Raw genomic sequence first — 1,145,545 nt, forward strand, 5'->3', positions numbered from 1 at the left:
ATACGGAGTGGATAAATTGTGAACACAATACTGACATACTATCACCTTTTCAATTAATAGAGCTAATTTGTTATCAAACAGCTGCTTATTTATACTAACTGGAACCAACATTCATAATAATGTTTGTTAATACTATAATTTGCCCTTGCACAATGTCATTTGATTCCTTTCTATTTCAGGCAAGGTTTCATTATTTTCCCGGCATCACTTGGGCGTTCTGTCCATTGTGGCCACTGAAAATCCCTCTGCCTCTACTTGAAAAGGGCAGAGTCGAGGTGGGGGTTGGGTGTGTTTCCATATCCTTGAGCCACCCAGTTGTGCATCTGCCCAGGAGGGCCTCTCGTCTTCAGGACACAGTGGTAGAGACTTAAGGAAAGCCTGATTCTCTGGCACCAGTTTATAGGCTTTGTGGACGTGGATGGCTGTAACACAGGAGAAAATTCTTCAAGTGTTTGCCCTTCACAGAAAATATCACAGACATTTTCCCTAGAATGAAATTTATTACTGCAGACACATCTGATCATCTGGATCATGTCTCAGTTGTGACATTATTTACACTTTCTCTTAGCAACATCTACCAAATGAACATCAGCAGAAGCCTTATTATGGAAACAGAGATATGACATTTAAGACCCACATTAATGACGTGATTTGTCAAAGTGCAGAAACACTGACAGACGTTCCCATTCTTAAAGTGATACTCCACCCAAAATCTACTTTGAGAATTGAAGTCTCACCACCTGTAGGCTTAAAATGCGACTCTGTGCTTCTGCAACTTATTTTACCATTTGGAAATGAAGTTAATCCAGCATACAGAAGATTGTCTCCTTTCATGCCTCTTCACAGCTGACCTGTGACAACGAGAAGTGTGTGTGAGTGTCTGATGGTAAAGAGGTACAGAAATGATTAGACATTTCCGCCTTAACCTGACATCAGGGAGAGAAGAAAAAAATTGCAGATAACCACAAGAAAATTTAAAAAAAGACCCCTTTTGTTGCCCTCGTCATCAAATCAGTGAAAAAACACATCATGTGAGCATTGGTGGTTCAGTGGTAGAATTCTCGCCTGCCACGCGGGAGGCCCGGGTTCGATTCCCGGCCAATGCAACATGCTTTTTATTTTACAGTTTTCGGAGTAACGTGTTGCCAGTGTGACTTGCCATGTAAGAATTACACAATCTATTATGTGGTGCTTAGCTGCCGTAGCCCTGCCATGTAGTTAAATTTCTGAGGAGGTGATACACACATCAATGGTTGGTAATTATAGTGGAGTTATGCTAAAGCAGAACTTGTCTGTTCATTGTAGTGGCCAACTGCATTGGAAACCAAAAGTGTTCATACTTAACAGCCATACAGACGGTCCAACTAACTCTTAATTTTCTAGGATTATTGCACAGCAAAACCTGTCCTGTATGTATGGTTTATTACATAAGAACTGCACAATTTTAATATCCTTGCAAGACAATAACAACTACATCTGTTTTTGAATGGACTCACACTGTCTCATCTATACCAGCACCTCTGTGAGCCTCGTTGGCGCAGTAGGCAGCGCGTCAGTCTCATAATCTGAAGGTCGTGAGTTCGAGCCTCACACGGGGCAAATATTTAGTTACATGTACAGGTTCATTTGTGGTCAAAGACACTACGCATCATATAGACACCAGTGAGACACCTGCACGGTTCATGTGGCTTATTTATGTGCGTGTGTTTTGTTACTCTACAGATTTGGCTGAAATTACTGTGCAGTAGACCTCTTCACTGGTCCACCTGTTCCCTTAGACTGGGGGCTCATGCAGGCTCTGACCCATGTTTTCTACTGTCAAACAGGTCCAGGTCTCTTTATCATTAGGACATCCAAGAACATATGGCCATGGTCAAACAGACAGACTGATAATGATGGAACTGTGTGCCCCTTACTGAGGGCCCCCATTCAAGAGGTGAGCCATCAGAGATCAAACTCATCCCCTGCCTTGGTAAAGCAGCTCGGGTAGGCAGAGTATCCTGCCCTTTAGTGGGCGTCGTCAGAGCAGTGGTTAAAAAACCTTGATGTGAGCATTGGTGCCTCATGTGGTATAGTGACACAGATCAGATATGCCCATATGTGTATCTCGACGTCCATAAAGAGTGTTGCATTGGCCGGGAATCGAACCCGGGCCTCCCGCGTGGCAGGCGAGAATTCTACCACTGAACCACCAATGCGCACATAGCAACCTTTTTCCATGTCTGCACCACCACGGACCACTGCAGGGGCCAGTATACGGAATGAAAAAGTGTGAACACATTTTAAGATGAATTTGTTTTGAATAGGTGTTTACCATAGATATCACATCATGGTACATCCCTTTTTTCACTTCATGTTGTTGCATCTGTAGCAGCATCACTGTGAGCCTCGTTGGCGCAGTAGGCAGCGCGTCAGTCTCATAATCTGAAGGTCGTGAGTTCGAGCCTCACACGGGGCAAATATTTAGTTACAGGTGCTGTAGACAGAGAAATGGTCGGATGCCCAGTGTTTCTGTTCTGATTGTTGCAAGCCCTGTCGTGCAGTAGTAACGTCACAGCAGGTTGCCCCACCAAGGCAGAGGTTAAGTTTGATCCCTGCTCTTTTCATTCTTTACCTCCTGAACAGGGGAACTTGATTAGGGCAACACAGTTCCATCCATCATGATCAGTCTGTCTGTCTGTGTGATCATGGCCACGTCTCATCAGATTCACTCAGGTATTACACATAATGTGTCAGAGACCAGGACACATGTGACAGAGCCTATATGGGTCCTGTGTCCTAGGATTCGGCTAGACCAGTGAAGATATCTAATTCACACTGTGTCCAAACAGTTAAACAACTTTTCAACTAACCTACCATCTAACATATCCCAGATCCTGACATGCATCGTCGAACTGTTAAGACAACGAGGATGCTCGCTTGTTGAATACTTGTTGAACGACTGAATAGATTTGGCAACCCCCTATTCTCACACCTTTTTAACACTGGACTGGGGGAACTATTTGTGCCACTTTTCACAAGCAAACGACCTTCATTGACACCTACACAATGCTGTGATAGGCCTGCTATGATAATTACATGGCTGGTTTTGGGCTTCACTTCTGTCACTGTCTAAGCTGCATCTCATTTAAGATCATTTTACCATGCTCCTGCAAAAGGTAGTTTACAACACTGCATAGATAGAGGAAACAGCCTTGAATAAAATGGAAATATATGTCACTGTTTTGCATAGAGACAACATTAAAAAAGTCAAGATAATGTCATTGTGTACCTGAAATAGATTTATTTCAATTATTGGATCAGTTTTAATTTGGAATGAATAAGAAAACAGGCTTTATTAACACTGCAAAGGTTGCTGTAGAAGTCAAAGATTGCTCAGGGTAAGTGTGTCAGAAGGTAAAGCCTCAGTGAATATTTTGTTTTTAAGTGAACACAGCATCATTCAAAGTTGTCTCAAAGTCTTTGTATAAAAATAAGACAACTCTGTTTAAAACATTTTTTCCTCCACAGCGCTTCATCTACACAGTGTACAGTGTATTTGTCTTCACTTGTGAATTTCCCGTGCAGATTAATAAGGTATCTATCTATCTAAATTCCAGATTAATGTGTAACAAAAAAACATGCCCCGTGTGAGGCTTGAACTCACGACCTTCAGATTATGAGACTGACGCGCTGCCTACTGCGCCAACGAGGCCTGAAAGTGTTGTTCATTTGATGAATAAAATTCCATCTTTCTGTGTAAAATAAACACAAAGTACTAGTTCGCACAAAAAAGGGTTCCAACACCTGAAAAAAATGCAGATATGTGTGTCCAAATGGTTTGCAACTGTACTGACTATGAGCACTAAGCTGCAGACAACATATGATTTGCTGCCAAACTGCACAATAATCCAGAAAAATTAAAAGCTACAGTGAATTTTTCAACAATCCTAAAATGTAAAAGGCAGGATGCATTGGCCGGGAATCGAACCCGGGCCTCCCGCGTGGCAGGCGAGAATTCTACCACTGAACCACCAATGCTCACATATGGATGCTTTTTTTTCCACTGCACCAACGAGGCCAGCTAAAAGGACCAGTATCCTTGTGGTATGTCTGAAAATCCTCTTTGCAAATATGGCATAAAAAGTTTCTGAATGCTAGTAGAGATTGTTAAGACTGAAGACAACACGAAGCAAGTAAAAAACGCTGTAGCTCTAACACTGACTCAGGGGGAACTGTTTTCACAAATCAACAATCCAACATTTACACCCACTTAATGCTGTGATAGGCCTGCATAGGAGTCTGATTATTCATGCAACTTCCTACAATAAGAAATTCACACCCATTCCTCCTCGTTAATGTCCAGGTGTGCAGAGCTCAGAAACAAAGCAGCATTTGAACTTCCCTTTCAAGCCTCACACATCTAATTCTGTCATGTTTCAACAATCCAACATTTACACCCACTTAATGCTGTGATAGGCCATCTTGTGGTAATTAGATGCCTTTAAATAAAATGCAAATTGTTTTTTGGTCACAGCTCTCAAAGGGGTGCTGATAAGGTGTTTTACAGGAGGAGGAGTGTGTATTATAATCAGGCAAGAGAAAGGAACTAGAGTACTCTGTCAGGACTGCATTTCAGCTGGTCAAAGAGCCTAAAATACAAGTGTATACACATGTTACATTGAGTCACGTTGTTTGTTTCTCTGGTGTGAGGGGGAAAGGAAAAAAAAAACCAAAAAAACATGTGTACTCCCCGTCGGGGAATCGAACCCCGGTCTCCCGCGTGACAGGCGGGGATACTTACCACTATACTAACGAGGAGATGTTATGCCCAACCAGATTACTCACATTAGGTCTCTCTTTTTTGGAAAGCAGTACATCAGTACATCACCAGTACAACATGTACAATACCTCAAAAACAACACCATCATTCACACCCACTTCTCACGTTGACTGGCTAGCTGTGCAAGGGAAAAGCCATGGTTAATGCCTCTCTCTCAAGCTCTCTCTTTCATTGTTAACACAACTATGTCTGTCAGTTCAGGAGACTGTCTGAAAACACTACACCACACTTTGGATTTCTGAACCTAAGTTCCTAATAATAATAGCATATAATTTTTTAATTTCTTCAACCTATGTTTCATGCAATCAATAGGCATTTTGTTACAGAACAGTACAACAATATAAAACAGAAAAGGTTGTTGCATTGGCCGGGAATCGAACCCGGGCCTCCCGCGTGGCAGGCGAGAATTCTACCACTGAACCACCAATGCTCACATGCTAAACCTGCCTTGCAATGCAGCTACGAAGCCCACTGTGGGGACTACAAAGAAGAGCTGAAATATATATGAATATGCATACGTATATCTATGTGTACACCTGAAAGTATGTGCAGCAATATACACATAGCAACATTACGATCTGAGATTTGTGTACATATGTGAGAACTTGTGTGTTTCGTTGTTTAGAGACTGTGCAGAAGCTTTCACATTGTCAGATGCACTTTGTGTTCACATTATGTGCAAAAAAATCATTTACCAAGAAAAAAAGGGGCAAGAAAAAGCAGTGTTTTTACTGTTATGTTAGGTGGTGTGAGAGAGAGGAAAAAAACATGTGTACTCCCCGTCGGGGAATCGAACCCCGGTCTCCCGCGTGACAGGCGGGGATACTTACCACTATACTAACGAGGAGATGTGAAGAAATGCGACCTGATACTTTTTCAATGTTTAAGTACACGGCGATTGCCTTTGGTGTATTCAAGCACACGGCAAGACAGCACAAGATATTACAGTATTATTACAGCAATGCTGTACTGAATTAACTATAAGAACTAAATAATCTGAAGATGTTACAAATGGACAGAAAAGGGTAAATTTACAAAACATACAACAATCCAGAAAAATGAAAAGGAAGTTGCATTGGCCGGGAATCGAACCCGGGCCTCCCGCGTGGCAGGCGAGAATTCTACCACTGAACCACCAATGCTCACATGACTCTACTTCATGCCTGGATGATTAAGTGCATGCAGCTCAACAAACACAAGATGGCAGAGCATGTTTGTGACAAAGAACAAGATGGTAGCTTTGTCACAATCACATCAAATCTGTCACAAAACAAAGATATCTTTGCTTGAGCAGAGCCTGATGTTAACTTAATGCATACAGATCAACTTGGAGCTACATTACACTAAAACATTAATCATACACTGCTCACAAATGAATCTACGCATGCCTAAACTACTGCTATCTATCCTCACAAATATAAACCATGCAAATCAGTGACTGCACAAAATCAGCAGTGTACAAAACAGGAAGGAGAAAGAGGAGGGATAAATAAATTAAAAAAAAAAAAAAAAAAAAAAGCTATGCGCCCAACGTGGGGCTCGAACCCACGACCCTGAGATTAAGAGTCTCATGCTCTACCGACTGAGCTAGCCGGGCTTGTTGCATCATGAAAAACCTTGCTTTTTTAAGTCACATATCTGAAACAGAACTATTATCTGCACTCACTTTAGCATATTTCTGCTACATTACAAACAGTCTTATGTTATGTGTTATCATTGGAGTTGGCAATCACTACAAAAACAATCTACCATTGGGATTTGTGAGAGCTTCATCTACATTACCTACACTAGATTTGTGAAAAATTATGCAAACTATAACAAGGAAAGTGTTGGTTGAGGGTGCACTGAATTATATGTATACATTTGTGCACTTTTTAACTAAAACATGCATTTGCAATGTGGCACGCTAATAAACAGACAATTGAGCAAACAGACCACATTAAAATAATAGGCAAACGTGTATACGCCATACTCACCCAAAACATACTGCGGAAAATCAAAACACATGCCCCGTGTGAGGCTCGAACTCACGACCTTCAGATTATGAGACTGACGCGCTGCCTACTGCGCCAACGAGGCCTGAAAACCACGTTCACAGGTTGTCCTTATAGAGGCACTACAGGAATAACAACACAAAAACATTAATCAGCAAAGATACAGATCATAAACTTCATATACATAATAATTTCTAAAAACTGTATTTGTTTTTATCTTTGTCTTATTTAAGTGTGAGGTATCTCTATGAGCCATTTTCCAACCTCCTGCCAAATTATCTAACAATCTTTAGCGTCTTTATACCCATATGTACAAACAAGTTATCAAAATATAAAGAAGAAAATCTTAACTCCTCAAACAAACATGGACGTGAACACAACATAAACCAATGACCTCATACAGCACAAAACAACAACGCAAACAAAAACCCTAAGAGAAACATATGGGTTGTAATTCCTCTCATTGTCCACCAGAGGGGGGCGCTGCACAGCACAAATGCCCGGCCTGTTCTGACCTAAAGTTACCTCTCATTCCTCCTACTGGTTTTAATTTCTATTAAGATAGATTTTTTTTTAAATTATATATATGGGAGAAGTTGCATAAAATAGGTTATAACTGTTTCATTACATTCCTCAACGGTACAACAACACCACCTCCCATCTCTACAGTGCCCACTGAAAAAACCGCTGCCAAGTGAATTTACCATAGACAGCAACTAACACCAAATCGACTTGATTTTCTGAATCTCTTATTAATGTATTGCTCCGAAACTCATGGGAACCACTGTAAAGTTTAACTTTGCGTCCATTTGGCCGTGAAAAAAGTCGCGTCTCCGTCGTATAAAACAAAAACCCACCATTTCAGTAGCAAGCTAGCTCCAAAGCCAATGACGTCGGTTAGCTTAAATTAGCTTTTCACGGAGAACAGAAGAAAAACCACAAAAGCAACACGTTTAATTCACATTGTGGTGTTATTTTTGATTATAACTCACCGACTGGTCGCTGATTTGAAGACATATTTGCTTATTTTTTTCTCCAACGGTCCACTGCTAGGTAAGTCGCAACACGCCCGGAGCAGGTAAATTTCTTCCCTGGGTCGCGTTTCTTCACCAAAAGATCCTGATAAACAGGAGACTTTCTATTTCTTGACACAAACTTAAACACACACAAACTGTTTTAGCATTAAAAACAAGAAAACGGGGTGTTCTGCATTGTAACTGTTAACTCCTCCACAATCTGCCTGTAAACTGACCTCTAGACACAGAAGCGCCTTCAATTAAGGAGCAGCCAATGGAAGAAGCTCAAACATGAACGAGATCACGTGACGTTTACAAGCGACAGGTGCCCGTATCATGCCATACTTAAATTTACAGTATTTACTGATTTTTCATAAAATATATTATACATTATTGCACCTCCCCAAAACAATGATGTGATTTGCTAATCTTCCTACTTTTCTGTGACAGTAAACTGAACATTTTGGGGGTTTTGATGGGTAGTCAGACATGAATATGTTAATTTGGGCGTCAGGGAGTCATGATGTGCATTTTCACTGTTCAGGGTGGTTTTTGCCTTTTTAGGCCTCTGAAAAGGATTCAAATGAAACAGTCTGCCAAGGGGAAGTCACTCTGTGGTTGAACTGCTGACATATACAACATGTGATGAGTGGTCACAAGTTAATGTTGCTTAATTTTAAGGGGTTGAAAGGCATAAAAGTAGAGTACCTCTAATGCATCAATAAAAGGAGTAAATTAAGTGAAGAGTTGAAATATTTCAAGAATGAATTGAGTCAGACATTTGCAAACTGAGAGCCATATTTAATAATTTAATTTCACCATGCATAAACCATATAGAAAATACTTTACAGCAATGACAGTAATAAAAAATGACATTTCATGATGCCAAAAAAACAAAACAAGTGTCACAGATCACTGAAGGCTCACAAGTTGTAATCGGATTAGTCTGATGACAGCAAGTACATGGTTAAATCAGCAGGGTTACATCTCACCCTGGGAGGAATGAACAGAAAGTCAACAAAACAGTAAAAATAAAGAACACACGGGGGGGAAAAAAAGCAAGATTTGTTAGAAAAATGCTGATGTTACACAATATTACACCCAACCCAGCATGGGTGCGCTTGATTGTTTCAACTGTGTAACTGTCTTTACTTTGCGAAATGGGTCTTGAAACCTGGTGGGTTGTCACTGCTTTCAAATGAGAACGCATTAGGAATAGTTTAATCAGTGACCCCCGACAGAAATGGGGGTAGAAATGAATGAGGAGGGTGTGTTAATCAAGGTGGAGGTCCATGCAGAAGAAATCCATTCTACACCTCCATCCTCTCAAATGGCACTAGTTTTAATAAAAGAAAAAAAACATGGAAAATACGCTCCTTCATATTACAGATGACTTCCAGCATTGTCCCACAGTTTATCCTGTTTTCATCACATCAGTGTTTAGCCAGTACCTGAACCTCACACATCTATAGAAACTCATGTGTATGGCATTTGATGGCAATGACTTATATTTAGGTAAAATCTGCTGTCTGTAGAAGGCAGAGAGTAAAACTAAAACAACTCCAACTGGCCTTTACTTATGTGTAAGCATTATTATGTCTCACAAGTTCACAGTTATATTGAATGGTTGCACCTGGATATGGGCAGCACATCGCAGAACGGAAGCACCAATACCACTTTAATTGCAAACACTAATGCTGAGTAATTAACATTATGAGTTTTTGTTTTATTTAACTTCTTTGCTTCAATTTTCAGTATGGGACATGACATTAACTTTTCAAATAATCAGATTGCACTGGTGCATCCTCACTTTGAGTCTTTGAATTATCTCCGTTCGAGCCAATAAAGAAGACAAGCCTTGAATTTATTATGAGTGTGTTTCAATCTGTTGAAACTGCATCGGGGCAAGTGATCAAGAACGTCAATTAGTAATTTTGAGCGCAAAATCTGCTTAATAACACTGCTTAACTACAATACTGCTTTATAAAAAAGACAAACCAAAGCAAAAACAACACTGTTTCACATATTCACATATCAAGTCACTTATGATGCGTCCCTCTCTTCACCATCTGCCACTGAGAAGAAATGAAAACAAGCTGCCAGACAAATACTAGTAAATACTGTGTGTGTGTGTTATGTCTAGGCATGTTGTCTATGTTGGATTTATCTTGTTGATTAGAAACATTTGGAAAAAATCTGGTGCAATTTTGTACTGTATTTTTATGTGTTCAGGCTGTAGGCAATGAGTGTTGTACAATGTAGTAGCAATATTTTAGTGTGTAGATACTTTGCAAATTTGGAGAAAACATGAGAATTTAAAACCCCCACATTGTACTGGAACAGGCTACATTTTCAGAAAATGTACATGTGCTCACTGCTGAAATTCTCCCAACTCTTCCTTTTAAATTGACTGCATGACACTGAATTTTAATTTTACAAGAGGTTTTCACTCTCAGAGGCAAAGCAGGCAGAGAAGTGAGAGAACACAGGATTGAAAAAAAGAAGCAAAAAACGTTATCATCAGTTAATTTACAGCTCCATCACTGGGTGTAATTACACAGCAACAAGACTGGAAAACATTTCTTAAACAAAAGCTCAAAGTACAACATGAAAAAGGGTAAGTGGGCATTGATTTTTTATGTTAGCAACTAAAAAAACTACAATGTTGTTAGTGTAGGATTACTGTATAATTACACATCAGTTAATGGAGCAAAAGTAAAGAAAAATGTAAAGAAAGGAATGAAAACACAATAGGTCCAAGTCACTTAAGTTCCACTGCAGGGAGTGAGTGTGCATTATGGGTGAGTGATTCACTTTTTCCATTCATTCTTTCATTCATTCATCCAGCTGTCTACTGTTATGACGTCAGTGCTTCTTCTTCTTCTTCTCTTGAGGAGGATTAAATGGACACCTTGACACCATGGACGATGAAGTAAACACAATTTCTTCCCACCAGAATTTGAGGAAAACATTGCTCACTCTTGCACTTTTCACTGAAACCACTGGTGACCACTAGGTGACACCTTCTCATTAGCTTTTGGCTACGAGTTTCATCTGGTTTCTATGGTAAATGCTAACAATGCTATCCCAAGGTTTTCAATGTAGTGGACTTTCTTTCTCCAACACAGTGTGGTGAAGAAACTAAAAATAAAAGATGTCAAGGCATCCATTTAAGAAAGAGAAGATAGAAATATAAAGATGGATCACACAGTGTTTCCCCTACATAAATCAAGTAGTGTTGGTGTAATGCCACTTGTCTCTTTTCTCCCAGCTCATAAGGACAGATAATTGTTTATTTCTACAGAGTAAGGCTGGAAAAGTATTCTTGTATTCTTGTTTCTGTACAGTTATAACATCACAAATCTGGCTTCAAGTTTGTTGAGGGAGTTTGACAAAAGTTTTTCTGATGTTTTACATTAAAAATGTAGGGAAACACTGCATCCTTCCATCCACCTCTTTTTTCAAAGCCACTGTGTGTTTTAAGAGTCTCCACTCAGCTTTTTTAAATTCCTTCTTTGCAAACAGCCACTTCCTTCATTGTTCCACACAGAAACAGGCAGTGCCCTTTATGTCTACCAAGACACAAGTCTCATGTATCTTGCTTGTTTCTCCTTCATTTTCATGTCAAAAGTCCATCAACAGAATGATACATACTGTATGAGCATCGTCCCAATCGCTCTGTCCTTCCTCTCCTCTTCAGAAGGATCGTTTCCCTCCCTTCCTCTCAGAACAACACGTCTTCGTTGGTAATGAGTGTTTCCACCACCAGTCTCTGGTATCGGATGTCATTGAGCGCCGTCATGGCGTCCAGCTCGGGGGCCCTCATCAGTGTCGGGCCGAAGACGATGCCCAGGTTCTCGCTGGACATGAGGTTCTCCTTCTCGTACTGGGTCACCCTGGATGGAAAGTACGTGTAATGGAAAGCATGACTACAACAGCAAAAAAGCATTAAGATCAAGGACTCAAACCCTTGTAATTACGCCAAAGAACACATCTACACAACTGAATGTATGCCTGACAGTGTATTCAGACCTCTTGAGGTGAGCCATGAGGTATCGCAGCGTCTCGCAGTGAGCTGGCGGCAGCAGCTTCAAGGCCTCATGGAGAGACTCCAGACGTTTTTCTGGGTCTGTAATCTCTGTAACACACAAACACACGCACACACAAAATAAAACACTGAAAATGTGATTAGTTTCAGTAGCTCTAAACATAGGCTAGTCTATGCCTAAGAAACACTTAGATCTTGCACCAATTATCTTATAATAAAATGTAAATATAAACACCTGAGAAAATACATTTCACCCACATCTTTTACAGTTTTATAACATATGCAGGATACACAGTGTCGTTATTGCCAAGTGCCTTCAAAGCTTAGCTTGGCTCTTCTATTCATCCTTCCATCTTATATAACAAGGTACAGAAAGCGTGAAGACCTACTTGCAGTTTCTATGAAGCGTGGGTAGGCATCATATGTGATGAGGGGGATAGGCAGCTCTCTGAAGTAGAGTTTGAGGGCTCCAGTGATGATGTTGATGTCCTCGTAAGCATTTGAGGAAATGTCAGCCTTTTCTCCATCTGCAGAGGAAAACAAAAAAAACAGTTACTTTCCATGAAAAGGAAAACCCAGGATTATGGTGAAAGATGAAATATCTGTCTTCAAAGAATCTCTCTGGAGGATTGTACTGATATTTTATTGATACCAAACAATAACTTCTCCTTTTTCTTGTAGGGATTCATGTCAAGGATTCAGAAGATGAAGGCTCATCAAAATGGTAACCAGCTGTTTAGGTAACTACCACTGCTGCTGTGTTCCACATATCAAAAGAGGATCACAAAAAGCAACAGGAAGCGATACTCACCTCTGTCAAAGGCCAGCTTGACATCTTCAATCAGCTCACTGAAGCCTGATATTCTGTACAAGCCCTCTGACTGAAGACCTGGAGGTGGACAAGGAGAGTTGACGGGACACCATTAATACAATGTATTAACTGAACTTGAATTTACTTTGAATTTATTTATTTTTAAATATACTGTGATTAAACATGAAAGTGTTTTATTTGTTGGCCACAATTCTGGGTAACTGATTAATCATTAAGACAGTTAAAGAATTTAACTAAATAAAGAAAGACATTTTAAGACATTACTTTGCATTTTTTTACTATTTTATTGCATGTTTACATCAAACAATTATTAATAGATTAACCTGCGATGAAAATAAAGAGTTAGCTGCAGCTCTGGAGACGTGTGTAGGTAGATCTATTGACCAGTGTGTTTCTTCTCTGTTGTGCCAATGAAACGGCTTAAGTAAATTAAACTGAAGATACAGGTGAAGACAGTGAAGATTGATTGGAAGAAAAAACAATAACAGAGACAGAGTGAGGGGAGATTAGGAGAATATCCAGCTGCCTCTCCAGTTCCAGTCAAGTGCAATCACTTCAAGTCAGGTGTCTTTATTGATTTCACATATTAGTTTCACTCAAGTCCTGAATCGTAGTCAATAAAATCCTGTCTGCAGGCAGCTCCCCTGTGACCACTCAGGTCCCACAGAGGAGTAAAGTAACTCTCTCAGTCTTTATATATATATCTACACACACACACACACACACACACACACACACTTGCATTTATTCTGCTTGTGTACATCACACCATTGGGAGGGTGGGCTGTCACACACACATCCTCCTGTGGGTGTTCTCTTAAGGCTGCAGCGAAACAATACTTAAAGCTTTTTTTGTCAACATTATATAATCACTGACTCACTCACGCACACAATCACTGTCTCTCTCTCTCTCTCACCTCTGGCCTCGATTTCCTGTATGCACATATCAACCACCATGGGTCTCTTGGTGTTGTGGGCTTTGACCAGCGTGGTCAGGTCACAGCTGTACACCTTCTTGACGTGCCGCAGGTCTGGCTGGCAGTCGTTTGGCACGACTTTGGAGCACTGCTTATGGACATTCAACCCACAGTCTGACAGAGAGAAAAACAGAGGTCATCACTTCATGTCCACTCATAACCTAAAAATGACTCCTTTAGGCATTTCCTGTGGTTGTATTCACATAAACGTATGCCCGTTGTCCTTCGTGCTGCTTTGAACAGATCAGCACAACACAACTTTGTCCATAAAAGTCTGATACTTGAAGCATAGTAACTAGATTGGATGGTAAAAGTTGCATTTCAAACGTAGGCGTTGCAGAGGCACAGTTCATCACCCACACACACACTGACTGTCTGTTCTTTGGCACCAAATTGAATCTTTTAACATTTAAAATTCGTGATACACTGCGGATGAGTCAACAGCAAAAGTGACTAACTTTAGCCTGCTGTCCCACTTTTGAGTCACAGTTTAAGAGAGAGAGAGGAGGTAGGAACACAGCGGAGGAGGCAAAAAAGGAGCAGAAATTGAATCTTTAGCAGCGTATTTGTATGTGACAAGTCAGAGATTATAGACAGAGCTTGTGTGAAAAAGAGGATGTTACCTGCACACTTAACTCCCTGAGCGATGAGACCCCACATGAAGTTGGCACAGTACTCACACCAGTGGGGGCCCCTGAATGTATGAACCTGGTACATGAGACAGAGACAAAGACAAAGAGCAATTTGATGTTAAAAATGCATTCACAACAAATGTTAAAATAAGCACATATGGCCAGACAAAGTTAAAGAGAAACACATTTGTGCCAAAATAGCACATTTGACCAGGTATGCACTAAGAACAAGGTGATAAAAATATTCATATAACTCAGACTGTGTCAAGTAAGACGTGAATACCAGCAATGACAGGCACTGACAAAAGAATGATGGAGACACAATGGGAGTGCTGAAAGAGCAATTATAAAAAATACAGAGAGAGCAGAGTTTAATCTGCCCATTTATTCCATAAATTGGTTCTATATAATGAAATGCTAATGACCTCCATCACATCAGTGTCTCTTTGTGAGTGTGTGTGTCTATCAGTGTGTGTTCATCCACGTCCCTTGAGCGCAGTTCGCTGTGGCACTGACCTTTGCGCTCTTTACTAAGAGCTGCGTGTAATATGGAAATTTGAGGTGCTAAACAAAGGCTGAACACTTCAAATATAAATGCAGAAATGTGTGTTTTTTGTGTGTGTGTGTGTGTTTGCGAAGACTCTGTGTACTCTGAGGTAAATTTGAATAAGAGCCCATGAGCTGAATCAGCAACTCTGGCATCTTTCAACACACACACAGGAGAAGATTGTGGAAGTGAAGGAGCGCCTCACCTTGAAGTTGTGGACCTTCTCGTACTTGGGCGCCAAGTCGCTCTCCCTCAGGGTGGCCCGCCGCACCAGTGATGTGAGCTGCGAAAGGGCAAAAGATCTGATTGGTTGCCAGAAGGTGGAAGCAGGGGAGGTGGGTTTAGAGGGTGCTGGCGCCCGGTTGAGGTGGGTTCCCGAGCCCGCGCTGGGGTCTGACACGCTGCCGGAGGCTGGCAGGGAGGGAATCGAACCAGCGCTGACATTTAAACCGAGAGCGGCGGTAAACAAAGACCCCGTCTGACTGCTCTCCTTCTCGGCTCGCCTGCGTGATTGCTTTTTACCTCTTTTAATGATGTACGACTCTCTGCTCGGCATTGTGGAACCTGTAGTTTTGGTGTGGACGTTTAAATAAAATGCTGGCTCTGAGACCAAAATCTGAATCCCATTAATAAATACAGTAAACCAATCAGCATGCCAAGAAATGTGAAACTGAAAAAACAAGAAATATTCTTATATTATGACAAAAAATCCCAGAATAATTAATAAAAACAGGTACAAGTAAATACAGCACAACGACTGGACTCTCAAATCATGTCAAAGCTCCATCTGACAACAACATCCCAAACCGAGGAGCTGACACAGGACCAATCCTGCCGTCTTAGTACCACAAAGATCAGCCAATCAGATTAGCTCTGCATACTGATGGGGCTGCATGGTGCAATTCCAGTTCATAACAAAAAAACAAAAGCCAGCCAGCCTGATAATAAATCTGTCTGGAGATTTTAAAAAACCCTCCACAAAAAGTTCAATGAATATAATTCAATAAATCTTCACTTCTTGGAAGGTGTTTGCAAAATCCCTCAAACCAGACTGCTGCGGCAGAATGAGCATTCCCGTCTCTCTGTCTTGTGTAGGTGAGCGCTTCAGCCCACATGGCTCAGTGTGTGCGTTAATCCGCTTTCCCTCCACACACTCACCAGGCAGAACCAGCGGAGAGAGGGAGGGAGGGAGGCGGGGAGAGAGAAAGAAGGGGGGGGGGGGGCTGAGCTACGGAGCAGTAATGGATGATTTTAACAGGTCACATTGAGAGGAGAGGGAGCCAATCAGAGCGCAGAGATTCTTGTTGTTCGCCACCAATTCTGCCACCTCAATTGTCCCAGGAGAGAAAGAGAGAGAGAGGGAGAGAAAGAATGAGCTGGGAAACAAGCTGTTATTTTATTCATTCGTTCACACTTTTTGTTCCTCTTTGTTTCCCTCTATTCTTTTGTCATCCTACCTGCAACATCTATTTGTTTTTCCTCCAATGTTTCCCAGTTCCTCCAATACTCATCTACTGTAAACAAGCATCTGCTGTAGTCTGCTTTGTGTGTGTGTTTCTTGCTTGAAATAGACTTCACCGCCACAGAATAAACACAATCCCACATCCTTTCTAGGCTCTTAAATCAAAAGCCCTGCACATCCATTATTTTAGATAATACAAGTAACATTATATAAGAACAGTTTAAGGCTAAATTTTCACTTAAGAAGTGCACTTTAGAGGTCTGTGGTTAAGTGCTGCCTCTGGTGGGAGGATGTCTGGACTTGCCTTTTTTGACGTTTTTGGGTTGTCAACAAACAAGCAGTGGGAACACATTAAATCCTGTTACTGTGAGAGAGATTTCCAAGCTTTAATCTATGCGTTCTGGTCTTTTACACTAAGATACTATAATGCAAATATTCTCTTGTGACATATTAGGAAGATATCATGAAAAAAGGTGAATGTTCACTATTCCTCATATACACAGCACAGTGAATATGTATGACTGGTCATGGTTTTTTAATGACTGTTTTCATTGCATGGGAGGGTGCTAACAAAAGAGCCCCTTGATTACAGACAGTCCAAGAAATAAAGACAAAAAACAACAGATCAAACGTGAATTAAAACCCAATTCCTCCAATCTCCTGTAATTTCCGTCTTTCCTGTCACAGTCCAGTGAATTCAATCTCATAACAAGGCCTTAAAATTTCATTTTTAAAAAGTCATCACCAGAACAGTGTCTTCATCACCCCCTCGGGGGCCATAAAACTGCATTTAACCCATAATAAACTGCAGTTAGCTGTATGAACGTATGAAATATGTATTTTCTTGGATGTTTGACTTCCCTGCAGAGAGCCACCTCTGGTCTCAATGTCACAGCCGTACTGCTTTGTCTGCAAATCCACCCAATTATGAAAGCACACACGTACACAGGACCACCCCCATTACACACATATACACACACACACACACACACACACACACACACACACACACACACACACACACACATACATGGACAGTGATGTATGAGGTGCAGTGTAGGTGGCCATGCACTGCAGGTCATACAAGGCCTCAGGAGGCTCAGCACTGGTGTAGTAGATAGACGCATTGCACACACTACTTTGTTATGAGCCTAGTATGTTGGTGTGTGTTTTGTGTGGAAACTGTCCATTGCAACTGGACTGTATTACACTTGTGTGTGTGTGTGTGTGTGTTTGTGTTTGTATACACAAGTCTGAGGGTTCTGCAGCAGTTGCCTGAATGGGTCTGTATCTCCTGCCTCATTTTCATGCACCAAACCGCACACACACCCAGCTGCAGGACGGAAATTTACGTTAAATGTTGCCCAGTGATTAGCATCTGAGTTAGCGTCTGCGTCACACAGAAACCTCACATCTCCAAATATTGTCACTTTCGTTTCCATCCCCTGAAAAGCTCCATGTATAGAAAAAGTCAGGGCATAAAAACTTAACACACAGAACAGACTCTAATTACCTCACAGCTGAATGGAAACTAATGAGCCGACAACAAACTCTGCTCTTGAATACTTAGTAGACGGCTTTTGGGAGATAGCAGGTTTCTGCAGGCAAACTGCTGTTATGTAATTTTACTGCAGAGCCCTTGGCTGGAGGCCATCTCTCCACTGCATCCATCTTCCTTCTCCTCCTTCTCTCACCCGGTATCTCAACTCTCATCCTTCCATCCTAGTACTGTACATTCAGAAACTTTCCTTACCTTTGCCCTTATTTTAAGTCTCTGCAGGGTTTCTTAACATTTCAGCTTCAAGATCAGTGCTTTGTAAGCCCTATTTTTTATATGTGCTACTTTTATATATTATTGTTTTATACTTTCTGCCACATTCTAGAAATATTATTATGGTATATATGCTAACATTTGCTGCATTATGATTTATGTAACCTTAATTTATGCAGGTAAGGTCCAGTGATTTTAATAGATTGATTATTCAGAGTTTGCACACTGCCCACAGCACAAATCCACTGAGTCTTTTTCCTGCTGAAGTGAAACAAAAATTCACATCCTTATGTCTTCTAGATTCATATGCATCTCCAGCTCAGTCCTCCTCCTCACTCCTCAGTCATCAATTCATCCTGAAAATGATCTCAGTGTTCCTACACATTTCCAGCTGTCAGTTTCTCTACTTATACTGCTCTCAATTTGGATAAATGAACGATTACTCACTGATTTACAATCTTACACTAAAGGCAAATAAATTAGTAGTAAACCCAGTGTAATGAGAGACTTGATGAATGATTTAATTTGTCCCAGAATGGTGCAGGTTTCCTAACAGGAATATTCTTTGGTCTTTAGCCAATTCTCTGTGTCAACACTGCTCCATTTTTTATTCAAACCAACCTCCTCAGAACCCCTAAGCATTCAGCTCAGTTTGCCAAAAACGTATGTTAATTGGTGGATGCTTCTGGACAGAGTTCCTGTGCAGATTCATTTTTAAAAAATCCCTATTTCTTGCATAGAATGATGAGTTTTGAAGATACTGATTGATTGAAATTCTGTACAATTTCAGCCCAATGTTAATCAAGCTGTCTTTAAAAGTTACATCATATTACTCTATGGCTGAAGATTCTTCTTAAGGTTGCTGTATAATGAAATATATGAAATGTCTGGGAATCAATGAGAAAGAAATGTGTCAGCTTTTGCATACTGGGCCTGAAAAAACTTTTCCAATGTGTTTTGTTAAATTTCAAAACTTTGACTGTAAACTACTTGGAAGGTGAGGAGACTCCATAAAGTCTACTGTCATTTCCCTCATCGTGTTAACATTCAGTAAAGACATAAGCAAATGTCCTTACCCTCTCCTCTGCATTGCAGTCATCTTTGGCTGGAGCGGGTCCATCAGGGGCCTCGGGGCTGTGTGGCAGGTGTTTCTTCAGGGTTGGCTCCTGGTTCAGGGTGGTGTAGCCCACATGTTCATAGATGGGGTTTATGGTCATCTTAGCAATGTACTCTGCCGCCTGAAAGAAGAAAGGGCAACTTTTAAATAATAATATTAGTTTTTATAGTTGTTTTATAGTAGTTGACAACTGCAACATTTGTGTGTCCCCTGACAGTATACATAGTTTTTTCTTTTTCTGTCTCTGAACTTGCAATAATATTCTTTATTTTCCAGCACTGTTCCATCCTTCTTGGTGCTGTCCTATTGTCTCAGTAAACAAACACTTAATGAGGAGCATGCAATGTGAAGTTTCCATCTTTCTTCAGGGGTTTTTAAGGAATCTGGGGACTCTTATGATTAAGTAAACAAGTGGTGATCAAGAGATATTATGTGAGTCAAGCTGTCTGATTTTTTACCTGGCAAACATGAGCTGAAAGCTGAAAGCTTTAAATGCTGCCATCATGACAAGCAATCATCCATAATGAGACCTCAGACATTCAGAGATTACAACTATTCAGCCCTGATCAGTGGATCCATCGCTGCTATACTGTTCTTAGACCCTACCTACTGCCTTTATGAGGAGAATGATAAAAAAGTACTGCTTTAAATGTGGAACATGAGGCATGTTTGTCACTAAGGAAAGGGAGGAAGGGACACGTCGATGCAAACACAAACACACACCTTTGTCTCAATGTAGAGCGTGATGAGGCCGTCTGTGACCAGGTCATGGATGGACTCAAACCTCTTCTCTCCAACAAAATGCTTCCCATCATGGTAGAGACGGAAGTTTCTCGTCTGGTTCCCAAACCTGGGATGGAGATGGAGAAAGAAGGGTGAAAAAGGGCAAAATGCACACAAGTACACACTCATCCAAAAGTGGCTGCCACATTTTCTAGGAGAGTCAATAAATCTATCTGTTGTGAACAAAATTGTACCAGTTTTAATGCTTAAAATCTTAACTAAATATGTTTTCTACATATAAAACATGATCAACACGACCAGACTGAGTGGTTTGAGGCCCTATTTTATTGTTTCTTGCACAATATATAGGGTGTAGAAAAGGGAAATGGAGCTAGAGCCATTACCGTAAACAAACTTGACTTTTATTTTTTGCATTATAGCTCCTGTTTTACTACAGCCTTTTTACTACGATAATACAGAATCAAACAAATGGCACAGACTCTGTGATAGACGGACCCTGAACTGGGCCAACACATTATCTGCTCCTCAGTGGATCACAACGAAACCACCATGAGATAGAAAAGCATTGTTCAGATCATTAACCCAAAATCCAACCTTTCCTTTTCTGCCAACCCAGTCTGGGACCCTAGTTTATGAGGGAGTATTTATGGAATGTAATTATAACCACAGGGACGGAGGAGACAATGAAAGAGAGAGAAACGTGTGCAGGTGGAAGAATTGCAGGACTATGAATAGAACAAACTGACCCAAAACTAATTTCAAATTAAGCCATGCACCCATTTAAAAGTGTGACACCTACTCCTGACAAAACGATCACTCATATTGAAGTAAAACTAAATAATTTGCCTACAAGGTAACTAGGCCAAGGGAGCAGAGTGGCATTAAGAATACAGAAACAACAACCCACAACACAACTGAGGTGCCTCTGAGCAAGACACAGACTCACAACCTGTGAGAATGAAGACAGATGGCTAAGGAAACCTCACGCTCACAAACTATCTTTCACACTTTCCTGTCTCCTCATGAGGACAGGCACTCTGGAGGGTGGCATGTAGAGCCATGTGAGTTCAGAGACAAGCGCCTCTGAGCAGCTTAAAACCTGACTTCTGCCTTTCCTGGAGGGATAAACCCTCACACCTCACAACACCTGGGACCTGCACACACGATCAGACATGCTCAACATTCATGCAGCACAGCAGCTTCTCTATTTCTTGCCTTGACCCACGAATACCTGCAGGTATAGAGAAGGTTCCTGCAAGGTCTTGGGGGGATTTAGATGAAGTGGAGAAGCAGATTTACTGGACTTGATAATCCAGATTCTACATGGCGGTACCTGTTGTTGTGACTTGTAATGGTTCATTCTCTAATCAATGCAATGAAATCCCTGGTCCACAACTTAAGCCCATACATATCCAGTGGCACCACTGAGCTCACGTTTGTTCTTGATTGTCTGAGTCTCTCTAAATTAGCCCAACACACAAACATAAACACACCTTAGAGCCAGTGTGTACGTGCCGGGCTGTCTCTGACTCTCTCTGATGAGGTAGCTGCCTTCGGCCTGACTCAGTAACTGGTCGGCCTCTTCTCTGGAGATCATCCCATGGTACCTGGACATAAAGAGGGTTTTTGAGTATGTGAGGAAGCACAATGCTGAACTAAAGGAAGAACTGAATGTACTGGCAACTGGCAACACGCCCAATGCAAATGACTCACACAGAAAAAGCCAACTTACTCTCTCCCGTAGTATTTAGGTCTGTTGTCCACCTGCAGGGGAAAGAAAAATATATAGTGTGAAAAACTTTGTAAGACTCAAGAGCTCAGTAGAAGCAGATCATTCACAACACACGCACGCACAAAAAAACAATAATGTAGTGTGTGAAATGCCACTGGCTCTTGCTGAATATTTTCCCAGACTTTGGCTCATTTGACTTGAATGTAAACCTTGCCTGGCACCCAGCGTGCATCTGAGCTCGTGAGTGTGTGGGCGCAGTGAATATTGCACGAGTCAGATAAAAAAGCTGAACATTGTGTTGTTCTCAACAAAACTGCTGTCAAGCCAATAAATCAACAAAGAGCCAACAAACAGCAGTGAATATTAATTTGGGACGATGTGTGTGTGTGTGTCAGGAGCAGTATGTTTTTCACAGATGTGACATAATATACACATTATTCAGCAGGTAATAAACATCATTAAAAAAAACAGTCAAGATGGTAAAAGTTGGAGAGAAAGTTGAGCTGGTAGAGGAGGTATACTACCCCTGTGTTATCAGCCATGCATGTGCACCTCTGGACACCTACCAAAACTGCTCTGAGACCTACTACCCATTACTAATGCTCAACAGACATCCTTGACTGCACATTACAGAGTGCTGAGCTGGAGGGAAAGAGCTGTTTGAAAGAAGAAAACATTTTCAGTCTCCCGCTGCATATACAGTGAGTTTTAAAAGGAATGATGAAATAAATTGGTACACAGTGAAATGGTGTGCATGGCAGAGCCTGGAAGCAAACACGTGAACTTTTGTTTAAGGAGTTCATCTTCAATTTCAGTATATCGATTTAGGCAAATACAATGTCTGTTTAATTCTTGAACATCCCATGTTACACACCTGTAGCAGACGACTAATGCGAGTACACTGGTGCACGGTCAAAACAAAAAGATCAGAGAATCTTTCCTATGTGCTTATTATGTCTCTGATGGATCACTCAAAGACACTAAACAGTTGTTATGGAAGGAAAATGTCAGCTCACAACACAGAACAAGCAAACTATGATTACTCAGGATGAAGTACCAATTGACAAATAACCTAAAGTATCTGTTATATGATCAACAGTTGTCTAAAAACTGGAGGGAATATATTCCAAATCCTGAATGTTTTTATGCCTTCAATTTAACACTAAGTGCACTGTTTTAATTTTAAGCACTGTGATTCAAGGTCTTCCAGCTAAGGGACAGCTGGTGCGCTCATTTGTGCCACCATGCCACCCTGACATATCACAAATTAAAAAGTACCAGCCACAGATAAGTGCTTATTAGTGCATCGTTAAAATCACATATGGCTGAACTCCCAGCAGACAACATGGGGCTGGTGCTAGAGGGCGAGGAGGGGGGCCCTGCTCCACCCGTCTGTCTGCCAGTCTGCTGCTTTAAACTGGGTCAGCACCGGCTACCTGACCAGACCAGGGCATCAAAACCAACAGATGTTCATTTCGTATCCACACACACACCATCCGCCTGAACCCATCAGGCACTTCAGATTAGCACACAAACACCAGACGGACAATTCCCCCACATTTAATCCCCGTTGGTTTGCCCCAAAACTTGCAACCCTTCCCCCCCACACACACATCTGGTGGTTGCCTCTCCTATGGGCAGACATGCTGGTGCGTGGCATTTAGTGGACACCAGCAACATCCCATACCACCTGGGTGCCCCAGGCTAGGATGCAGCCTCTGCTCAGATTCATTCCATCGTTTACAAAGACATAAAGATGTTTAGATTTTTATACACATGTTGCTTTAACTGACAGTAAATTGCCTTTAATAATACTAAACCCACTTTTACCAACCAAACATCATGTGCTGTTTTGAACATTTTTAGATCACGGCCATAGACGGCGTAATAGATGCTTTCCCTGAAGACAATGGATTGGTGAACTACAGCAAAAACAATCAACCCTGCTGCAAGCTGAGTCAGCGAATACAGCCTCTGAGGAGGCACATTAACACACACAAACCACACACACACAAACCACACACTATGAAATTTTGAGCTTCCTTCAGCATTGATCCATCTCAATATTGTTTCAGTTGGTTTTTATCATGTTTACCTGCCATGATCAGCAAATGCATGTGTTGTTGTGAAATATACAATGTGTTTAGGTGAAGGTTTGGGCTTTGGGTTTAATTTAAACCCAAACAACAACTGTTATGACGTACCAAATCTTTGCTCAAATCAAAGTGACAGCGCATCCAAGAAGGACATTTTTTTAGTCTTCACACAAAATCATGCTGCAAATATCTAAGAAAAGTGAGTGAGGTTTGGGTAAATTTAGTTTTTAACATAATATAGCGAGCTCCCACTTCAACAGTTGAATACTTGACTGAAAAAGGATAATTGTTCCAGAGCTTGGGCAATGTCTCATGTCTATACAGTTGATTTATTTATGCTACACTTCAACATCATTTGGATCAAAGCTGGATTTCTCATAAATAACACCAGACGTGACAGACTGATTAAACGTTGGCTGGCTGACAACGAGGAAATGTGTTCTCACCTCACAGGTGCAGGTGAGTCTGCGTGGGTGAGGTGCCTCCTGCTGGAGCTGGTACACTGAGGCAAGAAAACACACAGCAATTCATCAGCAAAAACGCATCATAGAGAAATACCAAGGGAAAGGAATGAGAGTATAAAAAGCTTAAAAACATAATGTTCCATTTATGCTTACAGTAAGACTTCCACACTGGTGGCCTGTATTCATCATGATCTGAGAAGAGAAAACGCACAACAATGGATTAAACAGCTGCAACCCTACTCAAACTTAATTTTCTTTGCTGCAGTGCCCCCAAGTGGAGAAAGCTCAATAGTGATCAGTGCTGATTTTATCAAACTCTTTCTCAATTTTGATGAAACATCAGCCAGATAAGACAGGTTCAGGATTCACTCATTTCATCTTCCTTTTGATTCATTTAATAATGCATGGTATTGATTTGAGAGTTCAGGGGGAGCTTAATACACAAACAAAAAACAGACATTTTACATTCAATCAAACATGCTCAAATGCTGCATTAATGGATGAACAGTTGGTGAGGAAAAACAAGAATTTGGAGCAATCACATGGTTTTCAAGGCCAAACACAGAAACCGCTGAAGGCAATTTTGCAGTCACTGCCAAATAATCGAACTAAATAAAAATCTGAATGTGTAAAAACTGGGTGTTTATACTGACAGCAAGAGATAAAATATTAAGGCTTTCAGCTATTTTATTTCCTTTAGTTTGTGTGCATTTACCTTGGGATATCACACTGATGGATGATGTGTTTGAGCATAAATGGTCATTAAGTGGCTTAATAAATAAATCTACTCTGTGAAGCATAAAAAGCTGTGAAAGATTCATTTATATTGTGTTGCACAGAGAGGCTTATAAATGATCTCTCTGTGCAATGTTTATGTTTCGCTGTTGCACCCTCAGGCCTACTCCTTTTAAATTAATTGTAGATGGATATCAGCACTAGTGCAGTTTTTCCCTGTTACTTGTTCGGCTGTAGCAGACCATAAACAACACTGACATTAATATTAGACAAAATTTCTCTCAAACTGAACCATTTTAGCCCCAGGCACTCATTTGGAGTTTGGCTGAACTCTGCAGTAGCAACTGAACATTTCCAAATTTCCACTCAAAATCCTCCACAGTAATTACTGTGAAATTCTTTCAGGTTGACATTAACATTCTGTGCTGTATGCATTTATTAAGTGACTCATAGTGGCTAACCAATGTGATGCTTATTTATATTACTGCTGCATTTACAACATTAAGTACTGATTTTAAAAGAACAGATAAGATTTAATACTGCATATTAACATTATGGCACATAAAAATGTCCTGCTGTGTAAGCATGACGTAGACAGTATTTTTCTACATAAAAGTACAATAACAATAACTAAAGTTTATTTATAAAGGTCTGCAAAATAATAAAAATTATTTACTGCTACCTCTTAAAATAATAAGAAATAGAGTTTCTTACACTGAACAAGACTCTTGCTTCCTTGGGCCTGCATCTGTAAATTCGGGAATATGTTTTCCACCTTCTCTGCATGCATAAATCTAACAGCCCGTTTCCTGTCTTGGTGTTCTCTGTGTTCACTGTACACGCCTTATCTATTCAACACTCGTCGTCCCGGTATCCTGTCTTCAAAATAACTCCCCGGGTTGGTGTCTCACCCTCCTTCTTGAGGCCACACAGCCTCACAGATAGACACACTAATAAGACGCCAGACACAACATATCTACTGCTGACCTGTGCTTTTTACTGAAGCAGTGAATGCACAGTTGCAATGCACTGGAGCATTACTTGAGCATTTCTATTTTCATGAGGTGTAATACTTTTACCTCATAACATTTTTGAGAGAAATTTTTACTCCTCCACATCTTACATGAATGAACATGTGTTACACCTGGTGTCAACAAGGCTACAAACAACATTAAAATACTGTGTGCCTGGTAAGGCATCAATCATTTAACTGTGTGAAAGGAGCCATTCTTCTCATGTAAAGTTGTCCTTCTGTACATATTTACATTTTACTGCTAATACTTAAGTAAATATTTAAAGCCAGGACTGATATATTGTTCTATTGATGGGTTTTGTCAAAGTATTTAAATTCACTTCTGAGGTACATTAACCAACCACTAAGTATCAAGGATGGAAGAAGTATTCAGATCCTTTACTTAAGTGAAAGCAGTAATACCACAATAGACTAATTCTCTATTACAAGTAGAAGTACTGTATTTAAAATGTCACTAAGTAAAAGTACAGAACTGTTGCAAAATGTACTTAAAGCATTAAAAGCACTCATTATAAAGCAGAGGGAGGCCTGTTAGAGTTCATATTGTTATATATCATGTAATCAAAAATCATTGATGAAGCATTACTGTGTAAGCAGCACTTTAATGCTTATAAGTCGTAACTACTTTATATACAGTTGGACAGTTTAATCTAAAGAAATGCATCATATTTTATGAACCGATAGTATGATTTTTATGTGAATTATCAATCTGGAAAGTTTCCAGTAACTACAATTGTTTAAAAAATGTAATGGAGTAGGGAGTACAGCATTTGCCTCTGACATAAAGGTGAAGCAGCTGTACTTGTTCAACTGTAACTGATCAACAGGATTTCTGGTAGCCTCTCCCAGTTTATATGACATCTATAAGACACACATGATTATAATAATTTATGGTTGTTTCCCACAATATTGGTCAGTGGTCAAACGAACCCAACACACACAAACACATAATTAATACAATCGTATTAGGGCACAATGGCCATTATCTGAGGTGTGATGCTGCTTACCAAAGACATTTAGGGCCATCTTGATTCTCTGATATGATGATGAACAATTAACCAGCAGATCCAAATTTCCACCAAGACGGACCCGCTTAGTTTAAGTCCTTAAAGAGAGCACACAAAAAACGGAATAAGGATAAACTACTCAACCACTGGTAATGGTGAGGTAACCCAGCAGAAGTGAAAACAGCTGAGTAACGATAAACAATAAATGCTTCTGCTCTGATAATAGGAGAGCTAACGTTAGCGGACTCACTCTGCGTTACTTTAGTTGCCAGGCTAAACCGAGGATAAAACCGAGCCAATTTGATATTTTAAAATACAAAATTTGTGCTGTAATACAATAAAAGTGTGCCGACGACGGCTTTAGGTAACAACGTGAAATTGCGCACTGGTTTATTAATCTAACGGTAAGCTAATAATACGTAGTACTCACATTCACATCCATTCTGCATTGTGGTCGCCATCTTGCTGGGTCACGTGAGCAGTCTCGCCCTCTCTCCTGGGTAGCTATGGCAACGGACCTTGCTGGTGCCACTTAAAACGAAAAACATCGTCGGCTAATCCCGATTTAAAGTTTGTTTTTGTGTAATATAGGCTAGTTATCTTAGGTTGTGTTATCACAGGGTGTTCTGGCTGAGGTATTTGACTTTAACCGACTGAAACACTTAAGTAAGGTAACTGGACAAAGTTGAAGTATCTAGCCTCTGGAAAAAGCAGCTAATAATAGCAGAAATACCGAAAGTGCGTTTGTGTATAAAATTGGATATATTTAGCGGGAGTAACATGGCCGGTTAGCTCAGTTGGTTAGAGCGTGGTGCTAATAACGCCAAGGTCGCGGGTTCGATCCCCGTACGGGCCATCGTTCCTTTTCCGTTTTTGTCCAACAGCTCCGAGGCCCTGTTCGGCCTACCGGGGCCAAGGCAAAAGGCAACACAGTGTAAATACCCTTTCTCTACTGTTATAATTTAACTACATACACTAGCACTATGTTTAAGTACATTATCATTTCAAGCCGGTTGATTGTCCAGTTATCCGTTTGGTAAAGTGGGGCTAATTTCAGCTACTTTATACACCGCTGGCTAGCTTAACTTAAAATATAATTTATGAGTAGGCTTATATTTTGTTTTAACTCAGAATCCGAAAAGTAAACTAACTGTCACATAAATGTAGTTGATTAAAAAGTCCAAGTTTTGCCTGAAATACTTGATTTGTTTTACTCCCGCTAAACCACCGTGGAGTGGCGCTGTCGGACCACCCTGTTGCACTTTCTCTCTCTCTCTCTCTCTCCCTCCGCCTGATAGTGTAGTGCCGGGGTGCCCGTGCTGGAGGCGGTGTGTCGCTCTTCATTGTCTGAGTAGAAAGCTCAGCGCACGGGTTTCCCCCACATTGGTCTCAATGGCTACCACACACAAACCACGTCCCACCTGAGAGGGAGCGGTTTTAGCTGCGAAGAGAAGAGAGGAGGAATACCAGTTCAAAACTCAGCCACAGGACCAGGACCAGGACCAGGACTAGGACTGTGTGGGATTTACCGCCTGCGCTGGAAATAAAAGCTCCCACTGACGGACAATCTGTGGATCCTGAAGAAAGAGAGGGGGGTAAGGAAATCATGCTATCCGGATTATGAAGCGAGGTTACACGTAGCCTTTCTGCTGTTCCCTCCATAGTGCACACTTCTGCTTAGATATACCCAACATTTAGTGCAACATACGACTAAACGCCATGGCTTTTTCAGGCAACAGTGCGTGATGTTTGATGAGCCCAATGTCTTAAGTATAAGCTCGCTTCCATTGCAGCCAGCCTGTTCATTTTCCCTAATCGGCTGAGCTCTAGGAGGTCCAGCAGAGCTTCTGTTACTGTAAGCCTAATGATAGACGAGAATAGCCCTCTCCAGTAACTGCTTTAAATATTTTACACGCACTGCAACACACAACTTAGACTTTTGTAGATTTAACAGCCAAAGACTTAAGTTCATCTTAAATATAATTAATGGATTTTCCAGCTCAGTTATTCCCTTGTGTGTTAATGCTTTTCCATTCACCAAACCCTACAATGGCCTCAGCTTGTCATTGTCAAAACGTCGCCCCATGCACATTAATTATGAGCAGTGCACACACACACACACACACACACACACACACACACACACACACACACACACACACACACACACACACATATATATACATTGTACACACACACTAGCCTGCTCTCTTGAGTGTGAACACTTTGCCTTAGCCTACTGACACCTTTGCTCTGGCCCCTAAAGGATTACTCTGCTAACCTACATTCAGGGGCTTGCACTTTGCCAACTGTCCTCTGTATGTGTGTGTCTTTAACTGCGCCTGCTTTATTTCACTTGACAAAGCTGCCAAGTGTGTGCATGCATGTCATACAGTATACCCACCACCCACTCAGTGCTTGGTATTGGCACCACCAATCCCCCAGAGATTGTATGTATGGCACCTATTAGGTGTCAGCATCAGCTGTGACAGACAAATCCCTTTCTTTATTGATCTCTGGGGGACACACACACTTTTTTTTCACCCCCATCCTTTGCCATGAGGTCAGAGCATAGGGTCAGTAGGGAAGCAGCACCCATGATCTGCTATTGTTTTGCTCATAGGCACTTCATTTTACTAATGGCCTGTTGGAGCATGGGTGTGCAGGTGTAAGCACACCCTGCTGCCCTGTTGCCCTGTTGCCCATTCACTTTTGCAATCAATATCACACCCACATCACCAGCAGAATTGGTTTTACTCTCTCCTTTCTTGCACACACACACGCAGCCTCACAATAGAAACTCCCCTGAGGCCAGCAGAGAGGCTTAATGGTCCTGCGAGTGGAGAGTGTCACCTTGATAAAACCTGGTATCAAGCGCAGCCATTGATCAGCCAAGGACTAAGCATGTAAGTGTAGTGTGTTGTAGCCATGATCTCACCCTGTCCTTGTCAGGTTGTTGACATTCTTGGAAGTCATTTGTCAGGTGAATCATATAGTATACAGTCAGTCAGTGAGTGGCTGTTTCTTATAGGCCCACGTGGTAACACAATCTGGTAATGCATGTTCTTTTGTTCCTTGCTGTGCATATTACTCAATGACACTGGTGTCATTGTACAACAAGGCATCGGGCATCAAACTCATACCTGCAATTTCAGCCTCATGTTATTTGTATTGTATGTCTTTGAGCAGTGAGATTTATTCTTGACCTTGGGGTTTAATATATTGGTAAATGCTCTAAATGCAATCTCCATTTGCTATGCTATTCCCAGAGCTTTTGATTGTATCTCACAGCAGCATTCCTCAGCGAATGCAACATGCAGGTGTTGAGCTGCAACAATTAGTCTACTGAAAGGAAATGAATCATTATTTATCTCATGTAGGTTTGAAAATTCACTTATCAAAGGGTTGGTTGTCAGACCTGTTTTATGCAAATGTTGCCTGTTATGCAACCTCCATGGTGAATATTTTTACCCTTTTTATGTAGTGTCAGATTTATGTGGCTTATGTCTTGGAACTTCCTGATTCTTACTATCAGTGTATAAAAAACCAGTAACCCTTTAAGGCTTGTATAACATAAAGCTTCCTCTGTAGATGCACTTGTGTAGGCATGTGCTCACATCCGATTCCCAGGGCTTGGCTTCCCACTCACAAACTCTTGGGAAATTTCAACTAACACCAGTTCAAAGGCTGGTTGAGAGGCCTTAGTCCCGCTGCTGGAAGCTCCCACAGTAGCGTCCTTTGTGCCTGTGTGACCAGCTCGCTCTGTATTCCTCTCTTGCTCAACTAACTCCTCGTATAATCCCTCCAGCCCTGATGGAGGCGATGATGAAACTTCTGCTTCCAAACTTCCACTCTTTTGATTTATGCATTGGTGAAATTGATCCAAAACAGGGGAGAACACAGCCAGCATGTTATTCTCAAGGTCTTAAATCAGTCTAGTCAGTATTTATGATTTTGTTTATGGGAGAAACCTCATTAAAAAACTGTGGAAGTGGCTGTGTCACGTCTCTGGACCTTGTATGCTTGTTGTTGATGAGTTTGTGTTGAAAAAATGAGGATGTGCAGACAACAAAACATCCCTGCTGTCTGCAGTATATGATCTACTGATGTTTGTCAGGGTAATTGGCACCTGCATGTTAGTGGAGGAATAGGTAAAGCTATAAACCTGGCTCTGAGCTGACACTTGTTTTGCTTTGAAGGGTGACACAGGGAGAAACAAGGAGGTGACCCTTAGTGAGTGAGTACAGGGTTTCAAAAACAGATGATTCAAGCACTAAAATGGCTAAACTTATTGGAGCTCTTTGTCTCTGTCCTTGTTATTCAAATACTCTCCTCATACTGATCAACAATTTAACAGAGTTTTCTTTTCAGTGCAGTAGGGAAGTAGCTCACTAGAGCAAATGAATGTTCCCACAGGTGTAATGAGTAACCTGAATGTCAGGTCCCTTTATTGTCAGGTCACTTCCTTGGCCGGGCTCCAGTTTCCAGCTGCAGCTTTTGTCACCGAGGTGAAGAGAGGTGCTTGTTTGTGTGTGTGTGCAGGTGGAGGGATTAGTAAAAGATAATGTCTTCTCTATTTCTCTGTCTTTAATATAACCTTGCTCTTAAGTTCCCCTGGTGAATTCTGGAGACAAAGGATTTGTTTAGTTCTCACCTCATTATCAGGAGGTGTGATTAGGAGTGAGAGAACAAAGGGACACCAATATAAAGTTGTCTTCTGTGCAAATACAGAACATTGCATTTTCTTTGTGTCAGTTTTGTTGATTGATTTACAAAGATGAAGTGTGTCCATGTTCACTCTCACCCTGAGGTCAGAGGTCAGCTGACGGGCCTCATGTAGGTGTTCACTGGCTGTGTGCCATGGTTATGAGTGAAAACTGCCCTATCAATTTAATGATATAAAACAGAGAAAAGTAGGAAACCATTACATTGGCAAAGCTGGAACCAGTTGGTGATTTTGCTTTAAAGGATAAATCACAATAGTTGCAGATCAGTTTTCTTTCTTTGATTAACTGTTTCAGCTCTACTCTGCAGACTGCACCTTCTTCCTAGAGTAGTTGGTGCACAGAGACTTCACCATAACCTCCTGTATTTGCCTTGCAAAGAAAAGTGACCAGCATAGTAGGACTGCAAATTATACACCAGGTTTACCCTCCAGATTTGGGCAAAATAAAGCTGTGTTTCTCAGGCCGTTTTGGAGGAGACTTTGGAATCAAACAGGCCAATCAACCTGATAACATAATACTACTAGGTCTTGAAATATTAGGCCTACTTTGGACATAATGAATGCTTTGTTGCAAACACTTATACAAGACGGATGTTTGCAGTCCTGTAGGTTATCCCAATTCACTGCACCACCCATCAACTTGCACAGCATTTCTGTACTGACAGACACTGTGTTACTAGTTAACATATACACTGAAACTGAAGCATCTGCAATAAGTTAATATCAGCTCTGGCTTTGTTCTTCACTATCAAGAATGCACAGTGTGTGAGGACAAAGAATTATAACCTGAAGTACAAAGAAAGACCCAGTCACCTGTTAATCAGTATGAAGTCCAGTAGGTCCCTAATGACAAATTGATTTAATGATTTATTGACGAGATGATGTAATGGCTGCACATGACCACATGTGGCTAAGCAGAGGACAAAACAGCAACAGCATTTTCCATTGTCTCGTACACTACCAGTGCACTGTGTTTGTGTGTCAGGGCAGTTCGGCAGTGTGTAACCCTCGTCCTGGCTTACCCCCCGACTGTCTTCTAAAACATTCCTCAGCCCTGATGTCACCAACAAGCGTCTGAGAGGATATTTATTGTCTGAGGTTGAGGTTTATCAAGTGTGGGATGGAGGTGGAAAGGGGGGGCTGGCGCTGAAAACTTTGTGTGTTTGAGTCTGAAAGAAGTGGAGGGGGGAAGGGGGGAGTGTCTTTGTGTGCTCTCAGACCATATCTCATCTGCCCTACTTGTGAGGCTTTGATTCAAGTCTGAACTGGTCTTAAACAGAGCTCTGTGTTTGGTTTGTAGGAAACGCTGTAAATCCCACCTGCGCTGTAGCTGGAATAAGTGCGTGCATGCTAGTGTCTCGCAAGGTGTGACACATGTCCGTCTGTTTCTTTGTGCTCGCAGACAACCACAAGCCTTGTGGTTTCCACATTGTGCAAGGCCAATTTAACCCAGACTGAATAAATGTGGCAAGATTTCTCGCACATCTCTTGAACTAATTCACCACAAAGTTCCCCTCATTGCCACAAAAGAGACTCTTACTTTCTTTTAAATTTGAGGCAAATGTTGTATTTGTTGTAATTAATTCCACACATTTTTATCTCAGAAAAGCCCACAAAAGGTATTTGACATTTCCTATAAAAGTAATACAGGAATACTTTACAGGGAAACACAGTTACAATCACACAGGATGTGATGCAACTGAGCTATTTGGGATGAGCTTGGATGTGAGAGGAAATGCCTGACTCTTCTAGCTTTAAACTGTCTACTATGTATTTAAGAAGCCAAAAATCAAAAATACCCCAAATCACAGACTGAAGAGAGTGTTGGCTTCGCCGCCCTGAACGCTCATAAAAAGACACAGACTGCAACCCTAAATTTTGAGAGTAACTATCGCTTTTTTCATTTCTTTCTCCACACGTGAACAGAGGTCCCTGCAGCTTGAGAGCGCCTCACTGTAGCGTCTGTCACCATGGTAGAGCCAGCCGACAGGCCGTCTACAGCCGGACAGAGGCTGGGCGCCCCTGAAAGTTTCGGGGTGTCCACCCTGGAGCCGGGCCTGCGTCCTCCTGTTCAGCCTCCGGGGAGGCAGGTCTCCATACGGGTGCAGATGCTCGATGACACACAGGAAGTCTTCCAGATATCGGTGAGTGATACGCGTGTGTGTGAGTGTCTGGTTCTGCTTACATGTGTCGTTGGACAATTACAGGCACAATTTAGGGATTTTGTTGATGAGTGTGTCTTGGTGCCTTTAATTTGGAGCTGTTGATCTTCAGGAAACCTTCCCAGTGTATATGTGAATGTCACGGATGAACAAATTGGTCTATCTTGCTGTCAATCAAAATACTAATCGCTATGATCCTTATGAGCAAAATGAGCCATCACACTTGTCTGTAACTTCTTCTTGCATGTTGTTATTGCTCTACATATGTACATTTAGGGTTGATGGTTTACCACTCTTTTTAATGGCAGAAGAGGCTGAAAGGAAAATCAGCTATGTTTTTAATTGATTATGATGCTTTTGTAAATAAGTCACGCTGTGTTGACTCTTGACGGGCAGACAGATATAATCTGCTGAAACCAGTTTGATAAGTCCATATCATTAACGCAGCACTAAAATTTGGCAGCATAAAAAAGACGCAGCTGTAGGGTGACAGCGATGCCTGGAGGGTTTGGCTAAGTTACCTCAAGCTACCTCCTGCTGCGCCCCCACATTACACAACTTAAAAAAGTGTAATAAAACCCAAGAGTTGCGGCTTCTCAGTGGGGGATATTCAAATACATTTTCCTCTCTCCTTATGCAATCCATCAGCTTTTTGTTGTTGCAAGAAGACAGCTCAATATGTTCCATTCACCTTTAGTCTTATCTCATATCTCCACTTCCTGGAGATACACAGGAAGTGGGATAGAAGCCAGCTTCCTGTCTAAGCACACTGCACCTACAGGCTCCTGATCCTGCCTCACAGACAGAAACATACACTGCAGCCTTAACTCCCTTTCTGTCTTTATCTCTCCCCATGTCTTGTCACTATCTGTCTTTTTCTTGCTTCCTCAATCCTCCGCTACAATTCTCTCATTTACTCATACATACATACCTATCTGTATATTGTTTGTAGATTCCAGTCAGTACTCAGCCTGCTCAGGCATTTAAAGTGTTTGCATGTGTTTTCAAATCTCAGAGAATTGTCTGTGGGCTCGAGCATGTCAGGAGCGTGTGCTTGCATATTAAGTGTGTCTGAGGCATGTGTTTGTCCACAGCAGCTCTCTAACTTCCTAATGCTGTTAGAGAAAGGGGTCCTCTGAGGGGCTGCACTGCCAGCAGCTTTAATGACATCGGTGCTGTGGTGCTTCGGTATGTCATCTCTGGCTGGGTGTAGTCTTGAGTTTCTGAATGAAAGTCTATTGCGAGCCCGACGGAGAGTTTGGTTTCATGCCCTCCTCAGTGATTTGCATGCCTTCAGAAAACCCCAGCCGCTGTATTATCAGCTTAAAATTTGGGGAGTTTTTTGTGATGATAATTAAGAAGGAATCCAAAAAGAGTCACTGTCTCAGCTGGCGTGTTGAACATCCAGAGCTGCCAGTTCAGGGAGCCGTAATTGGCTCTTGCGAAAATGCCAAGAATGTATGTGGTCGTTAGTGTGTCAGTGCCTGAGGATGTGTCTGTGGCTGAGTGGACAGTTTGACAGAGGGCTGAGCTCCGGTGTCTTTGTGAGGGATGTCGTCTCTTTTTTAGTATTTTTCAAAATCCTAAATTGATGTCTTCTCAAACTGACGTGAGAACACAGAGCTTGTGGTTCTCCACAATGCAGCAGCGATCCGCCTCATGACAGGGATCTCTCTCTTCCCCTTTCTTTTTCTACCCTCACTCTTTCACACACATGAGGAAAATGGTCTATCTCTGTGGAACATCTTTAGACGTCACTGCTCAGGCCGCAGCAGGGCAGAACGCATCAGCTGACAACGGCAGCGTGACCACAAAATACTAATACTGCACTCACACACACTCTCACACACACATGCACACCAGGTTGGGATTGTTTGTTTGCTGCCACAAGAGCCAAATGTGAACCAAGGAGAGGACTGGACTGGGAATAATAATGAAGGCAGAAGTGGAGATGGGAGTGAGGACCAGGGGATTGAGGGAGTAGACAGGAGAGTGGGAGGATGTAGAAAAAGAAAGGAGTAATGCTGCTCAAAAGAAAAGTGAGTAGAAAGCATGAAAAGTGAACCAACCAAATTAATAACAGTTGGCTTCACTGCTTATCACAGATTCAGTGGAATAAGGGAAGCATTGTCTTTTCAGCTTGACTCACCTAATCTGTCTTTTTCCTGTTACAATGCCTCCCAGTCTATTTGTGCAGGAGGTGTAGTCTAACGTGTGAATCGAAAGATAAGCCTGCAGCTTACACTAATGTTGGCACTTTTGGGTATTTTCTCACCGCAGGGAGGCAAAGCGTCTTAAAATCTGCCAGGGATCTGCAGAATAGGAGCAATAAATTTTAAAAATGCAAAACACAGGTCACAAGATTTTACGAGTAACAGTGTTGAGATATTGTTGTACTGTTGTAATGTTGACTTGAGGTTCCCATGCCTGATTGTTGAGCATGTGCAGCATATGAGCAGGGCAGAGCAGAAAATATTAGGAGTATTTAAAGGGTATCAGGCACATTAGGCTGATACCAGATCCACTTAAGGTCAGAGAGAACAGAAAATAAAACTTTGCCTTCAGACCTTCAAACTGTATACTCAGAATAGGTCAATAAATTCCATAATGCATTAATGAAAAACATTCAAAACGTACATGCATCTTCAATTAAGTTACATTTCTTGGATCCAGGTGGTTGGCACTGGGAGCTCAAGTTTTCATCCTCAAAGTCCTTATGATATATCTGGTGTTTATAAAATCAGCTGTATCCTCAGGCTTTCAGCTGGGAATGTGCCCTCCCGACCCCACCCCCACCCCCCTCAGCAACATGAACAGACTCTATTATCCAGATTTCCATGTGGAGTAACATGGAATACATTAGATCAAATATAGATCCCTACAGAGTTTTAGCTGGAATCTTCTGTTTTTAGAGGCACAAGCCTAAATACCATTTAAATCTAATGCAGCTTTTCCCTCTCATGGATTTACAGAAGAAATACACTGCTCAGCTTCTGTTTATAGCACACAGTAAATGTTCATTTTGTTAATATTTTTTATTATTTATTCTCATTTTTCTTCTCTCTCTGACCTCATCTTGAGAAAATGCACATTGTTTGAGTGTACATTTCATTAATAAAACATCATGACAAGACACTGGCACACACTGCATTAGTGACCATGATGGCTACACACCCACACACACACACAAACACATTGTGAAGCTTCATTATTAATTTGGAGTGGAAGCAGCATGGTAGAGGAGTGTGTGAGTGCAGAATGGCGTCACTCACTCCCACCTGGTAAATAATTGAAGGTAGAGCGGATGTGCTGTGCACGTGGCTTTATCTGTATGTGTGTATTTGCATGCCTGCTGTATAATGGAGGATGTATGTTACCCATTTGCTTTGAGTTGGTTTCACCTATTCAAACATAATTCAGGTATCAGTGAAAACATTCCCTGAGCCTATTTGTGCATTTTTCTGCAAAAAGTCCGATAACTGAAAACAAATACCTACATTTATTTTCACTGTGCACAGGGTAAAAACAAGCAGGATAGGCCAGAACATGATATTCCTCTTCTTTCTTCCAACACAGACATTCAAGCATCCACAAATGTGCTTATCATACACCACTTTTCACTAATTCTTTGATATTTAGTCTCTTTAGTATGTTGTTTAGTATGTTTGTATAAGACAGTGGAATTTTGGAGCAGGATTTGCCCCCACAAGTAAAGCCCCAGATTCTCTAGGTTTATATTGAGGTCACACCGTCAGTGATTGAGGGGAATTTTCCGAAGGAAACCATTTTGGTTTGTGTGGTGGAGATTAATAAAGTTCAGAGAAAAGGAACAAGTGACTGCACTTTGCTGTAACTCACACCTGTTTCTAAATTGAAGCAGCATTCAGACACTTGTTTTAATTGCAGGTCTTTTTTGACCTGTTTGGAAAGATTTACTTCCTCAATAGAAATGAATGGATGGTACATTTTAGAAAGCACTGAGAGATAGATTTACCCTTTAACTGGATCTGAACTTAAACCAGAGGCCAGAAAGGTGTACCAAAACAATGAGACAGTGAATTTAAAATTACATGTTTTGTTCTACAACAAGCGAAAAACAAGGCTTGTTTTGACCCTTCCGGCACTGGAAACATTGGAAGCAACATCCAGCCCTGTGTTTTCCACATTTAGCCACGATTTGCACATATTGTATTCTCCAGTGAGCCTCCATGATGGCACCTGCAGCTGTAGTTCACCGCAGATTTGTTAGACATCTGCATTATCTTCATTTTCCAGCTTCGACTTGGACTACATTATGATGACAAAGATGAAGTCCCACTGATTCTCTGGAGAGCAGCTGAGCTCAGTTACATCTGTCCCCCATGGACCTGCCCTCACTTGAAATATCAGTTCAGATGATGCATATGTAATACTTGTACTTTGTCTCTTTCTTCTGTCTCAAAGACTATATAATACAGAGGGAGTACACTGTCTTTTTTTCTCTCCTATCTTTCAATCAGTGGAGTCTGATTGGTCAATATTTTCCCTGTACTGTCTTGTCTGGCATGCTGACCTTAATCCCTGCAAGACCATCCAGCATATCCACATCAAGATTGACTTTCTCAGTGGACGTCAGAGGCTTTAAAAACCATCCGTCTGATCACAGGGGAGAGTGGACGGGGGTAGTGTGTGTTTGCATGTGTGTGGGAGGCATGTGCTTGTTCGGTGTGCAGTAAGATCACTGTGAGGGTTTTTGCTGCATGATTTGACTGTGGCTTTATGATCTGCATGGCTCCTGACCTTTGTGTATGTGTTTTTGTCTAAAATAGAGCCGAGGAAAGATGCAGAACTACAAGGGGGAGGGTTATGAGGATTAAGATGATAGGACCGCTTTATAGACAACAGCATTTGATGGACTAGCAGTCCCCTTAGGCCTGTGATAGATGAGCTACAAGTCCCCTGCCACATTATGCACGAACACACACACACACACACACACACACACGCTCACTCCTTAGTTCTGACATTTTGAATGGATGGCCCTTTGTGCTGTCGGCAGCCTCAGGAGCAAACGATACATGTGGAAAGAGCAGATATGAAAGGATTGAGAGAGGAAGATTGTGAATCTGTCACACCTCTGAGAAGTATCTTAAAATATAAAAGGAGCATCAACCAAAAAAAATTTAATTTTCTTTTTATCTCTTTGAAATTACCATTTAATTTTGCTTTCTGTTGGTCCGAATGCACATAGCTAGCATTTTAATGGCAGAGTCCTCTCATCATGTGGTCTGAATGCTCACAGCCAGACCCCTCTACTCTAAAAACACATACTTTGGTTAACTGTGCCTCATCCCTCCTCCACAGCAGAGGTATAACTGCCTCTTTGTTGTGCTTCCACCACTGAGACCTCGACTATTTGGCCCTAACAAGAGCAGAAGAAATTAGTTTTAATGCAGCCTCCCATTAGTGGACTAGCATGCACAAGACCAGACAGCTACAGTTTTGTGCAGACCAGCTCACAAAGTTGTTTTTAAACTCCTTTTCTTTTCTTTTTACAAGAGTTGGCTATCCTCAAATTAAAGTTGGAGATGTTTGTGTGTGCTCTGCTGAAGTATTTTACCCCAAAGCATGTTAAAATTCAGCTGAGATTCAATTATCTCCCCTCTCCTTTGTAGAGTTGCTCTTTTTCTGACATTTACTCAAGAGAGAGAGACAATTTAAGAGTGATAAGAGATAAGAAAATGTATGTTTTGAAGCTTGGAGCCAAACTATGATCATGTTTCTGTGTCTTCTCATGTTGGCAGCAGTGCTTACACTTAATTTGCAGTGGTTTGGGTGTGTGGGCAGAGCCAAGGTGATGTTTAAAGACAGTTTAATGTACTGTGGTTATTTCAGGGTGAGGCTGAAATCCTGGCTTTGTGATCACCACAAGTTTATGACCTGTCGTCTCTTTTTTCTGTTCTCTCCTCTCCTCTTTATCCCTCCATCCCATCTCCCAGCCCTCTACTCTGATCTTCCAATTAATCTTTTTCTTTCTCTCTGCCTTTTTGGAGTGCTGACAGAACTAACAGTAGCTTTGGCAGGCCTCATTCCTCATCATCCACAGAGACCTGCTCTGTGTGTGTGTTAAAACCCCCCAGTCTCTGCTCAATCCAGTGCTGTACACTAAACCTATATTGATGCTGTTTATATGGGCTCACATGGGCCACATTAAACCATGTTACATGGATATGTGGGTTTATAGCTCCATGTGCATGCACAAATATACAGTGAGTGCATGTGTGCATGCTAAGACCTGACCAGCAGTTCTCCAGACTAGTTAATTACACTCCTATTAAAATAAATATTTGATCAGATTTGCAGATGTAATATCTTCCCCCCTTTATGACTCTCTCATAGATGGCAACATGACTAAATAATATATTGTTTTTTTAATCATTTAAATATTTGGATGATGCATCATCATCCGGTTAGCACTGAGTCATCCCACAGACCACGGTACAGCCCTACATCAGGGTTCTTTGCCTTTTCTGGCCCGGCGTTTTCAACTTTCCCATACCGTTAGCATTGGTTAGCCAGCTAGCCACAGGTGATAAAGTCTGCCAGTGGCTGTCATTTCTTTTTGTTTACCTCTGTATGAAGTTGAAGACCCATTGTTGCTAATGTTAAATCAGCCAGTACAGTATGAGTGTAAACTACATCTGTGCAGTGCAAGAATGGAAAGTTTGACAGGTGTAGCCATAGTAACTGAGGGTAATGGTGCTTAGCAAAGAGTCAGTTGCAACCCCAGCAATTAGACTGTCCCAGCCCCAAGTTTCAGAAACATGTGGATGCAGCGTGGTTGCACACAGAGGAGCTGTTCTGTATTATGTAATGGTTGGCATTCACTGTCTCATTCCTGTGGTCCAAGACCTCAAAGAGGGACTTCTGACTGTGGACTGACTTTCCTCTCAGCTACTTCTTCTCCTTATTTTTTCCCTCTGTTGCTGACCCTGAAGTTTGACCTGTCTGTGGAGCAAAGGAAGAGAGGATTTTCCCATGGGGATCAATGAAGTATCATAGAGTCACAGTAAAAGAAAGGGAGAAAGAAGTCAGTTCACCACTCTATGTAACACACTGGTGTAGGACAAGAACATGTGCAGTACTATTGTGGCACTGTTTCAACAGAAATGTGCATTTTGTTACTTTGCTCTCAGGGTGGGTGTGTGCACATGGAGCCACGTGGAAGCATTTAGATCGTGCTGGGTTCAAAGACAGGGCCACAGACAGAGCTGCCTCCGAGCTAGGAAGAAGGGAATGAGGGAACAAGACAGAGAGATTATTACTCAGTGAGTGAGAGACTATTGCTGATGGAGACACAATTACTGAGAGATTGTTGCTGAAAGGGAGCAGGGTGGGGGTAGGAAAGAAATGAGGAGGGCCCCACTGAGGGACGAAAAAGAGACGCTGCGTTACATTGAGTGTGATAGAGGAAAAGGGAGATCACAGCACTGGGAGGGAAAGAAAGACGCATACAGACACACATCCGCCTCCCACAGAAGCCTTTTGCATTACGCCGGCAGCCAGTGAATGAGCAAACACTGTCCTCTCTCCTTGGCTGCAGATGGGATCCTTTTTTTCTTTTTTTTCCCGTAATTGCAGTGAATGAGGTCCCCAGTGAGGAGGCTAGTCAAGCCAACATTGGAAGAGCTGGGCCCCATTTAGGGTAATCACTGTACCTCCGCTTCACTGTGCTACACAAAACCACCATACCAATTTAGTAGTTTTTGCGGATTACAAGTATTGGTTTGGAACAGCCTGCAGTTGCTGTGGAGGTGGGCCTGTGGTGAAATTTTCACCCTTGTTTTTACAAGTTTGTCTTGTCATTCCATTCTTACAAGTGGGATATTAATTATTTCCTGTATTTGATAGGAGTTGTGGTGCTTTGATGCTTAACATGCTATAATAATATCTCAGCCTCCTTTTCATCACAACCACTATTCCAGTTTGGCATGGCAATACCTCAGTATTGTTGTTTTAAACACAATGGAAAATTAACATCATCTGCTAGCTGGTAGCTTTATCATCACCACCAGACACACTGGCCAGTTGCCAAAACTAATTTGGAGCTCCTGTTTTATTTGACAAATGAATCAGGCTGAGGTTAAAAAATAGAAGCTGCATGGTGTATTTTGTGGTACATGTTGCTGTTGGACTCAGTAGTTGGCCTCAGGCTGCGGTCCTGTTTTTCCTAATGAGATCAATTTTGCTACATAATGAGGCTTGACTTTCTCTTCTACCTGGAAACTAAAACCTAATTTGTTCAGAGCGAAGCGTTAAGGCGGAGCCAAGTGTGTAAAATATCACTCAAAAAGTAACTAAAATGAACCTTATACTCTTCCTCCTCTGGTGTGAGCTGGACAGATCTGTGTGTGTAAAGTTATTAGGTTGTGTGGCTCCTTTTTGCAGCGGTCTCTGCTGCCGTAAATCTTCACTCGATGATGGAGGAGAATAGTTAGCTTGTGTCAGGGTTTCCCCCCCGGCATAGATGATAAAGTCACAGCTAAGGTAGATTGTGTTAGGTGAGAAGGTGCTTGACTTCTCCCCAGGAACAGACCACCTATACAGAATCAAATACGAGTAATGCAGGTAAATCTGGTGGCCGCTTTTCATATCAGAACCTCTTTAACAGCTCTTTACTTACCAAGAGCTTCCACCATTGTTGCATTTACAAGACAAGAGGTTAGAATACAGCTACAAACAAACAGCCAATGCTAAACCACAGCAAAAGCAAAAGCGTACATATAGAGCTTTTCAGGTTGCATGTTAAATTGGAGGACTAAAGTCGATGGAAATGTGGACTGGAATTAAGCATCTCCTCAAAGTGAGAGTCCAGTGTCTGTAGTATGGGAACCAGTGCTTTAAATTAGACAAGAAATGCACAAGTGGGTTTGCTAAGAGTTTAGCAACCAGCTTAAACTCCAAGTGTCAGCTCCAATATCCTAAATGAGATTTCTCCCCCTGGCTAAGTGTTAACCATGGCTCCTTGTTAAACCTTTCTAAGGCCACAGAGCTGCCTCACTCAATCTCTGTCGCAGCTCTGGACCAGGCTCTGTAACTTCACCCCTGAGTCTTTGGATGTTGTTGAGTGTGTGTGTGTGGGAGCATGCAGCGCTAAGTTTTCTTTCAAAAGGTGAAGTGTTTCTTAATCTCCTTCCTCGCCCCCCTCCTCATCTCCATTTGGATGTTTTCCAGAAGTCTCAGAGGAATTCAGTGGCGTCTCCCCTGCTGTGTCACCGAGTCTTCAGCCGTTGGTTTCTCCGTGAAACTAGCAGAGGAATGTCGGCTGAAATGTGATGTTTGGGAGAAAAAGTAGTTTTAGTTTTCACCTCTCTTCACCTTCCTGTTCTATTTCTCTGACTCTTATTATCATTCTTTTTCCTCCTTTCTCTCAGACTTTAAGCCATTTCATGGTTAAGTCTCATCATTCTTGCAGCATTTAAAGACAACCATATCGTAATTCACTTTTTGAGGGGACTGTTGCTTCAAATCCCTCATTGGGAAATTCCAGTATTGCATCCCATGATGAATCATCGTCACCACTGTGCTAGCTTTGGCTGTGATTGATTTATTTGATTGAAGTGATTGATTTATTTGGTACTTTCCAGCTTATCATTTCCATTTGGGAGCATTTCATTTGAAGTCAGATGGCTGCAGAGATTGTAAGAGATTCATTTTCAGCTGTAAATTGATGTTTATGGTAAAATGTGTGTTGATTGACATGCTTAAATGTCACTGTGATATCAAATTTTAATTACACTGAAGATTTTTTGGGTGCTGGCATAATGAAAGTGCTGTTCCTTACTTGTAAATCATCCATGTGTCCTCATAACCACACACTCAAATGTGTTTACTGCAGGCATAGCTTAATTATTCATTTGTGTTTCCACGCCCTTTTTCTCCACCGTAAATCATCTTGTTCCAGCAACACATGCATAGACACATACACAAACACAAATAAGTGCCAAGCTCAGGCATCTGTGACTTGGTTTTAATGGCTGCTTCTTTACTGTGAGGTTAAATAGGTTGAGAAGAGAAATTCTTCAGACTTCAGACTCTACATTTAGAAAAGTTAAGTTAGTCCCTGGACTTCTATTGGTGATGGTCATTGGAGATAATGATATCACAAAGTGTTAGTCACACTGAATCTAAAAATTCATCTTTCATGTCTGTGTGTTCAGTTTTGACTGAGTAATGATGCAGAGAGGCAGCGCTATTTACTGTAATATGCTGTAAGACACTTCAGATAAAAGCTCGTAACATTCGGTCAATCATTTTCGTTTTATCATCCTGTTTCTTAATGGAGCTCCGGAGGCCTTTAGGAAACAAAGTGGAACTGCTGCCAGATTTACAGACCTCATTATTGCACGAGGCGGAGTACAAACGTACCCACCGCCATCCAGCACAAGACACTAATTGCTTTTTTTTAATGGTACAACATTGTGCATGTATTTCCCTCTGCTGTTCAATTTAATTGTCTGCCTCAAGTGTGCTCTGAGCCGTAACACACACACATATATATATACACTGCACATTGCACACTGAGACACACCGTTGTCTTCATAGCAGCCTGTAGGCATTTTCATCATCCCCCATCAGGGGTGTTGCCAGCTTGATTTCCCACTGTGCCTTGCCGTCACTGCTGACAGCACTAGCAAGTATTTCGCCAACATGCTGTTTATTCAACAGTCCAGTTAGACATATGTGTGTCTGTCTGTCCATTTGTGTGTAAACCCTGAGTCCTTTCCCTTCTGGCAGCATGGAGGAACCGGCCGTGACGTCTTGCCTGTAGGTTAAGCCGTTTAACCTAATCTTAAAGAAAGACTGTGATTGGTGGACAGTGGAGGAGGGAGGGAGTCTAACCCAGCTGTCCTGCTGTTCAGTGGTATTTTTTATTTCTCCCTTTTTCCTTGAGGGGAAACACTGTCCAGGCCAGTGGCATTCTTCAGCCTCATACCAGGATAATACTGAATGAATAATATTTACTAAAAAAGACAGTACCTGAGTTCAAATAGTTTTCACTTAAGTTGTACATTATATTTTTCTAGCCAGAATTGCATAGTAAATACACTGTGATTTGATTTGATCCAAGCTGTAGACACATTAGAAGGAGTTTTCATCAAGCAGTGGATGTAGCCATTAGCATGTAATGTGTCGTTTTAAAGGCTGAAACTCTTTAAATGTTCATCATTCAAGACAGTGCATTAGCCAGTGCTAACAAGCTGTAGGGAAAACTCATCTGCATTTCCTTTATCTGAACTTAGCCAAGCAGTTGCATGGTTTACCAGTGTACAGTGCACAGTGGGGAATAAGAACAACAACAGCGGGGGATCTGTCATTTGTCCTCTCATTTAAGAAGCAATGCAGTTTCTTTGGGCAGCATTAAAGAAAGCAGTACCCTTAATTCTAAAGCTGAAGAACCAGCACAGTGACAATTACTTTAACATGACACTACTAAAGCAGATTTTATGGACCATTGTGCTTGGCCCTTTCAGAAAACAATCCATGTTTATTATTTGTAATCACCCTCATAGCTGGAGATAGGACATGCATACAAACACAGAGATAGAAAAACAGAAAATATATCTTTGGATATAAACTTGAAGCGTCCCTGGAGTGTCAGTTTTACAGTCATCTCTGTAACTGTAACTCAACCTGTGTCTTCTCTGTTGATTTTTGGCCCACTGACCTGAAGTTTAGACACAGGACACAGCATGCTCTCTGGTATGACGCCTCCATAGCTTCATGATAAGTTTGACCCTGAGAAGAAAAAAAACATTTATAGATTTACAGCTCAAATTACTACACTAACAGCCAGACAAAGTTCAAGTGATTCCCTGATACTCTCAGTGCAGTAGTGTCTGTAGCTATCTCTGTCTTTTTCTTTTTCTTGTCTTCATCAGTCCATGTATCTCACTTTCTCTTACATCTCTTTCTTTTATCACATACCTCTGAAGTTCATTTTCCGGTGCACAGTTGGACTAATTGATGGATTTTCTTCCAGGAAGGGCACAGTTTTAAGTCATATCTCAAAGCAGGAACATCACACTCCTCTCCCATCTGCTTGACAAAGAGCTGTGCTGAAAGGATCCCCGCTGGTATTCATAGCAGGAGAATGGGGGAAGAAACTGAACAGCTTTGAGGTGTTTTTTTTTCCTGTCTTTTCCCCCTGTGGAGAGTTCTTATCATCAGTCTCACCCATCTGGTTTCTATCTCTGTTGACATTAGTCAGAGTGCAGCAGACCAGACCAGGCCTAGAGAGGAGAGGCACCTTTCAAACATCCCCTCAATTCATGCCAATTTGCTTTAAGACGTTTTCTTTGGTTTCATACACATGTGGAATAATGCCAGTACAATAAGATATCTTGATTTTAATTTCGGGAAAGCTAGATAAGTCCTGATACTTAATAAATTTCCTTGCCGATTCTGTAGTTTTTGAAGCTGACCAGATCAAACCAGACCAGTCATAAGATTTAATAAGACACCCTAATATAATCCATCACAACCCCAGGTATGCACACTTTAAATGCCATGTCCTTTCATTTTTTGGATTTCATAGGTCATTTGCATCAGTGACGCTGTGGGACTCTGTGTAAACCCTCAACACACCACCACAGATGGTGAGAATATTTTACTTGGCTGTGGATTGCAGGGGAAGACAGGATCCAAAGTGAAGGAAAATACTGGAAGAAAAATAAAATAATTAAGAGGTAAAATATATCTATGAAGACTTTAACAAGGTAAATGGAAAACTGACATGGACTTTGAGAGAGTAGAAGAGTTGAGATGTGCTCACAAAAAGACTACTGGTGTAACTTTTATGACTACTTTGTCACTATAATTTATGTGGTTTCATTAACTGGTCATCTCTAACATAAAGGGAGCTTTGTCCACAGAGAAATAGGAGCAAGAAGAGAGAGGTAAAGTGAAATATATGTAGGTTTTCTTAGCTATAGGCCTCAAGGGTCAGAGAGAGACTGGAGAGTAGAAAAGGGAGAGCAGTTACTTTGATATACCACATCCCAGTTTAGCTGGGCACTGACCCTGCAGCAAAAGAGAGGTCTTGGATTAAAATGAGCAAGGGAATAGGATAAGAAGTGTGTTTGCTGGATGATTTTTTTGGTGTGTTTTTTGCTGGCTGATGATTTTGCTGGATAACAACGAGGGTGGGTTTGGCAGAGAGACAGTCTGATGAGTAAACAGACATGTTGACAGCTTACTGGCAAGTGTCCTTGATAGGCAGAGAGCCTAACTGCAGTCTGGATACCAGACAAGGGATGGAGTGAGTCCAGAGGAGGTCCAAAGAATAAGGAAGCAAGGCCACATCTTCCCTGATTTCTAAGCAAATCACGTGTTGAAACCAACAAAATGTCAGCACCTATCTTTTTGAGCAGTCTTTTCTTTTCGCTGACACAGGCTACTCCAGCTTTGTTTGTTGTCAGTAACAAAAAAAAAAAAAAACAGAAACGCTCGCTGCGTGGGATCCACCACAATCAACCTGCCAGCTGACCATAATGGATATTTTTATACTTAGTTGTGACACACAACCCCCCTAACATACATTACCACTATAATTTGAGTCTAGTTTGCTGCAAAAAAAGGTCATGAGTCATTTTATGAAAGGTAAACAGAAAGAGGAAGGAGTCACCACAGCTGCAGACAGCTCTCTGGTTTATTAGCTTTTTTTTCTTGTGACTCTCGCTAGCTGGAAAAATAACCAGTAATTTTGCTGCCCTGTGCTGCCACATTAATAAAAATGTGTCATGTTTTCCTCATTAGCTTTGTCACAAACAAGAACGTTGGATCTTAACAGCTGAATTGTTGCAGGGACACACTGAAAAGATGCAGTGCAAACAGAAGTGCTGCTTTTTGTTCTTCCTCCCACGTCTGGAGCTATTTTCATGACTTCTTAAGTCTCCACTTGTCGTCTTAGAAGTTTTTTTGGCTTGGATGTTTTGGATGATGGTTGCCAGGCTCGAAGCCAGATTCCAGCACAGTTCACTGATGGACAGTTGGTTGTTAAGGCTCACTGCTAGACCCTACGAGCCTTCTAATTATCTTAAAAAAGAAGAGCCATGTTGGTGTAAGGCCTGAAAGGACAGCTGTGTGAAACTGGACCCTGCCTTTAAGGATGCGACCTTGGCCTTTGCAGGTTGCTTTTACAGTCTGGAGTTGGAGCAGGAAATTCTGACTTCAGCAGCTTTTTTGTGCTTCTGCATGCGAGTACACATGCCAGTGAATGTTTCAGTGTATACATATGCAACAGAGAGAGTACTCAATATGTCAGGGTTTGTAAAGCATCATTCCACATCTAGATAAGGCAAAAACTGCGCTCCAAGATATCTGTCTCTGTGTGTGTGAGTGAGTGTGCAAGTGTGTGTGTCTGGCAGACTAAGAAAGGCTCATTGATGGAAGCTGCTGAATGAAGTGATTGTGATTTGAACTGAAGGACCCCAGTCTGGGATCCACAGGGCCTAGTCTGCTCTGTTCAGCTGAAAGTTTTCAACACTGACATTCATTCAGTTATTTTTAGACTGTCAAACTTTCAGAATGTAAAACGTGAAGAGATGTATCTTTAACATCCTCACTTTCCCTATCCCTTCCCCCAGTAAGTGTGACACTCAGCCTATTTTTATTCTCCTTTTTCATTATAAACAAAACCTATATATATCATGCTTGACCTCGACCGGGTGTCCATTTCCTCTGCTGAAACTGTTGCCAAGATCAGAGCAGATCCTGAGAACGGGCTGGACTGTACCATTTTGAATGCAACTTTGATTTAGGAAGCAGCATTTGCTTCACATGATAAATGTATTTGAAAAGTTTACATCCTGAAAACCTTTTAAAGATGGAGTCTGTGCAGTGCAGGCTGTAGGTGTAGTTTTATAAATATCAAGGGCCACTAATCCTCTGCAGAAAGAGACATAAAGGTGGTTTCACCCTATTAATCTGCAGTGACGTTCTGACTTTTAAGACATGGTTTCTGGAATTCAGAGTCCTTGACCTTTGACCGTGACCATTTAAAGGAGCTGTTTGTATATCCTCTCTGCCGGCAAACATGGTTTCTCTGCAGGAGCAGCAAGATGGTGATTGTCACTTCAGCCACTGTTGCATTTACAATACAGAAGGTTATAATTCTCACTCTGAGCAGCGCTGCTTCTTCAGGGCAGTTTAGACATCACAGTGACTCGCTATTGGAAAGTGATGAGACAGGCTGGGACCAGCTGGTTGGCATGCTAATTTCAGTAGAAGAAAAGAAGTTACAGAAATGAAGAAACAAGAAAAAAACAGGAAACCTCTTACTGAAAGGTATTCCTCATCCACCAAGTGATCAGTTCTGGATGTGTTGTTTCACATCATCTCACTTCTCCTTCTCATTTCCTTCCTCTCCACTGAAACTACCCAGTGAAAGTGAATCACTGCTAATTTAAAATAAAACCTCAAAACACTGCATAAGCTAAATTATAGTGTGGATTTTACAAACCTCCATGTGTCACCTCTGTACTATCTTTGAAATTTGAAGCCTGTTTCTTTCAGATTGCGTTGATCTGTCCAGATACCGTACGTTATTTTGACAGGTTTGCTTCAGTGCCCAAAAAGAGCTGACTCTGCTCACACCCATCGGGTTTCAGTCAGGCTAGGATCCTTCTTCCCTCACTTTCCAGTGCTTCTGCTCTCACCTCTTCATTACGACTTGTTTTTGCAAAAGTTTCACACAGTTTTGGTTGAATTTAGATTTCCACATTCTCTCGCCGCTGCCTCAGACTCTCAGCTGCTGTCAGGTTCATGACAGGCACGAGTGTCTTTTATTAAACAAAGAACATCTGACTGAAAGGTGTTTAATCCTCGCTGTAACCAGATACAGCAAACCTGTACAGTGACACATCATGCATTCGTGAAGCCTGTGTTATTATAACTGGTATTAATATTGAAAGATTTGCATTCCAGTGTCTTAAATTACTTGAATGTGATATGGGATATCTCCCTCATGCATGCACACAGGCTTACTTCAGTTATTGGACAGGGGTTTGCTGATATTAAAGGAAATTGCTTTTGCCTACTTGGAATTCAGCCTATGTCCTATTAAGTTATTTTGTACAAGATGACCCTCTGTGACCTGCTTCTGAACATTACATTTCTTTTTTTTTGCTTAAATCTCATTCTTATCCCTGAGTCCGCAGCCTCCTACCCCATTTGTCTCCTCTTTCCCTGTTCAAAAATGTGTTTGCTGCATAAACATGTTGACAAAAATACAGAGAAATGGGTGATACAGACAAGAATCCTAAATTTTTTTCTTATTCTGTCCCACTTTTCTTCTTCTCCTCAGTGTGTGAAGATTAGATCTCTATCACCATACTTCCACTGTCTTGCTCCTCTTTCAGTCTCAGCATGTGCTGTGTGTTTTTTTGGGTCACACTATGAAGCTGTTGTGTCTCCTCCAAGTCCAACATTGTTTGGCGCAGCAGGAAATAGGACCCTGTGTTGCAGAAGTTGGACATTTTGTACAGGAGGTTCCATGAAGCACCTTTAATGATGATTTCTTCTTTGTCTCTTTTCCTGTCTCTTAAGCTGTGTTGCTCTCTTTGAGCCTGTTCTCCCACTTCCTCTTCTCCTCTCCCCTCTTAACCTCCTTTAAACCGAGATTACCGCAGCCCCAGAACTGGATCTCGTCCAAACTCCAGAAATCCTCGAGCTTTGTTTATGACAGTGGCATCTGTCAGTCAAGCTCCCAGTCTCTCCGTCATAACACACACACAGACACACACAGGACGTCACTCACATTGTCAGCCAGTCTGCACAATCACTGTCATGCTATGGTCGGTTACCAGTGTTGTTTCTAGAGGCCTGGGTAGCGTGAGAGTCTGTGTGTGTATATGTGTGTGAGTACAGTATGTGGGTGTGTCCGTGCAGACAGTCTGACCACACAGAAACAGATGGACACACACACTCACACACACATACGGTAGCCAGATGGTGACAGACTTGGCTCACACCTTGGCCTTCACTGCTCTGATTCCTCTCCTCCTCGTTTTTCTTCTCAGCACTCTCTTCCACACTTGCTGCTGCCTATTGTTTTAGTTTTACCCTCCATCCTGTTTGTGTCCTGCACTAACAGACACCTCGGGACACAATAAAAACAAAAGTCACAATATTTAGCATCACACAGTGCACAGACGTACATGAACAACATCAACAGTAAAACATGAATTTATTTGACATTTGTGGCAAAGCTCTCAATCTCTGATCTGTCGATAAAGTCGTAATCTGCTTGTATGTGCCTGTCAACAGAAGGAATGCATGTCCTCATAACTACATATTAACTTGACTAGAGCCTCATCAGACTTGGTGGATGTATAATAGTACAGTGTATCTCTTCAGAAGCTCTGCAGACTGTCAGGGTGGTACCATTTAGCTTGAACCGCCTCAGAGAAAACTGTTCCGTGCTAATTTTGGGTTTGCTTCCACAATGTCTGTGTCTAATTCGTCCCCGCTTTTGATTGTCGTGGCTCTTGGTGGAATCAAGAAAATCCCAAATTCTAGAGAAGAGACTGCTTGATGTTTATAAATTCTGAGAAAACAATGAGCAGACATACCTGCGTTAGGTAAAGCTACATCATTAAACAGAGCACAGATGATACTAGTGTATCGAAGTGAGCACACACACTTTTCCTGGGGCATTGTGGTTGTTTCTGAACACTCCCAGCTGAGCTTCGGCCTCCAGCTATTCATTAGAGCCAAACCTGAATCCTGGACCTCACATCAGGGTCAAAGGTCAGCAGCTTGTTAAATGAGGGGAGGCTTGTTAGAAAAAATGGCATCAGGATTTTCCACCTCCACTGACTTGATTCTACCAGCTTCTTTTTAAAATTAGTTTCCAAGGAAAAGTAGACGACAAATGTCTAAACTTATGAGGTTAAATCATTTCAACATAACGTTAGAAAGAGACTCCAAATGTTCCATTATCAACACTCCCTCTGATGAGATGCTGGGTGACACTGTGGCCTCTGCATTTACTTTTCTATTTTCCAGTTTCATCTTTATTTTAATCTAATCAGTTTCTTCCACCTCTTTTCTTCTCCTCTAGCAACGTTCCCCTGGCAAAGTTTTGTTTGACCTGGTCTGTGTCCATCTCAACCTGACCGAGGGAGACTATTTTGGATTGGAGTACCAGGACCAGCGCAAGATGACGGTAAGACACATTTTGACACAGTGGTATATATTACCATAGATTATGTCGCTCTGCTTGTTATTTTTGCAGGTTGACAGATGGTGAAGCCTCATAGATACTGTCACCATGAGTATAACTACTTTATTACCTTTGCCTGCAGGTGAAACCTAACAGAATATTCACTTGTTTGTTGTCTGGTTTAAAACCACATGAGCAGGTCTACATTTAGCATCTGCAATGTTTTTACAGTCCATTCAGAGGATTTTCCTCTCTGTGGTTGATCTCCTCCAGTTTGCAAGGTTTCCTTCTCTCTATGCCAGAAGTTAAGTTTAGCCTCAATCACATGGGTGCACACTCTGCACTAAAACAGTTGTGATTAGTCACGTGTAATGGAAGTAATGGAACCACATGGGGACTCTTTTCGCTTATCTTCCTTTCATCTACATCTCTGTTGATTTAAGACATCACAGCTTTCACCTGGATTCAGTTTTTCTACCTATTTCATGAAAGAGCAGCTGGCTGTAATAATTTGCACACTTGATGTAAATGCCTTAGGGTGTGCGCGTGTAGTTTGCAGATGCTATTGTCTCTACTGCTGTTCTGGCTGCTGGTAGAGTCTCCATCAGTGTGTGAAAAAAGCTGGTAATAAAGTAAAAGCTTTGCTGGAGGACAACAGTCAGTGTGTAGCTCACAGATGGATCCTTTCATCTGTCAATATGCACACGAATACTTCAACAAACCCAAACACAGACACTCACTGTGCATTTCGGTGCCTCAGGCTTAGGAGCAGTTTTGAAGTGGACCAGTGGAACAAATGATGTGATACTGAAGAAATAATGACAACATTGTCAGTACACATACAGAGGAAAGACACACACACACACACACACACACACATAAGTACATGACGCTCTGCACCAAGTAGATGTTGAGTTACTGATGCGTGTCATATTACATTTCCAAGTGTAACAGTGAGCTCAGTGGTAATTTCATTGAATATCCAGGCTGTTTTGCTCTAACTGAGATCACAGTGTCAGAGTTTGTATCAGTGTCAGTCTTGATACAAAGCTGAAGAAAGCAGAGCTGAAATGGTCCATTCATTCTGAATATTGTATTAATACTTTCCTAAAGGTTTTCTAGGAAGAACTATGTTATTTGCCATTTATTATAAGCGTTTAAAGACTGGTGGTAGACTTCCAATTTATTCATCCTAACTAATTCCTAGCATAATCTAGGGAGTCTTTCAATCAGTGCACAGCAGGTCAGCTTTGCATGCAAATGTGTGTAATTTCTCTCCAGGCAAACATGTAGTTCAGGAAATGTGAAGACTCTGTTTTCAATAGTAAATAACTGCTGAACTGAAAGATCTTTTCTTTCAAGGAAATTAGTTTTCTCCATAATTGGTACCAAATTACATAGCTCCTCCTTATTTGTAAATTATTAGGAAAATGATGGATCTGTTGGAAGGATTTGATGTGTCTGTATTATCTAAAGATGTTTACACCCAGCAAAATAAACCAAACCAGATGATTTCGCATTTGATGTGTGAATTAACTAGTCTTACACAGTCGCAGCTAAAAGGATCATTCCTCTACATGTTGTGGTTGTAGCAGTCCTCCTGATATGTCAGGATTCCACTTTTAGTATTATTAGAAGTGGCCATTGAACCACTGCAGAGTTGTGAGAAGACACTGTAATGATTGTAAAGTTATTCTCTGTCCTCCACAGGTGTGGCTGGATCTGCTGAAGCCGACACTGAAACAGATCAGACGTAAGTAGCTCACAGATGCTGCCTCATCTTTTAACCTTCAAACGCGCACAGAAAAATTATTTTTGTCGCTCTCTTTTCTGTATCTTTACTCCTCTCTTCCCTCCCTTTCCTTTTTAACCATATCCCATCATTTCCCTCCTTCAGGGCCTAAAAACACCATCCTTCGTTTTGTGGTGAAGTTTTTCCCTCCTGACCACACACAGCTCATGGAGGAGCTGACTCGGTAGGTCTTCTCGACACACAAACCACACCTTGCTGAACAGGAACCCTTCAAATTAAAAGACATGGTGTTTTGCTATTGGTTTTCTGTCTGGCCAGAGGGTTTTCTGTCCTTCAGAGGGATTTTTTAGCACCATTTACAGCTTACAGCTGTATCTGAACATAAAGCAGACGCCTCGTTACAGTATGTCTGCATTTTGTTTTGTATTTTTTCTTGTTCTCGGTCAGCCACTTACCATTTATAACACATTTATATACACATGCCGCACCATCTAACAAGGCTTTTTTTCTCATTTTGTGGGCCCAAACAAGAAATTTTAGTCTGTCATCTGGGAACCAGGCTCATGAAAACATTTGTAGTTCCAAACCCGTTGAAAGGAGTTGAATTCTCTGACCACTTTAGGAAAGAAGCAGTTTTACTGTAAAAAAGACGTTTGTTTCTCTGGTAGACATTTTTTAATCTTAAAATAATCACAGACAGCCGGGTTTATCTGGAGCTGGATTTTTTTGGCCTGTTAGCATTCAAAAAAGTGTAAATTATCAGCGACCATCTTGTCTGCCTTTTTGTTTTGTTTAGTCTGACGAGGCTCATCAGAGTCGTCTGCACTGCTTGTGTTTGTGTAGATAATTCAGGACTTACACAGTACAATGCTATTCTCCATCACATGAGCAAAACATAAATAAGAAAGCAATCTGACCTTCCACATTTTCCCATGATGCTGTGGTTCCCTTAAGCTGCCCAGCTGGATTCACTTGAGACAAGAGCAAAGCAGGAAGTGTTCTCTCTGCCTCTCATCTGTGAAGAAAATCTCTTGCAAAGGAACATAATTCTTTAGATTTTCACGAAATCACATCTCCACTATTACTATCTCATACTTAATTTAAATTGTCTTCACCTGCACAGAGGAAATATTGCAGGATTTAATCCAGTGTTACTGAGTTACTCATTTTTATCTCGTCAATATCAGCCTCACTGTTTACTGTTCTCTCATCTAACGCTGTATCAGAGTCACATTTAATGGGTGGTCCATGGATTTAGCATTTCACTCTAATAACATTATTAGACTCATGGTGTATGGCTAAAAAAGCATAGGAATTTATGCAAGAGAACTGGAGATATCAGGGAGCAGCCACTGTCGTGTGCAGGATGAGATGAGATTGCTGTTGAGATAGTTTGACCGACTTCTTCACGAAAACAGTGTGAGTTTGTTTGGCTGCACCGTAAACACATGAATCAGGCTCCTCCTGTGTTGTATTTCTGCCAGTGTTAACTGTGTGGTAACAATCCACACATGTTGTTACCACGATTATCACCAAATCAGCCACCAGTTAATGTAACAGCGGAGAATCATCACCAGTTCAGAATGTTGTACATATTTTCCATTGACGTTGTTCGCCCTCTCAGCTGGCCAGTTTATTCCACTGATCTCATATCATCTTGTAGTGTGCCAGCTGAGTCCAGCATTAAACAGGAAGTGGGCACACAGCCTCTTTTTTTCCTCCTTTGTTTGGCTCTCACAGTGTTTTAGTGTTGTCAGTGTTTCCTTTGATGGGTAATGTGGGCAAATACAGACCAAATATGTAGATGGGCAGATGGAGGAAAGATTTGTGTGAAGATCAGGCTGTCGTTAGCCTTTTATTAAAATGGGACACTTGCCAATCACTGTTGTTGCACTGCGATGGAAGTTAGGTGTAATGTAGTTAAACAGAGAACAAATCAATGTATTTTGCTGCTCTGTTATTTGTCTTTCTCATGTGGCTAATACATTATAGTAGTACTCTTATCTGTGGACATAGTGAGGCTGCATTCTCCAGAACATAAGAGTTTTAAACTGGCATTTCACACTAAATTGGCATGTCGTTCTCAAATAGTAAAATTGCCTGCCGTTCTTTTTCTCTCGAGGCTAAAGTAAAACAATATAGCAACTCACCAAAGCCTCATTAACTTTATTAGCGAGGTAATCACACAGCTATAAAAAGGTTGAATTGGATTTCACATAAAAAGCTGCTGTGGACCATTAATCACACACTTATACGCACACACCCTGAATGTGTACCTCGGGCAGCCAAGTCCACTATTGTCCTTATACAGTAAGTACAGAGTCGGTGAATCAGCCAGGCTCAGTGTCTGAGAGCGCTCATGTGGGAGAAATTTAAATTAGTTCTGGTGAATTTTGTCCTTTTTGCTGACAGATTGTGTTTGTTCTCACATTTTTTTCTTCACTCTGCCCCTAAAATATGCAACAAATCCTAAAATTAATGTGCATCAGTCCAAATTATTAGCAGACAGAGAATTTATGCATGAGTGTGTTGAATCAGTGTATTATTCGCTTTGAGCTTTGAGCGGGTTTTGAGGTCAGCTATCTTAATTCTTAGTCTCCACACTAACACACACACCACCTCTCTACGTTATGGTGCTGTCTCTGCTGTTTCTTGATTTAAAATGCAGTGTCATGAGCTGGCAACATGCCACATGGGTGTGTGTGTGTCAGTGTGTGTGTGACTCTGCTTATGAGGTCCAGATCATGTTTATAAGTAGCAAACTGGATAATGATTAACAGAAAAAGGCTTTTTCTCAATTAGGGATCAGTTTGAAGTCAGTAGATGCAGCGTATCAGTGGTGCGTGTGTGTTTGAGTGTGTATAAATGCCACGAGTTTGATGGTAATGGAATCGCTTTAACATTATAGGCTGTTTAGTTTATAGAGCACATATTAACCTAATAACCTCTCCCTTTTTACCTCCTTTCCTCCCTCTCACACTCTCCTCTGTGTATCTCTGTCTTTCTATCTCTCTGTTTCTTTCTCCAGGTATCTGTTTGCCTTGCAGATAAAACGCGACCTCGCCTGCGGTCGTCTCATCTGTAACGACACCAGCGCTGCTCTCATGGTCTCCCACATCATTCAGTGTAAGTGCAGCACACACAGACACACACATGTGAGTGCTAGGCGGCAGGAGTTGTAAACTAAATAAGAAGTTTAGCCTCTTGGTGGGACAAAAATTCCCTCTCAGACAAGCACCACATTATGTAAATATGATGACACACATCTGTATTGAATGTCATCAGATTACATGAAATTAATAAATGAATATCCAGCAAAATGCTTCACATAAAACAGTCACTTTCTCTGTTTTGAAATCCATCACTGATGCAGCACGTGGGAGAACAGAAAACTCCCTTCCTCCTTTCTGTCATTACTTCCTTTCATGCACCAGGTGCCAAATATCATGAGGGAATTGCAGCTCTTTATATAAATGTCCTGTCATGTCTGCCATAAATCCACAATGAACACTTACAGTACATTTAAATAACAAAAGAATCCGAGAGCAGCAGTGTTGCATTCTCTACCTTGAAAATCTAGTGTCTAGTCTCAATCTAATCTAAAAAAGCCTGAATGCTTGATTTAAGTGGAGGTCTGACCATAAATCAGCACGTACACAAATGTAATGACAGATATTTCAAGCAGCTCTTACCATGGTCCAGAATGCACTGAATAAATGACAGAAAGAGCATCATTTCAACACAAAGCTGCCTCTCTTTGTGTATTACAGTCATAATGAAAGGCTCTAACAGTTGGGCTCTTTTGTTGGGATTCAGCTCACTCCTGCAGGACAGATGCTCGCCAGCATGAGGCTGCCACTCTGTCTTTATTCCACAGTCTTATCAGTTACATGAATCATCTGTATTCCCAAAACCAGGAACATTATGCCTGTAATATTTAAATGAAATGAACGCTGTATGGGAGCACACCTGCTCGTTACTCTCCTCCCGTGTTCGCCTCGGCGACCGTTGTTATTCAATACCACGTGTAGAATTTATGGATTTGATTCAGCCTCGCGGAGGACAGCGGCAGGCTACAGCGCAGCATGCTGAGGAATATCGCTCGGTTGCCGTGGTAACCCTCCCTGCTGGTGTGTGAATGTGCACCTGCATTTGGTACAGTATAAGGGGTTATTAAGGCTGGTATTGAACAGACGGAGACACACGCATCAGCAGACTTCATCTGATCCACAGAAGGGATTGAGACAGAGTACATATAAGATTAAAATGAACATTACAGAGGAATAAAACTCTGTAAAACTCCTTGGCCTCCTTTTCCCTCAAAAATCGGCATCTTTTATTTAATCTTCCCTTAAACCATGTCTGTCACTCGTTTCCCCATCTCGTCCCATTTCTCACTTCATTTTCACTCCAAATAAATATTGAATTCTCACCTTCCTGCCATCAGCGGAGATAGGAGACTTTGACGAGACCCAGAGCTGGCAGCACCTCCTCCACAATAAGTACCTGCCCGACCAGGACGCCATCAGAGACAAGATCACAGACTGCCACCGCAAGCATGTGTGAGTTACTGCACGCATGTACACACACGTACTCACTGTATGTAGAAGATAAGATAGAAGACAGAGTGTGTTCTCTCCAGAGGGTGGTAAAGACTGTTTTAGTCTAAAGAATGTCAGAAAATAGGGAAAATGCTACCCACAGTTTCAAAGAGCCCAAGGTCACATCCTCAAATCAGCACTCCAAAATCCAAAGCTATTAATTTCTTAATGATACAAAACAGAAAACTACAAATCCTCATATTTAGGAAGTTGCAATTAGCAAATATTTGGCTTTTTTAATGAAAAATGACTATTTTGATTGTAGAAATAGTGGAATTGATTATTTGTCTTGCCATTTTAGCTCTAATAGTAATAATATACCATTAAACTTCCTATAGAATTGCTCAGTACGCTCATTGTTCTCATATTTTATTCCTGCTATGAGGGTTACATGTACTGCTAAATGTAAGGAAATGTGTTCAGTAATGATAAACATGTACTGCACTGATTTCCACAGCATCTTTGCCTTAATATCAAGAATGAAATAGCAATATAGGTCAATATAACAGTTACAGGAGCAGCATTGTTTACCTGGAAACAGCTGGTCCAGATTATCCCTGCCTGGAAAACAATACTGAGCCGTGCTTTAGTCTGACTGGGGATCAGTTTCTAGCTGGCATTAAGATTGAAGGTGTCAGGAGACATTGTTTTTTCTGACCTACAGAGATATTTATCTGTTTATTCAAAGTGCACTCACACACACACACCCATTACACAATTACACCCAGCCCATAAGTCTCTCTCCTGCAGAGATGTTTATCGCTTAAACCACAACTGCTCACACACACCCACGCTCATGTGCACACACACACTTTTAATCTCTCTCCCGCAGAGGTGGCTATCTGCAAACATATTACTTGGTTCTCCCAAAATGCTCATGGGATCACACACACACACACACACACACACACACACACACACACACACACACACACCCACCCCTACACCTACCTCTCCTCATTTACACTATAACTGTGCTTTCCTCATCACTGTTTGCAATTCAATGACAAATGCATTTCCTTGTTTTCTGCAACTGTAAATTCCCCTAAAACCACAGATAAGAGCTGAAAACCAAACCTCCAACCTGCTGATTATTTGTCAAGGCCACACACCCTCTCTCTCTCTCTCCGTGGGCTCCCACTCTCTCATTCCCGTCTCTCCTCAAGTCCCTCGACCTCCCCTTGCCGACGCAGGAAGGAAGTGGCTAATTCAGCAGCTTATACAGGAAACAGGAAGCTATTTTCAGATTTTGTGAGGAAACAAACTTCTTTTGTGGCAGATTTCTTTCCGCCCACAGCAGGCACCGCAGGGCATCTGATCCTGTGGTGTTATTTTAAGACCGTTTGTTGTTTCTACATCCACAATAAATCTGGGAATTGAAACCTGGAACGAGTCATGTCTAGCAGCTGGTACAAACAATTACACATGACCACTTGGGGAAGGATATTGATTAACCCTAAATGTTGACAAATCATTCTGGAAAGTGTGCAAAAAAATCCCTGTGACTGTTGCCATGGTAACAGTCCCCTCGTGCCCACCTATGGTGGCTACAAGAGAGTTAAGCATTTAGAGAAGAAACTAGAGATGAGTGTTTTATTGCTTCAGCTTGAGCTGCTGATCGATTTAATATGTTGATTGATGGATAATTAATGGATCGATTGATCACTCTCCTCCACAGCGGGCAGACTCCGGCAGAGTCGGACTACCAGCTGCTGGAAATCGCTCGGCGGCTGGAGATGTACGGTGTTCGTCTGCACCCAGCCAAGGACAGAGAGGGAACTAAGCTCAGCCTGTCCGTGGCGCACACCGGGGTCCTGGTCTTCCAGGTAAAACCTTACACACAAAAGATTTGTATCTTTTAGTTTGGAGTGGGAGTAAAATATCTGTATGCCATCAAATCCTGGTTTAACAACCTACCTGAAACTCTAAAATAGTTTTGATGAAATATAGGTTGTTGCAGAGACAAGTACAAGGCTTGAAATTCCTGAAATACTTTTTAAAAAGTAGCAATATCTTGATCTGCTTAAGTCACCGTAGGAGGTTTTCTTGAGTGAAAACAGACGCATAAACTGAAACAAGGTCACTTTAGGCTTTTTAACTACATGTTCCAGCATAAACATAGTTACTGCAGCCGAACTTCAGTCAGCATTTCATGGTTTAATGAAGGCCGTGCCTTGTTTCAAACACTTTTCTGGCACCTTCCTCCGTATTTGGAACCAAAGAGAAGATGCACCCTCTTTTGACCATACTGACCCCAATTACGTTCAGTCTGCACTATTTCAGATTTTTCTCACAAGGTTTCAAAGAGTGCTGGGATCTTGAAAATTCAGCTGATGTTACAGCTTGGTTAATTGGTCCGAGAGGTTTTGTGGGAAGCCTCCACCCAGCACAGCAGGGAGGAAGAATGCACTGAATGCTATTTTCTTGGGCATGGAGAATATATTATTGTATGCTTAGAAGCTGTCAAATTGAATGAAGCAGCCCATTCTTTTATCCTTTTCCCTTATAAGATAATGAATTTCTCATGAGTACAAAACAGCTTCTCATAATATCATCTCCTTTTATTTAGGGGTACACAAAGATTAACGCCTTCAACTGGTCCAAAATTCGCAAGCTCAGCTTCAAACGCAAAAGGTTCCTGATCAAGCTGAGAGCAGATCCCGCAGTAAGTCTCTATGACAGTGTTCCTTTCATACTTTCCCTTCTTTTCTTCCCTCTGTGCTGTGTCCCTTCATCCATACTCATATCACTCTTATCTGCCTGTGTGTCTTGCAGCAGAACGCCCACCACGACACGCTGGAGTTCGCCATGGCCAGCAGGGATTGCTGTAAGGTCTTTTGGAAGATCTGCGTTGAGTATCACGCCTTCTTCAGGCTCTTTGAGGAGCCCAAGCCCAAACCCAAGCCCATCCTCTTCACCAGAGGATCCTCATTCCGATTCAGGTCTGGAGAAGAAAGCTACTATTATACATTTGCATTTGTCTTTAATTTGTTTTTCATCATCTTCTTCTCTCTCTTTGTACCTGCAGTGGCCGAACTCAGAAGCAGATCATTGATTATGTGAAAGACTCAGAGATGAAGAAAGTTCCATTTGAAAGGTGAAGCTCATCACAACAAATCCACATCAATTACTGTTGTAGCAGGGACACTAACCACTAACTTATCTGTTTGCACATGGTTTGACCTCATCTGTTGCCTCTACTCTTTTCAGGAAGCACAGTAAGATTCTGTCCAACAGCAGCATGACCCCTCAGTCGTCTTCCTTCAGATCACAAGTGCCAAAAGAGGTAACACCAACAGACACTGACCTTTATTCACTTATCACTGCATTTTATTTTATCTCCTTTATTTTCCTTGGAAAGGTCGTACACATTTACGAGCTCTTTGTGTCTGTTTTTATTACTTCTCTCCGTGTCCCTGTTTAAATCTGGAGCTGCTCTGTGGCCAAAAGTACAAAGCTGTTTTTGTCCCAAACAGCTCCAGGGAGTCAGAGTGAATGTGCGCTTTCTCTTAGGCTGTTCCTGTAAAAAACAAATTATTCAAAGTCAGTAATTCAGTTTAAAGAGCTTTTCCATTTCTCCCCTTAACCCATTGCACCCCTTTCTCCCTGTGTTCTGTCTTTTTCTTCTCTTTCACAGAGTGCCATGTCGGTCCCGTTAGCAGACCAGCCTGACTCTGCCAGATTGGGCCATCAAGCTGAATCTAATGGTTCAGAGGAGCCACTGCCGGTCACAGCCTCTGCCAACGGTTTCCAAGATACCCCCGTGGCGCCCGGCTCAGACCCGATTCAGTCCAGGCAGAACCACCACGGCACCAGATCAGCGCCGGACCAGCAGCTCCTCAACCCAGGTCCATCCTGCAGGGCAAACAAAGGCAGCAGCTCTTCTATTCCTTACATAGACTGCAGTGACATAGACAGTGAATGTGATGTGACAAAGAACAGCAGGGCTACCAGGGGCCACAGCAATGCAAATGACAGCAATGAGGATGAGCCTGCTGCATATAATAATAATAAGCATGGGGGTAGCAGTCGCAATGGGGGGCAAGCAGGGAGTCTGTTTGGGGCTGTAAATGGGTTTTACCACACCAATCACCAGGGGGTGATGCAGCAGATTCAGCAGCAGGGTATGATGGGTAACAGAAACAATGTAGATCAGTCCCCAGTGTCTAATAAGTTTAATATGAGTCATGAGCTGACAGATGATGAGATTTTGTCAAATGGAGGTTCGTTTCACGGCCGTCTTCCCCTCCACAGCACGCTCTTGGACGAGATCTTTCAGGGTCGAGACAAGCGAGGTGCAGCGATAGGTCGACCGTTAGGTACCGGGACTCGGAGTCAGTGCTCCAGCCCGGTGATCAGCAGCTTCCACCACCGCACAAACTCGCTCAGCCATGCCGAGACGACCAACGGTCACGGTCAGCCGCGCTCGGGCTCACGCTGGGACGACGGCGGGCATTATTTCAGTAAACGTCCCGGAGCAGTGCCAGTGGAAACTCCCACTGTCCCGCCGCCGTCCCACCCACCAAACCATTACGGCAGCTACTCCCCCATCACCTCAAACCGCACACCACCACATTTGGCCAAACCGTACAGCAACAACAACATGAGGAACCGCTCTGATACCGATCCGTTCATTCTTAGCCAGCTGACATCTACTCCCATCCACCACCGCAACCCTAATCACCCCGGGCTGCACGCCCAAGCCCCTTGTTCCGCCCCGATGGAGCGAAGAATGATAATAACTAACGGCAATCACAAGGGGAACCTCATGGCTCCAGGTCAGCCGCGATCCAATACGGTGCAGCGACTGTTCGGGCGTCAGGGAAAACCCAACAACCACAACAACCTAAACCAGCCGGTCCAGATGATCGACGGGTCCACCAGCAGCGGCACTGACACCAGCGACACAGAGTCAGACACCGGCAGCAGCGCGTACAGCCAGCCGTTAATGTACGGCAACCCCGCCGCAGTCAGTTCCCTGAACTCAGTTAACTCGAACGGCGTGAACTCGTCCCCGCTGCCTCGAAACAAGTTCTCCTTTGGGAGTCTGCAGCTGGAGGAGGGGGATGATGGTGAGGGGGAGGAGGAAGGATGCTACCGCTTTAATGAGGAAGATATAGGTGACCGGGTGTTTAGCTGTTGAGAGGGATTTGTATAAGAAGTAGCTGAGCCTCAGATTTATCCATTATTATGCAAAATAAATCCTGTTACGTAGGAAATGTAACATCTTAATTCAGTTCATTACCCATCCATCAATATTTGAGTAGTTGTAGTCCACCTTTTTAGACTGAGTTAGCTGTGATGAGCAGATACTCTAACATATTTTTGGAATGTGGACATTTGTAATATATTTTATGGGATTTTTAACTGTGAATAGAAACATCTACCTTAGCTGAAGCGATAATATATCCGCTGCTTCTAAACCCCACAATCCCTGAAATTATTGTATTGAATTTTGTGTGCAAAACCTCTTAGCAAACTGCCGAGCTTAGTCTAACTTTACACATAGTAAAAACTTTTCGCTGGCTATTTGTCAAAAGGAGAATCAGTTAAAAGCCTTGAGGCAATTTTGCCAGCTTTCTGTAAAAAGGTAAAGAATGAGCATAGTCATGTCAGAGGGAAAACCTTCTTTACAATGTGCCATAACTGAAAAACTATATAGGGGTATGTGCAGATGAATAATACAGATTTCCTAGGGAAGTTTGTCATAGAAATCTAAAGGAAAACCTTCATGTGTAGAGCTGTAGTTTTTGTGAGGAAGTAACCATTTGATATGATCTATGTCTGTCTATTCCATTTAGGAGAAACTGTGATTGTAGCTCACTTTTACAGGAGGAAAACAATGTTTGTTGTTGAGATATTAAGGTGTTGAAGCATGAGATAAATTGGTTTCTTGGTGGCATTGATTTTAGGTGACACATGAGGCTTAATAGCTTGAGTTGACCAGGATCTGCTGCCTTGCTGTAGGACTCTGTTTGTAGCAATGATGTTTCCCCAATTTGTAGTGTAGCATTTTCTCTAAAATCAAACCTTTATAATTATTTGACTGTTGTTTTGTGCAATAGAAGGGCTTTAAGATAATAGCTGGAGTTCATAAAGGGATTTTAAAGGGTAACACAGATGTTATATACAGTTTGTGAAGCACTGTATGATTGTTTGGATAAGGATAACGTGAACTGAGAGATATTCCCCTTTGGTTGTAAAGTATATTTGAATGTTTTTGGTAGAGAACAGATTAATACACTTGACTTGGTAGAATAATGTGTTTAATGTGTAAGCTATTGGGATCTGTTGGAGGAGGAGAGCTGTAGCTAATGGTCAGTCTGCCTTCTTATTCAGTTTTGGCCGAGCTCAAGTCCTTTTCTTCTGAGCACTTTTTCATACTTTCATTCAATTTCTGTCCGTCTGATTGTTGTGGGCAACTTGCACTGTAATTTAGATATTTGTGGTAGAAACTTTTGTAGTAATTCTCTTTTGTATTTACCGTTAGTGGAAGATTACTGCGGCAAGAATTTGAATAGATTTGTAAGTTAAAATGTTAGGGAAATAATGAACATGACCCTAACCTTTATATCTGTATTTTTGATACATTTCTACTTCAGATGCATTATCTGCGCTACTTCTGTTGGTTGGACATGGGTTTTTCCAGTCTTTCTGTCCTTCTTTTTTCTTTCTTTCACAGTGTTACACATTTACACACACATGATAAGCTATAATCAAACCCACCAACTATTCTCCCTTAAACCTGTGACCATCCATAGCTGTCTGCTTTGCTTGGCTTGGCCCTTGGCATGCACTACAACCACACAAAACAAAAGGTAACTCACTGTTATCTTTAATTTTCTTTCCTCCTCTGCTGTTTATTGAAGGTGTGCTGGCCTCCCATCCCCATCACTGTCATTTGCTGGCTGTCTGCTCACTACAACACACGCTTTTTTGTTTTCACTGCAACACTGAGGTGAATCAAGTTGATAAAAGGAAACTGGTGCACGTCTCTTGCACTGAACTTGGGTTCAGTTGGGTATTTAGTGCTAATTAGCAAGCATGATTGTGAAGATGGCAGACATTGTATCACCCTGTTAGCATTGTCATTGTGGGCATGTTAGCAAGCTGACATTAGCATTAAGCTTGAAGAACTGCTGTCACTTTTTTCCTGACTTTGTTTTGGGGAAATACTGACATCATAGAGTATTTATTAAGTAATTAGCTACTAGCATTACCATACATACTTCTCTGCTTTCCAAATTCTGAATTTGGATCTGGTTTGAAACTAAAGATGTTTATGAATGACAGACTCATAAGGCATAAAAATATAATTCCAAATTATGCATATTCAGAATTAGCACCAGTTTTTCTCTCTAAAACAGGGATTCAAGCTACGAGGGGAAATAACTTGGACAAAATAATCAAAATTTATTACATCATTACAGCAACCTTCTCTTTCCTAAGAGCTACTGCTTCTTCCTGCAACAAATGTTCATGCTTTGTAAATTAAATGCACTGTTTTTAAGCATGTTTCTTGGGGAAAAATGCTCCTCAACACTGTTTTCTCACCATTACCTTTTCTTTACTCTGAATGCATGTTAACCAGGCGAGCAAAGCCCCTGCTTTTCTGTCATTCTGCTCTGCTTTTGCTCACTTCTGTCATTCTGTGTTTCTGTCATGGGGCTCAAAATGGTTTCAAATGTTTGAGAGGCTTTCGGTGCAGTACAACAAAAAAAATATGTGGGTTTACATTTTCATGCCTTTCTCTTTACTACACCTTCATGAGTAATTATCTGCACCCCATCCTTTTTAAATATTTAGAAACCATTTGTGTTTTGCCCCAGGTTTCTTCACTGTGCACAAGTATGAAACATGGCTGACTCAACTCCAGTGCTGTTTTAACAGTGAGAGGGTGATCATAGACAGACAAAAGTAAAGTTCAGCTTAATGCAAATGTAAGTGCAAAAAAAAAAAGATGTTCGAGAGACATGAAAGACATGAAAGTCTGAGTATCGTCAGAGGATGGACACACACACACACACACACACACACACATACACATACACACACATGAATACATGGAGTTGAGTCCACCTTGTTTTCCTTTTCACTGCCTGTCACCAAATAGCACTTGCAGTAAGTCACTTCCATTGAGACTCTTTTTTTTGTAATTTTAATGTACTGTACATACAGTAACAGACTGATAGTCATTTTGTATTGTCATTTGTATGTTAATGGAGTTAATCAGAGCCAAATTTGCTAGAGATACTTTAAAAGTTAAAGTAAGCTGATTGTAGTTTCCTCTGCGATGTACACACTGTGATGATGTGATCGTGTTTGGATGATATTGGGCTGCTTAAAGCAATAGTTGGACATTTTGGGGAAATGTGCATATTTGATTTCTTACCAGATGAGAAGACTGATACCATTCTCATGTCCCAGCCCCAGCCTGGTTAGCGTAGCTTAGCATGCAGACTGGAAACAGCTAGACTAGTTCTATCCAGGCAACAAAATCCACCTTTTAGTGCTCACTTATTAACATGTATGTAGTTTGTATAATCTGCACAGAAGTGTAAAAATGACACGTTGTGATTGCACAGGGATTTTCTTACCTTTTGGATAGAGCCAGGTTAGCAGTTTCTGCCATTTCTCATCTTTATGCTAAGCTAAGCCAATCAGCTATCCCCCCACCAACTGGTATCAGTCTTCCCCTTTAACTCTCAACAGGAGCTTATAAATAAACAGGCATATTTCCCAAAACATCAAACTATTTTCTTTAAATTAGATTGTTAAAATGGTACACGTTGGCATTCTAGCACCACATCTGTGCTTCTCTTTCTGTTTACATAACACACTTTTTAATGACTGGCCGACTTCTTTTTAAAGGATATGGCTTTATGGCTGTTCTTTGAATTTTCTGATTTGCAGATTGATGGCAGTTTTTGGCCGTATTTACTTGATTTCCCATGGTGCATGGCAAGGCTGTAGCACGCAGCGTTTGTTGAGTGACATCTCTGAAGCATAAAATCATAACAAATACCAGAGATGCAGAGGTCGTGCTGCTGCCAGTTTAGCTGAAGAACTGCCAAAAAGTCTTCATATTCCTTTACAAAAGAAAGGCATTGAAGCGATCCACTTTTTCCCTTAACACACACTGACTATATGGCCTGAAGATGCACTGACTCACTGGTTTTCTGTCACTCTTGTAACACTTTGTATTCCTGCCCCTGTCCTTTTTGATTTTCATCATAAAAACACCTACTGTTTTTTTTTCTTCTGGCTTCTCTGAGCTTTTTTTTCTTTACCCTTCATCTCTCTTTTTAACACTGTAACTGATTGTGTGCACTAGTGTCAATAAAAAACGACGTTGTATGTTCGAAGAAAAGGGGCTCCAGAATTTTCTGTGGAGGGAACCAGTGTCCAACTTACCCCTGCCCCACCCCTCACAAACCCACCCACATACCCTCAACCTGCTTGAACTGTGAACCCCTCCCATGTCATGTGTTGTGGTAGTTAGACTGTAGAGTAGTACTTTTTTTAGTTTTGTTTGGTGTTCACTGTGCACACATGATTCGTCTGTGTTTCCTGTTTTCTAGCCTCTGTTAGCTCGTTATCATTTCACCTGTGTTTTTTGTCGTAGTAGTTTTTAGTTGTTTTCTGTATGGTGTGGTAAGTTCTTTTATAGCACCGGTCACAGATCTGCACTCAGTGGTTGCCATGGTTTTACCCATGATCCAGTTTGGTGTTTAACAGTGGACTCTTTGGAAACTTTGCACCTGGGCAAGTATACAGTCACAACTTAGTACCACGTAGTAAACCTCTGTAGTGGCTCTAGCTATAGTGAAAAGTAGGTTTAGCTTGTTATTCCTCTGTCCAGATGATAATATTTTCCCAAACAGTTGCAGCCAGACCAGACTGCTATTAAAAAACAGATGATTTTAGGCATCACAACTAGCCTATCTTGTAGCTATAGAGGATCATATCTATGGTGCGTTGTAAGGGAAATGGAAAGGCAGTTGTAGTGTTCACAATCCAGTCCTAATACTCCCTTAAACAAGGGCTTGAAGCAATTAATAGATTTAAAAACATCACCTTGGACATTTTTCTGACACATCCAAGAACAAACAATTAATCAGTTAAATTGAAAATTAATTGGGAGATTAACCGATGATGAGAGTAATCATTAGCTGACAGCTTTTTAATACGCACAACTACATTATTTGTCTTTTCACTCACCCTTATAATGCACAGATATGGCCTTTTTAAAAAAGTCCTGCAAATAAACTGACTTGTATAATACATAGCTCTTTACTAACCATCTACTTGACATTTATCTTTATTTTTTCTGTCTTTTCAGTCTTTTTACAATGTGTTTAACCTTTTTTTAGATGGGAAACAGAGTAGATGTAGTCTTGTTCATAGTCAAGGGATCGTAGCATTTTTGTCATGTGGAAACCTGCTGGAACATTGCAGCTGCTCATTTTGGGTCCTGACTCATAGTTTAAGATTGATTGTGTAGGATTGTCTAGCCATGAAATTCATTGCCATACTCAGTGGTTCACATCTTGAGCTTTTAAATGCTGCAAAATAGAAAAACAGTAGGCTGCATTTAGAAACCGTTTCTCCACTCAGAACTGTCTGAGAAAACAATGAAAATGGCGCCATAAGAATTAAATGATAAGAAAGATGAATACACAGTGGCAGTGAATTTCATGAAAGTAGTTGAGTAGTTTTCATATTTTTTGTATAGAATCTACCTTTAACACCATCCTTTATCCTCCTCTACCATCTTCTCTCTTATCTCACTCTTTGTTCTATTCCTGTCCCCGTCTCCCTCCCCTTTTCCATTTTCCTATTTTCCTCTCCTACCCCAGGAAGTCCCGCTTCAGAAGACTCCCCGCTGGGAAGTCCCCATGTGGTAGTTAACGGGAACGGCTCGGTAAATGGACAGGAGATGGGCGGCACCGCCGTCCTGGGTCTAGGCCAGAGTCCCGAGGGACGGCAGCTATCGCCGCTCACCAGCCCGCTGCTCACTGAAGCAGGATACGTCCGCAACGAGGATGAGGACGAGGCGAGGAGGAAGGTGGGCACTGAGATAGGGAGGGGGTGAAACATTTGACCATGAAGGGTATTATATAGCAAGTCTTATATTTTGTTAACTAAATTCAAAGCCAGAAATTGCCTTGAGAAATCCTAAACAGTCCTACACTACAATGGATAAACAGATTCAGGCTGTTCAGGAATTCATTGATGGATAGATTGATGGACAGCTGGATCGATCTCATCTTTCATTTTCTGTCCAGAAGTTTCCCACAGACAAGGCCTACTTCATAGCCAAGGAGCTGTTGACCACAGAGCGGACCTACCTCAAAGACCTGCAGGTCATCACAGAGGTAAGGGTTTCTAAACGTCTCTGCAGTGTCTATAGTGTCTGGGGATTTGATAACAGCAGCAGAGGTAGTTTTCATGAGGCTGAGAGAGAGATGTACGTAAAGCCAGCTGTGTCAAGAGCAGGAGTTTGTCTGGCCAAGTGTAAACACATTCCCTGAAGTACACAGCCGTGCATAGCACGCAGAGAGACAGCGAGCCAAATCTGGTCTCTTTAAAGCCTTCTTTCTGGAATAGTGAGTCAGAGCTGGTTATTTCAAAGCCTGAAGTAAAGTTTTTAAAAGCTGGTGTATTGGGTCAGTGAGTCAAGACTTGGTTTGTGCAGTGAAAGGACTGGAATCAGGATGTGAATTTTGTGTTTTTACTGCCTAAAAATTGGAAATCATGAGAGCCAAAATACTAATACAAGGAGCTAAAGTCTGTCTTGTTTTTTTACTGTGACCCAAAATCATAAGCTGACGGCCTTTTCTGTCATGTGACATTAATATCACATTGTGTTATTAGACCCGTTTGAGAACACTGATCCAGCACTTTCATTTCCCATCCTGAAAGTTGGCTCTTATTTGCATTTAGTTTGGAGCACGACTTAAGACTGAGGCTCAACGTCTGAAGCTTTATGAGCATTTTTCTAGAGCAGGACAGATGACAAATGGAAATACAGCTTTGCAGTGAGCATATTTAATGACATTCACCCTTTTGTTTTTGCACAGGAAAGCTTGACATGTTATATTTCACTTCCTTTTAAGCCAGCAAACTTGCATCTTGTTTGTTCTGTAAGACTAAATAGACTATTAGCTCCCAGCTCTTTAGTTTACAAGGAAAACCACTAAAATCAGCACACTCTGCATTCATAAACACGACGTCTGGATGCTGAGTCCTGGGATGAAAGTGCAGCGTAATGTGGGTCAGACTTTGTCTTTGCCTTTTATGTGATTCCACTTTACTTTCTGTCTGTTTTTACTGCCTGTTACTAACAAACGAGGGGAGAATTAGCAGCAGGGGTGTTAATGAGTAAAGACCACCAATGAGGAAAACACAGGTTCAAGCACCTGCCTTGCTGGAGACCCATTCACCTCTAAATCATGAAGCTGACCACGAACTCTGACCTCACTGTGGAGAGGAAAATAATATCACATTTCCCCTCTCATGTGTCTTTTTCTCCCTCTCAGCTGTTTTTCTTCTCAACAGTAGTTTCCAGCCTCTTTGATGTGGGAGGAAGGCGTGCGCTGGCGCTTTTTTAAAACCTCTTAAATATTTTCTTTGGCTGGCACCACTGAGGCCCAAGATCCCACACCCTTCCCTCCCTCCCTCTTTCCCCCTTTTTTTTCTCCCTCTCCTCTCTGTCACCCTTCCTCTCTCCCAGCGAGTCCCTGTGTGAAACAGCTGGACGGCCTCCTGTCTGCACTAGCTGTCATAACCGTGTGTGACTGACTCTGAAGGAGCAATATAACACCTCTGTGTCAGGGGTTGTGGCGATCGCTCAGGGCCATGAGGAGCTGTGTGTGTGTGTGTGTGTGTGTGTGTGTGGTAGCTGATGGATTTCCTTGGTGCAAACAAATGTCGTTGTGCTTTCAGGTCAGATCACTCATTGTGACCCTCCAACCTCAGGGGTCTGTTGGGATCGTATCAGTACAGTCTTCAAATAGTTTTCTTTTGTGCAATCAACAGTCTGAAACCCCAAAAATATACAATTTATCATCACATTGTCACAATTAAGAAGCTGCAACCACAGAATGTTTTGGCATTTTTGCTAAAAAATCACTTCTCAAAATAGTTGCTTCACATATTACATCCCTCAGTATGGCTCTCAGATATAGCTGTAACTCAAATTATTCAGACTCAGTCTCTCTGAGATCGTCAGAGCCACATCCAGGTTCCAGACGAGGAAGACCAGGAGCTGTGTAGTGAAGCAACTGATAAGATGTTTTGTCAGAAGTGGAAAATATGGTCCAGCTCAAAAATAGCCTGAGATAAATCTTGAGCTGAACAGTCAGGCACATCATATATCTGATTATCTGTGTGTGTGTGTCCATCACAGTCCTTCCAGAGTTTTGTGGGGAAAGACGAAGCGTTTCCTGACTCTGTTAAGAAACTGATCTCCACCAACTACGATCCAGTCCACAAGTTTCACCAGGGATTCCTGAAAGAGGTGGAGCAGCGGCTGGCACAGTGGTCAGTAGCTTTAGTTTATTTCCCATTCAGGAAACTGAGAAGTCTGTTACATTTCCATGGAGATAGAAATTCATTGCATCATTTTATAGACACTTTCATGTCATATATATTCACTCTAGGCAAAAAGCTGCAGCTCAAGTTGGCATTTTATCTTTTTTTACAAGGGTAAAACATAAAAAACATAAAAACAGGAAAAAAAAGATAAAATAGTTTAGTCTGTTTTGTTACAGAAAACATCTGATGTGGCTTTTTTTTACCAGCATTCATGGCTCATGCAGAATGTCTCAGTTCTAATGCCTGGAAAATACTGCAGATATTTTACAAATGTTGGGGGAAAACAACAGAAAAACGAGAAGCATTTAAAGATCAGATTAGTGTTAGGCAATTTGCTGCTGTTCTTTAGCAAACACAGGCTGAGATAAAAACAACGAAACTCGCTCTACTGTTGTTTCTCTGTATCAGCTGCATTGTTTTCAATCAGCTGTTCTAATTTGAAGCATTGTGTTTCACAATGACATGCAATCAAACTTAAACCAAGACACAAAAATACTGAAGGAAGAAGAACAATCTAGGGGCTTGGATTCTACATGCTTATTCATTTCCTTTAACCCGAGACAAAGGAGATAACTGCTAAAGACAAGTTCGCTACAGAATGCGTTTACTGTAGCACTTTAACATCATCATCTAAAATCAAACCTAAGAAACAAAGTGACATGGAAAGACTTGCAGTCACCTCAAGTCTAATGCAACATCATTGCATGGGAACTAATACTAACTACTGCAAGTCCTCATGTTCTCCTATGGGAATCTTGTCTGTGTTATTTTATGTAACAACAGACGAGAGGCCAACACACACACACACACACACACACACACACACACACAAACCCATGAGTTTGGAGAAGGCCCAAGGACTTGCTGGTAAGATGAATGAGATGGTGGGAACTGAATCAAGATTTTCCAGTCATGTGTAAGAAACCTGGCTCTGGCCTGACATCTACTGGTGAATACACGTCACTGCACATGATTAAATCTGTATTTTCTCTCGTCTCTCTCAGGGAGGGTCGGTCCAACGCCCACATTAAAGGAGACTATCAGCGAATTGGTGATGTTTTACTGAAGAACATTCAGGGTCTGAGGGTAACTACGCTTCCCTTGTAGTTGTTTTTGAAATTACATCTTATGTGAAGGTGAGAAGAAGTGTTTTTAATCTTTATCCTGTATCCTCTGTCTCTCTTCTTTCTCTTGCATCTGCAGCAGTTGACGATTCATCTCCAGAAACATTCAGAGTGCCTGGTTGAACTGGAACGGGCCTGCAGGTAGGTTCATGATGCAGAACAAAAGTGTAAGCAAGCTAACGTCAAACATGTCCTCTCTCATTTATCCAAACAAAACTCTGCCTCCCTCCTCCGCCTCTGATCCTCAGGTCCAGTCGGAAGGTGGAGACTCTGTGTCGAGACTTTGAGCAGCAGAGGGTTTGCTACCTGCCCTTCAACGTCTTCCTGCTGCGACCTCTCCACCGCCTGCTGCACTACAAACTCATCCTGGAGAGGCTCTGCAAACATTACCCACCCACCCACGACGACTTCAGGGACTGTAGAGGTAAAAGAGTGTGTGAGAGTGTGTTTGTGGGTTAGGAGGATGCTTTTTTCCCCTTCATATATTTCCATGTTTTTATAACCCATATGTTCATCTTCCTCCACTCCCACCTTCAGCGGCCCTGGCGGACATCTCAGAGATGGTGCTGCAGCTTCAAGGCACCATGATGAAGATGGAGAACTTCCAGAAGCTTCTAGAGCTGAAGAAAGACCTGACCGGCCTCGACAACCTCGCTATCCCCGGGAGGGTGAGACCATTTACACTTTTTGGAGAGTGGACAGTTCGATGCTTTTAGTAGAAGTGGCTGGGATGTTTTCATGGTTTTCAGAGAATTAGTTTCCATGTTTGAGTTGTAAATTTCCTTGGGAATCATTGAACCAGCAGCAAGAGTGGAACATCTGCTCTTGTGCCAACTTCTAAGTTCCTGAAAAAAGCGATGACCCTGCTAATGTGTGTATCTTGGCTGTCTCTTTGTTGCTGTAATATTTTTTATAGTATGTTTGTGTTTGACTTACAGGAGTTTATCAGGCTCGGCTGCCTCAGCAAGCTCTCAGGGAAGGGCCTCCAGCAGAGAATGTTCTTCCTGGTACGACCTTACAGCTACTTCTCAAGTACATATAATATTAGAGATGGCAAAAAAATAGTATAATCCACTCTTTATTTCCCTCCGTCTCTTTGTCTTCACCTCAGTTCAGTGATTCCTTGGTGTACACCAGTCGAGGGATGACCCCGTCCAACCAGTTTAAAGTTCATGGACAGCTGCCTCTCTATGGCATGACGGTAAGACTTCAAAAAACTCTTTTTTCTTTTTCCCTAAAAGTAATTTTTCCTTACAGAAAGTTTTAGATTGTTTTCTTTTGAGATCATAGTTTGTCTTCATCTTATGTTGCAGTTATAGATTTTGTTTACATACATGTACTGTAAATGTTCCGACCAAATTTGGGGTTACTGAGGTCTACCGCTGAGGAGTTGGCACATACCGTATAAACACGATTATTAAATTACTGCTGGATTCAGCAGTCTGTGCTAAGATCTGCCTCCACAGTAGAATTCAAAATGTTATGTGGTCCAAGGTTATTTTTGTGCAATATTCACAGTTTCTCCCCAAAAAATTATCATGAAAAATGCATCAAATATAGTGTATAAGTAAGTTTGATGATGTGTGTTTGTGTGTGTTTTTGCAGATCAGAGAAAGTGAGGAGGAGTGGGGAGTCCCTTATTCCTTCACCTTGTTTGGACAGCGTCATTCTGTGGTGGTGGCAGCCAGGTACACATAAACACATATACAGCTGAACTGAATCACGACCTGCATATTGTTGTATAATAATAATACGATTTTAAAACAGAAGAAGAACAAACAAAAGGACAAGTCATCCATTATGAATAGAGGCTAATGTGCTTCTAAGAATAACAGTTTTAAAGAATAATACAGGTCAGCCTCATTAAAAATGGATCTGTTCTCCACAGGACCTCTGCCACAGTTTGTTTGTCCTCTAATTAAATTGAACTGCGTGACCTACTTTCCATTCAGCTACACATTCACTGATTAAGATGTTTTCCTCTCTCTGTTTTGTGTGCTGAATTTGAAAAGTTTAGAATAGTAAACACTGTGTTCAGATACAAAAACCCCCAGTGTTACTTAGAATCTCAATGTCTGTGTGCAGCTGTGCGTCAGAGATGGAGCGGTGGGTGGAGGACATCAGGATGGCGATTGACCTGGCAGAACAGAGCAGCGGCCTGAACACTGACCTGCTCTCCACCGGCCTCTCTGACAACAGTAAGTCCAGCCTCCACTGGCATGCACAATACGTGTGTGTGTGTGTGTGTGGATTTGAAAACCAAACTAAGACCTTGAATGGTTTTTATAAAAGCACAGAAACCCAAACGCCTGCTTCTCTAACCTGCTACCTACCTCCTGGTCAAACATCGCTTCATCATTAAAAGCATGTGCAGATCTGTCTGGGTCCCTGTGAGAACCAGAGAGTCGAACTAGTTGAGTCATAAACAAAGTTATTTCTGGATATGTTTCCACATGTGATTTGTCACCCACGAGCTTAATGTGACACAGGGACGTCAGCTGGGACCTGTTAGCTTTACTGACTAGTAATATTTACTCCCATCAGGGGAATGGGCCAACCCATGCCTACAGACAATTCCCACAATCCCTTCTCCTCTTCCTCTTCTCCTAACACACAGCAGCTCTCAGCACCACATGAATAATCTCACTGAACTGTCCCAGGTGGTCTTTCATCATATTTTTAATGTCACCTGATATATGTAGGTCCAGTCGCCCCCTATTTCTCTCTCCTTTTTTCTCATCCTTTATCTTAAATGCCTGTCACACTGTTCAATGAGGCCTCCATCTGGTGACCTTTGGCTTGACGTCTCTATTGTCGCTCTGCCAAATCACCTGCTATGAGCATTTTTAACTCAAACAGTTAAAGAGTATTGGCTTACAAGCAGCAACAAAAGGGTAATTTTTCTCCTTTTTTTTGGTCCAGACAGTATTGAAATTGCTTTGATCAGTATTTTGCCTCGGCTCTTTGTTCTGCTTCTTCTTCATCTGCAGTCATGATAAACCTAAGAATATCTCAGCAGGTGTTCCTCTATTTATGTTATATTTTTTTCACATCTTTAGACTGTTGTGAGGTAAATTTTGTCGTTTAGTGTGTCTGTCTGGAGGAGTTTTAATGCTGAAAACTGTCCTCAGTAATAGCTAGAGTGTTTCTAATAAAAGCAGATTGTTGCTTCAGTTAAAGTCTTATAAAAGTGTCAGTGATTTTGTGTCTAACTATGAATATGGCAGTCTGACTAAATAAAAGAAAAGCCAAAGCAGGAAACATAAACCAGGCCTGGTTTGCTGCTCTGGAGAGAAGTTGTTCATCTAAGAAGACTGGACCAGTCACCTCCAGCTGCAGCCAGTTAAAATACAGAACATACATAACAAAACAGCTTTCAAGATGTTGCAGAGCTTGTTCCTCAGCCTGATGAAATCCATCAGTCAGCAACCAGTTTTTCAACAATACCAGTTGTGGCTGTAATGGTTTGTCAGCCGCCTTTAATGCGGCGCTGTACATCAGCACTTTGGCATTAGCAGTTCTCGGAGGAGTTTGATCAGACGACATGAGAAGACGTCAATAAGAAGCCATGGTGTTTTTAAAATGGAACAACATGTTTTTAATTCTACCCAATAAGATCACAGCTCTCTCTGATAACCTGCCCGTCACTCCGCAGAGCTGCTGGAGGACAGCGGAGCCGAGCAGGAGTCTGAGGAGGAGCTCTGCGGCTCGCGCTCGTCTCTGGAGCGCCAGGGTCACCGCGGCAACACCACCGTGCACGTCTGCTGGCATCGCAACACCAGCGTGTCCATGGTGGACTTCAGTGTCGCTGTGGAGGTACCCACACTGTGTGTTTGTGTCTCAACTGTCTTCTCCCTCCAACATCACACAAGTGTTTCCTCTCGAGTGTTGTAGCGGTGGAGTCCAGTCGTCTCAGTGTGTGTTCTCTGTCCTGGTCTTCTTCTTCTCCATGGGCAAAGAATCATTGACCCAATGTCCTTTTGTCTTACTTCCTGTCTGTGTCAACATCCTTTCTTTCTTCTACCCCTCCATCTTTATCCATCTCTTCCACCCTGTGTCTTTTTCTCTGTCCATCCTCCATCTCTCTGTCTGTCAATCCACACTGGCATTGCTAGAGGACAGTAGTGTGGCCTGTGCGTTGGCGAGGCCCCTCAGCAGACACCAGGGGCCCATGTCTCTCTCTCTGTGGGCTGCTGGTACAGAATGCACAGCCTGTCCTTTAGTGACACCTGCTGGAGTAGAGAGGTACTGCAGCAGCCACATCTGCTGAGGATGAAATGATTGAAAATTCTCCTAACTGAACTATTGGCTGTTGAATCCCTACTGCACCCATCCTGCTAAAAAATTAAATCCAAAAAGCTAGAAGCTAGACTTCACTTCTTCATCTTTTTGTTTCTTTTATTTCACTCATTTTCTTTCTCCGCTCTCTCGTGTTTCCAGAACCAGCTGTCGGGGAACCTGCTGAGGAAGTTTAAGAACAGTAACGGCTGGCAGAAACTCTGGGTGGTCTTCACCAACTTCAGCCTCTTCTTCTACAAGTCACATCAGGTTAGATACATAGGAGAAAAATAGACAGTAATTATCAGTGGTTGGACTGTTGTTAAATTAAAGCAAGTTAAGATAAGCTGCAGTTCAGTCACTGCTTAACAAAAATGAACAAAGATGAAAAAGGTTTTTCTGCCCTCTGCAGGATGACTACCCTCTGGCCAGCCTTCCTCTGCTGGGCTACTCCGTCACCGTCCCGTCTGAGTCGGAGAACATACACAAAGATTATGTCTTCAAACTTCACTTTAAGTCCCATGTCTACTACTTCAGATCAGAGAGCGAGTACACCTTTGAAAGGTACAGTATGTGGAGGATTCAGAGATGGGAAAAACACAGCACATGTTGTCCTTTCTTTCCTCTTTGAAGCTGTTGACACAGCATTTATCCTCAGTACAAAGAGTAAGGTAGGGCAATAATAAAGTTTCATATCAACAACTTAGTTTGTCTTTTGTGTTCTTGTGTAATTTCCCTCATCTCCAGGTGGATGGAGGTGATCCGCAGCGCCACCTGCTCCTCCAGCCACTCCCTGCCGAGCACCAGGAAAGACCTTTATTGATGAATCTCTTCCTCCTCCTCCTCTTCCTCTTCGCTCTGACACTCAAGTAGGTGAAGACCTGGACTTCAGACTGCACAAACCACCCAGAAAAGACTCTTATTATAGACACAGAATCATGTTGCACACAGATCGACACTTAATACCTCTGAATAGTTGATTCACACACTTGTTACACACACACATCACTCAGAGGTCCTCCCACTTCACCTCCTCTATCCACCCTCTTATTACACTCTTCTCTGCACCACTAGTGTCTGATTAGAGGCTGTGGTGGAAGTTGTCCACGGTGTAATTCATTATGTCATTTTACTTTTTCTCTGTGCCAAACTGACAGCACACAGTCTTGCTGGCAGTGTTTTCCTTACCAACTGTTTCTTTTTCACTTTATGCTTGTGCCATTGAGTGATGTTCACATGCACACACACACATGGATTTAATATTCACAACAACAACATCCCTGTTTACAATAAGGAGGATTTTATCTTGATCATAAATCTGATTCAAGTGTATGTGAAGCATGAGTGTGTGTGCACCATTTAGTATTACTTTTTCAGTTTATAATATTTCCATGGTGTTTTTTAATATTCTAAATATTCCTGTAAAATCACACATTTGTGGTAGGGTTTTAAAAATGTACATAAATAAGCTTGAAATAAGCCCTAAACCAGGATTTAAGAAACTGTATCTGTGTGCATGTGAACACACTCATGAGTATTTTTCAATCTCTATATAATTTGATGAATTAAATGTGACATCAGTTTGAACACGATAAGAAAACATCCATCATTTCTTTTTTGTAAGGTGACTTTTTGTACAGTACTTTGATACACTGTGAAATGTTCTTCTCTCATTATTGATTTATTTCTTCTTGTTTTCTTGCAAGTTTTGTTTTGTTTAAAAGGACAAAATGGCTTCAAAACTGCTTCCAAACGCCAACAGAGATTTCACTGGTTCATTGCCAAGAAAACCTTCTCTTCTGTATTCCTCCACTTTACTGGATTTTACTATTTTAAATAAAGATGAGAAAAGATTGTGTTCATAAGAAAAAAAATGAGACAACCCAGATACTGATGTCTTTTGTTTTTTATCTGGATTTCATGGTTACACAGCCTGATGGGATTACAGTAACACAACATAAAGGAAAACCTTGAAAAACTACACAGAATAAAGGATTTCATGGGGGAAAAAAATCACATATAAAAGCAAAGCAGAACGTAAACATGGAAACAAAAGTGGAAGTTTAGGGACCAGGGACTTGTTCAAGTAACTGGTGTGTTATAATGCCTCCTTTGAAAGTTTATGTCACTGTAATCTAGAGAAGCACAGACAAGATGTTGACTCCTTTAAGCTGATTTACTTCACATTTACACAGAAAAGTTTGCTTAGACCTTTCACAGCGAGTGTAAGTTGTGTCTGGAAGATCTGTGTGGCAGGTGTTTATGGAACAAGCTGTCTCCAAAGCTTAAATCATAGATACAGCAAGTGTTTTTTCTTGGTATTATAATAAACAGGTCATGCTGCCAGAAACCTCTAAGAATATAGTTTCATAAAACCTCACACCACATCTTAATTTCTCCCAGAAAACTTGACCACGCTTTTATTTTGTTTTACACCAACAACCTGCCTCAGTGTTATACACACTCAGCTGCAGTTGGTTGTAGAGATAATTTTGTCAATAATATCTGTCACAGTATTTAACATTACTGGAATGTACTTGGGTGCTCAGCTAAATGTTATGAATTCACACAACTAATATGAGAAACTAGACTGTAAAACACAGTGTGATGAATGACATTTGAAACAGTATTTATAGTGCAGCATTTCACGACATCTTTTCAAGTACTTCAAGTAAGACAAATCAATAAAAGACCTGCAATGAATTATATATTGAGACCATAGTGATTAACATAATAACAAACATGTCTATTTATGGCCGGGTTTCCTTAAAAAAAAGATAAATGTCATACCTCTGATCAACTGATATCATATAATAACTCATTTCCTCTTAAAGATACAGTACATGTTGTAGGAACTGCACAACAGTAGAAGCTTTTCAGTTTGATTCTCATACTTAATACTTATCTGAAGTTATGAAAATAAAAGAGTTTTGCTTAGCTAATGCTCTGAGGTAAATAGGAGGCAAAACTGAGCGTGAATGCGCCGGTGAGCTCCATCAATCTCGTCCTTCTCTGGTCACATACTCGAGCCCATGATCTCCGTATGCGTCATAGCTCTCATAGCTGGGCAGCGAGGGCCAGTCAGGCTGGTACGTGGTCGTGCTGTACACAAACGCCTCTGTGATGCTCCCCGGTGACGGTGTCTCCCCTCCTTCCGCCTGCCCCACCCACTCCTTCACCTCCAGATTGACCAGAGTCCGTTGATACATGGTGGGGACGCCCTCAAAGTCGTCCAGGAACCTCAGCATCCTGTCATCCACTTTGTAGATCTCTCCGTGGACTCTGTGGCCCTGGCCAGGGATTTTGAGGAGGAAAGGGATGTTATACTTGCCGGCGATCACCAGTGGGTATTTGTCAGTGGTGAAAGCCGAGGCGAGGAACTCAGCCTTTCCATTGGTGCCGTCGAACATACGGAAGTAGTTTGGCTGCCCTTTCTTCAGGGTGCCATAGACAAAGACACGAGCCATGTGGATGCAGGAGAGCAGACACACCTGTAAAATAATGCCAGGAAGAAGTGTTTCAGTGATTCAATGCAGTGCAGATGAACATTTTTACTTACTTTACTAATTTGTAGGAATGCAACAAAGGAAACAGACCTGCAAAATAAAGGAAAACAAAAAGTGCTGCTGAGAAAAAAACCACCAAGTGTGATGAAACCAGTCTGAAAATGCAAGAAAATAGTTTGGTGTTTAAGATGCAGAAGTGTCTCTGCTCTGACTGAAGCTGTTTGGACTTTGTTACTGCAAAAGTAAAGCAGCTCAATAATTAATTCACTGTCAGAGATAATCTCTGAAAGATAGTGCTGCGGTGGTGAGATCATTAAAGCTGGAGAGGTCATTCAACAACACAAATACACACAGAGGCAGAAAAAATAGAAGTATTACTTAAGTAAACGCTGAAATACCACACTGTAGAAATACTCTGTTACGAGAAAATGTCCTGCATTCATAATTTTACTTTAGTGAAAGCACAAAATATACTTTACGTACCAAAAGTAGAAGTACTCCTTATACAGAATGTCCCATTTCAGATTAATATAAATTATTGGATCGTAACTAATGCATTACGATGTATGTCACTTTAACGTTGCAGGGGGTAAAGGAGGTTATTTGCATACTGCTGTGTAAGTACACGGCCATTGGTGTTGATGTAGTAGATCTGGATCCAGTGACTAAAGCTTTCTGATAAATGTAATGGAGTAAAAAGTACAAGTAAGTACCTCAACACAGTACTTCAGTACAGCACGAATAAATGTACTTAGTTACATTCAACAGCTGGTATTGTTTACATTTTACGTTCAGAGATGGACAAGAAACACTTAACAACCATATATACTCATTCTTTAACCGCGCATTAACTTTGTCGAGTATAAAACGGACAATAACAGTCCTAGCAGTTTTAAAGCTTGAACCGTAAGAAATGAAACCAGGTCACCTTCTGTGAACGCCACGTGACCTTCACCTTAGAACCACACGAGTACAGGACACCGGTCTGAACAGGGCTGTGATGAAGACGGTGGTCGGTGGTTTCATCCGGTCGAGGATGACTGTGCCGGTTTGACAAGGGACACCAGACGACGAAATAGCAACGGCAGCAGTGATTCAACGCATGCGCAATAAATTCAAACGAATCTTTATTCAGATAAACTGGTGCAGAACAACAGAGGGCGCTAAGGTCACGAGGAAAAGCCGGTGGTGAATGTAACTGAGTATATTTACTCAAGTACTGTGCTTCAGAACAATTTTGAAGGGCTTGAACTTTAATGAGAATATGCATTTTATCGCATTTGATATTTCCAAACCAACTGCAGCATTGCTGATACCTCTCTGTGAGATATTCTGTAAGGCAGCACCATTCACACAGAAAAAAGTGTATTAGTGCGTTTTGTATTTGAGATTAGTTGAGGGCTGTAAACTAAAGGCAAGAAAATAAACTAATTTTCAATAATTAATCTTCTATAATAACAGGGAGATTTGAGTGCTTGCTCCATTAAAACCTACTTAACAGAACAGAAATATTACAAGGCCAGGCAACTATAATAATGTTGTAACAGAAGAAACCATTAAAAAGAATAACACTAAAGGCTTTAAACTTCATTTTTGAGTTCAGCACCTCTTTAATACTCTGGTAAAATTGGAGCCAAAAGGACAACAGCCTCATTACTGTGCATCCAGTCACTTTCAGTACACGCACAGGATCCCAGTAAACAAATAAAGGTTATTACTGTAGCATTATGAGAGCAGCCAACAGATCTCATAAAAATTAAGTAGAAGTCGTCTCGGAGGGCGAAAATGTTTCCTCAGACAGACTCTGTTAAAGATAAGCATTCCTCATCCCGCCTCGCTCCTCTGACTGCAGACTCGCCTGTGAGTGCTTGTTGAGATGAACTGGGGCAATAACTCAGCCCAGGAATTAAAGTGCATCCATCTTTGCCTTAACAGACATTTGACATTGAGTCTAACAACAAAAACAGCCTGCAGACTCAGTCCAGGTAAGCTAGACACGTCTAATATACCTTTCACTTTGGTTAGAAAGAGGGAGAATCACTGATTCTGGTAAAGCAATAAGAAAAGATTTGTCTTTAAAAAATAAACACAGCCTCTGAGGCCATGGTGCCTCTCACTCTCTGTTTTGTCTCTGACAAACAACTGGTACAGAAACCCAGACCCAATGTAGGAAGATGGTTAAAAAAAGTTTAAAATATAATGAAAGGAGTATAGTGATACTATGACTGTATGAAAATCTGGCATTTTATTTTATCTTGTGAACGACGTTGATTTGTTGATTACGCACGATGACGTAAGTACGTCCGCAGCCTAGCAGCAGAGAAGACGGCGTAAACAAAGCAGAGAGCAACAAATCAGCTAACGCTAAGTAGCTAATGTTTCGTGAGTAAAACACCTAATGTAACTGCATTTTGGCTATTTAAGAAAAACTGCTTTATTGTATCGGTGAGCACAGCTTTTTTTCATGTGGTAACAGACTCATCCATGTGCTGGGACTCAAACTAAACGAGTTTACAAGATACCGTTATTGCTAGCTGCATTAGCTTTAGCTAGCCTGAGATAACGGGACGCTGATTTTGTAATTCTGGAAATCGATGTTTTCTAAAATAACGTTTATCGGTAACACATGGTAACGGATACTTGAAAAATCAGCGCTGTTCGAGGCAATCATTGTAAAAACTGACAACAATGGTGCCGTCACGATTTAGCTCGCTATGTAGCTAATTTAGGTTAAGAGTCGATCAGCTGGGTGAACGAGGCTGGATCGTGGTGTGACGCTCCTGGCTGGATGACCACTTGTCTGCAGTCATCTGGACTCGAACTGCGATGTTTAGCCTGATGGCGAATTGCTGCAACTGGCTAAAACGTTGGCGAGAGCCCGCCAGGTGAGTTATGTGATAGTAAGACGCGTAAACTTTTACTTCTTCTGGGCAAAATCAAATATAACTGCAAGCAGTTTGTCTCAGCAGTTTGCAGCAATGAAACAAATTGGGTCGATGTTTCCAGTCTCCTTTCACTAGTTTAAATCGGTTCATTATAATCTATACTGACATTTTTACACAGCATATTAAAGAACCTACACAACCTGACATATGACACAGCTCTAAGTCAGTCAGTCAGTTTCTTTCTGTTATTTAGCAGATATGAGGCAGATATTTGTGCTTCCTTTACTTGTTTTGATGGTTTATTAAGCAATAGAAGTGACATGATGAATTTCCACTCTGCTTTTATTTTAGCTTTTTGACACTCATCCAAATAAAAGCTATGAAGCCACTTAGTTTATGACTCTTTTTAAAAGGGCATCAGACGCACACCACACTCTTGCAATGATGAAGAGCCTTTTGTTTTGATAATGTGTGTGTTAAATAATAATCATGAGCGAATGATGTGTTAGATAGTAGATGATAGGGGCCCACTTCACCCATCAACAGATGTTATTGGAGCTGCATTAGAAACTTGGGGACAGCAACTATTTGATAACAGATGAATGGTTTAAGTATTTTTTTCATGCAAATAATCCAAATATTTTCTGCATCTCTAATGTGAGGATGTGCTGATTTTCTGTTGAAATTGCAGTGTTTTTTAACCATTGTATGACATTTTTGCACTAAAGTTGCAGGCTCAGATGTTTTTATTTTACTCCAGTTTCTCATCTTGTATTAGAAATGACGTAGTGTGTCTCTTTTAGTTCTGTACTTTTGATAAGCATACTGTAAACCTGCAAGGATTATTCTCAGTATTATTATTTTTTTTTTACCTGAGAGATCTTTGGCTACTGGTTACAGAGCACGTAAAACATTAAGTATGAAGCAGAAGGGCCAGCAAAATGTAATTGATAGTACTTATCCCACGTGGCACCTGTGAGGCATCTGATCCTTTGGACTTAGTCAGAAATCCTTCCCTAATCCTGCAGCAAGGTCTGTTCAGTGGGTCTCTTCCTTTTGGTGTGTTGCAGTTAGGGCACAGGGTTATGGGTTAACGGACGAGGGGGCAGACAGTGTCTCACCTTTTTGGGTGTTTGCATCAAGAACCTGCCCTGATGAAGGCCAGTTGGCTCCAGAGGACGGTTAGATGGATTGTGCGTTTGATGTCTTTTCGGCGGAAATGTCAAAGTTAAGTATACTGCCAGGAGACAAAGATGGGTGTGTTTATGTGTACGGTTTAGCTTCTCCTTAGGTCTCAGTGGATTTAATTCTATTGTTGTTTGTTTTATATGTTGTGTTTGGTCCTTTTTCTTTAAGACAACATTTAATGTGAAGATTGCTGCTATTACACAGCCTAAGCATCGGAATTTTTCTTTGAGGTGCTAAATTTCTCTCTCTTTCTTCATCTGTGGTTTCAGATTTTCTGGTATTACTGTGGGAGCAATTATTTGTGAAACATTAAATTATGTTTATTTTGGACAGTTTAGTTTGAGCTAAATGGAGGCAAACGTGTTGCAAATCATGGTGCAAATCTTACATTGCTTTCAGAAAAGTTTGTCACACTGCACATTAAAATTGAGAAACTTGGAGGTGCCTGTTGATACCTCCCATCTTGCTGGCCAGGTGTGTGTGTGCTGCATACCTGCAGGGATGACTGAGTGTGCATCTGTTCCTGTTCCTTGTTTGCCTGTGTTTCTTCCAGGAATGTTTTTGAACATTCATAATGTCTAATACCCAGTACCAGTGTGCAGTTTTTGAGTGTCAGTAGGAATGCAGCTGTCTAATGGCAGTCAGGAGGATTTGAAAACAAGATGTTGTTTATTGAAATATGTATACAGTGATACACGTATACATATACATATACATGACTCACTCAGTCAGCTGTGTAGATCTCTGATTGCGCTGGTCATTCAGATTATTAACTGGCTTATCTCTGCCCACAAATGCGTCATGAGAGCTAATGCCCGGTCTCAGCTCAGCTCAGATACTGCACATTTGGATGATGGGTACCGTAGACAACATCATATGCCGCACTTCAAACCTGGACTGTTGGGTCAGACCTATGCAGCAGTGATGTTTGTGTACATATATTTATTTTTTTCCCTTCTCATCTTACAGGAAAGTGACTCTGGTGATGGTGGGACTGGATAATGCGGGGAAAACAGCCACCGTACGAGGAATCCAAGGAGGTAGGGGCCTTTTGTTATGTTAATAATGTATGAGGGGTGTTCGGTGTTTTGCACATTTTTCTTGTTTAGAAAAATCTTTGTAAATAATAGAAAAGTTGAATTTGTACAATGTGTTCTACATCTTGTATACTCTGAATAAAGTGGCTCACTTGTTCATCTGTTTACTATTTGTTATCATGTATATTTTACATCAAATACTTGCAGTTATGCCTCTCTGCTTTTATATTTTATCACTATGAAGTTAAAGTTGTGTGAAAGGGTTTTACTGACCTTATTACGTACAGTCACTCTACTAATTTTATCTCTCTGCTGCCTGTTGTTATCTTCCCCCTCAGACAATCCCCTGGATGTGGCTCCAACAGTAGGTTTTTCCAAGGTTGACCTGAAGCAGGGCAAGTTTGAGGTGACCATCTTTGACCTCGGCGGCGGGAAGAGAATCCGGGGCATCTGGAAGAACTACTACTCTGAGTCACACGGTGTGGTGTTTGTGGTGGACTCGAGCGATGTCCAGCGGATCCAGGAAACGCGGGAGACCATGGCCGAGGTCCTCCAGCACCCACGCATCGCTGGCAAACCTGTGCTAGTGTGAGTGTGCTGTCACCTGAGGAAATGATGCTTTGACTCAGACTTAAAAAATGATAAAATTACATATTCAAAATGTGGGGGAAAGTGTGAGAGAATTAAAAAAAAACACAGAGGACAAGGTGTAAAAGATGAGGAGATAATAGAGAAATTGCCAGGCTAAAAAAGTTAAAATTTGTAGCTCAGGGCAGGTGGTTTGATAACTGTCCTTGCATCCATTCTCTTTAGTTGGTTAAACCTTGAGCTAGTCTAGCCTAGTCACAGGAGAGCTTTTTCTGTTTATTTTTAAATCTTTTTTCCCCACAACAGCACTCACCAGTATCTCCTTATTCCTCTCCACCTTCAGGCTTGCCAACAAACAGGACCAGGAGGGAGCGCTGGCTGAAGCAGACATCATTGAGAACCTGTCGTTAGAGAAGCTTGTCAACGAGAACAAGTGTCTTTGTCAGATTGTGAGTGTTTGTGCACCTGTTGACTGACATTAAGGGCATTTGGTTTAACTGCAGTTTTACCCATATATAGACAAAGAGCAGGGCTTTTTTGGAGCAGTTTTCCTCTTTACTGTAGGAAGGTAGAGGCTGCTTTCATCCAAAGGCTCTTACAAAACCACAAGTGCTTATATTTTTATTCATGCTGACAGCGTCTAATCTCTCAATATATGTTCCCGCCCCAGGAGCCATGCTCTGCAGTCTTAGGTTATGGCAAGAAGGTTGACAAGTCCATCAAGAAGGGCCTGAGCTGGCTCCTCAACAACATTGCCAAAGACTACGAGGCCATCACTGAGCGCGTGCAGAAGGACACGGCTGAGCAGCGTGCCCAGGAGGAACAGGACAAGAAGGAGCGGGCGGAGAGAGTACGGCGGATACGGGAGGAGAGGTGAGGACATGAGTGATGGATGGAGGAAAACACAAGCACCATAAAAAATAATCAACATCTTTAGATTGGAGAACACTGACATAAGGAAAGAAATGTATGTCCGGACAGATAAAGGAGGGACAAGATGGTCAGAGTGGAATGATAAATGAAGCAAGGGAGGAGTGGAAATGTCAAAATGCCATGGATCGCAAAGTGTGCAGGCTCCCCTGTCTGCAAAAATAGATTTGCCCTGGCTTTCTTGTACTAAAGTAACAATAAAAGAAATGTTAAATATTGTATTTATTCCAACAGAGCAAACCCTCTCTCAATTGTAAAATATTGTACAAATGCTCACTTTAATTAAATCTGGCCTAAGATCAATCTTTGTAAATGTAACACTATCACCCAGGTGTATCATAACCCTGAAAGGTTAACATCTTGTTCTGTCCACAGAGAACGACAGGAGCGCGAAGAGGCAGAACGAGAAGGCAGGCTGATTCAAGAAGAGGAGCCCGATGATGAAAACATGCCCAGTCCCTTCCAGCCAATCAGCAACGTCATCTCAGAGGTGTGTAACTACTGTGCACACACAGTGGGATGGTGTATTGATGTGTCTGAGATTGTATAAGATTTCTAGTTGCAGCTGGAGTTGTAGTATATTTTAAAGAGCTCAGGAATGAAAGCTTTGGCCTTTGTGTTTCTTTCAGAACGAGGACAAAGAAAAGGAGAGGAAGAGGCAAAGAGAGCTGCAGGAAGGACGTACCAACAGCCCCAAGGCAGATGTTGATCAAGAGGAAGAGGACTATGAGGACAATGATGAAGAGCCAGACGACTCGAGACAAACGCCAGAAAATGCCAGTTCAAGTGAGTGATAAATATTTAAAACCACGTCAAAATTTCTAGTTTAGCAGAAAAACTGTACAATTGTACAATTATATGGCTGGGAACAGCTGTCATACTTCCCTGGCTGATTGGATCACACCCCATGATTTCAATCACTTGGCAAATAGTTCAGCAATTTCATAAAATGTGCATTAAAAGTTATATAGAGGTGAAAAATGAAGATTATTATCTGTCTAGATGTGAGAACAGCGGGTATCTCTGAAGAGGCTTTGCTCGCAGCATGTGGTTCGGCTTTGCACCATATGGGAAGAAAGTCTGAGCTTGTTGATAAACAGAAAGCAAGATATTAAATCTGTTTTCACTTTGAAAAGCAAATGATTAAACAAACATCCAGAGACTGCAACAAGTGTCACAGAGATATTTCAAAAATAAGAAGAGATATCCTATCTTTTTCTTCTCTTTCTACTGAATATCTGATACAGATAATTACACATTAAGAAGATAATTACCTAATAAAGTAAGGGATAAAAGATAAAACTCGCTCCAGTCCACTGATGGAAGATGAAGGGACTCAAGCCTCAAACATTTTTGTTTGTCTTATGCTCAAATGTCTCTGTACATCCAGCTACAATAGGCGAGCAAAGCAAGAAGAAGATGATGAAGCTGCACCTGAAGAGGAAACACCGGGTGGACCCGCTGAGGGTAGAGGATGGACCAGCAGAGAGCCCCACCCCTCCACCTCCTCCAGGTCAGTCATCATCAAAGTACTTCTGTAGCCTCTGACTGAATCAGAGTCCAGTTTCACTCCCACATTGCTGCTTTTGCTTCTACAAATGAGCTAAATTTAACTGTATTAATCGCTTTCAGTCATATCAGAGTCATGTTAAGTCACTACTGATGGAACTAAATGTTTCTTGGTGCTGCTGTTTCACACTGAATGTTTTCCACCTACAAACCAGCCAGCAGTTTTTATTGTGAAACAGCTACAATGGTCGTGGTTGCTTAGGGCTCAGCTATCGTCATCCCTGTGGAAAACATACTGACAACTGATTATGAAATTTTAGCCAAGGGATTAAGTGATGAAAGGACAGAAGGATGATGACCAGGAATGTGTTTTTGTTGCTGAACACATGAACTTCTGATGCTTCTTTGATAACATTAAGCAAGGTTTCTATCTGACAAGTATCCAGTGTCACTGTCTAGATATACACTGTTGTTGCTCACCCCTCTGAGTAACCTCAAAATCTTGCAAGAAGTCAAATAAAGTTCAGTTAAAGCCTTGTGAAAAAAAAGAAGCAAAGTTGTTTTCTCATTTCTACCACTTGCACAAAACATGCACAGACCCATAAACCAGATTCTGATATGAAGAGGGAGCCTGAGCATCATTTCTAACTTTCTTTTCCATCCTAATGAGTTGTCTTTATTTTGTTTTTTTTTAGTGGGATGGGCTACACCCAAAGTTTCTAGGCTGCCAAAACTAGAACCACTGGGGGACTCGAAACATTCTGGTAAAGCTGCCTGTGAAGTCTGGTTTTGCTTCATCGCTCACTGCCAGCCACTGTTTAATTTCATGCATTACTTCCTTTTGTTTTATAGCCAAATCAGCCATTAATTCTCTCACTAACCCGGTCTTTGTGTGGACTAACTAACTGTCGTGATACTGAACCTGTGTTTCCTCTGTGTCATGCACACAGGATATAATTTGGATCTGTGTTTTGGATCCAGTTCCAGTACAGGTGTCTGTTTTTTCTTTTGTAGCTTTACCATAAGAAATGAAATATACATTTAAATAGTAGCGCTACATTAGTCTCTGAGAGTCTGGTGGATTTGTTTGTTTCACAGCAGTGGTGGTAAATTTCCCAGCGTGGTGCTGCAGAGGAAACACTGAGCTCTATCTGCCTTAAGATGTGTGTTGACTGTTAATTAGTATCACAGACCCACATCACTGTCTTTTTTTCTTCTCTTGCATCTCACCAGGCATGTGTTTGTGTGTGTGTGGATCCTTCATGGTGGCAGACATCTTAATCAACTCAAAGGCTTGTCTGTGTATTCATCCACATTTTTCCTCCAGTCTCCACCTCCCATCTGCCTCTGTGCACCAACCACCATGGCTAATGTCGTTCTCCTTTTGCTTATATTGTTCTAGACAGAGCTTTAATTGACAGTGCTTTTATTTCAGGACCCGCTGGATGTTTACTAACATAGACCAACCTTTTTTTTTCCATCCCCTCCACAGACTTTTACAAGAAGCCTCTCCCGCCTGTTGCAAACAGGCCTCGGCCTAACGGCGACGCTCATGACATCATTTTTTAAACCCCTTTACCGACCAATCACAGCTTCTCCCCTTTTTGCTTTCTGTCTCAAGCGAGCGGTGTGTAGACGGCTGAAACACACAGATGACTCAGGAAGTGTGGGAGCCAGCGAGCAGTAAGAAGTGCGACGGATGTGAAAACACAGGAGCATCATAGGAAATGAGGTCCTGCTCAGAAGCTGTAATTTGTTTTCACAAACTGACACAATTCAGTGTGAAACATTGAACCTGACAGATGATTTTAATCAGGTTCTGTCCTCACTCAACAAAAGCACGTTTGTTGCTGACAACTTTCCACTACTGTAGACTGAAACTTTATTTTTTATTGTTAAAATCAGTGTTAGACAGTTTGGGCTCCATTTTGTCCAACTGAACTGCTTTTAATTGACAAGGAATGTAAATATGTTAATTATAACCATATATACATATATATGTTTATGTCTGTTACTGAATAATGGATTCGTATACACGCCGCCATTAAAATGTTCCATATTTTATTCATTTATTTTTTCATCTGCAGTTTTGTAGTAGACTGAGGTGCATATGATATTGTGGATGCATCTGAATAAGGGTCAAAAGGGAGAGTGGCTTTTTAAGTGGCATTTTACAGCTGCGTGCTTTAAATGTGATCTTTTTAAAATCAGAAATATTTCCCTCTTTACAATGGTGGTGTGAAATGAGGATGAATCACAGCGGTTGAAACAGGTGAGTTGTAGATGTAATTAGCTGTGCGACACTGTACTGTACATGGAAAAGTGTTACACTACATGAGGATTGTTAACTGGTCAATTTCACTTAATTACTGCACAGTTTTTATGGCCATGAAAAGAAAAAGGCAGATTTTTTTGTCTCTTGCCAGCAGCATCGTAAAAAATCTTTTTTAAAATGGAAAACTCTGAAAATATGTTTATCTTTATTTGTCTACAGGGCTACAGACTTTTTACGCATTCTGCTGTTCACACTGTGTACCTGTTTTTAAAGTGATATTTCTCTCGAGGCAGGAATCAGCCTCAGACATGCTGCCTCTCAGGTGGCCCTGAGGTGTGAGCCAGCACCGTTGTTGTTCCAGCTTTTCTGACTCTTGTCTTCTGCACCCATTTTCCACTTTGAAAATAGCTGAAAATAGCTAAAATTGCATCTCAAAAAGCACAAACGCAAATCTGGAAGGGGAAAAAAATCATAGTTGGAACACTACATTGCCCCAGTTAAGTTTTATGTTGGAAGAGTTTGCAGTGGGACGATGAGGGAGGAGAACGTATCATTACACCGACACCTGGAACAGCTAGTATTGGGTCAGAACACATGAGAATATTTGTAGCAACACTAAAAACATGAAATATCACTTTAAAACCACAATATTGTATTTCAAAGCTAAAGTACAACACTCACTCTCCTGTTAATGAGCTAGATGTTTGAAAAATATTTTTTCTACCCTGTTTGAATTTTATAACAGCACAATTAAAGATGTTTTAAATATACTCTCGACTGATTGGAATTGACGTGTTTGTTTTTCTGCAATTATGAGCAGCTGCCACCAGATTTAGAAATGTTTGCTGCTGTGGAGTGTTTGTTACAGTTTATTTTTGACTTTTGAGTTGGTTCATCACCTAGCCGCTGCTCAGCATACACCTGTGTCTGTCACAGCTGTTTATTCAGTATTTCTGGTACAAGCCCTTAAACAGTTACTGTAAGTTTGTAATCAGGTTTTTTTATTGTTACAACCTATCACTGACTGGATTACCAAGTAAACAAACCATCCTCAACAAGGTCATACTATTCCATCATAGAATGTGATTATTTCCATTATTAATACATCTGATGCTTATTTTCTTTAAGTTTATAATCACTTTTCTTTGATTAAGTTGATCATATTTACTTTTTAAAGCAACTACTCAGATAAAATGTTCAAAATATGTGACAATTTTTGCTGCTGTTTGGTGGGTCAAACAACTACGTGGTACTGTAGTGGTTCGTAGTAGTTTTTAAAAGCTTCTATTGAGAATAGGCTGTTGTTTCTGCTCTTTCTGCAGAATCTGTGAGACAATCAAGCTGTACAACCTGGACTTTCATCATCGACCGTGACAGATGAACTGAACCAAAACAAGGTTTTAAATGAGCAGGTTCATTACCCAGCTCTTCAGAGAGAACAAAAGACAAAAAAAATTAATCAAAGCAAGAGATCAAAACACACGAGAAAACAATATGAAACTTTGTGTGTTTGACAAATCACTGTAAGGCTGTGGTAACTGCTTCTGCATTTAAATGAGCCTTGTACCAAATAACAGCTATAAAGTGCGTTCACAGGCTGAGAAAATATAGGTAATGTCACGTCCTCTGACTCACTGTTTCTGAGAACAACACAGTGAATGAACTCATTACAATTATAAAACTCACAGAGCCTGGATACAGCGTTTCTTTTGTTTCTGATTACACAGTACAGTAGTGATATGTCACTAATACAAATTAAACTGCCCAAGGGCAAAACATTTTTCAATGTGGAATTAGGCTGTGTAATAAAACAACTGAAGCTTCATGCTAAAATGGGCAGAAAAAAGTGACACCTGCTCCAAAATGATGGATAGCACAAAATGTTAATCTATAGCAGTTCTTTAAAGGATGCTAGCCATTATAAATCCCCTGTTGACAAAGCAGTTTATACATTTACAGTGCTTGTGAAAGTGGACTGGCCTTATTTTCTGTAGTGCTTCTTTATCCAGAGACAGCAGGGAGAGAAATATCTTCCAGGATTTTATTAGTTCACTAATGTAGCTCTAGAGAAAGATGATGGTTTAAAAACAAAATGATACAGTATGTGACAATTTGGAAATGAGCTTCAGCAATCTGCTTTCCTCTAAAAATAGTTGTTTTTGGCTGTTGTGTGTCCTCATTTAGATGTTGTCAAACATCTGTTAGCAGCATCCACAGCCCATGTCACTTGCAACCAGAACATTGCAATAATGTGCTGTCTCATTACTGCTCTCCCTGTTGTCGTTACACAGACAGGCTTCATTTAAGTGAGTGATGCTGTGACGCTGGAGCTGAAATTTGGTGCAATGATGCTGTGTCCTGCAGGAGGAGCACGGCAAATGCACTGGTGCCCCTAAGCAGGTGCTTTCAACAGCCACCCCCACCACCACCACCTCATTATACTTACACCCTTTGATATCATCAATCTGTGACGTCTAGCTCATTCCAGGAGCAATTTTGTGATGAAGTGTTCTAATTTACCCCCCCCCCCCCCCCCACACTCCCAAAATCTGCTTGTCTGCATCTGTTTTAGTCACTGATTTCCAAAGATAACACAGAATGCATTTCAGCAAGCCCTAGAAAAATTAGAGGGAGCAAGTTTTTAAGTAAGGAGAGAGGAAGTTTTTTGATGTCAAGGAAAAGAAAGTGTCACCATTATGTGGTTTTTACCATTGTTAAAATCACAAAAATGCCCCAAGTTGCAAAAGCTGCAGGATTATAAAATGGGGCTGCACTGTGTTTTGGTATATAGAGGATTTTGTCAGTGGAGAAATGTCTCTTCCTCTTCAACAATGGATGTCTTTCTGTATTGTTGTGCAAATGTAGGTGCAGAGTTTGATATGTGTAAAAATCCTCTTCTATCTACTGTAGTAATACTGTATTTCAGTGCAATATCAGGTTTAGTCTATAAACCATAAGAAAACACTGAAATGTGCAATGTGCTTTATACTTTTAAAGTAACATTTTCCAGAATACATATAGTGAAAAATTAAAGGAAGTGAATGCAAAAACATGAATGCAGATATACACAGGATACAAAGGCTCACTGAATGTTTTGATGAGTATAAAACTGGTTCATATGCTATGGCCTTCACAGTCACATATGTGCAGCCTGAACTGTCGAGGTGATTCTTTAAATATTACCCACAACCACATTTCGTCAAAGGGCTTTACAATCTTTAAAATATACAACATTCTCATGTCCTTATACTCTGAATTTGATATGAAAAAACTTCACAAACAAACCCAGAAAAAATGAGGAAACTTCAGGGAGAACAGAGGAGCAATCCCTCTTTCAGGGTGATAAGACATGCAGGAGATAGGCATGGAATAGATAGAAATAACAACAGCAGAATTACAATATGGAGATACAGAATTACAATATTAAGCAAATGAAATGCAAAGTGTTTAAGGATAGAGAGAAACGCTGACAGCATTTTGTCACATATTGACCTCTGCATTTACTCTACATTTTTATGAGTGGGTTGGACATTTAGAGCATGAAGCATCAGATTAAAAAATAAATAAACAAATCTGGCAATCTTTAAAAAACCCAGATAAGATTATACACAACTTACTGCTGTTCTGAAGGTTTCTCCAGAATCTTCAAAGACTCTTCTAACCCTCTAGATGAAAAATTTATCAGAACGCTGCACAATATGAAAGATTTTTAACCCCTTTCCTATGTTGCAAGTCTTTTGGCCAAATCCAAACAAAGATTTTTCCATCCAGATGGTTAAAGGAGTCTTATGAAATGCCTTCAAAACAGCTGGGAGTGTTGTTGTGTAACATTTTGGGGAGAAATCTGATGCTAAGCTCTGTGACTTTATATAATAATAATAATAATAATAATAATAATAATAATAATAATAATAATAGTACATGAGAAGCAGAAACAGGGGCTAGGTGTTCTGTACTGTATGGTACATGCTGTAAACAGGCAGTTTCTCCTTGGATGATAAACATAAACCATTTAATTCAACTAAATCTCACCCCAGTACATACTGTTTAATCACAACCTTTTATTTAATGCAATATCTCAGAGAGGTGACATAACGGTGTCAGTAGTTTGTGTTTGAAATGAGAGGTCAGGTGCACTGGAAAATTTTAAAGTGCTTACCTTTGTGGATGAAACAAGAGGAGCCATTTTACAGTTGTGGTTGAAAGAGGTATTTTACAGATGCTATATAGTTCTTTTTAGTGTTTATTTTAAATCATTGAGACATGTTTGGTGCCTGTGCTGCATTTCCTACAGATCTCCTCTCAATCAAAATGTGTCCCGCACCATTGTTTATTCTTCTGTTTATTCCAAATGAAACTGCTGCTGCTAGAAACATAAAATGCATCACTTCCTATGTGCCAGAGCATTTTTCCCCCCCGGGAATGACCTACAGCACTGGGCAGTGAGCGTTTAAAACAGCAAACATAAAAGCTTTCATGGGCAGGGAATAGGTTGAATCACTATTGTGTTCAATCACTTGGCAACAGCGAACAGCAAAAGGGCCATGAACTGCAGATGAAATCTTTTTTTCGGGCAGTTGTGCCGTTGCCAGTGAGGGTACCATTCATCTGAAAATGTTGACTGGAAATGTTGCACACAGCATGTTGGATTTGGCCACACATAACCCTCTGGTGCTGCCCTCTCTCTCTCATGTGGCAGTGTTAATAACGTCAGGTAATATTGCTGCTAGCAGTGAGGGAATTGTTCACTTCACTGCTCATTGACTCTTGACTTGTGTTGGGAAATGCAGCATATACAGTACACCAGGTCAGAGGAGACATTTACTCTGGTACTGGGTGTGAAAATAATGACAAGAAGGTGAAATGATCTTGAACTTGTATGATTTAATATTTTACACAAGTGATATAATGATGAGATTATACATATATTATTTTGTGTTGTTTAAAAAATGTAATCATTTTGAGCAGCTTTATTAATCTGGTGAGTTGGTTCTGACCAACTAGCCACCTATACAAGTAAGTTTATGTATTGATTTTTTATTTAGCTAGCGAAAACTACACCAGTGTATAGGCAATCATAGAAGAGAGACAATGGCAGCCATGATAAAAATAGTAATGTAAAGCACTTACTATGAATGCTGACTTCTCTTTATGCTGAAAAGGTTGAGACAGTTTGATGACTTCAAGTGTTCTTTCAGATACAGTCTTGAGAGCGTGGTCTGTATTTTCATCTCTGTACCCTTCCCTCTGCCAGTTGATATAAAACCAAACAGCTTATCTTCTTCCTGAAAGTCCCTGTATCACATATTTCAAAAATAATTGTACTTAAAGTGGTCGTTTGATGGTTGACGCCATATTTTAATTTAAGTACGTGACAATGAATTTCCCGTCTAAAGATTTGAAAGTTAATGACAATTAGGGAACAACCATTTTAGGGGGTGTGTGGGACACGTGAATTTGATATGCTGTGATACATTCAACTTCTTTCGATTTAGATGACAAAGAAACCTAAATAATGTAAAATATTTTTTTTATCTAATGAGGAAAACATCTAAAAGTCGCTTTTGGATGAAACCACAAATAGGAGGGAGAATAGTATCGTCCCTTGAAAAAAATCCTTTATTCAGCTGTTCCAAGGGCTCTGATTGACACAGGCATGTGAAGAGTAAGGTAAACTTCTGTTTGTTTGACCACAGAAAATGTCCGGTTACCTCCTAGCCACAAATTGCTGACCAGAGTTTCAAGTTTTTTTTGCAGTTAACCAGTGGATAGCTAATGTTAGTTCAGCAATACTTAGGCAAATATTTTTTCTTTAATATGAGCCGTTATCTTGCTGACGTTTTATATTACATAGGCTACTGTGGTGCCGTCTATTTGCTGCTAAAAAGTACTATTTAGCATTAGACTAATTTTAGCCGTTAGCACTCGTTTTTTAATGGCGGCTGACCTACCTATGTCGCACCTAAACCACAGCCAAGTGATAGAGGGTTTAACATAGCCTCTTTAATTTGGTGTGAACATAATTTTGCATGGTTAGCAGCGGCGAACATTGAAACAACAACAACAACAACAACAAAAACAAACAAACAAAAAAAAAAACTTAGCTTTTCTAAAAAATGTTATCTTTACTGGTTGAGCTTGATTTAGTAAAATTACATACGTCTTAACCCTAACTCTAACCCTTATAGGACGTATGTAATTTAAGCACAGTCCTTCCAAAATATTTATATACTACCATGCTTCCAGTTAAAGGGAATATTTCTATATTTTTCCAGGATTCATATTAACACTATCTGTTTGAGCTGTGTGTGAGCACCTCCTTTGAAACTGATCACAACTTCCACCTTTCTAAGTCAATAATGGTAAGTGTGTAGAATTAAGTAAAGATAAATGTCTCCCAGTGTTGTGTTATGAGGAGTTGCTTAAAATGTGGTGGTTTGACCTGCAATGGAAAGTTATTTTATTTAGTTAAATTATAACATTGTGTTTTCATAGGAAAGCCAGAATCCATACTTAAATAATTTTCAGGCACTGGCTGCACTCAGACTACTTTGGGGAAAGCACTATTCTGTCAAAAGTTAGTGTGTCAAAGTTTGGCTTTATGGTAATTGTAAGTCCATGTTTTAAGTCCTTGTCCGTTTTATGCCTCTGTGCCAGTGACAGTTGTGGCCAGAGGCATTCTGTTTTTCGGGTTGTCCGGACACACACGTCTTATCCTCATGAACATGATATCTCAGGAAGGCCTTAAGGGTATTTCTTCAAATTTGATAGTTCACTTGGACTCAAGGATGAACTGATAAGAATTTAGTGGTCAGAGGCCAAAGGTTAAGGTCACTGTGGCCTCACAAAACATGTTTTTTTACCCCCATAACTCAAAAATTCATATGCAATGACACAGTTTAAAAACAGAAACAAACAGAGTGTCTAATTGTCACACTGAGCAGGCACTATCATGAGCTTGGCATAACTTTTTGTTTATATTTCCTCTTTTTTCTACATAGTTTTAACTGCCCATTTGTGCTCCACTCTGTACCCCCAGCTGCTGCTTCAGGCAATTCTTGGTTCAGCCCCTCAGGTAAGATGTTATGCGTGAGACAGATGATCTCAGTACAATCTGATATACTTAGGATTCATCTCATTATTTGAACGACAGGGATGGGAGTGAAAATATCAGCAGTGCTCAAGACCCTAAGCAGCACAAAGCTGCTGTCTACTGTGTATGTTACCTATCACAACTTGAATGAGTAGTGCAGCTCCTATATATGAATCAGCTTACAATAAATAAGAAAGGTGTGCAGTGTCTCACTCAAGGACATGTGGGCTGATGGACACAATGACTGCAAGCAAAGTTCAGTCAATTTTTTTTGCTTTGCCACATCCTGGAAATTCCCTCACACATTTTAATATTGATGAGATGATGACACCGGAATTGACTATCTGTTTGAAACTCTGCCAAAACGATACCTGCAAACATCCATAACTGTCAAATCTGGACCCAAATGTCTTTCTGTTATCTTCTCAGAAATGGTGCCTGGAACAGCTTTGATGCTAGTTTCATATTGCCATCTCATTATTTATCATACTGTATCTCTTTAAATGCAGCAACAATGTTTGCTGCAGGCAATTGTTCACTGCAGGAAGCTCCTACTCCCTGCCTGTGCCATTAAAGAAGACAGTGAAGAAGACAGATAATCCACTTGTGAAGGAAAGGGTAGTGTTAGGACACATCATGATGATAAGCCATCGCTTTACAATCCTGTGTCATACACCACACTCTAAACATAGTGGCGAATGGGTAGCCAGACCAGTACTGTACACTCTCTGAGTATTTATGTGTGTGTTATCTGGAATAATCAGTGGTAGATCCCTATTATGCAGTGTAATGAGTTTAAAAACAGCCTGCAGTGCGCGGTAAGTCGACAGTTCTCAACCTGTCATGACACCCTGAGGGTTAAATAAGGAGCAAATAATGAACAAGTTGCGTTCTGGCTTGTGGTTTGCACATCTGTCTTTAAAATGGGATAGAAAAGGTAATAGGTAATTGAGTGTGCTTTTGTGCTGGAGGGGTTTACGCAGCAGTAGGCTGAGCCTATAGGGAATGTGCAGAGAATCTCTGCTGCTCTATGTTGTCACTGTGCAGTTGTTTCTCATTGCCTGCAGAGGGCAATGCAGCTCCAGTAATTTGCTTGACATAGACAGCACAGGGAATTGGGAAATATTTGGACACTAATAACAACTGTGAGTCTTGCTATTCATCTCGGCTGAATGGTGTCTTTTAGGATGTTTCTAGGGCCGACTAAGTGTCTCACCTAAGCCTGTTGACAATAAAGGAACAAAATGTAGCTCAGGAGAGGCTAAATCTACTGTATTCAGCCAAGCGCTGGAGGCTGTTTTTAACTAAAGAGCACCGAGCACCTTTCATCCTTTAATGGAAGCCATGCAATGGCTCATTATGTAACTAAAGAGGGTAGAAAAGGGGAAAGTTGAAGCATCCGATGAGCAGATTCCGACTGAGCTTCTGGAGGAGTACACATTTACGGAGCAGCTGCTAAATGTACACATTGACTGGTTAAATGTACATTTAATGCTGTTCCATACAGTGATGCTGCCAGCAGGGCAGCATGAGGAAGAGGTATTACTGAAGTATTTGTACTGTAGTGATGTGCTGAGGAGGATCAACTAATCAATTCATCTACTAATTGCTTTAGCTCTTATGTTATACATCAGATTGCTTTGGTAAATATTGGTCAAACTCAAACAGAGATTTTTCTGTTTGTGGTTGTTTATTTAAATTATTTCATAAAAGATTGGGGATAAGAGAAGTATGAAAACATAGCAGGATTGTTTTTCCTCCTCTGTACTCTCTGATTTTTTGGAGCTTTTAGCCACATCTTCAGCAATCATTTGAGGTTGTTCAGTTGAGTTTGGCATAGCTTGTCATGAGTTTCTACACTATTTCCTTTGACATTTTTTAGTTCTGCAGTTTTAGGCACAGATGGGCTCAATTAGTTGTCTAATTTCTCTTTACAAACTCACATTTTGGAGTTGTGGTTCCTAGATCTCCTTTATAGCTGACAAATGCTGCTAATAGCAATCCAATATGAACCGACTTTGTGAAGTGTTTGCAATGGCGATTTAGTAACTTCAAAGTTAATCCTTTTTATTTGGTGTTGTACTTACTCTGTATCCCCTGTAGAGAACTTATCACCTGTTTGATTGCATGTTGGTCTGGTGCTCAGCCCACTCAGCAGAGTCTGTAAACCTCTCTGTCATTAAGAAAAAACTGTGCAGTCTAGTGCTGGAACAATTTGTCAATTAATCAATTCACTGACTGACAGAAAATCAGTTAATCCTTTAAGTCATTACTGAACAAAAATGCCAAACATTCTCTGGTTCCAGCTTCCCAAATTTAAACATTGGCTGCATTTCTCTGTTTTGGATTGTTGTAAACTTAATATCTTTTTGGCTTGGACTGCTGATCAAACATAGAAAGCAGTTTAAAGATGTCACACTGGGCTTTACAAACAAATTTCAGACATTTTATCCCCTGAAAGATTAATTTTTAATCAGAATAATTGCTAGATTCATCTTCTGTGACAGAAAAATACGTACAGTAGTGTTTAGCCAATTAAAAGATACTTTAACTTAACAACACACAAGTATTAATGATATTCCGTTCTTTTTACAAGCGAACAGTGATTTTGATGGAGAATTGGCACTGGCTGGTGTGTCCCACATTGTAACTACTAGAAAGCTTATAAGTGCTTGCTCATCAGATTCAGGCTTGAGTCCACAAAAGCAATTTGCACCTATTGGTGAAGATGAATACATTTAATGTAAATGAAGAAACTGCCCTGCAAAGCACTTGAGCTGAAGCCCTCGCTATCTAGTACCCTTATCTACAAATGCACTTGGCTGTGCTAATGGTGGACCTATTTCAATGTCACATTATAATATCATTTCTGATCCAATAGCCTCATCGCCTGTTGTAAGTGCTCATCTAAAACAATGGACTAGTGCACCAGATGCACTCCGCTGTTAGTCAATTCATTTCCCACAACATCTTCTTAGCGTTTTGGTATTAACACACCTGATAGGAACACAATGCAAGGCTTGATTGAGGTCAGTGAAATAATAAAAAAATGGAGGTTAGCAAATGGCAGAGGGAGATGCAGAGCGGCAGTAAAGAGGGAGATTAGGGGGGAAAAGGCAATGAGAGATGGGAGAGAGAATAAGAAAAGCAGATAAGGGATAATGAGGTGTTCGTGGGAGGAGTGATAGAGAAAAGAAAGGAAAAAACGCAAATAATGGCCAAGTGGAATTTGGGGAAGAGACAACGGAGATAAAGGTGAAAAAGGAGCAGAGGAAGGTTGTGGTTTATCTGGCCAGGCTCAGCAAAACAGGGGCTGAAAGTGTGAGCAGGGATAGACAGGAGCCACACTGAGAGCGTAACAGGATTGTGAGAAAGCTCGACATGGATGAAACCATCGGCCTTTGAGTGACAGGATGGTGTGAGGGCGCGCTGAGGGCGGCTCGAGGGAGCGTCAGGGCCAACGATGAGGCAATCTGGGAACAAGAAAGGTTGCACAGGGAATACAGCAATTCTGTATGTTTTGAGCAGTAACAAGTGTTTTGGTGATTTTGAACAGCAGTATTGTACTGATAGTGTTGGAGAGTTCACCCACAAATACAGCCTTGCTTATCGTGCTCTGGCAGTTTCTCTGGTTAGGGGCAGTGTCGATGAGTGCAGACCAACATGAGCCTAAATCTGACTGACAGGTGATTGACAAGTGCTCTTCTGTGCTGAAATGCCAACAGGAAGCCTCTCTACACCTGATTGCATGAACATGTCACGCAGTGAACTGGCACAGAGTTTTGCTTCAGGGCCTATATTTATTAAACAACTAAAAGTGAAAATCCTCCACTTTCACTCCCACTTGCAGACTTAATAAAATCTATTTAGTGTAATTCTTTTGACTTGAGAGCTCTTAAGTTGGTGAAGAGCAGCTTTTAGGGGTTTTTGATGGCTGCAGAGCAGAGACAGGGACAAGCACACCATCATTGGTCATGATGAAAAATAGGTAATTGCTTTCTGTACATCTTCATTGTAGTGCTTAATTCCCCTTATTATGAGTTTTATGTGATGTACCCCATAATTTTTGCTCCTCAGTCGCTCCTAAGAGCATCCTCAAGTGTAATTTTTAGTTTAATATGATAAAAAGTTGAATAAATACATGCCAGGCTTTTCAACTGGAAAAAACATTCAAACTACCCACTGACATCAGATTCGGAGTCTTAAAGATACCATGCAAGTGCCACATCATGCTTTATTTATCTCAACATAAACTAATTAAAGAGTTCAAAACCATCGAGAAGTTGTAAGTCACCTGGTCTGGTTAACTTCCAACTGATCGTCTGGAGATTTTTCCCAGAAGTGAGGCTGTTGTCAGGACAAGTATGAGTGGATGCAAGACAAAAAATGGGGGCAAAATGTGAGGAAACTAAAGGCTGAGGGGCTCTGGCAAGGTTATAAAGCTGTCTGTAGTTGAGATGTGACCTTGACCCTTAGACCTAGTCATCTGACTCTTGATAACAAAATATCACATGCATAGAAACCCCATCATTTGAGTGATGCTTGTGAGTGGAAGGACAGTGTGTGTGATTAATTTCTGTAGCTCTCAAGATATTATTGAGGCACTGTATGCCTTAGGAAGACTGACAGGGAATAAAAGGTTGAGAGAGATGTATAACAACACACAACAAAGCTTCTCGGTTGGACTCCAACCAAGGGCACTGTGGTTCATAGTTGGTGCATTAACCCTTAGACCTCCTAGGCGCCATTTTAATATATTTTTCTACATTAGACTATACAGTATTTTCATCTTGCAGTATAAAACATCTCCTGCTGTGTCCACTTGTTTGAGGGAGCACAGATGAGAGATTTGAACCATTACATAGTTGGAAATGAAACAGTGAGCTACAATCTCATAGTGGTGATCCTGACGAGATAAACCACCACCAACAATAAGAACAACAAAACCATCAAAACATGCATTAAAGCCCCTTTTCCCCCACGTAGTCTAATACCAATATTTTTAGTGTAAAAGTGACTGGGCAGGTTTACTCTCCACTGCATCTCTGCATTTAATATCAAGGCTCAACAGGCTGTTAGTGCCACACAGGTTTAATTAAAGCACTGCTGTGGGTGCATCAATATGCACTGGACTCACCCCGAGTGGAAATAAAGTATTGGTTTATACGCCCAACAGAGCTGCTGATTAGAGAGTGCGGTTTGACGTAGCTCACTGGTCAAGGTTCAAGGACATTCGATAGAAGTGAGTAAACACTGTCACAGGAAGGTAAAATTATGTATGTATGTGATGGTCAAACAGTGGCTTTTGTGTATTTCATGTGTGGATGTGTCAGCACTATAGCACAACTGAGGTGCAAATCATATGACGGGGAGAAATGCTGAGCAATGAAAAGGAAGTAAATTCAGGTCTGAAAAAGGCTGAGTAGAGCTTCTAGGTGATATCATTAGGCTTAAATTGACAGTACAATACTCAAGAGATTTTTTTGGTTTTTATTTATATTTTATTGAGTATCTTTCTGTCAGAAAAAATAACAAAAATCACAAATATGCATCTGTGACTAAAATTCAGACACAGATATTATCAGTGTTTTCCTCCTTGGCCTTCTCCCACTGTGGCTGGTGTGTATTTTCATCACTGTCCAACTTTCTATTTAATGTGCAAGCAGGCACACAACTGAGATTAATCTGAAGTGTGATTTTGACACACACCTACACATGGACACGCACAAACAGACGATTTTGTTCCCACTGAAAGACTGATCCGTGTTGAGTTGGGCCATAATTACTTACTAGCAGACATTGGAGGATGGGAAAGCCAAAAGAAATCATTAGGGAGCTGTCAGGTACCTAAAACACTCTAACATCAGTCCTCTGTGGGCTTGGCGAGGCAATGGCATTTCTGCTTTTCCAAAGAGCACACAGGAGAGACTGACAGTAAGGATGAGAGAGAGGACTTGAAAACCAACAAAGACCATGATAGACGTGAACAGTTGATGCAAGTATGAGAGCAGATGGAGTAGAAGTAGAACACATGAAGTAGTCATGAATTAGATAAGTAGATAAAGATGTTGACAACCCTGAAGCTGCGTTTAAAGCATTTTGGGCAGTAAAAGCCTCTAGCTGGGTTACTCTGAGTCTTGTTCAGTTTATTTTTTCTATTTTGGTTTCATTTATTACTTTTAGGGCCTTATGTGGTTTGGCTCCTCTGGTCAAAAAGTGTCCTTTTTGGTATTGGGTCAGCTGAGTCAAACAGTTTTTAGAAAAGCTTAAACCAGTATTTATTTTGTTCTAATTCTCCATGTTTGTCCATGTAATTTCTTGAATTTCACTTCACAGCTCCTAAAATACCCTTTATTATTTCCGCCTGTTGCAGTTATGCTACCTTCTAATGGGGTTGTACTCACCATGTTCATGAGAAGAGCCTTGAGACCTTCAGAGATGGCGGAAACCATAGGCATTCATTTTTCCTTGGATGGTATGTTAATATATTGTAATTTTGGTTGTATAGAGTTTTTCATCTGAGGAAAATGTTGATGATCCCAATGGCCTCATCTCTCTGTCATTATACCTGCTAACATGCTAAATTGTTAGCCTCAGTGGCTACATTGACAGTAACAATATTAGCATCTGTGTCACCCTTTGCCGAGCAGTGGTGTTCTCATGATTTAGCCACTCCTAAACCAAGCACATCACAAGTTCCATTTGAAGGAAGTATTAGTGAATGTTTTTTTACCAAATTGTGCAATTATACTGCAACTATATGATCCACATTAGCATTCATTTGAAAGACATTTTCAGTGAACAGCAATAAATAAATAAATAAATAAAAAATAACGTGAAATTGAAAATAATAACACTGCTACTACTATGACTACTAATATGTATCTTTGGGGCTGCAGAATAAGCTAAAAGCACAACACTTAAGTATTATCACCTTTAAAAATTAAAACACTAACCCTCATGGAGTTGTGTTTCTGACCACTCAGTGATTATAAGTCTCATTTTTCATTCTCTTTGGGAAATATCTGGCTCTTTAGCAGATAAATGCTCTGTTGCGTTCACTAGCTGGTGGCTAACTTTGTCTGTCTGCTGTTTGGTACTGGTAGCTAGCTTACAGTGGGTATATCAGTGTTTTTTTCCAAGAAAAATCTGGTAAATTGCTCCTGAAAATGTGGGCTGATAAGAGTAGTGAGACTAAATCAAAACAGAAAAGCTAAGGGGCGTAAAACCAATAATAATGAGCTAACAGATGCGAAAATGCTCTGTAGAGCTGAGGGTAACTGTAGAATCAGGTGATTTTTTGTGGGTTCCTCACTATGAACACCACTTTACACATTATACATCTGTAATTAATATAATGGTACAGTATTGATTAGAGCAGTTTAAATCACAGTGACATGGCCTCCATCTCGCTGCCAAGAATCCAAATCTGCCAAGAAAGAAGCAAAAAAAGAAACAAAGAAATTTATTCAGTACAGAGTCACACTTTTTCAGCATACTCCACTTGGACAGTACATTCAAGCGGAAACAGGAAGTCATTATTTTGTATGATGAATGCATGTGGGGGGTGGCTAACTCTGTGGCTGAGAGCAGATGAATGCAGAGAATTACTGTCAAATCAAACCAACAAGGTAAATCAGAAATAAGTGAAACCAAGAAAAGTGCACCTCTGATGTTGATAGGCAGGGGAAAACAACTGTCCAGAGAGGTATTGAAGGTACCAAGGAGTGATTGCTCCCCGAGGGATAAATCAGACACAAAGAAGAGATGTTTTATTTTGCTGGTCTGTGCATGTAGAGTGACCCTGTCTGTGGCTTCCTCCTGCCTCTCAACAGTACTAATAGAGATCAAGTTCAGGTGGTGTGGTAGTAATCATCTCATTGTTGTTTCATGTATGACCTGCCTCGTTTAATCCTGCACTGCAAAAGGTTATTTAAGCTGCAAGTGTAGCAATTACAGCACCTAAATATGGGGTATTGTAAAGGGAAGGACATGAATCAAAGACACGCTTTTCATCTTTGGCTTCCCAAGTTCTGAGACACACTGAGTCACTTCAAGGTCTCGAAAATTGGATTTATTTACAGCAGCAGAAACAAGGTCGTAAAAAAGGGAAGAAACGGTGGGGAAGCAGGAAGAAAAAAATGTTGCAAAAATAAAATGTTCTGCTTTGTCCATCCTGCCATCTTTGTCTGATTAATAATCAGTAAAGCATATTACCTGTGTTTTTAACATTTTTTCACCTCTGTTATGTTTTAATAAAGAAGTGCCTTATGATTCTTATTATTATATGTTGGTGCACTAACTTTCAAATGCCAAATTCTGTCAAAAAATATGATATTACATTATTTATTATTAATACTTAAGCAAACATAAGTTAATCAAAATTAGAAAACTACATTCAGAGATGCATTTGGTCTAACTTACTTTTCACTTATAGTTTAATATTATGACCACTGAATTTCCCTCAAATTTCTTTTATTTCCACCCACTCTGTTCATAATATCAGACTGAGGAAACATCATAATGTGATGATGAACCTAACTGAAGTGATAGAGCAGTGAGTTGTAATGTTACTGTACAACAACAACAACTTTATACTACTTTACTTTATACCTTCTGAAACTCAGTTAACACAACCCACAGTCTCTCAAGTTTTTTCACATAAACGATACATCTTGACACATTTACACCTACGTAAACCCATGTACACATTAATTAAAGTAAACACAAGCTTGTGCAGGAGAGGTAGGAACCTAAAAGCTATGAAGACCTCTCCTAAAACCTCCAGAAAGATATCATTTTTATAATAGCTTGCAGCATGAATAGTGCACAGCTGGCTGCTAACGCATTAGCTCGCTAATATAATGCTAGTTTGATGTCACCCTTGTCTTGAGGTCCCCCAATATTCTCTCCTTTATTTGACCTTCTGTCGTCACTGCAGGTAAGGGAGCCTTTTCCCTGAGGTAGACTTGTAATTTTTGGAAACCGACATCTTCCCTGTCTTTCCCTTGGTACTAAGCATCAGCAACTTCACCACCAACTTCAGACCGTTCCCCGGAGCACAGTGTGTAATTCAGATCTTGTTTGTAGCCACCTGGTTGGATAATCCCTGCGGAGAGGCTAGGAAGATTAATGAACACAGAGAACACAGCAAAATTCAACATAGAAAGATCAATGCCCACAACTCCATGTAAACAACAAACTTCATTAAAATCAATGGGAGTCCATAAAGGTACACAAATGAAAAGATCATAAATGTTTCTGAAGTACAAGAGTCTCTGCTTCAATATCTTGAATTGTTACTTTTGTGCTTACAGTGAGAGAGAGCTTCCAACTAGAGGGCTGTGCTCATCTCAATCAATATGTACCTGTGTTCCTCTTTGTGATGTTTTGGGACCTGTTCTAGTGGACAATCCACTAAGCCATTTTGGTTGAACAGTCCAATTGTAAATTATACTGCAGGGCCAGATGTGGAATAAGTAAATCAAAATTAATTTGCAAGTGGACAGTGTGGGCTGACTAAAACCTCTGGCAGGAAAACAATTCTTGGAGAGTTGCGCTAAGTGCAATTTTGCCATTTGTGTTACAGAAACGAGTGGGTGAGGAGAGAGGTCACACCAGGTTGAATTCATCGCCTGAGAACAACTGGCGAGTCTGTGTGGTAAGGCTGAGGTAGTGTGTTGTTGTGTTTGTTGTCCTCGGGAAGTGTAGGAACCTGGAGCTGTGTGGGTAGAGAGCTCAACCCATCAAAGGCCCTGCAGATCCAGGGTCCTGACAGTCCATTGTTCCATGCACTTTACATGACCAGTAATCATATTAACTCAATGCATGAGGAGATACTGCAGGTAGAAACAAGGATATTTTGACAGGAAAATGTTTCATGGATATCATTTGGCACTTGTTAGGATCATATCATAACAATTTGGTTACAGAAGAGTCTTCATCACTTTGCTAACAACCCTTTCCAGCTCAGTGAATCCATCAGTTTGGATTTGCTTCACACTGTGCCAGAAAGCTGTAAGTCATCTAAAAGGGTTTGAGCCCAAAAATACTGGCAACAACTTGTGTGTCTCCTTATTAATATCCTAAATATTATCCAGGAAATGTTTTCTAATTAGTTGTTCGCTAAGCCCAAGCCTAACATTACATGTCAGATGGAAGTCTTTACAAGCTGATAATCCTGGGTGTTACTGTATTGTAATTTAGAGCTAGTATAAGTGTGATAAGGAAAAATGTAAAATCAGACTGTTGCCTCTTTTAAACATAGCCCTGTTAACTCTGTTTGGCTAGTAAGTAAGATTTAGGCTTTACTGTCACTATTACAAGAGAAAAAGCTTTTAAAATATGATGATAAAACTGTGTTTAGTCCAGTATCAGCTTACACACAGTTGGGAAGTAGTACACAGTGGATAGTGCTAACCATGAATTATTATTATTTTTTTCTCTTTAATGCACTATAGTGTCAAAAGCTGTTAGCCTTTAAATCGCCATTCTCTATTGGTAAACATAATGGCACATGCAGTCAGTCAGTGTATCAAAGTGCAATATGTCTGTGCAGATTAGATCATAATGTTGATGAGCGCTGCAAACAGGGATGACAGGGATATGTGAGGACCTTTTGCTCCTTTGCATCACTTCGTTTCATGTGTGATGTAGATTTTCTGCTTTTTCGGAGCAGGGAGTGAATTGCTGACAATAGAAACTCCTCTCCTCTTTTTATGCAAGCCAATCTGTGCGCTTGGGTGGTTGTTTGTATCTGTGTGCTCTTCTGTTGTGTATGTCATAGAGTGTATCTAGGTCTGTGTGTGTGTGAGAGAGAGTGTGTGTGTGTGCGTGTGCATGTATGCACCAGAAGTGTGGAAAAAATATCACCTTAAATCAGACCCAGAAATCAGAGAGCCGCACATCAAACCTATCATCAGCCGCTGGACCTCAGGGACGACATTTGCTGTTATTTTGTTTGAGCGGAGACAAACTCTTTTTATCTGGCAATGTCATTTTTAGAAGGTCATCTTTTCTCCACAAAAACTAAACTCATTAAATTCATCATGCAGACACAAACTGTTACAGGCGTCATGCAGACGTGTGCAGCAGGCCCCACTTCCAATTCTCTGCCTGAAATTAGCAATCAAGATGTTAAGACAAAGTAAATTTATTCAGACCAACATAAAGGAGAAAAATTACACATTCAGATCTTTGGTATCCAGGTGCCTAGCTCTGAATGTTGGAAGCGTGTATTAGTTATATTTATTAAATCTTCCTCCAGTCTTTGTCCCCTGAGTTGCCAGTTTTATTATCGAAGAAGTTTGGAGGTGATGGATTTTTCAGTATCTCCCATGCATCATGTCATGTTTTATGAAAGCACTTTAGACTAATTGTAAGAAATTGGACAGTTTAAAAGTTTGTTTTGCTTTTGTTGCTTGAACATAGACATATGACATATTTCATCTTTGAAAATAATAGATTAAGATGGAAACTAATGGAAATCATTAGTACAGAACATGCGGCAGAACAAACAGCCATTATACTGTAGGAGATATTAAATCTATGCCCATACCAGACGTGGCTGCTAACAGAGACAAATGAAAGAGGAAGGCTTTTTATTTATTCAGTAACTGACTTTAAAGGGAATAGTTTGACATTTTGAAAGTGGTAGTGATCTTTTCATCTATGTCTCGACAAAAAGGCGAACGAGCGTCCATGCATTTCACCAAAATGTGCTAAATCTGGAGAGGTAAAAGACTGTGTACAAGGCATATTCCTGCTTTGGAAACATCTCCAAATGTTTAATCTCATTTTCTGTTCAAAAGGAAATGATTATTTTTTTTGACCACTGAAAAATACCACTCTACTTTTTACTCAACTCCTTAGAAATATCCAGCATACTCAAAAGTCACAAGCCAAAGTGCTGGAAGAACACAAACAAGCTCTCCTCTTTGCTGGCTTCTGTAAATGTGTGTATTGATCTGAAACTCCTATTTCCTACTTACAAAGCATCATGGGGCCTTGTGCCTTAGTATACTGTTGCTCTGATTTATTTACTACCTAGCTGCCCACCCATACTTTCCACTAGCAAGATGCCTTGTCATCCCCCTCATTTGAAATTAAACAGCTAGGAGCAGAGCCTTGGCTCTTTTGCTATCTCCCTTTAACGTCCCTGCAGTCCATCATCTGCTCACTTCTGGCCGCGCGGCTTTGAAGTTCATAAACTGTGAAGCAAAGGATGGCTGATCTGATGGTCATTGCAGCTGAGGCAGAAAGGACCCGGTCAATAAACCTAGAGAGTGAGATGCCTTTTGCAGAATCGCAGACAGACATTAAAGCAGGGCCCGTAAAATCATGCATCCAAGCACATTTTACCTTTTGCTCTCTTTCTGTCACTTTGTCTGTGAGTGTGTTTGGGTGTGGTGTGAGGGCTCTTCAGGGCACTTCAAAGATAGCTGAGCACTTCTGAAAATTAGCCCCCACAGTTCAGAATATGAGCAATTATTGGGTTTTTGATTTCTTTTTGAAAGCTGGAGGGTGGTTTTCCTCTGTGACTTTATCAAGGTCTCTACTGCGTTTTAAACAAAATAAATTAAAATGTGTTTTGATTTTCAACCCCTAGGATTGTCTGCTTTATCACAATTATATGTCACTTTGCTGATTTTGACACTTTAGCTCAAAATCATGGAACAAAAGGGCGGGCAGGCAATGTTCCAGTCAAAGATATATGTACATGGCTTTTTAGACCAAAAAAAAAAAAGAAAAAAGGAACAAGGGCTTTAACTTTGACATCTCCCCCAACTGAGACCTCCCCACCGCTGTCACATGTAATGTAAGTACTGCATGAATACATCACGCTCAGAGCTCAGGAAATCAGTATTCAGGACTGTGCCATGAGCTGTTATGGGGCCGCTGTTCAGACATAATGAATGTGTTAGAGACCAGACTTCATGTAAAGTGAATGTGGGGAAAAAATGAAGTTCACTTGACCTCAATATATTCCCCTCAGCTCCTGAAAATTGCTTTTGCTTTGGTCCTTCCACATGATATCTTTTTGCCAATCACAAAGAGTCACAAAGATCCACAGAGTGTCCTCTGTGTCTGTGCATCGTCAGCGCTGCTGTCGTAGCTAAGATTGTGCTTAAGAGCATGATGCACATGTGCCAACTCAGCAGCTGTCACCTAAAAGTGAGTAAGGCCAGAGTATGAAAAGAAATCTGTTCTTTGCTTGACACTTTTCAAGTTGCAAGAATGGCAAAACACTGGAGTGGCAGTGTGCCCCAGTGGGTAAACAGACTCTTGTCTCTGAAAACAGAAAATCAGAGTCAAGTCGCTGTTTTGGAAAGTGTCCATGCTGCTGAAGTGTCCTTGAGCAAGACACTGAATCCCCAGCTGCTGCAGGGATCACCGCATCTAAATACAAACGGCTGCTAGATGGTGCTTAAAACTTCCTTATCAAATATGAAGTCAGCAGTATTATTGCATCAGAATTTTGCATCTGAATAGTTCATTCCCCTTATTTTTAAAGTTCATCATCCATCATCAAAATTTTGTAGTTACTGAGTGAAATTTGTCTGTATAGTAGTGAATAGTAGTAGTAGAGAATAGCTAAATTGAATTCTAAATTAAGTTAATTTAGCTCGATCAGCTTTGTCAAAACTGTATTTCAATAAATTACACAGGAAAAAGAGTGCTGTTTCATTCGCTGCCCTGTGTGGAAACATATTCACCTGGTGCATTAAGAAATCAATCTTGTAATGAGTCAAAGCAGCAATAAAATAGATTTTATGGTGAAGAGCTGCAGTCAGAGTGAGGCTCAATGATAAGAGCTTATTGAAATGTCACATATTTGATCCAGATAACAGCGACTATGTCTCTTTATTATACATTATCCCCCCTTGAATACATTAGTAGTTTAAGCTGAAGACATAAAATGTAAAATGGATATAATTTAACCACAAAGAATAAAACAAAAACCCTCAAGTGCCCGATTACATTTGCCAGCAGGTACCCTCCAAACAATCTGTGATCGTCGACAATCTCATAAAACACCAAGGTACCTGGACTTTGAAGCTCAACGCTCTGTTGTTTACAAGACAAGTGGTTTTTACCTGCCAAGCCACAGCATCTGCTCCTGCTCCTTTTTCAAGTGCTGACTGAGGCAGCAAGTTCTTTGAAGGACAACTCTTTCATTTTTTCCTACATATAAGTTCCAGTGCTTTGGTTTTGGACTTCATTCTATTTATAGAACCATTTTAAACCAATCTAAGATTTGATCACAGTGCTTTACAGAAAAACATAAAATCCAAAGAGCAGATTCACACCCAGAATCAGATCTTATGTAATTTTATGCTATTTTGTGTCATTTTATTCATGTATTACATCATTCATCATCATTCCTGCCATGCTCATAATTACCATCATCACCCATATTCTCCTCCTTCTCCTCCTCTTTATCATTTTAGTTAATCATAGAGTGACATCATTGTGCAATGACACTGTATTTCCTCTATAATTGGGATGCTCATGCCACATGATAATCCAGAGGAGTTATGACAGCATTTCAAACAAGATGCTCAGAGGTTGTGGGAGGCTGTGACACCTGATGAGCAGTTCGTCCTTCTCAAGGGGCATATAACAGAGGGGAGTAAGGGCTGTAAATGATGCAACTTTATATTTTAATGAATATTGGCGTTTCCCACACTAGATTATGACAATAGTATATCGCAATCAGTAGTTATGACCTTGAGGGGAGCATCTTATTTTCTACTGCTTGCTCAGTAGGCACAAGAAGAGCAGAAATGGAGGAGGTGGAGACTGTACTGACATATTGGATCAAACAGAGACTGACTTATTTCATATGAAAAGAAGTGATAGCCTGTATGCAGATAGAGGGGTCTGCAGACATGAAACTGACCCTCAAACCCAGAGATACTTAAGCAGGTCTCTTGTCGCTACAATTTCCGTCTGCATCTTGTCCAGAAGTATGAAATTATGGTTGACACTGGAAAAAAACTGAAACATATACTTCTGTACTTTGTGTGTAACTTCCCAACAGTGCTTTCACCCATGGCAAGATCAGAGGACTTGATCCACAATCATTTAGGAGACTAATGAGTATTTAATTTGCTGGAACAGTGTGATAAAATAATACATCTTGATCTTCCATGCATATATTCTCCAAAAATGAGCTAGAACATGCTCATACAGAATGAAAGTGAAAATGGGATGTTGAGGAGGTATGATTCGACATGTGCTGCCAAATTTGAGACCTGAACCTGCCTCTACCAGACATTTTATTTATTCCTCCCTCCCTTTAAGTAGTTGTGATTCTTATCACACAGTTGTTTTTTATGTTTGCATGTTTATGTCTGCTATAACGCTGCCTCCTTTCATGGTTATGTCTCATCTTAAAAATTAGACTTTTTATGCCATAATGTATTTAGATAAATAAGAAAACACACATTGCCCTTGCTTGATAGAAAAGCAAACATTCACATCCAGATACACATATCTACTTTTTAAAGATGAATGTGACATATCCCTTTTCTCTTGTCTGAGTACGGGTGCGAGACACTGATGTGGGAGTCGCAGCAAGGGCGGCTTTTGTGCTCCTACAATCCAACGGCACTTGCTGTCTGGCTTCTTCAAGTGGAGTGAGGGGCGACAAAGGTGGTTAGCTATTGTTGCATAGACAGGTATAGTAATTACATTCTCCTCCATTCAGTCCCTATCTCTGTACAGCACCAGCATACCCCTCTCAAACTCCATTATACGCTTGCCAAATGGAACAAAAGCCAACATTCAATGGTTTTGGCACTCAAAAAGAGACACTGACCCCTTCTGGGGTTAGACATCAAATCGTGTCATGGTCTCATAGGCTGCAGACTATGACTTTTAATTTATGGTCTCAGAGTGTGGTGTCGTATCACCCGCTGGATTATCCTCATGTTGGCACGAGTGCACTTGAAAGCCCTCACCCCAGCTCTCACTGGTCACTTTAAATTTAACTGTTTGTATTTTTATGATTGTGTAGCACTATAGGGTAGATATTCTCTCTGTTTTTTTCTGGAAACATCAATATTTTACAAAGATCCTATAAGAAAGCATAATTAAGTGTACTTGTACACACTTGTTGTCTGTTTTATAAAATTCTAGTATTTTTGACACGTAGCTTTGCTCATGATCTGTTCTGAGATAAAAAATCCACTCATATCTTGAAGTAGCCAGAGGAAACACATTGCACTGTATATCATGTTCTCCATTAAAATGTAATTAGAATTTGCATGTTTCTCGGGACAATGAAAAGAAAGATTTTTGTATTTTGGTTGAAATTTTTGTGAGAAACACCCAACGTTTCAGAGGAGGAATATTTTGTTCTTGATTGTTTGTCACAGTCTGCTTTTCAGATCTGTTCCACCTTTCGCTAAATTGATCTGTTAGGGCTCAGTAGACAATTCCTAATGAATACAAGGGTGACTCACATCACATGCACAGTAGCTTGAGAGTGCACAGATGTTATAGTGGAGCCTGAAGTAGCACACAAAGCAAGGCACTTGTCTTGTCTGATGAGAGGGCTCATTTGGAATTGCCATTAGTAGACATATGATTTATGGCTCTGTCTGCTGCTCCTACAGTAACCACTGCTTTCACTTCAGCACCACCAGCCCAGAATAGAGAGTCCCTCTCTCACTATCTCTCTCTCTGCTGCTTCTTCTTTGTTGCTCAAATTCAGCACAGTGAGCTTTAGTGATATGGGTAAATAGAAGAGAAAAGGTGTCACATACAACAAAATGCAACTTGTTTTAGAAATAGGTGATGATTAATTGAAATAATGACACAGCTGCTAATGTTCTATATTGGTTCATGTCTGTCAGGAAGTTCTCCGCAGGGGGTTTTCACAATATTTCTATTTTTCAAGACTGTTAATGTGAAAATGTGTATCTGCTGTGAAACGTAAAAAAGGACAGATGCTTAGATGCTTTCTTGAAGAAGCTATTTAGAGAATTGGTGTGGATTGCATTTTTAATGGCACAGTGGAGGTGGGATTTAGCTTGTAGTTGATATTGACTTTTATTTAACCAGGAGAGCCTCATGGAGATTAAAAAATCTATTTTTCAGCAGTCTCCTGGCCTCGATAGGCAGCAGCAGCAGCAGCAGTGAATTACAGACAAAGATGCTGAAACAGAAAATATAAAATGGTAAACAAAATTAAATAAAAAAATTAAATTATTAAAATTAAATAAAAATGTGGTTATAAAATTATGAATAATATTTCCACTTAGTATCAAATGGCACCACCATCTACAAACAGCATCCTGAAAAGCTGCTTAGTTTATCATTATGTAGAAATATGGGACGAGTACCCTCTCTGGTCCACTAGTGGGTCTCAGCCTGTTCGTTAGACTTAAAACCTGCTCACCCACTTGTTCTTCATCTTCATTAGCTTTCATCAGTATCTGGGTTAGTTTGTCCAGATTGTACTCATAGCTTTACTCCTGTTCCGTACCGTTCTCTAGTCTTTATTCTTACCTCAGTTTTGACCTCAGCTTCTACATCAGAGCATGGCTGGCTGCGTACTCTTTGTTAGAGTTTGTTGCATAGTTTCCGAAGGTTTAGTTGATTTTCAAGTTCATATTCATCATCATATTTCATATGCTTCCTGGATGTGTTTTGAGTCCGAGCCCAGTTAAGAAATGTTACAAACCAAGGATGTTGCACTTGTGAAGCATGTACTGTATCCAACTGAGCCACTAGGAAGCCCAGAGGCAATGCTTTTTCTATCAAAAAGCTTCATAGTAACAACATGCCCTCAGAGGGCACATAAACCTGGTCACCTGTCACTTTCGTTTCATGTGTTCTCAGTGATATTTTCCCAAAATGTCAACCAGTTGCTTTTTTGACCAGCTTATAACAGAGGAAAACAAAATCTGAGCCATTTGCATTTTGAAAATGGCAAATTCATTTTCTTTTTTCCTCTCTCTCTCTCTCTGTCTCTCTCTGTCTCTCTCTCTCTCTGTCCTCACCGTGTAGAGAGATGCAGGACCGAGGTGTTGCTCCCTGCCTGGGTGCTCTGCCATGCCACATCTGTCCATCTGTCAAGCATACAGTCCCATCAATCAAACAGCTGAATGCAGGTGAGTGTGAGGCACAATGAGCAACCATTAATCACTCTGAGACATGGACACAGATGAAGTGTGCTGGCTGGGTGGGGGGCGTTTAAGTACTGTGATTACATGTGTGCTTGTGTGTGTGAGAGATAGTGAGGTAGGGACATGATACAGATATCACTGATGATGCTTGAACATTTTCTGTGTTTAGCTAAACTTGTTTTACATTTACTCGTCTTCCAACTCAGTCTAAATTTAACTTGGGTTTAAGTTGTAGTCATGAAGAACCTGATTTCAAGGTGCTCAGTGTGAGAACAAGCAAATGCATGCTTTATTGCTATGTTCAGGGTGCAACAGGAATCATCGTCTGCTGTGATCACTGCTGGATGCTTTTTGCTGGATACAAAGTTGTAACTAGTGTTTAAAGTCTGAAAAAATCCTAAAATGAGTTTGAATAACATTTCACCATTCAGGCCAAGTGATTATATTTCTGGTTATGATGACCTTTGCGTTATATAGTGGAGCCTATTATCAAGAACAGAGGCTAGGAAAGTCTCCGCTTCCTCTGTAAAAATATTTAGGCTGAAACAAATCCCGCAGTGAGTGACATTATGTGTTAACGTAGTGGCTGAAAAGTGCGGAAGATACAAGCTAAGTCTAAGCCTCAAAAGATTATTCAAATTAATCTGAGAAGAGAAAGTCACTCATGCAAGATAGAAGTGAAGCCCAGGCTCAGGCTGTATGCTCTTTCCTGTATTAATTTTCTTTGTTGTTTGGTTTGACAAGTATTAACAGACAGAAACACAAATAGACACCTGGTCATTGTGAACAAGCCACAAGCAGTGTTTTTGACACACACTCACCTTTAGTTCTGTCGGAAACACTCGTGTCTCAAAGCCAGTGCAGTTACAGTTTGGTCTGTTGGTGAGATGTAGCTCTTGGGGTTGCTCCCTGTTGTTGGAAATCACCATAACAGCACGAAATCCATAGCAACATGTTAACTAACACTCGAGGAGCATTATAATAATCCACCAGTGGGAATTAATATGCCCTCCAGGGTGCATTCAAACAGAGCACAGCGGATGCAGGTAGAGGGTGGAGAGGGATTCTGTTGGTAGATACAGCTGTAAGCAGATGTCAGCAGGAATGTGAGCATGAAGGCCTTTACAGGAAGATGTGATTAAATGAGCTAGAGTGTCCTGTCACTAACCACCTGACCATGAGCAGTTTCTTGATTTAGCTCTCATGTGAGGAGTTTGATCTGTTTAGAAATTTCAAACCTTATTTTATTTGTCCCATGAACATTTTCACAATATCCCCAGATATACAGTATACATATATACCCTGTGGTCTGGCTCTGGGTCCAGGGTGACTGCAATCTCCTTTCTTGAGGCATGTAGATAAAATCTTTTGCAGCCAATAGGAAAAGTTTTCTGCCTGAAAAACAAAGCGAAAGCTGAGCTTTGCTGCTGATACTCAGTCTCATAGAAAGAGAAGCCTGAGGAGTAAATAAAGATGGATAGCCTATTTTTGCCTTTGTTGTTTTGTGGTATTGTAGCATTTGTAGCAGTATCTTAAGGGAGGCATCAGTTACCACACACATTTTGTGTGGACTCTGTTTTAAAATTCTAAAAACAAGCATTTCTAATATCATGTGAAAGGTGTAAAAAAGCTTTTCATTTGATATCCTGAAGCCTGCCAAATCTCTGTATGATCCCTAAATTGGGAATTATAAAAGCACATCCAAAATCCATTTATTTTAGCAATTATGCCTGTACTTTAACAATCACATCTTGTTTGTATATTTATTTTTGAACACCGATCAGTTGTTTTTTCCACCTAAGCCATCTGACAGAAATAATGTTCACAAGCCAATTAGAGTAAAAATATGCCTAGGTCATGGTGTAAATTGTATCATCTTACTATTATGTATTGCTGAAGCAACAGCAAGAATGCAAAGTGTGATTGTGCATTAATTTGGTATGAGGAGGAGACAGTAGCGCTAGAGAAATGTTTAATTAAAGATAGACATCCTCCAACTTGATACAGCTGGTTGGGGAATAAAGACAAGCTCTGTGGCCTCAAATAAGTTTAGAAAAATAAATATCCTATTTTTTACTCCTGCTGATCCCATTTAAAATTTCAGAATTACGTGTGCTCATACAGTTAAGTGTAGGAGTCAGTGCGTGTTTCAGCTTGACCATTGGGGTGACTCTTTAAAACACACTTGTGGTAAAAGTGGTAATATAACACATCTCCTGTTGTGGTATGCAAGGATGTACAGTAATAGCTGTGCTGATTCAAACAGTAAATAGTTTAATAGTGGTGTTGTGTGAGGGCATGAAATGGTTTATTCATGACAGAAAATTTCTACTGTTGCTCACCTTGGACCTTTGCATTCGACTGGCAAGGAAAATCAAGAGAGCTTGAGAGCAAAATATGACAGCAGGGGAGAGAGAAAGAGAGAGAGAACGTAAAGAATAATAATTTTCTATATGAATAAATAAATATTTTAAAAACAAACACTGAGCTAAGCTGTAGCATGAAACACCCAAAGGCAATTAACTCTGGGAAAGAGAGAGGGCAATTAATTTTGTTTATCAGTGATGTATAACTTTTATATGGGCCCATGAGGTTTAGAAAAGTCCCTGTTATCTGATTTTATGATGCATGTTTTATTCAGATACACATTTGTGGCTTTGTGGCCTCTGTGAATGTCCAGCTGCTAAGTATATGAATTACGTGCTTTTAAAGAAAGCTCGACTACCTCGGGATCCCAGCTGGCACTGCATGAATTTTCCTCCTCGCCAACCGCCATGTCCTCTATTCAGATAGTCACAGTGCATATTTTTTAGCTCAGCCAGCAGCGAGTGGATTGGATGAAGCAAATCTTGAACCAGCAAAAATCCAGAGAATAGGGTTTGAATATTTCAAAAAGTGTGTATAGTCACACAAAAACTTAAAATGAATGGAGAAACATGTCAAAAACATGTAGGCATACTAGCTTAGGACCTAAAATAGTAACACATATCATTAATAACAACATTAAGCATGTCCACTGTGTAGGCTTAATGTTACAGATCTCTCCTGCTCTTGGATTTAAAATCCATTAAATACAACCAACTTTACCCAAGATAGCATTGTTGCATTGTTTCTACATTTTTCCTTATCATTTGTCATTGAATGTCTTAAATGTTCCTCAAACCAGACTTTTCATGTAAGATTTTTAATATTTTTAGCCTCATGACCTTAAGCAAGCAAATATATGTGTAGTGTGACCATAGCATTTGAATCTAGACTTTGCAGCTTTGAGCCACGTTACGATAGACAGTAGAGGAGAGGTCAGATTAGTTGAAAGGGCACAGGAAGCTGAGTTTGTTTGATCATTACTGCCTTGTCTTCTTGCACATCCTCACCCTGCTCTGTAATTGAGAAATGTAATAAAAAAAAGTGGCGGTCTGCTCTGTAAAATCCCCGATTTACAGCCAGTTTCAGCAGATAGTGGATTTATGTGGAAAGGTCATATGAGGCTACAGCATGTAAATACAGCACCAGGCTGAGAGGCGCTGATATCAATAGCCTTTCATTACTCACATGTGCTGCAGAGACAAGCTATAACCAAAATAAATGTCTCAATTTAAAGTCTCCCCACAATCAAAGTTTTCTTGTGCAGCTAAATTAGTAGCCTATGAAGTGTATTTTTCACATGGACTATCCATGAAGTGCCACTAATTAAATCTGAATGATCAACTTTATATCACGGTGCATTCACCAGTATAGCTCTGGCTCAGGAACATGGTTATTTCTTCACCAGTTGAGGACATTAAAGAGAAACAGTTTGAGACATGCAGCAATTTGAGATTTAGGAAAGTGAGAGCATGGAGATAAGAGTAGCTTATGGGCAATTAGACTGAAAAGTTTAATTCAAAAATTAGAATCACTTTCAAGTTTGGCCTCAAAATGTATTTTTATAATTAAATCAACATCCATTTTTTGCATTACATTCACATTTGCTGGATTACAATGAATTTCTCTTTGTACAGCTACAGTTTCTATTGCATTAGCATGAAAGTGAGAAAATGTAAAGGTATTTTGCTGTGTAACTGAGTCAGGAAAGGCAGTGTTAACTTCTCCCTTTCTTCTGTCTCTGGTCGAGATTTTGATCAGTGACTTATTTCTTGGCATAAAAATGTAACAAAAATGAAGTCCCATCTAAAGAAAATCTGTCTCCATGTTATGAAAAATGAAAATAATTCTGAAGAAGACACTGAACATTTAATTTTAAGTGGAAAGTTAAATTTGTAACAGTTCAGAAGTGATATTTTGTATATTTGGTACATTGCCATTTTAAAGCATGGCTGTGATTTCAATTTAAAATTTGTCACAAAGATGTTGCATCTTCGAATTTTGTGATGAAAAGTAATTTATTCTTTACTTTTTAAGCAATTTACTCAAAATCCTCAAGCAGCAACCTTCAACTGTCCTTTTTATTGAGTTCAGTTTTATTTTTTTATGAGGAATGACAGCTCCTTGACATGTTTCCATGAAACGAGAGGCTACAAAGAGAGACATACTTTGTCCCCAGACTACTGAAAAAAAAAAAAGAAATCTAGAGTTTTTTTTTTTTTTATCTTAACCACTGGTTTAAAGACCTTCGGTCATTTCGATTTTTTAGTAACATCAAAAGACCATCTCAGACTTCAAAAATTGTTTTGATCTCGAGAACAGGATTTTGACCTGATGAAACCGGATTAATAGACATTGCCAAAGGACTTGGACAGACAGCAGTCTTGGTCTGCAGCACTCTTGATCTACTCAGAAGTTCTTTACCTGTGAGACCAAGGATGCTGTTAGCAACACAAGAATTCAAAGTGCCCCAGTGTCTCATTCAGCGCCTTTCTCATGGAAGTGTGTCCTATTAAGTAAGCTACGCACTGGAGCAAGTGTGTGAGTCCTTAAATGATTTTGGGTGAGTGGTATTAATCAGAAAATTGGATCAATCAGTCAGTGGTCTGAGGATAAGGACATCCTCAAGGGGATTTTAAAAAGAAAACGTGAGATCTTAAGAACTGTAAATGCTGTTGTAATTCACCAAGGCAACAAAGGATGTCCCTTTCTTCATAATACGTTCAATGAATGTGCACAGACCTTTCTCAAGGATGTGTCTTTTGTAACTTCAAAAAAAGAAAAAATCACAAAGTAAAAGCCTTCATTAAAGGTAGTTTCACTGGTTTCAAAATCAAGGACTATTCACATAATAAGCAGTTTTGTGCAGGGTGAACAAATGGTGGTGATCTCAGAGAGCAGACAGGTATTTGCAGTATTTTTTGAGTGCAGTGATGTTCATTACATTTCTAAAACAGGACACATGATTTTAATCATTTTAAACCTGTCTCTGTGACATTCTGGGACACTGTGACATTGGGTTCAACACAGCTTCAAAATTGTCTAAAAAAACACATGTTGCTATGTGCAGTTTAGTTTAGCAGTTTATTACTGCTGTGGTCAAATACAGCCTCACAAACCCACTAGCATGGCTTGTTCTCAGATGTTCTCCCTTACTCTTGGCCCTTATGTTGTCACCAATATCGATTAAATGATCCATTCAGGTAGTTACCTGTCACACAGAAAAATACATTTGCACGTCTCTAATGTTCCAATTTGTAGAAAACACATCTGCCGTTTCTGCTGTTTTGTTTTTATACACCTTTTTTTATTTTACTGTAGTCACTTTTTGTGACTAAAAATATATAGCTGTGGTTGTCTGTACTTAAAGGTTAAGGATGCTGTTTTCAATTTCTTTTTCTTATTGTCAACAAATTCCATGAAACTCACCATGTCTGTGGGATTCAGGCCCAATCTCATTCACTCCTGAAGGCGCACATCTTAAAATATGGGTCACAAATACGTAGTTTTCAAGTAAAAAAGCTGAGCATTTTAGTTTTTTGAAAATGTTAGTCAAAAAGAAGCAATTAGTGCATTTATTAGAGACTATTTTTGGCTGTGAATGAATATACATTTGGTAGTTTGACTAGTAAGTATTTACAGCATCCTGATGGTGTATGTGGAACTGATTTAAAATAAACTATAGTGCCCATGTTCATTGTAATGAGGAAAGTGTTACCCAGTGTACAGTGTGGCTCATGGATGTGTTTGTACTCGCTTTAGAAAAACAATGCAGCTCCATGGCACAAAGGAATAAAATATATCAGTTTTTTGATAACAAACAATAGCCTACTTGTTAGCAGAATCTCTACATTCTTGCTTTTGGTCTTCTCAGTGCATTCCTTGATAAAAAGTCATATGTGAAATTTTGCCAGGATTATCTTTAAAAATGCTTGCTTGCTAACTCTGCATGCAGCTTTAACTTTTTTGTTTTGAACTGAGCTGAACTGAAAGCAGTGTGAGAGAGGTCTTTAAACATGCAAGTCTTAACTGTCATTATCACAATGGTTCTCTTCTTCTGTGGTAATTCAAATTGGTTTGAACAAAAACATGACATATTTTCTCCCCATTTGGACCGACGAGACTAAGATGATAGATATAATAGAGATTGATGCTTGTTTCAATCGTACATTGAGTTATGTGCAGACTGTTGGAACATTTCTGTCTTCCACCTCTCTTGTTGTATAATCATCTGTTTTTCATCACCATAGTCACAGTCAGAAGAAGCAAGGAAAAAAAAAATCCTCTGAATATCAGAAAGGCTGGAACACATTTAGTAAGCCTCTCCACTCCCAACCTACCTGCCCTCATTGATGTAGCAATTTCACACAAAAATACAATAATAGCACATGACCCAGGCCATCCACTCTACTGTCACTTCACAAAAGTCCCCTCTGGCAACTGATGCAGAAGGTTCGGCTGCAAAAGAACCTATTTCTGCAGAGGCTTTGCCCTGCCTGAGCCATAGAAATTCTTAAGAGTTCCTTTATAATTGAAGATTTAATGTACAGTTTTCACATTTTAGCAGCACCACGGTGGATAGAGTTAAAGTCCTTAACACACTTTTAGATATTCCCATTTGAACTGGTGTACACAAAGGCTTGTAAAATGATTCAACAGCAAAATTGATTCCAGTGAAAATGCAGAAATTTCTTTTTTCATGGCCTTAGAAAAACCCAACCAAATACTGAATGAACATTAACAACTGGTTCAAGGCCATAGGGCATTTTTGATTACCATGAATGAGATTCAGCCAGAGCTGCAACCAATGACTACTTTCATTACTAGTGCTTAGTCTATAAAATGTTGAAAATAACAGTATTGCAGTAATATAAAAGATAATAAATATTCTTTCATTCAAGAAGCTACAAACAAACAGCAAATATTTAGCATTTTTGCAAATAATAACTATAAAAACTATACTACTATAAAAAATCAAAATTGTCAATTTTCTGTTGATCGACTAATCTATTCATCCACTAATTGTTTAAAGCAATAGTACAACATTACTTAGGAAATATGTTTATATAAGTACTAAATATTACCTCTTGTCTCTACCTGTTTCCCCCCTTTCCATCTTACTAATTGTTCTGTTAACCTGGTCAGAATGACAACAGCCTGACTCTCTGGCCCGTGCTTGTGGACATGCACAAATGAGCTTTTCGGTGTCCGAAATGCCCTTCGCTGCTCTGACAGCTGAATGGACTGTAGTCTGCTCCCGCTAGGCTCCCCAGGGGCCAAACAAACTTATCTCAACCAAACTCACCCTCCACAGCACATACAGTATTTTGATGTTTGTGGGGGGTGGAAGTAAACTACCCAATCACAGCTGTATACAGTGATACAGAGAGCCCAGAGAAAGATTAGGGAAGCTGAGGACATACTGTACAGTGTGCCACTCTTATTATGAATACAAAATTTAAAAAAAAGAATGGTCTGAGTGATTGTTGTGAACTCTTATAGCGGGGGAACTATTACTGAGTGCAAACATATTGTCAAAGCGAAAATGTTTGAAACAATGTTTTGTTTATGCACTGAGTGACAGAATGACTAACATGCATTATAGCTCTGTTTTGTTTTGAAACGCAGTTGATTTTATTTTGTCACTCCTGTGTGACCATGTTTTTGAGTGACTTTGAATTCAGCAGTGTTGGCTTGGCCTCCTCTCTTATTTCCCTGGGGTCTGTAGTGACTTGAGTTGCCAAAATCAGTAAAGAGCCTCAGCAGGAGAGCATGTCGTAGGTGTAGTTTTAGATGAAGGAGAGCATAGCTTACCATTTTATCGTAATCACTCAATCAGAAAAAGGAAATTCTGACTGTGATAACCCAGCACCATGTGGTGTCAAGTTCTACAAAAAATATACACCACAGTCCACACATACTGATTATATATTGAGTATGAATCATGTACTTAAAAGATCGAGCCTTGTGGTGCGTCTTACAACACGTATAGCACAGTATTTATTTGAAATGCATGGCAGCATTGCAGGTACAGTGCAGAGAAAAAGCACAGTGTATCCTGTGGTTCAAACAGAAGCAAATGTGGCCACCCACAATTAAAAACAAACACAGATACATACTGTACTCCCAAACTGACTGAGAGGTCCGTCTTCATACTATACTATTGCAGAACATATAAATCTAAACAGCTGAATTATTAATAAAGTGTAGTGCTGTTACAGGTTTGTTTACCTGTTATGGTGTTATGTGTGCGCAGACGTAGAACAGTCCTCTGGTTTCAGCTAAAATCAGCCAGAAAACCATAAATCAGACAATATACTCTCATCTTATTGCCAGATATCACGTCTTAAAAAAAATATAAATGCAGACAACACCAAGTATATCCTATCCTGTCACAGCACTCCCGCTAAGTCATATGAATAGTTATTTTGTAGACCATCACTCAAGATTGATGTACAACATTTTACCCCAAAATTTAAAGTCACTCTAGGTTTTCTGTGCAGAATTAAAGGCTTCTGTATTTTCATGTTCTTCTGCCCTCACTATGTGTGTAGGTGCATAGCTATGCGGTGAGCTTCTCCTGAACACCTCTCCAATAAAGGCTGAACACAGCAGTTGGCCGTTAGAGGTTTTACTGGAAGAAATGTTGAAACTGTGAATGAGTATTGGACAACAAATTCAACTATAGTGACTGCATATCAGAAAGAGATAAGATTACGTAAACTAGAGGTAAACTAAGAAAACTAAACTCACACAATATATATTAACTGTCAAATAACTTTGTTTTCTTTTTTCTGGTATCTTTTGCAACAAAGGTCCCTGGCAAGGAATCAAACTGTGGACATTGTGGTTATGTGGTATGTGTCTTATCCAGCAGGCTACTGGGCACTCCCTAAATTATTTACATTGTCCCTCATGCCAGGAAGAAATAAAGTATCACCAGCAAAAGATCAATATTCAGTCCCCTCAGGAAGTAAAGCACAATAACTAATCAAGCAAACATGCACATAGAGACCACAAAAGTAAAATTACCGTTGGGTATAGTACAATAGCTTGGTTGTATTCTACATTTTTAATGAATTTAGATCGCTTTGCAGAGATGTATGGAATACAGGGGTAAAGTTATACTAGATCATGCAATGTAGTTACAAGATATAAGCAAGGAACTGCACTAAGTTTAAGATATGCAGAAATGATGTGTACAAAATTTGTCATAAGTGATGAAGCATAATTATCTTTTACACTGTTTTAGGTACTACTATACATGCAGCTTTTAAATGGAATGCACTGCAAACTTCCCTCGATGTAGATTTTTATATTCCTCTGAAAGATTATTGAGATTTTTGATTAAGATTTGTCACTTGTTAGTTGTCTAGCTTTATATGTGTAGTTTCTTGTATGCTTGTCGTGTGGTGGTTGTTGAACAGGGCAGTTACTTGGGCCTTTAAATGTGGAAAGATATACCAAAGGCCAAGACAATAATGAAAATGCTTTCATCTGTATTATGCTGTTTTCAACTTCATTCAGGACTGTAGTTTTAGTTAGAGCTGGAATTGCGAGAACAAACAAAGCTGTCCTGAGGTTGAACTTTCAAGGTCTGCTCCAAATCAGTTTTGTCTAATTTCACACTGTCATTCTAAGTTGGAAGAAGGAGCCATCAAACACAGCAAGGCTAATATGTTGTTTCTTCTCTAATGGCTGACTGCTTGGCTCAGATCTGAGCGCCTTTTGAAGTTGTGCTTCCCTTGAGTTGATAAGTGTGACTAACAACCAACAGCGGGTTGCCACTGAGGAACAGCAATATTGTTAAAAGTAATAGAGGTGTTATCTCACTAATGCACTTCATACTTTACAACCATTGGAAGGAAGTGGGAGGTGGTGAGGACAACAGCTGATGCCTGTTAGCTGCATTTTTCACAGCCGCTACTCAAGAAGATGCTTGTGGTATTTTATGAAGCTGCAGCTTGTCTCGCTCTCACTGTTTATTGAGGAGAAATGAATTGCACAACAGCAGCGCCGTGCCTAATGAACATAAATCATAAGTGATGACTTGGGAGCCAAACTGAATTATATGGAGCAGCATCAATGCCAAGCTTTTGTGGGGTCGCAGGTTCTTGAACCCATATCCTCTAGATTTAAAGCAGCTAATAAGTTTCTGGTTTCAATACTGCAGAGAAATATGATGTAAATCAGAAATGACTGAGAAGGAAATGGGGCCTGTGAAGAACTGGAGCAAAGATGGAAAGTTGTTATAAATGTGGCGTGGAATAGTTTGGATGACATTATGTAAATCCTCATCTGGAGACAATTGTTTCACAAAATGTAGTTTCTCTTTCCCTTAATATTGCAAACACTGTCTTTGTGAGCCTCCGAATACCAGCTGATAATCCACAGCTGAACATCCTAAATATACATACAGTGATTCCAGAAACACCAGCCAGGTATCTCACCAGTGATTTAAATCAAACCTTGTATTGTTGTTTTGGATGTGTCGTATGTGGTTGAAATTTGTGTCGTCCTTTTTATGGCACCACTTAACAAGTCATTTCTTGGTGAATATTCAATAGCTGCATTGGTATGATTTGTCACATAAACATCTCTTCTTTGAAAATGTCAGATAATAGCGACCTTACCTAGCATGTTTGTATGATGTTTTTCAAAAACAAATTAAATCTTGAGCAACCTGTAGATAATGTACCAATTGTTATTCTAAACCTCATCATGCCAATGCTTAAGATCCACATCCTTGAGTCTAAGATTAACTTGAATTTAATGCACTCTGCATTGACATGCTACTTAACCCCCCTCCGAAAAACTCAGGTGTGTGTCATGTGGTGGTCTTGGGCTGTGCTCACTGCAGATTTTAAACGACAGGTGTAAGTCCAACCTCCAGTAAGGCTTGGTGCTTCAAATACATTTAAATTAATACTGACTTTTTAAATCACTACTTATTTAAATAAATACTCTTAATCCAGGTCTGCAGCTTTTTCACCGTAGGCTTCCTGATTAGCTGCCTGTCTCAGACTTCCCGGTCGTCAGCTCCCATGTATGGGTGAGGCTGTGCGGGGTGGACAAGGCTGGGGGATCACATCCCTGCCTGAGTATGTTGACTATGATTAATGACCGAGAGGGAGGTTAAAACAGTGATTACACACCAGCTGGCATGCCTCCACTTTTAACATCAGCCCCTCTTCACCTGTGTCTGGGGGGAAATCTATCTCTCATACTGCTGTAATCTGTAAGGAGAGGAAATGAGAGAAGATGAGATGGTAGGATTGAAAAAGAAAAAAAAAAAAAAAAATCTCTTTTGCCTTTTGTACCCTGCAAAGACAGGATTACAACCTTCCCTCAAACGGCATTTGTCCAATCATAGCTTAGCAACTGTTAATAGGCACAGCAGGTCTGTCAGGCTTGTTTTAGGCGTTTACAAAACCACAAACACGAGCAAAGGTCTAAGGAATGGATTAAACACTCTGTTAATCTGCTTTAACATAAACTGCAATTGTCTGCATGTCTTGCGAACTCAATTACCTCCTTGTTGCTGCCCTCAGTTGTTTGTGGGGTTACACATCCTTGAGTGGGACATCTACTGTTTAATAGTTCTCTATTGTGTGTAAGTTTGTCCAATGCTATTAGAGTTTAGGCAGACATTAGCAGCTCTGTCCTGCTCTTTATCGGGGAAGCTGGGGAAGTTTACACTCAAGCAACTGCAGCCAATGTCACCTGAGCTAAGTTACAATTTGGTATTGGTTTTTATTGGTTTGGAGACTGTTTTGAATCAACTCATGGAGCTAACATTCGCTTAAGTAGCTAGCACAGTTAAATGTGCCAGCAGAATTGATGTTTGCCAGATAGAAATGAGACGCTTGCATCTGTCTGACACATTGTTTCAACACACACCATGAATTTTAAGATTTAAATCTGCAGCCATCATCTGTGTAAACTGCACATGTGCCAAGCGAGAAACTAGGAACAGTGACTAGCTTAGTGGACCTCAGCAAATGGTAAATTCAAGGGTAAGAATTGGAGACAAAGAGAGGTACTGCAAATGTTGAGGGGTTTTTGACTTTAGTGAATGTATATGAAGAATTAAAATTACTCAGTTCACTGTATTATTTGTGATATAAAGCTCATGTGATATAAAGCTCAGTAGTTTTGTGAGTACTGAGATGAGGACACTTGACAGAGCTTTTCCATAATTAGTCTTGTTCACTTGTTCAGCTAAACTTGATCAATGTGATTGATAATTCCCACATCAGAGCAGTCTTCTGGCTGCTGTTCCCATGGCAACCATATTTCTAGCCAGCCATTTATGTCTGCGCTTATTCAAGTCTTTGAAATTATTTGGCCATTTACAGAACATGTGTGCGCCCCCCGTGTTAGAGATTGTTGGAGGAGGATTTTTTGAGTTACCTGTTGCAGATAGATTGAAAGGGGGTTTTTTGTGTGTTCAATGTTGCGTTGACAATAGGTCTTCCTGCTGGCTCAGTGATCCATGTCGGATGTGGTCATTTTGGTTTTGTCATGTCATCCTCCCTTGCAGTTCTTTCTGTGTCTCTTTTTGACAAACTTTCTACAATAATAGAGCCAAAAATGCCACACACGAAAAAATAAACTACTGTATGTAGGTAGAACTGTGCACTAAGGACAAAATATCAAATCATAATAGTTTTCCTCTAACAATTTCCATTCTGTAGTATATTTTTATCTGGTTATCAACACAGTGTCTTGACTGTGAGTACTGAGTGTGAAAGGTCATTCCTGACATTGGAAACAATAGTTTTACAGTAGTAAAATCTAAGTAATCTTGGCTCAAGGTCCACACCTCGTGTGGTTTAAAGCTCTAGAAAAAGCTAAGAAGTGGACCTTGAGTTAGAATTATTTTGTCAAACACCTTTATTTTCATTGGCCCTCTAGATATTGAAAAAAGCCCAGTTATCCTAACCACAACAATAGCTATTGGAAAGCAAATGTAATTTGCTTAGGACAATGATTTGGCAAATATTCACTCTGATATGCTTAAGAAAGAGACTGTCCTCCCAAGAAAAACAGGAGCATTGATCATTTGTCTAAATGGCTGCAATGACCTATATTTACATTTTCCTACCCAGAACATCTTGTTGTGGCCGTGCAGGTAATGACTTCTGTCTGCAAGGAGTAAAGGCGGAAGTAGAGTGACATTGTAAATGTCTTAAGAGGTTAGGGTGGATGGATACTACTGTTGATCTACTGTTTCCTATCTAACGGTAAGTGTTGGATGTTTTAGCCATATTAGTGTCATTGTTTTAGGAATGGCAGTGTCAGTCGGTCCAGGGAAATCTCTCAACAACCATTGGATACATTTTTTATTTTGTCTGGTGTCTTGATTTATGACCAATTTCTTGGAGCCTCACATAGCTGCTAGTATTACTGTAGGCCCTAAGTGATTTTTTAAAGCCTAACTATGATTTTCCCTGCTTGTAGTTTTTGAGCCGTAACCTCACCATACATTCGTCACAGTGGTAACAGAGGTCAGATTAATAAATTCTGTCACCATCAAATGTATTTTGGAAGGCAGTGTCCTGCCAACAAGGGTGCCAAGTCAGGAAATGATTATTAGGGTCATTTTTGAAGGCTAACATCCTATTCTGTTGTTTAGTTTGGAGGACTTGTTGTAGAGAACCTCATACATATGATAATGAAAGCACAGTGTTTTTCACACCGTCATAAACTCCTCTTTAAGTGGCCTTAAAGTAAGGCTGTGTTACTTTTGTTGAACAGCAGCCAGTCCTCAGAAGTGGAAGTTACATTAGAAAAATTGGCATGATGTGTTTTATGTCTTGTTTTACTTTTGTGATTGAACCAATGAGATTTTTATCTGTGATCTGCTAAAACATTGTCAGTAAAGGTCAAGTGAGGCTGTAGCATCAAAACCCCTGCATGTATTGAGGTGAGCAAGGGTATGTTTTATTGCTTATAAATTTAAGTTTTTATGTTTAAGAATTTAAGAAGAATAAATATACTTTCACTTTAAGTAAGGCATTTGAGCTAAGGGAGGTCTCTCTTTTTTGACTCACCTGGACTCGAAGGATAAGGAAGTAAAGAATGAATTACTAAAATATGTGTAGTCTATAATCAAATTGAAATCAATAAGAAATGTTGATATGGAGAGGTAACAGAGAGCAGAGCCTGCCATTAGAAATGAATTCACATCATGTCTCTTCACTGTCGGATGCTCTTTCTCTGTCAGTGATTTACACAAGCGCGACATGTAAAAGCTGAGGAGGAGCAGGAGCAGGGAACAACAGCGTAACAGGAGTTTGACAGTCACTCCCACACTCCTCCTCTGCACCCATCCCGCCTCCCCTCCACCCTCCCCCTCCACTCTGGTCATTCTCTGAAGAGTTGTCCCCTGCCCAGTGGCATGTGGATGTGTATAATGGAGATGGATGGTGGCTGGCTCTGCCACACCGTGGAACAGACGGACTCCTCCCTAAACGCCTGTCTGCCAGCCTCCATCAGTCTCCCTTCGACAGCCCCCCGGAATAGAGCCCAGGCTCGATATTGGCCTGCTCAGGTGTGTGTGATTGTGTGTGCACTCTTTTAAAAGACTGACTCAGTTCAAAAACATGTTATTAACATATTTTACTTTTAGACCCCGACTTGAAACATGGTTGAAAATGACAGCTCCATTTTGAAAGTGGTGTCAAGAGTGTGTTCAACTGGACAAAATCCAGCTTTTAGTGCTTTAGGAAATCAAGCAACAAAATCAACATGCACAACAAGAAGTAATGCCAGAGCAACTTGAGGGTGAAAAAGTGCAGCAAGCTCTCTCCAAGCAGATATCCCACAATCCTTTGGGAGCTTGTACAGCTATTGTTGTCGCTCTCCTCCTACACCTTGCCTCTCCCTCTTCAGCTTCTTTCCTGAGCCCATAGCTCTGTACAGACTTGAACCATGCATGGAGGTGTGTGTGTGTATATATACAATAATGTGTGAATGTGTGTTTATATGGGTATCTAGAAAGACTGTATTATCTTGTGGATCCTTGCACATTTGTGCCTTTGTGTTCTCTCTGTATGCTAGGGTTCATACCAGATGCTGTGAAGTTCAGTCACTATGCGGTCCAAGCACTGACACTTAGTCTTGTTTAATTAAGCTGCTGGATCAATAAACTCTTTGATTTCTTCCCCCCTTTTTTCCTGCCTGGATTGCCATCTGTTCACTGTGACTCAAGTAAGACCAATACAACCTTTCTAGGATCCTCTGAAATACCCATTAAAAATCCATTAAGACGGCACCGGAACATGGGAGGGAGTCGGTTTTTAGCTTAGTGGGTAAAATTGCATTTCTGCAAATGTGGTGGTTTTTCTTGCTTTTATTATCATCTCTCAGTTAACACTAAAAGCTGCAGCAATGATGAATCAACAGTGATGAAAACAAGACAGAATGGTCCATGTTTTAACCATGGACACCACATCCTAAAAAAATGTCTATGTCACTTTGTCACACATACTAAAACACTTAGGCACTGCTGAAAAAGGCTAATTTGATGTTACTTATTCCTTCATCTCTCCTTAAAAAGGGGTCACATACTGCATGTATCATTTTTTAGTAACTTCCCCAAACAGCTGGCCCCTGTAGTTTTTAGCAAATGATATTCATACAGCAGTAAAAAAAATTAGCTCAGGACTATTTTCAAATGTGTATGCGGTGAATATTTACAACAGTATGGGTGTATGTGGGATGTGTGTTTTCATGGTAATAAAGGGTAATAAAGCTCACTGATGTGTTTTTAGTAGTTCTTGGACACAGTTCCAGAAAAGATCTTGCAGACGATGAAGTCTTAGTGAGAGACAAACTATAGATTTCTTTCTTCTTCTTTGTTTTTTTTTTTTTTTTTTTTAAATCTCAGGCACTTTCCTGCCACTTGCTAACGGGTTCTGTGTTCTGTAGTGAGCTTTAGAGGTGGGTGGTGGAGATCCCTGGTACTCCAGGTAATATGCTGCATGTGCTTTAGCTGCTAACTGACTAACTCATTAGTCAACATTAGATGTGAATGAAAGTACCAGCTGTTAAACATTCAGAAGTCCAATTTCTATTTGTGTAGCTCATTTGGGAACAGGCATGTTTGTGCATTGCGCTGTAAATATTTTTAGATCATTGTAAAGTACAAGAGCTTATTTAGCTGGACCACAGATAGTGAGTGAATGCTGTCACATAATTACACAAGTTAAACAGCTACTGAAAGCTGTCTTTTCCTATAAATTGATTAATGAAAGTCCGCGGCCAGTGCTTTTGTGAATCCAGATCATCATCAACAACAACTTTACAGGCTAATTGATACAGCTAGATGGGTGGTTTTATTTGGTGTGATCAGAAGTTGGGTTAGCCGCTACGATATGGAACAGTATGTGCATCCATAATACAGTGTGATAGAAGCTTAATGCCTGAGTATATGTCAGATTACTGTGAACAAATATTAGCTTTCATTTAGTAATTTTGTTCTTGGTAGCTTTGTTTTTGCTCTAGTTTTTGCTGAGTTTTTAATGCTGTCTTTTCAATATTGCTGCTATGCAAATACAGGCGGTCTGAAAGTTTTGTTGATCTGAATTAATTAAAATGTATAAGCTCATAATATATTATGCATGTCTTAACTTTTTTTCTTTTTTTTTTGTGAATGGGCTTCTTTAGTTCTGGTGACGTGCTCCCAGGCTATAAGCATTGCAGTTTAGCATAATTTATCTTGCAGCAGTAAGCTATTAGTCTTGTTTTTAGTGTCATTTTTTGCTTAGTCATACAATTGGAAGCTTCCTTGCCTTTAAATGACCCCAACTGATACAAATGCCCCTCCTACCACTCTCTGTGGGACATCAGTTTTAATTGGAGTCTTCTATCTTGTTAGTGAAGCCTTTACTATCTTTGATACTATCACTGACAATGCACCCACAGAAATAAACAAGCAAACTAAGGTGAATAAGCTGTACGATAAGGCTAGTAATTCATTTCCAACGAGAAAGCACTGCATGAAAGAACACAGGCCCCGCTGCTGTGTTGATGTAGCAGGGGAGCCAAAGCGGTGGGCTTTGGCACATTCCTGGTACACTACTTTGTAATGTGAATGCCACATTTCTTCTCTTCACAGAGCGATTGTTGCAACACAAGTTAAAAGGACTACTGCTGTGATAACTGTCCAGGGTTGTAAAATCCTTCCTTGTAAAATTATAAACCACTCCGTAGTGTCTTGGTATGTGAAAAGCCTTCAAATTCCTGTGATTGTAGTACCTGAAATCACATGCCTCCTTGCACACAGTGAGACAGTGGTTGAGTAGTATCTCTAGTACCATAGCATATAGAGGGATATATCTTTTTACTTTGAGAATGTATGCAGTTCTACCTGTAGTAAGCTACAGAGGAGAACAGAGATCACAGAGGGGTGATGTTCCTGACTTGTTTTGGTTATGGTGACACCTGAACATAAACTCGACATTCCAGCCAGAACTAATTTTAAACAGCCTTATTTTATGACATTGAAGCATGTCAGCAGTGCTTAAGGTTACAAGGCCCCTTCAAGTTATACAGCAGATGACTCAGTAAAATACAGCAATTTATAAAAGTTCTCAACTGAAGCTGTCTTTCTTTTTGCTATTGGTCCTATATTTGATAAGTGAGCACAGCTGTGTTTTCTGAGAGGAGGGGTGAGAGATGTCAGTGAAGGGCATTCTGGGAAACATACTTAAAAATAAAAGTAGTTGAAGGCAAGTTTAAATTTAATTATAACCCCTGGAATGCATCTGATAGCACAGGTTGAGGACATTTTTTTACTCATAATTGATTGAAAAACCGGATCTGTAAACATTCACTACTTCCCTCCCTGTGAGGATGTCTGATTTAAAGTGAGAGCAATGGGGCACCAGGGGACTAATATGTTTTCTGTCTATGTTTTCTGTCTCTCATCTGTCTGAACAGAGACCTCTGTTCATAAAAAAAATTTCTTCTGTCTACCTGAGGTCAGAAAAGATTAGAAAAAGAAAAAAACAGAGAGCTGTGAGTTAAAGAAGGCCTCAAATAGAGAGAAAGTGAGAAGAGAGAGACGCATCACTGACTTATTAGTCTGGTGGTCTTGGCGCTGGAGCGAGACACAGGCCAATAAAAATGCCGTCTCTTCTCTGGGATTATCCTGGTGTTGATGGAACTGACAGGCTGCCTCTCGCTCCGGGATTCCCATTTGGGATTGAAGACAACTGGTTTCTGTGGCTTTATTCAACCGTCCTGGCTCATCACTCTCAGATACTCTGTACCCAAATAGGCCCTGCAGGTTTGGTGGCGGACGAGCAGGAGCCCCTTAAACACAGAGCTGGTGGAGAGCAACTGAAGGAACTGTGACAGTAATACAAACGTTACAGCCAAATCCTGTCAGCAAGTTTAGTCAAGAGAATAGACTAAATTACTTTGTTTGTGCCTGTGTCTGTGTTTCTGGTGAGATGTCGGCTTTTATACAACTCAACAACTTTCTGATTATGGAGCTGCTTTGTTGAGAAACTCATGGTGATTTTGTTAATTATATGAAATGGGCAGTGTTGTAAATGTAATCAATATCTCATTACATATTACTTTTAAACCCGCATTAATGACTTTTTTGGCCGCATGAGAGAGGCAGAACAAGCTGTAGACATGACAATGATCTATTATCATCTTATTTGCCTGTTTACAGGCAAACAATGTGTTTGCAGTCACATTTTTTTTTTAAATGCTTTATTTCTGTTAGTTGTATGTATGTAGTTGTATAAATATATGACCCTTGGGCTGCCTTAAAGTAATTTTTGTGTCACATATCTGTGGTTGTTACCGAGGAAAAGATTCATTTTTTTATTACTGCCTTTGTGTGACTTTTTCTGTTTGCAGAATAATAGAGGATCATCCTCTCAGTCGAAGAATGAATACATTTTCCAGTCTGTGAATGCATTTTAACCTATTCTGGGGCTAATGCAGTGAAGTCTGTTAATGCAAACATTGCTCAGCAATTTTGTCTCATGAATTCAACTGAGTTGCACAAGTGGAGTGCATCAGCTGTAAGAGGCCATGCAGAGACTTCACCCAGCTTGGTATTCTAAGTTGTACCTCTCTATAACAGGGCCTCTGGATTGTACTGGAGTTCACACAGTGATCTCAATGTCAGAGCTCTTGTGGAAAATTGGCTTTACACAGCAACAGTCCTTAACTGGTGTTTTCTGTATCATCCATCAAGACCATAGAACCTGTCCCCAAAATGCATCATCATCTCTGTAGGACAATGCTTTTCACTGGTAGTATATATGTAACTTCCACATTTTCCTTAGCTCACAAAATTTATGTAGAATGAAACAGCTTTACACTGGGCCTTACTGATATGCTTTTTCATACTTGTCAGAAACTCAAATCACCGCTTGATCAATCTCAATCTGAACTAGTAATGCTGCTGAACCAGGTACAGAGCCTGGGAGTCAGTATCCTGTAAGATATATATATTATGTGATACAAACATTTCTTACAGTCTGATAAAGCTGCCTAATCTTTTCATTGACACTGGCAAGGGGGAACAGCTGCCAAATCTGTCCCAAACCAAGTTCCAACCATTTAAAAAAATACTGTAGCTTCCCTGGTTTGCAAAAACTTGCTTTTTAGAGTCAAACCTGCTGATTCAGAATGATCTCTGGGATCAGGCTGCTTTTTTTTTACGTGCCACTTCCCAGTCTGTAGGGATTAGTCTGCACAGAAACACCATCCCTCAGGGCGTTATAATCTTGCCTGTCCATTAATTTAACTAGATTTGATTGTGACTTGTGTTATGTACAAAGTCTTATGGAAATGTTACTTAGGCTGTACTAGTAAGACTGTTGTCAATGTTTACATAAAAGTGACTTATTGAGACTTTATTGTCACTTATTCAGACCTGACATGTCTAGCCACCCTACCATAACGGGCTGATTGATGGAGGGCTGTTGAGATGGTTGTCCTTCAAGCAGATTTTGACATTTCTGCAGAGGACTTCTGATGCTCTGTTAGGTTCTTAGTCAGTTAAGTGTGCAAAAGGTGAAGATGTCTGAATACTTCCTGAGGCCACTGTAGCTGTATGTGTGATGTGTCACAGTGCTAATTTGTCTGGTGCTCATTTGGGCTAAGACTGCTCTCTCTTTATGTACAAGTGTGAGAAATCATATCATTACTGCAGGAGTAACAAAGAAGTTTAAATTGGCTAAAAACACTCAACATTTAGGACAGTATGCAGAGCTGAGACTTAAAACAGGAACAGCTATGACAAAAATAGGCACAGGTGTAGTCTTGTTTTTATCCTGTCATGAAACAATATATACGTAATACGATACTTTAGAGAATATACACGGTGAGGTGACATATTTGACAGAATAGGGTTATGTACACAGTATACAAAATACAAAATGGAAAAATGGCATGGAATTACATAAACTTAACATGACAGAGACACTAAAAGTTACTAAAATGTGTGTTTATATATTCATAGATAGCTACAACAGAAAATGTTAATTATTATACATGTTTTTGGTAAGTAATTTTATTGAAGCGGGATAGCGACCAAAAGGTTACACAGGTGTCCTTGGATAAAAAATGTGATTTGCTCTGAAACCTGTGACTGTACAGCTTCCAGGTATTACCAGGTTTAGCTGTGTGAATGTGAGTGCACAAAAAGTGTTTTTGTTGCAACAACACTGCAATGAAAACATCCAGCTGGAGGGAGAGAGACAGAGAGACTGGGCATGACAAACGGGACTTGTAAGTAAGTAGGGGAGATTACACTGGTTGCTAAACTCTCCATGGGGAAAATGTTAAGCAGATCCAATGGATGAAGTAATTCAATTTGAGCCCCTGAATAATAGCATCATTTGCCATGGAATTAGCATCCGCCACTATCAATCAGCACGGTGAAAGACTAACACAAGCTGCGCCCACCAAGGACATGGGCTTTCTGTGAAATTCAGCTCATTTATCAGGTTAACTTGACTGTAGTCACCAGTCACAGCAGGAATGTGAGGCAAGTATTTATGCTTATTTTTAATAATGAACATATTTTCTAGGTCATGTGCATTAGTACAGCTGTGAAATGTGGAGCATGTTTTCCTTTCCTGTTTATTTATTTATTTAAAGAAATTGTTATTGGTCATTGTTTTTGCTGTGTACAGTGGTGGCTATGCAACACTTTGAACTGAAAATTAGAAGTGTACTTGTAAATCTATCTTTTGGTCTCAAAAAAGCACCCCACTAATGCGTAGCTGTTCACAACCCCTCCAAGGTAAATTGTAGAGGATTAACAGAACAAGAAAGGAGGAGAAAACACAGGTCAACAACATTTTTATTTAAAATAATAATTTTTTTTTTTTTTGTAAAATATTCAGTGTTTTTACCTCTGCAGGCATCTAAAAGTTACACAAATTAAGTGTGCACAGCTAACTGACTTATGTAACATATTATATGATAAGAGGTTGCAAACAGGCATTGCTTTTTTAAAGAGGTTATATGGTAAAAAGATTACAAACCCCACCTAAGTGCTTTATTTAGTGGTGCTTTTAAACGTGAGTTTTTATGCTTTATTATTGTCAACTCACTCCACCACCTTTGAGTTATAATGAGATTTATTATTCACAAGCCAGTGTTGAAAGAGTTCAACAAAACATCCCAAGAAAATGTAACTGTATTTTTTCTTGTACAATGCACATATTCCATAAATCAAGTTAAGTCAATAATTACTGTCCACAAGGTCAACATCTGTTAAAATAACATAACTTTTATTACAAACATGCCTCAGTGAACATTATAGAGAGAGCAGAAATAAAAAGAGGAAAAAGAAAGCAGAGAAAAATTTACTAAAATTTTGAGTAATAATAAAGCAGCATTCAATATCACTTAGGCCAGTTAAATGATAATCAAGCAGCAGCAGTAGTAAGTGGACCCTGAGTTAAGTTTTTTTTGGTCTTACTGTTGTTCCCAAGGTCAAGAATAAACCCTCACATCAATACAGCAGATAGGTTACAAAACAAAACTATATACATAAGAGCCAAACTAACAAATGTATATCTCTCTGTTTCTTTAATTTCTCCAGTGCTTCCATGAGCTGTATCAAATACTCCCATGGGGTCGCTATCCTGTGTTCAGGGACTTCACAGGGCTGGGTCTGATGTTGCTGAGGCGGACTCATGATGTGATTTCTGCTAAATTGAAAATTCCTCTCCCGGCTCAACAAATTGGCACCCTTTCAGTGGTGAAAATTGAGCAAATTAGATGTTGCTGGCTGCATTCAAAAAAGCAGGAGACATGTTCCTTTGTAAAGAATTTATTTCATTGCAGAGAATGCAGAGTTGACAGACGTCTCAACACAAACCCCATTATTAGTGTCACTTTCTCAGAGAACGTACTGCTGTGCATTGAAAGGCTCTGTTTTCTCTGCTCTTTTTTAAATTAAATAAAATCTAAAAGCATAAAGGAGCACGCTCTCTCTGATTTTTGAGAGCAGATCAGATTTTTGTGTGCCCCATTTTGCTATGCATACTAATTCTCAGAACAAATGACTTTGTAAACTGGACCAATTTGCTGGCCAATTGGTTACAAAATCTTGCACAGCTCAACATTTGAGCAAGGCTGGCAATTTGTTACCTTTGTGATACCTCACAGCAATATACAGCTTGCAGAACTTTCTAAATTAATAAATGCAGATAAAAGTGGAAGGGAAGGAAAAAAGAAAAAACTGTCAAGTTATACTGCAGCTCACCTTGGCTTTCTCAGCTCAAATACTGTTTGTTTTGAAGTGTTGCACTATGCTTTTCTCCGGCTTAACTTCTTCTTTCATCTGTTATCAGTAGCTTTTATAGCTGCGACACAGAAGAGCTACACAGCTCAAAATTTACTCCACTTTTCAACAGTGGAATGAAAATCACTAATCACACAACTAAAAAATGGTTTCATTTTCCTCCTCTTTAGTGCTGTTTCTGTTGTTTTTTCATGTGAGGGCATCCACTATAAGAACAGAGTGTGTTGTCTTATTCTCTAAAGAAAAGACAGTGTTGTGTAGAAGCTTGCTGTGAGATGACCGGGTCATCCTTATCACTGACCGAGGCTGGCAAAACGTCAAAACATCCCCCCCAATCCGCTTAGGAGGAGGAGGATCAGCACTTGTAAAATGACTGGCACTGCCCTAAGCAATGTTTTTCAGGACTCAGCAAAAGGCCGCTTACCAAAAACAACTGATGTTCAGAGGAGTTAATCATCTCCAATATAGGTTTGACAATTTCTGGATTCATTAATGTTTAATCATCTTCTGTAGCGTACACCAAGAAAAAGTCTACTTTCAGTATTTTTCTGCTACAAGTTGACATTTGGAGCTAATTCAAGGATGGCTGGATGCTGTTGAGCCCAGCAGGGAGTCCACAGGCTGGCTGAGGGATCTATCTAAAGGTGACCCCTACTTGACTGGCAGTTTGTGTCAAAAGAAAAACGCTTACAAAGGCCAGGCAGAACTTCTCTGACGATGAGTGTCACTTAGCTGGAGGTAAAATAGTGAAATAATTCTTCTTTTGAGCCTCAGTCGCTCATCATTTTTTTCCACCTGCCAATCAGAAAGCATCCTGGCTGACACTTTTATCAGCTTTTGTCATGGCAAGAATCAGATCATCCACAAACAGAGGCACGGCTAAATGAAAAAGTGTAGCCTTTGGGGGAATCTGTTGCCAAGCTGCTCTTGGAGAGCGATCTGACAATGAGCCTTCCACATCCAGAGAGCTGCTATTTTTGCAGCGGACAAGTGGAAACTATGTAAACAGCAGAAGCTCTTTGCTTTGTATCTGTATTTGTAGTCTCACAGATTGGGCAATTTGTTGTCACAAGTCAACAAGTTTAGTTTTCTGGCTAAAACAGTTCTGATGATTTAGAGGGGAGACCAAAAAAATGTCTTTGGGAGATAAAAAAACATGCCCTCTTGCTCATAAAGGAAGAGATCAAAGAAATTTTCCTCTCCATCATTTCACATGAAAGACAAAAGATTCAGAAGTCACATTCAGAGCATCAATAACAGTGATGTAGCACATCTACATGCAGCTTGTCGATCACATTCGATACCTCATGCCTGCACAGCGAGACACAAAGAAACACTGTGGGGGTGCAGAACTTTATTGCAACATTTATTGACACAGAGGCAACAAACTCCTACATCATTCACATAGAGCAGGGTGAAAAAAACAAACAAGAAAGACGCTCGACAGGCTGATTCAACGCTGGTTGTCAGCAGAGCTCTGCAGACTGGTTCTGAAATTTCCAAAGTCTCCTGCGAATAAGAGGCTGTCACAGCAGGTCTGATGTGACCAATAGCTTGGAGTGGCTAATGTTAGTTAAAGTTACTTAACTAAAAAAAAAAAAAAAAAAAAAAGGACAAGAAATGCTGGATAACTGTCATCAATGTGCAATGAGTTCTTGCCTCGTGTGCAGTTGTTCTATTACATTTATGTTTGTTACAGAGTCACTGCCACGTGACTCTGAAAAGCCTGAATTGATTTTAGGCAGGTAAAACTTTAGGTTAAAATCGCATTTAAGGTACCTGAATGATTCATTTAGGGTGAAGTTAGAGTCACATTTTGATCATGACTAAATAAAAACAGAGAAGAAAACTTATTTAGGGGAGCAGGCACTAAAACCTAGGTCACTAAAACTGAAGACAAACTTTTATTTTTGCTGTCTGTGGTGCAGTCGATGGTTCCTCGCAGTGGGAATAATTTCAACTGGTTCATGGGGATCAGGTGAGATCTTACGGTTTTCTTGCAAGTACTTTGTAGAAAAGGACAAAAATAATGGTAAAACTGTAGACAACTTTAAATGACTGATATAACTTGTAATTATTTTAAGTAAACTTAAAGCTCTTAGTGAAACGCTGCCTCAGTCTGAACATCTCAGTGCTCTGAATAGTTACTCACTCTCCCACAGTGTGAACTACTCTGGAGAGATGATAGGACTGAAGCTAATTCTTTGAATACAGAAACTTGTGTTATTTCATTAATATTTTAGCTGAGTTTCAGTGGCCTAGGTCTTTGAATTATTTAAATGGTGTTAGTTGGTGTGTGAGACCACACTGCTCGCATTCCTGCAAAAAAAACCTCTCTATTCTGGCGTCTATCCATTGATTCCATATTATCAAAGTAAATGAGTGTTTCATTTCTGCTGTGTGATACAAGAAGAGCACACTGTTTTCTCACTCTCACATTAAAAACTGTCTACAGGCATTAACATTTAGCCTTGTTGTTTGCACCCTGAAGGGGGTTAATTTGATTTTTTGGAAAGGTTTTACTGAAATTGAATTATTTTCATGCAGCCATAATTAAACCTTTTATAGAGCTTGGGTGTTTTGCTCCATGTCAGCCTCCTTGAGTTATTTCAAAACTGAAGGAGGGATGACAATGTTGGTGGTCAGTCGGCCCACCACTTCTACTGAAATGTCATTTATTAGATGGATTGCCATGACATTTGGCATACCCATTTGTGTGTCTATTAGGATAGCACTGTAGCATGCCTCTATAGATTTTTTTTTTCCATCTGTAAAACTCTAATCTGAGATTATTACTGTAACACATAATTAGTAGGCTAATAGGTTTAATTTCATTTTGATCAGGCTGCAAATTTGGTATTTGTGGTGACAGCTGTTCTTGTTTTCATTAGCTTCGGTATAAACAGGTTTTCCCAGTGTGAATAGAATCTTCAAACAGACGAGAAGTGAATGAAGGGGACATCTGAAAGACCAAACAATGCTGAAATCGTATCTTTCTGCCTCTAAACAAAAGCTTTAAAGCCTTGGTCTCAGACACAGTCTAGAGATACTTGGATGATGCTTTCTTGTAAAATGAGGTTTGTAATTACCAGTGTTGCCGTGACCTGGGGCACAAATGACATGCTAATTATAAATAATTGGAGCTATGCAGATTGAATAACTCGGCACAAACAAGTGACGTTGTTTATACTAACAATTTGAGAGTCAACAGTCCATCTCATTACGTTGCCAGTTAGCTTGGGGGAATTGCCAGATATTTTGGAAACCGTGATCATACACAGATACATTTTGATTACACAGTTTTGACCTGTGTGGGCAGGTACAAAAAGGGGTTTTCCAAGATCATACAAAGAAGCAACTGTGGTGTTAGGATTTGTTGTCTTGCTCAAGGACATTTAAGCAACATAGTTGCTGAATGGGAGAAGGAACTTCTTTTTTATACTTCTTAAATCTGTCCGCAGTTTTACAGGCTGCCATCTCTACATTTTTTGAAGTATTAGATAGCTTGAGTTTGTGTTTTTTAAATTAAATAGTGTGACTTTAGCTTTAAGATAAACCTTCAGTTAGCCAAAAAAAAACACAAACAAACAAAAGAAAAACTATATGATAAGAGTTGACAAAAGCCAACTAATGTTTGGAATTGCTGTCTGAAAATAAATTAGCACATTTCACATTTGAATCAAAATAAATGCCCTTATGCATATATTTCAGAACCTATGGGAGTGAAAGGAAATCCATCTATAGCAGAATTAATGTGTTATTTTTGTAATCTTAGCCTAGATTTGCAAACATGAGCACCAGAGCCAAGAAATCATCAAAAGGAAAAAACTAGAGCTGCTCTTCTGTGCTGTCAGAGGAAGGCAGACCAACTTTTGTGGGTACAGTGATTTTTCCTGAGGAGATTTTACAGGGACTTGTGAACATCTCCTGGTAAAAATAAAAACTGGTGGCAGTATAATTAAAGAAAGCTCATTTTGGATGGAAGAGCTCAAAGAATGAGAGAGTTCACAAAGTCGATGTGTGACTCATCAGCTCTCATGGATTAAATGTGTACTTGAACATTTTTTCAGCTGTAAGAATGTGGATTCAGTTTTGCATGCTATGATGAAAGATTATCATCTTCACAGGTAAATAATAGATAAATATAGCAGCTTTTCATGCTGTGTTTGTCTGCCCATACTGATATTTTTCTTAAGGATGTTGTTTGATGTCGTAGATTTTTAGTCAGCGTCCCTCCAGTGTGAAAAGTTTTAAAATTCACGTGTGTCTGCAAACATTTTTTTTTAATAAAAACGAAAAGTCCACTTTCACAAATTCCCCCTATTTGGTTTCATATGCAAAAAATGAACTTATATTATCTTGACCTGATCATATAATTCACTTGAATGCTGTTTTTTTCTGGTTAGAAATAATTGGCACAGTGTCCAGTTTGTGCTGTCTAACTGTCACATTTATCAGGATAAGTGTTTACTGGTCATACACATTATGCTGATGACCAGGTCACCTTGACACATCTTGGTTTTTGCTGTATGGACCCCTCTGCCGTCTCTTCCCACCCACCATGCTCTTTTCTTGCTCAGCTTTCACTGTGCTTATATTAAAAACAGGCCAAACTAAACAAGGCAGTAACCATATGTAACAAAGTGAAATTGAAACATTGAAATAGGTATTTGACCCCGTGTGTTGCTCCTCATATCCTACTACGAGGAATACTCCTTTACATACAAGAAAGCCCTGTGGATAATAGTTATCGCTCATTAATAATTTGCCCAGATACACCCAATCCTAGCCCTCACTGTAGTGTCTACACGTAGTATCGACATCTAAGAATAGCACTGCTCTGCCTGGCAATCCTGCTGTCCGTTTTTTTGGTGGCATTTATAAAAGTTTCATTGCAGCAATATAAAACATTACATGTCATGCTCTCATGAATCATTTGTGTCATGGATCATTGCTTCAGAGCTAGACCAGAGCGCTAACAGGGGATGTTAATGGGAAGCAACTCTGTCGTCTTCAGGGACTTGCAGTTTCCATATGTGATAGACTCACCAACTGGTAAAGCTGATAAAATGTGACAATTACAATATGTCATATAGAATTATTTTTTTTCTAAATTAATATAATTATTATTATAAAATTATAATTTGCTTGTGTGTGCTTCTGTGAGTATGACATTTCTTTTACAACCAAATTACAGGACCGAAATGACAAAACAGAAATGTGCTCTCCTGTGAGGACTTTTTGATTGATTTATTATTTTTCACAGAAAGAGGAAAGATTAAACATCTCCAGCAGTGGTGGTTAAAATTCAGAAAATGACTGGATGTCCTCCTTAAGCATTATAAGAACGTGTCAGCCTTGCATTAAGTGTTTTTCCACATTAGGAATGAGTTTAGAAACTTTATAATAGGGTGCTAGACAGTGGCACAGTTTAAGCAGTACATTCATAAAAGGTGTAAAGATGTGTCAAAACGTTTTAAGTGCTGGTTCTTAGCAAAAATGTGCTATGTTAATAGTTACGTGATTCGGTATCGTATTCAACTACTGCATTGATTTATGTCTCTTTGTTGTCTTTGGTTGTTTGATCCAGTTTCTGATAAGAAATGTTAAAAGTCACCTCATACAGAGGCTCAGTTCCAGGAGCCCCTGGGCCTGTACAGCCATCCATGAGTGATATTAATAAGCCAGCCACCTCCCTCCTGGTCCTGCCATTGTTGAAATGCCTTTAGCCTTGAGGTTTCTTACATTTGCTTCTGTCTCTTTGTCATTCAAAAGTACATTTTATATTTGATCAAATGTGACAGTGCAACACTGTCAGTCAAAGTGAACGATAAATGAAATTATGCCATTGTCTCCAGCTCTACCTGCAGCTGCAGTTTTTCTTATGGAGGCATGTCTGTGTGCTTTAGCAGATGAATGAAAGGAAATTACCTCAACCTGATTTTAGACATCAAAGGAAATATTATTTAGAAGTCTCTCGTTTCATGCCAAAGATATAACTTCATGGAGTATTTCTTTCTAACTATATTCACCATCAGTGAAATGGAGACACATTAGTGGCAATATGGCCTTGTAAATGGCAGCGAGGCATGTATGAGAAAATCACCATCAACTTGGAATGAGAGAGGAAAAAAATCTCCCTCATTGCTAAACTTTATCCTCTCCAATTCTGTCTGATCTGTATCAAATGCTCCGTTGAGAGTGAGGCCTGCGAGGAAAACGTTTAAGGGGAAACTACGAGATTCGATTTAGATTGTCGGCCTCCAAACTGCATCCCCAATGCCTTTATTACATGAATGGAGTGGAGCGCACTTTACACACAATTACTTTTCCATTTGAGTGTTTGGTGACCTAAAATGCATTGATGCAGGATTAACTTGGGCTACAGGAAAGCATATTATTAGAAGAAAAGCTACTCGCTCTCATTTATTTCTTCCAGTCCCACGTGAAACCAGCAGGGATTCATTTTTGCTCTCTGCTATATGGTACGTTCAAGCTTTTTTGAAACACTGCAGTCACTAGTATTTGGTTTTTGTCAGGTGCACAGTATGAAAGTTAAAAGGGAATGAAAGTAAGGGAGACAGTGTGATATTAAATCCTAATCAGGTGAATTGGACCTACTGAGGAAAAATAAAGATCTGATTTTGAAAAGTTCACATAGTTGAATGTGATGGGGCAGGGAATCAGACAACGGATTCCTTCACTTTTAATTAACTCGCAGTATCAAAGTAAAATTGCTAAATGCAGAATGGTCCCTGTTATAGTCATATTATTTGCTTAATTTTTCTGTTCTACTTGGTCAGTATTGAGTTAATTGTAACAGTTTATTTCCGTCCGGCAAGTTTAATCAGAGTACACCATATTTTGTAAGATCATCATATATTTAATAATATAAAACCTCAGAGGGTCAAATAAATATAGAGTAATACAATGTACAAGATTTACCTCTGACTTGTAGTTGAGTAGAAATATAAAGTGGCATGAAATGGAAAGTAAAAGTAGCTCAAATCTGTACGTAAGGATAACACTTAGATAAATGAACTTAGTTACATCTTATCACTGCTCTACAATAATAAGTACCATCACACTGCCCTCTGCACATTAGTCTTTTACAGTAATATGGAATATGATTTTAACAGAGCAATTTCAAGAGAGCACTGTTGAGTTTCAGCAACTTCCATGTGTGGTAACTATTTTAAAAATGACTAATTTCTCAAGTACAAAGCTGGGTAGATGTTTGAAATAACTTCAGCAAACCTGTAATGACATGAAAGCTTTGGTTATCACTGTAATTCTCTCAGTGAGCCCATGAGTTCTTTCAAGTAATTGTGGTCATTATGATTTAGTATGGTGATTACATGACATCTAGCAGAATGGAATAAAAGGAAACCTTTAATCACAGCTTCAGGCCTCTGTATGAGCTAACATCTGCTCTGCTGCAGCGTCCTTGAGCAAGACGTTACATGCCTACAAGCCGACCGTGACCTCTGACCTCCTTGTTGAGGCAGGCAGGCATGAAGATATTTCTTTATGGGTGTCAGGAGAGAAGAAATGCAGTATTGCAATACTATTATTATTATTATTTCTCAGTGCAGTGAATGGAACGTCTGCAGGGGCTGAGAGTTCAGTTGAGTGATTACTTTATGTGGTGCTCAGATCTGTGGCTCTGATCCCTGTCTCCCTGAAATTACATTTATACTACAGATTTGCAACAGCATATATTTTTAGAGATGTGTCAACATAATAAGGATTAAAGGTGGTGATCAAGCAGTATGCAAATAAAATGTTAGACAATATAACTGGCAGACAGTTTACAGTAACCAAGAGAATGACATAATCAGAGATAGAACAGGAGGGGGTATGAAGCTGCTCCTAGACGATACTTAATTACCCCCAGATGAAGAATTGTTGCAGGACTTTTTATCAGTCACAGCAGGATATAACAAGGAACAAATAACAATGTGCTTTCAAGTCTACACTGAATAAACTTGAATCTGTCTGCAACATGGTCACTGACAATGTATTGGTTTTGTGTATTCTTGCAACAACAATCTCTGTAGCAGCTCAAGATTAACAATTTTATGTTTGTTAAATGTTTGGTTGTGTTACAGCACTTGGTCAAGGTTAAGGGATAATTGTGGTCTTGGTCAATTATTGCAGCAGTGATTGAAGCATGATACAGGATGTGTTAACAAAGACATAAGCAGGATCTTATTGATTGTTGCGGTAAAAAAATGCTTACTAGTCCTTCATCTGTCTATGAAGTGTAGCGACTGATTAATGAGGACAGGGAGAGGAAGCTCTGCCTTGGAGGCTCAGTTCAGAGCAACAAAGCAGCATGTGCTCAATCCAACCTGGGCCATTTCTTGATTGCAATTTGACAGTGATTATAGTCCTAGATCTCTTACATGCTTGTTCCTGTGGATCTGGATCATAACCTGACAGAAAATTAAAGTTCTGGTCTCTTGTTTGTCTGTTTTTTTTTTTTTTAATTATTGTTTAAAACTGAACCTGAGCTCTGGCAAATTATTAAAAACCTTTTAAAATTAGATAGAGGAATACAAACATGCTGCCAAAAAACCTGACATGAATATTTACAGTTTGAGAAAAGTTCAGGAACAAAAAAAATGTTGATTTTAAATTAATTTTGTTGAGGCAATTTCATTTGAATTTTTCATTCCATTTTAAAAGTGTGCATAGTGAACAAGTGTGTGTGTGTGTGTGTGTGTGTGTGTGTGTACTGAGTGATAGCCAAATAAGATGGTCATAAGTCACAAGTCTCATTAAAAATGAATGAGAATTTGACAGGCCTTGGGGAAAAGACTGGGGAAGAAATGGACTCCTGGATTTGAAGTAATGAAGCACCAGATACCTGGTAGAAACCGACTACTTCCCTGTCAGACTCGTGTTGCCAAACAACCCAAGTGATTACACAGTCTTGTTGTGAATCACATTCACACTTCACCCACAGTGTTGAAAAAGTCCCAGCATGTTCTGGAGTGTAAAGCAGATTCTTCACAACTCCTGCAGTTTTGACTTGGATTTTATGCTCTTACTTTTGAGCCAAATGAGGCTTTGGTTGCATAAAATTTGGATTCTTTATGTCACCCTGAGATTACTGAGATTATTTCACAGCGGGTACAACAACGAATTAATTAATTTTCCATAAAACGAGCTTATGAAAAGCTTCTACTGCTCAGAAAAAGTCATAATACCAGTAATATTTCAAAAGAGCAACAAAGGCTGGACAAACAGACAGAAAATCTGTCAAAAATCACATTAATCTAACCAGATTGCATTTCATGATAATATGGAGTTTAGTTTTTCCTTTCTTTGTTTTTTGCTGTGTTGGCTGTAGTCATCAGATGTGTGTTTTGGCTCCCGTGTGCAGCAGTGGCAAAGAAAGCCGGTTGGCTGAGAAAGTTTTGGGCAACTCTTAAGCACCAGCTGGCTGCTTACAAGACTTGGCCGGTATAGCTGATAAGCAGAGTCGACTTTGCAGATCACAACACAGGAGAGATGTCAGAGTTTGGATCTTACATGTCAGATATTTGTTTGTGGCCCAACAAATTTCCCAAATAACATCCAGCATATCTCATCTGCGGCGATTAACCTCAGTAAATATTGAATATGAGATGTTTGCTGAATATATCTCTCTTTTAGGACCAAATAAAGGGAAGCAAAAAAGGGGAAGGACGTGCAAATATTTAATTTTCCCTCAGGGAGGGGGATATTAGCAGTGTGGGGACATCTGGGAGGGCACAAGGCTGTTTTTGGCTGGTTTATGTTTGGTTTACATCATCATCTTTTCCAACTGTTCCTGTACACACTCATCACATCCATCATACCCAAACCAACTTCAAATATAGCTCCTATGTCTTAGAATGCAACATTAAAGAAATATTTCTAATGTTTGCTGGACATAACATATTTATTGAAGATGCGTTATTTTTGGCCGAGTAACTATCCATCCTTCCATTATCCCAGGCAAATAATTTTCTTTTACTCCTGCAAGATTACATTGCACAACACCCAGATGTTTTCCTTAATGTTGTTTACACTTTTTTTATTCTCCACTTCAGAATAACCCCGCCATATAATCATTTCTACAGTAAATGCTGTTGTCTTTGCATTGCTTCTCTAAAATCACAGTTCTCTCATTTTCTCTACCAGTTAAGCTTATTGTTGTGATTTTTTCCACTTGTCCTCAGTTTTTTTCTTTAGACCAGGCAACCTCTCAGCACCATTTATATCAAACTGCGCTTTTAAAAAGATGTGGTGGCCATTCTTTCAGCTGAATGTTTAAAAATAACACATCAGAAGAAAATGTACCTTTCAGAAATGTCTCACAGACAGTGTACCAAGGGGTTTAAATTGGGTAAATTTTCAACAAGGCTGCCTTGTTGAAAATAAAAGAAATAGGTCAAAAATAATAACAGCAGTTTTTTTATATTTAAGCAGCGTTAACGTCCGTTTATGACTTTCATGGAGAAAATGTTTAAAAAGCTGATTTTGTACCTGTGAATGAAGTTAAAGGGTCTAAAACCACTGTTGAACAAAGGTTTTTATCTCCTGATAGCAAATGCTTCTTTCTGCACTAATACGTCCCAACGTTTACTTTGATAGTTGATTGTCCTCCACTTGTCTTGGATGTTAGACTTTTCTTTTACTCCTCAAAACAGCAGCACCTGTGTCCTCTTTCCACTCACAGCAGCACTCAGTGTGTATAAAGCCTTTGGCAATAAGGCCATTCACCTCAAGTCAGATAAGTCTCCTAAATCCATATTCATGTACTTTCCTGTAAAATTATTTTTGATTTAAGCATCAAAATCATGTTTATTTAGGTACGTTTATGACAGGAATTCTCATTGCTGATAATGTTGTTGGATGTTATGAGGTTAGGTCACTTTCATTATTATGCTAATGCTAATAGGTTGGAAGATAAATGTCATTATTTCTTATCCTTGTTAAACAGTTAAGTAATCCCCATCCATTTCCTTTATGATATATTTATGACAATTTAGGTGAAACACATAGATTTTAATGCTGTTACCTGCCGTTTTACCAGACTTAGTTTGAAGTGAGCTAGATCCCTGTAGTGATCCACTTTAACTTTACTGCTGTAACAACAAACCTACCATGCTCCTTAAAGGGATTATATCTAACTATTTTTGCAGACAACACATCCTTTGACCACAAAAACATGCTTGTCTGGTTGTATTGTTGTTGTTTGTTGTACCGTATGTTGGAAGACCACAATGGAAATAAGCATCAGGCTCTATTGTTTTGACAGCTGTGGGTCAGCTGAGGTAGAGCAGTTTGTCTATTAATTGCACGGTTCATGGTTCTATCCTTGGCTCCTTCTGCATGGTAACAATAGTTACAGTATCCTTGAGCAAGACACTGAACCCTAAAATTGGCCATCATTTTACATGGCAGCTCCACCACCATTGGTGTTTGTGAATAGGTGAATGAAAGGTATTGTCAACAGGCTCTGGAAAGTGCTTCACAAGTATAGTCCATTTACCATGTAGACACACAGATAATTATTCTCTATTGTCTCTGGGGAAATTTGGTTTCGAAAGCCTGCACGTTTGTGTCTCACATGAAAAACATACAGTTCATTGTCACATAATGCGTACTCTACATTACACAATTACATTTTTAGGAGGCATCAACCATGTCTGTATGTAAATTAACAATATATTACTCATTATGTTAAGAGGAAAATTACAAAAATATATTTTCTTGGCGACAGCTATGCAAAAATTACATTAATATACAACTAATTTGCAACAGCAGATATGTTGTGGAGGGCATTGATATAATGAGGAAATACTGATGAATATATCTGGCAACTAGCAAAATGCTACTATTGAGCCTATCAGTACAAGAATATCTGCTTATAGCAACCAAAGCATAATTAATTTAAATTTTTTTGTTGTATTCAGGTACTCATAAAACCCCTGGGTGAGGCTGTGGAAAGATCATGGTCTTGGTTTAATACAGAAAAGGTCCACAATGACTGTAAACACGAGACACCAAGTGTTTACTTACTACATTTATACGTTCAGTGGCCACTTAAGTTTCCCCCTTGTACAGTATAATGCAATTCAACACAACATTTCTACCACTAAGTCTTCTCTTATGGTACCTATATGTCCATTTTTTCCCCTTTCTACAAGTTTTAGCATTGAGGTCGTAGTTAGAGCTGCTCTTGTACTCGGCTGTATTATGTTCAGAGGTGTTAAATGAGAAAGACAAAAAATAGAAAACACCTCTCAGTAAACATAATGTAATTACTGGGAGACAGGGTTGGTGTATAAATGGCTTAATGACATAGTGAAGTGCTTTGTTCTGTTGAGGTAGAAAAGTGCAGCTCATCTACCACTTACCATGTATGCAAAGGCAGAACACTGCTAGACCTGCTACCTGTAGAGACAAAACCCTGGATTATGAGGACAAATCATCACCAACAGCAGAATATTTTGTAAACTTAGTTATAAGAGGTGAGATATAACACCAGGGTTTGATAAGTTACAGGTGGAGGTGGATCATTTCCTCCGGAGAGCCCTTGTCTGCACCAGTGACAGCATTGTGCGGTAACAGCAGGATCAAGGTTCAGTTCTGGTGAACATTTTATATCTTTCCTTGTTGTGTTTTTTCACTTATTTCCCTCATTCAGACAAACTGTGAAGTACATATTTGCTTTTATATGCTCAGGGTGGGTTATATAATCTACAGGGAGAACTGTTGCGTCTTTGTGTGGATTTGAATAGAAGCCATTTATTATTCAGACCACTTTTATAATCATAGACAGGATCCTGAGATGTGATATTAGTTTAAGTTGCTTCCCCAGCTGTCCAGCTCAGTCTCACTGTGAATCAAAATATTTAAAAAAATCAACACATTTTTGTTTCATAATAACTGACGTCAAACCTTGTTAAAAATGTCCAATTAAAGTTGAGCAACAGCAATCCGATATCAGTTGGTTCAGTTAAATCAACTCAATCAATGCTTCATGACCGCCACAGTTTAAAAAAAGGAGAAAATGAATTGTACAGTATAACAAATGCAAACAATGTATTTATACATTTTGGGAAATACATTTATTAGCTTTCTTGCTAAAACTTGGATGAGAAGATTGATACCACTCTCATATCTGTTGGTTAAATACAAAGCTACATTCAGCAGTTGTTAGCTTAGCATAAAGAGTGGAAACGGGGGGAAACAGCTAGCCTGGCTCTGTCTAAAGAAATAATGTCCAGATATAATGTGTTAATTTGTAACTTTTAAAGGTACTGGTAGGCAATGTTTGTTATTTTTGGACAGAGGCAGGGTGGCTGTGTCCCCTCATTCTTACTCTTTATGCTATGCTAGGCTAAGTGGCTGCTGAAAGACCAAAAATGTAAACAAATAAAATATGATAAATATCAATAACAAAGCAAACGAGAAATAGTACAATTAACTGATTAATCATTGCGATTCTAGTTCAGGGCTGCTCCTGAGGTCAAAAACTTTTTCAGTCAGGTAAACTACGTGTATGAGCAAGATTTATGGATTTTTAAAACATAAATTTCAAAGATACAACCTCATATATAATGCTTAGCACTCAAATTGAGCATTTTATCATATGTCACATGTTTTGTTTTGATCAAGTATGTATTCATGCAGTGCCTTTATTTACATAACATCGAGCTGAGTTTTCCCCCCAAATCTGGCATATCCACAATTTTGCAAGTAGCTCTTGTTTTATGGTAATACAGCTCATTACTTTGCATTGATTGGTAGAATAGTTCCACAACTGCAGAACGCAAATGTGTCTTTCTTCTCAAGTGGTTTATTAGGAGCATTTTATCCGGATTATACAATATGCCACGTGATGGTTTCACACACTAATCTGGAGCATTAGTTGCAAACAGTGTGCCGCGTTTTCACTAAAACATGCATGGCATTATTCATGAATGAAAAATGTACAGTAAATGGAATGAACAGATGGGAATTAAGGTGAAGTAATCCAGTCAATTAAAGCAAAGAGGATATGAAGCAGCCTCTCATGTACATTTAAAACATCAATTGTGATGTTCTGCTTCATGAGTTTTAAAGAAAGACAGCAGGCTACATTTATACCTTATGTCAGTTGTAAATGAAGCACATACCAGCCTAGGAAACATGGCGCAGCTTAAACTGATAGAATGCATAGAAATTCATAGAAATGAGCTGGAAAATACCACACCCATAAATCATTACCCTGCTTGCTTTCTGGCTGCAAGTCCATACTTAATGCACAGATATTAGAGTGGCATCAATTTTCTCATCTAACTCTTGGAAAAAAATCAATTGTCATCCAAAATGTCAAACTAATTTCTTTAAAATAAGGAAAAGTGCCTTTGAGATGGCTGTTATAGATAAATTGTTCAAATGGTTGCTTCTGGCCTGTCCACAAATCATTGACACTTTGTTTTGAAAAATAGAATAACAAATATATAGAATAGAATAAAATAAAATTGATAATAAAAAATGTATAAAACTAAAATATAAAATGTACAAAATATAATATAATATACAAAATATGTCACACAAACCAGCCGAGGCAGTAGTGCAATCATAGTAGCAGCAGACAGTTGTAATAAGTCTAAAACAGCTGAGGCAGAGTCCTTGAAATGATCCATGTCCTGTGCTTGTTTGATTTAATTTTGGTTTAGTTGATGACCACACTTTCCCTGAGCTTGACTGTAGGTGGTAGCCTGAATTTCACTAAACCTTAACAAGAAGATCAGAAAGCAAATGAGCTGTCATTTTATTTTTGGGAGGCATTCACAAATGGCCTGCTGTATTTTGCTGTTTGAACATGAGGGCATATTCTGCAGAGGTATTTAATTAAATGTACTAGAATCACTAGAATCACACTGAAAAGTGTGAAAAGTATTTGTTTTTTTTACACCCACATCACTAGATATACATAAAACCTGATAATTTCTTTTCATGGTTTTTCAGGTAGAAAGGAAAATGGAACAGGGTGAAAACATGACCCTCATCCAGCTTCACTGGTGGATAAAAATATTGTAATGTTTTACTAAAACCTATTTCTGAGTGAAGTTTGAATAAATTCTTGACTAGTCATAAACTTTTAACAGGAAAAGGAATTTAAAATATATGAGTCCCTACAGAATTCTCTTGAACACAATTACTGAACACCTTGCAAACTGGTGTAACTGATATAAATAGTCTGTGAGTTTAACAAGCTGATGTGATAAGTTTTTTTTTCCTTTTTTAAGTAGAGGCCTGGCCTTAGGCGAGCCCATATCATGTCCAGAATGGTGATGATATGGGTGAGTACTGACATACACATCTCTCTTCAAAAATTTAGAATTTTTAGATTTGATTATAGAGCATTTATCCCACCCTGTTTCTTAATATCTTGAGAAACAGGATGGCAACAAAAATAAGATTTAGAAGGACTGTCAGGGAACAATGCAGCGCTCTGGATGAACTTAAATGTTTACCTGTTAGAAAAACTGCCTATTATTATGAACTGCTTAGTACATATCTCCACAGGGAAGAGGATGCAGCACAGAAATGTGTGTGTTTTTTCCCTCTGAAAAACAGTGTAATCTACTGAGAAGTTGAATATAAATCATACAACAGAAAACAGACAACAAACCATGTATATGAATGTGTGTTGGCATATGTGGGCTACACACATTCTTTTTGTGTGACTTAGGTTTTGTGCATGCTGTTTTTTGTGCTACAGAAGTTGCTCTGTGTTCTTCACACAGCTCTCTTGTTGATTTATTGATCAATCTTCACACCAAAGTTGCCAATCAAACATATGTCAGTTTGATGGGGTTTTTTTATTTTATTTTTTTGAATGCATGTTTTGGTCTTTTCCGCCAAAGCAAAGTAAAAAAAAAAACATGAAAAGAAGTGGATCAAACTCTGAGCAAATCCTCTGTGAAGGTGCCCTCACAAGTACAGGCAAAGGTCACCACACTGGTGTGACCGCTGCACACCGGACAGATTAGTCATGACATTTGCTGGACGGCAACATATTAAGCTCAACAGATGAAAATAGAAAACAAGAATGATGGATGCCAATAGAATATACCAATCACTATGCGATAGATCATTTCCTCCCAAAGAGAAACAGGGGATTTGGCACCCTCACTGAGGTTACCATAGCAACATGGCTATTCGGTCAAAGTGAAGCTCATAATGTTTTTTTTTTTTTTCTTCTTTTTTGCTCAAAGCTGAGAAATATCAGTGTAATCAAGTGTTTGAGTTGTGTCTGCAGTTTGCCTCAGATGTTCTCTAGATATGGAGAGCAGTGCCTGGAACAAACACTTCAAACAGTTTGTTGTCCTGTTTAGATGCATTTTATAAGAATAATCTGTGATGTAGTTGCATTTTGAAGCCTAATAGGTTTGGCTTAATTACAGTTGGTGTACTTCACTCCAAAACACAGCAGCAGCAGAAAACATACATCAGAATACCTTATTTTCTACCTAAATCCAGACACTGACTTGCTCGTTTGATTGGCTCATGCTGGCTACTGTACCTCTTTTCCACTGAGAACAAAGAAGACAAGTTAGTTGTCCTTTCTTCCAGTGAGGACAAGCAAAGGACCACAGAAGTGGCCTCATCTATTTTTTTTGTTTGGTTTTGCAGTGCTTATAAAGTGCAAGAATGTATTATCAGACCTGACTTTGTAAAGATAACATAAAAAGAGACATTTCCCAGAGGAATAGGCTTTTTATGTGAGGAACAAAATGAAATAACACACAAAAGACCAGAAACCAAAGCAGCATCCACATAGAGATATGTGTTGCACTGTCTTATTGGATGTGTATTAATAGACATAGTCATATAGCAGGTAATTTATCCCAGTGGTACCATACTAGGGTTCTGGCCCTTCCAAACAGTCACAAGATAATCCATAGTGGTCATGAAATGATTTTAAACTATTTAAAAAGTGCTTTCAAGTCAAGTCAATTTTATTCATATAGCGCTAAATCACTACAGAAGTTATCTCAAGACACTTTCAATATATAGCAGGTCTAGACTGTACTCTTTACAATATTTACAGAGACCAACAATTCACAGAAGAAGAAGAGCCACTCTTTAAATATAAAACAATGTGTTGTATTTGGTAAGTTTATCCTACGTTTTCTCAATCTGCAAAGTAAATACAGCTGTCAAATAAATGTTGTGGAGTAAAAAGTGCAATATTTCCCTCTCATCTGTAATACAGTAAAAATAAAAACAGAAGAAACTGGAAATACTCAAATAAAATATAGGTACTCACAGTACCTGATTACTGAATGTATTTATGTACTTGCTGTTTCTTATCTAGAAATATGGCTAGGACTCATAGAAGAGACAGATTTGAAAAAGAATAGTTGCACTAGGGCACCAGACGTCAAGACATCCTGATTTATAGCACGAGTTAAGTTAAGTGAATCTTAAATTTCCCATAATGCCTGTTGGTAATGTATTCCCTTTACTCCCGTAACTCTCTTAACTCCTTTAACACTGTCACTTTAACCTTTTTCATTCTGAGATTTTCTTCACTCCAAATTACATGCTGAGATTCAGTCTCCCCTGCAGACCGCAGCGTCCCTCTCCCATGATTTGTGCTGTGTGTAATGACTCACAATATATAATGGTACCTCATTTAACCAGTACCATTATTCAGTCTCCAGTCTGTGGACCGGATGGCTTTCACATCTGGTGCACATGACAGGGGACTGCACCAGTTTGCTTGAAGAGAAGACAGAGTTTAAATTTCTGGACCACACCGAGACTCAACAACAGCTTCTGTCATACTGAACGCTCGGGGCAAATGGCCTCCAGCAAGGAAATGAACAATGGCTCATCACAGGATTTTGATGTTAAAAGGAGCTGTTAAAGTCACTGTAGTAGAATAAAATAATTGTAGTGTAATTTCCTGAGTTGAAATTACAATGTTTGGTTGTTAATTTTACAGTTAATGCTGCAACTTAAATAGTTATCCACTAGAAAAATGTTGTCCTCTGCCCTTTTTTGCTGTAATGAGTGGAGAGCAGAGGTGACACGGCAGAGAGATGGAAAATAAGAAAGTGGAAAGCAAATTTGTGTTTAACTTTCACAACCTTTTATTGGATTTTTACCACTTTGCTCTACTTTCAGAGATAATTGATTTTTTTCCCCCTGCTGTTTTTAGCTGTTAGTATGAAGACAGACAATTTCATCTCTCATTTGTTTCCCTCTGTACACTTAGCCATTAAAGAGATCTGTGACATTTTGAATTTTTAGCAGGCTATTTGTCTTTCTGAGACACTTATAGCAGTTTGGCAGATATTTGCTGTGACTTCTAGTTCAAGTTCAAACATTAACACAACCATTTTTAAAACATTTAAACTCAGAGGGATAAAGCAAAATGTTCTTTTAACACATTGCTCTTTAATCCATTATAATGATTTCAGTGAGTGAGGTTTGTAATGGTCCATTTGTTCACTCATGAAAGCCATAAAGACACCCAAAAATCTCCACAACAACTATTTTCCTTATTGGAGAAAGACGTATGAAAATAAAGGTTAGATTTGAAAATATTCTGCTATTTTTTATTCCTATCACAATTCGAGCTGGTATGCAGATAAGTCTTTATCCACAACAAGGTTTTATCTAATAAAAGGCACACCGCCAACTGAAAGAAAGGCTCTCTCTGTTTGTGTGATTGTGTGATGACTAGTTGAGAGGCAAACATTACACTCTGATTGGTTTAATTAAATGTGCCAGAGTGACAGCACATGCGGGAGATGGTCATTTTGAAAATGATCAGTGTAATCACACACTTGTTGTAATTGGCAATCTGACGCGACAGAAATTTCAATCAAATCACTGGATAGGCACATGGACGATTTGTTTATCGAATGCATGTGAACTGGAAGTATTTGTGTTGATTTTTGTTTAAGAGTGGACCTGATTGTAACTGGTGTTTAAATGCAATTTCAGTTGCACTTTGCTTCACATTTGCATAATTGGGAAATTGACCACTGCCCAGTATATATTTTTGTCTCTGGCTCTCAGTAACGAGAAGGAGGGTGGGGTGTTTTTTTTTATTTTTTTAATTTTTTTATTTTTAGCATTTTTAATAGCAGTGTCAGCTGAGATTTGTTAGAGAGGAAACTTAAAAACACAGTAAAACTTAGATTATAGGTTCACATTTTTCTCAAGTATGTCTTAAAACAATGCTAAAATGGCTGTATGTACATTGGAAGAGTTGCTGTAATTGCTCCTCATCCTGGCTCTAAAGAGATACCTTACTTACGCAGCACTGTAAGTGATAGGGTCCTTGTTCTCTATTAAAAGCCGTTGTAAAGTTCAGATGAAGTTATTTTTGTTTTACTATCTCTCTGCCGAAACTCAGCAAGGAAACACTTCAGCTAAGCTATAGAAAATGCTCATGCACACAAAGAGGACTCTGCATTTTGTCCCACGTCTTTTCCATTAGAGTAACATTAGGAGATGATCACTTCACGGCCAATATGCACAGAATCGGTGGAGTGCCCCTTCTCAGCTGCAATCCCAGATAACAATTATCTAGATGTACAAAACTATACTAAACTATTACAGCAACATAAATAAGCAACTGAATTTTCTATTCACCATTCACTGTGCCTGGAGCAGTAATAGGACATCTGCAGCTGCTAAATGAGTCATGTGTCAGTTTGATGCCTTTAGAGCAAACAGAGACTTTAAATGTAAATGCATGGCTTCATAAATTCATAGTGGTGTACTAATTCTTTGCCATTAGTTGCTGAAATTTCCTCCACTTGTGCTGTGTCATTCAAAAACACTGATTTTTGTGAAGTATCTACCTGTAAAGGAACTGTTATATTGAGATCTACAGATATGAAAATGGGCGGAAAATATTTATGACTGTTGGTCTTTCTGTATTTGGCTCTCTGATATGGTTATGTTGCTTCCTGCTTTTCCTCCAGGGCAGTGCGTGGAGTGTTGGCATGTGGAGGCTGCATTTCTGTGAGTGAGAACATTGCTATTGATTTCTGTTCACCTCAGCTGAATGAAACACTTTTTAACGAGGGCTCGGTTGATGGGTTGATTTGACAGTCAAGTCAGCCACCGCTCATGTGACAGCAGCTCCCCCCAGAAATAAAGAAATATGTTCCCTTTTACAACTTTATTTTGTAATTTAGCCATCTAATGATGTTATAGTAAATTAGTTCTGCTTTTAAAACAGTTTTCCTGCCACTGAATAGCTGGGACGTGGGTCACTCTGCCTTCAAGAGTTTCTAACTCATCAATCACAATTTAATTAGTTTGGGTTTCAGTGAACTTCCTGCCAAGAACAGAAAATTTGAGAGAAACAGTGAAACTTTTGGTGTGGAGCTGGAGGAAAAATATTGAACATTGGCACATAATATAGGCTACTGGCAGCTGAATACATATTTCTGACATACAGTTCTTTTCTGAAGGGACTAGGGTTACAAGCAATGATTGGCTGTGACTGCAGAAAAGACACAAAGAGAGAGAATGAATAAATTCAGACTCCCTTTGCTGCTTTTCAGGATTAGAATTTGGAGAAAGACCCAAAGGCCACAGTGAAACCTCTGTGCAACTTCAAAATGGCTTGAACTTCATCTGTGAAGCTCATACAGGACTTGAATGAATTAGATTACATCAAGTATTAATTGAACTTATTTGGATTAAATTGAATTTGCTCAGCCATTCCCAAAGTGGATAGGAAGTGCTGTGCCTATCAGATAGTTGTTTGGGATTGATATGCGTTTTCCTTCTGGGTGTAGTTTTGATTGACGGTTACTCGACTGCTGGGTTGGCCAGTGAATGTCCATTAAGAGCAGAGACAATCTCAAGTACAGTGCTTTACCAAAAACAAACCAAAAGCTTTTTCTGGTTTTTGGTTTCACTATTTCTTGATACAACTTCACTTTAAAACCAAGGATAGCGTTTCTGTTTGGAAAGATTTCATTCATTTGGCTCTGAATTCATGCAAAAATGATCAAAAACTTAGAGTTGAAAATAACCTAAAATAAACTTAAAAAGCAGAGATGGTGCTTAAGGATGTGTAGCACATGGATAATACACTAAGTAAGATGTTAGTGGAGTCCTCAAATGCAGTGCAAAGTTAGTCAAATTTGATTAATTTATGCCATTTACATTACATTTATGCACTTAATTGATACTTTAAATCAAGAATGGCTTACCACCTGGGCAGAGCTGGCAACTGGCCCACGTTCACAGTGTGATTTTTTGAATTTGATTGATGGCAAACTTGTGAATATGAACATAGGTCCCACGTTATTACCTAACTGTTATTTTAGAATTTTAAGTATTTCCAGTATTTAAGTTTATATTGTGTATATTTGATCCATATCCCTATATAAATCACTTTAATTTGTTTACATTGAGGTGACAGGATATATACATAATGCACGTTGAGAGATGTGGTGGTGAGCTTCGTGCAGAGACTGAGTATGACCGATCTTGTTGTCTGGATGCAGCGTCCTGCTAAAGGACACCTTGTGAAGAGTTTTAAACCCTCAGATAATGGGATGGTCCCCTTAACCACTCTACCACCTTGGCACACCACATTATTATGATTAATAATGTCTCCTTCCCTGGAGATAATTACAGCTATTTGTATATTTCCGTATGTATGTAGTTGTTGATTTACTAATTTGTGATGTGGAAGTCACTGTCAGAAGGCCAATTTGAAGCTCCTTTATGATAAATGATGGTATCTATCGGAGCCAGCGATGTGAGACTGGGTTATGACTAAGGTCACTCCAAATGGAGTTTGCGGGACTGTAGGTGCTTGCAAGTCAGTGTCATCAACATAGATCACGGAGCCCCCCGAATGACCGAGCCGCTCTGCCGCTCTTTAACTGCTGTTACAAAGACAGGGAGGAAGATGGAGGGAAGACGGTTGTGTTTTTCTACGTTTGCAGGTAAATGAGACCAAAAGGGAAGAAGATGGAGAGACAAAGACATCCCTGACGGACTGTGTTTGGTGTTTAAGAGCACAAGTAGTGGACTAGCTTGGCCTCCCTTCAGTGGCTCCTTGATTTATCATACTGTAAGTGGAACCTGTTTAATGCTGCGTTTAGTGTAGCCAGATAGAATACCCATTTTCCCCTCCACTCCTACACCACCTCGTGATCGTTATGTCATTTGTTTATGATCCACGGCTCTCTCATAATGGCCCGTTTGGCGTAATGCTATCCATCAGTCTTCCCAATGGCCTACTTCCATATAGACACCTTTCCCCCTCCTCTGTGATGCATTAACACAAAAATGTGTTAAACCAACGATTGACTTTGAAATAGTGATATGAGGACGTAGGTGTGTTTTCAGAAAGGCAGAATGATTGCCACTGAAGAGGACCATAATGCGTTCTACGACTATTTGGCAAGTGCATCCGGCTTTATGTTTTTCCAAGATCTTAACATGAGTGAGAGAGGAAGTTGAATGTGTCTGGAGAAAGCTTGAGGTAATCGACAGTGAGCTGAAAGTGGCAGGGAATCTATTTCAGATTCAGCATGCGTACCAGCAGCATACCACCTAGTTGAGGCTTGTAAATGCTCCTCATTGCAGCACAAAATTCATACTTAGATAGTATTATCAGCCAAATGAAAAATTAACTTTAATCCCTTATCTGCTGCACTCTCCCCTTGGCATTTTGAATTTTAGTTGTTTATTTGTTTTTGGACTCACTCAAGAAAGTTCTCTTATCCTTCATTTTCACAAAAGTAGTTTTGTAACCTTGTTAAATTTCCTCATTTTATCCAAGGGCCATGGCTTGGAAATGTCAAGGTATCACATAAATCACACTGCTATCTCACAAAGCGGCTTAAATACTGAACATTGTCCATGGCCAGAAATAACTCCACATGAACACAATATCTACTGACATTTGGTGTCTGTAGCACAGAGATCAGTGTCTGTTTTCTAATAATGACCCACAGATTATTTGAGCTTTAGAGAAAGTCATTGTATGTGGCAGAGTGTGTAATATCAGGGACTGGCTGTTTCATTTGCGGCGACATGACCTGACCCCCCTTTATAGGCCCACAGCCACTCTGGTTAGTGGAAATGTCATAACACTCATGTGCTGATCACCCGTGTTCAGGTCGCAGCACACGGTAGCGACAGAGGGAGGCCTGACATAATAAAGCCAACCTTTACATGCCGATCCAGATGAGTGGCGGCAGATACAGATGTGGGTGGAAGGACTTGTGATGTTGTCATGATGGGTTAAAATGGAAGAAGATACACCTTTAGTTGAATACCTGCACGTACAGCAGCCCATGTGATATATAGCCCATGAAGTGGATAATTCATTTTAAAATGACATAAATGTTATAGAGAAGGTAATACATTACTGTAGGCACTAGATAATAAAACATTTTTCTTTCTCAGTAAGGCTGCTGAACTGCTATTCATAATGTGTTTGCTGAAGTGACTCAAATACTGAGAAATGTTCTCAGAATTAGCCAACAAGCTGGTGACACCTTGCATATCACACATGGGAAGCATTCATATTTGGAGTCTGACAGAGCTGTATCACCCTGTCTTGTAACCAGCACCCCACTGAGATTGTGCCTGACTACACAGTAGGGGTGATAAGTCTTTTGGGTTTTTTATATTTCAGATAGCATGCAAGGTTTTTCCAATCCAACGACAACATTCAGTGCCAGTGCAGAGAGTTGTGTGCCCTCTACAGTACTCAACAATGCGGAAAGTAACAGTGTGGTGCTGGTGGATGGGCCTGTAATGTGTCTGACTTTCATCAGTTTAATAATTAATGCTGCTTATTTTAAAAATCTTATTATGACCCTTCCCTAACCTTGGCCAAGTGTTTTTGTTTGTATTCTTAAAGCCACTATAATCAATATTTTCAAATTAACTATGGGTCACATTATGTTGTTTGTGAAAAGGACAAAAGGTTTGCAGTGAGAATTATAACCAACTCTGTGGTTCCACTTTTCTCTACAGAGTTCATTTCAACTTACTGCATTTGTTTTCTTATCCACAACTCATTAACTCTCATTAGCATAATTTTTGGACACAACAGGCAGCTCAGGTTTTTTTTTTTTTTTTTCAACAAAGGCTCTTGGTGCCCAGCTAAACAGAGTTAGTGACTAGCTGGTAAATATAGCCAAGCATCTACCAGCTAAAGAGCCAAAAATGACCCTCACGAGATAGTGGAGACCAAAAACAGAGCTAAGAGATAGTGACTACTAGATTCAGGTTGATCAGGTGGCCAAAAACATGAGGCCAAATAAATAGTTATGTTGCTTTGGATCTGCTGAATATAATTTTAGCAACTTCTTTATAATAACATGTGTTCAGTACTTCCACTGCCACCCTGTTGCCAAAAATAGTTCCTACAGGTTTAACCATACACAAACCATCCTTTAACTGCCATGCTCAGATAGTGTGACAAGACTATTGGTACTACAATGAAAAAACAAAGGTGTTGTCTTGCATATTTTGCATTTGTTCGTGCAGTATTGACCGCTCAGGAAGTCTTTGTGATCCTGCACACAATGGTGCCACATATACACCACCTACACAATAATGGAGGAAATATGACAAAATATATGTTTATGACACAGTCATTTGTACTGAAAGGGACTAAAACACCCACACAAATCTTTAATTTATAACATGTCTTTGCAAAACAATATCAGTTCTTCAATTCAGCACAATGTCTGTGAATAAATGTCCACCTGCTTTTGTGAACTCATGATAACCTCCTCCTTCAAACTGCCTAACAAGTCCATTGTCAGATCTGATGCATCATCTGCTACAGTTTTTGTCATTTAGATAGGACAGAAATGAATTACAAGGCACAGAAACACATATGAGCTTGCTTTTTTCTTGATTTTTGTTATTGTTGTAGTCATTTGTCTGATGATCACTTCTAAATGTCAGCACCTACGCCTTTGACTGCTGAAAAGTCCACTTCATAATCCACATGTTTTATTACAGGTGTGGAGTCTTAACTTCTGCAGGCTGACATTGATGTTTGTCTCTTCTGGCATTTTTCTTTCCTCTCTCTCCTTTCCAACTCTTCCAGCATTTGCAATCTGGCAGAGCTGCCACAAGGTTTTGGAGTGACATCTCTTGGAGTATGTTTTCATCTGGCACTCTGAGTGCTTTTTGGTTCAGTTTTTGGCCAAGATGTAGTGGACCATACAAGACTTTCATGGGCTCACATTAGGCACGCTTAAAAACTGCCTTAGCCAGCACAGATGGCCATTCATAGAGGCAGACACTGGTGGAAATGTGTTAAGATGTATTCAAATGTTAGAGTAGAATTACATATTGTATGTATGCCCAATACTTCCCATTTGGGGAGTACACTCACTGGCAGTCTGTGTTGCAAAATAAGAGTCCAGTTGAGGATGTGCTCTCCTCAGAAGGATTTCCTCAGGGTTGATTTATGTGCCGAAAAAGGACCCAGAAGGACTTAATGTGGCTGCCAGATCACCAGTCCATCACAGCCTGTCTAAAACATCCTGCCAGCAAAATATGTTTGGTGGTGCACCGTCTGCATTTGACTTCTTTGACTTACCCATATAACAGCAGGGCAGTGATTGGTTGATGCCAAGGTGTATATATCTACACGTGGTGGGCTTGCACATCAAGTGCAACTCTAAAATCCCTCAACTTAGCCCAGGCCATGTGGGCTGTAGAGAAACGTGGCAGGAGTGATGGTGATGGTGAGGCTGTTTACTGGCAGAGGAAGACTTAAACGTGAGAGCTCGCCAGCAGCAGAGGGAGGGTGGGGGGCTGTCAGCAGATGGGCCGCAGGCACGCACCTTCGTTCTAACTGCTGCACACTATATCATGACACCCTGTAGGCTTTGTCTCTCTCTCACACACACACACAGTGAAATAATGATGACATCTCAACACCAAAGTGTTAACAGCTGGATATGTAATGTATGGCAGTGCTAACAGTTGTCAGGTTGTCACAAACGGAGTGACATATCGACTCCTTTGACACAAGAAAAAAGCAATCTTCTGCAACTGTCGCTAATGTAAAATATCCTGTTTTGGAGACAGTTTTCTCTTAAGTGCTTTACAACACCACTGATGACACTGAGGTCATTTCCTCAGACGTTTATTTTTTATCTCCATTGATAATTTTCACATCAAGATGTGACTCATTTAAGAGGACTGATACAGTCAGTTTTCAGAGCAATGTGACATTTACTTTATGTAACACAAGGTTGAAATGGGCCGACATTTAACCATACACCATATTCACACACTGTTGACCTGAATTTGTTTAAATGGTCAGTTCACCCACATTACAACAATGCATATTTTTCCATTCACCCTTGGTGCTATTAAGCCAAACAGATACAGTAACTGTAGTTCAGCGTCTGAATTTAGTTTTTTACCAGCATACTGAAGAAAAAAATGTTTTTAAGGAATATTTCTGTGAAGTTATAAAATGACTGTTCCTGTATTTGTGTCCACCTAAAATATCCACTCTTGCAACACAACATTACACTTGCAGTAGCCAAAGCTTGATAATTGATTGTGATTAAGCACTCAAAGCACTTGGTTGAGGTTAGGGAAAGATTAAGGTCTTGGTTAAATATTTAGTCAAAAGTTTTGAGATATTTGTCTGAGATTTCTGTTGCTACGCTGACACATTCAGAATTACAACTTGCAACTTGTCCTTCCAGAGACAGTGTCTCTATTACTCTGGATGGTCCATAGACATCTCTGAGGAGACGTACACGTTGGCCTGAATACACAATATATTTTTTTTGTTAGTCAGCCCTCAGAGTGTTTTGTTAGCCCAGTTTAACCTGCAGGTCTAGTGGTGGTTTTAAAAGGGGTGAGCAACATGTATTTGGGCCAATGTGATACTTTACAACGAAGAAATAGTCCCAATCCAGTGAGAAAATAAGGTTTTCTGTCATTTGGGTGAACTGACCCTTTAAATCCTGGGTGACCCTTATGGAAAATGAAGTCCTAATCCCTTTGCTCATCAATCTTTATGCAACATTATGTTGAAGCTGTACCATAGTATTTTGATGTGCACATCATATCAGACTGTTGAAGTGTAATTTGCTTGTGCTGCTGACGTACAGTCACTACAGTCAGCTGAGGCGTCTGCCGTGACAGACAGGTGCTGCTGCGTGATTTAGGCCGGCCTGACGAGTGCTTAGCAGAGGCCCAGGCAGCTTTAGCATGTGTTCATTAGCGAATGCTGGGGAAGCTTATCATTCTGAATGGCCTCATTAGTGATAGGGATTAATATGCGGCAGGTTCATTAGAGAGACAGGCGGAGGAGTGTGTTGCCAGAATTGCAACAAGGCTGCTGGTCTGGACTGGCCCTCGCCTCTCGTGTTGTTTCAGCCATTAACAACAAATCCTCTGAAGAGTTTTGATTGTGTTATCGTAGCAGATGACACAGTTGTGTATTAAGGTTGAAGATGAATAATAATAATAACACTTGTTGAAGTTTGACATCACTGAAGGAAAAAACAGCACTGTTTACCACTGTAGCCTATTAATGCTGCTGCACTGTTCAACAAATGATTCTGGCTATTATTTCAGCATTAAGGTGAAGTCAAATGTCTGTGGTGTTTTAAATGTAATTGCTGTCCTGACAGTGGTGGGTAATTGTTATAAATCACAACACAGACTTTAAAGAGCGGGACATGGCGTAATAATTAATTAGTAGCACATTATAAAGCTATTGTACTACTAATAAACCACTATGATATATGTAGTAATGCTGAAAAACAAACTTAAAAAAAAGAAAAGAAAAATGTTATAGTATAAACTCAACTGGACAATTTTGTGAGAATCCAAATAAATCTCCTTTCTGATTTCAGCCTTTCAAATTTCACTATTCATCATCTTTCATTGAAGGAAACTGTCATGCTAGTGAAGGTAAAGTTAGCAGAATTACACGCCTCAGAAAATGTCGTACATCTTGGCGTTTTCCTGCTACAACTATCATTTTGCGGTGAAGAAATATTTGAAGATACGGTTCATTTTCAAGTTCCAGATCAAAACCTTATTGTACCCAGTGGAAACCCTACAGCAAGGCCATAAATATTCAGATTTTTAGACTGAGCCATCCATACAGCAAACTCTCTCCTCTTTGCATTTGAATGACTCAGAGCTGCTGGTGGGCCACTGCATATTTTTTCTGTGCCAATAGCATGCTGAGAGAGGGACTTGTGCTGCACATGTCTGTGCGGCACATCAAATATTAATTGCAGCGCTATCGTGTGTTCTTTTATTTATTTAAATATCTCAGCAACTGAGATTCAATGCCTGGTTTGAGTGAAAAAGTTCAGTAGACCACATTATTTCTTCATACAGGTCTTTAAAATACCCATGGGTCAGGAAAACCTCTGCAGATACACTTCTGTCTTCACAGTAAAAGCAGAGGAAAAAATGGTTTTGTACTGATGCGCTGAGCCAGTGTGTTGACTTATGTTGTGCTTTTGACTTTGTTCGACTCTTTTATTCTAATATTATCATATTATAATCACCCTGCCTGGCATAGAGAAATACTGTAAGTCCTGCTCCACTGGGCCTAAGAGTGTTACATTGAACTTAACATTGGAAAACATAATAATGAGAATTTTTTTCCATAATTTGACAGGTTTATATACAGAGTATCAATAAAACACATAATATTTAGTACAAGATAAGGAGGTTAGGGAATAAGGGGATGACAACTTGTAATTTTTACTATTTAAAAAAAAAAAAAAAGTCTTGATCCATGTGACGATCAAATCTGATGTTAAAGAATAACCAAGAGCAGGATGCTTTCTTGCATGCACGTTATATCAGTAGGAAGCATATGCTTTGACTCACAAAAAAAACTTCAATGTGTTTTATTGGATGACATACTGAATGCGGAATAGCATGACAAGCTGTTCATTATTTCAGGTGTTTGCACAGTTAGAGTTGATTTATTGCATTATATATTTATACGATGTAGTTTGACACCTTTTCATTACACATTTATTATAAAATTACACATAGGCAGCTGCACCTTGCAAGTATATAATATCTCTTAGAGTAATTAAAAAAGAACTCACAGTTTTTCACAGATTTCTTCCTGAAGACAAATGTATTACCACTCTGTGCTTCTTCCTTTGTGCCTTTTAGATACCTTGCAAATGTCTCAGTGGTGTTCCATGGGCAGAATATATTTAGACTTTAATTTGTGGGCTGTGCTTTAAAGCACTGCCATTAAGTATTATCTTAAAAAAAAAAAACAACAGTTTTTTAAGTGCTGTTTTTTAAAATGTTCTTTTATATCAAGTGTTGACAGATTAATTGTTTTTCCACTTGTTCACTTGGTGATATTAGCAATAGATTAACTAGTTTAGTCATGTTGGGACTATAGAGGCATCAGTAAAAAGCCAATTCTTAACCTTCCCTTCTTTTCTGTGCTAAATCAAAAATACTAACTCAGATTTGTTAGCTTTGTGGCACTCTCAAAAAGTACAGAAAACATGGCAACCGCCCACCACTGGCAGACCATTAGTATGCAACAGATGTTGTGTGGCTTCAGTGTTTCTCTTTCACAAAGACTGCAACAGAGCATCAAAAACAAACTCAAACACAGATGTACTTGACAGCAGAAAGAGGTTGATAACAGACTCTGCTTGTCTGATAGCTGTCTCCTCCCCAAGCTTACAGTAAATTCAGCTGCCAGAGGTGAGACACCTGTTGTGGAGAAGACAAAGCACTTAAAAGGGAGTAAATTTACATATGAGCCTTTCATAAATAATCATCAAATTCAGCAGGCTCACAACACAGAGTGCCTGGGCCTGGAGCTGGAGGGATTTTTCTACAATGTGTTAACATTTGCAAGCAGTTTGGCCTCTTTTTGCTTCATCTATTATCTCTGCATGATCACGTTCATCCCCTGATACATTTCTTTTGGTAAGGCACAAGTCATTTTGGACGACATATGATGTTCGAAATATGCCACGGCCTTCTGGATAATCTGACTTGATCCAAATTTAATGTGCATTGAGCATCTTTAGGAGATTGGAGGAGCAGTATTTGATGCATAATTCCCTGCCATCATCATGAAGATGGAAAGTCAGAATGACCGCTCAAAATCATTATGTTGGCTGTGATTAGCGCTGACCTTTTCTTTTTAGAGATGCCAAAATAGAAGCCAGAGACGGTGATTCACACCAGTAAAGAGCTGCCGAGATGTCTTTATTCTGGTGATGAGGTTATTTTGGTCACGGCCTGTATTTTGATAGCATTTCAGCAGCAAACAATTCAAAAATCATATGTGATTGGCTGCTTTTTTTCACAAATAAGACCCTAAATCTGAGTCTTACTTACACTGTGTACATGTCTCATGATCTACAACTACAGTTATGTTTCAACCTGTTATTGTTTCAACACTTTGGTTTACCAGCATCTACGTGGAAAAATGTGCAAAACATGAATTAAATATAACAAAAATAATGAGCAGGCAGTAGTTGCAATGGCCATATTTTTCTTTTTTTCACAAGTAATGGGGGGATATTGCAGATAAACCTTGCTCTAGATTAAATTCACACCCCAATTTAAATGGATGTGCTTTATTTATATGGAAATAAACAGCATGATCGTGAATGTTATAAGTTGGCAAATGAGCGAGTGATGAAAGTGCAGCAGTGCCTTGCTTTTCCAGTGTGTTGTGGCTCAGCAGACATAATAGCACCACCAAAAACTTTGACCTGAATAACAACACCGTGCATCTCTACCATTGTAAGATGAGCATAATGGATTTTCTCCTTCATAACTGTTTTCATAACTGTTTTAATGGACTCATTTGCATAAGGAAATGAGTAAATACAGTATATGTGCTATCTAAAAATAGCAGTGAATGAGGAATTTCATTGGCTGTGTAAAATTGAATTTTGAAGAAGATGAGTGAAGCTGACACCTGTGTCAGTTTTATTTTCCCTCTAGCCAACATGGAGCTCAGCATGTCTGACTCACAAGGATGACAGATAACTTTTTTATTATTATTATTATATATTTTTTCCATCGAAATGTTAAACTTGCTGAGACATTTAACTGGCTTCCCCCCCAGTTGCTCATGAAGCTGTGGCCTGATGAAGTCTGTTACGAGACTCAGGGCAGAGTTTTACAGGAGTTTGGGGGGGGTGAGCTTCACGACAGTTTGGTAAGACTATTTATTCCACGATGTTATTCCTTTTAAATTACACCTTCTACTTTCTTACCCAAACATATTTATTATGGGGGAAATAAAACATATATTAATGTTGTGGCATTTGGGGTGATAAATGACGCTCTAAATCTTGCATCCATGTGGTGCAAATTAAGGTTTCATTTCATTATAGGTTCTGCAGACTCTTAATAATGTAATATCTCAAGGTCAGGCTTCCTTATTGACTACACCCTAAACACCACCCCAGTGAAATGTGATTGTCCAATCAGAGCTTAGCTAGTTCATTATCTACACTTGTGAACTAATGGTAACGTATTATTTGGAGTCACAGGTCATTTTAGTAAAATACTTGTTCTGGACTGTAAAATCTAATGTGTTTAGATTGATGATCAATGAATCTCGAGTGGTAAATCTGCCACTATTGTCAAAGTGTGTATGAAGATGGAAATTTTGACACATGTAGCAGCAGTAAGGACAGTGGCGCTTGGAGAGGAAAAAGCAAAGATTTGATATGTTAAGTCTGGTGACCCCTTATGCATGATTGGCACTAAACAGGAAGCACAAAACACAGAGTCTTTGTTTTAATCTAACAACAGCACTTTAATTTTCAGTCACCACTGGTGAAAGATGAACTGCTTAATCTCAGTCAGAGGAAAGCTCTGTTTGCTTATCAGTGTGTACACGTTTCTTATAGTAAACACAACATGAATTATAGAAACAAACACTTTGCATGTTTAACTTTGGAGAGGGGCAAATGGATTTCCAGCTGTTCAAGTGAAGTCAGAAAGACTGCTGCCAAGCCAAAAAACACAGTCAAGACAAACACACAAACTCTCTGCAGCAGCAGAATTGCTTGTCTTTTACTTTGTGGAGTGTAATTTATTTCAAGAACGTGGAAGATAAAGAACAGATCCATCCCTTTGGCATGACAAAGGAGGGCAGAGGCACAGATACGCACTTCATTACTAGCAGGCAAACATAAGTTTTGAGGGATAAGGAAGGCCCAGTTTGTCCAGAACTTTACAAACACATGAACCACAAAACATAGTGACAGTATGAGTTGTATCATACCTCAGACTGCCTCAAAAAATGTAAGAAACCCTTGTGATAAACTGTGGAGATGTTTGTTTTAAGTGTTCACATGAAGGGTGTTGAAACTCACTCTTTACAGTATATTTAAACATATATTTTTTGAATAAGACTGATACAGAGGAGTACCAGACTGCACAGGAACCCTTGCTCCTAAAAGTTATGTTTATGCACTACTAATTTGCAACAGCAAATATGCTTTAGAGGAAACCTAATGCCTGCAGATTACATCATATTTATATCTACCAAATGAAGAAACATTTGGTTGCAGCACAGATATATATTCAGCATATATTCAGTATACAGCCAAACTGTGATCTTTCCCCTGACCACATGCTGAAATCACTCTGTTCTCTTTCCACATCATTGATAACAACACTCAACAACAGTTATCCCTGACCCACTTTAGCCCATTACCTCCACAGTAAAGTGCAGTATACTGTCACCTGAATGTAATGAATACTGACTGAACAATGACAGGAATGTAGGAAGCCAACACAGAAGATAGTGTGTGAGATATGTTCTTTCCTACACTATATATTCACAAGAAAAATCTATGTAATATATCCAATAAACATTATTTTGCAAGCAAATTAGCAAACACATATGCAGTAGATTATGTACATTGTGTGTGTGCATCTACACAGATTACATTACAGTTATTAATAGTAATTAAAATATGGTAGAGTAGGTTGATATGTATGTCCATTAAATATATGCCTTAATTCATCCTTCTGTTTGTGCATTAAAGGTAATTTGTGCAGCATTATAATGTGCGACCTAGAATCCAATGCAATACAAGAAGAATATAATTCCTTTAAGTAAACATGGTGCATGTTACATATATCATGTCATTACAGGTGGATAATGTTGTAACTGTGTGTTTTTGCACACATTCTATGATGAATACAGCTATAATCCCCCTCCTCAGTAATCCCTCAGAAATGATGGAATTACACTTAATGGCGGTGGCAGTATCACAGCAAACACTTTGCATGTGCAGAACAGCTACTTTTGTTCATGTTTTTCTTCCTTTACAAATGCAAAACACCATGGTCCATGGAACAGGAATGGTTCTGTTTACCTCAGTTTGTAATTACACAGAAATGATTTCAGTGCCTCAGTCAAACATGTCTGAAACATAGGCACGAAAATAAAACATAATCTGTGTTTTGAAATTCTTGAATGTGTAGAAACATTAAACATGGAACAATATATACTAAACTTTTCCAAATCCTTAGTTTTGATGTATTGAAAATGTAATGTACTACATTTTCTGTTTTTTAACTGTGGCTGACAGCAAACATACAGAACCATTAAATATGCAATACATATAGCTCATCAACTCTCTACTGGGGAATCAAACTGTTTTCAGGTCTGTGTTTGGCAATTAAAAGCCATTAGATGACAATGAAAAAGCAATTTTCAAGTATTTGTACCTAATTCAATTGTAAATTATGTTGCAAGTGCAGTTAATTTACACCAGTTTCCCCTCAAGGCACCTAGTCTTCTCTCTGCATATTTTGCCATTTTGAAAAGTTCAGTACAATGGGCATGTAGAAGCAGAGATGAGAGGGCTTTTGGGTTGAATTAATTGGTGTAAAGAGGAATGTGGTGGATTGTTTCAAATATGCAGAAGTTGTACTTGTTTAGCTCATCTAAAGTTGTATCTTGGGCAAAATGTTCTTGGACATTGCTGCATCTCCAATTGAAAACAGGCTGCTTGTTTCAACCACTAGAAGAATGCTTCAATACATATGGCACTGGCACATTTGTGCTCAACTTCTGACTGTAGAGTTGTCTTGTTGTATATCACATGGTGGTAAACAGCATTTAAATCTAGAAAAAGTGTTTTTGTGTGCAACAGTCTACAGCCATGTTTTTACCCACACTAGCTAAATACATTAGCATGCTTTTATGCTTAAAGTGGCAATGCTTACATTATGATGCTTAGGAGATATAAGTATTACCATGTTAACCATCTTATAGCCTGTATAGCCTGTTAGCATGCTAATGTTTTGTCTAAGTAGTACCTAACACAAAGTACATCTGAGGCTGATGGAATGTCATCAATTTTGCAGATTTTTGGTCATAAACCAAAAAGTACTAGATTTACTTAAAAACTTATCTTGATTTGTTTGAGAGGCAGTAATTGTCAATGTCAGTTCAGTTTGAAACAATTAGATATTTTATTTCCCATGAAGTATGGCAGCCTTTTCGACCTCCATCGTTTCTTACCTGCCTGTTTGCTGACTGCCCCCCTTTGCTCAGTCGTAAACTCTGATATCCCAGTGATATACCATTCCTTTCTTGTCCAAGTGAACATGACAGTCCACTGTACCTTCAAGTAAATCTCGAATCTCTGCCACTCCCTAACAGAGGTCACCCTTCAGCAGCACCACATAAAACACTGAGAGCCTGGATGATACAAATGATAGGTCAGACAGAAATGAATGATGACAGATATTATCACACTTTCATACAAGCAAGGAGAGATGCTCCTTGGCTGCAATATGTGCTAGAAAACAGGGTGATGATCATGGCTAAAGTCGTATCGATGACAGTCAATCTAATACAGCCTTTGAGTTTATGACTGACTTTCCTACAGGGTCGCAATTGATTTAGAATAAATAAGGAATGATGTTGCTACAATTCTGATAAAACCTTTTTTCTTTTTCAAAACAAAATACACATATTATTCATGATTACCACTCATTCAGTGCCTATTATTTTTTATTTTATTTTGTTTTTAGCTTTCTATTTCAGTATCATATTTTTATGGAAAATAATAGAGATTAAAACAATTAGTTCTTGAAAATGGTTGAATCCAGTCCTACTAAAAGAGACACAATAAAGACTCTGATGTCTTATTTAATGGAGGATTTTACTGAAAAGTATGATAACTGCAGATTAATTCATAAAACACAGTTTTGAAGGATTATAAAGGAATGCATTTTGCCAGTGCATGATATGAGCAGAGAGTTTCATTTAAATGTAAATTGTAGACTAGCCTCATACACTTGTGAATCCAAACTCGCCCAAATGGTACAGTATTTTTGCATGTAAAGGAACAATGGAAGCAAAGAGGAAACACAGCATTTGGATTAAGCAGATGAAGAATATGCTCAGAAGAAGCCACGCAGTGCATGATGTTCAGTCTTTCTTCAGCCTTATACTGGATGTTTTTAAGATTCACACTCCTTGCTGCTAGTTAATAATAATGTGTCACTGAGGGGCACATCTATGATATTAATGATAATGAAGGCAAGACCTCCCTATGTGCAAGTATTTTTCCTTTTTCTCCTCATAAAAAAGCAGTTTAATCTCATTCATAGGTGATGTGCCTTGTAGCAGACATTTGTGATGAGACATGCTGTAGCTCTGTGATCTATGTCACCTCAGACCGTCAGGGGGTGGCTGTCAGTGCGGAGATTGTGAGGAGACTTATTAGTTTTAAAATCTGTGGCAGGCTTACTTAACGTTTCCTTAGCCAAATCACAGTGCAGCACATTTACATGAAAAATATCAGATATTTGGTGAGAAAACAGAGAAGATCAAGCAATTAAAAAGAAATTAACAAACAGAAATCCCTCTTCCATGTCACAGAAAAGAAATGTGTGATAAGTTAAGTCTGATAAAAGAAGCTTTTATTGTTATAATTAATTTCAAGCAACATTAACTACAGTCCAGAAACTGTAGCAGATGTTGTCTCAGATCTGACAGTTAACTTGTTAAGCTGTTTGTTTTATTTGTTGCCAAGAAGCAGAAGGTTACCATGAGATTACAAATTGTGGCCACAACAGTTGGTGGATGAGACACTGCTTAATTTGAATGCTGTTATTTCTGCGCAAAGACATTTCATAAATTAGATTCATGTTGACATTTTTGGATATTTTAGTCCATTTACTGCAAATTACTTTGCTGACCATTTCCCAAGGCATTCAACCCAGTCTTATTTTGTTTTTTGTGTTTATTTTCAACCTGCACAGTTACTTCATAGTGGAGCAATTATAAAGATGGTAAAATTGACTTTTAAATACGATAGCTAGACTTCCCATGGTCATACAGATGAATCCACTGGCTCATCAGTGAGGTGAGGTGCCTGTGCAGAGCCCAAAGGATACTAAAGGATAATACCCTGCCCAGCCACAGCCTGTCCACCCTGCTGCCATCTGGTAAGCAATACAGTATCTGCTCTACCACCAGACTTTGGAGCAGTTTCTTTCCTCAGGCTGTGGGACTACTGAATTCATCCACCACACTCCACCACAAAAATACTTTTATTTTTATGACTTGACTATTTATTCATTCATTCACATAACTTTTGTTTTTTTGTGAGTAGCATAAGGGGCCTACATCTGTAAGTTTGTTATACAATCAATCATATTGCTAATTAAATCAAGCCTTGACTCTTGAACCTAATGACTCTGCCATCACTGCAATGGCACCTGAAGGTCTGAATATGTGTACTCATCATGGTTGTGAATCATGCCCTCCAACAGATGAAATTAGTCCATGTAAATGTGGAGGTTTTTGGTTGTGATGGATTTGCCTGTCCTCCACAGGCAAGATGGGAAAGTGCTGTGAAGTAATGAAACCAGCCGGAATTACTTGCTACAGTAGTTTATAATTGTAAATATGTGTTCAGAATGCAAACATGAGTATTAAATGGAGATGAAGTAGCGTGAAATTAATTTGATGGAGAAGAGGCTTGTGGATTGTGCGTTAGTTGATAGTCAGTTTGGTTTTGGTGATTTGCAAGAGAAAAGTCTTTTAGTCATCCAGAGCGTTTTGGATTACATCCTTTATTTCAATGACATTTGGTGACTGTAATTTCAACGTGTTACAGGTTTTTCTTCCAGATGAAATCTAATCTTAGTCTGCAGTTAGAGATCCAGCAGCGTTTTGAGTATACTGTGACCTTCAGACTTTGGGTTCGACAAGCAACGAGTAGCAGGAAACACTGGTTTTGCTCAAGGTCACATCATGATTTCTTAATTGTATTACTGCCTATATATGGTTTTAACTGAAGGCAGACTGTAGCTGCAAACGACTCATTCATCAAGTGCACCCACTCGACTGAGCTACATCCCCGTCGGTGCCTGTCATGTCTTAGGATATAATTATGTAGGAGGAAGATCTCGCACAGTGAATTTGTAAAGTTGATTGCACTCTTCATTATTCACACAATGCAGCAGTGATGTTTGGGTCTTTGTCACTCCCCCACATGAACACTTGTAAACTAAAACATACACAATTACCAGGTATATTTATCATAGAGGTTTAATTACAAAATTGGTGCACAGAGTGGGCATTGTACCAAATCGCATACCGTACCACAAACTGTGGCAGAAACTCCATTGGTAGAAACAGGTATTTAAAGGTTGAAAACAGTGACAAGCTGTTTAAATACTGGTAATTCCCTTGTTTGTTGCTTTGACAGGTAACACTGTTGATGCCATAAATGCAAGCATGCTTGCTGCCGGGAACCACAGGACTACAGGCATGACAGACTCACTGTACCTGTTCACACACAGACCTTTACTATGCATCATTTTTTTTTAACTTGGCTCAGTGGCTTCCAAAAAACAGAAAAATAGGATCCCCTCAAGAATTACAGAATAAACTGCAAGTGTAGATGTATTATGAGAAAGAATATTTTTATCAGCAGTCTTTAAAAATGAACAACCTTAGAGAAGATATATTATAAAGTCAGTATTCATGTACATTGTAGTAGATACAAAGCCAACATATTACTTTATATATTTCCTTGAATGAAATCAGTTGTCTTTACACACCTGGTTCATTGTGGTAACAATTTAGAATCTAATACTAAAGAAAACAAGGACTCTTGGAGGGGTTTGTCTGTTTTTTTTTTTTTATTATTATTTTATTTACTTGCACTATTGTTGCAAGAATCTTCTCTCCTTTCGGGGATAAGACCATCAATCTCTCTCTGTCTCTCTCACACTTTCCGCCTGCCTCTCTCTTTTCTTTTTTCTTTCTCTGTCGATGCAAAGATGGGCATTCTTGTTTCTCAGTCCATACTCCTCTCTACCACCATCTACTAGAACAGCACCTGCAAAATTTAAAAGGTAGTGAAAATAATTTTATGGGCCTAAAGGGTTAATCTTCTCTTGCTTGTCAGTGAGTCAACCCCATGCTTATAGATCCTCATGTCGCATTATTAAATTCACTGCTGCTGTACTTACATTATAGTCAAAGAAAGGTTACAAGAATGTGAGTAAACGCAGAATATTGAGCTGTATTCATTTCTTTTTTTCCCTTTCAGATTGTCAAGGTGAGATAAGTTGTGGCAAAAATACTCAACCTAAAGAAATTATTTTCAACCTACAAATTATGTGTTTGCAACTTGTTTGGCCTTTGCTGCAATCATAGTAATTGTTGGCTGAGAGTACTGTAGTTGTGTATTACAAGGGCAAAAGTCATTGAAGATTTCTCACGGAGATAAATACTGCCAGCACGCCTGCTAAAGCTAATTAACTCCACTACCTATGGCATTGTGTCGCCGTGGCTTTTTATATATGAGATAGTGACTGGAACAAATGAATGCCTGCGTTCTGGCAGGGTGGCACCACCATTTCATTTATTTCATGAATATATTAGAAAAAAAGAAAAGAATAAACAGGCAGTGTGGTCTGATTAGATAATCTACAAAACATGAAAAAAGGTGAAACCTGTTTGGCAAACAAACAGGTTTTTATGTACATAGTCACATAGCTGCGGGAAAGAATAATTGCTTGTTAGACCAAAAACATAACATTTTCAGACAGACGCATTCATTTCTCCTGCTAAGGAGGATGCTTTGTCATTTTGTTACTTTGTCTGTCTGTCAAAATATCTCAAAAGAATAGTTTAAAACATGAATGAATTTTCATAAAATTGGACAGATACATAACCTTGGTACAATGAAGAATTCATTACATTTTGCAAGAACAATGTACAGAGATGGCATAACAGTAAATAAGATATTGACTCCAGGTCACAGCAGTGCTAATGCATTGTCTATCTGTTCTGTAGATGAATGTACAGAATATATTCTGAAACCATCTGTATTGGTACTTGGTTTCAGTTGAATCATGTTGCTATAGCAACCACAGATACTACTGGCACAGTTCCACAGCAGTTTAACTGTCATGGTCACATCCACCATTTTGTCAAACTTGTTACCAAACAAATATTGGCAAGCGTCTTTCATCTGCTCCACTCTACTCTTAACTGAGCTGAACCTGGTGGACACAGCGAACATCGAATCTGCTTAGCATTAGCATGTTAGCATTCTGATGTTAGCATTTTGTTGAAAAAATAGCTGTGTCCTTACAGACTTACAGAACTGCTAACTTGGCTGCGGACTCTTATGATGTTTAGAGATTGTTGATTTGTGATTTAGCAGAATTTTGTTCTTCTGCACTCTGTCTTCAATCTTGATTGGAAGTGTGTTAAGCTCTGGTTATTGTTTGTTTACATGTTTGGAATGGTTAAATATTATATCTGTGCAGTATATGCAACTTTTTGTAAATATTTGTTGCACACTGGTGTATACATCAGGTATTGTAACCTCATCAAACAATTAACCAAATCATATCCCTTATACAGTGGTTGTACGTGACAAATCAACGTAGTCATGATGAAGTGGGAGAACTGGCTTTCAAAGGAGTTCAGTCTTTCCAAAAATGATGTGTAAAGAGGAGGTGGGCCTTAATAGCCTTTTACTTTGCTCTTCAGAGACGATATTTATGAAACAGTCAAACTCATTCACTCAGCACGTTTACATGGGAATCCAGAATTCTGTTAAAAGCAAAAGAAAATTCATAATTCATGAATATTCTACTGAATTTTAACTAATATCAGGACAAACCAATGCACAGTAATTCAAAGCACAGTAAAAGTAAAACACCCCAATATGTCTCAGTTCTTGTCTGAAAAGTGCTCATCTGTTTCGAAGTATTATTTCGCTGTAGGTACTGAAACAGACATCCTGATTTGCCTTGTGTTCTCTCAGTAAGAAAGTCTAACAAGTGCAAGAATTATGGAGTTTAGCTGAACAAATGTAAGAAACCGAGGCAAGGCCGTTACAATTTAATGTCTGCTGTCCTCATGAATCAGGCACTCTGTGCTGGGAATCATGGGAAGGTGGGGGTGCTTATGACTTTTCCCAGGGGGCTTTTTCTCAGTTTGGCGTCCTCAAGGTGAACATCCTATTAACCCCTGATGTTTGTGCAGAGACAGATTGGTTCATTTGAGTGCCAATGGACCAGAGAACTTTTGGAAAGTTACACCAGCACATGCATGCATCTCTCTCTCTCTTACACACAGACACACTGAGCATTATGGTGGCTTCTGTTGGTAGTCTGTGTAGTCCAAAGAGCCCTAAAAAGGTTTAGTATAGTTAGTATAGCTTAACTCAACATATACTCACATGTAATCGCATTGAAAACACACACACAAAAAAGAAAGCTTACAAAGATTATCAGGGCAAGATAACAGCATTATATTAATATTCATTAGAAATAATGAGGGATGACTGTTGGTTTTTGTCTTTTCATGGATATTTTTGACAGTAAAAGATATCAAGAATAATGGCACCCTTATCCTTAAGCAAAAACAAACCGTTCTTTGTAACGTAATCAACACCAGATAACTGTATTTGCTTTTAAACTGGAGCCTTAACTCACCAGCTTAAAATGAATACGTACGTAAGTAACCACAAGTTATGGTCCCCCTTAAAAGTTAGAAAACTAATTTTTGGAATGGAGAAGGAAGAAATTTGCTGCCCAAATGTGCCTCTCTCTTGGTCTTCGCCCACACAGTAACAATATGTCCACAGTACTGAGCAAAATATTTCAGTCAACTAAAAAATATGACTTATTGACAGAAATGGTGCAGAATATAAATCAAATGTTCAATGCTTTCTACATCACGGCGTGTATGATATAGTAGCAGTAAATTCAGCAAACCAACCACATTACGTATGTCCATAGCATTTGATCCGAGAAAGTTCTGCTGTCAGCTCGATTTAGTCCAAGTCTGTCATCAAAATGGCAAAACAAGCTCCTGGTATCCCCAGCTCATTGTTGAGGAGATGTCATAGCTTGCACACCAGCATATTCTCGACATCGAGCAAACACAGTTAGCTTTAAAATCGGAGGGTGAGAAACTGGTAATGAGAGGGGAGCGCCAAGTTCCCAGCTGCTTTCTTACCTTAGCTGTCTGTCAGGAGGCTCGTTATCTCAGCTGGTCAGCCTTGTTATCCTTAAGTCCTGTCTATTGCCTTATTACTTCTAAGGAGAAAGAACTAGTGTCATATTAAAAGAATGGACAGTATCTATTCATAGACCATATTTCATCACAATATTTTGCCTGTAGGGATTAGCTGGTATCCATGCACAACTAAAATCACCTGTTGTATTACAGTGAGTGAACATCAATAAGATCACTGATAACAGTGTCAGAATCTAACAATGCCCAGACGTCAGATCTTCCAATCCAGTGATCATCAGTCCGGTGTAGCAAGAAATTTCCCCTCTGACACTGGATTAAATGCACTGCTGTGTTGTCTGACAAGATCATAACCTCCAGGTCGTGTGTGGCTCAACATTTTGTGATTGGCAAAGTCTAGCATCAGTGCTGAGAGGACCCACCCTGCAGGTTAGAGGATTTTTACTTTAACATAATTATGCTGTTGTGTTTAAATCAGCATTACTCCTAAGGCCAGAAGTATATAATTTGCTAACAACATTATTTTGCGGGGTCCAGCTCAGGAATAGAACATCCACTGTGTGAGAGCCAAGGTGCTACTTTTGAGAGTTAGTGTAACATTAGCAGCTTTCTCCTTTCTCCTGTTGTTAATTTGGCTTGAGGAGGTTTGAATCCAGCACCCTCAGCCAACATTAACTGAGTTAGTGTTACATCACTTACTAATTCATCAGTTAGTCCTTGTTGTTAAAGCATTTTGTCTTATGAAGGAAACACAATGTTGGCAAATATGGACAAAAGTGCTTTTATGTTGTCTGTCCATGGATGTTTTTCTACAGAAAGCATTCAGACAGGGATGTGCTACAACATTTTAATTACATTTTTATCCATTGTACTCGTAACAAGCACTGCCGTGCTATATAAGGGGTGAAAATCGTGAAATCAAGTATGTATCCATCAAGTGTATATTGAAGTCCACTTTACAGAGGTCCTTTTTTAAAATTAGTCACTAGAAACACAATGAGGTCAACTGAGAATGACATTTTAATCACACTCACAGTGTTGATGTTAATTAGCTTGCTTGCTACAGATGATAAAATATTGTAGCATCAGTTGTTATTTCAGCCAACAAAATGAGCAATCATCAAATAGAAATTAAAACTCACTTTTGTTTATTTTTGTGTGAAAATCAGAAACCTGTTGTTTCAGAAATTACTACAAATTTTAATCTGTCTCCCTTTTCTCTGTAAACTGTATATGTTCAGTGCTAGAATATCACATTTTTTTGGCAGCATATCTATATGCTCAGGGTCCTGTGTTGCCAAGGGCCTGGGGAGTGCTGGGGAACAAAAAACCCCTTTCACGACTTCCCACAACAGCCCATGTCATATTGAGTGAATACAAAGCTTGGGAACATAGGACCCTGGGAACACGGGAATGACTCCTTTTTCTGATGGGTTTTTGATGGATGGAAAACATTGGACCATTTTGCATTTAGCAGGTGAGAACATCTTTCAGCAACAAGGTCTAAAATACCAGGAATGGTGCAGTCCGTTTGACTGTCCCTAGACAGAAGAAGGGGTGAGAGCTCTTTCCCCTCCTCAAAATGCACTGTGTCTTCTGGCTACATCTTCCTCTTCGAGTACATGATGGATTTTTCCCTGTTTGATTAGAAAATAATGGATCTAGATACAAGCCATTTATTCTCCATTCTGAAGGAATTACAGCAAAATCTGACATTAAATGTAGATGTTTTATGATATATCTGATGATAACTTATGTGCAGTCAAACTAGTAGTTTGTAGCTCCACTGGAAATATCTCAGTGGGATGTCATGCTGTGTGAGGTATTAAATTCAACTTCACCAAACAACATTTTAGGATGAAAGTTTTTCTAACTGTAGAAATCACTGCACTATGTAATTATATACACAACTTAACTCTGTGGTCTCAGCTACTTAGTCTGTCAACCTGGTTGTGAACTAATTATATTCTGGCTCGACATTAGTGGTCTTGGTGGTTTTGGTTGCTAGATTTTTCACTTTTGTTCCTTCTAAAATGTCCAAATCAAATGGTTGTAAATAGTTTTAAAATTGCATATAGATTTAGACTTTGGCTTTTTAGAATATAAGCACTTAAGTGTCTTTCTCATACCTTCTCATCAGAATATTCAAAATAATGTAATGGAAACAAATTATAGCCAAAACATTATTTCTGTCCATCAGTTTTGGAAGAATAGCAGGTGAATCTTGTGTTTTGAATTGTTTTGTTGACTGTACCTTTAATACAAGCCCCTCACACAAAAGTATCGTCACTCTCCTTAATGAATACACCAGGTATTGTCTCATCCTGTGAATGATGCATCTAAAGTGTGCCCCCTCGACAATATAACAAATTAGACTGTAGCCTTCACACAGCTTTTGGTGGCATTTATTCTTTATCTCAAATGTTGACAAAAAGATCAAAAAATCCTCCTGACTGAATGCTTATGTGTTCATCCTTTATGAGGTGGACTTTCTCTTTAAGACCTAAGTGTCAGTGCTCAGAGCAGTGTTTGCTCTGAGAAGCAGAGAACATGCCAGACAGTTTAAATTAGAATCACTTTCTCCTGACTAAACACCAAGCCAATCATTTGAATAGCTCTCAGACAGACTACATATTTGATGAATGCCTTCCCTCAGTTTTCATAATAAAATGGATTTAGTTCTTAGAGAAGTATTTTGAATTGATTTTGGTTCCTCTTTTTTAAATAGTCTCATTCATTGAGGACAAATGTTGTATTTAATATTTAAGTTTTTCAAAGCCTTCTTGATGTGAAAAGGGACTTTAATTAGACAAAAGGCATATCTCTTAAATGCTCACAGTCCTCATGGGTTATCACAAACAAGCCAGTTGCAGGAGCTCAGTGGACTGCTTTAATGCATATAGCACATCACAGATGTTCAGGTGAGATAGCTGGCCACATTTAAAAAAACAAAACAAACCCAAAACAAGTCTTACAACCAAAATGTAACCTGTCTGCAGGAGGTCGTTGAAAAAAACAAGTTTTTTTTTTCTATTAAGTGACAACACAAAGAAGTTTCCCCAGCCATTCAATCAAGGATGACTCTGTTGAATTTAAGTGAACACTGCTGATCCACATATAACCCAACAGCTTCCAGTCCAATTAAGAAACACATTAATTACTCATCGCCATATCATTTACCCCGTCACCCTCCCAGTCCATGTTTTTGCGAACGTCTTGTCACAAACAATTAAGCCAATAAAGATGGAAGTTAATTAAATTAAGGGCAGTGACGTGTCGTTTGTTGCAAAGTCATTCCAATCATGCAGCCTGGAGGGTGGGGGTTATTGATGGCTGTCTTTTTTGGGGGGGTAAGTCAACCCCAATGGCTCACATTAAGTTACACGTTGGAGATACCAACTTGATTTAGCTTTTAGGGGATGAGGCTGGGCGGCAGATTTTTATGCCGCAGCTTGTTCCAGTTCACGCTGTGAACCATCTGTCTGTCCTGACCTCATGCCCTTGCGGCATATACGTTATTTGCATATTTTTAGTCTCTTTATTTCATCAAATAGTTTATATAGAACATCATCTAAATGTACAAAGTATTAGTAACCTATTCACCAAAATTACCAGATATGTTTTCTGTGTGTTGCAATGATTTGCAATGAATGATTTATCATTTAAATTAGTAAATCACTTCTGTATCAAAGAGCAGAAAACTACTTGTGAGCAGAAACTTGGCTAGGCCCCAATTTATGATGTAATAATCAGTGTTTTGCATTAAAATGTTAAAGGCAGAGTCCTGTGGAAAAAAACAAAAATCCCCAAATCTGCTTTGAAAATACTGATATCAGGTTTACTTTTTTATAATGTATTTTAGATAAAATGATCCAATCATTAATTTCAGTGTAAATTTTATGGTCTAATACTTTTGTTCTGCTGTGTTTGTTTTATTGAATATGGTTTTCACATTTAAAGGAATACTCATACCTAATACATACTCAGTCATACTTTGGCATATATAAGCTGTGAGTGAACTTGGAACATTATGTAGTGGGTAGGATGCATAAGTGGTGTGATACCACTTTTAATAGTGATAGCACTTAGACATTTCTCATCATGAGCCACAATTTGACCTTCTTTTTGAAAGGATGGTGGTTAGTTATTATTTTAATGTGCCAATCCTAACTTAATCATAGAAGCAAAAGAACAGATACCCATGTTGCTATTACATAACAGCTGTGGTGAGTTCTTTCAACCTTTTGAAGGTTGTTCTTGAGATAGTCTGAGCTTCTTTTGTTCCAACTACTGCATGTATCACACTGAGCTGAGAGTCGTGTGGCTCCAGTCTTCAAAGGTGTCTTTCCCAGACCTTTAAACCATCCTTACTTGTCTTCTCTTGTTATTTTTTCTATATACTGTGTAAGTTATAGTTGTACCTTACACCTTTATTGTTTAACACAATGATACGATAAATGCAGGAAAATATATTTTGGTCTATAAAGTTAAAAAAACCCTGCAAAGTCCATTACATCATTAAATTTTTTGACTTGCTTAAAGTCTAGTTATGCAAGTACAAAGGGCCAGGCCATTTTCATAAAATCAGTGATACACACATATTTAACCCACATATCAGTTGTACGCACATATTCTTAATTGGAGGCGAGAAGGATTAATGAATGAATTACATGCTTTAGTGATCCCTGCTGGGAAATTCTGTTTTTGCTCGCCCCTCTCTGCAGGAAGGTCAGAGCACAGGGTCAGCCACAGAAAAAACACCCAGGGAGCTAATAGGGCTTCTTTCTAAAGGACAGTAAAGCAGACTGGATCCCTGCCAACATGGTGGGCTCAACCCTGGGTTCATGTGTTGAAGGATTGTCTTTCTAACCACGAGGAACTCCAGGCAGCGAAGAAATCAAGAAACTGAGGCAAATATTGTCAAAACTAAGATTAATAATTTAGGAAATATGGTCTATCTTTGCTTTGAGGGCACTGACTTTAATCTGATGGCAGAAAATGAATCTTCCTACAATAAACCATCATTCAGGCACGTTAAAATAAGGCTTCCACCTCATTAAGGGAGCAAGTGAACTCCAGGAGGTAGCAGTCTCTCAGGGGTTTTGGTTACCAGGGTTATCCACAGGTTGTTCAGCAGCATCATGTTTCTGCGTCTCTGTCTGTGTTACCAGGCAAGGGAGCCCCAGCTGCTGCCACACGGAGGGATAAGAGGAAGAAGAAGAAGGAGAAGAAATGGCACAGCTAGCACAACTCATCCCATTTGGGTCTGACGCAGAAAAGCTGGTTTTGACACTTTGACACGCCGTGCTGGTAAGAATGCATAATCAGCATCATGTATCACACATCCAAGTCACTGCTTTTGCTCCCTATCTCCTACAAAACTGACTTAACATCCTCCCCATGATTTTGTAATTCATCAACACAGATAACCTTACATTGTTAGTCTTTAAATCTTTACTCTGTGAACCTGTCCTGCATGTAAAAATCATCTAAACCTTAATCCGCCTTAATTCACAGCATTTTCCATGATGTTCCTTGTCTTCTTGTTCATTTTATGTTTTGTTTACTTGCCCTGTTTTGTCCTGTCCTGTTCCTGTTGCTCTGTTCTGTCATAAACACCTAGCTTCTCAATGACTCGGTATGGCAGGTCATTATGATTTATTTTTAGTAGTAGCAGGAGTAATATTGGTATTATATTGTGCGGCTGGTAAACTGCGTCTCTGACTCTGGTAGATTATGAGGCTATCCTCTGTGGCCCGTCTTCCTCTCAGCAGGCGTATAGTTCCTGGCAAAACCCCACCCCAGGCCACAGAAGACTTTTCTGTGGTTGTAGCTCTCTTCTCACAGTTCCATTTCTCCAAAAGACCAAGAATGCAGGCCAATGGCAGAAACTGGGTTTTTTTAAATAAAAAGCCGTACTTACAGTGCATACTGTATGCTGCTGCATGTACTCTCCAAAGGAAGGATTATTCTTAACACATGCTGCTTCTTTATAAGAAACATTGCCACCGTGCATCTTTTTTCCAGCTAGGGAGCAGGTGTGCTGCTTTCATCTCTGCAGAGAGCAGCGGCGCATCACTTTACTCTATCTTTGGTCCTAACAAACTACAGAATAATAGTCCAGTATACCAAGAATTAACGTTCATATTTGATGATTCTGCCGGTCATGATTTATGTAAATGGTTTAGCGCCAGTGAAGAAAGTAACATACTCTTTGTGTCTCATCATAGACATGCAACATGTGTAAGATCTTATCGTTCAGTAGTTCCATACAGTAGTTGCATAGGGTTGATACAGTATGCAGCACATTTTGTTATGTGAGATACAGTTAGTGGCAACACAGAAAGTCAGCCTTGATTTTTTCCATTCTAATCACAGCTCTTTTCCTAAATTAAGTTGTCTTGGCTACTGGACCTAATCATAGCTTTGACTGTAGCTGCCATGACCCTGATTTTTGTCTAACCTTAACTAAGTAGGTTAATTTGCATAGACATAATCATTAATACTTTACTTGTGCTTCAGTTGCTACAAGTTCAGTTCAGTGAGAGATATCTGTAACTGTGTGAATAGACAGGACACATTTATATATTGATTATAATTGTATTCCGGGTTTTGTAAATGCAATATAGCTGTATTAAAGAAATTATATTTGAGCAGAAAAGTTGGGACAAAGACAGCTTGCAGGTCGCTCCTGACTTTTCATGAAAGACAAGTCCTCACTGAGGGTGTTGTGGCTTATATTTGCAGCAAAGAAACTCAAGTCTGTTCTGGACAGAAGTGACATGTGGTGCTGTGGGAGGAAGGTTAAGGCTTCTGAAGCTGCCATTTCTTAGTGCTGCTATTTCCCTTAAGATTTTTTGGGATATTTTCTGAATTTATTTGATGTAGAGAGGGAAGACTGCAAGAGTGAGTGAGGGGTATAACATGCAATAAATGTCCAAGGCCAGACAGACTAAGATCCACCTGGACACAGGGGTTGAAATATTGGCATTTTTTTTAAAAGTACAGCACAAACATAGCTAGCTCTGGCTTTCACAGAGACTAAGTACATACCTCATGGGGCTTAGTTTGGCCGTCAATGTTGAGCGATGTGTTTTTGACCAGGCTTTCAGCCTACAGCATATCCACAGCATCCAGCGTATTCCCAAGTACAGGTTGTTCCACAGGTTTAGGCTGCTGTTTGTTTGGTTAATAGTGACCATGAGTAAGACTTTATCCAAACAGTGTGAGGATGCTGCAAACTTTGTTATGTCCTTGATTAAACTTTTAGGTAAAATTGACTTTCCTAGCAGCTCTCAGTACCTCCAAAATGCGTCCACAACACTTTGTGAGGTAAAAATGCTCTGTCTGTCTTTATAATTCATATATTGTTGCAAAAGAAAGATCCCTTTCAGTTTCAGGAGACTGAACTCAAAAATGCCCCCAAATTGCTCTCATAAGTGCTGGTAATTGCACTAAAATCATTTTAATCGCGGAATAATATACACATACAAATAGGAGACTATTGAAGGCTTAGATATGGTTGGATTAGAAGTGTCCTGAAAGTGAATGAGCTGGGAGCTTTTGCTCCAAAATAAATGGCAAAAAGTTTAGCGTGACAACTTTGCAACTTGATCAGTAGCTCCAGATCAGCTACTAAATAGACAGTGTAGTGGGAAAATAAACATCTAATCTTAACTTTTAAGCCAATGTGGACAAGAAGTCCTAGAAGTACTCAGAAATAAAGAAATTTGGACATTGACAACTCCACGACAACTCTGCAATTTGATTGAAAGAGCTACTAAATGACCCTTATGGTGTGATTGTGAAGTTTTCCATACAAAGGCTGTACATAACACCTCTAAACATAACATGATCCTTGCAGCAGATGTTCAAAAATTTGTAGTTTTCATATTTATCTTGTTTATTTTATATGTTATTCAGATTTTTTTTTCCTTAAGACCCATATACAGAAGAAATCAACTGTAAAATTTTTATACTGTTTTTAACAACTTTCTTTTATTCTGGTGCTTGCCACCTAATAAAATTCCTGAAGCACTTACATAGAAAACTAATAACCTTCTTTATCATTAAATTGACTAGGCTGCAAGCTTTTGTTAGTCTTTTGATAGTCCACAGCCTTTGCCACAGCTTTTATCCCTATTCATGTTTTTTTCTATTATTAGTTATGTGTTAATTGGCCTGTATTGTGTCTTGATGTTCGGTCACATCAAGTTGGTAACCTTGTGGGATTTGGATATCCAGCTAGTTGGTTCCATGTAAAAGACAGATTTTATTAACTGTGTGCAGAGAGAAATTTAAAACACCTGTCCCTCGGAGGTCAGGTCTCTCGTGTCTTCTGTGGCTGCCGATCAGACTTGGAACAGTTGCCTGACAGATTCACAGCATGATGGAGATACACTGAACAACAACTGCCATCCCATATCAAACATAGTGCCTTACCATTAACTCATCATATCCTCTCCACGGATTCCGCCTCCCGAGTCGCCATGCATGTAATAAAGATTGTGTCACTCTGTGGCTTGATACGGTTGTCTGAATCTATCAAGGTCCAGGTTCCTTGGGGAGAAATGAAAAAGGATTGCAAGAAGCAGATCTATAGAAGCTGGGTAAAATGAGATTGAGAGCTCTTTTCCTTTTTATGTCTAGATATTTTGAACTGATGTTCCACTTTATAGCAGCATAATGACATAAGCGCTACAAATTCACAGGCATTTGGAGATAAGTGGAGGGAGTCATTGAGGAGATTTTAGGCATGATTATTATAAATTAGGATTCTGGAGAAACGTGTAGGCACATTTTTATAAGGTTGACTCTCTTCATTTGAAATCCCATAAATATATTCAAATTAATAGCTGCTGTTGAAGTGAAAAATGAGGGGATGAATACTGATAACACTTTGAAAAACCCACACTGCTGATAGATCTACATACAAGCAGATAGTTTTTATGTGCTTGACCTCGTCTTCTTGCCACACGCCCACAAAATCCACTCTGAGACAAAGTTGTTTGCCCTGAGGTTACTTGCCTCATTGGCTACAGGCTAATAGCACTGACCTCAGCCACAATGAAAACCTTTAAGTGCTTTGTACTTTCCCTAACTCAAATGCTTCACAGACCTCCTCCTTGACACCAGTTTGCCTTGATTGAGCATAAAACAGTGGGCACTGGCCTAAACTTTGGTGAACTTTATTCACTTTCCCTCAACCTTTTCCAGCCCCTTAAGGAGGCATAATGTGTTGTACAGGTGCAGAGAATGACAGTGATAACACAGATTTTAAAGTCAACAAAAAGAATAAGGCAGTGATGCTGTGTTGAGCTGCATCAGGTTGCTCAAATTAGCAGAAAAGCTGTCAGAAAAGACTTGTATTTGTCTCACAACAGATGACAAATCAGTAAAAATATGCTGCTATGCTGTGTTGCACTATTGTCTGCCAAGGCAGCTGTCAGTAGAAATGGGTGCTGCTAAGATGGATTTCTCTCTGCATGAATATCTGTGCAAAGTGACAAATCTGGAAAGATGCCCCTGCTCTTTATTCTGATGGGCTGATGTCAAAACTGCTATTTATCTTTGATGTTTGAGATAGGTGAGTGTTTTTTTCCCCGTCCTAAATTTCAGTTAAAAGCCTGAAACGGTTTGATGCGATGTCACGTTGCCCAGGGCTAAAAGAAAAAAAAACAAAACAGGAGAAACTCACCACCAATCAACAAATGACACTGTTACATTCACAGAGGTGCTTCATGCTCCTGGTCCTCCTCCTGGACAGCAGAAGTGTGGACTCAAGTCATGATTCTGACTTTAGGTTTGACTTGACAAAACCAGAAAAGACTTGATACTCCACTTTTGCTGCAACACCAATCACCTGTGACTTCACTTGAACTTTACTCTTTTGACCTGGTATCAACTTGTAATTTTCCTGACAAATTATACACTTTGAGTCAGTCCAATTACACTGCACAAACAGGGTAGAGAGGTGCATTTGGCAGCTCAGCAGACAGACAGCAGAATCACCTTGAGCCATCACAGATAAAAACTCTCTCTGCTCTCTCTGATCTTCAGAAAACACGGCATTGTGCATTTGTGTTACATGAACATACTGTGACAAGACTTTATAGCCAAGACTTGCAAAATAATGGTCCTCGTATTCAAGTTCTTATCCTAAACCTATCTTAATTTTGTTGTTAGGTTTGCTAGTGGACCAAATCAGATTCACCAAATTCTTACTGCACAAACTTATCGTACAGCAAGTTGCTCATTTAAACTCGATTAATGTTCACGAGGAGGTGCCTTGTGCATAGTCAACGCCCCGAAATTGCCATATCACAAAAATGTCATCCAACAGGAAAATGAAGAACCTTCTGTCAGAAATCAGCAGACGAGAACAAAACAAATTTAGCAGAGTCACTAAAGGGATTAGAGGAATAGAAACAATTAGCTAGAAAATATTAACTCAGTTTCCTACAACATGTCATCAGAGCAGTGCTGTACTGTGACAGAAATAAAGAAGCAATGGTTTCATAACAAGATTAGACACTAAAATAAACATCTTGCGAAAACAAAAGTGTCCATGACTAGAATGTAAGGTGGTCAGTGAATGAGAGTTGGACAAGCAAATATTACACAGTAGGTGATGTTACTCTGTTGCATGTAATGGATGTAATGTAATGGCAGCATTTGGCAGGAGAGAGTTTTGACAGCAACGGCTGAAATGTTTGAGTTGGTTTGTCCAAACAGTCAGTAAAATGAATCGAGTGTGAGCTTATTTATCATTTGAGTTAATTTTGGTAGCATTTAAATTGCATATTTATCCACATAAAGGCATAATTCTTAATTAAACCAAGTATTTTCATTTGAAAGACTATCTATTCATAACTTGCACAGCAGATCTGGACCTCTTGTGAATTTTTTCCTTATTTAAAAGAAAAGTATTTCTCTGGAGTTACTTGTATGTGCCACTTAAGAATAAATTAGTTTTGTTTGAAAGGTTATTGCATGAGGTCCTCTGACTTTATCCCACCTCTGAAAAACTGTCAACGTGTCTTGTCATGAGACACTTTGCAGATCAGACACTTATTGCATCCGAGAGCACACTTCTTTGATGTGTAGCTGTGACCACTGGCGTGTCACAAGAAAATATTTCTCACACAGTCCAAAGGGTCACCTGCATTATGAAAAACCTGATCTATTTTAGATCCTGTGTTGTTGTGTACTCACTGAAAGCCAAAGAGAGCCTTTCCCAGAGCTGCTCAAAATCACACATAACTCTGTCAGTGTCAAAATCCTATTAAACACGTTGTTTCTTTGAAGCATGACAGTAACAATAACAATGTTCATCAGGGATTGTGAACCGTAACACTATAGAATAGATTGCACCTATGTGGACTGTCAACATTTTGCAGATTGTGACAGTAAAAATATTCTTATCCATCACAACAGTATCCATTTTCATTTTTCATGAGAGGCTTGCTGTTGCTTTGTTAGTACAAGAGGCAGCAGAGGAGATAGACAGCACTCTTAAGAAAGACTTTAGACAGCTGGAGACAGGCATTTTGGAGAGAAATTGCAAATCTGTCTCCTCACTCTTTTCATTATCTAACATCATGACGAAGTGAGAGCACCCAGGGGAAGTGGCAACAGATATAGCAGCGTGTATCAATAATTCATGTGCTCATATATTGGACAAATACGAGCTCACTATTGTCAGGCAGTTAGATATAATGTTGCTGAAATGGAGAGGAAAGAGCCAGAAGCAATCTCAAATGGCCCAGTGATCGTTATTCAGCGGTGGTTAATTGCGCTAATTCTGGAAAGGCTATGATATGCCTCTGCAGACCAATGAAATTAATGTGTGGAGGAAGAAGTCCTCTGTTGTTTAAGAAATTAATTACAAACGTTTAATGAAAAGGAAATATTCCCTTTTGCATTTTCATGGCTTGAATATGCAATGAACCTCACGTTGATGTAGATTGACAGGACCTTTCCTCCTACTTTTACCACATGCTGATTGCCTTTTAACTGACGTATTTAGTCATGTCAAGATAATGTCTGTAGAAATCTTTTTCATTGATTTCAGAGGGCGCTTTTGAACAGTACTTATGTATAATTTACATCATTTTACCTCCCATATTCTCAACCATACACCTCCAGCATCGTCAAGTGTTTGTGCCATTGTTCAGACATTCAGAAATGCTCCTTCCTGCAGCGACTGGACACGTCCACTTCTTTTTGAACCCAGAGGGCTGCACGCCTGGAGATGAAAAAAACATTTTCAAGTATCCAGGACGTTCCAATGATGCCACAAATTTATGAAGATGTTGTTTTGAGAGCTGTTTTGACCCTAACATGATGGCAAAATACCCTGAGGATACTTGGTAATGGATTGCATGATATGTCCGCAGACCCACGCAACATCAGTCACCACCCGTGAGGGAAACAAGATGAGGGTGCGCGGACTCTCATTTTGATTAGGATTGTTTTGTTCAAGGCCTGAGGTCTGAGTTGTGAAAGCATGGGGACCTTCAATGATCTTCAACAGTTTGTTTTTAACAAGCAATGACAAACAACATCATCTCCTTTCCCCCGCCTCTGCTCTCCCACTCTCCAGACTTTTATCTTTGCTCAGCCTTTGAACCAGGCCTTAAGGCAGCTGCATTGAAATAGACATGGCCCAGAGGAAGTCTCACTCCAGATACAATACCCTCTAATTCTGGTATCTCTTTCTTACAAAACAGCCAAGTGGCCATAGGGAGGGAAAATACTGCTAATACATCTCTGCCTATTAATGACTTTCCAGTTTTGAAATCTAGACTTTGAAGCAAGGTTTCTATTTTGAGTTTACATTCAGCCAAAAATGTGTGAGATGTGTCCAGTGAGTTTAGATAGTTTTTACTTTCCAGATTAAGATTTCACATTAAAAAAACATGATGACCTTATAAGATATAGTGCGTTGTTCAACATTAAACCATAGAGTCCAAATCTTTTTCACTTGTGATCACTTACAAGAAAGCCCAGAAGGTCCAGATTATGAATACATGTGACCTCAGCCTTCCCCTCTGTCCTCTTTTACCTCTGTTAGTAATTTCTCCAGTGAACCAACAGGAATCAGTGAAAGATTAATGTGACTGGGTAGCAGGGAATCTAAAACTGAAGTGTTTCCATTGGAACCAAAATTAATGTTAATTGGTAATGTTTTTCCATCTCTCTCATACTTTTTCACTCACATTTAGTGTCACTTGCCAAACAAGACACGAATAAATTTGCCTGCAAATTGCATGAAGATCCTTTAGCTCGAGTGCTTGGCATTTATCAAGGTTTATGGAAAACAAATTTGTGTAAGTTGAGAGAAATGAATCATTCGACAAATTTTTTGAGAAAGTGTAAACATGAAAAATATATTTGGATATAAAACTTATTTAGAAGCACAACATTCTTGTAGTTTATATTAATTTGCATTGTTTATGATGCAAACTAACTGGAAAACAGTAGCAGTCTCATCAAAAATCAGATTCTTTCAGCATTTTTCCAGCCCAAAACAGTTACATTTAAATTTACATAAATCACTCTAAAAGCCTATTTTGCTTCCTACATTCACCTCCTGAGCTGAGTAGTATAAGACAAATCACTGAAGACCTTATGTACCTTAATGGATGCAGAGGCAAACAAACCTTATTGTCTTTACTAACATTAATCAAACACACAGCACAAAGAGGACAGTTCATTAGCAGGAAGTTGGCAATGACAAGGTAACTGCCAGCATCCTCACCTGTGTGGGTCTGTTCCTCACAGACATAACTGCACTTCTTCAAGGACACCTCATATTTATGCATTGGTTATTTAAAGGAATAATTCAAAATTTTAGGAAAATACACTCAGTTACTTTTGGCAAGAAAGTGATGCCACATTAAATATGACACTACAACCGGAAGCTAGTTAGCTTAGATTAGCATAGAGACTGGAAACAGGGGGAAACAGATGGCCTGGCTCTGCCTAGCAGCACTGTGAGATGTGGTTGAAAGCTCTGAAAAGGTCAATGGGACCTTGAGTTGGGTATATATTGACACAAAAAAATTGATGTATATATGACAGTGCTACTTGAATTTGGCCTGATTTATTTGTTAATAATCTGATCTATTCACTTGATCTGAGTAAGGCTTTGTGTTTTGAAATACAGAAATACTGCTATATTAATTCCAGGGGAATACATTTCAACCCAATTTTCTTGCCTGGCACATGACATGCAGAAAAAATGAATAAATGCAAGGCTAATACTGGTGACATTATCATCTGAAATAGTAAGATAAGAACAGCTTGACCTGTGAGATCTGAGCGCTCTGTGCACTTCCCTTGTACTGCTGTCTGACGTAGTTTTATCTATTGATTGAAGACTGTTATTCCTTCCTGCATGCAGCTACTCAGCTCTGCCAACCAAATATTTGGATCATCTTTTCCATGAATAAGACGTCAAAACAAGAGCAGCTCTCTCTTGACTTTGCGAAAGGAAGCATCGCTGTGTTCTCCTGTGGTACCTGGCCCACTTATTATAGCGAGGCCTGTCAGCTTCCCAAGCACGTTCATCCATCACGTTCATGTTCTGATTTTGTTTATCTGTGTGTTTGTGGTAGAAAGTAACTAAGTACATTCACTTAACTACTACACTAAGTACAATTTCATAGTACTTAACTTAGGTATTTATATTTTATACTACTTTATACTTCTATGTAATTACATTTCAGAGGGAAATAATACACTTTGACAGCTTTAGTTACTTGTTGCATATGAAGATTTTACTAAGAAAACCTATGACCAGCCTTTTAGATATTTTCATTTTGTTAGTTTGTTAGTTTTTTATTTGCATTTGTACATTGTTGTTTTGCTGCTTGTACTCAAGGATCTAAATACTTCTACCACCACTGTAGCCTTTGCAGGTTTTGAATGTAGCACATTTTGTAATCCAAAAATCCTGTACAAAACTCAGTTTCTGAATGAAAATTCACCCTTCAGGACACTTATCCTACACATATGCAGGCAGCAATTCAAATCAAAAATACCTGTGAATAGGGTCGAAGCAGAGACCTGAAATTCATTTAAATGTTTTGGAATTATATCTTACTTATTTTTAGTCCCTTTTATTTGACAAGTAGAGTGCTAATTGATGCACAGAGAAGTACTGTAACTGAGCCAAAGCAGTCTGAAATGCTCATTTTCATCAGTTGTCCCTGGTTAGACATTAATAATACACACTAAACAGTAGAGTTAAATAAATACATATACACATCATAATAAATATGCACAAAATAGTATGGTACACATTCACCAATAAATACTGCCACATCATAGAGTGAGTGTATTTCACTCACAAATGACAACTGATCTGCAAAGATATGCAGTTGCTGCATTGCATCCTGGTCTATTGAGGCTACTGTCAGTGAGAAAATTGCTATCTGTGCCTCCTCTGTGATGGATTTCTCCCTGTGTGATCATTGAATGTCGGTGTGAAATGGCGATTTTGGAAAGAAGCTCTTTGCTCTTTGATGTGAAGGGGCTTGCACCAAAAAAGACCTGTTGCTTTTTTTTCATAGTGTTTTAATGTTTTAGAATCATTTCCTACCATCAAATGCTGCTTTGGATGTAATGTTGTGTCGTCTGTTTGGCAAGTTATCTGCACCACCAACCACAAAATAGTCTCAGAAATGCAAGCATCACCAATTTAGTGTTTTAGGGAGCATTTTCAAGACATATTTTCATGGTTGATCTGTTACTCCACTGAACATATTTGTAAATATATGTAAAATATGTGAGGAAATCCAAACCCTACTCTTGCTTTTTTACCTCCAAAACATGCAGAGCACTCAGGTAACTTCAGTTTGTGTTTGTAGGGCAGTAATGAAGAGCCTCCTATGAGCTCTGTTTGTGTGTTCATGCTGATAGATGAGACAGGCTGCACCTTATGTAAAGCAGTTTAACATTTCTTTTATTGTAGAAGTGTACCATGCAGATGCTCACCAGAGTGTGGTGAACTTAGAGAGGGTCAGCTATTGTATATGTCTGTATTTCCAAGCTGAAAAAAAACTTTGCAGAAAATCATGGTTATAATAAACCAGTTTTCCCCCCTTAGGTCTAATAAAGATGTATGTGCTATTCTCTTATGTATTCTAGTAGCTGAAGAAAAAGCAGAATAGGGTTTTTTGTGCTCTGCTGTTCTTAGTGTGAGAATATGTTAACTGATGCAAAGTCGGCTTACTTCTCCATCTTACTTTTCTCTGTCTGTGATATTTACACACTGAACACACACTCTGAAATTAATTAGAAAACAACTTAATGGACTGGCAGAGGGCTTCATAAGCAGACCTAACGACGCTCGCCTACACCAGGCTATTTGGAGATTGAAATCTAATTCACACAGTACCTTAATCTAATTCAAACACCACTACAAAGATTCTCATCATTATAACTGGCACCTAATTATAGATGGTGTACGCGGTGATCGACTTAAAGAGAAAACCCTCTGTGAATTAAAAAGTTGTGTGGCATGTAAATCATGCTCCATCTAAGGTTTTCTCCCGTCAGAAAAGGATTGTCTAAATAATTTCGGCTAAATTGCGATAAAAGGCCTCATGTCTAATTTGTCTGTATTAAAGGGAAAATAGATCAAGGCTGATTATAGGGGCTGTCACATTAGCCACAGGCCCCAGTAGATATGTTGTTGTTCACGGCTCCAGCTGAGTCAGAGGAAACGGAATAAAAGGTGAGGGGTGTGTGCAGGCTTTCTAACTGGTTGTCAGTGGTGAATGATGCCGACTTTTCCCGAGCAGGAGCTCACCGCAACAGCAACCGACAGTATCATCCACTTTACTCGGTACTGGGTTTTCTTATCTGCTTAAGATTCTGCATCATCTGAAGCCTTTTCCAGTCCGTGATTTTCAATGATTCTGTGGCTCTTCCAGAAATAATATACTAGTCATATAACATGCGGTGCATGAGCAATTTCCACAGTTTTATCCTGCATTTACATAAATTTAAAAGTTTTATACTGCAACATCATCTCATGCTTTATATTGCATGTTTCTGTGACTATTTAGATTTTTAAATCTTGCTGCAGTTATTATTGGCTTTGTTTATGTCCACAAGTACGGTACAGATAACAACATTAAAGCACGTACTGCAATGTGCAGTTGTTTTCAAAAATAAAAACTTTGATTAAAATCACTTCACAAAACCTGCCCAGTATTAAAGATCAGGCAGTAAGTGACTAGCTGCTGAAGGAAGTGGAACGTTCAACAAGCCCATTTCTGCTAACGTGATGGGGAGAAAAACTTAATCTCATTATTATGAGATAAAAACAGGTTAGACTTATAGGTCACCAGGTGCCCAGAAACATTACTACAGATGGATGAAAATGTTGTTCAGCATCAGCTTAATGTGTAAAAAGGCAACTGTCTTCCTCTTGTGCTGCCCCCAAGTGGCCAAAATAATGTATGAATGTAGCTTTAAGTAACAAAGAAACTAACTTTAAATCCTTAAAGTCTAAATCTTTATTCTGATGTTCAATCAGAGAGAGATATGGTTATATACAATGATAATTTTAAGTATATATTTGTAGCAGATCTAGAGGTCTTTTCCACAGCAGATGTTTTGCCCTGTCATTGCAGAAAAAGTCCTGGTATAACTAATAACATAAACAATGGCTCAGTTCTATTAAGTGCCCCAGTATGGCAGTGGGTGAGAATAAACAGGGCCCTTTAGTGCAATGGTTATTGAGGATATAAATTACATGTACTTTTCCAGCACTGACACATCTCAATATATGATGTGAAAAGGGCTTATTAAAGGAGGACTGTGCACACAAGTGGTGGCAAATTAGGAATGCTGTCTTGACAAGAAAGACATGACACATGAAAATGGAATCTTATTGTAAGGGTACATACGGATACAGACATATTTCCACTGTGAGCCATCATAAGCGTAAAAACCACTGTAGCACCTGTCATAGCCTGATTTTATAGATGCCCTTGCAGACATGGATTTTTTTTTTACCTCCAGTTGCCAAATGCACTGAAACTCATGACAACAAAAGAAACTCTACTGGAAATATGTCCATTTAGCGACAGCTAAAGGCCTTGTGGTGACGCCCACAGACCAACTGGGGCAAAGTCAAGGACTCTTTTTTCAAAGACACTGCAGAGCTGATATTTTTTGAAATTTTGTTCCAAGGCCCTTTTTTTTAAAAATGACAAACCCATTAAAAACATTTGTCCTTACTGATGTGACTCTGCCACTGTGTGCTACTTTGTGAGGTAATTGTGGGCAAACACTTTAAAAATGAGCTTGTAGATGGCGTGTGGCACTGACCTGCATGATTCTTCTTGTGTCAGCAGTGGCCACAATGAAGAGAGATGAATGGAGAGACCTTCATCTAAAATAGTCTCTGGCCTTCTCTCCTGAGCATCTTGTCTTACATGATTTCTCCCCCTTTTTGTCTCCACTGCCTTTCTCTCCTCTCTCTCTCTCATACTGTATCTTGTAAAAGCAGGTCTCAGTTTTTATATCCCCTCATGCCTGTGCCTTTTCATTTAATTACCGTTGTTTTTTTTTTTTGCCTGACCTTGCAGGATTAAGGTCACTGTTGCGTAAAATGCGAGTAATTGATGAGAACATCCCTTCTGACTCTGGCCTCTTCAACAGGTTTTCTTGGATCAGATCAAAGTATTGCACTATATTACAGGAAAAGGAATATTTGGACATTTCTTATTAAGTGTGAAAGATAAATGGGTAAAAATGATTCAACTATGACTCATCAAAGTTTCTGCTCAAACATCATTTAAAGGACAGGAATGGGATGATTTTGCTTTTGGCTCATTACCAGCTTCAGTAACAGACCTCTCTATTCTCTCAGTAGAACAGATTCCACTACTTGTTTTAGAGGTGTAATTTGCCATTGCAAATATGAAGAGGATATGAATGTACTATTAAATACTAATGTATAATACTAATGTTAACATTTTGAATTGTTAATATTTAAATTGTCACAGATTTTTTAATGCTGGCAGTGAGAACTAGAAATAAAACTATAGGAGTAAAGTAGTCGGGTGCTATCTGTTTCTCTTTTATGTCACAAAAATATCAAATTATTTTTGCATGTCTCCTCTTACGAATATGTAAGTTTAGCTGCTCACAGAATGTAAAAAATAACATCATATTTAAACCATGAACCCAAATTAATCACTGAATAAAGCATGATTCGGTCGCTAATTTTAAAAAAAGAGAAAAAAGTAAGTCTAAACTGAAACAAAATAAAAGCTTAAGGTTCAAAAACTCAGTGAAATAATAATAATATTAAATAAATAAATAAATAAATAATTCAGGGACATGTACAAAAACGATTTGAGTCAACAAACCAACCATCCATCTCATAGTACCACACTCTCTCGCTCAAGGTAATAGTAGCAGCAGTATCATAGTGGCAGTTGTGTGTTTGGATAACAGTGGATGAAAGCCATGAAATGTGGTTAAGGTCTAATTCATTCTTTTCTTGCCAAACCTAGCCCACATGTTCAGTCTCACTGGGAAATACAGTATGTCAAAGTACAGAAGATAAAGACAGTCTAACTGCTGTTTCACTCTTCCTCTAAAAATTGTGCGTATATAATGGCCCACATTCTCTCATCTACTCTCAAGTCATGCAAGGTGCCAGGCTTCAATAGCAGATCATGAGCTAAAAATAACACCTGTGGAACACCATTAAAGCTTTATCCTGCACTGCTGAACAAATCTGTTGAAGGCTGGTGAAAAGTTATTGAGGATAAACCTCACTGATATCAAACTATCTACACCTCTGTGTTTTACCTACTGTACAGCCTGGTAACATTTTAGCAAGTGGAAAATGATTCTGCAAAATTTCTAAACTGCTGTTTGTTTCTGTTCATATACATATATAAATGTAAATGTATTGGTTTACTCCCCTGTGAAGTAAAGTCAGTGGTTACAGTTCAGTCAACACTTGCAGAATATGTCTTCAAGTGGCAGTAATGACCACAATGTCAGGCTTTCTGAGTGTCAGCCTCACTGCTGTGTATTTTAAGGTGTTTTATCAGACTGAAAAGCTTTTTGCCTGTGTTGTTTTAGAGCACAGGCCAGTAGGTGGGTGGATGTTTTCCCTCTTCTCAATCTTTGTGCTCTAAATAATGAAACCCATTTCCTTATTCATAATCAAAAACTCTGCTGAATGATTAAAAAAAATAGTAATAATAAAAAAACACCTCACCATAGTAACCAGCTGTTTCTTTTATTATGACCCAGTGTACTATTAATTTTCAAATTGGCTGGACAAAATCTCATGCTGAAAAGCATTTGTCTGTGAGCACCTTATGAATGAAAATGAATGTCTTATGTTTTTCTGAGGTGTTCTGTTAAATTAAATTTCCTCTAAAAATCCTGTCCTCCTCATTAGTTGCCTAGCAACTGTAGAATTGTTCCCCAAAAAGAGTGAAGATTTATTTATTTATATTTTTGTTTATTTATTTTCTTTACCTGGCATCAGTGTCTGGAACACCTTGTTCCACATACACACACTGTTAAGTAATCGACTTGGTGTTTGATGTACTTTATCCAATAAGCCTTGTGAATTACCGTTTGAACGACTTTGTGTTTGAACTTGTGGCACAGAGGAAACTAATTACAGTGTTATTGGTGAATTGGCTGAACACTACAGTAGATCCAAGCTCCAATTTACCATTAGTGACAAACATCTAGTGTTTGAACAGATTACACTCTCTTCTTGAACCATTTTCCAGCAAGGTATAGACTGTGTGATTTGAGCTGAGGAAACCAGGCCAAAATAATAAATCAGAATCCATTAAAACGTCACCAAATTCTTTGGAAAAGATCTGAGATCAGCCCCAAACTTCTAAATGAGTAATTAAACTCTGTAGTAAGCAGTAGATACTTTGTATTCACAGTTGGCAACACACACAGAGCACAAAATTTAACGTTTAAAGATAACTGCAGTGATAAGAAATAACGTTTCATGATGTGCAGGGATTAACATGAGCAGTGTCGTTGAAGCTCGTACAAAGAACGACTTATATGAGCAATTAATATTTAATGAGTAAATGAGGCATGCAAGGAAAATCATGAAGAAAAAAAGGGAAGAAAATGAGATGCATATCACAGCCACCTCTGATATTTGACTTTGTTTAAGTGACGTCTTTGTGTCAAACAATAAATTTTTACTAACCCCTTTAAATTAAGTGCACAAGTTAAGAAAATTAGTATGTCTCATCTTGGTATTTTGGATGTCATGTGAAAGTTCACTTTCCCTTTTTGTGTTTAGCTCTTTATTGGAACATTCAGGGGCTCTCTGACTGTAATTAAAATTGCTTAAAACCATGTTAAGGCTGCTTTGCTGCTGTAATGACTGTTGTCTTGTCATTGCGTTGGAGAGTTGTGGAAATGTAGGAGATTATGGGGTAAATACAGATCTTGTTTTTCTTACAACAAAGCTGCACAATCTAATTTGCTATGGTATCAGACAACTTTGTTAAATGAGTTAATAAGGATGATATTCGATAATTAGGCAAATTTTTCTATTTGTTTCACTTCATTATTTAGTCAGGAAGGCCCTGAAATCACAATGTGCACCAATTACAAGTTAGCAACATTTGGATCAAACTCTGCCAGGATATTGACAGCTACACAGCCCAGATGAAGCACATTAGCTGAGTTCTTTTGGTTCTTCTTTAACTTTAACTTTGTTAATCATTGATCATGAATATTCATGACTATCATGATCAGCCTGACAAGAAGACTGGAAACGCTGAACCATAAAACCTTGGTCTGTCCAAAGGTATCAGAATTGTCCTACCAGCAGAGGAAGTTACTGCTCCTGGCCAGAAAATAGCACAACATATAACACTGAGTAAAACCACAGCTCCTTTTTACACTGCACTGTTTTGTACAGATTAAGCAAATGAGATGTAAATTTGTGAGCTTTAGAGGTGCTTGGATTTTGTTACCCTTGGACAAAGCCAGGTTAGTTTCCCCCTGAAACTGACTCAAATACATCGAAAACTGAATATTTTTCCTGCTATTCAGAGATCTGAGACCAGGCTAGATATATTAGGCTATCAGGTATTTACAGCATGAGCTGACAACGCATGGCAGTTTGAACTATTTAGTTTGACATGAATGGTCTTTTTGTTGTAATTAGCTTCATTAAAGACAGTGGAGCATATACACACATGAATAAAGGTGATAATTTGAGTCTCTGAAAGACTGAAGTCTTTGACGCCTTTGTCTTGCATTTTACATGGCACTATCTCTCTGAAGCTCTCTCTCTGTATTTTTGTTAATTACTGTGTGTTGTTGGTCTGGGACAGGGCTGCAGAGAAGAAGGAAAAAAAGAGAGTGGAAGTATAATCACCATCTGTTGTCAAGGTCATTTGCCACACTATAAACACATCCATCATGACCAGAAAATGTTCACAGTTAACTGGAAATGGAGTCGTTAGTCTTGGTGACATTTCACATTCAATATTTTGGATCATTGTGCAGTATAACAGTGCAGTAAAGACCAGATATAATCACCAGACCAGATATAATCACGTATTTGATCTTTAATTCATTATAGCTACAGCACTGAAGTTTCTTTTCAACTAATAAAAATAGCATTTTGATAAGTCGACAGCACAAATCGGTCTTTATTCTCAGGCAGTGTCAGGGTCTTGTACAGCCTGCCCTGCTTGACATTCTCTATATAACCTCTCTGAGAATCATCTATCCAATCAGGAAAGCTCTCACAAAGGCCAAATCCCCAACATCCTGTCAGTCGTGCATACAGTATTTCAGCTTTGTTTCATTTCAAATGCCAAAAGCAAGACTATGTCTCAGTCTTGGCAGTTAAATGCAGGTTATTTGGCGGTGGTAAAATGTACCACGAGACTTTGAACTTGGTCATGTGTGATCACACTTTTGTTCTTTGTGCTGGAAGAAACATATTTTTTTGGATTTGATTCACTTACTTTCATGCCACATAATTAAAGGCAAAACAGTGTTTGTGAACCAGAGGCACATGGACTCACTCTTGTGTCATTAAAAAGAATTTAGTAATGCAATTCTGCAATCCTGCCTAAATTAGAAATTTCCTTGGCATGAGGAGTCAAAACAAATTCACTTCCAGCCTGTGTAACTTTAATTAAGCATGATGGACCTGCCCGCTCTTTATCATAATTTTTCTTCTTTGGTGTCCATGTCATGTTCATTCCTCTGCCCACACAGTAAAAAAGCATTTCACCTCACTGCTGTTGTATTCTGAGGTTGGGTTCATTTTATTGTAAAAGAATTTCCAATTAGCAGCTTCTCGCTATTGATGTTAAGACCAGTCTCCATGTACCTGCACTATTCTCACATCTAAATGCCTGTACCTGTGTATGAATGACATTGGCTTGACCTGCACAAACTTACTCAAGCTGAGGGAGAAAAATCATTTCATATGTGCTTTTTGTTGATGAGCTATTATGTGGGCACTTATCTCAGTCTGTATGTTCGCAGAGGTTGCACAGGTCATTGTGTGCTGCCTGCTAACTTAATAATGGAGAAAAATCATATTTGACGACTTCTCATGTTTCTGATCTCTCTTATTCGAGGACTCATTCAACTCATTAAGGCTAATATCAATAAGCAAACTTATATTTGTGATTAAAGGGGCATTTTGCTGATATTACACTTGAAGCTCATTTTTTAGTACTGCACAGCCAGTTATAAACCAGAGATGTTGGGATCTAGTGCTGTTCACATCACATTGGATGGGTGGTAGACGTGGGAAATGATGATTTGCGAGTGTTCACATCATGAGACACCTGAAGAGGGCACAGAGTCACATTAGTGTGGGTTGAAAATGATAAAGTTTGCCACGCCATAATAAGAAATGCTTTTGAGTTACATTACTCACTGTCGTTACTCCCTCAACTTCACTGTTCTGTTAGTGACTAGAGTAGTGCTACACAACCTCTACCAATCAAAACTATAAACAGTATTAGAATAGAATAGTCTTTATTGTCACTGTTTCAAAACAATGGAATACTAGCAGCAACAATATTGTCTGAAGAAAGAGCTGCACTGAAAATAGTCCATAGCAATATGATTGAATAACCTAATCCAGACTTTTAAGAATAATTGGTAATCATTGCACATTGCACGCTGGTCTTAAAGCTATATTATGTTCTTTTTTAAAGTAAAATATGCTTGTCTTTAGGGGCTGCTGCATAAAAGAGGGCACATCCTCTCTAACTGATGCCCTGCAGATTCACGATTCAAAATTCTGCTTTTTGGTGTGAACACTTTCCTAAGAACAGAAAAAAATTGAAATTAATTGGTCAGGATGTACCTTCTTTTCCATTTATTGTGTTCATTTTACTCAATTTATTCCTCATTTAAGCATTTACTTTCCACCCAATATTCAATGTCCTTAAAAAACCCAACAGTAAAATCCTCAGACAGCAGAGAAAATTCATTTGATTGCTTTTAGCACTCTGCTTATTTTTCTTTAGAATTAAGACTGCTGTATGACAGCGCTCATACAGCAATCAAAATAAACTAAAATGTCACGTCCTGTTACCTGCACATTTTTATGCAAAGAACTTCTGATCTGGTGTTAATGTGTGCTGATGACCAAAGTCCTCAAATGTCACCTGATTGACACACTTAGACATTCTGCCAGAAAGTGGGTTGGCTCCCTCTCTCTCTCTCTCTCTTTCTCACACACACACACACACACACACACTCATACTCTCTCACATAACCTGCCTTTAAATTTGTAAACATCACCACAGTGCCCTGCTTACATTTAGCAACAATGATAAATTGTCCGGAAACTTGCCAGAGGCTCTCTCTTATTGGTTTTTAAAGCAACATGAAGTCCCATCGGAGAGTAAGTCTGACCCAATAACAACAGAAATGGATTTATGATAAAAAGGCGAAAGAAATGCTGCTATGGGAAAGCAAAAGACTGAGGGAGAAGCTCTTTGGGGAGAGGGAACAAACTAAAAACATGGATTTTTATAGCTCTTCAAGTTTTTGTTCATGATATCTGAAGGTTTGGATAGATGAAAATTGAACAGACAGTTTCAATAAAACACTGCTGGCCATCATTATTAGCTGCCAGGATAGCTTTTATGGTACCCAGAGAGCTAGTTAACATTTGTTGTGTTCTCCTGCTTTTTGTTGTTGTGTACAGTATGCCTGCCTAGAGAGAAAAATGTCTATTCAGCACACATGCATTGATGGTTCCCGTATAAAAACTACAATACCCAGGAGGATGCTCTTTACTTTGAATGCAGACGTGATGTCTCACTTGAAAAAAGCACCTTACTGTACCTTCTAAGTATATTTGCTGACTACAAACTGAAAGTAAGATGAGTAAATGCTCTTCAAAGACAGACATGGCACTGATCATTTGGGGGCTGTGCAAAAAGATGTGAACACAACTGTAATGCATTATGCACCTTATAAAGTTGATATGGCTAACGTGTTGGGTTTAGGATTTCCACACGCAACAGACATGGAGAAATATTAGCATTAATTCAGATCCAATCCAATATTTACTCTCTGTTTAGCTCTGTTTTTGTCTCCACCATCTCATGTGTCTCTTTAGCTGCTAAATGCTCCACAATGTTCACCAGCTAGTTGCTAACTTGGTCTGTTAGCTGTTTGGCGCTGGGCAGGTAACACACAGTGAGTTCATGAGAGCCTTTTCAGTTTAACAGCTGGTAACAGCTTGATGAGAGCTAAGAGACTGAACCATAACAGTAAAATTGTGGGCAGTAAAACGATGTTAAAAGATGTTAAAACAACAACAACAAGAACTGAGGTGAACTGCAGAGCTGGATGATAATTACTTGTGGGTACGTGACTACTTTCATATTATGTGTACATGTTTGATGACATCTAGATATAAAAATATTAATTAGAGCAGCTTTAAAGATAACCTTATTGTATACGAATGAAGCTTATGATGATTTTTTTAATGATTGCTGGCACCCTCCAGGAAGTGCATAAATATATATATTAAGATAGTAATTTGAAGAAGAGACCACATGGTACAGTACAGTATGTGTGAACAGATTTGATATCTGCACAGCAGATGGTGTTCTTTTGATTGTGTAATCTTTCACCCTCCAAACTGGTTTGCATGTTGTATAGTCAACTTTTAGTTTTAAACTTTCAAAACACTGAGTTTGAAACAAAACTGTTGTTTTAGATAAAATAAATGCTGTTCAGTACCTAATCTTATATCATGTCGCTCTTGAATTGTTCGGTTTGGATGCTGCTGCTACAAGAAGATGTTTAGAGGCGATGATCAGTAAAAATAAGAGGCTTTCACAGTTAGAAATAGGAAGTCGTTGAGTATATGCGTGTCATTAAGACTATCCGCCCTTAGCGCTCTTAGTAAATCCAAAGGAGCACAGCTTGGTGTTTGATTCAGGGCAGCATTATCAAGCTGTCACCACACACTGAGGCTTAAATCCCAGAATGACAAACCCTGGCTGCCCCTTAATATGAGACTCTGGTCAGTCAGGAAATAGAGCTGCCTTCCACCACTGTCCTCTCACTCACCCTGTGTGTCTGCATTGTTAATGTTAAGTTGATGTGTGCACATTAAAGAACGCTCCGCTCTGCTGCTTTCACAGCAGTGACACGGTGCAGCGAGGTGGTCTAGAGCTCCGGTTACCGCAGAAGACAGGTCAAACTATTCACTGACAAATTATATATATATGCTGCGGCCGTCAAACCACACCGCTTTTATGTGATAACTCGCTTGCTTGTTTTCTAATGGGTTTGACTGACACCCTCAAACACACAGACATAAATACCTAGAGACACACTAGCATTCTCTAACACACATTATGTGGACACCCACATACTGTACTTTCTCAAAAAGAGTGATATACTTTAATTCAAAAAACACCATGAAATGCTGACTTACATACACTGATTCACACACTGATGCTCACACACACTCCTTAACCCCAAGTCATGCCATTCTTCAACACACAGTCATGCTTCATCCCCTACCGTGGATGAGTGTGTTGGCATGAAAGTTTGATTTATCCTCGTAATATCCATCAGGTCAGTGGGACCTTGGGAGGGCTCGGCCATAAAATCAGGGCTCTGGCTGGGCCTTTTTAATACAGTCTCAGTAAAATGGCTGAAGGTCAACGGCACTCTCACTCAATCAGATAGAAACAGCTCCTGCAGCTGGAGCAACTGTTGTTGCATTAAAGTTGGACTGATGCTCTGCAGTAACTCTGCTCTGAATAAAAGATGTTTGTTCACCCAGTAGAAACAATGACTGTAAGAAGTTCTGCAGCAGAAACACAGCTCTTAGAGAAAGATGTCTCCCCCATGGTGAAGCCATTACTTTGAGGTAAAAGATATCAGTTCTACAGTGGGAACAGGGTAAAAGATGTATGTTCTGCTTGAGAAACACAACTCTGAGTAAAATGTCTGTTCCCCAGTTAAGACACTGAATAAGAGATCTGCTTTCCCAGTAGAAACACTACAATGGAAGTTTACCTTACTTATTTGATCTCAGAGTTTTTTGCCTCATTTACTCTGAAATATGTGTGTCAAGTCCACAAAAAGAGCTCAGCATAAGGAAATGGATCCTTCGTCATCACTCAGAAATAGCAAATCGTTAATTCCATAGAGACTCCACTATTGCCGAGCTTTATGTAAGCTAAAATTAGCCTAAAATCAGTTGTATCTGTTGAAGATGCATTACAGCATTTTGAAGGATCAGACCTTGCAAAGAGTTAATGAATTAGGCACAGTCTCTATGGGCATAGTTCTCTCATAGATGCATATTATGTGAGGAAAATGCAAATTTTTAAAGAGCATAATGAGATTTACATATAATTTACATGTGTGATGATCACATTGCTGCGTTTTAGTGATGTGATTCAGTGTCATGTTGGAGGTGTCTCACCAGCCACAATCTGGCAACACACAACTATGTTTCCATTTGTAAATGATTAATTAACCTTTGATAATTCCCTTAGTTACAGCTAAATTACAACTTTACAGAGGGTGACTGCTCAGAAATTGCTACCAATAATTGTCAACCTGTAGAAACACCAGATAAAATGAAGCTTTGCATTAGTACAGGCAGTGTGCTCAAGTCATGCCCACATCAGCTGTACAGTGCTAGTGATATACTGTAGACTCAGTGTCACTGGCTTATTGATGCAGCATATGTTCAGCTGACTAGTAATCTGATCATATTCATACAAGTGCATTTGTTGGAGTGTCAGTGCTTTTTCCTGATTCTTTATTCTGCAACTCCCCTAGAGATTGAAACCGTGTGTGTTTATGTGTGATCACAGCTAACTGTGATTTTGTACCTTTATGTGTTATATCCTTGCTGCTGCTCAGGTTCTTTTAGGGCTACCTCTAAAAGCAAAGCCATATCTAACTATACAGCCATTTCTTATAAATGGTCAGTTCCTTGTCATAAGTGCCTGACTAAGAAAGGTTTGCTCCCAAGTATAAATCTGAAGTAGAAACACCAAGAATGATTTAGGCAAAATATTTTTTCTGCTGTAAAAACAAGCATTGAAAAGCTTTAATGTCTCGCAGAGACGCTTGGTAAATGATGCCAGAGAACAGTAGGCCCTCATTATTAGAAATATTGAACAAAAGAGGCGTGTTCCCAGGCAAAAGCAATCTAATCTTTCTGCAGAACACCAAATAAAACACACTTGTAGAGATTGGTTTGTTTCTCACTATGAAATTAGTGAATTCATATTTGTTTCCCAGTAAAATAAGTTTAGTTAAACACAACTTGTAATTCAGTAACATTTGTAGGGAAATAACAACACATTTTTGTTTGTTTTAACAATATTTTGATTACTATGATCAAGTGTTTCTCAAGGACACCACTGTGACGACTAATAATATTTCTGAAATGCATCTTGATGCAAAAAAGCCCAGCAGCTGCACTGTTTTTATGGTCGTACTCAATCACTATCTGATGACATATTGTGGATTTGCTGTTGGTGGCTTTGTGTTTTGTTTTGGTAAAGAAATTAAAACCTAATTCAGAAAGCAGCGATTTCAGCTGAAAGCACATACTGAAAGTGCTGGAGAAAAACAAACAGCGAGAGCTGCAGAGAAAGGCGATAGTTGTGAGTAATTGTGCGTAAATTTCCTTCCGTCAATTTTGGGGAGCGCCTCTGACAGATGAATTATGTCGTATGTTCACAGCTTAATTATATATAGAGCATTAAGATCTGGCTGCCAGCATGATCCAGAGGGAATGAAATATATCCTTAACCACAGCTGTCCTGCGCCCATTCAATCTGATATCTGTCATAGAATATTCTATATTTAACATGTTAAAGTATTTTGAAACAAGATGTTTTAGAAACTTCAGATGTTCTCTAATGCCTAGTGCAGTGCCACATTTATAGGCTTTAAAAAGGGCATAAGGTGCAGCCCCTCTTGTTTTGCTTCTGTTTTTATCACTTCTTTACTTCTGCTGAAGTTAGCATGCTAACCAGGTAGCCTTGGCCTGTCTTGTCTTGTAATACCACTTTGTGATAGCGATAGTTGGCATAGTTGAAAATTGGTTATGCATGTCGTAATTGTGATTTGCACAGGTGGAAAGTGATAAAAAAGTGTTTTTTTCCAACCAATTTGGAGACACACAAATGATCTGGCACGATGGACTAATGGTTGGAGAAACTGTCCTGGTTTTAAAGGTTCAGTCCCAGCGGCAGCCATTACCAGTAATGTTTCCTTTTGACATTAAACACCTGCTGCTGATGAGAGGCCGCTGAAACTCTAGAATCTGAAAAAAATCAGATCAAACTATGAATGGCACAGCTAATGTACTCAGACAAACCGTATATTAATGAGACAACTGTAGCTTGTTACTAGTTAATAACAGAGCATCAGTCTTGCTTCTGCGTGGTCATCATGCTACTTTGAGTGATCTAAAAAGAAAAGTGCACATTTCTTCTTGTGTGGGACTGTCAGGCCTGCTTACCATCATTTGGAATGACCTTGTCACTCGTACTCGGCAGATCTTTGAATTACATCCCACAGCGCCCCCCCTAATGCTATCATTACCATTATTAATGGGACATGACACAAGTCATTGCCACACATAACAGTCTCCCACAACCGAGGAGTAATGGCTTTCCTCTGATGTAAGGCTGGCGGTTTCTTAGTTAGTGTGTCAGGAAGTCAAATATTGAGAGTGTAATACTTGGGCTGCAGACTTAACAATGCAAGTGTGGTGCAGGGGACCTCTCACACAAGCAATAAAATCCAATTTCATCTGTGGATGTGTGGCTGTGAATTAAATGCCCCCCATCTGTACTTTGTTTCTAACACACCAGCTTTACCAATATTATCTGGACACTGATTGAGAAGGTGCTGCTGTCCGAGGTGCTGAAATTCATTTTGTGGGTGTACGGTTGGCAGCACCGTGGTCAATATCTCTGTGGGGCGTGTTTTGTCTGACTGTAAATCATTCCTGATTACATGTAAATTATGCAAAAGATCCAATATTAAATTGCTCTTTATACACTAGTTGGAATTTATCATAAAAAAATAGCCTAAGCTGTATTTTGAACACTGTGCTGTGACTGGTTATGTGCAGTTTTGCCCTGTGTGTGACTCACTCACTTTCAATGACTTTAGTAAGTAACAATTTTTTTTGTCTTTCTACATGTTATGTAAAATGTTCAATTGCAAAAAAAGTCTGTATGGTTACAGTTCACAATGTTACCTATTAATATATCTAAGTTTAACATGTCTACCTTGGGAGCATAAAAAAGTCTAGCATTTCAAAAGAAAAGTCCTTTATTAACTCACTGTTTTGAGTCTTCATTTCATTCTGTTACCTGGCTACTGCAAAGTAAAACTGTGCACTCTCTTGACCTTCCTTAAAGGATATGAATCTATACATATATAGATATGTATAGATATTAATCTATACATATATATTAAATATAATACTATTTAAACAGATGACCTGAAATGATATGAATATGCTATGATTTATTCTTTAATTTAAAGTGCAACTTAAAGGATCTCTTTAGAATTTTTGACCACTGGAGGCAGAAACAACTGCATTTACGAGGTCCTTTGGGCTTTGTGTTCATCTGTGGTTTCACCTTATTCCACTGACTGACAGTTGCCGGTGGTAACCTGGCAAAAAAAGCCAGTGAAGGAGAAAACTGACAGCTAGCAAACAGGGATGTAAGCAACTCATGTTTTAATGCCTATCACAGCTGGTGGCTTGAGGTAGATGCAGGCATAAGCACGTTTTTGTTGTTGTATCCATGTTGAAGTCTTTTTTTTTTTTATCACAGCATACACTAGTTATAGTTTCCATGTATGTGACAACATTTGGAGAAATTGCTGTCTGATATTCTGACCCTGTGATGACGAAATGTTACAGATTTGAACAATACGGCTGAATTTCAGGACTTGAAGCTTGTGCCTTAGGCCCTCATTATGTAGTAGTGAGCTCTGTGTGCATGCATGCAACTGTGTGTAGGTGGGTGAAGGATGAGGGTTAGGGATCTTTTGCTGCTAGCGAAGACCACTGCGTTAGTAGTCTCATTATAGGCTACATCCTAATGTTTCTACAGCTGCTATCTATTCTATGGAAAGCTAAAGGTCACATCAGCATCTTAATCTGCTATTCTCCTGCCTTCTGACCCAGATGCAAACTTTGGTCACTTGGATCTGACCCACATAGCATGTTCAGTAGTCTGCATAATATATAAATCAATTTTAGTTGAATCGCAGTTCATTTAATTAAATCTTGACATTTGTTCGAGCACCCCTTTGCAAGGATCACCAACAGCAGATGAGTCTACGGCTGCAGACTTTAGCATAACTTTATCATAACAGCTTCGGTTGAGCAATTTTTAGAAGAGATGTTTGATGTGAAAGAGACTGCAGAGATACTGAAAAGATGCCGCTAAGAGCCAAAAGTATGTGGACAGTTGGATGAGCATGGGCAGAAAGATCATTGTTGAGATATTTTAATGTTCGAGTTTGTGAGTATAAAGGACTTTCGCAACATATAAAGTGAAGTTTTTTTTCTTTTGCACAAGAAGAAACCTTAAGAACAGAACAACAGCAAGAAAAAAAATCACTTTTATGAAACCCAGGAGAGCATACATTTGACCACCACTGATTAAAACTGCAGCAGGCAAGATTTTTAAATAAAAATTCATCAATCTGAATCATAGAATTGCTGCATAAAAAAGAGTGTCGGTGAAGACTTTTCTGCTGTTTCCACTTTTGGTCTTGACTTCCAATTTGTCTTTTCCCATGGGCAAAGAAATGTCCACATAACTGACCACAGAATGAAATCAACATAATTTTGAATAAAAAATGCTGGAAACTGAAACTTTGAATTAGAGATATATTCAAGAGGTGATCATGAGAACCTGAGCCATCCAACCTTTAAATTTTTAAAGAAGGTTTGGGCTAGAACCTGGTGACACAGGTGGAAGTGAATACCCATTATTATACTTCCTCTGCCTCTGGGTCAGATCATCATGCCCCAAAGAGTCATTTTTTTTCTGGCTATTGTTGCTGTCACTGTCGACTCTAGTCAGATAAGTACATGAAGACTGAACAATTCCTGGGTTGTCAAATTGTCCTGATTTAGGTGTAATTAGTGTCATGGAAAGCTTCTGCATTTTTTCAGCACCTTTATAAGCAACAGGTGAAAGGGCTACACAAGCTATAACACTGGTGTGTGTACTAGTAGCTGTAAGCGTAAGAGTAACCGTAAGAGTTTTGACTTGATCGCTGCTTGTTTCCTTTTATCTTTACTACATAGGGTACATTTTTGTAGACAACCCCCCTCAGGCTTCCAAATCCATGTCTTTGTGTCTCTGTATAAATAATTGGTTGAGTTGAATTTCTGGGGTGTTTACATAAAGGAGCTATTGTATTATTTATCATCTTAGACGAAATAACATATGCATGTATACACAGTGTACAGTTTAGCAGTTAGATTACTCTCTGTCGGCTTGTCGCCTCGGCTGCGGTTCCAGCCTCAGTAAAATACACATCTCATCATCTGGAGCTTCCTTCCTTTACCTCAGAGCCTAGCTGCCACTCCAACACAGTAATTACCTCGTCCTCCTTTACTGCTAATGAGAAGGTAAAATATGAGCGTCTGGCAACTGCAGTCATTTGCGACCCCAGCTCGCTCCCGGCAGGAGAGGAGAGGCAGAGAGGGAGAGACTAATTTCTACCCACAAGCCACCGCTGAATGATGCCATCGATCCTCAACCCACCTGTACAAGTTATCCTACATGACCCTGGGTCTGTTCAACATGAATAATCCACATTGTTTCTCATGGAGCTGTTCATATTCAAATGTGCCCCCACCAACGTCTTGTCAGCTGGTGTCTTTTTAAGCGGAAGTTGGTATTTGCAGCTTACAGTTCCTCACGCTCTTGCTCTACAGAGCATCATACTACAGCCCCGTTCACGTTGTTTAAAAATAAAGAGAATGGCCAGATTATATTATTGCCACCAGAAGGTTGTTAAGATATTGTTTCATTTTCACATCCCTCCAACACCTTCTCATGTTTCATGAACCCTGTACAGTAATATCCTGCATGATTTAAGAGTTACAATAGATGACCTTAACAAGTGAATGTGACTTAAATTTGATCTCTCAAAGGCACCTTTCACCTCCTATCAGCAACAAAACACGAGCATTCAAATATCATCAAAATGAAATGTATGCTTTATGGGCCCATAAGACTCTTCACTCACAAGCCAATGCATATTTCCATGTCATCAGCATGCTCTTCTATTCCATTATCATTTTTTATCTGATAGGAAACAAATCAGGGTTTTTCCAGTGTCAGGAACAAAAGCCATTTTCATGTTGAAGGTTATAGAAAAGCACAGTGATGTAAGGGAAAAGATTATATTGGTGCCCTTCGGATAGACTCCAATGTCACACATGAGGAGACAAAGAATTTCATCACAGCGGCAGTGGTTTTTTGAAGGCAATCAGAAACATTTTATGCTCTTTGCCGAGCTTCATATTTGCCATAAAATCTTAGAGATTGACTCCCAACCCTTACCACAGGGGTGAAAAAATCCTATTAGATTGAAAAACAGCAAGGGACATTGAAAACGTATTAGCAATGATAACAGAGATTGCTGAATGCAGTGCATTCAGTATAACTATTTTAGTGGAAAAATACAGCCAGGGCATGAGAAAATTAAATTCATTTCAGAGGATCATGTAAATGCTAATGTTTACTGGTTATACAGACACTTCCATTAGAAAACCATTAGCAGGACGATTACAATGATTAACTTAAAATTGACTTACCATATCAATTCACTGATACTACTGACCATATTGCGATGTTGTTACCAGATTAGGAAAAGACTTTCTTCAGTATCTATTCAATAAACTTCAGTCTAAATCTATAGTAGAGTTGTCAGGGAGGTTTCTAACTGGATTTAGAAACCACAGGTTGGTAGATGCAACATGTCAATATGATGTTATTACAGTAAACCTAATGGCCTGACCCCTAGTCTCAACAAGAAAGAGTCCAGCTCAGCTGATTACAGATGGATAACACAGTGATTTTATTGCAATGGTAAACATGTTGCTGCAGCTTAGTTCATGTGCACTTGAACACAAAATCATGCTTCATTTCCCAGAGGTCATATGATGGTTAATTCTAAAGTGTTCATGGCACATCAAAGTGGATCTTGCAGCCTTTTGTACAAACAAGAACACGTGGAGACATGGCTTCAGGCCTGTCTTATGCAAGCAGTGCATGAAAAGACCTGTAAAAAATGAAAGTATTTCTTCAATCTATATGTTTGAGCCCTTTGGCTTGTATGGAAATGTTGCCAAATATCCATGTTTCTAGCTGAGTTTGGGATGTTGTGGGTCAGCAGATTTGGCTGTGTTATGGCACAGAGCAACCATATGTTTCCACATTCCTGGTCTGTAAATGGCTAGATATTGAGCAGGTTTATTAGCACCCCACCAGCTTTGGGCACTCAGAACCAGACTATGGTACTTGGCCTGATTTTGGCGTGTCATTCACAAGGGTCTATAAAGAAACAGTGGAAAATGAGACTGAGTAAAAACATGACTGGGAGCTGTTCAGTGACAAAAAGTAGCAAAATCTAATCTGCTCAATTTGTGCACAAATGCTGGCACTAAAAGGCAAGGAGAACACAAAAAAGACTTGAATAGGCAGCTACTCTGCTTGTGTTTCAAGCTCTCTGCTCTTCCCCAGGCAGAATACCATATTTATGTTTTTTTGGCTTTAATTATCAGGTCACTTCCTCTAATTCCCTTATTCTTAGAGACATGTCACTGAGCACTATAGAAGTGCTTGTTGGACACCTTTCCAACATCAGAACTGGGGGGTGTGGCTGTGTCCTTAAAAATATGCAACTTTCCATGACACTTTCATGTCCACTTCACGCAGCGACTGGCCTGGTATGTCGGTGTGTGAAAGGAAGTAGGATCTGAACTTATCTGTCAAGCTCTCCTTTTTTATTTGTCCGTCACTTTTCATGTCTACAAACAGAGTGGGACATTTTGAGTGGCTTCCAGGAAAAACGTAAGTGACTACTGCGTCTCCAACATCTCCAGGCTTTTCACCCCAACTTCATCATTCTTCATCGTCATTTCTCTTCCTCTGTAGTCAGTTGACATGTCATGCAAGCTTCTTCTTTTTGAGCATAAACCTCTTGATGCTAAAAATGAAGAGGAGGTCTACATGCTGAAAGCCTTTTTTGAAACTGCTATAATTTGCCTTCACGTGCTTGAGATTTGCTTTTGAAAACCTATATGCACTTAGTGTTCCCCACCTACCTAACTATGGTTTTTCCAATACAATGTTAGGGAAGCACCCTTGAGATAAAATAACTGGTCATCTGTGGTAATGATTTCTGATCGCCTCGGCTCGGAGTGGGAGAGTGTGAAAGGGTCTGATAAAGGCTGGTAGCACACTGAGTAGAAGAAGTGACAAACGACCACCTTCAATACGTTTTAAAAACACAATATTTACAGCTATCCTAGTGAAATGTAAACTTGCTGTATACAATCAGCTGCTACTGATGTGCTCATTCTTGTCCCTTTAATTATTCATCTGCAGGTTTATGCACATTTGTTCTTCTCTTGAGGCAAATTAAAAGTTAACAAGCATTTGTTATGGAAAAAAAGGCATTTTCTCAGACCTCTGAGGTGTTGCGTACTTAGAAAATAAAATGTTTTTCACTGAACCTCCTGAAGCAACCCCACCCCCACAATGCTTGTAATTAAATGGGAGCATGTACATCAGTGTGCGTTTGCATTGTTCAGCTACCAATCAATTAACTGCAAGTAGCCCTGTATGTCTCAGCCTTTTATCATGAAGTGTTTCTCTAATTGACTGAAAGTCCTAACTCTGCTCTTAAAGTTCTGAATATAAGCAATACTGAGGGAGACTATTTAGAATTAAATGGATGGATTCAATATAAGTAAACAGTCTGGCTGCTTGCCTCTGCCAAAACAGTAAAATACTGCAAACGGAAATGCTTTTGCACCATAAATGCTAGCTCAGATTAGCCTTTACCACTCTAAACCAGTGGAATAATATTATTTAAATTTTATTTATATTTTTCTCCACTTGTCCATTACATATAAATGATGATATTTCCCATTTACTAGTTTATTTTGATATGTTTATGTTGTTAGATGGTTTGAAGTTGGACACCTATATTATAATTGTGTACGAACTGCGTAGTGGGTGGAGCAGCTGGTTCTGGAAGTACTTTTCCCAAAGTCTGAATTTCTCTTTTTAGCTTCCTGTCTTTTTCATCATTTTGGCACGATGTATGCATCTCTAAATACTACAACACCCATGAGCGTCCCATGGAGAAGAAGCCAGGCAGTTGTCCAAATTCATGATGTGATGTTGTTTTAGATGGAAACAAAACATCACACCAGAGTTGACAAATTCATCCCAAATTGACTCAGAATCCAAAAATGAATTCTGTACACTTTAATATCAGTTTTAATACAAAGTGTGATCTTTAGCTTTTGCCTGTAATCAGCAGTATACATAACATAATTTTAGCTTTGTGATTAATGTCTTACCAAACAAGAGTCACAGTCAGACTAGATGGTTCTCATATTTAATGTTTACTATGTTCACCATCTTAGCTTTGAATGTTAGCATGCTAACATTTGCTAATCAGCACTAGACAGTTGAGGGGAATGTTTTTGGCTTTGCAGATAGACTGATGGTGGCAAAGTTATTACAATTCATCTTAATGAATGTTTGTACCACGTCATAGTAATCCATCCAATAACTGTAGAGACATTCATTAAAAATATTATTGTCAACCTCATGGTAACACATAGGATTCATCATCTGAGGACCATTAATGTTTGTGCAAAATGTCATGGCAATCCATCCAGTAGTTTACTCACTGACAGACTGACATTACCAACCAGAGAGCTAAGCTGCAAGCGTAGCTAAAAATCCTTGGCAGCTGTATTAAATTTGCCTCTTACGTTTTTGTGTGAACAGGCTTGCACTTCTGACTTTCTGTCAAAGAGCCAGATATTTTGTGTCTTGGTTACTCATCAAATGTGCTGATGATTCAACAGGGAGAGGTTAATGTCCTTACAAGCCCTGCAAGTGCTCCAGCTAACAGTGTTTATGGAGAAAATGAATGGGAACCAGAACCAGGGACACCTGATACAAAAACCTCCCACACAAAAAACACTACGGAGACTGGCAGGTTGGGAATTGAGGCAATGATTGGCTGTCACAGACATGGTCTGGATCTTCTCAAACTGCACAGTTAAAAACTGTTTTTGTGCACATAAAGTATTTCTGTTTTCATATAGGTCTGGTATTGAAAATATTTTTGTTTCAGAGTTCATTGTGCTACTTGAATTATAATAGTTGTCATTACAGTTGTTATCTGAATTGAAACTGGAAAAAGAAAGTAAAAAAGAAAGAGGGGGAAATTGTCTAGGCCAGTGCAAGGCCTCTAACAACCACAGCCTGATGAAACTGCAAAGCTATAAAGCAAACTAGATCAGAAAATGACATCTCCCTATTCAGATTGACTGATTCCTGTCAAGGCTTCCGTGTGAAAAGCGCATTCTCCGAGCGGCTGGTACAGAAGGCTAACCACACGTAGATAAGGCCAAGCTTGGCTGGTGACACGCCTGGCTTGGAAGGAAAAGCAAATCATTCAGGACAATCTATTCCCACCGCTGCCAGTCACTTCACTGCTGTCAATTCAATACCGGCTGCTCCGGAGCAACACAGTGGCCTGTGAATACCATTTCCATATAATTATTCCTACATAAATGGCAGACTGCTCGCTGTTTCATCAACCTTTTGGACCACACGCTGGCAAATAGATAAATAAATAACTAAAGTTCTCAACTAAATTTAGTGAAGGGGTGAGGAAAAGCTAATGGAATTGAGTGTCCTGCAAATGGGCAACAGGAAGTGTTTTGTAGCTGTGCTCATGTTCATTGTTAGATGGGATGACCCCTACTTGGAGAAACATTTGTCACAAACATTTTTTCCTTTGCGGAGACAGGGGTGAAGGGCTGTGCAATCAACAACTGACACAAGTAAGAAAATGGGCTGTAGGTATGAGATTATTTGGCTAAAACAATACATATTATAAAATCCTTAGAGGCTACCAGGATAATGCAGCTTTTTGTTTTTCGCCTAGAGCTGTATAAACCTGCTCTTAGACAAAGTACTAACAATGTACATTCTGTATCTCCATCAGGAGTTTGTGTGATCAAATAGTTTCTGAGCTTTTAAGACAAAGTTTGCTTCTCAAACTCTTGTCCCCTCATCAAGACCAGTGACTTTTTCCTGCAGACTCTCCCCTGCTGTGAAGTTAAAAGCATTTGCATTTCACAGCCACAGTGGTGTGACTGAAGCTTTTATCGACCTAAGTGCCCTTTAGAATTTCTTAACATATAATTTGAGCATAAAGCATCCTTCTCATCTGTCATTCATGGCCAACATTTGTAACAACATGGTCCTAAAACTCAGTACCTTAATTAAACTTGTGTTATGCCAGGAATATTTTTTTCTTAAACACTTCACATAGAAGACTGTTTTTTTCGGTGTTGGTGCAAAAAGAAATAATAAAATAAATCACCTGAGATGACCAGCAGCCAACTCCACACAATTCAGTTTCCAAGAGACAAAGTGCAAATGAGCTTACATTTACAGAAGAACAGTAACAAATGAATCATTCCAGCATTAATCAGATACACTAGAACCATTTCAATAAATTCTATTAATACTTATGCATTCATGCAGCACTAAAGTAAATGTCAGACTGACATTTGTACTCATTTGAACTCATTTGTACTAAAGAAGGGATAAAAAAAAAGGAGGAGCAGCTTTTTACATTGTGAGACAGTTTGATCAAATCACATATAGATTCAGTATTTTACACAAAGATTCACTGATTTTTCCAGAAACTTAACCTATCACAGCATGTCAGATGGGAGATTAAACATGATTGATTACTAAGATTGCCCCTCTTGTGATAAAACTATTACGACATCATATTTTTATGCATCACTCTGTCTTATTTTCAGAAATTGACAGTTGAGGTTGACCATTTATTCATACAGCTATTCATATTATTGCTTAGTTGGCTCAATTGCATCTACTGCAGTATGTCATCGTCCTCGGCAGCTCCGAAGTCTTAAATAGAGAAATCATGTACTTTCCCCTGCTTTAGTTTTACCTTTCATGCTCTTACATCATTTTTCATGAGATAATAGAACAAGCTGGTTACAAGCACTAATTATTCAGTATTAACCGAAATAAGCAGAAGAGCATCAATATAATAACTTCAGAAATGATCATTGATTCTAACAGAAGATCCAGCAGCTCTTAAAGCATAATTGGTGTACATTTAACAGGAATACAGAGCATTGGTGAAAAATACATTTACTCAGTATATTTTAGAGGGAGATATTTGACAACTATCATTAGTAGTTAATTTGCATACATAGGTATTTCACATATTATTTAAGCATTTTCTTGTGAACAACTGGAGACATTCACTCCCACAGGCCTCTAAAAATAATTTGAATTAAGACAATCAGAGGCGGAAAGTCCATCTTTTTTCTTAACCACTCGCTGATGTATCCAACATGTGATAAAGGAGCTGATATTTTTCCATTTAAAGGGTAAAGATTTTGGGGATCACTTCTATGATCCATAAGACTTTTATGAAATCAAATCCCTTTGATAATGAGTATAGACAGATATTACCTCTATATATAGTAGTTTTCATAGTTAGTGCATAGTTAGTTTGCATGAAATCCTTCAAAACTTTATCTTATTATCAGCTTCACAGTTTTGTGTTCATTTTTTCTTTTACACCTCATCAGAGGTCAGTCACTGTTAATGTAACTGGAAGCTACAGGAAGTGCAACCACCACTGTTTATATTAACAAATGTATCACTACAACACATCACGTGACTGTGTTGTAAACAAAGGGACGGTGTTTCCTGCTACAGAAGCAGCATCATACAGAGATGTTTCTGGCACCTGCAGACCATGGAAAGTTCAGCTGTGGACGATTTTTCTTTAGCCGACAAGCTTGTTGATTGATGTTGGTATTTTCAGGAACCCTAACCCCAGTTGTAAACAGCTTTTTCACCAACATGATGTGATGCATGTGGAACACTTCAAGCCCATTTAAAGAGCACATCCTCATTTACTATAACACACATGATCTGATGGAAATTAATTGGAGGCAGTGAACCAGATAAGTAAACCACTGGACCACAGGTCTCTGTTAAGGTCAGATCCATCATGCGACAATACTGCAACACCGCAATGTGCTTAGTCAGTGTTACACGCAGACGATAGATTGCATTTGGATTGAATATTGGAGTGACCTCCCTCTCCATCACCCTCTTCACATTCCCTGTAAACACATACACATACACAATTATGTACTCAGCTCACAAACATCATTCACAAATACTCTTTGCTGGCAGTCATTAGAGTCCCATGAGCTCCTTTGCTTGTACCTCCTCAGTCCCGTAGATCTCTATTGCCAATAATCGTTATAATTGATGTTTCCCTTCCAAGCCTCTAATGATGTTTTTAGTATTTATGGTTACAGACAGCCAGGCAGGCTGATTCATAATAGTTTCTCCCTGCCATTTTATTGGCATGGCGTTTCTCACATTCACATCAGTAAATTAATTTTGACCCGGTGACGCGATATATCATGGCAAACCACTGCACGCTGTCTCTCTGTGACCAGGTTTTCTTAAGCTGTTGTCGTAAAGAATAGTTTATCGATCCTCCCCGCTGACGCTTTAATAAGTGCTTTGCATAACAAGTGTTTTACTGCAGGGTAAATCACGTGGGCTGGCGGCAGCTGTCAAATGCACAAGCACACACACATATGTATACACAAAGCAGTGAGAGGGCGCAGAAGTGAGTGACCAGGTTGAATGAGGGAGCATAAAAGTGTTTGCTTCTTTGAAACAAATTAAATTAGTCAAATGTCGGTAAACAAAAAAGTTTAAGCTTGTTTTAGCCCTTCCACAGTGAGTTACGTATCCATACAAAGAGAAATATGTCAGGATGATACAAATCAGCTTTCACCCACTTAAATAATGTCTTGCCTGTTGCTAGCAGGTTAGCCAGTGCCAGCGGATCTGTTAGGAACAGGAAGGATTCAATCAGGGAGATCCACGGGCCAGTGCGGAAGCCCCTGAGTGAGATCGATGGCTTGAGAAGCAGGTCGCGAAGGGGGCAGCTCCCCTGGTACAGTGTTTCATCCCCGTCCTGTTGCCCCTCCTGTTTAGGGAGTGTGACTCCGGGTGGAAAAGCACGGCTGCATCCAAGTCCCAAAGGCTCAATCCAGCCCAGGCCCACCACAATAATATCATTTTATGTCAGCCATGAGTGAAAGTTTTTCCAACTTGGGGAGGGCTGATTGATGGCTGCTGTAAATCAATGTTGAGAGTGCTGCATAGGATTTTATAGCAGGGGAGAATGGTGCCGGTTGTATACAACCCACAACTATCCCTAGCTAGCCATGCTTTTACCTCCAGTTTAACTATTCTAGGAATTTGTGCTTTTCAAAATATAATTGTGAAAGAAACAAAACTAAAAATGTGTAGAACATGCAGAAAATCCCTGTGGAGAAATATAATGAATTTGTTATGACAAGATATATAAAAGAGTGAAACCAAGTCATCTTAATTGTGCCTGTAGGAACATTACTGGGCAATTTTGGTTAGTGGTCACATGAAAAAGACTTTTCCCCCATACAAATTTATAACAAAAGCTGGCATCTGCCCCAGGGCCTCAGAGGCCCCCAGAGGCTCCATGTGTACTGCATGTGAATTGGTTTTGGTAATATGATCAATTGTGCCACTGAAGTGCAACATCACCTCAGGCGGTTCTGGCTAAATTTGTGGCTGTTTTTTTTTCAAGGGGTCCTGTGCCAAAGTCTATTGTAAAATACCTTACTTGTTGATTAGTAGTTTATGATGTGAAATATGTTGCATATTCCATCCTTATCCCATTCTGGGAAATGGCATTTATCTCAATACATCCCTGATCATAGTCCCAGACTGATCCAGGCCCAGTAAAATGAAAGGAAAAACTGAAATGATCTGGAATCTCTGAGCTGAAACCTATATTTAATGAGACCCAGGAAAGAAGCAGTTCAGTATCCTGAGGTATTACATCCATGTTAGACAATTACTGAAGATTTACGTCCTGTGCCAACACAGGAAGTAGGATGTTCCACATGTAGCAAGATAGAAAGTATGGGTGTGGAGGTTTGGGGTGGTAGATGTGCATCTCTAACTTTGATGCAGGAGCCTGGCGTTCACCTCCCATCAGAGAATATTTACCTTTTTATTAACCATAACCATGACCTTGTAACCATACTTTAGCTGCCATATTGCAGAGCATTTTAACACTGGCATTGAACAGAATCTTGGATTTTGCAGAGATACCCAGCATCAGTGTCCTTGTCTGGTGATAGAGTTGAAAAGAAGAGTCTGGATCGATCGGGCAAATATGGATGCATACGACTCTGTAGATAAAGATGTTTACGCACCATGACTAGACTGCTACTATATGATATAAATGAGCATGTGCATCAGATGACGAATGACCACTTGCGATGAACTTGCTCTCGTCATTGCCTTTGGATTATCAATACAAGATGATTGATTACACATGGTAACTTGTGGGGGGAGTGAGGGGTTACAAATGACCACTCTGTAAACTATTCCTTTAAAAAAGATCTCCTACTGATCTCCTATCTCTAACTATGTTGCATGTAAAACTATGGAGTTAAATGATAAATATGCAATGTTAAGAGAAGTTGTTTCATTCCACATTTAATTTGGCTGGCATTGCTAATAAATGTTAACAGGAGACTGTGTGCTCCAAGTGCTCAGAAATAAAAACATTACTGTGAAAAGCTTTTGAAAGTCCAAAAAGAGAACTTGATTGAGTGATCAATACCAATGTCTTGTAAAGATGCACAGCCTTCCCTTGAAGTGATCACTAACCACTGGAGAAAAAGCATAAAAAAATCAAAGATTTTGATTAGTCTGTTGATACAATCATCTGTGAAACAGAGACTAAAAAAAGGAGAGCTTATAAAAATGCTTGAAGAGAAAGAGGAAAAATAACCGACAAGATGTAAGAATAGGAAAGAAAAATAACAAAATGCAAAAATAACATGAGAGTGAAATACTAAGAAAGTGTGACTATGTGCACATGTGTTTTTGTGTGTGTTTTCAAAGAAACAGCAGAGGCAAAAGTCATGTCAGTCAAGTGGTTGTGAGTCTTCAAAGAGATAAAGGAAACAGAGGAACCGTAGACAGAAAAAACAACTTTTGATCACTGGTTTTAAAGCTGGAGCTAGTCATCAGATTAGAAGAATACTATATTATTATTATTATAAAATATAAAATATGTATTTTTACACACAACAGACCCCCCAGCACCAAACAAAGAAATAAGATAGTAATTTATGTGAGATTTGCCCAATGTAAGTGAGGTGTCGGATGACTCCAGGGGTGTTCTCTATTATTGAAATTGTTAAGAAAAGCAGAACTTGTCAATGCTGTTTATTATACCTCCAAAACAGCAGCCAATAGGATGCATTTACACGTTATTCTACAAAACCATGGTTGATCTTTTTGCTGAAAATGTGCACGTATGGATAATTTTGCCAGTACAATAACAGGGATCAGAGTTCAGACCAGTCATTTTGTTTTCTTTTGCTGTGTATTAATATCATTTGTGGCAAATATGAAAGCTCAAATGTTATCTTGCCTTATCAAGGCAGAGCGGTAGCCTCGCTACAGAGGCAGTGAAGCTGGAGAAGAAGGATTTTCTAGGCTGACTCTGTAACATGCACAAAGGTTGTAATGACTTCATTTTACACCTTATTAGTCTGATTATTTTACTCCCAAAAATAATTGCTCTGTGACCTAAATAATACCTGGAAACTGCAGATACAGCACTCTGTCTATGGAAAATATTTGCAGAGTGTTACAAACAAAATGTGTTCTTTCAGCTTAATAATAATTTATTTAAAAATATATTTTCATTATTTACATTCCAGCTTGTCTTGGTTTTGCTAGGTCTCTCCTTGTCCAACTTACTGAATTCGATACAGTAAATGCAGTAAATTGTAAATTATAATATGCTGTTATACATGTAGGGGTGAGATTTAGCTTAACCACACAGTACCACATAAATTCCTCAAGATTCACTGAAATCTTTATATGGTCTAATATTTATATAAACACATGTTATTAAGTCAAATTGGCATCTTGACTTGATTTTGACTAAATTACTGTATTCTGCCTTTGCAGGGCAGTGTTGCTGTTTGTGAGCTGGTTGCAAACATTTTGTCCATCATTGCTCTCCATCATGACACCGTTGAATGTTTATTGAACTAATTTCTCATTCAACTAGCATGTGTGTTGAAGTAATGCTTTGTGATTGATTGATATTTAAACTGGATCAATCAAGATTTTCTCTTAACCTTTAATTCAGCTCCCAGTGAGCACTGGCAGGGTCACTGTGCTGTTATCCCTCTGCCATGTTATTGGTATCATAACTTAAGTGTAAAGCAGAAAGAATCCTGATCTCCTGTCGGCCTCGTTTCGGGTCATTTATTTGTATATATCACCGTTGTTCATCTTAGAGCAATGTTGACTGAGTGACTGAACGTGTGGGGCATATAGGGAACATACTGAACTTATCAGAAAATGTGAGGCCATACAAAAGTATAATGGTACTGTAGCTGTATGTAGGTGGCTGTTGGTGTGGAAGAAGGGTGCCTGTAACCTTCCAACTTAATATCTATAAGCTGTATTAAATCAATCATTACATTGCTGGCTGTGTTATAATTTTAGTATTAAAGTTAATTAAAGTTATCAGATTGTAACTGTACTTCATCACATACTGACAAGTAGTTATCAAGGGGGAATTAAGTAGTAATTTAACTTATAGCCTGAGGATGATTTATACTCAAAAGGAAGTTCTTACATCTAGTCCATAAAAATTATTGTACTGTATACTTTACAGAGCCACTTTATTTTGTGCTACCGAAGCTTCAGACTAATTGTTGTCTTAATGTAGTGGTTGATTCACAGTCTTTTTGCCTTGTGACCCCTTAATATGATGCATGTTTGCTGCTGTTATAGGTTGTATTTCCATCAGTTTAATTTGTGTAATTATTTGAAGCCAGAAGAGGTGAAACAATTCTTAAGTATTACTCATGAAAAAAGCAACAATTAGAGAAAAGCCTAACAAATAATGAGAATTTTAATTGTCTTGGATTCACCCCCTGGGGTTTGACACCACTGGTCTAATACATACTTATTAGACAGGTGCGCAGCAAAATGAAGTCATGCATTTAAAAGTGTTTAAAGTGTGAGTTTACCCTAATTTCAGAAGAAGGTTGTCATAATATTGAACATCTCCATATTAGTTAATAACAGAATGACATGCTGCAACAACTAATTAAAAAGTCAAATCAACACCTTAGAAAATTATAGCCTCAATAACAAAAAAACAACACATGTTACAACAACAATATATGGTTGACTTGTTTTGTCTTGGTTGTTGCAGCCTGTCTGTGTTGCATTCAAGTGCTGACAATGAGCAGGACTTTTTGAAGTTTGGTAGTTGTGCTATTTACAACCTGTACACTTGAGGTAGCAGCTTTAAAGTTAGACTAGTTTTGAAGAAATAATTGAACTCACTGCTAGTCACATTTCCCCTTTTGAATTTATTGATCTTTGTTTCATTTTAAAGATGTATTATGTTCATGATTTCACTCCTGTTTTGATTGATTTTTGCAGCCAGTGGCTATATAGATGCTGTTGTTTCATACTGTAAATTTAATGCTTGGTGAAGGTCTGCAGTATGACTGAAAAGTTACATTTTTAATGAAAGTGTGCAGGAATTCAATACATTGTGCTAAAGAAGCCACAAAAGAAAATGAATTTGATCTCATTAAGCTACATATATAGAAGCTTCTTGCTACTTTACTTGAAATGGTAGTTTGTCTGCAGCTCACCTGCTTTAAATCAGAATTATTACACAACTACAGTGTGACAAGCTACACAAACGTTGATGTAAATGTGTTGTTGACTTGTTTGATGCATATTTTGCATTTTGATCTTTTTTCTTGTTTGTTTGTTTTTTGAGAAATTGCCTCCAGAGTAAGATAATGTAGGTCATTATTGCACTTTGATTCAAATATAAAAGCTTAGAAAAAAAAATAGTCACCATTATTCCACTCTTGCAGTTTAACCAATTTCATGTTCTTTTCTTGCTGTCTTTAAGAGTCACACAGGTTACTGCTCTAACACACGTACACCCACACAGACACACACACCCACCAAGTCATAATCTTTCTTACTGCATCTAGCGATATGAGGAAAGCTGACTTTTCCACATCAAGGTGAGTGGAGGGAGGGAAGGCATTATCAGCCACAGAGAAAGATAAGAGTTACGTTGGTGGACCAGGAGTCCTGTGTAAAAATCCAAAGGTCACCCAAGCTTGACTTCACACCAGTAGACATGGAGACACTGAAGGTCAGAGAGATTGAAGGGGTAATCCATTCACAAGGATGACAAGCACACCTTCAGTTTCACCCAGGTCCATTTCCTCATGGCATGTTCTTTTTTTCTCTGGAGCTACGCTTTTGCAAGATTTTATCCTTTTGTGTTTTTGTTAATGCCAGATAATACACAGCGATTCTTTGTCTCAGTAGAGGGGACAAAATTACAACTATTACCCAGCCAGAAAGGTGACCAAAAGAATGAGAGAGGCAGCGACAGGGAGTAAAAGTACACCTGAAGCAGAGCAGTGAACCCTGCTAGTATCAAGTAGCATATTAATTCTAGTGGAGCACCCTGGATAAGTGGGGCCCCTGGGCACTGCACACTCTGGATATAATCATGAAGTCACTGCAGTCGATAACATAATATAATATACAGTATAATGCTAAACTGTAAAATGGATGTAAACAATTCAGCAGCAAACACAATCATCAGGATGGAATTTGCAAAGGTCTTATAAGGTAAGGTGTTTTTTCAGCTTGTAGATGAGACATGAGTAAATACACAGGGTGTCTATTTCAGTGAAAACTGGAATGTGACCAAATTGAACCATGCAGACTCTGGCAAAATTTAATTCTTGCAAAAATCTGAAAATAGCAGTCAGTTCAGAAACAGCTTACATATTTGACTTAAGAGGATGTGAATTTAAATCCAGGCATTAGAACAGCACAGCAATCCCTTGTGTTTCCTGATAATTTTTCTGTCTCATCTTTCTGTTGTGGGTCTTCCTTATTTTATGGTAAAACAACCAATTTCTGTATTAGGAGCAACTATACTGGTACATTAAAACCTCAATAATGGGTCATTATAGTGTACGTCTGTTCCTCACACTGGAAAAATCCTTTGTGTATCTTCACGTCAAGCATGTTTGAACTAGTTTTTGGACAAACACTGTGGACCATTTACTCCTTTAGTGCAGTTTGTTTGTGCAGCATAGGTCATTCAAAACAAATAAATAACCATGCTGAAAGGTCTGACAGTGCAGGTCTCAGTCCTCTTCCAAGTATACTGTGCTGTGGTGCAGTTTGTCAGGAGCAGGAATGCAATACAGACTACTACAGTTTGCAATAGACAAACTGTACATCTAGAAAAAGCCCACAAAACACCACGTTTTCATGGGTAAAAGATGGATGGTGACACGTGATAGCCAGCAGTTCCTCATATTTGAAAAGCCTGGCACAAGAAAATTAATTGAGGGAAAATTGAAGTCTGGATCACGGATCACATTCAGCTTTTTCTTCCCTGTACTCTTAACTGCTCTGAACAACAGAGCAAGTGAAATATAGGCAAGGCCATAGTGCTTGCCAAAAACCAGTTCTCAGTGTGGCTGGAGTCCGCCAAGGCTGTCCCCCGGTCACCAAATCTGTCTGTGATTTTCATGGGCGAATTCTCAAAGTGCTGCCAAGGAGTTGTGAGCGTCCAGCCTGGTGACCTTATGGTTGGTTTTGCTGGCATCATGATCTCAAACTGGGGCAATTTTATGCCAGATGTAAAGTGGCTGGGATGTCAGTCAGCACCGTAACATTTGAAGTCCTGGTCCTGATGGAGTATCTCAACTTATGAGCAACCTACCAGTAAATTATCTTTAAAATGCTTGTAATCAGACACTGTGTACTCAGATAAAGCAAAAACAAAACACAACAGATTGTGTTTTCCTCGGTTTAAACCAAACAAAAACTAACTGCAGGTACAATCAAACCTTTAAGTGCTTCTTCAGTCTGGCTCGCCACATTCTTTTGAGGTCTTTAGTTCTCGGCCATTACCTACAACACCACTCCCAGCTTGAAGACAGTTGCGACGCAGTGTGGAACCATTAGGAGTGAAAAGTTCTAGGCTAAACCCCTCTTGGATTTTCTCAGCCTCTGGCCCTATGACCGTGCATCATGTTGGCTGAGCCTAATCTGACAGGATGCTAATAGATCGTCTAATTAACATAATGTCCACCCATTAGGAGTGGTTAACCTTTGACCCATCACACTGACAGGGATAATAGGAGAAGTGGAAAGAAGCACACTCATGCTCATGCACTATGAACTTATGTTATTTACATACACATTTCACAGGGTCTGTGCTCATGTGCATATATGGATGGGAGCAGTGATATTTTGGACTTAAATCTTTTTACGCACACACAGATGTACTGTTACTGTCCATATCACTGTGCCTAATTATTCAGCCCTTAAGCTATGCTATAATCTTGAGCCACCATAGACGACAGGAGCACAGAGCGGTCAGGCTGTCTTCATTTCACCTCACTGAACTACTGTTGCTGTTTCACCCATAGCGAAAAAACCAAGCCTGACCACTCTCCGCAGCCTTGAACTTTGGTTCGCTCTTCTGCACGCAGACACACACACACACCCCACAAACATATGTGCGTCCTCGCCACTGATCCGTCATGACGTCTCATTCCACCTCATTTCCTCAGACCCTTGCTTCTTTCTAATTGAGGCGGCAGCGAATACAATTATGGTGAGAATCATCCCGGACTGATGTGAGGACGGATTAACGGGATTAAGAAGATAATCTGTTGACCCTCTGGCCCTGGCGCAGTATGAGGCTGGGAAGGCAATTTGAGGCTGAGAGAAGAAGAGATAGGGGGGCTTTAATGAGCGAGCTGACGAAAGCCTCTGACCACCGAGAGGCTCGCTTGGCGTGCCGCTGGGGGATTACTTTCTGCAACACTCCCCTCCACAATCTCACCTTACCCCTCCTATCCACCCAGTTGCCCACACATTCTGTCCTGCTTCAAGGATGTTCAGGATCAGCCCCATACATGTGCCAATAGACCATTGCTTTCAAATTGTTATTATTGAATCCTGTCTTTCAGTTTTAATGCCTGTTTGAGTCAGACCTAAGGTATATAATGGATAAATATTTTATTGTTTTTTTTTTTTAGACTGGCTTAGGTTGGAATCAGTACAGACCTTGTGAAATGGAAACTTTTCAGGAAAGCTGTTTGTTCCTGGAAATCAACTTTAAAGGTGACTCTAAACAAATTTCCAGCTTTCCCTTAGATGAATTTTAACTGCCACAGTTAACAACAACAGTTGGCTGTTTACCTAGCTGACAAGTAACATCATTAGCTCTCATGTGGAGTCATGTTTATGTTCACTTGGTGACTCTTCCTTTAGCTCTACTTTGGTCCTCATCAGTTTCTGTAAGAAATTTTCAGCTTGTTAGCTTGTTGAAAGGCTCCACTATGTTCACCACATAGTCGCTAAATTTGACTGTGTGCCTTTCTACAGTGGGGATTATCAGAGATATTTGCTGAAAATATTGATTAGTGCAGCTTTAAATAACATCCCATAATGTCCAGCCCAACATCCTGTTTCAACAGGGGAAACACATGGGGTCTTTAAACTCTCTGAACAAACCACAGTAAGTCAGTGAGTCAAACTGATTTCCACTCTGTGGATGTGGAATGAATATTTTTCAAAACATATATTTGTCGGTTGTATGTGTATGGTTAGATGTTATAACAAAAACTTTTATCCAGTGCTGCATAATGTATGAGAGGATCCAGACAGCTTAAAGTCCTAATTGTGGTGTTAAATTAATGACAAAATTACCCCATAAACTGTGTAAACAAATAAGTTTTACAGCCCCTATGTGACTGAGGCAACTGACAGACTGTAAAAGTTACTTATGGATGCAGTCAGAGCAAAGTTTGTGGTGCCACATACCTATACATAAAATAATATGGCAGTGTGTCATATGCCCATGGTTTTCCTGCACATATAAAAAATTCTGCACATTTCTGTGATAGTGTGGAGAGACAGGTGCATTAGAATGGCCAGCATCAGAACAAAAGAGAAGAAATCCTGTTTGAAACTGGCTAACAGAACATTTTATTAACAAACAGACAAAATATTTCAGTCTGACAAGGATCCTCAAGTCGGTTCGAGTTTTGATCTTCAGATGGTAAGCAGGATTACCTTTTATCTTTTGTCCTGGAATAAAAGTGTATTTCAGACTTCTTTTCACCACATGACCTGTCAGGTATCATCCAGTAGAAACCCTTTTAATTTAATAGCTGTGATACAGTTGTTGATCTGCAGCACTCTGGATCAATGGACTGAGATTAAAAATGATGTTTAATGGACGTTTAATGGATTTAAGTGATGCTTTTGACTTAAACTGCAAATCACCTTCCCTTTGCTGTCAGATAGAACTGTCTAATAACGTGAGAATGAAAGGCTTTCCTTCAAAATGAAATTTTCATCCTTTCACACCTGTCTTGTACTTTTCAAAGAATAATAAGTACTTAAAGTCATTGCTGAATAAAATTAATTATGAATGATTGGATTCTCTAAATTAAAAAGTGTCTTATGCGGAGTCCTATCTTTCAGTGATATTCTTTATTCAGTATATATTCAATATTCTATTGTCAGTATTCATTTTAATAATATAACAAAAATGCTGTAAATATTGTATAAAAGTGGTAAAGTAGAGATATGAGTTATCAATAAATCACTCCAACATGCTTTAGTAAATGATGGACAGTAGACACAATGTTATTATTATGATGTATTTTATAATACAAAAACAGCCAAAACAAAACAGTGAAGACCAAAAATATGGAAACAGGAGAGTAACAAAAGTAAAATTTGATATTTTTCATGTTGGTTCTCATCTTGCTAACTGTATTGTGCCAATTTTGAAACTCTGGCAAGACAAAGCTTAAAGCATAAAACTTTCCAATTAAACTTCAGTTTTTTTTTTTTTTTTTACACAAATCACTTACAATACTTCAACTAAAAGTAAATGCAGAGAGTTGTTTCTTGATTTCGTAGCTAACTTCATGGGAATCTAATTCTGGCTCTATTTGTCAGCTCATCAAGCTAGCTGCTATGCATCTGTCAGTTTGTTTACATGAGAGAAGTGGTTGACAAAATGTGTTCACATGCTAGAAAAAATAGCAGCAATTAAGAGTGTGTTTATGCTGCCACCGTCTTTTTAGAAAGTCCAAGAAGACTAAGTGCAATAGCTGGTGATGCAGTGAACTACTATGAAGAGGAATGTGAATCATTTCACTTTGCTGGTTGACCAAACCACAGAGTACATAGACGACAAGATAAATCTAATTGAAGATGAAAAACAAAGAATGAAGGCAGAGTCAGAAAGGCAGCAAGAGGATTGTTTCACAATATAACAGAACTCAAGAAACTGGTTGTGTTGCTGCAGTGACTACTCTGCAAAGATAACTGAGGGAAAAAAGAAACTTGGAAGAGACTTGGAAAATCCAGATGGATGAGTTATCCCAGCGGTGTAACTACTACAAATGAACTCTCAAACCTGAGGCCTGCTAGACCAAACTGTTTGCTCTTCATTTGTTAAGCAACAACGATTACAACTCCTACAAAGCAGTCAAAAGCTTTCTGGACATTTTTGTAATATCTATGTTTACCTCTCTTGAAACAGAATCAGATCCAGATTGAAAGTCATCAGAGGTGTTTTACATAAGCAAAAGTTTGATATGTGTATTGATAGTTAGTATCTAACATGTTATAACACAGAAAAGAGAAACCTAGGGACAGAAAAGTAAAGCTTAGGAGGCCTAAATGTAATTGATAGGAAAATGGGAATCCGTCTTCTACACTGACTCATTTAAAAAATCAGCTGCAAGTGCTCTCTTGTGTTTAACATCATCTTAAAGAAAACCATTTAAACTTTAACCAAAAAGCACTTTGCTTCCAACAGATTTGTAGTAGTCGCATAGCAACACAGAAAGCCACCACCAGCACTTCCCACAAGCATCCGTTTGTAGCATACAGCGCTTACAAACTGTCCAAATACAATTAGGCAAGGGATTTGTAATTGATTTATGTGTGCAAGATACCACTGTGGATAGAAACGCTCAGGAAACCAAGCTGACTCCGAGATATCAACAGGCGCTTAGCACAATTTGCAGTATAACCCAGCAGTCAGATCCAGCAGGTGTGAATGTGTGTTTCACAAAGACAGAGCGACAGTGTGTGTGTATGCTTTCTGTGATTTTTACCATCACGGGGTTCAGTGATTCCTGATGTCCACATTTTGTGCTGAGTCAGGGTTTTTTCAATTACAGCCTGGATGCAGCAACTGGTCTCCCCTCTCGGTCGAAGACAGGACTGACTCACAATCTTCTGAGCCAACCCCCCCACGCCCCACGCCAACACAAACACACTTTTACTTTCTCTTTCTTCTGCTCTTTGCGTCGCTCATAAACATACAAACAATCAAAAGCTGATTTAATGCTTCTACTTGTGCAACAACACATGAAATTGCTCACATGCTGTGAATTTACATGATTAGTTAATGTGCATGTGTTTGTTGTCAGTTTGCTCTCTTGATCTCCTGAGATCACATAAACATGGCTTTCTTTACTCACATAACATTCATATTTGATGTATGATTCTTGTTCGTCAGCCATTGTAATGGTACAATGAATATAGATTAGTACAGTAAATATAGTGCTGCCAGTGGGTTATGTTTTGAAATTTAATTTATGAAGGTTTGAATTTTTTTTTCTGATGAGTGCTATAACTTTCAACTGTCAGTAGATAGTAGAAACATTTCTCCTCAACTCAAAATGGGCTACCAAAATAATGATTAACTTTTTAATTGCTTAATTCTTCCATCAGTTTTTTTGCTGCTTATTGGAGCCCAAGTGTAGACAGATTAACAGATGATGGGCCTCTGGGACAGACAATTAAAAAGCCCTTTACCCCTCCTATGAAGGAGGAACGACCCCAATTTGAAAGAGACACAAATCAACAACAGACTCTGGGTCTCTTTGGTGTTGCCTTGCACTTCTTTGTGGTTGTTTTACATCTTTTTTTGGTCGAGCTGTATGTCTTTGTGATTGTTTTCTGTTTCCTTGTGGGGGTTTTGTGTGTCTCTTCACTTTACACAGAGGACAAAAATGTGATATATACTGTATATGTCAACAAATTCATGTGGTTAAATAATTGCAGACCTTATTGTCCCTAATGCTTTTCTGTTATTCTTTGATCAGTATGACTGGGAGAAAGGTATTAAACTGCTTCAGCTGAATTTGGTAAACAGTACTCTGCTACCTCTGCAAAACATTTGCACTGAATGTATCTGCAAAATGTTTCCTGTTGACATATTTTCATATTTTGATTTTCCTATATCTGCTCTTGGCAACTAAAGCACAGTTGACAAATCAAAGTAGCTGGTTAATGTCAGAGACAGACAAAATGTCAGCAGTGATACAAAACATGGTACAAGAATTATTTGCTAGTATAAAACCTACTGTAATGTGTGGGGCACAGTATCTGAGCCTAGGTCAAACTCCTGTGCAGTATGAGGATGCCACACTTTTCAATCTTCCATGGAGCAAATTTGTAGTACAACAATGTATTATGAGGAGTCACTGTTGCACTTTTTGTTTGTTTCAGTAAATTCAGCATGAATCACTAATTCGCACAAGGAGGGTTATTTGTTTTGCAGATGAATCCAAACCCTGGTTCTGTTTTGTAAGTAGGTGAAATAACAAAAAGGTCACAGAGCACATTTCCAAAGGGCAGCAGTGCAACAGAACTTGTAAACATAGCAGCCATGTGCAAATTCAGATACTTACTTTGCTAATATTTCAGTTCAGGCTCCGTAAAACAGCATGCTGAGGTTGACAGTCTGAGCATGTGCTCTGAAGGGGATGACCATCTGGAACTTGCTTCCAGGCTGACAGACATTCAATTTATCTAAGTCTACATCACTTTGGTCCATTTACTGTATACACACAACTGTAAGCATGTGTAATTTTTCTGAATCAACAATGATTCAGTAGCTCTGCTCTGTGTCATTTGCTTAAAAACATCCATGCACCACATTAATCATAATAATCCCACTTTATTTGTGTTGAATATAAAGTGTGTTTTGTGTTCAAGGAGTTGCTGAGGCAAGCATTTTTTAAACTTGTTTTCCACCACCTCAATTTCACCAAATACACACTGTTTTTCTTCACTTGAGAGAAACACTTGAGGCGATGATGTGCATATCTCTATTTGTTTCATGAAAGTCAAGTGTGTTGCTCATTTCCATACAGTGCCACACAATGCACAGTGTGACATATTATCGAGGGAGCTGCTGTTTTGACATGCAACATTCACCCACTCACTCCTGACTTTAAGAGGAATTTATAAAAATGTGCCTTTTTCTTTGGGGAGATCTTCTCAGATGGGAAAAATGGTAATATATTTTGAAAGACAGGAATAAAGCATGGTGGGCTTCCATGTCCCTCTGTCATATTACATATGTGTCAAATCCCAGAGGGAATAATATGATATGAGATTTTGATTTTTGCTTGGACCTGTACTGTCTGTACGCATCATTTTTCAGTTTATATTGGGTGAAGAACAGATTAGACAATGCAGTTCATTTACACTCTGTTTGAAATCGACTCACTCCCTCAAATTACTTATGTGAATTTTCAATGTGATTGCACAGGGATAGTAGTGTAAATATATCTTTGGATTTCATAACAATTTCTAACCGTGACCATTTAGCTCTCTCTGATATGTAGTGGGATAGAAGTTAGAAATTTGTAGTAGTAGTACATGTAATCAGTTACAGTATTTTTTTAAATGCATGTAGTTTCTTTCCACCACTGACTTTATATCTTGAAATAAAAAGTAAAATACACACTCAAACGTCAGTAATAACTCATCAGAACATGTATCAGGTATCAAAACTAAAGGTTTGTTTAAATGGAAATACTCTAGTTCCATTTAGCTGCCTCAAAATTGTACTTAAGTACATTCCTGGAGTAAATGTACATGTCTGGCTGTGGAAAATATTAACTCTAACTTACAATATGTGTTGTCACTTCTGATATTTACAGAGGTCACGATAAGCAAAGAGATGCTGCATTGTTGAGAAAACTTATGAGTAAACAGGGCAATGCACATTTGTTCTGAGATAATGTGATGAAAGCTATTTGTCCCCCACGCAGTGAAATCAAAGGACGACTATGGATTGCACTGTGTTGACATCGAGCACAACATTTTGTCTCAGTGTTTTCACTTGATCTTGATGGAGGTGTTATAAGTGTAGGTCAGATTTACATGTGTTGAAATATACAGTATATGCGCGGCTCTGCTAGTGTGTTAAACACGAAGTGATAATGTGTTTCCAACACTCAACTGGGGAGGGGACTGTGACATGTTAACTCGTTTATGCTTTACAAAGACCCTAACAATGAATTATCTGTGTAGTGCGAGGCCCACTCTTCAATACAGCCATTTAACTTGGTTGCTACGGCAGCAGGGCTCGCTCGGGTGCCAGCGGTGATGACGGAGCGATCACTGACAGTCTGACTTCAAGACAGGCCACAACTTCTTCCACTTGGTGCAAAACACTTAGTCTTTTTCCCAGTACAAAGGAAGCTGCATTATGCAATACATTGCAACAGTGAAGTGGCGGGTCCATACCAGTGACTTGTTTGTGAAAATGGACTGTGCCTTTTAAATGCAGTTGGACATAGCCTGACAGCAGTTATTATGTTATTATTTATTTAAAGCAAGTGGAAAATGTACCTTTTTAGAGCAACGTAATGATGCAAATTATAGTTTTTTGCTGATATATGTACACTTACCATTCTGAAAGGGTGACGAGTGGACACACACTGTTTGACAAACTAATATTAACGTCACTGGAGCATCACTATGATGGCATGAATGTTGTGGTGCATAAACAAAGTCCCATCCCATCCATCAATTTTCTATATCTAAAAGAACACAAATATTTTAAAGCAAACACTTAAACTCAAATGTAGAATTTTCACTTAATTTCACTCTCATGACCTTCTTGCTGCAAACGTTCTTTTCTCTTTAAACAGTTTTGTTTTATCCTGAATCGTTAATGTCAAGTGTGCTTCACACTCAGATTGGATTTATTCTGCATTACAAGGTCTTTTTGCATCTTTACCATCCTGTTAAAGGGCAGGCAGACATTTTACATTACTGATCAGAAAAAAAGAAAGAAACTTGACCTTGAACTTTGCTATTTCAACAACTAAAGGGGCCTTGATCTTAAAACAACTAAAACCATAAATTCTTGCTCATGTGGGAACCACTCGTCATGAAGAGAAGTCGTGGAATTCACATTGTACTTGTTCTAAAGCTTGATTCATTTTCTTTAATAATGATCACACCTTTCAGAAAAGGAGAAACTGCAATAATGTTAAGTGGCTCTTAAAGCTCTTATGCAGCTGTATAAGAAAAAAGCCACAGTCTGAACGTAGCAGGGTCATTTGACTACTAATAATTGCACCAATTAGAGATAAATTCACATATATTCATGTTCACTTAAATTCAGTCTACAAGTGCAACATTGTTAGGCTGAAATAAAAATATAAATCTGTTCCCCAGCCAGGCCTCACTGGGAAATGACTGTTGCTCTCCATTTTCACACCTTCCCAGTTGCCACTTAGAAAGTTTGACACAAATTGCACCGTAACAAAATCCTAAGAGCCAACAACTCACCGCTGGATGGCTGTTAGGCAGGTTGAGACTTTTCCCTTATCTGCCACAGTTACCTTCATTGCATCAGTCTGTCAGGCGACTACGGGGAATTACAGCCATGGAGCCCTTTTGACATGTGTCCGTTAGGAGCACAGCAATATGGGTCACGTCACAGACCAAAAAATGACTTGTTGTGGTCCTGAAATCCAGAGAGGGCACTATGGATTAAAGTCCTTCCAACAATCAAAAGTGGCGTTACCTCAGACATCACTGAATGATTTTGACAAAATCTGCAGGAATGATGCATGTTTTTCTGACTCAAAAAGAGCTTCTCAGCATAAATCAACATAACAATCCCAACTGAGGTCTCCAAAGATTTCAATATCCAGTTTCATCTCTGTTTTCTTGGCTAAGTGGATCAGCATTTTGTCAGTTTTAATTCACCACTTCATTTGCTCCCAACAGGGATGCTTGCAAATCTGAGATCTCTTACTCTGACTCCATGAGAGGTGATAATTACTGCCTTCACAAATCGAGATGTGCCTTATCGCAGGACTGCTGTAATGTGTGTGTGTTATTTGTATTTGTGAATTCTTTTAGATGGAATCAGACGTCAGGAATCTGTGATAGATCAAATTACAAAGTACTGCTTCCAATCTGTTTAGCTGCTACTTTTCTTCACTAATCATTAATCTTCACCTGCCAATCTCCAACTTTGTCTGTGTGCTTCTGGGCAGGTTCAGCTGAGAAGAAGACGGTCTGTTTATGAGAGCATATAAGTTGTTCATTCCAACCAAAATGATTAGCTGAAAGATGCTAAAATGTTTCGTCTGGTTATGCAGAGCTCCACTGGGTGTCACTTTGTGCGACATCTTTCACATCACATACCATTTCATCAGTTGGTAATATAAAAATTTTGCATGTTAAAAGGTACACTGGTGTGATGGTGTTCTGGCCTGATGGAGACAGTAAAATGAGGTCATGTTAAATTGAAAAATAACACTTATGACAGATGCTCACATTTTATCAAAACATGGAGGGATGCTGCTCTCAGGCACTGTTTTTTGATTAGAAAATTGTCCTGATGGGTGCTATAATTTAAGGTCAAAATTTTAAAATTTAATTGCACTCCTCCAACATGACCACTCTAATTTAGCTATTATTGTGCATAACAGTCACTGTCTGAATGAAGGTGCTGTGACTTAAGGCCAGGACTTCATCTGAGGCGTGATATGTCAAAAACACCTGTCAGGTCTTGATAAGGATGCTCAAGTATGAACGAAATCCACGACCAGGTACTGCTTTGATTCACAGAGATGTTTTGGGTTTTTTTTTTAGCAACCAGCATCATGTAACCAAAACCATTCCTTTGTCATGCCAGTTACAGGCTAAAAATGTTATGGTTTTTAGGATGTAAATAGTTACATTTCATGGCTAAATCACTTAATTCTAATGGAAATGATCAGAGGATCTGCTTGGGGGGGTTCATTTGTGCAAAATGCTGCCAAGTGGGATTGTATGTGGAGGGTTCAGGGGCTCACTGGTATTAGAAAAGCTTTCCTAGCTACGCTCCTGCCCATAGGCAACTAGGATCATGGGATCAAAGATGTTTTCTTTTTCCTAAAATCTCCCCCTTCTCACTTTACAATATGTTTTAAAATATCCACTAAAGTCATGCAAAAATATAAACATGTTTTTCTTGATTTCCTTCTTGTTTGTCTCCCATCAACAGCTTCCCGCGGTGAGGTTGGAGAGAAGTGATGCTTGGGGGGGTCCTCAGCGCAGAGCACGCACGGTGGACGAGCGGCGAGCGGGAGCGCGCGTATAGGAAGGAAGGGAAGGAAGGAGCTGAGGCAGATCAGTCGCCAGCGGAGCCCAAGACGGCGGATGAACGGAGTCGAGCGTGTGTGTCGCCCTTGTCGATTTTTACAGCAGCTGAAAGCAGCGTCCGGCAGCGCGAAACCTGCCCGAAAATGATGCTCAAACTCGTCCATTTCCTCGGGGTCCTCGTCTGCGGCAGCCAAGGTAGGGATGTGTGTGTTGAGTGTGTCGAACCCACGAGCTTTGGTGACTTTGTGGACAAGTTGAGTGTATTTGCCATCGTGATCTGCAGCAGGCAGAGAGAGCTGCTGGAGAGAGCTGAGGGAGAGAGAGATAGAGTAAGAGGGGGAGTGAGAAAGAGAGAGAGAGAGGGCTGGATTGTTTAACTGGACGTTGTTTTGTAATTGAAGCACGTCTTGCAGGGGCCAGAATGCTTTCTTACTGAAAAGGGGGATTATGATGGGGTCCCTTTTTTAGAGTGGGTGAGCTGTTGAGATATACACTCTGTACTCTTCGGACATAAACTGTTACCTTCCTCATATAGCATTGCTTACTCTTTAGTTTTTAATCTTTAGGAGCAGGCTTTAGGGCGCTGAGATGTTTTGGTGTGTGGATCTTATTAACAAAGAGCTCCGTCCTACCTGGTTTAATCAGAAATATCGATAATGTCTCCTAACTTAAACTGGCATTATATGTGGAGAGGTTGATTTCATTTGCATATCCTGGATCATATTTGTTAATTCCGCCGCCTGTCTTGTTTTCACCCACTCTCCAGTCCACTCCGTTTTGCTGTATACTGTAGGAAAACACTGTAGATTGAAGATTGCACGGTGAAACATCTTCCTCCACCGTCTGCATCTTCTGCGCAGGCTGTGCATGATAATATCGGGGCCCGTGGTGCCGTGGCACGGTCTGAAATGCTAAGGAAAGTTTGGGAATATGAGCCGCATTTATGACAGCAGAGTGACACTTCACCGTTAATTGGGTTTCACGTGCGTGGCGCACCTGATCCCGAGGCGCGGTGATTGTCTGTGCGCACGCACCCGTGTGTGTGAGGGTTTCCCGCACGGAGGAAAATAAAGATATTAACTGAGTGACTGCTGCTCAAAAACACCGATAGAAAGCGTTTACACAGTCGCCTTGGCATTTGTGTGTGTATGTGTGTGTTTCTTTACTGTGTCCTGGGCAGTGACGCGCGTCGGCGTGTCACCGCGGGCTGAGCCCAGCGTGCACTGCGAAAAATTCTCAACTCCTGTAGCTTCGTATTCAGGGTTCATCTATTTCTTGAAGCGAAAAGGAATTGCTTGCAGGATGAGATTATTTTATTTATTTCGGTAACAATGTAAATGCATTTCACACAGGCTTCCTCATAAAAAAAAAAACAAATACAAAAAAATCTTGCAACAAGTTAATTTGCATCCAGGATAAAACGGGTTATCACATCCCCTAAGCGAGATTTTCCCACTTGTTAAAAGCAAACAAAAGGTCTCAAGACTAAAATCCAAAAAGAGGGAGTCGTCAGATAGATGGACATTTTTTGCAGTGTTGCCACACTGGTTTCCTGGCGCACAACGGCAGGTGGGGGTAGAGCGCTGCAAAGTGCTGCCAAGAGTAAAGCAGTAAGCCACTGGTCGTTAAAGCATGTTGCATCTCATTCATTCAGACTGCTTTGCTGGAGTCCTTCAGGGTTGTGGGTCTCCAAGGGGGGCCCCTTGGGGAGGTTTGAAACTGTCCCCCATGCAAAAATGGAGAATCATAGATAAAGTTTTACTATACATCAGTATGCTACACATAACCCCGGTTTGAGGAGATGTAAAAATAACTATGAATTTTAATAACGTGTCCCCCTGATGCTGCTAATGTATGATTTTAATGCTGTGCTTAGGAAGGTTGCATATAATTTAGATTTGAAACCAGTAGCTGCCTTGTCATGTGGACATTTCTGGTACACAACTGCGTCAAATGGGGAGTCCACATGGTTTAATGTGTGTTTGTTTTGGTGGGTTGTAGCGTGAAAACAGTAGCAGACCCTCGAGAGGCACAGAGTTTGATGAGAAACTGCTGTTATGATAGAGAGGAAGAGGAAGAGGGTGATGCATTCAGAGCATCAGTGGATTGTGTTTTCATTTATTATTACATTCAGTCCCACTGAGGTAAAACAAAAGAGACATAGGCTTCTGTCGTAAGCCTTAACTGGAATATTCATTGCTTTGTTACTTTCTTTTGTTACAGTAATATTACATCATCCAAGCAACCAATTTCCATTCTTATCATGTTCTTCATGATAGCAGAGTCCACACAAATTGACCTATTAGACAATGCAGAGAACCCTGCTGTAATGTGAATAATAAGGATAGATGTCCTGGAGCCTGAGGACGATGCTTAATTCTCAGTGTTCCTTATCACTGTGGGGCTTTGGAGTAGTAGTAGCTAAATCATCAGTGAAAGGACTAGAACCAGAAAGAGGTTTTACTTGCTCTCTCCAATTCATGACAACAGCTTGATTTTCTGACAGGAGTCAGTGAGGTGCTCTGGCTCCCACCACACTAACTCTGCAGATATCTCCTCCTCTACCCCCTCTGGCTTCTGAAGGAAAACATTTGCTTTTGAAGTCCCAGCTCACCGTCTACCCTGCACTTGAGTATGCATCCTTGAAGGTTTATGTATTTGGCTTTACTGATGCACAGTACATACAATGAATCATACGCTTGCTTGGGCTCACCCGGGACTCTCCGATGTGATGTTAAGTGGCGTAATTAAGATATTTCACTGTATCTCTTGGGGGGAATGTCAGTGGCTCAGGGTTTAAAAGATTTATGCCCCTGCGCTTAAGTGTCTCTCATTGCACCCTGAGCCTAGGCTTAAGCATGTGTTTGAGGTTTGCTTATATCCTGTAGTTCTGGTTTATGTACATGCTCACATGAGTGAGCATAAATGCAGTGGCACATCCACACTTACCCACACACGTACACTGTACTCAGCCTCAAACTATTCAAATGAATCATCGGTTAAATATTTATGAGGGTAGTGCAGATTTTTTTTTCTTTTTTCAGATGTTCACTCCACTAGTCTTGCAGGAAGCATTTTTTTCCCCCAAAATCCATACCTCAAAAGTTTCTGTTTTCCTGTATTTGCTGCCATGCTGATAACTTGTTACTGGAACAGTGCTGCACACAGTTCTTAACACCATGCAACACCAGTCACAAACTCCTATTAAAGACATGCAAAGCTGTTCACAAAAGAAATGGCCTGTGTCTTGGTCCTGCAAGGTGAAATTGATTGCATTATTTGATTAATAGACTAGGACGGAGAGCACACATATAAGAGAGCCAGTGTATATATGAAAATGGAATCGCCCCCTCGAGGCAGCCGCATATGAGAAATCAATTTAAGGAACGACTAGAGTCAGCAGGCCTCTGAATTGTACAAAGGGCAATCTCAGTGTTATGGATACGCTATTTATTTGCTTGCAAGCTTTTGATTTCTCATGTGTGCCCTTTAGCACTCGATTGGCCGAAATCAGGCTTTAGCATTGAATTTGTGCTCTGCGTTTGAGACAGGGGGACAGTGTTATATTCTGAGCACCTGGATACATGAGAAAAGCGCTGCCAAGCATCTGTGCTGCAGGGCTTGTTGTCAGCTTGCTGAGAATGAAATGGCAGGAATAAGACCGAAAGGAAATGAGCAGTCATTTTGAGATATGACATAGCCCTATTTTTCTCCTTTTTTCTCCTACCTGCATATGTTGCAGCCTATTTCCAAACTCAAAGACTGTAGTACTATTAAATTATTAAAGAGTAGACTGAGTGACTAAAACTTTGTTTAGATGCCTGGTTTCTGCAGCAGAAATCTCATCTACTTTCTTCTTAAAAAACCTTATCAACATGGCTATCATGGATGGATTCCTGAACTGGGCTACCTTGCACCAGCCAAGAGGTCTGTCGGGGTCAGGCCACCCACAGATCATAGCTTGAAGTAACTGTGAAAAGATGACAATGAAATATAAATTACCACAAAGAGACAAAACAAAAAAGGAAGAAAACAACCATAGAAACGAAGCCGAACACAAAGATACCTGAGATAACCACGGAGGGACTTTAAACAACCATCATGAGACATAAAACAACCACAAACAGACACAAACTGACCACAAAGAGACTTGAAATGACCACAGAGGGACACAAAACAACAACAGAGACACAAAAGGACCACAAGTAGACTTAAAATGACCACAAAGACTCACAAAACAGCTACAAAGAGACTTGAAATGACCACAGAGAGACACAAAATGACAACACTTTTAGATGTTTATGCCCAGGGTTCATTTGTCTCCTAATCCTTACGTGTATATAAGTACTTAATTGGGAAGTTTAGAGGTCAGCCTTATTGTGGTACCTTAAAAGAAATGAACTGCCTTGCTCAAGGGTAGTTTGGAAAGCTCTGTGCACAAGCTTAGTTAACAGGATTAGTATCAGGGATTAAGAGACCTGTGCGGCAAACATACTCATATTAACTTGAAGACTTATTGTTTTATGATGTATTTTTGGCAGAAGCAGAAGCAGAAGTACTGAGAGTTGAGGTGTTACTCAAACAAAAAGCTCCGGTAGATGAACACTTATTGTATTTTTGAAAAACCTTATTTGTGGTGCATGCAGCAAAAACAGCGCCATGTTCAATAATGCCCTCTGCCAACCTCAGTCTATTTTCACTCAAATTACCCATTATTATCATGGAAGTGACTAATGTTCTCCTCAGGGAGTCTCTCCCAACCAGAAGCCAAGAAAATGTAGATACACTAAGCAGTCGGGGTCCTCTTGTAGGAAGAGTTTGGCGTAGCTCATTATATTCTATATTCTGAATCCCAGAAAGAGAAAATTGGGAAGGATAGAGTGAGCAACAAGAAGATTTATACAGATGGAGGAAGCGCAGAAGAGATTATATTTAAAAATTCATTCAATTCAAGTGAATCTGATTGCATCTAGTTAAATTGCATTGCCAGAGATTGAATCAAACTCTATGGAGTCGCACTGTGCCAAAATTAATAAAATGTAATTGAATCCTGTCGAGATGGAATCAAATTAGGCCAGAGTGACGTGATTGGAGGAGGCAGCTGCTGCATGTTGCCATGACTCCTGTGGGTTTGTCTACTGTTTTACATCAGTTTGGTGCTAGCCAAGCAGGAGACCCTTTGGCTCCTGCTTATGTGTGTCCTGCCAGTCTAAATGCCAGTCTAACTAGCAGGCTAATAGGCAGAGCCAGGATGCCAGGGTGACAGCAGAATCAGTGGGCACACTGGCTAACTGACAGATGGATGGGGGAAAGTGGTTGCATAGTCCTCCTCTCTCTCTCTCTCTCTCTCCTGTTGCTCACTTTATTTCTGTAGCTTATGCATTCACGTGCACACACACACATTCACACCCTTCACAGTCTGCTCCTCCAAAGCACATCCTCTCATGGGACGCAGCACTGTTGGTCTGGGGCTTACTTTTGGGTTTGGGCACCGGCAGGCATGATTAAATGAAGAATGGAGGGATCAGAGAAATGGCAGAAGAGCTTCAGAACCACTCGAGTTTGGGCTGTGCGTTTTGACCGACCCACTTAGACCGTATTAATAACTACACAGAAGCTTTGGGGTTTGCTTTAGAGTGAGCTGGTGTAAATCATATGTGAAATATAAATTGGAGAAGTTGCTTTCTATGACATAATACATACATAAACAAAATTAAATAGTAGCAGGAGCAGACTGCCCGCTTGTCCTTTCCCTTTACTTAAATTGGTCTGGTTGACATAGTGTCGGTGACGTCATCCATTAGACTATTGGAGTCTGATAAGATTTTTTTCAGGCCAATATTTTAAAGCCAAAAACTCTAATTTCTGGAAGAGTTTATATGGTTTATATGTATGTGTTAGGGATGGCAGGGTGGAGGAGTGCAAAGGTATTATGTGTTAAATTAACTGTGGTGTGAATGGACTTGCTTGAACATAGGCATAATATTGATTTTTATACTACACTATCATAGTTTGATTCACACTAACAACATTAATGTGTGAGCTTGTTGGAAAAGGGAGACAGTTATGTCACATGGTAAGAAAAAAAATGAAGCTGTACAGTATCTTCAAATGTACATTTATCTTCCTTTGATTTGAAATGTTACTTGATGAGGTTATTTTATCTGTTTCAAGAAGAGCTCTTTGCACTTACTGTGTCTTCCTGATACACTACTCACATTTGTTTGCTTATTTAAATGTATTTATTCTTAGGTAAAAGCAGCAGTTTGTGCTCATGTGGTAAAATAGGCAAGTCTCCTGGAAAAAACTAACTCATGAAAAGCAGTATACATACCCTCATATTATTACCTGTCACAGACAATGTAATTTAATACTGTTTATGAAATTCAACTTTCTTTTGGCACAACATATTCTTGTGCATTTCCTCTCTCCTCCAGAGCAGTGATTATTCTGCTGAAGTGCTGTAACTACAAATTAAGGCCATCAAGGTCACGTCTTAATTTTTTCCATGTCAGCTTTGGGTTTTCACACAATCTATTTAGAGGGGGGAATGTGTTCTTTAATATTATCTTGAGTACAAGTCCAATTCTGAAGCAAACACACATTTTTTACGCTTCAAAAAGCACTGTTAAGGTTAGTAAATTAAATGAAAAAAAGTCACATACTGAAATAAACTTTCACAGCTTCCTCTGCCTCGTCTCCTCACTTCTGTGTAACATTGTACTTAAAATAAGTTGCTTAGAACCATCAGTCACTAATTTTATTTGCTCCAGGTGCACCTTTGGAGTGTTGACAAACTGAGGTGTTAATGATGATGCACATTGATATATCAAATGTCTCTTGCGTATAGACTTGAGACTACCTGTGTTTTTGCATTTTTTATTTTATTTACTACAAGTCTTATGCTACTTTCAGTCATTTTCCAAAGCATGCTGTGTTGGAGAGTTTTAAATCATTTACTTTAAAAGCAGTAAACAGGAATGTGTATGATTTGTGGTAGATGGGCTGTAATGTTCAGAGAACATCAGTATGGCCCTTTAAGAATGTAATAGAAGTTCTCTGAAAGTGATGGAGGGACAAGGGCTTCTCTGAAATTGGATGGATAAATTGAGATGGATACTGAATTGGTACAGACATGGGTAAGAGGCTGCACAGCAGATGCACCCATGGAAATAATAAGACTTCTTTTTGAGTCATCATTAAAAGGAGGTTTTTCATGGAAGAGCACTAATGCATTGCAGTAGGTGATGTATTGGAGAGATACCAACACACTGACAGATAAAATTTTGGGCTCAGAAGGCACTAAGATGGACACAGACGGATGACAGGAAGGGGTAGCTGGATGACAGATTAACGGACAGCTGAATGTGCTAACACAGATAGAACCATAATGAAGAGGAGCCATCCATTGACAGCCAAAGAACAATATTTTTCAACTTCCTCCTGGTGGATGTGTGCATTGCTTCGATTGAGCAGTAGTTAGTGTGAGCACACAGAGGCTGCCGCATGTCTATATGGTCCATCACTGTGATTGAGGAAGGGACTAATGCTAATTGTAGCTGTGCTGGCTAGTAGACACGAATGAGAGAGTGGTGCAGGCTTTTGGACACACCTATCAATGAGATGAGGCGTGCCAAGGAGTGGCTTTTATTACTGCAAGCAATCTTAAATTTGTGTGTGATTGTGAACTTGTGTAAAGACCTTAAATGCTGAAAGAGGCAGCTTTGAGTAAAGAGGAAACCTTGGATTCCTAAATTTGGTAGGGCAGGGTTTTGGACCTTAATAGCTTTTTAGTAGTGAAATATGTCTGTAGCTCTGAGTTTCAAGAACTGTCTGGCATTGAATGTCTGCAGTTTTATTATCTTGTCCCATTAGAAATCAGAAATATAGTCAAGTGGAGTCTAGTTTATTCAAACAAAGTTTTAATGCAGCCGCTTGTGCTTGCATACCATCCAAAGTTTGGATGCTTTTTTGAATTAAAAAGAAAGAAAAACGAACTCTGCTGAAAAAGATATTCATATTTCTCAGAAAAATGTCATTTTTGTCATGGTACTGGAATTTAGGTAACTATTAATATTAAAAAAATAAATATACCCAGCCCTAAAATATTGGTTTTAAAAAGACTGACAATATAACTGCACCACAAGGTCCATTTTGTAGCTGTTCTGGAAGTTTTGAGCAGATTGAGACTTGGATCTGAAGTTGTTCTAATTTCCATTTTGTGAGCACTTGAAAGACTTCTTGTTGCCTTGTAAGTTGAGTTTTAAGAAGTTTCATGAAGCGTGTTGCAAGTTTTCTCAAGCCTTTAAGGATTATGTGATCCATATTCTTTGTCATATCTCCTTGTGGGATTTTTTTGCCTTTATCTTTTATAACAGACAATATGGAGGTGACTGAAAAATTAGTTAAGAGAGAATGGGGAATGACAGAGGTCTCAGGCTACGCTCAAAGTGGGGACATTGAGATTACATGGTCAGCATCTTATGCCCCAAAGCCACCTGGATAAACTTGTTTAAAGCTTAGATAATAATGTTACAGCAATCAATAGATTCAGTCAGTTTATATATAGATAACACTGAAAACCATACTGTAGTAGTAAACTGAATATTGTGAACCAGTCTCTTTGTTGGCTGGCATCAGCGGCTACTGTTTTCTCTGCTGGCTTTGCAGTCTGAGTTTTCCTTTGGGCTTACAGTATTAAATTATCTTCTGCTGTATTGTGTTGTGTTGTATCCATCATATTTCCTTGTATCCATTCATCCATCCATCCATTCAGACAGTGGGCCCTTGGCTTGTCATTCCTGCTGGTTAATTAAGCCAAATTGTGATTGATGGACTCTCAAGTGAATAGCGTGTGGTCCCGCTACTGACCCGCCCAAGGAGATCAGCCCATCTGCCAATCACACCTCACAATAGTCTTGTAAAGAGCGGCTGGGATAGAGTGTGTAACACCGAGGGCGTATCCGAGTTTATCCCAGCTTTCACTGATACTTCCCAGCATTAAGATGACTTCAGGTTGTCCAGTGTCCTTGCAGGATGGGTCCTGCTGGGAAATGATGCATAGACCATCTCGAAAAGGGATCAGTCTTCTCAGATTTCTTGCCTGGTGGCCAATATGCTTGTTTATGGGAGGCAGTACTTGATGAGGAATAGATGAGAGAGCGAGAGTGAGCGATAGAGGAGGAGGAGGAGGGACACTTGAGATGTGGTCGCGGTGCAGCAGAATAGCTCGCAGTGAGGCCAAACAGTCTCTGCTCTCTTGATTGCCTCCCCATGCCAGACAATCTTCAAACGGAATCTCCTAATGCGATGTGGGCCAGCTTATTTTTGTTTCTATCTCTTCTCGTTTGACTCCTCTCTCTTCCACTTTTTTCTCCCCCTTTCATTCCTTCCTCTTTTCATGTGCTCGCTCTGTTTCGTGGTCCTCCCACACGAGTCTCATCACCAGCGTCTGTGGGGGGAAGATATCCTGTTCTCCCCTACGTGGGAAGCTTTTCAAGCAGCACTCATGCTTAATGTTATTTGCTCGGGAAGCTAATGATGTTTGTTGTTCTGCTGCTCAATGTAGTTATTAACACCTATGGATTTTATGTTACTTGGATCTCTTCTGCACATCAGCAGTCAGGAATTTTCAAGTATAGCTGTTTCAGGGTTGTTCCTTCAAGCGTGTTATTATCTCTCAAAGTCATAATGATCATCTTGTAAGCACTCATAAGCTGCATCAGGCAAACTGTAGGCGTGTTTTTAATTACTTTGTATATTTGCACAACTTCCCATCATTCCTAGTTGGCCTACTCCCAATGTGGGCACTCTGGGAGTGTTGTCTTCCCGCCCACCATCCGAAGAGTTCCCAAGGACGTGTGCTTCCATGGGAATACACAAAGAGTTTCTCTGTAATTAAAGAACCTGTCTTATCTTTGCTTAGATCGGCTGGTGTGTTTACTGACATGCAGACTCTCCTGGTAAGATAAGTTTCCTCACGTGTCAGACCCAGTCCTTCGCCTTTGAAATCAGTGGATTCCACGAGACACTCGGCTTAGGGTATTTTTGGATAGTCATCACTGTCCTACCTTCTTAACCTCATATTTCATTTTCTGTTTTTCTCAAGTGGTTGCACAGGATGTCTGAACAAAGGGATCTTCACGCTCCCTTCCTGCTTCCGTCACAAAACAAGGTGGTGTCTGTCACTAACTGGGCTGCATTGATTTGGTTTTTGCATATTTAAAGATAGAGCAAGATGAAGAGTGAGGTTGGAAGAAGAAAAGGAGGAAGGTTTGCATGAAGAGTGCCTGTGTTGGCCATCCTTTCATGTCAATGTATATGCTTCAGGGCTTGAGTCTTAAGAGAGCCTTGTGATCTCACACATGCCTATATAGCCAGCGGGTTCTAGTTGAAAAACCTGATTGTAACAAACGCCCTAGAAACCAAAACACAGAGCATCGAGAGAAACAAAAATTGTAAATGGTATCGGTTTTATAACAGATTCTTCAGCATATTGAATTTTAATTCTAATTCTAATACACAATTTGGAAGATATATTTGGAGAATGTGTATTTGTCCAATTTTTGCGACTATTTGCAGCAGGTTGCTGCTCTTAAAACTCCACCAGCGCTATCCTGTTAGCTTGAAATTCCTCTTGTGGTTATACTTCAACGAACGTAACAGAACCAGATTAGATTTCTCAGAGCATGCCATGTTGCAGGAACAGTGTGTATTCCAGCTAGCTAAAGCCTGTATATTGCTCCAAGAACCAAGATTACTTTTATTTCACGCTGCTCTTCATCCATCCTGTAGAGTCTGGAGTAGGCGACCAAAGAAATGATAGATCGTCTCAGCACTTTAGGCTAAAGCCACAGCCGCGGACGTGGAGAAACATTGCAGTGCGGCTCCTCAGTCAATAAGCAACAAGAATCTTTGCTGGAAGCTGCAAAAGGGATGCAGTACTGGCTGTGGCAGCTCTCTCCCCAAGGAGGCGGCCTGAGCCACAAATTAATAGAGCGCTCCCACATGATCGGGGAGTTTCATTTGGAACCGTCACGCTACATAAAGCCCCACAGAAATGAGAAGTTCACTGAGGTCCCCCTCTGCTTCCCCAAGAGTCCCCAAATAACCTGTGTGATTGTAACACTCTGCCCGCTCCCCCACCTTCTTTGCACCTCCCTCCGTGAAACTCCTGGGCATTGCTTTGCCCATGCTCATCCTGGTTACTACAACTTGTTGTTCTCTTTTGGTATGTCTCTTTTGTTTGTTTTACAAGCTGGATTCTTAACGTCCCAATACACATCTGAGCTTTCGTGAAATACTAATACAGCAGGAGGCTTGTTATGTAATATTTCCAGTATTAAAAGTTCTACAGAAGAATCCAGAGAAAGGTAAAAATGATCATGATTAAAAACGAAAAACATGAGAAAAGGGTTTCATCTCGCTGCCCTGATTTATTGGCCTATAAATTTCAAGCGCATGTAAACATTTATGCTTTTTTCCACCTTCTTCCTCAAAAAAACTCACAAACACTCATTTGACAACAGCGTGAAATTCTTGGTGACAAACGTGGAGAAGTGGTGCATCCCCGAGGCCTGCTTTGCTCTTATCATTATCTATGCAACGCCCGAGATTAGACACAGCAACCAACTCTCTCACAACAGCGTGCCTCAGAGCGAGGATTAACACAATGACTAATCACTCAACTCGCTGGACACAAAACATACAGCACTGATTCATATTTTCTCACAAAGTGTACTTAATAAAAAATTGGCGTAGAATATTTGCTTGTGGCATAACATAGTATACCAATGTATGTAGAGAGAATAACCCGATCATCTTTTTGTCTCAATTAAACAATTTGCACAATAGTGGTTTTAGAGAATATTTAAATTAAAGTTTTTCAGTGCTTGACAAGACGTATAATCATGATGAGAATCTGATCCAGAATTGGAAGCTCAGTTACACAAACAGTGTTCATTATCAGTTCACGTATATATTCAGTACATGTGTATACTGGATACTGGATAATGGCATGAAGCTAATAACAGTCTTATTTATGATTCCCTAATGATTCCCTAAAGTCAGCACACCAACACACCAAACTGTGATTATGAATATGGTAACATCAGCTGTTAGCATTGCTTTTGTGAGCATATTCACTTCTACCTTTAGTCCTTCCAGGAATGCCTGTCAGCAAGCCTGAAGTTGGAGAGAGTAATAGTGACAATAAAAAGAATAAGAATTCCCTCATTTTAAACACATTTTTTCTAGTCTATTGAGTCTTCTCTCGGAGGAGAGGTTGCCTCCTCTATAATGAATTCTTCCCAGAATGAGCGATGGAGAATAGTAAATCAACAGTGGAGAACTTTTGTCTTTGATTCTGAGCGCCAGACACCAAAAACTGATATTTACTGTTGGTGTTTTAGTTTGCTGAAAAAAAGTTTAAGTCCAAAGTAGCTGTGCCAGAAGTCTCAGTCTGCATCTGGCCAATTATCTGTGGGAATAGACAAATAGGTAACCAAAATAAAAACAGTCCTTGAACTGAAAGGAACATCTGCAGAAGCACTTTTTAACGTTGCTGCTGTAAGGTGGACTGTTTCATCACTTCTACTATTTTTGTAAGTGTGAACAATAATGACATGGCTGCAGGGAATCTAAAGACAGGCAGCCCACAAGTCCTTCATCAAGGTCATGGACTTTATTTATTTCTCAAGGCTCCACTTAAAAGCATGATATTGGGTTTTACAGAACATACATACAGTATATAAGCAATTTATTTCTGTGACATATAAAGAAAATGAAACATTTCAGAGCTACCTCTTTGACTCTTTGTGTTGTTTGCAAGAGATTCAGTACAGTGTAACAATTTTTCACCACACACTGCAGGCTGGCCCTATTGATCTATTGTCTCAGAGAAGAGCAAACAATTTTGCTATTCTCTTTCACTTTGGTCCTCCCCCTTCCAAGAATGAGTATCTGTTAGCTTTATGAATACTGATCACTGCTGCCTGCTCCTTCCACCTGAGTGGTTGTCAGGAAAAAAAAAAAACAACAACCCAGGAATAGAAAAAGAATCATCTTTTCAAAACAGCAATTATTGCTCAAGTCAGAATGGAGTTGGTGATACGAAAGGGAATACGGGATTTTGTTTGCATTTTTATAGTGTCATCAGTGTTTTTGATTGACGTGTTTTTTGCTATATGTCACCTACAGTACAGACAGATAAAAGGCCTAGAAATATAATGGAAGTTAGTTTATACAAACAGGAGGAGGTATCACTCTGCTCTAAGTCCAAGCTCTCAAACACAGGACACTTGTTACAAGGTGTCTCCTAGCCACGTACTGGGGATTCATTTCCCCAAACACTGGTCCCCTGAGTGTGACTTCCCCCCTTATCATTTTTAGGTAGGTGTGTGGCACTTCTGCTTCGTCCTGCTTTTAGCTCAGTGCTTACATAACCGTTCACTTGTGTAACCTGAGAAAACAGGAAACAGTAAGACAAACTCGCTACAGTAACCTAGGGTGCGTTGTGCCTCCAAAACAAAACCATTTGTTATGTGGTGCTGTAGCACACACCGGGTCTGTGAGGAGCTGAGAGTATTTTCTGTGATGGAGCACGTGGAGCTTGGCGTGACACATGGCCCAGACTTTTGCAGATGCTGTGCCACTCCAGGCTTGTTTAATGGGAGTCTTTTCCCCGTTATAGATTTGGATGACGTGACTCGGAGGCTTCGGCACCTGAGTGCTGCATCTTAGAGACAGGAGCTTCTTTTTGTGTGTGTGTGTTTGTGTGCAAAGGATATGAGCTGATCTGAAACTCATGGGTCGTCCCACTGAGAAGTCTGACACTATATGTGTGTAAGTCAAATATGATTCTTGCATGGAGCTGCTAAAGTGGAAAATGACTTTTAAGGGGGATAGATTGTTGCTGTGTGTATCTTTGTATGTGTGTTTGTTTGTGTACGCATTTATTTCAGGATTTTGCTTACTCTTTGATTTTTGCTGTTTTGGGTTCTGCCCCTTTCTAGCTCAAGGCGCCGAGCGTTGAGTGAAGATGCACTGCCCGTATCTGCCTGCATCAGCAAAACTATATGCAAAACAACATACACACAGGCATGCAGGCAGAGTCACACACACACATTTAACATTTCCTGGAATCTCATATGACTCATATTTCGGCCGGATTGAAATTCTGAGATAATTGCAAAAGTTTTAATTCAATGTTCAGCCATGTGATGTGTGTCCCTGCGATGACAAGAAAATCAGATAAGTGGAGGAGAAAGTTCAAGCACTGAATCAAAATCAGGACCTCCCAGCTAGCCGGCGATTATAGTCCAATCATAATCTCTTGGCGGGATTCCTACTTCAGTAAGTGATCATGAGAAGGCCCGATAGTCCATCAGCAGCACAGAGGGAGGGAGATACACTCAGTGTGCCTGCGCTCAACATGCTCAGCCATCTGCGGTGTCTTCCTGGCTACAATGAGTTGCAGAACTCCTGCAGTTTTTGGGAGAAGTTGTAGAAAACTGTGAGGAATAAAAATTGAAAATGAGTGCCAAGTGAGGTCAGCAGTGCAATGCTTACTACTCCGCTCTATGTGAGATGTAAAGTGTGAATATATGTCAGAGTATAATTAGCACTTGTCTTTTTGCTTCTCTCTGCAGCACAAATTAAGATTCAATTTGATTATTTCACAAGTAACCGTGCACGTTACAAAGCAGTCAGCATGTGATTTGATGTGCTGATTATCTGACAGCATATGCTGGTTGAACATTTGTGGTAGTGGTGTGAGTCGTGGCTCAGCGTGAACCTTCACAAAGCAGCTTGACATCTGAGCAGCAGGAGAAATCAGCTGCTCCCACCTGTAAGTCGCTATAAATTTTGCTCTTGCCCCGTTCTTGATGCCTATCTTGTAATGCTATATCACCTGCTGATATTTGTCAAAGAAACAGTCTGTATGCCACGATATCGAACTTTCACTTCCTCATGTTCAAATCACTTTACTCTGTTCAGCTCATAATGAAATCCATCACATTGAAAGCTGGTGTATGACAGGACTGCAGAAGGTGCAAAGAATCAGGTGATCCATGGAAAAATCTGTTTTCTGCCTGCATTTAACAGTAATTCATGTGCTTTGACCACTGGAATCGACTCAACACTGTGTTATTGTTTGTATTTGTGTGTAAACAAACACATATTTGCCCATTTTACACAACTGAGAGTCATGCGAAATGGCCCTGCGTCAGTGTAGGAGACAGAGAGAGTGGTCATTGTTTGCTGTGCAGGGCCAGCGATGCTATCGCTGCTAATCTACTGACTGGGTTATTGTGCCAGGAGCTGCCAGAAGAGACAGCACCGCTCCATATGAGCCTCAGTGAGGGCCAGTTAGAGGGATCAGCATGTGTGACAGTGTGCATATGTGCATTCTGGGTGTGCTATGTGTGTGTGTGTGTTTCATGTCATGAGAAAGGATAAAGCTTAGGATGATGACCTTCCAGTTGTTGTCGGCCAGACTCTGCACGTGAACGCTAGGTCTGTGGGAGACCTCAAATTATGTCTGCAGTTGTTCTGTATTGTGTTTATATTATATTGAGATATTTTGAGTTTCCAATATAAAGCAGACAAATGCAGCATTTTTTTGAGAAGCTGAAATTGGTAGCAGATGTTGTCAATTAAAAAAAAAAAGAAGGTTCATGAGTTAAATATGAGTCTTCACCAATCTCAGCGCTGACAATGTAGGAAACCACCTTTTCTTTCACACGATTTCATTAGCTTTTTACAGCTGCCAGCTGTCAATTAGAAATGGCATGAAAACATTGCTTCAAGCCTCCACATGATACCTATAACTGTTATTTCTTTAAATCTAATTACCCAGTATACAGGTATAAATGCTGTTTCAAAGCTTTCCTCATACTGCAAAGAATAAAAATCTTGACTGTGAATTAAACTTTAAATTTTCTAGCAAAATGCAGAACATTAAGTAGTTTCAGATTTTATGTTTTAAGGGATTTGCTGCTTTTCTTTGCCTTATATGACAGTATATTGAATATCTTTGGGCTTTGGGCTCTTCATCAGACAAAATGAGCACTTTGAAGTCGTCTTCTATTTCCTTTTATGAAATTGTAATCCGCAGTTTCTACTATTTTCTGCCATTTAAGAGGCCAAAAGATTTATCGATTACTGGAGAAAATAATCTACAGTATTATCAATAATGAAAAGAGTCATTATTGCAGCCCTAGGCATGACCTCAAGGTGGTAGCTCCCATCTTAGCGCAAAATTATAGCGTAAGAAAAAGACAGGTGCAGATTTATTCATGCATCCTCTGGCCACCCATCACCCACTGTTTAGTCCATGTTCCATGTTCATTTCCTGGTTCAGTCATGTAAGGAAGATGTAAACAATAAATGGGGCTGGTGAGGAAAATCAATGGCGAGGGCGTGAGAGTGAAATACATTAATGAGCTCTCTGCTCATCACTCAAAATCACTCTGGAGTTGCTGCATCATCTTGACATCCGTTCATTCTCATTGTTTAAATTCCTGGTGGAGGTCATTATCATCCTCTTTGCATTTTTATAGCCTCATCACACAAATTAAAATGGAAAAATAAACTGTGGGCGTTCTTTGCATACATGTAAACTGTATAAAATCTATGACCATACTATAACATTATATGAAAGTATAAACAACCTAATTTGCTGTGGCTTTATGAGACAGTGAGAAAGGGTGTGAGAGTGTATGTGTCCTTCAAGCCCTCAAATTGGTTGTACAGTATTTTAGTGTGTATTAAAGGCATGTGGCTGATGGCTCTATTTGAGACTGTGTGTGAGTGTGTGTGTATATGTGCGCGGGCATGTGCATAGACCCCTGTGAACAAGTGATTTATGGGCTGTTTTTAATCAGGCAGTAGAAAATGTTATTAGACAGCCTTCTCGCGCTCCCTCCGCCTGCAAATGAGCCGGCCCCCGCTGCACCCTGGGATAGCCTCCTGTAATTAGTTCTGGGAACTCACCTGTTACTGAGCGAGATTGAGGGAGAGGGAGGGAGGGACATGAAGAGAGGATGGAGTGAGAGGGTAACAAGCAGGCGGATAAACAAACAGGAAAGGAGAGAGACTGTGGAGGAGGGAAGGGGAGAAGGTGCAGGAGGTGAGGGAGATCAGGGGTGAAACGGATGACTAGAGAGGAAGAAGAAGGGGTGCAAGTATGAGGAAAGACAGAGGGAGAAAGAAACTGACCTCCACACCCTCACAGCTCTTGGTTTGCTAGTCTTATAACAAGCTCACCAGCCTCTACCTGACTTTACCAGAATATATTAGGATGCTGGTACAGATGCTCTGTACCATCTCATTCTGAGCAGTATGAAAATTTGCTGTGTAAAGACTCCCAGTTATATATCCACAGCAGCAGAACCTCCTTTATTTTCTGTCACTAATAAGATATTACCAGATAAACAACAGACATCAATTGTCTTCTTGGCACTTTCAGACTAATTGTCCAGCTCCAAAACAGTGACTAAACAAGAGGTAAAACTGGCTAAAATGAAACTAACCCAGCTCAAGTGTTGTTTACTGTATGGCCTTTAGGCGGTATCAGTTTTGCTGATATTACGTTTGAATCTTAATCAATAGCACTGGAGAAAAAGCAGCTTCTGCTGTATGGCTGGACAATAATTTAATACCGTAATTTATCAGATTTTATTAGAATATAATATTAGTATTGATTATGGTTTTGTGGAGATATGGAAATGCCACTTATGTGCTCACAATTTTGCTGTTAAAATTAATGATTCCAAGCAAATTTTATTTTTGAATATAAAGAAAATAAGTGATTTAGAGCTCTCTAGTCAATATTTTTATATTGGCTATAATATAATGGATTGATAATATGAAAAGGGAAAAACACACAAACAAAACCCTTTCAGTTCTGTGGAGCATTTTCACATGTTTGAGCTCATTATTTTGGTTTCATGGCTCTCAACTTTACTATTTTGGTTCCATCTCAGTGCTCTTATCAACATGGTTTCTGGCTGCAGTTGGCAGCTGCTTTCAGTGGAAAACCTCTGATAAATCAAATTTGTGCTACTTAACCAGCGCCAAACAGCAGACAGACAAAGTTAGCCGCTGGCTGGTGAACACAGCAGAAAATTTTGCTGCTAAAAGAACCAGATATTTCCCTTAGGAGTGAGCGGAGACCTAAACAGAGCTAAAAGGAGCGTGACTGTTTACATTTGTCAGGTGGCCATAAACACAACAAATGCTAATATTGCTTTGTGTAAATAGGGAGCTGTTTCAACTTTATAGTGTTATGAAGAAAGTGCTGTGCAGTGCTTGTTCAGCTTTCCCAAAAAATAAATTCTGTTTTAATTTTTTTAAAATGATGTAACACACAGAACACAGTTGATTTCTGTAAACATTAATATGCATATTTCATGCATTTTTTGCCTGCATTTGCTAGACTGTGGCAAATATAAAGACATCAGAGAGTACTTTAATACACACTATCATAGCACTGGTTTTACCTATACCATCCAGCCTGACCTGTGGAGAGAGAGAGAGCTGTATTGCAACATGATGTTGATATTGTTGGAGCAAACTTGTGATATATTCATGTGATAAAGTCAAAAACACAAACTCACCTGTCCTCTAAAATCTCCCTCTCCACAAAATAACTCTTGAAAGTAAGAAAAGATTGTCTTACAAAGTAGATATTTTTTGGTGTGGACTGCAGCTTTTCCACTTTTCAAAAATATATTTTTCCAGTCGAACAAACTCGCCACCCTGACAGAATCATCATGTGACCTGCCTGCTCCCTGGCGCATCACTGAGCCCTGATGAACTGACTGTAGCTGCTGGCCACAGACTCTCCAGTGAGCACTGCCTTGACAGCCAATCACAACAGCAGCCTGTCACTTGTAGCCACACACACACACACACTAACAGAGACACACAGAAGAACTCATGCCGTCAGCACACATGTATACAATTTAAATCTGCACACACATATGCATACACAGATACAGCACAAACACACATACACACACGCTGCACTTCTCCAATGCTCCTGACAGGCCAGTAAAAACATTATGAAATATTCAGTGAGTCTCACTGTGGTTTGGGTTCTACCTGTCTCAGCTTTTCTCGTTGCTTTGTGTGTGTTTGTTTGTATGAGGGAGGAAGAGATACTGTCTGTGTGCATGTTGGCATTAGCTCTTTTCTCCTCATGGGTATTCCCAGAGTAAATATGTGTATGTTCGTGCACGTATACGGCGAGAGCGTCTGTGTTTGTACATGTTTGCAGTATCTCTCAGTTCTTGCCGTCACGGTTGTGTGTAATTGGGTTTGAGCCAGCCGAACCTTTTGTCTGCGTGTTGCCTTGTGCTTACATCAACTATGTTGCTCTTCTAAATAACATCGCCAAGTAGACAAACTCTGAGCCAGACTTTCCATCCTCTCTATTTTCAGCCCTTGAGCTCTATACAGGCACATTTTTTTGTCTTGCTCTAACATCAAAAGGCAGATACAGATGCCAGTGCCCTTTTTATGACCCGACATATTTGAATTATAATGCTTTTGTTCAATGTCACTTAAACTGTTGAGTAGTGACACACGTTTTTTTAACGTCATAAAGTTTGAAGCGTTTGTGAATAAGATTTCAGACCTTTTCCTCAACTGAGGCAGGTGACTGTAGTTTTTGTGTTTTTGATTTATCAGTAGAGATCTACCTGACCTTGTGAAGCACACTCAGCATTTTAGATACAGCAGAAGAAGCACAATTCACCTTGTAAGCCTTTGGTGTCCCACAGGACTCTATTCTTGGACCTCTTGTGTTCTTTTCATTTTATACCTTCAGCCCTGTTATCCCTCTCCAGTCCACCGACCTCTGCTGACTCTCTATTGGTGTTTGAGAATGTAGTTTCAGCTGCAGTTGAGAACTGAAGATTATTCTTTGATTGCAGTTTAACTTTTGATGGGTTAAAGGTGTTATCTTGCTGCCCTTCCTGTGTTTGGAAAATTGCCCCCTTTTACCCTCAGCTGCCTTTTGTAGAAGGTCTTTTGCACAGTAATATCCTCATGATTACTCATTCACTTTTCTGTTTCCTCCCACTTGACTCAAAACTCTCTCTCTCTATCTGACTCAGACAGCTGGCATTGGGGACGCTCTCTGCTGATTAACAGACCATATCACCATTGTAGCACCTCTGCTACAGATGAGGGAGCCACTTCATTGGTGTTTAGAAGAACAAATAGAAAAGACTGTGGTAATAATCCCTAAAATAATAGCAAAATTGACAAGAGTTGGAAATTCTAAGGCATTGTAAGGCAATTATAAGGAATCACTGTTATTCTTACCAAGTATATGAGCAAGCAACTAAACACTTAAAACATTCTTTATGTGATTTATTTATTATGTTAGATTATATATAAAAAGTAAAAGGAAAACAAAGAAAGTCCAAAAGTGAGAGACAGATGCAAAACATTGGATGCAGGGGTTGCTGTTTGTTTCCCATTTTTAACCGACACTCAGTTCTTTTTTACCACAAGCAGGTGTTTGTCAGTGTCACCATGACGACAAAGGTCCTAAGTTTAATCAAGTATTTATTTTAACACCAAACTATAATGACTTTCCCTAAACCTAAACAAGTTGTTTTTTGTGCTAAATCATTGCATCGCACTGCATCATAAAAGGCTTAGTTTTTTTTTTAACATCAAGACTGAAAACAGGGAAACAAGTCCGCTCACTATTTAAAATATCATAACTTGTTTATTAAATCAGAGCAAAGTGTGTGTTTCTGTTTCTTGGCGAGGACCAGTAACCTCTTGGAGTCTCTGCTTGCTGCCTGGCAACTGGTCCTTGGCCTTGGATTTAATGAAAACAACAAAACACAAAATTAAACAAAACAGAAAAAAACTAGTAGTGATGCAATAAACCTGTATCAAAACAGTTTAAAAGGTAATTCTTGAACCTGAATTTCTTTTCCTTGGGCATTTGGTGTAGTGTTTACAACTCCACCACTATAACGGCGTTGAAATGATTGGCATCGCTTGAAACCTGTGGGGGCTGAAGAGATTTTCACTCAGTCAAACAGGAATATTGACACTGTACGTGTTCACAGCTTCATTAAATATATTCCAGGCCAGACTAAGAGGCAGTAACTAGGAAGTTGGACATGTGTAAAAGTCCTGCCCACTTACAAATCTAAATATATAACATACAAATGTACAGTTGTAGTTTGTGCCTGTGACTTTGAAAGGATCAACATCCTGGAGGAGTTGATTGAGAGCGCGTGTACTGTTAAAAAAGCCATCTGTGGCAGCCTCCCAGCCCCTGCTGTGCTTTGAAAACCTGTTCCCATTCACAAGACACATCAGCCAGTGAAGGGCTGAGAAGAAAACCTGTCAAAGGATATACTTTGCACAGTGCTCAGCACCAAATAAATCACAGAGAATGGCTGATATCTGCAAACACTTCTGTTGACCAGTCTGTGGTTTTCTTCTGGTGTAAATGTGCAGTAGGTTTTTAAAGATATAATACCATGTTTGTACTTGAGGTCTGGTGATAGTATTTATTCCTCACTGACATTGACATTGACTTTGCTAGAATCTTTACAGACAGGTCTGTCTGGGGGTTTGTGCCAAAGCACTCAAAAAAGTAAAGAGTGGCCTTTTTAAAATTTCAGAGGCTGGAGCTTGATTACTTATCAGCAGGCAGGGTGAAAAGGGTACAGACATATTTATCTTCCTCAAGTGAGGCAAAAATATAAATTATAGCTAGTGAAGTTTGTTTAAATCGTTAAAACGTTGCAATTTTAAAGGAAGAGTTTAACGTTTTGGGAAATACGCTTATTTGCGTTCCCGCCAAGAGTTAGATGAGAAGATTGATACCACTCATGGCAACACACTAAATATGAAGCTATGCACAGCAGGCATTTAGCCTAGCTTGGGCTAATGAAACTGCAAGCATGGTATTGGAGGGTGACCATGATGTGCAGTATTACAGTTAGAGAAGACGTTTTTCTCTGTGTCTTAATGATAAATAAGAATCAAATACAAGGACAGGGTTCAAGGTAGATTCAGTGTCTGTCTTTTTCACTGCAGACAGTTTGAAAACTGACACAATCTGTAAATCTGTGATAGACTGATTTAAATATAGGGAAATAAACCATGCCAGAAAAAATCTACATAAAGTTAGATAAAGTTACTGACTTTAAAAATACAGATATAGATTTTTGTTTTAACAATTACATAGGGTAGTAAAAAGTAGTGAAACTTAATCTTATCATGTTGTTTGTCAGACCTTATGACTTTTCTTTTAATTTCTCATCATTTCAGCAGCAGCCATTTAATTGCTCAGTATCTAATGAGAGAGATTGAACATAAACAGCTTAGTTCTCTGCTCTGGACTGATGACATTTAGCTGCAAGAACACAGCGGGGGTCCCAGCCTTGCGCTGTTGTCAGGTGAAAATCACGACAGCTTTTGTGACGTACATGTTTTGCTTCAGCTCGGGGGATTACGTGGGCCTGCGTAGAAAGAGAAAACACTTGAATCAATTTCAAAACCCGGTGCACTGTCTTAAAAAACAACAACAACAAACACCATCTTTCTATAAACAGGGCTGATTTTCTTAATACCTTAAAAGTTGCCATTTTTGAATACACCATGCATTATCAATTTTACCTTTTGCTAATGCTTACCTGGAGCATACTAGTGGGTAATGCGGTGCCAGGGTGGAGGAGCAACACATCCATGTAATGGGATTACACTGATCTACTATAAAAATGGTAACTGTAATCACTGTAAAAATAGCTCAGTAATCACATAAGAAGTTGATAAAAATAATAACTGCTGGATTAAATATTGTCAGATCATAGAGGAGGATATTTGGCAGAACATAAAACAACAGGTAAGACTGTTTGTAGCTTATACAGAAAGGCCAATATTATGCAGTTAACATGAACATAAATATGCCCCTGTGCTCAACAATGGCTACCTGGAGATTTTAGTCCCATTCTGGCCTAATGTATCAATCTTATCAAGTAATTAATTACACAAAGTGGATTAATTTGTAGTGGTTATTTTAACAAACTGTTCATGTTAGGGCTGTAAGACTGTTTGAACAATGTGAAAGTCTTGTTTTCATCTGTTTGCATCTAACACAGCAGACGGATTACAAGACTGCACCTACAGTGCTTTCACCGTCCATTACTACTTATGATGCAATGTCCGAGACCCCCTCCTCAAAGACAGAGTGATGGCCAAACACGGTCCCTCCATCCCAAACACATGTCGAGTAGTGTTCATTAGTCCCACCATTCTGAGAGGTTCATAAATCACAGCCATCTGGAATGCTCTCAATGCTGCAAAGCTGCACACTCCGCGCGCATCCCCCCTGCACATCCCCCCCGCTTCCCCTCCCCTCCCACCCCGTGGTGCTGGCAAACAGCCAATCAGATAGCGAATCCCATAGTGGCACGTCATGGCTGAGCCAGGCTGGGAGCAACACAGCAGACAACCTTTATTAAAACTTTCATTCTGCTAAAGATAGACAGAGTTACACTTGGGTTTTATATTGTTTTACTGCATCCGATAGAAAATCTAATTTAGAGAGAAAACAGCATAAAACTTGAGTACAGATGCTGATTTTTAATCACAGATAAACCAAGGCTGATGTCATTTGTAAAGGCTAATAAGGTTTTACTCCAGAGCCCAGCACAGAATTGGGGTTAAACTCCACTTTTAGTGCCTCATTTAACCCACATTGTTTGTCACTGAATTGAATCATGCCACTGCAGTTTTTAATAACTGTCACTCATTTTTTCTCAATCTTGATACTCTTTAAAAGATAGGTTCACATGTTTTCAGGTCTGTCTCAATGCAACATCCACACTTATGTACATTGAGAGGGCCCTTGAGAATTCATCAAGTGATTCCTTGGGGGACAAATGGTCATGATCTTCTGCAAAAATGCACTGAAACTAACAAGGCTTCAGAAGTCTGAACTTTTGATATTCTATGTTAGATATCGCTTTGTTTTACAGGTCCAGTATTTTCCATCTAATTTCCTCATCATTTCCTAAATATGCGGTGATATCGAGCAGTAAATTAGTAGGACTCTAGATCTTTTGCTCCCATCCTGCAATGTCCAATGTATGTGGACTGGCTCAATTTTTCCTTCTGAATGCACCTCTCTCAAGAGTCAGCACAGCAGCTGCTAAAGCAGAGAAGCATCTTTAAAGCATGTTTGCACAAATGTATTCCAGAGTGAGCCAAGATCTAAATTGATAACAGCACATGAGCAGCTCTACCCCTACCCTTAGTGGAGGTGAGAGTGCTTGCTTGCACTTTTGTGTGCAGTTGAACTTCATGTCAGCAGCAGCACATATTGTATGGGGTGAAACACATGCACTTATCTGCATAAAATCACAGAACACGCTCTACAAATTGTGATTAATCCATTATCTTAACTGTATTGGGATTAGCAACATGCAACACTAGCTGTCTGTTATTAATAGTTCAAGGAAAGGGAATAAATTATGGTAATTTTGTTTTAGATGTCACTTTAAAGGCTAGAATTAGAAAGTCTGTGTTTGTGAGCCTTCTGATTTATGTTTGTGGCACTAAAAATGTGTGTGTGTGTGTGGGTGGGTGGGTGCACATGTATATTCAACTCTACACCTGTAGCTCACGCTGAGCATGAAATGGCTTATTTGCTTGCAGCAATGCAGTTTCTGGTGTTTGTTATGTGCTTTGCATGTTTTGGGAGCTGAGCTTATCATTTGGCAAACAGAGCAGATATTGAACAGTTAGCCTACGCATACACACGCATGCACACACACACAGACAGACAGTTTAACACAAACGGATTGTGTCTGCTGGATGTAATTCATCCTTGATACAAATTGCTTTGTTGACATTTGTTTGTCCTCACATTATCTGCTGATCCACGAGCAAAAAAACAAAGAGGAAATCAAGTGAAGACAAAATGTGATAGACTCTGGTATTAAGATTAAGATTTAAGTTCTTATTTGATCTGACATATTTATATTGTCCCAGTCCATCTGGATGCTATTAAACTGAGTGAAACTTCCAAAGGAGGAAGATACAGCAGCAACAAGACAGAAAGAGACATTTTCAGCCACAAGCAAATCCTCTCTCCCTGCCCCTGCTCCCCTCCACCTCTCTGGGGAAATCACCAACAGGGGAGAGGGGAGAGATGTTGTTTTCTTTTTACTCAAGTGCTGTGTTTCCCCCGCTCTCTCTCCCTCCTCTGTCCACCTGTGCCCTCCTCAGCCTTTCCTGCAGCACAATAATAATCTGCCCATCTGCTGTAATCAAGCTTTTCCCTCTTCCCCCTCTTGTTCATCACTCTTCAGTGTCTTCCTTCTTATCCACCCTTCCTCTGACTTTGCACCATCTTCTCCTCTCCTCTTTCCCAACACTATTTCTTTGTTCTCCTTTACCCCCCCCCGATCGTCAATCACAGTCTCATCGTCACCTCCATCTTCTTCATTATCCCCCCACCTTCCTGTCTCTTCTCCGCTTTCCCCCAGTGTTGCCGGCAGAACTCCAACAGGCCATTATTGATCAGTTTAATCGGAGGCGTTAGAATGCAATTCCACCTGTCTTCTCCGCTTCATAGCTCCGTGGGCCATTCGATAACGTTTAGATGCTCGGATGCAGATGTGGCTGTTGTGTTGGTTGTCAATGGCAAAGAGGGAGGGAGAGGGGAGGGACGGTGCTAATGATGAGCCACTGCGTTCATGCTCCCATAGTCTTTTTCTTTGCTGCCTGTCAAAACCAAATCTCTCTTTTGCTCCCCCCCATTCTGTTTTTTCTCTCCCCCGCCTTTGTCTTATTTACCCATCTGAGTCAGTGTATCTGTCCCTGATCCCCCTTTTTTTCCTTTTCATCTCTGTCGTTCTCTCGCCTCATTTCTGTTACCTACAAATATTCCATGTCTCATTGTGGCTGAGGCAGGATCCTTTATTGATATTCAAATATTTCTCCTCCGGGAGATAAGGGAGGCCATTGTCTCTCATCCTTGATGTGTAAACTGTAATTCCCATTTTCTCTACATCTTACATGCATGGAAGAAATCCCAGACTGCTGGGAAAATCTAGTCGTCCGTCAGCAACTTTTGTGCAGGTAGCCTTAAGCAACAAATTTAATCTCCGGATTTAAACCCCGGTTTTTCACAACACCCAACAGTACAAGATTAGCTTGTTTTGGGCTGCTCTCACGTATGAAAGCATGTTATTTTCCAGTATCACCTTGTGATACATTTATACCAACCAGTATCTGGGAGCTGACCCGTGCAGCCACAATCTGCTGCACTGTGAGTCGGTCAGGAGCTAAAAACAAAACAAAACAGACGTCATGGTTGCTTTGGCATAAAAAGACAAATCCTGCCTACATATGTTCTCAAACTGTGATGTTCATGATGTTAAAGATCCTCACGCTCTCCCTCGCTGTGCTTTGTCTTTTCCCACTTTACATATTTTACATATTTTGACAACTCCCAGGCAGCAGATGTGCACTTGTTGCATTTGCAGATGAGTTACATGTATAGCCCAAGTGACAGCATAAAAAGAGGAAGCGTGGGAGTTTAGTCTTCAGAACTGCATTGTATTCTATTCTGCTGGAGAAATTCTTATCTTCTTTTGACACAAGTGAATGTGTAGATTTAAAGATGAAAATGAGTTGTTGTTGAGGCACAACTGACACATGAATACACAGTGGTTAATAATTTATTTATCGAGTGTCTGCTCATATTGTGGATCACCAGTGTTGTGACAAGGAAGCTTTACCATCCAGGCAGCTAAGGGCCAAATTTACCAAGAAAATGAACGAAAACAGTGCATGTACATGCATTATGGTTTTTCATCTGCAGCTTTTTAGTTTTTGATGACATTGTCAGAAATTGCAATTGAATTAACACCTTTGTAGCTGCATCATTAAAAACCGAACATTATAGGCATCATGAAAATAAACTTTATGGCAGAGCAGTTGTATTTGATTACTTCTAACTTTACAGGTGTACCTAATAAAGTGTCCATTGGCTGTTACAAAATAATGACAAATGTTTCTCTGTCTAACAACAGAGTTTAGTTATGGCTCTGTATTTTAATTTCCTCCTCAACCACTTGTAAATTTCATCTGCGCTGTATCTCTACTCCTGTTTCTTTTCAGAGGAGACAAATTTTTCTCACAAAACTGATAAAGGTCACAAATCACGTGACCTCATGAAATCCAGCAAATTGCATAATCAATCTATGTTAATGTGTCCTATTTTTTTTGCACAACACTCCCTTAAAGCACATGCAAACACAAATACACTGTGTGTGCCTTCGTAGAATGTGTCACATCTGCGCCTAAGAAAATGATACAAACGCTTTAATAAATCTGCCCCAAAATATTGTTCTGTAGTGTCTCAAACACTGAGTTCATTTGCAAATGATTGTTTTAATAATTCTGAGGCACTGACACCAAAGCTGTTGCTGTTTTACAAAGATGAGAAAAGAAGTCGGTTGCAGTCAGGTTTATCTTACTGAAATCAGACACAACAAGAGCAGTTAGATAGCATTAATGGGCTTAAGGCCCTGCGATATATACACTAAACCTCAGCAATTGAATGATGAAATGCACCCTGTGTATTCTAGTTAGAGTCACAGCGGTGAGCTTTTAAGCCCGCAACTTTGATTTCAAAGAGATTGCTGGCAACCCTCTGCGGCACTACTGTACTCGACTCAGTAGGAGGGCCGGGCGGTGGGCTGAGTCCTTGCGGTGCGGAAAAAACAGGTGTGTCAGCTGATGACGAGCCTCACTTTGAGTCTAATTCATGTGAATGCCTCTGAGAAGGGCCTGTCTGCTTGCATCAAAGCACACACGGACTCTTGTTGTCTCACTGCCTCTGGTGATTAGTCCGGCTCGCACAGTTTCACTGACGCTTAACAACTGGTTGGATCCTGTCGTTGGGACTGTATGTTTTACTAGACTGTGTGGTGTTAGTGCAGATCATGAAGGGGGGACGTCCAGTCATATATGTTGATATGTTGAGTTGACCTTTTTTAAGGCCTTTAAATAAACTAATCATCCCATGCACATCAAAAAAATAAGAGACAAGCAAACAATACTGTTGTGAGATAGCTCCTTTAAATTTGCATTTTGGCTTCAGTCTGTCAGTTTTCTTTATCTGTGTTACTTTTAGTTCAGATTAAGATGATTAACATTATAGGAAAGCTAGTGATGTTAAATTTATAAAGATACTGTAATGTATAGAGCCATGTTTCATGATGTAATTAAGGAGTAGAGAACAGAAACTAAAGGGCTGTAATGGTTTTTATGTTGGGTTTATCTAGATGTCCTTTAATGACACTTGTGTAAATGTTATATTACTTACCCTTATGGAGCCATTTGTTTGCGTTATTAACTTGATTATTATTTAGTTTATAGGGATTTCTATGTTTTGGGTTGATTTTTTTGGTGTGTCAGACAGGAAAAAAACTTCCATTGTGATGAATAGAGATCCCAATAAATGAAAGGAAATGAAATCTTCACTTTTATGAAGCTCACCTCAATCAACTGATGATTTCAGCACTTTCTCTGATGATTAACTACTGATCTTTCAAAGCACAGATCTGAATACTTCCAACATACTTTCCCTCACGTATCAGTGCCAAAATTTGACACAAATTAGCCAACTTTGAATTCCAGTCCTTTGTTATTTCCAAAAGATTCCTTTTCATTGTTTCCTTATTATTTTAGCTTAAGCTCTTCTTTCTGCCTCTGTACTTTGGCTCTTTGATTTCACACCCTGACTTTTCTACCTTACATTTCTGCTTGGCAGGCAGGAAGGCATGCAGGAAAGCGGCAGTGGTGCAGCAGATTGTCCTTGAACCTGGCGTTCTCTTCAAATCATCTGAACTCCTTTCACATTTCGTTACTCCTAAAGAAAAGCACTTCCACTCACAAGTTCTCATTTCAGTGACTTAAAAAAAAAAAACCATTGTCGTGGGAATTTTGACCGAGCTCTCATCCTCTGTTACAGCTGTGCCCTCCTTCACACTCACACTGTAACACATAGTGACACTGTTGCTGCTCTGTATAACTGCCTTCTACCACTGTCGGCCACTTGGCTATTCCCCTCAGAGCCAAGTGGGGTGCAGTATCTTGCTCAAGGGCACCTCTACGGAAGATGTTAAGGGAGCGGAAAGCCTTTCTCACTCAATTTCCCCACACACATTTTCCCCAGCTGGTCTGGGACTGAAAAAGCCGACCTTGGCGTAACAAGCTCACTTGCTGAACCTTCAGGCCACTGTCCCACTGTACCACTGTCCCCAGACTGAGACTGCAAGGTTCACAGGAAGGTCGGCACTTGATTTGTGTGTATAAATGTGTGTGTGCAGACTCTGTAAGTGTCTTTCCATTTGCCATTACAGCTCCATTGGCTTTCTTTGAGTTCATATTTCAGATTAAGTTGTTTGCGGTGAAAGTCTTTTATATCCTCCTTGCTGTTGTAGTGTAGTGGAGTGTAGTGGGTAATACTGACCTTTGAGTAAATAAATGTTTTGTTGACACTGGATCCAAGGAGGAATAGGTGTTCCAAGTCCAGTTACCCTGAAAATATTTGTTGATGATTTGCTTAGTCAATTATCAGACAATTAAGTGCCAACAATTTTGCTAATGAGTTAAAATTTTCAGTTATTCTCATCCTCATTTCAATCTCTTATATATGAGGATTTGCTGCTTTTCTCTGTTTTTGTATTGTTGTAAATTCAAGATCTTTTAGTTTTGGACCATTGGACAAACAAAACAAATGATTTCAAGACATAATGACTGTAGAAGTGATTAAAGAAACAATCCCACTGGGGTCCACATTGCACCATTCAGTGACACCTGTAGCACACTTCAGCTGCACCATTCATACAGAAGTAGTAGTCATGGTACAGTCCGGGTTCGCTCATTTTGGATAAGGTAACGCTAGTCAAGTTGTGGTTTGCCAAGGTGAAATGCAACCCCAACTTTCAAACTCGTAGGATCTGCATAAATTGTGCAGGTGCCATATTTTATAGTTAAGTTTAAACTTCTTGAAAAGACAACACTTTGATAGTCTGTAAACACATATAGACATATACCCAGTGATGAGTGAAGAACATTCTTTTAGTTCAAGTTGAGCAGATACAGGAGAAGTGGAGGAACTGCAGCAGTGGGCAGAGGGAAGGATATAAAATATTTCTTAAAGAAGATTTTTTTTTTTCAAATTCTCCCCTTTCTTCTTCTCACCTTCCCTGCCACATGTCAGTTTGTCTTCCCTGTTTGTTTTGTCTTTATCTTTGATCCGTTTCCCTGTCGTTTCAACTCTCGGCTCCCCCGCGGGGCCCCCCGGCAGGTCGAAGATCACATATCTTTGGCCCAGCTGGCCTTTTCTCCGCCCTGGGCCAGCCAGGAGGCAGGCTGGAGGGGGAGCTGTCCAGCTGCCAGTGCTGAATCGCCCCAGCACACGGCATCTAACAGCAGTGGCGCTGTCTGTGGTTCTGAAACGCAGCTTCCTTACCCCCTTGGAGACGGAGAGGGGAGTAGCTCAGCTTCCTGCGCCCGGCTGCCTGGCCCTGTCAGTAATGACGGCAGATGGGAAACGGGGGCGGATGTTCTGTGATGCTATTTTCATGTAACTGTGTGGATGACATGAGCAACACAAGCGCAATCTCTCTTTTTTTTTTTCATGTGGTGTATCTTCCTCCGTCAAATGATGGAGGCGAGGAGCATAGGAGGGGGGAAAAAACGCGACAGCAATGTGTGACTCTGACAGGAATACAGCATTTCAAGGCAGGCAGGTGAAACGGGTAAGAAAATGTTTCCTGCCGGTTGTCTGTGCCAGAACACAGCGACTCAGGACTCTGTGACACATGCAGCACCAGAACACCTCTCTCATAGCCAGAGCACACCCATTTGTGTCCTGAGCCAAGAATACGAGTGTGTGTTTGTGTGGAGAGAAACAAAGAGAAAAGGTGTTTATCTACAGTAGAGTAGTGTGTGTAGTTCCCAGGCTGAAAAGAGAAAGGCTTTAAGGAGGTGAGTCGCAGTGTGGCGCTGTGTCCTCAGTTTGACACGACAGCCTTCTGCCATCATATCTGATCTCTGGAGTGAAAGGTTTTAACCTCGTGACATGCTGTCAGAAAAACAGTGGGAACACTTCAGTGCTCTCCACCTTTACGAGTTTGTCTCCTCAGAAGTGTGACTCTGAAAGGTATCGTTTTAAGAAGCAAACTGAACTGTTTTTTTTTTTTTTCCCTGGTTCCAGAGATACTGGAAGCAGAAATTGTCAGTGCTAGTGGAAATCAGTAGGCATGAAACAGCTTTAGAGCAAGTTTCCCACTGTTTCACAACTTAGATAACTACATAGAGGAACATAATTTGCCCTAATTTGTCCAGGATATGGGTTGTAGCCACACCGACTCTCTGTAGCACTGCGACCAAAGTTGCTTGAGTGGACTGAAACAGTCTAGTTTCTAATGAGTCAAACTGACTCCTTGAAGCCCATACTGTCATTTTTCACAAAACGTGTAATCCTTCGTGTCATTTACATAGCTGGAAAGAAGAAAAGGGTGCCATAAGGAAGAGAGAATGACAGATTAACCCCCTGCTGGTAATCAAACCCCTTCTAACACACAGGATGCCATTAGCATCGACTTTGATTTACTTTGAACCACCATCCGCTCGCACCAGAAACCAGTTATTTTTAACCACACGCACTCAAATTTGTACAAATCACAACCACAACCACTTGTGTTGTGTCATCGTGTTGCCACGGCGTCAGCAAAACATCATTTTCAGATGTATTTCCGTCTTCAAGGAAAACGTCAAAGCTGTGTAATCGGCTCAGCTGCTTTGATTTGACTCATCTTTTTTTTCCCCTCCCTCTGCCAAAATCAAAAGTCGCTATGATTACCATAATCGTACAAATCTGACAAGATGTTTAATCAAGATCAAACAGGGGAGAGATTAGTGTTTTCATTCAGATGTTAGTCTTTTGCACTTCATCTGTGGATGCGTTTGGCGGCAGAGGTAATCCATGAAAAATTGGTGTTGCCGAGCCGTTTAGCGCCTAAGTCCTCCAAAAGCCACGCACACATATGTTACGCTTGCACACGCATGCGCCTGATACACATGCTCTGCATGCTAACACACACTTGCAGAAACCCACAAACTCACGCACGCAAAATGTTTCTTCAAACTGTGAAAGGAGAGGACACAAAAAAAGGAAAATTTGTTTAAGTGTAGATTACCAGAGAGAAGACTATGGGAGAGCTGAGGAGGACTTCATTAATATTAAAGTTCTTGTTTGAATGTTTAATTATAAGGCTCAGTGGTTTCTAAGCTCGTAACTTTCAAATGGAATCTGGCAGTTGAGTCCGGCAGAGCACACACAAAGCACGTTTTATGTTGTTCAATACAGCTTTATACGGACGCAATAAATGTCACAGACAAGCACGACTCTCACTTTAGCAATGAAACGCAACCCTTTAATCATTTTTATTTTATGAGGATTATTTCATTGCGTCTTATCATAAAGCAGCAGAGTGATCTGCGGCATTTATTTAAAAAGTGACAGCCCCCTGCCGGTGTTGATAAACATGAAAGCAGCTAGTAAAAAGTTGGGGGAAACATGCAACAAGCAGCAACAAGCGGCTGTAAAAAAAGACTCATCAATCAGTGTCATCACGTCGGATGAAAGGACTCCAGTTGCGATGAGATGCCCTCTGTCTCAAAATGTCTATTTCCCAAAAGTTCAAGCAAAAAAAAAAATAATTCTACCCAATTATTCTTCATTCTTTCATGTTTAGCCTGACAAAACTGATGTGAGCGAAACTTCTTGACACCACCATTGAGTTTCAGCAAACAGAAATCTTTTATTGACTTCTTACTGTGGCAGATATTAAACTATTCAGCCATTCATTCTTCTCTTTCACTGCATCTTCATCTCGGTATTTTCTGTTTTATTGAAGTTGTGGAAAAACCAATTCGCATTGAGCAAATAACCGAGTCCCTGGTGGCAGCACTTAATCAACACCCGTCCTCACTGACTCCGTGGTGAAAGAGAAAAAAACAAAAGCTTTTTAAGAGGGCAGCGTGTTAATAAAGATCACATTTCATAAAACAATAGCACATTGAAAAGTCGTGAGAGGACAAACAACAAGTAGATTCCATTTGAGAGATAAACAAGTACATCAGGTGTGTTGTTTACTGACAGGTAACAAAAAAAGGCAGATGCTCTTCTTTATATTTGCATTAACCCATTAAATCTTTACACCAGAACAAGCTTTTTGGCTGCCTTCTTTTACTCGTTTTGAGTCATGCACTTTAAAAAGCTTACGAAGGAATCCTCTTTTATACTGGCACACAAACACAAGCACAAATTCTTGGCATGCAGCATTCTTCTTTTCTCACCCCCTTCCCCACTTGAGGCCTCTCTTCCCCCCCGCCCACCTCCCCCACTCCGCCTGCTGGAGAGCATGGAGAGCCGCTAACAGGGAGGTGAAGTGTCGGAGTCAAACACGGCACTAACCTTGGCCGGCTCAAGGGCAAGCGCCCACACTCAGCCAAGCTTAAACACCTGCATACGATCGCCAGGGATAACCTCCCCTCTCCTCAGCACACACATACACACACTCTCCACCACCCTCCGAGCCCTCACCCGTCCCTCCTCTCCCTCTCCAGCCTGTCATTAGCATATGCGGAGACAGGCGTAGTTCAAGGATGCAAATGAGCCTGAGTGCAGGCATGGCATGCATATTTATTTGGCTGCTGATGGGGGGAGAGTTTGAGCACTGACCTGGAGTGGTGTTCAATTTTTACATTAACCCAGAGACACCCACACGTAAACATGACTGTGTAGAGGAGGAATGGGCCTCTCAGTGCTGCATGTGATTTGCGACCCCAATTACAGATTCACGTTTGTGCTGCATTTGCGCCTCATGAGAGGTTACTCATGTTTGTGTGGTTGGTGGCGTCGTCAAAAGATGTTGTGGGCGAAATTGCATGTCACCCGTTTGACACCGCTCCCCTTTTGTTTGGTGAATAACAGAGTGTGTGCGCTTGTGATCCTGAAAACAGGACTTTGTTGATGTGTAGCAGCAGGCTTCAGCCAGTTGGTGAAATTATGTTCAGCACCAAATGTGATGGATTATTTCTGATCTTTTTTGTATGGTAAAATTTGTGAAGATGCTTCCTTCATTTGGTTGCATTTTCCTTTCTTGCAGTCATTTCAGCTCTCAGGGCTGCCATACTTCTATTCATGCTCTTCAGTTTGAGATTAAATAAAAGTTCATAAAAGAGTCACCGGCAGCACGCAAAGAGCCAGCAGACACTTTTCATGTAGCATGAGATGTAGAGGGTAGTTGACATTTGAAAATGGAGGGAGGACAAAAAAAAATCATAGCTAGATGGCTATGCAGACTCTGCCAGCCTCAACACTCAGGCCTGTTATACCATTCATCTGTTTCTCCATATAGTGCTTCATTCAGCTGCCGTCAAGTGAGTGAGCTAGTTCTGCTTTTCTCAAGCGAATTTTTAGACAGCAAGGCATTGTCTGCCGCTAGCCTTAGGTGACAAAGCATGGGGCGACACCCACCACATCGGCACACTGTAAAGAGGTAAAAAGAAGGGGTATGAATAGGCTGAATTGATTGAAAGGTTTTAGAGCAGGCACAGCGCTATCTCCTGTGGTTTCTGTGATTTGAAAAAAAATAAAAAATAAAGACAGACATCAGATTTAGATGTGCAGGACTGAATTTTTCCTTTTTTACTTAATGAGTGAACACTCTCATCCAACGCACCTTTACATAAGGGCTGGATAATGGAGGAGTAGAAGTTTGCACCATCAGAATCACCATAAGCTCTGTAGTAATGGATAAAAGCAGCAGATCAAGAAGCAGCAGGATACCGCTGTGAGTTATGAGCAAGTTGTCAGTAGTAAAACTCAAAGGAGCAGGAAGCAGACTGAAGGCAGAGACACTGTCCATCTCTTGTATAATGGAACATACTATATACTGTAGTATATACTGTACTGTGTTTTTAATTTGCTGCTTCTTCATTTACTTTTTTTAAGTGGCAATTTCCACAGAGCACATCCTGACATAGTTACACTTGGGAGGAGTAAAGCTCTTGAATGTTTTATGGAAAGACAGATGCATTTCCCTTTTTAACATCTGCCTAGAATGCATCTTAAAATACAAACCCTACTGTGTTTTCGTTGCTTTTACACCTCAGCTTTTTTGATACTGGACAGCTACCTGGTCCATCTGACACTCATGAGGTGGGGTGTGTGTCTTTTTTTGGTCACTTTTCATGTCTTGTTGCTCTTTATGGTTGTTTTGTCTCTCCTTAGGATTGTTGTGCATGTCTTTATGGTCAATTTGTTGCTTTTAATTCAACTCTATGACTTTCAAACAAGAAGTATTACTTAATACAGGGCCACCTGACCTCTTGGGTCCCTGTGCCTGTGCCCAGAATCCCCATCCAGTAATCCATCCATGCACATGTGCGACTAATTGTTCAGTATAATCGATTACCTCTTGTAGCTCAGACATGCTTGCCAATGCATGCAAGTTGGGTTTCACAGTGATGATACTGAAATGAACGGATTAGTGACAGCCTGGAAAGATTCAACTCGATGTATGCTTTGAAAAATGATTAGCAGTAAGTTAAAGTATACATGATTCATAGTTGAAGGTCTAGTACTTCTTTAAAACAATAAAAAAATGCAACATTATAGACGTCTTTATTGTATCTCATGTCTACGTTTATAGTATGGTTTCCTGCAAAGTGTTCTAGTTGCAAGCTGCAGGGCTCTGCTCCATTTTTGTGGTGCACTGCTGCTGCATGTGGGCTGCTGCGGCCGTTTGATTGAAGGCTTGGGGAAAGAGTTTGGTGAGAGGACAGATACATCAGTGCCTCGGTGGAGCTCTGACAGGCCTGTGGCTGCTATAAACGTACAGCAGAAAATCCTTGTTAGTCATGCAGTAGCGCACAGGACGGTAAACAGTTGGACGTGCAAATCATCAAAGCGTGAGGGATACATGCTTACCGTACTGTAGGTGAATGTGGTGGACTGACACTGCAGATAAATAACACTGCACACACACAGAGACACACACACACATACAGTGGCATCTTTACTCAACAAAGAGAAATTCCATCTCAGCCCAGCAGCCTCCATTAGCCATCCATCAGAAAGAAATCAGTGGCACTGTAATAAATCAAGACAACAAGGTTCATGTAGCCATATGGCCCTGGTGCCCTCATGATATGATGTGTAGGATATTATTACCCCTAAGCCCCAGCGTTTGTCTGTAAGGCCCTTTGGTCACATGGCGTGGTGAGGAGGTGAAGCGTGCACGCTCCGAGGTCAAGGTGACGCTGGCGAGGAGCCGGGTGTCACGCGTCTGCATGGCCAAGGTGACTTTAAAGACCACGAGCAGAAGCAGAGGAAGACAACACAGCTGATTTTCTTCACTGATGACCCACCCAGCAGTTATACTCTCCTGCTCATTAAGTTCAGTTAGACTGGACTGCCTCGGGCCAGAGACAGGGAGAGTGTGTGTAGTGGGAATGGACTGAGTGGGCGTTTCTCTTAAAGATATTGGATATTAAACCCTCAGATAAGGGTCTTTGTGCTTGTTTGTTGATTATATGAGCTTATGACTTTGACCTTTGACTTGCCTGCTGGTGGCTAATCTTTATTTTCTTCCAAATGACTTAGAGAACATTCTGTATTCACTCGAAAAACTTAAAAAGTGATCCATAAAATAGTGGATCAGTTATGAAGCAGCCTGAGGCAGTTTGAAAGTAAATGTGACATTAACATGAGCATGCTTACAGCTAACATAACACTAGCCAACATTACCAATATGAAGTATACTTTCTGCTGTACTTTCATTCAGACTTAAAATGCATCTTAGTGTGTGTTTGATTTTTGCTCAATGTATTTTAGATGTATAGATATATAATATTTGGCATTTTTACATCAGGCTGTCAGGTTGGTTATTTCCATTTCCATTTTAAGGACTTCAAGGAGTTTCAAAGCTCATTCTTGAAAAGACTCAAGTCCCAATATTCATTCTTCTGTAGCTGTTCCTGGTCTCCTCCTGAGGGAAATATCTATATTCACCAGTGAGTTGCAAACACTAACCATGTCTGTGTGCAGTCTGGTGCTGGTAGGTAGAGCTATTTCACTGAAAACATCTGTTTTTCACATTGTCATCTGACACATAGTCATTATATAAACCTAAGTTATACTGTACTTGCTTTAACAGAGGGCCCTTTAGTTGCTTTAAATGTCTGGACATAACCAACATGAAATGTTTTTAGAGAAGGACATCAGAGGTTGCCTCTGTCTCCTTGAGTAAAAATGCCACAGAGCCACATTGTAGCCTGCAATACTATAAGAATTTGGAGGACGTATTTTATTAACTGTAACCTTAGTCTCTTTCCAAAGTTGAGGAACTGATAACAAGTGCAAAAAGTGAAGCAGAGTATTTTTAGACAGAGCTTGTTGTTGCTGCTGCTCTGCTGTTGTGTGTCAGGTGAGATGAATGTTACATAAAGTTTGACTCCTGCAGAGGAGGAACATTATTGTTACCTGGCGGGAAAGCTGCACAGTAGTTTGGTGTTATACTTGTATTACCACCACGTGAATTAAACAGAACTTCCTGTCCTCAGCATGATCCCTACCTAACTCTGAAGCCTTTCAACAAGCTGGTACTTCTTGCAAATGTAAATTAGAGACATCAAATAGCTACAGCTTTATTATCACTGTTAGAAATACTCACATACAGCACAGTACAAAAGGTTAGAGCAGTTATAGCTGAAGAAGTTACGAAATCTGTTCTGTTTAACACGCGTTCAACAAATGTACTGATAAATCATTTACAGTTTGTGACTTTGAGAGTACAATTTAACTTTCATGACTAATTTAAGAAGCATTTAGGCATTACTACTTAATGTTTGATAAATTATTTAGAAATCACAAGTGAAAAAAACTACAGCTTGTATGAAGATCGGATTGTGAGATTATGTAAATTCCATCAAAGATAATGCAGAAACAGCATATTAACTGTCAGGAATTAAAACATGAAAGGCAGCCATTGGTGTTTAATTATTAACTCTTTAAAGGTTGTTATATTTGATACATTTTTTTCCAGCTTCTCTGAGATTTGAACCAAATGCTAATTTTCACAAAACTTAAAAGTGTCAGTGTCTGAAGAAGGCAGAAAATATGAGGCAGGACCTGACTGAGACAATTTTTATACACTCCCAGATGGAGTTTATGGTCACCTTGTACCATGCATATAGTAAAGAAACAAAACATAAAATTGACAGCTGGTAGATAAATTTGACAACCAGTGAAATAAAAAGCAGATGAAATAAACGCCAACAACCAGCTGTCCCGCAGCATACCCTCCCCTATTTTGACTTTCTCGCCCCCCTCGACTTGTTTCTCCAGCCCTTGCCCCGCAGATGAGACAGGACAAGTGTGACTGATTCAGATACATTGAGTTGGGGTCTCTTCGCAAACCAGGCAGAACCTGCTGTCAAGTGTGTGCAGGATGGATAGGACAGGGGAGAGCGAGGAGGAGAGACATTTGCCATGAACTCCCAGTGAACCTTGCACTCCCCTGGCTGACATTTTACACAAACCTCTCTGCCAATACGCGCGCACACACACACACTCATTTTTGCACTCCCTCACCCCTCCAAATGAACCACATCATCACACATCGTCGCCTCACACACACACGTTTTGCCTGTTTTTCAGCGGTTCCCGATGTGAGAGCTCTGAGACCACTAATAGGTTCCAGTGGTTGACTGTGTGCGCTGCATTTGACTGTCACTTAGCGCGATCAGGAGTGACAATCTGCCCTAGTGGTACCCTTGCCCCACTGATGGACTAGGTCGGGACGGGACAGATGTCTCTCAGCCACGGTCAGTTACAGGTGGAAGAGCGAAATATGATTCTGAAGGCATTAAAGCAAAGATATGATAAACCAGCGACCTCTACTTTCAAGCATTTCAGATACACAGCATGTGCGTAAGAAAATCTGTCTCTGTAAGCAGAAGTCGGTGTTGAAACTGAGAGTTTGTGCATGGAGACAAAGAGACTCTGCAGCCCACAATAAGTGTCAGAACCACTTTCATCAGTTCATCTCAAATGACTTGGATGAAGGCTCCGCAATGGCCTTGATTGTTGATGATCATTGCCAGCGATTCAATTATTCAGCTGCAGTTTACGCTCTGACTGTGCAATTTAAAGCACATCAGCAGCAATGCTCAGAAGAGACAACAGCAGCTGATGCCATAATGGATTTGAGAACATTTCAAGGAACTTTGGGGAATTTTTCAGAAAGTATGCTCCGTACAGATTTCAATATGGAAATCACCTGACATTATTTTATCTGTTATCATTACATGTTGATGTGAGTGGATTCCTGAAAGCACAAAATAAAGACCTGCCTAATTAACTAGTAGGTATTTACACCATAAGCACTTAAAAGAGCAGCACTATATCTTCATTTTTATCAACAGAACCAGAGCCCAAGGCTGTTTTTCCTTGGTTTTCATTTCCATTATTTACAGGCTTATAACAAGGTCTACATATATTGATGAGGCAGATTCAGGAAGCAGATGTTCTTTGCAGTTTACCTCATAATTATTCACACATTTACACTAAAACAAAATTAGGAAACAAGGACAAAAATATGTAGTAGATCTTGTTAAAAAAATGTTGATAGGGCATTCATAGCTGTAGGTAGGGTATAGTAATTAATGGCTATTTTCATGATTGTTTCATTTTTTGATTAATTGTTTACAAAATGTCAGAAATTGAAAAAGGTAATTAAGATTGCCAGTGGCTAACAGTGGCTAGTGGCTATCAGGTTGTGGCAGACTGTACTTGGTAGTATAATAAATTCAGTGTTGGTGTTTAAAAGTACATAAAGTAGTGCTTGTTTTATCCTTTAAGTGAAAACATGCTCCATGGAGATCTGATGTGCTTTAACATCCCTGCTTGATTTAAAGCAGGTGTTAGTCAAATAATCTCCAGAACAAGCACAGACACGGCTGCCTTTAGTGTCACTGCACAACCATATGGTGCTGGGGGAGCATTTTGACCCCTCTTTGCATTTGAGATGAATCGGCACATTTGGTGGCACGCAGCGCAGAGTATCCCAGAGCCGCTCGGTCGCTCTCTTCTCTCACCCATCCATGGGGATCGCTTTAATACTGCTCAGCGTTAATGAAGACGAATCATCCAATGAAATCGATCGATGATGGAGTCACTGTACCCAAAGTCCCAGAGGGGACGCGAGAAGCGGCACACACGAAGATAACTTAGAGCATCGCATGCTCGGATGCACACGCCGAGAACACAGCTGGAGGCCACACACACACACACAGACAAACACACAGACAGAGGTTGTGTGGAGCTGAGCAGCTCCACACAACCTCCCTGGTTTCATTAAATGTAGTGGCACAAGCACATCACAGCTGTGTTCTTGACTGTAATTCAAATTCACGCTCAGACTTCAACCTGTGTTTTCAGAACTCCAAAACTCCTTTTCTTCTCTGAGAGTTGTGGCTGGTAGTCAGGAGGAATAAAGCATCAATGGCAGATCAAAGTGAGCTCAAACTGCAGCAAGGGAAAGAAGGAATCTGAGCTTCACCCCACTGCCATTGTGAACGTATGTCTTACTCGAAATGTAGTCTGTGTGTGTATGTATGGGCATATCTTTGAGAAAGGTGCTGAAAAACTTCAATATTTTTATGTCTTAAGTTTTCTAACATCTCTATTATGCAACATGTTCATACCATAGTATATAGTATGCAGTCACTCAAGTTTCAAAAGAGGATATATGCATTTTATAAAAACCTTCATGTAGTTATGTACCACAGATGATGGGAAAAGGCTGACTAGCTGCCAGCACTACAGTAAGCCAAATGCAGAAGGTGAAGTCTATGAATGTTTTCTCTTTAAAAGCATTATTTTTGTCAAAATCCAATTCCGTCTTACACAGGAAAGTAAAAGATTGATTTCTTTCTCCGGCTTTTCTTTGTCATTTTCTGCCTTTTCAGCCAAGATAGAGGATGTGTTTTCTCCCTGCACACCAAGGGAATCAGATATTGTATATTTGTTTTTGTTATAACATATTCTCCTGCTCACATAGAGGCAATCAGACACAGGGGCTCCAAAAGTGGGTTCTGGGGCCACTTGAGCGTCCTTGTGTGACCTCAAACAATGTAGGATGGTTTCACTTCAATATTGTCTTATTTACTTGAGGTTAACAGTACGATGGCAGAAAGCTAATGTGGGAAGATATTTCTTTCTTTATATTGTTATCTTCCCACCAACAAAATGCCCACAGATACCTAGTTCTGCTTCAACAACAAATATTTTCTCTGTGAGGTGTTTGGGTTTCTGGCTGTAATATTTGTCTCATTGGACTTCTCTGATATTAAAAAAGGCTGAAAATCTTGGCTTAAACACTTTGTCATCCTGTTCTGGTGTCCAAGCACAACTTTTTTGGCTCCCTTAAACTTTTTGGCTCACTAGACGGAAAAGATTTAGACTGTGGTCACACAGCATTATATTGTTTGAGGAAAAATATTGCCTAGAGCTCTTTTCCTGAGGAGGAAAGTGGGAAATAAGCCCAGTAGAGCACCAGACACATCATTCTGTGTTATTAGAAAGGCCAAGCTATAATTTTCATAACAGTTTAATTTGCTGATCATTCTCTTGATCAACTGGCTAATTATTTAGTTCAGACAATGTCAGTATTTGAAGGCTTTTATTTTGAAAGCTAACATTATAGCATATACAGGGCAGCTGTCTTTCTCCACTGATTTATTCTTTGTACACAAATGATTGCACTACTTGTGGTGACTCAGTTAAAGTATAAGTAGTAGTAAATTTGCTGATGATACCACAGTGGTTAGGCAGCTAACAAAATCAAATGAATCAGCATATACAGTAGGGCGGGAGGTGTCCAACCTTGTGAGTCGGTTCAGTGATGATAACCTTCAGCTTAAAATGTGTAAGAGTTTAATTTCTTGGCACTATAATCTCTGCAGACCTTAAATGGGAGAGCAGCATTTACAAAACTGTAAAGAGAGATTAGAATTTTTGCAGATGCTGAGGAAATTTGGCACTTAAAGGTCAGTTATGGTCAAGTTTCCCTCTCTCACAGTTTGGTAGTCTGACCACCGCTGAAACAAAAGCATCAGAGAGAATCGTTAAGACAGCGTTTGAAAGTACCAGCAGCTCTCTCCTGTTACTCTCCTCAATCAAAGTTTGGTTTCACCAAACAGTCTTGAATATTGTGAGAGATGATTCTCACCCAGTAGCTCCCCTCTTTGAGGAAATGCCCTCTGCGAGGAGGTTCAGACAACTTGGTTTTAAATCTGAGCAGTTCAAAAGAAGTACATTCTCTGAGGCTATTTCACTCATGAATGGTAAACCTGTACCATTTTATGGCACATTATGGGTCGAATATTTTTAATATATTTAGGTTATTACAGACCTCCCTTACTGAGGGTTTATCATTTGTTGCTTATTTTTTACATTTGTGCCTTCATTTGAACTCTTCCTCTGTATATGGTTTTTTATTAGTATATTGTATTGAATGTTGTTGTTAGGCAAATTCCTACCCAGGTTTCTTGTAATGGCAGCAAAGTTAACTCAGCTCAACTTGTATTGAACTGTTGATGATATGTCTTAAGTAGACAATGTTGTATTTTAAAGGGTCACAAGCCAAAAAAAGTGTGGTAACCACTGACTTAAATTGTTAATCAATCATCATCAATGGTGGAAACCCTCTCAGCATTCATCAGACTTTCTGCTCTGCAAGGAAATTTTCAACCAACATCCAGCCAGCGGAGAAACATTTATGCAATAATTTATGCAGACGGGTAATGCAGTCACTACATCACTCTGATATGACTGGCTTACTCACAGTACAGTGAGTTATGGTGGTCAGATTTAAAAGAAGCAAAACTTCAGACTTGATATAAACAAGGTGTTGAAATGTTTCTGTACAGTAAGTCACTACTGCCCTTATTGATTTATTCACTAAGAGGAATGTTCTGGGCATTTGGTGCTTGGCAGGTGTTTAATTCAGACACTGGTTGTACATAAATGAGATTAAATTAGACTTTAATGATTCCCATGGGGAAACTAGTTAAAGTTTTTTTCTTTACATCACTGACCTCTGGGTTATGAGCATGTTTCCACTAAGCCCTCTGCTGTCAGTCAGCTTCTGCACCCAGCTGGTGTTAAGGGAAGGATTTTCACACCTCCAGCATCCAGGCTTCACAAGCCCTGGTCTAGAAATGGAGTGTTGGATTCACACCCAACTCATTGTTGCCTGTTTTTCTTTCCATCCACAAAATATTATCCAAAATGGCAGCATTTGATTTCATGGCACACTCATCAAAATCTCAAAGCACCCAAAGTTATTTCTGCCTTTAACTTGACACAGTGTTTACAGAGTCACGCAAAAATAACTCTGAAGCAATTAAGTCAGAACTGCTACAAGGAAAATTAGAAACTCAGAGAATGTAAGGGCTAGAGCATTAATGTAATTGAATCATACAGTAAATATAATAATTAAATGCGTGTGAGAGATTGGCGGTGTCTCACCATTTCACTGGTGATGAAATTAGGTTATTAAAGGCAATTAGTCAGATCTGAAACAGTGCTTTTGCTCAGAAGAAAGACAATTGGAGCAAATGTTTCAAGCAGGCTTCGCAGATTTTCTGTCAGTGTGAAAGTTTCCCCTCATGGCGCAATCTGTTCTGCACGAGGAAACTCAGAATGAATGAGGGGAAAATAAGTCTGACTGCAGATTGAAGGCAGAAAGGATATGAGAGTAGCAGGAGGGAGTGAAGACTTCACACAGTCAAAACATCCCCTTTATGGTACATAAAATGGCATATAAGGAGTTTCCAAATGAAAGCTGTGGTGCCTTAACACCTGTTATATTAATGTTGAATGTGAGGGGTCAGTCAAAATGATGGAGCACAAAGATGGTGGCATGCTAGACACCTATTTCTTTCCTTAGAAATAGGAACTCAAACTTAAAAATCATTTCGGGTCAGGAAAGAAAAAAACTATGATGACAACGTGCCAGGAACAGTGCTGAGGCACAACCTTCAAATACACCTGAAAATATGAATTTCTGACAGTGTTCTAGCTGCTACCTTGAAGCATTACAGTTTTCTCCAAGATAAATAGCCCTGCAGCACCTCTGAGTATAGAAAGGAAAAACCTCAAGGGAAACAAACTTTCAGTTAAGTGATATTGTAGGTTAATCCGTCTCACACTAATGTGTAATTCCTTGCTATACTATATGGTTCACTGTTAAGCTTCAGCATTCTGGAAAAATAGTGAGTGGGAAGGAGGATATTTATGGCACAATTAAAGCTCCTTTTCAGTGTTTCACATGAAAATTTTTCAACGGGAACAGATAGGTTTAAACAGATTTCCACCTACATTGTATGCCCTGATGACTCTAAAAGCTGTTACTTGCTCCTGCAAGAAGACACAGTTTGATACAATTTATAGTAAACAGGCAGCTGTTTAGCAATACATAGAAGAACAGTGTAAAATAGCCAGTTTCTCGCCTTGATTCTAGCATAGTTACTATTCTTCCATCAAACTTTGTAGGCATACATCCTTACCTTATTGCTTGGCATGCTATTATAATCAATACATCTTAATTCCAGAGACAAAAGACTGTGCAATTAAAGAGCCAATATCAGGGAACATGATTGTCCTTACTAACATCAGTATAAAATAATAATGGCAAAAATAATAAGTGTTTATAACAAGAGAGGTCCAAAAAGCCCATTAAAACTCAGTGCTGTTATGTATATTCAAGAGATTTTTAGCAAAGGAATGAATCTTTTCAAAAATGTCTCCACAAAATCCAGATAAATGGGGACACTACTGATGCTTGGTGCAGATCCTAAGCCTGGAGAGAGAAAAAGTCACTGTAGAACTGGCTTACCCCTCCTGCAATGCCAGGGCCTGAAAATCTCAAAATCTTACCTTTGATCATATCCCCATACACCCACGGGTGGAAGCTGTCTCAGTCCAACATCAAACACAACACAGTGCTGCACTGAGCAAAAAATAACTTTATAGGAGAGCAGTGAGTGATTTTTGAACATTAGGGGGGGCAGAAAGCCCCCCCCCCAAAAAAAAAAATAAAAAAAAAATAAATAAATAAATAAATACACATCCCTCATTATACAATTTTCTTAACAAGTTTGTGGGTAATGTGTTCCACATCTATTTTTATCCACATCTTTACCTTTCAAAGGTCAAAATGAACACAAACAAGGACACCACTGAAAGATGTTGTAAAGCTGACAAACAAGAATATTACCAATATAGTATTTGGATTATATAATATAATATATTGAGGACATAGTGGGTGGAGACCTTGGTGGCCACTTGCCTGCAGCACTATATTTATAGACCAGACCTGCCTTGAAAACAGCTTTGTCCCACTGGGGCCTCCTTCTGTAGCTCTGCTGGACCACACAGTGGCCCTCAGTCAGTGGAGGAAGAAAAATTTGCAGTAAAGTGTTTTCAGACCTTGGCCTACCACTGACACTAGAGGCTACCAAGCTATTAATATTTCTGAGCAGTTAATAGGAAATAGATACAAGAAAAAACACAGTGATAGTAGATACAGCTACAAATATCCCAATGTTCATTTGTACTTGAGTGAAACTCCAGGGATGAGTGGCAGTCATACAGTAGTGGTGAGGGTGTGTGTGTGTGTGGGAGCACCAAAGATGCCAGGGCCATCTCTCATTTCTGCAGATATTTTTAGACATGGTAGTACCAGAGGAATATATCTTGAAAGCTCTGTTATTGTCCTTGGTGAAATGTGAATATGTGATGGATATTTGTTTTTGAAGTAATGATTAGTAGTATTAGGCAACTTGTGATATGTTGGTTGATATAATCAACAAGTCCTCCAACCTGAACAGCTATTTAGTTCTTTATTTCAGGAGCGTCTCCTGAAATACTGTCCCTACTTTGGCAGGCATACGGGACCTTTGTCATCATGGTTACAGTAATAAACACAGAACGGTCAAGGTCCAAGTATTTTGTCAACTTATCCACTCAGGTGGACCTTGTATAAATTGAAAAAGCTGTGTTTGATGCAAGTCTTTTGTTTTTTTTCAGTACTTCAGATGCTGCAAAGACAATGTTTATGGATGAAATCACTTTTCCCTCATTCAAAACATAGACAAACAATGTGTCACAGTCAAAGCCAATCTAGCTGATTGGCAGGCAATCAGCATATGGGAATATAAACAAAATGCGTTTACACACATTGGAAAGCAAAATATGACTCCTCAGAAATCTCTCAACTTTCAGTAAAAATTAGTCACATTTTTATTTATTTACTAAAAAAAAAAACCCTAATTTTATACCTTTTTGAAATCACTTCTGATCTGTTTGGACATTTTTGTGGTGTTTCTTCTCCTCAAAGTTATTATGAACATTTCTATGCTGATGATTGCTGTTGTATAAGCTCAATGCAAAATCAAAATGTTACTAGAGAACTACCTACTATCAGTGCTGTCCATCTATCTTCCACTGAAACTTGACTTAAACCATAAAGCAATATCTGTGCTCATTACCGGCATTGCCGCTACTAACACAAACAGATTAATCACAGAAATGGAGGTAACAAAGATAATTTTCTTTTCTAAACGTTCTAGACTTTGTGGTTATAATGTAGCTTTCACAATACAAATGGAAATGAATCCAGTAGAAATGATCTATGAGCTTTGTGCTGTGCCAGCTGTCTCCACTTTTTGTTCAAATAGAGTATTAATGGTCACACAGTAGTGGTTAGGTTGGAGCTGCACGCACCAATCTCATAGGCGCAAGTGTTTACTCATTACCAATCGCTGATGTTTTAAAACTTAATTTCTTCTGTTCCCTCTCTAAAGAAATCTGATTCCTGGTGGATTTACCTGGAAAAAAGGAAAATCTAAACAAGGAACTACTTCAAATCAAGCACTGTCTTTACATGAATGGTCTGATTTCTTTCAATTAAAAAACAAAGAAAGATATGAAACAAATGGATTTTGTAAAGTCAGCTTCACTCCCTTGGGACTTTTCCTCACAGGTTTATAACAAAATTATAAGGACTACAAGGCGTCTTAACACTTTTACACACAATGCAGAACAGAAGGGCAGATTCCTGTTTATTAAATATAGCCGTCACAGCTGGGAGTGAAGTCAGTCAAATCCCACTTGACTTATATTGGAAAATTGGCAGTAAGTAAGAGGGAGAGTAAGTGAGAGAGAGTTTGCCTATGAGGGACTTATTCAGAGTGGGTGAACGAGTGACTAAGAATGGCTGAATGATGGATGAATAACCCTCAGATATTTTCATACAATTTGGTGTCATCAATTTCTCTTGCCTTTTATGAGTGTTTACATTTGTGAGACTCATTTGTTGTCAAGTTGCCTCCTGCTGTTTCATTTCACTCTGTGAGAACATTAGATTTTTATTTTAGTGAAGCACTGCAATACCGCCCTAAAATGAAGGTTAATCAGCAGGTTTACATTTTTTCATCTTACATATATCAGGGGGTTCATATTGATATGAAACTGAATTCATCAGAAAATGCATTTAATGTGTTTCATCAGAGTTTTCTGACCAGTGCTATCTATTACTGTGTTGTTGTATTGTTGGTACAACAGCACCAGTTCCAGTGGTAGAAGCAGGATAAACAAGTTTATTAACAAGGCTGGTTCTGTCATTGGTTTAACTCCTGATTTATTAAAGAACATTACAACACACATTAGAACAACACGAAAGAAAACAAGAGTTCAAACCATACTTGAGATTCTTTTGAGGTTCATCACTTATGGTTGGCTTTTAATTGTTTTTATATTCTCCCAAGCGACATTAATTAGTGTTACCATTGTTGTGGCAGTATTTTTTATACGTTGTCTGCTGTGACCCCTCTGACTTCTGCATCTTTTGATATTTGTCGTTGTGCATAATTGGCCAAACTATTTTCCCATCTGAGGATTTATAGTTATGTAATCTTATCCAAGTGCTAATTGTTGTGGGCGATTGACTTAACAGTCTGAGCTTCTGTCAGTGCGAAGTTTTACACTAATTTAGATTTCAGGGTTTCATTCTAAATGCTCCATTTGTACATTTTTGGAAAGAGATGTCTTATCCATGTCATCTCCAAAGTGTTATGACAGCTTATTCTTTCAGTTATGTACCATGGTGCCCTGTATTTATTTATTTTTGTTGCCAAAAAACTTCCCAGAACTTCTCCCCAAAAACTGTGTAAAGTAATAGATATCTCATTTTCTTAGCAAAACAGTACATGTTATAGTAGTATTAAAATCCTGAGTGTTCCCATGGAGTTTCACAGGATATGCAAGTAGGATTCAACTCAGAAGGGCTTTACACATTTGAATGAGTGTTACAGAACAAACACCCCACATCCATAATCACACACTTGGCAGGCACGAGCTGTAATTTACTTATACAGAGCTCCCTCATTTGCATACAAAGATGTCTCTCTTGCATACCAGCTCTAATGAAATTAGCATGTAGTGTAGAGGCCCTTGGAGAAGTCTCATTGCGCCAAAGCAACATGTTAATACTTAATGCATTCTGTCAACGAACTCCTTGATGGGTGTCTGTGGCACGTCACAGTGAACGTGGAAGGACTGAGTAATCACTGCTGCCTCTTATTTTCTATCAATCTCTCTCTTTTCTTGTCATTTTCAAATGGCAGTGCAGAGTCTTCTCTTCCCAGATGTTACTTTCTCCAAAAAATATTTGTCTTCTGCTCTCCTTCAGATTTTCTCATTCACCACCACATCTCCATCCATCACTGCTAAATCCATTTTTTCTCTCAAATTCAACCTCCCCTCCCATTGAGCTTTTCATCTTCTTCTTTCTGTTTTCTTCTGTTGTCTTGCTCTATATCAGCTGCTACTTTGCCCTCAGGGATACTGAATCATACTTAGCTGAGTCCTACTGTAGTTATCAAGGACACAGGGCCCCTATTATAAAAAGAGCTGAATTGCTTCTCTGTAAAGCACAAATTTGACTCTGAAAGGCCATGACTTGCCCTTGGCTGATGTTAACATTATCCTGAAATGTAAACCTGATCTCCTCTAGTGTCAAGAGAGTCTTAATAGGTGACGCCTCTTGTGTGTATGTGTGTGTGTCTTGAGTAGAAAGTTGCCAGAGATCTTGCGGATGTGTAACTTGAAGCGACTCTGTCCTGTGGTTCGATTTTTAAATCTTTTAGCTGAGCCTGAGCAATCAATCACAGATAACTTATGTTGTAATTTTATGTTTCCACAATTAAAAGTGTGCTTTGGCAGTAGAGAAGTGTTCTGTTTATCAAGTGCTTCCATTTCACAGAACTGAACAACCTCTAAATGTGCAACATGCACCGGTATGACTTGAGAATTACAAAGCAGACACTGTAGCAATCTGCAGAGGAGTTAAAGAGAAATATTTGTAGAAGAGCAACAACGAGAAGAGAAGAGCTCTAAAGTAAAATCCCAATTCGTGAGCATGAAACATTAAGTGGCTCAACATCTGTCATTTAGACATTTCAAAGATGTAGTTTTGTTCAAATGAGATAATGATAGTAATAAGATTACTTTTCCCTGAGGTAATAAAGAAGTAATTGTTGGATTTTTAAAGCCAAGACCACAAACAGAACAAGACAGGAGAAGTAAAAACAACATTTTGTAGTCACTGCTTGAGAGGAACTAAAGAAACAAAGCTCATAAACTGAGTATATGAAATAATGTAAATATGTCTGATAGAAATGTGCATTGATTTGCTTTTTGTTTTTGCAGACTGTCTGGAGATTTCGTTAAAATTTGCACTATGATGGAAACTTGACTTATGACAACAGGGATGTTGATGTCAACTTGTGGACTTGTGTGCTTTTTTTTATTGTTGTATTCATTGCGGGACTCTGCTGCCCATAAGCCAAATTGCCTCTCAAGGCCATTTAAGTTATACTGTACTCTACTCTTAACCTTATGCACTCAGACTGAAAATGGCAGCGAGGCTGCACTGATGTGGGCGTGTTGCTTGAGGTACAGAGATGATGAAATGCAAAATCCATGTCAGTGCCAGTTTGACTAATAAGTAGTTCAATGGGTTTAAATTCTTTTGGGGCAGGAATTTACAACTCTGGAAAGTTGTTAAAGCAACTTGACTATAACAAGGTAAAGAGCAGAAATAAGTTGTTTGTCTTACAAAGTAATCTACCAGGAATGTGCTTGTACGTGTATTTGATTAACCAAAGAAATACATTGGCGGATAAAGTTGGATTACACTAACCTTTGAAAGGCAAATATACAAATCAACAGTGCATACATTAGCTGTAGAATCAGGGGACTGCAGTGCCTACAAATGTATCACCTCCTGGATTTATTAGTAGTCAACAACAACAGGTTCCAGCTTCAAACAATGGTGTTTAATATTATGGTATAGCAGATATAAAATAATGAAATAACTGTGTCCTTGAGACTGAGAAAAATGATTTTGATTAATAGCTGGGATCATGATATTTAGAGGATTAATCAAGATGAGCATTTCTGACATAATCATGCAGTCTTACATCCATTGTTTGTCTGATTATTGTTAGATCCTTCAACTGATTATAACCCTCGTTCATTATTTTGATAATATTGAGGTAATGATAAGTAGGTTTCATTAGATTTTGACATAATGAGATGCCAGCAAACACATGCTGTATTCTGAGACAGGGAGGTGGATGGGGGAGACAGGGGAGGGAGGAGTGAAGATGGAGGGGGAGAAAATGCGAAATGACACATTGACAGCTCCTCAACAAGGCACAATCAGCACTGCACTTCATCATATTTGAATCTCCCTGCAAGGTCTCTGTGGAGCTTTACCTGCAGCATTGTTTCCATTACGGACCCAATTATCTGCCTCGATCAATAGCAGCTCACAGCACCTAAATACTCAGATTGCTGGTTTGTGATGGAATGAGCTTTTGTGTCAGGTTGCCTTTAATATGCCCCTTAGGAAGACGTCAGTGTCCTCAAAAGTTTGGTTAGCACTTGCTCTCTCTTAATACCCCCTCAATGCACTTGGGAAGGTAAGCAAATACGCCAGATGGGTGAAGGATAATGTGTTCTGTGGCCCATTAGCAGAGGAAAGAGGTTTGAATACCAGAACCTCCTCTTATTATTGCTCTTCATCTGACCTCCACACTCACAGCTCAAATGAATCGAGATACCCTGTGGTGTTTCTAAAGTGATTAGTGATGGCTGGCACCCTATAACCTGCAGTTATCGCAGGCCAGCATTTCACTGCAGGCAATTTTATTGGTCCTCTAAACCTTTCTAGCAAAATTAAACTGCACTCAAGAACACTTCTGAATGCACAATTAAGTGCAAAATTTATTTATTTGTTTGTAATTGGTTCATTTATAGCAACTGAAACCTTGTTTGTTAAAAGTAAGGCCTACACCAGCTACTGTCTACATCAGAGTTGACTACACTGAATATTCAGCAGGCCCAGGACTTGAATCAGGCTGGGTCAAAATTATATTCAGTCAGTATATGATCCGCCACTTTGTTAATACTGTTTACTTATGTTGTGCATTGTGGAATGCCCTCCAGAAATGACACATCTTTGATTGTAACTGAAACCTGGTGGAAACATGTGCTTGTTTGTTAGATAGTACCAAGGTTTCAAGAATCCTGAACAGGAAAAAGACTCATTAGTGTCTCGGGTCTATGTGTGAATTTGGATTTGGATCCAAATGGATTCAGGGCCAGCTCTGATCACATGTTTCATTCTAGTTATCAGATGAGAAATATGTGGCTTTTTATAGGAAAGACAGAGAGCGTGAAAAAACATTAGTTGCTCTTTTTGCCAGTCACTGGTGCTAGTTTTGGATTGACACACTGTGAGTTTCTTTCCCATTTCGATGGATCGTCCTTTTCCTGGAATAGTTTCCCTCAAACTTTGGGTCGCATTTAGTAATTAAACTCAGACTGAACTTGATTCTGTGTGCATGTATAAATAATCATCCACTGTTCCCTGCATATATCCAAAACCAGCATGATCTCTACACACTGAGAATCAATGTGTTGATGGAGTGCAGTTGTGTTTTTTGGAGCTGACTTCTTTTGAGTGTCCATTTGCTTTCCCAGATGGTATTTGAGAGCTGCAAGCATGCACCGTAAATTGCTCTAGTGAACCCATTGACAAGATACTGGTCAGAAATGATTGCCATGATGGAAAATAAATGGGAAAATTGCACCCAGTGGCAAATTGACAGAGTAGTGCCGTAAATATCTGAATCCAACGACCTGTAGCCATGGTGGAGGTAATAGTCCTGCAGGCATTTTAGTACTGCAGTTTAGCTTTAGCACTATTCTACCACTGCAGTAAGATTTTAGCCTCTGTCCTGCCACAACACTTAGTTTCCTAGTCCCTGTGTTACCTCAGGCCAAGGCCCATCAAATCACCAAACATGACTGACAGGTGAAAGACAAATGACAGCCATCATAGTGGAAGTAGCAGGGATGACTGGAGGGAGTAGGTGGCTGTGTCATGGCCAAGAAAACAGACACATGGACACACAGGTGGCAGCTGAAGGTATCGGGTTTGATCCATTGGAGACTGTCCAGGAAACCGTTGACTCAAGGACTCATTCCCTTACATCTATTATTCTCTTTCTAACATGCTCATTTTCCCATTGTCACACACAAATGTCATCAGTGTTGTCTTCTGCACTCTCTGTGCTTGTCTCTTGAAATGCTTTTCTCCGGTGTCACTTGCTTTAATATATTTGCACCGCTGCTTTCAGGTTTCAATGTCAGCAAATGTGTGAATGTGAACCGAAGGTGTTGCAGAATACTGTGCATGCTCACCTCACTTCACTTCTAAACCAAAGGAAAAGTGATATTGGTTTTCACTTCTTGGAACAACACCTTTAGCTTGTATTTCCACACAGGTGACTGGAAAACAGCAAAGGAAGACACACTGATGGGATGAGGCTAAACTAACTGGCAACTTTGTGTCCTTTAATGAAGTAGTAAAAGAAAGCAAGGGGAAAAGTGATATTGTTTCTAACATGATTGCTCTTTTTAAATCTCACTCATTTGTTGTGTTGCTTTCTCTTGGAGCCACAAATTTAAGCAACAACAGACTGACTTTTATTTCTGCATTTAAAAATTGAGGTTTTTATATAATATTCTAATGTTGTTTTATGTTGTAGAGCTGAAGCAGTGTTGCTCACCACACACTTAAATATTACCTTATTAACTGGTGATTTATACCCGAGGTATCACCACATTTGTGCCTTAAAATATGTTTGGCTTGTCCCTGACAGCCCCCCTCTTAGCTCAGATCCTTTCAGCTCTTTTTCTTTACTTCATCTGTAGTTTCCCTCAGCATCTGCCAAACAACACAACAAGGACATCAGAAGTGTATCGGCAATCATTATGACGCCTGCCTTGCTGTATTTTACAAGTTTGCTAATTACCACTTGCGCCATAGCCGTTTCCCCCTGGAGCCCTCTCTCTCTCTCTCTCTCTCTCTGTGCTGCCTCTCCTCATCTCCTCTCCCTCCATTGATCACGACTCTGGGAAAAGTAAACTTTCCAAGTACTTTTTTTTACCCCCCCACCCCACCCTGATGATTCCCAGTTGAGCGGCCTGATTGTGGGAGCGCTAGCAAAGATGCTAATTTGTTCTTGACTAGTGGAGTAAAAATCATTAAGGAGTACCTCAAAACCCAAGAGGGGGAGGAGAGGACAGGTATGGGAGGGGCAGGATGCGTGTACACAAAGCTGATTCCACTGTGTGAAAGCTGAAGCTGTGGGACTTCCAACAACAATTTTAGTTCAAAGATAGCCTAATATTCACAAAGTATATCACACTGTTTCCTAATAACACTTTGTAGAACGTATTGCTTGATATTGTGTTGAAAATCTGATCACTAAACTAGTGGTCTGTTTCTTTTTCTTCTCTGTTTCATGCTCTCTTCCCCATGTGAATTCTCTACATAGGTAAGTCAGTCATTCTGCTCGTCATCTACACACACGTTGTCTTGCCATTGTCTTTGTCTTTGCACCAACCAAATGGCTGTCAGCACTTTACCGCACCCACACCATCTGCATCGGAGAATCTGGCTGTCTCTAATGCACCGTAATTGATACCTGTGCAGCCGATTGTAAACCACATATGGGCTCTGCTGTAGAGAATAGAGGTTGCTGTTCACTTTCAAGTATGACAGATGTGTGTATCCTGTTATGAAGGTGCAGGGACATTGCAAACACACACACAAAGCAATTCATCACTGACAGCTGTGACGCTGCAGAGGCTGTGACTGGGAGAGCGTTTGATTGAAGCGCATGACATTTCTGGTGTATGCATGTGTTGTGGCAGCGATCTCACATGTAATGAATTTTTATCACCTTTGAAAAAAATCAGGAGGCTGCTTTAAAAATCTCAGGGTGCAAAGGAAATGAAATGTAGAATGATTTTTTGGGGGTTTTTGGTAGAAATAAGCTCATGCATTTTCTATAAAGCGACCAGCTTGTGATGGCATTTGAAGCAACAGCTTTATATCATGGATCACTTTTGTTAACATTATTGATTCTTTTTCTTGTAGCATAAATGTGAACAAATCATACTGAGGATTGATTAGTACCCTGTTTGTCAGTGTTTCCTTTCAGGAAGAGTTTCAGCTACTGTTTGTTAATCAGCCGTTTCAGGAAAAATTCTGGATCCGTAGCAATTAGCAGGCTACTTTAGTTGGTGACAGTATGGTAATATCTCAGTGTAGACAGAGACAGTAAGGAAACGAGAAAGAAAAACTGCAAAAAATTGACTTGAAATTTAATACATTTTATGATGTGATGATGTAAATTACCAAACATTAAGCCATTAACATTTACACACATAATACACATTTTATTGTGACATTCCTAATGTAATATAAATTTAAAGAAATTATAGAGTCTTTCCACTTATCAAAGCTTCCTCTGTTAACAGCTTAGCAGTTACAGTCACTAGGAAAGTTGCACATTGGCTCCTCAACACCGCAATAAAATCATTTTTAAGAGAAACAACAAAAGACTGTACTAAAAGAAGCATTATCTGTTACCAGACTTTCATCTATTAAAACAACAAACAAAATCTGCAGGGTCATAGTTAAAGCAAATGTGATAGTTGTCTCCACTGCAGCTTCTCTTACACGCTCTCATTTAATGGTGCATTTTGTCCATTTTCTTCCAGTGATCTAATTAGTTTTTCCTAAACTCTCTGTCAGTGATTTGTTGTCAACTAAATGTGTGGGCCTGAGAACGATCAGATGCCGTTTGCTGCACTGATGCAGCACACCCCCAGTTAATAGCAACAGTAATCATTTAGCCCGCCACCAGCGCTCATTTGGCAATATGGTTGGATGGGCTGCAAGCTGTTCTGGAGGTATTTGTTGGGCTCCTGACATAAGTATTTTGGGGACACACAAGGAAACGACTTGTGAAAAAGGAGAAGAAAAAGATGATAGATCATTAAACCCCCCCAGAAAATATGATAATTCCATAGATTTCAATGGACTCCTTGAGTGTGGATGCTGTACTTCAAAATATCAAAAGAACATCTAAAAGAAAAACACATCAATAACATGACCTCAATCAGTCATACCTTGAACCAGCTGAGAAAAAAAATTCTCACTGCCACTGAGGACAAAGCTTGTTTTGAAGTAGCATTTGTAAATTTACAGTTGACACTCACATTTCTATTGTGCCATTCCTCACTCAAACACAGCCAGTCTAATAGCAGATCGTACCAGCCCAGAATTTATTGTCCACACTGTAATTTCCTTCCCCAGGAGTTAGAGAGGTTACCTTTTATCCTCAAAGATCACACATTACTGCACTAAGTGCTTTTTTTACTGCCACAAGCTATCATCCAAGCTTAAACTGGCTGCAGATATATTAAAAGCCTTTTTTAAAGTATGGGGGGGTCATTTGAGGAAACGCCGTAACTACAGCACTATCCTTCCTCGCGCTTCTGTCAGCGTTTTTTAATCCTTGTTTTCTTCAGAGCTTATATCACGTCACCGAGGATTTTGTCATGTCTTTATCGTGTGTTAGCAGATGCATAAAACCTAAGTGTTCTCTCATAAAGGGATCTGATGGCTGATACGATACTAAGGGGGAGCGGTGGATGAGAGCTAGCTTGGCAGTCACTCGTCTTCCTTAGATGGAAATGTCTGTCGGACAAATAACTTCTGGACTCTCCTTGTCCTTGTGATTTTGTCATCACTTCTTGTTGTTTGAAAACTATTTCTAGGCCAGTGTAATATCCCCAGTATCATTTCTAAATCATGAGGCAGCAGAGTGGCCTAGAGGTTTAAGAAACAGTCCTGTAATTAATGAACAGTTATAAACTGTGAGTTGGCGATTTTGAGTTTAAAAAGCATGGTGTGTCTGTTGGACTACTCTTAAACAAGACGACCATTGTTAAATCTCATAATCAGCTGACAGTCTCACTGAGCCTCAGCTGAATTGATCATTGAGAGTAAACAAGTGAACACGTTGTACCTTAGAGAGGATGCAAAGATGACCTTGGGAAAGTCAGTAATAAGCTCTTCAATTCATCATATGTACACAGCAAAGACCTGGTGTGACTGCCCAAAGGTGGGTACAATGGCTAAAAAGTAAACTCAAGTAAAGGTACCATTACTTCATAAAAACAGGAACTCAAGTGGAAGAAATAGTGGCCATCAAAATAATTACCTTAGTTCAGTCAGAGGTTGTATAATCATTGCCATTAGCTTGGCTGTGAGGAGTTGTGAGGCAACAAATGGTTGAAGTTGTGCAGAATGAACAAACAAGAGGGATTAAATAGTAAGCTTCAGATGTTCTGGTTGGCACATTTGTATTAAACTAAGCTAAGCAGCTGCTAAAAGGTAGATATGAGAATGGTATCAGCCCTTTCATCTTATTTTAGGCAAGAAAGCGAATGAGCATATTTCCCAGCACAGTGAACTTTTGATCTAACTTTTAAAGCATTATACACTGTATGCAAAGACAGATTGTTTGAAAGCTATACTCAGACTGTGGAAATGAAAAAGAGTGAGATCAGGGATTGGTTTCATCTGATTCTCCTGCTGTAGCTTCATAACATCCATCATTTTACTGCTGGCTACCTGATCCATATCAGACAGTTAATCAGCCTCTTGATTTTCTAAAATATATTCAAGTAAGAGCATCATAACTACTCCAACAAGTACAACAAAAAAGGTTTACATATGATATATTATACATGTGATAGAGTAAATGTACCACCCAGGTTTGCTCCTGCCCAACTTTTGTCAAAGGTTTCTCGATGCTCTGCTTGTAAAATAAACACTCCTGAAGAGGCAGTCAAGGTTTCAAGATCACCTCTGCTATAGGGGAGGAAGCCACTCACCATTTTCTGATCCTCAGGTATTGTATTGATTGAGCTCTCAGCTGGAGTGTCGTCCTCTCGCCCAGCTTTCTGCTTTTCTCTTCTTAGAGACGTGGAAGGTCAATTGCGATGGGCCCTGACTTTGTGAGTCTGACACATTTAAAGGAAGAATGATTTGAGGAATGTTTCTGCGGCAAACAAGGGAGATGGATCGAACGTAGCAATTTCTGACAGCTCCTCTCCCCGAAAAGAAAATCAACCCGGTGAAATACACAGAATGGCGGTGTAAAGATGGACGGATATGTGAGGTTTGGAAGGATATAATGAAGGGCAGATTTCACTGGAGAGGTTCCTGGAAATTGGCTGGCCCTTTGGGGTCTGTGACATTTTTCTGAAAGTGCTTTAGGCAGCAAATTCAAGCTCTGACTCACTTTGTTGGCATGCTGTTCAGACGGTAGAGTATGTCTGAAAAGAAAAACTAAATGACTGAAAGGAGCCACCTTTACTTGGACTTAATTAAAATGTAGACACGCATATGACTCCGCATTCAGTAGTTTTGAGAACTGAATGAGTGATTTATTCAAACAAATGTTCTTCTTTTTGGCATGATAATTTAACTTAGTTAAATTATTTAGTTTTAGGAATATTCCTTTCATGGGTGTAGGTATTTTGTTGCTTGAAATAAGAAAAAACATTTTTGAGGGACAAACTGATTTATTTACCTCTTCTTTTCCATATCATGGCTGTCTCAAAAGGGAAGTAGCAAAAAATTTTGGCTGTAGCCATAGGCTGTCTTTCAGGTTGTGTCCATCCACCTCAATTCTCCGTGCCCTGCAGCATTTCCCACATTGTCACATTAGATCATGTGCAGCTTGACCTGCATGCACATCTGCCTCCCCTGAGGAGGCTGAAACTGCACTTTTTTGTCACAGTTCAGCCTTGGGTCTGGTGGCTGTGAGCGAGAGCTGCAAGTGCTAGTTTGAATTGGTCATTTGTTATATTGATGGTGCACTGAAGGCTTCCCATTGATTTCCCATCGATGTGTAGGTGAGCAGTAGATAAGCCAGCAGACGGGAGGAGATAAGCGCCTGTCGTTTTCTCTGACAGCTACGGACGCTGCAAAGGACAGTGCAAAGTCACATGTCTCCCAAAGTCACCCATTGAGTTACCCCCTTACTAACACACACAAGATCTCAAACAAAAACACTCAGCATCTTCATACCTCGTCCAAACCTCTCACCATTGAGCTCTGCAAGGCTGCTATATTGAATTAGCTAACATCTCTGTCACATTAGAAGTCCTCTTCCTGACAGCACCGTATCAATCAACTGATTCATTCTTATTAGATTAAACTATGGGGGTGTCACATCGTTAATGTGAAAAATGGGATGTTGAAGCGAGAGGATGGAAAATCTATTTCAACAAAGGTCCAAGAGTCAGACGAAGAACGTCAAACATTACTAATGGTAATGTTTGGAGTTTGAACTAAGGACATTAATATTGATTGAATGATACCTTAATCTGTCTTCATACATTGAAATTCAGGTGCTGGGATTTTTGATAGGCACAATAAAGATTAACTCTTCAAACCTGGACATTTTGCCCATGTTTTTTCCAGTATAAATCAATTACAGTGTGGCCAAATGCAAAAGTAAATTCAGTTAAATTAAAGCCTCTAATATAAAGATCTTGAACACTAGAATACTGATCTTTTATTGTTGTCTTTGTTGTGGAAAGTGATGTAGTTGAGATAATAAGGACCACAGTTAAGTTAGGAAACATGAGCAGCAAATACCACTGATTACAGTACATGAAAGGCATGAATGCCTACATCCTTGTACTGTGTGAATAATGGGTATATGACATATACCTTCACAGACACACCACCACACCGCATGCTAACTCTTGGGTGAGATAGAAACAGAGCTAATTATATTTGTATCCTAATTTTTTGTTCTGTAGGACATAAGCAGTAGGCAGACTTTGCCTATAAATAGTTGTCCCTAATATTTCTTCTTTCAGACACAGCACCAAAATCTGCTTAGTCTTAAATCACTGAAAAGGCTATTTATGCTTGATGCATTATTTAAAGATTACTCAGTCCAGCATGTTTCATTCTCAGCAACACTAATTTTAGAAGAGAAATAAAAAGAGTCGACTTGAGTGTGTAATTAGGTATCCTCCAGTTCGGTTCAGAGATTGAGATCGTCAGACCTGTTCTCATGTGTACATGGCAACCTCTTTAAAAGTCGGACAAAGACATCTTCCCAAACTTAACACAATTGCCTGTCAAAGCAATGAAGCCGACATGCACAAAACTTCAGTCTGGAGTGTTTTTTGGCAGCCTGAATCATAGCTGAAATATGGCCACAGGCTTCTGGAACAAAGACTGGCTCTGTACTATGTTTTTGTGCCAAATTTCACAACCCTGTAAATGGCCATTAAAACAGAAAATGCATAAGGAAGCTAGCCAGTTAGTTGTTTTCTCTGTTGCTGCCTTTTCCGGGGCTAACTAATGGCGAAACAGAATCATATGGTCAAACAAGCGCGGTCAGAGGCACTTTGTTTCTTCGTCTCCCAGCTGGGTTTGCCAATCTAAGAGATTCCTCCGATAGTGATTATGTTTAGTGTCTCTTACTTTCTCTGGGGTTTATTGGAAAAGGAATGGAAGTTGATAAGCCGGCATCTGAGGCTTCTGTCACACTCTCATGTGGCTTCTGCACCGCCTGCAGTGAGTGTCCACGTGTCTCATTTCCCTGCCGGGAGAAGTGAGCAATGCTCGCCCACCTGGGCCTGTGAGAGAGCAAAGGAAGAGGGAGTCAGAGGGTGGTGATTAAAGGAATGGTTGAATGGGAGCGAGAAAATGGGGTGAGGATTGGTGAAACAGGAAGAAGAGAAGTGAGGTGACTAGAGGGAGCTGCAGTGGGAAGTGTGTTGTGGCAGCAAAGAGGCTTTGGTAGCTCCTCAGTGGCCTCTTTTTTTTTTTTTTTTATTTTAACTGTATCATCCAAGTCACCAGTCCCTGAGGGAGACTTTGAAAGAAGTGATTTGCCTCTTTTCTCCGGCTTTGTTCCAGCCGCACACGCGCTGTTGTAACCTCAGGGGAGCTTTACAGTCGGGAGAGTCAGGCTTTGTCGCCATATTTATGCCATGTTCTAGAAACATTTGCATTTCTGAAACATATATTGGTCACAGTTTTATATAGATCTGAAAATCCTGTATATTTCAAGACCTTCGCCTATGATGACGCTATCATGGATGTTCATTTGTTCTAATGAGTACTGTTCAGCACTGGCCCGTGTTATCTGTTCTTTCTCTAATGTTTTGAATATCAACTGAAGAGGCTAATTATGGTTAAAAGACTGTTCTGTCAGATAAGAAGTTACCTAATTATTTTTGGAATCAGCTGAAAGCTGAGAAATGAAGCTGATCTTAGTGTTGCAAATAGTTGAGAAGTTTTGTTCCAAAAGGAGACAATTTGATGAAAGTAACATTTGCACCTTGTCTTCATATTTGCAGCAAAAGCAGCACCTCAGAGGCACAACATCAACAGCTGCAAGTCCCTTTTTAGTCTCCTCACTGAACCCCTTTCAGCCATAGTGTGTTTTCAGAGGCACTTTACTGAGCTCACAGCGAAATAAACAATTGTGTGCTTGGATGCAAAACTGAAATAGTTGCTTTGCACAAAAAACTCAAGTGAAGCTTGTGCTGTCACATGGCCAATTTAGCCAGCCGCTAAAATTGAAGCATGTCTGTGGTGTTGGACAGGTGACTGGAACATCTGACTGAACCACATCAGGTATAAATGGGGTGTAAAATAGTGGTGTGAGATTTGAGTCTTATCTTTCCTCAGTATATACTGGGTGTGGACATCTTAATGTATTGAGTATTTCCAGTATGAGTGACCAGGGTGGTTAACATAACTGTGCCGTTCATTGCTGTAATATTATACATCTTCAGGGTATTCAAGTGGAAATAGCTCACACGGTTGCCTCTCACTACAAGCTGCCAACATGGAAAGTTGCCTAGCGCAGCTTTAAATCCTTGTTTGATAGATAATAATTACAGACAGAATTCTCTATATCACAGGGATACAGCACAGCAGTCGCTCAATGTCGCTCGCAGCAAAATCAAGGACTCCAACAGAGGGTACAAATGTACAAATTGTATATCCGGATCTCACACACAAACACACCTCCTCCTGTTGGTTGCTAGGGAATGAAGGGCAGGTGTCCATGTGGTGGAAACACAGTCGCACTCTTGGCAGCCTCTGGCAGGGTTATTGATGACTCTTGGTGGCAGCAGTGATAGGATCGGCTTGAGCTTCATCGCTGAGCAGGAGGGACCTGCTGCCTCTGCGAGGGCTGAATCCCCTTATTGCATCACAAAGATATAAAGCTCATACTCTTCAAACTAGAGACAATACATCCACGTATATGCACACACAGAAAAAGATAGCATCATTTGCATTCAAGCTTTGTTTTGTGCAGTTTTGTGTGTGGCATTCATAGAATATCTCTCTCTCTGCCTCCAGCTTTTCAGTTTTCCATGCACACACACTCCTCATGCCACTTGAATAACAAATGAAATCATGCGCACACTCTCAGATAAGCAGCATAAATTAGATGGTACAACACATGGGTTTTTAGGCTCTATCTGTTTTTAAACTGATGCCACTGTGCATGCAGGAAGCTGGATTCTTCTCAGTGAGGGGTGTAATCAGGACATTGGTCCCTCCATATGCTCCACCTTATACACTGTCTTTATGATTTCTTCAGCCCAGCTACATCACACCAACTCCCCCACGGCGAGGGTCATTACTGTTGCTGCACTACAGTGATTTGTAGCACAGTCTCTGCCACCAGCTTTACTGCTGTAATTGTGCAGCTTTAGACTCCAATTAGCATAGGTTTCCATATGTATGGAGGAGATCTCCATATATTATGAGTATCACCAGAAGAGGCCAGGACACCAAAGAGCTAATGTGTGTTATTAGCAAGACTGGTGGAGAGTGCAGGATGGGGAGGGGTCCTGCCAGGGATGGAAGCTGGTGAAAGATGCAGTTTTGATTCTGCTTCCTGTCAAATGAATCTTGGCCTCAGGTGACCTAATTAGGCTGGTAATAAATCAAAGCACCCCACAGGCTCTCGCATTCTGTTGGTGTGAGATATGTCAGTGACCCTCGGGGGAGGCCAGGGCAACCTTCATCACTTCCCTGAATCAAGGTTAGCACTGAAAATCAAGGACTGAGTGCAAAGTCTATCAGCTTTTTGGCGGACACTTGCATATTTAACTTAGTCATAAGATGGCAGTGCAAAACTTGTTTTAGTTATGCTGAAAGAACAAATGCTGACCCATATAATACTAGATTTGTCTTTTAATTCATATCATAAAGAATGTTTTGAGTTTAATCACTGGGGGAGGGGTGGCAGACCGTACTCTTTCTTTTTCATTAAGGAAGATTTTAAGCATGACACATTGTGACAAGAACTGTCATAACCAATTTAAAGCTGCACTATTAATTTTTTAATATTACCTGTGGATCAGATGACTATGTGTAATGTGACAAGTGCTTCTCATAGTGACAAACCCACAGTCAATTATCACCAGATTCTGCAGTTCCCTTCAACTCTATGGAGCATTTTAACACCTTTCAAATGATTTTTTTTTTTGATGGTTTTACTACCCACACCTTTTGGTTCAGCTCACATCATTTTCAGCACCTGTTTTTAATCAGTTCAGTTTTTAATCAGAATAGTTCTAAAAATCTTAATGCTCAACCAAACAATAGACAACTTTAGTGAGTGACTTAGAGGTGAAATGATAAGTCAACAGAAAAATAATGGGCAACTCTTTTGATATTAATCATAATTTTTTCAAGAAAGAATTCTATAAAAATGTCTAACATCCAGCTTCTCAAATTAGCTTTGCAGCTTTTCTCTGTTTTCTATCATTATAAACTGAATATCCAGGTATTTCCCTCAGAAGTTGGTGGAGACCAAAACAGAGCTTAAAAAACAAAATGTAGCCAGAAACATGTTGATCATCTCTTGTCTTTTCTGTATCAACTACAAAATAGCTGTCAGTGTTGTGTTGTGTACAGCCTCTGGTACCATTTCTTTGTCATTTCCAAAAGAGATTTGTGTTATTATGCATTCCCAAAATTGCTTGGCTCACAGGAGATTCTTCATGCTCAGGGTGCTTAAGTTAAGAATGTCAACTTTTTTTGTAAAAGAGTACATTTCCAATTTGCTTACCAGTGGGCTCACAGTACACAGCGGTGAATTCAATATCTGTGTTATGCTTCTAGCTAAAGATGGAAGCCCTGTGGGCATTGGGGCTTATGTATGCGATACACTTGAGGTGCCTGTTAGCCAACAGTTTTTAATGGCTTCCTAGACTGCTCTTTCCTCGCTTGTTAAGTTGCCAAACCAGTGATGCACTCCATTGGTATATTAAAAACAGAGCAGTTCTTGCACTTTTGCAGACTTCATACCGGTTCTCTGCTGTATCACCATTTAAGCAGTTTATAGAGATTGAATAAACAAAGTTAGAAGTAGTAAGGATTTAAAAAAAGGGCAATGGTCTTATTCACTGCAAGAACCATTCTTGCACAAACTAACAAATGAAACCAGCAGAGCAGCACTACCTAAGACCAAGTTACTTATTGACTGCAGCCTCACCTGTCCACACACAAACACGCAGACACACACACAGCAACATGTATACAGTGTGGCTCTGGATGTTGTATGGAAACAATATTGCTGGGAGGTTTTTAGCATAGACGGCAGGGCAGACGACTGACAGGTGTGACGGCCCACGCACACTGAGGGAAGGCGGCTAACAACCCTGATAGGCCAATACCTCAGCCCAGAGCCCTCTGGGAAATGTCCAGCTGTTGGTCTTATTGGTGGAAAGATGAAGCTGACAGGCCTTAGAGGATGGCGCTCGGTGGAATTCCTTGTCTTCCTCACTTACGCTCTATCTCCCTCAATCTCCCCTCTGTTTTCGTCCTCTTTTTACTCGCCTGAAAGTCTCCTGGTGGGTTTTTGAGCTGGTAAAGCAGCATTATCTGTCATGGAGATAATGGAATCAGAAGCTTAAGTCATTGTCACGTACTGTATATCTCATACAACACCCCTGAAATTCATAGTGCAGGCTAGTTTGATATGCAACCTCTACCAGGCTTGTAGATCGAATTGTTTGGGTCATTTGTCTTTCAGGCTTTTGAAATCAACACCAGGGTTTACTTATCCCAGACCTGAAAATTATGCTTAACAGTGCTATCAATAACTGATTTAAGGGGCACTCCACCAATTTTACAAATAACAAGGCGTACTAATCAGCCTGTAAAAATAGTTGTATATAACTTCTGTGACTCTGGAGAGAGGTTTCCAAAGTTTGAAAACAATTAACCTGGTGAAACTGAAATTTGAAGTAAGTGGTCATTTATCAGTGGCGGTGGGTGATGTTGAACAAGGATGTTGAGTTACAGACACAAGCAACTAAAACTATAAATGTTGAATGGTTTTAGTCCTGAATTTGAAAAATACAAGCAGAGGCCTGTATACTAAATCGTAGTGGGATTCTGTGCCAGTGTGGCAAGGCTAATATAACGTGTGGCTAATGTGCTAACCTTCCACATTTTCTTTCCATTGAAACTCTCCCTGAGGTCATGCTTAGGTTAAAATTCTATTTGTCGCATAAATTTCAGGCTTCCACTGGAAATGGATTGTTCTGTAATGGCTGTAAATGCTACTCCCACTTTACAGACTCAGACGCACAAACACACACAGACAGCAGCCTGACACACACTTGCTTTGCTCATACCGACCCGTTTAACCTCTGGCTACAAGCTCAAGCATCTGACTCTGAATGAAGCAGAAGAATAGTAGTAACAATGAATTATCATAGAGTGTCACTGAATATGTGTTTGTTAATACACCCACCTCTAAAACACCTTTTATGACAATAAACTTATGTACACAAGTGATGGAAAAAGAATCATAAACGTCTGAATAATTCATATTGAAGGTAAGAGATGCCTCACCAAGGAGAGGAAATGTATTCCAAAGTTGCAAAATCTGTTATCTAGACTCAGGGGTATGTAAATGTACAAGTGCAGTCTCAATAGGAGTAGACGTCAGATGACACTGCAGGCGAATCATGTCTTCCTCACCATCAGCTGAAGTGGGTTTGTTTTCCCACAAACAATCTTGTTTTCGTTAGACAAACGGCCAAGGTCACAAGCTGGAAGTGGGGCGTCGTGCCCTTCACTATCCTTCACCAGGCTGGAACACACTATGCGATTCGCTGCTTAGCTTACCATGCAGCAGAAAGGATGAGAGGCAGGCGAGAAGGAAAGTAAATAGAAACAGTATGAGGAAAAGAGAGGATGGGAAGCATGTGCAGAGAAACACCAGAAAAATATTATGTCCTCAAGTTTTGTGAGCAGAATCAAAATATTTTTACACTGCAGGATTTTTTTCTTTCTTTCTTTTTCTTTTTCTACATCAATATTTGACTTCGAAAAGATTTTTTAAAGACATGAAACAGCAATGAAACATTGATGGGGACCTGACGATTCCTTCACTGCATGTTTTAGCAGCTCCTTTTGCAGCCAAAGTGTCTCTTTTGGGGCCTTAAGGGAGAGAAAAGTGACATTGAAAACTGAGGCAAAGAAGAGTGGCTGTGCACTTTTTTAGTGTAGCTCTTAATGTTCACCCCAAGTAAAGTTTAATGCAACTGGTAAATATTAAACTTGATATAAAATGTGGAGTCCTCAAGATACATTTGTCAAGATGTTACCTCCAGTCTTAAGATGCAGCTCCCCTATAGGGAGTGTAAACAAGTGACATCATCTCCCTCCTGTTGCTTAGCCCCTCCCCTGTGGCTTTGAGTGACAGCTCCTGGCGGCAGGGCCCCCGGGCAGTGAGTCTTAAACACAGCACTCGGAGCCACACAGTCCCAGAGCCCAGGGCTATGCCAGCTGCCACGCTGATACCCCCCTGTGGGGTGCCAGCGCCGTCACTGAATGGGTGTGCATGCACGGCTGGAGACTTAAATGTGTGTGTGTGTGTGTTTATGCTTGCATTTGTTGTCTGTCTGTGTGTATTTGAGCAAAGGATCAGAGACAGCGCGACCAAGACAGTTCAGGGTGTTTACTTTTAATTATGTTGTTTTTTTTACCCCCTTTCTCAGCAATGAATGAGGGTTTCTATTAATTATGCACAGGAAATATGCTGTGGGTTTTCACAGGCACTGAGATATGCCTTTTGTCCGTCCCCACATTTTCCCTCTATTGACTTTGAGCAGATAAACGAGGTATGTTTGGTTCATATTCAGCGGCTGTCAATGGATCGTGTTTAATGTCTGCTATTACGAATGATTAGCTTTGGATTAGCTGCAGCTTTTGTCTCGTCTGCCCGCTTTGTTTTCCCTGTCCCTTTCAAATCCAAGTCATTTGGAGAAGTGGCTCTTTAGAATTGTATCTAAACTCAATCAAAAACAGAGACAAGAAAACCCTGCGGGGTTCGACTATTGTCACAGCGCTGTTTTTGATGGTGAGTCTTGACTTTGATGGTTAGACATGTTGGCAAACACTGCGGCTACTCACAGCTGAATGTTTGCTGAATATAAATCAGGCTGTCGATATGGTCATTGTTTGTCTGTTTTGTCAAAATTTGGATGATAGTTATATCGACTCATGGCACAGTGGGTGGTGTAGTATCATTAATTTCTTAATTAGAGACTAAATCAATATGAAAGCACACAGGAGAAAATTGCAGCTCTCCATATCCCTATGTAAAAAATACACAATGACTGACATCAAAGCAACACACACAGGACATTAATTGTAACACTGTCCACAGATTCCACAATAAACACATGCACAAAACTCCTGGTGTATAAAACCATGTATATGTTCCTCTACATGCAGTTAATAATCACAGTTAATTTGATAGTTTGTGCACGTACACAAGCCTCATACCCTGCACCATTAACTTCCACAATTAGCAATAAATAGTTAATGAAATGTCTATTGTGAGTATTGCTATGCATATAAATCAGCTTGTTATTGATGGAGGAAATGGAGAAATTTAGACCAAAAATTGTAATTACTGATGAGCATCTGGCTCACATAACTTCCATGAGTGAACCTGAAATGCTACATCCACATTAAGAGCTTTCCAAATTCAGCCAACTATCACCCTAAGAATTTATCAGGATTTAAAGGACTGATGTCTCAGCAGGATTTAGAAAAACTTGTCCATGCTTTCATCTTCAGTTGGCTCGGCTGCTATAATGGTGCCTTTATAGGTCTCTCTCTCAAAAAAAAAAAAAAAAGTCTGACAGAGATCAGATGGCTCCAGTTGAATCAGAACACTGCTACAGTCCTCGCTTAGACCAAGAAACTGGAGCGCATCAGTCCACTTCTCAGATCTTTGCACTGACTCCCTGTGTGTCAAAGAATTGATTTAGAAACACTACAGTTGGTTTATAAAGCACTAAATGGTTTGGAGCCAAAACTGCTTACTGCTGCCAGGGTCAAAATTAAACATGGAGAAGCAGCTGCCTTAGCATTTAGCGTTGCACTCTTATAACACTGCTGGTCATCATAATGAATGCCTGTATTTTTATATCTCCTTGTTTCTCTTAAAATTTGTCTTAAATCCCTTTATGTCTTGAGCACAGCACTTTAAATTGCCTCATTGTTGAAAGATGTTACACACATACACAAAAGAAGGCTGCCTTAGTATAGAAACTTTCGATCCTGGTGAACCAAGTAAACAGGTTCTCTGTTTGTTGTGTGCAAATAACCCACTGAGGTACACACATTTCCTGTGCTGTTTGTGCAAACACAAACAAACGTTTCTGCCCTTGTGTGCCTGTAATTATAAGAAAGTGGGTAATAATATGTAATTTCACATGCAGTTTGATTTTATCACTATTTCCAGCACAAATTCCAATCTGTCTCATATAGATTTTCTGTGGTTTCCTGACAGGCTTGCTTTTTGTAAATCCAAACTTTTTGAGGGAACCAGTCAACCATCCGGCATGTTTCAAGACTCTTTATGTATTTGTATGTAGTGTGCAAAAACAGCAGATAGGCCCCTGCTGAGATATCACTGAGTGGGGTGTCAGATGTATAGGAGAGCAGCTATGGTGTATCTTTTCTATGTTTTACTGAAAATTTACACAGTATAGATACCAGTGAGTGGAAATTCAGTTGGTAAATTGGTGAATATATATCCACGATTTGTGATCTTTCAAAAGTGTATTTATTACGAGTTGCTGTGAGTTACTGTGTCAGTGACAGTGACGAGCATTTTTGATAAACAGGAAGACAAGATTCACACCTGTTCCCTCAAAATACATTCAGCCTGAATGTACTGCATGTTTTCTGCCAGGACTGCTGTTTGTTGGCATCTGTGACGAACCCTCTTGTGATGATTTCTCACCTGTGTGTGTGTGTGTGTGTGTGTCTCAACAATCATACAGGTGAATCACACAGAGCGCGAGTTAACAAGATAACAGCCAATGAGGAATTAGTGTGTTTTTGTTTATTTTTTCCTCATGCTTTGCATCTGTTAATTTTTCTGAGGTTTATTAGATACACAATAGCTAAAGGCATAAATCCATAGATCTGTGTAGCTTACATGCCATTTAGAAGAACAGATACCCTTAGGTGTGGTTTGATAAGTTGTTCCCTATTGTGGAGAAGATTAGAAGCTATTATTGTGAGAAAGTGTGGTAATTGATATAGCAGGGCTTGTTAGATAAACAATAAGTTGACTTGCTCTTGGCTTGTAGCAAGAGATGGCCAATTTAACTTGTGATACAAATCAAAGTAAAGTAATTGTGAATTTCATCACCTGTAATGAATTGGAAGATGATGTGGTAAACTGCATCCAGAAGAGACTCTTTTATATTAAGATTTCTCCAACTAAATTATAGTTGATTTTGAGAGAAATCTGATATCCTCTTTTAAGATGATAACTTACACAGAGGTCATCTGTATGCTTTTTTCTCACCACTTTTCCCCGAAACAAGATATATATTTAAGTGTGATCAGAAATCTGTTTACCTTCATCCAGGAAGGTGCCTTAAAAATATAGACTTCGATTGTGATTTTTATTTAGAGCAAGCTGAGCCGTGGCCTGTCAAGTGTTGGCTGCGGTGCTTGCTTTCGTTCAGCTGTGGCTTCATCCCCTGTTGTGCAGAGTCAACAGCCGAGCCACTATCATCGCAGGTAATCATCTCCACGCTCTGTCGCATTCTGAGAGACGAGCCAAACACCTTCTCCGATTCCCTGTTAAGGCCACCCGACTGACCGACATGTGGCGATGTAAACACACGCTCCTCTGTGTCGCGGAAGGACGCCGTCCGCTCAACGGGGGGATCCAATTACCCGAGCTGCGATTGGAAGTGAGGGGAAACGCCGGCAGTGGTTAGCACACACACATCAGTACCCAGGAGACAGACAGATGCCCACTTTTCCCAGTTGACTCTACTTCCCATACACACACTTACATGCAGAGCTCAAGCTTATTTATGCTCCTGCTCAGTGAACCTTAAAGTCCTCGCTGCTGGTCTTCGGTGCGTGGATCTGTGTGCGTGCATGCCTGTATATGTGTGTGTGTGTGACTGGGAGTTATTTAATTATATGTGAATGTTACAAACCCATGTATGTGTAGCCCTGAAGAGCGAAAGACAAAATTGTCAAAAAAATAAGCTTTCTAACTGGAACACATTTTCCTCACACTCTCTTATCAGGCTGACATATGTTGGTTCACAAGGCAGGAAACATTCAAAAATATTTCTCTGACGATGATGAATGGCATGGGCCAATTAGCATGTTTCCTCTCATCTGGTCTGACAAGCTCTTGGTGCTCGGAAGGCTTCGTACTGTAACTCTCCTCCTTCAGAATTGGATGGTCGACTGTAAAGCGGAGGCCAAATCTCTGCTCGACTGCTTGTTTGTGGTTTGTCAGTGGAAATGATGTGCTTGAGCAATGAAAAGGACGCTTAATGTGATGGTTCAAAAAAGAAAAAATTTCAGCGTGGCCACTACCTCATTTGTTCATTGAGCAAAGAACTCCCTTGTACAATGTTTAATTATTGTACAGAAAACCGTTCTTATACATTATATAAGTACCACCCATTACCAGCTAAAAACCAGTATTCAACTAAAGGCAGGTGACTGTAATGACTCGCATCTAAAGTTCAACATAAATGCATTTTATTAGCAGTAATGCTTTCAGCACAGCACATACTCAGCCTGCTGCTGAAAATACTTTTTTCATTCACCATTTTGGAGCAGTGTTACATTACCCCCAATGAAATTTAAAACATGTACTGAAACAATCGAGTTTCATCTCATAATCAATGATATAAAATAACCTCCTCTTTGTATCATTAACACAGTGTACTGTAATTAGATCAGTTTGTCAGTTTCAAGTCAGGTCAGCTTTAGTGGAGCTGCACAGTGGAATGGTGCACTGTTTCAGGCATCCCTGATTTTTCAAAGTAAAAGTCCCATTCATTTTTTCCCCATAGACAGTGTTACTGTATATGACTCACAGTTGTCTACTGCTCGGATGAGCATGAAACTCAGTTAAATCATCACTCCAAAAGATTAACTGCTGTGTAACCACAAAATATGTGGTTCAAGCTTGTGAATATAAAAACAAAAAATTTCAAGGCAGACTTCTGAGCTCCATTTAGGCAAGATAGGTCTGTTACATGCATCGCTAACTTTAGGTGGTTGTGAACTGCAGCTTATATCAATCCACCTTTAAATTCTGGGTCCATTTTGGATGAATTCAGCAACTATGACAAGTGTTTTAACATAAACCACAGCTGAAAAACAGCTCAAAAATCATGAGCTTAGTCTCGTTTGTTAAATTGATGAGTTAACTTAATGTCCAGGTGATGGTTCACTTATCAAATTAAGCTGTTTAGAAACATTGTTAGTCTATTAGTATAGACTTTCCAGCATGCATTGTATTTTGGGTGAAAATCTTCCAAAGTCACATGAAGGAGACAGTAACACGTGTCACAGATGATTCAAATGGTCTCACTTCAGCCACTGCCTGCACTCTTTCTGTAGTAATAGCTGCACTGACCCTAATCTGTATGTGGAGCAATGTAGCAAAAACTGTAATGACTGACTGCTGTAGCTCGTGATGGACGAAGCTGTACAGTCATAGTGACGTGGGTAATGTAATTGGAAAGCACAGCCAATCGAAAAATCTTGGGCGGTAATAATGTTAAATGTACCGAAAAATGTACCAATTTGAGTTACTCAAACTCAATTCACAATTCTGACAATGTAAAATTAGAAATTACATTTAAGTAAATCTAACTTGGAGTGACATGACAGAAGGGAAATTTATAAGTTGAACAAACTCAGAGACAAAGCTTTTGTTGTTCTCTCACCATTTCCATTGTGTAGTGTAAGAGTTGTTACAGTATATATCACACACAGGCTTGGTTGTCTCTCCAGTTGAGGTAAATAAAAGCCTGGTGGGAAAAAAGTCAACCTATTGTTAATTCTTGAAAGTAAGTGCCTTATATTTATATATCTGGACGTTGTGTACTAATTATAATACAACAGTTTTGTAAACACATTAAGTACTCTTTTATTCTTTTCTGTTCTCTACACCGTGTCCAAAGTGTTTTAAAGTCTGCTTTAACCAAATGTGGCATGTTTGCCCGTGAGGGTGAAGGAGGGTGCACCAGGGTTATGTATCCTCTCCTCCCTCTGGGACAGTCATCGGTGGCCCCCTGTCCCCACCAGCCCAATTAGGACAGTGATTCAAGAGTGCTTGTGCAGGCTGTCATACTGTCATTTACCAAGCTGCCTGGTCTATGGTCACGCGGGTTAAATCATTCACACATACACACAGACACACACAGAGTTGCACATGCAATCAGCTAAAGACAGAGGAACTCACACACAACCTCTTTGACCCCCTGGTGATTATGTAGATTATGTGTCTATATATATGTGTGTGTGTGTGTGTGTGTGTGGGCTCGTGTTCCCCTCCATTTCACTAATTGCTCAGAATAGTAGATAAGACTGTAATTACAACTCTTGTCTAAGAAAAGAGCTTGTGGTGTCAGTCTTCTTCTCTGCTGCTATATTTTGCTGCTGATGGCTCTCAATGTGCCGCCATGATATAGAAGCCAAAACATCCGCCCTATTTCTCACTAATACATGAGAATTACATTCTCTTTGTTTGAGGAAATGTGTTTTCTTCTCCTCTCTCAGTTTGGCTGATTGAGACATTGTATGCAGCCTGTGTTGCAATCAAGTGAGACATTAAATCAGACAGGAGCATGGTGAGAACGTTGACAACATCCTCAAAATACAGATTTTGTTGTCTGTGGGAAATTTTACAATACATTAGGATGAAATTAAATCAGTGTATCAATTTATATGTGAAATAACTGCTCTTTCCATAAGGTCCATGTAGTAGCTGTTCTGACACTTTTAATCATATAACGTGATTCTGATCAACAGACTATATATAGATAATGACAGGTTGTCATAGAATTATAGATTTTGTCTGAGCACTTCAAGGCTCGAGCTTAAAGATCCAGTGTTTGTTTTCAACTTTAGAATAAACTTTGAACCCTTGAGTTTCTTAGTTGTTTCTTGTTGTTGTTAGTTGTTATTCAAGTATTCTTTCTGTAGGCTTATTTCAGTCCACTGTGTGAATGCAACCCAATGTTTGGCTCTGGCTCAAGGATGTTTCACAGGGGAAAAGAGAGCTCTACATTTGTTCCAAACCTGGTGAATGGTCTACTCTGATTGGCTTCCTTTCCCACTACTGTCACATCTTATTTGGTCTGCATCCCATAGTAGGTGTAACAGGGCAACCAGCAAACATGACTGACAATACATAAGAAGCTTGGTCGATTTCAAGCTTGATCAGCTAAAGAGAGACCATATTGATGATTCTAATTCCCATTTCACAGCAGTTTTTGTCTTTCAGTGGCACAGGATTAAAACAAAGTGAAACTAAGTGTGACGGAAGGTGCATGTGTGTGCCCGCTTAAAAGATGGTGACAGATAAAAGGAGCTTAAGAGGCAGTTTGTGGGAGAAAGCAGCAGGTGACAGGGGCTAGAAGGTACCCGCCTGCTGAGAGGAACCATTTGCAGTGGGCAAGAGCAGCGTGAGACCACATTTCTACACTTGTTTTTGTGGAGTTGTTTTTAAAAAACACCACTTGTCTCAATGAAGAATACAATTGTAGAAGAAGCTGCATGTCCGCTCATGTTGACAAATGCACATTTATGCGCTGCAGAGGCTCTCATGCACCCACACACACAACGAGGGTAACATTTTTGAAGATGACCACACGGCGCACACAGACATACTCATAGACAGGAGGGGGGCTCAGAATGATCCATCAGTGGGAGTGGTTGGAGTGCACATCAGACAAGCGAAATGACAAAGGCAACTCAGACAGATGAATCAGCCCAGTCGCTGTGAAAGGAGCGTGAAAGAGATGTTCACATTCATCCATCCATCCTCGTCAGCAGCCAGCAGGCCACCCGGCTGTCTCCCCAACCTGACGCCTGACACGTTCGCCCACACACACACACACACTCGTATTCAGACCAGAGAGACGTGCTGATATCAGACACTCACTCAGTCACACATGCATGCACTTTGTGTGGTTGTAACATCCACACGGTCGCACCCACACAGATTTTGTCGCCACACACACCATCATGGGAGGAGGGGAGTTAGCCACATCTTGTTGACATTTTCATAGGCACTAGGAGTAATTTATGTAAGGTTAGCTTGCTCCCAGTGCACTGGGCCAGAACACAGTAAAAGCAAACAGAGGGAGAAAGAGAACAAATTGCTTTTTTAAATTGCTCAGACAAGGGGTGCTCTTTTTGCTCTATTAGGACAAAGTGCAAACACTGCTACAAAGCAGGGGGGCAAACCACAGGAGTGTGACTAAATCTAATAGAAATACCATTTGCCCACATGGATACCAATGGACTGTTGGCATCTGCATAGAACCAGTTTGATCTGGATGGAAAATGTTATGATCTTGCACAGTGCTAAACTAACTAAGTATCCAGAGCTAGCATTTATTTACAGAATAGACTATTTTCAGACCGCAAGGTGAGGATTACAGTCTCATGAGGGACAACGCAGGGAATAGTCTAAAAATATCAGTAGAAGATAAAAAATTATGTTGTTCCAGTTGCTCAAGAATGCATGTTACTTTGCCCAAACATCCTCTGACATTAGACTGTAAACAATAATAATATTTATGGTCTATGAAGAGGAGCCATGTTATATTCTTAAATTCACTAAGCTCACTGTTTGGCATTTACATGTGTTAGTTTTTCACTTAAATCCTCCAAGCAGCCTACCTGCACTGCACTTGAATGTAAAATTGATTATTTCAGAGGCTTCATCTTTGCCTGCCGCTTAGCACCCCCACCTGAAAATGTTCTTGTGTGTCTGCCACATTTTCATTTGACCCCATGCTGTAAACATGTTGTGTTTCACATTTAATTACCGGTTGCCGACGTATACTTCTCTCTCATTAGAGAGAGGTATAATTGCAAATAATTACAGAATGCTATGATGCTTACATGGTGCAGTGAGAGCTGTGTTGCCCTTTATGCATGCGATACTTAGTTCACTGTTGTAACAGGGTTTAAATCTAAACATTACATGTTAATGTTTGGTGTTTTTTCCCATGAAAAATATGCAGCAAATTTTATGGAGTCTGTCATATACAATATCTTTGTGAACAACTAGTTTTCTGGGCCACAGGAGGGGACATCAAAAATCAGTGGGTTTTATCCTCCAGAGACTGTGAGTATCCTCAAATTTAATGGCATTCTGCCTCTTACCTACAGTGATATTTTAGCCTTAGAAGTGTGCAAAAGTAGAGGTCATAATTACCAAAATAGGAGATCCACTGGAGCAGTGTAGACTGAGAGCACAACTGACACCAGAACTGAAATATTAATGGGGACATTTCTCATGTTCATGTCTCTGAACAAGGATCTCTTGCTTGCTCTGCTGTATCTCAAGTTCTGATTTCATTGGATAAGGCATACTGTAGGCAGGAACTCAATCAGATTTTATTTTGAAACCATGCATCAAAGTACAATATTGTACACAGTTTGATATTGAGATTATTGGTCTTAATGGTGATCACTACTGACCTGAGCACACCTTTAATCAGTTTACAGACTTTTATTTTCATCCAACTCCATGGTATGAATAAGATAGATAGTTATTCTTTAGCTGGTAGACGATCAAAATAAGACCAGTCGGCATATGTACTGAGTGACACTTGATAATTTATTACTTTTGCAGTTGGCAAAGTAACAAAGAAATGCAGCAAAAGAAAAACAAAGCCTCAAGGAATAGTGAAACAAAATCATCAGTCCTCCACTTATGTTTTTTCCTCTGTGGAAATGAAATGTGGCAAATAGATAAAGCCATAAAGGAAACTATTTTTATATTTTATGAAAAGAGCTGATAGCCGTGGCAATGTCCACGCTCCCTGTGCGGTTCCTGGCTGGTCGATAAACTTCAAAGTGTCCTGTTTCCTCTCCCTGGGTGTCACAGCGCACGATATCCCTGTGGAGAGGAGGGAGATACTGGCTATCTACAGGAGACACCCCCTGGTGCTACCATGTCCTGTCCATGGCCCTGTTTGGGCTGAACCTCAATGGATGCATGTAATCCTGCTTTGCCTCATGTGCTTGTTTGGCCTCAGCATGCCCCCACCTCCCCTCCTTTAGAGGGACATTGACGTTGTAGGGTGGCAACAAGGACTCTGGCTCTCCCCTTGTATTGGACCATGCTCAGAAATCAAGGTCAGCACACTCACTGAGCACGCAGTGCAGAATCAGTGTTCATGAAGTGAAAAATCCCCTTCCTCAAATCGAATTAGACAGAACAGAGGACTTAGGGTTGATTTTCATTAAAACTTTCTTATTTCTCCTTCGTGGAAGATTTTCTAGGAGTTGTTACGTAAGGTTTGAGTACATGTAGATCAAATTAAATCCAACAACGAAGGAGGTTTATCAAGAATCTTCCTAACCTATTTGTCCCTAATGGGTCCTTACCCAAAATGATTCAAATTACTGGAGTAAGATATTCTTAAAAGCTGTTTCACTGCAATGTTAAAGGCAAATGTGCTTTTTTAACGTATTTGCACCAGGTTGAATTCACTCACTACCCCCTCACAGATCTCTTGTGTGCACTTTAAGGCATCCATACATGCATGCTTCAGACTCACACACTCGTCCATGCACACACTCCTATGCAGACCCACTCTTAGAGTCATTCGACTCACTGATTTTGATGAACTGTTTGTAAAGCTTTGCCACGCACGGACAAGCAGAAGATTAGCAGTGACAGATACTTCTCTTGCTGTCTCTTACTGGGCCAAAGACGGGCTTTCATCTCCAAAAGCATGCTAACGCTTCCCACTTACGTTGCTGTTAATATGCCCCTATGATGTTCCTCACTGAACACTCATGCAATGTGTCAAGAGTCCATCAACGCGTGCAGCATTTTCACTGCAAGGTTGTGCAGTGCATTCTGGGTAGACATGAGCTCCTACCAGCTCAGTGATTTATCTTTGCAGGTGATGAAATATACATTTATCAGAGAAGGACATACAGCTGGTCCCAGCGAATGAAGCATTTGTAACGATAAGACTATGATATACTCTGGGTGAAGTTCAAGAGGGCGAGTCCGCAACACATTAACTATGATATACTATCTACTCTCTGCTAAAATGGAACTCTGCCGCAGCCAAAGGAAGGAAAAAGTAGATTTCTTTTCTGTTTCTTTCTTGGGATTATTCATTGTTATCAGATCAGCAGACACAGTAGCAACTTCCAAATGTTTTCTGATCACCATTTTGTATTCTGAAGTCAGGAAATTCAGCTTTGAACTGTTTGGTGCCAGCTTTTTTGATGCCAGTGCCATTTTTATATAGGGATTGTGCTAGTGCTTTTGCTGTTACTGGAGTTTATACCTGTAACACTGTAAAGCACTTTTTTCTTTAATCTATTGATCACTGACATGCACTTGCAGTAATTCTATAAGAAAACTGGAAAAGCCTATTCAAAAAGCTTACTTGTAAAAGCATGTACTACTTTGAGCTGTCAATCTATTGTATGTGCTCTTTTGTGTCAGATAAGTACAGCAGTAATCTGTGTTGTCGTACGCAATGTACTTGGAATATTTCCTCTAATGGAATTCATGCAAATAGCAAATTTTCTGTAATGCTGTTTTTGTTGAGGTATGAGCTTTATCCTACATCTATAAAACAGTCAGAAAAGCCTTTTCCCTTTCAAAGGTGATAATGGTCCTGCTGCATAACCATGTTCAGGCAATCCTTCTCCTGTGGTCCCCTCCTCGCTCTTCCCCTCCTGCTTCTCTCTTTTCCTCTATCTTCCTGTCATCTTGTCGATTCTCCTCCTGTCCTGGAACAGCATGTTCCTCTCCAGCATCTGTGGAAATATGAGGAATGCTGCTGCGCTGACAGCCACCCTGCATCACAGAGAAGTGCTGCTATCTTTTGTCTAAGGTAGACTGTAAAACTCTCTTGGTAGTTTAGTTTTTCTTGAGTTGGTAGCAGCTTTGCTGCTGAAAGATATGTCAGGTTTTCATGAATGGTCCTGGAGCCAGAAAGAGGTGATGTCCACCTTTTTCATTCATAGTTAAATGTTACAATGATAAAATTGGTCAAATTATACCTGTGAATCACTATTACATCTGCAGTAGCCATTAAAGGAAAAGTTGCATTAGCGGTGAATTTAAATAGTGGCTTTTATAAAGTAGGTGGGAAAATGTCAGTCAGACGTGTAGATTGGTTCTGATAAATGCATATTAGTAATAATTGCTGTCTTTCATTTCTCCCTGTAAATGTGTGAAACTACGTAGACACTTGTCATTCACAGCTGTAATTCTACCGTTGCCTCAAGTAGTGAATAATTGTGAGCCATGATATCTTTTATGTGGATTTGCCCCCAGACCTCTGTTGCTGATAATGTGATAATGTGGGGTTTCTGCACACTTGGTGTGGGTATCCCACAGCAGCCAAGGTGCCCTATTGTTTTATGGCCATCCACAAAACAAAGACAGCACATCCCTAACTTTAATGGCAGAAACGCTCTCTCCGCTACTTAAATCTGCACCTTGATTTACGTGTGACTCAATCACACTAGCTCTCAGACTAATGGCATCTCCATGCACTTTATTTCATTCCGTTTAATGGCTCTCTAATTGTGTGCATTTAATAAGAATCAGAGGAACAAAAAGTACAAAGACAGACCTGCAGAGATGGACAACCAGGTGCACACACACACACACAACATTCTTTCAAAGCATTTAAGTTTCTATTACATGGTGATTTAGGAGCTGCTCGCTGCCAGGGTAAATGACAATGAACGTGTGCCTTTAAGAACACCATAATGAAAAAACAGTCACACACTATATGTTAAGTGAGAAAAAAGCAGGAGTTTATTTCATAAGACAGGACGTGAAAGAGAGCAACGCATCCAAGTGACATTCACAGAAGAGTGAAAGGTGAATGATGAGCTTACACCTCTGTCTTAGTGAGGAAGATGCAGCATTGTCTCCTGTTAGTTTAAAACTGACAGCAGCCTGAATACTGACACATTTGTGCACATCCTCTCAGAGCATAATCAGCCGTGTATAGCAGCGCATCAACAATCACAGTTAAATTGATTGTCTCAGAACAAGTTAGGTTTCTCATGCGAGCTTTCACTCGTTGCGCCACTTCAATGTAAAAAGTCCATACATGATGCACAAAGCAAATGATAGACCTGCTGGAAATGTCAGATAAGAACACAGGTGCCTATCAGGCAGTAATTCATGACTCCGATAATGGAAGGTTCCTTTTGAAGCTGTATTGAACGCCCTGTCTTGTGCTAAATGGAGGCAAATGTCCAGATTTTTGCCCAACATAATAGCTCCTTGCTGCTTAATCTTCTCTGCTTTTCATAGACTTATTTTAGGTGAGGTGATTCCAGGTGAGTGACATCTTTGCTGGTCCTTAAGAATTAATTTTAATGCTTTTAAATGGTAATAAAAGGCTGAAGAACTAGCTATCCATCAGTCATGTGGTTTTGTGATTTTAATAGTTAGTTACCTCTTATTACCTGGCCATTACAGCTCACTCAGATTGATCGTCTCCCAGAGAAACACAGGCTATGTTATCCGATTGCCACCATCAGTGACTGTGAATCTTTGTGTAAAACACCAAGCCTAAATAACTGCGTTCCTACCACACAATCAGTGCAGTAACTCAGTTCCACTGTCTAAAAACCATGCATTCAAGCAGTCTGATTCACAATTTTATGGGAAATCTATAAGTGCTTTACAATTGGTCCCAATTTGGTAAAAATAAACACTTTTATCACAGCTTGTTGGCCAATCAGAAAGTTGTGGTTTACAACACTTTTGGAGCTGTAGACCTTTAACAAGTCTTGTATACATTTTCTTTTTTCCCCCACAATCTTCAAAAGTTGTTTTTGGTTACTTCGGGCAGTCAAACAAACTGTAAACACGGTCCTAACATATTGTATCCTTATAGAGCTGGTACTGTTAACAGTTACCTATTTACACACCTAGAAACATTAGCCTTAATTTGGAGTTGTGTTTCTGGCCACCTGATGGTCTAAGTCTAGTCTTTTAGTTTCTGATAAATCCTAAGGGAAATATCTGCCTCTTTAGCTGCTGAAAGCTCCACTGTGTTCACTAGCTAGTAACTGCTAGTAGTGGGCAGCAAAACCAAAACAATAAGGTGAAAGATGCAATAGAGGTGCATAGAGCTGTAGTGTTGGTTTGTCAATACAAGTAATCCCTTTACACAATACACATACTTATTTGATCCATTGTTGATATGAAAATATTAATTAGAACAGATTTAAAATTAAAATTTAATCAGTAGTTGTTTCCCTTACTGTTTTTGTTGTGATATTTTGGAATCTGAAATATAAAAACAAACAGCAGTGTTTCTGGTAAGCTTGCTGGAATACACACAGAAATTGTGCCATTTGTAATCACGGCACAATTAGCTAGTTTGCGTTTTCATATTTTGATTTGCATGGATACTCAACAGTCTGATTTTTTGGGGGCCAATGAGAGCAAAAGTGTGGTGTCCCAATACAACTCACAGTTATAAACCCACAATGTGATTTATGCTGCTAAGACAGTAATATTCATATTTTTACGTAACAGAACTTGCCTGGAGAGGCTTTAATAGAATAACACCACCATTGTTTGTGGCTAGCCGCCAACTCACTCACAGAAAAGTGCTGGTCAATTTCACAAACACTTTTTTTCCTATTTATGTTCCATGCATCACTCTCTCCCACTCTGCTCCCACCAACATCAAAGACAACTAGCACAGCTGCGCAGCGAGCGGGAGAGCTGTAATCCATTGTTGTATATAGCAAGCTGAAGATGAATGTGGGGAACATACATGACATTATTACACTAATATTCACACATCTGTTTGGGACTATTTTCAGCGTCATACTGTTATTTATTCTCAGTGCTTAAAAGTGGGCAAAATAAACTTAATGCAGCAAATACCAGTGAACAAGTCATATTTCATGTGTTGCCTCTGTGTCTTTTATTGCAATGATGGATTACAGCTTTTAAAGGAAACAGTGTCTCTCTTAGGTGGTTTTGATGTTAGAACAGAATAGGAGATACTAGTCTAAAATACAGTCTAAAATAACACAGAGTACAGTAAAATATAAGTGCGTGGGAAAATCAGTATCATTTTTTTGTTTGTACCCTACCATAGTGATGTATCAGTGAGTGGAAAAATGAAATCCCATTTATAATAGAGTGGGGATAGTTTAATTTTAAAGTAAAAACAGTAGCAGTAGTGTTTCAAACACCATGTGCAGAGTAGTGGGAGAATGTGGAGGCATTATTTATACATCAGACTTATGACTCTCAGTGACAGAAAGTTGCTATGAATACATGTTGCTACATGGTACAGGTATAAATAATTTAGGTCCAGGTTTAGGTTTTAGGTTTAGGTCCTCCACGGTCCAGTCGTAGCTTAACAGCAGCAACTAGCAAGTAGTGTATGTGTAGCTGTAGAGAGGGCAATAATCAGCATTTAAAGAGATTTTAGGGTAGCATCTGTTAGTCTTTCCAAAATCAAAAACACAAGATGAAAAATGCAAGTGATGGATTAAACTGTGTTTACCTGCTCTAATGAAAGATGCAAATGTTAGCATGCCTAACTAGCTTAGCACCTTCAGTAGCAACAGTGAAAGTGAAAACATAATGTTTGAAAATAAGAACAAGTATGTACGCTAAGCAACAATCTCATCTTACAGTTGTTCGTTGCAGAACAACACAGTTTATTTAGCATATCCTTAGCCTTATAGCACAGTATCTGTGTAGAATATTTAAACTCATTAACAACATTCTGGTATTAGAATTAGTCAGCTTGAAACACAAAAAAGTTAGCTGAACTCAACTTTTTTAACCAATCTACAGAGATAACATTAGCTTATTTGGCTAGCTAGCTTTTTCAATTTTTTTACTGACTAGTTGTGTTTGAAATTAAGGACCAATTTTTGCAAAAAACTGTGAACTGTATTAAGAGTAACTGTAACAAGGGGGGTGGGGCTTAAGAAAGAGTCAATTAGTGCACGTAATCCACCCACATTCTGTGCACATATATCTTATTAAATAGTAATTATGTGTCATTTGTGTTGAAGTGCCCTTGAATCGGTTTGGATATGGTGCCTTGTTCAAGAGCACTTCAGTGATGTGGATGATGCATTACTGGCCACCCACCAGTCTTGTCCTCACTGCACTGCAGATGGAACCAGCAGCCTTTTGGTTACTGGTTAGGACGTGAATGTGACTAGGTAGAGAAGCCGCCCACATGTTCACCTACTGAGTAAGTCCTCCTCATGCTGTGGCATTTGTTTGCACAGGCAAATTCAAAATAAGTCAGGAGAGAAAGAGACAGAGAAAAGGACTGAGTGGGTAGAGACTGTAGAGGGAGGAGGCATATTGAGGAAGAGAAAACAGAGACCAGAGAGGTGCACCAAGCGAGAGAGAGCATTGGAGAGGAATGCATAAAGAGATAAGTGAACCTTGGTTTCTAATCCTTCTCCTTAGTCTGTTTTCCCATCTACAGCAAAACAGAGGAGGGCAATCTCATTTACATCCCAGCACACGTTTGCTTCCCGACAGCCTCTGGAGGATCCCTAATCAGCCGCAATTGGAGAGATGGATTTTTCAAAATGAGTCTTTGATGTGAGGGTTTAACATTTGTTTTTTTGGATCTAATTATATAATAGGCAGGCCAGCCATGTCAGGGGCAAAGCAGGCACATGTCTCTTCAATGAAACAACAAATCAGAACAATGCAGTTTTTGTCCGCTGGGAAACAACTGTGAACTTTTGTTAGGTAACAGGATGACTTGCTGTCTTTGAAGTTTTTGTTACGTTTGATTTTAAAATGTTTTTTATAGGTCTGTATAATATTCCTGGTTATTTAAATCCAAAATTATTAATAAATAGCAATACAGAGGTCTTCCCATGGGGACATCTCATATCTTTAGGATTCCATCTTTCATTATTTTGTAATTACTTCTCAAACTTGGGTTTGGTTTGCTCTCGAGGTGAAGACTAGTTATATATGCTTATACAACATACATACATTTTTGTAAATTATGAGCATTTTTCCAATGTGATAAATATTATTTAGTTTCTCTCTAACAAGTACATTTACTGCTCCAAATTTATTTAAGGCTCAGTATAATTGTTTTAGAATTAAGCCACCAAATAGTTAGTTGTTAAATTGTAGTATATAATAATAATTAAGATAGTAACTGCTTGTTTTAATAGTTGGAGAGTGTTAAGCATGGTGTCTAAATAGTTGATTGATAGCTACAACCTTAGGGGATTATGTTTATGGATTACATTTAGTAAGGATTTATTTGGATTTATTTGAATTCTAGGTCCAGTGAATGCAACACACATTGAGGTTACATTTGCTTCCTCTGTAATGGTCTACCTAGCTCTCTCTTTGTTAAAATGACTTGTGACTTAAAATACACAGTCTTTTAACAACTGGCAATGATTTACCTAAGCAACCGCTCTCAGTATCAAAGCAGTCGATCCAGTAGTGTGCTCATTAAAGCCAGAGTATAATGTGTTACTGTGCTTGACAACATATCTAACTGTAGACTTTAAGTACCACAAAAGTGAGCAATTCTGGAACATTTTCACTTTAAATTTGTGATTTTAGGGGGTAAGATTATAATGAGGGCTATGGTTAAGTGAGCTTCCAAGCAGGTAATACATGTGCACTCACTGTCAGGCATATTAATTTAGTTTTCGGTTGAAATAGGATGTTCAGGCAGAGCACAATAGACTGGAGGATCTGTTCAGTGGTGGACAGGTTGTGTTAACACATACTAAGTATAAATGCAGCAATCAAGGAGTAAAATTAATGTTGTGAGGTATCCCACTGTGAACTGTTTTGCACATAATATTCAGCAGTCGCAGATTATAAGTTTCACTTTTAAAGCAATGAATAAATTCCAGGCAGTCAAAATAATTACCTCAAGAAAATATAGTATGCGGTACAAAAAGAACAAAAAAGGCTTTATAAAATGTTTTAGTTGTAGTTAACCTTTTCTAAATCCTGCCTGCTATCTCAACACTGGTTCTGTCTTGGCTTACTCAGCCTTACAATCAATACATTTGTAAACAAGTTGGCCCAGACGACTGATACTTTTGTAATCATTACAATCCCCAAGATCACCTCTCTTCATATACATTGGTAAAATTAGACCAGTATCTAATCTTCAGGGATTACACCAGGGGATTTAAACTAAATCTTAATAAACAGTGAAATACAGAAAACCAACGAATAATGCTTTTGATGTAGTCGTTCAAACTTAATATATTCCACTAGCTTTTCCTTCAATTTTGAAATAACATACTGCACATGATTAAAGCACCAAAATCAAACAAAGCCCTATAAAATGCTATCACAATACCCATTACTGTTAGTCCCTACACATTCTGCTTGGATAAATCTGCATTTCGGTTTGTGTTACACATCCATCTAACAGTGCTGGTGTGTAAGGCAAAGTAAACAGAGAAAAATCTGTTTTATAGTATAATGTCATTATTAGTTATTTGGAGTAACCTAATGTTATCGACGTTCAGGTAAGACAAAATACATATTTTGAGGATAACAACTGACCTTGAAAATGTATCGTAAATGTTAATAAGTCAGAGGCCCTGAAAACCTTACTATCAGTGACTTTTTCCTACATAAAAATGTGCATTCTTAAACAAAATTAGAAATGTGTTGGTCATTTCTTATGACAAATTTCTGTTTGCGCTGTTGTCTCTTTGCTGTTCTGACTGGTTTAAAGTGGGTGGAGCTTTGTTGGAGAAACTTGGTGTCAGGTTTTTCCAGACACAAATCAGAATTTAGCAACACTTGAATCAAAATCAGAGGACTGTCCTTGGATTGTTACCATATGTTGTCAGTCAAATCTGGCCAAACCCCACCCACACAGTCCTGTAGAAGCAGATTGTCTGTTTTCTGGTGTTAAACTCTTGATAAATGTGTTTTCCCCTCAAACCTTTGACTGTGTTGCTCATGAATATTTACTGTTACAGAGAGGTACTGAGGACTTGAAAGTTTTCAGGGGCTTTAAGATTAAATGGGTAGAAAGGTGCATCTGTAGAAAGGTGGTGTTGCAAGAGAGAGCTGTAGCAGTGTTGTTTCTCTCATGAATGAAAAATTATTTTAAAAAAGAATGATGCAGCAGAGTGTAAGATGACAGGTTATATGAAAGATAGCTTGAGGTTACAAGTCCCCACCATTCCACAGAAACTCCTAAGCAGTTCTCTGCCAAAAAAAAAAAATCCCTCTCAACAAATCAATTTCAAGTGCAAAAAATCCACACTCCCTATCAGAACTCCCAAAGGAAACCAACTTGAAGCAATGCAATCTGTTTGGTTAAGTTCATTAGAGACAAAAAGCAGCAAAGTTTTTCTGCCACTTTTTCTTTTGTTTTTTCTTGGGGGAGCCTGGGAAAAACCCATTGTTATTGTTTATTAGCGCCATTGTCTTTTATCTCATCAGTGGTCATCTTCCTCATGTGCACTTTAATCTGGCAGTTTGAGTCAAGGCAATTATCCAAATAACTTAACTAATTACTCGGTGGTTGCTCGGCAGGAACATAAAAGTTTCAAGGATGATTAACGGTAGATAGAGATCTGTGGAATATTAGGGAAAGTTTCACCCCTGTGACAGCTTGTAATTGGAACATTCACGGTGTGAGAGTGGCCGTGCTTTGTTGAATTTAGCCTCTCCTTCACCTTTATGTATTTCCCTGTGCTGATACAGTGGCTAACCATCATTATATTGAAGTTTGAGAATCCTTTATTCAGCTGTAACTTATTTTGTTGACGTTCTCTTCTGTGCATCACTTCCTCCGTGTCCCTCTCAGTGCAAGGATCCATGGTGACAAGTGTTGATGAAGCAGTGACATAATCCTACTTTCTTTGTTAGCACTTAGTTCTGCAGTAGTGGGTGGACAAGTACCTGATGACGCACATCTTTGTGACAAATGGTAAAACAACTGATACTGTACATCAGCAGTTTCCAGAACTTTTCCAACCATTATTTATTTAATTTTGTTTTTATCACAGCATCTTTGTGAATAAAAAGACAGCATAGATATGTATTGAATATTAGTATTATGTATGCAGCCATTCATGTAATTCTTATACAGCGTCTCTGTTGGATGTAGAGCTGTGTATCAATAAAAGCAAAATGCAACAAAGATTTAGGCGATGAATCATGACCTACATGAAGCACATGATTTAAACATCCACTGAGGAACTTTACTAACTGAAAATTATGGGGATTTGCATAACAGTAGTGGATGAAACACAACAATTTGCATTGTCTTTTGCCTTTTTTCTCAAAACATTTGGATGGAGATCTAACTATTTCTGCATTTGATAATTTTAAACTTGATGTCAGACTGATAAATTCCCTTCTGCATTAACCAAGTAGGTTTCACTCTACTGTCCCACAGCATTTGTTTCCAGTTTTAGGTCCTTCATCTCAGACTATACGGGGGGCTGAGCTTTAATTTCTTTGAGCTAAAAATTCAAACACTTGTGTGTTTTGTTAAGGCAAACATGGACTGCCAGGCCACTAATCTTAATTGCAGCATAACTCCAATATATTTAGTTTTTCATATTGTGATTTTTATCTTTATACAGTTTTAATACATTTGAAAAGATAATCACTGTTCATGCTCACACTCATGTTTCTGTTCTGGATTAAACATTTTACAAATTCCTACTCCCCTCCATAGTTCTTACTCATTTAGCCCTGGTTTCCTGGTGCCTCAGTAAGTGCCTGTCTACAGCTAATGTACAATAAGGATCAGTACATTTTAGAAATGTATACACATACAGTAGGATACACATGTAACTCCTGACATCAGCTTAGTCTTTGGACAAAAGGCCCCAGGCATCTCTCTCCCTTGAAGTTGTGGAGCTTCTCCATAATGCATGAGCAGTGTGAAAGGCTTCTGGATGGTGTGGGTGGAATGAGGAGCTGCTCCTGAGCCAACACCGTGATGACTAACCCAGGTGCTGACAGGCCTGCTCCTGTCCCTAATCAGCCAGAGGATGTCTTCCTTGTGTGACTTGTATTTGTGTGTATATATTTCTTTACACGTCTTTTCTGTAAACATGTTTAGGTCTGTGCATCCAACACAGGGCAAGGTTAAAGTCTTTGGTGCAAGGATACAGAATGACCACCGTTGTCATAGTGACAACCTCTTAGAATGGATTTGTGATTTTGGTCGAGGTGAGGTAGTCTGTCTATTTTTACCACCTTTCTCTGCAACCATAATGATGCAGTAACACACTGAACACTGTGTGATAGTTGTGGTTTTAACACATTTCTTGTAGGGATTGTCTGTCTTGCTCAAGGGCACCTAAGCAGGGCTGGTGCCCTCCGAGGGGCTTGTAACCACTTTTATCCTGTTGAGGGATGGTCTCCGTAGCCCACACTGCTCGGTTCAATTCAGCTCCATTGATCTCTCTGTCTGCCAGCTCCCTGCAGGCTAACATTTATCAGTTAATTGGGCTTAAAGCCGCTCTTCTTGGCGGGAGCGCATTCTGGCGACAACTCAATACAGCCCAAGCGACTGCCTACGATGTTGTGGGGTTCGAAACAAAGGCCACTCTCCTTCATCGACTCTTGCCTCATGTGCCTGGAGTGGAGTCTCGAACAAACTTTTGATCTTATGCTGCGACCATAAGGAACGCTGAGATGTGACAGGAAAGCATGATTCTTTGCAAAGCCTTATAAATCCACAGAAACTCTCGATAGGCTTGCTTTGCAACTGAGCGTGGACCAAATTTTAAAGTGATCTTCCTTTGTCTCTTAAGATGGATGCTTGAATGAACTTAAAAGGCCGCTAACCATCCTCTACAGTAAAATGCTTGTTTAGTGTGAGTGAAGCTGATTAGGATTCAATACCTTTTCCCTGTTCCTTTTGAGAATACCAATCAGATACCATGACAAAAATAGACTCATTTTCACTGTTATTATCCTGCTAGTGAAACAGTCACTGTGTCTTGTTATTCATAACAAGCAGGCGAGTGTATATTGTGTGTGGCTCAGTCACAGTAGCATGGTGACCGCACTTAACATTTCAACCACGCACACACTCTAATCGCACCAACATAAACGCAGGAGAAGCATGGCTAATGCTAATCTACAATAGGACACAGCTATCATTCCTAATATTGTTTGCTGCTGGTACAAAGCAACCCACGTGAGATTTCATATCTTATACTCCTCACATTTGTCACGGCCACAACATTGTGTTACTTTTTAGCTGCTGTTTAAAAAGGATTATTAACATCAGTGAGGGTTGTCTTATCCCTTTGTTGCAGCGCTGACCCTGGCCACCATATAAATATTCTGTCAGTGTTCCTTTCCCTGAGAGATCATCAACAATTTCATAGCATCTGAAATTGTCACTGGGTAGGGTGGAGAGAGAACTCATTTGTTGAATGGATTCATCAGTGATTGATTTGTGGGTGGTATAGACCATGCGGGGCCCCTCTGGAGCTCAGACTGTGTCTGCAGTTGGCAGAGTCTCTATGGCTACTACTCTGTAGCCATAGAGACAGCTTGTGCTTTCGGGGGGTGGGGGGTGCAAGGGGCATCAGAGATGACAAGAGAAACAAATACAAATTAAATCACTGAGCATCAGCCTTGTACCAATTGAGCCCTTGAGACAAGAAGTCAGCCTGAAATGCTGGGAAATGTTTTCAACAGCCATCATATTTGTACTTGAGCAGTCAGTTACACGATGTCTGTGTGAATTCTGCGGAGCACCAGAGAGATATATTTACAGGACATGAACAATTACTTGCTGACAGTGAGCTGTCTACATCATTTACTGTACCTGAAAAACTTTGAATTGATTCTTTTTGCTGGCAAATAAGTGATGTGATTGTCTTGTGCTTTGTTGCATCTGTGCTCAGTGCTAAACTTGTGCTGTAAACTTGAAACTAAATCCACTTTTTTTAGTAAAATTGGTGCACAGACACTCATTACACCATTAATTGATCCTGGTCCTGTTCTCTAGCTGTAATTACAGCAGAAGTGATTTTCCTTTCCCAACAGAAAATGATCTCCCCTGGACCACCATGCCCTCCAGCCACAACTTATCGTCATATTCAGTCTCCCATCGCCCCCTCCAGACCCTCCACAGACATAAAGACATCAGTGTAGACTGTATGGGGTCAGTGGTGGGGGTATAAGCATTGGAGGGGGTGTGTGAGTCTTTGTTTGAATGCATTATTTCAGTTTGTGAAGGGGCTGTGCTCAAGCAGAACTGCGGTGTTTCATTTCAGAGCATACTTGTTCTCATGGCTGTTAAAACCTCTATCCATTGTAAAGTGATTTTTCTGATAAAGACATCTTGTTCTCATGGCATGGGAAATACTGAATTACCATAAAATATCTTTAGACCCTGTTGGACTTCTTCTTACAGCATGTTGGGTAACTGGAGCAAATACGCCTTGGATGGCTGTATCACAGCTCTACTTTCTGTAAATCACAATGCCCTAAATATCATAAAAAAAGATATGAGCAGCTTTTGCTTTATGGCAACATAAAATCTGACGATTCTGTCTGAGGCTGAAACAGCCGTGCAGAGGGCTTTTGGTTTTTAAATCCATCAGGCGAGGCTAATTCTGTGTGAACCTCTCATCACCACGCACTGATGAATAGCCAGAGCTGACCGAACTAACAGCATTATAGTTTGAGAATACATGTGCAGTGTGCGTGAGTGATGTTTTAATTTAGTTTGCAGAGGGTACATCTTCATATTAACAGTGTTATTTTCTAAGAACAATGGATTTTAATATAGGCATTGTATTCATAAAATTTTTACTTTGTACACATACTGTACTCATGTGAGCACAATGAAGAACACTTATGTATGATAGCCTTTGGTTTGGACGGATTAAATGGAAATGGGATGAATTAATCAGGAAGTAGGCTTAAGTATCAGGGTCACTCTTAAGTGTTACTTTCCTTTTGTCCTCAGCAAATAGCTAAGAAAGTACTGACTGGACCAAGGAGAGTGAGGAAGTGGATACAGTGGAACATTGGGTTTCTCATTGCACTTCTTTCATTTGGCTTAGTTTCCATTTTCTTTGGTGGTCTGACCTTGTCACTGCTGATGCTCTTTCCTTTTTAAATTCAAGGGTTTACTGCTATATTGGGTTTTTCTTTCTTTTTTTCAAAAATCATTACAAAGGGATCAATATGAGAGGGAGAACTGAAATATTCCTTTATGACCTTCTGTGACGGATAGACAGGTATATATATATATATATATATATATATACTTTTTATGCTACTGCAGTTATTTGACATTTCACAAATTAATCATCTACACAGAAAACATTTGAAAAGTTATAAAATATGATACTTTCTTGTAGGATTAACTACCAAACTATATAAGCAATTAGAGCTGAAATAATTACTTGATTGACAGAAAGTTAATAGTTAATCTAAGGTATTTTTCTTGCAAAAACACCAAACATTTAATGATTCTAGCTTCTCAATATGAGGATTTGCTTATTTTCCATGTAATTTCTCACATAATTGTAGTTCTTTTTATTTATTTATTTATCCATTCATCAACTTTTTGTGTGGTTGAACAGATAGCACTATTTTCTGAAGTTTTTGCAAACCAGTGAGTCAATAAATGGAACAATAATTAGCATTACTTCATAAATTAGGTTAAAAAAAAATGGTTCCACCTCAACTAGCTACAACAGTAAAATGATGCTTACACATTAAAGCATCAGTTGTAATCTAATAATATAAATTATACAATAAATAATGATTTAACACTTACGTTTTGTACTATATACAAAATGTTTTACTTATGTTTACTTACTATCGCTTAAGTGACATTTTTATTGTAGGATTTTAGTTGTAGTGAAGTATTTTGACAGTGTAGTATTAGTGCATTTACTTAATTAAAGGATTAGAATACTTCCTCCACCAGGGTTTATTTCTAGGACTTCAACTAATGATCATATTCATTATCGGATTAGGCTATAAATTATTTTCTTGATTAATGTATAAAAAATCAATCAAATATATAAAAATTATCCAGAGCCAAAAGTGATGATGCTCAAAAGACAAACTTGCTTTAGCAAATATCAAAAATGTACATTCAAAGATACAGTGGGAATTGTGCCATAAGTACTGTTTGTGTAGAAAAGACATGGGACCCACCATGAATCACTTGGCATTTGCAGTAATCGTTATTGTGCCTCAGCATGACCGTTTCCCTGGAATGACTTTGATTTCCCTGCCTCAGCTGCACAGATGTGTCACTTACTGGAATTGTAATCGTTTTAATAAGTTGCATGTGCGCTGGGAAAGAATGAGCTGATTAAGCTACCATCAAGTTCAGACTGCTGCATAGAAGACCATCTCTCTCCGTTCATCACAAGACCCCAGTTGTTCCTCTCCCAGGAAACACAGCCAGACACACAGAGATTCATTCTGAGCACTTGTACTTGGTCAACAACAAAAAAGGCATTTCTAATTTTATCATATTCACCAGAAAATCTCCCCTGTAGAACCAAGGGGAAACATTATGATTAGGCCCAGTGCTGCCACATCACCAGTGACTGTGTATGGCTCTGTCTGCTCAGATTTTGCCCTGAAAAAACACCACACACTAACTGGTTAACACCCCTACCCACCCATCTACACACACAGCTGCTCTTACACACATATACAAACTGACACAAACACCCTGATCCCCACACAGTCTACCAGAATTTTCACACTTCCACTTTCTTAGGGATTGCTGGCATGAAGGAAAAACATAAATCAATAACACATCTCGGCTGATCTGGGAGAGAGGGGTGTTGCCAGCTGAGACCATTTTTAACCACAGAGCCAGGACGGCATTGGTCTCTTTGCCTTCCACTGATGAGGGGCCGCAGTGTTTGTCCTCCTCTGTGCACTTGCACAAGATTTTTTTGATCAGTCAAGCAAAAGAACTTTCTTTGATCAGTGTGCTCTCATTATACAGCTTTTAAGTGTGTGTGCATACATGCTTGAGTGTGTGTATTTGTGTGAGCGAGATAATGTTGCCAGGCTACGAGTGTTAAACTTGAGGAGTGGCGCAAACATGACCTGCAGTGTTACCCAGCAACAACTCTTTCTGTGTCTGTTTCTCTGTCTCTCCACTGTACAGAATTTTAATTAGGAAACATCCAATTAGTCTAATGAATTCAATACTCATGTATATTAACTATTTCTGACAAATACGCCATTAGTTCTAACCCAGTGAAGGAGCAGTAATGTAATATGTATGCTGTAGTCCTCTATTAAGATGACCATCATAAAGTCACAGTCATCTTTTATAGACAGAGCCAAATGTATGTTTGGTGTCTCAGGAGACACACATGGCAGCAGAGAGCCACCAAGCTGGGATATATCCACCACAGGTGTATAGCACCTGTTTCCATGTCTGCTGGGTGGGTGGTCTGAGGCTAACACCAATTACAGTTTCACTTACAATGAAAGTGAAGTTCTGTTTACTTCAGTTTGAGAAGAGAAAAATCAGTGATTGGAATTGATTTAATTCAACATTTAAAATATAGAGAATCAGATATATTAAGATCATATTATAATGTTGTTAGTACTTGAATATGGAGGTTGGAAATATCTTAACTCAAGTCCATTAATCAGCTGACGAAGGCTATGAGATATGGGTGACCTTGAGTCAGGACGTTTTTGCAGATGTATCATTTACAGATTATATATCAGCTGACTTTGTCACTCCTGAACAGGAAACACACAGCAGGGATTGGGGAGTGATGATAATAACTTCCTCCCTTTGTCAACAAAGACTCAATAGGTGCTATACTAGTACCATTTTAAAACCAGTACTGTTTTGTTATATAAGTACTTGACTTTTATAGTCGTGTCCTAGTCAAGATAGCAGCAGCACACAGAGTATAAAATCCCTAAATATGAAGATGGTAATTGAATATCAGCAGAACAGATGTGATCCAAAGTATGAAAACAGACATGAAATGTGAAGCCATTTAAAAGACACTGCCACATGCTATTGAGATCTATGAATGAACAATACAGTTGAAAACTCTTGTATCTCCTGTGTATTCTGGGTCACACATGACACTGATAAGACAACTCACAGGTATTAATAACTCATTCTGAATGTAGTGTAGATACAAAATACCATGGTTTTAGGAGATTTTTACAGCAGCAGAGCTCTGCTGTCTGCCGGGAGTAGATACTACAAGTCAGGGAGGATTGTCGGGGCATTAGCGAGGTATCAGTCGCCAAACACACTCCAGCGAAGTCTCCTCCTCTTCCCCTCCTCTCTTTATTTTACTGCTTGCTAGCCGGTGGCAGTGCTTGGCCCCTCCTCTCTAATCTTAGCTCACACTTCTCTTTTCATTCTTTCACTCTCTCTGTCACTTTGCTAGGATTAGATATAATATCTACCAGGGAGACCGGGCCAATGGAATCCCAACCACACCACATGGGCTTACAGTTGGGAAAACAAGCTTTAAAAGATGGGGGATTACGGATGAAACCCTGCTAAAGAGCAATGTGTGCTCATGAGTGTGTGTGCATGTTTGTGTATACAACTGTTTTGGACAGAATGAGACAAAATTCAAGGGAGCTTGAATTTTAGGAACTGTGCAGCTTGGTAGCGAGTAAAGGGAGGGTAAGGTTAAGTGGACTTAGAGTACCTAAAGAGGGTTAGGGTTAACCAACCTCTGGTACACCCTCTGATTTCCCACTGCACACACTCAGCAACTAGGGTTTGGGGCAGAGACACCTGTAGGACTGAACCAGAAACAAATCAAAGAAAAAAACTGCCTCCTCTCCTGAATGCACACACTTCTGTCTTTTGTTGTTCCCTCTTTGCCACAGACTTTTCACCCAAGCTCTCTCCTCGCCCTTACATTTCCTCTCATTCTCTGTTACTCTCACTACTCTCCTCCTCTCCCTTTCTTTGTCATAATAGCCTGCAGATGCTATTCATTTCACAAGCAGGGTGTAGGTGGAAGCATTCTACCCAGAGCGATGCGTCTGCGAAATCGCTGCCAATGCTCGTACGCACACATACACTACAGCTCAGTCTGATTTAAGCCAACAGCCTTCTGTTTCCCTTTTTTGTTGTTTTTTACTAGCCGAGGGTTTTTGTAGACTTCTCAAATATCTGTTGCACTGATGGCATCCCAAGTAGCAACACAGTAAGATAAAGAAAAAGAAGAAGTAGGAGAAGGAGTTCTTTGAGGGGAAAAAAGGCACCGTATTGATTCAGAATCAGGATTTTCAAATTGAGGCATCATTCAGTTGAGAACAGGCACAGCTGAAAATCTCTTTTGCCTTTCAGATGATTTTGTTTGTGTGACACTATCATAAATTACCCGGTAGACGGAACAATACGGCGCACATTGCAGTGCCCAAATCAAATAAACGAGTCAGTCCACTGAAAACAACCACAATGACTTTGTCTAGAGATACTGCAGAGCTATCCTCATCAGTGTACAGTGTAATTACATCTTACGCTCTGTCTACAAATAAATGATTAGCTCTCAGTTGTGAAACACCGTTGGTCCTTTCAGTGCTCAACCTTGGAAGAGAGTGGAGGTTAGGTTGAATAGCTTCTTTGTCTCCCAGTCAAGAAAATATAGAGATGTACTAATTATGGTCATCTAACAAGTCACTCTGAATAACCTTGAGGTGACAAGTGTCTGTAATCAATGGTTACCTCAGAATGGCTGCCTCATTTACTTTTTGTTCAAATTTTCCTTTACATAAAATGCACAAAGAGAATATAAATCAGCAGAATGACCTGAGATATTATTTTTCATTTTGTTACAGTTGTAATTATTCAAGCAAAATACCTGTGCAGCAAAGAGCATTTTCAGTAAAACAAACACTTACTTAAAGTTTTGATACTTATGGTTGACATTTGTCCTGCAGTAGCCAAACAATGTATTTACATCCAGTAGTTATCTCTCTGTATATTACTTTGTATTGGTAGTGGCAGGGTCTGCCCTTTGATGCAGAGACTTAGTGATGTAAATCTGTAAAAACAGATTACAAGTATATGCTTTCATTGCATATATGTAAAACAATGGACGGCTATGGCACTGAGGAATAAGATTTACCAGCCTTTGGCTATATAGACAATACTTGTTAGAGGGATAAATTCACTGCTGGTTTTATTTCTGTTTATTTTTTCATGGGATTTGTTGACAATAAGAAAAATACAGAATATCACTGGATTATCCTTTAAAAGATTGATGCATCATTCCTAATTTCAGTTATTGCCAGAGCGTCTTGTTTCCATCTGTACAGAATTAGGATCAGCTGGACTCACTGTAAAAGAGTCCCCCTCTCTGTAATATTCAGATCAGGCAAAAGAGAAAAGATTATTGTGAATGTATCTTTTCAAGAATTTAACCACAATTGAAAATTATTTTTGAATGGGATTAGTTTAGATATTAATTTACCCTCAGGGACAAAATGGTATTAATGACAATAATTTATTTGCAGATACAAAAGGCTTTCAAATCTAAGAAACAATGTAATTCCAGAGCACAACATACTATTATATTAGCAAAAAAAAGCAGTAAACGTGTAACCTTAAATTAGGGCAATGTGAGAGTGTGTGAGTATAAAAGGAAAGTGATTACAGCTCATTAACATGCATCTACTTAATATATGAACATATGAAAGAGGAGCAAGTGATGTTATTATTCACTGAAAGTTGAATAAAGATGCATACAGTTTCAAATAAGATGGTGGCGAACAGAACGTACTTTGTTACATCCAATCAGACTCAAGGTTAGAATGCTATAGTATCGCGTTGCACACACAGTAAGTAAATTATCCAAATCTTGAAATGTTCTCTTTAGCTAATGGAGGTCATATTGTCTGATCTGCTTTAAGAAGATAATCTGAAAGTGCTACATTTTACTTCACTAATGATGTCTGGGCCAAAGTGTTGAATGCTCTGTGGCAGTGGCTGCAGCACACAGAATAAAGAAAGAAAGAGTAAAAGAGTAAGGAAGAAGAGGGAATCAGGCAGATTGTGCTCTCGCAATTGGCAGCACAACCACAAAACAATCAAAAGACAAAAACAGAGAAAGTAAGATATGTAACCTCCAAATGCCACAGCGAGAGGACGCCCACCTGGAGCCAGAGAAGCAGAGGGCAATTTTCACTTATTCTCTAAGGGTCCATTTCTCTTCCCCAAGCTGCGCTCAGCCGACACAATGGATGAGAGGAAGGACACCTGGAGCAGCAGGCGGTCCGATCGATACCCACCAGGCTTTGGCAATACAAGGGGTCAGCGTGTTGAGCAGTTGATTGGTGGAAAGCCCAAAATAACTTGCAGCTTGTCACGGCATCTGTGACCCCGTCATTGACACAGCACTTGGCTAGATTGGAGCAACATCAACAAATACAGACACCAGAATGGAGCTATATTGGATTTTCAGCTCCTCAGTCTTTTCAGTTTTATCCATTTTACTTTCTGATTTCAAGTTGGCGTGCTCTCCTCTGGTTGGTATATTGTGCCTGTTTCAATTGCTGTGAAATTGTTATCTGTTTTTGTGTCTCCTGCAGAGAGGAAAATACATACCTCTGTTACATTCCTTTGTAAAGCTGCTTCGATGTACATCATAAAAGTTGATGCACTTCTCAGGATGGAAAGATCACAGGATCTTTGCATGGACTTGTAACATGAAAATAGTACACCACTGTCCATTATGTTCACCTCAGCCTCCAATGACAGCAGATATTTTTTCCCCATTGTTAAAGGAAAAACAAACATCAAAACCAAGCAGACTGAAAGAACGAGTAAAGGAGTAAAGGGAGAAAACACTTTTTCACAAATAATAGTATTTTTCTCTGGTATATAAATATATATAAAAGTAGTAGTATAAAAGTAGGATTTGATTATTTAAATGCAGTACTTAAAGCTGCCCTAATCAGTATTTTCAGTGGATGAGATTACTATGTGTAATGTGAAAGATATTGCCGGAATCAGAGAATCATTGCCATACTAGAGTAACCCTCAACTTTATTGAGCTTTTTAGCTCTTTCAGCTCCTTGTTTTGGTTTTACTGATCACAGCAATAACCAATGATGGTTCACTCCATCCATATTTCAGCAGCAGGCAGCACAAACATCAGATAAAGTTTGTAACCAACTGATGAAGATAGAACATTTAGCAGCTGATGGGAGTTGGTGGAGACCAATGCAGAGCAAAAAAAAAGAGTGACTAATATTCATCAGGTGTCCAGATACAGAGCTCCAAATGAATGCTTGAAATTATCAAAGCTAAAATTTAAGGAAACACCAACTGAAAAGTCAACAAAAGTGGTTCTGAATTATTTTCTTATGACCCTTCAACGCAAAGTAAAATCCTGAGACCTTGTGGTATATTATGCCTATCAAGGAAAAGCAGTTCAATCAAAGAATAATGTTCCTTTCACAAAGTTTTTTTTTCAATACTTTTTAGAGAACTGAAGTGGTAAAACTATCTAGGGTTTTACAGTAATAAAGAAAAGAGTAGAGGAAAGTCAAAAAAAGGGAACAGAAATTGTGTGACAGAATTTTCTTTTTCTCTTGTTAGTCATAATAACATTATGGCAGGAACACAGCAAACAAAAAGACAGTTATCACCAGACTCCAATTTTCCTGAAATGTTACCAAAGAAATCCTTTCACGTCAAGTCCTCATTCAACTCTTTCATTCAGCAAATTAGCAAATGGTGAAATGCAGCTGCCCCATGCATGACTAGTAGTTTTTATCCTGAGCCAGTGAGACATAAAATTGCTAAACAGCCCTTTCACGCTGAGGACATCCCACCTAGGTGTTTATGAAGCGGTCATGAGACAATCATCCTTAACAACGCCCTCCATCCATCCTGCCGTCCTTAACACCTTAAATAAATCCCCTGTCCATCTTTGATGACAAGATAAATACCATCTACCTCCCTGTCTGACAGAGAAACCTGTCCACCCCAGGGGAGTAAGCATTCACTTCCCTAAAGGGGGCAATAAGGATAAGTGATGGTTTGTGAACCAACACAATCTTTTAAAGATAGGGGGAAGCTTTTGAGAAATAAGCTTTGGACTTCATAAGGGAATTTTTTTGTCCTCTGATGAAGGGCAGTTATCATTACAAGTGTTTATGATAGCTGCTGATAAAGCTCTGCTTAGCTGAGAGTTTGTTGGGGGATTATTTAACATTTATCTGCAGTAATTATTTTTTAATTTATCAGGACAAACATAGCCTTCCTCTGCTGGTACTGAGCCAAAGTAGTTGGGGATAAAGAAAAAAAAAAATCAACTTTAAAACATGTTTTTTAAAAAAATTTACTGACAGTTGCTGGGGTGCATTTTATCTTTATACCCCGCCAGACAGAGATGATTTCAAATACCTCCCGCAGAGCTAGTATGGAGTTTGATAGTAGAAAAATGTTCAGATAGCTTAAATAACAGTTACATTTTCTCCACCCAGAATAGCCTCCATAGACCAGAATGCTGTGCCACAGGCATGCAGATAATCACTGACTGAAGTTGAGGCATATAATCACAAAACCACTTTTGGGGAAAATCGATCATTGCAAATTGGTGATTTATTACAGCTGAAGAATATATTAGGGTCCAGTTCTGTGCTAGGAAGAACTATAGTAGAATATTTACAAGGACATTGAAGATTTCTTACTCAGTCTCCTTGCAGGCATTTTTGCAGATTTTTTTTCTTCAAACCTTCAAACCTCAAACCTCAAGCTTGTTTTTAAAACCTATCTCCCTTTACATTCATCCCTCTAAAACTTCAAAATGAATATATTTTCATCTTCATCTTCGGCATTCATCTTTGTGCTTCTTAAGTGCTCAAATTTTGCCAGATTTACCTTCTCTCCAAGACACCAGGTAGTCATTTGAGCTTGCAGAGAGATCAATATTGCTTCTTTTTATGAATATTAAGCTTCTTACTGGCAGTTAAAAATCCAACTGATAACCCCTGGTGATCAGTGAAAGTGTCATTTTCAATTGGGATGGGATAGTTGCACAACACCTGTTCAAAATATCCCTGAACTGTAATGAAGTGCAATTAAGTGTGCCAAATATGAGAGGAGTAATGCAACACACTACCGGCAGATGTACAAAGGATGTTAGGATGACTCATGTGGGTACTCTCTGTGTCAGCTTCGGAGAAGATTGGGTGAAGGGCTGGTCAACTGTAAACGTTTCATGGTCGTGGCGTGGTTTTCATTAGCTACTAAAGCAGATGTGACGGTCACCAGCAGCGGTCATCACAGACGAAGGAGGCAGAGGGATGGGGCAAGATTTGTAATTGGATGTGAAGCCATCGTGACGGTGGTGCATGTTCCCCTTGCACAAACACTGGCCTCATTAGTTATGTTGGAAAATTGACCTCTATCTAGCACACACATGGATCATTCAACATAATGTCTTACTCTCGTCAATGAAATAACAAATACAACATATTTTCTCATTTGCTGTTAGTGGTTTCTAGCCATGCAGACAGTTTTGGGCTTTATTTGGCAGTGGTGTAGGATATCCATCTAGAGTGTAGAAATACTTTGTGAGTTTACACACCAGGTGTAAGTTGCAGAGGAGGTGATGTACACTTGAAATCTGTTCCCTCAGAGTGCAAATCATCTTGGTGCAAATCATTCCAATACTTTTTCTGTGATCCTGCTGACAAATAAACGAACAAGACACAGGTGCAAACATAACCTTCTTGTTAAAGATAATAAAAGAAACAGCCAGCCTTTACAGAGACATTGTTTTGTTAAAAAAAAAAAAAAAAAAAAAAAAAAAAAAGACACATTGCTGTTGCATTTTTATTGTGTGTTTTTGCACTACAATTGGAATCCAGATCACTTTCATTGTATTGGATTGGAGGCAGAAATCTTTGGTATGTATATTTAGACCTGCCCGAGACCACTAGTGGTTTATTAATGACAAAAAAACCAAAACACACTTAATGAACTTTTGTACTTTTCTGCAATTTGGCTGCAGCAACCCTTTAAATTTTGTGAACCACAATAACATACAGTTGTCTCGTTGTCATATTAGAACCATGTATCTCCAAAACATCTAATTTCCATGAGCTTAGGGAGCCAGCTCTGCCTTGTGCTTTGTGACAATGCATTTTTCGCTAATCCAGTGGATTTAGTTTAAGACAGAGGAGAATTTTCTCACACCATAAGAGAGCACTTAATCCTTGACTTTTTCCCAAAAAAGTTTTTTGGAGAAGCAGCAACAGTATGTTTGTGACACTGTGACATCTTTGTGTAGTGGAAGGGAATAGAGCAGGATGTCAGCAAACCACACATATTGATGTATGCGTTCAATATTTTGCAGACAGAATGTTAATTTCAGCAGGGAGCAGACGGCAGTTGTTCTCAGTTTTTAATGGATTTATTTGAAAGACTTAACTCAATCATATATTAACTGATTACATTTTCTAAAATGTGAGGATTTTCTGCTTCCTGTGGCTTGAAACCATTGTCAAGTGAATATATTTGGATTGTTGAGATTTTGTATCTGGGAAATTTGTGGTGAGCACACTATAACATTTTCTGTCATTGCATAGTTTTAAATGATTCAACTATTCTTTTAGATTCATCACAGAGACTTGAGCTTTTCAGTATTTGTCATTCGAAAAGATTTCTGTGTCTCTGGGGATTCAGCTTGACCTTGGTGTGGGGCATGTTGGAGCAGCATGGCCGCTCAGGCAGCGTGAAGTTGGCCACAGAGGAAGCAGCTTGGTAGGCAGGTGCAGGCAGGGTGCCAGGGCAGAGCTTCTTTGATATTCACAGCTCATGAGGGAGAGGGTGATGTTGGGAGAACGATGGGGGTTTGGTGGTGGAGGGCAGGGAATAGAAGAGAAATGAGAAGAAAGTGAGGAGGAAGATGGGCAAGGAAATGAAGACAGGGGGACAGGCAGAGTGGAGGAAGGGGAAGACAGAGATGTGCTGTAGTTTGGTTTGACAGCATCACTGCCTTTGGTGGAAAAGGGGGGAAGGGAAGATGGGGTAAAGAGGGAGGGGAATGGTGTTCACTGACCTGTTTCTAATATTATCTCTACCTTCCCTCTTGCCCACAACCTTTCCCCTGCACACTCTCTCTTGTTTGTCCCTTATGCCTTTTGTTTAATTTCCCCTATTTGCTCCTGTTTGCTTTCTGTCATTGTCCGTCTTTAATTTTCCTCCTTTTTATTTGTGCACCGTTCCTGGGTTTGTTGTCTTGTCATTCTCTTGACATTTTACTAGCTCTCTCTTTCTTTCTCCATCCTGTCATTTCCTCCATCTCTTGCCCCAGCCCCACTTTATTACTGCAGAACAATCCCTTTCCACACTCCAGGGGCTAGTTATCCTTTACATACAGAGGGGCTGTGGAGGTGCATCGCCTCCAGTCTCCTTTAACCTTCAAATACCTGTTAGCATTGCAAAGTTACCACTTCCTGTAACTGTAACATGAAACATGACCTAAAATGTAAAACCATGAGAGATGACTCCATGTTAAGCTATTAAAAATCTACATTTGCCAAAAGCTAGGAATGGGTTCAACCATGTTCAACCACACTCTGCCTCTCAGTGCCAGTGTGTCCTGCCTTACTCCACATAGAGGTCTGATATGAATATAATTATGTAAACATTTCAGAGATAAGACTAGGAGTGGGCTATTTTAGATTCGGGAAAAAAAAAGAAGGATGAGAGGTGAAAGGGTTCTCATTAGCCATGATTCAGTGACATCTCTGACATTTTAAAAACCTATTTTTCCTCACTTGGCTCTTGTCGTGATGGTGGGATAAAAGTATGCATTTGATGTCAAATGGAAAATGGCACGTTAGCGTTTTCAGTTTTTATCTAGTGAGTGCTACTGGACCCCTGCAAAGCAAAGGGTAGCTTTTGTTTTTTGAATGAGCCAGCAGTGTTTTTTAGAGTCACCTAAGGTCCAATGTAGAAACTTCCACCCCCATAACTTGGCAGCGACCTGATGGAAGAAATACAACATAGTAAAATATAGTAGTAAATGCTGTAAAACGGCCAGGTGTTACTTTAATTTTGCTAGGAAGCTAGAAGTGAAAGCAAGCAGGAGTGTGTGATGGGAAGTTTTACACAGGGACCGATTCTAGGGGCCAGTGCCAAATAAACATAGACAGAAGGCAGCGAGGAGCAAAATGAGGTGAGACAGCAGCGCTGATAGAGGATGTTTTGCATGTTTTTGTGTTTCTGCCTACAGCTCTCTCATTAAGGACACCTCTCTTTCCAAACCCAACCCCTACCATGGTCAGATAATGTACACACACACACACACACACACACACACACACACACGCACAAACTCACTAACCAAACCTGATAGATGCTGGTTGGCTAATTCTGCCACATCAGCTATCGATGCCTCAGATCTCCCCCTCATGTCCCTTTATTTCAAGTTACCAAGCGAGGAAACTAATTAATGGACTCAATGTCTCCTCTTCAGAGGCCATTAGATTCACAACTTATTACTATTCAGGCTGGCCTGTTCTCTGAAATACAACTTCCATTATGACTTTATGCTTTCATGATTATCAAAATATGCTGTAATTATGACTCTGTGGTTTTGAAATATCTAAAACCCTACACAGCAGCAGCAGCAACATCTCAGTATGCATTCAGTGGCACGAGCAAAGTCTTTTCTGCATGCTGATGCGCAAGCTTGTGGGCTTACCCACCTCACAGTTGAACAACGTGGCTGTTTATCACAACACACATGCACACAAAATCAGACTGAAGGGACATGGAGTACATTGCGGTGGAGGATTTGAATTGGGGTCAGACCTATAGACGGTTTCTTAAAGAGCCACAGCAAGCTGGTAGTATAAAAATAAATAAAACAGCAAATGTCAATAAATCCATCAAACTAAATGCCAGGCCTATGCTAAGGAAATGTCATTGGCTGTTTATAATGGGGCCGCTATCCAGGGGAGTGAAGCTGCAGCACGTGCTGCCTGCTTAGAAAGGCACCGAGCGTGCAGGGACATGGGTGAGGTGGAAACAGGCTAAGACATGGCAGTTCAGGAGGGGGCGGCAGCTGGTGGTGACACGTGGAGTGACAGATTAAAGGAAAAAGCTGAATAAAATACACATAACACATGCAAATGCTTTCATTAAGGTGTCCCATTAACATTCAGACACACATTGTGATGAGAACCACCTGCCTGAGTTGCTGTTGCCATGCATGACATTCTGTATATTCAGTTTACTATAACAGCAGCTTTATCATTTAGTTTAAGAAAGAACATATAGACACCATCCTCCAAACTCTTCCAAGTTGACAATGCCCCCATCTACAGGGCACAAGTGATCACTGACTGGCCCCTCAGTGTGGCCCAATGCCTCACTGAGACACTTAGTGTTGTTTTCTTGCTTTCATTTGTCACCCATCTGCAGTAAACTGCTGCATCCTCACCACACAGTCCACAGTTGGATGCGGTTCATGTATCGAGTTGTCGCTTTCACACTTCACACCCTTTGTTTGCATCTAACACCTTCCTGTCCTCTGCAATTTCATCGGGTGTCACACTCCCCAGGTCCCTGAACAACAGAACAGCTAACTTCTATCTCATTAGCTGGTATTAGCTATCCTGTCTATAAACAAAAATGGATCACACCACCCACTCACACACACTTTCTATTTTTCTCTCTATCGTGCTTTAGTCAGCAGTGAGCAGTTTCACTCAGCTTCTCCTGGACTTCTATAACAGTGACAGAGAGGCTATAAGAAGGAAAGTGTCTGTTTGTGTGCAACCTTCAGTGTAAGTCATTGCACTAAATAAGTGTGTGCACCTCCCTCCGCCTGCATCAGTGGCCTTTTTCATGTGCTGCAAACTGACATCTAGCAGGTAGCAACATTAATATTCAAGGTGTGGGTGTGTACATAGGCGTGTGCACTTGTGGATTTTTAGTGTGTGTGTGTGTATGGCTATTACCAGGAATGAATGCTTTGCGAGATGCTCAAGTCCTGCTCCGTCACTGTCTTTGATGCGTATGTAGGTTGTCACAGCACGTGAACGTTCACTATGAATGTGGATAAATGTTTATAGCAAATGCCAGGCCATATCAGCACTGTGTGTGTGTGTGTGGACAAGGAAGTGAGATAGGATAATAATTACCATGACTGTAGGCATGTACAGTGCATTAAAACACCCAAACCCTTCAGGAATTGAGGTTATTTAGAGTGCTGAAAACGATACAGTGGAATATTAGGCCTTAAAGCTGCTGTGAAATTATAAAACATTCATGTGTAAGCATTGAGCCAGCAGCAATACAAGCGAGTTGGTGAGCAGAGCTTACATGTATCATCTATGACACTTAAGGGATTATGCACAAATAGACTGCTGAAGCGTGTCAACATCACTGCATGGAGTTTTTCATGTACTCCAGTGGACTGGCTGGTTTGTAATGTGGATAAATGCTGTTCTGAAAGAGCCAGCTTTCGAGTTATTTCAAGAAAAGATGAATTCTGACATATTTGAACTAACCAACATGAATTACAAGACAGTTCTTGATCCTCAGAGGATTTTGCAAACCCTTATGAAACAGCTAACCTTGCTCTGTTATATATGTATTTTTTCATTTCTGAGCTTTGGAAGTGCTGGTAGATTTTGTTACATCCACACAGCACCAGTTTCCAGTCTTTAAGCTAAGCTAACCGTATGAAGACCTTAGAGTGCTATCAATCCTCTAATCGAACTATCAGCAAGATAGCTCTCTGTTTGGGTAAAGCCAACAAATAAACAAGTTAAAGCTGTCAAGAGGGCAAGAAACCTATTAGAAATCAATTCTTGATGTGAAGAAAGCAGAGGCTGACGAGGTCAGCCCAGCCAGACATTCTCCATCTGGCTTTCCACGGCTGCTTTCTAACACTCAATGATTAGCAAGTGTCAGAGTGGTTGTTGTGACAAAGTGCAAGCGGCTGACACCCCATCGTGCATGTGGCACGCCTGTAGTTCTTCCTAAACCTACACATCTCCCGGGCAATCTGTCATTGAAAAAAAAGGCTCTTTGGTGAATTCTTACCCTGATTACATCTTGAGACAAGCGGGTCTGTGTTTGACTTTGTTTTGAAACAACAACAACAAATAAAAAAGCTTAAAATGTCTCAGGGGTTCAGCATCCCTTTGACACCAGGATCTGTGGACTGTGTAGTGCAGAGCTGGAGCCGGATAGAGGAGCAGCACAGTCAAAGGATTAACATTAGAGCTAGTGGCTAAAGCGTTGCCCACAGGTCAGATTAACCGAATGTAAAGCTTGCACCCTTTACACTGCACTTTGAAGTGGGGCTTACATCCTTGGCTTTATCCTGTCAAGAAGTGGAGTCAATGGTGAAAGGAAGCATCATTTCAGATTTTTTTATATATATATTTGACATGTGGCTTTGCTTGGGGTGAAGAGCAATGAAGGATCACAGCAGTAAGTAGGAGCTGGCGGTGTCTCAGACGGGACTCCAGTTGTCACAGAGAGTAGGCAAGTGTTAGCTGAGGGTAGGAAAGTTATCCCTGCGTTAAATATTATCTTCCTGCTCCTTTCTGCCAAGCGTTCAAGCGATAATTCATCACACCACTCCTTTTAAATTCAATATAAACACTCACACTGTACCTTTGTAGGTCCTGAGCCTTTAGTCCCTTAGAATATACTGTATGCAGTGTAATTGTTAAATGCTAAATTACTATTAAATTGTCTTCTTCATGTTGGATTATTTAGGCATTTGCTCATTTAGCTGCTCTGGAGCTTTTGACTCAGCCTCCTCTGCAGGTGGAATTTGCACAACTGTCCTGGAATTGACAACTTTTCATATTGTAGACAAGACAGCTGAGATTTAAACATCCACTATTACATGATCGAGATCAGATTTGCTGGTTGTTATAGTAACGCACCTGTAGCTCAACCGATATCAAGTCAAGTAGTCAGGTCAAGTAGAACTCTATTTGTTCTCAGACTAATAAAACATCAAAAACATGCAAGGCAATTAAATACCATAATGCAATGTGATAAAAGGTAAAAAGCAGGTATATAAAAGAATAGAGGAATACAGTACATTATGTTTACCAAGCGTGGTTGGGTTTTCAAGCTTTACCTTTGTCTGTCAGAGTGTAGCAGTGAAATAGTCAAGGTTATGAAGGAGTGTTTGTGTCTGCTGGTTTTGTCTGGTTGGTATTTGAAGCAGGATCCTGAAGATAAGGTCTGAATGTGTAAGTGCAGTGTGGTGGGTGCTGTCAGACAGAATGAATTCTGCTCTCTTTAACAGCTGTTTGTTACACAACTTTTCTGTTGAGTACCTCTGATGCCACTACAGACCTTGATCGCCTTTGTCTGTGTATGGTTCTGTTTTAGATTGAAGTATACCAACAGATAAAAGAAAAAATAAAAATAATCTCACAGATGATCTATAAAGCAGAGTCGACATTGAACCTCCTCAGACAAAATAAGGCCCTGATGACTTCTCTTACACAACATTCAACAATCAAAACATATTATCAGTTGTAGCTCGAGCAGGTGTGGAACTCTACAATTTCTATAACCACTCATTTTAGTTTTGACAGGGTTGGAGTCATGATGTTTAAAATCAATGCACATATCCTTGGCCTTTGTCACATTTAATGCCAAAAAGGCTTCTTGACACCATCTTGAAAAATAACCTGTGACAGGACCATGGGACGTTTCCTCCTCCCTCAGTTGGCCCCCTATTATTGAATCATCAGCAAACTTTACAATGTGGTGGTTTGGTTGGCTCAGTGCTGCAGTCATTAGTGTACATGATATATAGGAATGGAGAGAAGACATAGCCCTGAGGACACTGGATTATTGAGGTTGATAACGATATTTAATCAAATTTTCAAATTTTAAAGGGCTGAAAATCATTTCGTCAATTGACAGAAAATAATTTGTTAATAATTTTTTTATTCTAGTTTCTCACTGGTGATGGTTTTGCTGCTCTTCTTTGCCTTGTGTCAAAATAAACAGAATATTTGGGGGCAAAAAAAAAAATTCAAAAAATAATTTGAAGATATCACCTCAAGCTGTGATGGGCATTTTGCACCACTTTGGGACATTTTATTGGCCAAACAATTAATCAAGAAAATAATTGTTAGTTGAAGGACTGCCCTAGTTTAAAATAAAAAAGTTTGGGAACCACTGATTTAGCTGATTTTACTCCACTAAACAAATATGCAAGTCTAATGTGCTTGAAAGACTCGATTTTAATGTTAATCTAGGTATAAAGCAAATTCCCCATTTAGACGTTTAAATCTCTAAATTGGAATCATTTTGACATATTGCAGGGATTTAAACAGAGACATTCAGGGGATGCACAGAAGCGGCGGAGTAAAGCTAAGTGAGTCGAGACGTGGAGACAGGAGAGCAGGAGGATCTGCTCTTAATTAGGCTGATTTATTATGTGCATAATTTTAAACCATATTGAGCTCAAATGCAGACAATTGTATAATGTACATGTGGAGTGATATGTGTGTGGTCCATAGTTCATTATGCTGCACGTCCTACTATAGTCGTGCTTCATCGGTTTCACCAAACCTTATAGTTTTATCCTGAAATTTTAACAATTACCAGAAAGTAATATAGTTGACAGATTAGTGATTTTTTCCTCCTGTCTTGCATGATAATTTTTCCCAGTCCCATGCTAATATATCTGTTTTGATCCTACATAATTTCCATGTTAACACAGAAACAGCTGACACATTGAAATGCTAACCTAAATATAGTGCAGAATTGTGACAACAGGCCTTTGTTCTACTGATCACCTGGATTTACTCTATGTTGAGGAGATAATCAGACATCATCGCTCTGCACCGAGACAGCCGTGGCAAATAAAATGACCATGATGGAGCAGATATAAATTCCTCCTTACTCTCATATGACCCCAAGGCTTGATTTTCCCCATCCTGATCCAGATCCAGATGACACGGTGTAATAACGCTCTGTCCCTCAAGAATCTGTGTTCGATACCAGCCTCAACTTTTAGGTTATTGGAAAGTAATGTGTGTTGAATTTGTTCCCATGATTGATGCCATTTTGAGGATGCTTAAGAACAGCTCGGTGAAGTAATGGTGATGAAAATGAAAAAGAGCTGTGACATGAGGCCTCAGTGGAATAATTCTGAGGAAATGTTATTTTGAAACTGGCAAATTCTTTTTGAATAGTTTCTGCAGTGAAGCTTCTAGGGAATTCACATTTTATCAAAAGACTTACAGGCAAATATGCTATGGGGATAGTACAGTGGTGAAGGACACAATATGTGTTGTATGATCTTTTTTTCATGATGTTATGGACGTCTTTAGGTTCTTGGAGTGAAAATGCAGTCAGACAGAATCACATGAATCACAGTATGTGGAACTTTTCCATCAATATTTGAAAAAAGTAAAGGCTGTACTACAGCAGTAGAACAGGAGAAGCCAGGCTTTAATTTGTAAGAAGAGACAAAAGTTGGACATGCTCCAGTGACAGTGAATTTGAAATGGACTCTGCAGACTGCTAATGTAATGTTTGTCTGAACTGTTTGAACATTCAAGTGAACTTTGTTTTACTGTAGTGCTGTGGCACCGGAAAGTGAAGCCAGATCTTTATGAAATTATCCGGCTTACTGTTTCCACTATTTCCATTCATTGAGCAGCATTAATGATGCATTTACAGTGCATCATTATATCAGTAGACAGCAAACTGAATGTTCTATGCTCTCAATGGAGAGAAATGTGGCTCCTGTCAGTAACAGTGGCAAAAACGGTCAAAAGAAAGTCGGTAACCACAGCATTTTTCCCAAATTCTGCCATCCTGCTTTGGTAGAGGGAGAAATGGTGTGATTATTTATAGAAAGAACACAAATGCATCTGATCTTGTTCATTTCACCACATAGGCAGAGACATGACAGGGATATTACTTTGAATTTCAGCATTAGTTCTGTTACCAAACAGTAATGTGAATTGTAAATATTCCACCTCTTGTTGTGTGAACCACCAGCATCATGTATGCCGCACATCCTCTCATTTCTACATCAAGAATTCATGAAATGTACAGAATGTAGTTTTTCCTCACTAATGAGCTTTTGTTTTTCTCCTCCATGCCTCCCATGCTCTCTGCGTGACCAATGGGATCTCTTCACATCTTCTCACATGTTCTTCTGATGGTGATGTGCCATTTCTGCTGACATCATTAGGTAAGATCAACAAATCTCAAATGCTAGTAAACACTGCTTAACTATGCTGCTGCTGTTGGTTGGATTATAACAGTAGGTCATATATTTACGTTTCCACCTTAACAACAAATGGAGATGTGGCTTATTCCTGGAGCTTCTGTGTGACAGTTAATTTCTCTCAGCAGATATGCTTGGTAATTTTGGGTGTTTTAGTCAAACAACAACAGATGAGGAGGTTAAAAAAAGAGATTCACAAGAGCCTAAATAAAAAAATCTGACACAAAAGATGACAAGCCAAAAATTGAGGATGACTGCACTGGCCTGAATTCAAGTCAGTGCCTCAGTGCAATAATTAGCAATGCAAAATTAGGGCTACATTCAGGCTAAATAGCCTTTTAATAATTTATAGTTTGTTCAGCTCTTGGCTGCATTGATAAGCTGCCCGCTTAACATATTGATATCATGAATAAGTGAAAATCTGATTCAGACAAGCACTTCACTTGGAGTTATAACATGAGCAAGCATGATCTAACCATCTTTGCAAAATGGGAAATCTTTGGACTGGCCAAACTGAATCCAAAATGGCTGATGGCTGTGGTTCAAGTGGAAGATTCAGAGACACTGCCTGTGGCAATGTAACAAGCCACATAACTATACACTCCTCTTGGCAAAACAGTACCCCAGCCCTTCAAAAGGTTCATATTTTTGCTGCCTTAGGCACCTTGAGCTCCATTCTGCACTGCACAAGTTTGATCATCAGCACCACCGGAGAGCAGTGTTAAGATTAGGGAATTGATTCCACCTTGTTTTCACTCATAGTGTCCTGGACATTGTTCTAGTTAGTCTGATAACTCAAGGAGCTGGAAGCTCTCTTGTTGTTGTGTGTGTTTGTTTGACTAGCGAGCCTCCCATAATTTCTAATTTTGTGGTTGTGCTTTAATCTTATCTTTATTATCTGTTTGCTGATTTTGGTGCAATATCCTGTCACAAATCCAATTAAACCTCTCGAAAAAGTCTGAGATCATCCACAAGTCAAGAACATAGCCTGAGGGCTCAAGCTGTGTGTGAATCACTGCATTTTCTGATGTCGTTGTATGTTTTTTGGTAGTTTTATCCCTTTAGAGATGAGTCATGTCCAAGATGAGAAAGGCCGTTCAAAAGAGTGTTTTCTTGGTCAACACTTTGAAATCGGCTGGTTTGTGCTCAGGTTGGGAATTAAGGTCGATCTAAGGTTACGGGAGTTTAGGGTTGTTTGTGTAATAGTATTAAGCCTGAATGTAGGGGTTAATGAACAAGTGTAAGTCAGAGGGATGCTCCCAAACAAAATGTGTATGCCTTTTGTGTGTGCATGTGCATGTGTGTGTGCTTGAGTCCTTAATCCTTTAACGGGATTACAAGCTGCATTGTCCTTTGTTCACTTGTTCCTTTCCACCCACGTATGCTGGTAGCGGAGATGTCAGAGCCCACATCCAGGATTACAATGTAATGGGCTCTCAATAGGGCGGGTGAGAGGGATGCCTGCTGGTTAGATTTTCACTTTACTATCTTCCCTTAAGCCATTATACTTCTATAATGCAACCCGAGATGCGGATAAATATTGTTTTTGCTTGTTTGACATGGAGGAAATGTGTTTTAAAATAGTTGTGTGACTGTGATCTTTTTATGAATTTAACTTCTTAATTCAGCTGACTTCTAAGATGACCTCTAAAGCAAGTTAAAGAGTCAAAAATGCATGTTCCCCTGTGTGAACATTAATGTTAATTACTGAAATGAGGCAAAGTGTTAAGAGCCCCTGGGCCCCCTGATCCCCTGAGGTGACTGTAAAGTAATACAAAATCACCAAAAACTGATACAAAACGACAAAACGACAAAACGAAAAGAAACCAAACAACAACCAAGACCCAAAATGACCAAAGTCAAAAACGACTACAAACACACAAAAATATCACAGGGAAACACAGGACTAAAAACAATGTCTTGTTTATGTCTTTTTTCAATCTATGGGTTCTTGCTCTTAGGAGAGGTGGGGGGCCTTGTACATGTTTGTGCTCTGGGGCCCATTGTTTCATAATCTGCCCATGGGTGAGATTCAAGGCTGTCAGCTTTACCCACGTGTGTTTAGCAGTTATAAAGCTTTAAGGATCAATGAGCTCCTGTAAGGCTTTTTCTAGAGAGGAAAAAACACACAGCTGTTTCCCAGCTGGTAGGGGCTAAAGCTCTGTGTGGAGATACATGGGCTCCATTTAAGTATTCTCTGATTTCTTTGTTTGCCGGCCTTCACCAACATACTCAACCGCTCCAGTGGCCTTGATGCTGTTATTAAAATAACAGGACCACGGTGCATTGTGCTTGCTTCACCAAGCCACTGATAATTATAAGTTAAGTTATGGTAAAAGACAAAGTGAGAGGATACCTGTCTGTGTTTGTTTGTAGTTGTGCTGCAGCTTTTTCTCTCAGTGAAAAGAACCAGAATCACATGCAGCACACACAAATAAATGCAGGTATTTCTGTGTGTGTGTGTGTCTGTGCTCGTGTTATTTAAAAGAACATGCCAGCAGTTTTACATGTTTTAGACCATTAACTACAAATTGCATATAGCTTGCTTTATGTTCTCCCATTTCCTAAAGCATAGAATAAGCAAATTTTTAGATGGATTTCCATCTTTCCTGCCATTTTTACAACTTTCATTTCACTACTTCATGAAAATCAACTTGCAAACTTCAGATGCACCTTTTTCCTCCTTTCTGTTAAACTTTTCTCAGTGTAGAGTGATTCAGTTACAGGCAGTGACTGTGCATTGAAAGATGCTTGGATATTTCACCTTGCTGCAAAACATTCCAAAATGCAAACAATCGCAGTGACAAAATCAGTCCATGTTTGCTTATTGGTCATCTCCTTTGATAGCTCAGGAATAACAGTGACATAAAAGGGAAGATAAGAAAAAATGTTTAGAGAGGCAATATAGGAACGCAAACAATTTTCAAGTCTCTTACAGTCTCTTAGAGATTTTCATTGCATACTGAGATGAATAAAAAAAACAGTGGCTGTTGGCAAGGTCGAAAAACAATCTCAAAAACATATGGCATGCTTTAAAAACAGGTCAGTGTTCATGTAATATATGCACAATGGGTTTATAATAGGCTAAAGCATGCAAACCACCATCATGTTTCTTTAAGTAAATGCGTAGGTGTGCAAAGAGCTAGGTATCTATATATCTGTTTTCTTGCATGCACCTTGAAGTAATTTTGGTATATTGCCACTCTTGGCCCATAGACTAGATAGCTGTATTTCACCAGCACAGAAAATAATGGATATGCCCATAAACACAACATTGTCAGAGGAATAAGTGTCAAGTGGCCACTTAGCTGGGCTCTAGATGCAGGTAGATGGAGGGAGAGAGGCAGGTAAGAGCTGCACTGGTGAGGTAATGACAACCTGGTGTTGGATCCAAAAGTCAACAACTGGAATAGTGACGGAAGAGCTTGAATTATTCCCAGGGGAATGGCCTCATGTGGATCCATCAGTGTGTTTGTGCATATGTGATTGACGCATGAGCTTGAGGGTTGTGTTTTTGTTAGCATATCGACTGAGGAGCTAAAAGTGGATGAAGGCAGTCTGAGCTCAGCCAATAATGCACTGTGGCTTATAGAGACATAGATTTTTCAGTAGATCAAAAGACATAAAAGGCGAGGTCAGTAGCATTAAAGACACAATCTGCGATCCATGTCTAAACATGAGACAGCATCTAAATCTAGTTATTGTTCTCAGATGTTGTCAGTAATGTTCTAGAAACTGGAGTAAACATGGAGACTGATAATTATACAATTGACATACAGCCACAATATTAAAACCACCTGCCTAATACTGTGTAGGTCTCCCTTCTTCCACCAAAATAGCTTTGACCTGTTGGGACATGGACACAGAACCTCTTGGGAGTATCCTGTGGTGTCTGGCACTAGGACATTGGCAGTGGATCCTTTGAGTCCTGTGGGTTGCAGGGTGGCGCCCCTGTGGATCTGGCTTGTTTGAGTGCATCCCACAGATGCTAAATCAGATTGGGATCTGGGGAGATTGGAGGCCAGGACTTCCTCAAGCCATATCTAAGCAGTTTTTGTGGTGTGGCGGGGCTGCTGCCTGAACACACTGACATGATATACATAGGTTTAGATTCAGTCTGACTTACACTTGTTGAGATTATAAAGATGTCCGGTGTCCATTGTGGACAAATGTCCATAAAGCTGTTTAAAAATCCTAAATAAATAACACACCTAACTCCAGAATTTGCCTGACAGTCATCGCTTTTTAAAGTTTTCTTCAGTGTCAAAGTAATTGTTTGCGCATCTGTGGATACAGTATGAAGAGGAAGTGCTAATAGGTAATTCAGGGTATTTTTATTTATTTTTTGAATTAAACAAAAGTGCCAACATCCTATTTTCTATCAAATGCAACGCAAAGATAAGAATTAGGACACTCAACAAAGCGATGACGGGTAGTAGATAGCACTTATTCTTACCTCTCTGTACAACTGAATCATGTAATTGGTTTGTTTGTCTATTTTTCCTTCCTCTGCTCATCATGCCTGCTGCGTCCTACTTTTAGCCTACTTCATACTGCAGTGAAAACAATCTCCTTGAAAATCTCTGCAGTGTCAGGGAAAAAAAAAAGTAGACTGCATCTTCTGTCAATTAGTGTGTTTCCACCATATGTGATACTCAGTTATTCTGTTTGTGAGTTGCAGCATGGAAATGTCATATCCTGTCTGCAGTAGGCACCATGGTGGCCCTGCGGTGGAGGCTCAAGCCTTTGTGAACACTAATCAATAATGTATTACATTACAAGAAACCCACATGCCCATTGTAAACATAACTTCAATATGCTAATATGTATACACTCAGGCATTTGTGCACTTAATCATATTTACTGCTGGATTTTCTTGCCTGTACACGCTCTCTTGTCAACTATAATATCAATTCATTACCAGTTTATTCGTGCATAGATGGATATTTGTGTGATGTTCTTTGGAGATGCACATCAACAGCTCATTATGAATCCAGTGTGTTTCTGTATCACATGTGTGATATGAACTATTAGCCAGAATACTGTGTACATGAAAACTCAATGCAGCACGAGCGCTGTGATGTTTCCAAATACTGGCAAAAGAAAGTGAGTCAGGACAAAACTGAAGAGAGGCGTTGACTTAATCAGATCAAGTAAAATTATAGCCATAATAGCTAGTTATTTTATGAATGTGTTTGAGTTTAACTTAACACCTAGCTGAAAACTAATGGCTTCTTCTAGTTATGCTTCAGCCTTTTAATTATCATTGTCCTGCCCAGATGCTACCACTGACATTACCTCTACTGTATGTAGTACTATTACAGATTGCTGTTATTATGAAACATTATATGAACATGAATATATAGTATATGAATTGACTGATTAACCTCATCTCTTCAGTCATTGTGGTAATATTAAAAATGATAATTTCCTGAAAATAATTTCGTTACAAGGCATGGCAGGGTATGGAGCTAAAACCATGAAGCTGCAATTTTATGTATTTTGTCTGTTTACACATTTATTCAACATTTATTTGAAGTTCTGATTCATTTGAAGTCAAGTATTTTCTTTTTATTTATTTTATGGTCTCCACTAATTCCCAAAAGAAATATCTGGGTCATTAGCTGCTAAACCTTCCACTGTGTTCACCAGCTGTCTGCTAACTTTGTCTGTTTGCCATTTGATGTTGGACAGGTAGCATATGGTGAGGTTATCAAACCAGCTGCTGTGGCTGAAAGTAAAGTTGTTGAGAGCAGTGAGAGTGAATGTGATACCAAATTTGTGCAGCCATAAAACCAAAACAATGAGATAAAAGATGCTAAAATGAACTGTAGAGCTGAAGATGATAATTCTCAGTGGATTTGTCTACAAACCACTTTTTCTCCTCTCTCACTCGTCCACATGTACAAGGAGGTCAGAGGTCAGGGTCATTCAGAAAACTAGCTCACAGATTCAGTGTTTTGCAGAGAAAATTACTCCCAGAATCTCCCTGTGATGAAATGAAGAAATAAGAAAAATGACACAGCGATCAGTGACCAAGAGAGAAACCAAACACACAGATTGAGGAGTTATTTGGTCAACACAGCGACAGGCAAGGAGGTGTGAAGTAAGAGGTGTGTGAATGTGTGCATGCAGTGGAAAAGGGGGTGGGGGGTGGCTGTTGTTCTTAACTGAGACAAACTGGAGCTATTAGGGGGGCTATTGTTGCCCGGCTGGCCCCTGAAAGAACAGCTTGTCCTAGCACTTATTCAGTGAATAGATGTGGCCGGCACTCCCGGCTATCTCGGCTGATCGCACAGATCAATCTGGCTTGGGAACCTGCAGCTGTAAAGGAAGGTGTGTGTGTGCGCTTTGTGTGGATCTGAACACATACACAGGTTGACTGATCATTTTTGTCTTTATCCATGCATATAGGTAACTTTAAACTCTTTAAAATTAGGTATGTTAGGTAGATTGTTTAACACAGAGACATGTTAGTTTTCAGATTGAGCTTCATCATTTTGCATCTTTATGCCTATTTCCTCAGACAAGAGACTGGAACTTAAATAGTTTTTCAGTCAGTTTTGGTTTGTGGTTTGACAAAAGTAAAAACAGTTTCACAACAGAGGTTCCTGTCTGTGCCTCTCTTACTTTGATTTGGAAAAACATAATGTCATGTAGAATCAAAATGTGTTGACATTTGTGGGGTCGTTTGATTATGATGCCAGGCTACTGTCAATCATGATCAAACCACACCCACACAATCCTTACAGAAAAAACAGATTAGTTGAGTTTTTGAGTGCTGGAAAAATATACCAAAGGAGATTTTTTCAAAACTTAAACTGTTTTTTTTTTTGGTTGTTAGTTGTTTTTTTTTTGCCAGAAAAAAATGGAAAAGTTATACAAACATTATTTTACTTTCATAGTGTGTGGCCATCATTACTATTGCCTATGATAACCCTGCACTTTCCAAGGTAATTGTGCAGATCTCAGAAATAACAGATAACTTGTTTTTGACTGCTCATAGTTCTTGAAGAATTTCTTTTCAAGTGTGTCTTAACAACACTGGAATGTTCCCAGATCTCAGTAATTAGTTGTTATCATTACTGACAGAAACATAACTGCCAAAATTTTTAGAAATATGACCCAGTTACGTGGAAGGTTAAACATAGCTTAGTTTAAAGTTAGAGCGTGAGCTATAACTAATTCCCTGACAACATTTTTCCTTGATATTTGAATCAGAGGCGCGTTTCCTGACAGTGTCCATCCATTGACATTCATGATGTCACCTACCCATGATTTAATTTACAATCGTGTGTTGTCTCCTTTGTTGTCTTGTTCACATGTGATATCATACTGTACATTACCTTCTTTTTGATACAGCAGTCTGTTAATGTGACACCATTACACCACAGTGTATCAGTTAACATTGAAAGTGCTCTGTGTTCAGTTGGTGCAACAGGCTGCAGGTTGTAATAAGCCAGAATTATCCTTTAACCAACTGTTCGCCTTATTCTTCCTCACATATACAGTGTGCTAATGCTCTTTTTCCTTGGTCTTACACACACAGGGATGCATATACTTTTGCCTGTCCACCTGCACTCATTGCACAACTTCAAAGATGGCTGATTTAACTAGTGCTATCTCCCACTCCAATAAACAGCCTCCAACGTGGCTTTGAAGTAGCATCAATCTTCCTTTTGCATCTGTCAAACTTCTCTAACATCCACTTTCCAACCAACCAGCCCATCAAGGGGGAATCAAAGTGCCTTCAGGCGTTTGACACGCTGTAAATAGACTGGTGCAGATAAGCTGCAGTGTGAATTAGCTCTGAATGGGATGAGTCTATTTGCTGGCTCATAACCGTGTGGTTTCATATCCCCCACAGACCATATAACACAGACTTTCTAATGGTCCTCTCATCATTTCAAATTCAACTCACAGGGTTTTTTATCACCCCTGCCTTAATTTGTGTGTGCATAATTGAAAGAAAATTAGATTTATGGGAACCCCCACGTACAGTAGAGAAAGCCTGCAGTCCCTTTCTATCTCTGTCTCTTCCTCACACACGCTCCCAAACACACACACACACATACATTGACCTTGTTGCCTCTTTTATTTACTGCACAATGACTGCAATTTCCAGAGTGTAATTAGAGCTGTTATAGCCTGGCCTTTGGTCTCAGTCATTTAGAGGTGAGTACACTATCAGTCCTTTCCCCCTTCTCCCCACAAGTCAGAGAGTTTTTCCTCCTCACTTCTCCTCTTTTCTTGACTGAGGCCTAGCAGCTCACTCTTCCCCTTTTTGAAGTCAAAAGAGGGCCATTTTCTCCTCTCATTTTCATTTGGGCTACTTAATTAATCATTTCCCCGCATTTTCAGCTGAACACCCACAAATTGCCCTGGTCAGAGCCCGAAGACAAAGGGATTTTGTGTTAATTAAGCATACAGCAATTCATTTACACACCATTCCCTTCCTCCCACATACACACATCTACTAACAGCGACTCCGCAGCTGTCACAGCTTTAATTTGTGTGTTCATTTTTCTTTCTTTGTCTTTGTGCTGCCTCTGCCTTGTGCTCGAGGAAGCACTGTACCTTGGCTGTAATCACATTCAAGCAAGGAGAGAAAGGATTTTGGTTTCAATTTTGACCGGGCATCTGCTTGATGAAAAGGTTTTTGTACAAAGAAGTCTGAATTTCAACAACAGCGGAGCCTTCTGTTGTTTTTCTCCAGCAGTGAAAACATTTTTTTAGGATTGTACTGGGCCAATGGTGGCGCTTTTATTTCCAAGCTTGACGAGAAAAAACGTAACAAAAGTGCAACAGCAATAATAAAACTTGGACTTACTGCATTTACTTGTTCCCTCATTAATTATGAATATATTTTAGTGCACTATATGAAAAATCGGAGTCCATCTAGTCCAGACAGCTTGTCCACAGCAACTTTTGCGCTTGAAAAATGAACTAAAAACATCTTAAAAATTCATCGAGGAAGTGCTGTTGGCTCTATTTGCTTTCAACATAATATATTAGGACCTATGGGCCTTTGATACAGGCCTGTATTGATTTTTTTCTCTTCCCACTCTGATACCATAAAGCCTATACATAACTCCTGAAACCAGCCCGTCAACCAATTCAGGTCAATAGATCTTCTCTTTCTCACTGTTGGCAGGAAGATCTGGCCAAGCCGTGTTTTTTAATGCATTGATGTATCGGCTGGGTGTCTCAGACTGGAGCTGATGGACGATAGTGACCTTTCTCTCCTGATAGGCAGAGATGACCACTGTATATCAGCTGGCCACAATCAATCCATCCACAAACAGGCTTTGAAGCACACACACAGCGAGTACAGCATGGTATTGGTGCACTCACCTGGTTCATATATGTGAGTAAATCAGGCAGGAAAACAACACTACCAGTAGGAACTTTTAAACAGCACATGCAGTGCACATTTACAGTGCCATTACCAGTCATGCATGGTTAACTGCAGCTGTAATAAGAATCAGTTTAGGCAGTAAAATGTCCCTTTTATGATGGTATGTTGTGTAAGGAGAGCAAAATGTACACATCAGCAAGCCATGGAGAAGTGCTCTCATAATTCAATTCTAATCAGTTGTCCTGTGTGTGTCATTAAAATCAGTGAAGGCTCTTATCTAATGTTGCCTGGCAACAAAAATATTTATTAAACAGATATATTAGTGTTTCAGTGTCACAGTCTATTACATGGTATGGCACTGAGAGAAACAAGCTGTTTTCCCAGACCCAAGGAGGCAACCACAAACTGAGTTATGCTTTGAAACAAAAGCTGATTTGTGGTGGTCTCGCCATCACCATGGCAACACACATAACCGATTTCAATAGGCATGAGACTTCATTAGTTCTGGGCAAAATGCTGCACTGATGGACTGTGTAACTGCACTACTTTTTTTTCCTTGAAATTAGATAAAACAAGTGAATGCACTCATCTGCTAATTGCAAGGGAGGAACGGGGGGGGGGGTTCAGCGATGGATGAGGGGGAGCAAAAGAAGGTGAAAATTACAGTGGTCTTTTTTTTTTTTTCTTTTTTCCTGCACTGCTCCATCGTGTATCTGTCAGCAAGAAGTGCGGTGTGTGCACCGGTGCAGTGAGGGAGCCTCCAGTAGCCTGACAAGCTTATCTTTATCACCTGTCACTCTGACATTAGGTGTCTCTGCTCAGCCCCAAATCCTCCCCGTTTCCCTCCCCGTGACTAAAACACCCTCAATCTCTCCACCTCTGTCTGATATATGCATAGTGACTGTGCTGTGCTTTGTCATACTGCCCTGCATGCTGCAGCGTGTTGTTACCACCTGGCTCAAGGCTGACAACAAACAGGGAGACCATGATTTATTTGATAAAAATGACAAACTAGAACATAATCATGAGGATTGTAGGTAGAGTGTGGGTGCATGTACAGTGCAGCAAACCAGGCAGATAGGTATCCTTACTAGAAACCTCATTATAAAATAAAAACAAGTTACTGTTTTACAAGTGGAGAAGGAAGGAAGAGACACCAATGCTTAAGCCACTGATTTGAATACTGGGAGGTTTAGAGAGAGTAGAGCACAGTCACTAAAGGGCATGCTCCCACTCCCACAAATCATGGCAGCACTTACTTTTCTACAATAGAATAATTGATGTGAGTTTAACTGTTTAGACAAGAAGATAGAAGGTTTTAAAGGTGGTCGGTGCATTGTTTTCTTAAGACATTTGAGCACATTACCAAGAGCTAAAGCTTTCCCAGTGCATTGGTAAACTAGATGAATGCAATGGAAGAAAAGAAAAGGTAGTTCTGTTTGATTCTTCAGCTTCATATTTACCCCCTTTCTCATTTATTTTAACCCACATATGCACTTAAAATCCAATAGTCACCAGTCGCTGAGGGTGCAAACAAACAGGTCTCACACTGTAGGAGTAAGCAAACCCACTCTGAACACAATACAGGCTAAATTGAATATTGATTGTTGGTAATCCATTCACACCAGCTCTATATGAAACAGTGGTAAAGAGACAAAGCATGCCGTACTCGCTGATCTCCTTCAGCTAATTCACAAAGCTCCCCCAGAGCAGCATTACCACTCCACCCTGTCTATAGGAAAGCCAATCATTACCATCGGGGTATGATGGCGCAATTGAGGTCTTTTTTTCTTTTTCTTTTTTCTTTTTGAGAATCTTATCATCTTTACTGCCACATCAAAGAGAAGATATTCTATAGCACATGATGGTGGTTTGGGAAATATAGCAGGGGGTAGTTAATGAAGCACATTATAGTAGAGAGATGACATGGATTTTGAGGGCTTGAAATTGGCACCACAGATGCTCATCAAGCAATCAGCACTATTTGGATGTAATTTTATGGTAATCCTTTCATTTTCTGAGCCATTTTGTTCATTTCATGGATTGTAGATGTGACTCTGAAGAGACTCTGGGAGAAAATGGCACATGGCACACAATAAACTGAGCCTCCAAATTCAAATAAGAGGAATGCATCACGGTTGAAAATGCTACCGAGTCTCTTAGTGAATAATTGTGTGAAGCATATGAATGGATAGACAAGTTTCAATTACTACAAACAGCAGTGATTGTATTTGTGAAGCACATGGACAATGAAATGGGGAGTGGACAGACACGCGTTTACCACTGTCCAGGGCAGCACTGAGAAACGCAGTTGATCCAAATATGATACATGTTCACAAACCATCGTTCAGTCCCTCTTCCCCATGAAAGTTTAATTCTAAAACACTTTATGTCTGTTGAAGCTAAAGAATCGAGAATGCACAGAGGGATGGCTCTTGTTCTTTAACAAGTACAATTATTTTCTTTCTATTAATTATATCAACCTACGTGGTGAAGTTGTGTTACCTGAGTGTTAACAGGAGCCTACGCTGTCACTGGTAACACTTGTGTTAATTCTGAAGCTGTGCCAAGAGCAATATTAGCTCTATAAGTGGACAACACTCCAATCAACACTTGTTCAGTATAATTATCACAGAACAAATCTAAATCTATTAATACCAGAAATGACTGTGTGCTGTTGTCATCTTGATGGAGTACTTGTGAAGTAAAATTTTGAGACAATACTTCTTAAAGCCAAAGTATCTCTGAAATTAGTTGTTAGTAGCTATTACTGCTGTGTTTACGTGAGCTACTACCTACAGGTAGAGACTAATTATTTCCACTCCCTGCTGATATTAACATGTAACTAATATGTTGTGGCAGGTTAGATTGAGTTGTTAAATAATATAATGCCTGTGACCAAAAAACAAGTTGCTGGTTTTGTTTTTTTTAATTGGATTTGTTGACAGACAAAAAATACAGAGCAACAATAGCCTCAAAGTGTAATTATTATTCATTGTTTATTTATATTTTGAGGCATTGCATTTTTTAGATAGACATTAGCTAAACAGTACCTTACTACGATGACAAAAATTGTTTCATACAGCAGACATTACATTAGAGTTCATATCATTGGCACTTATAATTCTATGAGAAATACAGCATATTTCATGCAAAATGCAAAGAATAAATATGAATAGAGGGAAAAAGTTAATTTCTTCATCCATAAGATCATTTGTTTAATCTCTCATGTAATCCTATCAACATGAATCTAAGACTTACACAGTGTACTACAGTGGAATGTCTATGTTTAGCAGCCTTAAGCATGTTTTAATCAAAGTAATAGTTGTTTTTTTTCCCCTTCTTGACAGACATACTTTTGAACTCTTTGACCTTATGCTGTTTTGTGCTACTCTGCACTAAAATTATAAGTACATATGCAGTACATACAAGCAGAACCACTCTCTTGGGCACTGCTCCACATTTATATCATCCACAGTTTGATTGCAGCACAAGAAGAGTAAATATTTATATGGTAAATCCATTTGATTTGACTTTACACAGATGCTGAGTTGTTTGTTGGGATTTCTATAAACATTGTAGCTTGCACTGTGAATCAGTAAAGAGTGCTTTTGTAAGGCTGAGAAATAAGCATCAGTGTACATAGAAGAAGTGACTGCCTGCATTTCTTACTGACTCAAGAAAATGTTCTATGTCATGTTCTGAAATTGGTATGTTGTATTAACATCCATCTGTAACACCACTCTCTTTAAAATAGAGGAAATATCAGCATGGTCGTGCTATTCTCAGGTCTTCATTTAAGAAATCAATCTCATAAATAAACATTGGCATTTGAACGCTTTAATTAAACGAGTAAGTGGTTCGGGCCTGTTATTCCCTAAGGTTAGCATATCCCAAGACAGCAGAATCATTTACAGCGATGCGACATATTGAGGCACTTTCCCCTCAAGTTTGTTTTCCAACAATGACAACAAACTGCAGCATGATTCCAAAAATAGTTGGTTTTTCAAAGCCAATGTCCATGGGCAATTTGCAGCTTGCTTTCGGAACATATTGCTGATCTTAAAAAATAGTTCACATACAAGGACTTTGAAGTACAAAATGGCTCTTATCAACTTTTGCCAGCTGTTTTAAAGACGCCCGTCGCTGTGTGCATGTGTGTGTTACATTTAAGGTTTCTCAAAATTGCTTTTCATTCATGCAAATCCCCATCATTGAGATTCAATGTGCATCAAAAGTGTATTTACCCGAGAGACAAGTAGATCTATCGTCTAAACAAAGTCAGGGAGGAAACTTGTGAAAGTTTTGCTCCTGTTTCTGAAGATTTCACGTTAGCCTCACCAAGAACCATTTAATAAGACGGATGTCATTTCCAAGTTGAGGACTAATGGTTTCCTCGCTGATGAACCCTCCACTTTTCATCTTAAAAGCTTAAGGTAACCAACTCACAGTAAGACAAATTATGACATGTTCCTCTGGATTGCAAAACCAGCATATGTGAGAAATCCATTTCAACTAGTAAAAGATAAGTGTAAGTGAGTGTGCTGAGCAAAGAGTCTCCTCCTGGTAATAAATGTAAAATGGGTGTTTAAGACAGGACGGCGGAGATATTTTCAGGTTGTTAGATTATTGGCTGCAGTTGGAACAATTCAATTAACACTTCCATGAGCGAGATTAATCAGAGACTCGGCCCTGCTCCCCCACACCTTGCTGGTGTAATGTAAACTCAGGCTGCAGCCAGAAGGATTCATTATGGTCACTCTTAATCCATTTTCAACATCATGGAACATGAAAGTGGTCTGAGTCAGAAGTTGGCAAGATTTAATTAAGCGGGTTCACTAGATCACTATCTGAGAGCTTTATCAGACAGACAAGCATTGAAATCTGTTAGTGTGGAACATTTTCAGATGCTGGTGATTACACTCTCTCCCTGTGGGAACTCTCGCCACTTGAAGGAATAAGTTAACATTATTTGACATTTTCATGCCTGACAAGCAAAAGTAGATTTTTAATGCAAAGTTATAGATTCAGGATTAGATACAGATTAGACACAGTGAGGTTGGTGCTATGCGTGTTGAGGCAAATGTTGATTACTGTATGTGTCCAGTTACATAAACCAGGACCACTTAATAATGAATACTCCATATTAACTTTTATTGTTTCCTCTGTGTTTTGTTTTTATCCACATTTCTTTGCATGTACAGGTCCCATATTGGCTTGAGTTTATTTTGTTTTTCTTCTTCTCTCCTCTTTTTTTTGTGGATATTTGGAAAAAAGTGCTATGGCTAGATTGTTTATGACTGACTTAATGAACATTGCATGAGCATTGAGTAAGCATTGCAGAACTGCAGAGGCTGTAATGGTGCAGCATATAAAATGAGAACATTATTTAGACTTGGAAAAGCAATGCAATGTGCATATCTTGAAGGTCATCTCTATCTATTAGGTCATATTTTGTTATGATGCCAAGTGAGCCATATTTCATAGACACCACTTTAAAAACGATCACAAAAAATAAATCTCTATTATCTGTAGACGTGATGGAGGATTAATATCCCTTGCCTGGACATATATACCCTTCACACTTCTGTCAAAATTCCATTTGGTTTGTGAGTATGAATAAATGTTTAAATACTGAGTTAAGGACTCAGCAGAGGAAGAAACAACACAGCCTACAACCACGCTAGAGGCACTATGAGGCTGCACTATAGGCTCTGTGATGCTCTGGGCTAAATGCTAACACTAGCATGGCAATGCCAACATGCTGATGTGTGAGTTTACTATGTAACATGCTAACATTTGCTAATTAGTGCACATTAATTCAAAATAGTGGACACATTTAAAGTCTTATCCCATGATGGCGCTAGATGAAAAGTATAAGTGCCACAGAAAAAGTCCTGGGGACCATGAATTTATTGTGTGTACTAAATTTCATAGGAAAAGTGGTTGATATTTTTCTGTTTGGGATCAAAATGGTGGTTCAGCCAACAGACTGACTGGCATCATCCCTGGAGCTGTGTTGCCACTTGGATACATGTTTACTTTATTTTTGAAGAACAGCAGTGTTTCAGTATGTTTAAACTCTTTTAACACTACACTCAGAATGTAATTTACGGTAAACCTCCACTCACTCACTCCTCCAGACAGTGAGTCACATGTAACTGCTTAAAAAAAAAAGTATAGAGATGATAATTGGAAAGGACATTTTTTAATTTGATATATCGTCAAATGTCTTAAAATTTTCACCAGATGTGAAACAAAATATTTTTAAAGTATCAGAGCCTCTCTTCAGAGATTTTTTTTTTTAATTTCTGCACAGTTTGGCTCACGATACAATGCCTCTTGATGTTTATGTGAATGGCGTAGGCTGTAGGAGTATTCTTTCATGATCTTTCATCAGTCTGACTGCTCGCTGAACAGCACAACATGCTCATTTGGCTTCACTTTCATCGGGTGTGATCCGACAAGAATACACTAAAGATTACCAATATATTAAGGGATTAATGAAAGAGGAATCAGTGAGGGAGCATCTGTCAGTGTTTAGGCTTGGAGCTGTGATTTATCTGCCCTTGCCAAAGTATCCGATTGGCAGATGAACTGTTGTGCTTGACTGACCAGGTGATCAAGATAGTTGAGAATAGAGAAATAGGTGGACAAAGGGAGGAGGAGGCCTGTGACAGCACACTAACCGGGTCCATTGAGTGTTCGAGAGCTTCAGCACTCATGGTTGGCTGAGTTGTGAGATGGATATCACACGAATCTGCTTGGCAGTTCCACTGAGCAGCTGAGGCAGTTAACACAAGAAAGGCTGGGACACTGACAGTTGACTGCTATTAATGTCTTCTCCAAGATGTAATTTGTAGCCCAACATGCAAGGATATTGTACAGTATCTATGACCATACATACTCCCTGACATTGATGCGCTTCACCTGCTTGCTGTTATAATTCTCTCTCACTCATCTGTGATCAGTGTCATAGACACTGCAAATTAGTAGTTGTGATGAGTTTTCTGCACACATTTCATCATAACTTATCAGAAGCCACAAATTAAAAACTATTGTGATCACCCTGCCTTCCTCCATGTTATCATGTGACCTATAAGTACAGAACATGTTACCACAGTATATAATCACCTCTTACAATGTGACCAAACGCCTTGTAGATCTTGTAGGAATACCTGAGTAGGTTCTACCTGCTGAAAAAGGCCATAGGATATACTCAAAAGCTTTGAGTATAGCTAAGTAAGTCAGCCTTGATTTTTGCATATTTACCACAGTATATGTGTTCCCGAGGTCAAAAATGAACCTCCACGCTCAAGTGTTTTAAACTTTCCATGATCCTAAGCAACTCAAGGACTTCCATCCATGTTGACTTAGGAAATTTTAATGAATATATTTTACTATATACTGACAAACAAGTCGGATGAAGGAATGATTGAGAACCAACAGATTAATCTGTAATGAAAATAATCATTTGTTGCAGCCCTGCTTGACAAATCATTCTTGACCTTGGAAACTGCAGCAGACAAAATAAGCACTCCAAAGGTCAGAACAAGTGAGTAAATGGACCATGAGCTGTTGACATTGCTTTGTTAACAGCTGTTTCCAAGGTCAAGAAACAGATGTCAGCCTAATCAGGTTTTCTCATTTGTCTTTTGTCATGTCATCTTGTTCAATTCAATGAAAATCAACACAGGAGAAAATAAGTAAAAAATTCCATCCTGTTAAACCACTTATGCAGCATAAAAGCTTGAATTTCAAACACACCCAGCAATACTTCTGGCAGAGTTGCTGGAAAAACCATACCAGGCGTCCTGATGTAGCCCAAATCTCTCAGGTTGGAGAAAAATACCCCTCTATCTCTAGTCATTCACAGCAGCCATGGCATCATCACAAAGCTTCCGCTTTCAGTCAAAAAGGGATCTACCTTAATCCTAAGCCATCAAAAATGCAATCGATTGCCTGTAATGCTCTATTTTGATTTTTTTTGCTTCCCTTTTGCTCTCCTCTTACATCCTAACTGTGATGGCTGAAGGCTGTCAGGAGCCAAGGGGGAGCTGATTTGTTGCCAGCAAACATGCACATCAAAGGCACATCATCAAAGTGAGCCATCTGTCCTGCACGGCCTGGTCTCTTGTGCCACCCAATTGATGATGTACACATACAGTAATAAGATTACACAATAGAGCTGCACTAATAATAGCTAACAACACAAGGGAAAAAAATGATCCATGGAGGGTGGAATTGTTAAATTGACAAGAAAGTCAATAGAACAGTTTTCCAGGGATGCAGTTTGTGCTTTAACAAGTTTGCTTCCAGTGTTAATTGTCATGGTCTAAAACATCCTGTTACCTGCTTCTGTAATGTTCTGACATGATCACAGGCTGCTTCTTCATTCATTTCTGTAGACTTAACTGTGGAATACCTTCACATATACTTTCATACACTCTTTACAAATTATCTTGTCAATACCCTGCTAGGCAAAATCTGGGACCTTGAGAAATGTTTTGAATGTAAGTCAGTATCGCATATTGTATATCAAAGCGACAGAACTTACTTTGTTCAACCATTTTTCAGCTCTGATAAGGCAGAAAGTTCAGGCCATCCACAGGAGGTCTGTAGAGAATTGCTGAAGAAGGTCTGTCTCTGAATAAATATTCAATTAAGCTCCATATGTGGTTTTATCGTGTTGCCAGAAAGATAATAAAAGAAGCTTTAAGAGGACACCGACAGTTAAAGTAAAAAAGTAAAAATTACATCCTGTACAACAGAAAACACACCCACATACGTCTGTACTGTATGAGCAAGATGAGACAGAAGGTTGAAACACTGATGGGTATAATGAAGTGCAATAGTACATCAGCATACTACGGAAAAAAATGAAGCCCTCTCTAAAACCTGAATGAAATTAATGAAAATTTCATATTTCATAAGTTTGGATTTAAAGCCTAATACCATATCAGCCTGACTCGGGAGCCCATGCTGCGTGCTCAGGGGAGGAAATTGTTAGGGATGCACTGATGCGACCCTGATACTGACCTTATTAAACAAACTGGGCGACAGCCAGATGTGACCAGTACCCATTTGTTCACTTGCCGCAGTGCGCTCATTTTGATTCATAAAAACACTTCTGATACTCTTCTCTTTGTGTGTGTGTGTACTTCACAATAAAAGCATGTTAATGTGAGGACAGTGGTAGGGCTTTAATGCGAAACCAGCAGTGTTGACAGTGCTATTTATGGCTAGTTAATGTTACCAAAAGAGAAAATGCTTCAAAGTTAGCTTAGCAACAAGTTAGTAAGCAGGCAGAGTGCAAATAAATGAGTTTCAGAGTTCTTGCTATCAGAAACATGAGGAGTGCCCTGCTTGAGTAACTCACACAAGAAGCTCATAAGAATCAACAGTTCAGAGAGATAATTAAGGTTAGGTCATGCAGAGCTTTTAGATCAATCAGCACAGTGTTATAATAAATTCTACAAACATACTGGCAACCAGTCAACAGACACTGAAATAGGGCTGCTATGGTCTTAGGTTTCCTGCAGAATTTCAAACATATTATTCTACCTTTTGTGCCTTTTACCGTTCAGCCTCCTTCACTGAGATTTTAGAAATGAGGAGTAATTTTCAGATGGTCCTAAGATAATGGAAGGATCCGCACAGCTGCTCACACTTGGAAACATGATGGGTCTTAAAGTATCAGAGGTTTCTAAAAGGATTTTGGATAACATGCTGTCAGAAAGACTAGAAAATGGTATGTAATGTGGCATGGTATCCACTGTCATTCATGAGAGTTCACCCAAAACGGACTCAGAGATTTAGGAGAGGGACAGGATGCTTTGCTGATACATGTACTGGTAGTGAGGACATTTTGCTTTTAAGGATATGTGCTGAAGCCTTCATGCGGTAAATATAATATAAATAGAAGGTCATTAAATGCACACAGTCAGCATTAAAAGAAGAGCCACCCAGGGATCACAGTTCACAAAGCAATCAAAGAGATCCCAGTGATTGAAATATTATGCTCTTGTTCTCTCATACTGAATGGTAATAATTCCTTCATGTCTTGCAATGAACAAGCAGCTTCCCACGTACATTTGCCTCTTCTGCACTCCTTTAGGCAAAGGATGCTTTCATTTATCCAAAGTGATGTACAGACAGATGAGTTGGATGTACAGTAGCTTTTACTGGTGCCAAAGCATCTAAAGAAAAAAAAGAAGATCACAGAAGCAATTAATCAGATCACTAGTGTGGGTAAGCTGTGCCAGAGGACGAGCACTTTAACTTGATAATACAAAAGCAAACAGTGCAGTGATCTGTGGCAGCTTGAAAAGCAGATTTTAACACAATTCACTAGGGATCATAAACATAATTATTTTATAGCCAGGAAGCTTATACTCTTGCTAAATGAAAATATTGTGTCTCAAATTCTTAGTGATTTTTTTTATGTCTCCCTCGCTAAATCATAACAAGGCATGACAACTCTTGGTAAAGTGTTGAGCATGGGACTGTAGTAAAAGTGATATTTGGTATTTAAAAAGATTGATCTCTAACCTTTCCAAAACCAAAAGCACAAGAGCAGAAGTGTAAAGGCTGGATTTGTTAGAATCAGTCAGTGGGAAACAATAACATTGAGCTGCCTTGAGACAGTGTTTTCAACCAACTTGTGGCGCTAATGTGAGCTTAATTTGCTAGCCAGCTACAGTTGATAGATCTGCCAGCAGTAGTTGTCTGTAATTCAGCTGATAAAATTATCTGGAAATAAGAATGCTGCATGACCATTCAATCTACAACATTTTGTGATGTAACATTTTTAAGTGTAAAAACTAAAATACAGTCAAGGTCAGCCCTACTTCTCTAAATGCACTCCAGCAAACTGAAGACTTTAGTCCCCATGCTGTGCTTATCATTTTCACTTTAACAGGAGGAGATGGCCAGAAGATGGTGAGTCATTCATCAGTTTGATTTCCTTGAGCAATAGTACTCTCATGTATTTTTGCAGAGGCGTTCTCTACAATATCCTGCCCCTTTATTTTATTGAGGAGGTGGAAGATCTAAATGGAGAGACGATGTGTTTTTTAATATATTGTCTTGTGTTTGTTTACATCACAAGAACACTTTTCAAGATCAGAACACATGATATACATGACTGAGTTTGTGGTTTGTCTCTAGAGGGTATTAAGACACTTTACTGCCTGCTGAGTGCAGAACCTACTTTGAAGCCTTTCATTAGCTTAGTATCTATAATCTTTACATTTCCTTTTTCCCTTGGGGAACTGGTAGAGAGCATTTGGCCTCTCATCAATATTTTATGGTCACTGTTGGGGGTCAGTGCTGGAGTCCCCATTCAGTCCATTAGCAACTAGCATGCTTGACTTGGTGCTTTCCTGGGCTTCACGTCTTTTGCCATTTTCTTAGTCACGCAGAGAAAACCACTGAGGGTTAAAATGGTACAGAGTGATGTTTCAGAGCAGGCCTGGCAGACTTTGTTCAAGTCAAGTACAAAACTGACACTGCAAGGTCCACCCTAAAAGTAAAGTACAGTGCAGAGAGCCTTAGTTCAGGAGATAGATCACAATCAGCACAGACAATGATGGTTCTTTTTTAGGGAATCAGAATAAGTTAATATGTATGAAGATTGCCTCAACATAAAACACCTTAACATAAAATATCTCATACCAAAAACATGGGCATTAATATGCTGTTGTAAGCCTACAGAACTCTTAAAGTCATGAAGTTTTTGAGATAAGTGTGTTGCTGTAAGTGTAAGTTCATACACTTACAGCAGCAGAGCACATCAGGAGTATTCTTCCCTCACTGTCTCACTGACCCAGAGGCCAGTACGTTATTCCTCTGTACATAATCACCATTAAACACAATTACTTGCATATTCTGTAGCTCCTCTGGCAGATACTGAGGCATCCCAGGTTGTGAGTTAATACAAGCGTTGAGACACCTGACAATGTAGCATGTATCTTTTTTCACTTGAGGTCATTACCTTAGTACAATCATTTTACACTGGTAAATCATATTAAAACTGTCCTGGAGTGAGTTAACAAAATCCAAGGCTGTAGAGCAGTGAAATCAAGTGAAGAAAAATCACCTTATTTTACCACTGAACTTTTCCTCCATCCAGAGGCTGGTTGTACACAACATCCTGCACTTTAATCCTTTTAGTTTTAACTTTTGCTTCTACTTTTTCTTGTTTTTTATTAATGTTTGACAAGCCTTGCTCTCTTTCTTTCATCTCTGCAGCAAACCCTCCCTTTACCATCCTCGCCTTTGTCTCTAGGCTCATTTCTAGCTGCCCTTCCATCTCTTTCTCTCCTGGCTCTTGCAGGCTCTTGTGTCTTTAACGAGCCAATAAGGGACAACTCGACAAACATTCCATCACATTAGCATGGGAGACTGGGGCTAGGGATTGTGTTAAGCTCAGCATTAGCCAGCCTGCCACTGCTTTAATTACGTTTGCTCAGCACTAGCAACGCTAATGGCTACCTCCATGCCATGTTTCCTCCTCAGAAGAAGGGCAAGTGGGCCAGGATTTCAGCTGGAAGATGCCACAGACAATTGTAAAACTGAGAAACAGGGCAAAAAGTTAAATTCTAATACAAAGTGTTTACCATTTAGGTAAAGACTCCTAGTTGTACAGTATGAGGAATAGCACAAAATAATTGCACTGAGGACAGAACTGAGGATGTGGGATAACAAAATGATTACGGTTCTGAAAAAATACACAATGCAATTAAAAATGAAGGCACTAATTGTGTTTTCCAACAGTGAAAATCAGACTATAAACTGTAATATCTTTTATTGCTGTTTTCACTTGAGACAGTATCAGCAGTGAGTTATATCTCCAGTATTGTTTTCTAGTTATGCCAGTTTCAGGGACATTGATTATGCAGGCATTGTTTGGGTAAAGAAAACGTGCTAAATGTGGTGCATCAACCCAGCAATCAGGCATTGTTATCACTATAGCTCTTTTACATCACTACCCTTTATTTCCACAGTTTTTGTCTCTTTGATTCTGGCTGTTTTTGTCTGTTTCTCAAATCTCTCTCTGTCTGTGCTTCTTGCTGCTGCAGATAGTCATCCCTGTGGGTAGGGAAATCGCTGAGATATCATCTCTCTCACTGTTAGATTTGCTGTTTTCTCACTGGACAATAAATACCTGTAGCTACCTACAGATTTGGATTCATAAATCCATAATGCAGACAATCTTTGTTTTTTACTTCTTGCAAAGAAATCCTTTCCTCATAGTTTTCTGACCAGATTTATCTGAATTTCAGGGTGACCCAGATTGATGTGTGGCCGCAGAACATTTGCCATAGGGCCATGAGGAAATTTACTCAGTTTATTGTGCAGTCAGAGCTTTTTCTTAGTGAAAATGGCTTTCTGCAGTGGCTTAAAATAGTGCTTTGAGAGGTGAAGGTGAACCAAAATATTAAAGCTGCAGGCTGGAAAACCAAAACAATGAGCTGAAAGGGACTAAAACAGCTTCACAGAGCTCAGGGGAACAATGATAATTCTCTTTGGAACATGCTACAAGCGAACCCCTTTCACCCACAATCATGAGATCCGTTGTTAGCATAAAAATATTGAAAACAGCATCTTTTTTTTTTAAGTTTTTCAAATTATATAAAATATATTGAAGTAAATATAGTCATGGTACAAAAAAAAGTTGAGACCTCCTGCCCTAGACTAACAATTACTCTAAACATGATTAAAAAATTCCCTCAGAGGGAATGAAGTATTTTCTCTTTTGTACTGTTTTGTAGTCGAAGCAATTGAAGGTGAAACATGGTGAAGTAAGGCACTCGAGCTGAGACAGAACAGAGCATTTTTTGTTCATTTTGCTCTGCCATCAGTCTTCCCATCTGGTCTGAGGACTCAAACCAGTGCCCAGATTCTCAACCCTTAGGCTACTGCCACCACTGATATTAAAACTGGGCTGCAGCAAATGCCACATGCTCATGACATTAGAGTTTGTGTCTGGCTCGTCACCTTTGTACCAAAACCCTTTCCATCATCTACCATTTCCATCTCCTTCAGTAATTACTTAAAACTCTGTTTTTATTTGGAAACTGTATCTGGTTCAGATATATCAAGGAAGTGATGGTGGAAGAAAAACATTTCCTAAAACAGATGAATAAAACATGAGCAGTTGCTGCACCTTTAAAAAAAAAGGTGCAGCAACTTCTCACTGTATATGCAATGCCTATTTTGATATGAGTGGTCTCTGTGCTGCAGCAGCTTGCATCACATGAAAGACAGCTAGCAATTTACAAGAGTTGTTTTAACACCATTGTAGATTAATGCAGGTTAATTAAAGGTTGACTCACTAAACTCTGCTGTAGTTCTGCATATTTTGTCTGGGATGATTTTCGACAGTAAAGTATATGTACTTAGCAGAAGGCAGTAAGGAAGGAGAAGCGAAACGGAAATTCCAGTGTGTCCCAGGTTAATTAAAAGATGATCTTGTCTTCAACATCTGGCTGTGAAGTTGTCAAATTCAATGAGGAAAGAGAAGTCAAAGAATTGCCCAAGGGAATATTCCAGCAGAGCAAGCAAGATGAAAAATAACATCTCACTGGTGCGTTTGCGTGTGTGCAAGCACGAGGAAGAGATGTTGTGTGATAGAGACAGAGAGAGAGATTTTGTCAAAATGTTCAGCTGTGCTGTAGTTACACTCACTGTGTGGGAGGCTGGAAGTAAAAGAGCCGATTGATAAATTCAGTTTTGTTGCAGCCTTATCGAACACACTTGTGCAGACTTTTTCCTCAGCTGTAAGCAGCATGATCATTAGGGCTCTGATTTTCCTGTGGGGTTTTCTAGTTAAGGGCGTAGCACAACGAAACATGACCTCATATTTGGAATAATCTCTGAGAAATCTTGTGTTTGCCCAAGTAAGCAAGAACAAAAAAAAGAGAATGTAAAGCTCCTGAAAACTTAATTTCAAATCTTCTTTTCTCTTTAACATTAAATATTCATGAGTTAAATAAGCAACAATCAAATTTCGAGTTTGGAAAACAACTCAACTCAACTTCATCAGGACTGTGTGGGCGCTGGCAACATAAGCAAACAAGCATTGTCATCGTGTTTTGACTCATATATTGCTAAACTGTGACTGGGATGTGGACATATGTGACATTATTGGTTCTCAAACTGAGCCCCGCCCACTTTAAGTCATTTAAAAAAGCATAGTTATATACGCCAAGCTCTCTAACTCTGGCAGAATATGTTTTTCTACTTGCACCTGATTGAATGAATTCAGTGGGTTTTTGCTTTGCATGTTCAAGCTGCAGCTGGTTTGGAAACGTTGCCAAATTTCACCCTAACTATCCACTGAAATGGCTTATGAATAAATATGAGATGAGAGATTGTGAAGTTGCTGAGTCATGTGTCACGCTGCTTAATTGTAATCTTGTGCAGCTAAACCAAGGTGTTGAGAAAATATCATGCAGACTACAGTGTCTGGTGTATTGTACTGTACAGACCTCTGTAAACTGGAGGAGACAGATCTGGTTGTGCTATTTAAGCTTGTAATTGTACATTAGGTTTTGTACAGTTTTTGAGCAGAGGCGGTGCCAAAAGGGTGCCGCCCCCACCAGAGTAAGAAGGTGATACATAACGAGAGAGATACCTAACGATCACAAAAAGGCAAAAAATGACAGAACTGTGTCAGTTTGTTGCTCCTATGTATGAAGGGGTTGTTTTACATGTCTGCCTCCAGGGGCCTGTCGTCTCATTATCTGTCCATGGCTGTAGGCTATTTAGACCTAGAAATAGCAGCCGCCTAACACATTTTTACTAATTTCCCAAATGTTGCTCCCCTCATGTGAACATGTTTAAATCTCCAGTCACTGCTCAGCTGCCTACAACTGGCACCGTCATCCACCTCCTTTTCTTCTTCCTCTCCATCTCACCACCTCCGGATCCCCTCCCTCTTGTTTTTCCCCTCCTCCTGCTTTTTGTTTCTCGCTCAGTGTCGCCTTCTTCTCTCTCACGCAGCAGTCGCTCACTCAGCCAACAGGTAGACCCAGAGCAGCTGACAGGTTTGATACAGATGTGATGACATGCCGTGGCCCGAGGCACAAAGCTGAGAATTGATTCTCCTCCTACTTTTTTTCCCTTTTCCTCCTGTGTACCCATTTCCTCCACCACCACCACAATTCTTCTCTTCTCCTCCTCGTCTTTTTCTCTGTCTCTTTGTTTATGTCATTTTCCACTGGGAGGTACCAGCCACTGCTTATTATACTCCTCTTACACTAATTGGGGGCAGAGGATGTGCAGATTGAGCCTTGATTGCTGCCTTCCCCTTTGCATTTGTACCATCCTCCCTGCCGTCCCCTGACACCCACCACAAATACACACACTCACTCCAAACACAGCCAGGCGTTCATGCTCTGTCTCCCTTTCTGTCAACATCAAACACACCGCAAGAGTGGGCACTGACACAGTTACGTGGGTTTTGGCGTCAACGCACCCGAGATTACGGCTCTATTAGCGAGCAATTTCATTATCTCACCTCGACAATGGCTTAATCTGCTGCTTTTCCCTCTCACCACCCTAATCCTCTTTGTTTTCTGTGGCCTTTCTGAGGTCACATGGTCTTGTATCTGATAAGTTTATAATGACTCCTAATGAGCCATTATTTATTCCTGGCTAATCAGCTGCATATCAAGTGTGAAGGGATTGCTGACGAGGCCTGTTTCTGAAACAAAGTCTCATTTTTCATGCTGGGGGAAAAAAAAGAAGAGATGGCTCTTTCACTTGAAGTGTTTGTTGAAAATGAGAAATGAGTGTTTGCACCTGGTAAAGAAGAAATGGATTGTCTGCGCCCTGCTTAGATCGTGATGTCACAGCAACAAAAGAAAATCTTGAGTTTAGCTTGAACAGTTAAATACAGGAAAAGATAATGGAGCTTTGCAGTGTGCGCTCAGTGATAGTCTCTGTCAGGTTTGCTCAGATTTGTTACAGATAGGGGTGAGTATCTCTTCTTCTCAGATGATCAATCGTATCTAGATACACAGTCTGCACTCTGTTATAAATACGATACAGTCAAGGCCAAGTCTATACAATTTGATTTAGCAGTGATTAGAATTTGGTATTTTTGCTTTTTTCAGTAATAAAATTTCCTAAGATACGATAAAATATAATTTCCTCGATTTTTACTTCAAATACTGAATCAGAAATGCCCCATAAAAATAAGTCCTCTGCCACACAAAAAACAGGCACTTTTTTAGCTTCTTAACTTTCCAGCTCAGCCATATAGATTTTTTTGTTCAATGCAGAATTTTGGTCCAATCTGTGGTTATATATTGATGTAACAAAATCTATTCCTCAACAGTTCCAGAGTATTGCATGAGCAGAACCACACAGCTAAACTCAAATAGGTGCTGTTGCAATAAATGGTTAAAAACCTGTCCTGACCGAACTGATAAAGAAATACAGACGAATCAATAGTCGTGCTCATGTTATCTTCTCTATTCACACATGTGCACCTCCCTGTCCCCACACAGCTCTTTTTATGATCTGTAGGACAGTGTTTTGACACATTGACTGACATGCACAGGCTGCGCTGTCACAACTTTTATTTATTTATTTCTTGCCTATCCCCTTCCCAGCAGCTCTATTCCCAAAGTAACACCATGGTGACAGAAAAAGCAGTAGCTCCACTGCTTCAGAGGGAGGCTGAGAAAAGTGCACCCGGAGGAATTGGGCACACAGTCCTTGTGCTCTCACCTCATCAGCTCATACTGTGTAATCTCCACAGGCGTGCACAAGCATACACACACACATACAGAACCTGTGCCCTGTTCTACTTGACTCTTTTAATGGTTTGCAGGGGAAACATAACCAATCCCCACCCTGAATATCAACACCTCCATTATGCCGCCATCGAGGTGAGGAAAATGGGGAATTTATGCAAAGTTAATGCAACACCTAAACAGAAGCATTTGGGGTGGAAGAAAATACAACAACACAATGGGTGAAGTAGAAATCTGTTCCTCCTTCAGCACTTCCTGTCCCATTTCACGCCCGGGGCACAGGGATTAGCTTTACATTAATAAAACCAAACAATACAGGTCCAAGTGAGACACACAGGAATTTCAGGGCACGGTGACACTCAGTAAACAGAGCTGCTATTCAGGATCTCACTTGACAGATGAGTTTTGCTAATTAACCAACTGTAGGGACTCAATAACATATCCAGGTGTTATGAATAATTATGAGAATGTACATGGGGAAGGAGTACTGTATGTAGACATATTGTCATAGAGCAAATTCTCCTCTTTTTCAATATAGCTGTTGCAGTTTATCTTCTCAGTGGCTCATTCGCACTTCCCTGGATTTTCAACCTGAATGACATGTGGTTGAATGGGCAAATAATGAGAAATACAAATTCATTTATATCCTGTTCAGGCTGAATTGTCATTTTGGTGGCTTTTCCCATTTAAACTCAACCAAGTGTAACTCGGGCATTAAATATCTTTATCCATACATACATATTTCATTTTCAACACTGAGAGATTCTTGATTACAGCCTGTCTAGTGTTCATGTCAAAGTTAGCTTTTCTCATGAAGAAGCTTTCATTTGCTATGCATCAATTGAAATGACTCATTATACACATCTGCCCCACATGAGAGAGATAAGCCAGGATTCAGCTGCTTTCTTTACCATATGTGCTTGTGCAACACAAAGATCCTTCTAGGATTTTCTCTGTTTGTTCGCACAAGATCTGACTTTGCGATCAGCCGCCCCACCCTTTAGTTTGGACCACCAAAGGTAAAGTCAGCCTTTTGTTTATGGGCTTAATTTTTTAAAAAGGATGATGTAATTAATGCACATCACTCGTCTGAAGTTTTCAACAAGATTCACTTTGTGTTTTGGGATGCGGCCAAAATTGAAATCTGAGAATGCACTTAACTCAAATCTGAAATTAACCAAACACAAGGGCAACAATGACCACTTTAAAGTTCCCCAGCTAAGTGGCCATTTGATGAACAGAGTGGTTGTTGCACCCACATCCGCAAAATTCACTCTGCTCTTAACGTGTGTGCTTGTGAATAAAGCTGTGCTTGGGAGTTTAGTGTCAACTCTGCTACTGTAATTATCTCGTAGCCTGAGGATGGAAACATCATTGGTCTGTGGGGATGACACAGTGGCTGATGACTGCATTAATACACCTTAATTTCATATCAGGAGAATTAGAGCAAATTGAAACAAAATAGGCACAGTGTAGTTGGGTTTTCTGTTCAATTGTTGACTCTTTATTGAAGTGTAAAAGCAGGATTCTTGGCATGTTTACGACACCATTTTCCTCAAGATTATTACTTAAAACAGGCAGCTAGGGAAAAATGCTTAAAAACTGCAAATTCTTTGCTTTATCATTTATTTCATCCAAGGAGCGCCCATGTTGAGAGGCTAAGTTGTCTTTGGTGATTTGCTATGTTTTAATGGATGAATCACAGTTTCAATATTGGACGCTGGGGGATCAGATTAACTTTTAAGCTTTAATAATGTCTGATTCATGCATGCACTTTCCACGTTGTATTGAATGCTGACAAATATCTGTAAAACCAAAATATGCATGTTGGTTGGTCGATCCAACTCTTTGGTCCACAAAGTATGCCAGAGCTATCCATGGTACCCAGAGGTTTTGCCTTGGTATATACAGGGTATAGTCCTATAAGTATTTTAAGGTTTTGAATATTGAGTGTCAGGCCACAAGAGTACAGGATGCACTAACATGATATGCAGCTGTTTAGTGGAAATTAAACAAACAAACATGATTACCACCCCCAAAATATGAAGCTACATAGAGCTGATGTGTTGTTATGTAACTTTGTTGTACTGAACAGTCTCATCAGCAAGCAAATACAGCTACGGAAGCCCTGAGGGGAAAACTTGATTCAGTCAGTCACCACCTGCACTGCTTAAAGCTAAACTTTGTCACACAGTAATTAAGTGTGTTTTTGACACTATTTAAGCTTGTAATGCTTTCATTTATATGACTGGCAGTTAATTTGGTAACATAGATTTTATAGTGTGAGCATATGGCTATTTCCTGCAGGTGATATGTACCAGTGTCAGCTTGATTTGTATTGAACTCAAGATGCCAGTAGAAAGTTTTGGGTTGTTCATTTTGGGCCAGCACCAGCTGAATCCTGATTATTTTGGTGATCAGATGACTTTTTGCCACCAGCATGACAAAGTTTTCATTTAGCCAATGAAATATCTGTATTATACAGATGAGTACAAAATTTAGTACAAGCTGTTCCCCAACGTATGTATCATATCCTTGGATGATTTTCTCGTCTATAGTGCCACTAACAACTTTGACCAACTTTTTCCAAATACTTATTACCAAAAACCAGCAAAGCTAGAGATACTCTCGTCAGAGTTAGCTCTACTTTGTGTTTTGGAAAAATTAGCATTTCAATTACCATGCTAAACTAAGACAGTGAACATGGCAAACATAGCATGCATGGTTCAACACCCTCAGTCTTGTTGAAGAGTTATCTTTTTATTCACATCCTAAGAAGTTTTTTTAAAATCAGTCCATACTCTAAGGAACACACCATTTCACTATGAAATTTATTTTGAGAATGAACCTTGATCTGAGCTACATTACTAACTCCCAGTTACCAAAATTCAGGCCCAGAAGTCAGAGTGGAAAGTGTTGGCAGCCCTCTGACCAGTGAAACTTTCATTCTCCCCTCCTCAGCCTGTATTGATCTCTGCATTGAGAACCTCTCTTATGAAGAGCGAATTAGAAAAGCGACCAGGGCTTCGATCCTTGCCTCCCTTTCCACACACTTGCAGACGTGCAACACATGCACGAGAAATGTCCCTCAGCACATAAAGAGGAACCTTGCAGAGTGGAGATAGTGGCGCAGACAGCCATGGAGTGCCAGTGATAATGGCCATCTCCTGGCAGCCCAAAGAGCCGTGACGGGCCGGCCATTTCCTGCCACCGGCTCCCTGCCACCGATAAGGACGGGGGAGGTGGAGAGAGACACTGCAGCGGGCGATCTCTTTCTCCCACAGCATATTCACTCGTTCCCCAGGCTGGCCAGACAGCACTGCACTGTACAAGCTGCGAGCTCACTCACTGTACGCTGTTGATTCATGGAATATGTGTGTGCACCTGCTGAGTGCTGAGATTTGTACGGGAGGAAACATAATGGAAGGGAAACGGAGAAAAGGTGTGTGTGTGGTTACAGTTCTGTGCTTGTCTGTGTGGGTACTGCAGTGGCAGGGTGATGAGTGAATTTGCTTACTTATACTATTTTAATCATATTTTTAGATAAATGCTGATGTGAGATGCAAAAATGACCCAAAAACTTATTCTGTAAAGCAATCAGACTTTTAACAACCTGACACAATAAAATAGCTGAACCCAAAGTTCAGCATCAGCTAAAATCAATTAAACTGCATTTAATTTGTAATTAAACAGTCATTTATCAGTCGCCCGCTCTGACGCTGTACCCTATCCTTCAGTATTATTTCTTTTTTTTGCTCCCAACCAATTTTCCTACCGAGTTCAATTAGTAAATTAGCCTGGAAAATGAGCATGGATAAATTACCCATTATCGTTTTGAATTGTAGTGGCAGTGTGATGACAGTTTTGGTCTCCCTTTGCTGCTGCCTGTGTCAGATCCCTGCTCGGTAGCAGAGCTAAAAGATGTCATACACACCACAGCTTAGATTCAAGCACTGAAAACAGACTGGGGACCTTTTTAGTATGATTATCAGGCAGCCAGACTCAGCCAACAGAAATCTCTAAGAGAAGATGTCTGTTTCAGAGGCTGCTCACTTATCCTGACTGTGGTTAAATCACTTATTTCTCCAAATACAGTGTTCAGAAGAGTTTTGTACATTACCAGCTGATGTTCGTCACCATGGTATTATATAAGCTGTGGTTATGAGTATTTCTTTTTGTAAAGAAACATTTTGTATTGCAGAGATATGTTTTTTCTCTCCTATCCCATTAAGTCTTACTGGCACAAGAAAGCATACTTAAATGATAAGTCTATATTCTATATTTCTGTTATTGTCAACAAATCCCATGAAAACACCAAAACCAACGATACTTCAATTTCCCTACACTGTCTTTGTCTCTTAGCTCAAAGCCCATGCCAAAATTGGTTCCTACTAAAGACACAAATCTTTAAAAAGAGGGGGACAAATAGAAAGTTTCACTTTTAAACAAGACTGAATAATTTCCTTTAAGAGTAGGGCACTGTACTATTTAGAAAACATAGGTCAAACAGAAGTGAATAGACCAGACAGTGTGAGTGGAATTAACTCCAAATAAACTACCATAATAAAGTAGTACCTTTCCTAACACTAATAATAGACATGACCGCATCAGAGTAAGTAGATAATATCAGATTATTAAATGTCAAACTCGCCAGTTAACATACAGTGCAGATATCTCAGAGATGTATTTCTGTATGCATGTCTGCATATGGCCATTATGCATGTGTGTAGGCGTGTGGAGAAAGTGCCCATATGTGTGGGTTTCAGTGTTTGCTGCAAAGACAAATCAGCCTCAAGACAGAGATGGAAAGGATGAATTTTGCGTCCAAACCAGGAAAGGTTTCATGATGGATAGTACTTCAGCTAATAGTTTGTTGGCATCAGGACAGACAGCAACAGCAGGCCCTGGTCGAGAAGTGTCGTTTCCTGAGAAGAGAGTGTGGCTACCACATGAGCCATGGCTCTGTCTGGCACTGTTGGATCTCTCCCCCTACTCTAAATGGTAATGCCTCCCTAGGGCAACACAGCATGGTCCTACATATGGAGCTACAACACACTCACCAGTGGGTGTGTGCGTGCGTGTGGTAGCTCCAGTCATGTCTGTGTGTGTGTGCATGTGTGCATGTGGTCTTAGGATGGGGAGTAGCGAACCTAGAGAGCAGCTGTGTCCCGCACTTTCAGCTGGTGGTCACTTCACCCAGTCAAACTGGATCTCACGCACTGTTGATCCAATCACCTCGGTCGTCACGCGCCATTGAGCCAATCAGCTTGGACATTGCACTCTGTCGAGCTTTGGCCCACCTATGAAGCTGGACTCCGTTCAGGTTTAGGCACTGGGGCACTTTTTGGCACCAAAAATACAAACCCTAACATGTAAGCAGAGTAAGGAGCTCACAATGCTTTTTTCTGAAGTAAATGTATTACCTCACTGTTTTTACACCATGTTTTACCAGGCTTACAGCTGTTCATCTCAGTTATAAGTGAATCTGTGCAAACACACACACACACACACTGAGCTCCCATATTCAACCGTGTCAGTTGACATGCACCATGATCTATGTTAATGAGAAATTAACGAGAGCCTGTCAGATACGAATGAGTCATTAACATGTTCATGTTAGTAGCATCTGTGGGGCCTAGATGATGCACTCGTACAGAAAATTAATGGAGAATCTGTCGATTTAATTAATCCCTTTACCACTATCTGTCTGTCTATCTGCCTGTTTGCCATACATACAGTATCTATCTATCTTTCTATCTCAAATCAGATAGTGTTAATTTATACCCCCTAGGCATATTGGTAAATGTATGTGCATAGTATGGCAAGTAATATGGTAACATGGTTTGGGCTTGGTCCTTAAGTTCCAGTTAAGAGATGTTAATGCCAGAGCTTGTGTTTCAGTAGTTTGGGGAAAGGCCTGTCTTGTTTCAACATGACTGTGCACAACACCAGGCCCATTAAGAAATGGTTTTCGTAGTTTGGTGTGGAAGAGTCCTGACCCCAACCACATCCGCTGCCTTTGTGGTGAACTGGAACTCCAACTGTTGCTCCGTTATCCCCAGATGTACAGTATACTCATAATGGATGAATCTACAACACACCATCTATGTCTAGTGCTAACATTCAATGTCACATCCAACTTTTTTGTGCATGGAAGGATTAGTGAAGGGGCTTACCAGGCGCAGGTCCAGGGGCCCAGGGCAGCCCACGTTTCAAGTGACTGTTAACATTTCTTGTTGGAAATTCAAGCGACAGCCTACAAAGAAACTCAGACCAAACACAAAGACACAAAGAGGCAACTCAAATCAACCACAAAGACGCTCAAACTATGAAGACACACAGTCAAACCACAAAGAGACAAAAGGACATCTACAGAGGCACAGACATGTCATTTGGAGTTGTTTTGTGTCTCTCTCAGTCTGGGTGCCTCTGGAGGCTCATTGTCTTTGTCCTTTGTCTGTCCATATTAAATGGATCAGGTGTCAGTCATAAAGTGACTGGCCAACGTTAAATACAGTTTCTATGTCTTTGTTGCATTTATTCAGCTGTGACATGCTACAGACCCAAGCATCTTAGATAAAAATGTACAAAATCAGAATTGGTATTTGAAGTAAAAGTTGAATGGGGTCAGCCCTACAAGAGACTCCTCTTTTAAACCATGACCACAATTATTGACTATCCTTAACTGATTTTGTAGCACAAAACTGGTTTAAAAACATTGGCAATGGAAGTTAAAAACAAACACTGGCTTTGAATATAGTATGTGGTTTTGTAGAATTGTCCAATATCAACATTTTCTTTTCTGGTGATAGGGTTGGAGCCAGGCTTTATCATCCAACATCAGAGCCCAATCTCACTAATGCTCTTGAGGCTATATGGGAGCAAATCCCTGCAGCCAGGTTCTAAAATCTTGTGGAAATCCTCCCTAGAAGAGTGGTGGCTTTTATAGCAACATATGAATACCTATGGTTTTAGAATTACATGTTCAACAATCAGGTATGAGTATGATATTCTGCTATCCACACACTTTTGGCCATGTAATGTAAATTTCCCTTTGGAAATATCATATAATAATCAGGAGAAAACAAATATCTTAGATCTACGGTATAATCCAATAGACATATTCAGTCTAATAGAAAACCAGGGGAGATTAACTGGAATTATGTAATAAGAAGTGGTCTCATAGGTTTTCCTTTCACTTGTGATATCCAGATGCAAATTTGGCAGTAAGTAGAGCTGTCTCAGTGATATCTTCCAAAAATTTTACTTTCCATTTGTGTGAACAAGGATTTCTAGGCATATGAAGACATGATAATAAGATGATATCTCTTTTGATATAGTACATAGCGGTCTCTCTATCTCTGTCTCCCAACAGATCAGTTGCGAACTGAAATGCCACAGTTTCACATTGAGAGTGACTGGTGTTATTTCCCATGGATATTGAGATAATATATGTGTGTATATCTATATCCCCGACTCATTATGCCTGCAACTCATTAAGTGGACATTAAATTAACCACACACATTTCAGCACAGCGCTCTCTGAATTCAAGGACTTAAAAATTACTTTATTTCTGCCTCTGTGACCGCCACCATCCATATTAGTTTCATGCATTCACTGAGCTTCCTGAACTGTGAAGCCAGAGAAGTGCAAAGAGAGGCCCACTCACGTTAATGATTCACCGAATCCAAAGGCACGACTCGGGAGTTAATGGCTAGTGGGGTGCGTTAGCATTTCAAAACAAGGTCACAGTCTGCTTCTGAGGCGAACCCCCGATCAGGAGCATGTGATTTATGAGTCAGCATTGCGCTACAGGGGTCTGGTGGATGTGCCTTTTTCCCCCGTCTGGGCTGTAATGAATGGGATCTAGAAGGCGTTAATTTGGTGGCGCAGAGGAGTAAGTGTCTCATCTCCTGTTCTCATGGTGACAAGAAAAAATACTCATTTAACAAGTCAATTAGTCCTGTGTTGACCCTTAAAAATTCAGAAAAACTTGAAAAAAGCTAATGAGGTTCCAACAAATACTTAGATTTTAAAATACCACTGTTCAGCAGAAGTTTGTATTTCTCATAACGCATAAAGCAACAGACATTTGTCAAATAAAAATACAGCTTTGGTTTTTGCTGTTATGAAAAAGTGTACACCAGGGTGTGTCAGTACACTGTGACATCACTGCCATGTGTGGTTGCAGGTGCAGCCATCTGTGATCCGTGGGTGTGGTCGGTGGTGAAACAGACAGTGAAGCTTCTCCTCCTCTGCGCAGTTGCGTCACTCTTTAAGTCACTTCTTGCAGTGCACACCCTGCAACTGCTGTGAGAAAAAAATCAAGCCAGTCATCTGTCTCTGTCTCCTTTTTATCCTTCGTTTTTTATAGTTCTAGGAAGACGTAGCTCTATCTTTCTCTCCTTATGCCAAATGTGTGTGTACGCATGCATGTCTGTGTGTGGCCATTATACAGCTTATTATGCCAGCAGGCCATCTGTTGCCTGCTTAGTACTGGCCGACTGGGAAGGACAGCGAGCATGAGGTTGTCCCTCTTTACATTTCATAGACAGCTAATGTCCCCAGCTCGCTCGTTTGACTGCTCTCTGTCTGACACACGTGCGCACCTGACACCTAAGCATCACATTAACTTACATTAGAAACACATTCACACACGCACAATTGCACACACACTGAGATACAAACAAGACGCACACAGAGGACCTAACTGAGCCAGGTTCGTGCCAGGCGGGGATTTTCTAAGCAGACGGGCGCTCTGTTAGGTCACTGCAGGTGGATGGGGTCCTGGAAGAGCCACAGGCAGACAGGCATGTCTGCAGCCAGCTCTAGCCCCCACAGCATTCTGCAGGCAGATGGTCATACATGGCCACGGGAGTTATTAGAAAAGAAGTAAAGAAGTGACAGTGGAAAAATTTGGAGTCAGACTTCACTCCACTTTCCCCATATTTCTTTGTGTCCCCCTCCCTTCTTTTTCTTTAATCTTTCCCTTTCTTTCTTCTTTCTCCATTTCTGATGATTCATTCATCTTGCTTTCTTTACCACCTACATCTCTATTATCACTGTTTTTAAGTTAACCTTTTTGGGAGTGAGTTCTGACTATTCCAGTCTGCTCCCCAGTGAGCCATTGACACACGTGGTAGACTTTTTATACAGCAGCATCAATCACAGCCTCTGCTTACAACGGCCCCACCGCTTCAAAAAGATCGGTCCGTGTCAGTGTTACTTTTCATCTCGGACAGAAATAAACTCACATTATTTTCAGTTTCAAATTAAGACTTTCAGAAAGAAAGTCGTCGTACTAACAAGTTCTCTTTAATTCTCTTCATGCGTATACCCCTTCCACAAAGAAAATGAGAAAATGCATCATTTCAATTTGCTTTAAGGGATGGATCATTTATTCTGAAATATTTGAAATACTCAAAGTATTAGCCTAGTTTGTTTGCAGGCATACATGACACAGTTTCATGTCTTCTTTCTCTGATGTCAACATATTTGAAATGTCTGTTTTGCCAGTCATATGAAAAGATTTACTCACACTATTGGCGCTAATGTGTTTGTTATATCATCCAAGAGATAAGAAACAGATTCCTTTTGCTATGAATGTTGTCTTTTAGCATGATGGATAAAAGCAAAGCTGTGAGGCACTGTCCATCATAATCATACTTAAAATGTCTTTGCAAGATTACTAATAGGTTTACCTATGATATTTTAAATAAAACATGAATGAGGAATTTGTCCAGAGGAATACCTTTCAGGAGGATGACTGTCTTTTACTTTTTTCCTTTTTTTAAGAGCTGAGAGGCTGTTGGTAATACTTGATGTATTAAACATGTTAGCATATCCATATGGTGTCTGCCCAGTTCAAAACACACTGATGATTTCAGTGTCTACTGTAGAAATAGCACAGTAGTTATATATCATATAGTTATATGTTACTAATAGCCATTTTCAATTTTCACTACCAGACCTTTTTTGGTATGAGCTGCCGTGAATGGGAGGCCTACATTACAATTTTCATCCATTTTATTATCATCCTTCCATCCAAGTACTTGAAGATTTGAAACATGAGCTGTATCAACTATATTGTTTCCTCTAACCAGCGCATAGTAATTTCACCTCGAGACGTAGTAGTTAAGGATTTTGGGTACTTTTCACATTGTACATAGCAGCAAACTATAAAGTGTGTCACAGGAAAAGTAATTTGCTCACATTGTTATTGGTTTTCTTTGAAACAGCAGCCACTGTCAGTGGAAAGACACCCTGGCTCACTGTGGTATTTGCAGTTTCAAAACGAGTGCAAAATGCTAATTTGTCTGAGAACATTGTAGTAATCATGCCATTTTGCTATCCACAATGAATCCAAGACCCATAAGCAAGACAGAAAAGAGGAAATTATGCAGCTTCTTTTATGTTTTCAGAGCTCCCTTCAACACTCTGGCCGTTTAAACACTCGCCAGTGAACCCAGCCCAAGCGCTGTCGAGGCACAGCTGAAACCACCGCAACTCTGCCGCCAGCCTGTATGAGATACATTCCAACTGATGCAGCCATAGGACATAGCTCCCTCTGCTCCTCTGCAGTGTCCATTCTTCTGCTGCTGCTGCTGCTGGCTGCCGAGCTGCAGGGTGGTGGCTGGCGGGGGGGCTGTAGTTTTCTAGCCCAGAAAGGGATAAATAAAGCACTAGACAATAAAGTCACTCTCCATGGACTTCAGCCTCTGGGCGATGTTCCAGCCATACCGGCCAATCGCTCAAATGGAAATTAGAAGCAAGGAGACAGATTGTGAATAGTACATTTACTCAAGTCGGCCTGGACAGATCGATGGACCAGATTCTGGAGGACAAGGTGGCCCAACAACAGAAATAGGGGTGAGGGGGCCAAGCAGAGTGTTTGTATGTGTATGTGCATAGAGTTCGTATGTGCTTGGACTCCCCATAACCTCATATGGGCCAGGAAGCCCCTCTCCAGTCACACACCCAGTGCTGTCTCCCTCATTCCCCAGCGATAGCGCTTAATGGTCCTCCATCGTCTCTTCCTTACAGTTGCTTTCATCCTGAGGACACGCAGTTGAGGCCAGCTGCTAGAGAAGCTGACTCTGCTTGCCAGAGGGCTGTCACCGAGCAGAACAGCCTTAAAACAGGGACATTGTTTCCTTTGTCCTCAGGCCAGAGCACTGCTTCAGTCTCCGTAGCGGTAAACACATCCGAGTGCTGCGCGGAAGGTTTAAGGAGCGGCAGGGTGGGAAAGGATGCAAACATGGACCCAATTAAAGACATGATAATGAAGGAGCTAGTTGGTGGAGAGCCTGTAATCAGTATTCAGTGGCCTGTTGTTAAGGGCCACTTGGAGTGTTCATAAGGGTTGTGTATGCCAGAGAGACGTGTGTGTGTGTGTGTGTGTGTGCAGATTGTGGCCACTCAGTATGTTTTAGAAGAGGGCCACTCTGAGGTTGCAGGTAATGATGATGAAACGAGGCAGGCGATTGCTGTGTGTCAAATTCACCTGAGACGACCACAGCCACACACCTTTCAGAGTTTACCACAGATCTTTATTTCAGCAGCAGATCAGATCAGTGAAGATGAAGGCTGGAGAGAGAGAGAGAGAGAGAGAGAGAGAGAGAGAGAGAGAAGAGAGAGGGGAGCAGACGCAATAGTGCGCCACTCTCCCGTGTTTGCTGTGCATACATCACTCCCATTGCGACACAGATAACCTTCTGCCACCGTTATCTTCACGCACTGCAAGGAGAGCCCAGTGTTTACAGCCCCTCTCATCCCCACATCACAGGAGAGGGGAAAAAGACTCCCCTCCAATAAATTGTTCCTATCACACCACGGCATAAGTTGCAGTTGCTGCATCAGATTTAGTGGTGCCACTAGGCTCTAATGAATTCTCCCTGCTCGCCCCCGCACGTCCACTGAGCCTCAGCAGCAAGCCTTTCCAATCGGCTGGGCTGCTCAGTGCAGTGCTATCGATAACGAGCCCTGGGGGGCTTGCCAGTGAGCACAGCGAGGCCCCGTAATGAAGGAGTCCAGGGCACTGCCGAGAAAACAGCTGGCATAATGAGAGGAGTGTGGTGGAAGCAGGGGTTGCTTGGGTCAGTGTTCAAGGAGGTGCGCCTTGAGTTATTGCAAAGACAAGTTCGGGGAGTTACTAAGGACGGGTTTGGCGTGGGAGATGCGTGTCGATATGTGTGCTCATACATGGGCATGTATGATGTAGGCCTTGTTTCCTGTCTGTAGCTTGCTGCATTAGGGCGGGCTACCTTTAGGCGATGATGACTGTCAGAAAGGGTCCTCCTCCATCTGTTCAAACATTCCAGACATAACCAAACATTTGTTGTTTTCTCACAGAGGGCATCAGTGGAATAGATTCAGCTTTGGCTCATTCTCTGTTGAGTCATCCCACTAGCAGCCTATGCTACTCCTGTCTTTTCAAGTCACTGCTGCTGTATTGTTTAGACTTAATGGTCTGATTAGTGATGTGCAACTCTTGAATGATTTGTTTCATCTTTTTAGTGGATTGGGATCTGTTGATTCACCCTAGTGAGTCGTAAAATGACTGATTGAACGAGCTATTAAGAGAATTGTGAACTATGTCGTGTCAATTGAACACTGCTAGAGGCTTGGCTACAGTTAATCATTAGTTGAAATTGGACAAGGAGTTCTTTCACAGTTTAATGGAGGTCTGCCCTGCCCTAGTGCCCTGACCTGGTGGGGAATTAGCTCACCATGTTTCTTTTATTTGCACAGTGATTAGACGAACACAGTGGTTAAAGGTGAGAAAACAAATAAGGATACAAATGATCAATTTTTGCACCTGAGACAAAACTAAACTCATAAAAAAAGTCTGGTCACAATGCAATTAAAAAAACAATAACCACATCATATTCACAGCCAGGCCATCTTGTGTATCTCCCCCTAAGCAGATTAAAGCCTCCATTAAAACATCATCGACCTGCAGTTTGTTGGGCTTTTTTTATAATTGCCTCTTCAATCTCCACACAGCACAGCTCTTATCACTGCTGCTGTCACACATAAAGGTCTGAGAGGTCTGCATGTTAATTAAGAACAAGTTTGGCTTTACTCCTTCCTGTTTTGGAACATGAAATGTCTTGGTAAATGCAACCAAACAGGACACAGCAACACTGATTTAAGTACACAGTGCCTATTTGGAGTTGTAGCAGTGAAAGGACTCCCTTCAATACCTGTACAGTATCCACCTGTTAGTGTCAGATCATTCAGAATAACAGCTTACAAGTACGCAGGCAGTAATTAATTTTGTAATCACTATCAATTATGTGGATGTGTCTCCCTATTGCGCTCCATTTTGCAGCATATATTTTGCGCTTTCTGACTGAAAAGCAGCCTCCCATTTCTTTCAGCACTCAGAGCATGAGATGAAATTATACTAACAGATGATGAAAGAGAAATGTTTGATGCCGATGGAGGTTCTGAAATGAGAACCATCAGGGAAATAGAGTACGTAGGCATGATCCTGTGAATTAGGATAAAATGGAAATCCATCTCCGTGGTTGTTATCCATTTAGCACAAGCTGAATTGAAATGGGTTAAAGCTTTAATAACCTGTTTAAATCCCCACTGTGCTCTGCCAACAGGCATGCATGTTCTATTTTGACAAGTGTCAGCTTAGCAAATAATCCACAACAATCAGCCTGTAAACTTAATTATAGTAGGTTTATCAAATGGTCTCTGATACCGGGAGCAAGGCTACCTCATATGCTTGCTCTGCAGGCCTTTGCTTTGGGTTCTCTTTCACAGGGGAAAACACTTTGGCCATTTGCAAATCTGGAGAAAGAAATAGCTGAATTTATTTTTGAACATTTTGTCTAAAGCACACAGTGAACCAGGCTTACTAGAACATTAAGAATGGTATTTACTTCTCATGCTGCTGAAGTGCATCCACGACTCAAATTGAGGCATAATGGTCCTGTTTGCAGTGCATGAGCGAACATTATTTTGTCTGTCTGGAAAGACGTGGGCTGCCCATTTAAAGGCCCCTCGCAGCCATGGATCAGCAGGCTGTCAGGCCACGCTGCAGTAACTCTGCTGTAAGTATCATTCACCTATATTCACCTTAATTGACCCGCTCACAGGGCCAGTTCACGGAGGTTGTAGTCCAAAAATATTCATGATCTGCCATGGGAGCCCACAAATTCAGAAACCTGGAGGCCCTTCAGACTCTTGACCCAGTAATGCGTCCAGGTCATTTCAGGCCCTTCAGTATTAGCAGGGTCAAGAGAACTAAAAGAGGGACAGTTTGATCTGGCCTGAGTGGTGAACTTTATGCACTGATTGTGGATTTGCTCACCATCTGAGCTCAGAATGTCAGTGCATTTGTGGTCCCGTGAGCACTCGGTTGATTCGGTTGAGTCATTGATTATTCTAACCTCATAGAAAATTATCATCGAAGCACCAATCTGTAACTTGTTTCAAACACACAAACGAGATTCTTGAATCAATTTCAGCGTGAAAACACATCTTCCGTGCCATCAATTAACTTCCTTTGGCAGCATTGCCCTTTTTGGATAAAGGGCGCTGGATTGTCATTGTAAATAAGAATTTGTTAATTAATCTGAGCTTTCCCATCCATGGACTTTAGATGATCCTCTTGGAGCTAAGATGCTTTTCAGAAATGGAGGCCTGTACTGTGTGAAATAAAAGTCAAATACAATCAAAGGATTGTGTGTCTGGGATAAATGTATACTTTCTTAAAATTGCCTTGTTCTAAGAATTAACATTGACTTGCTGCATACAAACTAGCATAAAGATTCATTTTCATTTCAGCTTCATTAGCAACAGCTTATCCATGTGTCAGATTTCATTGATTTTCAGCTTCAGCATGATGAGTATCATACAGTATTTCATTTCCTGCATGGTTTGGTTTTAAGCAGTGGTTTTGATTTGCAGTAATCTTGACACTTTCTGTGTAGAACAGAATCCAGAATAAAGCTACAGTATCTTGCGGTCACCATTGATCTACGACACTGAAACCAGCGATAACACCACTACCGCATTACTGCCTCAACAATCATACACAAGCTCTTTCTTATTGATTTGCATAATATATAAACACGAGCTCTTGTAACGCCTCTTCGCCGTTGTACACATACAATACAGCAGTACACAGCTACAACATGTTATTGCCCACGTTTGACTGATGGATCTCTGTGGTGAGAAAATTCCCATTAGGTATCGTAAGCTGCGGGCGAGACTGCTGCTGCTTGTTTGGAAGGAGTGATACTCTTCCAGAAGCCTATCCAGCAGGGAAGGGAGCTGCCATGAGAGAAGAATGCATGGGACAAGACCCAGTTTCTATGGAAACAAAAGAAATCTAAAACAGGAGTTGGGGGTGGAAAAGGGGGATGAGAGAGAAAGAAGAGGAGGAGGATGTATTGGAATGTTTTTTGGAGATAGATGATCTTGAAAGGAGGTAGTGTATGTGAAATGCTGCAAATCTGGGCCTCCCCTGTGGTAGCCAGTGTTATTTATTCATCAGTCGTATGCATGGCACAACAGCCCTTATAGCTGCAGTTCGTGGCTCCTTTCAAATCCAAACAACATATCAAAGCATGTGCAGAGCTGATATGGACCTAACCCACTCCTACTGATGTTTTGAACCATATGCTTTGCGCTACAATTCATCATTACGCTCAACAGAAGTAAAGCTTTTGCTCTGTTAAAATGCAGGGACTCAAATTCCTCCTCCGTTCCCTACGATCAAGGAGCTTATGTACAGCAAGCACAAACATACGACCAAGCCCAGCCAAACTATCAATTCAAGCTGTCATTCACCACACCTCCAGGCTGCATGTAAACAGAATTTCTTAAAAGCAAAAAAAGAAAACTTAGAGAAGAAGGATTCCAGGCAACAATGGCAGAAAGAACAGGCTCAGTATGAATAATTAAATAGGCTGTGCCGTTGATAACGATGGTGAAACCGCAGCTCATTAACACTGAGAAGTTAGACGAGGGATGACTGGAAAACTGAAATTGGACTCTCTTTCTCATTGATAATGGAAGTTATTTTTGCCCCTACAGTGTAAACAATAGCCGATACAATGCAGTGTTGACAGCCAGGAACTGTTGAAGTCATAAATTTCACAAATGGTAGTGCTCTTAAAAGAATACACAAGACACCTATTACCCATACTGTTTCATTGATATATACGTTATCAACAAAGCCTCCAGATTACCGCTTTCTTAGAAACCCTCCACAGGCCCTGATGGTGCAGCTCATTTCCAATGCTAATCAGAAGTGAAGAGATTGTGTTCTCTTGACTCGTTTCTGCTCTTTTCCTCAAACAATTGTTGCATTGCGTCAGAGTCGCCCAGGATGCCCATTGTCTCTAGGCCACTGTGGCGCAGCTGTGGGAGCCCACTTTGTCCCCCCCCACGTGGTCCGACAACAAACACCATTATCAACAACAACAACGCCAACAGTGGGGGGAGAAAAAAAGCAAGTAAACCCATTGGAGAGACTGGGGACACATTTGCATCTTCTGCAAACCCAGCGGGGACTCCATCTCTAAATGTTAGCACGAGCCTTTGCCAGCGATTGTGTGGAAACAGCCTCCACTCAGTCGTCAACACAAAGGGTCGTCACAGTCAGCTAACTCAACGCTCACCCACCAGCCACCGTATACAATTAAATGCAAAGTGGGAAATGAAAAAATAAACAACAGAATAGCAGAGCACTTTCATATGAGTGTCTTCTAAGAAGTGCTTTTCATTAAAGGGGGCTCTGAAAATATAGTTCACCATGGTACTTGAATGGAGTGGTTCCACACATTTGTTGTTAAGTGTTGTGATATAAGTGTCAGATGTTTTGTTTTGCTTTGTCCTTTTATTGTAGCATTTTTCCAATGTAATATATTGTTGATTGACTTGATAGAAATGCTTACTGTCTCCACCAAGAACAGGTGATGTTGGCACAGAATGCATAAGAGAAGATGACTCATGGTTCATCTGCACCTTTGGGTCAACATATTCTTTCCCTTCTGATACTCAGTTGAATATGTATTTTCACTGGCAGCAGAAGAGTGAATTGAATGAATGCTGTCATGGCATTTAAGTATATTTAGCAGGTGTGAAAAAATGTCTGTGGATGCTGATTGTAATTTCTCAGATTCCTCTTTTGTATGACCCATGCCTTCAAGATTATAGATATAAACAGAAATAAAGTACTGCTTGGCAGTGCTGATGCTATTTGCTACACTTAAGAACACACCCACATCAACAGTCAAGAAGTTGTAAAGAGGATTTGCTTGCTTCGAGTTTATCATAACACCATATAGACAGTATGGCAGAATAGGTATCAACTGAGTCACCCGAACACTGTAAACATTCTCTCTGGTAGCAGGTTGTAATACACCCCAGCAGCAGACCAACTTTTTTAAAAATGTGTCCCTGCAGCAAGCCAGCAGTCGCTATGGCACAGCAGCCACCAGTGACTTGCTGTCCTCGGTACAACAGCTACAGTATATATGTATCTTAGTGGGAAACACTTAGCAGGCTGCCAGTTGATGTGAGGTGACGGCCACCGCTAGCTTCTACTGCTGTGACCCAACACTACATACACCCAGTCTTTCCACCCCCCTCCTCTGCTAAACCGCTGCCCCGCTGCTCTGCTCCCATTCCTCTGGTACTCTTTTGACACTAGCCTGCTGACACACATGTCACCTTTTGCTGTTGATCACGAGTAGCAAAAATTGTCAAAATGGATGTGAAGCATTTTTGGATGAAGCTGTATCATCTTTGTGCCAAGTCATTTCCTGTTGGCTATCAGATCGGTGCACGTATTGAATGAACCCTGCACTGTCCTCTGCAAAGGAAGACTGGCAACTAGTGAATGCGGGAACCCATCAAAGTTTAATATCCTTGACCAGGATCAAACAGACCCTGATATATGGCCTGAAAGTGTGTGTCATTAACTCGAATGAGTGGAGACGAGAATCGGGGGGGCATTTTTATGAGCACATCCAACCCCCTCCTCCTTCCTTTCTGATTTAGAAAGCTGACATGAGTCAGTTGGCTCTGGCAGTCCATTAAAACTGGAGTACCTGCGCCAGAGCTGAGCTGTGATATCCTTCTTCTGTCTTTGGAGAGTTTACAGTTAGCAATGGTGGAAATTGTTATAATTGTCACCACTTTTTGATACATGTCTGTTGACTGTGAAACACTTTATTTGCACACAAACACAGCAAAGTTGGTACATCTGTGCAGTGACAGTGCTTATGACATAGGCTGTCACTGTCCCAAAAGTTATCATTTTTTTCCGCATGCTCATTTATATTCATTTCCTTTTAGGTATTTTCCCCAGATTCAGTTTAATCAAATTCTGTTTCTCGTGTGAACATTATTGAAAGCATTTCATTTGCCAATTAGCCAGCTGCTCCCCAGTTAAATAATGAATATGCTAATTCTAAAGCTGGGGGATATGTTGTCTTTTGAGTTACAGCAGCGACAATTATCCAAGTCAGGGATACTCTCAGTGGTGTGCTATATGTATACTTATAGTGTATTTGTGTGTACAGTCATGTTCATGACATACTGTAGTCACATACTGTGTCTAGGTGTTTATGTAGGACAGTATGTGATGTATCACTGCATGGATAAGTCGTGAGTTTTTGCCTTGTGCCTGTGGTTGTCAGTGCAGCATATGTATGTGTTTAAATGTCTATGTGACATACATGTGGCATGAGGTGTGCGTACTGTTTGTTCAGGGGAATATTAGTTTTAGAGGAATGCCTCCCTCCATGCATATTGATTTGTTTGCCTACTTTTATCTCAGTGGGGAGCTGAGTGCATGTTCCTGACAGTTCTAATTGAAAGCCATGCGGAGCTGAGCCTATGTATGCAGATACACACCCTGCTATCATCCATCAGTTGGGGGGGTGTGGAGAGGAGAGCTAGTGTACTCACCCATGAGCTCAGTGACAGATTCTTCTTTAATGTGCATACTGCAATACTCAGTGCCACAGCTCTGTCTGGAGCGATCATTCAACACACATGTACTGTACCTTCACACACAGTGATCTGTCAGCCTATTAATTATAACTGTCACCTACTTAAGGTATGTGACAGCTAAAACGCCCAAGAGAGCCTGTTTATCTGTCTCTCCATGCATCCATCCATTCATCCATGATTTATGAACACAGAGTTTATACTAATCAATAGGTTTCCTTCATCTGTAACATTTCCCTTTTAATTTGCGCCAAAGTGTGGCCATCTTTGTTTATTTTCAAAGATACAGAATCAGATTGAATAATGACTTGACCTTCAGCCACACCACTGGAGAAGCCTGTCGCCCATGGCAACTGATTGAAGTTTCTAACAAATAATGATCTGACCAACACCCAATCTACATGAAAGTGGGATGATTAGCGTTTGGTTTAATAAAATCATACAAGCCTTTGTGGAGCTTCAGGCAAATCAAGAGATGCTCACTATTGGCTTTTTAAAAATGTACAGCAGTGTTCAAGAGTGTGTTCAATATGCCAGTTTACATTGATCTGATTTATGGTGCTCTTCAAAGTCACCACAGTCACATGAACACTTTTCATGGTGGTTGTAAATTATCTATTAACATAATGGATTACCAGCACTAGGAGCAGAAATGTTGGTCTGTCACTGTCTATCCAGTACTCTGGCCTGGGCTTAAATATCTCAGCTTTTGGAACAACAGTTTTTTATTGCCATGAAAATGTGTTAGGGTTAGGGTCATGCTCCTCTGTGCAGACATTGAAAGTCAAAGATAATGGATTGACACACATTTGATTAATCCCACTGATTTTTGTGATCCACTAACCTTTTATCTAGCGCCATCATCAGGTCAAAATTTCAATTTGTCCTGTTTGATTTATGACTAAATACCTGCAAAACTACTGGCATTCCCTATGGCCACAGGTGCACATTGTGTAGTGTGCTAATTGGTAAATGATAGCATTGTAACAGGCTAAACTGAGGTGGTGAACTTCATAAATATTACCTGCTAAAGTCGCGAGCTGCGAATTGTCACAGCAAGTATTTTACCATGCTGATGTTAGCATTTAGCACAATGCATTGCTCTGCCTGAGTACAACCTCACAGAGCTGTTACCATGTCTTGTTTTATGTCCTCCTGCACCTTCTGAGGATGACTGCAGTGATTTTGTCTTAATGTTTAAAATAAAACCAAGAAAAATGAACAGGTCATAGATGAGCTAGGTAAAGTATGATAAATACAGTCCTTTGGTGTAGTTCATATTTAAATACAATTTTTTTGTGTTGTTCACAAAAAAAATTAATGGCAGGCTGATTTAGCCCGTTTATCCTGATGTAGACATAATGTGTAGCAGTGGTGGAGGGGTCAGGATGACAGAGGGAGAGAAAGTTTTGAGTAATATTTATACTGGCGTGATTTGACTTGATGGTAGCTGGTCCTGGCATTCTAAATTCCTGGTTGGCCAGGCCACGGTGACAGTTGGTGGCAGCTTCTGTCAGGAGCACCGCATGGACAGCCACGAAACTGTCAGAGAGAGCAAGAGAGAGAAAGAGAGAGCGAGAGAGAGGGAGAGTGAACAACAGACAGACATGATATCCGAAAGGAATCAGAAAAGGTGAACAGGCAATTCATTGCACAATGAAGCAAGAAAGGGGAAAGATGAAAGGCTCTGACTTGAGTGAAATTAAGGGTGATAGGTAGAAAGGGAAATAGAAATACAAAAGTGTGCTGGAGTGGGAGGACTTGGACAAGCTGAAAAGTGAATAATACAGGTTGAGCCTTTGAAGCACTGATCTTGAGATCAGAGAAAAGAATGACACTAGCTCAGACTATGACTTTTTTTTCCTCTCTTTTGCTCTGTCACACCTAATGAAAAAATTCTCCACATTATTAGCCTTATTCTGTATAGAAAAATTAACATTTTACTCATTATTGGTAGATTTTTGAATATAGGATAAAATTAATTCATATTAATATTCTGTACATGTCAGGCTATACATTGTATTTTGTAGCTGTAATGTGAATGTAATTCAATTCAAGTGCGTACAGCTGCACGACAACATATCAAATCCTACCTTATTCTCGCTGTGTATTCATCGCCAGTTCAATGTAATTGGGATTTAGAATCCAATCCAATTCATACTTAAATTGAGAGCATAGCGTTATCCCCTTCAGTAGCAAAATTCAGAAAATGAATGTAATTCAGTTTACAATGCAGATCATTTAGCAGGGAATTCCAGCTTTAATGGTCTGCACCACTATTGTCATGGGATGTAACCTCCCAATTAGGGAGAACGTTGACCTTAAACCCTTGGATTTCATTGCAGAAAGGCCGAAAGAAGACATTTCTGCCTTGTCCCACTCCCGCTCACAAAATCCCCAGAGTCTCCTCTCTCAGGCCTGGCAGGAGCCAGTGACCTCTCCTTTGTGACTGAATTAATCCGCAGGCCTGAGATAATGGCCATGTCACAGCCACCAGCAGTATGTGGCAGGAGAATAACCAGCCCACCACCGTGCCATTTCAATCCCCGCGGCAATGATCGCTTCGCCACAGAAAAAAAACATGTTGCTTCGCTCATTCTCTAGCATGCATGAAATGAGAATTAAGATTACAGACCTTACAGGCGTAGCAGACAGGCGCACCTCGTGATCAGTTTCGATGGTTCTCTGTGGTTTTTGGTACAGGAGGGCTCTCTGAACATGGATTCTACATTAAGATGGAAATGTTTTGAGATATTTTACAAGGTGGTGATTCTATAGTGTTAGAAAATTGCTTGGATATGCATCACCAATATTGAAAAATCTTGTATCTTGGCACATTAAAATTGTCACAAATGTAGTAGAAAATGTAGCTATTATATGTTACCAAGTCTCTTTTGTAGTTGAATGCGGCAACAGTCAGATACAGTCTTTGAGAATGTACAATTGCACTTTTAAGGCAGTCGGACTGGCAGAATTGCATATTTTCAAAGTGGGCCTGACAGGCCAGCCAAAACCAAATAACAGTCTCTGTCCACAGAGCACAGAGTAGCTCCCAGTTGGGGATGAAAGCACACTTGTGTATATCTTTCACTAGGAGACAGCGGAATTGTAAATCTTTACTTTGTGTTGAGGACTTATGTTTGAGCTGTTGTTTGAGTACTGTGAGCATTTGATTCTCAACTGCAGAAACAAAACGTTTCATACCAGTGCAAGAGAAGGAGTGCAGTGACGGGAGCTCTTATGAAAAATCATCTGCTCCCAAACCCTTGTTCCATAAAAGTAAAAATGAGTCTGAATTCAGTGCTCCTCAGCTCTCAGTGGAGATCAGCGCAGATGAACTTGAGATCTCTGGGGAGGAAAGGAAGCTGTACAGCAAATCAGAAGCTGAGGCTACTTTGTGACAAAAGAGGACCAAAGTGTAACCAAGTCCCTTAATTAAACCACAAACTGTGTGTTCATTACAGCTGGGAAATTTAGCAAGTTTGCTCTTAATTGAGAATATGTGTGAAAATGTGGTGTGGCTGATCATAAGGTCAACACTCATTCTGCTTGTGTCCACTTGTGCACCCACAAAACTCCTAATCATTTCCTGTGTGAATACTCAAATATTGCACAAAAACATACTGTAGGTGCAATAATGAGCTGTTATTAAAGTTTCTGCCCCAAGTGTGACAACCAGCACAAGTCTACTAGCAAATGGTCTGCCACCTGCAGTAAACACTGTATTATTTTCTACCCTGTCACTTCATATGTGCCTGTCCTTTCTGCACCACACACTGCTCTCTCTGCAATGACAAGCTAATGCGAGTGAACCAGAATGATAATTATTGTGATTTGTTCACTCTAAAGATGTTTATAAATGGAATTATTCCCACACAAACAGCTGGCGGAAAAGAATAGCTGAACAAAGAAACAGATTACTTCTATTTTTGGTTGCCCCTGCTTCTTTTTTGGAGTCGGGAGAGGGAAGAGAAGGAGTTGGGTGGAGAATGGTGGAGAGCATCAGCAACAGCAAACCTCTTTCTTGCTTCATGTTTTAGTCAGTCTTGACGGGCAAAACGCCTACATACCCTCACTGGAAGGCTCTTTTTGCTGCTGACAGTAGCCTAACATAATTCTTGGTGTTTGAGGCTGTAACGCCTAGTCATGACACTCATCCTCTATTTGTTTGATTGCGTGTCCTGAAACTGTCATTTACCTTAAAAGATGGCAAAACAAGACACATCAATGTGCAAGATTTGATACAATAACCTCTTTTTCATGTAGAAATGATGATTATTTGTGTTGGTGAGTTCTGTGTACACACACTGCATTGCTCATCTGTCTGCCTTTTTTTTTTTTTTTTTTTTTACAAATGTTGGACCTTCAGCCTCCCACAACCTATGAGACTTCCCTCAGCAGTGCCTGGAAATCAGATACTGCCTCCAAGGCCTTTAGGTTTTATTACTGAATCACTCTTCACCGAACTCAATCGAGTCACCTCCTCTCACAGTGGCAGAAAGCCTCCCATCACTCGTGGGTTCGCCCGTCTCAGCGTGCTCAAAGAAGTGCCGGTGAAATAATCAGCTGAGCTCAGCCGGACCATTCACAAGATCAATATATAATGTTTGTTTGAATGGCAGGATATTTTGAATTTCACAGGGATCATCATAAACAAACCTCTCGCCCACCTCTGCTTAAGTCCATTCACTTGACCAAGAAAAAACACTCCGCCCCCATCAGCTCCAGACTATTATTGGAGAAAATGTGAGGGGGGAGAAAAAAACACAGCTGCAGCAGTCATAAAAATCTGTGGCAGCTTATTAAACCAACTCTTAGCTCCTGCTCAGAACCATGTGTTCCTTCTTACAACGTAAATGACATTTCTGTCCAAGCTGCCTAGCCTCTGATGCCATGTATGCCGATGACATTAACCTACGATTTTAAAATGTTTTTTTTCTGTTGACCTCCGGGACACTGTTTTGAAACTGAAGTTCACAGTGAAGCATTGCAGAGTGACACCAAAGTGGCAGGAATGGCCTCTCATCATTAATATATATTTAATTAGCTTGTCTATATTCAGAAAAATGGCCGGTCATTTTAATTGGCTTTATTACTCTAATCATTTGACGGGAACCTTTTCGTCTTGATGGATGACCTTATTAATACGTAAAAGAAACTGCCACAATCCTTGGAAACGGAGCAGCTCAAGTGACTCATTAAGACTGTCATTGCTGCTCCACTTATTCTGCGCTGTTTATGTTAAAAGCTTACCCCTGATCAACACATCATTTGCATTTGGGACTGACGAATGATGGAGCATAGTTTTAATCAAGATCTTTAAGCTCTACTTTGATTTAATAGATTTTGTTTACACTTTACACACTTTGGTATGGTATAAATATTACACCTAGCCCTGTGGGGGAAAAAAAAAATTGCAGCATGGTGTGAGGAAAATCACAGTGTGTGAGTGACATACCTGGATTTATTGTAGCCCCAGACTTTTCTCTCAGCTGCTTGCTGATGTTGGCGCATCTTGAAGAAACCACACTCGCTGATGTTGCCATATGCAGAAACAGGCTGCAGCCTGAGGACAGAGGGAGAGAGAGGATAAAAGGGAAGAAATCGAAAAACACAAATGGTAGGGTGACAGAGATAAGAAAAAAATAAGACTAATAGATTAGACACAGGACTCAGAAGTGCAGAGAGGACAAGAAAGAATAGAAAAATATCTTAGAAATGGTTGAAGCTTCTGTATAATTTTCATTGGAGCATGATATTTTGGAAAAGGGAATTGGGATAAGGGCATTATCTTGCACCTATGTTTGCCGGCCCTATTTTTCTTATGTTTCCATAAATATGAACACAATATCTGGGCAAATGGGATTTACTCTATCACAGTGTGATGCTCCAGTTTCTGCTCAATCTGGGATAGAAATCATCTTTGTGATGGAGGATAAAGAAGACAAGGGTTATGAGACAATACCTAGGTCATACCAGAGTCTGTTTGCCTGGGTGGTACTGTGAAATGTCTATGAATATTTTTGTGTTTGCTGTTTTACAGACTATACTCTAAACATGTGGATTTGCATGTCTGTCTGGTTGTGTGTGTGTGTGTTCCTGCTAAGAAATCATTTTGTGAATCGCTTCCCCACACTTTCCAGCACCTTCGACATATACAGGCTCTGATTGCAAGGTAGCAATTGAAAGTGTGAATTGAAGCCGTGGCCCGTTAACCCCTCTTATTTCTATCACGGCTGATGATTGCATTGCCACTTGGAGCTCAGCTTTTTCCCTTCTGGCAACTTGTCTGCCCTCTGACACAGCCTCAATTGTCTGACTGGCTTTCAACAGGTTTAGCGTTCGATTTGTGGACAAAACGATCCTTTGGGAATATTACTGTCATTGTCTTGCAGTTTTTCAGACTGACATGACTTCATACCTTCTAATATTTTACGTTTTCCTCGTGATGCTTTTTTTTTTTTTATCTCATTGGTTCTGCAAATGAAAAGATATTCTAACACATACTTTGACAATCTGTGTGTTAAAATCTTCATGAATGGACAACACAGTTAATCTCCAAAAACTATTGTATGTGAAGTCCTACATGCTTCAATGCATAAAGAGCCTCATACAGAGGTTGAGGGACAGTTCAAGAAGATGCTTTTTCTACCAGGGCTCATAGCCCTTTATGAAAGGGCTATTTAAGTATTTTTCACATATTAGAAAAACCCATAAAGGTTTCCTCAAGCACCTTTCCTTTTGCAATGTAGGTTGCTAAATGGTTTTCTTTGGATCTGAGAACCCCCAAGGATCACTGACATTTGATCTGCTTGAACTATTCAAACATCTCCAGTCTACCACTGAACTAAGGTCATACTTGAGCCTTTTAAATGTTTTATTAGAATGATATTTAGCAAAACATAGTTCATGTCATAACCTAATCTTAAAGTAATTCAAACTATTTCTGAATTAGATCAACCAAATGTGTCTTCAGTGTCATTTTGAAACTCCTTTATTTCCAGCTTTTGATCATAGAAGTAGAAGCTGATTATTCCCAGTTGTGAGTAGGAAGAACTGAACAATGGGAACTCTGTGACCTTTAATGGACCTTGCTTTAGGCTTTATCATTATCATCAGTCTAAAATATTTATTGGCCCAATAAATGCAAAGATTCACAAAGTAATGCAAAATTCATTCAACATTAGCGTAACTAATAACTTTCATTAGGAAGTAAAAGGTAAAGCCATTCAGTATTTTTAAGCAAAGTCACACACATTTCGGGCACTTCTGAGCATATTTTTGTATTTTAACTTTATGAAAAAAAGATAATTTAGTTAATTTACTGAGTGGCCCAGGGGCTGACTGCATAATTCTCCAGTCTACTAATATGATGAGCCACAATGCCAAAATGGAGGGGGGGTCAAATTTATCAAACATACAAATGCAATGAAGCCTGCAAGCTGAGTTTGTATTGTCATATAAGTACAGTAGTGCTTCAGATGTCCTCGAGCAGTATGCATATTTTGTTTACTGTTTTGCAATGACTTTGTTAATAAGGAACTGAACTGTAACCGTAGCAACTCAAGTGTTGTTGTTTTTTCTATTTCCAAAGGAAATGTGTATTTGCATGGTGCTGCACGTGTGTGTGCATGACTGGAGGGTTATAGTTTTGGGATATACATAGAGAGAGGTCCATCATGGCCACCACAGCCTGAGGCGTAAGAGGCTTAAGGAAGGAGACATAAATCACAAAGCAGTTGGTGAGCGAAAAGCAGAGATACAGAGAAGGTGTGCGGGAGAGAGGGAAGATAATAGGTAGCTGTGGGTTGTGCCTGAGACTGTACACGTGGCCTGATACTGTATGTCGGCACGATTGGATATGGTTGGATGAGTAGAACCAGCGCTCTGCTCGCCTCTTCTCCCCCTCTCCTCTTCTCTCCAGCATGAAAGCAGGCTTGTTATGCAGCCAGACAGATACAGTATATAGGAGTGGGCACACGAGGAGCCAGATTGGCAAACAAACAGGCATGCTTTGACAGACTACTAAACAACTTCAGGTGAATCCAAAGGCAAAGTTGGCAACAACTAATTTGCAAAAGTTTACTATATGATGTTAAATCAAACCTCCTAATGTTGTTATATGAAGTAACACCACTGTCCTTCTACTCACAGCTTTCTGCCTTCACCCGAGGAGATGAATGTGAAGGAATTTTGAAATATTGTGTGTTGCTATGAATAATAATATTTCTCTCATCTACTGCGTGTCGCCTCATAGAGTCAGTTTATCATTGGAAATGGCTCATCACACATCTCTCGTCCTCTCTATGCATCAAAATGTAATTGAACTACATTTCCCAGCATTCTGTGCTCCATATAAAAGCCTGAAGGGTTATTCTGTGATACAAACTAGAAACTGAACAGAAGAAGAAACATAAAGATCTTAAAATCTTGGGTCTTATTTCCATAATTTTAGCCAATAGGCAAAAAACATGAGCAGTCAAATCATCAGATAAGTCAGCCAAACTTATCTGGAAAAGAAAACAAAGGCAGTGGTGAAATTATTACCTAAAGACTCCACCGTAACAAAATTTAAAGACCAAATTTCATATTTTTTTGGTCTAATGTGCTTGCCGTACATTGCATCATACAATGTGTTGTACAAATTGTCTCTAAAGCCCTTTGCGACAAATTGTGATTTTACAGTGTTATCATAACCAATTGAAATGAGAACCAAAAGTAATATATGTGTATGTACATATATATATATATATACATATATATGAAATAAACTGGAATTCCTGACATCTGCACCATCCCTCTGTACCTTGTCCCACTGCTCACCTTGGAGACTGCAGCTTTAAAGAATGCTGACTGTTTCTGAAGCTAATTTCTTACAGGATATCATTTTTTCAGCCTTCGCTAACACCTTTGAAGAAATGCATAAGACACACAGGTTCAGTTGAATACAAAACATAGTAATTAGTATTTTATCTTCCACCGTCTTTTGCTCCTGTTCTACCCACTCTTTTACTTCTTGTCTTCATCTCTCGCTCTGTCTCTGTGGTTCAAGGGAAGAATTCCCTTCAACTCCTCCACAAAATCACAGACAATTAAAGCAGAGCATTTTTTGCCCCTGGGCCTATCTGCGCTGTGTGCTTAATACATTTACACACGGACAAACACACTCATAGCCTCCCACAAACCCGCACACACACACACAGAAATAAAGATATACAGTACACATACACCCCCACACACTCTTATGTACAAACAAACACACAAATACATGTTCTCTGTGGTGCATTTTATTTGGCTATGGCTTTAATGGGGCTTTTAATGGAGTACAGGATTACAGAATCACATTCTTCACTCCCTGCCAGCTGATTGGACACTCCACTCTCCACTCTGTCAATCAAACATTGGATTTAGCCTGCTGCTAAGTGCAACGGTGCGTTTAGCCCACTTTAGTCTGCTCTAGATTTAGTCACACTGACTTAGCTGCTGGTAAGTTTTGCACACTGTTGCACTGGGTCCAGATGTCACTGAATCATGTCACCAGGCCAACTCGCTCAGCATCTCCTCCACCATGACCTTAACGACCTCCATTTGAGGAATGTAATGATTTGGCATTGTTACAGGAAATTTCAAAACTTCAAATCCAAAACAAGTGTTGTGAACTGATGTCAGCAAATTGCACACTGTATGCTCTTTTTTTGCCAAACTGGACAGTTGGAGGTATCAAAGGGAAGATCTAACAGTGATTAGTCCAGCTTGGACAGAGTGCTGACTACTACTTAAATCTGCATTAATAGATTTTATGGGCCTGTTAAAGAGTAGTGGAAACAAGCTGTAAACACAACGCTGACACATTATCACCCTGTAAAGTTGGGTGAGTGGTGATATGGTGAAAGTGTTGGCAAACGGTTGCCTTTTTACGCATCCAGCAGGCACAGAGCAACATTAGCATTCCTTTGGATTCATGTTTCTGGCAAATTAATGACTGTAAATCTAAAATTCACTAAACCTGTAGCTCTACTTGTGGGAAATGTTTGGCTCTTCAGCTGCTAAGTCATGAATTAATTGCTAACTTTGTCTGACTGCTGTTTGGTGCTAGGCAGGTGGCAGGAGTTTTTTGTAATGTGAGTCACCCAGAAATATCAATCTAAAGGGGATTTGAACTAGCAGTCTTATGACCAAAATCCTGCTTCTGTAACTTTTTTTATTCTTTGAGTTTTGGATTCTATAATTGATTTTTATTCAAGCCTCAGTGTTGTTAGGGTGAGCTAGCAGGTCATGTATGGTATCGACCATCTCTGACACATTACAAATGGCAATCAATGGTTTTGTTTGTTGTCTTATTTTCTTGTCTCCAATGCCTCTCAGAGGAGCTAATAATTGGAGCTGATAATTGCTACCAGGCTCATAACATATTGACCTGAGCTCTGTAATAAGCAGGTGAACAAGACCGAAAACATTCCATTTCTGAAAATTGATATAATTAGCATGTCTCTTTGTGTCCCCAGCAGGCGAGGCAGTGTTGAATAAACAAATTCTCCCATGTCATATTTCAAATCCAGTCAGCATTCTCATTAAAATGTCAATGTATACTCACTGTGGGGACTGTTGTGTATTTCAGCTTAAAAAATACCAGCTGAATGGTTTATATTTTCCAGGCTGAACTTGATTATATGATTAACACCGATGATGCTGGCAGCAGAGAAAAAGCCTATTTTTCTTTTTCCTGCTGGGTTTTGTGAGCAACTTATTATGCAATCAATCACATGCAGCATGAACAGACCAGGATCAATTAATAATTGAAAACCGTTAAACTACTTGAAGCACTGATTGGAATCTGCCTTAAGTCAGAGGCAGGCATTGTGGAAGGGCACCAGGTTAAATAGACATGATTAATCAACCCGTGAACAGTATCTGCATTCATTTGAAACAATGCATGCTTTTTTTGTATGTGTGTAGACAGTAACTGTGTCTCAGTGCCATTATACATCCTAAATATAAGCAGGTTTTGAATATACAGTGTGTTTATATTTGAAAAATAGAGACAAAAATCCTTCTACACAAAGATGTTGCTTGATTCTTGAGTGTGCCATTGATGGGGAGCAGCACACAGCTGCAGCAAGTGATTTTATTGTGCTTTTTAATGTGTGTGGATATATTTGTTTTCATGTATGCCAACATAAATATATCCTGCAGTGTACATGATATGTACAGCATGTGTGTGTGTGTGTTCCCTGGAGCCTCTGCTGGTAACTGTTTAGCGCTGTAATGGTCGAGTTACACAGCAGAAGTGATCAAATACATTGATAAAGCAGCTCTTCAGCCTCATCATGTAGCCTCCTTAGGCGAAGGTGGCAGTGCCCCTCTACTGCCATCTATAGACAGCCTCAGTTCATGACAGATCCCAGTGATAACTGCTAGAGAGCAGCCTCACTGTGATGCTGCTGCTGGCTGCGGCCATCTTCCCCTGAGAAGCAGCAGATAATCATTTCATCATTTCCTCAATTATTGACAGGCGCCCTGAGCTCCACTGTTAAGTTTCCAGTGTTGTAGAGAGAATTAACATCCATTAGAGTATTATACAATATATGTGTGTGTCAGTGTCTGTGTGTGTGTGGTTGGAGTTTGATCCTAACTAGACTTGCAGCTCTAAGGGCTACGAATGAGGAGCTCAGATATGACAGGCTCATCAAATATCTCGCTTCCCTCAGTGCTGTGGTGAGGCTGCCGCTGTGTCGAGAGTCTCTAGCCTAAAAATGACCCTCTCCCTGCTGAGTTGCCAGTCATTACTCATCACATTAGACATCTAGACACATGCTCAGCTCCACCTTGCTTTTCTGCCATTCAAACACTCCCTTTTCTTTGTCTGTATCCAACTCTTCTACAGCATTTTATTGTCTTCCTCCCATTTGACAAATCCATGTCAGCCAAGATCAAGTCACAGTCTTATTCAGCTAACTACCTTTCACTTCAGCCTTACAAAACTTCCATCGGAGCCCCCATTGTGTGGCATTATAGTGGCACTTACAATAGACCAGTGCAGACAAATGGCCTTTGATTGTAGCTTGACTCTGCAGATTTTGTGGCACTGGCACCACCTGCAAGATTTTGGTCCATTTTTAGGGTGTCATTAAGGTGAATGGATGTGACATTTCCAGTTAGCTGTTTTTCTGCAGTACAGTCAGGGAGGCTCTCAGTTTGTTAGAGCCTTATACGACAAGCTTTTGTCACCAAAGGGAAATACCAGTGCTACTGAGTTATTTCTTTCTTCTTCCTGCTATTTCCTAGCTCCTTAAAACCCCATCCCACAGTTCGCATACCATTGTCAAGAGTAAGGCTGAAAAGGATCCCATTCATTATCAAACTGATTGACAAGCTTGTCACAAACACCCATGTGCATATTAGTAGGTATCAAGCCAATCTGTCTCAGAGCTGTGCAAGGGAGTTAAAGTTTGAAGAAAAATGTTAAAAATGTTCTTTTCAGCAGGGACAATATGTCTTATAATAGCAATAGTTTCCAAACATGGGTTATTTCTCAGAAGCTTCTTATTTATATAGAAGGATATTTGCATGTAAGCTGCACACTGACTTTCATTTAAATGCAGTAAATGGTGACGTACAACAGAAAATAGTCCTCAGATAATAAAAAAAATCTTGTATAAAGAAGGAAATGAGCCACAATGCTAAGGATGCTGATGGTTTTTGAAAGCAATTTTGTATTATTATGTCTCTAGTCAGCAAATGGTGAAAATCCTTTACATTCTGTTCTATTGTAATAACTATTCCATTTTCCTCTTTTCTGTCTGTTTTCTCTGTCTGTCTTTCCCCCTCCCTCTTCCGTTCTCTATTTCAGCCGCCCTGCAGGTGTCCATATCTTTGAACAAAGTGGAGTTAAGTGTTGGAGAGTCCAAATTCTTCATCTGCACAGGTACAAATGCCACACATTATCATTTTTATGTGGATGTGCTGTATGTGTGTGTGTGTGTGTTCGGAGGCAGGTCAGAGATGCAGCAGGGGGTTTTACATCAGCGCTTTTGAAGTCTGTTTGTTGTTGATTGTACATGCTGTCCATATGGTGAGTGACTCTTTGACCCTACGGTGACTGGATCCACGCAGGGGACGGCCCCATCCCTCTCGTCCCTCCTCCTCATTGTCCTCTCTGAACAGTATATCAACACTCAGCCACAACAGAGAACCTGACGCCAGTGCCAATGGCTCGGTAGGGTGGCAACACACTCTGGCAGGCCAGGCCCGCCTCCTGCTGGCTGCCTCTTCTCTCCTGCCAACCTCACTCAGCGTGGTTCTAACAGCCAAGGGAGTAGAGATGCGCTGGGAGGAGCGCTGAGGTCTTACGTGAGCTGAAGAGGACAGAATGGGAGGTAGCAAAATAGAGGTGAATGGAACCAAACTGGCAGAAATTGAAAGGCAAAGGTAGAAGCTTTCACTGTGAAAAAGCTTAGAAGTGAGAAGAATAGGAAAAGGCTTTGAGGAAACAGAGTGCTAGAGGTGGGAGCTAAGTAGCCACCATCCACCGTCAAAAGTATGTGGGAGGAGGTGTTTGTGTCACTCGTTGGTTTCTCTTGCCCTTCTCCACCACGGGTAATCGCACCAAGCCTGATATTTTATTTATTTATTTATATATTTTAACCACATTCACACACAGTCCTGCCAACTGGAGTGGGCTGAAAAGCAGGGGCAGAACAGTCAGAGGCAAAAAGCAGAAGCCAGGTAAAACTGAAGTGAGCCTGCAAACAAACAAATGAAGAGTGGGTCTATTAAAGTGATGTTGGCTTTACATTGCTGCGTCCCTTTTGTGTGAGTCACGTCCGCATAAATATGGAGGAGAGAGAAGAAAGGAACTGAAGGCACAGACAGGCACTTATGCTGTATGTTGATTCATGGGTTCAAGCTGTTTGTAAGGAAAGGCAGAGTACAGAGGTGAGTGTGTGCTTTTCAAAAGAAAGAAACCTGGGTGAAATCAATTTCACTTGTTTGATACAAATCTTTCTTGTTCCAAAAGTTTGCCAAGAAGAATTGGCAGCAGGGTAAAATGATAGAGTGCCTTGTTTTTTACCTCTCTCTCATTTTTTCCCACTTTTCTAAAACAATGTTTAAACAAGCTTTTTTGGGTCAAAATGAGGTGAAACACCGGTCAACATTGTAGCCTGGAGGAAGAAGACATGTATTACATCCGTTTTGAATCCAGCTGAATTCCTTTTTATGCATCATCAACTTGTCTGTTCCCAACTCTTTCTTGTGTTTCTTTCTACAGTCCTGCTTAAAATGCTTGAAAGTTGCTCAATATATGGTTTGAATGAATAAATAAGCAATAATCAATATAATCCTCTAAAGGCCCTGGTAGTGGTCCCATGTGACAACAAAATCTTCCTCCAAAGTTACAACAACAAAGTTTTTGGTATTTCACATCATTTCTTATGTTTTTTTCCACACATCTTACTTTTAATAAATGATGCCTAATTTTTATTATTTTTTAATTTCCAATCTTTAGCTTTGAGAGTTTCTTATTTGGACATGGTATTTAATGTTCAGGGGAAATATGACTAAACAGGAATGACAGTCCTTCCTCACAGTCCTTTTAGTATCATACCACAATATTTCTCTTACTAAGTACAAAGGACAAAGCAGTAACCAGTGCATTTAGGATGGCTGGGCATTTTCTCAATACTCTGCTGAAACATGAAATGCGCATTGTTGAGTTTTTGCTACAGATTAAATTTCCCATAAAGACTGACTATGTGCAAACATTCTGATCTAATATATGTCAGTCACATAACCTCTAAACGTTCTGAGTTTTAATTTCAAAATCCCTTTTATCTGCCCTCTCAGAATGAATGATGTGCCTTCTATTAATCGATTCTTGCTTTTACAAGAAAATGTGAGAGACGTCCCTACAGCAGACTTTGCTTTCATTCATCACCTCTCACTACAAAATATCTCCTTTTTTTTGTTGGTTTTATGCCTTCACAGCGAAGGCATAAAACGTATACAGTATTTTGCAGTGAATATTTGAATTGAGGCCATGGCCTGGCAGACAACAGAGAGAAGGCTGAAGGTACAAGGGGCCAGGAAGAGAAAAGATAAACAGTAAGAGAGAGAGAGGTGGAGAGAAAAAACTGGTGAACTGAGCTGCAGAGCAGGAAGGATGGAGGGTCAGCTGCAGAGACTGTCTTTAGAAAATAGTTGGGCCTGAATAGTGAATATTTTACCCATTTGTTTGTTTCCATCATATGGAATGCTCAGGGACATCTTTATTATAACTGCATACAATGAGAGTTATGAGAAACTCCTGCAACAATGTGCCTGTCCACAACATCATTATGGTGTATGCTGAGTAATGGGTGACAAATACAAAATGCAACGTGTCCTGTTAGATGCGAGCCTGCCACAACCCTCCAAAGCAGCTTCAGTGCTCCTTGGCATAGATCCTACAAGTCTTCAAAAACCCCATGCCAAAACATTTTGTTTACAGCACAGATGCCATGACACAAAAATCCAACAAAGGCAGGAGGCATAAAGCTGACCAACATAAGCACTGCATGAAAATATGCAGCCCCCTCATTCACCAGTTAAGTTTTTAAAGCTATAAAATCCTTCCTCAGAGTGATATAAACCAACCACTGCACAGTTCTTCCATCAGATGAACCTTCACACCCACTGATTTATTACACACACTCACTAGATGGTATGTCATTATCTCACTGATATCTGATACAGTGCTCGCACCAACACAGCCCTCTCCATTTTATTAACACGGGGAAGTTTTTCCATCTGAATATCAGTCACTTATCAGTCAAAAATATCCCATCAGTGTTCAGCTGGGTTGAGATGTGTTGATGACTTGATTCAACTCAATTTGTTGGGTTCTCCACTCATACTTAAATGTCTTACTATCTTTATATTACCGAATAGAACAACAGGCAGTAAGTAGAAATTCTAATGTCATTACTGTTATTCATGAAATTTTGTTTTCTTCAGCACTTCCTGAAATACTCTTTAGTGCATATTTTTGAAATCACAAGGACAACAGTGTCAGCAAAAAATGTCACCAATCATAGAAAACAAGCACATAATTATAAAAGCAGTTTTCTTCTACTCATCTTTGCATTCAGTTTAAGAATGGCCAATCAGACCTTGTGCTAGAAACCAAACTGACAAACAATTAAAGAAAACACTTAAAGCTTTTTCTGATGTAAAATTGATCTCGTGTTGCCGTTAGCTGAGCCTGCGTTTGTGGTGTGACAAATAAGGAGGTGGATAAACTGCTGCTTAGGTGTGTGTTTAACCTCCCCTATGACTGAAGTGGCAGAGAGCCAGACAAGTGTTGGCTGCAAAAGAAAACAAAGGTGGCTGCAAAGGCAGGCTCAGTAGTCAACCCAGATCCAACAGCTATTGTGTTTCCATGTGGTTTTCTTCAGATATGTATTACTAGAGCAGGGTAGGTCACATTGCTTGTCCCAGTGGACGTTCACCCACTGGCCAGATATTACAGAAAAGACAGAGCTGGAAAGAGAGCCCTAACTGGTAATTTTGACATCATGTCAAGCTAGATGCATACACATGCTGACCAGTGTTATTCTCTCCCTACGCAGTTCTTGTTTCTCCCTCACTGTCTACTTCCCCAGGGACGTAAATCAGTTACTACCATGGCTCCAGTGCCAGCCACCACAGGGACATGAGAGTGTTTTGGCTTGTGCTCGGCTAATTTTGGAACCAAGGGGCATGTCTATAGTCAATAATCTGCTTTGTGCAGGAGGCTGAGATCTCTTCAGTATTTCAGGCACCTTATTTTGCTCCCTCACTGCTAAGGATCATCAGAAGCATTGTCTGTGACACGTTACAGATACTTAGTTCCTTGCCTTGGTCTTATTTCCATGTGCATTTAAAAACGAAGGTGAAACACAGCAGGACCGTCGGTTTTTTGGCAGTTAGAAAAAGCTGACAATCAGTTGTTGCTGTGCAGACATTTTGCTAGCACCTAAAGTGATCATCATTGTGTTACCACTCTACCTTCAGAGTCAGTCATTGAGTGTTCTCTCTTGCCAAGAATCAGAAATAATGGCAGAGCTTATGCAGATTTCAAGAGCGGTTTGACAGAAATTTCCACCAGCTATTCATCCAGTTGTAAAGACACACAGAGGGAGGCAGGGCTGAGCGCTGAAAACAGGGCAGCACGTTACACACTCCTGTCTTCTCAGATCATCTGTGAAGCAAATAACCTGTCACCATGCTAGCTGCATCAACTTCAACATATTTAGCTGTCTCTGCTGTCAACAGACTGTAAAATGGTAGGAGGTGATAACGTTGTAATGCTAACAGGTATAAAGGGACGCCTGTAGCGATGTTAGACACTTATCTGTTCCCCACAAGTACCCACATGAACCACGAGGCTTCGGTGGGAAGCCACGTGTGAAAGAAAGCAGAGCGAGGAGGAGAATCGTTTGTACTGTAACATCATTTCAGCAACACTCATGTTTGATTGCCTCATCAGATTTGTTCTCCAAGAAACGTAACAAGCAGCACATGCCAAGAATATGATGCTGATGGTTGTTTGAAACATGGTGATGATGATCAGTGTTAGCATGCTGGGGTGTGAGCTGGAGCCTGAATGTTTTTAGAAAGATGCAAACAGGCGAATTTGACATCATTTACATTTATGTACCAGTGTACTATCAAACTGAGAGATTATTATATTGATGCCATAATCTATTTACATGACTGCATGTCCTGGACAAAGATGCCAATTATCAGCAAAATGCACCAGCTCCTCACAGTCACACCTGGGAGCTGTTGAGATGAACCATCGCAAACCTCTGCTGCTGACTGCTGAGCAGCTGGAGGTTAAAAGCTTTGCTCAAGGGCATAGTTACTGAGGGAAAGGAGAGCAGTCAAACTGCCTCCTCTCTCTGGGATTAAACATGTGTCTCGCAAACTTGTATTACCTCAGCTTTCTCTTTCTCCTCCTGTTTCTTTTGTCTCCTTAATTAAATTCAGAGACCTGTTTCTAAGGGACTGGTCAAGCCTCTGTCTATCTCTCTTGTTCAAGGCCTGCTTTGACTGATAGATAAGTGATGGCCTTCCTCACTGACTCTTTTATTTGTAGAATTTACAGGCCAAGGGCACCTGCTGCTTGCAGATGGCCCTATCATGTCCTTCAGTAGCCAGTAATCACAGTTCAAGTTAGCATGTAATCAGGACTACCATTTGTGTTTGTGTTTAGTGTGCTCACATGTGTGCATGATCTTGGAAATGAGAGTGGAATTCACAGCCTACATATGTCCTTGTTCCTTTACAGACTTATTAGCTATGTAAATCCAAGATTATGACATAATCATATAATTTCAGGCCGTCTGTTCCCTTGACTAGTTCCAACAATGCTGGATAGTCCTCAGCTGTTGAGCGGAGTAAAGCGAACATACCAAGAAATAACTCCAACTCTGCTTACTTCAGAAGCTGGAGGTGATTGGCTGCCTATAAATCAGTCAGTGTGTAGCAACCTGTTGGCTTCCCCTCTCTGCTTTAGGCGTCTCTGTAGACTTTGATCTGTTTAATGAGAATGAAAAACAGTCAGTTTCCTAGGGAGTTGTGGGTAGGGGACAAAAATATTTAGCCTCTACAACAGACCTACACAAGTAGAAAACCAACCAGCAGTTATGAAGTGGATTTGTGCGCTGCAGGGTGACCATCTTTCAGGCAGGTAGACATGATCCTGACTTGCCTGGTAAAAAGGACTCAAATTTACTCATCATAATCAGTTTATTCTCACTCTCTCTCTCTCTCCCATTGACCTTCTTCCTAGCTATTGGCGAGCCGGTGAGGCTGGAGTGGTACAACCCACAGGGCGAGCGCATCGTGCCCTCCAAGCGGATGGCACTCCACACGGAATCATCACGATCCAGGCTCATCATTTACAATGCAATCATCGAGGACGCGGGTATCTACCGCTGCCAGGCCACAGACGGCAGCGGTCATACCGAGGAGGCCTCGGTCGTGCTGGAGATCTACCGTAAGCTTGACAGATAACGTGCACAAACATACACTTTTACACATTTACCTGCAGATGCTCTGTGTTTGCCTCCTGAGGAGATTTAGACATGAGGACATGAAGAGAATAAACCTCTCACATTAGTCTTTGATCACAGGGATAGCCAGCTGATTCATATTCCCACCCTCACCACAGCCACAAGCTGTTAGAAATGTTAGCTCTATCTTATGTGCATGTGCATTTTAGGTCCATGTGTACCTTTGACTTTGTGTGTGCGTTTGTGTGAGAGTGTGTGTTACACTCATTCGTGTGATTAAAGTATAATGGCAGCTAGTAATGCCATGGGACTTGGATCCTGCCAGGCATAATGAGGGATGTGGCACTGAAGCTAACCTGCCTCGCTGACCCATCACTATTTCCTGGGAAAAAAACAAATGTTACAAGGTGGGGGCTGCCTCAGTGGTCGCAGAGACTGTCCCATCTCAGGTTCAGTCCTCATGGCCAGCAGTGAATTAACCGCCGTTTGCCCCATTAAAGTGTCCTTGAGCAAGACATCCAACTGAACTCCTTCCAACTCATCCCTGCGATTTGCTGTGGACAAGAATTAGAAAAACAATGTAGGACCAGTTGTAGTGACTACAGAGGTCATGTCCTCTCAGAACTCTGAAATGATTTATGTGTTGTGCTCTTTGCATGGTCGAACTCAAACTCAAAGGATTACTCACAGTCAGCAATTGCCCCCTCTGAAAGATGAAGACAGCTTAAGTCAAGTTTAAGTCTCAAAACAACAGTGTGAAACTGGTCATGATGCAAGCTTCAGGAAAAAAAATACATCAAAGTTTTTTTCCCCTGCCATTGCAGTGGCCCTAACAGGGATAAATAATAAAAGTTGGACTGAACTGATTTACACAGGCTGCAACAATATGGATGTTAAAGATTTATACTGTAAGACTAACACATGATTATAAGATGACAAGCTCATAATCTACAATTTCTTGTAGTGTTATCATTTAGTAAAAATCCAGTACACACTAATACATGAAAAAAGCTTTAGATTGTGGTGATTTGCAGGTGAAAAGACATCTAGCTTATGATTTTTATAACCAGGATCATAAGCTTTATTTCACAGTATGTGACTGATTCTACAGGATCTCTAGGACATAATTTTAGCAAAAGCTATCAAAAGTCTCTACAGGCATCACACTGTCATTACACCTTTTTAAAAGTGAGATGCCATCAAAGTAATGACAGCTTGTTTACTTTCACATACAACTCAGATTAGTCTGTTTCTAAAATCCTTGCCAGTGCCCTGTTTAGGTATAAAAGGCAGCTCTCCCAGTACTTTCAGCACCTTCTGTTCACAGGTAGCACTGTGACAGAAAATGGATTATCATTATAATGCATGGAAAAGGCACACAAAAGATTACATAAGAACCAAGCGAATTTAGTGTGATGTGAGTAACCCAAATACCCAGATACACCAGGAGTCTTCCCTAAGTTTAATTGGAGAAAACATCTTGGTACAGGGGTTTGATTCCAGGAGACACACACTCACGATTATATGTGCACACACTCTGGAAATCATCACCTGCTGTATGGTTGCCTTTTTCATCCTCTCCCAGCAAATCATTAGGGGAGACATCACAGCCTCAATCACACCTGCCACCACTCAGCCCTCGCCTCATTCACCACATAACCAGCTCCCTAAAACCATTGTTTCCATGGCAACCGGGCGTCACTCACTTGGGCCCTCGGTGTAGATTGCATGAGCAGCATGCGGATGAAAACCTGCCTAAAGCTCCAGACAGCCATTCTGCCAGCGCACAGCCGGAGCAGGCGAGGACTCCTCAGGCAGTGCATGGGCCTGCGCTCTACAACATGTTGTACATGAAATTCATGACCTGTGGGAGAGGAAGTGTTGACATCCTCTCAGTAGTTGCTGATGTCTCTATGATGACCTGTAATAATCATGGTACTAGAGTGGCAGATCAGGTCTGATTCAGAAACAAGGGGGTGGGACTCAAACATAAAAAAGCTGCTGCCATGGTGCTTGTTTAGCCATGCTAATGGCATGGTGCCATCAGTGGCAATGTCAGTCAGTCCAAACTTTGGTCCTTCCTAAAATATTATAACAACCTTTGAATGTACTGCCATGAAGCTGTGTGCAGACATTCATGGTCCCCAGAGGATTAATCCCACCCACTTTAATGACCCCCTGACTTTTCCTCTACTGCCACCAGGAGATTGATATTTTTGTCAACCCTTAAGTGAAATATTTTGACAACTATTGGATGGACTAACATAAAATTTTGTACTGGCATGGTAAATGATGGTAAAGAGAAGATGAATCTTATAATGACTTTGACCAACAGCAGGTTCATATTTGTGTAAACTTGGTTTACTTGGTTTATAACTTTTGCTGTTCCACAGAGAAGATGAAAATCTAAATTATTTTCCCTGAGTGAAAACTTTAGTTCCCCGATGGCAAAAGCCAGAAATTGCTTTAAATTAACTGCTGTAGTTTGGCATCTGAGCAGCCATACAAGGTGACAGGAAATTCATAATAAAGTAATCCAGTACAATGTCTGAGCCAGCCCCTTTCATTTCCTCTCAGTTTATTAATGGACAAAGCAATAATGCTGCATAAGCCAGTTTTCCAAAACCAGCAAAGTTGGACAGTAAAGACAGGAACAAATCTGCGTCCCAGTTGAGAGAGGTCCAGGGAAATTGGCTTGTCATCGAATCAGACAGTTATCCTTGCTGTGATGTGTAGGCAAATGGTGGAAGAGAAGCTCTGGAGTAGTGAGTATATTCTCAATTCGCCAGTGTCAAGTGTGCAGTAGAGTGTTACTCTGGAGAGGTTGTTTCCCTTACTGATTCTCTTGTAGAGCAGTGTGACTACAAAAGAGACAGGAAATGGATACAAACAGGAGGAACAAGTGACACCAGAAGTGTTCGAACCAGAGAGAGAGAGAAAGGGGGAGCAAAAGAGCAAAAGATTTTGGAAATAAAAAGAACACAAGGGGTGGAACTGATAAGAAACCAACAGAGTGAATGACAAAACATGCAAAGGCATCCTTGAAGTTAATGAAGACACTGAGATGCCAGACACGTTCAAAGGCGGAGGGTGCAGTCGGGGAGAGAAAGCTCATTTTAGGGAGCAGCCTGGCATAAATCACGCAGTAAAATGCTAATGCTGAAGGCTTGCTAACGGAAGGGACTGATAGGGGAGCTGTCGTTGATTTATTCATACCTTCACAATACAGCACGCAGATGATAGCAGGTGGTTGCAGCGCTAGCAGTGCCAGACTCGGCGCACATCAAAGCCGACTATCCGAAGGAGAGCAGGGTTCGAAGAAGTATCACGTGCTGTGTGTGGAGAAGTGCTGGTCCGAGAACAGTGTCCTCATAAAAGCAATTTGTCAAAACACCAATTGTTTGTCAAGAGGGAGGACACAGTTTCAAACCAGCACAGAGTGGATTCTGTTATTGAAGAGCTTCTGAAACCAAGATGGAGTGAATCAAAGGCCGCCTGTGTTCTTGTTTAATTCTGCAAACAGAGAGGCTGCAGAATATCTCTGCTCACTGATTTTTTTGTCATGGGTATGATTGGCAGCATGTAAAATGGCCATCCTTCTGTATCCCATGTTATTTCATGAGAATCACTTTATCTGCATCCCAGAAAATTGTCAAAGTGGGATTTAGCTTTTGTTTTATTTGATTTTGTACCCATCCATTTCCAAAACACACACTGTTTTTCACATGCCTGTTTCAAAATACTAAAAGTCTGAACTGCTGAGCATTATATTACATGACAGTTGTTGAAACTGTTGGCTGGGTTGGCCCAGGATCAAGTGTTGTAACTTTGGTGATCCCCTATAAGAACAAAATTTTCATTTGTGTACTTAGTGTTTTGCACATGTTAACGTGTTAACACGCTAAACTAAGATAGTAAACATGGTAAACATTTTACCATGTTAGCATTATCAGCTTGTTAGCACCTGATTTTAGCATGTAACTCTGCAGTGCCTTGGTACAACCTCTTCTTATACTGACATAATCACCCAAGCTGCATAAATTATGAAGTATAGTTATTACTTTTAGTGAAATTAAACATAACCTAATAATTTCTTAATCAAGTGTTTATTTAAGACAGGTAAAAACTTAAAATTCACTTTTGCTCCCTTGCACACTTAACTGAAGGGATGTAAGCCGGACAGAATATTGGAAGGAAATGCATTTTAAAACAATTTCTCCAAATCCCTTTCCCTAAATTATACCTTCACAATACAGCAGCAGCTGTGACAGTCATTGTTAACAGGACAGTAAGAGTGCAGCAGATTTTTCTTATTTTCCTTTTGATGTTCAGACATGCAATAAATTGTCTCCACTGAATACTCAGATGAAAAAAAAAAGGTGTTCATTCTCCATCTTGTTTGATCTTGCAGAGAGGCTGACTTTTCAGGATGTTGAGTCACCACAGGAGTTCCGCTATGGCGAGACAGCAGAGGTGGTGTGTGATGTCATTAGTTCACCTGTGCCCGTGGTGGTGTGGTACTACCAGGATAAGGAAATCACTGAGGAGCACCATAGTAAGTTTTCATGACCTTCTTTCACAATGAAATTATTTCCTTTACTTAAAGTGCTGCTACTGTTATTTTCTTTCATTTTTACTTTTTTTTTGGGAAGTGAATGGTGGAGAGATACATTTGAGGATAATTTGAATAGTATTACAAATACCAGTAATACCAAAAAAAAGAGTTACTGAATACATTTTCTTAAAAGTTAATGTGACCTTGGAGATGATTAGTGCACTGATGGAGTTACAGGGTGGTAAAATTTAATCCTCAGGTTAGAAAATAAGTGTAAAACTTGAATTGAATAATCAGTTTTGTGGCAATATGAAGCTGCTATAATTAATTTTTTCCCTTTTTATTTCTGTTACTGTAGAAATTAGTTTACTAGTGTTTACTTGTTTATTAGTAAACAATGTTAAATCCTTCCACTAATCATCTCATAAGCATAGAGTGCAGTTAACATGAGAGCAAAACTTTGGTTTAGACCAAAAAATTAAAAGAACCCTTAAAAGGGCACCTTAAAAACAAAAGGTCTGATTGGGAAGAACACTCGCAAAAATGGATGGACAGATGGAGATTTCTCAGAGTATGTCTAAGACTTTGATTAAAGCCCCTGAAAAGTGTAGTATTTATCTGTAACATTAAATTTTAATGACCAATGTGATGCTACATGCTTCCGCGCACCAATGGGGATTTAGCAACATGTGAATCCAGATCTGAAGAAAGTTGCTGCTAGACAACTGTGATTAAACCACACCCATACAGTCCAGATGAAGCAGATTAGCTTTTGTAATATAATTGGTATTGTAAGAATTAAGTATAGGATAAAATAGCAGCTTTGTACAGCTCAGCATTACACAACTGTGTAACTGATCTGGGTTGTTCCAGGAGTAGATTATGATTTTTAATAAAGGTCTCAAGTAAGCAGCAATCTCATAAGAATTACATTTTGAGTGTAAACCTGCCAAATACACTTGATTATTGCAAGGAAAAATTCTCATGAGTCCCAGTGCGCCCAATTCTCTCTCTCATTGAATAGATGCGCTAATGTGCCAAAAAATACCGTTCTCTAGGAAAATGCTATTTCCTTCTTTTGTGGGGATTCACAATAAGACAAGGATATCAAATTCTATGAATAGAAACCCCATCAGCCCTGGAGAAGGCATATAACTTGGACAGAAACCACGTTAACAAGTGAATGAGAGGATGGATTATAGAGCAGTTAGATGGTGACATTCAAAGATGCTTCACACAAGATGAAGTGCAAAAAAGCACCCTGCATCAAAAGGCTCAAAATTGGTGCATTTATGTGCTACTGCTAACTCAACCTGTACCATCATGTTGTCAAACATCCCCTGTGTCCTTTGATCTGAAGCTGATGTATATCATTTCTACAGCGCTCCTCTGTAATCCCACCCTTTCCACTTGCTTTAATAGAGTTAAATATCAGGAGGGTGGTCTATTTAATTTGGAAAAAAATTAAAAACCAGAGATAGAAAGGCACTCAGAGGACAGATTCGCTTTTAGTAATACTCTTTCTTGATAAAAAGCAGGTGCAATAGCAAGAATCAGCAGAGTAGGATTCATTATTTCCTCCTCTCCTCCTCCTTGATTTACAACTCTCTCCACCGCTCCCCCATCCTCCTTCCAGACAAACTGCATGCCTGAACACTGATTAGAAAGAGTGACCCCTAGAATCTGTCACATTTTTTAATTGAAATTCAAATCTTCAGTTGAACGTTAATGATGAAACATGGAGAAGACATTTTTTTTTTCTTTTAATAATTTCACTCTAATTACAATGCATGGTTATAAATATCTTTGCTTGAGAGAAATGAGATAGAGGCCTCATCACTCCTGGCCAATCTCACAGTGGCCACAATGGGAGAGAGTGGAGACTATTTGGAACTGTAATTGCGTGAGTGTTTATCTGTGTGGACTTTATCAGGTAAATGTGCTGAAGTGAAGATTGACAGTCTAACTACTGAAGAGTGGAGATGGCAATTTTCTCCTGCTGTTTTCCTAACTTTCTTATCTCTCTTCTCTCTCTATCATACTCTGTTGTCCTTCTGTCTTTTCCTCTTCTCGCTCTCTCTTTCTGTCTCTGGCTGGCTTTCTTTCTGTCTGTCCTCCTCTTTGCCTGTGTTATGAAGGCAAGTTCCAGGTGCTGGCAAACAACAACCTGCAGATCCATCAGGTGACCAAGGCTGACGAGGGCGTGTACCGCTGCGAGGCGAGCGTAGAGGCCCGCGGTGAGATCGATTTTGTGGACATCGCTGTGGTGGTCAATGGTGAGTTGCATTTTGAGTCATTACATGAACATTTGTGATGATGATCATGATGATGATTAATTAAATTAAACCAGGGTCAGGGACCAAAATATCCAGAAATAATGTGTCTTGTCAGACTCAGCAGTCCTAGTTTGTAGCATACTCTGAGCCCTTGATAAGGCCTGATTTACCCTGAAAATGGCAGAACTTCAGACAGCATTGTATGCTAAACTAGCAGACTGATCTGGACAATAAAATATTTTGAATTCCCCTTCAAGAGGCCCAAAACAAACTGCTCCCTAATGCAATAAAATGGGAGTCTCAGTGGCTTAAATGGGAGCCTTTCCCTAACATAGAGGAGTAAATATAGAAGAAACAACCTGAATAAATGAAATGACAGACAGAAATATAAAAGTGAGTGTTTAACCCAAGCTTAATCTTCAAAAACATAATGTACCTTCAGAAATCCTGGGTGATGTTACTGATGCTACATCTGTGGTCTATACTTTGAACCAAACTTTCATGAGGTCTTGTCTGAAAATGAAATAAAGTGAGGTTGCAAAAAGTCTTGAATGGCTTAAAACTGCAAAGAACCTTTGTTGCTGTTGAGTAACCAATGTTGTTTCCAAATCACCATCAGCATACAAACCCAGCTGAGTGCTGAAGGTTTTCACATAAGCGCTTTGATGCACAGATCACATAAACTTAGTGTCCATTGAGATTCCAAGCAGACACATGCTCTTCTTCACACAGTGTTAACAGATTAGCATGCATTAGGTTTCCTCTGCATACACAACTTTTCTTGTTGTTTTCACTGAACACTGCTCATTCCTTTTATTCCGAAGCCTACAAAGCATTCAAGTCTGGTGCCCAAGGTTATAATAGTATTAACCAGCAAGGTTGGTTCATCTCAATGGACACAGGAGCAGCTTTGCTTGCCCTAAATGATTGCAAAAGAAAATGGAAACAATCAAGGTAACATTCTTAAGCTTTGACTGAATATAGAGAGACCTTTATTCTGTTGTTGCTAAATATGAAGCCAGAGTATGGAGTATAATAGCCTTATAATGTACTTAAGTGTTGTTGAGCCTGTTGCTGGACGAGTATAACATGCAGTGGACACATTTCAGAGCTTGTTTACAAGTGTTTCGATCATCTGCGCTGTCAATTCTGCAACAGTGCGCCCAGTGATGTGCAGCAACTGAGCTGGAAATTCAGGTTGAATGCATGGACCTTTAGTTGTAGTATCACAACACAGTTGTCAACTTTGACAGATTCAGCTCCACTGACTCAGATGAGTTCATCATTGGCACACTTAGAGTTCTGCTCTTCTGCTATCATTGGCATGATTTTTTTTTTTACAGTTCTCTTTATTCTTTACTGTGATTGAAATTTTCAATTAGCGATGGCTTTGGGCTCTGTGGCCCAAAAATCGAAGGATGTCATTTTAATTTTCTCATTTGTCCTCATTTAGAGCGAGTCACCTGAGACTGCTGAAGTGATTGAAATGTGATTTCACTAAGGCCACGAGCGTCTTGTAACGGTTGAACAGCTGCAATATTGTCTCTGCCTATGTAATTCTCTCCCTCCTAATGTAATAGCAGAGTGGCCCTCCGCCCAAAAACTATGAATTGCATTCAATTTAGCACACCACTTACCTCAGTTCTGAGGAAGATCCAATAAGCCTGCTCAATGAGGCACAACCTATTATTGCAGCGACACGACACTTGCCACGCGGTGCTGAGACGGGACAGTCTGCAGAGCGCTTTGCAGAGTGTCCTGAGGAGATCACACTCTCTGAGGAAGACACACCCAGAGGGAGACAATTTAAAGTGAACTTCACTTTACCTCAAGGAGACTCATTCAGTTTATCCCTAAAAACTCTCATACTAAGATTTCCTCTAAGTTGAGCCTAAAGGGGACAAAATCTGATATATAGCAACACCATTTGGTCCTCATGAAATATATAAAGTTCATAGAGGAAACTAAAACTGCCCAAAGTTTTACCACAAGGATAAGGTTTGTTTGTTACAATGATATGTGCACTTTTGTCTGTATTCAACTAATTGAGCCTAAAGCTGCAAAATCAATATTTTCATAAACAATGGATCAAAAGATTGTGTGTCATATGAAAGGAGTCACTCAGTGGTTAAACGACAGACAATTACCACTCAAATCTACAGTTTTCCTCAGCTCAGTGTCGTGTTCAAGTGTCTTGTAGCTCATTGTTTTGATTTTCTGGCCCACAACTTGTTTTGGTTCATTCTCACTGCTCATCAGGATTGTTTCCAAATTTTTTATTTCAGAAAGAAGTCTGGTAATCCTACTGTAAACCACCCTCCCAGTACCAAGCAGCAGACAAAGTTAGCAAATACCAAGCAAACAAAGTGAAGCATTAAGCACCTAATGAGCCAGATAATTCCTTCAGAAGTTGGTAGAAGCCAAAATAGAGCTAAAATGAAAGTGAATATATGACTCAAATAGGTAGTGGATGTAAATGCACATAATGCACATTACTTTTCCTTTTGCAGATAGTCTGGAAATTCAACTAAAATTTGCATTAAATTTGGTTGGAAACTTGACTTTTGTCTAATGACAGTGTAAACAGGTGTGTGTGTTTACAGCTTGTTACTCTGCCCCCAAGTGGTTAAAAATCAATAATTGCAAGCTTAATTTTTCCCTTCTGCAAAATTTAAATGTTCTATATTATCAAGGAGGCATTTTTGTCTGAGGTCAACCCCATTACTCCATGGTCCAGAGGAACTTTTAGTTAAGCCTGTGTTCTAAAATAGACTACAGAGAGTTGGTCTGAAGGTGACTGAGATGGAAAGGACAATTTCCTAAATGCCACCTGCTGTCATGGGGCAGGCAAATATGAGCTGCCCACCTCTGTCAGTGGAAAGTGAGACTGTGTTTAGTCATCCACTCAGCTCCTTGTGGTAATGCTCAGAGACAACCACAGCTGCCTCCTTTCTTTTCTGCACATTTTTGTCAACGTGTGAAGTGGAGGATGTGGGTGTGTACAGTATCTGTCTTCTCACTGGTGATCAGATCACAACCTGATAAATCTTGGATCCAGGTATTTGCTTGTTGTACAGCAGAAGCCCCTTTGGTCTCAGGAGTCTCCCTGAGGAGTTGTTTTCAATGCACTGAGGCCTGTGATGTTGAGGAAAGCCATGTATGCCCTAGCCTATAGGCTAAGTCATTTGCATAAGCAACCCCATGTGAATCTGGTGAACATTTCTGTTTCCTGCCCTCAAGCTAGAGGTAGAAATCTCTCCTCACTCTGAAGAACCACTTTTTCTAGGCCTGGGAACAGGGGAGAATTTTAATCTTGTTTGCTCTCTACATCACCAACTTTATATTTAAAGGGTATGTCACTCCCAGAATTCACTCAGATTATTCCCCCTCTGTGGTTTGCAATCATGATGGCAAGGTGGAGGAAGAGAGCCATCTTAGCAAAGGAAAGGAAGCCACAGGGGCTTTCAGTGAATATACTGTATTGACACCTGAGCTGGTCAAACAACACAGAGGCCCTGAACACAAGCAGATAGAGATAGTGTAGATTGCTAGTGGGCTCAAACATGTCAATGAGGGCAACAGACTGTCCGTTACATGTTTTATCAATCAGCTGCGGACACTGAACTGTTTTCTGTTGCCTTGGGATATGGCAGTGAGCTAAGGTAAACACACTAATGAAGAAAAACAGAGTCTCTGTCTTTCTCTGTCTGAAGATCCCTGGAGGAGGAATAAAGAGGAAAGGATGAGGGCTAAACTGATGCAGCCACAGAGCATCTTCAGGCTCCACCTCATCTCCTGTGGTCAGTGTAGCACCTAAAGCACTCTTTTGTGCCAAAGTCAGACTGGACATTGATTCTTGTCCATACAGCAGCGGTGACAGCCTTCAGGGAGTTTCACCTTAGAAGAAAGCACAGTATATTTGTGAAGTTTCAGTGCATCAAATTGCCCTATTAGGAGCACTGTCCAACACTTCCTCCCTATATTTTTATCTTTCTTCCATTTTAATTGTATGGGTAAAAATATGAATACCCAGCAAAAAGCTTTACATACAGCACACAAGCAAATAGGAGTTGATTAAGTTGATAATTTATGTAACAGACTCCTGAGTGGCAAAAAGCCTTTACTTAAACAGATACACGAAGCCAGCAATTTTAAGTATTCCATGTCTGAAAGGGGTTTAAGAGGCCCTCAGGCAAACCTCAGAGCACTAAGCCAACTTTATTTTAAGGACACAATTAGCAGAAGAGTCTTGTTCAGTGACTCTGTCAAGGAAAAGGAAGACAATCAGAAAAGTTTTCAGCTCGGTGTGAAACCTGCATCAGAGAGGTCTCATACTTTTCAGTGACTGAGTATTTTCTATTAACATTTTTAAAAACGTGTCTGACAATAGCTTTGATTATTTCTGTCAATATGTATTTATGTCTACAACGATGCACAGCAGTAAAATTAAACTGAATTCCTTAATTGGTCACTGCACCACTAACTACCAGCTGAGTTGATTGAAGACTGCAGTGTCTTTGTGGGTAATTTTTATTGTCAACTGAACGTGATCACCTTCCCTGAGCTGAGTGTTCCACTGAGTTATATTGAGCTTGTAGCACCGATATGTCATGCTGTTCTTTTGACACGGCTTGTCAGAGGAAGTGTCAGTTCTGACTACTTCAGCAACGTGTTAACAGACATTGCATTAACTAGTCATGCAGAACAACATTTTGTCTGAAAGCAGGACTGAAATAGCTTACTGTATACTTTTTTCTCCCTGTGAAGTCATAAATATTCATGGGTAAGTTGATAAAAGAGTGGTTTCTTGCCCATAAGCATGCAGCGAACGAGGCTCCGCTGACCTACTGTGGCTCCCGGTCTCCAGTGTAGCATCAAAGTGGACCATAGATGAGGACGATGGCACATCAAGGAAGATGCCCACCCACTGAATGGCTAGTCAACCCGAGGCCAAAACAGCTCAGTGTCAATAAGATTTCAGAACATTCCACGAATTGATCTCAAAAATTACCACAGATGAGTCATGTAAGCCTCTCATCAACTGTATGTAAACACAGTGTAGAGAAACAAACTAAAAAAACAAGGATTTGATAGGAAAATGTATCAAGTGGTTTCCAATTATTGTGACTGTTAATGGAAATCTGACACAATTGGGTGATTTACAAATGTAATTTTGCTCTCTTCATGTCAATAAGCTTTCAAAATTACAAGTGCTATTGAAGAGTGGTGTGAGTTCCCCTCTCTGTGGCACTTCATAACACACACCTCCACTGTTAGTTCAGTTCATCATGGGCATGTTTGTTCTTCTTGTCATGCCATGCAGTCATTTTTCATCCCTGAACATTAAGGGGAATCCCATTCATTTCACACCTTGATTAGTCACTTTCTTAGTCTGTATGCTAAGCTAAGCTAACTGGCTAACAGATCCACCTACACATATACATATATACATAAGAGTTCTATCAGTCTTCTTAACTAACTCTCAGCAAGAAAACAAACACATTTATTTCCCAAACTATTGAACCATTGCTTCAATGCAGAGCAGTTTGGATAGGCTAAGATTATAACTCACATATCAACCTTTCCATTTTGCTACCTTCAATAAAGCTTAATATTTTCCTTTCATCAGTATCAAAGATCTCTCTCCTTTTTATTTTGATGACCTGCTAGCAACAGTAGTCACAGTTTGTTTCTATGGTAACTCATGGTGATACAAAATGGAAATAACTTCCTGATTTCGCCTGTATTCTTCCTCGCCACATCCACTTAATTGTTGGTTCACTCACTCACACATTAGACCCACAATTTCCCCCTTTTCAGCTGTCAGCAGAAACTACCAGCTGTGTCCTTCAAGATTTCTTAAATTATTTTGCAGTGACATCAATCATAACCGCTGGGTGTTCAACATGAGAATATAAATACTGTGTTCTCTCCTACATTACGTTCCCAATTATAAAACAGGCCTGGTTTGATTCCAGCTTGTGTGCTACTCTGTAAGGCAAAACAAATCCTTGATAAGCACTCCAGAAAAGGTCTTGTCTCAAAACATTCACCAGCTGAATTTCTAGTAGGTGTTATGACATTTACCAAGAACAGTTTCATGACTTCTAAACACTGGTCATCCTGCGCCCATTAGCGCTTAAGAGAAAACATGTCCTCTAGCTCTTCATAGATGCATTTAAATCAGGTCCAAGTGAGTTTGTATCTTGAAATATGTTTGCAGTGTATGCTCACGCTCGTGAAGACTTCTGTAAACCTCACATTATCTTCACCGAGCCTCTGAAGTTTCAAGGATATGACTAATACATGAAGAATTCATAAAGCTTGCCAGATTCTTTTTGGACGCTTAAACCCTGTTGCTGATTTGCTCTTTTGAAGTCTTTCTGCTTGGCAGTGTGTCTCATTAACAGGGCTGTTTTCAACAAGGCTCACTGATGTGGGAGTGTATTGCATAGAAAGAGAGGGACACCGGAGAATGGAGATCTATTGGCGTGGAAATCAATGGTTATCATGTTAGGCAGATGCTTGCTCCTCTCATTCGCAGAGTCAGTACTATTGGAAAGGACTCAGTGTTTGATTATTGCTCAGGCCATTTTTATCCTAGAAAAGCTTTTTGTGCCTTCATGTGTCTCGTTCAGGCCTATGTTTCCTGTTGTGTGTTGATTTTGTGACAAAAACGGAAGAATTCATTTACTTTTTTTAGTCCATGAGAATAAGTAAATGATAAATGTACGCCATGAGACAGCGGATAGATCACACACTGTGGAATTTAGATGTACCATGAACCACCCACACAGAAATACACACTGGTGTTGTTAGTGTAATTGATCTTTTAAGAAAGCCTACAGTACACTGCAGAGTTGCGGTTCATTAGGTATCTGCGATGATACTTTGTTTTGATTAGAATTCACTGTTCATTATCCCAAATACATAAAATGTCTTTTTTTTCTTACCAGCTTCACAACTGTGTTTCATCAAAACCAGCATTTTAATGAGACTTTAAGCCACATGTAACATTTAATTTTCATCTTTCGCATGAGTGTTTTCAGATCTATGTGGAATAAATGTCCCCCAGGTGACATCACTTACAAATTCATTCATTAACTCTCAATAACTCCCACACATAAAGAATAAGGTTTGTTTACAGTTTTAGAATATAAAACAATTTAGCTTTGTCTTGCCACAAAGTGACACCTTTAACCCTTGTTTTTTTAATCAGGGAAAACAAATGGTGCTGAAATAATATTATAGTGCAACTGCCAGTAAAAATAAGTGTCAGTGTAAACATCTGTAAAGTATTAGTTTTAGTAGTAGTTTTCATTTGCAGGACAAGAATAGTCAGGTATTCACACTCAAAATCCAATGTCTTTAGAAATGATTTCCCTTAATTTATATACTCACAGCTCTTTGTGTGGGTTGAGTTGATGATATGTTGATATTCAGCTTAAAGAGATTAAATAGCTGAATTGTAAATGAAGATAAAGCTGCTGCCAGAATTTGCATGTAGTACATTTGTTTAAACATATGTTGCCTTATTACAAGCAAACCAGGGCTTTTAAACAGAAATTACAGTACATGCCTCATATGTACTGGTAACCAGAGGTGGGACATCATTTACACCTTAACGTATGATCTGTGTCTAGATTTGTTATCTGTATAATAACATGTGATCACAGGCCTTTACTATGACACCAGGTATTAATAAGCATTCTCATTATCTAGATTCTACCCACTTTATAATCAGATGCTATTATGCAAAGGAAGTAGCACATTGTAATGCTGGTCTATAGGCCTTACTTATATTCCTTGTTGAGGAAGGGGTCCGCTGTTGCTTTTTGCTGTTGTACACAAAAATATTAAGTTTTGCATCACTGTGATGAAATATTTTCATTTCTAATGTATTTAATTTGCTGGTTTAGCTCTCCCTGAGCCACATTACTATATGCCCAACCTGTCTTTGTAGGAGCCCCACTGCCTGATATGTATTTGGATGCATATGATTAGTTGATGATTTTTTTTTTTGCTTTATACCTACCCTATATAAATGTTGTTATGATGATGTGCTGCTGGACAGACAGACATGCATATATGATTATTTTATCCACTCATAATATCACAAAAATATAAAATTATATGTCACCCACCCCTCCATTATGAGCACTGGACCAAACTGAACTGTCTAAACATGAGTCACTGTCTGCTCACATGTTCAGACTCAGCCTGAGGTGTTCGGGTGATACACTCACTTGATTCTCACCCGTCTTTGAGTGTCATTGTTCTCACCTGCTGGAAGCAAACTGAGAGAGTAAATACTCCAGAGCTCACAATAAGCTGCTCCAAACATGCTTAACCATGCCATGAGATTGGACACAGTTATAGTGGGAGTAGGAGTACAGCGTAAGTACCGGCTCGATAAATGGACTGAGACGCCTGATAAACATGCTTGTGCCATAAAGCTGTCATTCCCTTGTCACTGCAAAGGCAAACCAAGAAAGGACTGAGCCTGCACTGCCTCTGCTCCCTTTTTTACCGAATGACAAGATGACAGTCCTCAGCTGATTGGATGGCAGGGACAGGCTGCGTGTTCCTGACAGCTCTCAGCATACACTGTTGATAAAGTCATCAAAACCTCTGCTGTTCATCAATACTGCTGTTTGTAGAAAATTAGCAAGACATATTGTATTTATACGTACACTGTGTGTACATTTTTATAAATTTACCAGCACATGTAAGCACTTGCAAGATGGCAACATTTATTGATTGAAATACTTTGCCATTTTTGTTTCTTTGACACTGATGTTGAGCATTTTAAATCAACAGTTTGGGTTCATAGTGTATATCTGACAAACCTCAGAGAGCACAAGCTTTCTCAGTTTGTATTTTCAAGTCGCAAACCACTAACCTTAAAATCACAGCTATGAAGCGCCTCTAATTTTGACACTGCAGAAATTGGCCAGTATGACAGTAAGACAGTATGAACAATGGCTGGAGCTCAAACATTTGACAGGGACTGAATAGTTAATTCACAAAAGAAAAGTGCTTGTTTTCACTGACAGTACAGTTGTGTTTGATGTTGTAACACATTTTCTGTCTTGCCATTGTTTATGTGGATTTAGTCAGGCATTTCTGAATCAGACAATGTAGTATTATGGTTTCACATCACTGTGTTCAGCTCCTTTGTGTGTTTTTTCCCAAAGCTGGGTCAAAATGTTACTTGAAATCCCCACTGGATTACCAACAGAAGTAGCATTTTCAGTGAGTGCTCACAGGCCACTTACGAGGCCAATTTATTCTATCTGAAAATGCTAGCCCTCACCATCTGACTTCATAAAGAGTAGCATGTCTTTCTGAATATAGTAACATTGTAGCTTCATTGTATTAACTCTCAGACTCCACTGACAGCATTCCTGTCTGATTGTGTTGTTTTCTGCTCTGTTTTTGTCTCTGCAGTGCCTCCGGTGTTGTCAGTGTCCCAGCAGTCCTTCAATGCCACAGCTGACTACCAGGAATCAGTCACCTTTACTTGCATCACCTCTGGATCTCCTGACCCTGTGGTCACATGGCACAGGTAGCTACTCCTGCCTTAATACCTTGCAGTGGTCTCTGACAGCTCAGAAAGATATTGGATAGAAAAAGATAGGTCATCAAAGATGGAGGGATAGCTATATACACACCACATAAGTGGACACCCAAATATTACACCCATACACAATTCCACAACAAGTATTAACCTGCTGCTATAACAGCCTCCACTCTTCTGGGGAAGCTTTCCATAAGATTTCAGAACCTGGCTGCAGGGATTTGCTCCCATTCAGCCACACAAGCATTAGTGGGGTTTGGTGCTGATGTTGGAGGATAAAGCCTGCCTTGAATTGACTTTCCAATTCACCCAAAAAGTGTTTAGGACTGAGTTGCACCATCTATTCATAAAATCATTGGTAAATTTGAACCTAAAGTACTAGTGATTTACAAAATCAGGTTGTGCCCTAAAAACTTAACAAATGTCTTAGCCAGTTAAGACTCTAGCGATGTGTAAATAGGTTGCTAGGAAACATCCATATCCCTCTGGCACCATTGAAAAGCGCCAGTGAGCAGCTGTGCACTCCCTTATACACTTTAATGGCATTTCATCAACGACTTTATTCAGGTTTACCTATGCAGATTTAACTGCCACAAATGGGCATCTTCTCTGCCCATGTATTCCTTCAGAAAAATGCCTTCATACTTTATGTACAATTGTAATTTTTTGGTCACAGATCAAGCAGATATTGTTCCACAGTTCTAACTGACAAATTTATAGTCCACCCTCGCACATTGCCCTCAGCAACCACACAATAATATCACATGCCACATAGCAACAGTGTGAAAATTTGCACCTGGAGAGCATTTGACACCTCAGTATCCACTCTACAGCTCGACATCAAGTAATTAGCTTGCGCCCACTCAGCAGGCAATCGTGACAGGATGTTTGCACCTGGGCGTCTATTGATAACACTTTATTGGCATTCCTGAAGTGAAGTTCATACTTTTTTCCTACAACACACTCCTGTTTTTTTCTTCTAGTTGATTCATCTTAATGGACCATTGCAGTGTTTTCACTGATGACTGAAGTAATCCATTACAATAAACAGCATTAACTTGTTTGTTTATTGTTTAAGTTGCATTATTGTTGCATTAATTGTTGGTAGCTGATCAGACGAGTTCACACTTACAATGCATTACCATGCAGCAGTGAAGTAACTTTGACATGATACATGGTTGACAAGAGACATAAGACACATACACTGATGTATTTCATACCTCAGGCTTTTCTCAGATTTCTGTAAGTTGTTTTTCATGCTGTGCTGAAATGAATGGAAATCAATGTCTGCCTGGAAGGAACTATAGGAAAACACATTCAAAAATCTAAGTATGCTTTGAAAAATGGTTGTAGTTAAATTTGATTTGTAGGGAAGAGGCTAAAATATGCAAAAAGTAGCAGCATTGTCCTTCAAATATCAATATTCTTAACTTCATTTTATAGAAGAAGTCTGTTTTTCTATAACTACAGCTCCAACAATGGCAGAGGCAGGAAAGAATAAAATGGTGGCTGGTAAAATAATACTCAGATATAGCCCTGAATTGAACATAATAACTCATAGCAACATTTAAGTGTGAAGTCTTTAACACCCACGCTTCGCTTTCTTATATTGTGTCTTTAACTGTCATGTTTTGTGGTCTTTACTGCAGAGTAGAGGAGTATGATTGTGCTGTAGTTGCTTTTCCTTTTCTCTTTTGTTTACCAAAATGTGCAGCTTCAGTTTCCAAGAGGTACAATTGTACAGATTGTGACCAGCAGGTGTAAACTAGTAACACAGTCAGGACTGCTTGAGTAAATTTATTAGGTAAATATGCAGAAAATTGCATTTTCCCTGCTGACATGGTGACATTAATACACAACTGCACACAAGAACATTCACAACAGGATCCTGACAAAAGTGAAGGACAGTGTATTGCTCAAAAAATGGCAGAAGTCACCTGTTCTTGCACATTTCTTCTCGCTCAGTAATTGTTAATTGTTCTCATTTGATATATCAAAAGCATGAAGATTTATTTTCCATTATTGCAGTGTCTTGTCGGAGGTTATTTTGGGCACACAAGGTAAAGAGTACACAAACGAAGTGATGCTAAATGAATCATAATATGTGCATTAAAATGTAAACAAGCAGATATCTGTACCACCTTAACTGAGAAGTCACATCTTCCTGCATTTAACTCGATGACAGGAACATTGTAAAGCTTCTGTACAATATACTATGCAGTTAGACTGGTGAGGTGAATGCATCACTCCTGTACTTAATGTGACATTGTCTCCAAAAGTAATACAGGCATAATGAGAACTGACATGTGTGTGTAGTAGTTTGAAAGAGAAGTCGATCATGGCAGAAAAAAACACAAGGCACATGCATCACTTTGTAGAATACAAACAAAATTTAAAGACACAGCACAGCTGGAAACAACCTCAACTTTGTAAGTCTCATTCATCTTGCTCTCTATTTTCCAGCCCAAACAAAAGAAATTATATTTACTCCAGGGTGTGTTACCTTGTCTTTTCAGCAGCAAAGCAGGAAAATGTGATTTTAATCATTTAACAGCATGCATAATATAAGGCAGCAAATTTCACTGTGGTGATGGGTTAGAGCTGATGTATTGATTCATATTGAAACTATCCATGTGACAGCTCTGTTCTTACATAATTATTTCACTCACTGTCTCTATTTTGTATCATAATAGGAAATTGAGTTATGTTTGGCGTGGTATTTACAGAAGGCAATTGAAATGAGAAGCCTGTTCATCCTTAGAAAATTACATTTTGATTTTATGTGCTCATTTTATACACCTTGTCAGATTTAGGATGAAGGAGACTTAGTGAAGTTGTGTGTTGACATTGTGATCAATCTGGTGTTATAAGAACTGGAGCGAAAACTGACCCACACTAAAGCGATTGTGACCAAATGAGGAAGTTCTCATTGCAGAATTACATTTCTCTTAAGTGGTGCAGTTTATACTAAGACAGAGCAGGTGGTGCAAAACAGCACCTATTAGCTATGATAGCTTCCTCCATTATCAACTCCTTCATTCCCCTTTCCCTCAATGACTGGGAGGATGTGTTTCGCCTAAGTTGAACATCACATGAAAAAATTTCTGAAAGCCTTTAGTTTCCACTGACTGTCAGACCTTACAGTGTGTTTGCCTTAATTTCAGAATTAAAATGCGCACATCACAACAAAAGAATCGGCTTAGGCCTAAACAACAATCACAACCCAATTTAGTTCTTCTTTTGATGTCACCTCTTCCAGCGATCTCCAGCCTCCCAGTTGCATTTCCTGTCAGTGCAAGGTTTCGCCTCGTCCTCTGTGCATCTTGGGTAATGGACTACCTGTCAGCAATCAGTCAGTATAATGACATTCAGTGCTGCAGCCCGTCCTGCACTGTCCGTTCTAAAGATGAAGCCTCTCTTCATTTCCTCTCTGGCTCGCTAGAGTTATTATTACTTGGCTTTGGTGTTTCTTCCATCGACTTTCAATTATCCTCCCTCTCGCTTTTCCTACAGTGCAGTGAGGCTGGGGCGCCGGCCTCGCTACACAGCACCACTGCCTTTGTATATGAGTCCAGAAATCTCCACATTTGAAATCCCTAAAATAATAAGATTGTTTTCTTTTTCATTCACGTAGACTATACGGTTGGAGACCATAGAGAGAGAGGTCTAAATATAGTTAGAGGTGTGCATTATTCTCAGATCAGCATTCTCATTGCTTTTGAATTTACTTTGCACAGTAGCTTATGAGGTTAAAAAACAGGGTGCCTGTTTCAGATTGAGGGCATTATCATCCATATTGAAAGAACAGGTTAAAATAAAGATGTTTTCATACTTACTCTTTATATTTCAGGGTTAAAATAGTATTTTGGTAGTTTAATAATAAGTAGAAACTGATGATATTGCTATCAACTGAGCTGTAACTCTTTTATTTCATATCCTCATATCCAAGCTTTCATATGTATAAGTTGTTATTCCTCCATGGAAACTCAGTTGAGAATGCATGTTCTTATGCAGCAATGCCCTGCTTTGGATGTGTACATAGATTGTAGTTGTTAAGGAAGAGGAGAACATGACTTATTCATTTTGGCTATCTGGATTTTCTCAGCTGATCCAGGGGTCAAACCACTTATCTCACAGCCACAACAGAGGCCTGCGTCTCTGACCTCTAGACCAACTTTGCTCCTGGATCAATTTGAGAATTCTTCTCCTCAGCTTCTATCATAAAAGGATAGTTCACTTTTTAAACAAATGTTTGTTTATGTTTTCTTATATTACAGATGTGTCTAATTCCTGGATGCCTTTTTATCTATCTTTGTGCACTTTAATGTTAGGTTCAACGATGCTGCAGCATTTGTATTATGTTTGGATGTCTATGGAATTGAGTAGCAGCTTTGCTTAATGGTCAGGAAGAGACACCTTTCCAAAGGTGAGGTTTTAAAAACAGCAGTAAACATAGATTTTGCCTGCCACTTGAAGGCAACAGAAGATTGCCTGTTTATTTACCCAGTGGACCCAGATCAACATTCATTTTGCTTATGTCCACTGGGTCAATATAAGTTTCATATTCACTCTTCTTGGTCTCGGTCAATTCCTGAAACTGCTCTCACTGTGTTCGCTAGCTAGTCACTAGCTAAAGAGCTGCTTGCTCTGGCTGAAAATGTGGTTGATGAAAGCAGTGAGACTGCTAAATGCTAAAACACTTAGCTAAGAGGAACTGTAGAGCTGGGTGATAATTCTCTGTGGCACTGCAAGTGACCGCTTTTACATTGCACATAATTATTTTACCTATTGTTAAAATAATGAAGTAAACACTCATATTTGTACTAGGTGAAGGTGGGTGCAGGTAAACAAAAGAAATCTCAGTTCTTTAGTGAAAATAGTGACTCATAGATCTTTTGAGGTGTTTAATGATGTATTTGTTTTGAGTACCATTGCTGCTTGATCCCATTATCACACAGTAATTGAGCTAATCTTTTACTTTGAGCCTGCATGCAAATGGCATTAAAAAGCACCCATGAGTTTACCTAAATATGTGCAAGTATGGGAAAAAGTCATATTTCCCCAAAAACTTAAACGATCCTTTTAACCTTATAGATTACACGGCTGGTTAAGCAGCTGCAAATAAACAAACTGGGAAGGCAGCAAACCTGCTTCACACCATTATGCTTCTGTTATGAAGCTTAAATGTAGACATGGATCAATTTAGCGGTTGCTTTTTTCTGACTAATTTCCCAGCAGAGTCCAATAAGAAAAAGACATTAAGTCAGCACCGTATTCCACACCACACCGGAGTCATTTTGTGAGTGCTGCAGTCCATAACAGAATGTACATAACAACACAAGTGAGCTCCAACAAGACTCAAACATTGACTGAGAATATGAAGAAGATATTTTTCTGCATGGCAAAGTTGGTGCACTACAAATGATTCATTGAACTATACTTATTTCAGTTATAGCATGATATGTCTATCTAAAACTAAAACAATACTTTTATCATGCTTGAAAGGATTTCTATAAAAAGTGTTGACATGTTTTCACCTGTTTATGTGCTATAGATAGAAATAGCTTCAAAGTCAAACTGTCTGCATTTAGCCTCTCTTTTATGGGATCAGTTGACATCCAAAGTGCTCAGATTATACGTCTGTAACATCAAGTGTGTGCTGCAGTGTGAATTCTGTGGAGGTCACTATCAAGTGTGAGTCGTTTGCCATATTTTCTTCTCCTCACTCATCTGCTGCGTGCACCTCTGCTTTTTTATTTGTGCAGGAAAGGGCAGCAGCTGGAGCCATCAGAGCAGTACATTTTCAACAGGCTGGAAGGTGGGCGCAGCATGTTAACCATCCGCAACATCCGACAGGGCGATGGAGGGACCTACTCCTGCAAGGCCTCAAACAAGGCAGGATCTCAGGAAGGAGAGCTCTTCCTCAAAGTGTTTGGTGAGTTTATTTGACTGAAAAGGCAGAGACTGAAAAAGACTAATAGGAAATGAAGGATCATAACATTCTAGTGATAAGCAACTTACTACACTGAGTGGAATTTATTTTGAGGGAAACATTTAACCATGTGAACAAGTCACGTCAAGGACACTATCAGCTATCTGATACTGTTTTGGTATATCAGCTTGGTGCATCCCTAACCATAACACAAGGGGAAGGTTTGCCATGTTCTTATTGTGGCAGGAGATATGCCGCAGATATAAATAATTAACTATTTTAGGATGTGACAGTATTATGGTAAAGGTTTGGTCACATTTTAACACAAAAACAGTTTGGTCAGGTTTAGTGAAAGGATGGTGGTTTAGGTTAAATTAAGTACTCCTAAGTAATAAGTATTGGATGATCTTTGTCGTCATGGTTAAGGTTATAGAGGAACTGTGGACATGGTTAAAAGAAAAAAAAACTGAAATAACATCAAATGCATTTTACATCATCCATAATAGCATTGCCCATGACTGTGGACAGTGTTTTAAGCTTAACCATAAAGCTTCATTATGAATATCTCCACACATTACATTTCATTAAAAAAATGTTTTTCAGAAACACAAATGTCCAAATATGGTCCTCAGCCCAGCACAATAACATCTGCATCAATGTGATATATTTCTCCTGAAAGGAAATATTTCATTTATTGCTTCATATTTCAATTACTGCACTCGTAAAAAAAAATTTCAATTTATATTTTCATAAACCTGCTGGCTATTTCCTCACAGATCACTCTGATGAAAATGAAAATGTATGGAAATTTGTGCTCTAGTCATCAACATCCTTTCAAGATGTGAGAAGCGCTTGTTCTTCAAAATGCACATTTAAATGAAGAAGTTAAGGGGGAGGGAGGAGATCTGCTTTTCGCTGTGCAGTGGGGAAACGCAGTTGTAAGTTAGTTTTATTACCCTTGACAGTGCTGGCGAGTGGAGAAGAGACCATTTAAGTCAGACAAGGTGCGTGTGCAGGTGTGTATGTGTTCTTCATTCATGCTTAGGCGTTGAAACACGCAGTCACACTCAGTGCTTCATACTTAATGTCAGTCATGTCTCCACCAGGTCTTTTGTTTGTTTTTGTTTTTCTATACTCCCTAAACAGAAAATGCCAGCCTTGACCTCCTTCCCTGACAGATACATTTTAGCTCACATTTCAAAAGGGCCAACTGAGATACTCACATTTCCTGAAAGCTATTAAAATATTTTAGACATGACATTTACATTTTGTGCTGTAGGCACTGTAGCTTATCATCATATCCAGTGATTTTAGCACTAATATACTGTTGACAGTTCACAAACATTACTGGCAAGCTTAGACAGGGGATCCATAGATGTATGGTTACATGATTATAGGTGATAAAATGAGCTAAGGCAATAGGATTTTTAGCACAAAATGAGATGAAAAGATGTGACAAAAGAAAAGGGAGAATTTATTCCTTGAAGAGATGAGTTTTCATTTGACATCAGAGGAAAGGGAATGAGCTACATAGCTGCAGCAGCTGCTGGGTATTCGCTTTCACAGATGGGTTTCGAAATGTAGACCCATGACCATGTGTTGCCACGAGCAGGTTATTGTGGCAATTAATTGCTTGAAGCCTGTTTCATTCTTGTTTCACACTCATACGCTGCAACGCTTTCACATCTGGGGGTCCAGTGTCACTACAGTGTGCCGTCTGGCGGCTCTTTAAAGTTGCCTCAGTAGCCCTTGAGCTATAAACGCCAGAAGTGTTAGTCAGTCCAGCTACTACCAGTCTTCAGGGATTATGTCAGGCTGTCTTGCCTTTTAGGCTCTGGGTCATTCAGTGCCTTGAGGGAAAAATCCACCATTAAGACTGTTAAGAAATGGCTAACATTAAGCATTTCTTGGTTAGTTCTTAGACATGCTGGCAGCACGACTTGAGGGATGTTGGTTAGTCCAGCGTGAAATATCTGAACAACTACTGGATGGATTGCCATGAAATTTTATGTTGACATTTATGGTCTTTTGAGGATGAAGCATTCTGACTTTGCTAGCATCCATGACCTACAGTTACACATAACACCCTGCTCTGCATAGGTCTGAACTTCTGAGAAGGATAATTCCACCATAAGTTGTTGAACATGCTGCCATACCTAAGTAAAGCCACACAGAGATGCTAATATGGTTGTACACCATTTGTCTTGGAGGTAAATCCATCATGAACACTTTAGAAAAATAGCTGCATTCTATTTCTCGGCCCTTTTTTTATTTTGGTGGTGGATTTTTCATCTCTACGTAGAGCTTCCTACAGTTCAGAAAGTATTCAGACCCCATCACTTTTTTCACAATTCAATGTGTGTGTTGTAGATTTCATTCTAAATGTATACAACTGACATTTTGCCCATCAGCCTATACTCAGTGATCCATGAGAGAAAATTTAAGCCACTGTAAATGTAGACAACAGTCAGCAATGCGGTTTGATAGCAGAGACTTTTTCATCTATCTGAAGCATCAACAGTAAATGTCAGGTTTTGGTAAAAGAGCATGGTGTTTCTTTCTAAACTCTCCATTTTGCAGCAACATTTAGCGGCTGATACAGGAAGAAATCTATCAGAAGAAACACAGATATACATCTCTCTGCAGACAGAAGTCTCACAGTCCTCTGAAACCAGCCGCAGTTTGCACCTTTCAGCTCTCGTGTCAGTAGCCTGTGAAATACAGCATCCTCTTTAATGGGTTTTTTATAATTTGAACAAGTTGGCTGAACACACGATGGGATTACTCTTTTTTTGTTGACTACAAACACATAATAGACTATTCACTGTTCTTTATGGAAAATAGAAGCAGAACAAGACACGACAGCCAAATATACCAAATTACATCACTTTTCAGCACAAAATAACTGAAGATATATATAACAGAGGAGGGTCTGGGGGTGGGTTTTAACCTTCTAAACTTTGCAGAGTTACAAGAGACATCAGGGATTACTGGAGAGAATCCATGCTGACATTTGCCTTGTTGAGCTAAAACAACAAATACACATTAACAGGTATAGTCTGTCCCATATTTTTTCTTATATCTGTCAGTGGGAGGGATAAGAGCTTTATGTAGTTTCAAATATTACCATAGAGGAAATGCAAATACTGTTTAGCTGCATAAGAAGGCATTTACCTGCATTAAGCGTAAACAACTAAGAAATGTCAAACTAAACATTGGTTCTTTTATATGCCAACAATGAGTCAAACTGTACCAAAACTGTAGTTATGTATATTACTTATGTCATTATGTCACTTTCTGCTCTGACACTGACACAGTTAATGGCTTTTTCACAGGTTGAAGGCAAAACTGACCCTGTTTTTTAATGCATAGAGTGTCAGGGCTGACACCATGAGGTGGCTAAATGAAACATTTACAATTATAATCATTATAATATCTATAATTAATATAATAAAGTGTAATTATAGTTATTAACAAATGCCAGCATTAAAAGAAACACTTGTTTTTAATTACACTGGGTTAGAGAGAGTTATGGAAGCTAATTTAAATGTACATATCAAACTGAAAAGAACAAACTCCAATCTGTAAAAATACCCCCAAACCTGGAAGGTCAAATTAATTCTGGATTTTTATCTTTTAGCACACAAATGCTTCTCAGTTCTTTCCCATTTAGAGTTGAAATGTTTTAGATAATGCGTTATTAATAATGTTCCCTGCAGAGAGGTTTTTGCACCATGCTTGATAAATGAGACATTTTCCATTTAATATTTGCATGATGAAGGGCATCTGGGGCACAACGGCTGCAGATAAGGTGGTGATGAAGAACTGGTTCAGACCAGTCTCTGTACTATTAACAGTTTTATCTGTGCGTGTGTACGGGAGTGGGGTGGTTCTGAATGTGTATTTGTGTTGTATTATTGAGTGAAAGTGTCTATATACATGTGTACTTCTGATACCAAAAGCCATTACAAGGTTTAATAGATGTGGATGATCATCTAAAGTGCTCCTCACGTCTTCCTCTCTGTAGAAATCATCTTAACAAGTCATTTAGTCTCATTAGGAGGTTTTAAAGCTTACTTTTCTTAGAAGAAAAAACTCTTAATGGGTTGAGATAATTTCTCTTCCAGTTGCAGCTTCCTTTTGTCTCAACACAAAACAGAATCAGGCAGATCACTGCACTATTATCAAGAAAATGCCACTTGATTCTGGATGGATTTTTGAAGTCAGATGATTTATTTTAGAAACAACTGAAATCATATTTGCTTATAGGCAAATCTGTTTGACTTGTTTTTGGAAAACAAGATTGTAAGACCCGACTGTAGTCTAGAATACTCGTTAGGCTGGTTGTTTTTGAATTGTAGGAGGCTTGTGTTTATTGCTAAACGATCAATCTTGTTTATTTAAATTTGGGGCTTTTGTGGTTTTAGAAATCATTCCCATTGAATGTGTTGACATTGTTCTCACAAGGTGAATTGCTGAGTTCTCAGAACACATACACATCGCTAAAACAGTGTCTGATGCAACATTTGTTGTCAGACATTCAGACGGTTTTAACCAAACCCCTAAATTATCCAAACATACTTGGAAGAGAAAATGACAGGGATGGAAAAATCATAACTATAACTGTCCACTGTAATCCTTCAACACAGTTTATAGATTGACATCCCAGTTCAGCTTTAAGCTGTTGGGCTTTAGCATGAAGCTCTTGTGTGCAATGACAGACTAACAGAGCATTGTATGAGTTCACTCCAGTAAGCTAGTATTGGCCAATACATTTGCCTGTGGATTATTGTCATAGGTCTACTATACATACAGGTGTACACAGGGCTTTACAACCTGACAGTCATCACAGTGTGCTGCAGCTCCCTCCACTACCTCAGTCTCTGCCTTTAGATATTGTTTGCTTTACCAATCTAATGTTCAACTACGGCTTAAAAGGGGATCAAGAGATCAGTCTTGCTAAACTGTGAGACTGTTTACAACCTGTCTGATTGTCAGACTGCTCTTTTTTCTTGCCCTGTTGGTGTGATATAGATCTTAGTGATTCCAACGGTATCATAACAGAAATGACCTTAGGTTTGGCCTTGGGTTTATTTAACACAGCTTTGTACACAGTGGTTAGGTGAGGATCTATTCTTAGAAAATAGATCTCTTCACTGAAGGTCCTTGCAAGTATAGTAATATGTGTGTGTGCACCTTTGTGTATGTGTGACCCCTTGTTTTGACAAGCTCCCAAAATCCCTCGAGATGGCTCCTCCACCCCAAGGTTGAAGCCATGTGAAATTGCCAAACGCTCCTTAGAGCCCGACCCCCCTGGGCAGTGTTGAAAACCTTCAGTACAGTAGTCACTATTTTCCATTCACTTCCCTTTTCCTTTTGGATTTTATGCCATGCTATTTTGCAAGCTGTTAAGGATTTAAGTGCAGTATGTGTGGGGAGAAAAGAAGCAATCCATGATTCATGTGACATGCTGTATGCCCTTGACATGCATGGTGTTTCAGGGCTTGCTTAGAGCATCTTATCAGGAGGCGGGGAGCAGGGAGCAGCCACCAGCAAAAGGCTTTTCAGCACTTAACGTGGTGCTTGCTCTGCGTCAAAAGTGAATCACACGGAGGCAGAGAAGCATCCTTCCTGACAAAAATCTATATTTATTTAAAACAAAAAAAAGGTGAAACACACACAGAGGTATAGGCTGTTTTGATGTTTCATGCTTTAAAACTTTAGTGACGTCAGTTTTTGTGTTGCCATCTAGGCCAGGAAATCTGCACAAAATAGGCCAGAGGGCATGCATTCCTGCTATGGCAGACCTGGAGAGTATGACTGCAGTGTATAAATGATCTTGGCCTAGACTGTCAGTACCAAAGTCATGCATCAGCTCTGTGTTTAAACCCCGTGGTATAGCCTTCATCTCCTCTCCCTTATGAGTTAGATCTTTGACAGTTTCTCTCCCGCTCACCCTTTTACTCACTCAGGTCTCCCCCACACCTCTCTCGTCCCCTTGCCTTTCAGTCTATTCTTCTTTACTCACTTATCTAATTTTTCCTCTCTTATTCACTTCCCCCCTTGTCCTCTGTGGCCTCCAGTCCAGCCCCATATCACCCTGCTGAAAAACGTGACAGCCGTGGAGGGCAGCGCCGCCATGATCTCCTGCGTGGCTGAGGGCGAGCCTCTGCCCGACATTTCCTGGAGGAGAGCCAAAGACGGCCAGCCCTTCGTGGACGGAGACAAGGTAAAAACTGCAACAAAGTCCATCTGGCTCTGTGTGTGTGCATCAATATAAAGCATGGACTGTGAACTAGAACTGTGAGTTTAGGCACATAGGCTGTAACTTATCAAAAATATACAAATACTGTAGGGGAAAGAACATTCACCAGTTTTGCATACCATATATATATACAGTACCATAAAGCATGTGTAGATGGCATTTACTTCATCCAGGGGTGTGAAAAATAGTCAGGACATCCCTGAAACGCTGTATAACCCTAACATCAAAACTACTGCAGAGTTAAGATGACACCTGGTTTTCTGTGAAGTGTTGATGCTTGTGGTCATGTGTCGGCATCAGCTTCAGAACTATACACTTTATGTGACTGGTAGCTTCAGGTGCCAGTACACTCCATCAGTGCCTGTCCAGTGGTGGAATAGCTTCTGAAACCATCCCTACCGGGGCAGGCTGTGTCCAACACGCTGACATTCACTCCCACTTTATGCAGTTATTTGCCAAGTGTCCACCCTTTGTATACTAGAAAATATAGAAACTGTATTTTGTCATCTAAATGTGTAAATCTATATTTGTGGCATTGTTTTTACAGAGCTTGAAATACAGTGTCTCCCTCAATGTGACATTACTGCAATTACTCTCTAGTGAGATGAGTGATTCACCAAATGTCAACTCAAAATGGAGCTTTGAAATCCAACCCGCTTTCAGACTGGTTGTCATTGAGTTATACTAATGAGGTTTTGAATGGTTTTAATAAAACAAAGGTGTCCTAAAATTACCTCAACTAACAGAAGAGTCATTTAACTGGAGATAAAGCTTAGAAATAGATGTTTGCAAGGTTTTTATGCAGTATCCCACAGTATACATGTATAAAGTTTTTCCTCTGTTTTTGTCCTTATGGTAACCATTAAAATGTCAGAGTTTATATTTATGGAGAGAAAAAGGACTATTTGTGCTTGGCCTGGTTGAGTACTAAAAGAAATAGCCTAGATGAACAGGTAATTACTTGTATATGTCCTCATAAAAATAAAAGCAGACATAATCATTCCCTTCTGCCATACATGAAATGTTGCAATTAGAGCCATTTATTGCTAGCAGTGCTACTCAGGTCCTGTTTAAAGGCAGATGCTAATAATATTCACATTCAAGAGCTGATGATTGATCCTCGTCTGCATGTGCATTTACTTTTCCATTCTATAACTGACATATGAAGCCTCAAAGACTTTTATAGTTTCAAAGATGCACTCAAACATTATATATGTACACTCACCTTGGTCCATGTTAAATCTCCTTACTTTGCTGAGATTATTATCTCAGGGGAAATCATCACAGACATTCATTTTGATTAGTTTTCAGCACAAAGAGGAAGCAAGAACCTTGGAAGTTTTTAGGGCAAACGTGAATACTTTCAATTTACACTTTGATTTGTGCCTCCCTTTGACTCTCTGACCTTTTATGTAATCCAACATAAGAAAAGATACGAAGCTTTCATTGTGTATTTTTCCCTCAGCATCCATTAGTCACTTTGTCCATAAGACGAGCCTCACAGATCACAAATTGAATGAGCTGCAGCCGCATTTTCTTGGAGAAGTAATTACTCTCGAATGAGCTGCCACCAATGTCAAAACCATATGCACTTCCATCATCGGTTCACAGCTGAAGCTTTCACAAAAGCAGTTAAAAAAAAACAACCAAAAAAAAAAAAAAAACAAAGATGGCAGCCATTCTTTTGCTCTGGGAAAAGGTCACCGCAGAGATAAATGAATGTGTGCATTGGCTCGAATCGCTCGGGTTGATAAATCACAGCCAAAAATGAGAGTAAGTGCTTCTCTTCCCACAGCAAATGCAATTATGGAAATGCGTAGTGCAAACCAACACACCTAAACATACGCAAAGACAAACACGGCTTGTGCAGCACGAGGCGTGATGGATGGTCGTAGTCATTTAGGTTTAAGGCAGGATGTTCCTCTCTCAATTTGCTCTCCAATCTGCATATCCAGCCTGCACACACTCCTCTCTTGTTGAGAGACATTAAGCTTCAAAGGGCTTTACTTTTACTCACTGCATAATGTTGCTTCCATTCTTCTCATTCTTTGTCAACTAACACTGTGACCCTTGGTAAGAGAACATAATGGGATGCAGCTCCTGGAATTTAATTATGAACTGAGGTAGGATTTGAGTGGGGGTATTGTTTCACTCCTCTGGTATTGTTTCGTTTATGAGCAAGGTTAGCAAACTGCACTGTAGCTGTTCTATTCATGCAAAACATCCTAGGCTGAATAGCTAGTGACATAAAAAGTGTTTACTTTTGCTAAGATGACTGCTGCAAAGATTGGTGCACTGTAAGTGGTTCAATAGCCTTTTTAACCTTTTCCTCAGCTATTCAGAAGTCAAGCCCGGAAGTATATTTGTGCTGAATTGAGGTCTTATCAGGAGACATTTCACAGTTAAGCCTTCAAAAAGCAGTCTCCCACACCCACTGAGATTATTGTTTTCTTTTCTGTTTTATACCTGGCCACAAAGGCAGCTACAGTGGGAAATTGATAATAGTAATGTTAAGCCAGATTTGCTGTTGCGTCTTGTGTGAAACCCCTAGCTGGCCTCCATTTCCTTGAACCAGAAAGTCATTATTAAATGTCATTTTGTTGTTGTCAAGAGAATGAGGTGATACAGTAATCATTAGATCGGTGCAAAAATGAGGACCCCATGTTCAGCCCCCATACTAAACTGTTGGAATAAGCTCCGCTCGCCAGAATTAGACTACAGTGTGTTTCCCAGCCTCACTGACATTTACAGCTGACATTTTTAATATCTGAAAACTCTCCAGCATTTGGACTGAAATAACACGGGACCGGTCTTCAGAATCCCATTTGAGAGATTGCATTTAAGATTCAGCATCACATGTTCATTGTAAACCCACACATATTCTCATTTTTGAGGTCTTATGGATCAGATAGGGACAGGATTTCATATATCTTCCCTTTTCTACCCTCCTTTGCCTCTACTACCTTCTTCTCCTTTCATCTCCCCTGGTTCCTCTATTTCCTCAGCTTCTGCATTTCTTTGTCTTTTTATCTCTGCGCTCTCGTGTTGGTCGCTGTTCACGTGTGCACAGTATGTGTGTAAGCGGTGCTGCTGCAGCAACATGCGTGTGCCTGTGCGTGTCCGCGAGCGTGTGAGACGCTGTTGTGTTCACGTCTGCCCGCTTGCCTTGTCGTTCCACTGAGCTGCATATCAAACAGGCTGTGCTTTAGGGGCTGAGTTTGTCTCTAGACACAGACCCTGTCAGTTGGCGGGGGGGTTGTGGCAAGGGGATGGGGGGTTAGCGAGTAATTTCCTGACTCAGAAGTTCCCTCCTGGAAGATTTCCTCCCTTTCTCCTCCTCCTCCTCCTCCTCTCTCATCCCCCCATCCTTAGCATTCCTATTCAACACACACACTCCCAATCCCATTGACCTCAGCCGGCGAGTGTGCAGTGGCAGCACAAAGAGACCAGAACCGAGCCTTTAAAAGCCGCTTCACCTCATTGGTTGATAGTATAGCGACGATAAGAGCAAAGATAAGCCATTCTAAACAGGATAATGCTGAAGCAGTCTACGGCGACAACATAAAGAGAGTGTGATACAGAAGAGGGGGCTTCACGGCCTAGGCTTATGAGGCTTAGACACATAATGAGTATTAGCAGAGGCAGGTGGAGGGGGTCTGTTTTCATAGTGTCTATTGCTAGTTATCACAAATAACGATGACAGAAACAGTGACAGAAATTCTCAAACAAGATATACAAACAACAAATGTGATAATTAAAGGGTGTTAGTCAAGTCAATTCCAAGTCAATTTTATCTATATAGCATCAATTCATTAGAGAAGTTATCTCGAGGTACTGTACATATAGAGCAGGTCTAGACCATACTCTTCTAAAATTTACAGAGAGAGACGCAGGCAGATTCCTCTGAACAGAGTCAGGTTACCCCTGTTTCCAGCCCTTATGTGAAGCTGGAGCTCCAGCAACATTTTTAGTAAACAGACGTGAGAGTCATATTGATCTTTCTAATTCTCAGACAGAGGGTGATTAAGAGTATTTCCTATGAGGTCAAAATAATCCTTTAAAGGTGCTATATCTTTTTGATATCATTACATAGCTAACCTTAGCATTACCTGTTGTTTACCTACCAGTCTAGAGGAAACTAATTCAGGATGAAACTTTATTCCTTCACTTTCAAAGAGCTATCATTGGTGGTGGAAAGCAACGCCAATGTTAATTTTTGTTTTGCTTTTATTTCTATCACTTCTTTCTTTGCCGCCAAATGTGGTGGGAGTGGTTGTGATGTAAATAAGACTTGGATAGCTGGCATTAGCAGTGATAGCCACAGTGGCTGAATACTTGCAGAATCACAACAGAAATCAGTGTTTATCATCAAAGATGACACCAAAACACACAAACAAGAATTTTGCTTGTTATGGCTATAACTACAAAAAAGCACTGTGGGGTATCCCTTTGCTAAATAGGCTTCCTGGGAGCCTGATTTGACTATCAGCCTCAGCTTTTTTTTTATTTTTTTATTTAATTTAGTTCTAATTCCTTTATTAGGAACAAACTAATTTGAGTGTAATCCTACATTAACTCCCAGGCCTTGAGCTAAATAACTTCTATTCTATTTTTAGTCTGTTAAAACTGTTTATCTAAGTTGGCTTAATTGACTAATTAGAGGGCAAAAATGTGGGAAAAGCAAACTTGTAATTCAGACGTTTCAGTCATCAAAAAGTCACAATCATGAAAAATAATTGCATGTATGCCCTTGGACGTATGTTTTTTTATAACCACCCCTCAAATAATTTCCTCATCGTGTTCTTGAAACATGTCCATGTCAGCAGCCCTCCTCATAATAAGATCTCATTTTCCTGCAGCGAGTGCACAAATGTCTCAGATTACACAAGCCAGTGCATTTCAGAGTTACTTAGCAGTGATAGTGGAATCATGACATGCCGTTCCTATCTTTGATAGCCATGTGTTTTTGTTCACCGAGGCTTCAAGAGCCAAGGATAGATTGCCACCATACTATACACCATGTGCCTCTCGGTGGGTACTTATATTGAAAATACCCCATGATGCTCTCAGACTGTATGAATATTAAGAAGACTCAACTAGTCTCAAGTAGGATAGGTATAAAAAATTTGAATTTCTCTGCATAAAGGTAGGTAGAAAAGTATTACCTGGGGAAAAAAAGATAAAAATAGAAAAAGGAGTTTTTCGTGATAAAAGACATCAAGTGACATTGTTTAAAATAATTTTTCCTCAGCCTATCTGACCTTCAAATCTTCCAATCACAAAAACAACCCCCGCTGCAGTCACGCTGCTCTCAAATGCATCAACCCTGAGTCCATGGGCAGTACAGCTGAAAAGTAGTTTCTTGGGGGTGACAGAGGTTATCAGTTAGGTAACAGTCTGGAGGCTACAGCTGTATCGTGTCTGCAACAAGGATGCTCCTGGGGTGTTTTTTCTCATTACGAGTGAATGTCGATTACTGGAATGATAGCCTCGTCTGCTGTAATTGACCCGTTGCTTCAAATTGATACCATCTGTCTTCATACAGATGTAATGACCTTGTAATAAATCGACAGTTTATTGCATTAACCCTGACTCTATGTGACAAGTGACGGTTGCCTGCAAGCAGGGTCAAAATGGATCAAGGGGCTGTCACTCAGTCGCAAGAACAAAGTTGGACGAAGAACTTTCTGTAAATTACTTGGCGGAAAGTGCCTGGACATGATTCACATGTCCATCACAAGCATGGATGTGACTTTTCCTTTAAATATAATATCACAAATAAAAAACTGCTAACCATATTATAACTAAGTACTATAATCTCCTGTCCCAGCACCATAAGTCTTATACCACTTATTAAGGGCAATAACTGTGTGAGAATTACAGGGATGTAAATTCCAATTCTTTATCACCCAAAACCCTGTAAATATACCTCACAGCTGGAATTTCTGACCTTCTCTGGTCGTTAATAGACGTCAATGTGTGGGCTGTAACAGCAACAGTTATTATGCCTGCAAAACTAAGGATCGTGTGTGGGTGTGTTTGTGTCTTCAGAGCCAGGACGGACGTTTTGAAGTCCGCGGTCGTCACGGCAAGTCGGTGCTGACAATCAGCGGCGTGAGGCTCACCGACTTGGGTCGCTTTGACTGTGAGGCGCTCAGCAGGATCGGAGGTCATCAGAAGAGCATGTTTCTGGACATTGAGTGTAAGTATGTGTATTGTGTGATTAGCTGCACATTCATAAAGGTGTTTTCCTGCTCATTAGGCTGCATGAGTTTTGTTTTTTTGTTCTTTTTTTTTTTGGTCTACAGTGCAACATTTCATGATTTTCTCTGGAAAAGGGTAAACAACTAGAAACCAAACTCATTTACTAGTTATCAAATGATTGTACATATAGTTTAACACTAAAAGACACACTAAAAGAAATTTAGTGTTGGCTAACTCACTAATAAATTATTTAAGTATAATCCAACAAGTTCTACAAAATATTGTCGTTACTTACAACACAGGAAAGATTTTTAGGCTCAGTGAGAAGGTGTTTTGTCAGCCACAGTGCTTTGTCATCTACATCCAGTCCTGGTCTAAATTAATGTGCAATTGTTTTTCCTTTAACTTTTTTGTCAATCAAGTTATTTTTATTCAAGTAAGTTATTTTTTTTATTTTCCATGTAGTTGCTTATTATTTCTACCAAAAGTTGGAAATACTCCAGCAACTAATTGTTTAACATTGTCTAGTTGCTAAATGAATTAGACTGGTGACCATGGTCACCTGACATAACCTCACCCACTCCTCCTCTCTCTACATGTATCTAGTGGTATTAGTGGTATCATATAAACAAAACACATGCACACATTTAAGGAGCTAAATTAACAACTTTGCAAGAGACGTGAACTCATTGCAGACATGTATACAGTTCAAAAGTTCAGCCATTCTTAGTTCTAATATTTCTTTTCTCACTGTGGCTGTTTTTCTTACTGAAGATTGTTATTTTATTATAAACAACTCAACCCCACCCGCACACCCCCATTCACACACACACGCAAACCATGCACCCACACCACACACACAGCCTCTACAAGGGTTAATTAGTGAGAGGATATCATGCATTGCCTTTCGTTTCCCCCCGCTGACAGCTCCCCTACTTCCCAATGAGTGCAACCATTCCTCAGTGCTGGTTGTTTGGCGTTATTTGGGGCGGGCTATCCCCTGCCTAATGAGCTCTGAAGCAAAGATCTCCATTTTGGCCTCGGAATGATTAGGTTCATTATGAGAGCGGCTCTGTGTGTCTGAACGAGACCAATGGAAAATGCATTTTTTTTCAGCGTTACCACCTTGAAGCTTAGAGGAACAACAAAGAGAGCGGGCAGACAAACAAATATATTCAGAGAGACAGCGAGGGAGAAAAAATAAATACTGTATCTCTGTTGTCATGTGGAAACCAATTTTCTCCTCTTCCGGCTGAGGTGACTTTTGGGTTCATGGATTCCCTTCAAAACCTGTTTTGCATAGTTCCTGAAAAGTTGACATTTTGGAAAAAGTTTGATGGCATCCTCATGTAGAAAAAAAAAACAAATCTCACATGCATGCACCCACTCTCCAACCATGAAGCTGTCATTATACTGTAAACTTGTTATGCTGGAGCCACAGCTGACAACTTGCACTCCCACTCTGCAGAAAGACACAGCCTGTGTGTTTGAGTGAGGCAGGGCTGAGCCAGTCATTGCCACCGAACTAATGAACTCATTTACTAAGTCACTGCAGGCTGCAGGGGGATAACACGTCCTCGGCTGTGACAGAGAGCCAGGCATCAATCTCTTTAATGGAATCCTGCAAGCGAGCATAAAACAACCATAATGCCTCTCCGACTGAGCTGGGCTGACTGGGCCGAGAGAAACCCGCACGACAACTCGCCGTTTCGATCGCCCATTACTGCCCTTCCTATTTTCTGGGGCAAATGAACTTCTGTTTGCATCCTTTATTTTTATTCTTGGGGAAATGATCATAATAGAGACCCCCCCCTCCTCCTAGCATGGGGTGGCTTCTTAAGTTTAAGTTTTTCTTTTTAACATTGCAAAGGGAGTTTGGGAAGCATTAATGAAATGTTTTTTCTTCTCCCTTTGAGGAATTTGCGGGTTAAGCCTCAGCAAGTCATTTTTATGTCTTTGATCATCGAACACAGCTCCACCTTTGATTTGAGTGTTTAATTGGCTGCCACAAATTCCAGACGCACCACCAGTTACTCTTTTAGCAATTCAGGTCTTGTTTTAGTGCTAAAAGCTGCTTTACCATATAAATGAGGCAGCTGTGAGAGATAATATCTCTATCTCTATATTTGTGACAGACATACCAAAGTTCCTGACCAATCACACCATCTATTATTCATGGGAGGGGAACCCAGTGAACATAAGCTGTGATGTGATGTCCAACCCTCCCGCCACAATGCTGTGGAGGAGAGAGCGCTTCACCATCTCTGCAGAGGGAACTGCCAACACGAGGGTACACAGCACAGAGGGCAAGTCTGTGCTGGAGGTGGGTACAAGGCAGATATCCTCAAACATGGATAAATAAAACCATATCTATTTCTTATATCAATAGAGATATGTAAGATGGTAATTTTTCAAATTAATTTAAGATTTTGAACTTGTTTTTCTTGGTTCTAGGTGACTCCTATGTCTGACAGGGACTTCGGCCGTTACAACTGCACAGCCAGGAACAACATTGGCGTTCGATACCAGGAGTTCATTCTGGCCCAGGCAGGTGAGTCTGCAGAACTGCCACTATTGTGTGGCCCCTCTACCTGAGCTAACAAGATTTGGTGACTTAATTTCAAGTCCAGATTGTGTGCAGTCAGGGACCCCACACCTTTTGAATCACTGCTCTCACAGTAACTCCAACCACTCGACTACTTTGTAACCCTCTACCTCTCTACTAACGGTAATGGCCTTATTTGCAATTCTCAGGAAGATAAATTCTGCTACAACTCCCAACCCCTATTCAGGCTAGCTTAATCCCAAATAGCACCATCTGATTTACCATACCCCTCCCTATTTACTGAAGTACCCCCTAATTTACGGTAGCACAGGCTAATACACAATAGTGCAGTCCAATTATCTTTAGTGCAGATTGAATTGCTCTGGCTAAGGAGAAAAGTAGTGAGCAAAAAGCTGACCTAATATGTAGTCTTGCAGAAAACAATGTGTTTTGGAAGTTGTTCTGACACTTAACAATTCTGCAGAAATGCACACAGACACAAACGCAGGGAAACGCACATACACACACTTATGCTGTAGGAAAAGTTTGAGTCAGTAATGGAGACTGAGAAGGGGGAGGATCTCCAGTGGAAGCTGAATAGACTCATCGCTTATTCCCACACTTACTTCAAAGCTAAACCTAGAGTCAAAACCAGTAGACATTTTCTCTGCACTTTTCTTGAAAATAAGTCAAACTGTTTTGATTTAAGGCCACAAGTAAATATGTGAATAATGCCCTGATGCTTTCAAAGTGAGAAACAATAAAAAAAAAAAGAGCAAATATATTGGTTTATGGCTAAAACAAGTCCAAGGACAAATGAAAGATGCAGCTGAGTGAAGCACCACCTTCGCTCAAAATGAAGTAACTTACTGTGTGTTAACTTGCTTTCAAGGCCTGGAGTTATTACAGCAATAATGTCTATCTTTAGTTTGATTATGGAGATGACAGTGATGTAATAGGTAGGAGGCACAGTAAGTACCATCTGCAGCATTAAAAGTACCTTCAGCTTAGGTTAAAAAATGCATTTAGTGGTATTATAGTTATTATCGTGCAAATGCCAATGCATATATTTGGCTTTAAAAGTAAGTTTTTCTTCCACAGTAGCAAACTAGTTTAAATTGATATTAGAATAGCTCTACAGACGGGATTTTTGGTCTTTCTGTCAGTCCAGAATAAAATATATATGAAATATATCAACAACTATTGGATGGATTTTGTTAATAATTCTGCATGAGCCTTGATTTTTTTGTTTCCATCAATGATTCATTGTAAATGTTTTGTGTGTCTGACTGATGTTATTGCTTTTGTCTTTTCAGATGTACCATCGAATCCATACTCAGTGCGTCTGTCAGCTGTCTCCCAGCGCTTGGCGACCGTCACCTTCATGAAACCGGACTCACATGGCGGCGTGCCCATCAGCTACTACCTGGTCCAGTACAAGGAGGTGGGCTCACAGGACTGGAGGGACGTCAAGTCACACAGTGTCCAGAGTGAGTGGTGTTTTTTTCATTCAATAGCCTTAAAACGGTGAAAGTTATTTTTTTCACTTCATTTTCCTTAACATAAAATTACTGTACTTATATTTGTGAAAAATATAAGGAACATTAGTCTGATGTGAAGGTCGACTCCATTATGTACAGAGTTCTTACTGTGACAATAGTTACAGTGGGTCCACTTGAACATATGTCTGTTTCTAGCTCCGTTTCATTACTGAAGCAGGTTGAATCTTTCAGATCAATAGGAAAGCTTTCACCTGTTCACATGAGCAGCTCATTACATGGCTTGAGTCAATTGCTTAAAGGTCATTTTGCCCATTTTCACAGTTTTTACTGGAATTCAAGTCGTTCAAGTCTAGTGAATAACCATAAATGGTGCAAAGCTACAGCTTTCCTGCAGCAATGGAAGTAAATGAGGCTTTGAAAGGTAATGCAAACATTTCCTACAGGTGCCCCAACTTTGGTTGAATTCTTACAAACCCTCTGTCTGTACAGGCAGCGTTGGAACAAACTGTGTCACTGCACCCTCTGATGCATTATTAGGACAATACTATACTGCAGGAAGTAGTACTGTATATTGCTATATTTGATGAGAAAAAGGCAAGTAATAATAACAGACTGACCAGTTAGTCAGGGGTTCATCCTACAGTGAGATAATGACCCAAAACATTAGAAGAAAAATAGAAGACGTTGGCTTCAAATGATGGAAGAACGGCACAGTCGCCAGACTTACACCCCATGGAGCTGGTTTGGGATGAATTGGACAGAAGGTGAAAGTGAAACAACCTAAGTGCAACACATTTGTGGGAACCTCTGCAACAGTGTTGGGACAAACTTTCCAAACAATGTTCCATTTACATCATAGAAAGAACGCCACCAGTGTGTTCAGCTGCTGGATGAGTCAAAAAATTTGATTAAATTTAGTTTAATGTCATGGTTCTTTGTTTTTAAAATCTCTAATTGTTTATTTGTTGTATGCTTGAATTTCAGAAACCTTGAGACAATGGATTATGTAAGTGTAATAACACTTTTGACCAGTAGTGTAGTTATCCAAAGGTTAATTACATAGCTTCTGGTCCATGGGACAGAAACTCACGTCATTATATCACATATAGGCTGCTGTCAGCCATGTCAGAGACCTGAGGTCGCTGAAATCAACTGATCTCTACACTGAGTTTGATAAAAGTACTTATTCAAACATAAACTGATGGTAAAGGAGCATACCAAAGATTGTGCATGTTTTAGACCATTTAATAAATATCAGGAAAGAAATAAAGTAACAAAATAAATACTTATCAGATCAATATCCTTATTAATTTACATTATCATATAACAATTTTGGATCTGTACTTAACATTAATGATCTGAAACACTAGCATATTTCTTTAAGAGTACTCAATTTCATTCAGGTTTTATTGTTAAACATGGTTTAAGAAAAACACAATTCATGGTATGTAATTTTTGCAATGGCAGCAATAAATGAAGAACATGAAAAAAACCTTCTTTTAAATATAGATAAGCTTAATTTGTGTTCAGAACTTGCCATAAACCAATTATACAGTGATTAATCTACGTGCACATAGATACCAATGGAAATCAGGCTACTTCACTTATGAGAAGTAAGAATATTTTGAACTTTGTCATGCAGTTCAAAACTTACAGCTTCTACTTATTAGACCAGGGAGATCATACCTGTACGTGCCAGATTATCCTATCTGTCTGTAACCGGAATTTCTGCCTGTTAACCCCTCCACACATCACCTGACACCAATCCAGTTCGAGTAGGAGCGGTATCACATCATCTTTCATGCGATCCTTCAAAACCTCGGTCCTGAGATGTTGTTGGTCCATGACAAACCTCAAACACCTCGTGGGGAGAGTGCCACAACCCATCAGAGCTGAAAGAGCCCGCTCCTCCTCTTCTTATGCTTTACGGCTCCAAATTGATTTCTGAGCCTGTTGGTGGAGAAGTACACCATGAGGTGAAGGATGGATGGATGGAAAATAGAAGCCAGAGGACGAATGGTTGGGTGATAAGCAGGTTCCGACAAACCTGAAGGGCTTATCACTAATATCCTTCATTTCGAGTCAATTACAATATGGAGACGCAGTGAGGTGAATGCTGAACACCAGCTAGCACTTTAGCAGCATATGTAAAATTATACTACACATGTAGAGGAAGAGCACGAGGGACAACTAAACTAAATAAATAAAGCTTAATTATACATTTGATTTAGTGATGGTTTCTACTCAAGATTTAGACTAAAATATTGGACTAATTGCAAACCAGTTAAGTGGCATCATACAGTCATAGAAGCCACTTCAGATATCCTCAGCAGGAAGTGCTTACACAATAAACTCTTCAATATAATGAGATGCCTGGACTCGTTTCATTTGAATGGTTTTGCCCAAATTGAAATGTCTGCTTATAGCCTGGAAAGTAACCTAGTGCAGCTGCAAATTGCAGAATTTGTTTTCAGTTCTGGGACTAAAGAACTGCAAAAGCACCTATTACCATTCAAGTATTTAATTTGTGCAGACTGACAAAAACAACAACTTTCACTCAAGCTCATTACACTGCCGACTCTCTGCTGGCTTTTCTGAATAGTGAAGGTTATGTAAATAGACTCTGGTGACTGTGGAATTTAAATAGGAATCTGTAATGTGATCTGATAATGAGATTTCCTGTTTTCTCCAGTAATGTAATTTACAGTAATAATATGCAACATATTACACAGTTTTCACTGATGCTATAGATCTGTTCTTCTGAATAATGTACAGAGTTCACTTGAGATTCACACTCCCATCAAATCTTTGAATACATTGTTTATTGTAACGTATTGTTTATTATTACTGTAGGTGTGCGTCTTTTCTCTAAACCCTAGTCATTTCTTTTTCGTAATTCAGTATATTAAAAGGAATATTTATTCTGTTAGTTTTTTCTTGCATTCATGTAATAATGAGAGACAATGACTCTATAATAACAGGTCTGGTTAGATATTGGTTTAGCATAGATTTGAAATACAGAACATAACAGTTGTGTGAACCTCTCATTCCAACTATAAGAGTTAAAGTGCTTCACCCAATGTACGATCAAACAGGTTCTGAAAACCCCTCCCCAGCACCTTACAAAACCATATTTTCTGCAACCATTTGAAACCAACACGCCCACTGTTTGCAACATTGGCCAAGTGTGCAGAGATGAGAAAGCATGCAGGGTTTGAACTGCTTTTTATGTGTACACCACAGTGCAACACCTTGCCTTTGAGGAGGAAGTGTTTGAAAGTGCACACTGTCATCCCCATATAACCAATTTTGGTGCCTTTAAAACGGCAGACTTCTCATCTCTCCTTCTAGACTGGCCGTTGGGAACCGCTATAAACACTTTTTCCTCCTGAGGTGGTTGGACAACACATTGTACACACCATCATCTCCTCCCAAGACCAGGCTGGAAGACACATCTTCAAATGTAAAAGATTAAATATGAAAAATGCAGCAGATCTGACGTCAAAGTTAGGGTTGGGGCTCGTACAGTCAGGTTTTGTGAGGCACCCATAGCACATGATTTTCTGGATGCCATTGCAAAAGGCTTTGTTCACACCGATGACACTCATCAACTCTTCCTCCCTGCTGTATTTCAAACTAATTTGCTGGAAAAAGCACATGTTGCATGGCACAAAACATGAAAAACCCTCTCTTTTAACAATTTGCTCTGCTGTCTACATGATTGATGGTGGCCATGTATTTCCAATTGACATGAACTCTGGTTGTGTCTCTCTCCAGCGACAGTGGTGCTGACAGGACTGGAGCCCAACACGACGTATGAGGTTCGAGTGGCAGCTGTCAATGGAAAAGGTCAGGGGGAGTTCAGCCACACGGAGACCTTCCAGACTTTACCCATCCGTAAGTCTCAATTCTCTCTTCTTCCCCTCATGCAGCTCGTTTCATTAGACATTCTTCAGAATAGGAGCTTGTTAGGATCTAACCCGAATGGAATCTGTTCTAAGAGCTACTTACATATGTATCTATGAACTGAAATCCAGTCATAATCACTTTAATTCATTACTGCAGTGGGTTCATAGCAGTTAGACCGGGTTTATTGATAATTATTGGCACATCCCAGCAGTTAACAAATGATGATGTGCTGTAGATAATTACATAAAACTCCAGAGTACAAAAATGTTATATTTATTATAAAGTGGGACAGTAAACACTGATAAAACAGCCATGGAAATGTATCAGAATTGATTTCCAAGAGATATTTGTGTCCTGATTTCATAATATTTAAATAGAAATACGCTGCGAAATCTATGCAAAGTATCAGCACCTTGGCGAAATGAGACCTATCTGCCACCTTATGAAACTCTGGCGTGTTTATATTTGAGATGGTTACAACCTCCTCATATTTCAGCGATATGAATCCAGATTATTGGAATAGATCCTGTCAAATTTGTGTCTTGATGTAAAACTGCTGCATTAAAAATTATATACTACAGGGGTTTTACGATAAGCATTTTATTTATTCTGGCAATCTGGCACAGCAGGATTGCAGTAAATCCAGGCAAGGCCATAGAAAAAAGTGTTTCCACCGTTAATGTTATACAGCAGTGCATCTACTGAGGATGAATGTTAGAAAGAAGACCCAATTAGCAAAATACAGTGAATAATAAGAGCCTCCAGTCAACATTAGTTATAGCCAGGCAGTGGGAGTTGCCTTGTAATATGAATTTAATTCAGCTTAAAACCTTCTCTCTCCTTGTACTGCATCCTTATCTCATATCTCACATTGCCACCTGCTCCCCTCCTTGAGAATGCACACACGGGCACGCACACATCCTCTCAGAGAAAAAAGAACACACACACACAAAGACATTTTGTTTCGCCTCTCCTCTGAAGCCTCCTCCTCCTCTTGTCTCTCTCGCAGGAGAGCCGAGTCCGCCGGCGGTCCACGGGCAGAGAGGAATGGGCAAGGCCTACAGGCTGGGGCTGGTCAAGCAGGATGATGGAGGGATGCCCATTGTGGAGTATATAGTCAAGTACAAGACTGTGAGTAATTTACAGTTAAACATGGCTGCTGCAATTGTTTTGTCAGAAAGCTTAATCAAGTCTAAATAACAAGTATAATAATAAGTTTGAGCTTGAGTTTATTTCTTTCCCACATATGCAGTCCTGTTGCTAACAACTGCAGAGCCTGGCTGTTTAAGTCTTTTTAAAAAGACAAGACTATATGTGTGACCCATTTTTCCAAAGTTATGTTTTAAGGAGGAACCAGTGTGCTTAGACAGGGAAGGGTGTCAGAAAGTAGTGCTGAGAGACACACTAATACATTGTTGGCTTTGGTAGTTTCGTGGAATATGTTGCAAATAAGAAAAATCATCCTTTTAAACTGGATTAAGATAAAAGCAATCATCAAAACATCATTAATCATCATTAATGGCAAAATGATGATTAAAAAGTTTCTGAAGGAGGCAGAGAGATTAGTTAAGCCCTTAACACAAATTAGGAGTTTGGAAACGACAGATCAAATGAATTCATTAAAGTTTCAGGACCAATACATAGAGATCAGATTAAATGAACTAATATAACTAAACAGAAAATCAGAGGTTAACACATTAACAACAACATTTTTGGACTCAATTACCTGTTAACTGCAGTTTTAAGCAGGATCCACTTACAGTAATAATGTATAATTCTTGGCAGTGTGTTCATGGACATAGCAGTACCTGAGAGCTGATATTCACACAGGCATAACATATCCCTCTGTATTTAAATCAAATCCAAAAACACTGATGTCAGGAAAAGGACAATTTATTTATTTAGACTACATCCAATTTCTAGACTTTTGAAAACAGGATCTGTAGTTTGCTATTTTTTGACACTGCTTTCACAGTTTGAACTTAACAAAAGTACTAAACCCATCATAGTAGCGATTTTTTGGAAACTGAATAAAGCAAGCAACGACTGAAATGACAAAATTGTTTTCTATAATTTTCACATATAAAAGACACCAAAATACCTCAAAATCATAGCTTTTTCATTGTTGAACACAGGATGTGATGCTGGAAATGCTTTTTTTCCTCCAGGTAGTGTGTCTGACTCACTAGTTTGATAGGTTCCAGTTGATTGAGTTGAGTGGGTGCGTTGGTGGCAAAATGAATAATGTTCTGCCTGAGAATCTCTCTTTGTCAATCCACGTGACACTCACAATTCGTGTTTTAAATGAGAGCGCACACGCGCACTCTCTGAATTCACTCATCCATTTAAGTAGTTGATTTTTTTGTGTGTAAAATAGCAAAAAGCAGCTTAAACTCACGAGATAAGGCAAGCTGCTGAGATGAGGCCAGGAAGCAGAATAGATGGCACTCATACAAAAACCCTCCACAGGACTAAGTGGATTTGAGCTGGTCCAAATCTCCTATCTCCCCAATGCTAATGTGTCCAAGCAGGCATTTCTCTGTCTCATTGAGAAAGTGACAGTGATTTAAAATAATACTGCTGCAGATGAAAACATAGTGTGGAAAAGAGGGTCAGGAAGTCTCAGCGAGGCTTTTGAAGGCTGTGGCGGAGGGAAAAAGGCAGATGCTTCACACCCCAGTAATCTTATGGCCTTGTCTGGAATCAGGAACACACAAGTGCTTCATCATGGAGGGGCACGCAAAATGGATGAACCTGAAAACCGACCACAGATGCATCTCAGTTACCTGACAATCCAGACAAATGTTACACACATTTACACGCCAGACTTTGAATTTACAAAAGCCCATTTTGCACTTTTCTCTGTCCTTTAACATTGGGAGGACAAGGTGCCAAGAGGCAAGAATGTTAAGCACACAGTACATTTGGCATGCTTTCAATGTACAGCTCTCTGCCTGACTCTTCAGTTTCCAATCCTTTGTTTGCAACTGGCCTCAAGACGAAAGGGGAGGAAGGAGGGGAAGGAAGGATGATGTAAGGAAAGGGTGAAAAGAAGAAAAGGCTGAGGCCACAAAGAAATGGAAACGTATCAGAGAACTTCAGGAACTCCATGAAAAACAGGGGATTACCTTTTTTCTTCTTTACCTATGCAAGTGCATCTGTGTGGGAGCTTCACAACTCAATTTCTGACTGTCGTAACTCTCACAATCCCCAGATTAAAAACACAAAGCTGTTGTTTATCACGTAAAAACAACACTTCATCTACTCTCTTTTGATGCCTGCTGACAAAAATGAGAGAGTGTTGATTAAATTTGTAATTCATTTTCAGGGTAAGCAGACTCTTTTATATTCTCCTTTTCCTTACTCAGTGCTCCTCTTTTCTCTCTTGTCAGGACAAAGAGGAACAGTGGATGACCAAGCTGGTTCCAGGAGTGAATGATTTTGCAATGCTTCAGCCGCTGCAGTGGAACACAAGATATGAAGTGGAAATCACAGCGCGCAATGTTAAGGGCCTGTCGGAGCCGACCTTCTATCAGTTCTTCATGCCACAGAAACCTGACATTACAGGTAAAAGCATGATAGAGGAAAACTTTGTGCTGTAATTTGCCTTTTTAATATATCAACTTTTCCTTTACTTGCCTGCTTCTAGTCAGTATTCAATACCTTTTGAAAGCCCCCAGAGAATTTTTCTGAACTTGTGTTAAGCAGTGTGTTCATGCCACTGGGAAGAGCGATAGTATTGGTGATAACAAAAGCAAGGGAGCAAGATGTTCCAGTCAAGATAAAGCAAGCCTCAGAACGCAGCAGGCCTTGTTGCTGCATTGCTTTCTGGACAAATGAGGCTGCTGTCAGTGGAGAAATTGGTGCCTGTGCCTCTCCTGCAATGGATTTCTGTATGATTGCTGAATGGCGTTTAAATCGGAGAGACCAGACTTTGCTTGAAAGTTGTTTTCTAGCGTTACATTGAAAAGCTGAACATCTTTGGTGTAAAATTTAATTGAAGCTGCAATAAAAAACTTACTTTGACATATCCTCTGCAGATCACCTGTCTGCAGGTATAAGAAAAAATGAGCAGACAGAGCAACAAGATGAGCCCATAGCTTTAATGCTGAAAGTGAAAGGGGCAGGTCTTGCTGGTGTTCTACAAACAACTGGCAGAGTTAATTATTGTAGTTTAGCCCTGATTTAGCCCACTCAACAACAGGGTCAGCTGTTACAGTGGCTGGGACACAGCTCATGGAGTTTAAGTAGCTTAATCAAAAATTATGCCAGCTCCCGTACTTGTAACTCAGTCAAATCTGGACACACAGATATGATACACTTGTTTTTCTATTCAGTTTGACTTACATTTTCAGTGTGCCAAAATGTAAACAAATATATGCAAAAGCCCACAACTAACTCACTAAATACATGGCGACTTTATACTTCTGTTTATGTCCCAAAAATTGGGCTATGATTACCTCAGGTTCACTTTTCCTTCTTCCAATACAACCACTTCACTTGAAAGGTTAATAATTATCTCTGTGGCAAGAAAGATCCACTATTTCACTGACTGACAGTGAAGTTGTGCAGCACATCACAAAGAGCCAATTAATAAATAGTTTGAAATGAGCATTAGACAAGACCATGATTGGAATTCAAGATAACTGACCAAGAAGAACTCCCAGAAATGGAGAAAAGACAGTGTACAAAATAAAGTAAAATTGTCAGTTTCTAATTTCTACTTGTCACATACATGTATCATATAGAGCTGAGACAATCAATTGATTGATTTGCTGATTGACAGGAAATCGTTTTAATATCAAGTTAAACATTAGTCATTTATCAAGTAAAATGTCTGACTCCAGCTTTTCAAGTGGATTTGCTTTTGGATTTAAGTTTTATATCGTTGTACACTGGATATTTTGGGGTTTTGGACTGTCAGTCAAACAAATCAAGGAGCTAAAAATGTGAGTTTATGTTTTTAGAACTTGTGAGGTCCACGCTTCATTTCTACCACAAAGACTGCAGTGGGAAGTGGACCAAGGCTTTCCTGCGCGGGCATTCTCAGTGTTGACGTCCACACTAGGGATTCATTCACACCTGTTCAAATAAACAGCACAAATGGTGCAATCACACCAGGGTTCGCTTCAAAGGAACCCAACAGACCACATGTGAAAATACCCTCAGGCTGTAGTTTTCTTTAAAATATAACTCCTTTCTTCTCCTTCCTTCTTATTTCTATTTATCCTGTGGTTCTCCTGTGGTGCTACTTTGCAATTCTGTTCCAGAAACGCAGCTCAGACAGAGTGTTTGTGCATGGTTAGCCGAGCTCATTTCTCATTTGAAAGACCGACACGCAGACGGTCATATAAGCCAGAACACAAACATGAACATCTTTTTCAGCTCTTAAGTCTCTGTGTTGAGGTTATGTGTCTCTGCCCCATGAAAAGCGTGTGTGTTTGTTCGTCCTGTGCTGTTGCTTGTGCTGGTCATGGAGTCTTGTACTTTATGTGCCAGAAAAAAAGCCTCGTTGTGCAGGAAGCTTCTCATTTCCAAGTCCTCCAGGCCATTTGGGCTAACATGCATACACGTTAATGCACACACGTGTGAAGAAATGCAAGCAGAGGCTTTGAAGTGTGCCGCACCGTTCCACTTTGAAGCTAGAACACACACAGTTGAAGACACATGTATTGTTGAAATAAAATTGTTTTGTGCACCTCCCCCTGCAGACCTCGCATTCACATGTGAAAAACAACACAAAGTAGGACTGTTTGAGTGTTGTTTTGCTCTCCTCCTCCAGCCTGCTACCACAACCATTTGTGCTGTTTTGGATTGAGCAAGTGTTTGCCTCTGTCATTACTGCACTGGTTAAATGGCCTGTGAGAGTGTGCGCTGCTTTTCAAATAGAAAACAAGACCAGGGAACAGCAAGCTTAAGGCGGGTCACTTCGATTGGCTGTCCTCTCTTGTTAGCGAACAGCAGTGCATCGTGGGAAAGTGCCTGAGAGAGAGAAGAAGGGGAGACGGGGAGAAAACGCTTTTCTCTTAATGTGTTTGTTTGAAGAGTAACACCGCTGAGCTTTTTGGCTAAGAAGGCAATAAAGGCACATACAGTAGACAGAGTGGAAATCTGTCGTACTGCACCGCAGAAACAGAGGAGGATTTTCTGAATCTCTCCTATATGAACCCAACTCACCTGAGAATCACTCGCTCATTTGCTCAAACTTTGTCCCTCAACTTTTCTGCCTGCCACTCAGTCAGGACTCTGCAGTTACCTCTTTTTAAAACCTATGCCCGAATTCAGCCCATACCAATCCTATACCAATTTACAGCTCAATAATAGCAGTTTATGTTTACTGCATTTTCATTAAGCAAAGCTGTCAATCTCAATATATTTCAGCCAAAACGATGTTCATTTATATTGTATAATCTGGGAAAGTTGCACAGGTTAAACAGAGAAATTACTCTGTGTTCACATTTTCTGCTACACTGCATCAAATTGGATATTGAAGAAGTCTGGTCAGTTTTAACTCAATCAACAATATTAGATATGAAATATCTGTCAATCTCAATTGTGGACAATCTTTTCAATTTACTGCTTAATTTTTTTCTTCTCCAATATCCAATCACACACGTATGCACACTTGATGAAAGAAACATTCCTTTGGATTTTTTTTTCTTCCCAGCACAGAAAATACAGTATGTTCACACTATATAGGTGTCTTCTACAGAATCTCTCACTGACCAATTTCTCACCTCAATTCTCTCTATGTATTATGCATCTGCAGGGGCATTGAATTGGCACTTTCCTGTTTTTTTCCCCCTCCTCTTTCTTACTCTGTCCTATTTTAGTTTGGAACAGACTACATAACCTTCTTACCCTCTCGCTTATAGAGAATCCTCTAAGAAAAATACCACTGATTGCAACACTGCCCTTGGTTCCTTTTCTATTTACTCCTCTTCTTTTTAGCTTTTTTTTCTTTCTTTTCACCTCCTAAACCACAGCACTGTCCCTCTGCCCTCCCCAGTTACAACATTGTACTGCTAACGCCAGTTTTTTGGGCTTGTCAATTCTTTTGCATCGTTCTATCACACTGCTCCGTTGAAGAAAATATTTTTTATCTTGTGATTACCCTTCAATTTGTTACCTTGACATCATTACAACCTGACAGGGTTGGAGTTGCCTGGATAGAAAAAGATTGAATATGTTGTTTAGATATAAAACTTGCTGAATCTAATTTAATGTACAGTACACATGCTAATTACAAATCAAAAATCAATACTATAAGAGGGCATCAATATCTATCTGAAATGAGTGGGCATGGTGTTTCGTTGCCATGGTAACACCAATTATGACACATACTGTTGAATCCAGGGCAGCTGCTGCGCAAAACTGAGGGAAATCTAAAAATGATTCCCATTAAATAATTAATAATAATAATCATATGTTTTGTATGTAGAATCTTAATCTTAAGATGTGGTGGAGCAAAAACATAAAGTCACAGAAATGGAAAATTTTGTGCCTTAAGTACAGTATTAAGGTGTTAAGTACCATGTGTTACTAGTTGCTTTGCAGATTCCAGAAAACATATGATCAGCATGAAAAATATGATTCATTATTGTCGACTAAGTTAAATTGATGAAATTATCCAGCAGTATTTAAAGCAGTTAAAATCAGTTCAATTAGGTATATTTTACTCCTAATAACTCTTTTCGTTTACATAAGTAAAATTTTGAACACCTTTACTTATAAGTACGAACATTTTTACATTGTGGTCACGGAGAAAAGATAGAAGAAAAATAAGGCACAGTGGAGGCCTGATGCAGTGTGGTATTTCTTAGTTATGACTGCTGTATTTTTCTTGGCTCTCTTCTCCTCTTCTCCTTCCAGTCATGTGCCATAAAAAGCCGTGATTGAAACAGGCCTCATAGATTTTGTTTGCAATAATCTCATCAAAGCACTTGAAGAAATAATCTGGACGGGCCTCTCTCCTCTCCTGAGAGCTCAACTGAAACTTTTCCTGGAAGTGTTGCCAGCAAATCAAAATGGGAAATGAGTACTTTTATAGCTGTCCATTACATTAATCAATCCTCTCATCAATTTCCAAAATGAAAGTCATTATTTTTAAAGCAGTGTAATGAAAAAGATGCGTGACAATCATGTCTGTTGTTCAAGGATTTGCTTTATAAAGAGGCTACTCATCCATTATCCAGGCTACCTGAGGTAAAACCTTTTGGTTTTGTTATTGTGGTGCAGAATAAATTTGCTGAATTTTCACAGCTGCTAAGAGTGAGGTGCAGTTAAATATAACTAATACTAGCATTCACAGGTTATTAAGCCAGGCAAATAAAGACACTGTGAGGGTGAAAAAAGCCTTACAACAGCACATCAGTTAAATTGTGTTTACTGAGTCCAGTAAACAGGCTCTGATGTATTTGCTCTTTAAGAGTCAGTTTTACTCCAGATGAAAAAAAATTGCTGTGTTGAATGTAATCAAGTTGAAGTAACACCAGTGCTCTAAAAATTGCACACCCGAGACAAAAAAATGCAATAAACAGTTTGAATACCCTGATTTATTTAGCCTATATCAGTCCACATTTTGGGAAACATTAAAAGTATGCAGAATTAGCTATTAGGAGTTCTTGTTTGCAATGTGCCCATAACTATCACTAGATTACTTTGATACAAAAGAAAACTTTAAAATATGATGATTCTCAGTTCTGGACTTGGATTGTGGATGTCTTTTTCTATTATTTCTAATCAGATTTATGGTCATTTATTTGCGATAGACATCAGAGATATCAACTTATAACTTTCGACTTTATTTGTCCCCAGAGGGACAATTGGTTTTGTGGCAAGACAGAAATACAAGATAGAGACATAATAGTTTAAAAATAAAATCTACAGAAATTCTAAGTCACACTGAATCTAAAAGTATGTCAGCCCCCTCCGCACCTCCTCCTCAACTCTGTCACAGTTTGAAATCCTTTGCTGTAAAGTGATGAGTTTAATCGATGCTCACAGTTGTACAGAAAGTAGCTTAGAAAAAGGCTCTGTAGCATGACGACTGACTTTTATGAAGAGTCTTAACAGTGACACCTTGTTGAACATCTACGTCTTGTCAGGGCATAGTTAAGAATCAACAGTGTACTGCTGAGCTGTCATGTTGCCGAAAGCCCTGCTTGAAGTACAAAGTGAAGAGAGGGGAAACAATGAAAAATAAATTAAAATAACACTAAATAAAATAATAAAAGCCTCTCAAATTCCTACTCTGTGCTGCAGGCTGAACCAAGATAGGTGATAACAGGAGGAACAGGAAGTTTCCATTGTGGTAAAACATAACAGGTGTTTCTTTCTAACATTCTGTTTTGGCTCAAGTCAGTTTTGGGGGCTTTTAGCAGCCCTAAGGTAAGGTCCTATAAGGTAAGGTGTCTCTTTTCCTAAAAATAATCCATCAGTCTGTTAATTATCTGAGCCATTTCTACCATTTTAACAGTTAAAATTAGGGTCATGTTTTATTGTGACAAACTTTTTAGATTTAAATTGCAGTTCATGTTTTTAAATCTGTGTCTTGCTGCAATTTAAACCTGAATTTCAACTACAAAGATAAAGGTAGAGACATTTGGATTACCCTTGAAATAAGTTGTAACTCCAGACAGCAGCAATTACTGAAAAGTGGACCAGATTTTTTAGAAGTCTTGTGAGGTTGATTGTTAAGGATGTCATATTCCTCTAAGTTAAGAGTAATTTCTCATAGTTTTTCATTTCCTCTACGCTGGCTCTTGAGTGCACTCAAGTCGCATCAGGGCTCGCCAGCTTCCTCCTTGGAAATGGACAAAAAGGAAGGTCTCATCCCTCTCCTTCAAACTAGGTGGGATTTAATGATTATCTTTAATTCTCCAAAGGCCTCCTCAGACAAACTTCCCTTTCTGCACTCCTCATCACATCCCAAAGTGAGCACTTAGGAAGAATCCCCACTCACATCCACAAATGATCATGTTTATCCCCCCAGCAGATAAGCGTCCGCTACCTTTTCCAATCAATGAACGCCTGTTTGGTCATCATTAATTGAGTAACTTCCTCTCAGATCCAATCGAGGGACAGTCAATCACCCCCCAGGTCTTAATGAGTTTGTATTGTCAAAGTGAGATGTGTATGAATGGCTTCAGGTACCACACAAGCAGTTGGGTGTCTAGCAATTGAATAATACTACTAATGGACCTATATATCAACAAGTAATCAGAAGAAGTCAGTAGAAGGGTTAATAGAGCAGGGAAATAAAAATTAATGACTGCTGTGTTTCAGCGATTTGAGAGTTTGTGAAAACTCAAGTCACACCAAACAAATTAGTTATTTCCAAGAGGCGGTGAGGAGAACACATTGGTGATAAGCGAGAGGAGATACCTTAAAATTCATTTTGTAAGCTTGCAATGCAGTCTTTCTATGTAAAGCCTTCTACACCTGATCCCAGAGCTGTTCCACTAGGTTGAGATACAGTGACTGTGCTCTACACTGAAGCAACAAATCCTAAAAATACTTAAAGAATTATATAAAGTAACTATTATACTACCAGGATCTCAGTCTGTAATGTGAGGAAGTACTTTATGTAGCCTCTAATAACCTTAGCCAAGCAACATAAGGTATATATCAATGCACAACATATTGCAAATAGCATCAACAATGCAATAAGGAAGTACAGGGGCAGTAATTCAAATGATAATCTGTAGAAAGATTAAGGTTGATAGAAATTAAATGATAGAAAGATTCAACATGAAAAGTGTTGAAGATCTGAAATGCTCAGGCATGAATTCATATGTAAATCAGGGGAATTAGAAAATATATACTGTTCATAATTTGACAATGTTAGCTTTGTGATGTGAACAAACCTTAAAATAACATAGTCTGTAGTATCAGCCCATGCCCATCACCAGATCATAATTTTCAACACAAAGTCAGTTTTATTATCGCCCCAAGTCCAAAACACAGAGGCAAAGATTGTGCCAGGCACAGTAGTGTTTGCTCTGTCTGGATGTTTCTACTAGATTGACCTCCAGCAGGAGAGCATGAAATGGGGAATGATGCTGGAGCGCAGACAGTTTTATAGATACAAGGGGACAGCAGAGTCAAAATATCACCACAGAGGACAGAGACCCCATTGTGCTTTTCTACTGGAACAGTGACAATACATTCACTGCTTCTCTGGATGTATTTGATACTGAACTGGACCTATTTGGGCAAGTTGGGGCAAATTTTTTTGACAGGACAATTAATGAACTAAAAGAGAGCACAAAACATGGGACTCTGGGAGCTTTTGATTGGTTCGTTGTGTCTAAAAAAGCCAGGCAGCACATGCTGGTAAAAGAGCATTTTTCTCCTAGAGTCTGTATCGTGGGAAAGATTCCACCTGAGTGTTTGCTCGCTACAATAGATTCCAGGATCACAAAGGACAAGCAGTTCTTCTCACAAAAAGGCCTCTTTACACATTCTTTTGAACAGTTCAGACTAGAGCACTGACGACCAGACAATGTCGTGTTGGTGACGATTTTGTCTATGTGTAATCAGTCTGACTTTCCATGTTGACAAGTTGGTAAATAACTTGATAAATAAACAAATGAAACTATGGTCACACCAATTATACACGTATTTAATATTTATTTGTACAGGGACATGTACATGAACCAATGCCACATTTATAGCCTTTAAAACACATAAAGCTAATTAAATAATAAATACCTGAATTCCTATACACATGGAATTACAGCAGTTTACAAGGGTGCAGATTTAAATTTAGATTAAAAATGCCTTTAAATATATAAATAATTTGTTTTTATTCTTGGGGGAAAAAAATCCTTTTCTTGCCCAGGACGATGAGATTTACATGCACAAGGTGCGGCTTTGGCCTTTAAACCCCTGCAGGCAGTTTATCACTGTGACCCGTGGGTTATTACAGAGGACGGTTTTCACAGCCACTGTTGCCTCTTGCATCAGCCTCAGTGCAGGTGATCATCTGCTTTGGCCTCTATTGAAAGACCCTCCCATAGAAATGACCTCATTACCTCTCCTTACTCTGACATTATAAATCAACTGTAGCAACCGTGGCCATAGCTGACCACATGAATATCTGCTGCAAAGCAGTAAATACTGAAAATTACATGATATGAAGCATATTTATTGCATCTCAGCTTTTACATCACTATGTTATGCATATTCTTTGCTCTTGTTTTCCTCACATCATCAAGTATTAGTTGTTGGAAGGCATCTTGGCTGCTAACTTGAAAACAGTTTGACTCGTGGCCACACACTTGTTTGGCCGTGTTTCATCTTTGTTTATTAAATTTAAAGTTAGGGTGCTTTTCATGCCTTAATTCCTTATGCAGAGATCTGAGCTGCTTCATGACAGAAGGCATCCTGTTTCTGGCTCACAGAATAATGCAGTTTAAAAAAAAGAACTCAGACTGCAATACCAAAGGCAGGAAGGACGATACGATAGTTGAGCATTTCCGTTAAATATTTTAAATACCTTTCTATTTACAATCTCCACATCTATAGTTCTCCATTCTTAAAGTCATTAAAGGACTGTACTTCAGAAAGAGAAGCACATTTTTAGTTTAAGAAATGCTGTGAATTCTTCACAAAGGATTGAATGTACTTCCTGCTTGCAACATATTCAGTCTGACACTCATAGAGCAACTACTGAATCCTTTATGACCCCAGTCCGCAGCTGGGGGACTTCAGTATAACTGAGTAAGTGGAAAAATTTGTCTTTATTAAGAACCCATGCAGGTAAATTTCCATGAGAGCAGTAGTTTTTATGTATGCACCTAAAGTAATCGTAGTTTAATTTAGCTTAAGGTTTCTAATAGCAGATGCTGTAGTCAATGCATTTTCTTCATAAAGAGTAATAAACTCTCTATTGTATGCCCACATAGTGAATGTTAAAACTAAATAGAAATTTTAACCCTAGATTACTTTTACATTGGCCCTGTGGTGTAAAATACTGGATAAAACCACACATACACACACGCACACACACACACACACACACACAACAATATTATGTGATAATTAACACATTATCAGGGTGTCTGGTGGCTTAATGGTTAAGGCACATACCACATAACCACAGCATCCACTGATATATATCAAATCAGAAAAGGCAGCAACATTTCAGAAAAAACAAATTTTAGAAAACACAGTGACATTTAAGAAAATACAACAAAACATTTCACTAAACACATTAACTTTGTGAGATGTCCTTGTTTTTCTGTCATGTTTTGTTTTGTGAAATGTTCTCTTTTATAAATGTGTTTCATCCAGCGTTGTTGTATTTTTCACTCCAGGGCCACCATATAAATGTCATGTTTGTAATGCATTGTTTGATACAATTCCACTTTATATGTTGATATTGATTTGTTCCTTTTAGGTGCTCCTTCAGTCAGTAACATAGCCTGTGTATATCAGTGTATTTCAATCTCACTCAGGCTCTTCTCTGTTGAAAATTATTCCCAAACTTGAGAATAAATCTAATAAAATGGCTGGCAAAATGGCTACAAGTAAACAAGCATGTAACGTATCAGTCCAACCTCAAACTGTCAAGCTGCTGTTAAGCACTTTAGAGTAATGCTCCTTATCGGATGAAAGTCTGATGTTTATAGATTTCAGCCTTTCAGGCTAAGAGTTTTTGCTGGCATCCCAGAAAATGGCACTTTAATAAAATCTATCCATGCAAGTGTTGTGAATGAAAGAAACATGGGACTCTTAAATACTTTGGACATTCCTTCAAATGAAAACGATTTCTGTTAGTTTTCAATTTAAGAGCAAATGCCTGCACTTTAACTTTTTGATTTGTGATTTAAAGTTGAAAACATCAGCATCGTCCAATCAAAACCTGAACCATTTTCGTGGTTCACTCTGTTTGAATTGTTGTTATTCTGCCTGAAAATATTATAAATATAATATTCTAGTGTCATAAATGCAAAAAGAGACAAGGGCTTTATGTGGTATAAAAATGTAAACACAGATATGAAAGCTCAAGGCCACAGCAGTCTGGTGATGAAAAAGAAGTGAAGTATGGCTTAATGAAAGGATTAGTATCTTTTTCTCTTCCAGAGTATGTGAATGCTTCAGGGGAGCTGGAGAGGTGTTGTTTACCGCCCCTGAATCTGTGGCTTCAGCAGCCAAATTAACTCAGATAAACTTTCAAAAGGTGAGATACAAAACAGTAGCCTGGGGCAGTGAGAAAATATTGATCCAGTCCACAAGTTTCAAATCCCATATGCCAGGATTCACAAAAACGCAAAGTGTTTTAATTAGAGTTCCCTTTGCCACAAGGTTCTCTCTCTGTCTGACTTTGTGTTCAGCTCTCAGTGCTTTGACTCGCTGCCAGTTTCCATTGTCTGCAGTCTCAGCTCTAAGTCAAGAACAAAGTCGCCAGCATGAGAGTCATTTGGGTTGTGACACACAGTGACAGCTTCCAATGTGGTGCAGGAGTATTTGGAAGTTCACACATTTTTGTTGTGTTGGCTCAGAACTCCTCCTGCACACTGGATTTGAAAAGAAACTCTGACTCCGAGGTTAAAGTGTTGACTCTCAGCTCTAATTTGAGGGTGTTCTCAGCCATAATGGGGAGACTGTAGCATTGTCTTCCTGTACTGTGCAAAAACTGTGGGACAAATATTGTAATTCCAACACATTCAACCGCCTCTAAACCCTTCCAGCCCTAAAACTCATTATAATTGTTTAATTTCGAGTCCAATGTGCTGGATTAGAATGTCAAAACAATAGAAAATATCTATCTGGTCTTCTTAAAGGGGCGCTCCACTGATTTTACACATGAAGATCAGCCTTTAAAAACACTTGTATAATGTATAAAGCCTCCTAATAAACTGGTGGCACAGAGTTTGAAAGACATGGATATTTACTAACTTTATTCGACGTTTCTGGTTGGTATGCACTTCTGTTGCAAAATAATCGGTTATCGCAGTTGTACTGGGGTCGTAAAGTTTGATAACCTGAAGCTTTGTGCTTTCAAACAATGTATAGCTTTTCAAAGTTTTGTTTGGATTCAACTGGATGCCTTAGAAAACTGACCTTTTAAAATACACCGTCGTGGCTACATCTACTGCATTCAGCTCACATTTACTTCATATTTTGCCTCGCAGGTGGGAGGAAACAGTCCAGAGAAAGCTCTGGCAGCATTCTCTCCTTGCTCATTAGGGTTTTTTAAAGTTCGAGGTGCCATACTTTAGTGTGCATGCGCACGCCTTCATATTAATGTTTGATTCACCTTCTTAACTCGCAGGCTATTGAACACCCATATGAGAGTATTCTTAAGTAGGAACGTTCATTCATTCTCACTCTTCCATCACTGATTACTCCTGGCAAGGTCTGACCTCCAGCTGTCAACACTGATCCTACAGTGGATGTTCAGTTTGCTTAACCCCAGGATCACTTAAGGGCACAACTCTAATCAGCTGTGCCCACTGGGAGCCTCTCTTTACTGCACTGCCTTCATTTTCTCATTACTTTCAATTGAAAGCAGGCCCTGCTGCTTGTTCCTGACTGAGCTGAGAGCTTGATTTGTTCTAGAGCGCGGTGTGAGACAAAGTATTTCGACTTTTAGCTGAAAATACTTACTTTGCCTCCCACATGAGTGTAGTGCTACAAGCTACGGAATAAGAGGCACCCAGTGAACACAGAGGCTGAAGTATCAGCATGGTAATGCTGACGCTTGCTACCTCAAGCTGTAATATCACTGAAAAGTGTACACTAACTTCTGCACCTGTGGAACCAGAGATGTTGACAGTTGGCACATGATGAAGACTGAAGGTGTAGGGCCTCAGGGCAAATACAGAGGGTGTAGTTTTAGGGCTATAAAATGTTCATGGTGCTGTATTCATTGAGTCCTTAAACAGAAACTGCAAATCTTCTGATATTACAAATAAATACAAGTAAAGCCTTTTCCTAACACTGCAGATCTCCTTTTCCTCATCTGTTCACTGTACGTCTTCACTAAACTAAACTTATATTCTATGTAGTGTATATAGAAAAACTTTGTAAAGCTTAAATTGATTTGTTTTGGAGGAGATTTGTTGGATTCACACTAATAATCGAGATCCTCTGCTGAGGATTGCATGGAGTTGAGGCATTGTGGATTAGGACTTATCTACGTGTTTGAAACTATCCAGCTGGCTCCAAAGGAATTCACTGACCTTCCAGTGTTTCTGAAAGTAACCACGGTAAAAGTTTTTTGGAGTGAGTGTGGTCTTGGTTTTCTGGCCTGAAACTTACAGTACTGTTGCACCCTCCATGTATGGATGAATGAGAGGGGCGTAGTCAGGAGGCTGACCCTCATTCCTGAGGTCAGGCTTCATCTGAGCAGGCAACTGACCTGCAGACATGTCCTTGAGCGAGCTGACGAACCCCTACCAACTCTAGCGATGCTGTTCTTCACCTGACCTCGACCTTTTTTTTTCTGTGTGACTTAGAGAGCAAGTGTATGAATCAAAATTGCTAACAGTGTTTTCTCCTTATTGTGTGTTGTGTGTCCGTGTGTGTGTGTTTCACTGCCTTAGCAGAATCCCTGTTCAGCGGCCTGGGGCTGGGGGCGGTGGTGGGCCTCGGCCTGGGAGCGCTGCTGCTGCTCCTCGTGCTGGTGGACGTCAGCTGCTTCTTCCTGCGTCATTGCGGCCTGCTGATGTGCATCACACGCACGCTGTGCAGCAAGAAAACGGCCACCAGCGGCAAGGGCAAAGAAATAGAGGAGGGCAAAGCCGCCTACCTGTGAGTTCGTCTGTTTTTATATTGTCTTTTTTTTTTTTTAATAGAAACTTTTACTCTTTCTTTAAATCTTTAATTACCAGTATCAACGTTTGTCAGTCACCAGGTCATTCATGCTTGCAGAGGGAGCATCTGCTGTGGGTGTATCTTGATGCTTGTGGGTTACACTGGGTCAGAACTAAAACTACTTGTTATTTTCTGTATGATTTTAATAACAATGAACTAAAAGACCTGAATGGATGAATACAAATTTATACACAGATATCAGAAAGTTAGCTCCAAATGTTAAATAACTAGCTTTAGACAGCAAAAAATACATTTATTAAGAAATTAAGAATTAAGTCTGTGAAAACATCCCCATTTGTCAAGGATTTTGACCTATTTCTCTTTTAAAAAGTGTCACAAATTGTTAAGTTTTTCTGTAATTGTCCTCGAGTCTCACCTTTCAGATATTTATGAATAGCACAGTGCAACTCTTCATCTCATGTACAGCCTAGAATTCTCTTTATCATATTTACTGTGAATGAGAAAAGGAGATTTCTTTTTACCATTTACTGTAGGTACACCTACAACAGCCGCCCAACCACCTTTTCAACCACAGTATGTCTTTGATTATGTCTTTTTCACTAACAACAACGTGCAGTGAGTTCACCTTCTTTTGCATGCGTCATGTGTATGTGTACATTTGTGAGGTGCATGTATAAGTGTGTTTGTGATTCACATCACGTATTCTCAGGCTTCATGTGTCCATCTCTGTGATCATATAATGTATGCATGCAATTAGTCTTTGGGTGACCCCAACAGAAGTCCCATACAGTATCACCACATGGATGTCCTAAATGAGCAAACACATACTTTACCTTTACCCTGTAAAATAAAAGCCTCACCCCATGAAAGAGTTTAGTGAGATGGCACCCACAGAGACCGATTCATTCAACTCAACAGTGCCATTTTTGCTCTAAGACTGTCAGAGTGCCAGCCCAGTGTCTGGGCTGCAGAGAGAGGGCACAGAGAAAGAGAGGAATCACAGGGTTGTGTGGGGGGGGGGGGTTGACTTTTGCTGAGTCACTAAGCTCACAGTGCTGGAGGGCTGAGTGACTGCCTGACCAGACAGCATGCAGAATCTGCCTCAGCTTGATGTTAGAGCCGGCATTGTAGCAGCAACTCACTCAGGCATTTACTGTCTGTATGTTACTACTACAACTTCTTTATAGCTGTATTAGGCATAATAATTTAATGCAGTGTCATCACAAACACAAAACACTGTCATGGTAGTGGACTTAACATAAAGTGCAGCAGAATGGTGCAAAATGGTCCTGAAAGGTGGTAGCTGTATGTTTCTTTTACAACCCAAGTCTTATTATCAGAGATTTGTACGTCGTTCATATTGTTTATGATTTTTCTTCTGCGGCTTTGTTGCTGAGGTGCAGAGGTACAGATACAAATAACTTTATAATGGAATTTTGGGACATTTTCATGCCTTTATTTGACAGCTACAATAGAAAGATAACAAATAACAAAGGTCCCCAGGGATGTTGCAGGTCATGGTCGGCACTTTAAGCCCCAGGCCAGCCCCACAGCAAGGATTTAAGCAGGTTTACCACATTTTAAGGGACAGTTCTGTTTTATTTATTATGTTGTTTGTAACAACATTGTATATACCAAATAAAATTTAGGGACATACAAGAGACAATTTTTTTTAAAAAAGTTTTTAAAAAATAAAGGCAGATGAGGCCATGATATCCAAACTTATATACAAATCTCTACATTTCCCATGCTGCCTGTATCTTTCAAATTTCGTACCACTAGTTTGAGTTTGAGACTCAGGCTTTCAGTTATGCATTTGTTGTCGTAGCATATGTGGATATCACTCTAATGACATCATTAGGGTTAGCAAGTAAACTGAGAAGTTTCATGTGTAAAACTGGTGGTGTGTCCTTTTAATTGTTGAGGCCACATTAAAAAACAACAAGTAGTCAACACCAGCAGTCAGACCAACACAGACATGTTGAGTAGTGTGTGTCTCCTGTAGGTTTCACCTCAGAATATGTGAGTTTGAACTCGGGGACTCTTCTGCAGATGCCAGAGTGTGAAAATATTAAATTGATATTCAAATATATGTGGAAATCCTTATTAGATCACACTGGAAAAGCCACCCACCAGCAGGAGTCATCTCTAACATGCAAATGCCATATGCTGTAGTTCATAAAAATGGAGTTAACACGACACATTGGTGTTGATGAATGGGGTGGCTGCAGTGGGAACACTTGTTTGTTTCCCTATTGCACCAGTGTTGTAACTGATGTTTCTGCATCTCCAGTAACTGGTTTCATAACTGACAGGGATGATGACCATGATAGCAAAAAATAAGATCCTGGTGGTGTAGGAATAGTTTTTTTTTCTCACTGCTAGTGTGGAGAGACTGAAGTAATGTAGTGGTCTGCTGTACAATGAGTCATAGCACTGAGCTGAGGTGAGTCTAATGAGATAACGCTTGAGATAATACAAAGCTCAGATACTCCCACTGAGTTTGCAAGATGTCGATAGTGTGAGTCTGCTGAGGAGTAATAAGACCAGCAAACCCTGCACAACAATATCAATAGTGATATCAATAAGAGTGTGCAGTGATAAATAATGCGAGGTGACAGATCCGAGGCTGTTTGTGTTGGTTGTGTTTAGGGGATGTGAGCTGAGGAGTGTGTGTGAGCTGGTTTAAGATCAAGAGAGAAATCTGGAGGTGGCAGGTGGTGTAGCTCTGACACACTGGAAGTTTTTCAGCAGTGTCACACAGTCTTCACTGGCCAGTTTCTCACCTTGATGTGAGGCTGAAGCTTAACAGCAAGAGGCAGAGTTCCCTCTCATCACTGCGGTTTTAACTTGAAGTCAGAGCTGGACCAGTGGACCTATGGACAGTGAAGGATGTGAAGGCGTCTTTCTATTCTGAATCTGTCAAATTGTGCCAGGATCAGTCGCTGGGCTTCATAGTTGCTCCAGGAAAAGTTGAAAGACTCGGCCGTGTTTGCAGTGGCCCCATTGACTGCAGAGGTCAATCCTCACTTCCAGTTTTTGAGTGTAAAAGTTTAGACTGCGTGCTGTGATGTTGGGGGCCAAATGGACAGATGAAAAAGACTGCACACCTTGATTGTAGACAGGTTAACAGGGCTGTGGTCTGTGAAGTCTTCTCTGACTCCATCTCTGATGTTTAACCCTTTAGGTGGCCACTGTGATTGGTATAGTGTGCAACATTAAAAAGAGAGATAACAGATAACTTTTCACATTTTTACTTAAGGATTATTTAAAACACATATCCAAGCAATTAAAACTCAGTAAAATCCAACAAATAAATGTTAAGAAGACTCTGGGAGTCTTACTGTGTATAATTTTGGTTCTGCGCCCACTTTTTTCTGCATTGTCTGGAGGCATTTCTCTTTATATTCACTGCTGGTGATAGTCACAGTGGCAAATCCAGTTCCAGCCTGTCACTCAGTGATCCAGGAATAGATGTGTGCACCTGTCTGGCCCTAAGGGACAGCAGCATACAGACATTCATTCTTCACTTAAATACAGAACTAAATTTGCTTTTTTTGATCACAATACCATTAGGTGACAAAAAGTTCATATTGACTTCTTTTTTTGCTACAAATCCCACTTTTAATCCAGTCTCTAGCAGAGTTACCTTATCCTCACCCAAAGATATACCTGAAACTATTTTTTAAACTTCAGAAAAAGCCCGACCAAAACTCGCCACAGTATGAAATTGTGGTACGGTGCCAATGTGCCGTAAGGATCAGATGACGTAGGAGAGGTCGGCGCTGACGTCAGTGAACAGTTTGCGACTTTCTCAGACTTCAGGGGCTAAAGGAGAGGCTCAGTGACAGATTTGAGTTGGAAGAGACCAGACTTTTGTATGTCTTCATACTCTGATGGCTCTTGGCAGGAAATATAAAACAGAATGTTGGATTATTTTTAAGGCTCTGGCATCCTGCGGTCGTAGGAAGAAAACATTTCAACAACAATGTCAAACACTGAGGCAAAACCCATTCTTTGAGTTGCCAACTAATCATTTTATTTTGACTTTTTTCAGTGTATAAGCGCTGCTGGATCCCTTCCTCTGCACTAACAATGTGTGGAGAGAAACCAATATTTTAAAGGGAGGAAATAAACTCTTTCACTTTATAAGCTGTAACTGCTGAAGTTAAAGTCAAACTGAAACTCACTTTGCTTTGATTTGTGCACTTTTAAGTTGTAAATACCACAAAGGCAAAATCCTTTATTTTTCTGCCATGATAGTGCCACTGTAATTTTATTGGTGCAATATCTGTGTGGGTGGACACTAAAAGTAGTTATAGTTAAATGTTATATCACTTCAGTTCCAGCAGCTGTACAGAAAGTCAACCAGCAACGTTAGCTGCTGTTTAGTCTCATTTATTACCCTACAGTATTGGTAGTAACTTGTAGCTAGTGACTTGCAATCACTGGACAACTCAAGATGGTAAGAGTTGTTATAAGAGAGCTGCTATACAGGAGTATAATTTGAACAGTGTAATAACATTGAGTGATGGTTGTTTTATTTTGGACATATGAGGGTTAAAAATATCATGCTTGTTCAATATAGCACTATCTATATACCTGCTATCCATTACATGTAAGAGCTTATTTACTTTTACTTTGACATTCATGTATGTTTTCTTTTTCAGGGATATACATAATCATTTCCACCAAGTCAAATCTAGTTCTTCCAGAGAAATTTTACTCTCCTAGTCATAACACATGCTGATGCTATTTACAGGTGGGAAATGGGTAAATGCAGTAACAGCAACATGAACACAGCTGTGACTAAGCCTGAAGTTTAGACACTGTTTTCACTCCTTTGAAAAAACAGAGAATATGATAATAATATATATAACATGATATATACATTAAATTGGGATGTTGTGTGGCAGAAAATGCCATTAACAGCACAGCAAATTAATGAGAATTGATGGATTGCTATGACTGTGGTCAGTCATCCATGATTAGATGCCCTACGTTAATTACTGCTTTTGCGTTTTGTGCTACATTGCATTTTATTATGCAAGCATGAGCATTTTTCCCCCCCTTTGTCTTTGTCATGCTAGTAAAAAAAGTAAAAAAATACTTATCATTATGGGGCTACAGAGACCCTTGGTGGTACAGACTTTCTTAGAAGACAAGACAGTTTGTGATATTGACACGTAGCATGCACTTAAATTTGAAATCCTAGAGCAGCAGGCTCAGACGTCTGACATTTAATTAAGTGTGATTTTGCGGTAGTCCCTGTTAACACCAGCGCAAACAAGAAGTTGGTTGTCTCCAGAAGCTAAAAGGCTTTGAAGTGAGCACACCTGATTTTGTAAATGGGGGAAAAAAACTCACACGTTTTTGGCTTCGGAGAAGACAATCATGCAAACAAGCTGATTTCTGTGACAAGTGAGGTAACAAGGTCCTCGAGAGAGCAGCGCAAAGTGTCCATCAGCAGCTCTGTCCTCATGTCCTTGAACACTCGCTGCAAGATCCTGGATGTCAGCTGTGATAAAATATTCTTGAGGAAAATATAAATGTAAATGTAAAGATTTAGATAAGAGTGTAAACAAACACCCCTGGGATGTGGTTTAGACCCTGGGCCGCCTAATTTATCTCAGTGAAAAGCAGGGAGTGTAGTCAGCCTTTATGGCCTGCCGTCAATGGCCTTGTGCTTAATTAATGTCAGCGGAGGAAAGAACAAGTCGCTCCTGCTGTGCTTTGGTGTCACTTAGAAGCTTACAGATTACAAATAAACATCTGCATACACACACTAATATCTCCCCAGCCCACCATGAGGTGCAACACAGCTGCTGGCTCTCTCAGCATAATCAAAGAGCCTTGTCAGGAGCCAGTAGCATTTCTATTTGCTTTGTTTCCCAGACATTGTTTTAAATGTAACTTCTGAGGGAGTGTGTGTACATACATATTGCATATACACAAGGGGCGGTGTGTGTGCAGGGGCAATGAGTCTTGGAGAGGTGAAAAGACATAAAGACACAGTAACTGCAGAAAAATTAGAGAGCACCACTGCAGTTCCCTCCACCACCTCAACCTGAATTAGTTATTGCATGTCTGCTGACTACAAAAAATATTCAAAGAAAGCAAGAAGCAAGATTTTTGTGTAAAAACAAACCTGTCTCGTCTCCCAAAGTCACAGTTTGTAGCTGCAACAGAGAGAAGTCATCCATCCATCAAGCAAACTCAAGCAGAGTCATTTTCAGGAAATGTTTTGACTGTTTTGCCTCTTTTTTTCATTTTGTCTCTTTTGTTGTCACTGGGAATTCACATCAGACATCAGCCCTCAGTATCTGAGAGCACTGCTATCTGTTCAAGCCACAGCACTGCAACCTGCGCTATGGCGTTTTAAGTCCTCACAACCAGCTGTCCTGTCAGCAGCAAGGGCAGCAGGTGGACAAAGTACCTGAGCAACACTGGATGCTGGATAAAAATTGTTTTTGTGTGGGCTGTGTGGGAAAAGACATTGTATTGTTTTTATTCATCGATTTATTTCAAAGGCAGTGTCCCTCCTGTTTCTCCTGGCAGTGCTGTTAGTGCTGTTAACTGGCCAGCAGCAAGGGTAGGGACCACTAACTTTTTGTATGCTTTTCTTGCTTGTTTTGTTGTGATGTGGTTATTCTGCATTCGGTCTTTCAAGCAGCTCTCAGAGATTTCTACACTATGCTGAAGTTAATAACTTCTAGTTCCCATTTGCCTCTGCCAGTCCCCAGTGTATCAACTTTTTAATGACAAACTGTATTGAAATACTGGCTCAGAAAATGCATTCCTGATTACCTTGTGTTGGTGTCCCCAGTCAAGAAAGTAGAAAGAGCGAGCAGCAGGATGTTTCCATATGTTGAGAAAACCTCCCCATCTGAACATAAGTCCAATCTGGGTTTGCATGAAGCTAATGACACATGAAATTGGCTCCACTGTGCAGGAACTTTAACATCCACCAATCAACCAAAGGGGAACCCCCTCTGGCCAGTTGCAATATTTGGGCTTATTAGGTACAGTATCACGCAGGGCTACTGTTTTACATTCATGATCTAACTCGCTGAGAAACTCTCTTAGAGTTGGTAAACATCTAGTGTGACTGTTTAGAGGTGATTTTATGCTGATGTAGAGTACATTTTAAAATCAAAAAATCCAATATCGTGAAACAGCATTGAGACCATCAATGGACAAAACGTATTTGATTTTTAAATAAAGAAATAACAAGGATATAATTACTGAATTAAATTGATAAACTTCTTCGGGGCAGAACTTTTTCAGGCAAGATGACAGATGAATCTTGAACGATTTACGGGAGCCGAAATAGAAATACAACACAATAAGAAGCAGCGTAATCCTGTGAACTCAGGAAATGAGTAGCCCTCAGCTAAAGTGTATTGATACTGGCTTTATGATAGACTGATACTGATCATCTAAAAGCAGCCTGAGCAGGATCAGGTCTACATCTGCTTTTCCTTTTTTCTAAATCTCTTGATAGAGTCAGAAACAGACACACTGATTGAACAAAATACCGGGGACAGGGGTTCACTGATGAGGTGAACCCAGGTAAAATCTCCTGCTCCTTATTGAGTTCTCTTATTAAATCTGTACCGATCCCAAAAGATGCACTGTAGAAGAAAGGATTGTTGCAGCTTTGATGTGCAAAAAGGGCTGCAACTCAATATTTGCCTCATATTTTGCACTGTGGTGTTTATTGTTCTCTGTGTATTTCTGTTGTTTAGGCGTAGGAGCAAAGCTTCTGCTGAAGGACAAATTGCCTTGAGACGTCCCTTGCTGAAATTTCAGCACAAGGCTTCACTTCCAAAATGAAACAACAAAAGATAGTCAGCTGCTCATTTCACAAGAGTCTGTGCACAGTAGATATTTTTAAAATGAATGTGTCTGTTTGTTTGTCAGTAAGTGGTTTTTGGTTAGGATTTTGTATTTTAGAGGCCATAGCCAATAAAACAAACATGGCTGATAAATTCTTATAAATGTGTCCTACAGACGTACAAATGCATAAAAAAATTCAACTCTGCCACCTATAATAGCTTAGAAAGATGATTTATATAGTTTTTAGATTAGCTATTGCCTGATTATTGGCTATTAGAAATGTATTATCATACTCTGACTTTTACTCGTGTATTGACTGCATCAGGATATTTTTTTTTTTTAGATGAAAGCTCTCATACATCATATTACTTCAAACACAGGCTGGTTAGATTTTCATCATGTGGCCATATTAACATAAAGATGAAGCTGTGATGTCCTTTTGCAGAATTTCTCATTTAAGATGAGATGGACAAGATGCAGTCAGCCAATCAAATGGCTCCTGCTTAATAACACTTGCATGTATATTTTATTTCTTTTTTTTTCACCCCTCGAAATGAATCAAATCAAAAGCAAATAGGAGATGTGCCAGATCCGAGGTGATGTTATTCAGGTCGACACAGGCAGAAAAATGAGAGCACGGCTCTGGAAACGCAGCAACAACCAGCCAAGCTAAGAGAACAGTGTGCAACCAGGACTGACAGGACAAAGGAAGGCAACTAATTATGTTTTGATTGTGACATTTATGGTAATATTTTGATAAAAGGTTGAATTTTTCTGTTATTATCCATACTTAGGCAAGACCTGTTAAATCCAAGTCCAGTTCACTTCCAATGAGACATGGCTGGATTAACCTGTTGGAGGGCCCCTCGCCAAAAATTTGCTAATGGGCCCTGATTAACCCCCCCACCCTCACCATCTGTGCATGCTGTATGTACCCTGTGGCCTCAGAGTTCCCATCTGTTGATTTAATATTGCACTTACATTAAATTGAAAAAGACTCATCAAAATTGAAGAAGCAGATGCCGAGATATCCGGATTTTTAATCCTTTGCATTGGTCAAGCTCCAAACATGCTGGATCCTACATTTCCCATAATGCAACTTAATAGCATCTTTACATTAGACTCTTCCTGCCTATCTTTCATATACCATGCCCCTGGTTTAAAATGCAGGTTTGCTGTTATAAATGCGTGATCTCCAAAATGAAGTCCTCACCTCCGTCCTCAGCCGACAGATTTCTACAGCACGTGTTGGAAAGCAGACTGATCACCTTTTTAGGTTAGGTCTCCAACCATCCAGGCCAAAGAGAGCCAAGAATATGAATAATATGCCTTTCTATAATCCTTTATGTAGCCCTGTAGAGGCTGTTATATTTAATATCCCTGCTGCCTTTTCACTTCAATTAAATTCAGCTTTATTAATCCCAATGGGGGCAACTCCTTCACCCACCAAAAGGTCTAAAAGGTGATTACTGGTGGGCTCTAAAGCAGTAAAGTACTCATTTTGTGAAAGGAAAAAAACACATTAAGCCCACACTCCCTCATGGCAGTAATTCAGGTCTAATTTAGCTAGCATTTGCTATACAGTATGTGCCTGCTTCATATAAAAACATCCTCTTGGTGGTCACTCAAGTGTGTGCCTGATCACGTAAATGTGTTTTTTAAATTCCTATAATTACCAACCTTTGTATAAGCTGCCAATCTTACATCCATTTCTGTGGATTTTGTTTGCCTTGTTTTGTTTCTTTCTTTTTTTTTTAATCACAGGAAACTACCGCTGAAGGAAGAAAATGGAAAAGAGTCTCTCAAGCCGGATACGATTGAAATCAAAGTGCACAGTGACAACAGCATCCACACAAAGCCTGACGACAGCAAAGCGTAAAAAAAAGAAAAAAAAGGGTCGGTCCTCTTCGCCACCAAAAGAACATTCGGATCACGAGACCAAAACCCAGAGAAACTACAACACTGGAAAATAGTGGAGTTAAATACCATATCTGTTTATAACAATGCCCCAGTGAAAGGCATGTGTAAATACAAATAATAGAGAGAAAATACAAAGGAAGAAAGGGTCAACCTTTTAGACACCCTGAGTGATAAATGTATCATGTTCTTATAAACATGGCATCAGTGGAAGGCTCTTGTTGATCAATGATTGTAGATTATTTTTTTGCTCTTATTTGTCTCACTTTTTGTTATGTGTTTTTCTGACTATGCTCTTTATTTTTACAATCCACGAGACTTTCCTGCAGTTAAATGATGATAAATCGCCTCCTTCTATGACTTCTCATACAAAAGACACAATCACAAACACAGGCGTAAGCTAGTATGCTAGTGTGCCCCTAAGCTCACACCGCTAACGCTCTTGCTCCCCCCCCAACCCCCCCGTCAGAGCGAATGCATGGGCCGACCCCTGGCTGCTGCGGTGCCCCAGTGATTTAAACCCAATCGCCTGTTTCCATGCCTGAGTGTTAGACTACAGCGACCCTTTTTATGCCTTTGATAGCCAAGTTAGGTGGTTATGGCTAATGAGAGCCAAACGCTGTGGCATTGTGTTTCAATAACAAAAGATGAACCACTCCTAATGAGATTTGAGGCTTCAGGTAAACGTAACTACAGGTTCTTGCGAGAGGTATTTAACATTTAAAGTGTGGAAATTTTATATCAAACAGGACCTAATTAGAACTTGTTATTTGATGATTAATGTCGTCTGAAGGGCTGTTGTGGATTATAGTTTGTGTTACAGGAAAACAAGCTTAAAAAAATCTTGACAAAAAGAAAGAATGTGTTGCAGTCTATGGAGTATACAGTATAATACCACACATGTGCATTGATGTCACTGTTGGCAAAGCCTTTTATATTGACACTGAATATTGTTGACATTCTTCAACTGTCTCCTCTGACAATGTATGCATAAGTATGTTTTATTCATCTGTGTTCGAACTGCATACAGTATACTGTTGCCAGGGGGTTAACTGTACTGCCAGCCAATTTTGCGCTTGAAAAAATTATGTTTTTGTTCTCAAAGGTGCCCTCACAAGCGTCCTGAATGGTGTCATGCTATCTGTAAAAGCAAGAAAAGCCCTGCATCACAGGACTCAAGGCATGGGAACAAAGTATGCTGACAATAAATCAACATATGTGTGTCATGTATGTTTTTGATGATAAACATTGATTCCTTTATTCATTCCTGTATCAGATCTGCCTCAGATGCATTTTTTTCTTAACTTTTTTGGTTTCTCAGTCTGATCGCTACTCTCTCTGATGTTGTCATGTGTTGTACATAGGTGAAAAAAAAGAATATTTTACAAAGCTTTTATGTAAATATACCCTAAAGGATGTGTCTTTTTTCAAAATGCAACAGGCTTTTTTTGTGAACGCTCCTCAGATGAAAAGCTGTTTTCTTTTTTTCCCCTCTTATGTTGTGTTTTGGTCCAAAGTTCAGTGATGGTGTAATATTGCTTTTTCTAGCCATTTGCTTTCCCTTAAGAAAATCCATGCCCTAAGGCTATTTCACAGCATTTCAATGGAGGCAGTAATTACGGCATTAGTGTGCCTTCTCTTTTTTTTCCCCTCCTCCTTCCCCCCTCGTAGCCCAATGCCGCTGCAGCAGTGTAGACCATCAAATGAATGTTTGATTGTGACGTTGCTGCTTTTTTTTGCCACAGAACATGTCAGGAGTTTGAGTTTTATCAGTGCGCTGTGAATTCTGGGAAATGTAGTCGTAAGACTGTGGGTTGTAGTCGACGACACTGGACAAAAACAAACAGCAGTGTATAACTACCTAGTACAGCTAGATGTCAGGTTGATGCTGTAAGTCTTGAGTACAAATTACGGTGATGGGCTGCAGAAATTAGGTTTAATGCCATATAGTGCATCATCACAGAGGTGTGTGTGTGTTGTCAGTGTGTATGTGTGTGCGCATACATGCATGAGCGGGTGAATACACTTGTCTACATGAATCAGGTTGCATGTGTCTGCTGAATGTATCTGCACGTACTGTCAGTCAGTCTGTGTGTATGATGTATGTGTGCCCATTTTGATTTTTCACAATAAGTCTCCCAATTAAGATAATATTCTAAATTAAAGAGTCAATATCTTGCTTTTATTTTGTCATAATTTACTTGTTCATTTTGTTAACTATTTATATTAGATTAACGTGTGTTATAGAGTACACTTTCTGGCTCCATGATGCATTATGCGGCTCTGCAAATAATATAGGTTACAGAGACTACATGCCAAGTATGAATATAGGAGTGTTTCTCTTTGAGTGTGGAGTGAGTTGGCGAGAGCTCTCACGCTGAGTTTCGGAGTGCGTTCCGATAGGCAAAACCTGATTATGTAGTTCTCGACAGTGATTAATTCCCCAGGCTGCAGCACTCCACGCATGTGTCTGCAGGCCCCACTGCCGCTGCCGCCGCCGCCCCCTCGCCGCTGTTCCCTGCCTCTCAGACTCCACTGGTTTTTATCTCAGACCTCGTAGCGCTGGCTTTGTTTTCTCACAGCGAGCCCTTGTACCTGCATATCTCAAATGGATGGTCCTGCCATGGAGTGGTTCCGCTGCCTGTTACGATGACTGTAAATATGGGAGCACAGTGCCTGGAGGCTATACGATTTGTACATGTTCTTTTGTATTTGAATATGAGTCTAAATCCCCGAACCACCCCCCCACCTACCGCTCTCCTTTCCTCCCCCTTTCCTTTCTGTCTCCTCCGCCATGCCTTTTTTTCTGTAGGGGATAAAACAGGTGTGTTTGAGCTCAGTGTACAGTATGTGTCCTCTTTGTCCCCATGCCCCCTGTGTCCCCTGGACTGTCCCCGCTGAGTGTGCTTTGTGCAGGAGGTGGGAACTATTGATGTCTCTCTGTACGTACCTGTGGAACACTTGTGACTCCTGTCATTTGCCGCTGTAAATAAACATGTCCTGGTAGAAGAGAGTGAGACGCTGTCTTTCCTGTGGTTTGATTTTGGCCTCACTGGCTCTCCAGCTTCTATGTGGGTGTCGAGGGTTTTTTGAGCTGTTGCTACTATCTGATTTACCATTTTTGTGAAACCTTGTGGCTAACTATCTCAATTATTCATAAAGGACGATCATTTATCTGCTCACACACACAGTCAGAAAGGTATGAACTCATGACCCCATGTAAAACACTGCCATTGCCCTTTTGCTATGAAGCATTGTTCAAAATGTGAAATGAAGGCTTGGTTTGAATTTCTCTTTTTTTTTGACTTCCTGGGCTTCACTATGAGGTAATGTAACACTGACCATGACGGGAGGGTGAGATACTGATACTGGGTGAACATTTCATTATAATCCTCTGCATTGTAATGGGCTGTGCTTCAGTCTGGTGCAGCCCTGTGATAAAAGCAGACTACTCCACAAAGACACAACTTTAATAGCTTTTAATTTTTTCGCCGTTGAAGTCGGCAGAGCTCATTTTTCCGGAGGACAGAGTGCTATTTTCATCAAGGTCATCCCTAAACCTAGATTACTCCCGTTTTAAATGGTAACTGTGTTGCATCTAAATCTGGCCTCCGTTCCTTGAAACAGTAGCAGAGCCTTAATGATAAAAACCAGAGAGACTGAGAAGCTCCACTCAAAGGAGGAATTAAAACAATTCTGAATAGCACGGAGGCACCACGGTGTTCCTTAACAAAGCTGCCCCCTCTTCAGCGCTCATTTGAAGTCAGCAAATAACGTTTCTCAGACGTCTCCCTCCCACGTGGGGGAGGGAGGGAAGCAGCGGGCTGCCTGTTGGATCCTGGCTGCAAGGGCCTCTGTTAACAAGGGGAACAAACTTCAACTTCATCTCCCACAGGGGCTCAAAGGAAGTCTGCACATCAAACACTGAGTCTCATTTGGATTGAAGAGATGCAGAGAGGAGTGATATTGGCCGCTCTGGGGGGTGTGGGCGGGGTTGGGGGGGGGGGGGGGGGGGGGGGTTGATGATTTAAACAATCACAGAAAGAGAAGAAAAGACAGCAGTTATCCTTTCCTCTCCTTCACATGGTAGCTTTAAAGTCTGCTACAGGTGATTCCTTTTTTCCCAACGCAGGAAGTTAGACAAACAACAAAAGTGTTGGGCCACGCACAAACACACACACACACACCACGTGAAAAACATAGCACAGTAAGCCTTCAGGTAATATTTCTCCCCTAATCTTTCCGTTTGCAGAGACTCCCATGATACTGTGCGCTGACAGCACCTTAATCCAAGACTGAGAGAGAAGTTTGGGAAGTCTGGGAAGAAATCTCCTAGTCATTGTTGAAGTTGTCTCTCTCAAGCATGCATGCACTTAAATGCCTCCCCTCACAACGCCTGCACGCAGAATTCCACGGTGAGACACACACACACACACACACACACACAAACATTTCTGAAACTTTGCCAACATGCGAGGAAGTGGAGCTTCCACAAACTCTCATCCACATGGGCAAATCCAGCAGCAGAGAGCTTTTTTGGCAGGTACAACCCCCCGCTTTCTTAATCTGCTTGATTTCAGACTCTCCCAGCAGAGGTCTCCTCTGGTTTGACAGGAGAGGGGATGGGAAGCAGTGTGTGTGTGTGTGTGTGTGTGTGTGTGTGTGTGTGTGTGTTAACCAGAGTGTACTGACTAATTCTCACTCAAGAATGATGATATAATAATCTGTCATGGAGGAAAAGTATTGTTGCACTTTCCTCTTATTTCAAAGTTTGACTTCTTTACCACTGTGCAGTATTACATCACACACAAAGCGTGTAGCCAAACACATTTTATTTGACAGCATCCTACCAGAACTCATTGTATTTCTCCTTGGTTGTAATGAATTTCCTTCCAGGTAAAACTTTGTAAAGTCACCTTTTTTTTAAGTCTTTAGAAACTTGAATCGTTTACAAGTGTAATTGATCTGCTTGCACTGAGACAGTGACAAAGTTAGCAGACGAGTTCCTGAGGGAATTGAAACATCACCAAGGAGAAGAAAATTTTCAATAGAAATTTTATCTGTTTTCAAGGAGGAAATATTTACTTGGAAACTGACTGGATAGTAATATCTTGCTAGCATCTTTGACAAAAGCATGTCAAGTTGACTCAGTGACAACTGAGTAAACTCCAAGGTCAAGAAATAGCTTTAAAGCACATGCAAGAATCTTGGATTTATTGACTTTAGCAGCAGCTATGGTGATGAGCAGCCCTCTCTTTGCTCCTTTGATCTGAGTAAAGAAACATACTCATAATACTGGAATAGTAAAAGCATGGTGGCCTCTTTCTTTCCCTCCATCTTTTTCTATTTATTTCAAAGAAACCACTTGCCTCCTTAACACACGACCCTTTATAAACTTTCCATAATAACTGATGGTAGGCAGCTGCATTTGTCATAAATGTTGCAGGTCATTACTTGAAGATGGACATTGTTTTGACAAGTCATTATTAAAATACTAGCTACAGCCATGTGGTCACATCCCATACAAAGCAGTGCAGTGCAGTGAAGGATGGGTGCAAATATTTAAAGTAGATGCTGAGAGCAGAACAGCTTCCTCAGGGCTTGCAAGAAAAGGTGAAAAGGTGAACACACTTGGAAGCGTGCCACATTTTGGTGCATAGAAGATGTGTTTGACTTTTCAGCAGATTCCTGTAGCTGAGATTGAGGGACATTTCCCCCCAGTATTTCTATCATAAGCGTTTCTATCAGCAAGTTCAGCAAAGACGCATCACTTAGCATTTCTATGAAAGCCATTACATGCCCACGTCCTCATTCATTTGGGGCTACGGCTGAATGTGCCATAACATGTCTTCTCCTGCATTCAAATCTGTCAAACTCAATATAACCCTATTAACTGGCGCAAAGAGGAGCTACTGGGCAGAGAGTTCTTAACATCTTCAGGAACTTGCTGACTTGTGTTTTATAAATTCAAGATGAGGTCACGTCACCCACTGAAGCTTCTTAAATTAGCTTTCGGAGCAGCACACACAGGAAACACTATTCTCTAACAACAGGGAGCAGAAGTGGAAAACATAAATTGCTGAGGAATAAAACAAAACCGCACAACCTCTATTTTCTTATTAAAAGCAACTAAACATCAAGCAGTAAAACAGTCCTCACAGTGTGTCTTCCTTTGTCCCAACAAGCGAGCTCTGGAGGGAACAGAGACACAATCCAGATGACAAATGAGAGCTTTATGGCTGCTCGCACCGCGGGCTCAGGCGTTCAAGGACACACCGGGAGGATTTTCCAAGGGAAAAGGCCTAAATTACTTCAGGTTGTAACTCTTTCAAAGTGATACAGTGCCTTAAAAGAGAAACACATGACGTGTGTTGAGCTTATGTGAGAAAGGCCTTTTGATATCCAGCTAGACACAGATAGATACATTAAGATGGAAATTTTGAAGAAGGCACGTATGCTGGTCACTTTATCTCTCTGTGCTGTGATTGAGGACTCTTCCGTTATAAAGCTCTGAGCTACAGGAGACATAATTGAGTCTGCGTGTACAGCTGAGCTGTGAAATACCCTTTTCTGCTGGATGAAAGAACACTTCCTTGTACAATAGAGAACTTTCAGTGCACCACTTGGCATGAATTTCTTTACTCGGTGGAATCAAATCACAATGAATGGATTTCATGCCAGCAACTGACTAATAAGCAGTCATATACCTAAATAATTCAAGGTTGCGCTATCATTTTTGCAGTTAAAAGCAGCCTGTGATGAAGCAAATTTCACTTACAGCTCTGTGGGTTCTTTTGCAGATATTTCATGTGACTGCTGCATGCATGGTTGAATAGAAATCCTGCCTTTCAGAGTAAAATAGAACATTAGAGAATGTTTTACCAGCAGTTTTAATAGTGCTACTAATCTATGGCACTGTTTCTTTTCTAAAGTTAAATCTTAGTGTGTGTTGTAGAAAACAGGCCTGCTGCTGGCTGAGTTTAAAGTAAAAATTCACCCTAGGATAATCTTAGACAATTAGACATCATCAATTAGTGATGCTTAGTGCATTATATTACAATCAAATGTTGTAATTACTTGGCTTTTGCAGAAACAGCTGTGCTGGAAATATAGTGATATGGCTTTTTATCTACACTTGGCCATGGTATTAATGTGAATAATATAACAACAGCACCAAGTATTAAATTGATCCAGAAATCCAGAGCACAATAGCAGCACAAAGAGCAGAGCTAGTGTAGCTCTTTAGACCATGATGGCTGCAAATATATCAACTATATTTGTGTGACAGTATTAACTAAATCATCTATGAAAGATTTAGTGTTCATTGTTCTCCAAACCTGCACAGTAAAGTGAGCAATTATATGTCTATTAGGATCTATTTTCTGTGTAGGATCTACTTGTTCCGTTACCTAAATAGGCCCTACCCCAACATCCTGTTTCAACAGGCAGTACATCATTTTCCAGGAAGTGAGCTTCTTTTAAAAGGGTTGTCCGGTGTGACTTCAGAACCATCTTCAAGAGGTGAGTAACTGATTCGGTTCTTTGTTCTACCTGCTGAATTTCTCTCCTTGTACCTGGGTATTTGTTTTGCTGTCGGCCTTGGAGCTCACTTGGTATCGGAGAACTAATAATTGACAAAGCTGAACATACCTGATGGCACTGCTGCTGTCAGTTCACTTTAATACAAAAACAGACACTTAGTTTTCTTAAATTTCAAAGTCACTATGGTTTGCTGTGCTCTAAATTCCCAAAGTCCTCTCTGAGTTGTTGTGTGGAAGTGAATTAACCATAAAGCTTGATTAAAGACAGCTAATGTCAGCTAATCACTGTGATTCATTACTTTTAGGATTAATGAGCTTGCGTACGTCGCTCTCCAGTCAAAACTTAAGATTTCTTCTTTTTTTTTTTTTTAGGGACTAAAAACAACAGCTTTGATTTAAGCCTGCTGACAGTGTTTTTGAGATGTTCCTGTGTGCTCAGATTTGATAAAAAGAAATATGTGCCTAATATATTACAGATTTCTTCCAGGAAAATCCAGAGCTTCAACCTTGACAGCAGAATAACTGAGACTCCCTCTCATCATTGTTAACCACAACATGCAGCACTCAAGGACCTCAAGGTATGACCACCACACACACATTTTACAGCATGACTTATATTATGTAACACCTGGCATCATTTGTGGGAGCTGGAGAGGTCTTGATGACATTTTCCCAGATATTTCACAGTTAATTAGTAGCTTTTAACATCAGTAATCTTGGGAAAAAACAAAGCAATCAAAAGTAATTTGCCCTCTATTTATGTAATTGTATGTGTTATATTTAGTTCACTTTAAGCTCTCTGCAGTCAGCTTTTCTTTGTTTGTTTTCTTTAATCATGGCTCCTCAAATGCCAGTGTCAGTCAGGTTTGCTCTAGGGTAAAATATCTCAACAATTATTTGATATAAAGGCACAGAAGTTGCTGCAGATATCCACAGGGCCCAGAGGATAAATCCTAATGACTTTAATGATTTTCTCTAGCGCCACCACTGGCTTGACAGCTGTGATTTTGAGTGAAATGATGATTGTGTGGACAGTTACAGACATTCAGGATGTTCAGGTCCCCCTTCTAATAACTTTAGTGATACTGTAACTTCATATTTGTCAGATATTTTGGTTTATGACTAAATAGCTGTAAAATTAAAGACCATGAGCTTCAGGTGCACCTTGTGTTTGGTGCTAATTAATATATGTTAGCATGTTGACACTCTAAACTCATCATTTAGCTCAGAGCACCTGTGTGTGATAAAAGTATAAGCCTCCTGTATTGTTCTGACCAGGAAATAGCATGTGTGGAAAAAAAGATGATATATCTGGTTGTGCTAAATTGATTTTTATCCTATTTTTAAATCAAACTGTCCGCAGTGAGTCCAACAATGCTGAACCTGAGTTGCTTATTCTGCTATGAAAATGCTTAAAATTATACCAGAAGTTCTGTTTAACCACGGCTCTTTGGGCATGCAGATGTAATGATAAAATATAAGCCATAGTTTCAAAAAATGTGTCCCACAGCCTGCCTGTGTCTCATATCAGCAGCCAAGCTCTCCCATCACATTTAAACATTATACCCAACCAGCAAACCAGTAAACTCTACGGCTTACACAAACTGCTGGGGGATTGTAGTTTAATTTAACAGACCCAACTGTTAGCGATTTAAATCAGAGGCCTTGGGCACACAAAAGAAGCCCTCTGCCCAAGTCGTTCAATTTACATTTATGTTTTATACATTTCGCTGATGTTCCTATCAGAAGCGACAGTATGCGAGAAGGAGGTTTAATGTTTTTACTTTGCACCCGGCCAGTGTCGGGGGATTTGACATGTGAGCTTCCAATTATGATGCTATCTCTCTTAGTGCTAAGCCATCCTGCTAAGCACACACTTTGGCCACATATCAGCAGAGCATGTGTTACAGTGTCCCTTAAAGCCTATATAGATTATTACCATTTGCAGAAAGCACCACGCATAACTGAGCAGAGCCTAAGGATAAATTTCTCACCCAATGATTGAGTGCATGGCAGGGTAAATGTCAAACTATTTGCAAGCCATTGGTGAGCTGTGGTATTCTTCTCTATTAGCCTAATGTGCCAGAGTTACTCCTCTCGGCTTTGTGCAAATTCATATTGGATTTTTATTAAAACTCAAACCAACAGTAATAGATGTGCCTCTGGGGTAGCTTTAAAAATCAATTTGCTAAACAGCACAAAATTACCCCCATAATTGTCTCCTTGGACTGCATTACCCATCGAAGGTGATTTTCATTCGAATGTGAGTAAACTTTGCCTCACCGACCAAGGCACTCACTCACTTCTGACTCCAGAGCCGTGTGTTCCCCCATTACTGTAACAACCCAAACAGACAAACGGGATCCTGTGCACGCCGCTGACAGGAAACTCAGTACGCAGATCCTGCCTGTCAAATGGCCCTCCGGCGATTCCTGCTGCTAATGAAGTGAAATATTCTGGCATCTGAATCCGAAATAGAGCTGTATATTTGGACACATGAATATGAATACAATCAGCTAGACTTGGCTCATTAATGAGGCAGGGAGAGCAACCAGCAGACAGGATTAATTAATTACAGAGTGACATTTATGGATAATAACCTTCTGGTGGATATCACGGCTAATGAATATGCATAAGACTATCAAAGGGGAAGCATCCAGCCAAGATGAAATATCTATATTCAGATCCACGATAGGGTTACTGCCGCATCGTGAATCAGCAACACGTCGTGATTTCAGTCCATCTGATGTTTTGAATGATTTTTCACTACTTGCCATGTGATGAGACATCGTAATTGACTTTGCTTAGGATCCAGTGTTTTACCTCTGCAGCACTGACTTCGGGGTTGAAAAAATGCTTCAGAAATGATTAATGCTGAAATCCTGTAACACAGCTACAGATTCAGATACTGAAGCAGTGTGTGTGTGTGTGTGAGAGAGAGAGAGTTTCAGGTTTTGGATCATACATGAGATGATGTCCAGGCTGATCAGAGGAGTGCAGTGACATTAAAGGACTAGTGCAGTTATTTTCTTCCCTGTCTCTGAAGCTCGTCAGAGATGTTTATACCATGGTTTGGTGATACAGTCACATGTTTGCTGTACAGTTTCTACAGATATCTGTTTAATATCTGTGGTTGTATTAGTCCCTTGTGAGCAATCAATGAGCAATACTGCTTAACTGGCAATTTTGAATTTACTAAGCTCTGGTAAAACAGGTCTGTTCGCTGTCATACTCCTACACCTGGTTTTACTTTGGTGGTTACTGGTTTGACTTTATCAGTTACTAAAGCCAGAACAAAGCAATGTCTTCAATCAAATACTGAAATGAAATTCAGTGGAGCTGGTGTTGGATAAAGATAAAACTATACTTTCTGTGTGAAGTACATTTTCTCACTTGTCTGTGTTCACAAAGGTCCAAAGCCCAAAATGTATGTGGACTGTTATACAGACAGCCCTGATGTCCATGTCCCCAGCTAAGCAAAGAGACTGATTTTTTTTCCTCAAAAGTGGTGCCCAAAACAGAGCTAAAAGGAGAATGAAAATTTGACTAACATTTGTCATGTAGCCAGAAATTAATGCTAATGTTTCTCTGCTGGATACCTGAATAGGCAACTGTTTACTTATAAGTTTGCCACTGTTAACTTAAAAGGTGATTAATATGCCAGTCTTGTGTTTACAGCTTGTTTCTGCTGCTCCCTAGTGGCTAGTTATTGCAGGTTTAATCAAGTGGCAAATTCAAAACAGGATTGTGATACTTCTTCTTAATCTCTGCAAGATTTAATACACAGCATATGAAACACTCAGTACATGTTTTAGCCATTTTAGAGGATTTGCATCTTAAGACACTTTCCTGCTATCACTTTGGAAGAAAGAATCACAAGAGTTTTTCTCTACTACCAGTGTCTGTTCTTGCTTCTGGGCAACAATAAGGTGAAAATCTTTACTCATGGATGAAGTTAGAGCTATGCTCAACACTTGGTAACTTTTGAGCCAAGGTTTAATCAGTTTAACAGCATTAAAGGTTGAGTTCACTGCCTGAACTAGAGAGGAGCACTTCCACTAATGCATTACAGCTGGGGTACAGCACATAATTAACCATCACAGAGAGGCAACACCTTGTCAGAGCAGCAGATGGTAGATAAGAGCATGAAAATATTTGTTAAGAGCAAGAGGCTACTGTTGTTTTCATTACTTGTAGGAAACTTTTTTTAGTATTGGTCTTAATTCCCTGGCTGTACATTAATGTGATATCCCAGCAGGTCAAACTAATTAAATAGTCATAATCAATAGGCTTATGCAATATAACTGTGCTAAAGAACATATACCGCATCCATACAAGATCCTTAGAAGAAATAGAAGAATAATCATCATTCTGAAGGTCAGGTTTATTAATGTACCTGCCTCATCACTGTGGGATCTTTTCCCATAAAGTCCAGACTCTTAAAGTCGACTGGACGTTAAATTTAAAAGTGAAGAGAAGGGACAGAGCGGTTTCACTGTCCACACCAATGACCTTCTGCAAATGATGATTGATACTGTGCCCCTTATCTCATTGTCTCCTTCCTCTGCTGTATCAATCACTTACACGAAATAATATGAAAAGATGAACATTGTTCTTTGAGTCGAATAGAGGTTAAACAGCAGAATATGCATCAAACTGTCCAAAAGCCAAAACATAGTTCTTGTGAGTTATTTGTTAAGGTAGGGTTAGTGGTCAGCTGCAGAAAAATGAAAATCCATGTGACGTAACTGATATAACCTCACAATGGCTGAGCTGACAGTGTGAATTAATTTCACAATAAAAGGCCTGACTGTGGGCGGGTATTAATCACAGTGCAGGTTCGCGAAAAAGCAAATCCACTAAAGCCTCATAAAACCTGACAGTTGGAATACTTTCCTACGTGTCCTCAAAGTTTTTCAACCCTGGCTGAGAATGTACAGGAGCAGAAGACAATATAATTCCTAACTACTGTACCTATGAATATAGCTGTAAAAAAACAGGGTCAGCTTCTGCCTTTAGAACAGCTTCAGTCCTCCACAGCCGCATGCAGTGGGAGATTGGATCACATCTTCAAAGGGAAAAGCCTCCAGTTTCTTGAGAGATGAAGGAATTGGAAATCTGCTCTACACCCAGCGCTCCACAACACCCTGTGAAGGTTCAGTGATATTTTGATGTGAGGATCAGGAAGGTTGGTGTGACGGCTTTTCACTTTATCCTGCTGTTCGTGAAACCTCCTTTCTTTCAGCTTGTACAGATGTCGAAAGGAGGATGAAAAATGACTCAGGTAGCAGGTTGAGTGTCTTAAGGTGATGGTCTTAGATGCATGGGGCTTGATGGCACTTCTGTCCAGTTGTGTAAAGATCATAGCATATAACATTTGCTCTGACTGCACAGTAATATACAGATTTAAGCAGCATTAGCTTGCAAATGTTGTGAAAGGTGCAAGTGTGGACTATTACAGTCAGTAATGATGGAATGGAAAGCAGAGAAGGGTTGCATACTGCACTGTACATATACTTCCTAGTACTGTTTGCACTAGCAGTACTTTGCTTCTAAATACTCAAAATATATTACATGCACTGACAGTACAGACACAGTTTGAGGCACTGAGGCACTGCTTGGCGTTCAGTTTGTGGGCTATTTTGAGGCAGAAGATTGTGTGCATTGCGTTCTGGTCATGGTTCCTGTTAGTTATGGTATAATAACATTTGTGACATCTCTGGAATGAAGTCCAGTAAGGCAGCAGCCCAAGCAGTCCAGTGATTACACTCTGCAGGTTATAAACAAACATTTGATATATAGGATAGTTGTGCCTATTGTGAAGATAAAATATCAAACTTAATACTTAAACTTTGACTTTTACAATATTTTTTCAGTAGTTTAACAGTTGAGCTCACTTTCAGTTTAATTTTTGTGTGTGTGTTTGTGTGTTTGTGTGTTTGTGATGCATCCATAACATAGTCCTGTTAGCAAGTTAGCTGTGTAACTAAAATGCGATCATACCCAGGAGGAATGATATTTAAACTAAGATTAAAATTGTGGGGTAAAAAAGAAGAATGTTTTCCCTTTAAGTCATAGTGAATCCATGTTGTTGAGATTGTATTAATCAGTGTTGTTTGGGATATGTTCATATCACGACTGTCTTCTCATGAAATGTGTTTTGTTGTTGATGCACCTGCAATTACAGCACTAACTATTTGCCTTTGTGATAACTTTGTCAGTTTCCTTCCTCTGTTCTGCACGCTTATAAGAGCTTGTTCTATAGCTGTTAATTGGCAATTTAGCTTAATATGACAGTCTTCTGTGGCAGCTCTCTAACTGTGATGTGGTTACTTCAAAGAGAAAATCCTGTTTCATGTGGTGGTGCACATTGTTATTGTAGTTTAATGCTCATACGTAGCAGAGCTGCTCGTGTTTCCACCCTCACATTTTGAAACACACATTTTATTTGGATCTGTCTGAAACCGTGCGAACATCCTAAATGACAGACTAACAGGTGTCAATATTTCAGATGATACTTGACCTGCTATTGGACGTGTTATTGCTATTGATTCAGCTGCATTATCCCATCAACATAGCAATTTGCCTTCAAATATTATCTAATTATACACAGCACATGTGAATTTCAGGCTTACCCTAGTGACATTCATTATGTATCATTAACATATCTGTTCATTTTGGGGTCTGTCAATCAGGGCACTGACTCTGAGTCATTTCATTTTGCAATACTTTTGGTGTACATCCCCAGAGTCGTCGCCTACGGCCAACCTGTCCGCGCAGCAAGAAGGATGAAGCCTGTCACCTTTTAGTGTGCGGCGAAGGTGAAATGACATTTGAGCGCTGTGCCAAATGTGAGTGCACTCTCCACTCATGCACTGCTGTCAGGAGTGATCACTGTTATTTCAGCTGCCTGTCCAAAGAGGGGTTCGGATGGCTCGCCCCCTTTCCTGCGTTAAGGTAGTCAAGATAGGCGCCCTGCATTTGGCCTTGCTTGGCAAATCTGATTAGAGGGGCTGTAATAGCAGGTTGTGTGAGAGAAAGCACTATAGTGTATGAGGAGAGGACAGAGCAAACACACCAGCCATCTCTTTGCCCCCCTTCCCTGCCTTTACCCTTTCTTTCCTGCTCTCTCTTCAAAACAACATGAAAGTGTATTATAGAGTATCATGCTGTCACCTTGGGATGTGATAGGAAATAGAATGGACTACTCAATAGACCGCTAAATTAACTTACTTTAATTTTAGAGACCATGCAACCCACAAAGGCAGCAAGACACACATACACACCCACATCCATTACTTAATATGTTGTATGGATCCTGCTTGAAAATGAGACGTCCACCCTCTGAAAAGGTGACAGATGCTATTTGAGAATGATCGCTGATGCACTACATAAATAGAAATGGCTGTATGTCTCTAAATACACATGAATCATCCATGTGCAGCTAACTCAGTGGAGATGGAGCCAGCCTCCCTTTATGTCTTAAAGACTCTTAAAGTTATTTATCTTAACCATTTCAGTATTTAAATAGTGAATAATCCTCTCTCTGCCTACATAGATATAAATATGGTAAATAAATATGGTGTCCAGTCAACAAGAAAAATAGTTTCTGAGATGGAACATTTAGTTTTATGAACAATAATTACATACTATATTATGATTATTGGTGAGTTCATTAAACAGTTTATTTTTTTCCATTTGCAAGTGAGTTTTAAATTGCTAAATAATTGAAAAATGATTGCAAAGTAACATTAAACAGCTACAAATTATAAATCTAATCATTTTTGACTATTATCCAGTGTTTATATTGGGCTACAGTCACAAAGAAACAAAGCTGGGACTGACTGGACTATTTTTGTTTTAATCATAAACATAGTTTTAATCATAGCTGCTCCTATCAGGTCAGTCATTGTAGTTGTTTTGAACAACACAATGTCGCCATAAAAAGCCCAAACTTCTGGACCGAAATGATGCACATATGGTGAGAAACATAACAGCATTAGTGCTGAGAGTGCTCTCCAGAGCTGCTGTATGTGTGTGAAACATCTGTTTCCCACTTTACCTCAAGACTCTCCTTGAAATAATGGCAACAATGGTATTTCTAATACATTTTTAGCACCATATATGACAGAGAATTCAGCAGAAATAATTGCTGATGAGTCACTGTGATAATGTACTTTAAAACCTAGTAGGGATATTTGAGACAGCGGTAGCTCCTTTTAAAATGTAGATGATTAAATCCTCCTTTTTATAGTTTTGTCTCTGTATTCACCTTACTGAATCAGTATAAGTCAGCCTTTAAGTGATACTATATTCACCCTGCAGGTGTTTCTGCTCATATCTTCTTTTTTTTTTTACATCTGCACACATCTGCTATAGGCTACACTTTATAGCTGTTTGATATCCATCATGAGCGAACAGTGGTGTAAAGAATCCAGTGACAAAGGGGTCACTTCATTCAACATTGTTTTGAACACATTTCCATGGAAGCGTGTTGTAGTTTTGTCACTTCTCACAGCGCTTTCTTTCTGTCTTGCGGCCCTCTGTAGTAACTCTGTCTCATCAAAGTGAGCAGGGTTGACTTAAAATGGACTGGAGAGTAAACGTACCCTCTAGGATAGAAAAGGGAGACTGACTAATAAGAAGCACAAGGCTTTGCTTAGCTCCTGCATAATGTCGCTGTCATGTGGAGTTTTGTTTTACATTACTGTTGTTTTTTCATCTAACGGATAGATCCTTGGTGTTTTCCGGTCTGTTCCCCATTGTCTTGCTTTGTCAGAACTTTAATCTAAGTCCACTTTGAAATGTTAAATTAATGTTAATGCAAACTCGATGCCTGCAGCTTCCTCACAGTTGAAGCCTCAAAGCAGTCCCTCTCTGCTTTTAACTATGCACAGAGAACACACCCGTCAGTATGAGACATGAGCATTTTGGTTGCAGCTAAAGGAATATTTCAACATTTTTGCAGGCAGCCAGTTAGCTTAGCATAGAGTCTGGAAACAGGGGACCAGGGACCAATGAGATGTGGAAATAATTGGGGACCACTGGCCTGTCTGCTGCTCCTATCGCTGTCACTCCCCTCTGTCCACTTCCTGTCCTTTCACATCTTCTGCCTTTCCCTCTTTCCTCTCAGCAGGGGGAGTCACGCCTGGGGCTCTTACTTCAATTTGATCTTCACTTTCATCACAAGTACATTTTTCAGGCTTCAGTTCATCGTCCTGTAAAATATTCCACACCAGTTTAGCTGACATGTTTAAATCATGTTCTCAAATATTGCTCTTTTTTAGCACTAAAAAGTATCCTGTCAGTTAAGCATGAGATTTCAGTATGCTTTAGGATAATTACCTTCCATTTGTGGTCACTGGACCAAATGAAAGGATTCTTTTTGCCTGGTTTAACCTCTGTTCACAGGTTATATCTCCCGTTGACATTTGGGTATTACCATCCTGACATTATGGCTTTGTCTGGCAGGACTCCCATTAGAATTACCTTTAATGTCCTGCTTGTTAGCTTTGTCCTGTCCTTTTAAAAATATATTTCAGGTTGTTTCATTTCAACCTTAGATTAGGAAAGCAAAGTACTGATTTGGAAGACTTTTTACTACTTATTCTACATCCCAGCGTGCCTTGTGTAAGCCATACGTCACACAAGCTCTATCAACCCCAACACTGCCGCAAGGAAAGCAAAGGTGTGCATCTCAAGCCAGGATTTTAGCTTCTGTAAACAAACACTTCTTCTACCTGCCTACCACATTGCAAAAATCACATTTGACCATGAGACCGTTTTTATAAATAACCCTCCTGGAGCACCCGAGTCACCAAATCAGCATATAACATCTGCTTCGGTTGGCTGGCAGCCAGTTTGAGCTGAGGAGAAAAGCATGCTTGAGTGTCCCTCCTCTTCTCATAGTCCACTGGCGTCCTGTTGCAGACAGCGCCCTCTCCGGCTCATTTCCCTCCCCCGATCCCCATGCCGAGCTAACTCTCGAGCCTCTCGGTAAGCCAACAGCCTGCCAAGCCACCCGAGGGGTCACACACGGTCACGGCTAATGTGACAAAGCCAGCTGCTCATCATTGCCCAACCAGCCTCTCGCCAGCTGTGATTGGATGTTAGGGGTCGCCCAGCTTTGCCCGCAGGGGCCCCGGGGCGGATCAGCCGTGTCCTCTACACAGATAAGTGAGCTGAACTGTGTTCCCAACTTTGAAGCTGCCTCGTGTACAGAAACAGCTGATCAGACGTTGATTTTATTAGCCAGGTACAGAAAAAGTTTATCTGAGTGATCTGTCTTTGCCACATGAAAGCAGATCAGAGGCGACACAAGATATGATAAGGAGTGGCGACTAAAGGAAAGGTCAGCTCTCTGCAAGCAGCAGAAAAACAGCTTGAAAGCGAAAGGATAAAATCTTTACAGTGGAACAAATGATCTTTCAAAGCAGTTTTCAAGTATTTTATTTATATTTCCTTTTGCCTTCTAGGCCTGTTCATCTTTATTTGGTGTTATGCACTCCTAGATTTGTATGACAGTTATGGTATTTGCAGTTGAAGCATGCTAACTGAAGAGTTTGTAGTCCTGCTACATCACTCTAGTTAATCTGTAATTTAATTTATCTGTAATTTGGCTACCTTCTTTAAGTGGTAAATTAACTCTGATTGGTGTGCAATTAAACAGCAGAGCAGAGTTAAATGTGGCACAGGAGGGTGCATGGTGATAGTTGGTCATCTTTATTGGCAGAAAATGTCATTGTATGACCAGATTTTGGGGCTATAATGTCACCTGTTATTACAGTTAATTGCTATTACAGTTCATTCTTCAAACTAGACAAGTGTTTTAAACTCTTAAGTGACAATCCTGCAGACATTTTTCACAGTGGGTGACTGTAAAATACACTGTGCTTTATGTGGCGAAAACTTTCAAATAGCCTCTAAAATGCCAACATTTATGAAATGTTACATTTAAGATTTCCTCAAGTACAAGTGTGGTGACATTTACTGTAATTAACAGCTTTCAGAGAATACACACACATCTTCTTTAAAGGTCTCTGTTCTGCACATCACTTAACTATAATAAGTGAACTAAATTTGAGTAAACAGTTGAGTCACATGTTCAAAACCTCATGAAAAACCCTACTGGCCATCATTTATGAGTTAACCCATCGCTCGTAATGTCGCAGTCTTGTGACCCCCATAGTTTGAGTTTGTCTCCTGTAAAACTTGGAGACGTAGAAATTATATTCCCCCCTTTGGGCGGAGACAATCAGTACTGAAGACAATAGTCAGACAAACAACCCCAGCTGCCCAGGATGCCACTCTCAAAACAATCAGCCACAACAAAGGCCAGAGAAAGCCCCCTCACCAGAACTAATTGTTAATAAGGGGTTTTGGCATAATTGATTTTTCTTTCATTCAGTTCCCAATTTGCTCCTGTTGCGATGGTGTTTGTGTCCCTCGGGCTTAATCTAACGTTTCTGTTTGAACCTGCAAATGCTTTCGCAACAAACAGCCTTGAGGAGGAGGCAGAGGGAGGGGAGGGAGGGAGGAGGGGAGGGAGGTGTGTGGTGATGATGTTGAGCTCGAAGTTGCTCTGGAACCACAGCAAACCAGATGTATTTCATATGGAAATGTCAGAGTGCCTCGGAGACTCTGCTCATACTTGCGGTGGGGATGAAAATGTCGACTGCGGCGTGATCTCATGATGCCTACGTGTGCGCCTGCATGGATGCAGCTGTCATTCTATTTCAAATTAAACAGTTCTGCAGGTACTTCATTTAAATCAGGTTGGGGTTAGTTAGCGACAGCATTCGATATCAGCCGCCTGGGGCTGCTGCAAATTTTAAAAGCCCATGATACGCATAATATGTGTTTATCAGCTGCTTGTTCTAATATTTTATCTTAATGGTGTTCAGCAGGAAATTGCAGTTTTGCATTAATGAGCTTAACAAACACAGGCGTTGAATGGTGTGACATAATTGAATACAAAAGAGTCTGTTAAGAAAGTGTCAGCCATGATGAGAGTGACGTCTCTGTGAGCGTACAGAACACATTACATGGTGGCTTCATCAGCTTCAGATGAAAGAGTTCACATCCTTTGAGCTTCATTCATGTCAAATTTAAAACCACTGGGAAAGAAATGAGATATACCTGTTAATGTTAATTCACTAGCTGATGACTTCTGTAGTAGTGGTTTGGATGAAAGAACAGATGTCTTCTTGTTTTATACTATTCCCCCTGTTTTTGGAATAGTCTGAAGTAGGCAGCAGCGATGGTTTTCCTCAGGGCCCGGGTGTAACAGGGAGCCAGATGCTGCTTTAAATCTGTTGAATTGTGCTTGAGTTCTTTGATAGCGCAACGGGAGATAAGACGGTGCGAGTTATCTTGGAGCTGCCACACATAAACAAGCACAGCTGTACATATGCATCGATAAGCAGGCCAAGCTTTCACTACTATCTACCCTTGCTTTGGTTTATCTCAGCATCACATGACTGGGTTGCTTTAAAAATATCGCTCAAACCAGTTATTGTTCCCATGATTTGAGCCATATTTATCCCTCTTAGACAGTTTTCCCACATCTGCTAATTGAGATTCACATTGCAGGGATATGCTGAGTGTAGAAGCACAGGATGTTTTTAAATATATGATCAGCCTACAGATAGATCTGAGTTGAATAGCCTGAATCGTCTGGTGAGCAATCCATCTGAATCGTGCCCTGTAATTACAATAAACGCTAATTACTGTTGCAATTATTACACTATCAGATAATTTAATTGGGTCCTGAAGTAAATAGCAGTGTTCATGGAGTCATAAATTAAGTGCATTTTGTGTTGAAGTAACACTTTTGATCCATGCAGTAATAATTATGTCATGGGGTGTTTGAGAGTTTAGAATAGGACGAGAGGTGATGCTGTTAAAGAGAGACAAAGAGTTGGACTGGCTCGCTGTTCTTTTCCTGTTTCTTACTGACAGTCAGTGTTTTGTTATGGATTTTCTGTCTAAAAACAGCTGGTAGTTTGGTGTTAAACCCCAGGCTTCAAAACGACTGACTAAAGATTTGATTGATAGGATTTTGCTTGGGTGGAGGTCGTACAAAAAAAACGAAAGAAAACTGAAATCTCAGAATGTCATATAACCACACTGAGATAAAAGACACTGTTAAATTGACCACAGTAAACAATAAATAGCAGCTTAAATAGTAGAGTAGTAAAACAAGGACTCCCATAGGGATGCTATCAACACCACAAACCTAATACGATGTGTACCACCGTGTACATCCATAATAACACAGAAGAATACAACACCAATGCCATTTAACTGTATCATGTAGCTTAACACCAGTTATTTTGCAGGATTTTTTTGTAGCGGCTGGTCATTATGTTCAGTAGTTATAGTGGTTTATGTCCACAGGTTTCAGGTTTTTCACATCTTCGTTTCATTCAACATTGTCACAGTCAATAGTTGTGTGCTTGGAAACCAGGCATTGTGGTTTCCTCCCAGGATGTCTGAATGTGTCTGCCTGCAGCAGTTGTTACATTCACTACCACTTCCTTTTACTGCCCTCTCATTTTACTGCTGTCTAATTCCAGAAAACATCTTTACAACTATCTGTTTTAGTGACAGAACTGGATAAAGTGCATCCTACATGCACAGTCGGAGCTGGAGTGGTGCTTCAGTGAACACAGGGGAGCACAAAATGTTGGCAATAATGAATGTATTTTGGGGAAATCAAAGACAGGTCAAAGTTCAACTGATTTCTCTTTTGAGGCAAGCGCTGCTGCAAATTAATGAATAACCAAAACAAAAGGTACAGAATCCACCTACCTCTGAAGATAAAAGACTAATATTAAACAGGCATATTTTCAGGTGCTGTTCTCCTGGGAGCTTGTTATACACTCACACCCTGTAAGATGGAGGTCAACAACCAGTTTTGGGAAATGGAGCACCCTGTGGTGAGCTCATTTTGCCAAAGCTTTCCTCTCTCCTTGCTCGCCTTTCTTTACCAGCCTGTTCCAATAAACAAAAGTCTCACTGGGTAAAAACACATCCCTGTTACCAGTCAGCTCAACACATTTTTCTCGTCATTTGCATTTAATCAAATGATTAATTCATAGGATTCAACCAAAAAGCACATAATTAAATGAAGCAAACTGACACACCATCTGATTCATTTATCATAGGGGCACTGAAGCAGCCTACAACAGTGAGTGCTATATGCAGATGAGGGAGCAGGCTTTCTGTGAGTCAATAACAACCCCTGGGAGATCCCTTTTTTCTTTCCACAAGACACCTCATTGATACATGTGCACACTTTCTCAAAAACAGTGTGTCTGTCAGTTTTATAGTAATTATCAAATTAAGAGCCTGTTGCACTAAATCAGTCTTTTTCAAATCAAGCAATGTACAGTACATATACTAACTGCTATTAAGTGCTGCACTCTGTAGCCCAGTACAGCAGAGGGCATGCAGATTTTATCACTTCATAAAGTTATAATCACTAAGATTTTCATTACAGCGAACCCCAGTTTTAATGCTATTTATGACCAACATTTTTCAGCAACAGCCGTTCAGTGTATTTGCATTCAGTAACTGTAACCTCTTTATGTAGTGGTCTTCACTGCTACTTTCCTGCTGGGGATTCAAAAGCAGTTCATACTTTCTTACTTTCTTGATCCATATGTGACTGTCTGTTAATGTCTGACCAAAAATGTCATATTAAGGGCATGTGATAGCACTAATTAACCATCTCCATGACAACTGAGCAAACTCCAGCTGCTGATAAATGTCATTATATCTGGCTATAAGCTGATTGTCTCCTGTAAAAGGGTTTAAATTGCATATTGATTTACAGGAAATAATTTGCGTAACCTGTCGAGTGGACACCGTTGCTGTTCAATGATGTCAAAGCAAAGTGTACAAACTGCAGAACTGTGTGAGAGTAAGTCGCTAAACTATTAAACAGGTAAATCCTGGCAGCTTCTCATTAAAAAGTGAGTGTAACATGGCAAACAAACAAAACTGTTACATTTAGAGTAACATGGAAGGCAGTATTCAATCCTGGGCTCAGTATTTGATGCAGACAGAGAAAAAACTACATTTGCCATAAAATATGGAAGCAAATTATTGCCATAATAAGATGAATTATGTCAGCAACTAATGAGTACTTAGTGCTGATATTGAAATACCACTGAAAAAAACAAAACAGTGATTCGCAGATGATTTGCAATTCAACAATGTTACTTCTTCAACAACCTTGTTTAAATGTTCATCTGATATAACCCTCACAGAATTTACAGTGTGACAATCACAGGCAGCATTTCCTTTTTGTAATTACAGAGGCCAATTGCCTTGGTGCAAAGGCCAGAGAGAGCGTGGCCTGAGTGGGCGAGGGGAGGGTGGTTGGGGTCAACCAGCTGGACACTGAAGAGTTGTTGTCTGACTGAGATTCGATTTTCTGATGCATTATGCATCACTGTGGACTCTGAAGCACTGGAACATGTCTGTACTTTATTCAGAATGACTCACTCCTTCTGTCCCAGGCTGCTTGAAACTACAGGAACCATATTATTTTAAATGCATCTATGTAACAGTGTGCTGTGGAGTGCACTTGATGTTACAATAAAACTAATTAATCTTTAAGAAGGACATGAACATATTGTAACAGCCTCAAGATGTAGCTATTTTAAAAAAAAGCTTGGTTGTGGTTGCCAGGTGACAGTGGCTGACTGTGCGAACTAATCAAGACTTCTTGAAGGATCTGGCCTTGCTTGCTGATAAACACACATTAAGGCTTGGCTTTGCTTTCAAAGAGCCTCCATCCTCTTTTAAAGAGCATCTCTTTCGTCACTACCAGTGTGTAGTCTGTATTTGTTACCTTCTCCTCTGGCATCCCCCACAGTCTGTCTTTCCACAACTTTGGCATCAAATAGCTTTAGCTGCAGGAGACATTTGCAGGATGAGGATACATTGTTTATGCCTCCTGTTGTTTAAAATAATGTGAACTGAATGGATTAGATGTGGCTAATGTAGCTGTCAACTTTATATTTCTCTTCCTGCACCCTCCTCATGTTTCATTAACATCCCCAGACCATATCTCCACAGTGGCAGACTATACTCGCAGTGTCTGAGCATTCATTAAGGAGAAATGCAAATGTTCTCTGTGAAATTGTCAGAACAGATGGTTACTACTCCAGGCCTTGGGACAGGGAACAGAGAATGGTGTTGATCAGTTTTGATAACTGACTTGCTGGATTGAAATCACGTGAAACCTCGTATTGATATTATTACTTTTTTTTTCCAACCACGTTCATTTTGAATGTTTTTGTCTACCAGTGGTGCCTCGGGAGGCTGTGAGAATTGTTGTTTGAAGAATGAAATGCAGTTGCCACGGCAACCCGGCAGATGGGTGACAGTTGACCGAAGGTGGTTTAACCTGGAGTAGCCTCTCTGAAGAGCAAGGAGAGGAGTAGGAGGACTATCAGATTCTCATGAACAGTGGATTCTCTTCGCTTCTGAGGGCCACCCTTTAACAGGATGATTCAATCGATAAATCTTTTCAGATGGAATTGCCTCTGAAAAACATTCCCCTGCTGAAACAAAACATCTATTGACAATACAAATTCAGAACCTTTGAAGGTTTTTCTGAGATATACTCAAGGGAGCAACTCTGAGAAAAAAATGTACCTGCTGAGGATGGAAGTGGAGCCACCAGAGACCAAATTAAGGGTTTTGCATCTCAACATCTCTGCAGACCTACAGCTGTGGCATTATCAGTATAATGAACGTCCTTTAATCTTTTAATGTGAAATAACATGAGAATACACTGATATTTATTCTCAATATGTCAAGCGGACCGTGCTGAGTGTTTCCTGCGTTGGGAGTGTGATGTTTGAGTTGTCAATAAAAGGAGACATCATTTGTACCATATCCCAGCACTTTTACTAAGTGCACTTGTGTCATGCATTTCAATACAGACACTCCATTATCTCTGAATGTGTATCATCAGTTTGCAAATGAGCCAATTAAACAACACGAAATACATGATGCTGTTGTACAAACAAATCCAGCCAAAGCCTTCCCTATCGCAGTCTATTCACTTCTCATTACGGCTCTGCAGGGATTTTTGTGGCTCCGAAGCGTTGGCCCATTTTGCGGTGCAAAGCAACCACTGTGTATCTTTGCTCACGTCTAAAGGCAACTAAGCTTCCTTTTCCTCCCAGTGAGAGAGACGGATATATATATATATATATATATATATATATATATATATATATATATATATATATATATTTGTTGTTGCCTTGGTGGTGATCTGGAGCGCGAGTAAGGCCCAAGCCAGGGCTTAGCCTTTCTGTGTTCCATTACAGAAAATGGACGATCCTATTACATTGCTGGTAATCTCACCGGGGCCAGACAGGACCCGGAGGGGAGGAGGGGTATCCCATCCACCCCTTCGTCTCCACTGGCCGAGGGCACGAGCGTCGCCCACTGACCTTCTGGAGTCCATTTCCCACCAGCAGATCCACTCCCAATAATGATTTCCCTGAGCCGCCATGGTGCTCTGTGCAGAGCACATGGTAGATATGATGGGAAATGTTGGACACTTGGAATATGACCAGTTAGCTGCTGTGATATGACACACAAACAGAACCAGTGGTTGAAAGTAACTAAGTACATTTACTCACTTTGTGTTGCTACTTCTACTTTACTACATTTCAAAGGGAAATATGTTTTTGACAGATGTACTGTGGTACTTTTCAGATTAAGATTTTACATTAAGACATACAACAAGCTTTCTTAGATTTTAGAGGTGAATATCTACACATTAATACCTTTAATCTAGTTTGTGTGTGTGACAGTTTGGGTAATTTAACCTCTGTGGGCCTTGAACAGTTGATAAATAAACACAGTGGAGTAAAAAGTACAATGTTTTCCTCTGAGATGTGGAGTAAAAGTATAAAGTATCATTAGTACAGGACTTCAGTAAATGTACTGAGCTCTGTTGTCAGAGACAGGTCTGCTCCAATAGTTGTTATTTGTGACTGATGTGTGTCAATAGAAAACCAACCAACAACCATGAGCTGTCATCACCAGTCTTTATGAAGAGTAACTGCATATTTAAGTGTGTTTAACTTTCCTCTTTCCTGCTCCATCAACCATCTCACAACTGGTTACATGTATCTTGTGACCCTTTGGAGGGGTCCTGGCCCCTGGATTGAAACTATCACTCGCACATTATCAGTCACTGGAGCCATTATAAAGGAGTATTTTTACATTATTGTACTGGTATTTTTGAGAAAGTGAAGCATATGAGTGCTGATGAACAGAACACACTGTAGCACTGTGGGGAGTGATCGTTATCAATATTGCCTGTTCTAAGTGTTAAGCATCTTAATTCTCTTCAAAGCCAGTAATAGTAGATTTGAAACACAACAGAGTGCCAAGTGATTCCCTGGATCGCCGTCCTTACAGTACCAGATGGCATGCTAAATTACATGTGAAACAGAAAATGAAATGTGGAGTTAATGATATCAATTTTGGCAGCTTCAGAACATGAGTCGGGCCATGAGATTTGATAAGGATTGAATTAATTTTGCTTGGAGTTCTAATTAATATATTGGTTTTTTACAAAAAAGGCTGTGATTATGCTCCAATACAAGGGGGTAAAAGCATTTCTAATCAGGCACTGTAGTGTGTTTTGCACTTTTGATTTGATCCCATTTGAGAGTGCTTAGTGTTTTTGAGGAACCATCCTCATAGGCTGGAAAGAAAAGGCTTAGAGAATCTTTAATCAAAGATAATAGCTCCGAATGTTTCTCATGGGGGAGCTGAGTCTTGTTTATTCAGTTTCGAACTCCTCGGGCACCTATAAATTGCAGATAGAAAGTGCTTTAGCTTTGTGATTTAATTATTAGTATTTTCATAATCAAGCTAACGTGCTGTAATCCTGAAGCAAACTAAGAAATAGAGGTGGTGTTTGTTTCAGAGAGCTCCTCATCTTGCATTTTCTTATTACTTGTGCATCAGTAATTCCTTATCACCCTATCAGGCTGGCAGGTTCTTCTGTAATTATTATCGCCTCTCATCCAACAACCTGGGTGTGTTGCATGTGGGGCTGGATTGCTGTGATAGCAGTCGGCCTTGTCTGTCACCTCCCTTCCTTTGTGACTATCAGGTGCGTTTGCATCTTCAGCTGCAATATCAAATGACCTAGTATCAAAGTTCTAAATCAGCAGGCAGGATGCAGCACTGTAGATTTGAGTCTTGCATTATGGGAGAGAAAACTCATCTTTCTGTGATTACCTTTTTTGTTTTCTTGTGGTTGACACAAGTGAATGTTTGTTGTTCAAACCACCGGAACAGAAAGTGTAGCTCGTCCCGCCTCATAATCTCAGATATCATGCCAACGTGCAGCACAGCTCCACAGGGAATCAATTAGAAAAACTGGGAGAGAAGACTTTGATACTAAGTAGGATGACGTTTGTAAGGGTTGTGAGAGCATTTCCTGGCTCAGCCTCTGTGGCGTTAATGTAGAATCAAAAGCTGCAGCTATAAGCCTGCAAATTCCTCAGACATGTTAAAGGAGCAGCACAGAAAGAAGTTCTGTTTTTGTTTGTTTTTGGCAAAGCTTTGCTGTGTCTGAAAATGCTGATCAGAAAATCAAAGAACATAACTATAATTTGGATTCACATTGTATATGCTAATTTTACATTTAGCCGCCTGTCAATCTAAACCAACATGTTGCCTTTCTGGAAACTAACATCCCCATCTCCTATTTGAATCAAATCCGCTGAGTTTTCTTTTGGGGGGAAAAAAATAATTTGTGCTGCAAGTATTACCTATATCCCAGGTCTGCATTCAGGAGAAATGACAGCGGCTGACAACACGCACTGTGAAATTGATAGCAACGGAAAACCTAACTGGCATCCAATGGTTTGGCCTCCCTCATGTAAGTCATATTATTAGCCAGTTCAATGGACTGGTTAATGACATAGTGGTCTATTACACTCATGTCTGTAAACAGAGGCACGTGTTGCTGGTGCCAGAAATCTGCCCATCACAAGTTTGCCTTTATGACGGGAGTCTCCTTAAATAACTGCGAGGACGTTTCCAGAATGACAAAAATCTTTTCCTACGTGAAGGTCAGAGGACCTCAGGAATCCAAAGCTAGTATGTAAACCTATTTGTTAAACAGGATGTCACTATACATTCATGTTTAGGCACAGGGATAACATACACTGTAACTATACATGCTAATGTTGGACTGACTTATTAGGATTTTCTGGTCACTTAGAATATTTTCATGACTTTTGTTATTCGCTCTCAGTCACTTGATTCCTTCTGTCATCCAATCGATTAATCAGTCTGTAGGTTACTGCAGTTCAAAATGCTTTACTGACTGGTCAGTATAAGACAACTAAAGACTAATGCACACAGAAAATAAAACAGTGAAGAAGTAATAATAAAACCAGTGAAAAAAGATTTAAAGAATCATATATACATTTAAAAAATGTAACTAATTATATATTAAATAAAACAAGGTGAAATAGATAATGACAAATTAAACAGAGGACTGGGAATAGAACATTTTCCAACTAAATACAATTAAATACATGAAAATGATGAATTAATTAACCAGCTGTCACATGTTTTAAAGAACAGAGCCAGGGGCCACTCTTTGCTATAACGCCCCCCAAAAAACAAACAAAAGCTTATGACTTAAAGTAATCTAGAAAATAGCATTTTAAACCATCATTAGATTCCTAAATGCCACATTCACCATATTGTGATATTGTGATATGCACGCAGCATTTATTCCCTTGGAAGAACAAGTCCACCTTCCTCTGCCAAAAAAAAATCACCAGAGAGGAGTTTTTAAAAGCTGATTTCCAACAAGTTCTCCCAAAGGGAACATCATGCCCTGGAGCATCCCAGTGTAAATGTCTTTGTAAAGACTATTTTCATGGCACTTTTGCTTTATTAGACAGTTCTCAGTTTAAAAAAAAGAAGAAGAAGAAGCTCCAAAGTGGGAAAATAACAAGCAATAAAGGTCCAGGCTGGTTTTAAAAGTAGAAAGCTGCATTCAAGAGCTGAACGGCAGGACTGTCCAGAAGTGAACCTTTTAGAGAAATGTGTTTTCTATGTCTATGTGTGTGTGTTTCAATGAAATCACACAGATTAATAGCCGTGTTTAACAGCCCATAAGTCAAATGAATAAGTTCTTAAACAGTGGAACAGTTTTAAAAGCTGACTTTACATTAAATATCCTTAGCCACTCTCAATTTACAGTATGTTTTACTGTGGTTTGCTTGCCATTTACAATATGTACAGCCATTTTAAAAACTGTATCCTTCACAATGGAGGTGATCTATCACCTCTGCCTCATTTTTAATCCCAGGTGACTGAAACATCTGTCAGGATGACTGAATGTCGATAGAGCAGTACAGCAGGGGAGAGAGGAAGTGGAGGGAGAGGAGAGGAGGGGGGATGCAGATCCAGCCAGGAGTGATGACTTTAAAACAGCCAGAATCTCATCTAGATATGATGAGTATCGCTCAACAGCAAGCTTATGTGTGTGAGAGATAGTAGAACACAGAAACTTCATATAACACATAAACAGAGGCTCATTTTTCCACTTGATAGATGCTTTTATCCATAACAATATCATGGCTGCATGTATTAAGGTAGCACCACCAAACCTCAGAGAGATAGTGACATTCTTTATCTGCTGATAGTATACACATGGTCTATATGGGACCAACAGATGGTCTACTGGAAGGTGTGTAATGCATGACAACAGCCCCCCATAGCGCGTTTTAGGGCAGCTGCACAAGAGACGATCACGAAAGTCTCCATCTTTAACAGACAAGGTTATCAGAAATTCATGGAGCCTAATTAAACAAGTACAGCCTGGATTCAGTCCCACAGCACATTTCTTAGTAATGACATATAGACCTAATTAATTTTTGGTTTATTGGAATATGATTTCAGCTCTGAGGCTCTCTAGATCTGCCCTCCCCTCTCCTTTGGAGAATGCAGCGATAGGTGCACGGCTTGATGGCTATTGTTAAAGAACTTTGTGTAACTTTTTCCCTTATTATCAAAGTGATCTCTTACATTTTCTAAAACGCAGTTTGATAAACTTAAGCCATGTGTTATCACTGCTGTTATTCCCAAGTAAATCCATAGGCATGTACAGCCTAGCATTTCTTAGACTTGTATTTATAATGGATGATTCCACACCTTACTATACACTCAACTGTATTTACAGTGACAAAGCAAAAAGGTGGGTGACCTTTATGTTGTACACTAAGGCAGGTGTGTGGAGATCCCAGTGGTGCATGTGTGTATAGCACATTCAGCGTTCATGCTGTATAGTGGATACTGCAACTAAGATCTTTCCCTAACCTTAAAGCTGCCCTGCAGCAAACAAACCAAAGTGAGGCTTGTGCATAGTGTTAGCATTACTTTAACCATGTCATAGTTGAAGCCATAGTTAGCATTAACAGCTCTTTACTTACTGAGAGCTTCAGCCATTGTTGCATTTACAAGACAAGAGTTTAGAATACGTCCTCTGGACGGTGTCACTTCTTCATGCTCTCATGTTGGACTAAGGGCAGACCCATAAAATATAGACGGCCATGACAGGAAAAGAAGGCCGGCCCTGGTTACTGCTGGCACTTGAGCCACAACACATACTGTAGCTCTGTATCATTTAAGGTAACAATTAACTGGTTAATAGTTTGTTTGTTTTTTGTCAATGTAGTATTTTACGAGGTGACATATTTCAGTAAAATATAACTTTACAACATTACTGTAAAACTAAAACTAAAAAGCTCATAAACCAAGTAACAAATGACCATGAGTCCATTAGCATCATTGCACTGATAAATCATATTTGTAACTGTGCTGTAAAAGCATGTAAACTGAGGTACGGTCCTCCCATCTGCTCTAATACAAACTGTGCTGCAGGCTTTTAGATTTGTCACCAATTAACACCTGCACACCTGTGGTGTGTCTGGATAGTACGTCTTTATACTGTAAATTCCTCTGGTCAAACTGCCCAGTGTAAATGTCATGAAACCAATTTGCTTGTCCATTTGAAGAAACACCCAGAGAGCGGATGTTGAAATTCAAATTACACTCCCCAGCGTTGCCACAACCTGCTATATTTCCAACTGCTTGCATAATTGATTAATAACAGTAATTGCTAATACATAATGGATAATAATGGTAAAATCATAATTAGCAGCGAGGAGGCCTTCAGCAGTTTTCAGTGCAAGGGATTTATCCGACTGTAGATACAAAGAATTCAGAGCTCCTGTCAAGTCACATTTAACAAGGAAAAATATCATTGGTAGTTTAGGTTAGTGCTTTTTCATTTTACCTTTGCACAAATGGAAATGATACTCTAATGTATAAAAGATGAGAGCACAGGGTCTTTGTACAGGTATCTCTAAACTGATGGAGAGATTAAAGAAAATAACTTGAAGGCATTTTTTAAACTTTGTCCAAAGACAAAAACGAAGAAAATCAATAACTTAAACATTTACAGAAACTGCATGACCCCTGTGTATTTTACATTCCCTGCACGAGCAAGCCCTTCCATCAGTAATTGGTGTAAAATAAAATAATTTATATGGAAGTGATTTGTACATGCAGTCTGCATTAGCATTGGGTCAGATCTTCGTGTTTACAAGGCAGATTCCACTGGGGAAAAGGGGTCAGGATGATGTAGTTTAGGTCAAGGATTTAAAAGACTGTGGGGTGTTGAGGGTTAAAGCCTCGAACAAAACTGAAGACTCTGTTGTTTTCTGCTTTCAAGTCACCTTCCCATAAAAGCCCTGGCAAACCGGAGCAGCGGTATCATCCAAGCCTTATTAGCAATCAAAACAGATTGCTGCTCACTGCCCCGTGTACCTTATAAAAGTTGTTAAAATCCCAATAAAGGTGAGAGGAAATGCTGCCTGGATGCTTAAGTGGCTGGTCTGGACGACCACCTGCATCTATTCCTGTCTTCTTTTGCTTAATTAAGATACAGATGTTGGTTAATGAGAGCGGACGCCGCTAATGAGTGATGCTAAATCCAATGGGTCACAGTTGGCAGTGCCACATGTGCTGCTTTTGATCATGCTGACTAGTGTCTCCCTGCCTCTGGAATTATACAGAAATTATACCGAGCCCAAGCTATTTACTTAATAATTTATTTATTCATTGTTTGTCTTGTTTCATTTTCCCGCCGTGCTGTTTTTTGTTAATATTTAGTCACATTTCTGGCAGTTTGTGGCTTTAAATCACAGCTAATTTTTTGCTATTTTCAGAGTTTACCATTTAAAATCATTATTTTTTTCACCAAAACTCCTCCCCCGAACAAGAGCAGTGGAGCAGCTTCATATGACAGGATAGAAAAACTCATTTCACCTCTCACACGCATCAGAATTAAATGACTTTTCCCTTTTAAAGCACAGCACAGCACTTTTTCTGCTTCTCCTCTTTCCACTGTGTATTACTTTTTTTATGGAAAACAGTAAAGTTGATGTAAGTATTACATTAAATTGCCTGTAAATATCCGTGTGAATGCATGCAACCAAGAACCCTGCAGAGTCTAAGGTGGATAAACAGGGAATTCATTTATGGGATGGTAGAGAACAGGCCGTTAAAGCCCATGTTTGCACACTTTTCTGCATTCCAGCCACTTCTACACTGAACTCGAGTGTGAGATGGCATCATGATTCACACACCGTGCTCTGAATCACGCACACAACTCCCACTATGCTGGAGAGTTCTGGCTAATCCAAGACCTTCATAAAGCATGTGTTGGGCCTTAGCGACACATCTGTCATTCTGACGTCCGCTAGCATGGTCTGGACTGTCGGTTTCTAATCCATCTGTGCTCTGCAGAGACAGTCTGCTGCCAACTGGATCTTTGCTAAGCCTTTGGAGAAGCCGACTGAACGGCTGCTCTTGCCAACTTACTGAAAGTTTTTATTTATATCTTACTGTTTATTTGACGTTTCCTGATTTTTCTTTCCCTGTTTCCTGTTTTTTAACACTTGCCTGGTTAAGTGAGTATGTTGACAAATGTTTTCTCAAATGAATCAGATGCTTATGCTATTTGCTTTGATGTTGCCAGGCGATCAGGAGTGCATGGAAAGGGGGTAACTTTAATCCCAAGCACCAAAGGCAGAATAAGGCCAATGACTTTGATCTCCCTCATGCAAAAAACCCAGTAATTTTCCACTGCAATGCCACAGTGCTGGTAATATTGGATTAAAAACTCCTTCTTTTATTCTGCTGTCCACTCATGTATGGCCTTAGGTGTGGATGACGTCTGTCAGGGATGCTTCAGCAAACTGCACAATAGCGATAGAGAGTGAGAGAGAAAGAGAAAAAGAGGCAAGCAATCCTGACATATTTTCCTCAGTGTCACGGTGAGGCAATTGAGCTCAGCAGAACGACATTTTCACGAGCGTATGAGAACTCAAATGGGCACGGTTTGTTGATGGACAACGTGTTGGTGATATTGCACCTCTTACATGCATCAAACCAAGTGGTATGTTTATGGACGTATAACGTAATAGCTAGATGTACAGATTTGTGTGAGTATGTGCCTCAGGGGTAAGCATGCAGCGTTCGAGAGCGATTCTAAAGGGCAGTGCCGGCGCTTTTCCCAAGCAATCAGAGGTCAGTGAGCTCATTCGCAGCCGCTCAGATTCCTATGAAAGAGCGGCGTCAATTATACAGCAGGGAAGTCATAGAGCCATAGCAGTGTGAAGTTCACATAATGAGTCATTACCAAAAATTAACAGCCGTGGTGATGGGCCATCTAATAGCAGATGATGGATCCGGTAATAGGTTTTCAACAAGTGTTCATATTGTCATAACCAGTTTCATTACCAAAAGTATCTCCTGCACATCTCAACCTCGAAACTGGTCTTGTACTAATTTTCAAAAGACAAACGACTCAATTTTGCAGTTCTTTTCTCGTTGTGAAGATAATGATCAGTGAGTTGGAGGCTAAACTGCTAATGCAGAGCAGAGTCCTTGTCCTTTTTGACAACTTAAAGCTGCACTAATCAATATGTCGATATTCCCATTTGAAATGATGAAATGACCATGGGTAATATAAAAGATGTTGCTCATAGAGATGAACCCACAGAGAAGTTTCCGTATCTTTACAGTTATGGTTCACTCTCTGCTCTCATCAGCCTGTTTCCAGACAGCATAGTTAGCATTTAGCCATTTAGCAGCTAAAAGGTGATGGTAAGTCATTGTCTTTACAGCTGCCTCCCCTGCTTTTTTATCGCATGTGTGTCCACTGTTGCTTGTTGAATCAAATTTCACTTTCCCAGCATGTAATTTGCCTCTGCATGTTTCTGAACATTCGTTCTCTGTCACCCTTAGTGAAGGTTGCACATATGACTTTAATCATCCTTTCATGTAAGAACAAGTGACAGGTCTGGATGCCAAAATCAGATAGTGCTATCAGACCTTCAGAAAAAAGATATGTACGATGTCACAGGCGCTTAGTGATTACAGATCTGCATATGTATGTGTGGGCTCCAAAGTAGTCTGAACAGATGGAGACCCAGCAGGAGAAAGTAAGAGTAAATGTACTTTATGTTTAAGTAAACAAGTAGATATTTTCAGGCTATATGTGGACATCTTGTGTGATCCAGTGAAACAATGAAATTTCCATATCATGTTGGAATGCCAAGCAAATGAAAGTCTACTGGGGGTTGTGGTGCTGCATTAGTTGCTTTTCAGAGATCCACACACACAAAAAAATGATAGAGATTGCATTTCAGAGGAGAGGAGACTGAGAGGCTTAACCTCTGACACAGCAGAGGTACAGAGACTGAGCAGTCTTTCTTCAGGGTGAGCTGCTTTCCTTGTTTGGGACTGAATAAGAGATTCTGGTCAGCCGAGGCAGAAAAAAAATGTCAGAAAAGACGCAGAGGTAAGAGACAGAGAGGAAATTGGAGTGGCAGAGTTTGAGACAGTGAGGTGAGAGAGGTGTGACGGAGTGTGTGGCAGAGGCAGAGATCAGGTCATATTTCATCACTGTATGGACAGTGAAGAGGAGAGGGAGTGTTGAGAGGCCAGCACAAAGACCACGAAGGGGCCTCATTCCAAAGCTTAAAGTAGGTTGTCAACACTTGGTTTGTGAGGCCAGAACACAGTGTTGACCTGTTCACAAAAAAACACAAGAGGGATGACTCGTCAAACAAACAGATGAATTTTCCTCATACCTGCAAGTGATGCCAAAGTTTGCTGAAAAATCCCCAGATACCTTCAGACCAAACTGTGGTTGTGTGTGAGCAGCACTAATGTGACATTAAATGTGTTTACTGCTTTCAAATCTCAATGCAAGAGAGGGATTAAATATAAAAAGGAGAAGGGGAGTTAATGAATGTGGAAATGCTTTGGGAAGTAGTTCTCCTGTTGTGATGAGATTACGACCAGATCTATAAATCTTAACACTGCTGCAAATAATTAACACAATGGGTATTTTATTCATAAATTCATACATTAACCAGAAACCATTCCTTCATTAAGCAAAGTGTATTTTCATCTGAATTCAAAGTACAGCAAAAATACAGCAACTACATTACCCATTATGCATCCTGACCACCAACAGTGTGGTCGTAGGGTTTGTGTGTAAGTATGCTAGTAGCAGCTAATGTAGCCTTGAGCTGCTGGCCTCAAAAAAAGATGAGGAGTGGGCTACAGATGTCATGAAGGCTCACTTCATTCTAACTCTACACCCCCAGATTTATTTTTCTTTCATTCTTTCTTTATTTTCTTATAATTCAGAGTTATTAGACCCCAACTGAAGCTGACTCTAGTGACATTATAAGGAAATAAACTCTGGATGTCTCACAGATTTCAAGACTGATATGTCAGAAGTGAACAAAATTCAACATCTTTCCAATTAATATGCAAGCAACACACAGCTAATGCTATAAGGTGTGTTATCTTTCTCTGTGGACAATTTGATATAAAGACAGAGAGCACAGGCTTTAAATCTATTGCTGTCTGATTCTATAGCAACCAATCTCTCAGCATTGCCCTGCAATCTTGAATGTTTCTGATCCCCCTGCAAGACCATATCTGCCCCCATCGATCACAGCGGATGGTTTGGTCCAGATCCTGCCTTTAAGATGGATGAATTCACTTTCCTTGGATGCTTTGAGATATGGTATGTTCCATACCACATGTAATAAAACAATCGATGAGGCACACACATTAAATTTTTCAACTCTTTAGAATGAATCCATGAACCAATGCAATCCTGTGCATTCTGGGTAGGAAAAAAAAGTGTTGTGAGCGTTTCGAGCAGTGTCTTGGTGTTTTGACTCAGCTGCCTTTCTTCTTCAGTGGAGCCGGATTGGCAATGACGAGAGGCAATTTGTTGGCGAGCAGCAGGTGGTTGGGTTAATTGCCCACGGTGCTGGTTGGAGAGAAAGTGTCTTGCTGAGTGTGGAGTGCCTTCTGTACTGGCAGAGCTCGAGTCCGGATAAAGAACAGCAGTAAGCATATTGTCATCTCCCACCTCGCCACCCTAATCAGCACTGCTATGCACTCCCATTGTTCAACTGAACTGGCTCGCTTCCCGGAGGAATTTTCCCTTTCTCACTCCCTCTCTATCCTTTTTCTTCTTTCCCACTGCCACCCACCGCCCACATCCTCTTCTTTTCAGTCCCTTTCATCTCCAAATTCACTTCCTTTCTCTATCTCTCTGCTCCTAATGCCGCTCGATCTCCCTCCCTCCCCCGTCCTTAGCATTGAACTTTCTCCAAATCAATCCTCCCATCTCCCTCTGTGTTTATTACCTTTCCTCCTCCATCCTTTCTGCCTATGCACCTTTCCCTTATTTCCTCTTATGTCTACCCCACTTTGCTCCTGCCCTTTCTGCCTCTATCTCTTCCCCTTTCCCTTCTCTCTCTCCTTTCTTTTCTTTTTCTTCCCGGAGGAGCGGGATATTGATGTAAACACACACAGAGCTCTGAGTGGTTCTTAAGCTGCTCTGACCGATCTGCAGGCCTCCCTCCATTGTCGCGGCAACTGTAGGAAGAGACTTGATTTCCAATAGGCTTATCCCACCAGTCCTCCCAGTGCTGCGTCCATAAAAAGATGGCGAGAGGTTTGATTAGATGGCTGTGGGGCTTGGCTGGACTGAGCATGCCTGGCTGTCAGTGTCATGGCTCCAGCGTGGTAATGGATCAAAGAGATGTGGGCGGCGGGTGAGAGGCAGCACTGTAATTAAGTATTTGAGACCATACTGGCGAAAATAGAAGTGGAACTAAAAGGATGGTTATGGCATTGATGGCTAAGGAAAGCAACACAGCCTCACAGAATTAGATGAAATCAAGTTAAACTTTGAATACTGATTATACTGTGCTGGACATGGATAATGTGGAGATTGTGTTCCACCGACATGAAAACAACGAATTGACAACAACGTGGACACAGCATCCTCACGTGTTTGAATCTGGAAAACAATGTCCTTTTTGTAAACAGCTACAGCAATATCGACTGTTCAAACACTTAAAATCATTTGAGTTTACTGTTTTCTGGAGGTGGATGTAGCATGACGTTGTTAGACCTTTACAAAAAGACATTAGAGAGGAGCTCAGGTTCAGCAAAGTGGAGTATTCTGAAACAGGGGCCTGTAGTTTCTCATCGTGTCTGGTATGAATCTTCCTCTGCGTCATTTCTTACACATTTGGTCTGACCACACAGGCTCAGTAAAAATTCCTTCTCCCTTTGCCCACTGTTGACCCTTCATCATGCATTTGGACAAACAGCTGTTTACGCTTTGTATAGTAATAAGAAGTAATACACAACATTGAAATAAGTTTTAAACAAGTTTTAGGACTTTCTTTTCATACACCTATACCAGTGTATGAATCACAGCTTTGGCTGCTCTGTAATTTACATTTATTTTTACAGACTCCCTCTGCAGGTGCCAACCCATTTGCTGCCAACCTGGTGGCAAGCATTTGGAGATATTGCATAAAAACAGCCCGTTCTCCTGCTTATTTGAATGTCGCTATTTGTTGCAGTGGTAATATAGAAAAGGAGGCATCATCAAACTAAAGACTAAAAACATCCTTGAAGTTGTTTCAAGGGTGGAATGATTGAAAGGTGGAGGCAGGTGATGATTAGACCCTTGTTTTCTCCATCTCCATAGTCTTTGTAACCTTAAAACTCTTGATTCAGTATTATCTACTCTGCACTTTCTTACAAGCAAGAAGACTCCTCATTCTGATCATTCTTACATGAACCTTTAAGGTCAGGCAGTGAAAAGATCTAGTTAACCTTTTGTGCTCTTATTCCTGCTAAGATTCCCTCTCACGTATTAAAAAAGGTTCCAGGTGTGAATTCACACCTGTGTCCCCTCAGTTTAACATTTCATTAATGCTATGTCGTGCTTGCTTTGTCTTGAATATTTAAACCCGACTCATCGTGTTTTTATAGCTGCGGCATTACATCACTTTAAAAAAAGAAAAAGATGTTTTGTGTGTCAGATACAGTCCTCTGTAATTCAGCCAGATGTGTTTGGTGTCTGTGGAAACTTTGTGATCTTGAACTGAATTTAAAATGAAGTTCTGTGAGTATCAAAGAATCCTGGGCATGTGGCATGCATCTGTAATGCTGCTCTTACCGGACGGGGTGGAGGAGGTGAAAGTTGGGGTAAGGAGAGGTAGGCTAAGCTACCTTGGCAGTTTGATACGAGATACATAGTATAGACTGGAAATGTATTTCAAGGCATGTCTGCGCAATGACATTTCCTCTCACAGCACATAGTGTCTGCTGCTGGTTGTATTGATGTTATTCATGTGTGTATTTTTTCTTTTCTTTTTCTTTTTTTACTTACACTTTGTCACTGTATTTTTCTCCCCAACCTTTCTCTTCAAAGTGTCATAAAAGCCACCCATCATGCCTGACGATCAAAGAGCAACAACCAAAGCGCTGGCTCCCTCTGTTGTGCCACTGTCATTTTTGCTCTTTTAAACAACAAAACAACAGAGACCTTCAAAACTCACGGCCATTCTTGATGAACACGCCATGACTTCACACAGCTGACTCTGGAGATCCAGCCTTGTCTCAGGTTTTTGCTTTTAGTCCTGTGTTTTGATACGTACGCCACAAAGTTGGAGTTGACATAATTGATCCTGAAACAAGGATCACAGTCACTTAAGAAGCTGCGAGCATTTTGAAGAGAGGGATAAAAACAAACAGCACTACACCTGGGTCACCCATGTCCTGGCAGTCAGAAATATTATATTAACAATTCATTAAGGTTTTGGTTAATTATTTATCATTAACATGGTTTTATGTAGCAGAAATGCACATTTAACAGTTTTGACAGTCACTCACTTGAATTACAGGTATGTACTGCTAATTTTGAGTAACTGCCAAAACTGTTAAATGTTATAATCATTCATTTATCTTCAGTATATTCACTTCTGAAAGACTGGATTTTGTTTTAGTCCTTCTTGTTTTGATGAAAACATTTTCTTGATTCTCTATTTTGAGATGTTTTCTTGGAACCATTAGAGGAACTGCAGGTTTCCAACTAGCATCTTGGAACTTTTGTGGATGGAAACACCTTGTCACAGGATTAGGTCACCCTCTCTGAACTGTTTGTATTTATTGGTATTTACTGAAGATTCAACACTCTGTAAGCTGTGGAGGCTTTGCAGTCACGCAATCGTGGATCTTTGAGCATACCATTCAGGAGGTCCTTTCCTTGTAGCACATCTTGTCTTCAGAGTTGAGGATAATAATAAGCCTGTATAGACATACTGAGCAAAATTTAGTCATATTTATTTACATTTAATCATCAGCTAGGTGCACAGGTAAGTATAATACATCTAGGTCATCTGGCCTGTTGTGGATCTGTGATAATGCATCTCATTACTTGTAGGTTTCATGTCATCAGTGGTGACAGTCAGTGTCAGAGAGGCTGTGGATTTTTGCAGCGGTGAACATGAATCGTCCATACGGCGAGAAGCTGGACTGTCGGAGACATATCAGAGGGGGGATTGTGTAGCTCTGACGGGGACACAGAGGATAGAGACATGCTTGAAAGGTTGAGGTATTGAATTTTACTTCCTGACAGCTGAGTGACCTTTCGGCTCTCGAGGGGGACGAGGCAGAGATGGATTTCGCAGTCGTCCGCCTTGCTCTCCACTGCTCCTCCCACAGGGTTAAGAATTAATGCTCCTTTCTACCTCGCTGCTGAGCAAGGAGACTCGAGCTGAACTGCATCACCAAGCACCAGAGTGCAATGCGGCGATACACAAGGAAGGAAAAAAAAAAACACCTTACAGATACAAGTGGTTGTTCTCATGTGAACTTAAGTAATTAAAGGAGAATCATATGAATTAGCTTGACACACGAGCCAGTCGTCATGTTCATTTGCATTGCAACAGCTGCGGAGACGAGCTTGGCTCGGTGTTGAACCTGGCAGCGTCAGGACAGTTCAAGAATTGGGGCAGCGCACCCACACAGTAAATTGCACCCTGTTCTCACGGATACCCTGTTCACACCTCAGAAGAACTGCTATTCATAAATATATGCAGCATGACTGGGCCAGGTCCCATGATAATGCACTGAATACCAATGAGACTCGTCTTGACTCTCAGACTGCGAGGCTGCTCTCTTCTTCTTTGGTGCCTCTGGGCAGAATTTACAATCTCACATCCCCTTTCTGTGGCTGTGAGGTGAGAGTTACAAATCGCAGTTTCATCTGACGGCCTGGCTAACTCTCCACAGGATCACCTGGTGTCTTTAGGAGATACAAGATAAGAATACACCTCAGCGAGCTGACTTGTTTTATCTCGCCTGTAATGCAGCTCATCCTTAAACCAACAAAATGAGCTCCATGCCGTTCTTTCCTCCCCTTAAAGTTCACTGACTCTTGGCTTTTCCAGCACTGTCCTGCTTTGGTCCTGCAGAGCGAGAGAAGGCGATTTAGAGCTGCTTAGGCGGTGTAGTCACGTCCCACCGGTCTTCCTGGCAAAGTGACCAAGTGCTGAGAATGATAGAGTTGAAATGACAGCCAGTGATTTCATTCTCCATCTATCTTTCAAGGCATCACACACAGCGGCCAGTGGCGTGGCGCCTGTCTATGCTCCATTACTCCAACTGGCCAATGAGCCATCTACATGAAGGGCCTCATTGATTCCTCTTTACTCATTCTTTGGGAAAATATACAGAGTCAGGGGGGAGTTAAATACTGATACATCAACAGGCGGTTCGCTGGATAAAGACAAAAACCAGCCAGCAGAACGCCAGCATACAGACACCCTCAGCTCATCATGTGTTTGTACTTTTTCATGGGGGATTTAATTGGCAGATCAGTGAGGTCAGTGATAAAGATTCAGTGTCTTGCTCAGGGACACTTTAGCAGGAGGGACTGCTTGCCAACACATGGGACTGATCCCAGATCATCCAGCTAAAAGGACAGACTCCTCTCTGTCTGAGCTGCCACATTGCTGCAGTATTTACTGTTCACAGTATTCAGAGCATTCCTATAAATTCCTCATGAGCATGTCAAAATATTGTTCTTCTATATTTCATACCTTGTATTTATTTGAAGATCTTGTCTGCTACAATATCTATAATGTATGAAAAAGATTTTCGCACTCAAAATAGGAAAAAAAAATAGGAAGAGCTGCATAAATTCTTCTTACACTACTTCACATAAATATCATATTATGAACAGTGCGACATCTTGTTGTCACAGCACTGAAACAATGTTTAGCTCATTGAAATGGCAACAATATTTTGAGTTTAAAATCAACCACAAATGAACAGCAGCAGACATTGTTTAGTTTTCATGAGCGCAGCAGAGTTTCTGCCAACAAGATAGATTTAGTAGCCTGCATGTAAAAAAAAAAAGTACTGTGATACAACAGGAGGACATAGTTACTTACTTTTTAACAAAGAAAGTGTGAAACACAACATATTTTCTGCAGCTACACCCTAAATCTCTTCTCTGTGTCAGTGTCAGTCCGACCATGAAATAATGAGAATGCACAGCTGCTGACGTCAAGTAAAATACCACCTCAGAGTGCCATCATGCCCTCAAAACAACCTGCCAGCACCTCTGCGACCTGTTCCTCCCCGCAGCTCTGACGGCTACTTTACTCGCACCATGAAACATGTCCGATGAAAGGTTAAAAAGAGAGGGCAGCAAGATTGACGGACCGTCCTGGTGAGGGGAGGGGAAAAAAGGAGGAGGAAGTGTAAATGTTTCGGTTTTATGGTTGTGTGGGTTTTGCGGTGGGTCATTTGTCCAGAGGGAGCTCGCAGAGAGACTTGATTCTCGCAGGTTGAGGGAGTCGATGTCACGACCCTGTCTTTCTTCTCTCCTTCGGTGTCGGCCTCTGCTCTGTCCATCTGCGGCTCAGGCTCAGTCATGTTAGGTCATTTCATATTATCCACTGCTTTCCTACTACCTGCTTTTCCATGTCTGACACATGAACCAGGAGTTTGATTTATTACATATCAGTCATCTGAATCATAGCAAGCTGTGGGCTTCAACGTGCTGTGCTGTTATATCAACTACAAGACTGCTGCTTAAGCAGCAGCTTTCTGTATAGACGAGTCATGTAATAAATAAGGCATGTACTCTCTATTATTTAATATGTTGATCAACCTCTCTATGCTTTGGTGCAAGAAGCTACACGTATAGCTTACACATTTTAAAAATTGAACTCCCCGTGGAGACAGTTTGTGAGACTGTATCTCCTGTGCATTCTGGTATAACCTTGTTTTGTCTGAGTCACCGACTGTATTTATTTCTACAAAATACATGAATCTAGATCAACACACTGTCTTTGAAAAGTGTATCATAAAGAGGCATATATCAATATTGACTACACAAGAGTAATAGCTACCAGTGAGGAAAACCAAAGTTATATTTGAAGTATTTTTTCTGGAAATGTTTGGATTTTACATATTACACTCAAAACATTAAGTTTTTAGGCAGATTCATATATTTTTTAAACATAACATCTGAGAACTGTTACTGTTTTCAGGTTAACTATAGATAAACGAGGCGAAGCTCGTGGAAAATAAATGAAAGGGAGACTATGTAACTTTCCATAAACAGCAGCCACTCTGGACACTATGACTACAAGATATTGGTAAATGGTTTTGTGAAAAGTTAAAACAATCTGTTAGTTGACTTGGTTAGCTTAATTGACATTAACTACCATGATCCACTGGTCATACCAGACCAAGTGAGGGTGCAGCAGTAAAACTTCTGAGTGTGATGAATTGTGCAAGAGTGCATTTTATAGCATTCAACTTGATTTGTAAGAGAAATAATGTGGTCTTTATTGTTTTTTAAGTTGCACAGTCTCACTTTCCATAATTTGTACGGTCTCTTTAGGTGCTCCTGGGGAGAGGCATTTTGGACCAGTGATCCTTAATATTTCTAAAATCTTGGCTATATTCCTGGTAGAGATGAAATTATCTGGTTGTATGGTAGTTTGACTGTAGCACCGCCTGAGCCTGAATTTCTTTCAGTAATGCAGCAATCAAAGCAGTATATAAATCTCTTCCAAAACATCTCTGAGCTTCTGTTTGTCACACCCAGATGTGAAGGCCCTAAAACATCCCAACATATTAACTTACTTTACCTGCTTTTTCTTTTCACTTTCAAGAATCTGAACCCCTGATGTTTAATGAAGTTCACATTCCCTCATCGAAACAATACAGTATAATAATCGTTTTTAGGCACCTTTAATGGTTTGTTCATTATTTTCTAAAAAGTATACAAGAATGTAAAATCAAACCAAGCATAACAACAACAGAGACTTCTTATTATGTAACTCCCTTCAAGATAATGACAAAATACTCCTCAGTTTAGCTGGGGGTGAAACACAATTTTAAGAGAAAGCGGTTTATGTAAAAATCCCTTGATTTAATTTTTTCTGACTTGTCTCACATGACGAATGGTGCTGTCTTTGTTTCTTGAACTCTCCTTTGTGACAAGTTTTTTTTTTCCTCCCCTAAGCCCTGAAACATCCATAATTACATTTCCCCATCTGTCTCCTCACACTATCCCCCATACATCACCATCACAACAATTCCATTAACTCCCAGTGTGTTAAGTAAAGAGAGAAAAAAAAAGAAAAGAAAAGTGGGGCGCATTCATAAACAAATAAGAGATGATGCCATTCAATCGTTTGGAGGAAATGTTTGATGAGGTTAATCCCTCAAAGCCATTTGTTTGGAGATGTTTTGAAAGAGATGCTATCGTAGGAAGGAAAGAATCAGCAGCCTCTTCCTCCTCCTCCTCCTCCTCCTGCTCCCTCTTCTGTCTTTGTTTCTATGCCCTTGGCACCAGCGAAATTCCCCCACAAGATGGTGAAGTGTAAAGCAGCAACCACATGGGAAGTAATTATGACCGGCTTAAAGCGCGGAAGTGTTCAAATGAGAAAGAAAAAATAAGTTGATTGAACGACAGAACCAGTAATGACCAAATTGTTTCAGACACTAATGGGAATCTTTTTGACAAATTACCGTCAGGGTTTGTAAGCAGGCACAGACAGGCAGAGACTCACACACAAATATACACACATATACATGCATACCATGCGCGTGCACACAGTGACAGTTCCCAGGTGTGTTACACTTGAGAGGATGCGTTCATGTTGACTTGTTCTCTGTGCTGATACTCCACGTTAAACACACACCTGTTATATCAACTTAAACCCCAAAGGGTGGCCTCAGTAGAGAAGAGTAACCTTCCTTTGTAGATATAACTGATATTAAAAGATAGCATTATTCATATATGCCAATTAATGATCCTATTCTCTTATTCTACCTTTAACATATGGATAAAACATTTAATTTCATCTTGGAATTGTATCATTATTATTATAGAAAGGCTGTAAAATCTACTTTTTGTCATACCTAATGTGTCAGCCAGTCCTTCTTTAAAGAAATATTTCTACTTCTTGCAAGAGTTAGAAGAGAGTACTAATACCATGCTCATGTCTGTACATTAAGTATTTTCCCTTTCAAGAGGTATTTGTAAGTTTTGCTATTGCTGCCTTGCCAGTGTCAACATTAACAGCTCTTTACTTGCCAGTCTAGAGGAAAAATTCCAAGTTCAGCATCAAACTTTCTTACTCGCCAAGAGTGGACGGCAACAACAACGTTTTGCTTCTAGTTCCATCACTTTTTTTTTTTCTTCCATTGAGGTTACTACTAGGTTGCTAACCAGCTAGCCCTGGCTTGTCTTGTCTTGACTTTCCAATAGCGACTCACTGTAGAGTCCAGACTGCCCTCAGGATTTAGCACAGGTGTATTATAACCTCTTGTGATGTAAATGCAACAATGGCTGAAGGTCTTGACAAGCAACCATCACCACCACCCTCTCCTAGCATGAAACCATGTTTGGAGAAAATTTACAAATAGCCCATTTAAATGCAGTGTATGCATGTGTAGGTGTCATTATTCATGCTTATTTGACATCTGTTCAGGTGTAGGTGGGCAAAGCTTTGATAAAGCATTAATATTCTATTCATGTATCCCTGTAACAGTGACAGTAAGCCAGTATGAACAATGGCAGTACCCTGAAACTGACACAGCTAAATGGAATTCAACCATCATTCACTTTATTATTTACACCTGTGTCTGTACTGTGACAAGTCAAAATGTCTTCTGTGGAAAAGGTCTATTTTTCCCATCTCAGCAGGTGCAACAAAGCTGACAGGCATGTGAGCGAGATGTAAATCTAAGTCTGCACTCACCCACACACTTCTGAGAAGAGGTCTAATTAGCTAAAATAAGTAGTAATTGTAGGCGGCTTTTAATTAACAGTCAAGCAAGTGACAAAATTATTATTTACAATGGCAGGACAAACATTTAATGTGACTGTCTTTAGAAGTAGCTCGAATGTGATTTAAAGTGATAAAAAGACAAGTAAAGCTGTCAATTATACAGACCCCAAACCTTAAACTGTGCAGTTGGTTACAGGTAATCATAAATCTGTAGTGTCGTGGAAGAGTTGGTGGTAAACTGCCTTAAGGTCACTTCAGCAATAGATAGTGATAGTTAGTGATACTCTGTGCCTTAACTGGCTCGTGCTGAATATTATATTTTAATATCTACAAAGTCTTTAGTTGAATAAGGAGGTTGGAACTGAAACATTTTCATCTTTCAGGCCTTTAGTGGTGATGCTACTTAGGGAATAAAGCATTAACTCTAGACCCAGATTTTCCATGTTAGTCCATGAATTACAACTGACATCCATTCAGTTACAGAGGTAAGGAAGTATCCTGGCAAAGCCTTACCCACTGACAAGATGTAATGGACAGATAAAAAGAAAGTTTTTGCAGCAAACAACAAAATTCTACAAGTAAAAAGAAAAAAAATTAGGGTGTCTATGTGTGTTTTCTCAGTTAGTATTTTTGCATCTGTTCTAAATCTCACAATTACAGCCGCCCCTGAAACCTAAACATAACTCTAACCCCAGGTCATGAACCATTTCTAAATTATATCTGGGAAAAAATGTTTTTATCAGTGTTCTTCACCCATGGGAGCATTAAGACTTAAAAACACAGGTTAAAATAAAACATATATATCACACCCACTCAGCCCCCCACACACACACATACACACACAACTTATAAATTCACTCACTTGCACAGACGATGAGCAAGGCCTGGAGATGGATAGTTGGCTTAATATAGTGTGCTTTAGACAAGGAGGGATGGGGTACAAATTGGAGACGGATGTATAGTCAGAGCCAAAATCAATAATAAAGACTTTCATTTCCAAACAAGATGAGGCGCCGGGAGTTGATGTATAGATGTGGAGCTGATGTACGGATGTGGCCCCCGCACGTCCATCAGAAAGACAGGAAATCTGACCTGCCACCAAGGTATGACAAATGACTGACACAGCCAATGCTACATTAGTTCCATATTGGTAATCAGATCAGAGTCGAGGGAGAGGAGGGAGTAAACAAAAGATCTCTTGGAGACTAGTTCAGCTTGTTTGGATTGTCTCTGTACCTGGGAGGCCAAATGACATGTATTTAACGTCTCCTGTGCTGGGATATAATCACTTCCTTTTGTGAATGCTGAATGAAATGCAAATGTTGGTACAACAGAAGCTCAGACATTCTTGTGATATACACCGTCTGCAATGACTAATCATGTATTCATGCTGCCGGCGATGTGATCATGTTAGCAGAAGTCCGTTCTTTTCTTAACCGGTTATACTCACCCAGGGCTACAATAAGGGACATGCTCCTGTGTGTAGGGAATATACACAAATATGTTTAAATATTCACGTTCAAGGAGCTTTTTTTGTTAAGAAATTGACTCTGAATGATACATTTATTAGTTGCTTATTAATTTCTGATTAATTTCAATCAACTAATTGGCTGACTAATTGTTGCAACTCTAGAGCTTTTAAATATCTAGGAGAAGTTTTTGTGAGTATTTAAAAGCTTAAAGATTAGACTACTATCTTTTTTTTGATCTATAAACAGGATTTAGATTTTTGAAGTTTGAAGTTTGCGCTGAAAACCGGCACAGAGCAGCTCTACAGCTCATGCAGCTGCTCAAACAGGAAAGAGTGGAAACTGGAAATAATGACCACACTCTCCAAAATGTTGAACTTGTGCCTTTGGTGTGAGGAAAAAACCCCGCTTGCCAAATTGAACTGAACATTTCCAAACAATTCTTTACATTCTTTCTGCTGTGTTGGTGGCAGCTCATCCACTCATTGTCTCATTGCTTCTGTCTAATTGTGTGTGTTTCTCTCTGTGACTGAGCAGATGAGTTGTTGTTCCAGCCTTTCACAGCTTTCCAGTCATGTTACAGTTTTTATTTCATTATTTACTTTAATGACTGCTGCAATATGCTTCTGGACAATTACTGCATCCATTATTGGAGTTAACAAAAAGCTTTTAGGTCTTTTTATTTACTTTTTCAGTTCAGTTTTGAGTGGATTAATGCAGTAAATCCTTGCAGTAGCTACTGTAGCTGTATTATCTCAGTGCTACGATAAAAAGACATCAAGTTAAACATTTGACTTTTTCATACACATTCATTGTAAGTCACTTAAACATAAACCAAAGGACTATAATATAATATGATCACTACATACAAGTAGGAAAAAGTTCCTCAAAAATATTCACACAAAAGCAGGAATAATCATAATTATAGAGAGAAAAGAAACTGGGATGTCATGTTACCTTTGCCTTCATTTAACAGTGAGCTCTATATATATTTCTTTAATCCTCTCCTCTCATTTACGTCTTTGTGAAATGGCCATGTATTCTGTCATTTTGAGGGTGTGGTGGAGTAATTACAGGACCATCGCCTGTTTTGTCCATGGTTAATAGAGATTAATAAGATAATTTCTGCATGCGGGCGGAAAATTAATTAATGTACAATGTTCTGACCTCAATGTCTGCAACCTCTAACACCCCTAAACACACCAGGCCCTTGAACTATATTTTTAGACACTATTCTCATTTTGTGTGTTTAATGATAGGAAATTATATCCAGTCTGTGCACATAAATGCAGTTGCACACTGTCAGTTTTTTCTGCCTATACAGCCTGTAATTTTTAGGAGTTTTAATTTTAGTTAGTAATATTAGTTTGTGCACTGACTCCTGCTGCTACTGTATCAAAACAATATGTGATTCATGTTTATAGATTTAGAGGCTGAACGAAAATGGCAGAGGTGAGGACTGAAACTTATGTTTTATGTTTGAAAAAACTGATTTAATTCTGTTGACTTGAAGAAAACTGCAACATCATCCCCCCAGAATCTCATAATGATATACTGCATTTCTTCAAACAGTGAGCAAGTCCTTTATTTAGTGCAGCTTTATATTAGAGGCAGGCTTTTATTTCTGATTGCCTTTGTTTGATTAGTATATTTGGTCATATTTTAGTACGAAGCCTTGTTTCGATCCAAGTTACTGCAGTACTCAACACTTCCTTTAATCATTTCAAATTAAAAGACCTTCAGCGTTTCAGTGGGAGGAAACCCTTCATTTCTTAAAATAGATATTGTTGAATTTATTAAAGTGGTAGATGTACATTATGCTTAATTGACATGCACATTATATGACCAGGAGTTTATCCACCCTTGTTTTTACCTGTTCTGTGTTTGGGGGCCGGCCTTTATTTGTTCGTGCCTTTGACCATCATTAGAGATCCAGCTTTTAATTGACTCCTGGTTTTTATTTGAGGAAATAGTAGTAATACAGCGCAGTACAACCTACCTCGCGACCATTTTCACATTTTGCAGCCACATGATTCTTAAAGTCAGCCCTGGTTATATCCCTGCATATTGCAAGGGAAGAAAAAACACATCTAAACGGCGTTCTTCTGTAATTATAGGTGCTGTTTGGCAGTGGTTAGCCAAGTGCTGTCAGCAGCACTTAAGTACCTGTAATCATGGTAAAGAACATCTTGGAGGTTGTTGTTACTTTTACATAGCGAACAATGCAGCATGTGGGCCAGATAGACGTTTTTCTGAAAAGCAGAGAGAGAAAAGAAAATTCAACAAGAAAAAAGTGAGGCAGTAACTGTTGCAATATTGCAAAATGATTAATATCACAAAGTCAAAACAAATCTTGACACTTTTTTATCTATATTATTGCTTAATGAACCAACTAGGAACTTAACAATTTAGAGATACTGAGTCATAATCTTTTCCCAATTATATTGTTTCCATTTGAGAAATGAACTTATCATATGTTAATTCTGGTTCAGGGTGGGTTTGTCTTTATGAGGAAAAAAAACTAATTTCTTCGACAAGGATCGTTTGATAAAAATCCAGAGTTAGAAATTAAAGGTACCTGGGGGAAAATGACGGCAAAGTGATTAAAGTATGGCGATTGAGTGGTTTCTCTTTATTATCTGCAGCACTTAGAGTGAAATGTGGGCCCTGTTCGCCCTCCACAGATTGAATGAGGTGTTTCACTGTTTGAAGTAAATTGAATGATCTTCTTATTTGCAGGCTGTTTGCATTTGGTAATCTGCTCTTGACAAAAACACCCTGAACAGAACAAAGGCGTGAATACTACAAGTGTGTGTTTATGTGTGTTTGTGTTGCCCACCCCACCTCCCCCTTTCAACCCCCGCCCCCACTCCTCTCATCCCAGCCACTTCATACACTCATATAGACACCATATCACTTCCATAATGCTCCCTATCACGTTAAGCCTCTCATCCCCATTCAAACCCAGGGCCTCCTTGCACCTTTCCCATTTCAATCTGCACTCACTGTAATAGAGTTCACTATCACCCTCTCCCAACGGGGTAACTTTGCCTCCCAGCCAATCTCTTTAGCTGTATGTTTTTACACTGTCCCTGGGTGTGAGCTATGGGTCAACAATGAAACTGTGACTACCCCCCCACCCCCCTCCAGTGGTGCTCTGAGACCCTGCAGCCTCACAGAACACGGGCTGCCCCCATGTTGGATCGTTGGAGCGCTGCAGTGTCAACAACCTCTTCATGCTTCGTGCAGGGGTGAATAACTCGGGGCATCCCAACTGAGATGTGTATTAGTGTGGTACTTCGCCCCAGTGTAATCTGCAGTGATGGAGCTGTTGTGCTGTAAACAACAACACCTCTAGTGCAGGAACCTTTGTAACAGAAAACAGATGCATGTAACACTGTGGTGGTAGAGAATCAATCAAAACATAAATGACATATAAAACTAAAACATAAATAACCATAAATACAAAACTTGTCCATTCTAAACAGACTTTTCAGAATATTTTTTAACATTTTAGCTCAATACAGAATGAAACAAGGTTGAATATTTACAAAACAACAACGTCTGTGCTTCTTTAACCTCATATTTCAAAACACAGAATACTAAAACCTTTCCATCTCAAATTCAATCTGTGACTGACCCTGAACACATCTCTCCCATTTACTCTTGTCTGCATTTTCCAGTGTTAGGATTTGCTGTTTTTACATCATTACGTTTTAGACTGTTGGTGAGACAAAACAAGACTTTTGAAGATGTAACCACAGCTTCTCACAAGAGGTGATGGGAAATTTTCACAATTTGCTCAAAGTATATACACCAAGCAATTATAGGAGGAAATAACAGGCTGATTAATCTATAATAATCTTTTGGTTGCAGCTCTAAAGATCACCTTTTCTAAGGCAGGCATAGTGTCTCAATTCTTACATATGTAAGATTGACTGGTAGATTTATCTCCACTTTTTTACACTGAAGCTGCCACTGGTCTGCATGTCACCATGTATGTGTGTTTCCAAAGTTTGTAGAGAGAATCAAACAGATATTTGTTGAAAATGTAAAGGTTGTTATATGTCTCTTTCATGGTGACAGTGATTTGCTCTGTGTGTCTCCTGATTGCAAAACTTGTCACGAGAAAGTCATGGGAAATCTCTGGTTTATAGGTGAATCTGTTATTGTCATCTCACAAAACAATCCCCAATTTCAAAATCATGCAAAACTGATTGGAATCTTTCCAGAGGGTGTGTCAGTGTGAAAGCGGTGAAGCGGGCTGATTGAAAAAGATTTATTGTTGTTTGAAAAGGCGTGCTGATCAAAACCAAAGGCCATGCTGTGATGCGTTAATCAGACCCTGTGTGCTGAAAGGCCTGTTGCTGATGAAAAGGAGACTGATATGTGTGTTCAGAGTGTAAAAACCTATAAAAAAAAGAATCCACGGGAATTAATGTAGCCCTTGTTTGACAGAGTCTTCATTAGCACTTTGATCTAAAATCTCCATCATCGCAGCAACATCTGTGGCGCTTGTTAATGGACGCTTTAAAGAGTGATATTTCAGTATGAAATTCAAATTTAATCCCATTACACTGCGTATAACGAACAAACTGTGTCCCATCAACCAACCATCCACAGATTCCCACTGCAATTTTCAGAATTACATTATAATACAGCAGTCATATACACGTATACTGTGCAGCCTATGCACCACTATGGCTCATTGTCTCTTTATTGACTGTTTTGCTGACTAGTGTGGATGATTTCTTCAAGGTCATGCACTCCACACCAGGGCTGCATTACATTAATCTGACTGTATTTAGGCAAACAAAGGGTAAATTGATAAGAACTGCATGTTCATACTTTACACAGGGGAATATAAACATTTTGACCCCATTTTCCCATAAATAGATTATATGAATTGTATGGATCAGTCTCAGTTTACATTATCGTCTTAAATTAAAAAAGCACCTCCTTACCGTGCGATACTCAGCCCTATAAAGGACTTAGTTTTCCTCCAAGAAGATTTCCTGTGAGTGGACTGTAAAATCTGTATACAGATAATATCCAACAAACGCAGGTGTGTTTTATTCAATCTGAACAGATGAATAATTCAAATCTCCCACCATCATAAAAAAAACTGTACACACAGACGGAAACTTTCTAATTTCCTGTAGTTATTCTAAGGATAGCTTTACTACAGACAAGAGACGAGGCATATAATCATTTCACACAGAATAATGGGACAATTGTTATAGGAAAGGAATTCTTAATCAAGATGAAAATGCTTGTATAGAAATTAAGCTTGCTGTAATATGGGAGAAGCTATTAGCTGTAACAGTAATACCTTTAAAGGAATAGCTACACACTTACTGTACGGATATGAGAGCAGTATAAATCTATTCATTTAACTCTCAGCAGAAAAATGAATGATTTTATTTCCAGAAAATGTCAAACTGATCCTTTACATAGTGAGGCTATGAGGGGGAAATTTCTGTCCAGAAAAGGAGGTACTGTGTTTGGAACAAAACCCCTCAAATACCCCCTGTCTTTCTTCACTTCGGTGCTCATGGCGAATAAGCCCTATTCTTCTCTGTCTCAGGAAGCCTCTTCTCATATAAAGCACAGTGCCGTCTCTTGGCAATTGGTACATTATTCTATTCTATTTGAGTCTTCAGGATTAATAATTATGGTGTTTAATCTGAAGCATGGCTAGTGTCCAGTCTGGCTCCCTCTGCGCTTTTGTGCTGCAGTGCATTTAGGTCTCAAGGAGGCGAAGGAGTCTCACAGGTCTCCAATGCAGTGTCCTTTTATAGAACGTCAACAGCTGGAGAAAAAAAAAAACACAATGAGGAAAGAGCAGGTTCTTGCTGAGACTCCAAATAAAACAATTTACACACAACTGGGGACCTTGACTCAAATCCTCCCGAGCTGGGAGCTAATTAAAAATGTGACCTCACTCAGAGGGGATCATAAACAGTTTTTATCCCCTTTGCTCTGCCCTGGCGTCATTTCTTTCTCTGTGTTCCTCTCTCTCTGCACACGTACACACCCTTCACTGTATGAGTCACAGGGGAGTCCAGCTAAGAAAAATGAATTACTGATTTCACTCTGACATCTTGGCTAAGTAGCTCACAGTAGCAGCGACTGCACTCTTTATGCTCCGACTGCAGGGTTTCACATTCAGGGCTCTGACTGATCATTGACGTGTCATAATTAATACCACAAGTTACAGCTTCTGAATGTGACTTTTTTATACCACATGCACAAAATGCGGCACTTGAAAGCTCTAAAGGTTGTGTGGACTTCCAAAGTTATTTTCCGCTGTAGTTTTCCCACTTTGAAGTAAATTAATCACTATGGCAGAGGCATAGAAGTGGGTCAGTTGATACAACATTGACCAATAGCTTTGGGAGAAATATTGGAATTTGTCTTCCTACATAATTCACACAGAGACTGATTATACTTTGTAAAAAGAGGCTGACATTTGATGAATACCTCAACCAAACAAGTCGATCAAACTGGATTCCTGTACATGCAAGAGTGCTTTGATGCATCTTACAGAGACCGCAGGCTTTGCTGTTGCATAACCAAGTGTATGTTGGGGATTTGCTGATGCTATAAGGTCCTTGTGAATGAATTGAAGTATAATCACTGCATAACCTGCCACAGATGTCAACACTGAGGAATGTTATTTAGATGTAGTCAAATAATGGGAATCTGAGTATCCTGCTACTTCACAGTCCAGTGTTTAAATGTTTTTGCCTTTAAGATATGTAGCTGACAGTTGGAGTGGCAGTGGGTGAGCAGGAACAGGTTCAGTGTCTTGCTGAAGGACATTTGGAGAGGATAAATGGCTTTTGATGGATACACACTGGCTTTCGGCTGGGATAGAACCTGTGACCTTTCCGATAAAGGAAGGTCTCTGTACCCACTAGGCCACCCGGCCACCTCATTTCTTTTTTATAGACAAGAACCAAGGTCAAGAATATGTGTGTGTTACATTTGCAGTCTGTGAGCATGTCGTATGGAGGCAGTGCTGGATTTTAACACAGATTCTGCCCATGATCTCTGCACAGATAGACAGACACCTCCAGTGTTTTTCTGCAAAATGACCACATCTGAGGTTTGATTGGACAGTTGATCATTACCAGCAGTGGGAAATAATGAATTCAATAACTCTTTGCTTTAATTCAGTGCTTGTTTCATGCACTACTTCCACAAAACTAGATCTCTGTTGTGCAGCGTTTTGCCATCTGAAGTTAGCATGCTAATTAGCTCGCCCCAGCTCTGATAGTGACTCACTGTAGCCTTCACACTGCTCTTAAGAAGCAGCACTGCTCAGAGGCTGTATTATAACCTCTTGTAAAATAAACGAATCAATGGCTGAGGCTCTTGGCAAGCGACAATCACCACCACCCACTCCCAAAGAGAAACCAAGTTCAGTGGCAGAGAAAACTCGCAACTAGTCCCCTTAAACAACACACCCCCACAAAAAAAGACCCAGGGCTGATGCATTTTTTATAGTACCTACCTGTACCTGTCTGTGTTAGTGATTATTAGCCCTTACTAGCTCTAAGATCCAATATCTAGATCTAAATAGAAGCCATAAATGAGATTTTAATTTGAATGACTTTCACGTCCAGTGTAATGACAGAACTAAAGTAGAGAGAGCTGTGAAATGTCTGTAGGTAGATTTTCTAGCAGACTCATGCCCTCACCTGGTCCTGCACCGCCGTAATGAGACACCCCGAGAGTAGAAAGGGAGGCAGCTGGGAGACTGAAAGCGGCGAGCAATCTTCCACTGAGCCAAAAATCTCAGCAGCACCCTGAGAGGCTTCACTCTTCTGATGCTTATTAATCCTGAGAATGAAATGAGGTTAACAGCACTGAGTGGTTCAGAAACAGCCATCAGCGATATGGTGTGATTTTGATCCAGGGATAGAGGAGACTCTTGAGTTTTTTGAGATTCTGACAGGCAGAATGAGTCAAGACTTGTGAAGTGAGCTGTCCTTGATTTTTTTTAAAGTGACATGTATTCTTATAACAGACAGCAGCAGCTTAAAAGATGAAGTTTTTAAAAAATCTTTGGCTATCTAAATGCAACAGTTTTAATGAATGGAGATACTGAGTGGTCCAGAAGAGATTTTCTTTTTCTTGACTTCAAGGTCCAGTCAGTGGCTGGTCTGCAGCTTTCAATCATGTCATGTGATCTTCATCAGCAGATGGAGGTGTCACAGAGATGTAGAGTTTCTTCTTTTTCCGAGCACTTTGAGGACTTCTCATCCATACGAGTGGAGTTTCAGTGTTCATTTTTGACCTTGAAAACAGCAATCAACAAAATAATCTCACCTCAAGGGCCATTTAGTGGCCGTCCTGGAGTTTTTAATCATTTCGCATGATCTTCACCTGCTGTTTCCAAAGTCAAGGATGAATTCTGGAGTTCAAATTGTGAGTGGAGATGGTTAAAAAAAAAAAGAAAAAGAAGAAGAAGAACTCCAGTTTCTAATTTATGACAGTGTGGTAATTCACCACTTAATCAAACCAAATGTTTAAAGTGCATGACAATTTGGCATTTGCTATGTCTGTATAAAAATAATATATTAAAAAATATCAAAGTATTTTAAACACTTATTCTACATTAAATGTAGTTTTCAAAATGCGTCACCCTGTATTTGACTTTTTAATGTGCCTCTCATCCTCCTCTCTATAATTGTCTCTGTTAATCCAATCTACTTTTCATGGACCAGTCAGGGTTTTTGTGTAAAATCCACATTCAGAGTGTCAGAGTGTGTTTCATGCTTTATTTTTATGCTCTAATGCTTCTTGGTTATTTGTTTTATGTTTCTTATTGCATGACATTAAATGGAATTTTGCTCATCTGGACGTGCCGCTAACGCTGCACAAATTATTGCTTCAATAATTTGCATTTTATCCTGCTTTGATTTTTATCTGCAGGACGGAAATGAAGGCCTATAATTTATGACTAACACATATCACTCTGGGGCTAGATGTTTTTGTACAGTACGGATTATATATTGAGGAGGGAATCTGATTTTTGATGTTTAAGCTGTTTACTTACTGAGAGCTTGAGCCATGGCTGCATTTACAGAAGGTTAGAGCACTTTAGTGTCTTTCAGCGTTTTGGTTTTATTGCCTGCAATATAAGCCTGAATAAACTTCATTGTGTTAAAACAATAAGCATTAGAGGGAAGTAAAACAGACATTTGTTAAAATATTGATGTAGTGGATTATTACTCAAAAACTGGCCCTCTTTAGGGAGAGCTGTTTCAAGAATGGTGATAAAAACACTGGAGCTGGGGATGAAGTTATTAAACATTAATTATGGATCCTGTCATCTTCTCAAACGTAGAGGTGGTTCAGCAGCCCGGGACAGAATATGTTTCATTCTGGAAAATGTTCAAGGGCCACTCAGAAGTCTTTCATAGGCTGGAAGTGGCCCCTGAGCGGGACTTTGAGTACCACTGATCTACAGTACCATGTGTCAGCGAGACCATCTGAGCACGTAATTAACTGGAGGAGTTGGCACCTCTCACTCACCGCGATGGCAAGAGTACAAAACTTTTCTTCAGTGCATGTTTGCATAGTGATAAGGAATATTTTATTGAAGGTGTGATATGGCCTTCCCCACAGAGGATGGAGGTAGTCTTTGCTGAAATCAGAATCACACATAAAGAATGCAGAGCAGCGTATTGCCAGTGCTGCAGGCGAGATTGCTTACGCTCCTTTCAGTGTCTGAACTCATCCAGGAACACATAAGTGAAATAGGGGTCATCACACTCCTCTGTAGTCACACAAAGTTCCCAGTGTGTGTGTGTGTGTGTGTGTTTGTGTGAGTGGGCATGTGTGTGTATGTGTGAAGGACAGCGAGTGAATGAAAATGCGAGGCAGCAAATCTCTGAGTAAATCCTTTGCCTTCTATTTATATATTCTTTTGAAAATCCTGGAGCTCCTTTCTCTTCCACTTTCATGGTTGATACGGCCTAGAAATGTAGCGCCGTTGCAATTCTGCTCACTCAACTGCTCTATACTATTTTTACGGACAACAACAATAGCTAACCATCATGGCCAACAACCATTAACAGCAATGGCACACATGGTTTTGTGCTACGTCCCCTGTAGCGTGTGATGAAAGGTGCTGCTGTTGAGAAACACAGCTACAAGCAGACGGTGATATTTGTTACCTGAATGATGCTTCAGGGCTTCGATGTTGTGGCCGAGAAATACGAGCACCCATGTTTCTGCCCCATTGGCTAAGAGGAACATTTCCCCACAGCCTCACGATTAGTTTGCCAGACTCTTCCCCCCTCGAGGTGTGATTCTCCCCTACAGCTGTTTGTCACGGCCCTGTAAAGTATTGCCCTCCAGTCGCACGCCGCTGCACTAAAATGCGTAACGCAGCCAGTTTGTCAGTCCAGGAAATATGAGCATCTGCTGTGCTTTATGTGTTGACCTGCTCAGCTGCAGAGTGTTACGACACCTTAAGCCAACCCTGCCTGCCCACGCCGAACAATGGCAGCTTCTTCCAAATCAGGTCGTAGCATTTGCATAGAAATTGGTTCTAGATCGGGGGAGATGGGCCCTCAAAAACTCTCTCTCCTTCATCCCCTCTCTTTCTGTGTCAAACACACACACACACACACACACAAATAAACAGTCATATAGAGAGTGTGCTCCTTTAAGGCCCAATCACTTCGGAACAATGAGCACTCCTCAAGGAAGTCAGAGCAGAGGACATGATGAGAAATAGATCTAAGGCGACGCTTCATGTTTACCAAACGGGTGAGTGGCAACGAGAGAGGATTTAACATGCAGAAATTCTCTGTACGGCATTCTCTTTTAAGATATCTGTAATTTACATGCCTTTGGTCCTCCAAACTCCATTCCCAGTTGTTTCATATTCATATGTTGATTATATAAGGAGGTCCTCAGAGTTTACAGCAAATATGTTTGTCATTACTGCTTTGGTGGAGAGCAAATAAAGGAGACTGACTGGGCAGAATGGGGAGAGAGAGGGAAACAGCTCCTCTAAAAGTCATTGTCTTTAAACCAAGGCACATGAGCATTTCTGGATCAACCCTCAGATCTGTTACAGTATGCAGTATGCTTAAGTATCAGGCACAGAAACTACTTGTTTAATGTTATGACAGGTTGCAAGTGGCTGTTCAGTTGGTGATGTGCTGTATCTCTAGGTGGGTTTAATTGGGATTCTCTGGGTCAAAACTCCAGGGCTGTTTTCTCCAAGTCCACCCTCCTCCACTGGCCTCATTGCCAAGCCCTCACAGCTGAGACAGATAAAACAGGAGGCTGGTGCAACATCCTCCATAAACCTTTTTGACACCACCTTAAACTTTTACCACTTCTTCCTGGATGGTGAAAAGGTGTTTTGGATGAGCCGGGGTTCGGAGGAAAGCTGATAAATGTCAGAGGTTGATAGCTAAACTGCAGACCGAGCAGCAGGGGTCTGGAGAAACGAAGCAGAGAAAATGGCATTCTGTTGTGGAGACACTCAGCAATAGTGACAGCTACCACAGCGGGCATCATGAGCTAATGCCAGGCTGCCTGATGCAGGTGTCTGAACCTAAAGAGCACCTTTCAGTCACATCTGCCATACCAGTGTGGGAGGGCTCCACCGCCTCGGCAGCTTGGCCATGTCAAGAGTTGAAGCAGGGCTGCAAGTTAACAGAAGTTTTCTGCTCGCTTTGTGAATGTCACACGTGTGATTTGGAGTGTCAGTACGACTATTTTAGGGCGACATCTTCAGAAAAGAACTCATCACCTTTTATGCTGTGATATATGAGCAAGGAGCAGAAATTGTCCTGGTGTCATAGAAACCTGACAAATGTCTCGCACAGAAGAAAATCAGCCTGCTCAAGCAACTTTATGGAACATTATCTGCCAAGGACAGTTTGTTTTTGCGGTTAGGTGATGATGCATAGTGTCGCACAGCTAGCTTAGGACGTGTTTTGCTTCAGTCGTCAGGTGAGGTGGGAGCTGAATCAGATCCTGGTTAGACGTGATAATGGGCAATAAACCATTTTTTCAACATTACACACAAACACTCACACAACAGCTTCATATCAGACACTTGTGAGTAATGACTTCACTCTGCTTTTACTCATGTACAGTACGTGATACATGATGTAGTATCTTACAGTAATAAAACATGTCACACCTTCCTTGGCGGCTTGTTCCCTACGAGCATTTCTTGAAGATGTAACTGAACGTGGCATGTGATTTGATTTGTATTCATGAACGAGCCGTGCAGCTGTTCCAGAGCTCTTGTCAAGCTGTTACAGAACAAAAGTGTTTGAGTGGACAACAGGAGCTTTCAGTGACTGTGTTTGGATTTTTCTGTATCCCCATTGTGTACATATAATGACATCATTACGTATGTAAAGATCACCCAAAAACCTGGAAATAGACAATATTTTCTCCATCTAGGGGGAAATATTTTAACGGCACTAAACGCCTGAAGAGATTATTTAACTTTAGTGATTAATTTTCACTTTAAATTCGCCTGAAAAGATGCCGACACACAGCATGCTGACTCCAGATGCTCCATCTGATTGAACACAGTATAATGGCTTCCTAAATAAAAGAACAGTAAGAGGAAGGAAACCTTTTATTTGTCATTGAAGGAACAACTTGTTCTATGCAATATTCACTCGAGAGAACAGACCATTGATGGGGTTTTGAATAAACCATAAAAAATCTGAGTTTTTTGACAGCTGAGCCTGCCAGGTTATGGGATTGTGTCTCAGGTTCCAGCCATGTTTCCCTCTATAATTTTAATTACCAGTAGGTTATGATTAAACTCTTATGTGACTAGGACTGAACAGAGCCCCATAGAGCTGCCACTTCAGTGTTTCATGGAGTCCAAAAATTCCCATTATGCATTTGACAAAGGATATGAGCACTGCCCTCCCAGAGACTAAATGTTCAGTCTGATTATTTATGCACTTACCTTTTGAAATTCAAAGATCTTTTCCAGCAGGAGCTGATGGTACATGCTGGACAGGTTGGCGCTCTCTTGCTGTAATGGCCCATATAAAGGAAAGTTAACAGCAAGAAATGTTTTACAGCCAGTTGAAGAGAAGAATATAAAGTACAAATCCCATAGACCTCACGGCTTTGTATGGACCCTTAAATTTTACAGCATATATGCAAAAAAAAGTGCCATGGATGTAGCACATAAAGTGAAGCAGGGGTTCAGGTGAATTCTGTCTAGAATGGATAGCTTCCAGCGCCTCTAAAGAAATTCATCCCCTGCTCTTCTGCAAACGAGCTAGGATGTTAACACTGTTGACATTAGCTGTGTAGGTGTACCGGGCAGTGGAGGGGACAGCCGAGTGTGTGCTGAAGTCCCTCCGGCTGTATTTAACGTTTGTCTCTGTGACCCAGGACTACCTACTGACAAAAGTGCTACCTCATTTCAATGCTAATGTGCTGTTATGGGTATTTTCAAAGCGTTGCTGCTATATATTATGATTCAGCTTACCTGAGAGGCATCGGTTAATCCTGTAGATCCCAGCAGAGCTGCCCTGCACCAAGAGGTCATGAAGATAGTGTTTAAATAGACTCAGCCTCCCATATTATTCCAAGGGGATGACCACGGGCCTGTACACAGCTGACACATTTTCTCCCACTCATCTGGTATGTGGCTGCAACATGAAGATCACAGGATTAACTAAGGCATTGGATTCTTGTTACAACACCTCCTCTGATTGTTCAACCGCTCCTCTTCGTGTTCATGTCTTAACATATGTACCATAACCTGGAGGCTCGCGAGGAGCCATCACCAGCAATGACACTTCCTGAGCAGGTTTTGAATAGAAGACAAAATAAAATGTATGTGGAATATGGATACTATGTAATGAAAGAAAACCAATCTCAAAAGGCCTCCAGCTGTTCACTTTAATAGACATTAAGATATTGGAAAATACATATCTGTATATAATAGTTGATGCAGCTAGAGAATAGTGTAATACTGTGTGTTGTGTTGTCATTTGTGCAGCAAAATATCAGCGTAAACTTGTCATTATGTTAAATATGACTCATAGATGGTGCTAAGGATGTTGGTGTCATTTATCCACCAGGAGATGTCTCCATAGGATGAATCCCACCCATCCACTGAAAGCAGCTGTTTCAGTCCAAACGTCCACTGGATATATTTCAGAATTCATCTCTGTGTCTTGTTGAAAACACATTAGCAGCTCATTATTGATTCATGTGGTAACAGATACACTGCGGCTGCACTTAACTTGTTTTAATTACTGTACTGAGCACATCATCTTATCTTTGTTTTGTATCTGTCCTAGTTTAATAGGGAAGGAAAACTGTAACATTCCCTCTCCTGCTTCATGGGTTTGCTGTGTGCTCATGAGGACAAAGTCAATAACCACTGAAATGCACCATTAAATGTTAATGTCATATCAGTTGTCAATAGTTGTGTACTATACTGTACATTCAAAAAATGGATTTCATGCTTCAGAGACATGGAAGAAATTGACCTGGTGAAAAAGAGCCAGTGGCAGCAATACCCCATCTTCCACCATATTATGTTTTCTTTTATTTGTGCACATCACATCTTTGCCCCAACACATACTCGATCTCATCTAGCCCCAAGTTTTCATTGTCATCTTAGTGAGAGTTGTTGTCAGTGTCTGAAAGCGTTCCTCTGTTTAACCGGCAGGTGGCGGAGGGGATGTGAGATGTTCTCCATGACAGTTTGCGCAGTGTCCTCCTCCCCAGGCGCTCCACAGAAGTCCCTCCTGATGAGCTTGTACAACATGTTGGTGTCACTGGCTCTGATGCTGCTGCCCCAGCAGACTGCAGCAAAGGATACTGCACTGACTGGAACATCTTGCTGCACACATTAAAGGACCCAGACAGGCTCTGTGGTGCATTTCCAGTCTAGTCTGTCCAAGGTATCTGCTTCCCTCTACAAACAGTATTCACAGTATTCATATACCTTTCAGGAAAAAAATTCTTAAAGGGTAATATACAGCGAATTTATGTTTTTTGTGGTGAAGTATGATGAGCCGAGTCCTCGTAGTAAAAACCCTATTACGGTGTTTTCTTTTCAGTTTCTCCACATCTACAAATGGTGAAAGGTGATGTTGAGGTGAAGGCTGCCGGTGAGAAACTCTCTGTTTCTGTCTTTCATCTCAGACACATGAAGACTTTTCCCCTCCCACCTCATCTCTTCTTTGACATGCTTGATATAGGCTGCTGGATCACGTTCGGAGAGCCCAGTCAGTTTTAATCACAGTCTGCTTGTAGTGCTTCCAGCGGCCGTCGCTGCAACTGTACAAAACCAAGAAAAAGTGGTGGTGAGATGAATACCAACCAGGATTGATGTTCACTGTTACAACCACTGACAACTAGTCCTAGATCAGTATGGATAAAGTTACTGTAGGGAAGATCAAAGCAAGGGGCGTAAAAATAGGATTTTCTTAATAAACCAAAACTCTAAATCTTTACTTCTTAGTTTTTATGGAGTTAATTTGGCATCTTGTTTCTGATATCTCTTTTCCACCACCAGGTGGCAGTGTGTAACTATTACTAATAAATATTTGGTCCCTATGTATTGCTCATGCTCTTTGAGGAAGAGTCACTGTTAATTGTTTACACTACTTTTACACTACACTAATTTACACTACTGAGCACTTAATTAAGGACACTGTATTAATACTGGACAGGATCTCCCTTTGCTCTCGAAACAGCCTCAGTTCTTCGTGGCATGGATTCCACAAGATGGTGGAAACATCATCAACATTTTTGTTTTTGGCACCATTCAGACTCGACATTAAAGACTTGTGTGTGTGTGTTTTTTATCCATTTGATGTTTGACGTGAACATCAAGTGAAGCTCCTGACCTGTATCTGCATGATTTAATGCATTGCACTGCTGTGTCAAAATCTACCACAAAGACTTATAAGACATCTGTTTTAAACATCTGACCCTATAAATGGAAACTAAAACTGGTGCCAAAGAACCCTGTTTGGACCTTTCCTGAGGACCATGTATGCCTCAGGATAACCACAGAGGTTCAGGTTCCCTGCTCTCTGTGAGTTCCCCCCCAGTGCCCCCTCCTCATGTGATAACTGTGCACAACACAAAGAAGGAGGCGGCCGTCAGCGACATGCAGCACGCCTCAGGCTGTTTCACCAAGCATCACCCATAGTGACACCACATATCTGCTGTATTACCACATATGCTGCTCTCCTCCCAGCTGCCTTCAAATGTAGCAACACTGACATCTCTTGGCTTGATGGGAAACTGCTACATGGGATGTTCTGTGTCTCTGGAGTCTTATCAGCGAAGCACTGTCAGAACACCACAGCATTTCCATTTTTTTGGGTCAAGTTGAGGCTACGGGTACGTCTATACACTTTCTTCACTTTCTGCAGAATTCCAATTACTGAAATGAATATCTGCTATATCCATAAATGAATCGCTGAATATATATTTTTGAGATGCAACTTTTCACCTAACATTCTAGGTATTTCTTTAAAGATACAATTTTTCATTTATTTGACCATCTAAATGTTTTTGTGCAGTTCAAGTTTGTAGATTTTTTTGTGAAATACCATTGTAGAATTACACATAATATTTCTACAACATGTTTTTCTATATTTACTAAAGACAGTTAGTAAATCTTTTAGGGAAATGTCTCCAGTTAGAGTTTCTGTCATCGGGTTCCTGTGGGCTGGTTTTTGAAGTCAGTCTGTGTTATATACACACTAGTTTGTTAAGCTGTGTATCAGCTGGGGAATGTCAGAGTACTTTCCTTGAGCTTTGTATGTCTGATGTTTCTATTATAACTCTGGCACTGGATGACTGGTTGGACTTTAGCCCTTTAAAATACACTGTCTCACCCGTGGGATGCTTTGGTCTTAGTAGTGCTACTTTAGATGCATTTTGGTCTGTACCTGATTCAGTCTTCACACAACCATGACAAATTATACATCGTTTGAAAACATCGTTTCTTGATTCTGTCTGTGCAAAGCATTTTAGGATCTATATCACTGTAACAGCTGTTTACACAGAATTGGTTCAGACTTTTGGCTCTGGCTCCAAGCGTGCTCCACACACAACATACGACTACAGGTCTTATGTTCTTATTCAGACTTTTTGGTTGTAAAACTGAAAGAGTTACCTTTCTAAAGAGAGCAGTGTTATGACTGTAATCTAAAGGGCTGAAGAACAGGAAGCTTTTTATTTTGGGTACATTATTATCAGCACATTTAATTTTCTGTTGGTAATGTAAAGGATATACAGTATATTGCAACTGGCCTAGCTATATACTTGAATTCACTGTGTTGTGGCTGGTTCTCGTCTCTCTTCTGTCATGGCTGGACGTGGCCAGCAGGGGCGCTAGTTGTCACTTTGCCTTCTTGTCTGACTTGTAAAGAAAGCGCCAGATAGAATCACGTGTGCAATGCGCATGCGCAATGCTTATTATTGTTGCCGGCCGGCTTCCTGTGTAAGTTTGGAACATGGAGAGAAAACATTGAGACATAAATGAATATAACTCTGTATTTACAGTCATGAACGTGAATTTTAGCGCTTATTCACTATGAAAGTAGCATAGTTTTCACTGAGCAGGATTATCAGTGTAATTTGAAACTAACTAATGATTCAACAGAGGTACAGTACATCTTTGTATCAACATACTGAATTATTTTTGAACCATATAAGCAGGTAAGTTTGATTCATATTGAATTATTTCAGCACATAAATGTAATGCAACACAGGATTATAGCTGCATTTCACCTGCGCAGGTATGTCTTGATGTTTGTCAAGAGTCTTAATCTAATCTAAAACCCTGTCTTTCCAGGTGAGGCTCTCAGATGGAGGCAGTGTGTGAGCAGATCCATGGAGCTGATGATGATGGTGGTGATGATGAGGAGGATGAGGAGGAGGCAGGAGCTGGTGAAGCCATGCTGTGGTCCATCCAGGAGGCTCTGGAGAGGCAGACCCTGCAGATCGGAGCATCGGCCTGCGGGGCCACGGCAGTGGTGGACGTGCTGAAAGCCCTCGGCATGGACGTGGCCCCCGAGGAGGCCGATCGCTGCGTCCAAACTCGCCTGAGGAGGAATGAGTCTCCTCTGCCTGACTATCTGCTGTCCCGGAGCGAAGCCGGTAAATGTCCTGATGCACAGGTGTAAAAGCTACACCTGAGGGTGTTATTCAGTGCTGTGCTATGAAACTTGTGGCATCATGTATAGATTTGACCCCTGGTGTTCACCCTGTAACACAGGCCCACCTTTTTGGAATGATCCACCTGAATTAAACTAGGCTCATTACACTTTTGGACTGCTAGACTGTTTTGTTTTCTGCCATGCACCTGTACTCAGATTTTCTTTTTTAAAATTTATGTCACTAAATTGGCAGATATTACACCATAAACACTTGGCTTGAGCTCCGGGAAACTGTTCCGTGACATTTCAGGTAATGAAATATTAATCCATAAAGGATGACTTTGTATAGGTGCATATCTTAAGTCGGCTCCACAGGCAGTAATATTTCAGGTGTCGCAGATGCAAGCAGGGACTATAACTTCCCCTGCTGAATGAGGCTGCGTAGCGTCTTGAACCCATAAGCGCCGCTTCCTGCCAGCGTGACAGCTGGTTGCACTGCCAACCAGGCAAATTCAAAAGTGCCCTCTTGAATTAGACAAAGAGTTTTATGTCTCTCAGAGGAGAGACTGTAATTGTCTTTCAGCTCTGTTACACAGTTTTTACACTGACATATCAGGGGTTAGCTCAAGCTGTCGTTCAACACATGAGGGGAAAAGAAACACTTTCATATTCACTGATAAAAAGTGTGATTTGATAAACAGATAATTTCTTTCTGTAATGATCATACTGGTGATGAAAAATGTAAAAGAAAGACTGTGTCTTCTTCTAGGTGCGACTCACGCTCAGCTCATCGCAGGAGCGGAGGAGGCCAGCAAAGGGAAGGTGATGGGTCGCTTCTTCCACCTTCATCCCCGCCGGCGGGTGAAGCTGGTCTCCTGGCTCGCGCGCTGGATTCGAAAAGGCTCTGTTCCCGTCGCCACCATGAACATGCAACTGGCCGTGCCTGAGGGAGAGGAAGTGCCCGACGCCTGGCACCACCAGCTTATATTCGGGGTGGCACCTAATGCTGTTTTCATGACCAACCCTTTAGATGTAGGTGAGTAACAGGGGGGAACAGCTCTCTCTCACTCGTCTGCTGATGATGATGTGTTATTATTTTGGGTTAAATTCTCTCTAGTGAGTGAGGGAGAGGTGCACCAGCGACTCTGCAGCGAGTCAGTGCTGCTGATTCGTCGAGAGGACGTCCTGCAGCGTTTAACGCCAGATTCCTGTCTGTCAAGCCTCTCAGAGAACCAATCTGACCCCCGATGGAAAGCCCTGGATGTCGAGGGTAAATCTTTTATATGTGGCTTTATTCTACGTGCATCTGGTAGCCAATACTGTACATATATTTCTCCCTGTTTTCCTCCCATTAGGCCAGGTGAAACAGATGGCCCTAGAAGCGGAAGAGGAACAAGAGCAACCCCGGTTAACGCACATCACGATCCCTGCAGCGTACAAATCAGGCATCACGCTCTTCGCCCTACGAGAATCAGGGGTAGGACAAGAACTCAGCAGCACACCTGAACTCCTTTTGCTGTGACTGGACCGACACAAACAGACTCAAGACTTAAAGCTTCAAGACTTTTTTATTGTGATGTGAGAAATAAAATATGACATTTTATTGAGCAGTAATTTCACCCACACGCTGTCATCCATGTACATTTCTATCACTGATGCCTGTTGTTAAAGCACAAGTACAAACTAACAAAAGACTACCCGCCTTGATTACTGACTCCATCCTTTCTGCTATATCTTTGCCATCAAGTACTCCTGCATTGACCGTTCCCTCATCTGCTCCCCACTGCAACCAGACTCTTATCTAGAGCTAAAAAATAAAGATCCCATCAGTCCCTATTTGGCCACTTTACACTATCTTCCACTTAACTTCAGGATTGACTTTCAGAATTTATTGATTTCTTTCAAAAGCAATAAATGTCACAGCTCTAGCTTATATTTCAGAGCAGTTATGTGCTTATGTGCAGAAGCTTATATCAGCAGACTCAACTCCACTGATTGCTCCAAAGTCCATATTAAAGGTGATGGACTTACTGCTGCCAGGGTGCTTCAGTGTTTAATGAAAAACAAAATCATGTCTTTTTCAAGGCCAGCTCACTTTTCCATACTTGCATGAAGGCTCAGACAGCTCTGGGGGTGTTTTAAGGTGATATTTAGGTTGGTTATCTGATTGTTTAGAAACTGCATCCATCATTTTTTATAAAAGCAGTTCCTCGAGGTACTTGTTTACTGAGTGTTTTCAAACTATACTTAACTGTACAGTTAAGTATAGTTTCAACAAAGAGGCATGACAAATAAATTACTCTTACGTTCCCTTAAAAGGAAAAAAGAAAGCTGTGGCGCTGTGTGAGGCGTCTTTGCTAATTAACTACAAATCCCATGATGCACTCGATAGTTACACCCCGAGGAAGTTGGAAGATTCCAAAAAAAATGTCCAAATAGTTTGAGCTGCAGATAAAAGGTAAGAAACAGAGACATAACTATATAAACGAAACGGGAAAGTTGTCGGTGTTAATTAGCACTTCTCGCTAACTTTACGTCGCCTTTGTCGATGTGTAGCTTTACATCACTGTGATATATTGAATCCACGTGGTGTGTGTAGTGTGTGAGTAATTGTGTGTGTGAGTGAGAGATAATATAGTTTGCATCCACGGTCAGTCAGCAGGCTGAGAGCTGAGGAGACACTTCTCACTGCTGACCTGAACCGGGCTCCGGCTATTTCCTGCTTCACACGTACACTAACGCGCACAGGTGAGTGTCTCCACACCAAGCTGCATGTTTATTTCACCACAGCCTCGTGTGCTACAGAAGTTGGCTGTCACGTTAAAGTCATAACTGGTGTTATTTTCATGAAAGAGCAGAATTAACTTAAGCTTCAGTAACTCGTACTAAAAAACTACAGAAGTTGGAATGAATGAACTGGAAGAGACCGCATCAGAGATTAGACAGCACCATCTATCATGTTAAACTGCAGAATAAATGCATGTATTTTTATGCACGTGCAGCCATATTGGTGATGCATATTGTGGGTTAAATGCTTGACTTACACAAGTTAACCAGAGCAAAGTTTGATTATCGTCTTTTATTTATCCCATATTCTAAGTTTATTTTCCAGACACTACAATGGAGCACAGAGATATACTGTTTTAAGTATGTAAAATACAACAAAGTCACTTTAAAAGCTTTGATAATGATGCATGCAACACCTTATATAAAGTGCAGTTTTCTTTAAACGGTATTTAAAAACATTCATTGTCAGACTCATGCGTTTGATTTGCTCTCTGACATGTGAGTCACATGAGCCGAGTGATTTCAATCAAAACCAGTGATTTGGCTAATTGTGGAACATGCGCGCCCACTGTGCAACACTCACCCTTTTGTGCTGTATCTTATCCCAGTGAGCGCTGAAGGGAGCTTTTAGACTTTACTATAGTAAACCATGCGATTGCGCAATCCTCTGAGCTCCTGTTATAGGGTTCAGGTCAGTGAAGATTGGGATGTTTTGAACTCTGACCCTGTTTTGTTTGAGTTTTAGGGGGTTAAAGGGTTCACAGAAGTCTTTTCAGTTTATTATTGACTGTAAAATTTTGCACATTTGTTGTGCTAAAAGATGGATTTGCTTATTATTTCATTAGAGTTTGTAGTTAAATTGATTATAATAAGTCTTTTTTTTCTAGTCTAGGAAATTGTGAACAACAAATGAGTCCCAAAGCTCAAGTCAAAACATTCAGGTTTTATCGCAGTGATGAGATCACATTGATCCGGGTGTGTGTCATGAGGAGCACTGTTTCCTGATGAGTGAATTTACACTGTGTCACTCAATCTGATAGTACATATCATGCTTTACTGTAGATAAGATCAGTTTCCTTTCATTTAGAGTGAGAAATACAGTTTATTATTAAATTACAAACATTACAGATGGTTGTAAATATCATGAATAAATGAGAAAAGGTCTTAACATGCCTCTGAATAGCTTTAAAATCAGCAAATTCTAACCCATTAGTGTTCAAATAAAAATGAAATATTTGCTTCAGAGAAAATTAGTTTGGGGACAAATGTGATGCAGTCACTGCCTTCAGTAAATGAAACACTCAAAGAAAGAGAGTGCAGAATAGCTGCACTGCCAAACTGAGGCTACGGCGAGTGGTTTACTGTATATCAGCCTGATAATGGCTTTGTTTTTCTATGCAAATGAGCCTCTGTTTTCAGTTACTGGTGATTTGACTTTGCCTGGTGACCATGCCATTTAATTGCTGACTTGTGTTTTTGTTCTAGTTGATTGGATCCTTGTTAGTGTGGCATTACAAGATAATATAAGACCCCAGGCCTCAGAAAAGGTCAGCGCTTCCTCACAACTGAGCAAACTCCTTTCCTTATAGGTCAGTCCTCGCATGCAATTAAATGGTTGCTTTATGAACAATTAAAGGCGAACACGAGCCGCTGGCTTTTCTGTAGGATAACCATGAAGGCGTGAATGGTTTCAGTCTAATTCTACATGCTTATTTTCCCGTCACTCAGGTGCCATGGCAGAGCGGGTGTTGGTGGTTGGCAGTGGTGGACGGGAGCATGCACTGGCCTGGAAGTTGGCCCAGTCGCCGCAGATTCAGCAAGTCCTGGTGGCTCCGGGTAACGCAGGCACAGCCAGCTGTGGGAAGATCAGCAACTCTGGTAAATCCAAACACTAAGAAAAGACTCCTCAGGTCATATTTACTCCTGTAACATTCTTTTTGTCTGAATTTGGCCAACGATTATTTTCATTACTGATTAATCTGTATATTATGTTCCTGATTAATTGTTTTTTATTATTGTGAAATATATATCTTAGTTTATTATTACAGAGGGCTGTTTTTGTGTAGCTGCAAAGAATTACTTAACACTCTGAAAGAAAGTGAATAAGCCCATTTCTAAAATGTGAAATCATTAGTCTATTTAAAAATAGCTTTTAAAGCTTTTTTGTGACCAACTCATTATTGCAGCCATAAAATCATTATTTAAATAATTTCTCATATTAACGTAACATAACTGATTTAACATTTTTAGGAGTTTCCAACATTGTATGTGAGACATTAAGTTTTTCTGTCATCTTGTGAACACAAAAAAGCACACAATCTAAACTTCCTCCTTCCACCACACATTCCCCCTGTACAGTGGTTTGCACTTTGTCATTAACGACCACTACGTCTCCTCAGTGTTTTACTAAATGTGTATGGTGAAGAGCAGTGTGTTGTTGTAGAGATATGTGTTAATTAATGCACTGACTGCATCAATTACATTATTAGCTTGATAGAATGTGGTGATTATAGCATTAGACAGCTTAGGAATGTGAGAGAACTCTACATCATTACTTCCTGTGATTTTCCTCCACGCAGAGGTGTCAGTGAATAATCACTCCATCCTGGCTCAGTTCTGTAAGGATCATCATGTGGGGCTAGTTGTAGTGGGGCCTGAGGTTCCGCTGGCAGCAGGTAAGTGAACGTTGGCGTTAGGGTGCGTTTTCATTGGATTTTATTTTGCGTCCTGTTCATTGCGTCCCTCCCCTCAACTTTAACGTCTCTCTCAGGTATCGTGGACGACCTGATGGCGGCAGGAGTGCCGTGTTTCGGCCCCTCGGCCAAAGCAGCTCAGTTAGAGGCCAGCAAGAGCTTCTCCAAGGCTTTCATGGAGCGTCATGGCATTCCCACGGCTCGCTACGGCTCCTTCACTGACCCCCAGGAGGCCTGCAACTACATCCGCACGTCAGTACAGTAGACACACACAAAGTCTGTATCTTTGGAGGTATATTTATGCACAGGAGACACTGTTCTATCCTCCCTGCCTGGTATTGTCTGTCTAATGAATAAAATGGAGTAATTAGCAGAGGGGGGAAAATGCTAAATACATACTGTTTATGGTAATTTTAGCAGTTTTGATTTTCAGCAGGAAGCTTGTGGAGTTTTGTTTTTCTGAGCCATTAAACATAAAAAAATGTGTATTGTAATAGAGAAATGAAATTTGTTCCTCAGATGGTTACATGAGTTAATGATCTAAGATGTGATGATTGTTTTTCATATGAGAGCACTCTTGAAGAAGTTACAGAGTTGTGACTTTTACAAAGAAAAAAAAAAGTCCTTTATAGTCAGTGAAAGTAATTTCTGTGGTCATAGACACCATCTTGGGCAGAACAACAGCTGCCATATTTTGACAGCCTTCATCCATACGGATCCCAAACCCATTCCCAAACAACTGTGTGCTCTGCATTTGTTAAATGGTCCACAAAAAAACAGGTTGTGCTTTGTGTCGGTGCTGCAGCATCTGTTCCAGATGTGTTTTCTGTGAAAAGATGTAGATTTTTTTTGGAATGTTACTGTTTCATTGTTTGTGGTTTTCAGTGCTGACTTTCCCGCACTGGTGGTGAAGGCCAGCGGTCTGGCAGCGGGAAAGGGAGTCATTGTGGCAAAAGACCAGGACGAAGCCTGTCAGGCTGTGATGGACATCATGAAGGTACCAGACATTTTTCTGTGTGATCATTGATCCTGAGCAATGGGGAGGAACAGTGAAAAGAAAAGCACATGCCCTATGCTAGAAGAATAATTTGTGGTCAGTGATAATTTGCCAGCATTCGCCCCGGGGTGAGACTTTTTATTCTTATATAGAAATGGATCAGATCAGAATGTATATGTGAAAGCTGTCGTGTCTCTCACAGGACAGAGCATTTGGAGCTGCAGGGGAGACAGTGGTGGTTGAGGAGCTTCTAGAGGGAGAGGAAGTGTCTGTGAGTAGTGACATTCACAACATATTCGCACCCTATTCGCTAATCTTGAGGTGTGAATGAAGGGAGAGCTGACAGGATGTCCTCCTGTAGTGTCTGTGCTTCAGTGACGGCTCCTCAGTGTCCCCGATGCCTCCAGCGCAGGATCACAAGCGGCTGCAGGACGGCGACCTGGGGCCAAACACCGGCGGCATGGGCGCCTACTGCCCCACCCCTCAGGTACCGTGATGACATTTAAGAGCAATTAAGGTTGTGCTGTGTTTTCTAGTTGTATTCTGACCACTTGTGACTCACCTCCTTTCTCTCGCTCCTGTGCAGGTGAGTCAGGAGCTGCTGCAGCAGATCAGAGAGACGGTCCTTCAGAAGACAGTGGATGGGATGAAGGAGGAGGGAACTCCTTATGTAGGCAAGTGCTCTTCGTCTTTTGTCCTACTCCCTTTGAGTGAGTTTAAAGTGTCTGATGAATGAAACACATTCTACATCTCATTTATCTTTCTGTGCTTTTCCAGGTGTGCTGTACGCAGGGCTGATGTTGACCAAGCAGGGGCCAAAGGTGCTCGAGTTCAACTGTCGCTTCGGAGACCCTGAGTGTCAGGTGTGTTCATCAGCTGCTGTCTGTCACATATAATATGTATATATGTTATATATATATGTCATATAAAAGTGACATTATATTTTGCTCAGTACTGTCACTCTTTTGCAGGTGCTGCTGCCCCTGCTGAAGAGCGACCTGTATGAAGTCATCTTGAACACCATGAATGGCAAACTGGCCTCCAGCGCCCCCATGTGGCACCAGGACAGCTCTGCAGTCACAGTGGTCATGGCCAGCGCTGGTTACCCTGGCTCCTACAAGAAAGGAGTAGAGATCACAGGTATGCATGGCACAAGGCTGTGGAACTGACAGATTGTGTTGGCAGTGAAAGCTGGTCGACAAATAGTCATAACAATCTCTGTAACCCTGCTGTTCTTCCTTAGGTTTGTCCCAGGTTCAGGACAAAGGTCTGCAGGTTTTCCACGCCGGCACAGCCCTGAAGGAAGGAGGTGGGGGTGTGGTGTCCAGCGGCGGGCGGGTCCTGACTGTCACCGCCATCAGTTCGTCCCTAGAGGCGGCCTTGCAGGCGGCCAATCAGGGCGTGGCTGCCATCGGCTTCCCGGGTGCCGAGTATCGCCGCGATATCGGCCACCGGGCCATCGCCCACCTGAACCAGCGCAGGTGTGTGTGAGTGTGGCACAGGCTAAAAACCCTGAACACAGAAGCTAAAACACTAGAACATTCCCCTGTTTGTTTTTGTACTTCTTTTCATACACGTGTTTGTAGGTTTTTTTGTTGCATACTGTAAGAACTGAATAATAAAATTCATTGTGAATTTTCCTGTGTTGTAATTGTTTTTAATTACCAAATGAATAATGATTATATATTATTATTATTTTTGATGAAACCTGCTCTAATCTACAACCAGAAATTCCCCTCTAATTTTAAGACTTTTAATCCTCTTCCACAAAACTTATTGAACTTTAAGCTGTAGACAGACATGATGTTACACTGGGAATAAACATGTGTGTCTCTGACAGAGGTCTGACCTATAAGGACAGCGGAGTGGACATAGCTGCTGGTAACAAGCTGGTGGAGATGATCAAGCCTCTGGCCAAGGCAACTTCTCGCACTGGTAATTCCAATTTCATGTACAAAAACTAAAGACAGAAAATGGCAGAAAATACCTTTTTGTGCACCTATATAAAGATTTGATGCTTTTATCTTCCAGCACTCATGTTTCAAACACAAGTAGCACTTAGAGAAAATTGTGTTTTAATACTGTTTTCCTGGCTTTAACAGCTCTGTGACTCAATTGCTATATTTTTAGTAATTGCAGTCGTAATTGCAGTGATTTTGATTACGTCTGTCTGTTGAGAAAGATTTAGGAGCCCTAACACAGCACAGTTAAAACAGAAAGAATGGTTGAAGCAGTAACCATGTCTGTAATTGTTTTTTTTTTCTTCCATCAGGGTGTAATGCAGAACTGGGGGGCTTTGCTGGTCTCTTTGACCTGAAGGCAGCAGGATTTGTCGACCCGATCCTGGTATCTGGGACAGATGGCGTGGGAACCAAGCTCAAGGTGCGACTTGAATTCCTACATCCTTTTTTTTTTTTTTTTTTAAAGAAAAAATAAGAAACATTTGTCCATGACCACTGTCCACTGGCAGCCACGAGTCTTATTCTTCATAGAAACCTCACTGTCATTTGTCGTGACTGTTCAATATATGGCTCCCATTGTAGCTGTAAAGGCCTGGAACAAATGAGAATCTAATGAAAGTACTAAAACCTTCGCTCAGTCCAAATTGGCTTTGGTAATTTCCAGATGGGCTAAGAAATAACTATTCAAAATTGGATCCAAATGTGGCTCAGAAGTAATGGAGCAGCAGGGGAGATAGGCTTATCTGGAGATGGATTCAAAGGCTTAGACTTTGGCTTCTTAAAACCCCTCAACAGGACAGAAATACAAATTCATTTAAAGTGAGAAAGATGCAGCATTATTTCATGGACACTTGGAAGCAGATACAGCTTATTGTTGTTTTTTTTTGCACTTGAGTTTTAATTTGTCATGGTGTCAAAACAATACCTGAGATACAAAATCTTTCTGTAATTGAAAACTATTAATGTAGTTTACAGTTTAATGTTTAGCAGTTTAAACTGTCTTATTTACTTTTTTTTTTCCTCCACCCCCCATCTTCAGATCGCCCAGGAGTGCAGGCAGCATGGCAGCCTGGGCCAGGACCTGGTGGCCATGTGTGTGAACGATGTGCTGGCTCAGGGCGCTGAGCCGCTCTTCTTTCTCGACTACTTCTCCTGTGGCAGCCTGGATGTGGACGTGGCTGCCTCGGTGGTTGGTGGCGTTGCTAAGGCCTGTGAGATGGCTGGCTGCGCTCTGCTGGGTGAGAGAAAAAACGCAGTCCCTATTGAAATGATGCATTTCAAAAAAGCTGGAGCTGACTGCGCTGTGCTGTACTGACTGGTTTCAAGCCGCCATCTGTTTCTGTGTCCATGTCCAGGAGGCGAGACAGCAGAGATGCCGGGCGTTTATGCTCCAGGTGAGTACGACCTGGCTGGGTTCTGTGTTGGAGCGGTGGAGCGCGGGGCCCTGCTGCCCAGGCTGGGGGACATCGCTGAGGGGGACCTGCTGATTGGACTGGCTTCCTCTGGAGTCCACAGCAACGGCTTCAGCTTGGTCCGCAAAGTCCTGGAGAAGGCCCATCTCAACTACAGTTCCCCTGCTCCTTTTGGCAAGCCAGAACAGACTGTCGGTGAGTCACGTCCAAGTCAAAAAATGTTGACCACAGTGCGCTTTTTTTTTTTATAAATCCTGGTTTAGTAGCCATAAAGTATTTAACCATAACCTCAAGTTCAACCCTCAACTCTCAGCATTTGACTGGAATTCTGCTTCCAGGGGAGGCTTTGCTCACACCAACTAAGATCTACAGCCGTCTCCTCCTGCCAATCCTGCGCAGTGGCGCCGTCAAAGCCTACGCTCACATCACAGGTGGCGGACTTCTGGAGAACATCCCTCGGGTGCTGCCCCAGGAGCTGGCAGTCGATTTAGGTGAGATGAAAGAGCACGTACGCGTCATCTTCATTTGCAGCATGAGCAAATAAAAATGTTGACGTCTGGAAAGGTGGTTTGCCTCCAGACGAAGCTGCATTTGCTAATCAGTTCTTTATTTATGATTTTATAGTGTGAGGAGGAAAACATGAATGAAAACTATTTCCTGTATAAACATATTTATAGTTGCATGAACTTTGAGCACACAGCTCCCCCTCCACTTATTATTATTTTTTGCATATTCTAATAGACCTGGGATCACCTTCTCTTTCTTGAACATTTAGAGGTCACTTTGTGGTTGTTATGTTTAAGGCCACAGCTCCGTCATTAGCATCTGCACTTGGTTTTTGTGCATATCTCAGACGCATCACGATGGAGCATCCCTCCGGTGTTTTCCTGGCTGCACAAGGAGGGGGGTCTGAGCGAGGAGGAGATGGCCCGCACCTTCAACTGTGGCCTGGGTGCAGTACTGGTGGTGGCTCCCCTGGATGCTCAAAGGGTTCTGCGCCAGCTCCAGGCCCACGAAGAGGCCTGGATCGTGGGTTCACTTGCCCACAAGCAGCCTGGTGAGTCACTGAAACACTGAGTAGAGTGCAGTTTCAGATACAGAGCAGAAATAATGTTTTATTGTGGTTCTTTAAACAGGGGCAGAGCCTGTGGTGGTCCGTAACCTGAAACACAGCCTGCTGAATGCAGGACCAGCCTTCGGTGGAGAGTTGGTGGTTGAGCAAAAAAATGGTTGCCATGGCGACATCAGCACGCCACGCAAGAGGACAAGAGTAGCTGTTCTCATCTCTGGCACAGGTGTGTTTTTATTAGTCTTGAATCTCTCGACACTGTGAAATACGCTGACTGGCTCTCTTGCCAAGAGTTAGATGAAGGTAATCATGGAAGGATAATTTAATCTTTGTATAGATTAAACAAGGGAGATTTAACTTGTTAATTAAGAAGCTTTAGTGCTCCTCATAGGTTGATTTTCTTAGCACTTTTCTTGCCACCTTTTTCCAGTCTTTGGCTGCACATACAGTATTTACTCAACATTAAGTACAAGTGTTTCCCCAAACAGTTCCTTTTAAATTGATCACAAGATTCCTTATGTTTTCCTTAACATGTGTCTTTTTCTTGTGCATCTCAGGCACCAACCTTCAGGCGCTGATAGAGCAGGCGAAGCGTCCGTCCAGCTCAGCAGAGATTGTGGTGGTCATCTCCAACAGGCCTGGAGTTCAGGGCCTGAAGAGAGCGTCTTTGGCTGGCATCCAGACACGGGTAATTACAATGATTTTAATGATGCAAAGTTAAAAGACCATTACAGTTTTCAGCTTTTTTCAGCATTTAATTTCATTCTGTTACTACAGTTGTTTGCGTGTCTGATCCCAACTAGGTGGTGGACCACAAACTGTATGGGAGCCGTGCAGAGTTTGATGGGACCATTGATCGAGTGCTGGAAGAGCTTGGAGTGGAGCTGGTGTGTCTGGCTGGATTCATGAGGATCCTCACGGGAGCTTTTGTCAAGAAATGGAACGGTGAGAAGATACTGTTTGGATCACCAGTTAATTTACATTTGCTCTGTTAAGTCTGATCAGAAGGACCACAGAAAACACTGCTCAACTGTTACAGGAAAGCTACTGAACATCCATCCATCCCTGCTGCCATCATTCAAGGGTGTGAATGCCCAGAAGCAGGCCCTGCAGGCCGGCGTGCGGGTCACAGGCTGCTCGGTTCACTTTGTAGCAGTAAGTTTGACGTCAGACTAAGAGGCAAATACCTGAGAATGCTTCAGTTGAACCAGGCAAACAGCTGTTTTTTTGTGTGCAGGAAGAGGTGGATGCAGGAGCCATCATTGTGCAGGAGGCAGTGCCCGTGCTGAGCAGTGACACAGAGGAGAGTCTGTCTGACAGAATCAGAGAGGCCGAGCACCGAGCCTTCCCCACGGCTTTGGAGCTGGTTGCCAGCGGTGCCGTCAGGCTCGGAGAAGACGGGCACATCATGTGGAAGTCAAATTCTCAGAGTTAAAGAAATTAAATCCAGCTTAGTGTAACTCAACAGTTTACTTTTGGTACATAAAACTGGTTTTCTAATAAAAAAACAAGTTCATTGTTTTTTACACCATCAGCTAAGGTCATAGTATTAACTTTTTAGTCCTCCACTATCCCAAACTGATCCAGTAGAGTTAATTTCTTCATAGATTGCTGATAAGTAGATGGAATAGTAGCATTTCAACTTCTAAACAAGCTTTCATTCCAATTGTACCATTTGAGAGATGTTATAATTTTATCTGCACTGGAATTAACCTGGAAACTGGAAAAAAGGCATGGGGTCATGTAACATATAGTGCCGTCTAGATGGAGTATTTCATGAGTGTAGTGAATTCTTGAATGCCTGCATAGCGGGAGCTGTTATGTCATCATTAAACATGTCTGGGTGAGTGTGATATTTCTGCTTCATTGTTTCATTTAGATGTTGGCATGTGGACATGGGATGATGATGTGATGCTGGTAAATAATAATAATAACAATAAGTAGATATTATGTATTTCCTGCTGAAAATGCGTATGAATGCCTCAAGCATCCACACTATTGTTCTTTCAAACTTTATGAGTGTGAATGCAACTGATCTAATGATTGTATGATTTTATACAACTTTTTGAATGAATTAAAAAAATGAATGGGACCCTATGGGAGCTTCCGGTTCAATCCCCGCTTCAGACGCTGAAATTTATGCTGTGGAAACCACTGTGCTATGAATTTTTTTCACTTTTGAAGCTTTATACTGTTTTGCTTATTCAACTTGTTATGGCTTTATGCTATTTTGCTATGTATAACAATTTTGCAATTGTACTATCACTACAACTGCTTTTACTGCCAGGCTGTACCCTGTGGACTTCAGTGGCGAGATCGGTAACGCGGATGCCTACCAAGCCATGGTCTCGTGTTCAAATCCCTCTCCTGATAAAGCAGATGTTGTTATGAGTTTTTTTGCAGCAGTTAGATGGTGGAGCTCTTTTATTTTATTAACAGCTTCCTAACACTTTGGTTTGCTTTCATCCACTTCAGGTCTTCAGCTGCTGTCGTCTTCTCCTCCTGCACAGACAACAACACGGATTGATCACACAAACTCATCTGTAAATCCAAATAGTTTTTTACATATTAGACGTCTGACTGTAATTTGTATTTCTATTTTGGATTACTATTACTTCTGCATTGCTTTTATATTACAAAGTAGTTCTAAAGTTACATTTAACTTTTACTGTTGCAAACTACATCTAGTAACAGATTAGTTTGACTTGCATCTCATTTCAAACAGTGCAATATCAGTATTCAATTCCAACTATCACTGTGTACACAGTCCTGTTCATGTTGTTACAGCTTGTCTTGTAGATATAATGCTTTTTTCTATTTTTGTTGTTGAGACTGATAAAGGATTATCTTACTCAAATAAGTAGTTCTTAAGAATATTGTGACACTGTGTTTAATATTGTATCCAAGTGAATATTATTTGCAAGAGGTTATGGTTTAACACCTCAATTTTACATTTTATTTGGCATTTCAAGATCATTTTTATGATATAAATTTGAAAAAAACTCAAAAGTATTTCACGGCTTATTCTAGCGTGACATTTTTAGCCAGAGGTTTGGGCTTTTAGCATCAATTCACAGCTCAGCTAACAAATCCTTTCCCTCCTGTTGGCTCTCCAGTCATCTTCGACAAACTCCTGCACAGCGGCAATCAAGACCACAATCCCCAAACTGGTATTTTCATCTGTACCATGCCAGGGATCTACTACTTTGTTTACCATGTCCACTGCAAAGGAGGTAATGTGTGGGTGGCACTGATGAAGAACAATGAGCCAGTGATGTACACTTAAGATGAGTACAAAAAGGGCTTGCTGGATCAGGCTTCAGGGAGCGCTGTACTCCCATTACGACAAGGAGACACTGTACACATACAGCTGCCGTCAGACCAGGCTGCAGGACTTTATGCTGGTCCACTTGATGTTTTCTGGATACTTACTGTACCTGATGTAAGAACATATAAAGGTGATAGCAGCAACGTAGTTCATAGAATTATTTTTTGCATTATATGCATCACATCTGTTTTTACACACACGGTTGGAGTATCAGAAAGCAGTTATAAAACAATGAGCGCAGTTTGCATTGAAATATTGTGATAACCCATCTGGTTGCTGGCTGTGATGTTGCTGTGGAGAGCAAAGGTCAAAAATACTACCAAATATCTCAGGTGTCATAATCTTTGTATGTTTACAGTGTGCATTTACTCTTATATCCATACATACATAATATATCAGTGTTCATGACTTTACTGGAATAATTCCTGGAACAATGAGGCTTTATGTCGCAGAATCGTATTCACTTTTCACTCATCTTTTGCTTTACAGTTATAAACTGTACACTGGGCACATATGAGGATATTGGTTTAATTGTACAATGCAGTTAGTCAGTTATCGTAACATGCATTTGGGTTACGTGTTAGGGGTCATCATACAGTTATTAAGTTATTGTTGATGTTCTATGTTATTTGGAAAATGCAGCTTTCAACAACAGCATCTTATGTCTGAAAACCTTTTTGGATATTTTATCCAATTTCATACTGTGTCCAGAACAGAAAAAAATACTTGGCCGACAATTTGGCAAGAGAACCATTGTTTGATACTTTTGTTTTGACCATTTGCTGTCACAGATTTGTTTTGTTTGTACTAAATATTAATTCTTTGAGCGGTTTTCGTCAGCTTGTCAGTACTCTCTGTAATTTATTTGTTTGACTACTGATTACTTGGGATTGCTCTGTTTTTTGTTAGAGTACATGAGAGAATTCATTCCAAAATGTAGAACACATGTATGTTCTGTGGCCAAAAATAAGACAAATATTCAAGAAAGCTCATACCCATATCAAAGTCTAATAATCATTGTGTCATTTTTTTTTTAGTTTTTATTGTCAGTTAAGGTGTTCAAAATATATATTGGCTATATCACACAGTATTTATGCATAATGACCATAATGACTTAAGAAAATGCTGAGCTTGGCATTCCAAGTCTCCCTACCTGTCCACAATATATGAGTCTCACGGGTACATGTGATGGATTTTTAATCTCTCTTTATGTATATATGGGTTCTAACCACGAGATATATTGCACAGTTTATCATTAACCCTTGGGGGTCTGATGGTATTTTCTCGATTTTTACGTCCTTTTTAAATTAACCTTCCAAAGTACTTGCATATAAGACCCAAGTGTTTTATAATTTAAAGAAATGGAGTTCGATATGTAAGATTTTGTCAAAACGCACCTTTACTCGTGTCCTAAACTGTTTTGATGCTTAAAATGGGTTTACTGAAGTCTCAGACTCGCAATAGTAGTAGAGCGTGTTCTTGTTAGCTGACGTATGTCGTCGTTGGTCACGAGCTTCTGGGAGGAGCTGTTCCGAGAGGCGAATCAGATATGAAACACGTTCGAATCATTGCTTCCGTTTGCCAGTAGTGCGGGGGAACGTCGCCACCGAGGTCCGGATGATTAAACTTTGTGTCGAACACGAGTGACATGCTAAAACAAACTCTGGAGCTGTTTTTTGTCGAACATGGGTGAGATTGGACGCTGAGCACACCTGCGGCGGCGAAGCTAATGCTAGGAGCCTCGCCGCCGCGCTCAGCGTGCAATCTCATTAATGGCAAGTGTTAGCATTAGCCTTAGCGTTTAAGGATGTTTGTTGGCGGTGTTCCCTTTTTGGCGTCTTTTTTGTTTGGGTTGAAGTGTAATTTTGTTTCTGTGGCTCAGGCAACTGTTTGCATGTCTGTACTGTTACTAGCATACCGTAGCAATTTACAGATTCTTTGTAGTTTGTAGCTCCAGCTTGGTCATTTTAAGTCAGTTTATGGTGGATTATCGTCGTCACGTTTCTTCTAGTTGCGGGTCTAGCGGTTTTCAGTGTGGCACTATTCTATCGATAGTTATTCATTGATCCCTTCACCATTTGTTTGTGGTGAAGATGTCAGTGTCGACTTAATTCTTAGATGAAGAGCGCACGTTAATTCTGTCGGCTTACGAGGAATTTAACGACACAATGTAAAACCGCAGCTGTCAACAAAGCCAGGAAGACTTATCACATGTTCTCTGGATTCTTAATCTGTAATATGAGGTGCGAGGACACGGAAAATATGTGATGATTTTTCAGATACTTTGATTACAGTCAACACGTGGGTCACATGTTTGAGAATGAGCTGTTACTCTCTGTGAATGATGATCTGCCTGGAACACTGTGGCTGTATATGTATGAATGTAATGCTGTTATGTTGAGTATGAACTTCATGTTAACAGTATTTCAGCTTCAGTGGAAACTGAATCTGGATGAAATATAAAGATTCTATAAAGTGGTACACATTAATATTTCCCATCATTAATACTGTATGTTTTGGTCTGATATAGTAGTAGTGTCATTTAATATAGTACTGTCATCCAGCAGTCTATTCAGTTCTGCTGCTGTCTAATAGTGTCATGTCCTGTACTGTCTTGCCCCTCTCTGCCAGTGTGTTCCACAAAGCTTACTGTGCTTCATTATCAATGTTTGTGCACTGTAGTACATTTACAACAGCCTGTTGCATTATATTGTCTGTGAGGACAGTAATGCCCCTACCCCCATTTTAAGGATTTTTGAAATTGATAGTATGTAATAGTAATGATGCTAAATTCTGCTGCTTGACTGTGTGAAAGAGAAATTACAAATTTGAGAAATTAAAAGTGGAAAATGCAGAGCATGAAAAACACCATTTATTGGTCCACATACTTCACCATCCGCTACATACGTTCTTTTTTTGGTGGGGGTTGGGGCTGATAGTATTTAGAGAACCCCTGTCCTTCAGAGTTAGCCTCTCTCTGCCGTTGTGCTGGTATCTACCTATGGGGCCAGTACTTAGGTAGAAGTAGCAGTTCAGAGATGCAGCATTAATTACCCTGGGTAAAAGCTATCCACCGTTCATAGTACAGGTTAACTGGGATGGTACACCTGATGTCACCAAGTTACTCTGATAACCCAGTACTTTTGCTTAGTGGTACAGGTGTCTGCTCTGTATTTATAATAGTAATAATGGCTGATTAATCATGTCAGAGAGTAGTAGCAGTTATAGTAATACATAAGAATTGTTAATAGTTGTGAGGTAATTTTCTGTCTGAGGAGTGAAGTATAATTAAAAATACCATAAGTTAAAACCGTGCTTTCAAAAACGTACATGATTCCATGTGATTGATTTTCTAAGATGTGATTCTTGTTCTTGTCATATGTGACACTGTGTTTTCTTGGTTAAACTGTTGATGAACAGGTCACAGTGTATTGATCATTGTGCTTTGTATGTTTCTCTCTGTATTTCCTGCAGGTGTCTCCACTTCGTCCACGATCAGAGAATCTTTGAACAATGAAGGAATTGTTTAGACCAGGACAGAGGCCTCCAGGTAATTCACAAACAGCTTCATCACCTGTCCAACACAGAGCACAGACATTAAATTATATATCATCTAGGTTATCTGTCTCTCATTTTGTCTGCATCTCTTGACCAAATGTAGTTAAAATTTATCTTACGATGGAGAAACAAACATTTCCATCCACTGCTGCTGTGTGAATACGAGCAGCTGGTGGAGTCACTTCTCCAGTCAGAGCAGCTTCTTCTGTTTTTGTGTAGAAAACAAATGTAACTGATGAATCCAGAACAAGGAGAATTTAGTGTGTTTTACTTCTGTCTCTATCTGTACAGTTTGAGCGTTCAACACCCAGCAACGCTTTTACGTTGATGTGTTAAAAGTTACATCTTTATATGAATGTTTGTTGTGTTTTCTCCACAGAATTCAAAGTTCAACCATTAAATCACAGAGACATGAAGATGTTTCCAGAAGGTCAGTGTTTATTGTTTTTAGTGTGATGCTGTCATTATCTCAGTTGCAGTTTGACAGAAATATAAAACTTTAGAATAGAATAGAAAGCCTAAATTGAAAGTCTTTAAATTTCAAGTGTAAAACTAATGCAGAAGAGATTGTGTCAAAATACATTTACTCAATAGGATGCTAGTTGTCACTGTGTGTAACTACAAAATTCATTAGTGTAAGAGAATATAGTTGTGTCTATCTTTTTTTTAATTTCAGTTGTTGATTTGTCTGTGTTTCATAATGCTCTATGTATAGGTCTGTGAAACGCCACCAGTTTTGCAAGAACAGCTGCGTGTGGAAGGCTATCATGTAATGCCAGGGAGTCAAGAGTGCTTGGAGAGGTGTTCATAGAAGTCGTAAATGAAAGCTGGGGTTCTTGCACTTTGTTTTCTTTTAGTGTTTGCATAGCCTCAAAATTTACTGCCAAAGGTGATCTTTAAGTGTCTGGGGTCATCAGTAGTAGTATTGTCATTTAATAGCTGTGGTATGTACATCTTTATATACAAGACAAATGATACACAATTGTTTCTTTTGCATTTATTTACTTGCGTTGTTGACTACCTGCAGCATTTATGTCAGTGTAAAAGTCTTTCAAGACAATGTGAAGCTTTGCCTGGAAGTGGAAAGTTTAAACATGGCACAATGTCTTTTGTCCAGGACAGAGGTGCAGATGTACGTCTTGTTGTTTTGTAGTGACAACAGATAATCATTTAGTGTAACTTTCCAATTAATCAACCATTCTTGTGCAAAGATAGGTGTTTTTTTGTTATGTGATGTGCTGGTGAAACAGGACAAGAGCAGGAGTCAGTTTATGTAATCCGTGTTGTTTTCTTTCATCCACTCCAGGTGCAGTAAAAGAACAGAAAGAATCCCTTTTGTAAATGAGACCCACTGAAATCAACAGTGCTGCGTTTGGGGGAATTCATTTATATGGTAAGAGTGGTAATTAGGTGATGTCCAAGGCCAATCCTTTGACATGTTTCACTTTACAGTATTTGAGAAAAATATGCAGTTAAAAGTTTAGTTTCAGCTGTGATGTAGAATTGCCAGTTGTGGACTGATCATTGTTTTTTGTATGTTTCCTCCAGGTGTGTCCATGATCACAGAGAGTGTTTGTGCAATGGAGAAGTTCTTTGAGAGTGGGACAGAGGCCTCCACGTAATTCAGCAGCTGCTTTACATCAAGTGTCCCAAGATAGAGTACTGACATTGTTTATGTTCAGTATTCATTGTATTAAAAGTAATAGTATAAGTTTTGAGTGTGTTTTCAAATTAATATAACAATTGTGATGTTGTGTAGTAAATAATATTTAAGACAGTGTCAAAATATTGTCACAATGTTGCTGTACATTTTTGGTGTAGTGTTTTGTTTTATCAATGTTATTTAGTATTATTTTTGTTTCATGTTTATTTGTTTGTTTTGTTCAAAGTATGTGAGTTTTTGTATATGTATGGTTTACATGTTTGATTTGTTCTATTTATGCATGTTCTGTTGTTATTGTATTTGTTTTAATTTGTTGTTCCTCTCAACTGTCTTAATGTGTTTTATGTTCATGTGATCTTCCCAACTGTTTTAATGCGTTGTTCCTCTCAACTGTCTTAATTGTGTTCTCTGTACTGTTTTAATGTGTTGTTGCAAGTGTTTTATGTTCATGTGTTCTTCCCAACTGTTTTCATGCGTTGTTCCTGTCTTAATAAAACAATTTTTTCATGGTTCGAGTTGCAACATGTTCCGAGTTTCACTAGCTCAACGAGCTGGGTGGTGTCGGGTGGGTTCAGGGTGAAAAATTTTTGATATGCAAATTAATGAATGAGTGCAGAGATGGACTGTGAGGAAGGGCTTGGCAACATCGCCCAGAAACAGAAGATCTCATTCCTGGAGAATAACTTGGAGCAGCTCACAAAAGTCCACAAGCAGGTAAAGTACCTAACATATACTATATACAGCATATGTAACATTAATACAAAATAAGCTGACGTTCTGTGAAGGAGACTAGTATTTTTCTTTTTTCTCAGCCAGTGATGGAAGAAGTCAAAATAGCAATACAGTAAAATAAAAATACACCTACTTCAATGAAAGCATTCTCTGCATAATTTACTATAAGCATCAAAAGTTTCAATGGAAATACTCAGGTAGGTACCTCAAAATTGTTCTTAAGTACAATTTGTTAAATTGTTCTTATTTTTACCCTCTCAAAGTCACCTTATCTGAGAAGCCATGTCTGGGCATTAACATCCTGACAAGTTTTATTCCTAGCTTCACCAAACTTTGTAAGATCGCTGTGTTGTCTCTCTGCCCTGTGTGCCTGTCACTTGCAGTGTGGCTGCTTTCTTTGCAGGTACTGGAGGTGAGCATGGTCATGAGCACCTGAGCTCATCAGCGCCCTCTGGTGGACACAGGCCCTGTATGTCAGTGCTCCTTCTGAAACCCTCTCAGAGCTGAGTTCAGACTCTCCCTCTTCTCCCTGAGACACACCCACTGGCTTTGGTTTGTGTTTCTCCTTCAGCAGTAGCTTGACTCAGTGGCTTGAAGAGTTTCTGTGATTTCAAACCCCGCCCCCTGAACTCTGCACTGCCCAACTTGGTACAACCCAAGTCCCCTCTCCCTCCTCTCCCTCCTCCACCCCTCTGAAGTTCTTGGGTTTGAGTTGTGGCGGATTTTGATGAAGTCCAGGACCCTCTGTAAACTCCCAAAGGCTCCAGGAAATAAGTGTGAAGGGTCTGATGAGATAGCTGAACCTTTAGGTTCTGAGGATGTGGATTTGACTCAGTTGTGGGTCGTACAAGCAGAGATTTTTGAATCAAAGTCTGACAAAAGCCTCTGATCAACACGTCGCCTTATAGCTCACACCGACACTGAAGTTCAGAGTTATCGGTTCCTCTGGTTTTGAGGTCTTGGGTCAGAGGCTGCAGAGTTTTGATGCCCAGCACTCAAAGTAAACACTGAAAGGCTCAAAGAAATGTGTCTCAGCTGTCTGACAAGATGGCGCAGACTGGTAGAACACTGACTCATGTTCAAGAGTCGTGAGTTCAATTCTTGGTTGAGGCAGTGAGTTTTTGAAGGCTGGTGTGCAGATCACAGAGTGAAATGCTTGAAAAAAGAAGCTCAAGTGTCTCACCCGGTAGGTCAGTGGTTAAGGAGATGGACTGGGAATCAAGAATTCGTGAGTTCAATTCTTGCTTGCGTCAAAGAGTTTTTGAAGACTGGTGTGCAAAAGAAAGGCTGAAATGCTTAAAGAAAGAGTCCTCCACTGTCTGACAAGATGGCGCAGACTGGTAGAACACTGACTCATGTTCAAGAGTCGTGAGTTCAGTTCTTGGTTGAGGCAGTGAGTTTTTGAAGGCTGGTGTGCAGATCACAGAGTGAAATGCTTGAAAAAAGGAGTTCAGGTGTCTCACCACATAGGTCAGTGGTTAAGGAGATGGACTGGGAATCAAGAGTTCGTGAGTTCAATTCTTGGTTGAGACAAAGAGTTTTTCACTTTCAACTGCCAAAATGAAGAAGCCAAATGCGCCACGAGCATTAGTCACATCAGATCCTCAGTGGTGCAGTGGATTTGTCTGCAGGCAAGAGGTTGTGATTGGGAACCAAGAGGTTGCAGGTTCAAGTCTTGGTTGAGACAAAGAGTTTTTCACTTTCAACTGCCAAAATGAAGAAGCCAAATGCGCCACGAGCATTAGTCACATCAGATCCTCAGTGGTGCAGTGGATTTGTCTGCAGGCAAGAGGTTGTGATTGGGAACCAAGAGGTTGCAGGTTCAAGTCTTGGTTGAGACAAAGAGTTTTTCACTTTCAACAGCCAAAATGAAGATGTCAAATACGCCCGGAGCTCTGTTCATATCAGATGCACGGTGGTGCAGTGGGTTCGTCAGCGGCCGGATGGTCGACTGGTCTGGGAGAGGCCGGTTCGAATCCCCTTCACTGCCAGCGTCTGGGTTAGGTAGCAGGAGAGGATAATTTAGTTCGGGGGAGGGAGGTAGCTGGGGGGGAGGGGCTAGATCAGGTGGGGGGGGCTAGGTAGGAGGAGCTAGAGGGGGGTGGGGCTAGGTAGGAGGAGCTAGAGGGGGGTGGGGCAGGTAGGAGGAGTCAGGGGAGGGGCAGGTAGGAGGAGCTAGAGTAGGTAGGAGGAGTCAGGGGGAGGGGCAGGTAGGAGGAGCTAGAGGGGGGCGGGGCAGGTAGGAGGAGTCAGGGGAGGGGCAGGTAGGAGGAGCCAGCGGGGGGGTGGGGCAGGAAGAAGGGAGGGAGTGACTTATTGATTTCATAAGACATGCTTGTGCGTACAAGGTGCTTTTGAAACTTTTTAGCCAGCAAGAACTGGAGCACATGGAACAAACATTTGGTAACTCTTACTTAAAATATCCACACATTTATCACATTTTCTGCATTTTTATTGTTGTTAGTGCAGTTTTACACTGTTAACTATTAACTTTAACATTAGCTTTAACTTTAACATTAGCTTTAACTTTAACATTAACATTAACATTAGCTTTAACTTTAGCATTAGCTTTAACTTTAACATTAACATTAACATTAGCATTAGCTTTAACATTAGCTTTAACTTTAACATTAACATTAGCTTTAACTTTAGCATTAGCTTTAACTTGAACATTAGCATTAGCTTTAACGTTAGCATTAACATTAGCATTACAATGCTACAGCAGAACTAGCAGCAACAAAAGGTGCAGAGATACACATGTGAATGGATGCAACAAAGGTTAAATAACAAGGTCCAAACAAACAGCAGCGCAGACACGAGTGTATCTCCTCACCTCCCGTTTCTGGAAAACACAGAGAAGAAACAGATGTAGTTAGGTTAGGCTATGATTCTAGCAGGAGTTGAAATCTGCAAGGATTCTAGCATTAGTCAAAATCTGCAAAGTAAGCCAACAAAAGACTCACGTTTACACTTAAATTGAAAGATAACCATTTAATAACTGCACCGACAACAGTAAAAACGCAGAAAATGTGATAAATGCGTGGATATTTTAAGCGAGAGTTACCAAATGTTTGTACCACGTGCAGCAGTTCTCGCTGGCTCCGTCTGCGCGCGCCGGGTGTCAAAGAGGAAGTCGCTGTTTCCGGCGCGCCTTATATAGACGAGAGCGTGGGGGGGAGGGGGGCAGTGCACTGGGGAGAGGAGGGGGGCGGCTGGACCTCACTCTGTGCAGGTCTCACGGGAATCGAATCCCGTTTCTGACACGTGTGTGATTCCCCCAAACAAAATGTCCCGTGAATAAATCACTATAAGATCGATGTTTTATTGTGTGAACTGCTGCGGACAACATATAAATCCACAGACGTTTGCAGAACAGTCAGTTTGTTTTATATTTGTGTTGCATTTAACACTTTGTCACGTATTTCTCTTGATTCAAACGACACTCGGAGGTTGTCGCTCAAATCTGACAAAGTGTCTGACTGGACTGTACCAAGTCAAATAGAGAACAGAGGGGGGTTTCAGGTGATCTCCACCTTAGTTTGTGTTGAGCTGCCGAAGGCTCTGTGTTTCTTGTAATACTCTGACTGACTTCATCCCCACTTTAAAGTCTTTGACCGTTTCATGAACACACCACGCTTGCTCATGGTTTGAATTGTTGGGTCTCCTTATAAATATTATAATATAAAGAGCACGGTGTAAACCTGCTCTGTGTGTACAGCGCCTCGACATGACGTCTGTTATGATTTGACGCTGTATAAATAAATATTGACTTGACATCATCAGAGAAATCAGAAGAAAGCTGCAGCTGTTTTCAATTAAAAATGATTGCTATGAGTTTATGGGCCAACTTTTCTTTGAGCGTCTCCTGCTCCACAGCCTGAAAGTTAAAAAATAAAATAAAATAACCCCCCACCCCTCTTCCCTCTTCCCCCTCCCGTGCAACCCCCACCCCGCACCCCCGCACCCCTAACCCTAACCCTAACCACAATCTCAGTTTATATAACGCCAGATCACAACAAAAGTTATGTGAGGGTTGGAATGATTAAATCAGATTCAGTTGTGATGGTCAGAATGTTTTATTTGAATGAAAACGTGCTGAGAAACGATCTTTATGATGAAATATTCCTGTTCCCTCTCTGTTGCTTCAACCCGCTCCATACAACACTCTGGTGTCACGGCGCTGACAGGTGTTTGTTCAACTTAGTCAAACTCTGCTTTTCGTTTGCGCCCCCTAGTGTTTCATCTTTACATTGCTATCAGTAAGGTTAGGTAGGATATGGGTTTAATTCATTTTATTGACCCTGAAAGCGAATATCTTTAGTAAAAATCCTTGAACAATAATGTGGCGCTATGATGGCTCTAACGGTGATCCTGCCGGAGTTTCCTGTGGTTTCAGGTGGATTAAGAATGATTTTACGCTCCCCGGCCGCTCTGACAAATGTTACACGTGTTTATTAGGGTATTTACGGTCAGAAATCCTGTTGTGTGTGTGGGAGGGTACTCGAGGAAATCCGAGCATGCGCTGTATTGGCTGTCATTTGGAACGGATCGATAGTCAATCTGACACGTTGTTGTTTTCATGATGAATTCATGATGAGTAAAGTTTAAAAATGGGGGGGGGGGGGGGTCCGCTGTCATCCGCCATGTTGGTTTAGTCTAAAGTCACCTCCACACAATAAGATGTTTTTGCAGACTCAAATACACAATGTCCAATTAATCAATGTGATTTTATGGCAAATTTAGGGAGGCACGCAGAATCATATTCTTTATTTTCACTGTTTTACAGCAGGGAGTATTATGGACTTAATAAAAACAGATGTATGTACAAAAATAAAGTGACAGATCCCGTCTAAACCCGACTTCAGCTCCATTTGGACTGGATCTTTTTTAGAGGTGGGCTAGTTTAACAATACCTGGCCCACCCACCCATACCTGCAGTAATCACAGCATATACATTTATTCACATATTTTTATTCTAAGTATGCAGAATTAGCTGCGATCATCTCCTGTCTGCAGTGAACCCATGGGCGTACAGACAGCTGTCACTGGATCACTGTGATACTGAAGAAAAGTTAAAAACAAGTTCCAAAAGCAAGTTCTGCACAAACACAAGTGTCTTTTTTCTGACTTCTTAGCAGAGTTATGGAGGTTACATTACAGAAGACCACAGTGAAGATTTAATTCTCCACCTCCTCCCGTACAGTTAATCCCGTCCAAATGGGGCTTTAGTCTCTGCATTAAACAAAGACATGAAGAGTACACTGGTAACAAGAGGATGAGGAGCTCATCTTTACTTCTGGTCAGGAAAGTCTGCGCTCATCTGAGAAGAAGAGAAAAGGACAGGTTGTTAGGTACAAAGACACAAAGTAAAGTGACTCCAGCTCTAATGTAAATCCAGAGTATTGTTCTAAGAATGAAGGGGATCTTTCTGCATGAATTTTATGTTAACAAGTGAATTTCATGCAACAGACACGTAAAGAAATACAATACATGACTGAGGCGCTTTAGATTTGTCCTAAATTCATTCTGCATGCATGTCAAATATTTTCTCTACTGCTGTTTGTATTTCAAGCTTTAATAAGTGTCAAAAATAAAACAAACACTTGTGTTGGAGGAGGGAGAGCCACAGCTGTTAGTGTAGTAAAGTATAGTTGAGTTAAACTGCAGCGGTTTGGCAGGGGAACAGATTGAAGCGGCGTCTACCTGAACGTCAAACTCTCCAAATCCAATCAGATTGCTGGTCTGGAGGCCAAACAGGAAGAGAAATACAAAAAAACAAAACAAAAGACAGACGGCGAGATTTACAGCTGAGAAGACAGAGATCAGACTGAGCAGGAAAAACTAAGGATTGATATTGTGCAGGTACAAAGAGATGGTCAGGCAGTACAAACCTTTAACGGTTATTATATCTGCAAAATGACTGAATATCAGCTGCTGGTAATTAAAGAATGGCTGTGGATCTAATTCTTTTGTTGAGGCAACTAGTCCAGATTTATAAAACAGAATTTCATTGCTGATTTGAACCAAAATACAGTACATGAATCTGGTTTGAAGCCTAAACCCCACCAGTAAGACTGGAGTCTGAGAAATGATGCTCCAAAATACAGACTGAGAACCTCTTGACCTTTGTGACCCAGGGGCTTGATGAGGAGCAGCCCTTTAAACAGGCTGTTGGTTCAGATCCAAACATCTGACGTCCACAGATGTTTCAGTCCAAGAGAGTGGTTGCTGCACTGTCTCAGATTTAGTTTGTTCTTTGTCTATACGGTGTTTGATTCCCTGAAATAAGGCTTTTAAAAGCTTTGCAGGTACTGCAGGTGAGCATGGCAGAGGGCCATCAGCACCTGAGCTCATCAGCGCCCTCTGGTGGACACAGACCCTGTATGTCAGTGCTCCTTCTGAAACCCTCTCAGAGCTGAGTTCAGACTCTCCCTCTTCTCCCTGAGACACACCCACTGGCTTTGGTTTGTGTTTCTCCCTCAGCAGTAGCTTGACTCAGTGGCTTGAAGAGTTTCTGTGATTTCAAACCCCGCCCCCTGAACTCTGCACTGCCCAACTTGGTACAACCCAAGTCCCCTCTCCCTCCTCTCCCTCCTCCACCTCATCCAGCAATCCAGTTGGAAAAACTAAGGATTGATATTGTGCAGGTACAAAGAGATGGTCAGGCAGTACAAACCTTTAACGGTTATTATATCTGCAAAATGACTGAATATCAGCTGCTGGTAATTAAAGAATGGCTGTGGATCTAATTCTTTTGTTGAGGCAACTAGTCCAGATTTATAAAACAGAATTTAATTGCTGATTTGAACCAAAATACAGTACATGAATCTGGCTTGAAGCCTAAACCCCACCAGTAAGACTGGAGTCTGAGAAATGACGCTCCAAAATACAGACTGAGAACCTCTTGACCTTTGTGACCCAGGGGCTTGATGAGGAGCAGCCCTTTAAACAGGCTGTTGGTTCAGATCCAAACATCTGACGTCCACAGATGTTTCAATCCAAGAGAGTGGTTGCTGCACTGTCTCAGATTTAGTTTGTTCTTTGTCTATACGGTGTTTGATTCCCTGAAATAAGGCTTTTAAAAGCTTTGCAGGTACTGCAGGTGAGCATGGCAGAGGGCCATCAGCACCTGAGCTCATCAGCGCCCTCTGGTGGACACAGACCCTGTATGTCAGTGCTCCTTCTGAAACCCTCTCAGAGCTGAGTTCAGACTCTCCCTCTTCTCCCTGAGACACACCCACTGGCTTTGGTTTGTGTTTCTCCCTCAGCAGTAGCTTGACTCAGTGGCTTGAAGAGTTTCTGTGATTTCAAACCCCGCCCCCTGAACTCTGCACTGCCCAACTTGGTACAACCCAAGTCCCCTCTCCCTCCTCTCCCTCCTCTCCCTCCTCCACCTCACCAAGCAATCCAGTTGGAAAAACTAAGGATTGATATTGTGCAGGTACAAAGAGATGGTCAGGCAGTACAAACCTTTAATGGTTCAGTCATGTTGAGAACGTGTTTGTCTTCCATCTTATCAGTTTTGGTGAAACTTTAGTTCAAATCTAATGCTGTGATATGTTTTTAGCTCTTGATATTTTTTATTTTTACCCTCTCAAAGTCACCTTATCTGAGAAGCCATGTCTGGGCATTAACATCCTGACAAGTTTTATTCCTAGCTTCACCAAACTTTGTAAGATCGCTGTGTTGTCTCTCTGCCCTGTGTGCCTGTCACTTGCAGTGTGGCTGCTTTCTTTGCAGGTACTGGAGGTGAGCATGGTCATGAGCACCTGAGCTCATCAGCGCCCTCTGGTGGACACAGGCCCTGTATGTCAGTGCTCCTTCTGAAACCCTCTCAGAGCTGAGTTCAGACTCTCCCTCTTCTCCCTGAGACACACCCACTGGCTTTGGATTGTGTTTCTCCCTCAGCAGTAGCTTGACTCAGTGGCTTGAAGAGTTTCTGTGATTTCAAACCCCGCCCCCTGAACTCTGCACTGCCCAACTTGGTACAACCCAAGTCCCCTCTCCCTCCTCTCCCTCCTCCACCTCATCCAGCAATCCAGTTGGAAAAACTAAGGATTGATATTGTGCAGGTACAAAGAGATGGTCAGGCAGTACAAACCTTTAACGGTTATTATATCTGCAAAATGACTGAATATCAGCTGCTGGTAATTAAAGAATGGCTGTGGATCTAATTCTTTTGTTGAGACAACTAGTCCAGATTTATAAAACAGAATTTCATTGCTGATTTGAACCAAAATACAGTACATGAATCTGGCTTGAAGCCTAAACCCCACCAGTAAGACTGGAGTCTGAGAAATGATGCTCCAAAATACAGACTGAGAACCTCTTGACCTTTGTGACCCAGGGGCTTGATGAGGAGCAGCCCTTTAAACAGGCTGTTGGTTCAGACCTAAACATCTGACGTCCACAGATGTTTCAATCCAAGAGAGTGGTTGCTGCACTGTCTCAGATTTAGTTTGTTCTTTGTCTATACGGTGTTTGATTCCCTGAAATAAGGCTTTTAAAAGCTTTGCAGATACTGCAGGTGAGCATGGCAGAGGGCCATCAGCACCTGAGCTCATCAGCGCCCTCTGGTGGACACAGACCCTGTATGTCAGTGCTCCTTCTGAAACCCTCTCAGAGCTGAGTTCAGACTCTCCCTCTTCTCCCTGAGACACACCCACTGGCTTTGGTTTGTGTTTCTCCCTCAGCAGTAGCTTGACTCAGTGGCTTGAAGAGTTTCTGTGACTTCAAACCCCGCCCCCTGAACTCTGCACTGCCCAACTTGGTACAACCCAAGTCCCCTCTCCCTCCTCTCCCTCCTCTCCCTCCTCCACCTCACCAAGCAATTGAGTTGGAAAAACTAAGGATTGATATCGTGCAGGTACAAAGAGATGGTCAGGCAGAATAAACCTTTAATGGTTCAGTCATGTTGAGAACATGTTTGTCTTTCATCTTATCAGTTTTGGTGAAACTTTAGTTCAAATCTAATGCTGTGATATGTTTTTAGCTCTTGATATTTTTTATTTTTACCCTCTCAAAGTCACCTTATCTGAGAAGCCATGTCTGGGCATTAACATCCTGACAAGTTTTATTCCTAGCTTCACCAAACTTTGTAAGATCGCTGTGTTGTCTCTCTGCCCTGTGTGCCTGTCACTTGCAGTGTGGCTGCTTTCTTTGCAGGTACTGGAGGTGAGCATGGTCATGAGCACCTGAGCTCATCAGCGCCCTCTGGTGGACACAGACCCTGTATGTCAGTGCTCCTTCTGAAACCCTCTCAGAGCTGAGTTCAGACTCTCCCTCTTCTCCCTGAGACACACCCACTGGCTTTGGTTTGTGTTTCTCCCTCAGCAGTAGCTTGACTCAGTGGCTTGAAGAGTTTCTGTGACTTCAAACCCCGCCCCCTGAACTCTGCACTGCCCAACTTGGTACAACCCAAGTCCCCTCTCCCTCCTCTCCCTCCTCTCCCTCCTCCACCTCATCCAGCAATTGAGTTGGAAAAACTAAGGATTGATATTGTGCAGGTACAAAGAGATGGTCAGGCAGTACAAACTTTTAACGGTTATTATATCTGCAAAATGACTGAATATCAGCTGCTGGTAATTAAAGAATGGCTGTGGATCTAATTCTTTTGTTGAGACAACTAGTCCAGATTTATAAAACAGAATTTCATTGCTGATTTGAACCAAAATACAGTACATGAATCTGGCTTGAAGCCTAAACCCCACCAGTAAGACTGGAGTCTGAGAAATGACGCTCCAAAATACAGACTGAGAACCTCTTGACCTTTGTGACCCAGGGGCTTGATGAGGAGCAGCCCTTTAAACAGGCTGTTGGTTCAGATCCAAACATCTGACGTCCACAGATGTTTCAGTCCAAGAGAGTGGTTGCTGCACTGTCTCAGATTTAGTTTGTTCTTTGTCTATACGGTGTTTGATTCCCTGAAATAAGGCTTTTAAAAGCTTTGCAGATACTGGAGGTGAGCATGGCAGAGGGCCATCAGCACCTGAGCTCATCAGCGCCCTCTGGTGGACACAGACCCTGTATGTCAGTGCTCCTTCTGAAACCCTCTCAGAGCTGAGTTCAGACTCTCCCTCTTCTCCCTGAGACACACCCACTGGCTTTGGTTTGTGTTTCTGGATCAAACAACACCACACAAACACTTCTTCCCTCATGGCCTCAGCTACACTGCTGATTTTACTGATTACACGTCACTGTTAGTTTAAGTTTTCCTCATTGTTTTAAATAGAATCATTTGTTAATTGGTTTTGTTGTGTGCAACTGTGCAGCCTTGTTGTGAAGAGTAGAATTAGCGCCCTCTGGTGGACACAGGCCCTGTAAGTCAGTGCTCCTTCTGAAACCCTCTCAGAGCTGAGTTCAGACTCTCCCTCTTCTCCCTGAGACAGTGATAATAGTACTAGGTCTTAATGTCCAAACATGACTTCTCAGATAAGGTGTTTGTCAGGTTATAAAAACAGAATAATATCAAAGGCTGAAAACATGAAAATGTGGGCCGTGTACAGGCCTTGTTTTCTGGACCTGTTCATGTCAATGTCTGAACAAAATCAGAGATGGTGCTGCAGCAACCTTTTCTGATCTGATATGGAATGACCCCTCTGAAGTTCTTGGGTTTGAGTTGTGGCGGATTTTGATGAAGTCCAGGACCCTCTGTAAACTCCCAAAGGCTCCAGGAAATAAGTGTGAAGGGTCTGATGAGATAGCTGAACCTTTAGGTTCTGAGGATGTGGATTTGACTCAGTTGTGGGTCGTACAAGCAGAGATTTTTGAATCAAAGTCTGACAAAAGCCTCTGATCAACACGTCGCCTTATAGCTCACACCGACACTGAAGTTCAGAGTTATCGGTTCCTCTGGTTTTGAGGTCTTGGGTCAGAGGCTGCAGAGTTTTGATGCCCAGCACTCAAAGTAAACACTGAAAGGCTCAAAGAAATGTGTCTCAGCTGTCTGACAAGATGGCGCAGACTGGTAGAACACTGACTCGTGTTCAAGAGTCGTGAGTTCAATTCTTGGTTGAGGCAGTGATTTTTTGAAGGCTGGTGTGCAGATCACAGAGTGAAATGCTTGAAAAAAGGAGTTCAGGTGTCTCACCACATAGGTCAGTGGTTAAGGAGATGGACTGGGTCTCAAGAGTTGGTGAGTTCAATTCTTGCTTGCGTCAAAGAGTTTTTAAAGACTGGTGTGCAAAAGAAAGGCTGAAATGCTTAAAGAAAGAGTCCTCCACTGTCTGACAAGATGGCGCATACTGGTAGAACACTGACTCATGTTCAAGAGTCGTGAGTTCAATTCTTGGTTGAGGCAGTGAGTTTTTGAAGGCTGGTGTGCAGATCACAGAGTGAAATGCTTGAAAAAAGAAGCTCAAGTGTCTCACCCGGTAGGTCAGTGGTTAAGGAGATGGACTGGCAATCAAGAATTCGTGAGTTCAATTCTTGCTTGCGTCAAAGAGTTTTTGAAGACTGGTGTGCAAAAGAAAGGCTGAAATGCTTAAAGAAAGAGTCCTCCACTGTCTGACAAGATGGCGCAGACTGGTAGAACACTGACTCATGTTCAAGAGTCGTGAGTTCAGTTCTTGGTTGAGGCAGTGAGTTTTTGAAGGCTGGTGTGCAGATCACAGAGTGAAATGCTTGAAAAAAGGAGTTCAGGTGTCTCACCACATAGGTCAGTGGTTAAGGAGATGGACTGGGAATCAAGAGTTCGTGAGTTCAATTCTTGGTTGAGACAAAGAGTTTTTCACTTTCAACTGCCAAAATGAAGAAGCCAAATGCGCCACGAGCATTAGTCACATCAGATCCTCAGTGGTGCAGTGGATTTGTCTGCAGGCAAGAGGTTGTGATTGGGAACCAAGAGGTTGCAGGTTCAAGTCTTGGTTGAGACAAAGAGTTTTTCACTTTCAACTGCCAAAATGAAGAAGCCAAATGCGCCACGAGCATTAGTCACATCAGATCCTCAGTGGTGCAGTGGATTTGTCTGCAGGCAAGAGGTTGTGATTGGGAACCAAGAGGTTGCAGGTTCAAGTCTTGGTTGAGACAAAGAGTTTTTCGCTTTCAACAGCCAAAATGAAGATGTCAAATACGCCCGGAGCTCTGTTCATATCAGATGCACGGTGGTGCAGTGGGTTCGTCAGCGGCCGGATGGTCGACTGGTCTGGGAGAGGCCGGTTCGAATCCCCTTCACTGCCAGCGTCTGGGTTAGGGGGTAGCAGGAGAGGATAATTTAGTTCGGGGGGGGGAGGTAGCTGGGGGGGAGGGGCTAGATCAGGTGGGGGGGGCTAGGTAGGAGGAGCTAGAGGGGGGTGGGGCTAGGTAGGAGGAGTCAGAGGGGGTGGGACAGGTAGGAGGAGTCAGGGGGAGGGGCAGGTAGGAGGAGCTAGAGTAGGTAGGAGGAGTCAGGGGGAGGGGCAGGTAGGAGGAGCTAGAGGGGGCGGGGCAGGTAGGAGGAGTCAGGGGAGGGGCAGGTAGGAGGAGCCAGAGGGGGGGTGGGGCAGGAAGAAGGGAGGGAGTGACTTATTGGTTTTATAGGACATGCTTGTGCGTACAAGGTGCTTTTGAAACTTTTTAGCCAGCAAGAACTGGAGCACATGGAACAAACATTTGGTAACTCTTACTTAAAATATCCACACATTTATCACATTTTCTGCATTTTTATTGTTGTTAGTGCAGTTTTACACTGTTAACTATTAACTTTAGCATTAGCTTTAACTTTAACATTAGCTTTAACATTAGCTTTAACTTTAACATTAACATTAACATTAGCTTTAACTTTAGCATTAGCTTTAACTTTAACATTAACATTAGCATTAGCTTTAACATTAGCTTTAACTTTAACATTAACATTAGCTTTAACTTTAGCATTAGCTTTAACTTGAACATTAGCATTAGCTTTAACGTTAGCATTAACATTAGCATTACAATGCTACAGCAGAACTAGCAGCAACAAAAGGTGCAGAGATACACATGTGAATGGATGCAACAAAGGTTAAATAACAAGGTCCAAACAAACAGCAGCGCAGACACGAGTGTATCTCCTCACCTCCCGTTTCTGGAAAACACAGAGAAGAAACAGATGTAGTTAGGTTAGGCTATGATTCTAGCAGGAGTTGAAATCTGCAAGGATTCTAGCATTAGTCAAAATCTGCAAAGTAAGCCAACAAAAGACTCACGTTTACACTTAAATTGAAAGATAACCATTTAATAACTGCACCGACAACAGTAAAAACGCAGAAAATGTGATAAATGCGTGGATATTTTAAGCGAGAGTTACCAAATGTTTGTACCACGTGCAGTAGTTCTCGCTGGCTCCGTCTGCGCGCGCCGGGTGTCAAAGAGGAAGTCGCTGTTTCCGGCGCGCCTTATATAGACGAGAGCGTGGGGGGAGGGGGGCAGTGCACTGGGGAGAGGAGGGGGGCGGCTGGACCTCACTCTGTGCAGGTCTCACGGGAATCGAATCCCGTTTCTGACACGTGTGTGATTCCCCCAAACAAAATGTCCCGTGAATAAATCACTATAAGATCGATGTTTTATTGTGTGAACTGCTGCGGACAACATATAAATCCACAGACGTTTGCAGAACAGTCAGTTTGTTTTATATTTGTGTTGCATTTAACACTTTGTCACGTATTTCTCTTGATTCAAACGACACTCGGAGGTTGTCGCTCAAATCTGACAAAGTGTCTGACTGGACTGTACCAAGTCAAGTAGAGAACAGAGGGGGGTTTCAGGTGATCTCCACCTTAGTTTGTGTTGAGCTGCCGAAGGCTCTGTGTTTCTTGTAATACTCTGAGTGACTTCATCCCCACTTTAAAGTCTTTGACCGTTTCATGAACACACCACGCTTGCTCATGGTTTGAATTGTTGGGTCTCCTTATAAATATTATAATATAAAGAGCACGGTGTAAACCTGCTCTGTGTGTACAGCGCCTCGACATGACGTCTGTTATGATTTGACGCTGTATAAATAAATATTGACTTGACATCATCAGAGAAATCAGAAGAAAGCTGCAGCTGTTTTCAATTAAAAATGATTGCTATGAGTTTATGGGCCAACTTTTCTTTGAGCGTCTCCTGCTCCACAGCCTGAAAGTTAAAAAATAAAATAAAATAACCCCCCACCCCTCTTCCCTCTTCCCCCTCCCGTGCAACCCCCACCCCGCACCCCCGCACCCCTAACCCTAACCCTAACCACAATCTCAGTTTATATAACGCCAGATCACAACAAAAGTTATGTGAGGGTTGGAATGATTAAATCAGATTCAGTTGTGATGGTCAGAATGTTTTATTTGAATGAAAACGTGCTGAGAAACGATCTTTATGATGAAATATTCCTGTTCCCTCTCTGTTGCTTCAACCCGCTCCATACAACACTCTGGTGTCACGGCGCTGACAGGTGTTTGTTCAACTTAGTCAAACTCTGCTTTTCGTTTGCGCCCCCTAGTGTTTCATCTTTACATTGCTATCAGTAAGGTTAGGTAGGATATGGGTTTAATTCATTTTATTGACCCTGAAAGCGAATATCTTTAGTAAAAATCCTTGAACAATAATGTGGCGCTATGATGGCTCTAACGGTGATCCTGCCGGAGTTTCCTGTGGTTTCAGGTGGATTAAGAATGATTTTACGCTCCCCGGCCGCTCTGACAAATGTTACACGTGTTTATTAGGGTATTTACGGTCAGAAATCCTGTTGTGTGTGTGGAGGGTACTCGAGGAAATCCGAGCATGCGCTGTATTGGCTGTCATTTGGAACGGATCGATAGTCAATCTGACACGTTGTTGTTTTCATGATGAATTCATGATGAGTAAAGTTTAAAAATGGGGGGGGGGTCCGCTGTCATCCGCCATGTTTGTTTAGTCTAAAGTCACCTCCACACAATAAGATGTTTTTGCAGACTCAAATACACAATGTCCAATTAATCAATGTGATTTTATGGCAAATTTAAGGAGGCACGCAGAATCACATTCTTTATTTTCACTGTTTTACAGCAGGGAGTATTATGGACTTAATAAAAACAGATGTATGTACAAAAATAAAGTGACAGATCCCGTCTAAACCCGACTTCAGCTCCATTTGGACTGGATCTTTTTTAGAGGAGGTGGGCTAGTTTAACAATACCTGGCCCACCCACCCATACCTGCAGTAATCACAGCATATACATTTATTCACATATTTTTATTCTAAGTATGCAGAATTAGCTGCGATCATCTCCTGTCTGCAGTGAACCCATGGGCGTACAGACAGCTGTCACTGGATCACTGTGATACTGAAGAAAAGTTAAAAACAAGTTCCAAAAGCAAGTTCTGCACAAACACAAGTGTCTTTTTTCTGACTTCTTAGCAGAGTTATGGAGGTTACATTACAGAAGACCACAGTGAAGATTTAATTCTCCACCTCCTCCCGTACAGTTAATCCCGTCCAAATGGGGCTTTAGTCTCTGCATTAAACAAAGACATGAAGAGTACACTGGTAACAAGAGGATGAGGAGCTCATCTTTAGTTCTGGTCAGGAAAGTCTGCGCTCATCTGAGAAGAAGAGAAAAGGACAGGTTGTTAGGTACAAAGACACAAAGTAAAGTGACTCCAGCTCTAATGTAAATCCAGAGTATTGTTCTAAGAATGAAGGGGATCTTTCTGCATGAATTTTATGTTAACAAGTGAATTTCATGCAACAGACACGTAAAGAAATACAATACATGACCGAGGCGCTTTAGATTTGTCCTAAATTCATTCTGCATGCATGTCAACTATTTTCTCTACTGCTGTTTGTATTTCAAGCTTTAATAAGTGTCAAAAATAAAACAAACACTTGTGTTGGAGGAGGGAGAGCCACAGCTGTTAGTGTAGTAAAGTATAGTTGAGTTAAACTGCAGCAGTTTAGCAGGGGAACAGATTGAAGCGGCGTCTACCTGAACGTCAAACTCTCCAAATCCAATCAGATTGCTGGTCTGGAGGCCGAGCAGGAAGAGAAATACAAAAAAACAAAAGACAGACGGCGAGATTTACAGCTGAGAAGACAGAGATCAGACTGAGCAGGAAAAACAAATGACTGCTGCTTCAGGAACTCTGAACACAGTCAACTCTACAGTTTGAGTATGAAGAGGCAGAGAGGATGCGGTTTCCAGTTTTCTGTGCGTTCCTCAAGATGTTGCTCACTCAAAGTTAAATAATGAAAACATGAGCGGTTCTGTTAACAACCACCAAGTAACAGAAAAGTATCAATCGTAGTATCGATACGCCTCCACCGACCAGTCCTGCTGCAGTTAATAAGACTGTGAATTCTTGAATTGTGGCCGTAAATGTGTTTGGTGCTGTCACGGTGACCTTTGGCCTTTTGACCACCTGCATGTAATCAGTTCATCTTTGAGTCCAACTGAATATTTGTATTAAAATTCCCTCGAGGCCTTACTGAGATATCGTGCTCAAAGTAAAGGGACGGCTGCCCGTTAATTGAATTTTGCCGGCACGAGTGAGAAACAGCTTCCCATAAACACAGCTCAGTCTCAGAAGATTTACAATGACCCAACAAATGGAGGATTTGGGAGAAATCCGAGTGTGAAAACTGTGGATGGTTCTGTCAGCGAGCCGTGCAGAGTTTAAAGCAGCAGTGTTGGATCCAGGTGAAGGTGATGGCTCCCTCTCTGCTGCTCTCACTGAACCTGAGCAGGAAGCACAGCCTTCTCCCTCTCCTCTCCTACTGATGAAGCCCATGATGGAGCTGCGACACAGGGCAGAGGTTTATGGTCAAATCTCACACTCACCACTGTGTCTGCTGCAGGAGAACCAGAGTGGCACTCACCCGTTGTTCCAGATGGAGAGGAGGTGTCGTTTAATCCTTCAATCCTCAGCCTGTCTTCCACACTTACTAACCATCATTATCACTTTCTTCTTGTTCTTTCAGGCCAAAGAGCTGCAGACTCTTCACAACCTCCGCAAACTCTTCGTTCTGGACCTCACCACACGGGTTAAGAAGGTACATCACCTTCCTCTGCTTGCTTGGTTCTGTTAAGCATCATCTCTCTGAAAATGCCAGTTTAACACTGAACCTGTGCTCTGACTATTGTTGTTAGAGTGCAGAGATGGACTGTGAGGAAGGGCTTGGCAACATCGCCCAGAAACAGAAGATCTCATTCCTGGAGAATAACTTGGAGCAGCTCACAAAAGTCCACAAGCAGGTAAAGTACCTAACATATACTATATACAGCATATGTAACATTAATACAAAATAAGCTGACGTTCTGTGAAGGAGACTAGTATTTTTCTTTTTTCTCAGCCAGTGATGGAAGAAGTCAAAATAGCAATACAGTAAAATAAAAATACACCTACTTCAATGAAAGCATTCTCTGCATAATTTACTATAAGCATCAAAAGTTTCAATGGAAATACTCAGGTAGGTACCTCAAAATTGTTCTTAAGTACAATTTGTTAAATTGTTCTTATTTTTACCCTCTCAAAGTCACCTTATCTGAGAAGCCATGTCTGGGCATTAACATCCTGACAAGTTTTATTCCTAGCTTCACCAAACTTTGTAAGATCGCTGTGTTGTCTCTCTGCCCTGTGTGCCTGTCACTTGCAGTGTGGCTGCTTTCTTTGCAGGTACTGGAGGTGAGCATGGTCATGAGCACCTGAGCTCATCAGCGCCCTCTGGTGGACACAGGCCCTGTATGTCAGTGCTCCTTCTGAAACCCTCTCAGAGCTGAGTTCAGACTCTCCCTCTTCTCCCTGAGACACACCCACTGGCTTTGGATTGTGTTTCTCCCTCAGCAGTAGCTTGACTCAGTGGCTTGAAGAGTTTCTGTGATTTCAAACCCCGCCCCCTGAACTCTGCACTGCCCAACTTGGTACAACCCAAGTCCCCTCTCCCTCCTCTCCCTCCTCTCCCTCCTCTCCCTCCTCCACCTCATCCAGCAATCCAGTTGGAAAAACTAAGGATTGATATTGTGCAGGTACAAAGAGATGGTCAGGCAGTACAAACCTTTAACGGTTATTATATCTGCAAAATGACTGAATATCAGCTGCTGGTAATTAAAGAATGGCTGTGGATCTAATTCTTTTGTTGAGACAACTAGTCCAGATTTATAAAACAGAATTTCATTGCTGATTTGAACCAAAATACAGTACATGAATCTGGCTTGAAGCCTAAACCCCACCAGTAAGACTGGAGTCTGAGAAATGATGCTCCAAAATACAGACTGAGAACCTCTTGACCTTTGTGACCCAGGGGCTTGATGAGGAGCAGCCCTTTAAACAGGCTGTTGGTTCAGATCCAAACATCTGACGTCCACAGATGTTTCAGTCCAAGAGAGTGGTTGCTGCACTGTCTCAGATTTAGTTTGTTCTTTGTCTATACGGTGTTTGATTCCCTGAAATAAGGCTTTTAAAAGCTTTGCAGATACTGGAGGTGAGCATGGCAGAGGGCCATCAGCACCTGAGCTCATCAGCGCCCTCTGGTGGACACAGACCCTGTATGTCAGTGCTCCTTCTGAAACCCTCTCAGAGCTGAGTTCAGACTCTCCCTCTTCTCCCTGAGACACACCCACTGGCTTTGGTAACTCCCTCAGCAGTAGCCTGACTCAGTGGCTTGAAGAGTTTCTGTGACTTCCAACCCCGCCCCCTGAACTCTGCACTGCCCAACTTGGTACAACCCAAGTCCCCTCTCCCTCCTCTCCCTCCTCTCCCTCCTCCACCTCACCAAGCAATTGAGTTGGAAAAACTAAGGATTGATATCGTGCAGGTACAAAGAGATGGTCAGGCAGTACAAACCTTTAATGGTTCAGTCATGTTGAGAACATGTTTGTCTTCCATCTTATCAGTTTTGGTGAAACTTGAGTTCAAATCTAATGCTGTGATATGTTTTTAGCTCTTGATATTTTTTATTTTTACCCTCTCAAAGTCACCTTATCTGAGAAGCCATGTCTGGGCATTAACATCCTGACAAGTTTTATTCCTAGCTTCACCAAACTTTGTAAGATCGCTGTGTTGTCTCTCTGCCCTGTGTGCCTGTCACTTGCAGTGTGGCTGCTTTCTTTGCAGATACTGCAGGTGAGCATGGCAGAGGGCCATCAGCACCTGAGCTCATCAGCGCCCTCTGGTGGACACAGACCCTGTATGTCAGTGCTCCTTCTGAAACCCTCTCAGAGCTGAGTTCAGACTCTCCCTCTTCTCCCTGAGACACACCCACTGGCTTTGGTTTGTGTTTCTCCCTCAGCAGTAGCTTGACTCAGTGGCTTGAAGAGTTTCTGTGATTTCAAACCCCGCCCCCTGAACTCTGCACTGCCCAACTTGGTACAACCCAAGTCCCCTCTCCCTCCTCTCCCTCCTCTCCCTCCTCTCCCTCCTCCACCTCATCCAGCAATCCAGTTGGAAAAACTAAGGATTGATATTGTGCAGGTACAAAGAGATGGTCAGGCAGTACAAACCTTTAACGGTTATTATATCTGCAAAATGACTGAATATCAGCTGCTGGTAATTAAAGAATGGCTGTGGATCTAATTCTTTTGTTGAGGCAACTAGTCCAGATTTATAAAACAGAATTTCATTGCTGATTTGAACCAAAATACAGTACATGAATCTGGCTTGAAGCCTAAACCCCACCAGTAAGACTGGAGTCTGAGAAATGACGCTCCAAAATACAGACTGAGAACCTCTTGACCTTTGTGACCCAGGGGCTTGATGAGGAGCAGCCCTTTAAACAGGCTGTTGGTTCAGATCCAAACATCTGACGTCCACAGATGTTTCAATCCAAGAGAGTGGTTGCTGCACTGTCTCAGATTTAGTTTGTTCTTTGTCTATACGGTGTTTGATTCCCTGAAATAAGGCTTTTAAAAGCTTTGCAGATACTGGAGGTGAGCATGGCAGAGGGCCATCAGCACCTGAGCTCATCAGCGCCCTCTGGTGGACACAGACCCTGTATGTCAGTGCTCCTTCTGAAACCCTCTCAGAGCTGAGTTCAGACTCTCCCTCTTCTCCCTGAGACACACCCACTGGCTTTGGTTTGTGTTTCTCCCTCAGCAGTAGCTTGACTCAGTGGCTTGAAGAGTTTCTGTGATTTCAAACCCCGCCCCCTGAACTCTGCACTGCCCAACTTGGTACAACCCAAGTCCCCTCTCCCTCCTCTCCCTCCTCTCCCTCCTCCACCTCACCAATCAATTGAGTTGGAAAAACTAAGGATTGATATTGTGCAGGTACAAATAGATGGTCAGGCAGTACAAACCTTTAATGGTTCAGTCATGTTGAGAACGTGTTTGTCTTCCATCTTATCAGTTTTGGTGAAACTTGAGTTCAAATCTAATGCTGTGATATGTTTTTAGCTCTTGATATTTTTTATTTTTACCCTCTCAAAGTCACCTTATCTGAGAAGCCATGTCTGGGCATTAACATCCTGACAAGTTTTATTCCTAGCTTCACCAAACTTTGTAAGATCGCTGTGTTGTCTCTCTGCCCTGTGTGCCTGTCACTTGCAGTGTGGCTGCTTTCTTTGCAGGTACTGGAGGTGAGCATGGTCATGAGCACCTGAGCTCATCAGCGCCCTCTGGTGGACACAGACCCTGTATGTCAGTGCTCCTTCTGAAACCCTCTCAGAGCTGAGTTCAGACTCTCCCTCTTCTCCCTGAGACAGTGATAATAGTACTAGGTCTTAATGTCCAAACATGACTTCTCAGATAAGGTGTTTGTCAGGTTATAAAAACAGAATAATATCAAAGGCTGAAAACATGAAAACGTGGGCCGTGTACAGGCCTTGTTTTCTGGACCTGTTCATGTCAATGTCTGAACAAAATCAGAGATGGTGCTGCAGCAACCTTTTCTGATCTGATATGGAATGACCCCTCTGAAGTTCTTGGGTTTGAGTTGTGGTGGATTTTGATGAAGTCCAGGACCCTCTGTAAACTCCCAAAGGCTTCAGGAAATAAGTGTGAAGGGTCTGATGAGATAGCTGAACCTTTAGGTTCTGAGGATGTGGATTTGACTCAGTTGTGGGTCGTACAAGCAGAGATTTTTGAATCAAAGTCTGACAAAAGCTTCTGATCAACACGTCGCCTTATAGCTCACACCGACACTGAAGTTCAGAGTTATCGGTTCCTCTGGTTTTGAGGTTTTGGGTCAGAGGCTGCAGAGTTTTGATGCCCAGCACTCAAAGTAAACACTGAAAGGCTCAAAGAAATGTGTCTCAGCTGTCTGACAAGATGGCGCAGACTGGTAGAACACTGACTCGTATTCAAGAGTCATGAGTTCAATTCTTGGTTAAGGCAGTGAGTTTTTGAAGGCTGGTGTGCAGATCACAGAGTGAAATGCTTGAAAAAAGGAGTTCAGGTGTCTCACCACATAGGTCAGTGGTTAAGGAGATGGACTGGGTCTCAAGAGTTGGTGAGTTCACTTCTTGCTTGCGTCAAAGAGTTTTTGAAGACTGGTGTGCAAAAGAAAGGCTGAAATGCTTAAAGAAAGAGTCCTCCACTGTCTGACAAGATGGCGCAGACTGGTAGAACACTGACTCATGTTCAAGAGTCGTGAGTTCAGTTCTTGGTTGAGGCAGTGAGTTTTTGAAGGCTGGTGTGCAGATCACAGAGTGAAATGCTTGAAAAAAGGAGTTCAGGTGTCTCACCACATAGGTCAGTGGTTAAGGAGATGGACTGGGAATCAAGAGTTCGTGAGTTCAATTCTTGGTTGAGACAAAGAGTTTTTCACTTTCAACTGCCAAAATGAAGAAGCCAAATGCGCCACGAGCATTAGTCACATCAGATCCTCAGTGGTGCACTGAGGATTTGTCTGCAGGCAAGAGGTTGTGATTGGGAACCAAGAGGTTGCAGGTTCAAGTCTTGGTTGAGACAAAGAGTTTTTCACTTTCAACTGCCAAAATGAAGAAGCCAAATGCGCCACGAGCATTAGTCACATCAGATCCTCAGTGGTGCAGTGGATTTGTCTGCAGGCAAGAGGTTGTGATTGGGAACCAAGAGGTTGCAGGTTCAAGTCTTGGTTGAGACAAAGAGTTTTTCGCTTTCAACAGCCAAAATGAAGATGTCAAATACGCCCGGAGCTCTGTTCATATCAGATGCACGGTGGTGCAGTGGGTTCGTCAGCGGCCGGATGGTCGACTGGTCTGGGAGAGGCCGGTTCGAATCCCCTTCACTGCCAGCGTCTGGGTTAGGGGGTAGCAGGAGAGGATAATTTAGTTCGGGGGGGGGAGGTAGCTGGGGGGGAGGGGCTAGATCAGGTGGGGGGGGCTAGGTAGGAGGAGCTAGAGGGGGGTGGGGCTAGGTAGGAGGAGCTAGAGGGGGGTGGGACTAGGTAGGAGGAGTCAGAGGGGGTGGGACAGGTAGGAGGAGTCAGGGGGAGGGGCAGGTAGGAGGAGCTAGAGTAGGTAGGAGGAGTCAGGGGGAGGGGCAGGTAGGAGGAGCTAGAGGGGGCGGGGCAGGTAGGAGGAGTCAGGGGAGGGGCAGGTAGGAGGAGCCAGAGGGGGGGTGGGGCAGGAAGAAGGGAGGGAGTGACTTATTGGTTTTATAGGACATGCTTGTGCGTACAAGGTGCTTTTGAAACTTTTTAGCCAGCAAGAACTGGAGCACATGGAACAAACATTTGGTAACTCTTACTTAAAATATCCACACATTTATCACATTTTCTGCATTTTTATTGTTGTTAGTGCAGTTTTACACTGTTAACTATTAACTTTAGCATTAGCTTTAACTTTAACATTAGCTTTAACATTAGCTTTAACTTTAACATTAGCTTTAACTTTAGCATTAGCTTTAACTTTAACATTAACATTAGCATTAGCTTTAACATTAGCTTTAACTTTAACATTAACATTAGCTTTAACTTTAGCATTAGCTTTAACTTTAACATTAGCATTAGCTTTAACGTTAGCATTAACATTAGCATTACAATGCTACAGCAGAACTAGCAGCAACAAAAGGTGCAGAGATACACATGTGAATGGATGCAACAAAGGTTAAATAACAAGGTCCAAACAAACAGCAGCGCAGACACGAGTGTATCTCCTCACCTCCCGTTTCTGGAAAACACAGAGAAGAAACAGATGTAGTTAGGTTAGGCTATGATTCTAGCAGGAGTTGAAATCTGCAAGGATTCTAGCATTAGTCAAAATCTGCAAAGTAAGCCAACAAAAGACTCACGTTTACACTTAAATTGAAAGATAACCATTTAATAACTGCACCGACAACAGTAAAAACGCAGAAAATGTGATAAATGCGTGGATATTTTAAGCGAGAGTTACCAAATGTTTGTACCACGTGCAGTAGTTCTCGCTGGCTCCGTCTGCGCGCGCCGGGTGTCAAAGAGGAAGTCGCTGTTTCCGGCGCGCCTTATATAGACGAGAGCGTGGGGGGAGGGGGGCAGTGCACTGGGGAGAGGAGGGGGGCGGCTGGACCTCACTCTGTGCAGGTCTCACGGGAATCGAATCCCGTTTCTGACACGTGTGTGATTCCCCCAAACAAAATGTCCCGTGAATAAATCACTATAAGATCGATGTTTTATTGTGTGAACTGCTGCGGACAACATATAAATCCACAGACGTTTGCAGAACAGTCAGTTTGTTTTATATTTGTGTTGCATTTAACACTTTGTCACGTATTTCTCTTGATTCAAACGACACTCGGAGGTTGTCGCTCAAATCTGACAAAGTGTCTGACTGGACTGTACCAAGTCAAGTAGAGAACAGAGGGGGGTTTCAGGTGATCTCCACCTTAGTTTGTGTTGAGCTGCCGAAGGCTCTGTGTTTCTTGTAATACTCTGAGTGACTTCATCCCCACTTTAAAGTCTTTGACCGTTTCATGAACACACCACGCTTGCTCATGGTTTGAATTGTTGGGTCTCCTTATAAATATTATAATATAAAGAGCACGGTGTAAACCTGCTCTGTGTGTACAGCGCCTCGACATGACGTCTGTTATGATTTGACGCTGTATAAATAAATATTGACTTGACATCATCAGAGAAATCAGAAGAAAGCTGCAGCTGTTTTCAATTAAAAATGATTGCTATGAGTTTATGGGCCAACTTTTCTTTGAGCGTCTCCTGCTCCACAGCCTGAAAGTTAAAAAATAAAATAAAATAACCCCCACCCCTCTTCCCTCTTCCCCCTCCCGTGCAACCCCCACCCCGCACCCCCGCACCCCTAACCCTAACCCTAACCACAATCTCAGTTTATATAACGCCAGATCACAACAAAAGTTATGTGAGGGTTGGAATGATTAAATCAGATTCAGTTGTGATGGTCAGAATGTTTTATTTGAATGAAAACGTGCTGAGAAACGATCTTTATGATGAAATATTCCTGTTCCCTCTCTGTTGCTTCAACCCGCTCCATACAACACTCTGGTGTCACGGCGCTGACAGGTGTTTGTTCAACTTAGTCAAACTCTGCTTTTCGTTTGCGCCCCCTAGTGTTTCATCTTTACATTGCTATCAGTAAGGTTAGGTAGGATATGGGTTTAATTCATTTTATTGACCCTGAAAGCGAATATCTTTAGTAAAAATCCTTGAACAATAATGTGGCGCTATGATGGCTCTAACGGTGATCCTGCCGGAGTTTCCTGTGGTTTCAGGTGGATTAAGAATGATTTTACGCTCCCCGGGCCGCTCTGACAAATGTTACACGTGTTTATTAGGGTATTTACGGTCAGAAATCCTGTTGTGTGTGTGGAGGGTACTCGAGGAAATCCGAGCATGCGCTGTATTGGCTGTCATTTGGAACGGATCGATAGTCAATCTGACACGTTGTTGTTTTCATGATGAATTCATGATGAGTAAAGTTTAAAAATGGGGGGGGGGTCCGCTGTCATCCGCCATGTTTGTTTAGTCTAAAGTCACCTCCACACAATAAGATGTTTTTGCAGACTCAAATACACAATGTCCAATTAATCAATGTGATTTTATGGCAAATTTAAGGAGGCACGCAGAATCACATTCTTTATTTTCACTGTTTTACAGCAGGGAGTATTATGGACTTAATAAAAACAGATGTATGTACAAAAATAAAGTGACAGATCCCGTCTAAACCCGACTTCAGCTCCATTTGGACTGGATCTTTTTTAGAGGAGGTGGGCTAGTTTAACAATACCTGGCCCACCCACCCATACCTGCAGTAATCACAGCATATACATTTATTCACATATTTTTATTCTAAGTATGCAGAATTAGCTGCGATCATCTCCTGTCTGCAGTGAACCCATGGGCGTACAGACAGCTGTCACTGGATCACTGTGATACTGAAGAAAAGTTAAAAACAAGTTCCAAAAGCAAGTTCTGCACAAACACAAGTGTCTTTTTTCTGACTTCTTAGCAGAGTTATGGAGGTTACATTACAGAAGACCACAGTGAAGATTTAATTCTCCACCTCCTCCCGTACAGTTAATCCCGTCCAAATGGGGCTTTAGTCTCTGCATTAAACAAAGACATGAAGAGTACACTGGTAACAAGAGGATGAGGAGCTCATCTTTACTTCTGGTCAGGAAAGTCTGCGCTCATCTGAGAAGAAGAGAAAAGGACAGGTTGTTAGGTACAAAGACACAAAGTAAAGTGACTCCAGCTCTAATGTAAATCCAGAGTATTGTTCTAAGAATGAAGGGGATCTTTCTGCATGAATTTTATGTTAACAAGTGAATTTCATGCAACAGACACGTAAAGAAATACAATACATGACCGGAGGCGCTTTAGATTTGTCCTAAATTCATTTCTGCATGCATGTCAAACTATTTTTCTCTACTGCTGTTTGTATTTCAAGCTTTAATAAGTGTCAAAAATAAAACAAACACTTGTGTTGGAGGAGGGAGAGCCACAGCTGTTAGTGTAGTAAAGTATAGTTGAGTTAAACTGCAGCAGTTTAGCAGGGGAACAGATTGAAGCGGCGTCTACCTGAACGTCAAACTCTCCAAATCCAATCAGATTGCTGGTCTGGAGGCCGAGCAGGAAGAGAAATACAAAAAAAAAAAAACAAAAGACAGACGGCGAGATTTACAGCTGAGAAGACAGAGATCAGACTGAGCAGGAAAAACAAATGACTGCTGCTTCAGGAACTCTGAACACAGTCAACTCTACAGTTTGAGTATGAAGAGGCAGAGAGGATGCGGTTTCCAGTTTTCTGTGCGTTCCTCAAGATGTTGCTCACTCAAAGTTAAATAATGAAAACATGAGCGGTTCTGTTAACAACCACCAAGTAACAGAAAAGTATCAATCGTAGTATCGATACGCCTCCACCGACCAGTCCTGCTGCAGTTAATAAGACTGTGAATTCTTGAATTGTGGCCGTAAATGTGTTTGGTGCTGTCACGGTGACCTTTGGCCTTTTGACCACCTGCATGTAATCAGTTCATCTTTGAGTCCAACTGAATATTTGTATTAAAATTCCCTCGAGGCCTTACTGAGATATCGTGCTCAAAGTAAAGGGACGGCTGCCCGTTAATTGAATTTTGCCGGCACGAGTGAGAAACAGCTTCCCATAAACACAGCTCAGTCTCAGAAGATTTACAATGACCCAACAAATGGAGGATTTGGGAGAAATCCGAGTGTGAAAACTGTGGATGGTTCTGTCAGCGAGCCGTGCAGAGTTTAAAGCAGCAGTTGGATCCAGGTGAAGGTGATGGCTCCCTCTCTGCTGCTCTCACTGAACCTGAGCAGGAAGCACAGCCTTCTCCCTCTCCTCTCCTACTGATGAAGCCCATGATGGAGCTGCGACACAGGGCAGAGGTTTATGGTCAAATCTCACACTCACCACTGTGTCTGCTGCAGGAGAACCAGAGTGGCACTCACCGTTGTTCCAGATGGAGAGGAGGTGTCGTTTAATCCTTCAATCCTCAGCCTGTCTTCCACACTTACTAACCATCATTATCACTTTCTTCTTGTTCTTTCAGGCCAAAGAGCTGCAGACTCTTCACAACCTCCGCAAACTCTTCGTTCTGGACCTCACCACACGGGTTAAGAAGGTACATCACCTTCCTCTGCTTGCTTGGTTCTGTTAAGCATCATCTCTCTGAAAATGCCAGTTTAACACTGAACCTGTGCTCTGACTATTGTTAGAGTGCAGAGATGGACTGTGAGGAAGGGCTTGGCAACATCGCCCAGAAACAGAAGATCTCATTCCTGGAGAATAACTTGGAGCAGCTCACAAAAGTCCACAAGCAGGTAAAGTACCTAACATATACTATATACAGCATATGTAACATTAATACAAAATAAGCTGACGTTCTGTGAAGGAGACTAGTATTTTTCTTTTTCTCAGCCAGTGATGGAAGAAGTCAAAATAGCAATACAGTAAAATAAAAATACACCTACTTCAATGAAAGCATTCTCTGCATAATTTACTATAAGCATCAAAAGTTTCAATGGAAATACTCAGGTAGGTACCTCAAAATTGTTCTTAAGTACAATTTGTTAAATTGTTCTTATTTTTACCCTCTCAAAGTCACCTTATCTGAGAAGCCATGTCTGGGCATTAACATCCTGACAAGTTTTATTCCTAGCTTCACCAAACTTTGTAAGATCGCTGTGTTGTCTCTCTGCCCTGTGTGCCTGTCACTTGCAGTGTGCTGCTTTCTTTGCAGGTACTGGAGGTGAGCATGGTCATGAGCACCTGAGCTCATCAGCGCCCTCTGGTGGACACAGACCCTGTATGTCAGTGCTCCTTCTGAAACCCTCTCAGAGCTGAGTTCAGACTCTCCCTCTTCTCCCTGAGACACACCCACTGGCTTTGGTTTGTGTTTCTCCTCAGCAGTAGCTTGACTCAGTGGCTTGAAGAGTTTCTGTGATTTCAAACCCCGCCCCTGAACTCTGCACTGCCCAACTTGGTACAACCCAAGTCCCTCTCCCTCCTCCCCTCCTCCACCTCATCCAGCAATCCAGTTGGAAAAACTAAGGATTGATATGTGCAGGTACAAAGAGATGGTCAGGCAGTACAAACCTTTAACGGTTATTATATCTGCAAAATGACTGAATATCAGCTGCTGGTAATTAAAGAATGGCTGTGGATCTAATTCTTTTGTTGAGGCAACTAGTCCAGATTTATAAAACAGAATTTCATTGCTGATTTGAACCAAAATACAGTACATGAATCTGGCTTGAAGCCTAAACCCCACCAGTAAGACTGGAGTCTGAGAAATGACGCTCCAAAATACAGACTGAGAACCTCTTGACCTTTGTGACCCAGGGGCTTGATGAGGAGCAGCCCTTTAAACAGGCTGTTGGTTCAGATCCAAACATCTGACGTCCACAGATGTTTCATCCAAGAGAGTGGTTGCTGCACTGTCTCAGATTTAGTTTGTTCTTTGTCTATACGGTGTTTGATTCCCTGAAATAAGGCTTTTAAAAGCTTTGCAGGTACTGCAGGTGAGCATGGCAGAGGGCCATCAGCACCTGAGCTCATCAGCGCCCTCTGTGGACACAGACCCTGTATGTCAGTGCTCCTTCTGAAACCCTCTCAGAGCTGAGTTCAGACTCTCCCTCTTCTCCCTGAGACACACCCACTGGCTTTGGTTTGTGTTTCTCCTTCAGCAGTAGCTTGACTCAGTGGCTTGAAGAGTTTCTGTGATTTCAAACCCCGCCCCTGAACTCTGCACTGCCCAACTTGGTACAACCCAAGTCCCCTCTCCCTCCTCTCCCTCCTCTCCCTCCTCTCCCTTTCCACCTCACCAAGCAATTGAGTTGGAAAAACTAAGGATTGATATTGTGCAGGTACAAAGAGATGGTCAGGCAGTACAAACCTTTAATGGTTCAGTCATGTTGAGAACATGTTTGTCTTCCATCTTATCAGTTTTGGTTGAAAACTTTAGTTCAAATCTAATGCTGTGATATGTTTTTAGCTCTTGATATTTTTTATTTTTACCCTCTCAAAGTCACCTGATCTGAGAAGCCATGTCTGGGCATTAACATCCTGACAAGTTTTATTCCTAGCTTCACCAAACTTTGTAAGATCGCTGTGTTGTCTCTCTGCCCTGTGTGCCTGTCACTTGCAGTGTGGCTGCTTTCTTTGCAGATACTGGAGGTGAGCATGGTCATGAGCACCTGAGCTCATCAGCACCCTCTGGTGGACACAGACCCTGTATGTCAGTGCTCCTTCTGAAACCCTCTCAGAGCTGAGTTCAGACTCTCCTCTTCTCCCTGAGACACACCCACTGGCTTTGGTTTGTGTTTCTCCCTCAGCAGTAGCTTGACTCAGTGGCTTGAAGAGTTTCTGTGACTTCAAACCCCGCCCCCTGAACTCTGCACTGCCCAACTTGGTACAACCCAAGTCCCCCTCTCCCCTCCTCTCCCTCCTCCACCTCATCCAGCAATCCAGTTGGAAAAACTAAGGATTGATATTGTGCAGGTACAAAGAGATGGTCAGGCAGTACAAACCTTTAACGGTTATTATATCTGCAAAATGACTGAATATCAGCTGCTGGTAATTAAAGAATGGCTGTGGATCTAATTCTTTTGTTGAGGCAACTAGTCCAGATTTATAAAACAGAATTTCATTGCTGATTTGAACCAAAATACAGTACATGAATCTGGCTTGAAGCCTAAACCCCACCAGTAAGACTGGAGTCTGAGAAATGATGCTCCAAAATACAGACTGAGAACCTCTTGACCTTTGTGACCCAGGGGCTTGATGAGGAGCAGCCCTTTAAACAGGCTGTTGGTTCAGATCCAAACATCTGACGTCCACAGATGTTTCAGTCCAAGAGAGTGGTTGCTGCACTGTCTCAGATTTAGTTTGTTCTTTGTCTATACGGTGTTTGATTCCCTGAAATAAGGCTTTTAAAAGCTTTGCAGGTACTGCAGGTGAGCATGGCAGAGGGCCATCAGCACCTGAGCTCATCAGCGCCCTCTGGTGGACACAGACCCTGTATGTCAGTGCTCCTTCTGAAACCCTCTCAGAGCTGAGTTCAGACTCTCCCTCTTCTCCCTGAGACACACCCACTGGCTTTGGTTTGTGTTTCTCCCTCAGCAGTAGCTTGACTCAGTGGCTTGAAGAGTTTCTGTGACTTCAAACCCCGCCCCCTGAACTCTGCACTGCCCAACTTGGTACAACCCAAGTCCCCTCTCCCTCCTCTCCCTCCTCTCCCTCCTCCACCTCATCCAGCAATCGAGTTGGAAAAACTAAGGATTGATATTGTGCAGGTACAAAGAGATGGTCAGGCAGTACAAACCTTTAATGGTTCAGTCATGTTGAGAACATGTTTGTCTTTCCATCTTATCAGTTTTGGTGAAACTTTAGTTCAAATCTAATGCTGTGATATGTTTTTAGCTCTTGATATTTTTTATTTTTACCCTCTCCAAAGTCACCTTATCTGAGAAGCCATGTCTGGGCATTAACATCCTGACAAGTTTTATTCCTAGCTTCACCAACTTTGTAAGATCGCTGTGTTGTCTCTCTGCCCTGTGTGCCTGTCACTTGCAGTGTGGCTGCTTTCTTTGCAGATACTGGAGGTGAGCATGGTCATGAGCACCTGAGCTCATCAGCACCCTCTGGTGGACACAGACCCTGTATGTCAGTGCTCCTTCTGAAACCCTCTCAGAGCTGAAGTTCAGACTCTCCCTCTTCTCCCTGAGACACACCCACTGGCTTTGGTTTGTGTTTCTCCTTCAGCAGTAGCTTGACTCAGTGGCTTGAAGAGTTTCTGTGACTTCAAACCCCGCCCCCTGAACTCTGCACTGCCCAACTTGGTACAACCCAAGTCCCCTCTCCCTCCTCTCCCTCCTCTCCCTCCTCCACCTCATCCAGCAATCCAGTTGGAAAAACTAAGGATTGATATTGTGCAGGTACAAAGAGATGGTCAGGCAGTACAAACCTTTAACGGTTATTATATCTGCAAAATGACTGAATATCAGCTGCTGGTAATTAAAGAATGGCTGTGGATCTAATTCTTTTGTTGAGGCAACTAGTCCAGATTTATAAAACAGAATTTAATTGCTGATTTGAACCAAAATACAGTACATGAATCTGGCTTGAAGCCTAAACCCCACCAGTAAGACTGGAGTCTGAGAAATGACGCTCCAAAATACAGACTGAGAACCTCTTGACCTTTGTGACCCAGGGGCTTGATGAGGAGCAGCCCTTTAAACAGGCTGTTGGTTCAGATCCAAACATCTGACGTCCACAGATGTTTCAATCCAAGAGAGTGGTTGCTGCACTGTCTCAGATTTAGTTTGTTCTTTGTCTATACGGTGTTTGATTCCCTGAAATAAGGCTTTTAAAAGCTTTGCAGATACTGGCAGGTGAGCATGGCAGAGGGCCATCAGCACCTGAGCTCATCAGCGCCCTCTGGTGGACACAGACCCTGTATGTCAGTGCTCCTTCTGAAACCCTCTCAGAGCTGAGTTCAGACTCTCCCTCTTCTCCCTGAGACACACCCACTGGCTTTGGTTTGTGTTTCTCCCTCAGCAGTAGCTTGACTCAGTGGCTTGAAGAGTTTCTGTGATTTCAAACCCCGCCCCCTGAACTCTGCACTGCCCAACTTGGTACAACCCAAGTCCCCTCTCCCTCCTCTCCCTCCTCTCCCTTCTCCACCTCACCAAGCAATTGAGTTGGAAAAACTAAGGATTGATATCGTGCAGGTACAAAGAGATGGTCAGGCAGTACAAACCTTTAATGGTTCAGTCATGTTGAGTCTTGTTTGTCTTCCATCTTATCAGTTTTGGTGAAACTTTAGTTCAAATCTAATGCTGTGATATGTTTTTAGCTCTTGATATTTTTTATTTTTACCCTCTCAAAGTCACCTTATCTGAGAAGCCATGTCTGGGCATTAACATCCTGATAAGTTTTATTCCTAGCTTCACCAAACTTTGTAAGATCGCTGTGTTGTCTCTCTGCCCTGTGTGCCTGTCACTTGCAGTGTGGCTGCTTTCTTTGCAGGTACTGGAGGTGAGCATGGTCATGAGCACCTGAGCTCATCAGCACCCTCTGGTGGACACAGACCCTGTATGTCAGTGCTCCTTCTGAAACCCTCTCAGAGCTGAGTTCAGACTCTCCCTCTTCTCCCTGAGACACACCCACTGGCTTTGGTTTGTGTTTCTGGATCAAACAACACCACACAAACACTTCTTCCCTCATGGCCTCAGCTACACTGCTGATTTTACTGATTACACGTCACTGTTAGTTTAAGTTTTCCTCATTGTTTTAAATAGAATCATTTGTTAATTGGTTTTGTTGTGTGCAACTGTGCAGCCTTGTTGTGAAGAGTAGAATTAGCGCCCTCTGGTGGACACAGGCCCTGTAGTCAGTGCTCCTTCTGAAACCCTCTCAGAGCTGAGTTCAGACTCTCCCTCTTTTCCCTGAGACAGTGATAATAGTACTAGGTCTTAATGTCCAAACATGACTTCTCAGATAAGGTGTTTGTCAGGTTATAAAAACAGAATAATATCAAAGGCTGAAAACATGAAAACGTGGGCTGTGTACAGGCCTTGTTTTCTGGACCTGTTCATGTCAATGTCTGAACAAAATCAGAGATGGTGCTGCAGCAACCTTTTCTGATCTGATATGGAATGACCCCTCTGAAGTTCTTGGGTTTGAGTTGTGGCGGATTTTGATGAAGTCCAGGACCCTCTGTAAACTCCCAAAGGCTCCAGGAAATAAGTGTGAAGGGTCTGATGAGATAGCTGAACCTTTAGGTTCTGAGGATGTGGATTTGACTCAGTTGTGGGTCGTACAAGCAGAGATTTTTGAATCAAAGTCTGACAAAAGCCTCTGATCAACACGTCGCCTTATAGCTCACACCGACACTGAAGTTCAGAGTTATCGGTTCCTCTGGTTTTGAGGTCTTGGGTCAGAGGCTGCAGAGTTTTGATGCCCAGCACTCAAAGTAAACACTGAAAGGCTCAAAGAAATGTGTCTCAGCTGTCTGACAAGATGGCGCAGACTGGTAGAACACTGACTCGTGTTCAAGAGTCGTGAGTTCAATTCTTGCTTGAGGCAGTGAGTTTTTGAAGGCTGGTGTGCAGATCACAGAGTGAAATGCTTGAAAAAAGAAGTTCAGGTGTCTCACCACATAGGTCAGTGGTTAAGGAGATGGACTGGTTCTCAAGAGTTGGTGAGTTCAATTCTTGCTTGCGTCAAAGAGTTTTTGAAGACTGGTGTGCAAAAGAAAGGCTGAAATGCTTAAAGAAAGAGTCCTCCACTGTCTGACAAGATGGCGCAGACTGGTAGAACACTGACTCATGTTCAAGAGTCGTGAGTTCAATTCTTGGTTGAGGCAGTGAGTTTTTGAAGGCTGGTGTGCAGATCACAGAGTGAAATGCTTGAAAAAAGGAGTTCAGGTGTCTCACCACATAGGTCAGTGGTTAAGGAGATGGACTGGGTCTCAAGAGTCATGAGTTCAATTCTTGGTTGAGGCAGTGAGTTTTTGAAGCAGATCACAGAGTGAAATGCTTGAAAAAAGAAGCTCAGTAGGTCAGTGGTTAAGGAGATGGACTGGGAATCAAGAGTTGGTGAGTTCAATTTTGATTGAGACAAAGAGTTTTTCACTTTCAACTGCCAAAATGAAGAAGCCAAATGCGCCACGAGCATTAGTCACATCAGATCCTCAGTGGTGCAGTGGATTTGTCTGCAGGCAAGAGGTTGTGATTGGGAACCAAGAGGTTGCAGGTTCAAGTCTTGGTTGAGACAAAGAGTTTTTTCTTTCAACAGCCAAAATGAAGATGTCAAATACGCCCGGAGCTCTTCATATCAGATGCACGGTGGTGCAGTGGGTTCGTCAGCGGCCGGATGGTCGACTGGTCTGGGAGAGGCCGGTTCGAATCCCCTTCACTGCCAGCGTCTGGGTTAGGGGGTAGCAGGAGAGGATAATTTAGTTCGGGGGGGGGAGGTAGCTGGGGGGAGGGGCTAGATCAGGTGGGGGGGGCTAGGTAGGAGGAGCTAGAGGGGGGTGGGGCTAGGTAGGAGGAGCTAGAGGGGGGTGGGGACTAGGTAGGAGGAGTCAGAGGGGAGGTAGGAGGAGCTAGAGTAGGAGGAGTCAGGGGGAGGGGCAGGTAGGAGGAGCTAGAGTAGGTAGGAGGAGTCAGGGGGAGGGGCAGGTAGGAGGAGCCAGAGTAGGAGGAGTCAGGGGAGGGGCAGGTAGGAGGAGCCAGAGGAGGTAGGAGGAGTCAGGGGGAGGGGCAGGTAGGAGGAGCCAGAGGGGGGGTGGGGCAGGAGGAAGGGAGGGAGTGACTTATTGGTTTTATAGGACATGCTTGTGCATACGAGGTGCTTTTGAAACTTTTTAGCCAGCAAGAACTGGAGCACATGGAACAAACATTTGGTAACTCTTACTTAAAATATCCACACATTTATCACATTTTCTGCATTTTTATTGTTGTTAGTGCAGTTTTACACTGTTAACTATTAACTTTAGCATTAGCTTTAACTTTAACATTAGCTTTAACTTTAACATTAGCTTTAACTTTAACATTAGCTTTAACTTTAGCATTAGCTTTAACTTTAACATTAACATTAGCATTAGCTTTAACATTAGCTTTAACTTTAACATTAACATTAGCTTTAACTTTAGCATTAGCTTTAACTTTAACATTAGCATTAGCTTTAACGTTAGCATTAACATTAGCATTACAATGCTACAGCAGAACTAGCAGCAACAAAAGGTGCAGAGATACACTTGTGAATGGATGCAACAAAGGTTAAATAACAAGGTCCAAACAAACAGCAGCGCAGACACGAGTGTATCTCCTCACCTCCCGTTTCTGGAAAACACAGAGAAGAAACAGATGTAGTTAGGTTAGGCTATGATTCTAGCAGGAGTTGAAATCTGCAAGGATTCTAGCATTAGTCAAAATCTGCAAAGTAAGCCAACAAAAGACTCACGTTTACACTTAAATTGAAAGATAACCATTTAATAACTGCACCGACAACAGTAAAAACGCAGAAAATGTGATAAATGCGTGGATATTTTAAGCGAGAGTTACCAAATGTTTGTACCACGTGCAGTAGTTCTCGGCTGGCTCCGTCTGCGCGCGCCGGGTGTCAAAGAGGAAGTCGCTGTTTCCGGCGCGCCTTATATAGACGAGAGCGTGGGGGGAGGGGGGCAGTGCACTGGGGAGAGGAGGGGGGCGGCTGGACCTCACTCTGTGCAGGTCTCACGGGAATCGAATCCCGTTTCTGACACGTGTGTGATTCCCCCAAACAAAATGTCCCGTGAATAAATCACTATAAGATCGATGTTTTATTGTGTGAACTGCTGCGGACAACATATAAATCCACAGACGTTTGCAGAACAGTCAGTTTGTTTTATATTTGTGTTGCATTTAACACTTTGTCACGTATTTCTCTTGATTCAAACGACACTCGGAGGTTGTCGCTCAAATCTGACAAAGTGTCTGACTGGACTGTACCAAGTCAAGTAGAGAACAGAGGGGGGTTTCAGGTGATCTCCACCTTAGTTTGTGTTGAGCTGCCGAAGGCTCTGTGTTTCTTGTAATACTCTGACTGACTTCATCCCCACTTTAAAGTCTTTGACCGTTTCATGAACACACCACGCTTGCTCATGGTTTGAATTGTTGGGTCTCCTTATAAATATTATAATATAAAGAGCACGGTGTAAACCTGCTCTGTGTGTACAGCGCCTCGACATGACGTCTGTTATGATTTGACGCTGTATAAATAAATATTGACTTGACATCATCAGAGAAATCAGAAGAAAGCTGCAGCTGTTTTCAATTAAAAATGATTGCTATGAGTTTATGGGCCAACTTTTCTTTGAGCGTCTCCTGCTCCACAGCCTGAAAGTTAAAAAATAAAATAAAATAACCCCCCACCCCTCTTCCCTCTTCCCCCTCCCGTGCAACCCCCACCCCGCACCCCCGCACCCCTAACCCTAACCCTAACCACAATCTCAGTTTATATAACGCCAGATCACAACAAAAGTTATGTGAGGGTTGGAATGATTAAATCAGATTCAGTTGTGATGGTCAGAATGTTTTATTTGAATGAAAACGTGCTGAGAAACGATCTTTATGATGAAATATTCCTGTTCCCTCTCTGTTGCTTCAACCCGCTCCATACAACACTCTGGTGTCACGGCGCTGACAGGTGTTTGTTCAACTTAGTCAAACTCTGCTTTTCGTTTGCGCCCCCTAGTGTTTCATCTTTACATTGCTATCAGTAAGGTTAGGTAGGATATGGGTTTAATTCATTTTATTGACCCTGAAAGCGAATATCTTTAGTAAAAATCCTTGAACAATAATGTGGCGCTATGATGGCTCTAACGGTGATCCTGCCGGAGTTTCCTGTGGTTTCAGGTGGATTAAGAATGATTTTACGCTCCCCGGCCGCTCTGACAAATGTTACACGTGTTTATTAGGGTATTTACGGTCAGAAATCCTGTTGTGTGTGTGGAGGGTACTCGAGGAAATCCGAGCATGCGCTGTATTGGCTGTCATTTGGAACGGATCGATAGTCAATCTGACACGTTGTTGTTTTCATGATGAATTCATGATGAGTAAAGTTTAAAAATGGGGGGGGGTCCGCTGTCATCCGCCATGTTTGTTTAGTCTAAAGTCACCTCCACACAATAAGATGTTTTTGCAGACTCAAATACACAATGTCCAATTAATCAATGTGATTTTATGGCAAATTTAAGGAGGCACGCAGAATCACATTCTTTATTTTCACTGTTTTACAGCAGGGAGTATTATGGACTTAATAAAAACAGATGTATGTACAAAAATAAAGTGACAGATCCCGTCTAAACCCGACTTCAGCTCCATTTGGACTGGATCTTTTTTAGAGGAGGTGGGCTAGTTTAACAATACCTGGCCCACCCACCCATACCTGCAGTAATCACAGCATATACATTTATTCACATATTTTTATTCTAAGTATGCAGAATTAGCTGCGATCATCTCCTGTCTGCAGTGAACCCATGGGCGTACAGACAGCTGTCACTGGATCACTGTGATACTGAAGAAAAGTTAAAAACAAGTTCCAAAAGCAAGTTCTGCACAAACACAAGTGTCTTTTTTCTGACTTCTTAGCAGAGTTATGGAGGTTACATTACAGAAGACCACAGTGAAGATTTAATTCTCCACCTCCTCCCGTACAGTTAATCCCGTCCAAATGGGGCTTTAGTCTCTGCATTAAACAAAGACATGAAGAGTACACTGGTAACAAGAGGATGAGGAGCTCATCTTTACTTCTGGTCAGGAAAGTCTGCGCTCATCTGAGAAGAAGAGAAAAGGACAGGTTGTTAGGTACAAAGACACAAAGTAAAGTGACTCCAGCTCTAATGTAAATCCAGAGTATTGTTCTAAGAATGAAGGGGATCTTTCTGCATGAATTTTATGTTAACAAGTGAATTTCATGCAACAGACACGTAAAGAAATACAATACATGACCGAGGCGCTTTAGATTTGTCCTAAATTCATTCTGCATGCATGTCAACTATTTTCTCTACTGCTGTTTGTATTTCAAGCTTTAATAAGTGTCAAAAATAAAACAAACACTTGTGTTGGAGGAGGGAGAGCCACAGCTGTTAGTGTAGTAAAGTATAGTTGAGTTAAACTGCAGCAGTTTAGCAGGGGAACAGATTGAAGCGGCGTCTACCTGAACGTCAAACTCTCCAAATCCAATCAGATTGCTGGTCTGGAGGCCGAGCAGGAAGAGAAATACAAAAAAACAAAACAAAAGACAGACGGCGAGATTTACAGCTGAGAAGACAGAGATCAGACTGAGCAGGAAAAACAAATGACTGCTGCTTCAGGAACTCTGAACACAGTCAACTCTACAGTTTGAGTATGAAGAGGCAGAGAGGATGCGGTTTCCAGTTTTCTGTGCGTTCCTCAAGATGTTGCTCACTCAAAGTTAAATAATGAAAACATGAGCGGTTCTGTTAACAACCACCAAGTAACAGAAAAGTATCAATCGTAGTATCGATACGCCTCCACCGACCAGTCCTGCTGCAGTTAATAAGACTGTGAATTCTTGAATTGTGGCCGTAAATGTGTTTGGTGCTGTCACGGTGACCTTTGGCCTTTTGACCACCTGCATGTAATCAGTTCATCTTTGAGTCCAACTGAATATTTGTATTAAAATTCCCTCGAGGCCTTACTGAGATATCGTGCTCAAAGTAAAGGGACGGCTGCCCGTTAATTGAATTTTGCCGGCACGAGTGAGAAACAGCTTCCCATAAACACAGCTCAGTCTCAGAAGATTTACAATGACCCAACAAATGGAGGATTTGGGAGAAATCCGAGTGTGAAAACTGTGGATGGTTCTGTCAGCGAGCCGTGCAGAGTTTAAAGCAGCAGTGTTGGATCCAGGTGAAGGTGATGGCTCCCTCTCTGCTGCTCTCACTGAACCTGAGCAGGAAGCACAGCCTTCTCCCTCTCCTCTCCTACTGATGAAGCCCATGATGGAGCTGCGACACAGGGCAGAGGTTTATGGTCAAATCTCACACTCACCACTGTGTCTGCTGCAGGAGAACCAGAGTGGCACTCACCCGTTGTTCCAGATGGAGAGGAGGTGTCGTTTAATCCTTCAATCCTCAGCCTGTCTTCCACACTTACTAACCATCATTATCACTTTCTTCTTGTTCTTTCAGGCCAAAGAGCTGCAGACTCTTCACAACCTCCGCAAACTCTTCGTTCTGGACCTCACCACACGGGTTAAGAAGGTACATCACCTTCCTCTGCTTGCTTGGTTCTGTTAAGCATCATCTCTCTGAAAATGCCAGTTTAACACTGAACCTGTGCTCTGACTATTGTTGTTAGAGTGCAGAGATGGACTGTGAGGAAGGGCTTGGCAACATCGCCCAGAAACAGAAGATCTCATTCCTGGAGAATAACTTGGAGCAGCTCACAAAAGTCCACAAGCAGGTAAAGTACCTAACATATACTATATACAGCATATGTAACATTAATACAAAATAAGCTGACGTTCTGTGAAGGAGACTAGTATTTTTCTTTTTTCTCAGCCAGTGATGGAAGAAGTCAAAATAGCAATACAGTAAAATAAAAATACACCTACTTCAATGAAAGCATTCTCTGCATAATTTACTATAAGCATCAAAAGTTTCAATGGAAATACTCAGGTAGGTACCTCAAAATTGTTCTTAAGTACAATTTGTTAAATTGTTCTTATTTTTACCCTCTCAAAGTCACCTTATCTGAGAAGCCATGTCTGGGCATTAACATCCTGACAAGTTTTATTCCTAGCTTCACCAAACTTTGTAAGATTGCTGTGTTGTCTCTCTGCCCTGTGTGCCTGTCACTTGCAGTGTGGCTGCTTTCTTTGCAGGTACTGGAGGTGAGCATGGTCATGAGCACCTGAGCTCATCAGCGCCCTCTGGTGGACACAGGCCCTGTATGTCAGTGCTCCTTCTGAAACCCTCTCAGAGCTGAGTTCAGACTCTCCCTCTTCTCCCTGAGACACACCCACTGGCTTTGGATTGTGTTTCTCCCTCAGCAGTAGCTTGACTCAGTGGCTTGAAGAGTTTCTGTGATTTCAAACCCCGCCCCCTGAACTCTGCACTGCCCAACTTGGTACAACCCAAGTCCCCTCTCCCTCCTCTCCCTCCTCTCCCTCCTCTCCCTCCTCCACCTCATCCAGCAATCCAGTTGGAAAAACTAAGGATTGATATTGTGCAGGTACAAAGAGATGGTCAGGCAGTACAAACCTTTAACGGTTATTATATCTGCAAAATGACTGAATATCAGCTGCTGGTAATTAAAGAATGGCTGTGGATCTAATTCTTTTGTTGAGACAACTAGTCCAGATTTATAAAACAGAATTTCATTGCTGATTTGAACCAAAATACAGTACATGAATCTGGCTTGAAGCCTAAACCCCACCAGTAAGACTGGAGTCTGAGAAATGACGCTCCAAAATACAGACTGAGAACCTCTTGACCTTTGTGACCCAGGGGCTTGATGAGGAGCAGCCCTTTAAACAGGCTGTTGGTTCAGATCCAAACATCTGACGTCCACAGATGTTTCAGTCCAAGAGAGTGGTTGCTGCACTGTCTCAGATTTAGTTTGTTCTTTGTCTATACGGTGTTTGATTCCCTGAAATAAGGCTTTTAAAAGCTTTGCAGATACTGGAGGTGAGCATGGCAGAGGGCCATCAGCACCTGAGCTCATCAGCGCCCTCTGGTGGACACAGACCCTGTATGTCAGTGCTCCTTCTGAAACCCTCTCAGAGCTGAGTTCAGACTCTCCCTCTTCTCCCTGAGACACACCCACTGGCTTTGGTTTGTGTTTCTCCCTCAGCAGTAGCTTGACTCAGTGGCTTGAAGAGTTTCTGTGACTTCAAACCCCGCCCCCTGAACTCTGCACTGCCCAACTTGGTACAACCCAAGTCCCCTCTCCCTCCTCTCCCTCCTCTCCCTCCTCCACCTCACCAAGCAATTGAGTTGGAAAAACTAAGGATTGATATCGTGCAGGTACAAAGAGATGGTCAGGCAGTACAAACCTTTAATGGTTCAGTCATGTTGAGAACATGTTTGTCTTCCATCTTATCAGTTTTGGTGAAACTTGAGTTCAAATCTAATGCTGTGATATGTTTTTAGCTCTTGATATTTTTTATTTTTACCCTCTCAAAGTCACCTTATCTGAGAAGCCATGTCTGGGCATTAACATCCTGACAAGTTTTATTCCTAGCTTCACCAAACTTTGTAAGATCGCTGTGTTGTCTCTCTGCCCTGTGTGCCTGTCACTTGCAGTGTGGCTGCTTTCTTTGCAGATACTGCAGGTGAGCATGGCAGAGGGCCATCAGCACCTGAGCTCATCAGCGCCCTCTGGTGGACACAGACCCTGTATGTCAGTGCTCCTTCTGAAACCCTCTCAGAGCTGAGTTCAGACTCTCCCTCTTCTCCCTGAGACACACCCACTGGCTTTGGTTTGTGTTTCTCCCTCAGCAGTAGCTTGACTCAGTGGCTTGAAGAGTTTCTGTGATTTCAAACCCCGCCCCCTGAACTCTGCACTGCCCAACTTGGTACAACCCAAGTCCCCTCTCCCTCCTCTCCCTCCTCTCCCTCCTCCACCTCATCCAGCAATCCAGTTGGAAAAACTAAGGATTGATATTGTGCAGGTACAAAGAGATGGTCAGGCAGTACAAACCTTTAACGGTTATTATATCTGCAAAATGACTGAATATCAGCTGCTGGTAATTAAAGAATGGCTGTGGATCTAATTCTTTTGTTGAGGCAACTAGTCCAGATTTATAAAACAGAATTTCATTGCTGATTTGAACCAAAATACAGTACATGAATCTGGCTTGAAGCCTAAACCCCACCAGTAAGACTGGAGTCTGAGAAATGACGCTCCAAAATACAGACTGAGAACCTCTTGACCTTTGTGACCCAGGGGCTTGATGAGGAGCAGCCCTTTAAACAGGCTGTTGGTTCAGATCCAAACATCTGACGTCCACAGATGTTTCAATCCAAGAGAGTGGTTGCTGCACTGTCTCAGATTTAGTTTGTTCTTTGTCTATACGGTGTTTGATTCCCTGAAATAAGGCTTTTAAAAGCTTTGCAGATACTGGAGGTGAGCATGGCAGAGGGCCATCAGCACCTGAGCTCATCAGCGCCCTCTGGTGGACACAGACCCTGTATGTCAGTGCTCCTTCTGAAACCCTCTCAGAGCTGAGTTCAGACTCTCCCTCTTCTCCCTGAGACACACCCACTGGCTTTGGTTTGTGTTTCTCCCTCAGCAGTAGCTTGACTCAGTGGCTTGAAGAGTTTCTGTGATTTCAAACCCCGCCCCCTGAACTCTGCACTGCCCAACTTGGTACAACCCAAGTCCCCTCTCCCTCCTCTCCCTCCTCTCCCTCCTCCACCTCACCAATCAATTGAGTTGGAAAAACTAAGGATTGATATTGTGCAGGTACAAAGAGATGGTCAGGCAGTACAAACCTTTAATGGTTCAGTCATGTTGAGAACGTGTTTGTCTTCCATCTTATCAGTTTTGGTGAAACTTGAGTTCAAATCTAATGCTGTGATATGTTTTTAGCTCTTGATATTTTTTATTTTTACCCTCTCAAAGTCACCTTATCTGAGAAGCCATGTCTGGGCATTAACATCCTGACAAGTTTTATTCCTAGCTTCACCAAACTTTGTAAGATCGCTGTGTTGTCTCTCTGCCCTGTGTGCCTGTCACTTGCAGTGTGGCTGCTTTCTTTGCAGGTACTGGAGGTGAGCATGGTCATGAGCACCTGAGCTCATCAGCGCCCTCTGGTGGACACAGACCCTGTATGTCAGTGCTCCTTCTGAAACCCTCTCAGAGCTGAGTTCAGACTCTCCCTCTTCTCCCTGAGACAGTGATAATAGTACTAGGTCTTAATGTCCAAACATGACTTCTCAGATAAGGTGTTTGTCAGGTTATAAAAACAGAATAATATCAAAGGCTGAAAACATGAAAACGTGGGCCGTGTACAGGCCTTGTTTTCTGGACCTGTTCATGTCAATGTCTGAACAAAATCAGAGATGGTGCTGCAGCAACCTTTTCTGATCTGATATGGAATGACCCCTCTGAAGTTCTTGGGTTTGAGTTGTGGTGGATTTTGATGAAGTCCAGGACCCTCTGTAAACTCCCAAAGGCTTCAGGAAATAAGTGTGAAGGGTCTGATGAGATAGCTGAACCTTTAGGTTCTGAGGATGTGGATTTGACTCAGTTGTGGGTCGTACAAGCAGAGATTTTTGAATCAAAGTCTGACAAAAGCTTCTGATCAACACGTCGCCTTATAGCTCACACCGACACTGAAGTTCAGAGTTATCGGTTCCTCTGGTTTTGAGGTTTTGGGTCAGAGGCTGCAGAGTTTTGATGCCCAGCACTCAAAGTAAACACTGAAAGGCTCAAAGAAATGTGTCTCAGCTGTCTGACAAGATGGCGCAGACTGGTAGAACACTGACTCGTATTCAAGAGTCATGAGTTCAATTCTTGGTTAAGGCAGTGAGTTTTTGAAGGCTGGTGTGCAGATCACAGAGTGAAATGCTTGAAAAAAGGAGTTCAGGTGTCTCACCACATAGGTCAGTGGTTAAGGAGATGGACTGGGTCTCAAGAGTTAGTGAGTTCACTTCTTGCTTGCGTCAAAGAGTTTTTGAAGACTGGTGTGCAAAAGAAAGGCTGAAATGCTTAAAGAAAGAGTCCTCCACTGTCTGACAAGATGGCACAGACTGGTAGAACACTGACTCATGTTCAAGAGTCGTGAGTTCAATTCTTGGTTGAGGCAGTGAGTTTTTGAAGGCTGGTGTGCAGATCACAGAGTGAAATGCTTGAAAAAAGGAGTTCAGGTGTCTCACCACATAGGTCAGTGGTTAAGGAGATGGACTGGGTCTCAAGAGTTGGTGAGTTCAATTCTTGCTTGCGTCAAAGAGTTTTTGAAGACTGGTGTGCAAAAGAAAGGCTGAAATGCTTAAAGAAAGAGTCCTCCACTGTCTGACAAGATGGCGCAGACTGGTAGAACACTGACTCATGTTCAAGAGTCGTGAGTTCAGTTTTTGGTTGAGGCAGTGAGTTTTTGAAGGTTGGTGTGCAGATCACAGAGTGAAATGCTTGAAAAAAGGAGTTCAGGTGTCTCACCACATAGGTCAGTGGTTAAGGAGATGGACTGGGAATCAAGAGTTCGTGAGTTCAATTCTTGGTTGAGACAAAGAGTTTTTCACTTTCAACTGCCAAAATGAAGAAGCCAAATGCGCCACGAGCATTAGTCACATCAGATCCTCAGTGGTGCAGTGGATTTGTCTGCAGGCAAGAGGTTGTGATTGGGAACCAAGAGGTTGCAGGTTCAAGTCTTGGTTGAGACAAAGAGTTTTTCGCTTTCAACAGCCAAAATGAAGATGTCAAATACGCCCGGAGCTCTGTTCATATCAGATGCACGGTGGTGCAGTGGGTTCGTCAGCGGCCGGATGGTCGACTGGTCTGGGAGAGGCCAGTTCGAATCCCCTTCACTGCCAGCGTCTGGGTTAGGGGGTAGCAGGAGAGGATAATTTAGTTCGGGGGGGGGAGGTAGCTGGGGGGGAGGGGCTAGATCAGGTGGGGGGGGCTAGGTAGGAGGAGCTAGAGGGGGGTGGGGCTAGGTAGGAGGAGCTAGAGGGGGGTGGGACTAGGTAGGAGGAGTCAGGGGGAGGGGCAGGTAGGAGGAGCTAGAGGGGGCGGGGCAGGTAGGAGGAGTCAGGGGAGGGGCAGGTAGGAGGAGCCAGAGGGGGGGTGGGGCAGGAAGAAGGGAGGGAGTGACTTATTGGTTTTATAGGACATGCTTGTGCGTACAAGGTGCTTTTGAAACTTTTTAGCCAGCAAGAACTGGAGCACATGGAACAAACATTTGGTAACTCTTACTTAAAATATCCACACATTTATCACATTTTCTGCATTTTTATTGTTGTTAGTGCAGTTTTACACTGTTAACTATTAACTTTAGCATTAGCTTTAACTTTAACATTAGCTTTAACATTAGCTTTAACTTTAACATTAACATTAACATTAGCTTTAACTTTAACATTAGCTTTAACATTAGCTTTAACTTTAACATTAACATTAACATTAGCTTTAACTTTAGCATTAGCTTTAACTTTAACATTAACATTAGCATTAGCTTTAACATTAGCTTTAACTTTAACATTAACATTAGCTTTAACTTTAGCATTAGCTTTAACTTGAACATTAGCATTAGCTTTAACGTTAGCATTAACATTAGCATTACAATGCTACAGCAGAACTAGCAGCAACAAAAGGTGCAGAGATACACATGTGAATGGATGCAACAAAGGTTAAATAACAAGGTCCAAACAAACAGCAGCGCAGACACGAGTGTATCTCCTCACCTCCCGTTTCTGGAAAACACAGAGAAGAAACAGATGTAGTTAGGTTAGGCTATGATTCTAGCAGGAGTTGAAATCTGCAAGGATTCTAGCATTAGTCAAAATCTGCAAAGTAAGCCAACAAAAGACTCACGTTTACACTTAAATTGAAAGATAACCATTTAATAACTGCACCGACAACAGTAAAAATGCAGAAAATGTGATAAATGCGTGGATATTTTAAGCGAGAGTTACCAAATGTTTGTACCACGTGCAGTAGTTCTCGCTGGCTCCGTCTGCGCGCGCCGGGTGTCAAAGAGGAAGTCGCTGTTTCCGGCGCGCCTTATATAGACGAGAGCGTGGGGGGAGGGGGGCAGTGCACTGGGGAGAGGAGGGGGGCGGCTGGACCTCACTCTGTGCAGGTCTCACGGGAATCGAATCCCGTTTCTGACACGTGTGTGATTCCCCCAAACAAAATGTCCCGTGAATAAATCACTATAAGATCGATGTTTTATTGTGTGAACTGCTGCGGACAACATATAAATCCACAGACGTTTGCAGAACAGTCAGTTTGTTTTATATTTGTGTTGCATTTAACACTTTGTCACGTATTTCTCTTGATTCAAACGACACTCGGAGGTTGTCGCTCAAATCTGACAAAGTGTCTGACTGGACTGTACCAAGTCAAGTAGAGAACAGAGGGGGGTTTCAGGTGATCTCCACCTTAGTTTGTGTTGAGCTGCCGAAGGCTCTGTGTTTCTTGTAATACTCTGAGTGACTTCATCCCCACTTTAAAGTCTTTGACCGTTTCATGAACACACCACGCTTGCTCATGGTTTGAATTGTTGGGTCTCCTTATAAATATTATAATATAAAGAGCACGGTGTAAACCTGCTCTGTGTGTACAGCGCCTCGACATGACGTCTGTTATGATTTGACGCTGTATAAATAAATATTGACTTGACATCATCAGAGAAATCAGAAGAAAGCTGCAGCTGTTTTCAATTAAAAATGATTGCTATGAGTTTATGGGCCAACTTTTCTTTGAGCGTCTCCACAGCCTGAAAGTTAAAAAATAAAATAAAAGAACCCCCCACCCCTCTTCCCTCTTCCCCCTCCCGTGCAACCCCCACCCCGCACCCCCGCACCCCTAACCCTAACCCTAACCACAATCTCAGTTTATATAACGCCAGATCACAACAAAAGTTATGTGAGGGTTGGAATGATTAAATCAGATTCAGTTGTGATGGTCAGAATGTTTTATTTGAATGAAAACGTGCTGAGAAACGATCTTTATGATGAAATATTCCTGTTCCCTCTCTGTTGCTTCAACCCGCTCCATACAACACTCTGGTGTCACGGCGCTGACAGGTGTTTGTTCAACTTAGTCAAACTCTGCTTTTCGTTTGCGCCCCCTAGTGTTTCATCTTTACACTGCTATCAGTAAGGTTAGGTAGGATATGGGTTTAATTCATTTTATTGACCCTGAAAGCGAATATCTTTAGTAAAAATCCTTGAACAATAATGTGGCGCTATGATGGCTCTAACGGTGATCCTGCCGGAGTTTCCTGTGGTTTCAGGTGGATTAAGAATGATTTTACGCTCCCCGGCCGCTCTGACAAATGTTACACGTGTTTATTAGGGTATTTACGGTCAGAAATCCTGTTGTGTGTGTGGGAGGGTACTCGAGGAAATCCGAGCATGCGCTGTATTGGCATGCTGTATTTGGAACGGATCGATAGTCAATCTGACACGTTGTTGTTTTCATGATGAATTCATGATGAGTAAAGTTTAAAAATGGGGGGGGTCCGCTGTCATCCGCCATGTTTGTTTAGTCTAAAGTCACCTCCACACTATAAGATGTTTTTGCAGACTCAAATACACAATGTCCAATTAATCAATGTGATTTTATGGCAAATTTAAGGAGGCACGCAGAATCACATTCTTTATTTTCACTGTTTTACAGCAGGGAGTATTATGGACTTAATAAAAACAGATGTATGTACAAAAATAAAGTGACAGATCCCGTCTAAACCCGACTTCAGCTCCATTTGGACTGGATCTTTTTTAGAGGAGGTGGGCTAGTTTAACAATACCTGGCCCACCCACCCATACCTGCAGTAATCACAGCATATACATTTATTCACATATTTTTATTCTAAGTATGCAGAATTAGCTGCGATCATCTCCTGTCTGCAGTGAACCCATGGGCGTACAGACAGCTGTCACTGGATCACTTTTTTTAATGTTCATGTGTTCTTCCCAACTGTTTAATCCTGTCAACTGTTATAAAAAAAAAAATTTTTTTCAGGGTCCGAGTTGCAACATGGCCCGAGTTTCATACCTACCCCACAATCAACCTTCCCTGGGCAGTACCGGGTGGGTGCTGGGTCCAGTCGCAAATTTTTTGATATGTGTTTTATTAATTAATAAAATTTGAAAAAAAAAAAAGAAAAGGGGTGTGGTTTAGTGTGTGTAATTACATGCAATTTTTGTATAGAAAACAATAGAAATTTTGGAGGAAAAATTTTATTCTTAAGTGTTACATTGAAAAAATGAAAATCTCAAAAATTTGAATGGAAAAATAAAAAAAATGTCAATGGAAAAAAAACAGAAAAATTTTTTAAAAAAAAATGGGGCACCCATATAGGCTCATGTGCCCCAGTTCAGCTAAGTGTTTATTGCATGTTATTCCCATGCTCATCTACACTGTCCTATCTGAGTAAAGGGCTGGGCCAAAGCGTGTCCCATCCCTTTACTCTCATTCCTCTGCTATCTCTTCCTAACAGGAAACACAATACACACACAATTTATTGTCACACAATAAAAACACATACAAAACAGTGAACAACAGTCAAAAATGTCAGTACAACAAGGCAAACAGTAAAACATGGAAAACTGTCAAAAACACTCAAGGCATGAACAACATTCAAAAATGTCATAATACAGTAAAGCATAACAAACAATCATAAACACTTAAATACTGTCATAAACTAGTAAAGCATGGAAAACAGTTAAAAATACTCAATGTCACAGTAGAGTTGAGTCGGGTTGATTTCAGTGGGAGGAGGGTCAGTCGGAGACAGAAGTGATTCTGGATGAAAGAAAACAACAGTATTTAGATGGACAGACTGACAACATGATACTAAGACTACTACTGATGAGCTTGGACACTTAAAGATCACCTTTGGCAGTAAATTTTGAGGCTATACAAACAAATGCAAACACTAAAAGAAAAGGAAAAGGGACTGCGACTTGTAATCTTACCTGAAGCAGACAAAGTGTGAACGCCTGTCCAAGCGCTCTTGACTCCCTGGCGTTATGGGATATGCGACAGCACTGGTGGCGTTTCAGAGACCTGTATGTAGGGTGTTATGAAACAGAGAAAACTTAATTAATAAGAGACAAGAAGAACACTAAACTACACTATATGACACCAGATTATATTCTCTTACACTAATAAATTTTGAAGTTTCTATTCTGTTCTAAATGACAGGGTCAGACTACAAAGAATAAACACTGACCTTCTGGAAACATCTTCATGTCTGTCTCTTCTCTCTGTGATTTAATGGTTGCAGTTTGAATTCTGTGGAGAAAAACACAACAAACATTCATATAAACATGTAACTTTGAACACATCAACATAAACTGTGCAGATAGAGACAGAAGTAAAACACACTAAATTCTTCTTGTTCTGGATTCATCAGTTAAATTTGTTTTCTTCACAAAAACAGAAGAAGCTGCTCTGACTGGAGAAGTGACTCCACCAGCTGCTCGTATTCACACAACAGCAGTGGATGGAAATGTTTGTTTCTCCATCGTAAGATAAATTTTAACTAAATTTGGTCAAGAGATGCAGACAAAATGAGAGACAGATAACCTAGATGATATATAATTTAATGCCTGTGCTCTGTGTTGGACAGGTGATGAAGCTGTTTGTGAATTACCTGGAGGCCTCTGTCCTGGTCTAAACAATTCCTTCATTGTTCAAAGATTCTCTGATCGTGGACGAAGTGGAGACACCTGCAGGAAATACAGAGAGAAACATACAAAGCACAATGATCAATACACTGTGACCTGTTCATCAACAGTTTAACCAAGAAAACACAGAAAAGTATTCAACATTACAGCTGAACCAGAACATTTTCAAAACATAAGAGAACTGTCTCAGAAAATGAGCTGCCACATATGACAAGAAAAAGCATTAAATATTTGAGAACCAATCACAATAACTATTTGGGAAATCATGTGGAATCATGTACATTACTGTGAACTTTTTTTTTCCATGCTCTGCATTCCACTGCATCCACTTTTAATTTTTCAAATTTGTAATTTTTCTTACTCATTTTTCTTACTGCAACAGGCTGTTGTAATTGTAGTACAAAGGTGAGTCAGAGGTTTACAGTTCATAATGAAGCACAGTAAGCTTTGTGGAACGCACTGGCAGAGAGATGCGAGACAGTAGAGGACATGACACTATTAGACAACACTATGATTAGATTAGGCAGCAGCAGCAGAACTGACTAGACTACTGAATGACTACTATATTAAATGACACTACAACAACAGATTAGATGACACTACTATATTAGACTACTACTACAACATTAGACAAGACTACTGGATGACAGTACTATATTAGACTACTATTATATTAGACTACTACAGCAACAACAACAGCACAACAGACTAGACAAGACTACTGGATGGACAGTACTATATTAAATGACACTACTACTGTATCATACCAAAACATGCAGTATTAATGATGGGAAATATGAATGTGTACCACTTTATAGAATCATGTTAAATACTGTTAACATGAAGTTCACATAAACATAACAGCATTACATTCAAACATATACAGCCACAGTGTTCCAGGCAGATCATCATTCACAGAGAGTAACAGCTCATTTTCAAACATGTGACCCACGTGTTGACTGTAATCCAAGTATCTGAAAAACCATCACATATTTTCCGTGTCCTTCTTCCATATTACAGATTAAGAATCCAGAGAACGTGTGACCAGTCTCCCTGGCTTTGTTGACAGCTACGGTTTTACATTGTGTCGTTAGAGTCTCTTTAAATTCCTCATAAACCGACAGAATTAACGTGCGCTCTTCATCTGAGAATTAAGTCAACACTGACTCAACTTACTGACATCTTCACCGTCGCCGTAGTTAACGCAGATCGAGGCAGCCGACGTCTGTCAACCCTGACGTTCCTTGATAACCCGAGTTAAATCACAGTGGGTTAAACTCCCTTCGTAGTCCAGGCCTCTGTTTGGTTTTTAAGGTGGGAGCTGGTGTTTGTGTCCAGGCTGCAGCAGCTGAACCAGTAAACCTGGAAAACACAAGTCCAACAAATAACCTCATTAATAAAGAATAGTTCATCTCCAACACCTGAACAATGTAGAAGAATACAACACTGAAAACTAAACACTGCAACCAACAATCACACTTTGACTTTTGAGGTGAATAAATTCATCATGTTACTATGACTTCATTGATCTCAGAGAGGAAAGCCATTTTTAAAATCATTTTATAATAATTTCAGTCACAGTCACCACAAACAAATGGTGAGATCAATGAATGGCCGTGGATAGATTACTACCACAAAGCTATAAAGACACACAAACGCCAAAGAGGCAAAAAACAAAACTGCAAAATGATCACAATGCCACACTGAAAACCGCTAGACCCGCAACTAGAAGAAACGTGACGACGATAATCCACCATAAACTGACTTAAAATGACCAAGCTGGAGCTACAAACTACAAGGAAGCAGTAAAATGCTACGGTATGCTAATGGCGTGCTACTGATGGTACAGAGATGCAAACAGTTGTAGACAAACAGACTAATAAACAGTTGGCAACAACGTGGCAGGAACGCCTTAGCCACAGAAACACAAACACTTTAACACAAACAAACAACAACATGCCAAAAAGGGAGCATCGCCAAAAACATCCTCAAACGATAAGGCTAATGCTAACGCTCTATGTTTATGCTAACGTTAATGTTAACGCTTGCTACTAATGCTAATGCTAACATCCATGCCATGTGTTAGCATGGTAATGCCAACACCATGGTAATGCAAAATGTTAAATATCGAACCATTTTTTTTTTTTAATTATAGGAGGTTAATTTAAAGAAGATGTAAAAATCGAGAATATAGCATCAGACCCCCAAGGGTTAATGATAAACTGTGCAATATATCTCGAGGTTAGAACCCATATATACATTATAAAGAGAGATTAAAAATCTATCACATGTACCCCAAGGGACTCATATATTGTGGAGAGGTAGGGAGTCTTGGAATGCCAAGCTCAGCATTTTCTTAAGTCATTATGCATAAATAGTGTGTGGTATAGCCAATATATATTTTCCCTACCTGAGATGAAGGGGAGGTGTTCACGCTTCTAAAGGGATTCAGAATCAGTGCTAAATACATCTGATGGAGTATTTCGTCAAACCACTGCTACATTTTTCCCCCAAAACTGACATTTTGTTTACGGGTGGCTCATCCACATTAAATTACTGAGTAATTTAGCTGTTATACTGTGACAGGCTTTTCTTCCATAACTTGAGAAATGAGCTTGAGTTTGTGCATTTTTAAATTGTCCCTCCAGATATTGACTTTTTCCATAAAGTTTACAGACTTGTAAACGACAGATTAGAGATAATGAGTTTTAGCCTCTTGATTTCCAGAAACCCTGCTCCTACACTTCCCATAATGCTACTGGATGGTGTCTTTCATGATGCCATGCTCACATCAGATCGTTCAAACAGTTCCCGTTCCCGACCTGTTAAAAATGAACCTAACATTATGATTTGTCAAAGCAGTGAAATCACAGTGGCTGACTTCTGTTGAGTGCCTCAGTCAGCCATGTGCACTGAGAAAAAAGTCTGCAGCTTGTTGTCAGTGAGACTTTTCCTGACGATGCCAGCACTGCAGCTGTTTGAATGGCTGCCTCTTCTTTGAGCTCCCTGCTCAGTAGGTGCTGAATTTGTTTAGAAAACATGTCTTACTGTTTTGCTGCTGTCACCTACATGTAAGGCAAATCCCACCACAGTTGTTCCCATCTGTATCTTTTTACAAGTGGTTCCTTAGAGACTGCACTACAGGAGATACTCATCCTTAATGAACTGCATTACTCAGATTACCTACTGTATGTACACCCAGCTGGTGCTTAAAGGTAATGAAATGCAATGTATTATTTACAGTTACTAGTTAACCCTGGTTTGGTTTCGGTGTACCAGCAGGATTGGCAGCATTATTAGAATAATCGTGTTGAGATTTAGGTGTCTGAGCTGTGATGGAGTTGGTTTAGAAGGGGGGTCTACTCAGTAATAATATTTAGGTGTGGTCTATGTAATCTTTCTGTTGAATTCTGGCACTGCAATAGGCTGAAGAACTAACACCCAAAATGACATTAGAACATCTTTTTTTTCCTACGCTCTATGTAAATGTGCTGTTGTGTATTGATGCTATCAAAATAGCTCTGTGTGGGTCCCTTTGGTGGCTCTGACCTCCTTCTAATGCCCTAATTATAATCATTAGCCCTCTCTCTTTAAACTTTCTTTGTAAATACACATTACACTCTATAGTTGTGGGGCTCTGGTATAGCTTCCTCTCGCTGATCTGCTGTTTGAAATAGTGATCTTTAGTGATCTTTGCAGGATTCTTCCAGTAGGGATGGCCAGAAGTTTGCATTGCAGATTCAGGACTGTACAGGTTTTCCTTCTCAGCAGTCACACTGATTTGAACAGTTAAGCTGAGAGAGAATCGTTCAGTAAAATCACATCTTGCAGTGATTAGTGGGAAGACACCTGACATATAAATATAAATAAAAAGCAGTACAGTATAGTCAGTGATGATCAATGTTAATAAGTCCCAAAGTAGGGAAATACAGTGTAACAAAAAATTAAAAAAAAAAAAAAAAGCATTTTAAACAGGACACAGAAGAAGACAAGATATAAAAGAAGAAAATATTTATACATATTTATAGTTTTTTCTCAGTTTCCAGGAACAGTTCCTTTATGTGTGTAGTTCTTCTTGGTGGCAAATCTGGTTCCTATGGAAGCGCAGGACGGACAGTCTCTCATTTCTAGCTCTTGTGGACAAGGATGACTCTCCCTTTAAGCCATAGTTTCCCAGTAAATGGATGATCTCCTCTAGTGGGAAAGGGATATAGATAGAAAAGGTATATGAACCCTTCGGTTTTCTGCATTAATTTGTCATAAAATGTATTGACAAATATAATGTGCCTAAAATAATAACAAAAAAAATTCTGGCCTTTCATGTTTTTATTGAGAGTAACCATAAAAACCTCATAGTGCTAGTGGAAAAAGAACCCTTGATGTGAGCCATGCCTTGCCAAAAAGTTTTCAGAGTATCTACGCTCAAGAATTATTGATTTACACAAGACTTTAGAAATTCACCAGTCTACAGTTGGGCAAACAGTCTACAAATGGAGACACTTTGGGACTGTGGCTACTCTACTGAGAAGTGGGCCCAGTCAAAATGATCCCAAGAACACAAGAAGACTGGCCTGGCCAGCTTGCAATCATTGAGGGGAAGATGAATTCCCAAGTGTATCAAAAAAATTCTTCAGTACATCAGCTGAAACTCTGTATAAGTTGGGTGATGCAACAGGACAATGATCCAAAACACCGGAGCAAGTTCACAACAGAACAGCTTCAGAACAACAAAATCCACCTTTTGGAGTGGCCCAGTCAGAGCCCAGACCCCAATCCAATAGAGAAGGGGGGGGTCAACCAGCTACTAATTCACTTACTCACTCACTCACTTACTTTTTCCACTACCATTTAGAATGTTGAATGAGTGTGTTCAATAAAGACATGAAAGATCCAAAAAAAATTGACTTAGGTGAAGATCAGATCACATTATGACAAATTAATGTAGAAGACCATAAAATTCCAAAGGGTTCACGTACTGTATATACATGTCATTTCATGCAATTAAAAGCATGTTAAGAGACAAGACATCAAAGCACCTGGATCATTCTCAGCAATGGTGATGAGGTAAAACAGCCCTTCACTAGACAGCAATTGTGCTACCAGGGGCAGAAATCTGTCGGTCACCTCTCGTCCTCGCCTCCCACCAGCCCAGGCAGCCTCTATACCTCTGCTGCTGACCTGAAAGAAAAGAACTCACTGTTAATGTGCCTCACAAATTTGGCCTTCAGATAACCTGCTAAACGGAGCTCAACTACCTCTTCTGATGGTGTCACCACATAGGGAGGGTTGAACAGGAGGACATCCACTTTTCCACTCAGCTGAGGCAGAAGACACTCCACCTAGACGAAGGAAAGGAAATAAGCATTTCAATGGGCCTGTTTTTTCTGCATATTTCAATTCCAAGTCCAAGTGTTACCAGGTCTGTGATGACAGGCTGCAGTGACACATTGTTACAGGAGGCTGTCATTTCTGTGCACTGTGCTGCTGCAGGATTCACATCAGTGCAACTGAGAGAGACAAACACATGCATACATTCATGATTTCTCCCATACAAGTAAATCTGTTTTTATAAGCTGGATACAGGTCACTCACACAAAGCTACTCACATGTATAAAGCTGAAGGTCCGACCACTGATGCCAGAAATGCAGACACCACTCCAGAGCCACTGCCAACCTCCACACACACACTCGGGCTAGAAATAGTGAAGAGACGCAGTTTCAACTTTATTTTTTTAACTGTTCAAACTTCGTACATCTGCAGGTCTACCCAGGTTCCAACACTTTCAGCTATTAGGTTTGTGAATAGCTTTTTGCATCTTGCATCTAGTTAGTTTATATTTTATGCTTTTTCTGAGTTCATCTTAGTTTGTGTGCTTTAGCTCCCTCCCACATCTTTCACTTCTCACACAATACATGTGTAAAAAATGTTGACAAATGTGTGTTCTTTCACTCAGGAGCTGACATTAAATCTATCAGCTGTGACTGTGGTTCACGGGTCAGAGCAGCTCATCCACTATTAGGAAGGTCAGTGGTTAAGCCACTGATCAAACAAGCATTATGCCCACTGACAGGTGATGTGAATAACACTGATCATCTTTACAATAAGATGTTCTGCTGGGGTTCTACCTTGGGGTCTGATGGATGTTGGTTTGGTGGAGTATTTTTACATTTTATAGAATGGATGCCATGCACGTATCACATGGCATCATATCCTGTCAGAAACCATAGTACAGACTCTGAAAAAGCAGTAAAATCTGCTTGTTGTTTGCGTTTGTATTAAAGTAAGTCTTAAGTAAGCAACAGTCCTTTGTGTGTGACCTCATCAGTTGCAGCCTCTGCGCATCTTTCTCCAGGGCGTCTATCAAGAGGAAAGAGTCCTCCGCAGGCTCGTACACATCTTGGAAGCATCCTCGTCCGGCGTGGGAGTAAACGGGTGTGGGATAACCGGTACACATGTTAGCTTCACGGCTGGAGCCTCGCTAGCCGCTTGCACGTGTTGCAGGTTTGCTTCACCCTTACCCTCTACTTATTAGTAGAAACTCCAGACTTCAGACACAGTGTTATTATTTAACGCTTGAGTCAGTTTTAGTTACAAAATACCGCTAATATTCTCCATAAAAGACGTAAACTACGGCTGTGTGGGTTAGCCACTGTAACTAACACACTCACAATTCACTTCCTTGTATACAATCTACGTCAGAGTCACGTGCTTAATCCTTTCTTTGCCGTTAACGTCACTGGACGTATTTCTTTTTCTTTTTTAAATAGAAAAATGGGTTACATATATTTACAACACCACCACAGTGGCTGTATTTCAATGTGTAGGCGGGTATATTTATGAAATTCTGAAATACATCACATCCACCTACACGTCTGAAGTGGGGAAAAATTCATTTAAAAATACATATATAAAATCAAACAGTGTATAGATTGTACCAAAGAAAGACGTTTGCTTTAGACGACAGAAAGTTCTTTATCTGTTCAGATTCCTGTGATAATAAATGTGTCACTAAATAGAAAATACTCCTTTTTATCAAGTGAGTTCATGAAGTACTAAAATATATTTTTTAATGTAAATCTCTTAAGTTTTTAAAACTATATAAATATAAGTAGTAAAGTAATCGTGATTTTCCTTTTTTGTTAATATTAATTTGTACGAGAACCCAACTGTTTAGCGTTTAAACTGTGAAAAGGGAAGAAATGGTCTGCTGGCGTAATTAAGGACAATTTAGCCACCAGACACAGTGATAATGATACAATAACAGCAAGAGCAAATCAGTAAACACTAAATACACCATCAAACTGAAAACACAAGGACAACTAATACTGCTGGTTCATTAATACCTATTTAGCAAAACTGAGAAACAATATTGGACTCCAGGCGGCTAAATTAACAAAACTGCTGCTGCATAAAGAGAGCAATAACAAGAAATGTAGGAAATGTATTTCCACTTAGGCTTTAGATGAACAGGGTTTCTTAATCATATTTCCTTGGCTTGTTGTTAGAAAGTTTAATCACTAACTGCAAAAGCTCAAACGCTAGAACTTTGGATCAGTAATTATAAAATCTTACAGAATTAAAGATTAAAAACATGCTTGAAACACAAGAAACTGGATCTAAATACCCAAAAGAAATAGTTAATATAGCTGGAGGTTAATTCTACGGCCATTTCCCTTAAACACATGATGTAACATCTAGGCATCTATGCACACACACATACAGAGATATACCTCTGAGATCAAATTATAGCTTCTCACCCAACAGCAAAACAAGCTGACAAAACTCTTAGTTAATGTCTTAGAGAGTCTCATCAGCAGAAAGAGCAGGTTCACTTGTTTTGATGAATCTAACACCTCTACACCACTGAGGCACCAAGCCAATCTGAGGTGTTAAAAAAATAAACTGTAATGATGCAACAATGTAGTAACACAAAACAAAGCAGGTGAACATGTCAAATACAAATACAAACTTTCCATGTGCTGCAAACTATGGAAAAGTCTTAACAAGTTTGGAAAATCTGAGCAGTTTCCCACTTCATGTAGAGCTGTCTCTTTAGTTTAGTCATTCAACACTGTGCATAAAAACACAAAAAGAAGGCATACTTTATAAAGGGTTTAACCAGAAGATGTGCCATGGGTTAAGTCAGATACATATGATTTTGATGATTACATCATCATCTTGCACGAGTAAGAAATCAATATTTTTTTTCAGTTGAAAAGACTGATTCCAATCATATGACGCAATCATATGATAGCTTAGAAAAGAATAGAATAGAATAGAATAGAATAGAACAGGCTTTATTGTCACTGTACAGTTAAGTACAATGAAATTGTGGGTGTTCCATGAAGACAAACAGTGCATTATAGAAGGAATTTTATACGATAAGAAATACAAAATGTACATAAATAATACAAAAAAAAATTTACACAAATTTTATGCCATTTACAGACACATAAACAGACATAGACTCAGACATAGACTGCACAGAGAGTGGGAGCAAGGGGAAAAGCCTTGTTCTGTTTAGCTCACTGGCATTCTCTCATTTGTTTAATCCACATTAAACAGCTTCATATGTACCATTCTATTCATACCATTCATTTTTGATATCAATCTCTCCTAACAACCCTCCAAACTAATTCTTCTTTGGGTTGCCAGATTTGGTTTGGAAAGTTTGGTTGTTGTATAGCTTTAAGTCACCTTTCTTTTTAAATAAAGTGGCTTAGATTTTTGATAAATCTACAGAGAAATTCTAAAAATATGTTTTTGCTCTGTCATAGTGGGTTAGTGAGTGTAGACTGATTGACTAAAATGGATTTTTTTTCCAAAAAAATGATATCTACCACCCAGTAAAGTGCAAAAAGTAAAGGTGTACTTTCTAAGTGAGGCCCTTTAAGAATTACTCACTAAGGTTTATTAATGCAGACTTATTGACTTAGTAGACCATGGTGTTCTTATAAAATCTTAATTCTTCTTGCTTTGCAACTCTGCTATAGTTGTCAGACTGGGTTTAAAAGGTCTTCCTGCATGATGAATTGAACTGGAACTACAAAGCAGGCTTGCTATACACCACCTAAGGAGTGTTTTTGGCAACCCAAGAGCTGTTCTTACATCTGGCTTATTATACATTAGGCTGAAGCGAAGGGTTGGTCAAACATTAATAAAGCTCAATAATAAAGTTTTATTTGAAAGTGGTGCGTGGAAATGAAGAATATGAATAAAAACAAAAAATAAATATGACAGGATGATGGAGGGGGAGAAAAAGGAGGCGGGGTGAGTTACATCATCTTTGGGCTCTTGGAAAAATGATAGGGTGGCGTAAGAGGAAGATAAATTAACTGTCTGGTAGGGAGTTTAATTATTTTTCCTCTTGCCCCCCTCTCATCCCTGCTTCTCTCCTCCCTGATGGACAGCAGTGGCCCACCCCCACTCTGCTTCCCCAACCTCAACTCCTCCTGCAGACGTCTGTCTCTGCCCCGCTCTGAGACCGCTCTACTTTACACTCTGCTGGCCTTCGTCTCTCTGCTCACTGTGACGCTCAACCTGCTCGTCATCATCTCCATCTCTCACTTCAGGCAGCTCCACACTCCGACCAACGCCCTGCTCCTGTCCCTGGCTGTGTCCGACCTGGTGGTGGGGCTGATGGTGATGCCCATCGAAGGCCTGCGCTACATGGAGACATGCTGGCTGCTGGGGAGGCTGATGTGTGCTCTGACTCCTTATGTTTCTTACTGTCTGCTCTCTGCCTCTCTGGGCAACATGGTGCTTATATCCATAGATCGCTACCTGGCTATCTGTGACCCACTGCTCTATTCGTCTAAGATCACTGTGAACAGAGTTAAAATTTTAATCTGCTTGTGCTGGGCTTGTTCTCTTGTCTATAATGGGTGTATTCTGATGGGACACTTAGGCCGGCCAGACAGGTTCAGGTCCTGCCACGGGGAGTGTGTGGTGGTCATCAGCCACCTCTCAGGTACATTAGATCTCTTCATCTCTTTTGTCGGACCCTGCACTGTCATGGTTGTTCTGTATATGAGGGTGTTTGTGGTTGCTGTTTCTCAGGTGCGTGTTATGCGGTTGCAGACAGCAGCCACCGCTGTCACTGCAGCTCCAGCTGCTAGGAAATCAGAGAGAAAGGCAGCCAGGACTCTGGGGGTTGTGATAGCTGTGTTTCTAATGTGTTTCTGCCCGTATTATTATCCTGCTCTTGCAGGTCAGGACACCTCCACTAGCTTGTCCTATTATGCCACGCTGTCTTGGATCATGTTGATGAACTCCTGTGTGAACCCTCTGATTTACGCCTTGTTTTACCCCTGGTTTAGGAAAGCAGTCAAACTCATTGTCACCCTCAGAATACTGCAGGTTCACTCCCGGGAGGTCAAGATACTGTAAACAGGGCTGAAACAGGGCTGGCCTGACTGTCCTGCTGCAGCACCACAGAGAGCCTCCACAGTGGACTCAGGCACAGAGTTTCACATGTTGTCACACAGTTGTGTTGTAAGCAGGTTTTTCTCATGAATACACACCTCGGCTCTGAGTGAAGCACATTAACCTTGGCTAAAGTGACTGCACACTGCAAATGTCTGAGTATTGACTCTGAATGAAACATTGTGTGCACAGCCTTTGTGTCTGTGTGTATTACCCATAAAAAACATAAAGATGCAGATCTAGAAAAGTCTCAGTGATCGATAGGATAAATCATTTTTTTTACACATCTCAGCTCTGCTCTTTCTTTTGTTTTTACCAGACTGTCATAAGCACCAAGAAATCATAAAAAATGAGTACAAACTGGATGTATAAAAAGACTCATATGAGAATCTTATAAATATTTTCAAATAATTCATGCTGGTCGACTGTGAAATAGAAAAATGAATAAATGAATGAATAACAGACTACTCTGTTGGCTCTGTGCTTTGCACAGCCACTCACTGTCAGTTTCCCTGTTAAGTCTGTGTGGTTTAGTCTCCTCTAATCAGTATCACTGTTATTAAGCATTTGAATGTGGCTATTATGCACTTCTCCTGCCAGCTGTGCTATTAAAAATAATCAAGTCAGTGTGTTCTTTATCACTGCCATGTTTTATTTAATATAATACAGAATTGCTGTCAAATACATTTGGTTTGTTGCTGCTAATTTCTGTCTGTCTACACAAATACGAGAGCTTTAAATTTAACACCAATGCACCACAAACTGCATGCTCTGTCCTATCAAAAACAAATGAACTTAAATGACCATATATATTAAGTATAACACTGCATATTCTTGTATTTAGTCTGAATTATTGCTTTGCCTCTGTAGACTCACCCACTTGGCAGCTGCTCCCAGCTGTCTGCGAGAATCAGGCCTGTAAAAAACAATGATTAGAAAATGATTAGAAGACATTTAAGCATGAAGGTTCACAGATACAGTTAAAAACAGTCACCTGAAGTGGAAAAATCTGAATGAGAGCAAAGAATTAAAACACACATTCCTCTCCCTAGGCCAAACTATGCCTGCATGAAGGACTGTAATTTTTTTATGGTGCAATTCTTTGGTTGTAAATCTCTAAAAGTCAAACATATTAATGATGTCCTTTGTTTCAACATTATAGACTTGCTCAATAAATGCAATTCATCAAACACCATATTATCAAAGCCCACAGTTAAAGGGTATGGACAATCCTAGTTGTAGCCACATGGTGGCGCTGCCAGACTATTGACACTACAGTATAATCCAGAGGGTGTTTGCTGCCTCTTTGTACAGCAGAACAAGCCATACACCAACAACATACTCTTAAAAACACCTCCAACCGCCTTTTAAAGCATTTCACAAATGTCACCAACAGTGCTTTATGAAAAACTCCCACTTTACAGATACAATAACTCATAATGTTACACAGTTGAAATGTCGACCGTACCCACCCAAAAACAACAATCTTTTCCCACCAAACTGTAGGGGGGCAGAGGGAGAAGTGATGATGATGATGAAGAGGAACATAGGTTGCATCAGTCATCAGGTGTTTGGAGAGACAGAGGTGCAGGTTTGAGGAATATAAATTAACTGTCTGATGGTGAGTTGCATTTAGTCTCCTCCTCCCTGATGGACAGCAGTGGCCCACCCCCACTCTGCTTCCCCAACCTCAACTCCTCCTGCAGACGTCTGTCTCTGCCCCGCTCTGAGACCGCTCTACTTTACACTCTGCTGGCCTTCGTCTCTCTGCTCACTGTGACGCTCAACCTGCTCGTCATCATCTCCATCTCTCACTTCAGGCAGCTCCACACTCCGACCAACGCCCTGCTCCTGTCCCTGGCTGTGTCCGACCTGGTGGTGGGGCTGCTGGGGATGCCCATCGAAGGCCTGCGCTACATGGAGACATGCTGGCTGCTGGGGAGGCTGATGTGTGCTCTGACTCCTTATGTTTCTTACTGTCTGCTCTCTGCCTCTCTGGGCAACATGGTGCTTATATCCATAGATCGCTACCTGGCTATCTGTGACCCACTGCTCTATTCGTCTAAGATCACTGTGAACAGAGTTAAAATTTTAATCTGCTTGTGCTGGGCTTGTTCTCTTGTCTATAATGGGTGTATTCTGATGGGACACTTAGGCCGGCCAGACAGGTTCAGGTCCTGCCACGGGGAGTGTGTGGTGGTCATCAGCCACCTCTCAGGAACTGTTGACCTCTTTGTCACATTTGTCGGACCCTGCACTGTCATGGTTGTTCTGTATATGAGGGTGTTTGTGGTTGCTGTTTCTCAGGTGCGTGTAATTCGATCACAGACTGTTGCTGCCAACGTCAAAGCAGCTCCAGCTGCTAGGAAATCAGAGAGAAAGGCAGCCAGGACTCTGGGGGTTGTGATAGCTGTATTTCTAGTGTGTTTCTGCCCGTATTATTATCCTGCTCTTGCAGGTCAGGACACCTCCACTAGCTTGTCCTACTTTGCTGCTCTGTCTTGGATCATGTTTTTGAACTCCTGTATGAACCCTCTGATTTATGCTCTATTCTACCCCTGGTTTAGAAAAGCTATTAAACTCATCTTCACACTTGAAATCCTGCAGGCTCATTCTCGGGAGATAAAGATCCTTTAGACACAGCTGAAACTATCTGTGTTTGTTCGCTATCCAGTTTTAATGAAACATGCTCACTGTACCATTTGTGTACACGTGCTGCATAGACTGTGAATTGAGAATATAATGAGCAGCAGGGACTCGACAGTGGCTTCAGCTGCTGCAGGATTTCTCATTTTGTCCACACCCTGCAGTAAAACATGATTACACATGAGACAAATAATTATTAAAGTGACAAGACTTTGATGTGCATTTTCATCATACAGAATTTAAAACCTTTGAGAAAATCTCAGTTTGACTGCATTTCATCTCTTTGCTTTGCAGTGTGTAAATATGCTGCTAAACGTAGTGACGACATAATGTGATGCAGCTTCATATTTGAATACTTTGCCAATACATATCTACATGAGTGGTTTATACATGTATAATTGCGTTATTACTCATTAGATATAACACAGGTTTGACTTTTCTTCCCTATGACAAGGCTATGTTATCAGTATTTTATAGATAATGCATGGTAATTGATTGTACTACAGTTCATGATAAATTCATATGTTTTATTAGATTAGTTAGTCTGCTTCTTTGTTCAACGAGATCCCTATTAACTTTGCTACTTTGTCTGAAAAATACCTGCAGTTTTCCCTCTTTCATGCTGCAAATCAGTTTAACATTGTAATCAATGTCTCCATGCAAAGACTGCCATCAAACATTAAACATTAAACTTAACACTTCACTTTTATTTATTCTTAATTTTTAATTTTTTTCCTCCACAGACTTACCCATAAGAAGCATCTTGTGTTGATATGAAGCAGGCCTGCAAATCATAAAATGGTGATTGAAGTGTCAGGTCATGTCACATGGTAAATATACTGTATGAACAGGCCTAAGGTAACAAAACATTCTCCCTTCCCTTGGGCCAAAAGCGGTTTTAGCAATGCTTTAAGAGCAACTCTATGAGTATAAATCTATAAAAATTAGTAACTCTATGAAGGTTAAATGAGGTTTATTTACTGAATAAGTACATACTCGCTACATACACAGGTACAATCGAATAAGTGTAGGTATAGATTTAAGTCTTGTTATCACCATCATTCCTCAATTTTAACTATAACCCAAATGCAGTCATTAACAAGTCAAATAAACTATCTAAATAAACACAAGCGTTGTGCTCTTTGTCTGCTTTTGAATGCATTATTCTCCTGAATAAGTCTCCTGAATAAGTCTCCTGAAGTTTATACTATTTTCAAGGATAGAGCCCTTTATAAAGCACAAAGTTATCAAGTTTCTATTAGGACTGTGTTTGAAAATCATGACAAAAATAAGCTATAGGTAGTTTTCTGTTACCATAGGACAAAACAGACTCACTATTGCTGGACTATTACACATCTAACATTTTGATTAGGCCACTCTGATGCTCTGCAGCTGCAGTGCCACATCCGAGGCGTAAGGGGGCAGTGTCGCATAGTAACATTTGATGTCTAACTCCGTTGTAAACTAGAGCTCGAAAACCAGGTAGCTGGGAAATATGACATGACCAAGAACCACTGTTTTCTGACAACATTAAATATAAGTATAATTACAACACTTGACTATTTTTATTCGAAACATGTTACGGACATTGTGTCGGGCCGGTGGCGCCGTTTTAAAGGTAAAGAGACAGTTTGTCAGGCATTAGCAAGTCTGTGTGTGCTAGTTGAAAGATAGCTTGTTAATTTGCTAGCCTGTTAACTTTAGCCAGTAAAGTCACTTTACCCTTTTTTTCTTAAAACGTCTAACACCTGTCATTTCACTTTCCTATATGTGAATTTGTATCATGAGATTTAGCATTTTTTACATCAACGTTACCTGTAGTGAACGGTAGCTAGCTCCTGTCAAACTCTCAATCCGTCACAGGTTGTAATGCAAGCTTAAGCCCATGTAATAAACGTGATACAGGTGTGACAGTATTTATAGATATTATTTAACGATCTGTTGTAATGGGTACATATTTGTGTGTGTATATTTTTGCACACTTATACTAGTTACTAAGTCCTTGAGGTTTGTTAGCATCAGAATTTAGTGCCCTTCATGCAAAATGACCATTTAAGAATAACATCCATCATATTATTGAATTAATTGCATTAATGTGTGTAACACATTAATAGTAGAGCTGGTAAAGGTATGGCTAATGTTAATTATACTGTTGGGTAGCTTATGAATTTTTAACTAATTCTTCACACACTGTCAGTCTTACAAGCACTTCAGTGCTACTGACTATTACCAAATAATGTCACACATGAGGGAAACTGACTGTTTAAAGATAACAGAAACATGGGTATTAACTTTAAGACAGATCCACTGATTTGTAACAAACATACTTATCACAGCTGTATGATTGCCTGTCTCTACAGAGCTCCCAACGCACTGTGCCCAGGTTGTGGGTGACCCCAGCCCAGCAGCGATGGGCCTCTAATTTACCCATGAACACAGTGGTCCTGTTTGTGCCACAGCAGGAGGCCTGGGTGGTCGAGAGGATGGGTCGCTTTCACCGGATCTTAGAGCCGGTAATACTTTTCAACCAGGTTTTAAATAAGAATGTGTTTGGGAAGGCTAACACTAACATTATCATTTAACTACATTTTTTTGTCCTTTCTTACAGGGACTGAACATCCTCATTCCCATACTTGACCGAATTCGTTATGTGCAAAGCCTTAAAGAGATTGTTATTGACATCCCTGAACAATCAGCTGTATCTCTAGGTAAGTTTGATCTCTATTGCATGTTGGGAAAAAGTCAAAGCAACTGATGACTTTAACATTTGTGTCTATTAATGGCTTAAACATCTTCAGGGCTGAATGAACTCATATTTTCTTGGTCTTTACACAGATAATGTGACGCTTCAAATTGATGGAGTTCTTTATTTGAGAATCCTAGATCCGTTTAAGGTACGCTGGTAGGAGTATTCAAGTACTAGGCTCTCATTTTGTGGATAAATTGTATACTGATTTGAAGCAATCAAGCAGTACTGTTTTTTAGCCAGCAGGTGGCACCAGTTAGTTTAGTTATTCATGAAATCTCCTCATGGAGACTGATCACTTTTGTCTGTCCAGGCTAGTTATGGTGTAGAGGATCCAGAATATGCTGTGACTCAGCTTGCACAAACCACAATGCGTTCTGAACTGGGCAAACTCACACTGGATAAAGTGTTCAGGGTAGGAAACAAGCACAAGCACTGTTTGGTGTGTATGTCATTGTAAAAGGATAGTGATTATCTTAAACCTTCTATCTTGGACCCTCTGGTTTTCAAGGAAAGGGAGTCCCTTAATTCCAACATCGTCCACTCCATCAATCAGGCGTCAGATGAGTGGGGAATCCGCTGCCTGCGTTATGAAATCAAAGACATACAAGTTCCACCTCGTGTTAAAGAATCAATGCAGATGCAGGTAAGACACAGACATAACCATGACTATCATCTCAATATCCTGAAACATTCAAGAGGCCATTTAGATGCAAGTTCTCTGTCAGAATATGCAGGAATTACAAAACATTATCACTGTCAACTCTAATTATTCAGTTATATAATTTTCTGTTTTCAAAACAATCAAAGACAGTTACTAAACAGGAGAGTTCCCCGGGGGTTATGCAAATTGTCGGTCGCACCCAACCATCGGGTGATTTTAGGATTATTTTGTTTCCCTGGCGGAGAAATACGTGACATCCTTCTTTGTTCTTTGTTTCCTGTGTAGGTGGAGGCCGAGCGTAGGAAGAGAGCCACAGTGCTGGAGTCTGAGGGGACACGGGAAGCGGCCATCAATGTCGCAGAGGGTCACAAGCAAGCCCAAATCCTGGCCTCAGAGGGAGAGAAGGTCGAGCAGATCAACAAAGCTGCTGGTTGGTGCATTTTACTTTTTACTCAAAGAAACAACTGTTTCCTTAACTGGGACTTTTCCATGCAGGAATCATGGGAGCACGTATGTAATTGAAGGTCTTGTTAACTTAGGACTTAGGCCCTCATTACACTAAATCCACAAAGCATTTAATTACGTGCCTGCAGACTGTGTTACAACACTACACGAGCATCTCACAACTCAGACTAAAAACAAATCATTCATGTTTACTGACAAAGTCCAAATATATTGAGAAGAAGTTAATCAAAAGGAGCCTTTTATAATATAAACCCAAAACAAATGTACTTTGTTGTTAATTCACATGTCGTGTTGTCTCTAGGTGAGGCCCAAGCTGTGTTAGCCAAAGCAGAAGCCAAAGCCAAGGCCATTCGTCTGTTGTCAGAGGCTCTGGCTGAACAGGTATTAGATTGAAAATGATGTTAAGCTCTCGTGTTATTTGGAAAAGCTCCTCTCAGTATTCACAGTAACCAGGGTTTTGGTTGTGCTCTTGACAGAACGGAAACGCTGCAGCCTCACTGAGCGTCGCCGAACAGTACGTCTCTGCTTTCTCCAACCTCGCGAAAGAGTCCAACACTGTGCTTCTGCCCTCCAACACTGGGGACGTTAGCGGAATGGTCACACAGGTACGCTCTTTTCTACTAAGTAGCTAGTAATCTTGATAAGGGTCATTGTTTGGTATGTTTTTGGTTAAAGGAATAGTTATTAACTTCTGCTATGTGTTTGTAACGCTTTCCATATTGTTCTTTCGCCCTCAGGCCATGACTATTTACAGCACGCTATCCAAGCCGATGTTAAAAGTCGACAGCATCAAGACCAAGCCGGAGGAGCCCAGTGAAGAGCCTCCAGTCCAGTCAACATCAGCCCACTAGCAGAGGACACCATTACTGCACCAAACTGCAGCAGAGACAGAAAAAAGAAGAAGCAGTTTTCTACAGCTTTGGAGGCCAATGGCTCTGCTGTGTGTCTAGTGTCTAGTGCAAAGGGCGCTCTATCTACTGCAGGGCACAGGCTGTCGAGACTGAAGAACAGCACTTGATAAACAGAGGCGATGCTGAGCGAGGACAGCTGGGAAAAAGAGAGAAACTGAACCATAAATTATGTTACTTGTGTCGGTCAGGTGTTGATGGTGATAAGGACATGAAATCTGCCAGTATATTGTCAATGTGCAGCTTCTCTTTGAATGGATATTTAGTGGCTGTGCAATTATATGCAAATGTGACTTAACATTTTAAGCCATAATTATGCTAGTACATGACTCACATTTATGTGTTGTGTGTCACTCAGCCTGGTTTCTCATGATTAAAAAAACATAATTTATTATCATTTTAAATTCAGTTATTTTTTTATTTATTTGCATTTTTCTGTATTATATAGAGATTAATTAGCTTTCAGAAGGGTGTAGTTCAAACCATCAAAGCACTTAAGTTAAAAAAAAAAGCCTTGTAATTCATTTATTTGTTGTTGATGTTGGGATCATGTGTTTGAGGAGAATTTTGGTCATTGAGAGAGAGAAAGAAATAAAAGTTTCAATTGTACACGTCAAGCTTTGTCGTTAATTCAGAGACCAGTGACCAGCTGTATTTTGGGTATTACAATTGTACGGTTTCTCCGCTAAAGACACTGAAATCAGTTTCTACATTTATTTAATAGTACATGTTTTCATGGGGCCTAGAGCTCAGAGAGGAGTTCTCACTATCCACTTTAAGCTCACGAGTTCCTAGTTGTCATTAATGCATTAATATAATTAGTTAGAATAAGTGCAAGTGTATAGTTTCCCTATCTTTAGAGGTTCCATCCATTATTTGGTTTCTCTGCTGTGTAAGGTCTCATACTGGTCTTTATAACACTGACTGTGATTCGGCCATTTACCTCACATATTTCAGCTGTATGAGACCTGCCAGTGTCACTTAGGTAAGTCTGATGTTTGAGCTAGTTCACAAAGTTCATCTGCACACTGGCATGGTTACTTCATGAACAAAACAGTGATTCCTGTGAAGGAAAGCAGTTATCACAATGAATTTTGCAAACATCATCGAACTAATCTTTGAATTGAACTGCATTTGTCGTTTTAGTGTCAGAGTTTGGTTTTGCTTTTTGATGGTCAAAGCTTTTGTAGACTAAATTTTTGAAATAAATAAATTTTTTACTCTAGCTCTTGATGTGGTAAGACATTTTAAGTCTTTTGTTTTTTCCAGCAAAAACGTCTATAAAAAAAACACAACATTCTTGTAAGATGTGCTGCTTTACTAGTTGCCCTTTTATTTGGTTATTAGGCTGTAACAGAGAGAACGCCAAGCTGTTGGTTTTATACTGAGGATTGAAGACAAAGCCAAATCACTAATGAAATAGGAAAGAAAAGGTGCTTTTCTTCCTCAGGAAATTACAACTTCTTTTATTATTATTTTTATGTGACTCTTTCTGACTTGACTTTTACGCAGGTTTTAGTCGTCTTTGGTTTGTTTTCCGCCTGTGTGAAGGATTGAGGTCAATGAATACTTTATCAGAGAGGTTTAAATTGTTCCTTTCACCCCTCAAGGAAACAGTTAATCCTTTCCTGAAAGTAAATACCCCCTCATACATATTCAGTATGAGTTCATTTTCAGGCAGCAGGTGATTTAGTTTGATTGCGACTCTTTTTAAACATTACATTTAGACGTGAAAAGGATCAGGAAGTCTTTTGGTTTGTTTTCCTCCTGTTAAACAGCATAAAGCCTGGAATTACATACTGATAAACCTCCCTCTCTATTATCTCCAATTCTGTGCTCCGAGCTCACATGATGAAATGGAGAAAGCAATGACTGGAATGTGGAATTTGGTTGCACGGATTTCAACACATAAAGCGTACTGCAAGCAGACACTTGCCACCGCGTGTGTGTGTGTGTGTATGCTTCTTTAATCCCCGAAAAGGCTGGCAGTGACTGGCCCAAAAATCGGATGTTTTCTCATTCGAGCGTTTCCCAGGCACACCTCTTTCTCCCTCCTCCTCGTCACTGCGGCCTCCTGTCTCTCCTCTCCTTTTCCCGCCTCGCTGTCTGTCCGTCTTCTCCTTAATTTATTTTACAGTTGTCTGTAAATGTTTGGCCCTGGGAGAGGAAAGAAAAATATATATATATCATAATTAAGTCAAAGATGTTGGCTCGTTCTGCTCTCCTCCTCCTCCTCCTCCTCCTCCTCCTCCATGACACACAGACACACATGCCCACAGCCTTGGGGCAGTATAGTTAAGGAGGTATGTAAAGTTTGTCTTTTTTAGGACCTTGAACGGACTAACCGCAGGGAGAAAGAACGAGAAAAGAGGCGAGAGGAGGGGGAGGGAGAAAGAAAAAGATGGAGCTTGATGAAGTGTGAGGGAGTAAAGGTGGAAAAGGTTTTTGGAGCTGCAGGTGTGAGGCCAAATGTGTGGTTTTATCTCTGTCTCTTTCCCACACACACACTCACTCTCTCACACAGACGAGTCCTGACATTGAAACAGTGCTTACTGAGGTGAAGAGAAAGCAGCAGGAATTGAGGGCAGCTGACATAAAGCAGAGGCAGCCGAGAGAGAGACAGCAAAGGTATTAGCAGCTCATAAAAAGGCACTTAGAGCTGCGGTTAGACAGAGCATACATTCATCACCACTGGCTGCTACTGAACACACACATGTTGAGGGGTCTCAGTGGCAGCTGCTCCCAGTATGTGGAATAACAAAGATGGAGCAGATAACAAATGTGTGAGGAAGGGAAGAGTAATAAGGATAATCTGATTTTGCAACTGACAGCTGAACCTGTTTTTAAATCTTTTTCAAAAGTTATAAATACCACAGCTAAAATAACCTCTGCAGTGAATTTAAATCACATAAAAAGAGGGTGATGGCATGTGTTAAGAGAATGTGTGCTGGTGCCAAGACGCTGCCTGCCTCTGCAGCCGCTGTATAGCCAGCAATTTCTGGGGAGGAAAAAAAAAGTGAGCCAGTATAATCAGCTATAACGCACGAATCATCTCTCTCAGATCCTTCACTCCACCCACAAGATACAATCCTTCCATTCTTGTATTTTTTCTCATTCACTCCAGCAGGACATCTATGAGCAGGACGCACATTCCCTCTGTTTGAACAAGAACTTAATACCAAAAGCAGAACAGGATTTGGAATAAGCTCTTCTTCTCTTTTTTCTCCTCTCTCTCTCTTTGATCAGACAGGCTGACAGAAAAGTTGTGACAGATTTAGAAAGCAGCAAAAAAAAAAAAAGTCCAGAGAGAGGCAGAGAGAAAGAGAGAAAGAGAGAGAGAGAGCTTTGCCCTGAAGGTTTCTGAGGAAGAAACAGGAGACAGATAAAAAGGCAGCGATAATCTGAGAGAGACAGACAGAGGGAGGGAAGAGCACAGCTGTTGTGTGAAGAGAAGGGAAAATATAGATAAAGAAAGCGAGGAGGTGCACCAGTGTGAAGGGCGAGGAGAAGAGACTGAAGAGCACAACCAAGGCTGCAGAGAAAAGGGGAGATAAATGGGAGAATCAGAAAATAAAAGGCAGAGATTGAAGCAAAATTCACGTTCAAGGTCAAGAAAGATATAAAGAGGAGAAAAAGTGAAGACAGAAACTCAAACAGGGACAAACAGTCATTCAGAGAACATCCGATCAACAGCAATGGACGTGCAGCAAGAGAAGAGGAAAGACTTCCTCTGAAGAAAAAAAAGGGAAGACGAAAAAAGGAGCCGCGTTTGAAGCTGTGAGGAGGAGAGGATTTCCTCATCATGATTTATTCAGCTGATTTACCAAATTCAAACAACCTGCGCCAGAAGAGCAACTTCGTCCCAGGATAGAATGAAGAGAGGAGGAAAGAGATACCTGCCGAGCCTGTGATACCCTCCTGCTCCTCCTTCTCCTCCTCTTCACCTCAGACTCCTCCACCTCCCTCTCCTCCTTCCTCTCTGCCACTTTACATCCAGCTTTAAATTCTCCAACTTCCTCCTCCTCTGTCCTGATATCTCCTCTCCTCTCCTCCCTTCTCCATCTCCTCACTATGTGGATACCAGCTTTGCTCCTATGGATGCTTAATATCAGCAATTTGTGCTCAGGACAAGACTACACGGACTATTACCAAACTGGAGACATGGGCACAGAGGTGAGACATTTCATTTCTCTATCATCTATAAATGTGTGCTTGGTCTGAACTGCGTTAACTATGAAATATTATTCTACCATTTCTCCTTCACTAATTTCTACAGCTTGTCAAATAGTGACACAAGGGCTCAAGAGATCACTGAATTGTTTGACGAGTATGAAAGTTACATCAATTAAATGCTATGTCATTGATGTTAAACAGCGCTCCTCACCATCATCACCATCAAAACACCTAATGAGGGAGTATCTTCTGACAGAATAGTGTTAGCTAAGCTAGATAAGCTTTTATTTATTCAGGAAAGAGCTCTGGGAACAGATTTCATACAGCTCTGCAGTAACATCACAATAATTCAATCACACACCACTCCTGTCTGGATTTTTAAAGCTTACCTCTTATATCATCTGGTGTCATGGATGTTCACTGAGGCTAAGGACTAAGGACTTTTTCATGTAACTATCAGTGGTGAGTATGATAGCTGTGTTGAGTAATGGCACTGTGGTAAATGGTATTCGGCGGTTTAAGGGAAGCAGCAGCAGCATGAGCGCACAGACTGTCTATATTTTGGTGTAGATATTATATTAAACTGAACTTTTCCTGTTTTGAAGAGAGAAATAAGCTCTGTTCAGGTATAAGAATCCAATTTAAAGTTTTAGTTTGTGAGCTTTGATCTGCCATTTAACCAAATACTTATTCATAAAGCTGCAGTGTATCTATTAGAAGTACATCAAATCAGGTTGTAGTTTAGATTGTGCTTTAAATAAAAAAGAAAATATCTAGGGGCCATCAGACTGTAACCTGAACAAGGCCTGGTTTGCAGTAGAACCGAAGACATACAAGATGGTATCGTCAGCATAAACATGGACATTGCAATAATCAGATGGGGAAATAATTCTATTTCAGATATAATAGTTAACAGCGGGGGGCCTAATGTTGATCATTGTGGGAAACCTTTATCAAACATTTGGGGTTTTGAAATAGTGTAAATAGCATTATCAAAACCAATAGAAAACAATTTATTCAGCATAATATTACGATCGACAGTTTCAGCCTGGGACAGATCTACAAAGGGTGAAACACAATGTCGATTTTTATCAAGTGAGTTAACAATGTCATCTACGACAGCAGTTGCAGTAGTTATTGTACTTTGAGCAGGTCTACAGCATGACTGCTGTGACAGAGAGAGGGCATTATTTTCCTCCAGAGAGAAGCAATTAAAGTGAAAAAATCAATTTCCTTATATTATTAGTTTCCTTAACATAATTCCAAACAACTAATTGAAAAATCAGTTTAAAAGACTTCATTTTCTGTGATTTCAGTGTCTTCTTTACTGTAAATGCTGCTTATGAGTCAGACTTAGTCATGATCACATTTCCGGATCTGTTGAATTCTAGCTAATGTTTACTCCTGTTGTTCTAAGAAAGTGTCTTGTCAACAATGGTAGGAATGAGTGGCATCAGTTTACTCCTAGGAACCTGTTTCCTAGCTTGTAAAACTGTCCAAATGCAGAGGAGGAGATGTTAAGTAATGTAATCTTCTTGGAACTGAATGAATGAATGAATGAATGAATGAATTACAGTCATGTATTTTGATGGGGCTGGTCGGTTATCAATTGTTGCAAAAAGATCAATTTTGTGTGTATGTGACAATAACTTTGGAGATAAGATGTTTATACAGGAAGACGGACATTGACAAATGCATGGGTGTGTGTATATGCATGTCTGTGTGCCAGCAATATCTAATGATGGACACACCCTGGTTGCACGGGACGAATGGCTGGTCCGTCATGACCTCATACTCCCACAGCGATGACCTCATGTCATGTGATCACTTTAACAACACAAAGGAGAGAGAGAGGAACCAAAAGAAAAAGAGGAAATCTGGGCCTTGAAACAAAGCGAGAGAGAGAGAAGTGTCTGTCCTCCTGTGTGTAATTAAAACTGTCCATCAATATTATGAGGACATTCTCCAATAAAGAAGCGTAATATTGGTTATTGATAGATATGTGCTTCTTACAGTACATGCTTCAGTAAGAGAGAAAAACCCTTCTAATCATTTACTTCCCAATTTGAACCAGCAGTGAACTGAATTATATTGTCAAACTCTTCTGTAGCTGTGTCTTTATATGACTAACAATCGTGTCTGACTGTGTTTTGGGGACAGCTGAAAAGCTTGTGAAGCTGTGACTTGTATTATTACTGAACGCACACACAATCTGGTTGTACTTTTTTTTGTCACTAAGTAGCCAGCAAAAACACTGAGACCATGACGGTTTTAACTGGTCTCATACAAAATTCTGGTAAGCAACATGTTGACTAAAAACCAATGACCAATATTTTAAATTTCCCACCGAGAAACCACAAAGAAGTCGACAATGTGTTCTCAGTTTTGTCAAAACAGTCTGTTTCGAAACACATTCAGCCGTTTCCATTTTTTAACCATACAAGGTTAAATCACCTGAAATCCAAACAGTATTTCTTAACCATGTTGGCAGCATGGGTCTAAGGACGTCAGTGTTGGTTTGGTCTAAAATATCTCAACAGCTTTTAGGTCGATTGTCATTAAATTTTGTACAGTCAATTATTGTCAGTGTTGACTTTAGTGATCCCCTGACTTTTCCTCTGGCGCCACTGTGAGGTTGGTTTTTGTGGTTTTGAGTAAAATGTCTCAACAACATTTGGATGGACTGCAGTGAAATTTGATACACACATTGATGCTAACATGTTTAACTCACATGGTGAACATGGTAAACACTCTACCCGCGAATCACCAGTACGTTAGCGCTATCATCATGATCATGTTGTCAAGCGCTGCTGTGCCTATGTGCAGCCTCACAGAGCTGCTAGCGTGACTGTACTGTATCCACTATGATCTTGTGTAAACACAATTCTTGTTTTACAAGAACTGCAAAACTTACACTGACTAAAGAATGACATGTTTGATGTCACAGGTGAGCATGAGCAAAGTAATGAGTATAAATCGAGACAGCTGTGAGACACGAATAGAAAAGGGAGGTCAAAAATGTCAAAAATTTGTTGAGATGTGAGATGGATGGATAGAAAGAGGAAGGGAGGGGGAGGTAGGGAGAGAAAGAGATAAATGGTGGGACTGATAACGACACAGAGATCTGGTTTCTGTTTAGGTAATACCAGCTGTGCCAGTTTGCTCCCTCTCGGCCTGGGAAACTAAACAACCACTCACACTCCCTGGAGGAAGAATTAGTATGTGACACTTGAACTCCCAGATGACATTTAGTCCAACGCAAATGATACAGCCGCCTCTATTAGCAAGTCTGTCACACAATTACCCTTTTGTCTTTCATCTGCTGTATCAGTATGTAGCAGAACAGCATCATCAATCATGAACAAAAAATCATTATGGGGCTGACTCACAGCAGGAATGGTTGTCGAGCGATATCGACAGTAAACTGGGATTTCCTGCATGGACCTGGTCTCCCACATAAAGCCCTCACTGTACAGTAATCATAATAATGTGGGTGCTGGCTGAGCTGACAGTTTCCAGTCTGTTTGGTCCACTGAAGCAGGCCAAATGCTGCATTTAAGGACTCCTCAGAAGCTCTTATGTAAAAGGCTCAAAGTTGGAGATTCAACTTGTCACAGGGCCAGATTCAGGAAGGGTCTCATGATGTTTATACCCAACAAACGACTGATAAGGTAACCGAAAACAATGTAGACGATATCAAAAATACAGATGTGTTATGGCGTCTTGCTCAAGGGCACTGCAGTAGCAGCAGGGCAGGTATTTTCAGATTTTATCACTCTGCCTCAGGTAAGGCTTTTTAAGTGCAGAGTTTGACTGTTATAAAAGCGACAAAGAAGACAAAAAAGGAGCTCAAACAGAGCGACTGAGGCATAAAGGAAACACAGACTTTGCAGCTTACCTGTGTACTTGAATGCAACAATGAGTGTGTTTAGGTGACGAGAGGACACACGTATCCATAATAACTAACAGTAGCCAACAGCAACATGTTACAACACATTGGTAGCTGAGGTATTCACTGTTTATCCAGCTCAAAGCAGCAAAGCTGACGCTGTAAATTCTGCTGTATCTAATCGTTTTCTCCCAAAAGCAAGACTCAGGACAAATCCCCCTCAACTCTAACACTTTTTAAAGTTTTTTTCATTATATCTAAGAGCAGGAAAAAACAGGAAAATGGTGACTTATGAGCCATATAGCCATAGTTTTCAGTTTCTTTGTCTGTTGTTATTGTCTCTTTAACGCCTACTTTTCCTCTCCTGGAAATGTTCTTTATGAATACAAAGCTTTGTGGCAACATGTGAAGGGCTCAAAACTGAGGGGATTTTGTGTTATTAAAGTTGCATGTGTTTTCTGTCCTCCAGGCTCCAGTGTTGTCAGATGACCAGCCCAGTTTGGAGACAGTAACGAGTGTGGATCAGCTATTGCAGCTTCTGTACCCTGAATACAGCCTGCTCCAGCACTGCCTGAGGAAGAAAACATGGGACGCCTCCTCTTCCTCCTCATCCCCCTCTTTTTCTACCACCTCGTCGAGCCCTTTACTCCACTCTAACAATGACGATCTGTGGGGTCAGCCGAGGGAGGAGCCTCTTTACAAAGCTGACGGGACTTTTCAAGGTAAACACTGAGGTCAATTTAGACGAAAAGCATACCTGAGATAGCAAATTTGAATCTTCACACATGGAGCAAGGTTCGTAACAGCCAAGCACATAGTGAAGAATTTTGAATCTCACTGTCACACCTCCCAGATTTTTTAAACTTTTAGAATTTTTTCTCTCCATCAGGCCAGGCTGCAGGATTTTATAACGCTCGAACAAAGCGCCAAAAATACTTCAAAATCAGGGCAGTGGTGATATAACAAGAGAAATCATGTTTTTATGACTGCCAGACAGATTTCATTGCACTGGAGACAGACAAAAGTGGGTGGTAAATGCAATAAATGGAGGAAAGAAGCCTAGCTGGAAACAAGAGTGGAAAATGAAAATTAGATAAATTATTGGAGAGGTCTATGATTTCCTGCCATTGCCCCAAAACCTCTAATAACAGATAAATTAAGACCCGAAAGCTCTCGCGCATTCAGATTGAGTGTCAACAAACCCAATTCAGTTTCTTAATCACACATGTTTTCAGTCATACTCGAGGAGATCCAGCGGACCTCATGCCAGCCCAGAGAGGTGTGTGTAGAGGTCGCCAAAGAATACCCAGAATCCACCACTCAGTTCTACCTCCCTCGCTGTGTGGCGCTGCATCGGTGCGGCGGATGCTGCACCAACGAGGCCTATTACTGCACCAACACGAGCCACTCGCTTGTAAACAAGACTGTGAGTGCTGGGTTCTCTTCTTTCTTTCTTGTTTCTACCCTGTTTATTTCCATGTCAGACATTTTTCAGCACTTGAATTATTTACTGCTCTGCTCCATTACACGGCTGTGTTGGTATTTTCTGCTCTTACACCTCAAACTGCCTCAAGAAGTAGGACAGAAACCAATCTAGCCAGTTATGTAACAAACTCGCCTGTATCACATCCCGCCCTACTGCAATGGGACACCCTTTGGCTGCGACTGGACATCAAGACCATACAACTCACACAGTCACGCACAGTTGCACAATCTTGCAACAGAACCTCTACAGCTGAAACACTCAAACAGTATTATTGTGATGACAGCAGCAGAAGAAATAAAGACAAGGAATATAAGAAAAAATGAATTATTGTTTTCTTACACACACACACACACTTCTAACCTTTATCTCTCTTCCTGCCAGTTGATGGAACTGTCCCCTCCCAGGACGGATCATGTCATGGTAGCCTTCGTCAACCACACTTCGTGCGAATGCCTCTCCAAACGGCCGCTCCACTCCATCATCAGACGAGCCGCGACAGATCACCTGTGAGTAAGAGCGAAGAGTTACGCATATTCACATTTACAAACATTTCTGACTCAGTGCTCCTCTAGTCATGCATTCATAATGTGTGTGTGTAGGTGTTCCCCTCCTGAAGTTCCCTGCTCCTCGGGATCATTATGGGATCCAGTGAATTGTGTGTGTGTCTCTACAGATGCTATAAACTACTCAGAGAGAGAGACAGGTAAAATTGTTCAGTCTTTGCTGATGTATGAGTCTAAAGAAGGGAAACTGTACTTCTGTTCCACCAAATTCTGTTTATTTTTGTTTTAATTTTTGCTGGTTGACTTGTAAAATAAACACATGGCTTCTCCATTAAATCAGTCAAATGAATCATGAGAGGACACTGATTCATTTTAAGGGCAGAAACATAGGAAACTTGGTCTCAACTGAGAGCAGCAAATCTCAAAGGTTGGCTCCTTCCCAAGTCATGATTCAACACTTTAACAAATAATAAACAAACTTCTCACTTATCAAATGCTCGAGAGTAGTGAGAAATTTGGCAAATGAAAATTAAGCCAGAAATCAAAAATTGTGTATCTTCAATAAAGGGTGGAGCACAAGTTACATGCAACCTATAAATCGAGCAGTATGTTCTATCATAAAAATCAGGATTGACCTCGTGGTTTAAATACTGCTGTCAGTGCAGTGTTTGGATAGTGTGATGATAACACAGCAGGTACAAGATCGGACAGTTTTTTTAAAAAGGGGGATTTTGTTTCCTTGTTGTCATGTAACTACTGAACAGATATGAAAACTCCCCTGATCTGAACCAGAATGCAGTGTCATCCAAAACGCAGCTGCACCTTTAAACCCCACTGAGCAAGTTTTTTTTCCTTGTGAGGCTGATTTTCGGTAAAGACATTTTTCTCAAAAACTCCACCACCGCAGCCAAGTGATGATGATGATGCCGCCTGGACGGTAAATGAAATGACATGAAACAAATTCCCCTTGAGGGAATGTTTATTCAACTGTAAAATGAGAAGTCAAAGTGTCTGTGGCATCTTACTTGTACAATCATGCAGCGCCTACAATCTCCAGATACTTTTCTTTTTTTCTATTAATAAACTGAAAAACCTCTCTTATCACATTGTTTCAAAACAGGCTGAAAGTTGATACCAGTCGGAAAGAGTCTGAATGATTAGAAATACAAACTTATTTTATATATATATGAACATTTTGGACATGTCCATGCTTAAAACTAATGTTTCCACCAGCAACTTCAGTGTAATAAATGTAAACAGAAACACTATTCTCTTCTCTGGGACTGCACTGAAGCACCACAGAGGAAGAAAATTCCAGCCTCTTTGCAGTTTTGATGTTGTAGCTGTTTGTCTGACTGGTATCCATGAAACGAGAGTCTACAGCCATGCAGTGCAAGACTGGCTCAAAAACAGGAAGGCAAAATGAAGCTGGAAAATAATGAAATAACTGTTTTTTTGGTTTTCCATGTGGCTTCCAGACACATTGGACTCAGGTCTGCTGGCTCTCTGTGGGCCCAACAGGGTTCTGCAGGAGTCCACCTGCGAGTGCGTCTGTCGAAACGGACTCACGGAGGACAGCTGCGATCCAGGCTGGAAACTGGACCACAACACCTGTAAGGAGGAGTTTCACTTACTGAAAACACATTGAAATACACTGTTGTTGAAAAGCAGGGTTTAAGGCTCAGAGTCTGCTCCAGGTGCGAGGTGTAATTTTTTCTGAAGCTTCCTCTTGGTTTCACAATGACTGGTTTACTGTAAATGCACCAAATTTATGAGAAAGGGGTTGTCAGTCTGGAAGCACCTGAGCAAGATCAAGAGAGAAAGGATAACAGATAAAGGGAAGTGTTGGGAATCTCATGCAAATGTCTAACAAGTAAAGACATGACCACCAAAGATTCAGCCCCGGAACGCTCACAGAGGTGCACTATGCAATATCTGATCAAGTCTGGCTTTAATTTATAAATTACCTTTATGTTTTCGTTTCTCTCCTCGTTTATGTTAAATGTCTCTCAGGTGAATGCCAGTGTGAAGGTCATGGTGAGGGGAAGTGGTGTCCCACGGGCCAGCGGTGGGACGACGACCTGTGCGGCTGCGTGTGTGCCGCCGACTGCCCCGGGAATCAGCCGCTGAACCCGGACACCTGCTTGTGTCAGTGCAGGGAGAGTCCGCAGTCGTGTCTGCGGCAGGGCAAGAAGTTCAACCGCAACACCTGCAGGTAGGAGCACAGAGAAGGTCCACATCCTGTCACTGAGCGAAAGACGGAATTTCTCCACTCTGCTCTCTGACCTCCCTGTGGAGAGGGACAAGCAAAGAGAGAATGTCTCCTTTGGGGGATGAAATTATCCCAAGTATCCACACTCTGGGACTCTGCCAACTAGACCCTTAACTTTAAGAATCCCCTCTGCTCTAAGCCAAAAAGACCCATAAGGAATAATAAACATTCTTTGGTCATAAAAATTATTATCTTGCTTCTATGTAGGGAACTACATTCATCAAGTTCTTCACTGTAACCTTTATAAATTACATTTTTCAATTATAGCAGCCAGAATTTGATGATGTCAAAGATGGTATTTCTTCTCTAATGAGAACATATTTAAACATATTTCACAATTAAAGCTGTACAGTATATTACATATAAACTGCCTGAGTGCAGTGTGTATATAATCAGTTTAATTCTAAGGAACAGCATGTAATTCTGAGCCTGTGTCAGAACAATTCATTGGAGTTACTGGTTCCTCTTCCTTTACCCTTTTCCGCAGTTGCATAAGATAAAAATCTAGAGCTTGATGTAGACCCACACTTCCACAAATTCCCCAGCTGTCCTTCACTTGTCAGTTACTACAGTATGTGGCCAAAGACAGGGTAACTATCCTGTTGGGAGGCCTGGAACTCACTCCTCCTTATAAAGAGTTTTTAAGAGGGCATAAAATTTGATGGGGGCAACTTAGAGCAAGTAGGTGATGTAACATGGCCTCTGGGGCCAAAAGGAGTCCTGATCTCTTGGACGGCGACGAACATGATCAGCACAAACCACTTGGCTGTAATGACACAACAGGTTTTTACTGGTAAACTTATGGCAGTTTTGATTCTTGTGTGCTTTGATAATGCCTACTTGTTCGCTGGTAAACCACTGTCTGTTATTAGTGCGTCACTCTCACTGTTCCACATGTTTGTCCTGGATAAATTAGTTCCTTCTTTAAAGCTCTAACTCAGCATTTTGAAACTGTAGCCAAGGACTAGACAGTTCCTGGGTTATTTCCAAATTGGAGGTATTCAATTTTAGCGAGTACTGAAGCACAATATGAAGCTACATTCTTCATTGGACCAGATGAAAGGAGATGTGTGATGCATCAGTTCATCATGAGTTACCTGAACTAGTAGACAATACTGGGAGAGCTGCTTCTGTGTGCTGTGCTTTAGGCACTAGTTCGGCGTGGTAGGTCCTTGAAGACTTGGTCCTTGGAGACGTACATAAGTGTTTGCCCTGGGAGCTCTGCAAGAGGAAGGGGAAAAGACTGAGAGCCAGAGCTTTGAAAGAAAGGCACAAGAGAGCGCAAACTCTCAATGGACATGTCAAACATTCTTTCTTCATTTCCTTTCGTTCACATGTTTCCATTTGACCTTTTATGGACACGGGGCGTCCTAAACATTCAGCCGCGGTCTCAGCTGCGTGTGCATGTTTTTGCATGCGTGTCGCGGTTCCCACAGCCAGCATGCAAGAGATCAACCTTCCTCTGAACCCAGAGGCCTGCAGAGAGACAGAGGGACTGGGTGAACTTGATGACAGTGAGCAGAGCAGCCATCAGACAGGCAGGCAGGCTCAGAGACAGATGGAGTGACACGCACAAAGAAAAACACATAAGCAGACATGAGCTTTGATATGAGCGATTTCTAATTGTAGCTTTACACATATGGGAAAGTTCAGAGACATACACAGAAGTGACCTTTGATGGCAGAGTTTCTTAAACTTTCTCAGCTTAAGAGGGCTGAAATATGTTAGCTCTGTTTCCTCTCCATCATTCTATTCATTGTTTTGTCTACCTCTTGGTTTGACTCAACATCTGGTCACAGGAGGTGGTGCACAGAAGACCCTACACCTACTGTGATTTTGAAAAGGAGAGTTCCCAGAATTGGGCCTAACTCCTCCCCCTCTCTGGAGAGATACTCCATCTTTCTCTCACACACAGAATCTTTTGATGCACGCACAAACAAAACTTGGATCAGGGTTTATCCAAAAGGGATGTGAAGATCTGAATAATCAATAGTATGCATGCCAAGAGAGTATAATCTCCCCTGTGTCTTCTTTTTATTTCTCCTCTGTTCCTCTCCTCCTCCCTTCAACCTCACCCTTTCTTTCCCTCCACCATTCTCTCAAATCTTTAATGCCTCTCTCTCTCCTCCTTTTCATTCCCCTTTTTGTCGTTTTCCCCCCTCATCCTTACTTCCTCCCTCTTCCTTCTTTTTTCTACTTCGCCTCCCTCGTTTCATCTTCCTCTTGATCTTGCTTTTTCTGGCTTTGGCTTTCATCTTCCGCCTCCTTCTTCTTCTGCTTCCTCTATCTAGTTGTTACAGGTTGCCTTGCAGAAAGCCAAGACGTGTTTGCTCGGCTGGGTTTTACTACAGCCACCACGTCTGCCAGTGCATCCCAAACTACATGAGGCCTGAGTGGAATTAACAGGCAGACAGTGGAGCAGGACTGCAGGCCATTTGTTGCCCTTTGACCTGAGGCTTGAAATTGTTTGGCCTGAAGACAAAGGAGCAGGATGGTAGAAGTGCCTCTTGATAGGAGGGCAGGAAGGTGCACTTACATATTTACTTGTATTGGATTACAACAAACTAAAAGCAGAGGAGTTTTTAAAACGCTGCCTGTGCTCTCACACTCTTCCAAAAAAGCTAAATACTACAAAGGAGGATGGGAGTGTTTCCCAGTAAGACAAAAAACTCCAGAACAGCCATCCACATGCAGTAAAACCAGGAAAAAAAGGAGAGATATTTGACTCCCTGGGACACTGTCTGTCAGTGCCCATCTGCTGGCCTTCCTCCCACTGCTAATTACACGATCTTGACTGGAAACAACCAATCACACCTGGAGACTGCCCTAAAAGCACGACAGCGAGGGCGGGATGGACCAATCGAACTCTCTGCTGCAACGTGTTTGAGCAAGAAAATCTAAACCACCGACCTGCTGCAGAGGCACCGCACACGACTGTGTGTGAAATGGAAAGTGGAATAAGATAATAACAGACCAGACTTCATGCTATGCTACATTGAATAAGCTGTAAGGCAATTTCACACTTTGGCAACATTGAGTCATGAGATATTTGAAAGGTTGAAGGATTTATTTAGCAGAATTCATGTAATGTGATGATGTTGGGGCCTTATATTCCCTCTTTTAGTAGAGGTAGAAATGGTGACAGTATCTTTCGATGGTCCACTGATAGCACCAGAGTCTAGATTTAAATGTTGGTGAACAGATTGTGTCCGTTGCGTCTATACTGAAAGAGATGGAATCTCTTATTGCAGATAAAATGTGTATTTACATAAAAGTCTTAGCTGGTACAACCTCATTTTTCTGAGAGCAGAGGTTTAATGCCAGATTCTGTTTAATTAAATGCTAATTTAAACTCTCCCAACAGTTATTATATCTACCAGTTTCTACTTGCCTCTACTGCAGTGCTGCTCTTTGAAGATTTCCCTCATACATGGCTGAATCCAATCACAATGGATGTTAACACTTGGGTACAGTTCTAGGTCTTCTACTAATTTAACTTTACACATTCTATGTAATATATTTTTGTAAATATTTAGATCTTTGTCATATTTAAAACAGTGATTTTTTTTGAAGATGGAATCGTGTAGTTGTAAAATACTGTATTTAAGTTACTATCATAACTAAATATTGTTTTGGAATGAAACTATTTACATGTCTTTGTACTCTAGCTGTCTTAATTATTATGGAGAAATTGAATTATGTTTTTAATTGTCCATTTTGCCTGCACTGTAAAATATTCATTTTAACAGGTCATTTAGACACCATAGATTCTAAACATTATGAACTTCTGGCTCAAAAATACACTAAATGTTAAGATGAAGATTTGCTGCAGTGTAGAAATGATTGTAGTGTAGTATGACTGTAATATTTAAAGTAGTTTTGAAGTATTGATTAAAAGCCTTGTCAAACTGATATGTTTGTGTGCCTGTTTTGTTCATATTGAATGTTATTAATCATTTGATCACGTTAAGCTCTAAAAGACTAAATGCTGCTTGGAGTGAACGACAGTTAGCGCTGTCAGGATGTGACAGGGATTTTGGACATTAAGTCATAAAGTTTAATTTCCTCAGCAGAACTCAACTCACAGAAGAAATATTGGACTATCCAGTGTGAAATTCTCACAATATTTTAAAAACAGCACTATTTTACATTTTATTTTGTCATTTATAATAATACACAATGCTGAAGTACTATGCTAAAGTACTGTTAAGGTAACTACTACCTATCATTTAGCTAAAAATGCTGAGCTATTGTAATTGTAGCACAAGTGGAAGGAGGCATTAAGTCTGTTCACTGACTCAGTGATGTGCATTATACAATGTTTACTTCAAGTCTGACACACATTGCAAACATAAGTGATCTTAGCTACTTAAGTATTAGCTGTGGTCATACTAGACCAGCTAAGGCTGTAGCAACAAAACCCTGAATGTAATGAATTGAGCATTGGTTTGTTTTATTGCCTATGAATTCAACCTGTCATTCTATGAATCAACTATGTGTTATTTTTAACTCTCAAAAGTTACATTCCCGCTTTAACTGTTCTGTCTAAAATATGACGTTACTGTGTGTTATCCTCATTCAAATTTCTATAAATGTAACATAAGTAATAGAATAATAATAGATAATATGACTTTCTTAATTAAATTTGTCACTGCTCCTTTAAAACTGTGTATAAATTCTCTGGCAACCACACAGTGGGAAAAGACTGTTCATTGCTCATGTTTCAAATGACAATCCAGTGAAAAACCCTCAGCATGTACACACACACACACATACACACACACACCTGTGATTGGGAACTTGACTCTTCCTGTGGTCTCCCGTTTCTTCTTCTCCCTCTTCTTCAGCTGTCTCCCTTTCCCTCCGTCTACCACAACAAACAATATTGACTCAGATGGAAAATGAAGTGATCGCCTTTCTGTCTGGCTCCTGTGACCGTCTGCCTGCCGTACCACCTCAACACTTGTCTGTCTGCATCATTAGCTGATTACAGTGACTAATAAACAGCTAAACAGTAATGACTAACACCAAACCCAGAATGCCTCAGCTACCTAAAACATTTCTAACCTATGACTGTTTTTGTACAGCTGTGCTAAAGAAATGAAGACTGAGCAGGGTTAGCATCTTGTTTGGCTGCTCTCCTTACAGTGACAGGCAGAAACAGGATTTATTTCATAGTAATACTACATGCCATTCTCTCATAGTGCAGGAAAATTACCCTGAAATATCCGTGAAGCTTCAGGCAGGGAGAGTCTGAGCCTGAGGGTACAGTTGGTGAAAATCCAGGTCCTCTGGGCGCAGCTGTTGGTTGATATCCCTTTCAAATCAAAAAAGAGTCGTTAAAATTCAAATATTTCTGTATGGTAATAATCACTTAAAATGAATGAGTGACATTTAATGAGAGCTGTATGTACCTGTATGGCGCTGAAATTGGTTGAAGAATACTCTTGTTGTTTTAACAGGTGCATTTCAGATTTCAAATCTATGAAGACTGGCAGTCCTTCCCATGCCTCTGCCCCACTGATTTTCACTACTATTGCAAGAAGACAGTCAGTACTTAAAACCAAAATACTCTGGCACATGTGCGTTTAAAAGGGCTGTAAGACAAAAAACTGACCGTCTGATAGTGATATGTAGCGACCTCCTCCGATAATAACATGTACTTCTCTGGTATATGAAATACCATACGAACAGAGATGCCATCTGAAATAAGTTTTATTTTTTCTTCAAGAAACAAAATATAAACTCGGCTCCAACACCTCCTTATATAATAAGCCGTTGAAACTCTTCAAATATTTACAAAAGATAGAAAATAAAACATAAATAAATATAACCTGCTGCTGCTCATGAAAAGACTGGTACGGCCTCCCAGTAACACTTAAAACTGTGGTAGTTTGACTGCCACATCTCTGTTTCTCTCTGAAGGAATCCTGAAAAGATTCACTGTGGATGAGAAATCACAATGTTTCTATGGTCTTCAACAGTTTAGTACAGATAAAAATGAACAATCTATCTTTAACTCTGAAAATATATAAGCCAGAATATCAGCTGCTCCACTGACAGCAAATAATAGACAGAACATGATGAGTGACAGAATCCAGCAAAACGTTTGTGGGATACTGGCACATTTTGTGGTTGGTAGATGTTATTGCTAAAAGAAATACAGCTAGATGGATGTGACTGGAAGAGAAAGTACTTCTTGAGACTGTACAGTGATAAATTCAGTGGAGCAGCTGTGTGTATAAACCTGTCAAACAATATCATCTTAAATTATGTTAAGCAAGAGGGGGAAAAAAAGGAATTTGTTAACCATGAAGATCTTGAGATTGGTGCACACTGACCCCTACTGGTTACTCATGATGATGACAAGCAGCACAGACCTAATCAACGCCATGGGGAACTCTGTATAAGAAATACAATTAGTATTTAAACAAGAATTATACATAAAAACTTCCCAAAGAACACTTTGATACAGTAATCTTACAACTTCCAAAGTTTAGGCTCTGACTACATTATGTTTGTAACCTTAGGATGTTAAAATAGCATGAACTTTTAACGCTTCTTTCATTGTACAATTCCTATCATTTAGAGTTTAAGCAGAAAAAAATGAACAGAAATCTTATGAGACGAGTGCAAAAAGCAAACAATGTCATTTATGGCTTACTGAAGTGAAAAATATGTATCCTAGTGATAGCAGGAGCAGCCTTGTCATCTAGCATCAGTTTTTTCACAGCTTTCAAAGAGTCCAGTCTTTAAGCCACAATGCTTAATCTCCATACCAGGTGAAGCAGCTGGAAACAGCATGGCGGTTCCAGAGCAGGCACTTCAGTACTAGCTGTTCCGCTAACAGTCTGACTGGGATTCAGTTCAGTAGTCTTTTTTTTTTTTTTTACTGATTGGCTATGTGATGTGTTCTGGCCGCTCCCGGCCCTTGCATTACAGGCACATGCTGCAGCGAAAGTCAGGTAACCCTTTTCAGTTCTCGGTCTCCTCTGGTAACTCCTGATGCTCAGGTTTTTGCCCAAAATCATGAACAAGAGCAATTATGTGTTGAGGTACAATCCATCCAGGGGCTCAATGCAGGTCCACAGGTCAGTGTATTCAGCATCCAAGACAACAATCCAATTCGACTTAAGTAGACCTACTCAACTGTTGCCTGTAACAGAAATAACACAGAGGAATAATGACACAGCTACAGATAATTTAACAAATAACGTGTGTGAGGACTACATATTCACAACACAAGTTATTTTTAAATGGAGAGATTATCAGTGTAACACCAGCTACAACAGTGTCAGTTTATAGGTTAACTGCCACCTTACATTATGTCTAATAACAGCCGTTCTGTTCTTGATCTTGTATCAGGATCAATAAGGTATTCTCAATGTCACGCATGCTGTGTTTACACTTCCAACTCAATAATCAAGGCGTCAGACTCACCCTCGTCATCAGAGTCAAACCCAAAGAGGTTTGAGCACTTCTGCAGCTGGAGGTGAATCTGCAGGTCCTCAGCGCTGTTGAAAGTAGCAAAACAATTGGCACATCGTTGTCTCTGCAGAGCTGCTGTGACACAGGCCTGCCCGGGAGGGGGGTTTCTGTGAGGAGCCTGGAACAGCGACATCTCCTTCCTCCGTTTTGGCATGGTGATGTACTTCTCATCAAGGTAAGCTGTAGGGGGCAGGCGCATGTATGGCTTCTTGCTATACTCGGCGAGAGTCTCCTTACACACTGCAGATTTTGCATCTTCACGTGCCGCTTGTCCATTCATGGTTAGAGAGTAACCAGAGCTGCTAATTGTAGCTTGTGTTGTCTCTGCAGAGGCCTTCCTCTCGTTACCTACAGAGTTCTCCTCTCCCTCTGCTTTGACCTCAGTGACTGGCTGACCTTTAGGTTCCTTAGATACTGACGGGACATCCTGATCTTTACATTTTCTCTTGACAATCTTTGTATCACCTTCTTTCTGAATTTTCTTGCGCTTCTTAGTTGCTTTGTTGGGGTCAGAGTTTTGCGTATCATTAGATTTCTTGGTTTTTTTCTCTCTTTTTATCTTCTGTGCACTCTCTTCAGTGGCAGTGGGTGGAGATGTGTTTTTATCTAGGCTGCTAATAACAGGAGGCATGGAGGGGCCAGAGATGTCAGGTGTTGGATCTGAGGCTTCCTCCTTTACTTTTCCCTCCTCGTCAAGAGTGCTCTTTACTGCTGCTGCTTTGGTCTCATCCTGTTGTTGGACTACAGATTTAGACTTGGCAGTCTTCTTTGAAGCAGATGTTTTGCTCGGGTCTTTGCATGGCCGTTTTTCCTTGACTGTCTTTTTATCCTCCTTTTTATTAAGATCTTTGTGCTTCTTAGTTACCTTGCCTGAGTCTAAAGAAGCACTTTTAATTTTCTTTTCTTTTTTTGTGACGTGTGTCCTCTTTGACTTTCCTGCTGTTGCTACCTTCTGTGTCTTCTCTCCTGTTGTGGTAGGTGGTGCAGTTGCCTCATTTACACTGTTCTCTGTAACAGCAGGCACAGAGTTACCAGTGCTGTTTTGTGTTGAGTCTGTGCTTTCTAGCTTTGCTTTTCCAACCTCATCAGCAGAATTTTCTACTACAACTGCTGCTGCTTCTGCTTTGGCTTTAACTTGTGGGGCAACAGATATTGCCTTTGCAGCCTTTTTCGAGGCAGACTCTGCTCCTTTGAGAAGACATTTTTTCTTGTCAGGCTTGGCGTTAACCTTGCTATTTGTAATCTTGTGCTTCTTTGACTTGCTTAAGTCTGAAGAAGCAGTTTGGCTGCTGCTTTCATTAAGAGTGGATCGCTTTTTTGTTTTGTCCACCTTCTTCATTTTGTCAGTGGTTAATTTATGTGTTTTGCCTGCTGAGGTCACAACAGCTGTAGAGGTATCACGTGAGACCCCCTTTTGTTTAACATTACTCTTCTTAATCTGCTTGTTCAGTGATTTTTTAGACTTTGATTCTTCGACTGATGTTTCTGTAGTTTTGACTAAATCTTGGTCCTGCTTACTCTCTTCTTCTGCTAACCTGTTGCTCACAATAGAGATCTCTACTGCTTTAGGTGGGCTTACAAGCTGAGCAGGGCTCTTCTGATCCTTTTGTAGAGCAGTTTTTTCTTGGCCAGTTTCATTGTTCTGACTAGTAGAAGTGTTTTCATCATGCACAGCTTTCTTTGATTTCGGAGGACGACCTCTTCTTTTAGCACCATTTGTGTTTATTTTGACCTGCTTTTTCTTTAACTTATACCTCATCTTGCTACTGTGCTTTAACAGTGAAGATGAGATGACTTTGTGGGTGTTGGGAGCTGCCGGGGCTGTGTTGGTTACTTGCCCTTTTCTTAGCGTTTGCCGTAATCTCAGATTAGGAACAGTAGGCTGTGCAGAGGTGTCTTTGTTGGACAGATTCTTTAAGACATTTGAATCCTTGGTCTCATTTCTCTCTTTCAGCTCCTGTTTCAACACAGATGCTCTGACAGTGGCGAGACTGGTAGCCTTAAAGTGTTTTCTTGATGATGAGTTATGTGCAGCCTGCCGTCTTAATTTACGAGCAGCCTTTACACTTGCAGTCTTATTTATAGGAGTGGTAGCAGTAGCATCTTTTGACTTATGATCCTGTTGTTTCTTCCCATCTGCATCATTACTATGTTTGTCACCTGTTGGCTCATTTGTGATCTTGTCCGGTTTAATAGGTTTGGAAGCATAGTGCTCTCTTTCATGAAGGTTTAGTGCCCAGAGGCAAATAAATAGTTGAGAACAACCAGGAAGGCAGCACACTGCCTGCAGTGGACTGTGCCTCCTGGCGTGGCGTCTCATTTCCATTCCTGTCTTAAACCTGGCAGTGCAGCCCTGATGAGGGCAAGGATGCCGAGGAGTGATTCTGTGTCTTTCAACATGGTGCTGAAAGTGTTCGAAACTCCACAAAACCCTCATGCAAATAGAACATCTACTGTTTCCAATGTGGAAGGCCAGTTCTAAAGGTCTGATCTCACCATAGTGGTCTTCCAGAGCGTGGTACAGAAGTGCAACACGGTTCTTTGACAAGTCTGTAAACCAAGCACATCCATCCACAGGACAGCAAACTTTTTCTTGTGGCTCCACAAATTTCTCTTCAGCAGCTTTCCCATCTTGTTTTGTAGCTGCCTTCAGGACATGCAGAGATTCTGTCTCCTTCATGTTATTGTCAGTGGAACAACCAAACTCCATCTCTATATCTTGGTTTTCTGGTAACTCATAATTCTTAGATCCATTACTTGTTCTTTCTTGGGAGATCCCCTGCTGTGTAAGTGACTGCTTGGCTTCCAAGTCCTTTTTCACTGCGCCAACCTCCTTCTTTTTGCCAACATGCCCAAATTCTTTCTTTCTGCCAACATGCCCATTCACCTTATGAACAGGAGCTCTACTATTAAGATGCTTTGATGTGTTTAGTTTCTTTTGTTGTAAAAACTGACAATCCACTGTTTTGTCATTAGATCTCAACTTTCTAGCTTTAGATGGGCTTGAATCTTGAAGGCTTACTGATTTAGGACAGACAGCAGATTTCTTCGGTCTTGGACTACTACGACGACCTGAAGACATATCTGTGGTCTTAGCTTTGGCAGAGGTTTTAGGTGTGGAAATATCTTTGGTCTCAGAGACCCGGTTTTCTTGGGTTTTATTACCAGCTGACTCTTTGCTCCTCTTTAGCTTCTCTATATGATCAGACAGGTGCATCATGGCCAGGAGGTCATCTTTAAACATCGTTCCACAGAACATGCATTCATCTTTACGATAATGGAACATTGCATGCTCTACAACACGACTTCCCTTAAAGACCTTGCTGCAGAAGGTACAACAGTATTCCAACTTTGACTCCTCTGTTTCTGGTGGTGGCTCACTGTTCTCAGTTGTTTCTGGAGAAATATCCTGAGTTCCCTCTTTCCCTTTCTTCAGCTGCACATCAGTAACCGCAGAGGCCTCCTGTTCTGATACAGAGCAGCTGGAGGTAGTCCGTATTTTGTGAGGTACTTTAGATTTAGTTCCAGATGTTGACTCCTTGGAGGTACTGTTATCTGGAGCTCGCTGTTTGTCATTCTCCAGATCTCGAGCAAGTGCCTCAGGTGCAAGTTCAGTAACCATCTCTGTTACCAATGTCAGAGCGGATATATCATTTATCCTGTCCTGGTCTGTAGGTGAATAAGTAGCCTGAGTCTCTGATCTGTTGCTTAGACTGACCATGTGTCTTCTGGGGCGTGCACCCTTTTCACAAGGTGAATGTCCTTTTGAGTCTTTAGGTGAATCCTCTGTGATATCTGCCTCAGCAATGCTGCTGTGGACTGTGGTGAGCACCTCTGGAGTATCAGGAGCTTTTTCTTGAACAGGAATTTTGCCAGTTTCAGCCTGAGAGTAAAGTGACTTGAGTTCCTGTTGACTATTTCTAGGAACATCTCGGGACTGAGAGGGTACAGGATCTGCAGCTCCAGTGTTTGAATTGTTAGTCATATTGGAGACTGGAGGAATTTCATCAGTAACTATCTTTTGATTGTTGTCTGTAGATGTGGTCTGTGAAACCTCGGCTGAAGCTCTGGTTTTTGAGAAGTCCTCTACAGTCTGAGCTTTAGAGACCTTATCTAACCTTGTGTCGCTTTGTGACACTTTGGCTGCTGATGGGGTTTGCGAAGCAATAGTGACTTTCATCTCAACAGCAGGTTCTTCACAGAGCTCCCTTGCTGAAGCTGTACTTTGAGTTTGCAGGACCTTATCTAACATTGGGCCTTCTGTCACTTTAGTTCCTGAAGTCTGTGATGCAGTGGTAGCTTTCATTTCAGCAGCAGACTTTTCATTGAGCTTTCCTGCTGAAGTGGAGACTTTTCCTTTGCTTGAAGGTTTGGGGATTTTGTCTAAAACTGAAGATTTTGTCACTTTTGCGGTTGTTGGTGAAACTTTCATCTCAACAGCAGACTTTTCAAAGAGCTCTCTTGCTGCAGATACCTTTCGTGAGACTGCTGTTGTTGTCTGAGAGACAATTCCACCTTTCGCGTCAGGATTTTCACAGAGCTCGCTTAGTAGATCTTTAGGAGGACTTCCCTGCACAGAGGAGCGTGTGATTGTTGACACTGAGCCATGAACATTCGACCCATTACCTTTACCTTTCTGCCGCCGAGCATAACAGTGCAACTGCTGTACAAACATTGCAGCATCCCGTGCTCTAAGAATAACCTCTTTGCGATGTACTGTCTTCACGGGTTGTGATGTGGCAGGAAGTTTCAGTGTAGGTTTGTAAAAAAGCACTTGAGGAAATCCTCTGTGTCGGTTGCAAGTGTCCTCAGTAAACGTACCCATCAGTTCATTGTCTGGTAAGGAGAGCTCAAGAATTACTTGTGGAGGAGTGGCTGGTTTATCACAGTCTAAAGCAAATTCTCTCTGGTGCTTGTTGTTGTTTTCCCTTGCCTTTAAATGAGAGTTTACTGAGGGTTTGTGTTTTGCATTGTTCTTGATCTGATCAGTTTCAGACCTCTTTACGCCAGAAGATCGAAGGTGCTTTTGATGTTTCAACTCATGCTTTTTGATCTTCGAAGGAGCATCGTTCTCTTCGAGAGTTCCTGAGTCTTCCAGAAGCCACCTGGGTTTTCTAATCCTCCGTTTTGGTGGGTTCTTCTCTGAGAGTCTTGTAGTTCGTCTATGCTCTCCATACCTTATGGCAACATTGTCCTGTATTCTGTCTAGCTGCCAAAATGAACGTCTCAACGGTTCAGATGATGCTTCCTTCAAAGGTCGTGACCCTTGGGCACCTTTCTTCTTTACAGCATGGTCAACATTTAGTCGTGTTTTGCCTGGGCCCACCTTCAGTCTTTTAGATGCAGTGTCAGTATCCTCTTTATGATGTCTGTCCTCTTTATGGTGCCGCTTCTTTGCTCCTTTACTTCCTTTCTGACATGATGATGTGCTTGAACGGAGAGCAGGCTCTTTGGTGCAATAGTTAGTGATCCATTTGTCTTCCATGATTTCTTCAAGAGCAGCACTAACCACCTTCTCACTCATCAACTTCAAACAATTGGTCCGCAAAGCAATGAGGTTCCAAAACTCTGGGTCAAAGTAGAGATCTTTCTTCAAGACCTGAGGAGAGATAGAAAAGAAAATGTTTTAGTACAACAATATGATATGTCAAAGTCAATTCTGCCATATGTACGCACATACAGAGGATTGAAATTGTGCAGCAAGGAAAACACTCAAAAATAGTTTACACAACAGCAAAATATATATTTAAAAATATTTTTTAAGTATTTAAAAATAAATGGCAAGTAACAATGTCCTGTACACATTCTGTACTGCTCATTTAACTGGCTGAGAATCTCAAACTGTGCCTTTTGTCTGTCATGATTTGTGGCAAAGAAGCTCTACCTGCAGCGTTTCAAAGCGAACATGATTCCCGATGGGGCTGTATTCCACGTGGTACTCCTGATCAGGATGCATGTAAAGAAGGTACACCATCTTGTAGGCCTCAACAGTGCGTTCCAGAAAGAAAACAAGAAGAGCACATGCCCGGCAAACCTCCAGGTCATTGGGAAGCAGGCCAGCAATGGTTTTGTAGATTAGAGACTTGGTGACCACATCACAGGGAAGGCAAGACTCCAGGGCATTAGCACAAAGCTCCACACAGAACTGGATACCATCTTCACCCAGCTAGCAGGACACAAACACAGGCCTTAATAAACTCCTAACATCTTAATAAATCTATTCAAACTTGGAAAAATAAATAATCTTATATGCACTGCACTTCTGTCTCACCTCTTGCAGTATGGCTCTGATGAATGGGAAGATTGAGTTGACATTGGTGGCGGACAGCATCAGCTGACGACTCTCCTCAAGTAGAGTTTGTTTGGATGTATTCAACCGACTATGAAGTTTACTCCATATGAAGACAAGATCACTACAAAGAACAAAGTTAACAATTCTTCTGTGTAGAAAACAGGGACTGTTAAATTAGCCTAGGCTGATGATATACACTGACTTTTTGTTGCATTAGCATTAAATTTAAGTTTACTTACCACAAATAGTACATGTCTCCCCTGCAGAGCTGCTGGGAAAGGAAGGCTCTGCTGAGAGCTAGTAGCAACTCATCCTCTTCCTCACACTCCAAACTACAGATGATGTGAACTGCGTCTTTACCATTAATGTCACCCACCTGAAAAACAGAGGACAACGGATGCATCAGTGCAGCCCAAAAGATACATCTCATACATAAACTGTGCTCTAGTTGTGTGGTACCCACGCAACACAGACAGGAAAATTCTCGCCAGCGGATCAAAAGACATTCTACTCTTCAGCATAAAACAGTGACTCAACCCACCTCTTTATGTAGGCGGTCATGCTGTGAAGTTTTGTAAAGCCACGTGAGGTAGACCTGGAGGAAGAACAAGTGTTGTCCTGCTGTGGGGTGCCGAGCACAACACTTAGCCAGGGCCATAGCCTCACTAACTCGCTCACAGGATAAAAGGTAGCGCACCCGAAGCTCAAAGAATACCGGCAGCTCAGAGCTGATGCACCCATCCACTAGAGGAAGACCAAGCCAGAAGTGAGACAAATTAATGCTCCAAATATTGGCAGTGATTACAAGGAACAACCACGTAGAAGAAACTATTTTTAAGCAAACACATTCAAATAAACTCTGGACTAAATTAACAATTTATAATGGACTCTGGAGGAACAGGAGTTGACTTCAGTTAAATAATGAAGTCAAACTAGAATGTGCTAACAGCTAACAATTAAAAGATTTTTTTACCAAGACAGTGAAATTCACACACTGAGTAGAGGCCGACAGAAACAGCTCATATTGAAATGTGTTTCACTGGTCAGAAAATGTGGGATGAAGGTGAGAGAGAAACCAATTTACCCTAGTCCACAATGATGACATCTGTCTTGTATATAGTGTAAATGTTGAGTATGTTACCTACCTTCATTCTGAGGTAAACTGGACTCACTGAGGATTGCCTGTAAGACTGAGCTGGCCCAAGGCCCGCCGCCCTGTACCAAATGATCCACCTGAAGTAAGTGAACATTCTGATGCCTCACAAGGGCCAAATGACATTCCTGGAAGAGGGACAAGGGACCAAAAAAGTTACTTACAAGGCTAGTACCAATATTTAAAGAAATGAAACGAGGTCCTACAATTTCTTCAATATCTTTAATTCATCTGCACTTTGTTCTCACCTGGAATGTAACAGTGAAGTGTTTCAGTGGCTCCTGATAGAAGTCTTTCTGGTCAAAGAACAGCAGCAACTCAAAAACACTCCTGTGAGAAGATAAAAAATCGTTGGCTCCTATCAACAAATCCACCTTTTAAACTGTGTAAACCAATGTATGCCTGTGATCTGTCAGCCAAATTCACGGTTGTTTACGTAGATCTAAAGACACTGATTGTGATAAAGAGGCAGTTCACTGGGAAAATGAGGGAAACTCTGGGGGATAGAGGATGGAGAGTTTATGGATGGAGTAGGGTCTGCCGCTGGCAGCACGCCAGGGGTTTTCCTGGCTCACAAATATGCTTGTGTGAGCCAGCAAACACAATCAACTTTCAATTCCATAAACATTGCCACCCATGGCCCAGAAATTACTAGATCCCTGCAGAGGTGGTTGACAAATAAACGAAAACAAAGATTTTATTTATCACATATGCAAATATTCTAATATTGATTTCTGTATGCAACAGATTTTGAGTGTTTTTTCTCTGTGTATGATAACACTGGCAGTGGTTATTTTAGAATTTAGTTGGGAATCTAGTTAATACTCTGTATAATCAGTGTCTAAAGTGTCTTTTTTTTTTCCTGGGACAGTAATGTCTGATGTTTTATGTGTACTTATTGAATGGCCCATTGTGCAAGGCCAATAAAGAGCAATAAAGAATTTCATTCATTCACAAATAAACCAATGTGAAACTTGGACAGTGAAGTAAGACTGAACAAAGTAAGAAAGAAAACATAGTAACACAGAGTAGAACATCCAGTCTACTCTTTATGTTCAAGAAATCAAACAGTGCAGTTCTTCTGCAGACAACTGGATATGTGTCTCGTTACTCAGGGACAATAATGAAGTGTGGTTATGACTGATGTAGTGGCTCACTAACTTGAAACAGAATGAGTGATGAGACACCACCAGAGACTTATGGTGTGTATCACTTTAATGGAGAAGACACTGAGAGTTAAATATATATTTAATTGTCTGTAACAGCACAACTTTTGTTAAACTGCACTACACTTTGTTCCTTACAGAAGTGCAGAAGCAGTGATATGATCTTTCTGGCACCACTCAAATTAAAAGTGAAAAGATTCAGAGATGGTGGAAGGAGGAGCTGTGAGTTATACATTTGTTTTGTTACACTGTTGTTGTTGTTGTCTTTTGAGGTGTATTCCAGTTGCATGATCATCTGGTGCTGCAAGTTTTAGTGACCAAGGTTTACGTGACTAAACACAATGTGTGACTATCACCTACCTTCACACTGAGTAACAGTGAAAACAACTTTCTATATGTACTACCCAAAACTCCATTGAGTAAAATATAATCTCTTCGGAAAACAAATCACAGCACTTCAGTGTCACTGCCTTCATCCAATTTATTTGTCATTGCTGTTGCTTTAAGCAGCAGTGTGCAAACACTGAAAGCCACCTCTTTAGGGAGGTCTGTGTACTCACAAGGCCAGGCTACTGAGTGTGTGGAGCACATGATCACAGTTTGACGTGAAGAAGGTGGAGGCTCGAGCAAAGTAGCACAGAGCTATCTCAAGGATCCTGAGCTGAGGCAGTGGCACCTGCCAGCGAGAGGCATACTCCTCCACCAGCTGCACAGAGAAAATGGAAAACAAAGTCAAGTCAAAAACAAAATTACAAGGACAATTAACAGTTTGTATCATGTAACATTATCTACCATGTCTGTGGCAATTTTAGAAGTTTTGACAGCAGTTATAGGTACACTGGTGAAATTAATGCAGTGTCACCGACTGTTAAAGTAACTAATCAAAAAAAAAAAAATCCAAAAAACAGCTGTTTTCAGCCTCTGTGGACTTCCTGCTTTTCTATGTTTTATCCCATGATAAATGTAATATCTTTGAGTTTTGGACTGTTCGTCAGATTAAACAAGACTTCAGATCTTACAAACTAAACAATTATTGAGAAAATAATCAGCACATTAACTGATCACAATAATATTGTTAGTAGTAGTCATGCAACCAATACTTATATTTTGTCTGACATCAAAAACCTTACAGCAACTAACACATGGGAATAATCAGTATAGCTTTTTATTGTTCAAATCAAAATACTCATTGTGCAATGAATGAAGACCAGGCACCTTCAATATTTTGACTGGAGCTGTTATGTCTGCAGCTTTCCCCATGAATACCCTGTAAATGCTCAATGAGCACTACACAGTGCTCTATGAAAACCTAGTCAGGGGCCTGTCTGCAGCCAGAATGTGGTTTACTGTAGTGCTGTTGACCTGTCAGGTCCTTAAAATACAATGTGTATATATTGCCCTCTAATGGTGGCAGCCCCAGACTCTTGAGCACCACTGGAATCCTGTGAATGTTAACTATCAACAATGTTATTCTCAGGCCTTTGTCCAGTTGGAGCATCTAGTTTTCTGTTAAATTAAACAGGAAGTTTACAAAGAAACCCATCCTTAAGTTTGGCTACTTATTTGATTTAAATAAAAAAAAACACAGATGAAGCACACTGATTTCCCTTCATGAATGCCCAAACTGTATTTACACACTGGGATAAACACTGAATAACAAGTTTGAACGTGATGTCAGTAAACCAGTAGAAAACAACAATATCTGGGATTAATCAACAGTAGACTAGATCGTTTTCCATGATTAGAAAACAGGCTTTAACCTTATCTATGACTCTCTTCTGTGACAGTGCGATACTAACCAACAATCCCCCACATCTGACATTTAAATGCACTTATCCAAGAGATAAACCGACTTATTTTATTCCACTGACAATATTTAATTCTGAAAACTTTAGGGTATAAGTACATCTCGTATGTCAGAAATTGTGTTGTTATTTACTACTGCAATGGTACATCTACAGGTACATGTCTTGTTGTTGTTGGGGGTTAAGACAAGTCAAATAGAAGTTTGGGCAATGCAAAAATTCCTTGATAACGCAGGCTACTGATCCCAGGGCAACATCTAGTTATACAGCAGCTAAACAACTAATAACTTAATTGATAGTTAAATAGTTATCAACCGTGTTGACTTGCTGCAAAAAGTTGTCCAGTTAGTGGCTCGGTCTGGTAAACATTCAGCGTACTAACTAGGCTAACTTGCAAGCAAATTCTAGGCTAGCTAGGCAGCTGGCTCAAGCGAGTAGCCGAGTTAGCTTGCTAGCTGTACAATGGGCAGCCATTGTCAAAGTATTACTGATTTAATGCCTCGGACGTTTCGATAACGTCAACTGAATTTAAGCCTGCGTTATCAGGCATACTGTTCAAAAGGCGTTACGGTAATGTATTTGTGTTTCGAAGAAACTACGACTCGTTAGCTAGATGCTAACGAGCCTCAGTGCTAAATGCTAGCCGTGTAACGACCAGTTCTGGGGGAGGGGAGTCGGCTAACATATATGCTCTTATCTTCGACAACAAGCTTGTCACCAACTTCAGCTACGGCTCCTTACCTTGCAAAAGTCAGAGCAGAACGGTTTACTGTCGGCCCGCAGTTCATCACTTGAGTAGCGGCTTATCAAACTCTGTAATTGTGTTTCTAACCCCTCTAACTCGTACACACTGCCCTCCTCCGCCATACTGCCTGTCTAGCCTTGCTCGTAGCAGCTACCACACAACACATACATCGCCACGGTCAACGACTTGCATTGACAGCGCTGATTGGATACCGCTAACGTAAAGGGGCTCGCTCCTTCATCACACCAGGGTACGCCGAAGGATAACGAGTTAGGGCGGAGTCTTAGATCCAACGTTAATCAAAAGCTCCCCAATTATGCTCCGCCGACACGGTGCTGCGAGAAGACCATTACAAGCGCCACAAACCACATGGCAGACACAAACACAGCGCGTTAATGACTGCTAATATTTACAAACTTGGACAAAGGACTAATGAAGCTATTTCGGTCATTAAACCGTAAAAAAACAGTGCAATGCATAAATAAAACACAATAAATACAAATATCGTTACTAATGGCACTTTTACTCTTGTTTGAATAATATTTATAAATAATTCAGTTCACAACTTTTTCTTTTTTTTTTTTTGCCTTGGCCCGTAATTTTAACCTCTCAGATGGTATCATTATTCTATTAATAGAATAAATAGAAGAAAAATCTAATCTCATTGTGACCCCTTAGATTGGTTTAAAACTATACAAGCAAGATTAAAACTGAGATGTGTTTAAATGCCACTGTAACATGAACATTGCATTTGAAACTAAATATGTCCCTTTCTATTTTCATGTATTTTATCTTCTACGCTTCAGCACTGAGGGTATGAAGTATGATTTTATGATTGATATTGAAATATTCTTTTTACAATAACTGAGAAGACACTGCAGATTTTCTTTAAATTTTATTTAATCATACACATTCATGAGGAAAAAAAACAGTGCAATATAAAATGTTTCTCTGAGACACAGCTAAGATTAAATAGTCACTTTACACTTACATCACAGGCACTGCGTTGACATTAGCAAGGAAAATAACACTACACGATTGCTTTAAGAAATGAGAGAATTCTCCACAGATTTTTCTTTTGGTGTACATATACACAAATCAAAGAGCGACAAACAGTGAGCACCACTGGAAAAATTATATACTTATATACAGTAATTCTCTTACTTGTCTAACAGTGATAAATGAGATAAATGTGGCTTTTATACTGCTCTCTTATTTCTACTGATTGATTGGTAAACAAGGCTGTAGTGAAACAATCATGTACTTCTAAAAAAAAAAAAAAAGTAAAACAACACAGAGGTCTCTATTCAACACAAAAGCTTTCTACAAGTTACAAACTTACAAAAGATAGCTTTGAGTTCTACAAGTAGATATAATAAGTAATAATCAAATACCTCAAATAAGTAATGTCACAAAATGGCTGAATAGCACAACTTAATTTGATTGTTATACTTTAAGTTCAAACATAAAAAAATGAATCAATGAGTGGAAAAAAAGCACTAACTTCAATCAAAAACTTAAGATTTTTTTTTTGCAATCTTTCAGATGCCTCTAATAAACATATCATGTTTGTTATGCAAGCGTGTAAGTGGATGCAATGTACAAGTGCGGGCTGTGTATTTTAGAACAGCTCGTCAGTCGATTCCGACATGGATCGCTCTCTCTTTTCCCGCCCTGTAACAAAGTTGAGTAGGTCGACGGCTGTCACCACACCGAAAACCATCTGCTTCAAACTGGGAGAGCCGTCTGTTAAGTCTAGTGAGAGAACAGAAGGTAAGACAGGGTTGTATACAATTAAAGTATTAACTTTTTCATTTTTTGGCCACTAGGGGGCAGCAAATCACAGTGTAAACAACAATGACATATTATCACCTTTAGCTGGTGTGAGGAACAGTTACCTTGTGTCACATCCAGCAAATATAAAGCAAGAATAGCCTTCGTTGGAGTCATGTTTCTGTCCACATGATGAATTTAAGTCCAATATTCCCTCTGTTTTGCTCTGTTTTTGTCCTCATCAACTCCTGAGGGAAATATCTGTCTCTTTAGCTGCTAAATGCTCCATTATGTTCACCAGTGAGTGGCTAACTGTCTGTGCGTTGGTGCGGAGCAGGTACTGTAAAAAGGGTTCACCAGAGCATTTTTCCTAAAAATAGCTGCTGACTGCTGCTGAAAACAAGGTTGATGAGAGCAGTGGGAGTGTGGCAAATTCTTTTTGTGCAGTGTGGACAAAAGAAACAGTGCTCTCTAAAACCTGTATAAAAGCAATTACACAATATTTAAAGGTCAGTCTGTGTCCAGCTTTGGTCTGACACTCCTCCACTGGCACTTAACAAGGGTCATTATAGTACAGCTGCTGAGGAGAGGAGGAAAACACTTGAGAATTAATCTTATTTTGCGTCACAGACTTTTATTCAGTAATCCCTCTGTCTAATGAAGTCAAGTACTTCATGTTCAGGTCCAGAGAGTCTGAGTGTTTATTTCTTATTAACCACTCTGAATCAATGTTAAACAGCAGATCTTAAATGTCTCACTTTGGATGGCAATCATATCAAATACACTGTAATTAAATACTTTTTAAGACATTCAATTTTGAGATTTTTAGCCTGGGCTTGGGTGCTTTACACATTTTGGTGCCTTATTCTCATCTCTTCCAGACTCTATTTGTGTTTGGGATGCTCGCTCTGCAGCTGGACTTTGACACTAATGTATCAGAGAGGAATGATCAGTGGAAAGTCCACCCACTGAGCCAAACCAATGTTAGCTTAAAAATGTGGGTGTGGCAGCGTGCCGGGTTCAATAGTGTGTCCTTGAGAAAGACACTGACCTCACATGTGCAAACTCAGTCTAAATGATTGATTTATCTAATAACTGTTTCCTACTTTTTCAGATTATAGATCACCACACTGACTTCTTTTCCCATTAATCTAAGCATTTAGATGTTTTTTTTTTTCACTTTACCACTAGGGAGTGCTGAAGTTAAACATTTTACGACTCTACACATGATTTTTGAGCTTAAGAGAGAAGCAAGAAACATTTAACAAAAGAAATGTGTGTGCATGCATGTTTGCGAAAATGCTTACACTGGATCTGTTCATGTACCACCAGGGCAAAGTGGTCAGTCTCCAGAATGCGGGATAACTTTCCCAAGTTATCAGTCAGACGGATCTGTGAGTGAGGATGAAAAAGGGAAAGAGGGGTAAGAAATGTTATCATAATCAGAGTACTATATGTACCTCCAGTAAACATAAAACAGTTGCTCAACACACTGACTAAAATCTCTAGTCCATAGTCCAATCTCTAACAGAGATGTTTAGTTTAGTCTCTGACCTGTTTGAACTGCTTGTAGAGCACTTTGCTGACCGGGTCTGACAGCTTGATCTTCCCTGCCAGAATCGAGGCCAGCATGTTCCCCAGAGTCACCATGCCCAGGATTAACCTGCACACACACACAAAAAGACACACACAGGAGTTGAAGTTAAACCTCTGCAGAGCTCGACAAGGAGTTGAGTGGTGGCGTGACGCAGTATTTCTAGTTAGTTCGCAACACCCACCCAGCCTCGTCCACTACAGGCGCCTGGTCGAAGCCCTTCTCCTTGAGGATTTTGATGGTCTTCTGGCAGCTGACGGTTGGCAGGACGGTGAGGGGGGCCGACAGGTTCAAACCCTGCAGCTTCAGGTTCCACCACCTGACGGACGGAGGGAAATGAGTGAGTTTGACGCAACCACATGCAGAGGAAATTTACACAAGAGGAGAATATGTCCTTTAATCACACACCATGGTTTCTTCACCATGAGGTCCTCCTCCCTCAGGAAGCCCTTATTTACCATCCACTTATCACTCAGGAACTTGGACCTTGATGATGAGAAATAAAGTGTTTCATTAGTTACACAATGAAACAAAATCAAATATTTGCAAACAGCGAAGGCCAAGCTAACCTAAAGTGACCTCAAACAATATGTTGCTGTCTTTAACACTGGTTATTGGATGTGGGATTCTCACATATAGTTGCGGATGGAGTCGGGCAAGATGACGACACAGCGCTGGCCCTCCTTCAGCTCTCTGGCGACGTTCACGGCTGCAGCCATGGCCGTTCCTGAGCTGCCTCCTGTTAAAGAAAAGAGCAGAAAGGTGAGTCGGCTTTAACTCACACTGTGAGAAATTCTGGCTTTATAACCTCACACAGACGCCTGGTGTTGGGATTAGCTCAAACTTACCGCACAGCAAGCCCTCCTCTCTGATCAGCATACGAGACATGTTGAAGGACTCCTCATCATTGGACTTGTACCACATATCAATTACCTGGAGGAAACAGAACCATATTACAATAAGTGGTTGGGAGTCAGGTAAATGAAAGAAAAAAGAGAGGTAAAAGTCCTTGAACTCACTGATCTGTCGAGCACGGTGGGGATGAAGTCGTACCCAATGCCCTCTACCTCGTACTGGGTCTTATCGGTCTTGTTAAGATCCTCAGGCTCAGCCAGGATGGAGCCCTCTGGGTCAACACCAACAATCTGCACACAACACACACCATTCATAAACATTATACAGCCTTTCAGCCGTGGCTGGAGTGAGCATGAACAGAATTACAATGGCTTTGCTACTTTCAGACTCAGAAATCATAGAAAAAACTGACTTGTCTTCTATTTGACTTCTGGGCAGAGACAACTTACCTTGATGTTAGGGCATCTTTCCTTCAGTTTCCGGGCGATACCTGTAATTGTTCCCCCTGTGCCTGCTCCTGCCACGAGCATGTCCACCTTACCTGTTAGGAGTGGATGTGTTAACAGTTGAAGTTATGACAGATGGTGATAGTAGACTGACTGCTGGTTTTGATGGGAGTTCTGTTCTGGGTTAAAGACGTTCATACCGTCGCACTGCTCCAGGATCTCTTCGGCTGTGGTGTCGTAGTGAGCCAGTGGATTGCTCGGGTTGCGGTACTGATCCAGGATGTGGGAGTTGGGGATCTCGTTCTTGAGGCGCCAGGCGACGCCCACGTGAGACTCTGGCGAGTCGAAGCGAGCGCTAGTGGGCGTGCGGACGATCTCGGCTCCGAGGGCTCTCAGAACATCCACCTGTGCAGGAACACAGAACAATTAGGAGAAAAAGACAGCCATGTTATCGTTGTACATCTTGAGATCCTGCCCTGAAAAACAAGTCTCACTATGAAGCTTTCATGAGGGTGTCATGGCTCAATAGGAAGGATTCAAAATGAGTCACCATCTTAGCAGAAGTAGTAGGGGACTTGGTTTGCTATGAAGAAATTTCACACATGGCCACTTTGACAGTTTCAGTCTGACAGAGAACTCACCTTCTCCATACTCATTTTCTCAGGCATGACTATGATGCAGCGGTAGCCTTTCACAGCTGCAGCCAGGGCCAATCCAATTCCTAAAAACAAGTAAACACACAAACGAGCCAGTTTTATGGCACTGCTGCTCACCACGAGAATGTTTAAATACCGTTCCTCATAACAACAAGTACATTCAAGTGTACAAACACATGCAGTTAATTACCAGTGTTTCCAGATGTGGGCTCTATAATTGTGTCTCCAGGCTTAAGAATTCCGGCTCTCTCAGCATCCTCCACCATCCGCAGGCTGATCCTGTCTTTGACGCTGCCGCCGGCGTTGAAGAACTCACATTTGGCCACTAATAAACACACAACAGACACAGGTTTACATTAAAGACCAATTTGATAGGAGATGATTCAGAAAGTCGACCCTGAAATGCCTTTGTTTGTTTCATTCATAATTTAAGTCACAACGAAACAAATTCAGAGCTGAAACACACAACACGTCTCACCACACTGCTTCAAAGTTTATAAGGTGTCAATGAGTCAGACATCAACAGTCACACCTTTCGCCTTGTCTGAGAATGTGTCTTGGTTTGAGTGCTGGATGACTCACAGATTTCACATTTGAGTCCAAATGCTTTCGGGATCTTGTTGATGCGCACCAAGGGAGTGTCACCAATCCTATGCAGGATGTTCGGAAGAATGGCTGGGGCAACAGACCTGGGAGAAGAGTGTGGGAGTTAATGTTACAGTACGTAAGAATGAATTCATAGACATGCCATCTTGATATAACAACACTTGTTGCCACTTGTTTCAGGAGTATTTTAATAACAGTGTTTATGGATCAATGCCACTCCTCAGTTATACGCTGAACTGGTTTCCATTGGTTTAAACAAACAAACACAATAATAAATGCCACCTGTCTTGAACAAGCTACACTGTTGCACACTGTTTCTTGTGCAACATTGTTAGAAACTTGAACATCAGTCTGACCTTGGAACTCGTGTGTGAGGAGACTCGGCTTTTGAGGCTCCCAGGCTCCATTTGCAGCGGCTGGGAAGGTCAGGCCGGATCCATTTCCTCTCGGGAGAAGGGCTCTTTGTGTTGATCTGAATGGTCCTGCTCGCCTCCTCGGTGTCCACCACCGCGGGCATCTTTTCAACCCCATTCAGTGGGAACGAAGCCTCCCGGAGTTTGGCTTCTCCGTTGGTGTGGTTGTGCAGTTTGGCAGCGTGAGGGCACACGGGGCCATTGACAGTGGTCTCTTTGGATGAGGGAACAGACGGCATGGCTTACCCTGGAAAACAGAGAGGAAACAGGGTCATGTAATTATCTATTTCATATAGATAAAATTGTAATCTATAAGAAACTCAAGAATGAAAGGTTTCCAGCGACAACAGCCACCATAAGGGAGCACACACTCTCAGTAGCACCTACAGAAAATGATGCTTGATTAACAGAAAACCAGTCAAAGCATTCATCAAATATATGTCTAACTAATGTATTACGACATAAGAGCAGGACCCAGTGGAAAACACTCCTTTCGACTATTAATGCTGGGTCATTCGCAGCACGAACGAATAAAGCTTTGTCATGCTTGGCCGGGAGATTTGGCAACACGCTCTGCTGTTTCTGCTCTTTCCCCACCCCCTGCTGTGCGATGAGATTTCAGTCCGACACATATTCATCACTGAAGGATTTTACATAGTCGTAACAAGCAAACATAGTGGTCTTATCGTCACACCTGCATGAGCGAACAGAGCTGGAGAGAAACAGACCACTGGCTGATCAAGCTTTAGTTAATGTTGCATCATTCACTTACTGTAGAAAAAGAGTGACGACTGTTCTTAGAAAGTTACGCTCGACACAAAGAATCACAGGAACTGAAGTGGATGTTTGTGAATATAAACCTTAAATGACTCAATCATTGATCATTAGTGGCAATAAAATGTTGTAAAAGTCACAAATGTATAACTTAAATGTTAAACATTATCCTAAACTGGAGTTCAGTCGTGCTGGATGATAAATATGAGGAGTCTGTGTGGTCCTCAGAGGGGCTATAAGGTGGGTTACTGAGTGTAAGTCAAGTTCATGAACTAGATTACTGACTAAACAATAAAATAGCTGATGGGCAGACAAGAGTTTTAATAATAAAACCTTCCAAAAACAGGACCAGACAGTTCGTCTCGAAGGTAGATCTACGTTTTGGCAGACAACCAAGGCTGAAAGAGTTGTAGTAGACTGACAGAAAATGAATCTGCAACTATTTGTTTTAATCATTTATGAGGGAAAAATGCCTTTCCTGATTCCAGCTTATTTATCTGATTGCTTTGTCTGACCAACAGTCTCCTTTACAAAGCTTTAGTAAACTTAGATGGGCATTTTAACCATTTTCTGGCCTTTTAATTCCCAATTAATCAACAGAGTAATTGACAAAATAACCTGCAGATTTAAAAACTGTTAGTTGCAGCCTTACAGATTAATACAATATTTGCTGTGAAACTATTTCACAAATTATAAAACAACAAAAACAAAAGAATCAGATGCCCCCCAACTTTTAACCCATTAACGTCTCTGTTTAACTTGTTAATACATCCATTAGAGTTCTCTACCATCCAATGTCCATCATATGAACCTTCACTAATCTACAGTGCACACACTGGGGCCAGCTTTTAAACTGGGGCCTCTTTTTTAACCCACAGTGAGTTCAGACAATGTTTGTGCAGCAAACCAACTACATATTCTTAAGCAAACAGCTCTGCATGGAAGAGAAAACTGGCCCAAGATGTGCGGCTTTGGAGTAAGATTCGCACTGGCAAATAAAACTTCCTGTAAACTGTGATTCCTGTTACAAATAGATCAATCTGAAACTGAAAACAAGGACAGATTCATACTTTTACCCCTCTGCCTTGCATCAGTTATGGTGGGTTTTCAGTGTTCAAGTGGTAAGTGGTTAGGTGTTAACCTTCCTACCCTGCCCATGTCAAATTCTTGGTGTCAGATCTCCATGGGTGATACTACTCATGCTGCTAATTACGGTTACACTCGCTAACGGCTGTGGTGAATGTGAGAAAGAGTAGGCAATATGTTTTGGCCTTTCAGGGTTCAACGAGGCAACACGATCCTCTGTGAGAGTACATGCGGCACCAAGCCCAGAGTGCAGGGCAGGGGAGTCATGCAGAAGAAATTTCAATTTCTTTAATACACCAAACTGGAGCCAAGAACCCAATCCTCAAATACCTACCAGGCTGAGAAAACACAATGCAAAAATCACCTGATCTGAGCCTGGCAACATCAAACCCAATCTACTGAGTAATCCCTGTAATATTCTTACCTTATCAGACTTGGTTATCTGCTTAAATTACAACATTTCTAATCTCCTTTGGTATGTTCAGCACTCTCAAAGTCGACCAATTACTGTGCAAGTCGCCCTTTTTTTAATCTCAGCTTTTTAAAAAGTTAAATGGCATCAGATAACTGCTCTGGCAACACAAACTAAAGTATCAGCTGGTCAACAGTACAAGAAAAGCAGTCTATAGATGTCCACTCAGCCAGAACAAATGGTTGGCCCAATGTGAACTGCAGGAATGCCAGCCACAGGAACACAATGTAAAACTGTGGATATGTACACCTGAAAATTCAACCGACATATGGGAAAGTGGCCAAATTATGATGAGCTTTTCAACTTACACGAGGAACCATGTTTGACCCTTATTGTAATGTTGGCAGCTCACAATATAGTGACAAATATAATAGGGCTAGGGCTGCAAAGTTAGTTAATTGACTGATTAGTTTATGTAAAATAAATGAATAAATAAGTGTTAATCATTTTTGACGATTAATTGTTCCAGGCTACCAAATATGTATTTATTTTATATTATATTTCTTTGTTTTTTAATCAATATTTGTCATTTGATCATCTTTAGTGGAGTGAAGTAAAAATAAAATGTGACTGTTTTCGTTTCTCAAATGTGATTATTTTTGCCTGTTTTCGTATTTAACAAACTGGATATCAGACGAGTTGGTCAAGTTGAGCTTCCAGGAAATGGTGTGTCATCTTTGTTTGGCATTAAACGAGGCGATTAAACGATAAAATAATGGACAAATTCATCGCTGCATTCTGACAGCGCACTGTTAACTATTAACATCTACTAGAAATGTAACAGGGATGCTTTATGACAGAATTAAATTAGCTTAATTCAAAGAGAAGAGAATAGGCAGAATGAAACGAGGCAAAAACTGTTAAGACATGATTCAGCACTGAGCGGATGAACTACAAAAAAAAGAATACATACCCGTGAGAATTAACAGACAATAATTACATTAATACAAGACATATTGAGCGTACTGACAGCAGCAAATAAGCGGAAATACAAAGCAAATGAACCAAAATTAGCTGGAAAATGGTCTGGCTAAAGCCTATACTACGCAGTTGCAGTGTTGCATCAGAACAGCGTCTACGGAGCGGCATTCAGACCCCAAATATCAAAAACCACGTGTTTTAATGTACATATTTTACATTATTTCAACCAGCGGTTCCTCTGCTCGCCTGTTCCCACTCACCTGAAGACTCAAATATGCCCCCAAAAAACGGGAAATAAGGAAAAAGAAATCACAAAGGACTCCGGCGACCTCGGCGTCCCAGAACAACACGGCGGAGTGAGCAGATGCCGATAAAGGAGGCGCTTTTGCTGACGAAACACGTGGACCGAACGAAGGAGACGTAGGCAAAGTTATACGGCGTCTTCCTATTGGCTGCGGCGGGGGCGTCTGTTTTGTCCTCTTCCGCCAATCACAGCGGAGACTTCTCAATAAGGGTTTGGGAAAACACGGTGTTAAAGTTGTCCATACCATCTGTTTACCTTTTATTGACCAGACACGCACTACACGGACTTTGACGCATGTGACATCTTGAGAACTTCTCATGAGTGGCTGTTTTTACCAACATGTAACTGTTATAAAGAAAAAGTAGTGAAATTTATCTAAAATCTCATATTTTTCTTTATTTTGATGGCTTTTGTTGCCTCAAATTTCATTTTCTTCTGTTTAGACAGCTGTTATGCTCCTATTACCAAGCTAAACCCACGCATTTTGGAACAACACGTGCACAATTTATACATTTTCTGTCATACTTTAGTTTCTACTACTAACCCTACCAATATTTTATTAACAAACTAGTACCCAGGAGCAAGAAACCATGCAAAGCAGACAGCAGATACCACACAGGACAAGTCTCAGAACAACTGGGACATTTGACTTATTGTAAATTTGAATAGTAAAATATCAACTGAGTGTAGCTCTGTCTTCTACCGAGACCTATTACCTATTTCACTTAAGAAATTAATCTGGATATTTCTTTCACCTCTGGTTTAAGTAAATAAATGAGTCAAGCAAGCCTGGCTTTTGACTATGAAAACAGTAGTGGGTGTAGGGGAAACACCCAGACTGGCTGATTAAACTTTGGTTAATATTGCATCAGTCATTACAAAAATAAGAAAAGAGAGTAAATTGAAGTATGAATTAAGGTACATTTGTAGTAATCATCCACATGTGTGTAGAGTAACCAGCATTTTTCTCTCTATAAAATGACTTTACACAAGAAATGGACTGATGTTCTTTTAAGCAAGTGGTGCCAGTGCAGAGTTACAAATCTGTTTTATTGAGAAAGCAACACAAGCTCGTCTTAAAAAAAGGGAATAAAAGAAAAAACACTTCCAACAATTCACCAAAAAAAAAAGAAAAAAACTTTGTCATCACTGCTGGGGTTAAGAGGGAAGGATTTGGTGGGACACTGGGACAGTCTTGACTTCCTTCAGAATCTTCCCGAGCGCTCCCGATCCCTCGACCTCCGCCTTTCGCGGTCCCGTCGTCGATCCCTGGAGCGGGAGCGTCGTTCCCGGGAACGTGAGCGAGAGCGGTGCCTGGTGGGGGAGACAAAAAAGGCTAGATTTGTTTACAAATTCCAACCAACTGAGTAGAAATCTTATCTTTCATTTTAAAGATTTCTGCACCTTTTCCTGCGGCGGCCATACAACTCCCTTCGAAGTTCCCGTGATATGGGTTTCAGGTGCATGAAGTTGCAGAAGCCACCACGGGTGCACTCTCTGTGGGGGAACAGCACGTGAAGGGTTAAAACTTGCTGGCCTTGCACTTTGGTGGAGCTGTGCCACAAGGATAAGTTGGCTCTTAGTTACACATGAGGTGCATGCCAGTCCACCAGGCAGAACATCTGATCTTTATCTGCCTCCACACTAAGTTCGTCCTATCACTGGCAGAGCAAACAACCCCCCGGTCCAATGGAAAATCACTGAGGGACTCATAAAGGAGAGGATCGGTTTCCTCACACTGTGCAGGGACAAAGTTTATCTTTGCATTTAACAGAAGATGTGACAATTCACACAGTGACCATTCAGCTGGGAAAGTTTCAGTGCCTCGCTGAAGGACACGTAAAAGCAAAGCTTCATCGAGCTGCAGACATGGCCTTTATTTACCTGAGAGGGGTCCTCGGGTCAGAAACGAGCTCCTGGGCCCCCATTTACCCCCTGTTCAGGTTTTTCTATGATCTATGTCCTTATCATGTCAGCTGATACTGTGCTTCAGTGGTGCATATTCCCAAACAAGCAATTAATGAGTACAAAGCATTCTTGACAGAGTACAGAGTCTGTGGTAACTCAGACTTCAAAGCAGAGTGAACAATGAAGCTTTATCTGGGATTGTCTAAGTGCAAATAAAACATTTGCATTTCAGGAGGCAATACGTCAAAATACTGTATTAAAACACCTGGGATAGTGAAACACAGCTAAACAGTGTGTATTACTGACTTCTCTACAGTTCAGCATTACTGTTGAACTTGCTGGGCCTGACTCTGATAGTTTAAGCTGCTGACTATCACTCAGATATGCACTTCTCACAGGACAAATTTAAATGTATATATCTTAGCTCACCCCATTTCATACTGACGGCAGCAAGCTTCCCTGAAGTCAGTGACGGGGGAGAGCTCTGCATGGATGGGCTGACCATTGAACCAGCGGTTGTTCAGGTCCATGACTGCTTTCTCTGCATCCTCCTCACGACGAAACTACACAAAGGACAGACACATGCACTTAGGGAGTAGCAGGTGGTAGCTAACACAACATAAAAACATTTAATTGCATGATGATGCAACTACACAAAGAATAAAAAACTGTCAAATAAGCTGGGAAACATTTTACTGCATTTAAATGACCTTTTTAAACCCACATCTCCTTGTAAATACATTTGGATCCGCCACCAACCTTAACGTAGACATTGCCAACAAGGTGGTCACCCAAGTTATCACACACGTTCATCTCCTCCACCTCTCCATACTTCTCCTCCATCTCTGTGAACACTTCCTGTGTTGAAAATAAGAGAGGGAATGACCAATCATCCTGTCCAACTAGTTTTCATCCTTCATTATGTTGAAATACTTGTTAACAAGGAAAGTGGTTTGCTCAGTCAACCACATCAGCCAACCTACTTCCTGGGGGAAACCCTGTAGCAGTTATGTTTATGTTATCGAAGGAAATGAAAAATAATAATCAAGCACAACAGGGTGATATGAACGTATATTGTGTCCAACTCCTCTTTCGAGATCAGTCTTTTATAATGTAAACCTGTAAACAATGTCATAATTAGAAAAACATAAACTAGAGTAAAGAAAATACCAATTTCTTTTTTAATTTATTGAACCCCACATTCTCCATGAGGGAAACAGTTACAGTTGAGGCAGTAACTCCTGCTGTGTCAGCATTTACTCCTGAACTGATCAAGGATTGTTACATCAGCAAAAAGCAAAGTCATGTTGCACTTTTTGGCAGCCATGTGTTACAAAAGGGCAGATGACCCAGTTGTGACGTCACGTCGTGCAATATGTGGAACAAAGATAGGTAACGAGCACAAAAGTTCACTCACCTCAAAGAACTCATCGTAGTGCTCCTGCATTTCCACATCGCTGACGGCGCCTACAAAATGTCAACAAGGAACGGTCAAGGTAAAGCCAGACAGGTGTTGGGAGAAAAGTCTTTAAATGGACTGAAAACTAGCTGTAACAACATAGCATGATGCTTCTTGCTATAATATTTAAACTCTTATATTATAAATGTTACCTGTAAACATAGATCAAAAAGGTAAGATTCTGTGTATTACTGGATGCTACTGTAACAGCTTCCTCTCTCTCTCTCTATGTCATGGCAATTCAACCTATTTCACAGAAGCAAAGTAAAGACTAGAGCTGACCCCTCTTAGTCTTCTCCTGGTTTAATTGGGATATATATTAAAATGACATTTACAAATGTTTCACCTTTTGGTTACAAAAGTATTTGTGTAGCTACATGTACATTATGAACAGAAGGGCCGTGACGTGAGACCACATGATTTTTAGGTCAACTATCAACCCCTGGCTATCACATGAAGGAGGGAGTAGAGGACAGTATTAGTAGAAACCCGCTTCCATGAATCAGAAGCAAAAACTGTGTTCTCAATGTGAAACTTAAGTGTAAAGGAAACAAGACAGGAACAGGACATTAATTATAGCTCTTAAGTCTCACATCTGTTCCAAGTATGCAAAACAAAGGATCTGAAACCAAACTGTTCTGTGTGCCACACTGACTCAGGTACTTCAGGAGTTAGGCCAGGAAAACATGCAAGAGAAAGCATGAGGCCAGTAATCCTAACTCCAGGAAATGATGTGATGCATTAGAGATGTCTCTAGAGGACACATTCCTACACTAAGCCAGATTAATGTGGGGAGGTGTGATACAGTAAATCAAGTGGTCAGTGCTGGAGGGTCCTGCAGATGAAGGGAGAACTTACAGTGTAAACCATCAGCAGACTGGGCAGAGTTTTGAAGGTTATGAAGGTAAATGTTCAAGAGGGAAATGGTCTGAAATACAAAACGTAAACTTCTGTGATATAAATCCAACCAAAAATAGAGCTGGGGAGGAAAAAAATGTGATTAGATATTTTCCGGAAATACTGCACCGAGGTCGGACTAATTATGTGACGGATACTAAAGCTGCATTCACAAGCATCTCAGAAATAACCGCTCTGTCATTTATCAGAGGGGAAGCTCATTGTGTCCCCTTGCTGTTTTGTAGATTGTTTTGAAACATGTTAGCATCTTTTTCACCTACTTCTAACAAAGCTGGGCACTGGCAGAGTACGAGCAACAATTTTAGGCTGTAGCAGTGCATGTTAGAGATGACACATGGTGGAAAAACAATGGTTCAGTTTAGCTTGAAAAGGATGTGAACTTGTTAATGCAGGTCAGATTTTTTTTAGTTAACTGAAAGTTTTATTATCAAGATTTTTTTTTTAAAAAAAGGGAAAGAAAATCAAATACACAATGATCTATAAGTTAAATGTTTATTTACAACTTGTCACTTTTGTCTCTTTTTTTTAATTCATGCATTATATGAAAACTTTAATACTGTGACTTGACTGTTCTACAAAACAACTGTAAGCTACTCATTCATAGTGATGGATGATATTGACTGGGTAATGAGTGAAGACTCCACGGTGAATGGAAGTAATTGGTCTTAAATTGTATTAGGAAAAACTCACAATACCACTATTAAAAAAGGACGAAAACTAAAATAATACTGAAATTGTCCTTTAAAAAGTCAATAGGAGCCTGTTATTTTTCATAATCTAATCACCAATGTCATTTTAGAACAATCCTCACATCAGACAGAGGACGAGAGTGATCAGTTTAACAGTCATATGTAACAGTTTTATTTCAATAGTGCGTATGAATGCAATCCTCCTAAAATTCAGTGGATGCATAGTTTTATTTTAGAGATAGAATAGCAGACAAACGAGCTCTAAAATCCCCTCTTACTCCATTATACACCTACCTGTCTAAGAGGTTCTGCTTCAGCTCTACTAGACTGGACTCATCATACTTAACGTGCACACTCTATCACTCACACTTCTAAGTATGCTCCCAAAATCAGTACAGTCTGTGAGTACAGTTCGTTTTGTTTGTGTATACTTGTGTTCTGCACTGCGAGTCACATGAAGGCTTCGACTGCACAAGGTTGAAAAACAGATAGTGAAGGCAATAGGAGCAGGTGTTCGTGTGTGTTGTTTGTCTTGGGCGATAACCAATGAATTTTGGTCTGGAATACTTGGGAGATAATGGGGTCCCGACTGGGTCTCCAGCTAACAGGGCTGAAGCAGTACCTCACATCTGCTGCTATATATGAACACCACTATATAGGAAACAGAGAGGGATTCTGCTGACATTTGTTTTTTTACTTACAGCGAGAGGCGTCTGCGGTCTGTGCACTGTTCTGGGGATTACGGTAGATGTTCTGAATCAAGATGGTCTGCAGAGGAAAGAACAAAAAGATGGTGGTGAGACAGGATAGCATGATGACTCTCTACTTTAATGCCTTTTCTGGTAACAGCAACTTTTATTTCTAGCACAAGATGCTTTGAAACTATTCCAAGAAGTTAAGGAAAACAAAGTGAAATGACAGTTATGAAGTTACTGGTCTGTAAACTGGCCTGTTCTGTAAACTGGACTGGCCATATTTTCCCACTTGTATTATTTGTATCATTATTTTTAGCAATAAGTTCAGTAAACTGCCCCCAAACACACACAAAAATCTCAAAAACTGTAATTTTATTGAAAACGAACAAACTGCAGTAAAGAAGTTCATAATTGCAACTAAAAGAGAACTGCTGCGAATGAGAAATGACGAAACAGAAAATGACGGAGGAGATGTCTTATTCCAATAACTCCTCAAACATTAACCAAAAAATTGAGCAAAACACTATGTGTAAATATCAGACTAAACCAAATATCCAAAAATAAAAACTTCTGAAGATGTATCTCATACACATGAACACTTTTGACTTTGACAAATTTAGAGATTACACAGTTGCACTTAGTACACCAAATAAAATTTACCTTGCATATTTTTACCTGTTAGATTAATAAGATACATCTTTACAAACAGATCAGCTTCACAGAAAGAGCTGTAATAAAGTGATCAGACAATATCCACGAAGTAGCCAACAGTGATATGTTAATGTAGCAGAATAAAGCCACAGTTTTAGGAGAAAGAATTTGTTAGGATCCTCACCTGGCTGAAGGTTGGTTTGTTGTGCAATCTCGAGCAGCGGTCTCCATGTCTGCAAGCTCCAATTTTAAAATAGAAAGAACAATTGACCCTGGAAAAGAAGGAATAGTGTCACCTTTAAAGTTTGCCTCTGCTTCAATACATTCAAACTTCAGAATTCAGTTTTTGTTAGTATTAAACATACAGGCTACAATGTTGAGAAACCAGGACACAACTGAACACTGATGATCGGAGAGCATAATATTATAAATAACCAGATTTCAATGTAAAAACACCATAACCCGAAAATATTAAAACTCGAGAAAGTCCTTCGACATGTAAACGTACTTCGTGTTACGTCTTTTTCTTGGTCTTAAATCTCTGATATAGGGACACATTTATTCCTGTCCACTTATTTGAATGAGTGAAATGATCATTATACGGCTCTGCTTGGCTATTTTAACCGCTGTTATGTTTTGATCCATCTCTGAGACCAACATATAGTCATACTCGGGTTATTGTAACAAGTGCACAGTCAACATGTCGCGATAACTGACTGTGTAACTTGCAAACTGTTTATTAGCCTTAAACGTGTAGGATGCCTTTTGCTGCACTCCACCGGTAAAACGGAACAAAACAATCCGCCTAAGTGAAGCAGCTGCTCTGCTAGCAACCTAATTTATTAACCAGGCTACACGACACCTGGCTGCTTAATAACCCCCAAAGCATACTTCAAATGTTTAAGCGTGTACCAAAAACTAGTGAACAATTTCTAAAATAAAACACTTTGGCGCAAAACAGCAGCACACAGTAGCTGGAGGTTAGCTAAGGTGTCTTCATGAGTTTCATTCAATGCGTTAGCTGAACGTTAGCTTCCTCTTGCTAACGTAAGCTTTGCTAAGACATTCAGTGGCGCTGCGACTACAAACAGAGCCCCGCTGGCGATGAAGCAAAGCCACTGCAAACACACTTTGAATGATACTAATCGTTTAGGTGACTAATCTGCTAATTATCAAATAAAACTTACTTGTCTTTCTCTGTACCGAAAATGGACGCCAGGTACTCCGCCATTTTCGGCTCGTCGGAGACGTAGTGATTACGTCGTACGTCATTACGTAAAGGACGCGCAGTCGTCACCACTCGACGACCTGCATTGACCCTGAACGCCACATATGTGCGCTGTTGTTCAAGAAAAAATATTTATTTGTCTACAACAATGGTTTTCTTCTTTTCTCAGATAAGCTTACTTTTGTTTTATTGTTCGAATGTCCTCAAAATGTCGCCACAAATACATAATACTCTCCCCTGAGATGTACACGAGAACAGAGTATTCAAGTGGTAAAAATTAACTGAATACTTTTAGTTTTGATACACACTACATGTTACTAATGATAATGAAGATAATAATAATAAAAATTCCAGACTTTTAATCTGATAAAATTTGGATTGCAGGCCCTGTACCTGTAATGGAATATTTCTACAGTGAAGTATTCAGGGTCAGACCACCTGTGCGATGACAACTTGTTACAGGTTTCAGAATGAGCAGACCTACTTTCAGGACTGTTACTAAAGTGGGCCAAAATTTTACTAACGCTTATGTATTTTTAGGTGCATCAAATTTTGAATGGAACACTTTTTGTGGTATTTTTGGTACTTTACCTACACTTTTATGAAATGTTCTCGTTCTCCCCTGAGTTTTACATGTTGAATTGATGAATATTTCCACTGTGGTGAGACTTTGTTGAAACATATTGAAGTTGTCACACCACTCCAATTATCTGACAGCTATATTGCAGAATAATATTTTATATGTAAAACATACAGATACTACATAATAGGGAACAATACTGTATGGCAATATGGCATTAAAAGAAAAAGAATTAGTGCTTTTAGGTTGTACACTGATACAGACCCAAGGTTTACTAATGCTGTTGTACTTCACTATTTTGATTGCAGCATTTTTATTGGAGTATTTTTCCAGATGTTGTCACTTTCTCTTCACTGCATTTATTTCTCAGGAGTTTTAAGGAAATCTTGCCAGAGGACTTACAGGAAACAGGTTAAAAAAAATAAAAGTCTGACTTTTTGGCTAAAGATTAGGTCAAGCCCCAAATTTCCCATAACACAACTCAGTTATATCTATTCAATCCTGACATTATTAGGGTTTTTTTTTTTTCCAGACTTCACAAGGCTCCCTCTGGAGCCACAAAAGACATTTCACAATTTTTATTAGTAACAGACTAACCAGTAATCTCTTTACCAAATCATATGAACTTGAAACTGGTTAAGTTGTCTTTTAAAATCTGAATGTGGCTGAGTCATTGAAAGACAAGCAGGCCACAGGCTGATGGTGCCGCCTGATAGCAACCACGTACACACATCAACAGAGTGGGCATTAAAGCTCAAGAGGCCACAGCATCCCCAACCTCCTCTTCAGCACACTGTACCGTATATCCTCCACTGAAACCGCAAGGCTGTGCACAGGGCCACACAAGTTTGCAGGAGGTGCAGACGGCAAAGATAAAAGGAAGGGAGAGAGGAGAGGAAGTCAGCTTGAAGAGGTTGAACCACAGACGCTGCCAAGAAGTAATGAAGAAGACGTAAAGGTGCACAGACTGAAACAAGAGTCGGAAATGAAGAGAGCTTGTGAGAGGGGGAGACTGTAGTAAAACATCTCTGCTGTTGCTGTGTCGTAGCGGCTGAAACTGTGGGAACCCGCCTGGTTTGAGATGTTTGACTGCATTGGACCTGCAAGACTTGCAGAACCAAGACCATCCACTGACATACACTCACCTCCACTGCATTCACCGCCCCTACTCTCTGGGGGAAAGAGGCAGAGGTAGGAAGGGAGTGAGCAGACAGTAGAAAGAGGAAGCAGCATGTAGTTGTGGTGGTAGCTCTGATCAGTGCTTCTCTATTTTGCTTAACTAAATAATGATGCGTTTGGAGGAACATTTCCCACTTGGATCTTCTGCAACTGGAAGATGACTGGAGCTTTTCACAGTGTTCCCATCATGAGGCCTTACTACTGCTGGACCGTCCTGTATGTGTCCATCTTGGCAGCGCTGGTTCTCACCTTAAACGCTGACAGTAAGTTATTATTTTTTGCATATTGTTCTGCTTTAGTATTTGTGTGGTGTTACCTTTCCTTCCTCTGTAGGTCTGTAATGTGTAAATCAGGCTTTCTGACTGAAAAGTCAGGTTATTCTATTTTTCCTGGAAAGTTTTGTGACCTCCATCCAAATTTTTGGATAGAGGCCTGATTTCTGTAAGGTTCATGAACCTTGAAGTGCTGCATATACTGTCAGTACTGGATTTAGATTTTAAAAGGACATAGTTGGTGTTACAGTTACGTCCCGGACACAGTTTGGCGTAGAAGTCATAACAGATATCGGCTATCAAAGTCAGTTGATGATTTTGCGTGCCGCCCAATTCTGCTTTAAACGTATTACGTAAAAGCTACGACTTGCCTTTCAAATGTATGTAGATTTTACTATGAATATTTTTTGAAATGTAAAAAATGTTTTTAAAAAATGACATAGTTTCAGATGCTAAATATACTTTTGGTTCATTTCTTCCACAACAAGAAGGTGTTTGTCGCATGTGTGGGAGCTTGATGGAAACAATTAGAGATTTTATTTCAAACATAAAAAAAAGCAGAAAAAATTCTAAAAGCATTTTTTTTTATGTAGAAGTTACTCATTAGCTTCATTAGTCATCAACTCACTTCATGTTCCTCATGACTTTGAAGTGTTGAGTAAGACAAGAGAGGAAATAATTTTGTGATTTATTTTCATTCTTAGGACTAATGTGATTTCTTCCTTTAAATAACAGTACTGATTGTGTGTGAATGACTTTCATAGCCACTGACCACAGTTTCTCTCATGTATTTTTGTAAATTCTGTGGTTTTCTTGTACTTCAAATGCTTCTGTGTGGTCTGAGGGTACGAGGGATAGGCCTGTTATTAAATAATGGCTCTCTGTGGGCCAGTGCTAGTATTACCACATGAAAAAGCAAAGGTGTTTTTATCCAGTCATGTAAATTTGATATTTCTCAGATATGTGTTTTTCACAGATCAGGGACAAGCCCAGTTGTCTTTGGAATATACAGTAGACATTTACATTTCCGGTTATTGATCATGTGACGTGTGCGAAAGCTCCAGAACAGCTACTAAATGGACCTTGTAGTGAGACTGTTTTGTCAATGGCTGTTTCCAAAGTCAAGAACTCTTGCTCGACATTTACGGTAAACTTGAGATCTGTGGCTTTAAAGTTCCCCTTGAGATGGTGAACTTCAGGTGGGGTTTACTCTCAGTTCCTTCAACCACTGCATCTCATGCAAATTGATTTCAAAATGTCACCAAGTCATTTTTTTTAGCGTGTTTGATTAGTTTTTATGCTTTCACTTTTACTGTAGTTGGTCTTGTGTCACATTTACTTGTCTTTTGATCTTATATTATTTCATGTGATGGTATTTTTTCTTTCCTAAGTGACTTTCACAGCCTTACAAGACAGTATTATGCAGCTAATGTATTTAAATGTGTTTAGTGTCTTTTAACTAATGTAACAACTGCCATCAACTATTCTTTATAAAAGATGTTTTGTTGTTAGTCTAAAGATGCCTTTATTCAAAATCCTGTTATCCACTGTTATTATTCACTATTTTATCATTTATAAACTTCATGTGTTCTCATTTCTGCAGGTAAAACCTCAGAATGTGAAACATCAATTAAAGTACGCCGCAACACAGTTTACCAGGCCTTTGTTGGACAGGACCTCAGGATTAACTGCACTGTTTCATTCTGCAACAATACACAACCAGTCTCCTGGTTTAAGCTTGAAAATGGTACTGACTCAGTCAGTGTCAACAAGAACAGTCACATTAAAACAGAGTGGAAACCGTCAGACCATTTAGAGGGGACATCATATTTGATCTTCCAAAAAATACTCAGCAACGACTCAGGTGTGTATCGGTGTCGAAGTGGAGGCAGTGTGAGTCATAACATCAACATCTTAGTCAGTGGTAAGTGATCCTTTCTGCACTGACTTTCTCAGTAGTTAAACACATCCGTACTGTACCCTAAAAAACTGCACAGCTTACATTTCTAACTGCTGCTGAATAACAAATGACTGCTGCACTTTGGTGTAATTTGAAATTATATAATATTTGTGACATTAAATTCCTTTGTTCCTCTTATATGAATAAATCTTGAGATAGCAGCTCTGTATTGTTTTATAGGTGATGCTGAGCTAACCACTGTTACATCGAGGACAGAAACAAGTATGAAATCTTTTTTTGCAGCAACATTGCTAATTCAGTCTTTTCCCATTGCGTAGCTTTAACCTGCATCTAAAGCATCAATTCTTTCAAACACTGTAGCCTGTTACTTACAATACTTAAATACATAAACACACATTCATGTTGAGTCAAACTTTTTTTTTCTTGCAGCTAGCACAACTTCTAGTCCTGAACCCCGAGAAAATCTACTGATGTACGTTTACTGTGCTTCTGGGATTCTGGCATTCGTCATGATAGTGATAGTTATATCTGTCATATCAATGCAAGGGTGTAAAGGTGAGATGTTATGATTTTTTTTAAAGTTCAGCACAACAGTTCAGTACATATTAATGATTGAAAACAATAACTAATTTCACCAAACTGTCCATCATGCAGGTAAATCAAAGAAAGAGACACAAACTGAAAACCAGGTGAGACAAGAATACATTTCAGGCTTATATCTACATCATCCATCCACCCCCCTCAAACACTTTGATGCATTATACTTTTTTGGATGTGTGCAGTACATTGCAATCCCCATGGTCGAGCAACCCTTCCAAGATGTCGGCCTCCAGCCTGCACCAAGAGAAAGCCCCTCTGCTCCACCACCTCGGAGGTCTACGCGGAGAAAGGCAGCGCCCTCACAGTTACCGAGAAATAATGAGCGTGTTTGTGACGGCATAAAAGAGAACAGAGAGAGACAGAGGAATGTGGAGGAGGAGGAGGAGGAGGGGAGCTCTGTCGTTTACGCTGCACTCAACCACCAGCTGCCACCGGGGGCTGCTGCTCGGCCATGGAGGCCACAGGAGGAGTTTTCAGAGTACGCGGCTATTCGTGTGTCATAAAGACCCACTGGACTAAACTGGACTAAACCACTTCAAAGCAGAGGACATCTCACATTATGTGGAGTAATATGGGTCTTAATGTTGGCTACAGTAAATTTGGCTCCGGTAGCCACCCACACTAGAGGACCACTGACGAACATTTGAAACTGGTGCATCCTAGAGGAGCTTGAGAGGGAAATTATAAAGGCATACACAGCGAGGATTACAATTCAGAAAACTCATCATGGACAAAAAACTGCTCTGTTATCACAACATGAGGATGTTACAGCAAAGAGCTTTCAACCCAATCTACCAAAGAATAATTCAAGAGCTAAAATGTGCACCTACACCATTTGGTCAATACTATAAAGGCCCTGCACACCTGCACAGGTGCTCTCACTCTGACTTGATCTCTGCTCAAGCTGAAGTCTGGGGGAGCTATGCCAGGAGGTCATCATGTACCAAACTGAATGACAAAGGTAAAAAGACAGGTAACAGAAGAGAAAGACATGAGGTAAAGGTAACAAATTACACTAGTTCTTTCTCTTTCTGTTGACCTCATCTCATGTCTAACATGTTTGAACATAAAGGAACTAAAGAAAGGATGTGGTACGTTGAGGTGAGATTATTTTGTCTCCTAACAGGTGTCGAGGTTTATACTGAAATATTATCATCAGAGGAAGAAGCCTGATGTCGCAGTTGCAAATTGAGTGTACGGCATCGCCCCCTTCTCAGGAGTTTGAACATGACGTACTCTGTATTGAGAAAGGCCTGGTCTGTGCACGGCTATACAACCCAGAGTTAGCAAAGTGCCAGAAGTAATACTACAGAGAGGCTACTAAATAGACTAAAACTGTTAGCATGTAGTATCTGGACATGTCTTTCAGGTTGTAAGCTGCCAAACTGCAGGTGCATGAATCAACCCTCACTTACGTTTACAGGTTAAGGGATAAAGTTAGTGATAGTCTACTTGTTTCTTAATGCCAATAAATCCCATGAAAAGACTGAAAACAACATCAAGTATTGTCTTTGAGGTGACGTGTTCCTTCATTATGATGAAAATGGGCACTGAAGTTTATTTTGATTCACCTGCACTGTGCTGCTGTAAATACTCACTAGACCACTAAATGTGTATTAATCCGCTACTGGAAATAGTCCTCAACAAATTCACTCTTTACACCTCTTTGAACACGTTTTGCTAAAACCTCCATACCCTTTTCTTAGGAGATGATATTTTATAAAATGAAACATTTTGTAGATTTGTGCCCTGTTTTTAAAGACTGGGGGGCTGAACGTTAAAGATTGGGTGAGAAGTCAGAAAACTACTGAAACGGGACTAAAGTTGTGTTGGGTTTTGGTATTTTAATTGGATTTGTTGACAGTAAAAATATAATAAAGTAGTGAATAAAATATAGCCTTATCCTCTGAGATACAGGAAGATGAAATCAGGCTACAAAGTCCTTGGACTGTAGATCTACAGCATGAGAGAGGCCAGAAGCAGCAGAACATCTTACTAAACTAAATGTATTTTTAAAGACCAACCTTGGCTCGAATGTTTTGTGTCATGCACTCTGACTAAAACTGTGACTTGTTCTGTCGCACATCAATGACTTGAATTTACTCCTCTGAGTAACATCACATCTGATAACAGTAATAGTCTCATGAGCTTACAACCTGTATCATATCACCTATTCATGCATTTCCTGACTTTATGAATGACTAATGAGCTTTTGTAATTTTATAATTACTGACTGTGATTGTTTAACTGGGAAATAGAGAATGTAATAATTATCTAATTCCTTTCTGTGCAATCAAATAATGTGTATTCATAATTGTTTGATTTGAATTAAGATTATATGATGAAATGACTGCTGAGTCACTTTTGCTCTTTGTTTTCTGTTTCAGTTTAATCAAATGTAAGCAGAAATGTTTACTTGAAAATCCCCAAAGAGTGTGTGTGTGTGTGTGTGTGTGTGTGTGTGTGTGTGTGTGTGTGTGTGTTTGCGCCATGATATTTATGTTGAGTGTATGTGCCTTAACAGTATAAAGTGTGTTAGGGGTACATGTACACCACTGTAAGACCACCGTAATCAAAAACAGGAAGTAAAAGCCACCACTTGGCATTTACTGTGATATATATAAAGCAAACATAAGCTGTCTTTAACAGAAGTGGATACCTGGCTCTTCAAGTGTTTTCACAATGAGACCTCACTACTGCCTGACCATCCGTTATGTGTCTATCTTTGTGGTACTCGCCTTCACTGTGGACGCTGTTGGTAAGTTATCGTTTATTATTTCACACTCATTCACCCAGTCTGAGCAGGTCTTTGTTTCTCCAGGTAATGTATCCACGAATATGAATTGAATAAATTATGTTTTGCAATGTTAAAGATTGGAAACATTAAACAGATCTCAAATATACTTATTATATCTCACACATTGATCCAGTGCAGATGTGCAGTACACATAATTTACTGGACACACACAGAAGATGCAACAGAGCAGCATTAAAACTGGATAAATGAATGTAATTTTAATTTGAAAATGATTGAACATTTATATAATGATGTGCAGCCTTAGTCTGTGAAATAAACCTAAAGAAAAGTGAGGAGGCTTTAACACAAACGGCTGTGAAACCGTAACATGGCTCTTTGATGCTTTGATGCTGATTTTAATTCACTGTTTCCAGCTCAGGAGGCTCTTTATAGAACATGTGTTTATTATTAATGGAATAATATTAATATTTAATATTAATGGAAAATAATAACCGTACTTCTTCTACAAGTATTTAAGACAGTAGAAATGACAGAAAGCTTTTTCTTGGCTCTTTCTCTCTAATCTCACCTTCTTCACTAACATTGGTCAACCCTGATCCAACACCCAAACTCTAATCAGTACTGTAAAATTAAACATGTTTAATTTGGAAGAATTTGCTAGAGGTAGCCCAGAACCCAGTGCAGCAAAGTGCTTTAACCACAAAGATACCACTGACCTAAATTTTCAGTTTGACGGCTGCAGCTGCAGCAGGACAAGTCTGTAAACCTTTCTCTGTGATCTAAATCATTTCTGATCGTTGCTATAGACATTTTTTTGGTCTGTCATTCTCCTGCTGCAAGTGAAAATTCAAGATGTGAAATTATGGCTCACCAAAATATGGCTAATGAAGCTGTAGCTGGGGAACATTTTAAGATTAATTGCACGGTTGCTACCTGCATCAGAGAGCCTCCTGGTCAAAGTGGGAGCAGTGTGAGCCATCAACATTAAATCTATACTGGACAGTAGTGGTGTTAATTATTGTGGCAAATAAATAATCTGAATGTTTTTTTCAGATGGTGTTGAGCCCGCCCCAGTAACACAGATGGCTTCAGTGTTATGTACAGGTGTCAGTAAATCCTAAAACATTTTTCACATGAATAAAATTAATATACATCTCTGCTTCTTTGATGCTGAGTCAAATGTCCTGTTTTATCTTCCAGCAGCTCAGGACACTTTCTGGTCATTTGTGTACCGTGTTGTTGGAATCATGGTGTTTGTCATCATAGTGATAGCCATATATGTAACACCAAAGCGAGGGTGTAAAGGTGAGAGTTTGTGATAATTACATACAGTAACTGTTTGATTGCTCAGTGTCAGTCAGCTCCACACTCTGCAGACCTCCTGCTCAAAGGATCAGCTCTCACCTGACAAACAAAACAGTGAAAAACCGATTAAAAATAACACAAAACAATAAGAATAAATATGTAGTACAGCACATATTCTCTATATATGATTCTGAGAACAGTAACTGATCTCACCTGGTGTGTGTGTCCAAGGTGTCTGCTGTGCAGGAGGATCCAAGACCCCACCAGATCCACCAGAGCCTTCCTGTCATGATCATATCTATGAAAATGATCCCTAAAAATCAATCTGCTGAGTTAAACGTCATGATATTAGGGCTATGAGTTATACCAAAACATTTCATATAAATCATTTCAAAACAGGAACTTATATTTGATATATCACATTTTTACTGATTGGGTCAAATGAGTCGATCTGTGCTGAGCTTTGCTGTTGCTGTGTGTTGTATTGTGATGTAATATGATTTGATAATTATTTATTTAATGATTTATTTATTATGTTTCATTACTTTAAAATAATGTATTTTTTTACTGTCACAAAATATAATCAGTTCCTTCATAAAGCTGTGTACTGTCATGTATAATGGTGAATCTTAATGTAAATCATTAAGGTGAAGACATGTTAAGGTAATGGTAAGGGTTCGGTTTAGTCTTTTGTGTGCCTACAATGTCCTTGTTTGTGCTGTGATATGTACATTGAGTGTATGTGCCTTCAAAGCATTAACTGTAATAATGGTACACATACAGCAAAGACCACAGTAATCACAAAACAGGAAGTGAGGGCGACCACACAACATTTACTGTGATACATAGAGCACACGCACTAACAGTCTTTAACAGAAGTGGATACCTGGCTCTTCAAGTGTTTCCACAATGAGACCTAACCGCTGCCTGACCTTTCTTCGAGTGTCCATCTTTGTGGTACTTGTCTTCACTGTGGACGCTGATAGTAAGTTATTGTTTATTATTTCTAAATCGCTCACTTAGTCTGATCAGCTGACTTTGTTCCAGGTGCATTGTTTTACTTGCATCTTTGTGAAAATGGGGATTATTGGTCAGATTAGGCCACACACTACATGGCAGCACATAAGTGGATCTTGGGTTATATAAGATCATGCAATGTCATCACCTAAGACAATGGAGCAGCTCTTTTGACTCGAATTGTGCCCCTGAGGCGGCAGTTTCTCTGAACTCTCACGTCCAAATAAAATTCAATAGCTTTTTTTTAATTCAGTGTACATATATTCTCTGTCAAGCACTCTGCCTGTGTTCTCCTTTGAGAAAGAAATCAGAAAAGATGTTTTTTTTGGTTTATATTCTTTTGGTTTCATGGCACAGAATAGCGTTCATTCTTTGACTACGCAGACATAAAACTTGCCTCCGTGCAGCCAATCAAATCTTTTCACACCATATTTGGAGATCATAGGCAGATGGTCACACTGAGCCAGACAAAAGCCTGCACCACAAACTCTGAATAACAACCACATTAGCTTTCCTGCTAAAGTCTCCATCTTAATATGAGCATGTGTTGTGCACCTCAGCGTGTTGAACGACCCACCAAACAAACATTACATGGGGGGAACATTGGGCTGCTAACATCAGCTTGCAGGCAAGACAGCGAGATTAGCTTCTCAGCTGCAACACATTAAATACCATATAAACTTTGCTGCAAATGTGACTTGGGTTTGGTTAGTTCCTCAACCTACAGCACAGATTTATTTTAGTTTGTCCTCTGCTGGGGCTCAGCCTGCCAGCTGCTGTCAATCAAACACAATAACTGACATTAATTAAATTAAGCATTTGATATTTTTCCCCAAATCCCTTTTTAGTGAGCGAATTTATGTTTGTATCATTTTTTGAAGCTGATTTTATGCAATAATTCAGCAGCAATGCACTATAACATGAGAAAACAGCTCAGTTGTAATAAGCCTGGTCATTGTTTTCATTTTGCTCCTGCAGGTAAAACCTCAGAATGTGAAACATCAATTAAAGTACGCCGCAACACAGTTTACCAGGCCTTTGTTGGACAGGACCTCAGGATTAACTGCACTGTTTCATTCTGCAACAATATACAACCAGTCTCCTGGTTTAAGCTTGAAAATGGTACTGACTCAGTCAGTGTCAACAAGAACAGTCACATTAAAACAGAGTGGAAACCGTCAGACCATTTAGAGGGGACATCATATTTGATCTTCCAAAAAATACTCAGCAACGACTCAGGTGTGTATCGGTGTCAAAGTGGAGGCAGTGAGAGTCATAACATCAACATCTTAGTCAGTGGTAAGTGATCCTTTCTGCACTGACTTTCTCAGTAGTTAAACACATCCATACTGTACCCTAAAAAACTGCACAGCTTACATTTCTAACTGCTGCTGAATAACCAGTGACCACATGCTGTGCTGCACTTTGGTTTCTTTTTAAAACATAAACATTTGTGACATTAAATTCCCCTTGTTCCTCTTTAACCTGTATATAAAGCATCTGTTCTTTCAAACAGTGTAGCCTGTTACTTAGGTTTAAATACATAAACATGTTGAGTCAAACTTCTTTTTCTTCTTGCAGATAGCACAACTTCTAGCATGTGTTGTATTTTTCTCCTGCAGGTAAAACCTCAGAATGTGAAACATCAATTAAAGTACGCCGCAACACAGTTTACAAGACCTTTGTTGGACAGGACCTCAGGATTAACTGCACTGTTTCATTCTGCAACAATATACAACCAGTCTCCTGGTTTAAGCTTGAAAATGGTACTGACTCAGTCAGTGTCAACAAGAACAGTCACATTAAAACAGAGTGGAAACCGTCAGACCATTTAGAGGGGACATCATATTTGATCTTCCAAAAAATACTCAGCAACGACTCAGGTGTGTATCGGTGTCGAAGTGGAGGCAGTGAGAGTCATAGCATCAAAGTCTTAGTCTATGGTAAGTCTTTTGCACAGCATTACTGTATCTGTACTGGACTATGCTTACTGCTGCTGAATGATCACTGCATTATCATTTAGTGGTTAAAATGTGCTTCTTTGATGCTGAGTCAAATGTCCTGTTTTATCTTCCAGCAGCTCAGGACACTTTCTGGTCATTTGTGTACCGTGTTGTTGGAATCATGGTGTTTGTCATCATAGTGATAGCCATATATGTAACACCAAAGCGAGGGAGTAAAGGTGAGAGTTTGTGATTATTACATACAGTAACTGTTTGATTGCTCAGTGTCAGTCAGCTCCACACTCTGCAGACCTCCTGCTCAAAGGATCAGCTCTCACCTGACAAACAAAACAGTGAAAAACTGATTAAAAATAACACAAAACAATAAGAATAAATATGTAGTACAGCACATATTCTCTATATATGATTCTGAGAACAGTAACTGATCTCACCTGGTGTGTGTGTCCAAGGTGTCTGCTGTGTAGGAGGATCCAAGACCCCACCAGATCCACCAGAGCCTTCCTGTCCTGCCTCATCTAACAGTCATATCTATGAAAACAATGAATCTATACTTTAAAATCAACGGCTGAGTCAAACCATATGATATTAGGGCTATGAGAAATATCATCACATTTCATATTAATCATTTCAAAACAGGAACTTATACCTGATGTACCACATTTTTACAGATTGGGTCAAATGAGTCAATCAGTGCTTTTATTGTAAATATGCTTTGAGAATTATTGATTGTATTTTCATTCTTTTTAAATAATCAAACTGCTTTTTTTACTTTTGCAAAATATCATAAATTTCTTCATAAAGGTGTGTGTGCTGTCATGAACAAAGATGAATTATACTTTTGGCTCCATTTTGTGTTTTTGAATTCCTGTAAATGAAGCTGTAACAACACAGAAGTGAAATTTCTTACGTGAGAAACCACTATTGTTTAAGACTGTGCGGTGTGTGTGTGTGTGTGTGTGTGTGTGCACAATGTAATACACAGGTAAATAGTTTTGTTTCCTGTGCAGGTATCATTCTGTGTGCACACATCCGGTACAGATACCTCTTCTAAGTATGATTACTTGTCTGTATTGATGTGTGTGAGTTGGCACCTCTGATCTTTATGCTCTCTGCTGACGATGACTGAAGCATCTTTTCTTCTCTGGGTGTCTCCTGTGCATTTGGGAGCAGACAGACTGTCAACTGATGCACAGGAAGCAGAATTAAACCACACATCACGTAACCATATGAAAAAAACAAAGGAATGGAAGTTGTTTTACAGTGGAAGACAAACATCAGAAACATGCCTCAGCTCAGATTTCACCCAGCTGTTGAAGGAATGATGATTCACTTAAAAAAAATATTTTTAATTAATGTGTGTGGAGTGAAAAAACATCATCATCTCTACATGTTTTAATGTTCATAAATAGATAAATGGCAACAAAAAGTTAAAAAGTTAAACATGGAAACATGCTCATGGAATATTAGCTCTCTAATATAACCCAGACTAATTAAGCAAAGCTATTAACATGTCAAACCCTAAAATAGGAGTCATGGTCAGCTGGCCACATAGTTACCATTGTTATCAAGAGCACAGCGGTGTTAGTGGCTCTACTTGGCTTTCCTTAGGCAGGGTGGTGCTTTGAGCTGACACATGTGCTAACACATGTTTATTTAGGAGGTTAGCGAGCTAACATTTGATAATAGGAGGTAAACTTCCATGTCATTAGTTTTGCAGGTGTTTGCTCAAAACAAAAGTACTGCACAATCCTGAAGAAAGATAACACTATCCATACAACTGCCAACGTCACAGTGACGCCAGTGGAGAACTGCTGAGATATTTCACAGCACAAGTGAAAACTCTCACGCAAGAAGAAAAGACATGGGATGAAGTTAGGGAATTGTTTTTAGCACATACTCTATTCATCCCTTTAAAATTGAAAAAAAAAAAAGTTAAAGTCACCTTCAGTGGAATTTGATGGCTATCTGTTAATAAATAACCAGGCTCAGTGAGCTAATTAATACTGGCAAATGTGCATACATACATTCAGTTTCATGCACACTTGACTCAATAAGTTGTTTAGCACTAATGCTTTTGTGGGGTGAGGCTGAGGTAATAAATTAGTGTAAATCCCACGCGACGTCTGCCACATTTCTCTATGAGTCACCTTTAAGGACCTTGCAGGTGCGGGAGCACTTGTGCGGAGCAGACATACAGGAGACAAAACACTCTTATTGTTCTGTTATAACTCATCACAAGGCGAGATCTCTCCCACTGTGATTCCAGGAAGTGACACCTTTCAGTTCAGACTGAAACCAGCTGCAATCTCCAAAGAAAAAAAATTAAATTTTTCCTTCAACAGGAACCATCTCAGTCTGACTTCAGAAGCTATAGGAAACATTATTTGTCATATATTAAAAGATGGTGGAATGTAGATTGCAATTATTGTATGGGAAAATAATTAAAAAACATGATGCAGGGCTCAAGTGAAGAAGGTAATGAGCTTGACATCCAGCTTGCAATGATGTTACATTTATATGTATAATGAACATTAAATTAATGTGTGATTTTGTGGCATCAAAGCAGTAACCACACTGACCTGTCTGATCATTCTTGTTGTAGACTGCAAAAGATTAGCGTAAATAAATGACATGTACGAGACTGCTGTGTAAAACCGCCCAAAACACAATTAAAAACTGATGTGAGTGGAGAGTGAAGCAGTGATAGGAGCACACAGAGCAGCATGGCCTGTGGGATGTGTTACCTCTGTGGTTTAAGTGTTAAATGCTGCACTGCCTGCACAATCTGGCACAGACACTCTCTCTCTCTCTCTCTCTCTCTCTCTCTCTCACACACACACATGAATACTGACACTTGCACACACAGTACACCCCACCCAACAAGCTGCAGTGCCCACCAACCACAATGTGACGCATGCAGGTAGAGATACATTACCCCTTTAGAGGCGCAAACAAGGAAGTTGTGTGTGTGTAGGAAAGTGTTTTTAGCTGTTATTATATGTCCATGAACACATGTTTCTTATGTTGTATTTGGTACAGTGGAGGTGAAGAAACTGTTTACAAAAAATATGAATAAAGGCAGAATGAAGGGAAAGGGAGAACTCTCACTTTAAAGCAAATCAAACAAGGTTGCCATCTAGTGTTTTAAAAGCAAAACTCAGTTTCCTGAACTTTTAAAGGCAACTGGCCAGATGATATCTTATTATCTGTGTGATGCGAATCACCAAAACCATTCAAAACCTTTAAAAAAGAAAGGCGAGTCAATACTGAGACGATTATTTCCTATGCGCACGACTCCATAAATATTTAAAACTCACTAAGGAATGAAAAACAAAAACACATTAGTGATTTTATTATTACCTCATCCAATGTTAGCACAGTTTCCTCCAGATAAGCCTCTGGATTATTATTTATTAATCCAGATAAATCTGTCAAATGCCACTCAGCGCTTCCAAGAAGCAAAGGCACTGCTTCCCCTTCCTGTCTTTGTGAGGTTTGTGGAAACTGTTAAGGAAAAAATGTCTATTTACTGCACGTGGAAGGTAACTTTACAATGGTTCAAGTTAGACTGCAGAGCACTTTTCCAAAACAGGATAAATTCAGGCAGGAAAAACAGACTAGAACATGGATCAAATTCTCAGAAAATAAGAATGAAGTTAACAATGTCATTTTGGTTTTAGAAAGAGAGATGTTGAAAGTTGTGTGATTTATTTTGGACATCGTATTGAGGAGGAGTGAGGAGTTGTGAAAGCTCTGTGTAAGTGTTCGTTCAGTTCATTCATCTAAAGTCACTGACAACATCAAAAAAACAGGTGATTATGATTTGAACAAATATTTTAAGGAACATTAAAAGCAATTACATCCTGTGGTCTTTAGGTTTAACTCACAGTGTGCTTCAGTTTTGTGCCAACAACCACTAACAATGTGCTTTCAATGTGACACATCTCTGTGAAATAACACCTGAAATGACACATGGAAGTTCATCTGAAGCTATTTTAAGCTTTAAATATTTGCACTTGTTAGTCATAGATCATTTGAAAGAGAAAAAAAGGCATGAAGATGCCATTATGCCCCTCCGAGTGAGAGAGTAAAGTCACTGGAGTGGGCTGTGGAGGAAGTGAGTTTCCTCTTGTGTAACTCTCTGGTGAGGTTACTGTATCACCCACAGCCTCCATACATCATAAACCCAACATTACCCAGAGCTCTGGAAAATACAGATGATAAAAACAAACAGTGAAACAAAAGCAGGTAAAGCAGGTTTTATTTCTTCCAGCTGGTGCTGATCCACCCAGCACCAGCACAGGAAACTATTAATCAACTCTGACAGATACTAAAGAGTGAATACTGCTCAAAAACAAGACACTGGTGACACTGACAAAAATATTAAACACCAAACTTAAATGTATTTTAGCTACGTTTTGAAACATTTAAACTTTATAATCTTCTTCATATACAGATCAATGACTTCAACATGAAAGTAAATGTTAAGTTTATAATTCTAATCCTTATATGAATACATGATCTTTTTTTTCTTTTTGATAAATGAGGTTTTCTACAAAATTATCTGTACTGTACACAGCCCATAGGCCTGCATTAATATTATCCCAAGTCTGTAAATAAAAGGCTAGACTCTAACACTATGGTTGAAATACTGTACATCAATGCAAACAAATCCACACACACATGTAGACACACTTCACTTTCAGAATACACTCACGCAGACACAAACACCTTCTGTTACTGTCACATACGCAAACAGTGATTCATAACTGTCGGGTTTGTCCACACAGGGAATGGTTTTGGGGCGGTGTGAACCAAGTCGACCACCTTTCTGTCCCGCACAGCGCTGCAGCTATAAATAACAAACCTTTCAGTCTTTCCCACTCAAACCATCCTTTCAGTCTGAGTCACACGGAGCCGGTTTACTAAAAGTCACATTTTAGCCTCAGTTCCACAGCGACTTTTTGATTTCTTGTAAGTCTTGATCAAAAGTGGCACGGTGGCCTTTTAATCATCCTCCTTCTCTACTTGACAACCACAAATAGAGGGCTTTCAGGTGACGCAACACCCTGTGGTGGCCTTCTCTGAGATCCACATCAATCAGGCGGCAGTGACAAAGAAAAACTGACGTCTATAAAAACTATTTTCTCAGTCTGCTGAGTGAAGACAACATTTTCTGCCAAAGTTGGAAAAGTGTTTGTTTGTGTGTTCAGCTGGAAAAAGGTGACGACACATTCTGTTCATCCACACACCGACAGTCTAATGACAGTGACCTGATGACGATTTGTTTCTGGGCTTTTTTCAGAATTAATCTCTTAATAAATTACACATAATCAAACTTAATCTTTAACTTTGACTGTTGCTTATTTAATCATGAAAAATGTTTGTCATATATAAAGAATTTAAAGTCTGGAGGAGTTAAGAGGATATAGAAAAAAAGTATTTTTTAAAGGCAGCTATTTTCTAATCAGTTCTCTAATGATGTATTGATTTATCAAACCCTGTGGGGTCACTATTCATCACATATATTTAAATAGCTTCCAAATATGATATCAATTACTTGCTTATACTGAATTTTAAGACACTTTTACATATATTAAGAGATCTGAGGCAGCAGATCCTGCAGTTCGTTGAGTTCAGTTTAGATTTCAGTTGATGATTTTTAAAAATTAAGTTGTTTTTCTTCATAATTTATAAGCTCCCAACAAAGTCAGAACAGGTCAAACTGAGTGAGCAAAGTCTACTAAATGTATAACTTCTAATAATAAAAATCTGAACCACTGGACCTTCATGATGGCACAAGATACTGATTCAGCTCCAAAAACCCTCTATTCTTATTGGATGGATTTCCTCAGCAACTGTTCTACTGTGTGAAAGTGTAATACCTACCCTTAAATAATGTGGTTTTAGTTCAGTTTACTTTGTAGTATATTTGTGTCTGCACTACCAGTGCCTCAGCCCAGTCCATGGAAGCAGAACCAGCAGTGTTGGCTCAGCTCTGTGAAAGCTCTGTTCTCTTCCCCTGCGCACTGAGCCGGAGGGCACGGTGCTGAGCAGCTAGGTCAGGCTCAGAGCCTCCACTGGACCTTCATCAAAGCAGCGGTGGCGCCGGGGCTCCGAATCAGTCTGGACAGAAGGAAGAGAGAGAGAGAGAGAGAGACGCACAGTTAGCCGGTCAGCCCTGCCACTTTCTGTCTCACAAACACCAGAAACTTTTCATTTCCCATTTTGATATTTAACCACGCAGGTCGGTCAAATCATTCCTCTGCATGTGACACCTTCTTCCTGACAGGGCGTCCCTGAGATTTCATCAGTAAAAGGACGAACACTTTGAGTTTGGCATCATGACATGAGGTTTTTGGGACACTGGCCCGTTGGTCATTATTTACACATTAGTTGATGAGAGCACCAAATCATTCATATAAAGGCAACCAGTGAGAGTTTCTCAAGGCAAAAAAAATCTCACGACCTCATGTGCCGAAGCTGTATTTACTTGATACAAATCCCACACAGGAATGCAAAAGTAAACCACAGTCAATACATGCATGTCTGGGCACACAGTCTCCAAAACACCCACTCAGATCCAAAAAGACCACAAAATAATGAAACATTGCAGGAATTCCACAGGCATGATGAAGTGCCTGCCACACCTCAATGTACATGTGGCAGCAATGTGAGTTATTTAGAGCTGAACATAAGTGTTGATGCTGAACTGACACATGCAGTCTAAAAGCCAATTAGAGCAGGAGTGCTTAAGTTAACTCAAACTGGAAAATCAAGCAGCACTGCAGAGAACTATTTCAGTTTGTTTTTCTAAGTGTAGCAACCAGTAGGTGTCACTTTAATCATGCATTACAATATCCTGAGAAGGATTTATGTTCCATTTTCCTCCCTCTAATCTCTAAGGAGCAATCAGTGCTACCCTCAGTCCCGCCCTCATGATTCAAAGGCCGACCATGTATATCTGTCGGACCGGATGTGGTGCCTTCCCCCGTACTTCCTGTGGTGCTACAGATTGAGAGGTGCCACTGAAAACATTTGCTTTCATGAATAAAAGGTTCTTATCTGTGGTCAGCTTCCTGCCACCACCACCGTACCTCGGTAGAGTCTGTAACATCTCCACCCGGGCCACGCCAAAAATCATGGAAACGCAGACACAAATAGAACCAGCGGCGTTTTACTGGAACAACCTCAGGCCTTGGCCCCGGTTCCCAGCCGTGACTGAAACAAGCAGAGGCTGAATTACACCCACTGATTCAGAGGGAACCACAAAAGCCATTTTGTGGCCGCCTTACAGTTCGACTTCAGCCGCAGACATCACAACTTTTCATGCCACTCACAGTGGGTTTCTCTGCAGCTGAGCGTCTCAGACACGCTTTAAATATTTACCAACACTGAGCTCATACAGAGGGAAAGTGCTGGCAAAAACTATAGAGATTATGAATCCAGTCACAAAGCAGAAGCTGTTCATGTTAATGTTGTCTATGTAGCAAGAGCAAAAACTTACATACAGCACCTCTAATGTTACAGTCTCATTTTTAAGATCTGTAAAAGTTGATAATAAAGGTTCTCTAAACGATATTCACTGCCACTAGATGTCACACTACAGCACCAGCACCTCAGACCAAAAGGAAGTGTTTCATTAAGGCCAACGAGAGGGACTCACATGGATCACATGTACACACACATGCATTAACACGCTCATGCAGCTGGACCAGCTACCAAAACAAAGAACAGAGAAGCTTACAGCACACACAGCAGGAATATGACTTCATTCTCCAACTGTTTGCACCGACATTCATGTTTATAATCTTTAAAAAGCTTAATTCACATGAATGAGAGAATATGTTTTAGTGATTTGGGTGAACTGATCCTTTAACTTCTCTTCACTGCCGGTTGCAGTAATGTTGATCTATATTCATATACAGTGTGAGATCAGCGGTGTGTGAAACCCCGTTGTTGCCCAATCATCGAGCGTCATGTGTTGTCACATCCTTAAACGATATGACAAATATGATGAATTAATCAGGTCAGCTCCAGATAAGGACAGAGGCCTGTCTTCCCTTCTACTGTCCAATCTGAATCACGTCACAGTAAAAGCCTGTGTTCCTGGCACATCACAGCCGAGCTAAGACTGGAAAATACAGTATGTGTGTCTGTGTAGTCAAGTGTGAGAGGGGGCGTTGTTATCAACTGGGCAGACTTTCAGCTTTGGGCTCTGGTTCCTCCTTGTCGCTGCTCCCTCCTCCAGGCCCCTAATGTCTTGTCTTTCCCCCCACAGTGCAAAGGATTAGACAGAGAAAGAGGGTCTTTTCTTCTGGCTGCTAACTCAAGACAATCAGCACAACCACTTGTTATTCTGCTCAGGATCCACGGAGTTGGAAAACAAGGAAACTTGGGAAAAGACTTTCAAGCAACATGGAAAGTCTCGAGCGAACAGGAGCCTTATTTCCTAAGAAAAATCTATTTTTGCAGTGATTCAGCTGCAATCTCTGGCCGCAGAGCAAGTCCTGGTTTAACACAACACAATCAATCACATGCAAACACAGTATTTGAGATTGTCGAGACTGTCCCTGATGGTCTCATGTGTTTGGGATGTGGGAAAAACATAAACACTCTTAAATCAACAGCTTGATTGAATGGCTTTTGTTGTGTGTGACCCATGTGGGTGAAAGTTGGTTTTGGTACTTGACACAATGAGGTGATGAGGAAAGAAGGAATGAAGGAGATGTGTCAGTGGCTTTCCATCTTTAAGACATTGGAAAAATGTGAGTATGTGCCCTTGGCTGACTTATAACGCAAGAAAACAAAGACGAGGAGGAGCTGAGGGAAAAGGGAAACTCTTTAATCACTGAGCTACTGATTAAACAGAGGCCTACTTAGAAACGTACTGCTTCAGAAGACTTTTTAGAAACTGTTTGGTTTCCTTTTGGCTTATCAAAACCTTGCAAAAGTGACGCTTGTGAGAAAAACTTATATTAAAGCTAAATTCAATGTTGCCAAAACGAGAGTAGGCGTGACACCATTCCAACCTTGATACATCAGCGCCCACTTTTGTTTTTCTTCCTTTGCAACGCAAATTTTGTTTGGCCAGCAGAATGTCGGCCAAAGCTTCTGTCGTTGCTCCGCTAAGTTCCCTGCCTTTCCCTGCCTCTCCTCGTAAGGCAGCAGATTTATGATAAAGGGGAAGTGGGCAGCCACTGTTTCCACGACACCCAGAGAGGATTGTAGAAAAGGTGTTAACAGGAGTGAAAGGGGTGTTGAGGACACATGACTGAGCGTCCACCCTGACAATTCAGTGTGTTTCTGGATGAATGGGACGTATTTCACCTCATGATTTCTTCACTCTACAAACAGTCTGTGTTTCCAAGGAACATATTTAAAAAATAAAAAATATTTGTCTTACAGGGAATTCAGCATATGTGAAGCAGGTAATAAGACAGCTTTCTGATTGGTTGTTCATCACAGCAACAGCTTCATTAAAGCTACAGATGCTGTAGCAAAGATGCTAAAATGCTCCATAAAGCTGAGGGGAAGGGTGGAGTTGGCTTGTCCCTACATGGTGACCTCTTTCCAGCGAACCACTGTAAATTTAGACATATTTGTACAACTATGCACAGACATGTTTTATCAGTCAAACTCTGGCTGTGCTGCTGCAGGTCTCAGAGGGTGGCGTGGTGTGTCAGGGCTCATAAAATCCCAGGATGCTTTCTGTTTATGCAACCAGAAGAAATATGAACACTTCATCATTATCACTACAATGACAAGAGGCACTCAGAACTTGGCCAGCACAACAGGCCACAAGAACAACAGTGCAGTGAATATCAGCTGAGTGTTTTCCTCCCATGGCAGAGATCTTGGAGTGGAGAAATACCCGCTGCGTTTTTGCTTATGTCTATATTTCTCACAGAAGGAAATCCACCTTCAGATACTCTCAGAACAGGAGTTACAGTATTTTTGATAGCATGCTCTAATTTTCTCTCTTGCAGCCACCCCCAGCACTTCCTTAAATGCCTTTGGAAAACCACTAGAGAACAGGCATGACCGTGTTGTTTTTGCTGAGCTATTTTTAAGTGGAATAAATCAAACTAATAGTAAGAACTTAAGAAAAGTGGACCGGGACAGAAAATACAGTGTGTTCAGTTGTTGGAAGACTTTATGGAAAAGTGAAGCTGCACTGTTTAACTCACCGTCAGTACAGATGAAGCACTTGCAGAGACACACACACAGACAGAGGAGGAAGACGGTAGCCACACCGCACACTGAGAGGAGGATAACCATGGCTGGACCCACTACAGCGCACACACACAAACACACACTTAGATTTACAACAAAGCACTGCTTATGTTTAAAAATACAACACATGAAAATGTATGACATGTGGACTAAACATGTTAGACAACGAGGTACGAGAATAACATCTCTCTTATGCGGAGAATAATCCTTCCCGTACTCTGCAACGTTGCAGGATTCAGGACCCCATCAAAGCAGCCATAATTACCCACGACTAAAATAGCCAAGAATACACACATGTAGCATGTCTTGTCATTCTTGTTTCCACTGCACCTCAGCACTGAGAAGGGAAATCTAACTGGGCTTTACACTTTTTGCCGACATTCTGAAACAGGACGAGTAAGTAGTTTTAATTCTGGTCTGTTTCTTTTGCTACTTTAACACCTAACACATAACTGTTAACTTCTTTTTTAAATGGACATACCATGCTTTTATTTCCTGTCTTGATTGCACATGATATGTCATTTCATAAAGCTAAAAGAGCCTGAGATTTTACCAGTTATCTGGAGATTTGGAATCATAACTAACATTGTTAAGTGGCTCTACATATGCATGTTCATTTAATGTGCCAGATTAGACCTCTCTGTACGTCCGTGTGAGCGTGCACAGGCTGCTCTTAACAGGTCAATCATGACAGCCTGGCACCATCCACTCTTTTGTTTATGAGCTCCTCACCGCCCGTGTTGAGAGACACCATCAGGGGTTTCTCCAAACCCTGGTGGTGCACGATGCACTTGACGGACAGGTCGTTGAGCACCCCTGGTTGGAAGAAGATTGTGCTCGTCACCACCGTGGTGCCGTCGCCCTGATCGTAGGCAGACAAAATGGGCGGTCCGAGCGTCCGGTTGTCCCTGTCGATGTTCCACGTGATGTCTGCTGCAGGGCGGGACAGGGCGGTGCAGTTGGCCTCGGTGACCCCTGAGGACGAGGTCACGTGGCTCACCTCTGGTTTGGGTAAAACTGAAGGGAGAAAGATTGTGTTTAATAGCTGTTACTTTGAGCCACGTAACATTTATTGATTTATTTTGTCTGAGCTTGTCAATCACAGACAACAGAAAGAGATTTGTCCCTCTGCCTTCGTAATGGAGATGGAGAGACTGAACACATCGCCTGTCAATCTCTCTGCCCCGAGGACACAATGACACAAGTCGCCCTGGAAACAAAACCCAGACAGAGAACAGAGGCAGAGCAGCTTTTTACTAACTCTGTGTGTTTGTGTTTGTGTGTCTGGATCTTTGGTTCCGTCAGTTTGCACAAAAGCAAAGCTTGTTTAGCAGAGCAAGAGGGACGCACACACACCTCCACACACACACTGAGGGCCTTGTGTCTAGGGAAACAGTGAACCACTCATCCCCTGGGCTCTCACCCAAATTAATCACCCCTTTCCCCTCAGTGACACCCCTCCTTCTGTCAACATTATCGGGGCAAAAAAACACACACACATGTGGGAAGATCAACAAACACTCACACTCCTGGAACGTTTGCTTACGGCTTCCGAGGTCACACTCTTGTCTGACATTGAGCTTTACACTGCGTCGGCGAGGGGGACACGAAGCAGGTCAGAACAGTAGTTTAATGACCCACTGCAGCAGCTTTCACCTCAGGGCTGCCTGTGGCTTGTTTATACACGGTGCTTCCCTTTCCTGTGCTATATCTGGGATGCACGCACACACACACACACCAGTACACATTTCCTCTCAGCCTACAGTATGTTGAAATACAGTAAACACCACCAAGGCTCAGACACTGCCCCATGTCATTTAAATTCCTGGCAGCATTGTTTTTTCTCAGTAAATGACAGCAGCAGTGGGCGAGCGATGGTGGAACGGACGGAAACGTCATCTCGACATCACTCTGTCCAAGTCCCATAATTATCTGACTTGATTTTTAACAATGTCTGGAAACAGACAGTAGGTTGCAGGCTGGGGGCACAGAGTTTACCAAGCAGGGAGGGTTTAGTAAAAGAGAGCTGCATTATGGATTCACTGTTTTTGGAGCTTGATTCACACAGAGAAGCAGCAATTAGTAGCACAAGCTCTGGCCTGCACCATTGTGTGATACCACTTTGCAATAGTGAGTCAGTTTAACGTCCAGTCTGCCCTCAGTTCAAGCAAACATGGCTAAAATAAAAAATAAAAAAAAATGCCTGCAGAATTCCAGTTCACATTGTCCACATAATGTGTCATTTACAATTAAATAATAAGGGAATGCAGAAAGACACCAGACTCACCGTAGACAGAGAGGCAGGCGGTGGCCCTCTTGATGCCGTCTGGGTATGTGTGGAACTCGCAGGTGTAGCAGGCCTCGTCCTCCGTCCTGACCGACCGGATGGTCAGCTGGGTGTCGTCCAGAGTTCGGCTCAGGCCAACGTGATCCTTGAAGTGCTCCTCTACGTTGTAGTGACCTTTCTTGCTGTAGGAAGCCACGGTGGTGGTGTCGCCCTGCTCGGCCGTCTTCCTCCACAGCACCTGGTGCACCCTCTCAGGGAGGCTGTACGAGCAGGAGAGGGTGGCCATCTTCCCGCTTATGGCAGTCTTGTTGCCCATCAGCCGCACTTTACCTGGGATTAAAAAAGTGCTCCTAGCATCAAATGATTTTTTTACAGGACTGGTTTGTGTGTAGGTTTTGGGGTAACAAGAAGGAGCCAGGGAGCTATAAAAATGTGTGTTAATGGTAATAACAGGAAGCACTAAGGTTAGCTCAGTGGGTGGGCTTTCTCTGCTGATCTTGGCTCCTGTCTCAAGGCATTCTGGGACGTGTAAGCAAAACAAACTCCCTCTGTGACCCTCTGTGAGCTGTACAAAGAATAAGCAACTTCTACAAATAAACACATTTGCGAAAGGTTGTGTCTTTACAGAGAAGAAAAAGTGTGTCATGTGAGAAGTGCAGCACTGTGGATGCTTCCTGAAGATAACTTTAAGATAACAGAGGCCAGGAACTAAAACCAAACATGACGACTGTAATCTTCTTAAAAACTGGACTCACCAGTGACTCTGATGCACGTCCTGGCTTCTTGTGAACCCTTGGGGTAAACATCAAAGATGCAGCGATAGCAGCCCTCATCATCGCCCCGTACCCTAGTGATGTTGATGTAGCTGGCGTCGTTGTGGTGGGCGGAGAGCTGGACGCTGGGGTCACGGTGGCTGATGCGCACAGGCACGCTTTGCTCGTAGGCCAGGAGGACCTTGCCGTGCCTGTTGAGCCAGCGGACCTGCCGCACGGTGTCGCCCACAGCCGTGGTGATGTTGCAGCCGAGCGTGAGGGGGCGACCTGCCTCTGCTGTCAGGCTGGCAGGGGCTATGACCTCTCCTGATGCAAGATACAAACAGCAAGTCAGCTACGAGCTTTAAAGTCCATTTAATAAAGCAAAAACAGCAGCAACTGAATGCAGAACGTACCATGAGTCCTGAAAACAGATGCTCCCACTATCCAAAGGAGCAGACACAGGGGGAGGGCAGGTCCACACATCGCACACCAAAGCAGGGTTACAAATTCACTTGCTGACCCAGTATCACATCCAGGCTGCAGCTGCATACACAAACACTGTCAGAGAGCTCGAGCAGCTTGAGCCACAACATAAATCTCACTGTGAAACCTCAACATTAACAGCACATTTAACAGCTTGAGGCCACATAAAGACGTTAAAACTGGTACGTGTGAATGAAGAGGCTGCGATGGAGACGTACCTCAGCCAGCTGTCCAGTGTTGTGACTTGTCGAGCTGCTGTTGGTCAGCACAGTTGCGGCTGCATCTTACTGGCACGCTGTCTGCTGCAATGGGAAACATGAAGCCAGAGGATTACAGCAGCAGTGACAGCATCTCCTCAGCATCACTGACATAGTGATGAATGAGTAATACAAAAATCTGAATGAGTCAAAGTGTTTTTGGGACACTGGTGCATCTGATACTGCGGTTAGTCCACTTTAAAAGGTTGTTGCCATGGTGACGCAGTGTGTAAGCATCAACAACATCAGCAGCCGCTGATTCAAGACACATCACCTGGGGTCTAATGGGAGTTTTTACATGTTAATCCACAGCATGCATCCTGCCCCTGTAAGCCCGTAATCATCCGGTGTGGCAAAACAAGCTGCCACTTTGAAGTCTAGACAGCAGCAAACCCAGAGGTTTCAAAATCGATACCTGAAAACAAACCTCAAGGAAATTACAGTGGCTACAGGGTGATGTAAGACGGGATGACAAGATATTAGTCATTAAGGTGATATTATAGTAAAAAAGAGGGGGTGTGTGAGTGCGAACACCAGCTGAGTGCAGCAGTTTGTCAGCTATAAACATCTCCCTGCTCATTGTTAAGGAGAAACAGTAGAAAGATGCTCCTGTAAATCCACTCAAGAACAGATCAGCGCTCCATATCTGGACTGAAAAGACGGAAACTGCAGGGATCAGACATAAACTGGCCTTTGATCAGAAACTACAAGTGAAGTGGAGGAACCCACCTAGACCACAAAGCAGACCAGGTCCAGACCTCAGAGGTTTATGGGTGTTTTTTTCTTCCCTGCTCTTTTACAGTGAAAACCATCTGGCTTCAAACATGCAGCCTGCTCCTGTTGGGCAACACTTAAATCACTTTCCCACTACAAAGACGCTACAGATGTCTGACAGCGGGCTGTTACAATGGCCACAAGAAATCTGATTCAATCAATCAACTGGGCAACTTAAACCCTAAAAAAAATCTCCTCTACATCCAGATGTGCGCTGAATATTGTCGCCACAGCTGGTTCAGTCCCATTAGAGGAGTGTTGTGTGAGATTACTTGAGCAGATTGCTGAAAAAAATCATAAATCTCATAATCTTTCCAACATTTAACAGGAGGAAAAGACATTTCTTGTGCCATAATTACCATAATAAAATTATTAAAAAATGCTTATAATAAAGGTTTATCCAACAGGTGCAGCAAAGAAAACATTTTGTGTCAAATTTACAGCTTAATTAAGTTAAATATATGACTTAATTTAAAGTTTAAATCAGTGAAACTTTTGTAAATATATGAATTCATTCAACTATTATGAATTAGGAGATTTAAAGTTAAATATCACACATTCATAGCTTTAAAACATCCTATCTTCATGTGCAATAGACACACTGGAGAGTTGTCATCATGAAAAGTTTGACAGTAGGCTGGCTGCTGGATAAAAGGTTAATGTGCACATAAGTGACTGAAAACTCAAACCCCCCAACATTTCAAGTTATTTCAAACCAGTTTTCTTGGAACTACAATTGTTTAGATTCTTTCATGATAAATAAAATCAAACTTACCCACTGACACCAGATGATCGTCTACAAAAGATAAAGTTGGCTCCCAGTGTTAGAGAAGCTCCCTGTGCTGCAGGTAATGTGGAACTGGAGCAGACTGATCCATGGCTCATACATTAAACTGCGACTCAACAGGACTGAGTTCCTGCTGCTGCTGCACTGTGAGCTCCAAACCTCCTCAACACGTCCTTCCTCAGACATGAAAGCTGAGAGAACAGTGCCCTCAGGTGGACATGATGCACAACTGCTGCTGAAAATCCGCAGCAGAGATTCAGTCACTGCTATTTAAAGATTTGATAGTTCAAGTTTTAGACTTGATAGGTTATTAAGTCCTCACAGTTCATCCAGCCTTAAAACAATGTAAGGTTTTAAAGATTATCATCACATAGAGCTCAATAAGCCCTTTGCAGAGATAGACAATACCAAATTAGAAGTTTTACAATCATTTTTATCTGCACAGAATATTCAATTTGATCAACTTTCCTTCACCAAAGTAATGATACACATAATTTATATTCATATTTATATTCAGTGTCTGTTGTAGGATGCTTTAGTTTAGACAAACAATGCACATGAAGAACCAAAGAAAGCCGTTGTAAACATGCAGGTGATATGCAATTATTTAATAAAAACAGCTGGATTGGTTTTGCAGACAAATCATCAATGTAACAATAATGGCTTAAATGTTATATATAATTTTTTAAAAACAGAAAATGTAAAGAGAGATGTTTTAAAATACTTACAGTAATAATATAAAGATAAGACAGTATAAAAACATAAACCTATCTATAATCATACACCTGCTCTTACAGATTCATTTACACATTTACAGAGTGTGTGAGTTACACAGACTGAAATCCCCTCAGAGACAAAATAAAATCAACAGCAACAAAAAGCAACAGATCATAAAGATGCAAATGAATGATAATAATATGTTAATGTTTTATTCATGAGTGTCTTTGATTGTTGTGAGTTGCACCTCATTCATCTGCCTGTGTTCCTGTGTGACCACCTGAAGGATTTAAGAAACATTAGAGCTAAATGAACATGTATCATGTGTTTTTATAGGCTCTGTGTAGCCTTTCATCAATAAATCATTACAATGATAAAAAAGACAGATGCTGAGTAAACCTGAAAATTACCTGTTCTTTTGTCTTCGTATAAGGAGAGAGAGGACTGCAGTAACACAGCAAACAAAGACCAAGACCACAATCAACACAATGATCAGAGGTAAACCTGTGAGAAAAATGAATGAATGTGATATAGAACACACAGATGAAATGGGAATCATCAGTCTATCAGAGTGATAAATCAGAATCAGACTTTATTGCCAAGTAAGGAAATAAAGTAATAAAGTGATCTGTGTGTGAATGTGTATCTTTGGAAGTGTTTCTCACCATCAGCAGACGTCTGTTTGAGCTCAGGAATCATCAGAAACACCTCTTTCTGAACAGAGAGCACTCGCACTGCACATCCAACCTGTGCACTGTTGTCATGGGAACGTGCCAGCTCAGCTGTGGTGGTGACAGTGACTGTACCGTTGGTGTTGTTGACTCTGACAGTGTTGTGGTGTGAGAGGTGTGGTTGTGTGACAGTCAGTGTTACTGTTGGAGCAGGTCGTCCTGTGGCCGAGCAGGACACAACTGACTCTTCAGCAGAGTCTGATTCTCTCACATGGAGAATGGGTTCATGCAGCTCTGCAGAGAAATGACATTTAACAAACACAACATGGAGGAAGGTGTTACACACACATGATGTTTTTGTGACACAAGAGTCACCTGCTGCTGCTGATGTTCACTAAATGCTCAGTTAAACAGGGTCAAAGTGTAACTCAGTCAGGTCCTTACCATAGAGTTGGAGGCAGGTTCTACCAGTGAGAGCTCCATCAGGGTAGCAGTTAAACAGACAGAGATAGCAGCCTTCATCCTGCTCCATCAGCTTCCTGATAACGATGGAGCTGTTCTGCAGTTCACCATCTTTAATCTCCACTCTGTCTGTGAAGTTAGGATTCACATTTTGTCCAAAGAAGTTGTTGTAGGTGGCAAAATTAATCTCCCCTTCAGGTAAAACTTTCTGCCATGTGACCTGAAGAATGTCTTCAAACTGTATTAGGTGACAGTTTAAATGAGCCTCTTCTCCCACTGCTGCCACCACAGTCTGCTGTGTCTGGACCACAGCTGTTAGACCTGCATGGAGGAAATGAAGAGACAGTTTCAGTTCTGGGATTCACACTGTGTGAAACTGTTCAACAGGATTAACAATATATTGAGAGAGTAGAATCTGATTTCAGATATTTAGTCTGACATTACTGAGACTATAAATTGAGTTTATGCTAAAAGTGAAAATAAATGTTTTTTGTGGTTTGTAAGTTAAAATTGTCAGCACTCACAGTGTCACACTCAAACAAACAAATCTGATTAAATACCAAGTAAAAATGAATGACAAAGGGAACAAAGGCTACTGTAACATGTGTCTTACCTTTTGAGACAACTCCAAAGACAAAAAGCAGATAAAGAACTGCACCATGTGCCATCGTTCTTCTCTGTGGGGATTGTAAATCAAACTGTCACTAGAATAAACACAGGCCTGTGTATAAATCAAAAACACACACTGATTTGTACAATCAGCCAATAACTTCTAGAACTAATTTGTTCTAAAATGAAACATAAGCAGCATAAATATATTTTACCAAAATATATATCCGTGACAATCTGTCATGAGACTGTCAGGGAGACTAACATACTAAACCTCACTTTCGTTTTTGGACTATTTTACATAAAACCACACTGTCACCCCAAACAAGAGGAAGTAAAAAAAAGCCACATCTGCACCAAAACTATGCAATCTCTGCACAAAGCACAGCATCTGAATGACTGAAGCTGGGAGTCAGATGCAAACATCAGCATTGTAGTTGTCCTCAACTACAGCCTCCATCTGGAGTTAGCTCTTGTTGTATTATTAGAATTGAATTAATTCTAAAGGATTAAAAAAAAGAAACTGAGTAAATATTCATTACCAAATTAACTGAGTCCAGTCAGCAGCCATCACTTCCAGCTGAGAGCCGATCACATCCTCCTCCTCCATGTTGAAGGTGGTGGTTTTGGGTGGATGCTTCTCAGACTTCTTCCTGCTCGATTAGAAGTGTTCTTCTCCTTCAGATAAAAACAAAACGTTAGTTAATTTCCGTTCACTCATTACTTTATTTCATACATAGTCATTTGAGCAATTACTCAACAACAGTGTTGCAGAGAACATTTCATTTCATTTTAGTTACAGTATCACAGCCATGAAGACATGCCTGATGACACTAGGTGGTGCCATGTGTCAATAAATGCCATGCAATGCAGACTATGAATAGCGAGCATGGTGTGACAGAGATTCTCCTTGTAAAACTGGGTTAAACAATATTTCACCAGAAAGACTTTTTAAAATGCAGTGAGGTCTTTACCATAGAGTTGGAGGCAGGTTGTACCAGTGAGCGCACCATCAGGGGAGAGAAGATGTTGCTTTAGGTGGCAACAGTCTTCTTTCCCTCAGGTAGCATTGTCTACCATGTGACTTGATGGGAAAACAGTGACACCTGAGTGACGAAGTTTAAGGCATTTAAATTACTGTAAAGCCATGACACATAATGTTACTCTGCAACACAATCTCCTAGTTTTAAGAGAGTTCCCCAACAAGAAGGGAACTACAGGAGTGCAACTTTGGCCGGTGCTGATATATAAATATCCAGTGATTCACAGCGCAGTGAAAACAGGAAGGTTAGGCCACACTGTGGAAAAAAAAAAAATGTCAAGACTGAAAGTTGGCCTGTAGACCAGATAGATAATGTTACCACATGAAACTGAAAGTGCTGATGTCGATGCCCCCTTCTTATTATTATTCTCCTTTCTTTGAAGGTGCATATCGCCACTACAGCACAAATGGTCTTAAATCTTCTCAATACTTCCCACAATAAATAAATGAATAAATAATCAGACCCAGACATCCTATCCTGCGCTCAACAGTGATTTAAAACTCTATTCCTGCTCAGTCTCATGTGTTCCATCTTTTCACATCTCCCATTTAGTGGGAGCTTCACGAGCCTAAATGTGAATTCACGTGCACATCCTTAGTGACGGTCAGTGCCGAGACTCAACTTTGATTTCTCTACTCAAGACTCTGATTCAGATAATTCCACTCAGACTCTTCTTTGGCGTCTCGGACTTGGACTCGAACAAGCCTTATAATACAACAAAGTCAGTACAGTTACCAGCATCCAAAAATTGTAGTTATGCATAGTTACATTTAGTTAACTAATGACATAATGATACTTAAAATTTAATGTTATTTAATCTCATATTTGCATTTTATATACGTGTTATTCAAAAACAGCAGATGAACAGTATCTCCATCTTCAGACATTGGTGTATTTACATCACATTATAGACTGACTTGGTAGAAGTGGTGGAGAAAAGTTTAGAAACATTTAGAAAAAAGTGAAAGTTGTGCATAGAAGAAGCTCTTCCCTGAGACAGAGACAATACAGTCACCAAAAAATATTGAAAAAAATATATGGTTAAAAAATTGAATAGTATAAAAACATAAATATCAAAACTTCTGTGAATAGTGATTTGTTTGATCCAGACAAATGAGATGAATACTGTAAGGGGTTTGCAGTTCTTTTACAGTGCAGATGTGTTTTACCAACACATTCACTGGTGCAGTCTGGGTGCTCTGAGTGATGTGTCTCTAAATAGTTAACACTGGTCAAAACAGTCTTCTTGCTGCTGGAGGTGATGGCTTTGGGTGGACATGTTTTGGAATTTTCTTCACAGGTGTCTGCTGCTTGATCTGCTCATTCTCCTGTGTTTTGATAAAAGCAAGACAGTTAATTCACACTCATCTCAATGTTGCTGTGTGACAGAGTGAAGGATTTAACAAACATTTATTAACTCTCAGAGACTCAGACACAGGTATTACAACAACACATATTGGTTGAAACAAGTACCTGTTCTTCTGGTTCTGTTTACACCAGACAGTGATGGTGATGACTGTGGCAACACAGACCACTGCCACAATTATAGTCCCAACTGTGAGAGAAAGAAGAATCATTAACATGATTCACTCAACAGCTATAAATCAACAACAGACTGAATGAGACCATGTGAACATGAACTTACTGTAGTTTCTGTGATCAGATCCAGATTTCTGATCAGAACCTGGACAAAGAAACCCAAACATCAGAATGATGAAGTAGTGATCAGTGTGTGAATGTGTATCTTTGGAAGTGTTTCTCACCATCAGCAGACGTCTGTTTGAGCTCAGGAATCATCAGAAACACCTCTTTCTGAACAGAGAGCACTCGCACTGCACATCTAACCTGTGCACTGTTGTCATGGGAACGTGCCAGCTCAGCTGTAGTGGTGACAGTGACTGTACCGTTGGTGTTGTTGACTCTGCCAGTGTTGTGGTGTGAGAGGTGTAGTTGTGTGACAGTCAGTGTTACTGTTGGAGCAGGTCGTCCTGTGGCCGAGCAGGACACAACTGACTCTTCAGCAGAGTCTGATTCTCTCACATGGAGAATGGGTTCATGCAGCTCTGCAGAGAAATGACATTTAACAAACACAACATGGAGGAAGGTGTTACACACACATGATGTTTTTGTGACACAAGAGTCACCTGCTGCTGCTGATGTTCACTAAATGCTCAGTTAAACAGGGTCAAAGTGTAACTCAGTCAGGTCCTTACCATAGAGTTGGAGGCAGGTTCTACCAGTGAGAGCTCCATCAGGGTAGCAGTTAAACAGACAGAGATAGCAGCCTTCATCCTGCTCCATCAGCTTCCTGATAACTATGGAGCTGTTCTGCAGTTCACCATCTTTAATCTCCACTCTGTCTGTGAAGTTAGGATTCACATTTTGTCCAAAGATTTTGCTGTAGGCTGCAACAGTCTTCTTTCCTTCAGGTAAAACTTTCTGCCATGTGACTTGTCGAACGTCTTTAGACTGTGTGAGCTGACAGGTTAAATGAGCCTCTTCTCCCACTGCTGCCACCACAGTCTGCTGTGTCTGTATCAGAGCTGTTAGACCTGCATGGAGGAAACACAGTGACATCAAACATGAGGCTTAATGTATGAGTGTTTATCTGTAGCAGATTTCTGCTGACACTCACAGTGTGTCACTGACTGTGAGTCAGTGAGGAAATGTGTGCCATTTGTTGCCAGGAGATTGTATGTTTAAATATGCATGACAGTGAACTGCAAAATGCAAATGCTTTTTATTATTAAGCGATGTGTCCTGCACATAAATCTAATAATAATAATACATTTAAGATATATAATTGAATGCATTAATAAAAAAGAAAAAACACCTAAAACAGCGCTCAGTGTCCTAATGCCTCTTGCATTTCTGTGCTTATAACTCAGTCCATTTTCGCTTTAACTGCAGTCACGACTCCCGTTGAGTAATACATCGAGGCACGAGTGTGTGATACTGTAGTGAGTAATACTGACACACACACACACATTATAGTTACCCATCTAATGTATGAGGGGAAACGGAAAAAAAGAATTACTGCCGTGCTTTTAATATATATATTTTTTAAATGATACATATGTTTTCGTAACAGGACTTAGAGAATGCAACCATCCGCTCAGAAACCCTGTAAAAAACAAAATAAAGGTGCCTGAAACTGAGCAATGCACATTTTGAATCGTTAAATATGTGTGTTATTAGATTCAGTGCTGAAAAAGACACATATGAATTTAATTTGGAGGAATTACAACAAGCAAATAGACCTTCTCAGCAAATCCCCTACATGTTTAATACAGAGCCTACACCCTGAGCAGGATTGTTAACGCGTAAAACTCGCATTTAAACAGTTTTCACACAATGTAACAAAACTTATGTTTCCTACCTTTCATAAGGACTCCCAGCAGAAAAAGAAAACACAGGACTGATGATAAAAGCCGCATCATATAAAGTGAAATCCAAAAGGGAAACTGATAATAATTTCTAATGAGGAGGGTCAAATGTTTAAACTTCTACAAAAAGATTTTTTTTTTTAAATTAAAAAAATCTTGTGCAAATCTCATTTAAAGTCACGGTGCAGGTCCTTCCACTGGATTCTAATAAAGGTTGACTCTCAGCAACAAAGTCTAGTCATTGTGTTTTTCCTTCCTCCAACCCCTGCATGATCTCCACTTAAACAGCTGAGTGGTTACGTGCTGTATGAGTCAATGAAACAGCCAGTGATAGTAAATCCAGCCAATGGCCAATGATATGGTTCATTTCGACGTCAGCCGAGTTGGTCCCAAAACGCAAACGTATTGAAGCGACAGAGCTGAAGCATGTACACTGAGTTATTGTGGAAAGTGAGGAATGACGAAGCAAGGTTCCCTAAAATGCCGTTAAACGGTACGTTTGTGAGCAATCTAAGGAGTATGTATTAATAAATAAGTGCAGAGTATGTATTAATAAATAAGTGCAGAGTATGTATTAATAAATAAATGTATAAATAAAGTGTTCTTGTTACATGTTCCCTGGAAACCTAATTTGTAATATTAGATATAAAGTCACACTTTATGCACAAGGTAGCCTGATATTAGAGACACTGTTTTGATTGCTCTGTTTGAATCATTTCTTGTAGTTTACATGCCTGTCTGTTCAGTTCAGGGGCTCATTGTTGTCTCCAGGGAGGAGAGGACCACTCTCCCCACTCCTCTCAGAGGAGTCAGAGCTTATTCATACTGATAATATCTAACAGTGATCTATGAGACATGTACTACAAAGCAAGATTACTGGCTTACCAGGAGTAACTTCGTGGCGAAACGTTGAAGGTGAAACGTCCTGAATACAGGCCTGGTACAGATGCCTGCACCTCTCCAGTGCACAACAGCTGATGTCACATTTGCCTGTTACACAACTCCACGGATATATTCACTTCATTGTAAAAAACCTGCACAATTTAAGAAATATGAGTTTTCCCCTCAATATGTCAGACGTTTTTGTCCCAAACACACTGTTTACACATTTCCAGCCCTGAATTTGTTGCTTTCTTTTCCTGTAGTCAGACATGTGTGGGAAGTCGCCATACTCAAGTGGAAAAATGTGCTGTGACTCATCACTGTGGACAACAGAGAGCACTGGGGAGGCCTGTTACAAATTGCAGATACACACCCAGCCCCTTATTATTATGACTAAACATAATTTGAATTGTTCTTAATGTTTGCAAAGTTAAAGTTACAGGTCATTTACTTCTGTCAATAAACTACCAGCTTTACTAACAATGGCCATTTTACTCTAAAACTGTATCAGCACTGAATTGTGGATTACTGTACATTACTACATTGTTGTCAATGTATGTCTTAGTCAGGACAATTAACAGTATCAAAAATGTACATTTAGTTATTTTGTTAACTTTTAAAAACAATAAGAGCGCTACATTAATTTTGTAATGTTATTTAATCAAATATTTGCAATTTCTGTACGAGATTTAAAAACAGAACAGATGCAACAGTATGCATACATACATCTGTATACATTGGTGTATTTACAAACCATTACAGTTGTTGCTGGTTAGAGATAGAGTGCAGAGAAGCTACAACCATTTAAAGAAAGAAGTGAAAGTTGTGCAGAGAAGAAGATTTTCTTCCCGAGTCAGATGTAATGAAAAACCATCCACTGATTCTTGTTTCCATGTAAAAAAGTTCCAATTCTTATTTTAAAAAAATGAACATTTCAGTGAACATCTGTGTGCTCTTTAGACATGAGATAAATGTTGTGCAGGGTTTTCAGTTCTTTTCCAGTGCACAGGTATTTTAGAATCTGTCTGACTTACCAGTCTGACTGTCTTAGTTTGGACACTGTGAGTCTCTAGTCTTTGATTCAGGTGAAAAGTTTTTTTACTGCTGAAGTCAGTGGTCTTACAGAGGGGGATGTTGGACTTTTCTTTGTAGACGTCCGTTGCCTGATCTCGTTGTCCTGCTTCATTAAAGGTGTTTTGGTTCTTCAGATAAAACATCAATAACAACAATTAGGACATGATAGTCAAGGAAGAGTTACAGAGATGAAGTCAGTCGCTTGGTTCACGACCTGAAATCACCACCTACATCTAAAAATGGTTCAGAAATTCATAGGGAGTGAATGAAGTCAACCAAGAAGAAAGAATCAAATAGGAAAATAGAAGACAAAATAGATCAAGTAAAGTCAATAATAAACAATGGACACGTGGATAAAGATGAAAATGTCTTACTCATGAGTGTCTCTGATTGTTCTCTGTGGTGTCTTGTTCCTCTCAGAGTCCTTTTGTGGCAGACTGAAGGATTTAAGTAAAATCAGTTGGTGAACAAACGTTTATCAACCAGACAAACAGATACTGAGTTTAAAATTGAGAATTACCTGTTCTTATGCTTTCGAATGAACAGAAACGCAACGACTGCGAAAACACAACAACTACAGGCCACGACCACGACCACAGCAATGATCAAAGTTAAATCATCTGTGACAAAAAAGATTCAACATTCATAAAGCAGCTACAGGTGAAATGGGAATCATCAATCTGTCAGAATTGTGGTTCAAAATCCACACAAAGAAACCCAAACATCAGAATGATGAAGTAGTGATCAGTGTGTGAATGTGTATCTTTGGAAGTGTTTCTCACCATCAGCAGACGTCTGTTTGAGCTCAGGAATCATCAGAAACACCTCTTTCTGAACAGAGAGCACTCGCACTGCACATCCAACCTGTGCACTGTTGTCACGGGAACGTGCCAGCTCAGCTGTAGTGGTGACAGTGACTGTACCGTTGGTGTTGTTGACTCTGCCAGTGTTGTGGTCTGAGAGGTGTGGTTGTGTGACAGTCAGTGTTACTGTTGGAGCAGGTCGTCCTGTGGCCGAGCAGGACACAACTGACTCTTCAGCAGAGTCTGATTCTCTCACATGGAGAATGGGTTCATGCAGCTCTGCAGAGAAATGACATCTAATAAATACTACAAACCATACACCATCTGTAACTGGTGATGTGCACAATGATCTGACATTATTCATGCCACAAAACAAAGAACACTGATTTGGAACATTTGCAAAATAAACCATGATTACTGTATGACTCAGAGAGTGAGACACTGTGCAGGCCTACTTGCTTGCTACGGCTATGAATATGTTCAACAGGAATGTGCATAGATAAGACAGCTAAATAAGAACTTTATTGATCCTTTTGGGAGAGTCCCTTCAGGAAATTCCAGGTTCCAGATTACAACTTGAAACACCGTAGAGAGTGAAGAGAAAAAGAGAAAGTATGTATATATAATAAAATAAATACATACACACATATGCACATGCTGGTACATACCATAGAGTTGGAGGCAGGTTCTACCAGTGAGAGCACCATCAGGATACGTGTTAAACAAACAGAGATAGCAGCCTTTATCGTTCTCAGTCACCTCCCTGATGACTATGGAGCAGTTCTGCAGTCCAACATCTTTAAACTTCAATTTGCCTTGAAAACCTGCATTCACTCTTTGGCCAAAAAATTTGTTGTTGGTGGCGAGATTCTTCTCCCCCTCAGGCAGAATTTTCTGCCATGTGACCTGAAGAACGTCTTTAGATTGTGTGAGCTGACAGGTTAAACAGGCTTCATCTCCCACTGCTGCCACCACAGTCTGCTGTGTCTGTATCAGAGCTGTTAGACCTGCATGGAGGAAACATGTGAGTCAGTTTGCTACAGATCAACAGTGTGGTTCAATGTGCAAATGAAACAATTTATTCACAACAAATAAAACCAACCAATAATGTTCATTATGACAGAATCTTACCTTTTTCAAAGACCCCCACCACAAACAAGAAATGTATAACTGCACTGTTTGCCATTGTTTCTGAATGAGCGCCGAAAATTCAAACTGTCAGGATCATTAACCAAGGCCAGACCATCATCTCCACAGGTGGGTCTCAATAATGACACAGCAGTGTAAAAAGGTGTCCCTGGAACAGTTATACATCTACAGTATAAAAGTAATACAATCCAATAGGATGGAAAATAAACAGCTTCATTATGAAATGATTCATTATAACGACTAAAAATTATTATTTAAAATGTTAAATCACATGGCGTCTAAATGCCCTCTAATCCACCGAACAGTGGAACAATCCGCTCCCACAATTCATTGAGACATTTGAATTTCACAAATTACTTTCGTTTTCGTTCTGACTTAACACAACCTGAGTAAAACCGAATAAACAGCGACCTCCAGTGGCCATGATGTGTAACTTCAGTTGAAAACTAGCAAACTTGAAAACTGTTGTTAGAAGTATCTGGATCTTATGTCCACTGAAACTGACGCCTTTAATAAGACAACAACACATCACACTTTCTTCTAAAACTCATTTTTATTTTTGTCCATTATTTTCAAAATTTTAAAAATGCAATATATTAACATATATTACAAATAATTACATCTATCAACAATGTTTTAAAAAAAATAGTACAAAAACATCAACATTAAAATCAAAATTAAGTCTCTTTTCTTCTGAAGGTGAAGGTGCTTTGTGTTGTTGCTCTTGACTGTTTTCAGGAGGCGTCTGTCGTTGCATCTGTTTGTTCACTTTCAGATTTTTCAAGGCAAATTTATACTGAACCGCTTCAGAAGATAATTAACAGTGCTTTACAAAAGATAGAAAAAGATAGAAAAAGTTCACAATATTCACAATCTGAAGGTTTGATAAGTGCATGAGTGTCATTATCAGCAGCATCTATAAAAGACATAACAACAATAGCAGTGATAGCAATAATACCAACTGAAAATACCAATGTCCAAAAACTGGATAAGAACAAACGTCTGGATCTGTAGACGTGAATATTGTACAGTGATTTTAGTGTGAACTTTCAGCTTTTTCAGAGTACTAAGCTATCTTATATTTCGAGCTTTGATGCTATTTTGTTCAATTAACATTGGTCAAAATTAAGTTTTCTTGTTGCTGAGGCTGACGGCACAAAGTTGTCACTTTCTTGGTTTTTCTCAGGTGGTGTCCGTTTTCTGATCTCATTGTTCTCCTGTTTAACTAAAGGTGTTTGGGTCCTAAAAATAGAAACAAAATATTTCATTTTCACTCACAATGTTCAACTACTCATTAGCCTAAATTAAACTTAATTAGCCTAAAAGGTACAAAATCTGACAACATACAATAAAGAAGAGCAGTATAAAGAGTATCTTACATATCAGTGATGTTGATTGTAGGTTGATTCATCTCACTCATCTCAACGTTGCTGTGTGACAGAGTGAAGGATTTAACAAACATTTATTAACTCTCAGAGACTCAGACACAGTATTACAACAACACACATATTGGTTGAAACAAGTACCTGTTCTTCTGGTTTTGTTTTAGTAGGATAGTGATGATGATGATGACTATGGTAATGAGACCGGCGAGACCACCAGCCACTGCAACAGTCAGAGTCCTGGCTTTGATAAAGAAGAATCATTGACATGATTCACTCAACAGCTATAAATCAACAACAGACTGAATGAGACCATGTGAACATGAACTTACTGTAGTTTCTGTGATCAGATCCAGATTTCTGATCAGAACCTGGACAAAGAAACCCAAACATCAGAATGATGAAGTAGTGATCAGTGTGTGAATGTGTATCTTTGGAAGTGTTTCTCACCATCAGCAGACGTCTGTTTGAGCTCAGGAATCATCAGAAACACCTCTTTCTGAACAGAGAGCACTCGCACTGCACATCTAACCTGTGCACTGTTGTCATGGGAACGTGCCAGCTCAGCTGTAGTGGTGACAGTGACTGTACCGTTGGTGTTGTTGACTCTGCCAGTGTTGTGGTCTGAGAGGTGTGGTTGTGTGACAGTCAGTGTTACTGTTGGAGCAGGTCGTCCTGTGGCTGAGCAGGACACAACTGACTCTTCAGCAGAGTCTGATTCTCTCACATGGAGAATGGGTTCATGCAGCTCTGCAGAGAAATGACATTTAACAAACACAACATGGAGGAAGGTGTTACACACACATGATGTTTTTGTGACACAAGAGTCACCTGCTGCTGCTGATGTTCACTAAATGCTCAGTTAAACAGGGTCAAAGTGTAACTCAGTCAGGTCCTTACCATAGAGTTGGAGGCAGGTTCTACCAGTGAGAGCTCCATCAGGGTAGCAGTTAAACAGACAGAGATAGCAGCCTTCATCCTGCTCCATCAGCTTCCTGATAACTATGGAGCTGTTCTGCAGTTCACCATCTTTAATCTCCACTCTGTCTGTGAAGTTAGGATTCACTTTTTGTCCAAAGAAGTTGTTGTAGGTGGCAAAATTAATCTCCCCGTCCTGTACAGTTTTCTGCCATGTGACCTGAAGAACATCTTTAGACTGTGTGAGCTGACAGGTTAAATGAGCCTCTTCTCCCACTGCTGCCACCACAGTCTGCTGTGTCTGTATCAGAGCTGTTAGACCTGCATGGAGGAAACAGTTTGCTACAGATCAACAGCGTGGTTCAATAAACGAGTGAAACAATGTATCCACAACAAATAAATTAAAACCAACCAATAATGTTCATTATGACAGAATCTTACCTTTTTCAAAGACCCCCACCACAAACAAGAAAAATATAACTGCACTGTTTGCCATTGTTGCTGAATGAACGCCGAAAATTTAAACTGTCAGGATCATTAGGACGATATGTCAGGACTATAAACACAGACTAGACCATCATCTCCACAGGTGGGTCTCAACATTGACATAGCAGTTTAAAAAGGTTTCCCTGAAATTATTACACACCCACAGTATGAAAGTGATATAAAATAATTAACCAGACTGTAGGATAAACAGCTGATTATAATAAATATTGTTATTTAAAATGTTATATCACGTCACATGGCGCCTAAATGTCCCATAAAACATCCGAGCAGTGGTACAACCCGCTTTATTTGAATCTCACAAAATTTCACTTTCGTTTTGACGTCACTACACTACCTGAGTAAATCTGCAAACAGCGACACCCAGTGGTCATGTTGTGTAATTTCAACTGAGAATCAGCAGCAGCCTTGGGTCACATTTGGGAATAAATTACATTCAAATACTCAAAATATGAAGGTTTGACAGATGTTGTCTGGAGTATTCAGTGCAAATTACTAGTAATTAATAGCAGCTGTAGATGACATACTAACAATAGCAGCAAACCTGTAGCAGCAACGTCCAATAATCAGATATGAAAGAGAGGTGAATGTTGTCTGAAGATTTCAGTGTGACCTTCCAGATTTTTCACAGTACAAAGATATCTTTTATCTAGATGTTTGTAAAACTGGTCAAAATGAAGTTTTCTTGCTCCTGAAGGTGGGTTGTCAGTCTCTTGTTTTTTCTTTTTGTAGACACCTATTGCCTGATGTGCTTGGTCTCCTGTGTTTTGGTCCTTCAGAAAAAAGACAAGGAAGTTAATTTAAACAAATATTCAATGTTACTGTGTGACAGACCACTTAGAGGTTAAAGGGGAACAAACATTTATAAACTCTCAGACACAGTATTACAACAACACACATATTGGTTGAAACAAGTACCTGTTCTTCTGGTTCTGTTTACACAGGGCAGTGATGGTGATGACTGTGGCAATGAGAACACAGACCACTACCTCAATCAAAGGCCAGACTGTGAGAGAAAGAAGAATCATTGACATGATTCACTCAACAACTATAAATCAACAACAGACTGAATGAGACCATGTGAACATGAACTTACTGTAGTTTCTGTGATCAGATCCAGATTTCTGATCAGAACCTGGACAAAGAAACCCAAACATCAGAATGATGAAGTAGTGATCAGTGTGTGAATGTGTATCTTTGGAAGTGTTTCTCACCATCAGCAGACGTCTGTTTGAGCTCAGGAATCATCAGAAACACCTCTTTCTGAACAGAGAGCACTCGCACTGCACATCCAACCTGTGCACTGTTGTCATGGGAACGTGCCAGCTCAGCTGTGGTGGTGACAGTGACTGTACCGTTGGTGTTGTTGACTCTGACAGTGTTGTGGTGTGAGAGGTGTAGTTGTGTGACAGTCAGTGTTACTGTTGGAGCAGGTCGTCCTGTGGCCGAGCAGGACACAACTGACTCTTCAGCAGAGTCTGATTCTCTCACATGGAGAATGGGTTCATGCAGCTCTGCAGAGAAATGACATTTAACAAACACAACATGGAGGAAGGTGTTACACACACATGATGATTTTGTGACACAAGAGTCACCTGCTGCTGCTGATGTTCACTAAATGCTCAGTTAAACAGGGTCAAAGTGTAACTCAGTCAGGTCCTTACCATAGAGTTGGAGGCAGGTTCTACCAGTGAGAGCTCCATCAGGGTAGCAGTTAAACAGACAGAGATAGCAGCCTTCATCCTGCTCCATCAGCTTCCTGATAACTATGGAGCTGTTCTGCAGTTCACCATCTTTAATCTCCACTCTGTCTGTGAAGTTAGGATTCACATTTTGTCCAAAGAAGTTGTTGTAGGTGGCAAAATTAATCTCCCCGTCCTGTACAGTTTTCTGCCATGTGACCTGAACAACGTCTTTAGACTGTGTGAGCTGACAGGTTAAATGAGCCTCTTCTCCCACTGCTGCCACCACAGTCTGCTGTGTCTGTATCAGAGCTGTTAGACCTGCATGGAGGAAATGAAGACACAGTTCAGTTCAACATGTGGAGTTCCTGCTGTTTGTGGGGTGATATGAAATTGTTGGGGTGTGATCTGTCACAGACTGTCAGTGTTCAACAGTGATTTATAGTTTGTTCAGAAACTACAGCTCAGTGATGAAATCTGACGTTACAGTAAATTACACCAATCAAAACGTACATGTACTAGCGCAATACAGCTTCTGTTTCTAACCTTCATGAATGATTCCCCTCACAAAGAGAAGAAGTACAGCCACTCCACGAGTCATGTTCTAGTGACATGTGCATTAAAAGGACCTGCTTCCTGTTCTTCTTCCTTTTTTATTGGCGGTTGGCAAACAACGAATTAATGCATTACCGCCACCAACTGATATGGAGTGTAAATCACAATGTCTACTCAGTTCTGTGTCCTCAAAGGGAATAATAATAACAAAAAACTGCTTTATTCTCTCAATCAAATTAGTTTCCCTAAGATACTAAAACAGGATTTGGTAGCATTTGTCTCCTGAACCATTTTGTAACATATCCTCTAAACTGAGCTGTATTTTTATCTTGTTTAGGTTCTGAATCAAAAGTCTTCTCTCTTCCTCATATTTCCAACATTGCGTTATGACATGTTCTATTTCTTTTTGCCCACAGAACTCGCAATTAATCTTGAATAGTGTATTGTTAAGTCCACTATGTCCAAATCTCAATCTTGAAATATTCTCTTCTTTTCTGTTCCTTCTCATCAACCTCCTATCCCCAACTTTTCTCTGAATTTTATAAAACCATCGACCTTTACTGTCTCCCTCCCATTGCTTTTGCCAGCATGCCTTTAATCTCTGCTTTACGATGCCCTTAGTTTCTCTGTTGCTGGAATTTACGCCTACCTCTATATTATCTTTTATAGCCTCCTTTGCGATTTTATCTGTTTATCCGTGTTAACAGGACACTGCTGTCAAAGACAAAAAGCTTACTCTCAAAAAAGTCGCATGTAATTCTCAGAAAAGTTTCATATCTTTGAAGACATTTGATATTTTTTGGTTCAGAACAGTCTTTCCTTTATGTTCAAGGTTACATGATTAAAAAAGGCAAAGCAATGTCCAACAATCAGATAAAGTGAAAAAGATTTAATTTAAGAAACACTTTTTAAAAAATACAGTATCTTTTACAAATTGTTTTTCATCAACTCCTCTAAAATAAAAAACATGAAAACACATAAAAAATTCAAGTGTTATAAAAAAAAACACGGTAACAGATAAAAAACCACAAACACATCAACATCAAAACTACAGTGCACATTATTCTTTATCAAACACTGGAATCATCTTCATCAAACTGGGACAGACTTGTTGAACAGTTACAGTGAGATGTGAGTGTTGTTTGGAGATTTAAGTGTAAACGTTCCACTTTTTCATTGTACTGATATCTTGTCTTTTTATAAGATAAAGAGTACGGTCTAGACCTGCTCTATATGTACAGTGCCTTGAGATAACAGAGTTTTGTTGAGGTCTCACTGGCTGTGATACGAGTTGTTGTGTTTTTCTTAAGAGTTCAGTTCAGTCTTACTATTCAAGGTGACAACATGGGGCTGTTCTCAGGTGGTGTCCGTTTTCTGATCTCACTGTTCTCCTGTGAGACTGGAGGTGCTTGGGGCCTAAAAATAAAAACAAAATATTTACATTTCACTCAGTGTTTCATTACTCAGTCAATATTACATTAATTATTCTAAACAGGTTGTAAACAGATAGAAAACTCAACCATGTTAATATGGATAAAAAAATGTGATTTTCTGCATGAATGAATAAAGAGTGTCTTACACATCAGTGATGCTGATTGTAGGTTGATTCGTCTCACTCATCTCAATGTTGCTGTGTGACAGAGTGAAGGATTTAACAAACATTTATTAACTCTCAGAGACTCAGACACAGTATTACAACAACACACATGTTGGTTGAAACAAGTACCTGTTCTTCTGGTTCTGTTTACACCAGACAATGATGGTGATGACTGCAGCAACACAGACCACTGCCACAATTATAGTCCCAACTTTGAGAGAAAGAAGAATCATTGACATGATTCATTTAACAACTATAAATCAACAACAGACTGAATGAGACCATGTGAACATGAACTTACTGTAGTTTCTGTGATCAGATCCAGATTTCTGATCAGAACCTGGACAAAGAAACCCAAACATCAGAATGATGAAGTAGTGATCAGTGTGTGAATGTGTATCTTTGGAAGTGTTTCTCACCATCAGCAGACGTCTGTTTGAGCTCAGGAATCATCAGAAACACCTCTTTCTGAACAGAGAGCACTCGCACTGCACATCCAACCTGTGCACTGTTGTCATGGGAACGTGCCAGCTCAGCTGTAGTGGTGACAGTGACTGTACCGTTGGTGTTGTTGACTCTGACAGTGTTGTGGTGTGAGAGGTGTAGTTGTGTGACAGTCAGTGTTACTGTTGGAGCAGGTCGTCCTGTGGCCGAGCAGGACACAACTGACTCTTCAGCAGAGTCTGATTCTCTCACATGGAGAATGGGTTCATGCAGCTCTGCAGAGAAATGACATTTAACAAACACAACATGGAGGAAGGTGTTACACACACATGATGTTTTTGTGACACAAGAGTCACCTGCTGCTGCTGATGTTCACTAAATGCTCAGTTAAACAGGGTCAAAGTGTAACTCAGTCAGGTCCTTACCATAGAGTTGGAGGCAGGTTCTACCAGTGAGAGCTCCATCAGGGTAGCAGTTAAACAGACAGAGATAGCAGCCTTCATCCTGCTCCATCAGCTTCCTGATAACTATGGAGCTGTTCTGCAGTTCACCATCTTTAATCTCCACTCTGTCTGTGAAGTTAGGATTCACTCTTGGACCAAAGATTTTGCTGTAGGCTGCAACAGTCTTCTTTCCTTCAGGTAAAACTTTCTGCCATGTGACTTGTCGAACGTCTTTAGACTGTGTGAGCTGACAGGTTAAATGAGCCTCTTCTCCCACTGCTGCCACCACAGTCTGCTGTGTCTGTATCAGAGCTGTTAGACCTGCATGGAGGAAATGAAATAACAGTTACAGATGTGGGATTCCAGCTGTGTGAGAGATAATATGAAGATTTCAGCGTATGTTCTGTAACACACCATCTCTGCTCAGCACTGATCTCTTGTGCACAATGAACAACTTCAACTCAGTGACAAAGTCTGACCAATGAAAACATACATGTATGAACTCAGTGCAACTTCTGTTCTTACCTTTTAAAAAGACTCCCAACACAAAAAGAGGAGCAGTTGCTTGATGTGCCATGTTTGCTAAAAAGCCCGCCCAAAGTTGAAACTGCCAGTCTGAGTACGCTTTGTTTTCTTCTTCTTCCTTGTTGTGGTTTTGCAGCAGTTACCATGCTGAATGTTGTATCACTGCCACCTTCTGGCTCAGAGCTGTCCTCCACTCTGATTTTGACAGTCTTAATGTTGACTTCAATATTTCATGTATTAGTGGTTTATTTTGCTGCTTTCTCACTACCTGACAGTCTACATAGTTATATAAAGCACTAAAGTTTAACTTGCCTGCAACAAATAACTTTAAACAAACTAATATTAAACAACACTCCGCCTGTGTAGAAATCTTCCTTCCTTCCTTGATGTCTCAACACTTCCTCAGGAAATCTGAATAAACAGTGACCTCTTGTGGCCTTGCTGTGTAACTTTAGATGGAAAGCAGCAGCTGATATTGAGTCACATTTGGAAATAAAACACACCTAAAAACTCACAGAATGAAGGTTTGAGAGGTCCATTATTGTTGTTGTTATTGTTAGTAATATCTATAGAAGATATAATAACAGTAACAGCAATTGCTATAATATCAGCTGTAATTAGAAATGTCCAATAATCAGATATTAAATATCAGGATCCTTATGTCCACTGAAAATAATGCCTTTACTGTGTCAACAAAACATCACACTATATTGTATGTCTCATTTTTATTTTTCTCACTTATTTTCCAAGTTTTAAAATATATTGTATGAACAGATATAAAAAAATATCAAATGTTATGAGAAAAAATGGTAAATAGTAAATAAATAGTTCAAAGCTGCTGTGTGAATTATTCCGTTTGAAATCCTGGAACAATTTTCACAGTAGTAAAATATCTTGTCTCTCAATTTGCAATGTAATTTTGTTCAGGTCTGAGTGTCTTAGCATTGGCACAAAATGATGTGAATTATTGTGTTTTACTAAATAGTTAACACTAGTCAAAATCAAGTCTTCTTGCTGCTGAAGGTGACGGCACTGGTGTGTTGCTCTTTTGTTTTTTCACAGGTGGTGTTCGTTGTCTGATCTCACTGTTCTCCTGTGTCACTGAAGGTGTTTGGGTCCTTAAAATAAAAACAAAACATTTCATTTTCACTCACAGCGTTTCATTGCTCAGTCAATATCATATAAACAAAATATTCTTAACAAGTTATGAACAGATTAGACATGTTGGGAGACATAAGATCTGACAACATACAATCAAGTGAGGAATGACAGAATAAAGAGTGTCTTACATATCACAGTTGACTGTAGTTTGAGACTCCTCATTTATCAGACTGAAGGATTTAAGAACAGTTAAAGGTGAACAAACATTTATTAACTCTCAGAGACTCAGACACAGGTATTACAACAACACACATATTGGTTGAAACAAGTACCTGTTCTTCTGGTTCTGTTTACACAGGGCAGTGATGGTGATGACTGTGGCAATGAGAACACAGACCACTACCTCAATCAAAGGCCAGACTGTGAGAGAAAGAAGAATCATTGACATGATTCACTCAACAGCTATAAATCAACAACAGACTGAATGAGACCATGTGAACATGAACTTACTGTAGTTTCTGTGATCAGATCCAGATTTCTGATCAGAACCTGGACAAAGAAACCCAAACATCAGAATGATGAAGTAGTGATCTGTGTGTGAATGTGTATCTTTGGAAGTGTTTCTCACCATCAGCAGACGTCTGTTTGAGCTCAGGAATCATCAGAAACACCTCTTTCTGAACAGAGAGCACTCGCACTGCACATCCAACCTGTGCACTGTTGTCACGGGAACGTGCCAGCTCAGCTGTGGTGGTGACAGTGACTGTACCGTTGGTGTTGTTGACTCTGCCAGTGTTGTGGTCTGAGAGGTGTGGTTGTGTGACAGTCAGTGTTACTGTTGGAGCAGGTCGTCCTGTGGCCGAGCAGGACACAACTGACTCTTCAGCAGAGTCTGATTCTCTCACATGGAGAATGGGTTCATGCAGCTCTGCAGAGAAATGACATTTAACAAACACAACATGGAGGAAGGTGTTACACACACATGATGATTTTGTGACACAAGAGTCACCTGCTGCTGCTGATGTTCACTAAATGCTCAGTTAAACAGGGTCAAAGTGTAACTCAGTCAGGTCCTTACCATAGAGTTGGAGGCAGGTTCTACCAGTGAGAGCTCCATCAGGGTAGCAGTTAAACAGACAGAGATAGCAGCCTTCATCCTGCTCCATCAGCTTCCTGATAACTATGGAGCTGTTCTGCAGTTCACCATCTTTAATCTCCACTCTGTCTGTGAAGTTAGGATTCACATTTTGTCCAAAGAAGTTGTTGTAGGTGGCAAAATTAATCTCCCCTTCAGGTAAAACTTTCTGCCATGTGACCTGAAGAACGTCTTTAGCCTGTGTGAGCTGACAGGTTAAATGAGCCTCTTCTCCCACTGCTGCCACCACAGTCTGCTGTGTCTGTATCAGAGCTGTTAGACCTGTATGGAGGAAATGAAGACACAGTTCAATTCAACATGTGGAGTTCCTGCTGTTTGTGGGGTGATATGAAATTGTCGGGGTGTGATCTGTCACAGACTGTCAGTGTTCAACAGTGATTTATAGTTTGTTCAGAAACTACAGCTCAGTGATGAAATCTGACGTTACAGTAAATTACACCAATCAAAACGTACATGTACTAGCGCAATACAGCTTCTGTTTCTAACCTTCATGAATGATTCCCCTCACAAAGAGAAGAAGTACAGCCACTCCACGAGTCATGTTCTGGTGACATGTGCATTAAAAGGACCTGCTTCCTGTTCTTCTTCCTTTTTTATTGGCGGTTGGCAAACAACGAATTAATGCATTACCGCCACCAACTGATATGGAGTGTAAATCACAATGTCTACTCAGTTCTGTGTCCTCAAAGGGAATAATAATAACAAAAAACTGCTTTATTCTCTCAATCAAATTAGTTTCCCTAAGATACTAAAACAGGATTTGGTAGCATTTGTCTCCTGAACCATTTTGTAACATATCCTCTAAACTGAGCTGTATTTTTATCTTGCTTAGGTTCTGAATCAAAAGTCTTCTCTCTTCCTCATATTTCCAACATTGCTTTATGACATGTTCTATTTCTTTTTGCCCACAGAACTCGCAATTGATCTTGAATAGTGTATTGTTAAGTCCACTATGTCCAAATCTCAATCTTGAAATATTCTCCTCTCTTCTGTTCCTTCTCATCAACCTCCTATCCCCAACTTTTCTCTGAATTTTATAAAACCATCGACCTTTACTGTCTCCCTCCCATTGCTTTTGCCAGCATGCCTTTAATCTCTGCTTTACGATGCCCTTAGTTTCTCTGTTGCTGGAATTTACGCCTACCTCTATATTATCTTTTATAGCCTCCTTTGCGATTTTATCTGTTTATCCGTGTTAACAGGACACTGCTGTCAAAAACAAAAAGCTTACTCTCAAAAAAGTCGCATGTAATTCTCAGAAAAGTTTCATATCTTTGAAGACATTTGATATTTTTTGGTTCAGAACAGTCTTTCCTTTATGTTCAAGGTTACATGATTAAAAAAGGCAAAGCAATGTCCAACAATCAGATAAAGTGAAAAAGATTTAATTTAAGAAACACTTTTTAAAAAATACAGTATCTTTTACAAATTGTTTTTCATCAACTCCTCTAAAATAAAAAACATGAAAACACATAAAAAATTCAAGTGTTATAAAAAAAACACGGTAACAGATAAAAAACCACAAACACATCAACATCAAAACTACAGTGCACATTATTCTTTATCAAACACTGGAATCATCTTCATCAAACTGGGACAGACTTGTTGAACAGTTACAGTGAGATGTGAGTGTTGTTTGGAGATTTAAGTGTAAACTTTCCACTTTTTCATTGTACTGATATCTTGTCTTTTTATAAGAAAAAGAGTACGGTCTAGACCTGCTCTATATGTACAGTGCCTTGAGATAACTTCTGTTGTGTATTGTCTCTCAAGCTTTGATAGAGTTTTGTTGAGGTCTCACTGGCTGTGATACGAGTTGTTGTGTTTTTCTTAAGAGTTCAGTTCAGTCTTATTATTCAAGGTGACAACATGGGGCTGTTCTCAGGTGGTGTCCGTTTTCTGATCTCACTGTTCTCCTGTGAGACTGGAGGTGTTTGGGGCCTAAAAATAAAAACAAAATATTTACATTTCACTCAGTGTTTCATTACTCAGTCAATATTACATTAATTATTCTAAACAGGTTGTAAACAGATAGAAAACTCAACCATGTCAATATGGAAAAAAAAATGTGATTTTCTGCATGAATGAATAAAGAGTGTCTTACACATCAGTGATGCTGATTGTAGGTTGATTCGTCTCACTCATCTCAATGTTGCTGTGTGACAGACTGAAGGATTTAACAAACATTTATTAACTCTCAGAGACTCAGACACAGTATTACAACAACACACATGTTGGTTGAAACAAGTACCTGTTCTTCTGGTTCTGTTTACACCAGACAGTGATGGTGATGACTGCAGCAACACAGACCACTGCCACAATTATAGTCCCAACTTTGAGAGAAAGAAGAATCATTGACATGATTCACTCAACAACTATAAATCAACAACAGACTGAATGAGACCATGTGAACATGAACTTACTGTAGTTTCTGTGATCAGATCCAGATTTCTGATCAGAACCTGGACAAAGAAACCCAAACATCAGAATGATGAAGTAGTGATCAGTGTGTGAATGTGTATCTTTGGAAGTGTTTCTCACCATCAGCAGACGTCTGTTTGAGCTCAGGAATCATCAGAAACACCTCTTTCTGAACAGAGAGCACTCGCACTGCACATCCAACCTGTGCACTGTTGTCACGGGAACGTGCCAGCTCAGCTGTGGTGGTGACAGTGACTGTACCGTTGGTGTTGTTGACTCTGACAGTGTTGTGGTGTGAGAGGTGTAGTTGTGTGACAGTCAGTGTTACTGTTGGAGCAGGTCGTCCTGTGGCCGAGCAGGACACAACTGACTCTTCAGCAGAGTCTGATTCTCTCACATGGAGAATGGGTTCATGCAGCTCTGCAGAGAAATGACATTTAACAAACACAACATGGAGGAAGGTGTTACACACACATGATGATTTTGTGACACAAGAGTCACCTGCTGCTGCTGATGTTCACTAAATGCTCAGTTAAACAGGGTCAAAGTGTAACTCAGTCAGGTCCTTACCATAGAGTTGGAGGCAGGTTCTACCAGTGAGAGCTCCATCAGGGTAGCAGTTAAACAGACAGAGATAGCAGCCTTCATCCTGCTCCATCAGCTCCCTGATAACTATGGAGCTGTTCTGCAGTTCACCATCTTTAATCTCCACTCTGTCTGTGAAGTTAGGATTCACTTTTGGACCAAAGATTTTGTTGTAGGTGGCAAAATTAATCTCCCCGTCCTGTACAGTTTTCTGCCATGTGACCTGAACAACGTCTTTAGACTGTGTGAGCTGACAGGTTAAATGAGCCTCTTCTCCCACTGCTGCCACCACAGTCTGCTGTGTCTGTATCAGAGCTGTTAGACCTGCATGGAGGAAATGAAATAACAGTTACAGATGTGGGATTCCAGCTGTGTGAGAGATAATATGAAGATTTCAGCGTATGTTCTGTAACACACCATCTCTGCTCAGCACTGATCTCTTGTGCACAATGAACAACTTCAACTCAGTGACAAAGTCTGACCAATGAAAACATACATGTATGAACTCAGTGCAACTTCTGTTCTTACCTTTTAAAAAGACTCCCAACACAAAAAGAGGAACAGCTACTCCATGTGCCATGTCGGTTCAAACTGCCCGCCAAGTTAAAACTGCCAGTCTGAGTACGCTCTTTGTTTTCGTCTTCTTTCTCTTCCTCTTCCTCGTTCATGGCATCTTGAATGTTGCATCACTGCCACCTTCTGGCTCAGAGCTGTCCTCCACTCTGATTTTGACAGGTTTAATATTGAAGTCAATACCAAATATCTGGATCTTAAGTCCACTGAAACTAATGCTTTTAATGAGTTAACAAAACATCACACTTTATTATATAACTTTGTATTTTTGCCACTCATTTTCCAAATGAAAAAAGTATAATATATAATCAGATATCAAAAATTATCCAATGATATGAAGACAATGGAAAGTAGGTTAATACAAAAGATATAAAAAAGTCTATAGAACTGCAGGATGGGCCATTTTTGCTGCATGATGTGTCAGGTAGATAAGGTTACCTGCCCAAATTTCAAAGTAAATACTGTCACTGCGGACTGCGGGCAGGTATGGGCATGCAGGTAAGTTCAAGGTAAGCTGATCACTGTGGGTGTCAAATGAACATCTATTCACCGCCAATGTAACGTAGCAGTGGATCTTTAAATTTAAGAATATGGGATTTATTATAAAATAAGAACAAAGATTATTATTTGATAAGTAATGACTCATTCTTTTCTTTTCTTTCGTTCTTTGAAATTATATGCTGCATTTGTGTAAAAGCCAGTTTTAACAGCAGGTTTGATCCTGTTGAAGTGAGAGTTCTGCTGCTCAGTTACACAAGGAGCCTTAATTCTTACAGACAACACACTGTACACAAGTCAAATCACTTGAAACATCAATACACATTTTAATTAATACATGACAATAAATATATGGACAAATTAGAAAATAAATTATTAAAAGCATATTAACTCAATATATTAATACAATTTGTGGAGAAACTCCATGAACATAAAACACAACACCGGTTGACAAAACAGCGTTTGACAGAAATTAGTCTGAACATCGATGCAAAATCCACATAGAAACAACACTACAGTCACAACCACACAGTGAATATGTGTTTCAGGTATCTGTCAGGGTCCATAGAGTACAATGTGTGTGCATTTGTGCAATAAATAGCATCTGAATTACGGACGAACACTGAACATGTGCAAAATGGCAAGAAGAGTGCAATTAACAACACAACAATATGTCAAAAATAATATCTATTCTTTCATATATTATCTCTAGGTTAAACTTTATAGATACATACACACACACATATATATATATATATAGATATAGATAGATATATCCGAATTTTGGAACAAGATTATGTCAACTACACAGATCATGTAATCAAGTTAACAGTTCCTATTTGTTGAGAGACAAATGAACAGACTGAAATTTCTCTTACATTCCTTGGTGAGATCTAATTGTCTTTTGCTCTTGATTCTGATTCACACTTCTCCCTCTTTTCTCTTTTTCTCCACGAAGGACACTGGATGGCAGCAGAGCTCCAGTCTGTGACATTCATACCTCCCATGGGACATTTCTCTCTTTTCAGTTGCCCTCCATTAACAAAACATCAGCTTGTCATACTGGTGATCTAGTTGGATTTGCTCGGGGCAAATCTTTATTATTGCACTGGGTTGCAGTCACTATAACTCTGAATATGAATAAGACTGTAGTTTATTATGTGGACTCTTTGTAAACTACACATTTAGCTGCTTACCTAACGGTTACTGAGGTAACTCATGTGATTCCCCCTCTCCTAAACAGTGGTCATAGTTCCCACATTTATACATTCTGCAAAGTCTGAACAAGTGCTTTGCTTGAAGCTCAATTAAAAAAAAAAAAAAAAAAGTTAAAGTGCGGAGTTCTGAAATTAAAAGAAATATAAATTCAACAGGTTTTTAGCTTAATTCACAATCACATTTCTAAAGATTAGATGCAAGAAAATGCAGATTTTCATGCTTTTCATGCTTGTATGTCCACAGACACAGACACGATGTTTCATGATGGTTGTTCAAAGGACAAACCTTACACATGCTCATTTTCATTTCTTCTGCTGCCCTTTAACCTGCAGGGAGGAGAGAAAAACAGAGTTTATTATACTGTTGGCAGATCACCACTCACAGATAAGATACTGTGGCACTGGGTGAACATTCACCCAGTTATACAACAGTTATACAAATGTCTTAAATAGTTCAATTATCTCACCGTTTCCTCCTGATTATTGCAGCAGCAACAGTGAAGCAGGAAATAAATATTACTGCTGTGATTACAAGTGCAGTTCCTGACTGCGACAGTCCTTTCCCTAGAGGAAAACAGCACATGGTTAGGGTCAAGGTTAAGTACAGGAATAAGGTAAATGACATTTCATAAAAAGAGGAAGGTGGAAAGTTTTCACGGTAGCATTTTTACTTTTAAATGCTGAAATCTAACTTCCCCAATTTTTATCTGACCCTTCATCTGTCAGGAGACCTCCCCAGGGAGTTCATGATATTTGGCTTTTACTTGATCATGAAACCTAGTCAGAAAGAAAACTGAAACCATCTCACTTCAGTGAGTCACCGCACAGCTGACTCAGAGGAACAACAATCATCTGTTTACACTGGATTTGCGTAGTCAGACTGTTGAATGCGATAAACCAGTCAGCGCATTGGCTTCACTTCCCTGACTACTTATGTATCACTGTACTGAATCTCAAATTGATTCCCTGTTGTTTAGACTGTGAACATTACATGAGGTGGATCTGGGGGATTTTTTTTGAGTTCCTGGTTCAGTGAACAATGGGACACTCATGCTGTTGATCTGGGAAACAAATACCTAGGCAGCTAAGTGTGCAAACTGGCACACCAAAGTCAAATGTGCCCATTATTTTTCTAATTAGCACACACTGTGGAATATCCCATGGATGTATGACATCAAATCCAGTCAGTGAGCATTACAGGTAAAGATGCTCAATGCTGGGAATCTTCCTGGGCCTCAGTTCAAATAAACAAGTTTGGCAATGGGACTCCCCAGGTGGATGACTTTCTTAAGAACCAAAGACTGGTTGCTGATAATAGAATATACCTCACGACTCTGTTCCTTCATTCCACTGCAGTCACTTCCTGTCACTAAGAATAGTTTGCAACAATGTGGATTGTTAAGAATCCTCTAGGGAACTAATCATCCAGTACACTAGAATAAGACTGGCATCAGGATTCCCCAGACTGGCTTTATAGCTGATTGATACATACCCCTATCTGTTGGATCCTTTTCACCCAAAGAGAAAGGGATCGTCTCCCGCCTCTGTCCCCTCATGCCATTGTTCAGCAGACAATCCACATGTCCATCCCAGCCTGTAGGTATCTGCAGAGTGATGTTCTGGCTGCTGGTAAACGTCTGGTCACTGTTGGATACTGTACTAGTCTGTGTTTGGTCTAACCGGTTGGCGTCAGGTGGAATGTCCCATTCAATTGTTGGCGCGGGTTTTCCTGTAGCAGAGCAGCTAAATACAATTTCCCTGGCTCCTTCCTCACGTGGAACAGACCTTGTATCCACTGCTGATATTCCTTTATGGAGAATTGAAACTCATCATTTTGAGAACTGAGAGCTATTCCAACTATGATCATGTTACAGAATCAGTTGCATTTTAAAAAGTCACAATAAATGTCATAATTTTGGGTTTGAACCAGCAGGTCAGCCGCTGGTATTATTATACTGTGAGTTCTTAATATCTTGTGACTTTATATCCAGAATTCAAAGCCAATAAGTATAACTTTCTCTCAGAATTATTTTATTCTTTTCTTTTAATGTCCATCCATGTATGAAACTGCTGCAATTTACCTTGCACTGTGAGGCAGATCTGCCTCCTTTTGGACCCGTCTGGATACACATTAAATGAGCAGATGTAGCAGCTTTCATCTTGCCATGACACGTTCCTCAGAGTGATGGATGTCGAGCTGAGGGACGCTTCTGTGAAGATCACTTTTCCACGGTAAGGATCATTTACTTGCTGTCCAAACCGCTTGCTGTAGGTCGCTAAGTTCTCGATTGACTCGTCCTTGAAAAGCCTCTGCCACGTGACCTGGAGCACACCTGTTGGGAAGCCCACATGACACGCCTCGATCAGGTAAAAAAAAAAAAAAAAAAAAAACCCAGGAGCTGGTTGAAATAGATAGAGCTGTTTGATGTCTGACAACCAGCCGTTCAAAGATATTACTGAGCAATAAAGCAATTAACGTTTAAATAAAAATAAAAACTCTGTACCTGTAGGATTTGCCACTGCGCACCCGTAATGCGCATCCCCGCCGTAATCAGCTGTTTCATTTCCATACCCGCTTATTTGCGAAGCTGCGGCTGAAAATAAAGGCGGATGAAGGTCAGTAAGCAAACTTAAAATATGTATACATACAAATATACTGGTTACGTAATTTAGTAATGCATGACTTATAAATAAAAGATACGGAGCATATTTTGCATTTTTAATAAAATACTAATATCCCTCCAAGCCCTTACTACTTTACATTATGTTATGTAATAATATAGCTCATAAATTACATTTTGATTTAATATAGGCGAGATTATAATATCTGACTCCAAAAAGGCTGTGCTCCTTTCAATAATTCATTAAAATAATTAAGAACTACCACACTGAATATAGAGGGAGCTGTCCTCTCCTGTCAGTGCCACTCACCTTCAAACAGCACACAGATAAATATCAGTACGTGCAGCATTGTTCGTCCCCTGCTGTCTGTACAGAGCACACTTTCAGTTTTCCCTCTGAGCTGAGCTTTAAATAAGGACGCCTGAATAGTGAAACCAAGAGCATGACGTGGACTGGGTGAGGAGGAGGGGTTCTCCAAGCACTTTATTACGATCCATAGATGAGCATGTGAAATATGAAATCTGGGAATTAAGGAATGCTTTACAATGAATGTGTCATATTGGTTCTGTCCATCAGGAATACATAGAAAAGTCCTCTTCCTGTACATGTGGTTGAATTATATATTTACATGATACAATAAAATATATCTGTTATCATATGAATATTAGATATTCTTATGTAATATACACATGATAACAGGACTAATACGTTATTATTGAACTGAAATAACAAGACTACAGGAGATGATAGAGTACTCTAAATGCAGATGTACTGAAATGATGTTTCAGTGAAACTTTCCAGTCCAGTAAGTCCAGTAAACTGTACACTTACTGTATTTCTGCACTGCACTGACAACACCTCCAGTAATCTCAAGTGGTTAAAAAAATCCCAGAAGCAGAAGTAGCTACTGCCATGATCTTTGGTGTTAAGCCTCTGGTGTTTAGAGGTTTTGACACCACCAATACTGAGAGTGATAATATACATATTTTGGTGGTGTTAGCGTGATTGTAATCATGTGATATCTGTTGTATGTTGCCACCATGAACTGATTTCACAACTTGTAGTGGGAAAGTCCACCCTGATGGGAATACAGTAATTATGTATTTCTGCTTAACAAGATGAGAAATATTTAGTAGAAGAGTTTGACAAGGGCTTCTCAACACTAATGAATCACCTGCATTAGCATGGAGGCCAGTATATTGTACTGTACTATATTACACTGTATGGTATCCTCAGTTCTCATTTACAGGCTCATATCCCAGTCAGATCATAAAAGAGTTATTACCCTTCAAACCTGCAGTGTGGAACTTCTGTCTTCCCCTTTTGTCAGTGAGAGTAATTATCGTCCTCGCTGACGACTGCTTTCTGTTTTTAAGGCTTCATCCATCCAAATACATTTTACTTTAAAACACATCACTTTTGCTACGTTGACGCCTGGCATCCACACTACTCTGGAGTTTTTCGAACCCCTAAAAAACAAAGCCTTTGGAAACTGTGCTGGTCCTGTTTTAGTTTCAAGACTTTTGGAAATGATGATGCAGACTCCCACATCTGCTTCCTATTCTTTGACTGCTGAATGCAAATGCATGGATAACGAATTGCAAATGTTGCTGACCCTGGTGTCTTTGCTAGCAGTTGTTGTGCAGTTACTTTTTGCCATTGCTGTTTCTTGTAATATTTTCTGCAACACAAATATTAGTATGGACAGAGATTGTTTCTGATAAGGAGCCTAGATTGCTTTTGTTTTGAAACTTGTTTAAACTGAAAATGTTTTAATGTAGATGAAGCCTTAGACTGTAATTCTTCCATGGAACGCCAAGTTTCTTTTTTATCTGGAAAATCTGAAACTTTTCTTCAGCTCTCACGTTGATACTGGTGCAGCAGCATGGGAATGTGACAACAGGTTTAGAAATCAGGCCTCCAGTGAATTACAGAGAGACTTACTTGGAGCTGATAAGCTTAATCAGCATTGCATGAACTTGTTTGGCAAAGACTTAAATGCTGCTTAATATAAACCCTTATTTTCTTTCCAAAGATACTTCATTATGACATTCAGTTGGCGGTTAATTGGTGACTTTTTAGTTGTTTCTTTTCCTGGTAAACTTTGTTTCACTTCAGTTTAAAGAACAACTATACAGTCATGCTTAGTAATCCTCACAAGTCACTGCAAACCTCTGCCCTCACACCCCAAGTACAATGAACTCCTCACACGGAACACCCTGTGATTTTATCTGAAGGAAATGCACTAAGGGTACATAACTGTCTTGTGCAGTGACTGCACATTTTGTCACAAGGATACCCTTCCTGCAGGAAGGAGTGAGAGCAGGGTCATGTTCTGACAGAGGTCAGATCTGAACACAAATGTCATGGTGCATGGTTTGATGGCTGCAGTCCCTCATCATGCCTCTGTAGGTTCATCGTCCAAGAAACAATTCATATTCTTATATAGTTAAGTTTGTTATTTCTTGTTTACTTAACAGACTGGAGAGGAAGGTACTGTATATTTCCTCATGAGTTATCATGTGGTCATGTTCTTGGAAAGAACCTAACTGCTCTGAGGAAGAGTTACTAGATTATATGACAACATTCTTCAGTGATGAATGGACTCACATCGACATGGGATAATGGATTATATAAAACTACTAGCTGCTTTTACAGAAACTACTTAAATGGATTATTACAAACATAAAGACATTTTTTGTGTCTTGATTTAATGTGACTGAACTATCATCAGTCATCATTTTCATTTCAATATCACACTGACTCATGATATAAAACCCAGATAAATGTATGAGTCATTAAGGTGTGCTCCAGATGGACTGTATCAAGTTGTACATAATGTGAATGAATTCATTTTAATATGGCTATTTAAGATTATAGATATTGTGGTTCATGTGTTTCCTGATCATAAGGGACTCATGTGGGAAGTACCTGTTCTACATGGCACCTGACACCTGTAATAAGAGCATGCATCACTAAAACATAGTTAGTGGTTTGTGGTTAAGCAATATTACCAAGCCCTAATATTAAAGCTCCAACGCCATGATCTAGATCAGACCAGAAAGTACACAGTAGAGGCAGTAGAAGTATACAGTAGACTATTTTGGTCATAAAGGCCACTTCTCTAAATTTTAAACTCAACGCACCATTTATTGATAGTCACAGTCTGCCAGTAAATGTCAAAAAAACTTCAGTTTCCTTTCTTAGAAAGTTTAATTTGAATCTAGGTGAAAGAACTCGGGGTTCAAATGAGTTTCTGCTGCTGCTGCTTGAGCTTTTGTTTTACAAACAAAATCAATACGCAGGAAAATATGCCAATGGTTGGGTAAGCATTGTCCGTCTGATATGGCCCTTGGGAGCATAACCTGTGGTGTCAGGTGATATACCACAGATCAACTTGGCTGAAAAATAAACAGGGTTGGTTAGGTTGAGCCACAAAAACAACTCAGTCAGGTTTAGGGAAAACTACAGGGATGTATCACACGACCACTACAGGCTTAACGACAAAACATAATTATAGATCGTAATAAGCTGTTTGCTGTCATGATATGGTGCAGGGAATGGAGGGAAGGTCTGGGGTCTTCTGGTGGCTGAATGGAAAATGGCAGGTCTGAACCTTACCAGACAGGAGTTGTGATCGTGACCTACAGGGTCATGTTTAGTGTGGGAGGACAGTCTCTCGCTGTTCTTGCAACTTCATGCTTCAGTGCACTAGCTAACCAACTAATAACAACATACAGAGCTAACTAGCATGTTGCTACAGAGCACTGTGCAACCTACTGAGCAATGATCATCCTAAGCTGCCTCACCTGAGCAACAACTACTGAACAGAGTCTTCATACAGAGGACCTATGGTGCAATTCAGCCATATTGCTGGATTGCACATATATTACATTATCTGATTATTATTATCAATAGCATTTTAATCAATCAGGAAAATTCATTTTCTGATTAGTCTTTAATAATTTTCTAAATTTATAATAGGTTGACTGTGTAAAATATTTGTCCAGTACCTCAAAATTGTAAAGTATTGTCCTTGATCTTTCATCTGTGTGATGATGATGAGTAGTTTAAACAGCAAAAGAGGATGTTTTGAATCTCTATCTGCTGGTTTACACTTAGAAATGATTAGAAATGATCAGTCAGCTGGAAAGGGGAGTTTCAAACAAGGAAGTCTCTTTGCTGATTATTTAATTAATTAAGCTACAAGGAAATGTTCATTACACTTAATATCTTCAGGTTTGTCAACAGATAATATTTCATTTAGAGAAATTATATTGATAATTAAAAATGTAAATAGGGCTTAGTATCAGTACAACTGCATATCAAAATATACAAATACACAAGCACAGGTATGTTATTTTCTTTTTCTTTTTTTGATTCAGTTGTTTTCATAGTTCTCAGTTTGGATAGAAATCAGTTGATATTCCATCTTAAATGAGTTCTGTTTGCTTTGTTTCCTGTTTTGTTTGTCAGCTTTGCATTATCATTAACACCTGACAAAAACAAATGCTGACCTCAACAGTCAGGACAGCTGACTCACTTCCCTTAACATCTTCCTTTGTCATGCTGAGGGAATCAGTCCTCTTGACCTCTAATAACACCTACTGCAACAGGCCCAGATGAAAAGAAATGCAGGAAAAGTAAATCACCTTATATGCATACCTTGATCTTCTCAAAACAGAGTAGGGGGTTTCAGGTATTAGACACTGCTATTAGTACTTCCTCTGTAAATAAACAGGATAGTCAATATTAGCTGGGGAACACCAGACAGAGAAAAACAATAACAAAGAACTGAAAGTCTGTCAAGGTGTTCGTCTGATGAAAATGAAAGAACATCCTTCTCATACATTAAGGTGCAATAAAGGGAGAAAATTCACATAAATCAACTATATTGACTTATTAAGTCTTATTAAGTTAAAGTTTAAGTTACACTAGATTCAATTTGTTTCAATTTGATTTGATTTGATTTGATTTGATTTACCATGCACACTGAAGTATTAATTAAATCAAGTACCTACCTTTGATAGTAATATTAAAATAGTTTTCACCATCCACTGGTATTTACACTGAAAAAAAGATTTCATACATACGAACAGTAGGTGGCACTGTTGTACCCTGTCCCTCTTTGTTATGATCTTACAAACCACAACTGGGTTGATATTCAGTTTTACATCGACTCATATTAGAGTGGCATCTAGTTGTCGTCTGAGGGATTATACAAGAGTCACCACTGTGAATAAAAAGTGAGGGCTTTTAAATTTATTGAACTGCCCATATTACAATATTACAATTTACATAAAATCTAAAAATTATTACAAATTCAGAAGTGGCCAAAACACAAAAACAAAGCTGGGGTATTACTGTGAATAAAAATTTGGAATAAAAGCATCTCTTCTCTGTTACATTGATAATAATGATAAACCCTGCATTATAATATAATATGTATTATTTCTTATTGTTATTAAGTCTGCAACTTTTCAAGTTAAATACACTGATACTCCTACAGATGAATTAAGTACCTGGCACATATTTCACAAAGCAAAAGAGTGCCACCTTGTGGGCAAATATTCTAATTACACTTAAATTGTAACGCATGCATGTGGAGATGGGTACAGTGTGAAGTGAAACTTCCCAGAACCTGTGTCTGTGTCGCTCATAAACATGTTGGAGTTATTAGTATTAATGTTGGAGCCATGTATTTTAACAGTTGAGTAAAGTCCACTCTCTCTTCGTATGAAGGTGCTGTATGGTTCAACGTCTTGTGTCTCCTGCAGAGTAATGTATGTATTAAAATATGATTCAGTTTAAATGAACTACATACATGAAGGTGTGACATTTTCTGTCCATTACCTGGCCAGGACGACTGCTCAGTGGTTCTTGTTGTCTTCTGTTGTTTAAAATGACAAACAACAATGCATTAGTGGTCTTGATGTTATCATTGATATTCACCACACACTGTGGTGTCTATTTTTATATGCAAGACAGGAAATGAAAGACCAGGTCTTCCTTCACTGATACTTATGAAACTAAAAGTCAAGGTCTTGACATTTATGACTGCAGGGCATTTATAGTCACTCAAACTGAGATAAACATGTTGTACCAAGTGATATTGTTAAAATAATAAAATGGATGACCAACAAAAGTATTTTTAAATATTACTTGACTCACAAAATGAGTTATGTAAATTAACCTCAGGTAAATATTTGTTAACCACAATGATGTAACCATATTGTCAAAGAGCGTCTTATGCTAAAAGTACAACACCACACTGTAAAAACTGTTGGCAGTAAACGGCATGCATTTATCATACAGAAGTATTACCATCAAAATCTACTCAAATTACCAAAAGTTAAAGTACTCATTATGCAGAATGACTCATTTCAGAATCATACACAATATATTATACTATCAGATTATAACTATGGAAGCATTAGTGTTTAAATGTTGCACTGGTAGAAGTAGGACAAACCAGCGACTTTTATGTTTACAGTATTACTGTGTGATTTACTGTTTAATTATATTTTGAATTAATAATTTGAATCTACAAAGTAACAAATAACTGCAGTGGAGTGAACATTTCCCTTTGAACTGTAATGAAGTAGAAGTAGAAGTAACCTAAAATTGTACTAAAGTACAGAACATGAGGAAATGTACTCAGTTACTTTGCATGACTGGATGTTACTAACTAATGTCATGAAGCATTCCTAAAGATATGAATATTATAACAGTCTCTCACCCATGATGTATGCCTCTGTAGATAAATCCCAGGATAACTCCAGTTATAATGATAACTATAGCTACACCAATCAAAACACATGGGATCAGGCTTTCTGTGGAACCAGCGACAGCTTCCTCCTCTAAATCAGTGTACAGAAAAAAATCTGTCAAAAAACTGACAGTGATATTTACAATATTTATAAAGAGACCTAAAAATACAGGTATAATTCTACCATGTTAACAGTCCAATGCAATGTCAACACAGTGGGAAATAACCAAGAATGAAGATATATACTTAAATGTATTTACCTTCCACAGTGACGTTGAGATGGAGAATAAATGTTCCACCAGGATATGCACACTCACAGGTGTAGTTCCCACTGTCCTCTGCTGTTAAATTGGTCAGGTGGAGGAACACAGTCTGATTCTCTGTCATGAGTCTGAACCTGGAGTCACATTCATACTCAAAATCCTGTCCATGTTTATACAGCAGTTTACACTCTTCTCCTCTGCTCCTCTCTGTTCTGATCTTACACACTATAAGTGTGATGATATCTGTGTCGTTGCCTTGTTTTGTGTTGTTGGTGCAGACTGGAGTGACATCTGGTTTGCTCCCGAGTGTCTTCACAAGAGTCACTGCAAACAATAAGAAACACAGTCAGGAAGTTAACAGTATCACTTGTATTTATGTATTTAGTGAATATTAAAACACATAAGTTTAGTTTTCTACTTTGACAGACAGATTAATAGAGAACGACGACTTGCATTAATTTGACATTATGAAGATTAGTTTCTGTACAGTACCTCCGTCTCCAAAACACACAGTTAGTGGCAGAAGCAGAACAAAGAACAGAGTCCATCCACCCATACTGGTCAAGAGGCAGCTGCTGCTGGTAGTGTGCAGTATACTGTACTGAAGGAAGGAGCACAGACACACCTCTCTGCACGGTTCTCTGGCTAAACTTCAAACTCTCACTTCTCACAGAGGAACTCATCTAATCAGGAAGTGCTTCTACAGGACTGTTCTGCTTTCACATTAAGACTCTGAGGGTCAGACAGACAGCACGCGCATGAATATTGACTATAATAACTGTAGCTGTCTTGTTTGGTGAAGATAAATTGTCATGCTTAGAGGGAAAACTAACTTTGGTCAGAATACCAACATGCTGAAACTGCGATGTTTGCTTTTGTGGTCATGACATATATAGAGACCTGCAAATAGGAAGCAGCATAGCTGCTCGATGAAATGTCCTTCACCTCTTTCATAAAGAAACCAATGCGTCGTCTTCACACTGTTAGAACTTAACACAACTGTAAGTGACAAAAACACATATCACACAATGTAAGTGACTTCACAATGTTCAAATGAAGATTTCACAAGTGATAAGACGTTGTCAAAGCACTAATATGCAAAATATAATGTAATGTAATGTGAAATAATGACAAGAAGACCCAGATTCTTCTCCTCATATGGTTTTAAGGACATTACAGTGAGATTAAGAAAGGCCTCAACTTTGGCGATGACCACTTAATCAGGAAGGATCTGGAGACGACTGTGCAGGACTCAAAGCGAGGTATGTGTGTCAGCAAACTGAAATGCTCCCACAGGAACTGTTATATAGTATTTACATCCTTTATTATTTTTCTTGACTCGCTAACTGAGTCAAAACCAAACAGCTTTATACAGAGCATATGTGAATAAACAAGCCACCCTCAGTTTATAGAACTGGAGATGTTGAGGCTGAATAAACGTCTACTCTCTCTCACAGATGACACATGAAGTAAAGATCAACCATCGTTAATCAGAAAACATCCTGCATCAACAATAATGTACAAAAACCTTTTATATATGAATGAAATTGGATACCTCTAAGAACAGAAGGACTTTAGTCAACTATGATCAGTAACTGTCTCAATAAGTTGAGAACATCCACATATTACACTGTTATGTATCTTCATTGGTTTAAAGGTTTTCATAACTTGGATCAGTCTCTCTTTCATTTATTTCCAAGTGGACAGTTATTTCATTACTTGCTGAATTTGTCCTGGTGTCATGTTGATGGTGAACTGAGGAGATAGTTTGGTAGAGATCACCTGCCCGACCCTGAAGGCTGGTGTAGGGGTCATCTGGGTCAACTTGGTCCTGTGTAAAAATTAAAACCTTACATATCACATCTAACATTGTCTGACTGCTGGTTTCCACATGTAAGAAACAGATGTCTCCATGTCATTTTCACACTTTACATGAGATGAAATGATCACTGAATGATAACAGAAAGCTCAGTTAATCTTTTCTCCTAATCATTATGTGTGAAGACTGGAAATAAAACAGTATATTTATGTGCAGTATGTTTGGTTACAAATGTTAAAGCTTCTCTCTGAGTTTAAAGATACAGAATAAAAGAATACATGACTCACCACAGAACCTGGAGTTTCATATACAGTTAATCCAGACGTGGTCGACCTTGAACAGCATCTTTAAACGTGATGGGAAACACCAAAGACATGCACATACAAATATGTAAAAATGTTTTTTTCTTCACATATTAAGGGATGAATAATGTAAGACTGCAGAGAAGGTCATTATCCAAACTGAAAAAAAAACGAAAAAAAGAAAGAAAAATATTAACTATTTCAACTCTAATAGTCTCTCACCCATAACATTTTGTCTTGTGGATAAATACCAGAATGACTCCAGTGATAATGATGACTGTTGTTACACTAGTTGTTATTGCAGTCACTTTCCAGATTTCTGTCAAACTGCTGGGCTCTTCATCCTCTAAAGGATTGAGAGGAAAAAGAAAATGGTTGTCAGAAAAGGCACACTGACATCGACACTATCCCAGCTAACTAACTAAAGGCATTCAGCTATGAATATAGTATGTAATAAAAAAACGACACCCATGTGGACTTTCACTACCTGAGTAAAATTAAAACATTACTACTCTGCACTTTTTATTCTGTAATTTCATACAGTAAGTGCATCCATCACACTGCCATTGAAATTTATCATAGTCTTAAAGCTTGAATGACAAAAGCATTAAAATAAATCACCTACCTTCCACAGTGACGTTGAGATGGAGAATAAGTGTTCCACCAGGATATGCACACTGACAGTTGTAGTTCCCACTGTCCTCTGCTGTTAAATTGGTCAGGTGGAGGAACACAGTCTGATTCTCTGTCATGAGTCGGAACCTGGAGTCACATTCATACTCAAAGTCCTGTCCATGTTGATACAGAAGACGACACTCTTCTCCTCTGCTCCTCTCTGTTCTGATCCTACACACTAAAAGTGTGATGATATCTGTGTCGTTGCCTTGTTTTGTGTTGTTGGTGCAGACTGGAGTGACATCTGGTTTGCTCCCGAGTGTCTTCACAAGAGTCACTGCAACATTATTTATGCATTTAGTGAATATTAAATCACATAAGTTTAGTTTTCTACTTTGACAGACAGATTAATAGAGAACGAAGACTTGCATTAATTTGACATTATGAAGATTAGTTTCTGTACAGTACCTCTGTCTCCAAAACACACAGTTAGTGGCAGAAGCAGAACAAAGAACAGAGTCCATCCACCCATACTGGTCAAGAGGCAGCTGCTGCTGGTAGTGTGCAGTATACTGTACTGAAGGAAGGAGCACAGACACACCTCTCTGCACGGTTCTCTTCAAACTTCAAACTCTCAGCTTTCACAGATGTCTGAGCTGATTCTTCTATTAAGGAAGTGTCTCTACAGGACTGTTCTGCTTTCACACAAGAGTCTCTAAAGGTCAAACAGTGAATTAACTCACTTGTCAAAGTAACAAAATAGTCATGTTTGGGGGGGGGGACTTAACATTGGCCAGTAAGACTAATCTTAAAAAACGTACCTATGTTATATGTGCAAATAAAAAGATATCCGGTCATCAAACATCAGGTCTACAGTCACATGTTCAGGCTACATTTGGAGCTGGATCCACTAAGAACCTGCATTAAGTATTGCCTGTGCTCAGTGACTTCACTTTGAGTTTAACCTGTATTCAGAACTACATGCACTGGTCTAACAGTTGTTTTGTCAGTGAGAGTTGTACATCATGCAACAAGCTAAAACTGAGATAGTTGCATTTGTGGTCATAATATATTTAGAAGCCTAAGCTTAAAGTACAAATAGGAAGCTGTGTGGCAGCTCATTGTAATGTGTGTCCCTTCATCTCTTTCATCATGTGTTGTCTTCATATAGTTTTAAGGACATTACAGTGAGATTCAGAAAGGCCTCAACTTTGGCGATGACAGCTCTTAATCAGGAAGGATCTGGAGACGACTGTACATAACTCAAAACAAATGTGAGTCAAAAAACTGAAATGATCCCACGAGAGGAGTTATATTTATGTATTTTTCTTTCTTTACTTGTCAAACATGGCAGCAGTTTTATACAGAGCATATATGAACAAACTAGCCACTCTCAGCTGAGGCTGAATGGTCTTAGTTATTGGAAAACACCTATCCTGTCTGATACATGACACACTAAATAATGAGCTGGCAGCTTGAAGAATCAATAGTCATTAGCAAGTGCAAACACAAGTCACAGTTCCAGTAAATACTTACAAATCAAAATATCCACATGAAGCATAAGACAGATTTATATTAACCTGACTTTGGGTTTAAATGTTTTCATGTGTTTTCAATCAATCAGCCTCTTTTCCATCTATTTCCTGGTTATCTAAGTGGACAGTTACTTTATTACTTGCTATTATTAATTGGCCCTGAATTGGTCCCACGTTGATGGTGAACTGAGGAGTACCAAACTACAGTTTGGCAGAGATCACCTGCTGGATGCTGAAGGCTGGTGTAGGGGTAAATTGGGTCATTTTGGCCCTATAAAAACAAAAAAACAAAATCTCAGTGCATCATGTTTGTGGTGTCTGACTTAAAGGATCAGTGTGTAGGATTTAGGGCGACCTGGCAGAGATTTAATATTATATTCATTAATATTAATATTATTTATCAAGTTTATGATCAGCTGAAACTAAGAAACATGTATTCCTTGTTTGGGAGAGGTGAGGGTGGTGTTGTTCAGTTGGGTGCAATCTAAAACTTCACCACTAGATGTCAACTATCACTCCTGAGTCACTGCAGTTACTGAAACCAGCTTTTCAAACTTTGGTTCAAAGTATCGTCTCTCATTGAGATCCATTCACACAGCAATACTCAAAACCTTTCCATAATTTGCCAGGATTATTCTCTACTATTTGTTTATACAGTGGCAAACTCCTGCACACAGTGGAAATCAGAAGGAATAAATATTAAACAGGCTAAAAAATGCATTTTAAAACACAGTCTGAAACTATGTGAGACATCAGAAACAGCTGTCTTAATGTGTGTGCTCGTTATATGCAAATACCTTAAATGTAAATATATATCCATGTCCTGTTCGTGTGTCATTACAAAAACAATAAAAAAGCTTGAAGGTAGAGAACAAAATAATACACTACTCACCACAGAGCCTGGAGTTTCATACACAGCTATGCTAGATGTGGTTGACCTTGAACAGCCTCTTTAAACATGAAGAGAGATCAGAGTTAGTGAAACACCAAAGACACACACAGGCATTCACACACAAAAATCAAGATATGACTCAAAGCTTATCTTCATCTTCTAGAAAAAATGTTAAGAATAATAATAATAAATTATAAACAATAAAATAAAGAATAATAATAACTGTTATATTTACATTTCTCTTCTAGTCTTTTCTTCCATGTTTAGGAATAAAATGTGAATATACTACAGTATATCATAATAAAATATATTATTATTAATTATTCTCTATCAGCAGTGTTAGCTTCTTACCCGTGGAGATGTTTTCTGTAGATGAATCCCAGAATAACTCCAGTTAGAATGATGAATATAATTACACCAAGCACAACATAGCAGAAAGGCATTTCTGTAGAACTGCTGCTGTTTTCATCCACTTTCCCTTAAACATTATAAAGAAAAAAATGTCAGAAAAGCAGCACTGATGTTTATTCTATTTTTGTAGAGGAATACTAAGATACTTCTTTCCACAGTATCGTATAATATAGTATCATTGACTTATGATATTGTTAGAATTAATTATATTATAATATAATACAAGTCCTGCCATTTGTCAGTTTACTTAATACCTGACAGGTTTGATTTCTATGACAATTACAGACAAACTGATGTTGAAATTCATAATAATGTTACCACACAGTGGAAAATATCTAGAGAAATACACCAAGAATGAGACACAAATGTTATGAAATAAATTCATCATTTACCTTCCACAGTGATGTTGAGTTGGACAGTTTCTGTTCCACCAAGATGTGCACACTCACAAGTGTAGGTCCCACTGTCCACTGATGTTAAATTGGTCAGGTGGAGGAACACAGTCTGATTCTCTGTCATGAGTCGGAACCTGGAGTCACATTCATACTCAAAGTCCTGTCCATGTTTATACAGCAGACGACACTCTTCTCCCCAGTTTCTCTCTGTTCTGATCCAACACGCTATCATTATGACGACATGTTGTGTATCATTGGTGCATATTGGAGTGACATCTGGTTCTTTCCCAATGGTTTTCACAAGGTGCTGCTGAGTCTCTGCAATTAGTCCTTTAAAACCAAAGGAAGAAAGATTAACAGCAAATAAAAAATCAATATAGCATGAAGTAGTCAATAAGTTAGCACTTTGAATTCATGCATACATAAAATATATGATGAACAATCATTTTAATTTCACTGAATGAAGTAAATTACTGACCAGATTATGTTGTTTGTTTTAAACCAGTGACAGATTAACAGAGAAGAACATCTTATATAAGTGATACGTAAAAAGTAGTTCTGTACACTACCTTGGCAGTCAATATAAAAAATGAGCAGCAGAAGCAGAGCAGAGCAGAGTTTCATTTGGTCCATAACGACAGAGAAGAGCTGAATGAGAACTTTAGAGTACTGCTGTCAGTATTATGCTGTGAACGCGAACACACCCCTTTTGCTACCAAAACCTCAAACTACCTAAAATAACCTATAAGTCTACGAGCTGATGATGGAGCATCTCAACAGGAAGAGCACAACTTTTCATTCAAAATTAAGACTTTAAATGGGCTTTAAAATCTTTAACACTGGCTTCACTTCACGTTAATACTAGGCAATGAACAACACAACTCACAGAGCTGATGAGCACTGAACTAACCAGTTGTTGTCTCAGCAGGTGTTTGTTCCAGTAGTGGTTGTGGGTGTCAGTCTGACGTGGGGGTTTTGCATCCTGCAGAACGCTTCAGTCTAAATATGATAAGAGGCAACAGAGAAATAATTAAACAATGAACCACTAAACATCACCTTATGATCACTACAGTTCAAGGACAAATGATGTGTTTCTAAATTTTTGCTGACCATCTAAATTACTTGAGCCACTGAATTATTTCAGATGATTTTTATTTGTTTTAATGTGTCAAGATTCAAAGATTTCTTTTTAAATATTCATTTTTCTCAATATAATTGTGCCACATAAGTGATATAACCTAGATGATGTGCTAGAGTTGTTGCACAATAATAATAATAATAATAATAATAATAATAATAATAATAATAATAATAATTTCAACAGAGCCCACTTAGCAACCTTATTTTATTCTTTATTGATGAATGTGTTATCTTAATAATGATGAAAAGCAAGCAAATATTAAAAGGCCTTAATACATACAGAATACATTTACAGATTCAAAAAGATATAAGGTTAATTTTAGAATTAGTGCAGCAGCTCTTCTACACCTTCGCTGCATCTCTTCAAAGCCATCTGCATGCTGGAGACCACTGAAGTGCGAGGGAGGCAAGAAGGCATCTGCAACGTCATGGAGGCAGCAGAGAAAGCCTCAAGGTATATGTGGGTAAGGACAGGATGTTTGTGCAGGGAGCTGAGATAGATGTCGGGTCAATCTGACACCTGATTAACTACAACTTCTGCCTGAGACACAGCGTCTGATGTTAAAAATACCTAAAACACCAAACTACATCTGCGTACATCACTAATTATACAGCATGCTGAAGATCACTGGAGAGATACTGCACATTATTTTAATTCACAGAGTGGTTTAGAGTGAAATCCTCAATGTGTCTCATGAAAATACACAAGATATTTGTTTTAAACATATATTAAAATATTTAATTATTTCAGCTTTGAAGGTAAAAACTGAAAACTTATTATATAATCTATCATCATATGTTTAGACAGTATGTTCCCAGAGCTTTTAAAACAAAATTCACAAAGAAAATTTAATGTTTTAAAAGGACATAAAATGAGAGAGTGAAATAATTGGCAAAGTAACATAGTTAGCTCACAGACAGCAGGCCCTGTTTCACTTGGTATTTAATATTCAACATGCATAGTAAATATTGTTATGTGAAAACTCTACAGAGGCATCCCTAAATTTGTGTCATCTCTGGCAAACACATTTGAATTATTAGCATTAGTTTTAACATTGTGTATTCTGGCAACTGAATAAAGCCCGTTCTCCCTCTGAATGAAGGTGCTGTACGGCTCTATGTCTTCTGGTTCCTGCAGAGGAATGCATGAATTTAAAAAAATTGTTTTTGAAGTGAAATAACTGGCAGATAAAAGTACAGTAGGTTTAATATTTCAGTGTTACATACCATGTCTGGATCACTGGTTATGGGTTCTGATTGTTGTCTGTTCAGTAAACAACAAAACATCTCATTACAAACTGTTAATTTACTCTGTATGATAAAGTACTTCACAATAAAATATAGTTATTATAAAAATATTATATATTCATAGACACTCAAATATATAGAAAAAACATTTTTATCTACATATCTTTATATTTATCTACCTCTACTAAAAACTGAAGACAAGATAAATGAAATAAATAAAAATTATACAGGACAGAAACAGCCTCAGGTGCTATTGATTTATTCTCTATCAGCAGTGTTAGCTTCTTACCCGTGGAGATGTTTTCTGTAGATGAATCCCAGAATAACTCCAGTTAGAATGATGAATATAATTACACCAAGCACAACATAGGAGAAAGGTATTTCTGTAGAACTGCTGCTGTTTTCATCCACTTTCCCTTAAACATTATAAAGAAAAAAATGTCAGAAAAGCAGCACTGATGTTTATTCTATTTGTAAAGAAACATTAAGATACTACTCTGTGGCGTATTATGTTGTTAGAACTCAGCATAATATAAATACAACTGCTGTCATTTCTCAGTTCACTGGCTTTGTTAACTTAATTATTGGAGACTTTTACTTATGCAGTGAAATAAAAGCAGGTTTGATTTTTTCAACAAGTACAAACTATTATATTAGTTATGTTAGATATTCACAGTAATGTTACCACACAGTGGAAAATAACCAGTAAGTATGAGACACAAATGTTATGAAATAAATTCATCATTTACCTTCCACAGTGACGTTGAGATGGAGAATAAATGTTCCACCAAGATGTGCACACTCACAGGTGTAGTTCCCACTGTCCTCTGCTGTTAAACTGGTCAGGTGGAGGAACACAGTCTGATTCTCTGTCATGAGTCGGAACCTGGAGTCACATCCATACTCAAAGTCCTGTCCATGTTTATACAGCAGACGACACTCTTCTCCCCAGTTTCTCTCTGTTCTGATCCAACACACTATCATTATGACGACATGTTGTGTATCATTGGTGCATATTGGAGTGACATCTGGTTCTTTCCCAATGGTTTTCACAAGGTGCTGCTGAGTCTCTAGAATTAATCCTTTAAAACCAGTGAAAGAGAGATTAACAGTAATGTAACAACAACATCTCATTTTAGTTATATATAAACAGCAGTATCTGTACTGTACCTTGGCAGTCCATGTAAAAAATTAGTGGCAGAAGCAGAACACAGCAGAGTCTCCATCTCCCCATTCTGGTCAGGACATTTATGCAACAGTGCAACTGTTGCTGGCAGTGTACAGTATGGTTTACTGTAGGAGTGAGGACAGACACACCTCTCTGCACCATTCTACAGCAACCTAAACCTCAAATTCTCAGCTCTTGCTGAGGCTTGAGCTAGTGTGAGGTTCTCTAAAGAGGAAGTGCAATACATTACTGCCTGTGCTCTCATGTCAACACAGAACGAATGAGAAAGTACATAAAAATATTCTGAAAAATACATGCATTTTTAATTTTAACTTAATTTTAAGGACTTTGTGAAAACCTGCACTGACTTGTTTTGTGAAATTGAAGAGGGAAAAAAACATCAAACACATGTAATATATTGTACTCAGTATGATTGTCAGCTAAATACTAACTTACATACATAACTCACACCTTATGAATGTACAGTATGACCACAGAGTTGGTAGGATGAGGTTGAAAAATAATGACATGTAACACTGTCTCTACTAAACTTGGGTTTAAGCACCTTAAACAACATACTGCACCTCTGTCTGATGCGAGGCGTCCAGTCTGCTTGATCAGCTATTCCCAGTCATAATTACAGCTCCAATGTTTTGACATGGACACTATTTATAGATTAGGATCTCACGATCACAATAATTCTAGTATTACATGAACACAGCATCGCTCGGACGATTTCAAGAGAGTCCATTCAGACACGTTCCACCCTGCTCAACACCTTATGCTGGCCAGTTTCCTTTGAAGAATGTAGAGGAAATATGTATAGTATTGCTGACAGCATAAAACCAATGTTAACAATGATACAGCTTCCTGTGTAGGAGGCTACAACACATCATCTTATGTATGTACAAGAAATAAAGATGCAATGCTTGATGTTTACACCTTGTGTACTGGGAAATGCCCCACTCTCTGTGGTACGTCACACTCTGCTCATCAGGTCTACAGTCACAAGTAGTAGATCATGTAACATGCCTCACTGACGTCCCCCCATGTTTAAACTAAGGTTTTACACTTATTGAATGCATTAGATTCCATACGTTCAAAGGAAGACGCAATCAAAACAATTTTACATTTTACCTTATGGTAATTCTTTATCAACAGAGCAAATCTTACAAGCGTTTTAGAGGTTAAATGTTCAATCAATGGATGTGTATTTTATGCATTTTTGGCAGTATTGTACAAAACATGATCAGAACTAACCATCTGGTAATTTAAACTACAGTGGTATCGTTGCTATGCTATCCAGCTTAGTTTTAGATAGTTTCATAGACTCTGTAGATTGGGTCTAAATTTGTCTCTTTTCCATCCTGGTTATTAAAGCAGGCAATCGTTGCATAAGTGTTGGTTGGGTCAGCGTCAGTATCACAGTAAAGGTAACCTGAGGAGACAGTTTGGTAGACATCACTGGCTGGCCGCTGAAGGCTTACGTAGGGATCATCTCGGTCCTACAAAACAAATCAACATTTTACATCACACTTTAAATATAGTTACGTGCAGTTTAAAACAGGAGCTGACATGATGTGACCTCGGTCATTTCAAACATTGAGAAGAAGTAGAAAACAGAACCATGTAATGTTTACCAAAGGCCAAGCAGTTTCAGATCTGGTTAATTCAGACGCTCCTGGTCTCCTGGTGTTTTCTCTGTTAACACATGAATGTCAGAGTTAGTACGGGCACTTTAACACTATTCTCTTTACTGTTTTAAAAGAAGCCAGAAACGTGACATTCTTCATATCATATTAGTAATTTCAAAATGTGCCTCTAATTTAAACACAACAGCCTTTTAGTAAAAGTTTTCACCTGTGATGATTTCCTCTCAGCATGTGTTCACAGAGTATCCCAGCTATGATGATGAACATCGCAAAGACAGCAATGACGAGTGTAGCAATGAGCTTCAGGCCAGAAAAAGTGCTCTCCTTCTCATCTGCTAAACATTGTCACACAGAAAGTCAGGACGATCCGTACTCAGCCCTTGTGAGAAACTGACTTTTACTCCATTCGAAATTCCACAAGATCTTGCAGAGATATCATCAGAAAAGATTACACAGGTGTATTGTTAGCAAATAAACGTACCTTCCACAGTAATATTAAGATGGATAACATGTGTTCCTCTTTCATAGGAACACTCGCAGGTGTAGTTCCCACTGTCCATTGGGGTTAAACTCATTAGGTAGATAAATATAGTGCAATTCTTTCTTAGCAATGTGAACCTTGTGTCGCATTCGTGGTCAAATTGCTTGTGATCTGTGTACTGCAGGAAACACCCATCCCCACCATGTGTCTCTGTGCTGATCCCACATTTTACTAATAAAATGTCACCCAAGTTTGCACTGGTGCACACTGGAGTGATGTCTGGCCCTCTCCCAATGGTTTTTACAACAGTCACTGCAATCAAAAGGAAGCAGACTTTCAGTGGATCACATTTTACATTCAAACCACATTAAAATAACAGTATTCTGCTTCGTATTTCTATTAAAAAACAACTACTAGAATAAATCTGACAAGATGTAAAGTAGGTTTTACACAGTACCTCTGTTGTCAACACACACACACTGTGGCAGAAGCAGAACAAACCACTGTTTCCATCCACCCATACTGGCCAAGAGATCTGAACAAAAGCGTAGCGGCTGCTAGCAGAGCACAGAATACTAAGCCAGCTCTCTGAAATGATCTTTAATTGTCTATATGAAAACCTCAAACTCTCTTTGTTAAGGTGTAGTTAGTATAAGCTGATGTGAAGTGTTCTAAAACAGAAGTGACCCTGACTGCTTCTACTTTCATGTTAGTATGCAACAATAGCCTCTCTGGGAAGTCTGATGGTTGAAACAGTGCAGAGGCGTATGAATGCAATCCGTAAACACTATCATGTATCATCATGGGGATAACATCCGACACTGGTCCATACAGCTGTTATGTTCAACAGAGAGTCAGAGCTTAAAGTCTCGAGTATTTTCAAAGTAAATCACCTAGTTTAATTCACAAAACATGTTCAGACAATATGTATGTTTGGGGCATTTAACAATATTAGTAGTTCAAATTAGTATACTGTATATTGGTGGTAACACCCAAACTCATAATTCTGTGTAGTGTTGAGTTCACTGCACAAGTAATTCTTGATATTTGAGACTCCTGCAATGATTTAACCAAGTAAATCATTAATTAATAAAAGCTTAAGAAGAAATACACTGGATTTTTTGAGGTGAATGTCCCAAATTATGGGAACTGCTGATCAGAGCAGCCAGAGATATACAATATCTGGGGCACCATATGCTCTGGGGTATTTCCTTGTCTTATAAATGAAAGGGATAAAGTGTCAGTATACCACTCTAACAGAAACAGAGTGGTGCAATCTCAACATACAGGGAAACATCCATTAACATCCACACTGCTTCTTTAAACACAAAAAACTGTGGCCAACTTCCACTGTCCCAGATTCTACAGTTGTGCATTTATCTTGACTGTTGTTTTAGATGTTTTCATAGATGTGACAGTTTTGTTCAGCGTCTCTTCCATTTATTTCCTGTTCCAAACGTGTAGTCGCTGTATTGTCTCTGACTGAATTTGTGCTGGCGTTACATTGATGTTGCACTCGGGACATGGTCTGGTAGAGATCACTTGCTGGCTGCTGGAGGTCTGTGTAGGGCTCATCTGGGACAGCTCTGTGCTATAAAAGAACATATTTTTTTTTAAAATAAGGTACTCTTCATAAAGGTTTATAAATCAATAAATAATTTACAGTGACTTCACTAGTATCTCTACTAGGTCTACAGTATGAGGCCTATAAAAGAAGCTATAAAGTCTGCCTTTAGTGGCACCTAAAATCTTTAAGTCTGATTGAATTACATTGAAGAAAGGTTGACACACTGTGACTCAAGCAAGGAAAAGTCATACTGAAACCTGAGCCTTTCACGTCACTATATTCCCTCTGACTCAGTTCCCATAACGTCTCCTGCCCCAAAAATCTCTTGTGCCTCTTTTCCTTAGCTCATGCAGCCAGTGGCTCCTTGACTACGTAATACATGCACAAAAGATCAAGAGCATAATTACTTTAACAATAAAATGTTTCAGGATGTCAGAGACATCCACCTTCCTGCAGTTTTAACACTAGATACCACGCGTGAAATATTTTTCACACTATTCTCTGTCGAATGGAGTTGACTTAAAATGGTGTGACAATCAAAACAACAAAGCACCTCAACAGTAAAGAGTGGTGGGACTAGGCTTAAGCAGAACTGAAATTAGCCCTTACACTGAGCAAGTATGAGTTTCAATTGGACATATTCTAGCAGATTTCTGACATTCTGTTCTGTTAGACTGATGGCCACAGTTTATTGTCCTGCTTTGGATAAGAACAGCAGCCAAATGCCTAAAATGTTAATGTATATGAAACTGCACAAAATAAATCATCAAGCTACTTAGCAAGTCAAAAGGTATAACAACAGAATACTGTACTAGGGGTTATTGATAAGTTTATGGCCTAATTGGGAAACGAGTTCCACAGCTCTCACTACATGCACAAACAGTTTAACTCTTTGAGTGATTATCAAGAAAGTTTAAAGTTGATAAGTTTTGTTGTATTTCTGTTCCAGGAAACTGAAACTGCAAGTCAGCACTGTCTGAGAAAATGGACAAAAACAGCCTTCGTGCAGTCATCCTCTCCCTCAATCCCAAAGGCTTATCACCCGAGGAAGACCATGAGGACATGGTGGCAACACAAGGGGACGTGCCCCTTTTTACAGCATGGTGAGGAGGTGGGGCAGAGCTCAGTATCTCCCAGGAACGGGTCCGTGCAGTTATCTACAACAAACTCCAGATGACCAAGGTGTCAGGTGATGAGAGGTGGATACGGTACAACCTGTCAAGAGGCAGTCTTGCCATTTTGGAAAGATTTCTCCAGGAATACGTAACCATGGATTAGACTTAGATGCATCACTTTCAATCAGAGACAAAAAGAACAGTGGAATTTATTTTCTTAGACAGAGCTGACTTGCAATTTCCAATTACCTGAAACAGAGATACTACTAAAGTTATTAACCTCATACTTTCTGCATAACCACCCAGAGTTTTGAACTGCATATGCATGTGTAACTCATCTCCTTCTACCTTACATTGCCCGTACATTGCTCACCAAAGAGCAGGGGGTTACAGACAATCCACACGGTCCTGATCTTGTATGGTCTCTGAAAGTGAGAAAGAATATCAGTGAAACACCAAATACAAAAAACTACTCTGAGAAGTAGCTACGACTGAAAATTAAGGCTCGTCCTTGTTTGCAAATTCTTAAGCTTAGTTCTATTAATTATAAAACACAGTACTTATTTTAGTTCTAAGAATGGACCACATGTTTGTCCAAAAGCAGAATTACATTGTTCAGTGCTTTACAACAAACCTTCTATGACGGCTGTGAAACTGAGTATCCTAAATTACGGTGCTCTACTCAACAGAAACACCAACTACCTATGTTAAAAGTAAGATGTAAGAATTTTCACCTGCAATGATTTTTCCTATGGATAAGTCCAAGGCAAACTCCAGCTACAATGATAAACGCAGTAACACTACCAATCACAGTGGTATAACAGAGCTTTGCCACAGGAGAAAGGCTGGCCTCCTCATCTCCTAAAAGACAGAAAAAAATAAAATTAAAAACATAGTAATGCCGGCATCTGTAACCATTTTTATCTGAAGCACTTCATTTTGAATCAGAAAATATTTTTCACATCAACTTTTACCAATAAAGTTTGTCTGTACAGTTCTTATTATTCCCTATTATATCTCATCTGACATTTACAAAGTCTCCATTTCACATCTGTACACATTGTTAGGCTATGAATATGGCATGCATTACTAAAGTTTACACTTAAATGGACTTGACATGTTACTGCCAGTGCTAATGTTATCATGAGCACTAGTACTGATGCTATCATGTGTCCTGATTTGCAAACACACTGATTAACTTAGTGAGACATGTCTGAAGTACAAGCATCACACTGCCACTGATCTGAACAGTGTAGGAGACGAATGCCAAAGAACTCTGAAAAGCCAAACCAAGAAAACAAGAAAACAAATCAAACATTTACCTTCCACAGTGATGATGAGATGAAGAGCGTCTGTCCCATGAAAATGCGAACACTCACAGGTGTAGGTCCCACTGTCCACTGATGTTAAATTGGTCAGGTGGAGGAACACAGTCTGATTCTCTGTCCTAAGTCTGAACCTGGAGTCACATCCATACTCAAAGCCGTGTCCATGTTGATACAGCAGACGACACTCTTCTCCCCTGCTCCTCTCTGTTCTGATCTTACACACTATAAGTGTGATGATATGCAGCGTAGCAGTGGTGCATACTCGCTGAATGTCTAGTTCTCCCGCAGTGGTTTTCACAACAGTCTCTGCAATCGTGGGAAATGTTATAATATCACAGAGTTACTTAGTTTAATTCATTATATGACCAACCTTATGTCCATTTTTTAATGCATCAGAAAAGGTTACTTCCAGAAAACTATGAAAAAGTTGTTATTCCACCAGACAGCAAAACTGACTGACTTGCGTGATCTGTATTTGATGAAATGCTACAATACCTTCAGTGTCAAAACACAAAGACAGAGGAAGAAGCAGAAGAAACCACAGTTTCCTCTCATCCATAGTGTCAGAAAGGTCCGAACAGTGCTGCTGTCAGAGATCAGTAAACAATAAAAGAGGCTAAATGTTGATGGTAAGGTGTCCTGAAAAGGAAGTGCAAAGCAATGAAATGACTGCTTCTATTTCCTGTTAGGACTCTGTGACGCTGATTTTTCTGAATTGGTCAATTCCAACTAAAGCACTATTTTGGAGAGTGACAGTTTTTTTTCCATGCATCTTTCTCTCAAGTGTGACTCATTGTGGTGATCAAAATAGTCTCACCACTAATTATATCACCGCTGTATCAACTGTTCCAACACCAATTTCCACCACTGACCATCCAGTGTAAAGAAGCAATATTCCAAATAATAATACACTCATGTCCACATATTTTTGGCTGAAGGCTTTTTTATGATTTGGGCTATATGACCTTTAGTTCAGATTATCATCTTAATGCTACAGCATACAATATACAGGTATGTTAGAGTATTAGCATCACTACAGTGTTTAAAGTGATACTTCATCACTATGACATACCCTGACAACTTTAAATGCAAGGTTGTTAAAAGGCACTGGTAATAAAAATAAAAATGTAAAGTAAGTGGGGTTTGCAGAGGTGATTTTAGAGGCCACAGGATTTGGGGTCACATTTTAAAGGGAGAGAGGACATCTTTTTTGCCTTTCTCAGCCAAAGCTGAATTCCTCAGCTTGACTGGAAACAGACAGGACTTGATCAGAAAAGGTCTGACAAAAACTGAAACTACAACACAGATGCAGGCGCACAGATGCATCTGAATACATGCAGGTATATGGGTTGTGGAAACAGACAGAACAGGCCCATATCCCATAAACCCATCATCAAAGACACTGGTCAACACTCACTTTTGTTGTTGCTGTCTGTGCAGCAGCTCTCAGTGAGGGAGACAAGAGTGAAAAGAGTGGTCATGGCTGTGAGTTTCAAAGTTGTGGTTTAAATGCTACAATACATTTAAGTCAATGAAGAATGAAACTAGGCCAAGTGTTCTTACCCCACAGTCACAAGGCAAGCATGAAACAATGTGTGTGAAGCAGTGTAATCCATTAGCGACAGTACTTGTCATAGTTTTATCTCTGTGGTCAGCTTCTATTAATAAACATGGCTGTTCACACTTAGATTTATTTGACTGAAAATGTACTTTAAATGAATAATAATATAAATGGTCATCTAGTGAAAAGCATTGCGAAGGATTCCTTCAGTCCACGAAAACTGAGAAAAAATTAGGTGAAAAAGCACATTTAGCTGCAGACTGCATTGCTCTGTTTGTCAGTCCCTCACAGAAACTTTTTAAAATACTGTTTCAAATCAGATTTTAACCTGGATGAAGCAGAATCCCTTAAAATGCTGCGTCTCAGACAAATTTGAGATGAGAGATGACGACAATCCCTCCTGAATCAAATTTCAGTCAATTTTACCCGATGTTACGATCAACTGCTTTCACAAGAAACTGAAGGAAAGACAGTAGATAACAGGAACCACAGCTCCAGTAACAGCTGTTATTTTTATTTTTGGTCTGAGTGTTGTGGCTTTTACTCTGTGCTGTTCTCTCATTCTTGCCGCTTGTAACGCTGGTGAGAATGCCGTCAGAAAGTGGGTTACACTGCAGCCCAGTGAACTGAAAACAAACCGGCAAACCAAAGATAATGCAGTGTGACAAACCTAATTAGTCTTTACTCCACATTATTGTGAGGGGCACACACTGTGGATGTAAGACTCATAGAAAGAATAAAAGCATCATCTGTGAGGCCTACCAGCAGAGGGAGTAGTAGACACATAGTTTACCTGTACAACATCTACACAGACACCAGTACCCAGGTCATTTCATTGAGATTAAACATCTCTTTGTGTATCAACACATGCATCACAAATAATTAACCTAACCTCTCATTAGGTTTGTGTAGTTTCCCACACTTATAGCATTTTGTATGAACACTGTGACATTTAATTGATTATTTACAGTTGTTAGACAGCAAAAACATGAAGATATAGATAAGATTTAACATATGTGCACTGCACTTTATTGTATAAATCCTAAGTATGAGATGCAAACTGAATTCATCTCAGAGTGTTGCAAAGGACTGACAAGTGATAAAAGCATCAAAAATAGGAGATGTGTGTTTGTGTGTTCACATACTGTTCTGCTCATAGGAAAGGGGAGACACTCTGGATCAGTGAAGGTCTGGATGTCACCTCCGCTGACAAACTTCAGCTTGCTGTCGTCCTCACCATCTTCCAAACTGCTGCAGAGCACAAATCAGATGATGAGCTGCAATAGTTATGAATATACTGTGTCCACAACTGCACCACAAAAATGACATGATGTTACTGATTATGTTTTATCATTATGACTACATACAAATATATGGTGGTGGCTTTAATACAATTATTCCATCATTTTAGTTTTATTCAAAATATGTGAATAAACATCAGCAGTAACTTAACCTGGCTGACAGTAAAATGGACAGACATATTTCTATAACATCAATGTTGTAGTATATTTGAAATATTATAAAATACATTACAGAATATATCATGCATTATCAGCATTAACAAGTAATATCTACATGGAAAGAACTGTCTCAGAAAGACTTATACAGCAATCTGGGGTGGTACTCAAGGAAGCAATTAATGATATACATATGGATATGTATGTCCAGTAATACAGAAAAGTAACACATGAATTCAAACAACTGGGGGGGTGGGGGGTTCATTTTGAAAAGGCACATCTGTCTTTTTGCATTTCCTCTGAAAGCTTTGAAGCCTCAAGCCAAAGCATGACCCAGATATACAGTCAAACGTGTCTTCACCACACTCAAACACTCCCACCGCCCAACTATTCCGTTTTACACCCCCTTCCTAAAATATCACAATGTCCTTACTCACATTATGTCACAGTTTGTGTTTTGACTATTACAGATATTTTCTTGCAAATCAAACTGCTGGGACTCTGAAAATGAAATTACCATGTTAAATCTCAACTCCACTCTTAATAAACCCTTGGTATATTCCATATGTTGCTGACTTACTCCCATGACTATAAAGGAGAATATTTTTTCTGCCTGTGTTAGAAAAGACAAGCAAAGAGGAGGATAAAATTATACTGTACTTTTATGGTTTGCCTGTGATTTTGTGATTTTGTATCTCACTCCTGGGGGCGTGGTGACACACACCAGCACAAGTCAACTAATGCTCACTGAGCTTGACAGAGAACACTTGTCCATGTCGTAAAACATTATAAACTCTGACCACAACAGAAGGCTTTATGATTCATGTCTCAAATGAAAATACCAAACTGAATTATATTAATATAACAGTTTTTAACGCTTCCCAAATCAGTCAGACAAACATATTCAACTGCAGCCAGAAGGACTATTATTAATTAATCTGCAGCAATTTAACCCCAAAGTAGACAGAAAAACCAAACTCAGTGATAGCCTTAAATAGCTACTTTTTATTTATCTATTTATCTTGCATGTAGCTAACAATAAACTAACGCTAGCTTATTGTTGAAATAACAGCTAGTTTCAATGCGTTAGTTTAACGTTCTTTGTTTTGTTTTTTGTTTGTTTATGTGTTGAATGTTTTGGCTAGCTGGAGTAAAATGGTTTTCCAGTAAGTTGCTAATGCTAACATAACATTATGTTAAATTTACCTTTAATGTGGAACCTCTCCCGTGGTTCTTCGATTTTCCACTTTGTGGGAATAGCGCGACCACATTTGGTTGTAAAAACAAATAAACTAGAAAAAACAAATGAAAAACTTTACCTTTAAATAAGGTATCAGGTATCGCTGCTGTATTAAAAGTGTGTCGCCATCCATCACCAAAGGATTTGACAGCAAATGGCTCCGGAAATTAGCCATACATTTTCAAAATAAAATCACTAGGGATTGTATCTGAGAGAGAAGGTGAAAAATATATATTCTTTATACAAAATAAAAAATAATAATATTGTAACTGTAAAATCTCACAGGAGTGCACCACAAACATCACTTTATAGGAGCACTGTTTGGTATTTTAATTTTAAATATGCATCTAAGCACAGTCTCCACTGGGTGGCGCCACAGAGCCAGCAGTTATTTTTCTGTGGCTCAAAGGCTGCTGGGAAGTTTTCTCTCAGGAAGCAGATAAAAATCCGACATCACAGAGGTAAATGTTCCCTGTTAGGAGGCATTCAGCTTTAAAATACACTTTACATGTTCAAACTGTGTGTTTATCTGCGCGGTGTCGGTCATTTTGTCGCTGGGTGAAAAGTATGACATCCATTTCTGTTTTCAAGATGTCAACATGCGCCCTCCTTGTTCTTAACCCACCTACAGTTGTGTTTAAAGGACTAGTGTGTATTCACAGATGTCTGTAGTGTTTAAGCACCCTGAATTACCTGGTTATTAATTCTAGTGTGTCTGTATTTATCTGCATTTGTCCACAACCTGCAGGTTTACGGATGGTTTAACGTTAGCAAAGTTAGCAGTGAGATCCACAGAGGTGCAGGGACCCTCTAAATATGGTAAGTGAATTATGGTGAATGGCTATGACTTATGATATCAAAGCTGCACAGGACATGGTTTTATAGTTGCATAAAGAATAATAACGTGGGACTGCAACATGTAAAAGCAAGAGAAACCCAGTTCTTGAGACCTGCTGGGACATTTTGCTCACATGTAATTCTGGTCCTGCAGCCATTGATAGGTTTGAGAGTGAAATACTAATATTTCTTTCTTAACAGCAGCATGTGAGCTCTTATGTGCAGTTTAGAGACAGCATGTTCAATGATTTTTAATCTTTTTAAGTCCCACCACTTTGCAAAAGTGCTTAGATTTTTAATGAAAAACAGTAAAAAAAAATGTGAGACTGTGAATAATAGCAGTGAATAATATGAGCCCAAGCATAATAACTGATCCCTCTCATTGGCAGGAGGACATAAGCACTGTGATGTCCTGGTTTTCCAGCCCCGTGTACAGCCGCTACTGGCAGCACTACCAGCAGGCTATGGCCTGGCACCAGAAACACAGGCGTGCCTACCGAAAGGCCTTGGAGGCCGCCTACGGCCCGGGCTACTGCCAGGAGCAGTATCCCGGCGGCCGCCAGCGCTACGCAGACTGGCACGCCGGAGAGAGCGACAGCGAGGATGGGGATGAGGAGAGCAGCTCGGACAGCGAGATTGAGTGTGACGTGAGCAACATGGAGATCAGTGAGGAGCTACGGCAGTACTTCGCCCAGACTGAGAAACACAGAGAGGAGCTGAGTAAGAGAGGAGGGGGTGTAGGTGTTGAGATGGACTTATAAAGTGCTACAAAAAGTTCAAGATGGTGACATAATTGGTGACATAAAAAGTGTTTCCAAACTTCTCCCATCTCCATCACTTAATCAGTAATCATTTGCTTTTTGCTCAGATATAATAGTTTTAGTTCAAAGAAATAGTGACGGGACTGTCTGCTGTGTGACTAAAAATAATCTGTTTTCCTGTCCCTGCAGAGAAGCAGCAGCAGATGGAGGCCGAGCAGCACGACAGCTACGTGCCGGCTGACCAGGATTTTCACGGCGTCTCCTGGCGGAGCACGGCGGCCCCTCCCTCTGAGCGTCCCGGCGAAAGACGTGGGGCAGAGATGAAGAAGCTGTACGGCCAGGACGCAGCCAAGATCCTGGCCATGGAGGCTGCGATGCAGCTCACATTCGACAGGAACTGTGACCTCAAGCAGCCCAAGTACTGGCCCGTTATCCCGCTGAAACTGTAACGGTCGCAGGTAGAGCTGTAAACTGATTGGGAGGAGATCCCTGCCCTGATCTCTCAGTGAGACAGCAGCTTTGTCGTGTAATGGATTGCGGCTGACGAGGCTGCTGATGTAGAACTAATGGTTTGGGTTAGCTCAGGGTTAGAAGTTATTTTCGGCACTAAAAAGTTGCAGAAATTAGCTGAGCTTCTGCTTAGCCAGACGCGAATGTCACTGACCTGTCAGCTGCTACTCCAAATGAACACTTATGGTTGTGATAATACATATAATTCTGGATTTTAAGTTGTTTTTAATTTATTTCAGAAAAACACAAGCACATTGTACTGCCCTACATTCTTAGAGGCATTTTAGGACAAAAACCTCAAAATAATAAATAATGCCAGCTGAGGGTCAGAAGTACAGTAAAACCACCGCTGTAGGTGATGTAAATATATTCAAACAACATGTGCCTGCGTGTTTCCTCCTAATCTGTTTGTGTTTACCCTGTAGCTTGGTGATGTTTCATGCTGCAGTAGCTCCTCTTATGCCTGTCAACACAGTTTAACCACAAAACCAGTTCTCAACCCTCTCCTCTGTTCATATTCACAAGCGTTCCTGCATGGCTGCCGCTGATATTCCACTTTTCGACAAACACGAAGAGTGATTTGTTGTCGTTACTTCTCAGGCAGGCCGCCCTGACTCTGACATTTTGTCGGGTTCAAAGCCAGTCATGTGGTTTTTCAGGGATGTTGACTATTCTGTTTTATCTTGCGCTCGCACCACCCTGCACCTCTGTTGATTTTAAACCGAAGGGTGTTTTAATATGAATTCTGTTTATAATAAAGTGTTATATGTCTGGATAAAACCTCCTTTGTCAGTGGTGGTTTCTTAGTTATTTCTGTGTAATGGGCTCACGATTACATAACTGCTGTTCAGCTTCTGGGCGGAACATTTCTACATCCAGAAACTAAAACATTGTATTTTAATTAAATTAAACATTTATACGCTTTTTAAATATATCTCCTTCAGCAGTTTATTTGCCTGCAGTGCACTGTGCAAAAATATTTCTCAGTGCAGAGGAAGTAAAGCTAATCTCGTCTACTGTTTCTTTGTTGTGTGTGAGGATGAACAAACAGATGTGAGTGCAGCATCTTTACTTGTGCACACACTGTAGTGAACAGTGTGAGACTCTCGTGGCATTTTCATTGTAGGTCACTGCCTCTCTGACTCTGTCATATAGGGTTTTTGTACGTGCATGTATTTTTATTTGGATGAAAAATAGGCCAAACTGAGGCTTGTGCTCACAAATCTAAAGGGTTTATCTGTTATGCAAGACAGAACAGTAAGATTTACAATCTGCATCCTTAAAACCAGCATTACACACCCATCACATGTTTGTGATGATGCATTATCCTCCATCTTACTTTGTGCACATTAACATTCTGTGTCATGTCATTTTTGGATTTGGAAGTTTCAGTTTAACCGATGCCTTTGGCAAATTCTACCAGCATTCAAAATTCTACCTACATAAAATTATAAGTTCCATCAGGGCAATATGCTAAAAAATGTCAAAATAAAAGCACTCATTTTGCAGAAAAGTGACCTCTGTGAGACATATACAATTGTTAATACTGATGTGACAGTGTACAAGTAGCATTTCACTGTTGTAGCTGGTTTAGCTACAAGTTTATCATCTTTAGATACATCAGATAGGCTTAGTTACTGTCCATGTAAGGATTTACAGCTGTGCTTTAGTTTAATGTAGGATAACAGCAGGTGTTCATCAGAGAGATTGAATGATATGAAGTGTGTGTATTCAGTGTGAGTGTGTCTTGTGTACTGGTATGCCAGTGCATATATAAAAGGAATCTAATGACAATAAGAATAATTAAAAAACTATTGAAAGAAAGAAATGTGATAGAAATATCACGAAAAAATGAGACGTTTAAGTATATAAATAACAGAGAATAATAACAGTGAAGTGTTGTTGCACTGAGACGCTTTAATATCGCGTGAAGAGGCGATAAGGACACTTGGAGTGTGTTCGGATTAATGAAGTGTGATCCATTTCTAGCCCCGGCCGTGACGTCACTCCTCCACCCCCTCCCCTCCACCCCTGTTTCCAAAACGGGACGTCCAGTTGTTTGCACGCTGACCCCCTTCAGACAACCTGTGGACCTCATCTGGGAGTTTTGAACCACTTTTTATTTTCTGTCTCAGGGCCAGTTTCCACAGCAGCGGGGGCAGAATGGGTAGGTGAACAAGTCTCTGCGGTTTGTTTCAACGCTGTAGTGCAAAAAGGAAGCGGGACACTTAGAGAGAGTCGTGTCTGCTTTTATTTCGATGCTGTGTTTTCTGGTCGTGTGCGCTCTGTGTGATGCGGAGCGGCTGTCGGTGTGTTTGACTCCAATCTGCGCGTCTGCTAATCAGTTTAAAGGCTCAAACGAACACTGTAAAACCTCCTGAGGCTGTTAACTTGCACCGCTTCACCCTGAATTCCCCTACATTAGTTTTGCAATAAGGGGTGGGGGGGTGTTAAAAACATTATCATGGGTCAGATGCGCGTGCACGATTATCTGCAGTTGCATGTGTGTGTGGAGTATCTGTATCTCTACATTATGACTGATGCCTACAGCAGAAAAAGCTGTTGTTGTGTGAATGGAGAAGAAAATGCATATACATGTGTGCAGAGTGTGTGTGATTTCTTTGTGTGTGTGTGTGTGTGTGTTACGTGTCACTTGACAGGGTTTAAAGGTTTTAAAGATAAAGACAAGAGCAAGAAAGTGATGAAGAGCTCCCAATTTCCAAAATATGCCATCAGTGCACACTTTCTCCAGAGCTTTCCTCAAGTATTTTTAAATATTTGACTTGAATATTAGCAGAAACAAAGTTGTTTCAGTGCTCAGTTATTTGGGGTTTCTTCACATTGCAAGGTAAAAATGTGAGCTTCCCCCCCGGCCGTGCTCACCTCATCCCTCCCCACGTCAACCCCTCATGTGAGAGTTGATGTTGATTGGATTAAAGAGGGAGTGATCCGCTCCCTCACTGTGGATTACAAAGGCTGGACAAGCTCGAAACACGGAAGACAACTGCTGTTGTGCAGAAGCAGCTGCATGTTGCAGGAGGTGCAGGGAGGGTTTTCATGAGGTTTGTTCAGTCAGGTAATCTCACTGAGGTCTCAGTTGTCTTTGCAAGGGAGGCTGATATCTCTAAAAAGGTCAAAGGGCCAATGACACGGTAAAAACATCCTTCAGACTGGCGCAGGAAATGACATAAAAACCCAAGGTTATATTCAGACGTGTGTGTATACTACACATATTAATTCTCAGGTCAACACAGATGTGTGTTGACATTGATAATACCAGTTGTTCAAGCATGAAAAGTCTAAATGTAGACGTGTGAGAAGTGATGATTGGTTTCCAATTTGTTCTGGAAGCTGTGACCAGACCAGGATGTCTTAGCAGAAATCTCTGCCTTTGTTTTACTTGACGCTGACCTGAGACCAGTAGCATTCATTTTGATCTCATTAGGCTGCCGATGCAGAGCTGCCAACTTTTTCAAGAATTTCCATCTCTGTCCGTGAACTTTTCTCCCCTGCCCTCCTCCTCTACATCTCTCTCTCTTTCTTTGTCTCTCCCTCTCTCTCCCATTCACAACATCTGTTTCCAATAAGGCAGCAGGACTGTTTATCGCCTTCAGGCCGGTGAGAAGTTGAGAACAGACAGGATGTAGCCAAGTGACATGATTTACTGCGATGGGGAACTGGAGCCATTTTTCTGCAGGGAGCCATCATAAACTTCTCTTCTTCCAGCTCCACTGTTTTGCCTGTTTTATCTCCCCCCTCCGCCCAAACTGCTACTTTTGTCTCATCATCGTCAGCATCATCATCCCATCTTTTATCTGCATCTGCTTCTCTCATCATCTCCCCACTCATTGTCCTCATCATTATTCTTCCCAGCCCCCCCCCTCCACGCGCCCTCCTTCATGAATTCGCTCTTTGTGCTCTTTTTTTTTTTTTTTTTTGCTGCAGTTCATCTACGCTCAGCTTGTATGTGGAAATTCATATCCTCTCACATCCTCTCCTGTGGATTTGCTCGGCACTGATCTGCAGAATGGATATTGAATGTTGCAGCCGTCAAGCAGACACACTTCAAAGGAGGCAGATTTTAAAGGATTGTTTTATTCTGAAGGAATAAATGATCATTCAGCTAGGGAAAAAAGGAGAAAGTGGAACGATCCACTGACCTGATTACAATAACAGTATACCAACACTTAAGCTGCGGCAGTACTGTCATAATAATAGTCTGGGGATAGCTGAATGGAAAACCATAATTGCTAGGTTTTTAAATCTGTAAGTTTGCAAGTTTTTGAAAGCTGGCATTTTACGACAGGAGCTGCTGATGCTCAAATTTTGCCCAAACAGTACTTTGTTAAAGCTTATATTGAACCTTAAATGCTGTGTCATCTATAAACACATGAAAGTTATGCAATTTCGATCATCAAAAGCCTCAAAAAACTCCAAACTCAGAGCTGTAATCCACAGTTTCCAGCATTAACAAGTGTTGATTCTTCAGTGTTAATTATTAGGAGTTGACAAGTGTTGATATGGGAGCTGTTTGTTCATTCACACAGCTGACATGACTCTGGGGCCTTTCAAAACTATCTAAAAGTGTTTAATTAACTCTGAAGGTTGCAGACCTACAGAAACACTGGCATAACTGTTGGTCTTTACACCCATAGAGTCAAATTAAGACTGACAATTGGCAAATTTGGAATCAGACGCCTTGAGTGTATTAGGATTTTGTCCAAATGCCAAGAAAGAAGCAGTGCCAGGAAATAAGATACAGATATGGATAAGTGGAGAGGCTCAGTAAAACCCTTGGGGGCTTAAATGTGTGATGGGTTTGTTAACGGGCTGGCAGACACAAACATCTTCTCAGACAGAAGATGTTAAATAAAAGTAGATGGAGCAACACAGCTAGCAAGCTAAGATAGCTCCCTTCATTTTCTTCTCTCTGTGTTCCTTTTAAGGTCAGCACTGTCAACAAGGCTTGCCATTGATCATAGGCAAAAATGTACTAGTTAAACTTCACCAAATGTTTAACCAGTCACAAAATATTTGCTTCATCCCTGCAGTCAAATCCACTGATCACAGAGATACTATTCAAACTATTAGATTTCACTGCAAAACTGAGCTGTTGCAAACATTGATATTTCACAGTAGACAATGCAGCTAGGAAGTGAGGAGTAGTGGCAGATATATGTACTAAGGGGTTGATGAGGAGATTGGGAGCAGGTGTGCAAGTGGGTGTGGTACTCAGGTGATGTGTTCAGGTGATGATGTAACAGTGAGGACAAATGCAGGACAGGGAGGGAGTAGCTCAGTCTGGAATGGCATGAAAATTAATGGGCAGCAGATAAATAAAGTTAATCTTTGCAGGGAACTATGAACTGACTGTTGCCAGACAGATAAGAGCAGGTGACTGATTCGTCAGTTTGTTCCTGCTGCCTAGAGTGCTGTGCAGCCTTGGCTTTCACAGATAAAGAATTTGTCCAGCGTTAATCATCCCTTTTAGTGATTTAGAGAATGTCATCCTTGCTTTAGAGATTCACTGCAACAGGCGTAATTCTTTGTTCCTGCCCGAGTCAGTTTTTCTCTCATCCCCAACGTCTCCAGCGTCTTCCTGTCGGTCTCAGAATTGATTTTGTGGTTTTACTGATCTCTTTTAGGGAACCAAACTATATCACAGAAATGTACAACCTGAGGTCTGGGCAGTTTCCTCTTAGCAAAATCATTATTTGGCTTCACTACTCTAAGAAATAACCCTCTATTATTTGTTTTTGTTTCATAATACTAGCTATCTTTCTATATGTGTTATTGATTTTATGTTTTTGACTCTTTGTATGGTGTTTTTTTTTAATGTTTTGAAAGATGTTCTTTAGAGTTAGCACCACATATTTGAGTGGGGCCATTGATCTGGCCCTGACTAAAGCCTGGAGAAGAGACAAAACATACACCTTTTGCAGTATTTCAAACACACATCCATGCTTTCTATACACCCACCTCCCCAACTCATATTTGCTTCCATATTTAGGCTACAACCCACTTGTCTTTTCCCTTGTCCTGCATGTGAGCATGTTGAGCTCAGCCCAAGGGCTACTTCTGATGTGTCGGAATCAGTCGCCATCGAGAGGACCTGTTGCCATGGCGACGCTGCGATGCACAAAGCCTTCCGAGGCGGGCGTCACCTCAAATCCCGGCACATGCGGACAGTCGTACATGTGATCACACAAGCCTACACAGGCAGAAAATAGACGGTGGATAAATATATACACTACATAGACATGACCCTCAAACAGCAGGCGATCGTCGCTTTCCCTCACCTCCTCCTGACGCTACACCACCTCTGCAGTGATGATGATGATGATGATGATGATGAGCCCTCCCTGCTTTGCATTTCCTCCACACAGTGACTCATGCTGTGCTTGTACCCTGTAGATGGAAGCAGCTCTTATCCCACATTGCTGCTGGCATGTTGCTGCAGTTCAGTACAGTAGGTCACAGGTGCAGCAGCTCCTGAGTCACATGACAACCGCAGGGGTCACATGATGCAGCCAGGCAGCTTTGGAGTGGGGTGGGGGGTGTATATGTGTGTGTGGCGTTGGGGTCGGGTGTGTGCGCGCGGTCGTTGGGATGACGATGACAACGTAACATTGTGTGGAGCAGACTGTGGACCAAATCTGGGCCAGTGGGATTAGCAGCTCGTCGGATAAATTGTGGAGGGGGGGGCAGGGGGATGGGTGTGTAGGCGTGTGTGTGTGTGTGTGTGTGTGTATGGAGGTGTGTGTAGGTTAAGCCATCCGTACAGACAGGAGTCAAGTATTGTAAATAAGGCAAGATCTCACTTTGATTTGATCTGTATATAGTTCCTGTGGAGGGTGGGCGTTCAGTCAGGCGTTAGGATTTGTTTTGTGTGTGTGTGTGTGTGTGTGTGTGGGTGTGGGTGGGTGAGTGTGAGAGAGAGAGAGCTATATATAAAGGCCAAAACAGAACCTTTGCTGCCTTGTTGTGCTAAATGTTTGCTAAAATAATTACACATTAAAGGGAAACTTTGCAATCACATGCAAATTCAGTGCAGGTGTTTCAGGCAGTACAGATGATGATGAAGCATTTGTTTGCATGTATTTGCCTCACAGTTTCCCATGCGCCTGCTTTCAGTTTCAATTGTCAGCTGGAGAAAGACATGGGGAGAGACAGAAAGAAGCAAAGAAAGCAAAAAACTCTTGGCTAATAGACAAATCCTGTTCTGAATTTGTGTGGAATATTCCTTTAAAACTCCAAACCACAATCAGGCTGAACTGGCAGACATGTTTGCCGTTATGCTGATATCTTTACACTGAGTGTGTTTGTGTGTGTGTGTGTGTGTTCGAGATGGATTAACCTTTGCCAGCATCCGATGGTTCCGCTCTGGGATGAGAGGGAAGCGTCTCCTTGACGACCGACGGCTGAGGGCGGGGTGGGAAGAGAGTAGGGAGGTGGTGGGGGCGAAACTGGGTCATCATCACCACCACCACAGATTAAGGGCCCGGATCTGAACACATATATGCAAACACACACACACACACATTTGTACGAACACACTGCCTCTGCAGAGAAATTAGAGAAACTTCTCAGGTGAGAGACAAGACAATACAAAGTGCGAAACTTCAATCTTGCTCTCTGCCAAAGGTTTCCCTTTTAGACGAAGCCAGAAGCCCATTAAAATGGCAAGGATTAGAGTTAAGCGACAGCGGGAGGCTCATAAAGCCATCGCTGAGACACTCTGCTTGTTAGTGTGTGTGCGCAAGTGTGTGTACCAGAGTCTTTGTATGTTTATGTTTGCTTAAGTGATGGCCTGTTTCCAGCATTACTGATAAACACACTTCTATTTGACTAATGGAAGCAGATAAATCAATATCCAAACAGGCAGAAAAGCATTCAGGAGTGAAAGAGGCAAATTGGGTGAAGCTGTGATCAGACAGACTAAACTGTTGCATGCAGGAGAAAGTTTGACTTATTTCATGTCTCCAGTAAGAAAAATGTACAAAATAGACACTTGGCCACATTGTGCTTGTAGTTGCACGTCTAAAAGATCCTTTGTGGAGATTTTTTTTCATGCTGCACTTATAATGTGGATGATGGATAAGAGGCTGCTGACTTCTGTTGCTGAGCTACTGGATGTATAAGATTGACATGGTGTGTAATGCAGCTAAAGCTCAGCTGCAACGCTCTTTGACTTCCCAGAATACTTGTGTGTAGTTGGAAAAGAATTCACACATTCACAATCCACTGTTTGCTTGTGCAGATACTTCATACAAGGGGGGTTGTTGCCTTTTTTGCCCTGTAATACTGAAAATATATGAGCAAAAGCATAATTTAAAAATGTGTTTATCTGTTCTAATACAAGCACCAAATGTTAGCATGCCAGGCTAACTAGCTGCAGTGGCATTATTTCCAAAAGCAACTCCAGCTGAGCTTGTTAGATAATATTATATTAGCCAAACATGTCATAAAAGTGGAGCATACTCACACAGTTTTAGCCTCAGCAATAGCCAGCTACAGTTAGCTAAAGCTACAGTCATGAAAAGACTGTTTTTGGTTACATCTGTCTAAAATTAAGGACCCCTTGTTTCAAATAAATTTCAAATTGTTGCCATATTATCATTGTAATATGTGCATTTGCCGTGCTCTAATGGAAAGCTTGACAGGTGTAGCGAAAGTAATGAAGTGGGTTAATAACTGGGAAAAAAACAGCAGAAAACATTACGCCTGATTGCAACCTCAGTTCCCATGATTCTGAAGCAGAGTCGTCTCATTCTCGACGACCTAGAACCTCGTATTAGACAGAGACAGACACAAATAGCTTTGAGCGGCACAGTTGTGATTTCCCAAGGCGTGGGACAACAGATACTGTAGGTCACGCTGAGGTCAACCTCTGGGATCAGAGCTCAAAGCCTGATAGTCGGTGTCAGTGCAAGACAAAAGAGATACATAATGGTCTTGAGCAGCGTGTCAGGGAGGCGTTTAAAAAGGTCAATCCCTGCAGTGAGGCTGAGCATCACAGGAGACAAAGGAGCAGGCTGAGGAAACAATAACCAGTATCTAAATAACATTAGTGCTGTTTAATACTGTATTTAATTCTTGTACTTTGTGAGCTTTTAGAGAATTGATGCATCTTTGTTCATTCATGGAAGCCGACTGGGGTTTGTTATAAGCACGATGTCCAAACCAAATGTTGTATCTGGACAGCACTCATTAAAACTTGGCATCCATTGATGCATTTTGCTGCTGGGATCCTTAATCTTCTAGCAGCTCTGTGAGACTTGAGATAAATGCTAACATCAGAATGCTAACATGCTTTTTGTACACTAACAATACTGACAGCTGATGTTAAACAGTTCAACGTTTGTGAAGGTGCACTAAACAGAAGGTGCAGCTGAGGCTGATGGGAATGTCATCAGTTGTGCAGGCTTTTGGTCATAAACAAAAAGATGGGACAAGTGTTCCCTGTGGAGGACAAAAATGTCTTTTCCAAATTGGCAAAAACATGGCAATCCATCCAACAGTTGTCGGGACATTTCAGTAAAAACGTCAATCGTCAAATGGTGGTGCTAGAGGAAAAGTTGTAACCCGACCAGCCATCCCTGGAGCCATGCTGTGAGCATGGTTAAAAATAATTTTGCTTCGCCTAATAGTGGCATTAATTTTTAACACTTAACATCCTTACTGCTGCGCCAGCACTCTGAATTCAATAAACCTCAGGAAGACTTAAAGCGTCTTGTTTCACCTCCCTTCACAGGAGACAACTTGTTTACTTATTTACAGCCCACTTTAACTGTCCACAAGATGATTCTCCCTCTTATGTTTTCAGGCAGCAGCACAGGAAGCTTCAAACACACTGGCTGCATGTCAACAGCTATAGCCTTCAGCAGGGCTGGTCGTGGGCGTAGTAATCATTTCACTGATGCTACATTGATAAGATTTCTCTCAGCCTGTCCCCTCTTCATGGCTATCTTATTAATTTGGTTTTGTTTTCTGGGCTCTTGGCGGATTCAAGCTGTTACGAGGCCACGTGAGAAGTTTTCTAGGAACTGATAGCATCGCTAAAAAGATCTGAATCAGTGCAGCCTAATATTGGCGGTGTTACATGTCGCCATGGCAACAGCAGAGCCTGTATCACGCTGAGATCAGACTGCTCTGATGCTGAGGATGTGAGGGCCTCAGCCTGTTTTTTATTACCTTTTTAACTTAAGTTTGAAATCGTTTTAAAGCCAATTAGGACTTCTCTTTGCAGAGGTGTCCACAGACTGTTGTGTCCTCCTTTACTTCTCCTGCCTCCTCTTCTTCTTCTCTCATCTTAACTCCACGTCTGATGATATGAAGGAGCTGCGATGTACTTATTACTCTGGGATGACCCCATTTCTCCTCTCTGTCTCGCTGTAATGAAGGAAGACAGGCATTCAACAGGCCCTCGACTCTCCCTTTAATGGCCGTAGAGGCAGATAAGAAAGTTTTCGGAGCTGAGCCGGAGCGCAGTCCTCCTGAAGCCCAGTAATTGGTTAAAACTGACCGTGATGATTCAGCAAAATCGTCCAGCGCACGGGTCAACAATGTGACAGAAAGTTTGATTTTAAAACATTTACTCACGTCACTGACATTTACGCACATGAACGCACAAAGAAAAGCAATGTTTAAGGTTCAAACTGCAGGCTATGGACATGGGTTTATCTCTATTGTTTCTCATTTTTGAATAATACACTCGACACAGGGGTAGTCATATGGCTGAAGGGGATTATATGTGAATCCACAAACCTGGCTCCCACCCCCAAACACACACACACACACACACACACAAACAGGGACATGGATATCAGTGGTAAATAAGACAAGTCAAGCAGGTAAAATTGGGTGTGTAGATATATAAAAGTGCTGTGACAGTTGAGGTGTGGCTTTTATCCTGAACTCCATCCAAAACCTGAGTGTTTCGTGCTGTGGTAACACTGCACATCATTTCCCAGAGATCATTTGTTTGTCAAACAGTCTGGCGAACAAGTGTGATATTTTTGCACTGGCGAGATTATTGGCATATTCTGAGCACCACACGTGACGTGAAGTGAAATAAATTTTGGGAAAAAAATCTTACGCATCTTTCTCAGTAGGGACTTTCTGACGCCTCTGGAACGCTGCATTAGTTAGAGGTTAGGGCCAGAGTCCAAGCACTGTGTGTGTGTGTGTGTGTGTGTGTGTGTGTTATGTGTGTGGTGAAGAGTGCCAGGGAGCACTGTATCTCATCTTCTGGACAAGTCCTTAATCTGTATGACCCAGCAAGGGATTATGGGCATTCTGGGAGAAAAATGGGGCTTGAAATTCACCCTTCAAGCCTAATAGCTGACAGTTCAGAGTGTTTGTGTGTATTCATGTGTGTGCTCTGTTGTGAAAACAAAGAGATGTTATTAAGTGTATTTACCAAAAATGGCCATTTTACAGCTCTAGATCCTGATATAGACATATAAAGTTAAAAAGATAACTTCCTGTTTCTGTTCCTGTTCCTTGTTCCATATTTAATATTTCATATTGGCTTTATCTATAGTATTTATTTATGATATATTGGGAAATAGGGGAAGGTTTTTCCTTTAATGTGATGCTGATTTATAAAATTAGGTCCTACATGGTAGAATAATATCATGTACATTTATATAATATCACCTCTGCAGCTGAACAGATAGACCATTACACTGATGAGTGGTATAAACATTTGCTAAAAACATCATCATGTAACAGCAACAGGCTCTGCAGATAATTCATTCTGCTGGGCTCTGAGTCTGAGTGGTTAAGCGGTTTTCATGTACAGAAAACAAAACCCATCAATCGCTTGACTGGAACTGAAACATGGTTGAATGGTGTATATTACCCATGATCCCTGGCTTCTGGAGCAGGAAGTGCTGCTGCTGTAACACACACAGACCATCTCTGTTTATAATTCTTGACATTTTCTGAGTTTCCTGGCTGGATGTCAGAGATGAACGCTGGTTTTTAATGACTTCTAAGTCTTTGTAACTCATCTACAGTTCGGCATTACTCTTGTACTTGCAGGGTCTGATTCCAGCAGTTTGAGCTGCTGACTGTCACTCAAGTCAGTGAACCATCCTAATGATCCTGAAGCTGTTGCATATTGTTGCTTGATGCCCTTTTTGAAGTTTAATTCTCTCACTGGTACGGTGGATGGATTGATAAAGTACCAGTACAACTCATACTAAGTTTTGTTTTGAGTATTTGTGTTCAGATAATTCATATGATATTGGTATTTATCATTAAAAGCTGTCCTATGTCATTAACAGAGAAGTGTACAAAGAAACACTTACTGTTCTGTGGTGCCATTGATACGCTTCTAACTGGTTCATGTGCAAAGTCCTGTTCCCTTTTCATTCTGTTTTATAACGTGCCAGCCTCACAGATTCATTTTCTACACAGGACACGAGACAGGCTTTGTGTCGGCTTAAAAACTTGGCTATTCATTGATGCAGTGGATCAGGTTTCCTCTTGGCTCAATATCAGAGAGACATTCAAATGTCAAAAAGTCAGGGTGATGGGTGACCCTCTTTGATTCACCAGCATATGGTGCAGAGTGGGTGTTAATTTCAGCCTTCGGGGTAAATGGATCCACTAAATGTCATATACATGTATGTCATGTTAGCTGTTCTGCTGTCTGATGCTTTGTTGGATGAAAACATCAGGGGCTGGTGGGGTCACCTCTGTCTGCAGAGTGTGTGTGTGTGTGTGTGTGTGTGTGTGTGTGTGTATGTCTGGGGGGGGGGGGGATTTCTGACACGTTGTGCAGGCTGAGCTTTGTCTGAAACAGGGCCACGTGGGCCTGAATTAAAACCTTATTTAAGAGGATTCAGGACAGATGGCGTCCCATTGTTTGAGGATGTGTTTATTATTAGAAAATGGGGGTGAATGATGGAAACCGTACACCCCACCCCACCTCACCCCACCCCTTCTCCTCCCTGCTCCTCTCTGGATAAACACACCACAGCCACCTTTAACCATTTCTCAGGGGTTCGGGGGTCTCACCTTGGTTGATTTCTCATTGGACTGTGGGTCCTGGCCTTGGCCAATCAGCATCCTCAGAGGCAAACAAAGGGTCCTTTCTTTAATAAAGCCTGACACATGGCTGTTTGGCAGATAAGAGGCCGTGATTGGTCAAATGTGATCCAATCAAAACTCTAATCAGTTTAAGAAAAAGGAGTGTAACAACAAATACTGGCATACCCATCATGCAACACACGACCTAGTGTTTGTGTGATAGTCCAGTGGGACTAACATCTCGACAGCGATGGTCCTGAGTGTTGGATCTTGTTACAACATGCTCACTGGCTTGTTGTGGCTTAAACATCATCATACAGCACATTTGTCTGCTGTTAATTTTCCAGAGCTTTGATTGGCTGCTTAAAATAACTGAAAGTGTTAAATTAACTATAAGGGCTGTTGATGTTTTTCACCCTCAAATGGGAATTAAGCACAGAGCAGTTTGATGCAGAAGCAAACCAAAAACACACAATCAGATCTTCTCACCCACATTCTCACTTTTACCTCACACTTCCACTCTCTTATAGCACACTAGATCTTCTTCTCTTTCTCTTTTTTTCCCTCTCTTCCTCTCCCTGACTCTCTCAACTCACCAGATGGAGAGGGGGCGGTGAGTGTGTGCGGTTGTATATGTGTGTGTGTATTCATGCATGCATGGTTACCCATGAGTTTGCATATTTACATCTCCTGCACATTTTGTCCTTATATCCTCTCTCTCTGCTTCACTGAGGCAAGGAATAAAAAAAACGCAGACATAGGAAATCTGTGATGACATAAAATGGCAGGATTATGAGAGAATAAGAGACATTTAGAGAAGTATATGACACCACCAGCACAGTTAAGGGTGGTTTTAGGGGCCAAAAAGCGTTATCTGGCATCATTTTAGGGGCGGCTGATCTGCATGTGTGAAATAAATCCAATCTGACAAGGCCTTTACATCTTGAAACTGGATTGTTAATATACAGAGAGAGACAGTGCTAAGCTTTAATAGGGAGAAAGAGAGAGAGAGGGCGAGAGGGAGGGTGTGAGCAAGAGAGAGAGAGAGAGAGAGGGAGGGAGAGAGAGAGCATCAAGTCACCACGATAGGCTCCACCATCCTCATACTGTAAGGTACAAGTGCCACAAGGAGACTATATTCCTCTAAAATAATGGATGGGACAAAGCCAGCCATGGAGTCCAACGCAGAGGAGACTCAGGACGAGGGACAAGAGAGCAAAGGTACGCTCCATCAGCCGCTGACATTTGCGCGTTCTGTGTGTGTTTTTCCCTCTTTGGAGACATTTGCGTCTGCGCCAGGCTGAGCGGTTTAACCTAGTTGCAATGGCTTCTCGGTTGTGCGCGACACAATAGCGGTGTTTTTTTTCCTCTTCCTTTCCTCTGGTCTCTCACCTAGGCTATTTTCAAGGCGATTTTGAGGGGGAACAATGAGCATAGATGATTCCCGATTATTATCCCCCCCTCCCAAAAAAAAAATAAATAAATAAAAATAAAAATCCGAGCGCAGTGTGACAGTTTGCTGCGTTATTTCGCGCCTTCAGTGGGGACTGGGAGGCTGATGTAGGGGAATAAGAGGGTGGGTGGGTTGATGGGTTGTGGAAGGTGCACGGTCTGGGTTTTATGGAGCATATTAATGCCAATTTGCTTTTGCATTGCTGCACCATCATGAGCTTATTCCCCGCCTAATGAGCGGCTGATAAGGAGTGTGCGCTCCGTGCACGGACGCTTTGTTTTTTCCCCCATCCCCGTCAGGTGTGCGTGAGGGAGCCGCTCGCGATCCCCTCCCGCCGCAGCCGCTTCGATCGTTATCGGCGATCACCTCCCATGGAGGCTCAGCGTCTGATCTGTCGGGGTGGGGGGCGATTAATCGACAACATATGAAGCCCGTGTTTGTGTTATGACCGCAGGGATCGGGTTCGTTTGAGAGGTAAAGGGAGCGGATGAGCGGTGCGCCTGACGCAGAGGGATGTCTGTGTCCATCACTTACAACCCCGCCGCTCAGACATGTTTATGGAGCCTCTGTAGGATGATGCACACGTACGATCACAGCCTCATGAAAGATGGTTTTGCACCAAACACCCTACTTATAGACACACACACCGAGAGTCAGGTGTCTTTGCAGTGTGCATGCAAGATAATTGTACGTGTGCACCAAACCCCAGCCTTAAAACCGTCGATTTAGTCCAAACTGTTGCTGTTTCTCGGCTCATCCTGAATCTGTGTGTTGTGTGTAGGCGTGTCTTTGTGCGTCGAAGCTACTCGACGCCCATACATAGTGTGGGAATATGTGTATGTGTGTGTGGATGTAACAGATTTTTGTTTCCAGTGTGTGGCTCACGGTAGTAAAAAATCACCATCCTTCAGTTTTGGAGACGAGCAGCGGTGTGGGTGAAGAGGCAGGTTGTTTATCATGTCCATCTGCTCATACAGTTTACACACAGCTCCAGTTTGGTGTATAGATCATGGGTGTGCATTATGGCTGCAAAGAATCGAAAATGGAAGAAAATAATCATGATGATGAGGAGGAAGGAGGGGGTCACACTTTGGCAGGATGCCTTTTTGCCCTCTTGGCTGTCAGAGTGCAGGATAGTGAAAACAGAGTGAATAGATTTGGTGGTGGGAGGATTTACACACTCACCTCACCTCAGAGCAACATCTAGTGTTTCCCCTGCCTTTTTCCCTCCTGTGCCGCAGTTTCCCTCCAGTTTCATGTGTGCCAGTGAGTTAAAACAAAAGGGGCGTGTTTGAAAAGACGCATTTTAGAAGTGATTTTTTGCTGTAGCATGTAGAAATAGAATGATATGTCACTACTTTGAGAGCAAATGTTCACATTTTCACTTTTATTGTCACAAAATGCTACTATTTTTGTAGCAAACAATCAGATTTCTATCTTTAGTGCCACAAAATGGCATTAATTTTAGAAGGAAATGCTCAGCCAGTGAGTTCTGGTCATGTTGTTGCAGCTACTGAGAGGCTGCCATGACTTAAATCTCTTCATGTTTTATCCTTTAGTCAGATTTTGTGAGTCCAAAATCTCAGCACTGACACACTTCTTCAGCATCACTCGTAGTTCCTGCAGCAGGAGTTGGACCCCGCCACTGAGATGTTGCTGGGTCACAGTCTCTCCTATGACGTAAGGTGCAGGAGAGTGGGGTGTCCCTCAACAGTGATGTTTTAAAAAAGACATTACATCATCTCCCTCCTGAGGCACGCTGCTACGCGCAGGCCAGCGTCCAATGAGAGCCCACACCATGCAACTTCAGCTAGAGGACAGTTGAGCAGGAGGGCGGCCATATTTATAGTTAGCAATTAACCCTCTGCGCCCCCTAACCGCCTTTAAATGTGGAAGCAATGAAAAGATCGCAGCGCGCTCACCCAGCTCGACCTCTGCAGCCTCAACTGTTGTGCTCCAGGTGTGATGTTGCGCAACTGAATTCGCCTACACCAACATCCCGAAATAGAGCGGAGGATTGGAGGATGGCCTGTTTGTCAGTGTAATCATTTGTGTGTGTGTCTTTGACATCTGGAATGTGACCATAAGCTTATAGCATCCATCAAGAAGCTGAAGATTTACAGTGGAGGGGGGGAGCAAGAGGGCAATGGCTGTCCTGTAAGGAGCTTGTGTTGGTGTGTGCCAGCGCTGCCTCTTCAGCTTCACTGCAACATGTTCCTGATTCAGAGAACAGATGTAGGAAGTTTTCAGTCAAAACAGTGTGGTGCTACTTAAGTATCCAAGTACTTCTTCCAGCACTGGTGGTTTTGTATGAAATACTTAAAGTTCAACAAGTCTTTTGTCCTGAGCATTTAAAGGTTGAAGACTAGGGTACGGTCAGGATATACTAACTATAAGGTTAAAGCTAGCAGCCAGTTAATTTAGTTTAGTCTAGCTAACATATTTTATTTGTTAAAAAACACAGTAAATAGCACAACCTATTGGTCTAAAATGTATAATAGAAAAATAAGAACTGAGCCACTTTTAGCTCCACAACCATGATTTTAGACCATGTGACTTAACCATTCACCAGCGTCAGATACTACATTCACCGTTTTGCTGTAAATTCCACACTGATTAGCTGTGACTACATTAGCCACCTTAATTATCGTAAACAGAGTCCATGTTCTTGATTGCGCCTGTTGTGTCTCTCTGCAGCGTCTCTGCATGACATTGAGCTGAGAGTAATTACAAACTGGAAAATGAACACAGAACACAGGCGCGGTTTATAATCCGGAGGAACGGTTGGTGGTGGTGGGTATGGATTGATCTTTTTGCTTGATTGCTTCCTATAATCTCTAATCTGTATGTCTGTAGAGGTACGCTGTGCTCAGGACTCGGATAACGAGACATCAACTATGCTCTCTGAGGTACAATTAAATCTGATTTCATTAGTATGAGACAGTTTGATTAGAGAAAGCAATCCTCCCATGTGACAGTTTTATTTTTGCCTTTAATGTGGCTCCCTAAAGCGGCTTTGAGTGTTTCAAAGAGGCCCTGAGTACATTTCAACTTACTCTTATTGCATCTGTCTGTCCGCCCCTTTGTTTTAAACGATTGGTTTGTTCACACACACCTTCCTTCCCTTTCCCTGAATGTGTGTGCGCGCGTGCCCACTCTTACATAACGCAACGCTGGCTCGTCGTCCTTGGTTATAATGTTCAGATCAGAACCGTAAGAGATTACATCACCGTCTGGAGGGGTGCAGGTTTTGTTGAATTTTCTGCATGGAAGGGCAGAGCTGCTGCAGCCTCTGAAGCACAAAGAGAGCTCCACTTAATCAGTCTTTCAGATTTTTTCCCCCAGTAAAATCTGTGATGTTTGACCTCAGTAAAGGATTTTGTGGGAGAGTTAATAGAACATGTTTTCAGATGAAAAACAGGCAGATTGAAAGGGAGCAGGACTGCAAATCTTTGAATCAATACATCAACATTTTAGAAATACACTCTAACACTGTTCCTCTCATCCCCATCTTCACTTAGTCAGAGTAATTTTATAACGTCTGACTGACCTAGAGCTGAGACTGTTGGTCGAGTAATGGATTAGTGTGGGATCACAATGGATAAAAAAGAAACTTTTTGGATACTTGTCCTTCATGAGGTGTTTGAAAATTCTTCAAAATTCAAATGGACCTTTGAATTGCTCGCAGCTTATGTCCACTTGAATGGATATCCTGTCTCCAAGGGGTTGCAAGGAGATTTATTGGTTCGTTTTAAGGGGTCAAAAAGACACCAAAAAGGTTGGGGTTTACTGTGTTATTCAATTAACTGACTGACAGGTTTGAGCATTCATTAATTATGCCCCAGGCTTCTCAAATGTTTCTTTTCTGTGACATTAAATTGAACATTTTTGGGTTTTGGATTGTTCTCGGACAAGCAGCCCTAAATTTGCCTGACCAAAACCTCTAATGAGTGACAATAATGTTACAAGAGGAGGAAATGTACCACAGTGGCTCTGAGGCAAAAAAAAAAAAAAAAAAAAAAAACTCCAGCGATTCAGTCCAGCTGAGTCCATGTTGCAGCCTTGAATCTAAAGGCCAACCCCTGTTTGATGATCATCAGTCGGGCGAGGCGACAGGAGAAGAGCTGGACTGGTCTCCCTGCTGGTGCTGACATTTGGTTTGTGTTTCAGATAAATATTGGACAGGTTCCTCTCACTGCCTTCATGCCCTTACTGTAAATCAAGCATTGCTTGTTTGATGTTGTATTAAAACACTATGGATCATTGCTGCTGTTGAAAAGTAATAAATAGTCAGACTTCCCGGTTGAACTGAGTTCCTCATTTGACCTCTATGGGCTTTTTCCCCCTCAGTATATAACACAGTGAAGTATTTTAACTTGCTTTAATGATGAAATATGTACAGTAACTGTTAGAAGGTGGTGACTTTTGTTCATTTTTTTAATGAACTTGTTGCCGCACTGTTTTTCTGCCTTGTAATCTACTTGGCAGGCCAAAGCACAGCACTGCACAAATCCTAAGAAGCTTCTTGTCCACTCTGTGAGGAGGGAGAGTTAGCAGAAAGCCACTCATTATTAAGCTGGTGTGTGTCTGTTGTACAACTTTTGGGCAGAAATTCATCACTTATCCGTCACACATTCATCCTCTGTTGTATTGCTAACGGCAAAATTGTGCAATATCCAAATACTTTCCACTGTTTCCTTTATGCCATTACAAAAAACACAAGAGCTTGTCAAATCCAAAGGAAGTGATTTGACTCATAATAAAAGCAGATGTATTGAAGCACAGGATTTTTTGTGACTTTTCAGCCCATGTGGCTAATTCTGAACCATGCCAACATAATTTGCTGTGTATTTGACAAGTTGACATCTTGTTTAGCTGATCATTATCTGTGGTTGCTGACACCTGCTGGCTCAGCCAAACACAAATGCAAACCTTGGAAATTGTATGTCAATTCAGGACCATTCCTTGGTATTTTGTCTATTTTACCAGCAGTAGGACAGCTGACTCTAATGGTAGCGTATTTGGACATTTTCAGCCATCACTGTGCTGCTGCTTTTTTCTCTCATACACGCCCACACACACTCTAATGCATAGACTTGCTTTTATTAGAACCAGTCTCCTACTTGACTGTGTTACACATAACCACCTCTCATTTAGGCTCTCCACTTTCCTCAATTTGCTGCAATTTTTCAATGACAGTATCACAGGAAAAAAGGCTCCCACACACTGAATTGTTGCTCCCAAAAGCACAGCCACCACATCACATTTTCATCAGGTAACCAAGCCCAAGAGGCTCCATATATAGACTTCACCTAATGCAACACAGGTGTGAGGACCAGGTGGAGCTCTAACATCAATTAGATCAATCAGGTTCCCAGTGACAAAAATGTCAAATGGGCACGAAACAAACGGAAGCAGTTACAGAACTGCAAAAGAATATGTAAGCACAGAGAGAAAGTCCTGACTTGATGTCTTTTGATTGTTTTTATTATAATTGTGAATCACAGGCTTCAACAGAACGCCATCTTTCTCTGGCTGTTATTGTCACATCTTTAGTCCAAAACAAACAGAATGTCAGAGGGAACATATTTATAGTCTGGTTTAACAGGATGACACTTCAACTGAAACTTGATGAGGTTTGCTGTGCTTTCAGTTTGAGTTTGCATGTGAAAGACGCAAACCACCAAAAACTAGTGACAAGTACTCATCTTTAAACTTTGATTGTCCTCACATGCTCTGAAAACTTGTTTTGCCCTCACAAATCTGCCCCTTCAGATCTCAGACTGTGCAGATTGATTGATATGTTGTTAATAAACTGCCACAATCCTCTTTTTGTTTTCCTCTCTCCTCACCCTCCTCTCTGTCTTCTGCTTATCTCTCTTTCCCACACACACACACACACACACTTTGCACACACCCTTCGCCTATTCTCCTCTCGCCCCGGAGGTGTGTGAGGTTGTGGGAGCATGTGAAAGCCGTCACACAGGGAGAGGCTCATGTGTTCCTCATTTGAAGCCATTTGCCCAGAGCATGCTGTCAGCCTCCATCTGGATATATGTGTGTGTTTGTGTTTGTGTGTGTGTGTGTGTGTGTGCGCTTGTGTTTGTTTACGTGTCAATGACCAGGAGTGGTTGAGGGGAATGTCTGTGTCGGTGCTTTGCTTGCACTAAAGGAAAAGCTCTATTTTTATGTGCATGTGTGGGCGAGACCGTGTGGTACGCTGCTATGTTCATATTCAGCCCTCTCAGTCCCCACACTGTGGTCACATTTATATTTAAATGAGCCCTCTCAGCAGTATTTAGTATAAATGCATTTTGTTACCATTTATTGTCTGCAGCTGCTTTTTCATTGCATGTTAGAAAATGTAGGTAGAGTGTTTTTTTTGTGTGTGTTGTCTGTTTCAAAAAATGCCATGCTTGCCTTTATGAAATTGCTTTTGCTTACAAAGACGTAGAGCTAAAAGAATTATATGGTTAACAGAAAATTAATCTACCACTGTTCTCATAATGAGTTTAAGTGCTGTGGCGAAGAGGCAAACTATCAAAACTGACCTAGAATTTAAAAGACTGATTGATGACTGATTTTAGTTCTAAACACCGCCATCTTTGGCTCGTGCTCGCCGTTAGCTGCTCACATAACTGAATTTTAAACTCTAGAATTTGATGTTTCTTGCAGAAATGTATCTTAGGAGTCACAAGTCACTTCTCCCCTAACAATGTTCTGTACACAAGCTTTTTTTTTTTAATCAAAGGACCAGATATTTTTGTAGTGCAGCTGAGAAAAAGACAGAATTTTTAAGTTAGTAAACAGGCCGTGTTTTTAAAGTCAGCTTACATAAGCTAATGTTAGCAAATGTCCACATTAAAGTGTGTAAACTTGTACACTACTACACAACTTTCTGCTAACAATCCCAGAATCTATTTTCCCACAGATGAAACAATTTGAAAATGAATTTAGAAATAAATCATGCAGCCCAAGACAAAAGCACAAGCTGCCACAAAACAATGATCTGAGTCCATCATCCACAGCACTGCATCTATGTCTGAACCCCAGTCTGCAGTGGGTATATGAATAGCAGCAAGTGGCAGGTTGGCGCAGCATGTCGTGTTCCTGAGTGATGCCAACCTCCTCTGGCCTTCCTCCATCACCCACTGATGCCCAATCTGCTCCTCTCATCCACAGCCCATAAGGAACCTGATGCCGATTAGCGCTCGTCATCATTAGACACGGCTGACATCGATAAATGACTGCGCCTGAACAATGTGTGGGTCAGTCTGGGTCTCGGTTTCAGGCCTGGGTCTGCTTTGGACCTAGTTTAAAACTGATGGTTTAAGATCATTTGTGATGATATAAGCTTTGTTTTTTGGGACTGTACCGAATACTTAAAAACTGAATTTCTGATTGTGGCATTGGTCTTCTTCATCACTTAATTAACAGCACATTATTCAATTCCTACATTTTTTATTTCTTGGTCTTTATTTGCTTAATATCTGATGATAATAGCCTTCGCAGAAACTACTTCTTGTTTCAGTAAATGAGACTCTCTGCAGTAACTCATATTTGAGAGTTCATGCTCAGTCGAGCCCTTGTGCCAACCGCACACACAGCGTTCACTGAGCCCCCGAGGCTGCTGGAAAGTGAATCTTCATAATCACATCAGGGGGAGGGGGGTTGGAGCGGAGGCGATGGGGCCAGGGGAGGGCCACCGACTTCTTTGACATCTCAGGGAAAGTGACATCAGCCAAGTTGGTTGCGTAACTGCTGAGCCATTCAGTTCAATGGCACGGCACTTCTGGCCACAGGGGCCATTTTACATTTTGGTGGAACAAGACTCAAACTAATAGCACTCACTCTGCTCCGCTGAGCAGCTCAGGACAGGTGATCCTGCTTCTGTACAGGGGAATATTTGAGACATGAGGGTGCAGTTTACAGAGTTTTCAAAGTCTTTCACATTATACAATAAACTCCTTTAACGATATGCTGTTAATTGCGCTTGCCTCGTTATACAAAATAGCCCTAAAGGAAACAGCTCTCTTACATCATATTGTGTGATAATACTACAATTTTGGAGATTGCCTGAAGATAAATGAGAATGTCTAAACTTTCTTATCATCTTAAGCACGCCACTTCTTATATGGAAGCCATACCATCTCACAATTTTGACTTCCCATCTCATCATTTTCACTTAGTCAAAATTTTATAATAAAATCTTATAATTTTTGAAAAAGCTTTCTTCAACTACTACTCATAATTTTGACTGTTGTTATTACTTTAACTATGTTTTTAGAATTTTGACTTCAACTTAGTAAGCATTTCTATTTTTATCATTCTCATTTTGTTTACTGGCGTGCAGAGGTTGGAGGTGTCAGCACTTAACATGGTGACTCTGATGCAAACAAGCTGATTGTAATTTGCACCAGATGAACAGTTTGTGTGTGTTTCTCTGCATCTGTGTGGCTTTTGTATAAGGCCAGCATCCACTCTCATGTGTGTCCCATCTGTGTATTAGTTTGTGTGTAACGTTTTTTTTCTTGTATGCGTGGGTGTGTTTGTTGTGTGTCTTGGGAGCTGAGTCCCTCACCCAGCTGTCAGAGTTTAGCCCAGATTGGCCGCAGAAAGAGAGAACCAACATCCTGCAGATCATCGGGATAAAAGTATTGATCACCCAGCAGAGTGCCGATAACGGGATTTTAGAGCCGTACAGTCCATCACGCTCAATTACGCCCGGCCAGATGCTGACCCTTTGGCCTTCATAATGCTGCATAGCCAGCCAAGGGCTTCTCACAAACAGAAGATTAGGGTCAGTTATGTACCGTGGGAAAAAAAAGAAAAGAGAGTTCTAGTTGGGAATGGTGATGGCTGCTGGCATCATCCTCTTACCTGGCCTACAGCATATTGTGTCCTCTTGATCAACGCCACAAACAAGCTGATTACTCAAAACATTTGCCTTGATAATGGGTTTGTCAGATAAAAGGACAGGAGTCAAAGGGTCAAGAAGATTTTTTGGACAGGAAATTAAACATAATGCAGACTCTCTATAAGCATCATCTTTGCATAGACAACTTTTATCTTACATAGGTTTTACTGTCTGTAAAAATAACATAGTACAGCTAAGTCAACTGGTGAGAAAATGGGAACATGGCAACAAAAATGGGCCAAGAAACACCAGTGTTTCAGTCAGAGCTGAAACAATTAGTTGATTAATCAAGTAATGACCCACACCCAGCGCTGTGCCTGAATGCATCACAGGTAGACACTAATGGAAGGAAAAAAGCAGACATCACACTTCTAATGCACATTTTTCTCTCATTTCTGACATTTTACATGAAAAGCAATTAACTGAGAAAGTAATCGACAGATGAGCTGCTTCAACAAGTTTGTGTAATGAAGGATTGTTATATTTTGAGTCTGTTAACTTTTGGTCTAGAATATCTGACTAAACTGTTGGCTTGTTTGCAACCAGTCTGATCCTTTAACTGCTTGTGCGTCCTCCCTGTCGTACATTCTTCTAGTAATGTTGCTGTGATTTAAGCAGTTGTCTTACATTTCATTTGCTGACAGTGGAAACAACAGACTAAAGATCCAAGTTGTAATAAAGCAGAATTATCCTTAAATGACACACAGCCTTGCTTTTAGCTTCATGACAGTGCGGTTTCGATGTTCCCTCTTGGTTTTTAAAAGGATTTCATCAAAGCTCAGAGGAGCATTTTATCCTTCAGCTCGAGTGGATAGACGGAAATCTCCCCAGCTGAAGTTATGAGGTTATGCATTTGTGTGTGTGTTTGTGTGTATGTGTGTGTTGTTGTGGCTGAAGTCTGCTACCATCAAACAGATGGGGCTTCTTTTTCATCTCAACCAGAGGAGACGCAGCCATCCATCCCCCTCCCTTCTCTTTCTCCTTTACTTTCCCACACCTTTCCTCTCTCTCTCTTTCTCTCTCTCTCTCTCTGAGGTCCTCCTCAGCTCTTGTGGGAATCTACCCATAATGCACTGTGAGGAAATTGCCCCATAATGAATACAGCACTTCTAAATTGGAGTACAGCCGCAGGCAGGGACCAGACCGGCCGCTGAAATATTCACAAAGCTTTATTAACGCTGTTATTCCTGGCAGATGCACTGTGCGTACTAACAGTTGGCGATAATCATGCTGTGCCACTGAGTTGTACAGTTTATAGCAAATCATTAACTATCAGGACAGTCGGTGTAATCTCTCTCTCCTCTGCTCTCAATTTATATTTAAATCTGCTTTATAGGCATGGCAGCAAGGAAATCAATTCCACCAGAGAAAAACAGCACATAAATTCAGGCAATATTATCTGGAGATGTCAGGTGTATGCTGCTACCGACATTTATTTAGAGTGTCCAGTTTATATTTATTTAATGCTTCCTGCGTCCACGCTCTGACACTGTGACAATGAAGTTTGTAAGGCGACATGTTCTGGAGGGATTATTTTGTGGCAAACACTCCTCACTTCAAGTTGTGGATGTCAGGTGATTGACAGGAAGCAGAGCATGATCACAAAAGATGTCAGCAATCGGTGACAAGTTCTGTCTCCCAGCCACGTCTACTATCCAATCAAAGAGCCTGAAACCTTCTCTGGGCCAATAAAAAAGACTTGAAATATGAAACAGGCAAAAAAAAAAAAAAAAAAAAAAAAAAAAAAAAACCCAGACAAAATCAAATGAAGGTTTTGTGTGGATTATCTGCCGCTGTGGAAGAAGTGTTTTATATGACACTAACTGCTGCTTTGAAAAAGAGAAAGCTTTTGTTCAGCTCTCTTTTGGCAGTTGTGCAATGTTGCATAATATCACTGGAACGTCATAATCACTTTGGAAACGTATTAAGTAGAGTAGAAAGATTTAAACCTAAAAAAAGTAATTGTGTCTTGGTGATTATAACCTGAACTTAAAGCTGTTATAATCAATGTTTTTATATAACAGCAGTTGAAATGACATACATGCTAGCTAGATTTACTGTAGCAAAAAGATGATAACCTCCACATTCTTATCACTTTATGAATGGTGAGATGCACGTATAGATGTACCAACAGTAGAGGTATCTGTGGGTGCTGGAGCCCTGGCAGGCAGCAAATCTTTACTTTTCCAGCGGTTTCAAAAATGATGATACAAAGACCAAGCCAAAAAACGTTGCTATCAATGCTCTGTGTCACTTTCTGTGGTAACATGAATTCTTAACGTTGAAGTAGAAGCGATCTACCTGGAGGAATGTGCTGAAAATAAAGCAACCATGAGACAAAACCCTCTCTCTCCTGCATCTGTCTCCTTTTCATGTCAAATAATACAATTTCTGTTTGACCCACTTCCGAAAACCTGAGCAGGGGGGTATGGACGGAGGTACTTTACATCTCCCTCCTTCCATTTTTCTTGTCAGTGCTTCACTTGCTTTAACATTCAGCTTTGCTTTTGATATTTTTGGCTCAAATTTTGGACTGCCGGCGCCATTTAGCGCCAATCTTTGGGTTTGTACATCAGTTTATGTGTGTGTGAGAAGAGTAAAGCGGCAGCAAACGACTACGCTGCTGTTGAACTGGGTCGTGGGTAACACGTTGCTATGGCAACTGCTATTTGCCGGCCCTGGGGCCAAGAGCTGCTTTTCGCTTACACTTTCTCTCTCTGCCGTTCTCTCGTTCTTTTCTCTGCTCTTCCTCGCTCGCTCTGCTTTCTTTACCTTCTCCTCTCTTTCTTCCTCTTCCCTTTGTTCCTCTGCTCGCTCCCTATCGATCTCCCGCTCCGTCTTCCTCTCCATTCACCTCTGCTTTCCTTTTTCTCTCTCACTGGCTACTCCTCGTTCATGCCACCTTCCCTTCTTAGTTTTTCCTCATCTCCCACTCTCATTGCTCCCTTTTGTTTTTGCATATGAAAAAAAAGAAACAGGGCAGGCGTCAATTATGATTCTTTAGCTTAACTGTCACCCACAGCTGCAAACTGAAATCCTAACTTTTGTTTTGTCCAGCAGGCCGCAGCAGCTCTTTTGGACAGACAGGTTTTAACAGCAGGGGATGTTAATTCTTAATTGCAGCTCTGGTCTGTCAAACTATTTGCACCTTCACAGACTGTCTGTAAAACGTTCCCACAGAAACCGATGCATCGTCCTTGGTCTGAGATGGCTGAGATGATATATGATGCAGCATTGTAACAGGAGCGTAACATATTGTCTCGGCGATTAACTCCAGCTGGCTCACTGTAAGTACAGCGTGGGCATGCAGTCATATTTCAAAGCAAGAGCGGAGAAGAAGACAAGCAGGGGCAAAGGCAGAGACAGAGGTAGCGAGATGCAGCGAGGTATAAAATGAGAGCGATGGGTCAGCCTCGGTGTGTCACCTAAATTCTGCCCTAATGAATAGTCCATTGATTTCCATTAGGGCTGGCTGGAGCTGACCACTCCGGCCTGTCTGTTTCCCATTAGCACACTTTAAAACTCAGTCTGACAAACAGTCATAGCCACAGGCGGACCGGATGAGGCGCTCCGCTCAGGGTTTAAAAGGAACCTATGAATTCATCCATGAAGCTGCATGGGGCCAGGGAAAAGAGTTAAGAGTTAACAACAGAAACAACATGAGCCTTAAATACCAGTCATGCAGTCTGGGAATGTGTCTTAAATTCAAGCTTCTTTCTTAAAACAAATGAGCAAAGTAAGTCAAAAGGCTCCTTTCCCCACCTGGAAAAGAGGTCTAGGCAAACTCCTTGAATATCAAGATAACGTCACCTGGAAATTCCTGATTTGTATTTGAAAAAGCAGAATTATCCCATCTCACTGGCAGGTTCTCTTCTCTAAATAAGACAAGACAGGAAGACTAACCTTCTAAATTACCTGTTGAGACTGACCTTTTACCGCAGGATGGAGTGTCAGTGCAGAGCGGCTTTTAAACAGCCTCCTGGTCGTCATTGTATCGACCAGTGAGTCCATTGCGCCCCCCACCACCCCTCCTCCCACCTCCTGAGGCCTGGCCTGTTTCTCGAGCCATCCAGCCTTATCAGCTCCACCTCTCCATCAGCCCGCTTCCTTCATTAACATTAATAGGATTTGGATCTATTATGCAACGAGGCTCTGCTGCATTACGCAACGCAGAGTCTTCATCAGCGGCAACACACTTTTGGAGGGGAGCAGTTGCTTCTTAGATTTATGGCTCTGGTTTTTTTATTCACTCAGACATGGACTGTAGGGGTTTGTAATATGTGCCGGAAACATGAACTCCTACTGAGGTCACAAACCACAGACACCAGCTTCAACACTTAAAGGGGGCGCCACAAGTGACTGACAGCTCTTATGAGAGTGAAACTTAACAGGATAAAGTAGCATCAGGACTGATATAAATCTGGTTAGCACTGTGGTAAAGCAGGACCCCATGCTGATGTATGTCTGTACCAAACTTCATGCCAATCCATCCAATACTTTCACTCCAAAATAATAAGGCTAATAAACACATTCAACATTTACTCCACAAACACAGGAGTGTATAATCTGTCAACTGAATCTAAAACATGAAAATTTAGGTTCAGTAAATTCGCATTTTCCCCCGAGCAGTCGTTCTATTGATGGTTCCTCTTCCCCTCAGGGGGGAGCAGGGGCTGAAATCAATCTGCTCTTTTAAACTCATCAATACCAACTGTCCACAGGCTTGTAACACTACCTGGCCTGAACGGTCGATTCAGAAACCACTGGGAGTACACTAACTGGGTTTTATATTAACATAAAATGACTTTCTTATTGTCTTTTGGTGGGGATGTTCTAAAGCCTTGAGTAGCGTCTGTGTGTTTGAGCGTGTGTGTGTGTGGTTTAATTGCTTTCTGTGGAAGGATATCACCTCATGTCATCAGCCGTCAGAGTCTATTGATTGAGTTTGATGTTGATGAAAGCTGTCAGAGGGCCTTAGCTCCTGCTTGTGTGAATCTGATGTTCTCACAGGATCACCTGTCATATACAGTATATATCATAAAGAGCCGTCGCTGGCACTAAGTGTGTGTTATTCTCTAATGCTTGGTATCACTTCAGAAGCAGAGGCTGTCAGGACAGATCAGTTCACGTCTGTCTAGGTGCACGCACAGGTTTTAAAGATATGTAAGGCGGTCAGCTGTGTATTCAAAGCTTTACAAATAGATATGTTCAGATTCAACAAACTTCTGAACATGAAATAATGATGCTTCAGAGTTGCCAATTGGAGCGGGTTGTCATGGAAACAGCAAAGTGGCACACACAAGACAGTTCATTTTGTCTTTTTTTTTTTTTTTTCCCGGAGTAACTTCCTGCTTTGCTAGAGGAGCTATTTTTAACAGGCATTATATAAGATGCAACTCTTGTGCTCGATACAATGTGTTATTTTCCCTCCTTTTCATCCCTCTCTAGCCGCTCGACTGTGACGGGAGCAGGATGCAGCGCATTTCCAGTACCTGCATATCCCGAGCCCATAACTCACACTGGAAGCTTCTCACACTGACGCCGTTAATGGAACATAAATTTACCAATTCATCATCATCACTGCGTAGATACTGTTCAAGCATAGTGGATAATCTTTGATAGTTCATCATCATTTTGGAGCTGTGAAAAATGAGAAAAGTGCTGGAGAAAGATGAAAAATCTGGGCCAGGTGCATGCAAATTTTATTCTTTTTCAGTCCCCCTTAAAAATCTTCCCTATGTCAAATGTGTCTGTTTTTAATCGCACCGAAACCATGAATAAATGAAGCATCACCTCAGTCTAATTCTCACTTTCACCTCCTTAAACAACACCATCTAACAGCAAAAACATCTTCAGTATCTTAGAGTGCCACCTAAATGTCATTTCTCTGGTGCCCTAGAAAATGGCTAGAGTCATTTATTTTGAAATGTTTTATTTAGGATTAAATCATAAGTTATTAATGCAATCTGGTCATATGAAAGATAAAAAAAAACTTTGGAAATTTGCCTTTAAAGACAAAAGCGAGATAGAGCAGGTTTTGAGCAGGGTAGGATGTGAGCATGTAGCGCAGCTCACATGTAATATTCAGCACTCCCAGCTGAGCTCAAAGTGAACACACACTAACTGTGAAAGATGCTATGATTAGCCGCTCGATATGCCTGACAGGGAGCAGTGTTGTTCTTCTCTTGTAGACTCAGAAAGACAAGCATGACGCTCTTCCAGCACACGTTTGACTCAGCCCCAACAGTATGATCGTGAATCTCGCAGGTTTCTGCACACAAGTAATAGTCAAACTGCAGTGGACAAAAGACTGTCGAGTGTTGCACCGAGTGTCATCACCAGAGCTGTTCGAGCCACTTCGTGAGGAGTCACGCTGCAGCAGTTTGCTCTGTTCACTCTGGCTCCTTACAGCAAACATTTTGTTTGCAGTCAGGCCTTTAGTCATTTATTCGCTTTCAAATCTGACCTGGATTGTTTGTTCTTGTATCCCACTTAAAGCTTTTTTAGCTGTAGGCGCAATTTTCTAGCAGCTTAACGCAATAAAGAAGTATCTCCCTTTGTGAATTAATCCTCCTCTTTCTGTCTCCCCCTGCAGGATGCTTCGAATGCTGCATCAAGTGTCTGGGCGGGGTGCCCTACGCCTCCCTGGTGGCCACCATCCTCTGCTTCTCAGGCGTGGCTCTGTTCTGTGGCTGCGGCCATGTGGCGCTGACCGGCACCCTGACCATGCTGGAGAACCATTTCTCCAGGGTCACCACCGACCATGCCACCCTCACCATGGTGTAAGTCCTCACTGTGGATCAAACACCAGCTACCAAGCATCCACATGAGCACTGCAAGTCATTCTGTTCACATGCTCCACAATAAGTTTCAACACTCTCAGGACAGTTCATGAAATAGTCCCAAAATATTAGATTAAATTTTGTGACCATTCACGAGCTGCCATGAGAGTTGGTTGAAGTTTTTAGAAAGACTAAAGACATTATTTCCGGATTCCAGTGCTTTATCATGTGCAAACTTTTGGAAAAGATGAATCATTGCTGACTTCCGGGTTCTGGCACCGTTATTGGTTTACTGCTATGTTTTCTATTTAAACACTACTGTGACTAGAATATACTGGTGCGACCCCTGCAGTTATTAAATCTGTTGAAAAGAGCCACCCACATTATCTGCTATGATTCAGAAAACCCTAAAACTAGGAAATGTCTCCAGGCTAAAGACAGCGAGCATTTAGAAATGGTTGTAGATGAGTTGGGAATATTAAGTGATGGAAGGAGGCATCTTTTTTCATGAGTTACAAAGGCTTTAATTAAAGTAAGTTTACTAATATGTAACCTAAACCATAAAGGTTGTCTAATGTTGACTTTGCTTAGCTGAAGATGTAGGTGTGGAAATTTCTCTAAGAATAATGGTGACACACCTTTTAAGTTCTCTCTTTCCTGTTTGCATTTACTTAGGATCCAAATCTTCCAGTACATCATCTACGGCATTGCCTCCTTCTTTTTTGTCTACGCCATCATCCTGCTCGCTGAGGGATTCTACACCACCAGCGCCATCAAGAAGGAGCTGCAGAGCGACTTCAAGACCACCGTCTGCGGACGCTGCATCACCGCCTTCGTATGTCAACACGCAAACAGCTGCTGCAAATCATCACACCCACTGACCCAGTTCACTCCAAATTAAAGCCTGCAAATGAGATTTAATTACTCTGATGTGTATTTTATAATGTTCCTGCTTAAAACAGTGTTTACAGGCTTAGAAAAATGAACACAACACAGTCAGTCGTTAAGCTTTACAAGCCTGGACAAGGGTCATCTTGAAAGTGTTGCACACCTCTACATGTTAATGGACGCACACACATACGGACAGATGTACGCAAACACTTGTGCGCACACGCAAATACTCAGAATCCCACTCGAGCCTTGAGGGTAACTCTGGCACAGTTTGTCCTTTCTAGCCTGATTACTCTAATTGCTGCAGATGTCCAGTAACATTAGCTTAAACATGGACTGTGGATGTGTGCGTGGTGGTCTTAAGAGGAATAATATTAACCTACTTTTTTAATGCAACTCAAACTTTGGGGACAAAGTAATACAGACAAAATCTAAATCTCCCCTTTCCTTTCACCTCCGTCCTCTTCTTCAGTTCATGTTCCTGACCTACATCCTCGCCCTGGCCTTCCTCGCCATTTTTGGCTTCACGGCGATCCCCGTTTTCCTCTTTTTCAACATGTGGAATACCTGCGCTGCCATGAGGTCTCCTGACGCTAACATCACCTCGCCTGACTCCATCTGTGTGGACGTCAGGCAGTATGGTAAGTTACTGTCAGATGTCTCAAGTGAGACACAATCACAAAGACATTTTAGAAATGGTGGACGTTTTTGAGGAGAGGTTTTTAAATGGAGCATAAATGAGCCATAACACGGTCTCTCAGCTCTTTCTCAAAACCAGCCTGTCTACATTGTAGCTGCAGCTCTGTTTCACACAAGGTCTAATCAAGGCTGACACATTTTCATTAGTTTTAATGGGATCAGGTGTGCAGGAGCAGAACTTGTAGGACAGGTGGGGTCTGGATAAAAATGAACCATGCTACTTTTGTGGCAACATCATCCTAAATGTAGATTGTCTATTATTTGCTCCTGTTTTTTCTGTATCTTTGAAACTACTGTAATTTCCGGACTATTGAGCGCACCTGAATATAAGCCGCACCCACTAAATTTAGTGGCTTATAGTCCGGAAATTACGGTAGTCAGGTAGAAACTTTGTGCCTGAAAGGGTGCTGATACATGTTGTTATGTCCTTTAAACTGGACTGAATAAAGCTGAAATACCTCCATTAGCGCTGCTCCTATAAAGGTGCTGTATGTAAGTTTTGCTATCGCTACATAGCCAGCGTTAGCATAAACAGCAGTTTACTCACCAGTCTAGAAGAAATGTTGTGAGTTCAGCATCAAACTTCATCTTTTACTTGCCAGGAACCGTCTCCACCTGTGGAAAGCAACCGCAATGTGTCATTAAAGCTTCGAGTCTGCCCTCAGTCCAACATGAGAGGATGAGGAAGTAGCTTCACTCTTCAGATACATTACCAAACATCTAAATAGTTGCAAGAGGTGTATCATAACATGACAACACGACAGGGTTGTGCTGTTTTTAAAATACTGCACAAACATGGTTGTTGGACTTAATAGTGAAGTCTGTTTGTTCAAAAAAACTCAGTAAAACATTCTGTATAATGAAATAACAAACTCCTTCCCAGTGCAACATGTTGCATATCCCTGGCGCATTTTGATTTGCAGCTGAAGCAGACAGGATCAGCTCACACGCTGTGTTACACTTCTTCAAAGTTTAAGAGAAATTCCCCTGATCAAGGAAAGTGAGCTCAAACATACCGGCTAGCCTCAGCAGTAAAAGCTTTTCAAGTTTGCACATAAAAGGACGCCCCGGTGCTTCTCACACATGTAGCCCAGATTTACCTGCAGGATAGCAAATTATAAAAAGAAGCCAACATTTTACAAACTACAGTATGACTCAAAAGGCTTTAATCTGCTCTTTCTCCCTACAGGCAACATCACATATTCATCTCCAGCTACTTTAAATGTCATTTTCTATAGAGGAAGAGGTCAAAAAATACATTTAGATTATTGAGAGCCTGATTGGATCTCTATGAAAATCCACCTTCCTGCAGTATTACAGCACAGTAACACTCCCTTGTGATTGCATATCTGCTTATCTGGTTGATGGCCTAATGTACAGTATGTGACCCACATTTGAAAGACAGCTGGCTCGCTTACAAATTCAGATGAGGATCACATATGCTTCATTGGCAGTCAAACTGTACTGCTCTGTATGAAATATTAACCCCAATTACTGGCAGTCATCAAATTATTGTCAGCAGGAAGCTGATTGATCAAGGACATGATTTTTTAATCATGCTTTTGTTTTTTGGAAGGAGTTCTGTGTCGGAGGCAAATTTCTAATGATGTCAAGAATTATTTTAGTGAGAAGAATTAATAAAAATGTCAGAAAAGATGCTTAAACTGGAAGAGACAGTGAGTTATAAGGGCTAAAAGAAAATTCAAAAGTCTACATTTCATGGTCTGTAAAAATGTTTTTACAGTAGAGAAGAGATTCAAAATAATGACCCATATTTTTCCCGTAGGAGAGGCTCAAAGGCTCGGACAGCAGCCGCCCTGTTTCCTTTAATCTTTATCCAGGCCTAATTCATAATGCCTTCAATCATGGTCTCAGTCTCGGGGGAGGAAAAAGCTTCTTCTCTCAGATGAGAAAGCCGTGACGTTATCATCTCTCTGATCCTGCAGGTGTTATTCCCTGGAACGCCACACCGGGAAAAGCTTGTGGAGCCACACTGGGAGACATCTGCAACACAAGCGAGGTGAGGGGACACTGACCTGACCTCCTTGCTTTCATTTCTTTCTTTTTTTTATCTCTCCTTTCCTTCCCTCGCTAATTTCTCTCTTCACCCACAGTTCTATCTGTCCTACCACCTCTACATTGTCGCTTTGGCCGGCGCCGGAGCCACCGTCATCGCATTGGTAAGCCTCTCATGATCCCGCCGATAATGTGCTTGCTCAAAATATGCACGTTGCCATGGCGTGCTTATCTGTTGCCATAGCAACCCCGCCTCTCACGTTTGTCAGTATGTCATGCTATGGGTTGAAATCTTACCCTGCAGCCTGGCTCTGTGTGTGAGCGGGTTGCTTAACAGAGGGTCAGTGTTTTACTCTGCTGTGGAGGCGGACTTTTTCCTTTAGTGTTCAAATAAATGGAGATATAAAAAAAGACACCTCTCCAGATGTTGCATTGGCTCACCTGAAAGTTGGATGTTTTACAGCTAAGTTATGTAGGAGGTAGAACGAGGTGGAGAATAAATAGTATCAACAAGGCAAGAAAGAAGCTCCTGAGCGCCAGGACTATCCATGCAGTGATCAAATTTGATCATATATTCGCAATCGATTTTCTCAGATTCTTAACATGCACATCGACGACTGCTGTGAAGTCACCTGTTGTATTTTGTCTATAATTATTACCTGATTGCAGTCTGCTTCTTTGAAACCGTGTCCAATGTTTTGCAACAGCCTTTGAGAGACTGTGTATTTTGTACCATTAAACATTTATTAAGCCTATTTTGTAATTATCCTCTCCATTCAAAAACTATTTAGCTGCATTTGAACAGTGCTGAACTCATCCTTAACAAAGACTGCCAGCTGATTTCACTGACAACTACCAATTAGTATCACCTGCAGTCTCCAGCTACAATGAAAACCTCCTGACTCTGTGTCCCAGCTCCATACTGCATTGTCCTGTAATCAAAGCAGGTTTTGAATTTATAGTCTGTGATCAAAGAATGAGCCCAGAGATAATTACTGCAGTTTTTTACAGCTCTATGGAGAATCATAGCTTCTGACATGTCACCGTTCTCACAGTGTTGTTTTTAGCCAAAAAAGCTCTAGGAAACCCCCTGTGCATCTGCCCAGCAACAAGTGGCAGACAGACAAAATTAGCTACAAACTTCATTCAGCAGTTAAAGAGTCAGATATTTCCCTAAAGAGTTGGTAGAGACCAAAAACAGAGCTAAAAGAGAACGAATATTCAACTTTGTGGAGGCTACATATGAAAAACATCCTTGAAATTAGTATGTATGGAATAGGACACAGTTGACTATTGTGCACGTAGTTTCGTGTTCCTAAATTAGATGATCTCTCTCTCTCTCTGTCTCTTCAGATTCACTACCTGATGATTTTGGCGGCTAACTGGGCCTATCTGAAGAGCGCCGTCTCCACACATGAGTACCAGGACATCAAGACCAAGGACGACCAGGATCTGGAGGCTGAGGCGCGCTCCAAGGAGGGCCAGAACTCGTCCTCCTACTCATAAGGACAAGAGATCCTCCTCCGCTGCCACCCATCTATCCTCTCCACACCTCAACCCCCATCCCACAACACCCAGTGCCCACCCCTCCCTCCGGTAAAACAAACCACCTCGGTCATGTTTGATAGTCCCCCAGCCTCCTGATTCTCCATCCTCTCCCCCTCCGCAGTGTTTATTAAGAGTTGTGGGAGTGTACCCACACCAGAGGGGAAGAGAATAGAGGATCAGGAGAAGCGGCTGGCCCAGACGGAGGCAGATGTTTCAGGAGAGCTCGCCCGCCGGGGTCGAGCTCAGGTACAGTACATCAGTTCAGAAGCATCTCCTCCCACGTGCTTTTGGGCGGCGGCTCGTGAACGTGGCCCGGCTGTGATGGCCTCGCGCCCTGAGCCAGCACAGCCTCTCGACACACAGCTCCTAACAGCCTAAAAAAAACATTGTTCACTGTCAGCTTCAGCCACAGGGAAGCCAGGCAGCGACCAACTTCCTCCGTTTTTTGGTGTTTTATATGCATATATATATGAATATGAATATATTGTGCGAATGTGTATGAATGTTGTTGTTTTTTTAATACTCTCTGAAAAGTATGCCAGATACTATTATGATCTTTTCTCTTCTTTATGTTTTTGCGCTCATAGGTTTTTTCTCCTTTACTTTTCTTCTCCATCTTTAACTTTTTATTGCTAATGCTCAATACTTTGTTGCACTATTTAAGAAATAAAAAATAAGGAGAGTGAAAATCCCATAACAACACAAAGCACCCCACCCCCCCTCTGTCATAGAAATACCTAAAATTCATGTGGTATCTCAAGGATTATTGTGCATTTACATGATTAAAGTTGATTTATCCACCAAGGTATTAAGAGTTTATTTAAAACCAGAGGTGTAGCAAACTTTTTTTAAAGGAATAGTTTTGGAAAATGTTCTTATTTTCTTACCAACAGTTAGATGAGAAGATTGATACCTCTTCTCTCATGTGTATGATGAATATGAAACTATAAACAGGAACTTGATTTGCTTAGTATAAAGAAAAAGGAAAACATTTAGTCTGGCTCAGTCTTAAGGCAACAAAGTCTACACACCAGCACCTCTAAAGCTTACAAACGTTACGTCTTGTTTGTTTATTTTGCACAAAACTCAAAAAATTCTGCTAACTTCACAGAAAACCACAACTTGTAGTTTTCACACTTTGGTCTTTGTGCAAAATAAACAAGATAAATTCCATTAGTTAAGCTTGGTAGGCTGATTTTGTTTCTTTTAGACAGAGCCAGGCCAGCTCTTTCCCCATTTCCAGCATTTTAAGATAAGCTAAACTAACCAGCTAGTGACATTAGCTTGATATTTAAGTGTTCGAACATACTTAGAGACTACTATCAATCTTCTCATCTAAGTCTTGGCAAGAAAGCAAATATAGTTCCCAAAATGTCAGACTATTCCTTTTAAGACCTTTATGGTTTTTGCTACACTCAACACCAGCGGCAGCAGAAATCAAAGATAAATCTGTCCAGGTCTTTTAACATGAAGAAGACACACACCTCAGGTATCAAACCAAATCTGATTTTAACCAGTTGTGTTCTTTTCCAGAGCTTCACCTCTAAATACTCAACCCCTTACCGGATTGGTACGCTGTCCTGTGTGAAGTATACAGTAAAAACCTGTTCTATCATTCTCTAAAATTCCTCCTTTCGCGAATGAAGTTCACCTGTAAATAGCCAAATCACCCCAAAAGATCTCGATTTACACCTCTCCCGAAACGGGGAGAACACAATCAGTGTTTTGCCATGCTCTTCTATTATTTTTTTTCCACAAATATATGTAAATGTACCCTTTGAGATATGTGTTTAGCACTCAAATACTAGTTCTGCATTTGATATAATAATTGTAATGTAACATCTTAAATGATATGTCGTGAGAGGGATACAGTGCAGTCATGATATGATATGATGGATTGAGGTGCTTGTGACGTATACATTTTAAAATGTGAAAAAAAAGGAAATTGATTTTTAATGTTTGATCAGTTTTAGGCAGCTGGGTTCTTCTTGTGATTCAGTAATAATGATTTAATGGAACTTGTTTGTGCTTATTTTTTGACGGCCAGCCAAATGAGTGACTCATCAACACGTGAGTTGAAGAAAAAGTCACTTTTTTTCTTTTTGCTTTTCCTTTTATTTCCAACGTCATGCCTCTCATAACGAGCCACAGAGACTGTTTTGGATGTTTACACTCTGAATAAAACAAGTCAGGAATTTTCATACATTAATTTTATAATCAAATATTGTTTAATAATCATAAACTATATTCTATATTGATCATCACTGGTTAGTTTTCCCTCAAAAAACACTGAAGAAATTTTTGAACTTTGATGAGATGAAGCATGTCAGTATTGTCCATGTGTGCAGCTGTCTATTCTGTATAAAAAAGGACTATATTGCCATGTGTGTTATGTTTGATAAATATACGTGCTTTGCCGCCAGGTCGATGTAAAGGCAAACTTCAATTTCCTATAAGACGATGCGTGTCAGGGTGTTGTTGTTTCCTCGTTATTTGCATGAAGGAGACATGACTGTGTCTTTGCAGTTTTTCAGGTGATGTGTAGTCAATTGTACTGACAACTATGGTAGGCGGTGTTTGCCCCCCACCCTCCTCCTCCTCTTCCTAGTCCTCCTCCAAACCCCCGTCCCTTTTCCACCTACTCTTTTCTAAAGAAAACTCCATTGTACTTTGATGGCATTGTAGTCCCTGTAGGTGTTTCATTATGGTTTTATTTTTTAAGTTGGAAATAGTTCTATGACTCCTATATAGTGATGATTTTTGTAACCTTCTCTAGTAAAACCGATATTTTTTATTATCGTGACACCGTTGTCTCCCGCCTCTTTCTTGAGTTTGGGTCTCTGAAGTGATTCGTATTTATGATTATTTATTCAAATAATCATCAATTTTTCTTATATAAAACATCACAAAACAGGGAAAAATACCCATCAAATGGTCCAAAACTCAAAGGAAAATCAGCAGTTCCTCACATTTGGAAGCTGAAACTGTTACATTTTTGGTATTTCAAATGTATAAATCAGTCCATGTAACCCACAAAAGTCATTCCACTAATTCTACTACAAGATAAAAGTAATTAACAATTTTTAATTGTAACTTTCGTAAAGAAAATCCTGGGTAAAGCCCACATTTTTCTACAGTTGTCAGCAGTTGTCGGTGACTCTAGCAACAAGTGATGCCAGTTGAATTAATTAGCCCCTGACTACTGCCTCAGCAAAATGAATCACCTCTCACTTCCATGAAAAAGCAGGTGTTTTCTCAAAAACTCACTACAAGTTTCTATGAAAGTTTGACATCACATCAAGATGTGGTTTTAATCATGACGGTTGTGAAAATACTCACATCTGCTGACTGGACTCCTCTGGGGAAGTTTGGAGACCAAACACACACACACACACACACACACACACACACACACACACACACACACACAGGTGTTTCTACTTACACTGCCTGATCAGCCTGCATCAGCTTACTAATGTTACTGTGAAGCCTCAAACTGGGCGTTCATCTCTGATGTTTAATACAAGGGTACAGCCTAGTGGACAAAGAGGGTACTGCATGTCAAATCAAGAATGAGAAGAACACACAGCAGACAGATTTTTCTTCAGTTTCATTTTTTCAGACCATACACGCCACAGTATAACAGCATTTTCAGGTTCAGCAGTGTGCTCTACTTTTCATAGTGAGAGGGAGGGGTAGTGATCAATAAATATAGCATCTATTGTACACAAGACATCATCATGGCAGCTCTGATTTTATAAAAAACAACATAAGATCTTGTGTTTCTTTATCTTTATCTTAAAAATGGATTTAAAAATGGATTAATAATGGCATTTAGCCCAATAAAATCTCAACTATTTAAACCAGACAGACAGTGGTTCTTTTCTGTGATTTAACTGACCACATACATTTTTAGTTACAGATGTAAAATTACCATTTGTGCAGATGTAGTTGTTCTGTATTGGCAGTGTGTGTATTAAAAGACCTGAAAATCATGGGAGCATTCGCTGACTCTGATCTTGCGCTTCAAATTCTGTGGTTGTGGGTTACTCGGCTGTTTCAGGACAATATTTTAGCTGTAAACATTAATGGACTTTGCTCCTGTACTTCTGCTTCTAGAGGCAGAGAATAATCTCAGGACTTCTCTCTTTTTGTGGGTTATGACTTCTAGCCACAGGTCCATCAGTGACATCAAAACTGTCTTTGACATTAGCATTTCTAGATACTTATTGTGGTGATAATACTACATTTACAGAGCTGTTACCACTTAAAGGGTGACGTAGTTTAAGTTCTGTCACAGAAAACCCCTTCAATACACTAACCTTCAACCTTAAAACAACTCTCTTTCAGGTATCAGGGAGGTTCAGGGAGTGTTAATTGTGGTTTGTCACTTACTGAAAATAAATCTATAAACTCTGCAAACACATATCAGAAATGTTATTTTATTTAATGTTCTTTGTTCTTCATAATTTAAAAATTATGTCTCCGAACAGGACAAAATGTCAGCTGGTCCAGGAGAGTTTTTGGTCCCTTGATGGTGTAAAAATGTTGAATAAAGTTACAAAATACTGTCAGTTTTGGTCTGAAATATGTCGAGATTGGCTTAAAACTGCTGATCCTGGTCAAGTCTAGCCAAGGGTGTCACATATTGTACAGAAGCTGCTGAGCAAACACTAGTTCCTCTTTTTGTGGAAATGACAAACCATAGTCAGACTCTTACAGTATGTGACAACTGGAGAAGCATTGTGAACTCCTGCTGGGTCATTCCTACCGGTCGCTCCACTCAGCAGCAGGTGGGATCAGACTGAGTCTTTCTCTGTAAGTCCACTGTGTTGGTGTGGATGAGCTGATCAGCTCTGTCATCCAAAGCCAGGATTCGGCGTACCGCCTCCTCAAAGGCCGATGCCACATTTGTAGCATCCTTGGCGCTCGTCTCAAAGTACGGGTGTCCGCCGTTCTCGCGGCACCACTGCCTCACGTCCTCCCCTGACACCTGACGTTCAGGAACATCCAGTTTGTTCCCCAGAACCACAAAGGGGAAGTTGTCTGGGTCCTTTACGTCAGCGTAGTAAGTGAACTCCTTCTTCCAGTTGGACAGGTTGAGGAAGCTCTGCCCGTCGTCCACGCTGAAGGTGAGCAGGCAGCAGTCGGAGCCGCGGTAGAAAGGTGTGCGCAGGCTGCGGAAACGCTCCTGACCCGCCGTGTCCCAGATCTGCAGGGTGACGTGGTGCCCATCCACCTCCAGCTCCTTGTTGAGGAACTCCACGCCAATAGTGTGGAAGAGGTGGGAGTCAAACTTGTTGGTGACGTAGCGGTTCATGAGCGACGATTTGCCGACGCCGCCATCGCCCAGGAGAATCACCTTGAGGAGAGCTGACTTGGACATCGTGGTTGCAGTGAGCAGGTCTGCACGAAGAGTTTGTAGACACCAACAACGGAGGAAGGAATATGACCTTGGGGGGAGAAAAACAACACCAATAATGAACTTTAAAGCTCAGAAAACATTTAATCTATCTGACAAAACTTTATGTTCTATGAGTGTAGTGTCTTAAATATGACAGCCAGACTGAGGAGGATTTAAAAAGTCTTTACTGTGGTGCCATCCGGTGGAGATAATAAGAATAAAGCCAGTAGAACAGCATCAGAGTTATTTGAAAGATGCAGCGATTAGTTGATGAATTGATCAGTTGATCAACAGAAAATTAATCGGCCAAACCAGTTCCCCAGCTTCAGCTGTGAGAAATTATAATAAGCATTTTCACTATTTTGTATAAATAAATAAACTTTGGGCATTGGCTGTTTCCAAGTATCAATCTGTTACCAGAGTTTAATTAAGATATTTGCCTCACTGTGTGGAAGAGACTGGAATCAGTTGTTTATGTTTGAGGTTTAAAAACTTCTCTACTAACTTTGTAAAACAAAATGTAACAAATAAATACATATATACATTAACTGAATTGTTATTCATTATTAAAATCATAAATAATAATATTGGTATTAGATCAGGCTAGTTGTCAATCATTAGTTAGTTAGCAGCCCTGATGCTAAATAATAACGATTCAGGTTCAATAAGCAGCTTTGACAGTGCATCTGAACTTGAATGTGTTGAATATTAAAGTACAGTTTCAATATATCTAATATCTTTTACAGTATGAGTGTGTGTGCTTTGATGAGTTATTTGGAAACAGCTACTCAATCGAAGCAGAAGTTTTGCTTTGCTTGCACACAGTTTTGAATCAATGTGAGTTTTTATCAGACAATACGAAAATACTGTCTGCCTACAGACACTATTGCAAAATAACTACTTGGCCTTTGTTAACATGTGGGGTCATTTTGTTCACTGCTTTTCAACCTTTGACCTCACAGATAAATTGTTGAGATAAGAACAAACTGCATCTTAGTCAGCTTTAACTTTGTCGCACACTTTCTGACTGTTTACATGTTTCCTCACACTGACAGTGAGGAGAACTGATTAAAGTCAGTCGACTAGCTAATCCTATTAAACAGCCACTGCCCCCTCATTACACTATGCAACTAATGAACTTCCTACACTGTGTGTAATATGTTATGCATGAAATGATCTGTGTGGTACATCACATGGACGCAGATCACAGGACCAGTGAGTCGTCCAAAAGTGATGAAACTCAACAACAACAACAACAGAGGAAAGATTTTTCAAACTATTTCTCACCATTAAATCTGCAGACAGTTCATTTCGTCAACAATCTGTAGAAGAGAGACAGAGAGAAAGTATTTAACTTCACAGATCACAAAGTGGCCAAAAGAGTTCACCCACTCACAGGCTCAGCTGCTAAAAAGTGACTAATGAGGATTTAAGTGTGAATTTAATCCTGCACCACACACTTTGCATACGAGTGGAGGCTCACGACAATCACTCCACCTACACCCCAGAACAAATCTCTCTGATGTGAGTGGGAAATCTTAGAGAGCAGGTTTAAAAAGCAGCGAGGAGGAGCTTTGTTACATGAGCAGGATCATCTGTCACAGTTAAGATAGTGAGATGGAGCACAGGTCCTGTCACCATATCAGTGATGGTGTGTTTAAGTAGCTGTAAATACCAAACTCTAGTATTCACTTTTCATGATAACACAACAACCATAACGAACATATCTAGCATGTAAAGTCTACAGGTGCTCAAAGGGATTCATCTAATTAAACTATTTATGGTTTTAGTTATTTTAAAACAGAAAATACCAAATCTTTGCTGGTTCCAGCTTCTTAAATGTGAAGATTTGATACTTTTTCTTTGTCATATCTGATAGTAAACTAAATCTATCTTTAGTTTTCAAATGTTGTTTGGTCAAAACAAGCAATTATGTCAAAACTCCGGGGAAATAATAATAATCAGGCTCAGGGTATATAAAATATTTCCAGTCCTGCAGAATCATTTGTACGGTTTCATGAATTTTGCAATTCAATGGACAATAATTTTAAAAAATGACTTAAGTTAAACTGATTACTGCACAAAAGTAGCAATAAACAAGTACCTATGACTGAAAGTTAAAGATACAGCTCCATATTTGAATCCAAAACTGATGACTTCCCTCTGTACGTTACAGGACAGGAGTATATGAACAGTCTGCAGCCAGTTAGGACAAAACCAAATGTGCAGCAGAAAAGTTAAACTACTCTGACTTGAATTAAGTGAAGACTTAAATGCTGCTGTGGACTTGGGGGCATATACGCTGCTCAGTCACATGAACAGGCAGCAATACACATTCTCATCCCGAGGACCAAAATTTGGGTAAATGATGTCTTTGTCCTGGGACCTTTAAACACAGACTGCAGTACATGAACATCTGCAAAATAAAGAGAAATAACAAAGCAGTGCAGTACAGAGGCAGGGATGACTGGACTGGACTGGACTGGACACACACACAGTCACACACTCAGGAGTCATGTGCTTCATTCAGCAGAAGGCGACCTTTTAAAGAGGAGGCTGCTCTCTGGAGTATTTCCAATGAAGACAGGAATACTTCCTCTAAACAGCTTACACATGATTTGATTCAAACCTACACATATATAACATGTAGTAGTTGTGTTTTCTCATGTCAGTGGGAGGGATAATAACTTATATCAACAGGGTAATAAGTTGCTGGTTCAAATGAGTGTGAGCCAATAACAGATTCCTTATCAATAAACCAGATTTATAACACATGGGAGCAACAGATGAGATAGTTATAAAACTGTAAACATACACGTGAAGACATAGACTTTAACTATAATTACTGTGAATTATTTGCAGCAGAAATCCATATAAATTTCTGTGATCCATTTTCGGACACGCAGTCAAACCAAACCAAGACAGGGTGCGGTTAATGTTTTGGCCTGTTATTCCTCTTTCCAACCACCTTTTTCCACTTTTGTTGCACATGTTAAGTTGTGGGAGAGAGACTGACATGACAGCAGAAGTTACAGCATTACAGAAAACAGAAATAGTTCACTGGCGAATGGGAGTTACTCGAGGATTAGCCTCACCGGTTTCAGTTAGCATAAATTAATATCAAAACAGGTATTTATGACTCAAAAACTAGCCTACACTTTCATTTACGTGCTCCAACACTGAATCCTGCCTGCTGGTATTTAGTCAGCGTCAATATTTTTGAGGAAAAATTGCAAAGAAGCGAAGCAGCGAAGGGTTTGTCCGATAATGGACGTATAGCCATAAAGTGTTACTGTCCGATAATGGGTGCGCTAACAGCGGCTCACTCACCTCTTTACAAGCCGATTAAAACAACAGAAAGTGAGAGGTTTTCCTGCTCAAATTGAAGAGTAGCCATCTCAATAAGCGTACCTCACAGTGTGGTGGTCGCAGCCCGGTTGAATCCGCTTCGCTCATCCCGGCAGGGCGCTGCTGTCAGCCGGTGACATGGCGCTCCAGTGTCCCCCGCTGCTCTCTGGCCCCGGAGCCGCTGGTGACGCTCATATGACCCGGGACCGTCACGCCTCCTCGCATCATGCGCTTTCCTGGATGCGGTTCACTGCATCCACATCTTCTTGTACGTTTCATCAGTTTTCTTGGAAAAAAGAGTCTCTTTGTCTGTCCGACTGTGCACACGTGAGACCAAGGATGCTTTTTGAAAACATTACTATTTCTAAACGGGGAACATATTTGGATTTAAAACAGATTAGGAAAGTCACTGGATTAAAACTGTGGCTCCCAACTTGAATCTCCAAGGGTTAATATGAGGAGTTACAGGATGTTTTAAGTAAGAAGAATAGTAGACATATTACTGTTATGCAATGTTAGGATGATTTTCTCTTTTTTACTGGGACATACAAGATATTTTCACCACTTCACTACCAAGGCCATAACTTGTGACACAAAAATACTTATTTGTTTGTGTGTTCACAAGCCAAAAAGGCTGTGAACCACCAGGATAAATTACCTGACAACCTGCTGCAACTACAAACTAATAGCCATCTGTTTATTGCAATGTCGCATGTGCATCATTAGTGGTTTTGCACATGTGCAAAGATCATTCAGATATATGCATCTCTGTAGGTTAAAGTGGGTTAAAATGCATGAAAAGAAATGTATTCTTAAACAAATGACCTGATTAACTATATCTCCACTGTGACAGAAAGGGTGAAATCCTTCACCTGACACAACAGCCAAAAGATAGAGAGCATCTGAAAGGAGACACAACACAGAGCTGAGATACCAAACAGACACATTCCTGCTGTATCTGACTGACAAGATGCTGCAAGGTGGTCCATATCTGAACCATGTGTGGGGGCATTCTCGTTAGAGAGGATTTTATCTTATACATGCCTGATTTGTCCTTTTAAAAGCAGGATGTTAGAAGAGGACGGAAAAGTTGTGAAATACACGCAAGTCTCACTTTCAGTTCATAAAATGAAAACAGAAGTCACTATTCTTCCTATAGTGTGACAGTCAAACCAGCTAGGAATAAAGGTGAGTGATTTAAACAGGTTCCTGTAAAGGCCCCTCGACGTGACGTCACAATGACGTGTAAATGGGTCATTGTGCCACGTCGACTGACTTTAGAGAGTACACCATGGGATATCCACCCTTGAGGCTGCTCAGGGAGGGCGGCAGATTACTAACTCACATGCTCACCGTTTTCTTAGGTCACATGTCTCATCCACTGGATCCAGTTTGCTCCACATGAATGGGATATTGTAGGAGGCCAAGAGCATGTTTTAAGGAATTTACCGAGCATTCATAGTCAGAATGACTTAGAATAATTGCAACACAATACACTTTTTTTCCACAGAGATCAATAAATGATACATTAGTGAGGGGAAAGATTCATCTTAGTGGCTTTACATTATTCTTAACCAGTAAATGTAAGAAAGAGAAGCCAGGAAAAGCAGTTAAATGAGCTACTGTAAGGAAAGATAAAATGACAGGCAATTAGAGAGAGCAGAGGATACAGGAAATGATTCAGCTGGAAGAAGATGACGAGGGTTACTTCTTGAAAAGCTGTGGTTTCATTCTGCAGCTGCAATAGGCAGTGACTCGGCCTCTCTGCCTCCCAGTTGAAAGACAGTGACCATTTTGGGCATTAAAATTCCACATTCTGCCACGCAAAGTAACAGAGAAATCCTAAACATTTCTTGTTTAAACCACAAGTGTATGCTCCATCCTGCAGGAATGCTCTGTCCTTTGTTTCCACCCTGCATTCCTCTCACCATTCCTCATGTTTCACTGTTGAACAAAATACTTGAAGCATTTAAATAAGCACTCTCTTTTCAGTTTGGCATAAAAAAAATACATGTCAGCAGATTTAGGTTAAGATTCTTCATCTTTTCAAGAGACAAGGAAAAAAGAGCAGCTGCTAAACCTTGACCACAACATTTGCAGCTCTTTTCAAATTGTTTGCAAAAGCTTATAAAAGTTTCTCAACCTGTATAGAAATCATTCGGCTGTGGTGAAAACAGGAAAACCATCAAAATGAGGGCAGTTTGCCAAAGTGATTCACAGCAGAAGAGCTAAAACAACTGGTCAATCAATTGATTGGTCAATCACTAGCAGTTTATGAAGCCAAAATACCAAGAATTCTTTGGTTTCAGTTCTGCAAAAGTGCATATTTGCTGTTTTTTTAAGCCGACTCTGATAAAAACTATGATAGTAAACTGAATATTTGGGGGGTTGGACAGTTGGTTAAACAAAACAAGTGATACAAACTTGGACACAGGACACCATTTTCTGTCACTTTATGGACCAAACAGTGGATTAATAATAATAATACTTGGATTTAGAGACAGACCCAGCCACTGTGGTACCACTGCTGCCCACACCTGCTGCAGGTCACAAAAGTCATTGCATCCTCATCAGGGCTTCCTCGCCTCACCCATGCAGGCAAGAAAAGGGCACCCCTGGACACCTGCGTCACCCTGCAGTCTGATCCTCCACACTTTTTGCAGCGAATTTTATGTGTCGGGGTCCCTTCTATCCCTTGAGGAAGCTGCCTCTCACTCACACCCTGGGAGGAGTACTCCGCCCTGAGCTGCCGGAGCTCTGTGCCGGCCATTTCCTCCGCTGACATTTGGGCGAAGGCTTGAGGAGACAGGGAGCCGCTCAGGAGGCCCTGACGCAGGTGACAGTTTTTAGGATTCTTCAAATTGGCTACTTTGCTCCTCACGCAGGTTTTGTATTTGACTTGACTGGATTTGTGGAGCTCGTGGATGTGCTGCTCAATGTCTCTAGCCAACTGTGTAGCCTTGGCCTGATCAGGAGGTTCAGGGCAGAGGGCAGCGAGGAGGAGCTGGACACATTTGGATCTTACAGATGGGAAATCAGAAGATGCAGATGTGCTCTCTGCAGTCTGGAGGCCATCTTTTTCCACTGTAGATGATGCTTCTTGTTCTGCAGCAGCCTTCACGTTCTCCACAGCACTGTCATGTGTCTCTGCTGAACCAGAATGGGAAACCCCCTGTTTAGGAACTCCTCCACCCCCAGCCTCATGTGGTGGAGAAACCCTCTGAGAGACCCCTTGCCCCTTCTCCTCTGTGCATTTCACCCCTTGTGTATCCTTACTGTATTGTCTTTTCCACTTGGACAACAAGCTTTTAACTGTCTTCTTCACGCTGTCGTCAGAGCAGGTTTTCAGGACCCGGTAAAGAACTTTGACGATGTCTGTCGTTTCCAGCTGCTCTGCTGTGATCTGAGACTTATCAAGGTCACCAAGGAGGGTCAAGATGTTCCCATAGCTTCTGTCTGCAGTGAATTTCTCTATCTGCAGTGCACAATGGATGATTTCTTTGGCATCCATGGTGGCTACAGAAAGATTAAATAGTTAACATTGTAATTCTAAAAGATAAAGATACCTAACCTTTAAGAAAATAAAAACGTGTAACTTAATGTAGCCTGTAGGCCTTTGACACTAACTGCAAAATCAATGTGCTGCTTTCCTGATGATCTACTTTACTTCTTCTACCTTTCAACAACCTTTACATATTTCTTTTGTATGTGTTTGTGTTGGTTTACCTGAGCTCCCACATGGTTTGCAGCTTCTTCACACAAACAGCAATCCCAGGAAACGTCTACAAGGGAGCAGCCATGTTGGATTTGTCTTCAAAGAAGGGAAATTGCTTGAATTCACCACTAGGTGGTGCTGCAGCTTCACTGAATCAGACCCTCAATGTGATTGTGAAGGTTTAGGATTATTTTGCCAACAGTTTCTAGCAATGGAACTAAATGTGCTTGAAGGTGAGCACAGTTTGACATGTGTAACATCTCTTTTTGATTTTATTTTTATTTTTATTTAAGCCATTTTGATCTAGATATTATTTTTTAGATTAATACAGAATTTCAAACATGAGCATCACCGACCCTGTCATTATCCTTGTACTACTTTGAGGTGTGTTTAATCTGTTATTATATCACAGTAAAAGGGCCTTGCAGTTTTGCTGTCATTTGTCTAAACTGTATTGCAGGATTAGCTCTTTATGTAAGGATTTATTGTGCGTGCATCAGGCTTTTCATGTTATTCCCTAATGGGATGAGATGTATTCAGAAACCAGGCAAGATTTCTGTTTATTTTCACAACTCTTTTCTATGCACTGACAATATCAACAAAGCTGGATTAATTTATGTGTAAAAGTACTGGACAAGCTGAGGGTGTGTCCCAGTGTTCCAGGGATTAAAGAATTCAATTAAGACACAATTTCAAGTATGTTCATGGATTAATCTGTATGATTATTACCTATCTTTACTTTTTTTCTGGACAGTTGTGATGCAGATGTACAAGAGCCTCAGAGCTGGATGTTTGGAGTCTGCATGCAGAAACATGCACTCTTTGCATACAAACAGGCGCCAGACAGGAATTCATGAGAGGAAGGTATCTCACAACAAGATGAGACAAGCCTTTTAGCTATAGCTGCAATTACATGTTGTGAGGGAGGAAGATGAATGAGTGTTTAAGGATAATTCATGGGTGTCGAGCTTCAACAAGAAATGTTTCCGTAAATAAAAACCACTACAGTGGACTGACCAGTTTGCAGGTAGTTGTTACTGATAATGTGTGTGAATGAAAAAATAGAACATTTGAGTGGATGAACATATGTATTCATTTAATGTCATTTAAAGATGCTGATTACAGGAAAAAACTAAGTGCAGTTTAGGGACTGTGTAAAAATTACTGGGGAGAGGCCTGGGAGTGAATCTTATGTTTCACTTATTAAAAATGCAAGATCATCCCAGTGTAATGAATGTTTCTGGGACCTGTTGACTTAGTTAAAACTGCAACACACTCTAATACACACAATTATAACTAATATAACACCATACGTACCATCAGCTCTTTACTGTCTTCCAACCATTCCTCTCTGGTTGAGCACTTTACTCTCCAGCAGAAGAGGTTAAATAACAGTGAACGGTGGAATGCAGGTAATAAGCACTAACAGTGGCTCTCTCCATAATGGACACTCTCCCTCAGAGGTCAGCACTGTCAACACAGCTTGGTATTGTTCAGAGGTGCAGTCTGGGGTTCAAAGTTCAAAATAGTTCCTTATTTGCACAGATTTTATTCACTTCTGCAACCAAAGTCACAAATCACAGTGAAATGAATTGATTTCTGGCCTTAAAAACACCATTTGTTTGCTTAGTTTTGATTGTTGATACAATAAATCTGTCAAGATAAAGCTAAAATTAAAAATTAACCTGAGGTCAGAAAAGAAAGAAGCACCCTCTGTTCCTCTAAAACAATCTAAAAAATCTACTTTTCTAATAATTTTAATACTGTCCCTTGGGGAAATTTCACTCAAAAACCCATCTGCATCTAAAACACATTAACATCTGCCAGGATGTTTTCAATGGATTTGCCAAAAGTTGTGAACATGGACAAGAGGAGCTGGAGTCCAGTTTGTAATCTGTACAAATGTCCCCTTGGCAACAGTCCACTGCCTGTGAATGGAAAGCTGGCTGCCTCTGTGCACTTAAATTACACAGAAACTGAACTAGAGAGAAAGTTATATATCAAAATTATCTTTTAATTCAGTGAAGCACATCTAACAGCAGCAAGTTCACTCCTGTCAAATTATATATTTTATCACTCACACACAGATACCCCCATGACATATAAATACAAGAGCAGGGTGCCATTATGTAACCAATGGTATGACATCACCCTTTTAATCTTATATTAAAAATTTGCTTTAAGGATTCATGCAGCTGGTGCCAATAGCGATGGAGCTCCTGAGGGAAAACCAATACCGTGTCTCTTCGCATAATAGCTTCTGGCTCTCAAGTCTTCAAACAGCAGCTTTTAAAACCCCAAATGGAAGTTAAAGCTTCCAGGAGGCTTTTAGCAGCGTTAATGTTTAACTTTTCTTTCCGAGTGTGCTGGCTTAAGGAGTTTTCTATCTGGTAATGCACAAAGAAGGATTGTCAACATGTATCACTGGAAGTTTCTTGCAGGTATGTGTGTTTTCTGTTTGCCATTTAAGGCTGTAGTTAAGTGGATTTTGTGGGCCGAACCTGTGACCTTTAAGTCTCAGGAGGGTCGCCCACCTCAAACTGTGTGTTGCCTCTGTGTGTATTGAGATGGGTGGGGTCCAGCTGAGCTTTCAGTGAACATATATAAGAGACAAAAAAGAAAAAAAAACCTCTTTCAGCCGTCAGCACATCGTAGGCCTCCTGCCTTTTGTTTCTCTGGCCACACATGGCTGGAATTCACGAAAAACACTCACGAGGCCCCTCGGATCTTATCAAATAATTTTACTGCGGCCTGTCTACGCTCCTTATCTGTGGGAATGGAATTTTACCAGCACACCACTGCTGTGTCACACGCTCGCCAAGAGGTGGCGCTCACATCACTGCGCTGAGTCCAATGGACCCCTATGAGGAAGTGGAGTCCTGCTGTATCACATCCTGCTTTTGTTGTCTCCGCCTCTTGTGCAGACCACGCCACACTTGATGGCATGTATGCATCAGCGCACACACACACACACACACACACACTACCCCGCCCTGAGCTTGAGAAATCCTGAGGAGGAGGATGGGGGCTTTCTTGTTAAAGTGATCAGTTTCTTCATGGGCAGACATTCATGACAACATGGTAAGTCCCTGCAAGCCCCCCCACCACCACACAAGTGTGTGTTGCTCTGTATGAGTGTGTGTGTGTGCACAAGACACACACAATAGAATACAAGGTATTCTACCCACATTATGAAGGGTTTTTGTCTCTCATCCTGCTCAGTCAGTGCAAGATGCCTCCTACTTAGGGACTGTACACAAATTATTAGGAGGAGGGGTTAGAAAAGGAGGAAGGTTACAGTATTTTTTTATTCTTTGTGCTGACTTCTCTGACCTTTTGGTTGGAAGTAGAAGTACAACCTCAAACTCTCTGTCTCCAGGATTGATTACATTAAATGTTACCCTCTTATTTCTAAACGTTCATCTGCATCAGAACAAAAAGTTTTAAAAACTTAAAATGACATTATAATTTAGCCTTTGTTACGTCTGCTAAAATCTAAAAATGGACAGTTTCACTTAGCATTGCATATGCTAATTGGTGGCTAATGTGAAAGTTAATATATTAAGGTTTGAATGAGATTGCATGATTATACACATTGGGAGGTCACAGTGTCTGCAGAATCACATGTGTGTTTCCTCACGATTGTGGTTGTGGGAGCAAAATCAACCTTGATTTTGTATCTGTGCTTAATGCTTTAGACAGGGCGTGTGCATGTGTGTGTGTGTGCATGTGTGTGTGTGTGTGTGTGTGTGAGTGTGTGCTAGACAATTTGTGTGTGAAGCGGGGGTGGGGTGGGGGTGTGGAGGTTTGCTTGGTTGCACCCTACCCACCACACCCGCCCACCATGACCTTGAGGGTGATCACAGATGACTGGAGAGGAAGTAGTTTTTTTTCTCTTTGTGTCTCATTTCTCTCCTTTTCTGCCTCAGGGTTCATTCTGTTTTGACTGACACACTGTCAGATTTCTACATATCTTCAGTTTCTATTTTAGGGCTTACAAACAAGACAAAGTGTCACAGTCTTTAGCTTGAACTTGTGCTTGCGCAGGAAATGGGACTCCCCAAACATGCAACCGCAAAAACTACTGACTGCTTTGTGTGTTTTGCGTCTGCTGCGGCTGATCATAACATTGTCCTCTGCTGATAAAACTCAGAACAAAGCCAGAAACAATAAGGATGTACAATGATATCAGCTCCAAAACAAAGTGAAAGACACAATCACAAGACACAGAAACACTTTCTTTTGACTGTGAGGAAACAGAGCAGTTTATGTTACTTCTTGAATTTCATAATGCTTCTGGTGATGTGATGCAACATTTCTGTTGGCAATAGTTCAAAGGAAAGTTGCAACCTCCAACTGTATGCCCTGAAATAATTTGATTGAGTTGTTTATTCTCTAATAATGAGCTCTGTTAACCCATTATACTGAAGGCAGTGACCTGAAAGATAACAGAAAGTACAAGTATTGATTTTAATACTATCCTCACACACATGACTTTGCTCTGAAGGACCAATCCTCTGCAGTTATGACCATTTGTTCCCTCCAGCACACAAACAATTATCCACATTGATTCATCACATTTGTTTTCCCAGGAAACCACCCCCCCTCCCCCCTTCTCTGTCCCACACACATGCTCTGCCTCATGGGAAATCCACCACCAGTGGGCCCTTACAAATAACCACATCCTCCCACGTTGCTCACAGTTGTGCAGCATCTATACCGGACTAATATTTGTAATGTGATCACAGTAGAGGGGGCACAAAGTGTAAACTGTGCACATGTGTGAGGAGCTGTCTTTAGTCTGGTTCAGCTGCGTGCGAGAGCAATGGTGTCCAACTTAAAGTGGCACCAAGGATGCCTTTCAGTTCGGCAGCATTACTGATAAAGCAGTTCAAAATGACCACCCCACCATAACACAAGGATTTATGGGTAAAAAGATAAGTGCTCAGACCTGATTTGCTGCAGTAATGTTTAGGGAGCATGGCTAAGAATAAGAAAACAAAAGGAAAATAAAGACATTATTACTGGGATTAGGAACCTTTCATAACATCTGATGCTGGCATGGCAGGTTACCAGACCTCAGTTACCAATAAACAAACCTCTGGCAAGTCATGTGACTTTTGAATGTGGTTAGAACCAAACTGTACACACCTCAGCAACCTCAAAGCAAGACTATGTAACTTCTGATGAGCAGCGGCAACCACAAGGAAGCTTTTATGGTATTTATACAGCAACACAATTTGTGTTTTGTATTGTTATGTGTATATTTTCCCAGTGAGTTATGTGTATTTGTATAAAGGCCCATCTGGGGACAGACATAACAAACTATAAATGCTGTGGCACTGGTCCATCCTATATCCTTCTCCCCATAAAAATAAACATTCAGTATATTTAAAACATGGTAGATAATGGCTTCACCATACTGGTCTCATGCAGCTAATTCTAACTTAATGTTTAATTTACCATCTCTATCTGCAGTACTTTTAGTCCAATGCCTGAACCAGCCTTCAGCTGTGGTGCATCAATCACAGCACTCCTGCTCATCACTCTGATGGAATCCACAGTTTCTAATTGAGGACAGCTGAATGTCCAGCTCATGCAAAGTCATACACAACCTTCCTTTGTTTCTTTTGCCTTCATACAGAGCTGCAACCACACAGGCAGTGTGCGCACACGGTTAAATATCTACCTGTGTGACGAGGTTTACACAGGTGTGATCCAGTACATGGAAGATAAGAGCTGAAAGTGCTTTTGTCTAGAAAGGTGGCGCCCTGTGTGTAAAAGGCTGCTGTAACAGAAGGCTTTTTGTCCAACGTGACCTGTTGTGCCCCATATCTTCTGTCACTCAGACATGAAGAAGAAGCAGGAGGTGTATTGTTTGGGGATCAACTTTGGTATAAATTCCTCTGAAACAGAATTCCTAAGATGCTTTTGGTGCTTTTTAACATGAGAAAATCCCCTTGCATGAGATAATCTATCATCTAATCTGAATTTTTAAGTTGTGGTGAGAGAATTAAGACGAGGAAGGTGTCTCTTCTTTGTACAGTGGACCTATCAAAGTCACGTGCAAAGTATTTTTTCCAAAACGGAAAGGACAGAGGCAGCATGTACTGTCCTTTTTACATTTTTAGCCTGAGATCTCCCCCCTTCTCTCCCTCCTCTCCTCCCCCCACTTCTCTGGTAATTTCCGTTGGGTGATTGAGTCTGAATTCCAGATATCCCACAGTTAAGATTCATGGTCCTGCGGTGTGCACGGACAGGACACTTCTTAACCCTTTTCACCTTTCATTCTTTTCCTCTACCCTCTCCTCTTCTTTTTTTCCATCTTCTCTTTCTCCTTCATTTCCTGCTTCACCTAGCTCTCCTTCTCTTTCTCCTCCTCCACGTCACTGCTCCTTTCACCCCCCTGCAGATTTGCCAAACACATTCCTCCCCTCCCCTCCCACATCCTCCATTTTTCTCCTCTCGGCGCCTGTCCTCCACTTCAGCCTTCTGACGGATGCACGATTAGGAGCTCGGTGAATCAGAATCACAAAGCCATAGGGCTGACATACTGTATGAAAAGAGGAACTGAGGATAGAAAAGAAGTGTGAAAGAAACTGTGGGATGAAGTGTGTTTGCGAACTGCAATTGGGCACAAGCCACAGGAACGTACACACACAAATTTACTGTATGCAGGTGTTCGTGTGCACGCGCTCCGATGCTCCTACAAATTCCTGAGTGGTCATGTGGCAAAGACATCAAGCCAACTGAGAGCAGGAACCACCAGCTCACTCTCCCTGTCTTTAAGTAATCAATAAAGGAATGCACACACACACATACTGTACTGTTTAGTTCAAAGCATGAGATGAGAAAAAGCTGTGAAGAGTTTAGGTGTAAAAGGGGTGCGATCACACCTACACTTCTTTGCTCTGAACAAAAATAAAAACACTTTGCACTTTTGCATTCACTTCCATCAGACTTACAGTGCCAAAAAGGGGTTTAAAGCAGGAATATATAATTTTTGAAAGAGGAAAAATCACAATCTGCCTCTTAAATATGAAAAGTTGAATTCATAGGCAATAAAATGCACCATTGCTCATTTCATTACACTCATCATTTTAGCCACTACAGCCTGCCCTGGTCTGGTGTGACCAGAAGCTTGTGTTAGCTGATGTCAGCAGCCTTTGACGATGATGTCTTTAAAGCAGCTGAATCAAGAGAATCCTGGGAAATTAAGGCAAAGTCATTGTACCATGTTCTTGAAAATAAATTGTAACTGCTGGTCAGCAAAAGTTACATAGTCTTCCTCTACAGTATATTCCTAAACATCTCAACAACAACTGGATAGATGTACTAAGAAATTGTAGCTAAGAAAGGTTATTTGTTTTAATTTGAACTCATATTTCAGGTTCAGCTGCTGTAATTGATATGCTATCTTCACACCAGAAAAGAATACCCTGAGAAAAAGTGAATTCCAGCATCACTTAGTCAAATCAAACAAAATTAAAGGAGTAAAACTTTGCAATGGAGACATCAAGCAACCTCTCCAAGCATGCTTGGTATGAACACACACCCAAAAATCATCACTCATCCAACTCTGGACATTACACCCACACATGACAACTGTCTGTTTGAAAGTCGGTGCTCTCTCTATTTTGCAAATATTTAACCTCTGAACTGCTGATCATGTGGAATCTGTGATCTGATACACAAAAACACCAGCCTGAATCTTGTCTGCAGCTAAAAACTCCGTTCAGAGGATGAAAGCCGGTCTTACAATGAGGTTGACATGATGAAACACAGATATACACACACTCTAAGTGGGGACATCTGAAGGCAGAGCGCAGGTCATGCTCTTTTCATTCCCCTGGCTTTGAACTGAAGCCCTTTGTTACTGAGCTGATCTGAGGTAGACCACAGCGTTGTGTCTCACTTCCTTTGTGTCCAGCACTTAACACTTGTTTCATTCCAAAAGGGGAACTTTAAAGTACAAAAAAACCATACACAGTGTGCTGGTCCACAGGTTAGAGGAAGTAACACTAAACAGGAAGATGGTGAGCAGTCGTGTAGTCTAGCATTGAGCCATGATAGCTTGTTGTAGTTAAATCAAATGGAAACAGCTGCTTGCTCGGGTGAAACTGGAAAATTTTCTCACGACTTTAGCTCAATATGAGAGCTGATAAAAGTGATTAGCATTGAAACAAGTGGTATAATTTCACCAAATGTGCAGAAAAGAAGCTTAAAATTTGATCTTTGGAAAAATAATCTGTAAAAGCAACAAAATGTGGCTCCCTTTACGAAAAACAAACCATTGTGAGAGCATGATTTAAATCTCATGTTACCAAACTTCCTCCTAAGTGCCAAAGTAAAAGCTAATTTATCATATAACCTGTTTAAGAGCCAGCAGTTACATCAGCTCTTGAGAACTGTTAAATGACCATTTTAGGCCATTTTGTTTCTTCATCTGAACATACCAAAGAGACTGTTGGGTTAATTGTCTGTACTCTGATACTAACAGTCGGTGAAACATAGCAGCTGTGGCCAGGGGTGGAAAAGGGGAAATGTTTTCTCCATGTGGTGCAAAGGTTCACAATCTTGCCCTGGCTGCCTCAACAGAGTTACATAACAGCAAACATGTGAAAGAAGTAGGAAAAAAAAAGACAGGAGACTGAAAAAATGAGGGGATGGACAGTAGAGAGAGAGAAAAAAAAGGGGGAGGAGGGAGAGAAACCAGATGATGTCATGCGTTTCATAGTAAAAGAAGGGGCTAAAGTCGGCAGAGCAAACACGCAAACATCACACTTCTTTTTTTTCCCTCCTCTTCTCTCATTCTTTTCAGTCGGAGCGAAATGCCGAGACGCTGAGCGACAGCTACGATACAGGCCTCGAATTTCAGCAGATGTGGCAAACTGGCCTTATTTGGCATCGCAGGAAAGAAAAAAAAAAAAAAGGAAGGAAGGAGGCAGCGAGGGCCAAAATTCCACATCGGGTTTTTATCAAACTGATGTGGAGTCAGCAGCAGCAGCGGCCTTTCAAGCTCCAAAGCTGAATAACAATATCTGGAGGCTATGAGGTCAGCCATCTTGAGGCCTTAAGTCTTTTCTTAAGGTAAATAAAACGAAGTTCCTGGCCTCTGATGGCTTGATGCCGAGCTGTATTCTTGTTCAACCGTACAGGCTGCAACGAAATACTGATTTTGAGGACTCCTGCGTGAAAAGAAAAAGTTGGAAAAAAGTATTTAAGCTGCAAAAACACTGATCCAAAATCACGTGAGGAGGCCCATGTAGAGGTTTCTTTGTCTGTCACTGACTCTGTGTGGCGACCTCAGAGCACAAACTGTTCATTTTGACACATAAAGACACATTCAGCCGCTCACATCTGACAAAACAACCAACAGGAAACAGAACAGACACCTCCTTGTCTGCTCTGTGCTTGCCGGTTTCAGAAATAGCCGCCCCCGCTGTTATCAGGCCCGGGTCACACTTCCTGTCTTTCTGCTGTGCTTGAATTTGCGCGGGGGATTCTGGGTAAGGACACAGAGGTACGATAGGTCCCGCCCCCCTCCCCACACCCCCCGCCCACCTATGTGAGCAGCAGGAAGTCAGCGCTCACACTTCCTCCTCGTCTAGAGCGAATGGAGAAGTGGGAGACGGTTTCAAGCAGAAGAAAGGTCGCTCTCAGTTCTCTATCTGAGCCTCTTCATCGTCGTCCTCCTCGCTGTTATCAGCATTCACAAATAAAGGGCTATTCTGTCTATTATACATCCACTTTGATTAAAAGAAACAAATATTCTGAACATCAGCAGAGGAATCCACTAAGTTTCCTTTCTTTAATCCTCCTAGTTTTATCCTGTGGTGTATATTTCTGAGACAAATTTCTTGTCTTAATTATGACGACACAATTTGCAACGTTGCTGTAACGACACTTCATATATCTGCAGAAGCATTTGGGTTTTCATGCCAGCACAGGAACAGCATGCAGCGAAGATACAAGGAATATTCATCTGTCTTTTAAGCAATAAAGTGCTGTGAAATAAGAAGTCAGCAAGTAAAGTAGAAGAAGAAGATGAGGCATGAAGGCAGGCTACTGTATGTTGCAACACATATAACTGCAGGGATGCTGAATGTCTGATAAGCATGTCCACTTCATGCAGCCAGGTGTGAAAAGAAGGATTTTACTTTGTTTCTCAGTCTACTGTTTTTTATTAACACATCCGGCTCGTCTCTCTGCTTCATACAGGACAACATGACGTACACACTGGGCCTTCTTTAGCATAGTCTGACCTTTGCTTTTGACGTGATGTAACATATAACATGATGTGACTCTGTTTTTTTAAGGAAACCACCCACCATGCCTCAAATGCTGGGAAACGGTCTTCTCTGTGGTGAAACTTTTCTGGTAACCTTTTGACCATAGAATATCACTCTGGCCTCAGTTATACAGTAGCTACAAGCCCCTGTAGGATCAGTGGCCATGCTCTCAACTGCAGCCTGACTGGCTATCTGTTTAGCACTGAAATTACCTGGATTCTTAATGTGCTCACACATTGACAAGACGGGTCATATTTCTGTGAAAGCTGCACACATTTGGACGTGTCTTTTACCCTTCTCTGTCTTTCATTGATATATAACAAAAGCAGTAATACAGTAGATATATCAAGTGAGTAGGGCATGAAAAGAAAACCCTCTTCTTGGCAATTTCCTCCTAAAAAATACAAAATTTGATGCTGCTCAGTGACTTTTCAAGCCCAAGTTAATGCCCTCGTCTTAATAAACTCTCCATCCCTCCCACATTCCTGACACAATGGCTGCTCTCTGCACCAAAAACAGTGGTTCTTCAGCTCAGGGCCAAACAGTAGAGGAGGGAGGAAGAAAAGAAAGTCCCTCTTGATGTGGTAATGTATTGTCCTTGTAATGGGCAGGTTATCTGGCTGGTTTCAGTGTAACAGAGGAAGGGACGGCCCACATTCTTTGGAGCTGACCTCATGTTTGAAAACCATTATGCCTGCTCTAAAAACCAAAAATGTGGGTATGTAAATCCAAACACGAGCTGAGACTGACACATTAAAAGTGTGTTAGGGAGTTCAGCCTTGAGTAGAAGTAGATTTCTGTAGCTTCAAATGTGTAAAATCTTAATGAGGGTTCCTGCTCTCCGCAAAAGGTGAACCAGATAAGCACATATTCTGAAGGAGGAGACGTTTCATTATTTATTTCTCTTGTTCTTCCTCTTTCTCTTCCCTGAAAGATGCACTCCTGAGCCAGTAGTATCTGCTATCATAGCTTCGATTAGCAGAGATAAGGGGCTGTGTTGGGAAATTCCTGCACAGAAAATGAGAGTATGTCCAGTCGTGTCCAAATATGGTTGCACGCTGGCACTTGGCAAGAAGCGAAAAATGAGGTAAGAGCAACAGATTTGCGCTTGTGTGTGTGTTCCATATGGACGTCCTGAAAGGCAAAAGACGCCCACGCTGTGACAACAAGAGAACAGACCCTTGACCCTAGGTGGGGTCTCAAAGCGGGGACAGTTCAAGCAGTGAAAAGGCGTTGATAAGTCTATGCTCAGTGCACCTGCTGCGCACAAACAGGCAGCTTGTTTTCAGCCACAAAGATGCCCCTCACACACAGTCCGGGAAGTCTCATGCATATTCATTTTCTTCCTTTTACTTTACCTGCCACAGTCAATTCATCACCCAGCTATGTGCAAACACACACACACACACACACAGAGAACGAACAACAAAGGCTGCTAATGAGCAGGAATGCCCACAGATCAGTGAAACAGCACGACAGCTGTCGCAGCAGGGGGGTCCTCTCATTGGTCGTCTGTTGTCCGCGGCCAACGGTGCCCCCCCTATCAGACAATGGCACGCCTGGCTTTTCCCGCCATGGGTGTGTTAATATTGTACAGTGAGGGGCAGAAAGGAGCAGAGGGGAGGAGGTGGGGAGGGGGAGGGGAGTGATTGATTGGAGGGCACTTCAGCTTCAGGACGGACTTTCTCACCCCTTAAATTGGCTCTCCAGAGGACCAACTCTGCTGTTGGAGAGGCTATTGGGGAGCATTATCAACTGAAGGGCACGAGGGTGGGAATGCCAGTCCGCTTCCTATCTCAAGATAAAATACTGCACATTGTGGTTTTATTGCCCACTTCCTGTTAGGACCGTTTTCCAAGAGTTAACTTGAAGCTCGCTGGACATCACTGATGTCTTAAGTTGAATTTGTTTAAATTATGACGTCTTGTGGTGAATACACTGCAAAAAATATCCATCAATCCATCAGCATCCATGGGAGCTGGAGCCAGTCCCAGCTGACACTGTACAAGAGGTGGGGTACACCCCAGACAGGTCACCAGTCTATCACAGGGATGACATAAAAATATATGTAGAAATCATGAAATACATACAAATCAGTTCCTTTGTGCATCAATGCTTTGTAGTTAAACTTAAGGGTTGAGAGGATGATGCCCAACCAGGTCAGCAGCAACACAAAACAAGGCAGAGATAACTGCACACACTTCAGGACAATTTTTCCTGGATGGCATTCATGGCACTGCACTCATTTGTACAAAAAATGAGGAAATGGTTGTGGAAGGAATAAAAAAAAAAAACAGGGCAAACCCTGCCAATGTTTTCACCCTTGCACACATGGCAAATCACAATGTGCAGTGGGTGTGAATGTTGGATTGTCAGCTTTGGAAAATTGTGGGACACAGCCCCTCCAATGGTTGGTTGGAGCGTAATGAGGCCTTTAACATTAAGGCCAGAGAGCTTCTTGAATCCCTTTGGAACGAACAAAGGTTGATACACCTTCAGTGAAAGTGAAACATCACATTTAGAAGTTGGAAAATAAGCTACATGATACTGTAACTGTCTTTCTGCTGATAGCATGTAAACATATTCAAAGATTTTGAGCAGAGAGTGAGAGCATGCTGGAAAATTGGCTTCACGTTCAGTGTGGCCAGAGAACTCCATTAAACAATTTTACTGCCATAACCCCCCCGCACTGTAATAAATAGAGGTGTTACTTTCCACATTCACCATCGCACTCCACATGCCCACTACCTTACAGCATCAACAAAACACAATCGTCATTCATAACATCCCAAACATCCAGAGATTTATACGTCACTGTTAATTCACATACAATGTGTGTGATGACATAAGTGGAACAGGAGTGGTTACAGTAATTCCCATCTGCTGCGGCGGGCCGGTCTAATGTCTGAGGAATGCACAACAGGAGACGCTGGCTCTGGGAAGAGGAATGTTTGCAATTATGGCCGGTCCTGGTGGACTGGAGGAGCGTGTGTGTGAGTGAGTGAGAGTGTGTGTGTAAAAGGAATGAAAGACTGGAAGACAAAAGAAGACAAAATTTGTCTTGAGGGACAACAGCAAACAGTATAATTGTGTGTGTGTGTGTGTGTGTGTGTGTGTGTGCGTTCAAACCACTCCTCCACAATTTGTCTGCCTTCACCGTGCTGTTAGATGGATGCAGGGATTACATAAGATGAGGTCTGATTGGCTGCTTCTAAGCATGTCAACTGGACCGGTCTGCACAGATGCATCCTGGTGGATTATGGGTAATATTGGAACGTTGCATTAAGGGCAGACAGTCTGTCTGACTGACTGTTTTCTCAGTCTTTCTGGGCTCTATTGATATTAATACTCAATCTAATACAGTGGCAGGGCTGTGAAAGGAATACAAAGAGAAAACAATGAGATTCTTTTTTTATTTTGGCAGTGATTTTCAAAATAAAAGCCCCACAGTGTTTTAGGATAAAATCATAAACAGAACGGTGAAGGAAAACAGTCGAGACAAGATTACATAAGACTGCATAAGAGCATGAGTGTTTAGATGCATTTTTTAAAAGCCTTGTCTGCAGAGGATGGTGGCTTATCTTGCTTGAGTTTCATGAGTAGGTCAGATGATCTGATTGGGAGTGCACAAACTTTTACTCTATCTCTTTTTGCAGAGATAAATTACAGTGCAGTTACTGTGCATTATCTTCTAATCTTTTCTTTCTCTGTTTTGCTTACAAAGTGGAAGCTAACAAGCTAGGCTAACTAGCGTGGAGGTAGTTGGCTCTTCCTCAGTCAGAGTTGTTACATATTTTATAAATGAGACGAGACTTGTTGGTGGTTTATTTTCCAGGGTCAGATGTGGTGATGACAAATAACCAGACAGTTGTGGCTAAGCCGCAGCTAATGAGCTGGTTAACTGGATTTATAGTCATGGAAATCAAAGGAATATTGTCTATGAGTCATCATAAAAGTAGCCTGTTTTATAATTTTAGTTTTTCAGGAGGGTTTTTGTTGTAAAATATGAGCTTTCATATAATAATATATTTTTTGAGATATGTTACATTGAATGTTAAAATCCTCACTTATATGAACATTACAAGACACTAAGTCTAATGTTGCCATGGATTCAGTGAGTTACATTACAATTTGAAAACCTTATAGCCTCACATTTCATAGGTTGAAACCACCCTGACTGCTCAAAAAGTAAATTATAACCACCCACCCAAATCAGTTTTTACCCACTAAATTAAACTGGCAGCAAACCACCCAATCTCTTAAGATGGGAAGTGATATGTTTTAGTGCCTGCCTACACAGACGCTGCACCAATCAAATTACAGTACCAACATCTTAGTTTTGGTAATTACAGTTACCGAAACCATCCATTTTAATTTCAGTTTGACTTTAAGCTTGAAACAGCTCAATCTCACCTGAATGCACAGTCACACCCACTCTTTACACTGAGCATTTCTGACTCGTCAGATCCATAAGAAGAGTCAGAAGAAAACAAGCCCCCGATTTCACAGGTGATAGTGACAGGCCTGTGCATGTTTGTCCCCCATCTTACAGTAAAGACTCTCTCTCTCTCTCTCACACACACACACACCTACACCCGGCCAGTGAAACACAAACTGAGAGCGAGTCCAAACACTCTCCCCCTGGGTCTGAAGCAAATCAGCGGATCAGCTAGTTTGAGTCACAGCCATCGATTCCTCGAGCCATCTGCTCACTTTTGGCTCAGACGAGCATTTCCATGACAACACCGTGTTGATAAATGGAGGAGAGTCTTATTTAAGTCTGCAATCTGTTCATGTGGTGAAGTTAATTCTCTATGTTTATTAAAATGACTGTGTGGCCGCTGATATGGCCTGACAGAGATGAGCTGTAATCCTGGATCAACATTTTCATAACAGAGGGGAACTTGCTGTTGCTGGGAACATAAACACATAGTTTTAAACACGGGGTCTTTCAGGAATGAAAAATAACTTGCACCCATGGATTTTTAGAGATTATATTCAGGGATTTTATCAGGTTGTAAAGGAGCTGGAGGCATGAACCTCACCAGCTTTCAACTCAGCTGTGATTAAAATGCAAACCAGATCAGTAACATTTAAGATTTAGAGGAAGTTTATACTGTGCTTCTGACAACGCATCTCAGGCCAAGACAAAAAAAACAAAAAAAAACCATCCCCATTACTGCTCCAGTTCCCATGAAAACAGGTTACACCTTTTGTCTGTGTGGAGATCCTCTTTCCTCTGCCCTTTTCACTTGCATTTTAACCACGAGTTTTCAATTCCTCAGGGGTTCATCCACTCCCACTCATGTATACATGCTTTACTTACAGATTACAACCTTCAGTCAAACTGAATAGTGCTGCTACCTGCTGAATAAGATGTTGTGAAAGTGCCACAATGAAGGTATTTCTAAGGTGTTAAATCTCCCTCATAATGCAGCACATACTGTACTGACATATCTGAGCAGTTTTACCCTGTGTTGATGGAAAATAAGCTCTGTGACAAACCTGTGTTTGGCTCTAAGATATTCTGTTTCTATCAAAATTGCAGACAATGAACTGGAGGGTAAAGTTTGTCTCCTGTTTCAAGAGTCAACAGACAGACCTAATAGTGGGGTTTCAGCACTTTAATTTGCTGTTAATTACAGACTGTATATTTAAAGCAGAGGGGGGAGGAGATATAAATACTGCAGCTCTCCAGATAAACCAGCTATAACCTTCTTGACAGAAAACTGCAAGCTCAAGTTTGTTTACTTATATAAATGTTTTGACATCAGTAATTTTACTTATTTCATCACATTTCAATTTGTATTTGTAATTGGCTTTTTTGTTAAGAGATAGGCCGAGCTGTCCCCTAGCTTAGGCTAGCATGAAAACTGGAAACAGTTAGCATTTTTACAATTAGGTTTCTGTAGGATCAAACAAACTGTATCATATTGAGTTTATTTGCTAAGATAATCATCGCCAAGCTGTAGCTTCAAACTGAGGCTAAAAACATGAGCGAAGTTTCAATCCTCTCATCTAAGTCTCAGCAAGGACTTCTCCTTTAATGTTGAGTCAGTTCAGTAATTCAGTAATCTTACTTTTACTTCACTAAAACTGCAGCAAAGTCACAGCAGTTACTCTCGAATTAGACATTTTATTCCTAGCACTTCCCTGTGTCCTTGCTGGGACCCCTGCCTGCTAACTCAGCACAGTATTCAGTGGGTGACAGTCTCAGATAAATGCTTAAAATGTAGGTAAGTTGTCAGCTTCAGCTCTGTGTGAGTGAGTGTATGGCCCCGGGGTACCTCAAACCTTATCTGTCTGACTGTCTGTCTGTCATGAGTTATATAAGATCCAGCCTGGGGACCCACACACAGACACACTGCATGAGCCTGACAGGACCTGCATGTCTATCTGAAGTATCTGGCAGTACTCGTCTCTGTCTGATCAGCATCTTGTCAGCATGGATTAGTGTGTGTGTGTGTGTGTGAGAGAGTGTGTGTGTTTTCTTTGACAGTCTGGTGGGTGCTGGGGGAGTCAATGCCAATTAAAGCACACCATTAACATGCGCCCAGAATCCCTTGACAATACTCAGCAAACCAAAACAAAAACACTGAGTTCATTAGTGTTACATAACAAATTCTGCATTGAAAGGAGAGTTTATGTTTAGTTTTAAGGCTAGGTTTAGCTGCCAATGAGACAATATGCATGAAAACTTCAAACATCATGCTCTTAAGCCAACACTTAAAATCTTCTTAACCATAAAAGCATCCTAAGCCCTTGCTGCTGTCAGGAACATGCCTCAGTGTGTCCTTTCTATTGAAAGTAATGAGAAAAAAGTAAGCTGTCGCCGTGCAGAGAGCTTCCCGACATGCAGCCTTGCTGTAGCTAGAAGCTACCAGTTGTCCTATTTATCAGCACCGAGCCCGCGCAGCCTCACAATCCAACTAAACCATTTCACCCCTGCGGCGACCACAGCCGAGCCCGGGCCGAGCCCTGATATGACATAGATGTGCAAAAGAGAGAATCCATTTAGCAGCGCTGTTCCCATCACTGTGCAAATTGATTCACTTCTAATGGCTATGGGCTGCGCATGGGGCGATCTGTCTGGTGGATGCAGGAATGCGAGCGGCTGCCAGTCCCTAACATTAGCCTATTGTTTCCCTATCAGATGCTGACAAGCTGATAGAGACTGCATTGTAGGGAGACTTGCGGTTGCACTCGAGCACTATCTAATCTCATCACCCAGTTAACTTGGTGGAATGTAAATGTGATGTAAAACTGTTAAAATAACCATTCTGCTGTTTAAAGATCCTGACTTTTCCACCATTTTAGTTTGAGGCTGAAAAACTGCTCTTGTACTTGTCTCATTATGTCAACACACTTCCAGAGCTTTTTTTTTTTTTATCAGTGTTCCTTCAACAAGATGCACATGACTTCAAAGGCAGTGGAGTCACTTTTCCATGCTACTTTTCCATGCTACGTTACACTGATAAAAAACAGTTTCTTTGGTTTAAGTCTTATAATTGTAACTACTTAACTGAACATGAAAGGTAATTACTTCAAGCGGCTTTAAGTACGTCCCACCTTTTGCATAAAGCTGCATCAGGACAGGTAAAGCAGGAGTATTAGTCAGATGACTTTGCCTTTCCACACTGGATTAGGTGGATGTATCATGATCCAGATGCATACAGTACATGCATCAGGACCGTCAAAGCCACAGCCGCGCACACTGCTTACAAGTCTGGTTCCTTTGCATCGGGTACAGATAATAAAAGAGTTGAGCCAAGAACACTGGAGCTCAGATCATCCCAATTTTACACACTCAAATCTTATTCATATCCAGGAGCCGTATCTGGGCCAGAGCCGACTCACACTCGGTGCCAGAGAGTGCCAGGACTGTGACTGAAACAAAGCAAGAAGGGTGTGTTGTTTCGAGTAGGACTGAGGCAGGAGAAAAACAATCCATCAGTGATCAAGTCACTGAAAAGTCAGTTCATTTCAATGGGATTAAATCTGAGGAAAGTCTGCACAACTTTACCTGTCAGCTTCAACTCTTGAGACAAATTTGTGCAATCCTGATAATCTAGACTTTTGAGGGAGGAGACCAAAACACGAGAACAAGTTTTCACTCATCCTTCAGTTCTCTTCATCAACCCACCTTTGACAACCTTTAATGACTGGGGCTCCCCACAGATAACTTCTTAGCCATGTTCCGCCATTTACTGGTCCACACTTTCTCAAGTTTTTCTACACCTTGCCACACACCTAGGCAAACAAAATGTGTCTTTAAAGAACTAATATAGAAGAATCTATGAGTATAATACCCTCAAACTGTGGAGAATAGGGTCCAGACTGAAACCCTGATCTTTAAACTCAACAAAAACAAACCTCCTCACATCGTATTGTTCGTGCAGAGTTTTATTTGAGCTGACAAAAGGACGACAGCACCTCACACAGACACATACTCCTCTTTCCTCACTTTAGCTGTGTATAACCCATCCTACTCCACCAGACACAAGGTTTTGTAGCTCTTGGGGCCACGAGTGCTCTTGTGTTTGGGAAGATTTGTTATGGAAAGACGGAGATCGAGGGTGGGCCTGTTTCTGGGAAGTAACCCCGCTCTGACCTCTGAGAAGAAGAAGCTGGGGGAGGGTTGGAGGAGGAGGAGGAGGATTCTTTGGGATTGTGGCAGCTCTCTTTCTCTACGCCTCCTCTCAACCCAGGCTGCTCTCTTTCTCTCGATTTCTCATGTTAATCCTCTGCTACTTTGTCTCTAATTTCTCCTTGGAGCTGAGGGCTAAATAATGTTCATAACAAGCCGCAGCGTGGAGAAATTCTCCCTTTTAATCCAACGACAACAACGGGGAGATCGAGCTGGGAGTCGCTCAGCTGGCTCTCTCCGGTGAATATTTTGGCTGTGGGAGCGAGGAGCAAGTTTCATTTTACACATCCTCACACTCTCAACATTTCTGGGCTTCATTCAGTTGTTTGTGTTGGAGCACTTATCAAAGAAAAGCTGTTTCTGCGTGGTCACCTGCACATGAAGGCCTCGAATCACCCAGCCGTCATCTCTCTTGTTCATAGATTTGTTATTCCGGCATGGCGGGGGCGCTGTGGCCCGACGTCGGCCTCACACGGCTCAAATTCCCTCCCTTCCCACGTCAATTATTCCCGCCTACATCCAGCGAGGTCCGAGCTACATCGGAATGCTAATCTACTGCGTAACAGATGGGACGAAACCTCAGTTTCTCCCCACGTGCCAATCTAAACATTTACATTCTGATGAGAGAAGAGGAGGCCTGTATCTGGGTTTTTCACTTCTTTTCAGAAGTGGTTCACCACTCTTTATTGCACACACACCGGATATAGTCAACCATGATGCAATACAGAATAATTTTAGAGTTTGGCTTTTATCAGAAGTGAAACAAATCAGAGGTTTTTTTGAGATGCAAGTCATGGTGTTGCCCAATTTAATCTTTAACTGTCATTTCAGCTCCAGTCTTCATCAGATCTTGATATTTGTGGTAAAGTTGTTTATCTGTGGGATTTTTTTTTTTGAACGTGGTTTTGGTTATGTGGTGCCCTATTTTGTGAGTTGGAGTGTCAGACAGTGGGTTTGATAAATATGCTTTGGGCCTGGATCCAAGCACACCTGGTTTTCACCAAGTTTTCAGACAGCAACTCTCTGAAACTCGTCTATAAACAAAGATAATAAAGTCCAGTAAATAAATAAGGATTTTGCTGTTAAGTTGTTCTTAATGCGGCCACACTGAGACGATCCAGACGACAACAAAGCGTGTCCGCCGAGGCTCTGCAACGAGGTGCTTATTGCGCACACGAGCACTGACGCCATTGTTGTTGTTGTGCCCGTCTTGGCCGCGTGCCTACGCTGGGGTGCAGGGAGTTTTTGGGGCACAAGGAACAATAAAGGACATGGGTGGCGTTTTTGGAGCTCGGCCCACGGTGCCAGTTGCCAGGGCCAGTGGGGAGGGGAGAGGGGGGTCACGTGCCAGATCTGCAGACAAAGAGGGTGAGTCGGTGCTCATCTGGGCAGGAGTCCAGTTGAACTTGGGATTGGGACGGTGGAGGTGGGGGATTTGGGGGGCGGTGAGGGAATGTAGGCACACGTCTGACCAAAGCCTTTATGTGTGTGTGGGGGGGGCCTCAACGGACAAAAAGACACAGGGACCGGCTGTTTTTTTCCCTGCAATGACGGAGGGTCACTCAGGCATCTGGGATTCTATTCACCCAGCAACGGCTCAAATCTTTAAAGTGAGCGTTTTGGGGGAATTACAGCAGCATGCAGGAAGTTCTGTTCACTGATTTACAGTACAAGCGAAGCAGCCACATGGATCCTCATCAGCCCTCTCTCATTTCTCACTGACTCCTTTTTTAACAGCGTGTGTAACCTCTTAACATTTTGTCCTTTTGGATTGTTTTCATGGGAACTATCAACTGTTATAAACAAATCCTCTGCCCACAAACCTCCATAATTCATTAATCCAGGCCTCAAAACAACGTGGTTTCACCTTTGATACTCGGGGTAGAGGAAACTTGGCAGAAAGGAGAGCAGCTGAGCCAAAGACTCGCACCAAAAAACAGGAAGAGCAATCAGGTCCTTGACTTCCTCGTTGCAGCGACGAGAGCAGAACTGCTCCAGCGGGACTTATTTAGGAGGACAGAACCTGCAGAGGCCTTGAGAGCTGGTTTTGATACCCATGACTCTTACATAATTATAAACACAACACTTTACCCCTCTTTGCAGAGAGCTGTTACTTGTATTTTTGTTGTAAACATGAGGACATATCCACTAAACCTGTTAATCTCCTGAGATAAACAGCCCCATCAATAGTCACTGACTGTACTTTTACTGTGCACGCTGTAAGTAAATCAGGTCTCCTTATCTTTATTGATTGGGTGCTGACCTAGATTGCTCACACACTATCAGTGAGTCACAGTCTGGGAAGTCTTTTTGCTTCATAAGAACAACAAACACCAGCGATTGTAGCCTGCGACGGTCAGGTCATCTGTCTGTGATACAGCAGATCAATAAATGCACCGTGGCTGGTACACCATGCACAACAAACTTAACAAACTGCAGTCTGCACATTTTGCATACAAAGTGAACAGAGAGCATCTTATTGCTGCTGCAGTTTCCACATGAGCCCCCCCCCACCACACGCTGTTCATTTTCCTCACGGGGCCTAATGAGGGAGCATTAACGCTCTCTGGGTGAACACATTAGGTGAGATGCATTAATTGTTTGGCAGTGAGAGTCAAACAGAGACAGGCTACACATAATTTCTGCCTCGTTTCCACGGCGACTGACTGTTGGGTGGTGTAAATATTGTTCAAAATGTACTAACGAGGTCCTTTTAATGTGTTAATGCATCTCATTTTATTATGACTTTACTTTCTGCCCATTTGATGGCAGTTTTGTATCATTTTGACATGTTATTGCATGATCTGAACCTTTAACACCCTGTTCATCATGTTGACATGCAACTTCCTCCTTCTTATCAATCTCTCAATCATCACCCCTCACCCATTGTTAAAGACGTGTCATCCTGTGACATTTAAAAATGGAGGTGAAGCTGTTGCTGCTTAAAATGTCATCCAAAACTAATTCTGAAACTTCGCTACCAAAGTAATTACTGATACAATGTGAGAGGAAGTGAAGTGCAGCCAGGCTTCCCCTTTTTGGACAGAGCAAATACACAAAACACACACACACACAGTGCGGGAAAGGCATGCTGGGACATTCAGGAGGCAGAGAAAGCTGAGCGGATCTTGGCGGTGATCAAGGCGGCTTCATTCCTCCACGTGGGGTAAAACCCCCCCGAGGATCCTGAAGAGACAAAAGAATTTGCTAGCGATGTTGCGGGTTTGGGTTCAACTCTCGACCTTTGGCAGCATCACACCGAACAAAGACCACATCTCGCACAATCATGAACTAGATTTAGCTGCTGAGACGTAGGAAATCAACTCCAAATCAATTTTGCAAACTGCTGCACTGATAATGAATCTCGTAGTCAGTTGATCCCTGCTGGGAAATTGCATTTTACTCAATGCCAACCACAGTGGGGTCAAAGGTCAGGCTTGGTGAAACAAGATTGAAGTGAGAGTTGAAGGTTGGTTTTCCCTTACCACAGTTTCACAAAACTAGATGTTATTGTTGTTTCCACACTGCTCAAACCTCCAACTTCCTCCTGAATCCCTCGAGACACGGAAACCACTTCTTTAAAGTCTTTGATGTGTCAATAATATCTGCATTCACTGGGGGAGGGGACTGGGGTTGATGGGCTCTTGCCAACATTCCTTTCCTTTTCATTGCGATAACATTTGTTTTTTGCCAAAATGAGTGTTGTCAATGAGAGTATTCACTTCCTTTAGACAAAACAACATGTGGTGCAGGATTCCTGGGATGCTTGGTAATTTAAAGTTTTGGGTTGTGTATGTCTGCGCTGACGTCCTTGACTGCGCTGGATGGTTGACAGCAAAGGCCGCAGCTCAACAAAGTCAAGCTCAGCCATTGTTTGCCTTATTGCCCCCCTCCCTCCTTCTTTCCTCACCTTGCTCTTCAAAGCTGGTTTGCTCTGCGATAATGAGGAAAAAATGCGTCTGCACCGCGCCACCAGCTGTGCCTGAGCTTACAACTGAAGTGATGCTCATAATAATGGTAATATGTAGATTCAGATTCCACCAAAAGTCAAAGGGTTCGCTTCTAAAAGCAAAGCAAATGCTTTCATGAGCAACCAAACTGCAGACATAGCCGCAGGAAAGCGAGCCGCAAGATCAATGACATCATTATATTTCTGTGTGCACACCCCCAGCGTCCTGTCCTCAGATGTAAAAGCTTCAATAAATCTCAGGATGAGGCAAAATTTTCCGCAAACGACGGGGAAATCAGCCAGCTTTTAAAATCTCCTCGTATTCATGTGAGAGTGAACACAGGTGTGTGTGTGTGTGTGTGTGTGTGTGTTGCAGCATTATCAGTCTCCTCTATTTAAAAATGCAGATATTTGTAACCATGACTGCTTTCACTGTGCCACTCTATTTCTGCACTTAAGTCATCAAATTGCTCCTTTTTAAAGGAATAGTCCATCATTTTTGGGAAATACCCCTTACATGCTTTCTTGCCAAGAGCTACAGGAGAAGACTGACACTGTTAAGTGCGTTGCTTTGTTGTTGTTGTTGCAGCAGCTTCGAGCTGACCTTGGCCCAGCGTGACTCATCACCATGCCGGCAGGCGTTATCGCCAATGCGCTGCCCTCGCCAACAGGAAATAAAAAACAAACACTGTGTCAAACAACTTCAAGATATGAGGTTAAGTGGATTATGGGTGTGGTGTCAGTTTGAGCTCCTGAGATTCAATCAGAGCTGTGAGCAGTGAGTGCTCTGCGTGAGAGATCCCTCCACTAAAACATATTTAATACTGTATCACATTCCCCTGAGCTCTGAGAGCTTGAGTATGTGTAACTCACACTGTTTAACACATGATTCATTAATATGGTGATAGTATCCTGATTGACTCCGGCAGGGTGTTGCACAATGAAGCCTTTGAGCAACAATGGTTGAGCAACTCATGTCACATACTCCATATGATGTAACACCATGAGCAGCCTTTATAAGTGCCCTGAGGGCAGAGATGAGGAGCGATGGGCTATATGTTCCTGAATGCTATCTTGAGCGGCGCAGTATGAGCATACCACTAACCTCTGGGCCTCAAAACAAAGGTAATGATCTGATAGATAGAAGCTTTTTAAATGCCTTTCTTACTCATGTTTGCAATAATAAACCTTCCTGCAGGCCATGAGCAGAGACCAACAGAGAGGTAGTGTTGGGAAATTAACACAGACACACAGGCACAGATAGATTAGGTTATCAGTGCAGCTCCACCCTGATAATATAAACTCAAACTGACTAATGTTTGCACCTCCACTCAGAGGTGTAAGCTGCAGCATGAGGCTAGCATCTTTGCTTAATTACAGTAAGACAAGGGCAGCTTCATCAAGAGTGTTCAGTCGCCTGCAGAGTCAGGACAGTGTGAACAGCTCAGGCGCCTTTCCAAAACCTGAATCATCAATCAACGTTTGGGCTGTGGGCTGAAAGGGTGTCCTTGGGCGTTTCAGCTGCATATACAGAGCTGCAGCGTCAAGAACATTATAGACAGGAACGTGATAATAAATCAGTCTGATTCAAACGCCGTGCAAGCTGAGGCACCTATAGACTGAAGCTCACCTGGAATTTTGTCTGTCTCCCCATCCATTAGAGTATCACAGCTTCCTGGTGTGGCTACAGTAGCAACAGGCAAAACAAAGCTGCCCACACATCAGAGTATGCTTCATGTAAACTTCTCTCATACATCAGATGTACATCATACATCTGACTCTGTCCCTAAAACTGGAATCATAGTTCCACAAAGAATCTTGTGACAGGCGTCCAACGCTCTACTATATAGACAAGTGGTTGTAAGGTGTTTGCAAAAGGGTCAAATGAACACAGCAGTCGGATCTCAGCAACATGTTGCGTAAAAAGCTGGTTAATCCAAACTTCTCCTTATTCTGTCCATGAAAACCACAAATAAAACTAGTAACAATGCACGACCTCTGACTTCACACCAGCCGAGAACTCCCTGAATTACTGCAAAGATCACTGAATCCATCCACCATAATACTGATCATGCTAATATGATGCTTTATTGTTTCGATGTCAGAGATATGGCTTCATTACAAAACACCACAGACGACCTGAAAGGGAGCGTCTTGCCAGTGCAAAAGCTTGAATCTCCTGTAGTTTCCTGACCTTCTGCTCTGCGCTGTTGCATGTTACTCTCATGCTGATTAACAAAACCCAAATAAGAACATGACATGATTAAGCTTGTTATTAACAAGGGGGCAGTAATTAAGCAGCTCTCTCCTGGGACAGCTGGGGTAATTAACGCTCATTATCAACACTGTACCGGTGAAGGAACATGGCCCAGGAGTCTCAGGGTGCCACACTTCTCATGAAGCAGAAAGAGTTTTCTTTTTGGATTACAAAGATTCTAAAAAAGTATTTTTCTTCCTTTCTGGTTTCGCTGATTACAGTACCAGATTTAATGCAAGAGCCAGACATGAATTATTATTTTCTTTTTTAAGAATCATTGCTTTTTTTTCTTTGGTTTGGATCAGAATATTTAAGTGCTTTTAGTCCATCCAAAGCAGCGTGTGCTTCAGTCTTTTATTTTGAAAGAAGTTAACATTTGTAGTGATGCTGCACAGTTTAGTAGAACCTAAAACCATTTCTTTGAGAAACAGGAAATCAGTCTTTTTGTCTCAGTCCCACATGGATTTCTAAATGAATTGGAAATCTAACAACATGAAAAATTAATAGAAAGCATCACATTTGTAGCTATCAAAGAGTTCTACTACAAAAAGAACTGATTCTATAAGTGGACATTTTCTCTGTGATGTTGTGTAAAAGAGAAATCAAAAGTGTCAGGTGTCTGCAGCAGCAGCATCATCTTCTGCAGGGAGGAAAAGGGGAGATGCAGAGAGTGGCCCAGATCTGTGCCTGTGGCGAAGGAGGAAGCATCTCGTCTGCAGTGTGGCAGCCGCAGCCTCTCTGCTCAGAAATGTCAAGGCTGTCGCTCTGTATGAGCCTTCAGGAGAGCAGCCACTGAGAGTTTCTCTGTGTTTACACTTTTTTTTTTTTTTTTTTACGGACGCACAGATGTGCCTCACGCAAGCATGGAGTTGCACATGCATCTGTTTGTGTGATCATGTGCTCCCTACATGCACAGCTCTACTCTTTTGCTCACGCTCGCTCTCGGTCAACACCTCAGAGTGGATATTTTCAGGAGCACCTCATCAAGTCACAATGAGTCGACCTGACTGGCTGTGATGTGCCGCGCTGAGCTCTGCTGTCTATGTAGCTGCATTGATTCTCTGCTATGCTTTGGCTAATGCATTTACAAGCAATGGGGAACGTCAACACCATTTAGACACCATTGATCGGGGCCCCACCTGGGGCCAGACTACTAGAGCATGTCTGGGATAATCAACCCAAGCTATAGACAGGCAGCTCTGCCTGCTGCTGCTGAAAAACCCTCTGTCTGCAATGCAGGACCACGCCCGCCTCTGCCCGCTGATTCTTAACATACCAGCTGTGCTTTTATGCATCAGTTTGATGGTGTAATTAGTGGTCATACAACTGTTTAACTGACTTTTACCAGTCCACAGGATCTGATGTAATTATAATTTATGCAACAAGAGAGCTAGCACTGACATTATAGGTGGAGAACAGGCTTTTGAGCTGTTTCCGTGCCTCCTGTAGCCAACAGTGCATGTCTGCTCTTTCTTACTTCTAAGTCTTACCTTCTGTGTGTGTGTGTGTGTGTGTTTTGCTCTCTATTATTTCTCAGCACTTTGTGTCTTTGTTCAGAAAAGTGCTATAAAAAGTTAGTTCCTGCTAACGCTGCCGGACACACAACAGCACTTATCTGTAAACACATTGCACAAAGAGGACATGAATGGTGAAACATTCTGAGGCCTGAGCTGTTGCATAAAAACGTGTTAATGTATGTGCTCAGTATATGAGTGATTAAACAAGAGCAGTCCATCAGAGCAACTTATTTAATCTCGTATTTTGCTTAAACATGTTAAAAAAGTAGTGAGATCATGTAACATGATACATTCTTCATGTCAAATTGTGTGGCTTTAATCTAATAACTGTCTCCAATGGATTCACAAGTCTATGTTAGACAAGAATCAGGGAAATTCCCCTTTATAAAAACTGTAAATAACTTCAGGAAGGATAACAAAAACAGAAACCATGTTCCAGAGATAAGAGGTATTAATAACAGACGTATTCATGTTGCACATGTCCAGTGAAAACCATGTATCCAAATTAGGGTATTTTGAGGGTTAGCGGGTTGAGAAAACCTTTCTGCTTCTTAATGACTCAATGAATTATCTCAAAAATACATTACATAACTGAAAACAGGCTTGTTTTTTGTGAAACATTCAAGTTTTAGAGATTCATGGTTTTTAAAGGTCAGTGACACCATGTAGAAATCACATTCAGATTCTAAACTTCCTGATTGCAAAGATGGATTTTTTTTTATTTTTTTTTTTGCACTACTAGCACCTAAGAACATAAGAGTCTGTCTGTAATTAATAGTATCATGTAAGAGACTTATAATACATTATGGTTTGCTATTCTATTACAAGCATCACCAGAAAATCCTCCTTAAAATCATTCCTTATTAGTTTAAGGGCTGCAGGCAGCTTCAGTTTCATCCATATGACGTTGTGGCTATATTGAGTTACTAACACACACACACACACACACACACACACACACACACACACATAGCCTTTGACTCTCCAAACATGGCTGCTCATACCTCATCCGCTTGTCATTGCCATATGTCACTAAAAAAACACCAGTGGGGAGCATTTGTATTCGATGACCTCAAACACAGCAGCAGACGAGGAACAAATGTTGCATATTTTTAGGGTGCAGCGACCTTGTGCTCTCTCTTTATGTGTTGTCAGCACTCAACAATAAGACTGTAGACAATCTAGAGAGATATGGTTTGGACAGGAAACCACAATAATGACACAAACACACCGCCCACAAACATGTTTTTCCTGTTGACCCCCCCCCACACACACACACACACACTACCACCTCCTCTGTTTGTGTCTCTGCAGCTGGTTCAAAGACACGGTGGATATTTCTGAGCGTATTAAAGGTAATGGTCAGGTGTTAACATGCAGTCGATGGAGATGTAGCTCCTGGGTGGGTGGTTGCCATGGAAATCTAGGGCAGACTCTGTTTGTCTCTGCCAGCAAATGATAGAAAGATAATTGACTCGGTCGGTCGACTCTGAGGAAAACCAGCCAGTACCTACAGGTAATATATGACACACAGATAACAAAGGAACACTTGGCCAGTGAGCTACACTGGTTCTTTGCTCTTCAACAATAGAGGCACTGATTGTAAACAAGACTCAGGATGCTCCGGTGTACCCTATGCTAAAGGAGATAGGAAAGGAAGCACTGAAGCACCTTGGCATTTAAAGAGTTCAACCAGCTCTTATCATGGCTGCTGTTTCACTCAGTCCAGAACCTTCCAAAGAAAAAAAGACTTTGACCTCATTCGTTGAGTCCAGAGTCGGGCTAGCATTTCTGTGAGGCTGTTCTTAATCACAGTGGTGCTTTGAGCTAAATGCTAGCATGCTCACAAGGACAGTGCTCACACACATCTGTCTTTGCCCAACATCTAATTATGCCTTTACATTGACTTTGAATGTCCAAAATTCGCTTTGCGTTCTGTCTGAACACACTGTCACGGTAGCAGAGACCATCCTTTGGAGACCATGAATGTTTTTATAAAATTTTGTGTGTGAGAACTTTGACCTGATGATCACGCTACAGGAAAATTCATGGGATCACTAAAATCATCAGGATTAATCCTCTTAGCATCAGTAATATCTCTACCAAATTCCATAGCAATCCATGCAATCGTTGCTGAGATATTTAAACATTAAACAAATATGTAAAGCTCTTTTCTTCTTTAAGAATCGTTCTCTCTCTGGGGACCATGAATGCGTCAGGGCAATGCATGAAATAGTTTTTATATTTCATATAACCCAAGTGGTCGACCAACCAATTGACAAACATTTCTATACCTTGTGCCATGCTGCTAGCATGTCTGTAAACAGTGTCTGTGGCCACAAACCAACCACAGCGAGTCAACCCTAGAGCCTCAGTTACACAAAGATCCACAAGCCTCCAGTGCAAACACCCTGCTAATGGAGCTTCAACAATGGCACATGTGCACTCAGTAACCACTGATCAATCAGTCCCTCTGTTAATCAGGCCAGTTTCAAAGACATGCCTTTAGTGGAGACGCGAGGGTACAGGAGACAGATGGTCAAATATGTCTAAATACGGACAACAGACAATATCATAATCTCCCGACTATTCAAAACACGCCAACAGGACAGGCTGATGACAAGTGCTTGCCAGGGAGAAACCATCTCCTCCAGGATAACGAGCATCCTACCGCCCAACCCCAGGATGTGACTCAGCAGCAGCTGTTGCCATGGGTTACGAGGCAGGACAACTGTAGGATCCCAACAAGCTTGGTGCCGCCCCCCTCCCTCCACCTTAAATCCTCCACCACTTTCTCTGGGAGGCTCTGCAGCAGGCCTGTGTGGAGCCACGCAGCATTCAGAGGGGAGGCAAAGGGAGGGAGGAGTGGGAGAGGGGAGGTGCTAATCCCATCTGAGCGAGGACCTGCGAGGTTTTGGCCTCGCCTCCCCGCACTACCCTACTAACCTCCACGTTTACCCCCTCCTCCTCGATGCAGATTAATGCCTTATTAAGAGCAACTGACTTAACACCAATCCACTTACACTCACATGTAAGATTTGCAGACTATTACGTGGACTGAGATCAATCACAAAATCAGCAATGGAAGAAACAGCCATGTACTCTGATTGTGTCTGATTTATTCTGAATGTGGCATCACAGGAGACAACACATACTACACCTGAGATCCGTCTTTACTCGCTCAAAGTGTCGATTCATGTGATCACACTCCTGGCTGTTCATCACTACACCCATGCAGACCAAACCTTCCTCTGAAGCCCAGTCGCATTTCAATTGAATAAAAGTACAAAACGTGTGGATACTTTAAATGCATGCCATTTACAGGAAATGTCACCGATGTCATGCTAATGACATTAAGGCTTTGGAGGCGGTGGCTAATTTAGGACGAAGGCAGTTTAGGACCAAGGGCTGAGTAAATCTCCTGCAGAGGCTACGCCCTATTCTGGGTCACCATCCCATAAGCCACTGCTCACCAATGCATCAAAACAGCTAACAGGTACATGAACAATGTTAGAGATACACCTCTGATCCTCTTTTATTTCTGCTTTTTGCTTCACGTTCTTGAGTGAAGCAAGAAAACATGCTCCAATAAAATGCATTTATATCACATTAAATGAGTCCTTAATGCCTTTAGCTTAGCTTAGGAAAGCCTGAAATGATCAAAGCCTTAATAGGCAGTGTCTCCTTCCTGGATTGCAGGATAATTTCCCTCTATAGTTTGTGTCTTTTAGCAGTAATCGCTGGCTTTAAAGTGAGTGTTGTGCTGACTGTGGTGTTCACAGCTTCTTCTAGAGAGAACCTCCATGACAGGTGGTTTAACAACCTTTCATTTCCCGTTGTCTCTCTCTTATTTTACACACACACACACACACACACACACACACAAAATTCATCTCCTGTGCTGGTAAATCCCTGCGAGGCTCGCTGAGGAGACGTTTAAGCCTTTCAATAAGAGTACAGCCTCATCCCTTAAGTAATGCTAGAGGATTGTTTGGTATCTTGAGCGTAAGGTAGTGTGAAAAGTGGGTTAGACTAAGACGAGCGGTGCAACTGTTAGCTTAACAATATTCAGTTAGCAAGTGTAAAATGAGGCTAGCGCCAGTGTGAGGATTGTGCAGCAGTGTGGATAAAGGCTAAGGAAACACTGCAGTACACTTCTTTAGTAACAAATTCTTTTTTATTACAACATTTCACGGTTTTCCATTTCTGGTAATGGTTTGTGGCAGAGTAACATGACTGCTGGGACTTTTACAAAACTCCAAAGAATTTTGATCTACGGTCGAAAGCAAACACATGGAATTAATTGCCAATATTTTCTTTTCCTCATTTGAGACAATTCAGAGACAGATTGCAACACAAAAGCTATCCTGAATAACTCTGACAGAAGGACAAAAGTATGTTACAATTTAACCGTAAATAAGGTCCATTTGAGCATCTCCCAGATCAAGATGGAATCAGTTACACTTTTTTGTTTTAATCCTCGTGTACATATAAAAGAAAAACGTTGTGACAGACAACAGTATCAATTTTTGGGGCATTTACATTTTGGCCAGCGTACAAACAATGTTGTGCATTTCCGAAAATTAGAAGACGAAAAACAATAAAAACAACAAAAAAATAAAAGCCTGACGCCTCAGCTTTGGCGCAAAAGCAGCCACACAGGAAGTTGGGTGTTGGTAGTTTGATTTTTTTCGGGGAGACGATGATGAAGCTTCCTGGGGACGCACACCACGCCCCGCCCCGTCCCTCGGGCCCTCGCCATTGTTGGTAGCACAGGTGGTCTCATCCGTCTTTTTTGGACTATCTTCTTGCAGGCCCCCCACCCCTCTGCTCCACCTTCAAGACAAATCTTCCTCATCTAACCCCGGCAGCGAGAGGGTGGCGTTCGCTGAAGGTGTTTATGTGGGGGTGGCGTGGGGGCGTGGGGGGTGAGGGGGTGGTGGGAGTGAGACGGGGGGCCCGGAGGCATCACCCGTCCGCGGGCTGCGGCAGCTCGGTTACGTTTGTCGTGTCATAATTTCGGTTACAAAGTTATACAGCTAAAAGAAGTGACTGAAAACAAGGCAATGCGGGGGGAGGAGGAGGAGGAAGAGGTGGTGGTGGGGGGTGTACAGTGCATGACGGGAGGGAGGGGCTTCACGACGTTGCCGCTGCCTTCTCCTGTTCGATGGCTGTGGAGGGCGAGAAGAGAGGAGATAGAAATGAGTGGATAACAGCACAGAAAGAGTTAAAAAGAAATGTGATGTAATCTATCTCCCCACACACACACACACACACACACACACAGTGCCTTTAACTTCAGGGATTGGAGCCTTACTTTCTTTTGAAGGCAGGGGATTCTTCTCCTGCGTCTCTGTCTTCTTCAGCTTGGTCTTGTCGAAGCTGGTCACCTCTGAAATGTCGGGCTTGTCGCTCATTGTTGCAGATAGTCTGTGGGATCAGAGAGGGAGCAGTTAATGAGAGCTGCAGTCCTCTAACAACTGCACCCAAATCAGTGATGTGAAAACCACAGGTGTCGCCTTTAATCTCCTGCAACCAAATGCTGAGAATGATTCCATAAAATACATTTATATATATAATTAATAGGCTGTTAAATTGTTAATGAGGTTTTAAAAAGGCAGAAACCACCTGAGAATGTGGTCCCCTCTGACTTTTAATCAGTCGAAGGGCGTTGCCTAAAATCTCAGCGGCAAAAAAACCCCAAAAAACCCATTTGTTCACTTTAACTACATGCGTAACCGCAAGCTACTTTTCCCTCTAATGTGCGCGGCTGCGTCCGCCTCCTTTTGTTCGCCTGCAGGCTCTACCCAGCGTGATCTGACTGCCATCCAGCCCCGTTATCCAACACACAGAGCTCGGGGGATGCTGCACACACACACACACACACACGGAAAGAGAGAGAGAGAGAAGGGACAGGCTGCTCCAGACAATGAAGCCAGTCCAAAGCGTTCAAAACCCCCTGACATTTACATAACAATAGGAGTTCCCATGCTGGGCAAAGCAAGAAAAAAAGGATAAAGACTGAAGGCTCAAGTGCACATTTGATTTAAAAATATATCATTTAAAGGATAAAAATGAAAAAAGTCTAAAGGTAAAATGTTGATTTATGAATGTCCACTCAGGGGCTTTCCACATGGAAGCTGTGCAACATCCGCAAATTCACTTGTCACGTACTTCTCCCCTTGGGGCGCAATCTGTAGGAACCACCGCCCAGATTGGCATTCTGCTCATTCATCATGGCCGTAAAATCCAAGTTCAACTCCAACAATTTCAAAAATATATATATATGTATCAGCCCCCCCTCAAAAATGACCCACCCAGGCGTGCGTCCTCACACACTTAACAAAAGCGCAGCGTTATAAAGGCATCGTTTTAATCACCAGACGCATGCAGCTCGACCACAAGCGGCAACAAAGGAAACAGGCTGATGTGCATGAACGTGCAGGACAAAGACACACACACACACCACACACACACACGCCTGTCAGATCACAGCCTGAGCCTCAAAACGAGCTGCATTCACTGAAAAATCACATTATCTCATGTTTTGTCTTTTCTTATCCATTTGGCACAACATCATCCCCACGCGCCCTCATCTCACTCCTAACACCACCCTGACTGTCTCACTGTCTTAAAGCTGCACACAGTAAAAACACAAAGGAGTGAAAATGAGTTGTAGAGCAGGGTTTACGTACCGGAGTATCGGCTGACGGCTGGAAGGTCTCTGGTCAGTGCGTTGCAGCAGTAGTGGCGCGTCTTTGCGCAAGCATTAGATATAGTCAGAAATATGCTAATGACTCTGACATCACCAGTTGTCACCCATCCTCCTGTGTCCCCCTGCTGGTGAGGAGCAGAGCCTGCAGCCTCGTGCTCAGAGCAAAAGAGCTTCATATCATCTTCTCCCAGAGGAAAATGATGAAATGTACGGATTTATCATGCGTCTGCGCTTTACTGTAAGCCACGTGGTGCTGAATACCACACTCCATCCCTTATTTCATATGTTATATCATATGTCAGCTGATACACCATAACCCTACACTTCTGTTTACCATTAACACAGCGGTTTTACTGAAAACATATCATCAGTTTTGCAGCGTTTGGTCTGAAAATGACTCTATTGTGACTTAAAATTGCAGACAATGTGTCCTTCCTCATTACTTTTATCTGTCTGTGGCTGCATATTAATGTAGAAAGGGCGCCTCCTGGTGGCAGTTTAACATTCAGCCCTTCACTTTTCAGTAGATACAGATGGAGTGTTTTTATTGACATCTGATAATAGATAACGCACGGTTAAAGGTGGGGATGGCACTTTTGTAGTTGTGTTTTTCCCCACCTATCAGGGCTTAGTCCATCTAAAGGGACACGAGATAAATCTGAATGGTCAGGTGATTAAAGGAGGAAATTTTCTATCAATGTTTCAGACTTTTCTCTGATTTTTGCCCCAGACTTGTTGGATAATGTCATCTCAGAGTCTGTTATTGAAGTTGAACTCATATAAACATATAAAAATATGACAAAAGGAACCACATTCTTTGTGTTTTTAATGGAAAATTCAAATGTAAAAAGTAACCGATGACTCAAACTGTCATAAATATGGTGGAAAAAAATCTGTTTTTAAAATGTTTTAATGTTAAGCTGCAGAAAATTGAAATACTCAAGAAAAGTACAGGTCCACTTACGGGAATTTTCCCCAGAGCTTTCAACCACATCCGGTTTTGTTTTATTTTTATGAACCCTTGAGCTCAAGTTTATTCCCATGTGCTAAATCATGGGCTGAGAGCAGGATGATGTCATGGTGATGTCATTAGAGATGTCTCAGCTTGGGCTTGCACATATGCAGACATTATCGAGTTGCATCATGGGAAGTGTAGGATACAGCATTTTTAGAGCCACTATGGATTAAAATCAGGATATTTCAATGGCTACTACTTTAAGACGTCTTATACTAAATTGCTGCAATTTCCCTTTAAATCTACAGGGAGAGATGAGCAGGACAGTGTGTATGTAAGCCATTGTCAAAGCTTTATTGTCATAGAAACAGCTTGAGTGTTACATATAAAAAAAAAAATCACTCTTTTCCACCAACTTTTCTCCACCTACAGGCAAACAGTGAAACCTGCCTCATTGAACAAAAGTGACCCATTACAGCTGCGACAATTACACTATTTCCATCACAAATCATGGCTGAAGTCTTAACACTATAATTAAGCTTTGGGCTCAATTACTTTTCATGACCTTTTGGAACATGGGCAAAGCACCCAACAACAATCAACAACAGACCTGTCAGAGAGTTTAGAAAGTTGCTATTACATTTTCATATATCTTTTTTTAAACACAATTAAGAGGTAATGGAGGAGAGGGATGTTATACAGATGTGCAACCACTGGGTGACAGCATCTTATTGGGAGAAATGACACTGCAGAAGATTCAGTACAGCTCACTAAAAGAACAGAACTAAAGGTGAGTAGATCACATGTGCTCTGTGCTCTAATTTGACTCTTCTGTCTGTGGTCACATTAACACAGTTTGACTTGTGGTGCAGCTGTTAAACTACTGTCAGGTACCTGATGATAGCGCCAAGCATAAACTATTATTACAATCAAAGTCCATAGAGGTTTAGCTAGTTAAGGATTGGGCTATAACTATATTATTTTAATATTTTTAGCAGCTGTTAAAGCAAACACTTTGGGGGAAAAGGTGCACATTTTCACTTTTTTTCACTACTTTTATTACTTTGCGAAGCAGAAAGGGCCAAAATATTTCAAATCACTTGCTGTAGTGGAATGCTTGTCTTAAAGTGAGGTTCAAATAATACATAATGTTACACAATGGACCCTTTGGTTAAAGTGAAGGCCAGGCCTCTGCTGTTCAAGACTGAAACTGAAACAAGAGGAAAAAATAAAGAGAGAGAGAGAGAAAAAGAAGAGATACTTATAAATACAAACTTGGTCTTCAGAGAAGGAAGTGATATTTCGCTGTGTCTTCTGGGTGAAAATGTCAGACGATGTGTGGGAGTGACCTTTTAACAGTCACGTGTGGTTGGCCAAAAACACCATCAGGCCTTTTTGAGCCTTTCAGGGCCAAAAGTGCCGACTGACTGGTCTGACCGGGGGGTGGGGTGTCTGGGGGGGATAGAGAGAGGGCCGGGGGGCGTCCCCTCTCTTGTTCTTTACAAGGGTACGTGGCTGAAGAGGTAGGACACTGACTCGCCGTTGTGGGTTCTTCTGATCGCCTCCGCCAGGATCATGGAGATGTCGATGACCTGAGGGAAACAATGTGACATTATACACAACTAAAAATTTAAATGTCTGCACCAACTCAACAGACAATAGGCAAAATGTTGCGTTTAAGATTTTGAGAGCCTGAAGAAAGATGCTCACGTGTTGGAACAGTCTTATACGGAAAAGAAAAGCACTGCACATATTCAGGAGCAGAAAGTGATTATGTTTGTCTGTACCTGTATTTTCGGGCACGCCTTCATCTTCTCTTCCTGTGGGATGGTGTTGGTCACCACCACGGCCTCAAACGGGGCGTTGTTGATGCGAGAGATGGCGGGACCGGAGAAAATGCCGTGTGTGAGGATGGCGTAGACCTTTATCGCTCCTGCATCGATTAACCTAAAAGATGAAAAGACAGTTCAGGTGAATCAGTGCACAGACTTTATTCTATTAAATCAAATCTGCTTTCCGAGCTTTCTGTTAAGTTTTGATGACGAGTCGTTTTCTTTAATGGATCAAAGGTGTTACACAAACTTGTGTTGCAATATCTAAATCGATAAAGGCACCTTATCAGTTTAATGTCAATATGCTGAAGTCACCACATCCTTGTGCAAAAGTCTGTACACAGTTTATAACTCAACAGGCTGTGATCACGCTCTGCTCTCATTCTACAATGGTAAACCTCACAGACATTAATAAAAAGGATTTAAATGATACTGACTTGTCGGCGGCGTGGCAGATGGTGCCGCAGGTGTCGGCCATGTCGTCCACCAGTATGGCCACCCGGTCCTTGACGTCACCCACCAGCACCATGCGATCCACTTCGTTGGCCTTCTTCCGCTCTTTGTGGATGAGAGCGAAGTCCACATTCAGACGGTCTGCAATGGACGTCACGCTGGACGGAGGACAGGAAGGAGGCAGTGAGATGCTAAATGCTCCGACTGAACCTCAATCAAATGAGTTCAATATGTTCATTGTTTGTGCAGAGAACTGGATCAAATGACTTTCGACTGGAAAAAACTGAGCAGATCAGAAGAGAGATGAATCAAAATTCATTTTCTGATTCATCATTTTTTTCCTCAATGCATGCATGCAATGTGAAACAGTGTTATTTATCACTGTGTCACTGTATCTTACCGTTTTGCTCCACCAGCATCTGGAGATACAATGATACAATTTTTCCACTCAGGAATGTTTTCCCTGATCCACTGCAGAACAGCAGGTTCTGCGTACAGGTTGTCTACAGCGATGTCGAAAAAGCCCTTTAAAAAAGACACAACAGAGCAACTTGAATTAATAAAACTGTAGATTTAGCCCAATAAACACAGACATGTTGCACAAATGATTCTTGACTCAGTCACTTCAACACAAAATCCACCTTTGGAGTCTGTAAATCATATACAGTCACTTTATTACATTAATGAACTGATCCTGGTCCCAGTCTGAGGCAACGCGAGTTATTTTCCTTGTTCCAGAGGAAATCTAACAACTCTGTCCTCATCATAACTCTCATCAGTGTGGATTACATAGGGTTGTAGTTTGCAAAGACATATAGAGATAAGGATTGATCTAGTGAGAGTAGTAGAAGAAATACATCTACTACAACAACCACTACTGCTAAGCTCCTAGACTGCTCTGCTGATACAATACAACCACCTCATAGCACAAACTCATTCATATAAATCTGCTTGTCTGGTATATTTAGCTACAGGATGACCTAAAGGTGCTCAGTGCAGTTTTCTTGTAAACAAATCTTGTGGTTACATTCATCGTTTCCCACCAAAACTCACTGTGTGTATCCTTGAGCTCTAACAAACTATATATGCTATATTTACTGTATTTTCTTTTCTGAGTATCACGTCCTTGTGCAAAGTGAGTCTCCATACAAATGTTACTAATATCGCTACTAGCAGCTGTTAGCACTGAGGTCTTCTTTCCCCATTCACACACTCAGCTCTTTAACACTGTTTCCAGAGTGACACTGATTTAGTGGAAAACTTACAAACCTGGATCTGTGAGGCGTGGAGGTCCATGGTGATGATATGGTCAGCGCCGGCCACAGACAACATGTTTGCCACCAGCTTGGCTGATATGGGTGCTCGACTCTGGGACAAGCATCAAGACACAGTCGCTTGAGGTGAGTAAGTGAGGAGAAAATGTCAGAACTTTAAACACTGTCCACTGGAGGGATTTTATTCCTTCTCATGCAATGTTGGAAATTCGTTGTCGTCAAAATCATTTCACAGGAACACGTCGTGCCTTTTCAGATCGACTTTCATCCTGAGGATATAATTCTAACTCAGTCGCTCGTAGTGTCTTTATTCCTCTGCATCTGACATCAACTGATTTTCAGCCAGCCTGCTTTCTGCTTTAGGAACTGTTCACCTTCGTGTCACTCGGTAATTGGGTTCATATAAATTCACAGTTCCTGTATCAATACATGGATGAGGACATTTGTTGTGAGTGATCCTTTTAATGCTTAGGATGACTGGCTTTACATTTGTACTTTTAAGCATTTGAGTATTCATAAAATCATGTTGGTAGTTTTGTCTTCTTCAAGCACATTTTTAAGGCTTCGCCTGTGACCTTTCATTTTGGTAAGTCACTAAAAACCCAGGTTTTGCTGCCGCCCCGGGCTTATTCTGGTTAACTGATGCGTTCACTCAAGAAAAAAAAAAAAAAAGCCAACATTGTGTAGATGTGCACGTCAGGCACCCAGCTTCTGGGCTTGTTGACAAAACAGTCGTCTACCTGGAAATGATGGCTGAGTTATGTTTTGAGTGCTCGGAGAATATGTTTTAGCTTGGAGATTCACTGACTCAGAGTCACACACCTGAGTCCAGAGTGTTAGAGAGATAAGTACATTTCAGGTTTAGTTAAAATGTCTGTTTGAAACAAAGTGTGCAGCTCAGTAAGTAATGCAACAAATAAAGAAGGTTGAAGTTCAATGTTATATTTTAAACCATATTCATGTAACACTAATGACAGGACAATGTTACAGTTTGTGATTTCCCACATCATCAGAAAACGTTCAGTGCCGATATGAAGTCATCTGTAATCATCAAGTTTCACAAGGTCAACACTTTATCTGACAAACTGCCCCGGAGGTCAGCGGGTGGATGAGGTAAGTCAAGTGTTTGCAGAGCTTTGACCCTCACATACACTAATGTGAATCAAATTGGAATATACTGAATAAGCAACTGCATGTGCAGGCAGAAGGAAAAAGGAGGAACAGGAGCTGAAAACAATTCACTGGAAAACTCTCTCTGGGTGCCAGCTAAAAAGGAAAAAACGCAGCTTTCTTGTTGCTTTGTGTGGACCAGACTTGCAGCTGCAGTTACATTAACAACTGAGGCAACATGAGATAATGATTTACAAGATAAGCAGGCTGTATGAACAAGTTTCTGAACCTGCTCCGTCTGATGGGTCAATTTCAGGTTTTCTGAGAGCAGCAAACGGCTCAAATTGCACATGAGAGTGCTGCAGTAACACCGATGTGAGGTTTCTCATTAATACATGACTGTAAAACGAGTTAACATGTCAACCTGCAGTGCTGGAGGGAAACAGTAACACTCAGTACTCATTAAAAGGTGGAGCTGCAGTGACTTGTTCAGTCAGATTTATGACTTACTGGAAGCTCAGATCAAAAGAGGATGCAACAAAACGTGGATACAGGATAGTTCAATCAGACTAATAGTGTGTGTTTGTGTGTACCTTGTCCTTCTTGTCCTGCCGGGCGTAGGGGAAGCAGGGGATGACGGCGGTGACGCGGGACGAGGAGGCAATCTTGCAGGCGTTGATCATGATCAGCAGCTCCATCAGGTTGTCGTTGATTTCGCCGCAGCCGCTCTGCACGATGTACACATCCTCACCTCGCACACTCTCCCCGATTTCCACACTGTTGAAGGAAACAGACAGGAACACGACAACTTAAACAAAACTTTATTAAGAAATCCAGACGATTAAATGTCGTACACTTTATTATTACACTCCAACAATACATTTATGAGCAGTGAGTGTTCATCCACTCAGTCTCATTCAAACCCTGTGTAAGCTTTGAACAGGTTTGGACCGAGTCCCCAGCATGTGTGTGAAACATTCCTCTGTGGGAGATGACCAGGTCCCCCCGGCCTCATTCATGTGATCAGTGGACATGTACAGTCGTTGAGGGTGAGAGTGGGGCCAGCACAAACAGTCACATGGGCTGGAGGCCAGAATCTGCCTGTGATGTAGTCACACTTTATAAACTGGTATCACAGCACTGCATGTGAAGCTCTGCCCACAAAGAAAAACCTAAAACCACCTGATGAATAAAGTTCATTTTCTCCAGGACCAAAGTCATAACTGAACACAGGCTCAAAGAACATCTGGCAACAATGCAGCCAATCAGGAGAAAACCTTTGCTAAACATTACACTAATAAGAGTGCTGCAACTGCCAGTTATTTTCTCCATTAATCCATTAATACTCTGGTCTATAAAATGTATGAAAACAACTGAAAAATGTGCAGCAAAATAAATGTTCAGTTTATTATCATACAGCAACAGATCTGGCTGTTGACATGTTTTGATACTTGATACCAATATAACACCCAAGTTTCAGAAATGAAACCAAAACTAGAATTTTTAATACCCTACTTTGAGAAATAAACCAAGTTTTTCTACAAAAGTCTTTTCTCATTTAATAAAAGAAGCTGCAGTGAACACAAGAACTCTGCCTAAAAGAAACCTCTAAAAACAGCTACATGTAGGATTCAGGAACTGTCTCATTTGAGAACAAGTAAACAAGATTACTGAGCTGCCTGATACCAACCTTCTGTCTGTGCTGTGGCCTGTTCCCTCAGCTCTGCTTTCCTTTACACATTTCTTTACACTAAACATGAGCCAATAAAAATTTTTGTTTCACAAAAAACAAGCAAGCAGAAGAGATTACTATGTACAATATGCTTTTGCTTTTAGGATGGACAACCGCCACCACCTGGAGCAAAAACATTTCCTGCCACAGATGCTAAAATTAAACTGAGGACAAGGTGACACAACAACAGGGGAACAAATGGGACACAAAAAGTGACCTTCTCCCTGTATACAAAGACACAGAATAGAGCCACACATCTGGAGTTTATACTCTCAGTCTGGGTGACTGTTGTGCATTACAGCAGTTGTGTTCTGACACCAAGCAGCCCAATGTCAATAAAATCTTTATTTGGATATTTCTATTTGTGCAAAGCAAACAAAAACAATTTTATTCCCAGGAATCCACTCCCTCTGCGCTGGTCCTTGACCTCTGCGAGTCACCTGGCAAAGCCTGCGTCGGAGCTGTGAGAAGAGCTGCTGTTGGCCTACTGTTCTCACCTCCCTGTTAGTTTGTGAGGGTGAGAAAATAATCTTTGTTTTGCACTTTGTGTCGCCCAAAACAGCTGTGTTCCCTAGAGAGAGAAACCTCGGCGCAGATAATCAGAGTTTTCCCTGGATTTATGAGTTGTGGGTGGCAACGTCACCAGCAGACAGGCTCTTACACGGGGGATAAAGGGGTCAAGATGTCTGTTTAATCCAGGAAACTGCAGTTTGGTGGATGCAGGATGCTTTTATCCAGAGTGCATTACAGTACATAGAGCGCATCAGTGAGTGAACCCAGCAGGAATGAAATCCAACGCTGACAATGTTAATGCCGCGCTCATGGAGTCGCCGGATCACAAAGCACTTTAATACAGTGCATGGTTTTCCATTACTGAATCAGAGAGAGAATGAAATGCACTTAAGGGTGAGATGGGTGGGAAGGTGAATGATCATATTCTCAGTCACAGATATGTTCAAACAGTATTGTGATGATCAGCAAACAGACCAAAAGGTCATCCTGCAAACTTCATGACCTGAACTAACCTGGTTCAAGGCCAGGCAGCAACAAAGGCAGTAAAAGTAACAACAGTCCCTTGCAATGCTCTTAAATGAGGCTAGCTGTTAGCGTGCAGGCACTGATTTAGCTAATGGTCAACTTGGCTGCTTTGGAAATGCGCACAAATTAAATGCATGTGATTTAAGCACTGGAGAGTTAACCAACTATCCTTGCAAAGAAGGGAGTAATGAGAGTTACCTAAGCTTTGCTCTTATTTAACTGTAGGGCTGCTGTAAATTATTATATTAGTCTAGAGACAACATCTGACATTTAATACCCAATAGCGGAGGCTGTTTATACTGCGTAGTCATGCTTCTAACTCCAGTGAGGCACTTTATCGTCTGTAGTTAGCCAGTCAACGTAAATCAGCGTTAAATGACAGCAAGCTAGCCAGCACCCATTATCGGACAGGCTCCTCCCCAGCTTACTGTGATCCTTTCCCGCAGAAAATGGACAATATCTGAGTCTAAGCCACAGTGTATTATCAGTGTTAATCAGTTGTAGCAGTGTCTTTATGAATTATGTGATATCCACAAGTTTCGGGGACATTGCTAGCTAAAAGTTGCAACCCGGCTGTAGGTGAAGGCGTTGAGGTGTTACGTCAAATTTTGTATACTCGAAACAATCTGTTCCCACTTCAAAAGTAGCACCTTTATCGCCCAGGGTAAACATTTTAAATTGGCCACACAACAAGTAATTTACCGCTTTTCATATATAATGTTACTTCACATAGTTTAGACCACGAGAATTGGTTTAGGGGGAGACTTTGCAACACAGGTACAGAATTTGGCCTCCTCCATAAATCACCCCTGACACAGGAAACTGACGAAACTTAACGTTAGCATCGCTAGCATGACACGTAACGAACGCTGTTACTGTTGGTGTGGTTTATTTTAAGGGCTACAAAAGCCAAACAGATATTCTAATGGAAAATTCAACAGAAATAAGTCACTATCACCAGGGCTAGCATAGCTGTCCGATAATGGACGCAGTGACGTTAGCTAGCCGCAACCATACTAGCCTGGTGTGTTTACATGTGGCTAACGAGTCACGTGTAGTAAACTATTGTTAGCTTCGAGCTAGCATACCCACATGGGACACCGAGGTTGAAGCAACGTGAGCTCCAGCCACTAAAAGCAACGCTTCTCACGCGTCGTGCACAAATTAAAAGTCTACTCACCATGTCTCCTGGTTGCTGAATTTCTTCGTTATGACTTTGCCCAGCTCCAGCCCCAGCCGATCAGCCACTTTCTGGGACAGGTCGTGGTGAGAGCTCCCGCTAAAAAGCACGATGTTAGGCATGTCCGAAAAACCCGGTGCGATTAGCTCGACAAAAGAAAAGAAAAATGTAAAAAAAATTAAAATAAAAAGATGGGGATCCCCACTTAAGGGTTACGAAAATAGGAAAATGAGCTTGCTACTGTTGCAGCCTGAGCATTGCACTGGTGCAGCGGAGGGGACCGTCGGAAGAGAGGAAATATCAGGCCAGTGTTTTCATGGTAAAAGGGAAGTGCCCTCCCCTCATTGGACAGTGTAGTACTCCACTGACACATGTACACTTAGTACAACACTGAACACTAAGTTGTTCTCTCACCTCACTGTTTTTTACTCGTCTTTGTAAAGAACAGGATTTCTTTTCATCTTGTATGAGAATTTTACCACTATGAAAATGTCCTGTTCGTTAATCTGTGAAGATGTAGGTTTGTGAAGCCCTCAAAACCAGCTGTATATTAAATATTCCTATTCATTTCTACTTTAAAGCTATTATTCCTTACAAAAGAAACACATATATTAGCTTTCCTCTTTAAATTGGCCTGTTAATTACATTATTCACTTCTTATGATCTATTTCTCATGCTACTGTCATTATCTTTTATTCATGTGACCCTGCACATTTTCTTCCTCTGTTTCCTCTTTGCTTGTAATTATTCTTTTATGAACGACTAATTATTTTTTTATGGGAGAGAAAATGCCCTGTTGCTACAAAAGAATCAGTACTCGCCCAAATGTAATTATTTTATCTTTTTTTTTTTTATTAAAAAATGCAACAAATTCACTGTTTTCATTTTATTAAAGCATTTTTCTGCTTTTTTTTTCATCTTCCATGATAATACGTTGAATCTCTCTGGAGTTTGGACAGTTGGTCAAACAAAAGAAGCTGTGTGAGTGTCTCAACCTGAGTTTTTGGAAATAATAATGGGAATTTTTCAGCATTTTCTGACATTTTAGAGGCCAAAAGTTGAATCATTAATCAAACTCATCACAGAAAAAATCCACCACTCTCTTGCAGTCTGATTAATCAATCAAAAATGTCCAACACAGGCAGAAAAAGCTAAGGAGGAGGTCACCTGATAGCTGCTGCTGCTCTGGACTTTGCCTGCACACTTGTGATATCGGGCCTCATAATTTGATTTTCCACTCAAGAGAGAAGTCAGCTGAGACTTCATGCCCCTCGTATGTCTCCTCAAACCAGAGACCAGCCTTCTTCACTCTGGTGACACACTTTCTGCCATCATTGCTGTCATGTGCACGGCTGCTAACTGACTGTTCTTCAGATCAGAAACTGGAGCAGTTACTCTGGAAATATCCCATAAAAAACAAGGGATTGTTTCCCAGCTGTTGTAGTCTGTTTACATAAATGTCAGGAATTCCACTACAATCAGCGCTGATGATTATTTACACAGTTAGACTGAGCTAACATGGACTTTGAGTGATCACTTTTAATGCGATTAAAGCAGAAAGTTTACGACCTTTTTTAACCCCTGGGCAGCTTTTATGTATGCAAAGAAAAAAGCCAATACAACCACAGATACTTGTATTTTTCAGAAATATATTTTATAGATGATGTCAGAGATGAAATGTCCAAAGCGTAGGTCCCAAAGAAAGATAACATTTTTCATCAATAGAGACAAACAACAAACAAAAAATAACTTTTTAATCCATTTACATGTAAACCAAGAATTGCTCTTGAGCCACAGTGGTTATATATATATAGAACTGGCCGAGGTGGGTGTGACAATCAAACGATGATGCCCTTTTTTCCCAAACCTTTTTCTCAACAACCGATATCCTGTCATTTCTCTACCGTTAGCAGTGCCCGTTTACAAATCTTTGAAAAGAGGAACATTCTTTGGGAGAGTCTGTTTAAGGTGTGAATGTAGCAGAGGTTTGGCAGAGCACGTTTCTCTTAAACACAGTCCATACATGTTGTTAAGTGCTGAATCTTGTTAAAATCACTTATTGGAAACGATATTCAATAAGAACAATATCAAATGTTTCTCAGTGGAGTCATTTGGACAAAAGTCTTTTGAATCGTCTGAACACCAGAGAGGAAGAAAAACCATCCCGCCTGGTGCTCGCGGGGGAGTTGCCGTGGGAGGTTTTGCGTTTTTAAGTCCTCCAGTGTTCTTCTTCTATTGTGCAAATACATTTTTATTACATAGACAAGCAGGCATGCTGACTCACAAACCATGCAAAGAGTTAAAGTTGGCGCGAGCAGACGGCAAAAAAGGAAAAGAGTAAGTATTAAAGTTTCTACAAAAAACCTCAAATTCATCTTTAAATAATAATAATAATAAAAAAAAATGTTAAGCCAAATTAAACAAGTAACAAGTGGAATGTTTTAGACATGGAAAAATATCAACTTAATCTCAAATTTTACAAGTTTATAAAATGATATCAACTTAAAACAAACATGATATTCGTCTTTAATTGGGTGTTTAACAAAGCAGTTGACAGATGGGGGTTAATTTGAATGGAATTAGATCTACTGGTAATGTCAGATCACTTGGATTCAAGCAGGAAAAGGGAAGAGGAAGACACTGATGTTATGGACATTTAAACGTGATAGTGCAACACATGCTCAGAAAGAGATTTTTAAAGATATGGGCTGATGTTTTCCATCCAGAACTGCTTAAAATCCCACTTTCCTGACATCTGTGTCCCCTTCTTTTCTTTTCCCGCCTGAGGAAAACTTCAGTAGCTACATAAAACGGCCTCTAAACCTCTTTTTTCTCTTTTTTTTTGTTAATGGATGCGTGATGTCGTCACAGTCAAAAGGTAAGTGCATATCACCCATGCACAAGAGGAAAATGTATCAGTTAGGCAACAAAGTGATTAAATGTTTTACTCTGAAGGTGTTAAAAAGTCAATTGCAGTGCCATGTAGTGACCAGTTAAGGGCAACTTGAAAACAGTGCAGCAGATGACGAGTTAAATATGCTGCTTTTTTTAAGTTCATGGAGTAATATCATACACCATACTGTTTTTCGCTCACAATATCATAGCTGTCATTGGTTAGAGTACATTTATAAATTTTCCATATACAAATCTCCTATAAACAGTACATGTTATAAATACACAATTGATGAAAATGCAGAAAGGCTTAGAGAGCCATAGAAAGAAAGAAAGAAAGAAAGAAAGAAAGAAAGAAAGAAAGAAAGAAAGAAAGAAAGAAAGTGTTGCTCCTTATTTTTGATAAATACAAGAAAGAAAGAAAGTTTTGAACGAGAGGTGACAATAGTACTAAGTACGTGAATGGCAGCCCTATAACTATCCAGAAAACGGATAAAAACACAGAACAAAATCTATGGATGAAAAAAGTTAGAAAAATAATCTTATACAATAAAAAATAAAAAGTGGACACGCTTACCAAACACATTGTTGATATTGTAAATCGACAACTTGATGTGGAAATCATACATGTAGATACAAACAGGCAATACTCGATTACTGCCTCTCAAAATATATTCAATTCAATATACATGACTAATGTTTAGCTCACACTAGTAACCAAGGTAGTTGCCAACCGGCAAAGCATGGGAGGTCGATCAGCACATGTAAAGAAATGCTCGCTTGTTCTGTGAAGGATTAAATTAGTAAACATTGAACTGGGTATCGGGCGCCTTATCTGAAAAGGGCCAATACGAGAAATGTTCGTCGACTTGCCGACTAAGTGGAGTGAAAGTACTACTGTATATGCAAACTCATGCTTTGGCTTTTCTTGCTCGGCTTTCTCTTTTTGGATAACATTCAAAAATCTTGCAAAAATGCCTGGTCTCTCTGCTCAAATGCATGCTTTATGTGTTTTACAAAGCAATGACTTCAGTTAAAGGGAAGCTACATAAAAGGCTAAACCTTTTTTTGACAGTTTTCAATCTAATTTCCTTATTTGAAGGTCTCCATGTTTGCACCTTTTTCTACTGAAGCTGGCAACTACCTTTACAAAGCGTTTTCTTTTTTTACAGAAAAATAGATCCATCCAAAAGTAAAGTAACTCTTCAAGAGAGGCTGTGAGAGACATAAATGTTGTCTTCATCACGATCCAAGTAAACATGCTGAAAGATTGTTTGCTTTATTTTCGTCGCTCTCGTCCCCAAAAGGACTTGAAACCCTCCCGTCTCCCTCCCTCGCGCCCCGACTCCTCGGCGAGAAAAATCTTTTAACTTAAGGCAATCTTTTCCTGAACAATCCTGAAATCCAGCGGACCCTCCCCAAAGGCACTCCTCTCACTCGTTAACGACAGGCTGGTCCAGCAAGGTGACAGTCTCACCATCAAATCTTTGTAAAAGCCTACTCAAACTTCGGCCAACCAAAGTCCACAGTGAACGCATCTTGTAAAATATTATCTCAGTTGCCGCGATGCCCTTATTTTGTAGGGAAAAATAGTTGAGAAAAGAGAAAAGAAATTCCCCGAGCTGCGTTCGACAGCTGGGGACGTCTGCTGTCCCTGGTGTCCATACTGTATGTGGTCGGAGGGCAGCTGTGTAAAGCACCGTATGTTTCTGCACAGAAGTGTTATCACACCTTTCTATGATGAGACCCGATCTCGCCCCAGCTCCAAATACACTCGCCCGCTGCCTTGGTTAGCCGCTGTGGGCTAACGTGGTGGGTGCGAAGACTGACAGAAAAAAATGAGTGTCTCTGAGCGAGTGCTGCCAAAGCAACGCTGTTATGGTTAAATTTTTTTTCCCAATTCAGTCCTCTGTCTCCTGTTTGGCTCCCTACTCTGAGGCTGAGCCCACCCCCTCTCCCCCGTTTTTGGCCGAGGGGCCGCCAATCAAGGTGACTGACGTGGTGAGTGGGGTTAGGGGGACTAAATGAAGGGATCAGTCGAGACTCTTTGCAGCTCAAAGAGGCGTTCTCCGGAGAGGTCAATGGTAACAGTGTGACACCCTCGTGTTTCCCGCCGTTACAGTGGTTCCTCCTCTTCCATTGGCTCCTCCTCCGGCCTGGTGGGAAAACAGACAGACACATACACAGATATTAAACCTCAGGCTGTCCACCATGTTCCCTGCAAACCTCCTGTAAATTGATATCTTGCAGTGTAGGTATTCTTTAAACGTGCTGTATGTAAGTTTCAACTACTGCTACATAGCTAACGTTAGCATTAACAGCTGTTTACTTGACAGTCTAGATGAAACATTTTGAGTTCAGCGTCAAACTTCATTCCTTTACTCTCCACCTGTGGAGAGCAACGCCAATACTAACTCTTGTTTTGCTTCTATTTCTATCACTTTACCTCTACTGAAGTTAGCATGCTAACCAGCTGGCCCCGTTCCATTCTATCCCATAATACCACTTTGCAATATTGAGTCAGTGTAGTGTGCAGTCTGACCTCAACGATGGTTGAAGCTCTTGCTAAGTAAACAGCTGGCAATGCTAATGTTGGCTCTGTAGCAATAGCAAAATTTTACATCCAGCGCCTCTGAATGCAGATAACCTCCAGACCTTTGTGAACTTGGGACTCAACCCACCCTGTCATCATTTGTTTATAGAGCACGTAAGGTAACTGTTCACTAGTGTCACCTTTCTCACACTTTTGTTTGGGATTTCAAGAGGAACTGAACTAAATACTAAAGCTAAAGGTGTGGGTCCAAACCTTAAACTACATGAACAATGTTTGTAAAATCCTTTAAAATGTTTCTATTATGCAATGTGACTATTTTGTTATCCTATTTCCTATTTTCCTGCCACAGTCTTTATTTTATCAATACCTACAGTATATATAACATTTTGCAACTTTACCTCTGATCCATGGTGTTGGTGTTGGCCACGGACAGAGAGGCCATGGCGCTGACGGCCTCGGCCTCCTCCGAGTCTCCTCGTTTGGCCTCCAGCAGGGAAAGCCCCAGCCGCGGCGAGTAGCGATGCACCGAGCGCCAGTACTTACCTGGGAGGAGGGAGGCGGTGGTGGAAGATGAAAGACAAAAGAGACAGAGGAGATGAATGAAGCAGAAAGTGGAGCAGGGTGAGGGAGGTCTGCGCTTGAAGGTAAAATCCTCAGACGAATGAGGTTTTCCCCAGGTGTGTGTGTGTGTTAAATAATTTACAGGCAAACTGACAAAAAGGATAAAAAAAGTAAAAAAGAGCCATTTTCTGTTTGTACACAGGGCCCACAGGTAAATAATTATACATTTCTCTCATGAGCATATAGCAGATTTAAGATGTTTTAGTATGAAAAATATTGAAAGTGATGGCAGATGAGTGTTAAAAACATCATAGTCAGGTAAGTGTTACTAAGTTTGATGGAAATATTATAAGTAGGGAAACTAGAGAAGGTTGCTAAAATCACTCACTCTTTACAGTGTGTTATATTTCTAACTATAACCACCATTTTCTGTGCTCAGACACATCATTAATTTAAGCTTGTATTAGTTTGTTTTATCTTTTCAACACTTTGTAACTTTTGACTCTTGCCTCTTATTAGTACTCGCTCAAAATGGTAGTAATGTACAAATGTGAGTTATGAGAGAACATGACGTCCATGTCCCTCAGTGTGTGTGTGTGTGTGTCAGTGTCATGTTACTCACTGTGAGTCTCTAAAACTTTCTCCAGAGAGCGGACAGCGTTGGGGTTGGGCCTCTGCTCGAGGACGGCCTTTGGCAGTGGATCCAGCTGCACATGACAAAAACACACAAGCATGTAACACCCTGCATTTCTAATACTTTCCAGAAGGGGTCGACAGTGGAACTAATGCACCATGTAACACTGGTTCATTCCACTGTCAGCTCATCCTCTGACTTGATTTGTTCACCCACTGAATCATCCCTTATCCTCTGTGTGTTATGAAATGTCTAACCATGAGACACTGAATTTATCAAATCAAGATTTCAAAATAAGATCTGTCACTTATCAATATTACAAAGTAAAAACTTATGATGCATTTAAATATCTTCCTCTACTAATTCCACCACTGCCACCATATATTGTAAGATTAAATCACACATCTGGAAGAAGTAGGAGATCAAATTACAGCTGGAGTGATATGCATGGGGTTAGTGAGATCAGAGCAGCTTTGTCCTCACCACAATATAATATTTTTATAATTTTTTTCTTTCCAGTACAGCAGATTAACATGAGATTAAAATAAATGAAATATCTAGTTATTAAAATGACTTCATGTCACCAGCTTGGTCAAAAATAAAGGGCTTGTGAGCCTGATTCAACACATGAGATGGGAGCCGTCTGGCTTCCAACCAGAATACCACGCTCTGATTTGTTCCATCCATTCTGTTTCCGACGTCGACACTTTGATTTCGCATAATGACTGTCAATTAGGATTCGGATCTTGTGTGTTGGCAAAGTGACCTCCTTACCTCCTGGCCGAGCAGGGCGGCCACGCAGGCCTCGGAGGCGTCACAGATGGCAGTGAGGTCATGACCCCCCTCCAGAGCCAGGACCACCCGGCCTCCAGCGAGGGTCATCAGCTGCCTGGTCAGATAGCCAAAACCTGGAGGAAAGGTTACAGAGAAGAGGTGAATGTATGTAAATGAGTCTGTGGGACGCTGCAGCAGCTGAATTTAATTTACATTTTAGAAGGTGTCACACAAGTTCCAACCTTTTGTTAGTCCCTAACTTGGGTGTATGTGTTTGCTTTGTGTGGTGAGTTGCTGCTGCAGTGTGAGATAAGAGACACACTTCAGATAATCTCACACTCACATTTGGACGTCAGGGTGTAGCCGCCCAGAGGTGGAGGGTGTCCTTCCACAGCGTCGAAGCCTGAAGAGACCAGCACGATGTCTGGGGCAAACTCATTGGCGATGGGCATCACCACTGACCTGAAGGTGGGAGGGTGGATCACAAAGATTATACAGAGTAACACCCAATATTTCAATGTGAACAGAGGAGATACTCAAACAGAATAAAAATTACATTAGTATCTACTTTATGACCCAGCAAACATTTCCCCAGGAGTAGGTTCCATCTTGGCTCCTCCTGCATCATTTTTCATGCAAAAATACCAAACATTACTGAGTTCCAGCTTCTCAGCAGGGAGCATTTATCCAGTTTTATTTGTCTTATGAGCCAAGAAACTGAATATCTTTGAGGTCTGAAAGGTTGGTCGCACAAACCAAGTCATTTGATAACATTTTTCACTATTTCCTGGCACTTTATAGACCAGACTTTTAATCAATAATCAATGAGAAGAAATTGAAAAACAGTCAAACTTAACAGTGGTGAAGAGATAATGTCTTTGTCTATTTGAAACAATTCATGTTGAGTTTTGGTTGTTTTGAATATTTTAGATAAACTAAAGAATGAAGTGTTTTTTTATGGGTCGAGAAGCTTTAAATAAAGTTTGATAAACAATTACAAATCTGGACAAAGTCCTTCTATTTAAATCATTAAAAGTTGATGCTTTGGAGGTAAATGGTTTTCATAGGACCAGCTTCATAATGGTTACCTGCATTTTTGTCAAATTTTCCACATACTCTCCACTTACACAATGATGTTTGTATTAAAAAGTAAGGTAATGTATAAAAGTAGGAAGAGTAGTAAGTATTAGGGCTAGAGCTGTAAAGACCAACTGGCTTACAGTAGCTCTGAGGTTTGCCATCTGAAGCAAAGCTAGTTTGTCTGTGTGTGACTTGGCGAGAGTTTATCTGATACCTGAAGGCAGCCAGGTACTCTGCATCTCCCATGGGGGGGTCGAGGCCTCCGGTGAAGGCAACATTGACGTTAAACCCGACTCCAGGACCGCTGCCCACCTGCAGAGAGACACACACGTAGGGTGGTTGGTTTTTCAATACTGCTCCACATTAACTTAATACTACTTTAATGTGTTTATCGAGTAAAATGGCTCCTGCCTCTGAAATGTGAGGATTAGCTGCTTTTCTCTCTATTTATATCAATGTAAACTGAATATGCTTGGATTTTGGATTGTTGGTCAGACAAGACAAGTACTCTGAAGTCGACACTTTGGACACTGGGAACTTGTGACAGGTCTTTCTTCATTATTTTCTGACATTTCATAGACTCAGTAATTGATCGATTAATCATTAGTTATTGCTCTACAATGATAGATTTTAAGTACTTTACTTATTTGAAATCATCTGTAACAAACACACTCACCTCGTCAGGTGCTCCGCTTCCAGGGAAGAAGTTGCCGTCGTCGTAGCGATGAATAGACAGGTAAAGGACATTAGGGTCATCATAGAAGGCTTGCTGGGTGCCGTTGCCATGGTGAACGTCCTGAGGGCGCATAGCACACACACGATATAATCAGAAACACATGAGACAAATAAAATCTAACTGCTGCGTTCCCACTGCGTCACATTAAGAGATGTGGTTACTGACCCAGTCCACGATGAGGATCTTGTTGACGCTGAGTCTCTGCTGCAGCAGTTTGGCTGCGATGGCCACAGAGTTGAAGTAGCAGAAACCCCTGAAAACAGCAGAAGACAGAGGGAGGGCTGAGTCGTCCTGTTTGTTATGAAATTCAACCTGTGCCAAAGCACTTCCCTGCTCCATTTTCATGTTTTTATAGTGCACTTTAAACACGTTGTGAGCAGGATATGAAAAATAAATAAAGCAGTCCTTGAAACAGCTGGCAGAAGAAAGGCACTCAGTACTTTATGTGCAAATAAACTCAATGGTTTATGTAATTTCTATTCCAGACACTGGTATTTGTATGTGCATAGATTAAGTGTCTCCAACTGAGTGTGGTGACGGCTGTGGCCTTACATGGGAGTGCTCTCCTCTGCGTGATGTCCAGGGGGGCGGACCACAGCAAAACCATTCTGGAAAGACAGACAGGCACTGATCACCACTCAGTGTTTCCTCTGTGTTTACTAAGTAGTGGTGAACCGCTGCTAAAAACATTGTAATTCAGCCAAACACAAAGAGAGGGGTGACTGTGATGTTTAGAAATGCTGCCTCTGAATGGGAAACTATCAGACTAAAAGCTGTTTTAGAAACAGGAGCACAGCTGGAGCATTAAACCTCAACTTTTAAAGATGATCAAAGCCTGTGGGAGACAAATGAGAAAGATTCTTTTTCATGATGATGGGAGGAAAGAAAAGAGGAGACTGAGACAATAAGAGTGTGACCACGGTTACCTTCAGCTCTCCTGTAGCTACTTTGAAAACCAGCTCCACCACAGAGCCGACGGCGAGGCGAGCCGCGCTGGAGGAGTGCACCTCGTTCCAAATGGTGTCGCTGTCCACCTGGAAACACACAACACACACACCTGAGCTGTACGTCCACAGTTTGGGAAGACAGAGAAGGTAATAAAGAGACTGCAGAGTCATGGATGAGTTATCCAAGAGTTATCTTAAACCAGCTGAGAAAGATGCAGGGCTTACATTCCCATCCTCCTAATGTTAACAAATGTTATTTATATGTTATTAATATATTTTTTGCTGATGTGTTTTTGCTTTCTTTATTTTTTGTCTTTATTTTCTTTCTTAAGTGAATGTGTCTTTTAGAAATGTTCTGATGTACTATCCCTTATGGAGATAGTGTTTGAAAGGTGCTGTGCATACAAATATTTTCAGCTGTATCTTTTTAGAAATTTTAGAAACTGTCAGTTTTGTATCACGCTGCAAACACTCTGTACACAGCTGTACTCACCCCGACCCCTCCACACGGTAGTCGTACAAACATGGGAGTGATTGAACCTGGTGATCAGGAAATGAACATTAAATTAGAGACACTGAGTGAATACAAAATGAGATTGTGAGTCCTGCTGATGCTGTGTGTGTGTGTGTGAACTTACAATCAAGTTTCTGTCGGAGAGGGTTGGTTCCATACAGCAGGACGTGGGCTTCAGAGTGAACCGTCTGCAGCTCTTCCAGAGTGGCCTTCCTCCCACGGATACACTACACACACACGCACACACACACACACACACACAGATGAATACAACTCTCAAATGCAGTTTACTACTTTTTGTGATGTTCAGCGTGGAGATATTTTTCCATTTTTACCGTACCTCACACTGCGCTCTGAGTCCAGTCTCTTGCAGCCTGGACCAGATGCTCTGAATGCGCCCTGCGTGCTCTGGGTGACTGTTGGTGTTTCCACACATACACTGATGCTTCTGCATTAAAGAGTCGTACACCAAACCTGAAGAAACACACACACACAAACATACACTCAAACATACAGATAGTTGCCTAAAGACTGTCAGCAGATTGTGAAAATCCTGATTTTTTTGTTGCACTTCACAGATTACGTCTCTAAATGACGAACTCTTAGCTAACAATCTTACAGCCTGATATTCTCATTCTCATGCCACTTTTTTCCCTCTAAATTTTCTATGCAGTTTGGAATTGAGTGGGAGTAAAGTCATAAAAATATCTACAACTATGGCGCATGCAGAAACTGTCAAAATATTTAGCAGCTTCATGTGGTAACACTTATCAGTACAAAAGTCTGCTGCTGATAGGAGCTTAGTTCTTTCCTCAGGAATGATTTCCTCCTTAACTCCCTTTAGTATTTTCAAATGTTTGAGATGAGAAAAGAGTGAGAGAGGAAAAAGGTTTTGCCAAGACTTACTCATCTAGCTCAATTATTACTGCTATCAGATGGAGGGCAGAGCTATTAAGCTGTTTTTGAGCCAATTCACCTGCTTTTTGGATAGAAATCTCTCTCTCCAGCCCTGAGTGTTGTAGGGAGGAGGTGAAATTTGAAGCCAAAAACTTCTCAAATGGAGGCAAACCAGACGATGGCAATGACATGGATCAGGAAAACACAGCTGTACAGTAAAAACTATGAGCTACAGGACAACAAAGATAGAGGACGGTGTTGCCGACCTGTGGTGAATCGAGGTTTGACAGGAGGATCCGGGGCCGGGACACTGATCGGAAAAGAGGAAGCCGAGGCTGGGGATGACTGGGCCCTGGACAGGGGGCGGTGTCCCGGGAAGGAGATCGACAATCCGGCAGCCTCCATGGAGGCCTGGTAGTTTCTCAGCTGGTGAATCCGCTGCTGCTCCAACAACAAAGCCTGCTGCTCACACGCACAAAAAACACAAACAAAGAAGATAAATTCTCCAGTTGTCGTGCTAAGTTGTACTGTGAAACGCCAAAAATGTAAACACATTAGAGGACTAAAGGGAAGAAAAATACTTTAAATTGACATTATTTTATATTGCAAGTGCAACTTATGGCCAAAAGATGGCAGCCAAAACAAATGATGCAGTTTCGATTTTCCCTCCGCATTTAATCGCAGGGATGGCATGGGACACAGAGCAACATTTTCACAGCCCAAATTACATTTCTGTGTCTGTTTTTTGAGTTTTCACCTCTCCAGGACTTCCCCAGGAACACCTACAATACATTAGTGCCAAGCAGAGTTGGAATCAATTCTCTGAAACTTCATATTGATTCTCTCAGCCTACGTTGTTTTACAGCTGTAAACTAGGGCAGATGTCTCACTTTTCAAGTTTTTTTTCCCACTTTTTTTCCTTCTTCCTCTACCTGTCTGAAGAGCAGCTCCTGCTCCGCCTGCCTCTCCCGCTCCCTCTCCCTGTGCTGCTGCATGGCCTCCTCCTGCAGCTCCTGCGGGTCGAGGGGCTCCTGCTTGATGGTGACCCCCGGCGGCAGCACTCCGCCGTCCTGGTGTTCCCTCAGCTCCTCCTCCGTCTCCTCCGGGTGGCTCTGGTGCTGGCGCCCCACAGGTGACTCGCTGGGCTTGGCCATCATCTGCAGGGGACACAGGATGAGGGAGGGAGGGAGGGTGATGATTCTACCATGTGAAATTTATTTCACAATCAAACAGCAGGATGTGACAAATCCCCTCTAACGTGTGAGGCTACACTCAGACAAACGGGCACGCTCTTCTCTGAATCAAATTCCTGGCAAATCACTCCTTTCTCTGGAGCATTCTTCTTTTAACAAGCTTAATTTGGATTACTCAGTCAGATTGGTGTCTTGCTCATTTCAAACCTATCCGTTGTAATTGAATGTGAGTGGCCGCTCTGCCGATTGTACTCCAGGGCAAAATGTGTCTCGTTGGACAGAGACATTCCCCACTCCCCGTTGTGCCACTTTTCATCGACTCACTCTGGGGCCTGCTGTTAACCGAGTAGTGATTCAGTTGTCTGTCACTGACGTGAACAATTCAAACTGCCATTCAAGGCCACAGTGTACTCGCCTCCTTGTGTGCGAGTGTTTATGATGCAAGGAGAGAAGGAGAAGTCTCCAGAGAGAGGACTATATATCTACAGGTGTGTGTAGGAGGGGGTGTGTGTGTCTGTTTCCCAGAGCTGAAAGCCTCCGGGTCCCCTGGCTCGGTGCCAAGGGACAGCATTGACGTCAGAGCATTCACCAGCTCTCATTCACCCCCCTCCCTCCTCCTCCTCTGCTCTACTGTTCTACTGTCTTCTTTGCGTCCAAACAACCTTCCCCCCCCAAACTCTCCCCATTTTTCACCCCGACCCTGCTGCCCTCCTCTGCTCTACTTTCCCTTAAACCTCCTTTTCATCTGGTTCAAACTCATATATCATACATCATATTTGTGCAGGAAAAATGAGTGAAATGATTAAACTGTTGCAGACAATCTAAAAAGTCTCACATCATTTGTTTTTGTATCACAATCTTTGATTGGAGTGAGTGCAGCACATACAAGAAAAGTGTAAAAAATGTCTGTCACAATTCCCTAGAGCTCATGGTGACATCTTCATGGTGCACATTTCATCTGAATGAAACCCAAAGATTTGGAGTTAGTGATGTACAAAACTGATCTGTTAGATTTGTATCAGCTGTGATGCTGTTACTTAGCACATTGGCTGCTAAGTGAATTTTACAGATCCACTATTTATGCTCTGCTCTGGTCATTTGTTATTATTATTATTCATATTAGACAAGCTGAGTGTGAGTAAAGAAGTTATGAGTTACAGTTACAGCCTGGTAACACAAGAATGATCCTGATGAGTCTGGCGTATCACCTCCTCTAAAACCACAACTTGTCATTGTTTTACACTTCAGTTTTTGTACATTTAAACAAACCAGATATATCATGTTACCTGGTGAGCTTTAGAGGAGCTGGAGGGCAGATTTTGTTACCTTTGGGCAGAGCCAGGCTAGCTCTTTCCAGTTTATATGCTAAGCTAAGCTTCATATCTTTAAATTTGAGCTTGGTATTGAATTGGTGTGACTGAGTTTTAGTATCTTCCTTACCAAGAAAAAAAAGTCCAATCAGTACATCCCTAGCTGGACGGTTCATCAGGACTGTTTACTCACCACTAACTGCATTAGAATATTTATGACAAGAAATAAAAGTCAGCCACAAAAGCTCTTCAGCCTTTTATGTTCTTATTAAGTCAATTCAGAATAAAACAAAGCCTGAAGAGGAGATTTTTCATTTCACTCCTGACAAAACTCCTGCACAATCCGTCCTTGGCGAGCCAGAGGCTGTTATAGAGATGTTTGTGTGAAAAGCTGCCACTCGAGAGCTCTGAAACATATGGAGGGAGTGAGAGAGAGAGAGAGCAGAGCAGAGGCGGGGGAGGCGGAGGAGGAGGAGAGGAAATCCCTTGTTTCATCCACCCACCTCTCCTCCAGCGAGTGCTCGGCTCGAATAGGTAAAGCCATCCAGAGCAGCGGCTGCTCGCTTCCTCCCTGACCATATTAGGCGAGGGCTTCCGCTCGGTTGCCATGGCAGCGCACAGTTACCTCGCAGCCCGTGGCAACTGTCTCAGCCACAGTCACACAGAGACGTGGACGCAAACATTCTCAAACACACACATACACACACACACATGCTGCTATACATGTTAACCCATACCTGCCTCCGCCTACTCGCAAAACAAAAATACTACAGAGGTGGAAGCAGAGAGAGAAAGAAAACGGCTGAATAAAATCAAGGACTTCACACACGCACACACACACATACACAGCTACAACACGTTATTGGCTGTGTTATTGGCTGCCGCCTACACAAACAACTACACTACAGCTCCTGTGCAGGCCCACTGTGGCTTATGGGCCTAATTAATTATCAGTTTATTTGAATGTCACTTCAGAAATGTGGCCTTTCCTAACTGCTAATAACGTTATATAACAATAATAATGTCAACATGAACAAAAAACAGGAGTGGAACTAAGAAAATGTGGAAAGAGTGTGGAAGAAAGGATGGAAAATAGTATAAAAAAAGATGAATCTCACTGTCTCCACCCCTCACCTTGTTTAGGTGGAGCTGCTGCTGCTGGAACTGCTGCTTGTGCTTCTCCAGGAACTGCTGGTGCTGCTGCTGGACCACCAGCTGCTGCAGGGCCAGGGCCTGGGCGTGGGCCTGGGCGGCGCTCCCCTGGGGCAGCGGGGCCGACTGGGTCCTCCCCAGGGGCCGGTGCTGCCGCTGCAGCTTGGCCATGGACGCCGCTGACGACATGGACAGGCCGCTCACGCCTGGGAACACGGAGGAGGGAGAAGTTTAGCCACGACAGGAGGCAAAACCAAAGACGGCAGATTAGATTCTTACACCAGCTCAGTTCCAGATTTGTCTGGGCAAGAGCTCGCTTCCAAAGAAAACTAGAACAGTGAATGTATTGTTACTGTCTGACATGGTCCATGTGCTTGATGTTGTTTGTTCACTTAAAACACAAAGACATTCATATTCCTAGCTGTATTATCTGGCTCTGCTTTGTACTTTACAGTGATATGATAGCACTATTTATGTGACATGGCCTGTTGAATCTTGGGATTTCTACCGATGTCACTTAAGCGTAAAGCACCTGAACCTTCTAAACTACTATTTAGACTAGGTGTCATGATGATTCATGGTTGTTTGACTGCATGGTCTATTTTGGTAAGCTAGTTTAGGGGAAAAATATGACGGCATTTCCAGAACGGCCGCCATGTTTTTCCAGATTAAAAATCAGAAGCAGAGGGTTGTGTTGTTGTCCAGTCAGGAGAGGTTCATGACAGAAAACCGCAGACTTCAAGTTAAATTCCTTTAATATAAGATAAATATATGATGCGCACACATCAACACATGGGTTCCCGGATTCACTCCTTTTGGTGTTGGACCTAAGATTAGTTAGCAGATGTATTTGTGAACCAAATAAAAACTACCATCTGTGCTGCCATGCTGCAATTCTTCCATTGTGATGATACGAGCCAGGAAAAGTGAACATCTTAGTTTAGAGTGCACCATGTCGATGAGGAAAAGTAGGAGAACAGACACAGTGGAGTGTGAGAAATGATCTGAGAAGGTTGAAAATGATCACCAGAGTGTTTTCAAGCTGCAGAGCTACCACATGGCATAGTGGAGCTAGACGGAGTTAGAAGGAAGTAGGGTATGAGAAGGGAAAGTTTGTGGTGCGGGTTATTTGATGGCTGTCCCTCGTCTGAACTGAGAAATAATTCATTGTATCTGAGCTGTTAAAATTCTCCTGGCCTGTGTGTGTGGGGGCGTGCGCACATGTCCTTGTCTGTGCGTTTTTTTGTGCGTACAGTATGTGCGTCATTGCCCATTCACTCCTAATGCCCCGCTGAAAATAGCTGCGATGTGGCAGTCAGTGAATGAGCCGATGGGAAAAGGGCGCACAATGCGACCATGTCACACTCTCGTAGCATACGCTGACATATGAAAGGGGCTCATTAGTTTGAGCTAGTGAATGGACGTCTGTCAGTGAGAGGGGGCACACAGTGTACCATGGACACACACATCTCTGTGAGTATGGTGATGGTTTTGTTTTTGTGTGTCACCAGAGAACAAAACCAGATCATTTTACTTTCAGCCACAGTTGCTTTTGTAGCTTTTTCTGTCATTACTATCAATTTTACCAAAGCTATTAACGCTAACAGAGCTAGCATTGCTACTTTTATCACTATTAATCACTATTAGCTTTAGTAAAACTTTATTACTCTCACCTGTCACCAGGGGGCTCTGTGCCGGACTCTGCTCCATGAGCACCATGTGTTGGAGCAGCGGACTGTGCGCTCCATGTCCGCCTGTTCCTGCTCCCGCCTCAGCCAGGTAGGGGGTCAAGTGGCCACCAGAGAGGAAGGGAGGGCTGAGGGAGAGGGCCGGCTGCAGACCTCCATCCTGCTGGGCCGAGGTCACCTGGAAAGCAAAAGATGAGGCGAATATCAGGGCTGAGTTTTAATAAATTGACTCACACAGACGTACAGTCAATCTGCGAGCAATCTCTCCAGCTTCCTCCTTACATTGGAAGCAGCAGTGGCCGTGGCAGTGGCGGGCAGCCCCAGGGTGATGTTGGGTAAGGATGGTGAAGTGTAGAGGGACAGCTGGTTAACGGAGCCCCGCTCTGCGCCGCTGCACAGCCTCTGGGCCAGTGACGCCTGGGAAGCACATTTAAATGATTTATCTGTGTTTGCATCGCAAAAAAAACACATCCACACAATTGCCTGAGTGCCCTAATGGCTGCCACAAATAGCATCTTCCAGCTCCTCGCCTGTCCTCCTCCACTGCAGACCCATCACCAGAACAACCCTCACTCAGAGCCTGCGTTCATACTTTAGGCTGCCAAGTTTAAAAAGTTGACAACTAGCACCTGTAGCTCAGCATCCACACAAAGGAGCAAAACTAGTCTGACAGCAAAAGGCTGCATAATTTGTTTATAGTTTAGGTTTGTGTAGATTTAGAGTTCATGATTTGTGCCATGACTCATAACTTTAAAACACTGTGAAAGCTTTATGTTAAAAATGACAAAGTCTTCCCAAATAATGTTAGTTTCTGCAGGGGAGAGGTAAATCAGCATCTTGGCTGTTGCTTGATGCTAAAACGTTTCTCAGTGGTAAAAGCCAAAAAATTGCAGTTGTTTATGACCAGTTTTGGGTGAGAAAGATACACTGCAGACCTGCCTTAAATAGAGGAATTAAACTAAAAATTTGAGAATTAACTGTATAAACTGCACAAAACACAACTGTGTATATCTATATGAGAGCTAGAAGAGACAATCAACACTCAGTGAGACCAAGAACAGCTCAATATATCAGCAAATTCATGTATTAGTCTAAACCTAGGCTGCACTGAAGAGACTAGTTGCTTTCTGTGAGTGTGTGTTTGTGTGTTACCTCTGTGTTGTTGGAGACAGACACAGTGATGCCGTTCTCATTGGGGATGTTGTTGGAGCTGTTATTCGGGGAGCTTGGGCCTGAGCCGGGGGCGCTGCTACACGCAGAGTCTGAAAACACACACAGTCACAAGAAAATACAGCAGCCTACGATAAAAAATAGTTGTTGTTTTTTTTTGAACACGAGACAGCTGCGTGTGTGCTCTCTCTCACCTGCCATGTCGAGCGAACGTTTCTTGGCGGTGGTGATGGGGCTGTCTCGGCGGCGCAGCAGCGGACTGCTCCTCCGCTCGCTCACCTTCTGCTTCAGCCGGGAGCGCAGCTTCAGGTTGGGCTCCGAGGCTGGAAGAAGAATGGAGGGAGAAAATGACTGATTCATTCATTCATTCACAGTCTGGCTGCTACACTGCTATTCGGTAGAATCCAATTATAATCCTAGGATGAGCAGAAATACATTAATGGAGAATACAAGATAGAAAATGCTTTAAAATGGTTATACTGGTCCATAATATCACTCTTTTCATCACTGCTATGAACTCTATGAAAATCTTTTCACATGTTCTGCCTGGTGTTTTTAAAGCTCACTTTATCTCCTTATCCATCAGCTTGTCTTGACGTGTCTGTTTATCTGTTGTACTTTATAACAACATGTGTCAGTGGTTCTTGTTGCAGCCTGGGAACTGTCAAAATCTGTCGTGTTATCTGAGGGAATAAATGACTGAGGATGTTGATGTTCTCTGACAATTTGTGAGTTTTCTCCTCTTGAGCTGCGTTGTTTCATTAAACTATTAAAACTACAGCGTCTTTATCTGCTTCTACTTCCTCAAACGGTGCCATTTTTGTTCTTCATGCCAACTCCAGCTCAGACACCAACACCCCTGTCAGCGTCTGTGATGTTAAACAGATAACTGCCGGCTGTGCAGCTTTGGACAAATCAATCAAAAAGGGTGGGAGAGTTACCTGAGCTACAGTCTCACAGGCTTCCAGCTTAAACTGGGAGCTGCTCACATTGATCTGTCATGGAGTGTCTTCCACAGAGCTGCTCTGTTATGAAACCTCTCTCTGCTGAACTTGTTACATGCTGCTATTCATCTACTGTGATTCCTGCCTCATATTTAGATGCTTTCTGAACAAGCTAAATTCTGATCCATTTTCCCAAAGACATCGCGGCTAAAAAGCAATTAGCTCTAATTTGGGAGCCATGTCTGATTGCCTAACCTTTTGGTCCTTTGTGTTCACTGTCATAGACTTGTGAATGGAGACGGAGACGGGAACAGCATGTCACCTTTGCACCAGCCAAGGAGGCTGATGCTCTGTTTACTTTGCCCTGCCAATCAGCGGCCCTGCATAATTTCACTATTCATGATCCAATTTCTAATCATCAAGGGAGAGCTAAATCCAAATGTGGTACACAACTAACCATGATTATGACACAACCAGATTAATCTGCTACTCTCTCTCTTTTATTTGAAGACTGAAGGAACAGGGACAAATGCTGAAAAGCCACTTTCCCCTGAAGCAAACTTCCTTTTAGGAAACATTCAAACTTGTTCCCATTAAGTGTCAGGTAAAAATAAATGTGTGGAAAAGAGTGAAGTGTGAACTCTGAAGTGTGAAGGTACAGTAACACAAAGTGGGAGGAAGAGCTCAGTCCAGATGGAGGCAAACCAGTTAATACGTTGACAGGCGTTTGTGGAGCCAATTTATTTCTAACCAGGATTTCTGAGGTTCCCTGTCCCTGAATTAGATTTTTAGATCTTTGGAAACAATGAGGAGAGATGTATCGAAACTGAAAAAGCTTAAAAAATCTAGGTCAGTGCGGTATAATGGACCGCACCAGCCAAAAAAAAGCCAAAACACAGTAAATTTGTGACATCCATTTAGCCATACAAAAATCATTATGCCATAAAAAAATGTGTAATTTCCAATGAAAACACTGAGTTAAATTTGCAGGAAGCTAATTTACCAACATTTCCTAACCTGTTTATCACAGTTATTGAAAAAGTCAGTCATTTACATGAATTACATTTACATTTTAGCAAAGATCAAACCCCTTTTTCTCAGCTTCACTGTTACCGTAGTTACTGCTTCCTGCTTTTGTGCGGCAGAGTCAGTGAGGTCCATGGCTGATTTACAGAGAGTGAAAAGATGGTCTTGGGTTTCATAATAAAATAATAAAGGCTTATTGTTTATAGAAGGGATTTTATATGAGAAATCCTCCTTTATTCACTATCTAACCACTCAAGCTAAGTTCATGAAGATGAGCCGAATGTCCTCTTTGCTTAACCTAATTTTCAAGAGATTCCTGAAATCAGATTTTCTGAAGTGATTTAGTTTTAATACTCTGAGGAAAAAGCTTAATTATATGTATCTGTCATGATGAAGCCTTAACATCAAAAGATCATGACCTTTCTCTGACAAATTCAATTTGAAATGATCTATCAAAACATAAAAAGCCACTAAACATCATTTACAGCTTCCGAGACTAATGAGAGGAGCTACTTTCTCAGAATTAGATCTGAGGACAGCGTCTATTAGTGAGGAATACTAAGAAAATGGGTTGCGCTAGGTTTTTGCAGAGTGAAAACAAAATTTAAAGGGTAAATGATCCAGTATGACAGCACCCGAAATAATCACAGCGAAGATACAGCACAGTCAAAGGCAAGTGAAATGATGGAGAAAGTGTCAATACTTGTGAAAAGAGGCTTTCTCTGCTCTTTGAGTGGACTGAAAAGAAAACAACTTAATGTGGCGCTTACAGAAATGCAGCTGCTAAAATACAAGGCCACGTCTCTGGAGGAAAAGTGAGTACCAGTTGTGTGACTGTAAGTGGATCCATGTTTCTCATCATTACATAGATTTTTTTCCCATTTTGGTAGATTAACTAAGTTCAAGGAGAGTGAGACGACATGACTTGCATGAACATTATTGTAGAGTATGTTTGGAAATCATACCTAGTGCTACAAAGCCTTCACATGATCCGATCACTGGTATTTTTTTCAGCTACTTCATAAAAAATTAAAGGTTTTGTTATACGCCTGAGGGAAGCATGAGCATATACAATCAGACATGGTATCAATGCACAAATGGTGCATTGTTGCCCTGTTAAAATGGGCCTCACAACGGAGGTGAAAGGCTGTGTATTCAGTGAGTGACATCCTGTATTCAGACAGCCACATGGTGCTTTCTATTCATGGGGCGAGCAGCACAGTCTGGTTATCAACCGATGTTGTGCACTGTACAGTACCAGTCTGCCTATGTGCCATTGTATCCATGCGAAGGACAGGCTGTCCCAGTTAGGCACAGAGAAGAAAAAAAAAACATTTGCTCATCAGTGAAAAGACATGAACAGTATGCCTTGCTCAGCCTCTCAAAGAGTACCGCGAGTCGGAAGGTTTCAAACTTTCCCACCCTGTCTCCATGTTTCAGAGGCATTCATGTGTGTGTGAGAACATGCTCCACACAAGGCACAATGTATGTTCATGTTAAGCTCTCTCACCCTGAAATGTGTACATGTGAGAAGTCCATGATCTTGAACACTGCCAGGTTTTCAGGCATGTTCTCCTGTCACGCAACTTGAATTAACATTATCATAAGGTCATAATTATAAGCAATAGCCACTCATTGTATTTATACACTGCAATTATCTCTTTATGTGGTAGGTTCCACCGATATTGAATGTGCAGAGGTTAGCGGTGATGGTGACGCGATCAGAAATGCAGGGGCGACATTCATTTGCTGAATGTGTGCGGGATAAAATCAGATTGTGATTATTTTTGGTCGACTTCATAATTAAAAAATCATGAGTTTATTTGGCTGCACTGTAAACGGAAACCAGCTGCTCAAGGAGTGCTTACTGTTGCCATGGTGATCTTGAAGATTGCCACTTTAAGACTTTTATATTATGTGCTGTAAACAATTTTTAGCTTATTCTGTTGTCACATTGATGAAACTGTGCTGTGGATGAGTGTATCAGCTGCAGCAAATCTCTAAAATGTCACAAAAGACTGCTGTTGCTTCCTTTGACCGTTGCTGGGAGCCCTGGGTGCCAGTCCTCTACTTTACGGCCAGGCGGTGATATAAAAGAGCCTCTAACCTCTCCTGAGCTGGCATTACCATAAGTAAACCCCGCAAAGCACGTCATCGCTGTGGGCAAATATCAGGGTGGCACAGGTTCTCTCCTCTCCCTCTGCAGTCGAGCACAATCCTCAGCCTTATAGAAATCGAGAGACAAACTGACACTCCGGGGACGATCTTTTCACTCCCCTGCCATCTTCCCGCCTTTTTTCTTTTCTCTGCGTGAAGCAAGTTTTTGGGAGTGTGGCATCATTGTGCCACTTGCTGGATTAAGCGTAAATCCTGCTTGCCAGCTCTCGTTTTCTTTGCTCTCATCTTCCATTTCTCCTGCTTTTAAAAAGAAAGCCGACACTCCCTCTATCCCTCGCATCAAGTATTTTTCTTGACAAGAAAAAAAAAAGCGTTGAGGTTTTTTGAATGGTCAGTGAAGCCACCAAAAGCCTCTCTCTTCATCTCCCTCCTCTTCCTCCTTCTCACCTCTCCCTGCCTCTACTTTCACTCTTCTCTTCCTCCTCATTTCTTCCCCTCTCTCCCTCCCTCTCCTCCTCTTCTTCTTCAGCTCTCCCAGGGTGGAATGTGGCTGTGTGGGCCAGTGTCAACTGTGGTCTATCTGCTGTCGTATCCAGCAGCCCGGAGGCTCAGAGTCAACAGGGCTGGAGCGCTGGCTGTAGCCGCCTGCCGCCGCGCTAAGTGAATAATTGCACTGTAAGACGACCGCTGCTTCACGGCTACACCACCGCACACACCACTCACACTTCACACACACACACAAAGCTGTACACATACACACACCTGACAAAAACACACTGCAAACAGCTGGTTTTACTCTGTAAAGGCTTCTGTACTTTGAGCACTAAAGCCTGAAAATGTTAGATTGCAGACCATGAGAGAACTTTTTTCCAGTGGTGCATTCTCCAGAGTTTTAGTGCTTGTAATGACTTTTGACAAGATTTGTCACCCATTAAAGAGAAAACACACACTCCCTGTTTCTTAAACTCTTGGATCTGCTCTGTGTAGTAGCACAACAGCTCAAGTGCAGCCCCTTAATAACCTTTATTTGAGCAGCACTTTTCCAAAAGTAAGTTTACAAAGTGCTTTACAGCAACAAGAACAAAGAACAATTAGGTTTATTACACAAAATAAACCACACACAGTAAAAAAACGAGAAAGTTAAAGTTAAATTAATTAAAGGAAAATTTAAAATCAGCTCCTAAGGACGCAGGTAATCAGTGTGGAGTGGCCATAATTGGACGAAATGTGCTTAAATTTCTAAGATGTTGAGATTACCCTGCCAGCTAGCTGAGAGAAGTCAGTTGATTTTTTTGTTTTCTTTCTTCTCTCTTATATTTTTATTATCAATACTGAGTTACAGATGACTGCTGTTGTTGGTAAAGTGTTGAAAATCTGGGTCAAAAACTACCCAAAAAGCTACAACCTTCTGTTGCAGTGTTAAGCCCAGCTGGACCAGAAACTGGCTGAATGTGCCAGCTGTGTTTTGTACTAGCTGAAAGAGGTCAATTAATTTCTTGGAAAGTAGCCCTGAGTCGACAGATTTGTTTCATCACTAAAATATTTTGTGAGATTTAAATTCAAGTCAAAAATCACCCCAAGATTTTTGGCCTTCTGTTTGCCAAAAACTGTAAAGCACAGTTGGAGCAGAGCTGGTCAAACATGTTCTCTACTTGTTTCGTGCTGCAACACCAGAGACTATAAGCATTTAACACCAGTAAACTACTGCCTTGATGTCTGCAAAGTTATAAGTGAGTACACAGAGGAGAGGTCTGATGGGTTTACTGTGAGTGTCTCATCACCATTACAGAGAAAAGAAATATTGCAGTTGTGAATTTCTTGACCCAGAGGTAGCATGTAAATTGAAAACAATAAAGGGCCAAGAATAGAGCCCTGGGGAACCCCAAAAGTAATTGTTGCACTGCAAGAGGAGGTGTTCCCAACTGACACAACCCTCAAGTAAGATCTATCAGAGCCACTTAGTTTTAATAAGCAATTATCAAACAAATTAAAGGCAGCAGACAGGTCCAGCGATGGAGCAGCCAGAATCTGAGTCAATCTAAAACATCCTGAAAGAGTCTGAGCTGAGTATATACAACGATCTCTAAATCTTGGCTAAAAAGGTAATTTTGTTCTTAGTAAGACTATCAGCACCAAGCTCAGGTTTCTTAAGACATTTGCTGAACAATAGCTGATTGAAAACAACCCCATAGGTTAAGGAACAATTAAAATCTGATTTTAAAAAATCAGGCGCTAAAATGGTAAAAACCTCTCTCACTCTGTTGAACTCTTGAACCACCTACGCTCACATGCTCTCTAACACTCTCATGTGGGGGATGCTGGGAGACCCTGACAGCCTAATGTGGATGTGATTAATGGTGCAGAGCTCTGATGCCATCTAAATTATGCTAGACGTGAGTCTGCATAGCAGCTACTGGACGTTACGGTTCCAAAATGTGTGTGTGAGTGTGTGAGTGTAATCCTGTCCAAACGTGAGCTTGCATAGGAGCAAACAGACAGCTCAGCGCTGCCAAAACTGAGTGTGTAAGCATGTGTGTGAAAGTGTGCGTGTGTGATATACCAGTCTTTCGCAGCGGGAAGTCATCCCGGGGGTTGTAGACGCCCAGCACAGGGTGGTTGTAGGTGGACACGCCAGTCTGTGGAGGCGAGCTCTGGTCCAGAGAGCTGTGCTGGGTTTTGCTATAGAACAAACAAACGCTGCGTTAAAGACGCCATCAATATCACAGAATCATGTGAAACAAGGCCAAACACTGATAACTCTGTGGACATGTGACTGACTGAGTAATCCCAACAAAGTAACTAACTTCATGGCTGTCATAGATCTGTATGATTAAAGCATCGTGCAAATCCCTTGGCAAGGCTGCAGACATGTGCTGCCATCTGTTCACTGCCTACAGAATAAGGTGGTGTTTGTAGGCAAAGTTAAGCCGAGCTGGCTTCGGCCCAAATGCATGTTCCTGACGAGCGGATGTACACACACTCATCTCTTCCAAAACTGAGGGGGCTGAGAGTCCAACGAGTGGAGAGAAAATTTACATTAGGGAGAGAAAGGCACAGAAAAGGAGGGAGACAGGAAATGGAAAGAGACACTTTGTATCCGTCTGTTGAAAGTCAACACTTGTGGGTGTTTCACTGGGTCACACATCAAGATTATGTAACAATATTTATTTGGTTTGGTTTTTGCATTTTATAGTTTTAGTGCTTTTATTGTGAAACATAATCATGGAGAACATAATGTGGAAATTATGTCCAGTGCTCAGCTACAACGGTCAAATATTTGTGTGTACATCTTGCCGATAATATTTCTTTTACTTAAGTTATATTTTGAATGCAGGACTTTTAGTTGTAATGGATTAATTTTGTTCATCCATCTTTAATTCAAAAAGCACCTGATATTAATGTCTGAGAGCCTGAATGATTCTTTTACCCAAATACGACAGACGTTTCAATTTGCATAATGATTTCTTTGATTTGCATGACCAGGGTTTCCAGTCATGCAGAGTCTACACGGTTACTCGCACACAATGAAAGCATGCGACGGGCGACGAAGAGGAAACAGCAAGTGTACACACCTGCACAAGGGCTCCAGAGATGCTACAATAAACATTCAAGGCCGAGCTTTCGGTAAGAGTCCCTATCATCAGGTTCCAATATCCTGCTCTCACGTGGACGTGCGTGAGCGTGCACGTGTGTTCTCATCTTTGTTTTATAACCCTGCTCGATCCATCTCTCAGTCAGGCTCATATAGTGTGGCAGGTGAGGAGGAGGGGAAGCTTGCTGACAGATTAAGACACAGTCCAATACATTATTCATCTGTGCTGTCAGAGAGAGAATTACCATCCAAACTTATAATGATCTGCTGATAGCTTCTACTGTATTCTACTGCTTACGATCATTACAGAGATTCAGGAATACAAGACAAGCAGCCGGGGTATTTAATTGTTTTCCAGCTCGCAAACTGACAGGGCTGGTATCGATTTTTCCATGTGAGACAGGTGAGGATGTCAAAACATGCCATGAGGTCTCAGCTTTACTGTATAATGCACACCACTAGCTGCTGTGCTGAGCTCCATCTATATGCATCTATACAAGCATCAACTGTTCCTCACCGGTACCAGTAGGGAGCGTCGTTGGGGAGGCCTCCCTGGTTGAGGCTCCGCTGAGCCAGGGCCTTCTTCTTGTTCAGGACAAACTCCTGGAGACGCATCTTCACCTCGGTGCTGGCTACGGCACCTGATGGACAAAACATTTTAGTAAACATTTGTTTCCAAAGTTCAGCTGCACCGCATGGAGCCACCACTGACCCACCATAGACAGTAGAGAGCTTCCAGGACATGAAAGGAGAGAGATAGGAAATGATTTGCAACAAAAGTCTCTGTCTGAATTCCACCCGGGGACATTTACAATTAAGTGTTAAACGTTTTAAACCCCTGGGCCTCATTTTACCATAATCTTGCACTTTGAGGTGACTAATTATGGAAATCAGAATCTAAAATAAGAGGTGCAGTCCATTTAAAGTTGATTTGTTGGATTAAAAGTCTTCTTGGTTCCTCGAGGCTTAATAAGAGCAGTGCAATATCAGGAGATGTCCCCATCTAGAGCATTAACGATTAGTTGATTAATCAATTACTTGACTGGCAGAAAGTCAATCTGCAACTACTTTAACCAATACTCTGTTTTATGTTATTGTAAATCAAATATATTTGGGTTTGAACTGTTGTTTGGACACAACAAGCAATATAAAGATGTCACCAAGACACCAAACAATTAATCAATCAACTTGCAGAATAATGAGCAGAATAATCAATACTGAAGATCACCCTAACTCATCCCATAATAAATCTATGGTTTTCTAAAATGGTTGGAGCTTGATCATCACAACCAGAGAAGGATATTGAGACAAGAATGCAGGAAAAATAAATGAAAACGATGCAAAACACTGAGAAAACTGAAGGCACTGAGACCACAAACCGCACTCACGCAGGTACACGTGAGAGCAAACACACTGAGCAGTCCCTCTCTCCCTCTCTCTCACACACACACAAACACTTGACTCGCATGGACGCAGCCTCGATCTGTAACCACTTTCCATATAGTGTGTAAACTGCTCTCAAGGACTCCTGTCCACTCTCTTTCAATGAACTGTTGAGAGACATCCAGCAGGCAGCGGTAATAACTCAGCTTAGCCGCCGCCAAGGCCACCGGCTAATACAGCTCGTTTACCACAGTAAATACACAGGTTCTCCAAGTAAAATGGAAATAAACGGACATGCAAACACACACTTGCATGCACAGAAACACACTCTATGAATGCTGATCTCAACGGCCGTTTCCAGCCTTGGATCGTTCAGACCCCTGGCAGATGCTCCCAAACACACTGTCAAAAACTAACCTGTCTATCACTGGCAATGCTGTAAAAACTGGATGCTATTTACAAGCTGACAACATGGAGCTGTGGCTGCTTCTTATTCTGACTGATTTCCTGATATGTTTTTTTTTTGTGACATCCAATTCCAACTTACTCTCTTGTCCCCTCTCCTTGTTCTTCAGCAGCTGCAGTTTCTGCTCCCTCTGCTGCTTCTCCAGCTCCTGCTCCAGACGGTGGTTCTCCATCTTCCTCTGGTGCTCCAGCAGCTCCTGCTGGTGCTTCAGCGCCAGGAGCTCCTGTTGCTGCTGTGGGAGGAAACACCAGAAACACGTCAGAGAGGAGCTCGTATGTTAGCTTTAGGTTTGTTCAGAGATATAAGATACCGTCACTTCATGAGGGTCACTTCTTGTTTTCTGTTCTGCGATGTAACCAATTCATTACTTTCTCATCTGTGAGCAGCTATATACATTCCACTCCTGGTCTCCTTGAGTCACAGTGTGAAATAATCACATCCAACAGGTGTTTGAAGCCAGAAAATACAACCTTTGCAATACTATAAAAACCTCAGGCCACGCGCTTAAGCTCTTAAATAAATACAAACAATTTAAACGGAGATGAGGCTTTAGCAAGACACATAATGCAATCTGCTCACTTCCTCATCACACCAGCAAAGAGAGAGAGAAGAGCATCTGTTAAATGCTTTAAAATCTGTCTTCCTCAGGCGAAGGAACACTGACAGTTTGTCCTGTAACTGAAAGGTCAAAGATAAAATCCCTGTAAAAGCCTGTACTTGCTCACAAAAAACACCTTTTGGTTATGGTGAAGTGTCCTTGAATGAGACCCAGAACTCACAGTGAGTCACTGTGGATAAGAGCATCAGTTAAAGTGCTACAAATGCACAGTGAAACACGCTTTCACCTTCTCTGGAGCCTTAATGCATTTTGACGACCTAAGGCACCAAATCAAGAGTCCCAATTACTCTTTAATGTTGCTGTAATATACGATAAATAGGCAAGCTGTCTGCGCTCGCACTCAGCCAGCCACATAATGACCTCTTCCTGACGCGCCACTCTGCCCTCATCTCCCCCTTATCATCGCACACCCGATGGCAATATTTGATCGGTTACTGTAACTGCGTGTAATCAACTTCTGATTTCTTAAACACAGCAAACAGACGCTCAGTAGCTGGGACCTCATGTTTACCATGAGGGGGCAAAGTCAAGCGTTTGAGACGAGTCTGCGAATAAATTAGTGACTGAAGGTGAGAGGAAGGTGAGGCAGGGCTCGTGAGAAAAGCACATCGGCTCTACGGCTGGAACGCTTCCAGCCCTGAAGCCTCTATCACTTTTTTTTTTTTGTCTTTCAATCAAGGTTGGGGATCGGAGATTGAGTGGGTGGGAAAGGCTCAAAGTAACCTCCCCACCCACATGAACACACAGACACACACACCTAAAAACCCCTGTGGCTCTATAGACCAGAGATCTACACAAACTTTTCCCCTTTTCCCTTTTGACTAATACTCTGAAGAGCTTCAGGATATCTTTCACTTTATGAGAGTTTCCTGTTGTTAACATGCAAGAAGTGTGTGTGTGTGTGTGTGTGTGTGTGTGTGTGTGGAAGTAAACTAGGCATGCGTGTGACAGTGTGTTTGCTGACATTTGAGAGAATGTGTATGTTTTAATGCCTGTACAACTACTCTGTGTGTGTGTGTGTGTGTGTACACAGGGGCAGTGAATGGGGCTGATTGAGGCCGGGCCTCCCTGCTCAGGCTGTGCGTCATTGGCCTCCACCTGAGTGGTCCTGCAGCCCCACCACAGGCCAGACTGCCCCTCAGACAGCATCAATCCTCCCTCAGCATCACAGAAACAACCCGACGGCAGCGACTCCACGGTTTTCACAGCAGGAAAAGCACCAAAGAACGAGTGCATAAATACTGTTCACCTGCAGGAGCGTTCAGATACAGTGTCAGACCTGAAGCATCTGCAGTGATTTCCTGTATGGATTCTTAATTCATTGCAGATGCTCCTCAGAAGTGCCTGAAACAGGCCTGAGTGATGGATTTTAAAAGGAAGAAACAGAAAGGAGAGGAAGAGAGGAAAAGAGACAGAAAGGTAGGGAGGAATGAGGGAAGAGGGAGGAAAGGAAGGAGCAAAGGCAGGAAGAAAGAGATGAGGGGGGAAAAGGAAGAAGACAGGAGCATAAAGGAAAAGAACAAGGAAGAAAAGAAGACAGGAAAGAAGGAACAGGGGAGGTTAGAAAGACAAGTGGACACAAAGACAGAAAGACGAGATAAAAAAAAAGAAGAGAATAAAAAGTGAAGGAAGAAGAGCCTCCAATATGAATCAATCCACACATGAAAACTAAAAATCATTAAATTCAAACTAATGTATTCCTGCACGGTGCAATCTAATCTGCTGCCCCCTCAATCCATTTTTAGACGTTTTATTCTCAGTCCTGGTAAAAAGAAGTAGTTCAGCTGAATCTGTGTGTATTACAATTCATATTAAAGCAGTAATACTCTGTAAAAAAAGAACAAACACTGGAATATTTTTATATGACATTTCGGCCCCACAGGAGCGCTCCGGTGCTCTCATGGGCCCCAATGTATTAAAGCCTCAGAGTGTGGGCGTGCTGATCTAGATTCACTCTGTATTTCCAGGTCACTACGATAGAGGCGTGCCATCCCGGTTTGATCTGCTGGATGTCATGTACTGCTCCATGTCTAAAGCAGTTCTGACTTTTTGTTTGTCTTCTAAAGAGCAAAGACTCTCCACTGTCTGCTGCTGCTTCTGAACGTACAGTACAGTATGTATTACTGGATGTTCGTATTTAAAGTAAGGCTACAACAGGACTGGCGCATAAGGGTTTGGTTACGTAACACACCACCAGGGCTACAAAAGTCCATCTCACACACTTCTTTTTCCTGAATCTAAACACATCCTTATATCGCTTTTATCCATCCCTGAAGCTCAAGTAAATGAAGCTGAAGTGCCTCCTCCCTTCTTCTCCTTAGAGCAAAGAGATTTGAAGCTGACGGAGCTGCTCTCAGTCTGAGTCTGTTAATAAGGAATCTAAATTAAGAGCTCTCTCTGCTTTGTTTAGTAAAGTTTTAAATAGCTTCAGGAGACAACCCTGCAGGTTTGATTTGGGATTGTTGTCTCTTGGAGGACTTCTTCGATTGTGTTTGTTTATGTTCATGTTCTGGCTGCAGCTTTAATGATTGATGATCCTATTTTTTCTTGATAGTTAAAGGCCAAATATCTTGGAGAAGGCCGATATGCTGATATGCACAAGAATAGTTTGAGCTGCAACTCAAAACTCTGAAGAAAAATGGTTTGAAAAATCCCGATCAAAAGCAAAATTAACACTTGGCCCTGGATCACATGTTACATCTTGCTGATACAGAAGCCAAACTTCCGTAGCTGCACAGTTGAGAGCAGGTATTCTTCCACTGGCCACTGAAGCTGGCATCTCCAAAAATATTCCACATAAAAAACAGATTGTGAGGGCTGTGTGATTTAGAGGTGGAAAGTGAGGCCTGTTTTCTTCTGTAGTGTACATAATATGATGATTTAAGAGGAGTAATATTCCATGAAATGTTTTTTAAAAAGCCTGAACCTTTCTTCTGGTGTGCAGATGAGCAAAAAAGGGAATTTGGTTTTACTGCTAATTTTGATTCAAAAGCCTGGAAAATTAGGAAAAGCCTGAAAATGTGACTGAAATTTATTTGAACTTGTTTTCTTTATTTTTTTGTGGAATTCTTTGCAGCTTTCTGGATTTGGTTTATCTGACTTTGCAGTGTTTTTGACGTGTCCTTCATCCATTCATATAAATAACCCTTCAGAATTATAAGTGATGTACCTTGATGTGTTCCTGGAGCTGGGCCTCGTGCTGGCGGGACAGCTGCTCGTGCTGCCGCTGGAACTCGGCGATGAGGATCTGCCGCTGGATCTGCTGCTTCTGCTTCAGGGCCAGCAGCTCCTGCTGCAGCTGCTGCTCGCGCACCGAGGCCGCCACCACGCCACCGCTTCCCCCACTGCCGCCGCCGCCCGGCTGGCCAGGCGACTGCTGACCGGGCGGGGAGAGCGAGGACTGCTGCTGCTGTTGCTGGTGATGGTCCACGCGCAGGTCCATGGGGATGGCGGCTGGAGGGAGACGCAGGGGCAGCGCCGAGTTGATGTCCACTGCAGGGAGGGAGAGAGGAAGAGAAATGTTTGAGTGGGGGGTGTAATCACACAGGAGAGTTTGTGGAAGGTGTTTGTGTCCTTTTCATCTAATTTGCTCAAATGGTTTGATCCTAGAAGGTGAAGAGTCGTCTCAGCACAGCTTTTTAAAATACTGAAGGACAGAAAACACAGACAGACAGACAGAGTGACTCTAACCCGTTTCTATTGAAAGTATTTCTTATATATCCTCAATTAGCTCCTGTCTTTTTAGCAACATCAAGAACTAGTAAAATAAAGCAGTCTTTATAATTCAGTAAGTTATTTGATATTAATGTTTTTCATTCTGCTGAAGAAAGTGCTGATTTCATTCAGATGGTGTCATGGTCATTGGTCCTTTACCCTCACTGCTGCATACTGTGGCTGAGCCAGATATGGTCTATGTGCTAAGCTACATTTAGATGCAAAAACAAGGACTGCAAGGCCAAAGGAAATCACTGCAACACGTTCTTGCACGTCACTTTGATCCTACAAGGCACACCGGTGTTTGCACAGTTAGCACGACTGCGAGAAGAGACGACGGGATTAAATCAAAGCTCTTTGAAATGTTGTTTAACATGTGTACCTGTGCAGTGAGTGTCAACTCAAATTCTGAAGCCATTCAAAGCTTTGTGATTTTAATCGATAAGTTCTCTTATTTTGGTGAGAGGAACACAACTCTGAGCATATATAACAAGAAACACTATGTCATGTACATATGTGTATATAAGGATACATTTTTACACCTGCTATTAAAATGTAACCAATATTCTTACATATACCCATAAACAGTGATATGAGTGTGATAAATCAAATTAGCACCTGATAATAAAACGCCTTTACAGCCATGTGTGGGACGATAGATGCCTGTAATTGAGAAGTATTGATTGCTATTTGACCAGCAGTGCCAAACAAAAGGTCTAAATCTTTAATATCTGTCAAAAGTAATCAATGTGTGCTCTGTATTAGCCGATACTTAAAGGTAGTTTTGTGCTTCAAGCAGCTTCAAGTCCCCATGCTGGTGGCCATCTTTGCTTTCTGAAAACATACCAGTGTTTGTCGAATGGTTAACCCTGACCTCTGACCGCCTTGTGAGAGAGGTGATAACAGAGTTACACGAATCTGCAGCAATAAAAAAAAAGTGACGTTGATGCCTTTTTTCCCTCGTCTCCTCTGTATACACACACACACTAACTATGACTGATGCTGCAGTTACACACAGAGCCCCGGCGACACCTGACAAAGATCGCATTGACCCGGTGAGGTGCAGCCAGGCCAGCCACCCACAAATCACTGCACAGGAAGCCTTCCAATCACACGGCTTCCTCCCCATTAAATCTGAATAAATAGGAGACGATTGGCTGATTATTTACCTACATGTTTACCAAGAGCGCGGCAAGAGCCAGAGATACTTCCCTGGAACTTTGTGTTAATAAAGAGGCAAACACGCCATCCCCCTGCACACTTAACAGCAGGGTTACCGAGCCACAAACAAACGCACAGATACACTTATGCAGCCACTTGCATGAGTACGAGTAAATACATTGCGAGTGTTATCCAGTGGCAAATTTACACACGGGCTGCACCGGTTTGAAGCGCACATACCGAAATCACAGAGAGATTTCTCTTGATTATTTTTAGGTTGTCAAGATTGCACTCGAGCCTTGAACAAAATCACATCAACTCAAGTGTGAAAATACCTGATGATCATAAATACACTTTAGTTGTCAAACAGCCACTCAGGCCCCACTATGACAAATGGCTCTGACAAAAAACACACACCTCTCTTGCTGGAGGCATCATTATTAGAAAATTGCTGATATCTTTTCATTTCCACTTCAATTTTTTAGACAGGAACCAAGTATCCCACGTTTGTCGGGCCCCCGACACAGACCCACTCTCTTCAGATTTGATCTATGACAACATCATTCTCCAAGACGTGCCACGTTTGAGAAATAAAGCCGTAAAGCATTCATAGAAAATCCTCTAAATGGATTGCAGGCGTAAGCTCAGAAAGGGTTTTTTTCCTCCTCTGAACATCACTCTTTGTGCAGACTAACAGTAGCTGTGCATCACTTATTATTCAAGCCATATGTCGCCTTTAAAGACTCCACTTCCTCTTTTTGTGTTTTTATGCAGTAGGTGAAACGCACCCCCGCGGCTATTGTCGTCCACGCCATGGAGAGAGCAGAGCAACAACATGCAACAGGTCCTTAAGGACTCATGTGTGGGATGACAACAACATATGAGTCAGTCGTTGACACACAGTCTTATCATCTGCTTACAACCAGTCCAGAGTGAAAATTAGTCTATTTGTTTGAACCCGCAGGACGTGAGGTTTGACATTTCCCCCCGTCATAAGATGCCTTCTCTCATCCCCTCCTCACCTCTGCCTCCTTCCTTCCTCTCTTAGTTTCCTCGCGAGAAAAAGGAGCTACAAGATTTTTGCCATTTCCAAATCTGCCAAACAAGGTGCTCGATATTTAATTAAATGCAGCAACGCCCTCACTCTCTGGCCGTTCTCTGGCCCTCGCTCATTTTTAGAAGCGACAACGGTTACAGTTTTGGCAGCTGATGAGACGAGAACGGAAGGAGAGAGAGCAAGAAGGGCTTGTTAGGGAAAAGACTTGAATCATTCTGTGGAGAAAAGTTTGCATATGCATGCACATGCTGGATGAGAAACAAATCAAAACTTCTTGATTACATTGACTTTTTTTATTTTTGAACCAATTAGAAAAGTACTCCTTGCTGTTCTGTCATGATTTTACCTTGATCTGAGTGAGTCACTGAGTGAGTTTGAGATCCTGAGTCAATGTCTTCCTGACTATTAAGGAGACTTGGCTGAAGCCTGACTCCATATTAAGACTTTAGGGTCAGTTGCACGCTGACGTCAAAGGTAAACATGCACAGTGACCAGTAACATCCGGGTGATAAAAGGCTTCATTTTTATATCTTTTGCCCATTTTTCTTATATAATATTAATTTTAACAAGCATAGGAGCAAGCCAGTGCTTTAATAACAGAGGTATTAGAAAAGGAAAATAAAGACAGGACAGGAGGGATGTGATTACGACTGAAAACTGCACTTGTCAAAGCATTGCGGCTCCAATCTTGGCTAATGCAAATCCATAACTCATACACACAAAACGCGTGCGCTCACTCCCCTCGTACAAAATGTTCCTCCACGGATATTATTGAGTCCCTGACACAAACACAAACAGCCCCTCGCACACTTATTGACGGTGACGCACGCGAAAATGCACAAAACACACCTCATATGGCATCTCTGTCACACCGGCAGCGCTAATTGCTCACCACACAAAAGAGGGAGATACAGAAAGAGAGAAAGAGAGAGAGAGAGAGAGAGGTGGGAATCTGTGCTGTCGTTACCCATCAGTGCTCTCCTCCTCCTCCTCTTTTCAGCAGCCTCCTCTCTTCGTCCTCTCCTTCTTTTCTCTGCACCTCCTCCTCCTCCACCTCCTCCTCCTCCTCTTCCCTTCTTCCTTCAGTCTGTTACAGGGAATGACAGCACGCTCCCTTTCCTGCTCATCTGACTTCTCTTCTTGCTCTCCACCTCCGTCACTTTTGGCTCCTCGTTCATCCCCTCTCCTGTTATAACCTGATGGGCGTCTCTCTCTCTCTCTCTCTGTCTCTCTCTCCTCCCTCCCTCCCTCCCTCCCTCTCTACTCCTTTCTCTCTCCTCCCCTCGTCCCTCGTTTGCCCAGTGGTGACATCACAGGGCAGTCTCAGGCATGCAGCCTGTTTATTCTGCAGCCCTCTGCTTTTCCAGGAACCAACGTCTCTCTCTCTCACACACACACACACACACACACTCACTCGCTCTCTCTTTCTCTTTCTCTCTCTCCTCACCCTCTCTGCTCTTTTCCCCGCTCAACCTGCTTTCCTTGCTTCTAAGGCCAAGGAAAACCCTCCACGCCGGTTTATAGTGCTTCAAATGTCTCTGCCTCCTTCTCACTTGCAGACGTCCCATTCGGCCACATGTCTCCTCTGCCCCACCCCACCCCCTCCCCTTCTACTTACAACAACCATATCTTTCTCTCTCTCTCTCTCTCTCCCTCTCGTGCGGTTTAATACTGTGTGCTCAGATTCCCAGCCTGGAATTTGCCAGCATTTCCCAAACAAATAAAACCACAAAATGGTTTCAGGTGAAGCCGAGTAAGGACTTTCCCCACAGGGAGGCTCCCCGGATATTTAAATTCTGGAGAATCATAATAAAATTACACATTAGTATTAAGGATAATTGTTTGTTATTGTTTCCAAATTACTGCATGTCTTGATTCACTGTCACAGTGTTGTACATCTGAATGGACATATTAACAGTCAAGGAAGTTTCTACTTATAAACATGCATTTTTCTTTTTATGTGATTATTGCTGATTTGTTGAACTCTTCTGTTCATTTTGTTTGTTTCTTACTTGATTTTGTTTGTATTTTGCTGCATCATGTTGTATTTATTAGTTTCTCTTTTTTTCCCTTTTCTCGACTTCTCCTGTCACATCTGTTTTTATTATCAGGTTTTGATGCTCATGTACATGTGTGTGCAAGTAGAAAAGCAAACATTCACAATGACAAATCTTTTGCCTCAAAGATGTCAAGAAAACCTTTAGCAGGCTCTGTGTGCATTTAGATTCATCAGTCCATCGACAATTCAAGTGAGAATGTGCTGATTTTCTTCATCTTGAAGGACAGCAACCTGAATATCTTTGGGTTTTGGACTGATGGTTGTGACATTTTTCACCATTTTGTGACATTTTCTTACCACAACAGCTGATTGGGAAATCAGGTTGAAAAGTTGCAGTGCAGTTCATTAACACCACATAACAAACCAGGAACTTGCATAGTTACGTCCAACCAGAAGCCAGGCTGGCTTCCACCTAACTAAGATAAACTCTGATATCAACACATCTTTGTATACAAGCAGTGACGTCAAACACATACCTCAGTTTACTGATGCGACGGATAGAGGACAATATGGGGGCACTCGAATAGAACCAAAACAAAGACCAACGTGCCATCTCAGGGGAGTGCGGAGTCTTATGCAACTGACCACTTCACCTGGATCAACACGAGGGCTTGACCCCAACGCTAATTTATCAAAATGAAGGTATTTTCTCCAAATAAAGTTTCCCCTATCATCTGAGGCCTGATTCAGCACAGACGTCAGAGAGAAAAGGCGAAGGGAAACAGAGCGGAGACCTCACATTTCTGTTCCTGTTCTCTTGTTTCCTTTTGAGCTTTTAAAGTTTCCTTAAGTTTGATATGGAACATTTTTTAAGCATGAGAGGGAAGCTCCGCGGCAGCATGTAACTCATGATTTAAACATCTCAGAGCAAAAGTGCCTCCACCTTTGTCCTTTAACGACATGGACATTTGGACACCCTCCTCCACCACCTTCCCTTTCAGCATGTTCCTCTCCTCTCTCCGCTCCATCCTTGTTCTTCTTGCCCTATCTTCCAGCCCTTCCCCGCTCTTAGTAGCTCCCTCCCACCTTTCTTCCCTCCATCTCCCCGCAACAAATCACAATCTGTTTACAACCCCTCGGGCGCACTCCACAACTCTTCTGGCTCCAATTGCAGATCTATTTATACCAGACAATGCAGAGGGCTGGCGTCTCTGATTTGAGACTCGGTTCGCCGAGTGTATATCCCACGGTCTGACTGCTTGAGCTCCACACTCGTTAGGCTTAATAGATGTCATACTGAGCCGAGCAGAGCTGTTTAGAGCGGCCTCAGTAAAATGTGGCTGAGATCTTTTTTTTAAACCATGCAAAGAGATGACAAAGAAGGGGAGATATTCTGTAAAGGGTTTCACAGTGAATTTAGCAGCATGGCGAGATGAGAGGCAACAAGTAGCACATCTGTTGATGGTGGAAAAAGCTGCGGTCGGCTTACTGATTTGTCTCTGAGGGTGGGTTGGGTGAACATCAGCCTACCTTACTTTCTCCCGCTGACTCTCTCAGCTGCTCTGAATTAGTTTTGCCTCCATGAAAGCTCAAACTCTTGGAGATGATAAGAGCCTTTGCTCGGTTATAACCAACGTTGCAGCAACGACTGATTGCGATCTGGCTCCGAAATGGCACCATGACCTCTTAAAAAAAAAAAAAAAGACTCTAACAGGGTAAAGGGAAGCAACAGGGAGGGGCGTGACGCAGGGACGTGTCGAGGTGCAGCGAGTCCTGTTCTGCCAAAAGCAAGCTCCGACTTGTCGCGGTGTCAGTGACATCATGCAACGGTCTGCAGCGTCGCAGCTTAGGAGGAAGGAGATGGATGAATGCAAAGCACAGACACAACATGTGAGACATAGAGATGGGACGACGTGTGAGGGTTCAGGTGCAGTACGTGCACATCTCGGCCTCTGGACCAGGACTTAAGTTGAACACGTCACACCTTGTTGCCCAGGTTGATGCTGGCATGAAGACACTGAACACTTTCATGTCAAAGCAGTTATCAGATCCATGATCACACCATTTCTACTCCTGACTCTGCAGCTCCGTTTACACATGCACTGCAAACCTGAAATTTTCTGTACATGTGCGTGTGAACGTCAGACCAGACGTTAAACGGATTTTATCCTGCCAGCTTCCTGATATGAAGTCAGAGTGTGTGCTGCATGTGTGAAGGGTAGACCTGATACTCATACCTGATACTACTAAAAATACAGATGCTAATAGTGCTCTATATGCAATCAGACATATTATTTCTTTACTTTATTTAGTAATTCCTGTGGTTTATAATGTCACAGTTTAAATGTACTGTTGCTGTTTGAGGCTTGGTTTTCAGAGAGCAGACGTATTGAGCTCTTTTTCCTGAATGTCTGGGTACTTTTTGGTGATAATTTGGAAAATCCAATAAAGGTAATTATTTTCAAAGAGAGAAAAGAGTGCGAAATGGCCGACTTCAATCTGTAGGTTTTGTCTAAAAATCAAAAGTATTACATTGACAATATCATACAAAATATAAAAAGTTATTCCGCACATTGGAAAAACTAGAACTACACCAACATTTTCCATTTTTGTTTCTGATAAATGACATCTCCTTTACAAGAAAATGATTAGCCGAAGAGATGCTGATTAATTTTCTGTCTGACAAATGTATTAATTTAAGCTTCAACAAACTTGTCATAAGGTCAAAAAAAGTTCAAGCGTGGTCATTTAAAACAACCAGTGCTACTCTGAGTGAAACCAAACTCAGGTGTTTACTTAGAGTCATGTTGCCCGACCTGCAGGTGCAGTGACCACTGCTTTGCATGCTAAAAAACAAAAGCAGTGGTAGCAAATGCATCCACCAGCATCTGATTACATTAAGGTTATACAACAAAGCTTTCAGGACTTTAACGATGCAACAATTACATTTTGAATTTTCTATGAGGGAAATATACTGAGGCTGTACTCGCAGATAGATGCAACAGAGTGCACTATAAATGCTCTTAGACAGGTGCACTCTCCTCATCCTGTGAGCAGCGGATCCCAAACAGCGCGGGGGTCACACGCACTACCGGCGTGGAGGCCCCCCCGGCGGCTCCGTATCCAAGACAACAGATTTCGAGAATATCAGATGAAGTCACTCCAGCGCATTTCAATATTTTATCAGCCTAGCCGGAGGCACGCAGAAAATAACCCCAACAAACAACATGAGAGAACATGTGAAGTTTTTGCAAAGGTTTGGGACAAGATAGAGGTGCTCCAGGTCGAAGTAAAGATAAAACTTTGTTGTTTATTTCTTCTCCTACAGCAACAGGCTGGCTGGGCTCACTGCTGCTAGAGTACTGACTTACTTACTGCTGCTCTGTGAAATCATAGAAACCTAAAGAGCAGCACAGGGAGTAAATTATGAATCGGCCTTTTACTATGTTCATTATTTTTTAAGGGGAAAATCCAAATTGTTCTCCGTGGTATAAAATGAAACACACAGAACAATTTAAGCCTTCCTGTTATGGAATTAGATAATGCATTATGCATATATTACCTCAGACTCATTTCTCCTTCAGATTACCTCATCTCCATCTGTGCCCCTTTCATTTCTATACCCTCGCCTCCCTCCGTACTGCTTCATCTCTGCTCCCTCCTCTTCCTCACACCTATGATTTGTGTTTTCATTTCCACTGGAGGTAGAGGAAGCTGTTGTAAATAACGCTTGGTGATATTTTGAGCAAAGGAGACAGAATATTTGCAGCAGATGGAGATTCAGAGACTTTTTTTCAATGTTTTCTGTCCACAAGAGGCAGCTCAAAAAAAAAAAAAGGCTGGGATTTGTTTTGGGACTATTAAACTGTGTCAGAAACTTGCAGCGAACACATCACCAAGATGCACAACTGCTTGTTCTGCTGTATATTTTTGGCAGCCATTCCTCTAGAGACATCCAACAACAGTTTCACATAAGCTCCCAAACAGAGCGCCTACATTCAGGGTGCTGGATTTTCATTCAACAAAATGGCACTGTGAGATAATACAGCGCACAGGAGTAAACATGGACTCTTCTCTAGACTTGTGGAAACCTATGAACTATCAATTACACACACCACACGCTGCAGATGACAGGACAGATGACTATCTTTAAAGTGAGGTCACTTGTGAATTATAATTGGGCTGAAACAATCACGCCAACCGGACACACATCCTCGGAAGAACACCTATGCATGCAAAGTCGCAAAGGATGTGGTTAATAGTGAAATCACGTAGATGCACACACACAGACACAGGCTTTGGTTTGTAGAAGCTCATGCAGACGCACACACGCATAAATAAACACACACACATAGAGACCAACCTGTTGGGATGTGGTTGAGCGCCGATGTCTTCAGAACCTCCAGCGGCTGCTCCTTTCCCAGGATCCCCTCTGTGGGAGAGAGAGAACACTCCGCTTCAAATATGGTCCGCAACATTGAGACGAGCTTCCAGCAACAAGAAAAAAACAAAAAAAGCCCTGCTGCTAATCAGGCAGTTAAGACCAGTCCAAGAGAGCGCGGAGGGGGCTTCAGGTCATCTGCACAGCGGCGAGAGCATGCCGCGGTGCCGCTACCGCCACCTGAGCGACCGCCTGATCCATGACCGGTGGTGGAAGAGCGGAGCTGTGAATTTGCAGGGAGGATGGTGTGGGGTGGTGGTGGTGCTGGTGGTGGAGGGGGGGATGCTCGGCTGCAGAGGTGCTCTAAAACGAGCTCGAAATCTTGAGGGATGCCGAGGGAGCAGCCTTCATCGGCTCGCGTGTTTAGCTCGTGTGTGAGTTCGGCGTGCGAGAAGGAGGGATGTTGGGGCTCGACTGATACTGCCTGTGCTCAGCATAGCAAATGTGGCTGGCAGCAGCGGCAGAGAGGGATGGTGGGGGGTGGGGGTGGGGGGGGTGAGGGGGAGAGGAGGAGGGAGGGAGAGAGGTAAAAATAGCTCACCCTTTTGTGTATAACAGCACATGCGGAGCGCACACACACACACACACAGAACGCATACACATGCAGACACAAAGACACAGTGCTGCTGCTGCGCTCCTCTCCTGTGTGTGTGTGTGTGCATGTTTGTGCATGAGCGTATGCATGTGTGTTCGTGGGGGTGTGTGTGCGCGCAAGTGTGTAGGCTGTAATTATAGTGGCAACATGAAAAGGCTTTTGTAGCTGCCGAGCCCTGGGAAGACATGGCTATAAAAAGCAGAGCGACAGAGAGGGGTGGTGGAGGAGGAGGAGGAGGAAGAGGAGGAGGAGGACGTATCGGGGGAGAGGGGGAAGACAGAGGTAAGGAGGGGAGAGAGGAGGAGGAGGAGGAAGAGGATGAGGCGATGGAAAGATGGAGGAAAAACAACAAAACGGCGCAAAAAAAGGGAGGAGAGCAGGGAGGATGGAATTGACATGCATCGCGAATGCACACAAATCTGTGGCTACCGACACACACATCCTCGATATGTGTATGTATTTTTAGTAATCACAAGCACCTGAGCCATATATATATTCTGAGCACAAGGCTTAAAGACATCTGAGGTGCACAAACATGCAATTATTCCTTTGGATGGGAGATGAAAACCCATGTAAAATCCCTTTGGAGGAATAAAAAGAGAGGAAAACAGGAGAGCGTCTCACTGTGCATGATCTATTTCTGGAATTCTCTCTGGACCAGACTGGCACAGACACACACACACACTTAATTAGCCATGAAGCTGGAGGATGCATCACACGCTGATTATGTGTGTGTGTATGTATTCGTCTCGCACTACCTTGCATGAATGGTTGCACCCCTGATGCACCAATCTCTACGAGGACTTGGGTGTGGACTTGGGAGCATCACGTTTGGTCCTGTTCAAACGGATCTCAACACACATGGGTTTGTTTTTTTTTCCAATAAATCCTCTCGCCCGGTGATTGCCAGATATCGCTGCCTTGATGTATTATGGGTTTAAAAAACAACCTCAAAACAGGTGCCATTCAAATTTAGAGTCAAACTTTTACGAGGCACCGGCCGGGGGGGGGGTCAAATCTGCGGTCTCGCCTACGTACACAGTGTCAGACTTTATGTAAAAGGTGGGGAAATATTGCAAGAGCAGACAGGTGGTCACACCGCCTCATACGTCCCTGCCTCCCAAAAACAAACAGATCCACATCAATGATAGTTGATATCTCTTGATGAGCCTATTCAAATGACACGCAGGCTGCTGGGTTTTGCAATGGAAATGAGGTGCATCTGCGTGTGATGACACCTGTGGCTTGGAAGTAACTCTACGCCTGTTTTTGCACAAATCGGTGGTAGCAGCTTTTACATCCCCTGACTTAAGTGCGGCAAATTGGGCAGGGGGAGGGCCCTTTGTCTGCGGTTAGTTAGACAAAGTGGATACGCTTTCAGTCCTAACCGCGCGGTTGATACCTGAGATGCACGTGGAGGGGGAGCACAGGTGCGTGTGGACATACACACATCCGTTAAGAGTCAGGGGAGGAGACCTGGGCCAGAAGGCGTCGTAATGAAGCAACAAACCACATACACAACCGCCAGACACTTGCAGAGGAGAAGTGCCCTATACCTTGGCAACAGGGTCCATCAATCTTGAATGTAGCCTAGTTACCCAGCAGCCCCCTCCTCCCTCCAGCTCCCTCCAGCTCCCTCTTTCCTCCCTCCCTCCTTCTCTGTCTTTCTCGCTTTCTCTCCCTCCATCCTCCTCTCCTCTTGGTCCCACTGGGTAAGCATCGGGAGACGGGGAGCTATAAATAGCCTCGGCTAGCCTCAGGCAGAGAGTCAGTCAACTCAAGCTAATGCAGCTAGCGCTCGTCAAAAACATGCATGTTATGATCGGCGTTGTAAATGGGGAAGGATGCAGGAGTAATGAGCTAACCAAATGGCGGAGAGCTCTGTCTGCTGCATTGCTGAATGTAGTTTTGTGGCAGCATGGGGAGACAGCCTGACCCTGGACTGCACACTGTATGTTGACAGAGGTCTTTGTTATGTAGGAGAATGAGAATGAGACATCTGTCTGTGCTGCTGTGGCGTTTACAAAGAGACGAAACGACAGAGAAAGAGAGGAAGGATGCTCCAGCCTCATTACATTCAGTGCACTTCCGTTCTGGCTGCTTCGTCCAGGGTGACTCCGGCGAACAAGGTGATCCAGACAGGAACAATACGATTAATCAAACACGCCTCTCCTTGAAGAGCCTTTTCCTCTGGGTCGCAAATTTGCTTCCCGAGGGCACCGGCTGACGTCATGGCGACTGATAAAAGAGAATGGGTGACCCCTGTGTGAGCCGCCACCAGTTCGCGTCCCATGAGCAGTCAGAAAACAACCATGTGACCCTCGTTTCATGCTGGCAGAGTCAGAAAAACACAGCGGTAATGCGATTTGGCATGGTGTCAATGTGCTTCTTTGTACTTCTCTGTGAATGCCGTCATTTGATATAAAAACACAAATTAGTTGGGAATTGGTAATTAGACTCTGTGTGTCTGTTGCACGTCCATAGCACATATAAGTCGTGAGGTCAGCAGACCAACTAAGAGGCCAAAGAACTTGTCTATGAACTCTGTAAAAGTAGAATGACATTTGTTAAGGGGATAATAAAGTGTACTGTTATCGTATCGTATTGTTATTGTGTTGTACCATGTTGTATCCTGTTGCATCGTATCGTTACTGTATCGTATCGTAAAACTGCAGAGATATTGAGGCTTGAACTGCATTCACCAACTCACAAAAACTAACATGCATGGGCATAAGCTTCAGAATCAAAGTGTTGGTTTTTCAGTGTCGGCTCAGATGGTAATGCCTGTGTTAAATCTGCAGTTCAGATTTATGAATTTAATATGACCGTGACTGTTGGATAAGGGGTTGTATGTGATTTGTTAGCTCATTTATAATTCAAGGAGTGCGAGTTTAGAACTACTGTTCAAAAAGCAGCAAATTTATGGGCATAAGCTGCAGCTTGATTAAGAGAGAACGGTCAAAGCAAACTTGAGCTGTTTGATCCGACTTCAACAAATCATGTGAGAACTAAACAGCATCTACTACTGCTGTTTTATTTATATAAGACCAAACAGTAAGTCTGAACTTTGACAATAAGACCTCTGACTGGTGTGCTCCTGTTGTCTAAACAAATTACATTTTTGAGAGGAGTTCAAGGTTTGAGTGCACAACATGATGCAAGCTGGTAGTGGCCACGCAACATTAATTACACTATGCCACAAACTATGTAGCGATGTTGTAACACGCGTTCTTGCAGCCAAAGTCCAAAGCTTTTGAGCATGATTGACAGAGAACTGCATTTTAACCACATAAGTCAAGCTGTGGAGTGTGTTTCTCTGACTTTTGCTCAGTGCATTCTGGGATAGACTGCACCCCCCTGCTGTGACCCAGCGTAGCAACTACTAGATATGGGAGATGGACAGATGCATGAATTATTGAACTGACCTACACATGCCACTTTTCATATACATTATCTTTCTTTATCGAGTGAGGTTTTCCTATATTTAGTGAACATTTGCACACAGTCGATTCTTAATGGACGTCCATGATGGTGCTACACTTGGTTGCTAGGAGATTTGTGATGCAACTGTAAAGCCTCAGTAGCTGGGCCTAATGCCTTACAACAACAAACACCCACAATATGTGAGATGACAGTTGCTCTGCAGCTACTATGAATACAGAGTAACAGGTGCTCCATTTTAATATCTGTTATGTTCTTCAAGACTTTATCAAGTGTTCGTATATTTCAAGTCAAGATCATACTTTGTATAACCGGAATATTTCCTTGATGTCCAAGCCAAACATTAATGCTTCGTGTCAAGCACAGTGGAACACCATGTCAAAAGGCACAAGGATAGGCCTCCAAGGCGGCAGTGTAAACCGTAATTGCCACTGACAGCTCGTTGGCAGAACACAGTGTATCCAGTTTCTCGGCTGGGACGAGACAAAAGACACAGGGACAAAAGACGCGTCCCATTCCTTTCATTAGCTCATGTTCCCTCTCTGCTGTCTCTCCCTGTCTTACTACCAATTAAAAACAGAGTTTTTCAAACGCATCTGCCCTGTTTAAAAGGCCATGATTAGGTTTTTGGAGGGGGAAGGGATGCAGTGAGACGAAGTGGGCGCTGCACCCCATTTGCACAAGGACAAAGCGGAGCTTGCACATGTAGGGAGTCAGCTGTTGTACAAGAGACCCCCTGGTTTTGTTCTGGGATGGACTGTTAGTCATGTTCAGCCAAGTTGGTGGCACATGGGAGGTCAGAACTGACGAACAGTCTGGCTGGCAGGAACCTCATCTCTGTTCACCGGGTTCAGCAAGAGAGGGAGGGTGCGGCACTGTGGGAACACGCCGCTGAAGTGCGTTTTGCAATCTGCCACAATTTCGTAATTTGGTTCTGTAGGATAGAAACAACATGTCAGCACAAGTGGACAGCAGACAAACGTGACAATAAGGCTTGAAATTACCCTCAATGAGGCTCATGCTCGCATCACAATGACCGCCACACAAAGGAGGCAGCGGTTGTGTCATGCATGCACTCGTCCCGTGCTCCATTTTTAGCTGCACAACACAAGGCAACAAACCGCTCAATCGTAAAGAGGAGAATCAACACAGGAGACCAAAAATAATGATTGTTTGTTCGCCATGCATGCACGTGCCCATATCTTGTGTGTGCGTTTCTAAAAATAGACTCCGGGATAAGCCGGGCCCTCTTTATTGCAGCGAAAGCTTTTAACCCCTTCACCCCTGGATTTAAGCAGCGTGATGTGTGATTGCGTGCATTTGGAGGAGGGCATGAAAAGGGGTTGCTGAACTGGTCTGAAATGGAAAGTAGGATGAGAGAAATTAAAATTTAATGCATGAACTATCCATACACTTTGACCATATATTCATGTCTCCATAGGCAACCTTTTATCTTTAACTTTTGAGAAGATGACTGATAAGGAAGCTTTGTTTTTCATTGCTCTTCTCAACAGTTATATCTGCCACATGCCCAGGGAAACTACAGCCTTATTGTGGCAGCTCTATTGGAGCAGTTATGAATTATGTGTCTTGCTCAAGGGCACCTCAGTTCCCTCCCCTTCTCTTACTGGGGAAAGGGAATGTGCTTCTCATTCACCAGCCTGTAGAAGCCAGTGATCTTCCAGTCCCACGTCTGTTCCGTAAATCTCTATGCCACCGCCGCCCCGTTAATAGTATCTGGCAGGTGTAATAAAAAGCAAATCCATAATATAGACTTATAGCCATCCAGAGATCTGTGTGCATACTGTATTGTAGTGTTTATGAAAGACAGGGGTGAGACCCAAAGATGGTTCAGATGAGGCAAAAATGAGGCCATCAAATCATTCTGAGGAGATTAGCATCCAAAGCCGGTGGTTGACAATCCAAAATCGTGAGGGGAAAAGACATGAATGGTAATTTAATATGTCAAAATCCTAAAGAGAAAAAACATATCCCTGAGAGAAAACGTTTTTCAGTCACTGCCATTTATAATAAAGATAAATATAAGTCTGTCAGCAGCAGGGAGATAGCGTAGCAGCCTGTGTTTTATTAGAGCCTGCCCTAATAAACCTACAAGATTAGTTTTTGGTCACGACAACAATTACCTTCAAAGTACAAGACCCAGAGAGAGAAAACTAGACACTGCCTATGGGATTTTTTTATCAACACACAGATAGGACTGTAAGTACAAGCAGGGATGACACAGCAGAACGTCAATCCAAGAGGTCGCGATCATCAAGGGTATGAGTGTTTAACACCTACGACACCCCTGGGACTCAATTTGTCAAGGTGACGTAAGTTAAAAATGGTGTATTTGTCTATACATACATGATTCTATTGTAACGTGCGTTACAGCGTTTTGTGTCCCTTGTGTCAGTTTTCCCACACCAGCAAGGGGAGCAACCCTACACCCGGGAATATGCACATGTGTGTGTCACTACCCTGTCTGTAGTACAGTTTACGTCAGCAGCAGTCCCTCGCCATCGCTGCCAAAACTCCCTACTGACCACATAGTAAAAGTGCACTCACAAGACAATAATCAGCAGACATGAGAGCGGTATCAAAATTCTGATCTAACTCTAGGCAACGAAGTGAATTAAACCTCAAAATTTTAAGCCGTTCCTTAAGATAAAACCTAATTAAAATGATAATTGCAGCAGTGAGGTCTGTAAAACTTATCTGTAAAAAGCTAAAACACAATTTGGTCAAACCTGAGTTATGACCAGAATTAGATTTTTGACATGTTTTACTATTTGACACATGATTATGCTAAAGAAATCTGTCATTTCTGAGAAAGCAGTATGTAAAGTTTACCTTAGAGCTAAAAGCATGACAGACAGTGAAGGCAAGAAGGCTACGTTAGGCTAGAGCTAGCAATTAGCTGGTGAGTTAGCCACAGCTAGCTAAAGCTAATTGGATTTACTCTTAATGAGGAAGAAGCTCAATCAAACCAGGGTAGAGATAAAAAGGAGCAGCACACTAAGCTAGCTCTGCTAAAAGAAAACTAGCCTAGCTTAGCAGAGCAGCAGTGATCTCTATCTCATCCCCTCACCCCAGTGGAATTCACATGTTTTGATGTGGTCCTGCTGCCCTTAAATCACACATACAAATGTATTAAATTATAGATTTATTCAGTTTACAAGTTCAGAGGTTTTGTTTCCCTGCACCCTGAAGATTTTCCAAAAGGTGGCACACAGTGCTGGATGTAAAATGCATGTAAGGTCTATGATAAAAATCTAAAAACTAAATGCATATAGCTGATCTTTAATCATATAGTAGCTGTATATGTTTTGAAGAAAATACTAGATTATTTACAACTATGAATTGCAAAGTTGGCTAACCAGCTTCAAAAACAATCATTTCTCTCACCATCTCTGCAGTTATTGCTCTCTGCCTTTGAATAGTAGTATACTTATTGAACAGAGCAGCAAGTTGCATTTTTTTAAATTTTCAAATCAGCATTACATCAGATTATGCTCTGCTTACCCTCAATCGCCTGACACCCTCAGGAAGAGATGACAAGTCACGACCAGGAAATGAACTCTTAAAACATGTGGCCTTACAAGCTTCAGTGTCACCTCATGCTGTACTGTTTGTCTTGATTTAGGGCTTATGTTAACTAGGACAGCAAAACCTGTGTCCATAAATGTAATATTGACTGATACAAACACAACTTGACACCTTTGTACAAGACATAAATCTGCATATGCAAAGCAACATATCTGCAGATGCCTGAGGCTTGAAATGACTTATCAAATCTTGGGTACCAGCCTAAACGATGCAATCTCCTGACCCTCCTCATTAGTGTTTATTTTTACTTTATTTCATCCCCCTCGCTGTTTTTGTGGTGTTTCACGGCTGTATAAACCTCGAAACTGTTGCGCTTGTAACCTAGATACCGCTGAGCCTTCGAGGAAAGGAGCACTGTGTCAAGTTCACCAGTTCAGAGCCATAAAGGGTGCTCACGCCCACACAGACCCTGCAAAATAAAGCAGTAAAAATCTAATCTGAACATGGTTTATATCCTGCTGTATATGTTCTTTTGATAGTGTTCACAGAATGTGTTAATTTTTAATTTTTCCACACAACAATGTAACGTTCAAATCTCTCATTCACAAATAATCACTTATTGTACCTGGCACTTAGTTACTAACCACTTACTGGCCTCTGTGTGTGTGTGTGTGTGTGTGTGTGTGTGTGTGAATGAGTCATGTGCAGACCCAGTTCTTTCTCCACTGGTAAACACTGCAGACTTTCCTGGAAAGCCGGTGTACTTCAGACTAAGACAAAAACAAATCATTGCCAGCCAGTGGCATCACCTTCCCTCTTTAATAAGACACTGTAACACCTGAGGAAGCTGGCTGCTCTTTTCTTCAACTTCAGTGCTCACTTTCACTCACAGTTAATTCTGCCTGCAACAGCGAAGCAACTGAGATTCAGAGATGATGGTTAGAAAGGATTGACATGAGTGATAAATATGGACCAACTGTTCTAAGAAAGATGGGGATTCACCTGCATTCATTTTATTTCTACTCTTATTTCTTCAGGTTTTCCTTGAACTGTTCACCCATCTGCACATTACTCATTGGTTTCCAATCAGAGATTGCCTTTGTTCTTGTCACTGCCCTTTCTCTCCCTCCCGAATGTGGTCTAATCCCACAGAAATGTGGTTTTGCTGCAGTCTCCCTCTCTATCAGTAAAGGAGGAAACCAAGCTTGTCATGAGGAACTGATAAGAGTCCTTGGCAAGTGACCACAACCACAGAGATGCCCCTAGAAAATCATGAGAGAGAAGCTAATGCCTCGAGATGAACCCTGAGCTGAGTAACAGATGATGTACAGGAAAATGAACCTTTAGAGAGTCAACTGGAATGGCACTCAGAGGAGCGCATACCTCTGTCAAGGCCAAAAAATGCAACGTATCTGTCAATCTCTAGTTTTAGAAAACTAAAAGGATCTTATCTGGATCTGCACCAAACTGTACAAACTCATAGATCTCAACACCATAAATACGTCTGATTTTTTGTATCAAGATCCAAACATTAGTTCCTGAAAAACTGGCAAAAACATCTAAATTCTTATTTTACAATGTTAAAGAAAGTGCACCTAAATCTAACAGGCTCTTCTCTGGCCCATGCTCCATCCCTCCATGACTCTTTTTGCATAATCTTGCTCACAAATAAACAAACAAAGCCACAACAGACTAAAGACACTGACCTATTTTTTACTCTAAGTTATTCATTTATGGTTCCATCCAAACCAAAATTCAACAGAGCAGAGAGGGAAACAGATGCTGTGATTCAAGCTTTGAAAATAAACAAAAATATTTTAAAAATTTGTTGTTTTCTGGCTTCTTCGACTGAGCCTAAATTTTTGCTAAGCAGGTGGCGCTACCATGTTACCACACTCATGATTTGAATCTGTGTGTTGACTTTTTATTGAATATACTGTACTCCATATTTATCCTCACTGCCATCGACGAGAGCAAATCACCCAGAGTGTGACATTTACAGAAACCAAACATGTTAGCTCTTTGCTAAGAACAAGTGTAAAACAAATGTCGTCAGCTAATGTGCTAAAGCTCTCAGCACACAGAGTAATCACTCCTGTGCAAACACTCCAGCCTGTTTGCAGTTATGCCCCGCAAAAAAAAGAAAAAGACTGATGCGAGGGCCTTATCAGCCTGACCCCTTTTGTTCTGGGAAACATAAACCCGACAAAGCGTTTTACATTTCACTTTTCTAAGAAGAGAATTATGGTAAATGATATTTAATCTAAAAATCCCACTGCTGCTGTAATAAAGAAAATGAGTAAGTCCTGGATCAAAAACATGCGTGCTAGTAAGCTCATTTACAGATTACAAAAATGGCACACAAGCATGCACGCACACTCACCAGCTAGAGCTGCTGCATGAGGGTGAACACACACACACACACACTCAGAGCTTTACTTACAGGGCTGGTACATGATTGGAAATAAGTGCAAAGCAAGCTCAGGAAAAAAGAAGTTGGCAGCTTTGGATCACACTGCAAATACAAAAGTACAACAAAGCTGTGGATCTGAAAGTCTCATTGTTCACCCCAAGAACAAAGCCAATGTTGTCTAATTACACTCAATGTAAAACAAATTCAACAGTGGCAGGAGCAGACAACCCTGATGCAACCTGAAGCCACAAGATCAATTTCCCCGCATCTGTTTCTCAAAAGGACAATTATAACAGAGAAATCGAGCCGATGCATCTCTTCAAACAGAACAAATTCCTCACCCTGCACATTCTCACTTCTGTAAACATCCCCGCCACGAACATTTTGGTGAAAAAAGAAGCCGCAGGACAAGCTTGACAAGTGCCACAAGGCCAGAATGTTGCACATTTCTTCACATTTCATGTCTCTAAATGTGTCTTGGCTGCCTGTTCTCTGTCTCTCCCTGCGCGCCGACATCCAACGAGAGCGTCTCCAAGCTGTCATTCAAACAAGAGAAGCAACACCTCAAATTGACGCCCACACTTGGCAGCACTCTGAGGACCCAGATCGTCTCCTCTAAAGGCTTTTCAGAGGCAAACAAGACAGTGAGAAACGGCAGCTGCAGGTATGAATCGTCTCTCCTGGACTCGCGCGGAGAGATCACAGTTATTTTCGTTTTGGTGAGAGGTGAGTTAACACGGGTGGGCGGGTGGGACCTGGGTAGCCCTCTTTGGCCCTACTGTGAGAAGCAAACTGTTGGGATGAGAGGCAGAGGAGGAGGGCAGGGTGGGAAATTAAAAATAGCTAAATCTTATTATATTTTGACAGGAGCTGGTTAGTTTATCTGCTATATCAGCTGCTGCGGCCAATGGCCAGAAAAGAGTGAAGTTTCCTGCCTTGGCTGTGTTCAGAGCTGGGCATTGATTCAATATCGTGTTTGTCTTCTTCCAACTGAATCATATTGTGATAGAATAATGAAAGAGGTATCATTTAACAAAATTATAGAAATCAAAATCAATTATTCAACTGTGAAAAGACTGCTTTAATTTCATTTTTAGTGGGGGTTTTTTTATTATACACATGATGTTCAAGGCAGGGGCCTAATGAACAAACCTGGTGAGTTGCATGATGGAAAACATAGGATCCAGGGACTATAAGTCAGGATATCTCAGCCTCTGCAGCTTCATTGGGACCATTTTTTAAAATCTGTTTCTTGAGAGTCCATTTTATAGGAGTGCAACGCTAACAAATTAAAACTTAATGATTTAAACCCTCCATTCACGACTTTAATTTTAAATATCACAACTCTATTTTAGGACTTTTCAAAGCCCTCAGGACACTCTTAATCATAATAATTTTAGCGGAGGACTGCAAGAGTCCGACACGACCGACTTGATTTAACTTTTAAGACATTTCTAAAAACCTATAACTTCTAAATCACAAAAAGAGCCGAGAAACAAATTAGCAGCTTTGAATTTAAATATCATAATTATGTTTTAAGACTTTTCAAAGCCTCAAGGATACAACAGAGCTGTATATAAACAAAATACTCATCAAAAAATGAGCTGAAAAACAAATTAAGGGAGGAATATTATAGTCTGGATGTCTGGTTTAATTTTATTTTTAAGACATTCCTACAAACTTCTAAATCACAAAAGAGCCCAGAACAAATTAGCAGCCCTCAATTTAGATGTCGGTGTTGTACGTAAACAAAATATTTATTCAAATGTCTGATAAAACTAAAAAGCGAGTTAGGAAAGGATCAGAGTGGGCATGACTGGTTTAATTTCATTTTTCTAAAAACTTCTAGGCTCAAGACAAATAAGAGGAAATTTGTTGGGGAGTTAAGAGCATCAAGACGTTACTGTATGTTATCTTTGATTTCAAGGTGATAAATTGATCTTTGACTATTTAACATGTCACTTAGTAGATATTACTGGATACCAATGTCAAAATCATTTCTTAGGATTAGCAGGGCATTAATTTTGCCGGTGCTGGCTGTAACGGAGATGAGTGAACGTGTGGAGGAATTAGAAAAGGCTGTCTAATGATAACTGCTGAGCCGCACTAATCCGAGGTTGATCTAACAATATAATGCGCTTGGCCCTACTTGGGGGAGAGGGAAAGTGAGCTGACACCACAGCAAGATGTGAGATGGTGTGTTCAGACGTGTCCAAGATGGAGATGTTGGAGGGCTGAGGGCGCCGAGGCTGAGGCTGCAGCTTGCTCGTATCCCTCGGGGGCCCGGTGGTTACCTCAGCTGTGGTATTTATAGTGCACACACTCCCAGGTGTACAAAGCAAACACGGTCGACACTGTCAGGTACCACACCGACCAGGGCAGGAAGCTAACCTTTTCATCTGCCAGCTGCTTACCGAATTATTTATCAGCTCACTAAAACACAAGCCAAAGCTTCTAAACTGAGCTTGATTAGGTGTCAAAGAGGAAAGTAGACTCTCTTAATGAGCCTCATGTTATGGACTTTTTTTCCTCTCACCCTCTGGAGCTCATTCATATTGAATCAAGCCAATTAACAGCCATAAGACCAGATTAAAATGTTTTATTGCGTTTTAGCGAGCCGCGATCTGTCTGTGTTCCTAATCAAAATGCTCACATATATCAATATGGCAGATGTAGCAGCGGAGAGATTTCCCTTAATGTGACTGTACTGAGGAGCTAAATTCTCATTACTCCACACATGACAGTTACAAATTTTATTGAGGATTCCCAGTGTGCTTCTGCAGCAGTGATGGATCGCTGTTTCTTCAGTGCAGAGGCTGAGGAGATGCTACAAAATTTAATCTACTGTCACTTTTAACGCCAGAGTCCCAACAAGAGAGTTGATTTTTGTTTCATAATTTAAAGGATAACGCCAGGATTTTTTAACCTGGGCCTTATTTTCCCATGGTTCTGGGTGCAAATGATTGATAGGGACAAAAAACTTTTAAATCAGTACAGTATTGAGGAACAACAATGTACCACTGTGACCCACATTTAACAACTTCCATCTGGATCATTGGCACATTAGACTTTTAAATGCAAAGCTAATTTCCAAAAACAGAAATGAACAGCTGCATGAAGTAAAAAAACAAACAAAAAATCTGACTTGACTCTAGATTTTGATTTTTTTATATATATAAAAGGCAAAATCAGCTGGATGCATCAGTCTAACGTTGCCATTTATGGTCACATGAGATTGCTGTGCAGTCAAGCTGTGATATTGTAACTTTAACTGTGTTTTTAGCACAGAACCGGGTACAAAACAAGCATGTATAACGGTAATGACTGAGGTCTTACCTTGGTGGCTGTGTGATGTCATCACTGACAGGTTGGTGAGGTGGGTGTCCACGCAGAACGGCAAGCAAGCACCTGGTTTGGTGTGTGTATTGCAGAGGATTTGTGTGTGTGTGTGTGTGTGTGCAAGTGCAGATGTGATTTAAAGGGTGGTAATCAGGAAGCTGTTATCCTGCCAAAACTGTGGATGTCTGGTAGTGTGTGTGTGTGTGTGTGTGTGTGTGTGTGCGTGTGTGTGTGTGTGTGTGTGTGTGTGTGCGTGTGCGCACGTATATGTGTTCAGGCTGCTCCAATGCTCAGGACAGTCCGTCAAGAGTCCCTCAAGGCTGGAAACAGGAAGCAGACGTCCAGCAGCAGCCAATCCCCATGAGGCTTGTGATTTGGTTAGTCCACTCAGAACGTCTGCTCGATGTCTATCACCGGTACAAACCTATCAGAGAGGATAAAAAGAATCATGTCACTACTTTTATTTAAAAAAAAAAACATCTTGTAGTAATACCAGTCCTCATCTGATATTTGAAGGTTTTTATTTACACTGGATGAGCTGAGGGATCAGAATCTGTCTCAGGAGAGAAAAAGCTGGATAGGTAAGCTATTAATGTCTCACACACAGCTCATCTTCCAGTTATTTATAGTATTGATCTTTTCAGTGACGCTAATTTGGAGATGACAACTGTTGAGTGAAGTCTTGGATTCTGCTTATAGCATAAAGCTGATATTGCTCTTGAGTCCATCAAAGTGATTAGATTTCAATTTTAAACAATCCAGGCCTGTAATTTAAGATTATTTTATTGATTAATCACTTAATCATTTGGCCTATAAGATGTCACATATCACAAATTACCCGTACCTTAAAAAATGACTTTACAGCTTTTGTTTTGTCAGATGAATGGTCCAAAACCCAAAGATATTCAGTTTAATATCATATAAGACTTATTAATTATTCAATAATAGGTGATTTAATAGTCAGACTGAAAATGCTACCTAGCTAACCAAGGGCCAGGGTAACACCTGGACTTTTAGCCTTTTCTAATCCTTGTGTACCATATCAAAATACAAAATAACACACCTAAAACACTGTCTTCTGACACTGATGAGAGCTGATAATAAAAACTATTTATTTTTAGCAGCATCTTTCAGGTGTTTATGTTTCTTCATTTGTCGGATTAAGGAATCCTGCTTCTTTAAATTTTTTTTTTTTTTTTAAAGTAAAATAGTGTTCCCATGCAGATCCAAGACCACCATCGAAAACTCAATACGACCTCAAGTTCGACCTCGTGCTTACACTGCAATAAGCTGTAAACCAATCAGGCAATAAATTGCTTGTCCCGGACATAGTTTCTTTTTGACTAGGGCGCTCCAAGATTAAGAAATAATATGGAAAAAGTAAGATGTATTACTTTAGCTGCAGAAAACGGCTGGAAGAGGCTCATTAGTTTCATGAACATGTGATTTTTACAGTAGAAACTTCTGATTCATCTGTTTCGTTTAAGAATAAATGCTGTTTTCTTTGTTTTTGTGACTAACTGATTAGCCTTTTTGTCATTTCTGGAAATAAGTGATTGTTCTTTTCTTTGTTTTTTGCACAGTAGCCTGAATTCCTCGAGCCTGGAGCAGGAGTGTCAGATGTAATCACGGTTCGAGCCCAGAGCATCAAGGCGACTTTACCACCACAAATAGAAGGGGTAAAACTGCCCAAGGGCGAGGTGGGTAGGGCGGGATGGGGTGGGGGCAGCGGCTGGGGCATGAGGGGGGTTAGTGTGCACGTTCACGCCCTTGTGTGTGTGTTGGCAGAGGTCCTCAGAGGCAGAATGGATGTATGTGTGTGTGCATTTAAGGGAGGGGGTTCAAGACAAGAGGGTCAGACAGTGCAGCCGCAGGACAAATTGCCCCCAAAAAAGTCGGTCACTGCACAGCACAGTGCACGCACTCTTGCGCTTTGTGATAGAAAAGCAAGGCAAGGAGGGGCAGGAGGGGTACGAATGTGGGGGTGTGTGGGTGGGGGGAGCTGACTCTCCAGGGGGCTCCATGCAACACCATTCTCCCAGGGCATCTCATCTGTCTCGGGAGGGGTATTCATGTGTGTGTGTGAGTGTGTGTGTCCAAGGCCATTGTCCCTTAAAAGAGCTTGCTTGATGCAGGGTGACAGATCTGGGGAGACAAGCCCTGAAGCTTTAAGTGAAAAAATAATAAAAACACAGACTTGGAAAATGGGTTAAAATCTAAATTATGGAGGAAAACTACACCAAAATTAGCAAATATAGCTGAAGTAAGCATCAATTAGCATCAAATCAGCATAAAACTTGCATTAATTATAGCACTAGCTGCTATAAATGACTGTCACAAAAAAGGTGGGTACACTCAGTTAGCCTAACCCTGCACTCCAGTCCAAACTCAAACTCCCTAGCAGATCTAACACCAGAAAAAACACCACATCTGACTAATATTTGCTGCTACGAACCGTTTCGCTAGCTTAGCGACACTTTAAATCAGACATATTATGCTGCTTTGATGTAGCTTTAACTGCTCCAACAACCCGTACGCCCCCATTCACAAAAAAAGATTGACGCATGCAGAGAATTACCACCGCCCATCCCGAACCATTCACACACACTCAAACACACACTCTCGCAGGCCTGTACCTTCGTTTTACGCATTTTTCTCGCCAATAACACGTCTATACGGCGACAGAGACGCGTTGGGACACTGTATATTGTATTAAAGCCTAAGGCTCGGGCCGTGCACTAAAAATAGCTCAGCAACAATCGGCATAATAAACATCGCCTGTCCGTTCCCCCCTCAACCTCCTCCCCTTGTTGCCTACACACTTCCCGCCCGCTACAGTGGAATAAACCGTGTGGAAAATTTTAGCTGAATGGTTTTAAGATGTGAAATAACTCCTACCGGGTTTGGGTACGGTTCAGGCTTAAAGGCAGGCGTTAAAAAATAACCGGGAAGCCGAAGCCGAAGCGGAGCGGAGTGGAAACTTCAGCCGGACATTGTTTTGATGAATCCTGTCTGCGTGCATCGCATCCCCCCCTCCTCCCTCCTCACCCCGGTTCGCCTGAATATCAACATCAAAGCGGCGCAGCTCGGCTACACATTCATCCCGAGAGCACACACAAACACAACCAGCGGCTCACCTACACGGGGCCAGGAGCAGGCCAGTCGTCCCAACATGTGTCCCACCACAGGGCCTTTTTTTTTTATTTCTCTCCCATGTTAGACTCTGGAGTGTGTGTTTTTTTCTCTCTCAGCGCAGGAGTGAGGAGTGGAGAGAGAGAGAGGAGAGGAGAGAGGAGAGGGGAGGGGAGGGGGGGACGAGAAAAAAAAATCATCTCCTGACAGATTCCGCCATACTGGATTTTTGTTACAGCCCCAGCGTCACATGGAGCGCCCCTGCATTTACCAGAGGCGGGGTTAAGCCTGATGAAAATGTGATGATCCACTCGCATACAGCGGGATATGTGCGGAGGGTTGTGTCATTAATAAGTAATAAGTCTCTGGGCGTGTCCTGCATTGAAAGAGATATGAGTGTAATATCCCAACATGCACTTCCTTAGCGTTTAATGTTGTTTATTTTTTAATAACTTGATGCTACATTATGGTGTATTACATCTCCTGTTACTGCTCTGTTGTATACATAGAGTAGCATGTATGTCTGTGGTGAACAATAATGAGTTTTTGATAACATTTCCTCCATTTTTATCGGCTATGGCTTCATTACTGTATTGCTAACGTGTCTCTCTGCCACCACATATTGAGTTTATCCTAATTTATTGTATTTTATCTCCAAAACACGATCTAAATACTCCTACATTATTAATATTGAGATTTATTTTGCAACAAGAGTGAGTTTATTATAACTTTACAACAACTCTTAGTGTTTTTTATCCTTAATAATGTCCCAAAAATACATTTGCACCAGTAAGTAGTGTGTCTATATTTCCCAGAGTTTAGTACAGTCATTTACTGTGTGTGTTTCTAATACTAATACTAATTTATGATCATTATGGTTTATCTGCTGCTGTGTCATTATGTTGTCAGACTGTTCCTGTAACAGTCCAATAGATTTATAGCTGGTATGTGTACCTTAGATATTGATTTAACCAAGGACACATGTATGTTTAACCTGCTAATGCTCCTACTATTTGCCTGTGTGATTTTTGTTACACTGCAACTGGCTGCTATAATTGTTTTTAAGGAACAAACAAGATTGAAAATCGATGTATATGTATTTATAAATGTCAATGATAAAGGAAACTGAGCACAGAGAGAAAGAGCAAATCAAGCCCTACAAATTAATTATGTCATTAATCAATAAATTAAAGCATCTGTGTTGTAATTATCAATGACAGATAGCCGTGTGCCGCCTGAGATCTGCTGCAACGTTACTAATCTTCCTTCCATTATTCAACATTTTCCATAACCAGCTGTGGCAAAATGAAACAAACGTTTTTATCCAATTCTTGCTCATTGCAACATGAAACGCCTTCCCCGCTGCCTCCTCTAATCCAATATGCTTTTATTTCCATTACTTTATATTTGATTTTGCATCTCAGCAGCCACCCACAGGCAAAACTGCAACACCGCCGCCTGGTTTAGCCGACTCGATTGCTGTAATATGCTAACCAGTTTCTATATGGGCTACATCTGCAGGAAGAGACAGTGTTATTATTCACCAAGTGCAGGTAGACTACACAGCTCTGCTATGAGTTAAGTCTGCTCTCGCTGGTTCCTCTCACACCCTGAGGCTCCTTCGACGGCTCAGTGAAGTTCACAGAGAAATTGTGGAAGGATTAGATTCTGGGCCTGAATGAACCAGGCCAACACACCAAAGAGGAGAAGTTGTTGAAACATGACTGAACCTCATGGCAGCCCAGATTTATGCCATTCAGCAAAGGAAACAAAGCTCTGACAAACAGCAGAACACCAACTGTTGCGTTTAATTTTCCCCAGACAACTAACGTATTAAGCATCATCAGCATCACTCGGAATATTTTTGTCAGCTAAAGGGAAAATGTTACGTTCACTTTACAAAACCCTCAACCATTTATTAATTACATTTAAATTTCTGCTGCATGAAGGCAAATACCATCTCACTCTCCTCCCCTTCAGGGAGCTCAGAGGTCAGGGTCCACCAGCAATTCCTCATCTTGCTCAAGGGCACGTCAGCAGCCCGGATGCTTCACTACTTTCCTGAGCCCTGACCTTCCCTCTGTCACTACCACCACCACCATTAACATCAAAAGACATCTTTTTTTTTTTACTTATTTTTAACTCAGCCCCAAGTCGAAGCCGTTCTGCCCGGCTTCGACTTGCATTTGTTAATCGAGGTCGCTCCTCTTTTGGAGTACAAGGGAAGCCGGTTGGGACAGCCGTATCCATAGCAACAGAGGATTATAATTTCTGTGGATGAGCTACGGAGCATCGGTTACGTAAGGCAGTCTGTCTTGGAGGCATCTCTGATGTTGTGCTTGAGTAAGCTCTTTAGGGCTAAAATCTCAGACCTGTCTGTCTGCAGACCGTCTTCCTCTCTATATGCTGTATATAAATAAAATATATATCTGAGAGGGCATGGGCTCCCTTTAAACTCCTTCTGTTTACACCACAGTTAGTTTGTGAGGAGTGACCCTAAAATGATTAATTCACTCCTGCACCAAAAACTTGTCAAAAAAAGACACATGCTAACATTAAACAGTCATGTTGGCAGCTTTCCTAAAGCTAAATGGTAAATACTCACATCAGCACGCTAACATGCTCACAAAGTCAACACTGTATGCTAATACACAGATGTTCTGTCAGGTTTTTATTGTGCAAACTGAAATTTCAGACTTGGTGATGCCACATGAAATGTGAAAGGATGACCAAAGTTGTTCTGATTCATCCTAAGGGCAACATTAATACATGTAGTGAATTTTATAGCAATCTGTGCAATAGTTATTGAGTAATGTCTCTCAAAACCACAAATGTCAGCCTCAGAAAAAGGCAGTGAATCAGTTTTTAAGACTCATCCTGTGAGCACAGTGAGTGTCTCTACAAAATTTAATGTCCCTCAATCCAGTAGTCAGAAATATTTCAGTCTACACCAGAGTGGAGGGACAGTGGTAAAAAACAGAAACTAAAAGCAAAATGTAACCAATAAAAAGTGATGTATGGTGTATTAATGTGAAGACTTATGTTAACTATGATTCTATGCAGATAAGTTAGCGATTGATAGATAATATGTGTACATCACTGTCTCACACACTCAGTACAGAAGCAGAGTTTATACTTGAGCTGTCAGGGAGCACAAATTGCTCTTGAACATCTGCATGTGTATTGTTTGTCTATGGGCTTTTGCTGACGCAGACGTGCATAAAACACTCAAATGTGTGTATATGTGTGTGTGTGTGTGGGTGTGAGTGTGTCCAGAGCAGTGATGTCAAAGCAGGGATTAGATTGGCTGATATTGCCCAGAGCAGCACATTTGCAATTCAGTGAACATCACACTCGTGTTGCCAAATCGCTGATTATGTTAGTTTAACTATTTTGCATCCAGGGGGAGTAGCCATCACCTCCTTTCTGCTTCAGGTTTATACCCAGTGTGTTTCTGTAAGTCCTCTTATTTGGAGTGTGATGCCTTTAAAAGCATCTGGACCAAAAGTACCCTACATGGCTCTGGCTAAAAACACAGATCCTGAGTAATGATGTTCCAAAAATACAGCATGTTTTCTGGCCAGCGGCTGGAAGAGGAGCAGCAATCAGGCTAGAAAGTCAACAGGCGAGCATGTAGGGCCTGCGCAAACTACCGTTCTGCTACCACAGCAGACACATCACACACAGGCTGTGGACCAGACCACTTGCAATACACACACAACTGGCTGTTAGTGGTTTGAGAAGGGAAGCCGTCTCCTCACCCAACACAGTCCCACATGAGTCAGGCGCAGCGTGCAGACAAAGCAGGGCCGACCTCAGCGACATAAAGAAGCTTTGCTTCGCCAGCAAGAAAGAAAACACTTCTAAACATCTCACAGTGCGTTTGACAGCGTGTGATGGGACTGTGCAATAACAGCCTCCAACATAAATCGATACGATTATGTGCATTAGCTGTTTTTCTTGAATGTTAGTTTGCTTTTATTTAAAAAATGAGACATGAAATCCTTCCAGGATGCCATGAAACTGGAGTGTTTAAGAGAGAAAAGAGAGCAGAAAGGAGCCATAAAGAGTTCTTGTTAAAAAGAAGCAGAGTCAAGGCTTCTTACAGTCGAGCCAGTTAGTCTAAAACTTTCCATCAAAGCCTTGCTGAGCTGCATGGAGTAATTACCTCTCACACAGCAACAGCTCCCAGGCCTTATTACTGATACTGTTTGTGTGTGCGTGCATGTGTGTGTAAAGGTGCATGTACTGCGTTGTGTACGTGCACACACAAAGTAGATGAATATGCCTCCATGTCCTGGCCAGGCAGAGTGTGTGTTTCCGTGTGTGTGTGTGCCTATAAAGTAACAGCACCCCAGAGTGTCCTGCTTTTCAGACATAAACCAGCTTGCAGGAGTGATAAACCCAAGAAATGTTGTTATGACGGGTCGCCCCTGGTCTCTGCTGTCCCGATGACGGCAGAGAGAGGAGCCCACCCAATGTGCTGTTCCAGAGCGTCTGAGTAAAAATAGGCAGATTGGGAAGACAAAAAAATGTACTGGAAAGCGCTCAGAGCAGGAAAAACCTCCACCAGCGCTGAAGAATCCTCCTGCACGCTGCTGCACCCAAAGGCATCATTCCTATCATCGCAAAATGGAAAATCCGTTCATAACCTCCCAAAAAAAGACAAACAAAATGACTGAAATTACTTCCTCTCGTCATGATTGATGTTTCATTGCATTTCATGGTTGCTCTGAGGACTGAATCACAAGCTCTCCGGGGTCAAACCAGCTCAGAGTCTCTGTTACATATATGGTTTTTCCTGTTTCCTCCTGAACAGACCAGGATTATCCTTACCGTCAATTGTTGATGTGACCAGTCGGTTTTTATTTTTACTTTCGGGGACCTTTTCTCAGTTTTATTTATGGGCCACACTGTTTTAAGGAGCTGCTAAGCCTGAAAGAATTTCCTAAGTCTGGGTTTTAATGGAGACTTTGAGTGTCTCATGATGGTCTAACTGCTGTTTCAAAGAGGAAAACAGTCACTGCTTGCCATGTTTTGGTCTGAAAATGAATTAATCTAATTATATGGGGAAAATAACAGCTCTTGGATCAGTATTTGCATCATCCTTCAAAATCATCTGCTACCAGCTGTAGTAAAAATGTCTCAAAATGTGATTAATAGGCCCAAATTAATCCGACAATGTTAGAGACTTTAACTTATGTGAATAGGAGCTGAATGGAGTCCTTTGCTGGCCAGAGAAAAAAAAACGATGAAGTGCAGAAATAGATCGATGAAATAAAGCGGCTGTAACCAGCGTCGTAACTAATGTCATCTAACTTTCCAGCGTGAAAGTTCGGCGGCCTCCTTCCAGCGTTGCTCATAAGCGAGTGGAGAGTTTATAAATCTCTCACTCACTGCAGATTTAAAATGTCTAAATAACGTACACCCTGATGTTTCCACATCTCACCACATCATGAGATGGTTGTATTTTTCCAGGGAAGGTTTTTGAAATGGAGGGCCCAGGGCAGCCAGTAAAACTTATTTGGGCATGGAGTGCGTGAGCCCCTGCCAGCAGCGTATAGCGAGAGACATAAAACCTCAACCAAAAAACCTGAAGTAGACAAACTGTGTTAAGTGTTCATAAAATATCTCTGGCCAGGGAATGTTTGATGGAGGGGGTAAAGAAAGAGAACTACTTTTAACAGGGAGCGCTGCTTTGCTTATTATGTTATCCCTGTGGTTTACTGCAGTCTAATGGATATATATATGAATATAAAGAACAGATCTAAGCCTTTCCTCCCATTCCTGCCACACACAAAGGTCAAAGGTCAGACTCAGCTTCCCTGGAGTAGCAGAGATTCATTGATTATTGTATAATTTGCTCGAGGACACTTCAGCAGTTAGCAGTTAGTGGAAACTTAAAGCTTTGAAAGTTGGCACTCTACTTCTTGCTGTTGCTTTTATTTTTGATTTGATTTCACTTTCCAAGTTCCTACTTTTGTCCCCCAACAGCTTCAAATAGTTTATGTCACTAAAGTCTCTCTCTGCAGTGTCATCTGGCTGTTAAAATCTTGACCAAGACTTATATAAAATATATTTTTTTGTAATTCATGGGTTGTAGTAGCACTCAGACAGAAATAGATCCATCAGATTACATTACAATAGTACAGCACTTGAAAATAAACCCTAGCAGTGTATGAGATCTCTCCTCATTCATTACCTTACCTTACATTTACTTTCTGCCATTTAATGTGATTTATATGCTACAGTGAGGAACGATGGAATGTAAATAGAAAGTGCCAATAGCATGTACACTATTTTAAGTTCCAAATAACACCTTTGCCCCTGTAATGACAGACTTGTAAATTACAGTTTTGTAACACTGCAGCTATCAGTGGTGAAGCAGAATGATGATGATTCACGTGAGTCTGACTCTGAAATGAATCAATTCACCACTCACTACAGAGAGACGACCGTGAGTGTTAATCATGTGGGTTATGAATGAGAGAAAGAAGGAGCAGAATTATCACAATCAGACAGAAAGGAGCACATTATAATCCCACAATGAGGAACTCTTCACAATTATATTTTAATAGAGAGCAAGTGGGCATTTTTTCAGATGCAAGGACTTTTGCTTCTTGAACTTAATAAAATACTGAAACAGAAGAAAAACACATATTCTGAATGATGCTGTTGATGCTGCTGACTTTTCCTTTTCTTTATTCCATAATGAAATAAATAAAGTAAGTAAATGATGCTCCTTTTCCTCATGTTTTACTCAAACGGTTTTGACTACAGGACATTTACTTGTGGTATTTCTACATTGTGGCATTACTACTTTTTCTCCCATCACTGATTAGCAGCAGTGTTTGTACTACTCTTCAAAAAACTCAATACATGTTAGTTTACTATTAATTACAAAAGCAGTGAGGGGTTGTAGCATCTTCAGACATCAGTTCCAACTATTAAAACGCACATAAAACTGGTCATATACTGTTTTTTTAAGCCATTTTCATTTGTTGTAGTATAAGACCGCCATCTTGTGGATAGAATGGTAAACAACTGTCAAGGTGACACGTCATTATTATGCGCCTGTCTTTTCAGCCGTTGCAACATGTGAAGAAAACATGGGGAGACAGTTATATTGACATTTAACCACTGCTTCTGTAAATTGATACAACACTAAATACGACGTTATCGAGCGAGAGTGTAACTTTTTACTCCACGTTTCGACTCTGTTGGTAGCTGAAAGCGAGGTAGCCTAAAGTCGGGTTAGCTAGCTTTTGCTCGCACCGTTACTGTTGGGTTGTTTTAGTACTAGCTTGTAGCCGGCTAACAGCATGGATAACACGGAGGAAAACGCGATTGAGATCCACGGGGATGAGGAAATTATTGAAGTCATCGACCTAAACGAGACGGAGCCTGGTCCTGGTGGGTAGACAGACTGTACAACTTTTGTTGTTCTCGTTTACCTGTGACAACCAGTGTCTGTGCTGCTATGAATTTGTTCTTAGTAACTGGAATTAGACTGGAAATATCAGCTAAACTGACAGTAAATGATTCCTCAGTTATTAGATCAGTTCAGGAGTGTAGCTGAGGGTTTGTTTCTCACCTGAGGAGCCCTTATGACAAACACCATCCATTCATTCTCTCCCTCTGTCTTTGTAAGATGACTTGGCTGATGACCTGGAGGACGTTGACTTTGAAGATCCTGGAAACGCAGATGATGAAGGCTGGGAGACGGAGGACGAGATGGAGGCGGAGGCAGAGCAGGATGACAGCGAGCTCACTTTCTCCAAACACACTGGTAGCATCCTGTGTCACGTTTCTGCTGTTACTCTCAGACAACTTCAGTCTGCCACAGGGTTGACTTGATTTTCCCTCCACTCTGTCCAGGCTCTGTGTTTTGCGTGAGTTTGGATCCTGCGACGAACAGCTTGGCTGTAACAGGAGGAGAAGATGATAAGGCCTACGTGTGGAGGGTCAGTGACGGGGAGGTTGTGCTGGAGTGCACAGGTGAGTGTTGACAGCTGATTTTACATAAAATCTTTTGAATTTGAGCTTTAATCATCACAGTCTGTCAAAGCCCAAGATGACATACAGTCTTGTTTGTGTCAGACATAATTTGAACTAGATGTAGCAAATGACTCAGCAAGCTCAAGGGTTAATCTTTAACAGAAAACTGAATCTAAAGTCATGTTGTTTAAAGTCTGTAACATAGCAAAATGAACAGCTCTCATCTTGACTCATGTTTGGTGACGGTGACCAGTGAAGTTTAATTCTGAGTTTCTTCTCTCCGCAGGTCACAAAGACTCGGTGACATGTGCCATGTTCAGCCATGACTCCTCGCTGGTCGCCACGGGCGACATGAGCGGCATGATTAAAGTTTGGAGGGTGGAAACCAAAGAGGAGATCTGGTCCTTCGAAGTGGGCGATCTGGAGGTAAAGAGAGAATGTGTGTTTGAATCCCAAAACTGCTGCATCTGCCTGAATGTGTGTTTGTGTGTGTGCATTTAGTTTGTGCATCTGTAAGCACTCGTGTAAAGTCCTTTATTGGTGCTGAAGGAATTTATGAGGAAATAGGAGAGGATGACTGCTCAGGCTGAGAATGTGTGGTCTTGCGGTGGAAGTGAGCGATCAGACATTCTCCCTTTACTCAACCACGACTGCTGAGTTTCCCTTTAGCAAGGCACACAACCTGTAATAATTATCAAATCTGCTCATTTGCCACTGGTAGAAAGCTGCAGTGGAAATTAGGGGGATATAATCTGTGTGTAAAGTGGCTGTTAATGCGCAGTTGTCTGCCCCGCTTCCTCCTCAGTGGTTGGAGTGGCATCCCTGCGCTCCAGTGCTGCTGGCGGGAACAGACGACGGCAATGTGTGGATGTGGAAGATCCCTGCAGGAGACTGTAAAACCTTCCAGAGTCCTGGGTGCCAGGCCACCAGCGGCAAAGTCCTGCCCGACGGTGAGAGAGGAGAAAACAAGAAGCAAAGTCACTGGGACTGTTTTTATCAAGTCCAGAATATGTATGACTATGTATGTATATGTAGGCTTCTATGTGTGTCTGAATGTGTATTTGGTTTTTTGTTTGTCTCCAGGTAAACGGGCTGTGGTGGGTTACGAGGACGGGACAGTGCGAGTGTGGGACTTGAAGCAGGGCAATGCCATCCATGTCGTCAAAGGTGAGCCTGGCCTCCACTGGGGAAAGTCATTCTGGTGTTTAAACTGATGAGATGAGTTAAAAGGTCTTTGTGAAATGGGCTGCTTTCTTAAGTTGTGGTAATGTTTGGTTGTATTTCCTGTTGACAGGTCAGGACGGACACCAGGGAGCGCTGACCTGCCTGGCGTGCAACAAGGACGGCTCTCTGGTGCTGTCGGGGTCAGTGGACGGCTGCGCCAAGCTCATCAACACCACCACGGGCAAGGTGGGTGTCATAGCAACACACTGACAGAAGATCTGGGAAGGAAAGAGGAAATACAGGCTTATGCTGCAGATGATACAGGGTTATATAAAAAATATTATATTTAGGTAAAGAGGAAGACACAATAGAGAACTATACACAAATTATTGTGTGAATTGTGAGTTGTTGTGTGTTTGTGAAGGTGGTTGGAGCGTTCTCTGTGGAGGGAGGCAAAGCTAAAGGATCGAGAGACGACGAAGACTCCAACTCCGTGGAATCTGTGGGTTTCTGCAACATGTGAGTTGTAAAGCATTGTAACTGTTTGTGAAAGTCACCAGCTACTTAATGTAATTAAACCTCACATGAAGTTTCTTCACTAAATACCAGAGCTGGGGCCGGGTCATATGGCCAGAAATGTTACCACGAATCATATCAGTTGAGCTAATCTGATTTATTGAAATGGATGTTCATGTGGATCACCGCTGATCTACATGAGGACCTTGAATTAGAAACTCGTCTGTCACCTGTTTTATTTCACCTAAGTCCTGAGGCGTGGGTGTGTGATAAAGAAGTTTGGATGTTTCTAAGCTAAGCGTCTGCAATGCCTTTTCATAACAATTTGGAGGATAAAAAAGGCAATGTAGTGTATTTAAAAGCTGTTTGTGGATGTGCAGCTCAAGTGTCCTTCACTTTAAATCAGGGTAAGAGGAGCAAGTGTTTGCAGTTTTATTAGAAGTCCTTAATAAGGAAAATTGACCTGTTACAGTATGCACTCTCGCTACTTGATAGATGAAATGTGGCACAAATAACTTCATGATTAAATAAACAGTGAGAGAAAATGTTTCACAGCTCTGCTTCAGTTAAATGTTTCCCCCCTCTTGTCGTCTCCAGCCTGCCTCTCATAGCCGTGGCGTACCTCGATGGGACTCTGGCCATATACGACGTCTCCTCACAGGTCCTGAGGCACAGGTGCCAACATGAGGTAACCAGCAGCAGAGGCAGAGGGAAAGTTTTGCGTGTGCTTGCGTGTTTAGTTTAGTTCCCCATGCATACCAACACAGATTCTCACTTGTCTCAACTCTATGTACTGTACTGAGGCTTTGTAGTTATATCACAGATCTCCTAGCAACCACTTGTGCTGCCGTCAGGGAGGTCTAGCTGAGTTAATGTAACGTATACATACAGAGGCAGAAAGAGAACGTCCACTTAAGGAATTATGTTACACATTAATGTACAGTGTGGCGCAAGTTTCTATCCATCAGATGTGTTTTAAAAGTATAGTAAGAAGTAAGTATAGTGACTGTCAGCAAACCAGATGTGATGATTAGCCACCTAACCAGTGTTAAAATGGGTGAAGAGATATTAATGTCTTCAGAGCTGCTGTTGTTGCCTGAAACTCCTCTCTGTTCTCCCAGGCCGGTATTGTTCACCTGCAGTGGGAGGAGTCTTCTTCTGTGGTGTCCACCTGCAGTTTAGACGGAGCGCTGCGCTTATGGGACGCTCGCTCTGGTAACATGGTGTCTGAGTACCGCGGCCACACAGCAGAGATCCTGGACTTTACCATCAACAGGTACGACATTATGAGATAGACAGATGGGAATGACATGAGATCAAACATCAGATGTCAAACTGTCTTTGTCCATCTCTTTTCTTCTTCAGGGAAGCGTCTCTCGCAGTCACCGCCTCAGGAGACAACCAGGGGAAAGTCTTCTGCCTCCAAAGACCCGACCGGTAAAAGCCAGAAGAGACGAGAAGAAGAGGAGAAGAAATATTTTAGGAGAAATTACAAAGACATTGGATTGATCAGACTTTTTGTTCTCTGACAGTGGAGAGCATGTTTCCCTTCTCCTCAGGATTTAAAAAAAATCTTGTGTGGTCTTACCATCTTCTCTGACCTGCTTTAGTAGGATTGTAGCATCCAAAAGATTATTTTCTGTTTCATCAGTGCTTCAGTGGTGCTTAACTGGCAGCACAACTAAAGCAACTGAGAAAAAAAGGAGTTTATGGTCTGGTTTGAATGACAGAGAGCAGATCATATTGTCTACACAGGAGTTTCAAGTGTGATTACTCCCTACTTTATTCTAAGTACACTGTTCCTTTAAGAGACTAAACAAAGCTCTCAATGAGTGATACATTATAGTGTCCTGCCTTTGATAAACCACTTAATGTTCATGTCATCTAAAATGTTTTAAAGATAAAAATTCCTTTGGTCTTGCTGGTTATTTTTTCCATAATTGGATTTTTTTGTTTGTTAAATGTCTTGACTACATTTCTCAAAGTTTTTCTCATTGAGGGTGTGTGTGGTCTTCCAGCTCTCAGATCGTTCAGTTCAGGAGTTATCTCACCAAATTTTGATGTAAACTTAAGTGTAAATACAAAATAATACATAATATACCTCCTTCTGGGTAACTATTAAAATTCATTTTCAACCAATGCCTGTGTTATTTGTGACTCATGTCCATCTATACACTTAAAACACTTAAATCTTATCTGCATCTGAGGAAATTACAGTTATTTTTAACTGTGTATCAGCTGAGCTCATACTTACTGGCTGGGAAAAAGATGCAACCTCCTGTAAAAGCTTTCTGAATTCAAGTGGTGTCTTGGCTTGTTTAGACTCAATCATTTGATTCAGTTTTAACTCATATCTCTTTAATCTTTTTTATCAGATATGAGCAAAGAGAGGAGATGAGTCAGTCTGGAGATGACAGGACACTTGGGAGTATCTCTTCCCAAAACCACAGCGCAGATATGACTTAAAGGTGAAACATTGTGGCTGTGGGGGTGGTGAGAACAGTCCTAGTGTTTGACATCAATTTTGAAAAGCCTGAATACTCGATACCCTTTAATAACATTTCTGGCTCAATCATACAAAAGCTGTCAGTATTACAGATCTCTACTGTTTCTTCAGTGACAAATATCTGCCTCCTTTGGGCATTCAGCTTAACTTGAAAATGGATTTATTCAAAATAAGATTCTGTTTTCCTGCCATGTGAAACAGAAGTAGGTCTGGCACCAAATCTGCCCATGGGACCTGACCAGAAACATATTTTTAACATGATAATGTTAGGAAAACGATAGTCTCATCTGTCCTCTGCCCTGGTTCCCTGCCAGACTCTGAAATGTTTATTCCAAAGTAATATTCAGAAGCAAAATGATTTTTGAAATGGTATTATTGAGTTTCACAGTTGATGATACAGAGTGTGGAGTCCAAAAACAGACTCAATGCAGTTAAAAATAATCATTGTATGAAGCAGAAATATGGCATTTCCTTTGAGAACAAACAAGACTCAACCAGTGCTAGAGGAGGGATTACTGTCAGATCGTTTCACATGTTCACCTCTAACCTGCTCACGAATCAATTCATCACAGTACTGGGTTGACCTTTATGTGGAAATGAGTGATCAGTGATGGTTCTTCCTGGAAAGTTCCTCCCCTCATTACAGCTGCTTGGGATTTATCTGGAAAACTAACTGTCAGTGGGTAGAAAGTGGGTATTACTGGTCATGCAAAATAGAGCTATCGTGACTTTAACTGTGTTGACCCATGTTTCATCGGCTAAACTGCCAAAAAGAGGGTGAGCGTGACATTATATGTTCATATACATATACTGTATATCTGTGTTGGCTCATTTCTAGTGGAAAGTTACTGACTCACTGCAATCAGTCTAACATATATGTACTTGTTTGAATGTATATGGGATTCAGGGCTGAGCAGTCAGAGCTGTGATTGGTTACTCAGACCCTGATAAAGACCAGACTTGGCCAAACTGACCTAACAGAAAGGAAATTGCCTGCGATTCAATCTGAAGTATGGCTTCCTAACGCCGCTGCAGCACTCCCTGCTGGCTCCTCCTCACAAACGTTTCAAGGCCGAAGCCTCTTCTATTCCCTCAACGCCATTATTGTTCCGCTGTTATTTTTTCTGCCCTCTGGTTCCTCTCCTCACGGCTGTCCGTCACAATGAGGAAAAACAACTGTCGATTGGTATCCTGTGCACAAGTGCTTCTTCCTTGTACCTGGATTCTCAGCTCACGCAGTCATTGTGTGCGTACATGTGTACATGCATAACTCACTCACTTAGACAGGCAGTAAAACACTTGCACGCACAGACATGGTTGAGCCATAACACTCTTAACGCTGCCATTTTAACAAGGTGCTTCTACAGCTGGATTCTTCTGTGTTTCTACTTTCCTGGCTGATGTTTTCCTGAAACTGCAAAGCTTGGGAGCGAATATACAGTTTAATACAATAAAATGTGTTTTATCATCTAACAGTGTTTCAGCAGCATTATTTCATACAGCTGGGCTGGAGCTCAACTAGCATCCAGGAGGAAATAACACCTGTCAAGTTTGGCGTTCAGCGGCAGTGGGATATTTTCCTCATCTGTCACGGCAGTGTGTTTGGCCTCAAAGGTCAACCTGTGCGGAGACAAAGGCTAGGAGTGGCCTACAGGAGTATCACCTTTAGACCTCGGTGGGGCTACAGCCTGATTAAATTGCAGCTCGTATTCTCTTCGGGCTGCAGCGCTGACAACAGATGCCGAACAAATCGGCTGAGCAGAGAGACAGGTGCTGCTGCCAAGGTAAACATGTCTGGAGGAAGAGGGGGCAAGTGACAAAGCCATTAACAATACATCTGTTTCATAAAAACAGCCAGGAAAAAACATTTTGTACAGCACTTGCAGAGATCAAAATATCATTAAGCTGGGATTCAGCTGGTCCAGGAAGTAACATATTATTCAATTCTTCTAACACAAAATAATTTGAGTTAATATGTATTTTATGTAACAAATCATAGTTTTGAGCTCATTTTAACAGAAAAAAAAGATGCAAGGCAAAAGGCCAAATTTTCTGTATAAAACATGTGTGCCAAAGTTTTTAAGTTGAAATCTAGCCAATCAAAATACAGATACTGAATGAAGTTGAAATAGCAGTTAAGACTTAAATGCTAAAATGAGTGTCAGTTTCATTTAATGCACAAAATGAAGCTGAGGTGTAAATGTAAGTGGAAGCATTGAAAGGCGCTGAAGTGAAATCCTTTAATATTTTTCTAGGTAGGTTTTTTTAATATTATATTTTAACTTAACTTGTGTTTGTTAGCCCACCCTATGAGGCAAGGAAGTGGTTGTCAACATGACTAGATAACACCAGATAACATTAGCTTAACTAGATAATATTAGTCAGGCTAACATTAGGTTTGATTTCCTTTGAAGCTGAAGTCTGTAGATGACTCCATGCAACTTTAATTGATCAAACTAATTTTTCCACTGTGTATAAAAATAAACCAGATTAGATCATTGATTTACTGACGTTAAGGTCCTGTGTTCCAGGAAAGCCAAGATGCTCTGTCTCCTCCTTTGTAATGTGAAGATGTTGTGGTTTCATGTCCAGCTTGTCCTCCCTGTGTAGTGTCTTTCCAGTTCTCAAGCTCAGGAACGTTTCTGTTTAAAAACCATTATCTGACTGGGGCTCATTCATCTCTGCCAGCACCAGGTCTGCTCCAAACTATCAGTGAAGGAGTCTTCCGTGTTTGGCTAACAAAACAGGTCACCACCGGCCTTCCATCCAACACTGTGTTTAAATATGAGGAGTCTGTGACAGCTGTTATGAACTCTGATGTACACATGTTGTATGTATACATTTAGAGCTGTCCAGGGCCAAATACAAGGAGCCAATACATCTTAGCAGTTGTTGTAACCTACCTAGGTTATTGTAATGCAGAGACTCATGCCGTACAGAGAGCATCGGGTTCACTGATAGTGTCAAATTAATGACTAAAACGACTTGCAACACTAGAATGAGGAAGTGAAGTCAAGCTGTTTTGTCTAGTGATTCTAAAACCTAAAATAAATGTAACGATGATTTGCTAAACATGGAAGGAGGTTGTGAGAAAATCCGTGGTTGCTCAAAGCAGTTTTACTTTGGTTAGTAATGATTGTTCACTCCTGTGCTTTTGTTTATTTTGTGTCTAAACCTATCTGGATTTAAACACATAGTTAAACATTTTGGAAACAGCCTGAGACAGTTAACATAACTCCTCCTAAAGCCACAACCTGTGTTTGAATTAAACAACATACATGTTCGTAGGCATATTTTTTAACTGGACAAAGCTAGTTAGCTAGCTGTTCCTTGGTTCCCCCAGCCTTTACACTAAGCTAATTGCCTCCTTGCTCCAACTTAATATTTGAAACTGTTGACAGACAGAGTCAGTCTCCTCATCTAAAACTTGCTACTTCAAAATATGAATGAGGACAGTTTGAACATAGGAATGGTTCAACATTTTTGGGATGAATGTACACACGAAATGAATAAATGTGTGTGATAAAAATACAAAATTGTTAGAAAACAATGACAGCATTATAGTAAAACAGTATTATATTTCACTTGAGAAGGCTAAAGACAATTGTAAACTTCTTGAAGGATTGAGAAATACTCATATTGTATGTTGTTCAATTAAAACACTCTTGTGGCTTGTAAATATTAAAGAAGAAAATACACAGTTGAACGTCAGAAATGATTTATTATTAATTCTGTGCGGCAATTCCTCAATTCTCTATCTGAGCTTTTAGTTGATCATAAATATCTGTGATGTAGGTTGCAGGAGCTTTCCTGAAGTGTCTGGGGGCCGTGATGGAGGGTGTGAGGACAAACCACATTCCTACTGATGTTAACCTGGAATGCTCTTATCATTTCCAGGCTGCTTTGATAACAGCTTTCCATCCTCTTCCATTCATGGACGCACACTTCAGTCTTGGACAGCAGTGGGAAAAAAAGAAAAAATCTGGGGCAAAATGGATGTAAGAGAGTATAACATAGCGTGCAAGTAAACAGTGGGTCAAGGGTTAGTAGACATGTTGCCTCATCTCCAGCATGACCAGCAGCCCTTCTCAGGAAAAGCCTCCTCCTCCTTCTTCAGTATGCACTTCCCCTTTAAAGCATCTAAGGGGAACAGCCGATCACTTGGCTGCTCTCTCTGCCTCTCTTATAGTTTGTGGTGAGGTAGTGAAAAGGCTGCAGGGGATGGTCTGAGGTGGACTGAGAGGAACCTGAAGGATCAAACAAGCTGCTGTAGTTTATGGTGGAGGCTGTGACATGCAGGGGAACAGGCTTGAAGTTATCAGGAGAGCGATAAGAAACTCTTGTTTTATTTGAATTTCCTTTGGCAAAGTATACGTGTCAGGACTGTTCATCATCAAAAGGTAAAGCATTGCAAGTTTGTTGCCTTTTATTTAAAAAAAACAGCATAAGAAAAAGATGTGAATGTATTTCTGGTGATATCCTTTAATCATATTATTGATAGTCAACAGATTACATGTTATTTTAACTATCTGTATTTTGAAACACCCAAACTGGTCTCTTTACAGGCACATCTTAGAAAATGGCTTTAAAATACATTTCAGGAGAAACATTCAAAGTTGCAGATCAAATTATGTCAAACTGCTAATGTTGAAAAACCAATTTGTTTCTTTGTATTGACCCTTTAAAGACCCTTTAAATACAGTATTTGCTGAAACAGTGACAGGACTTTGATACCATAAAATTCCCTTCATTGAGCTTGTTTGCTCTTGTTTTTTTACATGTGTATGAACATTGGAAATACTGACATGTTGCAATATTTAGGGAGATGTAATAAAGCTTAATCATAAAGCATATAGACATAAAGCTATGTGTAATGCATAGGTGTGTGTGGTTTACTGTGACTATAAACTGCTATGAATGGTGTTAAACTATCCTCAGGATGTATATCACTTTCTAAAATATACCTCATACAAAGGGAGGTGTAACTTCAGAGTCCAGGCTGATGAATTATTGAATAACAGCAGCCTCACGCCCATTAACATGTGTTCTCGGCTGTTAGCTAACAAAGGGACTACATTTGTTTCGGTGAGAAGATGAATAGGAACGCTGCAAACTGTAGCTGATGGTGTTACATTTGTCTGAACTGGCTTCCTCCTGATCTGCCCTGCAAGTTTTTCTTTCATACAAAGAGACAAATGAGAGATAATATGCAAAAATTCAAGTAGATGTGATTGTAACTTTATCATTCTTCTTGAGAGTTTGATGGAAAAAAACAAGAAAAGGATTCATTTTGTTTTTATAGAATTTTAACCCCTGCAATCTGTCTAACATTGTGACAAAAATGCAAGTGTCTCCTATGGACGTAGAAATGATGTGGAGTGCTAAACTGAAATAGAAATATCCATCCCTGCTTTATTCACTGATTTCTCAACCCGGCTCTACCCCCATCTTTTCCAACTTAAGCAACAGTGAATGTGGTCCCTTTCATCCCTCTACAACATGCACCTCTTCTGAATAAGTTCCTGCATGAACTCGGGTCATGTTGGTCATAATTTCTGGCCCTTGACAGTGATTTCCTCCTCATCTGTCTACATGCAGTGACAATAAATCAGCTCAGATCTCCGTCTTTCCACCTTCCACTTGAGAGTGGTCTGAAATCCCCTCAGCAACATTTCTGTCAGTAACTCTTCATTTATCCCCTATGATAGTTGTTCTTAGGTTGCTGTGAAAGCAGCATGATTGTTACATGGCTCAATGATACTTGAGCCTTTCCACAGCTGTGGCATAGCACACTGAAGAGTCTGAATGGAGAACTGTCTTAAAGTTGGCTCATGTTTTGTTGTGGCTAGCGTTTTATTCTGGCTTCAAGAGAATGTGGGAAGAATATTTGGTAGTGAAGAATATTTACCTAATCAATCTTCACTGTCATTCTTCTCCTCTCTTTCTGTTTTGTTTTAATTCCATTTCTGATAATCCACTCTGCTCCACTGCCTGCTGCGTTGTCTCCTAAATCAAATTTTTCATCTCCACTCAATTGCATTTCCTGTGCAGGTTTCTCCAAGGATGTTTAATCTTATTGAGCAATAGCATCCAACTAGTTCACTTAAATAGCAGCAGCTCTCATTTGCCTTGATATGATACACATGGCTTGTATACACGAAACCCTAAGTCTAGCCCTTACACAGTGTTTCACCTTCTCTACAGAGCAGCTGCATCTTGATGGGAGTGGAGTCAGGCTGTAAATGGGAGGAAGTGTCCAGATTCCACCTGCCATGGACTACAACGACTCCTACAAGCTTCTCTCTGGAGAGCAGCTCATCTACGCCATCACCATACCCCTGTCCACCTCCATCATCCTGGCCAACCTCTTCATCATCCTTGGCATCGCCTGCAACCGGCAGCTCCACAACACGCCCAACTACTTCTTCCTCAGCCTGCTGGTGGCCGACCTGTGCACGGGCGTGGCGCTGCCCTTCATACCGTTAATGGGCCTGTACCGGGAGTTAAGTTTTAGCTCCTGCTTGGTGGCTCACATTTTCCCAAACTTCCTCTTCTTGGCGTTCCTTTTCAACCTGGTGATGGTCCACTACGAGCGCTACATTTGCATTGTCGACCCCCTGCATTACAACAACTTATGGATGCATCGAAGTTTCCCCCTGGCGTTGCTTGTGGTTTGGTTGCCGCCACTCCTGTATGCCTGCCTACCTGCTTTTGGGTGGAATAACTGGACAGGACCAGATTGGAATGACTGTTGTTGTGCAAGTGGCCAAAACTTTGCTCCACTTTCAAACTGCTCAACAAATGGAACCACCTGCTGCTCGTACCGACGAGTATTCCCTAATGCCTTCATCTACTTGGAGGTGTACGGACTCGTCCTTCCTGCTATTCTCACCATTGCTGGCATGACCGGCCGTGTTCTGTGGATCACCCGAGGCCAGCTGAAGGACATTTGTCGGCTCCATCGTTCGGTGGAGCGGGGAAGTCAGGCCTCGGACCAGGAGCAGAGGCTGAACCTGCGGTACACTCGCTGCGTGGTGGCTGTGTCACTGACCTTTCTGGCGTGCTGGGTTCCCTACCTCATTTACATGCACGTCTGCATAGCGTTCTTGATCAGTGACACCAAGTGGAGCTCCACCACTCACATCGTGCTGTCCTGCACTGGCATCGGAAGCATGGCTGTGGTGCCGCTGGTGCTCGGCCTAGCCAACAGGCAGTACACGGAACCGGCATACAAACTTCTCCAGAAACTCAGAGACAGGTGGAGGCGGAGGACGCAGGGATCAGAGGAGGTGGCAGTCTGAGAAAAACTGATGAAACTGAATATTTATGAGGATGAATCTGCAAGATGATGTTGGCAGCAGTGATGAACTACATGCATGCAGTGTTTTGATCACAGCCAACAGGAGGAGCTGGTGATTTACTACAGAAAAACACATTTGTGTTGATACTTTCACAGTCTATTTATCAAATGGTTTGGAAATGGCCGGAGGTATTGTGTTTTGCGTTGCCTAACCTCTCCTTGTGAGGGAATTATTGAATCTAACTGATTAGATTTTGATGGTCAGAGGTCAAAGGTCAAGGCCACTGTGAACTCAAAACACATTTTTGGCTAAAACTTGAGAATTAATCTGGTAATTTTGACTAACTTTCATAGAATATGATAAAATGATGACATTTTATATCCAAAAGGTCAAAGGTCAGCCTCACTGTGAATCATAATGTCACAGATTGGGATTATATTTCACATTTGGTTGGATACTGAATTGGTGTCACTTATCCAACTGTGGAATTTGTATAGATCTTTTGTGCTGTCGGGTTCAACGTGTGCGTGAAGCATTAATGTTTCAGAATTAGTTTTCTGTCAGAATCGGCTTTATTGGCAGAGCATCGTAGTTTACCCTCACATTTTCATACTTCATAAGATGAATAAGTAATAAGATGCTGTTTTCAGGACAACTTAAAAACCAACCTCTGTCTCAAACAAGACGAAAGCCCCGTTCTGATTTTTCTCAGAGGATTAACATTACAGGGGAAGGTGGGGAATAAATTATTCACAGTGCTCCATCCATCACAGGATGTGGTCTGTAATGGACATTCTACTGGACTAGCCGAAAGAGAATACCACTTGCTACCTGTAGCTGACATTACAGCAACCCATTTGATTAGCTTTAACACAATCTCACTCTCTGAGTGGCTTCCACATTTTTTCCATCGTTGTATCAGTTTCCAAACAGGCCTGTATGTTGGTGTTAACGTGTCAGAGTGGCAGAAACATTTTTCATTTCTCATTGAACCAATTTTTTAATAAGTAAATTTTCACTATGATAACATCTTGAAGGAAGATTAAATAAAACTACTCTTGTATCAGTGTTGTACATCCCATAAATATAGCTCAAAGACGCACAGTATTTCCTCATTTCTCCTTGTGTTAACTGTTCTGCACATCAGTAAAAGCAGTCATAGATTTTCTCCATCTGCCACATCCCACCCCCTGCCTGCAGTGTTTACTCCTACTTCCCTCACCAGTGTTTATCTATATGTTGGTATGCAAGCTGAAGAGGGGAGATGAGTGCATCCACAGTCAGTAATACATCTACAAGATGTAAAGAGATTAGGCCTACAGTGAGAAAATGACAAAGAGACATGAAGTACACTTTAAAGTTGGAAATCAAAATCAGCAAAGTTTTGAGATTTAGATAAAGTGTTACAGGCTTGTGTGTCACTCTAACATCTCGTATTCAGAGACTATGAGTTTTATCTGCTATAAAGGAAATGAGATTTGTATTTGAGACTTGAATAAACACAGAATATATGTCATGCTATTTGTTTCCCCAGACAAAATGTGGTTTCAAATGTGCACAGAGTATGTGGGTGGACAAGAGGCAGCCAGCGAACAAGCTGAGGAGGAAAAGCAGACTTTAATCAAATTAAAGGGCAAACAAGGTCTGAACTGTTGAACATTAGGAGATATGAGATATCATCATGGGGTCAGGGTACACAGGGTACACTGTCGTCTGTGTGTCTTTTGTCCCTGCTGCCTTGTTAAGCGGCGTTCCAGTATGTTTTCCACTTCATGTTATCGTGTACACGTGTGTCAGGAAGACAGAGAAGAACCGGGAGAAGAGGAGGAGGAGGGAAAAGAATTAGGACAGGATGAGACTGTCAGACTCCAGCTCCTCTGTTATCTGTATCAAGTGGCAAACCTTTGAATAAACACACTGTGTAACAGTACATAAAAGTAATAGCTAAAAGCTGTATTTGAGCAGAATTGGTCCAGCTGTTTCCCACTCTCTGTAGGCTTTAACCTAAGATCATTTAAACCAAGATGAATTTATCCATCTCTATCAATCTCTCGTCTAATTTTCAACCAGTATTTCCCAAAACTATTTATATTCTCTGTGTATGTTATGTGTTGTTTGAAAGAAAAGGAGAGCAGACATACAGTACGTCGTCTTACTTTCTTTATTCCATTGCAAATACTTGTCACAATGACAGTGAACTTGGTTTCCTCATAATTATTCTCACATATTTGAGGTACAAATGAAAGCGCAGATACATGTGAGTGACAGAGAACAATTCTAAAGTTTCAGAACATACAGTAAAGCACCTGTACTAGTCTTTATTTATCTGTGTTTTTGTATTCAGAATAGGAAAAGCAATTTCAAGCAGTTGCTACCCCAGATCCATGCTTGCCTCCCCTTAATGTGACCTCTTGTGATTCTAGGAAACTTTATCATTGTGTATTTCTTTCCTGATATTAACAAGATGAGGACCAACAGAACAGAAACCCCCCGATCCCACATGTTCCTTAAGAAACCTTTACAGTGTTAGCTAGGTGGTTTTCTGCTTCACAAAGATGATATTTTACTCCTATTTAGCTCACAAAGGTATGAGAAAATCTGGAAGAAAGCTGAAAAACACACTGAATGGAACCAGGAACACCACCAGATAAGAAGACCTTTTGAAAAACACTGCTGGATATAAACATGTCAAATGTCTCCAACTTCAAGCACAAATTCAGGGAAAAATGTTCAACCTGCCAAGACGCTGTTGTTACAACTGTTCACTCTACCAGAAAGCACATGAATAAAAGAGGTTAATTATTGTGTTAAAGCTTCATGATGATTTTTAGAGAGTTGAATTTATTTAACTTAATTTAACTTAATTAGAAGTAGTTAAATTCACATTTTGTGGATACACTGTAATGCTGCAGACAGATGAGTGGTGGACAGTTCCAGTTAGTCTTCGGTGTAATGGGAGCTTTCCGACACGACTCTGCCTGCCTCCACCTCCACCCGGATCAGCAGCCGTTTCTTGGAGGCCAGCGGGATCACGGTGTCTGCCGGGATAACAGTGGTCGGTGGGATAAAGGTGGTTGCTGGAATAAAGGTGGTTGCCGGGACGACGGTGGGTTCTGGGTCTCGTGGCTTCTCTGGTTGGTGAACGTCTGCGTGTAAGTAAGGACTTGGATTGGTTGGTTTGTTTTTAGAAATCTGAGCGAAAGAGAGGTTTGATTTTAGTGGGACAGAAACATGAATCAGTCATAGAGTTCTGATATATATGAAACAGATGTGCCCATTTAAATTTAGATTTTTATTCAGTATTATTCAGAATTAAATGAATCTTTTACTACTTTCCACCTCTCTTGTCTACATCATATTCTCTTTCCTACTACTTTCTTTCCCCTAATTTTTGCTTTTTTTATTGTGAAATATGGGATTATTTCATATTTCATTTCATTGAAAATGTTTGTATTTTGTTAAGAATTAGTGAAATAAACAAAAAAACCATCAACATGCAACAGAATCATCCAGAAATGCCATGTCAGTAGAATTTTTTAAAGAGTTTTTAGGGCTGCTGATTTCAGAAAAAGTGACAAAATTGTTCTCACCTGCGTTGCGCATGAGGTCGTTCATCCTTAACGGAGATGGAGCAGAGACAGTTAGTGTGTAAGCATTAACGAGCATGGTTTTAATAGCAACATCAAACAGAAGCATGTGGGTGTTTATGTGCTTCACTCCCAGAACCCCACTGCTCCACGTACCTCTCTTCCTCGCCCTCCAGCAGCTTGCGGTAGGTGGCGATCTCGATGTCCAAAGCCAGCTTCAGGTTCATCAGCTCTTGGTGTTCACGGATCTGTCCAGCCAAGTCCTGCTTGGCCCTCCTCAAGGCCTCCTCCAGCTGCACGATGTCCTCCCGGGCCTTCTGCAGGCTGTTTTCGCCCTCTGTCGTAATGTCGGTGATGTCCTTCTTCAGGGAATCTTCCTGTGGGGAGGACAGAGAGAAGACGAGGAGATCAGAGTCCAGCTGGGTGAAGAGAGCTGAGGTCTGGGAGTGTGTATCAGTGTGATACTGACCTTCCTTATGAGGGCATCCAGGTCCCCGTTGAGCCTCTGGATGTGGCGCACTGTGTCTGAGATCTCCCTCTTTAAATCACGCACTTCCTGCTCACGTTGTCCTGCATTTAAGACCAAGGCATCCATCTAAACAGGGAGAAAAACATTAACGTTTAACAACTGGTTTTAATGTTTTTTAATGTCACCTTGTTTACTGATAACTGTACAGAGCTGTTTTAAAAAAGCTCCATACTAAAAGTATCACTTGTTTTTGTGTAATCCTCCTCACCTTCCTCTGGTTCCACTGCTCGGCCTCCTCCCTGGAGCGGGCGGCCATGTTGGCATACTGATTCTTGACGCTCTCGATGATGGCGTCCATGTCCAGAGAGCGTTTGCTGCTGTCAGGCAAGATCACCGTCCTGTTCTGGATGTTTGACTCCAACTCCCTGATCTCCTGCAGGGGGCAGACATGAGGGGAAGAGTTAGCAGGGATTTTTTTTGTCTACTTCTTTGGTGTTATATCCTCTGGAGTCACTGCTGTATTATCTGTTGTTGTTTAAGCCTCATAATTACCTCATCAAAGCCAACCCTGAGGAAGTCCAGCTTTGCCATCAGGTCCTCCAGTTCCAGAGCCAGACTGACTGCCTCTAAGTGACCGTCATCTACGTCCTGTCACACACATTAAACATGCATTCAGATGCATAAGTATATGGACAAATGGCTACCATAATATAATATTGCCAAAGGTTTTCCTCTGTTTCTAAATGGCTGAATAAATAAGCAGCATAAGTAGCTTACAGAACCTTTTTGTTGACGATAAACTCATTCTCCAGATCAGCTTTCTTTTGCAACTCGTCCTCATACCTGGGATCAATTGAAAATGAAAAATGATTTTGTGCTACTAATGGCAGAACTGACATCGTTTTGAGTCCTCTGGAAGGTTTAGTGTGTCCCTACAGTGAATTAGGAGAGAAAATAATTCAATATTCAACTCCACTGTGACCTGCTGACCTCCGCTTGGTGTCATCCACCTCGTCCTGGTTCTTGGCCAGCTCGGCCTTCAGCTTCTCTTGGTCGCGGAGCAGGTTATCGATCTGCTGCTCCAGCTCGTTCTCCAGCTGCTTCACGATGTCATCGACCTTCCCCTCGTAGTTCTCCTGCTCCTTGAGGATCTTCAGCTTCGTGTCCAGCTTCTTGTTCTCGTCCTCCAGGTTTTTCACCTGAGACGGAGACAAAGGATGAAAAGACATTAAAGCAGACATAATAATGAGGTATGCTGAAATAAGAACAGTCCCATTATGTTGTGTGATGGCAGAGTAAATCTGAGGAATGTCATATCTAAATATATGCTGCAGCTGCATGCCAAGTTTTACATGTTATCATTATGTGGCTCATGTTGATAATGACAGGTGTGGATGTCTCTGCACACTCAAAATATGAATGTGTAGCCTATTATCATGTTGTTGGGAAAAGAAGTGTTCAAGCTATGTATGAAATGTATATAGTTCTGTTTGTTTAACTAAACTTGTACATATTTCTGGTTATAGAGACTGAGAGATGACCCCTCCAGACCTCAGACTCAGTTCTCTGATTTTCCACAAGATGGCGTCCTACATGTTCCTCCAGCATTCTGAACATGAAATGAAGCTTACAGAGGGAGAAGCTTTTCATGGCCTCAGGTCAGAAAATTAATTTCAGCAGACAAAGGCTGGTGTAAGTCACGCTCCAGGGTCACAAACTGGTTTTATAAACACAAAGGCCTGCTGCTACTCTGAACCTGAACTGAAGATTAATCTGTTATTTATGACTGAATATGAAATTTTGCACTGGTTCAAATGAGTGAATGAAAAAGTAAATTAATAAAGTAGAACTACAGCTTGAATTTTAAAAAAAATGCTGTATAGATAAAGTCATTATTATTATTATTATTATTATTATAGAATAGAATATAACTTTGCTGTCTTTGCAGAGCAAATTATCAAGCCAACTTTGCTGGTGTTAGGCATAAAAACACAGGACAGTAAAGTATAAAATAATAAAATAATAATAATAATTAACTGATTTGACCAAACACTTGCAGAAAAAATAATGAAATGTACCAACCTTGTCAATCAGCCTGACGAACTTGTCGTTGAGTCCGACCATGTCATCCTTCTCCCTGGATTTGCCCGACGAGTCGATTTTGTTGTTGGTCGGGTAGCTTTTGTTGGGTCCCTTGCTGCTGGGGGAGTAGGACTGGCTGCTGTAGTCTCCTGGTTTAGACATACTGGACCTTGTAAGGGCGACGAGAGGCCTGGAAGACGTGTGAGCAGTGAAGGCACCTCCAGCCCTACAGATCACCTGCTTTTAAGGTGGACAAGGACCACCCATCACCTCTCCTCTGCCCTGCGCGCGTCCAATCAAAAGAGGACAAGTGCAATATTACAGAGAAAAATGAGTAAGTCAACATGAAATGCTTGAATTTCGACTCTGAACCAGTTTGTCCAGGAGTGGTGTTGGGCAGCAGGAGCCAATGGCATCACTGAGGGCGGATTCGTGCGTAAAATCCAGGTATAAAACCTACCTGTATCCGTTACACGCATCAGGTGGCTCTCCTAGCTGCAACAGTGTGTGTGTTCTCTGTCAGCTGTCTAACATCCGCATCTGCAGTCATGCCCTCAACCAGCGTGTACGGTGGAGCCGGGGGAAGGGGCGCCAGGGCGTCCGTGGCGAGCCTGGAGGGGCTGCGTAACGTCCTGCGCAACGAGACGGACAGGGACTCCGCTCGCGCCTCTCCAGCACCTCCACCCACCGCTTCCCCGGCTCCTGCCGCTCCCGCCGCCCCCGCGGACGACAAGTCCACGCTGCGGGGTCTGAACGACCGGCTGTCCGGCTACCTGGACAGGGTGAAGCAGCTGAAGGAGGAAAACGACAATCTGGAGAGGCAGATTGATGAGATTCTGGCCAAGAGGAAGACACCTGAGGGCCGCGACTGGGATGAGACTACGAAACCCCTGGATGAGCTCAAAGACAAGGTTTGTCAGATTTCTTCAAATGAATTGACTTTTGGACTTTGATATTTCATGAGCACATTTACCATTTTTACACTCCTGCATTTTCTCATTTTATATGAGAAACATTTAAAAATAAAGCTACATCAAAAATTTCCTCCAAAATGTTCACATTAAAAATATTCCTTGTAATACGCATAATGCATTTTTCTCCTTAGATCAAAGACATCACTATGGACAATGCTAAGCTGTTGCTTCAGATTGACAACACCAAACTGGCCAATGATGACTTCACAAACAAGTGAGTTTAATGGACAAAAATGATCTTATTTTGAAAAGCTGGGAGCAGAATAATTCAGATCACAGTTAATTGAGTGGTGTTTGCAGGCTGGCCGATGAGCAAAAGGCCCGCAAGGAATTAGAGAAAGACGTGGAGGATCTGAAGAAGACCAACGAGGACACCAAGATGAACTGCGAGCAGACGAAGAAGGAGATTGATTTGGTGAAGGAGGAGCTCGCTCGCCTCAAGCAGGAGCACAAAGACGTGAGGCAAAACAGAAACACAATCTGAGATCAACAAAATTGTACTGTGAGAGATTTAAAGTTGTAACTCTTGCTCTTGTAGGAGGTGGATGTCCTGTGTGAGAAGATCAAAGAGTCTGAGGTGACGGTGGAGATTGATTCCCAGAACTCTAACCTGGCCGAGATTCTCAACAAGATCCGCAGCCAGTACGATAAACTAGCCAAAAAGAACCTGAAGGAGACCGATGAATGGTACCAGAGCAAGGTACGTCAACTGCAAATGTTCTCCCACTCTTCTGTTTTCTTTCTCTCTTTGTTCCTCTGTTTATCTCACCTTTTTCATCTCGTTTTTCCACTTTCAAGTTTGACAACATCAAGGTGGTGGAGGCCCAAAATGTCGAGACCTTGAATTCTGGAAAGACTGAGCTCAGGGATCTGCTCAAAGAGAGACAAATGCTGGAGATTAGGATCTATAGTTTGCAGACCACGGTAAGCAGACACACACACACACACAGGAGCCTATTTACATACAGTACGTCACTTGTCACACTGCCATGAAATCACCTGAAACCACAACATACCAAACACCAGTTTTATCATAGATCTGAATAGGGAGTTCATTCCAGACAAGTTTGTTTTGACATATAATCCTTCAACATTTGTTTTCACAGAATTGCACAGCAGCTTTTGCAAAACTCAGTGACATCAGACATACAGTAGATCCCACTCAGATCTAAAGCAAGGTCCAGAAACCCTTCATGCAACTCTCCAGGAGGTGTGCAGACAAAATATTTACAGAAACCTTTCCTTTATTATGTCAGGAATGATAAAACTGCTTGCAGGGGTGTTAGTCAACCTGACATTCCTGACTGCCCTGTCATTACACTGCAAGCCTGCTACTTTAAACCAGAGCCACCTGGGTCTGCTATTGCATTAAAAAAAAAAAAAAAAAACTATGAACATGAAAAGTGTCACAGCGCCAAGTCATAGTGATCTATTATGTGTTTGTCTAAGGTCTTATCTCCTCGGTTCCTTTCAGATCCGAAATCTTGAGGAAACCGTGAGGAACACCGAGGCCGAGTACAGTCATCGACTGGCCCCGCTCAACAAGGTGATAATGGACCTGGCGGCGGAGCTGGAGAAGGTGAGGTCTCAGGTGGAGCAGCAGGTAGAAACCAACAAGAACCTGCTGTGCGTCAAGATGAAGCTGGAGTCGGAAATCAACAGCTACCAGCAGCTGATCCATGGGATGACCACTGATACTGACAGGTGAGGATGGTCAGAAATTGATAGTAGCTGTATGATATCAGAGTTTTAAATATGTCTTATTTCCTACATGAAACTCCTTTTTGGGGGTTCAGACACATTCATCCCAACAGGTAATATAAAATTAATTAGTTAAGAAAACAGCAGGCATTTACCTCTTTCCTTAGCCAGTCTTTATATTTCTTCCCTTGTCTCTTTAGTTGGAAAACACTGTACTGTTTTAATTTGACACGTATCACCTCTTGCTTGTCTCTGGTCCATAAATCTAAGCTAACGTAGCTTTAGGAAATACACTTATTGACTCTTGCCAAGAGTTAGATGAGAAGATTGACACCACTCTCATGTTTACACAATAAACATGAAGCTACAGCTAGCAGCCAGGAAAATAGTGGAAACAGTCTGTTCAACAATAACAAAATCTGCCTGCCAGCAGTTTAATATTTACAACAGTGAAAAAGTAAACAAGACAAGCTGTGATTTTGTGGTGTATTAATAAGTATCATATTAAGTGTTAGCAGGCATATTTTCTGACAGAACAAATTAGCTGTTTCACTCTGTCATCCTTCTCCTGAGTTCGGCTAACTGGTTGCTAGCTGTAGCGTCTTCTTATCTAACTAAAATGTCAAATTAGGTCTTCAAAAGGAATAAACTCCAGCACACACAAAAGCATGGTGAACCTGTTTCCCGTTAGCATATACTTATCCTCCATTAGCATATACTTATCCTCTTATCTCCTTGACAGCTTGGAGTTTGCTTTAGAGGATGCAGTGGTCAGCGGTAAGTTATGGATCCAGCCAGTATAAAACACATAACTTCAAATAACATCACTATCACTCCAGCATGTTCGTGCTTTGACCTGATAGACAAGTTTGCCTCTATGACCAAGAAAGACGGGGGTCAATGCTGACTGAGATGCTTTCAGTTTGGTTTTGCAATCTAATTGGCGCCTTTCCATCTGGAAAGAACAAAAAGATAATCATCAGAATGTGACCCTTGTCTTCTCTAACAGTAGGTCTGCAGATTTGAAAGAACTAGAAAGGTGGAAGCAGTAGAGCTGTTAGTGACACTAGTTGCCAAATAAAGGTTTAATATGAATGTAATAACCACGGTTTTTACACCTTTCTATTCTTTTAAAATCAACAGAGTCGTCACGGGCGAGTTGAACTTGAAATCTAACCCTCACATCACTTAAATGAAGGAATAGTTTTGTGAAATACGTGTGTTGACTTTCCTGCCTAGAGTTTGATGAGAAGATTGATACCACTCTCAGGTCTGTATGGTGAATATGAAGCACAGCCAGCAGCTGGTTAGTTTAGCTTCACACAAAGACTGGAAACAGGGGGAAACAATTAAAGTTCACTTGCTAGCATGTCATATCTTGTTTGTTTAATCTGCACATAAATTTTAATTTAACATTAATCAAGAAGTTATAGTCTTAAAGGTTTTACTTTCATCTGTCTAAGCTAACGAAATCTAAGCTAACAGTTGCTGGCTAGCTACAGCTTCATTTGTATAGGCACGAGAGTGACATCAATCTTCTCATCTAACTCTGTGCAAAAAAATCCAAATAGGCATATTTCCCAGAATATTTAACTATTCCTTTACAGTTAATCACATCACTAAACTGTACTGAAGCGTTCTCATGTTGCACCCTGTTACTGCATGCAATCACACCCAATTTTAACACTATATGATAACAAACCAATCACAAAAAAGAAAATGGAATTTCTTTGCCATATTTCTAACAAACTCTAATCACTTGTTGACTTCAGCTGAAGCACACAGATGAAAGGAAAGCTGATCAACCAAAAGTACGAAGAACACATTATATAATTGAAACCTGTAACATTTGATTCATCTTCTCGTTTTCAGACCAGCTAAAGCCTGACAACGCTGTGCCTCAACAGCAGGAGGAAGTCCCTGTGAAGCAAGAAAGCACCCCTGTTAACAAATCCACCCCCCCAGGAGGTGCCACTGCTGAAGCAGATAAACCCCCTGAAGTGGAGGAAAATGACCTCATCATGGCCCAAGCGGTTTCTGCCAATAACACAGCACCTGAAATTGCACCAAACAAAACCACCGCTGAAAAGAAAAAGAAGAAAAAGACCAAAAATAAGAAGGATTCCTCCTCTTCTTCCTCCTCCTCTTCTTCCTCTTCGTCTTCATCTTCCTCTTCCTCCTCTGAGTCCGAGAATGAAAATGAAAAGCCCAAGAAAGAGGGTGAAGTTGACAAAGCTTGATCTGTTTTTTTTCTGCTCTAATAAGTATCATATTAAACTGTGTCCTACTGCTGCTGTCAAACCTGAAATGCTGGTTGTTGAGGTGTATTTGCTCATGTTGGTAAATAAATACATTTGATTTTGAAAGAAAATTACCCAGCAGTGTTTTTTTTGTGTGTGTTTTTTCAACACTCATACTATAAAGTTGCACAACAACTTTGAAACAGACTATTAAACTGAACAGATTATTATTTGGTCAAATGAAGTATAAATAAATAATCACAGCTGTGTTTGGCAAAGAAATAAACAGACAACAGATTGTTGTGAGGCTCAGCTGTTGTTGGGCTGCATCCAATGATAATTTTTATCATCAATAACCTGACAATTATTTATAATTTAAATAATTGTTTAGTCTGACCAGTCTCCAATTCACTGTAAGAAAAACTATGAGAGGTTCAAAACTTGTTGCAGCTCCATTGTGTAGTATATTTATTGTCATAATAATCAGTAAGCTATGAGCTACCATGGGTCACCTGCAGACAAAATGCCTTCCACCAAGCTGTGATACAGTGCATTTAAGTTAGGTAAGGAACAAGCACATAAGTCAAAATAGACTAATTGCTGAATATATACAATAAATTCAATGTACAAATCAGACCAATAAGCACAATCATAATTTGTGAGGATTTAGAAAGTACACAACACAGAGGCATCATCACCAGAGATGTTTTTTTTGTAAGAGTGATTTATTTTATTTTTTCAAATGACAATGGTACAGACGACATGAAAGCACAGAGGGGGAGGAAGGGAGGACTGAAATTATCCAATACATGTATATTGCATGGTGAGGGTTAAGGGGCAAGCAAGAGTACCAAATGGAGTAAAAGATATCGTATCAAAAATTGTCTTTTTTTTCATATATATATTTATATAGGACTAATAATTCTCTTTAACTATGCAAAGCAAGGAATGCCCTTTTTCCATTTATGTTGAGCCTTGGCTTTCCCTAAGTACAGCCAACATTATTATTCATTTTTTTAAAAAGAAAAAAGAAAGACTGGACACATTTTTGGGGCTGGGCGGGGTGGGGGGGCATTTAGAGGCATCCTGGAGTCCTGTCTGATGTGGCGTTGAGTCTCAGTGTGGCGCATTTGGGCGTGTCCACGGGGGTTTGGATTTTTATGATGGGTGTCAGCCTCAGCGGGAAAAGGTCTTTCCACTGAAGAAGAAAAAAAAAAAAAATCAGAAAAACACATCAGATGGAGGTCACAACAACAACATCCTGCTTTGTTAGCTGCTTTGACTTGAACTAAAAAGCTTGTTTCCATCTTTATGCTATGCTAAGCTAACCCGCTGTAGCTTCCAGTCATGAGAACAGTATCAATCCTCTCATCTACTTCTTGTCATGAAATCATACTTCTTTAAAATTATTTTTTGATCTTTGTGAAATGGCAAACGAACACAATTGTGTTTGTTTGTGTTGGCATTCCTGTTGCCAGCACGCACAACGCTGCTGGAAAATTCCTTTCATCTGTCAACAAACTTGGCAATAGATACTGATAAGAGCCAGATATTTGCAGCATGCATTTCTGTGTCTTAAGTCTTTGTCAAATAAATGTAACAATATATGACTAACACTTCCATTTCAGTTCTATATTCCTGAGAATTTCTTAGTTCTCAACGTTTTTTTCCTAACTTGTTGCCAAACCCGTTTCTCTTTAGAAACTCACAAACATGTCCGCTGTGGGGGCTTCCTATGAATTCCAGTAACACATTAACTGTAGAACAAAGACTCTCTGTGCTAAGACAGTGTACATTTTCCAGATATTTCAGTGTATTTCTAGCTGTTAGGAGGTTTAAGCCAAGAAAAGAGCTATAAACATTCCCTCTTGACTCACTTCAAACACTGCAAAAACTGCAGCCACACACCTCAAAAACACACAAAGGTACAGAGCTGCAGCAACTCATAAAGATAGAGGGAAAATACTTTTATCTTAGAAAATGCAGAGATAGTGTATTCAAGACTAAATCTGGTTGTATTCAGCTTTGAACAGCAAAAACTGTTCATGAGTCACCTTACAAGAAGCACGTAGCCTGTGAAAACTGCTGTGGGTCTTCATTTAAGATCCTAACAGATCCTTATCTTGTTCTTCTTACCTTAAACAGTAACTATGGATCAGAGAGACCAGAGAGCAGAGGCTACTTACGAGATGGTCTTCATCTCCTTCTTCTCGGCGTCAGGTCGAGCGCGGTTCAGCACCTTGAGGAAGTCTGACGTCTTGGCCCTCATACGTGTGTGAATGTAGGCCTGTGGAAGAGATGCAGATGTGAATGATGGTATCAGGTGTTCACAGTGAAACACCAGTCCTGGCATGGCATCTAATCTTGGAAAGCTTCATTTGTTTCCGGGGTCAGTGTAATCAGAATGTAAAAGACGTGAATCACATAATGATCACGTACAGTGTTTTGACAGTGTATATTCCTACAGTTCTCTAGATCTCTAGTTCTCTAAATCCATCACGTCGCCCATGTTGACTCCCTCTTGTCTGAGGCGAAAAACATCCAACATCCAACACCGGACGCTTACGCAACAACACAAACACCTCTGCCTCTGAAATGTCAGTCATCCAAAAAACGGCTTTGATTAGGGTTTACAGTCGAGAAGAGTTCGCACACAAACGCCCACGCGCTGCCCGAAAAACCTGTATGATCACTGAGGGTGGCAGCGCAAGTCATCCTCAAGTGGGGCTTTCGTTTGATGTCACCTGTGGCTGGACTTTCTATTACAAAGAAGGTACTGTACTACAATGGAGAATGGAACGTACTATTACAGGGGAGGACCTGCTGTCACCTGTTATTAAAGGAAACTTTCAGTCTGTAATGAATCAACTGGTGCCTCCTTCATATTGATTTAGCTACAGCAGACCTTCAAACTTAGGGAAACTTCTCATGAGAGCTAAGAGCATATAAAAACCATATAAAAATTCTGATTATTCGTCCAAACAAAACAATAAATGAAGTTATGAATATTCCAATAACAAGCAACAATAACACGCAAGTGGATCAGAAATGTGTCGCTAAGAAAAACAACAAAATACTTGTGTTGAACTGACCTTGGAGCACTTTATGTGGTAGTGCAGGTAGTCCCTGAAGGTGTGGATGAGGTTGATGGTGTTGTCTCTGGCATTGGCATTGGTGTGACGTGGGAACAGGACTGAGCAATACACAATCAGAGCAATATACAATCAGTAACTTAATCATGTGACCAGTACAGCTGCACGACACGTTAACATAAAGATAATGGCTGCTGACCGAAGGTGATGTATCCGATGTTGTCCCCGACGGCGGCGTCTGTGTCCTTCAGCTCCAGCGGCGGCTCCCTGTGGCTGAACAGCACCTGGGGGGCTGTGTGGCTGGCTCGCCGACCCTCTTTGAACTCCTACACACAGAAAATATAAGCGCACAGAACCAGTTTTATATGTTTTACTGCGGAGCAGCTTGTTCACAACTGGAATTGATATCGACTGAGTCGACTAAATTTTAGCTTTGCAGATATTTTGGCACCAATTCGTTGACACTGGCATTTCCGCTGTTATTTTTATCAAACAGGATATTATAATATTGTTGCTGTCAGGAACTCCTGGTATCTCAGATTCAGAATTACAACTAGCAGAGATCCTAAGCCTTCATAAACATCAAATTCAAGGGCTTTTCAATTACTTTCCAGGCCCAATTCCCTCAAATTCAACATTCAGCTTGTAACTACAGTCTGAGCATGGTGAATGACTTTCATGTTCAAGTGGCCTCACAAACCTGCATGAAGACTTTGCCGATGATGACATCGTCGTCATCTTTGAACACTGTGCTGAACACAACTGTCACTCTGTCTTTCTTGGCCTCCACATACCTGAGAAGACACAACATGTCGGACGTGTCAGAGGTTTAGCATCCCCTCAGAAAAATGAGGATTACCACAAAATGACCCAGGTTTGTTTTCTTTGGCTTTCAGAGTGGAAGCTGAAGATACCTACATAATATTTCAAATACTTGAAAACATGCTCCAACAAATGTTGTCATTTCAGAACCATCACATCTCAGTTTCCAAACCTTCCTCTGAACTTCCTCTGTATTTTATCAGGTTTATCGTAGCCTTTACATGAGACACTCAAGCTCCACGTAGAGACACAAGCCCCATTAAGGAATCAGACCATTTGAAAACCGAGCTCTCCCTATCTGCCTTTATAAGACACCTGAAACCGGACGCTCTCACACGTACATGGATTCATCATCTCTGTAGTGGACCACGGCCCTCTTCTCGCCCTCTTTGCCCTCTTCCTGGAACTTGAAGTACTTTTCGAACACTGAGGCGAAGCAGTTCCTCTTGAGCATCCCCGCCTGGTGGACGACCTCATCTTTGTTGGCCGGTAGAGCGTCCAGGTCGTAGAGGAGGGACACATTGTAGCCTGAAGATGGAGCAATGAAGATTCCAGATTATGGTCAAGTCAGCATTTTGAAGTTCACACTTTTCTTTTACAGAAACACATAAGCTGCAACAAACATATTTCTAGAAATGAGGAACTAAGTTGACTGTATCAGAGTTCTGTTGGGGTCATAAAACTGACGTTAGCTGCTTACTAGTCTCAAACCATAATTCAGAGGCTGTCACTGATTTCTAAAAAGAGATCTGAGAACTTACCAGACTCTGGTGAGACCAGGAAATTCCCATAGACCCTCTTGAGCAGCTGAAATTAAAAACATGACCTTTATTTGTATCACACTTCTCTAAATGCAGTTATCCAAAGAAGCACTTCTCAGAGGAACCATGAAACAAATGTGAAAGAAAAAAATAACTTTAAAAATCATGTATATTATGCAAGACCAAGCTTTTAAATCAGCTGCCACTTTGACGGTAGAATAGGTTCCCAGGAGTTGAGGAGACTGACAATTTGTGTGCTTTCTTCTGATAAAAATATATACAGTGCAACAGGTACTTTCAAAGCCACCCTTTGATTCTTAAAGTTGCCAACCTTCAATGCTTTTCATAGTCTCCTCCGAGACTAAGCAGGTGGTGTAAGACAAGAGAAGAAACGCAGGCTCACTGTCAACACCGACAAAAGCAGAGAGAGAGCGAGAGAAAGAGGCAGAAATCTAAACAAACTCCCTATGCAACAAAAGACATGATACAACAGGAAGGAGGTGTGTGTCTTCTGTGGGTAATTGAAGGGGTTAGACTGACAAAAAGGGGGCCTCCTCAGTAATGGCTACCTGTCATTGTGGAATTGGCTGAGGTCGACTTGCAATATGCAAATCAAGCTCAGGAATGGTGATAATGTGAACAAATGACAGTGTAGTGGACTATATTCTTCCTACTTTTAATCTGAGCAAGGTTTCAGCAAAGCTAAATATTTCAATCGAGAGCAGATAAGAATGTGTGAGAATAAACAAACCCTTTACACCCCACCCCCCACCCCCTCGAGTGCTTTTCAACTAGACTTTTCACAGGCAGACTAACTCAGTGTGGCACCGCTGAACTGTTCACTTATCCCTCTGCTCTTGAGTTTTAGGGAACAACGAGGGAAGGCACTGGACGGCAGCCAACACAGTTTAATGCACAGTGGCTTGCTGTCTCGCAGTCAGCACTTCCTTGCCTGGGGTGAGTCACACAGAACTCGCTTCCTGTTTCAAGCAGAAGCCTCGGCAGCTGCTTTCTTCCTTACATGGCAACAGAGCCCTAATGGTTGAGGTGTGTGTGAGTGTGTGTGTGTGCAATCATGACCTCATTCTGCTTTTTTTTGATACTTTATTGTATCCGATTGACACCAAAGCCAGACGACTTAAACTGATTCTACTTACTAGCTACAACATTTTTACTGTTGCAGCCGTGTTTGTTTGCAGTTTTAAGCAGCTCACCTACAGCTCTAAGGAATATCATGCTGAAATCAAAAGTATAAAGCAACTGCTGACCTCTCGGGAGATAAGTCTGCACAGCCAGTCTATTTTTACACCAGAGGAACAATGTGTCAGAAAGCCACAACCACATTTCAAAGACTGTTAAACTCAAGTTCAAGACCTAGGAGACTGGAACATTTCAGCTCTTGAAACCTGATAACATAATTTTAAAAAATGCTTATCCAGGACCTGCAGACATGCAGGGTTAGTTTAGAGTGTGTGCACATGTGCTGAAGGGTGTTAAAGCAGGGTCAGTTTCTGTCCAGGCAGGCACAGAGAAACATTTTCCAAATTCTTTGCTTATGTCCATCTTTCTTTCCATGTGTTTATTTGTGTGTGTGTGTGGTACCTCGTCCGCCCCATGCTCCTGCAGCTCCTTGTAGAACTTCAGGGAGATGCTGACCATCACTTTGGTCTTGTCCCCATTGGGGTTGGAAATGTGGTACAAGACGCCATCGAAATCTGCAGCAGAGAGAGGAACATAAGGTGACTGGTGACAGACAAGCCCCTCACCCTTTCACTACCAGCTTCTTCACACACAGAGTGTAGGAATCCACTGAAATAATGGTAATTTGACACACTGACATATTTTGTACTTGAGCAAATGAGCCATCTTAATTAGTAACCTCAATTCATGCTGGTACATAAGATTATGTCAGTCAGTTTCACATGTGGGAACTAACACTTTGTGTCATTTAGCAGCCATTACTGGCAAGGCTGAGCATGTGCAACAGGTTAACTGCATCACAGGAGGATAACTGGTTGGATGACAGCAGCAACAAACACAGCTAAAACTCAGCATCACCATTCAGTGACAGCTTAAACTCCAGTTCAGATTTTAGTTGTTGATAAAGTAGTAATACCAAAAATTAGCTGCCACAAAAGTGCTGTGGAGGCTGTTCTGATCCCACCCAAAGCTACTGACCTCAACAGCTTATACACCTGTTTCCACAAGTATTACACAAAGCACTAATAGGACACTATGCACAATACAGTATGCTACTGCACAGGCTTACAGGAAACCACCAAAGGACAACTGCAAGGCATGTTAGGTGTCTTGATTCAGAACTCAGCTGTCAAATATGTAAATTATTCATTTTAAATAAAGGATCTGAACTGCCTGGCTTAGGAAAGCTTCATAACACTCAAAAGACATTTCACATCATTTTCTACAAGCACGGTGTTCAGCAACAGCATGGTCAGACCTAAACAAGGACTTTCAAATAAGCTGCAGCATTCGATAGCAAGCTGTTACACAAGATGCCAGATAAGCTCACCTGCAAACGTCACATCGACAGCCTCTGGTTTGGTTCTGCAAGGAGACAAAAAAGATACATAATATAATAACAAAAATGATCCCAATTTGCAGTAAATATCAGAACCACTCTTGCATGACTGGAGCTGCTTTTCCTTTTTCCCCAAACAGAATGACATTTTACGATGTCACATTGGACTTTGGGTAGAGGTGATAAGCATTTCTTTGTTGTTGTTGTTGTTGTTGTTGTTTTTGACACTTCATAGGCTCTGGATTAAATGAATAAAATCTGAAAATCAGTTACCATGGAGTTAACAGTTAATACTACATGGTGTTGACTGTAGCTAGGCCAGAAATGATTGGTGAATATTTTTTTTATCATTTTTTATCATTTTATTTACCATTTTATTTAACAAGTAGTATTAATCAATAAAATAATGTGTAAATTAGGAATCCCTCTATGCTAGTTAATATATTTTTATGTCCAAAACACTGGTATTTTCTACTGTTAATGAATCACCTTGACAAGGCCTGTTTTGAGAATGCACAGTGATAAATTGACTTTTCACTTTTAAAGGTAGATTCTGCATTGACTTGTCCAAACTGTATAATATGCCTTCTCCAAGCAGCTGCAGCTCAGCTGTGCACAGACTTGACTCAGCTTGACTAAGGGAATGCGGAAGCTGGAGGGAGAGGGGCGATGGTTAGCTCACAAGTAGCCGCTGGCTGCCTCTGTGCAAAGCACATAAATGGGATTTATTGAGGGGAAACACATAAAACAATGTACATATAAGTAGCTTTATGTTGGTAAATCGCGGTAAATGACGGACATGCTATCTTGTTGTGCCCCAAACTCCTTAGAAAAATGTGCTTCACTGAGGGTGAAAGCTGCAAAATCCCCCTTTTAGTGCGGGTTAAGTGTTTTTTCATTAATAATCATTTGTGCTTTGACATTAGTTCCTCCGTTAATTAATAAACTAGCTAAAAACATTAGCTACATTAGCTATACTGCGCTTGGCTAGCTACTACTCGTGCTGTGCAATCTCGATAAAACATTTAAAATTGTTTTACTACATACTTGAGAGGCTATCGGTGGCAAAATACACTGAAATGTTTTGTTATTTTACTTCCGCCGGGGGAGATCAAATTCATTGGGGTGACATTTTTGGCACAACACCGACCGTGCAGACACACCCCAGCTTCAGGCGAACCAGTTACGGCGGCTAAGTAAGCTAATTCACTCTGTAGTTTGCTTTTTTACCCCCAAAAAACACAAGCTAGGTGAGTTGTGCAAGGCTGTGGCCGTTTCTCAGATGCTCCATTAAATGCAGACGTCGTCTTAAGAGAAACGGTAAAGGGGAAGCTAGCTGGCGTTAGCAGTACTAGCCAGGTGTAACAATGATTTCTCACCCGTTGGATGCGCCGTCGAACTTCAACGCCAGCGTCTCCTCTATAATACGGTTATTGATTTCTAACAGGATCATCGCAGCGGACCACCGGTATCGAGGAAAAGGGAGGGAATGATCAGATGGAGCTATGTGGTGGGATTAACCGCTTTGTGCCAAATTCTGCAAATTTTTCCTCCCTTGACAGACCAAACCGCTTCCGTCGAGGCTCCTTCCGCCTGTCACTTCCGCGTATTTTACACTCAGGACCCCATAAGATGAGGACGTCCACGTTGTTGCCTGTAATAAATTCGTAATGACAATTCTGCAGTGGTGGAATATACTGTAGGCGCTTTACATGAATATTTCCATTTTATGCTACTTTATACCTCTACTCCGCTATTATAGGCTAAAATAAGACTTTCTGTGGGTGGTTGTGGGCGTTCATAGACTACCCAGCAGTGTTGATGAACTGCAAATGTTGTTAGGTAATTTGGCTTACTGTGTATTCCCACATAAACATATGTTTATGAAAGTTATCATAAACTAATTGACTCACAGAAAACTTGGGAGTCTTGGAGCTAGTGTTATCTCATATATACAGTAGTACTGGTTGGTGAGCTGTGCCTGCGACTTGGACTAAATTGACTTGATTTAATCTAGATCTGTTGCCAATGATATTTACTTTTTCCTGAATATGGGAAACATCCTGTCACTGTCTGAAATAATTAAGTTGACCACAGCATCAAAACAATCAGCAAAGCATGAAAGGACATCTGAATTTCCTTGAACCTTTTCAGTATTTACTGTTTTTGTTATTGAGCCAAATGTTTATCTGATAGTATCATTTCCTCTCTGGGTCTCTGTCAGTTGTCTGGCACCCTGTTGTTGTGGTCCTGTCCCCCAGCCTGACCGGTTTTGTCAAGTATAATCATTTTCTTTTTAAAATCTCATGTCAAATGTTTTCTGCCCATTGTCAGGCTTTTCCATTGAAGGGGATTACAGGGAAACAGGAGTCTTAGCAGTGGGACCTTCTGTCAGACTTCAGGTAAAGCGTTTGGTAAGTTCATCAGACCTTGTGCTCTTATTAATTAAGATTAGTAGTTATTAAGTTATTAACTACATTGTGAATGAGTTGTGTAAAATATATATTTTTTATTAAGTGTATTAAGACGCTGCTTTGAGATCGATGGAAGTATTTAATGCACAGTCAGAAAAATGTATTAGGAGCTTTATTTAAAAGGTGTTGATTCAACTGGATGATCATTTTGGAGCATGTAGTCTCTAATGCTGCTGATTTGTATTGTGATATAACAGGTATTTCTATTATTTTATCCACCACAGTTACAACACAGTCGGCTAAATAACAGAAACACGTCCTGTGTAACACAATGCAGTTCAACAGCAGCACAGACTACTTTCTCCACAATGATCTCTACAAGAGTTTTAATAAAAACTCAGCATTATAACATTCATGAAGTTTGGAGTAATTACAAGACTTGGATTAGACTGCTTTAATTTCAGTGAGGTGTACCTAATAAACTGAGTGTAAATGGTTTATTCACAGTAAATAACTGTGTTTCTCATCCTCAGACAGAATCAGAATCAGAAAAGCTTTACTGATCCCTGCAGGGAAATAGCTCAGACAAGATACAAGACAGACAGGCAGCAGCAAGGACATAAATGTACCTTTAACATGATGAGTATGAGTGGTAGTAAAACAAAACACAGGCATCAATCTAATTACAAGGTCTGTCAAAATAATTGTCAGTAACAGTGATAACTCTGTGTTGACATCAACACAGCACAGGATGGATTTACTGACGTGTGTCGCAGCTCATCATCCGGTAACTCTGAGCTTTTCGCTTCAGTGGTTTGGTGAAAGAAGAAGTTAAAGAATGTAATAAAGGAACAGCTGTAATGTTCCCACCAACAATAAAAAAGCATTACTGAAGGCACGCAGCCAGAGTTCACTGACAACCAGCAGCAAAGCAGTCAGGTCATATATTATTAATACAGTGTTCATATTCTTATGAACAGACATGTAGTTCACTTTATTAGCAGCATTAATACACATCAGCCAACGAGCCTGTGTGATTTTAACCATTTTAACATTTTCACTGAGCTTAAATAATTACTTTAATGATTGATTAGAAGATTAACCAACAATAGTTTTGATAATCAATAATTGATAATGAATCCATTTTTGCTATTTTTGACATTTTATTGACCACAATTAATCAGTTAACTGAGATTAGAAAGATAAGAAATTATTTTTACATTTATTTGTTGTATTTGAAAAAAAAAAACTTGAAAAGTTGTTTACATCTTAAACTTGTTTTACAATCTTTGTCTTTTTGGTATGATTTGTTTTTAGGTGTCTGATTCTTTTTACCTACTCTGCTTTCTTAAAGATTATATTGACTGTTTGTTCATACGATTCAGTTTTCTCATTCTTTAGGTTTCATTTTCTCTCCCGTCTTATTGTCAGACATTGAATACATGGGTCTATTTTTATTCTTAAGGACCTTCCTGGTTAAATAAAGGTTAAAAAACAAAGTCTGGCATGCTTAATTTTTAACATTATATTAGAATTTATCGATAAAACAAAACCTCAGCCCTCATCTGACGCGAATTCAACAGTGTGTATGTGACCATAGTAGTGGTGTGTGTGTGTATTACAGATAAAAGATTTCTTAGGCATGTGAAGCAGATAAAAATCTTGCATTTAGTAATCTCATCAAAGCTTGGAAATAATTGACCAGTCAAAACAAAATAATATATTTATCAAGACAAATGTGACTATTAGGATGACACATGACAGACAGGTGCAGATCTCAGGTAAAAACAAACCAGGTGCTCTGTCTTTCTTCCTTTCTTTCTTTCTTGTGAAGTGAGGTATATTCTGATGAGTCATTAACTACCGTGCCAGATTTCATTCCTGCTGTGACATGGAGGAAACAGAGTGCACCAGAAAAATAACTGAAGATTTGATCTCACGCACTCACAGCATACCTTTAGGTAATTAACGACTTCTCTTTGCTTCGTCCTGCATCATTTGTGTTGTTCTCTTTTATTTTGTTGTTTTCTTTCTCTTCTATCAGACCGTTGCATCTTAAGAGCTGTCACAGAGGGATTTAGTGGAGTGCAGAAGGTGCTTCTTAATCTTTAGTTATGAAACTACATGTGCATCAATCCAGATAGTAGGTCTGTATAAGTGTTTGAATTAGAGCTCCTTCTTTTCAGATCTATTCCTGAACTGAGCCAAATTTAAAGGGTTAGTTCATCACAAAAAGCGTATTTTTCCACTCACTCCTTGTGGTTATTTAGTCATGTGAATGCTGCTGCCGAGGCTATCAGATATCCATCTATGAGATCACCTGGCACAGAGATGAATGTCATTTCATTTGTTTTGCTTGTGTTGGGAACAGATTGAATTGGAGCTGCTTCAGAGGAAGGAATGATGTTGTCTCTAGTGAAACTGATCACAGCACTCAGATCTTGCAATGCGTTCAAAATTTTACTTAAAAATTCAGAAGTATTAGACTCAATACATACGTAAAGTGCCAAAAGTAAAAGCATTTATTGAATGGAAACCACGCCATGTAGAATGGCAGCTTTCAGAATGAGACATATTATATTGTTGAATTATAAAGACTCATGCATTAATGTTGCAACTGTGGCACATCATTTCCATTCTTTGGATTCTTTTTGGAGTTTGATTCCTCTAAAAAGAGGAAGATATTACAAATTTGTATCAATGTAGGAAACAGAACGGATAGAGAACAGAGCTGAGGGGATGTTAAGGTGGTGACAGCAAATAATGTAACAGTGAAACTCATAAAAACCTGCTATCTTAAAGAAAGATGCCACACTCCCAATATAAACTAAATTCCAGACATAGCTGGTCATTTGAGAGGGGTTACAACTCTATCATTTGCAGGAATCTTCGACGTCAGAAACAAACACATTGATGAGGCGATGGGGCTGTATACAATGGTTGCACTTAAAGGAACAAAGATGACAATCTGTCACCTGCAGAGCAAATATTTCCTCTTCGCTGGAAGAGGATGAAACGGAATCCTGATGCCAATCAAGCATTTCCAGAGAAGTTGGAGGGGGGGGTATCTGAGTTTCCAGAGAAGATTTGCATCCGTGCCAGGCTTTGCACCATTATTTGTGTGCTTTGTTGAGACAAACACAACGTGCACAGTCAGGTGCAGTGAGGGGGAGCTCATATGGAGAGCAGTTGGCACAACAAACACACAAGATCCCAACGGATGCTTTCTTTGGAATTGTACGGTGTCTGATTTGTGATTTATGATTCGTGGCAATGATACTTTTTTTAAACTTCTATTTCAGTTCATTTTTTCCTTTAAACAAAAATCATTTTAGTACTTTTAAGATAATATTTTTTTTAAGTATAAGATCAGAGGAAATTTAGAATTCAATCTTCTTTGTTAAATTAAACTGCATTTTTTCATTTACACAAAAACTATAATAAAAAATTAAACTATGAGAGAAACCCAAAACAGAATTGTTGTTTACCTCTTCTTTTTTTATTCTTCGTCTTTTGGTAACTTTATTTTTCTCATGCTGATATTTTTCATTGAGAAACCATTGGTGTTTGCCAGAGTAACCAGAGACCAGAAACTAAAAAACTGGCCCTTCTCGTTAGGGTACTGTGCCGCTTCCTGATGGAGGCTGCTAACAGTGCTGTCATTTAGTCGTGTGGAGCCTCTAAGTCTCCATTTACTCACAGACAGTGGTGATACAACGCACTGCTATGTTGATTATTGTACATTTTACAAAGCAAACCCTGATTGAAGTGATTTATGGGGACAAAGAGGAGGTAGGGAGGACACTTTATTGTTTGCATACATATTTACCTCTGCATTAGGATGGAGAGGAGGAGTCTGAGTCCCTCCTATTACCTCAGTCCCCTCTCATTACTTGTGTGGTTATCATTTTTCTCTGCATGCTTTTCTCACGCCATGTAACACACAGAAATTCAGAATCACAGAGATGACAATGATAGCTGGATTCTGCACTTACTACACCACAAACCATACCTTCTAACTTATTATATTTTAACCTTTTCCTTTATTTTGGAGCCTGAAATGATATACCCAGATTAAAATGACTGACATTTTGATATTCCAGAGCTAAAATACTCACAAATTTTAAATAGGGTTTGGTATTACCTCCATGTCCAGAAACCATAACTGTGTGATAATCACCATCAGTGCAAAAATATACTTTTATACTTTTTTATACTTTTAAATATCCTTTTTTAAATTTAACATATTTTTGCTGAACAACAACAACAAAAAACAAAATACATACAATTAGAAAAAATACACACAAAATATTCAATAATAAGAAATGAAAAAACATACTTGTTTAAGAGGTTAACAGAGGATACAGTGTGAAATTAAATCAGAGGGACTTTTACAGACTTTTGTAACAGTAAGGTTGAGAATATTACAGCATTTATTTCCCAGAAAGTGCCACAGCTGACATCCTGACCTGTGGATTTGTTAAGCACCTTACCACACACACTCACCTCCTGATTACACAACAGCCTCATGCAACAGGATCTCATCACATGTTGTAAGCTGTCATGTTATCTAAGACATCTTGTGTGTTAGTCTGAGTTACAACTAGTTATTCCAATGTATCAAAGAGAGAATGATTTATTGAGTGTATCAATTACTTTATAGGATGCGAAATATTATAGTGGAGGACACAGGCCATAGTGCCTTTTTTTTTTTTTTTTTAACTATTCTGATGTTTTCTTTGAAATAAAATCTAGTAAACTGTAGACATACTGAGCTTGTGCTGACAGACATTTTGATATTTTCATTTTTTATAATTTAGTCTATATTATGGAATATATGTTTATGTTTCTGTTTTTATCTGTGCTTTGTGGTTATTTATTTTCTGTGTTTTGGTGGTCAGTGTTGATTGATTAGGGTATGAAAACTGTAATTTCCATGTTTTCATAAATCAATAAATTTAATCTTGAACTGAAATATAATAATATGTTTTCCTGTGCCTAACAGTCTTAATATCCTAATAATAAGCTTTAATTAAATTAAGCTTAAATTTAATTAAATTTAATTAAATTAAACACAAAGAAATTCATGAAATACTATATTCCTTTTTGTCTTTAATTTTTAATCTTTCAATCATAAGACCACACATAAGGTCTTTTTTGCTGCAGACAGGTGTCACTAATATGTCCCAGTGTGTCACAACAGTGTGTCAGGGGTCCAACATGAACATTACCAGGACGCTGAGAATGAAGCATCTAAATGAAACCCTTAATTTGACCATTTACGCCTGTATTTTTCCGACTGTGACATGTCTTAATATATTAGAGAGTCCTGTTGCTTCAAAAGCGTTTTATTACGCAGACCTGTGCAAAAACATATAGAGGAAGGAAACAGGACATTGGGTCAGCTCATCATCAAAAACCCCATGTTGTATCACTCATAAAAGGCTGCTGCTCAGTGCAAACCTGTTTGTCAAGCTGTTGTCATCTCTGAAAGCTACGACTGAGCCAGTGCAGCAGGTGAGTGGAGACAGAACCTTTAAATACAAGTGATAATATTTGTGCGTATTAAAGTGGGAGCATGTAACTTTTGAAAAATGAAATAACACATTCTTCTGTGTGCAAATAAAACACTGAATTCATAAACAAAAAAAATGCTTACTCAGATTAATACACTGAGTGAATTTGCTGCTACAGCCTTAAGTGATCTGGTATGATCAGCAGCTCGTGATAGTTGGTGTCAGCTGATGTTAGTGAACTTTAATAAATATTTCTGAGTAACTGACAGAAATGAGTTGGTTCAGTTTAAGATTTACTGTCATCTCTAAACTCTTACTTGTAGTCACAGTGGCCACGGCTAACAAAGGTTACATACGCTCACTTTAAAGCTGCACAATGCAAATGTAAAATTGTATATATAATAATTCACGCTCATGCTCTTTTCCACAGTCATGTCGATCACCTTTGACTTTACTGACTTCTATGAGCTACTGAATTATACCAACTACAGCAATGAAACACCCTACATTCCAAATCCAAAGACATTAGCATGTGAGATGACACCACCTGAGCCTACAGCAGCTTTAACGCTGTGTCTCATCCTCATCGCCACCTTTTTACTGGCAGTACCAGGGAACCTGTTGGTGGGGTGGGTGATCGGCACCAGCAGACAGGCCCTGACTCCCTCGGATGTGTACCTGTTTCATCTGACCATAGCAGATGGTCTGATGGCCCTCACCCTCCCGTTCGAGGCTGTGTCAGTGCTCAAAGGGTGGCTCTTTGGAGACTTCATGTGCAAACTCCTCAGCCTCATCATCGAAGCAAACTTCTACACCAGCATCATCTTCCTGGCCTGCATCAGCGTGGATCGTTATCTTGTGATTGTGCGCGCCAGTGAGACTCACAAGAGTCGCCAAAGGGCCTTCAGCCGGCTCCTCTGTGCGTCCATCTGGGCCCTCGGTTGGGGCCTGGCTCTGCCTGCGCTTTTCAACGATGCCACCAAGCTCAACGACGACTCAGACAGGATGATCTGCGCTGAAAGCTTTGACATTGGCAGTGCCACCTCGTGGAGGCTTGTCACACGTGGGTTCCGCCATATTTTTGGCTTCTTGCTCCCTCTGTTTATCATGATAACCTGCTACAGCATCACCATCGCGAGGCTGCTGCGCACCCGTGGCTTCCAGAAGCACCGGGCCATGAGAGTGATCATAGCTGTGGTGATTGCTTTTCTGCTGTGCTGGGCACCGTACAATATAACCATGATAATAGACACGCTCATGAGGGCTGATGTGCTACCATATGACTGTGCCATGAGGAAGTCAGTGACCCTGGCTTTGACTGCAACCAACAATTTGGCTCTGCTCCACAGCTGCATCAACCCTGTCCTGTACGCGTTTGTGGGAGAGAAGTTCAGGAAGAAGATGATGCTGCTTTTTCAGAGGAAGCTCAGACAGGAGAGGATGTCGGGGTCAAAGTTCAGCAGGTCGACGTCTCAGACCTCAGAAGGAAAAGGAGCTGTTCTCTGAAACCTCTGGACCTCTACAGAGCATACCTTCATATTTATTAGGTTTTTTAGTTCAGAGGACTCATGTTTTGTTCCCCTCATACTCTCCTGAGCCTGTGCAATAGATTATAAATGGATCACAGCTAGTGTCACAAAATGGACAAATCAACTGGGAAAGGTACATTTAAAATAAGATCCAAGTCAGAAAATCTTTTATTGCCCAGTTTAAGTATGGTTACAGTGATGCCTCTGATGTTCTGCCTTTGGATTACATGGTACACTGCTGCCATCTACTGAGCTTACTTGGATTTTCAGCCTCTGGTTTATTCAAGTCTGTGTTTGTGTTTCACCATTTCTCAGTCAATCAGCCTTTGTGAATCACAGCTACTGTATGTGCACTGTATGCTTTCCAGTGTTTTTAACCAGGTGTTTATGTGTATATGTTATGAACTCATATGAGCATTAAATCTTATATATCTTGTATATATTGCTGTCTTTTTCAGTAAATGTAAAAAGCTTTGCAACCTTCCTCTGAACTGACTGATTTATTCTTGTAGATCTGATTGGTTCATGTTCACAGGATCCTCTGAATCAATAACATTATAACTGTCATATGGAAATAATGGAGAGTGAACTTTCAGTCGACGCAACATGAACAAAAAAGTTTTGAACATTTTTGACAAACAAGTTCATGGTGGATTTGGATAATGAACAAACAGTGTTTGTTCATTGTTAATTTGACAACACAACACAGTGTTGTCAATACTTATGTATGGTGTATTGTTACATCATAAGTTGGTGGAGTTTTCACTCCACCATTAGGTCAGATGGTGACCAGTGATTGTGGCAACCCGCGGAGCCACCCCTCCATGTGGATGGGGGGCCCCTCCCGACTCAACGGACCGACCACCAGTCCGCGAGTACACCTGCCCGCCACAACCACTCCTCTATGAACATAGAGGAGTCGTTTTTTGGCCTATTTTATTCTCAAATAAAATAGGTCAAAAAAGGCACCACTCCCACGGAAGACTCTGAAGGCCGGATCAGCCGTAGCCCCTCCTGCCAGCGCTCCGGTCCAGTGCGATGCGATCCTCCACTCGGAACATCGCACAGACGCGCAAAGAACCGTGCGTCAGGCGGGAATTTGGCCCTGCGCTCGAGGCTGCAGCGGCCGACCTCGTTGTAGGCCTCCACCAACAGCTGTGTGTCGGTGGGCAGCTCGACTGCCATCCTCTGACAGCCGAGACATAGCTTCGACCCGGCAAACAGAGTCTTCCCTTCTCCCCGGAGGGAGTGTGGGAGTCTGACTGAAGACAGTTTTGGGCTCTATATGAACCCTCGGATCCGAAGAACTTCGTGACGTCTTGATGACGTCAGCACATTTTAGAATCACCTGACCTCAAGTCTCACCTGACATCGAATATGTCTGACGTCACACTTGGCGTGTGGACCTGTGTAGGACCTGTTTTGTGCTTTTCTCAGAGGAGACTCTAGATGGCTGCAGTCCGCTGCAGCTGCCATATTCACACTGAGCATCAAGCTTATTGCACCTGAGTCTCATGCCCCTCTGGGTGGCATGTTCTCCCTGCGCCTGTGGGCTCTCTCCCCCATAGTAAAATACACAGACAGGCAACACTGAGCTAAATGCACGTGCTGATTAAGATCACGTGGTATGATCAAAAAATATGATAGCTATGTTGTTGTTCCAAATGACCACATTACATTAACATTAACTATAAAATGATTTTATACATACATTTTAAAAATACATAATACATATATAATGATAATAAAAGATTATATTATGTCATACAACATAATATCGTCATACATAATATTATATGTTGTACATTTTATTTTAGTATTTATTTTCTTATTACTAGCAACAGCAGCAGTAGTAGCTTAACTTCATTTGTACTAATAGGCTGTAACATTATTTGTCCAGAAGGTGGACAAAGAAGAAAATCAGTCTGGAACTACAGTTCCCAGAAACCAACGCGGTATAAAAAAAGCGAGCGTGGTTTAATTAAGCTGCTGCTTTCAGTTGGAGCACATGAGGTATGTAATGTTAACTGGACTTTTAAATACATTGAAATTACGAACCAGTAAAATGTGCTTTGCTAATGAGGAGACAGCTCTTTGTTGTGTAAACGTGTTGTCCGTCACTTGCTTTAAATATTATGTTACATGCAATATGTGATATTTGTGCCAACAAAAGCTACAGGAGTACATAGCTGCTACACTCGTATACTGTTAGCCACCTTGCTAGCTAGCTGTAACTTCGCACCTGTCCTAAATTATACGTTAAAGTGTTTTCACCACCGTTGTCTTACTTAAACAACTCAAAGTGGGGTTTAGCACATTAGCAGCTAACATAGCAGCAGGTTTAGCTTGTACTTTTCAATGTGCAGACAAGTGTGAAGCACTGGTATGCTAACACAGTGTTACCCCACTGAATAGCTTGTGAAACTTGTTTGCATTGCTCCTTAAAGTCGACACGTAACTGGGGCCATGTAGTTTATTACTGAGGGGAAACTACGACTGGTTTCCACTTTTCTAGACCGTAGCACTACTTGGACAGAATATATGAATTAAATAATAATTGTAAACTTAAGTTATGATTGCCTTACCTCAGGACTGAAATGATTAGTGAATTGTTGTGTTAGTCTGTTGACAGAAACGTTAAACTTTTCTTCAGAGTTGCAGCGATTATTCAGTTGACTGTTTATCAATAAACAATTCCCAGATATTTGCTGTTTCCAGCCTCTCAAATAAGGCTCACAGTAAACTAAATATCTTTGGGGGTTTTTGACTGTTGGGTAAACAAAACAACAAATTTGAAGTCACCTCAGAGAAACTAATTTATAATGAAATGAACTGTCAGTTGTAGCTTTAGATTTCTTATCAATATATGATAGTAAACAGAATATTTGGCATTTTTGCTTTCAGGGGAAAAACAGATCAATTAACCATAACAGTTGCCAATGAAATTTCTGTTCTGACTAATTGTTGCAGCTCTAAAACAGGATATCACAGGATTTTTAGACGAGCGCACAGAAAACAAGCACTCTGGGAGTCTGTGATGGGCATACGTATACACTGATAATGAAAATTAGATTTAGGTGCAACCTTGTTTGAGTCACATCAGCACTCTCCAAAGTAGAAAACACAGCTGTGCTCTAATGTCAGCTGCAGTGTTTGCACAGTGTCAAAATAGTCTGACTAACTAACAACATTGTTATCTTTTCAGGTTGACAATGACACCAGACTCAGCTGCTGGATAGCTTGCTGTCAGACAATGTCACAGCGTGGAATGAAGCAAAGGTCAACATTTTCTCTTACAAGAGCATGTAGCATTTTAACTACCTTGTCATCACCCTGCTAAATGGTTCATTCTCACCCTCTCAGTCGTCTCTGGCATGGAGAGGCAGGAGAGTTGAGGGGAAATTGAAATTTTCAACCCAGACAGTTGGGTTTTTACATTTGGTTTGTGCTTTTCAAGGAGGAAGTTTCACATCAGAACAAGTCCTTACATGCTGATTTGAAAAAAAAAAGCTGACACAATGGTGGCAGATGACACAGCAGGAAGTGGGGACAGATCAGAGGCGGAGAAAGACATGGACCTGAAAGTGCTTGCATCAGAAGACATAGAGGGACTCGCAGACGGGGACGTAGAGATGGCCGCCTCTGCTTCTGAGGGCCTGTCTCCCTCGGAGGGTCCCCCAGAGGAAGCCAAGGAGCCCAGGAAGTGGAAGTGGGCTGTGATATTCTTGTGTTTCTATGGGTTCATGGCGTCGATAAAGCCTGGGGAGCCCTTCATCACACCATATTTGCTCAGCCAGGACAAGAACTTCACCAGGGAACAGGTTAGTGGTGTCCTCTGAAATGTGTTTGTACAGTGAAGTAAAAGCCAATAATGAAAGAGAGAAGACAGACTAAAGTCTAAACTCTTAAGACTCCTTCACCCTTTTCCTCCATTCAGCTAGGCAGTCATTACACAGCAGAATTAATGAGTGCCCTGTGGGGAGTTTACTGATCCAGCTTACCGGGGTCAAAGTTCACATTCCTCCAAACTGGGTCAGTGTAATAGGTCTGTTAAGGTTTATAATAAAAGAATGGAGGATGAAGGATTCATAGAACAGGATTGGATCACTCCTTCTGTTTGCCAGTTTTTTCTCTCTGATTTCACCATGACATCGAACCAAGAGTTGGTTACCTGCCAAACCTTTGGTGAACATTTGTGTCAAAGAGGAGAAATGTTCAATATTTCAAGCATGTGTTTGTCAGACTGGTTGGGACAGTGCGAGTGGAAAAATACTGTTTGTTAGAGCAGAATATCAGTTTTACAGACACATATTTGTTGTCCTGAACTCACATTTCACCTCATTGTCTGTGTATATCTGAAACAGTGTTATCACATAAATGCTTTTACTTGGCTCCAGGGAATAAGCTGCTCTTGAATTAAGTTATCCCTCATCATCTGTTATCTGCCACAACTGTAATTATCAGTATCATGGATATAAAGCTGGCATCAGTAGCACTGAATTTGTACCTGTTCCAGTTTAACCAGTTTGCGGTTGCTTGGTCATGAAATTAAATGTGATAGAAATCAAATTCAAAAACAATTTTAAAGATGCCTGTGATAATAGTAAGCAACACATTGATGTTATCAGTTATCATTGTAAGGAGAAAATGTGTTATAAGTGCACCAAAGCTAAACTGCACCTACAAGGAAACTTAGTTTTCTTTTGAAGTAAGACTGCAATAAATAGATGCTTTTTCTTTTTCTTTTATGATACCAAATTAAAAATGACAACAAGACATCTGAAGACATAATCTTGATATCTGATGGAAATTTCTCACTACTTTCTGACATTTTATAGACAAAACAGATAATTGAGAAAATAAACAGCAGATTAATCGATAATGACAAGAAGTATTTGTTGCATTGAATATCCGTTTTTACAAATCAAACTGAGAAAATATTTGTAATAACATTATGATATTTATTACAGTCATATACTGATATCTAAGTCTGCCGGTTGTTGAGATATTTCTTTATTTCTCTATCACTCAGCCTGGGTTAATTATTTAGGAAATTGGAGAGATAAGACTTTAAATTAGCTGATCACACCACCAAAATGGTCACGGTAACATTTACAATCATCACCATCAAAGGTCATAATCGGAAAAATTGTGTTAAGGAAGCTAGAGAGCTGCACTTAGTAGCTTAAGTCTGTTTTTAAATAATACTTTGCATAATGTTTGGGATATTATTTATTCAAAATTATTCTGTGAGTCTTTGTTGTTTCTGCCCACAGCATTATGACTATGATTGGGCAATATGGTCTAAATAAATATATTCATTCTGTGATATAGTCCAGTGAAAGTTGATTAACTTAATCAACTGTCAATGGAGCATACTGAATTCTTGTCCTGATAAGCAGAGAAAAGACTGGAGCTTTATTTGATCTTCCTGTCTTTTCCAGGTGACCAATGAGATCACTCCCGTGCTGACATACTCCTACATGGCCGTGCTGGTGCCGGCCTTCTTGCTGACCGATCTCCTGCGTTACAAGCCGGTCCTGATCATCCAGGGCATCAGTCAGGTGGTCATCTGGCTCATTCTGCTCCTGGGCACCACCCTTATCGAGATGCAGTTCATGGAGTTCTTCTATGGCATCACCATGGCGTGCCGCGTGGCCTACTCCTCCTACATCTTCTCCCTGGTCAGCCCGGTCCTCTACCAGCGCGTGGCCGGGTACTCACGCTCCTCAGTCCTCCTGGGGGTGTTCACCAGCTCGGTGCTGGGTCAGATCTGCATGTCCAGCAGTGTCAGCTTCTACACCCTCAACGCCATATCTCTGGGTTTCGTCAGCTTTGGTTTGCTGCTCGCAATGTGCCTGCCGTGGCCCAAACGCTCCTTGTTTTTCAACCAGATGCGCAATCAGGAGCAAAAGGAACTGGCTGCGTCGGGAGCCACCAAATCAGAGCTGGACAAAATGAAGCCTAGAGAGAGCGAGTCGTCCTCGGCCGCACCTGCGAGCTCTGTGTCGCGCTGGAAGGATTCTCTCTTTGTGCAGATGCTGCTGGAGGTGAGAAACGTGGTTAAGAGGCCCAACCTGAGGCTCTGGTCCCTGTGGTGGGTGTTCAACTCTACAGGGTACTACCTGGTGTTGTTCTACGTCCACATCCTGTGGAACAAAGTCTACCCAGCCACTGAGAACAAGAACATTTACAACGGAGGAGTGGAGGCAGCTTCTACCTTACTGAGTGAGACATTTTTGGAGCTACAGAATCTAGTTTTCACTGGGTTTTTGAAGTCTGATCTGTGTTATGCTCTGTGCTGATCCAGCACTCAAAGTCGTTGGGTGTCAGTTTCACAGTCCTCCGTGCTTTTATTCACATGGGTGCAACTCCATCTCGCTAAATTTAGACACAAATAATGGGGACAACTTGTTCACTCAACAGCAACAAAATATCAAATGTTACTCTGATAATTCATGAGTAATTCTTCATGTAGGATTCTCACAAGCTGAAAGTGGTGTTTGTGAAGATGGCCTTGAATGTTGAATAATATCAAACATGAAAGGGATGGAACACAATTTACATCAAGTACATCATCAAATGCTTTAGAGGAAAGTTGGCTTATTCATAATGTCTAAACATGTCAGGTTAGTACCCCAGAAGGCTGGACAGACACTGTAAGTAGATTTCTGCCCCTTATTCTTCACTCCTGACTTGATTTAAAATTGCGCTGAGTTTCTCCCTGGTCAGTTGTCATTTAACGTGCAGCGGGGTCACAACCATCAGTTGGATATCTGAGATCAGACAAACTAGTATAAAACTTTGCCACAAAACAGACAGTACATGTTGTCTGCATCTTTCCAGCCATCTGTAGATTAGTATTTTTCCTTTTGCTTTTGTTTAATACAAATGTTGTAGCCAGTCATGAAACTTGCAGGTTCTCTCTGTGTAGAAAAGGCTAGTTAAAATGTGTAGAGGGAGTTAACACAATGTACAAGATCTGTTAAAACAGTGTCTGTCCAGCTTTACTGAAGAAAGTCTAAAGTCCAAAATATGAATTTGATAATGAGTTTGTTTCCCTAAAATGGATTCAGGAAGAAGTCAGCGCTCTGGAGTTTACAACAGACTGAAAATATATATTTTTTTCACAGACATTTGGACCAGTGTAACACAGGTGTAACTAATATCATTAATTACTTGTGCTTGGACAGAGACAGTGTTAATGTTATTAGTTCCACCTGTGGATTCCCAGCTTTATACCCAGAAGTGCAGCCTTTTTCCTGAATCTGTTTGGGGAAAATCAAACCTTCTTTCATGTTTAATGCTGAGGCAGAGCACAGAAAGACACCTGTTCCATCTGACATTAATTCATTTTATGCAGTTCATAAAGTATGACTGACACAGATATAAGTCTGGAAATGCATCATATTTGTGTAAACTGCCTTGAGGAGTTTGTATAAGTGATATCCCACTCTTACTCTGGGGTGATTACATCAGGCTCGGGCATCAGTAACTGCCCTTTAATCAGCTATAAAGCACAAAGGTAGCAGCTTGTTTAAATAACCCTGACGTCATGTGCGAGCAGTAGAAGTTACGTTGCAAAACCTTACAAGAGTTTGTACAATGTTAGGACTTTAACAGCACCATTATTAGTAGTGTTTAAGTCCATCTTTGACACTATATGTAATGTACCACTTGTTTTAAGGAACCCAGATGTATACAGATTTATAAATTCTTACTGTGAATCAGTTTGTAGAGGAGTGACTGATGTGTGTCTTTGTCCAGGTGCGTTGACGTCCTTCATAGCGGGCTTTGTTAAAATCCGGTGGAACATCTGGTCTGAGCTGGTTATCGGTATCATCACAGCGGTGCAGGCCGGTCTCCTGATCCTCATGGGCACCACAGACCAAATCTGGGTCTGCTACCTCGCCTACGTCCTCTTCAGAGGCTTCTACCAGTTCCTGGTCCCTATTGCCACGTGAGTGGAAGTTTTATTCTGAACCTACAGATATACAATGTTGAAGATTGAGGCACCTGTCTGGACCTAGTGCAGGAGGAAGGGTAAAGACCAGAGGTTCACCCAAATCCAGAAAAACAAATTTAAGAGATTAATGAATCAGTTGGCTGTGTAGAAATTGAAAATATGGCCAGATTTTGTGGAGGAAAGGCCGTAGGTGCACCAAAATTGGTAAGCAAAAGTTCCAGTTCATCGACTGACAGAAAATTGATCTGCAGCTGCTTTGATCAGTCATTTTTCAAGCAAAAATGCCAAAAATGTGATAGTTCTACATCCTCAAATGTGAGAATTAGCTTCTTTTTTTGATATTGTGATGGATGTTTCCTAATAATCTATAGACCAGACTCGATTGTGAGGTTACAGTCTGATATAATCGTCTCTCCACAGCTTCCAGATCGCTTCGTCTCTCACCAGGGAGCTCTGTGCGCTGGTGTTTGGCATCAACACCTTCCTGGGAACCATACTGAAGAGCATCATCAACCTGATATTTTCTGATAAGAGGGGCCTGGCACTGGATGTGCACTCTCAGGTAAAACACTCATTTATTACACCACACAGACATTTTGACTTGTCAGGTGCAACAGGTGCAACAATTAACATGAGCTGCTGCTTCACACTGCAGTCAGTGCTGATTAGTTCCACCTGTGACTTTTCTTCCGATGAATCAAAATATCTGCTGTGAAAAAGGTCAGTCTGATTCTTTAGGGAACAATTTAAAAAAGTGCCGTGTGTAGAAGCCTGAATAAGTGACCTCAGGGTGTCAGACTAAAACAACTGTTACTAGTCCAGAATTCACTGGGAAGCATATACGGTTATACTTTCCGGCACAAAAATAAAAGCTTCTTATTGGTGTTGGAAACATAGTTAAGCTATGAAATCTCCTTCAGAATCCACTGCTGTTTCCAGTAGGTTACAAAGACTAACATGACAGTATGTGTGGTTGTTAAAGAGATATAACGGATAACAACATCTGAGTTTTAAAGACTAGTAAGCCAGGAAACTGAAAAAATGTGCATTGAAGCTTCTGCTTCACTGAAGAGATAAAACAAATAACAGATCTGTGGAGCGATGATGAGACTGTAACATTCCTCAAATGAATACATGAAACCAACAAATGCTATATTTCCATCATGATTTTGACTCGTTTCCATCCCTTGAGGTTTGACTGGCGCTCCTTTCGTCATCTTGTTGTTCCTACTTTTTCTGCACTTATTTAACAGAACCTGACTTCTTTTAATATTTACACGAGGCAGTGGATGCTTTCTTTTGCTGACTTTATAGATATTTGGCTAATATTTGCGGTGTATTTGGATGGAAACGCTCATCCATTGTAGCACAGCCAGTAATTTATTCTTCTGTATTTTTCATCTAATTTAAGTTACACTTCTTTTTTTCCTTTCACAGTTCCTGGTGTACTTCATTTACTTCGTCATTCTTACTGTCGTCTACCTTGTCTGTGCTGCTGTGGTCATCATCCGTCACTATAGAAACCAGGGTGGGGCAGGAGGCGGGGCTGACGACCAGGCCACCGCCACAGAGCTCAGTCCTGTGGTGGTAAATTCGGAGGCAGAACCTTTGTCGAACGGCAAAAGTGCCAAAGCGTAACGTGAAGAGACGTGTTAACTGTTTTCCACCGATTTCTTATCTTACCGAGACCCAAGTGTTTAATGAGCTGTTCAGACTCAGCGGGATCAGTGGTTTTAACCCTCTGATGTTGACTGAGAGGTTTGTTCAGTGTTAGCTGCCAGGCCTTAAATCTAGAAGTGCCTCCTCTGCTACATAAAGTGACCGGCTGCAGGCGTCCTGAGATGGTTTTGTGTTTTCTGATGATCGGATGTGATTTGTCGAAACTGTGAGAAGGCGATAAAATTCAACTTTTTTATTTAAAGCAGAATAGTAAAGTGGCACGATGCTTCAGTATTGCTGAAAATCATCTTACATACAGTGAGGGACCATTAATGTAATGGCCGAGATTATGCGTTTTATACAGAAAAACAAACTGTCCTCTTTGAGTGGCAGTGGTTTTCCCTCAGTGATTACTGTGTGATCACGATAAATGACTTTAGAATATGCTGCATTTTTTGGCTCAGTGAACATCATCACGACACTGTTTTTTATCAGTGACACTCCTATTGTACTTTATGTTACAATTACTGTGTTAGTGCCATTTGAAAAGTAATTGACCACATCAGTATAATTTCTTTTAATCACATTTTCACACCACGTTGCTGTAAAATCAGATTATGAGCGACACCCTTGTCCACAGCCTTTGTATCAGTTTGTTATTTGAAGCTGTAAACTGATGTTTTTACAGTTTATTATGAGACGTGATTTAAATTTTATTATTGATGTAAAACTACTACATTTGTAAGGTAGAAGCAGCAGCATCAGAGTATTTGAAATGATTCTTATTTGATACATTGAAACAGAATGAGTTGCTTAGGAGAAATTATATTTGAAAATAATGTTAATAGACATTATTACACAGCTATACTGACTATTATTCTAAATGCACATGACTGAATTTGGTTATTTAACCATGTGATATTTCAGTTTTTATCTGAATTCCAAGTTTCTCAGTTAGTAGTCCTGCTGCTAATTTGTGGCCCGTGGCCTGTGAGTTTGTCTGGCAGCCATTTTGGTGAACAATGAGCCACCACAAAAGGCTCTGACTCCTAAAACCAGGTTGTCTTCATTTTGGGTCAAAGCACAGCTACTTTTACAAAGACCACAGGAAGTCCCGGTCTCAGGCCTGTAGGGCGTAGGAATACAGTGTTACTTACAGGTACTATAATTGAAACACTATGTTTTTAAATGTCCTTTAGGTTACTTAAACAACAACAACAGACAAGTCAGGAGATGTAGAAGTATTTCTTCAGTAGACAACAGGAGTTTCTGTTGGATTAGTCGCTGAGAAATGATGTAACTGTGAATCTGTGCGAATGCTGTAAAAAGAAAAACTGACTTTAATCAGATGTTTATTTTGTATTCACAAATAAATTACATTTGGCGGATTGATCCTGTGTTTTTTGGACTCCATAGTGAGTCGTCAGTAGCAGTAAATGTTTCCTTGTGACCTCTTGTCACAGTTTTGATCTCTATTAGTTGTGATGTTCCCGTCTCAGATTTCACAATAATCCTATATTTTTAGTCCTCTCACGACGCCTCAGAGTCATGTCGTGACCTCTTAGGAGGGTCATGAACCCTAGCTTGGGAAGTTGAGGGATGCATCACATCATTAGCTGAGAATATAACTTGTTTTTGCAACATGAAACCATCGTGTTGTGTATTATGCAACAATGTGAAGTGGATACTGCCGTAGGTTGCAGTCATCACCACAGAAAAAATGATTAAGAAGAACCATGGTGAATTGTGATGCTAAGTTGTTGACTTCAAGGATTTTTGCAGCAGTTTCCACTTCTCCTCAGCACAGGATTATAAAAGAAAACAGGCTATTGTACATGTTAACAACACAGTGTTTGATGTACCAGGTGGAAAGACTTGGATTGTAGATACAGCACGTCCATGTGAGTTGTTTGTTCAGCTGCTCACAGCATGAAGACCAAAAGCTTTCTGATTCTTATTTGTTTTGCTGTATTTCTTAGCAGGAGTTCAGTTTTTTGTTTGGCGACTGTTTCCTCAGCTGAACAGTGGTGACACACCCCCTCTAGTTGTTCTAACCTGACAACATTAGCAAGACCTGCATTCTCCTCCTTAATGGAAGACTGGTTGTGATTAAATGTCCTCAGATCTTATAACTGAGGAAGAGAACGAAACATTGGAGGCTATTGTTTGCTGCGGGACAGTCGGCCATCTTGGCCTTCAGCCCTGGTGTCTGACCTGAAGTCCCGTGAGTAAGCAGTGACTCAGCAGCTGAACCAGACACATTTACAGTGGTTTGTCAAAATCCAAAAGCAACATTGATGTTTAACAACTGCTTGACATAAAAAAGACAACCCCTGAAAAACTGCAGTTTTTACTCGTTATTTATCCTAAAATCCAATTAAAACTAACTTTAATGAGCAATACCACTGAAAATTGTATATTTTAATGGAATCTAGGTTTATATTAAGCTTTTTCTGCTTGTCCCTGCAGTATTATTTTGTATCTTTATAAAAGTGAATGAATAATTAAATGTCCATGTGATGAAATTTAAAGGTATTTAATATGAAAATATTCATAAATGTATCATTAGAGGAACAGGAACTGTTTTTTTAATATGGCAGGTTTGAAACAGATCAAACCTTATTTGACATGACTCAGTGAGTGAAATGTGTCGACTTGCTGCCCTCTAGTGGTTCAACTTGGCAACATCATTCATTATCAGCCACAACATTAAAGCCCAGAGACATGTAAAACAGGTCAAAAGAAGCTGGTGTGTAGATTTACAGAAGACAGAAGACGCTGGAGTTGAACTGGAGTTTTATTAAATACAGCCCTTTATAAAAACACTTACATTTATATATTTACATTCTTCACATCCTCAACCTGCAGCAATCCTCAACAAATAATAATCCGCCTTTTGTCTAAAAAAATATGGAAACTGGAGTGTCTTGAACTTTTTTTTAGTTTAAAAATGTCAGTGCCACAGCTCATTCTCGACAGAAGCTTTGAAGTAATCATTGCTGCTTTAAAGGGGTCTCACACATATTTGAAATAATCTGATGAGAGGCTGACTGGATCATTAAGAGTGGTACTCTTGTAACCAAATGTCTGATGTTGCAGTGTTGAATTACAGTGGACAAAAAACCAAGACTGAAAGGAGGAGAAACATAACTGTCAGTGATTTTAAACACACAATTAAAAGCCAAATAAAGAGGAAACATCTCATCTACAGAGACAGAGTTAAATGAGATCAGTGTTCTGAGAAGTAAAAATAAGTGATTGACTTTGTTCGAGCTTAATAATGTCTCATAGTTTTTGCCACAAACACACACACACACACACACACACGTAGAAGCTGTTGCTGCAGAGAGCAGTACAGTCCTGTACAAAGCCAGGATTGTTTTCCCAAACCGGACAATGGCGTCCTTTCCCCCCCCCGCTATTGTCAGTCCAGTTCCTCCCCACGTGCTCCAACGCCGCGAGGCCGCACAAATCCACACCAAGCCCGCCTTGATTCATCCTCATCCACAGATTTAATGAGCTCGAGGTGCCAGTTGGTGTTAGGTATGAGGTGCGACACAGGAAGCCACTCTTCACTGGACTTTCCTGGTATTGTTTCTGCCTCTCTGGAAAAACCCAGAGACAATCCTCAGGAAGATCTGAGCTCCACTTCAAGTCCAAAAGCTTCTCTCTAGAGCCATGCTTTAATCTTTTATTTCCCCCTGATTAGGTTTTAGTGTCTTTTAAATGCTGCTTTATTACATGCGACTTACCCAGGAGGCCATAGCTGGATAAATCAATGTACTGCAGTGAAACATGTCTGTCGTTTCAATCCATCCTCTGATGTAATGTGTTGACAGCAGCATGTGGTGTAAGAGAGGAGGACGGCTGAGTCTTGAACATGCCTGGACACTTATTTCTAGTCAGTTTTGAGGCTTCAAAAGCCATATTAAAATGTTGAAAGCCTATTTTTTGAAAGCACATTTTTCAACTATTCAGGGATTTTCAGTAAAATGTGTGCAGGTGTTTGTCTGATCCCATTCTCTCACTATGTAGTCCACTCCTCAAACATTTCAGCCTCACTCTGGATCTTAACGGGTCCTGACGTCGCTGTCATTTGGCCATCTATGTCATCGGTGTTTCCTCTGCCAAGTGACAAAAGGAAAGTTGTAAATAAACTGTACAAGCATATATGACATATGATTTTTTCTCTTCTATCTTACCGTCGTCTTGTCCCTTCTCCTGACGAGCCGTGGTGCCGTTAGATTCAGCAGCGTCTCTTGCTGGATTAAAGATATAGAAAAAAAGATTTAAATTTTTTTTCATAAAAAAAGTGGAGGAAAATGAATATAATTCACTGTGGCTTCAACTTACGTGGCCTCTCCTGCTTCCTCCAGAAGTCTGTAATGTTTGACAAAAAGGAAGACACATTAAGAGAAAAGTCCACTGTTACATCTGACTGTAAAGGTCCTGGCTATTTTCTCTAACAATCTCAATTTTAAGGCATAAATATGAATGATAGTGCAAGTAATCTGAGTTACTGACCTGCTTCCCAAGGCATGGAGGCTGCAGGGAGAGAATTAGAGCAGAGAACATGTTACAGAACATGTTATTTATTATTTATTACTGTAATCTATAAAAAACTTTAAAATTGTTTTCTCACCTTTTTCAAAGAACCACATCCCTGAAGGAAATCAGCAGAATGATGTCAGTACACTCAGCTTTATCAGTCTCAAATAAAACACACATTTCTGTTATATAGATGCAATGCTAATACAGTGACATGTGATTTGTACCTGCTTTGAATCTGTGAACAAGAGCCAGCACCAGTACAGTTGACAGCAGACAGATGAAGACTGTGAGTCCTGCACTGATTTTTGGACCCTCCTCGAGTGCTGTAAAACGACAACAGCAATAAGTGGCTTCATTTAGGTTAGCTGAGTGAAAAATGCTGCAACGCCATGACACTCTGTAATTTCTTGTAATTGTCACAGTGATAACTCACATGTAAGCTCAGATGGGAAAGGGTTGTCGATGGGTTTGCTGCTCTCCTGACTGACTGGATTAATCAGCTCACAGCTGAACCACTTTATGCTTGAATCGTTCTCCTGGAAGTTGAGTGAAACAGTAACAATTATCAATCATACACCACAACTTTGTGCATTTTAACCCAGTTTCGTTGTTCCTTAGGCTTCAGCATGTTAAGATTTGGAATGAATGCTTATAAAACAGCAGAAAAAATGAAATAATCCATCATAATTTTCTTAAAATGATGTCTACTAAATGTTAGTCCAACCAATAGTCCAAAGCCCCAAAATGTCCAGTTAACGATGATGTAAGACAAAGAAAAACAGCCAGGACATTTGAAAACAGTTATGCAGTGACAAAAACACAAGCAACACTTCTCATACTGTGTATATAAACATCACCTTTTTAATATGGAGCTCCTTAGATGAAATCTCCATGGCACTGTCATCTGACTTCCACATGTAGGTGACTTCGTCAACTCCTGTGGTGTCACCTTCACAGGTAAAGGTGCATCTAGTCTTCTCATCATCACAGGCTTTAGAAACAGTGGGCACAGGGACAGGAGCTGTTATTGGAGAGAGAGGGCACGTGTTTTTATTCTCATTCATTTCATTAATTCAGTATTAAAGTTAGTAAAAATAGTGTAATTTAATCACTTACACAGGACTCTGAGATCAGTTTTACCAGCATTGCGGCCATTGATCTGTACTGCGTACGATGCACTGTCATCTCGAAGCAGTCCTGTGATCGTCATCTCTCCATTTGTAGTGTTCAGGCTTCCACGCTCTTTAAACAAACACAGTTAGCGTCAGATGTCTCATGAATAACTAAAACTGTAGTTATTGTACTATTTAGCTTTTACCCCTGAGAAAAAAAAAACAAACACAGATCCCAAAGAGTTGGGCTGAACGAGGCTCTGTCTACCTTTGAACTGACGATAAGCAGTAATATCCGGGTCAGGTGTTTCCCACTGCATGGCGATGTTAGGACCATCTTTCCACACAATGGCTGAGATGGCACCGGTCACAGAGCCGGGGTTTGGTTTGAGGATGACTTCATCACCCACCTTCTTGTAGAGTGAACCGTCTGCAAGGGCAAAAACAGTTTTTTTACTCGCTGGACTCTGGTCTTATCATAGGTAATGAATTTAAGATTAAGCTGCTGTCTTTTAGCTAGCACCTGGTTATTATGATTTGAAACAAACTTACATTATTAATCAATTGATTTTATATCTCTGAATTCAGTATGTTTGAATTTTGGAATAAAAGCTGTGGGCATCAGGGAAAGAAGTTGTTCATGCATATTATGTCAACAGTGGTCATGACCTTTAGGGTGTTTAGCATGGTGAGGTTTTCATATGCTGGTTCCAGTAGATTCAGGTCACATTTAGACCATAATTAAGGAAGTTAAACTGCACTGCTAACAGTTAACTGAAGGATTAAAAAAACAAACACAAAACTAACAGTCCCAAAATCCTGGCCTGACCATTGTGCAGTGAATGTCACTGACTAGTTATTTTGTTTTGTCAGCATTAAGATGGAAGTAAATCTTGTCCCAACTTTTCTCTTTCCACTCATAGATACTAATGTTAAAGTACTCCTTAGTTATAATATTCTTCCTCACTATTTCCTCCCTGGTTTGAGACAAAGTGAGATGTTAATGTCAGTGAGTAAACTGGATGGTATTATTTAGGATGTTATGAGGAGAGGGTTATTTGTCTGTCCTTTGTTAATACTGATAATTTAAAAATGAATACAAGCTATTTGTATATATTTTCCAAGAAAATATGTTGGAAAATGTTACATTACATGTTAGAAGTCTTCACTTGTGTGAACAGATGGAAACATTTACAAAAATCAGGAACCATGTTGTCATGGTTTCACTGAGTTACACTGTGGGCTACAGTCTGTCTATTTGTTTACATTTTGGAAAATTAGGTACGCCGAATTAGCTATTAACAATTGAGTTTTTCTGTGGACGTTTAGATTCACTGATATATATCACTGAATTACTTTAATGCTGAAGAAAACTTAAAAACCTGATAATTTTCAGGCGAGTTCTGAAGTGCCCCCATTCCTGTCTCGTCATTGTTTATTGCCTCATTATTAAGCGATATTTTCTCATCTTCATGAGACAGTTTACACGTAATAATGAGACACAGATACCTTATACACTCTGTACTGTTGATAGTAATTATAACCAGGCTAAACCTCACTTACTGTACAGTATGTACATGCAGGTTTACACTGGGTGGGGCCATAAAGAAAGTCATAATACATACAACCTGCATAAATTTGATACACAAAAGTTTTCACCGTATAAAAACAGATTTGTAAACATTAAGCTCTGATTTAAAACTTACCAGACTGGGCGAAAACCACAGACAGGAAAACCCCACACCATCCAGCCAGCGCCGTCAATGACACAGTCGGCCGCATCTTGCTTTTTACTCTTTGTCAATTAAATGGTTTGTTACGAAGGGAAATCCAAGCTGCGTCTGTTTTGAAGCCACAGGAACATGTCACATTACGTTATTTAAAGGCTACAAACATTACAGTTTAAATATCCTAGCTTTAAAAATCAGTAAAGTGGCGAGAGAGAGAGAGAGAGGCAGCAGTTGGAGGGAGCTCAAAGTGAAAGTAAATGAACCACCCCAACATCTTCACAGTCTCCGCCTCCACCGGGCTGTAACCTCTAAAATTAATATAAATAAATGTGCGCTTATACTGTTGGATACCCACTACAGATGTGTTTCATATTAACCCAACTGCAGCTATCTAAAGTTAAAGCATCTTTAAAAATACATATACATTTTCATATGTGAAATTTAAAACGGCACTTTTCCGCCCCCTGTCCAAACGTTGTTACTGCAGCCAGAGAACAAAACACAAGAAATCTTCCTTTTTAATATTATGTGTAGTTTTTGTTGAGGCTGATAAAACTTTTAGGTCGGTTGTTGATTCTTATCGTTGTTTGATTATTGAGGCAGTAGCTTGTGGTGTTGCAACTATCATCCTCAATGAGACTCCTTGTATAAAATCACATGCAGCAACTTGTGGCCACACATTTTCATTAGAGGGTTCAGTTTGACCCCTTAGGCAATTATTTGTCAACCCCAGTTAACACACTGAATTTTGTTCCTCTTTTTACCTGCTGAGTAATGTGTAGACAAGAAAATTTTACCCTTGATTTTCCAGTTCTGACTCCACCTTCAGATAACAATGTTTTTTGGCCTGAAGCCAATTAACTTAACTTGTACTGTGGAGAAGAGTTTAAGCATGAGGGTAAGTTTTTTTAAACTCAGGATTTATTTAAACCAAGCTTAATCACATTGTGCAACAGTACATTAAATGTTACATTCACTTTTAAAGTGATAGTAAAGACTCATGAGGCCTAAAGGCAGCAAATGCATTTAGAGACAGTTCACTAAGCTTACATACAGTGACAGGAACAGTGTTGTGTTTTTGTTGTTATGTTAAAACAAGTGAACATTTCATCTTGTTGGATCAATCAGACTGTGGCTCCTCCATGTTGGCTGTAGTCAGAGGCTCCAGCTGCAGCCACAGGCCTCCCTCAGCACGCAGGACGAGCTGGGGGAGACGGCGAATGCCTCCAAAGCCGGTCCCGAGTTCAGGGTTTGCCCCTGGGGTCAGGCGGAACCTGAGCAGGGTCAATGCTACGACGACTCGCAGCTCTGCCAGGGCGAATTTCTGACCGATACAGTTCCTGTGAACACACACAGACTCCTTTCTTTACCTTAGCTGTGTCAGGTCTTATTGAGTTAGTCCTAAGTGATTAGAGAGGAAACGGTACCTGGGGCCTGAGGAAAAGGGGATGAAGGCATGAGAGGCCCGGTTTGATGTGTTGGCTGGATCAAAACGCAGAGGATTAAACTCCTAGCAGAGAGTAAATAACACAAGTTAAACATGACAGAGCAGTGCGAAAGTGAAAATAAAATTATGATTATTTATCAGAATCTTACATGTGGGTTTGTCCACACAGTGGGGTTGTGATGTGTTCCATAAATACTGACCAAACAAATGGTACCTGAGGAGGGTTTACAGGAAAAAATAAGTATTTTGTGTTGAGTTTATCTTCACTTCTCAACTCTGAACGTCATCACAAACCAGCAAAATACCACAATCAGGCATTTCACTTCCCAGTTGAGGTTGGCGTTCTTTAAAACCCTCTCAAAGGGGAATCTCCCAAAAAATATTCTTTTGCAAATTTAGCACTGTAAGTGGTTTGAAGTGGGTTTTTAAAAGCACAAAAAGTCCAAAGTCTGTTCTAGGAACTGAAAAAAGAAGCTGAGAGTCCCTCCCTCTCACCCTGTGGTACTGTCCGTTCCTCTGGCAGTATCATGTCCTGGGTGTATTTCCTTGTCACAGCCTGCACAGGAGAGTGGAGTCTAAGGCTTTCTCTGATGCACATGGTGGTGAAGGTGAGGTTGGACAGATCCTCCCTTTGGACAAAGAGACAAGTGAAGACATGTACATACATATTCATCATAAATTCTGCACTTAATAGAAATGAATATCAAACATCCAGTGACTCAGGTTGTGTGTGTGTGTGTGTGTGTGTGTGTGTGTGTGTGTTTTCTGACCACTCTATTTCATGTCTGTCTCGTCCTTGCATCAGATCCATCACCTCCTGCCTGCATTTTTCCTGATAGTGGGAATGGCGTGCTAAATTATACAGCGTCCAGCAAATCGCACTGGCTGTTGTGTCATGGCCTGCGGAAAAAGTAGGAGGTTTTAATTTTAATTTTAGATTAAGTCAAACTGTAATATTATGACTATTTTTAATTATGTGTACATTTAAGTCAATTTAACACGTACAGTTATCCTGTAATTTTGTGACCACAGATGTTTAGTAAAAGTCACAGTCTCACATTAAACTGTCTCACCTGCGAACATGAAGGTGTTGGCCTCTGCCTGTATCTCCTCATCTGTTAGACCTTTTCCATCCTCATCCTGCAAGACACACACACACACACACACAAAGTTTATCAGTAACACAGGAGTACATTAAAGACCTGGAGCTTTTAATTTCTATCTCTACTTCTCATTCATTAATGCATCATTCGTCTGCTCACACACCTGTGAGAGCAGTATGATGTCCACAAAATCCCTCTTTCTCTGTGGTGCTGTGGTGTGATCTGAGTCTGTCTCCCTCTGTTGGTTGATGAGGGCACGGCGCTTCTGAACCACGTCCCTGGTGAACCTGCAGAGACCAAAACATGTGATTAGACACTGATGTATTTTTGTAGGTAAATGTGTCATCAGACTTGAGGTCACACTGTTGTATAAAGGTCAGAAGGTCACACCTGTGCATGTACTGTACCTGTGTACAACACTTAAGGCCTTTTTGAACTGTTTTCCCTGCTGTGTTTTCCAGTAGATCCAGTCCCAGTGGTGTAAAATCCTCAGGCGACGATCTATTATCAGGTCACTGAGCTGCACTATGGCTGACACATACTCACTGGTGGACCTGGAGAGAGAACGTTTAAAAAATCTGGTAAAGTTCAACACTAGTTGAATATTTGTGTATAAAATGATAAAGAGTGCGTCCTCACTCCTGACAGTTGCTGTTGTAGCTGAAGGCACATTTAAGTAAACTGTCCAGCGTCATGAGAGTGACATGGTCAAACATCTCTATGTTGGTCCTGCCCTCTGCCACCAGGCAGCGCCATTTATCCTGAAAGACATTTACCCTGAGTCAGCTTTTGTTATACAGGACATCAGTTGTGTGTGTTCTGTGTCTGTGTGTGTCTTACGTGCATGGTGTTAGCTGAGCTGTTAAACATGGCAACGTAGTTCTTCAGAATATCAAAATGGAAAGCTGGAGTCAGCAGCCGCCTCTTGCGGGACCACACCTCCCCGTTGCTTATCAGCAGACTCTGTCCTGGGACAAAAGAATTAATACTTGAGTCACCATTAGTGTGAGTCACTGTCATCTGACTTTACTATTATTCATTTATCAGTCTTAATGTATTTAATGGTGTGAAACCTGACTTTAGTAAACACTGGATATCCTAAAGGAGCAGAGAGGCCCGTCTTTTCAGTTTGGTTTCCACAGATGTTGAAATTACTCAACTGCTTTGTCATCATCTGGAGTGTTACGAAACATTAAACCATCTTTGATTACCAGTGAACTGTGAGAACCGCTCAGGCTAGACTTAAATCAGAGCAGCATGAGCTCTTTGACTCACCAAGCCATGGACGCAGATGGTCGTAGATGAGCTCATCCTTCAGTGTAATGCTGGCTTGGAGAGGTAAAGCAGTGAGGATGTGATGGAAGGAGAAGAGAACATTAAGCATTAAATGAAACTTTGGGAAGCGTGGTTTTAATCCTGAGGTGTAACGCTGGGTAAACGTACCAGGAGCCATTAGTAGAGGTTTGACAAAGTCAGGGTGGAAGACTCTGACCAGGTGATAGAAAGGACCGAGGAACCAGCTGCAGGAGTGTTTGTGTGTCTGCACCAGCTCGTCCACCTGGAGGAGGCCTTCCTCTGTGCTCTGCATCTGAGACACAAAAATCATCAGTGGTTTAATATCAGTTCTGTGATTTTAAGTAAAAAAAAAAAAGATTAATGTCCTGTAAAGTTGGATAAACTCTGTTCTTTTAACTAGAAAGCGATATAATATATTATGTTTGCTGATTTCTCACACAGGACTTAAAGGAAATTTACCACAAAGAGGACGTTTTGAAATCATATTTTGCAACTGAAATTACATCCTGTGTCACTGAGAAATCTGCAGTTAGATTTCCTGATGTGTCCTTTCCCCACGAGGACAAACTGACATTTACACATCATAACAGACAAATGAACTGACATATTAGGATACTGAAGCATGTTAGTGTGTGTGTCTCCAGCCTTGGTGTGTGGGTCCTACCTGGCCCAGGTGTCCAATCAGCCAGTAGTCTGCATGCGGCTTGCTGAAGCAAGACAGCCTGTGTGTGTACCAGGCGTGACGCACCAACAGCCTCACCGTCCACGCTGCGACCACAGCAGCCAGCCCTGTGCCGACCACGCACAGGACCTGACAGACGCCGGCCCAGCTGAGGACCTGACAGAGGACACCCTGGAGGAGAGACATCCTGGGACAGAGCGGGTAGCATCCAGAGGTCTGGCTCGTGTGATGCTCGTCCTGCTGTGACAGCGGCTGTGTTCACAGTGAGAAGTTGCTGGTGTTGAAACATGCAGAGGGCAAACTGTCCCACCCCTCACTGCAATTATTTCAACAGGTGAAATGTGGAAGTTGTGGGCATGGTGTCGCCTTCACAGTGAATCTCATGTTCAGCAGACTGACAAATGAAAGGCTCTCCAACATGTCATGGTCTCTGGATATCACTGGTCAAAGTTTCTTAAAAGGGATCAGGGAGCAATGGGAGTTTCACAGTTGTACCACTAGAATAATAAACATAAAGATTGCTCAATAATCAGGAGCAAACACAATGAATGGTCTTACAATTAGCAGAAGAAAATTATTTTTTAATTTTGCAGTAAAATGTGTTGTCAGACTTGAGGACATTTCCATTGTGTGTTTGTTGTATAAAGGTCAGAAGGCCACATCTATGCATGTGCTGTACCTGAGTACAACACTTAAGGCCTTTCTGAGTTATTATGTCGCCTAATATATTATTTCCTTCTCAATAACCTGAATAAGCGACTTGTCCAACTTTTCTATGTTTGACATGGGTTTTACGAGGGGTCCCTGAAGGCCACAGTGATTGATGGTGCTGATACACCTGTGCAGACATACCTGTCACTAAACACAGGAGGGTCACAGAGAATGAGTTTGGAAATCAATGTTTGACTTTTACAGGTTGTGTGAAATAAAAAGCAGGCGACGGCAGGTGTAATGTCTCCACCTGTCACCTACAGGTAAGTTTTATTTGTTCAAAACGACAACACGACGTAGCTGATATGAGCTGGCTACATTAGCTAGCGTTAATTAGCTTTACCTCACGGTGTAGCTAAAAGCTTTGCACCGTTTATCTGGTATTTTAATCCAGAATTGTCAAATATAGTTATTTGTGTTAAAAAAAAAAAAAAACTCAGCTGAAACATTTGTTTTGAAGGCCAGTGTTTGCTTGTGTGGTTGTTTGACAACAAACTAAAGAGAAACAGCTATTTTACAGAAAACAAAAAACATCTATACTGATGGATAGCAACAGTCTCCACTATACTGAATTCATTTAAAAAATGTCATCTTTAAATGTGCTACCGTGTCTGTGACATTGCAGATTAATTATAAATACTCAAACATCTGCTTTGGCTGCCTGTTCAGTGCAGAGTTGACCTCATGGCTTTTTTCTATAAAGTTTTATCTGACATGCCTCCTGTTTGTCCACATGGATATTTCTCTGGTCCCAGGACTGACTAAAATTAACTCAATAAAAATCTAATGATGGAGCATGTAGTGCCCCTGATCCTGAAGCATCTGCACCTGCACCATCTTATCTTGGAGTACAGAAGTAAATAAATAAAATTGAAGTACACAGACAGTATGTGACCTTAAACTTCCAGTCTCTTCTGATATTCATCCTCTTAACCCTCCTGTTACCACAGGCCAGTCTCTAATTCTTTTTCCTTTTGTGCATGTGGCAGGTTTTCAGCTTGACATGAATGAAATGGCTGAAGGACATGACAGGTGTGACAACCAAAGGAGCTCGCCACCTGCTTCCAGCTCCCCTCTGTCGTCTCCCTGCTGCAGCTCCACCCAAACATGGCTGCTGGTTGAATCTCCCCTGCGGCCTCCCTGGTCGAACAGTCGTCAAGTGGAGCGGGATGGGGACTCTGGGGATCGTCAAGGTGGGATGCAGACAAGTGAACTTCCTTCATCTTGTTTGTATGAGGAGCTGTTCTGTACTAGCCAGACCCCCGTCCCTCTGGCCAGCGCCCTCGTGACCTCCTCCGTGCCGCAGAGCGATGTGGTGAAACGAGGCTACCTGGGGAAGCTGGAGCGAAACCACAGAAGATATTTTGTCCTGAGAGCAGGGAGTCACACGGGGCCAAGCCGACTCGAGTGGTACAAGAGCCAGGAGAAGTTCACAGCAATGATGAAGTCTGCTGGGAAAGCTGCGCTGTTTGGGTCGAGCAAGCAAGGGTTGGTAAAAGTCAAATAATTCCTGCTTTTTGGTTTAATAGCATCAGATTTTTACAGTGTTAAAGGCTGTAAGGTGTCAGAAGAAATAAATAACCTATGATAAATTCAATTGCCACCTCCACAGGGTGATTTATCTGAGGTGCTGTATTGGTGTGAGCAGGACTGGCAGTTCCAGGAGAGGCCACACGGTGGCGCTGTATGCCAAGGATCAGACCATGGTGCTGGTTGTTGAGGACCAACAGGAACAAGAAGAGTGGTATCAGGCCATAAAGAAGCTGATGGAGGAGGAGCGGAAGGATGAGGAGCATGGAGAACAGTTTGATGAAGAGGATGATGGGTACTGCACTCTGCCTCCTGCTGCTTTCTTCAAAGAGGTCAGACCAGATTTGAGGTTTTTTTTTTTTTGGTCACGTAGAGCAGATATAAAACTAAGAAAACTTGTTGTCCTGCAAAAGTACAGTTCAGAAGGTCTCTTGGTTTTTGAGCAGTGCAATTTGACACTTCTTTCCTTTGCCATCACAACTCAGAAAGTAGGAAATCAGCTAGAAATGACATTTTAATAACTACTGAAACCCCTGAAAGTCAAAGGGTTTATAAAGTACTTTGCAAAAACAATCAACATTTTAACTTTTCCCAAAATCACAGGAAATCAACTGTGTTATACATAAATATAAAGCCTCTCTCACAACTGAATGTTAGAGATGAAATAACAAAAACCTTCAAAACAAACAAACAAACAAACAAACAAACCTATTCAAGTACCAGCTCTTGACTGGAAATAAAAATATCCTCGCCCGATGTTCGCCCCCGCTCCCTTCACCTCCGTCTAAGGTCTGGCCCGTCTCGGTGAAGCCCAGAGGTCTTGGCCGTTCCAAGTCCCTCTCAGGAGAGACCCGGCTCTGCCTCACAGCCACCTCACTCATCTTGGTCAGGGTGGGCGCGTGCAGTGATTTGCCGTGGGTTACGATACCTTTGCTGAGCGTTCGCCGCTTTGGCCATTTGGACGGCTCGTTCTTCTTGGAGCTTGGCAGGTCGGCGCCCGACGGTCCCGGAGAGATCTGGATGGAAGCAAGAGACCAAGGTAAATATTGATAACGGCTGTGCTGATTTTAATACTGCTGCATGATTGGACTGTGACCCTTATTGTTTATGTCTGTTCTGTGCAGGAAACTCAGGAATCGCTCAGCACATTCATGAGGTGGTTCGAGACACAGTACGGGCACTACGAGCTCTTCCTGACTTCAGCCGGTTACCGACCTCCAGCTACAATCAGCCTCAAGCACTTCAGGTCTCAAAACGCAGCAGACCCAAATACAGAGACAGGCCAGTGAATGCGAGACCACTTTGTCCTCCTCTGCCCCCCAAAAACACTGACCCAGAACCACACAAACCAGACAACACAGAGCCGCAACATCTCAGCCCTGTCAGGTCCCAGCAGAGCTCCATGCCTGGGACTGGCAGCTACATGGAAATGAAGACGGAGCACTGCGGCGTTGCAGCCTGCAGGAGGAAGAGCTGGGAGCTGGGGGAGGAAGGGGAAGGGCTGGGGTACATGATGATGTCCCCACAGGTGAGCCACAGTTCACCTGAGCTGCCTCAGGACGACTATGTGACCATGGCGAGCCCACACAAACACCCCTGGCCTCCCTCCCCCTCCTCCCCCTCCTCATCCTGTCAGACGTCATTTAACAGGTAAGAATCAGTTGCAGAGTAAACTGAGCCTTTATTTTCCTCTGTCATGCTTCTCAGTTCATGAAAACTATTTAATAAAATATTTTATATCTGTTTTCTCTCCCTCTTAGCTCCACCTCTGACAGCTGCTCTCCTGTGCACCCATCACTTAATCAGACCAATGAGCTGCTGACCTCAGTCCCACAGTCAGGAACAGAAACCAGCCAATCACAGACGAGCATCAGCTGTTCCGCTAGACCACAGGACGATGTGAGGTCAGCCCAGCATAAACGACACCCAGCACAGACCAGGACCACTTCTTCTCCTGTGGGGAGAGCTGATGGGTCTGACTTGATGCCTGTGTTTGTCATGAGTGGACCAGGCCGTACCAGGCCGGTCCAGGCCAGTCCAAACTCTGGTACAGGCCGGTCTAGTCGACTCCAAGTTGTACCAGAGGAGTCAGCTGTTAGAAGATACCGGCTGTCGTCATGTCTGCCTTCTTGCCTGAAAGCTGAGGACACATCCTGAGAGTCTGAAGTAATTCACATCTCAATAATCTGATCAGGAGCAGTTTATTTATTCTGATGGAGCAGGTGACGTCGTGGTTACAGGATGTTAAAGTTGCCTGTGGTCACTGAAACAGCTGATGTGTGAGCGAAGTGTAGATTCTTTCATTCTTAATCCTGGATGCTATAAGGTGTAGAAAAATAAAGCTGTTTTGTAGACAGTTTAAGTCTCCTATTAGTCTGTAAATTCACTGAGTGTGTCTCATTTTCTTCTTGTCTTTTTTTTCTTTTGAAGAAAATAACCTGTCAAACCTGAACTTTGGCCTTGAACTACACAGCACTTGAAGATGCTGCACTGATGTAATTAAAAGAATAAAGTCACATGAATGCATATTTTCTTCAGTCCTTCATTGACAACATTCACAAATACAAGTCTTTGCATGTTACTCTCCTCAGTGTTCAGTCAGTACTGAAACACTGTATTTATAGTGGGTTGATGATGGGTAAATTAATAATAAAAAGAAAGAAGAAAGTAGTTCTCTAATATTCTTGTGGATAATGACAACAGTTTGTGCGTTTTTTGTGTTCGTAAATGTTGCAAACGCTCGCTTCAAACGTCTGAGTGGTTGCTAGAAAGAAAGAGCTTATAGACAAAAGGTTAATTTGAATGTATGTGGAGCCACTAGAGTTACGCTGACGTGTGTTTGGCTTGGTGAACTTTCATATCCTGTATAACTTGTATTTTCTGTGCCTAGCTGTCTGTTAACTGCCTCCATTTAGTAAGCCTATGGTAACTCATCTTTTCTTTATTCAAATCAGTGTAATTTCCCAATCTTTCAGTTATTATTCTTTCTGTGTAAGCTGTAAAACAGTTTTACAGCTGGGCACTTTTACTGTGCCAACAGTGCAGGAGATAACGGCTGTAAACGTCTCTCAGCCAGGCCTTAACTGCAGCCATCTATGCCACCTTCTTGCTTGGTTCGGGGACTTTTTACCTTCAGTCTGGTCTTTGTTTAGTGGCGTCTTAGTTTAGTTTGACTGAGCTCAGGTGACAGACAGTGTGAGCCAAACATCCACTGTGGTCACAAAACACTCTGTGGTTTCCTTGTGTGTGTGATTGTTCTGCATTGACCTGAAATGAACACACCTTTGTCAAACTGCTGTGGAACTACCACTTTGAGCTGAATGCTAACATGCTGATGTCATTAGTTTTACATATATTAGGTCAAAAACCAAAATACTGGTCAAAATGTAATTTTGACCTGGTGACAGCACTAGATGAAGAGTCACAGCATCATTAAACTCAGTCTCTGGAGTTTTCATCCACAAATTTGGCTCTGCAGATTATTAACATACAAAACTCTCTTAGAGTAAGGCCTAACCCCAACTGTCTTCCCTCATCAGTTGTTAGTTTGCACCTGCTTTGACAGACTGAGATGTCACACTGATTGATGATGGGTAAATTAATTTAGTAAATGTTTCAAACAATATTGTTGTTAATGCCTGAGTGGTTGATGCAAAGAAAGAGGGAGAGAAAAGAAAGAACTTCTGAGTGAGCTGCAAAACAGTTTTACAGCTGGGCACCTTTATAACTGTGATGAGATAATGGCTGTAAATGTAAAACGGTTGATCACACCTACAGACAGAAAAAAAGAGTTTTAAGGAGTATGTTCTGAATTAGTTTGTGGTTGCAGTATCTGTGACAGAGACATCAGCACTTGGTGTTATTCTCAGAAATGACCTTCATTGTCATCCATGACACAGTTTCTAAGAATAAGCTGTTTTTTCTGAAAATCCACAGCACACATTCCTAACACTTAAGATGCAGTCACTAATTTTCACTTTTTCAGTATCTGTGCATGGCAGCTGCTTTACGTTTAAGGTCAGGGAGAGATGATGATCATTGATAATTAAAAAGAGAAACTTTAATTGCAGGTATTGCAGCTATTTGGCTTTGATTTGAAACAAGAACTAAAGAGTTAAATGCCTGTTGCCTTTTTATACACAGCCCAATTTTTACAGTAGAAAAACTAATTGGACAAATTCTATTAATCTGAAATAAGGTGGACATATTTAATATGTGGTGTTAAATAATTTACAGACTCTGACTGTGCAGCCACAGCAATTAACAACTCATCACTGTCAAGATATAGGCGGTTGATTCTGCGAACTAGTCTAATGTTTGTGTATATTTTGCATAGTCACCTAAATTGCGTAAACGAGCAGGCGTTCCCGTCCACTTAGACTCAATATAATGAACTCAGAGTAAACAGGCTGCAGCTTCAGAGAATCTCCTTCACTGAAGACATCCTCACCACCTGGAGCCTCACACGACGACTCCTGCCTGGACCACAGCGGGTTAACCAACCAACCAACCAACCAACCAACCAACCAACCAACCAACCAACCAACCAACCAAGTGCTCATCAGACAAGCAAAAATAAGGCAAGTGTTCTCATTTGGGAAAAAATATATTAGAGGTGATTGGCAAAGCATCAGCTTATGGCAAATAATACATTTACTTAACCCATTAATATCCACAGTAGAATTTTACAATTCATTTTACAGCACAAATACCAGCTGAGCTCTGCACAAACTGATTGAAAATTTTTAAAGCATTTTTCTTTTTGGTAACATTTTTCTTAACATCCTTTTTTTTTAAAAAACTTATTAGTCAAAGGGTTATTTGTTCTTTGTTATTTTTCATGACAACACCTGAAACAAATTTCAGATTTTCATCATTTTTGAGAGACATATTCTGGATTCTTACAATATAAATTCAAAAAGAAAAATGATTATCTGCAGCTCTCTCTTGGTCTAGTATTTACATTCTGCAGAGGTATTTCTTTAGAGTTTTCCTATGAAATTTTCAATGTAAATTGAATGTCTCTTCATGTGACTATAACAACTAAATGTATATGATCCAGAAATAACTAAAACTCAAAAACCACCAGGTTTTACATCAAATGCTTGGTATGATTGGATTAAAGACAACCTCAGTTTAAATAATGTGTATGTTGATCCTGTGTAAATCTGATATTTAGCATGCCAAATGAATGTAAAACTGTAATAATAATAGTAATTATTATAATGATCATAATGATACTACTAAAACAAAAATATTAGGTACAGAGAAGAAGGCTGACATAACTTTTCTGTTATTCTTCACCAGGGAATCATGAAGATCCAGTTTGCCTGTTTGCTGCTGGTGCTGCTCTCTGCTGCTGTGCACTCTCAAACCTTTAAGGAATTCCAACAAAAACATGTCTATAAGTGGAAGGATAGTGATAAGTGTGATGATGTGATGAAAGAGAGGATGCCTGATGGAAATAAAGATTGCAAGTATGAAAATACATTCATCACTGCAGATATCATCAACATCAAAAACCTTTGTAAAGATGTCAAAAATGAAATGAAGAGTAATCCAGGTTTCCCTCTTGTTTACTGTCGGAGGATTAAGCAGCTTCCTTGTAAATACAAACGTATGGAACGACCCAAGCCAATTCAAATCAAATGTGAAAATGGACTCCCAGTGCACATTGAAAATAAGCATTGAAGCTGTTGTGTTGTCTACTTCGCTAATTGCTAAACAAAGTTAAATGTGATGTTAATCATTGGATATTGTCTTAAGACAAGTCTCCTCTGGTTGCTGGTAGTATTGCTTATAATAATCAATATGACAATGATATGATATTGTGAGGATTTGGAAAAAATGGCATCAAATAAAATAAACTCACTTTATCCAAGTTGTTGCTGCTTTCTTCACTTTTTTATTTTCTGTAGTCTAAATGTAAAATAAGTAAGGAAAAGTCATATACTTTAAATTAACATTTATAATACTGCACGGTGAATATGAAAAAATATTATATAAATATAACATATATTTCTATTTAATGTATTGTTCTGCAAATCATCAAAATTAATTTGATAATTCTTGAAAAGAGTGACATGCTCTGTATGGATTGTACTGTGTCTCCAGTTGGGTTTTGGTGAGTCAGTTGGACAAAAATCTAAAGTACTTTTTGTGACAAAAAGTGGATTCAGTTTTAGGCTATTTTTTATCCCGCCAAGAATAGTGTGTCCCACAGTAATATCAGCAAAAGATAGGTTTTTCAATTTTTAAAAGACATGACAGACAAGGATAAATGGAGCCATGATTAATTTATTATTAAAACAATAGAAATGCAAAAAGAACACAGTAAAATGTTTTACTGTCTCAAGATAACGTGTACATTGTGGAGTCACGAGCATTATGTTCTTCAAAGTTGTGACAAAACTGTATTTTGTGGGTCTACATCAGCATGTTTATAATTATGAAGGAGAAATCACTTTTCAAAGGCAAAGAAGTCAAAGTTTCCATGCCTCCTGAGAGCCCTTATTCACTGTGAAATGGTCACTCACTGTATGACAAGACTGTGAAGCAAATAGTTGCTGGAACACACTAAATGTGTTACTCTTCCTGTATGCTGCACTTACCCTAAACCCTACTTCTTGATTTGTGTCAAGAAGTAGAGACTGGTGGAGGACATCTCCATCATTTAAAACTGCAGACAGTCAATCACAGATGTTCTTCCTGTACAGTCAGTAGATACAGTCAATGACTGACACAGGAAACTGTTTTAATGTGAAAGGCTGAAGCTCTGCTCCAAAGCTGTGTATTAAGTATTGGCAGGTCTATGCTGCTCTCTGCTGGACAACATGAAGACAGAATACACTAATTCACTTGGGGATTTGGAAAATGTCACAATTTCACAATTTAAAAAAAATCAGTCACTAAAGTAAAAAAAGAAATGAAATAACTTTTATCAGAAGTATTTGATTATGACTTCAATCTTATGATACGTTTATACAGCTCAGAATGTGAATTATACAGAAGTTAATTACTGTCTGTTGAACCTGTCGTACTGCAGTGACACGAATGTTGAAATTTACAAAAAAGTGTTCAGTGTTTTTCCACATAGCTCTGTCATAAACACAAAAAACACTATGTTGTGGCATTTGGCCATTTACCAACATGGATTTGAGATCATCTCTGTGGAGTTCAGTTGCTGCAAATACACAAATAGATAAAAGATAACAGTGTGGAGCAGGAAAAGAGGATCAGTGGTCGCTCTCTTCATTTTCCAGTAGGTGTACCACTGAGACACTTTGTTCAACGACAGGTCACTGACAGACATGTTGGCGTGGGGCCATTATTATTACTGTCTGTGTGTCTTTAGTGAGAGAGGCCTCCTACCTACAGTGTTAGATATCAAGTTTAATGGGTCACTGCAACTGTCAAAACATTAATTTTTATACCTGCAACAATTGGCAGGTATTCAGCACTTTCTCAGAAATGACCTTCATTGTCATCCATGACACAGTTTCTAAGAATAAGCTGTTTTTCTGAAAATCCACAGCACACATTCCTGTGCAATATCTGTGCATGGCAGCTGCATGTTTAAGATAAGGGAGAGATGATGGTCATTGATAATTAACAACAACTCATCACTATCAAGATATAAGCAGTTTTGCAAACTAGTCTAATGTTTGTTTATATTTTGCATATTCACCTAAATTGCGTAGACGAGACTACCTCAGAGTACTCTTCATTCAAAAGGCAAATAATCTTTTTTCTCTTTAGTTAAGACAGGAAGATGAAAAGGAGTTACACAGGAAAGGAGAAAATGCAGTGAGCTACAGGACTCTCCTGGAGCCAAAAGAAAGGATCTAATGCTAGATTCTCCCCATGGTTGTAAGATGCACAGTTTTGAATGAATCATATAGAAATTAATCAATATAAATGTGAGCATTATAATCATTATACTATGCATGTGTAAATGAAATACATAAAAAATCATACGACACTGTGATTAAGCAAATATGCGACATGACTGGAAAGTACCAGAGAGCCTGTCCATTCTTAGAAAAAGGGAAGTTATGTCAAAAATAATTTCTCATAGTCATTGCCACACTGCAGTCAGACACTTAGAGTATTAAATGACTATTTAATGCACCTCAGATACACCTATATAAATGCTCAAGTACACGTTTTATGTTTAGTGTGAAATCTTTTAGTCAGACTGAAGTCTGTGTGTGTGTATGTGAGAGAGAGAGAAAAACTGTAACCACACTAACTCTCCCTGATACATTGATAAATATCTCTCTTAATGTTCATGGTGATCAGCTGCTGCATTGCCTCAGAGGTCATCTGTGGTGCCAGAGGTCTAAGGGTAGAGCATGTAAAACCTCCTAATTTGTGTTGTTTGGCTAAACAAATAAAAATGACCTTAGCGTTCCTTCATGAAGAGTCTGCAAACAGACCAGTCGTGCCATCTTAGTGAAGTTGATTCAACTTTATGATCAATTAAATACAAACTGTTTTGAGTCACTATGATCTGATTATTGTAAGATCATAAAAATGCCACAGTGATGGGGAGTTGTTCATCACGGCTGATTTGTTGTAGAGGAATTTTGAAAACTTATATTGTCTTTGGATAAACCTCTGAATGACTTATCATGTTGCTAAAAAGAAAGAGGAAATATAGTCAGTGTATTCAAATACTCATTTGAATGAACAGTTTAGATTGAGCTAAGCCAACGTGTTCTTCACTCAGTTAATTTGCATATCTTGATAACAGAGCTGCCTGGGACCTATCTCACCTCAGATACAATGTCTGTGTGTACTATGTAGTGCAGGGTTTTATCCTCCAAACAGCAGTTTCAGTGTGGAGCTCTGTTACACTGTCCTCTGACAAAATAATCCTGAGTGGAGAAGAAATACATCTCAGACAAACAGAGATGATGAATGATGCTTTTTCATTGTCATATTTAGAGTTTAAAGTGAACTTTAAGGTGTCTAGTTCATAATAGCTGCTGGTGCTGAGGTCTTGTGGTCCTCACAGGTTATAAAGTATCCTGCTCACAGTTTGCTGAGTTTTAAATTGAACATGTTTTGTATTTGTTTGCAGATTCTGTGCAGTTTCTGACCCAGAGACGACATCAGACTCTTGGTATTTTCCCTGCAAACACTCGATTCATTCAATGCAACATAGATGTGGCAGGATTTACTAATGACTGAGTGAACTGTGGTCATAATCATAATGATCCTTTAAGCAATCTGAATAATGTGCTAAAACTGCAGGAAGACCCTCGACCACAGGATGATGTGAGGTCAGACCAGCACAGACCAGGACCACTTGATGGGTCTGACTTGATGCCTGTGTTTGTCATGAGTGGACCAGGCCGTACCAGGCCGGTCCAGGCCAGTCCAAACTCTGGTACAGGCCGGTCTAGTCGACTCCAAGTTGTACCAGAGGAGTCAGCTGTTAGAAGATACCGGCTGTCATCATGTCTGCCTTCTTGCCTGAAAGCTGAGGACACATCCTGAGAGTCTGAAGTAATTCACATCTCAGTAATCTGATCAGGAGCAGTCACATGGATGCAGTTGTTTTTATTTTCCCTTCAAGTTCATACAGCTTAGAATAAAAGTTTCATGATGCTCACCTGGCAGTCAGGAACTTAGATGTCAGTATTGTGGAGATATTTGATCTACACTGACATCCTGTGGTTTGAATTCAACTTTCTCACTTCATTAACAAGATTTAAACAAAATATATAAACATTACATTTCCAAGTGTGCAGTGTGTGGAGGAATGTTGTATTTTTCAGATATAATCAGAAACTGAAGTCAGATATCTTTTGCAAATGAACACCTGCAGACTAGTTCATGCAGACAGACAAAAGTAAAACAATAGTGTGATAATAGACGTTTACTGCAGGAGAGATTTGGACCTGTTAGCAGGAAAAACTCAGTCTTAAAGGTACACATAAATGTGAGCAGCAGTTGTGTTTCTATTATAGCTGTGCTTGGTGATGTCCCTCTGACACTGATCTGTACGTGTGCTGAGCACGTGTGAGATGTCAGACTGTTATAGGACCTGTAAAGGGAGAGACAGTTCAGTAGGTCACTCCTTCCTCTGACAGGACTTTAACTTCAAACAGCTGTTGGTCCATGAGGCTGTTGATCCTTAAAGGAGACGCCTCACCTGTGTTTACAGGTCTCAGGAAGAACTACTGCCTCTGTGGAAACAGCTGTACAATGCTGCATGAAATCTGACAGATTCACGCATGACAAATCAGACAGAAGTTGTGTGTTGATATTTTAGGAGTGCAATGCTAAATGGTTAGAGTCTGATGAGGCCGAAGTATTGTGTGTGACCTGAAGTTTACCTGTGATGTGATTAACGGCTGGTGGAAACACAAGGAGTGTATATTATTGGTCATTTGTCTTGTAGGTCTCTAAACTGTGACATGAAAAACAGTTATTAAGGTTGTGGTGTGAATTTTATGTGAAGTAAATGAGTGTCTGTATGTATGTGATGTAATTCTTCACTGGCCTGTGAAAACCATGTAATATTTTATTTTCCTCATGTAACATTCAGCTGCACACTGTTTTCATTTCATACATCACAGTGATTCTTGTCTGGTAATGATGATGCTGAGCAGCTGCTGTGCTGGCTCAGGGCTCTCCATGTTGTTCCTGTCATTAGGATGAAGAGTGCATGACTGCTGTGTCAGACTGCTGTAAAATAATAGTTTAAACCTTTAAAGTTGAAAAAAGTCAAACATCAACAAAAGAGAACATGTGTTCTTTGAATGATCTGGAGTCAAAAGTCTGACATTTTAAAATAAGTGTTACCATGTGTGTTCGAGGACAAAGTGAAAGTTTGCTTGTCTTCACTGATTTGAATGAAGAAAAGATGAGTACTCACATGAGTTGTGTATGAACAGAGATATGTCACAGTCTCTGTGTAAAGATATATAAGTAAATTTCTGTATAAGATAGGATTACTCTCTGAGTCAACAGTGTAGCTGTTGTGGCTCCATATTAGAAAAAGAAAGAAAGAGAAAAAAGACACATCCCATTTCATCATTTATTTTGAGTTTTTGTTTAAGCTGTTTGTGCATTTTCTGCCTTCACAGCTTATGACACTTGATGGCTGCTGCTGCTGCTGTCGCCTTGTGGTCCACACAGGTTATGTCTTCTTGTCAAAATTCAATTCTTGGTGTGAAATCTCTTGCAGTCAGTTACTGGCTGTGTTTGCTGCTCATGGCAGCTGCTTTATGTATAAAGTCAGGGAAAGATCATTGTGGTTAATTAAAAACAGAAACTTTAATTGCAGATGTGTGATGAAATTCACAGATGTGCTCCATACCCATCCACATCCTTGGTTTTTGCATCACTACATACAAGGCACACTGTTCTTTGAATGTTGGCATCAGACATAAATGTAACTGCTATGATCCTGGGTTGTTGTCCTGGTTTTTGGATTTGATTTGAAACAAAGACTAAAAGGTTAAACTTGTGTTTGCATCCACTTCAACTGAATTGTTGTCCTTTTATACACAGCAACAATTTTTACAATAGAAAAACTAATTGAACAAATGATGATAATCTTAAATAAGGTGGACATATTTAATATTTAGTGTTAAATACTTTGAACTGTGCAGCCACAACAATGAAGAATTCATCACTGTCCAGATGTGGGCGGCACCATACGTGGTGTGATCCTGATTCTGTGAACCTGCCTGACGTGTTTATTTTGCATGATCCACTTAGATATCTCACATTCAGAATGATTTCAGGCTGATTTCTGTTTAGATAAATATTCATCTTCATTCAAACGAGCAGGCGTTCCCGTCCACCTGGACTCAATATAATGAACTCAGAGTAAACAGGCTGCAGCTTCAGAGAATCTCCTTCACTGAAGACATCCTCACCACCTGGAGCCTCACACGACGACTCCTGCCTGGACCACAGAGTGAATCAGACGACCAACCACTCATCAGCTGAGCAAGAAAAAAGGTAAAGAATCTTATTATTTGAAAAAGCTCTGATTAGATTTGCTTGATGATTTGGCTCATTCCCACTGAGTATCCCTCAGGTATGCATTAACTTTAACTACATTGAGCCCAAAAAGCTTTTGGGATACTTGAGCTATATTTGAGTCTAATTTTATAGAAAATGATTATACAGTTATACAGGTTTTGGAGGAAAAGGCTGCTCTTTCAGAATCTCAAAAATAATACACAAATATACTGCCTGAATCACTACAGCAATATAAACTCTGCTGCTCTAAATTCCCAATAACAACAATTTTCTTCTATTTTTTTTCTCCACCAGTACACCATGAAGATTCAACTTGCCTGTTTGCTGCTGGTGCTGCTCTCTGCCACAGAGCTCTGCAAGGCTCTGGACTTCTATCAGAAGCATGTCGTCGACCAAATGGACCCTGAGAAGTGTAACGAAAAAATGAATACCATCAATGACAAACCTAAAAAAAGAGAGATACAGACCTTCATCTGGAACAATAAAAAAGCATTGAAAGAAATCTGTGACAACAAAATCAATGAATATGTACTTAGCAAGAAATTTCAATTGACAATTTGTGAATTAGATAATAATGGTAAATATAGGGGTCGTGACGAAGAAGGTCGTGTTGGTGTCATATGTGAAAAGAAAAATGAGCCTAAGCATTTGGGGTGTACATGTTTGTACAATGGGCACACTCAAAATCTGGACTATGTTGATGTAAAGGAACCTGAACAGTGTAAAGGTAAAATGAACAAGGGAGAGCGAAGCCATACCATTATCACGAAACAGGACAGTGTAAAAGACATCTGTAAAGTGTCCGAATCAAATGAGTATGCATTTAGCAATAAATCTCCCATTGTTATTTGTAAGTTAAACAGCAACGACGAATACATAATTGAGAGAAAAGAAGGTCATGTTGGAGTCATGTGTAAAGACAAAGCTCCTGTGTATTTGGGGTGTACATGTGTGTATAATAAATAAACTGACCAACTGTTGTAATTGGTGGTATTGATAGTGAGCAATTAACAAGCTAATGAAAAAGCATAAACCATAACAAATGTGGTCTGTGTCTGTTGTTTTAAAAACGTTGCTCATTCATTTACATTAACATAAAAAATTTATTATGATGTTCATTCAAGAAAAAAACTGCAATTCAATAGAATAAAACATTAAATACTTGACAAATTACATTATCATGCAATGCAAAGTTATGGCTTAAACACAACTTATTAACACGTAAAGATACTGCACTGTTATATAAAAGAATTTAAAGAGTAAACATTTAAACAAGAATTTCTTTTTTTAAATCCTCCACACCTGTAGAAGATTCAAAATGCCTGAAAAAAAAAACAAGAAATCAAGAAAAATATAATACTTATTATTTTATGTACTTTCTGTTAAAACAAAATAACAATTATAAACATGTTAAAATTGCAGTTGTTTGACTCATTTCCTTTAATAAACAAATGAATTGTTTTTCATTTGGAAATGTATTGTCCATGTCAGGTCAACATTTTATTTATAACTTCCAGGTACAGAAAGATGCTCTCATTAGGCCTCTCACAGTCTTTTTTTTAATTATCATTATTTTGTTTTGCTTTCAGAACAAAAGTAACAGTGACCATTGACTGACAGTAGTTGCTCTTTCCTCATCCTGTAGTCTCACATTCAGCATAGCCTCCTCCATTAAACCAGTCACTGTTTAATGTCAGCCAACACTAATAAGCTAACCCTAAACACCTGTCAACACTTACTGAGAACTGTGTCAAGAAGTAGGGACTGGTGGAGGATGGTGAAGCTCTAGAGCTCGTTTCTCTCCTGTGAAGTCACTGTTTCAATGCACTGTATTGCAGCTTGTGTCAAATGAAGAATACCATGTGACTGGCGATCTTCTGAAGGAGCCTGATTAAGTTTGAGTATTTTGAGAGTTTAGCAGTAAAATTGTGTAATATGTACATCAGTGGGATAAGAAGAGAGGAGAGGTATTAAGAAATCTGATCTTGTATAACATAAAGACATAATCACAAGTATGAGAACATGTCCAAGTGACAACAAGTAATAAAAGCAACAGGTTAATTTAATGACTATTATTCTCTAATCACACAATATGATGACTCATATAAAATATAAATCAACCATGAGTATGCATGCTCTTTTTCTGCACACATAAAAGACAAAAACTTACCGTAAGTGAAGGCCCTCATGCACTGATTAATATTTGACTAATGTTGATGGAACAGCTGCTGCGTTGACTCTGAGTTCATCTGTGTTACTCATTTTAGTGAAATTTGTCATTTGTGATCTTGAAGAGTCAGAAAACAGAGCAGCCTGGTCTGGAAAATACAGTGTTTTCTAGAGGAGTTGATTCAACTTTATGATCAATTAAATGCAAACTGTTTTGAGTCACTTTGATCTGATTATTGTAAGATCATAAAAATGCCACAGTGATGGGGAGTTGTTCATCACGGCTGATTTGTTGTAGAGGAATTTTGAAGAGACATCAGCACTTGGTGTTTTTCTCAGAAATGACCTTCATTGTCATCCATGACACAGTTTCTAAGACTAAGCTGTTTTTCTGAGTATCCACAGCACACATTCCTAACACTTAAGATGATGGAGAGTTGTTCATCACAGCTGCTTTGTCATAGAGGAACTTATATTGTCTTTGGATAAACTTCTGAATGACTTATCATGTTGCTAAAAAGAAAGAGGAAATATAGTCAGTGTATTCAAATACTCATTTGAATGAACAGGTTAGATTGAGTTAAGCCAACGTGTTCTTCAGATCATCACTCCATCACAGGGCCAATTTATTCTCCATGTCACATTAAAATCAAATTACACGACACAAAAAATAATGTGAAGGTGAGTTGCCCAGCAGAGGGCAGCAGAGACCTGCCAGTACTGAATAAGCCCAAAGCAGAAAGATCAACATTTTACTGTCACATTAGGCCTCTCACAGTCGTCATAAATCAACCATGAGGTTACACTAGTAATTTACATCATATAATGTATTTATAATGTACAGGCAATAGATAGTTTATGACTGACACACAGGAAACTGTTTTGATGTGAAAGGCTGAAGCTCTGCTCCAAAGCTGTGTATTAAGTATTGGCAGGTCTATGCTGCTCTCTGCTGGACAACATGAAGACAGAATACACTAAAATAAAAAAAACTAAAACTAAAACCTTTTATAATCTAACTTTTAACAGAAGTATTTGATTATGACTCAGTAACTGCAAACATAGCAGACGTGTTTATTAAGCTCAGAATGTGAATTATACAGAAAGTGGTCGCTCTCTTCATTTTCCAGTAGGTGTACCACTGAGACACTTTGTTCAACGACAGGTCACTGACAGACATGTTGGCGTGGGACCATTATTATTACTGTCTGTGTGTCTTTAGTGAGAGAGGCCTCCTACCTACAGTGTTAGATATCAAGTTTAATGGGTCACTGCAACTGTCAAAACATTAATTTTTATACCTGCAACATTTGGCAGGAATCTATCTCCTCTTTCTTTATAGTTTTTTTGGAAGTGATTTTTGAGCAAAACTATGACAGTATAAAGCTCAGTTAGTTGGATTAGTGTATTAAACATTGTGTTCAGTAGAAGGCCCTGATGCACTGATTAATATTTGACTAATGTTGATGGAACAGCTGCTGCGTTGACTCTGAGTTCATCTGTGTTACTCATTTTAGTGAAATTTGTCATTTGTGATCTTGAAGAGTCAGAAAACAGAGCAGCCTGGTCTGGAAAATACAGTGTTTTCTAGAGGAGTTGATTCAACTTTATGATCAATTAAATACAAACTGTTTTGAGTCACTATGATCTGATTATTGTAAGATCATAAAAATGCCACAGTGATGGGGAGTTGTTCATCACGGCTGATTTGTTGTAGAGGAATTTTGAAAACTTATATTGTCTTTGGATAAACCTCTGAATGACTTATCATGTTGCTAAAAAGAAAGAGGAAATATAGTCAGTGTATTCAAATACTCATTTGAATGAACAGGTTAGATTGAGCTAAGCCAACGTGTTCTTCACTCAGTTAACTTGCATATCTTGATAACAGAGGACGAGGAGGTGGAGCTCTGTTACACTGTCCTCTGACAAAATAATCCTGAGTGGAGAAGAAATACATCTCAGACAAACAGAGATGATGAATGATGCTTTTTCATTGTCATATTTAGAGTTTAAAGTGAACTTTAAGGTGTCTAGTTCATAATAGCTGCTGGTGCTGAGGTCTTGTGGTCCTCACAGGTTATAAAGTATCCTGCTCACAGTTTGCTGAGTTTTCAATTGAACATGTTTTGTATTTGTTTGCAGATTCTGTGCAGTTTCTGACCCAGAGACGACATCAGACTCTTGGTATTTTCCCTGCAAACACTCGATTCATTCAATGCAACATAGATGTGGCAGGATTTACTAATGACTGAGTGAATTGTGGTCATAATCATAATGATCCTTTAAGCAATCTGAATAATGTGCTAAAACTGCAGGAAGACCCTCGACCACAGGATGATGTGAGGTCAGCCCAGCACAGACCAGGACCACTTGATGGGTCTGACTTGATGCCTGTGTTTGTCATGAGTGGACCAGGCCGTACCAGGCCGGTCCAGGCCAGTCCAAACTCTGGTACAGGCCGGTCTAGTCGACTCCAAGTTGTACCAGAGGAGTCAGCTGTTAGAAGATACCGGCTGTCATCATGTCTGCCTTCTTGCCTGAAAGCTGAGGACACATCCTGAGAGTCTGAAGTAATTCACATCTCAATAATCTGATCAGGAGCAGTCACATGGATGCAGTTGTTTTTATTTTGCTTTCAAGTTCATACAGCTTAAAATAAAAGTTTCTTTTTTTTTCATTTTGAACACTTTATGGTTCCATACTTTATTCTGTCTTTAGGATATTCTGGTAAATAATTTGACTGTGTTCATTTGAGAAGTTCCTCTTTAATGCCATAATTTAGTGTCTTACATAAAAGATACAACCTTTGCAAGGCACTGAAAAGATTTTATTTGCTATTTACCAATGAAATATTGTTTCTAAAAAGAGAGAGGAATTGCAGTCTGTATATTCAAATCTTCATCTGAATTAACAGGCAGTTTCGAGTCATTAGAGCTAAACCAACGTGTTCTTGGCTCAGTTAACTTTCATATCTTGATCACAGAGCTGCCTGTGACCTATCTCACTTCAAATACGATACCTCAGAGTACTCTTCATTCAAATGAGCGTAGTGTTTTATCCTCCAGGTATCAAACTCTGTCTGAATAAGATGTAAAGCAGTTTAAGCGTGGAGCTCCTTACATGGTTACACAGTTGTATAAAGGCTGTTACACTGTCCTCTGACAACATACAGAGTTTAAGTTGTACTTTAAGGTGCAAACAGTAGTGTAATCCTGCTGCTGAGGCTTTGTGATTCTCACAGGTTAAAAGTATCCTGCTGACTGTTTGATTATTAATAAAGTATCATATACTGAACACAGAAAACCCACAGTCATAATAGACATGGTGCACTGAGAAAGTTCTTTTTATTTTGCTGACTCTGTACCTGTTCACATTAGACTGAGATAACACAGTGGCTACAGGTTTAACATGCTGCCTTTCACCTTTAAGTCACATCCACATCACATTATACCTTAATCAAATATTCCACTACTAAAGAGACATACAGATGATAACAGGCCCACTCACTGCCTTAGAAGGAGAGGGACAGAAATGTTTCCTCTGAACATCCACAGCTCACGTCTCAACAGTTACAGAAACTAATTCACATTTTTTGCTGCTCATGGCAGCTGCTTTCTGTATAAAGTCAGGGACAGATCATTGTAGTTAACTGCTGGTGTTTGATGAAAGTCAGACGTGCTTTACACTCATCACTACATACAAGGCACACTGTTCTTTGAATGTTGGCATCAGACATAAATGTAACTGCTATGATCCTGGGTTGTTGTCCTGGTTTTTGGATTTGATTTGAAACAAAGACTAAAAGGTTAAACTTGTGTTTGCATCCACTTCAACTGAATTGTTGTCCTTTTATACACAGCAACAATTTTTACAGTAGAAAAACTAATGATGATAATCTTAAATAAGGTGGACATATTTAATATTTAGTGTTAAATACTTTGAACTGTGCAGCCACAACAATGAAGAATTCATCACTGTCCAGATGTGGGCGGCACCATACGTGGTGTGATCCTGATTCTGTGAACCTGTCTGACATGTTTATTTTGCATGATCCACTTAGATATCTCACATTCAGAATGATTTCAGGCTGATTTCTGTTCAGATAAATATTCATCTTCATTCAAACGAGCAGGCGTTCCCGTCCACCTGGACACAATATAATGAACTCAGAGTAAACAGGCTGCAGCTTCAGAGAATCTCCTTCACTGAAGACATCCTCACCACCTGGAGCCTCAGACGACGACTCCTGCCTGGACCACAGAGTGAATCAGACGACCAACCACTCATCAGCCGACCTTCTACAAGGTAAGAAGCCTTTATTGAGAAATTTGTTTTACGTATTATTGACTGCTTGGTGGTTTGAATCCTCCACACTGAGCCTCAGTCAGATATGTGTCATCAAATCAGCTGAATGAATGAAAACCAGTCAGTTTTTGTTATTTGAGCTGGAGTCAAACAAAACCTGGAACACGGACAGTGAGGAGAAGCTGATCTCTTCTGTCTCAACTTTTCTGATAGGATTTACATTTACAACAAATTATTAGACTCATAAAGAAAAGCTCTGCTCTTTCAAAGACCATATTGTTTAAGTCACTGCAACACTGTCACTTGTGCCACTATCTTCTTAAACAGAACAGTTTTCTTCTGTTTTTTTTCTCACCAGTAAATCATGAAGATCCAGTTTGCCTGTTTCCTGCTGGTGCTGCTCTCTGCCTCTGTGCTCGCTCAGAATTTCAATCAGGAGCATGTCATTGGGGCAGGAGATCCGCAAGATTGTACAGAGTTATTGAACAGCAGGGGGCTTGCTGATTTGGGGAGAATATGCAAGCACTCAACTACCTTCATTGTGGATGGCAAGCCGTCAGTCAATGATGTCTGTGCAAAAAGTGTTGGGCAAACAAAAAGTAAAGAAAAGTTTGCAATTCTTGACTGTACACTTAAAGCAAATACTAAGTGCGCCTACACCACTGTACCTCGCAGCGCATACATTACACTTGAGTGTAAAGATAATCAACCTGTGAAATTTATCGGTGCAGAGAGGCCTGCATAAGCATCTGCTATGATGTAAAAATCTGAAGTGTGATGTTAATGAGGTTGTGGATGCGCTTTTCAAGATTCATCTTCTGTTTGCTTGATAAAATAATGATAATAGTAATATTAATAATGATAATGATAAAGGAATGGTCTTCACTCAGTTACCTTGCATGTCTTTGCTGTACCCTGCTTGTCTTCATTCAAACAAGCAGCTTTCCTTTTCTGCCACACTCAGAGAATAAACTCACTGTAACCGACTTTATGTCTCAGAGAATTTCTTTCATTTAAAACTTTAAATGTCATGGGTCCACATGAGCATGTTTATAAACTGTGGACGGGAAATTATTTCCACACTGGGTTTTCAAAGATAAAGAGAGCAGGTAAAGAGAATACTTTTATAACTAAACTGTGAAGCAAGTAGTGAATACACAGCTGTGTATGACCTACAGTGTCTCTGTTAAGATGTGATGCCTTCAAGGTCTTTTCTTCATTCAAATAACAAAGTGTTTCATCTTCTTTGAGTGATGATACAATATTACACCACCAAAGACAATGGAGATAATAAATGGTTCATTGTCCTCATACACTTCTCTATCTGCACCTGCATTTTCATACAGTTGATAGTGGTATCTGTGTGTGGCTGCTGCTGCTGTGGCCTTGTGGTCCTCAGTTTGGTCATGAGTGAATGAGTGTTATTAGCTCAAATGCTCTCTGTGTGCCAGGATCAGTCTCCTCCTCTCTCAAGTTGAATAAGACGAGCTTGCATAAGCTTCAGGTTGACTAACGATCACGTGCTGATATCTCTGAAAAATCCAGGTGGAGTAGTGCAAGTCAACACTTTCCAGGCTTTATTGTGAAATCTGATGTATAAATTATTATTTGTTTTTTTTTCAGGACACACATGACGCTGAGTCTGAGCTGAACTGAACCAAACATACTCAGTATCACTGTGGTCCAGTGACGCTGTCATTTAAGAATAATCCACTGTCAATTAAAATAAAAAGTATCAGGTGATTTTTATCGGCCCACAAATACTAAAATATTACCTATTGTCTTATTCATGATAGGCCAGTCTCACTAGTGTGTGTGTGTCTGAGTGTGTGTGGAGCCTCATATTAATGAAGATGGTTGAGATGTTGTTTAAGATGTGAAACTGAATTAGGAAAGATACTTAACAGGCTCCTCTTATGATTCTTTTGAATGTTAAACTGTGAATTTAGTAAAACGGTTGAAGGCTACATCTGTCATATCACATTAAAAAAACACTGGTGTTGTCTGTGTTGTAAAGCTGTTTAGTCCTGGTGTTATAAGCAACATTACATTAAGGACAAATATTGGATCAGATGAGTTGCACACCCTTGAGAAAACTGTTTTACCTGTAACTTTAATTTACTATTATTAAATTGTGGAGGATTGCATACATGTAGTTTATTTTTGCCCATATATGTATAAACAAATTTTCTTTGATAAAAGTAAAGTGTGATGAGATAATATCTGTGGATTCAGTAATGTACAGGTGTGTGGTGAAGGCCCCACCCTCAAGTCTATATGATGGCTCCTCCTCCTGCTCCTCCTCCTCCTCCTCCTCCTCCTCCTCCTCCTGCAGGTTCACAGCAGTAGCAGAGCCTCCAGCAGGTGTGTCAGCACCTGAAGAAGCTTCAGGAGTTGGAGCAGAAGTTCACCTACGACAGCGACTCCATCACACAGAAGAAAGCTTTCCTGGAGGCCCGAGCTCTGGAGCTCAACAACCTCTTCTCCAAGTAAGGAACCCCTTACACACAAGTTATTGATCGCCTTGTTACTGATTATTAAAATGTGTGTGTGGCTCTCTGGTTGTAGAGAGACAGTCCTGCACGCCCGCCCACCCACAGAGACCGCTGGTGATTAAAACAGGCGTCCAGTTCACTGTCAAACTCCAGTAAGAGACAAAAACAAGCAGCCGAACGGTGTATATTACCCATAATCGCCGGCTTCTGGAGCAGGAAGTGCCGTCACTGTAACAAACACACCAAACTCCATTCAGATTTTTTTTAGATTTTCAGAGTTCCTGGCTGGATATCAGAGATGAACGCTGGTTTTTAATGACTTCTAAGTGTTTTTAACTGATCTACAGTTCGGCATTACTCTTATCTCAAAATTGTTTACACAGGCAGATATGTGAAGCTTAGTGTTTTCAAACAACACACAGGTTGTTAGGTTGTTAATTCAACCTGTAGTTTCCTGTTTTGTCTGTTGTGTCTATTACTCATGTAAATGTCACTAAATCCAAAGTTGTTGCTGCAGATCAACTTCCTGTTTCAGTCGAGCATCTTGTTTTCTTTTCACTCAGGTTCCTGATGAAGCTGCAGGAGTCGAGGCCATGTTTGACAAGTGAGCCTTTTCCTCAGGGTTGTTACAGAGAAGAAAGGGTACGTGTCCAAACCATTTATACAAATTTGAAAATGATTTATTATAAAACACTCAGATTAGAACAGTGAGTGATCAGAATTCAGTAGGAAAAACCGTCTTCTCACATTAAATGTTGAATAAATTATTGTTAACTTGTCCTGACTTATTGATCTGTCTAACGTCAGGTTTCGGAAGTTCAACATTTTGGGAACAAACACCAAAGTCATGAACATGGAGGAGTCGAACGGCGGCCTGGCAGCACAGTTCACTTTTCTTCAGGGTCACAGTAATCCAGTGACAGCTGTCTCTACATCCATGGCTGCACTGCAAACAGGAGATGATCACAGCTGATTCAGCACTTTTAATGAAAATGTGTAAACAAATATACGCTGCAATTACTGCAGGGATTCAGCTGGTGCAGGTGGTGTTAAACTACTGTCAGATATGAGCATCTTATTGTGTGGAGGTATCATGTAAAACTCTGTATCAGTGGTTTTAGTTTTCATAAGTGTTGGAACAGCTATTAAATCACTGTACAACTCAGTTGTTGTTGATTTTTGATGATGTAGACTCACTGTCCCACAACCTTAAACCTACAGAACTGTTTTTATCACGTTGTTATATAATCTGGTCAGGTCATCTGGAAACGCCTCAGGATCCTCCAGGAGGAGCTGGAAAATGTTTGTCAGGATGCCGCCACCGCAAAGAAGATGGACGGACTTAAAACTTCCCGCTTGGTCTTTACAACTTTACCAGCTGACTAGCTTCAAACACATCATTGTAAAATGTTTTTTTACCAAAGACATTAGTTTTCAGAAATAAAAGACTTTGACCCACGTGCAACCCCATGTGTTGCATCAATTCCAGCCTCTCCAAGCTGGAACGACTTGTACCCTGTGAGCCCTGCAGATACAAACTGGATGTAATGGTGTATTTTGCTGTATGGTCACATGGTGGTATGAACAGGGGAGGTGGTGTAGGATGAAAGCAAAAGACAGATACTGACACTGGTGTGACGTCTACCCTCAGATACTGTATGTGTGCCTTATGTTGATCTTTACTGATACAATAAACTATTTTACTCTTTTCGTTTGCCTCACTGTAAATCATTTCAACAGCATTTTTCACAGGGGGGTGAACTAAGAAACTCATCAATTGACCAAATTGGTCAGTGAATGCTCCACAACCATGTCTCCTCTGAGGCAGCAGCAGCAGCAGCAGCAGCGCCCTCTGCTGGTTGTAAAGAAGTGTAAAAGCTTACAGCACCTGGTATTCCCAGGCGGTCTCCCATCCAAGTACTGACCAGGCCCGACCCTGCTTAGCTTCCGAGATCAGACGAGATCGGGCGTGTTCAGGGTGGTATGGCCGTAAGCGAATAACAAGACGACAAACGGTCTTTTTATAGTTAACTTCACGCCATGTTCTCATGTGCTCATGGTTTGACTGTAAATCTTTCGTCTTTATAACAGACTGTGTGCCTGATAAAGATAGAAAAAGACGATAAAAAAACAAACTATAGACATATTAAAAGACATATTAACATATTTACCGGCAAATGAGCAGGTGTTTTATTATTTATTTTATTTTATTTTATTGTATTTTTTTTTATTTTTTTTTTTTTGGGGGGGGGGGTGTATGCGGGGGGTGAGGTGGGGTGGGGGGTTCTTTTGGGGGGGGGGATTTTTCTTTTTTTTCTTTTTTTTTTGGGGGGGGGGGGATTTCGTGGGATAGAGGGGAGATGGGGGGAATTTGTGTTTGTGAGTGTGTGTCTACAGTTTGGGTGTTGGGGATGAGGGTGATGTGGGGGGAGTTTGGGTCTGTAAATTACCACTGTTCAACAGAGTGGGGCGCTGTTTAGCTTCATTACCCTCACTGTTATAAATGCAGATGGAAAAATAATAGAAACACATGAGTTTAATGCTTTAGGACCATGTTTATATACATACACACACATATACACACACACACACACATATATATATATATACATATATGTAATTATAAAATATATGTAATTATAATTATAAAGTAATCAACATCACAGACTTGAAAGACAAATGAGTTTTTTTTCTAAACACTCAAAAGTCCTCATTTAACAAGTAAGTATGCCTATTAAATGGGTACTACAATAAAGAGCATCTGCCTTATGTATGTGTTTCTGTGTGTGTCTGAAAGGTTGTACTGGTCCGGGAGTGCTGCTTCACATCTACCCTGTTACCAGTATCTGGAGCATGGGTTAGTGGTAGAGGAAAGGGGAGGAGCTAGAGGAGGTGGGCGGTGCAAAGGGATTTGGGGGGAGGAGACTGTTTTGGAATATGCAGATGCTTATGGAGCTGCAAACATTTTATTATTTAGCCCCTCCACATGGAGCCAGGGAGACTGGAGCACATGGAACAAACATTTGGTAACTGTTGCTTAAATTATCCACATATTCATCACATTTTCTGTGTCTTTACTGTTTGTTGTCAGTGCAGTTTTTCACTGTTAACATGTAATTTAGGGGAAAACTTGATTCCTTTGTTAGCTCATCTTGCATGCTATAGCTAAACTTCCTAACCTAGGTCAGCTACAGCTGTTTCTAGTTCTTCGTTGATAAAAAATGAAGAGATACACTTGTGACTGGATTCAACAAAGGTTAACTATCAACAATGTCTAAGTCAACAACTGGACATGTTTTACTTTTAAGACAAAAGCAGTGAACAAGTCTTTTAGATCACAATCTAAAGCAGCCTCCGTTTTTTTTTGACTTGTTGCTATCTGCTGAGGAAGACTGAGTGATGTGTTTGAAAGCTCTACAACAGATACTGATCGTTCTTACAAACTACAGTTGAGTTTACACTGTAATACCATATTAATCCACAGGAGGGCAGTCATACTTACTTACTGGATGGAGGCTCTCCATTGTAAAACCACATTAATCCACAGGCAGATAACAACATTAACTCTAAAAAACAGACTTTAAAAAGTGAAAATGCTAAAATTCATCTTGAGGGAGAAACTTAAGAATAAATCGAATTTCACATTTCAAATTAAAATTACAAAACAATCATCATCACAGAGTTAAAAGACAAATTAGTCAAAACAGTCAAAAGTCCTCATTTAACAAATTAGTATGACTGCCCTCCTGTGGATTAATGTGGTACTACAATGGAGAGCATCTGCCCTATATAATGTGTGTGTTTCTACATTATTTCATTTTATTCATACCTAAATTAAATTTCTTTTTTAGTTAAAGCATTAAATTAATTTAAAATAATCTAAATTAAATTAAGGCCTGTGGTTTATCTGCAGAGCATGATGATGAGGCAGGATAATCCTCTGTAACTCATTTAACAAGTAAGTATGACTGCCCTCCTGTGGATGAATGTGGTATTACAATGGATAGCATCTACCCTTTATTATTTCCATGTGCTGTTTAAGTGTCTCTGACCAGATAGCCTAGGGAGTAAGGTGACTCCTCTGATATTTGGAGGTTTTGTGTTCAGTTCTCAGGCCTAACAGTGAGTTTTGAAGCCCAGCATCCAATGTAAACAGTCAAATAGTCAATGAGGTCCTGTTTGTCTGCCTGATCAGATAGTCCTGATGGTTAAAAGACTGACTTGCAATCATGAGGTTGTGAGTTCAATTCTTACAAGACTCAATGAATTTTTGACACCCAACACTTAAAGTGAAGACTTGAAGACTCTTAAGATCTACAGATCAGCAGTGTCTGGTCAAGTAGCTCACAGTGTTAGAGTGCTACTCTGAAGTTTCAAGGTTCAGTGTTCAAATCTTGGTGAATTTTGAAATCAAACACAAGGACAAAAGACTTAAGTACTCTAAAGAACAAATCTAAAGCGGTAGCTTAGGGAGTAAGGTGACTGCTCTGAAGTTCAGAGGTTCTGGGTTCGATCCTCAGAGGCTGCAGAGTTTTGAAAACCAGCATTCAAAGCAAACACTAAAAGGCTCAAATAAAGAGGGTTTAACTGTCTGAAAAGATAGCATAGACTGGTAGAACAGTGCCTTGTGTTCACGAGGTTGTGAGTTCAATTCTTGGTTGAGGCAGTGAGTTTTTGAAGGTTGGTGAACAAAGGAAAGACTGAAAAACTTTTAAAAAGTGAACCCCTTTGTCTAACCAAGTAGCTTGGTCAGTTAGAAGATGGACTGGGAGTTAAAAGGTTGTGAGTTCAATTCTTGCGTGAGTCAGTAAATTTTTGAGGTCCAACACACAAACTGAAGTCTGAAAAGCACTGTGAGAGATGTTTCCAATGTGAAGGATGCTTGCTAGTGTGGTGGATTTGTTTATGGCTGAAAAGTCATACTGGTCTGGGTGTGGCTGGTTTAAATCTACCCTCATACCAGTATCTGGAGCATGGGTTAGTGGTAGAGGAAGGGGGAGGAGACTGTTTTGAAATATACTTTTGGAACTTTAAACATTTTTTTAGCCCCTCCACATGGAGCCAGCAAGAACTGGAGCACATGGAACAAACATTTGTTAACTATTGCTTAAAATATCCACACATTCATCACATTCTCTGTGTTTTTGTCAGTGCAGTTTTTCTTCGGATAACTTGACATCTACACCTGTTTCAAGTTCTTCATTAACACAAAATGAAGAGATACACCTGTGACTGGATTCAACAAACAATCTAGAGCAAGCTCAGTTGTTCCTGACTGAACTATGCCCAGACTCAAGTGTATCTCTTTCATTTCCTTTTACTCAACAACTAGAAACAGGTATTGATGTTAGTGTATATAAAACATGCAAAATTAGCCAACAAAAGAATTGTGTTCTCACCTAAATCACATGTTAACAGTGAAAAACTGCACTCACACACTAAAAACACAGAGAATGTGATGAATGTGTGGATATCTTAAGCAACAGTTACCAAATGTTTGTTCCATGTGCTCCAGTTCTTACTGGCTCCATGTGGATGAGCTGAGTGTCAAACAGAGGTGGAGGATCCCAGCTGGCTTTATATAAAGTTGGGGGCGGTGTTTGGCCTGTTCAGAGTTCAGACTCACAATTAACTCATGAACAGACACAAGGTCTTTTCTTCAGTAGAAGAAAATTCCTTTATTAAGAATAAACTATATGTAAGTAATCCAACACAATTCTACTCTGAGTAACTGATCATAAAATAGATGTTTTATTGTGTCATCTGTTGAGGACAGCCTACAAATCTCAAGATGTTTGCAGGACAGCCTGTGCTGTGCATCTGATGGACGATGCATGTGACAGTGTATGCATACAGCTGCAGATAAACATGCATAGGATGACAGATCGGTAACATGATGACAACTTTTATAACCTGTTCTTTAAATTATAAAAAGCTTAATTAAAAAAATCTAAATTGAAGTGGTTTAACCTCAATTTTGGGCCGCAGTCCAAACCTGAGCTCATTAGCGCCCTCCGGTGGACACAGACCCTGTATGTCAGTGCTCCTTCTGAAACCCTCTCAGCTTAGTTCAGACTCTCCCTCTTCTCCCTGAGACACACCCACTGGCTTTGCTTTGTGTCTCTGCATCAGACAACATCACACAAACACTTCTTCCCTCATGCCCTCAGCTACACTGCTGATTTTACTGATTACACATCACTGTTAAAGTTTTCCTCATTGTTTTAAATAGAATCATTTGTTAATTGGTTTTGTCGTGTGCGGCTGTGCAGCCTTGTTTGTACTTGAAGAAAAAAGAATGATTAATATCACAAAGGTGCAAAAAAGAGAGAGAGGATTTCTGTGAAGAGTAGAAATGAGGCTTTGGTAACTCCCTCAGCAGGAGCCTGACTCAGTGGCTTGAAGAGTTTCTGTGACTTCAAACCCCGCCCCCTGAACTCTGCACTGCCCAACTTGGTTCAGCCCAAGTCCCCTCTCCCTCCTCTCCCTCCTCTACCTGCTCCACCTCACCCAGCAACTGAGTTGGAAAAACTAAGGATTGATATCATGCAGGTACAAAGAGATGGTCAGACAGAATAAACCTTTAATTGTTCAGTCATGTTGAGAACATGTTTGTCTTCCATCTTATCAGTTTTGGTGAAACTTTAGTTCAAATCTAATGCTGTGATATGTTTTTAGCTCTTGATATTTTTTATTTTTACCCTCTCAAAGTCACCTTATCTGAGAAGCCATGTCTGGGCATTAACATCCTGACAAGTTTTATTCCTAGCTTCACCAAACTTTGTAAGATCGCTGTGTTGTCTCTCTGCCCTGTGTGCCTGTCACTTGCAGTGTGGCTGCTTTCTTTGCAGATACTGGAGGTGAGCATGGTCATGAGCACCTGAGCTCATTAGCGCCCCCCGGTGGACACAGACCCTGTATGTCAGTGCTCCTTCTGAAACCCTCTCAGCTTAGTTTAGACTCTCCCTCTTCTCCCTGAGACACACCCACTGGTTTTGCTTTGTGTCTCTGCATCAGACAACATCACACAAACACTTCTTCCCTCATGCCCTCAGCTACACTGCTGATTTTACTGATTACACATCACTGTTAAAGTTTTCCTCATTGTTTTAAATAAAATCATTTGTTAATTGGTTTTGTCGTGTGCAACTGTGCAGCCTTGTTTGTACTTGAAGAAAAAAGAATGATTGATATCACAAAGGTGCAAAAAAAGAGAGAGAGGATTTCTGTGAAGAGTAGAAATGAGGCTTTGGTAACTCCCTCAGCAGGAGCCTGACTCAGTGGCTTGAAGAGTTTGTGTGACTTCAAACCCCGCCCCCTGAACTCTGCACTGCCCAACTTGGTACAACCCAAGTCTCCTCTCCCTCCTCTCCCTCCTCTCCCTCCTCCACCTCACCCAGCAACTGAGTTGGAAAAACTAAGGATTGATATCATGCAGGTACAAAGAGATGGTCAGGCAGTACAAACCTTTAACGGTTATTATATCTGCAAAATGACTGAATATCAGCTGCTGGTAATTAAAGAGTGGCTGTGGATCTAATTCTTTTGTTGAGACAACTAGTCCAGATTTATAAAACAGAATTTCATTGCTGATTTGAACCAAAATACAGTACATGAATCTGGCTTGAAGCCTAAACCCCACCAGTAAGACTGGAGTCTGAGAAATGACGCTCCAAAATACAGACTGAGAACCTCTTGACCTTTGTGACCCAGGGGTTTGATGAGGAGCAGCCCTTTAAACAGGCTGTTGGTTCAGATCCAAACATCTGACGTCCACAGATGTTTCAATCCAAGAGAGTGGTTGCTGCACTGTCTCAGATTTAGTTTGTTCTTTGTCTATACGGTGTTTGATTCCCTGAAATGAGGCTTTTAAAAGCTTTGCAGATACTGCAGGTGAGCATGGCAGAGGGCCATCAGCACCTGAGCTCATTAGCGCCCTCCGGTGGACACAGACCCTGTATGTCAGTGCTCCTTCTGAAACCCTCTCAGAGCTGAGTTCAGACTCTCCCTCTTCTCCCTGAGACACACCCACTGGCTTTGCTTTGTGTCTCTGCATCAGACAACATCACACAAACACTTCTTCCCTCATGCCCTCAGCTACACTGCTGATTTTACTGATTACACATCACTGTTAAAGTTTTCCTCATTGTTTTAAATAGAATCATTTGTAAATTGGTTTTGTCGTGTGCAGCTGTGCAGCCTTGTTTATACTTGAAGAAAAAAGAATGATTGATATCACAAAGGTGCAAAAAAAGAGAGAGAGGATTTCTGTGAAGAGTAGAAATGAGGCTTTGGTAACTCCCTCAGCAGGAGCCTGACTCAGTGGCTTGAAGAGTTTCTGTGACTTCAAACCCCGCCCCCTGAACTCTGCACTGCCCAACTTGGTTCAGCCCAAGTCTCCTCTCCCTCCTCTACCTGCTCCACCTCACCCAGCAATTGAGTTGGAAAAACTAAGGATTGATATCATGCAGGTACAAAGAGATGGTCAGGCAGAATAAACCTTTAATGGTTCAGTCATGTTGAGAACATGTTTGTCTTCCATCTTATCAGTTTTGGTGAAGCTTTGAGCTTTTAAAAATCTTTTAGTTCAAATCTAATGCTGTGATATGTTTTTAGCTCTTGATATTTTTTATTTTTACCCTCTCAAAGTCACCTTATCTGAGAAGCCATGTCTGGGCATTAACATCCTGACAAGTTTTATTCCCAGCTTCACCAAACTTTGTAAGATCGCTGTGTTGTCTCTCTGCCCTGTGTGCCTGTCACTTGCAGTGTGGCTGCTTTCTTTGCAGATACTGGAGGTGAGCATGGTCATGAGCACCTGAGCTCATCAGCGCCCTCTGGTGGACACAGACCCTGTATGTCAGTGCTCCTTCTGAAACCCTCTCAGAGCTGAGTTCAGACTCTCCCTCTTCTCCCTGAGACACACCCACTGGCTTTGCTTTGTGTTTCTCCCTCAGCAGTAGCTTGACTCAGTGGCTTGAAGAGTTTCTGTGATTTCAAACCCCGCCCCCTGAACTCTGCACTGCCCAACTTGGTACAACCCAAGTCCCCTCTCCCTCCTCTCCCTCCTCTACCTCCTCCACCTCACCCAGCAACTGAGTTGAAAAAACTAAGGATTGATATTGTGCAGGTACAAAGAGATGGTCAGGCAGTACAAACCTTTAACGGTTATTATATCTGCAAAATGACTGAATATCAGCTGCTGGTAATTAAAGAATGGCTGTGGATCTAATTCTTTTGTTGAGGCAACTAGTCCAGATTTATAAAACAGAATTTCATTGCTGATTTGAACCAAAATACAGTACATGAATCTGGCTTGAAGCCTAAACCCCACCAGTAAGACTGGAGTCTGAGAAATGACGCTCCAAAATACAGACTGAGAACCTCTTGACCTTTGTGACCCAGTGGCTTGATGAGGAGCAGCCCTTTAAACAGGCTGTTGGTTCAGACCTAAACATCTGACGTCCACAGATGCTGAAATGAGGCTTTTAAAAGCTTTGCAGGTACTGGAGGTGAGCATGGTCATGAGCACCTGAGTTCATCAGCGCCCCCCGGTGGACACAGACCCTGTATGTCAGTGCTCCTTCTGAAACCCTCTCAGCTTAGTTCAGACTCTCCCTCTTCTCCCTGAGACACACCCACTGGCTTTGCTTTGTGTCTCTGCATCAGACAACATCACACAAACACTTCTTCCCTCATGCCCTCAGCTACACTGCTGATTTTACTGATTACACATCACTGTTAAAGTTTTCCTCATTGTTTTAAATAAAATCATTTGTTAATTGGTTTTGTCGTGTGCGGCTGTGCAGCCTTGTTTGTACTTGAAGAAAAAAGAATGATTGATATCACAAAGGTGCAAAAAAAGAGAGAGAGGATTTCTGTGAAGAGTAGAAATGAGGCTTTGGTAACTCCCTCAGCAGTAGCTTGACTCAGTGGCTTGAAGAGTTTCTGTGACTTCAAACCCCGCCCCCTGAACTCTGCACTGCCCAACTTGGTTCAGCCCAAGTCTCCTCTCCCTCCTCTCCCTCCTCTACCTGCTCCACCTCACCCAGCAATTGAGTTGGAAAAACTAAGGATTGATATCATGCAGGTACAAAGAGATGGTCAGGCAGAATAAACCTTTAATGGTTCAGTCATGTTGAGAACATGTTTGTCTTCCATCTTATCAGTTTTGGTGAAGCTTTGAGCTTTTAAAAATCTTTTAGTTCAAATCTAATGCTGTGATATGTTTTTAGCTCTTGATATTTTTTATTTTTACCCTCTCAAAGTCACCTTATCTGAGAAGCCATGTCTGGGCATTAACATCCTGACAAGTTTTATTCCCAGCTTCACCAAACTTTGTAAGATCGCTGTGTTGTCTCTCTGCCCTGTGTGCCTGTCACTTGCAGTGTGGCTGCTTTCTTTGCAGATACTGGAGGTGAGCATGGTCATGAGCACCTGAGCTCATCAGCGCCCTCTGGTGGACACAGACCCTGTATGTCAGTGCTCCTTCTGAAACCCTCTCAGAGCTGAGTTCAGACTCTCCCTCTTCTCCCTGAGACACACCCACTGGCTTTGCTTTGTGTTTCTCCCTCAGCAGTAGCTTGACTCAGTGGCTTGAAGAGTTTCTGTGATTTCAAACCCCGCCCCCTGAACTCTGCACTGCCCAACTTGGTACAACCCAAGTCCCCTCTCCCTCCTCTCCCTCCTCTACCTCCTCCACCTCACCCAGCAACTGAGTTGAAAAAACTAAGGATTGATATTGTGCAGGTACAAAGAGATGGTCAGGCAGTACAAACCTTTAACGGTTATTACATCTGCAAAATGACTGAATATCAGCTGCTGGTAATTAAAGAATGGCTGTGGATCTAATTCTTTTGTTGAGGCAACTAGTCCAGATTTATAAAACAGAATTTCATTGCTGATTTGAACCAAAATACAGTACATGAATCTGGCTTGAAGCCTAAACCCCACCAGTAAGACTGGAGTCTGAGAAATGACGCTCCAAAATACAGACTGAGAACCTCTTGACCTTTGTGACCCAGTGGCTTGATGAGGAGCAGCCCTTTAAACAGGCTGTTGGTTCAGATCCAAACATCTGACGTCCACAGATGCTGAAATGAGGCTTTTAAAAGCTTTGCAGGTACTGGAGGTGAGCATGGTCATGAGCACCTGAGTTCATCAGCGCCCCCCGGTGGACACAGACCCTGTATGTCAGTGCTCCTTCTGAAACCCTCTCAGCTTAGTTCAGACTCTCCCTCTTCTCCCTGAGACACACCCACTGGCTTTGCTTTGTGTCTCTGCATCAGACAACATCACACAAACACTTCTTCCCTCATGCCCTCAGCTACACTGCTGATTTTACTGATTACACATCACTGTTAAAGTTTTCCTCATTGTTTTAAATAAAATCATTTGTTAATTGGTTTTGTCGTGTGCGGCTGTGCAGCCTTGTTTGTACTTGAAGAAAAAAGAATGATTGATATCACAAAGGTGCAAAAAAAGAGAGAGAGGATTTCTGTGAAGAGTAGAAATGAGGCTTTGGTAACTCCCTCAGCAGTAGCTTGACTCAGTGGCTTGAAGAGTTTCTGTGACTTCAAACCCCGCCCCCTGTACTCTGCACTGCCCAACTTGGTTCAGCCCAAGTCTCCTCTCCCTCCTCTCCCTCCTCTACCTGCTCCACCTCACCCAGCAATTGAGTTGGAAAAACTAAGGATTGATATCATGCAGGTACAAAGAGATGGTCAGGCAGAATAAACCTTTAATGGTTCAGTCATGTTGAGAACATGTTTGTCTTCCATCTTATCAGTTTTGGTGAAGCTTTGAGCTTTTAAAAATCTTTTAGTTCAAATCTAATGCTGTGATATGTTTTTAGCTCTTGATATTTTTTATTTTTACCCTCTCAAAGTCACCTTATCTGAGAAGCCATGTCTGGGCATTAACATCCTGACAAGTTTTATTCCCAGCTTCACCAAACTTTGTAAGATCGCTGTGTTGTCTCTCTGCCCTGTGTGCCTGTCACTTGCAGTGTGGCTGCTTTCTTTGCAGATACTGCAGGTGAGCATGGTCATGAGCACCTGAGCTCATTAGCGCCCCCCGGTGGACACAGGCCCTGTATGTCAGTGCTCCTTCTGAAACCCTCTCAGCTTAGTTCAGACTCTCCCTCTTCTCCCTGAGACACACCCACTGGCTTTGCTTTGTGTCTCTGGATCAAACAACATCACACAAACACTTCTTCCCTCATGGCCTCAGCTACACTGCTGATTTTACTGATTACACATCACTGTTAAAGTTTTCCTCATTGTTTTAAATAGAATCATTTGTTAATTGGTTTTGTTGTGTGCAACTGTGCAGCCTTGTTGTGAAGAGTAGAATTAGCGCCCTCTGGTGGACACAGACCCTGTATGTCAGTGCTCCTTCTGAAACCCTCTCAGAGCTGAGTTCAGACTCTCCCTCTTCTCCCTGAGACAGTGATAATAGTACTAGGTCTTAATGTCCAAACATGGCTTCTCAGATAAGGTGTTTGTCAAGTTATAAAAACAGAATAATATCAAAGGCTGAAAACATGAAAACGTGGGCCGTGTACAGGCCTTGTTTTCTGGACCTGTTCATGTCAATGTCTGAACAAAATCAGAGATGGTGCTGCAGCAACCTTTTCTGATCTGATATGGAATGACCCCTCTGAAGTTCTTGGGTTTGAGTTGTGGCGGATTTTGATGAAGTCCAGGACCCTCTGTAAACTCCCAAAGGCTCCAGGAAATAAGTGTAAAGGGTCTGATGAGATAGCTGAACCTTTAGGTTCTGAGGATGTTGATTTGACTCAGTTGTGGGTCGTACAAGCAGAGATTTTTGAATCAAAGTCTGACAAAAGCCTCTGATCAACACGTCGCCTTATAGCTCACACCGACACTGAAGTTCAGAGTTATCGGTTCCTCTGAAGTTTTGAGGTCTTGGGTCAGAGGCTGCAGAGTTTTGATGCCCAGCACTCAAAGTAAACACTGAAAGGCTCAAAGAAATGTGTCTCAGCTGTCTGACAAGATGGCGCAGACTGGTAGAACACTGACTCGTGTTCAAGAGTCGTGAGTTCAATTCTTGGTTGAGGCAGTGAGTTTTTGAAGGCTGGTGTGCAGATCACAGAGTGAAATGCTTGAAAAAAGGAGTTCAGGTGTCTCACCCTGTAGGTCAGTGGTTAAGGAGATGGACTGGGTCTCAAGAGTTGGTGAGTTCAATTCTTGCTTGCGTCAAAGAGTTTTTGAAGACTGGTGTGCAAAAGAAAGGCTGAAATGCTTAAAGAAAGAGTCCTCCACTGTCTGACAAGATGGCGCAGACTGGTAGAACACTGACTCATGTTCAAGAGTCGTGAGTTCAATTCTTGGTTGAGGCAGTGAGTTTTTGAAGGCTGGTGTGCAGATCACAGAGTGAAATGCTTGAAAAAAGGAGTTCCGGTGTCTCACCACATAGGTCAGTGGTTAAGGAGATGGACTGGGTCTCAAGAGTTGGTGAGTTCAATTCTTGCTTGCGTCAAAGAGTTTTTGAAGGCTGGTGTGCAAAAGAAAGGCTGAAATGCTTAAAGAAAGAGTCCTCCACTGTCTGACAAGATGGCGCAGACTGGTAGAACACTGACTCATGTTCAAGAGTCGTGAGTTCAATTCTTGGTTGAGGCAGTGAGTTTTTGAAGGCTGGTGTGCAGATCACAGAGTGAAATGCTTGAAAAAAGGAGTTCAGGTGTCTCACCCTGTAGGTCAGTGGTTAAGGAGATGGACTGGGAATCAGGAGTTGGTGAGTTCAATTCTTGGTTGAGACAAAGAGTTTTTCACTTTCAACTGCCAAAATGAAGAAGCCAAATGCGCCACGAGCATTAGTCACATCAGATCCTCAGTGGTGCAGTGGATTTGTCTGCAGGCAAGAGGTTGTGATTGGGAACCAAGAGGTTGCAGGTTCAAGTCTTGGTTGAGACAAAGAGTTTTTCACTTTCAACATACAAAATGAAGATGTCAAATACGCCCGGAGCTCTGTTCATATCAGATGCACGGTGGTGCAGTGGGTTCGTCAGCGGCCGGATGGTCGACTGGTCTGGGAGAGGCCGGTTCGAATCCCCTTCACTGCCAGCGTCTGGGTTAGGGGGTAGCAGGAGAGGATAATTTAGTTCGGGGGGGCGGTAGTAGCTAGGGGGAGGGGCTAGATCAGGTGGGGGGGGGGCTAGGTAGGAGGAGCCAGAGGGGGGTGGGGCTAGGTAGGAGGAGTCAGAGGGGGTGGGGCAGGTAGGAGGAGCTAGAAGGGGCGGGGCAGGTAGGAGGAGTCAGGGGGAGGGGCAGGTAGGAGGAGCTAGAAGGGGCGGGGCAGGTAGGAGGAGTCAGGGGGAGGGGCAGGTAGGAGGAGCTAGAGGGGGGGTGGGGCAGGTAGGAGGAGTCCGGGGGAGGGGCAGGTAGGAGGAGCCAGAGGGGGGGTGGGGCAGGAAGAAGGGAGGGAGTGACTTATTGGTTTTATAGAACATGCTTGTGCGTACAAGGTGCTTTTGAAACTTTTTAGCCAGCAAGAACTGGAGCAGATGGAACAAACATTTGGTAACTCTTACTTAAAATATCCACACATTTATCACATTTTCTGCATTTTTATTGTTGTTAGTGCAGTTTTACACTGTTAACTATTAACTTTAGCATTAGCTTTAACTTTAACATTAGCTTTAACATTAACATTAGCTTTAACTTTAGCATTAACATTAGCTTTAACTTTAGCATTAGCTTTAACTTTAGCATTAACATTAGCTTTAACTTTAGCTTTAACATTAACATTAGCTTTAACTTTAGCATTAGCTTTAACATTAGCTTTAACGTTAGCATTACAATGCTACAGCAGAACTAGCAGCAACAAAAGGTGCAGAGATACACATGTGAATGGATGCAACAAAGGTTAAATAACAAGGTCCAAACAAACAGCAGCGCAGACACGAGTGTATCTCCTCACCTCCCGTTTCTGAAAAACACAGAGAAGAAACAGATGTAGTTAGGTTAGGCTATGATTCTAGCAGGTGTTGAAATCTGCAAGGATTCTAGCATTAGTCAAAATCTGCAAAGTAAGCCAACAAAAGACTCACGTTTACACTTAAATTGAAAGATAACCATTTAATAACTGCACCGACAACAGTAAAAACGCAGAAAATGTGATAAATGCGTGGATATTTTAAGCGAGAGTTACCAAATGTTTGTACCACGTGCAGCAGTTCTCGCTGGCTCCGTCTGCGCGCGCCGGGTGTCAAAGAGGAAGTCGCTGTTTCCGGCGCGTCTTATATAGACGAGAGCGTGGGGGGAGGGGGGCAGTGCACTGGGGAGAGGAGGGGGGCGGCTGGACCTCACTCTGTGCAGGTCTCACGGGAATCGAATCCCGTTTCTGACACGTGTGTGATTCCCCCAAACAAAATGTCCCGTGAATAAATCACTATAAGATCGATGTTTTATTGTGTGAACTGCTGCGGACAACATATAAATCCACAGACGTTTGCAGAACAGTCAGTTTGTTTTATATTTGTGTTGCATTTAACACTTTGTCACGTATTTCTCTTGATTCAAACGACACTCGGAGGTTGTCGCTCAAATCTGACAAAGTGTCTGACTGGACTGTACCAAGTCAAGTAGAGAACAGAGGGGGGTTTCAGGTGATCTCCACCTTAGTTTGTGTTGAGCTGCCGAAGGCTCTGTGTTTCTTGTAATACTCTGACTGACTTCATCCCCACTTTAAAGTCTTTGACCGTTTCATGAACACACCACGCTTGCTCATGGTTTGAATTGTTGGGTCTCCTTATAAATATTATAATATAAAGAGCACGGTGTAAACCTGCTCTGTGTGTACAGCGCCTCGACATGACGTCTGTTATGATTTGACGCTGTATAAATAAATATTGACTTGACATCATCAGAGAAATCAGAAGAAAGCTGCAGCTGTTTTCAATTAAAAATGATTGCTATGAGTTTATGGGCCAACTTTTCTTTGAGCGTCTCCTGCTCCACAGCCTGAAAGTTAAAAAATAAAATAAAAGAACCCCCCACCCCTCTTCCCTCTACCCCCTCCCGTGCAACCCCCACCCCGCACCCCCGCACCCCTAACCCTAACCCTAACCACAATCTCAGTTTATATAACGCCAGATCACAACAAAAGTTATGTGAGGGTTGGAATGATTAAATCAGATTCAGTTGTGATGGTCAGAATGTTTTATTTGAATGAAAACGTGCTGAGAAACGATCTTTATGATGAAATATTCCTGTTCCCTCTCTGTTGCTTCAACCCGCTCCATACAACACTCTGGTGTCACGGCGCTGACAGGTGTTTGTTCAACTTAGTCAAACTCTGCTTTTCGTTTGCGCCCCCTAGTGTTTCATCTTTACACTGCTATCAGTAAGGTTAGGTAGGATATGGGTTTAATTCATTTTATTGACCATGAAAGCGAATATCTTTAGTAAAAATCCTTGAACAATAATGTGGCGCTATGATGGCTCTAACGGTGATCCTGCAGGAGTTTCCTGTGGTTTCAGGTGGATTAAGAATGATTTTACGCTCCCCGGCCGCTCTGACAAATGTTACACGTGTTTATTAGGGTATTTACGGTCAGAAATCCTGTTGTGTGTGTGGGAGGGGACTCGAGGAAATCCGAGCATGCGCTGTATTGACTGTCATTTGTAATAATATTCTCTCAACGTTTGAATAAAGTTTGCACTAGCAAAGTCGAAGTCACGTTTGATCGCGCGAGATTTGATCTGATTTAGCTCTGTTAGTATGGTGTGCTGTGTTGGTCGTTGCACATCACACACTTGTGTTATTTATCATCATGTGTGTGCTCTCTCACATTCTCTACATTGGCATAATAATGTGATAAGAACATGTTCTATACTACAGAACCTATAGAATCTATAGGTTTATGGTCATGAGACAAACAACAAAAACTCAGTTGTACAGTGGTTTAATTGCTGTTACAACACTGATGAAAACTACAGCCACTGATACAGTTTCTTAAATAAAAAGCTCAGGTTGAATGCTCCACACAATAAGATGTTTTTGCAGACTTAAATACACAATGTCCAAGTGATCAATAATCACCAGTAATCACAGCATATACATTTATTCACATATTTTTATTATAAGTATGCAGAATTAGCTGCGATCATCTCCTGTCTGCAGTGAACCCATCTTTAGTTCTGGTCAGGAAAGTCTGCGCTCATCTGAGAAGAAGAGAAAAGGACAGGTTGTTAGGTACAAAGACACAAAGTAAAGTGACTCCAGCTCTAATGTAAATCCAGAGTATTGTTCTAAGAATGAAGGGGATCTTTCTGCATGAATTTTATGTTAACAAGTGAATTTCATGCAACAGACACGTAAAGAAATACAATACATGACCGAGGCGCTTTAGATTTGTCCTAAATTCATTCTGCATGCATGTAAAAATATTTTCTCTACTGCTGTTTGTATTTCAAGCTTTAATAAGTGTAAAAAATAAAACAAACACTTGTGTTGGAGGAGGGAGAGCCACAGCTGTTAGTGTAGTAAAGTATAGTTGAGTTAAACTGCAGCGGTTTAGCAGGGGAACAGATTGAAGCGGCGTCTACCTGAACGTCAAACTCTCCAAATCCAATCAGATTGCTGGTCTGGAGGCCGAGCAGGAAGAGAAATACAAAAAAACAAAACAAAAGACAGACGGCGAGATTTACAGCTGAGAAGACAGAGATCAGACTGAGCAGGAAAAACAAATGACTGCTGCTTCAGGAACTCTGAACACAGTCAACTCTACAGTTTGAGTATGAAGAGGCAGAGAGGATGCGGTTTCCAGTTTTCTGTGCGTTCCTCAAGATGTTGCTCACTCAAAGTTAAATAATGAAAACATGAGCGGTTCTGTTAACAACCACCAAGTAACAGAAAAGTATCAATCGTAGTATCGATACGCCTCCACCGACCAGTCCTGCTGCAGTTAATAAGACTGTGAATTCTTGAATTGTGGCCGTAAATGTGTTTGGTGCTGTCACAGTGACCTTTGACCTATAATCAGTTCATCTTTGAGTCCAAATGAATATTTGTATTAAATTTGAAGGGATTCCCTCGAGGCCTTACTGAGATATCGTGCTCAAAGTAAAGGGACGGCTGCCCATTAATTTAATTTTTGCAGCTTCCCATAAACACAGCTCAGTCTCAGAAGATTTACAATGACCCAACAAATGGAGGATTTTGGAGAAATCCGAGTGTGAAAACTGTGGATGGCTCTGTCAGCGAGCCGTGCAGAGTTTAAAGCAGCAGCACACAGCAGAGTTGTTCATCTGCAGTTGGCACTCACCACGGTGTCGATGTCTCTGGGACCGACGAACTGCTCCAAAACCTTGTAGTCGTCAGGAGACATCGGCATCATGTTGTCCTGCAGTCTGGACGTTTTCTCTGCTTACACTTCTGACACTGATATAGCTCCGTCTTCATGAAGCCGCTCCTCTCTGTGTTCTCCACGTCCATCGGCTCCGGAGCTGGAAATCAGTGAAAAGTCTGGTTTAATTTCTGTACAGAAACCTGCGTACTGTTACTGTGAGATAAAAGAGACCGGGTGCAGGATGGTGTGCGTCTCACCCTCTGTGGGTTTGGAGTAGTACTTCCCGAAGGCCTTGTCTTTGTTCGCACTTAAATCACATGTTAACAGTGAAAAACTGCACTCACACACTAAAAACACAGAGAATGTGATGAATGTGTGGATATCTTAAGCAACAGTTACCAAATGTTTGTTCCATGTGCTCCAGTTCTTACTGGCTCCATGTGGAGGAGCTGAGTGTCAAACAGAGGTGGAGGATCCCAGCTGGCTTTATATAAGGTTGGGGGCGGTGTTTGGCCTGTTCAGAGTTCAGACTCACAATTAACTCATGAACAGACACAAGGTCTTTTCTTCAGTAGAAGAAAATTCCTTCATTAAGAATAAACTATATGTAAGTAATCCAACACAATTCTACTCTGAGTAACTGATCATAAAATAGATGTTTTATTGTGTCATCTGTTGAGGACAGCCTACAAATCTCAAGATGTTTGCAGGACAGCCTGTGCTGTGAAGCATGTAACAATTTCTCATGTACATCTCTTAATTTAAAGTTTGTATAAGCTGCTAATTTCCTAGAAAATAAAAATTGTATTTTCATTGGAAATTGACACAGTTTTCAATAACTGGACCTGTAAATGGCTCATCTAATGGTCACTAGATGCTGAGGCAAGATTTAATCATTTAACATTTTAATGATCAGTGGTTGCTGATTAAAGTTTAAACATGGTCCTAAAGCATTAAACTCATGTGTTTCTATTATTTTTCCATCTGCATTTATAACAGTGAGGGTAATGAAGCTAAACAGCGCCCCACTCTGTTGAACAGTGGTAATTTACAGACCCAAAATCCCCCCACATCACCCTCACCCCCAACACCCAAACTGTGGACACACACTCACAAACACAAATTCCCCCCATCTCCCCTCTATCCCACGAGATCCCCCCACACCACCTCCCCACCCCCCACCCCATTAACCCCCCCTCCCCAAAAGAACCCCCCACCCCACCCCCCGCATACACCCCCCCCCCCAAAGAAAAATCCCCCCACACCACCTCCCCACCCCCCGCATACCCCCCCCCCAAAAGAAAAATCCCCCCACACCACCTCCCCACCCCCCGCATACCCCCCCCCAAAAGAAAAATCCCCCCACACCACCTCCCCACCCCCCGCATACCCCCCCCCAAGAAAAATCCCCCCACACCACCTCCCCACCCCCCACCCCCCAAAAGAAAAATCCCCCCACACCACCACCCCCCCCCACCCCCCCCAAAAAAATAAATAAATAAATAAATAAAATAAAATAAATAATAAAACACCTGCCCATTTGCCGGTAAATATGTTAATATGTCTTTTAATATGTCTATAGTTTGTTTTTTTATCGTCTTTTTCTATCTTTATCAGGCACACAGTCTGTTATAAAGACGAACGATTTACAGTCAAACCATGATTACTTTATAATTATAATTACATATATTTTATAATTACATATAAATATATATATATGTGTGTGTGTGTGTGTGTATGTATATAAACATGGTCCTAAAGCATTAAACTCATGTGTTTCTATTATTTTTCCATCTGCATTTATAACAGTGAGGGTAATGAAGCTAAACAGCGCCCCACTCTGTTGAACAGTGGTAATTTACAGACCCAAAATCCCCCCACATCACCCTCACCCCCAACACCCAAACTGTGGACACACACTCACAAACACAAATTCCCCCCATCTCCCCTCTATCCCACGAGATCCCCCCATACCACCTCCCCACCCCCCCCATTAACCCCACCCCCCAAAAGAAACCCCCCCCCCCCCATTAACCCCCCCCTCCCCAAAAGAACCCCCCACCCCACCCCCCGCATACACCCCCCCCCCCCCAAAAGAAAAATCCCCCACACCACCTCCCCACCCCCCGCATACCCCCCCCCCAAAAAATAAATAAAATAAATAAATAAAATAAATAATAAAACACCTGCCCATTTGCCGGTAAATATGTTAATATGTCTTTTAATATGTCTATAGTTTGTTTTTTTATCGTCTTTTTCTATCTTTATCAGGCACACAGTCTGTTATAAAGACGAACGATTTACAGTCAAACCATGATTACTTTATAATTATAATTACATATATTTTATAATTACATATAAATATATATATATGTGTGTGTGTGTGTGTGTGTGTATGTATATAAACATGGTCCTAAAGCATTAAACTCATGTGTTTCTATTATTTTTCCATCTGCATTTATAACAGTGAGGGTAATGAAGCTAAACAGCGCCCCACTCTGTTGAACAGTGGTAATTTACAGACCCAAAATCCCCCCACATCACCCTCACCCCCAACACCCAAACTGTGGACACACACTCACAAACACAAATTCCCCCCATCTCCCCTCTATCCCACGAGATCCCCCCACACCACCTCCCCACCCCCCCACCCACCCACCCCAAAAAAAAAAAAAAAAAAATAAAATAAAATAAAATAAATAATAAAACACCTGCTCATTTGCCGGTAAATATGTTAATATGTCTTTTAATATGTCTATAGTTTGTTTTTTTATCGTCTTTTTCTATCTTTATCAGGCACACAGTCTGTTATAAAGACGAACGATTTACAGTCAAACCATGATTACTTTATAATTATAATTACATATATTTTATAATTACATATAAATATATATATATGTGTGTGTGTGTGTGTGTATGTATATAAACATGGTCCTAAAGCATTAAACTCATGTGTTTCTATTATTTTTCCATCTGCATTTATAACAGTGAGGGTAATGAAGCTAAACAGCGCCCCACTCTGTTGAACAGTGGTAATTTACAGACCCAAAATCCCCCCACATCACCCTCACCCCCAACACCCAAACTGTGGACACACACTCACAAACACAAATTCCCCCCATCTCCCCTCTATCCCACGAGATCCCCCCACACCACCTCCCCACCCCCCCCCCCCATTAACCCCACCCCCCAAAAGAAAAATCCCCCCCCCATTAACCCCCCCCTCCCCAAAAGAACCCCCCACCCCACCCCCCGCATACACCCCCCCCCAAAAGAAAAATCCCCCCACACCACCTCCCCACCCCCCGCATACCCCCCCCCCCAAAAGAAAAATCCCCCCACACCCCCCCCCCCCAAGAAAAACCCCCCCACACCACCTCCCCCCCCCACCCCCACCCCACCCCCACCCCAAAAAAAAAATAAAAAAAAATAAATAAAATAAAATAAATAATAAAACACCTGCTCATTTGCCGGTAAATATGTTAATATGTCTTTTAATATGTCTATAGTTTGTTTTTTTATCGTCTTTTTCTATCTTTATCAGGCACACAGTCTGTTATAAAGACGAACGATTTACAGTCAAACCATGAGCACATGAGAACATGGCGTGAAGTTAACTATAAAAAGACCGTTTGTCGTCTTGTTATTCGCTTACGGCCATACCACCCTGAACACGCCCGATCTCGTCTGATCTCGGAAGCTAAGCAGGGTCGGGCCTGGTCAGTACTTGGATGGGAGACCGCCTGGGAATACCAGGTGCTGTAAGCTTTTACACTTCTTTACAACCAGCAGAGGGCGCTGCTGCTGCTGCTGCTGCTGCCTCAGAGGAGACATGGTTGTGGAGCATTCACTGACCAATTTGGTCAATTGATGAGTTTCTTAGTTCACCCCCCTGTGAAAAATGCTGTTGAAATGATTTACAGTGAGGCAAACGAAAAGAGTAAAATAGTTTATTGTATCAGTAAAGATCAACATAAGGCACACATACAGTATCTGAGGGTAGACGTCACACCAGTGTCAGTATCTGTCTTTTGCTTTCATCCTACACCACCTCCCCTGTTCATACCACCATGTGACCATACAGCAAAATACACCATTACATCCAGTTTGTATCTGCAGGGCTCACAGGGTACAAGTCGTTCCAGCTTGGAGAGGCTGGAATTGATGCAACACATTAGCAGGCTAAACTCTGCAGCTCATGGTACAACATCAAGCAAACGGAGCCTTTAGCAAAAATATATTCATATATAATTATACACCTTTTCTACACATTGAAGCAAATCAACTATACAAAATGCAGAAAACTATCTCGGTACAATAACTGGTGAGCCATTTGTAAGAAAGTCCATGCTTAATATTAGCATCAGAGTGGCAGTATTGCAGAATCAAAAATAGTAGCAGTACCTTTGTCATAAAACAGTTATAGGAAAAACTTACAAGTCCATATAATGCCAAAAATATTAGCTTTGAAACTGAGAGAACGTACACAAAAGACATTTCAATAAACATGTTTATAGGAGGACTAAAACGTGTGTCCCTTTCAAGCAGTATAAGGTTCACCCCCCAAAAAAAACTATGGTGGGTCAGTCTGTAAGGGAGTGCCATGGCTTCTAGATTTTTGGTTGAAATACAGGTCCCAGAGTTCACATATGCAAAGACTATAGCTACGACCATTCTACAAAATTACCTCTAATTTAAGGGTCAAAAAGAAAAAGTAGATTTTGAGAATAAAATTGTAATATTTTGAGAGAAAAGTCATAATATTTCAAGAACAAAGTTGGTGTTTTTACAACAGAAATTTTGATAAAAATTATTTTTTTCAACAAAACGTTAGCTTGTGCACCAAATTTAAACTTTATTCCTCTAAAATTCAACTTTTTCTTGAAATATTTTGATATCATAACCGTTTACTTGTAAGATTACAACTGCATTTCAAAATATTTACTTTTTATACATCTTTCTGAAAATGATATGAACATTTCTTTTTCTCATTATTTTTTCTCAAAGTATCGACTATGTATTATTATGACGTTTTTAAGTAAAATTACACATTTATCTTGAAATATTGTGACTTTTCTTCTCATAACTATTTTATCATAAAAATATGACTTAATCTTGAAATACTTTAACTATATTATTTTTATATTATTATATTTAACTTGTAATATTACAACTTCATTCTTGAAACCCTCTGTTTTCTTTGCTAACAGTGGCCCTAAATCCATTATAACAAGTGAAACCAAATCAGAACTACAGTAGATTTGTACATAGATTTTCATTTTTTGAGAGTGAGTTCAAATTAACAGTCCCCGAGATTCCTGGATCTCTAGTTTTGCAAACAAAACTTCTGGCAAAAGAGACATGTACTCTGAATAAAAAATGATCTGATAAGTTCATATTTTCTGTGACATACATAACGTGGGTGTACATTTTGAAACACTGCTCAGTAAATCCATGGTCCTCCTTTTTAAAATATCTTGTGTTCCCTCCAGCTTCCAGGCTGTCGAGTCTAGTATGGGTAACTGTCAGGGAAAGCCAGTCCCTGGGTGCCCTGCTCCCCTCCGTCAGCCAGGTAGGGACCCTCCTCCTCGTAGATAGGCAGTGGGAGGCCGTCCTCCTCGCTGGGAGGCGGGATGGCGTCTGGGTCGGCCTTCAGGCTCGGCCTCTGGTTGTCTGGGAAAGCCATGGAGAAAAGCGCCTCGGAGTTGCATACAAACTTGTAAACGTACCTCTCCCCTGCCACCTGCAGGACCAATCAGAGGAGAGAAAATTAATGATATTCATCATTCAAGAAATGTGTAAACACCTGTGAGAGTGATGGAGGAGAGGACTGAAACACGACCTGCCTTTACCTTCTGCATGATGCCCTTCTCATAGTAGTACCTCAGTGAGCGGCTCAACTTGTCGTAGTTCATGGCCGGTCGATTCTTCTGAATCCCCCAGAGTCGAGCCACCTGAACACAACACGGGAGAGAAAACCCTCCATTAAAACATCCAGTTTATCCCTTTAAATATTTACTAGAAATGTATTTGTAATATTACAAATTTTCTGTAATGGTGTCTGACGTCGCTTTAATCCCCATCCATTCATTATTGTAACCATGAATATTTTCTTTTGCCCCATTTTGTCGGTGACTGACCTCTTCTGGGTCGATCAGTTTAAACTCCATGTTGCGTCCCGTCCACACAATCAGGTGTCCGTTAGCCGGGTTGTCGAGCAGCGTGAGCAAAAACTGCCAGAGCTGCAGGGAGCCACGGCGCTGGTACGGCAAACCCTCCTGCTTCACTTTACCTGCACACAGAGTCAGATAAGACACCTCTCATCATCTCATTACTAAAGATACTGCAGCGCCATCTTGTGGCAGCCTTACCTTCCAGTCTTTCCGGCACAACACAGGTGTCATCATAGTACAAATGTGGCTCCCTGTCATGACCAAATCCTGTGGGGGAGATAAAATATTAGAAAGTTAACATTTGTTGTACAGAGAGAGGAAAACGTTGTGTCAAGACCAGCACAACTCGCACAAGCTCACCCATATTGTTATTCTGGTACAAGACTGAAGACTTCCCAAATGATGACGACTGGCAGGTTTGAACCTCTGGAAGATACAAGTCAAATCACAACTGTTAATAATAATAATAATATAAATAATAAATAAATCATATGTTTTAGCATTTGTAAATAGATGTAGCAGATAAAATGCAGACCTGAGTCGAAGCCAAAGTCTCTTGGCTCTTGTTTGACTGTGACATGGTTGAATGTGGTCTGAGGCTGGGCTAGACCTGGGCCGGGTGGCCCTGGCTCTGGGTATCGTGGGTCCACCAGCTCCTGTTTGAAACCTCGGGGGCCCTGGGGGACCAGGGGCTCGGAGAGGTGGCGCTGGTACAGCGGGCGGCTCGACGGAGGGTATGGTGCATTTGTGGTTTTCTCCGGAGGGAGGAAGGACAAGCAGGGCTCTGAAAGCTGCCGCTGGAACCTGAAACACAGAGGAAGAGGTTTGAGGGGTTCCAACTGAATTTGTTTCTAGCTTACATCAAATAAAAGTAATAATCAGATCTCACCTTTGTTCCCTGCTGAAAGATGCACTGGGACAGCTGATAGGGGGACGTGGCAGAGCAAACTGCTGGGTTTGGTTGGTAGGTGGGAGGCTGTGGTGGTGGGAGGAGCTCAGGGCGGGCACGTGGCTGGGGGGGCAGTTGTTAGTCAGCTGGGGGGCGGATGGCTGTAGCTGCCTCTGTAAGGGTGGAGGTCCAGTTGGGTGGGAGGAGCTGCACTGCACCGCAGGTGTGGAGGCTGGAGTCAGAGCTGGTTTGTTGTCACAGGCACTGAAGAGAGAAGAGGTTTAGAGTCTTACCCTGATTTGTTAATGTGAGTGTTATCAAATCATGCATGAGTCTGAAACATTCATTCGTTACCTGTAACTGTAAAGGCACATGTCAGCTTGAGGCGTTCTGCAGGGAGACAGATCTTTGGACGGACTGGGCTCTCGTTTCACTTTGCTGACAGGCGGTCCATGAAACATCACTGCAAACACACATATAATAATTATACAGAACAAAGTGACAGAAACTGACAACAGAGCCACATCTACCTCGTCTTATTTTCAGCAAAGTGATGGTAAAACAAGGGTTAAACAACACCCGCTGCAGCCTCTGATTTCTACTGTTTGAGCAGAAGAAAGAAAGCCTCCTATCTGATCTCAGCCTTCCTGGAATCTGCAGTCGACACGCTGCGGTGACGACACCACACCGCTAATGTTTCCATCCACAACACAAGCTGCTGTCAGATTTATTGTCTGAGGCGGGAGTTGCTCTCTTGTGGCAGCCACAGAACGGCAATAAACACGCGCTGTACGTGTTTGGCAGCAGCGCTGAACGCACCGTTTCCTCGCCTCCTGCCTTATCTGTGACATCATTATTTTCAAGGTACAGTTGCTGGAAGTCATTTTACAGCCCGCACCATTTCCTGTGCCACATGAGTACTATCATTTAATTGGCACAGATCCAGCGTCAGCCTGAGGGTCATATAATGTATTGCCACTGAACACTGTAAACACAATTATATTTACACCAGTGGCCTTGAGGAGCACACAGATTAAACTCACTCACTCTGGGTTTATCTGTGGGCCTGGCTGTAGGAGAACCATGTGAGGACTGGCTGTAATGGAGTACATTTACTCAAGCACTGTGCCTGAGTACTACTTTATACTTCTACACTATCATTCTAGCAGGTATTTTTTACACCACTACACTCACTGAGCTGTAGTTACTGTACAGATCCAGATTTTATATACAAGACACATGTTCAGCTTATAAAATGCTGCATTGTTTTATAGTTAACAACCAATGAGACCACATAAAAATACAATAATAGAAAAATACTATTCATTTTTACTTGTAATGAAGTATTTTTGTGGTATTTCTACTTTACTCGAAAGATTAAAATGGCATTATTGTATCTGGTTAATTGTGTCATTCTTTAAAAACAGGACAAAATATGTCATTTCATTTTTTTAATCATTTCATTTTTAAAAATAGCCTCAGTAATTCCCCAAAACAGCTGGGCACTGTAGCTTTTAGCAAACGTCACTGAAGCGCATTAGTACACATCTGTCTGTTTTAAGTATTTACAGCAGCAAGATTCACTGTGATGAAGGAACATATCAGGTACAACAGTGCTGCTCGTTGATGTGTTTTTAAGGTCAGTGGAGCTGAAATGAATAAGATCAGGCTTTAAATACAAAGTCAATATTTGTTAGCAGGATCAGTTCTTGTTTTAGTCTTTTCAGGGTTCGCCTCACTCCTCAGCTCCACTGCTCAGGGACAGCGTCATCAGGAAACAGAGGCATTAATAAAGAATGTGTGTTATTCTACATAATGTTCGCTCCCTGTCGTACAACTCTGAGCGCTCTCTATAAATATTAGAGGAGAAGCAGCTACTCACAGTTATTGGACTGGAAATCTGGGACAAACTGCTCGTCATCTGGAACCTGAGCTGTCGGGGGAAAGACAGGAAATTAAAGGACTCCTCTTGATACATTCATGCAGATATGGATTGTGATTTACCACCTCTTCTTCCACCTCTCAATTAGCATGCTGGCTAATTAACTGATATGTCCACACTGGCTGTTCAATTGTGACATTTCATGATGTTCGCAGGTCTCTCACCTTCTGCAATCCAGATCTCTTGGAGCTGGCTCAGGTCTTGAAATAGCTCTGTAAATTATATTAACATGGGTGTGAAATTATTTAACATGTCAAATATATGTAACTTTCATGGGTAATGTAATACTTTTTGTTTTCCTTGACTTCCTTTAGTTTCTAAGTAATTTAATTAATTATTCAGAGTTAATCAATATAATTAATGTGTCATTTCTGTAGATTCAAACCTTCAATATGATCTTAAAATGTGTGTATTTTGAACAAAATTAACACAGATCTAGTTTTCTAGTTCATCTTGTTGACAACTGGGCAAACTCCATCCACCAAGGAAGACCATGGGATGTGACTAAAAGCCCTGGAACAGACTGGACCTTGAGTCAAACTACCAAATTCTGATTCAGCAACGTGATGAATTATGTACGACTTTTTCATCAGTGTCTGGATTTTTTTTTTTTTTTTTTTTTTTTTTACTACATTCAATCTCACAAAGTAACAGACTGTTATATATGAGACCTGATGCCATAATGAGCCTACCCTCTGTGTCCTGAGCCAACTCTGTGTCCATGAACTTCCTCTTCCTGTCGCTGAGACATTTCTCTGCTTCTTCTCTGTGATAGTTCTATCAATTTAAGGACAGTGAACATCGTTAGTGATCATAAACGTTATTAATCCTCAGTTACTTTTCTGTAAAGGAGGACACATGTATGGTTTAAATTCATGTTTCAAACTCACACTCTCAGGGACCACAAAAGGGACCTGTTGGTCATAAAAGCCGTCCATGTTGCAGGAGTCTTCACTCTGGAATAAACAGGGATGAGAGGGCAGATTAGGGAAACCATTATTCCAGTGACCGGCCTTCTTGTTTGTTCGTCTTGGTGGGTTTGTGTTTTTCTAACCTCCATAACCCCCACAGGGTTTACAGTGGCTGTAAAAGTGTTGTCGTCAATGACAGCATTATGCAACCTCCTGTAAACTCAGTCTGATGTGAACTGGAGCTGCAAGAGGAGCCAGTCTTCAAAGACGTTTTAAGATTGAAACGCTAGTTTTGAAGAAAATAAACGGAAAGCAGCTGTAGTCCAATAAAACATGACGTCTTTCCCTCCTGTCTGGACACACTGCGGTACATTAGAGATGCTTCTAGGCATACAGACATGGGAGAGCGATCAATCTTATCATCTAAATCTCAACAAGAACGCAAATAAGCGTTTTTCCCAAAAAATGTCAAACCGCTCCTTTGACTCATGCAAGTTGGAAACAATTACTGGTGAAGACTGGAAACTTCATTTTGTCTGAGCAGCCTCCTGAACATGCCAGGACTGCCTTTAATCTGGAAGATAATCTTTTAGTTGGTGTGAACCACACAAGAGCTTTCAATTGTTGTGTTTGTCCCATTTAAAGCAGCACGCCAATGTTTTAGTACGTCTTAACCCTTTTATTTCAAATGATGTGTGTAGTAGAGTAAATCTAACTTAAAAGCATATTTCAAAGCATAGTGAGGGTCAATTATTCACTGTGTAAACTGAGATAATAACAACAATACTTTTGTTTTTGTTATTTACAACAGTTACAACTTCACAAACCTTGTGTTGGTGTAGGTGATAGTAAAATAGGTTAAAAAGTTCTCAACCTGCAATATTTTAACATAAAAACTGTGGTTATTACTTTCAAAAACACATTTTGTAAAAGTTAATTCAGTACATGAAAAAAGTACAAACTATCTCATAAGCTGGAGGTCTCATACCTTTACATAGTAATTATAAGAGTTCTCTCATAATTACAGTGTACAAAGGTTATAATTACGAGAAAATGACACTTTTTTCTTCCTTTGTTGGGCTCCTGTAGGTAAACAACGCCTTTTTCTGCAGCTGCTTTTGTTTGAGGAAATCGCGTTAATAATAAGGGAAAAGTTGTAGATGAAGTTTGGTTCATTTGCTGTAACGACGCAAACTCAAAAAGAAGTCATATGACTCCTGTCTGTTGTGTTTCCAACCTGCTGTGTTACGCTGTAAACAAAAACACTTAAGTGAGGTATTTGTGAATGGAGTTTGGCGTGACGTGAGAGAACGGCAAGTATCGTGGGACCTCCTTGTTTTTCTCAATGAAGTGAAACTTGATCCTCGCAGGAGACGGACGGACGGGGGGGGGGGTGCGGGGTGGCAGCTCACCATTGAGAAATTTGCCACAGAGCACAGAGAAAGATTCACGGTGTTAAACGGCCGTAAAGACAGCTGCTGCAGACGGAAATACCGCTCTGCAGAGCTGACAGATGCGGGGAAATGGACGCAGTGTTGCCTTTGATATTCAGAAAATGGCGTTCGCCTCTTAACCCGTATCTGCTCCCCTCACTGTCTGTAACAAACCGCGACGATGCGGTTACAGCGTTGATGTAATCAAACAAAGCACAAACAAGCCCACGCTCGCACGCCCAGCTTTTATTGGAGTGATAATGCAGGACTCACTTGATCAGCGAAGTTTCTTGGCTGTGTGGAATCGACGCAGATTTCCTCCCCTACATCCCCTGCAGCTCCTCGAATAAAAAACTCGCGAGCGGATTTTTCTCAATGAAGAGCTCTGATAGCTGGATCTAAAACCGAGCCCTGTGCTGCCCTCTCATTGGCTAGAACGCACCGTCAGTCAGGGGGTGATCCAATCGCCTTCGAGGCTGCTCTGACGTCAGTCCCTTATGTTTTTTATGAATGGCTGCGTTTCATTCATGGATCCACTGCTCTTTTAAAGGGCCAGAGCTGCCATTCCATTAAAGAAGTAAATAGAGAGATGAAGAAATATATGAATCCAAGTTAATTTCACGAACCTATGCACAAATAGAACAACTGCATAAATAATTGAAACTAACAATAATATTTGAAAATGTTAGCTAACTGATAGTATATGTTAAGTACATGTAATAATTACCATATTTTTTTAGATTACATTATTTTTTTCAGAATTAACTGAACAGATTTTACCTGTCATATCCAGTAAAACAGTTAATACACAATATATTTTACCAATGAAGACAAATTAGTTGTTTATAGATTGGTAGTATTAGATTGTATTATGGATATGGCTCATAGATCATAATTTACCAAACTTTAGAAAATTCATCACGAGCTATTTTGATAATCAGTTGTTTAAGTCACTGATCAAGGCAGAATGTCAAATTTTGTGTTTCCAGCTTCAGTTCATACTGGACTAGAGTTCATTTTATTGAGAAACCAGTGAGCGCTCTGTACCTGGAGACAGTTCCCATAATGCCTGGGGTCGTGTTGTACAGGTTCAGAAATGTATCCTCTGAGGCTTCCTTGGCACATGCAGACAACTACATCTCCAAATCTGTTTAGACAGAATTAATCCCATAAATAAAGTATTGTGTATTGTTCCTTTTATGGGTTGTCTGTGGTGTTTTACTGTTTGTATTTATATACAGCTTCTATGTATTTTATGCACCAATGACTAGTGGAAGTCAATTCTTTGAACCATAAAGTCAAACATCATCATCATTTCTGGAACCTAAGCAGACATTTTTGTGAGAGGTCACATCATTAGGACGTCTCTCCTGGGATGTATTAACACAGATAATATTTAAGATGATGTGAAAGGGGATTTTTCTCCTAAAATATATATAATATGTATCAGGACAAATTTGTTGAAGTGTAGAAACACTGTACCTCTCCCAAGAGACACAGTTTGCAGTTTTTGTAGCTGTTCATGTTTGACAGATTTAATCCAGTATCATGCATGACTGCTTCAAAGTCCATTCATCTCAGTGGGTGGCAGAATAGTTCCTCCACTTTTAATTCCACTTTGGTCTCTTTCCACTTCATTACCAGTCACTGCAGAGAGATCACCGGGCGTGTCACCTGATTATGTGTAAATCTGCCATGCAGTGCTTTTATAAGCCTCCAAAATGGACACAGGAAACTAAAAGTCTAATATTCAGCATCAGCCCATGCAAGTCTGTTTTTCTTACTGAACTGTTACTGTGTTTCTTTGCAGTCTTGAGAAAGTTCAGGAGACTGCAACACTCACTAAATATATGTTCAGTCATCACCTCAGTCTCACTTAAGCTGTTCTTTGTCTTGGAGCCAAAAATCCAGAACATTTCTGGCCTATTTAAAGGACAGTGTATCTGCAGTGAGCACAAGAAAATTGTATTACTTGTCCACTTTTATGACTTCAGACTGAATGACCTCTTCAGGTGGATGTCTTTTTTTTTTTTTTGAATGGTGCAATGATTGTTTGCACTCTACTTAGAAACTGCTTGATCAGCGTCGGGGGATGCCAGAACGGATCTGCGTGTGATAAAAGTTCCAGTTCAAACATCAGCTGAGCTCAGCAGCTCTGTTACTGATTTGCAATGTCTCCTGTTTACTCGGCCGTCACACGTCTACTACTGTGTACATAACACTGTATCACATATCACTGATTTTTGTTCTTCCGTTCTGGCAGATCATCATAAATGATATAACACATCCTGCAACAGGAAATTAGACGTTGTGGTCTTATAGTATCTTATCAAATGCATCTGCAGGATGTGTTTATGATGTTTTTTCTTCTGTTCTCTACTGTTGTTCTGTTAGTTGTTCTCTGCATCTTTCCATGGTTTTACTTCACTGACATTTTAAAATTGAAATACTATGACATCTGCCTTTTGTGGGTGTTTCCACTTTTAATTAGTCAAGATTTACTTGTATTTGTAAGCACTACTTTCTAATATGGTACCCATCATAAATAATTTACTAACATGCCATTAATGAGAACAATATTTCAGTGAAAGATCTCTCTGATTGGTGAGTGATTAGCACCACTAACCATTAGCACCAAACTCACAGCCAGGCACATGCAGATGATACTCGACACTGCTTGACCAGTGGTGTAAAACAAGTCTTCTACAGATTGGATATTCATTGTCCCTCGAGGATGTATACTAATGTTTTGATGACTCCCTGATCTCTCATCTAACATCACTGAAGTTTTTCTTGTAAACAACAAATATCCACATCTAATCTAATGTAGATCAGTCTAAAAGTCATTTAATTGTCCCCCTTCAGTTCATGAAAATTTGCTTTGTAATCTCATTGAATAAAATCACACCCACTCTGCTGCCGTTTCTGTGTGTTTATTTGCAGGTGAGTTTCTGGAGGATGAGAGGGAGAGGATGGTTTGGAGTGAAGTGTGGTTTTATGTGTGTCTAAATGTCCAAAACACGTCTAATGGAGCCCACAGACGAATTAAGGGCCCCCCATTCTGCGTGTCGTCTGTATTCACCCTTTTCCAGCAGGTACTGGCGCCCTCTGTAGTTTGGATGCTCATAAAAGACCCAGATGCCATCGTGGACATGAGCAGAATGGATGTCACGGAAGCGCCAGCGGTCCATTAGGTTGGGCATATCTTCACTAAACTCTGTCATCTGGCCAGTGAAGTCTGGACGCTCGAATATTCGGATCCTGTGTCTGCTGGAAAGCTTGAACATTAAAATGAGACATGTGTTAGCTGTCAGGCAACCTTTTTACCTCTCAGTCTTTATGCTAAGATAATCTTTATTTCAGTTTGCAAGCTATTATCTGAGACTTACATTTCTGATGAGGCGACAGGAACGGATGGTTTCACTGAAGCCGTTCCAGCTCTGGTAGCTGGGGTACTCCCCTTTCAAGAGGACGTACTGGTAGCCCATGTATTGGGGTCTTTCATAGACGACCCAGGCCCCGCCCTCCACCCGGATGGAGTTACAGCGGCTGAAGTGGGAGCTGAGCTCAGGGCAGTCACTGCTGCATTCATAGTAACGACCCTGGAAGTTCTTGTCCTCATAGAAGTAGATCTGCGAACAGGGGTCTGCGTTAGAGAAGCTGTCACACACTGTACATGTGGCAATAATCTGCTAAATATGCCAAATCTCTCTGAAGGGGCACTGACAAGTGTTGCTCTGTATGTGTAAATAGGTGTGCTAAAGCATTCACTGTAAGAACTTCATCAAGCAATAATGTTAGATGAGGTTTCAGTGTGTTTCATCACTCCCTAGTGGTCAGAAAAATATATTACTGCAGCTTTAAATTTTTTGTGAGTGATTCACTGATTTACTCTTGACAAAAGATTATTTTACTTCTTGCACAAATAAGTATGAAATTTGATGAGTTAACTGAACACTTTGCACAGGACCATTACATTTCATTACAAGAAAAAAATAAATAAATAATCAAACTTTGTTGAAGAGCAACAACTCCATATTCCTGATCACCTTGAAACCAACAATCCATTAGTTAGTTAGAGTACTCACCTTCCCCATGCGCTCCATAATCACCTTATGTTTCTCTTTACCCAATCAAATTAAAGCCGCTTGTTCATACTGCATCACTGATGGTCCACTTTTATATAAAGGCTGATGAAGTGCATCGCCAGGGGAACTATTGTCATTCAAATGAGCTCTCCATTAACTTTGGCACAGTAGCTGATGCTGCAATAGTTTTAGCACAAGGCCTTTATTTGTGTTGATGCAGAAATTTGGACTGAATGCCGCTTAACTCTAGAAGAAGATTTGGTTAAGATTTGTTGTTTTGAATAGTTTTGATATCAGCTGTTATGTTGCAGTAAATTTACTTATTCATTTTACTTCCCATAGCACATCCCTCTACTCTGATGGAGCTGCAGCAGCTGAAGTGTGTGTGTAGTTTGCTGGAATCATGGAAACGACCCTGAAAGTTTCTGTCTTCATAGAAAAAGATCTGGAAAAGAAATACAAACAAACTTCCTTACATACATGCACATAGTTTGCATTCCTTCATCTTTATCTTGGCACTGCAACAATAATGTGAAACATATCTTCTCTATAGTTATCAATAAGTTAAAATATCAATAGGTTTGGTGTGTTATATAAAACATTAAAGCAGCCACCTCCAATATTCTCTTTATACAGACCAAGAACAATAAAACAGCACATAGCTTGCTTTGTGTCAACTAGATTATTCAATCAGCGATTCAAAATATTTATCCAGGCTTATCACATTGTTCTGATGCAGTCAATCCTGTTTCCCTAAACAATGTGAATGCAAAGTGCAAAGCCACTGGATGCAGCAGAGTGTGCTGACAAAAACAGGGGCACTGCAGGACATTTGGTTTGATATGAAACGCTTTGAGCTGAGTCAGTGACACAGCAGGAAGGCACCAGAGATTTTACAGGAGATACTGAATCACGATTCTTCACACTGCATAACTTATACTCATCGAACAAGGTGCTTTCTTGCTCTTACTAATAGTAGCTTGACAAAAAATTAACTTAAGTTCCACTTCCCATTCTTATGGAGATGATCTTATTCTCCATGAATTGGCTAACTCTATCCATCCAGCTGAAAGGTCTGGGAAAGTCCTATAAATAAAAAAAAAACCCAAAACATTGTAATTGTGCTCCAGACACACTGAAGTGTCTATTTTCTGATATCATGCCTCTATCAGCAGGACACATCACTACTGCAAAAATGAACTCACTGCACCGTGGCCTAGGTTTGGTTAGATTGTCGTTGTCATGATTAAAAGAAAGCTGATTAATTTCATTTGCTTCTAAGAGACTAGAGTCTGAATTCCTGCCACAGATTCATCTGCATTATAACAAATGTGATGTTGTAATGACTGATGTGATTAGAGAGTAGATCCTAGTAAGTTTTTTTTGTCAAATCTAATGAAGTATTAAACTATTTTATCTGCCAATTGTGATCCATTGAAATATTGTTAGTGAGCATCCGCAATCCAGACACATACTGCAAATACTCACAGACTCCAGAGGATGACTCCTAATGTTTTTGGTATCCCATTGAACATACATTGTTCTTGTAGTTGCTAGTGTTTGCTAGCAGTGCTTTAGACAGCAGATATACAGTAAGTACTGCAAATTCATTAATCGTGTTTTGTGCAGCTTTATGTGTTTAGATAAACCATGGAACACATTTTAATTTCTGTTTTAATGCTATCATGCGTTGTGCAGTAGAAGCTATAGCCCAGGCTACTTTTACCTTCTCTATTACTGTAAAAAAATGGCCTTATCTACCAAAGATGCTACAGTCTTTAGTGGTCTATCATGTGATGTATTTACACAAAAACTATAAGAACACAGTCAGAGTTTGCTTTTCATTTATTGATTGTGTCGTGTCAGTGTAGGTATCTGACAAAGTCTTGAATCACTTTCTGGTTAAGGCTACATCTGAGGTAGAGTTAAAACTCTGTGATCCTGCGGAAGGAGCCGATGCCAGGCGAGGTCGCCCCCCAGTCATTGTGCTGCCTGTACTCGCCTCGCTCCAGGAGGTACTGATGCCCCTTGTAGTTGGGGAAGTCGTATAAGACCCAGGCGCCATCAGTCACCACGCAGGAGTAAGCCTCACGCATCTTGTAGGTATCATACACTGAAGGACAGTCGTCAGAGCACTCCACCATCTGCCCGCCGAAGTCTGGCCTCTCGTACAGTCTCAGCTTCCACGCGCTGCCATAAACCTGAAAGACAAGAAGTGTTTGGTGAGACTGAACTTACTGTTTTTTAAATAAACATGTGAAATACCTTTTTCTACAAATAAATGTCTGAACACAAGCAGCTGAGTTTTCATGTAAACAAGAATATAAATCTGATCAGACATTCAATGGTGCGTGACATTATATTGTTGCCATGGACACACTGATCAATGTTTTACTGGTCTAATGAGAAGACCCCTTTATTTTCCTATTGTAGGTTAAATAGAGGGCACTGAGCATTGCTGCGTAAAAAAGTTTGAATCTATCAGATTTTCTTTTTAATTCTTAGTTTAAGGTGGAACTGGACGACTAGTAGAAAACAAGAGCACATGAAAGAAAAATCAGATTCCTGAGAATGCTTTCTGACTGTTAGAAAACAAAGACACCTTTCACATTTTGTTGCCTTGCAAAGATGGCACAGCTAATGTGTTAGCAAACTATTGCCGGTAATTTCCTGGCTTACTGATTAGCAAAAGTTGCCAAATGTGCTGGCTATTGTCTGCTTGTTTAGTGTGCTGGCATCTAAGTGTTCACACAGCTCAGTCCTGTGCCATTGTACATTCCTGTCCTTCTGTTCGCTGCACAAACTTTTTATTTTCTTTTTTGGATTTGACATAAATGCCAGAGGAAACCTGAATGAGGACTCTTACATTCTTTACAGCACGGCAGGATTTGACGCTGTCGCTGAAGGCCATCCACTGCTGGTTGTCTGCGTACTCCCCAGGGCTGAGGATGTACTGGAAACCCTTGAAGTTGGGTCTCTCATAGATCACCCACACACCGCTCTCCACCTGGATGGAGTTGCATCGGTTGAAGTATGTGTGCAGGTCAGCACAGTCGCTGCTGCAGTTGTAGCAGCGGCCCTGGAAATTCTTCTCCTCAAAAAATGTGATCTGTGGAAAAGGAAAGAAATGTGAACATGTTCTTAAACTGCAAATATTAAACAGGTTTGTATTAAATGTCATTAAAGTATACTGGTCATACGAGCTTTCATCTTACCTTCCCCATTTGGATGCACTGTAAACCTCATTCTTTGCTGCAGCCCCATCAAAGTATTTATCGATAAACAAAATGTGCAGAGTGTGGCAAGTCTTTGATACCCAAATGAGGCAGATTTACATATCAGCAAAATGGCCTGGTGCAGTTTGATTTGCCTTTGTTCCAGTTTGATGATGACTCTGTATCAAACACATGCTGGAACAGTGAAGGCAGAGGGTCAGTGTCAGGCAGTGATGGAAAGAAAGTGAGTTGGCAAAAAATAAAAACATCTTATGCTTTCATTTCAATGTTCACTGAGTTAAATGAGATTTTCTGTACGCATTTAGGATGTAGAGATGTTCATTACAGCTGTTTGATATGGGAAATAAAACAAAGTGAAAGCAGCTCCTCTATGGATTTTCCTAAAGCTCATTAATTACTTTCAGGAATTGAATGACACAGATGACCAGGTCACATGTGGGCAACACTGTGTTTATCACATCCATGTCATTTTTGTGTAGCAACAGAAGCATTTTGTTCATAAGTTTTACTGTTGATAAAGTTAAAAAGCAGGATACATTTGGGGTCATTAGGTGCAACACTTAGTCAAAGGTCCAGCTCTAGTTTTGGACCTGAAACCACAGAACAGTAAATGAACATCCTTGGACAAAGCTGCTCATGAATTCTTATTCTTCTTAGTTTTGCCAAAAACATTTTTTTACTTCATCAACAAAGCATAGCATCTTAATATGCTTGCAATGGTTAATTAGCAATTTTGATGCTCCAAATCCGTTAGCTTTTTTAGCTTTTAGCATGCAAATGAGTTTGGAAGCAACAGTATTTTGCAATGCATTCTGACATTGTTAGAAAGCTGAACGTGGAGGTCAAACATTTGTATAAAGTAGTATATAATTAAGTTGAACCATCCATGGAAATTAATGCACAGGCCTGTCTGGTGTTTTGCCTGTTTTATCCCAGATGCTCTTTGCAGTTTGTTGTGTGTCATCCAGGCCAGTAGAGTCAGTTCAGTTCAGATCTTAAAATCAACTTGCTTTGAAAACTTGGTGTGTTTAAGTGCTTGTGGGGAACTCATGTGAGTCAGCTGTTGAACCTTTGTAATGGGAGATACATCGTAATGATACTTTTCACGACCTTCCTGTTTATTTATTGTTTCTCCTCTGGGCTTAATTTTCTAATGACAAAGCTTTTCATACTCCACTCTCGAATACTGAAAGGCAGCAGCAAGGAAGAATGATTAAAGCAGTGCCTCGTGACAATTTCTATTACCATGAAAATAAAAATAAATCTTCACCTCTGGAAATGATAAATTGCCATGTAGTGAAAGTTGTGAACGGCTGAACAGGGTAAACCTCTAGTAATCACTATTTACTTTTGAATTGTTATTTTGCACTAAAATGACATGCAGGCATCAGAAACATTTGATTTCAGCTTGCTTTATTTTTCACACGGTAGATTCAGAGTTTAACAGGAGTCCATGATGCGTCTGATGGAGCTGAACCTCGTCATGTTGCTCATCCCCGTCTCTCTGAGGTTCCTGTACTCTCCTGGCCTCAGGTAGAGCATCCTGCCCCGGTAGCTGGGCTGCTCGAACATCAGCCAGTGGCCATCCATCACGTTGCAGGACTGGCAGTCAGACATGTGGAAACGATCCATCATGTTGTCACAGTCGTCCATCAGCTCGTGCATCTGGCCTCCGAAGTTCTCCCTCTCATAGATCCTCATTCGGAAGGGTCCCCTGTGCTGTGGGTGAAGAAGCATCAGGGGAAATGACTGTGGACTTCTGAACTGAGCTGAAAATAAAGTCAACTCAACCTTTAGATCTACACATCACAGCTTTAGTTTTACAACTATGTAATGAGACTGGTGTAAGGAAGCCAGGAACGTTCAAGCTTGAGATAAGAAGTTAATAATCTCATTATATCAGGAAACAAACTTTTGTTGTGTCAAGATAATTCTCCTGTTGTTTGAAAACAACTGTGAAGTTAATTACCTTTAGATCTTCAGGTAACAGTTACTAAATATTGCAGTATTACTCTTGGCCTCTGTATTGTTGATCTTAAAAGTTGTTACAGTATTTATTTTGTAAAACTGGACCAGTTAAAAAAGTTTAAACAGCCATAGGCAAATGTTCAATCCCTGAGATGCAAGAAATTCTCTATCCAGACAAAGCTGGATTCTAATTTGCTATAAAAAGCATCATCAACTAGTCAGGCTGGTACTCTTTCTTATATTTGTTGAGACTGTTTAGTGACCGTACAGGATTTTTTTGAAAGTGTACGTTCGCTTCCTAATTTAAGCTGGCAGCAGCCTAGCGAAATGCTATTTCTGACAGCAATATCTGCAAGAAATTCTGGGCAGAATCACATTGGATTCTCAACAAACAGACATTTGTGAGTTCTGGCTTTTCCAGTAGCTTTTAGCAGAATCTTACAGCACTCTTCAGAGAACGGGACCTAGAAAATGCTGAATTTTCCTTGATTTTAGAATAGACTTCCATGCTAAATGCTTATTTGCTCAAAATTTGCATTATTTGACCAATAGAAAAGATTCTTAAAATGCATTAGCTAGCACAGTGCAAAAGATACTTGCTGCACGTTCTGTAGTTGTTTTTGCCATCAGCGCACTAGTCCTCTAGTTCTGTCTAGAACTGCCACTATGTAAGGAAATAGCTCTCTTGTAATTTTTGGTTTCACTGGCCCCTAATGCGACTGTGCACGTTAAACTCGTCCACCTACCATGGGGATCAGGCGACAGGATCTGATGCAGTCGCTCATACTCATTCCCATCAGGCGCTGGTTGTCTGGATACTCGCCCCTCCTCACCAGCATCTGATGGCCCATGAAGTTGGGCTTCTCATAGACCATGAAGAGGCCGCTCTCCACCCTGCAGGAGTTGCACCTGCTCAGGTAGGAGGTGAGCTCGGGGCAGTCGCTGCTGGTCTCATAGGAGCGACCCTGGAAGTTCCGGTCCTCATAGAATATGATCTGCAGACAATAATGTGAACTGTACCTCAAAGAAATATCTCAGTGGCTCGTTTGATTTTTGTCAAGTTCACTACATTAAGCAGTGAATTTTTACTAAAAAGCTTTTTAATGTTTCTAAAGTTTCACTTACCCTCCCCATGGCCATGATATTTGTGAGCTAATCTCAGATGTACAGCTTCAACATCGACCCTTTTCCCTTTTTATACATAGCACAGCCGTAGTATTTCCACATGGCTTGTGCTGAAACCTTTGACTCATCACTCTATATTGTGGCACAGAGCAGCACTATAGGTTGGCAGACTTCTCTGTACAACTCAATATTGGGTTTTATGCTTGCTTCCAGCAACTTCAACGATTTAATTCATATCTCTTCTGTAAAAATCTTTGTGGTGTGAATATCAGATCTGAAGATAAGACTTAACTTTTTCATAACACAAACAGCATTCAACAAATTCCACAGAGCAACAATGCTGTGGTCTTGTATCATTTGCAAACAAAAAAAGCAATTAATAGTAATTTTGATATTTTATGACCTGATATGACCTCTCTAAACTACATTCAACATACAATAATAACCACTGAGGTGTGTGGCAAAAAATGAATGCAAGCCCACGTGAACTTCATGATGAGTCATGACATTTCATACAAAGGTGCGCAAGGTGGTCTGCTACTGATAGTCTATATAAAAATGACCGGGTTGGCACCACTTGGAAAAACTAACACCATCACCATGGGCAGGGTAATATTTGTCATATGTTTGATTGTATATCCAAAAATAGTTCACAGTGCAAACTGTTCCAAAGTAACAGTAATACAACCAAGTAATAAATCTTTAGTCTCGTTGTGCGATATTGACACCTAACAACTGTACTGTGTCTGTTTTTTCTCTGCAGATTATTTTCTACGAGGACAGGAACTTCCAGGGTCGTTCCTATGAGTGCAGCAGTGACTGCACCGACATCCACATGCACCTGAACCGCTGCAACTCCTGCAAGGTGGACAATGGGTGCTTTGTGGTGTACGACCGCCCCAGCTTCATGGGTAACCAGGTCTTCTTGAGGAGAGGGGAGTATTCTGATTTTCAGCGCCTGGGGAGCATGGTGGGCTTGATGGGTATGGCGATGCTGGATACTGTTCGCTCCTGTCGCATGGTCCCGATGGTAAAACATTTGAGTGGTTCATTGTCATTGATTATTTGTGTACAACTTGATTGACAACTGGATTTCTTGCAGGATTCTTGTTATTCAAAGACATCTCTGCCAGTAAAATTGGAAACTCTGAGGTAGAAGAAAATCAATAAAGTGCAATCGTGTCTTGTCTTCCTCCAACAGCACAGGGGACAGTTCAGGATAAGGATCTATGAACGGGAGAACTTCGGAGGCCAGATGCATGAGCTGATGGACGACTGTGAGTCTCTCCAGGATCGCTATTACATGTCTGACTGCCAGTCCTGCAATGTGATGGACGGCCACTGGCTGATGTTTGAGCAGCCCAGCTACAGAGGCCGCATGATGTACATGAGGCCAGGAGAGTACAGAAACCTCAGAGAGACGGGAATGGGCCACATGATGAGAATCAGCTCCATCAGGCGCATCATGGATTTGTGCTGAGTATTTTCAGTAAGCGAAACTGTGGATAAAAAAATAAACCATATTTTGAAGTATCACTTTTGCTTTTTTTGTGTGGAGTAAAACTATATTCAAACTCCCCGCTCTCCATTCATATACATTTTCATTTTTCCAGACTTGATAATTCCCCAATAGCCCCCACAACTGTTCCTAATTCAACAAAAATATCATAAACATTACAGGACTACATTTTGTCATTTTGTGCACATAGTTGTACAGTGGACAGCATATTAACCATAATAAAATAATAATGAATATTTTATGTCTGTTTCCCTCTCGTCAAAACTAAAAAGACAAGAATAATATGAAAGTATAGTTTCAGGTTTTGTGTCTTACCAGTAGTGCAGCTAAAAATACTCAATCTGTCTCAATCTTAGTTTCTAAGCCCAGAGGAGTGTCTGCAACAGAAAAGGATTTTCATCTGAGGAGCATGAATGGGGCCAGAAAACACCAGGGTGACCTGCACGTTAGATGGTGAAAAAAGGGAATTTTGGCCTGATGGTATCACAAAATGAAAAATCAGGGTGCACTAAAATATAGCTACTGGAGCAAAAATGTCATTGAGAAACCATCACTACTGATATTCATGCACACGACCTCAAGGCAAACTAATGTAAATTTCATATCAATTAAGTATGCAGGTGACAGTAATGTCTGTTACATGGCAACATCTTATCAAATGTTTGCTAACATGAACATGAGCCTCCATAAGCTACTGGCCATACCAGACTGAGTGAGGCTGTAGTGGCACAAGAATGTGTTTTACTGCTTAACTTTTCATTTGTATGAGGAGCACTGTATTATTTCTTAGTCTTCTTAGTTACCTATTTAGCTTTAAATCAAGGTATTTGATGAGGGATGGGGCATGGGCCGAGGAGGAGCCCATTAAATTTTGGGGTAGATCAGATTAAAGGGGAAGATCCAGAAATTATTTAGCACTTTCCTTAACATTGCAAGATAGGGCCTTTTTCATTAGTGTCTCTGGAAGTAATCCATGGATCTTTATGTAAAAAAATCTGATATATTTGATAAGAGCTACACAAAATGATACAGTAGAATTGTTTGGCCTTGGTGGAGGTATGCACCCTACTGAGTGCCATTCTAGATCAATCTTGCATCTGTCTAAATGTCAATCTGTTATATACCGCTCTATAAAAAAATGTGTCCTATAATGAAAATGACGGTGCAAAGATACAAAAGTAATGTCATAACTAGAGTTTGCTTTGTTATTGTAAAATCCACACCACTACTGTTTAATCAGAGTGGCTGCAGTGTTCACAGCTTTGATGTATAATACAGTAGGGACTTCCATGCTGATAAGCTGACTCAGTTATTTCACACAATTGAGGGGCAGATTCTTTTCACGTCACATGATACATAAAAGGCAGTGCACCAGTGAGAAGAACAGAAGTCAAATAGCTTGACCATGAGTGGAAAGGTAATGAAGAACGCAGAAACTAAATGAGACATATTCTGCCTAAAGCTCAATAAAAGTTCAATAATTTTACACCAGAACTCACTGCTCTGAGATCGCCTCCTACCTGAGCCGGTGCAGCTCCCGCAGGGTGGAGAGCAGGACATTCATGGTCTATGACAAGCCCAACTTCAGGGGGCAGCAGTACCTCCTGACCAGGGGAGAGTATCCTGAGTATCAGAACACCATCGGCTTCAATGACTGCATTCAGTCCTGCCGCATTGTCCCTGTGGTAAATATGAGTACATATTGTCAGCTGAAATAAAGTATGCAGTATAGACAAAGGCATTCTTGGTTTAACTTACCAGAATTAGATGAGAGGAGATATGTCCAGGATGTGTACATATCACGTTTACTAGAAGCAGAGAGATATTGTTAGCTGAGGAAACAACGTCTACATCTGTCTTTCAAGTGTCCCAAAACCTCTTACAAAACAATTTGAGTTCAAGCTAGAGAGCTAGCTAGTAATACATCTAAGGGTTTTGTTAAAACTAGACTATAGGTTGCATTTAAACAGGATGACTTTAGAGACATAATGGGCATTTTGAGATTAACCTTAGCTTCTCATTTAAACTCATTTCTCAATAGAGTTAGCTTCCTATTTAGCAGGACATGATGTGTGTTAACATCACAGCAGCAAACGTGTGACAGCACCATGACTCCGTATATTCATACGTCTATTTCATTGTTATATATACTTTTACAGCACAAGGGACCCTTTAGGATGAGGATCTACGAGAGACCAAACTTTGAGGGCCAGATGCACGAACTGACCAATGACTGTGACTCCATCCAGGATCGTTATCACACGTCTGACATGCAGTCCTGCAATGTGATGGAGGGCTACTGGTTGATGTTCGAGTTGCCAAACTACAAGGGCAGGATGTTTTACCTGAGGCCAGGAGAGTACAGTAACCTCAGAGAGCTGATCAGTGATGATATGAGGTTCAATTCAATCAGACGCATCACAGAATCTTAACTGTGTAATGAGTTATATTTAGCTGAGAAGTTTTGCAGATGCTTTGTTTCATTAATAGTAACAAATTGTCAAAGTGAGAGGCAAAAAGAAAAATGCCTTGTTTTTATAAGACTGTGATTTGTGCATTGTTTGCATGTAGTTCCAGTTGTATTGTGCAATCCAGCCACAAATAATTTACCTCTTTTACTGTGTGACGCACACAATAAAATGATTTGCAGCATATCTGTATGAATTATTTCTGACCACAATTTAAACAGCAGACTGGACAGTTTTGCTCAATAAGTGATATTTAGTTACAGTTAGGTCCAAATCTCCCATCAACACACTCATGAAAATATGAAAACTGAAACTTGCAACTACAACTAAACAACACCTAGAGAAGATTACTTTACACTAAAATCCCTGTTCAGTACTTTTTTGGGTACTGATCAGAAACTGCAGTCTGTTGTAATGAAACTAATTGACTAACTGCTTACATTTACCTGTATTTCCTATATTTTTGCCAGAGCAATTTAAAATGTTGCATTTACATGCACTCAATACCACTGTTGCAATAACAGTGAGAACATCAATTTAATCTGAATATTCCTCATAATAATGAAACTTAACAACAACAACTCCACGTCCTCTACTGTTTCCACTGTACTGAATAATAGCACAGACATGAGACTCAGCTTTCAACATTAACTGTAGTAACATCCAGTCACAGGTTACACTTTAGATTACGTCACTGACCTATAAGACCATAACTGATGAATACTGGGTTAAACAAGACCAATTATATTAACAATCACATTTTAATCTTTCTACATCACACATCTGTGAGAAAAATATGTGGTTTTCTGCAATGTTGTATGCAGTATAAGAGAATGTTAGTTGAAGAAGCATTTTAAGTGCATAGTGTTCGAAAGACATGTTTTGGCCTGTACTGTATGTGTGTGTGACTACTTCAGGTAATACTATTTTCCAGTGATGCAGATTCTTGAAACCCATCTACGTATATAATATCTACAGAATCCACATAACACTGTTAAAGAATTGAATTTAATACCTTGAGATGTGTTTTCAAGAGCTGTTTACACTTGATGCTGTCACTGGTCTCAGTTCAGCAGCTCTATTTGAAACCAGTCACATTCAGACTGCAGCCCTTAGTCCACAGAGAATATCACAATGTGTGGGACTGAAGCCAAACAAAAAGAAACCTGAAACAACTAGAAGCTCTGCAAAAAGCTGTTGACATGAAGAAAAGAATGATCTCTGAACAGTAAATCTTATAAAAGGTGCTGCTGTGTGCAGCGGAGAGGCAGCGCTCGTGTTCACAGGATTTTGGTTTGACAGTGCTTAAGTCAAAATGTACTATTTCAGTCATATGAAATGTCAACTTTAAGATGAAATCGAAAAATTACACAAACCAAGCCATACAGTATGTCCAGTTACAGTCATCTGCCTCAAAAGAGATTTGACATGTTATATAATATTATATGCTCTTTTGTACAAAGACAGAGATGGAGAAATAAACTTTGTAACACAAAAAATAGTTTCTCTTATTTTCTATGCCCAAAGTAAAAGTCAGAAATGTATAAGTTCATTAGAGTCCATTGCAGTCAATAATTAAGTTAGGAGATGTATCAATGTTATTTTATATTTTAAGTTTATTTGTAGATTTGGTGAGTATTTGATCATCAACCAGAGCAAATACAAAGGGTTACATCTGCTGAAAGGAAAATAGCTGATTTGCTTTGTTGACCACGCACAACAAAAAAAATTGTTCTGCCAGAAAAAGCTGACGAGCCCAGTCATTGTTCGCAGTCACAATGACACAGGTCATCCATGGGTTATAAAGGCAGCGTGGAGCCCACGGCTGCTGCTACAGTGTGACCAAGGTTAGCCGACACAATGGGTAAGGTAAGGCTGCTTGTTTTGCTCTGTGTCTTTTGTGCCTCTGCATACCTGCGTGGATTACTCAGCCGAAACCGGTGAACTGGATTTTTTTCAGGTGGTACAGTATGTATGTTTTCCTTAATTTGAGCCAACAATTGTCTAAATTTTGAAAAATCCCTTGACTGGTTTGCTTCCAGATTATCTTCTATGAGGACCGGAACTTCCAGGGTCGCTCCTATGAGTGCAGCAGCGAATGCTCTGATCTGCACTCCCACTTCAGCCGCTGCAACTCCATCAGAGTGGACAGCGGTGACTGGATGGTCTATGAGAGACCCAACTACATGGGCTACCAGTACTTCCTGAGGAAGGGCGACTATCCAGACTACCAGCGATGGATGGGATTCAACGACTGTGTGCGATCCTGCCGTATGATCCCTATGGTAAGCCTCAGCTGGGCGTTTTCAAAGCTTCTTCTGATACTTTTTACTCCTCTAGAGGCAAATAAATCACCTAATCTTTTCTGCAGCACCAAGGCTCTCACAGAATGATGATCTACGAGCGTGCAGAGTTTGGAGGCCAGATGATGGAGCTGACTGATGACTGCCCCTCCCTGTATGAACGCTTCCATTTGAACGACATCTACTCCTGCAACGTGATGGAAGGCTACTGGATCTTCTACGAACATCCCCATTACAGGGGACGCCAGTACCTCATGAGCCCCGGTGAATACAGGAGGTTTAATGAGTGGGGAAGCTTGAGTCCCAGGGTGGGATCCATCAAACGCATCACCATGTGAGAAAGCTGATGTCGGCACACTGTTTATGTGAAGTACAGTCAATAAAGTACTGTCAATAAATCTATTTAGTAGTCACTGTTCTGTCAAGTGCTTGTTTTCTTGAGGTCCTTGAGAGGTTCTGTGGTTTGAAAGGTTTTCTTTCATGTCTCAGTGCTGACTCAGCATTTAGACTCATGGTGCAAAACAAAATTTTTTCAAATGATAAGTATAAAACAATAATGTCATGAGTGGATCAAGCATTATGAGAAAGAGACTTGGAACTCAAGCTAAAACACAAACACATACATGATGGATACATACCATCTTCACATCTTTTAGTTACAAAGACACACACGCACACACACACACAGTTTAAGCCCAGCATGTTTATTGAGAACAGATAAGGTTCAGAGACTTCTAGTTGAAGTCAGTGATTCGCCTGAGCGAACCGATCCTTGGACTGGCGCCGCCCCAGTCGCTGTATCTGTGGTATTCGCCGGGTCTCAGGTAGTAGGTCCTCCCCCTGTAGTTGGGCTGGTCATATAGCAGCCAGTGGCCGTCGACCACATTGCACGAGTTGATGTCTGACATGTGGAAGCGGTCCTGAATGTTGGGGCAATCGTCGCTCACCTCGTACATTTGACCGCTCATATCCGGACGCTCATATAATCTTATTTTGTAGGAACCACGATGCTGCAGGAAAAACAATGTTTGGGTTAGACAGTTTGCGTTTTGTCTCTTACTGTGCTTTAAAATACTTAATAATAATATAATATAATATAATAATACTTATAGTACTTTTTGGTGACTATGAATGTACAAAACAGTTCATGAATAGCCCTTCAGTGTTAATACCTAACTATCTAACAATATTTGCAGATAAACACAGTCATACTAAGAATGGTTTGTACATCAAGGTAGTCCTAGGATTAGATGGATAGATGCTGTTTTTTTACTTATTTCTTTTGTTTTCTCCTTGATTTTACTTTTAGGTTGAACTCAAATCTTAATCATTTAGTTCCTTGATTTACTGCTTTTACACTGCAATACATTACTTTATCCATACCAGCCAAATGAGACTTACCACGGGAATCATGCGGCAGGAGCGGATGCAGTCGCTGATGCCAATCATACGCTGGTTGTCGGAGTACTCCCCCCTGCGCAGGAAGTACTGGTGGCCCAGATACTGGGGTCTCTCATACACCATGAAGCAGCCGCTCTCCACCCGGATGGAGTTGCAGCGGGTGAAGTAGGGGTGCAGGTCAGCACAGTCGCTCATGCACTCATGGTGCCGACCCTGGAAATTTCTGTCCTCGTAGAATATTATCTGCAAATATTTGTCAGAGCATTGATTAATTCTCACTCCCACTTTGTTAAAAATGTCTCAAGGCCTACATGTTTTCATTCTGTATTTTCAGTAAGAACACATAATAAGCTTACCTTTCCCATTGTTATATTAGTGGGGGTCAGACTGATGCTCAATTGACGCTCTCTGTGCCGCTGTCCTTTTATATAAAGTTGCTGTGTGATGGCACAGCATAAAGTATTGTCATCCAAATAGGTTTCATAACACAAATCAGGTTACGTATAGCGAAGCACCACAGTGAGATGATGAGTTATTGTTGTCCAGTTTCCACATATTCATCACTATTGATCAAAATACCACAGTGTGCTAGTAACCCTGGGGTCACTGCTCACAGTTTCAGCAAAACAAAAAAGCGTCATTCGTGTCCTTTTCATTCAAAAAGATTCCTAACGCCTTATGCCAGGGCCAGAACATGACTACCACATGTGCAGGAAAACTGAGGAAGTATACTGTATAGAATTCTTTTGTATTAAAAACAAATAAAACACTAAACAAATAACGTCAGAAAAATGAAGGAACAGGGTCCAAAGAAGATAAATCTATTTACATCTCAAGCTAGTTGTATTTTGTGCACTTTTATCCATATTTTCTACAATAAACCTAAGAAAATAATGTGCTGCACTATAACCTTTTCTCACTATGACAAAAAGCAAATGTTAGCATGCTATTTAGACGCTAAACCAAGATAGTGAATGTCCATTGCGTTATACTTACTTTAACACTAGCAATATTAACATCAGTGGGTTAACACTGTGAGCATTTAAGCTTGCTGATGTTAGTGATTAGCTCAAAGCAGCTCAAAGTGTAGCCTCAAGGAGCTGCGAGCAATCACCCATAGAGACAAGTCTGTCTGTCTTTTATATCGTTTGTCCTTTACTATTATTTAATGTGCATTTTTGTGACTTATCACAGCATTTAGAGCATAAACTTTTTCTCTTGATTGTCTGGGTCTAAGCATAATAATTATATAATACACCATAGCAGGCAAATGTGCTGTAGATAAACCCTCAGAAAAGGGTAGTTTGTTTCCCCTGCACTAAATCTGCTGTGCTTATGAGGTAGACAAGGGCCCTTAAACTTTGTTTACTGTTTGAGGGCCCCATGTAAGGTGTTTTCAGGGGCCTCAGAATCCACTGACAACATGACAAGAAGTGGAGGGTTTGTTTTTGCTAAATCTGTAATAGCTGTCCCAAAATGAGCATGAGAGACTTTTGGAAAATGGCTGCTGAAAGCCACATGGAGCACATTTTGTTTTGTATATTTGCACATCAATCAGCAGCCTATTCTACATTTTACTTAGTTATTGAGGTACATGTTTTTGATGTAGAAGAAGCTTGTGGAATAATGTTGTGCATTACAGTCCGATATCACACACATATGAGCAGTATCAAGCTCATCACAGACAGCTGACACAGAGACACACTGCTGTTTTATAAACCTCAACCCAAGGTCATGAGATTCAATCTTTTGTCATTCTAATGAGCGGGCATTTGGTGCTTTTGCCACCCTGCCAAGATCTTGATCCATTCATACAGATGAAAAAACCCTGAATCATCAATGCCCATAGCCTGGCACAATATTGCCCCCCTCTCTTGTTACACCACTGGATGCCTACATAAATACATTTGAGTGTTGCACTGCAATTAGATATTGTACATTTCAGATGACAAGTTTTGCATATTTTTAGAAAATTAATATCAAAAACATGTAGTTTAAATGGTTAAATGTATTTACTTCCTGGCAGCCTCTTGCTTCCATTCACTAACATAAAGCCACTGATATATAATTGTTATATATGAATGCAAAGCACAGCCACTACACCAAAGGAAACATTTATTTCCATTCAATAACTGGAAACACGCTGAACTAACAATAATGCTGTTAAAGCAAGTGATTGCTGGAATGATATTCAGTATTACAGAGTTAAATAAGTACTGCACATACACTGTTTATCTCACTGTCTATGTCTTTAACAAAGTGTAACCAAATCACAAAAATACTTTTTTTTGGCTGTACAATAAGCCCTCTGCTTTCAATAGCTGGACAAAATATATGAAGTTGAAAATTCAAAAAGACAAACAGTAATGTATAAAAGCCCAATGAAAATTTTAAGTGTATTTTCAGCAGATGTTAAAAGACTTTTAGGTACATTTTACCTGACATATAAGCACAAATAACCCTAAATAAACAAATATGACGGGGAATTTGACTGTTGGGAGTGAGTACATTTGTAATAAAATATGCAGGGAGAATAATATGCAGTAAAAAAAGATATCTGTCGGTTATATTCTATATGGTATCTAATTTAAAGGTGGGCTTGTTTAACATTTGGAAACAGCCCATTTGAACTCAACAACATGAGAATCTAGAACGTGAGCTTTTTTAACACTTTAAAAGTAACTGGCCAACTAATTTACACTGACAAATGACATGGAGCACTACAGTACTATAAGTATTTTCCAATCACTTTACTACACTCAGATATTTTCTGCTCAAATTTGTTGAATGCTCCTCATGTTTTGTCTTATGCAAACGTTCATATGATTAATAATTATGATTCCTGACATACAAAACTGCTCACACATGTGGCAGACTGTACTGTTTCAACAGTACATCATAAAGCCGAGCAGAGGTTCATTCATAGCATCTTAATACAGACTCAGTGAGCCTCAAACAGCAGCTACACTAAATCACTGATCCAGAGCATGTACAGCTCCTTTGTACAGTAAGAGAGAAGAGAGAACTGACACGGTAAATAAAAAAAAAGATTTTAGTTATTCTCAGCCACATCAGGTGCTTGTGTTTATGTAGCTAGGAGAATTCTGCTGTCACAACAACGCTATGAAAAAGACAAAACATAAAAAAGTGCTGTTTACAACAAAAGTTAGGTTCAAATTAAATTGGAAAAGATGATCTTAAGTTTTAGGTTATGTTTTATAAAATATAGAAATGATCAGCTTTTAAAATAAAGTAACTGTTCACACTGACTTTGTTTTCAATATTGTAAATTGGCAAAGGTTTGCATCTAATTAGTTTTTTCTTCTTTTTTTTTAACTGAATAATTCAAGAAGTTTTGCTGTGGGAAAGCAAAGAGATTCCAGGACAGGTTATTGATGTTATTGACACTACAGGCGTCTCCTGACTACTTTAATCTGAATCTGAAGAACTTAGACATTCATTGCTTCAATAATAGGAAACCTTTAAATCAGGATTTTGGGAAACTTATTGTTTGTCACCAAGTTATTGTGTTATTGCAACAAAATGTTTAATTTACTAAAAAATACTCTCTGTATATGCTGTAACATCAACTGAATTAAACCATCAGTGCAGAAACAGATGTAGTGAGGCCTGCACGGTGAGAGCTTACCTTGACTGTGGAGAGTTGTTGGAAACAGACAAAACAATCATCTCAACAAGGAGGCTATGAAATCACCTCATTAAACATAATGCATTATGTTGTAAGGCACGGTTTAAACAGCTGATAGATTCTATATGTGTTAAATCATCAGAGAAGGAAGAGGACGTGATGTGAGAGGCTGTGGTGCTCTGTGCCTTGTGAGGCTGTCGGAGGGTTTAGCCTACATGAGAGGTGGGGCGGCGTGAAGCATGGAGGCGTCTGGCAGCTCTGTTGCTTCTGGCAGGTAGTGGTAGTCCTTGTGGTGGATGTATCAGTGGTACTTTGGCTTCAGGTGGACCCGTGAGTGTGGAAACATCAGATTCTGTGGAGAATAAAGGTGACCGTAAGACTCAGTGAAGGTCTGCAGAAATAGAGAGGAACATGACAGACCTAGAGGGGAAACAGTGGACTGCTGAGTTACATTAAAAAGGCCCTTCACCTTTCCTGGGTTGTGTGGCAGAACAATGGGCGCCATTCCCTCTGTTCTCTGAGGATACACTGGGTAAACCTGCTGCATCGTGGGCTCTAAATACTGCAATAATATGAGCACAGGACAAAGTCAACTCTGCAGGACTTAGCTTTTTAAAAATCACACAAATGTCTGTGCTTATGTTCTTAACTTTCTTGGTTATGTACCTCTGGTGTGGTGTCCTCCATGACAGGCAGAGGAGGCAGGGCAGAGCCTCCATCACTGGGCTGATACAGATACTCTGACTGTTGGGAGCACACAGCTGGACTGGAGGGCATCGGTGACTGAACAGCAAGACAATGGCGGCACATGAACAACAGGCATAATGCTCCTGAGCTAAAGAGAAGGTGTGGCTTTATTTTGCCTACCTGAACAACAGTCCACTGATACTGGTTTGGGACACACTGAGGGGGTAGAAAAAAAGCAGGCTGTTAAATAAAGCTGAAACATCTGCTGCACTCATTAAAGGGTGACATGGTGAGAAATCAGTGGATGAGCCGACCTGGTGGTGGTGATAGGCTGGTTGCTGGTAGACAGGCTGAGAAGACTGAGGGAGTGCCACTGCAGGACCAGACTGCAAGACAGGAAGCATACTCACATCATATATTTTGCAGTTAAAGAGATCAGTTCTTTAATATAACTATTGAAGTGAAGTGTTACGTGGGTGTGATATTGGTGAGAACTGACAGGCCAGTGTTGGGCAGGAGGGTTCATGTTGGGGCAGTGGAAGTAGGCCACTCCATTGTGGTAGGTGTAGGGATAGCCTGTGGATGTCAGGTAGAGGGTGCCACAGGGCGCTGGCAGAGGCATGGCAGAGTCAGGGCTGGCCACAGGGACACTTTTAACTGGGAAAAGAAAGAAACCGTGCAATGTGAACATAAACTGTGTCATTTACTGGGCATTTAAAAAACAAATGTGCCACCTTGTGAGTCAGTAACAAGTGGAGAGGTGGGTACTCGATGACCTTTAGAAACCAACACAATTGTTCAATTCAGGTTTCCCATTATGGTTCTGCTGCAAAAAATATTTCCATGAAATATTTTCCTTTTCCTTTAGTGTCTGATTGTTGACTCACTCTGTGCTGAAACTTGCTGCTTGCGGACAGCCTGTCCAATGCTGAGCTTCTTGTCTTTGAAACAGATCCCATTAGCCTTTAATGTAAGTAGAGAACAGAAGCTATTAGATGATGAAGTCTGGTAAATAAACTAGATTATAATACAGTATGCTCCTTAAGTTTGCCAGCTTTAATGGCCTGTTTTACTTACATCATGAAGGACTTTCAGTGCATCTTCTTCATTCTCAAATGTAACAAACCCATATCTGTCCAAAGAGGCAGAAGACAAACTATATTTTAACAGGTTAACAGTAACCCTGTGAGAAATGCTCAGAGTCAAAGGATAAAAAGTCATATGGAAGGAATGATGCAATCAGCTCACCCTTTTGACATTCCTGAACGATCTATAACAATCTTCACCTCTTTCACCGCTCCATGTTGAGAGAAGAAATGTTGCAGGTCGCTCTCATTAACCTTCATAAACACACACACATTTGACTGTGTTATCACCCCAAAAGAAGCTACAGTCATTGATAATTTGGCTGAATCATTTCAGATCATTTATAACAGCCAGTAGTAGTTCTGTGGATCAACAAGCAACAGGTAACATCTGTATGTTAATGTAAACACCATTATTCAGGTTTTACTTTCTGGCTTCACTGTACATTTTAGAGAAAATGTGTAGAGCTAAGTGCTGCCTGTTTTGTGTATGACTGGTCAAAAAGCTATTTCGGGAGAAATATGCTGTTATTTCTGACTAACAGTAGGTCTCCTTTTGAATAACATTCACTGTCAGATCATCCTGACCTTAGCTTATTTACATGCTCTGCTGCTCTCTAGTGTTTACCTTTCTACACCAAGACACACAAGCCCAAACACACATTTTACTGGTGCAAATTCGCAGCTCTCACCTTGTAGTCAATGCCCCCAACAAAAATGCGATTGGGGATGATAGTGCCGTGGCGGGTCAGGCTGTCAGCATGCATATCTGGGGGTAACACATCAGGGGTGGAGGAGCTGCTGCTGTTCTGGGATGGACAGCTGGATGTGAACTAGAAAAAAAGAAGAAAATGAGACATTGTGGTCTAATCCTGGGTCAGTAAGAAGCACTGTAAGTGTCACTCTGTTAGACAGCAAGTAGTCAGTGCATTAATGTTAATATCACTTTAAGGTTGCAGCTAGTAAAGGTGGAGTTAATTTTAATGACTTTATGTACTGTAGTTAGCTTATTAATGCCACACATCTTAAATTAAAGCAATACGTGAAATTTTATTTGTTGGCTACATTTTTTGTTGATAATATGAATATATAGAGTATTTAGTTGTTAGGTAAATGTAAATTGGCTCAGTAAATCGTTCCCCTCTCAATTGTAGTAGCGTAGAAAATAGAAATAATGTTACTCAAGAAAATTACAAATAGCTCAAAACTGTACATAAGTAGAATACCTGAACAAATGTACTTAGATACTGTTCACCATCGCTTAACGTTGTTTAATTCAACTGTCTGTTTGCTAGCTAAACAATTAGCTAGGTGACGCGGTAACGTTGACTCACCGCGGTTTGGTTCTCCGCGTCCATAGCCACATTTATCTGGTTAAAGTCTGTCTTTTCAGATTCATGCAGGTTATAAGCTCAGATTAGTCATGGCCAGTTGCTTCAGATGTCGCTGATAATTTAGCTCTTCTGTTTCATGAGGTTCCTCCGATCTTTCCTCAACTGCTCCCCTGCAATTTACCCTCGCGCCCCTAGCTTCAATCGTGACCTCATCACCCCGCACGTCACGTCGCTCAGTGTTTCGGGCCGGAAGTCCTCACCCTGCAAAAGTCAAAACGTTAAAAAAAAAATAATAATAATAAAATAAAACGTTGCACCAGGTTTTAAAATAACATTTAAATCCAATATTTCCACACACTGTACAACTCAAATCTGCTGTGTACTGGAACAGTGTGAGTCACGTAATTAGTTAAACTGAGATCACCTGTGTGCAGTTTGCAACACAACAAACACGAACACTTTCAATAGAGGCGTATGCTTTCTATAGGCACTGTATAAGAGGATGACAATCATAGGAATATGCATGACAGTCATGGTTTTCATCACAATTTAAACTGTAGTAAACTGAATTTAAACCTGTTTTTAGATATATAAGTATTATAATCCACATTTGTGCAGTACAAAATACTGCCCACACAGGGGCGCCATTTCTCTGTGAATAAACATGTCACACAGGCTGAATGTAGTATCAAAACTGATTGACATTGTAAGTTTTCACAGATTGAAAAGGTTGTTTTTTGTAGGTGCAGTTTCCTGCTTTTTAAACTCAACACATTTAGAGACACACAAGTTTTTGCAAAATGCGTAAAGGTACGTCTACAACTACAAACTACAAAAATAAATTCAGCATATTTTGTCATTTTTGTCCCAGTTTTATTCAGAAATGATACACATATATTGAACCATGGCAGTGAAAATGTTTAACTTGTCAGGAGCTGAATCTCCTTGTAACTACACATGAAGCAGTCAGAGCCTCTTTTCCACTCTCGATCCTCAAGGAGCCACTTTGAATGTTGCGTGCGATACTCTATAATATATAATTTCTCTATGATTGGCGACAAAGTGCTGTGAAACACTGTCATTTGCATCTTATACCCCCCACCTCTTCCTCCTCCTCTTTCAGACCACAACAAAGTAATAGCACAAAGCCTACAAAGTGCCTCCAACCGAGAGAAAAGCAGCTGGTAATACAAGAAACAAATGAACAACACAAAACAGAGGAAATAGCATTTACTTTTTTTTGTTTAAGGTTTTCCTAGAACACATCCATAGAACACGTACATACATATATTGCAAATCTTTTAAATCCCCTTCCTCTCACAGAAAACCTCATGACATTTTCAGTGTGTAATTCCTTTCTGCCTGTCTTGCACATTTCCCATCATTACAACCTCCTTTCTCCAGATTGTTTGTCCTCATCTGAGTAATGTGGGCCACACCATTACTTGTCATTCATTTACAGCTTTTCTTAATTGCCGGGTGAATTTGCCAACAAGGTCTGACTGTGCAAAATGAGAAGGGCATGTTTGATAATTACAGCAATTTACCAGCTAAAAGTCCTTTTATACTCCACAAAGATCATTTAAGACACAAGTGCTGTCAGGGCAACTCGCCTGGCTGCTTGACTTTTCACTGAAAACAAAAGAGGCGATTAACGCTGAGTGAAGATTTCATTTTCTTGACTGTTTTAGTTCTGCTCTTTGTATTGACTAGTTTGTAGCTTGATTTCCTGTAATATTATGTTCTTATTATATTATATTATTATGTCTCTCTTGTGTGATCACACCTAAGAGGTTCTGTGTGTGTGTGTGAGTATGTTTTAAAAGCCTTTGTAATACTGTATTTCATGATCATTTCAAATTTTAATTCACTTAAATTAAACAAAAAAGACCACAGATTAGTATTACATTGCAATATCTCCCAATCTACGTTCTTACCATTGGACACAACCCCACTTTATGTTTCAATACAACATTTTGTCTCCAGTCATTCAGTTCGTCATCTGCCCTGTTTACCTGAAATGTTGGGATGTGAGTAATCTAGCCCTGAAGTGAGCTTTGTGCAGGAGGAAAAGTACCAGAGCAGTCCAGGCAACCATGTCAAACACAGAGCAGCAGGACTCTGAATGTTGTTTTCTCCTGAATTAGGACTCAGGTAAATCCCAATCAGCCTCTGTGTCTGCAGAGGCCGGCAGCGGTTAATGTCTGGACTGTTTGACACGACTGTGACGCTGAAGAAAACTCAACTGAGCCATCACAATACCCTGAACCAAGACACATAAAGACAAACAGCACTTCATTAATGATGTTTTCTGATCTGACACCTATTTGGTTTGATTAATTGGACCAAAATACACCTAAATGTAGAAGAAATAACTCAGACAGACACATGTGAGACCTGTGACGTTACTAAATTACAATTGCACAATGGACCATCACTTAACATTAACACTAATGTTAAGTTCACACTACAGGTTTTCAGCCCTGGTCTTCCACTTGCTGACAGTTTTTGGAGATCACAGAGAAAAGCCCCAGATCACTGTTTGTGAACTGTTCAAAGATGCAGTCCAAGAGACTTGCTGATGCATCGCAGACACTCGAAAGATGAATGCACCTACAAGCTACAGCTGTAGCTTACTCCTCTGTGTTTTTGTGAGAAATCGTAGTTTGGAGACCAGATCGACTCTTTGGGGATTTCTCCTGGTGAAAGATCTTGACTCCCTGTTGCTGATCAGTCATGTAGTGTGCAAACCACAACGATTCCCAGGGTACATGTTTTGTAATGTGAACAGTACAACAACCTGATGACTTTGAAAGCAATGTATACGTGCCAAAAGGTGAAGGGGCTTGTTCCTCCACATTTTGACAAACACATTTGATGGCGTTCTCACATGGGAAGCCAGTGAGGGTTTTCATCCTGAACCTATGAATAGCTGGTTCTACTGGCCCCTGGCAAGATGCATGTTTCCATTCTTTGTTCTGAGCTAAATACCTACAAGTCAACAAGTCCTCCAAACTAAAAGACAAAATATGTCCAGATGGACCTGTGTTTTGTGATCTGATGCCACAACCAGCAGGATGTCATAAAAATGAAAATTAAAAAAAAAATCACACATATGATGACAAAAATGTTAAACAACAGTATTTGTCATTTGTTTTTGTCAAACTATTCTTACCAAGATCAAGAATGACACATGCTGTTTTCTCTCAGACCCACTTCACAGTGATTATACTGCACCGTCTTCTCCTGAGTCTGATGACAAACAAGTGTATTTCCCAAAATGTCAACTGTTACTTTAAGCCTTGAGACTTGCAGTGTAAATTAAACCATGTAGAGGAATTCAAGGTCAAATATCAGGTCAGACGTGCGATGAGAAAACGGCCATTTTACCTCAGTCGGTCAGTTAGTCAGTCAGACAGTCGTGGAGACAGAGGTTGATGAAAAATGAGCCATAACAGAAGGGTTCGACTCTGGCTCTGTAATTACTCTACAAATCTCTGATTTCCCCTCCTTCATCTCCAGACTATTTATAGCTGCTGCATTCCTCTCGGAGAATAAAATGATCTCTTTGAGACAGTACAATGCCAGAAATAACAGGTTTGGACAAACATTTGCTGAGGCGTGGTGGGCCTGGCTGACCATTACTGAGTTCCACTGTGGTTTCAGTCTACTGTTTTTCCCCCTCGTCCATTTATTCATCTGTTATTCTAAATGGCAGTGGGTTTGCTGAGGGAGGTGTGGGGGGTGGTGGCGAGTAAGATGTGATGGTTCAACAAAATAGCTCATATGAACTGGGATGAAATCACTTTGTAGTGGGGCAAAGCACGGCAAGGCTGGGTTTTGTTTTTTTTTTGCATGTGAGGGAGTGGGAAAAAGAAAACACACACACTCATAAACACACACCTTCATGTCTGGGAATACTCAGGTGACTACAGGACTCAGACCTCCCTCTCTGCACTCCATTTTGTTTATGTTACAATCATAGCACTTCACTGGCAAATATGATCAAGTGAGACATGTGGCTTTGAGACTGAATATGTGTATATGCAATCATGTGTGTGTGTCTTTGCATGCCAGCGTGTTTAAGATATGAGAGAAGGAAGGCTTTTCTATTGCCTGCACTTCTTGTTTAAAGAGCTTATGTAGCCTGTGTAGCATCTATTTGTCATATTCAACTTATTCCCACCAGTATTCATTCTCTGCTGTAAACTTTGTGTCAGTTTCATATGGAAACGCCAGAGATAATTTAAATTATTATGTTGTTGAAATGTATCAGGAGTTAAGAGAATTTTCTCAGTTGGTGTCTTCAGACTTTACTGGAAGTGTGTTTAGTTCACTGATACATGTACTTTTCATTCAAAAGTATCAAAGTACACCAACCAGCACCTCTGAAGCTCATTTAACAGATAATATCTCATTTGTTGTATAATTAGCATTGCTGGTAGGTGGATTTTTATTACCTTTGGACAGTTCTGAGTCATTATGCTAAGCTAAGCTGTAGCTTTTCACTAAACAGACAGAAGAGAGAGTGGTATCGATCTTTTGTCTTTCAAATAAGCTTTTTTTTATTTCCTGCAAATGTCTGTTCCTTTAAGAAAAACTATAGATTTGATTAAACCATCATTTAAAATTACAGAGCTGCAATCATAATTGAGTTAACATGAGTTAAATGGAGATATCTGTAATGTTATTATATCTTAAACTGTATTTTGCACTACATCTAAAATGTAGTTATGTTCATACAGATAGTGATATCTGGTATCTGAACAGAAAGCCTGATACTGGCCCTTTACGCTGCACCTCATGTCTGTGTAGATGTGGTGTTCATGGGAAGAGTAACCAAAGACTGAGTTCCCTTCATTATATGAGTTTCAGGTTAATCAGTCCTTACTCTCCACTCCAATGACACGTTCTCTGAGTCTTATTGTTTTGTGCTGGGATGTATGGCATTCTGCTGTGTTCTCAGTGCCTGACAGATGGCAGTGCAGCATGGCAGAGGTACGATGCCATTAGAGGGTTCATGCCTCTGTGGAAAAAGGTGCAGACTGCAGGCCAGACTGTGGCTTTACTGCACTGGTGTAAAGAGAGAAAAGAGAGTGGAGATGATATAATAGGCCTCTCTTTTTTAAATAGAAGTCATTTTGACTTGTCATAACAACAAAAGCAGAAGTGGCACTAATAACATTAACCAAGACCCTGAAACTGAAGCACTTAATTGAAGATTCCTCTGAGGCCACACAGCTTTATTTAGCATCTTAAGCTAAATGATGCTAACAATGCTGTAATGATGTCATTTCACTGTAAAAAACTGATGACAGGTTTTACATTTCAGTCCAAGCAACATCTAAGAACATGAGACTAATGTATACAATATCAGGTTTCTAAACAAACATCCAACACTAAAATATATTGTACATGATGCAAATGATTGAGAATGTCATAGACAATTAGACTATTATTAGTTATGCCCATAAAACATACATGAGTCAGTCATATTGTAGCCTATCAACGTAACTACAGTATATTGTCCCGTCTCTGGCTTTCTCCAGTGGTTGTTTGTTCTTTTGTGAAAATGCTTCACCACAATGGTGTTGCATTCCACAGCGACACCCGATGATTTCTCTAAATGTAGACATATTATTTAGGGTTTTATATGCTGGGGCCCTGGCTATAGTTAGTGGGTGTGTACACACTGACCTATAATAAAGTAAACACACTCAACTGGGCTCTGGCCAGTGAACTAAAAGTAAAGCCAACGCGCCTTGCTGCTTGATTTTACCTCATATAGTTGCTTTTTTGAACATAACAGGTACAAAGCTGTAACACCACTGAGCTTTGGTTCACTTCTGGATTTTGTAATAATGAGAGCATGAGCGTGACTTGCAATGGTTATTTTCAGGGGTGTGGTTCCTGGTCGTTCCTTCCTTAGGGATCATAATGTTCTATCAAACTAATGTTACTCCCTTATTGACAAGCAGACTTTGTCATTACCCACAGTCCGACAGTGACTATCATCCCACATGGCAGAGGGAGGAACTGCTGTGCTAAACTGGAAAAAAAAAGTTTCAGTGACCTCTTGTAACTAACAGTTTCAAGACGATGCAGGATAAGGCCATTTTCAGACGTTAACAGCATGTGCAAAAATACAAAAATACAGCTCCCTCATTCATTTCAATCAGACTACTGTTGATGAAAAATGCAGAACTGCCCAGAATAAAATCTTAATCTGCATCAGTGTTTCCCACAGCCCAGTGCAGTGTCACGCTTTGGTCACGCTTTCCAACATACAATAGACAGTGTTCCTCGGTGGGAAGCCAGTCAGGGCTCTCATCCTTGTCACTGCACTAGTGACCCGTGAGCAGGTGAAATGTGCATGTCTGTCTGCAGCAAACAACAGGCATCCCCGAACATGAGGACGAAAAACGTAAAGGTTTAAATGTATTTCTGGACACGTGAAGGAGACGTTCAAGCTAAAAACAGGCGTTAAATTACTGAGGTGAGAAGGTAAACCACCAGAGATCAGCATATAAAGAAGTTTATACATTATACAGTACATAATAAATAAGACTTAAATATCATCTGAACATCCTGCTACAGTGATAAAAGTATATGAGATAATTATGAACCTACAGCGATTGTCCTTCCCTATGGAACAGTTGTGGACCTTTAACACTTTTTATGATTGGTTTTGTGTTTTCCATCTCTGTATTTTTTACATGTAAATTATTACATTATATTAATCACTTTCCATAAATGCTATATATATTGAAAATCATGGTGACCTCACCTCCCTTTATCTGGTATATTGTCTATGGCTCAAATCAGGCTGAAACAATCTGGGATCAAACCAGAGAATTGCCAATTGTAGCTGTACTTATTTAGTAGTTTCTGCTCCATGTGACATTTTGAATAAAACATCATTCACGGGGGAGAGTGACAAAGACCGAGGGGATGACAAGTCGAGTCATTCTGCTATCATTTCGGATGCGGGATCATGAATTATTTGGCAGGAAGATAACACTAATTTTGCATTAGATTCACAGCCCAGTGCACCTGCAGAGTTTCACCCCCAACACACACACACACACACACACACACACACACACACACACACACACACACATTTGTTGCCCTGCCCCTCCTGACACCCTGTTGTTTGTGTATAGTGAATGTAGGTCAGAAATTTGTGTATGTGTGTGTTTGTCTGTCGCTCTTTGTGTGTGTGTGTGTGTGTGTTCAGTGGACTGTATGTGGCAGCAATGGACGCACAGTGTGCTATGGAGGTCTCCTGACACAACCACAAATATGAATCCACACGCACACACACAGACACGCGTAATCCAGCGGTAGGTCAGTTTAATATTTCATTTGGCTGATGGACGGCGTCTGCTGCTCTGTGAGCCAAACATCATTACAACACACTAAGTGACTTAACTCTAATTAGAGCTGAAAATCACATTAAAGCTGCTCTGTGATACAGGAAGTAACTCACCTTTTCCCATCGACGTTGATTTTTGGGCCCTTACAGCTTCACTATCAAATGTTTTATAATCGGTTAAAAATAATTACAAACCCACTGCATGTAACAAAAACAGCACAATAGATCTTATAGGTCGTCTTGGGCAAATCAGATATGGATATTACCTTATTTAATTTTGATAACAATCATCATTAGTAACCTTTGTACACTGGGTCACATTTATTTTTTTCCTCTATACTAATTATTATTTGGCCTCTAATGCAGAGTTTTTCTTTTATTAAAATCCAACTATTGCTGCTTCATGTTAATTCTAAGCATCAACATCACTGATGATCATTAATAATTATTGATCAGTTTTTGCTGTATTATTTGACACTGATGCAACACAGAAATAAAACAAACCCCCTGCTCTTTTATCAGTAATCCAGTGCATCCTGTGTGTGTGTGAATGTGTGTGTTTGTGTGTATAATTTATGAATGATGAGGGAGTAAACAGCTTCGCTTTGGTAACATGCTTTTGCACTTTGACATGTGTGCATGTGGATGAATTAACAGGCTGTTTATATGTCTTCTGTTTCTTTGTTTCCACCTTTCTTTTTCTATCGTTGCTCTGCCTGTAGTGTTAGAGGAAAGCTCATTAAAACTTACATTGGGTTTGGACAAAATGTGTTCAGCTATCATGCTTTTATTAGCCCAAAGTCCGCTCTGATCACGCCCTGTTATCCAAGTGGACATTCACACACAGTCCAAAGTTCTCACCTCCTAATAAGTCATCTCATCACAACAGGACGATTACAACCAACACAAAACAATAACTTTTCACTGCTCATCACGCAACGTCAGCAGCTGCTATTTTAACAAATGAAAACAATGGAGAGTGCCTGTGGCATCCCACAGGCCTACAGCAAGAACTGATAAGCATTTAGGGGGAAGATATCATTCAGAGGGAGGTGGAATCATTGGTGAAGAACTGAAAGGTAAAATAGAAACACTGGGACAAGAAGAATCAAGGACCACAGAAGAAACCACAAAACTGGATGTGATTTCAGGGCAGTGACTTGCTACTTTTTCTGAAGACAATGGAAATCCAAAGAAAAACCTCGAGCCAAAGCCTCACAAGTTTATGGAAAGTCTCAGGTCAGGGGTTTCTAACTTCCAGTCATGGAAATCTATTCTTTGACTTCATGTGTTTACGATTTTCTTCCCAATAAGGGAGTGTGGTAAACAGCAAAACAACTGATAAGACTTGAACCACACAAACTTCCTCTTGGAGCTGTCTTGGATCGCTACTTTAAGCTCGCATGTTAGAAGCATGAACTTTTAAAACCACCCTCTCCACCCCCCCATCCGTTCCCCTGCACAGCACCATGCTTCACCCATGGCGGGAGTCAGAGATGTCCTTGTTTTCTCCTCCCTCCATCCCTTCATCCCTCGCTGTGTTTGTGCTGAACAGATGCCAGCGCTGGGTAAAGTCCTCTCCAGAGGGGCTGCCAGCAGCATATTGGTTTATAATTAATGAAATTAGGGCCGCTGTCTGCCGAGGAGGCTTTGGTCCCAGTGTAGGATAGACTGCTGCCTGCCAGGAAGACAGACGACTGGAGAGATCGAAGAGGACAGACAGAGAGAGACAGATGTAGTTGGGCCGTCTTCAATCCACTGTAAGGCCAGGGTGGTTTACTGAACACATTCAGGATCTCCATCTTCATTATCAGCTTTTAATGACACCAGTGTGAATGTTATATTTGTCTTCTAATAAAAGTGTTGAATGTAAAACTGGCCGTGACCGGTCCTATGCCCGGGTGAGAAAGGAGGGTTGGGTGTAGGGTTAGCAACCCCACCCTGCAAAAAAATCATTGCAAATGTTATCAAGATAAAGGCAGACTGCAACCATAGCAGAGGAAGGTTCCTCACTAACAAGCCCACACACAGAAAAATAAAGGTGCTAACTGGAACCAAAAATGGTTCTTTAGAGTGATGCCATAGAAGAACCATTTTATCTGACCACATTCACATTCCCCAATCTGAACAGAGAAGACCTCTAATAAGTCACAGCTCAGCCACAGGCCTTTTCTTTTTTGACCTGTCAGAGCAGGAAAAGTATGTGTTACTAACGTCATCTACAGTGGTTTCACTCTGTTCAGTCTCAGTAACACATGAAGGTGAGTCAACAGTCACAAAACCAGGACCATGAAACTGAAGAAGCTATATCATTCACATTCACTTTATCATTTACACCTGTGCTTTTCCTACTGTAACATATCTAGATTTCCTCTGTGAAAAAGACACAATATACAGAGCTATACACTCACACACACACACACACACACTCTTATTCATGCCCACTAACCTTATTTTAGTCACTTGCGAGTCTCCTCTCACAGCTAATCCAGTTAGAGCTGCTCAATCCAGCAGCAGCCGTTAATGCTCTCCTGCTGTGTCCTGATGCACCCGAACCTTCCGTCTACCTGAATGTGACACGATGCTGCCACGTCTGCATTGTGCTCTACAAAGTCAAATTTCCGTTAAAGCCTGGACATTTTGTATCAATGCACAATAAGGTTCAAGTACCTGAGGACAGGACTCTGGCAGAGAAGGTTATGATAAGGGTAATTTACCAGGATCTATGGTCAATAGTTTAGCAAAGTGATGCTCTGGGAACCAGGAAGAGGCTGGCAATTATGTAAGGAAACCAGTTTCAGGTGTGGTTCAATAAAGGAATAAGTGACAGGTGTTTAGGACTCAAGAGGAGCAACTAGTGGACAGACGAGAAACGGCAGGGCCTAGAGGGGAAGAGAGGAAAGAAAAGAAAGTTAACATGAATGCAGAAGACACCATCAGTCAGACAGATGTAGGGACAGAGGCCTATAAAAGTAGCAAAAGTGAGCAGTTATAACGGTGAAGACAAAGACAAATACGGGTCTGGTTGACATGCAGAAGATTAAATAAATGTGCAGACTTCCTCCACTTCCCGGCTCGATTGTGTATCTGCTTTAACAGCCCCTATAGTTCAGTGCAGACCTGACTTCCAGGCATCATGTTGATAATGCATCTTGTTTGTCTCAAAACTTCACTGTTATGACATTTGTGTTCGATCACATTATAAACAGGCAGTGTGGCTGGCTGGCAAAGCTGAACCACTAATTTGTCGTAATTGTTAGCAGTTGTCAGAGCTGCCTGGTCTGAAGATTGTGTGTGTGCGTATTTGTGTTTATGAACATGCTCGTATAACTGTGTGTGTGCATATTTATGTAGCTTTGGATGTTATATACACCTATGCTGTGTGTGTATGCATATGTGTATCTGTGTGATGTGTGTGCATGCATCTGAGTGCATGTTCTTGTGTGTGTATGTGTGTATGTTGACTCTAAAGACTTCCTTTCTTTGTTTACATCCAGTTAAGCTTCAAACAGTCATGATTAGATAGAGGAGAGTCAGAGGAGAGGGAGGACGGAAGGAGGAGAGGTATGAAGAAGGGAATAATGAAGGAAAGATGAGGAGAAAGGAGAAAAAAGGAGGGAAAAGTAGGAGAGGGTTACAGCGCGTCATCTGGGTCCACAACAAGGTTTTATCTGCATGGAAAATGAGAAAAATGAGAATGAAAGCTTTGTCTTTTTGTCATTTGGGTGAACTGATCCTTTAAGCTCACAGTCCCTTATCCTACATCTTTTCAAAGTTATCATTTAATTATTTACCTTCAGTTTCTTATGTTTAATTAAAAGACTTTTCCATTACTTGACAACAGTACCCAGAGAGTGGAAACAACTGTGATTGGCTGGTCTGCAAACATCTTGCACCCTTCACCACATCAGGAAAGGTTACAAAACAGCGACTCAAAGTAAACTTGAATCCAAACACAGCCTGCTCTGCCTTGTGGAGCGCAAGTCGACGAGCAGCAAAGCGTGCTGAGCTGCGGGCCCATGGCGGCACCACAGAGGAACAGCCGGTGTTAATCCAAGCCGGTAACGGTTCAGCAGGCTGCAGTGGGAACCAGTGGAGGAGGGAAGGAGCGTGAAATCCCAGACACCTGGTGGCTCTTTCTGCACAAGAGTCTGCAGCTGGTGTCAAGAGCCCACAGCCACCAGGCCAGCTGCGCTTCCTCGACGGCTCCACTGCCTCACACTGAGGTTACATGGACTGATATCAGCCTGCTGTAAGAGTTCATGAATTCAGCTGTGGTCCAGACACTGTTATCCACCTTCTACAGTGTGTCATGGATATGATCTGTTTTGTAGTGTTAGGCTTACCTGTCTTTAAGTGTCCCATAAGCTTTTTTTTTTTTTTACCATTAAGTTTGTCCTGTTAGCAGCTTAAACAAAAACAAAGTGAGGGTTAAATGTATTGTCATTCTCTCCATATAAAATACTGAGCATACAGCAAATAAGTCAGAAAATATGTAGAAAAGATAGTAAGAAAATTAAATGTAAAATTAAATTGATGAGTTAAAGTTAAAGTGTATTGAGTGTTGAAAATGTTATTTGTTCATTATGTTCAGTAAAATTAAAATGAATATAAAATCTGTATAAAAATGGATGGCAATAAAAAGATTAAAAATAGAATGGTCCCATAGCAACTTCATCACACATGTACAACTACTATATATACAAATGTATTTCTTCTTTTGAATTAGGAGTTTTAGGAATGAGTTTTTGTATCCAAGCCTAAACACTTAGCCACTCTGAAAATGATAACATTGGGAATCTATTCTAACTATGTTTATGTCTTACAGTTATAATCACAACTGTATAAAGCATCACTTGGTACTAGCTTAAGATAGTTAATGCCCCTGTAACGTGAAAGACAGAGGAAGAATAGGTTTGGAAAGTTTGTGATTTAACAAACCACTTTATTATTTAAAACATAATTAATAAAATTTCCAAATAATTAAATTTAATAATTCAAACAAGAATGAGAAAAAACAGGAAGTTGGTTGAAAGTTGGTTGGAAAAAAAATACATTGCCTGTATGCTCCATGAGATTAAAATTTATTTTTAAAGTTTAAAGTTACTTAACCAGACCTTTTGCATTATATGGTTTCATCACAGCCTGTGAGTTTTTTCTGTGATGATTTTTTTTTCTTTTGAAAGTCACCAAAGTTGGAATTGGTGGATATGGTGTGAAATCCTGGGTGGTGAAGCGCGCTCGCTGTGCAATGACACAATTATTTACCGAGCGTGAATTAAACCACTGCTGCCTTACGTAACCACAGAGCGCCTAAATAGCTCCTTTACTCTCATTTTTGCTGGAGTCAGTGTAGGCCGGTGCTGTGGTCAAAGCTCAGGGACGCATTAAGAGGCATGTTGCCGCCCTACATACTGATGTCAAGTCAGTTGTTTTAAAGGTATCAACATTAAGCAACCATAAGCTGCTGGTCATACCAGACCAAGTAAGGCTGGAGCATCAAAACTCCTCAGGGCAGTGAATTGGAAAAAGTGTGTTTATAGTTCAAGTTTTCATTTGTAAGAAGAAACATCTGTTACTTCTTCCTTCAAAAGTTACATAGTCACGCTTTAAAGCAAACCAACACAGACTCCTGGAAAAGGACACAAACCCTGATTTCCTCCTTTTTGTTGCTCTGTGTGGACTTTAAACAGCTGGCTGTCTGTATTGATCACAAGCAGAGACCACAAGAAGCTGAAAAGAGGTTCCTCCTCAGGGTGTCTCCCCATCTATTTCCTCCACAATGGACCCTGCCCTCATTCATCATCTTTTATCTGCTGCTAACCTTCCAATTCAAACCACATCATACAAGATGATGTGTTGGATGCTGTGGTGCCAAAAATCCTCTTCACACAAAATGAGCACACATGCACCTTTCTTCGTTCTGGCAGATGAAACCTAAATGACTGAATCATCAGCATTTAAGAATCTATTTTAAGCAGATGCACATGTTGTGAAAACAACAGGGGACTGAAAACACTGCCCTGTGGATCTCCATGTGTCGTAGGTTTAATTAACTCTGACATCTATGAGTTAAATATGAGGTAAAGCAGCATACTGTGGTCGAGATGCTTTTTGTAGGTTGATTAGAATCATTCCACATGATTTTTCTAGCATGAGTCTCACCCTTTATATACAGGACATCTGTTAGATACAAGACAAGAGTCTGTTAAATCTGATTTCCTGAGAAGTTAAAGATAAAATGAAGGAGTTTTCTCATGATATTGAGGTTCATCAGTGGTAGAAAAACAACCAGAATAAACCACATAAATCAATGAGCGACCCAAAAATAATTCTCCCGTTCTTTAAATTGTTCCAAAACAGAGACTGAGCTCTTTAATTTGGCTTTAAATTTATTTGATGGCACATTTTTTATATTTACAACAAATATAGCTTTTTACTACTTGAGACAAATGGAACATTAAATTATCGAATTCCAGACGTTTAGAAGTTAAAGCACTATTAGTCTTTAATTGTTTTTCATTTTCCTCTTAAAGGGATTTGCTTTGAATGTCTCTTTGTGGGTGTAAAAAAATGTTACTGGCTCGATGTAACGCTATTTAGAGGCGCACATCAAAACCCGCTGGTCCGCCACTAATGCAGCAGAGCCGCCATAATTAAATGTTTGTTTTTGACAGAGATGTGATGTGGTTGTTTTCTGACTCGTTTCATCTTTGGGTGTTCGAGGGGTGTTTTCACCATCTGTATATGTGTGTGTATATGTGTGTGTCATGGACCAGAAGTTGTGATGTTTAGCGCTACCATGTGTCGCCGATCATAATATGTGACACCTCTAATACCTATGAGCACAAACATAATCAATAAAAGGGTCAGTTTTGATAATTTCCCAACTTAAATCAGGTGTTTGAGGCATTTGTTTTCTCAGAGATGATGATGATATTTGACATTTTAAGGTGCAACTTTTACAATGAAAACTTCAAGCGACCAGAAGTCTGTTCAACCTAAACCCATTTGTGGTATGCAAGTGAATGCTGAGCTGGAAAAATGCTGGCTCGTGTTGTGTCCTGTGCGCTCTGTTGTAAAGTTGTGTTTAATGTAACTGTCTTGTTCCCAGAGCTTAGCAGTGAAGCTGGTGGGTAAAACGATATCCTAACTGTGGGAATGTTGGTCTAAACTATGAAAATAAAACACAGATTTAACAAAAAAAAAAGAAGAAAGAAAGAATGAATTCTCCGTCAAGTACATGCACCAAACACACACACACACACACACACACACACACACACACACACACACACACACACACACACACACACACAGTCTTGTCTCCATGACTTGTGACTCCTGGAGACTTGCTCTAACCTTACCCATGACTACTTGTTTATATCTAACCTTATAACATCTCTTCACCTTAACATTTAATTATTCACAGTGTGGGGGTTTGCTTTGTTTTGCTCTCCCATAAGAAAGACAAGTCCTCATAATGTGACTGTGTTAGGTCCCCACAATCCAGACCACACACACACACAGATATAATTGTGAATCTTTTCTAATGTTTTTTATAGGTAAAATGCTGAGGTTTGCCCTTTCTTTTACACACACACACAAAACATTAAAATGCCTATTCGTTGTATACATGCAATGTAATGCACACACACACAGAAGTCTCCAAAAGATCACACACACACACACACACACACACACACAGTGCCACGTGTTGGCTTCACTGATTACCGTGTGTTGTGTTCAATGGTGTGTAAAGTGCTGCCGCTGCGAGTATTAGCCTGTTTATCAGAGTGTGTATTAACGTGCTGCAGCGCAGAGGCTGGGGGGGGGGGGGGGGGCAGTGGGTGAGTGTGTGAGTCAGTGTGTGTGAGCGTGCTAGCAGGGGATCACAGGTGTGTTTGTGAGCTCCACAGAGAGCCCTCTTCCTCCACCCCCCACCCTCCCATAACCCCTACGCCCTTACCCCGAGCATCATGGGTAATATCAGCCCACGGAGCACCTGCGTCCCTATCCCACAACACACACACACACACACACACACACACACCTCTAATGGCCCTGTATCAGCCTGCCATACGGCTCTAATAGCCAGCTGTGTGAGCAGAAATCCGGTGGACCGTACCAACACTCACTGATGCAGTTGTAATATTAGATGTGAGTTAACTATGATCTCCAATTAGTTTTCATCACACTTCAAACACCCTGTGAGCACAGAAAAAACCTCACACACACACACACACACACATACACACACTAAACAGGACATTTTATGCTTTAGCTTTAAAGGACTCATGCAAACTTATATTTTAAAGGTGTTCCCCTGGACACCCTGAGGTAAAATCCAATGAAAAGTCTGGGAAAACAGCACCACTGGGAGCTGTTACTGATGGCCGTTCAGCTGGTCTGTAAAACGCTGCCACACACCCGCTGCTGGACCCTCAGCGTGGACGCTTAGTTAGAGTTGGGTCTCAACTTTTTTTTTTTTTTTTTTTGTTCGCTTAAAGCCGGCAGAGGAGAGGTTGGTTGCCAGATGGGAGATATGAACAAGAGGAGGAGGAGCACACCACTTGCTTGCTCTTCACACATGGCAGTTGTTAAATTGTAATTATTCAAATTGTTATCAGGCGCCCTGGCGAGCAGAGAAGACATGAAACTGCACACAGTTAGCACGACTCGTAAATTAATCTGTTTCTAATGATTCCCAGAGCGAAGAGGAGCAATCTAAACAGGTCTGTGCACACTTAGCAGCAGATACCATCATATAGTGTATAATGGACATGAGGAGGCTTCACATTTAAGCTCAGTAGTGACAGCTCTTTGCAGGATTTTCCCAACAAGAACGAGCCTCTAACAGTCATTTCTTCACACACACTGAGCTCAGGAGTTACATTATGTTTCATATAGGGGACTTAAAAAGAAGAAGTCCGGCCCACACCCTTCTAATTGTACTGTACACCTGTATTTACATTTTACAGCAGCTGTTTTTATATTCATTTGTCTGTGGTTCGCTTGGTAAAGACTGTGCACTTTGCATTTTCTTTATAGTGTTAGTGGTGAGAGTTTAGGTATGTGAGGGCGAAGGATCGCGAGTGGAATTACAGCTGTTTTGTTGCCTGCTTTCAGCTTTTCTCTTATATCTGCACGGTCATGATCTGGCATGACAACTGACAGTGACAAATACAACAGGAAAACCCTTGAAAATGTGCGGCTCCATAGGTAGATCACTTCCTATGGAGGCAGGGTGCAGCTGGAGACACACTGTTAGCTTCACACTGGCACTGGATTTTCAAAAGGCAAAACTTTCCACACACAGAATACTTTGGAAAAGTTTTATCAGATTTTCATGTCCCGTCCACAACAGAATCAAACAAACAATGGTTAAACATCAAAGTGGAACGAATTGGAAATGTTGTGCGCTCCGTCCAGGACAGAGGTGATTGTCAAACTCAAACAGACTATAAATGTAAATCATCTGTTTTCATACCCTGTTCCTTTGTGGCACAAAATACACATGACAGTGTAAAGTGACAGTGGTTGCATCCCACACATGATGACAGATTCACTTTTGCAGGTGGATCGTCAACATTTACATCATAATGTACATGAATGTCCTCTAGAAAACTGTCGAGTCTGTTTTAGAAATAGCAAATAAAAGGATCATGATTTCAAAACTGAACATGTGTAACACTGAGATCAAACTTCTTTAGACTTGCTCGTCATCTTTTTTGTCACATTTACAAAGACATCTGTTGAAGAAAGTCATAGCAAAACTAATTACAACAATAATACTTTGATTGTAGTAAATATAAAGTTAGTAATAAATATTGATGTGGGGGGTATTTATTGTCAGTAAAGGCTTTAGTGTCACATACAGCTCAGTCAATGTAGGGACCTCTTAAAGCATCATGGGAAGGACACTCAGACAATAAATTATATATATATATAAAAAACAAGTAGAATAGAAAGTTGGCTTCATTTTGGAAGGATGATTTAGTGCTATTGTCCTGCATGTCTCCATTTCCCAAAGGTGAATGCCCTTCACATGAGGTACAGTGTCAGTAAGTTTATCCTTGGCTCCATTTTAATGACATCTCAGCCCAACAAGACAAGACAGATATGAACCAAGTGTCTCCACCTCTGACCTGATGGAAGTTCCTCTATGTGTCTTTATGTTTGTTTCTAATATCTGTCCAGAACAATTCTTTCTGTGTGGTTTTACACAACAGCTTTAGTGGGTTGGAAACAAATGATCGAATCCATTCCTGCAGCATAATCCACTGCACTGTCTGTACGGAAAATGAATACCTTTAAGTCAAAATCCTGTAAGGTTAATACACAGCCTCCCTGTATGATGATAACTGCAAAGAAGGCTGTGTATTTAAATGAAGTGGATTGTGCTGCAGCACTTGGTTTATGTATGGAGTATCACTTTAAAACAAAGGCTAAATCAACTCAAAGATTTTAGTCTTAATGTGTAATCTGTGTTTCAGTGGAATGTGGTGAAGAGCTAATGTCATTTGATACTTTTTCTATCCTCACCAGAAGCTGGGTGTTGACAGCATCAAAATAAAAATACTGGTAGTGTCTGAAGGCAGCGGTGCCTTCAGGTCCCTTTTTCAGTCAAACCTTACATCAACATTTTCCCACAGTTCCTCAGATGTTAACGAGCTCTGATCATCAACTCTGGCAAAGGTGATGGTGATGATAATAGTGATGAAAATGTGTGTGTTTATTCACAGGTTATCTGTGTGTGGTCTTCACAGTTAGATGGTGTCCTCTGTTTCCATCTAATGTTCCTCTCAGGTCTGGTCTCTGTGCTGTTATCTCTGCTGCTCTGCAGAGTGGGGGCTGTCCAGGCTGCTGTAGGGGGACAGGGAGGAAGTTGCTGGCCCCGAGGCTTTCCCATCGTCCCCTCCGTCTTCCTTCTCCACCTCCATTTCCACCTCTCTTTCCTCTCCTTTGTCTCCTCTCTCTGTTCTGAACTCCTCCACCGATCCTCTCCCGTCCTCACTTGACTCCTCGGATGCAGAGAAGCCCTCCTCCCCTCGGCTCTCCACCGCTCCGATTCCCCCCTCGCTGGGACTGGAGCTCTCCCTGTCGTCCTCCTCGGGGACAGATTCTCTGGCCTGGCTGTGGTGCTTGACGTTGTAGCGCTGGTTCTGGAAGAACTTGACGATGGTGTGTTTGGGCAGGTCTAACTGAGCCGACAGGGTGTGGATGGCCTCCTGGTCGGGGTAGAGGCCCACGTCGCCAATGAAGCTCTGCAGGATTCCCAGGGCCTCCAGGGAAATCCGCGTCCGCGAACGGGCTTTCTTCGGTCCTCCACTCCCGAGGCCGGGGCTCATCCCACACTGGGGCCCGTCCTCTGAGCTGTGCAGCACCGGCAGTGGGACGGGCTGTGGGTCCTCATGAATTGGAGATGGGGATGTCAGAGGTGGCAGGGGCTGTCTGTGGAGTGCCTGTTTAGAAAACAATGATTTAAATAACACATAGAAACATGTAATTTAAGTTAAGGACTTTAATTTACCACATTTCTGATTTTCCTTCCCATTGTCTCCACCCTGGTGTCTTTGTCCTCCGTGAAATAAACAGAGAAGCTCCCCCAAAAGTCATTATTATCATGTCATTTGATTTTGTCTTCATTTTTTAAATAGTTGTTCAGAAATTATTAACAGTACATATATATATATATATATATATATATATATATATATATATATATATATATATATATATATATATATATATATTAAAAGTAGTTATACTACAGTTTTATTCAGCATCTCCATCATGGTCTTTGTGAACATGACTCGTGTTGTGTGATCACAATATAGACCTCAAACTCCTCATCACCACAGTAATAAGTGAACCACTCGGCTCCTCTTTCAGTGCCCCTTTGCACAGTCATTAAAAGGAAATGTAGTACAAGCGGAAGTGTGATTGACCAGCTTCCATCACCCGCCAACATGCACGCTAAACTCCCAAATTCATCACACAAACAACCGCACTACTAGAGCTTATTAAGAGGGTGGGGTGACCAGCACACCCAAACACAGGAATCCAACGCCATAAATCTGTGGTCCATCAAAATTAAAGGACCTAAATAAAGATAATGGCAATTCCTTTTTCTCTGCTTCAATAATTACAGGCTATGTTCTGAATAATATTGAGGTCAGGGCCAGACTGGAGAGCATTTTGGTTTTGAGGAGAGGGTGGGATGGAGGAGTGTTTAGCAGGAAATGTGTGGGCTGGTCATTTACCACTTCTATTTTCAATGACTTATGGGACGCAAACATGACAAAGAGGAGGGCCGCTGAGAGGAGCAGGTGGTGGGATCAGACAGACAGAGGGAGACAGAGGAAACTTTTCTAAACACCATGCTGGTTTTCACATTTTCTCACTCAGAAAAAACACTTTGATTTGCGTCTTTTGCTCACACATGGCTGCACTGTGGTTGAGAGTGGTATTTTTAAAAATTGGATTTTCACACACATTTTTTCCCCCCAGTAGTTTTAATCTTCAAAATAAACACAGATGGAATTCCCTGTTTTTTTTGCAAAAATAAAAACTAAGATAATATACCATGGTAGTGGTTTATTCTACGTACAGGACCACAAATCAGGGCTGCATGTTTGTACCTGCTGGTCTGAGATGTGGAGGACGGTGTGAAGCCTGTCGCTGTGCTGCTGCCTCGACTCCTCTTCGTAGACCTGGTCTCGGTCGGCCTGCGGTAACGCCAGGAACCTCCTGATAGTGCACAGGTTCTCCCACAGCGTGCGGTTATCAGGGCTCGGGCTCTCTTTCCACCTGAGCAGCTCACACAGCCAACCCTGGATCACACATGGAGGAGAGAAGGTTTGATGCACCAGGACGCAGCAAGACTGAAGGTCCACTTACAGTCCCCTTCAGAGCTGTTCTTGTTTCTCTTAGTTTTGGCCATATGTCACAGTGGTGATATGGGACGACCATATGGACCCTCAAATGTGAGACATAAATGTGATGACCTTCCTTTAAAATAGACTTGTGAACATCCCTGAACAGTGGCTCAGCAGAAAGGTCATTAACCAGGACCTCCCTGGATTTGTGTGGTAAAATCATTATTTCACATGACTGATTTTTTTGTTTTGCTGTTGCGTATGTATAAGGGAAGATGGTTTGCTCATGTTCAGTACAAACCCAAATTACAAACATATTGTCTCATGAAAAACAACAACAGCAGTGTAGAAGCTTTGGTGAAACAGAATTTAACCAAAAGTCAAAGATCTCTGTGTGCTCTGCGTTACATTCAAGTACATTACAATTATCTATAAAAACAGGTCAGTTTAATGATCTCCTTAAAGAGAAAAGGCTTTGATTGTTGTGTGATTTAGGAGAAACTGGAGACAAAGTCCACGTCATGTTTAGGTGCTCATTATGTGATGATTTACGGGCCACAGTTTTTTAGTAAAACACCCGTTTCTGATGAGTTCTCCTGAATAGATGATTATAACTTCAATTGTGAAAGAAACTTTTTTATAGCAGATTTTATGGGTCAGACGACCAAGTTCTTTGTTTGCAAATCCAATGTTACATTGAAGAAGTTATGACCTGTATTGTCTGAAAAATGTTTCACCGCCGCAGCAGTAGTTTTGGGGTCTTCTAAGTCCATGTGGGATTGGTGCTTGCAATGTGCATGACACAATAAATCACATAACTAACAATAAACCTGACCAGTTTGACAGAATTTAACTGAAAATAATGTTGACAAACTGCTTGAATCAGTTCAAAACTAAAGAAACTTGGTCCCTGAAGTGGTTGTTTTCAGCACTGCAGTAATTTTTGACTTATTTTTAAGAGTAAAAAATCCAGAGACTACAGTCGTCATTTCATCATCATCCTCAGGCAGTTTTTTTAGACATTTTCATCTCAACTGACTCTGTTAGGACAGAGAAACACAGTTGGCTCTGGTTGCATTTCTGTTTTACTCACGATGTTGTTGGGTCATGATTGTAGCCATTTGTTTTTGTGTCCTGTAAGCAGTGGATTTGAAAAGCTTAAACGTGACCGATGCGTGTGATTATTTATTTGTTCTGTGTATGTTTGGAGCAGACTCCCAGGCTGCGTGCGGTTGCAGTTTCCATCACTGCTCAGGCTTATGTCACTATTTCAGACAATATGTTCTTGTAAAATCAGCAAAGTGTTACTAGCTGCACTGAATGCTGTGATTCACATGCTCGTGTATTTACTGCAACACAGTTTCTGGTTTTATGGACATGGTCTCACTCCTTTTTAAATCTCTATGTTTGGTTTGAAGAATGGAGTTGACAAAGCTGAAACTCTGATCAGATTCTTGTTGGAGTCTCTGGCCAAGAACTGACGCTGAATCTTAAACTCATTTAAATCATTAAAGCTGACTGCTAAACACTCCTGTGTACGGCTAATTTTAAAATAAACAATACAATGGAACAGAGAGGAAGTTGTTCCCGAAGAGGAGGAAGAAAAAAACAGAAGGGAAACGTCTGAGGGGAGTAGTGAGTGTCTGAGTGTGTGTGAGTGTGTGTGTGTGTGTGAAGATTGGATTATATCTGCTAGGCTGACCCAGGATCTGCCACCAGCTGTTGTTTATGCGCAGCATTCAGCCTGGAAATTAATGGTAATAATGTGATCATCCCTCCGTCATCTTATCTGTCTTTTCCTCCTCCTTGCATCCTTCTGTTCCTCCCTTCATCCCTCGCTCAAATTCAGTCCATTTTATTTTATCATTTCAGCATCTCTCTCATACATTAATACACACTCTCTCTCCATCTCCCTCTGTCTGTGTTGGTAATAAAATAGTTGCATGAAGTTTGCATGAGGACATTTAAAAACTATCATCTTCCTGTCCCCCCTCTCCCTCCAGCACAGACCCGCTTTGATCTCGCCCTCAGTCACCCGCGTTGTTTATCTGAGGATGGAGACATGATGGTATGCCACAGCGGGTAATCAGATACTCTGCACGCCCACACACGCAGTCACACACCTCCCTGTTACACCCTCATCATCTCTTTCAAACATCAGAAACCCAGCCAGGAACTGTGTACATGGATTACAGGATGTTTATGTATGTGAACTTCTTAAAAACATTAAACATGTCAACAAGACCCTGTAAGAAATACATAAATAAATGAATAAAATGTAAAATGTAGTTTGTGTTTTTCTCAGGAGTGTATCTTTGAGTTTTTAAAAACTGTTGTTTTGTCAAAACTGACCTGACTTTTATTGGCGGCCACCTTGGCGAACAGCGCCTGGGAGACCTTCGCCCTCTTCATCTCCTGCTGGATCTCCTCGTAGATCCCAGACGTGATGTTCACCAGCGACTCCAGCTTCAGCGGCAGCTCTGCACCTGACACGCTGCACTTTGTCTGTGCAGGGCGGGAAACAGAAACTGAGATGAAACTCAGAAACTGTGGTGCTGAGTCTCAATGAGGCGGTTATATCAGAAATAAAGTGGAAAACATTGTATTTATTCCACATTCACTGTTTATTCATCACAATTTCACTAATGTCTGATTTATATTTAGGAGGGGGTTTAGTGATCTTTGCTATGATGTATTATTTATCTACTTTGTGACAATATTTATTCATTATTTACATACATTGTAAAAATGAACTGAAACATTAATACAAACAATAACAGAACAGAAAATGTGATGAAAAAAGTGTAATATCATGACTGTGTAAATGCATCATGTGTTATTTTTAAAGCCAGTGTAAAGGACTGTTAAGTAGTTAGTGCAGGGTGGATAGTTTGTAATATTCTAAAACCAAATCAAGATTGACATTCATTTCATACTGCATGAAAATAAATGTGGACAGAGACAGACTCTGTGTGTCAGTGCAGTGCTGTGAGAGTGTGTGTACCTGTATGTGTCTGTGTGAGTTGGTGTTGGAGATGTGGTTGGTGGAGTGGTTGTGGTTGCTGTTGGTGCTCCTCTCTCTCTCCTCCTGGTAGATGCGGTCTCGCTCGCCCTCGGGCAGGTTGAGGAAGTTCTGCATGGCCTTCAGATTGACCAGCAGCGACTGGGAGGCCGAGCGAGGATCCTCCTCCTTACGAAGGATCTCTGACAGCAAACCCTGCAGCACACACACACAGAGTTACTCACATACACAAAAAATCACATTGTTATGTTTTGAGGAATGAAGTTCATTACATCATCTCTGGTAAACAGTGAGATCATTTGAGTTCAGTTTACCTGTGTGCGGTTAAAAGCCACGCGAGCAAACACTGCCTGGGAAACGCTGGCCCTCTTCAGCTCGTTCCTGACCTGCTGGTAAATGTCGGAGGACACTTCGGCCCCCGAGCAGTTGAGGCCGGGCTCGGCCACGGCGCCGGAGCCCTTGCAGGTCCTGGAGATGGGCGGGTGGTTGAGGAACTGCTGGTTGACTCCCTGCGGGTGCTGATGGGCGAGCAGGCGGCTGACGGCCAGCTGCTGGTTGATGAGGTGGGCCATGGCGAGCTGCTGGCGGACAAGCTGAGGGGAGAGCTGGGGGGAGAGGAGACCGCTGTGGCCCAGGAGCGGCGGGGCCTGGGGACGCAGAGGAGGGCTGGGGTGGTGCTGGCCGGCGGGGTGGGGCAGACAGTGAGGCTGGGTGGCGGTCTGGGCGTCCCCGAGGCCGCTCTTGATGGGAAGAGCTCCGGGGCCGCTGACGGTGCCCAAATGGGTCGGGGAGGGTAAGAGGGAGGGAGGACGCTGGCTGATGACGTTCAGGTCCAAATCTCTCTCCACTGTATCAACACACACACAGTTTTATGTTACTATACTTTAAAGGACCCTTCACTGTCACACATTGAACAATGACTCCCTGCTGCTCTTAGCTGTGTTAGATGGTAGCAGTCTTCAAAAAGTCACATTTGTTTGAATGGAAAAGTGATCACTTCCCAACATCAGCGCCCACAACGACCAGTTTCTTTTCCACTCATTTGCTTAACCCGGCAGCATGGCCACACATAAATCACTAGATAGTCACTAAAAAAAAAACAATAAGCGTACCTTTTATATCTGATTTGTCCTGCGCTGACCACATCTTCTCAATGTATTCACCTGGGGGGAAAATATCAGAGCAGTAAGTCTGTTAGTTAATCCTTCAATCACTGCATGCACGCATTATCTGCCATCTCCGGAAAGGATTCTTTGGTTCTGCATAGGATCATTATAAACCAGTTAGTCTCTCATTTGTAAGAGAAAGACACAACAGGTCAGATGATTAAGATTTCCTTCCATCTGATAAAAAACATTCATAACATTGTGAGCATAAACATATATTCGGTCATATCAGGACTTTCACATCATTTAGAGTCTGTAAAAGTAAAAATCTGCATCACAGTGAGTCTGTGTCGATGAAGCTGTGTCTGTATTTAAGAAGGTTTTGACGGCAGCAGTGATCACGTGTGGACTTTCAGTAGAAGGAAATCTCCTTCACTTACACATTTGCTTTTATTCTTTCCAGCGTGACAGGTCGGTTCAAGAGTAGATCTCATCACCACAAAGTCTATTTTCATTTACTGGCTCCAAGTTCTCCTGATAAGATTATCAAATAAATGAAGAATGTTTCCTCTTTATCACTGCGTTGAACTCGAGTCTTTTCTGTTCTCCTGGATTTTAACAGCCTCTCTGCTCTTCTCCACATAAATCTGCTTCTTATTACGCTTCTACTGGGTTTGGTTGAGAGTCACATTTTCGGTTATTAAGGGAATAAAAGTTGGAGTGAGGTTTGGCAGGGCTTCAGGTTTTTACCTTCCCTGAGTGTGTGTGTGTGTGTGTGTGTGTGGAGAATAAGTGTAAGAGGAGCTCTTATTTCTGGGTTTTGGTGCGGTGTGCGTGTTGGGGGTGGCTGCTGCTGCTGTTTTCCATTAGGAGTTAAGAGCATTTAGTTTTGTCATGTGTATTAAGGGTGACATTAATGTGAACCATGTGTGACAGTTCCTTCCTACCGAGCGCTGTCACTGACAGACGTCTCATGCTGCAGATTAGACACATACAGGCTGACACATGCTCTTACACATACAGGGGGTGGACAGAAGAATGGAAAAACTTCATTAAAAAAGGATCACATTCAAAGAAACCAAATCACAAAAACAAAGGCAGCGGTGCAGGTGAGTCATATTGAGCCGAGATGTGATTAGCACTGACTGTCAGTTTTAAAAGAGCTGTGACAGTCTCCACCTTTGTGAGTTTTCAAAGCAGTGTGAGGCAAATAAAGTATAAACAGCTGAGCAGCTGATGGTTCAAGTGCAGGAGAGTTGGTCACAGACACTGTAAAGTTTTTAACAAGGCAGGAGAAGGACGCTCAGACTGGGGAGTTACTGAGCACTATAAACCTAGACTGAAGAAATAACCACTGAGGTGCGTTCACATGCACACGAGGAGTCGGATTACTGTGAAAAATCATGTTTACATGCTGCGAGACACAACAGGAGAGCACATCCATGTGTGCATGTGTCTGGATTTTACAATACAGATTTCTGTTCAGCTGTGCTCACTGATTTATTTCGCACCAGAATGAAAGAATTATGCCAGAAAGATCAACATAAGCCTGACTTGTTGCTGCCGAGCATCTACACTGTTTGACTAGTAGTTTTTGATACAAAGAGAAAGAATTACTGATTCAGTTTGTGTCAGAAAGTTAACAAAGCTGCCTCATCGAAGCAAAAATACACTGGTTCTGGGAATATGTTCCCTTCAGGTGAATTCAAATGGTAACACAGCTCTGAATATGGATGAGAGAGAGGTGTTAAGAGTTACCTTTGATGCGTTTGTACCTCTTATACCAGCGTCCAAACTCTTGGCATTTTGAGGTGGAAACATTGGCGTAGTAGGAACTGTTGACTATCGCTGAGATCATGCTCTGACAGAGAGAGACAGAAAATTCAAAATTCAGTCACCTGGACAGAAGAGATCGAGATATTGCAGATGTTAAGTTTCACATTTAATTATTCTGGAGGATATTTTGAGGAAAACCGTTGAGGAAAAAGTCATCCAACACAAGTAAGTTGATAAAACCCCGAGGTCTGCTGCAGTCTTGGGAGGGGCCGTGCCTTGAGACTGGGTGATGAGATTTTGTTAGAGAAAATGAGAAATCTCAGCAGTTGACCAACTCACTGCTGATTCATTAAAACTCACTTCAGCCCCACTCCCTCTCTCAACATGCACTTTGGTCAGTTCTTCAGAGCAAGAGATGCACAAACTGAAAGCTCTACATGGGAAACGCTGAGGATTAAAACTCACATGAGTCAGGCTGCAAACACACACCACCCACACGCTTCCCCTAATCACTAATTACATCATGACTAAGTCCTGTGTATAAATCACAAGTCGAAATGACACACTCTCGGATCTAATGACTGCAGGGTGTGTGTGAGCAGGGATAATTGAGGTGTGTGTATTTGCATCCTTTCCCATGGGATGGTATCAATACGTGTGTGTGTGTAAGTGCGCATGCATGTGTGTGTGTGTGTGTGTGTGTGTGTGTGTGTGTGTGTGTGTGTGTGTGTGTGTGTGTGTGTGTGTGTGTGTGTGTGTGTGAGCGAGACAGATTACATAGTGCACAGTGTGTGGTGAACTGATGATGAAACCACATGTGTTTATAGAAAATACTTAGCAGCATTTCAGCTATGTGTGTGTGTGTGTGTGTGTGTGTGTGTGTGTGTGTGTGTGTGTGTGCGTGTGTGAATACGTGACAGAATCACAGATCAGAATCAAACCCAGCTAACCATTTAGGAATTTAAAACCCTATCTCTCTTTGCTTGCTACTTGCACAAATGTAATAATGGAAAGGAGATAATCCATAATCTGTTAGTCAGGACACTGGGATGGAAGAAGGTCTGGAATAAACGATCAATTAGTTGACTGACACAAAATTTTGATAACCAATTAATAATTTCAGTCATTTTTGAACAATGCCTACAACAAAAAACATTTGCTGCTTGTAAAATACTGTATGATAGAAAACTGAATAACTTTAGGTTTATTATCAGGGGACAGATAAACTTTATATTTTTTCCATTTTTTCAATATTTCTTCTTTCTTTTCTATACATATATTTTTTGACATTTTCTAGACACAACATATAGTCAAATTAAAAAAAAAATCAGATCTAACTAGCATTTATTATTAGCTTTGGACAGACTGAGCAGCTATTTCATAAATGTAAACAGCCGTTTATTGAATTTAATAGTGAAAATAACTGGGAGAGGTGCTCTTTTGTGGGACAGGAAGCCAAAATGAGGCCCCAGAATATACCAGGCATTTTAGATTTTTGTGGTGGCACTGTTGTTGAGCAATTTGTTATGCAGCTTAAAATTTCAAGCAATGGCTTTTAGCCCCCTCTTCCTTCCTTATTACTCCTGGTACTTTCCAAACAAACTTGAAACTCTGTGGTGCAGTGCTCCTCCTGGACAAGACCCTGTCAGACACCCCGGGTGTTTACAGTGGGTGTATGAATCGGAGGCAGTGTGTAGCTGCTGTGCTGTGCCGTAGTGCTGTTGAGCAGTTACCTGGGAGAGAGGGCACTCCTTGGCCAGAGCGCTCTGGTTGGTCTCTCTGAGCAGCTCTTTGAGGGCGTTCCTCACTGTGGCGTGGGTCCACTGCTCTGACGGCAGCTCCTCCAGCCGGGCAAAGCTGCATAACGAAAGGCTTCATTATAATACACTACACTGAATCAATTTTGACTGAGACTGATACAACAGTTAGCTGATTTAAATGGTCACCCTTGCTGGGGATAGCTGGTTAGCAAGCTAAGTTCAGACATAAAACTTACAAATAGCTCCTTTACACAACCATGAAGTGATTTTCTCTGAAGCTTCTTTGTTGCTTTCTTGGTTAGTTACCTCTCATTCAAAAGTCTTTTGTTCATCTTTTTGTCTCTTTTATCTGCCAGTAATAATCACATGTGCTAAATTGAATCTGCTGTATTATTTCAGAAGTTACATCACTTTAATCCAGCCATTGTGATAGATGGGTTGGTTAATTCTGCACACACACAAGGCTGACCTGTGCAGCAGGATCCTCAGTGTAACCATGTGGTAAACATCCAGCAGCATGTCAGCCACTGTTGCCTCTGGTGCGTCTGTTAGGTAGTGGATGGGCATTGGCTTCCAGCGGCCAACTTTAATGATGCCTGGAGAACAACAAACACACACACACACAGTTAAAGCATGTGCTAATTGTCTGTTAAAAGTCTACATTTGCTTCTATTGCCTGTTAGAGATGTAGTATTCATTACCTCTCAGTGTGAACCTAACCTGCTGTGTCTGTTTTGACCTGTCTGTTAAACTCTCTGGTCTTGGAGCATCATCCCGGGTTGAACATTCCCCTGGCCTCACTACGACCGTGACTGGAAGTGCAAATCTAAACAGGCCTAATCGCATTAGGATCTGCTAAATCAAACACAGACTCTGCCTGGCCTTGGCCTGCCAGCCTCAATCGTATGTGTGTGTGTGTCTTCATTGCATGAGGATGGTGGTGATAGGGGCAAAAGAACAAAGGCTGTTCTCTTTGGACTCCACAGCTGATTAATCAGAGGAGAAATGTAAAATCAGCTCAACATTAAAGACCAGCGCAGGCTGTGAATGAGAGCGGCAGTTTGATGTTGATGCCCTGAATAAACACTGTGAGGTCATTGTTCTGTCTGACAGCAGCATATTTCTTCTCATAACTGGCAATTATTATGTGTCCTACAGCTGCCTTTGCTTTGGAGATGATTGGTTAAATCTTAATGTGTCATCAACTGGTTACTGATACAAATTTTCAGTCACTTTTCATTATTTGAAACTCTTCCTGGCCTGATATAAATTAAATACTCATCAAATCACACTAAAGTGTAGAGCCCAAATGATACATCAAAATGGCTGCTGTTTGATTTTAGTTCATCACAAATATCAGTATCTGTTTTCATGGCTGCTAATGAGAAACAAAAAATTGCAGTGTCTCCATAACACTGCAGAGTAAAGTTTCCTGCTTGCTACATATCTCACTGACATTTTTTAAATGAAAATATTTAAGTCTTTATCAAATATGTTCATGTTTTTATATAAAAACATCAAATATCTGCTGATTCAGTGTCAGACATTGTCTTTAGCTCTAAAATATCAGTGTCTAAAATCCATTATCAGGTGGATTCTCATACAGCTTTTATTTCATCATATTTACAGAGTCATACTGTACATATCAACATCTATTCATGAATGAATGTTCTTGAAAATATTAACAGTCAAATAGTAATCTAGTACAGATCTTTCCAGATGTTTCACACATTCAAATAAGGCTGGTGTTGTGCTCACTGACGGCTGCTTCCCAGGCTTATCAGAGCTTTGTAGCTGAGTTTAGACTGTGGATATGTACATATTTCCCAGCACCAGAAAAACTGTCAAAGAAGACGTGCTGTGAAAATGGCACCAAACATGGATAAGACTGTCACAGCTCTGTGGGTTGTTGTAAATTAACTTGCAGAAACTCTTAAATTGACATATTTCTTCGACTGTCATGAAAAACATTAACTGCTCAAAGAAACCACCAAGTTTTAAAAGCTTAAAGCTTCTGTTTTGACTCAAAATGATGTTGGCAAAATGGACCAGTCATTACTGATTGGTGCAGGCAGAATTATCCCCTGTTTCAAACACAAATTGACAGTGCTGTACTTTGGAGCAACCTACCTGAGTCAGAGTCACAGACATGAGCATGTAATGACTGAAACTATTGATAAATCTCAGCTGTGAACTGTGCCAGGTTTTTTAGTGATTGCTGGGAGACATCTGGGGGATTCAGAGGTGCTGTTAACTGAAGGAATGTAAAGGGAGTGTATTTAAAAATGTTTCTTAAAATAAGATTTGGATTGTTTCCACTAGTGGTTTTCAAGCCTTAAAATACAGTTCACACAGAAAAATAATGGTTCCTAAATGGTTCTTCAAAAGGCTCACTGATTCTTCAAAATCCTATTGTCAAAGTAGATGTCAAGTCATTTGCTATTGAGCCAAACAAATATAAATCCAGGTGTTTGGGGGCGGTTGACAGTGTTATGACAACGACCAGCATCCTACTGTTGAAGCTGCACCTACTTTTGCTAAAGTTCTCTCAGGGTTCTTCTATGGCATCAATCTGAGGAACCATTTTTATTTTTCTGTGTGTGAATCAACATTTTTAAGTGGGTAATCAGTGAATGTTCCACAAAACTTGGCCTTAAATTTAGTTTCATTTTTTTGCTCAGCAATTCACCTTAGGTCCATGTTAACCCCAGAGTAAAAACCATATACTCCAAATAAGAAATAGCTTCTTTTTAATTAACCATAATGTGCAAGTTAATTAAAGAAAAAGCCCCTGTGCCAGTTAAGAGCTTAAAAATACTCGTCCAGCCAAAGTTATGCAAGATGCAATTCAATCGCAGAAGAAAATAGCAGAGACTGTATAATTTTGGTTGTGACCACACTGGGGGAAAAAATGCATGACTCCAGCCAAAAATTATTTATTTGAAAAGAAAAGGCTTATTTCTCAGAACAAAACCTAGCTATTTGGGAGAGGCGAGGGGGGTCGCAGGGCGTCGGCCACTTGGTTACAGTGCCCTGTGTTTATGGGGACACACCAGGAATGTCAAACTGCCCTACTCTCTCCCTCTCCCTCCCTCCCTGTGTGTGTGTGTGTGAGAGAGGGCTGTTGTTTCATGGTTGACTGGATGTTGTCTGCCGTCTTGTTTTGATCTCAAACCAATGAGAAAGAAGTTTTGGTGCTGGCCTGAGATGCACAGATACAAACTTTTGGTTTAACCTTCATGCTGCCAGGTGGGTGGACTGAATCAGCAGATAAGTGTTGGAGAAAGCAGACGGATTTATCTTCAAAATACCGTCTTGGTAAATACCTTTCCTGTGATTGCCTAAACTTTTTGGTACTCATTGCACCCATGTAGCAAACCCCACCCATCTGGAAACCAGTTATGCTCTATTCAGCTGCTGCTGGAAATAATTAATTACTCATGAATTACCAAACAGAGTGGTAAGAAAGACTGAAACATGAGATGTTTCCCATTAGCATGTAATAATGGAAAAGTTAAGAAACCTACGTTTCCCAGATGTGATGTAAAGAGGCTGATGAATCTTTGTCAACAAATGAGGGTCATCAATATTTTTAATTTTCGTTAATTTGAAGTTGTCAATAAATAAATAATGACTTGAAGAAAAACAGGGATGTGACATCACTGAAGCTCAGATTTGGGTTGACTGCTCACCCTCATCTTGGTGCCAGGAAATTCAAATTTTGCAAATATAGGAAGCCTGGGTGGAGCTGAGCAGGAAGCTGAAACCACCCTGAGTGTCAATCAAGAAAACACAGCTCTCTTTAAGCCATAATATCCTCAAAACACAGCAATGATTCTCAAAAGTTGTCACCAAGATAGACTAAAACTTGTATATTTAGATCATCAGAGCATCATTTATCCTTGAGAAAAGTTACTGAGTCTTTTCACTCAGTGGTAGTGCAGTACATTCTCTGATAGCATGGTAAAATCCAAATAAAAAACAGCATCATGTCAGAACTGAGGAGTACTGTTTGCCTTAGATGAGCCCTTCAGTCATGTGGGGTGTGTTAATCATACACACAGCTCCAGTCATTCACAGTCTAATTGATGTGATAGAGACTGGTGAAGTTTTGGGAGCGTCCATTTAGAATTTTAGATCAGATTAATCTGTGTGATGAACTTGTCACATGCAACTTGAAATGCTATGAATATATGGACTTGAACATGCATCTGTGCACCCCCACACATTACTTACCACGTGCCTGTACGGCCGAGCTGTGCGAGTACCCGAGAGCGACCAGCGCCGTCTCCACCAGCTGCGTGAAGAGGACGTCCTTACGAACCAACACAAACTCAGCGTGGCGGTCACCGTGTCCCTCGTAGTCACCGCCAGCCACGCCCACGTCCGCATGCTCGACCACACAGTAGACCGGGATCATCAAACCTGGAAGAGGACACACACTGAGATTTATAGAGAGTTACAGGAAAAGCCATGAAGACTTTAATAGTTTTTCAAGATTTTTTCAGATAAATTTCATTTTTTCAGCTTTACACAAATATGACACAGAGGAAGCTTCTTGAAGCTTCTTTTTAGTCATCCATGTTTCAGCGTTGTGAACAGGACCTGTGGTTTCCTACAGAAACCGAGCCGAACAATGACACTTTTCAATTCCCCTCAGTGACGCAGTGTTGCTGCAGTATAGATGCTTGGTGGTCTCAGTAGAAGACTCTGGTTAAACTGGGCAGCTGCCAGTGTGAATGTAAGTCAGTGTGAGATTTGCACAACTGTATTTGTGTTTGCACCACATATTAAAACCCACAAGGAATAAGAGTTGTATCCAGAACCGCTCTTAAAGAGCTGCTGGATATAATAATATCTATATCATCTACCACTCAGGAGCGATGCCATAACTGGTCCCTCAACAAGACGTTGGTCTAGACTTGTTATTGGGCAAGTACAGAGAGCTCCTCCAAGCCTGGAACCATTCACACCCATCCAGTCCACTGCTGTGTCCCACAGGAACTGCTAATTAACAAGCTATCAATCCTCCTCCTGACAAGGCAGCGACAGATCAGCCGGAGCCAAACCACAGCAGCATCAGGCACGCTATCAGCCAATAACCCAACCACTCGGTGGAAGGGTGGAGGGAGGCAACACAGCAGAAAGTCTGTGTGTGGGTGTGTGTGTATACTGTTACAATGTTTGTGTGATGATGCATGATGATGTTTTCAACTGCATGAGAGAATAATGGGCATCTGTGCATGAGTGTTTCCTGTGTTAGGTATTTTAGAGTGTGTGTGCCATAGCGACGCAGATTGTGTGTTACCTGTGTGTGTGGCCATGTGTGTGAGTGTGTGACCACCTCAACCACAGACAGTAGGCACCATCCTCATCCACTTGTCGCTGGTAGACTTTAATATAATGCTAACACTTTAGCATTGATAAACTGAGTGACAGAGGTCTTTAAAGTAAGAAAGGAGTAGCAGCATTGTGTCAGAATGGACAGACATCTGAACATTTCCAACATCTAACTGAATCCAGGCCATGAAGCATTCAGGTTCACCTTTCCCACTCAACTCTAGACACATGAAAGTACAGAACCTGAATGGAGTGGTATATTTTAGCTCTTGTTTTATTTGTATGTGCCTTTGTAACTCAGTGGCACATGTGTCTTAACGCCTTACCTCCCAGTGGTCTCAGCGGTGTGCCGTTCTGTCGGCTTCGGTGGTTTGCCGGGCTGCCGTTGACCTCCAGGCGGCTCAGTTTGCCCGGCGGGAGGCCACTGGAGGCAGGGCTGTCCCCTCTCTCGTCCGGGCTGTCATGGTCCTGAAGGCCAGGGTTCTCTGTTCCCCCTCCTCCTGCACCTCCACGCTGCTCCATCCCGGGGAAAACTTCAGGAGGAGCACCCAGCACAGTGTGTGAAGCTGGGAGGGAACAAAGGAAGTTGTTTTAGTACGATCTGGTCACGTTCAAGTGCAAAACTGACACTAAATTTTGTGGATTTAAGTCACAAAATTTAGGTTTTTGATGTGAAATCCTAATATGAGAAGGAATGGAATTGTTTGTATAGTTTGTTAATCACTGAACAGATAGTAAAATGTGTATTTTACCATTTTTATTTAAGGTTTGAGTTACAGAGCGGCAAAAATGATGAGTATGTTGTTACTATCTCGGTAAATCTCTCCCGTTGGAAAACTCAGAACTGACAAAATAAAACAAACAAGCTGAAACAGTCCTCCTACGGTTTATCTACATACTGAAGATCAAGCATCTTTCATACTTTGTTGACAGTGTCGAGCCATTACAGACTGTTCCATCAACAACTGCTGCTTTTTTTAAATTCCCTCCCCAACCAACATGGCTAACACATTTCTTTGTTATGTTCATACAAGAGAGGCAGGGACGACCACAACAGACAGACAGATGGAGTCATCTGGGACGAATAACAGGTCGACAAGTGGCGATCGCTCACAGACTAAATACAGACAAGTTTATTATCCTTTGTTTAGACACAGAGAAGTACACAACACTTTATAATGACAGACGAGTATGGAACACTGACAATTACTCTACTCTGGATTCTACTTGATGTGAATCAGCTGCATGCTGTTCCACCATCACCACTGTTATATGACCATTTATGCTAATGAGCTCAGTATTTGTGCTAATTACAGCAATTTGCTCAATCTTAAATATTTCTGTGTCATCATACTGGTCTTCTTTGTGATACGGGTCATATTAGAATCAACAATGTATTTGAAACATGAGGATTTTATGCAAAGAAAAATCTGTTTTTCTTTCATTAATATGCTAACATATGCAGCAAGATGCATCAGGATACACAGCAATCTAATAATCTAATTTACATGGAGAACCTGTGGTGTAAGGTTGGTGTTCCTGTCAACTGATCTATATGAGTACACAACCTTGAAGTACAATGAATATGATTTAAGCCTTGACTTTGTATTTCTCGCTGTATGCAGTGACATAGCAGGATATGAGACAATATGTAGGGATATGAAGGACAGGAAAGTGCATCATGATCTTCAAAACATGACTGAACAAACCAGGAGAGGACACAGAACATCACAAGACATGACAGTACACGACCCAACAAGTTACAATAGTACGTGGAATTTCATAACACTGTGTGACGTGACAGGACATGACGGGACACAACACAATACATGACAACAGGACCAGGACTACAGGACTGGAGTCCTATCATTCCTGTGAGGTTGCCAGCAGAGATGATAGGAAGTCATTTTCACAGGTTCTTGCATGTAACCTGCCATGGAAAAGCAAAATGTGTCATTCTTACATTTACATTAGAGTTTTTGTATGGATTAGCTTTAGATGTGGTGGATGCTGTACTGTCTTTATGCTAAGATAATGGCTGCTGATTGTAGTTTCAGTTTCAAAAAGGGGAGATTTGTAGTTTTTCTCTGCTGCCAGGGCTGGGTGTTTATGATGGTTGCTTGAGAAGAGCTTCAGCCATTACTGCGTTTGCAATACAAGAAGTTAGAATACGTTCTTAGAGCAGCTCTACTTCTGCAGGGCAGACTGGATGCTACAGTGAATTGCCCACAGAAAGTAACAAGACAGGTTGGCTGGGCCAGAGCTAGCTGGTTAGCATGCTAATTTCAGTAGAAGGAAAGAAGTGACAGAACTTAAAGTGTAGTTAAAAATCAGAAAAGTGAGCACTGTTGAGTTAAATGTTTGCATCGCAGGTGTCTGTGTGGTTGATCTTCACACACAGAAACAAATAAAACATCATGTTTACAAGTATTTCCAAACTATTTCTTTGTGTTGTTGAACTGTCAGAGAACTCCAGTTTAAAATAACATTTGTTTTACATTCAGAAGTCAGCAAAGCCTCAAAATATGTACATCAACAGTATACACAAAATCTGCAGCATCAGGCATGGCTACATAAACTCTGCACTGTTACTCTGGAAAAGCTGTCTGCTCTCTCTGCTTTGTGTTTTTCCCTCACACTGTGTGGTTTCCACTGGTATGACTGTAAAGCCGGCAGCGACACATGAATCTGAACCCAAAAGCGACACATGATTATAATAAAGCACACATGCAAAATTAATTGCTGCCGATAAAAAATCCCGTCCAACACAAACAAGAAAAAAAAAAAAAAAATCTCACAGTATTGAGCATAACAAGGCCCTTCCCCACTTGAACACCCGTTTCAGTCTGTCTCTCTTTACTGCATGGAGCTGGCTTTATGCAACTGAAGCTGAATTTAAAAAACTGCAGTCCAGGCTTCATTGATACTGTGTAAAAGCACTCACTTACTTTCAGTACAGCTTTAATCAAAGTTTTCCAAGTTTTATATATTTTATCAGATATTTCCCGGCTGTCCCATGAAAGCTCATAGCTGCATGAGAAGACACATCAGTTTCATCTCTACATGAGATCAGGGTACGGTTAGCCTATAGCTTAGCACAAACACTGGAAGCAACCTGCTAGCCTAGCAGTGATACAAGCTGTCTAACCCTGTTGGACACAGTAGGTGTCTCAGTCTATGCCAAAGCATTGCTAACTTCCCATCTTCAGGACGTGTCAGAGTTTTCTAGAAAACAGTTTCTGCTACAGACATTTGTCCTGAGCATCATGTAGGAGTGTACCACATCTGAAAAGGTCACCAACACCTACAGCTGAGCTTCTCTAAAGGCTCTGTTATACTTAACTTAGTCCTTAATAATAAAGAAATGTTTGAAAAAACAAACATCAATACCTCATGTCATGTCGAGTCCATCATTACCAGGATTTAAATCAAAGTTTTGTGAATAGAATCCCATATTGTCAATCATTAAACCTTCACAAAACAAACTCTGTAACCATACAACCATCATGACAAGACTCTCACTCTCTACCTTTCATCACATGACGTGAACTCAGCACTAACACCTCCTCTGTAGCAGTCCTCCAGTGCAGCGACATGGACTCTGAGACCATGACGCCCCACACCTATTAGACCCATACCAGCAGCAGTTAATAGCATCATTGAGGGCCAGATATTTTCCACAAAACATTACACTGTTCAATTATGGGCAGAAAAAGTTCAGGACAAGTTAGATTTAGTGTGACTGCAGTGTTTTTGGGTGGTTTTGCTTGATGTCACATCTACTGTCACACTCAGACATAGTGGCTGTGGCCCATTTGTCCCACCTCATCTCCACCCAGGCCTCCTCCTCTATCACCAAATTAGGATTTACTGGCTCTTGTAATGGGCAAAGATGGTGGCAGGCAGGAAACGCAAACTCACAGCATGCATATTGAGTCTAATATTTTTCTACAGAACACTATTAAAGAGCAGTTTTACTTCTAAAAGACCACCATGTCAATGCTCCTGCTGATCGCTGTCCCTCTGGGTGCAGCAGCTGTCCATCCCACACTGTCTTTGCTAATTTCCCCATCAGTCTATTATCATAAAAGAGATTTAATCATTACTGAGCATTCTCCCGTCCATCAGAAACACAAATCCTCTGAAGCTCTTTCCTCTTCCTTGAGAAATCCGTTTCCCCTGGTGGAGGCTCAATTTCAGTCCAGGGAGGAAAATAACTAAATGCTTTATTTCCCTCAGTCATTTTATCAAATCAATCACACACCAAACAAGGACACGGGGCCAAAGAAACTACTCAGTTTTTATATTAATTTCAGCACTGGTTCTATCTTAGAGCACAAGCAGCTGATAAACAGGAATTTGAGGCACATCACCAGAAAAATCAAAGTGTATAATGATTAGATTTTGCATGTCTAAACATAAAGTGCTCATTCTCTTTCCTCCAATTTGTGTTCGGTCTGCTTCTAATAAACACATTTTTGGAATATTTGGGGCAATGGATTATAATCAGCCCCCTTCCCTCCTTCACATTTTCTCCTCTAACCAGAGCAATATTTAAGTCATTAATGAGGAGACATAAACTGTGGAGGGGGAAAAAAAAGATGGTTGTGGTGTTTGAAAGGAAGGCACAGAGTAATCTGTGCACAGACAGACAGTGGAAGACGAACGTACGTACAGAACAGGATTGCATTTAGCTTGGGTAGTTTGTGTTTTTCCCAGGGGTCATTTCCAGGGAGGACAGCGTCTGATCGATCACGGAGCAGTGAGGCCTCACACTCTGCTCCTGTGTCTCACAACTCCGTCTCTTTACTACAGCACATTAGACTTGAAATGAATCAGTGACTTTTGTTTAGGTTCACACTGGGTGACTAGTACAAGACAGGAGTTCCTGTGATACCGTAAAACAAAGCAGTCTGCAGTCATACATGAGAACATGGTGAGCCGTGTTGACTGCAGGTGTCAGTGGGTCAAAGACTACAGAGGATTCATTGATAGCCACATATTAAATACAATGCCTATTAAAGCTGTGAATATAAAAGGTGATAATTTCCATGCTGTTCATCTGATGAGGATGGAAACTCCCTCAAATTCAAGCTGAACTGATCAAATAATTTAAATTCAATGTGCTGGAATACAGAGCAAACACTAACACTATGTTTCCAGGTTTTACTCTGCAAAGTTATCCAATTAACTAACTCTGCTACTTCACGCAGGTCATGTGTCTCTTATTCTGAAGTTAAAAGTTTCATATCAGCTCAAAGTCTGCAACTTCACAATAAAAGTCTTTCCCTAGATGGCTGAGATGCTGCTACAGTGAGATATTAGTAATCTAAACAAGCTTTTTTATACATATTTCACACTGTTCCTTTGACTCTGTAAACATCTTGCTGCTCACTGTATGGTTATGTGTCCTGTCTTTAACTTGAATTGATTCATTGTTTTCACATTTATTCTCTGGCTTTAATCCCACTCTGACTTCACACTCTAATTCAGGCTTTAGCAACCGAAATGAAAAATTTAAAACAGAGAAGGTGAAAAAGCAGTAAGACCCTGCTTCACTTAGGCCTCAGTTTATCAAAAGTGTCTTTCACTCACTCACTCACTCACACACAAAACCACTTCAAGCAACACATTCAGGGAGACCACACACTCCCAGCACAGACTCCTGTTCACTTTACCAGCACACATGGAGGCCAAATGTACCGTCACACTCAGTAGCCTCCGACTGACAAATCACATAGAAACACATAGAGAACCTCTGCTGGCTGCACAATAGCAGATTAATTTAGACTGGGTCTAATTTAGGGGGTCTCTTTTAGTGTTTAAGAGTACTTTAACTGCATTTTAGAGGGTAACTATAATTAAGTTTACTGAATTCTCTAAGTAGGGATATTAAAGTGGAGACACCAGAGTGCCCTTGAAAGAGTTCATCTCAGATACAGTTACTGGTTCAGGAGAAATTCATGGTAGATTCAAGGGTTCAAGAGGTAAATGAAATCTGGGTCTGCAGCGTAAATGATGACCAGTATAAACACACATTACTGTTCACTGTTAAAGCTGCTCAACAAGCCTTAGTGAGCTCTTTCTACACAGTGAACTCCAGTTCATCACTTCAATTAGTAGCTCATTAACATCTGATCAGAGAAAAGGGAAAAATATCCCCCCACAATGCACAGAGACACAAAGAAATGTTGTTTACAAAACCAAACATGAGACTCCTACAGGCCAACATCTGCTCTCAGACAACTGAGATCATCTTGATTTTGGGGAATCATGCTCAGGCTGTCAGATCATGCAGGTACAGTAAATACAGTATATTAAACATCTGTATTCTCATGGCCACAAACCCTGGTCCATATACACAAAACACCACAATGTTCATATCACACACTGCAGCTCTGTTTTCTCAGTCACCACAAATTTCCATATAGGTCAGATAACAACACAGGTCATCATCACACCTGTTAAAGCTTCAGCTCTGATCTTTACTTTCTAATACTTCTGTTAAATTTAGGTTTTGCTTTCAGATACTTTAACATATGAAAACAGCAATGGGTCCACACCAGACATCATACCAGGACATATATGTCTCTGTCATGAGTGAGACAACAACTTCTTTCTCTTCATTAAATAAGATAACATTATGCAGTCCCTCAGAGTTCTAGGTAAAATGATTAGTTGCTCCCTTACAGTATGCTCAGGTTTAAACAGCCTCAGGGACTCCGCTTTATTTTGTCCTGAAAAATTAGTACTTTTGACAAAATCACAATTTTTTTTCTCATTCAGCAAGATAAGTATCAGACTGTGGGGCAGAGGAAAAGGTGAATGGGAAACTCCTGTGTTACTCTCAGAAGGAAAGACCTTTAATATCGTACAGCACCTTAAAAATGTGCAGTCTTTTCCATATTTCCTAATGAGATTACAGTACTGCTTTCTGCTTTTTTGCCTTCCTTGCAAGTCTATATTTTCATAATTTGCTTTTTTTAAAAAAAAAAAAAACAAAAAAACAAACCCATTAAATAAATATTTTCAAGTCACACATCAGACCTTGAGAATAGTATTAATATTCATAACACTTATCGACATTTAGGTCAATAATTTTTGTTAATTAATTTACTTGGCTACAACAGAGCAACATTATGCTAGCATTGGGTCATTCTGCCATTTTAGTTCAATAAAACATAATATTATTATGTCCTATCTTGTTCCTGAAACTCTTATTTCATTGTATGTTTGTAACCAGAGATGGAGCCCCTGTTTGGTGTGGCAAGAAAACGCGACGAATTTCACTCAAATACATCTAAAACCAATGTTTGTTCATGATTTATTTCTCTTTACCTACAAATGGGCTCATAATTAAAATACTGAGTACATTTTCAGGATATTCTGGTAAATTCGACCAATATGTGCAAGTCACTACTTACTTAATTGTCGTGAAGTCTCAACTTTTACAACTGTGTTGTCTTCGCTGTCAGCAGCAGCAGTTAATTGATATTAGTAGCTCTAAAAGCAGAGCCCTTTCACCTGACTTATCACAGCAGGGCAAACACAGGTGCAGATAATACAATTAGGCTAATAATGACTTCGTTTGATTCAGGTGTGCCAAATGAACCGCTATTGACAATGTATGCCAATGAGCACCGACAAAAAACGGCGGTGACAAAAACAGTCTCCTATTGTTAATGCTCAATGGCTCACTAAATCAAACGTAGCTCGGCTCATTATTAATTTTATTAGCTGCAGCTGTGTTTAACCAATGACACGTCTGTGAAAAGGGTCAGTTAAACAGTAGGTTATTAAAATGATTGATGCTTAAACAATGAATCATGTTGCTTTAAAGAAGGTAATATTAATTTGTGGGAATTTTGAACTGAGTTAGGCGTATAGAGCAAAGCCTATGAGCTAACACCTAGCTGTAGCATGATTCTACCAAACTCCATTCTTTTTTTGTCTACTTCTCTACATGTCAACGTATATATTCTTCCTGGGGATCGTGATAACAGTAGTTTCTGCTTGTTTGGTTTCCTAATATTTAATTGCAAAAGTCGTCTTACATAGTCTACCATTAGGGAGTGTTTTTTATGTTTTTAAGTCAATGTATAGCTTTGAAATATCTTTTAGACTACTACATAGTAGAAACCAAAGGAGTCCCAAAGGCAATGCCACTGACAAGTTATCTTAAAAGTCAAAAGCATACAATTATCAAAAACATGAATAATAATTGATTATCTGACCTTAATCAAACAGTCAGTTCCTCACTTTTCTTATTTTGTACATTCTAAATAGCAATACAATAAATGACTTATTTATTAAGTATTTTGCTCACATAGTCAGTAATTTTCCATTTTCCTCACATTTAATTTGAGTAATTATCCTTTCCAGTGACTGTATGTAGTTGTATGTGGTTGGCTAAATATCACAGCTAGAAAATATGATTTATTTCAAATTACTGGAGAACCCTTATGCCAATCCAAGGACTCTGTAAAGAGGATTTTACAGATTGTTTTCAAGTTTAAATTAAAGTTAAAAGAAATGTTTTATAGTTATTACGCTCAAGAAGAAAAATGAGCTTCACTTTAAAAGATAATTATTTTATTTTGAAAGTATCTCTATAGAAGCAAAACATCCACACCTGGTTTCTTTCTGAGCTGTCAAACCAAATTTAGTAAGGAATTTTTAACATGGATCTTACTATAGGATTTGATCAAATAAAAAAATTAAAAAACTAATTAAAAGCTTGCTTTAATTACCATATTTAGCTCTACGTAAATACTCCATTAAGTATAAGTATACCAGACATTAGATAACGCAACAGCATATCACGTATTTTCACAAAAACACAATTTTCCAGGTCACATCTTATAAAAAGCTTGGTTGCTTTAAATGACAGAAAAGTATGTTTTTGTGGTCATGGTTACATTTGATTATAGTTATGATGTAATAAGTCCAGTATATTTAGATCAACTGTGTCAGCGTGGTATTTACTTATATATGAATCAAACTGCCATAAAACTGCTGTAATCTCATCGTTAGGCATGTCTGGATATTCACATCATTTTGTCTTACATTTTAAATCTTTTATTTTAACATTTTATCACAGTTTACTAAGTTTTAATCCCACATACCTGAAGGAGAAGAACTTTTCAGTAAATGCCCACTCACTTTTTAAGAAGTCACTGTACTTGCCGGGGAATAAACTCCATCCATTGGTGAAAACGAGTGAATCCAGCCTGAGAGAGTATGAATTTTCCAGTGTTTTCCCTTTGTGAAAAAACAACAACAACAACAAACCAGACGAGGAGACCAGGCGAGGAGATATAAAGACAAGGAGTGATGAGGACAGACTGCTGCTGCCGCCTGAGTAAAGAGCAGTAAAATGACACATGTAGAGAGAGAGAGAGAGAGAGAGAGGGAGAGGGAGGGAGAGAGAGGGAGGGGGGAGACAGGGTTGGGGAGGGAAACCTCGGCTCAGAATGACACTCATAAAAAATAGTTACATTTATTCAAACAATAATCTTTAACTGAAGCTCTCAGGTAGAAATTAATGTTTCAAATCAATAAAATAGTAGTGGGGAAGCATTTGGGTTAAAAGAGCCTCCTCTTTATTTCTAGAAAGTGAAGTGAATAATGTGATCACAAATTTAGAAAAGGATAATTAATTTCACAGATGCTGTGATATCAGAGAACAGGAGGAGGAGAAGAGTGCGAGGTTAGAAAAAGGTGATTAATACATTTTATGATAACAGTGTCTCAGTTCTTGTACCTAAATAGAAATAGAAAGACATGATTAAAGATCTATATAAAGGTATACAGGGATCATAGGCTTTGCACTGAAGAGCTAAAGTATTATAATATCAGAATATGATTTCAAAAAAGGACATAATACAGAAGCTGACTGTCTGCCGCCTAGTGGTGAAAAAATAAATGAAACCCTCAAATTAAAGGATTGAACTGGACAAAAATATGTCTTGGGGAATTTTTTGCCCCGAGTTGAACATTCCAGGCAAAACCTTCCCTGTCATCGTCAGTCCTTCCTCCTTCACTACAAGAGGTAACCACGGTCTGAACTCTAGCATCATCACTCTTATCCACATATGATAAGTTACACCAGGGTGCACCACATGGGGAGAAGTGATGTCTGGGAGGGTTTTCCAAAAGTTTCAAGTTAAGTTTAACTGATCTGAGCTTAACTTGTTGCTCTATCAGGAGGATCAAAACAGAATTTGGTAAAATAACTTTTAAATGTTTTGTGCAGCTTAAATGAAGAGAGCTGCAGAAGGATTGGAAGTTGGATCATCTGATTTTAAAGCTTCAGCTTTGATTATACATATAAGTGAGTGTACATCTTAAAGTGATATGGTTAACTCAGCCTTCATCCCCACTGTTGAATTCACGCTTATTTATTGCTGGTTTGAAGAAATGTAAATGACAACTATGATAATACATATTATAATTAGATTTTTTTTCTAGACAATTAATAACAACATATTGATTTAGACATAATAAAATTGAGAATTGAATTTGTTCTTTTTTTCTCATCATAGCAATAAAAGACAAGATTACATTGACTCACTAATACTTGGTATATCCAACATGTTAATGCTGTTCTTACCTGTCTGAAGGTCTAGACACGATGCAGATAATCCAGAGAGGCCTATATAAAAATGTATTAACAATGAGAACATGACTGCTCAGAAGATAAATCCATTAACACAATTAAAGAAGGTAACTGTTAAAGGCTGAAAGCTGGTGCAGACAGGAGGTCAAATGTCAAGCCAGTTAAAGAGTCTATAGTGTCTTTGTTCTCACGGGTCCATACAGCAGAAGTTTAGAGTGAAAGTTAAGTGAAAATTAAATCTGACTGCAATCTGAGAAAATCTAATCTTCTAGTTATGAATTATCATCCCAGAAGTTTGTTGTTAAACTTTTACAATTCTGATCTTAATCCCAGAAATTGAAGTTTACTCCCATAAGTGTGGTACAAATGTTTTTACCTCAGAACTATCTAACTAAACCTAAAGCTTCCCATTTCATTTTTCCCACTTATATGATATTATTGTACAGTATGATTATATTTCTACAGTATAACTTCCCCCTTTAAAAGGGAGATAAGACCTTGGACTTCCCTGAGAATTGATTTCATATATCTCCTATCCATCCATCATTTTATATGTTTATTTGTGTGTGCGGGCCTGGGTTTCACCGGCAGCGGTCAGTCAGCGTTCCTTGATTTATTCTAGATGGAAGAATAGTCACCTATCATTACCACTCAGCCTGTCTGCCTTCCTGTCGCTCCTCCCCTGTGGTTTGTGTGTGTGTGCGTTTGTGTGCGCGCTGCCAACACTTGTCTGTCCTGCATCATCGTAAGTATCTTTGACAGCTCACCACAAGTCGCTCACCATGAGTAAGAGGTGTGTGTGTGTGATGGTATGCATTGCAATTAAAGTGTGCTTTCACAATACTCCAGTGAAAACAAGCCAGCTCCTATTACCTGTTACAGCAAATATTGATGTTCCGCACACATTTACGGTCTCTAACTACCATGTGGGGCTTTATATGTGCTTACCACAGCATTTCTGATTTACTTTGTAAGTAGTGCTGGCTGAAACGTGTGTGGTGTGGAAGGTGGTGGACACTGGTGAGCAAAAGCTTTTTCAGAGCAGAGTAATTATTTCAAACAGTACCAAACTTTTGCTTGGGAGAGTTTCAAATTGCTTTTAAAGCACTCAATTTGTGTCTAAAACGGTTTTTATGTTTGTCTTTCTTTTAATCATTTCAAGTGGCAGACCTCTTTACTTTCTTTGTGTATGAAACATGTGCAGTCCTGTCATCTACTAGGACTGCAGCTAATTATTAAATTCATGACAAATTGATGAATCGGCTGATAAAGCCATTAATTGTCTGGTCTGTGAAATGTCAGGAAAAAGTGGCAAAAATTCCATGAATTTCCAAGAAACGTCTTCAAATGTCGTGTTGTGTACAACCAGCAGTCCAAAGCCCAAATATATTTATTTTATCATGATGTTAAGCCAAAAAAACCACAGCAAATTCTGACATCTGGGAAGCTGGAACCATCAAAGGTTTGATATTTTTGCTTGAAAAATTACAGAAATGATTGATAATCACAATAGCTGCAGACTCATTTTCTGTCCATTGTTGCAGCTCTAATCTATATATTCCCTGTTTTCTTAGTTCATTCCATTCGACACAGATTATACTATATCTCACTTACAACTGTAAAGAGCCTGGATGTGTGAGAGGAGGAGAGTGGGACTTGTTGTCTTTTCAGTGTGGAAATGCTGCCCCTTTGTGGTGTCTTTTGGAATCACATGTAAGTAGTGGCCTGCACCAGACATGTACAAACACTCTGCTCTGAATAATATTTCATGTATGATAGGATTTGTCCACTAAAAACTACTTCTCCTAATATATTAATATCCATATGTTAAATTCAAAAGTTGAACTGCTGAACATCAGATGATCTCACTTGTGCGAGCTGCATATTGGGCCATGACTGATGTCACAAAATCATCTAGTGTATATTTGACTTGATATGAAAAATACTGGCATCTAGACCTGCAGCTAAAGATGCATTACATTGACTTCAGCATGTGAAGCCCTTACAATGCACATAGGTATGTATATACTGGCTGAGGGTTGAGCTAAGTGGTGTTTTCAGGTAGGTTATTAAAGCGACTTTGTGTGTTTCCAAGCTCAGTGCTGCTGTTGATGATCATTTGTTGGTGCACACAGGGAGCTCAGATGCTGATTTGTTCCCTCAGTGCACAAAAAGGCAGAAGGATTTGTGCCCCAGTCTTAGCTGGATTAAACAACCACTACAATGTAGCATTTATATAATCATCAAATAAAGATCCATCATGTTTGTACTTATGTCAGAGTCTGTGTGTTTTTGTGTGTAGTGTGTTTACAGTTGGTCAGTGGTTGAGGTCTTTATGCAGTGTAATCCCAAAGCTTCTTTCTGGAAAACATGACGAGCAATGGAACCACTGAGTCAAATTTTGGATCTCATTCTCATGACAAAGCAGTTGTCCCAATTACAGAGGGCTCGGCAGGTATAAAAGAGAACGAGGGCACGTATGAGTGCACATGCATACACACACATACAGTGTTTAGATTACGTAACGCACACATTCAAGGGAGACCGCACTGTGGAGCACAGCTAGTCCCAAGATGGGCAGGGTGAGTAGAGGTGACGTTCAAAATCACAGTTAAGCGCTGGTGAGAATGAGGCACATCTGTTGGAGTTTTAATAAACTAGATATTGGCTAGTCAGTAAGAATTTTTCATTATTTAATTACTTCCATCCCTCAGATCATCTTCTATGAGGACAAGAACTACCAGGGTCACAGGTATGAGTGTGACAGCGACTGCACTGACTTTCACTCTTACCTGAGTCGCTGTAACTCAGCCCGCGTCGAGAGTGGGACCTGGGTGATCTACGAGAGGCCAAACTTCTTGGGTTACCAGTACGTCCTGACCAGAGGGGAGTACCCGGACCACCAGAGCTGGGCTGGCTTCAACGACAGAGTCAGCTCCTGCAAGATGATCCAATTTGTAAGACTTCAAACACAGATTGTTGATTTGTAGAAGACAGGGTTTAAAGATACAGTAGTCAGGGTATATAGTTGATCACCGGCCTGCTACGCTATGCTGCGCTAGCTTCCTCCATTTTTACACATTTTTAGAGATATCAGCCTGTAGTATCAGAAACCAAACTGGGAGCTCCCACCAGACTGTCTTCTGCATCATCTTCCCTCAGGCCAGCGGAGATCCTTACATGATCCAGCTCTATGGTAAAGGGGACTTTGGCGGCCAGGTGTTTGAAGCCACTGAGGACTGCCCCTCTGTGCTGGAGAGGTACCACTGGAGGGAGGTTCACTCCTGCAGGGTCCTGGGAGGTTGGTGGGCCTTCTACGAGCACCCAAACTACAAGGGCCTGCAGTACCTGCTGGAGAAAGGCGAGTACCGTAAACCAGTGGACTGGGGCGCTGTCTGCCCCACTGTCCAGTCCTTTAGAAAGCTCACTGAGTAGCCACTTCCTTCTGGTTGCTGATTGGCCCATGATTGACACCTGGGGGCCAAGATGCAGCTGCAACCAATGCTACAATAAACCTGAATGACGAGTATTACAGAGTTGTTTCATTACCGTGTGTGAGTGTCTGGTGATGTGAGTGCAGTGTGCTACACATCAGGGATAGAGTGAATGAAACATCATTATCAGATCATTAACCTTTGTGGCTAAAACCCACACACTTTGTGTTAATGAGTGTTAATGGCAGAGTTGTGCACTCAAGTCTGATGACCTCAACTTGAGTCAGACTCAAGTCATGAATCTGGTGACTTAAGACTTTGTTTACTCCTGAATTGTGTCATAAAAGAAGTGCAGTACTATATATTTTTGAGAAGTTGTGGCTGGTCTGAAGCTTATATTATTTTTTATATGATACTTCATTTAACAAACAGTATTTATTCTGTAAATTAGCTTCTATGTTCTTAAAGGACCATATTGGCGTTTGTGCATCTAATCACTTAAACATTCACTTTGTGAAATGTTTTACTGTGTTTTAGCAGCTTGGATGTTTAAGTTGTGTAATCCCTCACAATGAACATCAACTCTGCAATAGTTTTTGTCAAAGTTGCATCACTGCTGTGAGGTGCATACTTTTCAAAATCTACCTGCAGACTTCCGTTGTAACACCATGCAACATAATCTAAAAAATTCCAATCCTTGATGCTCAGCGTGATGAATTACACAACACGAGCACGTTTCAAGAGTCTGAGCTGAAACCAATCCCCAGCATCTTAACTGATGTCCCAGTGGACTGACGCAACCTGGAGAACACTCCTATATCACTGCAGCGATGTGGGAAGATGAGGTTGTTGTCACTCCAATGGAAACCAAAAGCTGTTGGTAGTTTAGAGTGTAAATTATTTAGAATTACTGAGCTTAAGTTGGCAAATTAAGTGCTCTAAGCTTCTTCTTCTATTTGTTGGATGTACCTTAAAAATCAGCGTCAGATTAAACATACAGAGTTCTGATCACTGGATTAGTCATCTTGCTGTTATATCACTCAGCGTATGCAGAGGGGTCAAACAAATCAAAATGAAACTGTAAAACAAACTTTTATTATCAGATCTGCTTACACCTGGTGCTCATGATCATAGTTGATAATTATTTAAAATCGATGTATTTACATCGTAACTCACATGCCAAACTCTAGGCAAATGTCATGCAGTAAGTTGTGTGGCATGCTGGTTCTGTCTGTCAGTGCTGCGCCGGTGTCAAGGTCTTCCTCTTCTCTGTTTACGCTCACGGCTGTCCTTCGTCGATGAAGCTGAGCTGGGTGGTTTGCTCCCCCCAGTCCATCTCCTGCAGGTTCAGGAGGGGTTCTCGGGATCGTGATGCCATGCTGGAGGGCTGGAGGTGAGGCTGGGAGAGGGAATGGGGATAAGACTGGGATATGAACTGGGACTGAGGCTGGAACTGGAGGTGGGACTCAGACTGGGACAGGAGCTGGAGATGGGACTGAGGATGTGTTTGTGGCTCACTACCAGGTCCCGACAGGTCTACCAAAAGGGGGGTGATGGATGACGGGTGGCTTGATGAAGAAAGAGAAGGGATGGAGGAGGATGAGTAGGGATGTGGCACAACTGTGTGCTCATGGGGAGAGCTGTTGAGTGATGGGGGAGCTGAGCGATAAGAGACTGGGGGAGTCGTGCTGGTCTGATGAGGAACTAGGGGATAATGAGAGGCGATGGTTCGGGGAGGTGAACACTGAAGCGGATCAAACTCTCCTTGTAACACCGTCATGCTCAGGTGAGGAGAGGACGGTTCAGGTGCCGGGACGGGTGGAGGATCTTGATTGTCTGAGCAGTCCACTGGTGCGTGTTGGGTAAGAAGGGGCGGGGCCGGGGAGCAGCCGTGTGAAGACATGCTGAGAGGCGGAGTCACAGCACTGGGCATCAGCAGGGCCGCGGGGTTGTGGAAGAGAGGTTTGAGAAGACGCGTCATTTCCTGCAGCTCCTGGCTGACAGCAGTTACCTGACGGGAAAGGACGCTCATCTGAAGAGAGGGAGGCAGATGGAAGAGTCAAGTCAAACTTTAGGTTTAGTTTTCTGATGCTCATAATCAACAGTGTGACCGTTTTTCTCTGTCACACCAGTATTACCTGTCTTACCTCATGTTTTAGCTTGGCAATAGTCTCCATGGTGTCACCATCATCATGGGCCCCTGTGGATGTGGAATGGATTAGTTAGTATCTCTGAATCTCAGCAAGGGCTGATATTGGCATTTAAAAAGAAAAAGGAATGTGGTCCAGTCTGATATATGTATGTGTGTGTGTTAACCTGAGGTAGGTGAATCAGGGCTGGGTAAGAAAGTCTGAGTTGCAGCGGGAGAAAAATCAAACTTCTGAGCTGCAGCGCTGTGATTTTCTGCCTCGATTCCATCCACAAACCTGACGACAGACACGAGGAGGGAGTCAGTGAATTTCACACAAGACATGAAGGCAACAAATTCAGAACTGCTGCATTAAAATTCTGGTTTGTAATTTGTAAACTTCAAGGTAAAGTATGGGAATAACGTGATAACTTCAATCTCCAAATTTTGATCATAACTCTGCAGCATATCGTGTAAAGTCTCTTCTTCTGTGCTGTTCAATCATTTTGTCAGAGGGCAGCAAAGCTAATAATAACCTAATCAGTTTTTGACTTTCTCATCAGGGATGAGACTCTAAAGCACTGGTTGATATCTTCAGTAAAATCTAATTCATATGGGTATCGACTCTTTTCTGTGTCTATTTTTTCACCTTAATTCACTCTCATCCTTATCAGTAGTGGGTCTAAACAGTTCCCTCTGCAGGTGGAGAAATCAACAGGGTTATCCACTTTGGGAACATGAACATGCTCAGTAAAATTTATGGTAATTTACTTATTAGCATATGAGATATCTTGAGAGCAAAGCTGACATTTTAGCATGAAAGTAATGCTGGATGAAAGACCATGTAGCATCCAATCATTATTTATCTAAGTGACAATTTTACACAAATAATAGTTCTAGACAAAAGATAAGAGACTAATAAAATCATAGGGTTCATGAATATTGATTATTACTCAATCTGGCTTGTACCTGTGGAGATATTTTGCTCTGGATCAAAGTTTTGGTCAGTTGAATCTTGGGACTAAAGTGGATCTTTTCTGACTGAAGAGTGTGTTAATTATGAACATAACCTCCTACAAAACATGCAACAACACAGGGAACCCAACACAGTTGGGTGTTTTTACAGTAGTGTTTATCATAAACAAATCAACTACTATACTGTTAAGAACTTGACATGACATTTTCTGTATTTGCATTCTCATCTTTTCAAAAAACACACTGATCTCTGAGAAAGTTACCTGCCTCTGCTCTCTATAAACTCTATAAAGTTCATCGATATGTCAAATTCAAAACCATGACTTGCATACTGAACCTCCCTGTGACTCCACCATGACAGCACTTATGGAAATGTTGCAGCTGGCAACAGTCGGTAGGTCAGAGGTTGTACTCAGTGAGAGCAGATGACGGAGTGTTGAGGAAAAGCTGCACACACCTGCGTACTAATTACCAACCAGAATCCAATACGCTCACAGTAATAAAGCTGTGTCCACACTGCACCATCACTGACAGGTGTAGTGTTACTTAACTGTCATTTTACATTCTGTCATCTCTGGACCAAAGACAAAATATTGTGTTGTGCTGTAAATTCTCAGGACCTCTCATCACTCTAAACTGAGCCTGCCAACAATAAAAATATTGATTTCATTTGACCAAGATGTAGTTTAAGTTTTGTATACATGTCATGTATGACAAAATGACCATTTAAATATCTAAATTTAGTTTTCTTATTGAAAAGTAAAAAAATAAAAAGCCAAGATCACTGAAATTGGTCTTTCTGTCCCTTGCTGTCTTGCAGGAGGACAGATAGGATTGTTTTCCTGCTCACGTTCACCAACATATCTGTATCTAACCGACACAGTGACACAATTTATGCTTGTGTGCACCCTCACACAGCTGCTCCAAAATAAAATGATTTCACCAGCCCTGTGTCTGCTGCCACCTCCCCAGGGGCTCAATGCAAATTAGCCTGTAGACAGTTTGTGTTTATGAATAATTTTACAAGTCACAAGGAATGCAGGTCAAATTCCCACTGAGGATTATTTGCTACCACTTGAATAAACTCCAAGCCAACACTAAGTACCCAGTCAATAAATCAATGAATGGCTTCCTACCGAGGGCTGAGGTCCGACTGCAGGCAGCTGAAGCTCACCACAGGGATCTGCAGGCTGGCGGGCCGAGTGTGATCGCTTGCCGGCCTGAAGGGTCTTGGCGGCAGGAGCGGAGAGCGCAGAGGGGAGCGCAGGGGAGAACGAAGGCCCCGGCCCAGCCTCCCGAGGGCAGGCATCTTGGGGAGAGGGGAGTGTTCGCCCTCGGACCCTGATCCCTCTTCGTCCTCTTTGATGGAGGGAAGTTTCTTCATGATTCCTCCGTTGCTCTCGCAGTCGGCCTGAAGAATCATGGCAGATGTTTAATTATAAAGCTCAAAGTTTAGCTTAGCTTCATGTGGCTGGTGAAAACATGACAATAGGTTTTACCTCCAGGTTGCAACAAGAAAATGGTAACATTAATCCACTACTAAATACTTTGGTATATTTCAGTTTTTAAGGGCCCTAGTTAAAGTTTGACTTAATAACAGAGTTAAATCGCTAATCCACTGCTGAAGTAGAAAAGCTGTTTCAAGTTTGGATGAAATATAGGTCACTTTTAAATAAGACAGTGCTGCTCTGAATCTTTGTTTAGTATCAAATGGAAAACATTGCTATAGAAGACTGTACACAGACAACATGTCCACGTGGGCCACATATGGATCAGAGATACTGTCATGTCATTTTATGATGGACAGTTTTATTTTGACAGCCCAGATAGGGAGGGTAAAAGCTGCCCTCACATAGGCCCCGGGTGTTTCTATGTTTTATTTTTGCCACATGATGGATGTATGACAGCCAGTACAGAAAGCTGAGGAGTGCTGAGTAGTATATAAATCCAAATATTCCACATTTAGAATTGATTTTCTCATTGTGGAAAACATGTCTGTTGTGCCACTGCAAAAAAACACTTCAAAGAGAAAAATGAAATGGTATTTCAATATAGCCAACCTGATTTTTGTTTTCTGAGATCTTTCTGGAACTGTCTCACCATCATCCACAATTCACTTTAATTTTTTGCAGTTGTGTGCGCCACTTATAATTTCCTCAAATTACTTTTTTAGTGTGCATGGTGACAATTTCAGTGTCATTCTGTCACTTTTCCACTCTACAAACTCAAAGCCTGCTTGAATTCAGTAGGTAGTATGGAACTGGGACACAGCTTGTGGATTAATGAGAGGTCAGAAATAACAGCAGTTTTCAGGTGGTGGTGTTCTTTGACCAGATGGGGGAGCTGCTGAGCTTTTTAGAAAGCTTTGCTGAGAGTGAATAGTTGCACTTCACAATGGCTGCGATGGTGCTGCTGACATCCATTCAGTTTATCAGCAGCGCTGCAAAAGAGCGATCCCATTGAAAACCAAACAGACCATTCACTCCCTGAGACACGCAGCTCTTCTGAAGGTTCTTTATGATCTCAGATTAAAAAAAGACACAGAGGACCTTTCTAGAGATTTAAGACTCCCAACAAGTCATAGTCAAGTAAAATTCCTACAGTCAGCATCTTGTTACTGGTGGATGATACATGTATTTGTGGGAAGCTGTTACATTAATATTCCCTGCACCTTCTCTGGACTGAAATTCAAAGCTGATTAAAACACGGGGCAAACAAATCCCATCTCCCCCCTCTTCTCCCTTGTCACCACCACCCTTTCCCTTCTCTCCTATCTATTTGTTGTCTTCTCCATCCAGTCTTAGGCTCACGTGCTCGGCTGGTATTTTTAGATCACAGAGGTTTAATTTTAGCAGAGGTCTGCCTAGAGGGGATCTGAGTAGAGAAGGGACTGTTTGGAATTTCAGTGTGTGTCTGTGCATGTGTGTGTGTGTGAGCAGCACGTTCCATATTTGATATGCAGCACAATAAGGCCATCAGCCAATTATGTGTGTGTCTTTGTGGGTGTAAAGAAAGAGAAATATGTGCTGCATGTGAGAGATCTTGCCTATTCATACGTGTGTGTGCGTGTGTGCGTGTGTGCGTGTTTTGGCCCGAATACTCGTCTGTATCATTCAGCAAGGACAAATGTGCTGTGTTATGGTATGTCAGAGTGTGATGCTGCATGTGTGAGCGTCTGTGTGTCGGCACGTGAATGCAAATATCAGCGAGGTTCCTTCTTCCTCTTCCTTCCCCCCGCAGCTTCCTTTCATCCTGATGTTTTCTCGTCTCGTCTCCATCTGGTTGTTGCTCTATATTTATCCAGCCAGGGATGACCCCACCCCTCCCCCACCCATTTGACAGAGCTATTTTTAGTCCCATGCCACGCTTGGTAGAGGATGCACCACTGCTATCGCTGTACATGCATATACAGTAAGAGTGTGTAAGGTGCTGACAACTATATGAATTTCATTTTCAGGCTTGTTTTAAAAGTGTCATTGAGCGTCGGCTACAGAAATCCTTGCAATCATTTCAGATGAGAATCAAAGTTTAGTTCCAGTTTTACTTTTACCCTCTGATAGTTTCTGATATAAAATGGAGACCCAGGAACACAGTGAAAAGCTTGTCTTGCTTCTTTTTTGTGCCTTTGATTGATTTATTGTCCCTACTGCACTTTGCTTCTTTTGTTAACTCTGCTGCTTTTTATTACTGTCCTGCAGCTTCTCTCATACTATAATTTTATGTAAATGCTTGTCAGTCTTTTTGTCTGTTCTATTCTGCTCTTGAACTGATTTTGTTTACCTCCTCAATATTTGTTTTGAATGATGTTTTAATGCATTCTTTTGCCTCGTATGCTGCAGTTTGAGCTGCCTTTGTTTCTTCACTCAGTTGGCAAACCTTATGTTGCCTTTCGATGCTATTTCAGGATTTTATTTTTTAGTTAATATTTAGTTTCATTTGTAACCGCACCTGGCTAGGTAATGGTTTGGCATGTAACTCCCATAAAACCACAACATGTTGTTTCTATACTCGGGGTTTCATACAGATTAGACAAAGAGATGTATCATAGTAATTAGAGAGCTTTACAGGTGCTTGTAGGCTCTTGTAGCAAACATACACAAAAACTGTATCAATCTTCTCTCCTAACTCTTGGCAAGACTGCGAATTAGCATGATCCCCATAACGCTGGAAAAAACTTGGTTATATGAATTGTGCAATAAATGCTGTGTAGAGTGGTATAAAAAAAATATCTCTAATGATCTCTAACTATCACGTGGCCAGGTTTCGGTCCCATATTGGCTCACATACTTGAGCCAAAACACAAGTCAATAAATCATTATTATATACTGTCTCATCTCTGGATGTTTGTCTTGGATCTCTGCTCTAATTAACAGACTTACTCACAGTGAAAATGTGACTTATTTCTCCGTATATGCTGGTTATTCATGTGTGTGCTACAGCTGAGATCCATCTGTAAATCCCTGGCATCTGAATCGTCCATGTTTAGCTCACGTCTTTATCTGTTGGCTGCATCTCAAGCAGAAGCCGTGGCTTCCTCCTCACTCCCCATCCAGATGGCTAATCCTTTTCAAGTGCAAAGCCATCACTCCAGCATTGCGTAAAATGTTGGGTGGAGGAGGTCACTGCACAGCTGAGACTAATCTAAAAAACAGAAGGACTCTTCTTGTGGATCTAACCCAGAATTTTCCTTACAGCAATTTTAACATGAGACAATCCCCAGTGCACTTCTACGCCTATCAGTGTGGAAATATTAATAACACTAGTGATAATAATACATTTACAAATAAAAAAAACACTGGGCTGCATCCAGGCAGCAACTATGATTCAGATTGGAGGTGAGTTGTTGCCCCAAATGAAGCATCTCAAGTGAGGGTAAGATGGAGCATAAGATCCACAGGCAGACTGACTGAACATCAGCAGCAAGCTCTCAATGTGCCAATCCTCACTTATGGTCAACAGCCATGAGTGGTGACTGACAGAACGATGACTTTCCTTTGGGCGTCCAGGCAAATTCTTAGAGAGACAGCCAGCTTGTTGAAAAGAGCCAACTGAGGTTGCGTCTGATAAGGATGCCTGACAGCGTGTTCAACTGGGAGGAGACCCCCGAGCAGACCAAAAGGGATTTGGCTACATATCCCATCTGGCTGGGGATCATCTTGGTATCTCCCAGGAGGAGCTGGAGGACGTGGCTGGGGAGAAGAACATCTGGGATCTTTAGCTTAGCCTGTAGCCACCACAACTCGATGAGTGGCAGGAAATGGATGGATGGATATCAATCACATGGTTTTAATGGACTCATTCAAGTATCAGTCGTCACTGTACCTCGATGTTGTGTCCTTCCCGGAGGTTGTACGTCAGATCGTGCTGGATCTCAGTGATGAACTTCTGGGCATAGTCGGGATAGAGGCAGAGCACCTCGCGGAGGCCTTTGAGGCTAATGTACTGCAGGTCACAGTAGGTCAGGGCCTTCACACAGGCGTTGGTCTTAATCACTTCCTCCTGAGTCAAACAGTCAGAGCCAATCAGGTCACCCCGACCTGGAAAACAGAGACACAAGAGACAGTCAGAGTAGTTTGGTCTCCACCTTAAAAGTCACTGACGATAACATTAATATATATTTGCAACACCAAAGTGCAAATGCACCAAAGTGGTCATTATCTGTGATTGGTCAGTTACTTAAAACTGTTGGTGTACTGTTGTTACGGTTACATGCACAAATCCATATCAAGCTATATGAATTGATCACAACACCATACTCATTCATACCCAATCAATCCAGAGTGTTTATCAGAAATAACCCCAGTAGAACCCAATGCAATTACCCTCCTTTTTCTCACTTCAACTGTCAAACTGTTCAGCCTAAAGCATGGTGAGCAGAGGGATTATATACACTATTATATTAGTGTTTAAATATACAGTTTGGGATACAGATGGACTTTTGTAGATTAGACTAGAAGGCCTGTATTATTCTCTTTTCTCTTTTTATTTCTGCTCCCTCTCTCTACCTCGCTGCCTTCTCCAGAGCTGTAAATCCAAAGTGGCAATGCCAAAACAATTTGAGCGTGTGTGTGTGTGTGTGTGTGTCTGTGCCTGTGTTTGTCTGTGTGTGTGTGTGTGAGAGAGAAAGAGCAAGCAGGAAAAATTGGAAAAAGAAAAATTGAATGTGTGAGCAGTGTGTGACAAACTTTATGCATGGGAGAAAACAAAATGCGTGTGTCTATCAGGGAAATATGTGTGTGTGTGTGTGTGTGTGTGTTTGGCTTTGTTTCTGGGGGTAAAATAACACAGAGACGCAGAGGAGGGAGGGGAGGAGAACGTGCGTGTTTGTGCATGTTTCAGTACCCACATGCATGTGCGTGTACAGTACATACACAGCAGGTACACCATGCTAATGAGTCCCCCCTCTTTCCTCTGTAGGCAGCAGCCACTTCATTATTTACACCAGTTAGATCATTAATATGAAAAACAGTGTTGCCAATTTGCTCCCTCTGCTTTATATGGACCTGAACTGATTCCAGTGATGTTTGTGAGTCTGTTTGTGTTTCTCCATTCTGTTTCATCCATGTTATGCAGAGTAGTAGGAGTGTCAGTGTACATGTTGTAGGACGAGGCTCTGGAGAGGCTCTTATTCTGGAGGAACTACTCTCCTACTGGAGGCATGTGGTATTTTGTTAATTTTGCATATGAATGCTGTTTTCTGGACTTCTTGAGTTACATCATTTTGCCTGGAGGGGACTGTGTTTTTGTATTTCTGATGGTATTCGTAAGTAACTTGAATATTATTTGATTAATAACATTGAGGTGTTTTTGTAAAGTTTGGTTTGTCAGCATCACCCAGACCCATTTTTCTATTTTTAGTGTAAAACAACATAACATGCAATTCTGACTTAAAGCTGTGATCATTTTTAAGCCTCTTTTAGCTCTTTGTTTTGGTTTTCTGGCCTGAGCTGTTGAGCATAAGTGAGCATTTAGCAGTGGTGGAGACCAAAACCAAGCTAAAATGAGAGTGAAAACTGGATTTACAATCATAACAGTCAAAATACACGAAATACACATTGACAGCATTGACATAATATATCAATGCTGTGTTTACAGTTTGTTCCACTGCTGCTGAGTGGCAAATGAAATAAAGCTATTCATTAATTTATGCATTAATGCTGTTTACAGATTTCCTCTAGGGCCTCTGGAGGCTCCTCAAACAGTCCCATCAATCCCTGGGTCACACTCCATCTTTTACCTGATGGTGTGTGAATTGTTTGCCCACAGGAATGGTTTAATATAAGGATGATTGCTTTTTTTTTTTCAGAACTGAGCTGCTCTTCTTCATTATGTTCCTTTTCATAAAAGCTGACTGGCTGGCTATTAAATGCTGGATGTCTAATAACTCATCTTATGCTCATAATGCTCCAACCAGACACTAAAATAGACAAAGGAGAAGAGGTCTTTTAACCTCCATTCTCACCTCTTCTGATGGCACAGCTGATTTTTCATAATTTCTTTTCTTGTACACATTACTTAAAAAGCACTTCATGGTCTCAGCGTATTTCATGCTCCTACACACAAACTCTGTAAAACTCCACAAGAAGTTTTGTAAAAAAAGCAACTTATTTAAAATGTCTTGTTTATCGTATAAACAGCATATACTCTATGGTAACTGCTGGTGCAGATTGTTGTCCTCTGCAGGGTTGTGCAGCTTTTAAAGGTGCAACTGAATCCCTCAACCAGTCCATCAGTCTGGGGTGGTAGATTATCAACAAAAGCTGAATCAGCGGAGTCTCTGACATGTCTATTTCATCAACTTGGAGATGAAAAATGAACCTTTCCCAGTTAAATGTCTCATTTCTACTTATGAAAGAAGCATGAATTCTAGGATACGGGGCTGTAGCGGTGGCTACTGGACATAAAAAGAGGTCCCACAGCGCCCATGGCTGGGCAGCTGAAGAATGTTTTATTGACTTGGCTCCAATGATGAACCTCCACAGAGGGATATTTGGCACTCAGCACAACGGTGACAGTTGCCCCTCTTCTTCCTGCTGCACTTGGATGCAGATGATGGATTATGAGTCGCTGGAATCTAGAAGGGCCTTTATAGTTTGGAGTCCAAGACAGAGAAGCCCTTCAAGATTCAGGTAGAAAAATGACTCACTCAGAGTGTTGGCCCAACAGGAGGCTTGGCTCAAAGCCCACACTGTGAACACAGGCCACTGATGTACTTACCTACTTCTTTAAACTGTTTGTGGGCGAGCAGGAATGAAAGAGGATAGAAATGGATGGAGCCAGCCCGCCCATATCATCTCACTGTGGGAATGGGTGCTGTCCATGGTACTGAACCTCAGTGGTGTTGGCTGTGTGATATGGGATGTCTCTGCCATTAATTGTATTGTAAACTGTTATGGTTTTATTATTTAATATGTGCAATTCTACTGCCAAGTTATCAGAAATGTTTATTCTGATAATATTATTTCACTTCCCGGAAGTAAAATTTTAACACTCACTATAGATGTTTTTAAATCACATTAATAATTTTCATGCTGAAAAATATCTAAAAACGTAAGCTTTGTTTTTTACCCAGTATGGCCAACACGGTGTTATCCTTCAATACTTCCATGGAGCCCGAGCACACAAAGTAGATGGCCTGGAGGGCGTCTCCCTGGCGGATGAGGAACTCCCCGGGAGCGCAGAAGGAGGTCTTGATGATGAGGGAGAGGGAGCGCAGACACCCCCTGCTGGCCGATTCAAAGAGCGGCAGCTGCAGCAGCTCCTTGTTCAGGTGCATGGCGATGTCGGCTCTCAGCTCGTCTGGGAAGTCCTTCAGCAGCTGTGAAGGGAAAACCGACAGTGAAACAAAGGCACAAAAAATAATTCGATTACGACTGTAAATGGGTCGCTATCTCTTTTAGTTTTAGAAACTTTTTTCCTCTCTGTGTCATCATTTGAATGTGAGTGTGTGGGAAGGTGAAGGTAACAGGCAAAATAAAACCTTTCACCTTCCCACATAGTCACAACCAACTGATCCATGCATGTCCAACAGTTCCTTTCAAGGTTTAAAGTATTCTCTCATTTACTCACATATCACCCATAACGGCAAAACTTCACAAGAGAAAGTTGTGGGTTATTACCTTGAAGCCTTAGCGTTTGTCCACCATCATGTTATCTCATTAAAAAGGATTATCTAGATTTGTAGCCATGGTAAAACACACCAAGACTGAGTTTAGTGTCTATGAGGCCATTAATCCATGAAACTGAGATAGCTGCCTCAGCGTGATAGAACCCAAAACAAAACCCAAATCCTCTCAGTAACTTTGAGCCATTTCTTTAGTTTGCCTGGAGGGCAAGTCAGAGGATTTGCACTTTCAATTTTAGAAGCCAATCCAGCTGATCCCATTGTGACTGACAAGGTCAACCCAAACCATAGAGGTCATATACCCATTTTAGAAAGTTAAAGGAACAGTCTAACATTTTCAGAAATATGCTTGTTTGCCATTTAGAGTTCCCTAACATTGATATTAAAGACTGATTTCAGTTTGATGGTCCCTGATGTGTTTAGCCTAGCTTAGCACAGACATGGATGCAGGGGGACACGCTGACATTTCATCAGTTAATGTATCTTAATTCATTCTGTCATCCTTGATGCACTGAGTCCCTCCTACCTCGCTGACGTCGATGCCGTTGTTGACAGACCAGGTCGTCTGGAAACACTCCATCATGCGTTGCTCGAGAGCCTTGGGCAGCCGGTGCACCCGGATAAAGTCCTTCAGGTCCTTGGTGCGGGTGTGGTAGAGGGAGCGGCGTGAGTACATCCTCTGGATGATGGCGGTCACATTACCAAACACCACAGCATGCATTAAAGCTACAGAGGAGACAGAGAAAGAAACAAAAACACCAGAAAAGCTGTCTTAGTATAAGAGTTCTAGCAACAGTTCAGGTTTGGGTAAATTGCATAATTTTTCTAACTGGGTGAAATGTGTAGTTTGAGGTTATGTTCTGAGGAGATTTAAACAGGTTTAATTACTGAATAAGTGGAGGATCTGGCTACTGCTACCCTTTGTTGGTAATCAACAGTGATTTGTGCCACAGGCAAAGTTGTGTTGTTGCCTTTGGCTGTGTTTATGCCTTTATGTCCTGCCCTTGCGCTCAAATTGATTCAACTTATTCTCATGACCCGAGGCTAACAAGTGTATAACAAGTGTGTATAAAATCCAAATAATAACAAAATAATTTGGATTTTATGTTTGCACTGAAACAAAGTATGATAGGTTTGGTGTTTTGCCCACCTCCGATCAGCATGGTGCAGATGGAGAAGATCTTCTCTGAGTCTGTGTTGGCTGAAACATTGCCGAAGCCCACACTGGTCAGACTGCTCAGAGCGAAGTACAGTGACGTTACATAGGAGCTCCTGACAGATGGTCCGCCACTCAGCGTCATCCCCGAGCCGTTCGGCATCCTCGCTCTGGTCCTGCTGCCGTTCCATTGGCCCGAACCCAGCAAGCCCGCCCCGTTCAGCGGCTCCAACCCTGAGCCATTCCACTGGCTGAAATTGGCCAGTCCTGCTGTCATGGTGCCCTGAGGTGAATCAGAGACTCCCAACAGGGAGGTCAGCGGTGCCAGGAAGTATGGCGTTCCCAAGCGTTTGGCAAGTTCGTGGAGCCAGCCTGGTGGGGGAAGAGGGACAGTCCAGTAGAGTTTGTCAGTTTAATGAGGATGCATCCATGCTTGTTAGATGACCTTTACTAGCAGGCTTCATTAGCAGCGGTAACAAGGCTGGAAGGGCAGAGTAATTACTTCAGTGTTGGTGTTTGTGTATTTGGGAGAACAGGCCAAACACACTGCACGCTAGCATTTCAGATAATGTCAGCTTACATTTACATTTACACATGGAACAAATAATTGTCGAGCCTTTTAATTTGTCCACCTCTCTGCATTTTTCTCCTGTTGATACTGACTACTCAGACCTTGTGATGGACCTTTTTTTGTTTGTTTTTACGATTATCAAATAGCAGCTTTTGACTATTCTGCAACTAAGGTTATTGGTTATTATCATTAGGTTATTTACAACTGTGTACACTACATGTGAGATGCCTCCAGATGAAGTCACTCAACCGCTAAACACACAAGTGCCAGCTACGATGTTGACTTGATGGCAGATGTGACCAACAGGCATGCTTTGTAACTTTCAAGAAAGTGAAGATGTCACAGAGGCAAACCACACCTTGTAGACCCAACCCTGACTGTGGTTAACAGATAGATGGCTAAAAGAACAATTAATTATAATACTTGAATAATACTTGTAATGAACAGTGCAGCCGCATTTTATTGTTCATTACAGTGTCAATGCTGCTGTCAAGATTAAAAGCACTGTTGACTGTGTAACATTAAACGGACAATAAATATATAATACTTCTCAAGCTGGGTAAGACAAAGCGCTTTTAAGAGCCTTCCATCCCTTCAGGCACACACACTCATTAACCAAGCATGGTGGATCTCTGCCCTGCTCATCGGAAGCAATTTGGGCTTAAGTGTTTTGCCCAATTACCAACCCTACAATTAATGAGTGATCCACTCCTCCACCTGAGCCGCAGTCGCTCCATGTGTGCAGTTTCACCCTCTTGGTGCCTTTTCTGCATCGACCGTCCTCACCTCTTCTCTCGTCATCACCAGGTTTCTGATTTAAATCGCTTGAACAGGATCACCACTGTCCCCACAAGCACCTCACAGTATTGTTGTTATTTGGCACCGGTGAGCACAGCGGGAGGGGAGACAGATCACCATAATTAGAAGTGTTTTCTCAGTAAAAGGACACACACACAGCACATGCTGAGTGTTATCATGTCTTCATGCTCTGGGTTGGTTAAAATCCTTGTTTTGGTCTCCATGTTTGGTGCTAAGGACAAACTGTTGTGTTTTTTAATGGTCACATCAAAGTGTAAAAATGCCACTGACAACACATGAAGAAACACAAACCTATATCCCAGGATGCGGGGCTGTTACTTTCGATCTCACTGCGTCCGATGAAGTACCAGACGCAGGCCATCCAGTGGGCCAGCAGGGCGAACGTGGACATGAGCAGGGTGAGGACCACGGCACTGTACTGCGAGTAACGATCCAGCTTCTGTAGGAGGCGCAGGAGGCGGAGGAGGCGCACTGTCTTCAGCAGGTGAACCCCAAAGTTCTGGGAGAGAGGAGTCATGGGTATTAAGATATGAACACATCTAACTTAAGATTTTAAAAAGTGAAGCTTATTTGGAAAGGATTAGTTGCCCATGGATAGGTACAGCAGGATATTTCCTGTGCCATAAATTAGAACTAGATTTCATATTTAATCTTAAAAGTTTTCAGTCTGGAGCCAAGGGAGGTTTGCAATTAGAAATCACCCATGCACACTGAGAATTTTAATCAGTCATCTCAACAGGGACCTACGATCCTGAATGATCCCACAATCTCATTCAGGGAGCAGAGAAACAGTCAAAACCTTGAAGCTCAGATGAGATAACTAAAAATCCATGACACCAAATTTAACTCAAGACAAACTCAGAGTTACTTTAATTTTAGGTGCAACTTTTGCAGAGAAGCTGTTCAGAGACAATTGCTGCCATTATTATCCTCTGCTAGAAAAATATTCTTGAGGCCCTGAGGTAAAAATGGCTTCTTCAAATGTCTGCTTTTTATTGATTTTCTCCCTTATCCCTGTATTAACTACCAATGCAATTCCTTGCTCATTTTACCAATAAGTGGTCTGTTAATTGAAGCAGCTCCAGTTTCAACACAGCTAATGATGAGTTACACCGTGCTCAGACAGGATTTAATTCTCTGGATACCTGGAAATACATCCATTCAGGGACATTTTAATTAAGTGCAGAATGCACAAATGTGTAAAGACTCATTTACCCCAGCATTAGTCAGTACATTCAGTGTGCTTTACAGAGATCTGACTCCTGTCCATACAGGAAGCTCATCAGGACCTGTTGTCATTTCAGCAACAAGTAAGTATTTTATCACAGCCAGGATTTCTTCCTTATTATTTAATTACTTTGAGCTGAAGTCAAAAGTAAGAAAACCTCAATAAAACCCCCAGAAATCACTAGAAACATTACTCATACTCAACAGTATGTCATGCAGTTCACTCCCTATGTCCATGCCATATGTCTCTATAACGGGGGTAAATTTAAAAAAAAAAAACCTCTCTAATACTGTTGTTGAGTTAAGTTTTGTATGGGATCAATATAATCATTGTTTCACTTTGTTAATAATTAACATCATTTTGTTTGAAAGAAAAACTTATTTTGTGACTGTGCAGATTCCTCTGCTGTGTAGCACAGTGATCCACCATCTATCGTATCTGTTAAACAGCCAGCAGGCTCTACACTCAGCATCATCTGGCTAATCTACTTGCCTAAACCTGTAATTTGTCATCAGCATACTCATTTATCAGCTTAATCACCAGTTACCTAATAATGAGTTTTGTGTTGAAGACACTACAGCAAATAATGAGCCAGAGCTAGAAATATAGAGCAACAATTCTAATGTTGATTTCCTTTTTTCAGATAACAACAACGTTTTCTTTGCTCTTTGTTTCCTTTTTTCTTTGTCTTTGTAGCACAACAGATTTTGTGTGTGTGTATGGGTGTGTGGTGCTGCTTCTTTGTTCACTGAAGGCTCTTTCATGGTCTTATTAAATCAATGGTGAGCGAGGGTCGAACAGCAGGAGAGTGCTATTGATAAAAGAATGACGTCTATTACCACTGGCAGGGCCCCACAGAGCCTCTACATCACGCACACATACAAACACACACACACACTGTAAATTGCACCCTCGCCACACAAAAGTGGAAACACAAACATGTATGACTTATGAAGTGTCACACAGCTCATAAATGTGCACACACTGTGTATAACTTAAAACTACACTGTTTAGCTGTGTGCTCTACGTGTGGATGTGAGACTCACCACACTGATATTGAAGGCGTAGAGCAGGTCAAAGGGCAAGGCAGCAATCAGGTCCACAGACAGCCAGGATGTGACATAGTGAATGCAGATGGAGCGGGCGTCGTACACGACCTGACCGGACGTGCTCACGTAGGTGGTTCGGAAGTTCAACACGATATCTGACACACAAAACAAACAACTTATCACGCTAGTGCTCCTGGCATTTTTGAACCTGGGCCTTATTTTCCAGTGTTTTGGGGTTTAAATGATTGATAGGGACAAAAATCTTTGGGATCAGTGCAGTGCTGAGCAAGAACAAGCAAGAGCAGCTGCTGCAAAGTAATTCAACTGTCCACCTCAATATACATCCACTATTGTTCTTGTTTTTGTTGTGTTTGGCAAAATGATGTATCCGATTCCTACAGAGATAGAGCTTTTCATTAAAGAGTAATATCCTTTTTGTTCAAACAGAAACATTGCTACATTTCAATACCAGACTCCATTGACAAAACCGGTGATTTTAACGTGCAGGACATGTATGGTACTGTGGTGTTGTTTGATACTTTTATTTATGTGAAGAACCTTAAATATACAATCCTTAGCACCACAATGGAATAATACTGCTTTAAAGTATTAGTGAAAGTACAGAACTATGACAGGTTAAAGTTATTTCCTTTAACAAGCCTCCTTCGAGTGGGATTAGTGGACTTGCCAGAGAGGAGACAGCAGGTTTATATAGAGAAGAAGCGGAGATTGTTAAGGAGGTTAAATTAGTGTGTAGCTCAGGAGGAGTTGGACTATGGTGTGGCTGAATGGACCAATTAGGAGACAAGGAATTATCGTTTTTGAGCCTAATTGATTGGAATATATGGACCAGGAGGGAGCTGCCTCTTTAACTGACAGGATGTTAAAAGAAATGGATAGCTGGCGATATGATGCATGGCTAAAAGAGAGAAATGATTGAGAGAATAGAAGAAAATGAGGCCTTTGGCTTAATGGTAAGGCTCAATTAAAACTGATACCAAAGTAAAATAACATGTTTAAAACAAAGAGACAAGCGTGTGGAAACAGTCTTACCAATGATAAAGAGAATTTCCACTAAGATATCGCTGACACTTGGGGGGTTTCGTGCTGCTGAGCCGCCGTCCTCTCGTATCTCCACGGCAGTGAAGCAGACGTTGTAGGGAACAGTCACAGCCACATAGAAAGTGGCCAGCAAGATCAGCCAATCCCAGCCGGCCTTGAACGCACCGTAGTGGAGGAGGATGAGGCGGGACTTCTGAATGTCTGCCACCTTGTACTCTGGGACTGGGTTAGCATTAGCTCCAAGGACACTCTGGGTATGGAGCATGGAAACACACAAACATGAACATTAAAAATGAAGTCACATATTAGTATCAGATATTTGTGTATTTACCACTGGGAGCCCTTAACATGGACGATCTCTGCTTGTCAGCATTTAAACATCATATTCATGGTCTCAGTTGAAACTTGATGATGTAAAGACAAAATAAAATGTGTCCTTCTAGTTTAATGAATTCAAATGACTAACCAGAGCTTTTATGCTAATTTCTTCCCTTTAGGATCCAGTCATTGAAACTGCACTGTAAGGGCAGTTTTGTCTGTTTGAATTTTCAAATTATCATCTCATTGACTTAAAAGTTAAAGTAAATCAGGCTGTTATACCAATGAAGCTGTAGAGCAGAACTGGACAAACAAATTCATCAGCAAGTCTGTAAGATTAATGAGCTGATACTGTATATTGCACTGCTTCAGAATTAAATATGGAGAAAGACTAAAAGTCTGAAATCTTGCTAGTGCCTCCTACAGGCTACAATGTTTGTTGTAATCATGGGGTGTTAAAAGTGTTGCACAGAATAAACAATACACTAATACTTTTGCTATTCTTAGTTTTACAAGTAATCTGACTGAGGACATTGAAATCAGAAGGTTCGTCACCTGGAGAGCATGACTGTGCTAATTCTTCTTCTCTGTACAATTAGAAAGGTAGAGCAAAGACTTTGGGTTAAATTTGAGCTGAATCTAAAAATATCATCATCATGCTTTAAAAAGAAAAAACACAGGTCAAACCCTATTTAGGACAGAAGCTACCAAACACATCATGTCTTACATTGTTGATCTTGAGCTTGCTCTTGGTTTTGTCCTGTTTCTGTAGGTGTCCAGACAGCTGGTAGAGGACAGCTCGACTGCGGCGGCGCTCCATGTTGAAGCCTGGAGGGCGGCTGATCTGGCGGATCTCCAAACCAGTTTCCTCATCTGAAAACAAGGACACAAAACCAGAGAGACATGAAGACATGTAGCCGGAACTGCCATCACACAAATCTGTGGCTCCCGAACAACAGCAAAATGAGAGAATGTATGAAAGTGGCTATTTTGATCATTTCATGCAGGGTTTCTTAGGATAAAATGGGGATCTAGAGTTTAATGCTACTACATCGACAATCAGGTTTGTTGCTGTTTCTTACAGCTGCAAAAATCCAACTATAATCCAAACTGAACAGCCCATACAGCACATACACAGCCTATGGTTTAAACTGTTGAAGCCATACTGTATTTTCATTGCTCCTGTGTGTCAAATGTCAAATGTACTATGACCACTAATGTGTTAGAATCCCTCAACTCAATATATTATTGGGAATCAACAGGCAACATGTTTTGCTGAAAGTCAGCATTCAAAAACAGATATGTGATGATGTTCCCATTCATAATTTAGATGTCCATGAGGCAGGTGTTCACCTTATGATTTTTTTTCTCAACCTTACTGCACCAGAAAACTGCAGCTAAAAAAGTGAACAGAAAAACTTACAGTACAATATATATAAATAATAATAATATATAAATAATCTATCGCCATATTAAGTCTTTTATTTTGTTAGATTAGGTCATGTGAGTGCACAGGGACTGGAGTCAACAGTGCCTCACACAAGGAGGGGTGAGTCTGACTCGTTATTAGCCACTGATGCAGCACACCTGGGGCAGTTGTACCACAGCCAAACAATCTCAGACAGGGTGAGCTGTTTGATTTGTTGTGTTGAACTGTGGGAGAATTTGCAACTTTAATATACACTGTTCAGGCCGACAGTAAGCACACCCTCTCTGAGTGGGAGTAGTATTGTAGGACTATGGGAATGTCTCTTGTCAGTGGTGTAAACACAATCTGAACTGGTGCATTTCAGCTGATCAGTTATATACCATCAGTCCTGACAACAGAATTGACAGAGGGTGTGCTAAAAGAGTAAAATGGGGTAGTTACTCCTGCTCCCAAAGCACCTTTGTAATATCACCCATCATGTCTGCAGCTAGATTTGTGCCCCAGCTGCACAGCCTCTATTGGATCATTTCATGTGAATTACTTTGTGCCTCACTTTCCCTTTCTTTTTCATGCTTTCTCTCACCAGTGTCAGATTCATTGCCATGGTCCAGGTCCTTATTTTCAGTGATGTCCTTATGTGACACCAGGAACAGGACCACCTCGCTCTTCTCATTCTTTATGGGCACAATGTCCAGGAGACACCAGAACTTGGAGCCTGTTCAAAGAAAAGAGATCAGAATATTCCAGCCTCAAGGGAAAAGACCCTGAAAAGATAAGATATTTTTGACTGACACCACCAGTATTAAACATGATTTCATTTGACAATATCCTAAAGCAAATCAGCCTCACCGCTCTTCTTGTACAGGATGATCTCAGTCTTGAACTCCCGCCGCTCGTCCAGGGCCTTCTGCATCTGCGAGGTCAGGCGGTCGCTGGTCTCGCTGCCGTACAGGAAGTGACACATGCAGCTCTTCTGCATCAGCTCGCCGCGGGCGAAGCCAGTCAGCTCACAGAAGCCATCCGAGCAGTAGACGATGGGGTAGAGGGACTGGACCTGGGCGTTCCCCAGGACAAAGTTACTGTCTGCAGGGAAGATGGGGAGCAGTTAGACGAGCACAAGCATCCATCACTTGTATCAAAGACTAAAGAGACCCTATTAGAGCGAAATGAGCAAGCAGTTTAATCTCATTAGTATGAAATCAAGCTCTCTGCCAGTGAATCTAAATGTGATTTGAAACAGGGTTTGTAAAATAGCAACACAGCCATATAAACTGATATAAATATATACTGTGTTCTGCCAGTTGGCTTTGTGTTAGCATGCAGCAACTACAATTCCCATGAGACTCACTCAAGGCCTCGTGGGAGTTGCAGCTGTCAAATGCTAACAACATAATCATTCACAATAAAAACAAAGCCAGCAGGAAGCACCATGCTGCAGTTGCGAGCTGTGCCTCTATGGGCAGTTTTGTTGCACGTCCGGTCACATTCGGACCATCATGCTTTACTCAGCCCGTTGGGGTCATCACCTCTAATTTCACAAAGGTGTCATGTTAATTCAGAGAAAACATAATTAAAATTTTACGCACGCTGTCCCTTTTATTTTATTCTCACTCTCTGAAAGGCCTCGGAGTTAATTCTGCTCACTTTGAAGAGCACTCCTTGGGGAGAATTTAACATGCCTGCTGCTTTTCAATGAACTTCAAATCATCTCCTTTTCTTCATCTCCCGCCTATTGTTCTCTTCAAATAATCTTGCTTTTCCTTTGTTCGTCTCATGCGTCTTCTCCACCTCTCTCTGCCTCTGTGCCCTCTACAATACTTTCAGCAGCAGCAGCTTCTTTATCAGACATTGTAAGGAACTGGGCCACACAAATAAAGTTGATTTCACTTCTCCACAGAGCTCAGGCATCCCAGATGGTTTATAAGGTTTTTTTTAGTGCAGAATAGAAACAAATAAAATCACTTACATACTGTATATCAGTGTGGGAATTTGGGATCTTCCCAGTCACAATCATTTTTATCCTTTTATACGCTCATGCAACTCATAATTGTATATATCTGACTGAGTCAAAGCAACATAATACTTTACTCTTTTCACACAGTCACATTGCATGTATGAAATCATAAAGATGGATAGTATGTGATGTATTTATGAGGCCTACCAGCCAGTCTCATCCATGACAGCCATACCAAACAGTGACACCAGCTGTAAAATCACATTTTTATTCACCCACCAAGTACTTTTTGGGTGTCTGTATTGAGTGGCTCTCTCCCATAATGCTTTAAGTGCTATTCCAGAGACTGTTCTGCTTTTACAAAATGAAGAAATCAAATGCAAAGCCACCATGTGGAGAATATCTGAATGGTTGTAGCATCTTTCACATTATTCTGAAAGAGAAATGAGGCTGTCCTGGTCAAAGCCTACTCATCTGTCTGCCACAGTGTCTTTTTTTTCCATCAACAAAGTCAAATCCGACTCATAGTTCCTCCATAATCCTGGATTACATGCACATGTTTTTAAAATTAGTTCTACCTACAGTACCAGTAATGGTAACTGTGGTTGAGGTTAGGCAGCTGAAACATTTGGTGAAGGTAAAAAGATTGTGTTTATCACCAAAAAAGAGAGAAATAAGTTATCATATTTGTGTCAAAGCAATCTGCTCAACAAAAGAGCTATTTCACGACTGTTTGATGACTGGAGTTATTCATATTATATCATATAACAGCTCAATAATGTACCAAAAATGTTATTTGCCATCAATAAGATAGTATAACTTGATATATCCAACAATATTCCTATTTTGTTTATATAAAATACAAAAGCAAACATGCATGTAAACATATGTAAGTAGACTGTCAGGCTGAGATGGAAGCAGCAGCTCTGACAAATGGTTTGACAGCCTGAGTTATGGGGACAATCTTGAATAATTCATTATAAAACTGAGTTAGGTATGATAGGTGACTCGCACAGCCAAGGCATTCATTCCACCGAGATCATTAAAGTCCATACATAAATGGATCTGGAAGAACGGAGCGCTCATTTTGAGGAATGTGAGCAATATAGGACGAGAGAACAGGCAAGCAAATGATTGAAGGAGAGAGACAGATTGAGTGAGAGAAAGATGAATTAGTGGAGATGCAGAGAAAGTGAGATTGCATGAAGATGAACTGGGGACAATGAAATTTAATAATTCATGTATTAATAAAGCATGTCCAGTGTAAACGCTCTTGCCAAAGCTCTTTGGAGCACCACTCAGAAAAGAAGCAAACTGCTCAAGAGGCACATTGATCACAATAACACAGCTGAAAAAATTAAGTCCTGCAACATATGTTGTGTTTAAAGTGATACATTGCTCATTAAGGCTGAAGAGGAGTTTCATATTTCTACACATTCACTTATAAAGATAGCATGTATACCTCTGACAACAGAGCAGAAATAATATCACTGGTCTAAAACCTCAGTAGGTTGAGGTTATTAGCCACTTTTTTGACATACAAGCTAGCTAACGTGCAAATCTCAGCAGCAAAGAAGATCAAAATGTGAATTTAAAAAAACACAGATTACCTTTTTTATTAACTTTAGGAACTGTTTCAGATTTGGAGTCAGATAATAAGTGTTATATTCACAGAAAATATCCATAGCCAGCATTTGCTTAGTTTAGTATAAGTAGTAAATATATATAGCTGCAGCTTGGATTTGGCTAGCTTAGCTTAGCTTAGCACAAAAACGGGGAAACAGCTAGCCTGGGTATCTACAAAGGCGACAGTATTAAGCCCAAAAAAACAATTAACCTGCTCACAACTATCACAACTAGTTGTTTTTACACTTTTTGTACAAATTAAATAAACAACTTGTTTTTTTTGTTGTTGTTGTTGTTGTTTTTTTACTTTCAAACGGAGCAAAGCTAGCCGTTTCTCCATTTCTACTTCTTGTGCTAAATTAAGCTAGCCAAGCTAAGTTTGACTGTGAAAACTCACTGTGTATCATGAAATAAGTCATCCTGCTTTTGTCCTGTGATGCTATTTGTGCTTTACAGCAGAATATATGCGCAATGACATTTACATATGAGGTTATACATGTAAATATATAAGAAAAAATTCCATATTCTCAGTAGGAAGCCATGCACATACCCATTGCGTGTTTTGTCAGAGTTGTGTCTCGTCACATATTCTATTCGTTTCTAATCTTCATGGACAAAATCTCCAAGTGTTGCCAGAGGGGTGGAGAGTGTCAGCTATGAGTCTGCTGTGGTGGCCTCAGGACTGCATATCTGCTTTTTGCAGATGATGTCATTCTGCTGGCCTCATCAATCTGCTTAGCCTGCTGCGACTGTGACCCTGCTCCCAGTGATGGAAAATGGATGGATGTACATATCATACATATATTAATCACTGGAGCTAGGAATAGGAGCTGTAAAACAGTTTAATTTATCAGCAAAGATCACCACCATCACAGCTAAAATTGTTTTAAATTACTTATTCTGTGGTATTTAAATTCACAGACCAGAAAAAACAAGATATTAAATGCCATTGGAAAGTATTTTCACTGCCTGATGCACCGTGTTTCAGTGGCAGTTCATGCTCCTGTCTAGGGCCATATGGACTCCAAATAGTGCTGTTACCTGCAGAGGGACTCCAAATCAATCAGACAGTAGGATCTTTAGCTAACAACAGCAGATTTTTTCCCTCTAATTATAAACAGGCTTATTGAGGATTATTTTGTGGCTCTGTTAAAGAGTCATATGTCAGCTCAACTTGTCAGAATCACATGTTGAGCTGCTGCTTTTTGCTGCTCAGCTTCTTGTCTAAATTTGCAACCATGAGAACAACAGTCCACTGTGGGACTGCAACAAGTGTGAGGCCGTGTTACTCATATAAAGCCAGATGGATCTGTGGCGACAACAGCAACAGCGGTGTCATCTCCTTGTTGTCAGTTTTACCAGGTGTGCTAAATAGATGTAGAAATGGCTGTAGTAACATCTGATCATTCAAGCTGCTCCGCGAGGCAGCCGGGGAGGGAGGCTGTCCACGATTTTAAACAGAGGAATGATGCAGCTGGCAATTTTGAAGAGTGTGACAGAGTATAATAGGATTTGATGAATCACTTCGCCCAGAAAAAAATAGGCTTGTACTTTTGAGATGATTAACTGGTAGAATAGAGGAATATATTAATATTTAAGAGCAGAGAGACCATTTTGCATAAAAACAAGGGGAGTGCTTTCATATCAGGCTAAAATAGTGGCTTTTACTGGGCCTCTTACACTGGAGCTTTCAGGGGGGAAGAAAAGGGGGGAAGAAAAGAACTAGTCTGGTCACCCTTCAGTTTGTGACTGCTGAAGATATTGTAGCCTCAAAAACTGTGTCTTTCTTCTTCACCAGTCAGTGGCGAATGATGTATCCATACACCAACTCATGCAGGTGCATTTGCATGTCGACACACTGTACTTTAACAGTATTTGTTGTGTTGATGGATAGGAGAAATATATCTGTAACTGTAAAACTGAGTATGTTTATATTTCTGAAGCACAAAACCAAATAACTATTGAGCTGTGTTGCACAATACCATTAAAATATGAGGGATGCAGCAGCATGAGCCTCCAACATGGCCTAAGTCTTTACACCTGCAGCTGTGGTGCTTTCTGCCTGTGCAAGGTTACACTGTCCAGTATGTGTATAAAGTGGTCAGCCCCATACTTAAATCACCATTCTCCCCCTAAAGACGTGCTCTGGTTACAAAGAAACACTTCCTGTCCTCCATCATTTTGCTCCCACTCTGGCCCTTATGCCGTGATCCTATTTTCCTGTGTTGTATTCATTTTCTGCACACTCCCCAGGCACTAGGCAGGCCTGTCACACCACACTGCGATCCAGGTGTAATAACGTGTGAGCTGAACTACAGAACCACTCAGACTCAGCCCCTGAGCAGCTTAGGGAACCCCGATAAACCCTGGTACTGATAACAGTGACAGCGACAGCCCGCCACAATACATTCACCACCATGCACATTGTAAGATGAACACACTCATACCCCACACGTGTTTGTTTACAGCACTTTTTAAGGACACTGCTTTGACTTACAGTGACTTTCAGGAGGCTTACATCCTAAACTGGACCACGCCCAATCACAGCTGAATATCTAACACTGTGCACACATAAAACCTGAAACCTGAAAACTTAAATACAGCACCTTTAAAATGTAAAGGTCAAAAACACTCTGCTCCCACACAACTAACAGTCTGTCTTCGCATCTGTCATTGAGTCGGTCATAATGGTGGAATAAATTTATTGATAAATATCTGAATTTCATCTCAACAACATCGTGTCATTGCTGAAGTCAGTGCTGATGAAATATTGATGAATTTCCAACATGGGGTGCAGCTGCTTCGTTGCTGAACAACAACAACAAAACTAACTGTGAGGCTCTGAAGAAATCCAATTAATTCCCTCTGGTGCTGAGACCAACCCTGACCTCTGTAACCCAACCCAGATGAAGACAGTTAATGGTTTTTGCTCAGTACAAATGAAATCAAATTTGTGCAGTTTCCGAGCAGTTAGGAAGCTGCCCCCAATCGTTTCTTTTATGAAACTTAAGTGAAAATGTGCATCCAATGACAACACTTCCCACAAACATAAACATTTGTATCCACGCCAAAGAAATGAAAGGGAAGAACACTGACAGCAAGATGACTCCTGAATGTAGGATTATTTGTTCAACCAGCTTTCAGATGTGTTTGCTAAACTTTAACTGAAAACACATATTCACTCTGCATCAGCTTCAAAACTTTATAGCCCACGGCTTTTGTGCCAGAACTCGCCTGACATAAACACAAAACTCTATCACTCTGAAGTCACTCATTTTTCTTCCAAGAGAGTGAAAATCCAGGCGAAACTACTGTATCACCTCCAGTAAGTGCATGAGCATCATCAAGATGACAAGATAATAGACTTACATCTTTTTAAACTTTTAATTTGTGTTCTTCATGAGGTATTTTCAAAGCGATTATTTGCTGCCTTTTCTCATTGCTGTCGACTGAATCCCTTTGGGGTTTTAAACAGTTAGTCATTTTTAATTCTTAATCCCTGTGGACTGTAATGTGAAATAGCTGTTGGTCATTATTTTTAGACATTTTACAGGCTAAATAATCCATTGATAAAAAGTCAACAAGTTAATCTAATGATAGATAAACCTTAGCCAGTTTTCATTTGTGCATCATACAGTAACTGTTTGAATTTATTACCCACAATTATTGTGTGTAAAGGGAAATGAAAAGGAATAAAACTTTATCCATTTGCAAACAGCCAGTTTATAGTCCAGACTTTTATTGGAGCATTGTGTGTATTGAACACACATAAATCAAACAGTCTCCCACATGATGAGGCGTTTCATTTACATTTGCTATCTTATTGTGTTTTTAATACGTGAGTAATTGAAATCCGTAGCCTTTCTACAGATAAATATGCAGTGGTGGATTGGGATCTCGCTGGGTTAAAAAGGGCTCCAGCTGAAGCTTTTTACCGCAACGTAAGAGGAGAAAAAAAGAGAAATTCCCTGGAGTCTCCCTGGTTATCTTGCTGCATTAATGTTGTATGGAAAATATGGAAGATCCCAGCTTCTGACCTGAAAATACTGTTTTGCTCAGTTGGCTTTTAGTACGTGAGAACTCACTATCGTTCACAATCAACATGCACTTTGTTGTTCTTCCTGGTATCACTTTAAGTCATTAGTGTGATGATATACAATACTGTAATATAATATCCTTCTTGGTCCATTTTGTTGAGTGTGTTTTGGTCCATAAAGGCCTTTTTTCTTCTCTGAACTAACACAAACTCTTTTCAACCCCTTCCACTCCTCAACACTTTCTTGGCAGCACCCCACAGACAGTCACATACAGTTATACAGTTATTTGGTTGGAGAAGCACCTCATTAAAATTCCCCTACTGTGTTTTTTACCACGGGCCTGCCAGAAGGTTAGGGAACAAGGGTGTAATCATGAATGAAGAGCTCAATATGAGCATCATTCTAGACTTCATTTTCTCACACAAGGTCATCGAAGCATGAGGGGCTGCTGCTTATCAGCTGTCATCATTCATCTACAAAAAGTTGTATTTGTTCACTGAAGCTGGTTCAGATTATGAGTAACACTTTATACGAGCAGAAAAACAGGCATATGCTGATATTTAATGAACCAATCTTAAACAGCATAAGAACTGGGACTCATTATTTTTATATTGTTATAGGTTGTAAAGCAAAAATGTACATATAGCATCTTTAAAATGATCTGCTACATATGTATAATTAGTTTTTCATGTGAAAATAGTGGTGGCAGGGAAGCTTCTGGATAGACTTAGTAAATCTAATCAGCAGACAGGTACCAGCAGAAGGACTGCAGCATCTTTGGTCATTGAGGCAAAAGGAAAGGAAGAAAAAGGAGGCTGGAGAGACCATGAGGACAGACTTTTGTTTGTCTTCCATGCTGTCAGACCACTCAGGACAGGGACTCAGATTTTTGCCAGGGCGGCTCTCAGAGGGAAAGTAGAACTGCTAAGCTTGTCTGGGATTAATGCAAGAGACGCTTAAAAGAACTCTTGAACCCAAAAAGCGCTGCAGTGGTTAAGTGCTCGGGGTGGATAAGACCCTGGAGGCTCGGATACTGTCGGGCTGTCTTGACTGACAAGCCTTTTTGGTGTCGTGAAGAGGTTGTTTGTGCCTGTGGGCTGGCTAAAGGAGACGGTGATTCACATCTTTTAAAAGGCAGACGAGAGGGTGATCTCATTGCAGAGCCTTCACAAGAAAGCTCATTCCAAGGTGTCGGGGAGGAGGATCCGGCTGACACTTCAGACTCAAGAGGGCCAAAGAGTATTCAGTCCTGGTTGTGAAACAGTAGACCAGCTCTTTACTCATGTAATAATACAGGAGGGCACATGGGAGTTATAGGGGGTGCCATGGGAATATAAAGTGCAGAGGCTGCTGCTCAGGACCTTCTGATCCTTGTAAAATCAGAGCCAGAGCTGTTGCATGTTCTCAGAACACCCTAATATCAGGTCCTAAGAGGTGTTCTCAGGTGAGTTAAGGTTTACTATCACTTGGTGTAGCAGGAGGAGACTGATGAAGTGGGTGAAATCTCTGCTCTACCAAAGGAGTCCTGTGTCTAATGGATCTCCTCCTGCCAGCCTGTACGCTCAGGCTGCTGAGAGTGATCAGATACAGGGGCAGTGCGATCTGTTCCACGTTCAGATTAGAGGAGAACTGATTGCTGTTGACACAAAATGAAAAATTCTAATTGAATCAGTGCTATCTCATAAAACTTTGCCCTCAGGGAACATACAGAAAACATCACATACCTACGGATGCCACTGAATATTATCCGATGATCAGATTAGCACCCTCTAAACACTTAGCCACAGTAATGCTACGATAATCTACACAATTTCAATGTATCTTATTGTATTTTACAGCCGGGTGTCAGGAAATAGACAGATCCCTTGTACAGTACATCATTCATCCACACATTCTGTCAGCTGCTCAGTCCTGCCTGTTAGTTTGCACCTTCAGGACTGTGTTATGTAACAGTGTTAAGCTATAATAACTGCACTTTTTATATTGACTGACAGTGATTTCTTGGAGTGGTCCCGCTTTCTTACCTGATCAGGCGGTCTTGCCTAAGGTGTTCAAATTTACCATCAGGACCTTCATCAAGACCTTCAAGTGTTGTGCTCAGATTCCTAAATGAATGTGTTTAATCACATTACCACACAAATCAGAGTAGGAGTAGAGAGCTAATAGGGGTGCAGCACCTTTTTTTTTTTCTCTGAGCCCACCTACACCTGCAGCAGGTTAACCCCCTGTGAGTGTATGTGAAGTGTCTCTGATTGTGTCTGCAGTAAAGGCTACAGCAGATTGAGTGCAACCTTTTGAATTGATTGACGGTTCTCGGTTGGGAGCTGCAAACGAAAGGCCTTTGAATGGTAATTAATACACTGACTCATAGCATGAATTAACATTGTACATTAACGGGGAGTCGGTGCGTTACAGCTGAAACATATTATCACCATAGATACAGACAGGAAACCACACATTTGCATAGAGAAAAGTCATGCCCTCATTTTTCCTCACAGTTTGTTGACTGTGACGAAGGTTAAAATGCTTTAATGTTAAAATCTAACTTCACACCATCTGCATTTTTGTGCATACAATGAGAGTTTGTCATTTATTTTTTGCATCTGACCAGAATCTGTGAGGACCCAAAGACTATGGTTAATTCATCTTTAACTCAGGTAGGTGCTTCATGAATTCTTAATATGTCAAACATCAGTCTGTGCTTTCATTCATCATAATTCATTCATCAGTCAAGGTATGAGCACGCCTGTGGCCTGTGTGTGTGCCCTCAACTCCCACTGAGCACTTTACAGGTGATTGGAGGAGGACTTCAGAGTAAATAAACTGCTTCAGAAATCCACTGCGCACCACAGAATGAGGGAATGAGGGATAACTCACTCACAAAAATCAAATGTACTCACGGGTCCCATCGAAACGTGTGGCGATGGTGTCCAAGAAGGTGTTCTGTGGCGCGATCAGACCCCGCATCACCGGCATCCGAGAGCGGGTCGAGCCGCGTCTCTCCCGCCGCTCCGAGCCATGGCTCTCGCCGGCGGTGGACACGAAGCCCGGCAGGAACCTGGACGAGGTCCCCGGCGCTCCTCCTCCTCCTCCTCCTCCTAACCCCTGGAGGAGGGCGCCGAGCCGAGACACCCGGGACTCCACGGTACCAAAAAAAGCTGACCACCGACCACCGCGAGCAGGTGATCCCCTGAAGAGGAAGGAAGAGAGGACGCCGCTGGAGGCTGGAAGGGGTGAGGACGGAGCGGAGGGATGGATGGATGGATGGAGGGGGACCACTGCGAGGATGGTCACATTTACGCACGGGTGTACTGCAATGCAATCCTCCTCTCCTCTTCCCCCCTCCTCTCTTCCTCTCTTTCTCTCTTCCTCTCTTACACAAACACTTTCTTCTCCCCAAACATTTTCCCGCTTCAGCAGCTCTGGTTAAACAAGCTTTTCCATCTGCTTTTCCCTTTTTTTCATTTCCCCCCAGCCAGTGCACCCCCTTCTCCCTCTCTCTTTGAAAATCTCTTTTCACCTCTCCATCCTTTGATGCTCTGATGAATGCCTGTTTAAAGCGGAGGAAATGAAAGTGTTATATTGTCTTTATTTTGGGTATTGCTTATGAATATTTCCAGCAGTGTGTGTCTGCCATGTTTCACACTTGAAGCTGCAAAATTTGTCACTCCAAGAACGAAATGAATAATTCAGACAGGATGGACAAAAGATTAAAACACCACTCTTTGTGTAGTTGAATACTGGTGATGAATATCACATTTCATCCAAATAGTATACTCCATATGTGAAATATACAAAAACCACATGTGCATATGCAAAATTTGCAAAGGGATGCATTCCAAATGATGTATTTTCTATGCATACAACATGCCAAAAACTATGTCGCAAGGCTGAACTGCATGAAACAGCTTTTTTAAGGGTTTTTGCTGGGTTCCTTTATATGTGGCGTTTGCATGTTCTCCCTGTCCCTGCATTGGTTTCCCATGGGTGCTCTCCCACAGGCCAAAGACAGGCAGCTTAGGTTCATTAGAGACTTTGCAGGTGTGACTGTGAGTCTGGATGGTGGTGTGTCAGTATGTGCCCTCTGATAGACTGGTCTCCTGTTCAAGGTGTGCCCCATTTCTCTCTCAGTGTCAGCTAGGTTAGCAAGTCCACTGTAGAGAATGAATGGAGAGACTTTATTATATAATGCATAAATATAGGATATATACATTAACAGCTGTTAACTCACCAGTCTAGAAGAAACGTTGTGAGTTCAGGGTCAAATTTCATTCCTTTACTCTGTAGGAGCTTTCTCCAGTGGTCACTTCTTTTCTTCTATGGAAGTTAGCATGCTAACCAGCTAGCCCCAGCCCATCCAGTGTCATGATACCAGTTTGTGATAGTGAGCCCAGTGTGCCCTCAGTCCGACATGAGAGGATGGAGATATGCAGTGATAGCAAAATCTCAAAGAGCCCAGACAAAGCCATTTTGTTCAAATGTGTTTTGCTGGTTGACTCTGTGTGTGTTTCCCTTTGTCATTACATTTAAGTCAAATTGTTTTCTTTTCATCTTTGGCATACTGGGCCCTTGACACAGAAAACTGTTCATAACACAAACTACACACACAGCACAACCACTCAGAAAAGCACTCACAGACTAAACTACCTAGAACAATGAGTATTGGGATGTGGTGTTTTGTGTAGTAGAGTCTGTATTCAGGGTTGTCATTTTCTCCTGCTGTTCTGTGACCCTCAGAGTCCTGGAGACATTCAAGCACAGAAACTGGTTAGAAAACACTGGAGTGAACAAGTGAAGCTGTTTGTATGCAAACATAAAACTCTGAGGTTCTGTGTAGACATTTTCACACTCAGCTTATAAAGTATGATGCAACGTTGTAGATTAGACAACCAAAAACTATGTAAAGCAGAAGATTCAATTAAAATTCTTCTCACACAGTAAAGCCTCACTAATATTTAATCCAGTTATGTGATATAACACTGACAGAGGCCATTCTGCTGCTTATTGAGTACTTTTACTCCTGATACTTGCAGCTCATTTTGCTCATAATACTTCTTTATTTTTACTATGCAGCACCTTTATTTGTAATGGAGCATTTTTACATTGTGGTATTTCTACATTTAAATAGGTAAAAGATCTCAACTCCTCATCTATTATTAATCATTCCAGTTCTACTGAGAGATTTTCTGTGCAGAGGTCATGATGTGTTTTTGTTTATGTATTAATAAAGCAAGCTTGAATTCTGCCTCTTACAAAGCAGGCTGACAATAGGAATGACTGCAGAGTGACTGTCTGCAGATAAAACTAAGCTAAGTTAAGCCGTCCACACCTGTCACTGCCTGGAATTGCTGCAATGACTTAAAAAAAAAAAAAGATGCAGGAGTAGCTGGTGCAAAAGATAAAGGCATCTGGAATGAAGAGGAGTGGCAAGCTCCTCTTTTAAACAGCTGCAGCAGAGTGGTGTCAATCAAATGAACGGGTGCAGGGAGGAGGGAGGAGGATTGGGGTGATGGTGGTTGTGATGGTGCAGTGGCAGGGGGGGAAATGAATGGCGGCCGTACCCTAACAAAAACGGATTATTGCACTTTGGTCAGGATGTTAAAAGAATAAATCCTGACCACACTTTGATGTTACATTGGTCAACAAACACTGAGGTACAGGCCGTGAGTGGTATTAGAAGGGGAATAGTGCCATCTACAGGACATGAGGCTGAAATGAAACAACTAAAATGTCACTTATCAAAAATGTGTTCAGAATGCTTTTTTCTTTAAAAGACCTTATGTTTATATAACATACATCTGTTCAAAAAGGCCTATCAAAAATATTATTCATGAATACAGTGCTTATGGCAGACCATTAATGGTCTTATTTTCATGATTTTTAATGCCTTTATGTAGGTTTTTATGAAACACCAACATGGCTCTGGCTGCCAAATCAAGGAAACAGTTAAAACAAGATCACTAGTCTGTAGAAGAGACTCAACACAATATCTGCTTCATTTAGAGCTACGCAGCTTTACTGAGACATCAGTGCTGTACTTTAGTGGATGTCTAGATACGAATTAGTCACAAATTGACATGAGATCAGGTTTAAGTGTTCTCAACAAAAACTGTCGTTTCTACTGTTAAAAGCAGAATTATGAGCCAAGTTTTAGCAACACTACTGATGTGTCAGTCAGGTGAAACGGTAATGTCAGTCAGTCTGAAACATCTTGACAAATACTGGACAGTTT

At 40.7% G+C, this 1,145,545-nt stretch overlaps 54 protein-coding genes, 16 long non-coding RNA genes and 15 other non-coding genes across 150 annotated transcripts in view; 37 read left to right on the top strand and 48 right to left on the bottom strand.

The window, feature by feature from the left end:
- LOC108894894 (uncharacterized) overlaps window positions 1-8,070 on the bottom strand; it is an 8,271-nt gene extending 201 nt beyond the window's left edge. Inside the window, exons 1-4 of the long non-coding RNA XR_001962882.2 lie at window positions 7,809-8,070; window positions 6,799-6,938; window positions 786-851; window positions 1-422 (exon numbers count right to left, since the gene is read on the bottom strand). The exon at window positions 1-422 is cut by the window's left edge and continues 201 nt beyond it. This is a non-coding gene — a long non-coding RNA (uncharacterized LOC108894894). The remainder of the gene's footprint in view (window positions 423-785; window positions 852-6,798; window positions 6,939-7,808) is intronic.
- Window positions 1,036-1,106, top strand: trnag-gcc (transfer RNA glycine (anticodon GCC)). The gene has a single exon. It is a non-coding gene; the product is annotated as a tRNA-Gly (tRNA).
- Window positions 1,527-1,599, top strand: trnam-cau (transfer RNA methionine (anticodon CAU)). Its single transcript has one exon. It is a non-coding gene; the product is annotated as a tRNA-Met (tRNA).
- On the bottom strand, window positions 2,128-2,198 carry trnag-gcc (transfer RNA glycine (anticodon GCC)). Its single transcript has one exon. It is a non-coding gene; the product is annotated as a tRNA-Gly (tRNA).
- trnam-cau (transfer RNA methionine (anticodon CAU)) lies at window positions 2,386-2,458 on the top strand. The gene has a single exon. It is a non-coding gene; the product is annotated as a tRNA-Met (tRNA).
- On the bottom strand, window positions 3,622-3,694 carry trnam-cau (transfer RNA methionine (anticodon CAU)). The gene has a single exon. It is a non-coding gene; the product is annotated as a tRNA-Met (tRNA).
- Window positions 3,950-4,020, bottom strand: trnag-gcc (transfer RNA glycine (anticodon GCC)). The gene has a single exon. It is a non-coding gene; the product is annotated as a tRNA-Gly (tRNA).
- On the bottom strand, window positions 4,729-4,800 carry trnad-guc (transfer RNA aspartic acid (anticodon GUC)). Its single transcript has one exon. It is a non-coding gene; the product is annotated as a tRNA-Asp (tRNA).
- trnag-gcc (transfer RNA glycine (anticodon GCC)) lies at window positions 5,182-5,252 on the bottom strand. The gene has a single exon. It is a non-coding gene; the product is annotated as a tRNA-Gly (tRNA).
- Window positions 5,598-5,669, bottom strand: trnad-guc (transfer RNA aspartic acid (anticodon GUC)). The gene has a single exon. It is a non-coding gene; the product is annotated as a tRNA-Asp (tRNA).
- Window positions 5,894-5,964, bottom strand: trnag-gcc (transfer RNA glycine (anticodon GCC)). Its single transcript has one exon. It is a non-coding gene; the product is annotated as a tRNA-Gly (tRNA).
- On the bottom strand, window positions 6,347-6,419 carry trnak-cuu (transfer RNA lysine (anticodon CUU)). The gene has a single exon. It is a non-coding gene; the product is annotated as a tRNA-Lys (tRNA).
- Window positions 6,829-6,901, bottom strand: trnam-cau (transfer RNA methionine (anticodon CAU)). Its single transcript has one exon. It is a non-coding gene; the product is annotated as a tRNA-Met (tRNA).
- A 548-nt stretch (window positions 8,071-8,618) lies between the features above and the next one.
- LOC108894881 (N-chimaerin) lies at window positions 8,619-27,799 on the bottom strand. 2 transcript variants are annotated; one of them, XM_018693510.2, is made up of 15 exons: window positions 27,459-27,799; window positions 27,029-27,126; window positions 24,407-24,445; window positions 24,236-24,291; window positions 21,694-21,725; window positions 21,455-21,568; window positions 19,941-20,067; window positions 19,177-19,338; window positions 15,073-15,150; window positions 14,312-14,396; window positions 13,629-13,802; window positions 12,692-12,769; window positions 12,270-12,407; window positions 11,865-11,970; window positions 8,619-11,728 (listed from the first exon to the last, which is right to left on the bottom strand). In XM_018693510.2, exons 2-15 carry the CDS (start codon window positions 27,045-27,047, stop codon window positions 11,557-11,559), a joined length of 1,380 nt encoding a protein of 459 aa, XP_018549026.1. In that variant the 5' UTR covers window positions 27,048-27,126; window positions 27,459-27,799; the 3' UTR covers window positions 8,619-11,556. The 2 variants fall into 2 exon arrangements, with proteins under 2 accessions (XP_018549026.1, XP_018549025.1); XM_018693509.2 differs by lacking the exons at window positions 27,029-27,126; window positions 27,459-27,799 and adding an exon at window positions 25,703-25,824.
- An 11-nt stretch (window positions 27,800-27,810) lies between these two features.
- Window positions 27,811-27,884, top strand: trnai-aau (transfer RNA isoleucine (anticodon AAU)). The gene has a single exon. It is a non-coding gene; the product is annotated as a tRNA-Ile (tRNA).
- On the top strand, window positions 27,881-79,362 carry LOC108894874 (FERM, ARHGEF and pleckstrin domain-containing protein 1). 3 transcript variants are annotated; one of them, XM_018693497.2, is made up of 29 exons: window positions 27,881-27,962; window positions 28,327-28,623; window positions 33,681-33,898; window positions 52,020-52,124; window positions 53,832-53,874; window positions 54,019-54,097; window positions 56,903-57,000; window positions 58,322-58,436; window positions 60,154-60,301; window positions 61,045-61,140; window positions 61,251-61,417; window positions 61,504-61,572; window positions 61,686-61,761; window positions 62,113-63,595; window positions 69,350-69,543; window positions 69,764-69,853; window positions 71,887-72,020; window positions 73,079-73,160; window positions 73,278-73,339; window positions 73,447-73,622; window positions 73,736-73,866; window positions 74,137-74,205; window positions 74,310-74,399; window positions 74,804-74,886; window positions 75,284-75,396; window positions 76,854-77,014; window positions 77,639-77,746; window positions 77,889-78,040; window positions 78,224-79,362. In XM_018693497.2, exons 3-29 carry the CDS (start codon window positions 33,725-33,727, stop codon window positions 78,297-78,299), a joined length of 4,374 nt encoding a protein of 1,457 aa, XP_018549013.1. In that variant the 5' UTR covers window positions 27,881-27,962; window positions 28,327-28,623; window positions 33,681-33,724; the 3' UTR covers window positions 78,300-79,362. The 3 variants fall into 3 exon arrangements, with proteins under 3 accessions (XP_018549013.1, XP_050922007.1, XP_018549012.1); XM_051066050.1 differs by having other exon boundaries at window positions 27,948-27,962; window positions 62,113-62,323; window positions 69,335-69,543; window positions 69,767-69,853; XM_018693496.2 differs by lacking the exon at window positions 27,881-27,962 and having other exon boundaries at window positions 28,315-28,623; window positions 62,113-62,323; window positions 69,335-69,543.
- A 2-nt stretch (window positions 79,363-79,364) lies between these two features.
- On the bottom strand, window positions 79,365-82,081 carry LOC108894891 (gamma-glutamylaminecyclotransferase B). Its single transcript, XM_018693530.2, has 2 exons — window positions 81,911-82,081; window positions 79,365-80,967 (listed from the first exon to the last, which is right to left on the bottom strand). Exon 2 carries the CDS (start codon window positions 80,941-80,943, stop codon window positions 80,473-80,475), a length of 471 nt encoding a protein of 156 aa, XP_018549046.1. The 5' UTR covers window positions 80,944-80,967; window positions 81,911-82,081; the 3' UTR covers window positions 79,365-80,472.
- Window positions 82,082-83,282: 1,201 nt separating this feature from the next.
- On the top strand, window positions 83,283-92,164 carry arl13b (ADP-ribosylation factor-like 13b). 3 transcript variants are annotated; one of them, XM_018693514.2, is made up of 10 exons: window positions 83,283-83,867; window positions 86,025-86,095; window positions 86,431-86,680; window positions 87,024-87,129; window positions 87,351-87,553; window positions 87,986-88,100; window positions 88,240-88,396; window positions 89,001-89,123; window positions 89,815-89,883; window positions 90,612-92,164. In XM_018693514.2, the coding sequence occupies exons 1-10, from the start codon at window positions 83,809-83,811 to the stop codon at window positions 90,686-90,688; spliced, it is 1,230 nt and encodes a 409-aa protein (XP_018549030.1). In that variant the 5' UTR covers window positions 83,283-83,808; the 3' UTR covers window positions 90,689-92,164. The 3 variants fall into 3 exon arrangements, with proteins under 3 accessions (XP_018549030.1, XP_018549031.1, XP_018549032.1); XM_018693515.2 differs by having other exon boundaries at window positions 90,741-92,164; XM_018693516.2 differs by lacking the exon at window positions 89,815-89,883.
- Window positions 92,165-97,667: 5,503 nt separating this feature from the next.
- LOC127139128 (uncharacterized) lies at window positions 97,668-186,701 on the top strand. The gene is made up of 6 exons (XR_007809066.1): window positions 97,668-97,756; window positions 98,396-98,469; window positions 104,861-104,962; window positions 108,077-108,148; window positions 116,506-116,609; window positions 186,508-186,701. It is a non-coding gene; the product is annotated as an uncharacterized LOC127139128 (long non-coding RNA).
- A 54,050-nt stretch (window positions 186,702-240,751) lies between these two features.
- Window positions 240,752-487,803, top strand: LOC108894877 (neural cell adhesion molecule 2). 2 transcript variants are annotated; one of them, XM_018693503.2, is made up of 17 exons: window positions 240,752-241,038; window positions 409,292-409,366; window positions 415,256-415,462; window positions 419,890-420,033; window positions 422,172-422,309; window positions 431,760-431,877; window positions 437,655-437,824; window positions 443,905-444,050; window positions 450,138-450,288; window positions 452,426-452,613; window positions 452,745-452,841; window positions 454,152-454,325; window positions 458,115-458,234; window positions 459,256-459,377; window positions 461,639-461,813; window positions 474,803-475,010; window positions 484,638-487,803. In XM_018693503.2, exons 1-17 carry the CDS (start codon window positions 240,774-240,776, stop codon window positions 484,750-484,752), a joined length of 2,613 nt encoding a protein of 870 aa, XP_018549019.1. In that variant the 5' UTR covers window positions 240,752-240,773; the 3' UTR covers window positions 484,753-487,803. The 2 variants fall into 2 exon arrangements, with proteins under 2 accessions (XP_018549019.1, XP_018549020.1); XM_018693504.2 differs by having other exon boundaries at window positions 474,806-475,010.
- Window positions 487,804-492,239: 4,436 nt separating this feature from the next.
- On the top strand, window positions 492,240-547,190 carry LOC108894895 (uncharacterized). Of its 2 annotated transcripts, none has more exons than XR_001962885.2 (4): window positions 492,240-492,311; window positions 492,819-492,909; window positions 546,304-546,538; window positions 546,698-547,190. It is a non-coding gene; the product is annotated as an uncharacterized LOC108894895 (long non-coding RNA). The 2 variants fall into 2 exon arrangements; XR_001962884.2 differs by having other exon boundaries at window positions 492,253-492,311; window positions 492,808-492,909.
- A 1,842-nt stretch (window positions 547,191-549,032) lies between these two features.
- Window positions 549,033-551,452, top strand: LOC108894886 (uncharacterized). Of its 2 annotated transcripts, none has more exons than XM_018693521.2 (5): window positions 549,033-549,099; window positions 549,454-549,758; window positions 550,527-550,793; window positions 550,875-551,027; window positions 551,113-551,452. In XM_018693521.2, exons 2-5 carry the CDS (start codon window positions 549,467-549,469, stop codon window positions 551,277-551,279), a joined length of 879 nt encoding a protein of 292 aa, XP_018549037.1. In that variant the 5' UTR covers window positions 549,033-549,099; window positions 549,454-549,466; the 3' UTR covers window positions 551,280-551,452. The 2 variants fall into 2 exon arrangements, with proteins under 2 accessions (XP_018549037.1, XP_018549036.1); XM_018693520.2 differs by having other exon boundaries at window positions 549,071-549,317.
- Window positions 551,453-552,120: 668 nt separating this feature from the next.
- gart (phosphoribosylglycinamide formyltransferase) lies at window positions 552,121-562,768 on the top strand. Of its 4 annotated transcripts, none has more exons than XM_018693498.2 (24): window positions 552,121-552,215; window positions 552,413-552,505; window positions 554,030-554,133; window positions 554,273-554,422; window positions 555,124-555,219; window positions 555,315-555,489; window positions 556,123-556,234; window positions 556,437-556,505; window positions 556,596-556,721; window positions 556,821-556,908; window positions 557,012-557,097; window positions 557,206-557,374; window positions 557,478-557,715; window positions 558,075-558,169; window positions 558,507-558,616; window positions 559,235-559,433; window positions 559,551-559,802; window positions 559,946-560,098; window positions 560,461-560,664; window positions 560,744-560,902; window positions 561,234-561,364; window positions 561,480-561,621; window positions 561,716-561,831; window positions 561,914-562,768. In XM_018693498.2, the coding sequence occupies exons 4-24, from the start codon at window positions 554,278-554,280 to the stop codon at window positions 562,109-562,111; spliced, it is 3,063 nt and encodes a 1,020-aa protein (XP_018549014.1). In that variant the 5' UTR covers window positions 552,121-552,215; window positions 552,413-552,505; window positions 554,030-554,133; window positions 554,273-554,277; the 3' UTR covers window positions 562,112-562,768. The 4 variants fall into 4 exon arrangements, with proteins under 4 accessions (XP_018549014.1, XP_018549015.1, XP_018549017.1 ...); XM_018693499.2 differs by having other exon boundaries at window positions 554,030-554,091; XM_051066051.1 differs by having other exon boundaries at window positions 552,167-552,215; window positions 552,357-552,505.
- Window positions 562,769-565,512: 2,744 nt separating this feature from the next.
- Window positions 565,513-569,737, top strand: LOC108894893 (uncharacterized). Of its 3 annotated transcripts, none has more exons than XR_001962880.2 (5): window positions 565,513-565,693; window positions 567,479-567,554; window positions 567,942-567,992; window positions 568,869-568,955; window positions 569,111-569,737. It is a non-coding gene; the product is annotated as an uncharacterized LOC108894893 (long non-coding RNA). The 3 variants fall into 3 exon arrangements; XR_001962878.2 differs by having other exon boundaries at window positions 565,513-565,615; XR_007809136.1 differs by having other exon boundaries at window positions 565,516-566,247.
- A 102-nt stretch (window positions 569,738-569,839) lies between these two features.
- LOC108892823 (kinesin heavy chain-like) lies at window positions 569,840-618,880 on the top strand. 15 transcript variants are annotated; one of them, XM_051065986.1, is made up of 10 exons: window positions 569,840-569,939; window positions 586,843-586,914; window positions 587,012-587,116; window positions 596,804-596,875; window positions 596,970-597,074; window positions 608,456-608,527; window positions 608,625-608,729; window positions 616,959-617,026; window positions 618,382-618,467; window positions 618,571-618,877. In XM_051065986.1, exons 1-10 carry the CDS (start codon window positions 569,844-569,846, stop codon window positions 618,741-618,743), a joined length of 954 nt encoding a protein of 317 aa, XP_050921943.1. In that variant the 5' UTR covers window positions 569,840-569,843; the 3' UTR covers window positions 618,744-618,877. The 15 variants fall into 15 exon arrangements, with proteins under 15 accessions (XP_050921943.1, XP_050921949.1, XP_050921948.1 ...); XM_051065992.1 differs by lacking the exons at window positions 608,456-608,527; window positions 608,625-608,729 and having other exon boundaries at window positions 618,571-618,878; XM_051065991.1 differs by lacking the exons at window positions 596,970-597,074; window positions 608,456-608,527 and having other exon boundaries at window positions 618,571-618,878.
- LOC127139117 (uncharacterized) lies at window positions 574,628-585,162 on the top strand. The gene is made up of 2 exons (XR_007809043.1): window positions 574,628-574,850; window positions 585,038-585,162. It is a non-coding gene; the product is annotated as an uncharacterized LOC127139117 (long non-coding RNA).
- On the bottom strand, window positions 584,897-586,306 carry LOC127139118 (uncharacterized). The gene is made up of 2 exons (XR_007809044.1): window positions 585,851-586,306; window positions 584,897-585,467 (listed from the first exon to the last, which is right to left on the bottom strand). It is a non-coding gene; the product is annotated as an uncharacterized LOC127139118 (long non-coding RNA).
- On the bottom strand, window positions 588,549-599,989 carry LOC127139119 (uncharacterized). The gene is made up of 3 exons (XR_007809045.1): window positions 599,207-599,989; window positions 589,285-590,078; window positions 588,549-588,628 (listed from the first exon to the last, which is right to left on the bottom strand). It is a non-coding gene; the product is annotated as an uncharacterized LOC127139119 (long non-coding RNA).
- On the bottom strand, window positions 617,161-620,692 carry LOC108892886 (uncharacterized). Its single transcript, XR_001962546.2, has 5 exons — window positions 619,805-620,692; window positions 618,595-618,670; window positions 618,172-618,233; window positions 617,915-618,005; window positions 617,161-617,741 (listed from the first exon to the last, which is right to left on the bottom strand). It is a non-coding gene; the product is annotated as an uncharacterized LOC108892886 (long non-coding RNA).
- Window positions 620,693-622,583: 1,891 nt separating this feature from the next.
- n6amt1 (N-6 adenine-specific DNA methyltransferase 1) lies at window positions 622,584-625,331 on the bottom strand. Its single transcript, XM_018690647.2, has 6 exons — window positions 624,947-625,331; window positions 624,235-624,321; window positions 624,045-624,135; window positions 623,884-623,967; window positions 623,665-623,806; window positions 622,584-622,822 (listed from the first exon to the last, which is right to left on the bottom strand). Exons 1-6 carry the CDS (start codon window positions 625,081-625,083, stop codon window positions 622,686-622,688), a joined length of 678 nt encoding a protein of 225 aa, XP_018546163.1. The 5' UTR covers window positions 625,084-625,331; the 3' UTR covers window positions 622,584-622,685.
- A 2,700-nt stretch (window positions 625,332-628,031) lies between these two features.
- LOC108892853 (trace amine-associated receptor 13c-like) lies at window positions 628,032-629,307 on the top strand. The gene has a single exon (XM_018690611.2). It carries the CDS (start codon window positions 628,032-628,034, stop codon window positions 629,016-629,018), a length of 987 nt encoding a protein of 328 aa, XP_018546127.1. The 3' UTR covers window positions 629,019-629,307.
- Window positions 629,308-630,531: 1,224 nt separating this feature from the next.
- Window positions 630,532-631,758, top strand: LOC108892852 (trace amine-associated receptor 13c-like). Its single transcript, XM_018690610.2, has one exon. The coding sequence runs from the start codon at window positions 630,705-630,707 to the stop codon at window positions 631,689-631,691; it is 987 nt and encodes a 328-aa protein (XP_018546126.1). The 5' UTR covers window positions 630,532-630,704; the 3' UTR covers window positions 631,692-631,758.
- Window positions 631,759-633,128: 1,370 nt separating this feature from the next.
- On the top strand, window positions 633,129-637,092 carry LOC108892846 (stomatin-like protein 2, mitochondrial). The gene is made up of 10 exons (XM_018690603.2): window positions 633,129-633,318; window positions 634,061-634,213; window positions 634,309-634,408; window positions 634,536-634,594; window positions 634,760-634,861; window positions 634,958-635,092; window positions 635,396-635,540; window positions 635,877-635,956; window positions 636,052-636,180; window positions 636,313-637,092. The coding sequence occupies exons 1-10, from the start codon at window positions 633,277-633,279 to the stop codon at window positions 636,424-636,426; spliced, it is 1,059 nt and encodes a 352-aa protein (XP_018546119.1). The 5' UTR covers window positions 633,129-633,276; the 3' UTR covers window positions 636,427-637,092.
- Window positions 637,093-637,224: 132 nt separating this feature from the next.
- On the bottom strand, window positions 637,225-651,083 carry LOC108892892 (uncharacterized). The gene is made up of 6 exons (XR_001962553.2): window positions 650,156-651,083; window positions 649,904-650,027; window positions 648,502-648,743; window positions 648,169-648,335; window positions 646,392-646,535; window positions 637,225-638,640 (listed from the first exon to the last, which is right to left on the bottom strand). It is a non-coding gene; the product is annotated as an uncharacterized LOC108892892 (long non-coding RNA).
- Window positions 639,578-652,718, top strand: LOC108892841 (vascular endothelial growth factor C). Its single transcript, XM_018690593.2, has 8 exons — window positions 639,578-640,656; window positions 645,015-645,267; window positions 645,781-645,971; window positions 646,413-646,537; window positions 646,631-646,734; window positions 648,013-648,147; window positions 648,548-648,749; window positions 651,098-652,718. Exons 1-8 carry the CDS (start codon window positions 640,555-640,557, stop codon window positions 651,207-651,209), a joined length of 1,224 nt encoding a protein of 407 aa, XP_018546109.1. The 5' UTR covers window positions 639,578-640,554; the 3' UTR covers window positions 651,210-652,718.
- A 1,785-nt stretch (window positions 652,719-654,503) lies between these two features.
- On the bottom strand, window positions 654,504-667,707 carry LOC108892824 (uncharacterized). The gene is made up of 10 exons (XM_018690549.2): window positions 667,452-667,707; window positions 665,466-665,611; window positions 663,988-664,069; window positions 663,732-663,867; window positions 663,128-663,330; window positions 662,826-662,962; window positions 662,566-662,707; window positions 662,179-662,460; window positions 656,247-661,893; window positions 654,504-655,962 (listed from the first exon to the last, which is right to left on the bottom strand). Exons 1-10 carry the CDS (start codon window positions 667,575-667,577, stop codon window positions 655,952-655,954), a joined length of 6,912 nt encoding a protein of 2,303 aa, XP_018546065.1. The 5' UTR covers window positions 667,578-667,707; the 3' UTR covers window positions 654,504-655,951.
- Window positions 667,708-668,337: 630 nt separating this feature from the next.
- cbsa (cystathionine beta-synthase a) lies at window positions 668,338-677,477 on the bottom strand. The gene is made up of 15 exons (XM_018690578.2): window positions 677,312-677,477; window positions 673,742-674,045; window positions 673,362-673,468; window positions 672,970-673,104; window positions 672,765-672,844; window positions 672,324-672,528; window positions 672,127-672,218; window positions 671,842-671,967; window positions 671,671-671,755; window positions 671,456-671,561; window positions 671,231-671,308; window positions 671,007-671,141; window positions 670,783-670,891; window positions 670,536-670,620; window positions 668,338-669,210 (listed from the first exon to the last, which is right to left on the bottom strand). The coding sequence occupies exons 2-15, from the start codon at window positions 674,035-674,037 to the stop codon at window positions 669,077-669,079; spliced, it is 1,773 nt and encodes a 590-aa protein (XP_018546094.1). The 5' UTR covers window positions 674,038-674,045; window positions 677,312-677,477; the 3' UTR covers window positions 668,338-669,076.
- Window positions 677,478-678,386: 909 nt separating this feature from the next.
- Window positions 678,387-684,970, bottom strand: LOC108892873 (splicing factor U2AF 35 kDa subunit). Of its 2 annotated transcripts, none has more exons than XM_018690645.2 (8): window positions 684,863-684,970; window positions 683,860-683,947; window positions 683,031-683,097; window positions 680,681-680,730; window positions 680,023-680,121; window positions 679,693-679,826; window positions 678,760-678,852; window positions 678,387-678,669 (listed from the first exon to the last, which is right to left on the bottom strand). In XM_018690645.2, exons 1-8 carry the CDS (start codon window positions 684,904-684,906, stop codon window positions 678,561-678,563), a joined length of 684 nt encoding a protein of 227 aa, XP_018546161.1. In that variant the 5' UTR covers window positions 684,907-684,970; the 3' UTR covers window positions 678,387-678,560. The 2 variants fall into 2 exon arrangements, with proteins under 2 accessions (XP_018546161.1, XP_018546162.1); XM_018690646.2 differs by lacking the exon at window positions 684,863-684,970 and adding an exon at window positions 681,581-681,650 and having other exon boundaries at window positions 683,860-683,942.
- On the top strand, window positions 684,963-697,454 carry LOC108892858 (B- and T-lymphocyte attenuator). 10 transcript variants are annotated; one of them, XM_051066058.1, is made up of 10 exons: window positions 685,112-686,925; window positions 688,538-688,858; window positions 689,075-689,116; window positions 689,285-689,410; window positions 689,510-689,544; window positions 689,638-690,416; window positions 690,582-692,213; window positions 693,267-693,317; window positions 693,414-693,518; window positions 693,750-694,117. In XM_051066058.1, the coding sequence occupies exons 1-6, from the start codon at window positions 686,820-686,822 to the stop codon at window positions 689,956-689,958; spliced, it is 951 nt and encodes a 316-aa protein (XP_050922015.1). In that variant the 5' UTR covers window positions 685,112-686,819; the 3' UTR covers window positions 689,959-690,416; window positions 690,582-692,213; window positions 693,267-693,317; window positions 693,414-693,518; window positions 693,750-694,117. The 10 variants fall into 10 exon arrangements, with proteins under 10 accessions (XP_050922012.1, XP_050922010.1, XP_050922011.1 ...); XM_051066059.1 differs by having other exon boundaries at window positions 692,105-692,213; XM_018690617.2 differs by having other exon boundaries at window positions 689,638-692,213.
- Window positions 697,455-700,743: 3,289 nt separating this feature from the next.
- On the bottom strand, window positions 700,744-712,234 carry LOC108892842 (OX-2 membrane glycoprotein). The gene is made up of 8 exons (XM_018690594.2): window positions 712,067-712,234; window positions 710,479-710,562; window positions 710,191-710,320; window positions 709,778-710,101; window positions 709,023-709,352; window positions 707,468-707,752; window positions 706,690-706,791; window positions 700,744-702,625 (listed from the first exon to the last, which is right to left on the bottom strand). Exons 3-8 carry the CDS (start codon window positions 710,258-710,260, stop codon window positions 702,621-702,623), a joined length of 1,116 nt encoding a protein of 371 aa, XP_018546110.1. The 5' UTR covers window positions 710,261-710,320; window positions 710,479-710,562; window positions 712,067-712,234; the 3' UTR covers window positions 700,744-702,620.
- A 437-nt stretch (window positions 712,235-712,671) lies between these two features.
- LOC108892870 (OX-2 membrane glycoprotein) lies at window positions 712,672-714,805 on the bottom strand. 2 transcript variants are annotated; one of them, XM_018690643.2, is made up of 6 exons: window positions 714,753-714,770; window positions 714,542-714,605; window positions 713,911-714,249; window positions 713,461-713,760; window positions 713,206-713,299; window positions 712,672-713,075 (listed from the first exon to the last, which is right to left on the bottom strand). In XM_018690643.2, exons 2-6 carry the CDS (start codon window positions 714,594-714,596, stop codon window positions 713,048-713,050), a joined length of 816 nt encoding a protein of 271 aa, XP_018546159.1. In that variant the 5' UTR covers window positions 714,597-714,605; window positions 714,753-714,770; the 3' UTR covers window positions 712,672-713,047. The 2 variants fall into 2 exon arrangements, with proteins under 2 accessions (XP_018546159.1, XP_018546157.1); XM_018690641.2 differs by having other exon boundaries at window positions 714,542-714,805.
- On the top strand, window positions 713,504-717,644 carry LOC127139145 (uncharacterized). Its single transcript, XR_007809129.1, has 2 exons — window positions 713,504-713,641; window positions 717,525-717,644. It is a non-coding gene; the product is annotated as an uncharacterized LOC127139145 (long non-coding RNA).
- Window positions 716,377-725,731, bottom strand: LOC108892854 (OX-2 membrane glycoprotein). 4 transcript variants are annotated; one of them, XM_051066104.1, is made up of 6 exons: window positions 722,857-723,059; window positions 717,794-718,132; window positions 717,344-717,643; window positions 717,226-717,264; window positions 717,054-717,135; window positions 716,377-716,908 (listed from the first exon to the last, which is right to left on the bottom strand). In XM_051066104.1, the coding sequence occupies exons 1-6, from the start codon at window positions 722,909-722,911 to the stop codon at window positions 716,875-716,877; spliced, it is 849 nt and encodes a 282-aa protein (XP_050922061.1). In that variant the 5' UTR covers window positions 722,912-723,059; the 3' UTR covers window positions 716,377-716,874. The 4 variants fall into 4 exon arrangements, with proteins under 4 accessions (XP_050922061.1, XP_050922060.1, XP_050922059.1 ...); XM_051066103.1 differs by lacking the exon at window positions 722,857-723,059 and adding an exon at window positions 718,960-718,984; XM_051066102.1 differs by lacking the exons at window positions 716,377-716,908; window positions 717,054-717,135; window positions 717,226-717,264; ... (1 more) ...; window positions 717,794-718,132; window positions 722,857-723,059 and adding exons at window positions 720,488-721,050; window positions 721,297-721,359; window positions 721,443-721,542; ... (1 more) ...; window positions 722,394-722,732; window positions 725,616-725,731.
- LOC108892849 (OX-2 membrane glycoprotein) lies at window positions 723,413-731,244 on the bottom strand. 2 transcript variants are annotated; one of them, XM_051066097.1, is made up of 7 exons: window positions 730,925-731,244; window positions 730,382-730,720; window positions 729,932-730,231; window positions 729,814-729,852; window positions 724,401-724,500; window positions 724,254-724,304; window positions 723,413-724,116 (listed from the first exon to the last, which is right to left on the bottom strand). In XM_051066097.1, the coding sequence occupies exons 1-7, from the start codon at window positions 730,974-730,976 to the stop codon at window positions 723,984-723,986; spliced, it is 1,014 nt and encodes a 337-aa protein (XP_050922054.1). In that variant the 5' UTR covers window positions 730,977-731,244; the 3' UTR covers window positions 723,413-723,983. The 2 variants fall into 2 exon arrangements, with proteins under 2 accessions (XP_050922054.1, XP_050922053.1); XM_051066096.1 differs by lacking the exons at window positions 729,814-729,852; window positions 729,932-730,231; window positions 730,382-730,720; window positions 730,925-731,244 and adding exons at window positions 726,775-726,813; window positions 726,893-727,192; window positions 727,343-727,681; window positions 727,907-728,005.
- On the bottom strand, window positions 726,267-733,786 carry LOC108892851 (OX-2 membrane glycoprotein). Of its 5 annotated transcripts, none has more exons than XM_051066098.1 (7): window positions 733,668-733,786; window positions 733,104-733,442; window positions 732,654-732,953; window positions 732,536-732,574; window positions 729,642-729,723; window positions 729,495-729,545; window positions 728,790-729,331 (listed from the first exon to the last, which is right to left on the bottom strand). In XM_051066098.1, the coding sequence occupies exons 1-7, from the start codon at window positions 733,720-733,722 to the stop codon at window positions 729,247-729,249; spliced, it is 951 nt and encodes a 316-aa protein (XP_050922055.1). In that variant the 5' UTR covers window positions 733,723-733,786; the 3' UTR covers window positions 728,790-729,246. The 5 variants fall into 5 exon arrangements, with proteins under 5 accessions (XP_050922057.1, XP_050922058.1, XP_050922055.1 ...); XM_018690609.2 differs by lacking the exons at window positions 728,790-729,331; window positions 729,495-729,545; window positions 729,642-729,723 and adding exons at window positions 731,635-732,042; window positions 732,214-732,255; window positions 732,358-732,445 and having other exon boundaries at window positions 733,668-733,785; XM_051066100.1 differs by lacking the exons at window positions 728,790-729,331; window positions 729,495-729,545; window positions 729,642-729,723 and adding exons at window positions 726,267-726,451; window positions 726,597-726,684 and having other exon boundaries at window positions 733,668-733,785.
- On the bottom strand, window positions 728,790-736,864 carry LOC108892855 (OX-2 membrane glycoprotein). 3 transcript variants are annotated; one of them, XR_007809128.1, is made up of 8 exons: window positions 736,716-736,864; window positions 736,173-736,511; window positions 735,723-736,022; window positions 735,605-735,643; window positions 735,433-735,514; window positions 735,286-735,348; window positions 734,900-735,122; window positions 728,790-729,139 (listed from the first exon to the last, which is right to left on the bottom strand). XR_007809128.1 is itself a non-coding variant. In XM_018690614.2 (7 exons), the coding sequence occupies exons 1-7, from the start codon at window positions 736,765-736,767 to the stop codon at window positions 735,038-735,040; spliced, it is 948 nt and encodes a 315-aa protein (XP_018546130.1). In that variant the 5' UTR covers window positions 736,768-736,864; the 3' UTR covers window positions 734,551-735,037. The 3 variants fall into 3 exon arrangements, 2 of the variants coding, with proteins under 2 accessions (XP_018546130.1, XP_018546129.1); XM_018690614.2 differs by lacking the exon at window positions 728,790-729,139 and having other exon boundaries at window positions 734,551-735,122; window positions 735,286-735,336; XM_018690613.2 differs by lacking the exon at window positions 728,790-729,139 and having other exon boundaries at window positions 734,551-735,122.
- Window positions 736,865-737,560: 696 nt separating this feature from the next.
- On the bottom strand, window positions 737,561-741,512 carry LOC108892869 (OX-2 membrane glycoprotein). The gene is made up of 6 exons (XM_018690640.2): window positions 741,407-741,512; window positions 740,980-741,069; window positions 740,557-740,808; window positions 739,968-740,282; window positions 738,943-739,039; window positions 737,561-738,802 (listed from the first exon to the last, which is right to left on the bottom strand). The coding sequence occupies exons 1-6, from the start codon at window positions 741,444-741,446 to the stop codon at window positions 738,763-738,765; spliced, it is 834 nt and encodes a 277-aa protein (XP_018546156.1). The 5' UTR covers window positions 741,447-741,512; the 3' UTR covers window positions 737,561-738,762.
- A 4,819-nt stretch (window positions 741,513-746,331) lies between these two features.
- Window positions 746,332-751,655, bottom strand: LOC108892871 (uncharacterized). Of its 3 annotated transcripts, XM_051066034.1 has the most exons (6): window positions 751,334-751,522; window positions 751,013-751,202; window positions 748,127-748,263; window positions 747,837-747,957; window positions 746,951-746,987; window positions 746,332-746,868 (listed from the first exon to the last, which is right to left on the bottom strand). In XM_051066034.1, exons 1-6 carry the CDS (start codon window positions 751,395-751,397, stop codon window positions 746,680-746,682), a joined length of 738 nt encoding a protein of 245 aa, XP_050921991.1. In that variant the 5' UTR covers window positions 751,398-751,522; the 3' UTR covers window positions 746,332-746,679. The 3 variants fall into 3 exon arrangements, with proteins under 3 accessions (XP_050921991.1, XP_050921992.1, XP_050921990.1); XM_051066035.1 differs by lacking the exon at window positions 748,127-748,263 and having other exon boundaries at window positions 750,876-751,202; window positions 751,334-751,655; XM_051066033.1 differs by lacking the exon at window positions 751,013-751,202 and having other exon boundaries at window positions 748,127-748,453; window positions 751,334-751,519.
- A 529-nt stretch (window positions 751,656-752,184) lies between these two features.
- Window positions 752,185-768,260, bottom strand: LOC108892862 (uncharacterized). 3 transcript variants are annotated; one of them, XR_007809057.1, is made up of 13 exons: window positions 768,022-768,260; window positions 766,504-766,609; window positions 763,792-764,103; window positions 763,204-763,330; window positions 762,843-762,894; window positions 759,515-761,378; window positions 759,295-759,355; window positions 758,239-759,159; window positions 757,657-757,879; window positions 757,236-757,568; window positions 753,644-753,770; window positions 753,293-753,350; window positions 752,185-752,671 (listed from the first exon to the last, which is right to left on the bottom strand). It is a non-coding gene; the product is annotated as an uncharacterized LOC108892862 (long non-coding RNA). The 3 variants fall into 3 exon arrangements; XR_007809058.1 differs by lacking the exon at window positions 753,644-753,770 and adding an exon at window positions 756,776-756,902; XR_007809056.1 differs by lacking the exons at window positions 752,185-752,671; window positions 753,293-753,350; window positions 753,644-753,770 and adding exons at window positions 755,432-756,370; window positions 756,466-756,502; window positions 756,776-756,902.
- Window positions 768,261-768,425: 165 nt separating this feature from the next.
- On the top strand, window positions 768,426-770,943 carry gemin8 (gem (nuclear organelle) associated protein 8). The gene is made up of 4 exons (XM_018690651.2): window positions 768,426-768,516; window positions 768,804-768,874; window positions 769,282-769,612; window positions 769,843-770,943. The coding sequence occupies exons 2-4, from the start codon at window positions 768,872-768,874 to the stop codon at window positions 770,100-770,102; spliced, it is 594 nt and encodes a 197-aa protein (XP_018546167.1). The 5' UTR covers window positions 768,426-768,516; window positions 768,804-768,871; the 3' UTR covers window positions 770,103-770,943.
- A 1,237-nt stretch (window positions 770,944-772,180) lies between these two features.
- LOC108892866 (neuronal membrane glycoprotein M6-b) lies at window positions 772,181-808,313 on the top strand. 2 transcript variants are annotated; one of them, XM_018690636.2, is made up of 7 exons: window positions 772,181-772,330; window positions 800,170-800,356; window positions 801,032-801,191; window positions 801,720-801,888; window positions 803,893-803,966; window positions 804,061-804,126; window positions 805,316-808,313. In XM_018690636.2, exons 1-7 carry the CDS (start codon window positions 772,327-772,329, stop codon window positions 805,466-805,468), a joined length of 813 nt encoding a protein of 270 aa, XP_018546152.1. In that variant the 5' UTR covers window positions 772,181-772,326; the 3' UTR covers window positions 805,469-808,313. The 2 variants fall into 2 exon arrangements, with proteins under 2 accessions (XP_018546152.1, XP_018546151.1); XM_018690635.2 differs by lacking the exon at window positions 772,181-772,330 and adding an exon at window positions 784,088-784,425.
- A 790-nt stretch (window positions 808,314-809,103) lies between these two features.
- Window positions 809,104-814,528, bottom strand: LOC108892875 (ras-related protein Rab-9A). 2 transcript variants are annotated; one of them, XM_018690650.2, is made up of 3 exons: window positions 814,245-814,528; window positions 812,202-812,236; window positions 809,104-810,963 (listed from the first exon to the last, which is right to left on the bottom strand). In XM_018690650.2, exon 3 carries the CDS (start codon window positions 810,894-810,896, stop codon window positions 810,294-810,296), a length of 603 nt encoding a protein of 200 aa, XP_018546166.1. In that variant the 5' UTR covers window positions 810,897-810,963; window positions 812,202-812,236; window positions 814,245-814,528; the 3' UTR covers window positions 809,104-810,293. The 2 variants fall into 2 exon arrangements, with proteins under 2 accessions (XP_018546166.1, XP_018546164.1); XM_018690648.2 differs by having other exon boundaries at window positions 814,326-814,523.
- A 2,172-nt stretch (window positions 814,529-816,700) lies between these two features.
- LOC108892850 (transcription elongation factor A N-terminal and central domain-containing protein) lies at window positions 816,701-818,680 on the bottom strand. The gene is made up of 2 exons (XM_018690608.2): window positions 817,989-818,680; window positions 816,701-817,778 (listed from the first exon to the last, which is right to left on the bottom strand). Exon 2 carries the CDS (start codon window positions 817,771-817,773, stop codon window positions 816,757-816,759), a length of 1,017 nt encoding a protein of 338 aa, XP_018546124.1. The 5' UTR covers window positions 817,774-817,778; window positions 817,989-818,680; the 3' UTR covers window positions 816,701-816,756.
- A 23,113-nt stretch (window positions 818,681-841,793) lies between these two features.
- Window positions 841,794-849,524, top strand: LOC127139158 (uncharacterized). The gene is made up of 2 exons (XR_007809152.1): window positions 841,794-841,990; window positions 847,247-849,524. It is a non-coding gene; the product is annotated as an uncharacterized LOC127139158 (long non-coding RNA).
- On the bottom strand, window positions 848,795-851,498 carry LOC108892885 (thymosin beta-12). The gene is made up of 3 exons (XM_018690664.2): window positions 851,335-851,498; window positions 849,957-850,069; window positions 848,795-849,810 (listed from the first exon to the last, which is right to left on the bottom strand). The coding sequence occupies exons 2-3, from the start codon at window positions 850,054-850,056 to the stop codon at window positions 849,776-849,778; spliced, it is 135 nt and encodes a 44-aa protein (XP_018546180.1). The 5' UTR covers window positions 850,057-850,069; window positions 851,335-851,498; the 3' UTR covers window positions 848,795-849,775.
- A 1,144-nt stretch (window positions 851,499-852,642) lies between these two features.
- On the bottom strand, window positions 852,643-861,239 carry LOC108892856 (ribose-phosphate pyrophosphokinase 2). Its single transcript, XM_018690615.2, has 7 exons — window positions 860,929-861,239; window positions 857,572-857,755; window positions 855,864-855,962; window positions 854,995-855,119; window positions 854,579-854,752; window positions 854,097-854,256; window positions 852,643-853,901 (listed from the first exon to the last, which is right to left on the bottom strand). Exons 1-7 carry the CDS (start codon window positions 861,048-861,050, stop codon window positions 853,809-853,811), a joined length of 957 nt encoding a protein of 318 aa, XP_018546131.1. The 5' UTR covers window positions 861,051-861,239; the 3' UTR covers window positions 852,643-853,808.
- A 1,321-nt stretch (window positions 861,240-862,560) lies between these two features.
- Window positions 862,561-925,713, bottom strand: LOC108892827 (histone deacetylase 4). 5 transcript variants are annotated; one of them, XM_018690557.2, is made up of 27 exons: window positions 925,614-925,713; window positions 914,885-915,311; window positions 901,473-901,541; window positions 892,348-892,670; window positions 888,641-888,791; window positions 887,228-887,351; window positions 885,679-885,797; window positions 879,225-879,353; window positions 879,013-879,122; window positions 878,143-878,277; window positions 877,846-878,038; window positions 876,155-876,378; window positions 873,450-873,674; window positions 872,784-872,979; window positions 871,961-872,094; window positions 871,745-871,847; window positions 871,600-871,646; window positions 871,086-871,193; window positions 870,712-870,767; window positions 870,325-870,412; window positions 870,100-870,219; window positions 869,638-869,735; window positions 868,687-868,805; window positions 868,344-868,477; window positions 867,558-867,642; window positions 866,773-866,917; window positions 862,561-865,976 (listed from the first exon to the last, which is right to left on the bottom strand). In XM_018690557.2, the coding sequence occupies exons 2-27, from the start codon at window positions 914,904-914,906 to the stop codon at window positions 865,937-865,939; spliced, it is 3,297 nt and encodes a 1,098-aa protein (XP_018546073.1). In that variant the 5' UTR covers window positions 914,907-915,311; window positions 925,614-925,713; the 3' UTR covers window positions 862,561-865,936. The 5 variants fall into 5 exon arrangements, with proteins under 5 accessions (XP_018546073.1, XP_018546072.1, XP_018546071.1 ...); XM_018690556.2 differs by lacking the exon at window positions 925,614-925,713 and adding an exon at window positions 918,029-919,196; XM_018690555.2 differs by lacking the exon at window positions 925,614-925,713 and adding an exon at window positions 918,025-919,196.
- Window positions 866,052-867,916, top strand: LOC108892894 (uncharacterized). The gene is made up of 3 exons (XR_001962555.2): window positions 866,052-866,612; window positions 866,808-867,018; window positions 867,583-867,916. It is a non-coding gene; the product is annotated as an uncharacterized LOC108892894 (long non-coding RNA).
- Window positions 925,082-929,836, top strand: aamp (angio-associated, migratory cell protein). Its single transcript, XM_018690592.2, has 11 exons — window positions 925,082-925,432; window positions 925,671-925,808; window positions 925,898-926,017; window positions 926,304-926,443; window positions 926,823-926,967; window positions 927,101-927,184; window positions 927,312-927,427; window positions 927,606-927,700; window positions 928,295-928,385; window positions 928,819-928,973; window positions 929,063-929,836. The coding sequence occupies exons 1-11, from the start codon at window positions 925,342-925,344 to the stop codon at window positions 929,136-929,138; spliced, it is 1,251 nt and encodes a 416-aa protein (XP_018546108.1). The 5' UTR covers window positions 925,082-925,341; the 3' UTR covers window positions 929,139-929,836.
- Window positions 929,837-934,344: 4,508 nt separating this feature from the next.
- Window positions 934,345-938,375, top strand: LOC108892847 (G-protein coupled bile acid receptor 1). The gene is made up of 2 exons (XM_018690604.2): window positions 934,345-934,603; window positions 936,408-938,375. The coding sequence occupies exon 2, from the start codon at window positions 936,446-936,448 to the stop codon at window positions 937,502-937,504; it is 1,059 nt and encodes a 352-aa protein (XP_018546120.1). The 5' UTR covers window positions 934,345-934,603; window positions 936,408-936,445; the 3' UTR covers window positions 937,505-938,375.
- Window positions 938,376-939,647: 1,272 nt separating this feature from the next.
- LOC108892839 (intermediate filament protein ON3) lies at window positions 939,648-943,936 on the bottom strand. 2 transcript variants are annotated; one of them, XM_018690590.2, is made up of 9 exons: window positions 943,643-943,817; window positions 942,551-942,759; window positions 942,343-942,403; window positions 942,113-942,208; window positions 941,829-941,993; window positions 941,561-941,686; window positions 941,248-941,468; window positions 941,095-941,120; window positions 939,648-940,650 (listed from the first exon to the last, which is right to left on the bottom strand). In XM_018690590.2, the coding sequence occupies exons 1-9, from the start codon at window positions 943,802-943,804 to the stop codon at window positions 940,442-940,444; spliced, it is 1,275 nt and encodes a 424-aa protein (XP_018546106.1). In that variant the 5' UTR covers window positions 943,805-943,817; the 3' UTR covers window positions 939,648-940,441. The 2 variants fall into 2 exon arrangements, with proteins under 2 accessions (XP_018546106.1, XP_018546107.1); XM_018690591.2 differs by having other exon boundaries at window positions 940,508-940,696; window positions 943,643-943,936.
- Window positions 943,937-944,178: 242 nt separating this feature from the next.
- On the top strand, window positions 944,179-948,691 carry LOC108892836 (keratin, type I cytoskeletal 18). Of its 2 annotated transcripts, XM_018690584.2 has the most exons (8): window positions 944,179-944,553; window positions 944,748-944,830; window positions 944,917-945,073; window positions 945,155-945,316; window positions 945,415-945,540; window positions 946,091-946,320; window positions 947,060-947,094; window positions 948,190-948,691. In XM_018690584.2, exons 1-8 carry the CDS (start codon window positions 944,191-944,193, stop codon window positions 948,555-948,557), a joined length of 1,524 nt encoding a protein of 507 aa, XP_018546100.1. In that variant the 5' UTR covers window positions 944,179-944,190; the 3' UTR covers window positions 948,558-948,691. The 2 variants fall into 2 exon arrangements, with proteins under 2 accessions (XP_018546100.1, XP_050921937.1); XM_051065980.1 differs by lacking the exon at window positions 947,060-947,094 and having other exon boundaries at window positions 948,190-948,353.
- Window positions 948,692-949,261: 570 nt separating this feature from the next.
- Window positions 949,262-957,389, bottom strand: arpc2 (actin related protein 2/3 complex, subunit 2). The gene is made up of 10 exons (XM_018690634.1): window positions 957,151-957,389; window positions 955,763-955,797; window positions 954,835-954,947; window positions 953,233-953,278; window positions 952,813-952,999; window positions 952,350-952,443; window positions 951,849-951,975; window positions 951,650-951,750; window positions 950,744-950,844; window positions 949,262-949,755 (listed from the first exon to the last, which is right to left on the bottom strand). The coding sequence occupies exons 1-10, from the start codon at window positions 957,222-957,224 to the stop codon at window positions 949,734-949,736; spliced, it is 900 nt and encodes a 299-aa protein (XP_018546150.1). The 5' UTR covers window positions 957,225-957,389; the 3' UTR covers window positions 949,262-949,733.
- A 6,161-nt stretch (window positions 957,390-963,550) lies between these two features.
- Window positions 963,551-965,714, top strand: LOC108892845 (C-X-C chemokine receptor type 2). The gene is made up of 2 exons (XM_018690601.2): window positions 963,551-963,702; window positions 964,132-965,714. Exon 2 carries the CDS (start codon window positions 964,134-964,136, stop codon window positions 965,205-965,207), a length of 1,074 nt encoding a protein of 357 aa, XP_018546117.1. The 5' UTR covers window positions 963,551-963,702; window positions 964,132-964,133; the 3' UTR covers window positions 965,208-965,714.
- Window positions 965,715-967,154: 1,440 nt separating this feature from the next.
- On the top strand, window positions 967,155-976,243 carry slc19a1 (solute carrier family 19 member 1). Of its 2 annotated transcripts, XM_018690582.2 has the most exons (7): window positions 967,181-967,243; window positions 968,436-968,509; window positions 968,688-969,051; window positions 970,675-971,458; window positions 972,998-973,190; window positions 973,617-973,758; window positions 974,634-976,243. In XM_018690582.2, the coding sequence occupies exons 3-7, from the start codon at window positions 968,749-968,751 to the stop codon at window positions 974,832-974,834; spliced, it is 1,623 nt and encodes a 540-aa protein (XP_018546098.1). In that variant the 5' UTR covers window positions 967,181-967,243; window positions 968,436-968,509; window positions 968,688-968,748; the 3' UTR covers window positions 974,835-976,243. The 2 variants fall into 2 exon arrangements, with proteins under 2 accessions (XP_018546097.1, XP_018546098.1); XM_018690581.2 differs by having other exon boundaries at window positions 967,155-967,243; window positions 968,436-969,051.
- A 1,391-nt stretch (window positions 976,244-977,634) lies between these two features.
- On the bottom strand, window positions 977,635-982,516 carry LOC108892867 (uncharacterized). The gene is made up of 11 exons (XM_018690638.2): window positions 982,225-982,516; window positions 980,787-980,948; window positions 980,523-980,648; window positions 980,264-980,427; window positions 979,840-979,942; window positions 979,631-979,729; window positions 979,498-979,518; window positions 979,380-979,400; window positions 979,209-979,235; window positions 979,058-979,117; window positions 977,635-978,979 (listed from the first exon to the last, which is right to left on the bottom strand). Exons 1-11 carry the CDS (start codon window positions 982,298-982,300, stop codon window positions 978,960-978,962), a joined length of 879 nt encoding a protein of 292 aa, XP_018546154.1. The 5' UTR covers window positions 982,301-982,516; the 3' UTR covers window positions 977,635-978,959.
- A 631-nt stretch (window positions 982,517-983,147) lies between these two features.
- LOC108892835 (cytochrome P450 4F3) lies at window positions 983,148-987,080 on the bottom strand. Its single transcript, XM_018690583.2, has 13 exons — window positions 986,759-987,080; window positions 986,242-986,386; window positions 986,074-986,127; window positions 985,639-985,766; window positions 985,438-985,559; window positions 985,206-985,352; window positions 984,962-985,085; window positions 984,769-984,835; window positions 984,466-984,595; window positions 984,191-984,324; window positions 983,845-983,909; window positions 983,676-983,758; window positions 983,148-983,588 (listed from the first exon to the last, which is right to left on the bottom strand). The coding sequence occupies exons 1-13, from the start codon at window positions 986,960-986,962 to the stop codon at window positions 983,369-983,371; spliced, it is 1,623 nt and encodes a 540-aa protein (XP_018546099.1). The 5' UTR covers window positions 986,963-987,080; the 3' UTR covers window positions 983,148-983,368.
- A 131-nt stretch (window positions 987,081-987,211) lies between these two features.
- LOC108892832 (insulin receptor substrate 2-B) lies at window positions 987,212-991,543 on the top strand. 2 transcript variants are annotated; one of them, XM_018690576.2, is made up of 6 exons: window positions 987,212-987,750; window positions 988,477-988,975; window positions 989,100-989,349; window positions 989,807-990,056; window positions 990,142-990,667; window positions 990,778-991,543. In XM_018690576.2, the coding sequence occupies exons 2-6, from the start codon at window positions 988,491-988,493 to the stop codon at window positions 991,172-991,174; spliced, it is 1,908 nt and encodes a 635-aa protein (XP_018546092.1). In that variant the 5' UTR covers window positions 987,212-987,750; window positions 988,477-988,490; the 3' UTR covers window positions 991,175-991,543. The 2 variants fall into 2 exon arrangements, with proteins under 2 accessions (XP_018546092.1, XP_018546093.1); XM_018690577.2 differs by having other exon boundaries at window positions 989,136-989,349.
- A 15,792-nt stretch (window positions 991,544-1,007,335) lies between these two features.
- Window positions 1,007,336-1,008,487, top strand: LOC127139133 (uncharacterized). Its single transcript, XR_007809087.1, has 2 exons — window positions 1,007,336-1,007,500; window positions 1,007,859-1,008,487. It is a non-coding gene; the product is annotated as an uncharacterized LOC127139133 (long non-coding RNA).
- Window positions 1,008,488-1,009,802: 1,315 nt separating this feature from the next.
- On the top strand, window positions 1,009,803-1,011,705 carry LOC108892887 (uncharacterized). The gene is made up of 3 exons (XR_001962547.2): window positions 1,009,803-1,009,989; window positions 1,010,559-1,010,637; window positions 1,010,803-1,011,705. It is a non-coding gene; the product is annotated as an uncharacterized LOC108892887 (long non-coding RNA).
- Window positions 1,011,706-1,011,871: 166 nt separating this feature from the next.
- On the bottom strand, window positions 1,011,872-1,011,990 carry LOC127139159 (5S ribosomal RNA). The gene has a single exon (XR_007809153.1). It is a non-coding gene; the product is annotated as a 5S ribosomal RNA (ribosomal RNA).
- Window positions 1,011,991-1,026,907: 14,917 nt separating this feature from the next.
- LOC108892890 (uncharacterized) lies at window positions 1,026,908-1,028,765 on the bottom strand. Its single transcript, XR_001962551.2, has 5 exons — window positions 1,028,711-1,028,765; window positions 1,028,569-1,028,618; window positions 1,028,288-1,028,468; window positions 1,027,569-1,027,607; window positions 1,026,908-1,027,184 (listed from the first exon to the last, which is right to left on the bottom strand). It is a non-coding gene; the product is annotated as an uncharacterized LOC108892890 (long non-coding RNA).
- Window positions 1,028,766-1,031,960: 3,195 nt separating this feature from the next.
- LOC127139162 (5S ribosomal RNA) lies at window positions 1,031,961-1,032,079 on the top strand. The gene has a single exon (XR_007809157.1). It is a non-coding gene; the product is annotated as a 5S ribosomal RNA (ribosomal RNA).
- A 166-nt stretch (window positions 1,032,080-1,032,245) lies between these two features.
- Window positions 1,032,246-1,040,052, bottom strand: LOC108892837 (ETS translocation variant 5). The gene is made up of 13 exons (XM_018690587.2): window positions 1,039,933-1,040,052; window positions 1,038,206-1,038,271; window positions 1,038,008-1,038,092; window positions 1,037,480-1,037,527; window positions 1,037,256-1,037,306; window positions 1,035,728-1,035,836; window positions 1,035,374-1,035,637; window positions 1,035,020-1,035,288; window positions 1,034,845-1,034,910; window positions 1,034,683-1,034,751; window positions 1,034,452-1,034,603; window positions 1,034,164-1,034,265; window positions 1,032,246-1,034,054 (listed from the first exon to the last, which is right to left on the bottom strand). Exons 2-13 carry the CDS (start codon window positions 1,038,251-1,038,253, stop codon window positions 1,033,821-1,033,823), a joined length of 1,497 nt encoding a protein of 498 aa, XP_018546103.1. The 5' UTR covers window positions 1,038,254-1,038,271; window positions 1,039,933-1,040,052; the 3' UTR covers window positions 1,032,246-1,033,820.
- A 2,612-nt stretch (window positions 1,040,053-1,042,664) lies between these two features.
- Window positions 1,042,665-1,043,765, bottom strand: LOC108892877 (gamma-crystallin M2-like). Of its 2 annotated transcripts, none has more exons than XM_018690652.2 (3): window positions 1,043,748-1,043,765; window positions 1,043,049-1,043,291; window positions 1,042,665-1,042,937 (listed from the first exon to the last, which is right to left on the bottom strand). In XM_018690652.2, the coding sequence occupies exons 1-3, from the start codon at window positions 1,043,763-1,043,765 to the stop codon at window positions 1,042,665-1,042,667; spliced, it is 534 nt and encodes a 177-aa protein (XP_018546168.1). The 2 variants fall into 2 exon arrangements, with proteins under 2 accessions (XP_018546168.1, XP_050922009.1); XM_051066052.1 differs by having other exon boundaries at window positions 1,042,665-1,042,978; window positions 1,043,066-1,043,291; window positions 1,043,748-1,043,756.
- A 1,824-nt stretch (window positions 1,043,766-1,045,589) lies between these two features.
- LOC108892878 (gamma-crystallin M2-like) lies at window positions 1,045,590-1,046,971 on the bottom strand. The gene is made up of 3 exons (XM_018690654.2): window positions 1,046,963-1,046,971; window positions 1,046,623-1,046,856; window positions 1,045,590-1,045,948 (listed from the first exon to the last, which is right to left on the bottom strand). Exons 1-3 carry the CDS (start codon window positions 1,046,969-1,046,971, stop codon window positions 1,045,673-1,045,675), a joined length of 519 nt encoding a protein of 172 aa, XP_018546170.1. The 3' UTR covers window positions 1,045,590-1,045,672.
- A 1,367-nt stretch (window positions 1,046,972-1,048,338) lies between these two features.
- Window positions 1,048,339-1,050,091, bottom strand: LOC108892882 (gamma-crystallin M3-like). The gene is made up of 3 exons (XM_018690659.1): window positions 1,050,077-1,050,091; window positions 1,049,698-1,049,946; window positions 1,048,339-1,048,702 (listed from the first exon to the last, which is right to left on the bottom strand). The coding sequence occupies exons 1-3, from the start codon at window positions 1,050,089-1,050,091 to the stop codon at window positions 1,048,424-1,048,426; spliced, it is 543 nt and encodes a 180-aa protein (XP_018546175.1). The 3' UTR covers window positions 1,048,339-1,048,423.
- Window positions 1,050,092-1,050,676: 585 nt separating this feature from the next.
- On the top strand, window positions 1,050,677-1,051,556 carry LOC108892881 (gamma-crystallin M3-like). Its single transcript, XM_018690658.1, has 3 exons — window positions 1,050,677-1,050,685; window positions 1,050,840-1,051,106; window positions 1,051,278-1,051,556. The coding sequence occupies exons 1-3, from the start codon at window positions 1,050,677-1,050,679 to the stop codon at window positions 1,051,554-1,051,556; spliced, it is 555 nt and encodes a 184-aa protein (XP_018546174.1).
- Window positions 1,051,557-1,053,076: 1,520 nt separating this feature from the next.
- On the top strand, window positions 1,053,077-1,054,027 carry LOC108892821 (gamma-crystallin M3-like; the record flags this gene model as incomplete). Its single annotated transcript, XM_018690546.1, has 2 exons — window positions 1,053,077-1,053,280; window positions 1,053,755-1,054,027. Coding segments are annotated over 2 exons (477 nt in total), but the record flags the coding sequence as incomplete, so codon positions are not given.
- Window positions 1,054,028-1,055,923: 1,896 nt separating this feature from the next.
- LOC108892880 (gamma-crystallin S-1) lies at window positions 1,055,924-1,056,760 on the top strand. The gene is made up of 3 exons (XM_051066120.1): window positions 1,055,924-1,055,932; window positions 1,056,097-1,056,348; window positions 1,056,435-1,056,760. The coding sequence occupies exons 1-3, from the start codon at window positions 1,055,924-1,055,926 to the stop codon at window positions 1,056,702-1,056,704; spliced, it is 531 nt and encodes a 176-aa protein (XP_050922077.1). The 3' UTR covers window positions 1,056,705-1,056,760.
- Window positions 1,056,761-1,057,035: 275 nt separating this feature from the next.
- LOC108892883 (gamma-crystallin M2-like) lies at window positions 1,057,036-1,058,150 on the bottom strand. Of its 2 annotated transcripts, none has more exons than XM_018690661.1 (3): window positions 1,058,124-1,058,150; window positions 1,057,768-1,058,010; window positions 1,057,036-1,057,376 (listed from the first exon to the last, which is right to left on the bottom strand). In XM_018690661.1, the coding sequence occupies exons 1-3, from the start codon at window positions 1,058,130-1,058,132 to the stop codon at window positions 1,057,101-1,057,103; spliced, it is 528 nt and encodes a 175-aa protein (XP_018546177.1). In that variant the 5' UTR covers window positions 1,058,133-1,058,150; the 3' UTR covers window positions 1,057,036-1,057,100. The 2 variants fall into 2 exon arrangements, with proteins under 2 accessions (XP_018546177.1, XP_018546176.1); XM_018690660.1 differs by having other exon boundaries at window positions 1,057,771-1,058,010; window positions 1,058,124-1,058,132.
- A 1,716-nt stretch (window positions 1,058,151-1,059,866) lies between these two features.
- On the bottom strand, window positions 1,059,867-1,064,753 carry LOC108892864 (protein boule-like). Its single transcript, XM_018690633.2, has 11 exons — window positions 1,064,523-1,064,753; window positions 1,063,881-1,064,021; window positions 1,063,352-1,063,443; window positions 1,063,181-1,063,235; window positions 1,062,991-1,063,066; window positions 1,062,603-1,062,760; window positions 1,062,418-1,062,489; window positions 1,062,284-1,062,319; window positions 1,062,083-1,062,199; window positions 1,061,886-1,061,978; window positions 1,059,867-1,061,768 (listed from the first exon to the last, which is right to left on the bottom strand). The coding sequence occupies exons 1-11, from the start codon at window positions 1,064,544-1,064,546 to the stop codon at window positions 1,061,718-1,061,720; spliced, it is 915 nt and encodes a 304-aa protein (XP_018546149.1). The 5' UTR covers window positions 1,064,547-1,064,753; the 3' UTR covers window positions 1,059,867-1,061,717.
- A 16,468-nt stretch (window positions 1,064,754-1,081,221) lies between these two features.
- On the bottom strand, window positions 1,081,222-1,107,141 carry LOC108892829 (DNA-binding protein SATB2). 2 transcript variants are annotated; one of them, XM_018690565.2, is made up of 12 exons: window positions 1,106,948-1,107,141; window positions 1,098,112-1,098,351; window positions 1,096,682-1,096,870; window positions 1,092,915-1,093,041; window positions 1,092,419-1,092,542; window positions 1,090,668-1,090,770; window positions 1,088,916-1,088,966; window positions 1,088,118-1,088,650; window positions 1,087,786-1,087,998; window positions 1,087,134-1,087,286; window positions 1,084,545-1,084,736; window positions 1,081,222-1,083,365 (listed from the first exon to the last, which is right to left on the bottom strand). In XM_018690565.2, the coding sequence occupies exons 2-12, from the start codon at window positions 1,098,305-1,098,307 to the stop codon at window positions 1,082,727-1,082,729; spliced, it is 2,520 nt and encodes an 839-aa protein (XP_018546081.1). In that variant the 5' UTR covers window positions 1,098,308-1,098,351; window positions 1,106,948-1,107,141; the 3' UTR covers window positions 1,081,222-1,082,726. The 2 variants fall into 2 exon arrangements, with proteins under 2 accessions (XP_018546081.1, XP_018546080.1); XM_018690564.2 differs by lacking the exon at window positions 1,106,948-1,107,141 and adding an exon at window positions 1,105,210-1,105,318.
- A 3,760-nt stretch (window positions 1,107,142-1,110,901) lies between these two features.
- LOC108892879 (gamma-crystallin S-like) lies at window positions 1,110,902-1,111,838 on the top strand. Its single transcript, XM_018690655.2, has 3 exons — window positions 1,110,902-1,110,985; window positions 1,111,118-1,111,360; window positions 1,111,566-1,111,838. The coding sequence occupies exons 1-3, from the start codon at window positions 1,110,977-1,110,979 to the stop codon at window positions 1,111,836-1,111,838; spliced, it is 525 nt and encodes a 174-aa protein (XP_018546171.1). The 5' UTR covers window positions 1,110,902-1,110,976.
- A 1,072-nt stretch (window positions 1,111,839-1,112,910) lies between these two features.
- LOC108892826 (potassium voltage-gated channel subfamily H member 3) lies at window positions 1,112,911-1,142,400 on the bottom strand. Its single transcript, XM_018690553.2, has 15 exons — window positions 1,142,214-1,142,400; window positions 1,132,546-1,132,779; window positions 1,132,280-1,132,411; window positions 1,130,995-1,131,140; window positions 1,129,941-1,130,199; window positions 1,128,885-1,129,042; window positions 1,126,902-1,127,109; window positions 1,125,215-1,125,592; window positions 1,124,591-1,124,790; window positions 1,123,509-1,123,758; window positions 1,120,263-1,120,477; window positions 1,116,077-1,116,351; window positions 1,114,154-1,114,263; window positions 1,113,985-1,114,037; window positions 1,112,911-1,113,869 (listed from the first exon to the last, which is right to left on the bottom strand). Exons 1-15 carry the CDS (start codon window positions 1,142,287-1,142,289, stop codon window positions 1,113,117-1,113,119), a joined length of 3,447 nt encoding a protein of 1,148 aa, XP_018546069.1. The 5' UTR covers window positions 1,142,290-1,142,400; the 3' UTR covers window positions 1,112,911-1,113,116.
- Between the last annotated feature and the right edge of the window lie 3,145 nt (window positions 1,142,401-1,145,545).

This window comes from Lates calcarifer, linkage group LG7_2 (genome assembly GCF_001640805.2).
Source record: "Lates calcarifer isolate ASB-BC8 linkage group LG7_2, TLL_Latcal_v3, whole genome shotgun sequence".
In the NCBI taxonomy this organism is placed as follows: Eukaryota; Metazoa; Chordata; class Actinopteri; family Centropomidae; genus Lates; species Lates calcarifer.

Coding starts and splice junctions, on each gene's coding strand:
- LOC108894881 (XM_018693509.2), bottom strand. CDS start 25,778: ATGCATGCAGAGAAGGTGGAAAACATATTCCCGAATTTACAGATGCAG. Junction 24,446..25,702: donor AAGCAAGAGTCTTGTTCAGT/GTAAGAAACTCT, acceptor TTCTCTTCTCAG/ATCATGATGAATACAGGCCA. Junction 14,397..15,072: donor AGAAGGTCCACAACTTCAAG/GTGAGGCGCTCC, acceptor CTCATGTACCAG/GTTCATACATTCAGGGGCCC.
- LOC108894874 (XM_018693497.2), top strand. CDS start 33,725: ATGGTAGAGCCAGCCGACAGGCCGTCTACAGCCGGACAGAGGCTGGGC. Junction 61,141..61,250: donor AGCTGAGAGCAGATCCCGCA/GTAAGTCTCTAT, acceptor TGTGTCTTGCAG/CAGAACGCCCACCACGACAC. Junction 73,623..73,735: donor CGACTTCAGGGACTGTAGAG/GTAAAAGAGTGT, acceptor TCCCACCTTCAG/CGGCCCTGGCGGACATCTCA.
- LOC108894891 (XM_018693530.2), bottom strand. CDS start 80,943: ATGGCTCGTGTCTTTGTCTATGGCACCCTGAAGAAAGGGCAGCCAAAC.
- arl13b (XM_018693514.2), top strand. CDS start 83,809: ATGTTTAGCCTGATGGCGAATTGCTGCAACTGGCTAAAACGTTGGCGA. Junction 87,130..87,350: donor ACAAGTGTCTTTGTCAGATT/GTGAGTGTTTGT, acceptor TTCCCGCCCCAG/GAGCCATGCTCTGCAGTCTT. Junction 87,554..87,985: donor CGGCGGATACGGGAGGAGAG/GTGAGGACATGA, acceptor TTCTGTCCACAG/AGAACGACAGGAGCGCGAAG.
- LOC108894877 (XM_018693503.2), top strand. CDS start 240,774: ATGCTTGGGGGGGTCCTCAGCGCAGAGCACGCACGGTGGACGAGCGGC. Junction 422,310..431,759: donor CATCGCTGTGGTGGTCAATG/GTGAGTTGCATT, acceptor TTGTCTCTGCAG/TGCCTCCGGTGTTGTCAGTG. Junction 458,235..459,255: donor CTTCCAGACTTTACCCATCC/GTAAGTCTCAAT, acceptor TCTCTCTCGCAG/GAGAGCCGAGTCCGCCGGCG.
- LOC108894886 (XM_018693521.2), top strand. CDS start 549,467: ATGGAGGCAGTGTGTGAGCAGATCCATGGAGCTGATGATGATGGTGGT. Junction 549,759..550,526: donor GCTGTCCCGGAGCGAAGCCG/GTAAATGTCCTG, acceptor GTCTTCTTCTAG/GTGCGACTCACGCTCAGCTC. Junction 551,028..551,112: donor GAAAGCCCTGGATGTCGAGG/GTAAATCTTTTA, acceptor TCCTCCCATTAG/GCCAGGTGAAACAGATGGCC.
- gart (XM_018693498.2), top strand. CDS start 554,278: ATGGCAGAGCGGGTGTTGGTGGTTGGCAGTGGTGGACGGGAGCATGCA. Junction 557,716..558,074: donor GCCCACCTGAACCAGCGCAG/GTGTGTGTGAGT, acceptor TGTCTCTGACAG/AGGTCTGACCTATAAGGACA. Junction 559,803..559,945: donor CAAGCCAGAACAGACTGTCG/GTGAGTCACGTC, acceptor TTCTGCTTCCAG/GGGAGGCTTTGCTCACACCA.
- LOC108892823 (XM_051065986.1), top strand. CDS start 569,844: ATGGACTGTGAGGAAGGGCTTGGCAACATCGCCCAGAAACAGAAGATC. Junction 569,940..586,842: donor TCACAAAAGTCCACAAGCAG/GTAAAGTACCTA, acceptor TTGTTCTTTCAG/GCCAAAGAGCTGCAGACTCT. Junction 618,468..618,570: donor GAAATGTTTGTTTCTCCATC/GTAAGATAAATT, acceptor TGTGTTGGACAG/GTGATGAAGCTGTTTGTGAA.
- n6amt1 (XM_018690647.2), bottom strand. CDS start 625,083: ATGTGTACCGGTTATCCCACACCCGTTTACTCCCACGCCGGACGAGGA. Junction 624,136..624,234: donor GGACCTTCAGCTTTATACAT/GTGAGTAGCTTT, acceptor TGTCTCTCTCAG/TTGCACTGATGTGAATCCTG. Junction 622,823..623,664: donor CATTGCTGAGAATGATCCAG/GTGCTTTGATGT, acceptor CTTTCCCACTAG/AGGAGATCATCCATTTACTG.
- LOC108892853 (XM_018690611.2), top strand. CDS start 628,032: ATGGACAGCAGTGGCCCACCCCCACTCTGCTTCCCCAACCTCAACTCC.
- LOC108892852 (XM_018690610.2), top strand. CDS start 630,705: ATGGACAGCAGTGGCCCACCCCCACTCTGCTTCCCCAACCTCAACTCC.
- LOC108892846 (XM_018690603.2), top strand. CDS start 633,277: ATGTTACGGACATTGTGTCGGGCCGGTGGCGCCGTTTTAAAG. Junction 634,595..634,759: donor GAATCCTAGATCCGTTTAAG/GTACGCTGGTAG, acceptor TTGTCTGTCCAG/GCTAGTTATGGTGTAGAGGA. Junction 634,862..634,957: donor CACTGGATAAAGTGTTCAGG/GTAGGAAACAAG, acceptor CTGGTTTTCAAG/GAAAGGGAGTCCCTTAATTC.
- LOC108892841 (XM_018690593.2), top strand. CDS start 640,555: ATGTGGATACCAGCTTTGCTCCTATGGATGCTTAATATCAGCAATTTG. Junction 648,148..648,547: donor GAAACTGGACCACAACACCT/GTAAGGAGGAGT, acceptor AATGTCTCTCAG/GTGAATGCCAGTGTGAAGGT. Junction 648,750..651,097: donor TTCAACCGCAACACCTGCAG/GTAGGAGCACAG, acceptor TCCTCTATCTAG/TTGTTACAGGTTGCCTTGCA.
- LOC108892824 (XM_018690549.2), bottom strand. CDS start 667,577: ATGGCGGAGGAGGGCAGTGTGTACGAGTTAGAGGGGTTAGAAACACAA. Junction 664,070..665,465: donor ACACTCAGTAGCCTGGCCTT/GTGAGTACACAG, acceptor ATCTTCTCACAG/GAGTGTTTTTGAGTTGCTGC. Junction 663,331..663,731: donor CAGTTTACCTCAGAATGAAG/GTAGGTAACATA, acceptor GTCTTCCTCTAG/TGGATGGGTGCATCAGCTCT.
- cbsa (XM_018690578.2), bottom strand. CDS start 674,037: ATGCCGTCTGTTCCCTCATCCAAAGAGACCACTGTCAATGGCCCCGTG. Junction 673,105..673,361: donor TGGACTCAAATGTGAAATCT/GTGAGTCATCCA, acceptor TGTGTTTATTAG/TGGCCAAATGTGAGTTCTTC. Junction 671,756..671,841: donor CCACCGTGCTCGACAGATCA/GTGAGTTCAAGG, acceptor TGTTTCCTCCAG/GTAATTGATATGTGGTACAA.
- LOC108892873 (XM_018690645.2), bottom strand. CDS start 684,906: ATGGCGGAGTACCTGGCGTCCATTTTCGGTACAGAGAAAGACAA. Junction 680,731..683,030: donor GACCGCAGACGCCTCTCGCT/GTAAGTAAAAAA, acceptor GACATTTTGTAG/GCGCCGTCAGCGATGTGGAA. Junction 680,122..680,680: donor ACTACGATGAGTTCTTTGAG/GTGAGTGAACTT, acceptor TTTTCAACACAG/GAAGTGTTCACAGAGATGGA.
- LOC108892858 (XM_051066053.1), top strand. CDS start 686,820: ATGACTGGAGCTTTTCACAGTGTTCCCATCATGAGGCCTTACTACTGC. Junction 686,926..688,537: donor TCTCACCTTAAACGCTGACA/GTAAGTTATTAT, acceptor TCATTTCTGCAG/GTAAAACCTCAGAATGTGAA. Junction 688,859..695,513: donor CATCAACATCTTAGTCAGTG/GTAAGTGATCCT, acceptor TTGCTCCTGCAG/GTAAAACCTCAGAATGTGAA.
- LOC108892842 (XM_018690594.2), bottom strand. CDS start 710,260: ATGTGTGGACCTGCCCTCCCCCTGTGTCTGCTCCTTTGGATAGTGGGA. Junction 709,353..709,777: donor GACGTGCATCAGAGTCACTG/GTGAGTCCAGTT, acceptor TTTTAATCCCAG/GTAAAGTGCGGCTGATGGGC. Junction 707,753..709,022: donor CGCCTGCCTCTCTGTCTACG/GTGAGTCTGGTG, acceptor TTCTCCCTTCAG/TTTTACCCAAACCAGAGGTG.
- LOC108892870 (XM_018690641.2), bottom strand. CDS start 714,596: ATGGCACATGGTGCAGTTCTTTATCTGCTTTTTGTCTTTGGAGTTGTC. Junction 713,761..713,910: donor AACCTGCCTCCAACTCTATG/GTAAGGACCTGA, acceptor ATTTCTCTGCAG/AGCTGCATGAACCCATTCTC. Junction 713,300..713,460: donor CAAACAGACGTCTGCTGATG/GTGAGAAACACT, acceptor TTTTTCTCACAG/GTTTACCTCTGATCATTGTG.
- LOC108892854 (XM_051066102.1), bottom strand. CDS start 725,670: ATGGCAAACAGTGCAGTTATATTTTTCTTGTTTGTGGTGGGGGTCTTT. Junction 722,733..725,615: donor GGTGGGGGTCTTTGAAAAAG/GTAAGATTCTGT, acceptor TCCTCCATGCAG/GTCTAACAGCTCTGATACAG. Junction 722,005..722,393: donor AACCTGCCTCCAACTCTATG/GTATGTACCAGC, acceptor ATTTCTCTGCAG/AGCTGCATGAACCCATTCTC.
- LOC108892849 (XM_051066096.1), bottom strand. CDS start 727,961: ATGACTCGTGGAGTGGCTGTACTTCTTCTCTTTGTGAGGGGAATCATT. Junction 724,501..726,774: donor ATCTGATCACAGAAACTACA/GTAAGTTCATGT, acceptor TCTTTATCAAAG/CCAGGACTCTGACTGTTGCA. Junction 724,305..724,400: donor AAACAAAACCAGAAGAACAG/GTACTTGTTTCA, acceptor TCTGTCACACAG/CAACGTTGAGATGAGTGAGA.
- LOC108892851 (XM_018690609.2), bottom strand. CDS start 733,722: ATGACTCGTGGAGTGGCTGTACTTCTTCTCTTTGTGAGGGGAATCATT. Junction 732,954..733,103: donor AACCTGCCTCCAACTCTATG/GTAAGGACCTGA, acceptor ATTTCTCTGCAG/AGCTGCATGAACCCATTCTC. Junction 732,446..732,535: donor ATCTGATCACAGAAACTACA/GTAAGTTCATGT, acceptor TTTCTCTCACAG/TCTGGCCTTTGATTGAGGTA.
- LOC108892855 (XM_018690613.2), bottom strand. CDS start 736,767: ATGGCACATGGAGTAGCTGTTCCTCTTTTTGTGTTGGGAGTCTTTTTA. Junction 736,023..736,172: donor AACCTGCCTCCAACTCTATG/GTAAGGACCTGA, acceptor ATTTCTCTGCAG/AGCTGCATGAACCCATTCTC. Junction 735,349..735,432: donor AAACAGAACCAGAAGAACAG/GTACTTGTTTCA, acceptor TAAATCCTTCAG/TCTGTCACACAGCAACATTG.
- LOC108892869 (XM_018690640.2), bottom strand. CDS start 741,446: ATGCTGCACGTACTGATATTTATCTGTGTGCTGTTTGAAG. Junction 741,070..741,406: donor TATCTGTGTGCTGTTTGAAG/GTGAGTGGCACT, acceptor CTTTATTTTCAG/CCGCAGCTTCGCAAATAAGC. Junction 740,809..740,979: donor CGCAGTGGCAAATCCTACAG/GTACAGAGTTTT, acceptor GCTTCCCAACAG/GTGTGCTCCAGGTCACGTGG.
- LOC108892871 (XM_051066035.1), bottom strand. CDS start 751,397: ATGGGTGGATGGACTCTGTTCTTTGTTCTGCTTCTGCCACTAACTGTG. Junction 747,958..750,875: donor TCTCAACGTCACTGTGGAAG/GTAGGTGATTTA, acceptor ACACTGATTTAG/AGGAGGAAGCTGTCGCTGGT. Junction 746,988..747,836: donor TACAGAGGCATACATCATGG/GTGAGAGACTGT, acceptor TTTAAACAACAG/AAGACAACAAGAACCACTGA.
- gemin8 (XM_018690651.2), top strand. Junction 769,613..769,842: donor GAAACACAGAGAGGAGCTGA/GTAAGAGAGGAG, acceptor CTGTCCCTGCAG/AGAAGCAGCAGCAGATGGAG.
- LOC108892866 (XM_018690635.2), top strand. CDS start 784,356: ATGGATGGGACAAAGCCAGCCATGGAGTCCAACGCAGAGGAGACTCAG. Junction 784,426..800,169: donor CGAGGGACAAGAGAGCAAAG/GTACGCTCCATC, acceptor CTCCCCCTGCAG/GATGCTTCGAATGCTGCATC. Junction 800,357..801,031: donor CATGCCACCCTCACCATGGT/GTAAGTCCTCAC, acceptor GCATTTACTTAG/GATCCAAATCTTCCAGTACA.
- LOC108892875 (XM_018690650.2), bottom strand. CDS start 810,896: ATGTCCAAGTCAGCTCTCCTCAAGGTGATTCTCCTGGGCGATGGCGGC.
- LOC108892850 (XM_018690608.2), bottom strand. CDS start 817,773: ATGGATGCCAAAGAAATCATCCATTGTGCACTGCAGATAGAGAAATTC.
- LOC108892885 (XM_018690664.2), bottom strand. CDS start 850,056: ATGAGCGACAAGCCCGACATTTCAGAGGTGACCAGCTTCGACAAGACC. Junction 849,811..849,956: donor TCCCCTGCCTTCAAAAGAAA/GTAAGGCTCCAA, acceptor CGCCCTCCACAG/CCATCGAACAGGAGAAGGCA.
- LOC108892856 (XM_018690615.2), bottom strand. CDS start 861,050: ATGCCTAACATCGTGCTTTTTAGCGGGAGCTCTCACCACGACCTGTCC. Junction 855,120..855,863: donor TCCACGCCTCACAGATCCAG/GTTTGTAAGTTT, acceptor TCTTTTTTAAAG/GGCTTTTTCGACATCGCTGT. Junction 853,902..854,096: donor AGGCGTGCCCGAAAATACAG/GTACAGACAAAC, acceptor TGTTTCCCTCAG/GTCATCGACATCTCCATGAT.
- LOC108892827 (XM_018690557.2), bottom strand. CDS start 914,906: ATGACATCACACAGCCACCAAG. Junction 873,675..876,154: donor AGCAGCTCCACCTAAACAAG/GTGAGGGGTGGA, acceptor TGTCCCCTGCAG/ATGATGGCCAAGCCCAGCGA. Junction 871,647..871,744: donor TCTCCGACAGAAACTTGATT/GTAAGTTCACAC, acceptor CCTGATCACCAG/GTTCAATCACTCCCATGTTT.
- aamp (XM_018690592.2), top strand. CDS start 925,342: ATGGATAACACGGAGGAAAACGCGATTGAGATCCACGGGGATGAGGAA. Junction 925,809..925,897: donor CACTTTCTCCAAACACACTG/GTAGCATCCTGT, acceptor CACTCTGTCCAG/GCTCTGTGTTTTGCGTGAGT. Junction 927,185..927,311: donor TGCCATCCATGTCGTCAAAG/GTGAGCCTGGCC, acceptor TCCTGTTGACAG/GTCAGGACGGACACCAGGGA.
- LOC108892847 (XM_018690604.2), top strand. CDS start 936,446: ATGGGAGGAAGTGTCCAGATTCCACCTGCCATGGACTACAACGACTCC.
- LOC108892839 (XM_018690590.2), bottom strand. CDS start 943,804: ATGTCTAAACCAGGAGACTACAGCAGCCAGTCCTACTCCCCCAGCAGC. Junction 942,404..942,550: donor GTGGATGACACCAAGCGGAG/GTCAGCAGGTCA, acceptor AATTGATCCCAG/GTATGAGGACGAGTTGCAAA. Junction 940,651..941,094: donor CGACCTCATGCGCAACGCAG/GTGAGAACAATT, acceptor ACTTACACGCAG/ACGTTCACCAACCAGAGAAG.
- LOC108892836 (XM_018690584.2), top strand. CDS start 944,191: ATGCCCTCAACCAGCGTGTACGGTGGAGCCGGGGGAAGGGGCGCCAGG. Junction 944,831..944,916: donor AATGATGACTTCACAAACAA/GTGAGTTTAATG, acceptor TGGTGTTTGCAG/GCTGGCCGATGAGCAAAAGG. Junction 945,074..945,154: donor TCAAGCAGGAGCACAAAGAC/GTGAGGCAAAAC, acceptor TTGCTCTTGTAG/GAGGTGGATGTCCTGTGTGA.
- arpc2 (XM_018690634.1), bottom strand. CDS start 957,224: ATGATCCTGTTAGAAATCAATAACCGTATTATAGAGGAGACGCTGGCG. Junction 951,751..951,848: donor CATCGGATACATCACCTTCG/GTCAGCAGCCAT, acceptor TGTATTGCTCAG/TCCTGTTCCCACGTCACACC. Junction 949,756..950,743: donor AAGGAGATGAAGACCATCTC/GTAAGTAGCCTC, acceptor TTTCTTCTTCAG/TGGAAAGACCTTTTCCCGCT.
- LOC108892845 (XM_018690601.2), top strand. CDS start 964,134: ATGTCGATCACCTTTGACTTTACTGACTTCTATGAGCTACTGAATTAT.
- slc19a1 (XM_018690581.2), top strand. CDS start 968,749: ATGGTGGCAGATGACACAGCAGGAAGTGGGGACAGATCAGAGGCGGAG. Junction 969,052..970,674: donor AGAACTTCACCAGGGAACAG/GTTAGTGGTGTC, acceptor TGTCTTTTCCAG/GTGACCAATGAGATCACTCC. Junction 973,191..973,616: donor TTCCTGGTCCCTATTGCCAC/GTGAGTGGAAGT, acceptor GTCTCTCCACAG/CTTCCAGATCGCTTCGTCTC.
- LOC108892867 (XM_018690638.2), bottom strand. CDS start 982,300: ATGCGGCCGACTGTGTCATTGACGGCGCTGGCTGGATGGTGTGGGGTT. Junction 980,949..982,224: donor TGTGGTTTTCGCCCAGTCTG/GTAAGTTTTAAA, acceptor TTGCCCTTGCAG/ACGGTTCACTCTACAAGAAG. Junction 979,943..980,263: donor AGGAGCTCCATATTAAAAAG/GTGATGTTTATA, acceptor CTCAACTTCCAG/GAGAACGATTCAAGCATAAA.
- LOC108892835 (XM_018690583.2), bottom strand. CDS start 986,962: ATGTCTCTCCTCCAGGGTGTCCTCTGTCAGGTCCTCAGCTGGGCCGGC. Junction 985,767..986,073: donor CCATCTGCGTCCATGGCTTG/GTGAGTCAAAGA, acceptor CTTTTGTCCCAG/GACAGAGTCTGCTGATAAGC. Junction 984,325..984,465: donor GACAGACATGAAATAGAGTG/GTCAGAAAACAC, acceptor CTTTGTCCAAAG/GGAGGATCTGTCCAACCTCA.
- LOC108892832 (XM_018690576.2), top strand. CDS start 988,491: ATGAATGAAATGGCTGAAGGACATGACAGGTGTGACAACCAAAGGAGC. Junction 988,976..989,099: donor TTTGGGTCGAGCAAGCAAGG/GTTGGTAAAAGT, acceptor CCACCTCCACAG/GGTGATTTATCTGAGGTGCT. Junction 990,057..990,141: donor GATGGAAGCAAGAGACCAAG/GTAAATATTGAT, acceptor TGTTCTGTGCAG/GAAACTCAGGAATCGCTCAG.
- LOC108892837 (XM_018690587.2), bottom strand. CDS start 1,038,253: ATGGACGGCTTTTATGACCAACAGGTCCCTTTTGTGGTCCCTGAGAGT. Junction 1,035,638..1,035,727: donor ATGTGCCTTTACAGTTACAG/GTAACGAATGAA, acceptor TTCTCTCTTCAG/TGCCTGTGACAACAAACCAG. Junction 1,034,055..1,034,163: donor AGAAGGGCATCATGCAGAAG/GTAAAGGCAGGT, acceptor TTGGTCCTGCAG/GTGGCAGGGGAGAGGTACGT.
- LOC108892877 (XM_051066052.1), bottom strand. Junction 1,042,979..1,043,065: donor CAGTGAAACCATCCGTTCCT/GTCGCCTCATCA, acceptor AGAGGTAAAAAG/GTTGCCTGACAGCTAACACA.
- LOC108892878 (XM_018690654.2), bottom strand. Junction 1,045,949..1,046,622: donor GCGTCAAATCCTGCCGTGCT/GTAAAGAATGTA, acceptor CTTGTCTTTCAG/GTTTATGGCAGCGCGTGGAA.
- LOC108892882 (XM_018690659.1), bottom strand. Junction 1,048,703..1,049,697: donor CCTGTCGCCTGATCCCCATG/GTAGGTGGACGA, acceptor CTTCACCCACAG/CACAGGGGACCCTTCCGAAT.
- LOC108892881 (XM_018690658.1), top strand. Junction 1,051,107..1,051,277: donor CCTGTCGCATGGTCCCGATG/GTAAAACATTTG, acceptor TTCCTCCAACAG/CACAGGGGACAGTTCAGGAT.
- LOC108892880 (XM_051066120.1), top strand. Junction 1,056,349..1,056,434: donor CCTGCCGTATGATCCCTATG/GTAAGCCTCAGC, acceptor TCTTTTCTGCAG/CACCAAGGCTCTCACAGAAT.
- LOC108892883 (XM_018690661.1), bottom strand. Junction 1,057,377..1,057,767: donor CCTGCCGCATGATTCCCGTG/GTAAGTCTCATT, acceptor TTTTTCCTGCAG/CATCGTGGTTCCTACAAAAT.
- LOC108892864 (XM_018690633.2), bottom strand. CDS start 1,064,546: ATGGACGCGGAGAACCAAACCGCG. Junction 1,063,236..1,063,351: donor CGTTCAGGAATGTCAAAAGG/GTGAGCTGATTG, acceptor CTCTTTGGACAG/ATATGGGTTTGTTACATTTG. Junction 1,062,200..1,062,283: donor ATCAGTGGACTGTTGTTCAG/GTAGGCAAAATA, acceptor CTTGCTGTTCAG/TCACCGATGCCCTCCAGTCC.
- LOC108892829 (XM_018690565.2), bottom strand. CDS start 1,098,307: ATGGAGCAGCGTGGAGGTGCAGGAGGAGGGGGAACAGAGAACCCTGGC. Junction 1,090,771..1,092,418: donor AGGAGTGCCCTCTCTCCCAG/GTAACTGCTCAA, acceptor TCTCTCTGTCAG/AGCATGATCTCAGCGATAGT. Junction 1,084,737..1,087,133: donor TGGCCGCCAATAAAAGTCAG/GTCAGTTTTGAC, acceptor TGTGTGATCCAG/GGTTGGCTGTGTGAGCTGCT.
- LOC108892879 (XM_018690655.2), top strand. Junction 1,111,361..1,111,565: donor CCTGCAAGATGATCCAATTT/GTAAGACTTCAA, acceptor ATCTTCCCTCAG/GCCAGCGGAGATCCTTACAT.
- LOC108892826 (XM_018690553.2), bottom strand. CDS start 1,142,289: ATGCCGGTGATGCGGGGTCTGATCGCGCCACAGAACACCTTCTTGGAC. Junction 1,130,200..1,130,994: donor GCAAGCTCAAGATCAACAAT/GTAAGACATGAT, acceptor CTCCATACCCAG/AGTGTCCTTGGAGCTAATGC. Junction 1,114,038..1,114,153: donor CCCTGATTCACCTACCTCAG/GTTAACACACAC, acceptor CCACATCCACAG/GGGCCCATGATGATGGTGAC.